Source organism: Pseudophryne corroboree, chromosome 9, assembly GCF_028390025.1.
Source record: "Pseudophryne corroboree isolate aPseCor3 chromosome 9, aPseCor3.hap2, whole genome shotgun sequence".
NCBI lineage: Eukaryota > Metazoa > Chordata > Amphibia > Anura > Myobatrachidae > Pseudophryne > Pseudophryne corroboree.
In genome coordinates, this window is record NC_086452.1 from 216,045,992 (window position 1) to 217,195,571 (window position 1,149,580).

Below are 1,149,580 nucleotides of genomic sequence, written 5' to 3' on the forward strand. Positions count from 1 at the left end.
TGAGAACTGATCCGGTGAGGCAGGCCATCCCACTTGACTAGAATCAGCCTCTGGAGGGGGCGAGAATGGAATTGAGCATACTCCACCATGTAGAATGCTGAGACCATGAGGCCCAGCACCTGCATCGCCGAATGACACTTGCGGACAAGAAAGGAAGCAACGAATCCTGTCCTGAAGCTTCAGGACTTTCTCCTGAGACAAGAACAACCGCTGGTTGTGAGTGTCCAATAGCGCTCCCAGGTGCACCATGCTCTGAGCAGAGACCAGGGAGGATTTCTTCCAGTTGATGAGCCACCCGTGGGCTTGTAGAAACCGGACCGTCATATCCAGATGACACAGGAGAAGTTCTGGGGAATTTGCCAGGATTAACAAGTTGTCCAGGTACGGCAGTATCCTGACCCCTTGACGGCGGAGTACCACCATCATCACCGCCATTACTTTGGTGAAGACTCGCGGAGCCGTTGTCAAACCAAAAGGTAACGCCTGAAACTGGTAATGAAGGTTGCCAATAGCGAACCTCAGGTATTGCTGATGTGACGCTGCTATAGGAAAATGCAGGTAAGCATCCTGTATATCCAGGGAGACCATGTAGTCCCCAGGTTCCAAGGCCAGAACTATAGAGCAAAGGGTTTCCATACGGAACTTGGAAACCTTCACAAACCTGTTTAATGCCTTGAGGTTGAGAATGAGCCGGGAGGACCCATTCGGTTTCGGGAAAAGAAACAGCGGAGAATAGTACCCCCGGCCCCTCTGAGCAAGAGGCACCTGCACTACGACTCCTGTATCCAGGAGGGTCTGTACCACCGAATGCAGAGTGTTTGCCTTTGTCTGGTCCGACGGGACGTCTGTCTGGCAAAATCGATGAGGGGGTCAGTGTTTGAAGGCTATGGCGTAACCTCTAGTGACGACTTCCCGTACCCAGGCATCTGAAGTGGTCTTCAACCAATCCTGGGTATACCCTAGAAGCCGGCCCCCCACCCTGGGATCCCCCAGGGGGAGGCCCGCCCCTTCATGCGGCAGGCTTATCGGTCTTGGAAGCTGGCTGACGGGCAGCCCATGCTCTTTTGGGCTTCGGCTTACCAGGTTTGGAAGTGCAGGCCTGCTTGTGATACGCCTGACCTTTTGCTTTACCTGAAGGGCAAAAGGGGCGAAAGGACATACCTTTAGCCTTCGACACAGAAGGAGCGGTATTTGGTAGATAGGCTGTTTTGGCAGTAGCCAAGTCAGCCACTATCTTATTTAAGTCCTCCCCAAACAGAATATCTCCCTTGAAAGGGAGTACCTCCAGAGTTTTTCTAGAGTCCAGATCCACAGACCAGGATCTCAGCCACAATATCCGGCGAGCCAGGACTGACATAGTAGAGGCCTTGGCTGCTAGGATACCGGCATCCGAAGCCGCCTCTTTAATATAGCGAGAAGCTGTGACAATATATGACAAGCATTGTCTAGCATGGTCAGAGAAGATTTCAGTATCTAACTCAAAGGCCCACGCTTCAATAGCCTCGGCAGCCCATGTAGCTGCAATAGTGGGCCTTTGCGCAGCACCCGTGAGAGTGTAAATCGCTTTCAGACAACCCTGCACACGCTTATCCGTAGGCTCTTTTAGAGACGTGACGGTAGTGACAGGCAGAGCTGAGGAAACCACCATCCTAGCCACATGTGAGTCCACTGGAGGAGGCGTTTCCCAATTCTTAGACAGCTCTGGCGCGAGGGGATAGCGAGCCAGCATTTTCTTGTGAGGCACAAACTTCGTACCCGGGTTTTCCCAGGGTTCCTGACGTATATCCACTAGGTGGTCAGAGTGAGGTAAAACTTGTTTAACCACCTTCTGACGCTTGAACCTATCTGGTTTCTTAGGAGGGACGGATGGCTCTGGATCATCCGTAATCTGTAGAATTAACTTAATAGCCTCCACAAAATCAGGAACATCCACATGTGAACTACCCTCCCCATCAGCCGTATCTGAGTCAGAACCTGTGGGGTCAGTATACGTGCCGTCTTCATCAGACAAGGTGTCAGTGAGAGCAGTGGATTGTGAGGAGACAAGCGCTCGCTTAGAGGACCCCTTGGACTTAGGCGAGCGATGGTCAGACTTTTTAGTAGTCAGAACTGGTTCAACTTCTTTAACTGAGCAGATAAATCGTCCGCCCATGGCGGGTTAGCTGCAGGGACCACATACGGTTGTACCGGCATTGGGGGTCCCATAGGGTGTTAGTTTATGAACTAGCATATGCAGAAGCATGGAAAAAGCGACCCACGGTGGGTCAGTATGTGCCTCCGTTGCCACAGTCCCACTGGGGGGCAAGGAGCCCCCAGAACCAGAGCCCACAGCTGCTATAGTCTCCTCATATGGATCTGTGGCTTCAGCAACACCGGCAGTGTGTTCAGCCCCAGAACCGTTACCCTCAGAAGCAGACGTGATATACTTGCAGTATGAGGTAACACAGTACAATTATCAGCAGCACTATACCTCTAAACCCAAACCCCTGCGTAGTGTAGTCAGCACTAGCAGAGATAAAGGAGAGATATGGTGACTAAATCACAGAGAAAAATACGTAATATAGTATATCTTTGTGAAAATCTTATATTAGATAAAACCTGACGCACCAAGCCCCCTCAGGTTATAGAATATAGGGATAGCAAGTTGAGTGAAAGACACGAAATGGACAACACTCAGCTATCAGATGAACACACAGATAGTCACAGTTTGTACAATGCAGAGGTTATTACTGACAATAATACTGCACTGGACTAGCTTACACAGCTATATAACAGTAGATATAACAGTACACAGTAAGAACTGGATGTATATCACAGGGTAATTGTACTATAAACCCCTGACTAAATGCACTCTTTCTTACTAACACTGACTAAAAAGGCAGGTAGAAAACTTAAGTGTCATGTAAAGTCACAGCACTGACAACCAGGCGGCTTTACATAGGAGGATTTGCCCAAGCAGTCCCAGGAACAGTGAGCTGAGGGATAATGGCGCCGCAGACACTGACAGGGAGTGTGGAAAAGACAGAGTTGCAGCTCCAGGGTGGGAACACTTGCTAGAAATGATGCCCTGGGGCTGGGGGCGGGGCTTCAGGTCTAAGCCTTATCCCCTCTGCTGGCAAAACCACCGGGTACTGTGGGCGATATAAGAATTGGTTTAGAGAGAAAACCTGACCTGCGCCCATGCCCTGGTGATCTAGTGGGATCGCCTCTATCCACAGTGTCCACCGCCAGCGCTCGCGGCCCGCCTCCCACTGACCACGCCGGATCGCGATAAAGACCGTGTCCCGCAAGCAGGACCCACTTACCACCTTCCGAAGCGCGGCCATGCGATCCTGGAGAGCCCCAGCCGTGTGTGTCTAACGTGAAGAAAACCGGAGCCTCCGCTGTAGGTACCCGGCAACCAGGGCTCGGGAGTGTACAGCGCTGCTGGGGAGAGCTGGAGCTGCAGCAGTGAATGTCACAAGACATTTACCACCACTGCTGCCCTTGAAGTCTTCACTTTTTTACCTCATAAAAAGCTTTTCTTAGGGCTGCTTGGAGCAGCCCCTCTGTTCAGTGCCTGCTTACTGCAGCACCAACTTACAAAAACTGAGCTCCTGTGCAGGGAGGCGAGGTTATAGAGGAGGCGGTGCTGTGCATTCTGGGAACAGTCAAAGCTTTGAGCCTGTTGGTGCCTCGGATCAAGATCCTACTCTACACCCCATTGTCCAATCCTTGTGGAGCCCAGTGTACCCCGCAGCAGAAAATTGTGATTATTAGGATGGTTTTCGCAATATTTGCACATTTCACAAGGCTACCTTCTTTTTGTTATATTAAATTAGTGTTGCAGTTTTTCCGTTTGGGCGTGCTTTCGCAATTTTGCTTTTGCTCACAATTTTTGCTAAATTGTAATTTTTGCAATCCTTACTGAATTTGCACCCAAATCAGCACTTTTTGTTACAATTTTACCTCACCGGCTCAGATTTTGTTCAAATTTGGTATATTGGCCCTCATTCCGAGTTGATCGCTCGCTAGCTGCTTTTAGCAGTAGTGCAAACGCTAGGCCTCCGCCCTCTGGGTGTGTATCTTAGCTTAGCAGAAGTGCGAACGAAAGGATAGCAGAACTGCTACCAAAAAAGATTGTGCATTTTCTGAGCAGCTCGAAACTTACTCCTTCCTTGCGATCACTTCAGTCTGTTTAGTTCCTGCTTTGACGTCACAAACATGCCCTGCGTTCGGTCAGCCACTCCCCGTTTCCCCAGGCACGCCTGTGTTTTTTAGCACACTCCCGGAAAACGTTCAGTTACAGAAACACGCACTTCCTGTCAATCACTCACCGATCAACAGAGCGACGAAAAAGAGTTTTGCAGGTTTTTTTACCTGATCACTGTGCTGCGAAAATCGGCAGCGAGCGATCAACTCGGAATGAGGGCCATAGAGAGTATATATGTAGTCTAAGAAAAATACAGAATTTTATTTAAATATCTCATGCCGTTTCCAAAATATGTCTATTTAAAGTTTTCAAAATATCTGTCAAATACTGTACACACAACCAGCATATTTTCAAGAAATGGTGGCTTGCTTATATGATGGACAAGTTTGAAGATGAAGATGAATTAAAAGTGACCCTCCTTCATCCAGCTAGACCTTCACTATCATTCTTCTATCCAAGGAAGCCTGATGTACTGTACGATGGATACCTCTAATAGATGTCTTATGCAAAGTCGACCATATAACTTAAACTGTAAGAATTTATGTTATGTCTCCTAAAGACATTTTAAAAACCACTGAGACATTGTCAAACTTTCTTCAGCTAACATTGTTGACTGACTAATACAAGGGCCCTCATTCCGAGTTGATCGCACGTAGCAACTTTTTGCTGCTCGTGCGATCAACTTGACGCCGTCTATGGGGGATTGTATTTTAGCATAGCAGGGCTGCGATCGCTTGTGCAGCCCTGCTATGCTTAAAAAGTTTCCTGCAAAACAAGACCAGGGTAAGATTACTTACCCTGTGCGACGGATCCAGCGACGAAGGTCCCGGGATTGACGTCAGACATCCGCCCTCCAAACGCCTGGATCCGCCTGCGTTCGCCTCACCATGCCTGGAAAACGGTCAGTTGATGCTCCGCAATGCCTCCCGCCTGTCAATCTTCATTCGATCGCCGCTGCGACCACTTCCTGCGCTGGAGGCGTTGCTGCCCGGCGACGACTGTCGCAGGGCAACGACGTACGTGCGCATTGTGGGCACCACACAGCTGCAGTCCCGACCCATTCGCACCGCAGCGCAGTATTTCTATTCAACTTGATGTATTTAATTAAACTAATGATGCCATTAAATCTATTCTTTCCTATTACTTCTATGATCAAAAATTTCAGTTTGAATTTGTAAAAATTTTTCCCCACAAAGCCTATTGTGTTGTATATCATAGGAAAGGGAATAAACACAGAAAAATGACACCACTCCCACCTCTGTAGCTTAATTAGGAGAGCTACTATTTTCAATGTTCGCAAAAACGCAATATAGCACGTATTTTACCCTATTTTGAGGACTGGGGACTCACAATTCCAAAATGGGTGTGTCACCCGGATGCGCTCCGCTGCAGCCAATCGGCTGGAGGCTATAGAAACAGTAGGTGGAGCCTTGCCCTTGCTATATGCGCTGTTTTCCTGTGGCTGGGGGGTGTCCCTGGGAGTGGTCCGGGGGAGGGGCGCTGTGCGCTTACTGTTCCGGCAGCAGCGAAGGATGTGGTGCTGGTGGAGATAGATGGCGACTGTCAGCAGGACCGGAAGAGACAGATGACAGACCGCGCTCACAGAGCACATGCTCTTCTCCCAGCCACAGGGAGATTGCCACGGAGGATTGGGGGCAGCTGAGAAACCTGCTCTGCAGCATGGATGGCGGTCTGTTGGTGTGGAACCTAGAGACATGCGTCTTTCTCACCATATGACTCCTCCACCTGAGCTCAGGCACAGAGCAGGAGAGATCTCCTCTACCCATAAAACCAGCGTTCCTGCCCCCCCAATCTGGGGCATATTGTGTGCCCTCCACCAACCTGGCACATATTGTGTGCCCCCCCCCCACCACCACCATCCTAAGGCATATTGTGTGCACTCCCCCAGCCTGGCGCATATTGTGTGCCCTCCCCTAGCCTGGCGCGTATGGTGTGCCCTCCCCCAGTCTGGATCATTTTGTGCACCTTCCCCAGCCTGGTGCATATTCTGGTCCAGATGCATAGTGGTCTGCGGTGGGCTGTGTATTTACTGTTCCCGCTGGACAAGGGGGGGCCAGGTGCTCAGTGGTCCGGGGGGGCCAGGTGCTTACTGTTCAGGTGGGGGGAGGGATGTCCAATTGCTCAGTGTTCCTGCTGCGGCGGTGGGATGGGGTTCCGGTTGCTCAGTGTTCTCGTGGGGTCTGGGAGGGGGGATTGGTCCATGTGCTCAGTGTTCCAGCAGCTGGTGTTCCGGATGCTCAGTGGTCTGGGGGTGAGGGATGGGGCTTGGTGCTTACTTTTCCCACATATTTAAAGTAAACAATTTTTTCCAAGGGTGTAGATGGCATGTGATAAAATCAACTCAATCCACACTGCGATAATTGATTACATCGCATGGATGTAATCCCCCCTACGGTAAATATAATTACCAGTCCAGGGAGCCGGCGATCACTGCTCCTGCAGGGCTGCAAAGCATCGGATCCTGTGCGCTGCCTGCTATGACCCCCGGTGCTGTAAAGTGAACTGCTGTTTTGCAGCATCACTTTACTGCACCGGGGGTCACAGCAGCATACAGGAGGGTAGCGTCTAGTTTTTCTTCGTGCAGAGGACCTTTCCCATAACCCCCTGGGTCCATGTCACAATCAATTTGGAATAGAAAAGTGTGGCGAGCGGAGCGGAGCTAGACACCGAGCTCGATGCGTGGCCAGCGTCCAATGCTGCATAGAAAAAAAAAATACCTCAAACGAACGGAGAACGAAGAAAACATTTAGGAGCTGTAAGGGCGGAAGTTGTCTCCTGCTCACTCGTTTTGTCACGTCCAGGTCCTTTGCACGAAGGCAACATAGACACAACCCATACAGGAGGTCACAATGATGGGCAGTCCGCACCGGAGGACCGATCACTGGATCCTGGGACTGGGGACTGGTAAATATGTTTTTTGGTTTTTACACTTACTTTTCTTTTACTTACCAGTGATCAGCTTGTGTGTGTAATTATCACAGGGCTCATTGCGGATTTTTTTTCACATTTTCTTTTTTAAAGTAAATTCGGCCAGATTGCATTTCCCATTACAAACATGGGAAATACGATCTGATTACTAAAAAGTTAATTAAAGGGTTTGGAGCAGTTGTTCATGAAAACTGCTCCAAAAGCCCTTTAATACATTTAAGTGATACTAAAATAATGTGAAAAGGGTGTTTCACATTTTTTTTAGTAAAAATAATGTTAATAAATAGACCCCATAAAGAGCCATTTACATTAAAATACACACTTACACACTGGTTTATATAGAACTTTGAATTCTCAAAAGAAAAAGATAAGGGCCTAATTCAGACCTGATCGCAGCAGCAAAATTGTTCTCCACAGGTGCAGAGAGAGTTAGATTTGGGTGGGGTGTGTTTAAACTGAAATCTAAATTGCAGTGTAAAAATAAAGCAGCCAGTATTTACGCTGCACAGAAACAATATAACTAACCCAAATTTAAATTTCTCTGCACGTTATATCCATACTTGCCAACTCTCCCGCATCCTGCGGGAGGCTCCAGATTTGTTTACCACTCTCACGATGTCCCGAAAAGATTAACAAATCTCCCGTATTCATTCTGCGCCACCTGAAACCCGGACTGTGCATGCGCCAGCCCGGAAAAGACGGGGCAAGGCTCGATCTCCATATGCAAAATACAGAGACGGGTCAGTGGGCGGGCTGATCTTAGTGTCTGCAGCAGCGTACTATTTCTCCTCTGAGTCTGACCACAATGCTGCAGCCTATATACCCAATACCACCCCTAGCCTAGTCTGTGCCGCCTCCCCTCATCCTGCCGGAAGCATGTTCTGATGAGTGACAAGTGCTTGGTGCTGAGCCGCAGCACCCTCCCACAACCTGTGAAAATGTACATGTGCTCCTGTTTGCCAGTGATCAGGATGGCGCAACTGCAAACAATCCACATGGGGGAAGCCAGACAGAGGGTACACAGAGCACCGGTGAGTTAGGCAGTCACCGGCTCACCGCCGCTTCTAACGAGAGCTGCGCTAAACACTCCACACTGAGCCAATAGGAGGGTAAAGAACAGCGGATAGAGACCAGGCAGACGGAGTATGCAGGCCAGACACAAGCTAGAGTGACATAGGGGGAGGTGGAGTGACAGAGAGGGGGGAGCAGAATGGAACTGCTAGTGACACACTGCTGAGACGAAGTGACACATGGGAGGAACTGAAGTCAGTGGGCAGAGCTCGAGTGGTGGGGGGGTGGGCTGCAGTCACAGTGGGGGATCTAGAGTGACACGGGACAGAGCTGGAGTAACATAAGGGGAGGGGGGACCTAGAGTGACACATGGCAGTGTTGGAGTGACATAGGGGGAGGTGGAGTCACAGTGGGGGATCTAGAGTGACATAAGGGGAGGTTGAGTGACAGGGGCGAAGGGGGAGCTGGAATCACGGGGGGGGATCTAGAGTGACAGGGCACAGCTGGAGTCACAGTGGGGGATCTATGACAACGCAGAGCTGGTATGACAAGGGGAGGTAGAGTGACAGTGAGGGAGGGGGGAGCGGGAGTTACAAGAGGGATCTAGAGTCACATATGGCAGAGCTGAAGTGACATAGGGGAAGGTGGAGTCACGGGGTGGGGGGAGAATCTAGAGTGACACACAGCAGAGCTGGAGTGACATATGGGGAGGTGGAGTGACGGGAGACGGTAGAGTTGGAGTCACAGGTAGGGGGCGCTCTAGAGTGACACAGGGCAGAGCTAAAGTGATGGGGGAGCTGGAGTCACGGGGGGAGTGACACAGGGCATAGCTGGAGTGATATAAGGGGAGGTGAAGCGATGGGGGGACTGAGAAGGGAGCTGTAGTTACAGGGGGGATCTAGAGTGACTTTGGGAAAGCAGGAGTGACACATGGTGGGAATTGGAGTGACGGGCTAGAGCAAAGTGACATAGGGGGAGCTGGAGTAAGATAAGGGTTTCTTTATATTCTCCCTTTCTCTATGGTGTGTCTGTTTGCCCACTTTACCCTGGCTTTATTTTATCCAGACTCTCTTTTTCATCTTTTGTATCAGTGTCGCTTGCCCACTTTACTCTTTGTCCCAGTGTTTCTCGGACTCTGAGGTAGAGCGGAGAGGCGATATAGTGATGTTTTACAGTGTACTGTAGTTTATGAGGGGTTAGACAGAATACAGAAGGGTCAGGGATGTGGTGTATGGTATAGATGGGTCAGTAATGTAGTGTAGTGTATAAAGGGTTTAGTGCATACCCTCCAACTGTACCTTTTTAGCAGGTATAGTACCTTTCTCTTATGTCCTAGAGGATGCTGGGGTCCACATTAGTACCATGGGGGTATAGACGGGTCCACTAGGAGCCACTGGCACTTTAAGAGTTTAATAGTGTGGGCTGTCTCCTCCCTCTATGCCCTTCCTACCAGACTCAGTTTAGAAAATGTGCCCGGAGGAGCTGGTCACAGTTAGGGGAGCTCCATAGGAGTATTTCTAGTTTTATTTTTTTCAGTAGAGTTTAGGCACAGGGAGGCTGCTGGCAACAGCCTCCCTGGTTCGTGGGACTTAGGGGGGGAGCAGTGTCCAACCCTGGGAGGTTAATGGCCACTATATCCGCTGACAGGACACTGAGCTCCTAAGGGTGATGATCGTTAGCCGACCCAGGCAACCGCTCACTCCCGCAGCATGCCGCCACACCCTAACAGAGCCAGAAGATTCCGGTGGCGAGTGAGTCACCGGCGCCCCGTCAAGCGGGGAGCCGGTGTGAAGATGGTGGCAACAGGGTGGGAGTGCAGTAGGCTCAGCGGTACACAGTGTGGCGCAATGAGGGGCGCCCTGAGCCAGCGCCTATACCCTACAATGGTGAATCAGGATGTGAGGAACCTCGGTATCGCTGCCAGCACCATACCAGTATAAAGATGTAAAAGCGGGAAGCAGCGCCATGTTTCAGGGAGTGGAGCTTCTCCTCAGAGCGGACACAGCCGCGTTCAGCACCATTTTCCTCCCTGCAGATCCAGCCACAGAGACGCTGACAGGGAGAGCTGTCCCTCCACACGACTCCAGCTATCCTGTGCGGTTCCAAGGGGTTGTAGAAGGGGGGGCTGTAAAATAAGATTTTAAACCTACCGGTAAATCTTTTTCTCGTAGTCTGTAGAGGATGCTGGGGACTCCGTAAGGACCATGGGGATAGACGGGCTCCGCAGGAGACATGGGCACTTTAAGAAAGACTTTAGGTATGGGTGTGCACTGGCTCCTCCCTCTATGCTCCTCCTCCAGACCTCAGTTAGAGAAACTGTGCCCAGAGGAGACGGACAGTACGAGGAAAGGATTTTTGTTAATCCAAGGGCAAGATTCATACCAGCCACACCAATCACACCGTATAACTTGTTTATATACTAACCAGTTAACAGTATGAAAACAACGTAGCATCAGTCCAAAACCGATGAAAACTATAACATAACCCTTATGTAAGCAAAACTATATACAAGTCTTGCAGAAGTAGTCCGCACTTGGTACGGGCGCCCAGCATCCTCTACGAGAAAAAGATTTACCGGTAGGTTTAAAATCTTATTTTCTCTTATGTCCTAGAGGATGCTGGGGACTCCGTAAGGACCATGGGGATTATACCAAAGCTCCCAAACGGGCGGGAGAGTGTGGATGACTCTGCAGCACCAATTGAGCAAACAGGAGGTCCTCCTCAGCCAGGGTATCAAACTTATAGAACTTTGCAAAGGTGTTTGAACCCGACCAAGTAGCAGCTCGGCATAGTTGTAGTGCCGAGCCGCCCAAGACGAGCCCACCATCCTCGTGGAATGGGCCTTGACCGATTTTGGTAACGGCAATCCAGCCGTAGAATGCGCCTGCTGAATCGTGTTACAGATCCAGCGAGCAATAGTCTGCTTTGAAGCAGGGGCGCCAACCTTGTTGGCTGCATATAGGACAAACAGTGCTTCTGTTTTTCTGACCCTAGCCATTCTGGCCACGTAAATTTTCAAAGCCCTGACTACATCAAGGGTCTCGGAATCCTCCAAGTCTCGCGTAGCCACAGGCACCACAATAGGTTGGTTCATATGAAAAGATGACACCACCTTAGGCAAGAACTGAGGACGGGTCCGCAATTCCGCCCTATCCATATGGAAAACCAGATAGGGGCTTTTATGAGACAAAGCCGCCAATTCCGACACTCGCCTAGCCGAAGCCAAGGCTAATAACATGACAACCTTCCAAGTGAGATATTTTAACTCCACCGTTTGAAGTGGTTCAAACCAGTGCGACTTAAGGAAACTCAACACTACGTTAAGGTCCCAAGGCGCCACCGGAGGTATAAAGGGAGGCTGAATATGCAGCACTCCCTTCACAAAAGTCTGTACTTCTGGGAGAGAAGCCAATTCTTTTTGAAAGAAAATGGATAAGGCCTAAATCTGAACCTTAATGGAGCCTAATTTTAGGCCCAAATTCACTCCAGTCTGTAGGAAGTGAAGGAAACGGCCCAGATGGAATTCTTCCGTAGTAGCATTCCTGGCCTCACACCAAGAAACATATTTTCGCCATATCCGGTGATAATGTTTCGCTGTCACGTCTTTCCTAGTCTTTATCAGAGTAGGAATGAACTCATCTGGAATGCCCTTTTCCGCTAGGATATGGCGTTCAACCGCCATGCCGTCAAACGCAGCCGCGGTAAGTCTTGGAACAGGCATGGCCCCTGTTTATGTGCTATTTATGTGCTAATTTGCCCATGTAGTTTATACTACGTGGGCAAAACTCAATGCATGTTTAAGGAAAGGATGGCCCAACATCGATCGGCCATCAGGGCAGCTTTGACGACGGGCAAGAGTGACCAACCTGTGACACGTCATTTTGCACAGATGCGTCACAGCTTGGCATCGGTACGATATAAAATTGTGGACCAGGTCCCAGATTCATTACGGGGAGGTAATCGTGCCAATAAATTGCTACGATTAGAGGCAAGGTGGATCCATAAGCTAGACACAATCCACCCGCGGGGTTTAAATGAATATCTGAGCCTTAATTGTTTTCTATAAGGTTTTCCATAATGATAGCGGGTTGGGCCGGTACTCCATCTACAACCAGAGGTTCCTGTGCATGTAGGTGACTTGTAGTTTCAATGCAGGAATGCTCAAGCTGCATTGTCTATGTAAAAATTGTATAAAAATAGTGGCTCATAGATCAGGTGGAGATAGAGTGTGTATGTGTTAGCCACACCATGTGTGCTGCTAATTTGCACATCAAGAGTCATCAGTAAAGTAGGTGTCGATTGACCCAAGTGATATAGCCTTGAGGACAGGGGATTTGCCTCAACGTATATATATGTTGTATTTTTCACATTTCTGTATTAATAATTGAATTTCTTTTTGAAAACATCGGATTTTAGGAATGTTTGTTACTGTTGTCATCACACCCTGGCAGTATGCAGTGTGTGTCTTAAGGGTGCACTTTGGGGGTTTTTCATGTTTAAATCATGTATTTCCACAATGCGTGGTCAGATTTTTAATGTTATGTTTACATTTTTCGTAGGTGTCATGTTTGTTTATGTATATCCCCATGGCAACGCGTGGTCACTTCCTGTGCCTCCCCCTGCAACAGCGGCATCTCCCATCCACGGAAGGACGTCACGACCGAGGGGCGGAGCCATCTGAACCCGGAAGTGCGGGCGCCGTGGATGGGGACGCCGCTGGCTGCGGCGGGAACGGGCGAGCCAGGGGTTGGTAAGTTATTTAAATGTTGTTCTGCACTTGCACTTTTGTTTGCTGTGTCTTGAGGAAGGGAGTACGTCTCCCGAAACGTCGATTAAAAGCACACTTTTTTCACCTGATGACAGTCTCCGAGTGCCGCCTTCTATTGTACATATACTGAGTCTTCATTGCCTAAGGAGGGCACCGGAGCAGGTACCCAGCAGGGACCAGGAGTGCCGGATCCCGCAGCACAGTACATTTGGGGGACTGGGAGTTGCTATCTCCGGATTCCACCAGGTTATTGGCACCCTCACGCTAGTCCACTGGAACGACTTACCTGGACACGGGCGCAGCAAGTAGACACGGGAGCACTAGACACTTGCACCTTGCACTTTTGCACATCACCATATATTTTTTATTTTTGCTTATTCATCCCTTTTTTAGTTGGGGCAGATTTCATTGACAGCCCTCCAGCTGTTTGACACACAGATCAGGTGTATTTACACCCGAGCTCCATCCTTATCCTTCCATATAGCTACATGGCCACGTCGGAATTGGATCCTGGCGATGCTCAAGCCTACCTGTTACAATGTGACAATTATGATGTACTCAGTTTTTCAGACATTGAGGCTGAAAGCATCTTGCTAAAGGAGCCTGCCTTTGAAGAAAACGTGATTGCCTCTAATGATGAGCTATTCCGTGAGTTGTTCAAATTACGCAAAAGAGAAGTAGACTTCATGTACCATGGACGCACTCTCTCGAATTACTATAGAAACAAGCAGATCCGGAGGGGGTTCCGTGTCCAGAACACCCCGACCATTGGGCGGCACAATGCCAGTTTCTGTACACGGTGGATTTCGGTCCTCAATAAGTGTGCCATGGACCTCATGCTCCTGGTCATAGAGGAATCCACCTGTGAGGTTAACGTGACCAGAGAGAAGCTACGCAACTTTGAGGAAAAGCATCTGCAAACACTCACCGATGATAAAACCAACAATTGGTTGGACAAACTTAAAAACCAGGTGGAATCCTACAGGCTAGAGTTGCTGAAATATAAAAAGGATAAATTAAACAAAGTTAAAGCAGATTACGAACAGCATCGGGTGTACACCTGGCTTGCCAAACCTGTGGGGGCACCAGCCAGAGGGAATACCTCTAGGTCCTTCAGACGGAGAACACAGAGACAACAACATAGTACGTCCGCTAGTGAATCAGAGGAGGCAGCGTTTTCTGATGCGGCAGTTTCTACCCAGGGTGTCCCTTTAGGGGCAGTTACCCGAGCCCTGGCTTCTGGAAAAAGAAGAAACCCACCAGACGGGGGGGCCAGTCAAGGCGGCAAGCGGGGAGGAAAACCACCCAGAGCGCCACGGAATTGATTTTCAATCTATCACAGACGGCACTGACGGAGGCTGAATTGGCCGTCCTCAGCAGAGGGTTGTCTTATGTCCCCACCAAAACCCCGGACACTTTTCAAGGGAAGGTTGAGGCATTTAAATTTAACAGAACTTTGAAACTCAAGGAACACTTCGGGGAAAACACAGACGAAATACATGTAACCCCTCTCTTATTACTCTAATATAATGCTATTACCTATTTCACTAAGGGAGGGTTACTCAGTATCTGTGCCTCCACCCAAGCTGGTTATTGTAAGGCTCGCCTGGGTAAGCCTCCCACCTGCAGTGTATGTGTGAGTGTATTCAAATCAATTACTCATTACATCTTATATTGTACCTTTCTTCTCTTCCAGATTTCCACGATCCAATTCAAGGCACAAATACAAAGGTAAGTAATGTAATTTAATTACACAACAACACTTTAAAACTTGTACATTAATACATTTAGTTAGACATAAAGAAAGTAATACTTTCACCAATATTCCCACCACTCCTATGCATGTTAGTTTGCATGCAATACAAAAAACTCTCCTATCCTCAGTTGAGAATGAGTTACCCGGGTACTCTTAACCCTGCTGTGCACAAATAGGGCCTTAATAAAAAAACATTTAATATACCTTAAACAATTGATACCACATATATTAAGATATATTAAGTGTGTCCATCTCCAATAATGTCTTCCTTATATATATATATATATATATATATATATATATATACAAACAGAAGGTGTTAAGTCTTCAGGGTTATTCCTTAAAATTATCTTATAACTGGTCCTGTGATAATTCTGTTAGTATATCCTAAACAAATGGATCCGGAAGATAATGAATAGGCAAATTTAGCTTAAGTTAATCACAACACATGCTGTGTGCTGCTTCTGTCTCTCCTTGGACTGCAGAAATGTTATGTCTCCTTGACACTTATTGCAACTGTCTCCTTTACGTAGTATGTTATTACTGTAGCAATTTGATGTTACCCTTTTTCCTAGAAAGTCTGGTTTACTGAAGATTATATTTAATAACTGTATCCACTTGAGCAGAATGTAGATACCAATATCAATGCTTATGAGTAACAATGTGTCTTCTACTTTCCTGTCTACTTTGTATGAGATTCCCTTGTATAGTCCTGCTTGAGCCAATATACTTATCAAGTACAGTTAGAATATAGGTTCTTTACTCAATACTTTTCTGTAGATGAATACTAATGATAATGCTGATTATGATTACCTTATAACCTTCACTATATGGGTAAGAGACTCAGTACGCAATTGGCGTATGGGGTACCGTAAGGGTACGCGCTTAGCGTAGCATACGCTCGGCCGTGATCGAGACGCACATGCGGCACGCTCGCTCACAGCTTAATGCGTGGTGTCGAGCATGCTATAGGCGTGCGACTACCGTAATGCTACGCTACCAGCGTAGCGGACGCTCGAGACCACGAGGAGATCACGAGCGGCGCAGACGCTCACAAGATGACAATCAGTAAACCTTGAATTTAACACACAGAAAGGATACTCTTATACTGTAAACCTTGTACTGAAACACTGTAGCGATATAACGCTGCTTAACCTTGTTAACACTAAAGCTGTTCGAGCGATCGAGACGCTCCTATTACCCTCTGCAATGTAATGAACACACGATACCGTGCTAAGGATCGAACACCTTTACTAACAAGCTTTTAGTTATATCGAAAAGGGGTAAAACAGTTTACAAGTCATACACTACAAGCTAACATATAATTCTAACAGAATATCTAGACAGAAATATACAATAACGTTACAATCTTATACTAAACAGAGAGAGAGAGAGAGAATGAATGGCCAATACAAACAAAGAGCGAAATGATTACAAAAGAATTACAAAAGAATTACTTACACACACTGGGAATGATCGCTGCGCAGCCTGGTGCCAGCTCCGAGTTAGTCAATATGAAAACCGTTTGTGGAGAGTGCGGGAGCTGCCCAGGCTGGCTGATCTTATATACACTGAGTACAGTATACTACAAAGGGACCTATAATCTCATTGTTCATTGGACACAGGAATGTCTCCTCGCATCATAACAAAAGGTCATAGGTTAGTTTGAACAGGTGGACTGTGACTATTTCAAACAGCTCAGGTGGGTGGGAATCTGAAGATTCCCGCCGCATGGGTAATGAATCGTAAATATATGAAATGTCCAGAATCTACTAATGGCCATAACTATACGCAGGAGCGATTAATCTTTACCTAACCAACACCGGATTGTAGCTATTAAAATACTCTTCGGTTAGGTACCAGACACAACTATTCTACCTTAAACAGACCCTTTGTATAACATAAAGAGGGATTCCTATGTCCATGAACAAGTCACATTAAACAAACTTACAGTTATCACTGAGGGGAACATTATCTATAAAACATACTATTTGGTGTTATTATTTAACGATTGAGTCGCCCGCTAGACGCACACAAACTCTACCGTAAATGCACATACCACGCGCTCGAGCGCATGGCCGAGGCGCCATCATGCGGCTGCGAGTATCCGCACGCACGGGAGAGAATGTGCACGTGCAGCAGGCACGCGCATGAGGTGAATATATGGCAACGTGCAGCGTGATATTTTTCTGACTTTGACAGTCCACCCTTTGGCAGTCATCAATAACTGCCACTTCCTAAAACAGTTCAAAAAGAGAAAAATATATGTCATGTATAAATACATTTCTATGATTGGGTAAGGGAGAAGAGAAGAAGGTGGGAAAAAGGTATGACCTAGTGAGATAGTAGAAGCATGTGTGTATGAGTCCATGTTTGAGGGGTCATGTATCATCGTGCCGTACGTGTTTTAAATCAAGCTTTGAGGTATTGCGAAGTATACGTTTGAATTCCTTCTTATCCCGTAGTACGGGCCTGTGGATGGGCTGTCAAACTTTACCGAGCTCTTTTCGGCTTTTGGTTGCAACAAAATGGGGGAGCACATTTTAGTTGATGATACATGAATGGGGGGATATGTGAGTGCTGATATCTGTGCCTATATTCCCTATCGACTATGTGTGTCATTACCTGAAGGTTGTAGAGATGAAGATAAGAAGCAATTATGGTAAATGCAGTCATAAACTATGTGAGTTTAATATACATTTGTTGATTGAGGTCTTGTCTTGTGTCTTGTCTCGATGTACATGTTGACTGTAGTCTCCCGATGCTTTTGCTATAATTGCTTGAGCAAAAAGCTTTCTCAATGTCCATAGACTTACAATCTTTAAAGTGTTGGGCTATAGTAAAATTTTAAAGTCACTAGGGATATTGGGGGTCTATGGCATTGTCCATCAGTGGTCTGTATATAAGGTTGTCAAATTCTTCTTCCAAGCGGATGTCTTTGTACCTTGGAGGAAAACAAAGGAGAAACGGGTGAAAGAAACGGACCGTGGAATCACATTTTCATCACAACATTGTCTCTATCGTTGGGTCATAAATCAAATTAGTCGTTGTTAGTACAGTGTCCTCGCTTCTTAAACTCATCACTCGGGCACTACGTTTACACTTCGTTAAAACCCGAACGCATCTAAATATCAGACCAACCAATATGGCGACTCCCAGAATACACAAAAGAAATTTCCCTACATCCATGATAATACCTTGGGCCCATTCTCCTAAACCAGAGAACCAATTTCGTGGGTTCAACCATGACACCCAACTGGTCAGCTCATTACCCACAGCAGCGAATGTGAGATTGTGTTTCCTTCGAAACTCCCACTTTAATTGTAAAATGTCATCCATCTTTTGGTCTATGACCTCGACCGGGTCTTCAGTGCTGTTTGTAATATACGTGCAACACTTTATTCCATATTGAGTAGCCAAGGTGACACAATACCCGCCTGTCACTGCTGTGAGATAATTGAGAATCATCCTATGCTGAACCAGTTCTGTTTTGTAGGCTTGTAACTCTTTCCCAGTGTACCTGAATGTGTCGTCATACATTTCGGTGATATTGTCTAATAAATTAGCAAGCGCAGATATATATCTATAATTTAACACTCCTCTAGCGGTACGAGTGATATCTAACGCGATTAGGAATTGAATCCCGGTGGATTCATGGATCAGGTCAGAGGCCGGATGCTCTGTTCTTTCTGTCAGTTGCCTTTTAACGACGTGCTCGTAATGAGTGTGAGTGTAAGGAGCTTGTGCACCACGGTGAATATCTTTCATTTTAGTGTGGGATACAGTCATTACCTCAGGCAGGACTTTTCCAATATAACATAACCCTTCTGAGTTTGGGGCAAGCCACTTATACGCCTTCCTCCCGCATATGAAATATGCATCATCGGGGAGAACATATGGGACGGAGTATGACATTACCATGTTACAAATTTTCCATGTGAAATCTCCTAACCCTAATTCTCCCATCTGTTTAGTGCACGTATCAGTTTGTACGATCTGTGCACAGTATCCTGGTGATACTTCTCCAACTCGCATGATCCTACTTCCTAAGGTGTACCTATACCGAAAGAATTTCCTATGGTCGGCTATCTGGCGTTTAAGTTCTGTATCTACGGGTAATCTGTCGGCTCTATGTGAAAATGTCATGGTTTGATTACTCCATGACACTTCCCAATTTCCCGGCTTTCGGGGATTGGAAATGTTAAAGCACACTAAGGACCTATCCACATGATATTGGTGGAGCTTCAAACTAGGAGGACTGGAGATATTAAACCTCCTGTCCACCGGCCTCCCACCACTTAGCTCAAGTACCTCTCCTACAGTTAAAGGGAATGGTACTAGTCCTGATTTGCTATGGCCTTGAGGTACTTGAGAGCATACCCAACAGTCTGTCTGATTTAACACTTTACCCACTAAGGAGTGATAGTCACTCAATGGATGCCGGTCCATATGGATATTAAAACTGGATTGGCATTTCTTGATACACCCATCCTCGACTATACTGTCACAGTGTCTACAGATGCAGTTCTCTTCAGCTAACAATCCTTCACAATTCCTTCTATTGTCGATGCTACCAGATCGTTTTCTGATACTCGCCTTTACTCTGTGATTATGTTGTTCTTGGAAATCTACGCCTTCATCCTGGCCATCAGAACCCATTCCAGATCCTTTCTCGACTTCCATGGTACTCTCACCGAAACAGACTGCTCTGGTCAACATCATGGTTAACAGGAAAATCCGTATCACAGTCTCTTGGGGCAAGTCCATCTTGGAGGAGTAAAAGGAGAAAATAAGAAGGAGGAAGGGAAATAGGAGGGAGGTGGGAACTGGAGAAAATAACAAATGGGAAAAAGAAATCTGGCTCGACAAGCTTCTGGTCTTATTATTCTCAACGCTCAGGTGTCGTCTCACTCTTCCCTGAACAGACACTCTAGTGATACAACCTCTACCGTCTGTTCTTTATCACGGGACCTTTCTGGATCCGCAACCTTCTTACAATGAGACGTATGGACCCAAGTCTCTCTCTCGGCAACCTTCAAAGCAGTTGTGCTGGTCAATAAGACTTGATATGGTCCTTCCCATCTGTCAATAAGGCAACCTGAGCGTAGAAAATTCCGTATCATTACATAATCCCCAGGTTCAATGTCATGACAATTACTGTCTGGCAAATCAGGAATCACCAACTTTAGATTATCATTCTGATTCCTCAATTGCTTACTCATCTTAACCAAGTACTTTACGGTTACTTCATTGTTACACTTCAAATCATCCTGGGGGTTAATCATAACATGGGGTTGTCGACCAAACAGAATTTCAAAAGGAGACAGATTAAGAGGGGACCTGGGAGTGGTTCTGACTTCTGATGCTGTACAATTGGCAAAGCTTCAGGCCACGACAGTCCTGTTTCAGTCATTACCTTGCTCAATTTATTTTTAATAGTGCTGTTAACTCTTTCCACCTTCGCACTCGCCTGGGGGCGATACGGAGTGTGCAGCTTACTATTAATTCCCATCAACTTACACATTGTTTGAAAGACTTCACCGGTGAAATGGGTACCCCTATCACTCTCAATTATTCTAGGGATACCGTACCTACACACAAATTCCTGCACAATTTTCTTTGCAGTAAATACAGCGGTATTTGTGGCCGCGGGAAATGCTTCAACCCAATTTGAGAACACATCAATACAGACCAAAACATATTTTAAATTTCTACAAGGTGGCAATTGTATGAAATCAATTTGTATTACCTGGAAAGGGCCATCTGTCGGACGGATATGGGATGGTTCTGTTGGTATTGCCTTTCCGATATTCTTCCTCAAGCAGGTGAGACATGTCATTGCTCTTTTACCCGCATGGGAAGAAAATCCTGGGGCGCACCAATAAGCTCTTACTAGCTTGCACATCCCTTCTTTGCCTAGATGAGTCAACCCATGTGCTGCTTCTGCTAGACTTGGAAGGTATGCTCTGGGTGCCACTGGTTTACCATGTCCATCTGTCCAGAGTCCTGAGGACTCCTGGCCATATCCTTTTGACCTCCAAACTGCCTTTTCCTGTGGGGAACACAAATTTTGCATTTCACGCAATTTCTGCGTGTTTACAGTATTAAATACCATCAGTTGTGTGATGTCTGTTTGTCTGGGGGTACCGGCTGCTGATTTAGCAGCTTCGTCTGCTCGGCTGTTACCAAGTGATACCGGGTCTTGGCTATACGTGTGAGCTTTACACTTGATAACAGCCACTCTGTCGGGTTCCTGTATCGCTGTTAGAAGTCTTTTGATGTGGGCTGCATGCGCTACGGGTGTGCCAGCTGCCGTCATGAAATTTCTGAGGCGCCATAGGGCTCCGAAATCATGGACTACTCCGAATGCGTACCTAGAATCTGTGTAAATATTGGCTGACTTGCCCTTAGCCAATTCACATGCTCTGGTTAGGGCAACCAGTTCAGCAACTTGTGCTGAGTGAGGTGGGCCTAGCGGTTCTGCTTCTATGGTACCTTGGTCATCTACGACTGCGTATCCAGTACACAAGTCTCCCGAGTCCGTCTGTCTGTGACAACTACCGTCAGTGTAGAAAGTAAAATCTACATCTTCCAGTGGGTTGTCACTGATGTCAGGCCTTGCCGTGAAATTTTGGGTCAAATATTCCATACAATCATGCGTGTCATCCCCTGTATTAAATCCTCCTTCACCATCACTCTCATCCTCCACCCTTTGTGCCTGTCCAGGCACACCTGGGAGATACGTTGCAGGATTTAATGCGCTGCATCTCCTTATGGTAATGTTTACGGGGGCCATCAATGCCAATTCCCATCTTGTAAACCGCGCTGATGAGACGTGTCTGGTTTGGGCAGAATTCAGTAAGGCTGACACTGCATGTGGTGTATGAATTGTGAGGTTGTGTCCTAGCACTACATCTTCGCTTTTCGTAACTAGCAATGCTATTGCTGCAACGCTTCGCAAGCATGTGGGGAGGGATCGCGCTACCGTATCTAGCTGAGCGCTGTAGTAGGCTACCGGCCTGCTGGCATCACCATGCTTCTGGGTTAAGACACCTGCTGCGCAACCAGCACTCTCTGTTCCGTACAGCTCAAAGGGTTTCCCATAGTCAGGCATACCTAATGCCGGTGCCTGTGTTAGGCACTGTTTTAGTCTTTCAAATGCCATCTCAGATTCGTCTGTGTGCGAAATCCGATCAGGTTTACTTGATGAGACCATCTCCTGCAAAGGTAGGGCTAGTATGGAAAAACCTCGGATCCAGTTACGGCAATACCCACACATTCCTAAAAACGTTCTAATCTGTTGCTGGGTTTGTGGCAGGGTCATGTCACGAATTGCTTGAATTCTATCAGCGGTAAGGTGTCTCAGTCCTTGTGTCAGACAGTGTCCCAAATACTTCACACGGGTCTGGCATAACTGTAACTTGTCTTTGGAAACCTTGTGTCCTGTGTCTGAAAGATGAAACAGGAGCTGTTTCGTATCTCTCAGGGACGCTTCCAGTGAATCTGAACACAGTAGTACATCATCCACGTACTGGATCAATACTGATCCACTCACTGGTTGGAAAGACTGTAAACAATCATGCAGGGCCTGTGAGAAAATACTTGGACTGTCTATGAACCCTTGTGGTAAGCGAGTCCAGGTATACTGAACTCCCCTGTATGTGAATGCAAATAAGTATTGACTGTCAGGGTGCAGAGGTACCGAGAAGAAAGCGGAGCAGAGGTCAATCACAGTGAAAAATTTGGCAGTGGGAGGGATTTGCATTAGGATGACAGCTGGATTTGGCACTACGGGGAATTGACTCTCAACTATTTTGTTGATCCCTCTTAGATCCTGCACTAATCTGTAACCCCTCCCCCCACTCTTTTTAACAGGGAAGAAGGGACTATTTGCAGTGCTGGACGTCCTTACCAGAATGCCCTGTTGTAGCAAGCGCTCTATTACAGGGTAAACTCCTAACTCCACCTCTGGCTTCAGAGGATATTGTGGGATTTTTGGAGCTATCCTACCATCTTTTACTTGCACAACTACTGGGGCTACATTTGCCATCAATCCAGTGTCTTGTCCATCCTTGGTCCAAAGTGACTCCGGTATCTGGGAAATCATTTCTGCTACCTTGGATGGACACCTATTTACAACAACAGTGTGTGACATTAATCTTGTTGGGGAGTCTAGCATATCTTGCGCTTCCTGAGCGTGGTTTTCGGGTATGTCCAAGAACACACCTTCAGGAGTACAGTATATGACGCATCCCATTTTGCACAGTAAATCTCTCCCTAAGAGATTAGTCGGAGCCGATGCAGCCAGCAGAAAAGAATGCTTGGTATGCAAAGGCCCTATCGTAATCTCTGCTGGCTTGCTTAAAGGATATTGTCGTACTACTCCTGTTACTCCCATGGCTGGAATTGTTTTACCAGTGGTTCTCATGCCCACGGTCGAATTTATCACTGACATGGCCGCCCCTGTATCTACAAGGAAATTTAGAGATCTACCAGCTACATCGATTGTGACCTCGGGTTCACTTCCAGGGCTCGCAATCAATTTCACTGGCTGCAGATTACAGGTGTGGCCACACCCCTATGGTGTATGGTGACCTCCCTGTATTGCAGTTGCAGCTATCACCTGTGAAGGGGGTGAATGGGTGTTATTAGAAACTTGCCAGTCTCTTTTTGGGGGATACCTTCTTGTTTCCCCTGCGTGTGGCTCATAACTCCGTCTCTGCGGTCCTTGATCCCATTTTTGTGTGTCATGTCGTTGTCTAGGAGGTTGATATGATGTTTGTGCATTTTTCGATCTACAGTCTCGTGCAAAATGTCCCTCTTTATGACAGTAATAACAAGTTACCACATATACTTACCCACAGGGGTCGGAGATTTATACAGAGGTGGCCTTGTGGTCAGGGCCTGTATACTTACGGCCATTAACTTATCACTTTGTGACTCCCTGTGTCTGGTGATATTCCGATCATGATCAACAGCGGCCTCTCTCAAAGTAGCCACCGACAGACCTCGCCAACATGGTTGGGTGGTCTGTACCCTTGTCCTTAATACTTCCTTTAAACCTTCCATTAACACAGATACTGCTACTGCTCTATGATTTACATTTGTCTTAATGTCTTCTATGCCTGTATACTTAGCCATTTCCTGTAGTGCCCGATGAAAATAATCAGCAGCTGTTTCTCCCTCTTTTTGTTTGATGGAAAAAAAATTGTTCCATTTGGCAACAGCTGGAAAATACTCTTTTAACTGTAAATTTATTCTTTTTACATTATCTTGGTTGTACACATCCGTAAGGGGTACATCTTCATCTAATTTACAGTCAGCTAAAAATCTTGCTGAGTCGACATTGGAGGGTAAACATGCCCTCAGCAATATCTGCCAGTCTTTGTTATTGGGCTCCACAGTATTTCCTAGATCTCTAATGTATTTCTGGCTAGCAGCTAGATCTTTCCTAGGATCAGGGAATTCAGATACCATTGTTCTTAATTCCATTCGGGAAAAGGGGCAGTGCATGGCGATGTTTCTGACAGGAGTGACTCCTGAAGTGTCAGTTTTCCCATTTGGCACTGCTATTACCCTAACGGGATTAAGTCCAATAACATCATTCTGAGTAGATTCTACAATATGTGGTGAAATGGTTTCAGCATAGTGTATGGTGCCGTACTTACCAGTTGATACGACCTCACCTGTCCCTCCGCTAGGGGGCTTTGATGCTAATATTACGGGTTGGGTCGTGCCCACTGTTGTTTCTGCTATGGTGGCTGCTAGAGAGAGTGCCGATATTGTTGTTGGCTCATCCTCTTGATCACACTCCTGGGGAAAGTTTAAAACAGGGTACAGCTTGCACGGATTAGTATTTGCATCAATAATCTTAGTCACATTATTCTTAACATTTATACAGTTACTAAGTGCATGTTTATCATTCACCAGTGTGCCATTCTCTGTAACCACCTGCTCTCCCGTTATGTATGGTGGCGGTGGCGCCGTGGCTATCAGTTTCTTGATAGGGTTAGATCCAGCCGCCTGAGCCAATCCTCTCTGTATTTCACCCTCCTGCTGCCATAACTGTAAATAGTCATAATGTTTGATCCGTCTCTTTGCAGATTTAATGAGACATATCCTTCTCCTTAGATTTTGTAACACATCTGGGCTAAAACTGCCTACCCGTGGGAACTTTTCCCCATCATGCACAGTCATTCTTTCCCATTCATCGCACAAAACCTCTGTGTGTGAACCGTATTTCTCACACATTACATACCTTGCCGACCCGATTGGTCGGTTTACCAAGTCAACCCGAACCGAGGTTGATCGCCCCCTACCTGAACAACTGGCCCCCATCTTTGCAGGTGCTGCTTTCACTACCTCTGACCTTCAAATCAGGGTCTTCAGCGAACCCTTACAAAAACCAAGATGTCCTGGGTAGGCCGGCGGCGGAGTTTACCGAGTACTCCACTCACTCGCCCACGTCGACCAATACGCCCACACACTGCCTTAGCGCTGGCGTACTCAACCTAGGGCCCCTGCGACCTGAACCTCTATTTACTGGAACATGTGGGTGTGATCCGAAGAGCACTTAACCCTTTCCAGTAACTATTGGTTGTTGGATAGTTCCCGAGTGACCAGCGAACCTCCCTTAAAATAAAAAAATTACACAAATCACGTTAGAATGTACAAATAGCGTTTGTGACCCCTCTAGCGTACGCAAATGGTACTGGGTCAAGTTACTAACTAATGCACACAATTACGTGCGGTACAATCGTTCTGCACATAAGCAACTAATCTTATGTGCGGAGCGACCAGTGGAATCGAAAATTGTGGCTGCGAATTCCTTCAGCCTGAGCTTAATGGCCTATATGGGTACCGCACCAACCCTTTCTGGTGTTGTGCTCCTTTTATCTATAGCGGACTTCTTAGTCTGCTGTACCTAGACCTCCTGGTCTGTGACCTCCTGGTCTGTGCTACAGCAGACCTCCTGGTCTGCTATACTCTAATGCTCTTTTTTTTTTAAATGTTTAACAAGGGATGCCTCCCAAGCCACCATGCAGTCACTTACACGTATGTACCTTCACGAGAACTCGATGATTTCCTTGGTTCAACCCCAAAAATTAGAAACTTATATATATGTATACACACTCTTTCACCTCATATGCACTTTACTTTCGTTTCTGCGCAGAAATCCCTTTCATTCAGTAACACAGTCTAGTCCAGATGAGTTGCAAATTAGAGAAGGATCTATTAGCTTAAAATTTTGGACACTGAGATCGATTTGCGCTATTATCGCGTTGCCTCCTTTTCGCCTATTTAAAATAATACTATCGTGTGATTTGTATTATGTGGGCGTACCCAGATGCTCCGTTGCGTAATATACGCTCCGTGCGTCGGCCCTTGCGTCGCGTACACTCGTTCTGCCCCTTGTTAGAGACACGTGTACGTAAGCCAGGTATGTCCACAGTAACACAACTAACACGTTTATCAATGTAAATTACCTTTAACTGTAATCATCTACTGAACACCACACAGAACTTCCTTGTATTTTAGGCAAGCCGTGTGCGTGTTTTACAAATTACTTCCTTACGTATTATTTTTACTTTTTAACTATCAATAGCAACAAATCTTTCTTAGCACGTTATCAATTGTGAAATGGCAAACAGGAAGGTGATATGTGAAAATACACAAATGAAAAGAGATACAGTTGTGTGCGTGCGTGTGTACGCAAAACAGAAATAAACCGTTTTAAAAAGACAATAGCGTATTGTTCTTACCTCCGGTTCCGGATTCCACCAGCACTCCTACAACGTAGCGAAACAGACGCTTATCTAGCCAGCACTACTGCCTTCCCGCCCTTGCTGGCAGATCACGTCTGCTTTCGTCAGTGTGGATATGTGGAGGACGGACGAGCCGCCAATTGATAATGCTGATTATGATTACCTTATAACCTTCACTATATGGGTAAGAGACTCAGTACGCAATTGGCGTATGTGGTACCGTAAGGGTACGCGCTTAGCGTAGCATACACTTGGCCGTGATCGAGACGCACAGGCGGCACGCTCGCTCACAGCTTAATGCGTGGTGTCGAGCACGCTATAGGCGTGCGACTACCGCAATGCTACGCTACCAGCGTAGCGGATGCTCGAGACCACGAGGAGATCACGAGCGGCGCAGACGCTCACAAGATGACAATCAGTAAACCTTGAATGTAACACACAGAAAGGATACTCTTATACTGTAAACCTTGTACTGAAACACTGTAGCGATATAACGCTGCTTAACCTTGTTAACACTAAAGCTGTTCGAGTGATCGAGACGCTCCTATTACCCTCTGCAATGTAATGAACACACGATACCGTGCTAAGGATCCAACACCTTTACTAACAAACTTTTAGTTATATCGAAAAGGGGTAAAACAGTTTACAAGTCATACACTACAAGCTAACATATAATTCTAACAGAATATCTAGACAGAAATATACAATAACGTGACAATCTTATACTAAACAGAGAGAGAGAGAATGAATGGCCAATACAAACAAAGAGCGAAATGATTACAGAGAATTACTTACACACACTGGGAATGATCACTGCGCAGCCTGGTACCAGCTCCGAGTTAGTCAATATGAAAACCGTTTGTGGAGAGTGCGGGAGCTGCCCAGGCTGGCTGATCTTATATACACTGAGTACAGTATACTACAAAGGGACCTATAATCTCATTGTTCATTGGACACAGGAATGTCTCCTCGCATCATAACAAAAGGTCATAGGTTAGTTTGAACAGGTGGGCTGTGACTATTTCAAACAGCTCAGATGGGTGGAAATCTGAAGATTCCCGCCGCATGGGTAATGAATCGTAAATATATGAAATGTCCAGAATCTACTAATGGCCATAACTATACGCAGGAGCGATTAATCTTTACCTAACCAACACCGGATTGTAGCTATTAAAATACTCTTCGGTTAGGTACCAGACACAACTGTTCTACCTTAAACAGACCCTTTGTATAACATAAAGAGGGATTCCTATGTCCATGAACAAGTCACATTAAACAAACTTACAGTTATCACTAAGGGGAACATTATCTATAAAACATACTATTTGGTGTTATTATTTAACGATTGAGTCGCCCGCTAGACGCACACAAACTCTACCGTAAATGCACATACCACGCGCTCGAGCGCATGGCCGAGGCGCCATCACGCGGCTGCGAGTATCCGCACGCACGGGAGAGAATGTGCACGTGCAGCAGGCACGCGCATGAGGTGAATATATGGCAACGTGCAGCGTGATATTTTTCTGACTTTGACACTAACTTAGGTAAAAGCTAAATAACTTTTGCTTCAGTTCTGGGCTCATAACATCTATAACAGTTATAATGGCTTTAGCTTAGTTTCCTTTAAGCAAGCAGATATGTTGTCATTCAAATCTTCTTTAAATTAGGCTGTGATCTGCAACCATCTCTTCTTATTATTACTCAGTCTCTAGGCATCTTTAAAGTTATAGTTAATTGTTTAATTATAAAGGCTGCAGTTTTCACCAGCTGTTTAGTTATAACATCTGTAATATGCTACTTGTCTAGGTGTCTTTACAGATATTCCAGCCACTTGGATTTAGCTTCCAATATATTGTGCCCTTGTGTTAATGAATAGGGTCACAGTGACATATTTCTGGCTTATTGCCACCTGTCATTAACATTAGCTGCTGTCCCTCCCCAATTACTTATATTAAAGTGTCAATCCAATCTATAGTGCAGGGTGCAGTGTAGGAGCTGGGTACTTTCAGTTACGCCTTCTGGCGATACTGCTGCGGCTGTGTGGTGCTCCCCCAACTCCTCCCCTGGCTTTCTGTCAGTCGCTGACAGGCTATCAAGTACGGCTGCAGGAGGCGCTTCTAATCTGCACTGCCCCCGCTTCAGCTTACTGGATGCGGCGTGGCTACGGCTTCCCCTCCGTTGCTAGGGAACTGCTCACCAGCTTCCTGCTGCTTCCAGTGACGTGCGGTGAGGTCAGGACCTGGGGAGGCACTGCAGCTAAACTCGCCCCCCCCCCCCCAAAAAAAAAAAAAAAAAGTGCAGTCCCCCCACACCACTAAAACCAGCACCAGGCAGAACCAGCCAGGGGGGATAATGCCATAGCAGGGGAGACACTCAGTGTGGGGTCCCCCTGCCATGCCATTAAACACCCCCCAAACCAGTCAGCCCAGGGCTGGAATTCCTCGGAAAGTGGGGTCCCCAAAAAATCAAAATGGGGTCCCCCCTCCCGAGCAACAACCAGCACTGGGCTGATAGCCCAGTGCTATGCCCCGCACCCCTGGTGGCGGTGGGTGCGGGGTTCATTGTATGTTCTGTTCTTTACAGGTGGCCTTCAGATCCCAGCAAGCCTGCCCCAGCATGCTGGCACTTGGAGAACCACAAGTGCCAGCATGCCCGAACATAAAGGGCCCGCTGGCACCTGTAGTCCACCTGCAAAGAATAGTAATATTGTTCTTTACAGGTGGCCTACAGGTCCCAGCAAGCCTGCCCCAGCATGCTGGCACTTGGAGAACCACAAATGCCAGCATGCCCGGACATAAAGGGCCCGCTGGCACCTGTAGTCCACCTGTAAAGAAAATATAAAAAAAAAACACAACACATTCTTTAAAAAATTCTTTATTAAACTGGGTCTTCACCTGGGGGCGGCGGCCTTTAAGCTCTTTTGCATGGCCGCCGCCTTCCCAGGGCTTCCGGCGTCTTCACCTGGGAGGGCGCCACCTCCCCAGGGCTTCTGGGGTCTTCCTCCGGCGTCTTCACCTGGTGGGCGGCGGCTGCTAAGCTCTTTTGCATAGCCGCCGCCCATCGAGGACTTCCACGACGTCTTCACCTGGGAGGCGGCGGCCTTTAAGCTCTTTTGCATGGCCGCCAGGACTTCCAGCATCTTCACCTGGTGGGCGGCAGCTGCTAAGCTCTTTTGCATAGCCGCCGCCCATCCATGACTTCCACGGCGTCTTCAGGAGCTCTTCTCCGCTCCTCCTCCGCCGTCGGACTGACAGCCGCTGCCTCGCGCTGACTTATATAAGTCAGCGGGAGGGGGCGGGGCGATGACGCGGCGAGCCATGATTGGCTCGCGGCGGCCATCTTGAATTTCAAAAATGACGCTGAGGCGCCATTTTTGAAATGGGTACAGCTTCCGCTGCCAAAACTCTGCTACCGCCGCCGCTACCGCCGCCCGCCTCTCCGCATCCCGTACCTCCGCCGCCCGGCCCGCCGCTTCCCGCACCTCCGCCGCCGCACCTCCGCAGGTACCGATGCCGCCCCATACAGTGATTGACAGCGGATCCAGTGACGGATCCGCTGGCCAATCACTGTGGCCTCACTCACAGGGACGTGCTTTCATAGGTTGAAAGCACGTCCCTGTAGGAAAGCGGCACCACTAATGGTGCCGCTTTCCCATGTTATTTCAATGGGCTTTTCCAGCCCATTGCTAGGGCCCGCCTGTGCCCGCCCCCGCTCCCCATACTTTTCCTAATCACTACGGGAGGCACCACGATCGGTGCCTCCCAAAGTGATTTTAACATATATAATGATAGGTAAAATAATAAAGAAGATACTTATGTGTCATAAGTATCTTCTTTGTATTATTTTACTCATTAATGACAGGGGAGGCACTGCCTCCCCTGCCTCCCCTGACTGCACGTCCCTGGCTGCTTCCTCTCCTCTCAACGATACAAGCCACCACTGCAGACCGGCCTCCGCTCATCCGTCAGCGGCGCACCTCTCTCCGCTTCAGATTCTATCAGCAGGTATGCCCGGTGCCGGTATGCTATACGATCCCCGCAGCGCCACCACCGCTCCTTTAGCGATGCGCTGGAGACCATGTGCACACACTACCCGGGGGAACAGCAGACTCCCAAGCAGCGCAGGTGAGCTCTGTTTATACCCACGGATAAAAGGACTCGCGCCGCACAGCCGTTCGCAATTGGTCCGCCGTCCCTAGCCACCGCCAACCAGTGCCTCCCATAGTCAGCCGCTCGCGGTCAGCCCTGAACCCCGCTCGTGGGCAAACTCTTTCCGCCCTGCAGGTTGTTGCTCCGCAGCGCGAGGTAAATGTTAAGGACCCTTTTTTGCCGCCTTTGCTGCCCTGCAGGCTATTGCCCATCTCACCATGTCTCGAACCCACCTTGAAGTACACACAACCACTGCTTTATTAAAGAAACTATGGCAGCGGACCACCATCACAATGGATGACACAACTACTCCAATTCCTTACTACAATATATACATTTATACATATATTAATTTCATATATTTATTCCTATTATATTTATTGTGCATTTCCCTTACACAATATACTCATATGAACCTCAGACCTATTGGATTTTACATGAACTACACATTCTTTCTAATACTAACAATAACTATATATTAATTTAAGGCTAAACAATCAATAATAAACAATATTCATGTTACACTCTCCCCCTGGTGATCTATATATCTCTCCTTCCCAGTTTATCAGATCATCAAATATCCTCCTCCTTCCAGTACCCAAAGTAGGGCCAGGTAAGTACTATACTTGGGTGAATTATTTGAGGTAAATATGCAGGTTTGCCTAATTCCGGATATGTTAATATTAAAGGAGGTTTTCGTTCCCTGGATGTCCTATAACTAGGCACATTATCCTCACCAGCATCTAAGATCCTGGATTCACTACCAGGATCCATACTTGGGTTAACCTCAGTGTCACCTATACCCCCTTCTGATGTAAGTCCCCACTCGGATTCTAACCCACCTTCCTCGTTATTAGTATTAACAGATATATTACCCTCATTTTCCGGGGAACTTTCAGCAAACATCCCAGGTGTGTTACAATCAGATAACAAGGGAATAGAGTTATCAGCACTTCTATCATAATAAAAATATCCTGGGCCTTGTTCCCTGTCCTCGGCATCCTCATTATGACCCGCTGAAATGTTTGGAGATTGGCATTGGCCCTGAGAAGATCGTAATCTATTACTGTCTTTCCAATTATATCTTAAGTGTGGCTCATTTTCAGCACAGTCAGGGAGATGAAGATTTTGTGATATAGGCAAAAGATGCTGTCGGTGGTATGTAAGAACTGGTCCCTCCCCCGACTCTGACCTTAGTTTATAAACTGGTATTTTAGGTAATTGTTCAATTACCATATATGGATCAGGATTCCATCGATAAGCTAATTTTTGTCGGTGGGGAAGTCCTAATTTCTGCACTAGAACTCGATCTCCTATTTCTAATACATTCTCTTTCACTCTCATGTCATATCTTTTCTTGTTTGCTATCCCAGCTTTCCAAGCCGTTTCCTGAGCTAACTCATGAGCATATTTTAGCTCTTTCCGTAAATTGTTGATATATTGAGAATGAGTTTGTCCCTTTGCATCTCTGGATGGAAGTCCTAAAGAGACATCTATGGGCAGTCGGGCTTCACGCCCAAACATCAGCTCATATGGGGAGTACCCAGTAGATTCATTCTTAGTGCAATTACAGGCATGCACCAGATGGCATATCCTTCTATTCCACTTTGTTTTGCACATGGGGCCCAAAGTGCCCATCATGTCGAGCAGGGTACGATCAAAACGTTCTGGCTGAGGATTACCCTGCGGATGGTAAGGAGTAGTTCGGGATTTCTTAATCCCGCAGCACAGACAGAGCTCCTTAATAATTTTTCCCTCGAAATCCCGCCCCTGGTCGGAGTGCAATCGGGCCGGTAAACCATAATGAACAAAGAACCGCTCCCATAGAGTTTTGGCTACTGTAACGGCTCTTTGATCAGAAGTAACATAAGCCTGAGCATAACGGGTGAAGTGATCCGTTACTACAAGTATGTTACATTCCTTCCCCGGTGATGTTTCCAATGATAAATAATCAATGCATACTAGATCCATGGGACCATGGCTCTGAAGATTAATAAGAGAAGCGGACTTAGTGGGAAGAGTTTTCCTCAAAACACATCTACCACAGGTCTTACAGTAGTTCTCAATATCCTGCTCCATTAAGGGCCAGTAAAACCGGTCAGTTATCAGCCCCGTTGTCTTTTCTACCCCAAGATGGCCATGCTGATCATGTAATGCATTCAAAATAGTTTCTCTATAACACTGTGGAGTAACTAATTGTAATTTGAACTTCCCGTTGTATTTAACTGATTCACGATACATTATTCCATTCCTCAGAGTCAATTGCTTTATTTGCCGCATCAATAATTTAGATGCATGTGTCAGAGAACTTACATCATCACGTTCAGCACAACCAGACTCAAGATAGCGTATGACAATGGAGATATCAGTATCATTCCGTTGATCAATGCGGATTTGTTCTTGACTTATGTGTCTCAAACCCCCTAATTCTAATTGGCTTAACCAGCAATAGGCCAGAGGTAAAGCTCCAAGGGCACTAATACATTCCCCACTCTCTGCAACTACACATGCGATGCTAAAGCATAATCCCTTAATGGTAGTTGCAGAAACTTCAATCCACTCAGATCTATCTATTTCCTTCTCAATTCTAGATAACCTGGACAAAGAGTCTGCGTCTATGTTATTGATGCCTGGGCGATATTTAATCTTGAAATCATAAATAGACAAGGCAGCTAACCACCTGTGCCCTGTGGCATCTAGTTTAGCAGTGGTAAGCACATAGATCAAGGGGTTATTGTCAGTGAACACCTTAAAACTTGCCCCATACAGGTACTCATGAAATCTATCAGCCACAGCCCATTTAAGAGCAAGGAATTCCAATTTATGTACAGGATATCTCCTCTCACTATTGGACAATCCCCGACTGATATAAGATACAGGTTGTAACTTTCCGTCATGAGTTTGGTACAACACGGCACCTAGACCATCAAAAGACGCATCCACATGTAATGTATACGACAGACTGGGGTCCACATAGGCCAATACAGGAGCATTGGTAAGACTCCATTTTAACTTGAGGAAGGCCTCTTCACACTCCTGGGTCCATCTATCCCCAAACTCTTCATATGGTTTGAAATATCCTTCTTTTTTTTTTACATGATGTGGCCATTGTGGTTTTACCAACTGGCGGATACCCCTTGGTCAAATCAGTGAGAGGGCGACATATTACGGAATAATAGGGCACAAAGCGGCAATAGTACCCACAAAACCCGAGGAAAGATCTTAACTCCTTTAATTTAGTGGGTCTGGGCCACTCATTCACTGCTTCAACTTTTGTTGGGTCAGTAGAAATGCCCTGTCGACTTACCACATGTCCCAAATAAGTAACAGAGGGCAGGCAGAACTTGCATTTGTCCACAGAAAGTTTAAAACGTTTCTTCAATAATCTATCCAGTACCCTGAGCAGACGGTGGTTATGTTCCTGCAGAGAGGACCCGAAAATGATAATATCATCGAGATAAACTAATACCTCACGATAATTCATATCACCCACCGTCTGCTCCATGGTCCTCTGAAAAGTTGCCGGGGCACCCTTGGTTCCTTGGGGCATCTTCAAAAATTCAAAGAAACCCAAAGGGCAAATAAAAGCAGTCTTCTCTCTATCCTGATGAATCATAGGTATTTGGTAATACCCACTCCGCAGATCCAACACTGTGAACCACTGACTCCCTTGCAAACAGTCCAATGCCTCCTCTATCCTAGGAACCGTGTACTGATCTGGCACAGTGCGTTGGTTAAGTGTGTGATAATCAATACACATTCTAATTTTGCCATTCTTTTTACGAGCCACTACAATAGGAGAGGCATATGGACTCTCAGAGTGTTGAATAACCTCTGTTTCCAAGAGAGTCTGAAGATGCTATCTGACATCATCAAAATCTGCAGGAGCAAGTCTGCGTGACCTCTCCCTGAAAGGAGTCTCATCAGTCAGCTTTATACAGTGCTCCACACCTTTTGCTTTTCCCAAATCCCATTCCCCAAGAGAGAAGACATGCTTTCGTTCCAGCAATTCCTCACATAAAGTATTTCATTCTACCAACCCAATGTCACTCCCCTGGAAACATGGATTTAAGTCTTCCATGGACAGGCCCCGAGCAAGAGAGGAATCTCTGTGCTCAGACTCCCCGTCCCTGTATTCCACATAGCAAGTCGCCATAGTAATAGCAGTCGCTTCCCTACATATTTTTAAACACCAATCACTGAGGACCCTAAATAAATGAGCATTAATCCCAATGATCACTGGCATTACAGTTTTATCACCTGGTGATTCTGGGCATACCAGAGCAATTAGAGGTAATGGCTCCGACACACCCATAAATCCCTCCGGAAACTCTATGTTTACTACCACATAACCTAAATATGGGTATTTCTGTTCACTCAATCCCCAAATTACCAGTCCTTCCAGGGGCATGATAGGGACATCAGATAGATAATGTCTATACCAATGCTCAAATATAATGGACACCTGGGACCCACTGTCCAACAAAACAGGGCAGGGATGTCCATTTAATTTAACAACCACACGTGGAGCGGGTCCTATCATACCATCCGGAATAGAACTACTCCACTGGGTACTCCCCATTGAATCTACATCTAATTTCTGGGAGACGGCGAGGGGCCCGCCAATCTCCCGCCATCGTTTCCCTGATGAAGAGAATTATTTGACTGAACATTAGTTCCCACTTCATTCATTCCCCAGTCTATAGAACATTCCATTGCTCTATGTCCTAACTGTCCACAGCGGAAACACCCTCTGCTTATAAAATTTCCACCTCTCCTAAAATTTCCCCTACCACTGTTAAACCCCCTATTGGAATTACTGGAAGTAATGCTGGAGGGTTCCACCCTTTTATTTAGTGCCAGAATAAGCTGATCTATTTTCTTATTTTGTTCCACTACCAGGGTAACTAACTTGTCTTCCCTTGACCCTTGGGCCTCAGGGGAGGGTACCACCACTTTGACAGCTTTGGTATGAGTCTTTTCTCTATTAGCGATTAAAGCTTCGTCCTGTGTAATTTCCTTAATTAGATCATTAAGGGTGGGACTTCCTAATAATAAAGTTGTACAACGCAACCGCTGTGCTACAGGGTCAGTTGTTAGTGCTCCCCTAATTAATTGTTTCAAGCGGCTACTATCCACTTCAGCGGGAGCTAACCCTCCTTTATCTACAATTTTATGGATTAATTTATCAAGTCTATACACATACTGTGATAACTTTTCTCCTGTCTCCTGATAAGTATGATGGAATCTTGCAACCAAATCACCTACGTCCTCCAATGTTCCATATGTGTATTCTAAGGCCTGAAAATAGTCAGCCACAGCAGCCCCAGGATTACTTTTTCTAGTAGCTTGAATAATTCCCATAGCGGGTCCCCGTAAACTCTCTACTATCCTTTGTTTCTTGATATGATCGGGGCAATGCCACTCCTCAGACTGCTGTATAGCTGCCTCCCTCCAGGCCTCATAAGGTTCCATGCCAGTAGGCACAGGAATTATTCCTGAAAAAAGCCTCAATCGCCTGTAACTACCCTCATAGTGCCACCTTTCCAACTGATGTACTACTTTATCAGCTATAAGCTCTAACTGGTTACCTAATTTTTCTTCAATGCCCTGTGTTTGACTACCTTCTCCCACAGCCGCGGAGGGATCTCCACTAGCCGGAGAAGACATGTCACCCACAATTAATGGTTCAGCAGCCCTTTCACTTCCATCCTTTTCAGGCCATATAATTATCCACCGGCGTTCTGGGTTAGATCTCACAGCCACCACTTTGGGAAGCAATTCAGACTCTAAATCATGACTGGTAGTTATTAATACAGCACACATCTCTCCACTTTCCCTGAATTGTTTATCAGCAATCCTGGGTTGCTTCACCCCAAAGAGAAACAGCATCTCTGTCATAATGGTACCATCAGTGGTGTCTGTGAGATCCCCCATCAATACAAAACTCCTTTCAGGAGTTACTCCCTTCCTTATACACCAGTCAAACACTTCACTCCTGGTATATTGTGTCATTCTGGCTACTGTGCTTCACTTACCCCTGAGTATCTTACAAAATGATCTCACGCGGTGTCTCCAAATGTAACCTCTCTCTTATTACTCTAATATAATGCTATTACCTATTTCACTAAGGGAGGGTTACTCAGTATCTGTGCCTCCACCCAAGCTGGTTATTGTAAGGCTCGCCTGGGTAAGCCTCCCACCTGCAGTGTATGTGTGAGTGTATTCAAATCAATTACTCATTACATCTTTATTGTACCTTTCTTCTCTTCCAGATTTCCACGATCCAATTCAAGCCACAAATATAAAGGTAAGTAATGTAATTTAATTACACAACAACACTTTAAAACTTGTACATTAATACATTTAGTTAGACATAAAGAAAGTAATACTTTCACCAATATTCCCACCACTCCTATGCATGTTAGTTTGCATGCAATACAAAAAACTCTCCTATCCTCAGTTGAGAATGAGTTACCCGGGTACTCTTAACCCTGCTGTGCACAAATAGGGCCTTAATAAAAAACATTTGATATACCTTAAACAATTGATACCACATATATTAAGATATATTAAGTGTGTCCATCTCCAATAATGTCTTCCTTATATATATATATATATATATATATATACAAACAGAAGGCCTTGGACTGCAGAAATGTTATGTCTCCTTGACACTTATTGCAACTGTCTCCTTTACGTAGTATGTTATTACTGTAGCAATTTGATGTTACCCTTTTTCCTAGAAAGTCTGGTTTACTGAAGATTATATTTAATAACTGTATCCACTTGAGCAGAATGTAGATACCAATATCAATGCTTATGAGTAACAATGTGTCTTCTACTTTCCTGTCTACTTTGTATGAGATTCCCTTGTATAGTCCTGCTTGAGCCAATATACTTATCAAGTACAGTTAGAATATAGGTTCTTTACTCGATACTTTTCTGTAGATGAATACTAACTTAGGTAAAAGCTAAATAACTTTTGCTTCAGTTCTGGGCTCATAACATCTATAACAGTTATAATGGCTTTAGCTTAGTTTCCTTTAAGCAAGCAGATATGTTGTCATTCAAATCTTCTTTAAATTAGGCTGTGATCTGCAACCATCTCTTATTATTATTACTCAGTCTCTAGGCATCTTTAAAGTTATAGTTAATTGTTTAATTATAAAGGCTGCAGTTTTCACCAGCTGTTTAGTTATAACATCTATAATATGCTACTTGTCTAGGTGTCTTTACAGATATTCCAGCCACTTGGATTTAGCTTCCAATACATTGTGCCCTTGTGTTAATGAATAGGGTCACAGTGACATATTTCTGGCTTATTGCCACCTGTCATTACCATTAGCTACTGTCCCTCCCCAATTACTTATATTAAAGTGTCAATCCAATCTATAGTGCAGGGTGCAGTGTAGGAGCTGGGTACTTTCAGTTACGCCTTCTGGCGATACTGCTGCGGCTGTGTGGTGCTCCCCCAACTCCTCCCCTGGCTTTCTGACAGGCGCTGACAGGCTATCAAGTACGGCTGCAGGAGGCGTTTCTAATCTGCACTGCCCCCGCTTCAGCTTACTGGATGCGGCGTGGCTACGGCTTCCCCTCCGTTGCTAGGGAACTGCTCACCAGCTTCCTGCTGCTTCCTCTCCTCTCAGCGCTACAAGCCACCACTGCAGACCGGCCTCCGCTCATCCGTCAGCGGCGCGCCTCACTCCGCTTCAGATTCTATCAGCAGGTATGCCCGGTGCCGGTATGCTATTCGATCCCCGCAGCGCCACCACCGCTCCTTTAGTGATGCGCTGGAGACCATGTGCACACACTACCCGGGGGAACAGCAGACTCCCAAGCAGCGCAGGTGAGCTCTGTTTATACCCACGGATAAAAGGACTCGCGCCGCACAGCCGTTCGCAATTGGTCCGCCGTCCCTAGCCACCGCCAACCAGTGCCTCCCATAGTCAGCCGCTCGCGGTCAGCCCTGAACCCCGCTCGTGGGCAAACTCTTCCCGCCCTGCAGGTTGTTGCTCCGCAGTGCAAGGTAAATGTTAAGGACCCTTTTTTGCCGCCTTTGCTGCCCTGCAAGCTATTGCCCATCTCACCATGTCTCGAGCCCACCTTGAAGTACACACAACCACTGCTTTATTAAAGAAACTATGGCAACGGACCACCATCACAATGGATGATACAACTACTCCAATTCATTACTACAATATATACATTTATACATATATTAATTTCATATATTTATTCCTATTATATTTATTGTGCATTTCCCTTACACAATATACTCATATGAACCTCAGACCTATTGGATTTTACATGAACTACACATTCTTTCTAATACTAACAATAACTTTATATTAATTTAAGGCTACACAATCAATAATAAACAATATTCATGTTACATACAGAAAGGGCCATCTACCCCTTACATTAAAAAGTTAACGTCTGGTTCTAAGTTTGATCCTGTCTCGAACAACGCTTCAATCAAGACTTTCACACGGATGTTGGAACATCTGCAAGATCACCCGCCACCCCAGGTCCACAGAAATATGTCCCGTGAGGAATACAGCGCCCTCAAGGACTTAAGTGCCAGACAGGACATTATTATAAGGGGCGCGGACAAAGGGGGAGCAATTGTCATTTTAGACACTAGTGATTATATTGCAGAATGTGATCGGTTGTTAGCGGATTGCCTGACTTATAGCTTACTAGAAGGTGATCCAACAGCTTTATATAAGGTGGAGTTGGATGGTATGTTATTACAAGCTAGGACAGAGGGCTTAATCACAAATGAAATATTTAACAGATTGGTGTGTTTGCATCCGGTAGTCCCTGTCTTTTACTCAATTCCCAAGATTCACAAGAATCCACAGAACCCCCCGGGCCGGCCCATCATCTCGGCCAGGGGGTCGCTGTGTGAATCCATTGCCGTCTATCTAGATTTTTTCCTACAACCATGTATCCAAGCTACTTTTTCCCATTTAAAAGATTCGAGCCCGTTGCTGAGACAATTTGCATCATTAGGCCCAGTCCAGGCAGGCACGGTGCTAGCCACGCTTGACGTAACGAGTCTTTATACTTGTATACCGCACCAAGCAGGGCTAGCAGCCGTGAGACACCTTATCACGAACAACCCTCTATATGAGGGTCCCGACATTGAGTTGTTCATTAACCTTTTGGAATATACGTTAACGCACAATTATTTTCTTTTTAATGGCAAGTTTTACATACAGACCAGAGGCTGTGCCATGGGGTCGGCGGTGGCTCCATCGCTAGCCAATGCTTATATGTGGGAAGTCGAGCAACAGGTGTTCTTTGAAGATCCAGAGATAGCCGGGCAGATTAAGCTATACACCCGTTATATAGATGACCTCCTGCTGTTTTGGATTGGCAACGAGGAGGTTTTGTCTAGATTAGTTGATACGCACAACCAGTCTGAGAGTCCGGTTAAATTCACTCTCAACACTCATTTGTCCGAAATTTGTTTTCTGGACATTAAAATCACGATACGAGAGGGAAAGATAGAGACCACAGTGTACACCAAGCCCACTGACCGCAACACGCTGCTCAGACATGACAGCTTTCACCCGCCTGCACTCATTCAAGGCTTACCCTATTCCCAGTACCTCCGTGTGTGCAGAATTACTAGCGCCCCTGAGGACCTGGAAACACAACTTGAAGCCATGACCAAAAAGTTTCTACAAAGGGGGTATCCCCCTGCATTATTGAAACAAGCATGTGCCAGGGCCAGATCAAAGAATAGACAGGAGTTACTGCAGGTGAAAACACGCACTGAGCAATCCACCAAGGTGGCGTGGGTTAATCAATTTAACACCGCCAGCAAGTTAACCTGTAAAAAAGTTAAACAAATGTGGCCCATTATAACCTCTGACCCCAGCCTACAAGTGTTAAAAAACAGTCGCATCATGCCGTGCTATACCCGCAGCGCCAATTTAAAAGATTATTTAGTAAAGAATGATGTGACTGGGTTTAAAGTGATACAACCCAACACTCATTTTTTGACACGTAAGGCGGGTTGTTATAAGTGTTTGGGCTGCACAACCTGTAGCTATATGCTGACAGGTGATTCCATCTCGCACCCCCACACAGGAAGAAAGATCAGGATCCCACATGCACTTACATGTAGCTCAGTGTTTGTCATTTATGTGCTAATTTGCCCATGTAGTTTATACTACGTGGGCAAAACTCAATGCATGTTTAAGGAAAGGATGGCCCAACATCGATCGGCCATCAGGGCAGCTTTGACGCCGGGCAAGAGTGACCAACCTGTGGCACGTCATTTTGCACAGATGCGTCACAGCTTGGCATCGGTACGATATAAAATTGTGGACCAGGTCCCAGATTCATTACGGGGAGGTAATCGTGCCAATAAATTGCTACGATTAGAGGCAAGGTGGATCCATAAGCTAGACACAATCCACCCGCGGGGTTTAAATGAATATCTGAGCCTTAATTGTTTTCTATAAGGTTTTCCATAATGATAGCGGGTTGGGCCGGTACTCCATCTACAACCAGAGGTTCCTGTGCATGTAGGTGACTTGTAGTTTGAATGCAGGAGTGCTCAAGCTGCATTGTCTATGTAAAAATTGTATAAAAATAGTGGCTCATAGATCTGGTGGAGATAGAGTGTGTATGTGTTAGCCACGCCATGTGTGCTGCTAATTTGCACATCAAGAGTCATCAGTAAAGTAGGTGTCGATTGACCCAAGTGATATAGCCTTGAGGACAGGGGATTTGCCTCAACGTATATATATGTTGGATTTTTCACATTTCTGTATTAATAATTGAATTATTTTTTTAAAACATCGGATTTTAGGCATGTTTGTTACTGTTGTCATCACACCCTGGCAGTATGCAGTGTGTGTCTTAAGGGTGCACTTTGGGGGTTTTTCATGTTTAAATCATGTATTTCCACAATGCGTGGTCAGATTTTTAATGTTATGTTTACATTTTTCGTAGGTGTCATGTTTGTTTATGTATATCCCCATGGCAACGCGTGGTCACTTCCTGTGCCTCCCCCTGCAACAGCGGCATCTCCCGTCCACGGAAGGATGTCACGACCGAGGGGCGGAGCCATCTGAACCCGGAAGTGCGGGCGCCGTGGATCGGGACGCCGCTGGCTGCGGCGGGAACGGGCGAGCCAGGGGTTGGTAAGTTATTTAAATGTTGTTCTGCACTTGCACTTTTGTTTGCTGTGTCTTGAGGAAGGGAGTACGTCTCCCGAAATGTCGATTAAAAGCACACTTTTTTCACCTGATGACAGTCTCCGAGTGCCGCCTTCTATTGTACATATATATATATATATATTTATATACACCCCTTCAGTACATGCACATATCCCCATATGCATGTACACACATAAACCAAAATATACTGTACATATATATATATATATATATATATATACATATATATACCTCATGTATCCCCCTCCCCAATAAACATATATGCACCATCCTGTAAATGCACATTCCCCGCATAATATCAACGTTTCGGGTTTATTACCCGTCTTCAAGATACAGCATATACTGTAATATATACAGTATATATTAGAGATGTGCGGTGGGCACTTTTCGTGTTTTGGTTTTGGAACTGGATCATTGCCCGTGTTTTGGATCTGGATTGGTTTTGCCAAAACCACCCTTTCGGGTTTTGGTTTTGGATCTGGATGATTTTTGAAAAAAATATAAAAATAGCTAAAATCACAGAATTTGGGGGTAATTTTGATCCTACGGTATTATTAACCTCAATAACATTCATTTCCATTCATTTCCAGTCTATTCTGAATACCTAACAATATTGTTTTTAGGCCTAAAAGTTGCACCGAAGTATATGTATGACTAAGCTAAGCGACACAAGTGTGCGGCACAAACACCTGGTCCATCTAGGAGTGGCACTGCAGTGGCAGACAGGATAGGACTTAAAAAAAACTAGGCCCCAAACAGAACACCATGCAAAGAAGTAAAAGAGGTGCAATGAGGTAGCTGGATGGCTAAACTAAGCTACACAAGTGTGCGGCACAAACACCTAGCCCACCTAGGAGTGTCACTGCAGTGGCAGACAGAATGGCACTTAAAAAAACTAGGCCCCAAACAGCACATCATGCAAAGAAGTAAAAGAGGTGCAATGAGGTAGCTGTATGACTAAGATAAGCGACACAACTGCGGCACAAACACCTGGCCCATCTAGGAGTGGCACTGCAGTGGCAGACAGGATAACACTTAAAAAAATCTAGTCCCCAAACAGCACATCATGCAAAAAAGTAAAAGAGGTGCAACAAGGTAGCTGTATGACTAAGCTGAGCGACATAAGTGTGCGGCACAAACACATGGCCCATCTAGTGTTGCACTGCAGTCCCACTGCACTAATGGTGGATACCGGACGCACGTCTAGCACCAACATAGTTGTCAAGGCCTCAGTTATCCGCTTTGCAACAGGATAACTGCTGTCATATTTCACCTTCCTCGCAAAGGACAGTCATTTACTTAGATGAAGTAGTACAAGTGGTCTTCCGATTTCCCCTTTGGGATGATGATCAATTCCCAGCAGCAACAACAGCAGCAGCAGCAGCAGTAGGAGGAAGTGGTTCTTGATCTTTTCCTATTTTATCCTTCAAATTTTTGTTCTCCATTATTTTTCTGGAGTTATATAACAAAATGCAGCACAGTAGAGCGTACCTCTACACAATACAGGGCAAACCCTGTAAAAATTATTTGTATTAAATATTAATAACCCCTTTATTTGGAGTAAATAATATACAGCACAGGACAGCACCACTGAACTAATATGGCAGCACCACTGGACTGGACTTATACGGCAGTACCACTGGACTGGACTTATCCGGCAGTATCACTGGACTTATATGGCAGTATCACTGGACTTATATGGCAGTACCACTGGACATATACGGCAGTATTACTGGACTGGCCTTATACTGCAGTACCACTGGACATATACGGCAGTATCACTGGACATATACGGCAGTATCAATGGACTGGATTTATACAGCAGTACCACTGGATTTATACGGCAGTACCACTGGACATATAAGGCAGTATCACTGGAATTATATGGCAGTACCACTGGACATATATGGCAGTATCACTGGATTTATACGGCAGTACCACAGGATATATTTGGCAGTATCACTGGATTTATACGGCAGTACCACTGGACATATACGGCAGTATCACTGGAATTATATGGCAGTACCACTGGACTGGATTTATACGGTAGTACCACTGGATTTATACAACAGTACCACTGGACATATACGGCAGTATCACTGGACTGGATTTATACGGCAGTACGACTGCACATATATGGCAGTATCACTGGACTTATACAGCAGTATCACTGGACTGGATTTATATGGCAGTACCACTGGATTTATACAACAGTACCACTGGACATATACGGCAGTATCACTGGAATTATATGGCAGTACCACTGGACATATACGGCAGTATCACTGGATTTATACAGCAGTACCACTGGTCATATACGGCAGTATCACTGGATTTATATGGTAGTGCCATTGGACATATACGGCAGTATCACTGGAATTATATGGCAGTACCACTGGACTTATACCGCAGTTCCATTGGACTGTATTTATATGGCAGTTTCACTGGATTTATACGTCAGTACCACTGGACATATATGGCAGTACCACTGGACATATACGGAAGTACAATGGAATTATATGGCAGTACCACTGGACAAATACGGCAGTATCACTGGAATTATATGGCAGTACCACTTGACATATACGGCAGTATCACTGGATTTATACAGCAGTACCACTGGTCATATACGGCAGTATCACTGGATTTATATGGTAGTACCATTTGACATATACGGCGGTATCACTGGAATTATATGGCAGTACCACTGGACTTATACAGCAGTTCCATTGGACTGTATTTATATGGCAGTTTCACTGGATTTATACGTCAGTACCACTGGACATATATGGCAGTATCACTGGACTGGATTATACAGCAGTACCACTGGACATATACGGCAGTACCACTGGACATATACGGAAGTACAATGGAATTATATGGCAGTACCACTGGACAAAACCGGCAGTATCACTGGATTTATACGGCAGTACTACTTGACATATACGGCATTTTCACTGGATTTATATGGCAGTACCACTGGATATATACGGCAGTATCACTGTACATATATGGCAGTATCATGACAGGATTTATACAGCATTACCACTGGATTTATATGGCAGTACCACTGGACTTATATGGCAGTATCACTGGAATTATATGGCAGTACCACTGGACATAAACATCAGTATCACTGGATATATACGGCAGTACCACTGGACATATATGGCAGTATCACTGGACTTATACGGCAGTATTACTGCACTGGATTTATACAGCAGTACCACTGGATATATACAGCAGTACCACTGGAATTATATGGCAGTACCACTGGACATATATGGCAGTATCACTGGATTTATACAGCAGTATCACTGGAATTATATGGCAGTACCACTGGACAAATACGGCAGTATCACTGGATTTATACAGCAGTACCACTAGACATATACGGCAGTATCACTGGAATTATATAGCAGTACCACTGGACATATATGGCAGTATCACTGGATTTATACAGTAGTACCACTGGACTTATATGGCAGTATCACTGGAATTATATGGCAGTACCACTGGACAAATACGGCAGTATCACTGGATTTATACGGCAGTACCACTGGACATATACGGCAGTATCACTGGAATTATATGGCAGTACCACTGGACTGGATTTATACGGCAGTACCACTGGATTTATACGGCAGTACCACTGGACATATACAGCAGTATCACTGGAATTATATGGCAGTACCACTGGATATATACATCAGTATCACTGGATTTATTAGTGATGAGCACCGGAAATTTTTCGGGTTTTGTGTTTTGGTTTTGGGTTCGGTTCCGCGGCCGTGTTTTGGGTTCGAACGCGTTTTGGCAAAACCTCACCGAATTTTTTTTGTCGGATTCGGGTGTGTTTTGGATTCGGGTGTTTTTTTCAAAAAACCCTAAAAAACAGCTTAAATCATAGAATTTGGGGGTCATTTTGATCCCAAAGTATTATTAACCACAATAACCATAATTTCCACTCATTTTCAGTCTATTCTGAACACCTCACACCTCACAATATTATTTTTAGTCCTAAAATTTGCTGGATGACTAAGCTCAGCGACCCTAGTGGCCGACACAAACACCTGGCCCATCTAGGAGTGGCACTGCAGTGTCACGCAGGATGGCCCTTCAAAAAACTACTCCCCAAACAGCACATGACGCAAAGAAGAAAAAAAAGAGGCGCAATGAGGTAGCTGTGTGACTAAGATAAGCGACCCTAGTGGCCGACACAAACACCTGGCCCATCTAGGAGTGGCACTGCAGTGTCACGCAGGATGGCCCTTCCAAAAAACACCCCCCAAACAGCACATGATGCAAAGAAAAAAAGAGGCGCAATGAGGTAGCTGTGTGACTAAGATAAGCGACCCATGTGGCCGACACAAACACCTGGCCCATCTAGGAGTGGCACTGCAGTGTCACGCAGGATGGCCCTCCCAAAAAACACCCCCCAAACAGCACATGACGCAAAGAAAAAAAGAGGCGCAATGAGGTAGCTGTGTGACTAAGATAAGCGACCCAAGTGGCCGACACAAACACCTGGCCCATCTAGGAGTGGCACTGCAGTGTCACGCAGGATGGCCCTTCCAAAAACTACTCCCCAAACAGCACATGACGCAAAGAAAAATGAAAGAAAAAAGAGGTGCAAGATGGAATTGTCCTTGGGCCCTCCCACCCACCCTTATGTTGTATAAACAGGACATGCACACTTTAACCAACCCATCATTTCAGTGACAGGGTCTGCCACACGACTGTGACTGAAATGACGGGTTGGTTTGGACCCCCACCAAAAAAGAAGCAATTAATCTCTCCTTGCACAAACTGGCTCTACAGAGGCAAGATGTCCACCTCATCATCATCCTCCGATATATCACCGTGTACATCCCCCTCCTCACAGATTATCAATTCGTCCCCACTGGATTCCACCATCTCAGCTCCCTGTGTACTTTGTGGAGGCAATTGCTGCTGGTCAATGTCTCCACGGAGGAATTGATTATAATTCATTTTAATGTACGCCGATTGCTGACAAGGTGAGCGGCGGCACTAAACACTCTTTCGGAGTACACACTTGTGGGAGGGCAACTTAGGTAGAATAAAGCCAGTTTGTGCAAGGGCCTCCAAATTGCCTCTTTTTCCTGCCAGTATAAGTACGGACTGTCTGACGTGCCTACTTGGATGCGGTCACTCATATAATCCTCCACCATTCTTTCAATGGGGAGAGAATCATATGCAGTGACAGTAGACGACATGTCCGTAATCGTTGTCAGGTCCTTCAGTCCGGACCAGATGTCAGCATCAGCAGTCGCTCCAGACTGCCCTGCATCACCGCCAGCGGGTGGGCTCGGAATTCTGAGCCTTTTCCTCGCACCCCCAGTTGCGGGAGAATGTGAAGGAGGAGATGTTGACAGGTCGCGTTCCGCTTGACTTGACAATTTTGTCACCAGCAGTTCTTTGAACCCCAGCAGACTTGTGTCTGCCGGAAAGAGAGATCCAAGGTAGGTTTTAAATCTAGGATCGAGCACGGTGGACAAAATGTAGTGCTCTGATTTCAACAGATTGACCACCCGTGAATCCTTGTTAAGCGAATTAAGGGCTCCATCCACAAGTCCCACATGCCTAGCGGAATCGCTCTGTGTTAGCTCCTCCTTCAATGTCTCCAGCTTCTTCTGCAAAAGCCTGATGAGGGGAATGACCTGACTCAGGCTGGCAGTGTCTGAACTGACTTCACGTGTGGCAAGTTCAAAAGGTTGCAGAACCTTGCACAACGTTGAAATCATTCTCCACTGCGCTTGAGACAGGTGCATTCCACCTCCTATATCGTGCTCAGTTGTATAGGCTTGAATGGCCTTTTGCTGCTCCTCCAACCTCTGAAGCATATAGAGGGTTGAATTCCACCTCGTTACCACTTCTTGCTTCAGATGATGGCAGGGCAGGTTCAGGCGTTTTTGGTGGTGCTCCAGTCTTCTGTACGTGGTGCCTGTACGCCGAAAGTGTCCCGCAATTCTTCTGGCCACCGACAGCATCTCTTGCACGCCCCTCTCGTTTTTTAAATAATTCTGCACCACCAAATTCAAGGTATGTGCAAAACATGGGACGTGCTGGAATTTGCCCAGATTTAATGCACACACAATATTGCTGGCGTTGTCCGATGCCACAAATCCACAGGAGAGTCCAATTGGGGTAAGCCATTCTGCGATGATCTTCCTCAGTTGCCGTAAGAGGTTTTTAGCTGTGTGAGTATTCTGGAAAGCGGTGATACAAAGCGTAGCCTGCCTAGGAAAGAGTTGGCGTTTGCGAGATGCTGCTACTGGTGCCGCCGCTGCTGTTCTTGCGGCGGGAGTCCATACATCTACCCAGTGGGCTGTCACAGTCATATAGTCCTGAGCCTGCCCTGCTCCACTTGTCCACATGTCCGTGGTTAAGTGGACATTGGGTACAACTGCATTTTTTAGGACACTGGTGAGTCTTTTTCTGAGGTCTGTGTACATTTTCGGTATCGCCTGCCTAGAGAAATGGAACCTAGATGGTATTTGTTACCGGGGACACAGTACCTCCAACAAGTCTCTAGTTGGCTCTGCAGTAATGATGGATACCGGAACCACGTTTCTCACCGCCCAGGATGCCAAGGCCTCAGTTATCCGCTTTTCAGCAGGATGACTGCTGTGATATTTCATCTTCCTCGCAAAGGACTGTTGGACAGTCAATTGCTTGGTGGAAGTAGTAAAAGTGGTCTTACGAGTACGACTTCCCCTCTGGGATGACCATCGACTCCCAGCAGCAACAACAGCAGCGCCAGCAGCAGTAGGCGTTACACGCAAGGATGCATCGGAGGAATCCCAGGCAGGAGAGGACTCGTCAGAATTGCCAGTGACATGGCCAGCGGGACTATTGGCATTCCTGGGGAAGGAGGAAATTGACACTGAGGGAGTTGGTGGGGTGGTTTGCGTGAGCTTGGTTACAAGAGGAAGGGATTTACTGGTCAGTGGACTGCTTCCGCTGTCGCCCAAAGTTTTTGAACTTGTCACTGACTTATGATGAATGCGCTGCAGGTGACGTATAAGGGAGGATGTTCCGAGGTGGTTAACGTCCTTACCCCTACTTATTACAGCTTGACAAAGGCAACACACGTCTTGACAAATGTTGTCCGCATTTCTGTTGAAATACTTCCACACCGAAGAGCTGATTTTTTTGGTATTTTCACCAGGCATGTCAATGGCCCTATTCCTCCCACGGACAACAGGTGTCTCCCCGGGTGCCTGACTTAAACAAACCACCTCACCATCAGAATCCTGCTGGTCAATTTCCTCCCCAGCGCCAGCAACACCCATATCCTCCTCATCCTGGTGTACTTCAACACTGACATCTTCAATCTGACTATCAGGAACTGGACTGCGGGTGCTCCTTCCAGCACTTGCAGGGGGCGTGCAAATGGTGGAAGGCGCATGCTCTTCACGTCCAGTGTTGGGAAGGTCAGTCATCGCAAACGACACAATTGGACTCTCCTTGTGGATTTGTGATTTCGAAAAACGCACAGTTCTTTGCTGTGCTTTTGCCAGCTTGAGTCTTTTCATTTTTCTAGCGAGAGGCTGAGTGCTTCCATCCTCATGTGAAGCTGAACCACTAGCCATGAACATAGGCCAGGGCCTCAGCCGTTCCTTGCCACTCCGTGTGGTAAATGGCATATTGGCAAGTTTACGCTTCTCCTCCGACAATTTTATTTTAGATTTTTGAGTCCTTTTTTTACTGATATTTGGTGTTTTGGATTTTACATGCTCTGTACTATGACATTGGGCATTGGCCTTGGCAGACGACTTTGATGGCATTTCATCATCTCGGCCATGACTAGTGGCAGCAGCTTCAGCACGAGGTGGAAGTCGATCTTGATCTTTCCCTATTTTTGGAACCTCAACATTTTTGTTCTCCATATTTTAATAGGCACAACTAAAAGGCACCTCAGGTAAACAATGGAGATGGATGGATACTAGTAAACTTATGGATGGATGAGCGACTGCCGACACAGAGGTAGCTACAGCCGTGGACTACCGTACTGCGTCTGCTGCTAATATAGACTGGATGATAATGATATAAAAAATATATATATATCACTACTGCAGCCGGACAGGTATATATTATATAATGACGGACCTGCTGGACACTGTCAGCACTGCAGACTCCTAAAGTAAGCTACTAGTATCAAGAAGATAGAAAAAAAAAACACCACAGGTAGGTGGTATACAATTATGGATGGACGAGCGACTGCCGACACAGAGGTAGCTACAGCCGTGGACTACCGTACTGCGTCTGCTGCTAATATAGACTGGATGATAATGATATAAAATATATATATATATCACTACTGCAGCCGGACAGGTATATATTATATAATGACGGACCTGCTGGACACAGTCAGCACTGCAGACTCCTAAAGTAAGCTACTAGTATCAAGAAGATAGAAAAAAAAAAAACACAACAGGTAGGTGGTATACAATTATGGATGGACGAGCGACTGCAGACACAGAGGTAGCTACAGCCGTGGACTACCGTACTGCGTCTGCTGCTAATATAGACTGGATGATAATGATATAAAAAATATATATATATCACTACTGCAGCCGGATAGGTATATATTATATAATGACGGACCTGCTGGACACTGTCAGCACTGCAGACTCCTAAAGTAAGCTACTAGTATCAAGAAGATAGAAAAAAAAAACACAACAGGTAGGTGGTATACAATTATGGATGGACGAGCGACTGCCGACACAGAGGTAGCTACAGCCGTGGACTACCGTACTGCGTCTGCTGCTAATATAGACTGGATGATAATGATATAAAAAATATATATATATCACTACTGCAGCCGGACAGGTATATATTATATAATGACGGACCTGCTGGACACTGTCAGCACTGCAGACTCCTAAAGTAAGCTACTAGTATCAAGAAGATAGAAAAAAAAAACACAACAGGTAGGTGTTATACAATTATGGATGGACGAGCGACTGCCGACACAGAGGTAGCTACAGCCGTGGACTACCGTACTGCGTCTGCTGCTAATATAGACTGGATGATAATGATATAAAAAATATATATATATCACTACTGCAGCCGGACAGGTATATATTATATAATGACGGACCTGCTGGACACTGTCAGCACTGCAGACTCCTAAAGTAAGCTACTAGTATCAAGAAGATAGAAAAAAAAACACCACAGGTAGGTGGTATACAATTATGGATGGACGAGCGACTGCCGACACAGAGGTAGCTACAGCCGTGGACTACCGTACTGCGTCTGCTGCTAATATAGACTGGATGATAATGATATAAAAAATATATATATATCACTACTGCAGCCGGACAGGTATATATTATATAATGACGGACCTGCTGGACACAGTCAGCACTGCAGACTCCTAAAGTAAGCTACTAGTATCAAGAAGATAGAAAAAAAAAAAACACAACAGGTAGGTGGTATACAATTATGGATGGACGAGCGACTGCAGACACAGAGGTAGCTACAGCCGTGGACTACCGTACTGCGTCTGCTGCTAATATAGACTGGATGATAATGATATAAAAAATATATATATATCACTACTGCAGCCGGACAGGTATATATTATATAATGACGGACCTGCTGGACACTGTCAGCACTGCAGACTCCTAAAGTAAGCTACTAGTATCAAGAAGATAGAAAAAAAAAACACAACAGGTAGGTGGTATACAATTATGGATGGACGAGCGACTGCCGACACAGAGGTAGCTACAGCCGTGGACTACCGTACTGCGTCTGCTGCTAATATAGACTGGATGATAATGATATAAAATATATATATATATATCACTACTGCAGCCGGAAAGGTATATATTATATAATGACGGACCTGCTGGACACTGTCAGCACTGCAGACTCCTAAAGTTAACTACTAGTATGAAGAAGATAGAAAAAAAAAAAGCACCACAGGTAGGTATACAATTATGGACGAGCGACTGCCGACACAGAGGTAGCTACAGCCGTGGACTACCGTACTGCGTCTGCTGCTAGTATAGACTGGATGATAATGATATAAAAAAATATATATATATATCACTGCTGCAGGACAGGTATATATTATATAATGACGGACCTGCTGGACACTGTCAGCAGAATGCGTTTATAGAATAAAAACACCACACGACGAGTGTTTAACTTTTTCAGGCAGACAATCACAATATACTGGTGGTCACTGGTCACTGGTCAGTCACACTGGCAGTGGCACTCTGGCAGCAAAAGTGTGCACTGTTAAATATATGTACTCCAGCTATAACTGCTCCCCAGTCTCCCCCACAATTAAGCTGTGTGAGCAGTGAGCACTCCACACAGTCAGATATACATAGATGATGCAGCACACTGAGGCTGAGCACAGATATGGTATACTGTGTCACTGTGTATCGTTTTTTTTCAGGCAGAGAACGGATTATATTAAATAATAATAAAACTGCACTGGTGGTCACTGGTCAGTCACTAGTAAACTCTGCACTCTCTGAGTACTCCTAAGCTCCAGTAAATCAAGTGTCTCACTCTCACTATCTATTTCTATTCTAAACGGAGAGGACGCCAGCCACGTCCTCTCCCTATCAATCTCAATGCACGTGTGAAAAATGGCGGCGACGCGCGGCTCCTTATATAGAATCCGAGTCTCGCGATAGAATACGAGCCTCGCGAGAATCCGACAGCGGGATGATGACGTTCGGGCGCGCTCGGGTTAGCCGAGCAAGGCGGGAAGATCCGAGTCTGCCTCGGACCCGTGTAAAAAGCGTGAAGTTCGGGGGGATTCGGTTTCCGAGAAACCGAACCCGCTCATCACTAGGATTTATACGGCAGTACCACTGGACATATATGGCAGTATCACTGGACTTATTCAGCAGTATTACTGGACTGGATTTACTGCAGTACCACTGGACATATACGGCAGTATCACTAGATTTATACAGCAGTACCACTAGACATATACGGCAGTATCACTGGAATTATATAGCAGTACCACTGGACATATATGGCAGTATCACTGGATTTATACAGCAGTACCACTGGACTTATATGGCAGTATCACTGGAATTATATGGCAGTACCACTGGACAAAAACGGCAGTATCACTGGATTTATACGGCAGTACCACTGGACATATACGGCAGTATCACTGGAATTATATGGCAGTACCACTGGACTGGATTTATACGGCAGTACCACTGGATTTATACGGCAGTACCACTGGACATATACAGCAGTATCACTGGAATTATATGGCAGTACCACTGGACATATAAATCAGTATCACTGGATTTATACGGCAGTACCACTGGACATATATGGCAGTATCACTGGACTTATTCAGCAGTATTACTGGACTGGATTTACTGCAGTACCACTGGACATATACGGCAGTATCACTGGATTTATACAGCAGTACCACTAGACATATACGGCAGTATCACTGGAAATATATGGCAGTACCACTGAACATGTATGGCAGTATCACTGGATTTATACAGCAGTACCACTGGACATATACGGCAGTATCACTGGAATTATATGGCAGTACCACTGGACTTATACAGCAGTACCACTGGACTGGATTTATACGGCAGTACCACTGGATTTATACTGCAGTAACACTGGACATATACAGCAGTATCACTAGATTTATATGGCAGTACTACTTGACATATACTGCAGTATCACTGGTATTATATGGCAGTACCACTGGACTGGACTTATACAGCACCACCACTGGACTTATGGCAGCACAGGACACCACCACTTGAGTGACTGGACTGATGCAGCACAAGACAGCACCACTGGACTGGACTTATACAGCAGCACTGGACTTATGGCAGCACAGGACACCACCACTGGACTTATTGCTGCACCGGACACCACCACTGGACTGATGCAGCACAAGGCAGCACCACTGGACTGATGCAGCACAAGACACCACCACTGGACTGATGCAGCACCACTGGACTGATGCAGCACAAGACACCACCACTGGAATGATGCAGCACAAGACACCACCACTGGACTGATGCAGCACAAGACACCACCACTGGACTGATGCAGCACAAGACACCACCACTGGACTGGACTTATACAGCATCATTGGACTTATACGGCAGTACCGCTGGAGTTATACTGCAGTACCACTGGACTTATACGGCAGTACCCCTGGACTTATACGACATTACCCCTGGACTTATATGACATTACCCCTGGACTTATCCGACAGTACCACTGGACTTGTATGGCAGCATCACTGGACTGGACTTATGAGGCAGCACCACTGGACTGGACTTATATGCCAGTACCGCTGGACTTATATGTCAGCACAGCTGGACTGCACTTATATGGCAACACCACTGGACTGGACTTATATGGCACCACCACTGGACTTATGACAGCACAGTACACTACCACTGGACTGATGCACAAGACAGCTCCACTGGACTGGACTTATACAGCACCACTGGACTTATACGGCAGTATCCCTGGACTTATACAACAGTACTGCTGGACTTATATGACAGCACCACTGGACTGGACTTATACAGCAGCATCACTGGACTGGACTTATACGGCAGCACCACTGGACTGGACTTACTGTATATGGCAGTACCGATGGACTTATACGGCAGCACAGCTGGACTGGACTTATATGGCAGCACCACTGGACTGGACTTATACGGCAGCACCACTGGGCTGGACTTATACAGCAGCACTGGACTTATAGGAGCACAGGACACCACCACTGGAATGATGGGACTGAACCAGCACAAGACACAAGACAGCACCACTGGACTGGACTTATACAGCACCACCGGAGTTATACGGCAGTACTGCTGGACTTATACGGCAGCACCCCTGGACTTATACGGCAGTACCCCTGGACTTATACGGAAGTACCACTGGACTTATACAGCAGCAGCACCACTGGACTGGACTTATACGGCAGCACCACTGGACTGGACTTATACGGCAGGACCGCTGGACTTATACGGCAGTACCGCTGGACTTATACAGCAGTACCACTGGACTTATACAGCAGTACCACTGGACTTATACAGCAATACCACTGGACTGGAGTTATACGGCAGCACCACTGGACTGGACTAATATGGCAGCACCAGTGGACTGGACTTATACAGCGGCACCACTAGACTTATGCAGCACAGGACACAACCACTGGAGTAACTGGACTGATGCAGCACAAGACACCACCACTGGACTGATGCAGCACAAGATAGAACCACTGGACTGGATTTATACAGTGGCACTGGACTTATGGCAGCACAGGACACCACCACTGGACTTATGACAGCACAGGACACCACCACTGAAGTGATTGGACTGATGCAGCACAGGATACCACCACTGGACTGATGCAGCACAAGACAGCACCACTGGACTGGACTTATACATTACCACTAGACTTATATGGCAGTACCGCTGGAGTTATACAGCAGTTCTGCTGGACTTATATGGCAGTACCCTTGGACTTATTCATCAGTATCGCTGGACTTATATGGTGGTACCGCTGGACTTATGTGTCAGTACCGCTGGACTTATACAGCACCACTGGACTGGGCTTATACTGCAGCACCACAGGACTGGACGTATATGGCAGTAACACTGGAGTTATACGGCAGTACCGCTGGACTTATATGGCAGTACCCCTGGACTTATACGGCAGTACTGCTGTACTTAAATGGCAGCACCACTGGACTGGACTTATACAGCAGCACCACTGGACTGGACTTATATGGCAGTAACTCTGGACTTATACGGCAGCACCACCGGACTGGACTTATACGGCAGCACCACGGGACTGGACTTGTACGGCAGCAGCACTGGACAGGACTTATACAGCAGCACCACTGGACTTATGGCAGCACAGGACACCACCACTGGACTAATGGCAGCACAGGACACCACTACTGGACTGATGCAGCACAAGAAGCACCACTGGACTGGACTTATACAGCACCACTGGACTTATACGGCAGTACCCTGGACTTATACGGCTGTACCACTGGACTTATACGGATGTACCGCTGGACTTATACGGCAGTACAGCTGGATTTATATGGCAGCATCGCTGGACTGGACTTATACGGCAGCACCACTGGACTGGACATATACAGCAGCACCACTGGACTTTTGGCAGCACTGGACACTACCACTGGACTAATGGCAGCACAGGACACCACCACTGGACTGATGCAGCACAACACAGCACCACTGGACTGGACTTATACAGCAGCACTGCACTTCTGCCAGCACAGGACACCACCACTGTGACTGGACTGATGCAGCACAAGACACCACCACTGGACTGATGCAGCACAAGACACCACCACTGGAATGATAGAAAAGAGCAGGTCGCACCCCACGCTCCATACCACTTTCCCGCACAGACACTGAGGAGACACGTCTTCTCGCTACACTCTCTAGGACTGGAGTGAAAATGGCGGAATTCAAAAACTCGCGACAGCGGTATGATGACGTTTTGCCTCGTTCTGGTTTCCGAGTCTGGTGGGAAAAACCTGATCCGGACTCCGATCTGGACTCAGAGTGTGAAGGTCGGGGGGATTCGGTTCTCAGGGAACTGAACCTGCTCATCTTTAGTATACGGTGTGAGGGTGGTAAAGTTGGTATAGGCTGATTACAGGATTCAGAGTGAGGGTGGTACAGCTGGCAGGGGCTGATACGGTATACTATGTGAAGATGGTACATCTGGCAGAGACTGATTACCGTATATGGTGTGAGGGTGGTACAGCTGACACAGGCTGATTACTGTATGCGGCTTGAGGGTGGTACAGCTGGCAGAGGCTTATTACAAGATTCAGAGTGATGATGGTACAGCTGACAGAGGCTGATTACAGCATTCAGAGTGAAGTTAGTATAGCTAGCAGAGGCTGATTACATTATACAGAGTGAAGGTGGTACAGATGGCAGAGGCTGAATACAATGTGCAATGTGAGCGTGGTACACTGGCTGAGACAGATTACTGTATACAGTGTGAGGGGTTTACAGCTGGCACAGGCTGATTACAGTAAACTGACTAAGGGTGGTACAGCTGGCAGAGGCTGATTACGGTATAGGGAGTGAGGGTGGTACAGCTGACAGAAGCTGACTACGGAATACGAAGTGAGGGTGGTGCAGCTTGCAGAAGTTGATTACAACATGCAGTGTAGTGGTGGTACAGCTAGCAGAGGCTGATTACAGTATACGTACACTGTGAGGGTGGTACAACTGGCAGAGGCTGATCACAGGATACAAGGTGAGGATTGTACAGCTGGCAGAGGCTGATTACCGTATACATGGTAAAGATGGTATAGCTAGCAGAGGATGATTACAGTATACATATATACACCCCTTCAGTAAATGCACATATCCACATATTCATATATACACATACTCCCTAATGTACATATATATGCCTCATAAATGCACACATACTACTCCACAATATACATATATACACCCTCCTGTACATGAACATCCCCCATACATATACAGTACAGTACATACAGATGGAGCCGCACTCATCTAGTGCTGCTTCATTGCACACGAGCGCTCCCGGCGTGACTAGTGAATGGGGCTCATGCGCTTCATGGACGCGCGCGCGCACCAGACGCAGGGGTAGATGCGCCCCCAGGCACAGACGGAGCCAGGATAAGCATGGCTCCATCTGTATATACACCCCTTCTGTACATGCACATATCCCTACATGCATATACAGTATACACACAAACCCAAATATGCATATATACACCTCATGTATCCCTTCCCCAATAAACATACTGTATATGCACCCTCCTGTATTCCTCACACATATACAGTACACAGATATATCGGTATAGGGATAGGGATAAAAGCGACCAACGGTGTTTAAGCTGCTATATTCTGAATTAGAAGGCAAAAGGGTCCGGAGAATAAAATATAAATAAAAGATGGGGGATATTCTATGTAGATAAAAGCAAACTCAGTTTTTAGGTAAAAGATAATAATATTTTAATTTAAATACAAAGTTAGCCACATTAAAAAAAAAAAGGGGTTATACAGTATATAGACCATAAAAATATGCATATTGGACTATATAGAAAAAAATGGGACATAAAATACATAAAAACATATAAGACCTTTACAATACTAAAAAAACAGTACAATCTAAAAAGATGAGAGTTTTTGAGCTTATCTTAGTATCAGTGGCGGAACAAGCAAGCGGTGGGCCCAGGTGCGACAAAATGCTTTGGGCCCCCCCCCCATCCAAGTCCACCCCGGGGGCAGTGCGCGCCATAGGCGCGCGCAAAAATACATAGTGGCGTGGCTTCGTGGGGAAGGGGTGTGGCCACAAAATAATACCAACACAGTAGTCTCCATTATTCAAATTACGCCGCACAGTAGCACCACTACACCAGGTAGAGACCCTTTTACACCTTACAGCGAACAGATTCCTCTTTTTACACATTACAGCAGACAGCGTGCCCTTTTTACACATAACGGCAGACAGCGTGCCCTTTTTACACATAACGGCAGACCGCGTGCCCTTGTTACACATTACGGCAGACAGCGTGCCCTTTTTACACATTACGGTAGACAGCGTGCCCTTGTTACACATTACGGCAGACAGCGTGCCCTTGTTACACATTACGGCAGACAGCGTCCCCATTTTTACACATTACGGCAGGCAGATTCCTCCTTTTTACACATAGCAGCAGGCAGATTCCCCATTTTTACACATAGCGTCAGGCAGCCCCCCTTTTTTACACATTACGGCAGGCAGATTCCCCATTTTTACACATAGCGTCGGGCAGATTACCCCTTTTTACACATAACGGCAGACCGCGTGCCCTTGTTACACATTACGGCAGACAGCGTGCCCTTTTTACACATTACGGCAGACAGCGTGCCCTTGTTACACATTACGGCAGACAGCGTCCCCATTTTTACACATTACGGCAGGCAGATTCCCCTTTTTACACATAGTGGCAGGCAGTCCCCCCTTTTTAAACATTGCGGCAGGTAGTCCCCCCTTTTTACACATTGCGGCAGGCAGTCCCCCCTTTTTACACAGTGCGGCAGGCAGTCCCCCCTTTTTACACATTGCGGCAGGCAGTCCCCCCTTTTTACACATTGCGGCAGGTAGTCCCCCCTTTTTACACATTGCGGCAGGCAGTCCCCCCTTTTTACTCATTGCGGCAGGTAGTCCCCCCTTTTTACACATTGCAGCAGGCAGTCCCCCCTTTTTACACAGTGCGGCAGGCAGTCCCCCCTTTTTACACATTGCGGCAGGTAGTCCCCCCTTTTTACACATTGCGGCAGGCAGGCACAAGAAAGAAAGAAGGAAAGAAAAAGAAAGAAAGAAAGAAAGAAAGAAAGAAAGAAAGAAAGAAAGAAAGAAAGAAAGAAAGAAAGAAAGAAAGAAAGAAAGAAGAATTATACTTACCCTCAGGCTCCTCGGTGCAGCTGCGTCAGACGACGATTCCCGGGCAGTAGAGAATGAGGAGGAGGGAGCCGGAGGACGGAGCCGCAGCAGCGCTTTGTTACTGGTGGAGGCGCTGCTGCTGCTGCCCCTCTGCTTCCCTATAGGCTGTTCTCGGAAGACAGCCTATAGGGAAGCAGAGGAGCAGCAGCAGCAGCGCCTCCACCAGTAACAAAGCGCTGCTGCGGCTCCGTCCTCCGGCTCCCTCCTCCTTCCCCCGTCTGTACCGCTGCTCAGCTCCTATCTCCGGGCGGCTGTGCGCTGTGGGCAGCGGTTGCCTGCAGCGCACAGCGGCATGTAATGAGTCAGTTTGACTCATTACATGCTTGGGCCCCTGGACAGAGGCGGGCCCCAGTGCAGTGCACTGCCTGCACTGCCGGTAGTTCCGCCTCTGCTTAGTATATAGAGTTATGCTAGCCATACACTTTTCTCCAACACTCCAAACTTCCAACCATCCAACTTGTCTGTTCAACTAAAACAGTGCTCCACACATCTAACCAACTTTTCATCACTGCTCCACACATCTAACCAACTTTTCATCAGACCAACCAACCTGACAACCTCTGTCCGACTTGTGATGTCACCGAAGTAGGCGGATAGTGCCTGCCTACAGTACTTTAGTGGGGGGTTTTTAATTCAAAACATGCAACAGTATGGGATGAATATCACCTGCTGATTTATCCCCATGTTCAAACTAGATGTGCGGTGCAGAGGTGGCCGGTCACTCCTGTAGTTGCAGCCGGTCCCTATGATGCTGAAGGCAGTGGAGAAATGGAGCCTGGTGGCGATGAGGTGGCCGTGCCCTGTGGCCGACACAGGACAGAGGCTGGCGGCCAGTGCGGGGAGTAAGCTGGCGGCAGTGGGGTGGCCGGTACCTGTATATACATACATACACACACACACATATACACATATACTGTACATAGTATGCAGGAAGCCGGCACTCCTGCTTGCCTTTCAGACAATGGCCCTCATTCCGAGTTGATCGGTCGCAAGGCGAATTTAGCAGAGTTACACACGCTAAGCCGCCGCCTACTGGGAGTGAATCTTAGCTTCTTAAAATTGCGACCGATGTATTCGCAATATTGCGATTACTAACTACTTAGCAGTTTCTGAGTAGCTCCAGACTTACTCTGCCTGTGCGATCATTTCAGTGCTTATCGTTCCTGGTTGACGTCACAAACACACCCAGCGTTCGCCCAGGCACTCCCACCGTTTCCCCGGCCACTCCTGCGTTTTTTCCGGAAACGGTAGCGTTTTCAGCCACACGCCCCTGAAACGCCGTGTTTCCGCCCAGTAACACCCATTTCCTGTCAATCACATTACGATCGCCGGAGCGAAGAAAAAGCCGTGAGTAAAATTACTTTCTTCATAGTAAAGTTACTTGGCGCAGTCGCAGTGCGAACATTGCGCATGCGTACTAAGCGGATTTTCACTGCGATGCGATGAAAAATACCGAGCGAACAACTCGGAATGAGGGCCAATGTGCGCCGGTGCCATCCTCAAACCATGATTCTGCCGGATAACGGTTAATACAGTGCAAAGATCCGCAAAAGGCGGCACTCCAAGTGACTTTCAAATAAGACAAGTCAACGTCTCAGAAGTATTTTGCTTCAGTTCAGGATCCTGACAAAAGAACTGAAATAAACAACTTCTGAAATGTTGACAAAACAACGCTGAATTATTGTCTTATTTGAAAGTCACTTGGAGTGCTGCCTTTATAGATCTTAATATATATATATATATATATATATATATATATATATATATATAAAACCAATAAGTTCATTATGTTGTGATCCCTGAGTGCCGTTTTCCTTATTTTATATATATATATATATATATATATATATATATAATTTAATTTTTTTTAAGGGGCATCGCAGGAGGGAGGTTGGCAGGGGACACTGCAGTGAAGGGGTTTATAGTCCTCGGGTTTGTGCTCACCGGGAAAGGGGGAGAAATATGGTGCCAGGGCATATAGTTATCACGGGGGCGTTGGAAGGGGGATATTCTCCACTTGCCCTAATCTTCCTCCCGGCTCCCGCTCACCCTCCGCCGCTGACAGGGGTCCCGGAGTGACAGGGGCAGCACGGCAGCAGTGATGGACTGCCGCAGCTGCCCCTGAACCTCATCACTGCTCCAATGCCGCCGCTGATGAGTCCTGATGTCCCGGGGCAGGAGTGAAGTACTCCCGCAACCCGTCCCTGCTTCTCCTCCTGCCGCCGCTGCCGCGATGAGAGGGGCAGCACGGCAGCAGTGATGGACTGCCGCAGCTGCCCCTGAACCCCATCACTGCTCCCTCCAATGCCGCCGCTGATGAGTCCTAATGTCCCGGGGCAGGAGTGAAGTACTCCCGCAGCCCGTCCCTGCTTCTCCTCCTGCCGCCGCTGCCGCGATGACAGGGGCAGCACGGCAGCATTGATGGACTGCCGCAGCTGCCCCTGAACCTCATCACTACTCCTGCTCCAATGCCGCCGCTGGGATCCTGGGCTGGCCAGCAGTGAGGGTGACAAAAGTAGGTGGACACTGTCAGCCTGTGTCCACCTACTTATCGTTCAGTTGGGGGGAGAGTTTCCCCTACACCTGAACGATTAGTTGGGAAAATCAAACAGGTTTGATTTTCCCAACTAGTTGGACAGACCGTTTCTGGCCGTTTTTTAGCGTGTGGGAGCGAACGGCTGATAATCGTTTCCTCCCACACACTGCCAGATTATCTTTCCAACCAGCCAACTAGTTGGCTGGTTGGAAAGATATCGTCCTGATGTATGGCCAGCATTAGTGAGGTACAACCAACGCGTTTCGTCTGGCTGACTTTATCACATACTGTATATACATATATATACCCCTTCTGCACATGCACATATCCCCATAAACATATATACAATCTATTATACTAGAGATGAGCGCCGGAAATTTTTCGGGTTTTGTGTTTTGGTTTTGGGTTCGGTTCCGCGGCCGTGTTTTGGGTTCGACCGCGTTTTGGCAAAACCTCACCGAATTTTTTTTGTCGGATTCGGGTGTGTTTTGGATTCGGGTGTTTTTTTCAAAAAACGCTAAAAAACAGCTTAAATCATAGAATTTGGGGGTCATTTTGATCCCAAAGTATTATTAACCTCAAAAACCATAATTTCCACTCATTTTCAGTCTATTCTGAATACCTCACACCTCACAATATTATTTTTAGTCCTAAAATTTGCACCGAGGTCGCTGTGTGAGTAAGATAAGCGACCCTAGTGGCCGACACAAACACCGGGCCCATCTAGGAGTGGCACTGCAGTGTCACGCAGGATGTCCCTTCCAAAAAACCCTCCCCAAACAGCACATGACGCAAAGAAAAAAAGAGGCGCAATGAGGTAGCTGTGTGAGTAAGATAAGCGACCCTAGTGGCCGACACAAACACCGGGCCCATCTAGGAGTGGCACTGCAGTGTCACGCAGGATGTCCCTTCCAAAAAACCCTCCCCAAACAGCACATGACGCAAAGAAAAAAAGAGGCGCAATGAGGTAGCTGACTGTGTGAGTAAGATAAGCGACCCTAGTGGCCGACACAAACACCGGGCCCATCTAGGAGTGGCACTGCAGTGTCACGCAGGATGTCCCTTCCAAAAAACCCTCCCCAAACAGCACATGACGCAAAGAAAAAAAGAGGCGCAATGAGGTAGCTGACTGCGTGAGTAAGATAAGCGACCCTAGTGGCCGACACAAACACCGGGCCCATCTAGGAGTGGCACTGCAGTGTCACGCAGGATGGCCCTTCCAAAAAACCCTCCCCAAACAGCACATGACGCAAAGAAAAATAAAAGAAAAAAGAGGTGCAAGATGGAATTGTCCTTGGGCCCTCCCACCCACCCTTATGTTGTATAAACAAAACAGGACATGCACACTTTAACCAACCCATCATTTCAGTGACAGGGTCTGCTACACGACTGTGACTGATATGACGGGTTGGTTTGGACCCCCCCCAAAAAAGAAGCAATTAATCTCTCCTTGCACAAACTGGCTCTACAGAGGCAAGATGTCCACCTCATCATCATCCTCCGATATATCACCGTGTACATCCCCCTCCTCACAGATTATCAATTCGTCCCCACTGGAATCCACCATCTCAGCTCCCTGTGTACTTTGTGGAGGCAATTGCTGCTGGTCAATGTCTCCGCGGAGGAATTGATTATAATTCATTTTAATGAACATCATCTTCTCCACATTTTCTGGATGTAACCTCGTACGCCGATTGCTGACAAGGTGAGCGGCGGCACTAAACACTCTTTCGGAGTACACACTTGTGGGAGGGCAACTTAGGTAGAATAAAGCCAGTTTGTGCAAGGGCCTCCAAATTGCCTCTTTTTCCTGCCAGTATAAGTACGGACTGTGTGACGTGCCTACTTGGATGCGGTCACTCATATAATCCTCCACCATTCTTTCAATGTTGAGAGAATCATATGCAGTGACAGTAGACGACATGTCCGTAATCGTTGTCAGGTCCTTCAGTCCGGACCAGATGTCAGCATCAGCAGTCGCTCCAGACTGCCCTGCATCACCGCCAGCGGGTGGGCTCGGAATTCTGAGCCTTTTCCTCGCACCCCCAGTTGCGGGAGAATGTGAAGGAGGAGATGTTGACAGGTCGCGTTCCGCTTGACTTGACAATTTTCTCACCAGCAGGTCTTTCAACCCCAGCAGACTTGTGTCTGCCGGAAAGAGAGATCCAAGGTAGGCTTTAAATCTAGGATCGAGCATGGTGGCCAAAATGTAGTGCTCTGATTTCAACAGATTGACCACCCGTGAATCCTTGTTAAGCGAATTAAGGGCTCCATCCACAAGTCCCACATGCCTAGCGGAATCGCTCCGTGTTAGCTCCTCCTTCAATGTCTCCAGCTTCTTCTGCAAAAGCCTGATGAGGGGAATGACCTGACTCAGGCTGGCAGTGTCTGAACTGACTTCACGTGTGGCAAGTTCAAAGGGCATCAGAACCTTGCACAACGTTGAAATCATTCTCCACTGCGCTTGAGACAGGTGCATTCCACCTCCTATATCGTGCTCAATTGTATAGGCTTGAATGGCCTTTTGCTGCTCCTCCAACCTCTGAAGCATATAGAGGGTTGAATTCCACCTCGTTACCACTTCTTGCTTCAGATGATGGCAGGGCAGGTTCAGTAGTTTTTGGTGGTGCTCCAGTCTTCTGTATGTGGTGCCTGTACGCCGAAAGTGTCCCGCAATTCTTCTGGCCACCGACAGCATCTCTTGCACGCCCCTGTCGTTTTTTAAAAAATTCTGCACCACCAAATTCAAGGTATGTGCAAAACATGGGACGTGCTGGAATTTGCCCAGATTTAATGCACACACAATATTGCTGGCGTTGTCCGATGCCACAAATCCACAGGAGAGTCCAATTGGGGTAAGCCATTCCGCGATGATCTTCCTCAGTTGCCGTAAGAGGTTTTCAGCTGTGTGCGTATTCTGGAAACCGGTGATACAAAGCGTAGCCTGCCTAGGAAAGAGTTGGCGTTTGCGAGATGCTGCTACTGGTGCCGCCGCTGCTGTTCTTGCGGCGGGAGTCCATACATCTACCCAGTGGGCTGTCACAGTCATATAGTCCTGACCCTGCCCTGCTCCACTTGTCCACATGTCCGTGGTTAAGTGGACATTGGGTACAGCTGCATTTTTTAGGACACTGGTGACTCTTTTTCTGAGGTCTGTGTACATTTTCGGTATCGCCTGCCTAGAGAAATGGAACCTAGATGGTATTTGGTACCGGGGACACAGTACCTCCAACAAGTCTCTAGTTGGCTCTGCAGTAATGATGGATACCGGAACCACGTTTCTCACCACCCAGGATGCCAAGGCTTTAGTTATCCGCTTTGCAGTAGGATGACTGCTGTGATATTTCATCTTCCTCGCAAAGGACTGTTGGACAGTCAATTGCTTGGTGGAAGTAGTAAAAGTGGTCTTACGACTTCCCCTCTGGGATGACCATCGACTCCCAGCAGCAACAACAGCAGCACCAGCAGCAGTAGGCGTTACACGCAAGGATGCATCGGAGGAATCCCAGGCAGGAGAGGAATCATCAGAATTGCCAGTGACATGGCCTGCAGGACTATTGGCATTCCTGGGGAAGGAGGAAATTGACACTGAGGGAGTTGGTGGGGTGGTTTGCGTGAGCTTGGTTACAAGAGGAAGGGATTTACTGGTCAGTGGACTGCTTCCGCTGTCGCCCAAAGTTTTTGAACTTGTCACTGACTTATGATGAATGCGCTGCAGGTGACGTATAAGGGAGGATGTTCCGAGGTGGTTAACGTCCTTACCCCTACTTATTACAGCTTGACAAAGGGAACACACGGCTTGACAAATGTTGTCCGCATTTCTGGTGAAATACTTCCACACCGAAGAGCTGATTTTTTTGGTATTTTCACCAGGCATGTCAACGGCCATATTCCTCCCACGGACAACAGGTGTCTCCCCAGGTGCCTGACTTAAACAAACCACCTCACCATCAGAATCCTCCTGGTCAATTTCCTCCCCAGCGCCAGCAACACCCATATCCTCCTCATCCTGGTGTACTTCAACACTGACATCTTCAATCTGACTATCAGGAACTGGACTGCGGGTGCTCCTTCCAGCACTTGCAGGGGGCGTGCAAATGGTGGAAGGCGCATGCTCTTCACGTCCAGTGTTGGGAAGGTCAGGCATCGCAACCGACACAATTGGACTCTCCTTGTGGATTTGGGATTTCGAAGAACGCACAGTTCTTTGCTGTGCTTTTTCCAGCTTGAGTCTTTTCATTTTTCTAGCGAGAGGCTGAGTGCTTCCATCCTCATGTGAAGCTGAACCACTAGCCATGAACATAGGCCAGGGCCTCAGCCGTTCCTTGCCACTCCGTGTGGTAAATGGCATATTGGCAAGTTTACGCTTCTCCTCCGACAATTTTATTTTAGGTTTTGGAGTCCTTTTTTTACTGATATTTGGTGTTTTGGATTTGACATGCTCTGTACTATGACATTGGGCATCGGCCTTGGCAGACGACGTTGCTGGCATTTCATCGTCTCGGCCATGACTAGTGGCAGCAGCTTCAGCACGAGGTGGAAGTGGATCTTGATCTTTCCCTAATTTTGGAACCTCAACATTTTTGTTCTCCATATTTTAATAGGCACAACTAAAAGGCACCTCAGGTAAACAATGGAGATGGATGGATACTAGTATACAATTATGGATGGACTGCCGAGTGCCGACACAGAGGTAGCTACAGCCGTGGACTACCGTACTGTACTGTGTCTGCTGCTAATATAGACTGGTTGATAAAGAGATGTAGTATGTATGTATAAAGAAGAAAGAAAAAAAAAACACAGGTAGGTGGTATACAATTATGGACGGACTGCCGAGTGCCGACACAGAGGTAGCTACAGCCGTGGACTACCGTACTGTGTCTGCTGCTAATATAGACTGGTTGATAAAGAGATGTAGTATGTATGTATAAAGAAGAAAGAAAAAAAAACCACGGGTAGGTGGTATACAATTATGGACGGACTGCCGAGTGCCGACACAGAGGTAGCTACAGCCGTGGACTACCGTACTGTACTGTGTCTGCTGCTAATATAGACTGGATGATAATGAGATGTAGTATGTATAAAGAAGATAGAAAAAAAAAAACACGGGTAGGTGGTATACAATTATGGATGGACTGCCGAGTGCCGACACAGAGGTAGCTACAGCCGTGGACTACCGTACTGTACTGTGTCTGCTGCTAATATAGACTGGATGATAATGAGATGTAGTATGTATAAAGAAGGGAAAAAAAACCACGGGTAGGTGGTATACAATTATGGATGGACTGCCGAGTGCCGACACAGAGGTAGCTACAGCCGTGGACTACCGTACTGTACTGTGTCTGCTGCTAATATAGACTGGTTGATAATGAGATGTAGTATGTATGTATAAAGAAGAAAGAAAAAAAAACCACGGGTAGGTGGTATACAATTATGGACAGACTGCCGAGTGCCGACACAGAGGTAGCTACAGCCGTGGACTACCGTACTGTACTGTGTCTGCTGCTAATATAGACTGGATGATAATGAGATGTAGTATGTATAAAGAAGAAAGAAAAAAAAACCACGGGTAGGTGGTATACAATTATGGATGGACTGCCGAGTGCCGACACAGAGGTAGCTACAGCCGTGGACTACCGTACTGTACTGTGTCTGCTGCTAATATAGACTGGATGATAATGAGATGTAGTATGTATAAAGAAGAAAAAAAAACCACGGGTAGGTGGTATACAATTATGGATGGACTGCCGAGTGCCGACACAGAGGTAGCTACAGCCGTGGACTACCGTACTGTACTGTGTCTGCTGCTAATATAGACTGGATGATAATGAGATGTAGTATGTATAAAGAAGAAAGAAAAAAAAACCACGGGTAGGTGGTATACAATTATGGACGGACTGCCGAGTGCCGACACAGAGGTAGCTACAGCCGTGGACTACCGTACTGTACTGTGTCTGCTGCTAATATAGACTGGATGATAATGAGATGTAGTATGTATAAAGAAGAAAGAAAAAAAAACCACGGGTAGGTGGTATACAATTATGGATGGACTGCCGAGTGCCGACACAGAGGTAGCTACAGCCGTGGACTACCGTACTGTACTGTGTCTGCTGCTAATATAGACTGGATGATAATGAGATGTAGTATGTATAAAGAAGAAAAAAAAAACCACGGGTAGGTGGTATACAATTATGGATGGACTGCCGAGTGCCGACACAGAGGTAGCTACAGCCGTGGACTACCGTACTGTACTGTGTCTGCTGCTAATATAGACTGGTTGATAATGAGATGTAGTATGTATGTATAAAGAAGAAAGAAAAAAAACCATGGGTAGGTGGTATACAATTATGGACGGACTGCCGAGTGCCGACACAGAGGTAGCTACAGCCGTGGACTACCGTACTGTACTGTGTCTGCTGCTAATATAGACTGGATGATAATGAGATGTAGTATGTATAAAGAAGAAAGAAAAAAAAACCACGGGTAGGTGGTATACAATTATGGATGGACTGCCGAGTGCCGACACAGAGGTAGCTACAGCCGTGGACTACCGTACTGTACTGTGTCTGCTGCTAATATAGACTGAATGATAATGAGATGTAGTATGTATAAAGAAGAAAAAAAAAAACACGGGTAGGTGGTATACAATTATGGATGGACTGCCGAGTGCCGACACAGAGGTAGCTACAGCCGTGGACTACCGTACTGTACTGTGTCTGCTGCTAATATAGACTGGATGATAATGAGATGTAGTATGTATAAAGAAGAAAGAAAAAAAAACCACGGGTAGGTGGTATACAATTATGGACGGACTGCCGAGTGCCGACACAGAGGTAGCTACAGCCGTGGACTACCGTACTGTACTGTGTCTGCTGCTAATATAGACTGGTTGATAATGAGATGTAGTATGTATAAAGAAGAAAGAAAAAAACCCACGGGTAGGTGGTATACAATTATGGATGGACTGCCGAGTGCCGACACAGAGGTAGCTACAGCCGTGGACTACCGTACTGTACTGTGTCTGCTGCTAATATAGACTGGATGATAATGAGTTGTAGTATGTATAAAGAAGGAAAAAAAAACCACGGGTAGGTGGTATACAATTATGGATGGACTGCCGAGTGCCGACACAGAGGTAGCTACAGCCGTGGACTACCGTACTGTACTGTGTCTGCTGCTAATATAGACTGGATGATAATGAGATGTAGTATGTATAAAGAAGAAAGAAAAAAAAACCACGGGTAGGTGGTATACAATTATGGATGGACTGCCGAGTGCCGACACAGAGGTAGCTACAGCCGTGAACTACCGTACTGTGTCTGCTGCGACTGGATGATAAATAATGATATAAAATATATATATATATCACTACTGCAGCCGGACAGGTATATATTATATAATGACGGACCTGCTGGACACTGTCTGTCAGCAGAATGAGTTTTTTATAGAATAAAAAAACACCACACAAGTCACACGACGAGTGTTTAACTTTTTCAGGCAATCACAATATAGTATACTATACTAGTGGTCAGTGTGGTCAGGTCACTGGTCAGTCACACTGGCAGTGGCACTCCTGCAGCAAAAGTGTGCACTGTTTAATTTTAATAATATGTACTCCTGGCTCCTGCTATAACCTATAACTGCTCCCCAGTCTCCCCCACAATTAAGCTGTGTGAGCACAGTCAGATATTATACATAGATGATGCAGCACACTGGGCTGAGCACAGATATGGTATGTGACTGAGTCACTGTGTATCGTTTTTTTCAGGCAGAGAACGGATTATATTAAATAAAACTGCACTGGTGGTCACTGGTCAGTGGTCAGTCACTAGTAAACTCTGCACTCTCTAGTACTCCTAAGCTCCAGTAAATCAAGTGTCTCTGTCTCAATCTCACTCTCTCTCTTCTAATCTAAATGGAGAGGACGCCAGCCACGTCCTCTCCCTATCAATCTCAATGCACGTGTGAAAATGGCGGCGACGCGCGGCTCCTTATATAGAATCCGAGTCTCGCGATAGAATCCGAGCCTCGCGAGAATCCGACAGCGTCATGATGACGTTCGGGCGCGCTCGGGTTAACCGAGCAAGGCGGGAAGATCCGAGTCGCTCGGATCCGTGTAAAAAAAGCTGAAGTTCGGGCGGGTTCGGATTCCGAGGAACCGAACCCGCTCATCTCTATATTATACATATATACACTGTATGTGGGTTGGGTTTGTGTGACCGGCGGTTGGGGAACCGCTGGTTACCATACCGATAGAAGGATCCCGGCTTTTAGATGGTCAGCGGGGGTGAGCGCAATAAACCCCCTTGCAGGCCTGCTGCGCTCGCCATGCAGCAAGCTTGGTGGCTCGCTGCACCCGCCACAAGTTCTGTTCCCACTCTATGGGTGTTATGGACACCCACGAGTGGGATTAGTCCCTGTTGGTTGGCATGCCGACCGTCGCTCTGTTCACCGTTCGGGATCCCGGCATCGGTATAGTGACCGGTGGAACCCATACCTTCCAACATGACCCTCTCCAGGAGGGACACAATGCTCTGCTTCTGGACTTTTCTCTTAATGTATGATTGTCTGCACCTGTTTTGAACAGGTTAATGGATAAGAAAGGTGTTTCAGCACAGGTGAGGGCAATTATAAATTAAGAGGGAAGTTCAGGAGCAGAGCATTCTATCCCTCCTGGAGAGGGTCCTTTTGAGAGGTACGGCGGAACCGCATCCTCCTCATATATATACATATACAAGTATCATTATATACCAAGAAATTATTATCACGCCTCTACAGGTTTAGATCATACTGCAAGATGGGTTAGTGTTACAGGGGTAAAAAATGAATCTGTGAAAATTGTTACATAATAAATTAAAAAACAAACAATAAAAGTGCTAGAGAGTGCTAAAGTAAATATATTGTGATTCCCTGGAGCAGCCCAGCCAAAGCAACTCAGGGGGACCCATGCCTAAAAAAACTCACCCCACAACTGACATATTATATAATCTTTTAAGGTCTTACCTTCATTCTGCCTTATTTTAAATGTGCAGTCAGACATTGGGGGTAATTCCAAGTTGATCGCAGCAGGATTTTTGTTAGCAATTGGGCAAAACCATGTGCATTGCAGGGGAGGCAGATATAACATTTGCAGAGAGAGTTAGATTTGGGTGGGGTGTGTTCAATCTGCAATCTAATTTGCAGTGTAAAAATAAAGCAGCCAGTATTTACCCTGCACAGAAACAAAATAACCCACCCAAATCTAACTCTTTCTGTATATGTTATATCTGCCTCCCCTGCAGTGCACATGGTTTTGCCCAATTGCTAAAAAAAATCCTGCTGCGATCAACTTGGAATTACCCCCATTGTTAGGTTCCCTATTTAAGATTAATAAGTGACAGGTGGGGGAAGGGTGTTAATCTAGGATGAAGGTGGTCTCAAAACCTTCCAGTGTAGATATAAAAACACAATATAGGGGGTCATTCCGAGTTGTTCGCTCGGTAAATTTCTTCGCATCGCAGCGATTTTCCGCTTAATGCGCATGCGCAATGTTCGCACTGCGACTGCGCCAAGTAAATTTGCTATGCAGTTAGGAATATTACTCACGGTTTTTTCATCGTTCTGGTGATCGTAATGTGATTGACAGGAAGTGGGTGTTTCTGGGCGGAAACAGGCCGTTTTAGGGGCGTGTGGGAAAAAACGCTACCGTTTCTGGGAAAAACGCGGGAGTGGCTGGAGAAACGGAGGAGTGTCTGGGTGAACGCTGGGTGTGTTTGTGACGTCAAACCAGGAACGACAAGCACTGAACTGATCGCACTGGAAGAGTAAGTCTCGAGCTACTCAGCAACTGCACAGAGATGTCTTATCACAATATTGCGAATCTTTCGTTCGCAATTTTAAGATGCTAAGATTCACTCCCAGTAGGCGGCGGCTTAGCGTGTGCAATGCTGCTAAAAGCAGCTTGCGAGCGAACAACTCGGAATGACCCCCATAGAGTATATAGGGAAGGGGCCCTAGACTGCTCACCATAACTACTAGTAATGAGAGGTGCTACCTTGCTGAGACCTGTAGTGCCACACACAAAGAGAATAAGTGCAGAATAATTAAAATAATAATACATTTTGCAATACATTTTCCAATATAAGGGTTTTCGCATAATAATGGCCAAAATTACAAGATTAGCCACGCTGCAGTTTATCGCACCGGTGCGAACAGGTCAGAACTGTGCATGCGCCAGCGCTGCAGTGCGCCGGCGCATGCCAGACGTCTGAAGGCTGTCGGGCCGTTACAATCGCCTCTGCCTGATTGACAGGCAGAGGCGTTCGCTGGGCGGGGGGGGCTATCATCTATCTGTCTATAACTTTTTCAATAACTCCATCCACTGCCTTTTTTAATAACTTCACCTGTAGTTCCTGAACCTATTTATCCAGAAGAGGAGCGTAGTAACTGAATAGGAATGGTGAGTGTTAAACATCTGAGGCTGGGGATGGCCTTGTAGGTATCAGGCGATATACTATACAATAGGGATACAGGGATGGAGGGTAGTTTCATTCAGAAAGACTAGTTTGAGGCGGAGACAGCCTCTTTTGCCTTAGTCCAGTATGGGTAAGTGTCTGCCCTGCTAATTCTGTGCCTGATTTAGGTGGTAATTCAGACTGGATCGCGGCAGCGATTGCAGTCTGAAGCCCTTTGGGGAGTGCGCATGTGCAGTGGGTGCACTGCGTGTGCACACTCTGGGAACTCAGTGAGATGCTAAAAGCATCTCAGTGCTGCGATCACATCTACCTCATTGACAAGCAGAGGTGTTAGAACGCCGTTGCTGTGGCGCGGTCTGGACAACGCAGGCAGCGGTGGCCTGTGGCAGTTGCGTGACATCACATGCAGCCGCTGTGACCCGGGACGCGGCGGGTAGCTGTCTGACAGTGCAGCTAGTGAGCTACTTGGCGGGTGCAAAAGCATTGCCGCTGTGTAATGCTTTTGCACCCGTGTGGTGAAAAGGTGGTTAGGGCCAGACATGCGGGGCCGACTATCCCTAGGCTGGGCGTTCCGCTGCATGTCAAAGTATCTGATCCTAGGTGTGCTAAATTTAGCACATCTACGATCAGATCTGAATTACTCCCTTAGTTTGGTAACTTTACATCTGTTTGTGCTCCGTTAGTGCTTGTATTTCCATTGCTGGCGTTTTTTGCGCTCTAGGGACTGCAGCTGCTGCCTCCTGTGCCGCAGCCCCTTTTTTACTCTCCTGCCTTTCATCATGGCCACCATCCCCCATCCTCACCGCTCACCCTGCGCCCCAGCCCGTTACCGCTCGGGGCCGGTCATGGACGCAGTCTCTTCAGGGCCTGCTTCCTCCCCACCTCTGTCCCGCTCCACCGTCTCTGCGCCTGCGAGTGCGCATCCATTGCGGGCGTGCACAGCCGAGGGGGAGATGGTTTCCACCTTTCCCTCTCCAGTGGGTGCGGCGGGAGCCGGGACTGAGACAGGAAGGTTGGCGGGTCGCGGCAGTCGGGGGGGTGCTGGGACCGGGCCTCAGGCTGGTAGGCGAGGGCGGCTCCCAGGTCACTCCTGGTGCTGGTGGTTTGGCTGGGTGCTCCAGTCTCTTAGGTGGACGCAACTCCAATACTAAAGGCCGCATTAGGAGGGGGGGTGGCTGCAAAGCTGAGGCAGGGCTGCAGGTGCTGTCGCGTATGTTAGGATTTCCTTGGTGTGTGCAGGAGAGAGGCTTAGCCTGGATGCTGCTAGCGGGTCTGATCTCCGCATTCAGCCCTCGCGGGGTATCCGGTGGCTTGTGTCTAGTGCAGTGAGCGCTGCTCCATTCACCCCCTTTGCTAGGCGCATTGGGTTTTCAGACATCGCGCAGGACCCCAGTATAGTGATATACTATATCATTTTTGACCCTTTCGGCTTTGTCATCTGCCCTTTCCTCCATGGCTTCAGCACTCGTCCCTTTGGTGTTGGCTGTTAGGCCAGGGTCTAGTGGACCCGTGCATGGAAGGCCTGTTTGGGAGTTATGACCCCGGTGTTGTGCAGTTTTTGCAGGCTTTTTGTGATATGGGGTTGGCTGTGGCCCAAATTGGGGGTGACGCATCTGCATCTGCAAGTCATAGTGCCTCTCCCGCTGTGTTGCCTCCTTCCCGGCTGACCGACTAAGGGGCTCCAGGACCGGATACTTCTTCTCTTTCAGATGTCGAGGTGGACGTGGATCCAGGAGTCTGTGCCGGCGATGGGGGAGGTTCATTGTCGGTGGGGGATCAGCACGGACCGTCAGGTGAGGAGTCTGTTGTGAACCTTTCAGGCTCTTCCTCCTCTTTCTGCTCAAGTTCTAGCCTGTCTTCCTCTTCCTATTCACTCGGGTCTTTGGTTAGTAGCGCTGCCCAGGAGTGAAAGTGTGCAGCTAAATATGCTAGGAGGGAGGCTGGTATATGCGCGAAGCATACTAAGCGCAAGCGGGTCACTGATATTTCCCATAGGGAAAGGAAGCACCGTAATTTACCTGGGGTTGCGCAGGCATTGTGAAAGCTGTCGCTGGAAGATTCAGAAAGGGGGGACAGGGGGCTAAAAAATGCAAAATCATGCACTTGGGTCTCAAAAACCCAAAGGCTAAATATAGTATCAAGGGTACTATAATGGAAACTACTGAGGAGGAAAGGGATTTAGGAGTCACTATTTCAAGTGACTTAAAGGCAGGAAAGGCAAGTCAGATGCTTGGTTGCATAGGGAGAGGAATCAGTAGCAGGAAAAGAGAAGTAATAATGCCACTGTATAGGTCATTGGGGCGGCCTCATCTGGAATACTGTGTCCAGTTCTGGAGACCATATCTCCAGAAGGATATAAATACATTAGAGAGTGTACAAAGAAGGGCAACTAAAATGGTACATGGCCTACATCACAAAACTTACCCGGAAAGGCTAAAAGATCTTAACATGTATAGTATGGAGGAAAGAAGGGAAAGGGGAGACATGATAGAAACTTTCAAATATACCAAAGGATTTAACAAAGTTCAGGAGGGAAACATTTTTCAAAGGAAGAGAAGTATTAGAACTCGAGGACATACACTGAAACTGGAGGGAGGCAGGTTCAGGGGAAATTTAAGGAAAAATTATTTCACAGAAAGGGTAGTGGATAAGTGGAATAGCCTCCCATCAGAGGTGGTAGAGGCTAAGACTGTGGAGCAGTTTAAACATGCTTGGGATAGGCATGTGAATATCCTTACAAGGAATTAAGGTTCAAAGAGGGTTGCGATTACCTAAAGGATAAAAAAATGGGCAGACTAGATGTGCCAAGTGGTTCTTATCTGCCGTCAAATTCTATGTTTCTATGTTTCTATGTTGATACAGTATGTTAATTTTGACTGATGAAGCCAAAAAAGATTTTAAGGCTGCTAAAGCGAAGGGTGGTATCGGAGTGAGGGCCTTTAAATCATATGATAATTGGATGGCTGGATTTTGTGTATTTGCTACATGTTATCTAGAGGATAAGCCTGACGAGCATATGAACATAATTAGGTACATTCACATGATCCATGGCATGCAGCGTAAGTTAAAAGGAGTGAATTGGCGAGTATATGATGAGTTTGGAATCCTCCATGGGCCCTTTCACATTGCACAGTGACCCGTGTCAACCCGGCAATATACCGGGTCGATACCAGGTTATTTGTGTGATGGTTTATGGGTTTTTGGATCAGAGACGAATATTTCAGTGAAAAGTGCTTGCCTATGTGATATTCCGTTTCCTGTGCCTTTTTTGAAAAGTTAAGCCCCTTCCTCGATTGGTGCGTAGACTTTTCTTCAGAGGGGCATGGGATATCCCGTTATCTGGGTGACTTCTTTTGTGTGGGACCAGATGGTTCTAGGCATTGTGGTGACCTTTTGTTCAGCTTGTGCGCGCTCTTTTGTAATTTTGGTGTGCCGATAGCGGATGATAAGACCGAGGGCCCCCTCTTTTGCTTATCATTCTTGGGGATTCAAATTGACACAGTACAGAGCTGTTGCTGCCTTCCACAGGATAAAGTTGTCAAACTGCGCAAGGTCATTTCAAAGTGTGTTGCAGTGCATAAAATAACGCTTCGGCAGGCTCGCTTTTGGGTCTCCTGAACTTTGCCTGCAGGGTCATCCCCATGGGATGGCTGTTTTGTCGTAAATTGGAACGAGTCACAGTGGGGGTCGCCAGATCACATAATTTGATCAGGTTATCTTCTGAGATCAAATGGGACTTAGCCATTTGGGCTTCCTTTCTAGAAGATTTTAATGGTGTTTGGATCTGGCTGGCTCCTCCTGTCGATAATTTTAGTTTGCAGTTGTTTACCGATGCAGCTGGGTCATCGGGTTTTGGTTGTTACTTTAGATGATCTTGCTCCGCTGCCCCCTGGCCACACAGCTGGTTTAATGGCTGTTTAACTAAGGACCTCTTGCTTTTAGAGTTGTTCCCCATCATGGTTGCCATGGAAGTATGGGGCGCACGTCTTCGCAATCGCAGCATCTTGTTCAGGTGCGATAATCTGGGTATTGTGCATGCGATTAATAATCAGTGGGCCAAGTCGCTGATTGTGTTGCTCGTCTTGGCACAGCTAGTGCTGACATGCTTGTGTTGCAATGTGCTGTTTCGGGCGCAAAATGTTCCAGGCGCGATAACGATGTGCCCGATGCGCTGTCTAGGTTTCACTGGTAGAGAATCCGGGCACTTGCTCCGGTTGCTGATGATGTTGGGGTGCTCTACCCTTCTTACGTTTGTCAGGTTATCGAGCTGGCTTGGAGGGACTAGCGGAGCATTCCATCGCCCCAAGCACCCTCAGGACTTACCGTCAGCTTTGGATGGACTAGAAAGCATTCTCCTATGATTGGGGGGCTTGCAGATAATAGCGGGCATTGGATGATGTTTTCTTTTATTCGGCAGCTCTATATTTCTGGGAGATCTAGACCAGTCGTCTTACGATACCTTGCAGGTATTTAATTTTTTGCAAAGTTGAAAGGTGTTTCCAACTTTATAAAGAATTTTCTACCCATGAAGGCCATGAAAAGATGGGCTCGGGTGGTTCAGGTCACCCCAGATAGTAGCCGCCCCATCGATGTGTCACTTCTCCCGCCTGTACCACACCACATTCTGCGGCATCTGGACACGCCTGAAACCTTTGCGAGGATCCTGATTGTAGACTTTAGCTCGGCCTTCAATACAATCAACCCCAGCATTCTCTACCAAAAACTACTCCGCTAAGGGGTCCCAGAAGCAATCTGTTCCTGGATCGTGGACTTTCTGACTGACAGAATACAGGTGGTCAAAGCGGGGGGATTCACCTCCCAAGATCGGTCCATCAGTACTGGGGCACCCCGGGGCTGTGTCCTCTCACCCATGCTCTTCTCTCTGTACACTAATGACTGTTCCTCTGAGTCTCAGTCAGTTAAAATCATTAAATTCGCCAACAACACCACCATCATTGGCCTCATAAAAGAAAGGGACGAATTGGACTACAGACGGGAAGTTGATCTGTTGGCCCGGTGGTGTAGCTGTAACAACCTGGAGCTCAACCCACTTAAAACCGTTGAGATGGTAGTAGACGATGGTGTGGTGCCGCTAGTGGACTCCTTCAAGTTCCTGGGGACCACGATCTCTAGAGACCTCAGGTGGGGACCAAATGCAAATGCCACCATCGGATAGGCGCAGCAGAGGCTGTTCTTCCTAAGGCAACTTAAGAAGTTTAACATCTACAGAATCTCCTTCACCTACGCAATTGTAGAATCTGTCCTGTGCTCCTCGATTATCGTCTGGTATAGCTCCGCCAACAAGAGAACCACAAACACAGGCTCCAAAGAGTGGTAAGTTCTGCTGAGAAGATCATTGGAGTTGACCTCCCGCCTGTCCATGACCTGTACCGGTCCAGAGCCAAAAACGGGCGACCAGGATAGTCAATGATCTGCCTCACCTGGGCTATGGCGAGCTCAACTTGCTGCCATCTGGGAAAAGATACAGGGCCAGGTTGACTATCCAGTCGCTCTACTCTGATCTTCTGATTGGAACGAACACTGTGTTCTTTTAGTTAATCTGTATACTGCATATATTCGGGGGGGAATATATGAGGTATACAGATTAAGTAAAAGAACACAGTGTTCGTGGGGGGGATCACAACCCCCCCCCCCCCCCCCGCCTCTTGTCTACGTGTTCCCCCCTGGCTGCTGCACTGTAAACCAAATACAAATTCCTAGTATACACAAGTGTACATGGCCAATAATAGCCGATTCTGATTCTGTACTAGGGACAGTTAAAGGGATCGATTCGTCGGCTTTCGGGGCCCTGTTATTGCAATTAGCTTTTTCCATGTCTTACCACAGTGTTTTCTGTGTTTCGGAGTTATTCGCCCCCTCCAAGCGGAAAGGATGCGATTATGCTTCGTTCCAATATGCGAGTAGGTGATAGGTCATTATGGTGTAGGATTCGTCGCTCTAAGACACATCAGATGTGCAGGGTTCCCTTGGTGCCCTCCATTTCTCTGGACATCTGTCCGGTGGCACTGGCCATCCACTATGTTTCGGTCAGGTCTTCCTCAGAGGGTTCGTGGCTATTGCATTATGATGGCTTACCGCTTACTAAGTATCAGTTTAGCTGGATGCCACGTCGTTGCCTTGCCAGTTTAGGCCTCTCACCTCGGGACTTCGGAACTCATTCATTTCGTATAGGGACTGCCACATCGGCTGCATCTGCTGGGGTTTCAGTTAGTGCGATTAGAGCATTGATCACTGCTACAACAGCGAATGCACTCTAAAGCCCTTTACACAGTGCGCTCGCATGACGGGCGCACTGTGCATGTGCAGCCAGTGAGATGCGAAAGCATCTAAGTGGTGCGATCGCCTCTGCCTGATTGACAGGAGGGGCAGTATCTCTGCCGTGCGATGCTTTCGCACCTGTGCTGGAGGGGCAGGGCCTGACATGCGGGGCGGACTAGCCCTGTGCTGGGGGTCCCACCACATGTCAGAGAAACTGATCATAAATGTGCTAAATTTAGCATATCTATGGTCAGCTCTAAATCACCCCCTTAATTCAGTTTAATTGCATTCTGAATCGGTTAATTCTATGTCCCATTGTCCCTCAGCAGATTTTTACATTTTAACTCTGGCCGAGTTTACTTGTGTATTCCTTTCATGCACAAGGTCATTCATCAGACATTAGGCTGTTTAGAGGAGCGTAGTCACTGAATAGGAATGGAAAGAGTTAAACATCTGAGGCTGGGGATGGCCTTGTGGGTATCAGGTGATATACTATACAATAGGGATACAGGGATGGAGGGGGTAGTTTCATTCATAAGGACTAGTTTGAGGCGGAGTCAGCCTCTTTTTCCTTTGTCTTCCCGCTCTCCCTCCGCTTTTTTGTTGCAGGGGGTAGATTATTGCGTTAGCTGTTTTGGAGGGAAAGAACGGCAAGTTACCTGTTTTAGGTCATATATAGATTGTTTATTGATTGATTCATAGTTGTTTGGCGCGCTCACCTTCGCTGACTGTGTATAATGATTGGATCACCTAAACAGGGGCAACAACATTACCCGGGTGGTGAGTAGTCAAGGTAGAAGGTTGAGTGGATACCTATTGTTGTTAGTTTGTTTGGTTAGGATGATGCAGTTTTGCGGATTGTGGAAGAAGTTTTAGATGTTCTTTCTTTGCCACCATTATCTAATCCCTTACTTTACAGCTATTTAAAGTTAATAGTTATTGAAATAAATCAGCTATCATTTCTCTGCCAAACCTAAGTCTCTGTGTCATTATTTTATATAAGATAAAGTGTTTGTGTAATGATCCATGCACAAGGTCATTAGGATTAGGATGTTTAAAGTAGTACTGTATGTTGTTAGTGTGAACTATTATAACAAAATTCTGGATTTGGAGCTGCAGATACACTTGTGTGGTCTGGAAAGACACAAGGGAGAGTAAGGCAGTGGGATGGAGAGCACAACACAATGGGGGAAGGGCAGTTCAGCATCATAAGGCTATGCCCTTCTATGAGACATGCCTCTTCCATGAGGCACACCCTTTTTTCGTGTGCACACGCTGGAGACACCCAAATTGGGGCATTAATCTAGCCTAAGGCACCAAACTGGTCAGGGCTGGCTCCACAGAGATGTATATGTTTGCTACAGGGTATGTGTAGTTTGCTAAAATTCACTAGTTGTGGCCGCAAATGCGACTCAGAATCAAGTCCTATTCATTTTGTAATAAAGTGATGTACAAAGGATTTACAGACTCAATTTTACAATGAAACTTTATATGTATGTTTATTCTATTGTTGAATTCCATGTTCACGCAGTTGGGCGATGTTATAAGTACTGCCCATGTGCCTGAGTGGCACACTCACCACACGCAATGCTGATATTGACACAGTTGGCTGATGTTATAAAACTGCCCATGTGCCTGAGTGGCACACTCACCACACGCAATGCTGATGTTCACACAGTTGGCTGATGTTATAAGTACTGCGCATGTGTCTGAGTCCAATGCTAACCACTCGCAATGCTGATGTTCACACAGTTGGCCGATGTTATAAGTACTGCGCGTGTGTCTGAGTCACATGCTAGCCACATGCAATGCTGATGTTCACACAGTTGGCCGATGTTATAAGTACTGCGCGTGTGTCTGAGTCACATGCTAGCCACATGCAATGCTGATGTTCACACAGTTGGCCGATGTTATAAGTAGTGCACATGTGTCTGAGTCACATGCTAGCCACATGCAATGCTGATGTTCACACAGTTGGCCGATGTTATAAGTACTGCACATGTGTCTGAGTCACATGCTAGCCACATGCAATGCTGATGTTCACACAGTTGGCCGATGTTATAAGTAGTGCACATGTGTCTGAGTCACATGCTAGCCACATGCAATGCTGATGTTCACACAGTTGGCCGATGTTATAAGTACTGCACATGTGTCTGAGTCACATGCTAGCCACATGCAATGCTGATGTTCACACAGTTGTCCGATGTTATAAGTACTGCACATGTGTCTGAGTCACATGCTAGCCACATGCGATGCTGATGTTCACACAGTTGGCCGATGTTATAAGTACTGCACATGTGTCTGAGTCACATGCTAGCCACATGCAATGCTGATGTTCACACAGTTGGCTGATGTTATAAGTACTGCACATGTGTCTGAGTGGCAATGCTCATGCGTCCCAATTGTTACTGCGTGGAGGTGCAGAACAAATGTGGGAGCAGGGATGTAAATTTAAGTGGGCGTACCTGGGAGGTAACAGGGTGGCGGTCAGGCACACACAGGTGTGTCACTGACAGTGGCTGCTTCCAAAGACTCTAAAAGTGCATACACATAGTGTGATTTATGCTTACGATTTTGACTATATAGTCAAAATCTTAAGAAAAGTTAGCACATATCGCACCGTGTGTACACCGCTTGCTATACCAATGCGCACTCCCGCTGGGTCCATATCGCAAGAAAAAATAGACTGTGCAGACAAGTCAATTTTGACTATATTGTGTACAATCTAGTTTCTACTCTAGTTAAAATTGTATATAGCCAAAATCGCAAGTAAAGATAGTCAATATCGGTGCTTCTGGGCTCCGGGGAGTTCAAGGGAAATCGTATAGTCAAAATCTCACTGTGTGTATGCACCTTTAGCCGCTCACACAGAGGTCAGAGATACTGCACCTACCACAGGGCTCATGCAAGATCCAATGGTGCGTCTACTGAAAAGGATTTCCACAGGTGCAAGGCGTCTCAGTTTTAAAGAAACCGCCCATGGCATTACCATAAGACGCAGCTGCGGCAATAGACTCAGATGCGGCCAAGTCTCCGTGCGACTCGGAATCAGGCCCTATATGGTCTGGCAAGGAGCCAATTCCATGGAATGTGTGAGATATGGAATATTATCACACAAATGTAAAGATCCCATATGCACATGTATTGTACAGCATGCAGTAATACACTCTGTTACTACGGAATCATTCAGCCACAAATAATTTTTAGCAAAATGTATATTTAGCTGAAAATCATCTCTCAGTGATAAATGCAAATTAATTTATCTGTCATATAGAGATGGAAATTCAAACACTGAACAGGAGATTATTTATAATTAAAGGTGATTCCTTTTATTAAAATTAGAATTAGCAGTGCCTTAAATTTTATTGGCTGTGTAATTATTCAACAAAATGAAATGAGTACATACAATCACTCTGCGTGCTCTGCAGAGACACAGGCATCCCTTGGGGAATGTGTATGGAGATGCTGCTCAGATATTCCCCAATCTTGTCAGCTTTACATTTAATATGTTAGTCTTATAGGGGAAATACATTCATGAGATTAAAGCAGACCGGGCATGCACATTTTTTTTAAACAAACATTTATAGTCTGAGTAAAGCCTAATTGCAAAATATTTCTACACATAAATATCCTTCCTGAGCGTTGTGTTATATTCCCAATGCATATGAAAAAAATAATTTGAGAACTGTGAAAGAAAAGAGCTAGTGGGGGGGAGGTTGAAGTTGTGAGGGGAGAGAGACCTGTTCAAGAGAGAAACTTGTTCATGAGAGGGGGTGCCAGTAGATGATGAACATACTGTACCTTGTCCCATGTTCACTCCAGGACACCCGTCCAGTCCGAGCCATTGGAAATGGTTTTGAATAGTACCAAAAGAGGTATTGTAGCTATTACTGTACATCTTCATCACTGAGGTGGCCTGCCTTGAGCCCATGTTGTCATAGCTGCCTATCCTGGCACTGCTTTCAATGCAATGATACTGCCAGCCATTGGCAAACGCAGGATTTCTAGAGGGGGGTTTCCAAATGCAACCAACAATTTCCCACTCTGCAGAACATTGGAGCAATTGCGGGAGTCTGGGGGAGCGGTAGAAGAACCTACGTAGTAATGACCCTGGATATTAATGTAAACATTAGTCTTTTTATACGCTGGATACTGTATGGAATACAGTATTAGTATTTAACTCAACAAAGATGGTCTATAGTATAGGCTGTATCAAATATATTTAAATAATAAATACACAAACATAATAGAACCAGTACTGCACTTCTAAGCACACATTCTCCCACCTCATGGTAAGGCTCCTGTTTCTTCTTCCTGGTAGCTACTCTCTGGTCCAGTGTACTGATTTAGGACTCAGATCCACACGCACAGCAAACTTGGTAGAAGAGGATTCATGATGTGGTGGCAGCTTGCTATTGTTGTCATAATTGGAGCCACTTGCCAAGAGGAGTGGGGAGGGGGGGTTTCCAGGCGACCAGAAACCCCCCCTGCGTTTGCCTATGCCAGCTTCAAGATGCTCCTGATTGCCAGAGGGAGACAGCAGGGCCGAATTATAGAAGGGGCGGCTGTCCCAGGGCCTCCACACAGTATCACCTCGAGACTCAACACTGCTATTAACGTAAAACCAGAGTACAGCATTTAGCTGCTGTCTCCGGTTTCTTCCTCTTTGGCGGCTGTGGCTCAACTATTCTCTCATCAGTGGCTGCCGAGGAGCTTCAGCACAGTGAGAGTCTTGCAAAATAATAATGTCCCATGATTCACGGCGGCAGCGACACAAGCAGAAAAGAACTGAGTGAGTTAGCGCCAAGTCACTTCAGCAGCGACTCCTCAGTGCAGCCCCCACGTAGTGCAGATCATCAGCGCTGGTGACAGTCAATGTACTGATAAGTGCAGTTATCCAGACTCAATCACTGTCACTAAAGCCATAAACCTAAAGGTAAAGTGTCCAAATAAGTTGCCATCTATGTATATAGATCGTGTGTATGTATACCTATATCTATCTATCTATCTATCTATCTATCTATATACACAGTGTGTATATATATAATTGCTAGTATATTGATAATTTTATTGATAGGGGCCCCCACAAGTTTTTTGCCCGGGGCCCCCGCAGATCTTAATCCGGCCCTAGGAGGCAGAGCTCTCGCTGCCTCTCCTCTGTCTTTATGTATTTGCCGCGGAGCACAGCAATGTCATACTCCAATGAGCATAGCAGACTTTTACACAGATCAGTGAAAAGATCAGCAATTTTCATTTGAGTATGACATGTGAGACTCTGCCTCCCCTAACTGCACATCCCTGGCATAGGCAAAACTAGACATTTGGTAATGGGTGGTCCCAGTGCTACTTTTGTAGAAAAATAGGTTCAGGAACTCCCGGGGGTGGGCAGAGCTGTGGGTAATGTGGAAGGAGCAACAGTGGGGGGCACCTTTGTAAAAATAAAGAATTATCCTTTGCAAGCACCCCAAAAAGGGGATTTGGCCTTGCTGTAAGGGGCATGACCTTGCAGGAAAAGACTACCATATACCCTAGTTTTGCAACCTGCACACCCAGACATTGCCCACCACAGGAAAAAAAAACCTGTTTCATGCCCCTTACATTATTTGTAATTTCTCCTCTTTATAGTAATGCCCCTTACACATTATGCCACACACCATAATGCTCATTACATATTATGCCACAGACCGTAATGCCCATTACACATTATGCCAAACCGTAATGCCCCTTACACATTATGCCACACAGTGTAATGCCCATTACACATGCCAGACATCATAATGCCAACTGTACATTATGCCACACACCATAATGCCCATTGCACATTATGCCACACACCATAATGCCCATTACACATTATGCCACACCTTAACGTCCATTACACATTATGACACACCGTAATGCCCATTGCCCATTATGCCACACACCATAATGCCCATTACACATTATGCCATACCTTAACGTCCATTACACATTATGCCACACAAAGTAATGCCCATTTACACATTATGCCACACACCGTAATGCCAATTGCACATTATTCCACACACCATAATGCCCATTGCACATTATGCCACACCGTAATGCTCATTACACATTATGCCACACACCGTATGGCCAATTACACATTATGCCACACACCAAAATGCCCCTAACACATTATGCCACACACTGTAATGTCCATTACACATGCCACACATTGTAATGCCCATTGCAAATTATGCCACACACCATAATTCTCATTGCACATTATGTCACACACCGTAATGCCCATTGCACATTATGCCACACACCACAATGCCCATTACACATTATGCCACACCTTAACATCAATTACACATTATGCTACACACCATAAGCCCAGTACACATTATGCCACACACTGTAAGGCTAATTGCACATTATGCCATACACCGTAATGTCCATTGCCCATTATGCCACACTATAATTCTAATTGCACATTATGCCACACACCGTAATGCCCATTATAAATTATGACGCACACCGTAAGGCCAATTGCACATTATGTCACACCATAATGCCCATTGCACATTATGCCACACATCATAATGCTCATTGCACATTATGCCACACACCATAATACCCTTTACACATTATGCCACACAGTTATGGCCCTTGCACCATTTCATGCCCCTCACATAATAATGCCCCTTACACACTATGCGACACAGTAAGGCTTCTGATTACTTTTAAATGACATGTTCATTGTCAGGGGTCTCATGCTCGTTCCCAAGGGTTTCATGCTCTGGGTTTCCTGCTTGTTGCCAGGGGTTTCCTACTCATTGCCAGGGGGTTTATGCTCATTGCCAGGGGATTCCTGCTCGTGTCAGGGGTTTCATGCTCATGTCAGGGAACTCATGCTCGTTGCCAGGGGTTTTACAGACAGCATTGGTGACCCCATATACTATAGACAGCATTGGTGACCATATACTACAGGCAGTATTAGTGGGCGCCTTATACTATATGCTTCAAATTAATAAAAAAATCTTACAACAGTACAGATTTATCTTAGAGAATGGGTCAAGCAAACATAGCTGTGCTGGACACACAATATATAAGTGATAGGGATCTTTGGATCGATTTTGTCATTTGGAGTGGAATGGATCCCCCTCTTGCTTTCATATATAAAACACACAGTGTGTATTTCCGGGATCTACTTTTTTTAGTGTAGCAACATACTTTGCTATGCTGGCTGTCACTGACTCACTGGCTCCATTGGTAGTAATACTCCACGCACAGACTTCATGATCTGAGCACCCATGCCACCCCTCTTCCCTTATACCAGCATCCATGCGTGACCAGCAAAGCCAGAAAGAGTCTGACAGCAGGTGCGCGCTTAATTTGAAGTGATGACACTGCCACAGCCCTCCTCCCTTTTATCACAAGGGCTAATACTTTGTTATGTCCTGGAGAGCAGCAGCACGCAGCATATAATAATGAGTCAGTCTGACTCATATGCTGCCATTCATTCCCAGGTCAGTCCTTACCGACCAGACTGCACGGCGGCAGTGGCAGATTGTTATAACATTACATTTATGGCATACCGGCTAATGGGTGGTCCTGTGCATCCCCGGACCACCCCCTAGTTTCGCCAATAGTCCCTGGTATCCGCCAGCTACATAGCTTTAATAAAAATTTAAAGCAGCACTGATAAGCTTTGTAAATGCCGGGTTGTAGTTGCTGAAATACACAGGGCACAGAGAAGGTCAGCCTCAGGCAAACATACTGACCAGCTATTAAAGAAAGCCTTTATATAAAACAATAAAAACAATATAGATATGCTAGATATTACTACATATCTTCCAAACTTAGTCAAACTTTCAATAACTAGACAGTTAATTAGCATAAATGGTAATTGCTTCCTCCATTTGCCATAATGGAATGCCCAAATTAATATAATGGAAAATATATAACTGACCTGCTCTGTGTGTTATTGATTTTGACAACAAAAACCTTCTGTTGTACCAAATATTATTTTCTCTGTATCCACGGGTCAAATACCACTTTAATAATTTAACATTTAAATTTATTAATAAGTATCTCCTAGATTTTACCAGTTGTAAAAGCAATTACTTTTCTGATTTGTGATTAATCCAGGGAAGGATTATGTAGAGTTGCTCAGAGAATTTTGTTTGCATTTATTCAAAATCAATTAGCCAGAATCCTTGTCTTATTGGAATTTCAGTTCTGCTTGAGTTTTGCTGCCTATTCCAAAATTATGAAGTTAAAAATAAGGCCGAACCTTTTAAGACCAGCACTGAAAAGGGATAAGTACTGTAGAATGTGCTAGAATCTGCTTCTGAACCTGAATAGGGTCCAAAGCATACTTGCCTACCTGACCCTCTCCATGAGGGAGAAAATGCTCTGTTCCTGGACTTTCCTGGTAATGTATGATTGCCATCACCTGTGGTGAGCTAGTTAATTGATAAGAAAGGTGTTTCACCACAGGTGATGGCAATCATACATTACCAGGAAAGACCAGGAACAGAACATTTTCTCCCTCATGGAGAGGGTCAGGTAGGCAAGTATGGTCCAAAGTGTGGTAAAAAAAACAAAACATAGTTGGCGTCCTAGGCAAATTCAAAGATAGGGCAGCATGCCTGTATGGCACTACTTGTCCAACATGTCCAAAAACACTGAAAAACAAGATGTGGTCCAATATTGCAGTATTGGCTGATTCCACCTCTGTGTGCTCAAACTTAATAATATGATATAAGACCTCGTACCAAAGATAAAATAAGATTTTACTCACCGGTAAATCTATTTCTCGTAGTCCGTAGTGGATGTTGGGACTCCGTAAGGACCATGGGGAATAGCGGCTCCGCAGGAGACTGGGCACAACTAAAGAAAGCTTTAGGACTACCTGGTGTGCACTGGCTCCTCCCTCTATGACCCTCCTCCAGACCTCAGTTAGGATACTGTGCCCGGAAGAGCTGACACAATAAGGAAGGATTTTGAATCCCGGGTAAGACTCATACCAGCCACACCAATCACACCGTATAACTCGTGATACTATACCCAGTTAACAGTATGAACAATAACTGAGCCTCTCAACAGATGGCTCAACAATAACCCTTTAGTTAAACAATAACTATATACAAGTATTGCAGACAATCCGCACTTGGGATGGGCGCCCAGCATCCACTACGGACTACGAGAAATAGATTTACCGGTGAGTAAAATCTTATTTTCTCTGACATCCTAAGTGGATGCTGGGACTTCGTAAGGACCATGGGGATTATACTCAAAGCTCCCAAACGGGCGGGAGAGCGCGGATGACTCTGCAGCACCAAATGAGCGAACTCTAGGTCCTCCTCAGCCAGGGTGTCAAACTTGTAGAATTTAGCAAATGTGTTTGACCCCGACCAAGTAGCTGCTCGGCAAAGTTGTAGAGCCGAGACCCCTCGGGCAGCCGCCCAAGAAGAGCCCACCTTCCTCGTGGAATGGGCTTTCACTGATTTAGGATGCGGCAGTCCAGCCACAGAATGTGCAAGCTGAATCGTACTACAGATCCAGCGAGCAATAGTCTGCTTTGAAGCAGGAGCACCCAGCTTGTTGGGTGCATACAGGATAAACAACGAGTCAGTTTTCCTGACACTAGCTGTCCTGGAAACATAAATTCTCAGGGCCCTGACTACGTCCAACAACTTGGAAGCCTCCAAGTCTTTAGTAGCCGCAGGCACCACGATAGGTAGGTTCAAATGAAAGGCTGATACCACCTTAGGGAGAAACTGGGGACGAGTCCTCAATTCTGCCCTATCCATATGGAAAATCAGATAAGGGCTTTTACATGACAAAGCCGCCAATTCTGACACACGCCTGGCCGAAGCCAAGGCCAACAGCATGACCACTTTCCACGTGAGATATTTTAATTCCACGGTTTTAAGTGGCTCAAACCAATGTGACTTTAGGAAATCCAACACCACGTTGAGATCCCAAGGTGCCACTGGAGGCACAAAAGGGGGCTGATTATGCAGCACTCCCTTAACAAAAGTCTGAACTTCAGGTAGTGAAGCCAGTTCTCTCTGGAAGAAAATCGATAGAGCCGAAATCTGGACCTTAATGGAACCCAATTTTAGGCCCATAGTCACCCCTGACTGTAGGAAGTGCAAAAAATGGCCCAGCTGAAATTCCTCCGTTGGGGCCTTTCTGGCCTCACACCACGCAACATATTTTCGCCAAATGCGGTGATAATGGTTTGCGGTCACTTCTTTCCTAGCTTTAATCAGCGTAGGAATGACTTCCTCCGGAATGCCCTTTTCCTTCAGGATCCGGTGTTCAACCACCATGCCGTCAAACGCAGCCGCGGTAAGTCTTGGAACAGACAGGGCCCCTGCTGCAGCAGGTCCTGTCTGAGCGGCAGAGGCCATGGGTCCTCTGAGATCATTTCTTGAAGTTCCGGGTACCAAGCTCTTCTTGGCCAATCCGGAACAATGAGTATAGTTCTTACTCCTCTTCTCCTTATTATCCTCAGTACCTTGGGTATGAGAGGAAGAGGAGGGAACACATAAACCGACCGGTACACCCACGGTGTCACTAGAGCGTCCACAGCTATCGCCTGAGGGTCTCTTGACCTGGCGCAATATCTTTCTAGCTTTTTGTTTAGGCGGGACGCCATCATGTCCACCTGTGGCCTTTCCCAACGGTTTACAATCAGTTGGAAGACTTCTGGATGAAGTCCCCACTCTCCCGGGTGGAGGTCGTGCCTGCTTAGGAAGTCTGCTTCCCAGTTGTCCACTCCCGGAATGAACACTGCTGACAGTGCTAACACGTGATTTTCCGCCCATCGGAGAATCCTTGTGGCTTCTGCCATCGCCGTCCTGCTTCTTGTGCTGCCCTGTCGGTTTACATGGGCGACTGCCGTGATGTTGTCTGACTGGATCAGTACCGGCTGGTTTTGAAGCAGGGGTTTTGCCTGACTTAGGGCATTGTAAATGGCCCTCCGTTCCAGAATATTTATGTGTAGGGAAGTCTCCTGACTTGACCATAGTCCTTGGAAGTTTCTTCCCTGTGTGACTGCACCCCAGCCTCGAAGGCTGGCATCCGTGGTCACCAGGACCCAGTCCTGTATGCCGAATCTGCGGCCCTCTTGAAGATGAGCACTTTGCAGCCACCACAGCAGAGACACCCTGGTCCTTGGAGACAGGGTTATCAGCCGATGCATCTGAAGATGCGATCCGGACCACTTGTCCAACAGGTCCCACTGAAAAGTCCTTGCATGGAACCTGCCGAATGGAATTGCTTCGTAGGAAGCTACCATTTTTCCCAGGACTCACGTGCAGTGATGCACCGACACCTGTTTTGGTTTCAGGAGGCCTCTGACTAGAGATGACAGCTCCTTGGCTTTCTCCTCCGGGAGAAACACTTTTTTCTGTTCTGTGTCCAGAACCATCCCCAGGAACAGTAGACGTGTCGTAGGGACCAGCTGTGACTTTGGAATATTTAGAATCCAACCGTGCTGTTGTAGCACCTCCCGAGATAGTGCTACCCCGACCAACAACTGCTCCCTGGACCTCGCCTTTATCAGGAGATCGTCCAAGTACGGGATAATTAAAACTCCCTTTTTTCGAAGAAGTATCATCATTTCGGCCATTAGCTTGGTAAATACCCTCGGTGCCGTGGACAGACCAAACGGCAACGTCTGGAATTGGTAATGACAATCCTGTACCACAAATCTAAGGTACTCCTGGTGATGATGGTAAATGGGGACATGCAGGTAAGCATCCTTGATGTCCAGTGATACCATGTAATCCCCCTCGTCCAGGCTTGAAATAACCGCCCTGAGCGATTCCATCTTGAACTTGAATTTTTTTATATATGTGTTCAAGGATTTCAAATTTAAAATGGGTCTTACCGAACCGTCCGGTTTCGGTACCACAAACATTGTGGAATAGTAACCCCGTCCTTGTTGAAGGAGGGGCACCTTGACTATCACCTGCTGGGAATACAGCTTGTGAATTGCCTCTAGCACTGCCTCCCTGCCTGAGGGAGTTGTTGGCAAGGCAGATTTGAGGAAACGGCGGGGGGGAGACGTCTCGAATTCCAGCTTGTACCCCTGAGATACTACTTGAAGGATCCTGGGATCCACCCGTGAGCGAGCCCACTGATTGCTGAAGTTTTTGAGACGGGCCCCCACCGTACCTGGCTCCGCCTGTGGAGCCCCAGCGTCATGCGGTGGACTTGGAGGAAGCGGGGGAGGACTTTTGCTCCTGGGAACTGGCTATATGCTGCAGCTTTTTCCCTCTACCTCTGCCTCTGGGCAGAAAGGACGCGCCTTTAACCCGCTTGCCTTTATGGGGCCGAAAGGACTGTACCTGATAATACGGTGCTTTCTTTGGCTGTGAGGGAACATGGGGTAAAAATGCTGACTTCCCAGCTGTTGCTGTGGAAACGAGGTCCGAGAGACCATCCCCGAACAACTCCTCACCCTTATAAAGCAAAACTTCCATGTGCCTATTAGAATCTGCATCACCCGTCCACTGCCGAGTCCATAATCCTCTCCTGGCAGAAATGGACATTGCACTTATTTTAGATGCCAGCCGGCAAATATCCCTCTGTGCATCTCTCATGTATAAGACTGCGTCTTTTATATGCTCTATGGATAGCAATATAGTGTCCCTGTCTAGGGTATCAATATTTTCCGACAGGGAATCTGACCACGCAGCTGCAGCACTGCACATTCATGCTGAAGCAATAGCTGGTCTCAGTATAATACCTGAGTGTGTATATACAGACTTCAGGATAGCCTCCTGCTTCCTATCAGCAGGTTCCTTTAGGGCGGCCGTGTCCAGAGACGGTAGTGCCACCTTTTTTGACAGACGTGTGACCGCTTTATCCACCCTAGGGGATGTTTCCCAACGTGACCTATTCTCTGGCGGGAAAGGGTACGCCATTAGTAACCTTTTAGAAATGACCAGTTTCTTATCGGGGGAAGCCCACGCTTCTTCACACACCTCATTTAATTCCTCAGATGGGGGAAAAAACACTGGTAGTTTTTTCTCCCCAAACATAATACCCTTTTTTGTGGTTCATGGGGTAATATCAGAAATGTGCAACACATTTTTCATTGCCTCAATCATGTAACGTGTGGCCCTCTTGGAATGTACATTAGTCTCATCGTCGTCGACACTGGATTCAGTATCCGTGTCGACATCTGTGTCTGCCATCTGAGGTAGCGGGCGTTTTAGAGCCCCTGATGGCTTTTGAGACAGCTGGGCAGGCACAAGCTGAGAAGCCGGCTGTCCCACATCTGATATGTCGTCAAACCTTTTATGTAAGGAGTTGACACTTTCACGTAATTCCTTCCACAAGTCCATCCACTCAGGTGTCGGCCCCGCAGGGGGTGACATCACATTTATCGGCACTTGCTCCGCCTCCACATAAGCCTCCTCATCAAACATGTCGACACAGCCGTACCGACACACCGCACACACACAGGGAATGCTCTGACTGAGGACAGGACCCCACAAAGCCCTTTGGGGAGACAGAGAGAGAGTATGCCAGCACACACCAACAGCGCTATATAACACAGGGATTAACACTATAACTGAGTGATTTTTCCCAATAGCTGCTTGTATACACAATATTGCGCCTAAATTTAGTGCCCCCCCTCTCTTTTTTACCCTATGTAGTCTGGAAACTGCAGGGAAGAGCCTGGGAGCGATCCTTCCAGCGGAGCTGTGAGGGAAAATGGCGCCAGTGTGCTGAGGGAGATAGCCCCGCCCCTTTTTCGGCGGACTTCTCCCGCTTTTTTCTATGTATATCTGGCAGGGGTATTTTACACATATATAGTCTCTATGACTATATTATGTGTTTTTTTGCCAGCCAAGGTACTTAAGATTGCAGCCCAGGGCGCCCCCCCCCCCCGGCGCCCTGTACCCATCAGTGACCGGAGTGTGAGGTGTGCATGGGAAGCAATGGCGCACAGCTGCAGTGCTGTGCGCTACCTTGTTTGAAGACCGAAGTCTTCTGCCGACGATTTCCAGGACTCTTCTTGCTTCTGGCTATGTAAGGGGGACGGCGGCGCGGCTTCTGGAACGGACGATCGAGGTCGGGCCCTGTGTTCTATCCCTCTGGAGCTAATGGTGTCCAGTAGCCTTAGAAGCCCAAGCTAGCTGCAAGCAGGTAGGTTCGCTTCTCTCCCCTTAGTCCCTCGTAGCAGTGAGTCTGTTGCCAGCAGATCTCACTGAAAATAAAAAACCTAAAATAAACTTTCTTTTTCTAGGAGCTCAGGAGAGCCCCTAGTGTGCATCCAGCTCAGCCGGGCACAAAATTCTAACTGAGGTCTGGAGGAGGGTCATAGAGGGAGGAGCCAGTGCACACCAGGTAGTCCTAAAGCTTTTTTTAGTTGTGCCCAGTCTCCTGCGGAGCCGCTATTCCCCGTGGTCCTTACGGAGTCCCAGCATCCACTTAGGACGTCAGAGAAACTTAAATGGGCTTATCTTAAAAGTCCTTTCTCCAAGTATTGCCCACATAATTTCTCAGCAGATGCTCTCAAGGGAAATGTATGTATCTCATAGCATAATACTGTTTTAAAATTTTGAAAATGTATTAAAAGTAAGTAACTCACAATAAAAAACTTGACATCCTGGACTTTTTCAATTGCCTCTTGAAAAAGTCCTGTCCAGGATAAAATATGTCTGTGAACTACATCCACGGTGAATGTAGGAGTTCCAGCTGCTGCTGTTTTTGGTACGACTCATAATGATAGGAGGAGCAACCGATTATTACTACAACTTACCTGGCTTCCAGCATACTTTGTGTGAGAAACAGTATTGTAAAGTTTTTTACTGAGAGTTTGTTACTTACTTTTAATAAATGCAATGAGGCAAAACTTTTATGCACTGTGGAGTCATCCCTGTTTGCTCTTTTTTTCTACAGATATATGTCTGTATGTATGTATGTATGTATGTATATATAGATATAGATGTATGTATATATGATATTTAAAAAATTTTTTTTAAAAAGCTATGAAATTTCATAGACAAAAAACCTTACCGTTTCAGATGTCCCACTAATACCCCTTTCACACCGCAGCTTATACCCGGTATTTTGCCGTTTTAACTGGCTTCCTAAACGGTTCGAGCTGCGATGTGAAAGGGTCCGCTTCAATTTACCGTTTTCAAAATACCGGTATTTTGAAACGGTAAAAAAGAAGGGTCCTACCCGTTTCAGTCCCATTTCACTGTGCAGTGTGAAAGGGTCTGAAACGGTATTTGCAAGCCCCAGCAGGTCATAGGCTGTCTCCATGTGTGATGTCAGCAGCCACAACCAGGAAACAGCTTGGAAAACACAGGAGACACATGTGAGAGTGGCTTTATAAACGTTTAAACGGGAAAAACACGGAAAAAAATGGCGTGGGGTCCCCCCTCCAAAGCATAACCAGCCTCGGGCTCTTCGAGCTGGTCCTGGTTCTAAAAATGCGGGGGGAAAATTAACAGGGGAACCCCCGTATTTTTAAAACCAGCACCGGGCTCTGCGCATGGTGCTGGTGCAAAAAATACGGGGGACAAAAAGAGTAGGGGTCCCCCGTATTTTTTACACCAGCATCGGGCTCCACTAGCTGGACAGATAATGCCACAGCCGGGGGTCACTTTTATACAGTGCCCTGCGGCCGTGGCATTAAATATCCAACTAGTCACCCCTGGCCGGGGTACCCTGGGGGAGTGGGGACCCCTTCAATCAAGGGGTCCCCCCCCAGCCACCCAAGGGCCAGGGGTGAAGCCCGAGGCTGTCCCCCCCATCCATTGGCTGCGGATGGGAGGCTGATAGCCTTGAGTAAAATGACAGAATATTGTTTTTTCCAATAGTACTACAAGTCCCAGCAAGCCTCCCCCGCAAGCTGGTACTTGGAGAACCACAAGTACCAGCATGCGGGAGAAAACCGGGCCCGCTGGTACCTGTAGTACTACTGGAAAAAAAATACCCAAATAAAAACAGGAGACACACACCGTGACAAGTACAACTTTATTACACACTGCCGACACACATACATACTTACCTATGTTGACACGCCGACTGCCACAGTCTCCGACGATCCGAGGGTACCTGTGAAAAAAATTATACTCACCTGCCAGTGTCCAGAGATAAATCCACGTCCAGAGATAATCCTCGTACTTGGCAAAAAAAAAACACGAACACCCGAACCACCGGACTGAAAGGGGTCCCATGTTGACACATGAGACCCCTTTCCCCGAATGCCGGGACATCACGTGACTCCTGTCACTGAGGTCCCTTCAGCCAATCAGGAAGCGCTACTCCGTGGCGCTCACCTGATTGGCTGTGCGCGTCTAAGCTCAGACAGCGCATCGCACAGCTGCCTCCATTACTTTCAATGGTGGGAACTTTGCCGTCAGTGGTGGGGTTACCCGCGGTCAGCCGCTGACCGCGGGTGACCCCACCACTAACCGCAAAGTTCCCACCATTGAATATAATGGAGGGAGCTGTGCGATGCGCTGACAGCTCAGATGCGCACAGAGCCAATCAGCAGAGTGCAAGGACGTTGCGCTCGCTGATTGGCTTACGAGACCTTTCAGTGACAGCAGTCACGGGGGGGTCTCTCTGCATTCGGGGAAAGGGGTCCCATGTGTCAACATGGGACCCCTTTCAGTTCGCTGGTCGGGTGTTCGTTTTCTTTTTTTGACAAGTACGTGGATTTATCTCTGGACCATGGATCAGGTGAGTATAATTATCTTTTATTTTCAGGTACCCGTGGATTCTACTTGGAGAAGAGGACCGACTGCTTCGTGTCAACATAGGTAAGTATGTGTGTGTCGGCAGTGTGTAATAAAGTTGTACTTGTCACGGTGTGTGTCTCCTGTTTTTATTTGGGTATTTTTTCCCCAGTAGTACTACAGGTACCAGCGGGCCCGGTTTCCCTCCGCATGCTGGTACTTGTGGTTCTCCAAGTACCAGCTTGCGGGGGAGGCTTGCTGGGACTTGTAGTACTATTGGAAAAAACAATATTCTGTCATTTTACTCAAGGCTATCAGCCTCCCATCCGCAGCCAATGGATGGGGGGGACAGCCTCGGGCTTCACCCCTGGCCCTTGGGTGGCTGGGGGGGGGACCCCTTGATTGAAGGGGTCCCCACTCCCCCAGGGTACCCCGGCCAGGGGTGACTAGTTGGATATTTAATGCCACGGCCGCAGGGCACTGTATAAAAGTGACCCCCGGCTGTGGCATTATCTGTCCAGCTAGTGGAGCCTGATGCTGGTGTAAAAAATACGGGGGACCCCTACTCTTTTTGTCCCCCGTATTTTTTGCACCAGCACCAGGCGCAGAGCCCGGTGCTGGTTTTAAAAATACGGGGGATCCCCTGTCAATTTTTCCCCCGCATTTTTAGAACCAGGACCAGCTCGAAGAGCCCGAGGCTGGTTATGCTTTGGAGGGGGGACCCCACGCCATTTTTTTTTCTGAATTTTACCATTCCATCTAAAAAAAAAATATATATATTTTAAAAAATATATAAATAATACTTGTGCCTTCAAAAAAGACAAACCAAGTACCTAATCCCTTCTAATATAAATAGATATGCTTCAAGCTGCTGGGTTCCATCGTACGACTATCCAAATTATTAATAATGAATTAATTAATAATTATTAATAATGTGTGGGCCAGAAAAGTCCATTTATAATGACAACCACTGTTTTCTATGGGTGAAACGGGTTCAGTGTGAAAGGTACCAAAACGGTAATGAAATGGTAATTTACTGGTTACAACATGAGATGTGAAAGGGGTTTAACTGCTCAGACCCGTTTTAAGAACCGTTTCAAATACCATTTCAAAAGCAGGTTTTGCGATGTGAAAGCAGCATAAGGCTTCTTATGCTGGCCATATATTAGGACAATTCGCATTAGATGCGAGTTGTCTCATGACCCCCCTGCCGGCTCCCCGGTGTACGATAAATCAAAGGTGCATTTTCACCTTACAATCTATCGAAAGATCGGCAATTGACCTCTACCCATATCAACTGATCATATGCATAGCCTCCAACATGACCCATTTCATTAGGTACAAAATGCTCTGTTCCTGGACTTCCTTGCCAGTGGCAGTTGCAGAGGTGGGGCTGCAGCACTGTCCAAAATTTAAATAGGTGCCACACCAACTGCCAGTGAGTCCCAGCTAGCGATGTCTGACAGTGTTTGGGGTGAAAGTTAGTGTGGCTTCCCTATTTTAATTTTGAACTGTGCTGCAGCTCCATGTAACCCTAGGTTACGTATGATAATGTACTTATTCACTACTGGTCTTATCATATGCTGTGCCAGGCTCCACCCAAGCTTGACTATGTCTATTGTTATTATTTTACTCTAAATGGCTAGCTTGGGACAACCAGATAGACTAATCCTTCTTTTCTACTCTAATACACTTATTCTAATAAAATATTACTACACTTACACTGTTCTCCCTTGTATTTGAACAAGTTAAATATTATTTAATTATAATAAGGTAAGTATAATTACATTAGTTAATACAAAATCACAAATTGTCAAATACACATTTCCTTTCCCACTAATTTCCCTTATGGCCCATACAATATTACCTGCATGCATTACAAAAATTACCTTTTGGCAGCTACCAATATTCACCTTAGGCAAATGTAAAAAATTATCCTAGGTGTACACCTGGGTTGTAAATTAAACGTCATGCATGACACATTTTCACATACGCAGAAATTAGTCAAGGTAATGACTTTAGAAAAATACATTCATTTATGTTTTGTGTAAACTTTTGTGTTAATATGAGGTATATTCAAATAAGCACTTTAGTATTAAGTTAATATTCCCTTCAAAGCAGTTTGTAATAACTGAACTCAATTCAAGATACACTATGAGTATATGTAATTATGATGAGGGCATATTCTGGTGCCTTATGCTACTGTTCAATCCTTTCCAAAGTTGTTATGGAGGTAAATACGCAGACTATGGCCCTCATTCCGAGTTGTTCGCTCGGTATTTTTCATCGCATCGCAATGAAAATCCGCTTAGTACGCATGCGCAATGTTCGCACTGCGACTGCGCCAAGTAACTTTGCTATGTAGAAAGTAATTTTACTCACGGCTTTTTCATCGCTCCGGCGATCGTAATGTGATTGACAGGAAATGGGTGTTACTGGGCGGAAACACGGCGTTTCAGGGGCGTGTGGCTGAAAACGCTACCGTTTCCGGAAAAAACGCAGGAGTGGCCGGAGAAACGGTGGGAGTGCCTGGGCGAACGCTGGGTGTGTTTGTGACGTCAAACAGGAACGACAAGCACTGAACTGATCGCACAGGCAGAGTAAGTCTGAAGCTACTCTGAAACTGCTAAGTAGTTAGTAATCGCAATATTGCGAATACATCGGTCGCAATTTTAAGAAGCTAAGATTCACTCCCAGTAGGTGGCGGCTTAGCGTGTGTAACTCTGCTAAATTCGCCTTGCGACCGATCAACTCGGAATGAGGGCCTATATTCCTATATGCTCCAGTTGAATTTGTTGTGCTGTCTGGAAGGTTTCCACAGGGTAAATTACTCTCACTTTGCCAGACGGTACGTGTTTCAATATTGTATCTTTTACTTTTGAATCTAGTATATGTAGAAAGCCTTGATGCCAGATATTTCTGCACTTGTAATGAGTACAGCTATGAATTTGGTTTATAGCTTTCCTTGTACTAGTGCTTGACAGTCATTAAACTACAGCCAATTAAATGTCAGTGTTCCTTGTAGGTTAGTGGTATTTTATAGTTTATAGCTTAAGTGTCTGTAGCTATTGCAGGTGAGTGCAAGTTTTGGTTCTCACCCATCCACGACTGTCTGGACTTGCTGCTCTCCCTCGTTCTCTCAGGCTGCACTGCTCTGGGTGACGCTGGCACTGTCTCTCCCTCAACCTTTTGCTCTATGGCCGGCACCTCATCTGACTACGCTCGGCCTCCACATACAGGTGAGAATGGCGACCTACAGCCAACCTCTGTCACAGCCCAGAACTCTGCGGCCACATGTACAGCTGACCAGGGCGTGTCCTATCTACTTGGCATTAACATCTATGAGCGCCCTCTGTTTTACTGCTCTGTGTTTACAGTCTATAGTTGCAGGATGTAAGAGGTACCTTAAATGTGCCCAGCTCTTATGTGTATTAGGTGGGGAGCATCCGCAACTCTCCTACTGCTCACTCAATGTTTACAGCTTAGGATGAGTGGTGGCAGGCAAAGTGTGGTAGGTGCTATACAACCTCCCCGGCAGGCATATAGGGGGTCATTCCGAGTTGTTCGCACGTTATTTTTTTCTCGCAACGGAGCGATTAGTCGCTAATGCGCATGCGCAATGTCCGCAGTGCGACTGCGCCAAGTAAATTTGCTATGCAGTTAGGTATTTTACTCACGGCATTACGAGGTTTTTTCTTCGTTCTGGTGATCGTAATGTGATTGACAGGAAGTGGGTGTTTCTGGGCGGAAACAGGCCGTTTTATGGGAGTGTTTGTAAAAACGCTACCGTTTCTGGGAAAAACGCGGGAGTGGCTGGAGAAACGGAGGAGTGTCTGGGCGAACGCTGGGTGTGTTTGTGACGTCAAACCAGGAATGACAAGCACTGAACTGATCGCAGATGCCGAGTAAGTCTGGAGCTACTCAGAAACTGCTAAGAAGTGTCTATTCGCAATTCTGCTAATCTTTCGTTCGCAATTTTACTATGCTAAGATTCACTCCCAGTAGGCGGCGGCTTAGCGTGTGCAAAGCTGCTAAAAGCAGCTTGCGAGCGAACAACTCGGAATGACCCCCATAATGTAGCGGTTTCAGTCTCCTCCCAGCTCACTCGTGTTTACAGCTGTTGTGAGTGACAGCAGGAGAGAGAGACTTCAACAGCGCCAACATTCAATGCGCCTTACACCGGCATATAGCTCAGCACTGGCTACAGCGCTGATGCTTCTTCCTCTGCCAAATGTTACAGCCAGTTCTTTTGTGGCGGGGAGAAGCACTCAGGAACTGTGCTCACACTGAGGGAACTGCAGACTCCTGATCAGCATAACGGAGCCCCTTTTATGTCTCTGAACAGTGGGCTCGTGCTGATCAAGAAACTCCTATTGGGTGCTCTAAATCACCTCCGCCAATCAGCACCCTCTCTATTCCCATCTCGTGGTCAGCGCTGAGCCCAGCGCGAGGGACCCGCTCTTCCCGTCCTGCAGGTTTTTACTATATCAGCTCACAATCAGCACAAAAGGCCTGCTTTGTCGCCCTTGCTGCCCAGCAGGCTATCACCACAAAGGCTCGCACTCAGCATGAGGGACACACTACAACTGCCATGGTAATATCATCAAGGCAGCTGACAACTGTCTCAAGCAGCATACCCATTTACATACTATTATGGGCAAACTGCTCCAGCACCTTGACAAGCACTATATATATATATATATATATATATATATATATATGTTTCATTTATTTACATATATCACACTTATGAGTATATATTTATTTTGTAAGCCCCATATCTATGAATTGTAATGAATGTTTACATTTTTATACTGTTATATCTAAATTTATTTCTAAAACTATTTATTAATACATGGCTACTTCCACCTCTGCAACTGCCACTGGCAAAGAAGTCCAGGAGCAGAGCATTTTGTACCTAATGGAATGGGTCATGTTGGAGGGCATGCATATGTGCAGCACATATGATCATTTGATGCGACGTGCACCCGAGGGGCAACGCATCTCATCGTAATCGCACCCAAACCATGCATGATGTGCATGCGATGGGTCGAATGATGTGTCAATATTGTGTATTCGTACATGATATCGACCTAGTGTATGGGCGGCATTAGTCATGATCTGAAATCTTACAAAACTACCAAAATTCTACCAAACTAAATAAAGCACTGAAATTCCAAACATGAAGTCTGATGCCTTAATGGACGTGTTTCTTGTGCAATACGGATATGGTATGCCATCACAGCCTGTGGGTAAGTGCAGATTCAGCACTCTCACAGAGTGAGATTCCTGTCACTCACACAATGGTGGAGCTGCTAATTCACAGATTTGTGTGCTCATTCGATTACACACGTGCAGTCTATGCAACTGAAGGTCTGAGCAGAAGACTGATGGTGGTCGTTAGGTCAACAAGCATTAGGTCGAAATACATTGGGTCAACCACTGATGGTTGACATGCATTATGTCGACATGGTCACTTGGTCGACATGGTCATTAGGTCGACATGTACTAGGTTGACATGCAAGAAGGTTGACATGAGTTTTTCACAATTTTTTCTTTCTTAAATTTTTTGACCTTTTTCATACTTAATGATCCACGTGTACTACAATTGGGAACATTAACCTGTGCCGAGCGCAGCGGTAGCGGAGCAAGGCACCTTGCCCGAAGCATGGCGAGTGAAGCGAGTCATGCGAGGGGACGCAGTGCACTAATTGGGGTTCCCCGTCACTTTTAGAAGAAAACGACACCAAAAACAGTCAAAACACTCATGTCGACCTTTTTCCACGTTGACCTTGTATGTGTCAACCTAATGACCATGTCGACCTAATGCATGTTGACCTTCAGTGGTCGACCCAATGTATGTCGACCTAATGCATGTCGACCTAATGAACCACACCCGCAGAAGACAGCTGTGCAGTTAGGGTAATAGAATGGTGTTTTGGATGGGGGGGCATAGTGGCACGGATGGGGGACAACATGGTGTTACAGATGGGGATTTGACAGAGCAACATGGATGTTGGGGCAGATCAGCATGGAAGAGGTGAAGACCGAGCATCCCAGATGGAGGGGGGAGACAGCGGCAAATACTGTATGGAAGGAAACAGAGCGGAAAAGATGCAGGAAGGGGGTGTGGTTTATCAAATCGACAGTGTCTAGGTCGACAATGTTTAGGTCGACCACTATAGGTCGACAGTCGCTAGGTCGACATGGATGGAAGGTCGACAGGGTTTCTAGGTTGACATGTGCTAGGTCAACAGGTCTGAAGGTCGACATGAGGATTTATTTTTTTTGTGTCGTTTTCTTCGTAGAGTGACCGGGATCCCAAATCAGTGCACCGCGTCCCCTCGCATGGCTCGCTTCGCTCGCCATGCTTCGGGCATGGTGCCTTCGCTTCGCTCGGCACACTTTACCGTTCCAATCGTAGTCCACGTGGATCGTTAAGTATGAAAAAATTCAAAAAAAGTAAACATTTTTGAAAAACTCATGTCGACCTTTAGACATGTCGACCTAGCACATGTCGACCTAGAAACCCTGTCGACCTTCCATCCATGTCGACCTAGTGACTGTCGACCTATAGTGGTCGACCTAAACATTGTCGACCTAGACACTGTCGATCTTCAGACCGGATCCCGCAGGAAGGACAGGGCGGCGTAAATGGGGATAGACAGATTGGTGCTGATGAGGGAATAAAGACTAGCGCAGATTGCAGAACACACAGGAGTAGGGATTGGGGAAGACAGAGCAGCGTGGATGCGTATAGTGAAAGAAATTGTAGATGCATAGACAGTAGATGGAGTATGATAGTTTTAGCTATTAAGCAAGAGGTTTGTGGGAGCTACTGTACATGTATGGAGTAAGAAGGACGTTGGAACCCAGTGGTATTCAGTAGTTTTGTGATATTTTAGATAATGTCTAAGAAGCCTTAATGGGACATATGAAACTGTAAGGTGCGGCATATGTGTCCGCAACTAGGACGCACACATGTGTCTATGTACATGCGCCCATAGAAATACATGGGTGGTGTATTAAGTTGCAGCTTTTTGTACTAAGTCACTCCCACGCCTCGGAGCGCGCATGTTCCAGTGCGCACGTACCACAGGCTGGATGAGCATGGGCATATCTGTATATACACATACTAGAGTTGTGCACCGGACACTTTTCGGGCTTTGTGTTTTGTATCTGGATCTCCTTTCGTGTTTTGGATCTGGATTGGTTTTGCCAAAACCACCCTTTTTGGATCTGTATTTTTTTTTTAAAAAACATAATACAGCTAAAATCACAGAATTTGAGTTGTTGTTTTTTTGTTCCTACAGTATTATTAACCTCAATTACCTCAATAACATTCATTTCCACTCATTTCCAGTCTATTCTGAACACCTCACACCTTACAATATTGTTTTTAGGCCAAAAGGTTGCACCGAGGTTGCTGGATGACTAAGCTAAGCGACACAAGTGGGCGGCACAAACACCTGGCCCATCTAGGAGTGGCACTGCAGTGTCAGACAGGATGGCAGTTTTAAAAACTAGGCCCCAAACAGCACATGATGCAAAGAAAAAAAAGAAGTACAAGATGGAATTGTCCTTGGGCCCTCCCAAAAGCTCGCCAAGTTCTCCGAATTATAGTTAGCTACAAACATACCACCTCCATATTTGATGACTTTTCACATTATGAGAAGAGGCAAGAGGACAGTGTTTAAGAAGGTGATTAAAAATTAGAGAGGCACACGCAATCAGGAACAACACACAGGCTTTCACCTCGCCTCCTATCATGGTGTGGAACAGAAAGGACTTTAACCAAGCAGATGTATAATTACCACATTACTGGACAAACTGAAAAACTAGGGGCCAAAGTCTCTAAATTTGTACCCCCTTCTCCATTTTCAGGGATTATGATAATCTCTGATTTAATGCTGGGATGCAAATAAACTGGTGTAAACCACAGGATCAAACTTGGACATTTTCCCCTCCACGGAGTCTGGAGACTTATTTTGTGAAAATCTTGTGGGTTTATTTTTTTGCATTTTTTTATTGCATTTTTATTTACATATTTTGTGGCAGATGCCTCATTTTCATTTTTCACAGCTCCCAGTTACACGCATGTGAGCATACCTGTTTGTCCAAGCTATGCACATGTGAGCATACCTGTGTCTTTTTTTTAAAATATATTTTATTTTTAAATAAAGCAGCCCTTTAGATGTTTTAGCAGCCCCTCCTGAGCCCCCACAGCAGCTCTGGATCGATTACATTGAGTTCGGGTGGGTTCAGTACAGTACTAAGCAGGACTGTGCAGTGATTCTTTTGTTATTCAGCCACTGCCCTAGTGGAGCTTACCACTCTACAGTACAAACTCATTTCATACTACAAGTAGGACTGTGGGAGGAAGCAATGCTAACCTCTGTGCCACCAGCATGCCTCAGCCTGGCGAGCCAGACAGCTTCCTGGCTGTAAGCCACCATGAGACTCCATGCTGGACCCTTATTCAGCACCTGTTTGTGCATCACAGGAGCTCCTGGCCCATCTAGTGCTGCAGTGCAATGGAAAGCTGAGATTTCATTTTGCAATGCAAGATCACTGAAACTCTGTTGTTATTATTATTATTATTATTATTATTATTATTATTATTAACAGTTTCTTATGTAGTGCAGCACATCCCGTTGCGCCACGAGATCTTGAGATAACCATACGCAGCCAGGAGCGGATTTAACGTTAGGCAACCAAAGCAGCTCCCTATTCCCAATGGGTTCCTGGGAGCAGCCGATGCCAAGGGTGACGCCACCGCACCCACGGCAACCGCAGACTCCAGCAACTCTCGCTCCCCTGTTGGATGCTGCTGCTGTGTATCCGTTTAGATGGTCGACAATGTTAAGGACGACACTCTTTAGGTCGACCACTATTGGTCGACATTGACATAGTCAACATGAACAGATGGTCAACGCATGGAAGGTTGACACATAAAAAGGTCGACGTGGTTTTTTTTTTTTTTTAAATAGCTTTTTTTAACTTTTTCATACTTTACCATACACGTGGACTACAATTGGGAATAGTAACCTGTGCCGAGTGCAGCGGTAGCGGAGCAAGGCACTTCGCTCACCATGCAAGGGGACGCAGTACACTAATTGGGGTTCCTGGCCATGTTACGGAAAACATGACATAAAAAGCAGTTAAAAAATACACGTCGACCTTTTCTTGTGTCGACCTTTCATGTGTCGACCATTCCCACGCGTCGACCATTAGTCTATGTCGACCATGTTAATGTCGACCAATAGTGGTCGACCTAATGACTGTCGACGACCTTAACATTGTCGACCATTCATACCGGAACCCTGCTGCTGCTGTAAACCTATCGTTTACAGCAGCAGCATTCAGCAGGGGAGCGGGAGTCTCTCTGTAGGCTGCAGTCCATGGTGGATGCAGGGAGGGTGGTTCTGACGGTACGGAGCAGGTTGAAAGGACAGTGTTGCATAACATAGCAGCAAGAGCTGCTGTAGTCAGTGGCCGAACTAGTGCCGGTGCAAGCGGTGCATTGCACCGAGGCCTGGCACTGTGAAGGGATCAACCCGCAGGGCTTCTTAAAGCAGATTCTTTATTTATGGGCATTCCAAAGACTGTGAAATGGGCGTGCACATCATAATTGCCTGACAGACCAGCAGGTGCTTCCAATGTCTGAGCTATGATGGATGACAAAGGAGCATTTGGACTTAAAAAAAGGTGAAAATGTCTGACGACATTTTCTGTTTTCTGAGAGCTCAGCCGCTCTCTTACTATCTATTTTTGTCTATGTCCTCTCTCTCCCCCTTGGCCCCTCCTCTCACTCCCCCTGCCCTCTCACTTGGGCACTCTCTCTCCCTTGGCCCCTGTCTCTCTGTCTCTCCTTCTCCCCCTCTCTTCCACCCTCTCTCTCTCCATCTGCCCCTTCTCTCTCCCCATCTCCCTTTCTCTCTCTCTCTCTCTCCATCCGTCCCCCATGTCCCTCCATCTCTCCCTTCTCTGTGTCCCTCTCTCCTTCTTCGCCTCTCTCTTTTTCTGTCCTCCCTCTGTCGCACTTTCTCAGTCTCCCCCTTTCTCTCTACTCCCCCCTCTCTCTCCCACCTTCAGCCCTTCCCCTCTCTCTGCTCCCCCTCTCCATCTCCGCCCCTCTCTCTCTCCCTCCGTCTCTCTCTCTCTCTCTCTCTCTCTCTCTCTCTGTTTCCCTGCACCTCTCTTCCTTCCTTTTCACTCCAATATCTTCCTCCCTAAATCTTTCCCCCACTCTCCTCTTCCTTAACATAATTTCTATTATATCCCTCTTTCTCCGTCTCCCCCTCTCTCCCCTCTCCCTCCCTTCCCCCTCTCTCCATCTCCCCATCTCACACTCCATCTCCCCTCTCTCTGTCTTTGACCCCCCCTCTCTCTCTCCCCCTCCCAGACTCCGTCCCTCTCTGACTCCGTCCCCTCTCTCTCTCCTCTCTCTCAGTCTCCCCCTCTCTCTCTGTTAGTCTGCCTCTCTCCATCTATCCCCTCTCTTTTCTCAGTCTTCCCCTCTGTCTCCCCCTCTCCTCCTCCCTTCTCTCTCCACCTCCGCCCATCTCTCTCCATCTCTGATCTCTCTCACTCTGTTTCTGTCTCTACCCCTCTCTCACTCTGTCTACTCCTCTCTCTCTCCATCTCCGCCCCTCTCTCTCCCATGTCTCTCTGTTCTCCTGCACCTCTCTTCCTTCCTCTTCACCCCCTCTCTCTCTCTCTCTGTCTGCCTCTCTCTCCATCTACCCCCTCTCTCTCTTTCTCAGTCTTTCCCTCCCTCTCTGTCTCCCCCCATGTCTCTCTCTGTCTCCCCCTTCCTCTCCGTATCTGCCCTTCTCTCTCCCCATCTCCGCCCTCTCTCTCTCCCTCCATCTCCCGTCCCTCTCTCTGTTCCCCTGCACAAGTGCACATCTCTTCTTTCCTCTTAACCCCCCTCTCTCTACTCCTCCTTCCCTCTCCTCTTCCCTAACATATTTCATCCTCTATCCTTTAAGTAAATTCTTCCACTAGCAGTGTCTTTCCTCAGCTCTCATGTTAAAGCCACTTGTTTTTTTCTGCCTGTCTCCCCACTGATACTTTCCCTACATGTCCCAGTGAACCCTGTCAGCCCAATTTACTCCTTTACTCCCTCCTTCAGAGACCTCTCATACCCTCGGCCTCTCCTCTTCAGCTTCTCCCAGTCACCCTCTGCTTGTCACCTTCTCCATCTTTCAGTGCCTCTCCCTGGCACCCACTGCTTCTCCCTCTCACCCTATCTCCATCACCCTATTCCTATCACCCATTGTCTCTCCTTTCACCAAAGTTCCATCTCCTTGTCACTGTCTACCTTATTTCCGTGATCCTCTACCTCATCTCCATCACCCTATACCTCGCCTTGAAACCCACTGTCATGGCATATTGTGAACTTGGGGTGGTGTGAAGGAGGGGGGAACAAAAGCATAGTTTTGCACCTGGGTCCACCACTCACAAGTTCCACCACTGGCTGTGGTGACATATACAATCCCCTGTGCGTTTTTTGACCACCTTTATTTTTTTTTCATGGACATTAATAGTCTGCCAGGACAAAGGTCTATTTCTCAGGGGTCACACAACAAAGGTATATTACTCAGGTGGCTACAGGCTCAGCGAAAAGGAGGGGGGAACACCCATAGTGGGCCTTGAGTTTTATGGGGGCCCTGACGTTCATGGGCCTAATAATGCTTGTTAAACTCTACACTCTAGTTGCCCACAAATTTTGTAAAAAAAAAACAATCACCAGACCATACTAACCCCGCTCTCCCCACCAGTTACCCAGTTACTTGGTCTGGTCTCGGCGGTCTTCGATTTGCTGCCATAATTACGCAGTACACTCGCAGTGTAGGGAGGTGGCTCAGTGATTTAGTGCAGGGATGTAGTGTGGGTAGGTAGCATAGTGATATATATAGGGCCTGAGGTGTACGCTGCAGTGGCATTGGATGCAAGTGGTCATTATTTCCACTCTTCAAATGCCTGGGTCATACTGTGTGTGCATGCCTCCCTATGGTAACCGCATAAAGACGCAGAATGAAATTGCATGCAGTTGAGGGAGGGGGGCCACAAACTGATATCTTGCTTAGGGCCCCATGAGGACTAAATCCGCCTCTGTACGCAGCCCTTACATTGTACAATTATTAAGGAGAAAACATTTACAAAATAAAGAAAGAGAATCCTGTACAATAAATGCGCATCTTGCAAATAATCCCAAAATGTGGAACATTAATAAATCAATATTAAGTTTGAGTAATCTGATCATTAATTTGAGTCCCTAACATTAAATAATTGAGAATAACCTCTCTTTAATGCTGGGTATATAGTGCACACTAGAGGATATATCTACTAGAGATGAGCGGGTTCAAAGAGGGCACCCCTGGAATTATATGTCAGACACATAGACACAGGTGCGTTTGGAAAATCTAGTTTTCTCCGGTAGTTGCCAGAGAAAATTAAGTAGGAGATGTTGCCATGTCACGTTCCACTGGATTATGCTTCTGTCTCTTCTGACTGACTTTGGCCACAAATGTAGTTTCTCCCCATTTTGTGCTCAAGGTTGTATGTTTATTGGAAAACACCTCGTCAAACTTGGAATTTCTATTTACACCTTTGCAGCTATATGTTTTCACAAATCTGGTTGTGATGTTGAAGCTTGTTACATATTCTGCTCTAGGCTATAGTTTAAACCTAGGATCAAGTACAACAGTACCCCTGGAATTATACGGCAGCGCCTCTGGACTTATACAGCAGATAGGCAGCACCCCTGTACTTATATAGCAGATAGGCATCACCCCGGGTCTTATACAGCATAGGCAGCAACCCTGAGGAATTACACAGCACAGTAGACAGGGAGCAGCACCCCTGGACTTAACAGCAGTGGGGCAGCACCCCTGGACTGATTGGGCAGAGGGACAGCACCCCTGTACAGCACCCCAGGACAGCACCCCTGTCCCTTTAGTCTTGCTCCAGGATAGAGGTGGATTGGTACGTCGGGAAGCCGGACCAGATTCCATTTGGCTGGTCCGATCGTCCCCCTCCGTACACACCTCCAATCGCAGCAGCGTTCGCTGAAAACTGCAATGGCCACCGGCGGAGAGGCTGCGCATGTGCATCTGCAGCAGTACCCCATAAGCCTTAGCAGAGCTGGGCCATCAGTCACCACTGTCACCTCCGCCTCTAGCCCTGTGTCCGCCTCCAGCTCTAGCCGTGAAGTTTAACTGCACTGCATCACACAGCACACACCGTTTGTGTGCCACTCAGTATCAGTAAGAAATTTCATAATGATACAGTCTACCTGTTTACCACAAAAAGCTGTATGTGTGTGGATAGATAGATAGATAGATAGATAGATAGATAGATAGATAGATAGATAGATAGATAGATAGATAGATAGATAGACAGATAGGTAGGGGTTCTGGCGACCAAATGGTGTTTATATAAAAAATATTTAGAGGACTAAAATGCGATTTATAAAGGACATGGTAAAAATATATTTTTTTAAAAATATGAACAATTCATTTGTCAAAATACATAAGAACACTACTTTTAAAAAGAAAATATTTCTCAACACATAACTACATATGTCATAAAAATGGTAAAATGGTATATGTGAGTACTTATAAAAAGGGGTTAAATATGTATCGAATAATATATACAAAAATGCTTTCTTAAGACATAAAAAGGATAAAAAATGGAAATAGTAATTAGGTAAAAATCACTTAACTTAAAATGGAGGGTCATGCAGGAAATACCAACGCAATTCGTCAGTCTGACTTCATGAAGTCAGACTGACAAAACGCGTTGGTATTTCCTGTATGACCCTCCATTTTAAGTTAAGTGATTTTTTTTTTTAAATTCAACAATTTTAATTGAAAGTTATTTGTTTAGATTACAATACAAAAATACAACAAAAACTTAAAGCATCGCTGTTGGCAAAAATGTCAAGCAGCATATAGCACACCGTACATAGACATATAAATGCAATTGGTCGTTATCTGAAAATAGACCTAGAAGACGTACCACTGTAACCATATACAAAAAAAGAAAAAACATACAGCAAATTTCAATAACAGTATGTGGTCATGTCAGCATTCCAAAACCACGGTATACAACCATATCAGATATAGGAAGTAGTACCTTGGGTGAGAGATATAGTAAATAACAAGATTGTGCAAGCAGTACAATTTCCTAGCCTCTACACGTAGCCTCAGGATGGTTATGTTGAAGCTAATCTGGCATCTGCAGATATTGCAATGCAAGCACCCCTAACATATGGAGATGACAGCCACCTATCCCATATCGCATAGTATTTAGTAATGACTTTCCTGGACATATAGACAAATTATTCATGTGCCACCGTAGTATTCACTAGAGCAATCCAGGAATCAATATCTGGGCCAGCAGGTGCCATCCACGCCCGGGCTATAGAAACCTGTGCAAGAGCACACAGGTTGATAACATAACACCTGGAGGGGGCATCCAGCAACTCCTCATCCAACACCGCCAGTACACACACAGGGGGGGGGGGGGGGGGTCAGTACATCAGCAGGTATACCAGTGGAGACCATAATCTTAAGTACATCCTGCCAGAAGGCATTAACTATCCTACAGGACCAAATCATGTGCCAAAAGGTGCCCCCATCTAGAGCACATTTGGGACATCTAGAATCCATCCTTCCTCCGAATCTCATCAACCTCTCAGGAGTAATATAGACTCTGTGTAAAACAAAAAGATGCACCTGTTGGTAACGGACCGCTGTGGTCGCCACTCTAGAGGCTCCCAGTGCAGCTTCCCAAGCATCATTAGAGATGGGCCCCAGATCACATTCCCATTTAGATTTAAGAGAGAGAAGGGCCTCACCATGATAAGCACGTAGTAGAGCCGAGTAAAATATGGAAATAGTGCAATTTTGGAGATTAACAAATAGTTCCCGAACTGGTGTGTCCCGGAGCATCAGGGGAGCGTTCGCAAATCGAGTTTGACAAGCATGGCGGAGTTGTAGATATCGATAAAAATAGAAGGTAGGAATATTATAATCTTCCTGCAATTGTTGGAAAGACTTAAACATAGCCATATGATATAATTGCCCAAGAGACTGCACTCCCCGGCAGTTCCAGACCTCCCATATCTGTAACGAAGTAAGCTTGTTAAGAGTATATGCATAGGCCAGGGGCGTTTCCGGATCCCAACCCTCTCTCTGGAGCAATCTATGCGTCTGTCTCCATACCATAATTGCTTGTTTGACAACGGGAAGGTTAAGTAGCGATTCATTGTCACTCAACAGTAGTTGTATTGGGGTGCAATTCCGATCGGTTACATAGAGAATTCGGGAGATCAATTCATCTCTACCAGGATCATGTAACCACTTACTAATATGTACCTTTGTGCTGCTAGATAATATAAGCTGAATTTAGGGAGGGCCAGGCCCCCATAATCACGTGGGCGTGTGAGGGTATCCAATTTTACTCTGACCCGGCGGTTAGACCATACGATAGAGGACAGAAGACTATCTATTTTCCAAAAGGTTTTTAGTGGGAGATAAACAGGGGAATGTTGTAGCGCATACAGCAATTTAGGCAGGGCCACCATTTTCACTAAATTAATTCTACCCGTTATAGTTAGAGGTAGAGTCCCCCACACCACAATACGGGAATGCAAATAATCCATATGAGGTTTTATGTTTAAGGAAAAGTATTGAGAACAATTATTTGTGACCCAGATTCCTAAGTACTTAAATGAGTCCACCCAGCGAAGAGGGAGGGCCACAGGCAGGACACCAGGACAAGCACCCCAAAATGGCTGTATGCAGGACTTATCCCAATTAATGGACAGTCCAGAGTACCCACCATAGGTGTCACTAATACGCAACACGTGTGGCATGGTATTGCAGTAATCTGATATAAACAGCAGAATATCCGCGTATAGAGCAATTTTGTCCATGGTGGGGCCCACCCGGAACCCCCCCACTCACAAGTCAGAATGCACCAGACACGCTAAGGGCTCCACTGCCAAAGCAAAAAGGATAGGGGACAGCGGGCAGCCCTGCCTTGTACTCCTGGCTAGAGGAAATGCAGAGGAAATGAATCCATTTATCGAGACCCTGGCTGATGGGGTGGAATATAGTAGCTTGACCCACCGTATAAAGCGTGGTCCAATACCAAAGTGGGCCATAGACCCCCACAAGAATGCCCATTCCACTGAATCAAAATCTTTAGCAGCGTCAAGAGACACTACGACAGAAGTGTCGGCATCCCCGCAAGGGCCCTGTAAGTGCGTGAACAAGCGCCTAAGGTTGGTTAGAGTGGACCGCCCCGGCACGAAACCGGTCTGATCTGTGTGTATAATTTGGGTAATAACAGAGTTTAGTCTAAGTGCTAGGATCTTTGCTAAGACCTTGACATCAGTTGAAAGTAGCGAGATAGGTCTATATGAATCTACCCGCTCTGGATCCTTATCTGGTTTTAAAAGCACTATTATCAAAGCCTCAGTCATAGAATCTGGCAGTGAACCTAATTCCAACAATTCATTGAACAGAGCAAGCAATTTGGGGCCATAAAAGTCACTATGCTTCTTATAGAGCTCAATAGGAATTCCGTCTAGCCCTGGTGCCTTGCCTCCAGGAAACGATTTGATGGCTGTTTCAATCTCCGTTAATGACAAAGGGGAATCCAGGAATTCAACCGCCACATTAGAGAGTGAGGGCAATGGTATACCAGCAAGATAATTATTTATTTCTATTAAATCAGCCGATAATCTTGTACTATACAGACTTTTATAATAAGCAACAAATTGGTCCGCTATTTCAGGGGTTTTTACATATGTGACACCATCATCCCCGCCTATCGCAAGCACAGTATTAGAAGATTTATCTATCACCGCTAAATGTGTTAGATAAGTACCAGGTCTATCGCCTGTAGCATAGTATGAGTGTTGTGGGCATACAGTAAACGGTATCTGGCTTTATCAGAGAGACAGTTCCTCCATTTGGACTGCGCAAGCAACCATGCGTCCTTGGAGGAAACCAATCCATCATGCAAATATTGGATTCCTAAGGACCTACAGGACACTTCACGTTCCATTTCTTGGCATTTGTAGCCATTTTGTAAAGTAGCAACCCGTCTAATTAAGGAACCGCGTATAAAGGCTTTAAATGCATCCCAGAGGATTGTTGGGCCAACAGTACCCCCGTTTAGCTCCAGGAACTCCTGCCATGCAAGCTCAAGCTCCGCACCAGTGCCCATCTGTGAAAGCCAGAATGAGTTAAATTTCCAAAACAATTGCCCCCGGGTACCCCCAGTATCCAAATTCAACAGTATTGGTGAATGGTCTGAGATACCTCTAGTTGCATACTGGACATCAACAATTTTAGGAAGTAAACAGGGGGAGACCAGGGCCATATCAATCCTAGAAAAGGAGGAGTAAGTAGGGGAGAAGCAGGAGAACTGGCGAGCAGCTGGATGCCGTGCCCTCCAGACGTCCACCAAACCCATACCCTCCACTAACAGTGCAAAGTTGCTCGGACGTGGACGAGGCACAGTAGTATTGGTGCTGAATCTATCCACACTGAGATCCATGACATTATTAAAGTCCCCAATGCAGACAGTGGGAATGTTGGGGTAAAGGGTCCTAAAATCAGCAGCCTTGCGTAGAATCTCTGGAGAGTAAGGAGGAATGTAGATAGCTAACAATACGAGTAAAACCGAATCCGCTCATCACTAATAAAGACATAGAATTTATCTGACATTTAAGAAAAATATATCTTTCCCACTGATCTACCTGGACTTGGTCCAAAACAAATGGGACAGATCTGCGAATCAGGATGGAGACGCCTCTGGAATGGGAGGTATGAGTGGAGTGGTATAACCACCCAATCCATGGCTTTTTAAGAGATAAAACTTTGGCTCCCTCCAGGTGCGTCTCCATAAGACAAATAACATTTGCGGAGTACTGCTTAATTTGCCTAATCACTAAGGCCCTTTTAATTTTATCATTAAGACCCCGCACACTCCAGGATAAAATTTTTAGACTAAGTGATGCCATAATACATAATAGCACTAAGTGCTAAATGTGCCCAAAACATTGAAGCTATTTGAAAGAAATAGAAAAGTAACCATTGAAAAAGAGTACTCTAAACATGTCACAACAGCGATGCTTAAAAAACATCAACACACAAAATCCTCCCTTCCCCCCCATACAACCCCCCACCCTGTATACCGGCCCGAACTGTGGCATACCTAATCCCTAAAAACCTCCCAACAACTAAAAAAACTAGTATAGAGGACAAAAAATAGTGGCCAAGGGCAGGCATTGCTCCCCCACCGTAGCCTAACCCCCCCCCCCAGGGCCAAATAAACACCCAACCCCAGAGCACGCAGGGGCCCAATATCAAGTGCAACATTTAGCATACTACCAATAAAGGTTGTATCGTCCCCCTAGAAGGAAAAAGTCAGTAAACATGAATGCAACAGCTGTATACATATATACTTTACGACATAAAATCGTAGCCCGGTCAGCGGGCAGCAGTAACAATCAGTCATTTGCCAGAGCGCGCCCTGCCGGGAACTGCCGGTCAAGCCACATCGCCGCCTCCCGCAGGGTCAAAAAGAATTTCGCCTCTCCTCCTACGACCACCCGCAACTTTGAGGGAAAGAGTATAGCATAAGGGAGGTTGAGTTCCCGGAGACATCTCTTAATACACTGCTCAAAAAAATAAAGGGCACACTAAAATAACAAATCCTAGATCTGAATGAATGAAATATTCTTATTAAATACTTTGTTCTTTACATAGTTGAATGTGCTGACAACAAAATCACACAAAAATTATCAATGGAAATCAAATTTATTAACCCATGGAGGTCTGGATTTGGAGTCACACTCAAAATTAAAGTGGAAAAACACACTACAGGCTGATCCAACTTTGATGTAATGTCCTTAATACAAGTCAAAATGAGGCTTGGTAGTGTGTGTGGCCTCCCCGTGCCTGTATGACCTCCCTACAATGCCTGGGCATGCTCCTGATGAGGTGGCGGATGGTCTCTAGAGGGATCTCCTCCCAGACCTGGACTAAAGCATCCACCAACTCCTGGACAGTCTGTGGTGCAACGTGGCATTGGTGGATGGAGCGAGACATGATGTCCCAGATGTGCTCAATTGGATTCAGGTCTGGGGAACGGACGGGCCAGTCCATAGCATCAATGCCTTCGTCTTGCAGGAACTGCTGACACACTCCAGCCACATGAGGTCTAGCATTGTCTTGCATTAGGAGGAACCCAGGGCCAACCGCACCAGCATATGGTCTCATAAGGGGTCTGAGGATCTCATCTCGGTACCTAATGGCAGTCAGGCTACCTCTGGCAAGCACATGGAGGGCTGTGCGGCCCCCCAAAGAAATGCCACCCCACACCATTACTGACCCACTGCCAAACCGGTCATGCTGGAGGATGTTGCTGGCAGCAGAACGTTCTCCTTGGCGTCTCCAGACTTTGTCATGTCTGTCACATGTGCTCAGTGAGAACCTGCTTTCATCTGTGAAGAGCACAGGACGCCAGTGGCGAATTTGCCAATCTTGGTGTTCTCTGGCAAATGCCAAACGTCCTGCACCGTGTTGGGCTGTAAGCACAACCCCCACCTGTGGACGTCAGGCCCTCATACCACCCTCATGGAGTCTGTTTCTGATAGTTTGAGTAGACACATGCACATTTGTGGCTTGCTGGGGGTCATTTTGCAGGGCTCTGGCAGTGCTCCTTCTGTTCCTCCTTGCACAAAGGCGAAGGTAGCGGTCCTGCTGCTGCGGCCTCCTCCACTTCTCCTGATGTACTGGCCTGTCTCCTGGTAGCGCCTCCATGCTCTGGACACTACGCTGACAGACACAGCAAACCTTCTTGCCACAGCTCACATTGATGTGCAATCCTGGATGAGATGTACTACCTGAGCCACTTGTGTGGGTTGTAGACTCCATCTCATGCTACCACTAGAGTGAAAGCACCACCAGCTTTCAAAAGTGACCAAAACATCAGCCAGAAAGCATAGGAGCTGAGAAGTGGTCTGTGGTCACCACCTGCAGAACAACTCCTTTATTGGGGGTGTCTTGCTAATTGCCTATAATTTCTACCTGTTGTCTATTCCATTTGCACAACAGCATGTTAAATTGATTGTCAATCAGTGTTGTTTCCTAAGTGGACAGTTTGATTTCACAGAAGTGTGATTGACTTTGCGTTACATTGTGTTGTTTAAGTGTTCCCTTTATTTATTTGAGCAGTGTATATATATATATATATATATATATATATATATATACCAGGTATAAGAGACCAAAAAGATCTCAAAAGAGGGCACTCACCAGTCCAATTGACTAAAAGGCTTTTATTATTTCATCACAGTCATCAGTAAGGAGTCGACGTTTCGACCTATAAGGTCTTTCTCAAGACAGTCACCAAAGACATCCAGTCAGCATGCCAGCTAATAGCATACTGACTATGCCTACCGGGTCATAGTCAGTATGCTGTTAGCTGGCATGCTGACTGGATGTCTTTGGTGACTGGATGTCTTTGGTGACTGTCTTGAGAAAGACCTTATAGGTCGAAACGTCGACTCCTTACTGATGACTGTGATGAAATAATAAAAGCCTTTTAGTCAATTGGACTGGTGAGTGCCCTCTTTTGAGATCTTTTTGGTCTCTTATACCTGGTATATGTGAAACCTTTTGGGGTTTTTTGAGGAGCACCCCTAATACATGGACTCTTTTGATGTGAGTGCGGACTTTACAGAAACTATATATATATATATATATATATATATATATATATATATACAATGTAGAGATCAGCAGCACTCCATTCAGTCATAAATAGATAAATAAAGCCGGTGCCTTCCCGGTAACATCCATAAAATGGATGTCCATAAATATACAAAATGGTCAGCGGCACTCACAGCTCCCGGTCAGGGAATGAAGAAAGACACAAGCGTTGTGTGGCCACACAACGCTTGTGTCTTTCTTCATTCCCTGACCGGGAGCCGTGAGTGCCGCTGACCACTTTGTATATATATATATATATTAGAGATGAGCGTGTTTGGTTCCCTGAGAACTGAACCCCCCGAACTTCACCACCCGTGCCCAGGTCCGGCTCGTGTTTTCCCGCCTGACTCGGAAACCCGAACGAGGCAAAATATCATCATCCCGCTGTCGGATTCTCGCGGGGTTTGTATTCCATATAAGGAGCCGCGCGTCGCCGCCATTTTTCACTCCGGCAGTGGAGAGTGTAGCGAGAGGACGTGTCTCCGTCCTCAGTGTCTGTGCTGGAGGGAAAGTGGAGTGGCGATTCCAGTGCTGTCTTGTGCTGCTCAGTCCAGTGTAGTGTCTTATGCTGCATTAGTCCAGTCACAGTGGTCGTGTCCTCTGCTGCCATATGTCCAGTGTAGCTGTATAATTCCAGTGCAGTGGTGCTGTGTTGTCCTGCATCAATACTGTGGTAGTGTCTTGTGCTGCATCAGTCCAGTCAAAATGGTGGTGTCTCTGCTGCCGTATGTCCAGTGCTGCTGTATAAGTCCAGTCCAGTGATGCTGTGTTGTGCTGCATCAGTCCAGTGGTGGTGTCTTGTGTTGCATCAGTCCAGTCACAGTGGTGGTATACTCTGCTGACATATATGTCCAGCGCTGCTGTATAAGTCCAGTCCATTGCACGGGTGCTGTGTTGTCCTGCATCAGTCCAGTAGTGGTGTCCCTGTGCTGCTGCATAAGTCCAGTGGTACTGCCGTATAAGTCCAGTAATACTGCCGTATATGTCCAGTGATATTGCCATATATGTCCAGCGGTACTGCCGTATAAATCCAGTGATACCGCCATATATATCCAGTGGTACTGCCATATAATAACAAGTGATACTGCCGTATATGTCCAGTGGTACCGCCGTAATGAATGCAGTGGTACTGGCGTATAAATCCAGTCCAGTGATACTGCCATACATGTCCAGCGGTACTGCTGTATAAATCCAGTCATACTGCCGTATATGACCAGTGGTACTGACATATAATTTTAGAGATACTGCCGTATATGTCCATTGGTACTGCTGTTTATGTCCAGTGGTACTGCCGTATAAATCCAGTCCAGTGGTACTGCCATATATGTCCAGTGGAACTGCCATATAATTCCAGTGATACTGTTGTGTATGTCCAGTGGTACTGCCATAAAAATCCAGTGGCACTGGCGTATAAATCCAGTCCAGTAGTACTGCCGTATAAATCCAGTGATACTGCTGTATATGTCCAGTGGTACTGCTGTATAAATCCAGTGGCACTGGAGTATAAATCCAGTCCAGTGATACTGCTGTATATATCCAGGGATACTGCCGTATAAATCCAGTGATACTGTTGTATAATTCTAGTGGTACTAGCGTAAAAGTCCAGTGATACTGCCGTAAAAATCCAGTCCAGTGATACTGCCGTATAAATCCAGTGGTACTGCTATATAATTCCAGGGATACTGACGTATAATTCCAGTGATACTGCCGTATAATTCCAGTGATACTGCCATATAATTCCAGTGATACTGCCGTATAATTCCAGTCCAGTGGTACTGCTGTATAAGTCCAGTGTTACTGCCGTATATGTCCAGTGATACTGCCGTATATGTCCCGTGGTACTGCCGTATCAATCCAGTGGTATTGGTGTATAAATCCAGTAATACTGCCATATAAATCCAGTCCAGTGGTAATTCACTTAGACCACCTAGTTCACTTAGACCACTTAGTCCACTTTAGTCAATACGTAAGGTTGCGAACTTTTCATGTTGCGAGCCTCTGCTAACTCAGCGTCTCTCACGGGATCTACACTGGACTGAGCAGCACAAGACAGCACTGGAACCGCCACCCCACTTTCCCTCCAGCACAGACGCTGAGGACGGAGACACGTCCTCTCGCTACACTCTCCAATGCCGGAGTGAAAAATGGCAGCGACGCGCGGCTCCTTATACTGCCATATAAATCCAGTCCAGTGGTAATGCTGTATAAATCCAGTGGTACTTCTGTATAATTCCAGTGATACTGCCGTATAATTCCAGTGATACTGCCGTTTAAATCCAGTCCAGTGGTACTGCCGTATAAGTCCCGTGGTACTGCCGTATAATTCCAGTGATACTGCTGTATAATTCCAGTGGTGCTGGCGTATAAGTGTAATGATACTGCCGTATAATTCCAGTGGTACTACCGTATAAATCCAGTGGTACTGTCCTGTGCTATACATTATTTACTTATTTAAAGGGGTTATTAATATTTAATCCAAATTTTTTTTTACAGGGTTTGCTCTGTGTGGTGTGGGGATACGCTGTTCTGTGCCGCATATTGGCGGTCATTCCGAGTTGTTCGCTCGTTGCCGATTTTCGCAACAGAGCAATTAAGGTGAAAATGCGCATGCGCATGGTATGCAGTGCGCATGCGCTAAGTATTTTAGCACAAAATTTAGATTTACTCACGTCCGAACGAAGAATTTTCATCGTTGAAGTGATCGGAGTGTGATTGACAGGAAGTGGGTGTTTCTGGGCGGAAACTGACCGTTTTCTGGGAGTGTGCGGAAAAACGCAGGCATGCCAGGATAAAACGCGGGAGTGTCTGGAGAAACGGGGGAGTGGCTGGCCGAACGTAGGGCGTGTTTGCGACGTCAAACCAGGAACGAAACGGGCTGAGCTGATCGCAGTGTAGGAGTAAGTCTCGAGCTACTCAGAAACTGCTAAGAAATTTCTATTCGCAATTCTGCTAATCTTTCGTTCGCAATTCTACTATGCTAAGATACACTCCCAGAGGGCGGCGGCCTAGCGTGTGCAATGCTGCTAAAATCTGCTAGCGAGCGAACAACTCGGAATGACCCCCATTGTGTTATATAACTCCATAAAAATAATGGAGAAAAAAAATTTGGAGGACAAAATAGGGAAAGATCAAGAACCACTTCCTCCTAGTGCTGAAGCTGCTGCCACTAGTCATGACATAGATGATGAAATACCATCAACATCGTCTGCCAAGGCCGAGGCCCAATGTCATAGTAGAGGGCATGTAAAATCCAAAAAGCCAAAGTTCAGTAAAAATACCCCAAAAAATAAATTTAAATGGTCTGAGGAGAAACGTACACTTGCCAATATGCCATTTATGGCACGGAGTGGCAAGGAACGGCTAAGGCCCTGGCCTGTGTTCATGACTAGTGGTTCACCTTCACATGACGATGGAAGCCCTCAGCCTCCCGCTAGAAAAATTATAGAACTGTGCACTCTAAGATGGTATCACAAATCCTCAAGGAGAATCCAAGTGTGTCGGCAGTTGCGATGCCTGACCTTCCCAACACTGGACGGGATGATGTGGCTCCTTCCACCATTTGCACGCCTTCTGCAAGTGATGGAAGTAGCACCCACAGTCCAGTTTCTGATATTCAAATTGAAGATGTCACTGTTGAAGTACACCAGGATGAGGATATGGGTCTTGCTGGCCTTAGGAGGAAGTTGACATTTATGATTCTGATGGTGATGAGGTTTGTTTAAATCATGCACCGCAGGAGACAGTTGTTGTCTGTGGAATGAATAAGCCCATTGTGATGCCTGGTCAAAATACCAAAAAAAGCCACCTCTTCGGTGTGAAATAATTTTTTCACAAATCTGGACAACAGGTATCAAGCCGTGTGTTGCCTCTGTCAATCTGTAATAAGTAGGGGTTAAGACGTTAACCACCTAGGAACATCCTCCCTTATACGTCACCTGCTGCGCATTCATCAGAAGTCATTGTCAAGTTCAGAAACTTTGCGTAAGAGCGTAAGCAGTCCACTGACAACTAAATCCCTTTTTCCTCTTGTACCCAAGCTCCTGCAAGCCACACCACCAACTCCGTCCTCATCAACTTCCTCCTCAGTCAGGAACGTCAGTAGTCCTGCAGGCCATATCACTGGCAAGACTGAGGAGTCCTCACCTAACCAGGATTCCTCCGGAGGGTCCTTGAGTAGTATGCCTACTGCTGCTGTTGCTGCCGATGCTGTTGTTGTTGCTGCTGGGAGTCGATCGTCATCCCAGAGGAGAAATCGGAAGACCACTTGTACTACTTCAACTAAGCAATCGACTGTTCAACAGTCCTTTGTGAGGAAGATGAAATATGACAGCAGTCATCTGTTGCAAAGCGGATAACTGAGGCCTTTAAAGCTATGTTGGTGTTAGACGTGCGTCCGGTATACGCCATTAGTTCAGTGGGACTTAGAGAACTTATGGAGGTAGTGTGTCCCTGGTACCAAATCCCACCTAGATTCCACTTCACTAAGCAGGCGATACAGAGAATGTACAAAGACTTCAGAAAAAGTGTCCTCAGTGTCATAAAAAAATGCAGTCCACGGACATGTGGACAGTGGACAAGTGGATCAGGGAAAACTAAGAACTACATGACTGTGACAGCCCACTGGGTAGATGTATTGCCTTCCGCAGCAACAACAGCAGTGGCACCAGTAGCAGCATCTCATAAATGCCAACTCGTTCCTTAGCATACTACACTGTGTATCACCGATTTCTGTAAGAGGCACACCGCTGACAACCTCTTACGGAAACTGAGGGACATCATAGCACAATGGCTTACCCCACTTAGACTCTCCTGGGGATTTGTGATATCAGACAACGCCACCAATATTGTGCGTGCATTACATCTGGGCAAATTCCAGCACGTCCCATATTTTGCACATACAATTCATTTGGTGGTGCAGAATTTTTTGAAAAATGACAGGGACATTCAGCCACTGCGTGCCACTACTAGATGGGCCAGGTGGTTGTGTCGCTTAGCTTAGTCATACAGCAACCTTGGTGCACCTCTTTTTCATCTTTGCATCATGTGCTGTTTGGGGCTTGGTTTTTTAAAGTGCCATTGTTAAGTTCGTTTAAACTTACAGGAAAAAGCAATACCTAAATACAGAAATGTTCAGGCCGCTGCGACCCACTAAGCATGTGTGTGATAACCCTCTATGAAATGCATACACATTGCGTAAGCATGCCTTCACGCTGTAAGCATAAAGTAGCTACATGTGCGACCTAATACATTTTAAACCCCTAACAGGAAAGGAATGCGACACCAATTGTATATGTTATGTTGTGGTCCAATGCAGTAACAAATATTTACTTAAAAGGGGGTTCACAGAGAAATACAATAATGCAAAAGAAAAGCTACAACCAATGGATACATACGTTTGTTCACCTGCACCACCCGGATCTGGTCCTCAGTCAATCTGGAAAGATGACCTTCAGATAATAGACTGAGGCCAGCCAGGAGGCTTGGTTGTTATACAATGGTCCAAAGCATGAAACAAAGGAAACTGTAATCTCTTCTTTCATAGGTCAAAGAGCTGGTCATTTACAGTACATGAGGGGTCATAGGTCGGTTTGAATAGGTGGGCGATGCCTGGTCCAGGTGCACTTGCAGGTGTCCTCCACTGGGTTCCCGCCGAATATCAGGAGTACAGTAAATACAGTGAGATATGAATATTGTATTCCTGCGCATAACTATGCGCAGGAGCATATGATTATCTGCAAACTGCAATTGGAATATTGCCCTTGAATTACTGTACATGTGGATACCAAACACTATGTTCTGACCTATTTCTGTCCCCCCACGTCCTGTAAAGTTGAATATGTGGGCTATGTGTAAATTATGCACTACATGGATGAAATGTCAGTTATGTCTTTGTGGCTTTTACATGCGAATGCGTATGCTACCATATTTACTCATACCACGCGCTAATGCGCAGGGCCTCATGAGCCAATGTACGCAGCGTGCGGGCATGTGCACGCACGGCAGAATGCTATTATGTGTGGATAACAAAAAATAATAAATAATCACCTGCGCTCCTTGCTTAAAATCTGGCTGCAGAAATAAGACGTGACTTACACCAATCACCAAAGTACAATAAAAAACACAAACAAAATTCCTGCGCACTGATCGAGGGTATAAGACACTCTGTTAAATGTCAGTGAATAAATACCCCTTCAGGGTTTAGCGTTTAAGATATATCTGGTGAACAAAAAGTCTCAATAAGGTCAGTTGTCCAAAGATACTATGGTTAGTCCTTGTGTTGATCTCCCTTAATAATAGAAGATCAGACCAAAAATTAGAAACAATGTCCCAATCAAAAGATTTTTCCAACAAAGTCAGACGTAAAGTCTCTTGTCTGGTCTCGTTCTTGGTCCTCCAATCACTTAAAAACGTAAACGTGATAAAACTTGGATTCAGTCAGCCCCACCGTTATTCAATTCTTTGTCTCTGTCCTCAGACAATGGTACATGTAAGACAAATAACGGGGAATCATAGTGCAGACTTATAAAAGTTTATTTAAACACGTATACAATTAAAAGACTTAGCATGCGTACCCTCAGTGACCTTCGGTGGAAGGCACAGTTTTAGGCGTATAGGGGTAATAAAAAAGCTTCCCCTATTAAGCTTTACCTTCACCGAGTCCTGGGCCGCAGGAAACACCAACGCGTTTCAACCGGTATGGTCTTTATCAAGGTGTGTAAGGTGCATGGAGGACCAGATATTTAAAGGGGAACATAAACCACACCCATTTCCTGTTGTGATGGGCGGGACTAGTGGGTAATTTGTGTAAAACGAACAGTACAACAATGTCCCTTCATGTAATCAAGTTGGATTAATGTCCACAATCGTTATGGTTTAGCCAGTTATCTATTTGTGGGGCTTTAAAAACTTAAAATGTGCTTCAAATCGCTAAAAAACGCCGTGCGTTCCAACCCCTGGAACGCATGGCGTCATTTCCGGTTCCGCCGGATGTGCAGCGGCGGCTTATGCGTTCCACCCGCTAAACTCCGTAACGTCACTTCCGGTTCCGCGGGAAATGACATCGCGGATTGCCGGAGGTGGGTGGGAGTGTAACACACTCTCTTCCCACCATGGACAGTGTGTGGGCACCATTTTAAGTGAGGGCAACAAAACGACCCTTTTCCCAAACAGAAATAAATCACTGCATGGAATACATAATAAATAAAAAAAACGGCCATTGGTAACCCTCAAAGGTGGTGCCCATGCTATATGCAAACAGCAGAAAATATACAACCACATGAATTTACAATGACGGACCCTATCATTTCTTCATGGTTACAATGACATAAAAATTGAACAAATAATTAAAAACAAATTCTTCTTAAGACATGTACATTTAAAAAGGTATAATAAACAATCATTATAAAACTGAATGTATAAGTAATAATAATAAATGTACAGAGGGTTAATCCTTCACTTGCAATAATAGTCAAAATGTACCCCACTACTATATCATTTTATCATATAGGGATTGAAATATTTTTTATAACTGAAAGATTTTTTTTTTATTATTGATATTATTTTAACATAGGACCCTTGGTTATTCCTTGAGTGTCATTTTAGTATGATATTAAATCTAAGGGCAAAAACCAGAGGAAAGAGAAATCGGACACGTGGGTGGACGATGGTTTGGACCTCAAATGTGGTTATAAAAACCACTTGAGTTCAAAGTCTACATTTAGACCCCACGGGTCAAGTGTTTTGATCTCATGAATGGCTCTCATTTCCGCTTTGGCCAAAAATGTCTCTATCCCTTTTGTTCTCCAGTGTCCTTCTACTTTTTTAATTCCTATTATGTTTTTGATGTGATTTGGGGAACATTGATGCTCCAGTGAAAAATGTTGAGAAAGGGAGTGATTGGCGAAACCTTTTTTTATATTTCTCAGATGTTCGGCCCATCGTTCTCTCAGTTTTCTTGAGGTCTTCCCTATATATTGAAGACCACAACTGCATTCTATGAGATAGATGCAGTTGGGACTATTACACGTGATGAATTCATTGATTTTGAAGATTTTCTTAGTAGTATTAGAGATGTACTCAACCATTTTCGTGGGTTGTTTGGTGTGAGCAATGCAAACAACACATGAGCCACACCTGTGAAAACCCTTTGTTTTTATTCGACCTGTTCTTTTCTCTGGGACAGCGCTTTTAACTAATCTATTTTTTAAATTCGGCGCTCTTCGGTAAACGAATCTGGGTTTCGGGGGAATGATGTCTTTTAAGATGGGATCTTGCTGTAACAAATGCCAGTTTTTTCTGATAATGTGTTCAATAGTTTTGTATTCATTGTTAAAAGTAGTGATGAACGGAACCTGGGGTTTCTTCTTATACTGAGTTTTTTCCTTATATGTCAGGAGAGATTCTTGAGTTATTTCTTGAAAATCTTCTATAGCTTTTTCAATCGTGGTCCTTTCGTAACCCTTAATAAGTAGCTTATCTTTCATTTCTTTGATTTGGTCAGTAAAGACTTCTTTATTGGTGCAGTTCCTACGCACTCTTTGAATCTGACCTTTGGGGATGTTCTGTAACCATCTCGGATGATGGTGGCTTGTTACTTGAATGTAGGAATTACTATCGGTAGGTTTGGTGAAATTGCGAGTTGCTAGAGACTCCCCTTCCTTGTATATTACCAGGTCTAGGAAGCTTACTTCCATGGGGCTGATGTTGAATGTTAGTTGAATGCTGTAAGGGTTATTGTTCAATGTCCTGCAGAAATCCTCTAGAGTCTCCTTTTCTCCTGTCCAGATAAAGAGGATATCATCTATAAAGCGTATCCATAGGGCGATGTTTTCTTTTTGGGGGTTATTATGCCATATGGCATGATCTTCCCACCACCCCATGAATAAATTTGCGTAAGCGGGGGCAAATTTCGTGCCCATCGCTGTTCCCCTTTTTTGAATATAGAACTGATTGTTGTACCAGAAGAAGTTGTTTTCCAAAATAAACATAATGGATTCCTTTATGAAATTTAGTTTATTTTCATTTATGATCTCGTTATTTTTTCTAAAAAAATATTCTACTGCAGTGATGCCCAACTGATGATCTATGATGGTGTATAGAGAAGCCACGTCGGCTGTTACTAAAAAATGTTGGGGCGTAACCTTCACTTCTTTTAAACGGTTAATGGTATCTATGGTGTCCTTAATATACGACGGAATTTTCAACACTTCCGGTTGTAAATGAGCATCTATGAAGTGTGATAGATTAGATGATAAGGAGTCCGTTCCAGCAATTATAGGGCGTCCTGGGGGATTTATGGGGTCTTTATGTATTTTGGGTAGAACATACATGACAGGTAACACTGGATGTTCTTTAATGAGGTACTTTCTTTCTGAATTTGTGATGGTTCCGTTTTCTTCATATTTGTTCACCAATGTAGTTAGGTGTTTTTCCATTCTTTCAGTGGGGTTCCCTCTCAATAGTCCATAAGTGGTTCTGTCTTCCAACTGTCTCATGATCTCCTGGTTATATTTACATGTATCCATGATTACGACTCCTCCCCCTTTATCCACCGGTTTAATGGTGATGCTTTCATTTTTCTCCAAATTTTTGATTGCTTCATTTTCTTCTTTAGTGATGTTATAATTTAATTTCCTTTTGGTCGTTGATTTTTTCAACCTCGGTGCAGACAATCTTATTGAATGTTTCTAAAAAACAACCCCTGCTATAGGTAGGATTGAATGTGGACTTAGGTTTAAAAAGTGTCACATTCTCATTATCAGATATTTTTTGACCAACAAAATACTTCTTTAATGATAAATTCCTGACAAATTTTTGAATGTCAACATAAGTATCAAACTTATTAAGTTTGTTGACTGGAGCAAATTTGAGTCCTTTTTGTAGGACGGCTGTTTCATGTTCTTTCAATTCGTAATTACTTAGGTTGAAAATTCTCGTGGAAGGATCTTTAGATGGTAATGATGTTGTATTAGTACTATTTACCACTTTTTTGATTTTTCCATTCCCCCTTTTTCCTCTATGCGTTCTTCTTCCTTTTATCTCCACCTGTTCCTTCTCTGACCCCGTTCTAAAAAAGCATCCCTATCTAGTATTTCGAACCGATTGGAAGTTGCTGTAGGGCGGCGATCTGGTCTATAAGGGTGGAAGTTTTCTTCATAGCTTCTTGTTGTAGATAGTCTACGACGTGTAAATCTCCTCCTGTTTCTTAGTAAGTTCCGTGAGTCTCTTGGTTCCCAGTTTCCTCTCGTTTCTCCCTCCCGATCAAATCTTCTCCTTTGTCGGGGTTCTTCTTTGTATTCATGACGACGATCTGTATTTCTAAAATGTATCCTTTTGTTCTGTCTTGATATGAAAGAGTTGTAGTTTTGTTGTGGTGTACGGGTCCTGTGATCGATGAGGGGTGTATGGACAGGACAAAAAGTGGGGGTGTTATATTCACCCTGGTCTAAAGTTATAAGACTGTCATCTTCTTCTAGATCTATCTGCTCATTTTCTTTTATATCTCTATTATATTTGGTTTGTTTCCTTATAATGAGTTCTTTCTCTTTCTTGATGATTTTATATTCTAGTTCCTTCTCTAGATCTTTACATTCCCTTAATTCCCGAAACGGTTCTATTTGTGCTGTTAGTTCACCAATGGTTTTTTTCTATTCTACTCAGTTCTTGTTTTCTTTCATTAATGATGAGTTCCATCAGTGACTGTGAACATTTATTGAGAATAATACCCCATTCTTTTTCAAAGCCCTCGTTGTCTGTTTGGAAGGTACACGGTTTATTTATTTTCAGCCCTCTAGGAATCAGATCTTCTGCTACATATCTCTCTAGAGTGGCTATCTCCCACCATGTCTTACTCTCTTTGGTGAGGATTTTTTCTAATTTGTCCATAATGTTATTCAAATCTGTATCAGCTAATTCTGTATCAGCTTGATTATTTTTACCTTTAATCCTATCAAAAACAGAATTAACGAGGAGTCTCCGTTTTTCTCTATACCCCAGCATGGTCAGCAGGTGATAAAAGGTGAATAAAACGTGAATACAAAAAATAATAAATAATCACCTGCGCTCCTTGCTTAAAATCTGGCTGCAGAAATAAGACGTGACTTACACCAATCACCAAAGTACAATAAAAAACACAAACAAAATTCCTGCGCACTGATCGAGGGTATAAGACACTCTGTTAAATGTCAGTGAATAAATACCCCTTCAGGGTTTAGCGTTTAAGATATATCTGGTGAACAAAAAGTCTCAATAAGGTCAGTTGTCCAAAGATACTATGGTTAGTCCTTGTGTTGATCTCCCTTAATAATAGAAGATCAGACCAAAAATTAGAAACAATGTCCCAATCAAAAGATTTTTCCAACAAAGTCAGACGTAAAGTCTCTTGTCTGGTCTCGTTCTTGGTCCTCCAATCACTTAAAAACGTAAACGTGATAAAACTTGGATTCAGTCAGCCCCACCGTTATTCAATTCTTTGTCTCTGTCCTCAGACAATGGTACATGTAAGACAAATAACGGGGAATCATAGTGCAGACTTATAAAAGTTTATTTAAACACGTATACAATTAAAAGACTTAGCATGCGTACCCTCAGTGACCTTCGGTGGAAGGCACAGTTTTAGGCGTATAGGGGTAATAAAAAAGCTTCCCCTATTAAGCTTTACCTTCACCGAGTCCTGGGCCGCAGGAAACACCAACGCGTTTCAACCGGTATGGTCTTTATCAAGGTGTGTAAGGTGCATGGAGGACCAGATATTTAAAGGGGAACATAAACCACACCCATTTCCTGTTGTGATGGGCGGGACTAGTGGGTAATTTGTGTAAAACGAACAGTACAACAATGTCCCTTCATGTAATCAAGTTGGATTAATGTCCACAATCGTTATGGTTTAGCCAGTTATCTATTTGTGGGGCTTTAAAAACTTAAAATGTGCTTCAAATCGCTAAAAAACGCCGTGCGTTCCAACCCCTGGAACGCATGGCGTCATTTCCGGTTCCGCCGGATGTGCAGCGGCGGCTTATGCGTTCCACCCGCTAAACTCCGTAACGTCACTTCCGGTTCCGCGGGAAATGACATCGCGGATTGCCGGAGGTGGGTGGGAGTGTAACACACTCTCTTCCCACCATGGACAGTGTGTGGGCACCATTTTAAGTGAGGGCAACAAAACGACCCTTTTCCCAAACAGAAATAAATCACTGCATGGAATACATAATAAATAAAAAAAACGGCCATTGGTAACCCTCAAAGGTGGTGCCCATGCTATATGCAAACAGCAGAAAATATACAACCACATGAATTTACAATGACGGACCCTATCATTTCTTCATGGTTACAATGACATAAAAATTGAACAAATAATTAAAAACAAATTCTTCTTAAGACATGTACATTTAAAAAGGTATAATAAACAATCATTATAAAACTGAATGTATAAGTAATAATAATAAATGTACAGAGGGTTAATCCTTCACTTGCAATAATAGTCAAAATGTACCCCACTACTATATCATTTTATCATATAGGGGTTGAAATATTTTTTATAACTGAAAGATTTTTTTTTATTATTGATATTATTTTAACATAGGACCCTTGGTTATTCCTTGAGTGTCATTTTAGTATGATATTAAATCTAAGGGCAAAAACCAGAGGAAAGAGAAATCGGACACGTGGGTGGACGATGGTTTGGACCTCAAATGTGGTTATAAAAACCACTTGAGTTCAAAGTCTACATTTAGACCCCACGGGTCAAGTGTTTTGATCTCATGAATGGCTCTCATTTCCGCTTTGGCCAAAAATGTCTCTATCCCTTTTGTTCTCCAGTGTCCTTCTACTTTTTTAATTCCTATTATGTTTTTGATGTGATTTGGGGAACATTGATGCTCCAGTGAAAAATGTTGAGAAAGGGAGTGATTGGCGAAACCTTTTTTTATATTTCTCAGATGTTCGGCCCATCGTTCTCTCAGTTTTCTTGAGGTCTTCCCTATATATTAAAGACCACAACTGCATTCTATGAGATAGATGCAGTTGGGACTATTACACGTGATGAATTCATTGATTTTGAAGATTTTCTTAGTAGTATTAGAGATGTACTCAACCATTTTCGTGGGTTGTTTGGTGTGAGCAATGCAAACAACACATGAGCCACACCTGTGAAAACCCTTTGTTTTTATTCGACCTGTTCTTTTCTCTGGGACAGCGCTTTTAACTAATCTATTTTTTAAATTCGGCGCTCTTCGGTAAACGAATCTGGGTTTCGGGGGAATGATGTCTTTTAAGATGGGATCTTGCTGTAACAAATGCCAGTTTTTTCTGATAATGTGTTCAATAGTTTTGTATTCATTGTTAAAAGTAGTGATGAACGGAACCTGGGGTTTCTTCTTATACTGAGTTTTTTCCTTATATGTCAGGAGAGATTCTTGAGTTATTTCTTGAAAATCTTCTATAGCTTTTTCAATCGTGGTCCTTTCGTAACCCTTAATAAGTAGCTTATCTTTCATTTCTTTGATTTGGTCAGTAAAGACTTCTTTATTGGTGCAGTTCCTACGCACTCTTTGAATCTGACCTTTGGGGATGTTCTGTAACCATCTCGGATGATGGTGGCTTGTTACTTGAATGTAGGAATTACTATCGGTAGGTTTGGTGAAATTGCGAGTTGCTAGAGACTCCCCTTCCTTGTATATTACCAGGTCTAGGAAGCTTACTTCCATGGGGCTGATGTTGAATGTTAGTTGAATGCTGTAAGGGTTATTGTTCAATGTCCTGCAGAAATCCTCTAGAGTCTCCTTTTCTCCTGTCCAGATAAAGAGGATATCATCTATAAAGCGTATCCATAGGGCGATGTTTTCTTTTTGGGGGTTATTATGCCATATGGCATGATCTTCCCACCACCCCATGAATAAATTTGCGTAAGCGGGGGCAAATTTCGTGCCCATCGCTGTTCCCCTTTTTTGAATATAGAACTGATTGTTGTACCAGAAGAAGTTGTTTTCCAAAATAAACATAATGGATTCCTTTATGAAATTTAGTTTATTTTCATTTATGATCTCGTTATTTTTTCTAAAAAAATATTCTACTGCAGTGATGCCCAACTGATGATCTATGATGGTGTATAGAGAAGCCACGTCGGCTGTTACTAAAAAATGTTGGGGCGTAGCCTTCACTTCTTTTAAACGGTTAATGGTATCTATGGTGTCCTTAATATACGACGGAATTTTCAACACTTCCGGTTGTAAATGAGCATCTATGAAGTGTTATAGATTAGATGATAAGGAGTCCGTTCCAGCAATTATAGGGCGTCCTGGGGGATTTATGGGGTCTTTATGTATTTTGGGTAGAACATACATGACAGGTAACACTGGATGTTCTTTAATGAGGTACTTTCTTTCTGAATTTGTGATGGTTCCGTTTTCTTCATATTTGTTCACCAATGTAGTTAGGTGTTTTTCCATTCTTTCAGTGGGGTTCCCTCTCAATAGTCCATAAGTGGTTCTGTCTTCCAACTGTCTCATGATCTCCTGGTTATATTTACATGTATCCATGATTACGACTCCTCCCCCTTTATCCGCCGGTTTAATGGTGATGCTTTCATTTTTCTCCAAATTTTTGATTGCTTCATTTTCTTCTTTAGTGATGTTATAATTTAATTTCCTTTTGTCGTTGATTTTTTCAACCTCGGTGCAGACAATCTTATTGAATGTTTCTAAAAAACAACCCCTGCTATAGGTAGGATTGAATGTGGACTTAGGTTTAAAAAGTGTCACATTCTCATTATCAGATATTTTTTGACCAACAACATACTTCTTTAATGATAAATTCCTGACACATTTTTGAATGTCAACATAAGTATCAAACTTATTAAGTTTGTTGACTGGAGCAAATTTGAGTCCTTTTTGTAGGACGGCTGTTTCATGTTCTTTCAATTCGTAATTACTTAGGTTGAAAATTCTCGTGGAAGGATCTTTAGATGGTAATGATGTTGTATTAGTACTATTCACCACTTTTTTGATTTTTCCATTCCCCCTTTTTCCTCTATGCGTTCTTCTTCCTTTTATCTCCACCTGTTCCTTCTCTGACCCCGTTCTAAAAAAGCATCCCTATCTAGTATTTCGAACCGATTGGAAGTTGCTGTAGGGCGGCGATCTGGTCTATAAGGGTGGAGAATTTTCAACCTAAGTAATTACGAATTGAAAGAACATGAAACAGCCGTCCTACAAAAAGGACTCAAATTTTATAATGATTGTTTATTATACCTTTTTAAATGTACATGTCTGAAGAAGAATTTGTTTTTAATTATTTGTTCAATTTTTATGTCATTGTAACCATGAAGAAATGATAGTGTCCGTCATTGTAAATTCATGTGGTTGTATATTTTCTGCTGTTTGCATATAGCATGGGCACCACCTTTGAGGGTTACCAATGGCCGTTTTTTTTATTTATTATGTATTCCATGCAGTGATTTATTTCTGTTTGGGAAAAGGGTCGTTTTGTTGCCCTCACTTAAAATGGTGCCCACACACTGTCCATGGTGGGAAGAGAGTGTGTTACACTCCCACCCACCTCCGGCAATCCGCGATGTCATTTCCCGCGGAACCGGAAGTGACGTTACGGAGTTTAGCGGGTGGAACGCATAAGCCGCCGCTGCACATCCGGCGGAACCGGAAATGACGCCATGCGTTCCAGGGGTTGGAACGCACGGCGTTTTTTAGCGATTTAAAGCACATTTTAAGTTTTTAAAGCCCCACAAATAGATAACTGGCTAAACCATAACGATTGTGGACATTAATCCAACTTGATTACATGAAGGGACATTGTTGTACTGTTCGTTTTACACAAATTACCCACTAGTCCCGCCCATCACAACAGGAAATGGGTGTGGTTTATGTTCCCCTTTAAATATCTGGTCCTCCATGCACCTTACACACCTTGATAAAGACCATACCGGTTGAAACGCGTTGGTGTTTCCTGCGGCCCAGGACTCGGTGAAGGTAAAGCTTAATAGGGGAAGCTTTTTTATTACCCCTATACGCCTAAAACTGTGCCTTCCACCGAAGGTCACTGAGGGTACGCATGCTAAGTCTTTTAATTGTATACGTGTTTAAATAAACTTTTATAAGTCTGCACTATGATTCCCCGTTATTTGTCTTACATGTACCATTGTCTGAGGACAGAGACAAAGAATTGAATAACGGTGGGGCTGACTGAATCCAAGTTTTATCACGTTTACGTTTTTAAGTGATTGGAGGACCAAGAACGAGACCAGACAAGAGACTTTACGTCTGACTTTGTTGGAAAAATCTTTTGATTGGGACATTGTTTCTAATTTTTGGTCTGATCTTCTATTATTAAGGGAGATCAACACAAGGACTAACCATAGTATCTTTGGACAACTGACCTTATTGAGACTTTTTGTTCACCAGATATATCTTAAACGCTAAACCCTGAAGGGGTATTTATTCACTGACATTTAACAGAGTGTCTTATACCCTCGATCAGTGCGCAGGAATTTTGTTTGTGTTTTTTATTGTACTTTGGTGATGTGTGGATAACGTTTATTGACTATGTGTGTTAGTAACTGAAGATTGCAGAGATGAGGGTAAGACATATAAAAATACATTCACATATATCTGGGTACACTGAAGTCTTTTCCGGTTGGGTGTGTCTGGGTAGAGGGGAAAACAGAAAAATGGTGAAAGAAACAGGTCATGAAATTAATTTGCATTCCTTATCACAATACTGTTTCTGCGGTTGGGTCATATATCAAGTCTGCCGCTGTTACAACGCCCTCGCTCCTTAGACTCATTAAATTTGTCTTGTGTCTGCGCCGTGTCAAAATTCAAACACATCTTAATATCAGACCAATAATTATGACAACACCCAGGATACAGAGGAGAAACTTTCCCACACTTGCAATTACATTTTGCGCCCACTCTCCTAACCAAGAGAACCATTTCAGTGGGTTCAACCATGAGGCCCAGCCGATCAATTCATTACCCACAGCCGTCAAGGTAAGGTTGTGTTTCCTTCTAAACTCCCACTTCAACTGCAAGATCACGTCCATCTTTTGATCGATGATCGCCGTTGGGTCTTCAGTACTGTTCGTAATGTAAGTACAGCACTTCACACCATATTGAGTTGCAAGAGTAACACAGTACCCACCTGTCATAGCCGTGATGTAATTCAAGACCATCCTGTACTGGACCAGCTGTTTCTTGTAGGCCTGTAGCTCCCTACCCGTATACCTGAAGGTGTCATCAGACATCTCGCTGATATTATCTATCATGTTCGCCAGCGCATGGATGTACCTATAATTTATAATTCCTCTGGCAGTATGGGTGATATCTAATGTGAGAAGAATTTGAATCCCGGTGGATTCATGGATCAAATCAGAGGCTGCGGGCTTTGTCCTATCTATGAGGTGTCTCTTGACAATGTGTTCATAATGTGTATGAGTATAAGGAGTCTGAGTGCTGCGGTGAATATCTTTCATTTTGTCGTGTGCAATGGTCATAACCTCTGGTAGTACTCTGCCAATATAACACAACCCTTCAGAGCTTGGAGTAAGCCACTTGTACGCTTCCCTACCACATATGAAGTAGGCATCATCTGGAAGGACATAAGGGACAAAATGCAACAAAACCATATCACAGATTTTTCATATAAAGAAACTGGTCCCCAGTTCTCCCATTTGTTCAGTACAAGTATAGGGCTGGATGATGTGGGCACAATATCCCAGCGACACTTTTCCAGCCCACATGGTTTTGATCCCACATGTATATCTGTATCGGAAGTACTTCCCACTTGTGGCTATCCTGCGTACAAGTTCGGAGTTGATGGGTACTTTATCAGCTCTATGTCAGAAGTTCATTGTCTGATTATTCCATGTCACTTCCCAATTTCCTGGTTTTCGGACACGTTAAAACACAACAGTGACCTATCTACGTGGTACTGGTGTAGCTTCAAGCTAGGGAGCCTAGATATATTGAATTTCTTGTCCACCGGTCTCAACCCCCCATAATTCGCGTACCTCATCTATTGTTAAAGGGTATGGCACTAATCCCGACTTACTCTGTCCTTGAGATACTTGTGAGCACACCCAGCATTCTGTTTGGTTTAAGACCGTACCCACTTATGAGTGGTAATCACTCAAAGGATGTCCGCTCATGTCGATATTATCGTTTGACTGACATCTCTGGATGAACCCATCTTCGACTATGTTATCGCAGTGTGCACATATGCAGTATTCATCAGACAATAACCCTTCACATTGCCTCCGAGCTCCGTGACTACCAGATCTCTTACTGATACCAGCTTTGACCAAAGTGATGCGCTGATCCTGGGGTCCTATGAATCCGTACTCTCCATCAGAACCCATTCCAGATCCTTGCTCGACATCTCGAGGGCCCTCACAAAACCAAATTGTCCTGATCAAAACAGAGTCACAAGAAAAACTCGGAACACAGTCTCTTGGTGTGGATCCATTTCGTTAAGGAGAAAACTAGGAAGGGGAGAAAAAAAAATGCAGTGAGGGGGGTGAAAAAAAGAAAAATGTTACGACAACCGTCCTTGACTTTGCTGTTCTCCACACTCAGGTCCCGTCCAACAGTCCTGCCTCTCAGCTTTCCCAAGACACACTCTCTAGTGATACGAGGTTCTCTTCACCTTTCTCTTTGTCACGAGTTTTCTCCGGGTCAGCGACCTTCTTGCAGTGGGACGAGTGGACTCAAGTCTCTCTCTCTGCAACCTTTACTGCTGTCGTGCTGGTCAACAAAACTTGATATGGTCCTTCCCACCTGTCAATGAGGCAACCTGAGCTTAGAAAATTTCGAATCATCACATAATCCCCAGGTTCAATGTCATAACAATTACTGTTTGGTAGGTCAGGAATCGCTAGTTTCAGATTCCTTTGCTGGTTTCTCAGTTGCTGGCTCATCCTAACAAAATATTGCACAGTCATCTCATTATTGCACTTCAAATCATCCTGGGGGTCTATCATTACATGGGGTTGTCGTCCAAAAAGTACTTTGAAGGGTGATAAGTTAAGCAGCGACCTGGGAGTGGTTCTGATGCTGTACAACACTAGTGCTTCTAGCCACAACAGTCCAGCTTCAGCCATCACTTTGCTCAGCTTGTTCTTAATAGTGCTGTTCATTCTCTCCACCTTCGCACTGGTCTGTGGCCGGTATGGAGTATGCAGCTATTAATACCCATCAGTTTGCACATGACCTGAAAGACTTCACCTGTAAAATGGGTACCCCTATCACTTTCAATCATTTTAGGGATACTATATCTACACACAAATTCCTGCACGATTTTCTTTGCAGTGAATACGGCAGTATTTGTGGCGGCGGGGAATGCTTCTACCCAGTTTGAAAATACATCGGTACATACTAAAACATACTTTAAATTTCTACAGGCTGGTAACTGTATGAAGTCGATTTGTATTACCTGGAAAGGTCCGTCTGTAGGAGGGATATGGGATGGCTCCGTTGGTATTGTCTTACCAATATTCTTCCTCACGCAAGTAAGACATGTCATTGCTTTCTTACCTGCATAAGAAGAGAACCCTGGTGCACTCCAGTAGGCTCTTACCAACTTGCACATACCTTCCTTGCCCAGATGAGTCAGACCGTGTGCCGCCTCAGCTAGGCTTGGGAGATATGCCCTGGGGGCCACTGGCTTACCGTGTCCATCTATCCAAAGTCCTGAGGACTCCTGACCATATCCCTTCACCTTCCAGACTGCCTTCTCCTGTAGTGAACACAAATTTTGCATTTCGATTTACTGTTGTGTACTTGTTGTGTAGGGTAAAAACATCTCTAGAGGAGAGAGAAGAGAAAAAAAAAAAAGAAAATGTCAGGTTTGCGTTCACCAACGGGCTGTCACACTATCATGCATATCAGTGTCTGTACACAATTTCCCTTCACCAGTATTCTCATTCTCCACCCTTTGTGCTTGACAAGGCACACTGTAGTAATCCTGGTGCCATCGTGCTGGTGATATATACCGGGTTCGGGCAGAACTTCTGAAAGACCGACAAGGCATGTGGTGTATGAACTGTAATCGGGTCCATGTATTGTACCCTCCGGTAGGTGAACGTAAAATATGAAGAGGAAACTGTGAAGAAAAACCGAATAGAGGTTGGTAACAGATAAGTTTTGTAGAGGTGAAGAGGATTTTATTAAAATGACAACCAGATTGGGCACTATGGGGAATTGATTCTCTACTTGGTCTACTCCCTTTAAAGTTTGTGCTTGTTGTATCACTACTGGGACTATCCCAGCCATCAATCCAGTGTCCTGTCCATCCTAAGTTCATAGGGAACCCGGTATGTGTGAGATAATTTCCTCTACGTGTGATGGACATGAATCTAGAACAGTGGAATGCAACATTAGTCCTTGAGGGTATCTAACATACTTTGTACTTCCTGAGCGGGGGCACACTATATGTATATCATATTTAACAAAGTCTCTGTCGGTTTAAGTTAGTTAGGGGCCACTGTTGCTAGAAAAAAAAAAAGGTTTAGCATCATAGAGGCCCAATCTTAACTTCAGCAGGTTTTGTCAAAGGGTAATGTTGCGCTTATCTCGTTCTTCCCATTTGCCGAATTAGTGTTCTCTATATGGCTTTAAATTTTTACTATATGTCCATTGGTCCCGTCTATGTGTTTAATAACGTGGCTCGTGTTCTTTGTCTAGGGGGTCTATATTTACTATGTGTCCCATTACTCCTACATCCATTTCTACAAGTATAACATATTCTTGTCCGTTTCCAGTCTGCAAGGGCCTGGGGTCTTGGTTGATTGGACATCCCTTTACGTGCCTGTATGCTTACCGTCATCAACTTCTTCTCCTGCTGTTCTTTACGTTTGGAGATACTCCTGTCATGCTCAATAGCACACTCCCTGAGAGTATCTACTGTGACCCCTCTCCAATTAGGCAAAGAAGTCTGTACCCTGACTTTCAATGCCTTGTTGAACCCATCCATTAACACAGAGACAGCCACCTCCCTGTAATTCGCATCATTCTTTATATCCGATACCCCAGTGTATCTAGCCATTATTTGTAAGGCCCTATGGAAATACTCGGATGTCGGTTCATTTTCTCTCTGTTTTATGGAGAAAAATTGACAACAATGGGGAAGTACAATCCTAGTTGTATGTTAATTCGTTCCATGTTCTCCTGATTGTATTCGTCAGTCAGAGGATTGTCTGACTCTATCTTACAATCCGTGATAAATTGTTGGGTGTCCATATTAGGGGGTAGGCACACTTTCAAAATTCTCTGCCAATATTTGTTTGTCGGTTCGTGGGCATTACCCAGATCCTTGATAAACTTCTGACATCTGGCTAAATGTCTCCGGGGATCAGGGAATTCTGAAATGATTGACCGCAGTTCTGATCTGGTCCACGGGCAATACATTGCAGTATTCCTGATGAGGGTTACGCCCTGGCTATCGGTTCTCCCATTGGGAGTTGCTATTACCAAGACAGGATGTAACCCAACCATTCAATTCCTAATCGGCTTACTGTGAGGTGTTACTGCCTCTGCGTAATGAACATCCTTACACTTACCGGTGGCTATGATCTAACCCGTCCCTTCAGTAGGAGACACCGTCACTGTTCTTACTGGTTGGGCCGTGCCCACCTGAGTTTCCTGCAAGGTGACTGCCTGGATGACGGCTGAGATTAGGCTGGATCCATCATCTTCCTCCGACCTATGACCTTTGAGAGAACTTAAAACAGGGTACAATACGTATGGGTTAGGGTTAATACAATCTACATGAATGTTCCTATCATTTGACGATGTACCATTGGTTGTAGCTGTTTTCTCTTCATCGACAAGTGTCGGTGATGGTGTGCTCGCAATCACATTCCTGTCAGGTTTGGAACTTGCTGTGCAAGCTAGCTCCCTTTGCACATCTCCCTCTTGTTGCCATATATTTAAACAGTTGTTATGTCTGATCCTTTGTTCCTTAGACTCGATCAGACATATTCTATTCCTTACATTCTGCAGTACCTCTGGTTTAAAACTAACCATCCTAGGAAATGATGCATTATCCCCTGCAGTCATACATACCCATTCATCACAAAAGCCTCTGTGCGTGGACCATACTTACCACACATTACTAACCTTGCGGACCCTCTTGGCCCTTCTTCTTCTTCTTAAGCCTGAACCCTGGCTGCTGAACGCCTCTCACTTGTGCACTTGGCTCCCATTGTGGGCCTTTTATACACAATCCCCAAATGCACAAGGAAAAACGGTGAAAGTCCTTACCGAGTGCTTTCACTCACTCCAGTCCCTGCTGGCCTATACTACGAGCCACTGTAAATAGTGGATCACGATGTACCCAACCTTCGGAATGCTATCAGACCCTTTAGCACTGTAATTTCTTTCGGTGGAGGTTCTGTTGGAATATTTTTCCTGAGACAGCGAAAAAATTCCTTTTCGGTATCTTTCCACTGGAATTTTTGTAGGATGAGATCACCCTTTCCAGTAAATGTCCACCAGGGAGATTTCCTGAAGAGCGAAAAACCCCTTTGTTTACACAATCACGTCTGCGTATGCTTCTACAAAGCGCATATGATGATGCAATTTGCGCAAAAGAACGCAAATGGTATCACGTTGCGCCTTGTATAACACATGGATGTGCGGTCCAATCACACAGCCTATCGATACTTGTTATCTATAAGCCCTACGATCACTGCTCCTTTACCTTAATCCACTTAGGACACCTAGTTCACTTAGACCACCTAATTCACTTAGACCACCTAGTTCACTTAGACCACTTAGTCCACTTTAGTCAATACGTAAGGTTACGAAGCTTTCATGTCGCGATCCTCTGCTTACTCAGCGTCTCTCACGGGATCCCGATTTTTTCCAGGGTTCAATACGTCCACTCCTACTTTCAGCTCACACAAATACACAATGTTTTTCTGTACAGAAAAATATCACTCCCTTTGATTGATATCCTATCCCAGAGGTAGTTCAGTTTTAAACAAAATATTATAGTGATCTGCTTTTAAAATCGGATAGTTATTTGCTATTGTATGACTACAAATCCTTTACCCCGCCTTAACCTTGAGCTACTATCATATGGTTAAAACGTGCGCTCGCTGGTTCACGTAACTGCGTATGCACGCAATCATGCGGCCACGTGCGCGTTCCCATACGCTAATTGCACACAGCATGCCACGTGCTCCCCGTGCGTTCGCACTTAAATATACCACACTACATCACGATAAATGTGAACAATAAAATACTACTGCTCACTTACACAAAACACAATTGTTCCTTACACTAGCCAGAAGTCACACACACACCCCTCCCCCAGAGGTAATACTCTTTTGAGTGTGTACCTAAACATTTAGGCTGGAACTGCGTTTCGTGTTTTTATAATTACTCCCTTAACACACTAACTCAAATATATATAGCAAATAAACTTATCCAACTTTATACAGATCTATAATGACTGTTATAACCTATGGCAACAAAATGTGAGAATGTATGCAAAGTATCGGTATGCTTTGTGTATGCTTCCGTGCCAACAGTTACACACAAATAATAAACGGCTTTTTTTTCCTGTTTGTCCCTTGGTTCACACCAGCACCTCTAAGAATATACAGCACAGACTTGGTGTCACACGCCATGGGCGGCGTTCGCCGCGCTTACCCCTGCGTGCCTGCTGGTCTGTGTTGCGGTCTCCGCCTTCGGTGGTCCACGGGCTCCGGCGTCTGGCTGGTGCGGCTCCCGGTGGTTCCCCGGGGCAGGGGCGCTGCCATGACACCCGGCATCACGTGGGCGGGGAGCGGGTGACGTCATCGGACTGTTCCGCCAATCCAGCGGAGGCGGGAGATTCAAAGGCAGACGCCGGGCAGAGCCTCGGCGCCTGAGTATCGTCTTTTCCTCTGAAGTGGATGCCAGTGCTTCTGTTCTCTGCGGATCTCTCTGCAGCATACCCCAGTGTCTCCGGCATTTCCAGGTGTCAGTTGTTGCAAAGCTTCCAGCGTTCCCAGCCGCTGCTGGGTTCCACTGCGCTCCAGTCACCAGTGCTTCTTGGAGTCAGCGTGGGCTACAGGTTAAACGTCGCTCCCAAGTTATACAAGTCCTCAGTGTCTTTAACCCTTGCTCCCAAGTTATACAAATCCTCAGTGTCTTTAACCACCGCTCTCAAGTTCTTCAAATCCTCAGTGTCTTTAACCACCGCTCTCAAGTTCTTCAAATCATCATTGTCTTTAACCACCGCTCTCAAGTTCTTCAAATCCTCAGTGTCTTTAACCACCGTTCTCAAGTTCTTCAAATCATTAGTGTCTTTAACCACCGCTCTCAAGTTCTTCAAATCATCAGTGTCTTTAACCACCGCTCTCAAGTTCTTTAAATCATCAGTGTCTTTAACCACCGCTCTCAAGTTCTTCAAATTATCAGTCTTAACCACCGCTCTCAAGTTCTTCAAGTCATCAGTGTCTTTTGACCACCGCTCTCAAGTTCTTCAGTCACCAGTATCTTTTACCATCACTCACGAGTAGTTTCTGGACATTTCTCCATACGCTCCTTCTCTGTTATGTGACATTGTGTTGCCCCCTTCCTGCAATAAAGTCCTGTAATATTTTCACCAAGCTTTACTGTCAGAGTCCTGTATGAGGAAGACCTATATCAAGCCATCCCTGTTCCGGCCCAACTGTGGTTCCTCTCCCCTACCATCGGGAGAACCCCCGAGTTCACAACACCCCCAACCTAGGTCAGTGACAGTATAATCAGTCCTCATGGATCCGGGGGATCGGAGCCCAGAGGCAAGTACCATCCAGGACTTGATTTCTCGAGTACAAAGTCAGGAAGCAGCACAGGGCCAGGTGATGCATTATCTTCAGGAATTATCTGGTCGGCTGGATCAAATTCAGACTTCTCTGGCTTCAGTAGTACCGGCCCCAGCTCCAGTACCCGTTCCAGTGGTTGTCTCTAGTAATGTTCCATCCTCCTCTGGAACCAGGTCACGCCTTCAGCTCCCTACTCCTTCTCGCTATAATGGGAATCCAAAGAATTGCCGTGGTTTTCTCAATCAGTGCGAGGTACATTTTGAACTGCTTTCACATAACTTCCCTACTGATCGGTCCAAGGTGGCATACATTATTTCTTTGCTCGAGGGTTCAGCATTGGATTGGGTCTCTCAATTATGGGAGCGATCTGATCCATTGGTTTCTAGTTACTCCAATTTCATTACGTCATTTCGGAGGATCTTTGATGAGCCCGGCAGGACGACCGCTGCCTCTGCAGACTTGCTTCGTGTCCGACAAGGCTCTCATTCAGTAGGACAGTATGTGATTAATTTTCAGACCATAGCCTCAGAACTGCGCTGGAATAATGATGCTCTTCGGGCTGCCTTTTGGAACGGGCTCTCCGATCGTCTAAAGGACGAGTTGGTCACTAGAGATTTGCCGGATTCTTTAGAACAGTTGATCTCGCTCTGTGTAAAGGTGGATCTTTGCATGCAGGAACGAGGTGGCGAACGTAGTCGGTCAGATCGATCAAGGGTCCCATCTCTTCCGTCTAAGCAGACGGTTATTCCAAGTCCTGATGAACCCATGCAGATTAATCGATCTCGGCTGTCCCCAGAGGAACGTCAGCGTCGTCGTGAGGGTAGACTCTGCCTCTACTGTGGAGCCGTGGATCATTTTCTCAAGTTTTGCAAGTCTCGCCCGGGAAACGGGCAGTCCTAGCTTGTTCCGGAGGAGTCGAGCTAGGGGTTTCTTCTAAACCTTCTCCGCCAGTGGACTGTTTACTCTCCGTGTCTCTGTTTTCCGGGTCAGTAGCCAAACCCGTTAAGGCTCTGCTGGACTCAGGGGCTGCAGGGAATTTTATTTCCCTTTCCTGTGCCCAGGATCTGGGTTTTCAGTTACAGTCGGTCGAACGACCTATTACGTTGACTGCTATCAATGATACCCAAATTTCTAACGGTCTGATTTCAAGTTGTACAGTACCCATCAAACTGCAAGTGGGAGCTCTGCATCAAGAACACCTGGAATTTCTAGTGATTCGGGAGATGCCCCACGATCTGGTTCTTGGCCTTCCTTGGCTCAAACTTCACAACCCTCACGTCGACTGGAGTTCGACAAAGATAACATCTTGGAGTCCTTTTTGTCATTCGAATTGTCTCACCCCTGTCTATCCACTCCGTGTATCTTCCAAGTCAGATGAAGGGCTCATTCCGGAGGCCTATCGTGAGTTTTCTGACGTGTTCTCGCAGCAAGCGGCTGATCAGCTACCACCGCATAGACCCTGGGACTGCCCCATTGAGCTCATTCCGGGGATAATGCCACCTCGGGGTCGCACTTATCCCTTATCATTACCCGAGACCCAAGCTATGTCGGACTATATCAAGTCTAATCTGCAGAGAGGATTCATCCGCCCCTCTACCTCCCCGGCGGGGGCGGGTTTCTTTTTTGTGAAGAAGAAGGACGGAGGGCTGAGACCATGTATTGACTATCGTGGTCTAAATGATGTCACCATTAAGAATAAGTATCCTTTGCCACTCATTACGGAGCTTTTTGATAGAGTTCGCGGACCCCGAGTTTTCACCAAGCTTGATTTAAGGGGAGCTTATAATTTGATACGTATTCGACAGGGGGACGAATGGAAGATGGCCTTCAATACCAGGGACGGGCATTACGAGTATCTGGTAATGCCGTTTGGCCTCAGCAACGCCCCTGCCGTCTTCCAGGGATTCATTAATGAAGTCTTTCGGGATATGCTATACCTAAGTGTAGTGGTATATTTGGATGACATTCTGATATTTTCTAAAAATCTCACAGAGCACAGAATACAGGTCAAGGAGGTACTTCTTCGATTGCGAGAGAATCATCTTTATGGCAAGATTTCCAAATGTACTTTTGAGGTTCCTTCTATTCCATTTCTTGGTTACATCATTTCGGGCACGGAGCATCGTATGGATCCAGAGAAACTCACTGCCATCCGGGACTGGACTCAGCCTCTTTCCTTGAAAGCGGTACAACGATTTCTGGGTTTTGCAAATTACTACCGGAAATTCATAAAGGGATTTTCTACCATCGTGGCACCTATTACTGCCCTGACCAAGAAGGTTTCTGACCCAAGTCATTGGTCCTCCGAAGCTGTAGCAGCATTCGCTCAGTTAAAGGCAGCCTTTATGTCTGCTCCAGTACTTCAACAACCAAATTTTTCAAAACCATTCTTTTTGGAAGTTGATGCCTCCACGGTAGGCATAGGTGCCGTGCTTTCGCAGTACGCTCCAGATGGGAAGTTACATCCATGTGGTTTCCATTCTCGCAAATTCTCTCCTGCGGAACAGAATTACACCATTGGAGACAAAGAGCTTTTGGCAATAAAATCTGCCTTGGAGGAATGGAGATATCTTTTGGAAGGTGCTAAACACCTAATTACAATTTTCACTGATCATAAGAATTTGCTGTACCTCAAGACGGCCCAGTGCTTGAATCCCCGTCAAGCTAGATGGGCGCTCTTCTTTACTCGGTTTTCGTTTGTTATTAAGTACCGGGCCGGGACTTTTAACACCAAGGCTGATGCTTTATCCCGTTCCTTAACAGCTTCGGATGAGGAGAATTCTGTTGAGAAGGCTTTGATTCTCAGTCCAGTTTCTATGTCAACGGCTCCCACCGCTCTGGGCCCTCCTCCTGGGAGAATGTCTGTGCCAGCTAAATTTCAACCAATGTTGTTGCAGTGGGCTCATATTTCCAAGTTTTCTGGTCACCCTGGAGTTCAAAAGATGTGGGAGTTTCTACGAAGGTCTTACTGGTGGGACACTATGAAGAAGGATATTCAAGATTATGTCAACTCATGTCCTCAGTGTGCTCAGCACAAAATTCTTCGTTTGCCTCCTGCGGGGTTGTTGCATCCACTGTCCATTCCTCAGAGGCCTTGGACCCATATCTATATGGACTTTGTCACCGAATTGCCCCTCTCCAAGGGTCACAATACTGTCTGGGTAATTATCGACCGTTTCTCTAAGATGGCACATTTCGTACCTTTGACCAGGTAACCATCAGCTCCCAAGTTGGCGTTGTTATTTATCCGAGAACATTTCCGCCTGCACGGTTTACCTCAGGAAATCGTCTCTGACCGGGGGGTACAATTCACTGCAAGATTCTGGAGAGCTCTCTGTGCGGCCTCACAAATAAAACTCAAGTTTTCATCCGCTTACCATCCACAAACCAATGGGCAAACTGAACGCGTCAATCAAGATTTAGAGACCTTTCTCCGTGTTTATCTCTCTCCCTCGCAAGATGATTGGGTGGAACTGTTGCCATGGGCCGAGTTTGCCCACAATCATCTGTACCACTCTTCGACTGGTGAGTCCCCATTTTTCATTAATTATGGGTTCCATCCTCAAGTTCCGGAATTACCCATTTGTCCTCCGGAGGATGTTCCTGCTGCAGCCTCTGCTCTTCGACACTTCAGCCAAATTTGGAGTCGAGTTCATGCTAATCTCAAGAGAGTCTCCGGCCGCTATAAGTTCTTTGCGGATAGTAAGCGACGAGCAGCTCCCCAATACAAGGTTGGTGACAGGGTATGGCTCTCCACCCACAACCTCCGGTTAAGTGTGCCCACTATGAAGTTCGCCCCAAAGTTTATTGGTCCTTACCCCGTGTTACAAGTCCTGAACCCGGTTGTCTGCAAATTGGGATTGCCTTCCCACCTCCGGATACCAAACTCCTTTCATGTCTCTCTCCTTCGCCCACTTATTTTAAACCGGTTCCATTTAAAATCCCCGAGGCCAACCTCTGCTGAGTCTGAATCTGGAACGGACTTTGAAATCAAAGCTATTCTCGACTCTCGGTATCTTCACAAGAATCTACAGTATTTGGTGTAGTGAAAAGGTTTTGGCCCCGAGGAGAGGAGCTGGGTCAAGGCTACTGAAGTTATGGCTCCCCGACTGGTGCGGATTTTCCATTCCAGACATCCAACAAAACCCAGAAAGTGTCCAGGGGCCACTCCTGGAGGAGGGGGTACTGTCACACGCCATGGGCGGCGTTCGCCGCGCTTACCCCTGCGTGCCTGCTGGTCTGTGTTGTGGCCTCTGCCTTCGGTGGTCCACGGGCTCCAGCGTCTGGCTGGCACGGCTCCCGGCAGTTCCCGCCATGACACCCGGCATCACGTGAGCGGGTGACATCATCGGACTGTTCCGCCAATCCAGCGGAGGCGGGAGATTCAAAGGCAGACGCCGGGCAGAGCCTCGGCGCCTGAGTATCTTCTTTTCCTCTGAAGTGGATGCCAGTGCTTCTGTTCTCTGCGGATCTCTCTGCAGCATACCCCAGTGTCTCCGGCATTTCTAGGTGTCAGTTGTTGCAAAGCTTCCAGCGTTCCCAGCCGCTGCTGGGTTCCACTGCGCTCCAGTCACCAGTGCTTCTTGGAGTCAGCGTGGGCTGCAGGTTAAACGTCGCTCCCAAGTTATACAAGTCCTCAGTGTCTTTAACCCTTGCTCCCAAGTTATACAAATCCTCAGTGTCTTTAACCACCGCTCTCAAGTTCTTCAAATCCTCAGTGTCTTTAACAACCGCTCTCAAGTTCTTCAAATCATCATTGTCTTTAACCACCGCTCTCAAGTTCTTCAAATCCTCAGTGTCTTTAACCACCGCTCTCAAGTTCTTCAAATCATTAGTGTCTTTAACCACCGCTCTCAAGTTCTTCAAATCATTAGTGTCTTTAACCACCGCTCTCAAGTTCTTTAAATCATCAGTGTCTTTTACCACCGCTTTCAAGTTCTTCAAATTATCAGAGTCTTAACCACCGCTCTCAAGTTCTTCAAGTCATCAGTGTCTTTTGACCACCGCTCTCAAGTTCTTCAGTCACCAGTATCTATTACCATCACTCACAAGTACTTTCTGGACATTTCTTCATACGCTACTTCTCTGTTATGTGACATTGTGTTGCCCCCTTCCTGCAATAAAGTCCTTTAATATTTTCACAAAGCTTTACTGTCAGAGTCCTGTATGAGGAAGACCTATATCAAGCCATCCCTGTTCCGACCCAACTGTGGTTCCTCTCCCCTACCATCGGGAGAACCCCCGAGTTCACAACACCCCCAACCTAGGTCAGTGATACTTGGTCTAACAACAAAAGATAGTTTGAACACAATGCAAGGTTACTTAAGATGCGTCTCCACCCTTTGTTGCTAGATCAAAGTCTGTGTGGCTCTGCAAGACTATAAGTATGTGGTGAACCGGGCGAGCCTGCATTTGTTAGGTTCGTTTAAACTTACAGGAAAAAGCAATACCTAAATACAGAACTGTTCAGGCCGCTGCGACCCACTAAGCATGTGTGTGATAACCCTCTATGAAATGCGTACACGTTGCGTAAGCACGCCGTCACGCTGTAAGCACAAAGTAGCTACACATGCGGCCTAATACACTTTAAACCCCTAACTGGAAAGGAATGCGACACCAATTGTATATGTTATGTTGTGGTCCAACGCAGCAACAAATATTTACTTAAAAGGGGGTTCACAGAAAAATACAATAATGCAAGAGAAAAGCTACAACCAATGGATACATACGTTTGTTCGCCTGCGCCACCCAGATCCGGGCCTCAGTCAATCTGGAAAGATGACCTTCAGAGAATAGACTGAGGCCAGCCAGGAGGCTTGGTTTTTATACAATGGTCCAAAGCATGAAACAAAGGAAACTGTAATCTCTTCTTTCATAGGTCAAAGAGCTGGGCATTTACAGTACATGAGGGATCATAGGTCGGTTTGAATAGGTGGGCGATGCCTGGTCCAGGTGCACTTGCAGGTGTCCTCCACTGGGTTTCCGCCAAATATCAGGTGTACAGTAAATACAGTGAGATATGAATATTGTATTCCTGCGCATAACTATGCACAGGAGCATGCGATTATCTGCAAACTGCAATCGGAATATTGTTGCCCTTGAATTGCTGTACATGTGGATACCAAACACTATGTTCTGACCTATTTCTGTCCCCTCACATCCTGTAAAGTTGAATATCTTTATTGTTCCATTTCTAAAGTAAATGTAACTTGCTGGTGTGGTGTGTGTGGGCTATGTGTAAATGATGCACTATGTTGATGAAATGTCAGTTATGTCTTTGTGGCTTTTCCATGCGAATGCGTATGCTACCGTGTTTACTCATACCACACGCTAATGCGCAGGGCCTCATGAGCCAATGTACACAGCGTGCAGGCATGTGCACGCACGGCAGAACAAGCACACGCACGGAGGCCACTCTGTGTGGTGTTTGTACTTGATGCGTGTGGGTATAATATTTTCATCTACGACACCATCCTATCTGACACTGTCATATAAGTTCAGGGGTACTGCTGTATTAGTCCAGGGGTACTGCCGTAAAAGTCCAATTGCAGAATTTTTGAAAAATGACAGGGGCGTGCAGGAGATGCTGTCAGTGGAATGAAAAATTGCGGGCCACTTTCGACATTCAGCCACTGCATGCCACTACTAGATGGGCCAGGTGGTTGTGTCACTTAGCTTAGTCATACAGCAACCTCAGTGCACTTCTTTTTCTTCTTTGCATCAAGTGCTGTTTGGGGACTAGTTTCTTAAAGTGCCATTTTGTCTGACACTGCAGTGCCACTCCTAGATGGGCAAGGTGTTTGTGCCGCACACTTGTGTCGCTTAGCTTAGTCATACAGCAATCTTGGTGCACCTCTTTTTCATCTTTGCATCATGTGCTGTTTGGGGCATGGTTTTTTAAAGTGCCATCCTGTCTGACACTGCCGTATAAGTCCAGGGGTACTGCTGTATTAGTACAGGGGTACTGCTGTATAGGTCCACTTGCAGAATTTTTGAAAAATGACTAGGGCGTGCAGGAGATGCTGTCAGTGGACTGAAAAATTGCGGGCAACTTTCGACATTCAGCCACTGCATGCCACTACTAGATGGGCCAGGTGGTTGTGTTGCTTAGCTTAGTCATACAGCAACCTCGGTGCACTTCTTTTTCTTCTTTGCATCAAGTGCTGTTTGGGGACTAGTTTTTTAAAGTGCCATCCTATCTGACATTGCAGTGCCACTCCTAGATGGGCCAATTGTTTGTGTCGCTTAGCTTAGTCATACAGCTACCTCATTGCACCTCTTTTACTTCTTTGCATGATGTGCTGTTGGGGCCTTTTTTTATAACTGCCATCCTGACACTGCAGTGCCACTCCTAGATGGGCCAGGTGTTTGTGCCGCACACTTGTGTTGCTTAGCTTAGTCATACAGCAACCTTGGAGCCACCTTTTGGCCTAAAAACAATATTGTGAGGTGTTCAGAATAGCCTCGAAATGAGTGGAAATTAATGTTATTGAGGTTAATAATACCGTGGGATTGGCAAGGGCCTCCAAAACCAATCCAAAACCAAAACACGAGCGGGGAATTAGAACCAAAACCAAAACTATATATAGTGTGTGCCTCCTGCTGCCGCCATGTGTGTAGTTTGCTGTATATTGTGTGTAACCCCTGCTGCCGCCATGTGTATAGTGTGCTGTGTGTAGTGTGTGCCCCCTGCTGCCGCCATGTGTGTAGTGTGCTGTATGTAGTGTGTGCATCCTGCTGCCGCCATGTGTGTAGTGTGCTGCATGTAGTGTGTGCCTCCTGCTGCTGCCGCCATGTGTGTAGTGTGCTGTATGCAGTATGTGCCCCCTGCTGTCGCCATGTGTGTAGTATGCTGTATTGACATGAAGTGGGCGTTTCTGGGTGGCAACTGATCGTTTTCAGGGAGTGTGTGGAAAAAACGCAGGCATGCCAGGAAAAACGCAGGCGTGGCTGGGCGAACGCTGGGCGGGTTTGTGACGTCAAATCCAGAACTGAATAGTCTGAAGTGATCGAAAGCGCTGAGTAGGTTTTGAGCTACTCTGAAACTACACAAAAACATTTTGCAGGCCCTCTGCGATACAACTGTTCGCACTTCTGCTAAGCTAAAATACACTCCCAGTGGGCGGCGGCATAGCATTTGCACGGCTGCTAAAACTAGCTAGCGAGCGATCAACTTGGAATGACCCCCCTAGTGTGTATCCTGCTGCCACCATGTGTGTAGTGTGCTGTATGTAGTGTGTGCCTGCTGCTGCCGCCATATGTGTAGTGTGCTGTATGTAGTGTGTGTCCCCTGCTGCCACCATGTGTGTAGTGTGCTGTATGTAGTGTGTGCCTCCTGCTGCTGCTATGTGTGTAGTGTGCTGTATGTAGTGTGTGCCTCCTGCTGCCACCGTGTGTGTAGTGTTTGCCTCCTACTTTTGCTATGAATGTAGTATGCTGTATGTAGTGTGTGTCCCCTGCCGCCACCATGTGTGTAGTATGCCTCCTGCTGCCGCTATGTGTGTAGTGTGCTGTATGTAGTGTGTGCCTCCTGTTGCCGCCATGTGTGTGGTGTGTGCCTCCTACTGCTGTTATATGAGTAGTGTGCTGTATGTAGTGTGTGCCTCCTGCTGTTGCCATGTGTATAGTGTACTGTATGTAGTGTGTGCCTCCTGAAGCCGCCATATGTGTAGTGTGCTGTATGAAGTGTGTGTCCCCTGCAGCCACCATGTGTGTAGTGTGCTGTATGTCGTGTGTCCCCTGGTGCTGCCATGTGTGTAGTGTGCTGTATGTTGTGTGTGCCTCCTGCTGCCGCTATGTGTGTAGTTTGCTGTATGTAGTGTGTGCCTCCTGCTGTCGCCATGTGTGTAATGTGTGCCTCCTGCTGCTGCTATGTGTGTAGTGTGCTGTATGTAGTGTGTGCCTCCTGCTGCCGCCATGTGTATAGTGTGCTGTATGTAGTGTGTGCCTTCTGCGGCCGCCATATGTGTAGTGTGCTGTATGTAGTGTGTCCCCTGCTTTCATCAATTTCCTGGGATGGTTTTCGATCCCAATCCGCCCCTGCTCCAGGACTACGGACTGCATCTTTCAGTTGACTTCTGCCCTTATCTCACAATTGTACGAATTGTACTCCAGTACATCTTCAACCGCTAACTAGTTACACAGCACAGCAGACAGGCAGCAGCACCCCTGGACTTAAATGGCAGCAGCACCCCTGGCTTTATAGGGCAGAGGGGCTGCAACCAACATAGGACAGCACCCCAGGAATGATATGGCAGACAAAAAAATAAGAATTTACTCACCGGTAATTCTATTTCTCGTAGTCCGTAGTGGATGCTGGGGACTCCGTAAGGACCATGGGGAATAGACGGCTCCGCAGGAGACTGGGCACATCTAAAGAAAGATTTAGGACTATCTGGTGTGCACTGGCTCCTCCCCCTATGACCCTCCTCCAAGCCTCAGTTAGGAACTGTGCCCGGAAGAGCTGACACAATAAGGAAGGATTTTTGAATCCCGGGTAAGACTCATACCAGCCACACCAATCACACCATATAACACGTGATAGGAACCCCGGTTAACAGTATGATAACAAATGGAGCCTCTGAAGAGATGGCTCACAACAAAACCCGATTTTTGTAACAATAACTATGTACAGGTATTGCAGACAATCCGCACTTGGGATGGGCGCCCAGCATCCACTACGGACTACGAGAAATAGAATTACCGGTGAGTAAATTCTTATTTTCTCTGACGTCCTAGTGGATGCTGGGGACTCCGTAAGGACCATGGGGATTATACCAAAGCTCCCAAACGGGCGGGAGAGTGCGGATGACTCTGCAGCACCAAATGAGAGAATTCCAGGTCCTCCTCAGCCAGGGTATCAAATTTGTAGAATTTTGCAAACGTGTTTGCCCCCGACCAAGTAGCTGCTCGGCAAAGTTGTAAAGCCGAGACCCCTCGGGCAGCCGCCCAAGATGAGCCCACCTTCCTTGTGGAATGGGCTTTTACAGATTTAGGCTGCGGTAAGCCTACCGCAGAATGCGCCAGCTGAATAGTGCTACAAATCCAGCGCGCAATAGACTGCTTAGAAGCAGGAGCACCCAGCTTGGTGGGTGCATACAGGATAAACAGCGAGTCAGTCTTTCTGACTCCAGCCGTCCTGGAAATATATATTTTTAGGGCCCTGACTACGTCCAGCAACTTGGAATCCTCCAAGTCCCTAGTAGCCGCAGGCACCACAATAGGTTGGTTCAAGTGAAAAGCTGAGACCACCTTTGGGAGAAACTGAGGACGAGTCCTCAATTCTGCCCTATCCATATGGAAAATCAGATAAGGGCTTTTACAAGACAAAGCCGCCAATTCTGAAACCCGCCTGGCCGACGCCAAGGCCAACAGCATGACCACTTTCCACGTGAGATATTTTAAATCCACAGTCTTAAGTGGTTCGAACCAATGTGATTTCAGGAATGCCAAAACCACATTGAGATCCCAAGGTGCCACTGGGGGCACAAAAGGAGGCTGAATATGCAGTACTCCTTTGACAAAAGTCTGAACTTCGGGCAGTGAAGCCAGTTCTTTTTGGAAGAAAATCGACAGAGCCGAAATCTGGACCTTTATGGACCCCAATTTGAGGCCCAACGTCACCCCTGCATGCAGGAAGTGCAAGAATCGACCCAGTTGAAATTCCTCCGTCGGGGCCTTCATGGCCTCACACCAAGCAACATATTTTCGCCAAATGCGGTGATAATGTCTTGCGGTGACATCCTTCCTGGCTTTGATCAGGGTAGGGATGACTTCCTCCGGAATACCCTTTTCCTTCAGGATCCGGTGTTCAACCTCCATGCCGTCAAACGCAGCCGCGGTAAGTCTTGGAACAGACATGGTCCCTGCTGCAGCAGGTCTTGTCTGAGCGGCAGAGGCCAAGGGTCCTCTGTAAGCATCTCTTGAAGTTCCGGGTACCAAGCTCTTCTTGGCCAATCCGGAACCACGAGTATGGTTTTCACTCCTCGCCTTCTTATTATTCTCAGTACCTTGGGTATGAGAGGTAGAGGAGGAAACACATAAACCGACTGGTACACCCATGGTGTCACTAGAGCGTCCACCGCTATCGCCTGAGGGTCTCTTGACCGGGCGCAATATCTTTTCAACTTCTTGTTGAGGCGGGACGCCATCATGTCTACCTGTGGTTTTTCCCACCGGTTGACCAGCATTTGGAAGACTTCTGGATGAAGTCCCCATTCTCTCGGGGGGAGGTCGTGCCTGCTGAGGAAGTCTGCTTCCCAGTTGTCCACTCCCGGAATGAACACTGCCGTCAGTGCTAACACATGATTCTCTGCCCATCTGAGAATCCTTGTGGCTTCTGCCATCGCCATCCTGCTTCTCGTGCCGCCCTGTCTGTTTACATGGGCGACCGCCGTGATGTTGTCTGACTGGATCAGTACCGGCTGGTTTTGAAGCAGGGGTCTTGCCTGGCTTAGGGCATTGTAAATGGCCCTTAGCTCCAGGATATTTATGTGAAGAGAAATCTCCTGATTTGACCACAGTCCTTGGAAATTTCTTCCCTTTGTGACTGCCCCCCAGCCCCGAAGGCTGGCATCCGTGGTCACCAGGACCCAGTCCTGTATTCCGAATCTGCGGCCCTCTAGTAGATGAGCCCTCTGCAGCCACCACAGCAGCGACACCCTGGTTCTGGCCGATAGGGTTATCCGCTGTTGCATCTGGAGATGGGACCCGGACCATTTGTCCAACAGGTCCCACTGGAACGTCCTTGCGTGGAACCTTCCGAATGGAATTGCTTCGTACGAAGCTACCATTTTTCCCAGGACTCGTGTGCATTGATGTACCGACACTTTTCCTGGTTTTAGGATGTCTCTGACCAGAGATGACAATTCCTCGGCTTTTTCCAGTGGAAGAAACACTCTTATCTGGTCTGTGTCCAGAATCATTCCAAGGAACAGAAGACGTATCGTGGGGACCAGCTGTGACTTTGGAATGTTTAGAATCCAGCCGTGCTGTTGTAGCACTTCCTGAGAAAGAGCCACCCCCACTATCAACTGTTCTTTGGACCTCGCCTTTATCAGGAGATCGTCCAAGTACGGGATAATTAAAACTCCCTTCTTGCGAAGGAGTATCATCATTTCGGCCATTACCTTGGTAAAGACCCTCGGTGCCGTGGATAACCCAAACGGCAGCGTCTGGAACTGATAGTGACAGTCCTGTACCACAAATCTGAGGTACTCCTGGTGCGGAGGGTAAATGGGGACCTGCAGGTACACATCCTTGATGTCCAGGGATACCATGTAATCCCCCTCCTCCAGGCTCGCAATAACCGCCCTGAGCGATTCCATCTTGAACTTGAACCTTTTGATATAAGTGTTCAAGGCTTTTAAATTTAAGATGGGTCTCACCGAACCGTCCGGTTTCGGTACCACAAACATTGTGGAGTAGTAACCCTTTCCTTGCTGAAGGAGGGGTATCTTGATGATCACTTTCTGTGAATACAGTTTTTGAATAGCCACCAACACTGCCTCCCTGGCAGAGGGAGTTGCCGGCAAGGCAGATTTTAGGAAACGGCGTGGGGGAGACGTCTCGAATTCCAGCCTGTACCCCTGAGATACTACTTGAAGGACCCAGGGATCCACTTGTGAGCGAGCCCACTGTGTGCTGAAAAACCTGAGACGTGCCCCCACCGTTCCCGATTCCGCCTGAGCAGCCCCAGCGTCATGCTGTGGACTTACCGGACGCAGGGGAGGACTTCTGCTCCTGGGAACTAGCTGTGTGCTGCAGCTTTTTCCCCCTTCCTCTGCCCCTCGGCAGAAAGGATGAGCCTCTAGCCCGCTTACTTTTCTGGGGCCGAAAGGACTGTACCTGATAATACGGTGCTTTCTTTTGCTGTGGGGTAGCCTGTGGCAAAAAGGTCGATTTCCTAGCAGTAGCTGTGGAAACGAGGACTGAAAGACCTTCCCCAAAAAGTTCCACCCCTTTATAGGGTAAAACTTCCATGTGCCGCTTGGAGTCGGCATCACCTGACCATTGCCTAGTCCATAACCCCCGTCTGGCGGCAATGGACATAGCGCTTATTTTTTATGCCAGCCGGCAAATATCCCTCTGTGCATCACGCATGTATAAGACCGCGTCTTTTATATGGTCAATCGTTAGCAAAATATTGTCCCTATCCATGGTATCAATGTTTTCCGACAGGGAGTCTGACCACGCAGCAGCAGCACTGCACATCCAAGCTGATGCAATAGCGGGTCTCAATATAATGCCAGTGTGTGTGTATATAGCTTTTAGGGTACTTTCCAGCTTTCTATCAGCAGGTTCTTTTAGGGCGGCCGTATCCGGAGACGGTAGTGCCACCTTCTTTGATAAGCGTGTCAGTGCTTTATCTACCCTAGGGGGGGTTTCCCAGCGTGACCTATCCTCTGGCGGGAAAGGGTACGCAGCCATTAACCGTTTAGAAATGATCAATTTCTTATCTGGGGAAGTCCACGCTTCCTCACACACCTCATTTAATTCGTCCGATGCAGGAAAAACTACTGGTAGTTTTTTCTCACCAAACATAATACCCTTTTTTGTGGTACCTGGGGTATCATCAGAAATGTGTAATACATTTTTCATAGCCTCAATCATATAACGGGTGGATCTATTGGAGGGTACACTCGTCTCATCATCGTCGACACTGGAGTCGGTATCCGTGTCGACATCTGTATCTGTCATCTGAGGTAGCGGGCGTTTTATAGCGCCTGATGACATTTGAGACGCTTGGACAGGCACAAGCTGAGTAGCCGGCTGTCCTATATCGTCAAACCTTTTATGTAAGGAGCTGACACTGTCACGTAATTCCTTCCATAAGTCCATCCACACTGGTGTCGACCCCGCAGGGGGTGACATCACATTCACAGGCATTTGCTCCGCCTCCACATCATTATCCTCATCATACATGTCGACACAGCAGTACCGACACACAGCAGACACACAGGGAATGCTCTTACAGAGGACAGGACCCCACAAAGCCCTTTGGGGAGACAGAGGGAGAGTATGCCAGCACACACCAGGGCGCTATACAGGGCCGTTTCTAGCCAATTTGGCTCCCAGTGCGAGATTTCAAAATGCACCCCCCCCCCCCCCCCCCCCCATTGCTCTAAAAAAATAATTGTGTGCCACCCCCACATACCTACATGGGGGTGTGGCCTGAATAAAATGGGTGTGGTCTCATTAAAGTGGGCATGGCCTCGTCTGATATCACGCCCACCACAGGGGGGGGAAATAAAAAAGTCCCCATTTTACACAGCGCGGCAAGCAGGTGTCCCCATTTTACACAGCGCGGCAGGCAGGTGTCCCCATTTTACACAGCGCGGCAGGCAGGTGCCCCATTTTACAAAGTGCGGCACGCAGGTGTCCCCATTTTACACAGCATGGCAGGCAGGTGTCCCCATTTTACACAGCACGGCAGGCAGGTGTCCCCATTTTACAAAGTGCGGCAGGCAGGTGTCCCCATTTTACAAAGTGCGGCAGGCAGGTGTCCCCATTTTACACAGCACGGCAGGCAGGTGTCCCCATTTTACAAAGTGCGGCAGGCAGGTGTCCCCATTTTACAAAGTGCGGCAGGCAGGTGTCCCCATTTTACAAAGCGCGGCAGGCAGGTGTCCCCATTTTACACAGCACGGCAGGCAGGTGTCCCCATTTTACACAGTATGGCAGGCAGGTGTCCCCATTTTACAAAGTGCGGCAGGCAGGTGTCCCCATTTTACAAAGTGCGGCAGGCAGGTGTCCCCATTTTACAAAGTGCGGCAGGCAGGTGTCCCCATTTTACAAAGCGCGGCAGGTAGGTGTCCCCATTTTACACAGCACGGCAGGCAGGTGTCCCCATTTTACACAGAATGGCAGTCAGGTGTCCCCCATTTTACAAAGTGCGGCAGGCAGGTGTCAAGTGGGGGGGGGGGGAAGGGAGGGATGGAGGGGGGGGGAGAGAGAAAGAGGGAGATATTGATACTACTTACATCTTCCCGCTCTTCGGGTCTGGCCGCCTCACGTCCCTCGCGCCGGCCACCTCCTCCTTCCAGGCTTATCTCCTCTCCTCCCTCTTCCCAAGCGCTCCTGCTCGGGGGATGGGGTTTCGCAGAATGACGTGTTTGCGTCGTGACGTCACGACGCAACCGCGTCATTTCGCGAAACTCCGCCCCCCGAGCAGGAGCGCTCGGGAAGAGGGAGGAGAGGAGATAAGGACACACAAAGTGCCGCGGTGGGCGCCCCGTGCGGTTGCACGGCTCGCCCGCCACTAGAAACGGCACTGGCGCTATATAACACAGGGATATCACTATACAGAGTGTTTTCCCCTATAGCTGCCTATAATATATATATACTGCGCCTAAATTGTGCCCCCCCTCTCTTTTTTACCCTTTCTGTAGTGCAGGACTGCAGGGGAGAGCCAGGGAGCTTCCTTCCAGCGAAGCTGTGAGGGAATAATGGCGCCCCTTTTTCGGCGGGCTTTCTCCCGCTATTTTATCATTTCTGGCAGGGGTTAATATACACCTATATAGCCTCTGGGGCTATATATGGTGTTAGTTTTGCCAGCCAAGGTGTTATTATTGCTGCTCAGGGCGCCCCCCCCCCCCAGCGCCCTGCACCCATCAGTGACCGCAGTGTGTGGTGTGCATGAGGAGCAATGGCGCACAGATGCAGTGCTGTGCGCTACCTTGGAGAAGACAGAAGTCTTCAGCCGCCGATTTTCCGGACCACCTTCTTGTTTCTGGCTCTGTAAGGGGGACGGCGGCGCGGCTCCGGGAACGGACGACGAGGTCGGGTCCTGTGTTCGATCCCTCTGGAGCTAATGGTGTCCAGTAGCCTAAGAAGCCCAAGCTACCACCACTTAGGTAGGTTCGCTTCTTCTCCCCTTAGTCCCTCGTTGCAGTGAGCCTGTTGCCAGCAGGTCTCGCTGAAAATAAAAAACCTAAACTATACTTTCTTCTAGGAGCTCAGGAGAGTCCCTAGTGTGCATCCAGCTCAGCCGGGCACAGAAATCTAACTGAGGCTTGGAGGAGGGTCATAGGGGGAGGAGCCAGTGCACACCAGATAGTCCTAAATCTTTCTTTAGATGTGCCCAGTCTCCTGCGGAGCCGTCTATTCCCCATGGTCCTTACAGAGTCCCCAGCATCCACTAGGACGTCAGAGAAATAGACGTGCAAGATGGAATTATGTTGTATAAACAGGACATGCACACTTTAACAAACCAATCATTTCAGCAACAGGGTCTGCCACATGACTGTGGCTGAAATGATTGGTTTGTTTGGGCCCCCACCAAAAAAGAAGCAATTAATCTCTCCTTGCACAAACTGGCTCTACAGAGGCAAGATGTTGTCCTCATCCTCAATCTCCGATTCCTCACCCCCTTCAGTGTTTACATCCTCATCTTCACAGAGTATTAATTCATCCCTGTTGGAATCCACCATCACAAGTCCCTGTGTACTTTCTGGATGCAATTGCTGGTCAAGGTCTTCCTGGAGGAATTTATAATTCATTTTGATGAACATCATCTTCTCCACATTTTGTGGAAGTAACCTCCTACGCCGATCGATGACAAGGTTACCGGCTGCTCTAAACACTCTTTCGGAGTACACACTGGAGGGGGTGCAACTTAGGTAAAATAAAGCCAGTTTGTGCAAGGGCCTCCAAATTTCCTATTTTTACTGCCATTATACATACGGACTGTCTGACATGCCTACATGGATGCTGTCACCGATATAATCCTCCACCATTCTTTTAATGGTGACAGCATCATATGCAGTGACAGTAGACATGTCAGTTATTTTTGGCAGCTCTTTCAGTCTGGACCAGATATCAAAACTTGCTCCTCACTGCCCTGCATCACTCCCAGTGGGTCTGCTAGGAAATTTTAGCTATTTCCTCACAGACCCAGTTGCGGGAGAAAATGAAGGAGGAGCTGTTGACGTGTCATGTTCCGCTTGAGTTGACAATTTTCTCACCAGCAGGTCTTTGCACCTTTGCAGACTTGTGTCCGCCGGAAAGAGAGATACAACATAGGCTTTAAACCTAGGATCGAGCACAGTGGCCAAAATGATTTCAACAGAGTGACTACCATTGAATCCTGGCAAAGGGAATGAAGGGCTCCATCCACAAGTCCCACATAATAAAGGCCCATACACAGTGGGTGATTTTGAGCTGAAAGCAGCTCACTTTTGGTGTGTTGAGCTGCTTTCAGCTTCATCGCTGGCTGCCGCCGGTCATCTACTGGTATTACCAGTAGATGAACGGCGGGGTGAGCCGCTTTCCATAGCATCCTGTTATGGAAAGCTGCTCACCCCCGCTGACATCGTTGGCAGGGGGGGAAAGCACTTTTCAGCCCAGCGATGTCAGCGATCATCAATATGCATACATGCTGGGTAAAAACGCCCAGTGTGACTGTGTATGCACCTTTAGAATACTTAGGAATCGCTCCGTTTTAGATCCTCCTTCAATTTCTGCAGCTGCTTCTTCAAAAGCCTGATGAGGGAAATGACCTGACTCAAGCTGGCAGTGTCTGAACTGACTTCACGTGTGGCAAGTTTGAAGTGTTGGAGAACCTTACACAACACGGAAATCATTCTCCACTGCGCTTGAATCAGGTGCATTCCCCCTACTTTGCCTATGTCATAGGTGGATGTATAGGCTTGAATATAGAGGGTTGAATTCCACCTCGTAACTACCTCTTGCTTCAGGTGATGGCAGGGCAGATTCAAGAGTGTTTGTTGGCGCTCCAGTCTTCGGCACGTAGACGCTGAATGTCGAAAGTGGCCCGCAATTTTTCGGGGTACCGATACCAGTATGTCCCTGTCATTTTAAAAAAAATTCTGCACCACCAAATTAATTGTATGTGCAAAACATGGGACGTGCTGGAATTTGCCCATATGTAATGCTCGCATAATATTGGTGGCATTGTCAGATATCACAAATACCCAGGAGAGTCTAAGGGGGGTAAGCCATTGTGCGATGATGTCCCTCAGTTTCCGTAAGAGGTTGTCAGCAGTGTTCCTCTTACAGAAACCGGTGATACACAGTGTAGCATGCCTAGGAACGAGTTGGCATTTATGAGATGCTGCTACTGGTGCTGCTGCGGAAGGCAATACATCTACCCAGTGGGCTGTCACAGTCATGTAGTTCTTAGTTTTCCTTGCTCCACTTGTCCACATGTCTGTGGTTAAGTGCACAGTGGGTACAACCGCATGTTTTAGGACACTGAGGACACTTTTCTTAATGTCCCTGTACAGTCTGGGAATCACTTGCCTAGTGAAGTGAATCTAGATGGGATTTGGTACCGGGGACACAGTACGTCCATCAACTGTCTAAATCCCACTGCACTAATAGCGGATACCGGACGCACGTCTAACACCAGCATAGTTGTTATGGCCTCAGTAATCCACTTTGCAACAGGGCGACTGCTGTCATACTTCATCTTCCTCACAAAGGACTGTTGAACAGTCAATTGCTTTGTTACAGTAGTACAAGTGGTCTTCCTGCTCCCCTTCCAGTATGAAGATCAACTCCCAGCAGCAACAACAGCAGCATCAGTAGGCGTAGCACTCAAGGATCCTTCTGGAGGAATCCCAGATTAGACAGGTGTCAGTCATGCCTATGACATGGCCTACAGAACTACCTCCGATCCTGATTGAGGAGGAAATTGACAATGAGGGTGTTGGTGGTGTGGATTGCAGGTGCTTGGATACAAAAGAAGAAAGGGAGATAGGTGTCACTGGACTGGTCACACTCCTAGCCAAAGTCTCTGAACTTGACTATGACTTTTGATAAAAGCACTGCAAGTGATGTATAAGGGAGGATGTTCCTAGGTGGTTAACCTCCTTACCCTCACTTATTATGGATTGACAAAGGCAACACATGGCTTGATACTTGTCTGGATTTATGAAAAAATAATTCCACACCAAAGAGGTGTATTTTTTGGTATCTTGCCCAGGTATGACAATGGGATTTTTCATCCCATGGCCAACAATTGTCTCAACTGCTGCCTTATTCAAACAAACCACATCACCATCAGAATCCTCATTGCAACTTCCTCCTCAGCGCCAGCTACACCAATATCTTCCTCATCCTGGTGTACTTTTAGAGTGACATCCTCAATCTCAATATCAGCAACTGGACTGGCGATGCTCCTCCCAGCACTTGCAGAGGCCGTGCAAATGATGGTAGGACCCTCCTCTTCCCATACAGTGTTGGGAAGGTCAAATCTAGACAATGCAAACATGGATACACTTGGACTCTCATTGGAGATTTGTGATATCTCTGAACACACCGTTGTTTCCTGTGCTCTAACAAGCTTTATGTTTTTTTACTTTTCGGAGAGGGAGGAGGGCTTCCATCTTCATAAGAAGCTGAACCATCAATTATGAACATAGGCCAAGGCCTTAGCCTTTCCTTGCCGCTTCGTGTCGTGAATGGAAATTTACCAATTTAATATTTCTCATCAGATTTTTTTTTTTTTTTTGGTTATTAATAATAATTTTTGCTTCTTGGATTTTACATGCCCTCTATGACATTGGGCATCGGCCTTAGCAGACGACGTTGATGGAATTGCATCGTCAATGTCATGACTGGTGGCAGCAGCTTCAGCACTAGTACTAGGAAGTGGTTCCTAATCTTTCACTATTTTATCCTCCAAATTTTTGTTCTCCATTTCACAGGACAGTACCCCTTTATTTTTACAGCACACAAGACAGTGCCACAGTGCCCTTTTATTTTTACAGCACATAGGACAGTGCCCCTTTATTTTTACAGCACACAGAACAGCGCCCCAGTCCCCCTTTATTTTTACAGCACACAGCATAGCGCCCCTTTATTTTTACAGCACACGGGACAGTGCCACAGTGCCCCTTTATTTTTACAGCACACAGGACAGTGCCCCTTTATTTTTACAGCACACAGGACAGTGCCGCAGTACCCCTTTATTTTTACAGCACATAGGACAGCGACCCTAACAGCACAGGACAGCACCCAGGTACAGCACAAGACAGCTGCACCCCTGTACAACACAGGACAGCATCCCTAAGAGCAGAGGACAGCACCACTTTGCAGCACAGGACAGCATCACCCCTGTACAGCACCCCTAACAGCACAGGACACCACAGAACAGCACCCCTGTATAGCACATGACAGCAGCACCCCTGTACAGCACCCCTAACAGCATAGGACACCACAGGACAGCACCCTAGAACAGCACAGGACAGCAGCACCCCTTTAAAGCACCCCAAACAGCACAGGACACCATAAGACAGTACCCCAAGACAGCACCCCTGTAAAGCACAGGATAGCACCCATGTACAGCACCCCTAACAGCATAGGACACCACAGGATAGTACCCCAGGAGAGCAGCACCTCTAAACAACACACAGTGACCCCACCCGAGGTTACCACCCACAGAGAGACAGAGGTCTGTCTCCCTCACTCTCCAAGTCCAGAGTTAAAATGGCGGCTCGTTATAAGGAATCCAAAACCCGCGAAATCTAACAGCGGGATGATGACGTTTTGCCTCGTTTTGGGATCCGAGGGAGACGGGAAGTCTCGAGCCATACTTGTATCCCGGCTCGAATCGTAAAGTTCAGGGGGGTTCAGATCTCGGAGATCCGAATCTACTCATCCCTAACACATACATACATACATACATACATACATACATACATACATTAAACAATAAAAAAAAAAATAGCACCTGTGGTGTTGCACTCAACAGCAGCAACAATATTACAAAAAATAAGTCACCAAACTTATCTAAATATGCAAATAAAGAAAAATTAATTGCTTTTAGGATTGTCCAACAATAGATGATGATGTAATTCTCCCTTATTGCCAAAGAAACCATCCATATATGTAAACATAAAATACAAAACAATGCAATAGTATAATATTGAGTGCAATAGTGTACTATTGCAAAAAACGCTGAACTCCACACGTGACTGTCTGAAGGAAAATCGTAGAAACAGTCCTGTCCAAGAGGTCAAGAGTCCCAGATTCCTTTCTAAACACCTGAAATTGTTGGATGATTAACACTGTGCAGATGCTTACATACACCTCCCAACATTGAAGTAGAGGAAGGAGGGACATCTTGGCGCGTGTACGGAAAGGGGGCGTGGCCTGTGTGGAAGGGGCGTGGCTTCGTGGAGGGTCCGCCGTCACGAGCCACGCCCCCATTTTCGTCACAGAGGGGGCATGGCCAGCGCTCTGTGAGCTGCTGGCATGGAGCATCCCTCTAGCTCACAGGAATAGACGCTGTGCGCATGCGCATAGCGTCAATTCACCGCTGCTCACTGAGCAGAGCAGTGAGTGATAAGGAGCCTCCCAACTGCCCCCCCCCCACCGCCGGACACTGCGGCCCGCGGGAGGGACAGCGGGACAGACCCAAAAAACGGTACTGTCCCGCGAAAACCGGGACAGTTGGGAGGTATGGCTTACATATATACGTACTTCAACAAAGTTGGTGCTAAGCAGTAAGCACATAAAGATTTCTTTAAAACTTCATTCTCTAGCCATGGATAGAAGTTACTGAAGAAGATGGAACCAGGCTATTATACTTCAGTAGACATATGCATACAGACCGCCATACGCCAATAATAAATAAGACACACCTTTCTACACATTTTGATGCACTGTGGCGTCTTTTTCAAGATGAGTGTCTATATGAACAGACTTTAGTAACCATGTGTTTTCATTTCCACAATGTTATGGTTGGAACAATAAAGTTGTTTGATAATGATTGTTCAATAACTCTGTTGGAAATAGGGGTAGGTCAGATAGTGTCATGGGGGAGGTGGGAGGACGGAGGGGGAGCTGAGGGGGAAGAAGTGAGGAACATATGAAATGGGAGATGAGAAGGGCGCAGGGATGATCCCAGGGTAGGGGCAAGCCCACAGTAACTAGCCACACACTGTATGGGTTGGAGCTGGTTGCAGTGGGCAGTAGATCCCAGGAGGTATGCAGAGAATGGCTGTGGGGAGGAAGGAGGTGGAGCAGTCGTAAAGAGTATTATCTCCATCCCGACACTGCCCATATTAACTGTAGATGGCGGCTGCACTGCGCCCCATGACCCAGTACTTTGACTGGCGCCTCTCAAATATTTTGGGGGAGGGGCAAGTTGCCCCCGTGCCCCCCACCCCACCATTCCAGTGCCTACATTTAGTTTTATTAAATTAGTACTCACTTAAGCCTAAATGATAAATATACACCTCATTTTGGCTGACCTAAAAAGTTGTACATGATCATTTCTGGGCATATTTTGCCTTTGTGATGTCTCTCATCATGGTTCACTAATAGTCAGCCAGCATATTGGAACTCTATTTGTCTTGTTACCTCTTTTCCATCATAGAAAGCTGTTGATGGAAACCCCTCGCCGTATTCATCACTGACAGCCCCAATATTTTCGGGAACGAAGTTCAGGGGGTGTATTTGCTCTGGGACAGGTTTATAGAAGTGGAGATGTTGCCTATAGCAACCAATCAGATTCTAATTATTATCTTCTAGAAGATGCTAGATAAATGATAAGTAGAATCTGATTGGTTGCAACATCTCCACTTCTATAAACCCGCACCTTAGTAAATATACCCCCTAGGAGGGAGTCCAAGAAGTGAAGTTTTAAAGGCATGTTTCATCTCATAGCTTTGTAAGAATTTATTAGATCACTCACTATATCACAATAGTTTTCTTCTTTATGATTTCCAAGAACACAAGGACATATATTTCTGAATGACAATCAGGCTGCTTTTTTCCAATGGATAACCGTTCCTGAACATTTTGATCATCCATTACCAGAGATGGCCCTAACCAGTATGATGCCCTAGGCAAAATTTTGTCTGGTGCCCCCTAGTACTGCCGCTAGTTCCGCCTCTGACCCTGCACCCCTTTCCCACACCATCCCCCCTCACCCATAGCAGTCCTCATTTTGGTGCTACTATCCCCTATATTTTAAATAGGAACAGTGCGCACATTCGGCGTGCAGCCCAGAAAGGGTCATGTTCTTGCTGGGAAGGGGTGTGACCACACAATAGTACCCTGTCAAAGTCGAAAAATATTGCAGTACACACATCAAGTACAAACTACAGATGGCCTCCGTGCGCGTACTTATTCTGCCGTGCGTGCACATATCCGCAATTTGCGTATGGTCGCTCCCGCGGTCCTGCGCATTAGCGCGTGGTTTGGGTATTTACGGTAGAGTTTGTGAACACATGGAAAGCCATCAAAACACATTACATATTTAATCCAAATAGTGCACATTTTACACATAGCCTCCCTGCACCACAGCAGCAAGTTACAGCAGTTTAAATGGTTTCAGAACAAAGGGATTCACCTTTACAGGATAGGAGGGGACAGACTAAGGTTATAAGGTGGTGTTTGGTATCCAGCTGTAGAGTATTTTAAGGGTAACATTCCGGTATTGGTCTGCAGCAGATCGCATGTTCCTGCGGATAGTTATGTGCAGGAGCAGAATATAGATATAAACTGTATTTACTGTACATTATGTATGCGGCGGGAATCCAGAGGACACCACCCACAAGAGCAGTTGGAACAGACATCGCCCACCTATTCAAACCGACCTATGACCTCTCCTGTACTGTAAATGACCTTCCCTGTGTCCAATGGACAAAGAGATTACAGTATCCATTGTGTTAGGTTTTGGAAGAATTGTATAAAGAGAGCCTGCTGCAGGCCTGGACAGACACAAGACTCACAAAGTTATCTATCAGATGACTGAGGACCAAACTGGGTAGCGCGGTGAATCCAATCACATATGTACCATTGACTGTAGCCATTATTCTGTTGTATTGTATTGTATTGTATATATTGTAACCCCCTTTCAGTAATAATATGCTGTGGTGTCGGAACCCAGCAGTTTAATTACAATCTGGTGTCGTGTCTTCCTTTCCCTGCTAAGGTTTAAAGTGTATTATTATCGCATTGCATAGCTGTTAAGGGTTTGCGGTGTATCTCTGGGTGTGTATGCACTGTGTGTACTTTGTACCATCAGAACGGCGTTTCTGCGCAAAGTCCGTACACAGTACGGGACTCTTTACGCTAATAGCGTAAAGAGTACGTAGAGGGTGTATTAAGTATAGCGGTCGCAGCGGCTCCATGGTAAAGTGTATTTAAAGTGTGTTTAAGGTATAGCTTTCGTCCCTGTATATAAATCAGCATTATAAATTGGGGGCTCTGTCAGGGATTCCACATACTCACAGCCTAACCGGTCACAGCAGACTTAATCTATCAGCAAAAGGGTGGACAGAAAGTATCCTACGTAACCTTTTCTTGGTCGGTGGATGCACTAAAAACTCTACTTGTGTGCTGATTAGATGACGTCTGCTCTGTATGGTTTGTAGAGATGCTGGTAGAACCCGTAAAGTAAACAGGAAAAAAACTATTTCAAAATCTGTGAATTTTTTTTGGGTGCCAAAAGCGTACACAACAAAAGGCACCCATACCCTTTGTATACCCTCTCACATTGTTGCCATAAGACTCAAATTGTTAGATTCATTTAGATCTGTGTGAAACCGGTTACATTTTGTTGCTATATAGTTAAAACTAAAATAAATGTTTAAGGAAGTAAGTGTAAAGCACCAACACAGTCTGGCCTGGTTGTAAAGGTTTATACAGAAAGAAACTGTGTGTTGTGTTAAATGAGCGATTATAGTTAGTATTGCTCACATTTATAGAAGTTGTGTGATTTGTTTTATTGCATATGCACATTGGTACACGTGGTACGGAACGTGAGGACAGCGTACAAAAACGTGCATGTGGTGCAAGGCTGCACACGTGGCATAGAGGTACGCACGGTTGCGTAATTACGCAAGCTTGCGTAGGGTTGTGTGTGCATAATAAAACCACACGATAGTTTGTTTAGTTTAAAGGTGGGACAGTAGCCACACTACAATAGCACAAAACTGCCCGGTTTCTAAAGCAGATTAGTATCAAAAAAAAATTTTTAAAATGCCTCTGGGGTAAAGCTGCCAACCTGAATGAATCCAAATTTTCTGTACAGAAAAACAATGTGTATTTGAGTGAGCGAATGTAGGAGTGAGTGGATATTTGAACCCCGGGAAATCGGGATCCCGTCGTGTGGTACATCAAGTGAGTGGAGGCTTGGTGGCGTGAGGTGGCTGACTCACGTTAGTATAAGGTTTAATATGCAAATCATGAGGTGATTTGCAAAGGAGCGTGATAGTGCATAAGTATTGCGAAGTATTGAAGTAAAAAGGTTTTTGTATTACGCTCCGGGCTGAGGGTCACAGTTTGTATATTGACCCGTGGTCATACGGCAGATAGGTAACAAGTACCTATACGGTGTGCGATTGGACCGCGCGTTTGTGGGTGCGATATATACAGTGCAACTTGATACCCCTTTTACAAGCTTTTGCGTAGAACCGCGGTATCAGTAGTGCTGTGTAGAGCATACGCAAGCGTGATTTGTGTATAAGTGTATAGGGAGTTTTCGCTGGTCTCTCTCAGGAAAATCTCCAGCGGTGTATATTCACTGAAATAGGTAGGTCACTCCTAAACACTTCCAGTGAATAGAAACCAGATAGGGGCCTCACTGGGTTCGCGGTGGTCACTATTGGAGTGAGTCGTGGTACTCAGCGGAGAAGGAGTGGGTGAAAGCGCTCTAAGAACTTTCACCATCAATTCGTATTGTGCATTGGGGATTGCGGAAAAAAAGGAAAAAGTCCGCGATGGGATCCAATTGCACAAGCGGTGGACGTTTTGTAGCCAGGGTTCAGGTTGAAGAGCCGCGGCCCAAGGGGTCAGCGAGGTTTGTTATGTGTGGTAAATATGGATCACACACGGAAGACTTTTTGTCTGAATGGGTACGTATGACTGACAAAGATAGGGTACCATTCCCTAGGGTGGGCAGCTTTGAACCAGAGGTATTACAGAACCTAAGGATAAGGATATGTCTGATAAAATCCAAGAAACAAAGGATTAGACATACAGATTGTTTAAATTTATGGCAACAGGAGGGGGATGTGCAAAGGGAATTAGCTCGCGCAGCAGGTTCCAAACCTAGCGGGAAAACAATGGCGACCGCACCACCACCACCATATATTGTGGGGGAGAAAGTGGCTACAGACAATGGTACATTGGTACAGGATAGGAGAGTAAGTGATAAATGTACTAACGCTAACCCTTGCCAGTTGTATCCTATTTTAAATTTTCCCCAGGACTGCGATCAGGAAGATGAGCCCAGCACGATATCGGCACTCTCTCTAGCAGCCACCATACAGGACACTCAGGTGGGCATGGCCCAACCAACAAGAGCAGTAGTCAGGCCCCCTAGCGGAGGGATAAGTGAGGTCGTGTCCACAGGTCAGTACGGTACCATACATTATGCAGAGACAATAGCTCCCCACATTGTAGAATCAAACCAGAATGATGTAATTGAATTAAATCCTGTCAGGGTGATTGCAGTCCCCAATGGGAAGACTGACGCTCAGGGAGTCACTCCCATCAGGAACATTGCCATGCACTGTCCCTGGTCCCGAGCAGAGTTAAGGTCAATTATGTCAGAATTTCCCGATCCCAGAAAAGATCTAGTCGCATGCCAGAGGTACATTAAAGAGTCAGGTAACGCCAACGAACCCATGAACAAAGATTGGCGAACAGTGCTACAGGTATGTTTACCCTCAAATATTGACCCTGCAAAATTCATAACTGATTGTAAGTTAGACGCAGAAGTACCTCTCACTGATGAATACAATCAGGAGAATGTACGGCAAATCAATCTGCAATTAAGAGTATATTTCCCTACTGTTGTCAAATGGAATAAAATCTTTTCCATAGGACAAGAGGAAGGTGAAATGGCATCCGAATATTTCCATCGAGCACTGCAGGAAATGTCTAGATACACTGGGATCGAGGACATAAAAGATAATGCGCATCACAGGGAGGTAGCTGTTACTGTATTAATGGACGGGTTAAAGAGGCATTAAGAGCAAGGGTACAGACCTCTCTACCAAACTGGAGAGGTATCTCGGTGGCTGCACTGAGAGAGTCCGCTATCGAGCACGACAGGAACATCTGTAAGCACAGGGAGTCTCAGGGGGAAAATCTGATGACAGTGAGTATAGATGCACTTACCAAAAAGCCATATCAGCCGAAACCCCAGACCCCTGATGGTAAGTCACGTATAGTAACATGCTATGCTTGTCACCAGGTAGGAGATTACTCGAGGGAATGTAAGAATAAAGGTACACATAATGTATACCGACCCCCTAGACCAGGATATGAACCACACTACAATGCACATAATTGGGATCAGGGACCACTTAGGAGAAATTATGAGCCACATGCAGGGGATACAAGGAGGTACCCACCAAGGAGACACTGGCAGGCCTCCGAAAATTCTCAGCTACCCCCCTCACATGTTGTAGCTGCCAATGTGCTGCGGGAGGGTCTCAACACACAATAGGGGTTGGGCCACACCTGTAGTCTGCAGCCAGTGAAGTTGATTGCTAGCCTTGGTAGTGAACCTGAGGTAACGGTTGATGTAGCTGGTGTACCATTACCTTTTCTCGCAGATACAGGGGCGGCCAGGTCAGTGTAAAATTCAACGATAGGTATAAAAACCACGGGTAAAACAATTTCGGCAATGGGAGTAACAGGAACTGTGCAACAATACCCTTTGAGTAGACCGGCAGAGATTACGATAGGGCCTTTGCAAACCAAACATTCTTTTCTGCTGGCTGCATCGGCTCTGACTAATCTACTCGGCAGAGATTTATTTTGTAAAATGTGGTGTGTCATGTACTGTACTCCTGAGGGTGTCTTCTTGGATATACCTAGGAACCACGCTCAAGAAGTACAAGATATGTTAGACACCCCTCAAAGGCTAATGTCGCATTCTACTGTTATAGACAAGTGTCCATCAAAGGTAGAGGAAATTATCTCACAAATACCGGGTTCCCTTTGGACCAAAGATGGACAAGACACTGGATTGATGGCGAATGTAGCTCCAGTAGTAGTACAAGTAAAAGATGGTAGGATAGCTCCAAAAATCCCTCAGTATCCTCTGAAGCCAGAGGTAGAATTAGGAGTGTACCCTGTCATAGAGCGGCTGCTACAGCAGGGCATCCTAGTCAGGACGTCCAGCACCGCCAATAGTCCCATCTTTCCTGTGAAAAAGAGTGGGGGGAGTGGTTATAGGCTAGTGCAGGATCTAATGGGGATAAACAAGATAGTTGAGAGCCAATTCCCCGTAGTGCCCAATCCAGCAGTCATCCTCATGCAAATTCCCTCTACGGCAAAATTTTTCACTGTCATTGACCTCTGTTCTGCTTTCTTTTCTGTCCCTCTTCACCCTGACAGCCAATACCTTTTTGCTTTTACATACAGGGGAGTATAGTACACCTGGACTCGTCTTCCCCAAGGTTTCATTGACAGCCCGAGTATTTTCTCTCAGGCCTTGCATGACTGTTTACAATCCTTTCAACCTGAGAGTGGATCAGTGCTAATACATTATGTCGATGACTTATTGTTATGTTCTGACTCACTCGAATCGTCCTTGAAAGACACGAAACAGCTTCTGTTTCATCTTTCCCAAATGGGACAGAAGGTTTCAAAGGATAAGTTGCAGTTGTGCCAGACCAGGGTAAAATATTTAGGACATTGCTTGACTCAAGGACTTAGACACCTCACCGTTGATAGAATACAGGCGATTCGCAACATGACTCTGCCACAAACGCAACAACAGATCCGCACTTTCCTTGGAATGTGTGGGTACTGTCGAAACTGGATTCCAGGGTTCTCTATACTGGCTTTACCTTTGCAAGAAATGGTCTCTTCAAACAAACCAGAACGGGTCTCGCACACAGATGAGTCCGAACTGGCATTTGAGAGACTCAAACAGTGCCTATCACAGGCACCTGCATTAGGTATGCCAGATTATGAGAAGCCCGTTGAATTGTACGGTACAGAAAGTGCAGGGTGCGCGGCAGGCATTTTAACTCAGAGACATGGTGATGCCAGCAGACCGGTAGCATACTACAGTGCACAGTTGGACACAGTAGCACGGTCTCTCCCCACTTGCTTGCGAAGTGTTGCAGCGATAGCTTTGCTGGTAAGTAAAAGCGAGGATGTAGTGTTAGGACATGACCTGACCATTCATACACCTCATGCAGTATCAGCCTTACTGAACTCAGCCCAAACCAGACATGTCTCATCTGCTCGGTTTACAAAGTGGGAATTATCACTGATGGCCCCGGTAAACATCACCATTAAGAGATGCAGCTCACTAAATCCTGCAACTTACTTGCAACTTACCTGGACAGGCACAAAGGGTGGAGGATGAGAATAATGGTGAAGGTGGATTTAGTGCAGATACTGATACGCATTATTGTATGGAATACCTGAATAAGACTTTCACAGCGAGACCTGACATCAGTGACAACCCACTGAAAGGAGTAGACTTTACCTTCTACACTGACGGTAGTTGCCACAGACAGACAGAATCGGGAGACTTGTGTACTGGATATGCAGTTGTAGACAACAGAGGTATCATAGAAGCTGAACCCCTGGGCCCACCGCACTCAGCACAAGATGCCGAGTTGGTCACCCTAACCAGAGTGTGTGAATTGGCCAAGGGTAAGTCAGCTAATATATACACAGATTCTAGGTAGTCCTTTGGAGTAGTGCATGATTTCGGGGCCCTATGGCGCCTCAGAAATTTCTTGACGGCAGCTGGCACACCTGTAGCACATGCGTCCCACATAAAAAGACTTCTAACAGCGATACAGGAACCAGACTGAGTGGCTGTTATCAAGTGCAAAGCACATACTTACAACCAAGACCCAGCCGGGCAGATGAAGCTGCTAAATCAGCAGCCAGCACCCCCATACAAATGAACATCACATCACTGATGACATTTAACACGATCAACACACAACAATTAATTGAAATGCAAAATTTGTGTTCATTACAGGAAAAGGCGGTCTGGAGGTCAAAAGGGTATGGCCAGGAGTCCTCAGGACTTTGGACAGGTGGACACGGTAAGCCAGTGGCCCCCAGAGCATATCTTCCAAGTCTAGCTGAGGCAGCACACGGCCTGACTCACCTGGGCAAAGAGGGTATGTGCAAGCTGGTAAGAGCCTACTGGTGTGCGCCAGGAATCTCTTATCATGCAGGTAAAAGAGAAATGACATGCTTTACTTGCTTGAGGAAGAATATTGGAAAGTCAATACCAACAGAGCCATCCCATATCCCTCCGACAGACGGACCTTTTCAGGTAATACAAATCGATTTCATACAGTTACCACCCTGTAGGAATTTAAAATATGTGTTAGTTTGTATTGATGTATTTTCCAACTGGGTAGAAGCGTTCCCTGCTGCCACAAATACTGCTACGTTCAATGCAAAGAAAATTGTGCAGGGATTTGTGTGTAGATATGGTATCCCTAGAATAATTGAAAGTGACAGGGGTACCCATTTTACAGGTGAAGTCTTTCAGGTCATGTGCAAACTGATGGGAATTAATAGCAAGCTGCATACTCCGTACCATCCACAGGTGAGAGTAAAGGTGGAGAGAGTGAACAGCACTATTAAGAACAAACTCAGCAAATTAATGGCTGAAACTGGATTGTCATGGCCAGAAGCTTTGCCACTAGTGTTGTACAGCATCAGAACCACTCCCAGGTCTCCCCTTAACCTATCACCCTTTGAAATTCTTTTTGGTCGACAACCTCATGTAATGATAGACCCCCAGGATGATTTGAAATGTAATAATGAAGTGACTGTGAAATATTTGGTTGGGATGAGCCAGCAGCTGAGAAATCAACAAAGAAATTTAAAGCTGGTGATTCCTGACCTACCGAACAGTAATTGTCATGACATTGAGCCTGGGGATTATGTGATGATTCAAAATTTCTTATGCTCAGGTTGCCTCATAGACAGGTGGGAAGGACCAAATCAAGTCTTGTTAACCAGCACAACAGCATTGAAGGTAGCCGAAAGAGAGACTTGGATCCACTCGTCCCATTGCAAAAAGGTCGCTGACCCAGAGAGAACTCGTGACAAAGAGCAGAGTGTAGAGAACCGCGTATCACTGGAGTGTCTGTTCCGGGAAAGTTGAGAGGCAGGACTGTTGAAGGGCATCTGAGCACAGAGAGTAACAAGATCTAGAACGATTGTCGTACCATTTTCTTTTTTCACCTCCCGCTGCATTTTACTTTCTTTTCTCCTTCTTATTTTCCTCCTTTCCCCTAACGAAATGGATCGATCACAAGAGACTGCATTTCGGGTTCTGTTATAATTCTGGTTTTGATCAGGATATGCAATTGTACTCTAGGTACCAAAGACAGCGCTTAGTAATACACAATTTTTTTTTAAAAATTAAAAGTAAAACAGATGTATGCAGACAGGTGGAAAGGACTAAGCAATATTTATTCAATTTCTATTTGGTCGGTTTAAAATGCTTTGTTACACATATAAAGGCATTTATGTGAACAAGTTAAAACATGACTGACTTGAAGCGAGCTGGGTGATCGTGTACAGGGCACTAATAGATAACCAGTGGTTGGTGGACCTATGTTTCCTGGGTGTGAATAGTAAGTCTCTCCATTAATAGTTACCGATCCTGGTGGAACCAAATGTCACATTCCCTGGTGATGTCTCAGCATGAAGAGATTACAACATACCAGTTGGGGGAAATAGGTTCTCCGTTTAGCAATGGAAAGGTCGTCAGAGAGAGTCCCAGGCTTGTTCCCAGGCTTGTTCTGAAGAGGGTCCACCGTCCAAATGTCCTGGATAGTAGTGCCACACGGTCCACTAGTATGGACCATACTAGTGGACCGTGTGGCACTACTATCCAGGACATTTGGACGGTGGACCCTCTTCAGAACAAGCCTGGGACTCTCTCTGATGACCTTTCCATTGCTAAACGGAGAACCTATTTCCCCCAACCGGTGTGTTGTAATCTCTTCATGCTGAGACATCACCAGGGAATGTGACATTTGGTTCCACCAGGATCGGTAACTATTAATGGAGAGACTTACTATTCACACCCAGGAAACATAGGTCCACCAACCACTGGTTATCTATTAGTGCCCTGTACACGATCACCCAGCTCGCTTCAAGTCAGTCATGTTTTAACTTGTTCACATAAATGCCTTTATATGTGTAACAAAGCATTTTAAACCGACCAAATAGAAATTGAATAAATATTGCTTAGTCCTTTCCACCTGTCTGCATACATCTGTTTTACTTTTAATTTTTTTAAAAAAATTGTGTATTACTAAGCGCTGTCTTTGGTACCTAGAGTACAATTGCATATTGTGTTCAGTTTGGAGTGACGTTCCAATTATTTTCAGCTGCTAGAGGAGAACCAACTCTGTCAAGCGCGTGGCATACCCACTCTTGCGAGTGAGGTTAAGTTTTTATCTTCTGGTTTTGATCAGGACAGTTTGTTTTGGTGAGGGTCCCAGAGAGGTCGAGCAGGGATCTGGAATGGGTTCTGATGGCAAGTATGAATTTGTAGGATCTCAGGATCAGCGCATCACTTTAGTAAAGGCTGGCATCATTAAGCGCTCTGGTAGTCAGGGAGCTCGGAGGCACTGTGAGGGGTTATTGTCTGATGAATATTGTATTTGTAGGAATTGTGAGAATATAATTGAGGATGGGTGCATCCAGTGATGTCAGTCCAACCTTAATATCGACATGGACCGTCATCCGTTGAGTGATTACCACTCACTAGTGGGTAAGGTCTTAAACCAGACAGAATGCTGGGTGTGCTCACAGGTACCTCAAGGTCAGAGCAAGTCAGGATTAGTACTGTACCCTTTAGCAATAGATGAGGTACTCGAATTACGGGGTGGGAGACCGGTGGACAAGAAATTCAATATCTCTAGGCCCCCTAGCTTAAATGCTCCACCAGTATCATGTAGACAGGTCCTTATTGTGTTTTAATATTTCCAATTACCGAAAACCGGGAAATTGGGAAGTGACGTGGAATAACCAGACAATGACCTTTTCACACAGAGCTGATAGGATACCCATAGACTCTGAACTTGTACGCCAAATAGCCAAAAGTGGGAGGTATTTCCGGTATAGGTATACTCGTGGAAGCAAGACCATGTGGGTTGGAAAAGTATCGCCAGGGTATTGTGCTCATATCATCCAGCCCGATACTTGTACTGAGCAGATGGTAGAACTAGGGATTGGTTTCTTTACTTGGAAAATTTGTAATATGGTGATGTTATATTTTGTCCCCTATGTTCTCCCAGATGATGCCTATTTCATATGTGGGAGGAAGGCGTACAAGTGGCTTGCTCGGAGCTCAGAGGGATTGTGTTACATTGGGAGAGTACTGCCAGAGGTTATGACCATAACCCATGATAAGATGAAAGACGTTCACCACAGTGCCCAGGCTCCTTATACTCATACTCACTATGAACACATCATCAAGAGACACCTCATAGATAGGGCAGAGCATGCAGCCTCTGATTTGATCTACAAATCCACCGGGATTCAATTCCTTCTCGCATTAGACATCACCCGTACTGCCAGAGGAATTATAAATTATAGGTATATCCATGCGCTAGCGAACTTGATAGATAATATCACTGAGATGTATGATGACACCTTCATGTATACGGGAAGGGAGATACAATCTTACAAGAAGGAACTGATTCAGCACAGAATGGTCCTTAATTATGTCACAGCCGTGACAGGTGGGTACTGTGTTACTCTGGCAACTCAATATGGTGTGAAGTGCTGTACATATATCACGAACACACTGACAACCCCACGGAGATCATCGATCATTGTTTAAGAAACACTATTGCCCAACCAACCCACCTGCACACAGCACTCACACAGCCGCTAACACTGTGACCTCTGCCTCTGTTTGGATACAGATGCGTCTTCATACATCTTGCCTCAATATGCTGTGCAGCTCCCATCCAGCTCTGCTAACATTGGGCGCCATTTTGCAGAAAATGTGTCTTATTTGCATTGCACAAGCAGCTTCTGCTGATTAAAATGATATGCAACATGCCTATAATCTGTGTGCGACTTGGCTGTATCTGTATAGAAAATGTTACGTTACAGTGATTTTCAGGAATATACTGTAACATAGCATTACGTATGCAGATACAGCCACAGTCACATACAGAATATAGGCATGCTGCATATCATTTTAATCAGCAGAAGCTGCTTGTGCCCCTAGGCATTTGCCTAGCTTGCCTATGCCTAGGACCATCTCTGTCCATTACTGCTCTTATTTGTGGCCCTATAAAAATTCCTTCTTTCAGGTTTCCAGCACTTACTTTCGGAAATTTAGATTTAAAATGTATAAATGCAGCTGAGTTTTTATCAATTGCTTTTATAAATTGTTTCATCAGTCCTAGTTTAATATGCAGTGGAGGTAAATACACCTTTTCAGGATCCACTAAAGGAGGGGTATTTAACAGATTTTTTCTGCCCAGGAATAAGATACAGTATTCACATTTAGGCCATTGTTTTTTAATGTCTGTGTGTGTATGACAGGCCGTAAAGAACACTATAATATGAAAAAAGCAAAGTAACGGTCACAAACACATTATGCCTAATAGAAAAATTCTAATCACATATTTGAATTCAGAATTTAAAACTGCACTAGAGTCACTATTCAGTTCTCTTGTGAAAAACATTGTGTTGACCAGTGAATTAAATAGGTCTTATATTTATTTATTTATTTATTTATTTATTTAATAGCTGTGGATGGTTGGGGGAGAAAATTGAAATGTTAATTAATAGTCAAGAAACAAAATAAATAAAAAGGGAATGTTTTCTGGCATAAAATTTTATTTAAATATTTATTATTTTCATGATTGTTGTAATGAATTATTTATTTTAGTGATTCATTGTATCAAGGTGTGTTTAATCCTTGCTAATTATTTACCTATTCATATAAATGTTAGTTAACTCCTCTGTTCTTAATTAAAGTGTGAACTTGCATTAGCTCACTATAGACAGCACATGTAGAATACACAGTATAAGTGCAGGTAACCACATTGATTACTAAAGTGACTGCTAAAAGTGGTACATTTATTTATTTATTATTACCAGTTATTTATATAGCCCACATATGGGCCCTCATTCCGAGTTGTTCGCTCGCTAGCAGATTTTAGCAGCATTGCACACGCTAGGCCACCGCCCTCTGGGAGTGTATCTTAGCTTAGCAGAATTGCGAACGAATGATTAGCAGAATTGCGAATAGAAAATTCTTAGCAGTTTCTGAGTAGCTCGAGACTTACTCCTACACTGCGATAAGCTCAGCCCGTTTCGTTCCTGGTTTGACGTCACAAACACGCCCTGCGTTCGGCCAGCCACTCCCCCATTTCTCCAGACACTCCCGTGTTTTATCCTGGCACGCCTGCGTTTTTCCACACACTCCCAGAAAACGGTCAGTTTCCGCCCAGAAACACCCACTTCCTGTCAATCACACTCCGATCACTTCAACGATGAAAATTCTTCGTTCGGACGTGAGTAAATCTACTAAGTTTTGAGCTAAAATACTTAGCGCATGCACACTGCGTACCATGCGCATGCGCATTTTCGCCTTAATCGCTCCGTTGCGAAAATCGGCAACGAGCGAACAACTCGGAATGACCCCCATATTCCGCAGCGCTGTACAGAGAACATTTGTCCGTTCACATCAGTACCTGCCCCAGTGGAGCTTACAACCTATGTTCCCTACCACACATACCCATACACACTAGGGTTAATTTTTTATGTTGGGGTCCAATTAACCTACCAGTATATTTTTGGATTGTGGAAGGAAACCAGAGTACCCCGGAGGAAACTTATGCAACTATGCTGAGAATATACAAACTCCACACAGTTAGGGCCGTGGTGGGAATCGAGCCCACAACCTCACTGCTGTGAGGTAGTTATGTTAACCATTACACCAACCATACTGCCAATGGTACATGGGGGCACAGGTACCAACTTTTTAAAATGATTGGCGATGTTCAAGCAATCCTTCCCCCATTTTTATAACTGCAAGGTGCAATACATAGTATCAGCGCAAACACTTGGATGAACATGCTATGAACACATAGCAGCACTAGAGCTGGACTTATGTCTGGGACATGTTAATACAACAGTTACCTTTCCTCTAAGTGCAGTTTTGAATGGGTCAAGAGAGTGTCAGAAACAGGCTATCAGCATGCTAATGGGGGGGGGGGGATTACTGTACTCAGGAAGCAAAAAGGAAGAGAGTGACATTGCCATTATGAGCAGTGCCTGATCAACCATTGGGCTGATCAGGCTGCAGCCTAGGGCAACAAGGACTTGGGGTTGCCACCAGAGGTGACTTGGTCTCTGATAACTTGTGACTGCCCCCTTTGGCTGATCCATCTCCTCCAGCTGCACTCTTCCACTTCCACTTCCAGCGCTGTTCCCTGATCCTGGTGGTAATTAACCATCCATAGTGAGACATTGATGGTTAGGCTATGCACATGCAAAAATGGTACTTCTGCATAATGGGGCTGGTGCTCACCACTGGCGATCAGCTACTGATGTTTTCCAATTGTTGGCATTCCATTGATGGTGGAACCACTCATCTTCACCATCAGACAATCAAATTTTGCTAGCCATTGATGGTCGAGGGAAACCCCTAGGATATGGAGTTAGGTATGTAGAATGGAAAAAGAGGAAAGACGAAGGAGTGTAAGCCAATGGCCCGGCTCTCATTGTGCCATCTGTGGTACTAATGTAGGAATCACACAGACAGATATATTGTTTGGTGGTTAGGAAGCAAGAGATGAAATGCAGGTGACGCAGAAAGTAAAGGTGAATGGATTCAGGTACCATGGGCAGGTGTTTAAGGCAGCCAGATCCTTTAATCAGGCCCTGAGCATGAGAGAGTCTCAGCTTACTGTATATCAAATGATGGTCTACAACCTCATGTGTTGTGATAAGCCAGTGTACATTGACAGAGAAGAGATACATAATTACACATGCAACTCATTATTACTGCAGTGCGAGAACATCTGCTCTGAAAAGAAACTGTTCCATAGATCCCTTGACTCTGCTGCCACTGAGTGTCAGCCTTCTGCGCATGCATGACCTGAGGCTGCAGGGTCACTGTGTGCAGGCGGCGGAGAGGTTCAAATCAGATCTCTCATCACAACCTTGTACCTCATTCCCATAGGAAGGAGAAGGGATCTTGGAACCTGTGCCATCTGAAGATAATGCTGCGTCTCGCAAGCAAACTCAGAAGACTTTAGGCTTTCAGAGTTTGCTCTGAATACAAGGCACCCCTGATAATGAATTGTCCCATTAAATAAACATGCTGAATCTAGCTTAGGTGCTTATTGCACCTAAATGATCTATGTTGGAGAGGGAATAGATAAGAGATTAAATAAATAAAGCTTAATAATTCATATACAGGTTGAGTATCCCTTATCCAAAATGCTTGGGACCAGAAGTATTTTGGATATCGGATTTTTCCGTATTTTGGAATAATTGCATACCATAATGAGATATTATGGTGATGGGACCTATGTCTAAGCACAGAATGCATTTATGTTTCATATACACCTTATACACACAGCCTGAAGGTCAATTTAGCCAATATTTTTAATAAATTTGTGCATTAAACAAAGTGTGTCTACATTCACACAATTCATGTATGTTTCATATACACCTTATACACACAGCCTGAAGGTCATTTAATACAATATGTTTAATAACTTTGTGTATTAAACAAAGTTTGTTTACATTGTGCCATCAGAAAACAAAGATTTCACTATCTCACTGTCACTCCAAAAATTCCGTATTTCGGAATATTCCGTATTTTGGAATATTTGGATATGGGATACTCAACCTGTATCATAAAATGGACTGGCATCCATTATTTTCTGCTGTAGTAACTGTGCACCACTGCCATGTTGCAACTACCTGCCATTTGTACTCCTGTTATCAATCCTACATGCGAAGGGACACCTGCTCATTAACTTTGACCTAAACAATCTATGGTTGGGATAGTCTGAGCCACTCCATGGCTGTTGACCCACGTTGAGGGAGGTGGGTAGAGGCAGGGGGAGACAGTGATTGGCTGGGGGACACTGGGAGAGGCAGGGGGGAGAGATGTGAAGAATCAGAGGGTGGCAGGAGAGGCAGTTTATGGTAGGGGGAGACTGGGAGAGGCGAGGGCAATAGGTGGCAGGGATCGCAGTGCATGGCAGGGGGTGACTGGAAGAGGCAGAGGGTAGCAGGGGGAAACTGGGAGAGCCAGTGGGTCACCATCACTTGTATTAGCTGTAATCTATATGGTGCCATAATATTAAATTACCATCACTATGCTCCCAGGCCTGGTAGTATGGGTTGAAATAATTAAAATACAGCTCACATGGTTAGGGTGTATATAATAGGGATGAAGGTTGACTCCGCCAGTAAAATCCCTGCTGTATTTTTAAAACAGAAATAATTTATTGCAAATTTAAAAATATAGTTATTATAATGTAAGTTCCTTTCTAATGAGTAAAGAACACAAGTGTCACAACTTTCTGATGAAGATCGCACACACTCCTCTTTCCTAGTGGGATTAATGTTATATTTCAGACCTTAGATTTAAGTTCTGCACAGCGCAAGTTTCAAACCATTTGTTTTTGCCACAGGCTGTACATAATACATAGAATTTAGTGGTGTTCAAATTAAAAAACTTAAGGGGTCAGCACATCTGAGCAAAAAGCGGAATAAAAAGCGGAATAAAAAAAAGCAAACAAAAAGCGGAATAATAAAACTAAAGACAGAGACTGGGAGTCTTGTTGAAGGAGACAATGTAATAGCAGATCATCTTAATAATTATTTTTGCTCAGTATTCACTACTGAAAGAGAGGGGAAGAGGCCACAGTTAAGTTGCGGGAATATTCAGGAAAATGAAACAAGTACATTTTCAGAGGAGAAGGTCCTAACAGAACTCTCAAAGCCGAAAGTGGACAAATCTATGGGACCAGATGAGATACATCCAAGGACACTACAAGAACTTAAAGAGGTGCTGGTAGCACAATTGACAGAGGGGGTCATTCCGAGTTGTTCGCTCGGTAAATTTCTTCGCATCGCAGCGATTTTCCGCTTAGTGCGCATGCGCAATGTTCGCACTGCGACTGCGCCAAGTAAATTTGCTATGCAGTTAGGAATTTTACTCACGGTTTTTTCTTCGTTCTGGTGATCGTAATGTGATTGACAGGAAGTGGGTGTTTCTGGGCGGAAACTGGCCGTTTTATGGGTGTGTGTGAAAAAACGCTACCGTTTCTGGGAAAAACGCGGGAGTGGCTGGAGAAACGGAGGAGTGTCTGGGCGAACGCTGGGTGTGTTTATGACGTCAAACCAGGAACGACAAGCACTGAACTGATCGCAGATGCCGAGTAAGGTTGAAGCTACTCAGAAACTGCTAAGAGGTGTGTAATCGCAATTTTGAGAATCTTTCATTCGCAATTTTACTATGCTAAGATTCACTCCCAGTAGGCGGCGGCTTAGCGTTTGCAAAGCTGCTAAAAGCAGCTTGCGAGCGAACAACTCGGAATGAGGGCCAGAATTATTAAACCAGTCATTAGCTACAGGAGTAAGTCCAGGGGACTGGAAAAGAGCGAATGTAGTCCCACTGCACAAAAGTTGAAGCAAGGAAGAGGCAAACAACTACAGACCAGTTAGTCTTACATCAGTAGCAGGGAAATTGATGGAAACACTCTTAAAAGAAAGAGTAGAAGATTATCTAAAATCCAGCAATTTACAGGATCCCAAACAGCATGGATTCACTGGGGGAAGATCATGTCAAACAAATCTTATTGACTTTTTTGACTATGTGACTAAAGTGATGGATAACGGTGGAGCCATGGATATAGCTTATCTAGACTTTAGTAAGGCTTTTGACACTGATCCACATCGCAGACTGCTAAATAAACTTGAAAGTTTGGGATTGGATACTAGGATTGGATACTAGGATTATTGAATGGATAAGATCTTGGTTGCAGGATAAAAAACAGAAAGTTGTGGTAAATCGAGTGCATTCACAGGAGGGAAATGTTACCAGTGGAGTACCCCAGGGATCTGTACTTGGACCAGTGCTTTTTAATATCTTTATTGGTGACATTGCAAATGGCATTAAAGGGAAAGTATGCCTCTTTGCAGATGATACAAAGGTACGCAACAGGGTAGACACACCAGGAGGGGTAAAACAAATGATTGAGGATCAAGGTAGACTAGAGGAATGGTCAAGAGTGTGGCAATTACAGTTTAATGCCAAAAAATGCAAAATCATGTACTTGGGTCTCAAAAATCCAAAGGCTAATCATAGTATTAATGGCACTATACTGGAAACTACTGAGGAGGAAAGGGATCTAGGAGTCACTATTTCAGGTGACTTAAAGGCAGGTAAGCAATGTAACAAAGCAATGAGGAAGGCAAGTCAGATGCTTGGCTGCATTGGGAGAGTAATCAGCAGCAGAAAGAAAGAAATAATAATCCCACTGTACAAAGAAGGGCAACTAAAATGGTGCATGGCCTACATCACAAAACATACACAGGAAGACTAAAATAAATCTCAATATGTATAGTTTGGAGAAGAGAAGGGAAAGGGGGGACATGATAGAAACTTTCAAATATATCAAGGGTTTTAACAAAGTCCAGGAGGGAAACATTCTTCAAATGAAGAGAAGCAACAGAAAGGGTAGAAGACAAGTGGAATAGCCTACCATCAGAGGTGGTAGAGGGTAAGACAGTAGAGCAATTTCAACATGCATGGGATAGACATAAGGATATCCTTACAAAGAAATAAGGATCAAATAAGGTTTGAGATAAAAATATGGTTAAAAAAAAGGGGGGGGCAGACTAGATGGGCCAAGGGGTTCTTATCTGCCATCAAATTCTGTGTTTCTATGAGCAGATGGGACGGACACTCCACCAGGTAACTGCACACACACACAAAGTTGCATGCACAAAGGGCCTAATTCAGACCTGATCGCAGCAGCAAATTTGTTCTCTAATGGGCAAAACCATGTGCACTACAGGGGGACAGATATAACATGTGCAGAGAGAGTTAGATTTGGGTGGGTTGTGTTCAAAGTGAAATCTAAATTGCGTGTAAAAATAAAGCAGCCAGTATTTTCCTTGCACAGAAACAATATAACCCTCTCAAATCTAACTCTTTCTGCAAATGTTATATCCAGAGGCAGAACTCTGGGAGGCAACGGAGTCATCTGCCGCCGGGCTCCTGCTCTGAAGGGGGCACCTCTCCTCCCATTCTGTGACACCATTGAATTAAGTTAATTGATAGCTGCTGCTATCTCTTCAGTGGCCGACTTCCTCACTGGTCCCTGCACCTTACAAATCACACCCTCTTTATTATACTGAATATACACATTTTACAGGTATCACACCCAGGATTAGAAACCACAACCTATTACACTGGAAGCAGACACCTTACTGATGAAGCTATTTGCTCCTGTATAGGAAATATGAGAATTTTAACTATATGAAGTCACTTCTCTGACAATTACACGTAACTTCATATAGTTAGAATTCTCATGCTTCCTGTACAGGAGCAAATAACTCCATCAGTAAAGTGTCTGCTGTCAGTGAAGCAGGTCATGTGTTCTAATCCTGATAAAAGACAATTAAATGTATAAATACAGTATATACATTTTTTTTCAGAACACTCCATACACACACACACACACATGTATGTGTGTATATATATATATATATATATACATACACACGCACACATACATACATACATACATACATACATACATACATACATATATTTATCTTAATATAGGAAAAAGGGGGCACCAATATTTTTCTTGCCTCCGGGCAACTGTGACGAACTTACGCCACTGGTTATATCTGCCCCCCACCCTGCAGTGCGCATGGTTTTGACCATTAGAGAACAAATTTGCTGCTGCAATCAGGTCTGAATTAGGCCCAAAGTTTCAAAGTTGCAGCAGAGTATGGAAGAATTTGCCTTTCAAAGGACATTTCTAACTTTCTAACGAATCATGTTGGGAGTGCAGCAGCAGACATCCACTTATTTCCACCTCCTCTCGCTGAGCTGCTTCCACCTGGGCCCCCTGCTATCTATTCATCAGCAATAGCTGGGATGGGACAAAAAAGGGAAGTCTCCCCCAAAGGTAGCTATGCGATGGCGCTGTCTCTAACTGGTTAGTACCACGCAGGAAGATAGTATGTCTGTGTTTTATGTCATAAAATGTGGCCGGTCACCGGTGACCACAACCACGTCACCACAGAAAGCGCGCAGTATGGTAGTGTAGGCTGGTCCTTTGTGTCTTCTCAGCTTTCAGAATGCCGGGAAGGAGGCACTAAATCTGGTAAAATTTCTAAATGCATAGCATCCCTAGGTGAGACCCACTTGCCCCTCCTCCTCCTCCAGCCAAGCCGCCTTGTCTTAAGGCCAATGGAGTGGCAGAGCTGTGGCGTACTAATGAGTCATTATGACTCATCTTATAGCCATTGGCTGTGGGACACTCCATAACGGTGGGTCCTCATGCAATGCACCTGCTGCACCACTGCTAGTTCTGCCACTGGACCCCACACTGTGGCAAACATCGCCCCGACCTAGCCAACTCTACATCCTTCCTGACTAGCTCCTGGCAGTATCGCTGTTAGTCATGGATGGGTTTTGTCTTTTAGACGGGACAGCTTTGTCTGAAGCTGAGTACACAGTGAGTGATGAGCCGAAATATCGGATCCTGGGTACACATTAGAATGATGTATGAAGGACGGAGCAACATATCACTCCGTCCTTCATTTGTACAGAACTAGGTCATTAGCGTTATCGTCCAGTTGGCCATGCAGCAGGGCCGACTGGGCAACATCACTAGCGGCCACGGACACTGGCATATTGGGCATACACACTAAGCGATATGCCCGATATGTCATTCCGAATGCGCTGAAAACATATCGGGCCTAATATCGATCCACATGTATACCCAGCTTCAGTTTGTACAGTGGGTCCACATCAGGGCTTGACCTCCCATCTGGCAATTCTGGCAAATGCCAGAAGGGCCGATGAGCAGATGGGCGGTTCCAGTCACAGAGCAGCGGAAAGGCCGCGAACAGCACAGCTCCCGGCTCTCTGTTTGTGCCCCCCACCACTGGAAGTACCTGTTTACAATGCGCAGACACGGCACTCTTCCAAACTGTCACAACTGAGGGCTGGAGACCGTGACTGGGAGCCTCAGTTGTAGGGGCTGACGGGTACTTAAATTTAGGAGGAGCTATGTGACTCCTGGACATGCGTATTGACAGCAGCAAAGAATGCCCGAGGGCGTGACCACGACAACTGGGTATTCCTTAAGTGCTTTTATTAAATAAAAAGCCAAATAATGTGCAAAAGAATAATAGAAAGTCACACGTGATAATTAGGGTGGTCATTCCGAGTTGTTCGCTTGGTAATTTTTTTCGCATCGCAGCGATTTTCCGCTTAGTGCGCATGCGCAATGTCCGCAGTGCGACTGCGCCAAGTAAATTTGCTATGCAGTTAGGAATTTTACTCACGGCTTTTTCTTCGTTCTGGTGATCGTAGTGTGATTGACAGGAAGAGGGTGTTACTGGGCGGAAACTGGCCGTTTTATGGGTGTGTGCGAAAAAACGCTACCGTTTCTGGGAAAAACGCGGGAGTGGCTGGAGAAACGGAGGAGTGTCTGGGCGAACGCTGGGTGTGTTTATGACGTCAAACCAGGAACGACAAGCACTGAACTGATCGCAGATGCCGAGTAAGGTTGAAGCTACTCAGAAACTGCTAAGAGGTGTGTAATCGCAATTTTGAGAATCTTTCGTTCGCAATTTTAAGATGCTAAGATTCACTCCCAGTAGGCGGCAGCTTAGCGTGTGTATAGCTGCTAAAAACAGCTTGCGAGCGAACAACTCGTAATGACCCCCCAGGTTCACAATTGGTAAAGGCTAGTAACCTGGAATATGGAGGAAAGTTCTGTAAACAATAAATGAAGCTGGGGTTCGCTGGAAGATGAGTAAAGAAGCTGGGGTTCGTTGGAACTGAGGAATGAAGGATGATTACTGAAAAGCAAAAGTTCAAACACAGGAATCCAAAGTAGACTGTAAAGGGTTAACACTGGAGAGTCGGGTTACACTGCAGAGTGTAATCACCAGGGAAGTCAGGCTGAACTGCAGAATGGAATTGCAGGAGAAAGTCTGTAGTGAAGCTTGTAGGCTAGAATCACAGATGACAATGGAAGCACTGACGATTTCCTGACCCAGGCACAGGATACTTATACCTGCAGCAAGGCAGGCATTGGCTGGGCAATTATGCAGATTTCCAGAGGCAGTGGATTGGTGGAACTGAAGCATGTGATTGGATCCAACATGGCTGCGCCCATGTTAGCACTTGGAGGGAAAGTTAGTTTGAGAAACCATGTGGAGATTCAGCAGTAATGGCGGCGAAGGCCACGGAGGGCAGGAGACGCCACACTGGCAACTTGTACACTGGAACCGCATGGATGACAGCGGAGGCCGCGGCAGACATGAGACGTTACACTGGTAAGTGCGTATACTGGAAACACAGGAATGGCGCGGGGGCCGCGGAGGGCGTACAACCAGAACGGAGATAGTGTCTCAGCACCCGGATCGTGACACAAACGCTGTGTCCGCGCACCCGCGCCTGTACTGTTCAGTTTAATAAAAATGGCGTGCCATGTGTCCACGCCCTCTAACTCTCAGTGCGCCCCCATACGCTATGCCCATGCACACCCTCCATCGTGCGCACGCGTGCACGAGAATGCCAGGGATGAATTCTTGTCCCAGTCCGTCCCTGGTTGGCATGACTGACTACCGGTGTCCCACCCCCTCACATACATAATGTTGTGCTTTATAGGTGTATGGGAAAGGGGCGGGGCCTAATGCCATGAAGTGTCCGTAACATTAGAGACCTGGGGTGTCATTTAGGTGCAGTTGGAGTTGCTATCACTGCTGCTTCCTTGGAAGCAGCAGTGATAGAGCTGTATGGTAGTGCAGCAGGAGGCGTCTATTACAAGTAGATGCCTCCTGCTGCAGTCTGATGCTGGGCTGCATACTATGCCACAGGACCCATTCACGCACGTGCAGAATGGGTCTTATGCATGCGCAAAGTACCAAAAATCGGTCTTTTGCAGTGTTGGGCGCAGGTGCAACCACACCTGAATGACCCCTCTGATGGTGTAACAGGTAGCGTTCGCTCTCTCTCTCTCTCTCTCTCTCTCTCTCTCTCTCTCTCTCTCTCTCCCTCTTGCTTGCTCCCCCTTCTCTCACTCATTTCTCCCTTTCGCCTCTCTCGTCCTGTTTTTCTCTTCCATCTCTCTCTCTCAATCCCCTCTCTTCCTCTCTCCTCTCTTTCCTTGTCTCTCTACCTGTCTCTCTTTTGCACTCCCCTCTCTCATGCTTCCCCCCCTTTCTCTCTCTCTCTCTCTCTGACACCCTCTCCCTGACACCCTTTCTCTCTCCTTGACACAATTTCTCCCTCTCCCTGACACCCTCTCTCTCTCTCTCTCCCTCTCTCCCCCTGACACCCCCCCCCCCCCCACACACACACCTCTCTCTCTCTCTCTCTCTCTCTCTCTCTCTCTCTCTCTCTCTCTCGGACACCCTCTCTGTCTCTATCCACTCTATCCAGCTCCCCTTAATAGAAAGATAGAGAGTTCTTAAGTAATGTATAAGAAAAAAATGGTAGCTTGTGATGCTTTTACAAGTATATCATGTGAATGCAGTAGGTTGGTCCAGCCATTGGCAATATATAGCACATAATGTATGGAATATATTGCAAATAGGAAATAAAAGGTTGCTTTCTATATCTTCCGCAGACATCGCTTATGAAAGTGATGTACATTGCACCCTGCCAGCATTCTACAGCTTACAGGAATGTGTTCAACTTGTTAATTAGTCAAGAATTACTAATGTTTCAAACTTATTCTACAATATATCATATAAGGTTGAGAATTTGTTCTGACGTACTCCCACTAGCATTTATGATACATGGTTATCTGTTTCCCACCTCAAGCTCTGCCACTAACGAGTACATGTTCTAAACAGCCTCATAAATATATATTGAATTTTATTTTCTGACACCAAGCTCTTATTTTTTTTCTGCTGTTGGGGGTCTATTCTTGGGGGTCATGTGCCAAACATTTATTACAAGTATTTTTTTTTCTTCTGTACAATTAATTAGTTCATAAATCAATGTCTGCTCCCCATGTAGATTACCCCAGGGACAGAACTCAGTGGACGGTGCTGAGATTTGCTGAGCTGTTCCAACATTTACCTGTGTGAAAAATGAACCATTGATATAGTTGTCTATGAAAGGGGTTTTGGCTCTATCCTTGTTTAACCCAAGCATGCAACAGGTAATCTCTAATACAACACAGCCTACTGAATTGTACAGTATGAAATGCCAGTGCTCTTTTTTATAATTAAATGTTTGCCGTTTTGCTAGCCATCTTTACACAATCCTTATCAGAATATACCGAAGTTCAGTAGACATGCACATTCAAGTAAGAAATTAGGTGTTTTACAGTTATGTTACATATATCTTTGGTGGTCATTCCGAGTTGATCACTCGTTATTTTTTTTCGCAACGGAGCGATTAGTCGCTAATGCGCATGCGCAATGTCCGCAGTGTGACTGCGCCAAGTAAATTTGCTATGCAGTTAGGTATTTTACTCACGGCATTACAAGGTTTTTTCTTCGTTCTGGTGATCGTAATGTGATTGACAGGAAGTGGGTGTTTCTGGGCGGAAACTGGCCGTTTTATGGGTGTGTGTGAAAAAACGCTGCCGTTTCTGGGAAAAACGCGGGAGTGTCTGAAGAAACGGGGGAGTGTCTGGGCGAACGCTGGGAGTGTTTGTGACGTCAAACCAGGAACGAAACTGACTGAACTGATCGCAGTTGCCGAGTAAGTCTGGAGCTACTCAGAAACTGCTAAGAAGTGTCTATTCGCAATTCTGCTAATCTTTTGTTCGCAATTTTACTATGCTAAGATTCACTCCCAGTAGGCGGCGGCTTAGCGTGTGCAAAGCTGCTAAAAGCAGCTTGCGAGCGAACAACTCGGAATGAGGGCCTTTGGGGGTCATTCCGAGTTGTTCGCTCGGTAAAAATCTTCGCATCGCAGCGATTTTCCGCTTAATGCGCATGCGCAATGTCCGCACTGCGACTGCGCCAAGTAAATTTGCTATGCACTTAGGAATTTTACTCACGGCATTTTCATCGTTCTGGCGATCGTAATGTGATTGACAGGAAATGGGTGTTACTGGGCGGAAACTGGCCGTTTTATGGGCGTGTGGGAAAAAACGCTACCGTTTCCGGAAAAAACGCAGGAGTGGCCGGAGAAATGGGGGAGTGTCTGTGCGAACGCTGGGTGTGTTTGTGACGTCAAACCAGGAACGACAAGCAGTGAACTGATCGCAGATGCCGAGTAAGTGTGGAGCTACTCAGAAACTGCTACGAGGTGTGTAATCGCAATATTGCGAATACATCATTCGCAATTTTAAGATGCTAAGATTCACTCCCAGTAGGCGGCGGCTTAGCATGAGCAAATCTGCTAAAATCCGCTTGCGAGCGAACAACTCGGAATGACCCCCTTTATACATAACCATTAGAGCACATTACTAGAGATGTGCAGCGGGCACTTTTCATGTTTTGTGTTTTGGTTTTGGTGCTGGTTCCAGGCTCGTGTTTTGGATCTGGATTGGTTTTGCCAAAACCACCCTTTTGTGTTTTGGTTTTGGATCTGGAAAATTTTTGGAAAAAAACCATAAAAACAGCTAAAATCACAGAATGTTGGGGTAATTTTGATCCTACGGTATTAATAACCTCAATATCATTCATTTCCACTCATTTCCAGTCTATTCTGAACCCCTCACACTTCACAATATTGTTTTTAGGCCAAAAGGTTGCACCGAGGTGCAGGGCTGTTTCTAGCCAATTTGGCTCCCAGTGCAAGATTTAAAAATGCGCCCCCCCCATGACATAAAAAAATGTGCCCCCCCCCCCTCCACACACACACACACACACACCTAGATTTAAAAAAAAAACTTGTGCGCGCACCCGGCAAGGGGGCGTGGCCTCATCTAAATGGGTGTGGCCTCATTTAAATGGGCATGGCCTCGTCTGAAAAGACTACCTCACAATCCAATTTTTGACCCTGCTCCAACAGATCACGACCACCACAGGAAAAAAAAATTCTACCATATTATGCCCCACACAGTAATGCCCCCTGCACCATATTATGCCACACACCGCAATGCCCTTGATACATTAAATCCCCACACTACGGCAGGCAAGAGTCCCCATTTCATACATTACGGCAGGTGTCCCCATTTTACACATTGAGAGAGGGAGAGAATACTTACAGAGGCGATTACCGCTCTTCGGCCCGCCTCACCAGTCGCTCCTCACGCCGGCCTTTCCCTCTTCCTAACTTGGATCGCTCTCTGTACTCCGCTCGGGGGGGGGGGGTATCGCGGAGTGACGGGGTTGCATCGTGACATAACGTCATTCCGTGAATCCCCACCCCTGAGCGGGTTACTCTGGGAGAAATAGGAGGGGGAAGCAGGGAGCCGCAGTTAGCGGTTGCACTGCTCGCCTGCCCCAAGAAACGGCCCTGCCGAGGTGGCAGTATGACTAAGCTAAGCGACACAAGTTTGCGGAACAAACACCTTGCCCATCTAGGAGTGGCACTGCAGTGTCAGACAGGATGGCAGTTTTAAAAACTAAGCCCCAAACAGCACATCATGCAAAGAAGTAAAAGGGGTGCAATGAGGTAGCTGTATGACTAAGCTAAGTGGCACAAGTGTGCGGCACAAACAACATGGGACGTGCTGGAAATTGCCCAGATGTAATACACTCACAATATTTGTGGCACAGGAGAGCGTACCCCTAAACCACACACACGGCAAAACCTGTAAAATTATTTTGGATAATAATAACCCTTTTATTTTGAGCTATTATAATAATATGCAGCACAGGCGAGCGTACCCCTACACCACATAGGCCAAACCCTGTAAAAATTATTTGGAAAATAATATAAGTAATGTATAGAACACTTTTATTTGGAGTAAATAATATACAGTACAGGACACCACCACTGGACTTATGGCAGTACAAAACACCACCACTGGACTGGCAGTACCCCTGGACTTATACGGCAGTACCACTGGAATGGATTTATATGGCAGTATCACTGGATTTATATGCCAGTACCACTGGAATTATACAGCAGTATCACTGGAATTATACGGCAGTATCACTGGAATTATACCGCAGTACCATTGGACTGGATTTATACAGCAGTATCACTGGACTTATACGCCAGTACCACTGGAATTATATGGCAGTATCACTGGATTTATACAGCAGTATCACTGGAATTATATGGCTGTACCACTGGACTGGATTTATACGGCAGTATCACTGGACTTATACGGCAGTACCACTGGAATTATACGCCAGTACCACTAGAATTATATGGCAATATCACTGGATTTATACGCCAGTATCACTGGAATTATATGGCTGTACCACTGGACTGGATTTATACGGCAGTATCACTGGACTTATACGGCAGTGCCACTGGAATTATACGGCAGTATCACTGGAATTATACGGCAGTATCACTGGAATGATACAGTAGTATCACTGGATTTATATGGCAGTACCACTGGACATATAATCAGAATCACTGGATTTATAAGGCAGTACCACTGGACATATAAGGAAAAATCACTGGATTTATACGGCAGTACCACTGGACATATACGGCAGTATCACTGGAATTATATGTCAGTACCACTGGACATATACGGCAGTATCACTGGATTTATACGGCAGTTCCACTGGACATATACAGCAGCACAGGGACACCACCACTGGACTGATGCAGGACAACACAGCACCACTGCAATGGACTGGACTTATACGGCAGCACTGGACATATGGTAGCAGAGGACACCACCACTGTGACTGGACTGATGCAACACAAGACACTACCACTGTACTGATGCAGGACAACACAGCACCACTGCAATGGAATGGACTTATACAGCAGCACTGGACATATGGCAGCAGAGGACACCACCACTGTGACTGGACTGATGCAGCACAATACACCACCAGTGAACTGATGTAGCACAACACAGCACCACTGGACTGGACTTATACAGCAGCACTGGACATATGGCTGCGGAGGACTCCACCACTGTGACTGGACTGATGCAGCACAATACACCACCACTGAACTGATGCAGCACAGCACCACTGGACTGGACTTATACAGCAGCACTGGACATATGGCAGCAGAGGACACCACCACTGAGACTGGACTGATGCAGCACAAGACACAACCACTATACTGATGCAGGACACTGAAGGACACTGAGGACGGAGATACGTCCTCTTGCTACACTCTCCAATGACGGAGTGAAAATGGCGGCAACGCACGGCTCCTTATATGCATTCCAAACCCCACGAGAATTCGACAGCGGGATGATGACACTTTGCTTCGTTCTGGTTTCCGAGTTAGGCTGGAAAACCCGAGCCTGAGTCTTGGATCCGGGCTCGGGTAGTGAGTAGTTCGGGGGGGTTCGGTTCTCAGGGAACCGAACCCGCTCATCTCTAATTACTATACAGCATATGGTCAGGGCCCATTTGTATCCATTTCTTTGATTTTCTAAAGGGGTTTATAATTTCATACTTTGCTCACAACTTTGCTACTAATGCATTAGAGAGCAGAACTGTGGGGGTCATTCCGAGTTGGTCGCTCGCAAGCTGCTTTTAGCAGCTTTGCACACGCTAAGCCGCCGCCTACTGGGAGTGAATCTTAGCTTATCAAAATTGCGAACGAAAGATTCGCAATATTGCGAAAATACTTCTCTGTGCAGTTTCTGAGTAGCTCGAGACTTACTCTGCCAGTGCGATCAGTTCAGTGCTTGTCGTTCCTGGTTTGACGTCACAAACACACCCAGCGTTCGCCCAGACACTCCTCCGTTTCTCCAGCCACTCCCGCGTTTTTCCCAGAAACGGTTGCATTTTTTCACACACTCCCATAAAACGGCCAGTTTCCGCCCAGAAACACCCACTTCCTGTCAATCACATTACGATCACCAGAACGAAGAAAAAACCTCGTAATGCCGTGAGTAAAAAACCTAACTGCATAGCAAATTTACTTGGCGCAGTCGCACTGCGGACATTGCGCATGTGCATTAGCGACTAATCGCTCCGTTGCGAAAAAAAATAACGAGCGAACAACTCGGAATGACCCCCTGTGTGCAAGCGGTACCATCGCAGGTGGCTTGTAGGCTGCCTGAAACTGCACCTTTGTAGCCAGTGGAGCTACTGCAGAGCCTTCTAGGGAAGCTCCAGGCAGGAACCCTACAGCCCTGAGGAATAAAAACTGGAGAACTCTATTAATGCAGCTACGTTTACAATTGCTCCAATGACTACTAGAGGGACTAGATTGACAGTAATCTCTATGCAAGGGGCATGGCTTGGCAGGGACCCTCCCCAAATCATCTCTTCCATAATTTTCTCATTGAATTGAAGCCCTTGGGGTAAACTAATTCCTGTTCCAAAATTCCTTGAAGAAGACCATGGACGATGTAATCTTACATGGATATAAAATCACGCACCTAGGCGAAGCTACCTAGATCCACCTGGTGTACACTGTACATTAACTGTACATTACGGTTAATTCCTGTTACCCTTATTCGAGATAATCAGTGTATGTACATGAACTGCCAGGACATCGCACTAGATCATCACAGGAGAGTAATGTCAGTATGCTTTCATGGTTGAATGTACTGTACGCATAAACAACACGGTGATCCATTGTAAATATGCCAACAAGAACAGAATTCCGAGTTATGAAGACAGAGAAAAATAACTGATAATGAACAGCAAATCTTTGTTAATTAGATGTTAATGAGTGAATGCTAATGAATGATGTAAAAAATGTAGGCCAATTAAAGGTGTAGGAAACACCTCAGTAGCATTGCAATATGTATATACAGTATATGTATCGTTTAGTTTTTATTATATAGTGCCAACTGTACATGCAGCATTTTACAAGATTGTCAACTGACAAGGGCAATAGAGCCTAATATAAGGAAATGTGTTAGACAATAAGACATATTTGGTGTTCCCCACAGCGCTGATGCATGCACCCTGGGCAGTATGGTTTCTTACTGCTGCCATACCCTCCTTACTTTGGGGGTCATTCAGATCTGATAAATGCTGTGTGTTTTCGCACAGTGGGCGATCAGGTACTAACTGCGCATGCATATGCACCGCAAAGCGCACGAGTGTCGGACAACAACAAATGGCATCGCTGGTCAGCAATGGGATTGTGCGAAAAATCTGATTGCATGGGCGTTCGCAAAGTGATTAACAGGAAGAAGCCGTTTGTGGGTGGCAACTGACCGTTTATTGGGAGTGTCCGGAAAAATGCAAGCGTTCCCAAGCATTTTCAGGGGGTGTGTCTGACATCAGCTCCATCCCCGATCAGCCTGTTGTGATCGCACTGTAGGAGTAAGTCCTGGGCTGCGCAGAGCCTGCACAAAGTGGGTTTTAGCAGCTCAGCGTACACACAGGATCGCACACTTGCACGGCGAATATACACTCCCCCTGGAGGCGGCGACTATCTGAATGCAGGACAGCAAAATTAGCAGCCCAGCGATCAGATCTGAATGACCCCCTTTGTACTTTGTGTAGAGCAGGGGGGAACCGGTCTCTAGGTCGACAGTAACTAGGTCGACACTATCTAGGTCGACCACTATTGGTCGACAGTAACTAGGTCGACAGGGTTTCTAGATCAACAGGGTCTCTAGGTCGACATGTTCTAGGTTTGACATAAGTTTTTCACAATGTTTTTCTTTTTTTTAACCTTTTCATACTTAACAATCCACGTGGACTACGATTGGAACGGTAATCTGAAGCATGGCGAGCGAAGCGAGCCATGCAAGGGGACACGGTGCACTAATTGGGGTTCCCGGTCACTCTACGAAGAAAACGACACCAAAAAACCATAAAAAACTCATGTCGACCTTTTGACCTGTCGACCTAGACCATGTCGACCTAAAGACCCTGTCGACCAATAATGGTCGACCTAGACACTGTCGACCTAGTTACTGTCTACCTTTCATACCACACCCAGAGCAGGGGCCTGCATCTTTTGTAAAGACACATAATTTACTTTGGCACATGGTGCACATTTATAATTTTAAATTAGAGTTAAATTAGAGTAAAACAATTAAATGTAACACACTTAAAGGAACATGCAATTAGACCAAAAATATTACAAACTAATCCTACACAAAAGGTGACATCGTTCAGGGAGGTGCCTACGGTCTGGGACACCTGACCCGGGTTCTGGGGCCATTCCTTGGGTCCTTGAGACCCGCACTTGGTCTAAACAGGGCACAGATTCAGAGGCACAGGTCCAATGGGGCCTTTGTCTATGCTGCTTAGGAGTCCTGAGCAGCACAGTCCAAAGTGGCTGACTGTTCCAACGGAAGCTATACTGATGATCACCTAACCGTTCATCCCAGCAACTGACTTTCTGACTCTCGTCCACTGCTCTAAACTTACTCTTCCACGTTTTAGCCATTCTTTTTTTTCACTGTACACTTTACTGGTCAGTTTTCAAGAATCAGTATGTGTACCTTGGGATCATTATAATTAATATGTGAGGGTGTGGTATTAATGTTATGTGTCAGGTGTGTTTTTAATGTTATGTGGTTGCTCTTTGATAAATGTGGGGGTTATCAGTGTTATTTTGTGGTTCCTTATTTAATTTTGGGCTAATCTCGGGTTATGGGGCCTGTCAATATATGGACAATGTTCGATCTATATTAAATACTGGCACAACTGGCTCATTGTCCATGTTTGTTTGCATAATATGCCATGGCTTTCTCAATAATTGGATGTTTATGCTTATTTGATTGTCACTCATTTCAATTGTCTATTGACTATTTCATGTAGGATCATTTTATTGACAAGCTACCATAAAAACAATTTAAAAAAAATTGTTGACACTATTAATTTAATGTCTGTGGTTGTTGGGGGAGATCGACCTATTTATTTAATGTGAATACTATTAATTTGATATTGGGGTTGCTTGGAGGGAAATAGGTACATTTATTATATGTTATTGTTATTATTAGTTAAAGTTAGGAATGGATTGGGAAGTCCTATTTATTAAATGAGAATGCTATAAATTTAATGATGGATTTAATTGTACGTAGTGCCGTATCAGGGCTTTATGGTGCTTTGTGCCGGGCACTCCCCATAACTGCATGAGGCCATGCCAAGAGGGCGAGGCTGCCAGCACCGGAAAGAACAGCAGTACCACGGGGTGCTGAACAGACTGCAGCTGCTTCCTGTATCTGGATAGAAATGCTGATTATATATTGAAATTATGAGAAAAGAAATATCATATACATTGACATAACCGTCCCTTTAACTACATCACATAATCTCATATGCTCTCATATAGCCAATATGCCAACAAAAAAGCATGTGTATAGCCATATAGCCCCACAGCAATCAATATACTGCACCACATATAACCAAAATAGCAGTGCCACACAAGGGCGCTTCTGCACCCTGGGATGCTCCCTGTCTCCAGTGCATGTGATGTCATGAAGTCACAGAAGAGAAGGCCAGAAGCATGTTGCTGGTTGATAGGCACGCCCTAAGAATTCAAGGGTGCCTCCCTAGGCAATGCCATTATATTGTCAATAGGCCTTGTGATAAAATCAAATTGCTTCCATTATTTTTTATATTCAGGGGTGTCTCAAGGGGGATATTGCCAGGGTTGCTGCAGCATGTAGGCACAGTTGCAGTCACACTGCTAGCACCACGCCAACATCTGCTAAGAGGCATGCTCTGTGCTGCCTCTTTTTTACTGTCGGCCAGCAGCTGCCGGGCACTATGATCCAGTGGCTCTCGCATGTCAGAGGTTACTGCGCACGTGTGGGTCACCATTGCATCTTTCCTTCATGCCACGCTGCTGAGGAAGTGGAGCACAAAGAGAAGCATTCCAGGCTTTCAATAATGTAAGTTGGAGGCGCCCGAGAACGGGGTGGGCTCAGTAAGCTGGTTATACAAAGGGGACGTAATGCTGGAGTGACACAGGGGGCAGGGGGCTGGAGTGACACAGCCTAGCATGGAGTGACAGGGGCAGGAGGCTGGGGTTACACAGGGAGCAGGAGGCTGCTGTGATGGTGAAGGATGCTGGAGTGGCTGGAGGCTGGAATGACACCAGGAGTAAGAGGATGGTGTGATAGGGAGCAGGTGGCAGTAGGTTGGAATGACAAAGGGAGCAGGAGGCTGGAGTGACATGAGGCAGGAGGCTGGACTAACACAGTGGGGCAGAAGGCTGGAGTGACACAAGGGGCAGGAGGTTGGAGTGACAAGGGACATGTGGCTGGGGTGGCAGGAGGCTGGAGTAACACAGGGGGCAGAAGGCTAAAGTGACACAGGGGGTAGAAGGTAGCAGTGACATGGGACAGAAGGCTGGAGAGACACAGGGGGCTAGAGTGACAGGGAACAGGAGGCTAGAGAGACAGGAGGCTGGAGAGACACAGGGGACCGGAGGCTGGACAGGACACGAGGCAGGAGGTGACACAGAATGCATAAGTCTGGTTGAACCACCATTGTATGATGATGACATAGGTTATATTCCTACACAAACAGATGTCTTGCGGACCATGAATAGTGAATACTGACTTATGATACTGTCTGACCAGGGAGGACCCATTTCTTTTTTTTTCTTTTTTACAACCTCTGTTTATTGGTTTTTCAGGAAAAGTTACAAAGAACAAAATACAACAATCCCTATACACCACAAACAGTAGACATAACGGTGTAAACTTAGGGATACAAAGTCATCAATGTATAACTAACCATAGACAAGACAGACACAAGGGGAAGGCAGGGGAGGGGAAAGGAGACATAGCAATGAGATAAACAGGCATGAGTCAAAGTAGGGAGTATAAATTGGGAGACCACAGCCGTGAAGGAGCAGTACAGATGAATAGGGTACATTCTTAAACAATGAGACAGGAAGAACATAAGGCAATGTACAAAATTGGTTATTAACACCTGAGAGAACGATTCAAGATGGATACAATAAGATATACATACACATGAATTACTCTGTTATGAGACCAATCGAAATCGCCCTATACCATCCATGAGAACCAAGGTATTGAAGAATTAAGGCTCGGGAATTATCATCCAGCGCCCCAATAAAGAGGTCCCATTTTTTGTGAAATGAGCGCAAATCAAACACTTCATTTAGAAGTAGGGATCGTATATCAAAATATAGGTTCTGTAATAATTTCTGCTGAAGTTCATGGATGGTGGGAGCGGATTTTTTTGTCCAGTGAATAAGTATTAACTTTTTCGCTAGGGTTAAGGCGGTGACCAGAAAGGGAACAATACGAGGAGCTTGCTCCTGTAGGGGCCATCTAACGAAGTTGAAGAGTAGGCAGGCTAGAGGGTCTAGTGATAACTTGAAACCTGTGACTGATTGTATATACAGCAAGAATTTATTCCAGAATCTACGTATCTTGGAACACTCCCAGACACAGTGAAAGAATTTGGCATTGGATATTCCACATTTGACACAGCACCCAGGTTCACCGGCTACCATATATTTCCTCTGAGCAGGCGTAATGTAAGACCGGTATAGAATTCTAAAGTGAACCTCTTGGAGGTAGGCAGACTTCAAATAGGCAGAGGAGGCAGTATAAAACATCAGTAATCTCTCTGAATCATCTGGCAAAAGGGGAAATCATTTTTCCAAGCAGTGAATATGTAGGTAACATGAGAGGGCAAACTTATTCTATAATCTACCAAAGAGAAGTAAATCTGTTTCACCTTGTAAGACCTGGAAGCATTAGCCTGAAGGGTAGTGAGAATCGGGTTAGGGGATGATGATGTATGGGAACCAACCGGAAGGAATTGAATGTAATGTCTAAGCTGCAGGTAAAAATAAAAATGACTATTAGGCAGAGAGTACGTTTGTTGAATAGACTGAAATGTCGGGAAGTGACCATCCAGATCGAAGACTTTGTACACAAGAAGCAACCCCTTTTCTTTCCAGAGTTGCTAGCAAGGGTTATAGAGTGAGGGGGAGAAACCAGGGTTTCCCCAAATCGTGAGATAGGGGGAGTAGCGGAAATCTTTTTTGAATTTTTTATAGAGGCTAATCCAACAGAAGTACGTGTCTCGAAAAAGAGGATGGGTGAGTATATCTCGGGGAATTTAAGATGCAGAAAAGCTGACGGGGAGAAGGGATGGAAAACCGCCAAGTCAAGGGGGTTATCCGTATACGTGGACATGGACAGTAACCAATCACTAGCATACCTGAAAAACACCCCAAGGGTGTATGCCTTAAAATCAGGGACACCAAGCCTGCCTTGGGACCTGGACAGGACCAGTTTAGCATAGGCAATACGTGGGCGTTTCCCTTTCCAAAGGAATTGGGAGATAAGGGATTTTATAGACAAAATATCTCTATTGGACAAGGCAATGGGTAGCATCTGAACGAGGAAGAATAGTTTAGGGAAAATTATCAATTTAATTGCAGCGGCCCTACCTAACAGTGAGAGGGGTAGGGAATTCCAGGAAGTGAGAAGTGTGTCTATTTTACGGATCAAGGGCGAGAAGTTGAGTGAGTACAATGTATCCGTCCTACCGGGAATAAGTAAACCTAAATATTTAATATAAGTCAAGGAGATTTTAAATTTCGAAAAGACAGAAGAGGAAGAGAGGTCTAAGGAAAAGGTGCCAAGAGGTAGAATTACGGACTTGACTGCATTTATTTTATATCCAGAGATCCTCCCAAAGGTCATCACCAGTTCCATAATATTTAGAAGAGATTGCAAGGGGTCAGTCACAAAAAGCAGCATGTCATCTGCGAAAAGAGATATCTTGACCTCCTGGGAGGAAATCCGGACACCTTTAAAGTCTTGAGAGCAGCGAAGGGCAGTTGCTAAGGGCTCAATAGCCATGGCAAATAGAAGGGGAGAAAGGGGGGATCCCTACCTAGTTCCCCTGAAAATAGGAAAGGAGTCCGACAGATGTCCATTACAAAGGATTTGGGAGGTAGGGTTAGTGTATAGAATTTTAATACAGGATATATAGAAGGAGGGGAGACCAAAGCGGGACATGCAAGAATATAGATGGGGCCACTGTACCAGATCGAAGGCCTTCTCCGCATCCAACGAAACTATCACACCCGGGGGGGAGACTCCCTGAGAGCTTTGGAGATGGTGGACCACTGAAAGCACCTTTCGTACATTGAGGACCGAGTGTCTACCTCGGATGAATCCGGTTTGGTCTGGATGGATGATGGAAGGCAGGACTTCCTGCAATCGGTCAGCCAATATCTTCGCCAGAATCTTATAATAAGAATTGAGGAGAGATATAGGCCTGTACGAACCCGGCAATGTCAGGTCCCTAACGGGCTTGGGTAGGACTTTAATATATGCTGAATTAAAGTAGAGAGGGGCCTTACCCGACTGCAGAATGTGGTTAAATGTGGCAACCAGGGTATCCAAGATCTCCAAATGAAGTGCCTTATAAAAGCTACCTCCGAACCCATCAGGCCCGGGGGCCTTGCTAGGCTTGAGAGATTTGATAACGCGGGATACCTCCCCAGGTGTGATAGGAGCGGACAAGACCTCTCTCTGCTCGGCAGAGATAGAAGGGAGAGGCAGGGAGGGCCATATCATGTCCTGGTCTGAAGAGGAAGAAGAAGAGGGAGAGGTGACAGGAGGAGAGTACAGATCAGTGTAGAATGTCTTCATAGTTTCCGCTATCTGTTTGCTAGTGGACGTTAATGATCCGTCTGATTTACGTAGGGGGGGAACTGCAACTGCAGGGTTGGAGCCTTTCAGGATATTGGTGGGGAGTCATACACTATAAGTATTTGTTACCTCTTTTATTGAGAAATTCAGTGTAGTGTGTGTTGGCTGAAAGATAAGCTGATTTGGTTAATGGGGTAGGGTTACTTTGGTAGGAGGAGAAAGTAGAAGTGAGAGTGTTCTGTAAGGAAAGGTTGGACGCCGCATAAGCCTTGTTCAAACGGGACACATATGAGATGATAGTGCCCCGAAGGACCGACTTGGCGGTTTGCCAAAACAGAGGAGGATCAGACACCTCACTGGTGTTGCTGTCAGTGGCAAAGCTTTTCCAGCTGTCAGACAGCAAAGTTTTAAATTCTGGCGAGGTAAGGAGGTGGGAGGGGAAATGCCAGGAAGCATGGAGGGGGTCGATCATCCGAGATGCCAAGCTCGAACCACAGCAGGGCACGGTCAGAGATAGTGATCGGTTCAATTTCTACTGAGGATATTCTTGTGAACAAGGTCACGGATGTCATGAGATAGTCTATCCTAGAAAACGTACCATAGGCAGCTGAAAGACGTATATTCCCGTGCGGTGGGGTTAGAGGATCTCCAAATATCCACTAAGGACAATTGGGAAGTAAAATGAGAAATACCAAGTTTTGGCAAGCTTTTAGGGGGCCTGTGTAGTGACTGGGCACTAGACCTATCCAGGGAGGCATCAGAAATAAGATTAAGAATAAGAATTTTTCCAATTCGGGACCCTTAATGGATTCGGGGAGCCCCACCACTCGCGTGTTGTTACGTTGCGAGCGATTTTCGATATCCTCCATGCGGTTAATAAGAGTATAATTCTCTCTCTCTAAGCGCTTTAACTCGGTTTGCACATCTGCCATATCATGGGCAAGGGAGCCTATTCTGTTTTCAGCCCCTTACACACGAACATTGAGCTGCTGCACTTGTTCAGAAATGTCACTCACCACCTGGGAGAGAAGCGGACCCACTGCGGAGGTAACAGCGTCCACCAGATCAGCGTATGTGAGAGGAGCACCGGGTGGCCGGAGGAGATAAGGAGCAGCGTCAGGTCCCACATCTGCAGCCGTTTTCTTGCTGGCCGGGGACGCCGTCTGCGTGTCTGTGTCTGGCGCCATGTTGGGATCCACAGCACGCTTCACCTGGCGCAGCGCCTGTTGCTGTGAACGCTGCGGCTGAGAAGAGGTCACAAATTTGTCAATGAGGGACAGTCACAGAGGGCTAGAGAGCAAGGTGAGAGCTCAGGGAGGCTTTTTCAGCCGTGTAAGGGTCAGTTATAACCGGGCACTGGGGGTCATTCCGAGTTGTTCGCTCGCTAGCAGATTTTAGCAGCATTGCACACGCTAGGCCGCCGCCCTCTGGGAGTGTATCTTAGCATAGCAGAATTGCGAACGAAAGAGTAGCAGAATTGCGAATAGAAAATTCTTAGCAGTTTCTGAGTAGCTCGAGACTTACTCTGCCACTGCAATCAGCTCAGCCCATTTCGTTCCTGGTTTGACGTCACAAACATGCCCTGCGTTCGGCCAGCCACTCCCCCGTTTCTCCAGACACTCCTGCGTTTTATCCTGGCACGCCTGCGTTTTTCCGCACACTCCCAGAAAACGGTCAGTTTCCGCCCAGAAACACCCACTTCCTATCAATCACACTCCGATCACTTCAACAATGAAAATTCTTAGTTCAGACGTGAGTAAATCTACTAAGTTTTGTGCTAAAATACTTAGCGCATGCGCACTGCGTACCATGTGCATGCGCATTTTTGCCTTAATCGCTCCGTTGCGAAAATCGGCAACGAGCGAACAACTCGGAATGACCTAACCTTTTGTTAGCAATTCTGCTAAGCTAAGATACACTGCCAGAGGGCGGTGGCCTAGCGTTTGCAATGCTGCTAAAAGCAGCTAGCGAGCGATCAACTCGGAATGAGGGCCAATGTCGGTAAACTTGTCTGCGAAGAAGCTGTGTGTGTGTGTGGGGGGGGGGGACGGCCACATTGTAGAAGGCTGCAGGGAGGAGGGGAGCGGGTGTTAATTCTGAGACTTATATTTCAAAAAGGGTTTTCATGTAACCAGAACACAGTGAGTGTTGCATGCTTCTTTAATGAAACTGCTGGCAGCCAAAAAACACAGACTAGATATTCATACGCCAATTATTACAAACAGAAAATAAAATTTGTTGTAACCTACCACCGGAATACATAAACAGCAATGGGAACTATGGCCCTCATTCCGAGTTGTTCGCTCGCTAGCCGCTTTTCGCAGCAGTGCACACGCTAAGCCGCCGCCCTCTGGGAGTGTATCTTAGCTTAGCAGAATTGCGAACGAAAGATTCGCAAAATTGCGAATAGACATTTCTTAGCAGTTTCTGAGTAGCTCGAGACTTACTCTGCCACTGCGATCAGTTCAGTCAGTTTCGTTCCTGGTTTGACGTCACAAACACACCCAGCGTTCGCCCAGACACTCCCCCGTTTCTCCAGCCACTCCCGCGTTTTTCCCAGAAATGGCAGCGTTTTTTCACACACACCCATAAAACGGCCAGTTTCCGCCCAGAAACACCCACGTCCTGTCAATCACACTCCGATCACCAGAACGAAGAAAAAACCTCGTAATGCCGTGAGTAAAATACCAAACTTCTTAGCAAATTTACTTGACGCAGCCGCAGTGCGAACATTGCGCATGCGCAGTTAGCGGAAAATCGCACCGATGCGAAGGAAAATAACGAGTGAACAACTCGGAATGAGGGCCTATATACACCACACTGGGCACATCGTGAAAGCCTGAGGGGGGAGCAGGCAGACCACGAAGAGGCTGCAGAGGGGAGCAGGCACACTCTGGAGAGGCTGCAGGGGGAGCGGGCACATCACTTTTCTGAAAAGCTGTCTTTGCAAAAGAAGCCGTTTTTTGGAAGTGATAATTGTATAAAGGGGCATGATGAATTCTGAAAAAATTGTGAAAGGTAATGGTGAGAATTGAAAACTAAAAATTCACACTTTACAATTTTTTCATAATGAATATGCCCCTTAATGATGTCCTATCACTGTAATTAACAACTATATGGCAATACAGCATGTTCATGTTCTTTTTATGCACCTGCTACAATGGAAGTAGGGAAGTAGATAGTTAATTATATATTTATTAATTCTGTTGTTCCATTCTCCCTAAGACTAATGAAAAGCAGACACAGACTTGGTGAACTCTCGGTAGACAGGATCAATATTGGGATTAAGCACCCGGTCAAATGCAGCCAATTGATTTCTGAGTTTTACTGATTGGGAAAGAATTTTGATGTGTTTAGGAACATAAATCTCATCAAGACATTATTAATTAATTACAAGTGTTGGCAAAGATTCCACATTACTGGCAACACCTAAACAGAAAAAAGCCAATGAAGGGAGTTTAATCTATTTTATAACATTTCTTATTCATCCGTACAACCCCTACTTTTAATTGCTGTTAATGCATCAGGTGAATGTACTTTGATTTCACGCATAAATTTTTTACTAAACTTCATTTTCAGAAATGTGATAGAGTAATAGAATATGTAAAGGTAGCAGTTACACAGCAAGTTTTTATAAAATTGACAAAGTATTCACTGAATAAATATCAGAGTAGGTTAGTTCTGCATGAGAGGGTAAGTGTTCTTTAATGGTACAAAATAGGCCAGCTTTTACAAGTCACTGCTCATAATTAAGTCCCAAGGGCTCTTCCTGTGTATGGACCATTGTCATGCCATAGATTTTGTTTATATGCTGTAAATAATACCTGGTCACCAACAGAGCTCCTATTTTTGCCATAACCTATGTATAAACCACTTACGTGCTGTCAGGTGAGGCACGTGAGGCAGAGCCTGTCCTGTCATACTCCAGTATACTGCAGAGTTTTGACTATAAAAATGATATGAAAATACAAAGAAGATATTATAATTATATTATTTGTATTATTCTATCATTTTTCTAGTCAAAACTCTGCAGTATACTGGAGTATGACAGATGAGGCACTGCCTCACCTGCCTACTTTATCTGCTCATTCCTGATCAAAACGCACCACATTTCCCATCAGTATAATGCTGAACCTTTGTATAATGCCCACATGAACTCTCCGGCTATATGTAAATCTGGCTCTGAAACTAGCCAGTGCCTTCCCAGCCATTTATCTCTTATCAATGAGCCCGATGTGCTACCTAAAAGTTTAGACCAAGGGGTCACATTACATTGTGAACGGCAAAACATGTATAGGATGGAATAAACCAAAGATAAAGAGACTTTGGCAGTGTATAATTTTCCTTTTAATTGAGCTGGTTTTTATTGAACACTAGGTAACTGGAGAAGACCAGTGCCAATGTAATGTTGGTGGGAAGAATTCTGAATGTTATATCACACTTCAACAGGTCAGAATAAGAAATGGCTCCAAGAACAGATAAAGGATGAAGAAAAACACATTTGGTATAGGCGGATCTCAATTATAGGTGTTTAACTGGGGTATTACAGTGAATCACTCATACCAATCAGAGATATTATTCATTTGCCAGGTAAGAAGTAAACTTTACTGCATAGATGATGAAGACCTCTAACAAAGGTGATAATTAACTACATTTCCAAAGAAACATTAAGGAGCGCTAGTATTGTATGTATACAAAAGTTGATTTAATATTACAGGTTGAGTATCCCATATCCAATATTCCGAAATACGGAATATTCCGAAATACGGACTTTTTTGAGTGAGAGTGAAATAGTGAAACCTTTGTTTTTTGATGGCTCAATGTACACATACTTTGTTTAATACACAAAGTTATTAAAAATATTGTATTAAATGACCTTCAGGCTGTGTGCATCAGGTGTATATGAAACATAAATAAATTGTGTGAATGTACACACACTTTGTTTAATGCACAAAGTTATAAAAAATATTGGATAAAATTGACTTCAGGCGTATATGAAACACAAATGCATTCTGTGCTTAGACTTAGGTCCCATCACCATGATATCTCATTATGGTATGCAATTATTCCAAATTACGGAAAAATCCGATATCCAAAATACCTCTGGTCCCAAGCATTTTGGATAAGGGATACTCAACCTGTACTTAAAACAATAAGAACAAGGTATCAATAATTTGCAAAATAATTTACAATCACAAAACTGTGTATTAAAAGCAGTAAAGATAATGTACACTCAGCTGGAATAGGTCATTTTGTGTGCAGTACTGCAGTCCATTATTAATATGGAGACGTGTTGGAATCGTCCAAAGTATATAAAGCTCAAGTGCACTAGAGAACTGATCCCAGGTATTTAGATAGATAAAATTGTGCTAATTTCTAGCCCCTCATAAATGAGGCACTAGTCTCACCGAAGGCTTAAGGTCTCTGCTGATTCCCATCAATGGCGTGTTGCAGCGTGAACTAGAAGCGGCTAGAGTACTCTTGCCTCGATGTGTCCAGAGGTAGAGCCGCAAGTTCACATGAATCAGTCTGCAGACAGGGCTTCTCAAGCACAATGGTAGACGCTTGAAGTGTGACGTCCGGTCAGACACCAGCAGGGGAGAGTTGCTTCAGCTTAAGCAAGGTTAAGGATGATAAAAAGGGTCTCCTTAGGTAGACTAACAGTAGCCGCAGCCCTCAACGCGTTTCTCCACCCAAAACAATCGGCGGTTTCATCAGGAGGTGTAGATACCAAGTAGGCAGGTAGAAAGGTATTTAAATCATTTGCAACCAATCAGCTTTAGGGTGTTGTTAAGCACACCCAGAGGCAGATTGGCCATAGGGTTTACAGGGAAGATCCCCGGTGGGCCGACGCACCCGCGGGGCCTGTTTTGTTTGAGGACATGTGGTCCTATTTATAGACATAATGAATAGGATGCAAAATAAATTGCATATATGAAAATTTCTTTGCCACTTAGCCTATGATTGCAGATGATCTAGTGTATGCTCTGTCTGCCTGCTTGGCTGACATATAAGATTGAGTGAATAGTGATTGGGATACGGTTGGTGTAATAAGCAAGAAAAATATATCTTTCTAAAGAATTATATAGTTTCTTAAATTCTAAAGGTGTATCATATAATGTGCTCATAATATTTAATTTTATTTCCTTTTAACTTCCCCCTTGATGCTGGACATGCCCACTATCTGGAAAGTCTTGGGGTGCTGCTGCCACGGCCCATGGCTAGACCTTACACTTCTGGTGCTGCTCATGTGGGGCCACCAGTACAAATTTTTCCAGGGCCGCTTTTTGTTCCCAATCCGCCCCTGAGCACACCTGAGTAATCAGTCATTACTGTATGGTTTATGCAAAGTTCATTCACATGTTGCGATCAATAAAGGTGCTTTTATAAAATAAACATTATTACAACATATAAAAAAAGGAATATTTACAAAAAAATATATATACATAAGGTGTTAAGATGTGGTGTTTAAGTGGATCCTCAATCCAAATCAGTAGTATACTTCCTCAAAGGAATGAAAATTTTAAAACAAAAATAATGTTCTGTGTGATAAATGATGAGGCTATCTACTGTATTTGAGGCTATTTACTGTACCTCAGAGAGGAGAGATGCTGGTCTGTCATACCAGGAGTCAAAGTCAAAGCTGACCTTAAACCTACAGATAAAACAGCTGCCCATAAATTTCTAGTGGTCTATACATACTGTCAAAGTCGAAAAATATTCCAGTACACACATCACATACAAACCACACACACATGCCCGCTGCGCATGCACTTGTTCCGCCATGCGTGCACATATTCGCAAATTGCGTGTGGTCGCACCCACGGTCCTGCGCGGTTTGAGCGTGGTATGAGTAATTACAGTGGAGTTTGTACTCTCCTGGAAAAGCCACAAAGACATATCATAAATCTAATATATATATAGTGTATAAATCCCACACTGTCTGCGTTAACCTTTAAATAGCATAAAAATCAGTCACACATAAATTAAAACTCCCAGAGACTAAAATACAATGGCCTTATTTACACTAAGCTTTGAAATTCTATAAAGAAGGCATACACCTTTGTTTACTAAAATAGCCAAGTTTCTATATAAAACAATGAGTACTGAATTGTCATTGTCTCACCTGAAAGTAAAAACAAACGAAGTGACAATACCCAGGAACCGATTCTGTTTAGAAAATCAGAAACAATAGCTAACCACAACAAGACCAGACAGATAGAAATGTAAGATATTAACATTCCTAGTCTAAAACCCATGGAAATGTAGGTGTTCATATATATATATATATATATATATATATATATGTGAATGAATAAATATATAATTCCTAACAAATTGTAATAGCAGGAGTATGTGTGTACGTGTATGTATGTATATATATATATATATATATGTGGAAAAAAAGGAAAAAATAGCGCCACTTGTGGTAGGTTGGCCCTCACAAAAATGTACAATGTATGTCCAACTTTACACTCCCTTGGTACAAAGGGTGTCAGCAGGCCCCTAAATACAAACAGCAGTGGTAAATTGCTGTGAAAAGTGTTATAAAAATCAAGAATATGGGCACGAGCGACCAATGGTGTCTATAGTGAAGGAACGTAAAAAGATTTTATATATAAAAAAAATGCATATTTATTTTACACAATTTTTTAAAAATGGTAATACACTTTGGTTTAAAAAAATGCTCAAACATAAGAATTCATATAAAAATGGACAAAATTTAAAAAAAAATAAAATAAAAAGGTACAAGGTGCACATCAATTAGTAGTATATATATAAAGTGCTTATCTTAGGTACAGGAGGTTGATCTGGGAAAGATCATGGAATGCCCAACGCGTTTCGTCCTTCAGGACTTCATCAAGGGTAGTGTGGTACTGAGACAGGGCTCCAATTTATACCACTATCAATTAGAAGACTATGTGTGACATCACTTCCTCCCACAGTGATGCTAGGGGAAAGTAACATTCTTCGTGTGTTTCAAATTTAAACAAATTAAATATGGATGATATAAATGTCTTAAAACAAAGCTAATCATTAACATCAAATTATAAAACGAGTGGTTTGGTGAGTGAAACCGATTAATTGTTCACAAATATACTGGCAGTCAGTACTTCCGCCCCACTTCCTGTGGTGTGACGGGTTCTTCTGCGCTTGCGCCCGCTCTTGTGTACGTGCTCAGGTGACGGAAGTCTCTTCAAGGGCCCTTCTGCGCTTGCGCCTGCTCCCGCGAAAAGTATCCCGTCCCGGAAGTTACAGTACTCTCGCCGGATGTCGCGTTCGTGTTGTCACGTTGCGTATGGGAACCCGGAAGCTCTATACAGCGTGGAACGCAATCTGGGATCGGAACTCTCTGCGCGTCACTTCCTGTAGGAATTCAATTCAGCTGATGATATCCGGGATCTTGTCTTGAACCGCACGTGAACCGCAAATGGTGTATTCTGACACCATTCCTTCAATAATGGGTCCCAATGGCAAATCATTATTTCTTTTTGAGATTATAGTCTGTGACTTCTTCATTTAGACTATATATGAGTATGGAGCTTTCCAGAAAACATATGGAGGAAATAAAAAATATATATATATATTACCAGAAAATTATGACGGACTTATTTAAAACCAGATATATATTCATTTCAATCAGAGAGATTGCTGATGTTGTATAAATAAATTATTAATAAAAGATATTAATATAAAGTATAATATATGTATATAAATATATAATATATAAATTATGTTATTAAAGTGCCTGTGCTAAATCTCTTATATCGCTTAGATATTTTTAATTTGTGCGAGAGTGTGGGTGCAGCGTTAATGTGTCTTGTAAATAGTGCATTGGATAATATCCATACATCATGAGAGAGGGTGAAGACCAGAGGTGTTTAGGGGTTGTGTGAGTGAATGGTGATGAATTATTTGGTTCACAGCTGTTTCACTGGTTTAGGAACTCTTATGTGCATGCATTGTTTCTACAGCACCTAGTCTTCTCCGGAGGTCGCCCTCCTTGATACTGGCCAGGCCCATAAAAATGCTTAGCTTCCACGATCGGACGAGAGTGGGCGTTCCATTTTGGTATGGCTGTAGTCTACTTAGCACCAGTTCACCAGAGGTTTTTTACAACTGAGATATAACCTAGAAATAAGAATAAAGCGCCATTCCCAAACACCACAGTGTTTATTAAGGGGGGGAAAAGAGGGGGGGGGGTGTCAAGAGATATTTAAAGAAAAGGAGAAATTTCATAGCTTTCGTTGAAACCAGCCGGATGCATCGTCCTCAATTGAAATATCCAAAACATTTCCCTTCTGGATAGCAGATTCGCCAGATCGCCACTTCTTTCGCCAAGTGTGACATGTTCTATGGCTTTGTATGTTAAGGCCTCAGGATTGGAGTTATGGTATAACAGGAAATGCTTAGAAACGGCATGTGCTTCCACCTTATTTTTGATGTTCCGAACGTGCTCTTGGATCCTCAGTTTTAGCTGTCTCTTTGTCTTCCCAATATATTTTTTACCACAATCACATTCCAGAAGGTAAATCACAGAGGTTGAGTTGCAGTTCATGTATTCTTTTATCTTGAATTCTTTCATATCACCTGTTGCAGAGAAAGTCTTCCGGTTTGGATGTACATACTTGCAGGCGTTACAGTGTCCACACTTATAACTACCTACACACCTGATGAGTGGTTCTTTCTTGTTGTTTATGGATCTCAGCATGCTTGGTGCCACTAAGTCCTTCAGATTTTTGGACTTCTTAAAAATAATTTCAGGTTGTGGTGGTAATATGTCTTTTAAAACAGGGTCCATTAATAAGATGTTCCAGTGAGTTTTCATTGATTGTCGGATAATTTTCTCATGTCTGCTGTAGGTCGTGATGAAAGCAGTGGAGTCCTTTTTCGTTTCCCTGTTCTTGTACATTAGAAGGTCATTTCTCTCTAAAGTTCTTGTTTTAGTGACCGCCTTGTCAAGAATGTTCATGGGATATTTCTTATCCAGGAATCTGTTTCTGTATTTCTCCAATTGGTCATTGCATTCCTCTATTTCGCTACAATTCCTTCTGATTCTATGGAACTGGGAATAGGGGATGTTATTTTTCCACTGTTTTAAGTGGTTACTCCTGTAGTCCAAGTAACTGTTGGTGTCCACTGGTTTAATGTAATTCCTCGTGATGATTCTATTTTCTTTCCCCACCAGGATGAGGTCCAAAAATTCAATTTGTACCTTGTCAGTTTTTGAAGTAAATGTGAGATTCAGTTCATTATGTGCCAGATATTCAGTAAAAAAATTATTAAAATCTTCCATTGTACCATCCCAGATCATCAGGATATCATCGATGTACCGCTTGTAAAACACAATAAAATTCTTAAAAGGGTGATCATTGTAGATGTAAGTTTCCTCCCATCTTCCCATAAATAGATTAGCAAAACTTGGTGCAAAAATAGTTCCCATAGCGGTTCCGCAGCTTTGTAAGTAAAAATTGTCTAAAAATTTAAAATAATTATGGGTTAAAATGAAGAACATGATATCACAGATAAATTGTCTGTGGGAATCAGTCAGGGAAGGGTCATTGTCCAGATATTCTTTGCATGCTGCTACACCCTTTGTGTGTTCGATGCATGTATAAAGTGCTTGTACATCGATTGTGACCCATAGATATGTTGATTTCCATTCAATATCTTTGACCAAATTGAGTACTGCGGTTGTATCCTTGAGATATGATGGTAATTGGGTCACATATTTCCTGAGGAAAACATCTGCATATTCAGAAAGATTTGAAGTAAGGGAGTCTATGCCGGCAACTATTGGTCTGCCTGGTGGATTTGTGATTGATTTGTGGATTTTTGGTAAAAAGTAAAATATAGGGGTAACGGGGTAGGACTGCATTAAAAACTGGTACTCCTCCTTTGTTAAAATGCTGGTACGTAGTCCATTTAAAAGTAGTGATCGTAGATCCTCTAAAAAGTCTTCTTTTGGATCTTTTTGTAAGATTTTGTACGAATTAGTGTCGCCCAGTAATCTCTTGGCTTCTGTTACATACTTTTCTCGATCCATGATCACTAAACCCCCCCCTTTATCAGCTTGCTTGATAATGATCTCGGTATTCTTTTGTAGTTTCTTTAAGGCTTCTCGTTCTTTATTGGAGAGATTCTTTTCCAGGATCGGTACTATTTCTGAATCACAGAGGTCCTTTTTCACTAAGTCGTAGAAGATACTAAGATGGTTCCCCTTGGACTCCAACGGGTAGTACTTCGATGGTGGTTTTAGGCCCGATTTTGATTGGGTGGTTGTGTTATCATAGTTTCTGAGAATGGCGTCTTCTTTCTTTAAATAGTGTCGTTTCAACGTTAATTTTCGTACGAACTTGTTGAGGTCTATGAAAGTTTCAAATTTATTCATGCCGCTGGTTGGGGCAAAGGATAGGCCTTTATTTAGCAAAGAAATTTCTGGTTGTGAGAGAGTGTGTTGTGACAGGTTGAAGATGTCCTTAATTAATGGTTTTGGTGTTGAAATGTCCGCTTTTTGAGTTCTCTTCCTCCTGCCGCCCCGCCTTCCTCTTCTTCTATAAACCGTCTTTTTAGGGGGGAGGCATGTCTGATATCTTCCTTTATCTGGTTCTTCATATTGTCCTTTGGTCTTGTGCCTGTGCTTGGGGATAAAAAATCATTATCACTCTGGGATCCCCTTCCTTGTAATATCGAGAACCTATTTTTGGTTGTGGTTCTAAATTTTGAATAATTAGGGGTGTCTTGGTTTTTATTCCTGGATCGGTCATTGGGTATCGTTTTCCAATATTGTTTGGTAGCTTTGTTCTGATATGATCCTGGAGCTCTGAACCTGCTCCAGTTCTTGATCTTCCCTTGTTCATAGTCTTCCTTATCCCGTAAGAATTTCTTTTCTTTCCCTTTAATTACTTCCTCCTCTATTCGTTCCATTTTCTTACTTAATACTTTTCCATTGATGATGTAGTCCTCCTTGTCTTTAAATTTGTCAATCTCTGCTTCCTTCTCTCTGATGGATGTTTCTAACTCCATCAGTGTATTCTTTTTCTCCATGATCAGTAATTTCATGAGATCAATGGAGCAGGTGTGTAGGATAGCATCCCATTTTTCTATGAATTCAGTGTTGTTATTTCCAAAAGTAGGTTGTTTAGTCACCCTCAATCCTCTGGGGATTCTGGCTACTGAGATATAATGTTCTAGACCCTTGACGTCCCACCATGCTTTTACCTCTTTTGTGAGAAGTCTCTCAATCCCCCAAAATAGGTCATCTAGGTCACATGGGGGGGTGGGTGTATTCACGGTTTTGTTCTCATTAAATATTCTCTGACATAGGTCATTTCTTTTGGTAGTGCGTTCGTTGTTCCTAAACATGTTAGTGAGGAAAAACTCCCACCAGGCAGCTGAATTTTAGTAATACCGAGAAAGATTTGTGGAAAAAAAGGAAAAAATAGCGCCACTTGTTGTAGGTTGGCCCTCACAAAAATGTACAATGTATGTCCAACTTTACACTCCCTTGGTACAAAGGGTGTCAGCAGGCCCCTAAATACAAACAGCAGTGGTAAATTGCTGTGAAAAGTGTTATAAAAATCAAGAATATGGGCACGAGCGACCAATGGTGTCTATAGTGAAGGAACGTAAAAAGATTTTATATATAAAAAAAATGCATATTTATTTTACACGATTTTTTAAAAATGGTAATACACTTTGGTTTAAAAAAATGCTCAAACATAAGAATTCATATAAAAATGGACAAAATTTTTAAAATAAAAATAAAAAGGTACAAGGTGCACATCAATTAGTAGTATATATATATAAAGTGCTTATCTTAGGTACAGGAGGTTGATCTGGGAAAGATCATGGAATGCCCAACGCGTTTCGTCCTTCAGGACTTCATCAAGGGTAGTGTGGTACTGAGACAGGGCTCCAATTTATACCACTATCAATTAGAAGACTATGTGTGACATCACTTCCTCCCACAGTGATGCTAGGGGAAAGTAACATTCTTCGTGTGTTTCAAATTTAAACAAATTAAATATGGATGATATAAATGTCTTAAAACAAAGCTAATCATTAACATCAAATTATAAAATGAGTGGTTTGGTGAGTGAAACCGATTAATTGTTCACAAATATACTGGCAGTCAGTACTTCCGCCCCACTTCCTGTGGTGTGACGGGTTCTTCTGCGCTTGCGCCCGCTCTTGTGTACGTGCTCAGGTGACGGAAGTCTCTTCAAGGGCCCTTCTGCGCTTGCGCCTGCTCCCGCGAAAAGTATCCCGTCCCGGAAGTTACAGTACTCTCGCCGGATGTCGGGTTCGTGTTGTCACGTTGCGTATGGGAACCCGGAAGCTCTATACAGCGTGGAACGCATTCTGGGATCGGAACTCTCTGCGCGTCACTTCCTGTAGGAATTCAATTCAGCTGATGATATCCGGGATCTTGTCTTGAACCGCACGTGAACCGCAAATGGTGTATTCTGACACCATTCCTTCAATAATGGGTCCCAATGGCAAATCATTATTTCTTTTTGAGAGTATAGTCTGTGACTTCTTCATTTAGACTATATATGAGTATGGAGCTTCTCGATATTACAAGGAAGGGGATCCCAGAGTGATAATGATTTTTTATCCCCAAGCACAGGCACAAGACCAAAGGACAATATGAAGAACCAGATAAAGGAAGATATCAGACATGCCTCCCCCCTAAAAAGACGGTTTATAGAAGAAGAGGAAGGCGGGGCGGCAGGAGGAAGAGAACTCAAAAAGCGGACATTTCAACACCAAAACCATTAATTAAGGACATCTTCAACCTGTCACAACACACTCTCTCACAACCAGAAATTTCTTTGCTAAATAAAGGCCTATCCTTTGCCCCAACCAGCGGCATGAATAAATTTGAAACTTTCATAGACCTCAACAAGTTCGTACGAAAATTAACGTTGAAACGACACTATTTAAAGAAAGAAGACGCCATTCTCAGAAACTATGATAACACAACCACCCAATCAAAATCGGGCCTAAAACCACCATCGAAGTACTACCCGTTGGAGTCCAAGGGGAACCATCTTAGTATCTTCTACGACTTAGTGAAAAAGGACCTCTGTGATTCAGAAATAGTACCGATCCTGGAAAAGAATCTCTCCAATAAAGAACGAGAAGCCTTAAAGAAACTACAAAAGAATACCGAGATCATTATCAAGCAAGCTGATAAAGGGGGGGGTTTAGTGATCATGGATCGAGAAAAGTATGTAACAGAAGCCAAGAGATTACTGGGCGACACTAATTCGTACAAAATCTTACAAAAAGATCCAAAAGAAGACTTTTTAGAGGATCTACGATCACTACTTTTAAATGGACTACGTACCAGCATTTTAACAAAGGAGGAGTACCAGTTTTTAATGCAGTCCTACCCCGTTACCCCTATATTTTACTTTTTACCAAAAATCCACAAATCAATCACAAATCCACCAGGCAGACCAATAGTTGCCGGCATAGACTCCCTTACTTCAAATCTTTCTGAATATGCAGATGTTTTCCTCAGGAAATATGTGACCCAATTACCATCATATCTCAAGGATACAACCGCAGTACTCAATTTGGTCAAAGATATTGAATGGAAATCAACATATCTATGGGTCACAATCGATGTACAAGCACTTTATACATGCATCGAACACACAAAGGGTGTAGCAGCATGCAAAGAATATCTGGACAATGACCCTTCCCTGACTGATTCCCACAGACAATTTATCTGTGATATCATGTTCTTCATTTTAACCCATAATTATTTTACATTTTTAGACAATTTTTACTTACAAAGCTGCGGAACCGCTATGGGAACTATTTTTGCACCAAGTTTTGCTAATCTATTTATGGGAAGATGGGAGGAAACTTACATCTACAATGATCACCCTTTTAAGAATTTTATTGTGTTTTACAAGCGGTACATCGATGATATCCTGATGATCTGGGATGGTACAATGGAAGATTTTAATAATTTTTTTACTGAATATCTGGCACATAATGAACTGAATCTCACATTTACTTCAAAAACTGACAAGGTACAAATTGAATTTTTGGACCTCATCCTGGTGGGGAAAGAAAATAGAATCATCACGAGGAATTACATTAAACCAGTGGACACCAACAGTTACTTGGACTACAGGAGTAACCACTTAAAACAGTGGAAAAATAACATCCCCTATTCCCAGTTCCATAGAATCAGAAGGAATTGTAGCGAAATAGAGGAATGCAATGACCAATTGGAGAAATACAGAAACAGATTCCTGGATAAGAAATATCCCATGAACATTCTTGACAAGGCGGTCACTAAAACAAGAACTTTAGAGAGAAATGACCTTCTAATGTACAAGAACAGGGAAACGAAAAAGGACTCCACTGCTTTCATCACGACCTACAGCAGACATGAGAAAATTATCCGACAATCAATGAAAACTCACTGGAACATCTTATTAATGGACCCTGTTTTAAAAGACATATTACCACCACAACCTGAAATTATTTTTAAGAAGTCCAAAAATCTGAAGGACTTAGTGGCACCAAGCATGCTGAGATCCATAAACAACAAGAAAGAACCACTCATCAGGTGTGTAGGTAGTTATAAGTGTGGACACTGTAACACCTGCAAGTATGTACATCCAAACCGGAAGACTTTCTCTGCAACAGGTGATATGAAAGAATTCAAGATAAAAGAATACATGAACTGCAACTCAACCTCTGTGATTTACCTTCTGGAATGTGATTGTGGTAAAAAATATATTGGGAAGACAAAGAGACAGCTAAAACTGAGGATCCAAGAGCACGTTCGGAACATCAAAAATAAGGTGGAAGCACATGCCGTTTCTAAGCATTTCCTGTTATACCATAACTCCAATCCTGAGGCCTTAACATACAAAGCCATAGAACATGTCACACTTGGCGAAAGAAGTGGCGATCTGGCGAATCTGCTATCCAGAAGGGAAATGTTTTGGATATTTCAATTGAGGACGATGCATCCGGCTGGTTTCAACGAAAGCTATGAAATTTCTCCTTTTCTTTAAATATCTCTTGACGACACCCCCCCCCTCTTTTCCCCCCCTTAATAAACACTGTGGTGTTTGGGAATGGCGCTTTATTCTTATTTCTAGGTTATATCTCAGTTGTAAAAAACCTCTGGTGAACTGGTGCTAAGTAGACTACAGCCATACCAAAATGGAACACCCACTCTCGTCCGATCGTGGAAGCTAAGCATTTTTATGGGCCTGGCCAGTATCAAGGAGGGCGACCTCCGGAGAAGACTAGGTGCTGTAGAAACAATGCATGCACATAAGAGTTCCTAAACCAGTGAAACAGCTGTGAACCAAATAATTCATCACCATTCACTCACACAACCCCTAAACACCTCTAGTCTTCACCCTCTCTCATGATGTATGGATATTATCCAATGCACTATTTACAAGACACATTAACGCTGCACCCACACTCTCGCACAAATTAAAAATATCTAAGCGATATAAGAGATTTAGCACAGGCACTTTAATAACATAATTTATATATTATATATTTATATACATATATTATACTTTATATTAATATCTTTTATTAATAATTTATTTATACAACATCAGCAATCTCTCTGATTGAAATGAATATATATCTGGTTTTAAATAAGTCCGTCATAATTTTCTGGTAATATATATATATTTTTTTTATTTCCTCCATATGTTTTCTGGAAAGCTCCATACTCATATATAGTCTAAATGAAGAAGTCACAGACTATAATCTCAAAAAGAAATAATGATTTGCCATTGGGACCCATTATTGAAGGAATGGTGTCAGAATACACCATTTGCGGTTCACGTGCGGTTCAAGACAAGATCCCGGATATCATCAGCTGAATTGAATTCCTACAGGAAGTGACGCGCAGAGAGTTCCGATCCCAGATTGCGTTCCACGCTGTATAGAGCTTCCGGGTTCCCATACGCAACGTGACAACACGAACGCGACATCCGGCGAGAGTACTGTAACTTCCGGGACGGGATACTTTTCACGGGAGCAGGCGCAAGCGCAGAAGGGCCCTTGAAGAGACTTCCGTCACCTGAGCACGTACACAAGAGCGGGCGCAAGCGCAGAAGAACCCGTCACACCACAGGAAGTGGGGCGGAAGTACTGACTGCCAGTATATTTGTGAACAATTAATCGGTTTCACTCACCAAACCACTCGTTTTATAATTTGATGTTAATGATTAGCTTTGTTTTAAGACATTTATATCATCCATATTTAATTTGTTTAAATTTGAAACACACGAAGAATGTTACTTTCCCCTAGCATCACTGTGGGAGGAAGTGATGTCACACATAGTCTTCTAATTGATAGTGGTATAAATTGGAGCCCTGTCTCAGTACCACACTACCCTTGATGAAGTCCTGAAGGACGAAACGCGTTGGGCATTCCATGATCTTTCCCAGATCAACCTCCTGTACCTAAGATAAGCACTTTATATATATATACTACTAATTGATGTGCACCTTGTACCTTTTTATTTATTTATTTTTAAAATTTTGTCCATTTTTATATGAATTCTTATGTTTGAGCATTTTTTTAAACCAAAGTGTATTACCATTTTTAAAAAATCGTGTAAAATAAATATGCATTTTTTTTATATATAAAATCTTTTTACGTTCCTTCACTATAGACACCGTTGGTCGCTCGTGCCCATATTCTTGATTTTTATATATATATATATATATATATATATATGAATATGTGGATATATGTATATCTTGAAGATTGAAATAGATAATAATATCATGTGTGGGATCATATTGTTCAGAGACACGTTAACATTAATCTGGTGGGAATAAGAACATTATTAAATATTACCTCATTAAGTTATTAATAATACCAGATTTATGATTAATGTGATGGGTTTAACTGATCAAGGGGCGGGAACTCAGATGTAAACAACAGAAACCACATCTCAAGTCCTAGCCATCGCCCACTTCTTGAACTGACCAATGGTCCCCGGTGCACAGGATATGTCCCACCCCCGAACCAATGGAAGAAGAGCACACAGTGTCTATTGTATTATGTTTTGATCTACTGAATAAAGAGCGAGCTGCAGGCCAGGTCACTATCACAAACTCTTAACGCTTTCAACCTGATTAGCGGAGGACCGGGACCGGGAAGCGCACGCGATTATTCACACGTATGTACATTGACTGTAGCCATTATTCTGTTTTAGATTTATCTTGTTAGCCTGTAGTGTATGATTTGTACTGTTTTACCTTTTGAAATAATCCACCGTGGCCTTAGAACCCTGTGGTTTCAACTACAAATTGGTGTTGTGTCCTCACTTTCCTGCAAGGGTTTAAAAGCATATTTAACTGTATAAGGTTTATAAGTATTGATAAGGTGTACACACTGCGGGTACTTTATACCGTCAGCGCTACTTAAGTTTTAAGGTATAACATCGTTGCAGTACTTTGCTGCTAAGGGTTTAGAGTGTAAGAAATAACATTGCATTGCATTACGAATTAGGTTTAAAGGTTATCAGTTGTGTGTGCGTGCGCTGTGCGTACTCTGTACACTCAGCGCGGCGTGTGTACGCCAAGTACGTACCACGTACGGGACTCTGTACGCAAATAGCGTACAAAGTGCGTAGCACGTGTATTCAGTCTAACGGCCATAGCGGCTCCACGATATAAGTGTATCTAGAGGTATAGCTTTATGGTTTAAGATAATATCGACATTATCAATTGGGGGCATCATCCTATTTTTCCTCATACCCACAGCCTAGCAGGGTACAGCAGACTTTATCTATCATCAAAGGGCGGACAGGTATCCATGTAAGCCTTCTCCTGGTTGGTGGATACTCTGGTAAACTCTTTCTCAAGTGCTGATAAGATAAGCGTCTGCTCTGCATGGTTTGTAGGGATGCTGGTGGGATCCGTAAGGTAAGAACGCAAAGCTATTTTTAAAGTCTGTGAATTTCTGTTTGGCGCCAAATGCGCACACATCACACGCATACACCTGTATTTTGTACTTTGCATATCTGCTCGCATTATTGCCATAAGTATTGATTATTAGATTCATTTTGACCTGTACTGAAAAATTTGTTGCTACTTAGTTTAAATATAGAGTTAATATTTAAAAATAAGTGTAAGACGCACACACAGCCTGGCCTAGTTGTAAAGGTTTATACAGAAGAAACTGTGTGTGGTGTTAAGTGAGCGATTATAGGTAATATCGCTTACATTTATAAGAAGTATGGGATTTGTACTGTTGCGGACGTACGGTCTTTGTATACGTGTCTCGGACAAAGTACGGGACTGCGTACGCAACGTAAAGACGTACGCACGATCACGTGCTTACGCAACGTGCGAAAGGATATGGCCGCTAAGTACAAATTACACAATAGCATTGTTTAGTTTAGGCGCGAAACGGTAGCCACGCGGTAATAGCACAAATTGTTCAGTGTCCAAGATTTAGTTTAAATAAAACCTTTTTTACTGTATTACCTCTGGAACTAAGGCTGTTTTATCTGAATGAAAGTTAATTTTCTGTACAGAAAAGCCAAAGTGTATATGAGTGAACGAGCGTGAGTGTGCAAACAAAAGGTTTTGTGGACCCAGGGAATTCGGGATCCCGTAGGAGACCACACCAGGTGAGTGGACACTTGGTGGCGTGAGAGTGGCTTGCTCACGTTAACATTGATTAAAGTACAAAGGAGCAAAGTAGTAGATATCGCAGACCAAAGGTCAGCGAAGGTATAGAGTACCGCAGACCAAAGGTCAGCAAGGTTTTTGTTTAGAGAGCGCAGCCCAGGTGGTTGGCGTATAACCCATATAGGCCCGTTCAGATACGCTCCGGCTGAGGTTTCACAGCCTGAAAAACGATTCCATTGGTCATACGGCGGATAAGTAACAGTTATCTATACTCTGTGCAATTGGACCGCGCGTTCGTGGGTGCAATACTTAGCTCAACGTGATACCCTTTTACGACCTTTGCGTAAAATCGCGGGATCATAAGCGCTAGGTGTAGCACACGCAACGTGATTTGCGTAACATTTATTTTATTTTAAGGGAGTTTCTCTGGTCACTCAGGAAATCTCCAACGACCAATATTTACTGGGAAGGGTAAGTCACTCCCATATACTTCCAGTAAATAGAGGTTACACAGGGGCCCTATGTTGGGTGGGTCTGGGACTGAGGGTCGACAGCACAAAAGTCGACTCACCTTAGGTCGACGCCAATTGGTCGACACACCTTAGGTCAACATGGACAAAAGGTCGCCATGGACAAAAGGTCGACAGGAACAAGGTCGACATGGAAAAAGGTCGACATGAGTTTTTTATGTTTTTTGGTGTCGATTTCTTCGTAGAGTGACCGGGAAGCCCAATTAGTGCACCGCGTCCCCTCGCATGGCTCGCTTCGCTCGCCATGCTTCGGGCATGGTGCCTTCGCTCCGCTACCGCTTCGCTCGGCACACTTTACCGTTCCAATCGTAGTCCACTTGGATCGTTAAGTATGAAAAGGTTCAAAAAAAGAAAAAAATTGTGAAAAACTCATGTCGACCTTTTTCCATGTCGACCTTGTTCCTGTCGACCTTTTGTCCATGTCGACCTTTTGTCCATGTTGACCTAAGGTGTGTCGACCAATTGGCGTCGACCTAAGGTGTGTCGACCTTTGTGCTGTCGACCTGGAGTCCGGATACCAGGTTGGGTACGTACCGGTGCTGATGACAGTGTTTGGGTGTATTGGCCAACGTGGGCGTGAGTGGGTGAGAGCACTCGTTGAACTTTCACCGTTGCCTTATATTGAGTATTTTGTTTTTTTGTAGGAATTAGCTGAGAAGGCATTACCTGTAAAATATGGGGCCAGTTGCTCAAGTAAGGGACGATCAACCAGGGTTCAGGTTGATATTCTGCGGCCCAAGGGGTCGGCGAGGTACATAATGTGTGAGAAATATGGATCACACGCAGAGGTTTTATGCAATGATTGGGAACGTATGACTGCGGAAGATAGGGAACCATTCCCTAAGGTAGGCAGTTTTAATCCAGAGGTGTTGCAGTATTTAAGGATTAGGATATGTCTGTTAAAATCCCGAAAACAAAGGGTCAGACACGCAAACTGTTTACATTTATGGCAACAAGAGGGTGATATGCAGAGGGAACTAGCTCACGCAGCCGGTTCCAACCCTAGCAGGAAACTGATAGCAACTGCACCACCACCACCGTATATTACAGGGGAGAAAGTGGCTACAGACAATGGCATACTAATATATGATAAGAGTGAACTTGATAAATGTATTAATGCTAACCCGTGCAAGTTGTATCCCATCTTAAACTTCCCTCAGGACTGCGACCAAGAAGATGAGCCCAGCACGACATCGGCACTCTCTCTAGCAGCCACCATACAAGACACACAAGTGGGCACAGCCCAACCAGTAAGAGCAGTAGCAAAGGCCCCTAGCGGAGGGACAGGTGAGGTCGTGTCCACAGGTAAGTACAGTACAGTACATTATGCAGAGACAATTGCACCTCACATTGTAGAAGCAACTCAGAATGATGTAATTGAACTAAATCCTGTCAGGGTGATAGCAGTCCCCAATGGGAAGACTGACGCTCAGGATGTCACTCCCGTCAGGAACATTGCTATGAATTGTCCTTGGTCCCGGACAGAATTAAGGACAATTATGTCTGAATTTCCCGATCCCAGAAAGGATCTAGCCGCATGTCAGAGGTTTGTTAGAGAATTAGGTAACGCCACCGAACCCACAAACAAAGATTGGCGAACAGTGCTACGGGTATGTTTACCCTCCAATATTGACCCCGTGAAATTCATTGCTGATTGTAAATTAGACGTAGAAGTACCTCTCACTGATGAATACACTCAGGAGAATGTACGACAGATCAATCTACAATTAGGGGTATATTTCCCTACTGTTGTCAAGTGGAATAAAATCTTTTCCATAAGACAAAAAGAAGGTGAAACTGCTTCTGAATATTTCCATCGAGCACTGATGGAAATGGCTAGATACACTGGGGTCGAGGACATTAAGGAAAATGTACACCACAGGGAGGTAGCTGTGTCAGTATTAATGGACGGCTTAAAAGAAACATTGAGAACAAGGGTACAAACCACTCAACCTAACTGGAGAGGAATTTCAGTGGCTGCATTAAGAGAGTCCGCTATCGAGCACGATCGGAACATCATTAAGCACAGGGAGTCACAGGGGGATAAGCTGATGACAGTAAGTATAAAAGCCCTGACAACGAAGCCACATCAGCCAAAACATCAGACCCCTGATGGTAAGTCGTATGTAGTAAAATGTTATAATTGCCAGAGGGAAGGACATTACGCACGGAACTGTAATTATAAAGGCACACATAACGTATATCGACCGCCTAGACCAGAACATAACTCACAGCATAACACACGTAATTGGGATCAGGGATCGCATAGGAGGAATTATGAGCCACACGCAGGGGAAACAAGGAGGTACCCACCTAGGAGGGACTGGCAGACCTCTGGAAATTCTCAGCTACCCCCCTCACATATTGTAGCTGCCAGCGTGCTGCGGGAGGGTCACAACATACAATAGGGGTTAGGCCACACCTGTAGTCTGCAGCCAGTGAAGTTGATTGCTAGCCTTGGAAGTGAACCTGAGGTCACAGTTGATGTAGCTGGTAGATCACTACCTTTCCTTGTAGATACAGGGGCGGCCAGGTCAGTGTTAAATTCAACGGTAGGTATGAAAACCACGGGTAAAACAATTTCAGCAATGGGGGTAACGGGAGTAGTGCATCACTACCCTTTAAGTAGACCAGCGGAGATTACGATAGGGCCTTTGCAGATCAAGCACTCCTTTTTGCTGGCTGCATCGGCTCCGACTAATCTACTTGGGAGAGATTTATTGTGCAAAATGAGGTGTGTCATATATTGTACTCCTGAGGGTGTCTTCTTAGATATACCCGAAAATCACGTTAAGGAAGTGCAGGATATGTTAGACACCCCACAAAGGTTAATGTCACACTCTGCTGTTATAGACAAGTGTCCATCCAAGGTAGAGGAAATGATCTCCCAGATACCGGAATCCCTCTGGACCAAAGATGGACAAGACACTGGATTGATGGCAAATGTAGCTCCTGTAGTAGTGCAAGTAAAAGATGGTAGAATAGCTCCAAAAATCCCACAGTATCCTCTGAAGCCAGAGGTGGAATTAGGAGTGTACCCAGTCATAGAGCGCTTGCTACAACAGGGCATCCTAGTTAGGACGTCCAGCACTGCCAATAGTCCCATCTTCCCTGTGAAAAAAAGTGGGGGGAGGGGTTACAGGCTAGTGCAGGATCTAAGGGGGATAAACAAGATAGTTGAGAGCCAATTCCCCGTAGTACCAAATCCAGCTGTCATTCTCATGCAAATTCCCCCTACTGCGAAATTTTTCACTGTCATTGACCTCTGTTCTGCTTTCTTTTCGGTCCCTCTGCACCCTGACAGCCAATACTTGTTTGCATTTACATACAGGGGAGTACAGTACACCTGGACTCGCCTACCCCAAGGTTTCATTGACAGCCCAAGTATTTTCTCCCAGGCTTTGCATGACTGTTTACAATCCTTTCAACCTGAGAGCGGATCAGTATTAATACGGTATGTAGATGACTTACTGCTGTGTTCAGATTCACTCGAGTCGTCCTTGAAAGACACGAAACAGCTTCTGTTTCACCTTTCTAATACGGGACACAAGGTTTCAAAGGATAAGTTACAGTTGTGCCAGACCAAGGTAAAATATTTGGGACATTGCTTGACACAAGGACTTAGACACCTCACCGCTGATAGAATACAGGCGATTCACGACATGACTCTGCCACAAACCCAGCAGCAGATCCGCACTTTCCTTGGAATGTGTGGGTACTGCCGAAACTGGATCCCAGGGTTCTCCATACTGGCTTTACCTTTGCAGGAAATGGTCTCCTCGAACAAACCAGATCGGATCTCTCACACAGAATAGTCTGAACTGGCATTTGAGAGACTTAAACAATGCCTATCACAGGCACCTGCATTAGGCATGCCAGATTATGGGAAACCCTTACAGTTGTACAGTACGGATAGTGCTGGGTGTGAGGCAGGTGTCCTAACCCTGAGACATGGTGATTCCAGCAGGCCGGTAGCTTACTACAGTGCACAGTTGGACATCGTAGCACGGTCTCTCCCCACATGCTTGCGAAGTGTTGCAGCGATAGCCTTGCTAGTGAGTAAAAGCAAAGACATAGTGTTGGGACACAACCGGACCATCCATACACCTCATGCAGTGTCAGCCTTACTGAACGCTGCCCAAACCAGACATGTCTCATCAGCACGGTTTACAAGGTGGGAATTAGCACTAATGGCCCCTGTAAACATCACCATAAAGAGATGCAGCGCACTAAATCCTGCAACTTATCTCACAGGTGTGCCTGGACAGGCACAAAGGGTGGAGGATGAGAATGATGGTGAAGGAGGATTTAGTATAGACACTGACACACATGATTGTATGGAATATCTGAACCAAACTTTCACTGCAAGACCCGACATTAGTGACAACCCACTGGAAGGCGTAGATTTTACTTTTTACACTGACGGTAGTTGCCACAGACAGACGGACTCGGGAGACTTGTGTACTGGATACGCAGTCGTAGATGACAGAGGTATCATAGAAGCTGAGCCCCTGGGCCCACTGCACTCAGCACAAGTTGCTGAGCTGGTCGCCCTAACCAGAGCGTATGAATTGGCTAAGGGTAAGTCAGCCAATATATATACAGATTCTAGGTATGCCTTTGGAGTAGTGCATGATTTCGGGGCCCTATGGCACCTCAGAAATTTCATGACGGCAGCTGGCACACCTGTACTGCATGCATCCCATATAAAAAGGGTTCTAACAGCGATACAGGAACCTGACAGAGTGGCTGTTATCAAGTGCAAAGCCCACAATTACAGTCAAGACCTAGTGTCACTTGGTAACAGCCGGGCAGACGAAGCTGCTAAATCAGCAGCCAGCACCCCCATACAGACAGATATCACACAACTGATAGTATTCAATACCGTCAACACAAAAAAATTAAGTGAAATGCAAAATTTGTGTTCTCCACAAGAAAAGGCAGTCTGGAGGTCAAAAGGATATGGCCAGGAGTCCTCAGGACTCTGGACAGTTGGACAGGGTAAGCCAGTAGCCCCCAGAGCATATCTTCCAAGCTTAGCTTAGGCGGCACACGGTCTGACTCATCTGGGCAAAGAGGGTATGTGTAAGCTGGTGAGAGCCTACTGGTGTGCACCAGGATTCTCTTCTCATGCGGGTAAGAGAGCAATGACATGTCTTATCTGCTTGAGGAAGAATATTGGAAAGTCAATACCAACAGAACCATCCCATATCCCGCCAACAGACGGCCCTTTTCAGGTAATACAGATTGATTTCATACAGTTGCCACCCTGCAGAAATTTAAAATCTAAAGCTGGTGATTCCTGACCTACCAAACAGTAATTGTCATGACATTGAACCTGGGGATTATGTAATGATTCGAAATTTTCTACACTCAGGTTGCCTCATTGACAGGTGGGAAGGACCGTACCAAGTCTTATTAACCAGCACGACAGCATTAAAGGTTGCCGAAAGAGAGACTTGGGTCCACTCGTCCCACTGTAAGAAGGTCGCTGACCCAGAGAAAACCCGTGACAAAGAGCAGAGTGTAGAGGAAATCGTATCACTGGAGTGTCTGTTCCGGGAAGGTTGAGAGGCAGGACTGTTATCACGGCACCTGAGAACGGAGAACTACAAGACCAGAGGCGGTTGTCGCACCAAATTTCTTTTTCCTTTTTATTATTTTCTCCATCTCCCATTACCCTCCTTTTCCCCCCTTCTTGCTCTTTTTTTTCTCTCCCCTTAACAAGATGGACTTACCCCAAGAGACTGCATTCCGGGTTTTCCTGTTGACCCTGTTGTTGACCAGAGCAGTCTGTTTCGGTGAGAGTACCAGAGAGGTCGAGAAAGGATCTGGAATGGGTTCTGATGGCAAGGACGGATTTGTAGAATTCCAAGAGCAACACATCCACCGAGCAAAGGCGAGTATCAGAAAACGATCTGGTAGTCAAGAAACTAGGAGGCACTGTGAAGGGTTATTGGCTGAGGAAAATTGTATTTGTAGAAACTGTGAAAACATAGTTGAGGACGGGTGCATCCAGAGATGTCAGTCCAGCCTTAATATCAACATGGACCGTCATCCATTGAGTGATTATCACTCATTAGTGGGTAAGGTTTTAAACCAAACAGAATGCTGGGTGTGCTCACAAGTACCTCAAGGTCAGAGCAAGTCAGGACTAGTACCGTACCCTTTAGCAATAGATGAGGTACTCGAATTATGGGGTGGGAGACCGGTGGACAAGAAATTTAATATTTCTAGGCCCCCTAGTTTGAAGCTCCACCAGTACCATGTGGATAGATCCTTAGTGTGTTTCAACATTTTCAATTCCCGAAAGCCGGGAAATTGGGAGGTGACATGGAATAACCAAACCATGGCATTCTCGCACAGAGCTGATAAGATACCCGTAGATTCTGAACTTAAACACCAAATAGCCAACAGTGGAAGGTATTTTCGGTATAGGTATACTCAAGGAAGTAAGACCATGCGGGTTGGAGATGTATCACCAGGGTACTGTGCGCATATCATACAGCCTGATACGTGTACTGAACAGATGAAAGAGATAGGGATAGGATTTTTCACTTGGAAAGTTTGCAATATGGTAATGTCATATTCTGTCCCATATGTTCTCCCCGATGATGCTTATTTCATATGCGGGAGGAAGGCGTATAAGTGGCTTGCCCCAAACTCAGAGGGATTGTGTTACATCGGAAGAGTGTTGCCAGAGGTTATGACCATAACCCATGATAAGATGAAAGACCTTCACCGCAGTGCTCAAGCTCCTTATACTCATACTCATTATGAACACATCGTTAAGAGACACATTATAGATAGGACAGAGCACGTAGCCTCTGATTTGATCCACGAATCCACCGGGATTCAATTCCTTCTCGCATTAGATATCACCCGTACTGCCAGAGGAATTATAAATTATAGGTACATCCATGCGCTAGCTAATCTGATAGATAATATCACTGAGATGTATGACGACACCTTCAGGTATACGGGAAGGGAGTTGCAAGCTTACAAAACGGAACTGATCCAGCACAGGATGGTCCTCAATTATATCACAGCCGTGACGGGAGGGTACTGTGTCACATTGGCAACTCAATATGGTGTGAAGTGCTGCACGTATATTACAAACAGCACTGACGACCCAACTGAGATCATTGATCAAAAGATGGACGATATCTTGCAGTTGAAGTGGGAGTTCCGACGGAGACACAACCTTACCCTGACTGCTGTGAGTAATGAACTGACCGGCTGGGTCTCATGGTTGAACCCACGCAATTGGTTCTCAGGTTTAGGAGAATGGGCTCAAAATGTTATTATGAGTGTAGGAAAGTTTCTCCTTTGTATCCTGGGAGTCGTCATAATTATTGGCTTGATATTTAGATGTGTTCGAATTTTAACGCGGCGCAAGCGCAGTACAAAAGTGATGAGTTTAAGGAGCAGGGGCATTGCTACAGCAGCAGATTTAATTTATGATCCATCTATAGAAACGATGTTGTGATAAAGATTGCAAAAGAATTCCACGGCCCGTTTCTTTCACCCGTTTTTCCTGTGTTTCAGCAAAAATACACCCATCCGGGAGAAGACTTCAATCAACACCCAAGAATGATTACGCAAATGTTATGTGAATGTATTTTTGATATGTTTCTTATCTTCATCTCTACAACCTTCAGGTAGTGACACACATAGTCGACAGGTGATATCCACATATTAGCATTCACATATGTTCCCCCTCCATGTATCATCAACTAAATATGCACCCCATTTGTTGGAACAAGAAGCCGAAAAGAGCTCGGTAGTGTTTGTTGGCCCACTTACAGACCCTTAATACGGGATAAGAAGGATTTAATGTATACTTCGCAATACCTCGAAGCTTATCTAGAACATATACGGCACGATGATACATGACCCTCAGACATGGATTCATACATACATGCTTTTTACTATCTCACTAGGTCATACATTTCCTACCTACCCCTCTCTCCCGATTACCCAAACTTCTGTAGATATTGTATTGATATTTTTCTGTTTAGTGATTAGATAGTGGCAGTTATTGTTGACTGCCAAAGGGTAGACTGTCAAAGTCGAAAAATATTCCAGTACACACATCACATACAAACCACACACACATGCCCGCTGCGCATGCACTTGTTCCGCCATGCGTGCACATATTCGCAAATTGCGTGTGGTCGCACCCACGGTCCTGCGCGGTTTGAGCGTGGTATGAGTAATTACAGTGGAGTTTGTACTCTCATGGAAAAGCCACAAAGACATATCATAAATCTAATATATATATAGTGTATAAATCCCACACTGTCTGCGTTAACCTTTAAATAGCATGAAAATCAGTCACACATAAGTTAAAACTCCCAGAGACTAAAATACAATGGCCTTATTTACACTAAGCTTTGAAATTCTATAAAGAAGGCATACACCTTTGTTGACTAAAATAGCCAAGTTTCTATTTAAAACAATGAGTATTGAATTGTCATTGTCTCACCTGAAAGTAAAAACAAACGAAGTGACAATACCCAGGAACCGATTCTGTTTAGAAAATCAGAAACAATAGCTAACCACAACAAGACCAGACAGATAGAAATTTAAGATATTAACATTCCTAGTCTAAAACCCATGGAAATGTAGGTGTTCATATATATATATATATATATATATATATATATATATATATTATATATTATATATATATATATATATATATATATATGAATGAATAAATATATAATTCCTAACAAATTGTAATAGCAGGAGTATGTGTGTACGTGTATATATATATATATATATATATATATATATATATATATATGAATATGTGGATATATGTATATCTTGAAGATTGAAATAGATAATCATATCATGTGTGGGATCATATTGTTCAGAGACACGTAAACATTAATCTGGTGGGAATAAGAACATTATTAAATATTACCTCATTAAGTTATTAATAATACCAGATTTATGATTAATGTGATGGGTTTAACTGATCATGGGGCGGGAACTCAGATGTTAACAACAGAAACCAAATCTCAAGTCCTAGCCATCGCCCACTTCTTGAACTGACCAATGGTCCCCGGTGCACAGGATATGTCCCACCCCCGAACCAATGAAAGAAGAGCACAAAGTGTCTATTGTATTATGTTTTGATCTACTGAATAAAGAGCGAGCTGCAGGCCAGGTCACTATCACAAACTCTTAACGCTTTCAACCTGATTAGCGGAGGACCGGGACCGGGAAGCGCACGCGATTATTCACACGTATGTACATTGACTGTAGCCATTATTCTGTTTTAGATTTATCTTGTTAGCCTGTAGTGTATGATTTGTACTGTTTTACCTTTTGAAATAATCCACCGTGGCCTTAGAACCCTGTGGTTTCAACTACAAATCGGTGTTGTGTCCTCACTTTCCTGCGAGGGTTTAAAAGCATATTTAACTGTATAAGGTTTATAAGTATTGATAAGGTGTACACACTGCGGGTACTTTATACCGTCAGCGCTACTTAAGGTTTAAGGTATAACATCGTTGCAGTACTTTGCTGCTAAGGGTTTAGAGTGTAAGAAATAACATTGCATTGCATTACGAATTAGGTTTAAAGGTTATCAATTGTGTGTGCGTGCGCTGTGCGTACTCTGTACACTCAGCGCGGCGTGTGTACGCCAAGTACGTACCACGTACGGGACTCTGTACGCAAATAGCATACAAAGTGCGTAGCACGTGTATTCAGTCTAATGGCCATAGCGGCTCCACGATATAAGTGTATCTAGAGGTATAGCTTTATGGTTTAAGATAATATCGACATTATCAGTATACTAAGCCTAGGAGAGAGATAGGGGTATATTCAATTGCTGTCGGGTCCTTTCCTCTGTCTCTCTGTGGGTGGTGGCATTGGGTGGGTCAGTGTGTGCTCTCTAGGGGTGCTGTCCTGTCACTGTTAGGGGTGCTGCAGCTGTACATGTGTGTTGCTGTCCTGGCTGTCACTGTTCTGTACAGGGGCACTGCCCTGTATGCTGTAAAATTACAGGGGTGATGTTCAAATACAGGGGTGCTGGCCCTGTCCTGTATGCTGAAAAAATACAGGGGTGATGTTAAGACTGGCCCTGTCTTGTATGCTGTACAAATACAGGGGTGCAGTTGTTAAAATAAAAGTACACAGGCCCTGTCTTGCATACTGTAAGATTACAGGAGTGTTGTTCAAATACAGGGGTGCTGGTCCTTTCCTGTATGCTGTAAAAATATAGGGGTGCAGTTGTTAAAATAAAAGTACACTGACCCTGTCCTGTATGCTTTAAAAATACAGGGGTGTTGTTCAAATACAGGGGTGCTGTTGTTAAACTAAAAGTACTCTGGCCCTGTCGTATACCGTAAAATTACATGGGTCTTGTTCAAATACAGGGGTGCTGGCCTTGTCCTGTATGCTGTAAAAATACAGGGGTGCAATTGTTAAAATAAAAGTACACTGGCCCTGTCTTGTAGACTGTAAAATTACAGGGGTTTTGTTCAAATACAGGGGTGCTAGCCCTGTCCTGTATGCTGTAAAAATACAGGGGTGCTGTTGTTAAAATAAAAGTACACTGGCCCTGTCTTGTATGCTGTAAAATTACATGGGTGCTGTGAAAATAAAGGGACACTGTTCTGTGTGCTGTAATAATAAAGGGGTGCTGTCCTGCGAAATGGAGAACAGAATTTTTTGGGAAAAATTGTGGAAGATCATGAACCACTTCCAGTTCCTAATACTAGTACTGAAGTTGCTGCTGCCATCAGTCATGACATTGACGATGCAGTTCCATCAACGTTGTCTGCTAAGGCTGATGTCCAATGTCATAGAGGGCATGTAAAATTCAAGAAGCAAAAATTAATAATCAGGAAAGAAAAAAAAATATCTGATGAGAAATGTAAAATTGGCAATATGCCATTCACGACACGAAGTGGAAAGGAAAGGCTAAGGCCTTGGCCTATGTTCATGAGTTGTGGCTCAGCTTCTCATGAGGATGGAAGCCCTCCTCCCTCTCAAAACATTTACAAAATTAAGCTTGTTAAAGCACTGGAAAAAATAACTGATATCACAAATCCCCAAGGAGAGTCCAAGTGTGTCCACGATTGCGATGTCTAGGCCTGACCTTCCTAAGACTGTATGGAAAGAGGAGGCTACTACCACCATTTGCACAGCCATGCAAGTGCTGGGAGGAGCACTGCCAGTCCAGTTGCTGATATTGAGATTGGTTTGAATAAAGCACCAGTGGAGACAGTTGTTGTCCATGGGATGAAAAAGCTCATTGTTATGCCTGGGCAAAATATAAAAAAAGCCACCTATTCGCTGTGGAATTATTTCTCCACAAATCCGGACAACAGGTGTCAAGCCATGCGTTGCCTTTGTCAATCCATAATAAGTAGGGGTAAGGACATTAACCACCTAGGAACATCATCCCTCCCTTAGACTGTACGTCACCTGCAACGCATTCATCAGAAGTCATTGTCAAGTTCAGAAACTTTGGGTCCACTGACACCTAAATCCCTTCTTCCTGTTGTACCCAAGCTCCTGCAATCCACACCACCAACTCCCTCAACGTCAATTTCCTCCTCAGTCAGAAACGTAAGTAGTCCTGCAGGTCATATCACTGGCATGAGGACAAGTCCTCCCCTATCCTGGATTTCTCTGGAGGATCCTTGAGTGGTATGCCTACTACTGCTGCCGCTGCTGTTGTTGCTGGGACTCAATCGTAATCCCAGAGAGGAAGTCGGAAGGCCACTTGTACTACTTCAACTAAGCAATTGACTGTCCAAAAGCCCTTTGCGAGTCAGATGAAACATGACAGCAGTCACCCTGTTGCAAAGCGGATTACTGAGGCCATAACAACTATGCTGGTGTTAGTTGTGTGTCCGGTATCCCCAATTAGTGCAGTGGGATTTAGACAGTTGATGGACGTATTTTGTCCTCGGTACCAAACCCTGTCTAGATTCCACTTCACTAGGCAAGCGAATCGCGGACTGTACAGGCACATTAAGAAAAGTGTCCTCAGTGTCCTGAAAAATGCAGTTGTACCCACCGTTCACTTAACCACGGCATGTGGACAAGTGGAGCAGGGCAAACTAAGGACTACATGACTGTGACAGCCCACTGAGTAGATGTATTGCCTTCCAAAGCAACAACAGCAGTGGCACCAGTAGCAACATCTCACAAACGCCAACTCATTACTAGGCAGGCTACGCTGTGTATCACCAGTTTCTGTAAGAGGCATACCACTGATAACCTCTTACGGAAACTGAAGGACATCATCGCACAATGACTTACCCCACTTAGACTCTCCTTGTGATATCTGACAATGCCACCAATATTGTGCGAGCATTACATCTGGGCAAATTCCAGCACGTCCCATGTTTTGCACATACAATTAATTTGGTGGTGTAGAATTTTTTTTTTAAATGACAGGGGCATGCAGGAGATGCTGTCGGTGGCCCGAAAATTGCGTGCTACTTTCGACATTCAGCGACTGCGTGCTGAAGCCTGGAGCGCCAGCAAACACTCCTGAACCTTCCCTGCTGTCAGGAGTGATACAAAAATATAAGTTTCGATATTATATTAAACTGATGCTTTGAGGCAGTTTTAGCACCTACTGTAATACAAAGAACAGAATGAATAAACATACTGAAGATATTACATGTCAGATTGTATACTGACTATACAATATGTGTTTTTAACTTCATTCTGTTCATTATATGTGTGAATAGCAGGACTTTCCATACAGCATTGTACATTCTTTTGTGCATCATATATCCTGTTGCTACATGACCTATCAGTATGTGAGCTGTGGGATATGCCTTTTTATGGTATTGCCACATCTGAGGCTGGTCAGTAACCCTATCAGTTTGTGACCTTGTGGATGCCGTTTTATGGTATTGTCACATCTGAGGCTGCTCAGTAGCCCTATAAGTATGTGACCTTCGGGGTGGGTCAGTAGCCTTAACAGTCTGGACAGCCTGGATGAACCACTGACTGCAGGAGTGCCAGGATGATCTGAATATAACAGTCTCTAGACGCAGAGGGCGAGGCTCCTGAGTATGCTGATGTGATTGCTGTATTGAATATCTGCTGAATTGATCAATAACCTTAGCTAAGTATACAATAAATTCATATTTATATATTCAAGTTGTTTGTTGAAGTACTTTTCTGGGAATCCACCCATCTGGGTCTCCTCGAACTTAACCCACTGGTAACATTTTGGCGAGCCAGGTAGGAGACCCTGTTTGGACCCCCAGAAAGTGCTATAATTTTGTGTAAGAAAAATGTAAAAGGTTATTCAGTAAGGAGGGGGCAAGTGTTACATCATATCTAAATAGATCCGGACCCTGTTATGACTTTTTGGAGACTGCCGCTAAATGCATGCACCAATCAGAACTGTAACTCCTTTAGAAGATTTACAGATTTAAGTATTTTTGGGGAAAATGAGTGTTGAGCAGTGACTTCAATTCAGAAACTCAATGCACAGGCTATCTGTACACTTGTTTTGCACGTACAGGAAATGATGATAGAGTGAGATGCATTAAGGGAGCATAATGCTGTCCTGCGAACCTGTGTATGGTCCCAGGAACAGTGTACCAGTGAATTGCAGACCCAGTTCAAAAATTATATTGTTAAAAGAGTGAACCATCAGAAACAGCAGGGTAAAAAGCCCAAACATGATTCTGTGCAGATACGTACATTGATTACCTCATAAAACTGGGAACAGTTAGACAGTAATTCTGAGGTAGAATATAAGGAAGATGTAACAGGGCAGCTGCACCCTGTCAGACACACTACTTGCACTTCCACACAAGAGAGTAGACAAATTGATGATGGGACGCCTAATCAGTTTGTTTGCACTAACTGTATACAAACCACAGTAGATGATAAGAATGTAGTGGAAACTGCAGATCTAGCAAAGGATGTTGAAATTCACAAACAGTGTGAAGTTTTAGCACGCTCACATAGTTTCAGCCCATATAGTGATGAAATCAAGGGGGGCTGTTGAGATTTAGGAGGGACCAGTGTCGGACTGAGGCATGGATGGCCCACCGGGGTAATGCAGTGGTAGAGGCCCATACTTAGGGGTGTGGCCAGCTGCCACAGAGACGTGGCTAACTATGGTATGGGCCCCATGATAAGTATATATAGTAAACATTGCTAGTGCATGCATGATAATGTACCAGATTAATAACTGCAATGCACTGTAGATAATATGTATAATTCAAGTGCACAGTCTGGAACCTGATACCTAGAGCAGAAGGTGGGTCCCCGACAGTGGGGCCCATCGGTGGTTTCCCCTGTACCCCTGTGGGCCAGTCCAACCCTGGGAGGGACTGAAGTTGATACCCACAAGATTTCACAAACTGCATGTGTGAAAGGGGGGTTTGATTTACACAACACAGAGAGGGGAGAGAAATGTTTGTCCATGCAGAATATCACAGACACAGCCCAAACTGATAACAAATTGCCAGTCATAAATGACCATGCAAATTTACACTACAGATAAGGACAACATTAAATCTGTGCAGAAGTGTGAATGTGGGGTAGTAGAAGATTATTTTAAGAAAGTTACATGTGAACACATACTGAATGATTTTAAGTTTCTTGCTGAAAAAAGTGAACAAGATGTGTTTTATGGGCAAACATGCAAAGTACACTGGTTACCTGAAAATTGTATACCAGCTGATGATGACACAGGGGCTGGGAATTACACATTCAACAAGGTGGTTGGTAACACACTGATAAAGATTTACGATGTGCAACCCATTACAGACAAACTGTCTGATAACATAGAGCAACAGAGAGTTAGAAACACACTGACTTGGGGATTTAGAAGGTCATTCCGACCCGTTTGCATGCTGCTGTTTTTCGTAGTGGTGCGAATGGGTCAGTTCTGCACATGTGCAGTGGCCTCAATGCGCAGGTGCAACGTTGCCTAGTGACGGCCATTGCTGGGCAACGACAAGAAGAATGAAGAAAGCGATCGCTATAGCGATCGCAAGAAGATTGACAGGAGGAAGGCATTCCGGGGCGTCAACTGACCGTTTTCTGGGAGTGGTGCAGCAAACGCAGGCATGTCCAGGCGTTTGCAGGGCGGGTGTCTGACGTCAATTCCGGGACCTGACAGGCTGAAGACATCGCAGCGGATAAGTAACTACAGAGCTACTCAGAAACTGCACAAAATGTTTTTGCATAGCTCGGCTGCACAAGCGTTCGCAGCCTTGCTATGCAAAAAAACCCTCCCTCATAGGTGGCATCTAGCTGATCGCACGGGCAGCAAAAAGTTGCTATGTGCAATCAACTCAGAATGACCCACTTAGTTCAGATTTTGTGTTTGATACTGAAATTCGAACCCCAATGTATTTAGTGGTACAGAAACTGTTGAATGATGCGCAGTTACCAATGGCAACCACAAATCTACTTGCTGGACTTGTCAAATTGAAATCAGTGTTGTCAGAGATAACAGAACCATCTGAATTGGGTTTCTTCATGAGTACAGCTCCATGGTGGGAGGAACCATTGGAAGATTGGGTGAAATACTGGTTTATGCATAATTTTGCCACATTCACAGATTTTTTTATATTTTCCGTCCGCAAATCACTTGTTTGGTCGGGAGTGTGTGTTTTTTCCACGGATTGTGACTAAACGCGACAGGGTTTTTTTCAACTACGGCCGCATTTCCACTTTTACTTTCGATTTTGTCCTTCGTTCGTGATTGGTTGTGTTTCCGATGTAGGAGTGTCTGTGCGCAACCATATAAATACGCCCCAAACCGTCCGCACCTCGTTGGTTAGTGGTGAGGAGAGAGGTTGTGCTGTGGAGTTTGGTGAGTAGTTTGGCTTTTGAGGAGTTTTTTAGGCAAGTTCTGAGTGTTGTATTGTGTTCAAAAGTAGCCTTGTCATTCTTGTAGTCTTGTTTATTTTGGTTTTGTCAACATTTTTGTCCTTGTTTTTTTTTTTTTGAGTCTCTTGTCAGTGTGTGTGTGTGTGTGTGTGTGTGTGTGTGTGTGTGTGTGTGTGTGTGTGTGTGTGTGTGTGTGTGTGTGTGTGTGTGTGTGTGTGTTGTGTAGTGGTAGTGGAGGAGTGTGTTGTTTGTTTGTTTTCAGTGTTAATTGTTTGTCCAAATTATGTCTGACTCTGAGGTGGGTGAGGTGAGTGAGGTGGAGGAGGTGGGTGAGGTGGAGGAGATGAGTGAGAGGGAGGAGGTTAGTGAGGTGGAGGAGCTTGGTACTGCAGCCTCTAGTGATAGTGACAGTGAAGCAGCTCTGCAGCCACGCACCACTAAGACTGGCCGCAATGTGAAGTTTAGTTATGCTGAGAATGTGGCTTTGGTGCGTCAGCTAATGAAATATCAGCGTTGCCTATTTGGACCTGAGTCCACAAAGGTGACATCACGGAAGAAGACGGTGTTGTGGGCTAAAGTTGTTGCTGCTGTAAATAGTGAGGGGGTGGTCAAGTGGACCGAGGACATGTGCCACAAACGGTACTATGATATCAAGCGCCGTGTGAAGTCCAAAATGGCCAAGGAGGCGAAGTCTGCTCGTCAGACCGGTGGGGGTCAGCCCTTCATTGCCAGATATCTGGAGTATGAGGAGCCCATGCGGAGCTTAATACCTCCTGAAGTTGTGGCAGCAACACATGTCCGTGATTCTGATAGTCCCAGCCAGGATGTTGAGCATGGTTTTTATTTATCACATACTGTGTTTTGTTTGTGGTTAACTCTTGGTTTGGTTAATGTGTGTCATGTGGCCTAGGGCGTTACTCGCTGCTTGGAGTACATGGCACCAAAACCACTGGCATTGTTGATGGATAACACAAAAGCAAATGTAGCACATAACAGTATTGTATGTGGAATGACACTTAAAATGTGTCTTTATTTTTGGTGAGTTAAGTTGGGTTTGTGGGCGACCTTTAATTTACAAACACCAAGCTTCCCTTTCATCACATTTTCATCAGAATGCATTGAACTCTGTATTTTGGGCCAGTTTGCCCGATGCAAGGTATCACACACAGTGGTTCATATGTAATAGGCTGGAGCCGGCATAAGTAAATGAAAAAGCAGTGACATGTGCAAGGAAATTAAAGCACCATCTAATTAGGCCCCCTAAAAAAGAACATATTGGTGATGCTTGGCTGCTTCATTTCTCACCTTAGACAACACAGTTGCCAGGTTAATAAATGTCTTCAATGTGTTACTTAGTTTTGTTGTTATGTTGGACTACTGTGTGTTTGTTGTGCCACATCACATAGGTTAACACAAATATTCTTTCTTATTAGTGAAATTTGCAATTTAAAACCATATGTGTGTGTTTTGTAGTGTTGTTGTGAATAATTGTAATGTAGGCCCATGTCTGTGTCCTCTCCATTTTGTCATGCGTTGCACTTTCTTCAGTGCACATGGCCTATTGGCCAATATTGTTTGGCTAATGGCTGTGGGTATGGGGGCCACATCAGTTGTTTGTTAGATGTCCCAATGATGTTTACATTACAAACAAAACACACACAAACTAAAAAGTGTTTGTTATCTTTATAATGATAATGTTACAAATGCTTAGCAACTGCATTGTACAAATTAAACTTTTCACTATTTTCTTATCCGGTTGTACAGTGTTGAAAAAGTCCAAAACTGCCAGACCTCCAGTCAGTCCAACTACATCTGATGATGATGACGCTGCGGCAGCAGGTAAAGTGTCCAATGTAGTACATGTTATGTTTGTTAAGGAATGGTCCTACAATAATTGTTTTTTTTAACAATAGGTCACTCAATACAAGGCACTGCGAGCAGAAGACGTCCTCCTGAACCACACAAAAAGCCCCACATGTGGCACCCAAGAGACCTAGGTCGGAAGTCCAGTCTAAAACACAGGTGTCTCCAGCACAATGTAGTATTTCAATAGTGTCTTCAAAACCACGCCGAATTTTGGACACTCCACCAAGACGCCAACCACACTCCCCTCATCTGGATGGTGAGTAGGAATCTTAAAAAGGAAAAAAAAATAGTCATATATAAATGCACCATTTTTTATCATTCATAAACTACAGACACATCACAAACAACAATATGTACAGAAGAATACCAACCACAAAATGTCCACAAAGTGGAAGGTAGATTTTGGCCTACATTCAAAATATAGCCAAACACTAGCATATTGTCTGGAAGATGCTGCAACAGAAACAGATGGGTCAGCTTGACAAATAGTAAGGCTGTACACATTGTTGCATGTTGATGCTTTTGCCTACATTGTTTACAATTTGCAAAAGTATATAGATGTTTGACGTGCTCACACTAAAAGACTAAGGGGGACATTTACTAAACAGTGATAAGAGCGGAGAAGTGGACAAGTGGGCCATCAACCAAGCAGCAGCTCTGTATAATTTTACAGTATGCAAATTTTAGATGTTACTTCAGTGCTGATTGGTTGCCATGGCCAACATCTCCACTACCTCGCCTCTCCGCTCTTATCACTGCTTAGTAAATGTCACCCTTCATTTTTTATTACAGCTGACACATTTCTCGTGGAGTATGTAGGATATACCAGACAAATAATGTGCTTGCTCTTACATTGATAACACAGCAAAGCAAAATGAGAGAGGCATGTGTAGCTTTTAAAGGCAGTAGTGATGTTGTTTCAATGCAGAATATGTACAATATGCATCCACATGTGTAGAGTGGACATTGTTTGTCAAACATTTCAAACACATATATGGCAACCTAACCAAAAATGCATTGTCCTTCCAGAATCAACGAACGAGCCAAGCAGCCCTCCGACACACCAGCAAGACAGTGACATGGATGAAACATTTGTTTTACAGCTTCAGCCAATCAATGAAGCAAACACACCCCCAGCACCTGTGAGTACACCTCCCCCGCAACACACACCACCACCACAACAACAGAGCCCAACAACAACAAGAGCCCAACAACAACAAGGGCCCAACAACAACAAGGGCCACCACCACCACAACAACAGAGCCCAACAACAAGGGCCTGATCAAGTGTTTTGGGAGAACTGGGCTGCACAGCAGGCCACTAATCAGGATTGCCTGCGTAGACAGTGTTGAATTCTCCTTGTGAGGTTAACTAAATTAACCATCTTGTTGCTGTTTGTGTTGTTAGGTAAAAGAATGAATTGAAAATGGATTTATAAAAATCAATTATTATTTATTCAAAGGGCCACGCCCGTATACAGGGGAGAGGTAGCATTCTCTCCGCCTGGGTTAAATCCTTTTAACAACAACCAGATACACGTATCAACAATGAGTTTTATATAATACACAGTTACGCCCCTTTTGTATATCCCTCCCATATGATTTCATACCTCAGGAATACAGTGTTAGGCAATATTGTTATGCAATATTATTATGCAATATTATTATGCAATATTATTATGCAATATTAGGACCATTGTCAAGAATACTCAAAGATACTCGTGATATTCAACTGTGTCCATATTAGGAATTACATCTGTACTCTATGAACTTTTAGAAAGTGCGTATGTGGAATTAATACTTAGCCAACAAAGTTGTTTTTCTCTCAGGGTGTGTATAAAGTTCAAGATGAATTTGCTATATCATCTAGCTAGAATCAAGATGGATTCTCTTATGCTTCTACTAGTGAATATGAGAACCCTCTGCTACTGTGATTATTGGGTGTATACATAATATACGTACTATCCCGTAGTGCACACACATAACTGTTAGGCCTTCAGCAGGTTGTCTCTGTCACAGTATTCGACAGCTCCACCCTTTGATCAGGGACATTATCCATGTGCCCTGTCATCTCAGGAGAATTTCTGGGAACGTATAGTTAGCTAATAATCATTTCATGTAATATTGCTATTCTGCGTTTGACAGTAGCCTTCTAAATACAACATAGGCCGCACCTGTATGCGGTGAACATCAAATGAATGTCTATAATCACATCGGGGTTGCCAAAAAATAAACCTCATCACAGAATACATCATCACATACAATCACCTACAATATACTTAAAAAAACATTTTCCTAATCCTGAAAATTGAATACTAGGATTTAAACATTTATCTTTTCCAGTCCATATCATAATGCCTTGGTCAAAGTTCTTTTTTTTTTATCATGGGCCTCCTTTATATACTTGGCAATACACGTATCAGGATCCGTACTGTCTTTGGTCAAATAAGCACAGCAGTGAGCTCAAAGTGCTGTTTCCGGAAATCAACAATATCCTCCAATTTGTGGTATTAAAAAAATGTAGAACAATATGGTATCGTAATAGTTCATGTCCAATGTCCTGGAATCATCATAAATGTCCACAGTTCTGGAATATCCTATCATAAAGTTCAATCATATTAGCAATAATTTAAACGAAAAAAAAAACGTCAACTTCCAGTTGATTAATCACACGACTTCATTAGCCATAGGAGAACTTATTAGCCACCTTTACCACTTCGAGGTTTTATTGATACTCTGGTGGCAGGAACATGTTTCCTGATTACTGAGTCAATTACTCTTTTTAGGAATAGTTCATCCTGCATGAAAACTTTTCTCAAGTTAATATATGTTTTTGTATAAAATTGCTAAATCAATCTTCTTAAATAACAAACATTTTTTAGAATTAATAGGTAAACAATTATATATCATATCCTAAGGACATGGTGACAACTACCATTCCCCGTTATGTATGATATCTTCTTTTAACCTTTGAATCTACTCCTAGTAAAATACATATTACATCATAAACCTTAATGAACATCATATGTAACCATTACTATATATATCGAACTCATTATATCTAGCACATCTAGAAACCTTAGGTTAGTATATTGTAACAATCCTTTCACATTCCCTTAAATCAACCTTTTCTATCTACATAAGATAATTTTTTTCCCTGTATTATTGACCTATTTTATTTCCACTAACTGAAATACACCCGATATGTGTAGCTAATATTATCACCAGTGGTTCTTTCCTGAGATACTGTTGTATCTATACAAATGATTAGCAATACAATTTATATAGCTGCAGTACTTAAAATCTTTCCAACAATTAATGGTATTGCTGGACTGGATACTCCTCAGAATAATATCCTAAATTATTTAAATTATCCATGCATTAATCTATACATCTGTCTTCAAGTGGAGTATAATACTCACAACCACGTTTTTCAAAGTGTGTGTTCGTTACACCAGTCATAAATCCCTCTGGATTTCCTGCTTAGAAAAGAAAAGAGGAAGGAAGGGTCTTATTGAAATAATTCCCATCCACAATAATGGATGAGTACTCATACCTACACCACACGTTTGCTCGCTCTCTCTTCAAAGAAAAATAAATAAATTAAGTCCTAATGCTGTTATAAATAACGTCGCTCCCGTATACTTTCAGAAATGTTAAAAGTTCTGTAGGATATTAGCTTATAAGCACATAGTCTATTATCAATGATCAGAATCATCTCTATCTTGATTGAAGGGTTCATTCAAATACAACTCTGTAGTAGTAACAGTAGTAACAGTCTCTGTATTGTATCTCCATACAATAGTTTTTTAGCGTTAGGTTCCTTTAAGCTCTGGTCTCTGACCTTTTCATTTCATTGCAAGCTCATGGATCTAGGTGTCCTTCTTCTGCAGCCTTTGCAACGGCTGTATCAGTAGTCAGCGGTACTTGCCCAGGACCATCCTATGCGATCTGTAATGGAACCAAAACATAAGCAACTTCTCACCATAACACCGTCTTCACTCTCTTTAGTGATTGTCCTGTGCCGGACTGTGTGTTTTCGTGTTGGTTAAATATCTTTCCAAGGTTCTTGCAGCTTTTGATATTCTTGTAACTGTTTAAATAATTTGTGTGACACATTTGAACCGTCAAATCATTTTGTAGTTTTGAATCAGTCTCTGGATAATATATCTTTGCTGGATAACATATCTTTGCTGGATTCCAAAAAGAATAACAAAAAATGATATAGAAGAGAGACAAAGCAGAGGCTTAGGTGTAATTCTACCACTATTGAACCAACGATTGGACCATGCCATGATTCAAATTCTGCCTTTCCTGTCTCTTTTGTAGATTAATAATGCTTAATTCTTTAAACTCTTTTTTTTTTTTTTCTTCTCAACATTACACATATTAAACACAAAATATTCTTCAAACTCCTATAAACTCTTTCTATCAGTAAAGAAACTTTACTGTCTTTGAAACAATGGCTCACACCTCTGGCCTTATTATTCATTTCTCAAATAACCCCTTAACACCTGTTACACATACTATAGTTCCTTTTTTGCATTAAACTATGTTGTATTAAAACAATGTTGTTTTTAATCAACCCAACCATCTGCAGTAAACATGCTATAGCTTTCTTTATCACCATCACGATCCCTCTTATTATCACATAAATTATTTTGGTCCTATGCCAAAACACAATGTACACTTTTCCATTAAACTTCATCCCACTATAGAAAGCTTGTGAATCTATTTCATGTTAGTTACCCTTAGATTTGCATAACTCATGACATTTCCCCTTAATGAAAATTGGCAACAACACTTTATTATTAATAATACTAATTCACTAATTCACCATCCCATTATCCCCTATGGATGCTCGAGAATTTTTTTTCTCCTGTTAATCAGTTTTTTTCAATTCCTTTAAATGCAATGTAAAATGCGATGTAATCATTATAATTGTCTTTCTCATCCACATTATATTCCTTATACTCCCCACTTTTGGGGGTGAGGAAGACAAGTATGCAGCTGTATCTAAGTTGTGGTGGATCCTGTGAATCATTAGCAGGAAACACTCTGAGCTGGGCATCACTGTGCCACCAGAGGAAACCCTACCAGGATAGGTTCTTGGACAGGGGAATCGGGTGACGAGGGTCAGTGAAGCAAGTAAAAGGACTGATACGCTGAATAAACCATCTGCGGTGGTGCCTAGGCTATTTTCAGCCTCGGACCCATGTTGCTTCTTTAAGCTAGCCAACCGCAATCCCATTATATGGTGAGAAGTTTACATCTATTGCACGGTCACTTTAACTGGTCCAGAGTCACCCATGCACTTTATGTATGTAGTATGTCAGTGAGTTTATGTGTCCTAATAAACACATTTTTCATGGAACAAATCCTTTGTTACAATTTCCCTGTTGGTTCATATATCCCCTATTGAATGAAGGGATATATCTTTAAACCTGAAATCCCTCCGTAAGCTACACTATTGCTATATTATATCTAAGTTGTATACTGTCAGAGGTAAAATGTACACATCATATACAATCTACTGCTTAACCTCAGTATTAAACATATATACTCAGTATTAAACATATATGTTCTTGCTTATGCATAAGTGGATGGTTTGGCTCTGACTGTGTATCCATAATGTCTTATTCATGATAAAGTGTAATATTGTATTACCTTCTAAAATTTCTTTGGTTATGAACTTGAATGTATGCATATAGCATTTACAAAAAAAAATTTACTGTATCTAGAGATTTATCATCTGGTCATACATATCTATCTATCAATAAATGTATACCAAGGCTCCACCCTCTAAGGGTTTTAACTATCTTTGGCCTAGCGCCAAATAATGATCTAGGTAGTTAACTATGTCAGCACACCGTTGACTTTTGTCTTGCCACCTTTTGTCCTTTTCTGTAAGAAAACACAACTGTTTAGTATCTGACACCAATACTTCAAATAATTTATAGCACAAAGGTATATCATCCACATACTGGTTACATTTCTTTACTTATTTCAACATATCATTCAGACTGGCCAGTCCACACAAACAATACGTTTTTTTCATGCACACCCATTATGTGCTTCCAAGCAAACTTTTCTTGGACTGTGTCCATCCTATGGAATGCCTTGGCACATATACATATTCACAGAAAACTTACAAACTTAACAACGCTCCTGCTCACATTTCTATCTGTATAACTATTCTATACAATCATATCCCCACACTTCCTGGCTACGGAACCTGGTTCATCACTGCATATTGTGCAGTCCACTAAGAACTTTTGCAATGTATTATATCGATGCCTATACAATGAGATGGATTTTAGCAAGCATATTTTTTTATTTTATTTTTTTACCTCACGAACCCAGGGTAAGTGATATATAGATATGCTATGCATCCAACTTAATCTGTTCCTACTTTATTCTTCCTGGAATCTTTAGAAATACCTCATCCGTGATGTAGTATATTTTACACTGTAACTTTTACATTAGGTTTCTTCCAAATAACTTTGAAGAATTGTCTAAAAGTATGTTAATACTGGAATCGTAGTGATTAATTGCTTGTCGCAATGTTTGATTTACAGCATTTTACTATACAGAATGCGTATTCCTTTATCTTTCCCTATGATTTTAGCTGCTGCTTCTGCTGCTTTGAAAACTCTTTTCCCCCGTATAGCTCACCAGAGTTAGGGCGTTGTCTTCTTGACTGTCTGCCAGATGCAGATCTGTTAGCTTTAACGCTGTTAGCGTATCTCTAGCCCATATCTGTTGCTGGGATTTTTATTTTTATTTTTTTCTGATAACAATTATGCTGTAGAAAGAAATTGGCAACATTTTCTACAGGTTATCTGGTAAAGATATTAGTTTTTATATTAAAACTGGAGTAGATAGTTTGTATAACAAACATTTCTAGAGTATTGCTTATGCAGAGGTTCCCAAACTGTGTGCCGTAACTACCTGGGGTGCCTAGGACACTTGCAGGGGTGCCCTGGGTTGATGGTCTAGGACCAATTCAAATTATCCAGTGCTGGTGGCTGCCAGTCATACAATATGTGACCAAACAGAAGCAAATCTCCCTCACCACACAACTGACTCTAAGGATGACATATAAACGCCATCTACTTAATGTAATATCTATTTTTTACATTTCTCAATAATACATTTTTTTCCTAGGGGTGCTGTGAAAAAACAATTCTGATATTCTAGGGCCACGTGATTAAAAAAAAAATTTGGAAACCACTGACTTATGCTTATTATGATCCATCTTATTAGATAAAAAAAAATCAAAGCTCACTGAACACTTTTTTTTTTTCTTTACTGCGTCATGGCTTACACTGCTGCTGGAAAGGAGGGGGCACGTTTCTGCGCTTTTGCAGCCCCCTAGCTCTCTATGCTTTTACACAGCATTGGAAACTGAAGGGTTATTTTACAGAAAAAAACTTTTTTTTTTTTTTTTTTTCAATACAATCTCACACGGCATCCAGCCATTAATTTGCTGGCAGACCTTCTCACAATATATTGCATTAAAGAATATTTACGTATTAAACAATACCATATGGAAACTTCACTTCATAGTTAGATAGTAACATTAGATAAACACATATTTTTAACTACAGATCTGCCAAGAGCCATTTGAACACGGACATCAACTTTTGTTTCCTCAGTTCACAAATATATATATATACATATATAACCCTTATTTCAAAACTTGTAACCATGCCAATCACAGACAGAAGGTTTCCATTAGACCCAGATCTGAGAATATACTTAACTGAACATTATGTTCCACACACAAAACACCATAACACAAAAATTTAAATTCAGTTTGCAAACTTCAATTTCTTGCAGATTTCAACAGTTTTGCTGATTTCAAAATACGCTTAGTATTGGTTGATCAGGCCAATATTATACAGCATGATTGAAATGCAAAACATAGACTGTACCCTTTGTCACAGTACTATGCAAAATTTGTGCTTCTATGGAATATTTCTTCCATACATGATATGCACACTTAGGGTTAATCCTCCCTGCCCTTCCCATACGCTGGAAAAATTCGCAATCCCTGCAATTTTTCACACACGCGACACGTCTGTCAACTGGGAAGCTGCAGTAGATCCTCTTATCACAGACTACTATCACAAAGCAACATGCCATGTTATGGTTGCTTAAAACAACCAGCAGCTCTTAGCAGCTCAGTATTGCAATATATAGTTACACTCAAATACATACAATCCCTATAACCTCGGGTTGTTCACTCTATTTATTTAAAGTACTCTTCTTACACACGTGTAGCTGACTAACAAGGGGAGGTGGTCTATGTGCTTTTTACTTTATTTGGCTCTTGGTCCAAAGCACTTATTCACGCAATCATTCATAGAGTGAAAAACACAGGTCACTGTTTCTTTGCTCAAATATTTGAATTAATTTTGGTATTCTTATTTACATGCAACAGCATCTGTCAATCATCATTTCCGAGTTACTTGGTCCTTCAACCGATTTGGACATAATTTTGGTATTAATTTTACAAACAAGCAACAACAAACAGGTCCCTGAGTTATTTTACTAGTTTTGTCAATCTCTCCACTCCTAATTATCATATTATAAAAAATACAATCACACAGACAGCTGGCAGGTATAGAAACAGCATGTACTGGAATACAGCACATACCATGGTATTCTATACTTACCAGTGCTGTAATGACTTGGGATGTTCCTTCCATCATCAGCTGCTGGCTGGCTGGCACACCCCTTTGAGAATTTGATGAATAGATCGAGATCTATAGTTCCAAGGATTGCGAGCCCCCATCTGTTGAATTCTCCTTGTGAGGTTAACTAAATTAACCATCTTGTTGCTGTTTGGGTTGTTAGGTAAAAGAATGAATTGAAAATGGATTTATAAAAATCAATTATTATTTATTCAAAGGGCCACGCCCGTATACAGGGGAGAGGTAGCATTCTCTCCACCTGGGTTAAATCCTTTTAACAACAACCAGATACACGTATCAACAATGAGTTTTATATAATACACAGTTACGCCCCTTTTGTATATCCCTCCCATATGATTTCATACCTCAGGAATACAGTGTTAGGCAATATTGTTATGCAATATTATTATGCAATATTATTATGCAATATTACGACCATTGTCAAGAATACTCAAAGATACTCGTGATATTCAACTGTGTCCATATTAGGAATTACATCTGTACTCTATGAGCTTTTAGAAAGTGCGTATGTGGAATTAATACTTAGCCAACAAAGTTGTTTTTCTCTCAGGGTGTGTATAAAGTTCAAGATGAATTTGCTATATCATCTAGCTAGAATCAAGATGGATTCTCTTATGCTTCTACTAGTGAATATGAGAACCCTCTGCTACTGTGATTATTGGGTGTATACATAATATACGTACTATCCCGTAGTGCACACACATAACTGTTAGGCCTTCAGCAGGTTGTCTCTGTCACAGTATTCGACAACAGACACAAAATTTCTCAAGCCTGCCTAATCACCTCAAAAGAATAAGCCGTAATATCAGCAGACAAAATGAACCAACCATGCGAATGGCAAACACCATGGAAATCATGTGGACATACATGACACATGTAATGGGCAACTTACAACGCCTAATGGATGAACATCACAGACAACAGCAAAGCTACCTAAACATTTTAGAAACAAATCAAATGCTCATTGAATCCATATCCCGCATCATGGAGAATCACACTGCAGCAACACGTGAACTCAATGCCACACTCACAAACCTCAATGAAACCCTCAGGTCCCAGCAGCAACACCAACAAAGCACAAATTCTGGTACGACAACTCCACTTGTATCGCCAATGGCCTTACCACCAAGGTGCTCCACCAGAACACGCCCACCCGACAGTGGTAAAGGCAAAGCAGCATCCAAGCAGCCGCACCCCCAAAAAATAAATACAAGATGTAGTGGTTTCTGTGTGGAGAAAAAAAAACTATTATTTAATAAGTGTATGATGGACACTAAATATTCTCCTGTTATCAGCTTTCAAAATTATTCAAAATCATTAATTATCCATAAACTAAGTTTACAAGTACAGTTGCTCTTCACACTGCTATTTACCAGTCTTTGGAAATGTTTTGCCAAGTGAAATGTTCTCTGTGCTACACATTGTGAGTTGCATGCACATTAATGAGCCAACAGTCTTTGATTATCTAATTATTATTACCAGATTCTAATCACTCTCATATATAGCAGCCAGTCTACTGCACAGGCATGCACATTCTGAGGTGTATGCATTAATGAGCCAACAGTCTTTGATTATCTACTTATTATTACCAGATTATAATCACTCTCATATATAGCAGCCAGTCTACTGCACAAGCATGCACATTCTGAGGTGTATGCATTAATGAGCCAGCAGTCTTTGATTATCTAATTATTATTACCAGATTATAATCACTCTCATATATAGCAGCCAGTATACTGCACAGGCATGCACATTCTGAGGTGTATGCATTAATGAACCAACTGTCTTTGATTATCTAATTATTATTACCAGATTCTAGTAACTTTCATATATAGCAGCCAGTCTACTGCACAGGCATGCACATTGTGAGGTGTATGCATTAATGAGCCAACAGTTGATTATTATTACCAGATTATAATCACTCTCATATATAGCAGCCGGTATACTGCACAGGCATGCACATTCTGAGGTGTATGCATTAATGAGCCAACTGTCTTTGATTATCTAATTATTATTACCAGATTCTAGTAACTTTCATATATAGCAGCCAGTCTACTGCACAGGCATGCACATTGTGAGGTGTATGCATTAATGAGCCAACAGTCTTTGATTATCTAATTATTATTACCAGATTATAATCACTCTCATATATAGCAGCCAGTCTACTGCACAGGCATGCACATTGTGAGCTGTATGCATTAATGAGCCAACAGTCTTTGATTATCTAATTATTAGTACCAGATTCTAATCGCTCTCATATATAGCAGCCAGTCTACTGCACAGGCATGCACATTCTGAGGTGTATGCATTAATGAGCCAACTGTCTTTGATTATCTAATTATTATTACCAGATTCTAGTAACTTTCATATATAGCAGCCAGTCTACTGCACAGGCATGCACATTGTGAGGTGTATGCATTAATGAGCCAATAGTCTTTGATTATCTAATTATTTTTACCAGATTCTAATCACTCTCATATACAGATGGGTCCACATTTATCTTGACCTTTAATAGGATTAACTGAGTGTGGCCAGTCGGACTTAATCCCCTCCTTTAATGACTTAATACCCTGCTGTATTGTTCTCTATATTGTATTGCAGCTGAGAACAATAGATGAAGGGTTTATGCTAATAAATTATGTTGTGCCTAGGCGCAGAAAACTAGTCAAGATAATGGTGGACCCATCTGTATAGCAGCCAGTCTACTGCACAGGCATGCACATTCTGAGGTGTATGCATTAATGAGCCAACAGTCTTTGATTATCTAATTATTATTACCAGATTCTAATCACTCTCATATATAGCAGCCAGTCTACTGCACAGGCATGCACATTCTGAGGTGTTTGCATTAATGAGCCAACAGTCTTTGATTCCCTTTTGATAAATTCAAGATTATAATCACAATCATATAACAGCCTGTCTACAGCACAGCCATGCAGATTAACACATGACCCATACAACCTAATTGTTGGGGTTGTGAGAAAGGTAAATTTTTTAAATCTTCACGCCATTAGGACAATAACAGTATTGTTCAACAAGCAAGTGTCCTTATATGGCCAAACAACAATGGGAGGTTTTTGAATAAATGCTTTTGCCCGGTTTGTCATTAATGTCCTGCCATGTTTGTGTGTGTGCTAAAAAGGAGTTATGGGAGGATTTGTTTGTATGCTTCAAACAAATACCACTTTTCCTTGCAACTCCAAAAGTAATGTGTGTAATAATGGATACATATTGGGGGTAATTCGAAGTTGATCGCAGCAGGAAATTTTTTAGCAGTTGGGCAAAACCATGTGCACTGCAGGGGAGGCAGATATAACATGTGCAGAGAGAGTTAGATTTGGGTGTGGTGTGTTCAATCTGCAATCTAAATTGCAGTGTAAAAATAAAGCAGCCAGTATTTACCCTGCACAGAAACAAAATAACCCACCCAAATCTAACTCTCTCTGCACATGTTATATCTGCCTCCCCTGCAGTGCACATGGTTTTGCCCAACTGCTAAAAAAATGTCCTGCTGCGATCAACTTGGAATTACCCCCATGGTTTCTTGTGTTCTGTCTATAAAACATGCTGACTTTAACAAGCAACCCGAAAGAAAGAATTTTTTTTTGGATGGTACGAAGTTTGTGTCCCTTAAACACCATGGAACACCACACATAGGGCCAGATGTATTCAGCATGGAGAAGAGAAAAATCATTGCGAAGTGTAAAGTGAATACGTAGCAGACATGCAGATAGTAATTAGCATTTAGAAAAACATTCAGGATTTCATAGTGCTTGATCACCTTCCACTTAGCAATGCTTAATGACTTCTCCAGCAATAAGACATGTGCACCATAATATGATGTGTGCTCAAAACAAGAACACACAATACACATACTCAGTGCCAGATTAAGGTACTCATGGGCCTGGAGCTGAAATTCATGAAGGGCCTACTGTGTGCTGCCGCAAGGGGTGTGGCCAGCATGGTGTGGGTGTGGCTACTGGTATGGGTGCGTGACCAGCACTGTGTATATATATATATATATATATATATGTGTGTGTGTGTGTGTGTGTGTGTGTGTGTGTGTGTGTGTGTGTGTGTGTGTGTGCATGTATATATGTATGTATGTGTTTGTAACAGAAACTTTCAGTGCTTTAATTATTATATTACAATAATTATTTTATTACGAGAGGAGAAAAAAAAATGACGAAGACAGGAGAAAGAACAGAGTCTAGATGGGCGGGAGACAGGACAGAGCAGGGCCTGATCAACCAATAGGCTGATCAGGCTGCAGCCTGGAGCGCAGGGACCTGGGGGTGCACAGCGGGTGTGGACGTCAGGTGCGTCATGACGTCACCTGCCAGCATCCACAGCCGTTGAGTACAGCGGCCCTGCCCAAGAGAGGATCGGCCGCAGCGACTCCGCAAACAACACCAGTGCTGTGGACCAGCTGTTACTGACTGAGGAGGGGGGCAGAGACCATCTGAAGCATTCTGCGGGTCTGTGTGTCACAAGGGCATATTTGGAGGAGGAAGGAAAAATATCAGAGTGCGAGAGGTTAAAGAGGTATACAAGGTGGGAGAAAGCATTGAGAGAGAGGGAGCGGAGATGGTAGGAGGGAATCTAGTAGAGGGGGCAGGTAGAGAGGGTCGAGGATGAACTTCACTGCTGGTGGTAGAGAAAAAGTAGGTAAAAGTGGGTTGGCCAGTATTACAAGGTGATTAGGATTTAGGGAGGAAATGTACTGATAGTAGTAAATAGAGTGAGCAGGACTTTCTCCTGCCATTCAGCTGTGCTTAGGCATTTTTAGAGGCAGCGTGTAAGTCTAGAGTGCCAGAGTTGGAGTGTGGATCATTGGAGACTGAGAGTATCTGTGGCTACTACACAACCAGAGCCACAGACAGAGGTTCTCCCCAATTTTGACACATAATTACAGATTTGTATCTAAATATGAGCAACAAAAATCTAAGTGAAAAAAATTGGTGGTGGGGGATTGGGAAGGGTGGGGTGAGGTGGGGTGGGCAGAAACTTCTGTATTAGCCTAGGGTGGCTGGAACCCTTAATCAGGCTCTGGGGGGGTAGGGGGGGGGGGAAAGAAAAAGGGAGAATAGAGGCTAGATAGGAGGAATACGGGAGAGAGATAGGGGGAAGAATAGTAGGAGATGGGACGGAGACGGGAAGATGGCAGGAAGAAGGGAAGGGAGACTGGTGAAGGAATAGGGGAATATGGGAGGCACACAGGGGATGGGAGGAAGAACAGAGGCTAGATGGGAGGAAGAAGGGAGGAAGATATGAGAAAGAACAATGGAAGGCGGGAGGAAGAAAGGGGGAAGAACAGTCTGGTGAGGGGGGATAAAACAGGTGACGGGGGAGGAGGGGGGATTAGCCACAGCTGTAACTACGTGTCTGCCAGGTGTGCCAGCGGCTTGTAATGAGTCAAATTGACTCATTACAAGCTGTCTCTGCTGTGCTGTGTGCACCGCGCTGGAGAAGAGGAGTGGAGCAGCTCCGGAGGCAGGGGAGGAGGATGAGGAGGGAGGGGGACTGGAGCCGAAGCAGCGCAGTGTAATTGGTAGTGGCGCCACTGCAGCAGTCCCTCACCTTCCGCATTGGCTGCCCTGCGCTGCTGTGAATGCTGGGATGCACTTCCCTCATCCCAGCATTCACAGCGGCGTCGGCCAGCCAATGCGGAAGGAGAGGGACATCTGCAGCGGCGCCACCACTAATTACACTGCGCTGCTGCGGCTCCAGTCCCCCTCCCTCCTCCTCCTTCTCCCATGCCCGGGATCTGCTGCATGAAGCCTGCACCGAGGAGCCTGACTACCAGCGGGGAGAGATGGTAAGTATCTATCTATCTATCTATCTATCTATCCTGTCTGCCGCATTGTGTAAAAAGGGGGATGCTGTCTGCCGTAATGTGCAGAAAGGGGGACACTGTCTGCCGTAATGTGTAAAAAAAGGGGACACTGTCTGCCGTAATGTGTAAAAAGGGGGACGCTGTCTGTCGTAATGTGTAAAAAGGGGGACGCTGTCTGCCGTAATGTGTAAAAAGGGCACGCTGTGTGCCGTAATGTGTAAAAAGGGGGACGCTGTCTGCCGTAATGTGTAAAAAGGGGACGCTGTTTGCCGTAATGTGTAAAAAGGGCACGCTGTTTGCCGTAATGTGTAAAAAGGGGGACGCTGTCTGCCGTAATGTGTAAAAAGGGGACGCTGTCTGCCGTAATGTGTAAAAAGGGGACGCTGTCTGCCTTAATGTGTAAAAAGGGGGACTGTCTGCTGTAATGTGTAAAAGGTGGACTCTGTCCGCCGTAATTTGTAAAAAGAGGACGCTGTCTGCCGTAATGTGTAAAAAGGGGACGCTGTCTGCCGTAATGTGTAAAAAGGGCACGCTGTCTGCCATAATGTGTAAAAAGGGGGACTCTGTCCGCCATAATGTGTAAAAAGATGACGCTGTCTGCTGTAATGTGTATCTTGTACAGGGGAGGTGCCAATGCCATTTCTTACACACAACACTAAATGCCTAGTTACGGCACTGGGATTAGCCTACTGGTGGTGGTGGTGGTTGGGGGGAGAAGAGGGGAGGGGGGATTAGCCTGGTATCAGGGGGAGGGGGGGATTAGTCTGGTGAGGGAGAGAGGGAGAGGTAGCCTGGTGACAGGGGAGGAGGGGGGAATTAGTTTGGTGAGGGGGGTTAGCCTGGTGACAGGAGGAGGAGAGGTGGTTAGTGTGGTGACAGGGGGAGGAGAGGGGGATTAGTCTAGTGAGGGGGTGGGTTAGCCTGGTGACAGGGGGAGGAGGGTTGACCTGGTGTCAGAAGGAGGAGGGGAGAATTTGTCTGGGGAGGGGGGGGGGAAGGGTGGGCCTGGTGACAGAAGGAGAAGGGGGGGATTAGTCTGGTAGGGGGGGTTAGCCTGGTGACAGGGGGAGGAGGGGAGAATTCGTCTGGGGAGGGGGGGAGGGTTGGCCTGGTGACAGAAGGAGGAGAGGGGGGATTAGTCTGGTGAGGGGGGGTTAGCCTGGTGACAGGCCTGGTGACAGAAGGAGGAGGGGGGGGATTAGTCTGGCGAGGGGGGGTTAGCCTGGTGACATGGGGAGGAGGGGGGGATTAGTTTGGTGACAGTGGGAGGAGGGGGAATTGCTGGAGGAACTTTCATTTGTGCTGCTACATACTGCAGGTATTTTGTATATTACCTGTCACTGGCAGCTCCGGTAATGCAGGAATAGGGACCTCCGGGGTATCTGACCTATCGGCGCGGTAGTAACAGGGAGATCCAGCCTTCTGCGACTGCCAATCACCGCACAGCCGCGTCCGACCCACCCGGCATCTAAACGGGAGCCGCGGCTGAGAAAGGAACACCGCGGGAGCCGCCGCCAGAGCCGAGGATGCAGCATAGGTTTCCGGAAAATCTGGGGGCGTGGAACAGTCTGGCCGGCGCCCTTCTCTGCTGTATGGGCTGTAACACACTGGCCGGTTTCCAGCCTCGTACGTGGTATAATAGTAGGGCTGGTCCTGGTACCCTCCCACGATCTCTACTCTGCGGCGGTGCCAGCTGCAGCGGAGAAGTGCTGCTGGGTCCTAGAGCCGCTTGATCATCCCAGTGCCCTGCAGCCGGCAGAAAATAGAGGTGCAGGCGGGGTGGGTCTCTAGCTGTGTCCACCAGACCACAGCATCACTGGCAGGCTGTTGTAGCAGGAAATATTTTTTCCTGTTTACATCAGCACAGGAGTATGCAGTTGCTGTGGGCCTATTTTGCTGGTGGGCCTGAAGCTGCAGCTCCATCAGCCCCATTGTTAATCCGGCCCTGCACATACTACATTTGTATGCCACTAAGCCAGTGTATGCTTTTCTGTCTTTAGAATAATCCCGATTCTGTCGAAGTAACATGTTTGAATTGGTTACATATATTAATTATGTGTCAAAGTAAAAATGCAAAGAATTCAGATACACATATACTTACCTTAAAAATGGAGATTTATAAGCTCTTGCCTTACCTGCCTCCCTACATCTGTACTCAGTGTCACCAGTGCCACTCTAAGATTGGCCAGGTGTTTGTGCCACCCACTTGTGTCGCTTAGCTTTGTCATCCAGTGACCTCGGTGCAAACTTTTGGTCTAAAAACAATATTGTGAGGTGTTCAGAATAGACTGGAAATGAATGTTATTGAGGTTAATAATACAGTAGGATCACAAATACCCCCAAATTCTGTGATTTTTAGCTGTTTTTATGTTTTTTTCAAAAATCAACCCGATTCAAAACCAAAACCAAATCCCGAAAAGGGTGGTTTTGGCAAAAGTAATCCAGATCCTAAACACGAATGGAGAGCCAGATCCAAAATCAAAGCAGAAAACCCGAAAAGTGTCGCCACACATCTCTACTAAATATGCATTTTTCAAAGCTGCTGATCATCTGTAGTTTTGACCAATAGCCTTATTACGGCAGCAGGAATCAATGTCATACGGGTTTGTTCAACTTTTGCAGTTTTCATACTACCGGACAAAGCACAAGCGTTTGCAGCCCTGCACAGCAAATCCCCCCTCCCCTGTGGGCAACGATTACCTGGTCGCAGCAGTGCCAGGTCTGAATTACCCCCAAAGCCACTAATGATTGGCAACTTTGATAAACCAGCAAATAGTAAATGTACTTCCTAGTTTTTATGAGAGCTCCTGAGTTAGAAATGTAGATACAGTATAACTGCAATGCTGGTGCTTCTGTGGACACAGGGAGAGCAAGAAACAAGCAGCAATGAATCAGTCAATATGGTTCCTCAGGGACTTTGAGCACAGCATTGATAACTACTACTGCAGTGCTACCCCTATTGATATACCAACTGTTACGGTCATTGTGGAAACACATCAGACCAGTGGATCTTGATAGAATTTCTATCCAATTACTACAGCTTTTTCCCTCAAAGGCTTAACTATAAACATAACAAGCCATGCCACTGTTGTGGGACCCTACCCTGGATCAAGAGATAAATTAATGACACTAAGGCACCTTAGCCTTGCTGCATACAAAATTATTCAGCAAGTGGATTTGGTTTCAAAAGTTCAAAGGAGCATAAATATAATCAAAAAAATTTTGGTGAATAAAATAAAATTTAATATGAGTGCTGGTCATGGTTGAACAATTAAGATATTAGTATGCATAAAAGTCCCAGTAAGTGAGTTTCATTTGTATCTAATATCTATCAACAATCAAACAATACAGATAATACTTGTGATAATAGCCTCTTGCCATTCACTAAACCTTTACATGAACCGTGCATGTTATTACTGATCAGATACTGTACCATATGTGTCAGTTCTGTGGCCAATTATTTAAAGTAAATACTAGACCAGGTAATACACATGTACCATGCACAGTACTGTGACACTCTACACCATAAAGATGGTGCCGGATGCACACGCTCAGTAGCCCAGTGGTGACATCATCAGGTTGCAGGTCAAACCTCCCGATTTCTCTGAGTAGTACCCCTTTTCCACTAGCGTAGTACGGGTCGCAGCCGTGTTGTCTGACACAGCTGCGACCCGTGCTACAGCCCCCTGCAGACAGCGCTTGCAATTGCCGGGTTGGTGACGCGCTACTGATGCGGCAGGGGCGGCGCTGGGAGATCACATGATCTCCCAGCGCCGCCCTCCCTATGCACTGTGAACGGGAGCCGTGTCGCCTCGACACGGCTCCCGTTCACACTAGACAGCTAGCCGGGTTGAACACGTGTTCAACCCGACTGGCTACCAGGGTAGGATTCCCGGATCATTTGATCCGGGAATTTGCCGGGGGACCCGTTTCCACTAGGGAAAAACACGGGTAAATGCGCGCCCCCGCGCATTTACCCGTGTTTAAAAGAGCTAGTGGAAAAGGGGTATAGTAGTGCCCAATTTGTTTGCAGTATATGAATCAGTACTGGAGCTAGGGTTGCCACCTCTCCCGCATTTCTGAGATTCTCCAGGATTTGGTGGCAACCCTTCAGGGAGCTTTTCCTCTCACACGGAAAAATAAGGGGACCCTGGGAGCGGAGCGCACGTGCAGAATGTGGCTGGCAACACAAAGGCCTGTCAGTCTTAGCACAAAGAGCTCAGCCTCCACCTCCAACCCACAAACCAGTGCTTGTGGAGGGACTGCTGGGGGTGGCGCCGGTGGGCACACAGGGGACGGACGTCATGTCAGCCCCCAGAATGTGCAGTGTAGGCACGCTCTGAGACTAAATGGTGCCTCTCACTCACTGGCAGTGCAAGACTGCACTTTACAGCCTCTATGTAGCTGCTGAGCACGGCATGGCATAGGCGGCATCCGCACAGCCGGGCGCCGGCATTTTTGGTAAAGTTTATTAAATTGTCCCGCTCCACCCCGTTCTCTTCTCTAATTTCTTAATGTTTCTTAAATACCGCTCCTCATGAGCTTCTCAATTTAGCATCCACTGGATGCGCTGCTTATAAGTTATCACACCAGTTCGTCACACACTTGTGCAGGTTTGCTGAGTTTTCAGCTATTTTCTCTTCCAATTTCATGTGCACCTCTGATTTATGTGTGGCATCCTCCTGTGTCATTATGTCATAGCCATACCGTAAGTATAGGTCTTGCTCCTCACACGCTGTGCAATGTCTCTTTAAAGATGCTGAGTATCACTCCATTGTGTTGTGGAGAATCATAAACGGAAAACAAAAACAGAACATTATGGTATAGTATGTCTCCATTAGTCAAACACCCATGTAGAAAGACCATAGAAAATTCCAAGGTGTGTACCAAACTGTTCTGGACTTTTTGTCTATATGAAAGTAGTTTTTTCAAAATTTGGTGTATTCCTAATAAAATACGTTTAATATTTTATAAATATGGTACATCATTTTATTCACATGAACATTGCTTGGTGTCGGGGGGTGGGGTGTTGGGATTGGGTGCGGTGGATCTCCGGGAATTGATGATGCATGAGGTGGCAACCCTAACCGGAACGCACTGCTCTCTAACATTATCCAACATAAAGGAACCAATAAAGTGGGAAAAAGCATATATAGTGTGACACCATCCAATTCATATATCTATTGTCACGATCCGGGTAACTGGACATCATTATTTACCTTTCAAGTGTCTCCTGAGACTGGCCCAGCATTCCAGGGTGGGATCCCATCTGCGTTGTCAGCATGTGGTATGCTGATGTCTCCACTTCACGTCTCTTCCCTGTGATCCCGCAGCGCTGTCACAGCAGCTTCACAAGTTTAGTTTATTAATTCCCAGAATGGCGTCTCCTGCCCTCCGCAGCCTCCGCCGCCATTGCTGCCGTTTTCCATATGGAATTACAAACAGACTTTCCCTCCAAATGCTAACATGGGCAGAGCCATGTTTTTCCAGTCACATGTCATTGTTTCAACCTATCCGCTGCGCTCTGGACTCTGCTTAATCGTCCAGCCAATGCCTGCTTCCCAGCAGGTATAAATATCCTGTTCCTGGGCTGGAAAGATGTCAGTGCTTTGGTTGTCAAACCCAGTGATACAAGTCTCTCCTGTCTGTGGTGATTCAGCTATTGTTAGTGGTATTCCAGCTCCTGTGTTCAGCTCCACTAGAGACCCGCACCAGCTACCATCTGGCGATGCAGCCTGACTCTGCAGTGTCCCAGCATTGCATTCTGCTATTGGCAGTGGTTCCATATTGGCTTCCAGCTTCCAGTGGTGCCTATCCCTGCCAGTCACCATCGGTGTTCCATCATCAATCTCCAGTCACCATCGGTGTTCCATCATCGATCTCCAGTCATCATCAGTGTTCCATCATTGATCTCCAGTCACCATCGGTGTTCCATCATCGATCTCCAGTCACCATCGGTGTTCCATCATCAATCTCCAGTCACCATCGGTGTTCCATCATCGATCTCCAGTCACCATCGGTGTTCCTTTATCGATCCCTAGCATCACCAGTGTTCCTTCATCTGACCTTCCGCTACATTGGTGTTCTAACATCATTCCACAGTTCATCATCGGTGCTCCTATCTGCAAATGCTCACTCCATCAGTGAGCTCCGTAGCACACTCACCACCTGGGCCAGTTCCATCCGGCACCCTTGGCAGTTACAGGTGCTCACCTCATTCAGCATTCCACCAGTATCTCCAGCTTCCAGTGTGTCATCTGCTGGTCAGTTCCTACGCATACCATCAATACAGTGGATAGCTGTTGGTCCTCTGGACTTTCCATCTCCAGGTCTTCCAAGACTAAAGTGTGTTATACCACTACCAACAGCATCCTACTATTTCTGTATTTAAGGAACTGTGACTCTACTGTTTTGCTACAACTCCATATTGCTGAGCATTTCTGTCTTCCTTGAACTGTCAATTTGCAAACTGAACTGTGTTCAATAAACATTTTAAGCTTTTACAAAGTTGTCTTGGTTACGCCTTCGGGCATCTGTGATAAAGGTTCTCTGCATGTCCAAGAACCCTATACTGCCTCCCAGGTTCACGTACACCTCAGCCCCTACAACTGAGGCTTCCTCTGGTCAGCACCAGCCCTCAGTTGTGAAATCTACTTTTGACAACTACTACACCACATATATGTTTTCCCTTGTTCTTTTGAGCCATTCCCTATACCAGAGAAGTTCTTAGAACTAAGCAAGAATATTGGAAAATAAACGTATTGGCCTCATGATTTATGTATATGGCGTAAAACATATATAGATATTTTTCACAATAATTAAGCACATAGATATTAATATAGTAATAAACTGTGAATGTAACAACTGGCTCTGATATATCAGTGCAGACAGACATATATACTGTACTCGTGTTACTAATAAAATTTGGATATCTTATCTCCTGCGCTCTCCTAGTTGAGTTTTTTGTACAAAGAGGGAGTAGACCTTTACTTATCTTTAAAGGCCGGTAATTCTCTCACGTCCCACTTCCTTCTCAATACTTTTCGATATGAATGATAATGGGCAGTATATATCCAATGTTCCATTGTCAAACCATGTAAAAGAATATATAAAACACAATCTAGTGTATTACCATTATAAAAAATCTTTCAGTTATGGATAATAGATTCATTAATCTTAATTTCTAGTAAGTGTAATCCACACATATATATAAAAACAATTTCTTTAATGCTAAAAAGTTGTTCCAATCATGGAATATAGTTCAGTCACATAGGGATATAGCATATATCCACTTTACATCCAATAATTTGTGAGGGTGGCTTCCTACCAGAAATCTTGACAAAGATCAACGATTTTGATCGAAACGCGTTGGCTGACGGTGAGGAGGATGAGGTGAGGATTCGTGGCAGACATACCAGACGAGGAGAGGACGGGGTGCTGACCATTGGAGCTGGTCTTCCCGGGACTGCTGAGACATCTGCACAGCTTTTATATAAGCGCCTCAAAATTTCCCAAATCTGGTAGGAAGCCACCCTCACAAATTATTGGATGTAAAAGTGGATATATGCTATATCCCTATGTGACTGAACTATATTCCATGATTGGAACAACTTTTTAGCATTAAAGAAATTGTTTTTATATATATATATATGTGTGGATTACACTTACTAGAAATTAAGATTAATGAATCTATTATCCATAACTGAAAGATTTTTATAATGGTAATACACTAGATTGTGTTTTATATATTCTTTTACATGGTTTGACATTGGAACATTGGATATATACTGCCCATTATCATTCATATCGAAAACTATTGAGAAGGAAGTGGGACGTTAGAGAATTACCGGCCTTTAAAGATAAGTAAAGGTCTACTCCTTCTTTGTACAAAAAACTCAACTAGGAGAGCGCAGGAGATAAGATATCCAAATTTTATTAGTAACACGAGAGCTTCATTGGGGTGAAGGTAACACCCTTCATTGGATATCTATTCCCCTGCTGCTTGTGAGCGCATTTTCATGCAGGTGTAATCTTTTTACTATATATACTGTACTGTATATCTCTCCTTTAGATAGAAAAAACACAGCAGTATAAAAACAGGATTTTAATACCTACGGGTAAATCCTTTTCTCCTAGTCCGTAGAGGATGCTGGGGTCCATTTCATGACCATGGGGTATAGACGGTTCCGCAGGAGCCATGGGCACTTTAAGACTTTTCAAGGGTGTGAACTGGCTCCTCCCTCTATGCCCCTCCTGCAGACCTCAGCTATAAGAACTGTGCCCAGGGAGACGGACATTTCGAGGAAAGGATTTACTTTATACTAATGGTGAGATTCATACCAGCTCACACCTCAACCATGCCGCACAACATGGCATTCAACATAACACACGCCAACAGGCATGAACCATATACAGCAACATGCTGAAAACAAATGTAACACACTTGTGTAACTAACTGAACAAAACTGCAGGTAAAGTACGCACTGGATCGGGCACCCAGCATCCTCTACGGACTAGGAGAAAAGGATTTACCGGTAGGTATTAAAATCCTGTTTTCTCATACGTCCTAGAGGATGCTGGGGTCCATTTCATGACCATGGGGTTTATACCAAAGCTCCAGTATGGGCGGGAGAGTGCGGATGACCCTGCAGCACCGATTGACCAAACTTGAGGTCCTCATCGGCCAAAGTGTCAAACTTATAAAATTTAGCAAAAGTGTTTGACCCTGACCAAGTAGCTGCTCGGCAAAGTTGCAATGCCGAGACCCCCCGGGCAGCCGCCCAGGACGAGCCCACCTTCCTAGTAGAATGGGCCTTCACCGACATAGGTAACGGCAATCCAGCCGTAGAATGAGCGTGCTGAATCGTACCTCTGATCCAGCGCGCAATAGTCTGCTTAGAAGCAGGACACCGAATCTTGCTGAGAGCATACAGGACAAACAGAGCCTCTGTTTTCCATAACCAAGCAGTTCTTGCGACATAAATCTTCAAAGCTCTAACCACATCTAGAGACTGTGACTCAGTGAAAGTGTCAGTAGCTACTGGCACCACAATAGGTTGGTTTATGTGGAAGGACGAAACCACCTTTGGAAGAAATTGTTGACGAGTTCTTAACTCTGCCCTATCTTCATGGAAGGTCAGGTAAGGGCTCTTGTGAGACAAGGCCCCCAACTCAGACACCCGCCTTGCGGATGCCAAGGCCAAAAGCATCATCACTTTCCAAGTGAGAAAACTTCAATTCTATCTCCTGCAGAGGTTCAAACCAATCTGATTGAAGGATCTGCAACACCACATTAAGGTCCCATGGTGCCACTGGAGGCACAAATGGAGGCTGGATGTGCAGAACCCCTTTCACGAACTTCTGGAAAGGAGGCCAATTGTTTTTGAAAGAAAACTGATAAGGCCGAAATCTGGACCTTGATTAACCCCAATCTAAGGCCCGCATCCACACCAGCCTGCAGAAAATGGAGAAAACATCCCAACTCAAACTCTTCCGTAGGAGCCTTCTTGGATTCACACCAAGACACATATTTTCTCCAAATACGGTGGTAATGTTTAGACGTTACTCCTTTCCTGGCCTAAATAAGAGTGGGGATGACTTCCTTGGGAATACCCTTTCGGGTTAGGATCCGGCGCTCAACAGCCATGCCGTCAAGCGTAGCCGCGGCAAGTATTGATACACATACGGCCCCTGCTGTAGTAGGTCCTCTCGAGAAGGAAGACGCCGAGGATCTTCTATGAGCAACTCCTGAAGATCTGGATACGAAGCCCTCCTTGGCCAGTCTGGGGCAATGAAGATTGCTCGAACTCTTGTTCTTCTTATTATTTTGAGAACTTTTGGAATCAGTGTAAGTGGAGGGAAAACATATACCGACCGAAACACCCACTGGGTCACCAGTGCATCCACTGCTATTGCTTGAGGGTCTCTCGACCTGGACCAATATCTCTGAAGCTTGTTGTTTAATCGAGATGCCATCATGTCTGCTTGAGGAACTCCCCAAAGACTTGTCACCTCTGCGAAGACTTCTTGGTGGAGGCCCCACTGTCCTGTATGGAGATCGTGTCTGCTGAGGAAGTCAGCTTCCCAGTTGTCCACTCCCGGAATGAAAATTGCCGACAGAGCTCTTACATGTCTTCTGACTTGACCATTTTCCTTGGAAGCTTTCCCCCTGTGTGACAGCTCCCCAGCCTCGGAGACTTGCATCCGTGGTTATTAGGACCCAGTCGTGAATCCCAAACCTGCGTCCCTCTAGTAGGTGAGAACTGTGTAGCCACCACAGGAGCGAAATCCTGGCTTTGGGGGACAGGATTATTCTGGTGCATGTGTAGGTGGAATCCAGACCACTTGTCCAACAGGTCTCACTGGAATACTCTGGCATGAAATCGGCCAAACTGTATGGCCTCGTAGGCCGCTACCATTTTCCCCAACAACCGAATGCATTGATGGATCAACACGCTTGTTGGTTTCAATATTTGTTTGACCATTTTCTGGATTTCCAGAGCCTTTTCCACTGGAAGAAATACTCTCCGTACATCTGTGTCCAGAATCATCCCTAAAAAGGACAATCTTGTTGTCGGTTCCAACTGCGACTTTGGAAAATTCATGATCCAACCGTGTTGTTGGAGTATTGACAGGGAGAGTGCGATGTTCTGCACCAACTGTTCCCTGGATCTCGCTTTTATCAGGAGATCGTCCAGATAAGGATTACATTGACTCCTTTTTGACGAAGGAGGACCATCATCTCCTCCATCACCTTGGTTAATACCCTCGGTGCCGTGGAGAGTCCGAACGGCAACATCTGGAACTGGCAACGGCAATCCTGTACTGCAAATCTCAGATAAGCTTGGTGAGGAGGATAAATGGGAACATGCAAGTAAGAATACTTTATGTCTACTGACACCATGAAGTCCCCCTCCTCCAGACTGGAAATCACTACCCTCAGGGATTCCATCTTGAACTTGAACCTTTTTCAGGTTTAAAATCGGTCTGACCGAGCCGTCCGGCTTCGGAACTACGAAGAGGCTTGATTAAAAACCTTCTCCTTACTGTGACAAGGGTACCAGGACAATGACCTGATCCTGACATAATTTTTGAATTGCCGTTGTTACTGCTTCTCTTTCTGGAAGAGAAGCTGGCAAGGTCGATTTGAAAAATCGGCATGGGGGATGTCTTGAAACTCTAGTTTGTACCCATGGGACACTATTTGTAAGACCCATGGGTCCAGGCCAGATTGAATCCAGATTTGGCTGAAAAGTTTCAGATGTGCTCCCACCCGAGCGGACTCCCGCAAGGGAGCCACAGCGTCATGCTGCAGACTTGGCAGAAGCAGGGGTAGACTTCTGCTCCTGCGATCCGGGAGACGCTGCGGATTTCTTTCCTTTCCCCATTCCCCTGCCTGCAAAAAAGGGGGAACCTTTGGCCTTTTTGTATTTGTTGGCCGAAAGGACTGCATGTGAGAGTGATGTGTCTTTTTCGCCGGTGTAGGAGCTTAAGGCAAGAATGTCGACTTACCTGCGGTAGCCGCCGAGACTAACGCATCCAGCCCATCACCAAACAAGGCCTCACCTTTATACAGGAGAGCCTCCATATTTCTTTTGGAATCTGCATCAGCATTCCACTGGCAAATCCACAACGCCCTCCGAGCCGATACTGCCATGACAGCGATTCTTGATCCCAAGAGACCAATATATTTCATGGTTTCTAGTACGTACGCAGCAGCGTCTTTGATATGACCTAACATTAGGAGTATCTCGTCTCCATCTATTGTGTCAATGTCTAATGACAAGTTTTCTGACCACTTCTCAATAGCACTACTCACCCACACACAGACAATGGTAGGCCTGAGTAGTGTCCCATTGGCCACATCAATAGATCACCTCATTCACTTGCGCCTGTCGGACCCTTAAGTGAAGCCATTCCAGGCGCAGGGAGAAACACCTTTTCTCTTTTATGACAGAGCCCTGTCTAAAATGCGGGGTGACTCCCACCTTTCGGAAAAAGGTAAGCTGCCTGAATTCCTTTTGGGAATCTGAAATTTCTTTTCAGGTTAAATCAGACTCCCTCCAAGAGACTGTTCCTGAGGTGGAGGGAAAATTACATTACTTCTTTACTAAAGTAAACCCTCTCCTTGTGGTAAAAGAGAGGCTTCGTAACTTGTAACACCACCTTTATAGCGAAAACATGTTTTGAATGCTTTTTTGCTAATTTAGGACCTATACCCTTGGAATCACTAGTGTCGACACAGGAAACAGAGTCCGTGTCGGTATTAGTTTGTACTACTTGCTAATTTGTATGTGACCCAGAGGGGTCCCTGTGGATGAAAGGCAGAACTCTTAAAAATCACATCTTCAACAGATTATATTCAGTTTTCTGTATGAGATTCAGTAGTGATTCACACTATCATGTAACCTTTCACCCAGTCAGGCTCTTTGTGTCATATTACACCTCTGTGTCTCTAACATGTCTTCCACAGAGGAAGAGATTCCCTGCCACAGACATGTCACACACGTGCTCAACCACACCACAGACACTCCGGGACTTATAGGGGACAGAGCCAAAGTAAAATCTGTCAGGGACACAGATAGGATTTGCCAGTTCACAACCCAGCGCCAGTAACACAATGTCTGTGAACACAAAATGCCCACTGACATGCAGCGCTTTTATAATGCTAATCACTCAATTATATAGCACCAAATTCAGTGGCCCCCCCTGTTTTGCACCCTGATACTTGTTCAGTAGTGGAGGAGGACCAGCGTTGTCTCTGAAGCTTGAGGAAAGAGAGAAAATGGCGCTGAGCAGTGTGCTGGCTGACTGAGGAGGAAGCTCCACTCTTCAATGGTGTGTTTCTCCTCAGCTTTTATGAGGTAATTTTTTATACTGGCGGGGGTAGGACTGTGCCTCAGCAACTTATGCTCCTTATTTATGCCAGTTTCCATAGGTTTTATGCTGCCCAGGGTGTCCCCCCCACTGCTCCCTGCACCCTGCAGTGCCTGTGTATGTGTGGGCAACATGGCGCGCTGTGCTCCCGCCAGCCGCACGGTACCTTTAGCCATCACTTTCTTGATTGAAGATCTGTCTTTTGACTTCTGGCTCTGTGAGGGGGGTGACGGCATGCTGTGGGAGTGAGCATCTAGGCACGGCTAGCGTTCAGTTGCTAATGGTGTCCTGTCAGCCAGAAGCAGAGCCATGAAACTCTTTAGGAAGTTGGTTCCTACTTCTGCCCCCTCAGTCCCACAAAGCAGGGAGACTGTTGCCAGCAGATCTCCCTGAAAATAAAAAAAAACCTAACATAAGTCTTTTCAGAGAAACTCAGTAGAGCTCCTCTGGAGTGCATCCAGTCTGCCTGGGCACATTTCTAAAACTGAGGTCTGGAGGAGGGGCATAGAGGGAGGAGCCAGTTCACACCCTTGAAAAGTCTTAAAGTGCCCATGGCTACTGCAGAACCGTCTATATCCCATGGTCATGAAATGGACCCCAGCATCCTCTAGGACATATGAGAAATGTTGATGTTGGATTACAAGTCTCAGTATGGAATTTAAATTGATATAGTGCTCTGTTTGCACTTACGTAGACAGATGAAATGACAAGTATGGCACGCAAAGTGGCAAATGAATGAAATAAAAAATGAGTAACTGACAATCCCAGACTTATTACTGGTCCACTTTACCAGTATGAGCTGGCTGCATTCATTGGAGTAAATTTACTAATGTGCGTGTTGCAGCCGATTTCAGCCGAGATCAATCTCGGCTGGCATAGGCCGTTTGAGATTGCAACTTTTTTTTAAAAACCATGGTAATTTACTAAACTATGTGTTTTTTTCAATTAGATTTCACAGATGCTGATGTAATTTGTATTGTCGGGCAGTGTTTTACGGGAAAGATTAATAAAACACTGCCGGACATAACACAATGATCAGTGGATCAGTGAGATCTCGGCTCTTTGAGCTGGTCCTGGTTGTTAATATACAGAGAAAAAAATGTGTGGGGTTCCCCAGTATTTTAACAACCAGCACCAGGCTCTTGCACTGGTCCTGGTCCCAAAAATATGGGGGACAAAGGACATAAAGGTCCCCGTATTTTTTAAACCAGCACTGGGCTCCACTAGCCAAGGAGATAATGCCACAGTCAGGGTACACATTTATACTGGTCCATGTGGTTGTGGCATTACCCCCCCCCCTCCCAACTAGTCACCCCTGGCTGGGGTTTCCGGGGGGTTTGGGGACCCACCAATAAAGGGGTCCCCCCCTCCAGGCACTCAAGGACCAGGGATGAAGCTCAAGGCTGTTCCTGCCGTTGTGTGCCAAAATATTGTCCTTTGCTGTGGAACTACAAGCCCCAGCAAGCCTCCTTGCATGCTGGTACTTGGAGAACCAAATGGGTACCTATCATGGGTATCTGGATGATAGATAGATAGATAGATAGATAGATAGATAGATAGATAGATAGATAGATAGATAGATAGATAGATAGATAGTGTCTAGTTAGACAGTCAATAGATAGACACCATATATTAGACAGACATTAGGTTGACAGGGTCAAAAGATCAACATGAAAAAGGTACACAGTACAAAAGGTCGACAGGGCAAAAAGGTCAACATGAACATGGTCGACATAAAAACGGTAGACACTTTTTTTTTCAATTTTCCATGTTTAGGGACTATTTCATACCTTCTCTATCCATGTCAGCATAGAGTTGGTTATAAACCTTGTGGCGAGCGAAGCAAGCCCCGCGAGGGGGTACCATTCTACAATTGGGGGTTCCAGATGACAAAACTATCCACAGAGACCCCAACAATGCAAAAAGATGGTGACCTTTTAACACTCTACCTTTTGACCCTGTTGACCTTTTGTACTGTCTACTTTTTTCATGTTTACCTTTTAACCCTGTCAACCTATTGACTGTCTAATAGTCTAATATGTGGTGTCTATCTGTTGACTGTCTAACTAGACACTGTCTATCTAAATATGATCCTTAGATTCTGATTTAAACGCAGTCACATCCATCATTGTGTCTTTTGGTGCAGACGCATATGCAAACCTTGACCTAAATTCCCCCCAAACAGTTGAGATGGTGGTGGACTTCAGAAGGAAACCCAATGCCATGCAACACTCGTAATAGCCGACAGCGTGGTTTTGTGGGTTGACGCCTTCAAATTCCTAGGGTGAAGAATTTCCCGAGACCTCAAATGGGGACCCAACATAAGTAATGTCGTAAAGAAGGCCCAGCAGCGGATGTTCTTTCTGAGGCAACTCAGGATATTCACATCCTGCAGAAGCTGCTGCTCATCTTCTACACAGCGATTGTAGAATCGGTCCTATGTTCCTCGATCACAGTCTGGTATGAAGCTGCCAATGAGGAGGATGCAAAGGGTGGTGAAGACAGCTGAAAAGATTGTTGGGGTTGACCTCCCTACCATCCAGGAATTATACCAGTCAAGGGTCAGGAAGCGAGCGGAGAAAATCGTGGCAGATATGCAGCACCCAGGTCACAAACTGTTTGAACCGCTTCCATCAGGCAGACGCTACAGGTCCATTCCCGCGAAGTCGACCAGATCCATTAAAAGCTTCTTCCCACTAGCTGTCCACCAGCTGAACAATATATAAAAAGTCTAACATGTATAATATGTCTAATATGCCGAGTCTATCGTACAGCTGCTATGTGCAGTATGAACTCATACGCGCAGGGCCGGATCTAGACCTTGTTGCGCCCAGGGCAAAAAATAGGGGTGTGGCTTCATGGAGAAGGGGCGTGGTCATTTATGGCCCCTGTAGCTGTACCCTCAGTAGTTGTGCCCCCAGTACTGTGCCCCCTGTAGCTGTGCCCACAGTAGTATTGCCCTCAGTACTGTGATCCCTGTAGAGTTGTGCCCCTTGTAGTATTGCCCCCAGTAGTGTCTCCCTTGTAGTGTGCACCCTGTAGAGTTGTGCCCCGTAGTTGCGCCGCTTACAAAAAAAAATAAAAAAAATTAATACTTACAATCCCCGCTCCTGCTTCCCGACTGCTGCGGCTGCCAGCGCCGCTCCTCGGATCTATGGGAGAGACGTCATGAGACAAGGCTCAGTATATTTAAGATATCTAAACGGGGGGAGACGTATAGTCTATAGGGCTATGCACAGGCTTTGTTGATATATACAGAAAATGAAAAAAAAGGCAGATTAACATAAAAACCAGCAATAGGAGTCAGATTGGAGAGGCAAATTGCCATTACCCATTTATATTTAGCTGGAGGTGCACCTGTAAGCAATTATATAGTGTCTAGAGAGAAAAGAGAGGAAGATGACCATAAGACGGTCATCCGCCAAAGGAGGCTTACTTTGTGGTGCACTCTTTTGTTAGTATCAAATATGAAATGATTATAGAATTAAAACTTAGCATTTATTGATTATTTTTAATATTGTGGCCAAAAAATGGACATAAACAACATATGATGGTCAGTATTGACCTGTAGGTATGTATAAGCGTTTTTGGTTTAGCTGGTAAGCATAGTGATATCAGGTTAATACCCCTTTCGTATATAACCACACTTATATTATAACATTGATGAACAATAAGTGAAAATATAAATCAATTATAACGGGTAGATAAAATATTAACAGAGATATTTCCAAGAGAATTTTTCCTGGGTCTCTAATCAATTACCCGATTTGCGGTCCTCGTTGCCTCAGTAATAGCACTCCTTCTTTAGATAAAAAACGGAAAGTAATGTCCTCTAATTAGGCAGGAGCAGTGGGTATTGATTAAATCACAATATGTGATAATTACCAGCACACCATGGAGCCTTTAGAGTATTAATTGAATTACTGATTTGTAATGCAATACCCCAGATATGAATCGGGGAAGTAAATGCACCTTGATCATCGTTATAATATGATTGAATGGATTTTTAGTGTTGACACTGTTCTTTTGGCCTGCATGTACTTTAAAACATAATTGGCAAAACAAACAATTTTCTTTGCAATAGATGTCTAATGGTGGATACAAATAGCTGATAAGGATCAGTATCAATCAGATCATCTGGCAACAATTTTCTTTGCAATAGATGTATAATGGTGGATACAGAATAGCTGATAAGGGTCAGTATCAATCAGATCATCTGGCAACACAGTAGATGAACAGGTGTCATTATAATAGATGACTGGTAGCCAATATACATTGCAAAGAGATGAGGGTTAAGTGCTAAGGGTCGGTACCAATCAGATCATCTGGCAACACAGTAGACGAACAGGTGTCATTATAACAGGTAGCTATTAGCAAATATGCACAGCAAGAAGATAAGGGTTCCGTGCCAGTAAGATTATCTATACAGGGTAATATCTCCAAGAGGCTTTGAGACATTTATCAGTATAAACATTGTATCATTTTGTTTAAACATACCAGCCTGTGAAATTTAAACCTTTTTCCAATCATGCTGTATCATTCTGTCTAAACGTACCAGATTGTACAAAATATATATAGAGAAACCTTTGTCTGAATCAGGCTGCACTGGTACAATTCAAGGAAGCGCACATCCCCAAATCAATAATCCATAAAACATTTACGTGGATGATATGGTCTATAAAGATGACCATAGATGTAGATACATATCTAAATTTTTCTGAGAAGGTGCAAGTGTCCCAGCAAATATCGGCCAATCTCCCTATCTACTGTCGTCCCATGTGAATCAAATCAGTGAATGGGAACGATGAGAGTTCGGGTCATACCGTTTACTGGGACAGAAGGAAGAAGTGCGAGTTGCTTCTGCTGTCCTTGGGCCGGACTTCCACTCCCCTGTTGTGTCGCCACAGTGCAGGGGCAGTGGGAGACCTGCCGTGGATGAGAGAGCCGCTCTGAGTCACATAGATAGCGGGTGTATCTCGTAATTCGTGTGTGCACGCTGAGTGCAGAAGACCGCTCACGTGACCGGACGCCGGGTCGGGTTTGAGAATTCCACGCTCCCGGAGACAATGTGCGTCTGGTTAACCAATTGATGACGTACGTTTCACCACGGGCTTGTTCACATCAGTGTCTGACGGGTCTGCCAGAATTGTTTATATAGCAAGGTTTTCAATGACACAGTTTTCAATTGTACTGATTAATTGAGTTATAAGATCCTAATAAATAAGTGGAATGGTCCAATACTATTTCTAGAGAAAGGGAGTGAATTGAATTTCAGATTAAAAGTTAATTCTATTATTTATAATAATAATCATAATTTTGACGGACAGATAAATTGTCTAAAAGAATTGCTGGATTAGTTATCCTGATTGCAGGGTATGGATACAATCTAGATATAATTTGTATCCATCAGGGACTGGAATGGTAATATGGAGAACCATAATTAGTGCCAATCTACAAGTATATTCTACCATATAGAATTGAGAAGCATCCTGATGATCAGTAAACAATTTCCAGGATCAATAATTGTTATAATTGGTATGAATTTAATATTCATAATAGGCAAAGTCTCTGTATACTCAGGTACTATATTTGTTAATTGGCCACATATAGTAATACTTCTTTTAAGATATTGTAATCTACGGTCATCCTGATATGCGGACCTGTGGTAAATTGAAGAGCTGCCCGGGTTTTTAATAAATTACCCAATTTTAGCAAAAAACAGGGAAAAGGAAAGGGGGGAACCAAAAAAGAAGGAGAAAGAAGAAGAAAGCAAATAAGAAGATAGGGGAGGAGAGACAGGTGACACTAAGGAGCGCAGAAATTTTTTTTTATATATAAAATATTAATTATTTGTATTTTTTATTTATTATTTTTTATTTTTTATTTTTTATGTCTTATGGGAGGTTTAATCTGCATTTGATCCATGAGATGAATACACAGAATGCCAATATCGGTCTATCTGATTAACATAAAATCTTTTTAAGAAATATATATGCACATCATATATACGGGAAAACGGGGCCTTATTGAGACACTTATGCATGTTCTACTCAGATAGATTAGTAGATTGGATTAGTAAAGAGTAGAAGGTCATTATAGAGAAGGGTGTATTAAATATTACCCCTACATTATAAGGGGAGATACTATCATCCCCCATGAAGTGAGTTTGAGACGTGTTCTAGCATCTACAGTGCGAAATTCGATAGGGAAACGTCTTATAGGTGAGAGAGTGTGCCTAAATGTCCAATTCTCTTACTGTCTTTGGGTCTAGTCTGTACGATCCTATTTGGTTAATGTAACAAATGTGCGTAGGGATCTTGATAGATGATATGTCCCTACTTAATTTAGATTGACTTACTAGTATCAGTGTATAGAGATTATAGGTATATCTGTATATGAGTAGTTGCTCCTCCACTAATTAGTGGTTTCTAAACTGCTAAACATATAGCGTAGAAACAGTCTGGAGGGGTTCTTAAGACTGAGTCCAAATAATACCTAATAGCTTGGATTTGTAGTGATGTACTGAGAATATATTTATACAGACATGTAAATAGTAAGCTTAATTTTGTTTTCTTCTTGGATTGGTAAACAGAAACGATTCCAGAACAGTAGGCATAAAGAGTATTTCACGTTGGTAAAAAGACACTATAATTTATACTCTCATTGAGGCCACCTGGGGCAACCGTATTTAACCTGAAGATCCATTCACTTTCCAATTTTTGCAATTCTCTTTCAGAGTCACCACCTCTGATGCCCATTTTTAGTTTGTCCAAGCAGAAGAATTTGAGTCCATCAGTGGATTTGGAGTGCTGGTAATAGAAATGTCTGGCAACTGTCGTTATTTGCCTAAATCTTGCCAGGTCTGATTCTACATTTCTAATGTTGCCCATATGTTCCATGATCCTCACTTTGACCATTCTTGTGGTCATGCCCACATACAACTTCTTGCAGGGACATTGAATGCAATAAATCACATTTGATGACTGGCAGTTAGTAAACTCCTCTATCTCAATTTTCTTACCATCCCTATCTCTGACAATGGGACTATTGTCCACATACTATTTTTTGCATTTTTTGCAAATTTTTTTTTGCATTTTTTGCATTTTTTGAAATTGCATTTCCTACAGGGATAGGTTCCTTTGATTGTAGGTTTCCGTTTGGGTGTTTGACAAAAGTGACTCCTCACTAATTTGTCCCTGAGATTGGGTGATCTCTTCCAACTCATTGATACAGATGAGTCAAGGTTGGCGGAGAGATCCGGATCATTAAGGAGTATGGGCCAGTGTTTGTTAATGGCACTCTTGATCTCACGCCATTCTTGGCAAAAACTACCTACAAACCTAGGTTTGGGTTTGCCATCTTCCTTTTGTTTCTTTACTCTCCTACTCTCTTGGAAAATTAGAGTATGTCTATCGGTGTTAAGGAGCGCCCTGCTGGCTTTTTTGATACAACGCTGACTGTATCCCCTTTCCTTCAGCCTGGCGGCGAGCTCCTTACTTTGGGTTCTGTAGATGTCATCTTCTGTACAGTTTCTCCTTAATCTAAGGAATTCTCCTCTTGGTATGTTTTGTATTGTGGCTGGGAGGTGAGAACTTGTTTTCAGTAGCAGACTGTTACTAGCTGTTTTCTTTCTAAACAGTTTTGTTGCCACCATGTCACTGTCATCTCTATAGATCCTCAGATCCAGGAAGGAGATTTCATCTTTGTCCATCTCATATGTTAGCCTTAAATTGAGAGCGTTGTTATTCAATTTCTTGATGAAGTCGACTAACTGTTTTTCTTCCCCTTCCCAGATGATAAAAATATCATCTATGTATCTCATCCATGAGATGATACATTTGGTGGACTCTTCATTCTCCTCACTAAAGACCACTTCTCGTTCCCACCATCCTAAGTATAGGTTTGCGTAAGTTGGTGCGCATGCCGCGCCCATTGCTGTTCCTCGTATTTGTGTGTAAAATATGTCAGCAAATGTGAAGTTGTTTTTGTGGAGAACAAAGTGTAATAATTTCAGTAGAAATTCATTGAAATCGCTAGGTCCTTCCATTTCCAGGAAATATCTGACCGCGGAAATGCCCTTCAGATGGTCGATACTGCTGTATAACGATTCGACGTCAAGGCTTGCTAGAATATGATTTCGTTCTAGCTTAACGTCATGCAGTTTCATAATCACATCCCCAGTGTCCCGCACATATGATGGTAGACTCGTGACATGTCTACGTAGGTGAGTATCTATGAAAATACTCGCCTTCTCAGAAACTCCCCCGATCCCAGAGACAATAGGTCTACCTGGAGGGGTTTTAAGATTCTTGTGCACTTTGGGTAGCAGGTAGAAGGTGGGAGTCTTAGGGTGTTCCACTCGAAGATATTCACCCTCTTGTTTCGTTATCACTTCCTCTGCTAAGGCTTTATCGATAATCCGATTTAAAGATAATCTACAATTGTCTGTTGGGTTGAAGAGAGTTTTATTATAGCACAGAGGGTCATTGAGTTGTCTCTTGGCCTCTTTGACATACATCGCCTTGGGCCAGATGACAACATTGCCCCCTTTATCGGATGGTTTAATCACCACATCCTCCCACTTGCTAATCTCATTGAGTGCTGTCCTCTCTTCACGTGTCAGATTATCTTTATATCTTGTTTTACGTGCACAGATCTTGTCCAGGTCACGGCTTACCATATCTGTGAAAATCTTTACCTCAGGACATATCTGGTCCTGAGGGTAAAAAGTAGATTTTTTCTTACAGATAGTCCTACCTGTTGTTCTGGTGTCGGCGGCCTCGGTTTCTGATAATTCCTCCAAAATGGAAATCATTTCCTGATCACGTTCATCAAGGCCTGTCCTGTTTCCTAGGGACAAAGTGAGACCTGTAACTTCCCCTTCTGTAACAGATTGTGAATGCAGGGGTGGGTCATATCTCCCATCAGAATTCCCTTGTGTGTGGTATTTTGTTAATAGCAGTTTGCGTCCAAACAGCTTTATGTCCTTCTCCCATTGGAACCGATTGCAGCTTTTTTGTGGGGCGAATGATAAGCCCTTCTTCAGGACCTCCTCTTGTCCTTTAGTTAAAATATGCTCCGACAGATTGACTACCTTCAATAAGGTGTCCTCTTCTAATATTTCTTTTTGTAGTTCACCTTCCTTTTGGGATATCTGTCTGTCACTGGTGTCTCCCATCTCTGTGTCTCGTATCTTCCTCTTTGACCCCCTCCTCGTCTTTCTTGTGCGGGGAAACCTCTTCCTCCCCGCTTGCCCCCTAAAAAAGGGTCCTGGTCATTATTGATCTGTTTTCTGGGGTCTGGACCTTGGGTGTCATAAGTCTCCTCTCCTCCTGAGGATTCTATTTCAGAGGATGTATACGATTCCTGATATATCTGTCGCCTGTTAGGGTCCTTAAGTCCTTTATTCCATTTAAAGATCTTGTTATTTGAGAAATCTCGTTTGTCACGCATGTATTTGTTCCTCTTCCTTTCTATCACAGTATCCTCATATGTTTCCAGTTCCTTCTCCTGTTTTTCAAACATCTTTTGAAATTGTGTATCTTTTTCCCATATTTCCAATGTTTTGGTAAGTTTCTCCACTTCTTTACCAACCTCCTCCAAGACCAGATTATCATGTTTCACTAAGACATTCATCAGTTCCTGTGAACATTTGAGGAGACAATTCTCCCATTCTTTGTTCAGGTTCTCAGTAATCAGCTCAAAGGCTGGAAATACCCTTGGCCTTAAACCTCTGGGGGAAATCTTTTGTTTTAAATAGTTTTCCAGACTGGTGAGGTCCCAGTTAATGCGTATTTGTTTCTGTAGTAACAACTTTAATTTCAATAGATCCTGGTCCCATCTGGACTCATTATCTTGTTCGCACGTGGTGTCCGGAAAAATATTGCTCAAATCTGTCATTTTTCGTCGCCCACTTAGGGCATTCTTTACTGAAAAACTTGCCATTATCGATATTACTAATTGTATATTGAATTGGAAAGTAACCTACTTGTTTATATCAATCCCTTGGACTAAAGGTATATATAATGTGCAAGCTATGCAAGTGAATATTAGTTTGCCGTGCAGACTAGCCAGAAACTGAGACAAGGCTCAGTATATTTAAGATATCTAAACGGGGGGAGACGTATAGTCTATAGGGCTATGCACAGGCTTTGTTGATATATACAGAAAATGGAAAAAAAGGCAGATTAACATAAAAACCAGCAATAGGAGTCAGATTGGAGAGGCAAATTGCCATTACCCATTTATATTTAGCTGGAGGTGCACCTGTAAGCAATTATATAGTGTCTAGAGAGAAAAGAGAGGAAGATGACCATAAGACGGTCATCCGCCAAAGGAGGCTTACTTTGTGGTGCACTCTTTTGTTAGTATCAAATATGAAATGATTATAGAATTAAAACTTAGCATTTATTGATTATTTTTAATATTGTGGCCAAAAAATGGACATAAACAACATATGATGGTCAGTATTGACCTGTAGGTATGTATAAGCGTTTTTGGTTTAGCTGGTAAGCATAGTGATATCAGGTTAATACCCCTTTCGTATATAACCACACTTATATTATAACATTGATGAACAATAAGTGAAAATATAAATCAATTATAACGGGTAGATAAAATATTAACAGAGATATTTCCAAGAGAATTTTTCCTGGGTCTCTAATCAATTACCCGATTTGCGGTCCTCGTTGCCTCAGTAATAGCACTCCTTCTTTAGATAAAAAACGGAAAGTAATGTCCTCTAATTAGGCAGGAGCAGTGGGTATTGATTAAATCACAATATGTGATAATTACCAGCACACCATGGAGCCTTTAGAGTATTAATTGAATTACTGATTTGTAATGCAATACCCCAGATATGAATCGGGGAAGTAAATGCACCTTGATCATCGTTATAATATGATTGAATGGATTTTTAGTGTTGACACTGTTCTTTTGGCCTGCATGTACTTTAAAACATAATTGGCAAAACAAACAATTTTCTTTGCAATAGATGTCTAATGGTGGATACAAATAGCTGATAAGGATCAGTATCAATCAGATCATCTGGCAACAATTTTCTTTGCAATAGATGTCTAATGGTGGATACAGAATAGCTGATAAGGGTCAGTATCAATCAGATCATCTGGCAACACAGTAGATGAACAGGTGTCATTATAATAGATGACTGGTAGCCAATATACATTGCAAAGAGATGAGGGTTAAGTGCTAAGGGTCGGTACCAATCAGATCATCTGGCAACACAGTAGACGAACAGGTGTCATTATAACAGGTAGCTATTAGCAAATATGCACAGCAAGAAGATAAGGGTTCCGTGCCAGTAAGATTATCTATACAGGGTAATATCTCCAAGAGGCTTTGAGACATTTATCAGTATAAACATTGTATCATTTTGTTTAAACATACCAGCCTGTGAAATTTAAACCTTTTTCCAATCATGCTGTATCATTCTGTCTAAACGTACCAGATTGTACAAAATATATATAGAGAAACCTTTGTCTGAATCAGGCTGCACTGGTACAATTCAAGGAAGCGCACATCCCCAAATCAATAATCCATAAAACATTTACGTGGATGATATGGTCTATAAAGATGACCATAGATGTAGATACATATCTAAATTTTTCTGAGAAGGTGCAAGTGTCCCAGCAAATATCGGCCAATCTCCCTATCTACTGTCGTCCCATGTGAATCAAATCAGTGAATGGGAACGATGAGAGTTCGGGTCATACCGTTTACTGGGACAGAAGGAAGAAGTGCGAGTTGCTTCTGCTGTCCTTGGGCCGGACTTCCACTCCCCTGTTGTGTCGCCACAGTGCAGGGGCAGTGGGAGACCTGCCGTGGATGAGAGAGCCGCTCTGAGTCACATAGATAGCGGGTGTATCTCGTAATTCGTGTGTGCACGCTGAGTGCAGAAGACCGCTCACGTGACCGGACGCCGGGTCGGGTTTGAGAATTCCACGCTCCCGGAGACAATGTGCGTCTGGTTAACCAATTGATGACGTACGTTTCACCACGGGCTTGTTCACATCAGTGTCTGACGGGTCTGCCAGAATTGTTTATATAGCAAGGTTTTCAATGACACAGTTTTCAATTGTACTGATTAATTGAGTTATAAGATCCTAATAAATAAGTGGAATGGTCCAATACTATTTCTAGAGAAAGGGAGTGAATTGAATTTCAGATTAAAAGTTAATTCTATTATTTATAATAATAATCATAATTTTGACGGACAGATAAATTGTCTAAAAGAATTGCTGGATTAGTTATCCTGATTGCAGGGTATGGATACAATCTAGATATAATTTGTATCCATCAGGGACTGGAATGGTAATATGGAGAACCATAATTAGTGCCAATCTACAAGTATATTCTACCATATAGAATTGAGAAGCATCCTGATGATCAGTAAACAATTTCCAGGATCAATAATTGTTATAATTGGTATGAATTTAATATTCATAATAGGCAAAGTCTCTGTATACTCAGGTACTATATTTGTTAATTGGCCACATATAGTAATACTTCTTTTAAGATATTGTAATCTACGGTCATCCTGATATGCGGACCTGTGGTAAATTGAAGAGCTGCCCGGGTTTTTAATAAATTACCCAATTTTAGCAAAAAACAGGGAAAAGGAAAGGGGGGAACCAAAAAAGAAGGAGAAAGAAGAAGAAAGCAAATAAGAAGATAGGGGAGGAGAGACAGGTGACACTAAGGAGCGCAGAAATTTTTTTTTTATATATAAAATATTAATTATTTGTATTTTTTATTTATTATTTTTTATTTTTTATTTTTTATGTCTTATGGGAGGTTTAATCTGCATTTGATCCATGAGATGAATACACAGAATGCCAATATCGGTCTATCTGATTAACATAAAATCTTTTTAAGAAATATATATGCACATCATATATACGGGAAAACGGGGCCTTATTGAGACACTTATGCATGTTCTACTCAGATAGATTAGTAGATTGGATTAGTAAAGAGTAGAAGGTCATTATAGAGAAGGGTGTATTAAATATTACCCCTACATTATAAGGGGAGATACTATCATCCCCCATGAAGTGAGTTTGAGACGTGTTCTAGCATCTACAGTGCGAAATTCGATAGGGAAACGTCTTATAGGTGAGAGAGTGTGCCTAAATGTCCAATTCTCTTACTGTCTTTGGGTCTAGTCTGTACGATCCTATTTGGTTAATGTAACAAATGTGCGTAGGGATCTTGATAGATGATATGTCCCTACTTAATTTAGATTGACTTACTAGTATCAGTGTATAGAGATTATAGGTATATCTGTATATGAGTAGTTGCTCCTCCACTAATTAGTGGTTTCTAAACTGCTAAACATATAGCGTAGAAACAGTCTAATTATTTGTATTTTTTATTTATTATTTTTTATTTTTTATTTTTTATGTCTTATGGGAGGTTTAATCTGCATTTGATCCATGAGATGAATACACAGAATGCCAATATATTTTGTACAATCTGGTACGTTTAGACAGAATGATACAGCATGATTGGAAAAAGGTTTAAATTTCACAGGCTGGTATGTTTAAACAAAATGATACAATGTTTATACTGATAAATGTCTCAAAGCCTCTTGGAGATATTACCCTGTATAGATAATCTTACTGGCACGGAACCCTTATCTTCTTGCTGTGCATATTTGCTAATAGCTACCTGTTATAATGACACCTGTTCGTCTACTGTGTTGCCAGATGATCTGATTGGTACCGACCCTTAGCACTTAACCCTCATCTCTTTGCAATGTATATTGGCTACCAGTCATCTATTATAATGACACCTGTTCATCTACTGTGTTGCCAGATGATCTGATTGATACTGACCCTTATCAGCTATTCTGTATCCACCATTAGACATCTATTGCAAAGAAAATTGTTGCCAGATGATCTGATTGATACTGATCCTTATCAGCTATTTGTATCCACCATTAGACATCTATTGCAAAGAAAATTGTTTGTTTTGCCAATTATGTTTTAAAGTACATGCAGGCCAAAAGAACAGTGTCAACACTAAAAATCCATTCAATCATATTATAACGATGATCAAGGTGCATTTACTTCCCCGATTCATATCTGGGGTATTGCATTACAAATCAGTAATTCAATTAATACTCTAAAGGCTCCATGGTGTGCTGGTAATTATCACATATTGTGATTTAATCAATACCCACTGCTCCTGCCTAATTAGAGGACATTACTTTCCGTTTTTTATCTAAAGAAGGAGTGCTATTACTGAGGCAACGAGGACCGCAAATCGGGTAATTGATTAGAGACCCAGGAAAAATTCTCTTGGAAATATCTCTGTTAATATTTTATCTACCCGTTATAATTGATTTATATTTTCACTTATTGTTCATCAATGTTATAATATAAGTGTGGTTATATACGAAAGGGGTATTAACCTGATATCACTATACTTACCAGCTAAACCAAAAACGCTTATACATACCTACAGGTCAATACTGACCATCATATGTTGTTTATGTCCATTTTTTGGCCACAATATTAAAAATAATCAATAAATGCTAAGTTTTAATTCTATAATCATTTCATATTTGATACTAACAAAAGAGTGCACCACAAAGTAAGCCTCCTTTGGCGGATGACCGTCTTATGGTCATCTTCCTCTCTTTTCTCTCAAGACAAAAATATCACAAGTGACCCCTATAAAATAGGGACCATTCTAGTGACCGATATACAATACAGAGACCATTATAGTGACAGATATGCAATGCATTGACCATTCTAAGTTATAAAAAGTATGCTTAATAAATGTAGTTAGCATAGTAGTCTTTATGTAAAATATCTGTAGCTATAATAAATTTAGACCCCAGATCTGACAACCCCACTCATTTAAAACAAAAGCTGAAATCTGCCCCCTCACTTAATCATCAAATCCTCTATCTAACCTTCCTCTAGCTTCAAATTAGGCCCAAGATCTGAGACCCACATATCTCATTAAAAATTAGACCCCAGATCTGCAGCAGTGATACACATCAGTGATTGCACTAAAATATCAGCAAGATGACGATGACGGGGCCTGCTCCTGGACTGTTATTGCATTGAATCAGGGCTGGCTCACCCATGCTCTCTTCACTCCTCTTGAGATGTGTTGTATTGCACACACTCCACCTACAAGGGGGGGTCCATCAGAGGAAAACCGGCCGGAGAGTCCAGACAACCAGGTAAATAAAAATAAATAAAATAAACTACAGTGTGGACCAGACTTATTTCAGCAGACACAAGCTGGCAGTGGAAGCTGCATATAATGTACAGTATATGCCTAACAGCCAGGTGGCTAGCAGAAAATGCTGACCGGCCTCTCTGTGTTATGACACAGTCCGAGCGCTCTCGATCTACAGCCCAAATATTAGGCATATGTTTGAAATGTGCATGCCATGGCTAGCAGATTGTAACAGCCTGGGTGGCTCCTGCGTGACATCAATTAGCAAAGAGAAGCCACTGACCTAAGACACTATGAAACGCAGGGAGGGCTAGTGAAGCCTTCCACTGTGCGGTGCGCTCATGTATGTGCGTGATCCAGGGTAACAGTGTGCCTGGTGAGCAAAGTCTTGTCAGGTATTTGCTGGCAGGCTGTAATAGGAAAAAGTAAATTCTGTCTATAGCAGCACAGCCACAGCAGAATCTGTGGGCCTATTTTGATGGGGGGCCTGGAGCTGCAGGTCCTTTCGCCCTGTTTTCAATCCGGCCCTGACTGCAGACATCACACTGATTTGTGCACGCTTCTGCAAATATGCTACACAAGGGGACGTCTATTTGAAAACTGTGTTTTGTCCCAAGGTTGCTCCATTTTTATAAACATGATTCTTAGTAAATTTCTGTATTTTATTATTTTTTATTGAAAGCACTTGCGAGTTGGTTTGATGGTGTATTGACTTCTATCTGCAGTTTCACCATTGTATTGCAGTGTAAGTCATGATTTTACTCCCGTGTTTAGTTTTAGTACAGCTCAGAGTTTTAAAAAAAAAAGCTAAACTCACCTAGAAAACACTATTTTTAGTAAATGTACTCTTTACAGAGCCAAGTATTCAAGAGTGTGGATGTTCGCTCTAAGCGGAACCCAGTGAGTAAAATGTGTGTAATACTGCCCTCCTGTAAGATCTGAGTGGGAAAGCAGTCTATGGGACAAAAAGACAGTCGACAGTAACTCTGCATACTGAACCAGTATGCATGGAAATGCAATCTATCAGTTCCTTGCGGTATATTTACTAAAGGTCGATTTTCAGATGGGATATTTTGATTAAAATTTGACCTGCTAAGAACGGTTGTATGCTGCCCTGGGAGACGGGTGTGGGATAAGCAGATCAAGTGATCTGAGCAGATTATGGAAATGGTCTGAATGTTCCCAACTTTTCATTGAGGGATGACGTGAGTCACTAGTTCTTACACTGGGTGTAGTAGGGTATGCCGGAGGCTGGGCTCCTGGCGACCAGCATATCGGCGCCGGCTTACCGACCACCGGCATACCGACAGCATGGCGAGCGCAAATGAGCCCCTTGCTGCGGGTACGGTGGCGCCCTACGCGCGCCACGCTATCTATTCTCCCTCCAGGGGGGTCGTGGACCCCAAGAGGGAGAAAAAGTGTCGGTATGCCGGCAGTCGGTATGCCAGCTGTCAGGATTTCTGAGCCGGTATACTGTGCACCGGGATCCTGAAAGCCGGCAAACTGAAGACCACCCCTTACACTTCTTATGTAAAACATTTTGGCTGGAATATATCGAAAGCTCCAGTAAGTTTTTCTAAGTTTCCGTCAGTTAGATTACAGCAGCCAGAGCCGGTCCTAGGCATAGGCAAACTAGGCAAATGCCTAGGGGCATCAGCAGCTTCTGCTGATTAAAATGATATGTGGCATGCCTATATTCTGTGTGTAGCATTTCATATGCAGATACAGCCACAGTCTCACACAGTATATAGGCATGCTGAATATCATTTTAATCAGCAGAAGCTGATTGTGCATCCTAGCCACATAGCAATTAAAGATGCATTTTCATCAAAAAAAGGTGCCCGACATTAGCATTGAGGAAAGATTTATGAAGACACATTTGTATCCAAGCACAAGCAGAGGTCACAGTGTTAGCGGCCGTGTGAGTGCTGTCTGTGTGTGTGAGTGGGTTGGTTGTGCAGTAGTGTTTGGCATATGTGTAAGGGGCATTATGCGTGTCATGTGTAAAAATGTATTAATAATGTACAGCAAATGTGTAAGGGGCACTATGTGTGTCATTATGTGTATAAGGGCATTAATAATGTGCGGCATATGTGTAAGTGACATGATATGTGTGTCATAATGTGTATAAGGGCCTTAATAATGTGCGGCATATGTGTAAGGGACATTATGTGTATAAGGGCATTAAAAAAGTTTGGCATACTGTGTAAGGCGCTTTATGTTTATAAGGACATTAATAATGTGTGTCATATGTGCAAGGGGCATAACTGTGTGGTATTATGTGTATAAATTACATAGTTAGTGAGGTTGAAAAGAGGCAAAATGCCCATCGGGTTCAACCTGTATTCTGTGTTAAGATGTTCATATTATAATGCACCTGCTGAAGTAATGGTTTAGTACCAATTGACAACTATGATTGTTACCACTCCCAGATATTAATGTCACTATGTTAAAAGCTATAACCCTGGATACTTTTTCCAGTTGAAAATTTGTCTAGTGCGTTCTCAAATGCATTTACAGAGTCTGCTGTTATTATCTTCTCTGGAAGGGAGTTCCAAATCTTTATTGACTTTACCGTGAAGAACCCTTTCCTACGTTGTGTAAGGAATTTTCTCTCCTCTAGCCTCAGCGAGTGCCCACGTGTCCTATACAGAGTGCTTTTAATAAACAAATCCCCTGCTAACTTCTTGTAATGACCCTTTACATATTTGAAGATATTAATAATGTCTCCTCTTAGAAGCCTCTTTTCTAGTGTATACATATTTGCATAAATGCATTACTAATGTGTGGCATTATGTGTATAAGGTGCTCTACTGTGTGTCGTAATGTATAGAAAGGGCACTACTGTGTGGTCTAATGTGAATAAAGAGCCATATGGTGTGGTATAATGTGAATAAAGAGCAATTCAGTGTTTTGTAATGTGAATATGGGGCACTACTGTGAGGAGTAATGTATATAAGGTATAGTGGTACTACTGTGTGATGTAACGTGAATTAGGGAGACTATCGCATGATAAAATGTGAATAAAGTTGCACTACTGTGTGGCGTCATTTGAATTGGGGGTACTATTGTGCGGCCATGTCCCTTGCCAGCAAAAACACACCCCTTTTTGGGCTGTGCGCCGAATGTGCACACTGTTCCTATTTAAAATATAGGGGGGTAGGAAAACTTAAAATAAGGACTGCTATGGGTAAGGGGTGATGGTGCTGAGAAAGTGGTGCACTGTCAGAGGCGGAACTAGCGGTGGTGCTAGGGGGCACCAGCTGAAATCTTGCCTAGGGCATCATAATGGTTAGGGCCGGCTCTGACAGCAGCAGTGTGGCATCGGTGAACATAAGTGCATTTCTGAAATGCTAATAATTTGGAACACAGTTACACCAAAATGCAAATGAATGGAGTTTTATGTGAACTGTGATTGAACTGCAAGTGAGCAGAGCTATTTCTTTGACTCCTCATACCTAAAAACTTAGAAATGGACTCTTTCTGTGGACGTTGCTAGAACTATTTTGAGATAATGAATTTTGTGCTTTACTGCAGAACATCATTACAAGGTTATCGCATATTTGGCCCAGTTCCTCCAACAAGAATAGTTTAGAAAATGTAATTTTTTTAGGGACCATTTATCATTCTGCCTGGAAATGAGTTTTGTTTTAAGGTTGTTATTATTTTTATTCTGTGGAATTGAGAGCAAGAGCCAGAGTGTTCTGTTCTACAACACAAACCTACACACATCCCTTCTCCACATAAAATACACTGATCGAGAGAGCTGCAAATCTCTTTAGAGAGAAAGTCTGAAGATTGCAAGTTGTGGACCTCTTGGAAGATTATTTTTTTGGTGAACAGAGCTGAGCAGACAATAATGTGCTCCCTGTGGGAGAGATGTCGACCTTAACTATCTTTTTAACCATCTACCTGCCATAGTGGCTACACTTTATTAACATGTTATAAAATAAGGGCTCACAATGGTTTCTCATGTTTATATGTTGCACCATGTGACAGATAACTAGCGCATTGGAGAGCAAAACTAATATTGGGATTTTCTCATTAATAGAAAATATGATTCCAAAGAACTGAGGAGAGCCAAATACTGAAGGTCTATGTACTAAGCCTTGGAGAGAGGTAAAAGTGGATGGAGATAAAGTAGGACACAGATATAGAACCAGCCAAACTGTTCTTTTTCAAACACGCCAGTAACATGCCAGTTAGGGGCTGATTGGTTGGTACCTTATTTCTCTCTACTTTATCTCTCTCCAAGGCTTAGTTAATAGACCTCATAGTCAGGAAATTTAGCCAGGAAATCAAAGCCAGGTAGACAGTCAGAACAAGCTGGACGCAAAATCTAGGAAGTCCAGTAGGAGTCAAAACAGCAGCTAGATCACCGATAAGATCACAATAATTAGCCAATGGTGATACTGACTTCAAGCCTTATATGTCCACAACCTACAGGAGGTTGATTGTGGCTAAGTAAGTGGGTGAAGGTCCAGTAAGATGTAGAAAGTTCAATGAGGATAAAACAAATACAATAACTGTGACTTTTGTTGGCTGGAGGACAGGATCAAAGTACATGAGGTCCATGGAAAAGTCCTGCCGATTGTGTCAGTACAGGTTGAGTATCCCATATCCAAATATTCCGAAATACGGAATATTCCGAAATACGGACTTTTTTGAGTGAGAGTGAGATAGTGAAACCTTTGTTTTTTGATGGCTCAATGTACACAAACTTTGTTTAATACACAAATTTATTAAAAATATTGTATTAAATGACCTTCAGGCTGTGTGTATAAGGTCTAAATGAAACATAAATAAATTGTGTGAATGTAGACACACTTTGTTTAATGCACAAAGTTATAAAAAATATTGGCTAAAATGACCTTCAGGCTGTGTGTATAAGGTGTATATGTAACATAAATGCATTCTGTGCTTAGATTTAGATCCCATCGCCATGATATCTCATTATGGTATGCAATTATTCCAAAATACGGAAAAATCCGATATCCAAAATACCTCTGGTCCCAAGCATTTTGGATAAGGGATACTCAACCTGTATTAATATAATTAGCATATAATGGCTTAGCGAAGAAAGAGAATCTTGTCCTCAACGAGTTTTAGCTGTTTAAAACTTGTTGCGTATGATAAACTATGCGCCAGCCAATCAGCTCCTGTCATGTGTTTGAAAAAATAAGAATTTACTCACCGGTAATTCTATTTCTCGTAGTCCGTAGTGGATGCTGGGAACTCCGTAAGGACCATGGGGAATAGACGGGCTCCGCGGGAGACTGGGCACTCTAAAGAAAAGATTAGGTACTATCTGGTGTGCACTGGCTCCTCCCTCTATGCCCCTCCTCCAGACCTCAGTTAGGGAAACTGTGCCCAGACGAGCTGACATTACAAGGAAAGGAAATTTGAATCCAGGGTAAGACTCATACCAGCCACACCAATCACACCGTACAACTTGTGATAACCTTACCCAGTTAACAGTATGAACAACAACTGAGCCTCACTCAACGGATGGCTCATAACAATAACCCTTATTTAAGCAATAACTATATACACGTATTGCAGAAAGCCCGCACTACGGACTACGAGAAATAGAATTACCGGTGAGTAAATTCTTATTTTCTCTGACGTCCTAGTGGATGCTGGGAACTCCGTAAGGACCATGGGGATTATACCAAAGCTCCCAAACGGGCGGGAGAGTGCGGATGACTCTGCAGCACCGAATGAGCAAACACAAGGTCCTCCTCAGCCAGGGTATCAAACTTGTAGAACTTTGCAAATGTGTTTGAACCCGACCAAGTAGCCGCTCGGCAAAGCTGTAAAGCCGAGACCCCTCGGGCAGCCGCCCAAGAAGAGCCCACTTTCCTTGTGGAATGGGCTTTTACAGATTTTGGATGCGGCAATCCAGCCGCAGAATGAGCTGGCTGAATCGTGCTACAGATCCAGCACGCAATAGTTTGCTTTGAAGCAGGAGCACCCAGCTTGTTGGGTGCATGCAGGATAAACAGTGAGTCAGTCTTCCTGACTCCAGCCATTCTGGAAACATATATTTTCAAAGCCCTGACTATGTCCAGTAACTTGGAGTCCTCCAAGACCCGAGTAGCCGCAGGCACCACAATAGGTTGGCTCAAATGAAACGATGATACCACCTTTGGGAGAAATTGGGGACGAGTCCTCAATTCTGCCCTGTCCATATGGAAGATCAGATATGGGCTTTTACATGACAAAGCCGCCAATTCCGACACTCACCTAGCCGATGCTAAGGCCAACAGCATGACCACTTTCCACGTGAGATACTTTAGTTCCACGGTCCTAAGTGGCTCAAACCAGTGGGATTTCAGGAAATCCAACACAAAGTTAAGATCCCAGGGTGCTACTGGTGGCACAAAAGGGGGCTGAATATGCAGCACTCCCTTAACAAACGTCTGAACCTCAGGCAGTGAAGCCAGTTCTTTTTGAAAGAAAATGGATAGGGCCGAAATCTGGACCTTTATGGACCCCAATTTTAGGCCCATAGTCACCCCTGACTGTAGGAAGTGCAGGAATCGACCCAGCTGGAATTCCTCTGTAGGGGCCTTCCTGGCCTCACACCAAGCAACATATTTTCACCATATACGGTGATAATGCTTTGCTGTCACGTCTTTCTTAGCCTTTATCAGCGTAGGAATAACTTCATCCGGAATGCCTTTTTCAGCTAGGATCCGGCGTTCAACCGCCATGCCGTCAAACGCAGCCGCGGTAAGTCTTGGAACAGACAGGGCCCTTGTTGCAGCAGGTCCTGTCTGAGAGGCAGAGGCCATGGGTCCTCTGTGCGCATTTCTTGCAGTTCCGGGCACCAAGTCCTTCTTGGCCAATCCGGAACAATGAGTATTGTTCTTATTCCTCTCTTTCTTACTATTCTCAGTACCTTGGGTATGAGAGGAAGAGGAGGAAACACATATACCGACTGGTACACCCACGGTGTCACTAGGGCGTCCACAGCTATCGCCTGAGGGTCCCTTGACCTGGCACAATATCTTTTTAGCTTTTTGTTGAGGCGGGACGCTTTGCGATCTGTGTGAAGACTTCTTGATGAAGTCCCCACTCTCCCGGGTGGAGGTCGTGTCTGCTGAGGAAGTCTGCTTCCCAGTTGTCCACTCCCGGAATGAACACTGCTGACAGTGCTTGCACGTGATTCTCCGCCCATCGAAGAATCTTTGTGGCTTCCGCCATTGCCATCCTGCTTCTTGTGCCGCCCTGGCGGTTTACATGGGCAACCGCTGTGATGTTGTCTGACTGAATCAGTACTGGCCGGTTTCGAAGCAGGGGCTCTGCTTGACTCAGGGTGTTGTAAATGGCCCATAGTTCCAGTATATTTATGTGTAGAGAAGTCTCCAGACTTGACCACAGCCCTTGGAAGTCTCTTCCCTGAGTGACTGCCCCCCACCCTCGGAGGCTTGCATCCGTGGTCACCAGGACCCAGTCCTGTATGCCGAACCTGCGGCCCTCGAGAAGGTGAGCACTCTGCACCCACCACAGAAGAGACACCCTGGCCCTTGGGGACAGGGTGATCAACTGATGCATCTGAAGATGCGATCCGGACCACTTGTCCAACAGATCCCACTGAAAGATCCTCGCATGGAACCTGCCGAAGGGAATGGCTTCGAATGAAGCCACCATCTTTCCCAGGACTCGCGTGCAGTGATGCACCGATACCTGTTTTGGTTTCAGGAGGTCCCTGACAAGAGATGCTAACTCCTGGGCCTTCTCCACCGGGAGAAACACCTTCTTCTGTTCTGTGTCCAGAATCATGCCCAGGAAAAGCAGACGCGTCGTAGGAATCAGCTGCGACTTTGGAACATTCAGAATCCAGCCGTGCTGTTGCAACACTTCCTGAGAGAGTGCTACGCTGATCAACAACTGCTCCCTGGACCTCGCCTTTATGAGGAGATCGTCCAAGTACGGGATAATTATAACTCCCTTCTGCCGAAGGAGTATCATCATTTCGGCCATTACCTTGGTAAATATTCTCGGTGCCGTGGACAGGCCAAACGGCAACATCTGGAACTGGTAATGACAGTCCTGTACCACAAACCTGAGGTACTCCTGGTGAGGTGGGTAAATGGGGACATGCAAGTAAGCATCTTTGATGTCCAGCGACACCATAAAATCCCCCTCTTCCAGGCTTGCAATAACCGCTCTGAGCGATTCCATTTTGAACTTGAATTTCTTTATATAAGTGTTCAAGGATTTTAAATTCAGAATGGGTCTCACCGAACCGTCCGGTTTCGGTACCACAAACATTGTGGAATAGTAACCCCTTCCCTGTTGAAGGAGGGGGACCCTGACAATCACTTGCTGGAAGTACAGCTTGTGAATTGCCGCCAGTACTACCTCCCTTTCCATGGGGGAAGCTGGCAAGGCTGATTTGAGGTAACGGCGGGGGGGAGTCGCTTCGAATTCCAGCTTGTATCCCTGAGATACAATTTGTATAGCCCAGAGATCCACCTGTGAGCGAACCCACTGGTTGCTGAAGTTTCGGAGACGCGCCCCCACCGCACCTGGCTCTGCCTGTGGAGCCCCAACGTCACGCGGTGGACTTAGTGGAAGCAGGGGAGGACTTTTGTTCCTGGGAACTGGCTGCATGGTGCAGCTTCTTACCTCTACCCCTGCCTCTGGCAAGAAAGGATGCGCCCCTGACCCTCTTGCCTTTTTGGGAACGAAAGGACTGCATTTGATAATACGGAGCTTTCTTAGGCTGTGAGGAAACCTGAGGCAAGAAAGTCGACTTTCCAGCTGTCGCTGTAGACACGAGGTCCGACAGACCATCCCCAAACAATTCCTCACCCTTATAAGGCAAAACCTCCATGTGTTGTTTAGAATCAGCATCTCCTGTCCATTGCCGAGTCCATAAGACCCTCCTGGCAGAAATGGACATAGCATTAATTCTAGAGCCCAGCAGGCAAATGTCCCTCTGAGCATCCCGCATATATAAGACGACGTCTTTGATATGGCCCAGGGTTAGCAAAACAGTATCTCTGTCGAGGGAATCTATGTCGTCTAACAGAGTATCTGTCCACGCTGCTACAGCACTACACATCCAGGCTGAAGCAATAGCAGGTCTCAGTAGAGTACCAGAGTGTGTATACACTGACTTCAGGATAGCTTCCTGCTTTCTATCCGCAGGCTCCTTTAGGGCGGCCATATCCTGAGACGGCAGGGCCACCTTTCAGTGCCTTGTCCACCCTAGGGGATGTTTCCCAACGTAACCTGTCCGTTGGCGGGAAAGGGTACGCCATCAGTAACCTCTTAGAAATCACTAATTTCTTATCAGGGGAACTCCACGCTTCTTCACACAATTCATTTAATTCATCAGATGGGGGAAAAGTCACTGGCTGCTTTTTCTCCCCAAACATATAAACCCTCTTGGTATTAACAGGGTTAATCTCAGAAATGTGTAATACATCTTTCATTGCAATAATCATGTATCGGATGGCCTTGGTCATTTTAGACTGTAAATGTGCCTCATCATCGTCGACACTGGAGTCGGACTCCGTGTCGACATCTGTGTCAACCATCTGAGATAGAGGGAGTTTATGAGCCCCTGACGGTTTCTGAGTCGCCTGGGCAGGCGCGGGCTGAGACCCCGGCTGTCCCAAGGCTGCAGCGTCATCAAACCTTTTATGTAAGGAGTTTACATTGTCATTTAAGACCTTCCACATATCCATCCAATCAGGTGTCGGCCCCGACGGGGGCGACACCACACTTATCTGCCCTTGCTCCGCCTCCACGTAACCTTCCTCATCAAACATGTCGACACAGCCGTACCGACACACCGCACACACACAGGGAATGCTCAGACTGAGGACAGGACCCCACAAAGTTCTTTGGGGAGACAGAGAGAGAGTATGCCAGCACACACCACAGCGCTATATAACACAGGGATTCTCACTGATAATAAGTGATTTACCCAATAGCTGCTTTATATGTCTTATTTGCGCCTAAATTTATGTGCCCCCCCTCTCTTTTTAACCCGTCTTGTACCTGGATACTGCAGGGGAGAGCCTGGGGAGCTGCTTCCAGCGGAGCTGTGAAGAGAAAATGGCACTGGTGTGCTGAGGAAGAAGGCCCCGCCCCCTCAGTGGCGGGCTTCTGTCCCGCTTTCTGTGTGAAAAAATGGCGGGGTTTTTTACATATATACAGTGCCAGACTGTATATAAGTATCTTTATGCCAAAAGGTACTTCAATTGCAGCCCGGGGCGCCCCCCCCCCCCCCCTCTCCCAGCACCCTACAGTGACCGGAGTGTGTAAGTGTGCTGGGAGCAATGGCGCACAGCTGCGGTGCTGTGCGCTACCTTAATGAAGACAGGAGTCTTCAGCCGCCGATTTCGTCGTCTTCAAGCTTCTGTTCTTCTGGCTCTGCGAGGGGGACGGCGGCGCGGCTCCGGGAACGGACGATCGAGGACAGGTGCCTGTGTTCGAACCCTCTGGAGCTAATGGTGTCCAGTAGCCTAAGAAGCACAAGCTAGCTGCAAGCAGGTAGGTTTGCTTCTCTCCCCTTAGTCCCACGTAGCAGTGAGTCTGTTGCCAGCAGAAGCTCACTGAAAATAAAAAACCTAATAAATACTTTCTTTACTAGTAAGCTCAGGAGAGCCCACTAGGAGCACCCAGCTCTGGCCGGGCACAGATTCTAACTGAGGTCTGGAGGAGGGGCATAGAGGGAGGAGCCAGTGCACACCAGATAGTACCTAATCTTTTCTTTAGAGTGCCCAGTCTCCTGCGGAGCCCGTCTATTCCCCATGGTCCTTACGGAGTTCCCAGCATCCACTAGGACGTCAGAGAAATTACAGTTGGGATCTGATTGACTGGAGCAAAATCTATCATACTCAATGAGTTTTAAATAGCTAAAACCAGTTGATAAATGTACCTCTGATTTAGATTACTTTAACTGTGAAATACTTATAGCACGTACTGCTGTAATTACTGCAGTAGAATAGCATACTTATACAGTAACACAACTATTCCTCATAATAAACACTCAGTGGTAAAATCCGCAATAACATATCTTTGATAATTGTAGAATCAGCAATGACAATAATGACAATGATAACAAATCAACAATGAGAGGGAGATGTATCAAAGCTTGGAGAGAGATAAAGTGTAGAGAGATAAAATGCCAGCCAATCAGCTCCTAATTGTCATGTTACAGATTGTGTTTGAAAACTGACAGTTAGGAGCTGATTGATAGGTACTATATCAATTAATCTCCACTTTTGTCTCTCCAAGGCTTAGTGTAACACAGGTAGTAAGTATCACGAGAGCCAATCTCTTACAGGTAAGTATGTGGGTACGTCTTCCAGAGTCCTTGGTAAATGTCCCTGGTAAGTATTCCAGGTTCTATTTTGTGCAGTCTGTGTGTGGCCTTATTCATTGCCAGTTTCTTTACCAGATCCTGGTGACTGTAGTATCGAGCAGAGGCAGGTTCTACTGTAAATTCACAATACAGTTCAAGACATGTTACACACAGACATTGCTCCACAGTATTTTTTTAAACTGTAATGCTCCTGTAAAGGTTTTTCTTACTGTAAGAACTTTGAAGTAATTAATATAAATGACAAAGTCTATTTCACCGGCAAATTACAGATGTGTCCTCATATGTTGTTGCCCACTATGTGTTTGGATCGCAGTCTAAAAGTCATGGCATAGTGTATTATTGTGGGAGGGTGCATATGCTAGCAGTAGAGAACAACAAGCGGGTTCCCGGACAGAGCAGCGGGTAATAGAGGAAACAGGTGCAGGTGATTTAGTGGGGGTAGTTTTACTCAGAGAAAATGGGAGCATGCCTACGCACACTCCTGGTAGCAATCTCAGACAATAGGGGCACTGTGGCTGTGGGAGGCTGTGCTATGCTGTGATGCATATCAGCACCACAGTACACAGCCTTCTGCAGCTACAGTAAGAGGACACATCTGTACAATACAAGGGTGGTCATTTCCGAGTTGATTGCTCGTTAGCAGTTTTTAGCAGCCATGCAAACGCATTGTCGCCGCCCACCCGAGAGTGTATTTTCGCTTTGCAGAAGTGCGAACACCTGTGCAGCAGAGTGGCTGCAAAAACATTTTGTGCAAAACAAGACCAGCCCTGGACTTACTCTCCGTGTGCGTTGATTCTAACATTGGAGGGTTGGCTTTTGACGTCACACACCAGCCCAGCATTCACACTGCCATGCCTGCGTTTACCCTGGCACACCTGCGTTTTTGTAAGCACTCCCTGAAAACGGTCAGTTGACACCCAGAAACGCCCCTTTTCTTTCAATCTTCTTGCGGCCGCCAGTGCGAAAGAAAATGTCGCTAGAACCTGTGCAAAACCACAAAAGCCTTTGTACCCGTACGTCGCGCGTGCGCATTGCGGTGCATATGCATGCGCAGAAATGCCGATTTTTAGCCTGATCGCTGCGCTGCGAACAACGGCAGCTAGCGATCAACTCGGAATGACCCCCAAAATGTCAATAACTAACAATATATAATACACAGTTAAAAAAAATAGTCAGTTACGATGTCCTCTCTGATTTGGGCCCTGTAGCCTCTAAATATTACAGCGAGCTGAGTGAAGTTTATAGTGCACTTTTTCAGAGAAAGTTAATCTCCTGAGAAGAGATGTAATAGGTCTGGCATGAATGTAGCAAATGAAAGATACAAATGTTGAAATGTAACTAATGCTGCATTCAGACAGCAAATGCCGGATCCTACCCGGTAAGACAAACGTGTACTTACCGGGTGGGATACGGCATTTGCACTCCGCTGCTGGCTTTCCGACCCGGCAATATACCGGGTCGGTTGCCATAACAACGGAGCGCGCAGCAGCAGCAGGGGCGGGGGTGGAGGCGGCGTCGGGAGATGAGCTCATCTCCAGCGCCGCCTCTCCCTATCTTGTGAATGGGAACCGTGTCGCATCGACACGGCTCCCATTCACACCGCACCTGACCCGGTAATCAACCCGGGTAAAACCCTTCTTTTTTACCGGGTTGATTTACCGGGTCAGGCGACCCGCTAAATAGGCCAGTGTGCTTTCACATCGCACACTGACCCGGTTCGACACGGCAATATGCCGTGTCGGTACCGGGTTATTTGTGCGATGTGAAAGGGGTATAACTCTGTCTAGGCAGAAGGTATTGCAGCTTTGCCCTGTATGAAGATAGTTACTTTTCCCTGTATCAACTTCCTCTGTTATTCTACAGCAACAATAAACATTTGCCAACTATGGGACCGATTCAGACCTGATCGCTGCTGTGCATTTTCGCACAGCAGGCGATTATCGAGCTACTGCGCATGCGTCTGCACCACAATGCACATGCAGCAACAGGATGGAGCGAACATTTCAAACGCACGGGAGTTCGCAAGGTGATTGACAGGAAGAGGACCTTTGTAGGTGGTAACTGACCGTTTTCTGGGAGTGTCTGGAAACTCAGGCATTCCCAATAATTTTTAGTGAGGCTGTGTGACGTCAGCTCTGGCCCCGATCAGCCCGATTTCTTCGCACTGGAGGAGTAAGTATTGAGCTACGCACAGACTGCACACACTGCACAGAATGGAGAAAACAATATATAGTGAGCGTGATGCGAATGGTTTTGCAGCTGTCCGCTAACTGAAGGGACTTTTCTCACAGCGTACACATGCATTGGCGACGATCTGATCGCAGGACAGTGTAATTTGCAGCACAGCGACCAGGTCTGAATTAGGCCCTATGTTTCCCCCTGGTTAGTCTCTGAATAAGCTTAAAGTTCTGTGAGGTTGATGGAGCAATAGCTAGCTGGAGATTATAGTAGCTGATTTTAGGCTCTGTACACTTTGTGAAAGCTATGTGTGATATCCACGTTGCTTCCCTAGGTAATAGCTCTTTATAACTGAACCACTCAGTCCTGCTACAGTACATTCTTTCAGTAGTCTAATAACTGCAGCTGGCAGTTACTGGTGAAGGAGCTGCGTGACCCTTTAAGAAGAGTTGCTAATTGAAGTTGTCAGCATAAAATACTTAGGCAGCTTGCTATGCCAAAGCTACTCTGGCCTGCAGCCTTCAGTCTACGGATACCATGAAGGGAGATAAAGTGTCTCTCGCCATTTCTTCTATAGGAGTTTGTGATGCATGGCAGCAATTATTGTGATGGCCTCAATTGACAGCTGTGTACTGCCTAGATGCCTCCTCTAATCTGCAGTGTATTTAGCTCTGCAGCAACTGAGTAAACCTCCAGTCTCCATAGTATTAAATTTACTCTTAGTAACGGGAGTGCAGGTGGGACTGCTGTGGAGCAATGGGTTAACTTTGTATAAGTTCCACTCCTATTCTACTGGGGGTGAGCGGTGCATTGTAACTGAGTTCTACAGACCTCCATATCACAGCCTCAGTCTTATTGGCTTCCCATTATCTGGCTCACCATACATTGGTTGCAGACACAGGGAATGCCCGTCCTCTACGCTGCCCTCATCAGGTTGAGCACCAACTCCAGTGCCAAAATTGGGTGTATAGTCTATTTGGCGCTCAATTTGACAGTGGACTGCTGCATCTGGGTTCACAGGGGACTCATCACTAAATGAGTCCCAAAGACGTATTGAAAAGAAAAATGAATAGAGAGTGAACCTGGGGATGCTGTCGTGGTCCTAGATAAATAAAGATGGTCAATACTTATCTCTGAATGTTTCTTCTGTTGTCACTCTATTGTACTGATGTTTCTTCTGTTGTATTACGATATAATGTGTAATCCTTGAGATGGACGAGAGATTCGACTCAATGAATTTTTGTCAGTATTGAATTTCCCATTAGGCACGTAAAGCCGCACTTGTTTGGAGCGTCACGTGGATGCTTGTGTTGGTACTGCCAGCCTGAAATGTACCAGTAACTGCAATATATTTCCACTGAACTGTGCAGTATGCCATATAGTCAGAGGAAAGGGATCCTCTTCAGTCAATGTAGGTATCCTCATTTAATTTATTTTGAAGCATCAAGCAACAACAATCACCAAAGCCGCCACAGTGTTGAGTGCTGCTAATGGTATTTGTATGCAAACGGATCCATTTGCATACAAATACCATTAGCAGCACTCAGCAAACAAGTGCGGCTTTACATGCCTAATGGGAAATTCACTACTGACAAAAATTCATCGAGTCGACTTTTTGGACGGCACAAAAATGTTTAAAAAACCCAGACCGCATTTTTTTTCTTGATTTTAAACCATTCCCACCCCTTCCCACTGAAAACCATGCTCTGATCTCTCCATATTATTTTAGTCAGTTAAAAAAAAAAAATTTTTTTTAAAAATATATAAATAATACTTGTGTCTCCTAATAGACAAACCGAGTACATAATCCCTTCTAATATAAATAGATATACAAAAAAACAAAAAAAAAACAAAAACATGTTTTTCAAATGTTTTATTAGATTCCGCCAGCAAAGTGAGGCGGAATGAAATTGACGAAATTACTGTCGAAAAGCACTGTTGTTCTTCAATTGAATGTACTTTTGTCGAAAAGCCGCATTTTTACCATTGCAGACATGTCGAATTTGACAACTGTCGAATTTCAAAAAGTCGAATCTGAAACGTCCGTTTTTTTGTCGAAAAGTACTGTATTGCATTGTCGAAAAAAAAAATTGTGTCGAAAATGCCCCATTTTTCGACATTTGCGGCAATTCGACCGCAATTGCATATACCCCTATATCGTAATACAACAGAAGAAACATCACTACAATCAAGTCACAACAGAAGAAACATTCAGAGATAATAGGATTTTAATACCTACCGGTAAATCCTTTTCTCCTAGTCCGTAGAGGATGCTGGGGACTCCAAAAGGACCATGGGGTATAGACGGGATCCGCAGGAGCTTGGGCACACTAAAAAGACTTTGACTGGATGTGAACTGGCTCCTCCCTCTATGCCCCTCCCCCAGACCTCAGTTATAGGCACTGTGCCCAGGAGAGACGGACATTTCGAGGAAAGGATTTTGTTAACTAAGGGCGAGAAACAAACCAGCCCACACCACAAACATACCGTACAACTGGAGTAGCATGAAACCAGACAACAGTATGAACTAACCACAGCAACAAGCTGACATAACTGATACACAAACCATGTGTAACCGAAAATAACCAGTATCAACTCAACTGCAAGGAACAGTCCGCACTGGGATGGGCGCCCAGCATCCTCTACGGACTAGGAGAAAAGGATTTACCGGTAGGTATTAAAATCCTATTTCCTCTTACGTCCTAGAGGATGCTGGGGACTCCAAAAGGACCATGGGGTCTATACCAAAGCTCCAGAACGGGCGGGAGAGTGCGGACGACTCTGCAGCACCGATTGAGCAAACATGAGGTCCTCATCAGCCAGGGTATCAAACTTGTAAAATTTAGCAAAAGTGTTTGAACCCGACCACGTAGCTGCTCGGCAAAGTTGAAGCGCCGAGACCCCTCGGGCAGCCATCCAAGATGAGCCCACCTTCCTGGTAGAATGGGCCTTTACTGACTTCGGCAACGGCAGCCCAGCCGAAGAATGAGCTTGCTGGATCGTACTACAAATCCAGCGTGCAATAGTTTGCTTAGAAGCAGGATTTACAATCTTGTTGGAAGCATACAGGACAAACAGAGCCTCTGTCTTTCTAGTAGGAGCCGTTCTGACAACATCAAGAGACTTTGGGCCCGCCACAGCATCCGTAGCCACAGGCACCACAATAGGTTGGTTTATGTGAAACGAAGAGACCACCTTCGGCAGAAATTGTTGACGAGTCCTCAATTCCGCTCTATCCGAATGAAAAATCAAATATGGGCTCTTGTGAGACAAGGCCGCCAACTCGGACACTCGTCTGGCAGACGCCAGAGCCAAAAGCATGACCACTTTCCAAGTGAGAAACTTTAACTCAACCTTACGCAAAGGCTCAAACCAGTGGGACATAAGAAACTGCAACATCACTTCAAGATCCCACGGCGCCACTGGTGGGACAAATGGAGGATGGATATGCAGCACTCCATTCACGAAAGTCTGAACCTCAGGAAGGACGGCCAATACCTTTTGAAAGAAAATAGATAAGGCCGAAATCTGTACCTTGATGGAACCCAACTTCAGGCCTGCATCCACGCCTGGCTGCAAAAAATGGAGGAAACGACCCAAGTGAAACTCCTCCGCAGGAGCTTCTTTGGTTTCACACCACAATACATATTTTCTCCAAATACAGTGATAATGTTTCGCCGTGACCTCCTTCCTAGCCTTAAGGAGAGTGGGGATGACCTCCCCGGGAATACCCTTCCGAGCTAAAATCTGGCGTTCAACTTCCACGCCATCAAACGCTGCCGCGGTAAGTCCGGAAATAGGCAAAGCCCCTGCAGTAAGAGGCCTTCTCTTAGAGGAAGCGGCCAGGGATCTTCCACTGGTAATTCCTGAAGATCCGGGTACCAGGCCCTCCGTGGCCAATCTGGAGCAACGAGTATTGCCCGAACCCTTGTTCGCCTTATGATCCTCAACACCTTTGGAATGAGAAGAAGTGGAGGGAAAACATACACCAACTGAAACACCCACAGAGTAACCAGGGCGTCCACTGCACAGGCTTGGGGGTCTCTTGACCTGGAACAATACTTCGGAAGTTTCTTGTTGAGGCGAGACGCCATCATGTCTATCAGAGCAGTTCCCCAACGCATTGTCACTTCTGCAAATATCTCTTGATGAAGAGCCCACTCTCCTGGATGGAGATCGTGTCTGCTGAGAAAATCTGCCTCCCAGTTGTCCACGCCCGGGAGGAAGACTGCTGACAGAGCGCTCACGTGCTGTTCAGCCCAGCAGAGAATTCTTCTGGCCTCCGCCATTGCCGCCCTGCTCCTTGTTCCGCCTTGGCGGTTTACATACGCCACCGCTGTTATGTTGTCCGACTGGATCAGTACAGGGAGACCCTGAAGAAAGGTCTTCGCTTGCAGGAGGCCGTTGTAAATGGCTCTTAACTCGAGAACATTTATGTGGAGAGAAGATTCCTGGCTTGAACATTTTCCCTGGAAACTTCTTCCCTGCACGACTGCGCCCCAGCTTTGGAGACTTGCATCTGTGGTGAGCAGGACCCAGTCCTGAATTTCCGAAACGGCGTCCCTCTAGGAGGTGAGAGCTTTGCAGCCACCACAGGAGAGAGATCCTGGCCCTGGAAGATAGACTTATTTTCCAGTGCATGTGTAGGTGAGACCCGGACCATTTGTCCAGTAGGTCCCACTGAAACACCCTGGCATGAAACCTGCCAAACGGAATGGCCTCATAAGCCGCCACCATCTTCCCTAGCACTCGAGTGCATTGATGAATCGACACTCTTGTCGGTCTCAAAAGCTCCTTGACCATGGTCTGTATTTCTAGAGCTTTGTCCTCTGGAAGAAACACTCTCTGAAGCTTCGTGTCTAGGATCATGCCCAGGAAGGGCAGCCGAGTGGTCAGAATTAACTGAGACTTTGGCAAATTTAAAATCCAACCGTGATGTCGCAGAACTGTCAGGGAGAGTTCCACATTATTTAACAATTGTTCCTTTGACCTCGCCTTTATCAGGAGATCGTCCAAGTACGGGATAATTGTGACCCCTCGCTTGCGAAGGAGCACCATCATTTCTGCCATAACCTTGGTGAAAACCCTCGGGGCCGTGGAAAGCCCAAACGGCAACGTCTGAAATTGGTAATGACAATCCTGCACCGCAAATCTCAGGAAGGCCTGATGCGGAGGATAAATCGGGACGTGTAAGTAGGCATCCTTTATGTCGACTGATGCCATAAAATCCCCTTCTAGGCTGGAGATCACAGCTCGAAGAGATTCCATCTTGAACTTGAAAGTTTTCAAGTATGGATTGAGGGATTTTAGGTTCAGAATCGGTCTGACCTAACCGTCTGGTTTCGGAACGACAAAGAGGCTCGAATAGAACCCTTCCCCCCGTTGGGACGGGGGAACGGGAACAACGACCCTCTGTTGACACAACTTTTGTATCGCAGCATTTACTACTCTTTCTGGAAGAGAAACTGGCAAGGCCGATATGAAAAAGCAGCGGGGGGGGGGGGGGCATCTCCTGAAACTCCAGCTTGTACCCTTGGACACTATGTCTAAGACCCAAGGATCCAGGGCTGATTGAAACCAGACCTGACTGAAGATCCGGAGACGGCCCCCCACCGGCACGGACTCCCGCAGGTAATCCCCAGTGTCATGCGGTGGACTTGGTAGAGGCGGGGGAGGACTTTTGATCCTGGGTGCCCGATCCAGCAGGCGACTTCTTTCCCCTTCCTCTACCCTTTGAAGCGAGGAAGGACGAGCCTTTACCTCGTTTGTATTTATTAGATCGAAAGGACTGCATCTGTTGATGGGGTGCCTTTTTCTGTTGTGTGGGAACATAAGGAAGAAAAGATGACTTACCCGCAGTAGCTGCAGACACCAGGTCAGCCAGGCCGTCACCAAACAAGACACTACCTTTGAAGGGGAGAGCTTCCATATTTTTATAGCGTCCTTGATATAACCAAGTATTATCTTTATCAAGGGTATCCATATCAGAAGCTAAATTATCAGCCCATTTAGCAATAGCACTACTCACCGATACCGACGCCACAGCAGGTCTGAGCAATGCACCAGTATTAACGAAAATGGCCTTCAGAGATGTCTCCAGCTTGCGATCCGCCGGATCCTTGAGAGCAGCCGTCTCAGGAGACGGAAGCGCCACCTCTTGGACAAACGGGATAGAGCCTTGTCGACATTCGGAGACGACTCCCATTTTTCCCTGTCATCAGAGGGGAAAGGATACGCCATAAAAATTCTCTTGGGAATCTGCCACCTCTTGTCCGGCGACTCCCAAGCTTTTTCACAAAGAGCATTCATTTCATGAGAGGGGGGGAAACTTCACCTCAGATTTTTTTCCTTTAAAAAGGCAAATCCTTGTTTCCTGAACAGCCGGTTCATCAGAGATACGTAAGACATCTTTAATAGCCACAATCATGTACTGAATACTCTTAACTACCCTTGGGTGTAAAGTAGCCTCATTAAAATCGACATCGGAATCAGAGTCCGTGTCGGCATCTGTATCTACAATCTGGGTATATGAACGTTTTTGTGACCCTGAGGGGGTCTGCACCTGAGCCAAAGCATCCTCCATGGATTTTCTCCATGTTTGTGTGTGAGAATCAGATTTATCCAGCCTCTTAGACAACAAAGCCACATTAGTATTAAGTGTACTCAACATAGCAACCCAATCAGCAGTCGGCTGTGCCGACAGAGCCATTTCCCGCTCCTTTTCTGCGCCCCTAGTAACTTCCTCCGGGGAGGAACACTCAGCCTCAGACATGCCGACACCAAGTACCGACACCCAACACACACACTGGCCAAATAAAGGGGACAGCCTACAGGGAAGCCCGGAGAGAGAAACACAGAGGGAGTATGCCAGCTCAGACCCCAGCACCCATATACTACACACAATAATATATGTGAGTAGCGCTGTATAATAACAATAAAAGCACCAAAATTATTTGTGCCCCCATTTTGCTCCCTGTTACTTGTGAGGAGCCTGGAGTTCCGGGCCAGCGTTCTCTGCAGCGGCTGTGAAGAGAAGAAAATGGTGCTGGTGAGCTGTGCGGCTAAGCCCCCCCCCCTTCCCGGCGTGCTTCAGTCCCGCTCAAATTTAAATTCTTTATAAAAACCTCAGTAACTGCTGCCCAGGGCACCCCCGCCCCCCCCCGCCATCCTGCACTCTGTGAGTGCCTTTGGTGGTGTGTGTGTGGGAGCATGGAGCGCAGCGCTACCGTTGTACCTCATTACTGAAGTCTTCTGCCGTCACTGAAGTCTTTGGATCTTCTAATACTCACCCGGCTTCTGTCTTCTGGCTTCTGTGGTCAAGTCTGATGAAACAGCCCCTGGCTCGAGGCTGAGAAACGCGTCAAGCATCCCGCCCGACGTTGTCCGGTATCCGAGTATTATAAACACCATACACACAAGGAGTGTGTCCAGCGGCTCCCGTAACGGAACTACAAGCGCACGGCTTCTGGTACAAAGAGCCGCGCTCCGACATCCTGCGAGTCCGGTCTCCACCTGGTGTCATTGACAGCCTTTTCGGTGCCGCCGTATAGCGGTGTGGGCAGCCGGCGCCCACTACCAGGAAGGAGATAGTGATTAATCTTTCCACCATTAAAAGGCCTGGGTAAGCTATATGCATGAGACTGTACTAATAGCGGCTTCAGCTTAAAAGTCACTGCAATTTATATGGAAGCATGTCCATTTAAGCTACCCAGCAAAAGCCACTTTTCACTTTATTTGGATAAAACTGTGAGCACTTAAGCTTTTCATTAAATGGTGGACAATTTATATCCATATTACATACATATCGTAAAAACGTGGATGGACTTTTAAGGAAACCCTGAATGAATTTATATGATTAATCAGCCCATGCATGGAGCTTAATAGAAGAAACATCAGCTAAATTTAAATGCTGCATTCCCAACTGGAATACAGGTGGTCACACTTCTCCTAGGGAGCTTCTACAATGTGTTATATATATTGTTACCATTTTAGTTACTAGTGTTTGATACATTTGGTATGAGCTAACCACAAAACTGGATACTTGGTTTATTTATTGAATTGTGAAAGTTATATACATAATTTTTAAATAATACTTTTTATCAATGCTGTTTAATGGTAGCGCTTCTCTGAGTATTTCTTGTTCTGTGTAACTGCAGCCTGTTTCCTATGTGTTCAGTCTCACCTGCCAGTAATTAGGCCAGTACCTTGTGCCTTGCTTCCAGCTATCCTGATTGGGGCGTGCTTCCTTTATTACTCAGCTGGCCCTGCATCCAGAGCTGGTGATAGAAGTAGGTTATTGTACCTTTATGTTCCTGGTTAGCTGCCTGCAAACCTGTTCCTGGTCCCTGTCAGCTGTTCCTGGTCCTTATCTGTAATTTTTGGTTGCAGTCTGAACTCCTGGTGCCCTGGTCCTGGTTCCTGTTTGGATCGTGTTCAGTCAAGAGTCCTGTTCGGTTTCCAGCTCTGTTGGCCAGTCCTTGGAACTCCCCTGTGTCATTCCCTTGTGGTATCGTGAGTCTGCAGCTCTGCCGCATTCTGCGTCAGAGGCTGCATCATTATTACCTTTCTGTTGTGTTGTGATCTGGAGACTTTGACTGATTGATTCTTGACTAGATCTTGCCAGCCGGTGTTCAGGTTTTCGTGGAGTATTCACGCTAACAGTTCTTTATTTATATTTATATCTTTATCATCCCTGAGCATTGTTGCTCTCACTGTTTATTTGCTTATAACATCTAAAACCATTGTTGGTCTCATTATCACTCATGCATTGGTGTTGCAGAGTTAGCTAGTTTCCCCCTTACTCACTCACAGTCTCGGGTGGTGCCCTTGTCACTTTATAAGACCGGGGGCATCGGAGTTTGGGCGGACTAATTCGCCCATTCAAACTCTGCTGCAATGGGCATAAGAACTTTAGCACCGCAGGCACCATCCGACAACTAAGAGGGGTAACGGAGTCAGGGGTAGAGCACGAGTTGCTGCGGTCATTCATACTGGCCGCAGCTTCACTCATGAGTACTGGAACTCCCTAGTTGTCACATATTCAGCAGAGTTCCAGGTACTCAGTCTGTAACATTTTGGTACTGGGATCGGAGTTATGCATACGGTAAGCTGCAAATCACAGTCATTCTCCTCAGCCACAGCTACTCTCTACAAAATGGCCACCAAATGTCTTTCTCAATGGTCCCCCAGCCTGCAAAAGCCAATCATTGAAGTCCCTGGTCCTCGTGCTGCCCTTAAGTCGCGTGCAGATTCTACACATCACACCAGCTGTCCCTGTCTGCTGACTGTAGAGACGCTGGTATTCTTTAACAGTCTTCCCTTCATTAAAGAGAATTAACATTTAAGCTCAGTGCTGCAGCTACAATACCTCTAATCTGCAGGCATAAATCCATAAGGCTTCACTGAAAGCAAATACACAAAACCATCTAGTGGGGTGTTCTATTAGTACATCTGCCCCAAGTACCAACCAATCATCTCCTAAGCAGAGCTGGATTAAGGTTTCCGGGGGCCCAGGGCACTTAACACTGGAGGGCCCTAAGGACCAACATTTGGGATACCATTTAACTTCATGCTAGGGTCATGCACATTGCTTCCCAGCCTCACAGTAGGTTGGAGTGTTCCCTGCCTACCTTTCCTCCAGTCCACAGGTGGAACAATACCCAAAAAACAGGACTGTCCTACCAAATCGTGATGGTTGGGGGAATATGCATACATACATACATACATACATACATACAGTACATAGTCACACACACATACAGTACATATAAACAGTCACACACATAAATATAAATGCATACACACATACATATACATACAAACACACACACACACATACATACATACATACATACATATAAACAGTCATACACATAGTAACATAGTATCTAAGGTTGAAAAAAGACAATTTGTCCATCAAGTTCAACCTATTTGTGGTCTTCTATGCAGGATTACTTTGGTCTAAATTCTGTCTGATGCTGATGTCAGCCGTTGTGTTTTATTCCTCTTTTCATAGTAACTATAGTGCGTGACTAGCCACCATAAACCTGGATATCCTTATCCATTACGAATTTATCTAACCCATTCTTAAAGGTGTTGACCGAGTCCGCCATTACAACACCCTCAGGCAGGGAATTCCATACACGTATTGTCCTTACTGTGAAAAATCCTTTACGCCGCATTGTGCAGAATCTCCTCTCCTCTAACCTAAGCGAGTGTCCATGTGCACTCTGCACTGATCTTACCAAAAACAGGTCCCGCACAAGCTCTGTGTATTGTGCTTTTATATATTTGTAGATGTTTATCATGTCCCCTCTTAGTCTCCTCTTTTCCAGTGTAAACATGCCTAGCCTTGCAAGCCTTTCCTCGTATTCCAGCGTCTCCATGCCCTTAATTAGTTTGGTCGCCCGTCTCTGAACCTTTTCTAGCTCCAGAATATCCTTTTTGTAGTATGGTGCCCAAAATTGCACACAGTATTCAAGATGTGGCCTCACTAGTGATTTATATAATGGGAGTATAACACTCTCGTCCCTTGCACCAATTCCCTGTTTTATGCATGCTAATATCTTATTAGCCTTCTTTGCTGCAATCCTACTTTGGGCACTGCTGCTTAGTTTGCTATCTATGTGAACACCTAAGTCCTTTTCCAGTACAGAATCCTCTAATGTTACCCCATTTAGTATGTAGGTGTATTTTTTGTTCTTGCTACCACAGTGCATTACCTTACACTTGTGTGTACTGAAGCGCATTCTCCATTTGGCTGCCCATGCTTCTAATTTAACTAAGTTGTTCTGAAGAGACTCAGTATCCCCCTCCGTATTTATAACTTTACACAATTTGGTATCGTCTGCAAAAACTGACATCATACTCTCTAGACCTTCTGTTAGGTCGTTAATGAAAATGTTGAACAATAGTGGTCCTAGTACAGACCCTTGTGGCACACCACTTAGCACTTCAGTCTAATTTGAAAATCATCTATTAACCACAACGCGCAGTTCCCTATTATCTAACCAATTTTTGACCCAAGTGCATATTGTGCTCCCTAGCCCTATTTCTTGTAGCTTATAGATAAATTGAATGTGTGGTACAGTGTCGAAAGCTTTGGCAAAGTCTAAAAAGATTACATCCACCTCCTTACCCTGATCAAGGTTCGCACTTACTGTTTCATAAAAGCCAATTAAGTTGGTTTGACATGATCTGTCCTTCACAAATCCATGTTGATTCCTTTTAATGACCTTATTGGCTTCAAGGAACTTCTGAATACTATCCCTAAGAATACCTTCCAATACTTTCCTCACTATAGATGTAAGACTAACTGGTCTATAATTACCCAGTTCAGCTTTACTTCCCTTTTTAATATTGGCACTACTTCCGCTATACGCCAGTCTTTGGGAACCATACCTGATATAACTGAATCCTTAAAGATCAAAAATAGCGGTCTTGCAAGTTCAGAGTGAAGCTCCATTAGAACCCTTGGGTGAATTCCATCGGGACCCGGTGACTTATTATTCTTTACATTTTTTAATTGGTCACAGGCTACCTCCTCACTTAAATAAGCACTTATCAGTGGGACATTATCATTCTTGAGATTGTGTGTTAGTCCCTGAATATGGCTCTCTCTTGTAAATACCGTTGAAAAAAACTCATTTAGTTTGTCCGCTATGTAATTATCATTTTTGACTAAGACTCCCAACTTGTCTTTTAAAGGGCCTATACTCTCCTTCTTTAATCTCTTGCCATTGATGTATTTAAAGAATTTTGGGGGATTCGCTTTGCTTTCCTTTGCTATTAGTTTTTCAGATTCTACTTTAGCCGCTCTTATTTCTTTTTTGCATATTTTGTTACAGTCCTTATAGTGCTGAAATGACTGCGCACTCCTGTCAGATTTGAATTTTTTGGAGTGCTCTCCTTTTCATATACACATACATAGTCAAACACATATACACATACATAGCAACACACTAATACACATACATACATACATACATACATACATACTGACAGTGACACATATCTATGTAGTCTCACACACACACACACACACACACACATACAGGTACACACTTATACACATCTATACATACTGTTACATAGTCACAAACATATACACCCGCCATAAACATATACACACATACATAATTTACATACATACAGTCAGACACACACATACATATCACTTATACACGTATACATACAGTACAGATGGTGAGTGTCCCTCCTGTTCCCTCTTACCCTTACACCCTCTCTGGTTGGGCGCACTGTCTGCAGCTGCTCTGAGTCCTGCTTCCCTTTATCGTCTCATGCTGCCAGCACTGAAATAAAGAACGCAAAGTGCCATGTGGCCCCGCCCCTGCTTGGACTCATCTCCTTTTCAATTTCTACAGCTTACCATGCACTTTGTCTCTGCAGATGTAACTAAAGCTGGGGTGCCCCCTGAGGGAGCAGCGCCTGGGGAAATGTGTCCCCTGTGCCCCAAAATCCTCCTGTCCCCGAACCCCCAACACCTTATCTGACTCTGCTCCTGTTATTTTACAAAAATAGCCTATAAAGTGAGAGAAGCTGATTGGTTAGTACTTTTTCTCTCTCCAAGATTTGATAAATCTCCCTTCTTAGAGTGATAACCAGGTTCAACATGTCACCATGTAACTTGCACTATATTAAATCTCACTCTTATATAAGCACTCTGATTTTAGGGAATTGGTTTTATGTGGGCAGTATTCAGATTGAGGTCTTACCACCCTAAACTGGCTAATGTGCTATCAGCAAACACCATGTAATGGAAAAATACAGGGATCAGAACAATTAGACTATTTGTATAAATCCATTATTTAATTTGCAAAATGAGGAGGCAGCAGGAATTGATAAGAATCACTACTACTGTATACTGGTAATAAATAGTCAATGATAAAGAATTACAATGAGTCTCTTTATAATAAAAGTACTGAAGAGCTATCTCTCCCTTGAAGATAATGGAAGTACTAGTACAACAAGAAGTTAATGATGTGGGTCAGAGACAACAATATTCAGCAGTAAATTGTATGGAAGATGACAGGTATTCCCAGCAGCGTTAAGGGGGAGATGTACTAAGCCTTGAAAAGTGACAAATTTCATGGAGATAAAGTACCAAACCCATAAATTCATTCCCATGAGCAAAAAAAAAAACGGGTTCAAAATACAAACTGATGTGGCTTAATAAGAAGGTTAAGGAAGTAATGGACAAAAAGAGGTGGGCTTTCAAAGCATTTAAATCAGATGGGAAGGCGGAGCATTCCACTACTACAAGGAATGTAACAAAAAAGAAAATCAGAGCAGCAAAAATAGAAAACGAAACGCAAATTGCTAAGGAGAGTAAAACAAACCATAAAAAGGTTTTTAAAGAATATAAACGGTAAAAGGTAAAAAAAAAGAAAAGAAAAAAAAAGAGAATATAGGACCATTAAAAGGAGAGTTGGGAGTATTGATAAATGATGATGACAAACGAAAAGCAGAAATATTAAATTATTTTTTTTCATCAGTGCTTACTAGAGAGGACCAGATGTTGGAAGTAGTGAATAACACAAGTATTGATAATATACCGTTGCTTAACACTTATTTGAGTGAGGAAGTAGTCCGTGAGCGACTAAACAAAATGATGATTAATAAATCTCTTGGTCCAGATAGACTTCAAAAAAGGGTTCTTATGGAGCTCAACTCAGAACTAGCAAGGCCTTTATATTTGATTTTCTATGACTCAATTAAAACAGGCATGATACCAAAGGACTGGTGTATAGCAGAGGTAATCCCATTATTTAAAAAGGGTAGCAAAACTCATCCTGGTAACTATAGACCGGTCAGTTTAACATCAATTGTGGGGAAAACATTGGAAGGAATATTAAAGGGTAGCATACAGCAGTACTTGGATACCTCCAATGTTATTAATAGGAACCAGCATAGTTTCATGAGGGACAGGTCATGCCAAACTAACTTAATTAGTTTCTACGAGACAGTGAGCAAAAATCTTGACCAGGGTAACGCTGTAGATATGGTCTACTTAGATTTTGCAAAAGCCTTCGACACAGTGCCTCATAAGAGGATTATGAGGAAAGGCTTACTAGGTTAAATATACACTGCTCAAAAAAATAAAGGGAACACTAAAATAACACATCCTAGATCTGAATGAATGAAATATTCTTATTAAATACTTTGTTCTTTACATAGTTGAGTGTGCTGACAACAAAATCACACAAAAATTATCAATGGAAATCAAATTTATCAATCCATGGAGGTCTGGATTTGGAGTCACCCTCAAAATTAAAGTGGAAAAACACACTACAGGCTGATCCAACTTTGATGTAATGTCCTTAAAACAAGTCAAAATGAGGCTCAGTAGTGTGTGTAGCCTCCACGTGCCTGTATGACGTCCCTACAACGCCTGGGCATGCTCCTGATGAGGTGGCGGATGGTTTCCTGAGGGATCTCCTCACAGACCTGGACGAAAGCATCCGCCAACTCCTGGACAGTCTGTGGTGCAACGTAGCGTTGGTGGATGGAGCGAGACATGATGTCCCAGATGTGCTCAATTGGATTCAGGTCTGGAGAACGGGGGGGCCAGTCCATAGCATCAATGCCTTTGTCTTGCAGGAACTGCTGACACACTCCAGCCACATGGGGTCTAGCATTGTCTTGCATTAGGAGGAACCCAGGGCCAACCGCACCAGCATATGGTCTCACAGGGGGTCTGAGGATCTCATCTCGGTACCTAATGGCAGTCAGGCTACCTCTGGAGAGCACATGGAGGGATGTGCGGCCCCCGAAAGAAATGCCACCCCACACCATTACTGACCCACTGCCAAACTGGTCATGCTGGAGGATGTTGCAGGCAGCAGAACGTTCTCCTTGGCGTCTCCAGACTCTGTCACGTCTGTCACATGTGCTCAGTGAGAACCTGCTTTCATCTGTGAAGAGCACAGGGCGCCAGTGGCGAATTTGCCAATCTTGGTGTTCTCTGGCAAATGCCAAACGTCCTGCACGGTGTTGGGCTGTAAGCACAACCCCCACCTGTGGACGTCGGGCCCTCATACCACCCTCATGGACTCATGGAGTCTGTTTCTGATCGTTTGAGTAGACACATGCACATTTGTGGCTTGCTGGAGGTCATTTTGCAGGGCTCTGGCAGTGTTCCTCCTTGCACAAAGGCAGAGGTAGCAGTCCTGCTGCTGGGTTGTTGCCCTCCTACGGCCTCCTCCACGTCTCCTGATGTACTGGCCTGTCTCCTGGTAGCGCCTCCATGCTCTGGACACTACGCTGACAGACACAGCAAACCTTCTTGCCACAGCTCGCATTGATGTGCCATCCTGGATGAGCTGCACTACCTGAGCCACTTGTGTGGGTTGTAGGGAGGTCATACAGGCACGTGGAGGCCACACACACTACTGAGCCTTATTTTGACTTGTTTTAAGGACATTACATCAAAGTTGGATCAGCCTGTAGTGTGTTTTTCCACTTTAATTTTGAGGGTGACTCCAAATCCAGACCTCCATGGGTTGATAAATTTGATTTCCATTGATAATTTTTGTATGATTTTGTTGTCAGCACATTCAATTATGTAAAGAACAAAGTATTTAATAAGAATATTTCATTCATTCAGATCTAGGATGTGTTATTTTAGTGTTCCCTTTATTTTATTGATCAGTGTATTTACACTTGAAAAAAGGCGTCTAAGAGGAGACATTATTAATATATATGTTATCTATTTATCTGTTCCTGCAAATTGATCATGGGGATCTGAATGTCATCTGTTAATGTTAATTGCATTTAGATCATTAGACAGCTGCAGTATGCACTCTTTAGAGAAATGTGCAAAAACTTATGCTTACCCTTCAGATGTGATTATTTTGCGATTTAATATTCAATAGTGGAGTAATGACCGGATATATGATCCAAAAATGTTATTGTTACCTTTATTTAGGTATATATTTCTTGCCTACCTAATATATCTCAATTTATGCAACAGACCATTTTTTACTGAAAGTCTGTTTATCACCCCATACTGTATACTCCTGTATTGCTTGTTTATATTTCTTCGCCTGTCACAAGAAATGGGTGAGATGTACAGATGGAGCCACGCTAGTCGTGGCTCTGTCTGTGACTAGACGCGCCCGCGGCGGAGAGGCGCCTCATTCACTTGGATGAAGAGCGTCTCCATCCGCGCGTCCGGACAGAGACGCTCTAAATGGGAGCATCTCTGTGCACTCCTGGCGTGACTAGGTGAACGGATCGCCTAGTCACGCCTGGAGTGCTCGTTTGTGATGGAGCCGCCTCAGATGAGCACGGCTCCATCTGTACTAAGCAGTGAAAAGACTGGAGAAGTGAGCCAGTGAGGCAACCAATAAGCATTGAAGTAACATTAATAATTTGCATAGTATAATATTATACAGAGCAGCTGATTGGTTGTCATGGGCAACATCTCCACTGGCTCACTTCTCCACTCTTTTCACTGCTTAGTACAGATGGAGCCCTTAAACCGTTATTTTTTCTCCCATTCAGCATGCGTTTTTCCATTGCTATAGTACAGTACTTTGCACTTTCTCTTTGAGTATGTCTCATATTGGGAATAGTGTTTAGAATGTCTTTTGTCTGATTTTTTTTCTACTGACATATATTAAACATTATGTTTTAATGACATTAATGCACTTACTAGGACATTGAGTGCCCGGCCTATTTGGGTCTTCTTCCTTCTTTATCCTCTTCTGTAGTGGGTCCCCTCCTATGAGTATCTCTGCATCTTACCTTGTGCCGGTAAGCAGATCCCGCCTCCTCCACAGCACCATCTTCCCAATGTTGATATTCAGGAAGATGGCGGACAGTGCCAGAGTCTTTGGTTCTGCGCGTGGAGGAGGAGGGACCCGCTTGCCGGCACAAGGTACTGTATACTCTGGGTGCAGGTAGTCTTGTGCAGGGTCTTTTTATGTGTGAATGAGCCCTATAACAGCTATCTCTCTACTCAGCTGTCATACTGGTTCACCAGCTGCTGGTTGCATCGCATGCTGGAGATAGTAGTTCTACAGTCTTTAGGAGCTTGGGGACTCTGTAATGAAACAGTTAACTCAGTATGTGTAATATCCAACACCTCATGTCTATTTTTGTCTCTGATGATAAAGAATGAACCTGTGTTCTGGTTAACAGAGCTGATTTTAATTGGAATATATAACATTAGCCAGTAGCTCTCTTCCTTGTCTCGCAGATTTAACCCACTTGTCCTCCTCTACATAAAACCCTATAATTTTCCTGCACAACCCTTCGTTTGGGATCACCACTCAATTCTTTGGACCACTAGAGAATGTTTGGGCATTTTTGTTTTTTTAAAAGGAAAATTACCTTCAAGTGCAAATGTCGCATTGGAGAAATGACAGTCATTATGCGTGCAAGCTCAGGGTTCCCTGTAATGACTGCCTGCCATTTTTATATTATGTAAAATTGCAAAGAGAGCATATATTAGTGTCAGCCTGTCAAAGGGGTTTTTATATTAGATTGGCTGTTCTAGTCACTAAATACCGTTCAGTTTGCTTTCACATCATTTCACGCTTGCCGACATCCCATACTTGATGCTGACGCTTTGTCCTGTTGGCGTCTATAATTGATAACGCAGCTGTAAGGAGTTAGAGGAAATCAAAATGTTGGCTCATCTCTTACATATTCGATAAATAACTGCATATGATCATATGCTTTTAATGTATTTTCTGTCATTAAATTGGAAAAGGGCTTTTAGATTCGTACAAAAAGATTTATATTTTGATTTTTAAGAGTATATCTACTATTGGAATCGCTATTAATTGCCAGCGCATGGGATCTCTGCGTACATAATACCAACGCTGGGATCCCGAAGAACGAAATCCCGTCAGGGGTGAGTATAGGGTATTTCCCACTCTCCTTTACCCTCTGGTCCCGCAGCCTAAACCTAACCAACCCCCTTAGTTGCTGACCCTAACCACCCTCTGGAGGTGCCTAAACCAAACCCCCCCCCCCCCTGCCTACACCTAACCCTCCCTCCCACATAGCCTGACCCTAACCTTCCCCGGGGGTGCAATACCCTAACCCTCCCTCCCCGTAGCCTAACCCTAACTCCCAGGGTGGCGACTATGCCTAACCCTCAGGCGTGGAGGAAGTACACAATATCTTGGTTTGGTAGAATGGCCTCTGTTACGATGTCTTTACCATATGCATATTATCCCTCTGAAGGCCTTACTCTGGGTGCAGAAAGCAATAACTCAATTTGTCTGGTTAGATAAATCTCCCAGATTATAATTTTCTATCCTTACTAGGAGCACACTTGAAAGTGGTAGGGGTTTACCAGATTTCAGTAAATACTACTATGCAATATATCCTAGTCAGGCTTTCATTTGGTTTTCTCCTACCAATAATTTGCCATGGGTTCAGGTTGAATTGGGTGAATCTAAACTAGGCACATTGATTTCTATGTTGTTACCAAGTAAACTCACTCAGAACTATAATCCATCCACTAAATTTAGCTGGTCAATTTAGCTATTCTGTACTAGAAGTTTTGATCTCTCTACTTTCGCTTCACCACTCACTCCAGTTTGGGATAACATGGGCTTCCCTCCAGGCTCTCCCCCTCCGCTCTTATTATTGGTTCTATGTACCTGACCATGGTGTTCTTTAGAGTCTCTGATATGCAAATATCATATACCTAAGACAATATTTTATGATTAATTACAGATTAGATCCTATCTACACTCTTTATTAGTGTTTTAGTTTTAAGTCACCTACTTTAACTCTTCGAAAAAGTATACTATTTGCCCTCTACAAGAATGGGTATTATATCAATTTATATAATATTCTACAATCCTATGGTCCGAATGCTGTATGCTGCGGTCTTTACATCCCAGGTAAAGACCCATGGAATATTATTAGAAAAATGTGGCAAAGTCATCTATGTCCACTTTGATTAAAGAGAACTCTTGTACAATTTATTCTAGATGGTATTTTGTACTTTGCATACAGCTGGTGGACCTGTCCAAAGGTTGTACCTTACTGGAGTGAGATAGGGAACCTCTTAAGTGATATTCTACAAATGTCAGTACCCATTAACCCATGTATGCCTCTATTATAGCTTCCGGAACCTGGGTTTAGTAAACCTTCAAATAAAGAAATTTTTCATGTGCTTCAAGCTGCTAGATGCTCCCTAGTTAAATATTGGAAACAACATTTTACTCCTTCTTTGCATATGGTTAAAGCTAAAATTTGTTTTATTGCTAATATGGAGAAAATTACTGCTTCTCTACACAGTCAATTAGATAGGTTAATCAGATCTGGGACCATTGGTTCACCTTTCTGTTGGGATCTTCTGCTACAGTAGCATGTAAAAGCTATTTCAGTCCTTCACTAATGCTACCTAGTGGTATTACTTTCTACTGACATTCTTCTACTGTGTAGTTCCATTCTCAAGAATGTGGCCTCCCCCTTCCCCTTTTTCTTCTTCTTTTTTTTTTTTATATAACCTTAAATAAGATAGTTAATTAATTTATTTAAGAAAATTTGTTAAAATCGAATTTTAATAAGAAAATAGGAAAAGCATTGCATCACAAATTGTGTAGGTTTACGATTTACTAGGTGGCTATCCTTTTTTTAAAGTTTATCTACATGATCTGTACAACTTTATTGTATATCACTTAATGTTTTCAATTGCCTGTGGTATTGTGTGCAATATAAGTTTCTGTATATTGTAATATTGGCACTGATTTATATGATTCAATTAAAAAAAGGAGTATATAAATGGTAAAAAAAGACAAAAAAATATCATGGTAGATGCATTTGTAATGTGCTCTGTACACCTTAATCCACTAACATCAACAGCAATCTTTTCTGACACAGGCTGACCTGGCCAACCCGCTGTGGGTTTCCAATTGAGCTGCCCACCTAAACTCCATCACCACTTTCCTTTGGGAGAGAGACCCATCATTCCAGACTGTGGCAGAGGCTGCACCAACAAAGCCATTTTTCACCACCTATCCTAGGAGTTCCTGGACCAGATTGACACTACTTTTGGGTGTGAAACATCCACTGAGGTCACTATAATACCTGCAACCCTCGGTCCTTCTACTCGTAACATGACGCCATGAACTGCTACAAGGATTGTCTGATCTCCCAACTTACTTCTCAACCAGTCCTCCTCTGATTACTGCTATCTCCTGGCCAGCAACACTTGTACCAACACCTCTATGTACTGTATACTGAGATTGCCACTCAACTTGTTTTCCCAGGGTCCTGACACAGATTAGCAAGGATCTCGACCTCCTACATTGGCAACTGCTAATCCCGAATAGGTGGCTATGGATCCTATGTCAATTTCAGATCAGCTGATGAATGCTTAAACTTGAATACTTTATTTCAATAGTCTACCAATTTGGGTGCTTGGGTTAAGATATTGTCATATTTAATTCAAGTGCACATTGACATCACCCTGTTTCTCTAAATTGTATGGTGCCTGTTGGTGCCTCTGGATCAATATCCACTCTACACCCGATCCTTTCCCTGTGGAACACAGTGTACCCTGCTGCAGAAATTTCCTTTTTCTCTTATAGTGAATGTTGCTTGGGGGGCTTGTTTAGCTTTCAGTCTGTTTGCCAAAAGGGTGTTGGCTTTGTTGCTTTTGATTAGTCCAACGAAGGCTACATTCTAAAATCAACTGTAATTCTGCCCTGGGTTTCATCACCTCTTTATGGGATATTTTACAGTGGGTACATTTGTGCTCCTGGTAGTATTGAGTTATGTGTGTATTAAGGGCACTGACCTGTGCATCTAGTTGTTTTTTATGGTATTAAGTATTTTTCAAGGTCAGGTCATACAACAGCTAATGAAATCATTACTACAAAGTGCAGGGATAGTAATTCCTGGCTGGGTAGGTATAGTGATCAGGGAGTGAATGAGTGAGTATTGTAGGTCCCACACAGATATTAAAACAGTTTGAGTTGCCCCCCACCTCCTTCTATACCCTACTCATGTAGATTGCGACTCTATCTTTTTCCCTTAACATTTAAAATATACAATAAAGCAGTCACCACAGAAAATAGAGCACAGAGTCACCACAGACAAGAGCGCGTGCAGAGTCACCACAGACAAGAGCGCGCGCAGTCACCACAGACAAGAGCGCGCAGAGTCACCAGAGACAAGAGCGCGCAGAGTCACCAGAGACAAGAGCGCGCAGAGTCACCAGAGACAAGAGCGCGCAGAGTCACCAGAGACAAGAGCGCGCAGAGTCACCAGAGACAAGAGCGCGCAGAGTCACCAGAGACAAGAGCACGCAGAGTCACCAGAGACAAGAGCGCGCAGAGTCACCAGAGACAAGAGCGCGCAGAATCACCAGAGACAAGAGCGCACAGAATCACCAGAGACAAGAGTGCACAAAGTCACCACAGACAAGAGCGCACAGAGTCATCACAGATAAGAGAGCACAATGGCCAGGAAGTAATGAAGTCCGAGTTCGGCTAAACCATGCCTTGTAAATGTTTGCACCTTTAAAAAAAACTTCATTACATCCAGGCCAATGTCGCCACAGGCAAGCGAGCACAATGTTACCAAAGACAAGTGAGCACAAAGCTCCCACAGACAAGAGTGCATATAGTCACAACAGACACAGAAGCTCCTCACTCACCATATATGTTATAAAGAGGGAATGTTAGTTTACATTTTTGCAACTGTTGTTAAGCTGACCAACTGCACCATCTGGTCAGTACTACTCCATCACTATATAAACATGCCAATTGTGTACATCCGGAGGCATTGCTGTTACCAAGGAGGCGTGAATCCGGAAACGGAAGTGCGGGTGCAGGTGTAGCGGGAGACTGCCGCTCCGTGACTCCGGTGTGAGAGGGGTAGTACAGTGAGGGTTCGGAGCGGGCAGCAGGAGCGTGACCTGCCGCTCCGTGTGTAAAGTAGTGTGCCTGTACAGGAGCGGGCAGTGGGAGACTGAGCTGCCGCCCCGGGTCCGGGTCCGTGTGTGAGAGGGGGGTTACAAGTGAGGGATCGGACGCTCAGTGTGTAAGGGATTGTGCCTGTGAGGGTGCAGAGAGTGAGCTGCTGCTCCCTGTGCACGTGAGAGGGTAAGTGAAACACAGAACAGAGCAGTCAGCAGGAGTGAGCACTTCTGCTGCTGCTCAGGGGGAATTTGTGAGAGCCGGTGAAAGGACCAGTGGCAGCTAGCAGTTTACCAGCCGGAGGAAACACAGCAGGAGGCGGGGGTGCTGACTGAGCAGGACAGCATACCCACCGTTAGGAGGAGGTACAGGGGTGCCGCAGGAGAGGGCCCCCGCAGATAAGTATCAGGCTACTAACTTTATATGGGATCAGCACGCGATACCGCCGGACGGAATCCCGGCGATTGGAATACCGACACCGGGATCCCGACCGGCACAATCCCGACAGGGGGCGAGTGCAACGCAGCCCCTTGCGGGCTCGCTGCGCTGCGGGCACGGTGCCTTGCTACGCTCGGCACACTAATTTATTCTCCCTCTATGGGTGTCATGGACACCCACAGATGGAGAGTATATTGGAATTGTGCCAGTCGGGATCCCGGTGTCGGTATTCCGTCCGGCGGGATCTTGACCGCATCCCCTTTATATTACTGTTTTGTATTTATTGTGTATTGGATAGTACATAAGTGTTTTTCTTCTTTCTCTCTCTCCCCCTATCCTTGATTTGAATTACCAATTACTGTCTGTAATTGTTATTGTACTGTAGTGCTTATTGTTCTCTCTTCACAGCTAGGCTGTATTACTGTATTGTGTAATATTGTTTAGTTAAAGGTAACAGGGAGTTAGAGTTTAATTAAAAAATGGGAGGGGCCGTGATTGAGGATCTCACTCAGTGCATGTCGTGCAAGATGTATGTGCACCTGGAGCAACCAGCCCAGTGCGAATACATCTGCACGATGTGTGTGCGAACGGTTGCCCTGGAAGCCCAGGTAACTGATTTAGAGCAAACTGTCACGCGTCTGAGGGATATTCACAGTCTCGAGCAAGGCTTAGATAGAACGGTGGAGGAGTTGCGGGAGGGGTCACCAGTAGATGAGGATGACCAGGTAGCCAGCTGGGTCACAGTTAGGAGGAAGAAAAAGAGGGAGAGGCACGACATTTCTGAACTACCAAACCCCAACAAGTTTGCCCGATTGGACGAAGATTCGGAGGATGGTAGTGAGGAAATGGTGTCAGAGGAGACTGTTCCCTCTAGCAACCAGAGGAGCGGTCCCTCTGGCGCAGTTGGGATAAAAGATAGTGAGGTACCGAGACAGATTGTGGTGGTAGGGGACTCTATCATCAGGAAGACAGATAGGGCAATCTGCTACTGGGACCATGATCGCCGTACAGTCTGTTGTCTCCCGGGTGCTAGGTTACGGCACATCACGGACCGGGTAGATAGATTGTTGGGAGGGGCTGGGAATGACCCGGCGGTCTTGGTGCATGTTGGCACCAACGACAAAGTTAGTGGTAGGTGGGATGTCCTTATGAAAGATTATAGGGACTTAGGTGAGAAACTTAAGGCAAGGACATCTAAGGTATAATTCTCCGAAATATTTCCCGTGCCATGCACTAGCCCAGGGAGGCAGATGGAGATTAGGGAGGTAAATGTGTGGCTTAGAGACTGGTGTTGGAAAGAGGGGTTTGTCAGTCAGGCTCTTTTTTGTCGGGATGGATTGCACCTGAATGAGGAGGGGGCAGCGGTGCTGGGGGGAAGGATGGTTAGAAGGTTGGAGGAGTTTTTAAACTAGGTGCCTGGGGGGAGGGTTTAGTTGGAAACTACTGGTCATGCAGTGAGAACAGTAAAGATGTGTAATGGTAGATTCTTGTGAAGATAACGAGAGTCAAGAATAGCTTTGATTTCAAAGTCCGTTCCAGCTTCAGACTCTGCAGAGGTTGGCCTTGGGGACTTTGAATGGAACCGGTTTAAAATAAGGGGGCGAAGGAGAGAAACATGAAAAGAGTTTGGTATCCGGAGGTGGGAAGGCAATCCCAATTTGCAGACAACCGGATTCAGGACTTGTAACACGGGGTAAGGACCAATAAACTTGGGGGCCAACTTCATAGTGGGCACCCTTAACCGGAGGTTGCGGGTGGAAAGCCATACCCTGTCACCAACCTTGTATTGGGGAACTGCTCGTCGCTTCCTATCCGCAAAGAACTTAAAGCGGCCGGAAACTCTCTTGAGATTAGCATGAACTCGACTCCAAATTTGGCTGAAGTGCCGAAGAGTAGAGGCTGCAGCAGGAACCTCCTCCGGAGGACAAATGGGCAATTCAGGAACTTGAGGATGGAACCCATAATTATTGAAAAATGGGGACTCCCCAGTCGAAGAGTGGTACAGATGATTATGGGCAAACTCGGCCCAGGGCAACAGTTCCACCCAATCATCTTGCGAAGGAGAAAGATAAACATGGAGAAAAGTCTCTAAATCTTGATTGACGCGTTCAGTTTGCCCATTGGTTTGTGGATGGTAAGCGGATGAAAACTTGAGTTTTATTTGTAAGGCCGTACAGAGAGCTCTCCAGAATTTTGCAGCGAATTGTACCCCCCGGTCAGAGACAATTTCCTGAGGTAAGCCGTGCAAGCGGAAATGTTCTCGGATAAATAACAGCCAACTTGGGAGCTGATGGTAACCCAGTCAAAGGTACGAAATGTGCCATCTTAGAGAAACGGTCGATAATTACCCAGACAGTATTGTGACCCTTGGAGAGGGGCAATTCGGTGACAAAGTCCATAGAGATATGGGTCCAAGGCCTCTGGGGAATGGACAGTGGGTGCAATAACCCCGCAGGAGGCAAACGAGGAATTTTGTGCTGAGCACACTGAGGACATGAGTTGACATAATCTTGAATATCCTTCTTCATAGTGTCCCACCAGTAAGACCTTCGTAGAAACTCCCACATCTTTTGAACTCCAGGATGACCGGAAAACTTGGAAACATGAGCCCACTGCAACAACCTTGGTCGAAATTTAGCTGGCACAGACATTCTCCCAGGAGGAGGACCCAAAGCTGTGGAAGCAGCTGACATAGAAACTGGACTGAGAATCAAAGCCTTCTCATCGGAATTCTCCTCATCCAAAGCTGTTAAGGAACGGGATAAAGCATCAGCCTTGGTGTTAAAAGTCCCAGCCCGGTACTTAATAACAAACGAAAACCGGGTAAAGAAGAGCGCCCATCTAGCTTGATGGGGATTCAAGCACTGGGCCGTCTTGAGGAACAGCAAATTCTTATGATCAGTGAAAATTGTAATTAGGTGTTTAGCACCTTCCAAAAGATATCTCCATTCCTCCAAGGCAGATTTTATTGCCAAAAGCTCTTTGTCTCCAATGGTATAATTCTGTTCCGCAGGAGAGAATTTGCGAGAATGGAAACCACATGGATGCAACTTTCTATCTTGAGTGTACTGCGAAAGCACGGCACCTATGCCTACCGAGGAAGCATCAACCTCCAAGAAGAATGGTTTTGAAAAATTTGGTTGTTGAAGGACTGGAGCGGACATAAAGGCTGCCTTTAACTGAGCGAACGCTGCTACAGCTTCGGAGGACCAATGACTTGGGTCAGAACCCTTCTTGGTTAGGGCAGTAATGGGTGCCACGATGGTAGAAAATCCCTTTATGAATAGTACGGTAGTAATTTGCAAAGCCCAGAAATCGTTGTACCGCTTTCAAGGAAAGAGGCTGAGTCCAGTCCCGGATGGCAGTGAGTTTCTCTGGATCCATACGAAGCTCCGTGCCCGAAATGATGTAACCAAGAAATGGAATAGAAGGAACCTCAAAAGTACATTTGGAAATCTTGCCATAAAGATGATTCTCTCGTAATTGAAGAAGTACCTCTTTGACCTGTATTCTGTGCTCTGTGAGATTTTTAGAAAATATCAGAATGTCATCCAAATATACCACTACACTTAGGTATAGCATATCCCGAAAGACTTTGTTAATGAATCCCTGGAAGACGGCAGGGGCGTTGCTGAGGTCAAACGGCATTACCAGATACTCGTAATGCCTGTCCCTGGTATTGAAGGCCGTCTTCCATTCGTCCCCCTGTCGGATACGTATCAAATTATAAGCTACCCTTAAATCAAGCTTGGTGAAAACTCGGGCTCCGCGAACTCTATCAAAAAGCTCCGTAATGAGCGGCAAAGGATACTTGTTCTTAATGGTGACATCATTTAGACCACGATAGTAAATACATGGTCTCAGCCTTCCGTCCTTCTTCACAAAAAAGAAACCCACCCCCGCCGGAGAAGTAGAGGGGCGGATGAATCCTTTCTGTAGATTAAACTTGATATAGTCCGACATAGCTTGGGTCTTGGGCAATGATAAGGGATAAGTGCGACCCCGAGGTGGCATTTTCCCCGGAATGAGCTCAATGGGGCAGTCCCAGGGTCTATGCGGTGGTAGCTGATCGGCCGCTTGTTCTGAGAACACGTCAGAAAACTCCCGATAGGCCTCCGGAATGAGCCCTTCATCTGACTTGGAAGATACACGGAGCGGATAGACTGGGGTGAGACAATTTGAATGACAAAAAGAACTCCAAGATGTTATTTGTGTTGAACTCCAGTCGACGTGAGGGTTGTGAAGTTTAAGCCAAGGAAGGCCAAGAACCAGATCGTGGGGCATCTCCCGAATCACTAGGAACTCTAGGTGTTCTTGATGCAGAGCTCCCACTTGCAGTTTGATTGGTACTGTACAACTTGAAATCAGACCGTTAGAAATTTGGGTACCATTGATAGCAGTCAACGTAATAGGTCGTTCGACCGACCGTAGCTGACAACCCAGATCCTGGGCACAGGAAAGGGAAATAAAATTCCCTGCAGCCCCGGAGTCCAGCAGAGCCTTAACGGGTTTGGCTATTGACTCGGAGAACAGAGACACGGAGAGAAAACAGTCCACAGGTTTAGAAGAAACTCCTAGCTCGACTCCTCCGGTACAAGCTACGACTGCCCGTTTCCCGGGCGAGACTTGCAAACGTGAGAAAGTGATCCGCGGCTCCACAGTAGAGGCAGAGTCTACCCTCACGACGACGCTGACGTTCTTCTGGGGACAGCCGGGATCGATTAATCTGCATGGGTTCATCAGGACTTGGAATAATCGTTTGCTTAGACGGAAGAGATCGGACCCTTGATCGATCTGACCGACTACGTTCGCCACCTCGTTCCTGCATGCGAAGATCTACCTTTACACAGAAAGAGATCAACTGTTCTAAAGAATCCGGCAAATCTCTAGTGACCAACTCGTCCTTTAGACGATTGGAGAGCCCGTTCCAAAAGGCAGCCCGAAGGGCATCATTATTCCAGCGCAGTTCTGAGGCTATGGTCTGAAAATTAATCACATACTGTACCACTGAACAAGAGCCTTGTCGGACACGAAGCAAGTCTGCAGAGGCAGCGGTCGTCCTGCCGGGCTCATCAAAGATCCTCCGGAATGACGTAATGAAATTGGTGTAACTAGAAACCAATGGATCAGATCGCTCCCATAACGGAGACACCCAATCCAACGCTGAACCCTCGAGCAAAGAAATAATGTATGCCACCTTGGACCGATCAGTAGGGAAGTTATGTGAAAGCAGTTCAAAATGTACCTCGCACTGATTGAGAAAACCACGGCAATTCTTTGGATTCCCATTATAGCGAGAAGGAGTAGGGAGCTGAAGGCGTGACCTGGTTCCAGAGGAGGATGGAATATTACTAGAGACAACCACTGGAGCGGGTACTGGAGCTGGGGCCGGTACTACTGAGGCCAGAGAAGTCTGAATTTGATCCAGCCGACCAGATAATTCCTGGGGATAATGCATCACCTGGCCCTGTGCTGCTTCCTGACTTTGTACTCGAGAAATCAAGTCCTGGATGGTACTTGCCTCTGGGCTCCGATCCCCCGGGTCCATGAGGCCTGAGTATACTGTCACTGACCTAGGTTGGGGGTGTTGTGTACTCGGGGGTTCTCCCAATGGTAGGGGAGAGGAACCACAGTTGGGTCGGAACAGGGATGGCTTGATATAGGTCTTCCTCATACAGGACTCTGATAAAAAAGCTTGGTGAAAATATTAAAGGACTTTATTGCAGGAAGAGAGCAACACAATGTCACATAACAGAGAAGGAGTATATGGAGAAATGTCCAGGAAGTACTTGTGAGTGACGGTAAAAGATACTGGTGACTGAAGAACTTGAGAGCGGTGGTTAAAAGACACTGATGAGTTGAAGAACTTGAGAGCGGTGGTTAAGACTCTGATAATTTGAAGAACTTGAGAGCGGTGGTTAAAGACACGGATGATTTGAAGAACTTGAGAGCGGTGGTTAAGACTCTGATAATTTGAAGAACTTGAGAGCGGTGGTTAAAGACACTGATGATTTGAAGAACTTGAGAGCGGTGGTTAAAGACACTGATGATTTGAAAAACTTGAGAGCGGTGATTAAAGACACTGATTATTTGAAGAACTTGGGAGCGGTGGTTAAAGACACTGATGATTTGAAGAACTTGAGAGCGAGGGTTAAAGACACTGAAGACTTGTATACCTTGAGAGCGAGGGTTAAAGACACTGAGGACTTGTATAACTTGAGAGCGACATTTAACCTGCAGCCCACGCTGACTCCAAGAAGCACTGGTGACTAGAGCGCAGTGGAACCCAGCAGCGGCTGGGAACGCTGGAAGCTGTGCAACAACTGACACCTGGAAATGCTGGAGACACTGTGGTATGCTGCAGAGAGATCCGCCGAGGACAGAAGCACTGGCATCCACTTCAGGTGAAAAGACGATACTCAGGCGCCGAGGCACTGCCCGGCGTCTGCCTTTGAATCTCCTGCCTCCGCTGGATTGGCGGAACAGTCTGATGACGTCACCTGCTCCCCGCCCACGTGATGCCGGGTGTCATGGCGGCGCCCCTGCCCTGGAGAACTGCCGGGAGCCGCACCAGCCAGGCGCTGGAGCCCGTGGACCAACGAAGGCGGAGGCCGCAACACAGACCAGCAGGCACGCAGGGGTAAGCGCGGTGAACGCCGCCTATGGTGTGTGACACCCCTCAGGTATAGCAATATAGGAATAGCACGCTGAGTGAAATACCCTGCAAGAAGGCAACCACGCAGCAGCTACATGCACACACACACATATATATAGTCATAAGTGTACCGATCAGAAATTATGACTGCACTGGACTAGCAATACAAAGTAATACTCAGTATGGCTATATGTAATAACTATAGATATAACAAACACAGTCAGCACTGGATGTATATCACGGGATCCGGATTGAAAGTCGACAGTAACTAGGTCGACAATGTCTAGGTCGACCACTATTGGTCGACAGTAACTAAGTCGACAGGGTATCTAGGTCGACATGGTCTTTATGTCGACATGTTATAGGTCGACGGGTCAAAAGGTCGACATGAGTTTTTCACAATTTTTTTCTTTTCTTGAACCTTTTCATACTTAACGATCCACGTGGACTACGATTGGAACGGTAATCTGTGCCGAGCGAAGCGAAGGTACCATGCCCGAAGCATGGCGAGCGAAGCGAGCCATCCGAGGGGATGCGGTGCACTAATTGGGGTTCCCGGTCACTCTACGAAGAAAACCACACCAAAATAACATTAAAAACTCATGTCGACCTTTTGACCTGTCGACCTAAAGACCCTGTCAACCTAGACACCCTGTCGACCTAGTTACTGTCGACCAATAGTGGTCGACCTAGACATTGTCGACCTAGTTACTGTCAACTTTCAATATCACACCCGTATATCACAGGGTGTTTGTACCACACAACCCTGAAAGTATGCATTCTTTCTTAACTAACACAGTCCCAGTGACAGGTAGAATACTCCAGTGTCCTGTAGGAAGCACAGCACTGGCAGTCAGGCAGTTCCACAGAGGAGGATTTGCCCCAGCAATCCCAGGAAAAAGCAAGGCTCTGTCTGTAATGGCTGCTGATCGGGAATGAGGGAGAGGGAAGCAGCTCCAGGGCGGGAACATTGCTGAAATGGCGCCCTGGGGCTGGGGGGAGGGGCCTCAGGTCCGACCTGCTCCCCCTGCTGGCATCCCTACCGGGTGTGCGGGCAGTAAAACTAACGCTGGGGGAACTTGGTACAACATCCCCCATGACCTGTGCCCATAATATAACCCTGGTGGATAGTGGAACATCAGCCCAGTAATCCGTGTCCATGCCAGCGTGCGCGCGGCCCGCCTCCTACGGCCGCGCTGGATCGCGGTAAAGTGTGGCACAGAAGCCCCTTACCTCCCCCTTGTCTGCGGCCCCGCGATCCGGCGGCGTGTGTGACTCACGTTAGGGTGGAAGAAGCCGGCACATCCGCTGTAGTGACCCGGCAACCGCGGCGCGGGAGTATACAGCACCGCTGGGGGTGATGGAGCTGCACGCAGGAAGGTCTATTAGACTGTGCCTGCAGCAGCCCTGTAAGTCTTCTTTACATTTCCATTTTTCAGTCTGTAAAATAAAGCTCTGAAAAGGCTGCTTATGGCAGCCTCCTGTTAAGTGCCTGCATACTGCAAGGCACCAACTTACAAACTGAGCTCCCTGGCATGGAGGCAGGGTTATAGAGGAGGCGGCGCTGTGCATCTTGGGAAGTCAAAAGCTTTGAGCCTGTTGGTGCCTTGGATCAAGATCCTACTCTACACCCCGATGTAATTCCTTGTGGAGCCCAGTGTACCCCGCAGTAGGGATGGACATCGAAAGCAAACCATCATATGATGGCAATGCTCCACCATTGAATCTTTCGATGCAATGGTTACTAACCATCGCATCAAAAGTATTCGATGGTGAAAACTATTGATATGACTAGTGCATGCGCAAAAGCCTGCATTTCCATTGGCAAGGTGGGAATTGTGATCGGGGGCTGGACCAGACACTTAGCAACATATTACTTTGTCAATGGACATTGTGTGTATAATATACATATATAATATACACAAACAATGCCCAATGATGAAGTCATATATAGAAAGGGTGCTGCTGCAGCGACTCTCACCATCAGAGCCAGACCCTGGGACCCTTTTTGGAGTTTGGTACATAAGGTTCAGACTCCGTACCTATTCACAATAATGTGGATGGCAACTGGCTCAGTACACGGTTTGCTTTGCTGTCTCACATGGGACCAATTCCGATGATTATGGTGTGGGGTTTGTATGTTCTTTCCATGTTTTTTTGTGTTTTCTCTTGGTTCTTCCCACAGTCCAAAAACATAAGCAAGGACTTTGTCCATATCCCTCACATCAGTCCCTGCCCCAGTGGAGTTTACACTCTATATTCCCTATTACATGTACACACACATGCACGCTAGGGTTATTTTTACTGGGAGACAATTATCCTACCAGTATATTTTTGGATTGTGGGAGGAAACCGGAGTACCCGGAGGAAACCCACGCATGACCTCAGTGCTGTGAGGCAGTAATGCTAACCACTACATCATCTATGCTGATGATATGGTAGTCACTGCCTGGGTGTGGTGGCATACCTCCCAACTTTCTTTTCCTGTGGAGCGGGACACTCGCTCCCGAAAAGGGGGCGTGACCTACGAAAAGGGGCGTGGCTTCGCGGAGGACCCGCAATCGCGAGTCACGCCCCCATTTTCGTCACTGAGGGGGCATGCCCAGCGCTCTGTGAGCCACTGGCATGCCCCCTCTCCCTCTGACTCCACTGAATAGACGCTGTGCGCATGCGCACAGCGTCTATTCACCGCTGCTCTGCTAAGCAGGGCAGCGAGAGACGGAGCCTCCCAACTGCCCACCCCCCACCGCGGGACACTGCGGCCCGCGGGTGGGACAGCGGGACAGTCCCCAAAAAACGGTACTGTCCCACGAAAATCGGGACAGTTGGGAGGTATGTGGTGGTAATACTAAAGGCCCATACACACTGGATGATGTTGCGCTGAGAGCAGGTCACTTTTGTTGTGTTGAGCTACTTTCAGCTCAAAGCCTCCCAGTGTGTTTGTTGCACAAGCGGTGAGTGCTGATGCGCGCTCCCGCTTCATCGCTGGCAGCCGCCGTTCATCTACTGGTATTACCAGTAGATGAACGGTGGGGTGAGAGGCTTTCCATAACGTCCTGCTATGGAAATCCGCTCACCCCCGCTGACATCGCTGGGCAGGGGGGAAAAGCGCTCAGTGTGTATGCACTGAGCGCTTTTCAGCCCAACGATGTCAGCGATCATCGCTGGGCAAGAAAGCCCAGTGTGTATGCACCTTTATGCAGTTTATTAATTAGTGTTGTTGTATCTGACATTCACAACTGTATGTTGCTAGTTGTATTGTGTACTTATTATTATTATTATAATTATTGCTTGCCTGAGCTGATATAAAGTTCAGTGACGTCACTCTGTCTCCTCCTCTGAATCCTCCTGAGCTCCGTGTGTCTGTGGCTTTTGCTGCTGCTGCTGCTGCAGGGTGAGGTATGTGCTCTGATTGGCTCTCTGAGTCAGTGAGAGCCAATCACAGCTAGCAGTGTTCCCTGTTGCCTAGCAGCAGCCTAGAGAGGGGAGGGGGTGAGAGGACTGGCTGAGCAGGCTCATATGAAGCAGAGAGAGTGTCAGACAGCCTCTGAATGAACTTAGGAGCAGCAAGGGGAGGCATAGTTATTAGGAAATAGAAAAAACAAGACACCATCGGAACACCATCGAATGACTATCATTCGATGGTGAAAAACATCGGGAGTCCACCATTTAATGCTAAAAACACTACCATCGAAAGGAAAACATCGATGGTTTGGAAACATCGACCATCGATGTCCATCCCTACCCCGCAGCAGAAATTAAGATTAATAAATCACCTGGTCCAGACGGTATTCATCCAAGGGTTCTCATGGAGCTACACTCCAAATTAGCAAGACCTCTATTTTTAATCTTCAATGACTCACTTACTTCAGGCATGGTTCCCAAAGACTGGCGTATAGCGGAAGTAGTGGCAATATTCAAAAAGGGAAGTAAAGCTGAACCAGGTAATTATAGACCAGTTAGTCTATAGTGGGGAAAGTACTAGAAAGCATTCTGAGGGATAGTGTACAGAAGATCCTCAAAGCCAAAAAGATTATTATTAGGAACCAACACGAATTTGTGAAGGATAGATCATGTCAAACAAGCTTACTAGGCTTTTATGAAACAGTTAGTGCGAACCTTGATCAGAGTAAGGCGGTGGATGTAATATTTTTAGACTTTGCTAAAGCTTTTGACACAGTGCCACACATGAGACTTATTTATAAGTTACATGAACTAGGGCTAGGGAGCACAATATGCACTTGGGTTAGTAACTGGTTAGATAATAGGGAGCTGCGAGTTGTGGTAAATGGAACTTTTTCAAATTGGACTAAAGTTCTAAGTGGGGTTCCACAAGGGTCTGTTCTCGGACAGGTTTAATACAGACAAGTGTAAGGTAATGCACCTGGGTAGCAAGAACAAAAATTACACCTACATACTTAATGGGGTGTTTTTAGGGGACTCTGTACTGGAAAAAGATTTAGGTTTTCATATAGATAACAAACTTAGCAGCAGCAGCCAATGCAGGATAGCGGCAAAAAAGACAAACAAAGTACTGGCATGCATAAAGAGGGGTATTGATGCAAGGGATGAGAGTGTTATACTCCCATTATATAAAGCCTTAATGAGGCCCCATCTGGAATACTGCGCACAATTTTGGGCACCCTACTATAAAAAGGATATCCTGGAACTAGAAAAGGTTCAGAGGCGGGCGACCAAACTAATTATGGGGATAGAGACGCTGGAATACCAGGAAAGACTTGCAAGGCTTGACATGTTCACACTAGAAAAGAGGAGATTAAGAGGGAACATGATCAACATTTAAAAATATTTAAGGGGACAATACACAGAGCTTTCGGGGGATCTGTTTTTGTTAAGACCAGCACAGAAACCATGTGGACAGCCACTTAGGTTAGAGGAGAGGAGATGCCGCACACAGAGACGGAAAGGTTTTTTCACAGTAAGGACAGTACGAGTTTGGAATTCCCTGCCTGAGAAAGTAGTAATGGCAAACTCGGTCTATACTTTTAAGAATGGCCTAGATAAATTCCTCATGGATAAGGATATACAGGGTTATGGTAGATAGATCACGTACCATATTTATAATAAAATGAGGGAATACAACACAACGGCCTACTTTATCAACAGATAAAATTAATCCTGAAAATAATACAGAGAACACAAATAGGTTGAACTCGATGGACGGATGTCTTTTTTCAACCTCACAAACTATGTAACTATGTCTATGTAATTGTTGTTACAGCTGTGTTAAACTTAAAGGGGTACAGTATATTAACTAATGGTTGTTTTTTGGACGATTTTAAGATGACTAAAAATTGACCAAAAAACAACTTTAAAATAAGTTAGACCATTGAACCACCAATTGGTTCTTTTTAATAGATACCTATACAAACTGCATTTTTACTAACAGACGGTTTTAAAATCGACTCAAAATCCCCCCAAATAATAGACTAATAATAAGCAGGTCTATCTAACTTCTAAAACATGTTCAATTGGCTGAAAGGTAATTATGATGCCTATAAAAAGAGACACAACCATGTGGTGCACTCCGGCTGAAGAAATCATGGCAATTCAAGGCTCTGCAATGCTGTGCATTTCCCTGCGGTACTGTATGCAAATCACCACCTACTGCCGAGACCCAGGAGCAACAACTAGAGCAGGCATTCCCAACCGCGGTCCTCAAGGCACACCAACAGTGCAGGTTTTAGTGATATCCAGGCTTGAACATAGGTGACTTAATTAGTACCTCAGTTATTTTGATTTAACCATCTGTGCTGAAGCCTGGATATAACTAAAACCTGCACTGTTGGTGTGCCTTGAGGACCGTGGTTGGGAATGCCTGAACTAGAGGAACCACTGCATCTAGGAAAGCACCGGACACTCTGCATTAAATGAGCTAACATTGTAACCTCTATCCAGGATCACCTAACAACATTCTGTTTGGAATTAAAGGGATCTGGAGTCCTTCCTTTTTATCCAATGCTTCATACAACCAATGTTCTCCTAGTACGAGTATAGCCACTTTAATACTGTATGTGTTAAATTTTTTCCTGCTCAGTTTGAGCATATGAATATCATTGATTATATAAATAAAATATCACCCTATTGTATCTTTCCATTTCCATTTGGGGTAAGGAGAACATCCTCATCTTTGCACATCTATTTGGGCTGGTAAAGGACTTTTCTTCACTGTCCGATGAATTAAAGAACAGGATCTCCTTCCTAATTAGGGAAAGTACCTTTTTGACACTGTCATTCCTATCTGTAGAGTGCTGAGTATATACACTTGTAGGGCTGTTTCATACGCGTCGATTTGGCCCGGATGGCAAAAACCCGGACAAACTTTGTCCAGCATTTTGCCATCCGGCAGTGTCTTTCACACACAACGGCTTTGAGCCATGTTTAATGCTGTGTGCATGCGCAGCAGCAGGAGCGGCTTGGAAAAAAAACATTGTGTGTGAAAGCTCCCCTTCACACACACGGTTCACTGCCTACTAGGACGGCATGGCCCCGGACTTTTCAGTGGATATTTCTGGATGCAACCCGGCAGCCGGGCCGGGGCCATGCCGTGTGAAAGGACCCTACCAGTTACATTATTAATTACAATACCGGCACGAGAAAAAGCCATCCGGCTTTTTCACACCCGGCAAATACCGCCGCATGTGAAACAGCCCGTACAGTAACACAGAACTGACTAAACAGAGTTAGGGATTGTTGTGCTTTCAAATATAATGTTTAATAAATAAATAAATATATATATATATATATATATATATATATATATATATATACTGTAGAATTTGAGGTTATTTTACTATTAAAGTATAATAGTAGAACAATAATAAATATTCTGCCTAATTAGTACATACAATACCCCAGTGGTTCCCAAACTGTGTGCCGCGGCACCCTGGGGTGCCTCAGGACACTAGCAGGGGTGCCCTGGATTGGTGGTCCAGGACCAATTAAAACTATTTTTGGTCAATGGACTAGACAAAACCAGCGCTTGTGGCTGCCAATTTATAAAATATGAGGACAAACAGAAGCAAATATTGTCCCGCAACACACTAAAGAAACTAAGGATGACATATAAACATAATTTACTTATTGTTTTCTAAAATTCTCAAAGAAACTTTTAGCCTAGGGGTGCCGTGAAAATTTTTTGATACTCTAGGGTGCCATGATAAAAAAAAGTTTGGGAACCACTGCAATACCCTATATTTACTCTAATGCTAGGAATGGACTAGGCATATTATTAGGTTGCCACCTGCAGCAGCTGCACAATAACTGTAGAGGAACTCTAATTATGGAGAAGTGATAATTATTACAGGGAACATACTCTGTGCAGGGTAATAATGTGCCTATAATGCAGTCTATTGCAACCTCTGGTTCTCCTGCTGTGGTACTATTCCAGGCATGGTCAACCAGACCTATTACTTATTACCCAGATATTATGCAGCGGATGCAGTAACTATTTTACTGCAGTACTGCAATACAGCACTTACTTTACTTGTCTTAATACAGTACATACTGCATTGGGTTCTACATGTATATATTTGCAAACAACAGATTTTGTATAATTTACTATAGGTTTACCCAACAAGTATCCTCGACAGGTCATGTTTGGAGGATTTCTATAATCACAGACAGGTGAATTATTGATTAATGATCACATTAGACTACATTGAGATGACCGTTAGGGTAATTACAGGTAGTTCCTAACACAGAGAGTGGGATGGTGTGTGCCTGTTGTTATGCAATAAAGCTTCTACTCAGGCTGTATGACACATACACATTCACAAAGCTCAGTGTATAAATGGATGCATTAGGATAACATAAGTAATGTAAGGCAGTGGCAAACGCAGGATTTTGAAAGGGGGGTTTCCAAATACTCATTTACAGAATCAATTTAAAAAAAGTCTGCTGTGGAGATAGGGCATCTCCACCTGCAGCTGTCAAAACTGATAGCTGCAGGTGTCAGAATGGTCATACATTGCCCTGCACATTGGCGTGCTATCTTTTAGATAGCAGTGCTCATATGGAAAGGGGTGCATAGCGTCCCTGTCACTGGGCACACACCACTGCATTAATACATGAGTGGGAAGTGGTATCAGCGCACGATACCACAACCTCTCCCATATCGTAGTTTCATACATTTACCCCATGGTGTGGTAAATAAAACATATCTGTGTTACCCTTTCCCAGTGGAACATGTCATAAAAACGCACACACACACCCCCAGTGGAGATGACACAAACACACACAACCCCCCTCCATCCCAAAAGTAAGTGAAACATGACGCAGACTCCCAGTGAAACATAGACACATCCTCCCCCGTGAACCATGACAGACCCCCTCCCCCCCACAGTGAAACAATGCACGCAGATTCCCAGAGAAACATACACACACCTCCCCTCCTCCCCCCCGTGAAACATGACACACACTCTCCCCCTACCCAGTAAAACTTGACAAACACAGACCTCCATGTGAAACATGACACACACCCATGCAATAAAACACGACATAGACCCCCACGTGAAACATGACACATCTCCACGCAATAAAACACGACATAGACCCCCCACGTGAAACATGACACTCCCCCACGCAGTAAAATATGACATAGACCCCCATGTGAAACATGACATACCCCCTCCCCCCCAGTGAGACCTGACAGACCCCAGTGAAACACACACACCCTCCCCCCAGTGAAACATGACAGACCCCCTCCCCACGAGTGAAACACACACACACATTCCCTCCCCACCAGTGAAACACACACCCTCCCCCCCAGTGAAACATAACAGACCCCCTTCCCATGAGTGAAACACACACACACATTCCCTCCCCACCAGTGAAACACACGCTCTCCCCACCAGTGAAAATAAGATTTTACTCACCGGTAAATCTATTTCTCGTAGTCCGTAGTGGATGCTGGGACTCCGTAAGGACCATGGGGATTAGCGGCTCCGCAGGAGACTGGGCACAACTAAAGAAAGCTTTAGGACTACCTGGTGTGCACTGGCTCCTCATACTAAGACCCTCCTCCAGACCTCAGTTAGGATACTGTGCCCGGAAGAGCTGACACAAATAGGAAGGATTTTGAATCCCGGGTAAGACTCATACCAGCCACACCAATCACACCGTATAACTCGTGATACTATACCCAGTTAACAGTATGAAATATAACTGAGCCTCTCAACAGATGGCTCAACAATAACCCTTTAGTTAGGCAATAACTATAAACAAGTATTGCAGACAATCCGCACTTGGGATGGGCGCCCAGCATCCACTACGGACTACGAGAAATAGATTTACCGCTGAGTAAAATCTTATTTTCTCTGACGTCCTAAGTGGATGCTGGGACTCCGTAAGGACCATGGGGATTATACCAAAGCTCCCAAACGGGCGGGAGAGTGCGGATGACTCTGCAGCACCGAATGAGCAAACTCTAGGTCCTCCTCAGCCAGGGTATCAAACTTGTAGACTGTTGCAAAAATGTTTGAACCCGACCAAGTAACAGCTCGGCAAAGTTGTAAAGCCGAGACCCCTCGGGCAGCCGCCCAAGAAGAGCCCACTTTCCTCGTGGAATGGGCTTTTACAGATTTAGGGTGCGGCAGTCCAGCCGCAGCATGTGCAAGTTGAATCGTGCTACAGATCCAGCGAGCAATAGTCTGCTTAGAAGCAGGAGCACCCAGCTTGTTGGGTGCATACAGGATAAATAGCGAGTCAGTTTTCCTGACTCCAGCCGTCCTGGAAACATATACTTTTCAGGGCCCTGACTACGTCCAGTAACTTGGAATCCTCCAAGTCCCAAGTAGCCGCAGGCACCACAATAGGTTGGTTCACATGAAAAACTGATACCACCTTAGGAAGGAATTGGGAACGAGTCCTCAATTCCGCCTTATCCATATAAAATACAGATAAGGGCTTTTGTATGACAAAGCCGCCAATTCTGATACACGCCTGGCCGACGCCACGGCCCACAGCATGACCACTTTCCACATGAGGTATTGTAGCTCCACGGATTTAAGTGGCTCAACCCAATGCGACTTCAGGAAATCCAACACCACGTTGAGATCCCACGGTGCCACTTGAGGCACAAATGGGGGCAGACTATGCAGCACTCCCTTAACAAAAGTCCGAACTTCAGGCAGTGAAGCCAGTTCTATTTTGGAAGAAAATCGATAGAGCCAAAATCTGGACCTTCATGAAACCCAATTTTAGGCCCATAGTCACCTCTGACTGTAGGAAGTGCAGAAATCGACCTAGCTGAAATTTCTCCTTTGGGGCCTTCCTGGCCTCACAGCACGCAACATATTTCCACCATATGCGGTGATAATGGTTTGCGTTCACTTCTTTCCTAGCTTTAAATAGCGTAGGGATAACTTCCTCCGGAATGCCCTTTTCCTTCAGGATCCGGCGTTCAACCGCCATGCCGTCAAACGCAGCCGCGGTACGTCTTGGAACAGACAGGCCCCCTGCTGCAGCAGGTCCCGTCTGAGCGGCAGAGGCCATGGGTCCTCTGAGATCATTTCTTGGAGTTCTGGTTACCAAGCCCTTCTTGGCCAACCCGGAACAATGAGTATAGTTCTAACTCCTCTCCTTCTTATTATTCTCATTACCCTGGGTAAGAGAGGCAGAGAAGGGAACACATACACCGACTGGTACACCCACGGTGTTACCAGAGCATCCACAGCTATCTCCTGAGGGTCCCTTGACCTGGCGCAATATCTTTGTAGCTTTTTGTTGAGGCGGGACGCCATCATGTCCACCTGTGGCCTTTCCCAACGGTGTACAATCATTTGGAAAACTTCTGGATGAAGTCCCCACTCTCCCGGGTGGAGGTCGTGTCTTCTGAGAAAGTCTGCTTCTCAGTTGTCCACTCCGGGAATGAACACTGCTGACAGTGCTAACACATGATTTTCCGCCCATCGGAGAATCCTTGTGGCTTCTGCCATCGCCATCCTGCTTCTTGTGCCGCCCTGTAGGTTTACATGAGCGACCGCCGTGATGTTGTCTGACTGGATCAGCACCGGCCGGTGTTGAAGCAGGGTCTAGCCTGACTTAGGGCATTGTAAATGGCCCTTAGTTCCAGAATATTTATGTGTAGGGAAGTCTCCTGACTTTTCCATAGCCTTGGAAGTTTCTTCCCTGTGTGACTGCCCCCCAGCCTCGAAGGCTGGCATCCGTGGTCACCAGGACCCAGTCCTGTATGCCGAATCTGCGGTCCCCTAGAAGATGAGCACTCTGCAGCCACCACAACAGCGACACCCTGTCCCTTGGAGACAGGGTTATCCGCCGATGCATCTGAAGATGCGACCCGGACCACTTGTCCAACAGATCCCACTGGAAAATCCTTGCATGGGACCTGGCGAATGGAATTTCTTCGTAAGAAGCTACCATCTTTGCCAGGGCTCGCGTGCATTGATGCACCGACACCTGTATACGTATTAGGAGGTCTCTGTCTAGAGACGACAACTCCTTGGACTTCTCCCCTGGGAGAAACCCTCTTTATCCTGTTCTGTGTCCAGAACCATACCCAGGAACAGTAGACGCGTCGTAGGAACCAGCTGCGACTTTGGAATATTCAGAATCCAGCCGTGCTGTTGTAGCACTTCCCGAGATAGTGCTACTCTGCCGAACAACTGCTCCCTGGACCTCGCCTTTATAAGGAGATCGTCCAAGTACGGGATAATTATTTCGGCCATTACCTTGGTAAATACCTCGGTGCCGGGGACAGACCAACGGCAACGTCTGGAATTGGTAATGACAATCCTGTACCACAATTTTGAGGTACTCCTGGTGAAGAGGGTAAATAGGGACATGCAGGTAAGCATCCTTGATGTCCAGTGATACCATGAAATTCTCCAGGCTTGCAATAATCGCCCTGAGCGATTCCATTTTGAACTTGAACCTTCGTATTAAGTGTTCAAGGCTTTCAATTTTAGAATGGGTCTCACCGAACCGTCTGGTTTCGGTACCACAACATTTTGGAATAGTAACCCCGGCCTTGTTGAAGGAGGGGTACCTTGATTTCACCTGCTGGAAGTACAGCTTGTGAATTGCCGCCAGTACTACCTTTCTCCGAGGGCAGCAGGCAAGGCTGATGTGAGGTAACGGCGAGGGGGAGTCGCCTCGAACTCCAGCCTGTATCCCTGTGATACTATTTGCAGAACCTAGGGATCCACCTGTGGGCAAGCCCACTGGTCCCTGAAGTTCCCGAGACGCGCCCCTACCGCACCTGTCTCCGCCTGTGGAGCCCCAACGTCATGCGGTGGACTCAGAGGAAGCGGGGGAAGATTTTTGATCCTGGGAACTGGCTGCTGGTGCAGCTTTTTCCTTCTTCCCTTGTCTCTGTGCAGAAAGGAAGCGCCTTTGACCCGCTTGCTTTTCTGAAGCCGAAAGGACTGTACCTGAAAATACAGTGCTTTCTTAGGCTGTGAGGAAACCTGAGGTAAAAAATTTTCTTCCCAGCTGTTGCTGTGGATACGAGGTCCCAGAGACCATCCCCAAACAATTCCTCACCCTTATAAGGCAGAATCTTCATGTGCCTTTTATAGGCAGCATCACCTGTCCACTGCCGGGTTTCTAATACCCTCCTGGCAGAATAGACATTGCATTAATTCTGGATGCCAGCCGGCAAATATCCCTCTGTGCATCCTTTATATCTAAGACGATGTCTTTAATATGCTCTATGTTAGCAAACTATTATCCCTGTCTTAGAGTATTAATATTATCTGACTGTGTATCAGACCACGCTGCAGCAGCACTATTTATGCTGAGGCAATTGCAGGTCTCAGTATATAACCTGAATGTGTATATACAGACTTCAGGATAGCCTCCTGCTTTTTATCAGCAGGCTCCTTCAAGGTGGCCGTATCCTAAGACGGCAGTGCCACCTTTTTTGACAAACGTGTGAGCGCCTTATCCACCCTAAGGGATATCTCCCAACGTGACCTATCCTCTGGCGGGAAAGGGTACGCCATCAGTAACTTTTTAGAAATTACCAGTTTCTTATCGGGGGAACCCACGCTACTTTACACACTTCATTCATTCATCTGATGGGGGAACAAAACACTGGCTGCTTTTTCTCCCCAAAAATAAAACCCCTTTTATGTGGTACTTGGGTTCATGTCAGAAATGCGTAACACATTTTTCATTGCCGAGATCATGTAACGGATGTTCCTAGTGGATTGTGTATATGTCTCAACCTCGTCGACACTGGAGTCAGACTCCGTGTCGACATCTGTGTCTGCCATCTGAGGTAACGGGCGCTTTTTTGAGCCCCTGATGGCCTTTGAGACGCCTGGGCAGGCGCGGGCTGAGAAGCCGGCTGTCCCACAGCTGTTTTACGTCATCCAGCCTTCTATGTAAGGAGTTGACATTGTCGGTTAATACCTTCCACCTATCCATCCACTCTGGTGTCGGCCCCACAGGGGGCGACATCCCATTTATCGGCCTCTGCTCCACCTCCACGTAACCTTCCTCATCCCACATGTCGACACAGCCGTACCGACACACAGCACACACACAGGGAATGCTCTGACTGAGGACAGGACCCCACAAAGTCCTTTGGGGAGACAGAGAGAGAGAGTATGCCAGCACACACCAGAGCGCTATATAATGCAGGGATTAACACTATAACTGAGTGATTTTCCCCCCAATAGCTGCTTGTATAAACAATATTGCGCCTAAATTTAGTGCTTCCCCTCTCTTTTTAACCCTTTGAGCCTGAAAACTACAGGGGAGAGCCTGGGGAGCTGTCTTCCAGCTGCACTGTGAAGAGAAAATGGCGCCAGTGTGCTGGGGGAGATAGCTCCGCCCCTTTTTCGCTGACTTTTCTCCCGCTTTTTTATGGATTCTGGCAGGGGTATTTATCACATATATAGCCTCTGGGGCTATATATTGTGATGATTTTGCCAGGCAAGGTGTTTTTATTGCTGCTCAGGGCGCCCCCCCCCCCCAGCGCCCTGCACCCATCAGTGACCGGAGTGTGAGGTGTGCATGAGGAGCAATGGCGCACAGCTGCAGTGCTGTTCGCTACCTTGGTGAAGACTGAAGTCTTCTGCCGCCGATTTTCCGGAACACTTCTTGCTTCTGGCTCTGTAAGGGGGCCGGCGGCGCGGCTCCGGGACCGAACATCAATGGCCGGTTCCATGCGGTCGATCCCTCTGGAGCTAATGGTGTCCAATAGCCTAAGAAGCCCAAGCTACCACCAGTTAGGTAGGTTCGCTTCTTCTCCCCTTAGTCCCTCGCTGCAGTGAGTCTGTTGCCAGCAGATCTCACTGTAAAATAAAAAACCTAAAATATACTTTCTTTCTAGGAGCTCAGGAGAGCCCCTAGTGTGCATCCAGCTCAGCCGGGCACAAGAATCTAACTGAGGTCTGGAGGAGGGTCTTAGTGGGAGGAGCCAGTGCACACCAGGTAGTCCTAAAGCTTTCTTTAGTTGTGCCCAGTCTCCTGCGGAGCCGCTAATCCCCATGGTCCTTACGGAGTCCCAGCATCCACTTAGGACGTCAGAGAAACATGACAGACCCCCTCCCCACGAGTGAAACACACACAAACACACACACACACACACACACACACACACACATTCCCGCCCTATCAGTTAAACAAACAGCACAGAGCATTACCTGGCCAGCATGATAAGAAAGCCTCCCTGCATCTGACACACGCCACGGACATTTATTCACCAACACATCCGGCCAGCTCTCCTGCAAAGCACCACTGGGAGATCTGCCTGGGAGGAGCTGCATGCTGCTTCTGCAGCTAGCTCCCCCCACGTTCAGCCAGCCAGCCTCTCAGTGCAATAGGAGGCAGCTGGACGCTGCCGGCATCCTGAGAGCCTTCCTGAGGCTCCGTGAAAGTATATATATATATATAAAAAAAAAAAGCAGCGCGCTGCACCGATGGATCGGTGGCCAGGGGGAGTTTCTAGGTACTCTGAACTCCCCCCCCCTCCTCCTGCGTATGTGTGAGTAAGGTGTGTAGAATGAAATTGTCCATCAGTAGTAGTGGCAAAAACAATCCAATAATAAAAATTGTGTGTGTGATGGTCAGTACTGTATAAACAGACTAGTATGTCAGCTATATAGACACAAATAAAGGAGGAGTTCTGGTGTGCCCATTAATCAATACAACAATTACAAATATAGAACTGTTTTATCATTTAACACTGATGTTATTTAGTAGACTGTACAGGACACATTTACAGTAAAATATATTATACAAATATACACACTGTTAATTTGTATTCCATTTCTCAGCCAAATATTTTATTAAAACTTCACGTTTACGTTACTTTTTCTTTACACTAGTAAGTACTAGTATTAGACACTTAATATTTTAACACCTTTATTATCTTAGGCCAGGTAATGTCCCTTCATAACTCAAAATAATGAATGGTTTCCAACAACTAAACAGGACAGTATTAGAGAAGGTGTACTACACTTCAGCCCCATTATCATGCTCCGTAGTCATTATTACAGTTGATTGGTTTAGATTCTGATTCGCCAATATTCAAGTTTTACATAACCAAGGCGAGTAGCGAGACTCGAACTGACTGAAATTGCCAGCACTGCAAATACATGATCAGATTGTGTATTTTCACTATTTTGTACCCTTCCCTTCCCTTTTTTAATGAAGAACATACATTACTGTTGTAAAACTGTAATAATGGAAAAGAAAAAAAAATACCCTACAGGAACAGATTGAAGCTCAGACTTTTGATTTACTGGGAACTGTAGTCCTATTCATGTCTCTGTGCATAATGTTTTATGAGAAGCACAGGCACTGTACATCTTCCAAAAGTTACATGACATTATTGGATCGATCAATGAGCAGTAAAACTGGACTACACAGAGTCAGCTTACTCTACGTCACTTGATTTGAAAATGAAATAATTGCATATTTTGATATTTGTGATAATGGTGATGCCATTTGATATGGAATACGTATGTGTATACGGGATGCGGTGAATTTACCGGCTGTCGGGATCCCAGTGGTCAGGATACCGACGCCGGAATTCCGGCAGCCGGGGAAATGCTGGTGGTCACAATCCCGACAGAAGCCTGGTATTCCCATGCCACCACCCAAGGGGGGAATAAAATAGTGTGCCACCTGGCCCGATGCATGGACTCGCTGCCGGCATTCCGGCTGTTGGGATTCCGGCATCGGTCTCCGGACTGCCGGGATCCAGACCACCGGTAAATCATACCGAACCTGTGTATACAATACTGAAATACGCAAAGATGATGGTATTGGAAACAAAACCAAAATATTCAGTGGGTGTTACATGGAGTGGGCAGTGCAGACGCAGCTCAGTGCAAACTGGGATATTGCGGAGCCTGCTAATTGACTTATTCCAACTAGGACAAAATGTTCTGTTCACAACCTTGCATTCCCATTTCCCCTAGTACAGTAACCTGATCTGAATTAACTGATGCTAAGAAACAAACACACCTGTCTCCTTTAAAACTTGTGCCCTCAATAGTAGTAATTGCAATAAATAAACACAGTACAGTACGTGTGCTGCGTATTTGCAGACATACCCATCCTCACCTCTCTGTCACTACAAATTTAGTGCAAGCGAGAATTAGCTAATATTTAACACAATAAAAATAAGAAAATTGCAAATATAAAAAATATCTAAAATACTTTATATCTTGGTTGAAGTGAAGAGTATAGATAATGAAAAAGAGTGGTGCATGTGTAGATGCGTTTTCCTAACGTAATAAATAATAATAGCTGATCTCAGGCAAGATAATAGTGCAATATTTGGAACAAGAGTCTCATGTATTGAAGATTCACATTAACGATTTAAAGAAATAATACAGACAGAAATAGAAATAAAATCCATAGAAAAAAAGCCCAAGTCACAGATGATTAGCTGCCGCGTTCTTCCTCACTTCAGCTTTATACTGTATATTGCCCCTCTTGACCTGTGCACAGACTGATACCGGGACAGTGAGTACTTGTGGGATCAGGGCTCCATTGTGGCTGTTACCTGATAGGAGCTGCAGGTTAGGAAGCACAACAGCAGTGCCAGTGACCTCTGGGCCTAATTCAGATCTGATCACAGCAGCAAATTTGTTAGCAAATGGGCAAAACCATGTGCATTGCAGGGCTAGCAGATGTAACATGTGCAGAGAGAGTTAGATTTGGGTGGGTTATATTGTTTCTGTGTATGGTAAATACTGGCTGCTTTATTTTTATACTGCAATTTAGATTTCAGTTTGAACACACCCCACCCAAATCTAATTCTCTCTGCACGTTATATCTGCCCCCCCAACAGTGCACATGGTTTTGCCCATTTGCTGACAAATATGCTGCTGCTATTAGATCTGAATTAGGCCCTAAGTCCCTAAACTTCTCATCCCTCTGAGGCTTTTTAAAATTGAAACAGCTATACGGGTTGTAGGCTCAGTGCTGCAAACAGTGACCAATACATTTTGTTTTGGGGCTGTTTATTTTTGCAAATATGTTGTTAGTTGAAGCGTGTGATGTTTTCTGTTTGGAATTCGGGGAAATGGGTTTAGTTGTTTTTAAAAGAATTTTCTGTACAAATATATATATATATATATATATCTTGTTTGCATCATGTTTTGTTGAGGAGCCTTGCGGAGACAGTTTCGGACTCATTCTGTGCACACTCTGGTCTGCCATGATCTGATACATCCTGATAGCTTATAGGCCTCCTGTACTAATACAGCAATATGGAGACAAAGGAAATTCCAGTGATTGCTCCATGCCACAAAGGCTATTAGACTAGTCTCCACTGCACAGGGACTGACGGCAGAATTTTGAAAGACAGAATTCTGTGAATTTTTGGAATTCTTCCAGTGTTATATGCCATATCATTATAATCAGTCTTCTTCTTCAACATATGTGGATGGAAACCAGCCAACCTGTGTGAAAAAAAAACACGCAATCAGACCTTTATAGTTTGACAAAGATAAAGACCACCTAAACCTTAAGGGCCTGTGAGTTTTAGTCACGGGCACCATTCTGGAGAGTTAGCCCTTAAAAGTGGTAGTAATTAAAAAGGTAGAACCAAGTTGGTTCTGTCTTTTAAATTATTTCCGCTTTAAAAATACGAACTTGACTGACTCTAATCTGTGCTGGCTATTACATAAGGCCCACAACCTCATGTTTAAGTTAATTAAAATAGTTGGAAACACATCTCCTACACATGAATATTTTATTGTTGTTTTAACTGAAAGTGTACCCATTGGCAAATCAAAATGGACTCTTACACACCTTTTCCCCTAGCATTAAAAACACTGGTAAATGCGCGGGGGCGTGCATTTACCCGTGTTTTTTTTCCTAGTGGAAACGACCCCTCCTGCAAATTCCCGGATCAAGTGATCCGGGAATACTGCCCGGGTATCTTGCCGGGTTGAACACGTGTTCAACCCGGTAAGCTGTGTAGTGTAAACGGGAGCCGTGTCACTCCCGTTCACAGTGAATGGAAGGGCGGCGCTGGGAGATCATGCGATCTCCCAGCGCCGCCCCTGCCGCGTCACTAGCAGGGTCACCAACCCGGCAATATGCCGGTTTGGTGAGCGCTGTGGGAAAGGGAGCTGTAGCACGGGTCGCAGCCGTGTCAGGCTCCCGGCTGCGACCCGTGCTACAGGTGGAAAAGGGGTATCACATTTCATTGGTGGAACAAATTTTCTATAGGAATGTAGCCTATCAATTCACTAAGACCTCACGAGATCAATGAGGCATAAAGTAATTAGGGTAAATACTTGCTGCTTTTGCATGTAACCCACAAATACTAGACAGCTTTATTTTTACATTGCAGTTTAAAGTTCATCTTGGACACGCCCCTCCTAACTCTAAATGTATAAACTCTGATTCAGTCCGTACACAAGCAGCTGTCTCCTACCTATGATTACTCCATCTCTCGCTGTTTGTTCTCACATTTTAAAACTGAGAAGTAATCAGGAAATTTGGGCTATCTGCCAGCTACCCATTTAAAGGGTAACTGTCACGGGTGTGATACAGAAGATATAGGTAAATGTATTATAGCGGCACCGAGGGACATCGTCAAGATGTAGTAGCATCTTGTCTGCCTTTCGCTCCCCCACCCCTCCCCCACCCAGCGATGCCCCCCGAGCACACAGTGCATCAGCTCAGAGCTGACGCGCTGTGTCTCCTTCCCGGCCGACTCCATTGCGCATGTGCAAGATCTTACTACTAACGCGAGATCCCCTGCGCACTCCGGAGCCAGCACCCGCCACAGGCAGGGACAGCTCTGTCCCTGCTGTGGTGTATGGGTATCGCCCAGGGACGATCGGTGAGCTAAATAGCTCAGGAGGCACTGGCTAGTACCAGAGCCAGATTTACATGCAATATATGAGCCAAAGCGGACATTATACACAGGTGCAGCAGTATAAACTCCTGGAAATTTGGTGAGTTTTGATCAGAGATGTGCGGGAAAGATAGCCAGATGAGGCACTGCCTCACCTGCCATAAACTTTTTACTCCAGAGTTTTGGCTATAAAAATTATTAGAATAATGCAAAGAAGATATTTCAAACAAATTCTTTGTATTTTTCATATATTTTATACAGTCAAAACTCTTGCACAAACGTTAGTATGACAAGAAAGGCTCTGCCTCACCTGCCTCACCCCACCACACGTCACTGGTTTTGCCACCTGCAGCTGTCCGACCGATCATACATTGTCCACGTATTTCGGCCTGCTATCTTTTAGATAGCAGCACCGATATGGACAGGGGCACATAGCGCCCGTCACTGTGCACTCTCCGCAGCCATCATACATGGGGGGAAGCGTTATAGCCACATAACGTGCGCTGATACCACTTCTCCCCCATAGTGCCAGTTCATACATTTACCACATAGACATTAAAAAAATAGACAGTCATTAGGTCGACAGTCAAAAGGTTGACAGTGTCAAAAGGTCGACACACAAAAACATTTTTGGATGTTATTTTGTGTTTTTAAACATTTTTGACCCCAATTTGTTGAAATGTGTCCCCTTGCGGTCTCAGTTCGCTTGCCCTACTTCAGGCGCGGTGGCTCACTCTGCTTCGCTCGCCACACGGTTACTAAAGGTAATAGTTTGCGACATGAATAGTAAATAGAGCAAAAGTTGTAAAAATGTAAAGAACTCTAAAAAATGTGTCGACCATATGTCGACCTTTTGGTGTCGACCTTTTGACTGTCTATCAACCACCTTCCAAATGTCACATTGCTTTTGTCCAAATGGTACACATCAGAATTCTACTATCAGAGTGAATGTACTTATTCATAGTGTACTGAGTAATCAAGAGTTTACTGCACAAATTTGCTGAATATCCTATTACCCATTACCTTTCCACTCGATTCTCCTCTCCACCAGCCATTCGTCCCAGCCTTTGTATAAATCTTAACCACGTCGCCTTTACATAGCGACAACTCCCTCATGTCTCGGGCACAGAAATCATAGCGAGCAATGGCAATACCTAGAACCTTGGGACTCAGGACTGAAAGAAGAATGGAATATAATCATTAGAGGAGCTACAAATGTCACATTAGTAAAACTAGCATTCATAGGATAACAGGATTGTAAAGTAGTGTAGTAAACTGTAAACATGTTAGTGGAAAGTAAGAGATAAAAATAAGGTCAGATTGTACAACAGTCTAAGTAACCCAAGCACTGGATATTAAACTGATAGTGTTATCTATATCTGTTACATTTATAAATGGGTAGGGTCCCATTTATACTGGTTTTCCCCACCCTAGATTGCTAACTTGCTATGATTTTCCCATTATTCAGAAAATTGATGCATCAAAATAGCAGGATGCAGGTTCATGCAACCATTTTACGGGGTGGATTTTATAACCTGAGCAAGCTCCAGGGGGTTTATTTAATAAGCAGCAGCTTGCAAAAGCCACTGCTTCCTGGCATGTTAAAGCCCAATATTTAAAAGGGTAACGTTTTTAATAGCAGATGTTTTGCTAGTAAATAATCCCCCTGATCAGAAAGGAGACTCGTTTATTCAGTAAATAACGAATCTCTACAATGTCTGTGTTTGTTACCTTTCTCAGTTTCAAAATTCAGCGAATACAAGTCCGTTACAATTTATAAGATACAGGTTGAGTATCCCTTATCCAAAATGCTCGGGACCAGAGGTATTTTGGATATCGGATTTTTCCGTATTTTGGAATAATTGCATACCATAATGATATATCATGGCGATGGGACCTAAGTCTAAGCACAGAATGCATTTATGTTTCGTATACACCTTATACACACAGCCTGAAGGTAATTTTAGCCAATATTTTTTATAACTTTGTGCATTAAACAAAGTGTATCTACATTCACACAATTTATTTATGTTTCATATACACCTTATACACACAGCCTGAAGGTCATTTAATACAATATTTTTAATAACTGTGTGTATTAAACAAAGTTTGTGTACATTGAGCCATCAAAAAACAAAAGTTTCACTATCTCACTCTCACTCAAAAAAGTCCGTATTTCGGAATATTCCGTATATCGGATATTTGGATATGGGATACTCAACCTGTATACTCAGATTGGGTATTTGTTTGCAGTATAAACCCTTCTATAGTATTTAATGCCATTTACTTATCCATTTGTGTTTTGGGACACACATTTATAGACTGATGAAAACGTTCATTGATTGATTTTCAAAACCACTAAAAACCCCTTAGTTCTGCAGTTTCTTTTATTTGACATATTAGTAATTCTCTTCAGATACCATGTATTCTATCATTCTACATGAAGCTTCATTATAATGTCTCCTACTGTTTTAAACAATATGTATAACAGAACATTGGAACATTATGAATAATAAATACTTAAAAATGTCTTTAATGGCTTAATATAATCCTTCCCAAAACTTTCTTCTAATGCAATATGTTAATCTTACTTAAACTGCAACCAGCTCCTGGTCTGCATTCTGGTAGATACAGATGTGTCCCCCTACATCATTGCTGCAGTCGCGCCAACGGCCTCTCTCTGCGTGACAGGTCCCGTGAGACTCTGCTAGCATTGGGCAACTTTTTGCCATCAATGCATCTTATTCGCAGCACGATGTGACTAGGACGCACCAGGAGACTATGCTGATTAATTTGATATGAGACACTTGTATATCTGTGTGCGACTGAGTCTCTGACTCTGTATACAAAGTGCTGCAATGTAGCAGCAGCAGCTTTTTTTCTAAGTTCTGTTTTGCTTCATATACAGACTCAGCTGTACACAGATATACAAATGTCACTGATCAAATTAATGATCAAAGTCTCATTTTCAGCAAAAAAAGATGCCTGGTGCTGGCCGAGTTGCATGGCACCTGGCGGCTCACTAACGCCAGGCATCTCACGCTGCGTGGCATATTGAGGCTAAAACAGATCTATGAGGACACATCTGTAGATTACCCAAGTCTCTAAAGCCCAAGAATAAAGGTACAACTTGCCAAACAGACAGACTTGGTCAGACATAAAGCATGCTAAGGGATCATATGTTTCAGAGTTGCCAACTTCTGCTGAAGCTAAAAACTGTATGTTCCCTGCCTATGGGGGGGGATGGGATAGCCAATTAATACAGAAGAAACATTTGGCGTTTTTCACGATTATTCCCGATGTTTCACCCGTATTTTTTTACAGGCTATCCAATGGTTGCCTCTAAAATAATACATTCTCTCCCGAAAACACACAGGTTCAGTGAAACCTTGGTGCTTTCAGCAGAAACAGCTTCGATTTCGGATGAAAATGGGTCTTTTCCCAGGGATTTGGTTTCACCTGCCTGAGGCGCGGCTTATTGGGGCTAACAGGATAGCCCCCAGAGAGACAATTAGCTGCAGTAATTAACTCCCTTTATAATCTTATATTTTTCTTTTGAACATGTTTTCCCACTTTGCTCGACTGTCCCACAAGTGATTGGCATTGTCCATACATCATACTATATTAGTAACTGGAACTTAGACACCTGATCCACTTTGGAGATGCAATCAGCGAGTGACACTATCCTGACCGACATGTAAATATTAGCCATCTGACCAGTGTATATCCATGAGCTTCTGCAATACAATCCTGGCAGTTGTGTACAACAGGTGGAAGAAGCTATACTACTGTGCTCTAGGGTCAGTTCTATGTTAGAAAGTTTTCAAGGGTTGCTTCTACTTTATTTTAATGGGTAACATTGCAATTTGCACTTCACCTAATCAGCTGCAGGAAATCACCATGTAAATCTCCAGTTTTCCAATTTGCCATACATCTCACATTCCAGAAATCGTCGATTTCTGTATTGTAAAGTGCAAGCAGGGAGAATATATTAAATGGTGTTTTACCTAATTGCCATGGAATTTCCTCAAAAATCTCCTTGGGTTCAATTGCCTAATTACCAGTAGTAGGGCTAAATAAATTAGTAAAAGAAAATCTTTGGAAATATCTAGTTGTAAGAGCCAAAATCCATGCAGATCTGATTAGGTGACTGGGGGGCCAGGGAGCACAGCTGGAAAATGATGTGACATTTGCGGTAATCTACTATAAGCCAAGGTGCAGCCGCTCTCGCAAAAAACTTGCCTTAAAAGTTACCTATCAAGTGGTGTTGGCCGTGGTGGAGGCTCTTTCTCTCTTCTGCTATGTAAGGTGGGACACTGACCTTTTATGCTTTATGTCCTGACGAAACGTTTTTAATAAAATGAAACATTGATTGATTGCGAATAGTCGTGCTGACTATGTGAAGCAGCTTTGCTGAGCTAAGAAGACCTGTGAGTGCCGCACCTCCTCCTCTGATCATATATATATATATATATATATATATTTAGTTAGTAGCAATTAAGACAGCTTCCGGTGATTGGAATGCATGCAAGAACCCATCTATTTTCTGAGTCGGACGCATCTATGCGATGCACCACCCTGAACACTCCACTTGTGTAAGCAGCCGTCATTACTAGTACCTCCATTTCAATGACCATTTGCAACAGCTCCATCTTTGGTGCCAGACTTTCAATTGTAAATGGGGATCAACGCCTACGCCCACGGGATACTTCTTATACGTGCAAACTCCCTATTGCCATCCCATTGCCACCCAGTAATGCCCATTCAGCCATAAATGAGATGCGACCAGCTATGGACTGGTGCTCTAAAGTAGCCCAGGCATTATACTGCACGACACACGAGCACGGCAAGAGGAAGTGGACATAACTGAAGGGGGTGTGCCACGAATCATGGGGGCCACGTCTCTATGTCTTTGTACGCCAGGGCGGCCTAGCAGAGTGCTGGGAGCTCGTGTGACTATTGTGCCATGTGGCCAGATTGGTCAGCGCCAGATGGCCAGCCAGGTCCTGGAAGTGACTGAGATGCGGACAAGTTGTACACGCAGGCCGCTGCACAGCACATACACAATTTGCTAAAGATCAATTCCCGTATTCGGAATTGCATGCAAATCTGAGTCAGGCCTGCTTCTGATGCCTGAGGTCTCATTTATTAGATAATGGGCATGCCGAGCTCACAACTGAGTTATCATTATTTGCCTCTGTTGCACATATTCATTTCCTCTCCCGCACAGTACATTAGGGTGTGGTCTGACAAGGAGCATGCTAAGGTTTAAGATAGCTAAAAATATGACATAAACTGGGCAGACATAGAAGTTGCAGACAAAATTCCCTGAATGTTCTCACAGCCTGTATAGTGGGATACATAAAGTTATACCTAACACTCAAAACTGTCTTTGTTTACTTGTGTCACATACTGTACATGGTAATATGCATTTTACACATGTATGGATGAGCTAATCACACCTGAGAAGGCACAGATGCTACCCTCATTTCTCTTGTACCCTATAAGATGTACAACCCAAAACATTTTACATATGTAGAGCATATGTATATCCTTTCAGACCATTAACCAAAACTGCGTAATTGCTGTATTACTCTGAGCTTTATATTGTATTATTACTGTCAGTAGGGCAGTGTACTTCTTGCTGCTACATCTGGCACTTCTCAGCTAGGCAGTTGGCAGCTCTGATTGACATCGATGGACATGCAAGAGGAATAGAAAGCAGTGCAATAGCTACCTGACCAGAAGGGAGCGGTGGAGGGGGGCACAAAGCTGTACTCAGGCGCAGTAACAAAAGCAAACCCACATAGCACAGACGTGGCTTGGAGAGAAGACAGACAAGCAAAGACCAGAGAGTCACAACCACGTCACAGTGTCACTAAGAAGTAAAACCACAACAGGTTTATACAGCATCACTAAGTAGCACATCTACGGCACAGTGTCAGTGAATAGGTCAGTCACACTTACCACAGCCCACACTCACACACAGTGCATGGACAGGTAACCTGCCTTTCTGCATCATAGTCATTATAAAACACAGGAACTCTATTAATGCTGTTGTGGGAAACTGGGAATAAATTTATTATTTAAATCCTAGAGGTCAATGTGTGATTCTGAGAGCTGACTAATGACTATATGTAACAGAATAGGTAGAAGCAGATACTGGGGCTGGTGCAGAGCTGAATACTGTATATGTCTGTTAGCAGAATGTATGTTGCACGTTTTGGCACAGCACTTACTGCGGAACTGAGCGCACACAAGCACAGGTGATGGAGAGGCATATACATTAACTGTATCTCTACTTATGACTGAAATGTAACTGGGCTGTAACTGGCGTTCTCATGTAGGAATAGCTCAGACAGGGCGTGTAGACACAACTTCAGTTTTTGCAGAGCTGGACGCAAGCGTACATTTGCTCATCTTAGTATGGGGTAGGTGCAAATGCTCCCTGATGTTGATAACTCTAAGCAAATCAAGCATGAACATAGGGAGCGGGTACACCATAAGATGCTACAACCCTGCATGCCGTTCACAAGCTACCGAAGCCTAGTTTCAGTCCAGCTCAGCATCCCCATATGTGGCTTTATAGCTGCTGTTGCTGTGTTTACCACAATCAGCAAACGTTGTCTGCTACTGTTAGGCTACAGCATCCATCATGCACCGGCCTAGGGCTCAGCACATTGTCACTTTTCCACCCTTGGAAGGCTAAAGATCACTGAAGCCTAGGGAAGAGTTATCTACATACTTGCACACATCAGTGTTCCCTATTTTATTCTCAGTTCACCATAGTTCAATAGATGTAAAAATAGGATTTTAATTACCTACCGGTAAATCCTTTTCTCGTAGTCCGTAGAGGATGCTGGGGTCCACATTAGTACCATGGGGGTATAGACGGGTCCACTAGGAGCCATTGGCACTTTAAGAGTTTGAGAGTGTGGGCTGGCTCCTCCCTCTATGCCCATCCTACCAGACTCAGTCTAGAAACTGTGCCAGATGAGATGGACAACTTCGAGAGAAGGATTTTATACAGATATTGGCGAGATTCACACCAGCTCACACATACAAGGCAAACCAAGATAACCAGCTTGAAAACTCAGCAACGGCTGAACAAGATTGCTTAACCAAGTAACAAAACAGTACTTAACCAAGAACTAAGCAGTACTGAACTAAGTAACCACTGCAGGATCACAAAGCGCTGGGCGGGTGCCCAGCATCCTCTGCGGACTACGAGAAAAGGATTTACCGGTAGGTAATTAAAATCCTATTTTCTCTTACGTCCTAGAGGATGCTGGGGTCCACATTAGTACCATGGGGATGTACCAAAGCTCCCAGAACGGTAGGGAGAGCGCGGAGGCTCCTGCAGAACTGATTGACCAAACTTCAGGTCCTCAGAGGCCAAGGTATTGAACCTGTAAAACTTAGCAAACGTGTTCGACCCAGGCCAAGTAGCCGCTCGGCAAAGCTGTAAAGCCGAGACACCCCCGGCAGCCGCCCAAGAAGAACCCACCTTACGAGTAGAGTGGGCCTTAACAGACGTAGGACACGGCAATCCTGCCGTAGAATACGCATGCTTGATAGTGAACTTGATCCAACGAGATATAGTCTGCTTAGAAGCAGGACACCCAAGTTTCTTGGGATCATACAGGACAAAGAGAATACCGACTTTTTCTGATGAGCAGTCCTCTTCACATAGATTTTCAGAGCCCTTACAACATCCAAGGACTTTGATGAAAATGAGGAGTCAGTAGCAACTGGCACCACAATAGGTTGGTTGATATGAAATGCCGACACAACCTTCGGAAGGAACTGCTGACGTGTCCGGAGCTCAGTTCGATCTTCATGGAAGATCAAGTAGGGGCTCTTACAAGACAAAGCCCCCAAATCCGACACACGTCTAGCAGAAGCTAAGGCCAACAAAGTGACAGCCTTCCACGTGAGAAACTTGACCTCAACCTCCGGTAGAGGTTCAAACCAATCCGATTGCAGGAACTGTAACACCACGTTAAGATCCCAGGGCGCCGTAGGCGGCACAAAGGGAGGCTGGATGTGCAGAACCCCTTTCAAGAAAGGCTGAACATCAGGGAGGGAAGCCAATTGTTTCTGGAAAAAAATGGGTAGGGCCGAAATCTGGACCTTTACGGATCCCAACCTCAGGCCCATATCCACACTTGCTTGCAGGAAGAGGAGAAACCGTCCCAGTTGAAACTCCACCGTAGGAAACTTCTTGGACTCACACCAAGATACATATTTTTTCCAAATACAATGGTAATATTTAGACGTTACTCCTTTCCTAGCCTGTATCAGGGTAGGAATAATCTTGTTCGGAATGCCCTTCCGAGCTAATATCTGGTGTTCAACCTCCATGCCTTCAAACGTAGCCGCAGTAAGTCTTGATACGCAAATGGCCCCTGCTGCAGCAGGTCCTCCCGAAGAGGAAGAGGCCTCGGTACTTATTGCAGTAGATCCAGAAGATCCGCGTACCAAGCCCTTCTTGGCCAGTCTTGAGCAATGAAAATTGCCAGAACTCTTGTTCTCCTTATGAGTTGTAGAACTCTATGGATGAGTGGAAGTGGAGGAAACACGTACACCGACTGGAACACCCACGGAGTCACTAGGGCGTCCACCGCCACGGCTTGCGGGTCCCTTGACCTGGAACAAAACCTCCGAAGCTTCTTGTTGAGATGAGAGGCCATCATGTCTATTTGAGGTACACCCCAAAGATCTGTTACCTCCGTGAACACCACCGGATGGAGTCCCCACTCTCCTGGATGGAGATCTGAGGAAATCCGCTTCCCAGTTGTCTACTCCCGGAATGAAGATTGCAGACAGCGCCACCGCGTACTTTTCTGCCCAGAGGATGATTCTTGTTACCTCTGACATTGCAGCTCTGCTCTTCGTTCCGCCCTGTCGGTTTATGTAGGCCACCGTTGTTACATTGTCCGACTGCACTTGAATGGCTCGATCTCGCAGAAGATGGGCCGCTTGGAGAAGACCATTGTACACGGCTCTTAGTTCCAGAATGTTTATTTGAAGACTGGAATTCAGGCTTGACCAAGTTCCTTGGAAGGTTTCCCCCTGAGTGACGGCGCCCCAGCCCCGGAGACTTGCATCCGTGGTAAGAAGGACCCAGTCCTGAATCCCGAACCTGTGGCCCTCCAGAAGGTGAGGCATTTGCAGCCACCAGAGGAGTGAAATCCTGGCTTTCGGCGACAGACGTATCCTCTGGTGCATGTGTAGGTTAGAACCCGACCATTTGTCTAGGAGATCCAGTTGGAACAACTGAGCATGAAACCTTGCGTACTGTAGAGCCTCATAAGAGGCAACCATCTTCCCCAGAAGGCAAATGCACTGATGAACCGATACCCGAGCTGGCTTCAGGACATCCCGGACCATTGTTTGAATCACCAACGCTTTCTCCTCCGGCAGAAACACCCTCTGCACTTCCGTGTCGAGGATCATCCCCAGAAAAGAAAATCTCCTTGTCGGCTCCAAATGTGACTTTGGAAGGTTCAGGATCCAACCGTGTTCCCTGAGCAGATAAGCCGTGAGAACAATGGACTGCATTAACGTCCCCCGGGATGATGCCTTTATCAGCAGATCTTCCATATATGGGATTATGTTCAATACCTGTCTGCGGAGAACCATCATCTCGGCCAACACCTTGGTGAACGCCCTCGGTGTTGTGGAGAGGCCAAATGGCAGTGCCTGAAATTGATAGTGACTGTCTAACAGTGCAAATCTGAGATAAACATGGTTTGGTGGCTAAATCGGAATGTGGAGTTACGCATCCTTGATATCCAGGGATACCAGGAACTCTCCCTCCTCTAAACCTGAAATCACTGCTCTGAGAGACTTCATTTTGAATTGTAACACCCTCAGGTAAGGAAATGGGGGTTGGAAGGGAATGTACAGTGCTGAAAGCCACTCAGTTTAGAAATTATCTGCAGTGTATCACATACATTAATTAATCCTATATGTGTTCAATGCAATAAATGTGACCAACCATCAAAAAAATTCTTAATTAAAATATAGCAATAATTCAAGAGTATAATAAAAATGAGTTTTCCCTTTTATATTATCTATATATCATATATAGGAAAGAGTTCATATAAACTTCATGTCCAGTATGTTGTTAGTAGTTTCTAATCAACCAAGACCGTCCTTGCTGTGTCCCCTATTGTAATGACACTCACATTAAGTAAACCGATACCGTTCACCAAAAGGTATCTTTGTGCTGTGCAGTCACGTCCGGCACCTTCAGTGCACCGTATGCTATTGTCAGAGATTCAGTTTTAGACAGCCATCAGAAACTGGACAGATGTAGATAAAAAGCAATCCCATCAGGGAATTTATTCACAAAAAGTTAAAAAATTACACAGGACGCATACCCGCTCCCAAATTGAGGCTGCGCTTCACTGCTGAGACACCCATTCCGGGTGCATTCAGTCCGCTGCAATGGCAAACAGCCTCAGACGTGCGGATGGGTAACGGCTCTCTCCTGGGTCAGCTCACGCGATACTACATCATCAAGGCGTTTCGGGGGTCGCCCCTTTTTTCAAGATCTGCTGTAGTGGACTCCAAACCTCCTTTATATATTCTCAGGAATGTTCTGATAGGGTGTTTCAGATTCAATCATTGTTGGCAGCTGATTCCAATGTCATTCACACATCCATTCTCATTATATACAGATATGTAACACTAACATTCACCAACTGCAATTCCCAATATGTCCCACAGTGATAACAATTAATACATAGAAACACATAAGTTAATATATATAATCCACAATATACAATATAAAAAAATATAAAACTATATTGTTCCCTTTTATACATCAAAGGATAATAATCCCATTTACTTTATATAAAAATTGTATGCATTAACATTCCACTCTATTCACATTCATACTATTTCTCCAAAAATGGGATCCATGAACATAAGGAGAGAAAGAAAAAAAGAAGATATTAAGAAACATTGTTATAAAAACCACTTAGTCTCAAATTCTTTACACAAGCCATCTGGTAACAGCGTTTTCATTTCAAAAATAGTTTGCATTTCTAATTTGGCTAATCTGATGGATCTATCGTTAGTCCTCCAATTGCATTTGGCTGTTTTAATCCCTGCAAACAATTTGATATGGCTTGGATCACAATTATGTGCATTTCTAAAATGCAGGGATACATTGTGGTTTTCATAACCACGTCTGATGTTTCTAACATGTTCCGTCAATCTATCTTTTAATTGACGCGTAGTGCGTCCAATATATTGTTTATTGTACCGACATTCTAGTAAATAAACTACATATTTGCTACTGCATGTAATAAAGCTAATAATTTTCTCCTTTCTATTATTGCTATTAGATACTACTTCTATGATTTTCTTGTCTGTTTTACAGACTTTACACATAGCACAATCACCACATCTTTGGAAACCCTTGGTTAAAACAGAAGGGCTAGTCTTGGGAATTTCTATGGCACTATTTACTAAAAGATCTTTCAAATTATTGACTCTTCTATATATGAAACGGGGAAATTCAGAGATATGTCCTTTTAAACTGGGATCTGCCTGCAAAATCCCCCAATGATTTTTTATAATACCTTCCATATCTTTATATTGGTTAGTGTGCTTAGTGATGAACGGTACCTCATTTTTCCTCTCATCGCCCCTTTTTTTGAATTCCTTAGAATGGCATCTCTATCGATTCCTCTACATTTATCAATAATTGTATTCAGTGGTGCCTCTTTATAACCTTTATTAATAAAATGTTGTTTCATATCAAACACATAATCAAATACATTGGCGACGCAGCCTTTGAAATTGGCTGTTAGGGATGCTTGACAGCCAATTAATGTGAGGATTACTATTTATATCTATATAGGAATTACAGTCAGTCGGCTTACTGTAATTCCTAGTGCAGACACGGTTTTCTTCTATATAGATGGTCAGGTCCACGAAATTTATAGAAGTGTCACTAATTGTAAAGGTTAATTTTATGTTCCGATTGTTATTTAATCTTTCACAAAACAAATTCAGAGAGGTTCTATCTCCCATCCAAATAAAAATGACATAATCTATATAGCGATTGTATAGTACCAGGCTGGCAGCCGCCTGCCAATCTGCCCATACCGCTGACTCCTCCCAGTGGGCCATGAACAGATTGGCATAGCTGGGTGCCAGCCTGGTACCCATCGCCGTACCTGTACATTGTAAATAAAAATCCTCACCGTACCAAAAATAGTTGTTAGTCAGAATCATTGAGATACCTTCCATTATAAATTGTTTATGTAAAGTACTGTGTTCACTCTTGTTCACAGTTGCCCAACTGTTGCTGGGGTAAACTCAGTAACTGCCAATTTATCCTGCTATTTGGACCACCAATTACAACCTTTGGTGGTAGGAACAAAATCCTATTTAAAGGATACTGTATCCATTGTTAACAAATTGGCCATGATTGAGTGGGAACCTGTATACCTGTTGGTGACAGCGGATGTAGCCGCACTATACACGAGTATTCGGCATGAGGATGGTCTGGAGGGTACCAAATTCCATCTAGATAAGAGTGAACACAGTACTTTACATAAACAATTTATAATGGAAGGTATCTCAATGATTCTAATTAACAACTATTTTTGGTACGGTGAGGATTTTTATTTACAATGTACAGGTACGGCGATGGGTACCAGGCTGGCACCCAGCTATGCCAATCTGTTCATGGCCCACTGGGAGGAGTCAGCGGTATGGGCAGATTGGCAGGCGGCTGCCAGCCTGGTACTATACAATCGCTATATAGATGATGTGATTTTTATTTGGAGGGGAGATAGAACCTCTCTGAATTTGTTTTGTGAAAGATTAAATAACAATCGGAACATAAAATTAACCTTTACAATTAGTGACACTTCTATAAATTTCCTGGACCGGACCATCTATATAGAAGAAAACCGTGTCTGCACTAGGAATTACAGTAAGCCGACTGACTGTAATTCCTATATAGATATAAATAGTAATCCTCACATTAATTGGCTGTCAAGCATCCCTAACAGCCAATTTCAACAGCTGCGTCGTAATTGTACAGACGCCAATGTATTTGATCAACAGGCTGTTGATATGAAACAACATTTTATTAATAAAGGTTATAAAGAGGCACCACTGAATACAATTATTGATAAATGTAGAGGAATGGATAGAGATGCCATTCTAAGGAATTTAAAAAAAAGGGGCGATGAGAGGAAAAATGAGGTACCGTTCATCACTAAGCACACTAACCAATATAAAGATATGGAAGGTATTATAAAAAAACATTGGGGGATTTTGCAGGCAGATCCCAGTTTAAAAGGACATATCTCTGAATTTCCCCGTTTCATATATAGAAGAGCCAATAATTTGAAAGATCTTTTAGTAAATAGTGCCATAGAAATTCCCAAGACTATCCCTTCTGTTTTAACCAAGGGTTTCCAAAGATGTGGTGATTGTGCTATGTGTAAAGTCTGTAAAACAGACAAGAAAATCATAGAAGTAGTATCTAATAGCAATAATAGAAAGGAGAAAATGAATAGCTTTGTTACATGCAATAGCAAATATGTAGTTTATTTACTAGAATGTCGGTGCAATAAACAATATATTGGACGCACTACGCCTCAATTAAAAGATAGATTGACGGAACACGTTAGAAACATCAGACGTGGTTATGAAAACCACAATGTATCCCTGCATTTTAAAAATGCACATAATTGTGATCCAAGCCATATCAAATTGTTTGCAGGGATTAAAACAGCCAAATGCAATTGGAGGACTAACGATAGATCCATCAGATTAGCCAAATTAGAAATGCAAACTATTTTTGAAATGAAAACGCTGTTACCAGATGGCTTGAATAAAGAATTTGAGACTAAGTGGTTTTTATAACAATGTTTCTTAATATCTTCTTTTTTTCTTTCTCTCCTTATGTTCATGGATCCCATTTTTGGAGAAATAGTATGAATGTGAATAGAGTGGAATGTTAATGCATACAATTTTTATATAAAGTAAACGGGATTATTATCCTTTGATTTATAAAAGGGAACAATATATTTGTATATTTTTTTATATTGTATATTGTGGATTATATATATTAACTTATGTGTTTCTATGTATTAATTGTTATCACTGTGGGACATATTGGGAATTGCAGTTGGTGAATGTTAGTGCTACATATCTGTATATAATGAGAATGGATGTGTGAATGACATTGGAATCAGCTGCCAACAATGATTGAATCTGAAACACCCTATCAGAACATTCCTGAGAGTATATAAAGGAGGTTTGGAGTCCACTACAGCAGATCTTGAAAAAGGGGGCGGACCCCCGAAATGCGTTGATGATGTAGTATCGTGTGAGCTGACCCAGGAGAGAGCCGTTACCCATCCGCACGTCTAAGGCTGTTTGCCATTGCAGCGGACTTAGACATTCCGGGTGTCTCAGCAGTGAAGCACAGCCTCAATTTGGGAGCAGGTATGCGTCCTGTGTCATTTTTTAACTTCTTGTGAATAAATTCCCTGATGGGATTGCTTTTTATCGACATCTGTCCAGTTTCTGATGGCTGTCTAAAACGGAATCTCTGACAATACCATACGGTGCACTGAAGGTGCTGGACGTGACTGCACAGCACAAAGATACCTTTTGGTGAACGGTATCGGTTTACTTAAAGTGAGTGTCATTACAATAGGGGACACAGCAAGGACGGTCTTGGTTGATTAGAAACTACTAACAACATACTGGACATGAAGTTTATATGAACTCTTTCCTATATATGATCTATAGATAATATAAAAGGGAAAACTCATTTTTATTATACTCTTGAATTATTGCTATATTTTAATTAAGAATTTTTTTGATGGTTGGTCACATTTATTGCATTGAACACATATAGGATTAATTAATGTATGTGATACACTGCAGATAATTTCTAAACTGAGTGGCTTTCAGCGCTGTACATTCCCTTCCAACCCCCATTTTGTTAGTATCCGTTCACAGGTGTTGGTGGACACCTGGGAGTGGAATTGAGCAGCTGATTGTAAGCGCTGTGAGGGGAACACATTTTCTTGTTACCCTCAGGTAAGGGTTCAACGATTTCAAGTTCTAAATTGGACTGACCGAACCATCCGGTTTCGGTACCACGAAAAGGTTTGAATAGTAACCCTTGTTTTGCATATGAGTTGGAACTGGGACAATGACCTGTGATTTTTCCAATTTTAGGATGTCTTCCCGTAGGATAGCCCTGTCTGTCAGCAAAGCTGGCAAGCCTGATTTGAAGAATCGGTGAGGCGGGAGTTTTTGAAACTCGAGTCTGTACCCCTGGGACACAATATCCTGTACCCAGGGATCCAGGCCGGATAACACCCAGACGTGTCTGAAACGTCTGAGTCTCGCATCGACCAGCCCGTCCTCCAGGCTGTGCGGTCCACCGTCATGCTGAGGATTTTGAGGAACCAGAAGCAGGTTTCTGGTCCTGGGAGCCTGCGGGTGCAGGCTTTTGGGATTTTGCACAACCACCTCTAAAGAAAGTGGTAGGAGGCTATGACTTTTTTGCCTTAGCGGTCCGAAAGGACTGCGACACAGCTGAAGAAAATGGTTTCTCCGTACAAGGTGTAGCAGAGGGAAGGACAGATGACTTACCCGCGGTTGCCGTGGAAATCCCCAAAAAGAAACTGACCCGTATAGGGTAGGTTCTCCACACTTCTGGATTCCGCGTCTGCAGACCATTGGCGTCTGCAGAGTCCCCTGCGAGCTGAGACCGACATGGAAGATATCCGTGCAGTCAGCGTACCAAGGTCCTTCATGTACTCCACCATGAACCCCGCAGAATCCTGTATGTTACGTAGAAACAATTCAATGTCACTTCTATCCATTGTATCCAAATCCTCTAGTAATGTGCCTGACCACTTTACTATGGCTTTAGAAATCCATGCACAGGCAATAGTGGGCCTTAACGCCACTCCTGAGCAGTATATATGGATTTGAACATAGTGTCAATTTTACGATCAGCCGGTTCTTTTAACGCGGTAGATCCAGGAACAGGTAAAACCACCTGTTTAGATAAGCTGGAGACAGATGCGTCAACTATGGGTGGGTTTTCCCATTTTTTCCTATCCTCCTCAGGGAAGGTAAAAGCAACCAGAACCCTTTTTGGGATCCGGAATTTATTCTCTGGGTTTTCGCAGGATTTTTCAAATATAGCGTTTAATTCTTTTTACGCAGGGAAGGTTAGCGAGGCTTTCTTATTGTCAGTGAAGTAAGCCTCCTCAACCTGCTCAGGTGGTGTGTCATTAATGTTTAACACATTTCTAATGGCCTCAATCATGAGCTGCACCCCCTTAGCCAGGAATGCCGCCCCCCTCAGTACATCCCCATCACCGTCTGCCGTGTCAGAGTCGGTATTCGTGTCATCTTGCATAATCTGGGCAAGTGCACGTTTCTGTGGGAACATACTAGGGGACTTTGCAGGAATAGGAAAAGAACCTGACCAAACTGCCATTGAGTTCTTTAACACCTGAGTTTCAGTCTCAGTACGAGCTACCCTGGTAGAGATCTGAGAGATCATCCCTTAATAGAGGAAAACCACTCGGGCTCATTAATTGGGATCTGAGACAAAACATTACATTCCTGTGTACATGGAATGGACTCCTCCTGAGAGGAAACATCCTCTGCAGCATATGACACAGAGTCTCTAGACATGGCTATGTGAGACAACACACACACACACACACACACACACACACACACACACACACACACACAGGGAAATGTCAGACACAGTTTCCCCCCAAGTGTACCAGACACAGAGATTGGAGCCAACCCACACACAACACTTACTGAGGTAGATATAATACAACTACCTAGCGTTTACTATGTACCTTAATAGACTACACAGTATTTACACAGCCCCCCCCCCCCCCCCCCCTTCTACAACCCCCTGGTAACGCACGGGATAGCTGGAGTTGCTTGGAGGGACAGCTCTCCCTGTCAGCGTCTCTGTATAGGATCTGCAGGCAGGAAAATGTCGCTGAACGCTGCTGGGTCTGCTCTGAGGAGAAGCTCTGCCCCCTGAACATGGCGCTGCTTCCCGCTCTTCCATTCTTTATACTGGCCTGAGGATTTCTGCTGGCAGTGTAACCAAGGTCCCTGACGGGCTTTCTGACCAGTGTAGGATATAGGCGCTGGCTCAGGGTGCCCCTCACAGCACTGCACTATGTACTGCTGAGCCTCCGAAGCGCAGATAATACTGCGCTCCCACCCTGTTGCCCCCATCTTCACACCGGCTCCCTGCTTCTGAGGGGGCAAGTGACTCACTCGCCACCGGAATCTTCTGGCTCTGTTAAGGGGTGGCGGCATGCTGCGGGAGTGAGCGGTCGCCTGAGGCGGCTAACGATCATCACCCTCAGGAGCTAATGTCCTGTCAGCGGAGATAGTGGCTCAAAACCCCACCGCGCGGACACTACTCCCCCCCCTAAGTCCCACGAAGCAGGGAGGCTGTTGCCAGCAGCCTCCCTGTGCCTACTTACTCTTAGAAAAATAATAAAACTAAAGAAGCTCTAGGAGCTCCCCTAGCTGTGACCGGCTCCTCCGGGCACATTTTCTAAACTGAGTCTGGTAGGAGGGGCATAGAGGGAGGAGCCAGTCCACACTCTCAAACTCTTAAAGTGCAAATGGCTCCTAGTGGACCCGTCTATACCCCATGGTACTAATGTGGACCCCAGAATCCTCTAGGATGTAACAGAAAATACTATTGTCTCTGAGCCCATACACTGACCAAGCCTAAACGATACTACGCAGAACTGAATGTTATAGTGGACAGTGGGCCTGATTCAGAGGTGTACACAAATGCCTTCAGTACGCAGTGGCTGTGCGAAAATATGCAAAGTTTGCAGCCGCCGGGAATTGTATGTAGATGCCCACTGGAGGCGTCTCAGATCTGCCGCTTCTGTATGAAGATGCAGCCTGAGGGCTATTTCCCAGTAGCGGGTTTTAAACAGCCGGCAAAAAGCTGGACGGCTTTTTGCCTTGCAGTGTTTTCAGTTATATATAAAAACACATTGCTTCTTTCAGACGGCATGGACACGGCCTGGTCGCCGCGTTGCAGCTGGAAATATCCAATGCGTTTGAGTCACCACTTCCTCGTTACCTCCCAGAAACGCTCCCTGCCTGTCACTTTGTGAATAAACCCTCATTGTGACCGCTATCAGAAGTCCATCGCAGTAAAGTCGCAGTACGATGTATACACATGCACAGTGGCAAACAATTGCTCCACTGTGTACAACAACAGCATTGCGTCCATTCCTGAATCAGGCCCATAGTATCATTTATAAAATAGTTCCTGTAATGTAAACTAGTATCTTAAATGTAAAACTAACTTCATTTGCTATTTAATTACACTTTTTTTTTCCATTTTAGTAAATCTTTCATAGACCTCTAAAAGGAGTGTAGGTACAGGTATGGATGTCCAAAAAATAATTACTGCTTTATAATATTTGATACAGTGCCATCAGTTGTCAGATAAACAATTTTTCCTGTGCTTACTGATTAGCCCAGTGGCTCCCAAATTCGGGGCACTTGCAGGGGTGCCCTGGGCTGGTGGTACAGGACCAATTCAAATTATTTAGGTCAATGTAACAGGCAAATACAGAGCTGGTGGCTGCCAATGTGAGGGCAAACAGAAGTGAATCTTCGGCCTGACTCTGAGTTGTACCCTATGCCGATGTGTTCACAACTGAGCGATTATCGGCAAACTGCGCCATGCACCACGCTCGCACTGTGCATGTGTAAAGCTGTCTTTGCGAGTCTACTCGCAGTGAGAAAGTCATTACAGAGTGATTGACAATAAGTGACCGTTTAGGGGAGTTAACAAGGAGTGGCGGCAAAAATGCAGGCATGACATGGCCGTTTTCAGGGTGTGTATATGCTGGCAGTGGCGAATATGTACGGACAGAAACATGGTGCCTGCGTCGCTACTGCCGAGTCCAGTCTGCTTAGCCATAGACATACTCAATCAGTTGTTTTTTGCGTTTAGGCTGCAGATGTGTACACAATTGCTAATGAGTTGCAATAATTACGGTGAGCATCTCATTTAATTTCTGGGCAGCAGCTTCCTATGCTGACATTAGCAGTTCCATAGCTGAGAAAAATCGCAATTGCATTAGCGTACAACTCTGAGCCAGGCCCCTGTCCCTCACCACATAATTGAACCTAACAATGACATATAAACACAATTTAATACATTTCATATTTTTTTCTAAATTTCTCAATAAGAGCGTTTGGCCTAGAGGTGCTGTGAAAAAAATTCTGATACTCTAGGGCACCGTGATTTCAAAACGTTTGGGAACCACTGGCTTAGATCTTTGCACACACTGGTAGTGAGTTGCATGCTACAGTATTTACTGTATGTTTTTGTTTAAATTTATGTACGGCTTGCAAAAAGTAACATTCAGGAATTCATTAAGGTCACCATGCAAAAGTATGTACCTCAAGCAATTTACAAAAGTTGCTATTATTATTACAAGTGTACACCGGTGCTTAGACATATAGGAGGAAAATGATGCAGCTATGGTATTTTCTGTTTTGTATTCATTCACTCATTCACTGTGCTGACAAACATACTGTATATAACGGAGTTGTTGTGAAGGGTGCGCTCACTAATCTGGTTGCCCAAAGTAAAGATTACCTACAGCTAAGTGCAAGCAGAAATGTGTCATATCTACCCTTCATTTGGCTGTATACAGAGTGCATTGGTTTTCACAGCTCCTGAAGTTCATTGTAAAACTACTTCTAATTCTAATTCCTATAATGATCATTCATAAAAACTTCTGTTCATTTGCTGCAGAAACTGTAAGATAAATGATCTTTGCCTAGTGAAGCTCCTTCAGTTCCTTCTGGTAACATAAAACTTGTAAATGACAGTTTTATCTCTACAAGGATGAAAAATCCTTCCCTTTTATTACAGAATATCAATTAGAAAACTGGAATAATCAATTAAGGACCATGTCAGGCTGATCCACAAGGGAGATAGATTAATACTTACACATTCCCGATGATCGGTTACTTGCATGTCCAGCTTGATTTTCAGGTGCTTTATAGGGGAAAAGAAGAGTTGTATCCAAACTCCTGAAACCTTCTCGGAGAGACTGGTGTTTATAATATTCTACAAGCTCCTGTAAATAGATAGAGGATAAATCTATTGTGAACGGAATAACATTTTTATAACTATTCTATTAAAGGGGTTGTGCACCTAAAATGTGCTGCCCTTTTATTGCGGATGCCTCTACGTAATTCTAGTGCCTCCATTACAGGGTAACACTGTGGGCTGGCAGCTGCCTGCAAAATGAACATGCATTTCACATTTTGCCCATTCTGAACTGTGCAAACAAGAAAAAAAAATCAGTTATTGCTCCATAGATAGTGACCCGGAGAGTTAGGAGTTATAATACTGCTTCCCCAGGCAAGTCTCTATAGTGTGCACATACTGTACAGTACAGGAAGTGGCTTGGCTGTCTGTAGAAAATAAAGCACATTTCAATAAGATGTTGTTCTGTTATGTCTATTCTGAGATGACATCTAAAGACTAGGCATCTGGCCATTACCACCAGTAACCGTACGACACCTGTTAAAATGCAATAACGAGCCCTAACAGGCATTTCACCAGTAATAGTGCTCTTTGCCATTGATAAATAGGCCCCATAAATTCAAGTTACTGGAATGGAAGGTGAGTGTGGTGGTGATTGCACAGGAAGGAACACTTCTAGTTTACAAAGTAACAAATGGGGAATGTTTACATTTGTCATCATGGGGTCGGATGTAATGAAGTCCTAGTTGGACGGAGGTGCCGGTTCTCGGCCGAACTCAGACTTTTTTTAAAGCAGCAATCGTGTACAAGAAGTATTTTTGCCTTGTACATGATTGCTGCTTTAAAAAAAACGTCGGATGTTGGCCGGGAACCCGCATCTCTGGCCAACCTGGACTTCATTACATCCAGCACCATATCTCTCTACTATTACATGCATACATTTAATGCAGGCAACTATTTATTACATTTCATACAGGCAACAATGAATCCAACCGCAACAAATTATCCACTGACAAATAAAAGAAATAACATTAAATTCAAAATATGCCCCTCAATAGCTAAGTAATAGTAATTTTCAATGCATGCCTTTAAACCGAATTATCTCTTAGAACTATGCATGTTTATATTAGTTCTTTTGCTTAATACAATGTATAAAAATTGTAACGTATATAACAGAGCCACCCCTGTTGCTACAGATAATCGGGATTCGGTCTCTAGGTCGACACTATCTAGCTCGACCACTATTGGGCGACAGTAACTAGGTCGACAGGGTTTCTAGGTCGACAGGGTCTCTAGGTCGACATGTTCTAGGTCGACAGGTCAAAAAGTCGACACAAAAACATTAAAAACTCATGTCGACCTTTTGACCTGTCGACCTAGAGACCCTGTCAACCTAGTTACTGTCGACCAATAGTGGTCGACCTAGACACTGTCGACCTAGTTACTATCTACCTTCCATACCACACCCCAGATAATCATAGGTACCCTGACAGTATGAAACAGTTCCTATTGACAATACAATGAAGGCAGCCATGTTGGAAACTGACCCAATGTTCATAAGAACACAGCCTATTTCACTAGGAACCAGTGACATCACTGAGGAAGTCAATATGCAAACAGCCAATTAGAAGTGGATAAACAATACTGAAAATGTGAGTATCATCTTTATATATGTCCACAGTAGGCTTCCAGTTCCCACAAGTATATCTAGGGATACATCCCAGTCTCATTAGCTTGTATCTCCAGGTGGCATGCTGCACTTATATAAACAAGCCATTACTATACCCAGTGTCGGACTGGGGCATGTAGGGCCCACCGGGGGGATGCAGTGGTAGGAAACATGTTAAGGGGTGTGGCCAGTCTGCAGAGGGGGGGTGGCCTGCCACCTCATTGGTTTGACTAACCATTAGAGAGTGCAATGTCTGGGCCCCTTCATAAATATATACAGTAAAATTCAGATGCTGCATACATGATAATGTACCAGATTAATAACAGCAATGCACTGTAGAAAATACACCATAGTCCAGTATAAGGTAACATATGTATGATGTATAATTCAAGTGCACAGTCTGGAACCTGATCCTTAGGGCAGGAGGTGGGTCCCCAGGCAGTGGGGCCCACCAGTGGTTTCCCCTGTACCCCTATGGGCCAGTCCAAGCCGTTAATGCTTCACCTCCCCCATTCTGCCACTCCATGCATAAGAGACTGCTAGTTAGCATTTAGAGAGGCATTTTGGTACATATGCTGAGTATGGAAATGTATATATTTATTGCACAACTCTACAAATAAGGCACAATATAAGTTACTACAGACAACCAGTCATATAGATATAAACAAACAAACAAGCAAACAAAGTAATAATCAGCCCCTAGAAATGAATTTCCAAGCTCAAGTCTAACAAGATTACATAAACAAAGCAAAGACAAATATATAGGCAGCATATTTAAATAGTGAGTTAGCTAATTTATTCCCTCTATTCCAATTATACAAATATATTGTACTATTTTTATTGCTATGTTCCTGATTTGTAAAACTATAAAGCACCATTACAAAGAGGCCCAATTTGGAGAGTTTATGTGTAAAATTAAATCTCTTTCATTATCATGCCTCCTAAAAGTCACTTATTTTTTCATTCAGTTTAGTTAAAAAAGCAAATAGTAGGAAAGCACAATGAATATACTGGCAATAAAATAGGTGCAGTACATCAGACATAGCATTCCTATCATTCACGCCATATGTATTGGGTTGCCCAGTCAACCATTTACAGCAAAAGAATAATAGACGGGATCGGTATGGTATACCGCTGCACAGGATGCATCGGTGGAACGCCGGCAGGGGGGCGAGCGCAGCGAAGCCCCTCGCAGGCTCCGTGGATACCCATAGAGGGGGAATCACCTACCTCACCGGTATACTGGCGGAGGTATGGTGACCCAGTTGGGATCCCGGCAGCGGTGTTGTGACAGCTGGGATCCCAACAAGCAGTATGCTGACCGCATACTTAATCAACAACCATGTTCCCTGGGAGGGGTGTGACAGTGCAACCCTATGGCTATGCAGTTATTTTCCTTCGCCCATAATTCAGCTCTGTTGGGGTCATGGATAGGTTGATAGCACAAGCCCAGGTAATATGTTATATATAATACACATTGCCAAATAAATCCTAGGGACACTGCTTATAAGCAGGTAACTCTGGTCCCAACAGCCCTCCAAAACTTGACTCTGTTTTTTCAATATGTGAAAGTTTATGCAATAAAAATTTTACATCTTAATATACTGGGCGAGCATTTCAATACTTTGTAAAACTCACAGGAAGTGAGTGAGGAATTAGTCGATCAATCCATTAGTAATGTCTATCTGTCGTCCATTTCATCAGTGGTTTGGGAAATTGAACAAGTAATTTATCCCGGATTACACAAAGTGTTTATAGATTAATAATAATTTAATTAGTGCCAGAACTACCAATCGCAGCCCCTAAATAATAGATGTTTCTGCCTGGGCTATGTAGTGTTTGTGGTAAAGCATAGTTGCCTGCTCGTCCTAATCCTGGGGAAGATTCCAAATTTCTCACAGAGCTCAAATCGCGTCATCGGCACCCCTGCTGTGAGCGATTTATGAGTGTTTCTCTTGGGGGTGCGGGGGCTTGGCTGCCGGCCGGTAGACTTGCAAACTTTTTGGGTGGCCGGTAGCGACACACAATTTTCGGGAGCCCCCCGGCCATTCCAGGAGAGTAGGCAAGTATGGGTCAGCCTAGACAACAGAAAGCGTGTTTACTTTCAGTTACTGTTTGCGGGTGAGCGGACAGACAGAGCCCACAGAGCAGAGAGAGGCAGAGGCATGAAGAGACATGGAAAGTGGGGGCTCAGGGGCTGATGACACTGCTATGGGGAGAGGGGAAGCAGAGAGGTTTTCACTATACCCTGCATCACTATGTGATGTCAGTATATACTATTTACTATGTAGCCCTGCCTTGTAATGTAGCTGTGATGCCAGTATGTACTGTAGTCCTGCTGTGTAATGTAACTGTGATGTCAGTATGTACCATGTAGCCCTGCTGTGTAGTGCAGCTCTGATGTCAGTATGTACTATGTAGCCTTATATTGTAGCTGTGATGTCAGTATGCACTATGTAGCCCTGCCTTGTAACGTAGGTGTGATGCCAGTATGTACTGTAGCCCTGCTGTGTAATGTAGCGGTGATGTCAGTGTGTAGTCCTGCTGTGTAATGTGGCTGTGATGTTAGTGTGCAGCCCTGCTGTGTAATGTAGCTGTGATGTCAGTATGTAGTATGTACTGTAGCCCTGATGTGTAATGTGGGTGTGATGTCTGCATGTAGCCCTGCTGTGTAATGTAGATGAGATGTCAGTATGTAGCCCTGATGTGTAATGTAGGTGTGATGTCAGTATGTAGCCCTGCCTTGTAATGTAGCTGTGATGTCGGTGTGTAGCCCTGCTGTGTAATGTAGCGGTGATGTCAGTGTGTAGCCCTGCTGTGTAATGTGGCAGTGATGTTAGTGTGCAGCCCTGCTGTGTAATGTAGCTGTGATGTCAGTATGTAGTATGTACTGTAGCCCTGATGTGTAATGTGGGTGTGATGTCTGCATGTAGCCCTGCTGTGTAATGTAGATGAGATGTCAGTATGTAGCCCTGATGTGTAATGTAGGTGTGATGTCAGTATGTAGCCCTGCCTTGTAATGTAGCTGTGATGTCAGTATATAGCCCTGCTGTGTAATGTAGCTGTTATGTCAGTAGGTACTATATACTATAGCCATGCTGTGTAATAAAGGCATGATGTCAGTATGTAGCCCTTCTGTGTAATAAAGGCATGATGCCAGTATGTAGTCCTACTGTGTAATGTAGCTGTGATGTCATAATGTAGCCCTGCTGTATAGTGCACCTGTGGTGTCAGTGTGTACTATGTAGCCCTGCCTTGTAATGTAGACGTGATGTCAGTATGTAGTATGTACTGTAGCCCTGCTGTGTAATGTAGCTGTGATGTCAGTATGTAGCCCTGCTGTGTAATGTAGCTATGATGTCAGTATGTACTACGTAGCCCTGTCTTGTAATGTAGCTGTGATGTCAGTATGTACTATGTAGCCCTGTCGTGTAATGTAGGTGTGATGTCAGTATGTAGTCCTCCTGTGCAATGTAGCGGTGATATCAGTGTGCAGCCCTGTCTTGTAATGTAGGTGTGATGTCAGTACGTAGCCCTCCTGTGTAATGTAGCTGTGATGTCAGTGTACAGTCCTGCTGTGTAATGTAACTGTGATGTCAGTATGTACTGTAGCCCTGCTGTGTAATGTGGGTGTGATGTCTGCATGTAGGCCTGCTGTGTAATGTAGCTGTGATGTCAGTATGTATTATGTACTGTAGCCTTGCTATTTAATGTAGCTGTGATGTCAGTTTGTACTACAGTATGTAGCCCTGCCTTTAATGTAGCTGTGATGTCAGTACGTACTATATGACCCTGCCTTGTAATGTAGGTGTGATGTCAGTATGTACCATGAAGCCCTGCTGTGTAATGTAGATGAGATGTCAGTATGTACTATGTAACCCTGTCTTGTAATGTAGCTGTGATGTCAGTATGTAGCCCTGCTGTGTATTGTAGCTGTGATCTCATTGTGTAGCCCTACTGTGTAGTGCAGCTGTGATGTCAGTGTGTACTATGTAGCCATGCCTTGTAATGTAGTTGTGATTCCAGTATGTACTGTAGCCCTGCTGTGTAATGTAGGTGTGATGCCAGGATGTAGCCCTGCTGTGTAATGTAGCGGTGATGTCAGTGTGTACTATGTAGCCCTGCCTTGTAATGTAGCTGTGATGTCAGTATGTACCTACAGTATGTAGCCCTGTCTTGTAATGTAGATGTAATGTCAGCATATAGCTCTGCTGTGTAATGTAGGTATGATGTCAGTATATAGCCCTGCTGTGTGATGTAGCTGTGATGTCAGTATGTACCATGTAGCCCTTCCTTGTACTGTAGCTGTGATGACAGTATGTACTATATAGCCCTGTCTTGTAATGTAGTTGTAATGTCAGTATGTAGCCCTGCTGTGTAATGTAGGTATGATGTCAGTATATAGCCCTGATATGTAATGTAGGTGTGAAGTCAGTATGTAGCCCTGTCTTGTAATGTAGCTGTGATGTCAGTATGTAACCCTGTCTTGTAATGTAGGTATGACGTCAGTATGTACCATGAAGCCCTGCTGTGTAATGTAGATGAGATGTCAGTATGTACTATGTAACCCTGTCTTGTAATGTAGCTGTGATGTTAGTATGTAGCCCTGCTGTGTATTGTAGCTGTGATCTCATTGTGTAGCCCTGCTGTGTAGTGCAGCTGTGATGTCAGTGTGTACTATGTAGCCATGCCTTGTAATGTAGTTGTGATGCCAGTATGTAGCCCTGCTGTGTAATGTAGCAGTGATGTCAGTGTGTACTATGTAGCCCTGCCTTGTAATGTAGCTGTGATGTCAGTATGTACCTACAGTATGTAGCCCTGTTTGTAATGTAGTTGTAATGTCAGCATATAGCTCTGCTGTGTAATGTAGGTATGATGTCAGTATATAGCCCTGCTGTGTAATGTAGCTGTGATGTCAGTATATACCATGTAGCCCTTCCTTGTACTGTAGCTGTGATGACAGTATGTACTATATAGCCCTGTCTTGTAATGTAGTTGTAATGTCAGTATGTAGCCCTGCTGTGTAATGTAGGTATGATGTCAGTATATAGCCCTGATATGTAATGCAGGTGTGAAGTCAGTATGTAGCCCTGTCTTGTAATGTAGCTGTGATGTCAGTATGTAACCCTGTCTTGTAATGTAGGTATGACGTCAGTATGTAGCCCTGCTGTGTAATGTGGGTGTGATGTCTGCATGGAGCCCTGCTGTGCAATGTAGATGTGATATCAGTATGTACTATGTAGCCCTGTCTTGTAATGTAGCTGTGATGTCACTATGCAGTATGTACCGTAATCCTGCTGTGTAATGTGGGTGTGATGTCTGCATGTAGCCCTGTTGTGTAATGTAGATGAGATGTCAGTATGTAGCCCTGCCTTGTAATGTAGCTGTGATGTCAGTATGTACTATGTAGCCTTGTCTTGTAATGTAGTTGTAACGTCAGTATGTAGTGCTGTTGTGTAATGTAGGTATGATGTCAGTATATAGCCCTGCTGTGTAATGCTGGTGTGATTTCAGTATGTAGCCCTGCTGTGTAATGTAGGTGTGATGTCAGTGTGTAGCCCTGCTGTGTAATGTATCTGTAATGTCAGTATGTACTATGTAGCCCTGTCTTGTAATGTAGCTGTGATGTCTGTATGTAACCTTGTCTTGTAATGAATGTATGACATCAGTATGTAGCCCTGCTGTGTAATGTAGGTGTGATGATAGTATATAGCCATGCTGTGTAATGTAGGAGTGATGTCAGTGTGTAGCCCTGCTGTGTAATGTAGGTGTGATGTCAGTGTGTAGCCCTGCTGTGTAATGTAGCTGTGATGTCAGTATGTACTATGTGGCCCTGTCTTGTAATGTAGCTGTGATGTCTGTATGTAACCTTGTCTTGTAATGAATGTATGACATCAGTATTGATAAAGCCTAATATTTATCCTATATTAAACACTATAAAAGGTTAAGAGACACAGTACGCAATTGGCGCATGGGGTACCATAAGGGTACGCACTTAGCGTAGCATACGCTCGGCCGTGATCGAGACGCTCATGCGGCACGCTCGCTCACAGCTTAATGCGTGGTGTCGAGCACGCTATAGGCGAGCGACTACCGTAATGCTACCCTACTAGTGTAGCGTACGCTCAAGACCACGAGGAGATCACGAGCGGCGCAGACGCTTACAAGATGGCAATCAGTAAACCTTGAATGTAACACACAGAAAGGATACTCTTATACTGTAAATCTTGTACTGAAACACTGTAGCGATATAACGCTGTTTAACCTAGTTAACACTAAAGCTGTTTGAGCGATCGTGATCGCTCCTATTACCCACTGCAAATGTAATGAACACACGATACCGTGCTAAGGATCCAACACCTTTACTAACGAGCTTTTAGTTATATCGAAAAGAGAAACAGTTAACAAGTCATACACTACAGGCTAACATATAATTCTAACAGGATGTCTAGACAGAAATATACGCAAATAGTAAACAATCGCAAATACAAATACATAGACTAAGATTGAATGGCTAACATTACACGGGTAACAAAGTGGCAACAGAGAAACATACCATACGGGGAACACTCGCAGGCGCAACCGGAATCCAGTCCTCCAATTATCAGCGATAACTGTTGAAGAGAGAGTACTGGCCGGTCTGGGGACAGTGACCCTTATATACACAACCTACAGTGTACTTCAAAGGGCCCTACAACCTTATTGTTCATTGGACATAGGAATGTCTCTCTGCACTATATCAAAAGGTCATAGGTTAGTTTGAACAGGTGGGCTGTGACTATTTCAAACAGCTCAGGTGGGTGGGAATCTCCGGATTCCCGCCGCATGGATAATGAACTGCAAATACAGAATATGTCCAGAAACTACTAATGGCCATAACTACACGCAGGAGCGATTAATCTTTACCTAACCAACACCGGATTATTGCTATTAAAATACTCTTCGGTTAGGTACCAGACACCACTGTTCAACCTTAAACAGACCCTTTGTACCACGCAAAGAGGGATTCCCAAGTCCGTGAACAAGTCACATTAAACAAACTTACAGTTATTACTAAAGGGAACATTACCTATAAAACATGCTATTTGGTTCTATCATTAAACGATTGAGTCGCCCGCTAGACGCACACAAACTCTACCGTAAATGCACATACCACGCGCTCGAGCGCATGGCCGAGGCGCCATGGGCGGCTGCGAGTATCCGTACGCACGGGAGAGAATGTGCACGTGCAGCAGGCACGCGCATGAGGTGAATATATGGCAACGTGCAGCGTGATATTTTTCTGACTTTGACAGTCCACCCTTTGGCAGTCACCAATAACTGCCACTTCCTAAAACAGTTCAAAAAGAGAAAAATATATGTCATGTATAATACATTTCTATGATTGGGTAAGGGAGAAGAGAAGAAGGTGGAAAAAAGGTGTGACCTAGTGAGATAGTAGAAGCATGTATGTATGAGTCCATGTTTGAGGGGTCATGTATCATCGTGCCGTACGTGTTTTAAATCAAGCTTCGAGGTATTGCAAAGTATACATTTGAATTCCTTCTTATCCCGTGGTACGGGTCTGTGGATGGGCTGTCAAACTTTACCGAGCTCTTTTCGGCTTTTGGTTGCAACAAAATGGGGGAGCACATTTTAGTTGATGATACATGAATGGGGGATTATGTGAGTGCTGATATCTGTGCCTATATTCCCTATCGACTATGTGTGTCATTACCTGAAGGTTGTAGAAATGAAGATAAGAAGCAATTATGGTAAATGCAGTCATAAACTATGTGAGTTTAATATACATTTGTTGATTGAGGTCTTGTCTTGTGTCTTGTCTCGATGTACATGTTGACTGTAGTCTCCCGATGCTTTTGCTATAATTGCTTGAGCAAAAAGCTTTCTCAATGTCCATAGACTTACAAAAGTGTTGGGCTATCGTAAAATTTTAAAATCGCTAGGGATATTGGGGGTCTATGGCATTGTCCATCAATGGTCTGTGTAAAAGGTTGTCAAATTCTTCTTCCAAGCGGATGTCTTTGTACCTTGGAGGAAAACAAAGGAGAAACGGGTGAAAGAAACGGACCGTGGAATCACATTTTCATCACAACATTGTCTCTATTGTTGGGTCATAAATCAAATTAGTCGTTGTTGTTGCAGTATCTTCACTTCTTAAACTCATCACTCGGGCATTACGTTTATACTTCGTTAAAACTCGAACGCATCTAAATATCAGACCGACCAATATGATGACACCCAGAATACACATGTACATGTTGACTGTAGTCTCCCGATGCTTTTGCTATAATTGCTTGAGCAAAAAGCTTTCTCAATGTCCATAGACTTACAAAAGTGTTGGGCTATCGTAAAATTTTAAAATCGCTAGGGATATTGGGGGTCTATGGCATTGTCCATCAATGGTCTGTGTAAAAGGTTGTCAAATTCTTCTTCCAAGCGGATGTCTTTGTACCTTGGAGGAAAACAAAGGAGAAACGGGTGAAAGAAACGGACCATGGAATCACATTTTCATCACAACATTGTCTCTATTGTTGGGTCATAAATCAAATTAGTCGTTGTTGTTGCAGTATCTTCACTTCTTAAACTCATCACTCGGGCATTACGTTTATACTTCGTTAAAACTGGAACGCATCTAAATATCAGACCGACCAATATGATGACACCCAGAATACACAAAAGAAATTTCCCTACATCCATGATAATACCTTGGGCCCATTCTCCTAAACCAGAGAACCAATTTCGTGGGTTCAACCATGACACCCAACTGGTCAGCTCATTACCCACAGCGGCAAGGGTGAGATTGTGTTTCCTTCGGAACTCCCATTTTAATTGTAAAATGTCATCCATCTTTTGGTCTATGACCTCGGCTGGGTCCTCCGTGCTGTTTGTAATGTACGTGCAACACTTTATTCCATATTGAGTCGCTAGGGTAACACAATACCCGCCTGTCACAGCTGTGAGATAATTGAGATTCATCCTATGCTGAACCAGTTCCGTTTTGTAGGCTTGTAACTCTTTCCCAGTGTACCTGAAGGTGTCGTCATACATTTCGGTGATATTGTCTAATAAATTTGCAAGCGCAGATATATATTTATAATTTATCACTCCTCTAGCGGTACGAGTGATATCTAACGCGATTAGAAATTGAATCCCGGTGGATTCATGGATCAGGTCAGAGGCCGGATGCTCTGTTCTTTCTATCAGGTGCTGTTTAACAATGTGCTCGTAATGAGTGTGAGTATAAGGAGCTTGGGCACTGCGGTGAATATCTTTCATTTTTGTGTAAGATACAGTCATTACCTCAGGCAGTACTTTTCCAATATAACATAACCCTTCTGAGTTTGGGGCAAGCCACTTATACGCCTTCCTCCCGCATATGAAGTATGCATCATCGGGGAGAACATATGGGACGGAGTGTGACATAACCATATTACAGATTTTCCATGTGAACTCTCCTAACCCTAATTCTTCCATCTGTTTAGTACACGTATCAGTTTGTACGATCTGTGCACAGTATCCTGGTGATACTTCTCCAACTCGCATGATCCTACTTCCCAAGGTGTACCTATACCGAAAGAATTTCCTATGGTCGGCTATCTGGCGTATAAGTTCTGTGTCTATGGGCAATCTGTCGGCTCTATGTGAGAATGTCATGGTTTGGTTACTCCATGACACTTCCCAATTTCCCGGCTTTCGGGGATTGGAAATGTTAAAGCACACTAAGGACCTATCCACATGATATTGGTGGAGCTTCAAACTAGGAGGACTAGAGATATTAAACCTCTTGTCCACCGGCCTCCCACCACTTAGCTCAAGTACCTCTCCTACAGTTAAAGGGAATGGTACTAATCCTGATTTACTATGGCCTTGAGGTACTTGAGAGCATACCCAACAGTCTGTCTGGTTTAACACTTTACCCACTAGGGAGTGATAGTCACTCAAAGGATGCCGGTCCATGTGGACATTAAAACTGGACTGACATTTCTTTATGCACCCATCCTCAACTATATTGTCACAATGCCTACAGATGCAGTTCTCTTCAGCTAACAATCCTTCACAATTCCTTCTATTGTCAATGCTATCAGATCGTTTTCTGATACTCGACTTTACTCGGTGATTATGTTGTTCTTGGAAATCTACGCCTGCATCCTGGTCATCAGAACCCATTCCAGATCCTTTCTCGACTTCCATGGTACTCTCACCGAAACAGACTGCTCTGGTCAACATCATGGTCAACAGGAAAATCCGGATCACAGTCTCTTGGGGCAAGTCCATCTTATAGGAGGAAATGGAGAAAAATGAGAAGGGGGAAAGAAATAATTGAGGGAGATGGGATGGGAGGTGGAGAAAAACAATAAAAGGGAACAGGGGATCGACAACTGCCTCCGATCTTATTATTCTCAATGCTCAGGTGCCGTTTCACTCTTCCTGAAACAGACACTCCAGTGATACAACTTCCTCTACCGTCTGTTCTTTATCACGAGACCTCTCTGGATCAGCAACCTTCTTACAATGGGACGAATGAACCCAAGTCTCTCTCTCGGCAACCTTCAATGCTGTCGTGCTAATCAATAAGACTTGGTATGGTCCTTCCCATCTGTCAATAAGGCAACCTGAGTGTAGAAAATTCCGTATCATTACATAATCCCCAGGTTCAATGTCATGACAATTACTATCTGGCAGATCAGGAATCACCAACTTCAAATTATCATTCTGATTCCTTAGCTGTTTACTCATCTTAACCAAGTACTTTACAGTCACTTCATTGTTACACTTTAAATCATCCTGAGGGTTAATCATAACATGCGGTTGTCGACCAAACAGAATTTCAAAAGGGGACAGATTAAGAGGGGACCTGGGAGTGGTTCTGATGCTGTATAGTACAATGGGCAAAGCTTCTGGCCATGTCAATCCTGTTTCTGCTATAACTTTGCTCAATTTATTTTTAATAGTGCTGTTCACTCTTTCCACCTTTGCACTCGCCTGGGGACGATACGGAGTATGCAGCTTACTATTAATTCCCATCAACTTACACATTCTTTGAAAGACTTCACCTGTAAAGTGGGTACCCCTATCACTTTCAATTATTCTAGGAATACCGTACCTACACACAAATTCCTGCACAATTTTCTTTGCAGTAAATACAGCAGTATTTGTGGCCGCGGGAAATGCTTCAACCCAATTTGAGAATACATCAATACAGACCAGAACATACTTTAAATTTCTACAAGGTGGCAATTGTATGAAATCAATTTGTATCACCTGGAAAGGGCCATCTGTTGGAGGGATATGAGATGGCTCTGTCGGTATTGCCTTTCCGATATTCTTCCTCAAGCAGGTGAGGCATGTCATCGCTCTCTTACCTGCATGGGAAGAAAATCCTGGGGCGCACCAATAAGCTCTTACTAGCTTACACATCCCTTCTTTGCCTAAATGAGTCAGCCCGTGTGCTGCTTCCGCTAGACTTGGAAGGTATGCTCTTGGTGCCACTGGTTTACCATGTCTATCTGTCCAGAGTCCTGAGGACTCCTGGTCATATCCTTTTGACCTCCAAACTGCCTTTTCCTGTGGGGAACACGAATTTTGCATTTCACACAATTTCTGTGTGTTTACAGTATTAAATACCATCAGTTGTGTGGTGTCTGTCTGTCTGGGGGTACCAGCTGCTAATTTAGCAGCTTCGTCTGCTCGGCTGTTACCAAGTGATACCGGGTCTTGGCTATATGTGTGAGCTTTACACTTAATAACAGCCACTCTGTCGGGTTCCTGTATCGCTGTTAGAAGTCTTTTGATGTGGGCTGCATGCGCTACGGGTGTGCCAGCTACCGTCATGAAATTTCTGAGGCGCCATAGGGCTCCGAAATCATGGACTACTCCGAATGCGTACCTAGAAACTGTGTAGATATTGGCTGACTTGCCCTTAGCCAATTCACATGCTCTGGTTAGGGCAACCAGTTCAGCAACTTGTGCTGAGTGAGGTGGGCCTAGCGGTTCTGCTTCTATGGTACCTTGGTCATCTACGACTGCGTATCCAGTACACAAGTCTCCCGAGTCCGTCTGTCTGTGACAACTACCGTCAGTGTAGAAAGTAAAATCTACATCTTCCAGTGGGTTGTCACTGATGTCAGGCCTTGCCGTGAAATTTTGGGTCAAATATTCCATACAATCATGCATGTCATCCCCCGTATTAAATCCTCCTTCACCACCACTCTCATCCTCCACCCTTTGTGCCTGTCCAGGCACACCTGGGAGATACGTTGCAGGATTTAATGCGCTGCATCTCCTTATGGTAATGTTTACGGGGGCCATCAATGCCAATTCCCATTTTGTAAACCGCGCTGATGAGACGTGTCTGGTTTGGGCAGAATTTAGTAAGGCTGACACTGCATGTGGTGTATGAATTGTGAGGTTGTGTCCTAGCACTACATCTTCGCTTTTTGTAACTAGCAATGCTATCGCTGCAACACTTCGCAAGCATGTGGGGAGGGATCGCGCTACCGTGTCAAGCTGGGCGCTGTAGTAAGCTACCGGCCTGCTGGCATCACCATGCTTCTGGGTTAGGACACCTGCAGCGCAACCAGCACTCTCTGTTCCGTACAGCTCAAAGGGTTTCCCATAGTCTGGCATATCTAATGCTGGTGCCTGCGTTAGGCACTGTTTAAGTCTCTCAAATGCCATCTCGGATTCGTCTGTGTGCGAAATCCGATCAGGTTTGCTTGATGAGACCATTTCCTGCAAAGGTAAGGTCAGTATGGAAAAACCTGGGATCCAGTTACGGCAATACCCACACATTCCTAAAAACGTTCTAATCTGTTGCTGGGTTTGTGGCAGGGTCATGTCACGAATTGCTTGAATTATATCAGCGGTAAGGTGTCTCAGTCCTTGTGTTAGACAGTGTCCCAAATACTTCACACGGGTCTGGCATAATTGCAACTTGTCTTTGGAAACCTTGTGTCCTGTGTCTGAAAGATGAAACAGGAGCTGTTTCGTATCTCTCAGGGACGCTTCCAGTGAATCTGAACACAGTAGTAAATCGTCCACGTACTGTATCAATACTGATCCACTCACTGGTTGGAAAGACTGTAAACAATCATGCAGAGCTTGCGAGAAAATACTTGGACTGTCTATGAAACCTTGGGGTAAGCGAGTCCATGTATATTGAACTCCCCTGTATGTGAATGCAAATAAGTATTGACTGTCAGTGTGCAGAGGTACCGAGAAGAAAGCGGAGCAGAGGTCAATCACAGTGAAAACTTTGGCAGTGGGAGGGATTTGCATTAGGATGACAGCTGGATTAGGCACTACGGGGAATTGACTCTCAACTATTTTGTTGACCCCTCTTAGATCCTGCACTAATCTATAACCCCTCCCCCCACTCTTTTTAACAGGGAAGATGGGACTATTGGCAGTGCTGGACGTCCTTACCAGAATGCCCTGTTGTAACAAGCGCTCTATTACAGGGTAAACTCCTAACTCCACCTCTGGCTTCAGAGGGTACTGTGGGATTTTTGGAGCTATCCTACCATCTTTTACTTGCACAACTACTGGGGCTACATTTGCCATCAATCCAGTGTCTTGTCCGTCCTTGGTCCAAAGTGATTCCGGTATCTGGGAAATCATTTCTTCTACCCTAGACGGACACCTATTTACAACAACAGTGTGTGACATTAATCTTGTTGGGGAGTCTAACATATCTTGTGCTTCCTGAGCGTGGTTTTCGGGTATGTCCAAGAACACACCTTCAGGAGTACAATATATGACGCATCCCATTTTTTCACAGTAAATCTCTCCCTAAGAGATTAGTCAGAGCCGATGCAGCCAGCAGAAAAGAATGCTTGGTATGCAAAGGCCCTATCGTAACCTCTGTTGGTTTGCTTAAAGGGTATTGTCGTACTACTCCTGTTACTCCCATGGCTGGAATTGTTTTACCAGTGGTTCTCATGCCCACGGTCGAATTTATCACTGACTTGGCCGCCCCCGTATCTACAAGGAAATTTAGAGATTTACCAGCTACATCAATTGTAACCTCGGGTTCACTTCCAAGGCTCGCAATCAATTTCACTGGCTGCAGATTACAGGTGTGACCACACCCCTATGGTGCGTGGTGACCTCCCTGCATTGCAGTGGCTGCTATTACCTGTGAAGGGGGTAAATGGGTATTATCAGAGACTTGACAGTCTCTTTTTGGGGGATACCTTCTTGTTTCCCCTGCGTGTGGCTCATAGCTCCGTCTCTGCGGTCCTTGATCCCAATTTCATATGTCATGTTGTTGTCTAGGGTTTTTATGTGCATTATGTGAGTTATTTGTACAGTTACGTGCAAAATGTCCTTCCCTGTTACAATTGTAACATTTTACCACATACGGCTTACCACCAGGGGTCTGTGATCGGGACTGAGGCGGCCTTGTTGTAAGGGCCTGGATACTTATTGCCATCAGTCTATCACTTTGTGACTCCCTGCGTCTTGTGATGTTCCTGTCGTGCCCAACAGCAGTCTCTCTTAAGGCGGCCACCGACATACCTCTCCAGTTAGGTTGAGTAGTTTGTACTCTACTCCTTAATACCTCCTTTAAACCGTCCATCAAGACGGACACCGCTACCTCTCTATGGTGTATATTTGCCTCAATGTCCACGATCCCAGTATATTTAGCCATTTCCTCCAATGCCCTGTGGAAATAGTCAGGGGCAGTTTCCCCTTCCATTTGTTTAATGGAGAATATTTTGTTCCATTTTACTACAGCTGGGAAGTATATTCCCAACTGCAGATTGATTCTGGTTACATTGTCTTGATTATATTCGTCCGTAAGGGGTACCTCCTCATCTAATTTACAGTCGGCTATAAACTTTATGGGGTCAATACTAGAGGGCAGACATGCCCGCAGTAGTGTCCGACAATCTTTGTTGTTAGGTTCAGTGGAGTTACCTAGGTCCTTAATGAACCTCTGGCATGCGGCTAAATCTTTTCTGGGATCAGGAAATTCAGACAAAATTGTTCTTAATTCTGCTCGGGACCAGGGACAGTGCATTGCAATATTCCTAATGGGTGTGGCTCCATTTGTGTCAGTCTTACCATTGGGGACCGCTATTACTCTAACAGGGTTAATATTAATTACTTCACTCTGGTTTGATTCTTCAGTGTATGGTGCAATAGTTTCAGCATATTGTACAGTGCCGTACTTACCTGTAGACACAACCTCACCTGTCCCTGAGCTATGGGCTTTAGATGCCAATCTTACTGGTTGGGCGATGCCCACTGAAGTATCGCTTATGGTGGCCGCTAGAGAGAGAGCTGAAATCGTAGTGGGCTCATCTTCTTGGTCGTATTCCTGGGGGAAGTTTAACATAGGATACAACTTGCATGGGTTAGCGTTAGCATCAACATTTGCATTAACTTTTATCTTAACCTTATCACTACTACATTGATTAAGTGCACTCTTATCGTACACCCGCATGTCATTCTCTGTAGCCACTTTGTCCCCTACTATATATGGTGGTGGTGCCGTTGCTATTAGATTTCTACCAGGATTTGGAATTGCTTTCTGAGCTAATTCCTGTTGTATTTCACTTACCTGTTGCCATATCTGTAAACAATCATAATGTCTAATCCTCTGCTTTGCAGATTTTATTAGACCTATCCTTTTTCTCAGATTCTGCAATACATCAGGGTTCAGACTGCCTACCCGGGGAAACTGTTCCCCATCATCCTCTGTCATACGTTCCCATTCTTTGCATAATACCTGTGTGTGTGATCCGTATTTTTCACACATTATATACCGTGCGGACCCTTTGGGCCAGCAACTACCAACGTGAACCCTTGTTGGACGTCCCTTCTTTGAACAACTGGCCCCCATCGTTTGCAGATATTGCTGTCTTAGCTAATTCTTACAAACAGACCAACTTGCCCGTGGTAAGGCGACGGTGAAAGTTCAACTAGTGCCTTCACTCACTTCCGTCCTGTAACCTCTATTTACTGGGGCGCGTGGGAGTATGCTACCCTCCCCAGTAAGTATTGGTTGTTAGAGATTTCCTGAGTGAACAGCGAAACTCCCTTAAAATAACAAACACCTACACAAATCACGTTAGAATGTACAAATAGCGTTTATGATCCCACAGTAAATTGTTGATGGGTATCAAGGTAACAAACTAATGCACACAATTACGTGCGGTACAGTCGCACTGCGTATAAGTAACTATTACTTATCCGCCTTACGACCAGTGGAATCGGTTGTTTAGGCTGCGAAACCTTCAGCCGGAGCTTTAACTTGACTATATGGGTGCTACGCCAAACCCCCGGGGCTGCGCTTAAATACCTCGCAGTCCTTTTGTCTGCGGAAACTACTTGCTCCTTTACCTTATACAATGTTAACGCGGGTGAGCTAGTCCCACGCCACCAAGTGTCCACTCACCTGATGTGGTCTCCGACGGGATCCCGATTTGTGGGTTCACAAAAATAATACCTTAAGTTCCACACTCACTCCTACTCACTCATATACACACTGATCTTTTTCTGTACAGAAATTCCTTTCATACAGGTAGGGGTCTAATCTCTGGGTTTTGCAGTAGAAAAAGGTTTCCTTTTAACTAATACTTTTTTTGGAAAAAAAACCTGAACAACCGTGTGCTATTATCAGGTGGCTGTACTATACCGCCCACCCTAAACAAGGTTATTGTGTGATTTGAGTCTCAGTGGGCGTATCCGTACGCTCCGTTGCGTAAAACACGCCACGTGCGTATGCCTTTGCATCACGTACGTGATCTCGCACGTTGTCCGAGACACGTATGCACAAAGTGCGGATATGCCCACAGCGACACAATTAACACGCTTCTATCAATGTAAACGATATTCAGCTATGATCGCTTACCCTACACCACACAGTATTTGCTATGCTGTGTGCGTGTCCTTTACAATTATTCCCTTAAAAATTATCCTATTTAATCTCAACTAAATAGCACCAGATTTCTTCAGCACGTGTCTAATAATCAATTCTAATGGCAACAAGAAAGTGAGCTGCAACAATGTAGATGTGTGCGTGCATGTGTGTGTGCGTATGCAAAAACAGAAATAAACAGTTTTAAAAGATAATAGCGTATTGTTCTTACCTCCGGTTCCGGATTCCTTCAGCACTCCTTACTAAGCGAAGCAGACGCTTATCTGGTCCGCACTACGAGGGATACCACCTTCCCGCCCTTTGCTGACCGATAATGTCTGCTAAAGTTACCTAGTGCAGATATGTGAAGAGCGGAGGAGCCCCCAATTGATAAAGCCTAATATTTATCCTATATTAAACACTATAAAAGGTTAAGAGACACAGTACGCAATTGGCGTATGGGGTACCGTAAGGGTACGCACTTAGCGTAGCATACGCTCGGCCGTGATCGAGACGCACATGCGGCACGCTCGCTCACAGCTTAATGCGTGGTGTCGAGCACGCTATAGGTGAGCGACTACCGTAATGCTACGCTACTAGTGTAGCGTACGCTCAAGACCACGAGGAGATCACGAGCGGCGCAGACGCTTACAAGATGGCAATCAGTAAACCTTGAATGTAACACACAGAAAGGATACTCTTATACTGTAAATCTTGTACTGAAACACTGTAGCGATATAACGCTGTTTAACCTAGTTAACACTAAAGCTGTTTGAGCGATCGTGAACGCTCCTATTACCCACTGCAAATGTAATGAACACACGATACCGTGCTAAGGATCCAACACCTTTACTAACGAGCTTTTAGTTATATCGAAAAGAGAAACAGTTAACAAGTCATACACTACAGGCTAACATATAATTCTAACAGGATGTCTAGACAGAAATATACGCAAATAGTAAACAATCGCAAATACAAATACATAGACTAAGAATGAATGGCTAACATTACACGGGTAACAAAGTGGCAACAGAGAAACATACCATACGGGGAACACTCGCAGGCGCAACCGGAATCCAGTCCTCCAATTATCAGCGATAACTGTTGAAGAGAGAGTACTGGCCGGTCTGGGGACAGTGACCCTTATATACACAACCTACAGTGTGCTTCAAAGGGCCCTACAACCTTATTGTTCATTGGACATAGGAATGTCTCTCTGCACTATATCAAAAGGTCATAGGTTAGTTTGAACAGGTGGGCTGTGACTATTTCAAACAGCTCAGGTGGGTGGGAATCTCCGGATTCCCGCCGCATGGATAATGAACTGCAAATATAGAATATGTCCAGAAACTACTAATGGCCATAACTACACGCAGGAGCGATTAATCTTTACCTAACCAACACCGGATTATTGCTATTAAAATACTCTTCGGTTAGGTACCAGACACCACTGTTCAACCTTAAACAGACCCTTTGTACCACGCAAAGAGGGATTCCCAAGTCCGTGAACAAGTCACATTAAACAAACTTACAGTTATTACTAAAGGGAACATTACCTATAAAACATGCTATTTGGTTCTATCATTAAACGATTGAGTCGCCCGCTAGACGCACACAAACTCTACCGTAAATGCACATACCACGCGCTCGAGCGCATGGCCAAGGCGCCATGGGCGGCTGCGAGTATCCGCACGCACGGGAGAGAATGTGCACGTGCAGCAGGCACGCGCATGAGGTGAATATATGGCAACGTGCAGCGTGATATTTTTCTGACTTTGACAGTATGTAGCCCTGCTGTGTAATGTAGGTGTGATGTCAGTATATAGCCATGCTGTGTAATGTAGGAGTGATGTCAGTGTGTAGCCCTGCTGTGCAATGTAGATGTGATGTCAGTGTATACTATATAGCCCTGCCTTGTAATGTAGTTGTGATGTTAGTATGTACTATGTAGATAAAATCCCGACCGACGAGAATGCCGACAGCCGTGCCAGGGCTATTCCCACTCGTGGGTGTCCACAACACCCATAGAGTAGTACAGAACCTGTGGCGAGCACAGCGAGCCCGCAAGAGGCTTCCTAGCGCTCGCATCGCTGCCCTGCCTTGTAATGTAGCAGGGATATCAGTATGCAGTATGTACTGTAGCCCTGCTGTGTAATGTAGGTGTGATGTCAATGTGTAGCTCTGCTGTTTAATGTAGCTGTGATGTCAGTGCGTAGCCCTGCTGTGTTATCTAGCTGTCATTTCAGTGTGTAGCCCTGCTGTGTAATCTAGCTGTGATGTTAGTGTGTAGCCCCGCTGTGTAATCTAGCTGTGATGTCAGTGTGTAGCCCTGCTGTGTAATGTAGCTGTGATGTCAGTGTGTAGCCCTGCTGTGTAATGTAGCTGTGATGTCAGTGTGTAGCCCTGCTGTGTAATGTAGCTGTGATGTCAGTGTGTAGCCCTGCTGTGTAATGTAGCTGTGATGTCAGTGTGTAGCCCTGCTGTGTAATGTAGCTGTGATGTCAGTGTGTAGCCCTGCTGTGTAATGTAGCTGTGATGTCAGTATGTACTATGTGGCCCTGTCTTGTAATGTAGCTGTGATGTCTGTATGTAACCTTGTCTTGTAATGAATGTATGACATCAGTATGTAGCCCTGCTGTGTAATGTAGGTGTGATGTCAGTATATAGCCATGCTGTGTAATGTAGGAGTGATGTCAGTGTGTAGTCCTGCTGTGTAATGTAGGTGTGATGTCAGTGTGTAGCCCTGCTGTGTAATGTAGCTGTGATGTCAGTATGTACTATGTGGCCCTGTCTTGTAATGTGGCTGTGATGTCTGTATGTAACCTTGTCTTGTAATGAATGTATGACATCAGTATGTAGCCCTGCTGTGTAATGTAGGTGTGATGTCAGTATATAACCCTGCTGTGTAATGTAGGTGTGATGTCAGTTTATAAGCTTGCTGTGTAATGTGGGTGTAATGTCAGTATGTAGCCCTGCTGTGTTATCTAGCTGTCATTTCAGTGTGTAGCCCTGCTGTGTAATCTAGCTGTGATGTCAATGTGTAGCCCTGCTGTGTAATGTAGCTCTGTAGCCCTGCTGTGTAATGTAGCTGTGATGTCAGTGCGTAGCCCTGCTATGTAATGTAGCTGTGATGTCAGTGTGTAGGCAGTACTTTAGTTTTCACCTGCCATTGCAGGACACACCCGAGTGACAATTGATACGCCCATAGGTTGAGATAAGACACGCACTTTGGGTGGAATATAACATGCCCCCTCAACGTCCAAGCTAAAATCTCCTTGAACCTGCTTTTCCAAAGTATGCAAGTATGTAGTAAAGTAATATGTACTATACAAGAATCTGTGTGTGAACGTTTGTTGCGCTGCCTGTCTAGTTCTGGGTGTGGTTCATTAAATCGACAGTATCTAGGTCGACAATGTTTAGGTCGACCACTATAGGTCGACAGTCACTAGGTCGACATGGATGGAAGGTCGGCAGGGTTTCTAGGTCGACATGTGCTAGGTCGACAGGTCTAAATGTCGACATGAGGATTTTTTTTGTGTGTCGTTTTCTTCGTAGAGTGACCGGGATCCCAAATTAGTGCACCGCTTCCCCTCGCATGGCTCGCTTCGCTCGCCATGTTTCGGGCATGGTGCCTTCGCTCCGCTACCGCTTCGCTCGGCACAGATTACCGTTCCAATCGTAGTCCACGTGGATCGTTAAGTATGAAAAAATTCAAAAAAAGAATTAAAAAAAAAAAACTCATGTCGACCTTTAGACATGTCGACCTAGCACATGTCGACCTAGAAACCCTGTCGACCTAGTGACTGTCGACCTATAGTGGTCGACCTAAACATTGTCGACCTAGATACTGTCGATCTTCAGACCGGATCCCCTAGTTCTGTACGTTTTTTTTCTCTAAGCAACTCCTATAGGAAAATAAACAGGCCACTCAATAATATTATTATACACAGTGATCCAGGATAAATGAGTGTTTCATGATGTCACGTCTGCCCGTTCTATCAGACGGATATGGGCATATAGGGGAAAGCGATATTGTGGGGCACAACACCCTCTCCACTAGAGACGGATGATAAAGTGTGCCACAAATCACACCAGCAATAGTACATAACAGTAAGCAAGCAGTTGTATTATTCATTATTAGTGCAGACGGATTTTCCCACACTGATCTCTGGCAGCCACTGCAGGAGAAAAACCTGCTCTATTATTTCCTGTCCCTCAGCCAAAGGACCTGATCCCAGGAAACTCAAGGGCAGCACACAAATCATGTAAAATGTAATTGCAAAAAATTGGTAAATGTATTGTCTGCTATTTTTACTAAATGAATACAATTAATACATTTGTCTAAAGAGCTCAAATAGTATTTTGTTGTTTTCTTAATGATCTGTAATGCATACTGTAGGCAAAGCACACATCAAACTTACAATGGGCTGCAAAATAACATGTCAGAAAGGCAGTGTATCATACTCAGGTTTGTGTGTGTGTTATAGACATGTACTCTAGTGTGTGCACAGGGCATAATTAACAACCTTACACTCAAATAGAGATGTGAGATGTGTAGTTTAGCATTGCGCACAACCATAATATATGACACCAGCCATGTGCTCTGTTGGATTTATGCAATATAACTAAATCATGTGCTGATATTTTTATTTAACAAGTCATAAAGCTTTCAACTTTAGCAGAGATGCTCTCGGGCAGAAAGAGTTTAACAAACAATAGATCAGTGTGACACTTTTTTAGTAAAGGAGCGGAATCAATGCTTACCATTAAACTTTTAAATTTCCTATTTTCTGCAATGCGAAAAAAGCCATCTCTCGTTAATATCTTGATGTGCTTCACTTCATTGTTGTACCTGCGGGCAAGGCATAACTTCTGAATATAAATTTGCTTTTAATCAGCCAAGGATCAATAATTACCTGCGGGCAGGGCCCAGAACAAGAGTAAACAGATTCATTGCCCAGGCTGAGTGTATATTCCATCCAACACAGCCTGACAACTCATTAACAGAATATATTTAGCAGGGTGAAGAAAAGAAGCAGTTTGTTTTTGAAAGATCAGGCTGCAAGATCGTATTTATATCCAATTAATTCTTTTATATACAGCATGATTAAATTCAAATTATTTTTTGTTAAGGGCCATATACACGGGAGAGATGTGTGCTGAGCGAACCGCTCAGCACACATCTCTTCCGCCGCTCAGCACAGCGCGATGTGTGCTGAGCGATGCGGGGGAGGATGGGGGACCGCTCATTTCACCCAGCGGGTGAAATGAGCGACGTGCTAGATTGAGCCTGCATGCAGGCCAATCTAGCACCGGCGATAGCGATGCGCGGAGTCGCGCATCGCTATTGCTGTGGGGGGTACACACGAGTGATCTGTTCTTAAAATCTAAGCAATATAGTCAGATTGCTTAGATTTTAAGCATGGATCTCTCCGTGAGTACCACCCTTTAGTGTTGGGATAGTAGAGACACTGTGGTCTCTTCTGTTAAAAAAAGTTTATTAACATAAAAAACATTTACAAGCTTGTTTCTAGATACTATAACAGTGTCAAATATCAGATGTACAGTAGGCCCAAATGTAGAAGACCAAAAGATGCAGGCAGCGGCGAGCTTTTGGCTGTGAAGCCAGTACATTTAAAAGGGTGCTATGACTGGTCGACAGTTATCATGTCGAAATGCATCAGAGCAACATAAGAATTTTATATAGTCGAACTGTCGGCATGCTGTCGACATGTTCTTCATGCCCCACATGTCAGAGAACACAGAGAGTATTACCCATTCATCAAGAAGGTGGGACCTTTACAAATGCTTTAGACACCCTGCTCCCTTCATTACAGTAATTATCCAAACGCCAGCAAGGAGGTTGGCTATCTTCTCATCAGGAGCAATAACAATGATTGTTTTTGTGCAGCTCCAGCTGATGGCTAACAGCTAATCATTAATTCCTTCTCTGGATGCCTTTGGGGTGGAAACAGAGGCTGCCCCTGACTGATGCCCTTGATATGTGCCACTTTGTTTTATTTATGCCACAAGCTTTACATACTGCACTGCCATATTTATACGCTCAAGCACCAATCTGCGGGTTCCTCCCTCCCCCTAGTCCTTTCTGCAACAATGACCAGATGAAGAGGTGGCGCAATGAAGCACCACCCATCTGCTGCTGGATTCTGGGAACATGGGTGAGACACCAGCAGATGTAGGATTTCACATGGTCCTAGCTTTAGACTGAAACTATGCCTCCAAAGAATTGTGATGAGTCCCTACACCCCTATGACAACCTTATGGGTGCAGGCCTGCTGGTTGATTGGGCAAACATCTACTTCTACAGGATATGAAACATGTTGTTAAAGGTACTTTTATCAAGAAAGATCCTATTTTTCCTGGAATTGTATTTGTATACCTGCCTTTGAGAGTATTATTGCTCTGCTCTTGCTCTGTATCATATGAGCTGACTATTTGATTTAATATAAACCGGTATAGCTATACAGCTCCAAATCCATGTCGGCTTTTACTTTGTTATTGTTACAAAGGATAGGGTGGGCCTTTCTCACGAGAGAACTTACATTCTAGTTGAAAGCAGGAGCACACAGAAGGAAGGGCCCGGATTGGAAGTTGCCCCCACCTGTAACACTTCTTCTCTATGCCCACTACCGCTGTATCCGCATCTGTATAGCAGCGCAGATGCAGCGGCACATTGGGCAATAAGAAACAGTAGACTGCTGCCGCTAAGCAGAAGCGGTAGCGTAGTGGACAGAGAGGATAAGTATTACAGGTGCAGACCATTGATGACCCCTTCAGGTGGGCCCCTGGACTGTTACTATACTATTTTGTTAAAATTTGGGGGGAAGGGGCGTGGTCAAACCTCCCAGGTATGTCCATGCCCCCGCAGTACAAGAGTCTGTCAGAGCTCTTGATAGTCCTCGTTGGATGTGGACAAAGCTTAAACAAGAGAAGTGAGGTTCAGAGTAGAGATTATAGGGCCCAGTTATTATCACTAATGGACCTGTAACACATGTGGAAACGCTAGATTCCACAAGTTTTACGTAACTGGTTTTAGAAGCCCGATAGGGTGGCTGAGTATTCAGCAAATTCAAAAAACGAAAACCTCTGCAGTAAATGCCCTGTGGCCGTGCCCACGCATGACCTCAGATAACACACGCACAAGGCTGACACTGGGGTGGTAAGTAATTCTGCTACTTCGGTAGCAGTTTTACAGGTCACGGGGACAGCTGCTGTTAGGCGCAGCTGTCTCCACACCGGTGCCACACTGAATTGCTCCTGTAATTAACCGCCGCAACTCACGTACCCAATGATGAAAAGTATGATTAGCATAGACAGATCTAGGATAAGCTTTAATAAGTAAATGGAATTTCAAAGTAAAGATTGTAAGGCTGTAGTAGAGTCTGATGAGGTGTGGTAGGGGATTCTATGGCAGATATTCAATTGTTTGAAAAGTCAGTTGGGTGTCTGTTTTTTTCCTGTCTATTGGACCATGGGCTTATGATTGAGTGTCTGATACATTTTTGTGGACTGGATGGCACAGTCCTAAATTGGTTCAAATAATTTCTCACAGGCAGGTCACAGAGAGTATCGTCTGGATTATACTCATCATCACCAGTGCCATTGCCATGTGGTGTCCCACAAGGTTCTATACTATCCCCCATGCTTTTTGCAGTATACATGCTCCCGCTGGGTGAAATAATCAGGCGCCATGGGCTAGTCTACCCCTGCTATGCAGATGATACACAACTGTACTTGTCCTTTGCTCCGGGCACTGATAACCCAATAGCAACCCTAAATGGCTGTCAAGCTGAACTCCAGGAGTGGATGAGTGCTAGTTGGCTGCGACTGAACCCGGATAAAACAGAGGTCCTTATGATAGGACCGCAACATCAAAGGACAAGACTGCAGCATAGCCAACCAACTGGACTTACACTCGGGGATTCGGAATTACAAACCACTGATCGTGTATGGAATCTTGGCGTTGTCCTGGATGGTGGCTTGACACTTAAACATCAGATATCAGCCACAATCAAATCCTCATTCTTTCACCTGAGGTACATAGCCAGAATCAAGCACTTAATTCCCTCAGATGATCTGCCAAAAGTCATACATGCATTTGTATCATCTCGATTAGACTACTGTAATGCCCTCTACCTTGGTCTCCCAGCAAAAGAATTGCACCGCTTACAGTTGGTGCAAAACACAGCTGCCAGGCTGTTAACCAACCAGCCCCATTCTAGCCACATAACACCCATACTCTACTCCCTTCACTGGCTGCCTGTAAGATGGCGAATAATCTTCAAGATTGGCTTACTGAGTTTCAAAGCACTACATGACCAGGGCCCAAGGTACCTGAAGCAGCTACTGACCCCATACTTCCCCACTCGATTACTGCGATCTGTAGATGAAGGACTTTTAGCAGTACCTAGAATCTCCCGTAATTCATCTGGGGGTCGAGCTTTTAGTCATGCGGCTCCGACTCTATGGAACTCACTTCCCCGCACAGTGTGAGAGGCCCCAACTATAGAATCCTTCAAAAGTAGACTCAAGACTTTCCTGTTTACTCAAGCATTTCCATAATGTCCCTTTAGTATCTCCATGCTTCTGTATTTTATGAAAATCTGTTCTGTACTTCATTATTTTCTGTACTATATTATGCTATGTATCTGTTAAGCGCCTTGAGTCCTATTGGAGAAAGAGCACTATATAAATAAAATTATTATTATTATTATTAGATAGGAAAAAACAGACACCCAACTGACTTTTCATACAATTCGAATACCCACCTATAAGTGAATAACAGTGGGGGGCTGCTTATGCTGTAAGGAGAGTGTATTTTCCTGGCCCTTGTAGGTAGCTGGCTGTAACTCTTACTCTGGGTCAGATGTACTGTATTAAGCCTGGAGAAGGCATAAAGAAGCGATAAAGCAGTGATAAGTGCAAGGTCATAACGCACAAGCCAATCAGCTGATAACTGTCAATTTACATATTGGATCTGATTGGCTGGTGCGTTATCACTTTGCACGTATCACCGCTTTATCACTTCTTTATGCCTTCTCCAGGCTTAATACATCTGCTGTAGTCTTGCTTTACCAGTCTAGCTTTAGCTAGCAACACAAAGCCTACTGTCTGTCATGTTTTGCCTTTATCTGACTTAGGGAGAGGCCAGAGGCTGTGATTCTTTTTATTGTCTGTTATCCAGTCTTTGGGGTTTCCACTGCTTTTTTTGTTACTCCTCAGGAAAATTAACTGAAATACTGCTGCAAGTTGCACTGCCAAGCTGGCCTTTATTTATATATTGGTTTTGGGTATATCAATGCAGCTGGTAGTCTACCTGCTTTGCTGTTCTGGTGTTCAGAACACACTTCTGAAGACCTTTAGCTAGTACAATATATAGTTCTTATTATGTTACAGCATTATCATTATATTGTGCCAGGGGGCATAGTCCACTTGCGGCATCTGGATGATAGATATAGGGTGCATAGGTAGACAGTCAATTGGTTGACACCCTATGGCCGACATGCATTAGGTCGACAAGTGCAAACAGTAGACCGTAGACAAAATCGCCATAGCAATGGTCGACACGTTTTGTGTTTGTTTGTTTTTTCATATTTTTCCAACATTTAATGATTTACTATTCAAAGGGACTATTATTGGGAATAGCAACCTTGCCCGAACTGCAGCGAGCAAAGCGAGCCCGCAAGGGTATAAATTTCTACTGATGGTGGTTACATATTACCAAACAAGATTTGAACCCAAAAAACTGGAAAAACCTGAACTGATAATTTGTACGTTGACCACTGTCATGTTGACCTTTTAACCCTGATGACCTTTTGTACCTGTTGGCCTTTTATCTGTTGATTTTTTGTACCTGTCGACCTATTGACTGTAGATCTTCTATGCCACACCCTCAGCTTACGCAGTACCAGACTAATACTTAGGGAGCGGTGTTACATATATGTTACAGATAGCTATCTACAAAGGGGCAGATTCACACTTACATGCAGGTCTGTTCTTGTGATGTTTAGTAACAAAGTATATAGACGGAACGGAAGGCAATTCAGAGGTGAGTGTATGCAGAGGTCTGTCTGATTTCAGGTGGATCTCGTTTACCAATGATCGGGCTGGTGCAATGGTGCATTGATAGGTGCATAAAGGAACCTTTACAGTGTCTTGCAGACCCCTCCAACTAGCAGATCATGGTATAGATGGAAAGGTGTTACCTCCCTGCGGCTCACTAATCAGAGGAGAACAAGCTGTCACTCCACTCATCCAGTGTCTGACAGTTCCCATCCGCTCTGGTAGTTGGTGTCAGACCCATAGTGACAAAAAGCTCACTCTACCGCCCAGGCTTTGACTCCTTCTCCTCCGCTACTAGCCTTGTGATCCCAGAGGCCCTGAGGCACAGGAGTCTAGGGGACTTGGCTGTGCTACAGTTAGAAGTGGATGCTGTGATGTGGAGCCAGGTCTACAGAGGTGAGCACTGGATGGGTGTGGGGCTGTATAAAGCATTCATTTGGGGGTACAGTGGCTACAAGCAATTAATATGGAGATTCAGAATCAACAGTGGACTTCTGTGGAGAATCAGCATTAATATGGCGTATATAAGTTATTTGTGATTCTATAGAGGTGCCACTGAGTTATTTGGGGCTGAAGAGTTTTAGCATATTTTTTATAGAAGTTGTATATTGGAGCAATTGTCAAGTTGCAATCAATCTCAGTTTTGAAAGGCTTACATTATAACCCTTTTTATTATAGAAGTTGTAAATTTAACATATTTTATATATTCTGATTGCGAGTTTATTTTTTTAATGGTCAAAAATATAAAGATCAAGTGCCTATCTTTTTTACAAATAAAAATAATTTAAACATTAGTACTGCATTCTGCAATTGTTTAAGGGCCAGTGTTGTGTTTTTGCCCCTCAGACTACAAATTACCAGTCAGCTCCTGTTTAGAGCAATTGTCAGGTTGCTATCCTTTTTGGTTTTGATAGGCTTACATTACACCTCTATTCTGCATGGGGTTTTCCTGATTCTGAAGTGAGGCTGCTATACACCATGTACAGTAGCTGTAATCCTTTCATCCCTCCTTTGAGTGCATTGCTCTGTCAACTCGCACTAGTCAAGAAGACTGGAGGTATAATACCCAATAACGTCAGTCTTCTAGTGCACAAGGAACCCCTGTTTCTTCTTGATTTTTAACATACTGCTCCACAACTAATCTGCTGTTACGAGGGGTGAAGGATGACTTACCTTTGAACATGTCCTTTATCATTGCTAGGAATAGCTATGCTCTCTTATTAATTATAGTGGCATGTGAGGGACTCCTAGTGAGGTAATTATAGTGCAAGTATCATTCAATTTTTTCACACTCCTACCTGCTCCTGCACAGCTGATAGAAAATGCCAGCGTGGACTTAGCATTTTGTATAGCAGATTTATGTGCAGCTAACAGGAATCCAATACTAATAGAATGTTATATTAACATGTATGTTAACAGATTTTAAGAAACGCAGAGAGGAAAGTACAGTATACAATGAGGTAAATCAGATTATTCAGTTATGTTGGGTGATGTATGTATACTTTTAGCTGAATAACTGTGAAAAGTAGGTAATATATCAGTAGTACAGTATAATTACAGAATAATAAAATGCCAGGGTATACTGGTCATGAAGGTGAGTATATTATAGTGCACAATGCACACTGCGGAAAGTAGTGCAAGCAGGCATACAAAATGATGCAAAATAGTATTAAGCTGTAAGTACAGTACATACTGAAAGAGAACAAGGTTCAGATCAAGAAAACACGAGTTTCGCTTTATGTAACAAGAGTGATTCACCATGACAGTCAAAAACGTACCTGGACATTGCCTTTCTATGCTATAACTACACCATGAATTGTATGGACTTATGGATCCTACGTCCACATTGTCACCTCATGGGACTACTTACTTAATACTGATCGCATACTCTCTGTTTTCTTTCGTTCTATGTCGGATGAGGTAGGTGCTGTTCTCTCTGTTCATTAGTTCCACTTCTGCCTGCAGTCTCTCCATAGCTCCTGCATACCTGAGGTAATAAAAATGACATTTAAAAACTATATATATATATATATATATATATATATATTATTGCTGCCTGTACTGTTGCAAATCAGGAAAGCTGAAACAAAGATCTAATATACGCACCAGGGCTGTCCAGAGTAATCCACAGGTTTTGGCACCTGCTAGGTAAATAACAAAAAAGAATCGGAGGTCAGTAAGCCAGTAGGTCCGTAAGGGCAGTAAATGACCTGTATATTTTGGATGTTACATATATTAGATGTTCCATATGTCTGTCACTACTGTCTCTATAACGCATGTCATGGAGCAGAGAGTAGTCAACTAAGGGAGAAGCTGAGTGGTAGCCAACTGTGTCACACATTAGCTTGTGTCAGGAGGGACGTAAATTTGTGGCAATGGGGCATTCCTTTCTAGGCAAAGGTCAGAGAGGGCGTAATGTATGGAATTGCATGCATTAGAGTTGGGCATACGCATAATTACACCTATTTTCAGGAGGATGCTTTGAACCAGTTAGGGCTGGTGTAAGTGCGCTCTGCTAATAATGGCTGCTATGAAATCAAATTTACGGATGGTGTAAGGATGTGCACAACTCTGTAAATGGACAAAGGGCCTAATTCAGACTGGATCGATGCAGCAATCGCAGTTTGAAGCCTTTTGGGGAGTGCGCACCCCAGGAGGCCCAGTGACATGCTAAAAGCATCTCAAGGCTGCAATCGTATCTGCCTGATCGAAAGGCAGAGGTGGTTGCAGGGTAGGAGGGGGTGTGCCAACGGTGTTAGAACGCCATTGGTGGGGCACGGTCCGGACAACACAGGAATGTCTGGATCGTTGCGGGAGCGTGCCGCGGCTACGTGAAGTCACACGGAGCCGCTGCGACCCAGGATGCGGCGGGAAGCTACTCGGCGGGTGCAAAAGCATCGCGCCGTGCAATGCTTTTCGCACCCGTGTGGGAAGGGGGGCAGGGCCTTACATGCGGGGCGGACTAACCCTGTGCTGGTCGTTCCCACGCATGTCTGAGTAACTGATTGTAGATGTGCTAAATTTAGCACATCTATGATCAGATATGAATCATCCCCAAATATAGGCCATAACTTTTGTGCACGCAATGGGGGTCATTCCGAGTTGATCACTCGCTAGTTGTTTTTAGCAGCTGTGCAAACGCTAAGCCGCCGCCCTCTGGGAGTGAATTTTAGCTTAGCAGAAGTGCGAACAAAAGAATCGCAGAGCAACTACTACAAAAAATTGTGCAGGTTTAGAGTAGCTCCAGACCTACTCCTAGCTTGTGATCACTTCAGACTGTTCAGTTCCGGATTTTACGTCACAAACACACCCTGAGTTCTCCCAGCCACGCCTGCGTTTTTCCTGGCACGCCTGCGTTTTTTCGAACACTCCCTGAAAACGGTCAGTTGACACCCAGAAATGCCCTCTTCCTGTCAATCACTCTGCGGCCAGCAGTGCGACTGAAAAGCTTCGCTGCACCTTGTGTAAAAATGCTTCGGACGTTGTGAAAGTTCGTCGCGCGTGCGCATTGCGCCGCATACGCATGCGCAGAAGTGCCTTTTTTTGCCTCATAGCTGTGCAGCGAACATTTTCAGCTAGCGATCAACTCGGAATGACCCCCAATGTGAGAACAAATACACAGGGTAACTCATATTGGAGTTGAAAGCAGTGAACTTATCTCTGCATACGCTCACTCTGAATGGCCTGCAATTTTGTCTACACAGCTACAGCACTCTCATGGAACACTTATCCTATGTGCAAACGCCCAGTTGCTGCCCACTACACCCAGTAAGCCGCAACTGGCATTGTGTCTAGGATGCATACAACTATGAATCACCTGTAGTTGTTCAAAGCTGCATATGCAGGCTACAACACATGCACAGTTGCTAAAAATCACAAGATCTGTCTGCAGGGTGGACTGTGAGGCTAATTCAAACCTAGGGGGTAATTCAGACCTGATGGTAGCAGCAAATTTGTTAGCAGTTGGGCAAAACCATGTGCACTGCAGGGGGGGCAGATATAACGTGCAGAGAGAGTTAGATTTGGGTGGGGTGTGTTCAAATTGAAATCTAAATTGCAGTGTAAAAATAAAGCAGGCAGTATTTACCCTGCACAGAAACAAAATAACCCACCCAAATCTAATTCTCTCTGCAAATGTTATAACTGCCCCCCTGCAGTGCACATGCTTTTGCCCAACTGCTAACAAATTTGCTGCTATGATCAGGTCTGAATTACCCCCTGTGTGCATCTCTGAATCAGGTCCACTGAGAGCAAAGCAAGCTGATGGAAGCACATTTGCACATGGACAAACATTGCTGCGTTGCAAGGGATGTAAACAATGCTGCTGAAATACCTCCTACTTTTGCATGTAGCCAGGGCCGCTATGAGGTAGGTACAGCCAGTACTAATGTACTGGGCCCGGGCTCAGAGTGGAGCCCATAGCATGTTAATGATTCTGCTTGTGATTAATAAGTAGTTTGCTGCCAGGATCATCAGCTATCTGTGGGCTCCCCGACTCTCTGACACTGACAGTAGAATGGGATTTAGATTGGGATGGGGCATGGAAGTTACATGTCCTATGTCCTCCTGTCATAGGAGGACGGAGACTAAGTCTAACCATCGGCTCCTCCTATCCTGAACCCACAAATCTTCTCTTCCTTTATCCCCCCTGCAGCATCCATTGTACCAGCCTGGCCTGACATACTGCACTGCACAGCAATAGAGGTGAACAGAGGCAGAAGTTTTCCAAGTGTGCTTCTGTCCTCCTCCCTCCCCAACCAAGTGTGCATTTATCCCCCTAACTTATCAAGTGTGCCTCTGCCCTTGTCCCTCCCCAACCATGCCTCTGCCGCCCTCACTCCCCAGGTGTCTCTATCCCACCTCTCCTCAAGTGTTCCCCTTACTCCCATTTCTCCCCCAAGAGTGCCTCTGACCGCTCTCCTCAAGTTTCGCCTCAGAATTCCTCTCCCCAACTCTGTGGGATTTAAAGAATTATTGAAACCTACTGATTGTGATAGCATGATTTAGTATGTAGTTTAATAGAGGTACATATTTATTAGGTATCATATACTTACACAAGGGCTTGGTTTAACAGCATCACTTGGAAACCAACCAAGTTCCCCTGTGGCAATATTCTTTCCCTGAAAAAGAAAAAAGGCAAATATAACAAAATGTTATTACGGTACATGTACTGCTCCACCGCTATAGCTGAGTCAGGAACTGAGGATTGTAACATTTAGAGAGATGAAAATACATAAGGGCCACATGTTATTATAAGTGAAACGGTGCATTGTCTGACAAAAAGATCATCTCAATGACATTGACTATGTACCCACTTATCCAATTCGCACCTACCTGCCAGAACAGGTTGTGTGCATCAGCCCTTATCAGCTCAATGGTATCTCCAACCTGTATAATGAGGGATGGACCATCGTTCACAGGGGGTGCGGGGAAACCAGTGTAACTTCTTATAACCTGCAGCTTTGGTAAACCTTTAAAATATGAAAGATATGATAATGAGAAATGTAAGCAAGATGTAATGTTAAAGAGAGGCGCATTTGACACCTACTAGTGTGACAGAAGCATCACATTACTACTCTCAGGGCTGACGCTAGCATTAGGTGAGCCTAGGTGGATGACGCCACTCTGATTATTGTACCATTATTTAAACTGGACGCATACTGCGATGTAGCCACCTGATCATATGCATTTAAACATTCTATTTCTTACATACATTGGGACTGATTCTGAGTCAAACGCAAAGTGCCTGTAACTGCAGGAATCCAGGAGGGTAATTCAGACCCGATCGCTCTTCTGCGAATTAGCAGAGGTTTTGCCATCAGTTAGTCACCGCCCAGACAGATTGAAAACCTTCCCTGTGCAAGCCTGAGTATGTCTTGCGGAAATCTCTACAAACGCCGGTCAGCTGCAAATCCGTTCGCAACTCACTTTCCATCAAATTATTTTACAGGCCTGTGCGTAGCCTAGGACCTACCCCTACAGTGTGATAGAAACAGGCTGTTTGGGGCCGGAGCTGACGTCACACAGCCTCCTTGAAAACACTTGGCCATGCTTGCGTTTTTTCTGACACTCCCAGAAAACGTCCAGTTACCACCCCCAAACGCTGGCTTCCTGTCAATCAACTTGCGTACGCCTAGCGATCAAAAAAGTTGCTGGATTTTTTCGCACTATGGCCTTGCGCGTGTGCACTACAATCTGTATGCATGACCAGTAGATCAATAATCGGTCGCCTTGCGAATTCGCACAACAGCGATCAGGTCTGAATTGGGCCCCGGATTCACTACATATGCTAATCTGAGTATCCGTAGAGGGGTTACGGAAGAATTTGCATGACCTCAAGCTGGTAGTCGAAACGCCCACTGATTTTCCATCCACAGCCGCAACTGTCATCATTAGTATTGTCAATTCCACCTGCCTGTTGGGTCTGTCAGAATCAGGCTTCCCTGTGTTGTAAGTCTGTCTCAGCACTTGCACCTGTCCTATGGGTCTGTCAGAATCAGGCTTCCCTTTGCTGTATGCATGACTCAGCACTTGCACGTGCCCTATGGGTCTGTCAGAATCAGGCTTCCCTTTGCTGTATGCATGACTCAGCACTTGCACGTGCCCTATGGGTCTGTCAGAATCAGGCTTCCCTTTGCTGTATGCATGACTCAGCACTTGCACCTGCCTTATGGATCTGTCAGAATCAGGCTTCCCTTTGCTGTATGCATGACTCAGCACTTGCACGTGCCCTATGGGTCTGTCAGAATCAGGCTTCCCTTTGCTGTAAGTCTGTCTCAGCACTTGCACCTGTCCTATGGGTCTGTCAGAATCAGGTTTTCCTTTGTTGTATGCGTAACTCGGTACTTGCACCTGTCCTATGGGTCTGTCAGAATCAGGTTTACCATTGCCGTATGTGTATGTTTGCACCTATCTGAGGAGCTGCGAGCGACTCAGAATCAGGCTATCTAAGGGCATATATATACACTTATGGTATAACCCTGAAGTAACTTATATAAAATTGTAACATTCTTTATAAAAGCATATAATGTAAAGGTGCATACACACGGTGAGATTCAGGCTATGCCCGATTCTCACTATGCGACAGGGGTTAGGTCGGCATCGCAAGCACATAATGACTGTACTTGCGATACTGACTATGTGTGATTTTGGCTAAGTGGCAATTTTGACTATCTTTTCTACGAGATAGTCATAATTGACTTGCCTGCACAGTCTAGGCTTGCGATGCCGACCTGGCGGGACCGCGCAATGCGCATCGCCATCGAATCGGGATCCCAAGGTAACTTTCACCTTGCGATCTGCACTAACTTTTCTTACAATTTTGACTATATAGTCAAAATCGTAAGAAAATATCTCACCGTGTGTACATAGTCTAAACTTGAGATCATTATTGTATATCAGAAAAGCACATACACAGTAAAAAAATACAATGTTAATCTAGAAATAGTAAGAGATTATCTCAAACCAAAACTAGAATTCAGGCAGAAGGGTATTAAATGGTAATCCAAGAACCTATATAAAACAGCCAGCGGCCTGACACTGCGGACTGCAGGTGGGCATTGCCTCACTTTACATCAGTTATAAAACATTCTTTTTAAGGCAGGGGGTGGGATGTACTAAAGGAAAAATGCAGTTTCAAATGTACTAAGACCCGGCCGCCCACTTTACGATGTGGAGGGTATCGCCATCTTTTAATAGTGATACCCTATAAAAGCCTATGGTCCTTTTACCGCATCCTGTCGCACCCACCACCCAGCGCCGCTCATGCCGACAATCCCCCCCATACCTGTATGCAGCCTCCTCCTCCCCCAAGGACACAGCCATCTGTACTTCCAGCTGCAGGGAGGAGGAGGAGAAGGAGCCCGGGACTGACAGCAGACGTCACCTACCGGTGCTGGGAGGTGACAGAGACCCCACGGAGGCCCCCGCAAACCCTCTCCTCCGGACCACCAGTCTTCGCAGGGGGCCACTGCCATCGCATTGCGATACCTATCGCATATGTTAGTATATATGCGATTAGCATCTGTGCGATAGCCTGCGAAGATTATTAGTACATCCCGCCCAGAATTACGTGGGGGTGCGAAGTGTCAGTACACTAAGGACATCTTTGTTTTAGACCTACTAAATATTTATTGACTATTTATATTGTGTACACATATTTTGCAGCGCTTTACAAAGAATATTTAGTCATTGACATCATCCATGCACCAGTGGAGCTTACAATCTATATTGCCTATCAAATGGAGACACATACACACTAGGCAGGTCAGAAACCTACGAGCATGTTTTGTATTGTGGGAGGAAACTAGAGTACCCAGAAAAAACTCATACAAACACGGTGAGAACATAAAAACCCCACACATCTAGGCCCTTGATGGGAATTGAGTACTGTGCTTCCCCAAATACCATCTCAGTTCTGATACTGGATCCAGAGAGTACAACTGTCATTGCTGCTGCCATCTCTGCACATCTGTTGATAATATCCGCTGCCTCCTTGATGATAGCAGCTGCCACAGTTTGTAGGAAACATCTGTTCTACTGTAGGTCTTCTTTCAGCAGCGGGCATGACACTAAGGAAAAAGACCATCCTACACACTGTTATCTTGGGATGTAGTTATATTGCTGGCAGTCGGAATCCCGACCACTGACAATGCCGCCAGCCAGAATCCCAGCTAACACGGGCTATTCCCACTCGTGAGAATAGAATGAGAATAGAACCTGTGGCGAGCGTGGCGATCGCAGAAAGCCTGCAAGGGGCTTAGTTGCGCTTTCCTCCCCCCCCCGGCAATCTAGCGGCCGGCATCTAAAACCCAACGCATTGTCTTCAGAGAACCACAAGAGTGTCCGTCCAGTACAAACCAAGAATCCTCCTCAAGAAGCAGAAGAGGATGGAGGTTCAGGTAAGATACATGGTGGAGCACCAGACTTTCAGCACTTCATTCTACAAGTAAAATTCACACACAGAACTTATTTGTTCTGAAACTAATTGCTACTTGTTTTCAAAAACAATATAATTCCTGAAAGTGTTCAACTGTATACCTCAGATGTACTGATAAGAAATACAGTATAAACTAAAAACATTCTTGGATTTGCACACTCCCTTTGTTGTAACAGGCACGCAAACGCTGATATGCTGCGGTTACAGTTCTGGAGACAGAGATTGTTTTGTTCCCACTTTAGCTTTAACGTCATTGTGGATACTTACAACGTTTATTTGTTTCTTGTCTAGATTAACCCCTCCCTTTCAGCACCTGGTGGGTATTATGATATTGCTTGAACATCTTCCCGTCTATATTGCAGTTCAGAGAGGCACAAATGGGACCAGCATTTGGAGAGCATGCTGGTTTCTGTAGTACCATTTGGAGGATCATGGGGTGACTCCACGTGAGCTGGCTCTCAATTTTTTTTAAGTGCCAATATCATATGGCCTTACACTGGCCAATTAAGTGACCCAGAGTGGGTGATGTTATCAATTTTAGGGATAGGTTTAGCGCGATGGGCTACTTTGAGGTGACAGACTATAACATTTTATTTAGCACTTTTTTTAACACTTTTAAATCATTTTTCCACTAATACTACTCTTTTTAGTATTACAGGTTGAGTATCCCATATCCATATATTCCGAAATACGGAATATTCCGAAATACGGAATTTTTTGACGGAGAGTGAGACAGTGAAACTGTTTTCTGATGGCTCAATGTACACAAATTTTATTTAATAGACAGAGTTATTAAAAATATTGTATTAAAATAAGAATTTACTTACCGATAATTCTATTTCTCGGAGTCCGTAGTGGATGCTGGGGTTCCTGAAAGGACCATGGGGAATAGCGGCTCCGCAGGAGACAGGGCACAAAAAAGTAAAGCTTTTACCAGATCAGGTGGTGTGCACTGGCTCCTCCCCCTATGACCCTCCTCCAGACTCCAGTTAGGTACTGTGCCCGGACGAGCGTACACAATAAGGGAGGCAATTTGAATCCCGGGTAAGACTCATACCAGCCACACCAATCACACCGTACAACTTGTGATCTAAACCCAGTTAACAGTATGATAACAGAAAGAGCCTCTTAAAGATGGCTCCTTAACAATATAACCCGAATTTGTTAACAATAACTATGTACAGTATTGCAGATAATCCGCACTTGGGATGGGCGCCCAGCATCCACTACGGACTCCGAGAAATAGAATTATCGGTAAGTAAATTCTTATTTTCTCTATCGTCCTAAGTGGATGCTGGGGTTCCTGAAAGGACCATGGGGATTATACCAAAGCTCCCAAACGGGCGGGAGAGTGCGGATGACTCTGCAGCACCGAATGAGAGAAATCCAAGTCCTCTTTTGCCAGGGTATCAAATTTGTAGAATTTTACAAACGTGTTTTCCCCCGACCACGTAGCTGCTCGACAGAATTGTAATGCCGAGACCCCTCGGGCAGCCGCCCAAGATGAGCCCACCTTCCTTGTGGAATGGGCCTTAACAGATTTAGGCTGTGGCAGGCCTGCCACAGAATGAGCAAGTTGAATTGTGTTACAAATCCAACGAGCAATCGTCTGCTTAGAAGCAGGGGCACCCAACTTGTTGGGTGCATATAGTATCAACAGCGAGTCAGATTTTCTGACTTCAGCCGTCCTTGAAATGTATATTTTTAAGGCTCTGACAACGTCCAACAACTTGGAGTCCTCCAAGTCGCCAGTGGCCGCAGGCACCACAATAGGTTGGTTCAGGTGAAACGCTGATACTACCTTAGGGAGAAAATGCGGACGAGTCCTCAGTTCTGCCCTATCCGAATGGAAGATTAGATAAGGGCTTTTATAAGATAAAGCCGCCAATTTAGATACTCTCCTGGCGGAAGCCAGGGCCAGTAACATAGTCACTTTCCATGTGAGATATTTAAAATCCACCTTTTTCAATGGTTCAAACCAATGGGATTTGAGGAAATCTAAAACTACATTTAGATCCCACGGTGCCACCGGAGGCACCACAGGAGGCTGTATATGCAGTACTCCTTTAACAAAAGTCTGTACCTCAGGAACTGAGGCCAATTCTTTTTGGAAGAATATTGACAGGGCCGAAATTTGAACCTTAATAGATCTCAATTTGAGACCCATAGACAATCCTGATTGTAGGAAATGTAGGAAACGACCCAGTTGAAATTCCTCCGTCGGAACACTCCGATCCTCGCACCACGCGACATATTTTCGCCAAATGCGGTGATAATGTTTCGCGGTGACTTCCTTCCTTGCCTTAATCAAGGTAGGAATGACTTCTTCTGGAATGCCTTTCCCTTTTAGGATCTGGCGTTCAACCGCCATGCCGTCAAACGCAGCCGCGGTAAGTCTTGAAAGAGACAGGGACCCTGTTGTAGCAGGTCCCTTCTCAGAAGTAGAGGGCACGGGTCGTCCGTGACCAACTCTTGAAGTTCCGGGTACCAAGTCCTTCTTGGCCAATCCGGAGCCACTAGTATTGTTCTTACTCCTCCTCACCGTATAATCTTCAATACCTTTGGTATGAGAGGCAGAGGAGGAAACACATATACTGATTTGTACACCCAAGGTGTTACCAGTGCGTCCACAGCTATTGCCTGTGGATCTCTTGACCTGGCGCAATACTTGTCCAGTTTCTTGTTGAGGCGAGACGCCATCATGTCTACCATTGGTCTTTCCCAACAGTTTATTAGCATGTGGAAGACTTCTGGATGAAGACCCCCCTCTCCCGGGTGAATATCGTGTCTGCTGAGGAAGTCTGCTTCCCAGTTGTCCACGCCCGGGAAGAACACTGCTGACAGTGCTATTACGTGATTCTCCGCCCAGCGAAGAATCTTGGCAGCTTCTGCCATTGCACTCCTGCTTCTTGTGCCGCCCTGTCTGTTTACATGGGCGACCGCCGTGATGTTGTCCGACTGAATCAACACCGGTTTTCCTTGCAGGAGTGGTTCCGCCTGGCTTAGAGCATTTTAGATTGCTCTTAGTACCAGAATGTTTATGTGAAGAGACTTTTCCAGGTTCGTCCATACCCCCTGGAAGTTTCTTCCTTGTGTGACTGCTCCCCAACCTCTCAGGCTGGCGTCCGAGGTCACCAGGATCAAATCCTGTATGCCGAATCTGCGGCCCTCCAATAGATGAGCCTTTTGCAACCACCACAGAAGATATACCCTTGTCCTTGGCGACAGGGTTATTCGCAGGTGCATCTGAGGATGCGACCCTGACCATTTGTCCAACAGATCCCTTTGGAAAATTCTTGCATGGAATCTGCCGAATGGAATTGCTTCGTAAAAAGCCACCATTTTTCCCAGGACTCTTGTGCATTGATGTACAGACACCTTTCCTGGTTTTAGGAGGTTCCTGACAGGTCGGATAACTCCTTGGCTTTTTCCTCGGGAAGAAAAACCTTTTTCTGAACCGTGTCCAGAATCATCCCTAGGAACAGCAGACGTATCGTCGGAAAACAGCTGCGATTCTTGGAATATTTAGAATCCAGTCGTGCCGTCGAAGAACTACTTTAGATAGTGCTCTTCCGACCTCCAACTGTTCTCTGGAACTTGCCCTTTTTAGGTCGTGCAAGTAAGGGATAATTTAGATGCCTTTTTTCTTTGAAGAAACATCTTTTCGGCCATTACCTTGGTAAAAAGGCCCGGGGTGCCGTGGATAATTCAAACGGCATCGTCTGAAACTGATATTGACAGTTCTGTACCACGAACCAGAGGTACCCTTGATGAGAAGGACAAAATTTGGACATGGAGGTAATCCTTGATGTCCAGGGACACCATATAGTCCCCTTTTTTCCGGTTCGCTATCACTGCTCTGAGTGACTTTATCTCGATTTGAACCTTTTATGTAAGTGTTCAAAACATTTTAGATTTAGACTATGTGTCACCAAGCCGTCTGGCTTCAGTACCACAATATAGTGTGGAAAAATAATACCCTTTTCCTTGTCGTAGGAGGGGTACTTTGATTATCACCTGCTGGATATACAGCTTGTGAATTGTTTCCAATGCTGCCTCCCTGTCGGAGGGAGCCGTTGGTAAAGCAGACTTCAGGAACCTGCGAGGAGAAGATGTCTCGACTCTCCAATCTTTACCCCTGGGATAATACTCGTACGATCTAGGGGTCAACTTGCGAGTGATCCCACTGCGCCCTGAGACTCTTGAGACTACCCCCCCACCTTGAGTCCGCTTGCACGGCCCCAGCGTCATGCTGAGGACTTGGCAGACGCGGTGGAGGGCTTCTTTTCCTGGGAAAGGGCTGCCTGCTGCAGTCTACTTCCCTTACCTCTATGTCTGGGCAGATATGACTGGCCTTTTGCCTGCATGCCCTCATGGGAAAGGAAAGATTGAGGCTGAAAAGACGGTGTCTTTTTTAGCTGAGATGTAACTTGGGGTAAAAAAGGTTGGATTTCCCAGCTGTTGCTGTGGTCCCCAGGTCCGATGGACCGACCCCCAAATAACTCCTTCCCTTTATACAGCAATACTTCCATCTGCCGTATGGGATCTGTATCACCTGACCACTGTCGTGTCCCTGACATCTTCTGGGAGATATGGACAACGCACTTATCTTGATGCCAGAGAGCAAATATCCCTCTGTGCATCTCACATACATATATATAGAATGCATCCTATTAAATGCTCTACATGAATAAAATATTTTCAGTCAGGGAATCCCACCAAGCCAACCCAGCACTGCATCTCCAGGCTGATGGCGATCGCTGGTCGCAGTATAACCACCGTATGTGTGTATATACTTTTTAGGATATTTTTCCAGCTTCCTATCAGCTGGCTCCTTGAGGGCGGCCGTATCTGGAGACGGTAACGCCACTTGATAAGCGTGTGAGCGCCTTATCACCCTAAGGGGTGTTTCCCAACGTACCCTAATTTCTGGCGGGAAAGGGTATAACGCCAATATTTGCTATCGGGGTAACCCTACGCATCATCACACACTTCATTTTATCTGATTCAGGAAAAACTACAGGTAGTTTTTTCCACTCCCACATAATACCCTTTCTTGTGGTACTTGTAGTATCAGAAACACGTAACACCTCCTTCATTGCCCTTAACGTGTGGCCCTAATGAGAAATACGTTTGTTTATTCACCGTCGACACTGTATTCAGTGTCCGTGTCTGTGTCTGTGTCGACCGACTGAGGTAAATGGGCGTTTTTAAAACCCCTGACGGTGTTTCTGAGACGCCTGGACCGGTCCTAATAGATTGTCGGCCGTCTCATGTCGTCAACCGACCTTGCAGCGTGTTGACATTCTCACGTAATTCTCTAAATAAGCCATCCATTCCGGTGTCGACTCCCTAGAGAGTGACATCACCATTACAGGCAATTTCTCCGCCTCCTCACCAACATCGTCCTCATACATGTCGACACACACGTGCCGACACACAGCACACACACCGGGAATGCTCTGACAGAGGACAGGACCCACTAGCCCTTTGGGGAGACAGAGGGAGAGTCTGCCAGCACACACCAAAAACGCTATAATTATATAGGGACAACCTTATATAAGTGTTTCTCCCTTATAGCATCTTTTATATATATACAATATCGCCAAAATCAGTGCCCCCCCTCTCTGTTTTAACCCTGTTTCTGTAGTGCAGTGCAGGGGAGAGCCTGGGAGCCTTCTCTCCAGTTTTTCTGTGAGAGAAAATGGCGCTGTGTGCTGAGGAGATAGGCCCCGCCCCTTTTACGGCGGGCTCGTCTCCCGCTATTTTTGAAGTTAGGCAGGGGTTAAATATCTCCATATAGCCTCTGTGGGCTATATGTGAGGTATTTTTTGCCTCTAATAAGGTTTTTATTTGCCTCTCAGAGCGCCCCCCCCAGCGCTCTGCACCCTCAGTGACTGTTGTGTGAAGTGTGCTGAGAGGAAAATGGCGCACAGCTGCAGTGCTGTGCGCTACCTTTATGAAGACTCAGGAGTCTTCAGCCGCCGATTTTGGACCTCTTCTCTCTTCAGCGTCTGCAAGGGGGCCGGCGGCGCGGCTCCGGTGACCATCCAGGCTGTACCTGTGATCGTCCCTCTGGAGCTAGTGTCCAGTAGCCAAGCAGCAAATCCACTCTGCACGCAGGTGAGTTCACTACTTCTCCCCTAAGTCCCTCGTTGCAGTGATCCTGTTGCCAGCAGGACTCACTGTAAAGTAAAAAACCTAAGCTAAACTTTCTCTAAGCAGCTCTTTAGGAGAGCCACCTAGATTGCACCCTTCTCGTTCGGGCACAAAATCTAACTGGAGTCTGGAGGAGGGTCATAGGGGGAGGAGCCAGTGCACACCACCTGATCTGGTAAAAGCTTTACTTTTTTGTGCCCTGTCTCCTGCGGAGCCGCTATTCCCCATGGTCCTTTCAGGAACCCCAGCATCCACTTAGGACGATAGAGAAATGACCTTTAGGCTGTGTGTATAAGGTGTATATGAAACATAAATGAATTGTGTGAATGTAGACACACTTTGTTTAATGCACAAAGTTATTAAAAATAATGGCTAAAATGACCTTCAGGCTGTGTGTATAAGGTGTATATGAAACATAAATGCATTCTGTGCTTAGATTTAGGTCCCATCTTCATGATATCTTATTATGGTATGCAATTATTCCAAAATACGGAAAAATCCAATATCCAAAATACCTCTGGTCCCAAGCATTTTGGATAAGGGAGACTCAACCTGTAACACCTTTTCACCTATGTATCACCTTTTAATACATATTTTTGCTTTTTTCTTACTAGCACTCACTAACACCTTAGCTTGTCACTGGTGTGCTGTCCTGGGGTGGCTGGCCTTTGCCAGTTTTTGTGGGGTTTCGCCCCCCCACCCCCCTCCCCCCACCATGGACTTAGGAACCCCCAGTATCAGAGATGCCATGAGGTTGGCCTGAAGGCGTAGCCATATTTTTGCAAATATATGTAACTAAAAGGCCCATACATTTCGCCCAGCAGGTGAAATAGCGATGTGCTAGATTGTGCCTGCATTCAGGCCAATCTAGCACCGGAGATAGCGACGCGTGGGGCCGCGCATCACTATCGCTGGGGATGGGGGCCATACACACGAGAGATCCATGCTTAAAATCTAAGCCATCTAGTTAGATGGCTTAAATTTTAAGAATGGATCTCTCCATGTGTACCACCCTTAAGATCTCGGAATTTTACCATATAGACAGTAAGTCTGGTTACAGATACCCATTGGTGTGCTGGGAAAAACCCCTGTTTGTTTGTTTCTTGCCTAGAATAACCCCTCCCTTTCAGCACCTGGGGGAGGGTATTACGAGATTGATGTAAAAGACTACAGAATGTCTAATTTATTAGTGTGGAAATGTTATAGTTTATGTTCAACATAGTTCTTTTTATATTGTTGTTCTTAAGTAAACTGATAAACACTATTTTTGAGCATTTTACTTTATTATGAAAATGCCCAGTTTCATTTCTAATCCAGTTTGTATTAGCAAAATAATGATTTTGAGACAAAATCACTAATTGGCAATCGCAGAAAACACAGATGCTGGAAATAAATTTGTTAAAATTAGGCTGTGAGCCATTTAAGGTCCACTGACTCAAGAGTTTCAAATGGAGACTCTTGCAGGGCATTCAGGACAACAGACAAATCCCATGGAGCCACAGGAGGGACATAGGGAGGCTGAATCTGAGTGAATGTATGAACGTCGGGTATAGACGCAATTTTTCTCTGAAACCACACTGACAAGGCAGATATGTGAACCTTGAGAAAGGCCAGTTGAAGGCCTAAGTCCAGGCCTTGTTGCAGGAAACAAAAGGGAGAAAGAAGAAGGCTCTTGTGTGGGCGCACTCATTAATGGTAGTTAAATAACTAGAATGAATAACACTAGGTTGATTAGTCAGCAGATAAAACAAAATTTATTTGGAAATATTAAGAATATAATTGCCCCTGGTTGAGGAGATGTGAATGATCCCAGATAAAAATGTTCTGGTCCTGCCTCAGGAAATGAGATGGAGAGGGGTAGAGACACTGCAAGTCATAAACCCTTTCTCACCCGGCCAGTACAGATGATCTGTATTAATGAGATCAATTAAGTCAATTGATTTTAGATTCTGTCATAATCCTAATGAAGGAATAACAGCTGTTTGGCAATAAGTGATAATAGAAACAAATCAACGGATATACCAGGGTAAAGAAAGAAAAGGATAGGAACAAATGGTGATGCTGCTGTTGGAGTCACATACCACACATCATATGCAATGATTGATGTTCTACAACACTGAGTATTCCCTGTGAGTCTCCACCTCAGGTACTAACTCAGCCCACACTGTTTCGCTTCCAAGATCGGACGAGATCGGGCATTAGCAGTGTGGTTTGATAGTAGAAGGATTTGGTCAGACATCCAATGAGAGTGCACCTATATAGGGGGGGATAATTAGCTGGGTCTTATAGATATAGTGTGGATCTGCTTTTTGTGTTAGGCAGGAGACATCAAGTCCCACACCGGTGGTATTGTGTCCCTGGATCACAAATGAGAGTCCACGAAAAAGGAAGATATATGGATTTATGAGAAAAAAACGAAGATATATAGATTTATGGAAAAAAAACAAAAAAAAAAAAAAAAAAAACCCTAAAAAGGATAATGGAGATCAATTAGGCTGTAGTTATTAGGAACGGGTGATAAAAATTACCCGTCCGTATAGATACAAATGGATAAAGAAACACGGATCAAAAATTTTTTTTATATATATGTGTACATTGGTACTGATGTAAGGAACAGAAAATATGTCAAAGATAATTGTAGATACAAATAAATAGTACTGGTATATGCAATGAAATAATCACTAGTGACATGGGTGTCATTAGAAACACTTTGTGTGAATTGGAGCTGTTATAATCATTAGGATATAGGGAAATAGACATGAAATTCTCATATAACCCATGCAGCAATATGACAACAGGATCTGCAAGAGGAAAGTCAAAGAAGAATGCAGTATTTCTTTCCTATAAAATGCAGTTTTTAATCCTGATGCAATAAACTAAGATGCATAAGCCTGGAAAAAGGCATAAATGAAGCTGCACGGATATAGATACAATTTCTATGACAGCTGGGCAAAAATTAGCCCAAAATGGCAGGATGGAAAACATGTTTCACCCCTGTGGGGCTTGCTCACTTCCAGGAAGTGAGCAAGCCCCACAGGGGTGAAACATGTTTTCCATTCCAATGGGTCCTGTTTTGTCCAACTGCAAGTGATTCACTCCTAGCCTCAGGTCAGATCATTCCATCCTGCCATTTTGGGCTAATTTTTGCCCAGCTGTCATAGAAATTGTATCTATATCCGTGCAGCTTCATTTATGCCTTTTTCCAGGCTTATGCATCTTAGTTTATTGCATCAGGATTAAAAACTGCATTTTATAGGAAAGAAATACTGCATTCTTCTTTGACTTTCCTCTTGCAGATCCTGTTGTCATATTGCTGCATGGGTTATATGAGAATTTCATGTCTATTTCCCTATATCCTAATGATTATAACAGCTCCAATTCACACAAAGTGTTTCTAATGACACCCATGTCACTAGTGATTATTTCATTGCATATACCAGTACTATTTATTTGTATCTACAATTATCTTTGACATATTTTCTGTTCCTTACATCAGTACCAATGTACACATATATATAAAAAAAATTTTTGATCCGTGTTTCTTTATCCATTTGTATCTATACGGACGGGTAATTTTTATCACCCGTTCCTAATAACTACAGCCTAATTGATCTCCATTATCCTTTTTAGGGTTTTTTTTTTTTTTTTTTCCATAAATCTATATATCTTCGTTTTTTTTTTTTTTCTCATAAATCCATATATCTTCCTTTTTCGTGGACTCTCATTTGTGATCCAGGGACACAATACCACCGGTGTGGGACTTGATGTCTCCTGCCTAACACAAAAAGCAGATCCACACTATATCTATAAGACCCAGCTAATTATCCCCCCCTATATAGGTGCACTCTCATTGGACGTCTGACCAAATCCTTCTACTATCAAACCACACTGCTAATGCCCGATCTCGTCCGATCTTGGAAGCGAAACAGTGTGGGCTGAGTTAGTACCTGAGGTGGAGACTCACAGGGAATACTCAGTGTTGTAGAACATCAATCATTGCATATGATGTGTGGTATGTGACTCCAACAGCAGCATCACCATTTGTTCCTATCCTTTTCTTTCTTTACCCTGGTATATCCGTTGATTTGTTTCTATTATCACTTATTGCCAAACAGCTGTTATTCCTTCATTAGGATTATGACAGAATCTAAAATCAATTGACTTAATTGATCTCATTAATACAGATCATCTGTACTGGCCGGGTGAGAAAGGGTTTATGACTTGCAGTGTCTCTACCCCTCTCCATCTCATTTCCTGAGGCAGGACCAGAACATTTTTATCTGGGATCATTCACATCTCCTCAACCAGGGGCAATTATATTCTTAATATTTCCAAATAAATTTTGTTTTATCTGCTGACTAATCAACCTAGTGTTATTCATTCTAGTTATTTAACTACCATTAATGAGTGCGCCCACACAAGAGCCTTCTTCTTTCTCCCTTTTGTTTATGCATATGTCACTGGCTCTGGGCGCACCCCCAAACTGGACATTATATTAAAGATTTTACTTGAAAATTGTCCAAATTTGGTTTTTCTGTAATCAAAAACTATTTTCAGACCGGTGCCGGGTCGCCCCCTTTGTGTAACTTGTTGCAGGAAAGCCAGAAATCTGGATGTTTTGAATCTGTACGCATCGTAGTTCTTATCAGCACACCAGGTGAAGTAAGAATTCCAGACCCTATAATAAATCCGAGCAGACGTCGGCTTACGGGCTTTCACCATAGTTTGAATGACCACCTCAGAGAATCCTTTGGCTCTCAGGAGTAATGCTTCAAGAGCCATGACGTCAAAGGCAGTCTGGCCAAGTCTGGATAGAGGTGGTCATTCCGAGTTGTTCGCTCGGTAATTTTCTTCGCGTCGCAGCGATTTTCCGCTAATTGCGCATGCGCAATGTTCGCACTGCGACTGCGCCAAGTAAATTTGCTATGAAGATTGGTATTTTACTCACGGCATTACGAGGTTTTTTCTTCGTTCTGGAGATCGGAGTGTGATTGACAGGAAGTGGGTGTTTCTGGGCGGAAACTGGCCGTTTTATGGGAGTGTGTGAAAAAAAGCTACCGTTTCTGGGAAAAACGCGGGAGTGGCTGGAGAAACGGAGGAGTGTCTGGGTGAACGCTGGGTGTGTTTGTGACGTCAAACCAGGAACGACAAGCACTGAACAGATCGCACTGGAAGAGTAAGTCTCGAGCTACTCAGAAACTGCACAGAGAAGTCTTTTCGCAATATTGCGAATCTTTCGTTCGCAATTTTGATAAGCTAAGATTCACTCCCAGTAGGTGGCGGCTTAGCGTGTGTAAAGCTGCTAAAAGCAGCTTGCGAGCGAACAACTCGGAATGACCACCAGAGTGAATTATATATAAAATAAAACTTTTTTCTATTGTACGCCAACTAAGAGACAATCTTTCCTTTCACTTTGTTACTGTTTACCTCATTGTCTATGGCAGCACCCCCAATGCATGACAAAGAATAAATTATATTACATATGTAAAATGGGGAAATCATAATCTATAAACCAATGAAAAGCTAATCCACCAGTGACTAGTGTAGAAGACATCTATTCTCCCCTTCCCCCAAGTCTGGATAGAGACAAGGGCCCTGAACGAGGAGGTCTGGTTATTGAGGAAGTAGAAGAGGACGCTCTGCCGATAGACCCTGCAGGTCTGAGAACCAATGCCGTCTGGGCCACGCCGGAGCGACTAGAAGTAGTATTCCTCCTTCTTGCTTGAACTTCCGCAGAACCCTGGGCAGGAGTGACATTGGAGGGAACACGTAAGGCAGCCGAAAGTTCCATGAAGTGGCTAGTGCGTCCACGAACGCTGCTTGAGGATCCCTGTTCCTTGATCCGAAGACCGTAACTTTGTGATTGTGTCGAGACGCCATCTACATCTGGTAGGCCCTAGGTGTCCATTAGGAGTTGAAAGACTTCCGGATGAAGACTCCACTCTCCGGCGTGTACGTCCTGGCGACTGAGGAAGTCCGCTTCCCAGTTTAGGACCCCCGGAATGAACACTGCCGATATTGCTGGCAAATGGCATTCTGCCCATTCCAACATTGCCATGCGGCTTCGAGTGCCGCCTTGATGGTTGATGCATGCCACCATAATGGTGTTGTCTGACCGTACTTGAACAGGCCTGTTGTGTACCACAGGAGAGTTAACGCATTGAACACCGCCCACAGTTCCAGAATGTTTATTGGGAGGAGGGACTCCTCCTTGGTACAACAACCCTGGAAAGATTGTTGCTCCAACACCGCACCCCATCCCCACAGACTGGCATCTGTTGTCAGCAGGTCCCAGTCGGGGATCCAGAAGTGACGGCCCCTGCTCAACTGCTGTAGGAAGGAATATGCAGGTACGCATCCTGAATATCCAGGGATACCATATAGTCTCCGGGTTCCATCGCCAGCACAATTGAGTGCAGCGTCTCCATACAGAACTTGTTTTGTGATTTGAGGTTGAGTATAGGCCAGAATGACCCATTGGGTTTCGGGACTAGAAACAGGTTTGAGTAGTAACCACTGCCCCATTGGGACAAAGGCACCGGCACTACCACTCCTGTATCCATGAGGGAACTCACAACCTGCTGCAGAGTTTGTGCCTTTAGTGGATCCGAAGGGATGACCGCAGTGCAAAGCTGGCAAGGGGGATGTCTCTTGAAAGAGACTGCGTACCCGTGAGAGACAACTTCTTGCACCCATGCATCTGAAGTGGTCTTTAACCAGACCTGGGTGAACTGCAGAAGTCGGCCTCCCACCCTGGGGTCCCCCAGGGGGAGGCCCACCCCGTCATGCGGCACGCTTCTCTTGTTTAGAAGCAGGCTGACGGGCCGCCCAGGACTGTTTTGCCTTGGGCTTAGTGGTTTTGGAAGCACAAGATTGTCTCAGGTACTGTATGCCTGATCTTTTGCTTTCCCTTGAGGTCGAAAGGAACAAAAAGTGGTACCTTTCGCCTTCTGTGCAGGAGGATTGGTATTTGGGAGAAAGGCAGCGTTAGCAGCCACAAGTTCAGACACGATTTTATTTAGGTCTTCCCCAAACAAGATGTCTCCCTTAAAAGGGAGTACTTTCAAGGTCTTTTTGGAGTCCAGGTCCACCTTCCATGACCTCAACCACAGAATGCGGCGAGCCAGGACAGACATAGTCGACGCCTTGGCCGCCAACACACACGCCTCAGAGGATGCCTCTTGAATATAATAAGAGATGGTGGTGATGTGAGACAGGTATTGTCTGGCATTGTCGGATATATCCTCAGGCAGCTCTTCTTCTAATGCCTGAACCCATGCTTCAATACCTTTAGCAGCCCAGGAGGCAGCAATAGTGGGTCTATGTACAGCACCTGTTAGGGAGTAAATAGATTTCAGGCATCCCTCCACACGCTTATCTGTCGGTTCTTTCAGTGAAGTAACAGTGGTGACAGGCAGAGTGGATGACACCACTAGGCGGTGACATTTGAATCCACCGGCGGTGAATTTTCCCACTTGTTACATAACTCTGCTGGGAGATGATAGCGAGCTAAGGCCGGTTTGGAGAGAGGGAATTTCTTCCCTGGATTAGACCAGGGTTCCTGCCTGATGTCTACCAACTGGTCAGAATGGGGTAATAGATTTTTAGCCACCTTCTGCCGTTTCAACATGTCAGTTTTCTTGGTGACAGTAGTGGAATCCTCATCATCAGTGATTTCTAGGATTTGCTTAATAACAACCACTAGAGCAGGGATGTCAACTTGCAATGTAGAATCCTCGTCAGAAACACCTGATTCAGTGTCTGACAGGACAATATGTTCCCCCACCTCTTTAGATGAAACATCTGAGAGATTTGTGGATTGTGAGGAGGAAGCAGCCCGCTTACATGACCCAGAGACACGGGATTGACCTGGGGTAGATTTTTGTTAACTAAGTCAAATAAGTCAACTGCTGCAACTGGATAGATAGGTTCTAGGTTCATAGGGACTATTTGAGGCTGTAATGGTACAGGTGGTCCCATAGGGGGCTGTTAGGCGTTCCACTAGAGTACCCAGTTGGTTTGAGAACGCGGCCCAGTGTGGCTCTTGATTGGTTACAGGAGCCATGGACTGACTAGGGGGTGTATGGCACATAGTACACAGACCATCACACACAGATTCCCCTAAATCCTTGGCGCATGCTCTGCATGATGCAGGAGCGTCCACAGACTTACTGCCCTTTCTGTTGGACATTGCACACAAATACAACTCAAAACGGTTTAGTACAATGAAGCCAGACAGAGTATATCTGCAAATAAATCTGATAGTATGTGACTGAGGCCCCAGTACACAACACCTGCAAATAAATCCGGTATTATGTGACTGAGTACACAGTAGAATACACGTAATAGGTAAATACTGTGATGCACTATATAAACGACCCTGAGGCACCTAGTCCCTTAGGGTACAGAATAAGGTGACAGATCTCTGGGAAACACTGAAAGTGAAACCTCACAGCAGATACAGGCACACACAGTCACATTAGCAATGCACTGAACTAATATATGTGTGTGTGTGTGTGTGTATATATATATATATATATATATATATATATAAATATATATATATATATATATATATATATATATATAAAACAAAGCGCGGTTCTAGACCGGAGGTATATATCAGAATACGTGTACAATATATTCTGTAATAGGTACACTTTTTCTTAACTAACACTGTCTGTATAAACAAGAGGAGATATCTACTGCGCTGCCAATAGCAGCTGGTAAAGGGGTGTGAATCCCTAATAATGAAGCACAAGAAAAAGGAAGAAAACCAGCGCTGTTGTTTATCCTATAACCTAAATCAAAACACAAATTTGTATATATATAAATTAGGATATTTTATATTATATTAATAGTGAATAGACGGATAGGTAAAAGATTCACAAGTTTTATTAAAACTATAAAATGGATGAGAAAGTGCTCCAATACACCGTCTCACTATTGATAGTCTCTCTTGGCAGTCCCTTGGCAGAAATGCTATGATGCCACGCAACAGGATTTCCGCATCTGAATCCAATGGGTATCCATAAACTGAAATAGAGTGTGGTGGGATAGATCCTCAATTTAGCGGTAAGTCCATGTAAATCCAATAGGTGGCGACTGGAGATGGTGACAGGCAAGCTTGACGCATTTCACTGGGCAGAGCAACACCCAGTTTCCTCAGAAGCATGAGCAGTATGAGACTGGTGTCTCCGGAGCACACTTATATACCCCTCTAATGGGGGAAATTGCTGACACATGTTTAAACATCATTTATCCTATCCATCACTAATATTGAAAAATGTAAAGCAAAAAGGCAATCCCACCTGTCCTTAGGACATAAACACATACCTTAAACCTTAAAATTTGCACATTTAGAAGGGCTTCACAAAATTGAATAAAAACTGATGTATGGTCACATGACCTGCACCCGGTCACGTGTTCCCCGCTGACCAATTACCAGAGGTGATTATGATCTTGTAGTCCGGCCAAATGATCACATTATCTCCTATTGAGATAACACTATTTAGTTCCTGGTTGCGGGTCCCATGACCGAGTTCCGATCATGTGATCCCATCTCAACCAGTGAGGGAGATCCAAACAAAAGCCCATCCCACTGTGACATCAACCCAATCTGGTTGTCATGGTAGTAATACCAGAGTCCGGTCACGTGACCAGGTAACCCTTTATTGAAATATCAGATTGAGTTCCTGGTTGCGGATCATGTGACCGGACGCCGCTCACATGGTCTCAGATTGACAAATGAGAAAGGTCTTACTAGATAACCACTTGTTGTAAAAGTATATATCGACAGGTCCAATTTAGTAACCATAGTAACCGGCAAATATGATAACATTCACCATCCAATCATAAACTTGGCAACGAAATAATCATTATAAATACATTAAAGGTTTGTTTATTCATGAAACCATTATCTGTAAAGATATAATTATATTAATATAACGCTGTGAGTACTCTTCAGCATTGAAAAGATTAATATCATGTTGTTTAGACATGCAAAAAAATGAGTTCATTGGGGATTGGAACACCAACGGACAGATAAAAACAAGAGCAGAAACAGAGACAAAAAGAAGGGTTATATTGATTTTTCCTTTTTCCTTTCTCATTTTCTCATTTCTCATATTCTATTGTTTAAGTAATAATTTTTTTATTTTTTGGTATATTGGGGGCCATAACCATTGTATTTCGTCTCACAAGATGATCTTACTCTACAAGGCACCTACTACAATACTATAGAGTTCAAGCGTTTCATTCAACCCTCCAGGGTGCAAACTGTTAAATTGTAGTGTCCAATATATCTCTCTTTTACATAGTATAGTGAATCTATCACCACCTCTATTAGTCTGGGGTATAGATTCTAAACCAATGATTGATAAGCTGTCTGGTTTACTATCATGAAAATTATTAAAAATATTGTGGTATACTATACTGTGTGCAGAGCTTTTATTAATTATGTTCCGTCTATGATCCATAAACCTGGTTTTCAACATTAAAGTGGTCCTCCCAACATAGTGGAGGCCACAACCACATGTAAGTAGGTATACCACGTATTTAGTATCACAATTCATAAAGGAATTCAAATGATATATAGTCTCCTGTGGTGGTATAGATATTAAAGATGTTTTTCTTGCCATATGGATACACATGGTACACCTCGGTTTCCCACATCTAAAGAAACATAACGGTTTCTGTGTTAACCAGTCTGATGGACAAATACTACCTGATTTTTTTGGGATCTTTTGCAGATGACTAGGGGCTAAAACATTCTTAAGTGATTTGTTTTTTCTAAATATTATTTGATGTTTTAATGGTAAAACCTTACCCAGTACATTATCCTGCCTAAGGATACCATAGTTGTGAGAAACTATATTTCTGATATCTGTGGACTTATTATTGAATTTACAGATGAAAGCCAAATGTTTATCATCTTCCCTATTATTAGGATCCATTTTCTTCTCATTTTTCTTTTTATGTTGTCCGGATACCCACATGTCCTGAATGAATCAAGCATGTATTGTGCCTGTTCTTTAAAGGTTTCTAGGTACGTGCAATTGCATCTTAGACACATCAATTGACCTTAGGGAATGGTGTCTTTCCATGGTTTATAATGTGCACTTTGATAATTCAAGTATGTATTTGTATTGACACTCTCAGTGTAATTAGAAGTGACAATCCTATTTATTGTCAATCTTGAGGGTGATATCCAGAAAATCAACTTGGGTGGTGTCATAACGTGAAGTGAAAGATAAATTATAAGGATTAGAATTAAGATGTGAAACAAAGGCAGATGATGAGTGAAGATCCCAATCCCAAATAATAAAAAGATCATCTATATAACGGCCATAGAAGACGAGGTTCGCCGCCCAGATGCTCTCCCACACTAGGGTTTGCTCAAGCTCCCCCATGTAGAGATTTGCATAACCAGGGGCGAACCTGGTCCTCATGGCCGTCTCCCTATCACCTGAAGAGAAAAAGTGTCATTAAATAAAACATAATTGTGAGAGAGAATGAATTGTATGCAATCTAAAAAAAAAGATCTATGTTCCTCACTAAGGTCATCATCCACAGACAATCTCCTGGCAATAACCTCATGACCTTTTATGTGTGGAATATTAGTAAAGAGAGAATTAAGGTCCAGTGTTAGAAAGGCGTAGGTGTCTTCCCACTGGATATTAAGAATTTGGTTTAAAAAATGAATGGTGTCCCTGAGATGTGACCTCAGTGAGGAAACCCGAGGTTGTAAAAAGGAGTCTATGTAAAAGGATAAATTAGAAGTGAGTGAATTAATACCGGAAATAATAGGTCGCCCAGGGGAAATGATAAGAGATTTGTGGATTTTGGGCAAATAATAAAAAAATAGGAGTGACAGGGTACGAAGGAAGTAGAACCGCATTTCTTCTCTGGATATCACCCCCGAGACCAATGCCGAATTCAGAAGTGTACGTAATTTGAGTACAAACTCCCTAGTAGGATCAGTAGATAATATCTTATAGAAGGGTTTATCATTAAGTTGTCTCAACAATTCCGTTATATAATCATCACGGTTCAGTATCACCAAACCCCCACCCTTATCGGCTTCTTTAATTATCACTGATGTATTTTTGGTGTTATGAACCACAAGCAGTGGTTCATTCCTGTTTGCTTTCTGTTTATGAATTTTATGTTATAGTTCTGTTGCAGGCCAGGATTTCTCTTGTACTGGTTTAGAAGACTCTTGTTGGCTGCTGGTGGTGAGTCTGTGTTACTGCAGCCTGTTTCTATGTGTTTTTATCTCACCTGTCAGATATTTGGTCATTATGTGGTGAGTCTCTGTACTGCAGTCTGGCTCTTGTCTGTGTACCTCACCTGCCTGTATCTTGGCTATTACAGTGTGCCTGGCCTCCAGCCATCCTGATTAGGGCTTGTTTCCCTTATTACCCAGCTAGCCCTGCAGTTCAGGGCTGGTGATAGACGTTTTGTTAAGATACCTGTATGTTCGGGGTTGTTTCATGTCCAGTATTGCATCTGTGTCCAGGCCCTGTTTGCCAGTTAATTCTGTATCCTGAGTCCTGGTGTCCGGAGCCTGATCATTGGAATTCTTATCCAGCCCTCCAGTCCTGTATCTGCAGCCTTGGGGTTCCTGTTCCTTCAGCGTGCATCTTTACCGGTGTTGTGAGTAGCGGCTCTGGCGCACCTTACGGCTGTGGCTGTATTTGTTGTTACTTTCTGGCTTTTGTGTTTCTCTGCGTAGGTTTCCGCTGTTGCTGTCCTCACCATTGTTGTGTTCAGTTTGTTCTCCCTATCTCTGTGTTTCTGTTTCAGTTAGAGGTTCCCCTTGTTCTCGCCTCGTCTCGGTTTACACCTTGTCTCCAACTAAGACTGGGGAAAATCGGAGTTGGGCAGACCTAGGGGGTAATTCCAAGTTGATCGCAGCAGGAAATTTTTTAGCAATTGGGCAAAACCATGTGCACTGCAGGGGGGCAGATATAACATTTGCAGAAAGAGTTAGATTTGGGTGGGGTGTGTTCAATCTGCAATCTAATTTGCAGTGTAAAAATAAAGCAGCCAGTATTGACCCTGCACAAAAATAAAATAACCCACCCAAATCTAACTCTCTCTGCAAATGTTATATCTGCCACACCTGCAGTGCACATGGTTTTGCCCAATTGCTAACTTTCTTGCTGCTGCGATCAACTCAGAATTACCCCCCTAATCTGCCCTTCAAATGCGGCTGCCGTGGGCCCAAGACTGACCACGTGGGTGAGATAACGGAGTCAGGGTTCCGTAGGGGTTGCTGCTGAACTTCGTGCCAACTACAGCATCACATTCCTGTGCTTGGGGCTTATCCACTCAGCCTCTTGAGTTCCAAGTACAGTGAACATAACACTTGGGGAGTATATTAAGTGCTCTTTTTTCTTTTTTGATAAATTGGAGCTTTGTTTTTTTATCCTGTGTGCATAGATTCTTGAAATCCTCCAAAGTTATCCTATAAAAAGTTTCGATGATACTACTTTTTGCGATTATATGGAAAAACTCAGACTTGAGTTTAAACTGTCCAGAGTTAGTGATATCATATATTTCCTTTGGGGGAGAACTGGCATCAGGCTATCTCCTGCTTGCTTGCACCTCATGTCATCTGTCTGTCACCCCTTCCCACTAGATTGTTAGCTCTTCAGAGCAGGGCCCTCTTTCGTCTTGTTGTCTAAGCCCTCTTCTCGACAAATTTCACTCGCAGCTCTCTACCACTCAGAGACCATCTTCACCCGCTTTTTCTCCTGCTGGTAAAGGCTCATCTCCATCTGTCACCACCAACTCCAAGTAGTATGATGGTTACTCCCTCGCTACTTACATCTTAGCTGTATTATGTTTTGAGAATTGTGATACACTTTGTTACCTGTACTCTATTTTTGTTATTTATTTACTGTAATGCTAAGTTTTGTCTCCCGGTACTGTCCATTGTACAGCGCTGCAAAACACTTGTGGCGCCTTATAAATAAAATGTAATACTAATAATAATAATTGTAAAGTGTGGGGAACAAATCCTATTAAGATAAAATAATGTATTAAAACTACTAGAATAGTCTGAACTGCACATTTCCTTAGGCAATCCTGACAATAACTTACTGTCTAAATTTAACAAATAAGGTGATAGATTTAGGAGGAACCAGCTTAAGGTATCTTTCTTGGTCAGGAACATCCTAAATCTCACCAATATACTGTACAGAAAAATATACATAATCAACCTGGAAAACTCATGCTCTTTTATTAATTGTAAATGTCTCAATTTTGTACACCAATACTGCACATGGGTTGGGGTTGGCCTGGCCTGGCTCGCTGCCACCGGTCCACAGAAACACTGTCAAAGTTCAGGGATCTCCCTGCAGGTATGAATCCTGGACACATGGCCGCTTGACTTTGACTGCAGCCCCAGCTGGCCTCTGTCTGAACGGGTGGTCTTCAGGTTGCCGAATGTTGGGATCCCGGCGCACAGTATACCGGCACTGGAATCCTGACACCCGGCATACCGACAGATATTCTCCCTCGTGGGGGTCCATGACCCCCCATGGAGGGAGAATAAATAGCGTGGTGCGTGTAGCGCATGACCACAGACGTAACTATTTTTGATATGAATAAGCCCCAGTTTAGTTGCAATTATCCGTTAATCAAAATAAATGTTAGCACATCTATTACACTGGAGGTTTATTCCGATTTATGGAATTTTATTGTTGTTAATTTGAATATAAACATCCCAGATGAAAATATACTTTTCCAGATTTGCTTCTCTGCAAACTCTCTTCTTATTGATTGAAATTTCCCTTCTCTTTACTGCAAACATAGTACTGTGTTCTTTGTCTTCTGGCAGAATTCGTTTGACAGTATGCTTACTTTATTTCTCATTCTTGTACTGATCTTAGGGAAGAGTCTGCAATTTATACAAGCGAGTTACATCCGCTCTAGAGAGACCTGTCTACTGTAAGAGTGCGTTCTCACAGCTTCCATTATTTATACATTACTGTCTCCTGTACCTCTGGACCCATTCATGATCATGCATTCCAACTCTTTAAACTTTCACTTTAAAATACATGAACTTTAGTCAAACACTTTACTATACTGTATGTGACTGTTATAAGAAATAACACAGAGAAACGTTTTAAAAAATTGAGGGTCTTTTTCTAGAATATTGTCTGATTATGATGTTAGCCAGCTAAAGCCACATATACCCTTTTCACATCTCCAATGCCGGATCCCACCCGGGAATTGGAAATGGGTCCTTCCCGGATGGGATCCGGCATTGGAGCCTCTCTACTGGCTTTCCAACCCGGCAATATGCCGGGTCGGTTGCCATAGCGGCGGGAGGCAGAGCTGGCAGCAGGGGCAGGCGGTGCTGGGAGATGACCATTCTTATTACCCGGGTTGAATTACCAGGTCAGGTGACCCGGGAATTCTCCAAGGCCCCTTTCACATCGCACACTGACCCGTGTCGACCTGACAATATGCTGGGTTGATACTGGGTTATTTTTGCGATGTGAAAGGGGTAATACTGGCTGAGAAGTTATATATGAAATTTGGGGCCTGATTTCGATTTGTACGCAATGCCGATATTCACGCAACTGAGCACATAAAAGGTGACTGCGCAACTGTGCACACGCCAAGGTACCTTTGCGATGCTGCTTGCAGTGAGGATTTAATCGTAAAGTGATTGACAAGAAGGAACCGTTTGGGTAGGTAATGGGGGCAGCAACAAAAAAACACAGGCGTGCCACAACCGTATTGGAGGCATGTATCTGCTTACATCTGCAATCCCATATGGAGGAAACATTGCATTAGCCTCTCATTTCCCGATGTCAGTCAGTATGACCGTAGACTCACTAGGGGAGTCGATGTTCCTTGTTTCTCTGTCAACACTGCTTATGTGTATGCAGTTGCTGAGGACTTTACGATGGCTCCAGTGGGTGTCTCTATTTATTTCTGGGCGGCAGTCTGTAGCATGAAAAATCGCAGTTGCTTAGACTTTTGTGTACAAAAATTGTAATAAGGTCCTTGGTATTGGAAAAATAAGAATTTACTTACCGATAATTCTATTTCTCGTAGTCCGTAGTGGATGCTGGGAACTCCGTAAGGACCATGGGGAATAGCGGCTCCGCAGGAGTCTGGGCACATCTAAAGAAAGCTTTAGGACTACCTGGTGTGCACTGGCTCCTCCCCCTATGACCCTCCTCCAAGCCTCAGTTAGGATACTGTGCCCGGACGAGCGTACACAATAAGGAAGGATTTTGAATCCCGGGTAAGACTCATACCAGCCACACCAATCACACTGTACAACTTGTGATCTGAACCCAGTTAACAGCATGATAATAGAGGAGCCTCTAGAAAAGATGGCTCACTACAGCAATAACCCGAATTTTTTGGTAACAATAATTATGTACCAGTATTGCAGATAATCCGCACTTGGGATGGGCGCCCAGCATCCACTACGGACTACGAGAAATAGAATTATCGGTAAGTAAATTCTTATTTTCTCTGACGTCCTAGTGGATGCTGGGAACTCCGTAAGGACCATGGGGATTATACCAAAGCTCCCAAACGGGCGGGAGAGTGCGGATGACTCTGCAGCACCAAATGAGAGAACTCCCGGTCCTCCTCAGCCAGGGTATCAAATTTGTAGAATTTTACAAACGTATTTGCTCCTGACCAAGTAGCTGCTCGGCAAAGTTGTAAAGCCGAGACCCCTCGGGCAGCTGCCCAAGATGAGCCCACCTTCCTTGTGGAGTGGTCATTTACAGATTTTTTGGCTGTGGCAGGCCTGCCACAGAATGTGCAAGCTGAATTGTACTACAAATCCAACGAGCAATAGTCTGCTTAGAAGCAGGAGCACCCAGCTTGTTGGGTGCATACAGGATAAACAGCGAGTCAGATTTCCTGACTCCAGCCGTCCTGGAAACATATATTTTCCGGGTCCTGACAACGTCTAGCAACTTGGAGTCCTCCAAGTCCCTAGTAGCCGCAGGCACCACAATAGGTTTGGTTCAGGTGAACGCTGAAACCACCTTAGGGAGAAACTGAGGACGAGTCCTCAATTCCGCCCTGTCCGAATGGAAAATCAGATAAGGGCTTTTTCAGGATAAAGCCGCCAATTCTGACACGCGCCTGGCCCAGGCCAGAGCCAACAGCATGACCACTTTTCCTGTGAGATATTTTAACTCCACAGATTTAAGTGGGTCAAACCAATGTGACTTTTGGAACCCAAAAACTACCTTGAGATCCCAAAGTGCCACTGAAGGCACAAAAGGAGGCTGTATACGCAGTACCCCTTTAACAAACATCTGAACTTCAGGGACTGAAGCTAGTTCTTTTTGGAAGAAAATTGACAGAGCCGAAATTTGAACCTTAATGGACCCCAATTTCAGGCCCATAGATACTCCTGTTTGCAGGAAATGTAGGAATCGATCCAGTTGAATTTCCTCCGTCGGGCCTTACTGGCCTCGCACCATGCAACATATTTTCGCCAAATGCGGTGATAATGTTTTGCGGTTACATCCTTCCTGGCTTTGATCAGGATAGGGATGACTTCATCCGGAATGCCTTTTTCCTTCAGGATCCGGCGTTCAACCGCCATGCCGTCAACGCAGCCGCGGTAAGTCTTGGAACAGACAAGGTCCTTGCTGGAGCAGGTCCCTTCTTAGAGGTAGAGGCCACGGATCCTCCGTGAGCATCTCTTGAAGTTCCGGTTACCAAGTCCTTCTTGGCCAATCCGGAGCCACGAATATAGTGCTTACTCCTCTCCATCTTATCAATCTCAGTACCTTGGGTATGAGAGGCAGAGGAGGGAACCCATACACTGATTGGTACACCCACGGTGTTACCAGAGCATCTACAGCTATTGCCTGAGGGTCCCTTGACCTGGCGCAATACCTGTCGAGTTTTTCCCAACGGTTTATAATCATGTGGAAGACTTCTGGGTGAAGTCCCCACTCTCCCGGGTGGAGGTCGTGCTGAGGAAATCTGCTTCCCAGTTGTCCACTCCCGGAATGAAAACTGCTGACAGTGCTATCACATGGTTTTTCGCCCAGCGAAGAATCCTTGCAGCTTCTGCCATTGCCCTCCTGCTTCTTGTGGCACCCTGTCTGTTTACGTGGGTGACTGCCGTAATGTTGTCCGACTGGATCAACACCGGCTGACCTTGAAGCAGAGGTCTTGCTAAGCTTAGAGCATTGTAAATGGCCCTTAGCTTCAGGATATTTATGTGAAGTGATGTCTCCAGGCTTGACCAAAAGCCCTGGATATTCCTTCCCTGTGTGACTGCTCCCCAGCCTCGCAGGCTGGCATCCGTGGTCACCAGGACCCAGTCCTGAATGCCGAATCTGCGGCCCTCTAGAAGATGAGCACTCTGCAACCACCACAGGAGGGATACCCTTGTCCTTGGTAACAGGGTTATCCGCTGATGCATCTAAAGATGCGACCCGGACCATTTGTCCAGTAGGTTCCACTGGAAAGTCTTGCGTGGAATCTGCCGAATGGGATTGCTTCGTAGGAAGCCACCATTTTTACCCAGAACCCTTGTGCATTGATGCACTGAGACTTGGTTCGGTTTTAGGAGGTTCCTGACTAGCTCGGATAACTCCCTGGCTTTCTCCTCCGGGAGAAACACCTTCTTTCTGGACTGTGTCCAGGATCATCCCTAGGAACAGAAAACAAGTCGTCGGAACCAGCTGCGATTTTGGAATATTGAGAATCCAATCGTGCTGCCGCAACACTACCTGAGATAGTGCTACACCGATCTCCAACTGTTCCCTGGATCTTACCCTTATCAGGGAATCGTCCAAGTAAAGGATAACTAAAATTCCCTTCCTTCGAAGGAATATCATCATTTCGGTCATTACTTCAGTAAAGACCCGGGGTGCCGTGGACCATCCCTACGGCAGCGTCTGAACTGATAGTGACAGTTCTGTATCATAACCTGAGATACCCTTGGTGAGAAGGGTAAATTTTGACATGAAGGTAAGCATCCTTGATGTCCCGAGACATCATGTAGTCCCCTTCTTCCAGGTTCGCAATCACTGCTCTGAGTGACTCAATCTTGAATTTGAACCTCTGTATGTAAGTGTTCAAAGATTTTAGATTTTAAAATCGGTCTCACCGAGCCGTCTGGCTTCGGTACCACAATAGTGTGGAATAATACCCCGTTCCCTGTTGCAGGAGGGGTATTTAATTATCACCTGCTGGGAATACAGCTTGTGAATGGCTTCCAAAACTGCCTCCCTGTCAGCGGGAGACGTCGGTAAAACAGACTTTTGGAAACGGCGAGGGGAATACGTCTCGAATTCCAATTTGTACCCCTGAAATATTACCTGAAGGATCCAGGGGTCTACTTGCGAGTGAGCCCACTGCGCACTGAAATTCATTGAGAACGGGCCCCCACCGTGCCTGAGCTTGTAAAGCCCTAGCGTCATACTGAGGGCTTGGCAGAGGCGGAAAAGGGTTTCTGTTCCTGGGAACTGGCTGATCACTGCAGCCATTTTCCTCTCCCTCTGTCACGAGCAGAAAAGAGGAACCCTTTTGTCCGCTTGCCAAACAGGACTGCGCCTGATAATACGGCGTCTTATTTTGAGAGGCGACCTGGGGTACAAACGTGGATATCCCAGCTGTTGCCGTGGCCACCATGTCTGAAAGACCGACCCCAAATGTCCCCTTTTTTAAGGCAATACTTCCAAATGCCGTTTGGAATCCGCCTCACCTGACCACTTTACTGGTAGAATTGGACAACGCACTTATACTTGATGCCAGTCGGCAAATATTCTGCTGTGCATCATGCATATATAGAAATGCATCTTTTAATTGCTCTATAGGCAATAATATACTGTCCTTATCTAGGATATCAATATTTCCAGTCAGGGAATCCGACCACGCCAACCCAGCACTGCACATCCAGGCTGAGGCGATTGCTGGTCGCAGTATAACACCAGTATGTGTGTAAATACATTTTAGGATACCCTCCTGCTTTCTATCAGCAGGATCCTTAAGGGCGGCCATCTCAGGAGAGGGTAGAGCCCTTGTTCTTACAAGCGTGTGAGCGCCTTATCCCCCCTAGGGGGTGTTTCCCAACGCACCCTAACCTCTGGCGGGAAAAGGTATACTGCCAATAACTTTTTAGAAATTATCAATTGTTATCGGGGGGAAACCCACGCATCATCACACACCTCATTTTATTTCTCAGATTCAGGAAAACTACAAGTAGTTTTTCCTCACCAACATAATACCCCTTTTTGGTGGTACTCATATTATCAGAAATGTGTAAACATTTTCCTTTGCCTCAATCATGTAACGTGTGGCCCTATTGGAAAACACGGTTTGTCTCTTCACCGTCGACACAGGAGTCAGTATCCGTGTCGGCGTCTGTATTTTCCATCTGAGGTAACGGGCGCTTTAGAGCCCCTGACGGCCCATGAGACGTCTGGACATGCACAAGCTGAGTAGCCGGCTGTCACATGTCAACCACTGTCTTTTATACAGAGCTGACACTGTCACGTAATTTTCAACAGTACATCCACTCAGGTGTCGACCCCCTAGGGGGTGACATCACTATTACAGGCAATCTGCTCCGTCTCCACATCATTTTTCTCCTCATACATGTCGACACAAACGTACCGACACACAGCACACACACAGGGAATGCTCTGATAGAGGACAGGACCCCACTAGCCCTTTGGGGAGACAGAGGGAGAGTTTGCCAGCACACACCAGAGCGCTATATATATACAGGGATAACCTTATATAAGTGTTTTCCCCTTTTTAGCTGCTGTATTATTTATACTGCGCCTAATTAGTGCCCCCCTCTCTTTTTTAACCCCTTTCTGTAGTGTAGTGACTGCAGGGGAGAGCCAGGGAGCTTCCCTCCAACTGAGCTGTGAGGGAAAATGGCGCCAGTGTGCTGAGGAGATAGGCTCCGCCCCCTTCTCGGCGGCCTTATCATCCGTTTTTCTGTATGTTCTGGCAGGGGTTAAATGCATCCATATAGCCCAGGAGCTATATGTGATGCATTTATTTTAGCCATATAAGGTTTTTATCGATTTATTGCGTCTCAGGGCGCTGCCCCCCCAGCGCCCTGCACCCTCAGTGACCGGAGTGTGAAGTGTGCTGAGAGCAATGGCGCACAGCTGCGGTGCTGTGCGCTACCTTATCTGAAGACAGGACCGTCTTCTGCCGCCGATTTTCCGGACCTCTTCGCTCTTCTGGCTCTGTAAGGGGGCCGGCGGCGCGGCTCCGGGACCCATCCAGGCTGGACCTGTGATCGTCCCTCTGGAGCTAATGTCCAGTAGCCAAGAAGCCCAATCCACTCTGCACGCAGGTGAGTTCGCTTCTTCTCCCCTTAGTCCCTCGATGCAGTGAGCCTGTTGCCAGCAGGTCTCACTGAAAATAATAAACCTAAACTAAAACTTTCACAAAGAGCTCAGGAGAGCCCCTAGTGTGCACCCTTCTCGTTCGGGCACAGAGATCTAACTGAGGCTTGGAGGAGGGTCATAGGGGGAGGAGCCAGTGCACACCAGGTAGTCCTAAAGCTTTCTTTAGATGTGCCCAGACTCCTGCGGAGCCGCTATTCCCCATGGTCCTTACGGAGTTCCCAGCATCCACTAGGACGTCAGAGAAAGGTTGTATGCTAGTCTATGTGTTTTTGTTGTAAAACATTAGCATTGAAACCCGTGGGGGCTAGGTTTAGGCTGCGGACGGAGGGTTAGGGTCAAGCTGCGCCCCGGGGGGATAGGGGGGAATGTTAGGTTCAGTCACCCTCCCATCCCCGGGGGGTTAGTCTGTGAGGGAGGTTTAGGTTTAGGCTGCGGGGAGGGGGGTTAGGTTTAGGCACCACTGCGGAGGGTTAGGGTTAGGCTGCGGGGTGGGGGTTAGGGGAGGAATATAAGTATACTTACCTTCCCCTGTTGGGATTCTGACTATTAGGATGCCGTGATCGGTATTCTGATCGCCGGCATCCCGAACGCCAACAAATCAATCCCAACCCCAAAAGGACAGATATAGCCATATATAGTCATATTCATGTTTATTCAGCAATACATAACTTTGGTTCTGAAGGTTTTGTGCTAATTATTTATTATTATTTATTATCCTAATATGTGATTGCTGATGTAATCAATGATGTTATAGATGATGATATCAGTGATCAATGATGAACTAATGGTTGAACTAGTTCATCAGTGGCATCATCAATGGTATTATTTCTCATAATAGTATCATAAAATTTGTTACATGATATACATTAATATCAAATGGACATACACCCATGGTAATATCATAAGTCTTTCTTTAAAATGTGTTTTATTATGATACGTTTACTATTGTACTGTGGAACTTAAAACTGGTGTTGAAATTGTATCAAAACACAAATAGCAAGCATACATATAATAAAAATAGTTTTAAAAACTGATTATAAATGTTATTAAAAATAATCACATATTGAAGAACTCCACTAAAAAACGAACATTTTGCTTTGGGTGGAGTTCAGTAAATGAAGCTAAATACTGTACATCACTCTGCTGATCTGGCAGATCTCCCCACACATGAAAGTGTTCAGTGCTGCTCTCCTCTGTGCTGCTGGCACCATTTTTCTTCAGACAGTGGTATCTGCATCTAGGACACTGCTGCCGGTCTCCAAAATGCCAATCCTACATAGCTTAGAGTAAAGCAGTCTCTGCTAGTTGGATCAGAAGAACACTGCGCCGCCACTGAGTAACATTCCTAATATTAGTTTTTTGGTTTCCTAAAATTAAATGTAAATGTTCTCCTAATTAGCAAAACCATATGGAATTGTGCAGCCAGTAACATGTCTGCTGTGTGAAGCTCTTTCCTTAGTATACGCACAAAGGGTGCTTTTTAAGAGTGAAGTAAAATATGACTTTAGAGCTTCTAGCTCTCTGCTTTCTGATCATAGACAAGAGAGGAGAGAATAAAGCTGCCACAGCCGGTGTAATATGAGTGGCCGGCGGCCGGGATCCCGGGGTCCAGCATACCGGCGCTGGGATCCCGACCACCGGCATACCGACAGCTGGGCGAGCGCTAATGAGCCCCTTGCAGGCTTGCTGCGCTCGCCACGCTATTTATTGTCCCTCCTGGGGGTTCGTGGACCCCCAAGAGGGAGAATATGTGTCGGCATGCCGGCGGTCGGGATCCTGGCGCCGGTATGCTGGTCGCTGGGATTCCGGCCGGCGGCATACTGAAGACCACCCGTCACCCAACACTTGTTGTAATTAGAATTTTCCATTTTATAATTGTGAACCCAACATACCCCGCCTCTTGTGTTACTCAACTGGTTTCCACACATGTAAAATGAGAATTCCTGGTTATGAATGTCCATACTCTGCAATTTAAAAACAATATAACAGAGAAGAAAATTGCTTTGATATTCTGGAGCTGATGCATACCTCTCAACATCTCTAGTTTCTAAATCAGGACTCCCTCGTGCCGCGATCAAACAGGGGGCGCGGCTTATTGGCACGCCTCCGTTTAGTCATTTAGGGGGCATGCGGAAGCGCTTTGTGAGCTGCTGGCTTGCCGCAGTCGCTGTCTCCCATGAATGCGCACAGTACTCACTGCTGCTAGGCAGAGCAGCAAGTGACAGGAGCCTCCCAACTGCCCACCCTCATCCGACCACCCCCCAATGCGGGACACTGCAGCCTGTGGGTGGGACAGCGGGACAGTCCCCAAAAAAAACAATTGGGCAAAACCATGTGCAGTGCAGGTGGGGCAGATGTAACATGCAGAGAGAGTTAGATTCGGGTGGGGTGTGTTTAAACTGAAATCTAACTTGTAGTGTAAAAATAAAGCTGTCTAACATTAGTGGGCTACATGCAGAAGCAGACAGTATTTACCAAGCATAGAAACAATATACTGTAAATGTATTTGCTCCCATTGCAAGGAAACAATGTTTGTTCTACACACAAAGTTACTTGTTTTTTTTTTTTTGCTTTACTTACAAACATGAATCAGGGCCTTAGTTCCATGTTTGCAGCACAGGAACAGTTATGGCCAATTTTGTATCATTACATTTTCTAATATTGAAATCAGGGGAACTCTATCTAGGGGTGTAGCGAGGGTGGCTCCCCCCGTCACCTCCCCCCTTCCCGCGGTCCACTGTACTGGCAGCCGCAGAGCAGCAGAAGGACAAGCAGAGGGGGAGCACACTGACTCAAACTCGGAAACTAGGTAGGGAACAGGGCAGACCAGAGGTGACAGCAGGAGACACTGACAGCCGCACCTCTGCCCGCCCTCTTTATATGTCTCGCTGTCTGTTTGTATCTGTGCAGCAGGGTTACTTATGTCCTGCAGCACCAATCTCTGCCCCCGCTGCTGCAGCACCTCTCTCTTTCCTGGAAGCTGCAGCACATGTCTCTACTTCAGATACTGCAATAGCTCTTTCTGCCCCGGCTGCTGTAGTACCTCTCTCTGCCCCGGTTGCTGCAGCACATCTCTCTACATTGATGCTGCAGCACCTCTCTCTGCCCCTCAGGCTGCTGCGGCACAGCTCTCACTGTCCCTCAGGCAATTCTGGGACATTATTTTCATTGAAGCTAGTGGGATTATCAGGTCTGGGATGGGAATTCTAGGGTATTATTTTCATTGAAGCATTGGGGGACGATCAAATCTGGGGGAAAGGCAATTTCGGTGTATTATTTTCATTGAGAGTTGGGGGGTTCAGGTCTGTGTGTGGGTGGACGGGGTCGTATTTGGGCCATTATTTTCATTGAGGCATTGGAAGATTATCAGAGCTGGGGGGGGGGGGGGGGGACAGTTTTGGGGCATTATTTTAATTCAGAGATTGGGGGGTTATCAGGTCTGTGGGGGGGGTCACATTTGAGGCTTTATTTTCAGTGAGTAAGTGGGGGGGTTTGTGAGGTCAGGTCAGTGGGAGTATATATAGTGTTTTTCATTTATTTGAATTAAACAAGTAAATAGTTAAATACCGGTAGCGACTCTACCATGGTGTACTGTGTATAAGCGGATCTGTGTGGCATAACGTGTATAAGGGGTGCTAATGTGTGGTGTAATGTGAATAACGGACACTACTGTGCAGGGTAATGTGAACTGGTACTACTCTGGGGCCACGCACCTTACCAATTATATATTACCAGTTATTTATATAGCGCACACATATTCCGCCGCTCTTTACAGAGAATATTTCACCATTCACATTAGTCCCTGTATTTTTTATTGAGAGCCAGTTAACCTACCAGTATATTTTTGGATTGTGGGAGCAAACTGGAGCACCCGGAGGAAACCGACGCAAGTAAAGGGAGAATATACAAACGCCACACAGTTCGGTACATGGTGGGAATCCAACCTATGACTTCAGTGCTGTGAGGCAGTAATGCTAAACATTACACCGTCCATACTGCCATGACCCTATATTGTTGTTGCAAGCCTTCGGCACACACTGACCCTAATTAAACATGGGGGCACCCAAAGGAAACTTTCACCCTGAGCTTGACAAGGTCTAGAACCGGCCCTGTCACCAATTTAGAATTTTTTTATATTGTTTATTTTCAAATGTAACATGCCACCACATGTTGGCTAGGCCCCCAATTCATTACAGGAGAGGGGGGCGCCAAAACATACCCTTGATCCGGGCACCACAGCGCCTAGCTACACCTCTGACTCTATCAAATGATGGAGGGAGATACAATAAATAGAGATAAAGTATAAACCAGTCAGCTTATGTCATTTTCCTAGAATAGCCTGTAACATGGCAGTTAGTAGCTGATTGGTTAGCCGGAATGGTCATAATAGCCTGGCCGAGCAGCTCTGCTTGGCTGCCGGTACACAAAGAGACAGGGCTGGCCGAGCAATTCTGCCGCCCGGCATACAGAGAGACAGGGGGTGCTATAAGGCCAGGACCCGAGACTTGTTGCACACCCCTGTGCGAACTCGACCATGCACCCCTGTCGTGAGCACAGACTACAATGCCAGGGCAGCTTTAGAGCCCCTGTCCGTCCCTGCATCTCACCCTAATATATAAAATTCAAAATACTTTTTGTTAGTTGTCCTTCAAAATGAATACTTATGTAACTAGAATTGCACCAGCAATGGTGAAACATTTCTGTCTATTGTAGAGTATATGCTCTATCAGGAACACTTAGGAGAGTGAAGCCTAATGTAGAGTGCCGGGTTCTGCACAGCAGCTATGGTATACAGAGCCGCTGCCACTCACGAATACACTGGCAGCACATATATTACATACATCTTCACATGTATGTTTATATGTGCTTAGCCCCCCACCCTGCACTAGGTAGTCGGCATTGTAGCCCAGGGGATTGAGCCGCTGCTGGTCGTAACACTAAACATCGACTGCAATAACTGCAAGTTCTTACTGTGATTGGTTGTAGGGACAAATCTCTCCATCAACATCAAGAGATTATTTTACATTCTTGCCATCATTGATGTTCATTTGCATTAGATGGAGAAAGTACAGAAAGACTTGCATATTGATCATTTTAACTTACACCTAAGTGTTAGATTAAAAACATTAATTAAACCTGTTGTAACCAAACAGTGATTTATTACAAATACAATAGTTATAGCTGAATTATTGGGCCATTGGCACGACACCAAGCGTTCTTTATTTTTATTAGTAATTTACCTTGGTACAAACGTGATTTGAAGGAACACAAGCCCTAGACCTATTAATAATTAACGACTGAGGAATCTTTCAGTTAAGAAAGGTCAGAGCGTAATATATTGTGTTAAAGGCATATCCATGCCCATGAAAACACTTTTTGCTTCTATTCCCATAAAGGATACATAGATCATTCATTACTAAATGTATCTATAATAGATATTAACAATAGATTGTCTCAGGAGGGCTGACCATGCTTACCAAGTCCTCTCAGCAAAGCAAAAGTGACCATAGGAAAAGCTGACAGAGGAAAGCATAAACATGTAAGCCTTGTACGAAATACATTTACAAGATATATTTTCTGCAAATCTAGATTGCTGGTTTCTACTAGCTCCAGGGGTAGTGTGCTAAAATGATCTTGTCGCATCCGTCGCCAGTAACAATAGAATACCGCTAGCGAGCGCGAGCGCGGGGGGGGGGGAGTTAACATTTGAATCCAGCCCAATGTGTCATTTAATGACACAATTGTTATATTAGAACATAGTGAAATGTAAGATAAAATCAATTTCCAAGTGGGGACATTTGTTCTTTTATTTTAGCGCTGACAGTGATTACTTTTAGGTAGGGATATTTCACCTACGCTATAGGACTGTGCAGGCAGTCAATGAGAGTCAGGAATGGAGAGAAGAGCTGTACAGAGGACGTATCAGGCTAGAAAGCAGCCGGGCACCACCGACCACAGCAGGAGATATGAACAGTTGATACACCCAGCAGTATTGAGAATATAAGAGTATATTTATTTATTACCAGTTATTTATATAGCGCACACATATTCCGTAACGCTTTACAGAGAATATTTGGCCATTCACATCAGTCCCTGCCCCAGTGGAGCTTACAATCTATATTCCCTATCACATGTACATACACACATTCATGCTAGGGTTAATTTTGTTGGGAGCCAATTAACCTACCAGTATATTTTTGGATTGTGGGAGGAAACCCACACAAGTATGGGGAGAATATACAAACTCCACACAGTTAGGGCCATGGTGGGAATCGAACCCATGACCTCAGTGCTATACTGCACAGACCTCTCAGCACTCCACTGAATGTAGACCAGGAAGATATTAGTTCTGCCTTTTCTAGAAGCATCAAAAATTGTCAGGAAGAGACCGGATGCAGCAGACACATACAGGCGGAAGATGGCATTCAAAACGAGCTAAAAGGCCACTGGGGCAGCAAACAGTAAGCCGTGGGAACGCCGACCATAAGATGGCAAAAAATAAGGTTAGTCCAGATACAGATGTGTCCACATACATCTAGTCTCACTGCACGTTAAACAGCCCTTCTAGTCACACCGCGCTGTGGTGGGACTCGGTAGCGCAAAGCATTTTTTTTACTTTTTCATTTAAAATGCATCTTATTTGCAAACCAATGTGAACAGGATGCATCAGCAGCTTATGCTGATTAAAATGATATATGGCATGCCTACATACTGTGTGCGACTGCAGCTGTATCTGTATACTAAATGCTACGTTACAGTGATTTCTAGGAAAACACCGTAATGTAGCAATTCATATGCAGATACAGCCACAGACACACACACAGAATATAGGCATGCCTCATATAATTTCAATCAACAGAGTCTACTTGTGCGTCCTATTTGCATAGCAATGCGAAAAAACAATGCATTTAAAGCAACAAAAGATTACCAGTTCATGTGTGCAAGGGAAGTCACGTAGCTCTTGTTATACCGAGCTCACGTCACTGGAACATCAACCAAATGCTGCACTGCAGTAGGGTTGCCAGGGTGGCTACGGACAACGCGTTACTCTCCTGTATGCAAGTACAAAGTGACGCATTGTCCGTAGCCAGCGCGTCGCCATGACAATCACGCCGGGGCGCGCTGGTTGTTGTCAGCGCGTCACCCTGGCAACCCTACTGCAGTGCAGCATTTGGTTGATGTTCCAGTGACATGAGCTCGGTATAACAAGAGCTACGTCACTTCCCTTGCACACATGAACTGGTAATCTAGACACAACCTGGTCCCTGATTTGGCCCAGGTGGTTTCTACCTCTGTTTTGTAATTGAGGAGAGGGAGTGTTCACCACTATGAGGGATATTTCATCCTGTGGGGCACATTCCAGTTCCTTTCCCTATTATGTTAGAACATTATATGAGGAGTACCATTCCATGTTTTTGAAATTACTCAAACAAGATATGTGCAAACAGCGGTCATGTGACCAGATTATACTAAATATCTTTTGAGATATACTATGAAAAATAATTCATTTAACAAACATATGTTTTGACTTTTTAATAAGTATTATTTTAACCCCTAGTGTCTGTCATTATTTGGTCACATAATGATAACAGATGGTCACAGTCAATCACATATGCAAATGAGCAACCATATTGAGAGGGTTTATAAACCACCATCAGCAGGACTGTAGGCACTTTGAAAAAGTTGCTCAAACGCAACGAAACGCGTTGGTGAGTCCTGCCGCTTTGTGCCCGCTCCCTGTCTACTGGAAGACCTTCACCTGGACCAAGTCCCCACCAAGTAACAGCATTTGGACTTTTTATAAAGAGAGTTCCTTTCACACCGTGGAAGCTCCATTTCATCACCAATCGAGGAAAAGCCACATGTGGACGCAGTTCCACTTAAAAACCATGAGAGACGCTGGTGGTAACTATTATTCACAGTTGTGATTTGCTTGGGCTCTCAGAGTCCAAGGGGACTAATTATCGGAATAGGTTTTCTTAACTTTTCTTCCATAAAAACCTTACAATCGGGAGGAGCACTACTCACTTTATGTATTATTGTTTTTTCATTTATATGTGCTTAGCACGCAGTTTTTAATTGTGATTCATTGTGACCTATCTTCTCATTTGTGACCTACAAGCGCTAACACTTTCTTTTTTTGGTGTTTTAATTGCTGTTCGGGGTCTGACCAACCCCTTTGTGTATAATAGCAGCTGTGGTGAACCCCCTCATCTAGCGCCAGGAGTGAAATTACCTTTGGGTAAATTTCTCCTTACAATTTACTTGCTTTTACACTTAGTCTAACTCCAGGCTGCAAGGATGGGGAGTTTCTCCATATTTAATGACAGACATACTAGGAGGATGGGATTCCTCAAAAAATGGGATAATCCTATGGAAACTGATTGTGTGACTGTGACTGATCTTTTGAAAAATGAGTTTTATAAACTAGAGGACCTTATGAAGTCTGAAACCAAGCATTGGCTTGACAGTACTAACCTGCAGAAGTATGTGGATAAAAATATGATACCCAGGGGTCTCAGGCTCTTTGAGCTCTCTGTGTTCAATGGTAACAGAGAGTTTGAAGAGCTATGGGGAAAAACACTTGACAGATGCTCCATGAGTCTGATGGAACTTGTAATCACCTATAGAAATCAGAAGGTAAAAGAAGTTGAACTGGAGATAGAATCCCTGAAAAATAAGCTAGAACCTCATAACACTACAAAAGAATATAAAGAGAGGGACCAACTGGTCATGGAAAGGATGACCAAATTTGAACAAGTGGTTGTTGAAAGTAAGTGTAAGAAATTTCAGAGAGACTTAGAAGACTACAACACAGGACATGTTAGGAGTTATAGAACCCTTAATCGAGAAAGAAATAGAGAACGTGTCCCAAGTGTCAGAGAAGGGAGGTCAAGAGGTATCTCTCGACCCCGCTATAATAAACCAGAATTAGAGAGAAAAAGGGAAAATACCAACTATCAGCCCACTAAAACACCTAGGGAAACTAATCATCCAATGGATCGTACTGATCCAAATTTAGGCCTAGGAGCTAGACCAAGAGACCCTAGATCTGATCAACAACAGACTGTTAAAAGCACCTAGGTTTTTTTAGAACAGAGGTACGACAGGAGACGAGGGTCACCCACAAAAACCACCTGGGGAATCCAGACACCAAAAAGAAGAAGACCAAGAAGTATCGAGGGTGCAGAGGGGGGAAAAAGGAGACAACCAAGAGGTTGGGAATAATAAATAAAAGTAGGAGCCCTACTAACATTTTTAATTTGTCCACAAGAAAAGTCACTAATGTTGAAAAATCTCTCCTAGCTAGGGGACTAGGATTTGCACCTACCAGCACACCCAATATTTTTAACCTATTTGTTGAGTTAAACAGATTTGTTCGCACACTATGTAGAAAGCGCTACTTTATACAGCGAAATCTACACAGACACAATGAGGAGGGACTGGCTATTACACTCGACTCTGGGTATGATCCTGCTCTTAATATTTTACAAAATCTATGGGATGAAAACTCTAGCTCAACAATGGAGGTTCCTAATAAGGTGTTCGATATAAATAGGAGTGCGTTTAGACGCAAGTCTGAGTTCTATCCCCTTGCATATAAAAGCACCATGATAGAAAGCTTCTACAAAACTACACTAGGTGATTTGAGGAATATGTGCCAACAAGGAAAGTAAAAAAATAAGAAAACCAAAACGAATCTTAACAAATGGGAGCGTAAAGCCTTACGAGACCTCACTAAGGATACTTCTCTAGTTTTTAGGGAGGCTGATAAAGGGGGGGGTCTGGTGGTGCAGGATAGGAGGGACTATATCATTGAGGCCAATAGACAATTCAGTAATATTGAATTCTATAAACAATTAAAAAACGACCCAACGTCAATTTTTTTTAAAGAATTACAACATATGCTAGACGACGCCCTGGCGAATGGGGTTATCTCCAGGGAGGAATCTCATTTTTTGTTTATTAAGCACCCCACAGTTCCTATTTATTATCACCTCCCAAAAATACACAAGTCACTTAACTCACCTCCTGGGCGTCCTATTATCTCCGGTATAGGTTCTTTATCTTCCAATCTATCCTTTTATGTTGATTCCTTTCTTTAACCCCGTGTCTCAACTTTGAGGTCACATATCAAGGACACAACCCATTTCCTTCAATTGCTACAAGGATTTGTTTGGAAGGAGACTTATGCATTTATGACCTTAGATGTACAAAGTTTATATACTAACATCCCTCATGATCTCGGCCGTGATGCGATAGCAACCAGATTACGAGCAGATGGTGACCTCTCAGAGAGACACGGGGAATTTTTGTTAGATGCAATTTCTTTCATTCTACAACACAATTATTTTCTTTTCATGGACACTTTTTACTTACAGGTGATGGGTACGGCCATGGGGACCAGGTTTGCGCCAAGTTACGCCAACCTATACATGGGTGTCTTCGAGGACGTCCATGTGTGGGGCGGCGGATTTGGCGCGAACCTGGTCCTCTATGGCCGCTATATAGATGATCTTTTTATTATTTGTGATGGGGACTTGACATCAGCACAACACTTTGTCTCTAGTCTCAATGCTAATCACTTTAATCTTCAATTCACTCACTCCTATCACCCTTTCACTATTAACTTCCTGGATATAACCCTAGAAGCCAGAGAAGGGAAAATCCTCACCTCCAATTATAACAAGGAGGTTGCTACCAACTCCTACCTGCACTACCAGAGTGCCCACTATCCCCCATGGAAGAGGAATATCCCCAGGGGGCAATTTTTGCGCTAAAGACGCAATTGTACTGATAGTACCAAATACATGGAACAAGCAGAATCCATGATGGAATCATTTGTTACTAGAGGGTATCCTCAGTCTCCCTTAAAAAGAGCTATTAGGGAAGTAGCTACCCTAGATAGAGATACTCTACTGGCCCCAAAGAACTCCAAAAAATCATCAAGGAAATCAGATAGGATTGAAGCCGATCATCCATATGCTCAAGATAGCGATTTAGCTTTTATATCCACATATAATAGGGACAGCATGCTCATTAAAAAAATTATTTGTAAGAACTTTGGGATTTTGAATCAGGATGCTGTTCTTAGGGGGCCATATACCAATGAGACCAAAATGTATTTTCAGAAAAAAACGCTCACTCAAAAACATCCTCGCACCTAGTTTCATGAAAAATACATCTGCAATAATAGAGAAGACAAATATACAGGAAACCTGTCTACTATCAAGACCACCAGGCTTTTACCGCTGTGGAGCCACTAGATGCACCACATGTAAACATATCCCTAGGAAAACTACCCATATTCATGTCGGGGAGGGAGAGGAACATGTAATAACAAGCTTTATGAATTGTGATACCAACTATGTTGTATACCTTCTCTCTTGTAGTTGTAACCACAGATATGTGGGACGAACTACCAGAAGTATAAAAGTTCGCTTTATGGAACACCGCCGTAACATCATTAATAAATTTCCTACACATAGTGTCTCAAGATACTTTAGAGATAATCATGGTGGTGACCCTAGCTCTCTTAGTTTGGTGGCAATTGAATCTATAGGGGTGACCAAGAGGGGTGGGGACCGCTACAAAACTCTCTGTAAACAGGAATTATACTGGATGTTTAGGCTAAATACTATTTATCCATCTGGATTGAATGAGGCACTTGAACTCAATCCAGTATTATGAATCCTGTCTCTTTGGATAACCTGATCTTCTTTTATGGGTGTGACAAATTATTCCATCTCCTGCTCTCTTCTATATACTACTAATGAGTTGTACTAGTATAGAGTATATTTGAATATAGATTTCTTTGCTTATTTATTTATTATTAAATATTATACTTTTTTTTTTTTGCTGCCTTTATGTACACAGATTTGTACTAAGTCTTGAGAAATAGATACTAATCATTCTATTAGAACTATATTCTCACTAGTGTAATACTTCAGGTCGTTTTAAGATAGATACATTGTATGTGATTCTAAAGTACCACTTGCGGGGGTGAGCTGACCAAGGGTTACATAAGTATATGTATCGCTATAGCAACTGATTGTGCCTATTCACGCACCGTACTGGGGGACTGACATGGAGGAGTGACGCGGCATCGACGTGCTGATGCCGCGCCACTCCCCCCTTGTACTTGCATGCAGGAGAGTGACACGTTGTCCGTAGCCAGCGCGTCGCCATGACAATCACGCCGGGGCGTGCTGGTTGTTGTCAGCGCGTCACCCTGGCAACCCTACTGCAGTGCAGCATTTGGTTGATGTTCCAGTGACGTGAGCTCGGTATAACAAGAGCTACGTCACTTCCCTTGCACACATGAACTGGTAATCTAGATACAACCTGGTCCCTGATTTGGCCCAGCTGGTTTCTACCTCTGTTTTGTAATTGAGGAGAGGGAGTGTTCACCACTATGAGGGATATTTCATCCTGTGGAGCACATTCCAGTTCCTTTCCCTATTATGTTAGAACATTATATGAGGAGTACCATTCCATGTTTTTGAAATTACTCAAACTAGATATGTGCAAACAGCGGTCATGTGACCAGATTATACTAAACATCTTTTGAGATATACTATGAAAAATAATTCATTTAACAAACATATGTTTTGACTTTTTAATAAGTATTATTTTAACCCCTAGTGTCTGTCATTATTTGGTCACATAATGATAACAGATGTTCACAGTCAATCATATATGCAAATGAGCAACCATATTGAGAGGGTTTATAAACCACCATCAGCAGGACTGTAAGCACCTTGAAAAAGTTGCTCAAACGCAACGAAACGCGTTGGTGAGTCCTGCCGCTTTGTGCCCACTCCCTGTCTACTGGAAGACCTTCACCTGGACCAAGTCCCCACCAAGTAAAAGCATTTAGACTTTTTATAAAGAGAGTTCCTTTCACACCGTGGAAGCTCCATTTCATCACCAATCGAGGAAAAGCCACATGTGGACGCAGTTCCACTTAAAAACCTTGAGAGACACTGGTGGTAACTATTATTCACAGTTGTGATTTGCATGGGCTCTCAGAGTCCAAGGGGACTAATTATCGGTACAGGTTTTCTGAACTTTTCTTCCATAAAAACCTTACAATCGGGAGGAGCACTACTCACTTTATGTATTATTGTTTTTTCATTTATATGTGCTTAGCACGCAGTTTTTAACATGTTTTATTAAATTGTGATTCATTGTGACCTATCTTCTCATTTGTGACCTACAAGCGCTAATACTTTCTTTTTTTGGTGTTTTAATTGCTGTTCGGGGTCTGACCAACCCCTTTGTGTATAATAACAGCTATGGTGAACCCCCTCATCTAGCGCCAGGAGTGAAATTACCTTTGGGTAAATTTCTCCTTACAATTACTTGCTTTTACATCTGTAGTAGAGGATCATCAAGCCACTTGGTGTCCAGAACTAGAAGAACGCAGCAGAGGACAGAAGGTTACACGCCAGGTATGCAGCAGTACCCCTCCGTGTGCAGGTACAGCTGGTACATATATAGTGACACATGTCAGAATCTGTAAAGACTCAGGATACAGATAATTACAGTGGGGGCCTATGGAGGTGAAGTGGTGATGGTGGGGGGCTGGAAGTCGGGGGGCTAGACGCACCCAGGAAAAAAAAAATTCAATAAAATCTTTAAATACATTTTTCAAAATACATTCTAAAAATATCTACATATAAAATAAAAAAGACAATTTCCGAGCAGTGATTTCTGAGCGGTTTTGGAGGAAAAAAGTGGTTAAGGTCAAACATTGCATGACATAAAACCAGAAATATTGTGTTTGCGTGGATATTATTATAAAATCTTAAGGCATCACAAAAGAGAACAGCAGTACTCTGTTATTACTTATTAGGCATCTTATAGCTTTGCATAAACTGGTTACAGTATTTCTTAGAACAAACCTGGATCTGTGTTTCTGATTGTCTTTTGGGGGCCATCTTTCTATTAAAAAAAAAGAGATATTTGAAATGTTGTAGAGTAGTCACACAAATCATTTGCATAAGATGGGTTAATAAAGTACAAAAACAAATACTTTTCAATAATTACATTGGGCTAGGAACTAAAATGTACTGGGGAAAACAATACTACATTCAGGATGCCTACCTGAGATTGCCTGTTCAAAACTTAGAAGCAAATTATTTTTGCTATTTATCATGTAGGTTGTGAGTAACTGACCCTCCTTTGCAACATTTGTTAATATGGAAACAATGGGGGTCATTCAGATCTGATCAGGTAATAACACCACATGCGTATGCACCGCAATGCACACGCGCGTCGGACAACAACAACAGGGGTCGCCAGTCAGTGGCGGGATGGTGTGAAAAATCCATTTAAACAAATTTGAGGTACATAACACCTTAACCCAAACTGATACACCAACCCTAATAGCTTATCCCTAATACCCTTATTCCCCAAAACTAACCCTAATTCCCTAACTTCTAACCAAACCGCTGAAACAACCCTAATACCCTATAATCAAACTACTAACCCAATCCAGTAAACAAACCCTAATGTGCTAACCCCTGACTCTAACACAGTACCCTAATCCTAATACTCTAACCCCTAACCCTAAGGGGCAGACTGGATGGGCCATAAGGTTCTTCTCTACCATCAAGTTCTATGTTTCTATAATCTTTTTCAAATCTCAGAGGATATTATAGTAAATTATAGTACCAACAAAAACAAATTTAATTAGCATTATTTAGAGAAAAATAATATAGAACTATTAGCATTTAGCAACTTGTCAAATACAAGGTACATTTTTCACCAGTGACAGCATCAGACATAAAACACAGCCCAACAACAACAAAAAAATGTGTTTAGTTGCTGAGGATATTTGAAGACATTTAGGGTATTTTGGGGTTGCCGAATTCAAAAACGAAAGTAGTCTGTTCAAACTGGTTCTAGTTCTGGAGATAGTGAATATCCTCACTTAATAGGGAACTAGCCATAACGCATGCATACTGTATGGTAATCTGCTGGAACATTCTAAAAGGTGAGATACATAAATATTCTAGGCGTTAACGCCACAATCATTCTAGAATATTCCCCTTCCATATATAAGTGATCAGCCGTGCTCAGCTGACAGTTGAGCAGTTTGCGTTGTCTATTGTGTTTTTATTTCTTGCTATGAATCTCAAAAATTAGTGCCAATTTTTGCAAAACCGATGTCATATTTGGAATCAGCACCACAAAGTAATCCCAAAAGAGCTCTAAAATGATTGAACTCACACCAAGATACATAGTTTTTCCAAAAACGATAGGAATGTTTAGACGTTTCTTCTTTCCTAGACTGTATCAGGATAGGAATAACCTAGTTCGGAATGCCCTTCCGAGCTAGTATTTGGCGTTCAACCTCCATGCCGTCAAACGCAGCCGCGGTAAGTCTTGATAGGCGAACGGCCCCTGCTGCTGCAGGTCCTCCCGAAGAGGAAGAGGCCTCGGCTCTTCTAGCAGTAGATCCAGAAATCTGCGTACCAAGACCTTCTTGGCCAGTATGGAGCAATGAGGATCGCTTGAACCCTTGTTCTCCTTATGAGCTTTAGCACTCTTGGAATGAGTGGGAGTGGTGGAAACATGTACACCGACTGGACTGTAAAAAAACTTTTTCTAAAGAAGCTCTAGGAGTTCCCCTAGCTGTGACCGGCTCCTCCGGGCACATTTTCTAAACTGAGTCTGGTAGGAGGGGCATAGAGGGAGGAGTCAGCCCACACTCTCAAACTCTTAAGTGCCAATGGCTCCTGTTGGACCAGTCTACAGTGGTTATTCTGAGTTGATCGCTCGCTAGCAGTTTTTAGCAGCCGTGCAAACGCATGTCACCGCTCACTGGGGAGTGTATTTTCGCTTTGCAGAAGTGCAAACGCCTGTGCAGCAGAGTGCCTGCAAAAACATTTTGGGCAAAACAAGACCAGCCCTGTAGTTACTTATCCTGTGCGATGATTCTAACGTTGGAGGGTTGGCTTTTGACGTCACACACCCACCCAGCGTTCGCCCAGCCACGCCTGCGTTTTCCCTGGCATGCCTGCGTTTTTCTAAGCACTCCCTGAAAACGGTCAGTTGACACCCAGAAACGCCCCTTTCCTGTACGCCCCTTTCCTGTCAATCTTCTTGTGGCCGCCAGTGCGAATGAAAACGTCGCTAGAACCTGTGCAAAACCACAAAGGCCTTTATACATTGCGGGTGCGCATTGCGGTGCATAAGCATGTGCAGAAATGCAGATTTTTTTGCCTGATCGCTGCGCTGGGAACAACGGCAGCTAGCGATCAACTCTGAATGACCCACTATACTCCATGGCGCTAATGTGGACCCCAGCTACCTCTAGGACGTAAGAGAAATGAGTGTTGCTCAATGTACTAATTGGAAAATGTTATTCTAATGTTACATGTGTTCATTATTAACACTGTGTACTGTACGGTAGAGTTTATGACATTCTGTGCTTATACATTACTCTAGAAAAGAGCATGCTGTTCTTAGCTTAGTAGCCTTCTACGTGTTAATAACAGAACAGTCATTAAGCTGATGTCACATGCAGGACTGCCATTTGGGGGGACAGCCTTACTCCCGTAATATGCCTGGGCAGCCAAGGGAATCCGGCTGATGAGTTTATTGATAAATCATTTCACTTACACAACACAGCGCATTCATTAACTCTCCAGCCAGCCAGTGCTATCAGCACTGGAGCTAGCACTGACAGATGCTGGATTCCCAACAGACCTGTGATCAACACTGGAGCCTGGAAGTCAGGTACACAGCCCAGGCAGACACAGCACAGTAAGTACAGTAGTACAGGGATATAAACCCCTGTGTCCGCAGCTTTTTGTTCCTTCCCTACCACCTTGAGTGTCTCTCCGCTGTCTTTGTCTCTGCCCCCTTCCCTCCACATTCTGCCTCACACGTCCATGAGGTGTGACACAATCCCCATGAGCGCCTTTACCCCATACTTGCCTACTTTTGGAAACTAGTTTCAGGGAGATTCAAGATGGTATGAGAGCTTGCTGGCACACCACTGAAGGGGCGTGTCATGCTCCACCTAAAGGGTGTGTCTAGCTCCACCCATGGATGTGTCTATTGCCATTCAGGGGGATGTCCTGCAGGTAGAAACTAAGGGGGTCATTCCGAGTTGTTCGCTCGCAAGCTGCTTTTAGCAGCTTTGCACACGCTAAGCCGCCGCCTACTGGGAGTGAATCTTAGCTTATCAAAATTGCGAACGAAAGATTAGCAGAATTGCGAATAGACACTTCTTAGCAGTTTCTAAGTAGCTCCACACTTACTCGGCATCTGCGATCAGTTCAGTCAGTTTCGTTCCTGGTTTGACGTCACAAACACACCCAGCGTTCGCCCAGACACTCCTCCGTTTCTCCAGCCACTCCCGCGTTTTTCCCAGAAACGGTAGCGTTTTTTCACACACACCCATAAAACGGCCAGTTTCCGCCCAGAAACACCCACTTCCTGTCAATCACATTACGATCACCAGAACGAAGAAAAAACCTCGTAATGCCGTGAGTAAAAAACCTAACTGCATAGCATATTTACTTGGCGCAGTCGCACTGCGGACATTGCGCATGCGCATTAGCGACTAATCGCTCCGTTGCGAGAAAAAAATACAGAGTGAACAACTCGGAATGACCCCCTAAATTACTTAGTGCAGCATGCCATGCTGCCAGGGAGTGTGTGTGTATGGGTGGCATATGTAGTTGCACATACAGGAGTCAGTGCCAGCCTACACACAGGAGTCAGTGCCAGCCTACACACAGGAGTCAGTGCCAGCCTACACACACACACACACACACACACACACACACACACACACACACACACGGGTCAGTGCCAGCCTACACACACAGCGGTCAGTGCCAGCCTACACACACAGGGATCAGTGCCAGCCTACACACACAGGGGTCAGTGCCATTCCTACACACATACACATGCGTCAGTGCCAGTATACAAACAGGAATCAGTGCCAGCCTACACACTCACACACACACACATACACACACACCAAACAGGACAGTATTAACCTACACACAGTGCCGGCATATGAGGCCACTGAGGTAGAACCTCTTACACTCACTTTGGGATTGGGCACTCCTTACAGAAACATAGATTTGATGGCAGATAAGAACCACTTGGCACATCTAGTCTGCCCATGTATACTCTAGGGTTATTTATATATTTTTTCGGGAGGCAATTAATCTACCAGTATATTTTTGGACTGTGGCAAATATCGCCATTACCGATAGCCAAAAATACGTCGCATCTCAATCAGTTTATCACCCTTATGGAAAGAATGAATATTAGGCGTTAGATATCCTTAGTAACACTGCAGCCAGAATCTCAGAAGTGTCTATTAGATTGTTTAATAGTAAATTGGCAACACAGTGATAGTAACAGTTATACAGTTGTTAAAGAATTAACGTATGGTTATTATGTTGCAATGCCTCAAATACACTTCACTGTGCAGCTAAAAGGAGATATATATATATATATATTTATTTTATTATTCGCTGTAAAGAGCTGCTAATATATTGCCACCGTAGAGCATAGGACAGTGTGTGTCTGGATTGGTATTGCACACTGTGGGTATGTTTTATATATACTGTATACTGCATTATATAGGTTATTAACAGGGTAAATAGAGTGTTCAATTGTTCAGTTGTTTACTAGCCTCTGGTAGTGTAAAGTACGCCTAGAACATATATTTTGCAGTATTGAATATAGGTTGTGACTGGCAATACAAGAATCTAATTGCCATGGTAGATGGGGTGGTCTTCAGTATGCCGACTGACGTGATCCCGGCGCACAGTATACCAGCGCCGGGATCCCGACAGCCGGCATACTGACAGTTATTCTCCCTCGTGGGGGTCCACGACCCCCCTGGAGGGAGAATAAAATAGCGCGCCACGTGCCCGTAGCGTGGCGAGCGCAGCGAGCCCGCAAGGGGCTCATTTGTGCTCGCCACACTGTCGGTAAGCTGGCGGTCGGGCTCCCGGCGCCGGTATGCTGGTCGCCGGGAGCCCGACCGCCGGCATATCGTAGTGAACCTGGTAGATGTGTACCAATCAGATCAGTGCATTTAGTAAACAGTAATAATTACAAATCTTGTTGTTCTTGGTGAATATTATGTTGCTAATGTAAAGTGCCAGGTCCTTGGATGAAATAATAACCGCTAACCCTAAACTGTAAGAGAGTTACACACAAGGGTAAGGAATAGGAGGGACTGTTTAATATCCCAGCACGAAAGGCAGAGATAGGGAAGGTCATGTAAGTTTACTTAATAACATGCAGCAGCGTGTGCCCGGCCAAGCTGCCGTTGGAGGCCAGAGGTCACATCTGTTACCTTGCAAGAGCATTCCCCTGCCGTCCCCGGACTGTTAATCGTCCCACCAAGCAAGTTTATTCATCACTCACCCCTCCTAGATCATGTCTCAGTGCCCGCAGGTCTGCATGCTAGTGGGGAGAGGCAGAGGGATCAGAAGCTGCTGCCACGGCCAATGGTGATGGACACTGCGCGGTAAGGTGTCCATAGTGACTGGCCGCTCGCAGACTCTGCAGGGCTGGCTCTCCGCGATGCTGTCCATGCCCCCTCCCCGTGCATTCCCAGCCTATTTTGCATGCTCACTCCAAACTGTGCTCCCCTGGCGGCCGGACTTGCGCATGCGCCGTTCAGATTTCTTTCTGGGCTAGCTGATTCCGGGGGATTGTGAGGGCTGTGCGGGGCAGCGGGAGAATGTTTGCAGGAATGGGAGACTCCCGCAGAATGCGGGAGTGTTGGCAAGTATGCTTTACCCCCGGCCTTATGTGCCACTGCATGCCACTCTACACTCCCTGTGTACCTCTGTAACTCCTCCACTTCTCATGTGTGCCTCTGACACCCTCCCATCCTCCCCATGATTACCTCTGAATCTTTCTTTCCCCATGACAGTCTCTTTCCCCTCCCCTTAATATGTTTGCCTCTGACCCTGTCACTTTCTTTTAGTCACATTATCCCACCATTCTCCCTATACTATCTATTCCTCAAACATCTTCCCCTGTCTCCCCCCACTCACTTTCCTCTTATGCCACACCTTTCTCCCACTTCTCCCCCTTTATGTCTTTCCATCCTCATCTTCTGAATGTTTTACACAGAACTATGGCCATTGACTACTGATCAGAATGATGGGAAGTACGGCTGTGTCCTCTTTCAGTGTTGCAGCATTTCGTAGTTTATAGCATATTGGGATGTACGCTATGCGTAAGCCCTGATATGTCATTCAGTTCAATGGAAACCGTGTGCGCATGCGCCTGCCTCCCATTAGTGTGCACTGTATTTATATGGCTTTATATAAAATTTAATATAAAATTTATAGAGCTCGATATTAAACTGTATTAAAAGATAATTGCTTTGAAAAGAATGTCACATATGACACACAAAAAAAAATATATATTTTAAAGTAACACAAAATGTTCTCAAATTCCAGCAGCTAAAACTTCATGACATGTCACACATGGTACTGATTTAAAAAGCATATTGATTTTAATGACCGTGTCAAAAGCACAAAAGGGTTCTCACATTCCAGCAGCTAAAATTTCATGCCATGTCACAACTGGTACTGATTTAAAAAAGCGTATTGATTTTAATGACCATATAACAAAAGCATCTGGTTATTATTAATGTAAACATGCAAAATAACAAACACAGTTTCAAGATGACCATATAACAAAAGCATCTGGTTATTATTAATGCAAACATGCAAAATAACAAACACAGTTTCAAAAGTTTTTCAAGCCCATGTGGAGTATTTAATAGCAATACTACATAGCCTTTTTCTTTTTTATTATGAATTAAAGAGCATTTAGAAATTTCTAATTTATATTATACAACAGTGCTGGAACATGTTCAGATAACAGTGCTGGAACATGTTCAGACACGATTCATATATGCATACATATATATGTGCAAAACAAGCTCTACTTTGACATTTGTCCCACGTTTTTTTTTTTGCTTGACCACAATGAGCCACGAGGCACTACATGCCTCTGTGGCATAACTAGTTAACAAATTGATGGTCGAATGTTAGAATTCTGCCTTTCCATTATCTAGGAACTAATGACCTCAATGAGCCATGAGGCACGACATGCCTCTGTGGCATAACTAGTTAACAAATTAATGGACCGGCCTCAATGAGCCATGAGGCACTACATGCCTGTGGCATAACTAGTTAACAAATTGATGGTCGAATATTAGAATTCTACCTTTCCATTATCTAGGAACTAATGACCTCAATGAGCCATGAGGCACGACATGCCTCTGTGGCATAACTAGTTAACAAATTAATGGACCGGCCTCAATGAGCCATGAGGCACTACATGCCTGTGGCATAACTAGTTAACAAATTGATGGTCGAATATTAGAATTCTACCTTTCCTTTATCTAGGAACTAATGACCTCAATGAGCCATGAGGCACGACATGCCTCTGTGGCATAACTAGTTAACAAATTGATGGTCGAATATTAGAATTCTGCCTTTCCATTATCTAGGAACTAATGACCTCAATGAGCCATGATGCACTATATGCCTCTGTGGCATAACTAGTTAACAAATTGATGGACCGACCTCAATGAGCCATGAGGCACTACATGCCTCTGTGGCATAACTAGTTAACAAATTGATGGACCGAATATTAGTTTCTGTTTATGACGATTAAAACATAATTATTATACAACAGTGTTGGAACATTTTCAGACACGATTCATATATGCATACATATATATGTGCAAAACAAGCTGTACTTTGACATTTGTCGCACGTTATTTTTTGCAAACGGTTGACCACAATGAGCCATGAGGCACTACATGCCTCTGTGGCATAACTAGTTAACAAACTGATGGACCGAATATTAGTTTCTGTTTATGACGATTAAAACATAATTATTATACAACAGTGCTGGAACATGTTCAGACACGATTCATATATGCATACATATATATGTGCAAAACAAGCTGTACTTTGACATTTGTCGCACGTTATTTTTTGCAAACGGTTGACCACAATGAGCCATGAGGCACTACATGCCTCTGTGGCATAACTAGTTAACAAATTGATGGGCGAATTGGAAATGATCTAGGAACTAATGATCACAATGAGCCATGAGGCACTACATGCCTCTGTGGCATGACTAGTTAACAATTTGATGGGTGAATATTAGAATTCTGCCTTTCCATTATCTAGGAACTAATGACCTCAATGAGCCATGAGGCACTACATGCATCTGTGTCATAACTATTTAACAATTTGATATAGCAAAATGCTTACATCAACAATGAAGCAAAACTGTTGCAGGGCATGCTAGTATGTGTAGTTCAACAATAGCTCGAGGACTGAAGGTTTACCTCCCCATGTTTTAAAGATGATCTAGGAACTAATGACCACAATGAGCCATGAGGCACTGCATGTCTCTGTGGCATAACTAGTTAACAAATTGATGGGCCGAATATTAGTTACTGTTTATTACAATTAAAACATATAATTTAGAGGGTTTCTCTGCTGTAACCTTTTGGTAAATTGGGTTGAACAGGGTTATCCATGCTTAGTGAAAACATACCAAAATGCATAGACAATGAGGCAAAACTGTTGCAGGGCATACTGGTATGTGTAGTTCAACAACAGATCGAGGACTGAAGGTTCACCTCCCCATGTTTTAAAGATGATCTAGGAACTAATGACCACAATGAGCCATGAGGCACTACATGCCTCTGTGGCATAACTAGTTAACAAATTGATGGGCCGAATATTAGTTACTGTTTATTACAATTAAAACATATCTTTTAGAGGGTTTCTCTGCTGTAAACTTTTGGTAAATTGGGTTGAACAGGGTTATCCCTGCTTAGTGAATACATACCAAAATACTTAGACAATGAGGCAAAACTGTTGCAGGGCATACTGGTATGTGTAGTTCAACAACAGCCGGAGGTCTGATGGTTCTCCACCCCATGTTTTAAAGTTATTTCAATGTATATAGCCAGACACGCTGTGTATACACATACATTGTGTATATATATACCTTGAATTGACATACCTTAAGCTTTGATGCTGAAAAATCACAAATGACATATTTAAAATAAGGTAATGTGCAGACATATATATGTACAAAACAAGTTGAAGTGTAATGTGCAGACATGTTTCCTATATGTATACATATATATGTACAAAACAAGTTGAAGTGTAATGTGCAGACATGTTTCCGATATGTATACATATATATGTACAAAACAAGTTGAACTTTTTTACATTCTCACGCATAAAATCACAAATGACATGTTTAAAATTAGATCATGTTCAGACATGTGTCCTATATGTATACATTATATACATAGATATATATGTACAAAACAAGTAATTTTTTTATTATTTTTTTGCATTCTCATGCATAATTTTCTTGTTCAAATGTCAAGCTGCATTTGTTTGATCTTAAAATGCAACAAAAACATTCTTCATTCTAGAATAAAGCATTGCTTAATACATTGGTTGTTTCAATTAAATGTTATCTATTTTTACTTTACATTTTTTTATTTTTCCCCCACATTAGTTAAACAGAAACGTTGGCTTTTAGTTCCACTCTCAGAGCATGTGGCTAGTGTCGCTGCTCTTCTTTGGCAAAAAATTTTGGTAAAATTGCATCTTCTCCCCATGACTGGGGATATTTTTTAATGACTTTTTAAGCCCGCAGTTCAGAGTCTTGGCAAGATATTTCCTTGCAAACTTGGTGTTTTTTAAAAGTTTATTACATTTTCTTTATTATTCAAATTTACATTTTGGCTGCTCACGGCAGCTGCCGTTATCTCTGATCTACCAATATTGATAAGAATTCAGCCTTTCCATTATCTAGGAACTAATAACCTCAATGCGCCATGAGGCACTACATGCCTCTGTGGCATAACTAGTTAACAAATGAATGGGTCAAATATTAGTTCAACACACATTATAGCTACCAACACTGTGCAAGTGACAAGTGTACATATACAGTAGTTTTGTTTGATAATATTCTGGGTCTTGTGTAACTTTTCACCCAACCTGCAGGTTATTAGGAGACTCCAATGCTGGCTGCAGTGATTTTCTTCCCTATATAGAAAATGTTTTTGAAGTCCCAATATAATGACATGCATCGCTCACCTTAACCTGTCGGTTCCAATGCGGTTGCATCTTGCCTGTATTTTTCCTCTCCGCAGAAATTTTTGTGTAAAATTAAACCAGTGCAGGATTAAAACATTTGTAAAGTGGCAGAAGGCCTTGGCCATACAAAGATTTCTTAAAATTGTATTTAGCAGCATATCAGACTGATAGTCAACACATTGCTGGGCTTAAAAAAACAAAAACAAAAACCTATAGGGTTGTATTGTTTTGTTAAGCTGATTGCACTCGCCATTTTTAAAGGATTAATAACTGAAGCTTTATGTACATGTGCATTATTTCACGTGTTTGTACAACTTAGTGTTTGTGTCCCATAGCGATGGAACATGTGATGATATGTGCGGGAACCTATATTAAGCACGGGTCAGGGTGGATAAGGATGGTTACTGGCTTTGGGCTGTGCGCTAGTGCTAACAATAATAATATTCCGTTTTACAAATTGATAAGCGCACCACTATGCATTTGTCAGGAAGAATAAACTGTTCCCGGCCCCATAGGATTGGTGTCCCTGGCATCCTCTAGGCTGGAGAATAGGCTGCTGGTAGAACGCTCTCATCATTGATTGTCTCAATGCAGAGGAAGGGCACAGTCTTGGTAGCTTTTGATAACCAATTCCAGCATTCAGCAGGCATAGTTATTAGTCATGCATCTTAGTCTACCCATATTTACTTTCAAAACACTTAATAAAATTAATAAAAGATTAGGTGTAAAATGAAATATATGTTTTCTACACAGGGCCGTGGTACAGTATCTGCAGCTCATACACACCGCTGTGGTTTAGCCTTCTGGGATCTTCCATGTTGATAGACCTATTTGAATTTGCTGCCGGTATTAGCATTGGAAGCCCTGTAAAAAATAGGATTTTTTTATTACCAAATGCTTTACATGAAATAGTGTAAGCTGTCGGCCTTGTCAGCATGTCATTAAATAATTTTACAATCGGCATTTCTGAGAATATAGATAATCGCATAAAGACAAATAGATCGCTTTTTACCACTATTATAATACACAAGCCAAGTTAACCTATAAACTGCGAATTATATCTGCATGTTATCCATTGTAATTGTTGATGTCTGGTAGATATAACGCCCACCATCATACATTGTTATGGATGGTAGAAGTAACTTTGGATCACCATCCTGCCCCCTCATAGACTTTCATTCAGTGCTTAGAGAAAAGGTCCCAGTACTCTAATAACTTAAAGCTACAAGTTGGTGCAAGATTTACAGACGTTTCCACTCTGGACAAGGCTTAAAACACTTATTTTCTTCATTTCTGAAATTATTACACTGATCACGTCATGTATCCAGAACTAAGTATAAGAATTAAAAATTACCACAATAAAAAAGGCGCTCATACTGCATCCCATTGAGTACCAACTGACCCGGGCTTGGGTAATTAGTACCCTTTCCCTCACGCTCCATGCCACTGTTCAAACTGCGGCCCACTGAGTGACATCAGAAACAGCTGTGCACTAAGCAATATATAGAAACATTGTGAAATAAACATCACAATTTTTCTGCCCTGCTGGGGACTTTTGCACTATGCAATAAAATGCCATTTGATATGATTGCTTTAATGATGCATTTAACATAACGTATGTAGTCAGATGTTAATCTTTAATGTGTTTGGTAGTTAGAAGCACATGTTTACAATGCTAACATTAAGTTTTACTGGAAAAACTTGTAAAATAACATTATGCATAAATGAAACACAACATGACCATGATTGAGATGATTCATTCACAAATTATTTATTTTTAGTTAGGTATGCAATCTAATTTTATAACTGTTTAAACTTTGCTTTCACAGTGTAGGGGTGATATATTTTCATACTGTCACAGCAAAGTCCACTATTATTACTAAATGCAAATACTAAGTGATGATTTGTTAGGCACTCTACATTATATATCCTTTGATAACAGTTGTAAGAAAAGTTTACTAATTCCAGGTGGAGAACACGGATTTATCCTTTATAACTTACAGTAGCTGATAACTGTCAATTATAGTGCTATAAACAATATTAACCATACCTGTGTGAATATCCACGGGGAAACACAGATTAAAGTCTATTTAACCGCTATTGCAAATTACAAGAATAGTAAAAGCAATGCTGTTTCTGATGTCACTCAGTGGGCTGCAGTTTGAACAGTGGCATGGAGCGTGAGAGAGAGGGTACTAATTACCCAAGCCTGGGTCAGTTGGTACTCAATGGGATGCAGTATGAGCGCCTTTTTTATTGTGGTAATTTTTAATTCTTATACTTAGTTCTGGATACATGACGCGGTCAGTGTAATAATTTCAGAAATGAAGAAAATAAGTGTTTTAAGCCTTGTCCAGAGTGGAAACGTCTGTAAATCTTGCACTAACTTGTAGCCTTAAGTTATTAGAGTACTGGGACCTTTTTGCATTTTATTGCATAGTGCAAAAGTCCCCAGCAGGGCAGAAAAATTGTGATGTTTATTTCACAATGTTTCTATATATTGCTTAGTGCACAGCTGTTTCTGATGTCACTCAGTGGGCCGCAGTTTGAACAGTGGCATGGAGCGTGAGGGAGAGGGTACTAATTACCCAAGCCCGGGTCAGTTGGTACTCAATGGGATGCAGTATGAGCGCCTTTTTTATTGTGGTAATTTTTAATTCTTATACTTAGTTCTGGATACATGACGTGATCAGTGTAATAATTTCAGAAATGAAGAAAATAAGTGTTTTAAGCCTTGTCCAGAGTGGAAACGTCTGTAAATCTTGCACCAACTTGTAGCCTTAAGTTATTAGAGTACTGGGACCTTTTCTCTAAGCACTGAATGAAAGTCTATGAGGGGGCAGGATGGTGATCCAAAGTTACTTCTACCATCCATAACAATGTATGATGGTGGGCGTTATATCTACCAGACATCAACAATTACAATGGATAACATGCAGATATAATTCGCAGTTTATAGGTTAACTTGGCTTGTGTATTATAATAGTGGTAAAAAGCGATCTATTTGTCTTTATGCGATTATCTATATTCTCAGAAATGACGATTGTAGAATTATTTAATGACATGCTGACAAGGCCGACAGCTTACACTATTTCATTTAAAGCATTTGGTAATAAAAAAATCCTATTTTTTACAGGGCTTCCAATGCTAATACCGGCAGCAAATTCAAATGGGTCTATCAACATGGAAGATCCCAGAAGGCTAAACCACAGCGGTGTGTATGAGCTGCAGATACTGTACCACGGCCCTGTGTAGAAAACATATATTTCATTTTACACCTAATCTTTTATTAATTTTATTAAGTGTTTTGAAAGTAAATATGGGTAGACTAAGATGCATGACTAATAACTACGCCTGCTGAATGCTGGAATTGGTTATCAAAAGCTACCAAGACTGTGCCCTTCCTCTGCATTGAGACAATCAATGATTAGAGCGTTCTACCAGCAGCCTAGTCTCCAGCCTAGAGGATGCCAGGGACACCAATCCTATGGGGCCGGGAACAGTTTATTCTTCCTGACAAATGCATAGTGGTGCGCTTATCAATATGTAAAACGGAATATTATTATTGTTAGCACTAGCGCACAGTCCAAAGCCAGTAACCATCCTTATCCACCCTGACCCGTGCTTAATATAGGTTCCCGCACATATCATCACATGTTCCATCGCTATGGGACACAAACACTAAGTTGTACAAACACATGTGAAATAATGCACATGCACATAAAGCTTCAGTTATTAATCCTTTAAAAATTGCGAGTGCAATCAGCTTCACAAAACAATACAACCCTATAGGTTTTTGTTTTTTTAAGCCCAGCAATGTGTTGACTATCAGTCTGATATGCTGCTAAATACCATTTTAAGAAATCTTTGTATGGCCAAGGCCTTCTGCCACTTTACAAATGTATTAATCCTGCACTGGTTTAATTTTACACAAAAATTTCTGCGGAGAGGAAAAACACAGGCAAGATGCAACCGCACTGGACCCGACAGGTTAAGGTGAGCGATGCATGTCATTATATTGGTACTTCAAAAACATTTTCTATATAGGGAAGAAAATCACTTCAGCCAGCATTGGAGTCTCCTAATAACCTGCAGGTTGGGTGAAAAGTTACACAAGACCCAGAATATTATCAAACAAAACTACTGTATTTGTACACTTGTCACTTGCACAGTGTTGGTAGCTATAATGTGTGTTGAACTAATATTTGACCGATACATTTGTTAACTAGTTATGCCACAGAGGCATGTAGTGCCTCATGGCGCATTGAGGTTATTAGTTCCTAGATAATGGAAAGGCTGAATTCTTATCAATATTGGTAGATCAGAGATAACGGCAGCTGCCGTGGGCAGCCAAAATGTAAATTTGAATAATAAAGAAAATGTAATAAACTTTTAAAAAACACCAAGTTTGCAAGGAAATATCTTGCCAAGACTCTGAACTGCGGGCTTAAAAAGTAATTAAAAAATATCCCCAGTCATGGGGAGAAGATGCAATTTTACCAAAATTTTTGGCCAAAGAAGAGCAGCGACACTAGCCACATGCTCTGAGAGTGGAACTAAAAGCCAACGTTTCTGTTTAACTAATGTGGGGGGAAAATAAAAAATGTAAAGTAAAAATAGATAACATTTAATTGAAACAACCAATGTATTAAGCAATGCTTTATTCTAGTATGAAGAATGTTTTTGTTGCATTTTAAGATCAAACAAATGCAGCTTGACATTTGAACAAGAAAATTATGCATGAGAATGCAAAAAAAAAAAATTACTTGTTTTGTACATATATATCTATGTATATAATGTATACATATAGGACACATGTCTGAACATGATCTAATTTTAAACATGTCATTTGTGATTTTATGCGTGAGAATGTAAAAAGTTCAACTTGTTTTGTACATATATATGTATACATATAGGAAACATGTCTGCACATTACACTTCAACTTGTTTTGTACATATATATGTATACATATAGGAAACATGTCTGTACATTACCTTATTTTAAATATGTCATTTGTGATTTTTCAGCATCAAAGCTTAAGGTATGTCAATTCAAGGTATATATATATATATATATACACAATGTATGTGTATACACAGCGTGTCTGGCTATATACATTGAAATAACTTTAAAACATGGGGTGGGGAACCATCAGACCTCCGGCTGTTGTTGAACTACACATACCAGTATGCCCTGCAACAGTTTTGCCTCATTGTCTAAGTATTTTGGTATGTTTTCACTAAGCAGGGATAACCCTGTTCAACCCAATTTACCAAATGGTTACAGCAGAGAAACCCTCTAAATGATATGTTTTCATTGTAATAAACAGTAATATTCGGCCCATCAATTTGTTAACTAGTTATGCCACAGAGGCATGTAGTGCCTCATGGCTCATTGTGGTCATTAGTTCCTAGATCATCTTTAAAACATGGGGAGGTGAACCTTCAGTCCTCGAGCTGTTGTTGAACTACACATACTAGCATGCCCTGCAACAGTTTTGCTTCATTGTTGATGTAAGCATTTTGCTATATCAAATTGTTAACTAGTTATGACACAGATGCATGTAGTGCCTCATGGTTCATTGAGGTCATTAGTTCCTAGATAATGGAAAGGCAGAATTCTAATATTCGATCATCAATTTGTTAACTAGTTATGCCACAGAGGCATGTAGTGCCTCATGGCTCATTGAGGTCGGTCCATCAATTTGTTAACTAGTTATGCCACAGAGGCATGTAGTGCCTCATGGCTCATTGAGGTCATTAGTTCCTAGATAATGGTAAGGCAGAATTCTAATATTCGACCATCAATTTGTTAACTAGTTATGCCACAGAGGCATGTAGTGCCTCATGGCTCATTGAGGTCAGTCCATCAATTTGTTAACTAGTTATGCCACAGAGGCATGTCGTGCCTCATGGCTCATTGAGGTCATTAGTTCCTAGATAATGGAATGGTAGAATTCTAATATTCGACCATCAATTTGTTAACTAGTTATGCCACAGGCATGTAGTGCCTCATGGCTCATTGAGGCCGGTCCATCAATTTGTTAACTAGTTATGCCACAGAGGCATGTCGTGCCTCATGGCTCATTGAGGTCATTAGTTCCTAGATAATGGAAAGGCAGAATTCTAATATTCGACCATCAATTTGTTAACTAGTTATGCCACAGAGGCATGTAGTGCCTCATGGCTCATTGAGGTCGGTCCATCAATTTGTTAACTAGTTATGCCACAGAGACATGTCGTGCCTCATGGCTCATTGAGGTCATTAGTTCCTAGATAATGGAAAGGCAGAATTCTAACATTCGACCATCAATATGTAAACTAGTTATGCCACAGAGGCATGTAGTACCTCATGGCTCATTGTGGTCAACCATTTGCAAAAAATAATGTGCGACAAATGTCAAAGTACAGCTTGTTTTGCACATATATATGTATGCATATATGAATCGTGTCTGAACATGTTCCAGCACTGTTATCTGAACATGTTCCAGCACTGTTGTATAATATAAATTAGAATTTTCTAAATGCTCTTTAATTCATAATAAAAAAGAAAAAGGCTATGTAGTATTGCTATTAAATACTCCACATGGGCTTGAAAAACTTTTGAAACTGTGTTTGTTATTTTGCATGTTTACATTAATAATAACCAGATGCTTTTGTTATATGGTCATTTTGAAACTGTGTTTGTTATTTTGCATGTTTACATTAATAATAACCAGATGCTTTTGTTATATGGTCATTAAAATCAATACGCTTTTTTACCATATGTGACATGTCATGAAGTTTTAGCTGCTGGAATGTGAGAACATTTTGTGTTACTTTAAAATATATATATTTTTTTTGTGTGTCATATGTGACATTCTTTTCAAAGCAATTATCTTTTAATACAGTTTAATATCGAGCTCTATAAATTTTATATTAAATTTTATATAAAGCGATATCAAACACTATAATTTAATATTAAAGGGGGCGTGCCCCAGGGGAAAGGGTGTGTGGTACCTGTCACTTTGACAGAAAGGTGGTCTTTATCTACTAAGATGGTCTCTGCTATTTACTGTTCTTCAAAAAAGTGGATAAATCTTTCCTCTATAATAGAGGGTCAACCCTATAAGTAGCGATGATCTTGTGGGTAAGAGTCATAGTGGCAGTGGCCGCACTTTACGGTGGCCTGAATTTACACAAAAGTGCTCACTGCTCCATAGGGCTCCGAGCAATTTTGTGGGAATTGGGGCTGATTTTGGGTGCCGTTGCTGGCGCTGAAAGCCACGGCAACGGCACATTGCACCCTTCGCAGTTTATAGGATTCACCCCATAGTCTTCAAAGTATAAGCGCTATTCTCCAGTGAATAATAGCAGCCCCTTTTTGATGCCACTGCTGTCATCAAAGACGTAAGGCTATTCAACATGTACTTACATTTCTCTCAAGTGGTTAATATCACCCACTGAAAAGAATGAAGTACCCAGATCATATGTACACATTTTTGCTGTGTGGAATTGGGCAAGTATGGCATGCATATGAGAAGTGTGGTTTGGCCATACATCATGGGGGGCATCTCAATTAGTAATCTGGTGATGACGATGCACTGGGCCACCCAAACATCCCTTTCCCCTTTTCCTCTCCCCTAAAAGGACCATTTGAGTGCCGCTCACACCCATTAAAATGCAGCTCTGCCACGGAGAGCTGCAGTGAATGAGACATACCTCCTAACTTATAGACCAACTGAGACTAAGGATAGACAGAGTCCACCAACATGGACTGTCCCTCCTAAATTGGTACAGTTGGGAAGTATGGAACACTCGCAAAAGGGAAGTATAAATTGTGGTACACACAACAATACAGCATAAAGTTTCATATTACCATAAAAATGCAAAATAGATAGCTAAATGGAAAAGGCAGAGAAGACATCATACTTTCTCCTTCAGTCACATTTGTCTGATTAATCTGACCTTTAGACTTTCAATTTGTAATCATGTTTGAAGGCAATAAGCCCATGGGTATATCAGCTGTCTTTACCAGGAAATTCTCCTTTATAAAATGAGGCTCAATTAGAAAAATAAACAGATTTATAACCCATTTGACTTCATACTTTGGAAGCATTTCTTTACTCTGTTTGTTTCAGTGTTGTGTAATTGTGCATTTTCTGGTAATATGTAATAAACAACTTTATATTGTGTGGCTGTGTGAGTGCCCCAGCTTAGAAGTGCTGTCCACTTCCCTTTCTGTTTGTTGTCTACTTCTGGGAACACCCCACTATTCAGTGTCTCTTGTTATAGCAATCATTATCATTTTACACCAGTGCTGCTGGACTGCAGACCAAGCATAGGATAGGTCAAACGCATACTTTCATATTACACTGCTTTCTTTATAATACCACCCTATAGTGAACTCTACCTTACAAAAGAATGACATAATCCAATATATACATTCTTTTGTGCAGAAAATACAGCTCTTGGTAAGGGTGGTATATTAAAATGGGGTGGTATAATACTGTCTTCCATTAATCATCAAATGAATAGCTACATTAAAACATTTACTTTAAAATGAATTACACAATTGTTCATAAATTAGCCAGTTTCATGATGCATTCAACTATCTCTGAGAACATCATCAGTGTGTTTCCGTTATGATGGATGTTTTATATTGCAACTGATGTCATCTGTTTTATAACATGACATATCACTTCCTTTACTATGTTCTGGAAGGATTACTCGCACTGACTTTCAGTCCCTTTTACTTATTACATCCTACACTCTTATCGTTGAGTATAGCAGCAATATGAACAGATCTGTTGATTCTGAAAATATACATAAACACTGCTCTTTTTAAGCAACATATGGCAGTAGGATTTATTCTAGAGGTGTTGGGATATAGTAATAAAAACTAACCTACCCAAGGCTTCAGTGTCCCGGAGTCTGGAAGTAAATTGGAAATCGGCATTACAGGTGGAAAGATAAGAAAGCACAAGTACAAATAATGAGCACAAGTGTTCCTGCTCTGGGTGTACACATCCCCTGTAATAGGATAAAGGGGACGGCTCTATGTCTGTACCTGCTGCTCTCCGTGATGTCAGTCAGCTCATACACTCTGACAGGTCTGTACTGCAAAGCTGAGATACAAGTGATGAATATGACATAGTGTATGACAGGGCACAAAGTGCAAGTGCTCTAGTGTGAATGATGTCTAATGAACACTGAAGTAATGTAGCTCTGCATCTGTGTTCTAGATTATCAACAACATATTCAGATCACTAAACAACTTGAAAAGTGGCTGCTCAAAGCTTGATCAAAATCCAATGCATTTTGAAAACTCTCTCTCTCTCTCTCTATATATATATATATATATCTTACACTGGATCTGGTGCAAAACTTGCCATGGTGTCAACCTTACACAGATATATGATCACCCCACAAATGGGTGGCACTCTGGGCCAACAGCAGGGATATACATGAATATATATATTATATAAATAAATAAATATATATATATATGCAGTACGGATGGTGTAATGGTTAGCATTACTGCCTCACAGCACTGAGGTCATGGGTTCAATTCCCACCATGGCCCTAACTGTGTGGAGTTTGTATATTCTCCCCGTACTTGCATGGGTTTCCTTCGGGTACTCCGGTTACCTCCCACAATCCAAAAATACACTGGTAGGTTAATTGGCCATAGTGTGAATGTGTGTGGTAGGGAATATAGACTGTAAGCGTTGGGGAATATGTGTACGCTATATAAAAAATAACTGTTAATAACTTGTAATATATACATATATATATATATATATATTCACACAATACCCCATTTATATCACTTGTGTAGTCTATTGATAAAGAATATACCTAAACACTCTGATCCCTTCCACGGCGCAGCATAAGTCTATCAGCGTGCAATTGCCATCATTTACATTCGCACCGTACATGTTTTTACTCCATTAGTCTGCACACTGCCCCAAAGCTGTCATTCTCCCACAATACAGCACATGTATTGCTTATACAGTAAATGTTCCAAGGTTGTATACATTATTAAACAGTTCATATTATTCTAGTCTTATAAACATAATATAGCCAATTGCTCATGATAAATCTATAATCCTGCAAAACACCATTTTTGTAATTACAAAATTGCAACGCAATATGTTCATAAATATACTAATATCATTGCATGTATCATGGCAGTCATTAAGGATAATTAAAGAGAGGGCTTACAAATGTCATTATCCTTACACGTTCAATAAGTATCAGACAACACATTGACTACAGCAGGTGGCAGATGTGGGGTTAATCTCAGCAGCATTTCCTGGCTGTCTCCCTAGATACTCTTATGATAATTAAGGAGGGTCAGAGTCCTCGTGAATCTCACATGCTACTGTAATTGTGCATATAAATGGCAGTTTTAAGAGTATATGTGCTCCAATAAAAACACATCACACTCGGAATAAACCTTAATTATTCCAGCCTTGCTTTACGATCTCATTAAAACACTGCAATCACGGTCAATATTTCATACCTCTGCGTCCACAGGTTTCCACTCTGCCCAAGCACTCTTTATGAGCCCCCGTCCCACATTTGGGGCAAAAATAACCCTGGAAGAATGTTCCTCTGCAGAAGAAATTTTGCATGGTTAACAGGCTTACATTTTCAATAAATGTTACTGCGATGAAGCATTGCTTAACATTCTTCATTATGAATGTACTTTAAAGTCTCCGACAGTCGACCTTGTTTATGAATTGCACTCGGTCACATCCCATAATGCCATATTTACACATACAAATTCACATATAGTGCCCTGGGACTTAGGATTAGTATTTGTGTCGCAAAGGAACTGGTATAGAGTTGCAGATGAAGCACGATGTATGTGCAAGGCATGGCATGGGTCACTCATACTTGACCACTGTACCTTAGCTCTGTACACAGATTAGTCACACACAGAAGGTACATGAAATGCCAGCGTCAGTATTCAGGGTAACACTGCTTTGGAATTTTATCGCATTAAGGATGCAAATAAGATGCATATTCTAAAGTACAAAGTGCATGCCAAATGGGGATATTTGGTGCAATTTGAGGATAGTTATATGTGGACACATTTGTAGTTAGAGGGAAACGTACGCAAAAATGCAGCAATTTCAGGTGGCTCTTTTGGACCCATGATAGCGCTGGTGTAAAGCCATGCTGATAGTGATGACAGCTGCTCTCACAAGCAGATGTAAAGGGGCAGCACACATACATAGACACAGCTGACCTGCAATACTTGCGGAAAGCATCAGCTATGTTAAAGCACGAAAAGCGGCAGTTTTGCGCGCAGCTCTAAGATTCTGGGGTCTATTTACTAAGCCTTCATGGAGATAAAGTGGATGAAGATAAAGTCCCAGCCAATCAGCTCCTGTAATTTTTCAAACACAACCTGTGACATGGTAGTTAGGAGCTGATTGGCTGGTATTTTATCTCCGTGCACTTTATCTCCATTCAAGGCTTAGTAAATAGACCCTCTGTCTTATCTCTCCTGCTACAGAATGAGCCAGGTATCACCATACAGTAGGTGAATAGCAGAAATTCTGGATAAAGGTACTGTGCTCTGACTCTGTCAATTCAGAGTATGAAGGGGAAAAAGGGGAGCAACCTCCACCAAAGTCAATATTTTTTACAGTGGAAAACCCCTTGAGCCATTGCATATAACACAGGTGATGTTATCGGCTAGACCCAAAAACGGCCATGACATGCCTGCGTTTCCTGCTCTCCTCCCCACCCAAAGCCGCATCGACGCCCCAGGACGCCTGTCAATCACCATGCTTTCAGGATGTGATCGCATGGTGAAGGGTCGTGCATGCGCGCTGTAGCCGCAGCACGTGCGCAGACCCTACGTCCAGGTCTGAATATGGCTTATAGGCACTGATAAAGACAGTCTGGGGTTAGAAGCTGAGGGCCTGATTCAGAGGAGGATGTAGATGAGAGAATAGACGTTGGGAGCGATAATGGGCAAACCGCGCATGCGCAGCCCAGACTAAATACTCACTGAGTATGCACAAACCAATGTGTGCAATGGTATATGTATCTGCGATCCACGGACAGGTGGAGACTGGGAAATGACAAAGTCTTAGCATAAAAACGAGGTGCCATGGTTGTGTTATGGGAGTGTCATGGGCGTGTATCAGCATGCGGCTGCGATCTGGTACACAGCACTACAGCCACAGTGGCCATATCTTATGAAAGTTGGAAGGGAGATTCTGCACCAGGCAAAAGGCTACTTGAGGAATCGATATTGTGACCGATGGTGCATCGAAGGTGGAGAGATCAGATCCACCACACACCTGAGTAATGCTCAGATAAGAAAAGTGGGCATGGCAGCGCTCGGTCAGTACATTGCACGGAGGTACACAAGGGGAATGCTTACACTGGCATTTGCATATGTTTGCACTTGAGAATCCGTGAGTAATCACAGCCACACATGAGCTGTGTCACATCTGCACCAGGCCTAGAACCACCAAATATGGGACTGCATGACAACTACAGTTTCATTGTTAATAAGGAGATTACAACATTCCTTTGTCTTCCCTGTTGCTGTCCATTTGACTAATCATATAAAACTTTTCACAGACAACATCAAGCGTTGGACTGGAAAGGTCTATGAAATTAAACTGCTGTTCAGAGATTAGTCTGTCCAAAGGGGATGCGGTTATGTGTGGGCGCCGGAATTCTGCCTGGTGGAAAGCCCGACAGTCGGCATGCCAACTAACAGGGACTATTCCCACTTGTGCTCGTCCACGATACCCATAGAGTGGGAGTATAACCTGTGGCCAGCGCAGCGAGCCACCAAGACCGACCCGTGGTGAGACAGTCGCAGGGGCCAATGGTTTCAGCCTGCGTATGCGTCCGCACCACAGAGAATGTGTCTCGACGGTTACCGCTGGGAGTCGCAGAGCGCATTTAGACGTGGAGAGAGGCAATGTCAGTGTTCCTACAGTATGTATTAACCCTGCCCTGTTCACATTCTATCCTACTTCTAATTTTTGTGCAAAATAAACTAATATATAGCAAAAAGTGCAATATAGTCTCAAGCCATGTATAAATGTATATTCACAGTATAAAAGATGAACATGAAGTTTACTGACAGGCTGGATGGTTTACCTGAGCAGCATTTGACACACGTTGCAGGATGTAACACTTTCAAATGAATGCATCTTAAATTCATGATTGTTTGCAGTGGCATTGTCTGGATGAATATTGGACCTACAAGAAGAAAGCAATCGATGTAACACATGACGCCACTACATATGGGCACTGCAGAATCTGTTGAACGATGATGGTGATGATAGCAGGTACTGTACAATTTAACTCCCTGATCTCTAAAATAGAGAGAGTTAGGTATTTGCAAAATGGATTGTTCCTTTGTATCTCTGAGCTTTCTATTTATATGTGATTTATATTTACATAAAGTATGATATAGGATTTTAGGGACACTGTATATAGTCAGATGGTCGACATTTACTACGACTTTCAGAAAATGTTGACATTAACAACTTGAACATACAGACACACTATCTGCTTACATGTTGACATTCTCATGTTGACATTATGAATGTCAACATAGTGAATGTCAAAAAGATATACCAAACCCGAGTTTAGATGTGTATTGTATGGTGTTTGCACGAATATACTTTGGGAGCACAGATGTTCATTGGACAAAGAACCCACATGAAAAACAAAGCATGAGTCGGTAGCTCTTATGAATTTTGAGTGCGCTTTCGCAGAGTGATTTCATTTCCAAATCAGAGATGACAAATCCGCACCTGTTTAGAATGTTTTACTAAATGTTTAAGCAGCCCCAAGCTCACCTGAATCAGAGCTGTCAGACTCCTACTTACTGGTTCCACACAAGGCTTCTTCTCCTGTCCCATAAAATAAACCCATACATCTTACTTTACTATCAGCAAAAAGCTTTGGGGCGCAGACTGAGTTATAGAACGTATGCGGCAGATGTGAAATGTCATTCCATGCCTTCTAAATATGAAAATGTCAGTCTGAAAGATGCCAAGATAGAGGACAAAAAGAAGAATGTTTCCAGAAAAGAGCAGCTGCACACAGATAAAGAGGCTTTTAGCTTTTGGTTTATCCATGTTTAACCTCTTCATCTACACCACCAACACCTGTAATATTCAGATGTACGGTAGTTTCTACAATCTGTACACAATGCTTTCAGTAATGTTCTCTGGTTGGTGTCACTTGTGATTGATGATTTGGAAAGATAAACAGCAGCAGAAGCAGCAAAGATTATAGTGTGTCAGGGGAGGACACAGTATTGGTAATTAGGATGAGCTATCGGCAGGGCTATATCTAAAGGAGGGCAGTCAGAGCCCCAGGCATAGAAAATAGCATTCTCTTGATAATCCACTTAGATTCTAGAAAGGGCACAATATCACACTGAAAAATTAAAACGTTGGGGTCCGTCTGGAAATGGGAGCCCACTCTGCTCTCTCCTGCAACCATCAGGAGAGTGCAGTAATAATTTGTTTCATTGTGCCCCCTAGTTCTGATGGCAAACACAGCGAGATCCAAGTGCCAATGATGAAGAGTCAGCTAATCAAGGAAGTAGATAGGGTTAAAAATGTATTCAATCCCCTAAAAAGTCAACACATTTGTCTGTGTTACAAATGTCATTTTGTTCCAGACAATAGCCCAGGGCTATTCCCTGCATCCCTGTTGGTGGTGTGTGCAATTGGTAAATACAGGGGGACTACAAGTCAGAGCAAATATGCTCCAGCATGCTGGCACTTGTGGAACAACAAGTGCCAGCATGCCCAGATGGAATACATATGATGTATTCCTGGCAAACGGGATGCTGGCTGTCACTATCCCGACAGCGGCATCCCGACCACAAGAATTACAAAAGTGGGGCAAGCGCTACGAGTCCCCTTGCGGGCTCACTGTGCTTACCGCGCTGTGGGCTAGATAGCTCGCTGCGCTCGCTACCAGATCTATTATCACTCTATGGGTGTTGTGGACACCCACAAGTGGGAATAGCCCCTGTGCGCCGGAATTCCGGCAGTCAGCATTGTCGTCATTCCAGCATCAGTATCCTGACCGCTGGGATCCCGACAGCCAGCAAACAGATTGCCTCCCTGCCCAGACATTAAGTGCCCATTGCCAACTGTAGTCTGCCGGTAAAGAAAATATTAAAGTAACCACAGAACTCAGACACCTCCTGTGGTAATACTTTATTTTCAAAAAGAAAATAATAATAATAACCAAATACTTGGATGGGCCCCTGTTTTCAAATAGGCAATCCAATAGTCTTGGCAAAACAAAAAAAAATGAATCGAGCCAATCAGACACACACTGTACAGTGTATACAGTGCCTACAATGAAATGATAGGTCACTCACAGACATTGACATACTGTAGGAATAAATGGGGAAGAGCTGATTGACTGAGAGGAGTCATTGCCATAGCAACCATTCGCACGTTCTCAGCCAATCAGCACTATTATTCCCCTTAATTCCCATACCAGCCTAGGTTGAGAGGTCCAGACTGGTTATTAATTTTGGGAAGGCGGAGGGGGCGGGCATGCATTTTTTCTTAATATTTTTTAACTCTTCCGATATCACTTTGACCAGTCCAATGCTTATTTTTTTTTAACTTCTATTTGCAGTCGGTTTTGAACCGCCAGCCAAATCTAATGAGATCGCTCATTTCACTGCTGGGTGAACTGAGCGCCTCCTCCACGCTCAGCACACATCGCGCTGTGTGCTGAGCGGGGGGAGAGATGTGTGCTGAGCGGTCTGTGCTAGATCTCTCAGCACAAATCTCCCCCCATGTGTACAGGGCTTTAGAGCTTCTACAGTCAGGACCGCCATCAGGGGGAGGGGGGATTGGCAGCCAGTACTAGCGTACTGGGTTCTGGCAGCTAAGGGGGCCTGGCTAACGTCAGAGTTAATTGATAAAAAGGTTACACTCCCACAGAACAATGCAAGCTGCTAGCGCTGGCCAGAGAGTTACATGGATGACTTATCACATTCTTAAAGCAGGGAAAACGCTATACAATTATCTAGCACACCATCTGTCCAATCTGGCTGGTTGGAATAAAAATCTGGTAATGTTAGGTACAAAGAACAATCGACCATTTGCTCCCAAACAAGAGAAAACGGACAAAAACTGTCCTTCAGACAAATTGGTTAAATCCGTCTCTTTCTCTCCTGGTCCTCAGACACTTTCTCTCCTGCTCCTCAGACTCTTTCTCTCAAGCCCTGCAGTCTATTTCTCTCCTGCCTCAGTGCATTTCTGTCCTGCCTCAGTGTATGCCTCTTCCACCTCAGTGTATTTCTCTCCCACCTCAGTGTATTTCTCTCCAGCCCTGCAGACTCTTTCTATTCCTGCCTCAGTGTATTTCCTTCTGCCTTAGTGTATTTCTCTCCCGCCTCAGTGTATTTCTCTCCCGCCTCAGTGTATTTCTCTTCTGCTTTAGTGTATTTCTCTCCTGCCTCATTTTATTTCTCTCTTGCCTCATTGTATTTCTCTTCTGCCTCAGTGTATTTCTCTCCTGCCTCAGTGTATTTCTCTTCTGCCTCAGTGTATTTCTCTCCTGCCTCAGTGTATTTCTCTCCTGCCTCAGTGTATTTCTCTTCTGTCTCTGTGTATTTCTCTTCTGCCTCATTCTGCCTCAGTGTATTTCTCTTCTGCCTCAGTGTATTTCTCTTCTGCCTCAGTGTATTTCTCTCCCACCTCAGTGTATTTCTCTTCTGCCTCAGTGTACTTCTCTTCTGCCTCAGTGTATTTCTCTTCTGCCTCAGTGTATTTTTCTCCTGCCTCAGTGTATTTCTCTTCTGCCTCAGTGTACTTCTCTTCTGCCTCAGTGTATTTCTCTTCTGCCTCAGTGTATTTCTCTTCTGCCTCAGTGTACTTCTCTTCTGCCTCAGTGTACTTCTCTTCTGCCTCAGTGTACTTCTCTTCTGCTTCAGTGTATTTCTCTCCCACCTCAGTGTATTTCTCTTCTGCCTCAGAGTATTTCTCTCCTGCCTCAGTGTATTTCTCTTCTGCCTCGGTGTACTTCTCTTCTGCCTCAGTGTATTTCTCTCCTGCCTCAGTGTATTTCTCTTCTGCCTCAGTGTACTTCTCTTCTGCCTCAGTGTATTTCTCTTCTGCCTCAGTGTATTTCTCTCCCACCTCAGTGTATTTCTCTTCTGCTTTAGTGTATTTCTCTTCTGCCTCAGTGTATTTCTCTTCTGCCTCAGTGTATTACTCTCCTGCCTCTGTGTATTTCTCTTCTGCTTTAGTGTATTTCTCTTCTGCTTCAGTGTACTTCTCTTCTGCCTCAGTGTATTTCTCTTCTGCCTCAGTGTATTTCTCTTCTGCCTCAGTGTACTTCTCTTCTGCCTCAGTGTACTTCTCTTCTGCCTCAGTGTATTTCTCTTCTGCCTCAGTGTATTTCTCTTCTGCCTCAGTGTATTTCTCTCCCGCCTCAGTGTATTTCTCTTCTGCCTCAGTGTACTTCTCTTCTGCCTCAGTGTATTTCTCTTCTGCCTCAGTGTATTTCTCTTCTGCCTCAGTGTATTTTTCTCCTGCCTCAGTGTATTTCTCTTCTGCCTCAGTGTATTACTCTCCTGCCTCTGTGTATTTCTCTTCTGCTTTAGTGTATTTCTCTTCTGCTTCAGTGTACTTCTCTTCTGCCTCAGTGTACTTCTCTTCTGCCTCAGTGTACTTCTCTTCTGCCTCAGTGTATTTCTCTCCCACCTCAGTGTATTTCTCTTCTGCTTTAGTGTATTTCTCTTCTACCTCAGTGTATTTCTCTCCCGCCTCACTGTATTTCTCTCCTGCCTCACTGTATTTCTCTCCTGCCTCAGTGTATTTCTTTTCTGTCTCTGTGTATTTCTCTTCTGCCTCAGTGTATTTCTCTTCTGCCTCAGTGTATTTCTCTCCCGCCTCAGTGTATTTCTCTCCCACCTCAGTGTATTTCTCTTCTGCTTTAGTGTATTTCTCTTCTACCTCAGTGTATTTCTCTCCCGCCTCACTGTATTTCTCTCCTGCCTCACTGTATTTCTCTCCTGCCTCAGTGTATTTCTTTTCTGTCTCTGTGTATTTCCTTCTGCCTTAGTGTATTTCTCTCCCGCCTCAGTGTATTTCTCTCCCGCCTCAGTGTATTTCTCTTCTGCTTTAGTGTATTTCTCTCCTGCCTCATTTTATTTCTCTCTTGCCTCATTGTATTTCTCTTCTGCCTCAGTGTATTTCTCTCCTGCCTCAGTGTATTTCTCTCCTGCCTCAGTGTATTTCTCTTCTGTCTCTGTGTATTTCTCTTCTGCCTCATTCTGCCTCAGTGTATTTCTCTTCTGCCTCAGTGTATTTCTCTTCTGCCTCAGTGTATTTCTCTCCCGCCTCAGTGTATTTCTCTTCTGCCTCAGTGTACTTCTCTTCTGCCTCAGTGTATTTCTCTTCTGCCTCAGTGTATTTCTCTTCTACCTCAGTGTATTTCTCTCCCGCCTCACTGTATTTCTCTCCTGCCTCACTGTATTTCTCTCCTGCCTCAGTGTATTTCTTTTCTGTCTCTGTGTATTTCTCTTCTGCCTCAGTGTATTTCTCTTCTGCCTCAGTGTATTTCTCTCCCGCCTCAGTGTATTTCTCTCCCACCTCAGTGTATTTCTCTTCTACCTCAGTGTATTTCACTCCCGCCTCACTGTATTTCTCTCCTGCCTCACTGTATTTCTCTCCTGCCTCAGTGTATTTCTTTTCTGTCTCTGTGTATTTCCTTCTTCCTTAGTGTATTTCTCTCCCGCCTCAGTGTATTTCTCTCCCGCCTCAGTGTATTTCTCTTCTGCTTTAGTGTATTTCTCTCCTGCCTCATTTTATTTCTCTCTTGCCTCATTGTATTTCTCTTCTGCCTCAGTGTATTTCTCTCCTGCCTCAGTGTATTTCTCTTCTGCCTCAGTGTATTTCTCTCCTGCCTCAGTGTATTTCTCTCCTGCCTCAGTGTATATCTCTTCTGTCTCTGTGTATTTCTCTTCTGCCTCATTCTGCCTCAGTGTATTTCTCTTCTGCCTCAGTGTATTTCTCTTCTGCCTCAGTGTATTTCTCTCCCGCCTCAGTGTATTTCTCTTCTGCCTCAGTGTACTTCTCTTCTGCCTCAGTGTATTTCTCTTCTGCCTCAGTGTATTTCTCTTCTGCCTCAGTGTATTTTTCTCCTGCCTCAGTGTATTTCTCTTCTGCCTCAGTGTACTTCTCTTCTGCCTCAGTGTATTTCTCTTCTGCCTCAGTGTATTTCTCTTCTGCCTCAGTGTACTTCTCTTCTGCCTCAGTGTACTTCTCTTCTGCCTCAGTGTATTTCTCTCCCACCTCAGTGTATTTCTCTTCTGCCTCAGAGTATTTCTCTCCTGCCTCAGTGTATTTCTCTTCTGCCTCAGTGTACTTCTCTTCTGCCTCAGTGTATTTCTCTTCTGCCTCAGTGTATTTCTCTTCTGCCTCAGTGTACTTCTCTTCTGCCTAAGTGTATTTCTCTCCCACCTCAGTGTATTTCTCTTCTGCTTTAGTGTATTTCTCTTCTGCCTCAGTGTATTTCTCTTCTGCCTCAGTGTATTACTCTCCTGCCTCTGTGTATTTCTCTTCTGCTTTAGTGTATTTCTCTTCTGATTCAGTGTACTTCTCTTCTGCCTCAGTGTACTTCTCTTCTGCCTCAGTGTATTTCTCTTCTGCCTCAGTGTATTTCTCTTCTGCCTCAGTGTACTTCTCTTCTGCCTCAGTGTACTTCTCTTCTGCCTCAGTGTATTTCTCTCCCACCTCGGTGTATTTCTCTTCTGCTTTAGTGTATTTCTCTTCTACCTCAGTGTATTTCTCTCCCGCCTCACTGTATTTCTCTCCTGCCTCACTGTATTTCTCTCCTGCCTCAGTGTATTTCTTTTCTGTCTCTGTGTATTTCTCTTCTGCCTCAGTGTATTTCTCTTCTGCCTCAGTGTATTTCTCTCCCGCCTCAGTGTATTTCTCTCCCACCTCAGTGTATTTCTTTCCCACCTCAGTGTATTTCTCTCCTGCCTCAGTGTACTTCTCTCCTGCCTCAGTGTATTTTTCTCCCGCCTCAGTGTATTTTTCTCCCGCCTCAGTGTTTTTCTCTCCCACCTCAGTGTATTTCTCTCCCACCTCAGGGTATTTCTCTCCCGCCTCAGTGTAAATTACAGGATTCTCGGGAACCTACAATTTGTCTGCAATATAAACATTTCTCTTACGTCCTAGAGGATGCTGGGGACTCCAAAAGGACCATGGGGTATACACGGGATCCGCAGGAGCTTGGGCACACTGAAAAGACTTAAAGTGGGTGTGAACTGGCTCCTCCCTCTATGCCCCTCCTCCAGACCTCAGTTAGACTTTGTGCCCAGGACTGACTGGACACTCACTAGGGGAGCTCTACTGAGTTTCTCTGGAAAAGACTTTGTTAGGCTTTTTATTTTCAGGGAGATCTGCTGGCTACAGGCTCCCTGCATCGTGGGACTGAGGGGAGAGAAGCAGACCTACTTCTTCTTAGTTTAAGGGCTCTGCTTCTCGGCTACTGGACACCATTAGCTCCAGAGGGTTCGATCACTTGGTGCGCCTAGCTGCTCGTTCCCGGAGCCACGCCGTCACCCCCCTCACAGAAGCCAGAAGTCGGGTGAGTATGTGAAGAACAGAAGACTTCAGGAAGGCAGAAGACTTCAGTAAAGGTACAGCGCAGTGGCAACGCTGCGCTCCATGCTCCCACACACACATTTCCTCCAGCACTCACAGGGTGCAGGGCGCTGGGGGGGGCGCCCTGGGCAGCATGTTACTGGGTCTTCTTGGGCCAGCAGATGCTTGATCGGTGCATTGGCACCGTTTTCGGGACCCCCGCCGGCATTTTAGAGTTTTTGAATTTGGCGGGATGAAGTGCACCGGGAGGGGGCGGAGCTTAGCCGCGCGGCTCACAGGCGCCATTTTCTCCTCACATGCAGGCAGGAGACGCTGGTCCGGAACCTTTACGAGCTCCATTAACGTAACGGGGAGCTTATCGGGGGGGACACAGTAGCTGGTGCATAATTGGTATATTGGGCAGCGCTGATACATATATTTTCGTTGGTGGGATATATGGGCGCTGGCATACTCCCTCTGTGTTTCTCTGTCCAGGCTTCCTTGTGGGCCTGTCCCCTGGCTGAGGCATTGTATGTGTGTGTCGGTGGGTCGATACTAGGTGTCGACATGTCTGAGGCTGAATGTTATTCACCGGAGGAGGTTATGGGGGGGGCAGATGCGGGTCTGGAGTTGGCTCTGTCGACGCAGCCGACACCTGACTTACTTGCACTGTTGAATACAATTAATTCTAATGTAACTTCTTTATCAAAGAGATTAGATAAATCTGAATCACAGACACAGGTGTGGAAAAAGCCATGGAGGATGCTTTGTCGCAGGTACAGACCCCGTCGGGGTCGATAAAGAGGCCATTTACTCAAGTGATAGATACTGATACCGACACGGATTCTGAGTACGATGTCGACTTCACTGAGGCTCCTTTACATCCTAGATTGGTTAAGAGTATTCAGTACATGATTGTGGCTATAAAAGATGTGTTACGCATTTCTGAGGAACCTGCCGTACAGGAAACAAGGATTTGCTTGTTTAAGGAAAAGAAACCTGAGGTGCAGTATCCCCCCTCTCATGAGATGAATACTCTTTGTGAAAAGGCTTGGGAGTTGCCGGACAAGAGGTGGCAGATTCCCAAGAGGATTTACATGGCGTATCCTTTTCCATCTGTTGATAGGGGAAAATGGGAGGCGTCTCCTAATGTTGATAAAGCTTTATCTCGTTTGTCTAAGAAGGTGGCGCTTCTGTCTCCTGAGACGGCAGCTCTCAAGGATATGGCGGATCGCAAGCTGGGGACGTCTCTGAAGTCCATTTTCACTAATACGGATGCATTGCTCAGACCTGCTGTGGCGTCGGTATGGGTGAGTAGTGCTATTGCTAAATGGGCTGAGAATTTAGCTAATGATATGGATACCCTTGATAAAGATATTGTTCTTTTAACTCTTAATTATATCAAGGACGCTGCAGATTACCTGAAGGATGCGGCGAGGGATGTTGGTCTCTTGGGGTCATAGGCGTGCGCAGCACATTTTATTAGGGGGTGCACGACTGGAGTGGCGTGACTAGCATCGCCTACTGGGCTAGAGTGTGTGAGTATATATATATATATATATATATATATATATATACATACATACATACATACATACAGTGGTCGAAGTGGAAATTGTAAAGTGGGGTATGGAAAAGTGAAGGAATGACCACTCAAAAGGGGACGTGTCCTTCAGTATAGTTTGCCACATTACATACCCATTATACACATTATGCATCACAATAGTAGGACCTCTTATACTATCTAGTACTGGTGCCCCTTTCACTTTATAGCACACGGTATGAGCTGAAGTTCACATTATACCACACAGTATGAGCCGAAATTCACATTATAGCACACGGTATGAGCCGAAATTCACATTATAGCACACGGTATGAGCCGAAATTCACATTATAGCACACAGTATGAGCCGAAATTCACATTATAGCACACAGTATGAGCCGAAATTCACATTATAGCACACGGTATGAGCCGAAATTCACATTATAGCACACAGTATGAGCCGAAATTCACATTATAGCACACGGTATGAGCCGAAATTCACATTATAGCACACAGTATGAGCCGAAATTCACATTATAGCACACGGTATGAGCCGAAATTCACATTATAGCACACAGTATGAGCCGAAATTCACATTATAGCACACAGTATGAGCCGAAATTCACATTATAGCACACGGTATGAGCCGAAATTCACATTATAGCACACAGTATGAGCCGAAATTCACATTATAGCACACGGTATGAGCCGAAATTCACATTATAGCACACTGTATGAGCCGAAATTCACATTATAGCACACAGTATGAGCCGAAATTCACATTAAAGCACTCGGAATGAGCCAAAATTCACATTATACCACACAATATGAGCCAAAATTCACATTATAGCACTCGGAATGCGACGAAATTCACATTATAGCACACGGAATGAGACGAAATTCACACTATTGACCCGGCGCTACTATTTCAAATCTGCCGGGGACCCGGCAGCCAATCAGCCAATATATATATATATATATATATATATATATATATAGTTACACACACACATTATATATATATATATCCTCCAAATCAGTAGGCACTCCAAATCAGTATTCCCAGATAACTGTTGTGGTGCACAGCTAACAATTGGATACAGAAACAGCGAACAGCGGCACTCCTAACGGACTTGTAAATGAGACAAGACACCTACAGTAGGTCTGATAGCGAAGTTTCGGATTTTACTTCGTCCTCAGGCTACAGGTGCATCTTTACCTGTAGCCTGAGGACGGAGTCAAATCCAAAACTTCGCTATCAGACCTAAGTGTCTTGTCTCATTTACAAGTCCGTTAGGAGTGCCGCTGTTCGCTGCTTATATATATATATATATATATATATATACACATACACATATATGTATATATATATATATATATATATATATATGTGTATATATATATATATATATATATAATTATGTATATATATATTATATATATATATGTGTGTGTGTATATATATATATATATATATAATTATGTATATATATATTATATATATATATATATATACATACACATATATATATATATATATACATATACGTGCCCAGACACATTTGAATACAGGTGAAATGCCTTACTTTTATTAAAAATACACTGCTTCATATGCTGCTCTGCTCCTGCACTTTGTGGTGGCGGCTAGAGCATGGTCCTGGCTCAGTGGTGGGCTGGTGGCGCAGTGCCCCGGAGTCTGACCAACTCCGCAAAGGAACATGGGAGGAGGAGCTGCTGCAGCCGGGCATGCGCAGCAGCCCTCCTCCCGGAGCGGCCGCCATATTTGTTAGGGGCATCATACACTGACTGCCCCATCAGCTGTGCCGGCGCCGCATTGTACCCTCACCGGCGCTACCGCAAGCGGCTCTGCTCAGATGTGCGAGTGCAGAGCCGCACGCGGGGCCAACCATCGGGTATTAAAGCAGACATCAATGTTCAGATTGCAGGCGTGCAGTGCGGGGGTGCCGGACATAAGGGGGTGCCTGTGCGCACCAGGCACCCCCCGTGCGCACGCCTATGCTTGGGGTCAAGAGCCAATGCCATGTCGATTTCGGCCAGGAGGGCGCTGTGGATCCATCAATGGAATGCTGATGCCGATTCCAAAAGAGCTATGGAGGCGTTACCCTTCAAAGGTAATGTCCTGTTTGGGGAAGGCTTGGCGGACCTGGTTTCTACCGCGACGGTGGGTAAGTCCTCGTTTCTTCCCTATGTTCCCACACAACACAAAAAGCCACAACATCAGCAGATGCAGTCCTTTCGTCCAAATAAATGCAGGCGAGGAAAAGGTTTGTCCTTTCTCGCTTCAAAAGGTAGAGGAAGGGGAAAGAAGTCGCCTGCAGTGTCAGGCGCCCAGGACCAGAAGTCCGCCCCTGCCGCTACCAAGTCCACCGCATGACGCTGGGGCTTCCCTGGGGGAGTCCGTGCCAGTGGGGGGCCGTCTGCAGTTCTTCAGTCGGGTCTGGGTTCAATCGGACTTGGATCCGTGGGTTCTAGAGATTGTATCTCAGGGCTACAGGCTGGAGTTTCAGGAGACGCCCCCTCACCGTTTTTTCATGTCGACCCTGCCAGTGTCTCTTCCGGACAGGGAGGTCGTGCTGGTAGCAATACAAAAGTTGTGTCTCCAGAGGGTCATTGTTCCCGTTCCCCCGTCTCAACGGGGGGAGGGGTTCTACTCGAGCCTCTTTGTGGTGCCGAAATCGGATGGTTCGTCAGACCGATTCTGAACCTAAAATCCCTCAATTCATACTTGAAAGTTTTCAAATTCAAGATGGAATCTCTTCGAGCGGTGATTGCCAGCCCAGAAGGGGGGGATTTTATGGCATCAGTGGACATAAAGGATGTCTACTTACACGTCCCGATTCATCCTCCGCATCAGGCTTTCCTAAGGTTTGCAGTACAGGATTCTCATTACCAATTTCAGACGTTGCCGTTTGGGCTTTCCACGGCCCCGAGGATTTTCACCAAGGTCATGGCGGAAATGATGGCTCTCCTTCGCAGGCAAGGGGTTACAATTATCCCGTACTTGGACGATCTCCTGATAAAGGCGAGGTCCAAGGAACGCTTGCTGAGAAGTGTGAGTTTGGTACTGTTGGTGCTTCGGCAGCACGGTTGGGTGCTAAATTTGCCGAAATCTCAGTTGATTCCGGCCACTCGGCTGTTGTTTCTGGGCATGATTCTGGACACGGAGTTACGAAGAGTATTTCTTCCAAAAGAAAAAGCTCTAGAACTGCAGTCGATGGTCAGGGAACTTCTGCAGCCGAAGAGTGTGTCCATCCATTAATGTACTCGGGTTCTGGGGAAAATGGTTGCGGCGTACGTAGCCATTCCGTTTGGCAGGTTTCATTCCCGGGTGTTTCAGTGGGATTTGCTGAGCAAATGGTCCGGGTCTCACCTGCACATGCACCGGAAGATAAGTCTATCTCCAAGAGCCAGAATTTCTCTCCTGTGGTGGATACAAAGTTCTCACCTCCTGGAAGGTCACCGGTTCGGTATCCTGGACTGGGTAATTCTGACAACAGATGCAAGTTTCCGGGGCTGGGGTGCAGTCACCCAAGGAAGAAACTTCCAGGGGAGATGGTCGCTCCAGGAAGCGTGTCTCCACATAAATGTTCTCGAGTAAAGAGCCATTTACAACGGCCTGCTACAAGCAAGAAGCCTTCTTCAGGGTCGACCTGTCCTGGTACAGTCAGACAACATCACAGCGGTGGCACATATAAACCGTCAAGGCGGAACAAGGAGCAGAGCGGCAATGGCGGAGGCCACAAAAATCCTTCGCTGGGCGGAACAACACGTGAGCGCACTGTCAGCAGTCTTCCTACCAGGTGTGGACAACTGGGAAGTAGATTTCCTCAGCAGACACGATCTCCATCCGGGAGAGTGGGCTCTTCACCAAGAGGTATTTGCAGAGGTGACAAAGCGTTGGGGAATTCCTTTAATCGACATGATAGCGTCTCGTCTCAACAAGTAGCTTCCGAGGTATTGTTCCAGGTCAAGAGACCCCCAAGCCAGTGCAGTGGACGCCCTGGTGTCTCCGTGGGTGTTCCGGTCGGTGTATGTGTTCCCTCCACTTCCTCTCATTCCAAAGGTACTGGAGATCATTCGACGAGCAAGGGTTCAGGCGATTCTCGTCGTTCCAGATTGGCCAAGAAGGGCCTGGTACCCGGATCTTCAGGAGTTACTGGTGGAAGATCCTTGGCCGCTTCCTCTAAGAGAGGACCTGTTGTTGCAGGGTCCATGCGTGTTTCCAGACTTACCGCGGCTGCGTTTGATGGCATGGAAGTTGAGCGCCAGATCTTAGCTCGTAAGGGTATTCCCGGGTAGGTCATTCCTACTCTCATTAAGGCTAGGAAGGAGGTTACGGCGAAACATTATCACCGTATTTGGAGAAAGTATGTTTCCTGGTGTGAGACTAAAATGGCTCCTGCGGAAGATTTTCACTTGGGTCGTTTTCTCCATTTTTTGCAGGCAGGTGTAGATGCAGGCCTGAAATTAGGCTCCATCAAAGTGCAGATTTCGGCTTTGTCTATTTTCTTTCAAAAGGAATTAGCTGTCCTCCCAGAGGTTCAGACTTTTGTGAAAGGAGTAATGCATATCAATCCTCCGTTTGTGCCTCCTGTGGCTCCATGGGATCTTGACGTGGTTTTACAGTTTCTCATGTCTTCCTGGTTTGAACCTTTGCGTAAGGTTGAGTTGAAGTTTCTCACTTGGAAGGTTGTCATGCTGTTGGCGCTGGCGTCTGCCAGGCGGGTGTCTGAGTTGGCGGCTTTATCTCATAAGAGCCCGTACTTGATTTTTCATTCAGTTAGGGCAGAATTGCGGACTCGTCAATAATTTTTGCCGAAGGTGGTGTCTTCGTTTCACATTAACCAACCTATTGTGGTGCCGGTGGCTACGGATGCTGGGGCGGTTCCAAAGTCTCTGGATGTTGTGAGAGCTTTGAAGATCTACGTCGCCTGTACGACTGTTGCCAGGAAAACGGAGGCGCTGTTTGTCCTGTATGCTGCTAACAAGATTGGTCATCCTGTTTCAAAACAGGCTATTGCACGCTGGATTTGTAGTACGATTCAGCAGGCTCATTCTTCGGCCGGGCTACCCGTGCCGAAGTCAGTAAAAGCCCATTCTACCAGAAAAGTGGGCTCGTCTTGGGCGGCTGCCCGAGGCGTATTGGCTTTACAGCTTTGCTGTGCGGCCACCTGGTCAGGGGCAAACACTTTTGCTAAGTTCTATAAGTTTGATACCCTGGCTGATGAGGACCTTGCGTTAGCTCAGTCGGTGCTGCAGAGTCGTCCGCACTCTCCCGCCCGGTCTGGAGCTTTGGTATAAACCCCATGGTCCTTTTGGAGTCCCCAGCGTAAGAGAAAGAGAAAATAGGATTTTGGTACTTACCGATAAATCCTTTTCTCCTAGTCCGTAGAGGATGCTGGGCGCCCATCCCAGTGCGGACTGTTGCTGGCAATGTATTCTTGTTGGTTAACTTGGTTTATGCACGGATAGTGTATTTCTGGTTTTCAGCTTGTTGCTGTTGTTATTTCATACTGTTATCTGGTTTACTATTACTCCGGTGATACGGTATGTTTGTGGTGTGGGCTGGTATGTTTGTAGCCCTTAGTTTACACAAAAATCCTTTCCTCGAAATGTCCGTCTCTCCTGGGCACAGTTCCTATAACTGAGGTCTGGAGGAGGGGCATAGAGGGAGGAGCCAGTTCCCACCCACTTTAAGTCTTTTCAGTGTGCCCAAGCTCCTGCGGATCCCGTCTATACCCCATGGTCCTTTTGGATTCCCCAGCATCCTCTACGGACTAGGAGAAAAGGATTTATCGGTAAGTACCAAAATCCTATTTTTTCATATTGTGGCAAATACATAGAAGCTTGATACCTCTATTTTCATATATAACTTTTTAGTTCATGCTTTAATGTAATAAAACTGTTTGTACTTTATATGCCGTATAAGGATCTTGCACTCCCTGTTCCCTCTATTATATGCAATAAATGTAAGAACTATTATCTAGAAGCTGAAAGCTTCTGGTTAGCTTCAATATATATATATATTTTTTTTATTAAAAAAAAAAAAGAAGCAATATATACATTGTGTTTTATTAATAATTATTTGTTTTACACCGCCCCTGGTATATTTTAAGATTTGCTGCTAAACAGTTTTATATTCCTTTGTATGAAAAACAAAAAGATTTATTTCTGTGACTTCATATTATTTAGACAACAAAATGTAACTACAAACTGTATCTGACACTCTACTAACTAATACCCCTTTCACACCGCACAAATAACCCGATATCGATCCGGCATATTGCCGGGTCGACATGGGTCGGCGTGCAGTGTTAAAGAGGCATAGCCTAAATCGCGGGGTCGCCTGACCCGGCAATTCAACCCGGGAATAAAGCAGTGTTATACCCGGGTTAAAAACCGAGTCAGTGGCTGAGTAAACGGGCTCTCGGGTCGATGCGTCCTGAGACCCGCAGCAGGGAGAGGCGGCGCGGAGATGATCTCAACTCCCAGCGCCGCCTCCACCTCTGCCCCCCGCTGCTATGTCAACCCGCCAGGCATATTGCCGGGGAAGCCTGCAGCAGCTGCCAATGCCGGATCCCACACGGGAAGGACTCGTTTCCAATTCCCGGGTGGGATCCGGCATTGGTAGTGTGAAAGGGGTATTACCAGCCCAGTTCCAGCCACATAACATCCATTCTCTACTCCCTTCACTGACTGCCTGTAAGATGGCAAATCTATTTCAGGATTGGTTAACTGACTTTCAAAGCCCTACATGACAGGGCCGAGGTACCTGAAGCAGCCCCTGATCCCTTACTGTCTAGCTCAATTACTGTGATCTGTAGATAAAGGACTAAGCATTACCTAGGATCTATGCAAAAGATTCTTACCAAGTGGGTAACTTATCAGGTGCTACCAAGTGTTGTTTCTCATACGTCCTAGAGGATGCTGGGGTCCACTTCAGTACCATGGGGTATAGACGGTTCCGCAGGAGCCATGGGCACTTTAAGACTTTTCAAAGGTGTGAACTGGCTCCTCCCTCTATGCCCCTCCTCCATACCTCAGTTTTAGAAATGTGCCCAGGCAGACTGGATGCACTCCAGGGGAGCTCTACTGAGTTTCTCTGAAAAGACTTATGTTAGGTTTTTTATTTTCAGGGAGAACTGCTGGCAACAGTCTCCCTGCTTTGTGGGACTGAGGGGGCAGAAGTAGGAACCAACTTCCTAAAGAGTTTCATGGCTCTGCTTCTGGCTGACAGGACACCATTAGTTCCTGAAGGGAACTGAACGATAGCCATGCCTAGATGCTCACTCCCACAGCACGCCGTCACCCGCCTCACAGAGCCAGAAGTCAGAAGACAGGTGAATGTAAGAAGATAGATCTTCAATCAAGTAAAGTGACGGCTGAGGTACCACGCGGCTGGCGGGAGCGCAGCACGCCATGTTGCCCACACATACACAGGCACTGCAGGGTGCAGGGCGCGGGGGGGGGGGGGGGGGCACCATGGGCAGCATGAAACCTATGGAAAATGGCATAAGGGGCATAAGTTGCTAAGGCACAGTCCTACCCCCGCCAGTATAAAAAATTACCTCATAAAAGCTGAGGAGAAACACACCATTGAAGAGTGGAGCTTCCTCCTCAGTCAGCCAGCACACTGCTCAGCACCATTTTCTCTCTCTCATCAGGCTGCAGAGACAACGCTGGTCCTCCTCCACTACTGAACAAGTATCAGGGTGCAAAACAGGGGGGCCACAGTGAATTTGGTGCTATATAATTGTGTGATTAACATTATAAAGCGCTGCATTTTGTGTTCACAGACATTGTGTTACTGGCGCTGGGTTGTGAACTGGCAAATCTTATCTGTGTCCCTCTGACAGATTTTACTATGGGTCTGTCCCCTATAAGTCCCGGAGTGTCTGTGGTGTGGTTGTGCACATGTGTGACATGTCTGTGGCAGGGAACTCTGTGGAGACATGTTAGGGACACAGGGGTGTAATATGACACCAAGAGCCTGACAAATTTGCGCAAGTAGTACAAACTGATACCGACACGGACTCTGATTCCTGTGTCGACACTAGTGATTCCAGGAGAATAGGTCCTAAATTAGCAAAAAAGCATTCAAAACATGTTTTAGCTATAAAGGAGGTGTTAGAAGTTACGAAGCCCCCACTTTTACCAGTTTACTTTAGTAAAGAAGTAATGTCATTTTCCCTCCAACTCAGTAGTTGAACAGTCTCTTGGAGGGAGTCTGATTAAACCTGAAAATAAATTTCAGATTCCCAAAAGGAATTCGGGCAGCTTACCTTTTTCCAAAAAAGGTGGGAGTCACCCCACATTTTAGACAGGGCCCTGTCATAAAAGAGAAAAGGTGTTTCTCCCTGCGCCTGGAATGGCTTCACTTAAGGAGCCGACAGACCGCAAGTGAGTGAGGTGATCTATTGATGTGGCCAATGGGACTCGACTCAGGCCTACCATTGTCTGTGAGTGGGTGAGTAGTGCTATTGAAAAGTGGTCAGAAAACTTGTCATTAGACATTGACACAATAGATGGAGACGAGATACTCCTAACGTTAGGTCATATCAAAGACGCTGCTGTGTACGTACTAGAAACCATGAAATATATTGGTTTCTTGGGATCAAGAACCGCTACCATGGCAGTATCGGCTCGGAGGCGTTGTGGATTCGCCAGTGGAATGCTGATGCAGATTACAAAAGAAATATGGAGGCTCTCCCGTATAAAGGTGAGGCCTGGTTTGGTGATGGGCTGGATGCGTTAGTCTCGGCGGCTACCGCAGGTATGTCGACATTCTTGCCTTATGCTCCTACACCGGCGAAAAAGACACATCACTCTCAGATACAGTCCTTTCGGCCCAAAAAATACAAAAAGGCCAAAGTTCCCCCTTTTTTGCAGGTAGGGGAAGGGGAAAAGGAAAGAAATCCGCAGCGTCTCCAGGATCGCAAGAGCAGAAGTCCACCCCTGCTTCTGCCAAATCTGCAGCATAACGTTGGGGCTCCCTTGCGGGAGTCCGCTCGGGTGGGAGCACGTCTGAAACTTTTCAGCCAAATCTGGATTCAATCTGGCCTGGACCAATGGGTCTTACAAATAGTGTCCCATGGGTACAAACTAGAGTTTCAAGACGTCCCCCCATGCCGATTTTTCAAATCGACCTTGCCAGCTTCTCTTCCAGGAAGAGAGGCAGTAACAACGGCAATTCAAAAAATATGTCAGGATCAGGTCATTGTCCTGGTACCCTTGGCACAGTAAGGAGAAGGTTTTTTATTCAAGCCTCTTCGTAGTTCCGAAGCCGGACGGCTCGGTCAGACCGATTTTAAACCTGAAAAATCTGAATCTCTACCTGAAAAGGTTCAAGTTCAAGATGGAATCCCTGAGGGTAGTGATTTCCAGTCTGGAAGAGGGGGACTTCATGGTGTCAGTAGACATAAAAGATGCTTACTTGCATGTTCCCATTTATCCTCCTCACCAAGCTTATCTGAGATTCGCAGTACAGGATTGCCATTACCAGTTTCAGACATTGCCGTTCGGACTCTCCACGGCACCGAGGGTATTCACCAATGTGATGGCGGAGATGATGGTCCTCCTTCGTTAAAAAGGAGTCAATATAATTCCTTATCTGGACGATCTCCTGATAAAAGCGAAATCCAGGGAACAGTTGGTGCAGAACATCGCACTCTCCCTGTCAATACTCCAACAACACGGTTGGATCATGAATTTTCCAAAGTCGCAGTTGGAACCGACGACAAGATTGTCCTTTTAGGGATGATTCTGAACACAGAAGTACGGAGAGTATTTCTTCCAGTGGAAAAGGCTCTGGAAATCCAGAAAATGGTCAAACAAATAGTGAAACCAACAAGCGTGTCGATCCATCAATGCATTCGGTTGTTGGGGAAAATGGTGGCCGATTTCATGCCAGAGTATTCCAGTGGGACCTGTTGGACAAGTGGTCCGGATCCCACCTACACATGCACCGGAAAATAATCCTGTCCCCCAAAGCCAGGATTTCACTCTTGTGGTGGCTACACAGTTCTCACCTACTAGCGGGACGCAGGTTTGGGATTCACGACTGAGTCCTAATAACCACGGATGCAAGTCTCCGAGGCTGGGGAGCTGTCACACAGGGGGAAAGCTTCCAAGGAAAATGGTCAAGTCAGGAAGCCTGCCTTCACATAAACGTTCTGGAATTAAGAGCCATTTACAACGGCCTTCTACAAGCGGTACATCTTCTTCAAGATCCCGTGCAGATCCAGTCGGACAATGTAACAGCAGTCGCGTACATAAACAGGCAAGGCGGAACGAAAAGCAGAGCGGCAATGGCAGAGGTGACAAGGATTCTTCTCTGGCCAGAAAGACATGTTAGAGCTCTGTCAGCAATTTTAATTCCGGGAGTGGACAACTGGGAAGCAGACTTTCTCCGCAGACACGATCTCCATCCAGGAGAGTGGGGCCTCCACCAAGAAGTCTTCGCAGAGGTGACAAGTCTTTGGGGAGTTCCTCAAGTAGATATGATGGCATCTCGTCTAAACAAGACGCTTCAGAGATATTGTTCCAGGTCGAGAGACCCTCAAGCAATAGCGGTGGATGCACTGGTGACCCAGTGGGTGTTTCAGTCGGTATATGTTTTCCCTCCACTTCCACTGATTCCAAAAGTTCTCAAAATAATAATAAGAACAAGAGTTTGAGCAATCTTCATTGCCCCAGACTGGCCAAGGAGGGCTTGGTATCCAGATCTTCAGGAGTTGCTCATAGAAGATCCTCGGCCTCTCCCTCCTCGAGAGGACCTACTACAGCAGGGGCCGTGTGTGTATCAAGACTTACCGCGGCTACATTTGACGGTATGGCTGTTGAGCGTCAGATCCTAGCCCGAAAGTGTATTCCCAAGGAAGTCATCCCCACTCTTATTCAGGCCAGGAAAGGAGTAACGTCTAAACATTACCACCGTATTTGGAGAAAATATGTGTCTTGGTGTGAATCCAAGAAGGCTCCTACGAAAGAGTTTGAGTTGGGATGTTTTCTCCATTTTCTGCAGGCTGGTGTGGATGCAGGCCTTAGATTGGGGTCAATCAAGGTCCAGATTTCGGCCTTATCAGTTTTCTTTCACAAACAATTGGCCTCCTTTTCAGAAGTTCAGACGTTCATGAAAGGGGTTCTGCACATCCAGCCTCCATTTGTGCCTCCAGTGGCACCATGGGACCTTAATGTGGTGTTGCAGTTCCTTCAATCAGATTGGTTTGAGCCTCTGCAGGAGATAGAATTGAAGTTTCACACTTGGAAAGTGGTGATGCTTTTGGCCTTGGCATCCAAGGCGGGTGTCTGAGTTGGGGGCCTTGTCTCACAAGAGCCCTTACCTAATCTTCCATGAAGATAGGGCAGAGTAAAGAACTCGTCAACAATTTCTTCCAAAGGTGGTTTCATCCTTCCACATAAACCAACCTATTGTGGTGCCAGTAGTTACTGACACTGTCACTGAGTCACAGTCTCTAGATGTGGTTAGAGCTTTGAAGATTTATGTCGCAAGAATAGCTCGATTACGGAAAACAGAGGCTCTGTTTGTCCTGTATGATCCCAGCAAGATTGGGTGTCCTGCTTCTAAGCAGACTATTGCGCGCTGGATCAGAGGGACAATTCAGTGCGCTCATTCTATGGCAGGCTTGCCAGTACCGAATTCGGTGAAGGCCCATTCTACTAGGAAAGTGGGCTCATCCTGGGCGGCTGCCCGGGGCGTCTCGGCTTTACAACTTTGCCGAGCAGCTACTTTGTCAGGGTCAAACACATTTGCTAAATTTTATAAGTTTGACACCTTGGCCGATGAGGACCTCAAGTTCGGTCAATCGGTACTGCAGGGTCATCCGCACTCTCCCGCCCGTACTGGAGCTTTGGTATAACCCCATGGTACTGAAGTGGACCCCAGCATCCTCTAGGACGTATGAGAAAATAGGATTTTAATACCTACCGGTAAATCCTTTTCTCCCTAGTCCGTACAGGATGCTGGGCACCCGACCTATTGCGTACTTTACCTGCAGTTTGTTCTTTATAGTTACACAAGTTGTGTTTCATTTGTTTTCAGCATGTTGCTGTAAATGGTTCATGCCTGTTGGCGTGTGTCATGTTGAATGCCATGTTGTGCGGCATGGTTGAGGTGTGAGCTGGTATGAATCTCACCATTAGTATAAAAGTAAATCCTTTCCTCGAAATGTCCGTCTCCCTGGGCACAGTTCCTATAACTGAGGTCTGGAGGAGGGGCATAGGGGGAGGAGCCAGTACACACCCTTGAAAAGTCTTAAAGTGCCCATGGCTCCTGCGGAACCGTCTATACCCCATGGTACTGAAGTGGACCCAGCATCCTCTACGGACTAGGAGAAAAGGATTTACCGGTAGGTATTAAAATCCTATTTTTACCTTCACAGCAGCTGTTCAATATGGGAGAGCCAATCCTAATTAAACATTCGGGCATATTCAAATAGCCTTACCGCACGTCCCGGGGAGAGGCTATTCAATTCAATAGCCTTTTTCCACACCTAAAATCGGGGATTACCACATGGAAACCCACTGATTACTTGTAAACTGCGGGAACAATACAGTATGTACAGTATAGTTCGGAGAAGAGAAGGGAAAGGGGGGACATGATAGAAACTTTCAAATATATCAAGGGTTTTAACAAGGTCCAGGAGGGAAACATTCTTCAAATGAAAAGAACTATTAGAACATGCATTGAAACTGCAGTGGGGTAGGTTCAGCACAGAAAGGGTAGTGGACAAGTGGAATAGCCTCCGATCTGATGTGGTAGAGGCTAATAAAGTAGAGTATTTTAAACATGCATGGGATACACATAAGGATATCCTTACAAAGAACTAGGGATCAAACTTTCTCTTGCAATTCCATGAGAGTAAAACCCGCAGCTAACTGAATATGCCTGATAGAATAATAAGAAAAAAAATCAGCACTAAGATGATGATATATATGTGATTTTTGATCCATTTAAGTAAAGTTTGCTTTTTAAAAAACATACAGTACTACACATACTTGTGCTGTGAATTTATAGATGTGGCTGCTGAAAGGGCCATAAAGAGGAAAGCTGCAGAGAACATTTTGATACTTCTGGGGCAGAGCCGGCTCCAGACACGTTCCACTCGAGCAGCCGCGCAGGGCGCCACCCTTAATGGGCGCCGCTATTTGTTGCCGTCATATTGTCTTCACATACTGGGTCCCGGCCTGGTCCTGATCATAGTTGTCCGCCCAGGCTCCCAGCAGTGGCCACAATGATGGGGGAGTGTTGTGGGCGGGCCAAGGGTGGGCTCTGTGAATTTGTGTGCGGCGCCTGGCCTGCCTAAGCAGTCCCGCGTCCCTCTCGACACACCCACCGCCTATCTCCACCCACTGTGCTCTCCTCATCCCCCTCACCTCCCCAGAATGCCGGTGTGGGCGCAACGCCATTGTGCATGGCATTCTGGGAGCGGAATTGTTGGTGGGAGAAGAGGAGTCCGAGGAGCAGGAAGATCGAGGGGCAGCGGCAGCCCCAGCGACGGCGCGTCCTGTACTGCATGCGCCCGCCCATCCGCCTACAAGCACCAGCAGGTCTGCAGTCTGCCTGCCTGAGCCCCTGGCCTCGAGGAGGCATCCTGCCAGTCCAGGATCCTAGCACCAGCAGCAGCACAGCACACGGCCAGCGTGAGCACTTCAAGGAGAGTGCTGCCCCCCCAGAGTCCGGATGTATACATGCCCTGGCTGACTCTCTCACTCTCTCTGTCCTCTCTCTCATTCCTCACCCCCCTCTTTCTCTTTTGTATTCACTCCCCTCTCTCTCTCTCTCTCTCTCTTTTGTCCTCACCTCTCTCTCTTATGTACTCAGTCCCTCTCTCTCTTGTATTAACTCCCCTCCCATTTTTGTCGTTAGGCCCTCTCTTTTTTCGTTACCCCTCTCTCTCTTTTGTCGTTACCCCCTCTTTGTCGTTACCCCCCTCTCTCATCGTCGTTACCCCCCTCTATCATTGTCATTACCCCCTCTCTCTCTCTTTTGTCGTTACCCCCTCTCTCTCTGTTGTCGTTACCCCCTCTCTCTTTTGTCGTTACCCCCTCTCTCTTTTGTCGTTACCCCTCTCTCTCATTTGTCCTTACCTCACCCTCTCTCTTTTGTCGTTATCCCACCCTCTCTCTTTTGTGCTTACACCCCCTCTCTCTCTTTTGTCCTTACCCCCCTCTCTGTCTCTTTTGACCTTACTCCCTCTCTCTCTTTTGTCGTTACCTCTCTCTTGTCCTCACCTTTCTCTCTCTCTCTTGTCCTCACCTCACCTGTATCTCTCTCTTGTCCTCACCTCTCTCTCTCTCTATCTCTCTCTATCTTTCCTCACCTCACCTCTATCTCTCTCGTCCTCATACCTCTCCTCTCTCTGGTCCTTACCCCCCACTCTTCTGTCTCTTTTCCTCACCTCTCTTCTTTTGTCCTTACCCCCCTCTCTTGATCTCTCTCCCTCTCTCGTCCTCAATCCCTCTCTCTCTCTCTCTTTTGTCCTCACCATCTCTCTCTATTTTGTCCTCATCTCTCTCTCTTGTCCTCACCTAACCTCTCTCTTGTATTCACCCCCTCTCTCTCTCTTGTCCTCACCCCTCCCCTTTTGCCCTCACCTCCCTCTCTCTTGTCCTCACCCCTCTCGCTCTATCTCTCTCGTCATAGCGCACAGCATATACCCCGCCCCCAGCCAGCCAGTTAAGTTAGCAAGACTACAGCAGGAGCAAGGAGAAAGTGACAGATAAAAGAGATCTGCACACACTCAGAAACACACACCAAGGAAAAGGGTCAAGAGAACCAGAACCATAGGAACTAAACCCCATAAGCCAAGTGCATCAGGGTGGGTGCCCTGTGCCCCCTATTGAGGTCGAAGAAAAGGATTTAACCAGATAAGAAGATAAATATCCTTGTTTTCTTCCTCCACTAGTGGCCCAGGGAAACACTGGGACGTCCTAAAGCTGTCACCGAATGGTCGGTGATGCTCCTGAGCTGCACTGAGAACACTTTGCCCGAAGGCTGTGTTTGAAGATGTGAAGGTGTCAAGCGCATATAACTAAATGTGTGGTCATAGTATCATGTGGCCGCAGTACAAAGCTGCTCTGCAGAAGTACCACATTGAGCTATCCACGATGCTCCCACTGACCAGGTGGAATGAGCAATCGCTACAGTAGGGGTAGGAAGATTCACCGCAGAGTAGGCGTGCCACCTACCAAAGTTTGTTTTTTAATCCAAACTGCTGACATTCTGGTCCTGTCCCAGTATATCCAGAGTTTTCACTACATCCAGGGAGGCTTTCTCTGGCAAAGAGTTTGGATCACTGAAAGATGGTACCACAATCTCCTGGTTCATGTGAACCATAGCCCCCACCATGGTAAAGTAACCCAAGCGAGTCCTAAGTATGACCCGATCTGAATGGAATATCAGATAGGGAGAGAGACAAGACAACATACTCAAGTCGGATGGCCGATGCAATGGCAAATAAAAAGACAGTCTTCCATGTAAGCCAGGAAAGTCCACTGTATCCAAAGGCTCAAAGGGAGAGAACTGCAGAGCTCAAAGAACCAAGGACAAGTTCCAAGGAGCCACTGGAGGAACAAATAATGGCTGCACATGGGAAAATAAGATTTTAAACCTACCGGTAAATCTTTTTCTCGTAGTCCGTAGAGGATGCTGGGGACTCCGCAAGGACCAAGGGGAATAGACGGGCTCCGCAGGAGACATGGGCACTTTAAGAAAGACTTTAGGTCTGGGTGTGCACTGGCTCCTCCCTCTATGCCCCTCCTCAAGACCTCAGTTAGAGAAACTGTGCCCAGAGGAGACGGACAGTACAAGGAAAGGATTTTTGTTAATCCCAGGGCAAGATTCATACCAGCCACACCAATCACACCGTATAACTTGTGATATACTACCCAGTTAACAGTATGAAAACAACATAGCATCAGTCCAAGACCGATGAAAATTATAACATAACCCTTATGTAAGCAAAACTATATACAAGTCTTGCAGGAGTAGTCCGCACTTGGGACGGGCGCCCAGCATCCTCTACGGACTACGAGAAAAAGATTTACCGGTAGGTTTAAAATCTTATTTTCTCTTACGTCCTAGAGGATGCTGGGGACTCCGTAAGGACCATGGGGATTATACCAAAGCTCCAAAAACGGGCGGGAGAGTGCAGATGACTCTGCAGCACCGATTGAGCAAAAAGGAGGTCCTCCTAAGCCAGGGTATCAAACTTATAAAACCTCGCAAGGTGTTTGAAACCGACCAAGAAACCACTCGGCCCAGCTGTAGAGCCGAGACCCCTCGGGCAGCCGCCCAAGAAGAGCCCACCTTCCTAGTGGAATGGGCCTTGACCAATTTAGGTAACGGCAATCCAGCCATTTCACGCTCGCTGAATCGTGTTACAGATCCAGTAAGCAATAGTCTGCTTTGAAGCAGGAGCGCCAACCTTGTTGGCTGCATACAGGACAAATAGTGCTTCTGTTTTTTCTGACTCTAGCCGTTCTGGCTACGTAAGTTTTCAAAACCCTGACTACATCAAGGGACTCGGAATCCTCCAAATCACGCGTAGCCACAGGCACCACAATAAGTTGGTTCATATGAAAAGATGACACCACCTTAGGCAAGAATTGAGGACAGTTCCACAATTCCGCTCTATCCATATGGAAAAAAACCAGATAGGTGCTTTTATGAGACAAAGCCGCCAATTCCGACACTCGCCTAGCCGAAGCCAAGGCTAACAACATGACCACCTTTCAAGTGAGATATTTTCACTCCACCATTTTAAGTGGTTCAAAACAGTGCGCCTTAAGGAAACTCAACACCACGTTAAGGTCCCAAGGCGCCACCGGAGGTACAAAAGGAGGCTGAATATGCAGCACTCCCTTCACAAAAGTCTGTACTTCTGGGAGAGAAGCCAATTATTTTTGAAACAAATTGGATAAGGCCGAAATCTGAACCTTAATGGAGCCTAATTCTTGGCCCAAATTCACTCCAGTTTATAGGAAGTGAAGGAAAACGGCCCAGATGGAATTCTTCCGTAGGAGTATTCCTGGCCTCACACCAAGAAACATATTTTCGCCATATACGGTGATAATGTTTAGTTGTCACGTCTTTCCTAGCCTTTATCAGCGTAGGAATGACCTCATCCGGAATGCCCTTTTCCGCTAGGATCCAGCGTTCAACCGCCATGCCGTCAAACGCAGCCGCGGTAAATCTTTGAACAGACAGGGCCCCTGTTGCAACAGGTCCTGTCTTAGAGGAAAATGCCACTGATCTTCTGTGAGCATTTTCCTGCAGATCCTAATATCAGGCCCTTCGTGGCCAATCTGGAACAATGAGAATTGTCTGCAGTCCTCTTTTTCTTATTATTCTCAACACCTTTGGGATGAGAGGAAGAGGAGGAAACACATAGACCGACTGGAACACCCACGGTATCACTAGGGCTTCCACAGCTACCGTCTGAGGGTCTATTGACCTGGCGCAATATCTTTTCAGCTTTTTGTTGAGGCGGGACGTCCTCATGTCTATTTGGGGCAGTCCCTACTGACTTGCAATCTGTGTGAAGACATCCTGATGAAGTTGCCACTCCTGGATGCAGGTCGTGTCTGCTGAGGAAGTCTGCTTCCTAGTTGTCCACTCCTGGAATGAACACTGCTGACAGTGCGCTTACATAATTTTCGCCCAGCGAAGAATCCTGGTGGCTTCTTGCCACTCTGCTCCTTGTGCCGCCCTGGCGGTTTACATGAGCCACTGTAGTGATGTTGTCTGATTGGATCAGTACTGGTAAGTCGCGAAGCAAGGTCTCCGCTTGACGAAGGGTGTTGTATATGGCCCTCAGCTCCAGGACGTTGATGTGAAGACAAGTCTCTTGACTTGACCCAAGACCCTGGAAGTTTTTCTCCTGTGTGACTGTTCCCCAACCTTGGAGGCTTGCGTCCGTGGTCACCAGAATCCAGTCCTGAATGCCGAACCTGCGGCCCCCTAGAAGGTGAGCACCCTCACAGGAGAGATACCCTGGCCCTGGGGGACAGGGCGATCAACTGATGAATCTGTAGATGTGATTCGGACCACTTGCCAGTAGGTCCCATTGGAAGGCTTTGTATGACGCCACCATCTTTTCCAGGACTCGAGTGCAGTAATGCACTGACATCTGTTTTGGCTTCAATAGATTCCTGACCAGAGTCATGAGTTCCTGAGCCTTTTCTATCTGCAGATAAACCCTTTTCTGGACCGTATCCAGAATCATGCCCAAGAAAGTCAGACCAGTTGTAGGAATCAACTGCGACTTCGGGATATTGAGAAAACAGCTGTGTTGCTGTAACACCTTCAGTGAAAGTGATACTAATTGCGACATCCTGCTTGCGCAGGAGCACCATCATTTCCGCCATTACCTTGGTGAAAATCCTCAGTGGAAAACCCTGGTAATGACAAACTGTACCGCAAATGTTAGGTACGCCTGATGAGGTGGATATATGGGAACATGAAGGTATGCATCCTTTATGTCCAGGGATACCATAAAATCTCCCCCTTTCTAGGCTGGCGATGACCGCTCTGAGCGATTGCACCTTGAACTTGAACCTTTTCAAGTATAGGTTCAAGGATTTGAAATGTAAAATGGGTCTGACCGAACCGTCCGGTTTCGGGACTACTAACAGGGTTGATTTACTACCCATTCTCATGTATAAGTAGGGTAACATTGACCACCACCTGTTGATGATACACATTGTGAATTGCATTTAACAGTCGCTCCCTTTCTGGGGGAGAAGCTGTTAAGGCCGATTTGAGAAACCGGCGAGGAGACACTTGTTCGAACTCCAGCTTGTAACCCTGGGAAATAATTTCTATCGCCCCGGGATCCACCTGTGAGTGAACCCAGATGTGGCTGACCAGTCGTAGACGTGCCCCCCCTGTGGCGGACTCCCTCAGCGGAGTTCCTGCATCACGCTGTGGATTTTATAGAGGCCGGGGAGGACTTCTGCTCCTGGGAACTAGCTGTGGTTGGCAGCTTGCTTTCCCTGACCTTACCTCTGGCAAGAAAAGACTATCTTCGTACTCTCTTGTTTTTATATAACCGAAAGGACCGCATGTGTTAATGTGGTGCTTTCTTAGGCTGTGAGGAAATACATGGCAAAAATTTTATTCAGTTGCCGTAGTTGTGGAGACCAGGTCCGAGAGACCTTCTCCAACCAATTCTTCACCCTTGTAAGGTAAAACCTCCATATGCCTTCTGTCCATTGCCGGGTCCATAGGACTCGTCTAGCAAAAATTGACATAGCGGTGATTTCTAGAACTCAGTAGGCAAATGTCTCTTTGAGCATTTCCCATATATAAGACAGCACCTTTAATATGACCCAGGGTCTATAAACCGGTATCCTTTTATCCAGGGTATTAATTTCCGTCGATAAGGTACCTATCCTTGCTGCTACAGCGCTACAAACCCAAGCCGACACTAACGCCGAGTTGAGTAAGGTACTAGATTGTGTAAATGGACTTCCAGGTAGCCTGCTGTCTGCGATCAGCAGGATCCCTGAGGGTAGCCATAATGGCAGCGCTACCTTTTTTGGATAAGCGTGTACAAGCTTTTTTCCCTCTTGAGGAAGATTCTTACCGTATCCTGTCCTTAGTCGGGAAAGGATACGCCCTAAGAATCCATTTTTGGGAATCTGCAGTTTCTTGTCTGGAGATTTCCAAGCCTTTTCAATAACTTGTTCATGAGATGGGGGAAAGTTTACCTCAGGTTTCTTTACCCTATACATGTGTACCCTCGTGTCAGGGACAGGGGGTTTGATATGCAAATCATCTTTTATTACAATACTCATATATTGAATACTTTTAGCCAATTTTGGCAGTAACTTTGCATCATCGTAGTCGACACTGGAGTCAGAATCCGTGTCGGTATCTGTGACTATTATTTGGGATAGTGGGCGCTTTTGCGACCCTGAAGGCCCCTGCGACATAGGGACAGACATGGGTTGACTCCCTGGCTGTTCCTTCTCATCTTTTGTGCAATAAATTTACATTAGCACTTAAAACATTCCACATATCCATCCAGTCAGGTGTCGGCGTTGTCGACGGAGACACCACATTCATTTGTTCCCCCTCACCCCTAGGTGAGCCTTTTACCTCAGACATGTCGACACACGCGTACCGACAAACCACACACTAAGGGAATCCTCTTATCTGAAGACAGTTCCCCCACAAGGCCCTTTGGAGAGACAGAGAGAGAGTATGCAAGCACACACCCCAGCGCTATATGACCCAGGAAAAAACACAATAAACATATGTTTACCCAGTAGCGCTGTGTATAAATGTATATATGCGCCTAGTTATGTGCCCCCCCTCTTCTTTAAAACCCTCTTTAACCGTGGTAAAAGCAGGGGAGAGTCCGGGGAGCTTCCTCTCAGCTGTGCTGTGGAGAAAATGGCGCTGGTGAGTGCTGAGGGAGAAGCCCCGCCCCCTCGGCGGCGGGCTTCTGTCCCGCTCAAACATACTGAAAAACTGGTGGGGGCTCTTATATATATACAGTGGCCAGCTGTATATATACTATTTTTGCCAGAAAAGAGGTTTATATGCTGCCCAGGGCGCCCCCCCTGCGCCCTGCACCCTTACAGTGACTGCCGTGTGTGAGGTGTATGGGAGCAATGGCGCACAGCTTCACCGCTGTGCGTTACCTCAGTGAAGATCATGAAGTCTTCTGCCGCCTCTGAAGTCTTCTTTTCTTCTCATACTCACCCGGCTTCTATCTTCCGGCTCTGTGAGGAGGACGGCGGCGCGGCTCCGGGATGAACTCCAGGGTGAGACCTGTGTTCTGACTCCCTCTGGAGCTAATGGTGTCCAGTAGCCTAAGAAGCAGAGCCTTGAAACTCACAGAAGTAGGTCTGCTTCTCTCCCCTCAGTCCCTCGATGCAGGGAGTCTGTTGCCAGCAGGCTCCCTGAAAATAAAAAACCTAACAAATATACTTTCTGTCAGAAAGCTCAGGAGAGCTCTCTGAAAAGCACCCAGTCTCCACTGGGCACAGTATCAAACTGAGGTCTGGAGGAGGGGCATAGAGGGAGGAGCCAGTGCACACCCAGACCTAAAGTCTTTCTTAAAGTGCCCATGTCTCCTGCGGAGCCCGTCTATCCCCATGGTCCTTACGGAGTCCCCAGCATCCTCTAGGACGTAAGAGAAAAAAGCCTTGAAAAAAAAAAGTCTGCACATCCATTAAGAGTGCAATCTGCTACTGAAAAAGGACAGACAGGGACAAGATATTCAAGGAAGAGAGCCTGAGGCCCAAATCCAGATCTGCCTGTAGGGACATGCGGTGAGGTAAATGGCTCAGGAGGCACTGGCTAGTATCAGAGCCAGATTTACAAACAATATACAGTATGGTGGTCATTCCGAGTTGTTCGCTCGTTGCCGATTTTCGCTATTCTGCGATTTATTGCTAAATGCGCATGCACAAGGCATTTAACTAAAAACTTGCTGTGGATCCTGTGGCGCTTTTCAGTCGCACTGCTGATCGGTGAATGATTGACAGGAAAGGGGCGTTTCTGGGTGGTAACTGAGCATTTTCCGGGAGTGCGCTAAAAAACGCAGGCGTGTCAGGGAAAAACGCGGGAGTGTCTGGAGAAACGGGGGAGTGGCTGTCCGAACGCAGGGCGTGTTTGTGACGTCAAAACAGGAACTAAACGGACTGAGCTGATCGCAATCTAGGAGTAGGTCTGGAGCTACTCAGAAACTGCAAGAAAATATTTTTCTCTGACGTCCTAGTGGATGCTGGGTACTCCGTAAGGACCATGGGGAATAGATGGGCTCCGCAGGAGACTGGGCACTCTAAAAGAAAGATTAGGTACTATCTGGTGTGCACTGGCTCCTCCCTCTATGCCCCTCCTCCAGACCTCAGTTAGAATCTGTGCCCGGCTCGAGCTGGTTGCACACTAGGGGCTCTCCTGAGCTTCTAGTAAAGAAAGTATTTATTAGGTTTTTTATTTTCAGTGAGATCTGCTGGCAACAGACTCACTGCTACGAGGGACTTAGGGGAGAGAAGAGAACCTACCTGCTAGCAGCTAGCTTGGGCTTCTAGGCTACTGGACACCATTAGCTCCAGAGGGATCGAACACAGGCCCAGCCTCGGTCGTCCGGTCCCGGAGCCGCGCCGCCGTCCCCCTTGCAGAGCCAGAAGCAAGAAGAACGTCCTGGAAATCGGCGGCTGAAGACTCCGGTCTTCATTAAGGTAGCGCACAGCACTGCAGCTGTGCGCCATTGCTCCCTATGCACACCACATACTCCGGTCACTGATGGGTGCAGGGCACTGGGGGGGGGGGGGGGCGCCCTGGGCTGCAATTAGAGTACCTTACATGGCGAACAGCACATAATATAGTCTAATAAACTATATATGTGCAAAAATCCCCCGCCATAATATAAATATAAAGAGCGGGATAAGCCCGCCGAGAAGGGGGCGGGGCTATCTCCCTCAGCACACTGGCGCCATTTCCTCTTCACAGCTCCGCTGGAAGACAGCTCCCCAGGCTCTCCCCTGCAGTTTCCAGGCTCAAAGGGTAGAAAAGAGAGGGGGGGCACTACATTTAGGCGCAAAACTGTATTGTATAGCTGCTATAGGGAAAATCACTTTCTGTAATAGTGTAAATCCCTGTTTATATAGTGCTGTGGTGTGTGCTGGCATACTCTCTCTCTGTCTCCCCAAAGGACTTTGTGGGGTCCTGTCCTCAGTCAGAGCATTCCCTGTGTGTGTGCGGTGTGTCGGTACGGCTGTGTCGACATGTTTGATGAGGAGGCTTATGTGGAGGCGGAGCAGGTGCCGATAAGTGTGATGTCACCCCCTGCGGGGTCGACACCAGAGTGGATGGATATGTGGAAGGTATTAACCGACAGTGTCAACTCCTTACATGAAAGGCTGGATGACGTAACAGCCGTGGGACAGCCGGCTTCTCAGCCCGTGCCTGCCCAGGCGTCTCGAAGACCATCAGGGGCTCACAAACGCCCGCTACCTCAGATGGCAGACACAGATGTCGACACGGAGTCTGACTCCAGTGTCGACGAGGATGAGACATATACACAATCCACAAGGGGCATCCGTTGCATGATTACGGCAATGAAAAATGTGTTACACATTTCTGACATTAACCCAGGTACCACTAAAAAGGGTATTATGTTTGGGGAGAAAAAGCAACCAGTGTTTTTTCCCCCATCAGATGAGTTGAATGAAGTGTGTGAAGAAGCGTGGGGTTCCCCCTATAAGAAACTGGTAATTTCTAAAAAGTTACTGATGGCGTACCCTTTCCCGCCAGAGGATAGGTCACGTTGGGAGATATCTCCTAGGGTGGATAAGGCGCTCACACGCTTGTCAAAAAAGGTGGCACTGCCGTCTCAGGATACGGCCGCCTTGAAGGAGCCTGCTGATAGAAAGCAGGAGGCTATCCTGAAGTCTGTATATACACACTCAGGTACTATACTGAGACCTGCAATTGCTTCAGCATGGATGTGTAGTGCTGCTGCAGCGTGGTCTGATACCCTGTCAGATAATATTGATACCCTCGACAGGGATACTATTTTGCTAACCATAGAGCATATTAAAGACGTCGTCTTATATATGAGGGATGCACAGAGGGATATTTGCTGGCTGGCATCTAGAATTAATGCAATGTCCATTTCTGCCAGGAGGGTATTATGGTCCATAATACCCTCCTGGCAGAAATATGGTGATGCTGATTCTAAAAGGCACATGGAGGTTTTGCCTTATAAGGGTGAGGAATTGTTTGGGGATGGTCTCTCGGACCTCGTATCCACAGCAACAGCTGGGAAATCGACATTTTTACCTCAGGCTCCCTCACAACCTAAGAAAGCACCGTACTATCAGGTACAGTCCTTTCGGCCTCAGAAAGGCAAGCGGATCAAAGGTGCTTCCTTTCTGCCCAGAGGCAGGGGGAGAGGGACAAAGCTGCACCAGACAGCCAGTCCCCAGGAACAAAAATCCTCCCCTGCTTCTACTAAGTCCACCGCATGACGCTGGGGCTCCACAGACGGAGCCAGGTGCGGTGGGGGCGCGTCTCCGGAACTTCAGCGACCAGTGGGTTCGCTCACAGGTGGATCTATGGGTTCTACAAGTGGTATCTCAGGGATACAAGCTGGAATTCGAGGCGTCTCCCCCTCGCCGTTACCTCAAATCAGCCTTGCCAGCTACTCCCCAGGACTGGGAGGTAGTACTGGCGGCAATTCACAAGCTGTACCTCCAGCAGGTGAAAATAAAAGTTCCCCTCCTTTAACAGGGACGGGGTTACTATTCCACAATGTTTGTGGTACCGAAACCAGACGGTTCGGTGAGACCCATTCTAAAATTGAAATCCTTGAACACTTATATAAGGAAGTTCAAGTTCAAAATGGAATCGCTCAGGGCGGTTATTGCAAGCCTGGAAGAGGGGGATTACATGGTATCACTGGACATCATGGATGCTTACCTACATGTCCCCATTTACCCACCTCACCAGGAGTACCTCAAGGTTGTGGTACAGAACTGACATTACCAATTTCAGACGTTGCCGTTTGGTCTGTCCACGGCACCAAGGGTGTATTCCAAGGTAATGACCAAAATGATGATACTCCTTCGAAAGAAGGGAGTTATAATTATCCCGTACTTGGACGATCTCCTTATAAAGGCGAGGTCCAAGGAGCAGTCGTTGATCGGAGTAGCACTATCTCAGGAAGTGCTACAACAGCACGGCTGGATTCTGAATATCCCAAAGTCGCAGCTGGTTCCTACGACGCGTCTGCTGATATTGGGCATGTTTCTGGACACAGAACAGAAGAAGGTGTTTCTCCCGGAGGAGAAGGCCAAGGAGTTGTCATCTCTGGTCAGAGACCTCCTGAAACCAAAACAGGTGTCGGTGCATCATTGCACGCGAGTCCTGGGAAAGATGGTAGCTTCTTACGAAGCAATTCCCTTCGGCAGGTTCCATGCAAGGAACTTTCAGTGGGACCTGTTAGACAAGTGAGGATCGCATCTTCAGATGCATCGGCTGATCACCCTGTCCCCGAGGGCCAGGGTGTCTCTGCTGTGGTTGCTGCAGAGTGCTCATCTTCTCGAGGGCCGCAGATTCGGCATTCAGGACTGGGTCCTGGTGTCCACGGATGCAAGCCTCCGAGGTTGGGGAGCAGTCACTCAGGGAAGAAATTTCCGAGGACAATGGTCGAGTCAAGAGACTTCCCTACACATAAATATTCTGGACCTAAGGGCCATTTACAATGCCCTAAGGCAAGCAGAACCCCTGCTTCAAAACCAGCCGGTGCTGATTCAGTCAGACAACATCACGGCTGTCGCCCATATAAACCGACAAGGCGGCACGAGAAGCAGGATGGCGTTGGCAGAAGCCACAAGGATTCTCCGATGGGCGGAGTATCACGTGCTAACACTGTCAGCAGTGTTCATTCCGGGTGTGGAAAACTAGGAAGCAGACTTCCTCAGCAGGCACGACCTCCACCCGGGAGAGTGGGGACTTCATCCAGAAGTCTTCACGCAGATTGTGAACCGTTGGGAACGGCCACAGGTGGACATGATGGCGTCCCGCCTAAACAAAAAGCTAAAAAAGTATTGCGCCAGGTCAAGAAACCCTCAGGCGATAGCTGTGGACGCACTAGTGACACCGTGGGTGTACCAGTAGGTTTATGTGTTCCCTCCTCTTCCTCTCATACCCAAGGTACTGAGGATAGTAAGTAAGAGAGGAGTAAGAGCTATACTCGTAGTTCCGGATTGGCCAAGAAGAACTTGGTACCCGGAACTACAAGAAATGATCTCGGAGGACCCATGGCCTCTGTCTCTCAGACAGGACCTGTTACTGCAGGGGCCCTGTCTGTTCCAAGACTTACGCGGCTGCGTTTGAAGGCTTGGCGGTTGAACGCCGGATCCTAACAGAAAAGGGCGTTCCAGATGAAGTGATTCCTACGCTGTTAAAGGCTTGGAAAGACGCTGCCTGAAGTTCAGACGTTGTTAAGGGAGTGCTGCATATTCAGCCCCTTTTGTGCCTCCAGTGGCACCTTGGGATCTCAACGTAGGGTTGGTTTTCCTAAAATCACATTGTTTTGAGCCACTTCAGAACGTGGAGTTGGAGTATCTCACGTGGAAAGTGGTCATATATATTTGGCCTTGGCTTCGGCTAGGCGTGTGTCAGAATTGGCGGCTTTGTCATGTGAAAGCCCTTATCTGATCTTCCATAGGGACAGGGCAGAATTGAGGATTCGTCCCCAATTTCTCCCTAAGGTGGTATCAGCGTTTCATTTGAACCAAACTATTGTGGTGCCTGCGGCTACTCGGGACTTGGAGGCCTCCAAGTTGCTGGATGTAGTCCGGGCCCTGAAAATCTATGTTTCCAGGACGGCTAGAATCAGAAATACTGACTCGCTGCTATCCTGCATGCACCCAACAAACTGGGTGCTCCTGCTTCTAAGCAGACTATTGCTCGCTGGATCTGTAGCACGATTCAACTTACACATTCTGCGGCTGGACTGCCGCATCCTAAATCAGTAAAAGCCCATTCCACGAGGAAGGGGGCTCTTCTTGGGCGGCTGCCCAAGGGGTCTCGGCATTACAACTTTGCCGAGCTGCTACCTGGTCGGGGTCAAACACGTTTGCAAAATTCTACAAGTTTGATACCCTGGCTGAGGAGGACCTTGAGTTTGCTCATTCGGTGCTGCAGAGTCATCCGCACTCTCCCGCCCGTTTGGGAGCTTTGGTATAATCCCCATGGTCCTTACGGAGTACCCAGCATCCACTAGGACGTCAGAGAAAATAAGAATTTACTCACCGGTAATTCTATTTCTCGTAGTCCGTAGTGGATGCTGGGAGCCCGTCCCAAGTGCGGACTCTCTGCAATACATGTATATAGTTATTGCTTACCTAAAGGGTTATTGTTATGAGCCATCTGTTCATGAGGCTCATTTGTTGTTCATACTGTTAACTGGGTATAGTTATCACAAGTTGTACGGTGTGATTGGTGTGGCTGGTATGAGTCTTACCCTGGATTCCAAATCCTTTCCTTGTTGTGTCAGCTCTTCCGGACACAGTTTCCCTAACTGAGGTCTGGAGGAGGGGCATAGAGGGAGGAGCCAGTGCACACCAGATGTAGTACCTAATCTTTCTTTTAGAGTGCCCAGTCTCCTGCGGAGCCCGTCTATTCCCCATGGTCCTTACGGAGTACCCAGCATCCACTACGGACTACGAGAAATAGAATTACCGGTGAGTAAATTCTTATTATTAGCAGTTCTTCTAATCTTTTGTTCGCAATTCTGCTAAGCTAAGATACACTCCCAGAGGGCGGCGGCCTAGCGTGTGCAATGCTGCTAAAAGCAGCTAGCGAGCGAACAACTCGGAAGGAGGGCCTATGAGCCAAAGGGTGTATGCGGGCATTATACACATGTGCAGCAGTATAAACTTCTGGAAATTTGGTGAGTTTTGATCAGAGATGTGCACAAAAGATAGGCACTGCCTCACCTGCCATAGCCTTTTTACTCCAGAGTTTTGACTATAAAAATTATTAGAATAATACAAAGAAGATATTTCTAACATATCCTTTGTATTTTTCATATACTTTATACAGTCAAAACTCTGGTCCAAACGTTAGTATGACAGGAAAGGCTCTGCCTTATCTGCCTCACCCCACCACACGTTACTGCTGTAGAAAGGAAAGGACTCTTGTGAATATGAAAGACTGTGGGTTTGAGTCTCTGCCAGAACATTATGCAAAATATGTCCGCCAAACGTAGTGGTAATTTCCAGCCGTAAAAGACTTTTGAGCATTAAGCATGGTATGGATGACTTTCCTGGAAAACCTCTTTGCTCTCAGGATGGATGTTTCAAGAGCCTCCCCGTCAAAGTGAGGCGATCGTCAAAGTGAGGGGCGGGCCAGATCCGGATGGAAGCACAAGCCCTGAAACAGAAGATCCAGCCCCAGAGACAGATGCAGAGGAGTAGCAATGGAGAGGTGTAGATCTGCATGCCATGGTCACTGTGGCCATTTCGAAGCCACAAGGATCACTGTGCATCACTCCAATTTCAATCTGTGGTGCACCCGCATGATCCCTAAGATCAGATGATAGAAGCATATGAGCGGGTAACGTCCTCTGTAGCCCTAGAGCAGCGGTTGCTCGCTCATCATAGCTTCTTAGATAGCTCGCATCGCGCAGCGGTGGGTGCATATTAATATGGTGCCAGCCGCCAGCCAATCAGAGCTTGCACGCCGGCTCATGATTGGCTGCCGGTCACCACCATATTTCAAATAGCCACGCGGGCGGAAACGTCAGCGTCGGGACTTCAGTCAGTGAGGACGGAGCAGGAGACTGAGGGGCACTCGCTGTGCTAGTGGGCTCTCCGTCCCTCATCTCCTCCCGTCAGACACACACAAGCGAGTGGCGGCTGCGGGGGCAGAGCCAAAAAAACTGTGAGCACTACTTGTATCTGGCACTGCTGGGGGGCATCACATGTATCTGGCACTGCTGGGGGGCATTATTTGTGTATCTGGCACTGCTGAAGGGCATTATTTGTGTATCTATCACCGCTGGGGGCATTATTTGTGTATCTGGCACTGCTGGGGGGGGGCATTATTTGTGTATCTGGCACTGCTGAAGGGCATTATTTGTGTATCTGGCACTGCTGAAGGGCATTATCTGTGTATCTAGCACCGCTGGGGGCATTATTTGTGTATCTGGCACTGCTGGGGGGGGGGGGGGGCATTATTTGTGTATCTGGCACTGCTGGGGGGCATTATTTGTGTATCTGGCACTGCTGAAGGGCATTATTTGTGTATCTAGCACCGCTGGGGGCATTATTTGTGTATCTGGCACTGCTGAGGGGGGCATTATTTGTGTATCTGGCACCGTTGAGGGACATTATTTGTGTATCTGGCACTGCTGGGGGGCATTATGTGTATCTGGCACTGCAGGAGGTATTATTTGTGTATCTGGCACTGCAGGGGGGCATTATTTGAGTATCTGGCACTGCAGGGGGGCATTATTTGTGTATCTGGCACTGCTGGGGGGCATTATTTGTATATCTGGCACTGCTGGGGAGCATTATTTGTGTATCTGGCACCGCTGGGGACATTATTTGTGTATCTGGCACTGCTGCTGGGGGGCATTATTTGTGTATCTGGCACTGCTGGGGGGGGGGGCATTATTTGTGTATTTGGCACTGCTGGGGGGCATTATTTGTGTATCTGGCACCACTGGGGGGCATTATTTGTGTATCTAGCACCGCTGGGGGGCATTATTTGTGTATCTAGCACCGCTGGGGGCCTTATTTGTGTACCTGGCACCGCTGGGGTGTCATTATTTGTGTATCTGGCACCGCTGAGGGACATTATTTGTGTACCTGGCACCGCTGGAGGGCATTATTTGTGTATCTGGCACTGCTGGGGGGCATTATTTGTGTATTTGGCACTGCTGGGGGGCATTATTTGTGTATCTGGCACTGCTAGGGGGCATTATTTGTGTATCTGGCACTATGCTAAAGGGCATTATTTGTGTATCTGGCACTATGCTGGAGGGCATTACTTGTGTATCTGGCACTATGCTAAAGGGCATTATTTGTGTATCTGGCACTATGCTGGAGGGCATTACTTGTGTATCTGGCACTATGCTGGGGGCATTACTTGTGTATCTGGCACTACGCGGGGGGCATTACTTGTGTATATGGCACTACGCGGGAGGACATTACTTGTAGTTGCTAGGCCATACCCACTTTTGTGAGACCACAGCCATTTTTGTAGAAACGCGCATACATTGGGGGGAGGGGGGAGCTCTTCCAAAGGTTTTATTTTCCAAAAGTAGCTCACAGCCCAATTAAGGTTGGAGACCACTGCCCTAGAGCATCTATCAGAAGAGCTTGAAGTTCTCAGGCACAGGAACAGTGTCTCAGCAGCCTGTGGTTGTGTCAAAACACCATTCTATAGATGTCCGGCAAGCACTAATAACTAGGAGCTAAAAGGCAAATGCCGAAGATGATGCTCTGCCCAAACTGAGGATGCAACTGATCTACTACATGGCACTGTGACTGCGAGTGCCGTCCTGATGGCTTATGAATGGGAAGTCTGTCACGATGTCTGACTGTAGCTGAACCAGCCGATGCTGGAGAAGCAGCAGAGCTAGGAGTAGTCGAGCTAAACTGAGAGCACTGAAGATCACTCAGAAGTACAGAAAGTGGATTGGTAACTGGCCTTACTGAGCCATCTACTGACCCTGAAATGTCCAATGACTGGATACTTGCCACCTGCGAAGACATGCATCGGTGGTAAGAATGACTTCAGACCTGAATCCAAAAAGGGGCATCCCCTATCCAGATGGGACCTCTGGAGCCACACACCAAGAGGGAGTGTTGGATATCCAGAGAGAAAAGGAACGTCTTTAGTTGCAGAAGGGATCTGTACTACTGAGCCAAAACCTCCATGTGAAGACGTCGGGAGTAAAACTGAGCATACTCCACCGTGTCGAAGGTAGAAACTAGAGAGCCCAGGGATTGTATGCATTGCCATCAGCGGTGACACCAGAATACACAAATCTTTGTCTGCAAAATCCGAAGTCTGTCTGCAAGGAGGAACGTCCAGCAAACCTTTCAATGTTTCAATGTAACATCTAATGAAACAGAGTCAAGGAGGAATTCTTCCAGTCGATGAGCCTTCTGTGGGATTTAGGTGGTCATTCCGAGTTGTTCGCTCATTGCCGATTTTCGCTATGCTGCGATTTGTTGCTAAAAGCGCATGCGCATGGTACGCCGTGCGCATGCACTTAGTTATTTAACTAAAAACTAAGCAGTTTTGCTGTTGTCTGTGCGGCAATTTTCAGTCGCACTGCTGATCGGTGAGTGATTGACAGGAAAGGGGCGTTTCTGGGTGGTAACTGAGCGTTTTCAGGGAGTGTGCTAAAAAACGCAGGCGTGCCAGTTAAAAATGCGGAAGTGTCTGGAGAAACGGGGGAGTGGCTGGCCAAACGCAGGGCGTGTTTGTGACGTCAAACCAGGAACTAAACGGACCGAGCTGATCGCAATCTAGGAGTAGGTCTGGAGCTACTCAGAAACTGCAAGAAAATATTTAGCAGCAATTCTGCTACTCTTTCGTTCAATATTCTGCTAAGCTAAGATACACTCCCAGAGGGCGGCGGCCTAGCGTTTGCAATGCTGCTAAAAGCAGCTAGCGAGCGAACAACTCGGAATGAGGGCCTTATTGCGAGACAGATGTGTTTCCGGAGAACATTCAGTGACTTCGCCAGGAGAAGCAGAACATTTAGATAAGGTTAAAATCTGAAACCCCTGTGCTGAAGATGAGCTGCCCTAGCCAGCATGAAAACACAAGGAACCATGGACCGTCTAAAATGTCAGAAACTGGAAGAGATACATAACTTCAACCTGAGTAAGCACTGGTTACTAGCTCAGATGAGATAATGTATGTCTGTGACCTAAAATCTCTCAGTTCCAGAGGCAGAATGATGGATCTAAGAGACTCCCTAGGGAAACCTCAGGAACCAATTCAGAATGAATTCAGAATGAGGTTTGCCCGGGAAAAGCAGTCAGGCCCATAAATCAAGAAGGGGGAGGCATAGAAACCCATATCTCTTTTGAGATGGGGGAACCAGGAGGAAGACTATGGAAGCCGAAGGGAGTGAATGGACTCCTGGAGAACTCCCGATATTCCTAGCAGTACTGGAAAGCGGGTGGCCAGGACTGGAGGACACCTATAAACAGTCAGGACGTATTCCTGCTCATCTGTCAAGGTTCCATGCCTTAGAGAAATAGCGGAAGCCAGCCTTCCACGCTGGAGCCCCCCAAGGTTTGGATACCCGCCCCATCATGCAGCATGCCTGTCAACCATCTGGTGGGCCAGAGCCAACCTGGACCTAGAGCCCTAGAGGAGAAAGTAAGCTGTAAAAAGGAATGAAAATGAGACATTCTGGAGTCTCTCTAGGCTGTGTATGTGGGGTAAGGGGGGGGCGCATAAAGAAGGAAAGTTGCCATGGGTGCTGACACGACTATCCTGTCCAACTCTGGTCCAAGAGTATCTCTGCTGAATAGGTGATAGACCCTAAGTCTACTTAGAACCCATGTCAGCACACCAGGAATGCAGCCCAAGGGTGGAAACTTCCGGGGTAATTCAGACCTGATCGGTAGGGTGCATTTTTTACAGAGGGAGTAGGAAATCGCTGTGTATGTGTGTGTTCGGATGTGTTGGAGAGCTGCACAAACTAATTTTGTGCAGTCTCTGCGCAGCCCAGGACTTACTCTGCCAGTGCAATGATCGGAACCAGAGCTGACGTCAGAAACCCTCCCTCCAAACGCCTGGTCCCTCCTGCGTTTTTCCGGACACTCCTTAAAAATGGTCAGTTGCCACCCACAAACGCCCTCTTCCTGTTAATCTCCTTGCGTTCACCGATGCAATTAGATTTTTTTGCACCATCCCGTCGCTTGCAGACCATTGCACCTGCGCATTGCGATGCATACGCAGTTCAGACCTGATCACCCACTGTGCGAAAACGCACAGCAGCGATCAGCCTGAATCAGCCCCTATGATGGTTGAAACATTAGTAGCCCCTGGTAGTACACATAGAAGCTGCACAGGCTGCACCAATATTCTCCCTTGATCAACATCCATCAATAGTAAAACTATTTACCTTCAGTGTTAGACCACTAACTAACCATTGATGGTTGATGGCTATCAATACTGAGAACAGATGAGGTCCACTTGACCTGTACTGCTTCTTTTTAACTCGGATTACTCCTGATATTGATTCTTACATTTGGTTCCTTCGCACTCACAATGAAAGTGTCCTTTCTAAAACAACGTGTTACAGAAATGAGGGGCACAGCTGTAGATAATAGGCCCACAGGAAGATAGATCAGGTACAATTTTGCAGAGGATCCTGGCAAACAAGCAACTACTTTTGGCAGTACGGATGGTGTAATGGTTGGGTGTGGTTCGTTTTATCAACAGTATCTAGGTCGACAATGTTTAGGTCGACCACTATAGGTCGACAGTCACTAGGTCGACATGGATGGAAGGTCGACAGGGTTTCTAGGTCGACATGTGCTAGGTCGACAGGTCTAAAGGTCGACATGAAGTTTTTGGGGTTTTTTTGGTGTCGTTTTCTTCGTAAAGTGACCGGGATCCCAAATTAGTGCACCGCGTCCCCTCGCATGTCTCGCTTCGCTCGCCATGCTTCGGGCATGGTGCCTTCGCTTCGCTCGGCACACTTTACCGTTCCAATCGTAGTCCACGTGGATCGTTAAGTATGAAAAAATCCCCCCCCCCAAAAAAATGTGAAAAACTCATGTCGACCTTTAGACGTGTCGACCTAGCACATGTCGACCTAGAAACCCTGTCGACCTTCCATCCATGTCGACCTAGTGACTGTCGACCTATAGTGGTCGACCTAAACATTGTCGACCTAGACACTGTCGATCTTCAGACCGGATCCCGTAATGGTTAACATTACTGCCTCACAGCACTGAGGTCATGGGTTTGATTCCCACCATAGTCCTAACTTGTGGAGTATGCATAATCTCCCTGTGCTTTCATGGGTTTCCTCTGGGAACTCTGGTTTCCTCCCAGAATCCAAAAATATACTGGTAGGTTAAATGCCTTCTGACAAAAAATTAACCATAGTTTGTAAATGTGCGAATGTACATGGGCAGACTAGATGTGCCAGGTGGTTCTAATCTACAATCACATTCTCTGTTTCTATATTATTAAACCTGTCTGCTAGAAAGTGTAAAAGTCAATCCCTCCTCAGCATAGGCCCTTGAACATTTTCAGCCCATAATATGGCCATGGAAGTATCAAGAGAAGTGGACAAGTTACTCATAGCAGCCAATCAACATCTAGATAGCATTCATTGACTACATTCTCTAAAAAGCTAGGTAGAAGCTGACTTGTTGCTGTTCTCCACTGACCACTTCTGCAAACTTTAGAAGGCTTGATGCATCTCCCGTATGTCTGATTTCTGGGACCTTGCCCTTTTTTACCATCTACAAGAACATTTAGGAGTCTATGTACTAAGCCTTGGAGAGACATAAAGTGGACAGAGATAAAGTGCCAACCAATCAGCTACTACCTGCCATGTTACAGACTGTGTTTGAAAAATTACAGTTTGGACCTGATTGGTTGGTACTTTATCTCTGTCCACTTTATCTTTCTCCACAGCTTAGTATATAGACCCCTTAACCACCTCACAATCTAAGACTGGGGACAGGTTTCAAAGTGAAGAGCTCTGAAACATGCTATATTGGAGGAGCAGGAGCATTCTAACACATTGGGGAGCCTGTGTGTAGCAAGCTATCAGGCAACCCCCCTGAGCAGTAGTCCTTTCCCTGTTGCCGGTGGCTCTATATTTCTGGTGACATCTTTCGAAAGATAGTGCATACACAAAAAAACAACAACAAAGACTCTGGTACAATAACATCATCTTTACTATCTATTGTGCCAGTACCATCTTCCGAAGCATGGTGCCACCAGATGCTAGCATAGGGAGGGGGTGCACATGGTCACAGTGGGAAATCTGTTGGGTACAGGTTGTGTGGTCTGGGGCACCACTTAACCAATTGGCCCCAGTGCATTGCGCACCCTGCACCAATTATACATTCACCACAGTGAATTTAGACACTAATACATTTTTAATGGTATATTTTGAAACCTGTTAGGGGTTACCACAAGTCTACTGTCTCACTTTTACCATGTAAGCAAGCACACTCTCTCCGTCACCAGGAGGCATGAGTAAATATGGTTATGTACTCTCTGACACTGAGAACACGTACAGATCATTAGTGAAGATCACCACAGTTCTCATAAAAACATGCAGGGACTGATTCAACAAATTGTGTCTAATAGGCTCTCCTGGAGATAGTGGGCTGCCCTCAGAGACTGTCCTCACACTGCCACCTCCTACTCGGAGACATAGTGCAGTGCATGGCTCCCGATTACTGAGGAGGAACCAGTATTTTGGTGTAACCCCATTGGTTGGTGACACCTGGTATGGGCCACACCCCCTAGTGTTGTCACTGACACTAATGTATTTGGCAATCTCTTCATTGGATCTCTCCAGAACAGACAAACAGAACAAACTTGCGCCCCGCGGACAAGAGTTAGGTCGACAGTGCCTAGATCGACCACTATTGGTCGACAGTAAGTAGGTCGACATGGGTTCTAGGTCGACTGGGACTCTAGGTCGACATGTACTAAGTCGACATTACAAAAGGTCGACATGAGTTTTCCCCCACTTTTTTTGGTGTCGTTTTCTTTGTAAAGTGACTGTGAACCCCAATTAGTGCACCGTGTCCCCTCGCCATGCTTCGGGCAAGGTGCCTCGATCCGCTACCACTGCGCTCTGCACAGATTACCGTTCCCAATTGTAGTCCACGTGGATCGTAATGTATGAAAAAGTTAAAATAAATGAAGAAAAAATTTAAAAACTCAAGTTGACCTTTTGGAAGAGGAGCAGATGGCTTAAATCCATTCTAAGCAAAGGTAAATTGGAGGGGACTGGCACAGTGGTTGGACAGAGCCTGAATAGAGTGAAACTGGTCAGGAGGCACAGAGGGCTTTCTGCTGGAGGGGACACAGGGAGCAAGAGGAGACACAGGAGGCATGTGGCTGGAGGGACAGAGGTGGCTGGAAAGCTGCTGATATAAGAATAAATAACACAGCTCCTAGCTTCCACTGATATAAATTATATTATTATTATTATTATTATTATTATTATTATTATTATTATTATTATAATATACATACAATGTTCCTGATACTTGACATCTTTTTGATTATACTTTATTGTTTTATTTTTTTTAATAAACCTTTCAAAATTGCATATAAGACTTTTTTTTTTTTTTTTTTTGCAGCTCACACAAACCTTATTTGGCCCGATTGGGATTTTGAATTTGACATGCCGGCTCTAGAAAGATTATTGACAGTTGAGCTTCCTGCATGATATGCAAAATTAAGTAATTTTCAGATACACTTTGCTGCTGAATAGGGTATGTACGTACAATGTAATTTTCGATCTCTGAAGTTATATGGCTTATATAATAGAAAAAATACTGATAATTACATTTGATAGTGTTCAGCTACATGAGATAATTATTTAAATTAGTGACAATTCCATGCAAATTGGGGACTGTTGGCAAATATGCATCCTGGCTGCATAGATACCATTTACAAGCCTTACAAAGATGATGAATGGATCTGAATTACTAACATATGATAATTGTTAACATGACTAAATACAACTGCACCCTGATTTACACCCATTAGTTGTATTAGAATCAAGTTAAAAACTTACACACAGGAACTACCGTTAAGAAATCAATTGGCAATTATATAGCATTACCACTTGTTTTTAGATGTTTATATAACTATTTTAAAGTAAATCTTCCTCATAATCATGGAGGTACTGAATAATAATAATAATAATAATAATATAAAATGTACTAAATATGTCCATCTTAAATACTCTGAGTACTTGGTTTTCATATAACCTTATCACTGTCTGCATTACTTGATTGGTACAGTATTTTACTGTTATACAGTATGTAATGCTTGTACTGTAACTGAACTGTACTATATCTTTAATAAAAAATGGCGTAACACATTTAAAAAATGTAATCCACATACATACACACAACTACAAACTTACAAAGCCATTGCAAACTGTTCCAGCAATTTCTTCCTCAAGTCTCTGGTTTTGCAGTAAAATTCAAAGCCATTCTGCCCCTGAACATGTGTAAGATAGAATCCATACGACCACTGTAGAAAATAGACATAATACAATACAGGTTGAGTATCCCATATCCAAATATTCCGAAATACGGAATATTCCGAAATACGGGCTTTTTTGAGTGAGAGTGAGATAGTGAAATCTTTGTTTTTTGATGGCTCAATGTACACAAACTTTGTTTAATACACAAAGTTATTAAAAATATTGTATTAAATGACCTTCAGGCTGTGTGTATAAGGTGTATATGAAACATAAATGAATTGTGTGAGTGTACACCCACTTTGTTTAATGCACAAAGTTATAAAAAAATATTGGCTAAAATGACCTTCCTGCTGTGTGTATAAGGTGTATATGAAACATAAATGCATTCTGTGCTTAGATTTAGGTCCCATCACCATGATATCTCATTATGGTATGCAACTATTCCAAAATATGGAATAATCCGATATCCAAAATACCTCTGGTCCCAAGCATTTTGGATAAGGGATACTCAACCTGTACCAAATTAAAACTAACAATTTCAGGCTTCCACAGATATATCAATAAATTAACATCTAAAACCTTTATTTTTTATTCAGTTATTTTCAATGTACCTTTTTATTTTCCTTTTCATTAGTTGGATTATTAGTTATTTTGTATTTGTGAAGATCTATCACCTCCTTCATTTCATAATTGTCCCCTCTTCTTTTGCACACAATGACAGCCTTATCAAACAGGAATATATACCTTAAAAAAGTGTAAAACATAACATCAGCAATATCTGAATTCAATACTCAGAAGATTGAATTAATTACACAGTCATCTGATTCGTCAATGGAAGTGACCCTGTGACCCAACAAACACACTACAGGTCACTAATCTCACGTGAGACTGAGCCTGTATCTTGGTAAACATATCACTGACAGTGGGTCACGGAATAAACATGTCACTGTTATTGGGCTTACTCTTTAATCATTAAGATATAATTGCCAATAGGTCACTGTAGGTCACAGTACTCCTAATTTCAGCAAGGCAGCATGCCTCAGTTACTAAGTAACTATTGTTTATAAATAGGACAGACATACAGATGGTCTCTTTACCTGTCCTGCCTTGTGCGTTTATCCAGTGTACTGAACTTGATCTCGCCGTCCACCTTCGGTCTTCCATAAAGTATTAGAGGTTGATTCTAAACAAAACAGTACATTTGGAATTTATATTATCTGAAATCATACTCATTATTTTATAGATGACTATCTATAAATGTAGAAAAGCTCCCTTCAGAAAATGCTGCTTGGTGGTGAGGCCTAGCATTACAAGGGTTATTATGAACAGGAAGAAATGTGAAATGCACTATTACTTTCTATATGTACTGTAAGTGCAATTAATTGTTGGAAGCACCCCAGCAAAAGTTGATGTGCTTATTGTTGCATATATAATACGTACAGTATGGTGGACAGTAAGCACTTTACAAAACAGTCCAACAGACTTCCACGTTAGCAATACTTCTTGTTCATCTCAACTTTCATTTTTTCCCTTACACTTGCATTAAGAAAATAGAACAAAGAATCTCACTGCACTGATCTGCCATACACCAAAGAACTACTAATACCGTATAAAGCAGTACAAACGTTGTTATTATTTTATTACCAGTTATTTATATACACATATTCCGCAGCGCTTTACAGAGAATATTTGGCCATTCACATCAGTCCCTGCTCCAGTGGAGCTACAATCTATAGGACAGATGTATTAAGCCTGGAGAAGGGATAAATAAGTTATAAAGCAGGGATAAGTACAAGGTGCCCAGCCAATCATTACGGGTTTGAAAAATTACTGGCTAGTGCGTTCTCACCTTCCACTTATCACTGCTTTAAATCTTCTTTATCCCTTCTCCAGGCTTAATACATTTGCGCCTATATTCCCTACCACATGTACAAGTACACACACTAGGGTTAATTTTGTTGGGAGCGAATTAAACGGGTGGTCTTCAGTATGCCGACTGTCGGGATCCCGGCGCACAGTATACTGGCGCCGGAATCCCGACAGCCGGCAAACCGACAGATTTTCTCCCTCGTGGGGGTCCATGACCCCCCTGGAGGGAGAATAAATAGCGCGACGCGCATAGCGCGCCACCGCACCTGCAGTGTGGTAAGTGCAGCGAGCCCACAAGGGGCTCATTTGCGCTTGCCACGCTGTCGGTATGCCGGCAGTCGGTATGCTGGTCGCCGGGAGCCCGGCCGCCGGCATACCATACTACACCCAATTAAACTACCAGTTTTATTTTTGGGTGTGGGAGGAAACTGGAGCACCCGGAGGAAACGCAAGCAATGGGAGAATATACAAACCCCACACAGTTACAGCCATGGTGGGAATAGAGCCCATGACCTCAGTGCTGTGAGGCAGACGTGCTAACCATTACACCATCTGTACTACCCATAACGTCTCAGCGCATACATTTGTAAATATATGTGTGAGGACCACCACTTATCATAGGATAGCCTTAGTCAGTGAGAGTACCAACATTGAGTCGTGTCAAAATGTAGTCATAGAATTTGACGGCAGATAAGAACCACTTGGCCCATCTAGTCTGCCCAGTTGAGAGCGAGGGTTACCAGTAGGTGCACAAGCACTACAGACTTATAATACATCCTATGGGAGGCTCAGACTGAGCCTAAGGCAGCTGATACCCTCTTACAGGTGTCTCCCCAAATAATAATCAATATAGTAAGACTGTCTTTATTACATGTGCCACTTTTGTATCTTTGAAGGTGTTACAATGGTTGAAGTGCAGCAACGGAGATGCTTTCCCACCAAACAGGACCAAGACTGGTTTGCACCATTTCTTAACAAGGGCAAAATTCAGGTCACTGTTGCAGGGAGAAACTTTTGTGTAGTCATTGTAAGTCTGGAATAGCTTCCTATGTGCGCTCTCTAGATCCCACTAATTCATTTAAAAAGGTTTATCCTGCTAAACTCCCAATTCTCCACTTGCGTGACAAACTAGGCGCTGTAGAGAAACACTGTCTGATGTACAGATGCCTAGATACAAAGGTAGCTATTTTCCTAGTAATGCTTAAGTTTTTCTTAGTACATTTTCTAGTATTACTCTAATGTTCATGGCCGCCATTGCAAATGTCGAGTCTCTGTAAGTTAAGTGTGGGTACGTGGAAAAGTCCTTTTATTAACAGCCGGACAAATGTGCAGAAGCGTGATCCAGTGTAGGGCAAGGTATTCCCATTTTCATTGGCATGTGACACAGTTTCTGTAGGGCTGGACATCTGAAACCCAGCACTGAATGGTTTCTGGACTTCTGACATCAAATCAAGTGATGCGATGGCCAATATCGGCCTCCACCCCACACACAGATGTATGATGGTTCCGATTTTACAACGTGTCTGTGTAACCGCCAGACATCCAGTGTTGGAGACAGTGATCTTAACCTTAGTCCATAGCGGCCTTTCTGTCTACAGTGCCCTTGGCCTTTAAATAATTTATTAATTTATATATATAGTTTATATTTATAGAAATGTACAATAAAGAAAAAGCTCAATTACCAACGGTTGAGCAAATAAAATGTTAAATGACCTAAACACAAGGAAAATCAGATTTATATTTACTGTAGTTCAGGGCAAATGTGCCGCAAAACTATTTGCTTCATAACTATATTTTCTAAAAGATATCAAATGTTCTAATCGCTCATGGCAAGAACGAGAGCAAATAAATCTAAAATAAATCAAATATATTTTTTGGAGTCAAAGCCTATTAGAAATGGCAAGACATTATATACTACAGCAGTAATTCATGATTATGATATATTTCTTAAACTGTCATCCACATAAATAAAATGCTGAAATAATAGATGAACGGTCTCATCCTGCCCTCTCATGGCCGCTCCAGGTATTACACTTTAAAATGTATAGAAAGATTAGTATGTAAATTCACTTTTAATAATGTTTTATTAGTGTATGTTAATAATTTACTGTAATGTGTTGAGGAATGTTTTGGTGCTATACAAAGAATGGATAATAATGAGATGAAGTGGCCAAAAATCCACAAATATTCTTATTCTCGTACAGTACTTGCCATGTGACTATTTCAGTTTAATCTGTTTACTCATGTCTATCTGTAATACAATTAACAGTTACTAGAATTAGGTATTTGCACAGGTTCTGTGACAAATACAGTAATGGAAGGAAGCAAAGAAACACCATTAGTTACACTGAATGAATGCCTGTTAAAATGTAAATGTGTTAATCTGCAATTTCCTGTGCTACGTTGTATTGTTTTTTTCTTGTTTATAATAACAAATGACTGTATATAACAATCTTTTAGTGACAGAGGTTTTCTATGGAAGTTACTAATACAATTCCTGAGAAAAACACATGTACAGTATGTGTGAATGTATTCATCAGAATTTATTATCACATTTGTCAATGTAATCTGTGTAAAAGAGACTGACAGGATTCCCTGTGCATTGGAAAATGTTCTGTCACACAATCACAGGAATACTGTGCCTCACATATATCCGATTATGAAGCACTCCTGAAACTTTTGTAGATATATTTTACAGTTTTATAAGTTGTTTTTGCTGCTGAACAAAGTTTATCAACACTGTTAGATTCCTTCCTCCTGTCATTGGATTTCAGTCTCAGAATGGCAAGTATGAAGGGATAGATGTGTAAACCTTTATCCTCTGGCATACTTAACAATAGGAAAAATCATACCAATGTCTTTATTGTAACCCCAAGATCTATCCATGTCGCCATATTGTCAGATTTCTAAACGTCTAGATTTTGCATGTGTTCACAGAGGAAAGCAGGTGTTTATAAAAGAGCCATTTTCTTCTCACGTCTACAGTAGAACCGTGGTCACCATCACTGCCTTATAGCACTGAGGTCTCAACCAAGGCCCTATTGGTGGGGAGTTAGCATGTTCTCCTGTGATTGCTGGGTTTCTTCCCATTGTTCCAGTCTTCTCTGACACTCCAAACACGTACTGGTAGGTTAATTGGCTCCTGACAAAGATTAACACCATTATGTGTGTCAGTGTGTTAGGGAATATGGATTGTAAACTCCACTGGGGCAGGGACTAATGTGAATGACTAAATATTCTCTATAAAGTCCAGAGTAATATGTGTGTGCTACTGTATATAAATAACCTGTAATAGATAAATATAATAAAGCATTTTGTCCTCCCCTGTTAGACACTCTTGGAAGTATATTATAACCTTTCTTTTCTTACTGTTGTCAACATCCTTCAATTTAGATCCAGTGGTATACTGTTCAGGTCTGGTGTCTGTGGCAATGATTCAAGCATAGCATTACCCTTTGTTAATGATTGGATGCGTAATTTCCAACCCTCTTGGTTGCAATAAATGTATAAATGATACAGGTTGCATCTCTCATATTAAATTCCAAACGAAATCCAAACTTTTTTGAGCGAGACTGAGGCACTGACATTTTGCTTCCCGATGGTTCAGTGTACACAAACTTTGTTTCATGCACAAACCTATTACAAATATTGTATAAAAATTACCTTCAGGATTTGTTTATAAGGCAATGATTCCCATCCACAGTCCTCAGGGCACACTAACAGTCTATGTTTTAAAGGTAGCCATACTTGAGCACAGGTGAATTCATTGGTACCTCAGTTATTTTAAAGTGACCATCTGTGCTCAAGCATGGATATCACTAAAACCTGGACTGTTAAGCCGTGTAAAAGCTGGAGCGATATTGTAGTTTCCGCCGGAATTGGAACGACAAATCAGGCATATTGTTCAGTTTGTATGCAGATACCTGCGGTCGCTAGAAAAGTCACTCGATTGGCCTTGTTGCATAGCCAACGCTGTTAACCTACTTCTACGTAAATAAAGTTGGAAAGATACATAGTTTTGTTCTTTATACATTGTTCTGGTGTGTACCCAGGATCCAATATGTCTACCCAGTGTGTGACTGTGGCTGTATCTGCATACGAAATGCTCATATTGTTCAGTGTGTATGCAGATAACTGCGGTCGCTAGAAAAGTCGCTCGGTCGGCCTAGCTGCACAGCCAACACTGTTAAACTACTTCTACGTAAATAAAATTGGAAAGATACATTATTTTGTTCTTTATACATCGTTCTGTTGTGTACCCAGGATCCGATATGTCGACCCAGTGTGCGACTGTGGCTGTATCTGCATACGGAATACTCTGCTACACTAATGTAGGTACAGTAACATAGCATTTTGTATATGCAGATACAGGTGTGGTCGCACACAAAAAAAGACTCCCAACACTAATGGAATTGCACAGGACCTGTCAGCTCATTCACACCAGGCACCTCCCGCTATGTGGCACATTGAGGCAAGATGTATGAGGACACATCTGTATATAGGGCTTTTCTCTGCCTTTAGCATTTTTACCCCTTCTACCCTTAGTACATGGACCTGTGTGTTTGCAAAATTATAGGAAATGATTGGTTGGTACTTTATCTCTCTCCACACTGATAGATATGCACATATAAGCTCAAGTTCAGTACATGAGGCCCCCTGGGCTAGCATAACTAAACGGTCTCAGAAAACTCCTCACATGGACCTCTATTAGGAATAGTAACCTGTAGTGAGTGAAGCGAGCCACTGTGCCTGAAGCGTGGCGAGTGAAGCGAGCCTGCAAGGTTACACGTTTTAATGTTCTATGCAAGTTCAATGATGTTCTGAAGCAGTTTAGTTATGCTAACCTAGGGGTACAGGTGGAACTGTGCGATATCCAATATCTGCTATTTACACTCACTACTTTTGTTTTCACATACACCTTTGTTCTTTTATCATCTTAAGCGCAGGAACTGTTCACAGCTATAACCCCATTTTAATATATGAATTGAGACTTACTCTGTTTTGAACTTCTCTATGTACTAAACTACCACCTTCAGTACAGAACTAGGACTGTATGTTACTTACAAAGGTATTACAATTGAGCTTTATTTTCATCTTAGTGATACATATTTGCTGATATTCATTTTTGTGCGTCAAATACTCCCTCACTGATTAATTTGTCAAAGATCACTTTATTATCTGCTGTCCCTTCATGTCTGCTTTATGATCAATGCAAAGTGTTTTACGTTTTTAAGTTGCTTATGTTCATTTTAAGAAATGAATAGTTTCTGCTCTTGTTCTTAATAATTAACTATGTGTGATTAATTACTAAAGGTCGATTTTTATAAATTTATAGTTAATGAAAATTGTTCTCAATCAATGTTGGGTTTCAGGAGATGAACACACATTTACTAACAGATGATATTTAATATTCATTTTTAAATATTAGAAAATGTTTTAGCCCTGAAAGGTTATCAATTTAGACTGATTTACATCAATTTAAAATTGATAAGACTCAATGAAAATTACTTGTAAGTAAATATACCCCCTGGTCTCTTGAGTGTCATTCATAGTTCTTTCTGAAATAAATGTTTTTTCTTTAACACTATTTTAGATTCTGATCAACTATCAAAGAGTGGTTCTGTTTTTCTCTTCTTTATGAAAACACATGGACCTGTGAAAAAAGATGGTGACATCTATGGGAGATGAAAAAGTTTGAATCTTTTCATGCGAGGGGGCGGGCAGATCAGGCTGGCTGGCCTCACATGTCACCTTTAAATTGTGTCAAAATGCAAAAACAAGATTTTATTTTGCACAACATATTGTTTAACCACTTGCCTGGCATGGTCGCATCAGATGCGACCATGCCTGCAAGTGCTCTATCTGACCTGGTCGCACAGGATGTGACCAGTCAGATAAACAGTGTTAGCAGCAGCAGGGAAGGGAAACTACCCTCTGCTGCTGCTGTCAGAGGGAACGGAAGGTCCCTCTGCCTCCCTGCACTCTCCCCTACTGATTGCCATGCTGTCGATCACTGCTGACCGGTCAGCATGACAGGACCTCTCCTCCAGCGGCTGCAGACAATAGCAGCCGCTGGGGAGTGTAAATTAACCCCCCAAGCCACCCCCAGACCCCCCCTGTATACCTGGAGGTTGTCCCAGCTTTCAAAATGAAAGACGCGATGGTCGCAATGTTTCCGATGGTCACGATGTTCCTGATCGATGTTTCGATGTTCATGGGGGGATTTTTTCATTAAAAAAAAATTCAAAACTTTTTTTATTTTATTTTTTTAACTAAAATCATTTTGGATATTTGGATAGGGTTAAATTCATCTTCTTCACCCAATTCACTCATAAAAAAAAACTACAATTTTGGAGAGGTTTTTTTTGGAAAAATTGTCAGTTAAGTGGCTAAATGAGATTCAACGGGTAGAGAGGGAGCACTTACCAGGCGTTTGCTGGTTTAAGAGTAGCAACAGAGCCTCTTTTTCCCAGCAATAAGATTTGATTTTTCTTGTGCAAAACAGGTGACTTAGGGGGTAATTCAGAGTTGATCACAGCAGCAAATTTGTTAGTAGTTGGGCAAAACCATGGCCCTCATTCCGAGTTGATCGCTCGCTAGCTGCTTTTAGCAGCAGTGCAAATACTAAGACGCCGCCCTCTGGGAGTGTATCTTAGCTTAGCAGAAGTACGAACGAAAGGATCGCAGCGCTGCTACAAAAAAAGATTGTGCAGTTTCTGAGTAGCTCGAGACTTACTCCTAGCTAGTGATCACTTCAGACTGTTTAGTTCCTGTTTTGACGTCACAAACACGCCCTGCGTTCGGCCAGCCACGCCTACGTTTCCCCAGCCACTCCTGCATTTTTATCCGACACGCCTGCGTTTTTACACACACTCCCCGAAAATGGTCAGTTACCACCCAGAAACACCCACTTCCTGTCAATCTCTCTGCGGCCAGCAGTGCGCCTGAAAAGCGTCGCTAGACCTTGTGTGAAACTGTATCGGCTTTTGCGAAAGTACGTCGCGTGTGCGCACTGCACCTCATACGCATGCGCAGAAGTGCCACTTTTTTACCTAATCGCTGCGCTGCGAACGAAAGCAGCTAGCGATCAACTCGGAATGAGGGCCCATGTGCACTGCAGGGGAGGCAGATATAACGTGCAGAGAGAGTTAGATTTGGGTGGGTTATTTTGTTTCTGTGCAGGGTAAATACTGGCTGCTTTATTTTTACACTGCAATTTAGATTGCAGATTGAACACACCCCACCCAAATCTAACTCTCTCTGCACATGTTATACCTGCCCCCCCTGCAGTGCACATGGTTTTGCCTAACTGCTAACAAATTTGCTGCTGCGATCAACTCTGAATTAGGCCCTATAATATATATTCTCCTCCCTCTCATAAGTGATGGCATAATGGGGCTGGTTTGAGAAGTATTTTAAGAGAAAATCCAAAAAGTAGTTTCACAAAAGGGGTTTTCTTAACCACTTAATTGGCTAATATTTTTTTCCAAATGCAGCTCAAAAATTGTTATTGTTTTTTGAATTAGGTTAATTAGTTAAACATCGATGACTGAAATATCGGTACATCGATGTTTGGACCATCACAAACCTACATTTTCCCAGCGATTGCTTCACTCTGTAGCCATGGGGTGAAAACAAGCAAGGTAAGGGCAGAAGACATAGGGGCCAGGAGGTCCCTCTGTGAGCAGCAGTTTACAGCAGATTATCTTCCAGCAGTTGCAGAGTGGGCTTTCTGACTGGTCAGATCAGATGTGACCATGTCAGGGAAAGCCCAGCATGGTGTGGTCGCATCTGATGTAACCAAACCAGGCAAGTGATTAAAGAGGAAGGTCTCTGAAGAGATATTATACTGCAACAGCCACCAGTCTCATAAAGTGTGCACTGATCTTGCTTCTTAAACTTGTATTTCTAGCCTTTCACAAGTGACATTTAGGGGAGAATTAAATTAGCCACAAGGTTTTCTCGCGGCTAATTGATTCACCCCTGCCTATTCAATTATCTCCAATAAGCCGGTGCAAAATAAATCCCAGAGAAAAGCCCCCTTTTTGGGCAATAGTGGGGCTGTTTGTCATGAAAATAAACAAACAGGTTTCACTGAACCTGTGTGTTTTCATGAGAACATTTATTTTTCTTCGGGCGACCAAATTGGACTGCCCGACAAAAATATATTGGAGAAACAGCGGGAAAAATTGCAAAAAAAGGTTGCTTTTCGCTCCCGTTGTGTCTTCTCCTCTAATTGAATTCCCCCTTAGTGGTATATTTATTAATTATTGGGAATCAGTCTTGATAATAAAAATAATTTCTTATTGGCTCTTATTGCAGCAATAAGAAACTAATTAACATCTAAATGTATTAACCATAACCAGGAACAGGGGCTACAATAAGATGCGATCACTTTACTTCTGCCACTGGGAACCGTCCACGCTATTGTGCATACGCGGCCATCGGATAACGTGTATGCAAGTGCTCACTGCCATATTCAGATCCTATGGTTCTCTCTCAGAAAGTTTTTAAATACAACACTAGATGGCGCAATTTTTCACCCTTCTTTAGATTTTCACCCTTCTTTAGATAGATATATATTTATAGATAGATAGAGATATATATATCTGTATATACTGTATATGTTTTTCCTTCTAGTGTCATCTTCCGGTAATGCATGAAGCTTTATAGGTGTACTACAATGTACTGTACCCACTGACCTTCCTCCACCGCAGCTGGACTTCCCTGTACTATTTCCAGTGCAGGAAATACTTACCAGGTTCTCAATGGAATGTTGATACTGCTCGATTTCCCGCATGGTCTCTGTGTCTCTCTTTACCTCATTCACATATTGTGCTAAATCCTAAAAGTTGGAGCAAACAAAAGTTACAAGATTAAGTTACTTAGAATTGATGTTTAGCAATTCATGAAACATATACATATAAATCCATTATATTTGATGGGGTAAAAGTTATTTCTATTAAACAGAAATCAGGCTGCCTTTAAGTGAATGGGCATGCTGGTGCTTCTTGTACTACAAGCTCTAGCATATCTATGGTTGTCTTAGCTTGCTGGCACTTGGGGAAACACATGTGCAAGCATGTCCTAGTTGATTGTACAACCAATAACACATAGTATCTATGTGCTTTGGTTGTACAATGTACCATCTCTCTTGCACCTATTTTTTGGTAATGAATTCAGCTTGTGTCAGGTGACTCTATAGGTGTCTAAAAGCTGCTCCTAGGGATTATGTGCCTTTCTAAATTCTTTACGGGTGAGCCTCTACCCTGACAGAAATTCTAGAAATTACCATGTTAATATTCATAGTGATCTGTGGTGTAATACTGTCCAGAGGCAACGGATGTAGCGTGATTTGGTCAGCCTCACATACCGTATAATGCACTATGGCCCTCATTCCGAGTTGTTCGCTCGCAAGCTGCTTTTAGCAGCATTGCACACGCTAAGCCGCTACCTACTGGGAGTGAATGTTAGCTTATCAAAATTGCGAACGAAAGATTAGCAAAATTGCGAATAGACACTTCTTAGCAGTTTCTGAGTAGCTCCACACTTACTCGGCAACTCCGATCAGTTCAGTCAGTTTTGTTCCTGGTTTGACGTCACAAACACACCCAGCGTTCGCCCAGACACTCCTCCGTTTCTCCAGCCACTCCCGCGTTTTTCCCAGAAACGGTAGCGTTTTTTCGCACACACCCATAAAACGGCCAGTTTCCGCCCAGAAACACCCACTTCCTGTCAATCACATTACGATCACCAGAACGAAGAAAAAACCTCGTAATGCCGTGAGTAAAATACCTAACTGCATAGCAAATTTACTTGGCGCAGTCGCACTGCGGACATTGCGCATTAGCGACTAATCGCTCCGTTGCGAGAAAAATATAACGAACGAACAACTCGGAATGACCCCCTATGTGAGGCCAAATCCGTATATACACCATCTGCAAAATTGTACCTGTATGCCCCTATCCTAGTGCTTGGCTAATAGTCATTATCAGTAATATACATTTGTACCAGCCTCTACCAGGAGCAAATGATACGCGTGTATGTAAATATGCATATTACTTACAGTATGCTAACACAACCTCTACATAGCCCCCTGCTGCTCCGCTTACTAAGTGAGCACACCCCATTATAGCCCAGTTATGCCACTTCAGTCATTAGTAAAGACAGGAATGGAATGTACATGACTCTGATCACCTGTATACTCGCTTCCAGAACATGCACAGTGCAAAACCACACGGGATGCACTCCACAAGCACGTGTCCATTCTGCTCTGTGTCTGCCCATAGTGTTGGGTATTATGGCTATGTCAGTGCAATATAAAGCCACTCATTCTATATCCTGAGGGATTCAGGTGATTCAAGTAATGAGGGGAAGATGCTGACTATATGTTTTTATTAATAATGTTACGGTGAAAAATATAATAATATAATAATTTCATAGATAAGTTGATAGATTCCATGTAGATAGAGCCGTGCTAAAACCAATACCTTCATAGCATCCAACGACAAACGCAGGTTATTTTTTTCTGTATCATCAGTAGTGTGTTTAACCAGTTCCTAAAACAGAAAAGTTATTACATGAACATAATATAATATTCATTTCCATGCAATACCTTAAAGTGCATCCATTTTAAAGCAAAATAATGAGCTATTCTATTAACGTAGACTTCCCTACTTTTGATTCCACCACCCTGCAATTCCTCCACTCCACAGGCCACTGTGACACCATCATCTTCTGATTTACCTCCCACCTTTCTGGCCACTCTCTCTTTATCTCTACCCCTGACTCCTCCTCCCCTTCCTCTACCCTTTGGCATCCTCCAAACATTCATTCACAGCCTCATTGTCTTCTATGCGTACACATCTTCCATTAGTGAACTTGTTTGCTTTTTTGATCTTCAGTATCACATGTACACCAATTTTACCAAATTCAACCTCTTAAATTTCTCCTTGACATCTCCTCTTCGCTCCTCTCATTTCTTCAGTTTTCTATCTGCCATATCCTCTTGGATGTTCCATCCCAGCACTTTTTAGAACTTAAAATGTACAATCTCATTGAATATGCAAGTGATACTTAACACTTGCAAGCTCACTGTCTTCCCTATCGCTAGGATGCCCTTTCTTACCCTTCTTTCCCAATCCATTGACACCCCTACCATGTCCTCTACTGCCTGTATGATATCTTTGATTCTCCCTCTCCTACACTCCCCGTATTCAGTCCCTCTTCCAATACTGTCACTTCCACCTTCTTAACATACAGTACATAGACTTTCCCACTTTAGATGTAACCATTGCTGGCCCCTTTTGTTACGCTTTAAGTCACAGAAATGCTTCATACTGGTATGTTCCTGGATTTCTTCCCATCCAACCTCTGAACTCCCACCTCTGTACTACGCAACTTGTTACTGTTTGTTTATTGTCTAATTAGTAGGTTTTTTTTTGCTCTACTATGTAACCAACTGTCGTTTGTTCATTTTGTAAATTGTTGTTATGTTGCATAGCATATTGTATTGTGCTGCACTGCAGACTCTTTGGAGTATCTAATAAAATAATTCATTTATAATAATGAAAAAATAATAATATTGATAATAAAACCTAACATGATGATTACATATATAACAAATAAGAGTAAATGTACAGTACAGTTTATCAGTGTTTAAACCTGGGGAGCGTGCATGTATTATATTTTATTCAATTCTATATTTTATCATTATAAGATTATTTACACTTACATCATGAGAATCTTAATTTTTTTTATAGTAATTCCTTACTGTGCACCCCCACCAAAAAAATGTCACTCCCTAAAAGCATACCCCTGTGCCAAAACAGTTAATACGGCAGTACGGATAGTGTAATGGTTAGCAATACAGCCTCGCAGCAGTCATGGGTTTGATTTCCACCATGGTTCTAACTGTGTGGAGTTTGTATATTCTCCCCGTACTTGCGTGGGTTTCCTCCGGGTGCTACAGTTTCCTCCCACAATCCAAAAATATACTGGTAGGTTAATTGGCTTAAAATAAAATTAACCCTAGCGTGAATGTGTGTCGTGTACATATGGTAGGGAATGTAGATTGTAAGCTCTACTAGGGCAGGGACTGATGTGAATGGCCAATATATTCTCTGAATGGCCAAAATATATGTGTGTGCTATATAAATAACTGGTAATAAATAAATTAATAAATAATACAGATATTATATTATATATCTATATAATATATCTATATATACACATAATATATAATATATGTCATTATCTCAGTGGTGGACCCAAAAATGTGGGATTTTGAATTTTGGATAAGGGATACTCAACCTGTAATAACAAAAAGTTATTTACAAAATATTTGCTAACAAATAAGCTGGGTAACACTGGCAGATATATCGAACGAATGGACGATATATTGCAAGTCTGTCGGCATGTGTGTACCTCTGATAAGTCTGTGAATGACATCGATCACAGACATATTGTGTCGGCTGTGCAGCACAGCCTATGCCCAGTATATTTACTGTACATTAATATATGGCATACTTGCTGCAGGGATCCCGGGTGACTGACATCTCATCTGGGAGGGCACATTTAAATGCCCGCCCAGTTGTGACATCAGGCACGACACATTGGGCAGATGATTGGTAAGTGTGTTTGCACTTACCTGGCGAGGTGTGTACCCAGCTTTACACTTCCATTAAAAGTAATTTTACACCTAATACAATGCTTGTTTTGAGAGTCAAATAGATCAAACACTTCAAAAATGGCACAGACAGATAATTTTACTGAATTCAATAGTAATACAACAAAATCCCATTTGTTATTTTGACAAATGGAAACTCAAAGAAAGTTCTTGTAAAACAAATGTTACAATAATTTATTGTGTAATGTCAAGTTGCATCTGATGATCCTACTGTTCCTACATCTTTAAAAAGGCTTGCTTGATTAATTATGATACAATTTAATTAATAAGTATATAGAGCAAACAATTCCAAAATTAAATTTTTTCATTTGAAACTGAACTACATATATAAGTTCACTAAAGGGGGTAAATTCAATCAGAACATTGTGGCAAAGGAAACATTACTCATTCTGGCTTACACGGCACCCTGTGAGGAACAAGCACAAATGAGTGGAGATTGCAACCTAGACATGAGGCGGAAATCTAATGTGTCATGTGTTTAGTAGGACTACCTGGAGTGTGGATTAATAGATGGACAACATGGTCGACACATTTTTTTTTTATTTTAGCCCAAATCTAACCCTAACCCTCCCCCTAGTGCCTGACCACAACCACAGCCTAACCCTTACCGCCCCCCTTGTTGCCTAACCTTAACCATCCCCTCTGGCAGCCTAACCCTAGCCCTCCACTGAGTGGCTAAACCTAACCCCAAAAATGTTGAAAAAACATGAAAAATATGTGTCTACCATATGCATGTCAACATTTTGTACCTGTCAACCTAATGCATGTCGACTATGTGGTGATGACCTATTGACTATCAACCTAGATATTGTCGATCTACTGTACCATCTGGATACCGACTGAACTGTTCCCTAGAGTGGTATGTACTCTATCACATCTCCCTCGCTAGGAGCATTTTTTGTGATGGGTAGGTGAGGTCAGATTGGGGTCAGGTACTATAGCAGATTTCAGCATAGTGCACATGAGGCAAAGAAAGAAATCAGTGCCGGATCAGGTATATGGACCTGGAAGGAGTCCAGTAGCACACACAGATTTATAGGTCTTAGGACGGAGCACACAATACGTGAATTGGGTGGTGTTACAGTGTATTAGCAGTTCAGTTTATTAGATTATGGGCGGGATGCACTAAAGGGAAAATGCGATAAAACGCATTTTCGTATGTACTAACACCCCGCCTCCATGTTTTCGCCCATCAAGGTATCACCATCTTTGGATGTTGATACCCTATAGAATCCTATGGGTTTCTTATCGCCGTCCGCCGCCTCGGCCGACCCCCCTCTTCCCTGGCATACCTTCCCCCAGGAAGCCTGGACCCGGAAGGTAAACTCCTCCTCCCCCTAGCAACGCAGCTGGAGGTCCTTCCGGCTGCAGGGAGGAGGAGACGCCAGGGACAGCCTGCTGCTGCTTCCCGGCGTGGGAGGAATGTGGACCCCCCATAGAGGTGATGGAGACCCCCAGCACACCACCTCACAGGTATCGCGGGGGGCCTCCGTCACCGCATTGCGATGTTGATCGCATATGTCAGTACATATGCGATCAACATTGCTGCGATGGGCGGCGATATATGTTAATACATCCCGCCCTTGGACCATAAAATTATATTGGGGTGCGAGATGGTTATAAATTAATGTTAATAATATTAATACTTTTATACTGGCAAATGCAGTGAACAATATATTGTCACAATCACTGGTTTTCAGTCATTTTTGCAGTGGATTTAAATCAGCCATTTTCCAGGTTTTTTCTCTTTAAAAAAATAAGAATTTACTTACCGATAATTCTATTTCTCGGAGTCCGTAGTGGATGCTGGGGTTCCTGAAAGGACCATGGGGAATAGCGGCTCCGCAGGAGACAGGGCACAAAAAGTAAAGCTTTAGGATCAGGTGGTGTGCACTGGCTCCTCCCCCTATGACCCTCCTCCAAGCCAGTTAGGTACTGTGCCCGGACGAGCGTACACAATAAGGGAGGAATTTTGAATCCCGGGTAAGACTCATACCAGCCACACCAATCACACCGTACAACTTGTGATCTAAACCCAGTTAACAGTATGATAACAGCGGAGCCTCTGAAAAGATGGCTCACAACAATAATAACCCGATTTTTGTAACTATGTACAAGTATTGCAGATAATCCGCACTTGGGATGGGCGCCCAGCATCCACTACGGACTCCGAGAAATAGAATTATCGGTAAGTAAATTCTTATTTTCTCTATCGTCCTAGTGGATGCTGGGGTTCCTGAAAGGACCATGGGGATTATACCAAAGCTCCCAAACGGGCGGGAGAGTGCGGATGACTCTGCAGCACCGAATGAGAGAACTCCAGGTCCTCTTTTGCCAGGATATCAAATTTGTAGAATTTTACAAACGTGTTCTCCCCTGACCACGTAGCTGCTCGGCAGAGTTGTAATGCCGAGACCTCTCGGGCAGCCGCCCAAGATGAGCCCACCTTCCTTGTGGAATGGGCCTTAACCGATTTAGACTGTGGCAGGCCTGCCTCAGAATGTGCAAGTTGAATTGTGTTACAAATCCAACGAGCAATCGACTGCTTAGAAGCAGGCGCACCCAACTTGTTGGGTGCATACAGTATAAACAGCGAGTCAGATTTTCTGACTCCAGCTGTCCTGGAATATATTTTCAGGGCCCTGACAACTTCTAGCAACTTGGAGTCCTCCAAGTCCCTAGTAGGTGCAAGGCACCACAATAAGCTGGTTCAGGTGAAACACTGACACCACCTTAGGGAGAGAACTGGGGACGAGTCCGCAGCTCTGCCCTGTCCGAATGGACAAACAGCTATGGGCTTTTTTGAGAAAAAACCACCAATTTGACACTCGCCTGGTCCAGGCCAGGGCCAAGAGCATGGTCACTTTTTATGTGAGATGCTGCAAATCCACATATTTGACTGGTTTTAAACCAATGTGATTTGAGAAATCCCAGAACTACGTTGAGATCCCACAGTGCCACTGGAGGCACAAAAAAGGGGTTTGTATATGCAATACTCCCTTGACAAACTTCTGGACTTCAGGAACTGAAGCCAATTCTTTCTGGAAGAAAATTTACAGGGCCGAATTTGAACCTTAATGGACCCCAATTTGAGGCCCATAGACACTCCTGTTTGCAGGAAATGCAGGAAACGACCGAGTTGAAATTTCTTTGTGGGGCCTTCCTGGCCTCACACCACGCAACAAATTTTCGCCACACGTGGTGATAATGTTGTGCGGTCACCTCCTTTCTGGCTTTGACCAGGGTAGGAATGACCTCTTCCGGAATGCCTTTTTTCCCTTAGGATCCGGCTTTCCATCGCCATGCCGACAAACGCAGCTGCGGTAAGTCTTGGAACAGACATGGTACTTGCTGAAGCAAGTCCCTTCTTAGCGGCAGAGGCCATAAGACCTCTGTAAGCATCTCTTGAAGTTCCGGGTACCAAGTCCTTCTTGGCCAATCCGGAGCCATGAGTATAGTTCTTACTCCTCTACGTCTTATAATTCTCAGCACCTTAGGTATGAGAAGCAGAGGAGGGAACACATACACCGACTGGTACACCCACGGTGTTACCAGAACGTCCACATCTATTGCCTGAGGGTCCCTTGACCTGGCGCAATACCTGTCCCGTTTTTTGTTCAGACGGGACGCCATCATGTCCACCTTTGGTATTTCCCAACGGTTTACAATCATGTGGAAAAAACTTCTCAATGAAGTTTCCACTCTCCCGGGTGGAGGTCGTGCTGAGGAAGTCTGCTTCCCAGTTTCCATTCCCGGGATGAAAAACTGCTGACAGTGTTATCACATGATTTTCCGCCCAGCGAAAAGTCCTTGCAGTTTCTGCCATTGCCCTCCTGCTTCTTGTGTCGCCCTGTCTGTTTACGTGGGCGACTGCCGTGATGTTTTTCCCACTGGATCAATACCGGCTGACCTTGAAGCAGAGGTCTTGCTAAGCTTAGAGCATTATAAATTTACCCTTAGCTCCAGTATATTTATGTGGAGAAAAGTCTCCATACTTGATCACACTCCCTGGAAATTTTTCCCTTGTGTGACTGCTCCCCAGCCTCTCAGGCTGGGCTCCGTGGTTACCAGCATCCAATCCTGAATGCCGAATCTGCGGCCCTCTAGAAGATGAGCACTCTATAACCACCACAGGAGAGACACCCTTGTCCTTGGATATTGGGTTATCCGCTGATGCATCTGAAGATGCGATCCGGACCATTTGTCCAGCAGATCCCACTGAAAAGTTCTTACGTGAAATCTGCCGAATGGAATTGCTTCGTAGGAAGCCACCATTTTTACCAGGACCCTTGTGCAATGATGCACTGTTTTTAGGAGGTTCCTGACTTGCTCGGATAACTCCCTGGCTTTCTCTTCCGGGAGAAACACCTTTTTCTGGACTGTGTCCAGAATCATCCCTAGGCACAGCAGACGTGTCGTCGGGATCAGCTGCGATTTTGGAATATTTAGAATCCACCCGTGCTGATTGTAGCAGTATCCGAGATAGTGCTACTCCGACCTCCAACTGTTCCCTGGACTATGCCCCTATCAGGAGATCGTCCAAGTAAGGGATAATTAAGACGCCTTTTCTTCGAAGAAGAATCATCAATTCGGCCATTACCTTGGTAAAGACCCCGGGGTGCCGTGGACAATCCAAACGGCAGCGTCTGAAACTGATAGTGACAGTTCTGCACCACGAACCTGAGGTACCCTTAGTGAGAAGGGCAAATTTGGGACATAGAGGTAAGCATCCCTGATGTCCCGGGACACTATATAGTCCCCTTCTTCCTGGTTCGTTATCACTGCTCTGAGTGACTTCATCTTAATTTGAACCTTTGTAAGTGTTCAAAAAAAAATTTTTTTTTTTTTTTTTAGAATAAGTCTCACCTAGCCTTCTGGCTTCAGTACCACAATATAGTGTGGAATAATACCCCTTTTCTGTAGTAGGAGGGGTAATTTAATTGTCACCTGCTGGGAACACAGCTTGTGAATTTTTTCCCATACTTCCTCCTTGTCGGAGGGAGACTTGGTAAAGCAGACTTCAGGAGCCTGCGAAGGGGAAACGTCTCGACATTCCCATCTGTACCCCCGGGATACTACATGTAGGATCCAGGGGTCCTGTACGGTCTCAGCGCCATGCTGAGAACTTGTCAGACGCGGTGGAACGCTTCTGTTCCTGGGAATAGGCTGCCTGTTGCAGTCTTCTTCCCTTTCCTCTATCCCTGGGCAGATATGATCTTATAGGGACGAGAGGACTGAGGCTGAAAAGACGGTGTCTTTTTCTGCAGAGATGTGACTTAGGGTAAAAAACGGTGGATTTTCCAGCAGTTGCCGTGACCACCAGGTCCGATGGACCGACCCCAAACAAGTCCTCTTCCTTTATACGGCCATACTGTGCCGTTTGGAATCTGCATCACCTGACCACTGTCGTGTCCATAACATCTTCTGGCAGTTATGGACATCGCGTTTATTCATGATGCCAGAGTGCAAATATCCCTCTGTGCATCTCGCATATATAGAAATGCTCTATAGTCAATAAAATACTGTCCCTGTCAAGGGTATCAATATTTTTAGTCAGGGAATCCGACCAAGCCACCCTAGCTCTGCACATCCAGGCTGAGGCGATCGCTGGCCGCAGTATAACACCAGTATGTGTGTATATACTTTTTATTATATTTTCCAGCCTTGTCAGCTGGTCCTTGAGGACGGCCCTATCTATAGACGGTACCGCCACTTGTTTTGATAAGCGTGTGAGCGCCTTATCCACCTTAAGGGGTGTTTCCCAACGCGCCCTAACTTCTGGCGGGAAAGGGTATACCGCCCATAATTTTCTATCGGGGGGAACCCACGCATCATCACACACTTTATTTAATTTATCTGATTCAGGAAAAACTATGGTAGTTTTTTCACATCCCACATAATACCCTCTTTTGTGGTACTTGTAGTATCAGAAATACGTAACACCTCCTTCATTGCCTTTAACGTGTGGCCCTAATAAGGAATACGTTTGTTTATTCACCGTCGACACTGGATTCAGTGTCCCTGTCTGTGTCTGTGTCGACCGACTAAAGTAAACGGGCGTTTTAAAAACCCTTGACGGTGTTTTTGAGACGTCTGGACCGTACTAATTGTTTGTCGGCCGTCTCATGTCGTCAACCGACCTTGCAGCGTGTTGACATTATCACGTAATTTCCTAAATAAGCCATCCATTCCGGTGTCGACTCCCTAGAGAGTGACATCACCATTACAGGCAATTGCTCCGCCTCCTCACCAACATCGTCCTCCTACCTGTCGACACACACGTACCGACACACAGCACACACACAGGGAATGCTCTGATAGAGGACAGGACCCACTAGCCCTTTGGAGAGACAGAGGGAGAGTTTGCCAGCACACACCAAAAACGCTATAATTATATAGGGACAACCTTATATAAGTGTTTTCCCTTATAGCATCTTAATATATATATAAGCATATCGCCAAATTAGTGCCCCCCCTCTCTGTTTTAACCCTGTTTCTGTAGTGCAGTGCAGGGGAGAGCCTGGGAGCCTTCCCTCCAGCCTTTCTGTGAGGGAAAATGGCGCTGTGTGCTGAGGAGATAGGCCCCGCCCCTTTTTCGGGCGGCCTCGTCTCCCGCTCTTAACGGATTCTGGCAGGGGTTAAATATCTCCATATAGCCTCCGGAGGCTATATGTGAGGTATTTTTAGCCAAAATAGGTATTCATTTGCCTCCCAGGGCGCCCCCCTCCCAGCGCCCTGCACCCTCAGTGACTGCCGTGTGAAGTGTGCTGAGAGGAAAATGGCGCACAGCTGCAGTGCTGTGCGCTACCTTTAGAAGACTGAGGAGTCTTCTGCCGCCGATTCTGGACCTCTTCTTACTTCAGCATCTGCAAGGGGGCCGGCGGCAAGGCTCCGGTGACCATCCAGGCTGTACCTGTGATCGTCCCTCTGGAGCTGATGTCCAGTAGCCAAGAAGCCAATCCATCCTGCACGCAGGTGAGTTCACTTCTTCTCCCCTAAGTCCCTCGTTGCAGTGATCCTGTTGCCAGCAGGACTCACTGTAAAATAAAAAACCTAAGCTAAACTTTCCTAAGCAGCTCTTTAGGAGAGCCACCTAGATTGCACCCTTCTCGGCCGGGCACAAAATCTAACTGGCTTGGAGGAGGGTCATAGGGGGAGGAGCCAGTGCACACCACCTGATCCTAAAGCTTTACTTTTTGTGCCCTGTCTCCTGCGGAGCCGCTATTCCCCATGGTCCTTTCAGGAACCCCAGCATCCACTAGGACGATAGAGAAAAAAGGTTGCTTTAAATCCCGTGTACAGTAAAAGTCACAGGAAATAACTGATTTTATAACATTTCCCAAAATACAGTTGCATAGTCAGTGAAGCTGAGTTGCATTTTGCTTATATGCTGGTGATGTGAGCATTACAATATATTCATAGAATTCATTTGTTCTGTATAATATTAAGTGGGTGTGTTATGATATGTCAACATTCATAGGGCGGGATTCAAATCTTTTCACCCCTTTCCACACCCGTTCTGTTTCTGCCCTCGGGGGCATGGTATGATATGCACAACAACACGGATCATTTTAGACAGGAGATTGGGCGTGATATATCATTTGAATTCCACCCATAATGTCAATGTTGATCATGTCAACATTCATCATGTAGACAGTGATGAAATGTTGAGATATTAGATCGTCAACATATCGTTACTGGTGGCCCAGCAGTGACTTACCTGCTTCTGGCACCTGCTGCAGCTCCAGCGGCATCTTCCAGGTCACAGCAGTCGTGTCACTGCAACTTCCGGGTCAGATCTCCGATCCTCTGGCATTCAGGTGAGTATTTCTCTCCTATCCCTTAAAAGTACCCTCCTTCTAGTGTCGAAGCCTAACCCCACCTCACCAGTCTACCCCTAACCCTCCCACCCACAGGCTAACCCTAACCTTCCCCTAGCCTAACCCTAACTCCCCTTCCCCCCAGCCTAACCCTCCCACCCAAGCCTAAAAGTAACCCTAACCCTCCCTCTAGTGGTGAAGCCAAATCCCCAACCCCACCAGCCATTAACCACTTGCCTGGCATGGTCGCATCAGATGCGACCACACCAGCAAGTGTTTTATCTGACTTGGTTGCACAAGATGCAACCAGTCAGATAAACAGTGTTAGCAGCGGCAGGGAAGGAAAACTTCCCTCCGCTGCTGCTCCCAGAGGGACTCGAAGGTCCCTCTGCCTCCCTGCACACTCCCCCAGTGTTTGCCGTGCTGCCGATCACTGCTGATCGGTCAGCACGGCAGGACCCCCACCCAGACAATGGCAGCCGCTGGGAAAGTGTAAAACAACCCCGACACTGGCATTGTTAACGTTTTGAATACATCCCTATTTAATAGTTATATAAGAACTATATGGTACATAAACACATTCACCATGAAAAAGGCTAAAAAGATGTTTGGTACATATTGGGGCTGGTCAGCATTACTTATGTGGAAGATGTGCTGTGTGGCAGAGTGTAACAGAATCAGCCCAGCTGGGAGGAGGAAATCTCCCCATGAAGCGTATTAGGCAGAAGTTATGCCTGGTAATGACAGGAATAATATGGCTGAGAAATATGTGGCAGTATAACAAAGTCTATGAAATAATATGGGGAGAAGGTTTACTGGGCTTCAAGACATTGTTACATTGAGCTGTAAGAAGGATTATTAAAGACATAAAATATAATATGATATATTATAAGGAAAAGCCATATGGAAAAACAAAAGGCACCATTAAGGCACTTTACTGTACAAAGTCTATATGGTGCAATAGCTAAAACTATAAACTGGGTTTATATAGTGCAAGCAATGGAGATAGAAGACCAATTCATATGGAATAATGTTCTTTGTTGAATACAGTAATACATTCTCTGCCTCTTAGGCAACTCTGCAAATATTGAAAGCAATATAATATGAGAATGTAAAAAGGAGGAATAAATAGGAAGGTTACCTCAGAGTGCAGTTTGTTCTGTGGGCCTAAGCAGCACTTGTTTGTCAAAGTGACAGTTCTTCACCATCAGCAGCAGGTGAAAGACGCAGCAAGACTTATATCTCTGTTCTGCTTCTAATCAGGCTCCAAACAGCCATCAAATGCAGCATACACTATATCTTCCTGCCCTAATTAAATGCTTACCTGAAGGATGCCTGCTCCTTACAGGCTGAGAGGTGGAAATGTAATGTTTAATCTGAGCCTGGCCTCCATTTCCTGAGCTCTCAATTTAGAAACTGTGTCCCATGAATGCAAAACAGACACAGCTAAGTGATATTCTATTTTTTTTTTTAAATAATAAACACATACACACATTATGGGTTCTTTCTCATATCAATCTCAGTACAACACACTGAAAAAGATTTGTGACAATTCAACGTACCTAAGGCACTCACATACTAGCAAACACACAATTAATGCCCACTGCTCCCTGTTCGCTGCATTCAAACCACACTGAGCAGTGTCCTTGAATACTGACAGATGAACAAGCCCTGTGAGCTAGGCTACACTTGCAATTTTTGGTGTGCAACAAAATCACAAGCAACAAATTTCTATATTACGTGTGACTACATGTCGTCTATCACACAGATTAAACTCAACAAGATTGCAGATTAAATTCTGTCATAAATCTGGAGCACACTCCCTGTAGACTACAGTGCCCAACCCTCCCCCCCCCCATAACACCCCCCCCTCCCCCCCAAAAAAAGCATTTATTGCCAGTCTCACAGTTACAGCAAGGACTATCTAGATATAAAGCTGTGCAGCTCTGCATAGCCATCATTCATCATGTGTTCCGGTTACTGGACACATACAGTATACCTTGGAGGTCCTAACTATTCCATTTGACGCACCAACTAAAATGAGGTCCTTATTATCACGTACACAAACAATCACAGTTATTTGTATTACCACAATTTTACTTTAGATATATTTAATACCCATCATGTAGTCCAGGAGTGGGGAACCTTTTTTCTACCTAGGGCCATTTGATATTTATAAAATCCTTCGGGGGCCATACAAAAATTATCAACTTAAAAATTAGCCTGCCTCCAGTAATTATGCCCCCAGTCAGTAGTTATGCTCCCAGTAGATATGCCCCCAGTCACTTGTTATGCTCCATTAGATATGCCCCCAGTCACTTGTTATGCTCCAGTAGATATGCCCCCAGTCACTTGTTATGCTCCAGTAGATATGCCCCCAGTCTCTTGTTATGCTCCATTAGATATGCCCCCAGTCACTTGTTATGCCCCAATAAATATGCCCCCTGTAGTTATGCCCCATTAGATATGCTCCCTAGTAGGACTGCTTACACACAGGGGTGTATCTAGGGGTCCGAGCGCCCCTGGCAAAGTAAGGGGCTGGCGCCCCCCCCTACACACATTTGGAATAAGGTGTGAGTATTGGAAATGGGGCATGGTCTTGTGGGGGAAGGGCGTGGACACAATAGTACTTCCAATTCAAATTATGCCACACAGTAGTGTCCCTCATTCACATTACACCGCACAGTAGTGTCTCGTATTCACGTTACACCATCCCTCCCCCCTAACCCACCTTTACCACAGCCTGACCTTAACCCGCCCTTCCCAAAAGCCTCTTCAGTGGTGCCTAACCCTAACCCACCCTTCCTAATCTCCCTCCCTGCAGCCTAACCCTCCCACCCTCGCGGCCTAACCCTAACCCTCTCACGTGGCTTGCCAGTGGAGACTTTTGCACCAACTCGATCCGGATTTTGGCATTCTGCATCGCTATCTATGTTGGGAAGCCAGCATCAGCATTCCAAGCAGTTTCGGGATGCTGGCGTCAGCTTTCCGACCGCCAGGATTCCAAACGCCGGCATCTTGACTGCATCCTGAATGAAATGCTAATGAGCTGCTGTGAGATGAGCCTCAAATGGACCCAGCCATTAACCAAACACCATTAGTTGGATGGTAGAAGTGCTTCCTGTTAGAAGAAACATCAGGGTGCCATCACTTCCAAGATAAAATGATCAATTATACAATTAACTGATGTGCATTTCCTTGAACCTGGCCTTGAAATAGGTAAGATATGTATTTTCTTTATTACACTCAACAAGTTAAAGTTTTCGCTACTTACTTACATCTAACATGCATGAAAATCGTGTAGTTTTCCAGGTACTACAGTCCCTTCTCCCAAACACTGACACTTTTTTATTATCTTCAACAACAAATAGATCTATAGCACTGTGCTATATAACAATTGCTGTGTACCTGGTGAGAGTCTGTTATTGCCGGCGCGGCGCCGGTGTCTGTCAGCACCGCACTGCACTAGTGATCAGACTAGTGTCCGGCAGCACCGCAATTGTAATCAGACTCACAATAAACTACAGTTCCCAGCAGCCCTTGCTGCCGGGAGCTCCCAGCAACAAGGGCTGCTGGGAGCTGTAGTTTATTTTGAGTCTGATTACAAGTGCAGTGCTGCCGGACACCAGCGCCGCTCCAGCAGTAACAGACTCTCACCAGGTACAGTCTGACAGTACTGCTTTTCTATCCTTTGGCCGCGGGTGGCACAGCCAAGTGGCGCCCCCTTCTTGCCTGGCGCCCCTGGCGAGTGCCATCCTGTCCAATAGGTAGATACACCCCTGCTTACACACACACACATTAAAAGAAAAAAAAAACACAATACCCACCAGCTCTGCTCCTGCTTCTTGACCGCTGCCCTCCGCCTGGCCGCCCGCTCCTCGAAACTATGGGAGAGACGTCATGGCGTCTCTCCCATAGTGCCGCACAGCTGCACATGTACACTGCCTGAGCCGGAAGCCGGAGCTCAGGAGTGAGCTCCTGCCTCTGGCTGCTGCTAAGAAGAAGGAGCCGTGCGCCCACTGGTAACTAAATGTCAGTGAATGCCCGGCATCTCCCTCGGTTAGGTGAGCCGGGCCGGATCAAGTGGCTTTGAGGGCCTTATACGGCCCGCGGGCCTGAGGTTCCCCACCCCTGATGTAGTCCTTTAAAAAAGACTGCCTTAGTTAGCTTGTTAATAACGTACCCCTAATGCACACAAATTATAGGCGCACATATGCAGCAATTGTTCATTGGCAGATAGGAATTGTGTTCTTTGTTTTGTTGCTTTCTTGTACATTTCCAAATTTACTTTCACATATTTTCTATGTAATTAAGGTAAGAGGTTCGTACACACGGGACAAGATATTTAACGATTTGGCCATTGTCAACCGATCGGAACGACAAAATTGTTTTAAAAGTGCCGTGTGTATGCACGATTACGATGTACGCCTCAGATCTTTTGTACATGCTAGAAGATTTGGGGCTGTTGCTAGTGATGCCATGCTTGGCCCGCTCCACCACTCTCCCCACGTTACTTCTGGCATCAGCAAGTGTGTATGCACGTACCGAATCCGGCACCCCGCCAGGTTCCGATGTCACGCTGGGGTACACATTGTCTTGTGTGTACCCAGCTTTACTGCAATAAAATGTATCCAAGAGCAGTTCAGAGCATTAAATCAGTATTATACCTCCTAACAGTCCGTACTTTCGCGGGACAGTCCCTTTTTTCTGGGCCTGTCCCCACCCTCGGGTCATAGTGACGAAAATGGGGGTATGGCTCACGATTTTGGCATTCCGGGGAAACTACGCCTCCTTTCCCCCAAGGCCATGTCCCCTTTTTGGAACACACTCTTTCGGCACACAAGAGTCACTCCTCTATCAGGGGACAAGAATGTTGGGAGGTATGCAGTATTAACGGTCTGAACCTAAGTAACCAAAATGCATAGCTTATGCGCTCATGACCAAACTTGCTGGGGTGCAGGCTTTAGGTAGGGATAAAAGTTCACAAAACATCAGGGCTACAGTTTTATTCACATATTTTCCAAAGTATCACAGGGCAAGTCGACATTTTAGTCCTTGTCATGGAACTTTGGGCGTTATTCAGAGTTGTTAGCAAACCGAAAAAGTTAGCAACTGGGCAAAACCATGTGCACTGCAGGTGGGGCAGGTGTAACATGTGCAGAGAGAGTTAGATTTGGGTGGGTTATATTGTTTCTGTGCATGGTAAATGATGTCTGCTTAATTTTTACACTGCAATTTAGATTTCAGTTTGAACACACCCCACCCAACTCTAACTCTCTCTGCACATAGTACAGCTGCCCCACCTGCAGTGCACATGGGCCCTCATTCCGAGTTGTTCGCTCGTTATATTTTTCTCGCAACGGAGCGATTAGTCGCTAATGCGCATGCGCAATGACCGCAGTGCGACTGCGCCAAGTAAATTTGCTATGCAGTTAGGTATTTTACTCACGGCATTACGAGGTTTTTTCTTCGTTCTGGTGATCGTAATGTGATTGACAGGAAGTGGGTGTTTCTGGGCGGAAACTGGCCGTTTTATGGGTGTGTGCGAAAAAACGCTACCGTTTCTGGGAAAAACGCGGGAGTGGCTGGAGAAACGGAGGAGTGTCTGGCCGAACGCTGGGAGTGTTTGTGACGTCAAACCAGGAACGAAACTGACTGAACTGATCGCAGTTGCCGAGTAAGTGTGGAGCTACTCAGAAACTGCTAAGAAGTGTCTATTCGCAATTTTGCTAATCTTTAGTTCGCAATTTTGATAAGCTAAGATTCACTCCCAGTAGGCGGCGGCTTAGCGTGTGCAAAGCTGCTAAAAGCAGCTTGCGAGCGAACAACTCGGAATGAGGTTCATGGTTTTGCCCACTTGCTAACTTTCTTGGTTTGCTAACAACTCTGAATATCCCCATTTGTCAAGACATCCACATTATCCAAGTAAGCTAGCCAAGGTGCACAGCAGTCTGATTGTTTACAAATTTGTAAATACATTTCCCATTTATGTTGGTAAACATTACAATACATTTATTTTATATCCCATTACTAAATATTTTACATTTATTGTTTTTTAGGAAACTAAATATTTCACAATCACTGTATTTACAAGGGTGTTAAAAAAAATAAGAATTTACTTACCGATAATTCTATTTCTCGTAGTCCGTAGTGGATGCTGGGGACTCCGTAAGGACCATGGGGAATAGCGGCTCCGCAGGAGACTGGGCACAAAAGTAAAGCTTTAGAACTACCTGGTGTGCACTGGCTCCTCCCCCTATGACCCTCCTCCAAGCCTCAGTTAGGATACTGTGCCCGGACGAGCGTACACAATAAGGAAGGATTTTGAATCCCGGGTAAGACTCATACCAGCCACACCAATCACACCGTACAACTCGTGATCTAAACCCAGTTAACAGCATGATAACAGAGGAGCCTCTAGAAAAGATGGCTCACTACAGCAATAACCCGATTTTTTGGTAACAATAACTATGTACCAGTATTGCAGACAATCCGCACTTGGGATGGGCGCCCAGCATCCACTACGGACTACGAGAAATAGAATTATCGGTAAGTAAATTCTTATTTTCTCTAACGTCCTAAGTGGATGCTGGGGACTCCGTAAGGACCATGGGGATTATACCAAAGCTCCCAAACGGGCGGGAGAGTGCGGATGACTCTGCAGCACCAAATGAGAGAACTCCAGGTCCTCCTCAGCCAGGGTATCAATTTTGTAGAATTTTACAAACGTATTTGCTCCTGACCAAGTAGCTGCTCGGCAAAGTTGTAAAGCCGAGACCCCTCGGGCAGCCGCCCAAGATGAGCCCATCTTCCTTGTGGAGTGGGCATTTACAGATTTTTGGCTGTGGCAGGCCTGCCACAGAATGTGCAAGCTGAATTGTACTACAAATCCAACGAGCAATAGTCTGCTTAGAAGCAGGAGCACCCAGCTTGTTGGGTGCATACAGGATAAACAGCGAGTCAGATTTTCTGACTCCAGCCGTCCTGGAAACATATATTTTCAGGGCCCTGACAACGTCTAGCAACTTGGAGTCCTCCAAGTCCCTAGTAGCCGCAGGCACCACAATAGGTTGGTTCAGGTGAAACGCTGAAAACCACCTTAGGGAGAAACTGAGGACGAGTCCTCAATTCCGCCCTGTCCGAATGGAAAATCAGATAAGGGCTTTTACAGGATAAAGCCGCCAATTCTGACACGCGCCTGGCCCAGGCCAGGGCCAACAGCATGACCACTTTCCATGTGAGATATTTTAACTCCACAGATTTAAGTGGTTCAAACCAATGTGACTTTTGGAACCCAAAAACTACATTGAGATCCCAAGGTGCCACTGGAGGCACAAAAGGAGGCTGTATATGCAGTACCCCTTTTACAACGTCTGAACTTCAGGGACTGAAGCTAGTTCTTTTTGGAAGAAAATTGACAGGGCCGAAATTTGAACCTTAATGGACCCCAATTTCAGGCCCATAGACACTCCTGTTTGCAGGAAATGTAGGAATCGACCCAGTTGAATTTCCTCCGTCGGGCCTTACTGGCCTCGCACCACGCAACATATTTTCGCCAAATGCGGTGATAATGTTTTGCGGTTACATCCTTCCTGGCTTTGATCAGGATAGGGATGACTTCATCCGGAATGCCTTTTTTCCTTCAGGATCCGCGTTCAACCGCCATGCCGTCAAACGCAGCCGCGGTAAGTCTTGGAACAGACAGGGTCCTTGCTGGAGCAGGTCCCTTCTTAGAGGTAGAGGCCACGGATCCTCCGTGAGCATCTCTTGAAGTTCCGGTTACCAAGTCCTTCTTGGCCAATCCGGAGCCACGAATATAGTGCTTACTCCTCTCCATCTTATCAATCTCAGTACCTTGGGTATGAGAGGCAGATGAGGGAACACATACACTGACTGGTACACCCACGGTGTTACCAGAGCGTCTACAGCTATTGCCTGAGGGTCCCTTGACCTGGCGCAATACCTGTCGAGTTTTTCCCAACGGTTTATAATCATGTGGAAGACTTCTGGGTGAAGTCCCCACTCTCCCGGGTGGAGGTCGAGTCTGCTGAGGAAGTCTGCTTCCCAGTTGTCCACTCCCGGAATTGCTGACAGTGCTATCACATGATTTTCCGCCCAGCGAAGAATCCTTGCAGCTTCTGCCATTGCCCTCCTGCTTCTTGTGCCACCCTGTCTGTTTACGTGGGTGACTGCCGTGATGTTGTCCGACTGGATCAACACCGGCTGACCTTGAAGCAGAGGTCTTGCTAAGCTTAGAGCATTGTAAATGGCCCTTAGCTTCAGGATATTTATGTGAAGTGATGTCTCCAGGCTTGACCATAAGCCCTGGAAATTCCTTCCCTGTGTGACTGCTCCCCAGCCTCGCAGGATGGCATCCGTGGTCACCAGGACCCAGTCCTGAATGCCGAATCTGCGGCCCTCTAGAAGATGAGCACTCTGCAACCAACACAGGAGGGACACCCTTGTTCTTGGTGACAGGGTTATCCGCTGATGCATCTGAAGATGCGACCCGGACCATTCGTCCAGCAGGTCCCACTGGAAAGTTCTTGCGTGGAATCTGCCGAATGGGATTGCTTCGTAGGAAGCCACCATTTTACCCAGAACCCTTGTGCATTGATGCACTGAGACTTGGCTCGGTTTTAGGAGGTTCCTGACTAGCTCGGATAACTCCCTGGCTTTCTCCTCCGGGAGAAACACCTTTTTCTGGACTGTGTCCAGGATCATCCCTAGGAACAGAAGACGAGTCATCGGAACCAGCTGCGATTTTGAAATATTGAGAATCCAATCGTGCTTCCGCAACACTACCTGAGATAGTGCTACACTGACCTCCAACTGTTCCCTGGATCTTACCCTTATCAGGGAATCGTCCAAGTAAGGGATAACTAAAATTCCCTTCCTTCGAAGGAATATCATAATTTCGGCCATTACCTTGGTAAAGACCCGGGGTGCCGTGGACCATCCATACGGCAGCGTCTGAACTGATAGTGACAGTTCTGTACCACAAACCTGAGGTACCCTTGGTGAGAAGGGTAAATTGGGACATGAAGGTAAGCATCCTTGATGTCCAGAGACACCATGTAGTCCCCTTCTTCCAGGTTCGCAATCACTGCTCTGAGTGACTCAATCTTGAATTTGAACCTCTGTATGTAAGTGTTCAAAGATTTTAGATTTAGAATCGGTCTCACCGAGCCGTCCGGCTTCGGTACCACAACAGTGTGGAATAATACCCCGTTCCCTGTTGCAGGAGGGGTACCTTGATTATCACCTGCTGGGAATACAGCTTGTGAATGGCTTCCAAAACTGTCTCCCTGTCAGAAGGAGACATCGGTAAAGCCGACTTTAGGAAACGGCGAGGGGGAGACGTCTCGAATTCCAATTTGTACCCCTGAGATATCACCTGAAGGATCCAGGGGTCTACTTGCGAGTGAGCCCACTGCGCGCTGAAATTCATTGAAACGGGCCCCCCACCGTGCCTGATTCTGCTTGTAAAGCCCCAGCGTCATACTGAGGGCTTGGCAGAGGCGGGAGAGGGTTTCTGTTCCTGGGAACTGGCTGATTTCTGCAGCCTTTTTCCTCTCCCTCTGTCACGGGGCAGAAATGAGGAACCTTTTGCCCGCTTGTCCACGAAAAGACTGCGCCTGATAATACGGCGTCTTCTCATGTTGAGAGGCGACCTGGGGTACAAACGTGGATTTCCCAGCTGTTGCCGTGGCCACCAGGTCTGAAAGACCGACCCAAAATAACTCCTCCCCTTAATAAGGCAATACTTCCAAATGCCGTTTGAAATCCGCATCACCTGACCACTGTCGTGTCCATAACCCTCTACTGGTAGAAATGGACAACGCACTTAGACTTGATGCCAGTCGGCAAATATTCCGCTGTGCATCACGCATATATAGAAATGCATCTTTTAAATGCTCTATAGGCAAAAATATACTGTCCCTATCTAGGGTATCAATATTTTCAGTCAGGGAATCCGACCACGCCAACCCAGCACTGCACATCCAGGCTGAGGCGATTGCTGGTCGCAGTATAACACCAGTATGTGTGTAAATACATTTTAGGATACCCTCCTGCTTTCTATCAGCAGGATCCTTAAGGGCGGCCATCTCAGGAGAGGGTAGAGCCCTTACAAGCGTGTGAGCGCTTTATCCACCCTAGGGGGTGTTTCCCATCGCACCCTAACCTCTGGCGGGAAAGGATATAATGCCAATAACATTTTAGAAATTATCAGTTGTTATCGGGGGAAACCCACGCATCATCACACACCTCATTTAATTTCTCAGATTCAGGAAAACTACAGGTAGTTTTTCCTCACCGAACATAATACCCCTTTTTGGTGGTACTCGTATTATCAGAAATGTGTAAAACATTTTTCATTGCCTCCATCATGTAACGTGTGGCCCTACTGGAAGTCACATTTGTCTCTTCACCGTCGACACTGGAGTCAGTATCCGTGTCGGCGTCTATATCTGCCATCTGAGGTAACGGGCGCTTTAGAGCCCCTGACGGCCTATGAGACGTCTGGACAGGCACAAGCTGAGTAGCCGGCTGTCTCATGTCAACCACTGTCTTTTATACAGAGCTGACACTGTCACGTAATTCCTTCCAACAGTTCATCCACTCAGGTGTCGACCCCCTAGGGGGTGACATCACTATTACAGGCAATCTGCTCCGTCTCCACATCATTTTTCTCCTCATACATGTCGACACAAACGTACCGACATACAGCACACACACAGGGAATGCTCTGATAGAGGACAGGACCCCACTAGCCCTTTGGGGAGACAGAGGGAGAGTTTGCCAGCACACACCAGAGCGCTATATATATATACAGGGATAACCTTATATAAGTGTTTTTCCCCTTATAGCTGCTGTATCTTTAATACTGCGCGTAATTAGTGCCCCCCCTCTCTTTTTTAACCCTTTCTGTAGTGTAGTGACTGCAGGGGAGAGCCAGGGAGCTTCCCTCCAACGGAGCTGTGAGGGAAAATGGCGCCAGTGTGCTGAGGAGATAGGCTCCGCCCCCTTATCGGCGGCCTTATCTCCCGTTTTTCTATGTATTCTGGCAGGGGTTAAATGCATCCATATAGCCCAGGAGCTATATGTGATGCATTTTTTGCCATCCAAGGTGTTTTTATTGCGTCTCAGGGCGCCCCCCCCAGCGCCCTGCACCCTCAGTGACCGGAGTGTGAAGTGTGCTGAGAGCAATGGCGCACAGCTGCAGTGCTGTGCGCTACCTTGTTGAAGACAGGACGTCTTCTGCCGCCGATTTTCCGGACCTCTTCTGTCTTCTGGCTCTGTAAGGGGGCCGGCGGCGCGGCTCTGGGACCCATCCATGGCTGGGCCTGTGATCGTCCCTCTGGAGCTAATGTCCAGTAGCCTAAGAAGCCCAATCCACTCTGCACGCAGGTGAGTTCGCTTCTTCTCCCCTTAGTCCCTCGATGCAGTGAGCCTGTTGCCAGCAGGTCTCACTGAAAATAAAAAACCTAAAACTAAACTTTTCACTAAGCAGCTCAGGAGAGCCACCTAGTGTGCACCCTTCTCGTTCGGGTACAAAAATCTAACTGAGGCTTGGAGGAGGGTCATAGGGGGAGGAGCCAGTGCACACCAGGTAGTTCTAAAGCTTTACTTTTGTGCCCAGTCTCCTGCGGAGCCGCTATTCACCATGGTCCTTACGGAGTCCCCAGCATCCACTTAGGACGTTAGAGAAAATACAGATATTACTTTTAGTGCCACAGCTATAGCCATGTATATTGGGCTCAATATGTGTATGAAGAGCCTACCTGAAGCAGTAAGTGATACTTCAGAACCCTCTGCATGGGAACAACCAGCAGGTCTCGCAGTGTGAATTTCCCATTATTTGCTCGTTTTGAACATTCCTGTTTAAAAGAAAAGTTGAGTCTCCAATTAAGACACTTAATTTTTAGCTGCCCAGAATAACGCAGTCAATTATGATAGGACATTTAGCTGCCATCATTTTGAAATATTACAATTAAACTTGCATTAAAAAAAAATGTGTGTATTCAAAAGTGTTTATCTAAAAAAATACATCCCAAACTTTTCCCATTTTAACATTTTGGCCTAAGAATACATTTAAAAACAAAAATTGAGTAGAAGCAATATTAATTTCATCTCCCCACTAAAGGTGGGTACACACTAGGATGATATCGCTTTAATGCGGCCGATATTGTCTGGTTTAGAACGATGTCGCCTAATGTGTACAGACTATGTATCGCTCGATGCGCACTCCCATGGGTCGTCTGCGACATTGCTGTTGGTCCGACAGGTCATATTGCAGACGAGGACCATGCTGTCAAATGCCACCTGGCCGGCCCCATCGCACCATCGCACCCGGTTTCGAGGTCCTGACGCAAGCTATGTCGCATCATGCAGACATCACAATGATGTGTACATAGCTTTAGCGCAAATCCCAGACATAGACCTGGATGTCTAGGATTACAGAATAGTCACATATATTCATACAGTCATAAAATAAAACAAGAGGGTATAGCTATTAAACAATACAAAGGGGGTACAAGATTTATATTCTTTCCATGATATCCACTGTGCCATGGTACACAGAAAGGGCGCAATGTGAAGTACCAACAATTTTTTTTTAAGTCATAAAACCCTCAGTTTCTATAAATAGGTCTTTAATAAATCTTCCCCAAGAATAACTAAGTAATTCATGAAATGTTTAGAAGGGAAGAAAGCTAAAGAGCAAATTTGTATTGGTGGTACAAGAAGTGTCCTTATCTAGGCCAAAATGCAGGATTATTAATTATACATGAATTTTTGTTTCCATTTCTTCCTCCCTATTAGTGACTCTGAGGTCATCTGTGCTGCACCTGGTCAGACCCTGAGGTGTATGATAGATCCGATACTATATGATGTAATAACAAGCAGCCTGGCAAAGGGCAGTACCACCTACTTACCTCCAGCTTTAATTTGACGTCCTCTCTGGTTTTAGAGATGCTGTCCAAAATAGAAATGGCTAACTCCACCTGACTACAGTATTCTCCATAGATGAGAAGCCTGATTTATAGAAAAGAATGTTACATGTGTATAGTACCTATATGTTTACATTATACATTCATAATACATAAGTGCTACAATACATCAGAAGAATATTTCTTTAAAAAGCTGTGAAGGATATCCTTATATAGATAATACACTTCACATGAGTTCATATAGGGCATGATACCAAGTCGTACGCAGTGTCAGTGCCACACACAGCTGTCGCATGCGTCCCGATTGTTAGTGCCCAGAGACGCAGCAGAATTGGGTGCACAGTCTGAGGAGTTCAGTGGGCATTCCTGGGAGCTGTTAGGGGGATGGCTAAACATTTGGGTGCGTAACGCTGCAAGCAGCTGCATTCAAAGGTACACAGGAGGCCATACTCAGGCGGAGAATCTGCACCTGTTATAGGGCTGGTGCAAGATGGTGCGTATGATGGTGCACACATATAAAGTATATATTTAACTGTAGTGTGCATGTGATAGGGAATACAACTCGTAAGCTCCACTGGGGCATGGACATAATTACAGTTAAGTCCTATCTTGACATTACATATAGGGTGCCTATGTTTGGGCATTTTGCTTGTGGACTGAAGTGCTGAAGCACTGGTGCTCTGCCATTTATCTCAGCTGAGCCTCCATCCTCTTCTGGTTCTGGTTTCTGCGTATGTGCTGCACAGACATACATACTTTGGTTCTCTGAACATAACAGTGTGTACGGTTGTGTTTAATGCTGTACCCTAGTGTGTATGTGTATCCATGTGATAGGCAATCTAGATTGTAAGCTCCACTGGGGCAGGGACTGATAAAAATGAATATTCTGTATAAAGCGCTGCAGAATATGTGTACACTATATAAATAACGGTTTGTGTGTGTGTGTATATATATATATACAAACAAAGAACCCAGCACTCACCAAAGTATACACACAGAGAAAAAACCACAGCACTCACCACACCAGAAGCGGGGCACAGCTATGCACTTATACAAACAAAGAACCCAGCACTCACCAAATATATATATATATATACACACACACACACACACACACACACACACAGGTTGAGTATCCCATATCCAAATATCCCGAAATACGGATTTTTTGGAGTGAGACTGAGATAGTGAAACCTTTGTTTTCTGATGGCCCAATGTACACAAACTTTGTTTAATACACAAAGTTATTAAAAAAAATTGTATTAAATGACCTTCAGGCTGTGTGTATGAGGCAGTGGTCTCCAACCTAAATTAGGGTGTGAGCTACTTTCATAAAATAAAACCTCTGGAAGAGCTACCCCTTCCCCTCAATGCGCGCATGCCTGTGAAAGTGGGTGTGACCTCAGAAAAGTGGGCATGGACTCACAAAAGTGGGTGTGGCCTCGCAACAGTAATGCCATGCTGCATAGTGCCAGACACAAGTAATGCCCCCCAGCAGTGCCAGATACAAATAATGTCCCCCAGCAGTGCCAGATACACAAATAATGCACCCCAGCAGTGCCAGATACACAAATAATGCCCCCCCCTAGCAGTGCCAGATACACAAATAGTGGGGTGCGGGCTCCGAGCGGCTGCTCAGGGGCAAAGATGGAGGAGGTACTGTAATGGCACCGCCAGCACTCCAGTGTACGGCCGCGTACAGCCGCACACGCCCGGCCGCGCATGCACACTGCCCTCCCCCCGAGTCCCCATTCATGTCTATATGCCGGGCGAGCTACGCTGATTACAGCGGCGAGCTACCCGACGCTGGTTGGCGACCGCTGGTATAAGGTGTATATGAAACATAAATGAATTCTGTGAATGTACACAAACTTTATTTGATACACAAAGTTATTAAAATAAGAATTTACTTACCGATAATTCTATTTCTCGTAGTCCGTAGTGGATGCTGGGGACTCCGTAAGGACCATGGGGAATAAGCGGCTCCGCAGGAGACTGGGCACAAAAGTAAAGCTTTAGAACTACCTGGTGTGCACTGGCTCCTCCCCCTATGACCCTCCTCCAAGCCTCAGTTAGGATACTGTGCCCGGACGAGCGTACACAATAAGGAAGGATTTTGAATCCCGGGTAAGACTCATACCAGCCACACCAATCACACCGTACAACTCGTGATCTAAACCCAGTTAACAGCATGATAACAGAGGAGCCTCTAGAAAAGATGGCTCACTACAGCAATAACCCAATTTTTTGGTAACAATAACTATGTACCAGTATTGCAGACAATCCGCACTTGGGATGGGCGCCCAGCATCCACTACGGACTACGAGAAATAGAATTATCGGTAAGTAAATTCTTATTTTCTCTAACGTCCTAAGTGGATGCTGGGGACTCCGTAAGGACCATGGGGATTATACCAAAGCTCCCAAACGGGCGGGAGAGTGCGGATGACTCTGCAGCACCAAATGAGAGAACTCCAGGTCCTCCTCAGCCAGGGTATCAATTTTGTAGAATTTTACCAACGTATTTGCTCCTGACCAAGTAGCTGCTCGGCAAAGTTGTAAAGCCGAGACCCCTCGGGCAGCCGCCCAAGTTGAGCCCATCTTCCTTGTGGAGTGGGCATTTACAGATTTTTGGCTGTGGCAGGCCTGCCACAGAATGTGCAAGCTGAATTGTACTACAAATCCAACGAGCAATAGTCTGCTTAGAAGCAGGAGCACCCAGCTTGTTGGGTGCATACAGGATAAACAGCGAGTCAGATTTTCTGACTCCAGCCGTCCTGGAAACATATATTTTCAGGGCCCTGACAACGTCTAGCAACTTGGAGTCCTCCAAGTCCCTAGTAGCCGCAGGCACCACAATAGGTTGGTTCAGGTGAAACGCTGAAACCACCTTAGGGAGAAACTGAGGACGAGTCCTCAATTCCGCCCTGTCCGAATGGAAAATCAGATAAGGGCTTTTACAGGATAAAGCCGCCAATTCTGACACGCGCCTGGCCCAGGCCAGGGCCAACAGCATGACCACTTTCCATGTGAGATATTTTAACTCCACAGATTTAAGTGGTTCAAACCAATGTGACTTTTGGAACCCAAAAACTACATTGAGATCCCAAGGTGCCACTGGAGGCACAAAAGGAGGCTGTATATGCAGTACCCCTTTTACAACGTCTGAACTTCAGAGACTGAAGCTAGTTCTTTTTGGAAGAAAATTGACAGGGCCGAAATTTGAACCTTAATGGACCCCAATTTCAGGCCCATAGACACTCCTGTTTGCAGGAAATGTAGGAATCGACCCAGTTGAATTTCCTCCGTCAGGCCTTACTGGCCTCGCACCACGCAACATATTTTCGCCAAATGCGGTGATAATGTTTTGCGGTTACATCCTTCCTGGCTTTGATCAGGATAGGGATGACTTCATCCGGAATGCCTTTTTTCCTTCAGGATCCGGCGTTCAACCGCCATGCCGTCAAACGCAGCCGCGGTAAGTCTTGGAACAGACAGGGTCCTTGCTGGAGCAGGTCCCTTCTTAGAGGTAGAGGCCACGGATCCTCCGTGAGCATCTCTTGAAGTTCCGGTTACCAAGTCCTTCTTGGCCAATCCGGAGCCACGAATATAGTGCTTACTCCTCTCCATCTTATCAATCTCAGTACCTTGGGTATGAGAGGCAGATGAGGGAACACATACACTGACTGATACACCCCCGGTGTTACCAGAGCGTCTACAGCTATTGCCTGAGGGTCCCTTGACCTGGCGCAATACCTGTCGAGTTTTTCCCAACGGTTTATAATCATGTGGAGGACTTCTGGGTGAAGTCCCCACTCTCCCGGGTGGAGGTCGTGTCTGCTGAGGAAGTCTGCTTCCCAGTTGTCCACTCCCGGAATTGCTGACAGTGCTATCACATGATTTTCCGCTCAGCGAAGAATCCTTGCAGCTTCTGCCATTGCCCTCCTGCTTCTTGTGCCACCCTGTCTGTTTACGTGGGTGACTGCCGTGATGTTGTCCGACTGGATCAACACCGGCTGACCTTGAAGCAGAGGTCTTGCTAAGCTTAGAGCATTGTAAATGGCCCTTAGCTTCAGGATATTTATGTGAAGTGATGTCTCCAGGCTTGACCATAAGCCCTGGAAATTCCTTCCCTGTGTGACTGCTCCCCAGCCTCGCAGGCTGGCATCCGTGGTCACCAGGACCCAGTCCTGAATGCCGAATATGCGGCCCTCTAGAAGATGAGCACTCTGCAACCAACACAGGAGGGACACCCTTGTTCTTGGTGACAGGGTTATCCGCTGATGCATCTGAAGATGCGACCCGGACCATTTGTCCAGCAGGTCCCACTGGAAAGTTCTTGCGTGGAATCTGCCGAATGGGATTGCTTCGTAGGAAGCCACCATTTTATCCAGAACCCTTGTGCATTGATGCACTGAGACTTGGCTCGGTTTTAGGAGGTTCCTGACTAGCTCGGATAACTCCCTGGCTTTCTCCTCCGGGAGAAACACCTTTTTCTGGACTGTGTCCAGGATCATCCCTAGAAACAGAAGACGAGTCGTCCGACCCAGCTGCGATTTTGGAATATTGAGAATCCAATCGTGCTGCCGCAACACTACCTGAGATAGTGCTACACCGACCTCCAACTGTTCCCTGGATCTTACCCTTATCAGGGAATCGTCCAAGTAAGGGATAACTAAAATTCCCTTCCTTCGAAGGAATATCATTATTTCGGCCATTACCTTGGTAAAGACCCGGGGTGCCGTGGACCATCCATACGGCAGCGTCTGAACTGATAGTGACAGTTCTGTACCATAAACCTGAGGTACCCTTGGTGAGAAGGGTAAATTTGGACATGAAGGTAAGCATCCTTGATGTCCCGAGACATCATGTAGTCCCCTTCTTCCAGGTTCGCAATCACTGCTCTGAGTGACTCAATCTTGAATTTGAACCTCTGTATGTAAGTGTTCAAGATTTTAGATTTAGAATCGGTCTCACCGAGCCGTCCGGCTACGGTACCACAACAGTGTGGAATAATACCCCGTTCCCTGTTGCAGGAGGGGTACCTTGATTATCACCTGCTGGGAATACAGCTTGTGAATGGCTTCCAAAACTGTCTCCCTGTCAGAAGGAGACATCGGTAAAGCCAACTTTAGGAAACGGCTAGGGGGAGACGTCTCGAATTCCAATTTGTACCCCTGAGATATCACCTAAAGGATCCAGGGGTCTACTTGCGAGTGAGCCCACTGCGCGCTGAAATTCATTGAGATGGGCCCCCCACCGTGCCTGATTCTGCTTGTAAAGCCCCAGCGTCATACTGAGGGCTTGGCAGAGGCGGGAGAGGGTTTCTGTTCCTGGGAACTGGCTGATTTGTGCAGCCTTTTTCCTCTCCCTCTGTCACGGGGCAGAAATGAGGAACCTTTTGCCCGCTTGTCCACGAAAAGACTGCGCCTGATAATACGGCGTCTTCTCATGTTGAGAGGCGACCTGGGGTACAAACGTGGATTTCCCAGCTGTTGCCGTGGCCACCAGGTCTGAAAGACCGACCCCAAATAACTCCTCCCCTTAATAAGGCAATACTTCCAAATGCCGTTTGAAATCCGCATCACCTGACCACTGTCGTGTCCATAACCCTCTACTGGTAGAAATGGACAACGCACTTAGACTTGATGCCAGTCGGCAAATATTCCGCTGTGCATCACGCATATATAGAAATGCATCTTTTAAATGCTCTATAGGCAAAAATATACTGTCCCTATCTAGGGTATCAATATTTTCAGTCAGGGAATCCGACCACGCCAACCCAGCACTGCACATCCAGGCTGAGGCGATTGCTGGTCGCAGTATAACACCAGTATGTGTGTAAATACATTTTAGGATACCCTCCTGCTTTCTATCAGCAGGATCCTTAAGGGCGGCCATCTCAGGAGAGGGTAGAGCCCTTACAAGCGTGTGAGCGCTTTATCCACCCTAGGGGGTGTTTCCCAATGCACCCTAACCTCTGGCGGGAAAGGATATAATGCCAATAACATTTTAGAAATTATCAGTTGTTATCGGGGGAAACCCACGCATCATCACACACCTCATTTAATTTCTCAGATTCAGGAAAACTACAGGTAGTTTTTCCTCACCGAACATAATACCCCTTTTTGGTGGTACTCGTATTATCAGAAATGTGTAAAACATTTTTCATTGCCTCCATCATGTAACGTGTGGCCCTACTGGAAGTCACATTTGTCTCTTCACCGTCGACACTGGAGTCAGTATCCGTGTCGGCGTCTATATCTGCCATCTGAGGTAACAGGCGCTTTAGAGCCCCTGACGGCCTATGAGACGTCTGGACAGGCACAAGCTGAGTAGCCGGCTGTCTCATGTCAACCACTGTCTTTTATACAGAGCTGACACTGTCACGTAATTCCTTCCAACAGTTCATCCACTCAGGTGTCGACCCCCTAGGGGGTGACATCACTATTACAGGCAATCTGCTCCATCTCCACATAATTTTTCTCCTCATACATGTCGACACAAACGTACCGACATACAGCACACACACAGGGAATGCTCTGATAGAGGACAGGACCCCACTAGCCCTTTGGGGAGACAGAGGGAGAGTTTGCCAGCACACACCAGAGCGCTATATATATACAGGAATAACCTTATATAAGTGTTTTTCCCCTTATAGCTGCTGTATCTTTAATACTGCGCGTAATTAGTGCCCCCCCTCTCTTTTTTAACCCTTTCTGTAGTGTAGTGACTGCAGGGGAGAGCCAGGGAGCTTCCCTCCAACGGAGCTGTGAGGGAAAATGGCGCCAGTGTGCTGAGGAGATAGGCTCCGCCCCCTTATCGGCAGCCTTATCTCCCGATTTTCTATGTATTCTGGCAGGGGTTAAATGCATCCATATAGCCCAGGAGCTATATGTGATGCATTTTTTGCCATCCAAGGTGTTTTTATTGCGTCTCAGGGCGCCCCCCCCCCCAGCGCCCTGCACCCTTAGTGACCGGAGTGTGAAGTGTGCTGAGAGCAATGGCGCACAGCTGCAGTGCTGTGCGCTACCTTGTTGAAGACAGGACGTCTTCTGCCGCCGATTTTCCGGACCTCTTCTGTCTTCTGGCTCTGTAAGGGGGCCGGCGGCGCGGCTCTGGGACCCATCCATGGCTGGGCCTGTGATCGTCCCTCTGGAGCTAATGTCCAGTAGCCTAAGAAGCCCAATCCACTCTGCACGCAGCTGAGTTCGCTTCTTCTCCCCTTAGTCCCTCGATGCAGTGAGCCTGTTGCCAGCAGGTCTCACTGAAAATAAAAAACCTAAAACTAAACTTTTCACTAAGCAGCTCAGGAGAGCCACCTAGTGTGCACCCTTCTCGTTCGGGCACAAAAATCTAAATGAGGCTTGGAGGAGGGTCATAGGGAGAGGAGCCAGTGCACACCAGGTAGTTCTAAAGCTTTACTTTTGTGCCCAGTCTCCTGCGGAGCCACTTATTCCCCATGGTCCTTACGGAGTCCCCAGCATCCACTTAGGACGTTAGAGAAAAATATTGGCTAAAATCACCTTCAGGCTGTGCTTAATAAGGTGTATATGAAACATAAATGCATTCTGTGCTTAGACTTGGGTCCTATCGCCATGATATCTCATTATGGTATGCAATTATTCCAAAATACGGAAAAATCCAATGTCCAAAATATTTTCGATAAGGGATCCCAAGCATTTTTGATAAGGGACACTCAACCTGTATATTATATACACACACACACACACACATAACATGTCACGTCTGAGGATTCTTGTGGATCCGGATTTGGGGAAGATGATTCTGGTGCACTTGGATCTCTGAATAACAAACGAGCAGGACGGATGAAGGTCTTGCACATATATTACTTGGAGTAGTTTAACAGGGTTCGCCAAAGACAGTTGAAAAGAGATACGACTGTAGGTTAGCGGGTGGCTGAGGATACCGAAACCGTGACCCAGTCCTTAAAAGGAGGAATTTCGAAGGCTGGTTACTATGGCGTCCGGAACAGGTAGCCAGGTAGGACACGGGAACAGAGTCGACAGTCTGCGTAAGACTATATCAGGAGGCTAGGGTACAGACTCCATTAACTATAGCAATCTTTGCCACTTGCCTGTCTGACTCAGGAGTCAGTACATTTCTCAGTACACCGCCAGGAAGGAGGAAGCAGATCCTGACTGCTGATGTATTGTGTGGAAGAGGAGCCACCAGAGAACACTGGGAAGGGCCGTGCTCTGCTCCTATAGGCTGCAGCATCAAGTTCCGTGGACTGCCTGTTTACCCGACACGACATCCGCACTGCCCCCCACCCCCTTCACACCCAGCTACCTGCCGCTCACTCCGTAGTGTTTAAGTGATGCTGCTGCATGGATCCAGACTGCCCCTGATGTTACTGAGGCACTGCGCTGCTCAATCTGGAGAGCAGCGCTGGCGATGTCGCAATGCCTGTAACGTTTCTCTTGTCTTCGCTCACATTCACATAGCAGTACTATTTGAATGTGATTCTACCCCCTGGCAGGGAGTGCCATCCTGGCCAAGGGGTAGATACGCCCCTGGTTGACAGTACAATGTTGTGTAATTGGATACTGTGGGGAGATGTACTAAGCTTGAAAAGTGATACATTTCACGGTGATAAATTACCAGCAAATCAGCTCCTAACTGCCATGTTATAGGCTGGGTTTGAAAAATGACAGTTAGGAGCTGGTTGGCTGGTGCTTTATCACCGTGAAATGTATAACTTTGCAAGGCTTTGTACATCTGTCCCTAAATACTGGGAACATTAGGGTTCTATGGAAATTCTTACTACTCAAAAATACTGATGAGCTATAAACCGTGAAAACTGTAAGAAAACATAAAGCTCATTATCACCTCAGTGATACAAATGTGTCCATTATAATCTTCACTAACACAAATGGCATATGGAAAAGACTGAAAAGGAGTGCTATCGCTTGACCCTAAAGGGGGGAACTCACGGAGCGATCCCTGCTTAAAATCTAAGCAATCTGACTAGATTGCTTAGATTTCAAGCGGCGATCACTCCGTGTGTACCCCCCACAGCGATAGTGATGCGTAGCCCCGCACATCGCTATCGCTGGTGCTAGATTGGCCTGCATGCAGGCCAATCTAGCAGGTCGCTCACTTCTCTCCCCAAATCGGTCCGTGAATACGGCCCTTAAGGGAGTGGAATGACTACACCAGCCCCTGCATAATGTGCCTTTAATCAGTTTTCTATAGCAGCAAACCAGGGCTTAAAGTGGTCCTGGAGAGGTGGGGGCGGCGCAGAAATGGGTGTGACCTTACAAGGAAGGGGCGTGGCCACACAAAAGTTGCAGTTGGAAAAAAGCGCAGGAGGTGAGTACCCGGGTGGCATGGGGGTTGCCTGGGGTGCACTGTGACTCACAGTGCACCCCAGGCAACCCCCATGCCACCCGGGTACTCACCCCATGTGCTTTTTTCCAACTGCAACTTTTGTGTGGCCACGCCCCTTCCTTGTAAGGTCACACCCCTTTCTGACACATGAAACATTATAAACATTAAAGTATTCACAGTCAGTGGCAGGTGCACTCATACCTTTTTCAGAGGCACTGCCCTAATAGACTGAAGCTGCAGGACACGGACCCCATCCCCGATTAGCAGCTACTAGGTGGTCACCTCCGATAAGCAGCAGCAGACAGTCACAAATCATGCTGGAAAACTGTGCCACCATGTAATACATTAGTAATCCCACGACTTGGCTTCCCCTGGCAGGAGAGGGGTGGAGGTGGGACCCCGTAGGAGATGCGGTGTTAGTAGCGGCTGGGGGAGGAGATGCGGTGTGACTGAGTGACGGCTGGGGGGGGGGGGGGGTGAGATGTGATGTGAGAGGACCGGGCAGGGCTGCTATTGGAGAAAGCGAGGCTGCACTTTGATTGTGCGCCATTCACGGCTCCCAGACCGCCAGCTAATGAGAAGCTGACACTTGGCAGCTTCTCATTGGCTGGCGGTCCGCGAGCCGTGATTGGCTCACGCCCGATTTTAAAAATGCCGCCCCTTCTTTTGATTGGTGCAGCAGCCGGTCCGCGAGCCAGGATTGGCTGGCGGCCGCTGCCACCTTTACAATGCAGTGGGGACCTGATGCTGTGGCCGGACGGAGGCGGAACTGGTTCCGCCTGCAATTAGAGGTGACGGAACGCAGTTCCGCCCCGTTCCGGCCCACTTTAACCACTGCAGCAAACATTCAAAGTACAGTACAGCTTTGTTTACAGATTGACAGTTGTGTAGATAACACTGCAGGAGGCAAGGAGCCTCAGGGACCAGCAGTGGCAGATGCAAACACCTTAGCAATACTGATGTGACACATACAGTATACCTTAATGTTTACCTCAACAAACCAGTACATGCAACTAGGGCCCTCATTCCGAGTTGATCGCTCGCTAGCGAGTTTTAGCAGCCGTGCAAACGCAATGCCGCTGCCCACTGGGGAGTGTATTTTAGCCTAGCAGAAGTGCGAACGCATGTGCAGCCGAGCTCTGCAAAAACAATTTGTGCAGTTTCTGAGTAGCTCTGAACCTACTCAGCGCTTGCGAGCACTTCAGCCTATTCGTGTCCGGATCTGACATCATACACCCGCCCAGCGAACGTCAAGCCACGCCTGCGTTTTTGCAAACACTCCCTGAAAACAGTCAGTTGACACCCAGAAACGCCCCCTTCCTGTCAATCTTGCTTGCGGCCGTCAGTGCGACTGAAAACTTCGCTAGAACCTGTGCACAACCACAACGAGCTTTGTAACCGTACGTCGCGCGTGTGCATTGCGGGCTATACGCATGCACAGAAATGCCTATTTTTAGCCTGATCGTTGCGCTGCGAACAACGGCAGCTAGCGATCAACTCGGAATGACCCCCTAAATACCAAGGAAAGGGAGGAGACTCATGGGGGGATATTCAATTGTTTGAAAAGTCAGTTGGGTATCTGTTTTTTCCTATCTAATAGACAGGAAAAAAAAGACACCCAACCGACTTTTCAAACATTTGAATTCCCCCCATGGTGACAGGCATGTAGGTGGTTGGAATGCAAAGGAGGATATGGCATGGACGGTTCTGGTATGAATGGTCAACCATGTTAAGGTCGACATTTATTAGGTTGACCACTATTGGTCGCCATAGTCATGGTCGACATGGGTGAATAGTCGACACATGAAAATGGTCGACATGGGGCAGGTCGACACATAAAAAGGCTGTCATGGTTTTTTAAACTGTTTTTGGTGTCATTTTTTCCGTAACATGACCAGGAACCCCAATTAGTATACCGCGTCCCCTTGCATGGTGCTGCGGGCAAGGTGCCAGGTTACCGTTCCCAATCGTAGTCCACGTGGATGATAAAGTATGAAAAAGTTAAAAATGTATTTTATTTGAAAAAAAGCCATGTCAACCTTTTTCATGTTTCGACCATATGTCCATGTCAACCATGTCAATGTCGACCAATGACTGTTGACCTTAACATGGTCGACCATCCAAACGGATACCGGCATGGACACAGAAAAGGTTGGTTTTGGTGGGTTTGATTCGACATAATCTTTTTTCATTTCTTTTCATTGTATGTATATTTATATAGAAATTTCTAATGGTGCAGATGGGTGCAGGATCAAGCAAGGCCTTTGTGTATTTATCTGTTTGTTATGAGGCTATGACATAATACTATGGTATAGTATATGAATAAAAGAAGAAATTATTATTTACTTAATTTAATGGTGTTTAAACAGAATCAGTATACAGACAGCGGCATTCCATCTGTCGGAATCCTGGCAGAATCAGTATACCGACAGTGGCATCCCATCTGTCGGACTCCTGGCATAATCAGTATACCGACAGCTGCATCCCATCTGTCAGAATCAGTATACCGACAGCGGCATCCAGTCTGTCGGAATCCTGGCAGAATCAGTATACAGACAGCGGCATCCCATCTGTCAGAATCAGTATACCGACAGCGGCATCCAGTCTGTCGGAATCCTGGCAGAATCAGTATACCGACAGCGGCATCCCATCTGTCAGAATCAGTATACTGACAGCGGCATCCCATCTGTCAGAATCAGTATACCGACAGCGGCATCCCATCTGTCAGAATCAATATACCGACAGCGGCATCCCATCTGTCAGAATCAGTATACCGACAGCGGCATCCAGTCTTTCAAATACCGGCAGTGAGTCCCTTTGCGCGCTCGCTATGCTCGCCACAGGTTATGTTCCCACTCGTTTGGTGGCATGGACCCACCAACCAAGTGGGAATACTCTGTGGAGGTCAGGATTCCATCCGACGGTATTTCACCAGCTGTCGGGATTCCGGTGTCGGCCTCCTTAACGCCAGGATCCCGACAGCTGGAATTTTAACTGCATCCTGTTTAAACACATTGATGTACATTAATTCTGCCTGCAATTTGCCTGCCTCAGTAATGCCGTCAGATATTAGACCAGTATTGCAGTAAGGTACAGATACTGTATGTACTGTTTTATCATTGCTGCAGTCACGTTAGAAAGCTCTTCTAGTTGCGCCTAGTCATGAATGCGTCTTCTAACACCGAACGCCTTTTGTGTATTTTTCACCAAAAAGTGCATCTTATTTGCATTGCTATGTGAATAAGACACACAAACAGACTATGTTGATTAAAATGACATTCAGCATCAATATGTTCTATGTGTGCCTGCAACTGTACCTGCATACGAAATGCTACGTTACAGTGTTTTCCTGGAAAATATGGGGACTTTTTTTTTAAGGGGCAATCATTTACAAGGCATGAACCAAGACAAAAGATATATTCCAAACCGCGCTACACCAATTATAGTGGCCGCCTATGTACTTTCAAAGAAATCCTTCACCAAGATTCTAAAAACACAATTTTTTTAAACCAAGTAGAAAGGACATATGGCGCTACCATAGATTTTTACACCTCTTAGACAATTGTAAAGTCCCAAAGATTCTAGAAAATATTGTGAACAATTTAAAAAATTGATACTTAATACAAATACATCCTTTTAAGATGAAGATCCGTAAATCTATAAAATGAAAACAGAAGAACAATAGTGCAACACCAGATGATATTCAGCCTTATCAATCCCCTTTATTAGTTCCACTCACATGGAAAAGGAATATATTTCGCATATCATCCACATATATAGCTGTTTCTTCTTAATCCTGAGGTCCCACTCCGTAGTACTAAAACTTTAAACAGATGTACAGTGGGGATTGAAAGTTTGGGCACCCCAGGCAAAAATTCATTTTAATGTGCAAAAAGAAGCCAAGGAAAGATAGAAAAATCTCCAAAAGGCATCAAATTACAGATTAGACATTCTTATAACATGTCAAAAAAAGTTTGATTTTATTTCCATCATTTACACTTTCAAAAGAACAGAAAACAAAAAATGGCGTCTGCAAAAGTTTGGGCACCCTGCAGAGTTCATACCTTGTACTGCCCCCTTTGGACAGCTGAGACCTGGCAGTGTCATGGATTGTTCTCAATCATCGTCTGGAAAGACCAGGTGATGTCAATCTCAAAGGTTTTAAAAGCCCAGACTCATCTGACCTTGCTCCAACAATCAGCACCATGGGTTCCTCTAAGCAGTTGTGTAGAACACTGAAACTGAGAATAGTTGATGCTCACAAAGCAGGAGAAGGCTATAAGAAGATAGCAAAGCGTTAGCAGATGCCCATATCCTCTGTTCGGAATGTAATTAAGAAATGGCAGTCATCAGGAACAGTGGAAGTTAAAGCAAGATCTGGAAGACCAAGAAAAATATCAGACAGAACAGCTTGCAGGATTGTGAGAAAAGCAAGTAAAAATCCAGGAAGATCCAGGAAGATCTGGCAGACACTGGAGTTGTGGTACACTATTCCACTATAAAGAGATACTTGTACAAATATGGTCTTCATGGAAGAGTCATCAGAAGAAAACCTCTTCTACGTCCTCACCACAAAAATCAGAGTTTGAAGTTTGCAAATGAACATATAGACAAGCCTGATGCATTTTGGAATAAAGTTCTGTGGACCGATGAGGTTAAAATAGAACTTTTTGGCCGGAATGAGCAAAGGTACGTTTGGAGAAGGAAGGGCACAGAATTTAATGAAAAGAACCTCTGTCCAACTGTTAAGCATGGGGGTGGATCAATCATGCTTTGGGGTTGTATTGCAGCCAGTGGCACAGGGAACATTTCACGAGTAGAAGGAAAAATGGATTCAATAAGATTCCAGCAAATTTTGGACGCTAACTTGATGCCATCTGTGAAAAAGCTGAAGTTAAAGAGAGGCTGGCTTCTACAAATGGATAATGATCCTAAACACACCTCAAAATCCACGGTGGATTACATCAAGAGGAGTAAACTGAAGGTTTTGCCATGGCCTTCACAATCTCCTGACCTCAACATAATTGAAAATCTATGGATAGACCTTAAAAGAGCAGTGTGTCACAGACAGCCCAGGAATCTCAAAGAACTGGAAGACTTTTGTAAGGAAGAATGGGCGAAGATACCTCAAACAAGAATTGAAAGACTCTTGGCTGGCTACAAAAAGCGTTTACAAGCTGCGATACTTGCCCAAGGGGGCAGTACAAGGTATTAACTCTGCGGGGTGCCCAAACTTTTGCAGATGCCATTTTTTGTTTTCTGTTCTTTTGAAAGTGTAAATGATGGAAATAAAATCAAACTTTTTTTGACATGTTATAAGAATGTCTAATCTGTAATTTGATGCCTTTTGGAGATTTTTCTATCTTTCCTTGGCTTCTTTTTGCACATTAAAATGAATTTTTGCCTGGGGTGCCCAAACTTTCAATCCCCACTGTACATCTGTTTAAAGTTTTAGTACTACGGAGTGGGACCTCAGGATTAAGAAGAAACAGCTATATATGTGGATGATATGTGAAATATATTCCTTTTCCATGTGAGTGGAACTAATAAAGGGGATTGATAAGGCTGAATATCATCTGGTGTTGCACTATTGTTCTTCTGTTTTCATTTTATAGATTTACGGATCTTCATCTTAAAAGGATGTATTTGTATTAAGTATCAATTTTTTAAATTGTTCACAATATTTTCTAGAATCTTTGGGACTTTACAATTGTCTAAGAGGTGTAAAAATCTATGGTAGCGCCATATGTCCTTTCTACTTGGTTTAAAAATTTTACAAGGCATGGTTTTGCCTTGTAAATGATTGCCCCTTTAAAAAACCTCAGAGATCGTCCGGCATCCCGCACCTGTGGCAAACTCGCACGCTATTACATATATCCCCTAATGTTTTCCTGGATATATGGAAAAGCTTAAAATATTGATAAAGTTAATGTGAAGAAAAATGTATTACCTCTCTTTGTATTTTAGGAAAATCTGGTATAGATTTTGGCTGTTCTTCTGTGTGACTGAGTCGTTGATTTCAAGCATTAGGCTCCTGTGTACTTTCACCAGTTCCTGTGGGCCAAACAGTGAGACATGTCACAGGAACCAGAGGATTCAAGAGTAACAAATAACCAGTTGTCATAGTTGCCAGCTGCAGGTGATAAATTGATCTGTGATGAGGTTAAGGCCCCCATCCATCAGCTGTCGTGATGCGATTCCCTGACCAATCAGCAGCGATAATCGGCTATCATACGTGGAATCAAGGAGATGAAACATGTTAAAATTGCCTCTTTCCCCGATACTAACCAATAGCGGCTGAGAATAGGGAAATCAGGATTTTTCAGTACGTTTAATATTCCCGATTACCCAAGCCAGTCATACATCTGTGATGTATGTAGGGGGGCTTTACTCTTCTCCACATGCCATATCACCTATCACTTGATGCAGGTATTTATGAGATTCATGAGCACTGCTTGATATGGTAATGGGGCACTCAGATATCAGTACGCTCCAAACAGGGCAATGCTCTTCACATACATTTTCTACTTAATATTATGTAATACAGAAGTCAAAGTCATTCCAGCTAATTAACTTTATATGGTGGTGGTAAGGTGTGTGAGCAGGAGAACCAATCATAAGCCATACACATTTCACTGCAGGTTTTGATTGGTCCACCTGCTCATACACCCCTTGCCCCGATATTTCCATCAGCCTCCTCCAGGCTCCAGATAGAGAATAAAAGTTATGAACCAATGGGTCGACAGTCAATAGGTCAACCACTATTGGTCGACATTATATGGTTGACATGGGAAAAGGTTGACACGTTAAAATGGTCAACACGGGACAGGTCAACACATGAAAAGGTCAACATAAAATGTTTACACTTTTTTTGCGTAGTTTATTGCATAACATGACCAGAAATCCCAATTAGTGCACCATATCCTCTTGCATGACTCGCTTCACTCGTCATGCTCGGGGCAAGGTTACTATTCCCAACCGTAGTCCATGTGGATGGTAAAGTATTAATGTTAGAAATCAAAAACATTTTTTAGTAAGTCATGTCGTCCTTTTTCATGTGTTGACCTGCCACGTGTTCACAATTTTAGCATGTCAACATTTTTCCTGTGTCAACCATGTCAATATCGACCAATAGTGGTCGACCTATTGACTGTCGACCTAATCCATGTCAACCTACCATCTGGATACCGATACTTTACTTGGTGGTAGTGCCGCTGTTAATTGAGATTATAGATAGATAGACAGATAGATAGATAGTGACAATGCTAAATTCCTTTGTCGTATAAACAACCCTTTATGAAGTCTAAGGACACTGTACGCTGTTTGCTTAAGAAGTACCGTAAGGGTACGCTATTTGCGTAACGATCGCTCCGCCGTAGGCGAGACGCTCAAGCGTCACGTTCGCTCACGGCCCAGTGATCACAGGACACGTTATTGGTTATGACTAGAGTAATGATTCGCTATGGCGTAGCATACGCTCGAGACCACGAGGAGGTCACCAGCGGCGCAGACGCTCACAACGCTATACCTTAATGTTTAAACCTTATACCAATGAAATACACAGAATACCTTAATGTGAGTACAGGGTGTAAGTGCAACCTTGTGTAACCTGACTAACTACAAAGCTGCTTGAGCGTCACCGACGCTCAAGTGAACACTTAACACTATAGAAAATACACAGATACTGGTTTAGGTTCCAAAGCCTATTAACTGTATTATATCTAATATATTTGTAAAAGGGGATAACAGTACAAATGATACACTACAATATAACAGAGACTTCCTAACCACAGAACTAAACAATAAATACAAAAAGACAATACTACACTGACCTAAATGCAATACAATACAATACTATCTAATACAATACAATACTAGCCTAGTCTAGGGGAGATATGAGAGAATAGAACAGAGAGAAAGAGAGAGAGAGAGAGAGATGAGAGAAATTGGCTCACAGAAAGACAATGATTACGGAGAGAAACTTACGCACAAAGGGTATGATCGCCTGCGCCTCGATATCCAGCTCCCGGCTATCAGCAGATAACCGTTGATGAGAGAGTGAGAGCTGGATGTGGTCGGCCTGCCTATTTATGCCCCACACACAATGCAATCTCCTGGTCCTACAATCCCATTGTCCATTGGCCGAAGGAATTCGGCCCTGCATCATAACAAAAGGTCATAGGGTGATTCATACAGGTGGGCTGTGACGATTTCCAACAGCTCAGGTGGGTGGGAAACTGGGTTTCCCGCCGCATACCTGAGTATGTGTAAATAATAGAAATGGACATAAACTTCTTATGTCCATAACTATTCGCACGAGCGATTAATACGCTCCAAACCAACACCGGAATATTACTAATTAAATACTCTTCCGATGGGTACCAAACACGGCTGTATGATTCCTGTCAGACCCTTCGTACGATACAAAGAGGGATTCCTTTAAACAGGGACCTTCTATTTTAACCAGACTTTCAGAATCTATCAAGGTGACCATGATCTACAAACTACATTAATTGTGAACATTTGTAACGAATGAGTCGCACGCTACGACTACATAAACTCTACCGTAAATACGCATACCGCGCCTGTGAGTGCACGCTATCGCGGGTATGCGCCTTCACGGGAGAGCGTACGCATGCGCAGCGCGGACCAGTGTGCGGTGCAAATATGGCAACGTGCATAGAGACATTTTTCTGACTTTGACAGTCCACCCTTTGGCAGTCAATAATAACTGCCACCTTCTAAAATATTTAAGGAGAAAAATGTAAGTCAGGGGTTAATTGATTTCCATGGTTGGGTAGGGGAGAAGAGTGGAGTAGGTGTGAAGAGGGTATGACCTAGTGAGAAAGCAGAAGCATGTGTGTATGAGTCCATGTTTGGAGGGTCATGTATCATCGTGCCGTACGTGTGGTAAATCAAGCTTCGAGGTATTGCGAAGTATACATTTGAATTCCTTCTTATCCTGTGGTACAGGTCTGTGGATGGGCTGTCAAACTCTACCGAGCTCATTTCGGCTGTGGTTGTAACAAAATGGGGATGCACATTTTAGTTGATGATACATGAATGGGGGAGGTATGTGGTTGCTAATATCTGTGCCTGTATTCCCTATCGTCTATGTGTGTCGTTACCTGAGGGTTGTAGAGATGAAGATAAAGAACACTTACGAAAAATGCAATGATATTCTATGTCAGGGAAATGTACATCTGTTGTTGAAGTTGTGTTCGGTATCTGTTGAGAGTCGTCTTCTTTGCGCTGTTTTGCTCCTTAGGCATGAGCAACAAGCTTTGTCAGTGCCATCAGATTTACAAAAATGTTGGGCTACCGTGAGTTTAAAAATACTAGGGAAACTGGGGATCCATGGCAAAGTTCATCAAGTGTCCATATTTAAAGTTGTCAAATCTTCTTCTTTGGTGCTTGTCTGTTGTCTGTATAGCGTCTCGTCAACTTCCTCGTCCAAGGGGGTCTTTGTATCTTGGAGAAAAGCAGAAAAACAGGTGAAAGAAACGGACCGTATAATCGCATTTTCATCACATTCTGGTTTCTATCATTGGGTCATAAATCAAATCCAGGTTAATTACGGTTTCCTCACTCCTCAAGCTCATCACTTTTGTACTTTGTTTGCACCTCATTAAAGCCTGCCCGCATCTAAATATCAATCCAATCGATATAACGACACCCAAGATACATAGTAGAAACTTTCCAACATCCATTATGACTCCTTGAGCCCAGTCTCCTAAACCGGAGAACCAATTTCGCGGGTTCAACCATGACACCCAACCAGTCAGCTCATTACCTACAGCAGCAAGGGTGAGATTGTGTTTTCGACGAAATTCCCACTTTAATTGCAGAATATCGTCCATCTTTTGGTCTATGACCTCTACCGGATCCTCGGTGCTATTTGTGATATACGTGCAACACTTTATGCCGTACTGTGTTGCCAATGTAACACAATATCCGCCTGTTACTGCTGTAAGATAATTAAGAACCATCCTATGCTGAACTAGTTCTGTTTTGTAAGCTTGAAGTTCTCTTCCAGTGTATCTAAACGTGTCATCATACATTTCAGTGATATTATCTAACAAATTGGCGAGTGCGGAAATGTATCTATAATTCATCACACCTCGAGCGGTACGAGTGAAATCTAACGCTACCAGAACCTGAATCCCGGTGGATTCATGGATAAGATCAGAGGCCGGATGCTCTAACCTTTCTAACAGTTGTCTTTTAACTCGGTGCTCGTAATGAGTGTGAGTATAAGGAGCTTGGGCACCACGGTGTATGTCCTTCATTTTGTCATGTGTTACAGTCATCACTTCAGGCAACACTTTTCCAATATAACACAATCCTTCAGAGTTTGGGGCAAGCCACTTGTACGCCTTTCTCCCGCATATGAAATATGCGTCATCGGGGAGAACATAAGGGACGGAGAAGGACATGACCATGTTACAAACCTTCCAGGTGAAATCTCCTGACCCTAATTCTTCCATCTGCTTAATGCACGTATCAGTTTGTACGATATGTGCACAGTATCCTGGTGATACCTCTCCAACTCTAGTAATCCTATTTCCTAAGGTATATCGATACCGAAAAGATTTTCCTCTACTGGCTATATGGCGTACGAGCTCTGTATCTGTAGGCATTCTATCTGCTCTGTGTGAAAAGGTCATGGTAAGGTTGCTCCATGACACTTCCCAATTTCCCGGTTTTCTGGGATTGGAGATGTTGAAACATAAGAGGGACCTATCCACATGGTATTGGTGGAGCTTCAAACTAGGAGGGCTGGAGATGTTAAACCTCCGATCCACCGGTCTCCCACCACTTAGCTCAAGTACCTCCCCTAACGTTAAAGGAAATGGTACTAGCCCTGATTTGCTGTGACCCTGAGGTACTTGAGAGCATACCCAACAATCTGTTTGGTTTAACACGTTACCCACTAAGGAGTGATAGTCACTCAATGGATGCCGGTCTATATGGATATTAAAACTAGATTGGCATTTCTTTATGCATCCATCTTCAACCAGATTATCACAGAGCCTACAGATACAATTTTCTTCAGCTAACAATCCATCACAATTTCTTCTATCGGATCGTTTTCTGATACTCGCCTTTGCTTGTTGGTTTGGTTGATCTTGGAAAACTACGCCTCCATCATCATAATCGGAACCCATTCCAGAACCTCTTTCGACCTCTATGGTACTCTCGCCGGAACAGACTGCTCTGGTCAACATCATGGTTAACATCAAAATCCGGATCACAGTCTCTTGGGGCAAGTCCATCTTTGAGGAGGAAATAGAGAAGAATGAGAAGGGGGAAAAATAAATTTTTAAGGGAGAGGGGCTGGGAAGTGGAGAAAAACAATAAAAGGGAGAGGGGAGTCGACAACTGCTTCCGGTCTTCAAGGCTCAGGTGCCGCCTCAGTCCTCCTGGAACAGACACTCTAGTGATACAACCTCTACCGTCTGTTCCTTATCACGGGACTTCTCTGGATCAGCAACCTTTTTGCAGTGGGATGAATGGACCCAAGTCTCTCTCTCAGCAACCTTCAATGCTGTGGTGCTAGTCAATAAGACCTGGTATGGTCCTTCCCATCTATCAATAAGACAACCTGAGCGTAGAAAATTTCGTATCATTACATAATTCCCAGGTTCAATGTCATGACAATTACTATCTGGTAAATCAGGAATCACCAACTTCAGATTATCATTTTGATTCCTCAACTGTTTACTCATGTTAATTAAGTATTTTACAGTTACTTCATTGTTACATTTCAAATCATCCTGAGGGTTAATCATGACATGCGGTTGTCGACCAAACAAGATTTCAAAAGGAGACAGATTAAGGGGGGACCTGGGAGTGGTTCTGATGCTATACAAAACAATGGGTAAAGCTTCTGGCCACGTCAATCCTGTCTCTGTCATTACTTTACTCAATTTATTTTTAATAGTGCTGTTCACTCTTTCGACCTTCGCACTCGCCTGTGGACGGTACGGAGTGTGCAGCTTGCTATCAATACCCATTAATTTACACATTCCTTGAAAGACATCACCTGTAAAATGGGTACCCCTATCACTTTCAATGATTCTAGGGATACCATATCTACATACAAATTCCTGCACAATTTTCTTAGCTGTAAACATAGCGGTATTTGTAGCTGCTGGAAAAGCTTCGACCCAATTCGAGAAAACATCTATACAGACAAGTACATATTTCAAATTTCGACATGGGGGTAATTGAATGAAGTCAATTTGTATTACCTGGAAAGGGCCGCCGGCAGGTGGGATATGGGATGGTTCTGTAGGTATTGCTTTTCCAATATTCTTTCTCAGACAGGTAAGGCATGACATTGCTCTTTTACTCGCATGAGAGGAGAATCCTGGGGCGCACCAGTATGCTCTTACCAATTTGCACATCCCCTCCTTGCCTAGATGAGTCAGCCCGTGAGCTGCTTCAGCCAGACATGGAAGGTATGCCCTGGGGGCCACCGGTTTACCATGTCCATCCGTCCAGAGCCCTGAGGACTCCTGGCCATATCCCTTTGCCTTCCAGACTGCTCTTTCCTGTGTGGAACATAAATTCTGCATCTCACACAACTTTTGTGTGTTGATGGTATTAAATACCATCAGTTGTGTGGTGTCTGTCTGTATGGGGGTAGCAGCTGCAAGCTTTGCGGCTTCGTCTGCTCGGCTGTTACCAAGTGATACTGGGTCTTGGCTATATGTATGTGCTTTACATTTGATAACAGCCACTCTGTCGGGTTCCTGTATCGCTGTTAGAAGCCTTTTTATATGAGCTGCATGCGCTATCGGTGTGCCAGCTGCCGTCATGAAATTTCTGAGCCGCCATAGGGCTCCGAAATCATGGACTACCCCGAAGGCGTATCTAGAATCGGTGTAGATATTGGCAGACTTACCCTTAGCCAATTCACATGCTCTGGTTAGGGCGACCAGTTCAGCAACCTGGGCTGAGTGAGGTGGGCCTAGCGGTTCCGCTTCTATGGTGTCTTGGTCATCTACGACTGCGTATCCAGTACACAAGTCTCCCGAGTCTGACTGTCTGTGACAACTACCGTCCGTGTAGAACGTGAGTTCTGCATCTTCCAGTGGATTGTCACTGATGTCAGGCCTTGCGGTAAAATTTTGGGTCAAATATTCCATACAATCATGTGTATCTTCCTTTGCATTAAATCCTCCTTCCCCATCACTCTCACCTTCCACCCTTTGTGTCTGACCAGGCACACCTGGGAGAAATGTTGCAGGGTTTAATGCACTGCATCTCCTTATGGTGATGTTTACTGGGGCCATTAATGCCAATTCCCATCTCGTAAACCTTGCTGATGAGACGTGTCTGGTTTGGGCAGAATTCAATAAGGCAGATACCGCATGCGGTGTATGGATTGTGAGGTTGTGGCCTAGCACGACATCTTCGCTTTTTGTCACTAGCAATGCTATCGCCGCAACGCTACGCAAGCATGTGGGGAGGGATCGCGCTACCGTGTCTAGCTGAGCGCTGTAATATGCAACTGGCCTGCTGGCATCACCGTGTTTTTGTGTTAGTACACCTGCTGCGCACCCAGCACTTTCTGTTCCGTATAGTTCAAAGGGTTTCCCATAGTCTGGCATACCTAGTGCTGGTGCCTGCGTTAGGCATTGCTTGAGTCTCTCAAATGCTGTTTCAGATTCGTCTGTATGCGAAATCCGATCAGGTTTGTTTGAAGAGACCATTTCCTGCAAAGGTAGCGCCAATATGGAAAACCCTGGGATCCAATTACGGCAATACCCACACATTCCTAGAAACGTCCTGATCTGTTGCTGGGTTTGTGGCAGTGTCATGTCTCTAATGGCTTGGATTCTATCAGCGGTCAGGTGTCTCAGTCCTTGTGTTAGACAGTGTCCCAAATATTTTACCTTAGTTTGGCATAATTGTAACTTGTCTTTGGAAACCTTGTGACCTGTGTCTGAAAGATGAAACAGGAGCTGTTTCGTATCCTTCAGGGAAGCTTCCAATGAATCAGAACACAGTAGTAGATCATCCACGTACTGTATCAACACTGATCCACTCTCCGGTTGGAAAGACTGTAAACAATCATGCAAAGCCTGAGAAAATATACTTGGACTATCTATGAAACCTTGGGGTAACCGAGTCCACGTGTATTGGACTCCTCTGTATGTGAATGCAAACAAATATTGGCTGTCAGGGTGCAGAGGTACCGAAAAGAATGCGGAGCAGAGGTCAATAACAGTGAAAAATTTGGCAGTGGGAGGAATTTGCATTAGGATGACAGCTGGATTAGGCACTACGGGGAACTGACTCTCAACTATTTTGTTAATCCCCCTTAGATCTTGCACTAGCCTGTAACCCCTCCCCCCACTCTTTTTAACAGGGAAGATGGGACTATTTGCTGTGCTGGACGTTCTTACTAGAATGCCCTGTTGTAGCAAGCGCTCTATTACTGGGAAAACTCCTAACTCCACCTCTGGCTTCAGAGGATACTGTGGGATTTTTGGAGCTATCCTACCATCTTTTACTTGTACAACTACTGGAGCTACGTTTGCCATTAATCCAGTGTCCTGTCCATCTTTTGTCCAAAGTGACTCTGGTATCTGAGATGTCATCTCTTCTACTTGGGATGGATTCCTATTTGTCATAATGGAATGTGACATTAATTTTGATGGGGAGTCTAACATGTCTCGTACTTCCTGAGCGTGATTCTCAGGGATGTCCAAGAATACACCTTCAGGAGTACAATAAATGACGCAACCCATTTTACATAGTAAGTCTCTTCCCAGGAGATTAGTTGGTGCCGATGCAGCCAGCAAAAAGGAATGCTTGGTATGCAAAGGCCCTATTGTAATCTCGGCTGGTTTGCTAACAGGGTAGTGCTGGACTACTCCTGTTACTCCCATGGCTGGAATTGTCCTACCAGTGGTTCTCATGCCCACTGTCGAATTTATCACTGACTTGGCCGCCCCTGTGTCTACAAGAAAGTTTAAAGTTTTACCAGCTACATTGATTGCAATTTCTGGTTCGCTTCCAAGACTAGCAATCAACTTAACTGGGTGCAGATTACAGGTATGGCCACACCCCTATTGGGTATGCTGACCTCCCTGAATCCCGTTGGCAGCAACTACTTGTGAGGGGGTTAGCTGGGAACTACCAGAGGCATGCCAATCTCTGTTCGGGGGATATCTTTTTGTTTCCCCTGTATGTGGCTCAAAACTCCGCCTCTGTGGACCCTGCTCCCAATGTCGTGTGTTGTGTTGTTGTCTAGGGGGTTGAAAAGATCTTTGTACATTCTTTGTTCTACATTCTCGTGCAAAGTGTCCCGGTCTGTTACAAGAAAAACATGTTATTACACTTGCCTTACCCACAGGATTCGGTGGTACATACGCAGGCTGCCTTGTGGTCAGCGCCTGTATACTTACGGACATCAACTTATCACTTCGCGATTCCCTGTGCCTAGTGATGTTTCTGTCGTGATCAATAGCAGCCTCTCTCAATGTGGACACTGACAGACCTCGCCAACATGGCTGCGTGGTCTGTACCCTAGCTTTTAATGTTTCTTTCAAACCATCCATCAGTACAGATACTGCTACTTCTCGATGGTTTGGGTTGGTCTTAATGTCTTCTATACCAGTGTACTTTGCCATTTCTAATAGTGCCCGGTGAAAATATTCTGTTGCCGTTTCGGACTCCTTTTGCTTAATGGAAAATATTTTATTCCATTTAACAACGGCTGGGAAATACTCCTTTAGCTGTAAATTTATCCTTTTTACATTATCCTTGTTGTACACGTCTGTAAGCGGTACATCTTTATCCAATGCACAGTCAGCTAAAAATTGAGTTGCGTCAACATTGGAAGGTAAACAAGCTCTTAGCAGTATCTGCCAATCCTTGTTGTTGGGTTCTACAGTGTTACCTAGATCCCTGATGTATTTTTGGCTAGCAACTAAATCCTTCCTGGGGTCAGGAAATTCGGACACTATTGTTCTTAATTCCATTCTGGAAAATGGAGTGTACATGGCAATGTTCCTTATGGGAGTGGCTCCAGACACATCTGTTTTTCCATTGGGAACTGCTATTACCCTTACAGGAGCAATTCTAACAGCCTCTTCCTGTGTAGATTCTACTGCTTGTTGTGGTACAATTGTTTCAGTGTAGTGCATGGTGCCGTACTTACCCGTCGACACGACCTCACCTATCCCTCCGCTAGGGGCTTTCACTAATCTCGTGGGTGTCGCTGTGCCTACTGTGGTCTCTGCTATGGTGGCTGCAAGAGAGAGAGCTGAAATTGTTGCTGAATCGTCTTCTTGATCACACTCCTGAGGAAGGTTCAAAACAGGGTACATCTTGCACGGGTTAATACTTGCATGAGTTATTTGGTTAACATCATTAACATTTACAGGGTTACTAAGAGTTTGTGTTTTACATCCCAGTGCGTTTCTCTCCGCAATCAACTTCTCTCCTGCAATGTATGGTGGAGGAGGAGCTGTGGCTATCAGCTTCCTGACTGCCCCAGATCCTGCCGCCAGAGCCAAACCTCTCTGTATCTCACCTTCCTGGTGCCATAACTGTAAATAATCATGATGTTGAATTCGTCTCTTTGCTGATTTTACGAGACATATCCTCCTCCTTAAATTTTGTAACACTTCTGGACTAAAGCTACCTATTCTTGGGAATTTGTCCCTGTCTTGTACAGTCATTCTCTCCCATTCATCACATAAAGATTCGGTGTGACTTCCATATTTTTCACACATTACATATCGTGCCGACCCAACTGGTCGGTTCACAGAATCAACCTGAACCAAGGTTGATCGCCCCCTACCTGAGCAACTGGCCCCCATAGTCTGCAGGTGTTGCTTAGTCCTCCTTGGATCTCTGTATCAAGGTTTTCAGCAAGCCTTTACAGACAACCAAATTACTCCACAGTAGGCCGGCGGTGGCGGTTTACCGAGTACCCCACTCACTCGCCCACCTCGACCAATACGACCTGATCACACCGACGTGGTGCTGGCGTACTCGATACAGGGCCCCTATGGAACCTTCAGTTTACTGGAACATATGAGGGTTACCCGCAGGACACTTACTCTTTCCAGTAAAGGTGGGGTTGTTAGATAGTTCCTGAGTGACCAGCGAACTTCCCTTTAAAAATAAAAAATTACACAAATCACGTCAGAATGTACAAATAGCGTTTGTGACCACTTTACTCTAATGGTATTAGGTCAGATTACTAACTACTGCACACAATTACGTGCGGTCCAATCGTTCAGTACACAAGCACTACTTGTTATGTACTGAAAGATCAATGGAATCGATGTTTCCGGCCGCGATTCCTTCAGCAAGAGCTTGTATGGCCTATATGGGTTCTGCACCAACACCCCAGGCGTTGTGCCACTGGACTTTTATAGCGGACCTTTTACCTTACGACCTCCTGGTCTTGTTACCTTATGACCTCCTGGTCTTGTTACCTTATGGTCCGCTATACTCTAATGCTCAAATATTATTTAACCAGGGATGCCTCCCTAGCCACCGTATATGTCACTTACACGTATGTCCCTTGACGAGTACCCGGCTTTCCTTTTGGTTCCACCTTAAAGTTGTATAAACTTATGTATACAAAACCACACTCACTCAACACATGTACACTTTGTTTCTATATCTATTTCTGCGCAGAAATTGTCTTCAGTCCAACAGTGTTACCAATTAGGAGCAGGATCTGTTAAACTAAATTTCAGATTTTTTTTTTTTTTCCAAAAATAGATTTGCGTTATTTACCGCTTCGCGTTATCTACCGCTGTGCGTTACTTATCGCCTTTGCGCTAATTCTCGCTTTGCGCTAATTCACCTTTTTCGTGACTTGAGCTACGTGAGCGTAACCAGACGCTACGTTGCGTAATGTACGCTGCGTGCGTCTGCCTTTTGGATTGCGTACGCTAGTCTTTGTTAGCGACACGTGTACGCAATGCAAAGATCCACCGTAACACAATATATACTTTTATCAATGTAAATGATCCCTGATCATCTACCGCAATCCACACTGACTGCCTTGTATCTCAGACAAATCGTGTGTTGTTCTATACTTTAACTATTACCTCTATTATGAAATAACAGCAAATCTCTTTTTAGCACTTTCTATCAACTATAAAAATTGGCAAACAGGAATAGTGATATACGAAATTGAAAAAGAAATGCAGATAAATGTATGCGTGCGTGTATACGCAAGACAGAAGAGAAATAAAACAGTTTTTAAAAGACACAAGCGTTTTGTTCTTACTTCCGGTTCCCGGATTCCTTCAGCACTCTTTATCTAAGCGAAGCAGACGCTTATCCCGTCAGCACTGGGAGACAACCTCCCACCCTTTGCTGGGGGATAATGTCTGCTGATCTACCTAGTGCAGATATGAGAAGGATAGGACGAGTCCCCAATTGACAATGCTAAATTCCTTTGTCGTATAAACAACCCTTTATGAAGTCTAAGGACACTGTACGCTGTTTGCTTAAGAAGTACCGTAAGGGTACGCTATTTGCGTAACGATCGCTCCGCCGTAGGCGAGACGCTCAAGCGTCACGTTCGCTCACGGCCCAGTGATCACAGGACACGTTATTGGTTATGACTAGAGTAATGATTCGCTATGGCGTAGCATACGCTCGAGACCACGAGGAGGTCACCAGCGGCGCAGACGCTCACAACGCTATACCTTAATGTTTAAACCTTATACCAATGAAATACACAGAATACCTTAATGTGAGTACAGGGTGTAAGTGCAACCTTGTGTAACCTGACTAACTACAAAGCTGCTTGAGCGTCACCGACGCTCAAGTGAACACTTAACACTATAGAAAATACACAGATACTGGTTTAGGTTCCAAAGCCTATTAACTGTATTATATCTAATATATTTGTAAAAGGGGATAACAGTACAAATGATACACTACAATATAACAGAGACTTCCTAACCACAGAACTAAACAATAAATACAAAAAGACAATACTACACTGACCTAAATGCAATACAATACAATACTATCTAATACAATACAATACTAGCCTAGTCTAGGGGAGATATGAGAGAATAGAACAGAGAGAGAGAGAGAGAGAGAGAGATGAGAGAAATTGGCTCACAGAAAGACAATGATTACGGAGAGAAACTTACGCACAAAGGGTATGATCGCCTGCGCCTCGATATCCAGCTCCCGGCTATCAGCAGATAACCGTTGATGAGAGAGTGAGAGCTGGATGTGGTCGGCCTGCCTATTTATGCCCCACACACAATGCAATCTCCTGGTCCTACAATCCCATTGTCCATTGGCCGAAGGAATTCGGCCCTGCATCATAACAAAAGGTCATAGGGTGATTCATACAGGTGGGCTGTGACGATTTCCAACAGCTCAGGTGGGTGGGAAACTGGGTTTCCCGCCGCATACCTGAGTATGTGTAAATAATAGAAATGGACATAAACTTCTTATGTCCATAACTATTCGCACGAGCGATTAATACGCTCCAAACCAACACCGGAATATTACTAATTAAATACTCTTCCGATGGGTACCAAACACGGCTGTATGATTCCTGTCAGACCCTTCGTACGATACAAAGAGGGATTCCTTTAAACAGGGACCTTCTATTTTAACCAGACTTTCAGAATCTATCAAGGTGACCATGATCTACAAACTACATTAATTGTGAACATTTGTAACGAATGAGTCGCACGCTACGACTACATAAACTCTACCGTAAATACGCATACCGCGCCTGTGAGTGCACGCTATCGCGGGTATGCGCCTTCACGGGAGAGCGTACGCATGCGCAGCGCGGACCAGTGTGCGGTGCAAATATGGCAACGTGCATAGAGACATTTTTCTGACTTTGACAATAGATAGATAGATAGATAGATATAGACAGACAGACAGACAGATAGATGCATCAACGTCAAAGTTTTGCAGAAAAACTGTTTTCTTTATCATTCTGATTAGTCTCAATATTGAATGTTATAAAATGCTGTTTGATGCAGTAGGCATGTGTTTTCTTGGAGGCACATAATGATGCAGACAGATGATATAACTGACTTTGGATCAGGGCATTTCACATGAAATGAGGGACTGATGCTAAAAAGCACGTGTACAAAAAGGAAAAATCTGCATTTTGTTTGTACGGGAGATGATGTGAGTGCACTGTGGGAAGATGAGAGGGCACAGCTGTGTAAGTGCACCTGATGTTACAGGTACTGAAAGATTCTGTTCATTTTAGTTTATAGACCCAGCATGTAATCTGGTGAAATGCACTCTGAATGCCAGATTCAGAGTTGCACGCAGACCATGCGCGGCTGCGACTTCTCACTTATTCTCAAGTGCATAAATATTCAAATGCCTCTGTAAGCATTCCCCTTATGTACTATGGTGCAACGGACTTAGTAACCCTGCAACACCCACTTCTAATCAATGCTTAAGTTTGCTAGTGGATCTGAGTTTTCCACCTTCGAAGCACCATCGGTCACAACATCAGGTCTTTGAGTAGCCCCTGCATGGCAAAAAGTGTCTCTTGTAACTTTCTTAAGATATAGCCACTGTGACTGCAGTGCTGAGAAAGAGACTGCAACCACACGCCCATGACACGCCCATAACACGCCAATGACACCTCCCCTTTTTTACTTAATGCCGCCATTCCTGTCTCCACCCTGATTACACAGATTACAGAAGCCGCCTCAAGTAATAGCAATGTCATACACAACTGCATATGCCATCAGACACCATGGCACATGCGTGCTCAGTAGGGGTTTCCTAGACTTTGGGGGTAATTCCAAGTTGATCGCAGCAGGAATTTTGTTAGCAATTGGGCAAAACTATGTGCACTGCAGGGGAGGCAGATTTAACATGTGCAGAGAGAGTTAGATTTGGGTGTGGTGAGTTCAATCTGCAATCTAAATTGCAGTGTAAAAATAAAGCAGCCAGTATTTACCCTGCACAGATACAAAATAACCCACCCAAATCTTACTCTCTCTGCACATGTTATATCTGCCCCCCCTGCAGTGCACATGGTTTTGCCCAACTGCTAAAAAATTTCCTGCTGCGATCAACTTGGAATTACCCCCTTTGTGCACACGTGCAGTAGCAAATAATCATCTAACTGTGCAAACATCTGCATTGCGTCCACCTCTGGATCAGGCCCAAAATGTCAGATGCACAAGCCTGCACATGAAAATAAGATTTTACTTACCGGTAAATCTATTTCTCGTAGTCCGTAGTGGATGCTGGGGACTCCGTAAGGACCATGGGGAATAGACGGGCTCCGCAGGAGACAGGGAACTCTAAGAAAGAATTAGGACTACTGGTGTGCACTGGCTCCTCCCTCTATGTCCCTCCTCCAGACCTCAGTTAAGGAAACTGTGCCCGGAAGAGCTGACAGTACAAGGAAAGGATTTTGTAATCCAGGGTAAGACTCATACCAGTCACACCAATCACACCGTATAACTTGTGATAAGTTACCCAGTTAACAGTATGAACAACAACAGAGCATCAGACAACCTGACGCAAACATAACATAACCCTTCTTAGTTAAGCAATAACTATATACAAGTATTGCAGAAGAAGTCCGCACTTGGGACGGGCGCCCAGCATCCACTACGGACTACGAGAAATAGATTTACCGGTAAGTAAAATCTTATTTTCTCTAACGTCCTAGTGGATGCTGGGGACTCCGTAAGGACCATGGGGATTATACCAAAGCTCCCAAACGGCCGGGAGAGTGCGGATGACTCTGCAGCACCGAATGAGCAAACACAAGGTCCTCCTCAGCCAGGGTATCAAACTTGTAGAATTTTGCAAACGTGTTTGAACCCGACCAAGTAGCTGCTCGGCAAAGCTGTAATGCCGAGACCCCTCGGGCAGCCGCCCAAGAAGAGCCCACCTTCCTTGTGGAATGGGCTTTTACAGATTTTGGATGCGGCAATCCAGCCGCAGAATGAGCCTGCTGAATCGTGTTACAGATCCAGCGAGCAATAGTTTGCTTTGAAGCAGGAGCACCCAGCTTGTTGGATGCATACAGGATAAACAGCGAGTCAGTTTTCCTGACTCCAGCCGTTCTGGCTACATAAATCTTCAAAGCCCTGACTACATCTAGTAACTTGGAATCCTCCAAGTCACGAGTAGCCGCAGGCACCACAATAGGTTGGTTCAAATGAAAAGATGACACCACCTTCGGCAGAAATTGCGGACGAGTCCGTAATTCTGCCCTGTCCATATGGAAAACCAGATAGGGGCTTTTACATGACAAAGCCGCCAATTCTGACACACGCCTAGCTGAAGCTAAGGCCAATAGCATGACCACTTTCCACGTGAGATACTTTAACTCCACGGTCTTAAGTGGCTCAAACCAGTGTGACTTCAGGAAACTCAACACCACGTTAAGATCCCAAGGTGCCACTGGAGGCACAAAAGGGGGCTGAATATGCAGCACTCCCTTTACAAACGTCTGAACCTCAGGAAGAGAAGCCAGTTCCTTTTGAAAGAAAATGGATAGGGCCGAAATCTGGACCTTTATGGACCCTAATTTTAAGCCCATAGTCACTCCCGACTGCAGGAAGTGAAGGAAACGGCCCAGCTGGAATTCCTCTGTAGGGGCCTTCCTGGCCTCACACCAAGCAACATATTTTCGCCATATACGGTGATAATGTTTTGCTGTCACGTCCTTCCTAGCCTTTATCAGCGTAGAAATAACTTCATCCGGAATGCCTTTTTCCGCTAGGATCCGGCGTTCAACCGCCATGCCGTCAAATAAAAAACGCGGTAAGTCTGTTATGATTCCTGAACTCCAGACCGGAGGAGATCTTATGACAGGGATCTGAGTTCAGGAAAATAAGCTGGTTGTGGGAGCTGGAAGGCCTAGTAACCCCTGGCGCCCTAACTCCGTTGTCTCGCCCGTGTTATCAGAAATCCCCTGCGAGACTATGGTTGCTTGAGCCCATGGCAGCCGCGTTCGAAGGGCGGATTATGTCTGCCCAACCCCGATGCCCCCGCAGGTCTTAATGGGAGACAAGGGGAAGTCCGAGACAGGGTGATAACAAGGGGCCCTCTAACTAAGCAACACGGCCAGGGGTTACAAGCTGACTTAACTAAATCAAAAGGTATGTGCGGATTTGCCGCCAGGGAAAAGGACAACCAAAGATCCACTGATCCGACACTCCTATCCGGCACCGCTGGACACCAGAGTGGATCTGTGGAAGCGGAATCCTCCGCAAAACTCCAGAACACAATATAAACAAAATAATAAATAGTAGCGGACTAGCCGCAACACACGGCTGCGCCGCGACTCACGAACACCACCAGATGTTAAAGGTGCTCGGTCAGACTCCAGGAACAGATGGTAACTTCCGAGTACAGGATCTCTGAGAACAGGAACAACCAAATAGACCGGGACTGGGAACTCTCTGCAGCAGACAAGGCAAACAGGAAACTATCACCGGCGTCTGTAGGAAGTCCTGAGGATGCCTTTATTCAGGCACCCTCCAATCCAGATCCAGACAGGACAATCAAAAGAAATGCCGTGCAGCTTGCATGCTGCACGGCCAGCACATAATCAGGGCAACAGGATAGACCCAGCAACGGGGAACGCGGCTGCACGTGGCGTCCCCGTTGCTAAGGCCAGAGGCGGCTCCGTGCGCCCAGCGTCTCAGCGTTGCCAGGGAGCCGGCGGCTGAACGCGCCCGGCGTCCCTGGTTGCTAGGCGCCGGGCCGCACGGCCGAGCGGACCCCGGCGCCTAACAGTACCCCCCCCCCCTTGAGGAGGGGTCAAGGAACCCCCAAGGCCCGGTTTCCGAGGAAATTCATGAAAAAATGCCCTTTTCAGCCTCGGGGCATGAAGGTCTTCATCCAGGACCCACGACCTTTCCTCTGGCCCATAACCTCTCCAATGCACCAAAAAATAAAGCCGACCCCGGGACAACTTGGAATCGAGAACCTTCTCAACCAAGAACTCTTGCTGACCCTGTACATTAACTGGTGATCTCCCCTGAGATTTTTTACGAGGAAATCTGCTGGACGAAACATATGGTTTAAGCAATGAGCAATGGAAGGTATTTCCGATCCGTAAAGTCTTTGGTAAACGTAACCGGAAAGCAACTGGATTGACTTTTTTGATAATGAGAAATGGTCCAATAAATCTAGGACCCAATCTGGCTGAAGTTTGTCGAAGTTTGATGTTGCGAGTCGACAACCACACCCTGTCTCCTACTTTAAAAGTGCACGGCCGCCGGAGCCTGTCAGAAAATTTCTTTTCCCGGAAAGCTGCTTTTCTGAGAGCCAGGTGCACTTTTTTCCAAATAAGTTTAAGATGAGAGGTCAGGGCCAGAGAGGAGACAGAGGAATGTTGAAAAAATGAATTAGCTCTGGGGTGGAAACCAAAAACTGCAAAAAATGGAGACACATTGGTGGAGGAATGACAGGCATTATTATAAGCAAACTCCGCCAATGGAAGAAACTCAGACCAGTCATTTTGGAGTTTGGCCGAGTACAAACGCAAATATTGTTTTAGAGATTGGTTAACTCTCTCAGTCTGTCCATTGGATTGTGGATGATAGCCGGAGGTTAATGATAATTTCATCTTTAACGAAGCACAAAAAGATTTCCAAAATTGCGCAATGAATTGTGGACCCCTGTCAGAAACAATATCGGTGGGTAACCCATGGAGTCTGAAAACATGACGGAGGAATAAGACTGCCAATCCCTGGGCAGATGGCAATCGGGGAAGAGCGATGAAATGGGCCATTTTGCTAAAACGGTCCACTACTACCCATATGACTCGGCATTCTGCTGACAGAGGGAGGTCCACCACAAAATCCATGGAGATATGCGACCATGGCCTAAGGGGAACATTCAAGGGCATAAGTTGACCAATGGGCAAAGAACGAGGAACTTTATGCTGTGCACAGACCTGACATGAAAAAACAAACTCTTTAATGTCTTTGGAAAGACCAGGCCACCATACTGAGCGGGATACCAATTCCAAAGTCTTGGCGATTCCAGGATGCCCGGCAACTTTGCTATCATGGAACTCTGCCAAAACAGTTGCTCTCAAAAATTCAGGGACAAAAAGACGACCAGCAGGAGTATTTCCAGGAGCTTGATGCTGAAGCAGCTTTAATTGGGAAAATACATCCTGTGTGAGACCTGCCTGAATGACTGAAGACGGAAGTATGGGGGTAACAGGACTGTTGTCTTGAACCGGAAGGAAACTGCGTGACAGGGCATCTGCCTTGGTATTCTTGGAACCTGGTCTGAAGGTGATAATGAATTTGAAACGAGTAAAAAATAAAGCCCAACGAGCCTGTCGGGCATTCAGTCGTTTAGCCGATTCAATGTATTGAAGATTTTTGTGATCAGTCAAAACTGAAATGGTATGGGTCGCTCCTTCAAGCCAATGTCTCCACTCCTCGAAAGCCCATTTAATAGCCAGCAATTCCCGGTTACCAACGTCGTAGTTGGATTCTGTAGATGAGAATTTCCTGGACATATAGGCACAAGGATGTAACTCAAGGGAATCTGGATCCTTCTGAGACAGGATAGCCCCTACTCCAACCTCCGAGGCATCAACCTCAACAATGAAAGGTAATTCTGGGTTGGGATGTCTAAGGACAGGGGCTGAGACAAAGGCTTGTTTTAAGGCCTGAAAAGATAACTCAGCTTCACATGACCAATTGGTAGGATCTGCTCCCTTCTTAGTAAGTGCCACAATAGGAGCAACTAGGTCAGAGAAAGAGTGAATAAATCTTCTATAGTAGTTCGCAAACCCTAAAAAGCGCTGAATTGCTTTTAAATTGGTGGGTTGCGCCCAACTAAGGATGGCCTGGAGCTTTTTTGGTTCCATTCGGAATCCCCGAGGGGAAATAATGTACCCTAAAAAGGATACTTCTGTGACATGAAATTCACACTTTTCCAGCTTGGCATATAAGTGATTTTCACGTAATTTCTTTAGCACCTGACGCACCTGGGTAACATGCTGTTCCACGGAGTCAGAATATATCAAAATATCGTCTAAATAGACCACGACGAATCTTCCCAGAAACTCACGAAGCACATCATTAATGAGATCCTGGAAAACTGCCGGAGCGTTAGATAGGCCGAATGGCATGACCAGATACTCATAGTGGCCTGACTGAGTACTAAATGCCGTTTTCCATTCATCCCCTGACTTGATTCTGATGAGGTTATATGCTCCTCTCAGATCAATCTTAGAGAAAATAACAGCCGAACGTAGCTGATCAAAGATGACAGAGATCAGCGGCAGAGGGTAAGTATTCTTTACTGAGATTTTATTCAGAGCTCTAAAGTCAATGCAGGGTCTGAGTGAACCATCCTTCTTCTCTACGAAGAAGAACCCTGCACTTAAAGGGGATTTAGATGGCCTGATAAACCCTTTCCCAAGGCTTTCTTTCACATACTCATTCATGGCCACAGTTTCAGGACCAGACAATGCATATAACCTTCCTTTAGGCAACGTGGCACCAGGAATTAACTCAATGGTACAATCATAAGGCCTATGGGGAGGCAAAATATCTGCATTGCCCTTAGAAAACACATCAACAAAATCCTGGTATTCCCCAGGAATATGTGCGGAACCGGCGGCAGCTACTCGGATAGGAAGCGTAATACATTCTTTATCACAGATGGTACCCCATTGTAGGATCTCCCCGGACTGCCAATCTATGATGGGATTATGAAAGGCCAGCCAAGGGTGACCCAGAACCACAGGAACTGCTGGACAATGGGTAAGGAAAAACTCAATCTTTTCAGAATGCAAAGCTCCCACCGAGAGCAAAACTGGAGGTGTACATAGAGAAATAACCCCATTGGACAAGGGACTCCCGTCTAAACCATGCATGGTGATACACCTATTCAAGGTTAGCTGAGGAATACCTAAGGCCTTGGCCCATGTTAAATCCATAAAGTTTCCTGCAGCTCCACTGTCCACAAAAGCAGAGACCGAGGAACAGAGGCTGCCATAGGAAACTTTAACAGGAACCAACAGTGAATTATTTGAGGAGATGAGCTGCAGACCAAAGTGAACCCCCTCACAACTCACTTGGTCAGGAAGTTTCCCGACTTGTTTGGACAACTACGGGCAAAATGTCCCTTACCTCCGCAGTATAAACACAGACCAGAATTTTGCCTCCTGGTTCTTTCTTCCGGAGACAATTTGGAGAGACCTATCTGCATAGGCTCCTCTATGTCTACAGGAATGGAAGGAACCCAGGAAGAGGACCCGACAGATGCCCCTTTTTCAGCCCTCCGCTCTCTGAGCCGACGATCTATCTTAATAGAGAGCTCCATGAGGTTATCGAGGGTCGCAGGAGCGGGATACTGGAGGAGACTGTCTTTTATAGATTCAGATAAGCCAAGGCGAAACTGACTGCGCAGGGCTGGGTCATTCCAGCCACAGTCGTTCGACCAACGGCGAAACTCCGTACAATAATTCTCTGCGGGATTCCTACCCTGTCTAAGAGCACGCAACTGACTTTCTGTGGATGCCTCTCTATCAGGGTCGTCATACAATAGCCCTAAAGATTTCAAAAAGGCGTCTACAGACGATAAGGCCGGATCGTCTGTCTTTAAACCAAAAGCCCAGGTCTGAGGATCCCCCTGGAGCAGAGAAATAATAATCCCAACCCGCTGAGCCTCTGTACCTGAGGTAACTGGTCTTAAACGAAAATACAGTTTGCAAGATTCTTTAAAATTAAAAAACTGCTTTCTATCCCCAGAAAAACGGTCAGGCAGATGCATTTTTGGTTCAGGGACGACCCTCGGGGAGGTCCGTAACAGATCTTCCTGTGAGCTCACCCGGAGGGACAGATCCTGAACCATCTGAGTAAGTTCCTGAATCTGACTAACTAGAAACTGGCCAGGATTTGGCCCAACACCGGTGGGATTCATGAGGCCGACAAAAAATTCTCCCAACTGAATAAGTGAAAAAATTAACTCTTGTTCAAAATTTTTTCTTTTGTCTGGCCGGTGATAATGTTATGATTCCTGAACTCCAGACCGGAGGAGATCTTATGACAGGGATCTGAGTTCAGGAAAATAAGCTGGTTGTGGGAGCTGGAAGGCCTAGTAACCCCTGGCGCCCTAACTCCGTTGTCTCGCCCGTGTTATCAGAAATCCCCTGCGAGACTATGGTTGCTTGAGCCCATGGCAGCCGCGTTCGAAGGGCGGATTATGTCTGCCCAACCCCGATGCCCCCGCAGGTCTTAATGGGAGACAAGGGGAAGTCCGAGACAGGGTGATAACAAGGGGCCCTCTAACTAAGCAACACGGCCAGGGGTTACAAGCTGACTTAACTAAATCAAAAGGTATGTGCGGATTTGCCGCCAGGGAAAAGGACAACCAAAGATCCACTGATCCGACACTCCTATCCGGCACCGCTGGACACCAGAGTGGATCTGTGGAAGCGGAATCCTCCGCAAAACTCCAGAACACAATATAAACAAAATAATAAATAGTAGCGGACTAGCCGCAACACACGGCTGCGCCGCGACTCACGAACACCACCAGATGTTAAAGGTGCTCGGTCAGACTCCAGGAACAGATGGTAACTTCCGAGTACAGGATCTCTGAGAACAGGAACAACCAAATAGACCGGGACTGGGAACTCTCTGCAGCAGACAAGGCAAACAGGAAACTATCACCGGCGTCTGTAGGAAGTCCTGAGGATGCCTTTATTCAGGCACCCTCCAATCCAGATCCAGACAGGACAATCAAAAGAAATGCCGTGCAGCTTGCATGCTGCACGGCCAGCACATAATCAGGGCAACAGGATAGACCCAGCAACGGGGAACGCGGCTGCACGTGGCGTCCCCGTTGCTAAGGCCAGAGGCGGCTCCGTGCGCCCAGCGTCTCAGCGTTGCCAGGGAGCCGGCGGCTGAACGCGCCCGGCGTCCCTGGTTGCTAGGCGCCGGGCCGCACGGCCGAGCGGACCCCGGCGCCTAACAAAGTCTTGGAACAGACAGGGCCCCTGTAGCAACAGATCCTGTCTGAGAGGCAGAGGCCATGGGTCCTCTGTGAGCATTTCTTGCAGTTCCGGGTACCAAGCCCTTCTTGGCCAATCCGGAACAATGAGTATTGTTCTCACTTCTCTTTTTCTTACGATTCTCAGCACCTTGAGTATGAGAGGAAGAGGAGGAAACACATAGACCGACTGGAACACCCACGGTGTTACTAGTGCGTCCACAGCTATCGTCTGAGGGTCTCTTGACCTGGCGCAATACTTTTGTAGCTTTTTGTTGAGGCGGGATGCCATCATGTCCACCTGTGGCAGTTCCCATCGATTTGTAATCTGTGTGAAGACTTCTTGATGAAGTCCCCACTCTCCCGGGTGGAGGTCATGCCTGCTGAGGAAGTCTGCTTCCCAGTTGTCCACTCCCGGAATGAACACTGCTGACAGTGCTTGCACGTGATTCTCCGCCCAACGAAGAATCCTGGTGGCTTCTGCCATCGCCACCCTGCTTCTTGTGCCGCCCTGGCGGTTTACATGAGCCACTGCGGTGATGTTGTCTGATTGAATCAGCACCGGTTGGTTGCGAAGCACAGGCTCCGCTTGACTCAGGGCGTTGTATAAGGCCCTTAGTTCCAGGATATTGATGTGCAGACAAGCCTCCTGACTTGACCACAGCCCTTGGAAGTTTTTTCCCTGAGTGACTGCCCCCCACCCTCGGAGGCTCGCATCCGTGGTCACCAGGACCCAGTCCTGTATGCCGAACCTGCGGCCCTCGAGAAGGTGAGCACTCTGCAGCCACCACAGAAGAAACACCCTGGCCCTGGGGGATAGGGTGATCAGCCGATGCATCTGAAGATGCGATCCGGACCACTTGTCCAACAGATCCCACTGAAAGTTCCTCGCATGGAACCTGCCGAAGGGAATGGCTTCGTATGACGCCACCATCTTTCCCAGGACTCGCGTGCATTGATGCACCGACACCTGTTTTGGTTTTAAGAGGTCTCTGACCAGAGTCACGAGCTCCTTGGCCTTCTCCTCCGGGAGAAACACCTTCTTCTGGTCTGTGTCCAGAATCATGCCCAGGAAGGGCAGTCTCGTCGTAGGAATCAGCTGCGACTTTGGAATATTCAGAATCCAGCCGTGCTGTTGTAACACCTCCCGAGAGTGTGCTACGCTAATCAGCAACTGCTCTCTGGACCTCGCCTTTATGAGGAGATCGTCCAAGTATGGAATAATTGTGACTCCTTGCTTTCGCAGGAGCACCATCATTTCCGCCATTACCTTGGTAAATATTCTCGGTGCCGTGGACAGACCAAACGGCAACGTCTGGAATTGGTAATGACAGTCCTGTACCACAAATCTGAGGTACTCCTGATGAGGTGGATAAATGGGGACATGCAGGTAAGCATCCTTTATGTCCAGAGACACCATAAAATCCCCCTCTTCCAGGCTTGCGATGACCGCTCTCAGCGATTCCATCTTGAACTTGAACCTTTTCAGGTAAATGTTCAGGGATTTTAAATTCAATATGGGTCTGACCGAACCGTCCGGTTTCGGAACCACAAACATTGTGGAATAGTAACCCCTTCCCTGTTGAGGGAGGGGAACCTGTACCACCACCTGCTGGAGATATAATTTGTGAATTGCCGCTAACACTACTTCCCTTTCTATGGGGGAAGCTGGCAGGGCCGATTTGAGGTAACGGTGAGGGGGCATTACTTCGAATTCCAGCTTGTATCCCTGAGACACAATCTGTTTAGCCCAGGGATCCACCTGTGAGCGAACCCACTGGTGGCTGAAATTTCGGAGACGCGCCCCCACCGCTCCTGGCTCCACCTGTGGAGCCCCAGCGTCATGCGGTGGATTTTGTGGAAGCCGGGGAGGACTTCTGTTCCTAAGAACTAGCTGTATTGTGCAGCTTCTTTCCTCTACCCCTGCCTCTGGCAAGAAAAGAAGCACCACGAACTTTCTTGCCTCTGTGCGATCGAAAGGACTGCATTTGGTAATACGGTGCTTTCTTAGGTTGTGATGGAATATATGGCAAAAAATTTGACTTCCCAGCCGTAGCTGTGGAAACTAGATCCGAGAGCGTCCCCAAACAATTCCTCACCCTTATAAGGTAAAACCTCCATGTGCTTTTTTGAGTCGGCATCACCTGTCCATTGCCGAGTCCACAGGAGCCTTCTGGCAGAAATTGACATTGCATTTATTCTAGTGCCCAGTAGGCAAATGTCTCTCTGGGCATCCCTCATATATAGGACAGCGTCTTTTATATGCCCCAGGGTCAGTAATATAGTATCCTTGTCCAAGGTATCAAGTTCTTCAGACAGAGTATCTGTCCATGCTGCTACAGCACTACACATCCAGGCCGACGCAATTGCCGGCCTCAGTAGGGTACCTGAATGTGTATAAACGGACTTCAGGATACCTTCCTGCTTCCTATCCACAGGATCTTTTAGGGAGGCCGTATCCTGTGACGGCAGGGCCACCTTCTTAGATAAGCATGTCAAAGCTTTGTCTACCCTAGGGGAGGATTCCCAGCGTAACCTGTCCGTTGGCGGGAAAGGATACGCCATAAGTAACCGTTTGGAAATCTGCACTCTCCTATCAGGAGAATCCCAAGCTTTTTCACATAACTCATTTAACTCATGTGAAGGGGGAAAAGTCACTTCTTGCCTTTTTTCCCCAAACATATAAATCCTCTTGTCAGGGACCGGGTTTACCTCTGAAATGTGCAATACATCCTTTATTGCTATAATCATGTAGCGGATGGCTTTAGCCATTTTAGGCTGCAACTTTGCATCATCGCCATCGACACTGGAGTCAGAATCCGTGTCGATATCTGTGTCAACAATCTGGGATAGTGGGCGCTTCTGAGACCCTGACGGCCTCTGCGCTGTAGGATCAGGCATGGGTTGAGACCCTGACTGTCCCAAGGCTTCAGCTTTATCCAACCTTTTATGCAAGGAGTTTACATTATCATTTAACACCTTCCACATATCCATCCAATCAGGTGTCGGCGCCGTCGGCGGCGACCCCACATTCATCTGCACCTGCTCTGCTTCCACATAGCCTTCCTCGTCAAACATGTCGACACAATCGTACCGACACACCACACACACAGGGGATGCTCTATTTGAGGACAGAACCCCCACAAGGCCTTTTGGAGAGACAGAAAGAGAGTATGCCAGCACACACCCCAGCGCTATATAACCCAGGAATTACACAGTAACTTAGTGTTTACCCAGTAGCTGCTGTATTAGTGATTTTGCGCTAAATTTATGTGCCCCCCCTCTCTTTTTACCCTCTTTCTACTGTGATTCTGCAGGGGAGAGCCTGGGGAGCTTCCTCTCAGCGGAGCTGTGGAGAGAAAATGGCCCTGGTGAGTGCTGAGGAAGAAGCCCCGCCCCCTCAGCGATTTTGTGTAAAATAATGGCGGGGACTCATGCATATATACAGTGCCCAGCTGTATATATGCTCTATTATGCCAGGAGGTACTCAATTGCTGCCCAGGGCGCCCCCCCCTGCGCCCTGCACCCTACAGTGACCGGAGTGTGCGGGTTTAATGTGGGAGCAATGGCGCACAGCTGCAGTGCTGTGCGCTACCTCATATGAAGACAGGAGTCTTCTGCCGCCGATTTTGAAGTCTTCTTGCTTCTCTCGCCGGCTTCTGTCTTCTGGCTCTGCGAGGGGGACGGCGGCGCGGCTCCGGGATCGGACGACCAAGGGTGAGTTCCTGTGTTCGATCCCTCTGGAGCTAATGGTGTCCAGTAGCCTAAGAAGCACGACCTATCCGCAGTTAGTAGGTTTGCTTCCCTCCCCTCAGTCCCACGTAGCAGAGAGTCTGTTGCCAGCAGATCTCTCTGAAAATAAAAAATCCTAACAAAATACTTTCTTATTAGCAAGCTCAGGAGAGCTCACTAAAGTGCACCCAGCTCTGACCGGGCACAGATTCTAACTGAGGTCTGGAGGAGGGACATAGAGGGAGGAGCCAGTGCACACCAGTAGTCCTAATTCTTTCTTAGAGTGCCCTGTCTCCTGCGGAGCCCGTCTATTCCCCATGGTCCTTACGGAGTCCCCAGCATCCACTAGGACGTTAGAGAAAGTGGCATTGTATGATGCAGTCGGCATTCTCCCATCCACCTATAACTAGTGGACACACTGACTATACTCCCACCTTACCCCTCCCCTTCCATCCATATGTAAGCGGCTGTAAAACTCTTCCAAACGCATCATGCTAGTGTTTTCCACTTGGTCTGGAGTTGTGGCATACTGATGTTTAAGTACTTTGCAGTTTGTACACCATTTCTTACACTTACAGGGATATTAATAAATATGTTTTGCAGGTCTGCGGAAGGCAAGAATTTTTTCAGTGGTTCCATGAAGAACTAAAAAGAAACAAAAAAAATGATTAATAGAAAATGGTGCGGACAATTAATCCACTGTAATGAACAGCAGTAAATAATTACAAATAAAGGTCACAGTGTCTAAAATGTTGTTAGAATCTTAGCGCTAACATTCCTATTTCTACATTATGGGGGGCTGTCAGTGTGCATGGACTGCTAGGTATATCTGGAAAATGCTATGCTCCTGGAGATAGTCTGATAACTTTTTCTCCAAGTTTTCTTAGTCCTGTACATTTTCAATCAATAAAATGTTGAATCCAGAAGCCATGTAGGTGTCTTATACAGAATGCACAATGCTGTTCCTGGATGCTGTCTCACTGATTTGAGGCATGCATTGTTCATGATATACCAGCCTAAGGCTCTCTAGCACCAGACAGTAACTGTAGCTGCACTGGGGGCCAGATGTACTAAGCCAAGTGATAAAGTCAGTAGAAAAAATGTCTTACAGGTACTGTGTGCGCGCGCCGAAGGCGCGTGTGCCAAAAAATGGGTGTGGTCAAATGCCATATGGGGCGTGGCCAATGAAAATGTGGGCGTGATACACATATGGGGGAGGGGCAGATACACATATGACCCCCACAGTGCCAGATACACGTTGCCCCACAGTGCCAGATACACGTTGCCCCACATTGCCAGATACACGAGTGCCCCACAGTGCCAGATACACGTTGCCCCACAGTGCCAGATACACGTTGCCCCACAGTGCCAGATACACGAATGCCCCACAGTGCCAGATACACAAATGCCCCACAGTGCCAGATACACAAATGCCCCACAGTGCCAGATACACGTTGCCCCACAGTGCCAGATACACGAATGCCCCACAGTGCCAGATATACATTGCCCACAACAGTGCCAGATATACATTGCCCACAACAGTGCCAGATATACATTGCCCCCCACAGTGCCAGATATACATTGCCCACAACAGTGCCAGATATACATTGCCCCCCACAGTGCCAGATATACATTGCCCCCCACAGTGCCAGATATACATTGCTCACAACAGTGCCAGATATACATTGCCCGCCACAGTGCCAGGTATACATTGCCCCCCACAGTGCCAGGTATACATTGCCCCCTACAGTGCCAGCTATACTTTGCCCCCCACAGTGCCAGGTGTACATTGCTCCCCACAGTGCCAGGTATACATTGCCCCCCACAGTGCCAGGTATACATTGCCCCCCACAGTACCAGGTATACATAGCCCCCCACAGTACCAGGTATTCGTGAAGCTGCAGCAGAATCTCCCCCCCCCCTCCCCTTCCTCTGCTCACCGCTGCTGCTGACTTGTGTGAGGGGAGGGGAGCGCAGCATGCGCCTCTTTTTCCCCTCAGTCTCCGGCGGGTTAGTACAATATTCAGCGCCGATCCGTGAGCCAATCAAAGCTCTGATTGGCTCACGGGCGGCGCTGATTTGAAAGAAGACATTGAGGGGCAGGAGAGGCGCAGGCTGCGCTCTCCTCCCCTCACATCAGCGGTAGCAAGCGGCGGCCCGTCGGTGTGGGTACGGCGTACCCACGGCAAAATTCTTAAGGGTACGCCGTACCCACCCGTACCCGCACACTTGCACCGCTGGATAAAGTGGAGAGTGATAAACTCGCAACCAATAAGCTCCTAACTGACATTTTTTAAACAGGGCCTGTGACATGGCAGCTAGGAGCTGATCGGCTGGCACTTTATCACTCTACATTTTATCACTTTTTAAGGCTTAGCACATCTTGTCCCCGATGTACTATGGGTTGTGCCACCTCCACTTTTATGACACTGGGTGAGACTACTGGTGCGGGTAGGTGTGATTTATAGCATGACATCCGTGGCAGCTACTTCTTGTGACCAGGCTAAGATTGACCACTTACAACTTTATACCTACCTTCTCTATAGAATCTAGGGTTTCTGAATATTTCTCCTCTGTCTGCTTTATTTCTAACAGACAACAGCTCCGAATGTCACTCTCTGTAGTCCTCTGCAAACACAGAAAATTCATTAAGAATGACCATAAATACACATATCCCCCTTCCCAATTGGAATGGAGAGGCCATGATAACATGAAGTGTGAGCTGAGACATTGAAAAACATTTTACAATTTTTGTGACTAGAGAAAATTGAAAGGGATTTATGCTGAATTTTTCACCACACAATGGCCCTCATTTATCAAGCCTTGGACAGTGATAAATAGCACGGTGGTAAAGTACCAACCAACCAGCTCCTAACTCATACTTACCTACTCTCCCAGAAGCTGCGGGAGGCTCCCGTTTTTTGGGGTAGCCCCCCGCACCCCTGGAAGAGTGGGCATGTCTCCCGCATCCTGCTCGCACCCTAGTGATGCGAGCAGGATGGAGAGATAACCTTCCGCAATTGCAGGTCCGTCGGGTGGAGAAGGTGTTAAAATGATGCAAATCGCGTCATTTTAGCCCCGCCCCCTTCCCACGGTTTAGTGATGTCACAGTCCGGCCCCGCCCCCCGAAGACACTGCAGCGTCTCCTCTCCGGGCTTCTACCGGAGAGGAGAAATAAAATGTAGGTAAGTATGTCCTAACTACAGGCTGTGTTTATAAAATGACAGTTGGGAGCTGATTGGTTGGTTCACTCTCCAAGGTTTGATAAACCTGGGTTAATATACACAAGGGGGGTCATTCCGAGTTGATAGCTCGCTAGCAGTATTTAGCAGCCGTGCAAATGCTATGCCGCCGCTCACTGGGAGTGTATTTTAGCTTAGCAGAAGTGCAAACGTTTTTATCGCAGAGGGCCTGCAAAAAATCTTTGTGTAGTTTCAGAGTAGCTCAAAACCTACTCAGCGCTTGCGATCACTTCAGACTATTCAGTTCCGGATTTGACGCCACACACCCGCCCAGCGTTCGCCCAGCCACGCCTGCGTTTTCCCTGGCAGGCCTGCGTTTTTCCGAACACTCCCTGAAAACGGTCAGCTGCCACCCAGAAACGCCCACTTCATGTCAATCACTCTGCGGCAACCAGTGCGACTAAAATGCATCGCTAGACCCTGCGCAAAACTGCATCGTTCGTTGTGCCCGTACGTCACGCGTGTGCATTGCGCCGCATACGCATGCGCAGAACTGCCATTTTTTAGCCTGATCGCTGCACTGCGAACAAATGCAGCTAGCGGTCAACTCGGAATGACCACCAATAACCAGTAAGTTTGAATACATTACGGATAGCATCCATACATTGGGCACTGCAGCTTCAGCTTTCATTAGATCTTCATATACTTCATCTCCCTCATCCGCTATGTACACGCAGTCATAATATAACTCATCATCTTCTTCCATCCCCGACTCACTATAAGAGGAAAACAAGTAATGTACTCTCTGCTTTGTTACCAGTGTGGAATTGACATGTCAGCTGCTAGTAAAGCCAGCCTACACTGGATCTAATATTTTCAGTGTGCTGGAGAACCATGGGCATAGCTATGGTGGATGCAGGGAGCCATTGCTATAGGACCCAGAGGCTTAAGGTGCCCATCTCTGGGCCTGACTCAGCAGCACCCAGGTAATAAAGTTGTCTGCCAGGTTCCCAGAAATGACTGTAAAGTAATGTGATACCCTGCCAGGTGTTGTAAAGGTGTGTTATATTGTTCTTATACTTTACTGGGTACATTTTCTTTAGACAAGAATATTTTTCCACAGAAACTTTTGGTCATAAAAGTCAATAAACTGCTTTCCACAATGCATGAATTTAAACAATAAATATTCACATATACAGTACAATGCGCACAAACAATAATAATTAACAATTATAATTTTAATTATATAGCACTCTTTCTCCAATAGGACTCAAGGTACTTAACAGAATTAACATAGTACAGTACAGAAACAATGAAATACAGAGAAGCTTTTCATAAAATACAGAGAGCATGGAGGTATTAAAGGGACAATTATGGAAATGCTTGCGTATACAGGAGAGTCTTGAGTCTGTTTTTGAAGTATTCTAGAGCAGGGGCCAATCCAAATGTGCAGGGATGCGAGTTCCAGAGAGTCGGAGCCACATGGCTAAAAGAAAAAGGTCTAACAGTTGATTCTATGGGAACTCCAGAGTTTGGAGTTGATTCCTGATGTCAAAGTACCGATTATTGGTACATTGCGCAAGACCTATTCTGTGCGTGTACGAATGGGTCTTGCAATACAGGCCCCATGGTGGCAGCAGACTGTCAGTGATTGACAGTCTGCTGCTGTCTGCGGGGTGGGGAGGAGGAGGCAGCAACAGCCTCCGTTTGTGAAAACGGAGGCATGTCACCGCTTTTTTACAGGGAGGGAAGAGGCCAGGGATCTCCGTCGTAGGATGGAGATTTCCTGGCCTCTGCGACGGGCAGCTTGCATGGCCCATGGGTTGTACAAGTTACCCGATGGCGAGTCCAGTGATCTGATTTTGTGTCCTAGGACGCAGGTCAGATCACTACTGCAGCAGGAGGCGAATGCTTGCAATAGACACCTCCTGCTGCATCACCATACAGCGCTATCAATGCTGCTTCCAAGGAAGCAGTAGTGATAGCACCTTCAACCATATCTGAATCAGGTCCTATGGGTATTTATCTGCCAGCACCAGCTCAATGAGTTAGTGTAGAGTTTACCTTCTGCCCTGTGGCCACTCAACGGGACCCTGATAATGTTAATTGTGGCACCATGCACCTGTCACAACCCATGCAGTTCCTCTTTCCTGTCTGGGGTGTTGCTCTCTCTGAGATACAGACCAGAGTGTGCTAGAAGCACCAGAGCAGAGAACAACACTCCAGGCAGGAATGAGGAACTGCCCGGGTTGTGACAGGTGCAGGGTGCTAGAATGAGCACTAATAGAGGCTCTGATCTGTATGGTCCCCTTCTGCCGGGAAAGTTGGTGTCTCTCCTCTCACACTCCACCCTCTGCTCTGTGGCTGTAATTGGAGGCAGAACACATGGCTGATCATCCCCTGACACTTCCCCAAGTCTCAGCTGTTTCCCTGATAGAGGTGGAGAGTTAAGTCTCATCTAGCAGAGATGGAGGGCTTCCCCGGCTAATGTCCTCTCCTGCCCATGGCACCTCTCATACCAGCGGATAGTTTATGAACCTGAGGCCTGGCAGTTGCAATGCCGTCAGGTTAATGCTGTTGCGCTCTGTTGCCACCTTGTTTCTGCAGTGTCCACTCTCCTCTCATGCCTGCCAGGGTGTCTCCACATATTGCCTCATGCTTCCCTTCACTCAGCACCGGCTCTACTGTATGCTGTGATCACACACAGCCAGCAGCACTTCACCAGCACAGACCTCAGGAAAGACCCCCCTGTAACTGACTTACCTGTCCAACTCAACCACCTCAACTTCCAGCAGCTACAAAGTCATGTGACCTGTTACTGGCTCACCACTCCATCACTCACTTCTCCCCCATTTCCCCTGTTGGCTCTGTGCTACCCTTGTGGTGTACAGAGCCCAAACACAGTAAATCAACAACAAAAATATGAATATTGACACGATAGATAGAGAGAGAGAGAGAGAGAGATAGAGAGAGAGATAGAGAGAGATAGATAGATAGATAGATAGATAGATAGATAGATAGATAGATAGATAGATAGATAGATAGATAGATAGATGTAAATATATTTACATGTATTTGTGTTATATATTACATAGGATCCAGCATGGGTCTGGGGTACCACACACTGGCGCAGGGGCAGATGTGCTAAGTCTTGGATAGTGATAAAGTGGAGAGAGATAAACTACCAACCAATCAGCTCCTAATTGTAATTTTTAAAACACAGGGGGTAATTCAGACCTGATCGCTCGCTAGCTGTTTTTTGCAGTCCTGCGTTCACATAGTCACTGCCCACCGGGGAGTGTATTTTAGCTGTGCAAGTGTGTGATCGCATGTGCAGCCGAGTGGTACAAAAAGATTTTGTGCAGTTTCTGAGTAGCCCAGGACTTACTCAGCCGCTGCGATCACTTCAGCCTGTCCAGGTCAGGAATTGACGTCAGACACCCGCCCGGCAAACGCTTGGGAACGCCTGCGTTTTTTCCAACCACTCCCAGAAAACGGTCAGTTGACACCCAAAAACGCCTTCTTCCTGTCAATGTCCTTGCGATCGCCTGTGCAAATGGATTCTTCGCACAAACCCATCGCAGAGCATCGAACCGCTTTGTACCTGTGTGACGCGCCTGAGCATTGCAGTGCACACTTCATGCGCAGTTCTGACCTGATCGCAGCGCCACAAAAAATGCTAGCGAGCAATCAGGTCTGAATTACCCCCACAGCCTGTAACATGGCAGTCAGAAGCTGACTGGCTGGCACTTTATCCCTCTCCGCTTTATCTCACTCCAAGGCTTAGAACATAGACCCCTATGTGGCATAATGTGAACTTGTGTGGCATAATATGAACTGAGGGCACTGTGTTGCATGTGTACTGACAACAGTACAATATGGCATATTATTAACTTGGGGCACTACAAGGTGACATAATATGAACTGTGGGCACTGTGTGGTATAACGACAACTAGGGCACTACTATATTGTGGAGAGAGGTGGCACTCTAGAACAGGCATGTCAAACTCAAAATCCCAACCAGGCCGAATATTCAAGGTCTAAGAGTGTGCGGGCCACAAGAAAATTAAAAGTCTTATAAGCAATTTTGAAAAACCCCTGTGAGTGTTTGCATCACCAACCATTGTACTTCCCTGTGATGGAGGGTATCTGGGCATGCTGCATTTTCAAGGGATAGAGTGGCAGCACAAATCACAGATATATGTATAAATACAGTATATATGTGTAAGGACAACATGACTTTATGGAAGAAAAAATAAATAATAAATATATAAATAAATTATAAATATATAAATACATAAATACTGTATATAGTAGCATAACAAAATATTCAAACAGGGGTAGCTGCTTTGATATGAGCAGCCTCTGTTACCATCACTGTTTGTGGAGCAGGAAGGAACTGAGGAGGAGGATAGTGCACTCGCTGCCCATGCCCCCCAGCCCCCAGGCTCCTCTTTGAGTCAGCCGCGGGAGCGTGATGATGTCACTTCGCTCCCAGCAGCCCTGGAAAAGGAGGAGATGTCGCCGAGCTACATACCAGTAGCCAGATTCTTAGGGGTACGCCGCAACAGAGTGTACCTCCACACCTGCAGGACTGGGCCGCATGATATGTACATTTGGGCCCACGGGCCGCATAGTGAACATCCCTGCTCTAGAATGAGGAAGGGCCCCCTTCAAAATGTTGCTGTGGGGTCCACAAAGTTCTGGCTAGGCCCCTGATCAGAACTATACACTTCCAGCATAGTCTGGGTCTCTAGAGCTCTCAGTTTCCAGGTTGTATTTCACACATTAGCTGATCTTGTGCAATGACTACACCACATTCTAATTGTGATATGTGGCCTGGGAAGGATCCAATGGTACCTTGGCCCTTTGGTTTGGAAGTAAAAAAAAAAAGTAAAACGTTCCTGGGGTGGCGGCTTGGTTATCATGCTGCCCTCATTGTGACATGACACACACTTACACACATGTCAATGTATGGGGTGACCTTCACATATGTGTTGTAAAAGAGTACCATACTGACCAAAACCGTCATGGAAAAGAATATTCTCCTTTGTTTTACAAGAATAAATATGTTTTGCTATACAATCCAAGAAAGGGAGTCTGAGAGGGAGAAGTATCAGGCCTTGCAGGGAGAAAACGTGGAGAAATTATCAATAACTAATCAGCTTCTGTCATTTTATAAACTGTGCTAGTAAAATGATATGCCTTTACATCTCTCAAAGGTTTGATATATCTCCCCTTGAGAAAGAGACTAAGGGGGAGATGTATCAATCCTTGCAGAAAGATAAAGTGGAGACGTTGCCCAAAGCAGCCATACAACTTTGACCTGTAATTTATGTAACATAGTTTATAAAATGGCAGAAGCTGATTGGTTGCTTCAAGCAGCGCCTCCACTCTGGGCCTGATTCTGATTTGGAAGTAAAGAAAAATAAGCAAGAAACGTTGTGTCTGATACAAACATGTTGCCACACAAGAGGATCAAATATATTAATATTGTTTCTGTGTAGGGAAAATACTGTCTGCTCTTGCATGTAGCCCACAAATGTTAGACAGCTTTAATTTTACACTGCAAGTTAGATTTTAGTTTGAACACACCCCACCCTAATCTAACTATCTCTGCATGTTATTACATCTGCCCCACATGCATTGCAACATGGATTTTCCCAGTTACTTGCTTTTTTGCTTTACGTCAAACATGAATCAGGCCCTCGATCTCTCTCCAAGGCTTGATCATATCCACTAGATAGAGACAGATAAAGATGTTTTATAACACACCTGACTGACTGCCTGTGTAATGATGTACTGTAGTACTCAGAAAATACACGGAATCTCACTATAGTCCATCTCAGAACTAGTGACTTCTGAGTGTGTAGTCATTCACACGGGGTGAGTCAATAGTATTTTGTACATCGCTAATAAATGGACGCCCGATGTAGCAATTAAATTGGTTCTGGGCACCCATTAATTATCACACTTGTTGTACCTAAAAACACCAAACAGAGCAACAATTGAATTGCTTCTTTGGACGCGCACTAATTAGTGCCACAATAAGAACAACTGAATTCCCCATACTGTAGTAACATCTAAATAACACTTGTCAGCAGTGGAAGCTCAGTGCAGTATAGCAAAAGCAAAAGTCTAATTTGTGGCCATTGACTTCTCAGTGTATGGAAGATACTGACATAGGCGTGTTGTTACTGGAGCAGACTCATATTTATGTATGAGTTTACAATTTCGAAATGGATAAAAAGTTATTGTCAATACAGACAACAGAGTTGATATTCCGTATGCTTCCCAAATACACACAAATACTACTTTAATACTTACTCCATCAGATCAGGCAGCGCTTTGTAAATGTCCTCATCTTGCACACTTTCCTCTGTTGGAAACGGCCTGAGTAATGTAACACAAAGGAGGTGTTAGATTTTTAAAGGCTATAATAAAGACCTGAAAAGAGCTGCATCTTACGGCTAAGACACATTTAAGCAACATCCATAGATGCATGTCAGATGTCATACTCATATACTCATGGACTGGTAATGGGGTCCATTGTCTCTAAGTTTATTGCACTCAAAAACATACCCTTAAAACCATGATCAGTTGTATTACAGCAGCTTATATACAAATAATAAAAACAAACAAAAATTAGGAATATATACTACTATTTATAAAACAATGATGTAAAAATAAGAATTTACTTACCGATAATTCTATTTCTCGGAGTCCGTAGTGGATGCTGGGGTTCCTGAAAGGACCATGGGGGAATAGCGGCTCCGCAGGAGACAGGGCACAAAAAAGTAAAGCTTTTACCAGATCAGGTGGTGTGCACTGGCTCCTCCCCCTATGACCCTCCTCCAGACTCCAGTTAGGCACTGTGCCCGGACGAGCGTACACAATAAGGGAGGCAATTTGAATCCCGGGTAAGACTCATACCAGCCACACCAATCACACCGTACAACTTGTGATCTAAACCCAGTTAACAGTATGATAACAGAAAGAGCCTCTTAAAGATGGCTCCTTAACAATATAACCCGAATTTGTTAACAATAACTATGTACAGTATTGCAGATAATCCGCACTTGGGATGGGCGCCCAGCATCCACTACGGACTCCGAGAAATAGAATTATCGGTAAGTAAATTCTTATTTTCTCTATCGTCCTAAGTGGATGCTGGGGTTCCTGAAAGGACCATGGGGATTATACCAAAGCTCCCAAACGGGCGGGAGAGTGCGGATGACTCTGCAGCACCGAATGAGAGAATTCCAAGTCCTCTTTTGCCAGGGTATCAAATTTGTAGAATTTTACAAACGTGTTTTCCCCCGACCACGTAGCTGCTCGGCAGAATTGTAATGCCGAGACCCCTCGGGCAGCCGCCCAAGATGAGCCCACCTTCCTTGTGGAATGGGCCTTAACAGATTTAGGCTGTGGCAGGCCTGCCACAGAATGAGCAAGTTGAATTGTGTTACAAATCCAACGAGCAATCGTCTGCTTAGAAGCAGGGGCACCCAACTTGTTGGGTGCATATAGTATCAACAGCGAGTCAGATTTTCTGACTTCAGCCGTCCTTGAAATGTATATTTTTAAGGCTCTGACAACGTCCAACAACTTGGAGTCCTCCAAGTCGCCAGTGGCCGCAGGCACCACAATAGGTTGGTTCAGGTGAAACGCTGATACCACCTTAGGGAGAAAATGCGGACGAGTCCTCAGTTCTGCCCTATCCGAATGGAAGATTAGATAAGGGCTTTTATAAGATAAAGCCGCCAATTCAGATACTTTCCTGGCGGAAGCCAGGGCCAGTAACATAGTCACTTTCCATGTGAGATATTTAAAATCCACCTTATTCAATGGTTCAAACCAATGGGATTTGAGGAAATCTAAAACTACATTTAGATCCCACGGTGCCACCGGAGGCACCACAGGAGGCTGTATATGCAGTACTCCTTTAACAAAAGTCTGTACCTCAGGAACTGAGGCCAATTCTTTTTGGAAGAATATTGACAGGGCCGAAATTTGAACCTTAATAGATCTCAATTTGAGACCCATAGACAATCCTGATTGTAGGAAATGTAGGAAACGACCCAGTTGAAATTCCTCCGTCGGAACACTCCGATCCTCGCACCACGCGACATATTTTCGCCAAATGCGGTGATAATGTTTCGCGGTGACTTCCTTCCTTGCCTTAATCAAGGTAGGAATGACTTCTTCTGGAATGCCTTTCCCTTTTAGGATCTGGCGTTCAACCGCCATGCCGTCAAACGCAGCCGCGGTAAGTCTTGAAAGAGACAGGGACCCTGTTGTAGCAGGTCCCTTCTCAGAAGTAGAGGGCACGGGTCGTCCGTGACCAACTCTTGAAGTTCCGGGTACCAAGTCCTTCTTGGCCAATCCGGAGCCACTAGTATTGTTCTTACTCCTCTTCACCGTATAATCTTCAATACCGTTGGTATGAGAGGCAGAGGAGGAAACACATATACTGATTTGTACACCCAAGGTGTTACCAGTGCGTCCACAGCTATTGCCTGTGGATCTCTTGACCTGGCGCAATACTTGTCCAGTTTCTTGTTGAGGCGAGACGCCATCATGTCTACCATTGGTCTTTCCCAACAGTTTATTAGCATGTGGAAGACTTCTGGATGAAGACCCCCCTCTCCCGGGTGAATATCGTGTCTGCTGAGGAAGTCTGCTTCCCAGTTGTCCACGCCCGGGAAGAACACTGCTGACAGTGCTATTACGTGATTCTCCGCCCAGCGAAGAATCTTGGCAGCTTCTGCCATTGCACTCCTGCTTCTTGTGCCGCCCTGTCTGTTTACATGGGCGACCGCCGTGATGTTGTCCGACTGAATCAACACCGGTTTTCCTTGCAGGAGTGGTTCCGCCTGGCTTAGAGCATTTTAGATTGCTCTTAGTACCAGAATGTTTATGTGAAGAGACTTTTCCAGGTTCGTCCATACCCCCTGGAAGTTTCTTCCTTGTGTGACTGCTCCCCAACCTCTCAGGCTGGCGTCCGTGGTCACCAGGATCAAATCCTGTATGCCGAATCTGCGGCCCTCCAATAGATGAGCCTTTTGCAACCACCACAGAAGATATACCCTTGTCCTTGGCGACAGGGTTATTCGCAGGTGCATCTGAGGATGCGACCCTGACCATTTGTCCAACAGATCCCTTTGGAAAATTCTTGCATGGAATCTGCCGAATGGAATTGCTTCGTAAAAAGCCACCATTTTTCCCAGGACTCTTGTGCATTGATGTACAGACACCTTTCCTGGTTTTAGGAGGTTCCTGACAGGTCGGATAACTCCTTGGCTTTTTCCTCGGGAAGAAAAACCTTTTTCTGAACCGTGTCCAGAATCATCCCTAGGAACAGCAGACGTATCGTCGGAAAACAGCTGCGATTCTTGGAATATTTAGAATCCAGTCGTGCCGTCGAAGAACTACTTTAGATAGTGCTCTTCCGACCTCCAACTGTTCTCTGGAACTTGCCCTTTTTAGGTCGTGCAAGTAAGGGATAATTTAGATGCCTTTTTTCTTTGAAGAAACATCTTTTCGGCCATTACCTTGGTAAAAAGGCCCGGGGTGCCGTGGATAATTCAAACGGCATCGTCTGAAACTGATATTGACAGTTCTGTACCACGAACCAGAGGTACCCTCGATGAGAAGGACAAAATTTGGACATGGAGGTAATCCTTGATGTCCAGGGACACCATATAGTCCCCTTTTTTCCGGTTCGCTATCACTGCTCTGAGTGACTTTATCTCGATTTGAACCTTTTATGTAAGTGTTCAAAACATTTTAGATTTAGACTATGTGTCACCAAGCCGTCTGGCTTCAGTACCACAATATAGTGTGGAAAAATAATACCCTTTTCCTTGTCGTAGGAGGGGTACTTTGACTATCACCTGCTGGATATACAGCTTGTGAATTGTTTCCAATGCTGCCTCCCTGTCGGAGGGAGCCGTTGGTAAAGCAGACTTCAGGAACCTGCGAGGAGAAGATGTCTCGACTCTCCAATCTTTACCCCTGGGATAATACTCGTACGATCTAGGGGTCAACTTGCGAGTGATCCCACTGCGCCCTGAGACTCTTGAGACTACCCCCCCCACCTTGAGTCCGCTTGCACGGCCCCAGCGTCATGCTGAGGACTTGGCAGACGCGGTGGAGGGCTTCTTTTCCTGGGAAAGGGCTGCCTGCTGCAGTCTACTTCCCTTACCTCTATGTCTGGGCAGATATGACTGGCCTTTTGCCTGCATGCCCTCATGGGAAAGGAAAGATTGAGGCTGAAAAGACGGTGTCTTTTTTAGCTGAGATGTAACTTGGGGTAAAAAAGGTTGGATTTCCCAGCTGTTGCTGTGGTCCCCAGGTCCGATGGACCGACCCCCAAATAACTCCTTCCCTTTATACAGCAATACTTCCATCTGCCGTATGAGATCTGTATCACCTGACCACTGTCGTGTCCCTGACATCTTCTGGGAGATATGGACAACGCACTTATCTTGATGCCAGAGAGCAAATATCCCTCTGTGCATCTCACATACATATATATAGAATGCATCCTATTAAATGCTCTACATGAATAAAATATTTTCAGTCAGGGAATCCGACCAAGCCAACCCAGCATTGCATCTCCAGGCTGATGGCGATCGCTGGTCGCAGTATAACCACCGTATGTGTGTATATACTTTTTAGGATATTTTTCCAGCTTCCTATCAGCTGGCTCCTTGAGGGCGGCCGTATCTGGAGACGGTAACGCCACTTGATAAGCGTGTGAGCGCCTTATCACCCTAAGGGGTGTTTTCACACACTTCATTTTATTTTATCTGATTCAGGAAAAACTACAGGTAGTTTTTTCACTCCCACATAATACCCTTTCTTGTGGTACTTGTAGTATCAGAAACACGTAACACCTCCTTCATTGCCCTTAACGTGTGGCCCTAATGAGAAATACGTTTGTTTATTCACCGTCGACACTGTATTCAGTGTCCGTGTCTGTGTCTGTGTCGACCGACTGAGGTAAATGGGCGTTTTTAAAACCCCTGACGGTGTTTCTGAGACGCCTGGACCGGTCCTAATAGATTGTCGGCCGTCTCATGTCGTCAACCGACCTTGCAGCGTGTTGACATTCTCACGTAATTCTCTAAATAAGCCATCCATTCCGGTGTCGACTCCCTAGAGAGTGACATCACCATTACAGGCAATTTCTCCGCCTCCTCACCAACATCGTCCTCATACATGTCGATACACACGTACCGACACAGCACACACACCGGGAATGCTCTGACAGAGGACAGGACCCACTAGCCCTTTGGGGAGACAGAGGGAGAGTCTGCCAGCACACACCAAAAACGCTATAATTATATAGGGACAACCTTATATAAGTGTTTCTCCCTTATAGCATCTTTTATATATATACACAATATCGCCAAAATCAGTGCCCCCCCTCTCTGTTTTAACCCTGTTTCTGTAGTGCAGTGCAGGGGAGAGCCTGGGAGCCTTCTCTCCAGCTTTTCTGTGAGAGAAAATGGCGCTGTGTGCTGAGGAGATAGGCCCCGCCCCTTTTTCGGCGGGCTCGTCTCCCGCTATTTTTGAAGTTAGGCAGGGGTTAAATATCTCCATATAGCCTCTGTGGGCTATATGTGAGGTATTTTTTGCCTCTAATAAGGTTTTTATTTGCCTCTCAGAGCGCCCCCCCCAGCGCTCTGCACCCTCAGTGACTGTTGTGTGAAGTGTGCTGAGAGGAAAATGGCGCACAGCTGCAGTGCTGTGCGCTACCTTTAGAAGACTGCAGGAGTCTTCAGCCGCCGATTCTGGACCTCTTCTGTCTTCAGCATCTGCAAGGGGGCCGGCGGCGCGGCTCCGGTGACCATCCAGGCTGTACCTGTGATCGTCCCTCTGGAGCTTGATGTCCAGTAGCCAAGAAGCCAATCCATCCTGCACGCAGGTGAGTTGACTCCTTCTCCCCTCAGTCCCTCGCTGCAGTGATCCTGTTGCCAGCAGGAATCACTGTAACATAAAAAACCTAGCTAAACTTTCTCTAAGCAGCTCTTTAGGAGAGCCACCTAGATTGCACCCTTCTCGGCCGGGCACAAAAATCTAACTGGAGTCTGGAGGAGGGTCATAGGGGGAGGAGCCAGTGCACACCACCTGATCTGGTAAAAGCTTTACTTTTTTGTGCCCTGTCTCCTGCGGAGCCGCTATTCCCCCATGGTCCTTTCAGGAACCCCAGCATCCACTTAGGACGATAGAGAAAGAACAATAAACATAACAGGGCTTATTCTGAGTTTGGGAGCAAAGTAAACAACACAACTAAGGCCAGGTAAACGCTATGCCGATCACTCAGCAGATGATATGAACTCTCTGACCCTAGGAGCAATTGCCCGATCAGTGTGTACTCCTGTACCTTATTTCTAGATTTCTGCGAACATTCTTCAATAGATCAGGAGCTTGGGCAACTTAAATATTAAACTGCTCATAAGATTCAACCTCTTAATGTGACCATGGCCAGGATTGTTTTAAGACATTTCTTGGCTAATGCTCCTTCACACACCCCTATACAATTATCAGGCCAATCACCCGATATAGGGTGATCGGGCCAATAATAGTATATGTGCACACCGAGGGGTAAATTTACTAAGGTCCCGATTTTGACCGAGATGCCGTTTTTTCATCAAAGTGTCATCTCGGTAATTTACTAAACTCAAATCACGGCAGTGATGAGGGCATTCGTAATATTTGGAAGTCCTAGGAAAAAATCACGAATGAATACACCATCAGTCAAAACGCGGCTGTTTAAGTATGAATCTCGGTCATTTACTAAGAAGTGCAAAGCCAAAAAAAACAAAACACTGCCGTGAAAAATTACAACTCGTAAAAAAGTGCTTTAAAAAAACAGACCTGCTTTTTTTATCCGTGATTGGATAGGCATGCACGGATCCATGAGATCCGTGCATGTATATCAGTGGGAAGGGGTGGGAAAGTGATTATTTTCTCAAAAAAAATAGCGTGGGGTCCCCCCTCCTAAGCATAACCAGCCTCGGGCTCTTTGAGCCGATCCTGGTTGCAGAAATATGGGAAAAAAATTGACAGGGGTTCCCCCATATTTAAGCAACCAGCATCGGGCTCTGCGCCTGGTCCTGGTTCCAAAAATACGGGGGACAAAAAGAGTAGAGGTCCCCCGTATTTTTAAAACCAGCACCGGGCTCCACTAGCTGGACAGATAATGCCACAGCCGGGGGTCACTTTTATATAGTGCCCTGCGGCCATGGCATCAAATATCCAACTAGTCACCCCTGGCCGGGGTACCCTGGGGGAGTGGGGACCCCTTCAATCAAGGGGTCCCCCCCCCAGCCACCCAAGGGCCAGGGGTGAAGCCCGAGGCTGTCCCCCCCATCCAATTGGCTGCGGATGGGGGGCTGATAGCCTTTTTTGAAAATGAAAAGATATTGTTTTTAGTAGCAGTACTACAAGGCCCAGCAAGCCTCCCCCGCATTCTGGTACTTGGAGAACCACAAGTACCAGCATGCGGCGGAAAAACGGGCCCGCTGGTACCTGTAGTACTGTTACTAAAAAAATACCCAAAAAAAGACAAGACACACACACCGTGAAAGTAAAGATTTATTACATACATGCACACAAACATACATACATACTTACCTTATGTTCACTCGCAGGTCGGTCCTCTTCTCCAGTAGAATCCAAGGGGTACCTGTTGAATAAATTCTACTCACCAGATCCAGGGTCCCAGGGTCCTCGGAGCAACCATTTGTAATCCAGGTACTTGAATAAAATAACAAAACGGATACCCGAGCCACGAACTGAAAGGGGCCCCATGTTTTCACATGGGACTCCTTTCCCCGAATGCCAGAAACCCACTCTGACTTCTGTCTAAGTGGGTTTCTTCAGCCAATCAGGGAGCGCCACGTTGTAGCACTCTCCTGATCGGCTGTGTGCTCCTGTACTGAGTGACAGGCGGCACACGGCACTGTTACAATGTAGCGCCTATGCGCTCCATTGTAAGCAATGGTGGGAACTTTCTGCCCTGCGGTTGACCTAAAGTGACGTCACCGCTGAGCAGAAAGTTCCCACCATTGGTTACAATGGAGCGCATAGGCGCTACATTGTAACACTGCCGTGTGCCGCCTGTCACTCAGTACAGGAGCACACAGCCGATCAGGAGAGTGCTACAACGTGGCGCTCCCTGATTGGCTGAAGAAACCCACTTAGACAGAAGTCAGAGTGGGTTTCTGGCATTCGGGGAAAGGAGTCCCATGTGAAAACATGGGGCCCCTTTCAGTTCGTGGCTCGGGTATCCGTTTTGCTATTTTATTCAAGTACCTGGATTACAAATGGTTGCCCCGAGGACCCTGGGACCCTGGATCTGGTGAGTAGAATTTATTCAACAGGTACCCCTTGGATTCTACTGGAGAAGAGGACCGACCTGCGTGTGAACATAAGGTAAGTATGTATGTATGTTTGTGTGCATGTATGTAATAAATCTTTACTTTCACGGTGTGTGTGTGTCTTGTCTTTTTTTGGGTATTTTTTTAGTAACAGTACTACAGGTACCAGCGGGCCCGTTTTTCCGCCGCATGCTGGTACTTGTGGTTCTCCAAGTACCAGCATGCGGGGGAGGCTTGCTGGGCCTTGTAGTACTGCTACTAAAAACAATATCTTTTCATTTTCAAAAAAGGCTATCAGCCCCCCATCCGCAGCCAATTGGATGGGGGGGACAGCCTCGGGCTTCACCCCTGGCCCTTGGGTGGCTGGGGGGGGGGACCCCTTGATTGAAGGGGTCCCCACTCCCCCAGGGTACCCCGACCAGGGGTGACTAGTTGGATTTTTGATGCCACGGCCGCAGGGCACTATATAAAAGTGACCCCCGGCTGTGGCATTATCTGTCCAGCTAGTGGAGCCCGGTGCTGGTTTTAAAAATACGGGGGACCCCTACTCTTTTTGTCCCTCGTATTTTTGGAACCAGGACCAGGCGCAGAGCCCGATGCTGGTTGCTTAAATATGGGGGAACCCCTGTCATTTTTCCCCCCATATTTCTGCAACCAGGATCGGCTCAAAGAGCCCGAGGCTGGTTATGCTTAGGAGGGGGGACCCCACGCAATTTTTTTTTTATTTTACACTGTTTAATTTAAAAAAAAAAAAAAAAAATGAACCCCAGCACGGATCACACAGATCCGGCCGAGATTCATTTTTAAAAAGTCGGTAGTGTTTTGCTAATCACTGCCGTAAAAAAAAACAAAAAAAAACACGAATGACATCGACATCGGAACAAAAGAAAAACCCGAATACGACAGCTTAGTAAATTAGTCGTAATAAATTCAAAAAGTTGCAGTTTTACACTTTCGATGTCATTCGTGATTGAACTTTGACCTGAAACGGGAAAATACGAATCTTAGTAAATTTACCCCCTAGTGTAACTTTGCACATGGTCAAACCATGTTGCAATGAAAGAGGTGCAAATACATTTCCTTTTTTTACATGCAGGGTAAATACTGACTGCTTTTGCATGCAATTTGTATTTGAGTTTGGATACTCTTAAATCTTATACCCCTTTTCCACTACCTTTAAAAACACGGGTAAATGTGCGGGGGCGTTCATTTACCCGTGTTTTTTTCCTAGTGGAAACGCAAGTGATCCGGGAATCCTACCCGGGTATCTGCCGGGTGTGTAGTGTGGACGGAAGCCGATTCGAGGCGACACGGCTCCCGTTCACAGTGAATGGAAGGGCGGCGCTGGGAGATCATGTGATCTGCCAGCGCCGCCCCTGCAGCGTCAGCAGCAGCGTCACCAACCCGGCAATATGCCGGGTTGGTGAGCGCTGTGGTAAAGGGGGCTGTAGCATGTGTCGCAGCCATGTCAGGCTCCCGGCTGCGACCCGTGCTACAGGTGGAAAAGGGGTATAACTCTCTCTGCACAGTGTAAATCTGCCCCACCTGCACATGCTCTTTCTTACTTTGCTCCCAAGTCAGCATCATCCGCAAAATATTGCTGTATGTTAGGGTAGTATATTCTTGCTGTGTGTTAGAACACTATAATTTGCTGTGTGTTAGGACAGTATAATATTGCTGTGTGTTAGGACAGTATAATATGCTGTGTGTTAGGACAGTATAACATTGCTGTGTGTTAGGACAGTATAACATTGCCGTGTGTTTGGGTAGTATGATATTGCTGTGTGATAGGACAGTATAATATGCTGTGTGTTAGGACAGTATAATATTGTGCGGCAGAGACAGTATTTTTCCATGTGAAAGTAATGTGGAGGATCCAGACCAGGTTTTGGAAGCAGTAGCAGAATCCCAGGTGTGTGATCAGCAGCACCTGGGATTTCCTGATATAAGGGTTTCCAGGACAGTCACCTTGCTCTTGATGGTGGAATAGCTACCCAAGTGATAGGCCGGGTTGTGTGGGTTAGACTAGGGACCTCTGGAGCCTATCAAGAGTCTGCCATGCTGAGAGTGCCTGTATGCTACTGCCTGTAATACCGACTGCATATGAATTTAACTTGCTATGTGGTGACTTGCTGTTCAAAATAAATACTGAAAGTGTTCATCTGAGTCCCTGTACTTGTGATCCTTGTCACAAGTGGTGGAGAATGCGAGCAAGGACACGGTGTATAGCAGAAACTGTTGGAAAGCATACCGGTGTTTAAACTTCAAGTTTTCCCTTTCCTTTTCTTCCTCTCTGGTTATGCAGTGCAAGTGGCAGCCTTAAAGGGCCATAGCATTATAGGCAGACTGTTTGCTGTTATGTAATAAATAGCCAGCAAAACAGGCGAGTGTCGACTTGGACTGTTTGATAAGCCCCGCACATTATATTAAACCTCCTAGATTTGTCCTTAAAATGGCCACGCAGGGCAATATGGAGGAGTTACTAAAACAATTTGCTGAACTTGCAGCTGGGCAACAAACTCAGATTCAAATGTTACATGAGGAGCAACAAACCCAGATTCAGATGTTACATGAGGGGCAACGAACCCAGGCTGAAAGACAGCAAACTCAAATTCAAATGTTGTGCGATGAGTCAAAAGCGCTTAAAAAGTCTGAGCCAGTGTGGGAAAGGCATTCCTTTGCATGTTTGAGCGCAGGGCCATGCGGTTGGGATGGCCTGCGGAGGAATGGTCTGACAGGCTGGCTCCCTGTTTAACAGGGAAGACACAGCGGGCATATGTGGACATGACTGTGGCTGAGGCATGCTCCTATCCTGCCCTGAAAAAGATTATACTGGATAGGATTGGAGTGACGGGGCCCAGCAAAGCCCAAGAATTCCATGACTGGCAGCTGGAGGGCTCGGAGCCTCCCAGAATTCAGCTGGCCAAACTAGCCCGACTGGCAATTGCCTGGTTGCAGCCGGATAAAAACGCTACAGTACAGATTGTGGAAATAGTCGCACTGGACTAGGCTATGCGGGTGTTAGACCGCTCAGTGCAGCAGTGGGCCCTTCAGGCTGCCCCCCAGACATTTGAGGAGTTGGCAGTGGTGATTGAGCAGTACCTGACGCTGGAAAAGCTGAATAAAGCCAGGTCAGGATACGGGCCACCATCTAAACCCAGAACTCAGGTCCCAGTAGTTAAACCAAAGGCTCTTCCTACCTTGGTGTGCTTTGAGTGCGGCGAGCCTGGTCATGTGCGGCGGGACTGCCCGAAATAGGGCGAGCCGATGGATGGCAGTGCGGGAAAACGGCGTGACCGTTGGTCAACATGGCGGTGGCGGGGGTATCCCTAGCAGAGTCCTCCCTGTTCCGGGTGCAGGTACAGGTGGAAAGCCAGGAGATTTGGGCCCTGGTGGATACCGGCAGTGAGCTCACCATTGTCGCGGCCAATGTGGTTCCTCCGGGAGCTGACAAGGTCCAGCCTCCTGTCAGTGTGTTGTGCGTTCATGGCGATGTGGAGGAATGCCCACGTGTCTACTTACCCCTGACAAGGTCAGTCGTTAAAGGTGGTAGCGGCAGTGACCTTCAGACCCCGTATCCGCTGATCCTGGGCCGGGACTTTCCATTGCTGCAGGAGCTGGTTACCTGGCATGCTACCAACAAACCGTCAACCACCAAAACAACTCAGACGCCAGAGACCAGAGACTACCAAAGTTTAGCATCCGGGAGAGAGGCTGACAGTCCCAAGCCACCCCAAGAGACTGAGTCCAAGGCCCATTGGAACCCAGTTGGTAAGAAGATATAACTGCAGGACTTTGGGAGAGGTCAACGCGATGACAGCAATTTGGTACATGCCTTTGAGACTGTTAAAGTAGTTAACGGCAGAGTAGTTGATGCCTTACCATCTGAGGGTGTACCATATTTTGTTCTGAAAAATGATTTGCTAGATTGTGTCGCTACATTACAAGGGAAAAAGATAGATCAGCTCTTGGTTCCCCAGAAACTGGAGCGGTTGGTGTTAGAAGCTGCCCATACGTATTTGTGGAATGGCCATCTAGGGGAGGAGAAAACACTCCAATGCATCCAGTTAAGGTTTTTTTGGCCCGGCATCTATTCTTCCGTCAAGAGGTATTGTCAGGAATGCCCAGTCTGCCAGAGGGCAGCCCCATGGCCAGAGTTTAGAGCTTCACTGGTACCCCTCCCTATCATTTCCGTACCTTTTGAGCGGATTGGGATGGCTCTGATAGGGCCAGTGGAAAAATCTGCTCGAGGGCACCAATACATATTGGTGGTAGTTGATTATGCCACCAGGTACTCAGAGGCTATACCCCTGCGCAATATGAAATCTGGCACTATTGCCAGAGAACTACTAACCATGTATACCCGCTAAGGAATACCGAAAGAGATAATAACGGACCAAGGTACACCTTTCGTGTCTAAACTCATGAAAGATTTATGTTGGTTGCTAGACGTAAACAGGATTACCACCTCTGTGTACCACCCGCAGACAGATGGCCTGGTAGAAAGATTTAATAAAACCCTAAGCAAATGATAAAGATGGCAGTGTCACGAGAAAAACGAGATTGGGATCTGCTCCTACCTTACTTGATGTTTGCGGTCAGATACGTACCCCAATCCTCTACAGGGTTTAGTCCCTTTGAGCTCCTCTATGGGAGACGGCCCAGAGTCTCTTAAAAGAAGGGTGGGAAGAAACACCATGCCAGTACCCTAAAGTCGTTCAGTCTGTGGCCCAGTTATACGGCCGAGTAAGGCAGATTGTGCCACTACTGAACGAACACATGGAAAGGGCCCAACAACATCAGAAACAGAGGTATGACGTTACCTCAGTCAACCGGTCCTTTAATCCGGGAGACAAAGTGTTAGTGCTGGTGCCCACCACAGAAAGCAAGATGTATGCACAATGGCAGGGCCCTTATGAGATCATTGAGGCAGTGGGACCGGTTAATTACAGGGTCCAACAGGAGGGTAGAAGGAGGGAAGTACAAGTCTACAATGGAAACCTGTTAAAACCCTGGAAGGAAATTGCCAATCGGCCCACTTTGGTAGCTAAAAAGATTTCAGAATGCCAGGTACCCATTGAAGTCACACTTACTCCTGAACAGAAACGGGAAGTGGTGAACTTGGTGAAACGCTGCCAAGATGTGTTTTCTGCCATTCCGGGAAAGACACAGATCTTCCAACATGATGCTGTGACTCCACCCCGGGGTGGTAATTAAACAGAGGCCATATCGCATACCCAAAGCGAAGCAGGCAGCGGTAAAGCAGGAGGTGGAAGAGATGTTACGCCTAGGGGTTATAGAGGAATCCACCAGTGAGTGGAATAATCCAATTGTCCTAGTACCGAAGCCTTCAGGTGCCTTATGGTTCTGCAATGACTTCCTTAAATTAAATCAAGTGTCCCGGTTTGATTCTTACCCTATGCCCTGGGTTGATGAGTTGGTAGAAAATTTAGCCAATAGTCAATATTTCATTACACTTGATTTGACAAAAGGTTATTGCCAGATTCCGTTAACCGAAGATGCTAAGGCAAAATCAGCCTTCTCTACCCCAGAAGGCTTATTCCAATATAAAATGTTCCCATTTGGTTTACATGGTGCCCCAGCAACCTTCCAGAGAGCTATGAATAAGTTGCTGTGGCTCCACAGGGAATATGCGACTGCATATTTAGATGACATTGTTATTTTCAGCTCTGACTGAGAGTCACACCTACCAAAGGTAAAAGCCGTTTTACAGACTCTACCGGCACACGGGTTTACCGCCAACCCTGAGAAATGTGCCATTGGTATGATTGAGGACAAATATTTGGGTACATTGTGGGCAGAGGACAGGTTAAACCTCAGCCTAGTAAGGTAGAAACAGTCCTCACCGGGGGGGTATATTTACTAAGCTCCCGATTTTGACCGATTTGGTGTTTTTTCTTCAAAGTGTCACCTCGGGAATTTACTAAACCAAAATCTCGGCAGTGATGAGGGCATTCGTATTTTTTTGGAAGTCAAAGAAAAAAAATACGAATGAATACACCATCTGTCAAATGCGCCTGTTATTTTATACAACTCGGTAATTTACTAAAAATTGTAATTCACAAACACTGTCGGCAATAGCCAAACACTGCCGTGAAAAAATACAAATCGTAAAAAAAAGCATTTTTAAAAAAGACCTGCTTTTTTTTACAGTGTTCTGATAGGCATGCACGGATCAGTGAGACCCATGCATGTTTATCAGTGGGAAGGGGTGTGAAAGGGTTAAAAATCAGAAAAAAAATGCATGGGGTCCCCCCTCCTAAGCATAACCAGCCTTGGGCTCTTTGAGCCGGTCCTGGTTGTAAAAATATGGGGGGAAATTGACAGGGGTTCCCCCCATATTTAAACAACCAGCACTGAGCTCTGTACCTGGTCCTGGTGCCAAAAATACGGGGGACAAAAAGCGTAGGGGTCCTCCGTATTTTTAACAGCAGCATCGGGCTCCACTAGTCAGAGAGATAATGCCACAGCCGGGGGACACTTTTATATAGGTCCCTGCGGCCCTGGCATTAAATCACTAACTAGTCACCCCTGGCCGGGGTACCCTGGAATGGGGACCCCTTAAATCAAGGGGTCCCCCCCTCCAGTCACCCAAGGGCCCGGGGTGAAGCCCGAGGCTGTCCCCCCCATCCAAGGGCGGCGGATGAGGGGCTGATAACCAAGTTTAAAAAAAAGAATATTGTTTTTTTGTAGCAGTACTACAAGTCCCAGCAAGCCTCCCCCACAAGCTGGTACTTGGAGAACCATAAGTACCAGCATGCGGTGGAAAAACAGGCCCGCTAGTACCTGTAACCTCAACCGCTGACCGCAAAGTTCCCACCATTGGATACAATGTAGCACCTATGTGCTACATTGTATCTCTGCCGTGCGCAGCCTGACTGACAGCTCAGGAGCGCACAGCCAATCAGGAGAGTGCCACGACATGGCACTCCCTGATTGGCTGAATGGACCCTCTTTGACAGGAGTCACGGGGGGTCTCGGCAGTCAGGGAAAGGGGTCCCATGTGTAAACATGGGTCCCCTTTCAGTGCGTGGTTCGGGTTTTTCGGTTTGTTTTTTGCCCAAGTACGTGGATTACAAGTAGAAGAGGACAGAAGCTACCCTGGATTGTGTGAGTATAATTTTATTCACAGGTACCCCGTGGATTCTACATGGAGAAGTGGACCGAGCCTCGTGTGAACATAGGTAAGTATGTGTGTATGTAGGTGTGCATGTATGTAATAAAGTTTTACTGTCACGGTGTGTGTGTACTGTTTTTTGTTGGGTATTTTTTTGTAGTAGTACTACAGGTACCAGCAGGCCCATTTTTCCACCGCATGCTGGTACTTGTGGTTCTCCAAGTACCAGCTTGCGGGGGAGGCTTGCTGGGACTTGTAGTACTGCTACAAAAAACAATATTCTTTTTATTACACTTGGCTATCAGCCCCCCATCCGCCGCCCTTGGATGGGGGGGGACAGCCTCGGGCTTCACCCCTGGCCCTTGGGTGGCTGGAGGGGGGGCCTTGATTTAAGGGGTCCCCACTCCTCCAGGGTACCCCAGCCAGGGGTGACTAGTTAGTGATTTAATGCCAGGGCCGCAGGGACCTATATAAAAGTGTCCCCCGGCTGTGGCATTATCTCTCTGACTAGTGGAGCCCGGTGCCGGTGTTAAAAATATGGGGGACCCCTACGCTTTTTGTCCCCCGTATTTTTGGCACCAGGACCAGGTGCAGAGCCCGGTGCTAGTTGTTTAAATATGGGGGAACCCCTGTCAATTTTTTTCCCATATCTTTACAACCAGGACCGGCTCAAAGAGCCCGAGGCTGGTTTTGCTTAGGAGGGGGGACCCCACGCAATTTTTTTCTTGATTTTTAACACTTTATTATTTTTTTTAAAGGTGCACAATGAAGCCCTGCACGGATCTCACAGATCTGGCCGAGATTCATTGTGTTAATGTCGGCAGTGTTTTACTATTCACTCCCGTAAAACACTGGCCGAAATTACGAATGACATCGACATCGGAAAAAACGAAAATGCAGAATACGACAGCATAGTAAATGTGGCGTAAAAAATTCAAAAAATTGCAAATTCACACATTCTATGTCATTCGTGTTTGAACTTTAACCTCATTCAGAAAAATATGAATTTTGGTCGAATATTATCGCAGGTTCATTTGAGATTTCGCCGCTAGAGCGGCTCCACTAACCGAATGTCTTGAAAAAATAATTCCCAGACAAGATAACGTGGTCTGGACCAGTGAAAACTGCTTGGCAGGATTTGAGACAAGCTTTGTGTACTGAGCCTGTCTTGCAAACTCCTGACTTTAAAAAGCAATTTGTGTAACAAACGAATGCCTCTGGGACAGGATTAGGAGCAGTCCTATCCCAAGAGGTAGATGGAGAGAAGCCCATCCTCTACCTTAGCCGTAAATTATTGCCCAGGGAGTGCAGGTACTCAACTGTAGAGCAGGAGTGCTTGGCCATTAAATGGGCAGTTGAGTCATTAAGGTATTATTTATTGGGACGAGAGATTTTGTTGGTCACAGACCATGCACCCTTACAGTGGATGCATACAAACAAAGAGGTGAATGCTCGTTGGTTTTTGGCTTTGCAGCCATTTAAGTTTGAGGTGAAGCATCATCCGGGGAAACAGCATCTCAATGCTGATGCCCTTTCCAGGAGGTTTGTAGGTCCTGTTCCTCCAAGCAACCCTACGGTGAGGCTACGGGAGGAGGAAGGCGGCGAGGTGGGTGACCTCTGGAAGGTAGTGGAAGGCTATGTACCTGGGCGGATGACACGGGTAGGGGTCGGCGAGGCAGAGAGCTCACCTGAAAATAGTGTAGCTTCACCAGGGTGGTTGAAGCTAAGGGAGGAGGAGTCTGCCATGCTGAGAGTGCCTGTATGCTACTGCCTGTAATACCGATTGCATATGGATTTAACTTGCTATGTGGTGACTTGCTGTTCAAAATAAACACTGAAAGTGTTTATCTGAGTCCCCGTGTTTGTGATCCTTGTCACAATTTCTGTGTATTAGGACACTATAATATTGCTGTGTGTTAGGACAGTATAATATTGTTGTGTGTAAAGGGGGGTACTCACAGAGAGATCCATGCTTAAAATCTAAGCAATCTAACTAGATTGCTTAGATTTTAAGCACAGATCACTTGTGTGTAGCCCCCTCAGCAATAGCGATGGGCGGCCCCGCACATCGCTATCGCCGCTGCCAATCTAGCAGGTCGCTCATTTCCCGCTGGGTGAAATGAGCGGCCCCCGTTCTCCCCCCGCATCACTCAGCACACATCTCTCCTGTGTATACCCCCCTTTAGGGTAGTATAATATTGCTGTGTATTAGGGTAGAATAATATTGTTCTATGTTAGGACAGTATAATATTGCTGTGTGTTAGGGTAGTATAATATTGCTATGTGTTATAGGCCCTACACACTGGCTGATTTTTTGAAAGATATGAACGATCTCGTTCATAAATGAACGAGAACTCGTTCATATCTTTCAGTGTGGAGGCTCCAGCGATTACCGATGCGGCTGTGCATGCAGGCCAATATGGACGATCTCGTCCATATTTGCCTGCACTTCAATGGAGCCGCATGACGGGGGGAGTGAAGAAACTTCACTCCCCCCGTCACTGCCCCCCCGCTGCCGGGTCGCTCGTCGGCCGTATCCGCCGTCGGGCAGCTCGGCGGCGGATCGGCTAGTGTGTAGGGCCCTTTAGGGTAGTATAATATTGCTGTGTGTTAGCACAGTATAATATTGCTATGTGTTAGGATAGTATAATATTGCTGTGTGTTAGGGTAGTATAATATTGCTGTGTGTTAGGGTAGTATAATATTGCTGTGTGTTAGGGTAGTATAATATTGCTGTGTGTTAGGGTAGTATAATATTGCTGTATGCTAGGGTAGTATAATATTGCTGTGTGTTAGGGTAGTATAATATTGCTGTGTGTTAGGGTAGTATAATATTGCTGTGTGTTAGGGTAGTATAATATTGCTGTGTGTTAGGGTAGTATAATATTGCTGTGTGTTAGGGTAGTATAATATTGCTGTGTGTTAGGGTAGTATAATATTGCTGTGTGTTAGGGTAGTATAATATTGCTGTGTGTTAGGGTAGTATAATATTGCTGTGTGTTAGGGTAGTATAATATTGCTGTGTGTTAGGGTAGTATAATATTGCTGTATGCTAGGGTAGTATAATATTGCTGTGTGTTAGGGTAGTATAATATTGCTGTGTGTTAGGGTAGTATAATATTGCTGTGTGTTAGGGTAGTATAATGCCAGGACATTACCACTTTATGTGAAGTTTTCCTGACCACAAAAGTGTAATATTTGTGTCACAGAGATAATGTCTCTAAGTCATAAGTGAGGAAAGTAAATAATTAATTACTGTGATAAGTGATTAAATGCTGATATACTTTAGTTCCTAATGGGTTTTCTCTGGATGGATAATAAGTATATTTCTCCTTTGTCTTATCTTTCCCCATAACAGAGATTTTCTTGTAAATGTAATATTCAAGGATTTTCTTATTGTGCTGCATGATAGATGCAACCATGAAACCTACATAAAACCTGCATAAAGGGGTATATTCAATAAGAGTCGGGTCCATTCCGACATGCAGTCGTCAGAATGGACCCGACAACCCCTATTCAAAGAGCGGCCAAATCTGACTGTCGGATTTGGCCATTCCCGCCGCTGCTGTCAGCGGCTGTCGGGTGTGCTGACAGCAGCGGCGGGGGAAGCATCGTGAGGCGGCCGGCAAGGGAGCACTGTGCTGCGGCAGGGGGGAGCAGCGTGAGGCAGCCGGCGGGGGAGCTTCCAGCGGTGGCCGGAGCTGGCAGCGGGAGTGATGTCTGCGCGGCGGGCGAGGCACTATAGGTACTACTCTCATCCCCGTAGCCCGCTGCACCTCTCCCCGTCTCCTCACCTCAATTTGACTTGTTTTCAAGTCAGATTGAGTTTGTCGGAAAGGGGGCCAAAACCTGTCTGATTTGGCCCCGTTTCCGACAGCAGCAGGTAGATCAGCTGGTATTCCGCCGATCCACCTGCTTTCCGACAGCATTCCGTTAAGTCGGGTTACCCGACTTTTCGGAAAAAATGTGCCCCTATTCCAGTCGGAAACTGCCGTCTTTCCGACAAGACGGCAGTTTCCGACTCTTATTGAATACAGCCCATAATATTTATTCTTCCGTGTTATAATATACAGTGGCATTATGTTTTATGGATACAACAATATTTGTTTAATTGAAGTAGAACAAAAAAGGTAAATAAAAGTTATGCCACAATTTATCTCAATCCAGACTACACAATTCATTGCCCTAAAATGATCTACATAGGAATGTATGCTAAAGCACTAGATGCTCTGGCAGCCCTGACTCTTTAGATGCAAGTGGCCTACAGCATTGTTCAGCATCGAACTCCCGCTGCAAGTGGCCTAGAGCAGTAACGCGGCAATGACCTTGGGGCAGGGGTCATTACGTGTACTATAATGGATTTGAGTGGATTGCTGTGCATATAATATTCTTAAATTATAGGACCTATGGGCAGATTGAAGCGAAGTCAAATACTTAACACAATTAAATTATTATCCAGTTAAATTAAATATTTCTATTTTCTGCTAAATCACTGAGACAGTGACTTATGATCTGAACATAAATAATTGAACCACCAAGACAAATAATGGGATAATAAAAGGAATATTCTTATTCTTTTTTTTTAAAATATAGGTAGAACCGATTTCACAGGATATTCATAATTAACCTGTTTACATATTTGGTTTTTTTATAGTATGAATAGATGATAACTGACCTGATACCACACATCTGAGCATTAGGAGTATGGGAGAGTTTGGATAAAGTCTCTATAACCTGCAAACAGAAGCACAATAAAACAACATAGGTTTTTGGTAGTGAAATATTGACAAGATCTAAAAATATTACAAATAAGGCAAATATGTATATACTATAACATAACAGTTAATACTTAGGTATTAGAGTATTAGGTCAGTATAATTCCCCACAATCATTGCATTTACAGCCATCAAGGTCAAATCTTTCACAATTTGTAAAATATATGTTACAGACAAAGCAGTGACCAAATTATGGAGCTTTGCGTAAAACTATGTAACGCCAGTATCAGCACAGACAGTTTGTGCAGAGAATAGACATTTGGATTTGGTTTGCAGTCTTTTATACAGATGGAAACTGAGCAATGCAATATGAGTAATGGCATATATCATCAACCTTCAGGCTAAAGGGCCCTACACACTATAAGACATGACCAATGTGAAAGATGAACAATGTGGAAGATGAGCAATTTTTCTTGAACTTCCCAGAGCCCTGACAAATGAAATTGAGTGTACACACTAGTAGGCCCTACACACTGGCCGACATCACTCAAAGATATGAACAATCTCGTTCATTAATGAACGAGATACCGTTCATATCTTTGAGTGTGGAGGCACCAGCGATGAACGATGCGAGGCCCCGCGCTCGTTCATCGCTGGTGCCCCGTCTGCTGTGCATGCAGGTCAATATAGACGATCTCGTCCATATTTGCCTGCACTGCTACGGAGCCAGGTGACGGGGGGAGTGAAGAAACTTCACTCCCCCCGTCACTGCCCCCCCCCCCCCTCGCTGCCGGGTCACCCGTCGGCGGTATCCGCCGCCGGGTAGCTCGGCGGCGGATCGGCCAATATGTAGGGCCCTTAAGCAATATTTCAAACAATTTGAAAGACGAAATATATCTTTGGAATTGGCACTTTTAAATATTTTAATATTGGGGAGGCATTTCTGTGTGTGTGGGCAGGGCTGTAGAAGGGGGAACCAATGAAGTTTTTTCCACCTACTGCCCCACCAATTTACACTGTGCCACCAACTTAATAAAAAAATCATTTTAGTAGGTTCATAAATAATATACATTTATATATAAATATATACATATATATATATATACAGGTACACCACCGATTTTCCGGCAACCGATGATCCGGAACCTCTTTTAATCCGGACAATTTTGATTTGTCCGGATTAAAGGGGGTTAGGGACATCCTTTAATCCGGAACATTTTCTGCGCATGGGCGTAACACGCAATACGCGCAAGTGTCAGTGGGTACAGCTTCCACGGACACTGCAGGTGACACAGCAAGCATCAGTGGGGCTGTTATGGCGTCCAAGGTCACAGCAAGTACCGCACATGGGCGGAATACACAGCCTGAGCTGATACCGGTTTTGCTTATAAACAGTTTTGCATACACTACTGTGTTTATTCATTAATTAATATTATACTGTAGCATATATTTTACTATTTATTGCTTTAGAAATGTTCTGAAGTGCAAAATTAGTTTCCACCATTAATCCGGCAAAATCGATAATCCGGCATGGCACTGGAACCGAGGATGCCGGAAAATCGGTGGTGTACCTGTATATATATATATATATAAACCCATGATAATTAATTTTTTATTAAGTTGGTGGCATAGTGGAAATATAATTGGTGGGGTGGTGGGTTATAAAAAACTTCATTGGTGGGGCAGTGGGAGAAAACTCATTGGCGGGGCAGTGGGAGAAATTATGACGGAGACGCTGAGCAGCTCCTGTCAGCAGCTCCCGTCAGAGCCACAGCTAGAATGTCTAGCTGAGCAGCTGATGGAAACCGCTGACGGGAGCCGCTCAGCATCTCCGTGGAGCCGCTGCTGGGGAGGAAGTCGCTGCCGGGGAGGAAGCTGCTACCGGGTAGGAGGAGCAATGTCACATTGTGAACATTGTTCATCGTGGCTCCATACACACATGCCGTGATGAGCGATGTCACAAGTGACATTGCTCATATTGAGATGCATGCACGGCCGACCCGCGACCTGCTCTTAACGAGCATGGGTGCGCGCATCGGCCGTCGGGGGGACCATACACACTAGACAACTTGAACGATATATTCAATTCTTTTAAAAAAGTCATCTAGTGTGTATGGCCCTTAACCCCTTCCAATATAACTACTCTGTATAAGATGAACAATGTGGAAGATGAGCAATTTCTCTTGAACTCCCTGACAAACGAGATTGAGTGTACACACTGAGCTTTTTTACAAACGATCTGAACGATGAACGATCTGCTCTGCTAGGATTGTGGGGATTGAGCTGCATGCATGGACGACTGACAACATGCTTCAACAAGCGCAGGTGCGCGCATCATTTATCGTTTGCTGTGTACATACTAGAACGATCTGAACAATTTGATCGTTCACAACCATCGTTATCGCTCATATCTATGGAAAATATCTTCTAGTGTGTATGTGCCTTAACAAATATCTCTGCATATTGTTTGCTTATATAGCATCCATGCATCCCCTATTTCTCTAAGCTACCTGCAAATACCAAACAGGCTCAAGCAGTAACACCCTTAGCCAGCACTTTTACCAATTTCCTTTACGTTCACAAATTCTGAACACCCATCCCACCTAGACAAGACATCATAAAACTTAACTGTACAGTGAACGTATTGCTATACAGGGCAAAAAAGTTATTGAAAAATAGGTTTTCAGTTTTAAAAGTTCTCCTGTTTTCTCCATTCACCGTTACAGGGCACAAAGAATGTACACTAATCAGAATGTGCACTACAATGATCACTACAATACAGTGCTCATCACGGGACACAGCTTATTTCCTCTAAATAGATCATCCATAACAATTTTCTAAATAAGCCACAGACTAAAGCAAATAAAAGGCTAAAGGAAATTCTGCATTTTTTATACTGTACGAATGCCAGATATTCAAATGAATCTAAATATTAAATCCATTCTATTCCATGTGTTCACACCCATGTGTATTTAGAATTGCCCCTGAATGCGCCGTAATGCAAATTTTGTAAGTTGCCGTCTCCATTTCAGTCATTGTAAAGCATGATGCAGTAATTAAAAAATAGGAATTTAATACCTACCGGTAATTCCTTTTCTCCTAGTCCGTAGTGGATACTGGGGTCTTGTACTTTAGTACCATGGGGGTATAGATCGGGTCCACTGGAGCCTGGCACTTTAAAACTTTTAGTGTGTATGTGTGTGCTGGCTCCTCCCCTCTATGCCCCTCCTACCAGACTCAGTCTAGGAAAACTAAGAAACAACAGTGGTGAGGCAAGACGCCAACACACAACCATATTGACAGGAGGGCGCTAACCGGAACAGAGGATAGCATCACCAACCTAACCCGGATAGCACAGCTATCCTAACAATATAACGGGACCACAACGTCGGTCCAACTAAATACTTACACAGGTAAGCAGGTACGAAGCACTGAGGCGGGCGCCCAGTATCCACTACGACTTGGAGAGAAGTAATTACCAGTAGGTATTAAATTCCTATTTTCTCTTACGTCCTAGTGGATACTGGGGTATTGTACTTTAGTACCATGGGGAAGTCCCAAAGCTCCCAAACGGGTGGGAGAGTGCTGAGACCCTTTCAAAACCGCCTGACCAAACTGAAGGTCATCCTTTGCCAAGGTATCGAACCTACAGAATTTTACAAAGGTGTTTGAACCAGACCAAGTTGCAGCTCGGCACAACTGTAGTGCCGAAATCCCCCCGGGCAGCCGCCCAGGAAGAGCCCACCGACCTCGTCGAGTGGGCCTGAATAGATGCCGGCAAAGGCAGAGCCGCCGAAGTATAGGCCTGTTGAATGGTCAACCTGAGCCAACGAGCAATAGATTGCTTAGAAGACGACCGACCAATTTTGGAGACATCATAAAGGACAAACAGCGAGTCAGATTTCCGATGACGGGCCGTCCGTTTGACATAAATCTTCAGAGCCCTGACCACATCCAAGGACTCAGGACCAACGGAAACGTCAGACAACACCGGAACCACAATAGGTTGATTCACATGAAAAGCTGACACCACCTTCGGCAAAAACTGATGACGGATCCTAAGTTCCGCCATGTCTTCATGAAAAATCAAATAAGGACCCTTGCAGGACAAGGCCCCTAATTAAGAGACACGCCTGGCTGACGCCAATGCCAATAACATCACCGTCTTCCAGGTGAGAAATTTCAACTCCACCCTATGTAAGGGTTCAAACTAATCCGATTGGAGAAAAGACAGAATCACATAGAGGTCCCACGGAGCTGTGGGAGGTACATAGGGGGTTGGGTTGCATATGAAGAACACCCTTCAGGAACATCTGTACTTCAGCAACATGGCAAGCTGTTTCTGGATGAAAATAGAGAGCACTGAAATCTGGACTTTAAAGGAGCCTAAGCGTAGGCCCATATCCACTCCCGCTTGTAGGAAAAGTAGAAACCGACCAATTCTAAATTCCACAGGAGAAACCTTTCTGCTTTCACACCAGGAAACATACTTTTTCCAGATACAATGATAATATTTTGACGTTACCATCTTCCTGGCCTGGACCATAGTCCTCTAGAGCCATGGCCAGGAGGTCCAAGTACCATGCCCGTCAAGGCCAATCCGGAGCACATCCACATCCATGGTGCCGTCAGCGCATCCACTGCTATGGCCGGCGGATCCCTCGTTCTGGAACAGTGACGGCATAGCTTCTTGTTGAGACGAGAAGCCATCAGATCTATCTGCAGACAGCCCCACCGGTGAATTAACTGTTCAAACACCTGGGGATGAAGGCCCCATTCCCCTGGATGGAGGTCGTGCCTGCTGAGGAAGTCTGCTTCCCAGTTGTCTACTCCTGGAATGAATATGGCTGAGATGGCCTTGCGTTGGCCACCGCCCAGAGAAGAACTTTTGACACCTCTTGCATCACCGCTCTGTTTCTTGTTCCCCCTTGTCAGTTTATGTACGCCACTGCCGTGGCATTGTCTGATTGAACCTGGATCGCCTGACCCTTCAGGAGATGGGAGGCTTGTAGAAGAGCATTGTAAACTGCCCTGAGTTCCAGGATGTTTATTGGTAAAGTCGATTCCAGAACTGACGCTTGGAACTGGGCCCCTTGGGTCATCGCTTCCCAACCCCGGAGGCTGGCATCAATTGTCAGTAGAATCCACGGGTGGATATTGAAACATCTGCCCTCTACCAGGTTAGGAAGTTGAAGTCACCATAATAGAGAAATCCGGGCTTTCGGAGAGAGGGTCACTTCCTGATGCATATGCAGGTGAGAACCCGACCACTTGTCCATCAGATCCAGTTTAAAATTGCCGGGCATGAAACCTGCCGTATTGGATTGCCTCGTAAGCAGCCACCATCTTGCCCAGTAATCTGATGCAAAGATGGAAAGACACCCTGCGAGGACTGAGTACCGAGCGGCCCAATGCCTGGATAGCCGAGGCCTTGTCCATCAGGAGAAACACCTTTTGAGATACAGTGTCCAGTATCATTCCCAGAAACTGAAGACGCTGGGTCGGTTCCAGGTGAGATTTTTGGAAATTCAGGATCCATCCATGATCCGTGAGAAAGCGAGTTGTCAGATCGATGCAGTGTAGCAGACGTTCCCTGGACACATCCTTGATTAGGAGATCATCCAAGTAGGGGACTATGTTGACTCCCATCATGCGCAGTTGCAGCATCATCTCTGCTATGACCTTGGTGAAGACCCTCGGAGCTGTTGATAATTCAAAGGGTAAGGCCTGAAACCTGAGGTAAGCCTGCTGAGTAGGCCACACGGGAATGTGAAGGTAAGCATCCTTGACATCCAGAGACACCAGGAACTCCCCCTCCTCCAGAGCGGACACCACCGCCCTCAGGGACTCCATCTTGAATTTGAACACCCGCAGATACGGGTTGAGAGACTTCAGATTCAAGATGGGGCGCACCGAACCGTCTGGTTTGGGAATGACAAAAAGACTGGAGTAAAAACCTTGTAGCGTAACAGAGGAGGTACCGGAACTACCACCCCTGTCTGCAAGAGTTTTTGAATAGCCTCTTGCAAGGTAACTTTTGCTGCGGGTAAAGCTGGTAAGCCCAACTTGAAAAACCTGTGAGGAGGTAGTGTTTGGAATTCCAGCCGATATCTATGGGAAATGAGATTCCTAACCCAAGGATCCCAGCAGGACTCCACCCACACGTGGGCAAAGTGTTAAAGGCTGCACCTACCTGAAAATCGCCTTGTCGCTGGGGCCAACCATCACGCAGAAGGTTTAGAGGCAGGGGATCAGGTGGTCTGGTTCAGGGTGCAGGTGCAGGTTTATGGGACTTACCACAAGATCCTCTGGGAGTGATGGAGACCCCACAGCCCCTTCCTCTGAACCTTGCCACATGAAAAGACTGCAAGGAGGGTTCGGTGTAAGAACGTCTAGCAGGTGCTGCAGATAGGCAGACTTACCCGCCATTGCCTGGGAGATCCACTTATTCAATTTGTCTCCAAACAAGGCATCACCTGTAAAGGGAAGATTTTCTACACCCATTTTGGAATCAGCGTCCGCCACCCATTGACGTAACCACAGAGCTCTGCTCGCTGAGACCGCCACAGCAGTAGTGCGGCCATTAATCTTGCACAACTCCTTTATAGCCTCGCTCATAAAACTGGCAGCATCCTGTATATGTTGCAGCAGAGTAATGACTTCATCCCGGGGTAGATAGTCTAAACCATCAATAACAGTATCAGACCACTTTACCACAGCCCTGGAGATCCACCCCGCAAACTATTGTGGGGCGCTGTGCTGCCGTATAAATGGCCTTGAGCATTGTCTCAATTTTACGGTCAGCAGGTTCCTTCAGGGATACATACCCAGGGACAGGCAGTACCAATTTTTTTGACAGTCTGGATACAGAGGTATCGACCGATGGGGGGTTTTCCCAGACCTCCCTATCCTCAGCTGGAAGGGGAAACGTAGATAAAAACCTCTGAGGAATTTTTAATTTTTTTACCAGGGTTTAATTAAGCCTCCCTGGCTAGGGAGTTTAACTCCTTAGACACCGGAAAAGTAGCTGAACTCTTGGGTCTTACATGAAAGTATAACTCCTCATCTGGTTCCGCCTCCGGGTCTGGTATGTGAAGGACCTCTCTTATGGCGAAAATGAGGGCCTCCAACCCAGGGGACAGAAAGCTGTCCTCATCCATATCATCATCATCCACATCTGGCTGATCAGAACCAGAATTGGACTGTAAAGCCTGTGGCAGTGAGCATTTGTGTGAAGCCACTAGAGGGGGCTGCGAAGCCTTCCTGGAATCTCCTGCCTTAGCTACACAATCCATTGAGTGTTTTAACACCAGTCTCTCCCTTTTAGCAGCAGCTAGTTCAGAATTGACATTGTGAATCATGCTCTTAAAGCTGTTCAACCAGTCAGGTGCCTGTGAGCTGGGCCCTTGAGGAGACAAAGAACATTGCTCACACATGAGAGACCCCACTGAAGATGGGGTAAAATTACAAGCAGCACACATAACCAAGTCTTCAGACATAAGACAGAAAATAACAGTGCAGTCCTTTGCCCAACACCCCTCACAGACCCTAGAGAGCCCTTTGGAGTGACACTGAGGAGCGGACCCAGCACACAGAACACAGCAGCACAATGTATGAAAAACAGTGTATGTAAAATTAGTGCAGTGGTTTACCGCTGGCGTGCTCCCCCCTGTCTATGACCCCTGGTACCAGTTCAGACAGTCTGTAACAGCGTGGGTCCTGGAGGAACAGCGTGCATCCAGCCTTGTCGATCCACAGCAGCAGGAAAACGGCACCTTCCCATGGCTGGATCCGCTCCGGGAAGCCCCGTCCCTTGCAATGATAAGATTAAACTGGCCACAAGTGTAAAACACCATGGAAATGTCAGTTACAGTTCACAAAAAGTCTTACCTGACAGTGGGGGTCATTCCGACCCAATCGCTCGCTGCAGTTTGTCGCAGCGCAGCGATCGGGTCGGAACTGCGCATGCGCCGGCGCCGCAGTGCGCCAGCGCATGGCAGTCGTCGGTGCCCATCGATCGCCTCTGAGACAGAGGCGGTCGCCGGGCGGGAGGAGGCTGAACGGCGGCGTTAAGCCGCAGTTTAGTAGGCGCAGTCTGGCAAACGCAGGCGTGGCCGGACCGTTGGGGGGGGGCATGGCGCGGCGGCTGCGTGACGTCTCACGCGGCAGCGACACACAACTCCTGGCCGGGAGTTACTCCACAGATAAAAAGGCATCGCCTCTGTGCGATGCTTTTGTATTTGTGCGGGGGGGGGGAGGGGCGGCACTGACATGCGGGGCGGACTAGCCCCTTGCTGGGCGTCCCCCAGCATGTCTGAGTTTACGATCGTAGCTGTGCTAAATTTAGCACAGCTACGATCAACTCGGAAAATAACCCCCAGTGAGCACTGTGGGGCAATAGCCCTGAGCCAGTCCCATCCGCAGCGGGCACCGCAGCTCCGGGCCCGTGACCGCCGCCTGACATACCGCCAAACTGCACCGGGGACCCGCTAGCCAGAACCCCGGTGTAACACTCACCGCACCTGGTCTTCGGCATCTGTTAGAGGGTGGCGGCTAGCTGCTGGCGTGGGCACACGTACGGACGATGACTGATCAGCACCTCAGGAGCGCAGTGATCTGTCAGCTGGGATTACGAACCATTAACCCTCAGGAGGTTGGTTCGGTCCCCCCTCTAAGCCCCACGAAGCAGGTAGTCTGTCTGCTACCTGTAAACAATAAACTAAATTAAAATTAAAAGAAAAATCTCTGGCGCTCCAGAGAAGTGCACCCGGCTCCTTGGGCACATTTTTCTAACCTGAGTCTGGTAGGAGGGACATAGAGGGGAGAAGCCAGCACACACATACACACACTAAAAGGTTTAAAGTGCCAGGCTCCAGTGGACCCGATCTATACTCCCATGGTACTAAAGTACAAAACCCCAGTATCCAGTAGGACGTAAGAGAAAAATATACTGCTCTATATGGGAACGTGTTGTGTACATGCGCGAATATAAAACGCATTGTACTTATATAAACAGTGTGGTGTACGCCATGTGAACCACATATCTAAAGTACAGGTTTTCGCATTCATTAAGCAGTTGCGCTTTTCATGCCAATGCCTAAGCATTTATCAGCAGTATGCTATTCAATGTAGATTATCTTCTTGTATAATTGATGTACAAAGTAAGTGTGTGTTTGTCTGTTGATCACTAGAGGGAGCTAACTGCTTGGTTGTTACATCAGGATTCCTTTCCTATAAAGCAAGATCAGTATATAGAAACATAGGGGTATACTTTCTAAAGTGAGGATTTTTAGAATTGGAGATGTTGTCCATAGCAACCAATCAGATTCTAGCTATTATTTTCTAGAAGGTGCTAGATAAATAATAAGTGTAATCTGATTGGTTGTTATGGGCAACATCTCCACTTCTACAAACCTGCACTTTAGTAAATATACCCCAATGAAACAGAATTTGACAGCACATTAGAACCACTTGGCCCATCTAGTCTACCCTAAATACTTTTAGAGAAAAACTAGCGCTGGGTCAAAAAAGTCAACAAAAAGACTTTGCTGTTAAATTGGCCATAAAATAAATGGTATAAAAAAGAGGTTACAAATATAAGTTTTAATTCTTCTTTCTTAGGTGCTATGCATAGAGGCAATACGGATTAGTATATTTTTCAGTACCTTGTGCACTTCTATGACGCAGGTTATCCAGGCATTGCACTTTTCTAATCACAATGAGGACACTTTCCTTCTTCTTTTGAACTTTGTCACTTTTCTACTCACACAGGTAAATTTCCCTACCCTAATTACCTGCAATGTGCACTTAATTGTAATTTCCCAGCATTGTAAATGACTGGTGCTTTAAAAATAAAGGCATTCACGCATAAACTCCTGCATCTCTGGCTTCTCGCACCCTATTACATTAACCACCTAGGAGTGTATTCAATAAGATTCGGATCCATTCTGACATGCATTTGTCGGAAATGGATCTGACAACCCCTATTCAATGGACAGACAAATCGGACTGTCGGATTTGAGACAAATCCGACTGTAGGATTTGGCCGTACCCGGGTTCCTGTCCTGCCGCTGGGGGGAGTAACGGGGGCGGGCGGCCGATGGCGGGGGTGAGTTGGATGGCGGCGGGGGTGAGCTGGGCGGCAGGGGGAGCAAAGATCGGCGGCCGATGGGGGGAGCTGGCGGCGGGGGGACATGTCTGCGGCGGCGGGGGGAAGCGCTGCAGGGAGAGAGGTGCCTAGCCGGGGGACAGCCAAGCAAGGTACCTCTCATCCCCGTAGCCCGCCGCACCGCTCCCCGTCTCCTCACCTCAATCCGACTTGTTTTCAAGTCGGATTGAGTTTGTCAGAAAGGGGGCCAAAACCTGTCAGATTTGGCCCCATTTCTGACAGAAGCATACGGATCGGCGGCTATTCCGCCGATCCACGTGTTTTCCGACAAGTCGGGAATTCCCGACTTGTCGGAAAAAAACTGCCTCTAATGAATAGGTCGGAACCCCTTCCGACCTATTTCTGTCGGAAGCTGCCGTCTTTTCAACAAGATGGCAGCTTCCGACAGTTATTGAATACGCCCCCTAGTAATAGAACTGCACTTATATAAATAGATAACACTGGTAGGGCAGTGAGAGAGGAAAACACATATAAATGATGTGTATATAATCTCAATTTAATAACAATATAAGAAAAACACAACCAATACTGGGATCCTTACAAAGGGAATTATTATTGAAACCAGCAAATTAGAACTTATTACATGCATTTTTAAAGTTTAACAGCAATCTGGATACATTTTTATTAATTACTATTTTATATAAACTGTTTTATATATTGTTATTACATTGATATTTTATATATATATATATATATATATATATATATATATATATATATATATAATGTGTTTTGATCTCTCACTGCCCTACCAGTGTTATATATCTATCTATATAAGCACAGTTCTTTACAACAGTATATATTTTTTGCTTAGATTTTTTTGGTGGATTATTTCACCTATTCACATTAGAACTAGCTGCTCTAATTATACAGAACATTATTTTTTTTTTTGTATATATTTATAACGATAGATTGGTGCAAATTCTATACGGTTCTTATTAACGCCAAGGTATTTTTTTAATTTTCTACAGTTAAGTAAAGTCTAAAAAAAACAAAAAACAGGGTCCAAAAAGCTCCTACTGTAACTATTTATTTCAATACTGAATTTAACACGTCCCTCCTACTACACCCCCCCCCCCCCCCCCCAAAAAAAAAATGCTGTTCCAATAGCATATCAAAATGCTCCTCAATACCTTTACTCTTATGGGGAGGATGTATCAAGTAGTGAACAGAGAGAAGTGAACCAGTGGAAAAGTTTTTCTGTAGCAACTAATCAGCTTCAACATAATATACTTGATACATTTTATCTTAAAGCTATTTGGTTGCTATGGGTAACTTCTCCACTGATCTACTTGTCCCCTCTTTCCACTGCTTGATACATTAAAGCCATTACAAGTACTGTGTCTCTCAAAACACTCTGTATCCTGTTTCATTATAATCTGTAAAACACTTTCTATGGTTTTTTGGATTTTTTTGCTTTTTTGGAAATAAAACTTTTTATTACACCATTTAAATATGACATTCTCAGCAATTATAAACAACTTATGTATTAAAGCAACTGTGAGGTCACATCATGTAATAGTTACGCTTTTATATATATATAGGGGTATATTCAATTGAAGTCGAAAGCTGCCGTCTGTCGAAAAAACGTCACTTTTCAACTTTTTTTTAGGTCGGAAAAGGTTCCGACCTATTCAAAATAACCCCAAATTATTCAACAAGTCGAGGAATTCGACTTGTCGAAAAGCACGTGGATTGGTGAAATAGCTGCCAATCCGCATGCTTGTGAGATGCAGGAGCAGAGATGGGGGAGAGAGGCGGGCAGATGGGGGAGAGCAGCGCCGAGGATGTGTCACAGCCGCCGCTCACAGCAGCGTCCACCCGGCTCCAGCAAGCGAGACCAGCGGTGAAATGAGCGACCTGCTAGATTGTGACTGCATGCAGGCCAATCTAGCATCAGTGACAGCGATGCGCGTGACCGCTCATCACTGTCGCCGGCACCCCTACACATGGAGCGATGTGTTTCTAATTTCTAATCTAGTCAGATTGCTTAGAAATTAAGTGAACATTGCTCCAAGTACCCTCCTTAAGCCAATTTACTCAGGATCACCTTTATCAGCATGCTCCTATTTGAAGGACATTAACAGAGACTTTGGGGGGAATTCAAATGTTTGAAAAGTCAGTTGGGTGTCTGTTTTTTCTATCTAATAGACAGCCAACCGAATTTCAAACATTTGAATTCCCCCCTCTGAGTCTAGGGTGGCTGACAATCGTCAACACAGTGGGACTACGGGTACCGAAAAGCTTCCTACGCTCCATGTTATGACCCAACCAGATATGTGATTAATATAGATTCACTTTCTGCTAAAGGGACTAGTGTTCCTAGTACCTGTTTTGAACAGCTAGGAATGGATCTTTGTGTTTGATCGTGGACATTGCAGGAATACATCCAGACTTTGGTAGGACTCAGTAGATTCTGTAAGGCATTTACCAGATGCTTTACAGTCATTTCCTTACTCAGCTTACTGCTATTTTAGTATCTGTCTACTGCTACTTTACATTTTTGCATATTAGTTCCATTTGATATAATCCATTATAATATGTGCTATTTAATGATTTTTTTTTTTCAATTTAATTTAACTGCAGTCAATTCATTAATATTTTAATTGTGTTATTTCAATAAATTAGATTATATTGACAGCTGGTAAGAACCACTTGGCCAATCTAGTCTGCCCCTTTGTTTATCCTTTAGGAAACCTCAACCCTATTTGAGCCTTAGGTCTTTGTAAGGATATTTATATGCCTATCTCAAGTATGTTTAAAATGCTCTACTGTGTTAGCCTCTACCACCTCTGATGGGAGGCTATTCCACTTATCCACTAGCCTTTCTGTGAAATATTTTTTTTATTACATTTCCCCTGAACCTACATTCCTCCAGTCTCAGTGCATGTCCTCGTGTTCTAATACTTCTCTTCCTTTGAAGAATGTTCCCCTCCTGTACTTCGTTAAAACCCTTGCTACATTTGAAAGTTTCTATCATGTCCCCCTTCCCTTCTCTGCTCCAAACTATATATATATTACGATCTTTTAGTCTTTCCGGGTACATTTTTTGTGATGTAGGCCATGCCACATTTTAGTTGCCCTTCTTTGTATGCTAATGTATTTATATCCTTCTGGAAATATCGTTCTGTCTATGTTCCCATCGTGATCAGGACCAGGAAGTTACAGAACAAGAGGGCAAAAGCGAACTTCTGCCCTTACATCACCTTAATGTTTTATCCATTCTCCGTTTGTTTGAGGTTATTTTGTTTTATCTATGCACCATTGGACCCTCACAGGCTGGCTTCACTCACCACGCTTCGGTCTCGGTGTCTCACTACGCTTGTGACATGGAGGTCCTCTCCATGAAGGGTAAGTAGACGCTACCCGGGAGATATGGTCTCCAGCACTGGACACAGTATTCCAGATGAGGCCGCACCAATGCCCTATACAGTGGCTTTATTACTTCTTTTTTTTCCCTGCTACTATTTCTTCTCTCTATGGCTTGCAATTTAGCATCTGAATTGCCTTTCTCATTGCTTTGCTGCAATACAGTCCCTCACAGCTTCTGTAGCCACTTAGCTGTGACCATTTGAAATCTGAATCACTCCAATTAGCCAGGACAGATGTCACAAGTTCCTGCCACATTTCCAGAACCTGGTAACCGGCTGCACGTTAATTTAATATGGATCAATTATCTTCCAGCGCCGTTAGCTATTGTAATTAATGGTCCCTTTTTTCCATAAACCTTTAAGCAATAAAACGAGTAATAAATAAGTCAACGTGCACTCTGAATTAACTACTTCATGTACCTCAACGACTTAGTAAATGTAGAGGATTTTTAGAAACGTGTGTTGATACAATATTTTTAACATTATTTAGAAAAAATAAGATTTTAAACCTACCGGTAAATCTTTTTCTCGTAGTCCGTAGAGGATGCTGGGGACTCCGTAAGGACCATGGGGATAGACGGGCTCCGCAGGAGACATGGCACTTTAAGAAAGACTTTAGGTGTGGGTGTGCACTGGCTCCTCCCTCTATGCCCCTCCTCCAGACCTCAGTTAGAGAAACTGTGCCCAGAGGAGACGGACAGTACGAGGAAAGGATTTTTGTTAATCCAAGGGCAAGATTCATACCAGCCACACCAAACACACCGTATAACTTGTGTATATACTAACCAGTTAACAGTATGAAAACAACGTAGCATCAGTCCAAAACCGATGAAAACTATAACATAACCCTTATGTAAGCAAAACTATATACAAGTCTTGCAGAAGTAGTCCGCACTTGGGACGGGCGCCCAGCATCCTCTACGGACTACGAGAAAAAGATTTACCGGTAGGTTTAAAATCTTATTTTCTCTTACGTCCTAGAGGATGCTGGGGACTCCGTAAGGACCATGGGGATTATACCAAAGCTCCCAAACGGGCGGGAGAGTGCGGATGACTCTGCAGCACCGATTGAGCAAACAGGAGGTTCTCCTCAGCCAGGGTATCAAACTTATAGAACTTTGCAAAGGTGTTTGAACCCGACCAAGTAGTAGCTCGGCATAGTTGTAGTGCCGAGACCCCTCGGGCAGCCGCCCAAGATGAGCCCACCTTCCTAGTGGAATGGGCCTTGACCGATTTAGGTAACGGCAATACAGCCGTAGAATGCGCCTGCTGAATCGTGTTACAGATCCAGCGAGCAATAGTCTGCTTTGAAGCAGGGGCGCCAACCTTGTTGGCTGCATATAGGACAAACAGTGCTTCTGTTTTTCTGACTCTAGCCGTTCTGGCCACGTAAATTTTCAAAGCCCTGACTACATCAAGGGACTCGGAATCCTCCAAGTCTCGCGTAGCCACAGGCATCACAATAGGTTGGTTCATATGAAAAGATGACACCACCTTAGGCAAGAACTGAGGACGGGTCCGCAATTCCGCCCTATCCATATGGAAAACCAGATAGGGGCTTTTATGAGACAAAGCCGCCAATTCCGACACTCGCCTAGCCGAAGCCAAGGCTAATAACATGACCACCTTCCAAGTGAGATATTTTAACTCCACCGTTTGAAGTGGTTCAAACCAGTGCGACTGAAGGAAACTCAACACCACGTTAAGGTCCCAAGGCGCCACCGGAGGTATAAAAGGAGGCTGAATATGCAGCACTCCCTTCACAAGAGTCTGTACTTCTGGGAGAGAAGCCAATTCTTTTTGAAAGAAAATGGATAAGGCCGAAATCTGAACCTTAATGGATCCTAATTTTAGGCCCAAATTCACTCCAGTCTGTAGGAAGTGAAGGAAACGGCCCAGATGGAATTCTTCCGTAGGAGCATTCCTGGCCTCACACCAAGAAACATATTTTCGCCATATCCGGTGATAATGTTTCGCTGTCACGTCTTTCCTAGCCTTTATCAGAGTAGGTATGACCTCATCCGGAATGCCCTTTTCCGCTAGGATCCGGCGTTCAACCGCCATGCCGTCAAACGCAGCCGAGGTAAGTCTTGGAACAGACAGGGCCCCTGTTGCAACAGGTCCTGTCGCAGAGGAAGAGGCCACGGATCTCCCGTGAGCATTTCCAGCAGATCCGGATACCAGGCCCTTCGTGGCCAATCTGGAACAATGAGAATTGTTCTCACTCCTCTTTTTCTTATTATACTCAACACCTTGAAAGGAAGAGGAGGAAACACATAGACCGACTGGAACACCCACGGTGTCACTAGGGCGTCTACTGCTACCGCCTGAGGGTCTTTTGATCTGGCGCAATACCTCTGTAGCTTTTTGTTGAGGCGGGACGCCATCATGTCTATCTGGGGCAGTCCCCACTGACTTGCAATCTATGCGAAGACTTCCTGATGAAGACCCGACTCTCCTGGATGCAGGTCGTGTCTGCTGAGGAAGTCTGCTTCCCAGTTGTCCACTTCCGGAATGAACACTGCTGACAGTGCGCTTACATGATTTTCCGCCCAGCGAAGAATCCTGGTGGCTTCCGCCATTGCCACTCTGCTCCTTGTGCCGCCTTGACGGTTTACATGAGCCACTGCGGTGATGTTGTCTGACTGGATCAGAACTGGTTGGTCGCGAAGTAAGTTCTCCGCTTGACGTAGGGCGTTGTATATGGCCCTCAGTTCCAGGATGTTGATGTGAAGGCAAGTCTCTTGACTTGTCCAAAGTCCTTGGAAGTTTCTTCCCTGTGTGACTGCTCCCCACCCTCTGAGGCTCGCGTCCGTGGTCACCAGGATCCAGTCCTGAATGCCGAACCTGCGGCCTTCTAAAAGGTGAGCACTCTGCAGCCACCATAGGAGAGATACCCTGGCTCTGGGGAACAGGGTGATCAGCTGATGAATTTGTAGATGTGACCCGGATCACTTGTCCAATAGGTCCCATTGGAAAGTCCTTGCATGGAACCTGCCGAAGGGAATGGCTTCGTATGTTGCCACCATCTTTCCCAGGACTTGAGTGCAATGATGTACTGACACTTGTTTTGGCTTCAATAGGTTCTTGACTAGAGTCATGAGTTCCTGAGCTTTTTCTATCGGAAGAAAAACCCTTTTCTTGTCTGTGTCCAGAATCATGCCCAAGAAGGTCAGACGAGTCGTAGGAACCAGCTGCGACTTCGGGATATTGAGAATCCAGCCGTGTTGCTGTAACACCTTCAGTTAAAGTGACACGCTGTTCAGTAACTTCTTTCGTGATCTCGCTTTTATGAGGAGATCGTCCAAGTATGGGATAATTGTGACACCCTGCTTGCGCAGGAGCACCATCATTTCCGCCATTACCTTGGTGAAAATCCTCGGGGCCGTGGAAAGCCCAAACGGCAACGTCTGAAATTGGTAATGACAATCCTGTACCGCAAATCTCAGGTACGCCTGGTGAGGTGGATAAATGGGAACATGAAGGCATGCATCCTTTATGTCCAGAGATACCATAAAATCCCCCCCTTCCAGGCTGGCGATGACCGCTCTGAGCGATTCCATCTTGAACTTGAACCGTTTTAAGTATAGGTTCAGGGATTTTAAATTCAAAATGGGTCTGACCGAACCGTCCGGTTTCGGGACTACAAACAGAGTTGAGTAGTATCCCTTCCCTCTTTGAAGCAGGGGAACCTCGACCACCACTTGTTGAAGACACAATTTGTGAATAGCATTTAACATTTGAAAAACCGGCGAGGAGGCACCTCTTCGAATTCCAGCTTGTATCCCTGAGAAACAATTTCCAATGCCCAGGGATCCACCTGTGAGTGAACCCAGATGTGGCTGAAAAGTCGAAGACGTGCCCCCACTGGGGAGGACAACCTCAGTGGAGCCCCAGCGTCATGCGGTAGATTTTGCAGAGGCCGGGGAGGACTTCTGTTCCTGGGTACTAGCTGTGTTGTGCAGCTTTTTTCCTCTGCCCTTACCTCTGGCAAGAAAGGACTATCCACGTACTCTTTTGCTTTTATTTGACCGAAAGGACTGCATTTGATAATGTGGCGCTTTCTTAGGCTGTGAGGGAACATAAGGCAAAAATTTGATTTACCTGCCGTAGCTGTGGAGACGAGGTCCGAGAGACCTTCCCCAAACAATTCCTCACCCTTGTAAGGCAAAACCTCCATATGCCTCTTTGAGTCGGCATCACCTGTCCACTGCCGGGTCCATAAGACTCGCCTAGCAGAAATAGACATAGCGTTTATTCTGGAACCCAGTAGACTAATGTCTCTTTGAGCATCTCTCATATATAAGACAGCATCTTTTATATGCCCTAGAGTCAATAAAATGGTATCCTTATCTAGGGTCTCAATTTCTGCTGATAAGGAATCTGTCCATTCTGCTACAGCGCTACAAACCCAGGCCGACGCAATTGCCGGTCTGAGTAACGTACCAGAATGTGTGTAAATGGACTTCAAGGTAACCTCCTGCTTGCGGTCAGCAGGATCCTTGAGGGTAGCCGTATCTTGGGATGGCAGCGCTATCTTTTTTGATAAGCGTGTCAATGCTTTGTCTACCCTAGGGGAGGATTTCCACCGTATCCTGTCCGTTGGCGGGAAAGGATACGCCATAAGAATCCTTTTGGGAATCTGCAGTTTTTTGTCTGGAGATTCCCAAGCTTTTTCACATAATTCGTTCAACTCATGTGAGGAGGGAAAAGTTACCTCAGGTTTCTTTCCCTTATACATGTGTACCCTCGTGTCAGGGACAGGGGGTTCCTCTGTGATATGCAAAACCTCTTTTATTGCAATAATCATATAACGAATACATTTAGCCACTTTTGGCTGTAACTTTGCATCATCGTAGTCGACACTGGAGTCAGAATCCGTGTCTGTATCTGTGTCTCCTATTTGGGATAGTGGGCGCTTTTGAGACCCTGAAGGTCCCGGCGACATAGGGACAGACATGGGTCGACTCCCTGACTGTTCCCTAGCTTCAGCTTTGTCTAATCTTTTGTGCAATAAATTTACATTAGCACTTAAAACATTCCACATATCCATCCAGTCAGGTGTCGGCGCTGCCGACGGAGACCTCACGTTCATACGCTCCCCCTCCTCCCTAGGCGAGCCTTCTACCTCAGACATGTCGACACACGCGTACCGACACACCACACACACAGGGAAACTCTTATCTGAAGACAGTTTCCCCACCAGGCCCTTTGGAGAGACAGAGAGAGAGTATGCCAGCACACACCCCAGCGCTATATGACCCAGGAAGAAACATAAAATGTTTACCCAGTAGCGCCTTTTATATGTATATGCGCCAATTATGTGCCCCCCCCCCCCCTCTTGAAAACCCTCTGTCACCGTGAGTAAGCAGGGGAGAGTCCGGGGAGCTTCCTCTCAGCGCTGTGCTGTGGAGAAAATGGCGCTGGTGAGTGCTGAGGGAGAAGCCCCGCCCCCTCGGCGGCGGGCTTCTGTCCCGCTCAAAAATCTTAAAAAAACTGGTGGGAGCTCTTTATATACATGTACAGTGCCCAGCTGTAAATGTATATATGTATTTTTGCCAAAGGAGAGGTTTATATGCTGCCCAGGGCGCCCCCCCTGCGCCCTTACAGTGACTGTCGTGTGTGTGTGAGGTGTATGGGAGCAATGGCGCACAGCTGTGCGTTACCTCTGTGAAGATCAAGAAGTCTTCTGCCGCCTCTGAAGTCTTCTTTACTTCTCATACTCACCCGGCTTCTATCTTCCGCCTCTGCAAGGAGGACGGCGGCGCGGCTCTGGGACGGACGGCGAGGGTGAGACCTGCGTACCAATCCCTCTGGAGCTAATGGTGTCCAGTAGCCTAAGAAACAGAGCCTTGAAACTCACAGAAGTAGGTCTGTTTCTCTCTCCTCAGTCTGTTGCCAGCAGGCTCCCTGAAAATAAAAAACCTAACTAAAATACTTTCTGACAGGAAACTCAGGAGAGCTCCCTGTAATGCACCCAGTCTCCTCTGGGCACAGTATCAAACTGAGGTCTGGAGGAGCGGCATAGAGGGAGGAGCCAGTGCACACCCATACCTAAAGTCTTTCTTAAAGTGCCCATGTCTCCTGCGGAGCCCGTCTATCCCCATGGTCCTTACGGAGTCCCCAGCATCCTCTAGGACGTAAGAGAAATATATTTTCCGTAAGTATAGAGAGTACAAGAAGGAAAATGGGAAAGGGTTACAGCAAGTGGAATATGGTTAAATCATATTTGGAATGAACAGTATCTTCTCATGTCACATATAGTTAATGAAGTAGTACAATGTATAAGATAATGTATGGCAAGATGATAATGTACAGCAAGAAGGGAGGGTAATGGGGAAGTCAAAAGGGACAGCATTGGGGAAGTATATGTTCTGAGCTGACCAGTTAGGTGCGCAAAATGGCTTGCTGGTCCATAGATTAAGGGGTCTATTCATGAAGCAGTGAAAAGTGTGGAGAAGTGTGCCAGTGGAGAAGTTGCCCATGGTAACCAATCATCATTGAAGTAACATTTATAATTTGCATACTATGCAACTGTACGGCGCAGTACTACACTCCCTCCATTGCTGACAGCAGCTGCAGCCCCCATAGCTTGGAAGCTGTCAGATTAACCTACGGGCTACAATATGAAAAAATTACTGGTAGAGAGTTCCTCCGGAACCCTCCCTGCAATGGCCGCCACACAAGTGTGGTAAGCAGATCACGCATGCGAAGTAGTCCCTGTCCCTGCATGTGACTTTTGATACATTCAGGTGAATATTAATTTCTTATTGCTATGAATAGCAGCAATAAGAAATAACAATTATTGGAGCAGATTCAAAAATGATTTTTTTTTGTGCGCCCTCCACTAGCGGTCACCCAACGGCAGCAATTCAATTGTTCAACAGTGGCCACGGAGGACACATTTTTTCTTGCAACCTCCTGAGGTGCGAGAAAAAATGTGTTGAAACTAGGCACTTTGGGTGTCCAAACGAGAGTCTGCACGCCCAAAGCGGAAAGTTTAGATGGGTTAAGCCCTTTTAGCCGGCGAAACCGTATCTGTTTGGGCGCCACATGCGCGGTGTGCATGGGCGCCCAAACCAACTGAATTGTGACAATTGTTTGGGCGTCTAAACATTGCCATTTACACAGGATTTTCAGATTTTTTAATCGCCCTATTGGGTCTAAAACCCAATACTTGATACATATGCCCCTTTGTCTTGTTTCTAGATATGTTATGGAAGCTGATATTTTTTATGTTTGCTCACTTTGGGCTCCATTCATTAAGCACAGCTGCTCGGCACTGCTATCGTAGTATCCAACTCACTGCAAGTGGCAGTGGTGGATACTAAAACACTGGAGCAATTCAACATTGCATCGGTGTGGGGACATTATTAACTGTGGTGTGATCAGACAGTGGGATCTGGCTAACAGAGGTAATAAAAACAAGAAAAGGGCGCGCTCTCAATAGCAGCTGGTAAAGGGTGGTAAATCCCTTAAAGGTAAAAACAATAGAACAAGTGGGTGTACCAGCGCTGGCTGATCATGCACAAATATATTAATCACTAATCCGAAAGACTTAGTAAAAAGATATAACACATTTATTTAGCATTTTAAAACATATTAAAAAAGAAATAAAAATTAGAATATGCCACAATATGCCTGAATGTTGAATATTGACTGAATATACCACATAGGTGACTTAAGACACTCTTAAAAAGTTAATGTCACTGGATATGTCCATCACTAATCGGCTGTTTTGCATATAACCGATAATTGCAGGTATGAGGTATTTACCAGTGGTCCTTAGTGCAGATAATGTCCACCAATTAAATAACTGGAACCAATTTCCTCCTTAGCATGCCAGAAGAAGGTCCAGATAGGTAAGTACTGCAGTAGGAAAGTCCAAGATGGTGGTACTGGCGTGTCAATCGGATGTCACAAGTGGAAATAGGATGTCAAAATAGGCAATAAGCTCAACGCGTTTCGCTGGTTAGTGCAGTCCAGCTTCCTCAGGAGCAAGTGATGTAGTGGCTAATATGAAGCCCTTTTATACCTCATTTGAGTGGCATGATTAATTACACATGAATAAAACATAATTATAAAACATAAGCCTTTCGGATTTTTATCATATACAGGTTGAGTATCCCATATCTAAATATTCCGAAATACGGAATATTCCGAATTACGGAATTTTTTTAGTGAGATAGTGAAACCTTTGTTTTCTGAAGGCTCAATGTCCGCAAACTTTGGTTAATACACAAAGTTTTTAAAAATATTGTATTAAATGACCTTCAGGCTGTGTGTACAAGGTGTATATGAAACATAAATGAATTGTGTGAATTTATACACACTTTGTTTAATGCACAAAGTTATTAAAAATATTGGCTAAAATGACCTTCAAGCTGTGTGTATAAGGTGTATATGAAACAAATGCATTCTGTGCTTAGACTTAGGTCCCATCACCATGATATCTCATTATGGTATGTAATTATTCCAAAATGTGGAAAAATCCGATATCCAAAAGTCTTCCGGTCCCAAGCATTTTGGATAAGGGATACTCAACCTGTACTATATATATTTCTATAGTCCCTATTGGTCCCATAACCTTTAGACAGAGATAAATATCAAAAACGATTAGGCAGAGGGTCGAATACATACATTTTTAAGTGTCATTAATCCACATAATCCCGATCATGTGACTGACAAAGGTCACGTGATCGGGATTCCATCCAACCATATAATAAGATCATAGTCATGTGGTATCTTACATATGATTTTCATGAGGCCGGTTGCCAGGCAACATATCACAAATGTAATCAATGTCCGGTCAGGTGACGCGCCAGACACTGACATGTGTCACATGATCGGACGTACGTCCGCCGGCGCAACGTGTCCCGGCTAGTGCGGCGAGGTTGTATGGCTGATTACTAGTGAGCCCAACCTCCCGCACATATCACGTGATCGGAAGACTAGTTGTCTCCATAAACATTCCCCGTCTATGCAGGGCAGATAGACTCTGTATTTTGGTTGCTATGGCAACCTGCAGACCGATCATAGATACCATGATTCGAGTGTGGGAATTACCTCATATTTCGGTTGCCGCAGCAACCCGTAAATAGATCATAATAGACAAAATTCCAAATACATGAATATTAATATATTATATACACATTATATACATATAAAAGAGGGGCAATGAGGTGGATATTTATACATGAAGAGTTATTCAATAGAGATTTGTGTAAACGATTAGAGAAAAAGATGAAGGCATATATATGCATACAGATAGACAATACTAATGGAATACATAATAATCCAAAGCTTATCCAAGAGATTCATCTTAAGGGAGATTCGATCTAAAAGATGTTTAGGATATTTCATCTAATGATATGAATAATATATATATGTCACATATATTTCTGTCCATTCGGAGGCAAAAAAATATATAGATATTTAATCATATGACAGAATTCAGCTCCATTGTTTCATTGAGGCCCACCGGATGCAGGGAATTAAATTTCAGCATCCAGAAAACCTCACGACGACATAACATCTTGAACCTGTCGCCCCCCTTAGATGTAGGGGCGATCTGTTCAAGACACAATACAGAAAGACAAGATGGATTCGCTGAGTGTTTTAAAAGGTAGTGTCGAGAGACACTATGAGTTTGACATTTATTTATAATATTCCTTCTATGTTCCATAAAGCGAACTCGGAATTTTCTCGTTGTGCGACCCACATAATGACTATGATCTTATTATATGGTTGGACGGAATCCCGATCACGTGACCTTTGTCAGTCACATGATCGGGATTATGTGGATTAATGACACTTAAAAATGTATGTATTTGACCCTCTGCCTAATCGTTTTTGATATTTATCTCTGTCTAAAGGTTATGGGACCAATAGGGACTATAGAAATATATAGTATATGATAAAAATCCGAAAGGCTTATGTTTTATAATTATGTTTTATTCATGTGTAATTAATCATGCCACTCAAATGAGGTATAAAAGGGCTTCATATTAGCCACTACATCACTTGCTCCTGAGGAAGCTGGACTGCACAAACCAGCGAAAAGCGTTGAGCTTATTGCCTATTTTGACATCCTATTTCCACTTGTGACATCCGATTGACACGCCAGTACCACCATCTTGGACTTTCTTACTGCAGTACTTACCTATCTGGACCTTCTTCTGGCATGCTAAGGAGGAAATTGGTTCCAGTTATTTAATTGGTGGACATTATCTGCACTAAGGACCACTGGTAAATACCTTATACCTGCAATTATCGGTTATATGCAAAACAGCCGATTAGTGATGGACATATCCAGTGACATTAACTTTTTAAGAGTGTCTTAAGTCACCTATGTGGTATATTCAGTCAATATTCAACATTCAGGCATATTGTGGCATATTCTAATTTTTATTTCTTTTTTAATATGTTTTAAAATGCTAAATAAATGTGTTATATCTTTTTACTAAGTCTTTCGGATTAGTGATTAATATATTTGTGCATGATCAGCCAGCGCTGGTACACCCACTTGTTCTATTGTTTTTACCTTTAAGGGATTTACCACCCTTTACCAGCTGCTATTGAGAGCGCGCCCTTTTCTTGTTTTTATTACTTCTGTAGTTTTTTTGGTATACGGGTGCTGCAATCATGAGCTGTTTCATGAATTATAATGAACGTAAGAATAGAAGGGAGACCTATTGGTCCCATATTGATATTTCTAAATTGGATGGCCCTATCTCTGACAAACCTGATATGTATAAAGATTTTTACAAACTAGAAGATCTATTAAAAGCTGAATCAAGAAATTGGTTTGATAGTACTAACTTAAAACAATACATTGATAGAAAAATAATACCTAGAGGTCTCAGATTATATAAACCATCCATTTTCCAAGAAGATGAAGAATACCAGAAACAATGGGACCAAATTTTGGATGAGTGCTCTATCGCACTAATGAAACTGGTTGTCAGATATAGGGTCTCCAAGGTTAATAATTATAATAATAGAGATAGGATTATTAATGACAAGGTAGTCAAATACGAACAAAACATTATGAGTATCAAACAGAAAAAATTTAAACGGGATATTGTAGATTATGAGAATAATGAAGTTCGTACTTTTAGACAGAGGGATAGAAGAAGGGATATTTATCCCAATACAAGGAGAGAGAAAAGCAAAATCCATCATAATGATTATTCTCAAAATAGTAGGAATATAATACAGAAACCTACCCATAAGAATTATGTTCATCCGAACAGATATGAAGTTTTGACAGAATATGAGGATAATAAATTTCAATCACCTCATTCTAAGTATTCAAATAAAAGAGATAGGTATCAATCTATTAGAGACAAAAGGCCAAATCCTACTGATGGGTATGATCATTATGAGAAGAGGGGGGAATTTGGGGGGGCACGCCCCAAGACAATCATGTGGAGACCCAATTTCAAGAACCCAAGAGATATACCCAAAAGAAGAAGAGATTCCAGTTTAGAGGAAACAGAGGAGGTAGAAACAGAAAGAAAAAATCCAAGAAGATTTTGAGTAAGAACTCTTTAGAGAATAAAAATAAAAAACAAAGTGTATTTAATCTTTCAAGCAAAACTCTTACTAGTTCAGAGTTGTCATTACTAGAGAGAGGTTTAAAATTCTCTCCGACTAATGACCCTAATCTCTTTGAACTATATGTTGACCTCAACAGATTTGCGCGTACTTTGTGCCGCAAGAGGTACTTTGCTAAAAAGAGCCTAAATGTAAAAAATGATGACTCTATACCCATTATTCTCAACAGCACAGACAACATTATGCTATCCATGTTGGAACAATTATGGGAAGAAAACAACACTTCCCACGAGGTGCCTCTTGCGACACAAAAAATCTTTGACGTCAAGAGAGAATGCGGTTCTTTTAAATGTAGGTCAGAATTTTTTCCTATATCAGCCAAGAGCAGTAGTATAGAAGCATTCTACAGGATCACTCTAGATGATTTCAAAGAAATGGTAGAACACAATCAAACCAAATTCCAAACACCATCCAATTTAACCAGACAAGAACAAAGAGCACTTCATATACTAAAACAGGATAACTCGATAATTTCTAAAGAAGCTGACAAGGGCGGAGGTCTCGTAATTATGGATCGCATTTATTATGTCAAGGAGGCAACTAATCAATTAGGAGATACTAATTTCTATAAAATACTTGATACCAACCCCACATCCAATTTTTTAATTGAATTAAAAAACCTCCTTAACTCTGCATTAGAATCAGGTGTCTTGTCTAAGGAAGAACACCGATTCCTACTACCACAATACCCAGTCACTCCCACTTTTTATTTTTTACCTAAAATACACAAATCCCTCACCTCACCTCAAGTTCGGCCTATTATTTCGGGTATCAATTCCCTAACTTCTAATTTGTCCCATTATGTTGACACTTTCCTTCAATCACGCGTTTCTACACTGAGATCGCATCTAAGAGACACAACTGATTTTCTTACCAAAATACAATCTATAAAATGGAAGGACTCTTATGCCTTTATAACTCTCGATGTTAAAGCATTATATACACATATTCCACATACAACAGGATATGATGTTATCTCTAGACGTTTGTGTAGGGATGACGGTCTCAGTGTGGAACATAGACTCTTTCTTTTACACTGTATCACATTTATTCTCACACACAATTACTTCACTTTTCTTGGTTGTTATTATTTACAGGTGATGGGAACGGCCATGGGGACCAGGTTCGCCCCTAGTTATGCAAATTTATACATGGGCGACTTCGAAGAACAACATATATAGATGGGCCCATGGGGGACGTCCCTGGTCTTCTATGGCCGTTACATCGATGATTTATTTATTATTTGGGATGGGGATGAGTTATCAGCTAATTTTTTTGTTTCCACTTTAAACACTAACCCAGTGGTTCCCAAACTGTGTGCCGTGGCTCCCTGGGGTGCCTCGGGACACTTGCAGGGGTGCCCTGGGTTGGTGGTCCAGGACCAATTCAAATTATTTATGGTCAATATAAAAGGCAAAACTAGTGCTGGTGGCCGTCAGTCATAAAATATGGGGACAAACAGAAGCAAATCTTGTCCCTCACCACACAACTGACCCTAAGGATGACCTATAAACACAGTCTACTTAATTTAATATTTCTTTCTAAATTTCTCAAGAAGAAATTATTGGCCTAGGGGTGCCGTGAAAAAAATTCTGATACTCATGGGCGCCGTGATTCAAAAAAGTTTGGGAACCACTGCACTAACCTATACAATCTTACATTCACTTCCACTTATAGTAGGAATCGGGTGGACTTCCTTGACTTGACACTTGAGATAATCAATAAAGAGATTGTCACATCCAATTATATGAAACCTGTTGACACCCATTCTTATTTACATTATACAAGTTCACACCATAAATCTTGGAAGAATAACATTCCAAAAGGACAATTCATGCGGCTACGCCGCAACTGCACTAATATTGAGACCTTCGCCATACAAGCTAAAGAACTGTCAGATTCTTTTAGAAACAGAGATTATCCAGAAGCATTACTTCAACAGGCATATACAGAGGTCTATAATATGGACAGACAAAAACTTTTTTAAAAAAAACCTAAACGAAAAGAAGAAAACCATAGAAATAGGGAATTTTCATTCATATGCAAATACAACCGATGTGCTCAAGAGATTAAGTCCATAGTGTCACGTAACTATAAAATACTAAAACAAGATCATATACTTAGTACTATCTTACCTGTTAAACCACAAATCATATATAAGAAGAATAAGTCATTAAAAACCATTTTAGCTCCCAGTCACTTAAAGGTGATAAAAGAACCCACGACTCAGAAAGGTATAGAGTGGCTTAGTTCTACCACTTGGTTTTCATAAATGTGGCTTAACCAGAAGTACGATGTGTACACATATACAACGTAAGACCACTATGATTAATATTCCTTACTTTAATGAGACTTATAAATTGAAATCTTTTTTGAATTGTGAATCAACCTTTGTTATATATTTGTTAACCTGCAGTTGCGGACTCAATTATGTGGGTCGCACAACGAGAAAATTACGAGTTCGCTTTATGGAACATAGAAGGAATATTATAAATAAATGTCAAACTCATAGTGTCTCTCGACACTACCTTTTAAAACACTCAGCGAATCCAACTTGTCTTTCTGTATTGTGTCTTGAACAGATCGCCCCTACATCTAAGGGGGGGCGACAGGTTCAAGAAGTTATGTAGTCGTGAGGTATTCTGGATGCTGAAATTTAATTCCCTGCATCCGGTGGGCCTCAATGAAACAATGGAGCTGAATTCTGTCATATGATTAAATATCTATATATTTTTTTGCCTCCGAATGAACAGAAACATATGTGATATATATATCATTAGATGAAATATCCTAAACATCTTTTAGATCGAATCTCCCTTAAGATGAATCTCTTGGATAAGCTTTGGATTATTATGTATTCCATTAGTATTGTCTATCTGTATGCATATATATGCCTTCACATGTTCTTGGGTGCCCTGAAGCCTTCTTCACAACTATTGAACCTCTCCCCATGAAGTTGTTGATGATCTGATAAATGGTTGATTTAGGTGAAATCTTACTAGCAGCAATATCCTTGCCTGTGAAGCCCTTTTTGTGCAAAGCAATGATGACTGCACGTGTTTCCTTGCAGGTAACCATGGTTAACAGAGGAAGAACAATGATTTCAGGCACCAATCTCCTTATAAAGCTTCCAGTCTGTTATTCTAACTAAATCAGCATGACAGAGTGATCTCCAGTCTTGTCCTCGTCAACACTCACACCTGTTTTAATGAGAGAATCACTGACATGATGTCAGCTGGTCCTTTTGTGGCAGGGCTGAAATGCAGTGGAAATTTTGTTTTTGAGATTAAGTTCATTGTCGTAGCAAAGAGGGACTTTGCAATTAATTGCAATTCATCTGATCACTCTTCATGACATTCTCGAGTATATGCAAATTGCCATCATAAAAACTGAGGCAGCAGACTGTGAAATTAATATTTGTGTCATTCTCAAAAATTTTGGCCATGGCTGTATATGTCATGGATGATGAGTGACCTACTCTCAAACTACTCTATTTCCTATAAGAACTTAAAATGTATCCCACAATAAGATATTCTTTCTGGTTCTGCCTGTACGTTCTACCCTTCTGACTGAATGTCTGGTCAAATGTCTGCATGTTACTATATTGTATTTCTGCTATTGAACCTGTATATTATAACCTTTTGTTATGCAATTGTCTCCTTGTATTTGTTTTTGTTCCCTTCCCCACAACCTTTCTTCATCTATCTCTCTCCCGAAACCAATGATCTCTATAAGGAAGCTTTGGCTCAATATAGTATGAAAGCATCACCTGGTTGGGAGGAACTTGTAAATATTAAGAAAAACTGTGTTACTCTTAACCATAACCCTGGGAGTGAGCACAGAGTACACTAGTGAGGAAAATGTGTGCTTAGCACTAAAGTGCTTATTTAAATTACAGGGAAAGTGTTAAAATGATCTATAAAAATATAGTCAAGTGGTTCACAAACTGCTCCGGGCACGTAGTCTAGTCCCACATGTAACTATCTGGGTGGTATATTTTTGTGGCCAGTTACACAGGCCCGGCCACTTAGTGCATTGCTTGTGAAACTGGATATCGCGATGCACTAGTATATCTATACTGTTGAGTGAAATTACTGATGGTGGGGTTCTAGGCTACCGGGTCCCGTAAGGCAGCAGGACATTCTCAGAAGCCAATCATCAAAGATGTCCTCAGCTGTCAATTGTGGGCAGAAGTAGAGTAACAGACTCAGGAGAGTCTGCTCTATGGGATCAAAAGGGGGCTCCAAGCTGCAGTAACCATTATAGTTACAGCAATTGTGTTTTAATGAGCATAAGGGAGGGCATGAGGTGATGGGCATATAAATGGCAAGTGAGGAGGTCAGTAAAACTATAGGATATCCACAAGACTAAGGGTAAATTAAACAATGAGGCTATGTGTTGTAATAGAGTAGGTCATGAGCACCCAATAATCTGTTAAGTTATAGTGGAAGGAGATTGTGTCAGCTTTTATAAGGCTCTGGCTGCTGGGTGAAAGCATTTGATTTGCGAGCCTTCCCCACCCTCCCTACCTGGATTTGAGTTGTTTCTGTTTTTCTTTGACTAGTTTGTGGTGTGAAACGAATAGCAGGTCATCAACTCTGGTGTAATACTTTAATTTTGGGTGTACACACTTTTGTTGGCTGTACCACAAAAACAGGGACAGCGTCACCACCTTCACTTGTGGATAGTCAAGTTATATGGTTGAGTTGGATATCGTGTTTGTTTGTTTTGTGAGGCATCCTTGATGGTATCCACCCACAATACATGTTGTTGTTTGTGGTGCAGGGTTGCATTGATTTTGGCCACTATTTTCTTTGACACCATATAGTAATGTCCCCTTTGAGTTTTAATCTATGATTTTAAATAAATAGCTAGCAAGTTCTGCCAAAATGACATGTCTTTCTTTGTGTCTTTATTTTAGATGTACAGTATAATGTGTTATATTCTGCCCTAGACACATCAGCCATTAGAAGATTTATATAACTTTTAGAGGTGTTCGTTTAAGCAGATATTTGCTTTGTGCGGAAACCACATGTTGACACTTTGTAATTATATTGTATTACTATAATAGAAACTCTCTAGTATGGTGTTAATGAAACGGATGCTAGCACTGTGGTCAAAGTAAAAATGTAGGTGTTAACAGAAGTGGTGATGTACAGTATGCAGATGTTACCTGCCCGCTACACGTGAAAATGCAGAACTGAATACAAACACCATGTACAAACTCTTAATGCCATTTCTTTACACGCTATTGTGCCTATTACAGTGGAAGAATGACTGAAATGTATTTACATGTAGTAGATAAGGGTTAACCTTCCTATTTTGCTTTTTCCTTTAGAGGAGACGAGTTCTATTTAATTAGAAAAGCATTCAGGGGTCACTCACTGCAGCCTGCCAGATCCATAGCAATACAAAAACTGTATTACATGTCCCCAGTGCTTTTACCATAGTCATTTTTTTATATACTTTCATCTCTATATTGGTGACAACTTAGTCACTTACCTGTGCTACAAGGTCTGGTTTGTTGCTCTACTGTGATCTAATACAGTGTGTCCCAACCTTGGTCCTCAGGGAAGACTTAACAGACCAGATTTTAAGGATATCCATGCTTGAACACAGATGGTTAAAGATGGTTCTGAAGCAAGTCCCACATTTTTACCTTGAAATAAATATTTTCCCTACCTTATCACACCCTCAGACGAGTGAGCTGGACATATTTATTTTTACAGTGTAACTTATATATGAGTTTGGACACTCCTCTCTCAAATCTAAGCGGTCTATGTACTAAGCCTTGGATGGAGATAAAGTACCAACCAACCAGCTCCTCCTAACTGTAATTTTTCAAACACAGTCTGTAACATGAGAGTTAGGCCTTGATTAGCTGGTACTTTATCTCCATCCACTTTATCTCCATCCAAGGCTTAGTAAATAGGCCCCATAAATCTCTGCACATTTTTAACCTATCCCACATGCAGTGCAGCATGGTTTTACACAGGTACAAAAGTACGGAGCTGCATTTATCATTTTTTGGGTGGTATTCAAATTATATATCACGACCAATCTTCTTTCTAAAGTGATCCCCGTTATTGCGCATATCATGCCCACAGTAATCAGGTTTGGCTGCGTAAAGGGTTGGGTGCATCGGTACCACGTGGGTAGCAGGCTGAAATGATTATACCAAGCCCGTCAGCAGAAACAGAATGGGTGTCGAAGGGGTTGAAAAGAATTGAATACCGTCCTTTGAGTCTGCAGCAATCTGACAATTTGTGGCACGCAAAATGTTGCTTTTTAGCTTGTGTACAAGGAAGTAAGAAGAGCAAAGGAGGTATGGCATCTGGATGCCTGCTCTTGTCTGCATTAGATGGTGGACCTCCATCCATAGGGTGGCTATTTTGTAGCAATGCCATCAAATGTGAGACAGAGTACCTTCATTGCTACAGTGCTAGAAAAAAATAGGCGACATGTTTGGGGAAATAAGTACATACATTTAGACATTAGATATCATCTGTAAAATATGTTGTATTGAGTTTTGTTGCTTTTCGCAAAAACAGAGGCTTTAGAGAAGCTGGACCTAACCATGTCTCAGAATTCGGGGTCAAGCATTTCATCCAGGTTTTTTTCACATCTGAGCTCATGTCATTAATTGAGGAGCTAATATGATGCAGAATAGATTGGTTTAAAGAGAAATGAGACTTTTGACGAGAAACCCTGACAGCAAAATGAGACTAAGTGAGACAGCTCATGTTATAGATCCAATAATTATGATAAATATATCTTGGAACTGTAGATTTAATGAAGAGAAGAAACATTGTTGCAGATCAATATAACTGTACCTGATTGTTTGCTGTCAGAAGAGGTGTAGAAAACCTGAGGGTAGTTTTGAAGGGGTGGGGTGGGGGTGGGGTAGAAAAATGGGTCTCTTGGGGTTGCCAATGTCAGCATTGTGGCTTTAAAATGTTGTAGATATGTAATTTGCTTGTTGGGAGAATTTAGGCTTTTGACATTTAGGGACAAAATTTAATATTCATGGAGACAGAAAGTAAAAGAGTGAACCGGGGTGGTAAAGCCAAGAAGCAGAGAAAAGAGGAAAGAAGGACAGACAGGACTTCCAGGAGAGGAGGCCAGTCCAATCTCAGTGTCACATTTCTAGGTCAGAAATGTGGATTCTCACTAGAAGCTGGGATCAGCACCACCAGCAGCAGGGGCACAGAATTAAATATACTCCTATGAGGGGGAACCAGCCTGAGAAGGGGAGTGAGCAGACTGACGGTAAGTATAATAGCGGAGCTCACCGGGTCCTGCCACTGAATGACACTGAGTAAACCTGATACAGCAATGTAACCAGAAACGAGGGTTTGCCTTACGGCGTGGAACGTGAATATAAGGCAAACGTTGCTTGTCATGAACAATATACTGGACGACAGTTACAACAGGGATAAGACAGTGTAGAAATCGGTCAAGAAAACAAGTGGGTGAATCAGATATAGAAGAACAGTGTAAGACTAGGGTACATAAATCAGTAATGTAGGATAAGCATATTCATGAGGAGGGATGCAACATTTAAAGCAGTAGCGATCACCCTAGCATCAGAAATGTAATCAGGAATGACAGATGAATGTCAGTAAAACCTAATTAAATAAGTGTGAATTATAGTAAAGTTTCACAGAGACATATCAACATTCAAGGCTAAGCCTAAGACATTGGGACTGGGGAGCTCAAAGGGGTAGGAGGTGCAAATAGGCAGTAAAGAGAGTTAACCACTTGCCTGGCATGGTCGCATCAGATGCAACCACACCAGCAAGTGTTTTATCTGACTTGGTTGCACAGGATGTGACCAGTCAGATAAACAGTGTTAGCAGCGGCAGGGAAGGGAAACTTCCCTCCGCTGCTGCTCTCAGAGGGACTGGAAGGTCCCTCTGCCTCCCTACACCCGTCTTTCAGTGTTGCCGTGCTGCCAATTATTGCTGATCGGTCAGCAAGGCAGGACCCCCCACCCAGCGGCTGCAGACAATGGCCGCCGCTGGGAAAGGGTAACCTTACCTCCCCCAGCCACCTCCAGACCCCCCTGTGTACCTGGCAGCTGTCTTGGGGATAAAAAGTAATGTCGCAATGGTCGCGATGTTACCGATGTTCCAATGTTACCGATCCTCCCAACCGATGTTCCGATGTTTGAGAATTATTTTGTTTTTTATAAATATATACACACACAGTATATATATATATATATATATATATATATTGTGACAAGAACACTGGAATAGTGTTTGAGGGCAGGTATGTTTGTCCCAGGTTCTTGTCTTACCTGTATTAGAAAAATGAAAACTTCTAGGAAAATGTTTTGTTTTGTCAGAACCTTTTCAGTTTATTGGAAAAGCTGGATAAGGGCCCTGAAAGAAAGATAGGGCAAGTTCCAGACGTTGGGCCCAGTTCAGGTCTTTGGCCTCACAGAGGGCTAATCAGGGTTTCAGCTGTGTAAGTGTGTTATAGGGCTGCTAGCCTGATTAGTGTGTGCAGACCGCCTGGGAAGACTGCAGGATCTCTGTGAGAGAAATACGCTTCCTTATACAAGTGAGCCATACAGTGTTGACTGGAAAACTCTTGTGTTTTTTTGTTTAGAGACAGTTAGGAACATCTTGTGTTTAGTTAGTGCCGGACAGGCAAGGTATTTTCTTTTGACGTTTGTTTTATTTGCTGTTTAATAAAATTGATTGTGGCCAGTTGCACCATAAAAACTGGACTTGTATGATTTCTCAGCTGCTGCCTGCTGCCATCTACCCCAAGAAACGGGGTCCGGTTCCCCTACAGTGTTACAATATATATAAATATAGATAGATAGATAGATAGATAGATAGATAGATAGAATTTTATTTTTTTAACTAAAAATAATTTTGGATAAGGTTAAATTCATGTTCTTCGCCTATTTCACTCATAAAAAAAATACAATTTCGGAGCGTTTTTTGCGGGACAAAATTGTCAGTTAAGTGGTTAAACAAAATAAAGCGAAGCAGTCTCTGCTCCAACTAGAGTCTGACAAAACACTTTTTCTAACTCAACTGAAAAGAGGTAATGTCCATATCTTGATACGTTTTGCTTCCATATATCGGTCAGATCTGGGGAAAATACTGTATTTCTAATGAAGAGACACAATAAGCTACAACGCTTTGGACTATTTTCATATAAGCTACTATCCAAGCTACTCAATCCATTTGTTGAGGCTAAACATCCTGTTTTACATGGACTTTCCATAATTGTTTCTGAGCACATAATGAGAAACTCTTACAGGATTTCACCATGGGTAATATCCAGTATTAGTCTGGCCAAAACTGGGGTACTAAGCACTTAGGGGCCGATGTATTAAGCCTGGAGAAGTGATAAAGCAGTGATAAAAAAAGTGATAAGTCGATGGTGATAATGCACCAGCCAATAAGCTCCTGTCATTTTTCAAACCCAAAATGAGTGGCTGGTGCTTTATCACCTTCCACTTATCACTGCTTTATCATTTCTCCAGGCGTAAGACATCTGCCCCTTCTTTACGTGGATCTAAGTATGAAGTACAATAGGCCACTACGTGCTGTACATGTTGGCAGTCTATGGGGTGATCAGACCTTGAGGATCCAACCACACTGAACCTCAGAAAACCCTCTAAAAATGCTATGCATTGGATGAGGTTTCTGCAGATTCCGGGGTAAATGGACTTCCTTTACCGTCCAGTGTGAAGAATTTTGGCCCTCAAGGGGCCATATGGCTCAGAGACAGAGAGGGTCTTTTTCACAAGTGGGACTGATTGTTGATAACATACCCTTCTTTGGGAACTTTTTGTGCTTTTACATTTTTTATCCAATTTTCTGAGATTTTAATAACAAGAAATGTTTAAAACAATGGGGGTCATTCCGAGTTGATCGCTAGCTGCCGTTGTTCGCAGCGATCAGGCTAAAAATCGGCACTTCTGCGCATGCGTATGGTGCACACTGCGCACACGCGTGACGTACTTTCACAAAAGCCAATGTAGTTTTACACAAGGTCTAGCGACGCTTTTCAGTCGCACTGCTGATCGTTGAGTGATTGACAGGAAGTGGGTGTTTCTGGGTGGTAACTGGCCGTTTTCGGGGAGTGTGTGTAAAAACGCAGGCGTGCCAGATAAAAATGCAGGAGTGGCTGGAGAAACGGGGGAGTGGCTGGCCGAACGCAGGGTGTGTTTGTGACGTCAAAACAGGAACTAAACAGTCTGAAGTGATCGCAAGGTAGGAGTAGGTCTGCAGCTACTCTGATACTGCACTTTTTTTTTTTGTAGCAGCGCTGCGATCCTTTCGGTCGCACTTCTGCTAAGCTAAGATACACTCCCAGAGGGCGGCGGCTTAGCATTTGCACTGCTGCTAAAAGCAGCTAGCGAGCGACCAACTCGGAATGAGGGCCAATATGCACAGTAATTTGTTTTAGGTCTGCAATGAAGAAATTCTGCTTCTACAAGTGGTCGTGTTCTAACATCCTTATGCACATTTGTTCAAACTGATGATACAAGAGTGTGAAATACCTTTGCAAAATCCCGCACATCAAATAAGTCAAATGCTTCAAACAAGTCACTTTTCTTCATGTTGAAAGATTCACAGCATACAGCGAGGAAAGTCCGGATGTTCTTGAGACACAGAAACTAAAAGGATGGAAGGATATCAGTAAATAACGTGCATAAAATCTACAGAATGTACAGTATAAAAACGTCTCTCTCATATCAGCCAGGATACTGAGAAAATATTATTGAACACTGATATTACCACTGTACGTCATTTACCAATGTTTTTATAAAAACTATTGTACGTGAAGTAGCTGTTGCAATTTCTCGGCACGGTTCCATAGTTATAGTAGAATTTTCAGCACTAAGATGCCTCAGGTACTAAAGTATATTCAAAGAAACCACTGTACAAAAAATGGTTGTAATAGAATGGTGTCTTCAAATATTAATATTAAATATAACATTATTTTATTTAAACAATATAATGATAAATGAAATTAGTGTAAACTATTGAACGGTGCATCTTCTAGCAGATCCTACCTATTTATGCAGCCCAATCATTTGCTGGTCGTCTTTGTGACATTGTCTTTTTGTAAGTGACCTGTGAGAGCTGGGGCATATGCATACACAACACGAATTATAAAATGTATATAAATATGTGCAGGGAATAGCAATGACGCTGGATGTACAAAAGGCCTAATTCAGACATGGTCTCTGCAGCAGCAGCGTTCGCAGGCTGAAGCCCTGTGCCGTGTGCGCACACAGTGAGATGTGACGGCATCTCACTTGTGCGATTGCCTCTACCTGAATGACAGAAAGAGGCGGTCGGGGGCGCGTCGATGGTGTTGCAGATCGGAGATGTGCATTTTTTGCACATTTACGATCAGGTCTGAATTAGGCCCAATGTACAATGATGCGCTGATTACTGGCACACTTGTTTTTACACACAATTAGGTTCACTACACAAGGAGCAATATAGTGATCATATGCACAATCAATGCTTCTTGTTTAGTGCACTTGTGAAATGTTTTGGATGCAAGGGTTATTAAATCGGAAATAGGACTCAATATAATTTAAAGATTTCATGTAGACATCATGGGGGAGATTCAAATGTTTGAAAAGTCAGTTAGGAACCTGTTTTTTCCTATCTAATAGACAGGAAAAAATGTGTATGTTTTTGTTTTATTAGCTCCCGTCCAGCCTCGGCTGGTTGCTATGGGAACTATCCTGCGACGCGGCGTGCCGTGACGTCAGGTGACGGCGATGCGGAAGTGTGGCTGGAAGGACTGGCGGGCGGTCGCGCCGTGGAGCAGGTGAGTAGGGTTTGTGTTAATGTCTGTCGTGTTGTCTATAAATGTTTGATTGTAAGGCATTTTGAGGATTGCCTGGCCCTGAGGACGGGGTCTAACCCCCGACACATGTTGGCCCAATAAACCACTTGTTTATACTGCAGCCGTTTAAGTCTGACTGAGTGCCGCCGATTTACCTCTGAACTATATATATATATATATATATATATATATACATATACACACACACATACTGTATATATATATATTATATATATATATATATGTGGCAGTACGGATGGTGTAATGGTTAGCATTACTGCCTCACAGCACAGAGGTCATGGGTTCGATTCCCACCATGGCCCTAACTGTGGGGAGTTTGTATATTCTCCCCGTGCTTGCGTGGGTTTCCTCCGGGTACTCCGGTTTCCTCCCACAATCCAAAAATATACTGGTAGGTTAATTGGCTCCCAACAAAATTAACCCTAGCATGAATGTGTGTGCGTGTACATGTGATAGGGAATATAGATTGTAAGCTCCACTGGGGCAGGGACTGATGTGAATGGCCAAATATTCTCTGTAAAGCGCTGCGGAATATGTGTGCGCTATATAAATAACTGATAATAATAATAATAATAATATCTACTATATAGAAGCGAAAATCCATTCTTCTGTCTTTCTATAGAAATCCACAGTTTACAAGTGAAGATCGTGAAATTTATATACGTGCACATTAAAACACGGCGGAGGCAACTAAAACAATTAGAAATCCCTAGCACCCCTGGGGGGGACAGCAGCACAGAGTATATCAGGAGACAGTATAACTCCGGAATTGCTGGTGCAATGTACTCAAAAATTGGTACACATATGCCTTAAATTCTGGAAGCAAACACTGTTGGGGGGAAGACACCCCTAGCACCCCTAGGGGTGAGGTAGCAGCACTGAGTATTTCAGCAGACAGCATAACTCTGGAATGCCTGCAGCAATTTACAGCAAACTTGGTACACATATGACTGTCACTGTGGAAACAAACACTGTGGGGGTCAGAAACCCCTAGCACCCCTAGGGGTGGGACAGCAGCACAGAGTATGTTAGCAGACAGCATAACTGTGGAAGGCCTGGAGCAATTTACACCAAACTTGGTACACATCTGATTTACAATCTGGGAACAAACTCTGTGGGGGTTAGACACACCTAGCAACCCTAGGGCTGGGACAGCAGCACAGAGTATTCCAGGAGACAGCATAACTACCCGAATGCCTGGACCAATTTTCAACAAACTTGGTACACATATGAATTACAAACTGGGAAGAAACACTGTGGGGAGCGACAGAACGGATGCGCGTCTGGCAATAGTAAAACCTGCCAGAGTGCGGAAGGGAGGAGGGGGGAGAAGGAGGAGAGAGGCTGCCTCTAACGCTAACTTACTGGACCGGCTGCTGCCACTAACAAATCTGGGCTCTGGTCCTGGGTAAGGGCTACATGCCCAGATGCAGCAGTTCCTCCTCCCTTGGGCTCTATGCTGTCAGCCAGCCACCTTGTCCCGCCTAGATCCTCCTGCCTATGACCTGGGTCCGCCAGCCTCCCTCAGTGACACCCTGCAGCTCACCTCGATGTTGATTGGACACAGTGTGGTGAGTAACCTGGTAGCCCTGTGTGACCCCCTACCTGTGTGTGTGACCCCCTGTACCCCCTACCTGTGTGTGTGACCCCATGTACCCCCTACCTGTGTGTGTGAGCCCATGTACCCCCTACCTGTGTGTGTGACCTCATGTACCCCCTACCTGTGTGTATGTGTGACCCTATGTACCCCCTACCTGTGTGTGTGACCTCATGTACTCCCCTACACCTGTGCATGTCACCTTGTACCCCCCTGCCACAGTATGTGTGACACCTTGTACCTACCTAGTACCTGCTGGCTACGTGAGTTTTTTTTTTTGCTTGTTGTAGTTCCTCTCTGTGGAAGCCGGAGTGACAGAGAGAGGCGGGAGGAGAAGCAAGACAACCTCTGGGACTCATGTGAGGGAGCTATGCAGGGTGATATAATAGGTATATTATAGTGAGTAGGGTATGCAGGGTGATATAATTGTAACCCTCCCTTATATCTTATAAGGTTACCCAATCTAATAGTGTGCCTCCACCCAAGCTATTGCTTTAATAACAGGCTGCCTGGGATGCCTGATTTTTTTTCTTTAGCTATGTAAAATGTGGTGATTATGTTAGCTATAGATATTATATACATCAGTTAATCACAAATTTACTTATGTACCTTTTCTTCTTTCTAGCGCTTCATTCAATGTGCAGCAGATAGCCGGTGGTAAGTATTATTCTTTTAATAACACATTACACATTTTACACATATACCTATAATATGCATACGCCACCCATAGTATTCCTTAACTAACCCACACTCCTATACAATTCGTTTGCATGCAATACACAAAAATATTAGGTTATAACCTCACTAAAAAGGAGTGACCCGGGTACTCTTATAAAATTTAGACATGCGCAAGTTGGGGCCCATAAATACCTTTTTCATACTAGCAATACTAGACATTTAAAATATGTCAGTCTTTTGATACTGCTCTCTACTAGCTCATGACCTTGGGTAGTAACAAAGTCTTTATAGTTGACTACATTAAAGTTAACTTTCCTTACTTTGTTGCTAATTCACTGCAAAAGGCCAACGTAGCAGAGTGTACAAATAGAGGTAACAATGTATCTCCTCAGTGTCTTATGAATCACTGTGTTGGCTTTAGAAATAAATAGCATCGGGTTCGTTGTATCCAGATAAATTAGTTCAGTAGCTTACAGTCTTTGAATATATATATATATATATATATATATATATATATATATATATATAGAATTAAATATATCTGAAATATCCTCCAATGGCTCTCGGTTTCCCACTGTTCATTACTGTCTATAAATCCTAGTGCTTTCAATGTTCTTTATTTCTTTATTCTTTACTTTTAATATCTATAGGCTTACTCGACTACATAGGCAGTTTCATCTCCCGTGTGTATATAAACATATACTATTAGGATCTCCATTACTGTAATGATACCTAATAGGTTGGAGCAACAGTCCTTCCTTTTTATTTCCTTTTGCTTCTGCTTACTTACATACAGAGAAAGGAATTCAAAGTATATTCTACACACATAGTCTATGAGAGGGATCCAATTTTACAGAGTAGACTGAATACTGCAGTAGATAGACACTATTTTCTTCCTTTTGTATTAGTTCAAGTTTCTGGCCAAAACCACAGTACATATACTTAGTTTTCTCTTAATAATAACTCTCTGCAGCTATTATAACACGCAGTGTGGTCTGTCCCGGTATCTGCCTATAAAGTTATCCTAGACTATTGATTAGTCTTGCAAATGGGAGGGAAATTAATTATTCTCTCCCTCCCTAATGGCTCTCTGATGTTTACTATAGCCAAGTGTCCTTTCTGCCTATGGTGCAAGGTGCAGTAAATAAATTGTGTTACTTACACCTCCTCATAGCAGCTGCTGCAGATGAGTACTCCCCCGACTCCTCCCTGATGCTCTCTGATAGGCCTCTGGACCGCTCTGTATCTGTAGTAGGCGGGGGCCTCTGTCTGTGCCTCCCTGCTTCTAGGACAGAGATCCTCCCTAGGCGTCTGACTGGCTCCCTTCGGTTACTATGGAGCCACGTCCTCTACTGTCACTGCTTCCGCTCCCCGCTTACAGCGGCTCAGCCGTCACCTCTCCGCTGCCCTCTCTGCGGCGTCGTAACTTCAGACGCCCGGAGCCTTCCTTATCGCCTCCCGCTGTCTGCTAGCGGCGCTTCTACCTCCTCCTCCACCGCCCCCCTTCGGGAACGGGTAAGCCTGGTGCTGATGCAGCTACCTGGTCTCCAGTAACGCCGCCGTATGTTTACAGCATACAGCTCTTGGCAGCGTTCTGGAAGACCAAGTGCACACACGGACCAGGGGAACAGCAGTCTGCCTACCCTCCGGCGGGGAGCTCTATTTATTCTCCCCAGACCTTCAGCTCGTGCCGCCCGCTTGCCGCCAGAGCCGCGCGCTATACCCTGCCGCCGCCAATCAGTGCCTATCTCTTCCCCAGGCTCGCGGTCAGCCTTGCACCTTGCTCGCGGACCTATCCTTCCCGCCCTGCAGGTTGTTACTCCCTCAGCGCGCGGACAATATTAGGGACCCATCTGCCACTATTACTGCCCTGCAGGCTATTACCAGTTCACAACGTCTCGTGCTTATCTATCATGACACACCACAGCTGCTAGGTCTATACAATTATAATGGCTGGCCTCTGTTTGTCCTATGCCACTATAAGACTGGCTGTTATGTTAAACTTATACTTATTTTAATTATATTATTTAATAAATTGATTATATTTATTTATTTATTTATCCCTTCTAAATCTATTCATGTACACATTTACATACGCAGAAGTGAATACATGTATATATACACATCTCTTGAACACCAATATATTTCATCTTTTAATATAAATTATACATATATATACATCAGTCATATAACATCTCACGTTAGTGGTACAGTAACCATGTTACATAATAGGTATATAGTGAGTAGGGTACAGAGAGTATATACAATATATAGATATTATATCACCCTCTGTACCCTACTCACTATATACATATTATTTAACTTTGTGGTATGCTGCTCTTCGTACTGTAGTTTTCACCTGCCACTGCAGGACACACTCCTTAGTGGAAACAGACACGCCCATGGGTGGAGCTAGACACGCCCCTTTGGCTGGAACATGACACGCCCTCTTAACGGCGCTCCTTCAATCTCCCTGAAACTACTTTTCAAATGTAGGCAAGTATGGCACAAACCCACACACTGAGAGTTATATAGTGGAAGTAGCACGGTCTCACAGCAGCACAGAGTATAACAGGAGATACATAATGTGCTGAGCTATATAAGAAAGTGTAAAAAAATCGATAATTTCACAGGGGAACTGACATGATGTGAGTAGGGGAATGGAGGCAGCAGGAAGCCACAGACTGAGAGTTGTATAGTGGGAAGAGCTGGGTCCCTTGGGGGACCAAAAAGGGGTCAGGCCACTACACAAAGTGCGTCAGGGAAGCAAGATGTGCCTATATACTAGATCTCCAACCAACGTAAATTAACAAACTATCATTCTTTTACCATCCTCATCCCGTAGCAAAGCACAGGTATTCAGCTATCTACAATGTTATTTATACTGTGTGTTTAATATTGAAATAAATTTTTGTAAACAGACAGCCTTAAAAATCAGGGCAATGCTGGGTACTCCAGCTAGTGTGTGTGTGTGTATATATATATATATATATATATACACACACATACAAACAAATATAAAACCACAGCACTCGCCACCCCAGAAGCGGGGTGCAATGTCTGCACTCACCACTAACAGGGTGGGGTGCATGTCGCCCATGGCCACCTACTTAATTATAAACAAACAGAAAATTCAGCACTCACCATAGCAAGCTCACTTATCCTCACAACATCAATATATAAATGATGAGGGTTTGGTTAGTGAATTGGCCAATGCACGGAAGCCTGCAAACCGATCGCCAAGGTACCCCACCTTCATGAAGTTCCTACACTATCACAGAGTCTTAAAAATTAAAACCTGGCAACTGTATCACACATAATATAACTGCAAATATGCCTACTTGGTTTAATGTGGTAGTTTAAAATTCACGATACTGGAACAAATTAAGGACGATCCAAGGGGAGGAAATAGAGAGCTAACCCTCTAAAACAGAGAGTCATATTGGATCTACACCCTAAACTCCTTAACACCTTTTGGCCTAAATGAAGGCATAGATATAGTGTCATTTCTTTGAAAAACATTAATAGAAAATATTCCACCAATAAAATAGATTTAAATAGGTCTTCTAGCCTAGTGTAATGGGTCACTTGTGAATATATTTTGATTCTAAGTATACTGTATATTTTCCTTGCTAATTTTTCTTGCTAATCTTGAGTCTCGGTTTAGAGAGGGTTAACCCTTGTAATATTTTTGGGAAATATGTTTGAATTTAGAAGTAAGTAATGCAAATTATGTCAAAAGATATGTACTTGTTTGTTATTGTAACGAGATTGGAGATTTTCACATTCACTCACTGTAGAATTAACATATATATACACTAATTTAAAGATAATATTAGGGAAGCACTATTAATATTAATATTCAAAGAATAAGAGGTATCTGATAGACATTAACGATATTGAGGAATTATGGTTAAAATGTAATGCGTTATTCACATAATGAATAGAATAGATAAATTTATTGAATCACTCTATTTAACTATCCACAGCTATGAGAACACAATATAGTATTAATTAAACAATAGATTGAACACACACAGTCGGTTCCAACACACGATGGGTCCGGGACATGGAACGCAGGCTGTCAGCTTGCTTTCCACAGGTGGATACATTACATTAGATGAGAGATGGAGAACAGACCCACGTGATATCCGGTAGTTCAAGCGTAGGTTGTTAGCTTGCGCTCCACCGCCCAGCACAACGGAGCGGAAGTGAGATAGAGGGCAGACCAGGAAGTGACTTGAAGCAGCTAGTGGAACGCGGACATGGAGCCCGCGCTCTACGAGTCATGTGGAGACACAGACTAAATTAAAATAGAAACACTCAAAACGAGGTGTGGGGAACTTAAAGGAAGCGGAAGGAACCCGCAGGTGAAACGCAAACGAGTTATAAAGCCCTTAAACAAGCGGGTATTCTCACACACTATTGTGTATAAACAACAATGACTATCTAATAAGATTAGGAATGGGTTATATAAAAATAAATATAAATAAGACGATCTATTAGTGTTTTAGGAGCACACTTTATTATCAACCAATAAAAAGAAAGAGGAAGTGATGTAATAGGGAAAGGGGTATAAATAGACTGCAGTGGGAGAATTGGCCTCATTGCAAAACCAAGCTCTAAGCAGGACAGACCACAAGGAGGATTTCATATCAAAGGTATTCAATTTGACTTAACTATCTAATTTAGAAGTTTAATGGAGATCTATTATGCTTATTTAACTATATTCATATATGAATTACTGTTAAAAAGTATGGTCATTATTTATTTAATATTCTTAGGCTTCAGATGAGCATTGTGATCCCAGGCTTGAAATAAACCGTATGAAGTATGTGGACGCAATTGAGATTGTTATAATCAGTAAGTAATTAAGCTATCACGATTAGGGTGGACCATTTTCCATATATAGATGTTCTTCCTATATATACATAAATATTTACATTTTTAATACTTATGTGAACTAGGTCTAATAAATGTGTCAATAAAATCCATCATTAATAGGTCCCAAAAAGGAAAATCATTATAATACTGAGGGGACTACTTCAGGCAAGAACTTTATTTCAATATTGGACAGGAGGGAAATATACCATTAAATAAGCCATTCAAATATGATTAAATGTGTAATATTGGCGCCTTATATGAATTTATAAAGTTAACTATTGTTTACTATTAAGGTACTAGTAGAAGTCTTGGTGCTGACACTAATCAGAATATAATAAAAATCAATAGGACCACACAACGAGTAGAGGGTATCATTTTAATCAATTAATTAATCATATTTTTTTAAATAATTACATCGATATTCCAGTCTCGTCAATAACATTACAAAAAGAGGGCTATGTATCATATAATGTTATTTAAATAATCATTTTTGTCAATCATTGAAAAATTCAATATAGATTGTACATATATATGTTATATCTGCTGTATATATTTTTCCATAATCTCATTGTTGGATTTTTGAATATATTGAAATATTAGTTCTCATATTCTTCCTGCTGTTAAAAGAAACAAGAAAAATAAATATACTTCATTGTTACATAAAGTCACTATATAATATTTTATACTATGGAATGTAGGTTAGTACCAAGTCAGTTTTTAATGAACTCTACATATGAAGTAGAATTTTTGTAGACCAACTGTACACCATGTCAGCAGGATTGAGTTTATATTATGAAATACTGTTCTTATATGTTATATTTATTGTGATAAACCCATTTTTGTATTTTAGTAAACTCTATTGTGACACCCCTGATGAAGTCATAAATGATTAAACGCGTTGGCTGATTTGATCTTTGGAGTCACAAATGAAGGCTGAAATGATGTCCACCAATTACCTGTCAAAAAATTAAATCTGTATGTCAATTGTAGCCTTTACAGTATATAATGTTTCACATCTTTATGAAGGACTTTTAGAAAGTATTTTAATAAACTATATATACCTTTGAATTTTTTATGTGGTTATACTCATTATACAACTTGATACAAGGGATTAAAGTGTTCAGAATATAAGTAAGAATCTAAAGGGCACTAGTCCCTAGAGCTTTAGATAAACTAGGCGCCCCATAAGAAAGCAAATTACATTTCCATTCACAGGGTCCATTTGGGTAGTAGGACCAATCTGTGGGGTTGCTGCCGACTACAATAAAGCATAAAAACTAATAAGGAACATTTTTATTTTCGATAAAGGGAGTTTTAGTAATCTAAACATAGTTGTGATCTAAAGTTTAGAAGCGCAGTATTAGTTATTCAATATACTTTATATATATATATATACACACACACACACACAAACAAATATAAAACCACAGCACTCGCCACCCCAGAAGCGGGGTGCAATGTCTGCACTCACCACTCATAGGGTGGGGTGCATGTAGCCCATGGCCACCTACTTAATTAGATACAAACAGAAAATTCAGCACTCACCATAGCAAGCTCACTTATCCTCACAACATCAATAAATAAATGATGGGGGTTTAGTTAGTGAATTGGCCAATGCACGGAAGCCTGCAAACCGATCGCCAAGGTACCCCACCTTCATGCAGGTCCTACACTATCACAGAGTATTAAAAATTAAAACCTGGCAACTGTATCACACATAATATAACTGCAAATATGCCTACTTGGTTTAATATGCTCCTGCCACATACCTTATGGCTTTTAAAGGTACACTAGTCACCTGACACTGGTTGATAAATTACTAAGGAACAGCTGACAAAGGTTTAGGACAATTGAGTTTACAGAGGGGTTAAAGAAAAAGTCTGTGGCCACAGTTAATAAGACTCTGCGATAGTGTGGGACCTGCATGAATGTGGGGTACCTTGGCGATCGGTTTGCAGGCTATACATACATACATACACACACACACACACACATATATATATATATATATATAATCTCCCAGTTCCAGCACTCTCTGGAAACAACAATTGACTGTGCCCGATGCCCTCCTCAACATCAGCCCTCAGGTTGCGTACTTTATATTTTCCACTTTTCCACTTAGGATAAACATAATGAACACTCAACCAAATCAAAGCTTGGTAGGCAACGTTTCAGCGCTTGGCAGCGCTTTTATCAAGCCAATTATATACACATATGCATACAAAGGGGGGTCCCCAGTTGCGCTAAGGATAAACTACAGCGCAGCACCTCTAGATGTATCTCCTGTTAGCAAAGATTCGTAAATAACAAATACAACAATAATCTGAGGGCACTAGTACTATTGTTCCTAATTTAAGCCATCCACAGTTGGATATTTAGCAAAGCAGGTACAGCTAGCAATAGAAAGTTACTTCTGTATGTAAAAAAATGTATTAACAATAAAATTATTAAAATATACAATTATGCGTAAACAACATCTGTTAATACAGTTGCACAGATAGATGACATGTATTTGTCCAGTTTGAAATCAATACAACAAGTTTCTTTGATGGCATTTAATCGTAATGCAATACAGATGTTGAATTGTACATATAAACCCAACGCGTTTCATCCTGAATGACTTCCTCAGGGGTACAAATCTGAGTGTCAAATAGAACAGTTTAGGACTAGATAGATAACAATTTTGTTGACAGAAAGTAAGCTTTAAGTTTTTGGTACATTATAAATATACATGAGAGCAATAGAAGTAAAGTGTGTATGTGAAACAACAATATAAGTAGTAAATTAATGACAATAATCAAAAACACTCCCTTAGGTATAGGGCGTCAGCTAACTCTTAAGTATTCAGCATAGGTAAAATGCTGTGCAATTTAGAATATGGTGTGGGGAATAAGGGTCCAAGCGACCAACGATGTTTACATAAGATTTTGAGAAAACAATATCCTATGGTATAAAATAAGGCTGGGATATGGCTAGTTACTATTTAAAATGACATTTATTAGTAGAGGACAATAAAAAAAATCACATAAAAGAAGGTTTCTTACACAAAACATATGAAAACAGTTATTTTAAATAAATAAAAAATACCAAAAGATAAAAAATAATAAATAAAAATTAGAAAAATACAGATTTTAAGAGAAACAGTTGTTTTTTTATGAAAACAATTCGCGTATCTCAGTCTGGAGAGTGAAATGAGAGATCACCCAACGCGTTTCATCAATCCGACTTCCCTTGATGAAGTCGGACTGACGAAATGCATTGGATCTCACATTTGACTCTCCATACTAAGATAAACGAATTGTTTTCATAAAAAAACAACTGTTTCTCTTAAATTCTGTATTTTTCACATATTTATTTTTTATATTTTTTGGTATTTTTTATTTATTTAAAATAACTGTTTTTATATTTCTTGTGTAAGAAACCTTCTTTTATGTGATATTTTATTGTCCTCTACTAATAAATGTCATTTTAAATAGTAACTAGCCATATCCCAGCCTTATTTTATACCATAGTATATTGTCTTCTCAAAATATTATGTAAACACTGTTGGTCGCTTGGACCATTATTCCCCACACTATATATATATATACACACACACACACACACACACACACACACACACACACACATTTACAGTACATACATAGCACATACATTCATACATACACAAACACACTTACAGACACACATACATACTTATGTGTTATACATACCACCAGGGACTGGGAGGTGGTAGCGAATGACTGAGCATGCACAGCCAACAGCTCCCCCCAGACATTCTCTATGCAGACAGCTCTAGCTCTTTGCAACTGTAGCAGGTACGCTGTCGCGATTGCGATCGCGGCTTTTACTGAGACAGAGACACTGCAGTCTCCGTCTCAAAAATAAAAAAATCAGGATTTTGGTACTTACCGATAAATCCCTTTCTCCGATTCCACAGGGGCCACTGGAGCGTAGTTACAATGGGGAAATAGTAGGCAGTAATTGGGAGCTGGCACTTTAAAATTCTCACACTGTGGCTAGCTCCTCCCCTACTATCTCCCCTCCAAGCCAGTCTACGTAAAACTGTGCCCGAGGAGAGCTGTAATAAACAAACCGTAAGGTAGAGGAGGTTAATGACGCCCTGTAACCCAGGATAACACAAACCCAACCTGGAACAGAACCTAACAAACAACCGGCTAGCCCGAACTCAACAAGCAGTCATATGGTGATCTGCAAACCGTTAAGCAAAAAACAATGAGGAACAGCGCTGGGCGGGCGTCCAGTGGCCCCTGTGGAATCGGAGAAAGGGATTTATCGGTAAGTACCAAAATCCTGATTTCTCCTTCATCCACTAGGGGCCACTGGAGCGTAGTTACAATGGGGACGTCCCAGAGCTCCCAAAACGGGTGGGAGAGCGCTGAGAGTCCTGTAAAACCGCTCGGCCAAAGTGAGATGCAGAGGCCGCAAAAGTGTCAAACTTGTAGAATTTGACAAAACGAATGTCGGTCTGACCAAGTAGCCGCGCGACATAAAGTATTCATGGAGACCCCACGGGCAGCTGCCCACGAAGGTCCCACCACGCACGTAAAGTGCACTGAAATGGAAAACGGAGGCTCCTGAGCAACCGCCAAGAAGACTGTCTGATGGTCAGATGTATCCAACAGCCCAGCATATGCTGGGACCCTGGCTATTTAGTACGGGAGCATCGTACAGAATAAAGAAGAAAAAACCCTTCGTCGAATAGCCTAAGACCTCTGTAGAGAAAGTCAGCGAGCCCTGACAACAGTCAAAGAGGACTGAAAAACACTAGTGTCAGATTTTTATGAAAAACGGACATGCCCTTTGGGAGAAACGACCGCTGAGGCCGAAGCTCAGCCGGGGGAGTTGCTAATAGAGTACTCCCTGAAAGAGAGCCTGAGCTTACGGGCGCCAGGCTAATCTCTTTTGGAAGAAAACCGAAAAAGGCAGGGACCGAAAATTCAGGTCAATGTGGTTTGAAGCGCAGCGGAGCAAAAACCTCCCAGAGAAACCAAAGATTACGGCTGAATGGTAACTGAAAGAAGGGGAAAACCCCCTTTTATCCTTATTATGTCCCATACAGCTTTCCAAAAGTGGCAAAAGCGAGAAGAGGTAACAGACTTCTGAAATGGGGGCCTAGTAGGCCTAACCGAACTAGGGAACTCCTCCCTTCTGAGGGCTCGTGAACAGTCACACGGTTAAATGAAACCAGTGTAAGATTGAACAAAGAAAAGGACCCTGTTGAAGTAGACAGTTCAGTCGAGGTAGGAGCCAAGGCTCCTCTACCGACAACAGTTGTAGCCGTATCTTCAAGTCATGGGTGGCCCAACCAGAGCCACCGAGAGGACTAGCACGCATATTCTCCTCCTGTGTTACCGAAAGTGAGGTAGAAATAGAAAAGGAGGCAGGATAGAATAACCAGAAACTCCCAGGAGCCCTGAGGGCATCCTCGGCTACTGCCACCATAGCTCACGTCGGTGAGTAGTAAAGGGTTAAAGAGTCAGTCAGAACGCCCTGAGGTCGATTCGAAATCTCCGCCCACAGCAGACCAGCTGACAAAACTCCGGGGAATGTTCCCTCACCCAGGCGTCTGACCTGGTGGCCTGATCTGGAAAGAAGATTGTTGTCCCCCGCTCAGAGGGGAATGTAGGCGACCACTCATTGCGTCGCAGCTTGACTGAAGAAATAGAGTACCTGGTACCGAGGAAGGAAAAATCCTCCGACGGACCCTGTTGAGAAAACGTTTATGAGGAGCATAAATCGGATCTTCAGAAGCCACGTAATGTACAGAGTAGGATAGTAGCAGTAGATTGTCCCATTAGGGAACCAACGTCAACCCCTTGAAAAAGAGTTATTCTGTGATCTTCCTGAACCCTGTGGGAGCGGAAGAGAGACCGAAAGAAAAGGACTTACAGTGAAAATGAGAATCCTGTAATGCGACTGAGTAAAGCCCGATGAGGAAACATGACGGAAATCAGTAAACAGGCATCCCTGAAGACAAGGGACGCGTAAAACTCCCTTTCTTGTTCAACTAGCAATCACAGACTGAAAGGATTCTAAGGCCAGAATAGGCCTGGCCGAGCCAACTGGCTTCGGAACGTGAAAAGAAAACAAAGGCCTGAGAACTGTCCCGATTCAAATGATATGTAAAAAAACAGGGATCAACACCCTTTGCGGTTAGAAGCATATGGAGCGCCGCCTGCATTATGACTCTCTTGTCATCGTAAATCGGCCGACCCCTGCCGAGGGACTCCCGAGACGGTTGTACTCCCAAATCTAGTCTGTAACCGCCCAAGCCTTCTTCCACCGACCTGCGCCTACCCTGGGACCCTCCAGGTGGTAGGAAAGTCTGACCTTTAGTGTGTGTATAGGATGATGTAAAATCAGACTGGACCGAGGATGCTGAACCTCTGCTTCAGCTTTTTTTTTTTTTTTTTTCTTCTGAGATCCCCTGGCGACAGAGATATCGCCCGTGTGGAATCGGAAGCCTGAAAGGGCACGGTAAAAATCTAAAGGAAAGACCGGTAAAGGTCTGTCTTGGAGCTGGGGCAGAAGTAGGAGAAAGCAAAGTGGACTTACCTCCAATGGTTCAAGAAATCCTGCAGAAAGTTCCTTCCCCTGAACCGTCTGCCCCGTAGGATTTCATGTTCACCTGTCACTGTCGCAGCCCCAGAGGTCGTCGGGTTAAGACAGCCCAAAGCGAAAATGCAGGTTCCGAGACTGCAGACGTGGAGACCTCCAAAGAACATAAAGCAGAATCGTGATTCTGACCCGTACCAAAGTATCAATTGATCCGGATGCGAAACATCCTGTAACCTAGAGGACAATTGTTCCACAACCTACCTGCTCCGGACAAGGTAGAACCCTGCTGCCGTATATGTCTTCGATGGATCCCTGAACAAGGTTGCCTCAGGAAAACGGCAGCTTGTTGGACCGGCGATACATCGAGGGGTATACCCTGGAGAGGTTCTGATACCCTTTCCTGCCGTCTGCGGGGAAAGGATTGGAAAACAAACATTGTTTGATACCTGAAATTGTGTATTCGGGTGTCTGCCGGCCGTCTACCGGAGCCTGCCCAGCTCATCCGAAACTGGACCAGTCGCTGTCATTTCGTCATCGGCGTCGAACCCTGATGGACTTGACGTGTCCGCCTCCTTTACCTGCAGTCTCAGACGAACTGCTGTATAATGCACCTGGATATTCTGAGACACAGGTTCAGACTCCACAGAAAACAGACATCATCAGTATTGTAACATGGAAGGTTAGCAAGGTTCCTTTAGAACCTGGAGAGGTGAAATGACGTACAAGGTCTCTGGTTACCAGTGACATTACCTGTATAATCTGAGCTGTTCAAACAGGAGTGTCCTGCAGGTGCGTGGAGGGCTCTGCAGATGGCTCCACCGCATACTTCACACCTAAGAGGGAATTCTTTGACTATCCCAGGTGAGACAAACGAAAGGAGAAAAGGTGGGTTAAACAAACACAGCCCTATGTAAGGTCTGCGCTATAATGTGTAGTGACCGACACGATTCAAATAAACTTTCTGGAGCAGCGGAGACCTGAACCAGTAGCGCTGCGCTGTGGGACAGGAGTCTTAGCCCTAGGCTATAGGAGCTCTCCTTAAAGTTTTGTTTGGATTCAAACCCCTGTTCAGATACCCGCTACTAGCGTCCAGAGCCACAGCGCTATTTGTCTGATGCCTTACACACATTCCCCAATTACAAATAGCATTAGTAACTAGTGACACCAAGGAATAATAAAGGGAAGGCAACACCCCGCCCTGTATGTAGTGTACCGCTAATTAAGGTGCACCCGATGTTTCTCGGAGGTTCCGCTGGCTTTTCAAAATGGTGACCAGCCTGTGAGAAAAGATGGGTGAAAATGTTATGTGGCAAGGTGGGGTATTCTGTTTCTAGAAAACATTGCGGAAGTGTTTGTTTTATCCCCTATATATGGTATTGTATGGATATATCTATATACATACCCACACACACTTAAATATATATATATATATATATATATACAAACATAATCTATATATATCTATATACACACACCACAGTGAACCCATGCACCTAATAGGGCAGATCATTACTGTGCACCTAATAGGGTAGATAAATCCTGTGCACCTAATAGGGTAGATAAATACTGTGCACCTAATAGGGTAGATAAATACTGTGTATTTGTAGGGTAAAGAAATACTGCACAGTAGATTTTTAATTATCAATGAGCTGAGTCCCAGCTCCTGTAATAGAGCAGGTTTCCTGATCTAAATGTCTGAAATGGGGCAGAGGACTCCCCTGCAGGAGGAATGTAGCCAAAGCAAGATGTAACAATATTTCTGCAGCACACTGCACAGAAAAGCTACAAACTCCAGAGACAGGTGTGTTGCCTCGAGACCATGAGAGCTGGGAGCCTCCAACGGGGGGAATAAGCTTCACTCCCCTCATACCTTATACATGTAAAGAATCCTCCCTGCACAGCCAGGAGAGGAAAGGAGCTTTCAGTGGCCCGGGGAGCGGGGGACTGTGGAGCGGCGTGGGCGTCTCGTCATGCTGCAGCGGCTGGGGAGCGGAGAAAGCCCGCCGTGCAGAGCGGGAGTTAGCTCCGCCCCCTCCGCTTCGGCGCCAAATTCAAATCCGCTGTATAGTAAGCGGAAAGCGCCCATGCATCCCCCGGCCGCCTGTATGCTGCGGCCGGGGAGCGATGTGCGGCCGGGGAGCGGAAAGCCTGAGCCCGCCGAACGGAGCGGGAGTTAGCTCCGCCCCCCTGCTCCGGTCACTTTCAAATTAAAACCGCACTATCATCCGGCTGCCTGTAAGTGTGTATGCTGCGGCCATGGAGAGTGTGTCCTTTGCTGGAATCGAACCCTAGCTCGTGGGCATCGTAACCATAGGTGTTACCACTCTGCCATGAGAGCTATGCTAATTATTACACAGATATATGATATATGTAAATGTATCACCCAGCTGCCTGTATGCTGCAGCCGGGGAGTGAAGAGCGCTGAGCCCGCTTACAGAGCGGGCTGAAGCTCCGCCCCCCACATAATGGCGCCAATTTCAAATTCGTAAGCCTTTTATGCACTCCAGCCTGTCTGACTGGAGAGTATAGGGGAGCCTGTCCATCCATGCATTAAAACACTGAAACTGAAAAATTTAAAAACATACATCAGTCTGGAGGGGGAGGGGGGGAGATTGTACTCACCGCTTCCTTCCGTCAGGCGTTTCGACCCAGCGGCCCCGACACGCGCCGCACGCAGCGGTGTCCGGCCATTTTTGATACTCACCGCTGCCATGCTGCCGGAATCTTCTGCTGGATGGAGTGGCCCCGACACGCGCCGCACGCAGCGGTGTCCGGCCAACTCAGGAGAGCTCAGTGTCTCCCTCAGCCGGGGCCCATCCCGAGCCGCACGCAGCTGCGATGGGACCCCGCCGGCAGCTCCCGCGGTGCAGACTGGCAGTGGCAGAGCTGCCAGTCTGTGAGTGTGTGAAAGAAAAATAAAATAATAAAGAAAAAAGAAAAAATTCTTCAGCTAAACCCAAGTGAACCAGCTACCTCGGGCACTAAACTAAGACTGGCTTGGAGGGGAGATAGTAGGGGAGGAGCTAGCCACAGTGTGAGAATTTTAAAGTGCCAGCTCCCAATTACTGCCTACTATTTCCCCATTGTAACTACGCTCCAGTGGCCCCTAGTGGATGAAGGAGAAATTGTCTCATTAGGAGCGGTTTCCAGATACTTGGAAAAAAAAAACCCCTGTGCGCTTCCTTGCAGCTGTGCAATATCGTACAAGTCTGAATCAGGCCTATAATGCCAAGTTATTATGCAGAAACAAAATATATTTTGATTATTCACATTGGTTGTTTCACCCATTTGAGCTACAATCTAAACTGTCTACCAAAAACTAGTGCCCATCATTTTCTGACACAACCAATAAAGTCTGTTTTGAAGTAGGGGGCGAAACCTGTGAGATGTGCAAACTCCACACAATGGGACAGATGTATTAAGCCTGTACAAGTGATAAACAAGTGATAAGTTGAAGGTGATAATGCACCAATCATTACGGGTTTGAAAAATGACAAGAGCTGATTGGCTGGTGCATTATCGTCTTCCACTTATCACTGCTTTAGAACTTTACCAGGCATAATACATCTGCCCCATTGAGTGCACAGGTTGGAATCACAACCATGGCTCCCAGCACTGTTAAGGTCCATACACACTGGGTGTTTTTGCCCAGTGTGTATGAACAGCGATGATCGCTGACATCGCTGGGCTGAAATGTGCTCAGTGCATATACACTGAGCGCTTTCCCCCCCTGCCCAGCGATGTCAGCGGGGGTGAGCGGCTTTCCATAGCAGGACGCTATGGAAAGCCACTCACCCCGCCGTTCATCTACTGGTAATGCCAGTAGATGAACGGCGGCGGCCAGCGATGAAGCGGGAGCGCGCATCTGCGCTCACCGCTCATCGCTTGCTCATACACACTGGGCGGCTTTGAGCTGAAAGCAGCTCAACACACCAAAAGTGACCTGCTTTCAGCTCAAAATCGCCCAGTGTGTATGGGCCTTTAGGCTAACTAACCACTTTCCCACCTCCCACCAAAACTGTCGTCGACCCTGATGCCTAGTTTATTTTGCATAACTAATACCTAATGTTAATGATATAGGCATGCTCACCAAAGAATAATATGGTTCCATGTCTAAAGGCCCTTCGGAAATTAGTTACTGATATTGAACAGAATGACAGGATAATATACAAACTACTTCTAAGCAGATGATGTTGTGATACTGAACAGGTTACTCTGTACAATGACACTGGGAATTTACACTCTCTCACAGCATGCTGTACTGTATGCAAAAAAAAAAAAAAAAAAAAAGAAATAATGAACATTTACATAGTGCAGTATAGTGATACTAAACATACACATCTTTAATCATAATAATAGCACATACTGTGTGACAGGTAGTGATACAGAACAGAGTTATCAGTACAACAGTATAACTAAAGGCCGATATAGATGGGCCGATGTGGGAGAGATGTGTGCTGAGCGTGCAGGGGGAGACAGGGGGGGCGCTCATTTCACCCAGCAGGCCAATCTAGCACTAGCGATAGCGATGCGCGGGGCTGCGCATCGCTATCGCTGTACGGGGTACACACGGAGCGATCATGCTTAAATTCTAAGTAATCTAGTCAGATTGCTTAGAATATCGCTCCGTGAGTACCCCTCTTAAAGGCCAGTACACACTACTGAGAGATGTGTGCCGAGCGATCTGTCACAGACCGCTCAGCACACATCTCTCCCCTGCTCAGCCCACAGCGGGGGCTACTCATTTCACCCAGCGGGTGCTAGATTGTGCCTGCATGCAGGCCAATCTAGCACCGGCAATAGCGACGTGCGGGGTTGCACATCGCTATCACTGGGGGGCATACACACGAGAGATCCGTGCTTAACTTCTAGTCAGATTGCTTAGATTTTAAGCAGCGATCGCTCCGTGAGTACCCCCCTTTACAGTCAACTCACAGATCTGTATAATACAATGTTCAGTAGGCCATACGGATTTTGAATTTGAGCAGCAAAAAGGCATTGGTAATGAATACTTACTAAGGGTTTGTTAGCAAACCAAGAAAGTTAGCAATTGGGCATAACCCTGGGGCAGATGTAACGTGCAGAGAGAGTTAGATTTGGGTGGGTTATATTGTTTCTGTGCAGGGTAAATACTGGCTGCTTAATTTTTACACTGCAATTTATATTTCAGTTTGAACAAACCCCACCCAAATGTAACTCTCTCTGCACATGTTACATCTGCCCCACCTGCAGTGCAACATGGTTTTGTCCAATTGCTAACTTTCCTGGTTTGCTAACAAACCTGAATAAGGCCCTAAATCAGTATCTATACTGAGGGAGTGATGAGAAATCAGCACGGCTGGTTATACAAAACTTTAATAAAAATATACTCAATTAAAAATCAGTATCTATACAAAAGCATTTGTCCATCCTTGTGTGAGGGGATCAGCGCATGAAAGGGCAAAGCATAATAACAAATGAAGCATAAGAAAACATGTAAGAGTAGAAAAGGCAGCTTAGTGGTTAAGGACTCTCAGTGACATTGTGGATTCATAGATCGAGTCCCACTGAGACCCAGAACAAGTAACTTTCTCTCCATGTGTCATAGGTGCCAAATGTAAGATTACACGCTTGGCAGTGCTAGGGAGTGAGCCTTAATTACAGTATATATTTAATATTACACAATTTTTCAGTATATTCTAGAGATAGTGATACTAAACAGGTTCATCTCACGGATCGGTATGTGTTACCGACAGCCGGCATTCCATCTGTCGGAATCACTCATGGCAGCGAGTCCCCTCGCAGGCTTACGGTACTCGCCACTGTCCACGCTCCGTTGACAAGAAAGAATCATCACCTGTGTTCAGGAAAGCATGTCCAGCTGTTCTTAACAATATTATTATCTATAAGTATTTATTGGCTACACAACCAGCCATCAAATATTTCCCTTCATATCTAGATTTAGAATCCCTGTCTGAGATCATACAATGATCACTGATTCAACGCTATTGCTCAGTTGTGCCTGAATGAGCCATATTCTGCTCCACCAACTCCTTATGAGAGAACAAGGAGCTGGAATGAAAAGTATGGTTTCCTGTGTTTTTCTGATGTGCTCAATTATTCCTATTTCCCCTCCAGTCATAATGTGTTTATGCAGGATCCACTAATGTCTGCTTGGTAATCCCAAACAGAACAGTTTTTTTATAGGTTACATAGACAACATTATGGTTCATTTGCAAAGCAGATCTGTATTTTGCCTACTGTATGTTCATATTGTGGTTTTCTGATATAAAGCCAGTGCATACTGGTTTTAATCACAATCATCGAGCAGATATGAAGATTCTTGTAATTTTCCTGATGTACTCTGGATATTTCAGACATATTGGGGTAAATGTAACAGCCTGCAACTGCAGGCATTGGCGGATCCTGAGCGTCTGGATGCCACTGTTGGTATTTTGACTGCCAGCATCCAAAGCGCCTGGATCCCGATATCATCTCGTTTTAAAGTAGCATTAATTGAAAAGTCAAAACTAAGTTGCTTTAGCCTTTTAAATGATTGCCATTTTAAAACAATAGGCAGAGTCCCTGGGAACCCACCGTCGCCGGCAGTTTGCTATTACAGTTATCCCATAGGGCCTGATTCAGAGGTGTACACAAATGTCGCAATTGCATCTTTTTCAGCAGTATAACTGCAAATGACTGCTATTGCCGCAGCCACTGAAATTTGTAAAGAGACCCCCACTGGATGCGTCTCTAATCTGCAGCACTGCACAATGCACACAGACCTATTCGGTATCGCATCAGCACTGGCAGGGCCAGTGCTAGGGTGTTCGGTGCCCCCTGCAAATGATAAATTTGCACCCTCCCATATTTTACAAAGGGACAGCTTGCGGCCAAAATGAGTGTGAACTCATCAGAAAGGGGCGTGGCCACACAATAGTACCCCATTTAAAATTATGCCACACAGTAGCACAATCTTATTCACATTACCCTGCGCATAGTAGTGCTGTTTATACACATAATGTCCCCAGTAGTGGCGCCGGTTATACACATAATAGCCCCTGTAGTAGCGCCAGTTATACACAGAATAGCCCCTGTGGTAGTGCCGGTTATATATAATGCCCTCAGAAGTGCCATTTATACAAATGATGCCCCCCTAATGTCTTAGTGGCACATCAACAATGGGTGTGGCCAAATGGGGCGTGGTCAATGAAAATGGGGGCATGATACACATATGGGGGGCCAGATACACATGACCCCAATAGGGCCAGATACACATATGCCCCCACCGTGCCAGATACAGTATGTATGCTCCTACAGTGCCTGATATGCCCCCACAGTGCCAGATACACAAATGCCCCACAGTGACAGATACACAAATGCCTCACAGTGACAGATACACAAATGCCTCACAGTGACAGACACACAAATGCTCCACAGTGCCAGATACACAAATGTCCCTAGTGCTAGATACACGAATGCCCCCGGCAGTGCCATATATGCCCCCACAGTGCCAGATATGCCTCTACAGTGCCAGATATACATATGCCCCAGTGCCAGATATGCTCTCCACAGTGCCAGATACACAGTGCCCCACAGTGCCAGATACACAGTGCCCCCCATTGCCAGATACACAGTACCCTACAGTGCCAGATACACATTGCCTCACAGTGCCATATACACTGCCTTCCACACACACACACACACACACACACACACACACAGATACACACACACATATACATACACACACATACTGTGGATACACATACACATAGATAGATACACACACACACATATACATACACACAGATACACACACACACTTTCACACTCACGCTCCTTCAACATACCATCTGGCTGGCTGGATTTGTAGCAGTTTCTGTCCTCTTCAGCCTGGTTCCGTGTAGCTCCGCCCTTCGGTGCTGTTTAGCTCCACACCCTTTTCGGCCAGAGCCCAGAACACTACAGGGGGGTAGGGGGAAGCTTCAACCAGCCGGCGCAGCTGCCTGTTAAACGGTGTGACAGGCACAGCAGCAGGCAGCAGCAGCAGGGGGCTAAGGCGCAGCAGCGGGGATGCAGAGCAGGGAGAGCGCCTCTCCAGTCAGGCACCTACCTGTTCTGCATCCCTTTGCTGAGCGGGTAGTGCCGTGCCTGAGCACTGATCTGGTACAATAAAGGCAATACAGAGGTTGCTGGAGAGGTGACAAACTGCATGGCCTCTCCTCTGAATCTCTTTTGCATGGCTAAAACATTCAGCAATAGATGGCGGAAAAGGATGTCTCACAGTACAGAGATAAAGGCAATATTATTACAATGACGCCCCAGGAATGAAACCGTTCTGTATTGGCTAGCTGCTGTAAGGCCTCATTTGTTTTGGGACTCCTCAGTCATTAGTTCTACAGCATACATATAGGGCCTAATTCAGCATAGATTGCAGATGTGCGAAAAATCGCAACCCCCCCCCCCCCCCCAACTCCGCCACGATGCCCTCCCCAACCCCCCGCGAACGCCTCTGCCTATCAGTCAGGTAGAGGCGTTCGCAGATGTGAGATGTCGTTGCATCTTGCAGTGTGCGCACACGCAGTGCGGCTTCTGCATGTGCGCACACTTCATAGGGCATCAGCAGCAGCGTTCTATGCTGAATTAGGCCCATGGTTTCCTGGTGAGTGAGCCATTGGGGGGAAGTCTTTATGAAAATAAACTATTTCTTTACAGTTGGTCTGGGGGGTTTTTTAAACTACTTTTCAATGTGGCCATGCTCCAGCAGTCATGAGTGTCAGGCACATATACACGCGCCAGCATATCCAAGTAATTATGTAAGCACTCTTTGCGCATATGGGCTGTATGTGTTAAAAAAATGGATCCAACTCAGAATCAGAACCCAAGTGTCTTGCAAATACAATGGCTACTCTACCATTTAGCATTGGTTAGGCAAACTTTCTAACACAAAAGGCCTGATTCCGAGTCACACACAAAAGCACACACACTAGCGTCTTTTGGCCACCGTCTGTCTGCAACTTTTCAGAAATATCTGGGAAGTTGTAAATAATCGTGAACATCGGCATTGTACGTCACTCATAATCAGGCCCAGTGTATCTAACAGATATCTGTAATGAAAATATGCACATGATGAGGACCAGCAGGTTTTACATCACTAAAGTTAACAGAGTGGATCATATATTATTGTTTAGTAAGATATTGGTCTGCAATTATGCGTGGTAATCTACCACTGCAAGTACTGCTACATAGACTTCTATCCTATATGTATCATATATTATTGTTTGGTAAAATATTGGTCTTCAGGTAGTCTAGAGCAGTGGTCTCCAACCTTAATTGGGGTGTGAGCTACTTTCGGGGAAAAAAAATCTGGAAGAGCTACCCCCTCCCCCCAATGCGCGCGCATTCCTGTGAAAGTGGGTGTGGGCTCACAAAAGTGGGTGTGGCCTCACAACAGTAATGCCCCCCTGCGTATTGCCAGATACACAAGTAATGCCCCCCAACGGTGCCAGATACACAAATAATGCCCCTCAGCAGTGCCAGATACACAAATAATGCCCCCCCAGCAGTGCCAGATACACAAATAATGCCTCCCAGCAGTGCCAGATACACAAATCATGCCCCACAGCAGTGCCAGATACACAAATCATGCCCCAGCAATGCCAGATACACAAATACCACCCCTCAGCAGTGCCAGATACACAAATAATGCCTCCCAGCAGTGCCAGATACACAAATCATGCCCCCCAGCAGTGCCAGATACACAAATACCACCCCTCAGTAGTGCCAGATACACAAATAATGCTTCCCAGCAGTGCCAGATACACAAATAATGCCCCCCAACAGTGCCAGATACACAAATAATGCCCCTCAGCAGTGCCAGATACACAAATAATGCCTCCCAGCAGTGCCAGATACACAAATCATGCCTCCCAGCAGTGCCAGGTCACAAATAATGCCCCCCCAGCAGTGCCAGATACACATATAATGTACCTCAGCAGTGCCAGATACACATATAATGCCCCCCCAGCAGTGCCACATATACAATTAGTGCCCCCCCAGCAGTGCCACATATACAATTAGTGCCCCCCAGCAGTGCCAGATACACAATTAGTGCCCCCCAGCAGTGCCACATATACAATTAGTGCCCCCCAGCTGTGCCACATATACAATTAGTGCCTCCCAGCAGTGCCAGATATAAAATGAATGCCCCCCAGCAGTGCCACATATACAAATAATGCCTCACCCCACAGCAGTGCCACATATACAAATAATGCCTCCCCCCCACAGCAGTGCCACATATACAAATAATGCCTCCCCCCCCCCCAGCAGTGCTCACAATTGTTGCCCCCCGCATCCGCCGCTGTGTTTGAGGGGAGGAGATGAGGAGAGTCCACTGGCAGGCAGCCACAGCGCGTCTCCGCACTCTGAAGTAAGTACCCGCGGCGGCGCTGCTGACATCTCCGACCGCGTGCAGCACGGCCATTTGAAATATGGTGCAGACCGCCAGCCAATCAGGAGCCGTGAGCTCTGATTGGCTGGCGGTCCGCACTATATTTCAAATGGCCGCACGACGCGTGGTCGGAGATGTCAGCAGCGCCGCCGCGGGTACTTACTTCAGAGCGGGGAGACGCGCTGTGGCCGCCGAGAGCTACCTAAGAAGCGGTGCCGAGAAACCAGTCGCTCGCGAGCGACGGGTTGGCGACCGCTGGTCTAGAGGAACTGTCTAGAGCGTGGTAACTACAGTTTAAAAACAAAAGCAAAATCATGCACTTGGGCTTACCTCCCAACTGTCCGGATTTTCGCGGGGGAGCAGTGTCCCTCGGTGGTGGTGGGGGGGCGGCAGTTGGGAGGCTTCCTGTCATTTGCTGCTCATGCGCACACAGCGTCTATTCACGGAGACAGAGGGACTTCGGGCATGTCAGCAGCTCACAGAGCGCTGGCCATGCCCCCACAGTGACGGAAAATGTGATGCATGGTACCGTGAAGCCACGCCCCTTTCCTGTGACACAATGCCCCTTCCTCAGAAAGCCACACCTCCTTTTCTGGCGCAGGAGTCCCTTTACCTGATTAATAAAAGTTGGGAGGTATGACATGGGTCTCAAAATCTAAAGGTTATATATAGTATTAATGTCACTATAATTGAAACTACTCAGGAGGAAAGGGATCTACAGTAGGTATTGTCAAAGTCAGAAAAATATCACGCTGCACGTTGCCATATATTCACCTCATGCGCGTGCCTGCTGCACGTGCACATTCTCTCCCGTGCGTGCGGATACTCGCAGCCGCGTGATGGCGCCTCGGCCATGCGCTCGAGCGCGTGGTATGTGCATTTACGGTAGAGTTTGTGTGCGTCTAGCGGGCGACTTAATCGTTAAATAATAAAACCAAATAGTATGTTTTATAGATAATGTTCCCCTTAATAATGATTGTAAGTTTGTTTAATGTAAATGGTCGCTGGACAGAGGAATTCCTCTTTGTATGGTACGAAGGATCAGACAGGGTTTGAACAGCTGTGTCTGGTACCTAACTAAAGAACATTTTAATAGCAACAATCCGGTGTTGGTTAGGTAAAGATTAATCGCTCCTGCGTATAGTTATGGCCATTAGTAGATTCTGGACATTTCATATATTTGCGATTCATTACCCATGCGGCGGGAATCTTCAGATTCCCTCCCACCTGAGCAGTTTGATATAGTCACAGCCCACCTGTTCAAACTAACCTATGACCTTTTGTTATGATGCGAGGAGACATTCCTGTGTCCAATGAACAATGAGATTATAGGTCCCTTTGTAGTATACTGTACTCAGTGTAAATAAGATCAGCCAGCCTGGGCAGCTCTCGCACTCTCCACAAACGGTTTTCATATTGACTAACTCGGAGCTGGTACCAGGCTGCGCAGCGATCATTCCCAGTGTGTGTAAGTAATTCTCTGTAATCATCTCGCTCTTTGTTTGTATTGGCCACATTCTCTCTCTCTCTGTTTAGTATAAGATTGTAACGTTATTGTATATTTCTGTCTAGATAATCTGTTAGAATTATATGTTAGTTTGTAGTGTATGACTTGTGAACTGTTTACCTTTTTCGATATAACTTAAAAGCTTGTTAGTAAAGGTGTTGGAACCTTAGCACGGTATGGTGTGTTCATTACATTGCAGTGGGTAATAGGAGCGTCTCGATCGCTCAAACAGCTTTAGTATTAACAAGGTTAAGCAGCGTTATATCGCTACAGTGTTTCAGTACAAGGTTTACAGTATAAGAGTATCCTTTCTGTGTGTTACATTCAAGGTTTACTGATTGTCATCTTGTGAGCGTCTGCGCCGCTCGTGATCTCGTGGTCTCGAGCGTCCGCTACGCTGGTAGCGTAGCATTACGGTAGTCGCTCGCCTATAGCGTGCTCGACACCACGCATTAAGCTGTGAGCGAGCGTGCCGCATGTGCGTCTCGATCACGGCCGAGCGTATGCTACGCTAAGTGCGTACCCTTACGGTACCCCATACGCCAATTGCGTATTAAGTCTCTTACCCATATAGTGAAGGTTATAAGGTAATCAAAATCAGCATTATCAATTGAGGGCTCGTCCGTCCTCCACATATCCGCACTAACGAAAACAAACGTTATCTGCCAGCAAGGGCGGGAAGGCAGTATCCCTTCGTATTGGGATACAGTAGTGCTGGTTAGATAAGCGTCTGTTTCGCTACGCTGTAGGAGTGCTGGGGTGGAATCGGGAACCGGAAGGTAGAAAGGTAAGAACAATACGCTATTGTCTTTTAAAACTGTTTATTTCTGTTTTGTGTATACACACGCACACATCTACATTGTTGCAGCTCACTTTCTTGTTGCCATTAGAATTGATTATTAGACACGTGCTGAGGGATTCTGGTGCTATTTAATTGAGATTAAATAGGATAATTTTTAAGGGAATAATTGTAAAGGACACGCACACAAATACTGTGTGGTGTACGGTAAGCGATTATAGTTAAATATCGTTTACATTGATAGAAGCGTGTTGATTGTGTCGCTGTGGGCATACCTGCACTTTGTGCATACGTGTCTCGGACAACGTGCAAAATCACGTACGTGACGCAAAGGCATACGCACGCGGCATGTTTTACACAACGGAGCGTACGGATACGCCCACTGAGACTCAAATCACACAATAACCTTGTTTAGGGTGGGCGGTATAGTACAGCCACCTGATAATAGCACAGATTTGTTCAGTTTTTCCAAAAAGTATTAGTTAAAAGAAAACCTTTTTCTACTGCAAAACCCAGGGATTAGACCCCTACCTGTATGAAAGGAATTTCTGTACAGAAAGATCAGTGTGCATATGAGTGAGTAGGAGTGAGTGTGGAACTTAAAGTATTATTTTTGTGAACCCACAAATCGGGATCCCGTCGGAGACCACATCAGGTGAGAGGACACTTGGTGGCGTGGACTGGCTTGCCCACGTTAACATTGTAGAAGGTAAAAGGAGCAAGTAGTTTCCGCAGACAAAAGGACTGCGAGGTATTTAAGCGCAGCCCGAGGGGTTTTGCGTAGCACCCATATAGTCAAGTTAAGCTCCGGCTGAAGGTTTCGCAGCCTAAAGAACCGATTCCATTGGTCGTAAAGCGTATAAATATTTAGTTATTTATGCGCTGTGCGACTGGACTGCACGTAATTGTGTGCATTAGTTTGCTACCTTGATACCCATTAAAATTTACTGTGGGATCATAAACACTATTTGTACATTCTAACGTGATTTCTGTAGGTTTTTGTTATTTTAAGGGAGTTTCACTGCTCACTCGGGAAATCTCCAACGACCAATACTTACTGGGGAGGGATCGCATACTCCCACGCGCCCCAGTAAATAGAGGTTACAAAAGATCCCACGGATTGGATTGGCCAATTGGGACGCAGAGTGAGTGAAGGCACTAGTTGAACTTTCACCGTCGCCTTACCGCGGGCAATCTGGTCTGTTTGTGAGAATTAGCTAAGACAGCAATATCTACAAACGATGGGGGCCAGTTGTTCAAAGAAGGGACGTCCAACAAGGGTTCACGTTGGTAGTTGCTGGCCCAAAGGGTCCGCAAGGTATCAGGTATTATGCAAAGAATGGGAACGAATGACAGAGGATGATGGGGAACAGTCTCCCCGGGTAGGCAGTCTGAACCCTGAGGTATTACAGAACCTACGAAAAAGGATAGGTCTAATAAAATCTGCCAAGCAGAGGATTAGACAAAATAATTGTTTACAGTTATGGCAACGGGAAAGTGAAATACAAGGAGAATTAGCTCATACAGCTGACTCTCACCTTGGTGAGAGAAATGTGGCAATGGGAGAGAGGGTGGTTACAGAGAATGGCACACTGGTGTATGATAAAAATGCACTTAGCAACTGTATTATAGATGATAAGAACAATTGTAATAAATGTAACAAGAATAATTGTAATACTGTTAAATGTACAACTATTAACCCATGCAAGTTGCACCCCATGTTAAACTTCCCTCAGGATTACCAGCAAGAAAGTGAGCCCAGCACGATGTCGGCACCTTTTCCAGCAGCCACCACACAAGACATCCAGGTGGACGCGACCAATTCGGTAAAGGCAATAATCAAACCCCCTAACGGAGGGTCAGGTGAGGTCGTGTCCACAGGTACGTACGGTGTTATATATCACGCACAAACAAATGTACCTCATATTGTAGAACCAACACAAGATGATGTAATTGAATTCAACCCTGTCAGGGTGATCACAGTCCCCAATGGGAAGACTGACGCTCAGGGAATCATTCCCGTCAAGGACAGTGCAATGCGCCGTCCCTGGTCAATTATGTCTGAATTCCCTGATCCTAGGAAAGATCTAGTTGTATGTCAAAGGTTTATTAAAGAACTAGGAAACTCCACAGAACCCACCAACAAAGGTTGGCGGACAGTGCTGAGGGCATGTTTGCCCTCCAGTGTTGACCCTGCGAAATTTATTGCTGATTGTAAAATAGACACAGAAGTACCTCAAACGGAGGAACACAATCAGGAATGTATTAAGCAGATCAACCGACAGTTAGGAGTATATTTCCCAGCCGTTGTCGAGTGGAACGAAATCTTCTCCATAAGACAAAACGAAGGGGAAAGTACTTCTAATTATTTCCATCGGGCATTGCAGGACATGACTAGGTATACCGGTATAGCAAACATTAAAACAAATGTGAAGCATAGAGAAGTAGCGGTTAAGGTATTAATGAATGGTTTAAAGGAAGTGTTGAGAACAAGGGTACAGACCACCAACCCAAACTGGAGAAATATCTCGGTGGCTGCACTAAGAAAGTCCGCTGTTGGGCATGAGCAAAACATCAGCAAGCACAGGGAAACACAGAGATGTAAGGAGCCTCAGATCCCTGTGGGTAAGTCCAAGGTGATAAGGTGTTATAATTGCCAGAAGGAAGGTCATTATGCAAGAGATTGTAGATCAAGAAATTTACAGAAGGTATATCAACCCCCTAGACAACAACATAACCATGGTATCCAAGGAATCAGGGAAGTACAGGGAAAGCGGTTGATGGTGATGAGCATCCAAGCGTTTGAGGAGGCATCAAATCAACCAAGACCTCAGGTCACTGGCACTTGGAGGAAGCCCAGGGCTTGTTATCTTTGTAAAAGAGAAGGGCATCATGCCAGCAACTGTAACAGCCCACATAAAGTCAGACCCCCTAGACAAGAACACGAGCAGAGTTACGACACTCGGAAGTATAAGCAGGTATCACACATGTCAAATTTTGGTCCACACATATAATTTATGATTAGGAAAGCTGATCATTAATCTTGATAAAGCCTGAGGTAACAGTTAATAAATTGGGAGGTCATTCCTTGAAGACACAGGAATGACCGGGTAATAATTGTAATGTATCTGTAAAATGTTTCTTTTTCCCCATCTCTGACGTTCACCACAACAGCTCCAACATCACCTGACTACCTGACCTTTTCAGAAGTCTACCAAACCCCAGTATGACCTACCAGCATCGATGTATCCTGGCCAGATACAAAGGGTGAAGTATGGAAATACTGGTGGGAGAGACTATGCAAAGATACCATTGGACATGTAGATGTGACAGCCTGATGGTGAACGGAAGATCTGACAATGTTTTTTTTTTTCTGTTGTTGTTTATTGTTGGTTTATGTAACATATATATATGAATTGTTGTCTCTCTCTTTTGTTTTTTTTTTCTCTTCTTTCTCATGTTCCCATACTTTACAGATGATATGTCACACATCAGTTAGACAAATGGTAATGCAAGATTTTTGCTCCTTACAGAGAGATCACAGATTTGGAAGGAATATTGTATCACCAGAATGTTCGTTTGGAAGACTGAGAGACAGCACCTTTGAAATGACAGCAGAGCAAGAAGAACAACAAGACTAAAGGACAAAAGCATCATAACATTTTTTTTCTTTCCCCTCAAAGTATTTTTTTGTACCCCCATTACAAATTTCTCTTTCTCCTCCTGTAAGATGGACTCGCCCCAAGAGACTGCAGTCCGTGTTTTCCTGTTAACCATGATGTTGACCAGAGCAGTCTGTTTCGGTGAGAGTACCAGTGAGGTCGAGAAAGGATCCAGAATGGGTTTCTGATGACTGAGACGAAGGTGTAAATTTCCAATAGCAACACAATCACCAAGCAAAGGCGAGTACCAGAAAACGATCTAGCAGCCATGTTATTTGTAGACATTGTGAAGGATTGTTAGCTGAAGAGAACTGCATCTGTAGACACTGTGACAGTATAGTCGAGGATGGGTGCATAAAGAAATGTCAGTCCAGTTTTAATGTCCACATGGACCGGCATCCATTGAGTGACTATCACTCCTTAGTGGGTAAAGTGTTAAATCAGACAGACTGTTGGGTATGCTCTCAAGTACCTCAAGGCCATAGCAAATCAGGACTAGTACCATTCCCTTTAACGGTAGGAGAGGTACTTGAGCTAAGTGGTGGGAGGCCAGTGGACAAGAGGTTTAATATCTCTAGTCCTCCTAGTTTGAAGCTCCACCAATATCATGTGGATAGGTCCTTAGTGTGCTTTAACATTTCCAATCCCCGAAAGCCGGGAAATTGGGAAGTGTCATGGAGTAATCAAACCATGACATTCTCACATAGAGCCGACAGATTGCCCATAGACACAGAACTTATACGCCAGATAGCCGACCATAGGAAATTCTTTCGGTATAGGTACACCTTAGGAAGTAGGATCATGCGAGTTGGAGAAGTATCACCAGGATACTGTGCACAGATCGTACAAACTGATACGTGTACTAAACAGATGGGAGAATTAGGGTTAGGAGAGTTCACATGGAAAATTTGTAACATGGTAATGTCATACTCCGTCCCATATGTTCTCCCCGATGATGCATATTTCATATGCGGGAGGAAGGCGTATAAGTGGCTTGCCCCAAACTCAGAAGGGTTATGTTATATTGGAAAAGTACTGCCTGAGGTAATGACTGTATCCCACACTAAAATGAAAGATATTCACCGTGGTGCCCAAGCTCCTATACTCACACTCATTACGAGCACATCGTTAAACGGCACCTGATAGAAAGAACAGAGCATCCGGCCTCTGACCTGATCCATGAATCCACCGGGATTCAATTCCTACTCGCGTTAGATATCACTCGTACCGCCAGAGGAGTGATAAATTATAAATATATATCTGCGCTTGCAAATTTATTAGACAATATCACCGAAATGTATGACGACACATTCAGGTACACTGGGAAAGAGTTACAAGCCTACAAAACAGAACTGGTTCAGCATAGGATGATTCTCAATTACCTCACAGCTGTGACAGGCGGGTATTGTGTTACCCTGGCAACTCAATATGGAATAAAGTTCTGCACGTACATTACAAACAGCACGGAGGACCCAGCCGAGGTCATAGACCAAAAGATGGATGACATTTTACAATTAAAATGGGAGTTCCGAAGGAAACACAATCTCACCCTTGCTGCTGTGGGTAATGAGCTGACCAGTTGGGTGTCATGGTTGAATCCACGAAATTGGTTCTCTGGTTTAGGAGAATGGGCCCAAGGTATTATCATGGATGTAGGGAAATTTCTTTTGTGTATTCTGGGAGTCGCCATATTGGTTGGTCTGATATTTAGATGCGTTCGGGTTTTAACGAAGTGTAAACGTAGTGCCCGAGTGATGAGTTTAAGGAGTGAGGAAACTGTAATAACAACAAATTTGATTTATGACCCAACGATAGAGACAATGTTGTGATGAAAATGTGATTCCACGGTCCATTTCTTTCACCCGTTTCTCCTTTGTTTTCTTCCAAGGTACAAAGACATCCGCTTGGAAGAAGAATTTGACCTTATATACAGACCACTGATGGACAATGCCATAGACCCCCAATATCCCTAGTGACTTTAAAATTTTACGATAGCCCAACACTTTAAAGATTGTAAGTCTATGGACATTGAGAAAGCTTTTTGCTCAAGCAATTATAGCAAAAGCATCGGGAGACTACAGTCAACATGTACATCGAGACAAGACACAAGACAAGACCTCAATCAACAAATGTATATTAAACTCACATAGTTTATGACTGCATTTACCATAATTGCTTCTTATCTTCATTTCTACAACCTTCAGGTAATGACACACATAGTCGATAGGGAATATAGGCACAGATATCAGCACTCACATATCCCCCCATTCATGTATCATCAACTAAAATGTGCTCCCCCATTTTGTTGCAACCACAAGCCGAAAAGAGCTCGGTAAAGTTTGACAGCCCATCCACAGGCCCGTAATACGGGATAAGAAGGAATCCAAATGTATACTTCGCAATACCTCGAAGCTTGATTTAAAACACGTACGGCATGATGATACATGACCCCTCAAACATGGACTCATACACACATGCTTCTACTATCTCACTAGGTCATATTTTTTTCCCCACCTTCTTCTCTTCTCCCTTACCCAATCATAGAAATGTATTTATACATGACATATATTTTTCTCTTTTTGATCTGTTTTAGGAAGTGGCAGTTTATTGATGACTGCCAAAGGGTGGACTGTCAAAGTCAGAAAAATATCACGCTGCACGTTGCCATATATTCACCTCATGCGCGTGCCTGCTGCACGTGCACATTCTCTCCCGTGCGTGCGGATACTCGCAGCCGCGTGATGGCGCCTCGGCCATGCGCTCGAGCGCGTGGTATGTGCATTTACGGTAGAGTTTGTGTGCGTCTAGCGGGCGACTCAATCGTTAAATAATAAAACCAAATAGTATGTTTTATAGATAATGTTCCCCTTAATAATGATTGTAAGTTTGTTTAATGTAAATGGTCGCTGGACAGAGGAATTCCTCTTTGTATGGTACGAAGGATCAGACAGGGTTTGAACAGCTGTGTCTGGTACCTAACTAAAGAACATTTTAATAGCAACAATCCGGTGTTGGTTAGGTAAAGATTAATCGCTCCTGCGTATAGTTATGGCCATTAGTAGATTCTGGACATTTCATATATTTGCGATTCATTACCCATGCGGCGGGAATCTTCAGATTCCCTCCCACCTGAGCAGTTTGATATAGTCACAGCCCACCTGTTCAAACTAACCTATGACCTTTTGTTATGATGCGAGGAGACATTCCTGTGTCCAATGAACAATGAGATTATAGGTCCCTTTGTAGTATACTGTACTCAGTGTATATAAGATCAGCCAGCCTGGGCAGCTCTCGCACTCTCCACAAACGGTTTTCATATTGACTAACTCGGAGCTGGTACCAGGCTGCGCAGCGATCATTCCCAGTGTGTGTAAGTAATTCTCTGTAATCATCTCGCTCTTTGTTTGTATTGGCCACATTCTCTCTCTCTGTTTAGTATAAGATTGTAACGTTATTGTATATTTCTGTCTAGATAATCTGTTAGAATTATATGTTAGTTTGTAGTGTATGACTTGTGAACTGTTTACCTTTTTCGATATAACTTAAAAGCTTGTTAGTAAAGGTGTTGGAACCTTAGCACGGTATGGTGTGTTCATTACATTGCAGTGGGTAATAGGAGCGTCTCGATCGCTCAAACAGCTTTAGTATTAACAAGGTTAAGCAGCGTTATATCGCTACAGTGTTTCAGTACAAGGTTTACAGTATAAGAGTATCCTTTCTGTGTGTTACATTCAAGGTTTACTGATTGTCATCTTGTGAGCGTCTGCGCCGCTCGTGATCTCGTGGTCTCGAGCGTCCGCTTCGCTGGTAGCGTAGCATTACGGTAGTCGCTCGCCTATAGCGTGCTCGACACCACGCATTAAGCTGTGAGCGAGCGTGCCGCATGTGCGTCTCGATCACGGACGAGCGTATGCTACGCTAAGTGCGTACCCTTACGGTACCCCATACGCCAATTGCGTATTAAGTCTCTTACCCATATAGTGAAGGTTATAAGGTAATCAAAATCAGCATTATCAGTATTACTAATTCAGGTGACTTAAAGGCAGGTAAGTAATGAGAAAGGCAAGTTAGATGCTTGGATGCATAGGGAGAGGAAACAGTAGCAGAAAGAAAATAAGATTTTACTCACCGGTAAATCTATTTCTCGTAGTCCGTAGTGGATGCTGGGAACTCCGAAAGGACCATGGGGAATAGCGGCTCCGCAGGAGTCTGGGCACAACTAAAAGAAAGCTTTTAGACTACCTGGTGTGCACTGGCTCCTCCCACTATGACCCTCCTCCAAGCCTCAGTTAGGATACTGTGCCCGGAAGAGCTGACACAATAAGGAAGGATTTTGAATCCCGGGTAAGACTCATACCAGCCACACCAATCACACCGTACAACACGTGATACCATATCCAGTTAACAGTATGAAACAAAACTGAGCCTCTCAACAGATGGCTCATAACAATAACCCGTTATTAAACAATAACTATGTACAATTATTGCAGACAATCCGCACTAGGGACGGGCGCCCAGCATTCACTACGGACTACGAGAAATAGATTTACCGGTGAGTAAAATCTTATTTTCTCTAACGTCCTAGTGGATGCTGGGAACTCCGAAAGGACCATGGGGATTATACCAAAGCTCCCAAACGGGCGGGAGAGTGCGGATGACTCTGCAGCACCGAATGAGAGAACTCAAGGTCCTCCTCAGCCAGGGTATCAAATTTGTAGAATTTTGCAAACGTGTTTGCCCCTGACCAAGTAGCTCGGAAAAGTTGTAAAGCCGAGACCCCTGGGGCAGCCGCCCAAGATGAGCCCACCTTCCTTGTAGAATGGGCTTTAACTGATTTAGGATGCGGCAGTCCAACCGCAGAATGCGCCAGCTGAATTGTGCTACAAATCCAGCGAGCAATAGTCTGCTTAGAAGCAGGAGCACCCAGTTTGTTGGGTGCATACAGGATAAATAGCGAGTCAGTTTTCCTGACTCCAGCCGTCCTGGAAACATAAATTTTCAAGGCCCTGACTACGTCCAGCAACGTGGAATCCTCCACGTTACTAGTAGCCGCAGGCACTACAATAGGTTGGTTCAAGTGAAAAGCTGATACCACCTTAGGGAGAAACTGGGGACGAGTCCTCAATTCTGCCCTATCCATATGGAAAATCAGATAAGGGCTTTTGCATGACAAAGCCGCCAATTCTGAAACACGCCTGGCCGAAGCCAAGGCCAATAACATGACCACTTTCCACGTGAGATATTTAAGATCCACGGTCTTCAGTGGTTCAAACCAATGTGATTTTAGGAAATTCAACACCACGTTGAGATCCCAGGGTGCCACTGGAGGCACAAAAGGGGGCTGAATATGCAGCACTCCTTTTACAAATGTCTGAACTTCAGGTAGTGAAGCTAGTTCTTTTTGGAAGAAAATCGACAGAGCCGATATCTGCACCTTAATGGAGCCTAATTTTAGGCCCATAGACACTCCTGCCTGTAGGAAGTGCAGAAATCGACCCAGCCGAAATTCCTCTGTTGGGGCCTTATTGGCCTCACACCAAGCAACATATTTCCGCCATATGCGGTGATAATGTTTTACAGTTACATCTTTCCTGGCTTTAATCAGCGTAGGAATGACATCCTCCGGAATGCCTTTCTCCTTTAGGATCCGGTGTTTTGTTTAGGCGGGACGCCATCATGTCCACCTGTGGCCGTTCCCAACGATTTACAATCAGTGTGAAGACTTCTGGATGAAGTCCCCACTCTCCCGGATGAAGATCATGTCTGCTGAGGAAGTCTGCTTCCCAGTTGTCCACTCCCGGAATGAACACTGCTGACAATGCTAACACGTGATTTTCCGCCCATCGGAGAATCCTTGTGGCTTCTGCCATCGCCGTCCTGCTTCTTGTGCCGCCCTGTCGGTTTACATGGGCGACTGCCGTGATGTTGTCTGATTGGATCAGTACCGGCTGGTTTTGAAGCAGGGATTTTGCCTGATTTAGGGCATTGTAAAAGGCCCTCAGTTCTAGAATATTTATGTGTAGGGAAGTCTCCTGACTCGACCATAGTCCTTGGAAGTTTCTTCCCTGTGTGACTGCCCCCCAGCCTCGAAGGCTGGCATCCGTGGTCACCAGGACCCAGTCCTGTATGCCGAATCTGCGGCCCTCTAGAAGATGAGCACTCTGCAGCCACCATAGTAGAGACACCCTGGTTCTTGGAGACAGGGTTATTAGCCGATGCATCTGAAGATGCGATCCGGACCATTGGTCCAACAGGTCCCACTGAAAGATTCTGGCATGGAACCTGCCGAAAGGAATTGCTTCGTAAGAAGCCACCATCTTTCCCAGGACTCGCGTGCAGTGATGCACCGACACCTGTTTTGGTTTCAGGAGGTTTCTGACTAGAGACGACAGCTCCATGGCTTTTTCCTCTGGGAGAAACACTTTTTTCTGGACTGTGTCCAGAATCATTCCCAGGAACAGTAGACGTGTCGTCGGAACCAGCTGTGACTTTGGAATATTTAGAATCCAACCGTGCTGGTGTAGCACCTCCTAAAATAGTGCTACTCCTACCAACAACTGCTCCTTGGATCTCGCCTTTATTAGGAGATCGTCCAAGTATGGGATAATTAAAACTCCCTTTTTTTGAAGGAGTATCATCATTTCCGCCATTACCTTGGTAAACACCCTCGGTGCCGTGGACAGACCAAACGGCAGCGTCTGGAATTGGTAATGGCAATTCTGTACCGCAAATCTGAGGTACTCCTGGTGAGGATGGTAAATGGGGACATGCAGGTAAGCATCCTTGATGTCCAGGGATACCATGTAATCCCCCTCGTCTAGACTTGCAATAACCGCCCTGAGCGATTCCATCTTGAACTTGAATTTTTTGATGTATGTGTTCAAGGATTTCAAATTTAAAATGGGTCTCACCGAACCGTCCAGTTTCGGTACCACAAACAGTGTGGAATAGTAACCCCGTCCTTGTTGAAGTAGGGGCACCTTGACTATCACGCGCTGGGAATACAGCTTGTGAATTGCCTCTAGCACAGCCTCCCTGTCCGAGGGAGTTGCTGGCAAGGCTGATTTGAGGAAACGGCGGGGGGGAGACGCCTCGAATTCCAGCTTGTACCCCTGAGATACTACTTGAAAGATCCAGGGATCCACCTGTGAGCGAGCCCACTGATCGCTGAAATTTTTGAGGCGGCCCCCCACCGTACCTGGCTACACCTGTGGAGCCCCACCGTCATGCGGCGGACTTGGAAGAAGCGGGGGAGGACTTTTGCTCCTGGGAACTAGCTGTTTGTTGCAGCCTTTTTCCCCTACCTCTGCCTCTGGACAGAAAAGACCCGCCTTTTCCTCGCCTGTTTTTCTGGGTCCGAAAGAACTGTACCTGATAAAACGGCGCTTTTTTAGGCTGTGAGGGAACATGGGGTAAAAATGCTGACTTCCCAGCTGTCGCTGTGGAAACGAGGCCTGAGAGACCATCCCCGAATAACTCCTCACCCTTATAAGGCAAAACTTCCATGTGCCTTTTGGAATCTGCATCCCCTGTCCACTGCCGGGTCCATAAGCCTCTCCTAGCAGAAATGGACAATGCACTTATTTTAGATGCCAGCCGGCAGATCTCCCTCTGTGCATCTCTCATGTATAAGACTGAGTCTTTTATATGCTCTATGGTTAGCAGAATAGTGTCCCTGTCTAGGGTGTCAATATTTTCTGACAGGGAATCTGACCACGCAGCGGCAGCACTGCACATCCATGCTGACGCAATAGCTGGTCTAAGTATAATGCCTGTGTGTGTATATATAGACTTCAGGATTGCCTCCTGTTTTCTATCCGCAGGCTCCTTCAGGGCGGCCGTATCCGGAGACGGAGGTGCCACCTTTTTAGACAAACGTGTGAGCGCTTTATCCACCCTAGGAGGTGTTTCCCAATGTGCCCTATCCTCTGGCGGGAAAGGGAACGCCATTAGTAATTTTTTTGAGATTATCAATCTTTTATCAAGGGAAAGCCCACGCTTCTTCACACACTTCATTTAATTCTTCAGATGGGGGAAAAACTACGGGTAGTTTTTTCTCCCCAAACATAATACCCTTTTTTGTGGTACCTGGGTTTAAATCTGAAATGTGTAACACCTCTTTCATTGCCTCAATCATGCAGCGAATGGCCTTAGTGGACATTAGATTAGACTCATCGTCGTCGACACTGGTATCAGTATCCGTGTCGACATCTGGGTCTGCCATCTAAGGTAGCGGGCGTTTTAGAGCCCCTGATGGCCTTTGAGACACCTGGGCAGGCACAAGCTGAGAAGCCGGCTGTCCCGCATTTGGCATGTCGTCAAATTTTTTGTGTAAGGAGTCGACACTTGCACGTAATTCCTTCCATAAAACCATCCACTCAGGTGTCTGCCCCGCAGGGGGTGACATCACTTCTACAGGCATCTGCTCCGCCTACACATAATTTTCCTCCTCAAACATGTCGACACAGCCGTACCGACACACCACACACACACCGGGAATGCTCTAAACAGAGGACAGGACCCCACAGAAGCCCTTTGGGGAGACAGAGAGAGAGTATGCCAGCACACACCAGAGCGCTATATACTGCAGGGACTAACTGAATTATGTCCCCTATAGCTGCTATAATATTTACTGCGCCTAAATTTAGTGCCCCCCCCCCCCCTCTCTTTTTTACCCTTTTTCTGTAGTGTAGACTGCAGGGGAGAGCCAGGGAGCTTTCTTCCAGCGGAACTGTGAGGGAAAAATGGCGCCAGTGTGCTGAGGGGGATAGCTCCGCCCCTTTTTCGCAGACTATTCTCCCGCTTTTTTAAGGATTCTGGCAGGGGTAATTATCACATATATAGCCTCTGGGGCTATATATTGTGATTGTTTTGCCAGCCAAGGTGTTTTTATTGCTGCTCAGGGCGCCCCCCTCCCAGCGCCCTGCACCCTCAGTGACCGGAGTGTGAAGTGTGTATGAGAAGCAATGGCGCACAGCTGCAGTACTGTGCGCTACCTTGGAGAAGACAGAAGTCTTCATGCCGCCGATTTTCCGGACTTCTTCTTGCTTCTGGCTCTGTAAGGGGGACGGCGGCGCGGCTCCGGGACCGAACACCAAGGCCAGTTCCATGCGGTCGGTCCCTCTGGAGCTAATGGTGTCCAGTAGCCTAAGAAGCCCAAGCTAGCTGCAAGCAGGTAGGTTCGCTTCTTCTCCCCTTAGTCCCTCGTTGCAGTGAGCCTGTTGCCAGCAGGTCTCACTGTAAAATAAAAAACCTAAAATATACTTTCTTCTAAGAGCTCAGGAGAGCCCCTAGTGTGCATCCAGCTCGGCCGGGCACAAAAATCTAACTGAGGCTTGGAGGAGGGTCATAGTGGGAGGAGCCAGTGCACACCAGGTAGTCTAAAAGCTTTCTTTTAGTTGTGCCCAGACTCCTGCGGAGCCGCTATTCCCCATGGTCCTTTCGGAGTTCCCAGCATCCACTAGGACGTTAGAGAAAGAAGCAATAATGTCAATGTATACAGTAGATTATTGGTAAGGCCTCCTCTAGAATATTGTGTTGAGTTCTGGAGGTCATATCTCCAGAAGGATATTACTACATTAGAGAGAGCGTACAAGGAACAGCAACTAAAATGTTGCATGGTCTACACCACTAACATACCAGGAGAGAATAAAATATTTTAATATGTATAACAAGGTACAGGAGGAAAACATTTTTCAAAGGAAGAGAAGTATTAGAACACGCGGACATGCACGGAGACTGGAGGGAGGTAGGTTCAGGGGAAATTGAGCAAAAACTACTATATAGCAAGGGTAGTGGACAAGTGGAACAGCCTTTCATCAGAGGTGATAGAGGCTAATACAGTAGAGCAATTGAAACATGCTTGGGATAGACAAGGATATACTTACAAAGAACTAAAGATGTACGTAATAGGATTTTAGGTAATAATAAGGTTGAAAGGGGGTAGACTCGATGTCCAAATGGTTCTTATCTACCGTCAAATTGTATGTTTCTATGTTTATTGCTACATGTCTATCAATTATATTTCTTTCGGCAGCATAACCAATATTGCAGGATACCCTTATGCTAATAAACATAAGCATGCAATAAATAGTTCTCAGGGCAAACTAATTTGTGTGCATGTTTTGCCTTACATTTGTAGAAAGAACAGGAAAATGAACCCCAAATACTGAATGACTGAACTCAGGGTTTACAGTTGAGCCGAGGACAGCGGAAGCTGAGGATTGACGTCATGGTGGAAGAGGTGATATATTTACTAGTGGAAGAATATGTCCAGAATATTTAGACAATGAGTAATGTTGTGCGATAAGTAGTAGGACAATAGGAAAAATACAAGAATGCTAAAAGATATTTCCTATGTACCATAACCACACATAGGAAGCAAGTCTGTGCTATTTTCTAATGCTGAAGTGTCTAATATATTACACGTACTACTACTGTGTTAAGTTGTAACATGCCTGAATTCCTGAAGAGTCAGAAGGTTATAATAACTGCTGCATTTGTAAGTGAATATGTTTTACAGTGGAGTAATCTACTCCAAATATCACACAATATTTGTTACACATTCTGTTATATGGAAAATAAATATTAACGTGAGGAAAATGTTATAGCAAAACTAAAAAAACAACTCGTGCAGACCTTATACTGTATAATTCTGTTTCCTTTCTAAAGCCTCACAGACATCGTTACTGTAACACACATTCTTGCAGCCTATAAACGCCACTTTGGTGCTTTTTGATATTGTCTGCTGTGTTCAGAAGTGTTCACACTGTAAAATACAATGTTCTATGGCATGCTCACTGAGTACACATTGCACTATGCTGCAAGGAATCATCGAGACATTTTAATGAATGCATTTTGAACGTTCTGGTAAAGCGAGGAAAAACTTTTGTCTACACTTCTAACTACTGCGTATTTCAGCACCTCTTTATTAAAACATATAAATCCTATAGCTCAGCAAGTAATACACTGGCTATAGTTGCAAATCAAAAATACTGTTACTTCAGTCTCTTGGAACTAAACAGAATGTCCTAATAAAAGACACAAGCTCTCCATGTCAGAGTAAATATATTTAAAACCGATGAGTGGAATACAGAAAGATACTGTACACTTTTTTTTGTTTGTTCTTTTTTTATATACTATATATATATATATATATATAATAGTTTTTATTGAATTTTATTAATCATCCATAACAAAAGAATGAAAAAAAAAGATAACAATACAGTAGACATAACAACTGCAGTAAAAATTTTCAAAAATAAAAGGGGGTGGGGAGCCAAACATGTCAACCTGTACATCATATATCATAATCAAGTACATCACATCGACCTAAGTACATGCACTCCGAATTAGGTATATTGCATACAAAACGCTGACAAAGTTAGGGTTCCCATTATAAAGGTCAATGTCAAGAAATTCCAGTACGAAATAAAACTAAGGGCTATGTACTTAAAGGAGGCGAGTCAAGATTGTCAATAGTAACACACTGAGTACGTGCCCAGGGTGAATCGCATTGCTTTACATAATCAGACCATTTCAGCCATTTATTAGAAATAAGAGAGCTGGACGGGGAAAATAAGCTACCAGTCATCTCAAAGATATGGTGTTTGTGAATTTTAGTTTTAATGGTTATAATGTCTGGAATCTTCGCTGATTTCCAGAGCTGGGCTATGGACGCCTTCGAGGCTATCAGAATATGTCCTAACAAATATTTGTCTGAGATAGCCACATGTAATCGGGAGTAGTGTAATAAAGCTAGGAGGGGATCCAAGGAGATGGCATAACCTAATACTTCATAGATTAAAACAAAGATCTCTCTCCAGAGGGGTTGTAAGACGGGCAGGACCAAAAAACATATATTATATATTAAACATTAAACATTATACATATATATTTCCACATCCTCTCCATCAGTAGGGAGAGACGTTCGGTCATATTTTATGACGACGATCTGGGGTGAGATATGCCCTATGAATCATTTTAAAAAACATTTCCGAATGACTAACACATCGTGAAATTTTAAAACATGAGTGATAAATACTTGTCCACACCTCCTCAGTAAAGATATTGGGCAAATCTTTCTCCCATCCACCGTGGGAAACAAAAGTATGATTTATCGTCTCTGAAATAAGATACCTGTACCATTTAGAGATATTACCTCGACTATGTTCAGTGTGAATAAGGAGAGGGAGCATTTTAGGAAGGCAGGTAGGTACTGAGGGATTGGGGCGGTACTTGGAAAGCCAGTTCCTTATTTGGAGGTACTTATAAAAGTCTTGTTTTGGAATGTGGAAGTGCGTTTGTAGAATTTTTATTTGTTTATTTGTTAACAGTTTCTTATATAGCGCAGCATATTCCGTTGCGCTTTACAATTGGAACAACAGTAATAGAACAAAACTGGGTAAAAACAGACAGACAGAGAGGTAGGAAGGCCCTGCTCGCAAGCTTATAATCTATAGGGAAATAGGCATAGATACACAAGGATAGATGCTATCTATTGCATAATGGTCCACCAGATTGCTAGGTTCTTAATGGGTTGTATGATAATACCCCGCAATGTTGGCCAAGTGTCAGGAGGGTGTGAGATTTGTAAAGGAGACTAATTTATCTTGTAAATGGATATCTTGAAGGGTCCGGAGGCCACATTCAGACCAAGAGAACAAATTCAAGTTGGAGATCGTAAGAGCTATAGCCCTCAATGAAAGCTGCAAAAAAGGACGCAAGTGTTTAGCCTCGGGTGAGAGGAGATTATGCCAGATAGTCAACGTAGATAGAATCGCTTTACAATTATTGACTGAAGCGGGAATAGCCGACACTGGGAGCCACAATAGATCTGCCAGCCGGTGAGGGGATATAGCTGTCTGTTCTATAGTTACCCAAGGCTTCACTGTATCTAAGTCAACCCAATCTCTGATGTGACTCATTTTTTGTTTGTTCTTAAAATAGGTTGTGTTCTGTATAGAAAGTGAAACCCCATTTAAAAGGGAAGCAACTTCCCAAATGTATGGACTCCAGAGCTGCTATAAAGCCACGTGATCTTGAATCATTTATCATAGGAGTCCTGGGTTAAAGTAAATGCAGGTCATCTGAGATTGCTGCAGTTCAGGAGGAATGGTTATGATATTGATCTTTTTCCTATTCCTCATCTCTCCTCCATCCTCTCTCTAAACCTCTTCACCTCCCCCACTGTCAGACGAATTGATTTGTATAGCCAGGCTGTGTGGACCTCTGCTAATTTGGGACCTGCATTAATAATGCACACAGGTTTGAACGGTCTTTTTATTAAAAATACCCTGTTAATCCTAATCACACTACATATTTAACCTATTCTAGCTCAACTGAAACTATGCTTGTCATATTTATAATGCTTGTTGGGGTGAACATGAATTTATACATAAACACTATAACACCATTTGTAATGTACGTTGTTGCATCCAAACCTTGTAAGACATCAGAGACTAGGCTAGACAGGCAGGATACTGTAAAAACAAAATAAATACAATTGTAGTAGTGGACTGACAGTAATAGCCTAGATATCTGTGTATTGACCCTTAGCAATCAGTGGTAAATAGGTTAGCTACTCCATGGATTGCAGCTACAGACAGACCTGAGGGTAAGAGACTGTTCCGTTACAGAGCCACTTAGAGCACAGCTAATGCTGGTGGCACATGAAGCAAGCTGATTACAACGGACCACTGAAATCCAATCGACCTGTGAGCAATCAGATACGAGGAGACACAAATTGAACTGATCTGATCAGATTGTAATAATGGAATGTGATCAGATTGGTTGCATATGCTACACTAATAGTTATAGGTGCAGTAGGTTAGTGACCGCACACGTGTGTATTGATGGGGATCATTAACCTTTTATTTTTCCTTATGTGTCACTGCAGTGCTGCAAGTATTACATATGATAGATTGGTCTACGCCAGTAGTTCCCAAACTTTAGTCACAGTGCCCTAGACTATCAGATTTTTTTCGCATCCATCCCTAGACCAAAAGTTTCTTATTGTGTAATTCAGAAAAACATATTAAATTATGTAAATTAGGTTTATATGTCATCCTTATGTTCAGTTATATGGTGAGGGACAGGATTCACTTCTATTTGTCCAAAGATTTTATGATGAGAAGCCACCAACTCTGGTTCTGTCTATTACATTGACCATAAATAATTTGAAAAGGTCCTCGACCACCAGCCCAGGGCACCCCTGCAAGTGCCCTGAGGCATACCAGGGTGCCACAGCACCCACTTTGGGAACCACTGGTGTACGCAGAAGGTGGAAGTTTAGTTAGTTATGTAGGGAACAAAGCGGACAAAGCATTTTGCAATGTGAGGAGTGCAAATGCTCTCTTTTGTTTGGATGTAAGAAATGTACTGCCTAATTTTAGTTGCAGCATAAAAATACTGGGATGGGTTGGGCTCTCCCCACACGCACACATACACACGCACACACACACATCTTTATATCACTTGGTGCAAATCAATTCCTCCTAACAGCAGAACAACATTGTTTCTCACCTCACTGCGGGCCGGGTTACGTAACCGTGGCTGGGAGCTGTATCGCGGTCTGTTTCATTTGACTCTAGCGGGCCGAGCCAAACGTGAACACCGGAGCTATCAGCGGCGGCATGCTATGGCTGTAAGTGGCTCTTAGGCAGCGGGGAAAGTACAACCCGGCCCGCAGTGAGGTGAGAAACAGTCCTATAAACGAATAACAGATTCCATCTCTGCAATATACGATATAACACTTGTGTCAGTGGATGAAAGGATATCCTATTTACATCAAAAATATCCTGCATTTGTGAAAGATTTATTTAAGTGGTCCTTCAGAGTAAAGTACAACTAGTGCTGCAGCATTTATTCATTCCAATACCACGGTTCAATTCAACGAGTGGTCTTCTCGTGTGTGGGACAGTTAGCTACAATCTAACCACTTAAGTGAAAACAAAATCAACTTTGGAACTTGAGTTGATACTAAGTGGCAGCTGCTATTAAATATAATTATATGGACTAAGGTGGTTCGGTATGGACTGATGATTTACCTGTAGCAGCACTATAGTGATTATTGATTGAGTGGTTTAATTAGCACTTCAGTAATATATGCATTTATCAATGTTGGAGAATTTTTAGGATTTTTAAATTGTAATAAAACCATATAAAATTTTATGCGCTCTCTTCTCTTATATGTATTATTTAGGTCTGAATCATCCCCATGGTTTGTAGGCACCCTAACAGTCCATCTCAACTGCATTTTTTTAAGGGCAAACCCAAACCATAATGAATGACCCGTATAGTCTCTCTACATCATGAAAACATTCTGATGCTATTCTACAATATTATTTAGTTTCACCTCTTATTTTGAAAATCCACCAAAATAATTTTCTATATAATTGTATTGTACATGGTCAAGTCATTTAATTATGACCACCTCCTACATTTGATGTCGGCAGCGCGCAGCCCATGAAGTACGTCACGTGTTGTGCGCTAGCTTGGTGGGTATACAAGGTGTGCGACAGACATATCACTCGTTGCTGTAATGGGTAAAAGGGGCGATTAATCTGAGTTGCAAAAAGGGAGGATTTTCGGCTTTCAGGCCAAGGGTGGCAGTATTTTTGAAACAGTGCAGTTTGCGAACTGTTAGCGTGCTCCTGTGGTTAAGGTGTATCGTGACTGGACAATTGGCACCATTACGAATAACCAACATGGAAATTGCAGAGCACCACGTGCCATTGTTGTGAGAGCTGAACGTCGGCTACGAAGGTGTGTGAGGGCCGACTGACACGTTTTAGTGGAGCATCTCACCATCAAAATGTACCTGTGCCAACCAACCAGCACCTCTGGCTATTAGCTGGTGGTCATAATAATCTGTGTTTACTTCTATAACATCCTGCGTTATAGTATAAAACTTACTTTCCTCTTCCATCATAAAAGCTTTCTCTTTCTCTGGTATACTGCTGTACTCTCTCTGCTATATCAACTTTTTGTATACACAATTGTGAGTTCCTGCTGCACTTTGCCAAGGAGTGATTGGATATTAATTAATAATGACTCATTAGCTAGCTCGTCTTCATGCTCCACTGGGAACACTCACATAGATTAAATATCAGTATAGTCCCTATGGTTGCATGATGTTTAGAAAATCGGTGGACTGAAAATTGAGATAAAAGGGATATTTAGAAGGAAGATGTTTGAAATAAACATGTTTGTTTATATATTTTTTTGCTATTTTAAGTGCATGCATTTATGATGTTAGTGTCTAGCTCAAACTAAAACACATCATGGAAAATGAACACTAAAAAAGCAAGATATTTTGATGATCCTCACAATTATCTCACAATTATATTAAACAAAGCACTGCTTCTGATACCACTGTCTGGTTATGTTAAACCTATTTTGTTATGTTGCAGCCTTATTCCAAAATGGAATAAATTATTTTTTTTCCTCAAAATTCTACACACAATACCCCATAATGACAACGTGAAAAAATATTTTTTGAGATCTTTGCAAATTTATTAAAAATAAAAAACTAAGACATCACATGTACATAAATATTTGCAGCCTTTGCTCAATACTTTGTTGATGCACCTTTGGCTGCAATTACAGCCTCAAGTCTTTTTGAATATGATGCCACAAGCTTGGCACACCTATCTTTGGGCAGTTTCGTCCATTCCTCTTTGCAGCACCTCTCAAGAGATCTCTCTAGAGATGTTCAATCGGATTCAAGTCTGGGCTCTGGCTAGGCCACTCAAGGACATTCACAGAGTTGTCCTGAAGCTACTCTTTTCATATCTTGGCTGTGTGCCTAGGGTCGTTTTCCTGCTGAAAGTTGAACCGTCGCCCCAGTCTGAGTCAGGATGTCTCTGTACATTGCTGCATTCATCTTTCCCTCTATACCGACTAGGCTCCCAGTTCCTGCCGCTGAAAAACATCCCCACAGCATGATGCTGCCACCACCATGCTTCACGGTAGGGATGGCATTGGCCTGGTGATGAGCGGTGCCTGGATTCCTCCAAACATGACACCTGGCACTCATGCCAAAAAGTTCAATCTCTGTCTCATCAGACCAGAGAATTTTGTTTCTCATGGTCTGAGAGTCCTTCGGGTGCATTTTGGCAAACTCCAGGTGGGCTGCCATGTGCTTTTTACTAAGGAGTGGCTTCCGTCTGCCCACTCTACCATACAGGCCTGATTGGTGGATTGCTGCGGAGATGGTTGTCTTTCTGAAAGGTTCTACTTTCTCCACAGAGGAATGTTGTAGCTCTGACAGAGTGACCATCGGGTTCTTGGTCACCTCCCTGACTAGGGCCCTTCTCACACAATCACTCAGTTTAGACGGCCGGCCAGCTCTAGGAAGAGTCCTCGTGGTTCCGAACTTCTTCCATTTATGGATGATGGAGGCCACTGTGCTCATTGGGGCCTTCAAAGCAGCAGATATTTTTCTGTACCGTTCCCCAGATTTGTGCCTCAAGACAATCCTGTCTCGGTGGTCTACAGACAATTACTTTAACTTCATGCTTGGTTTGTGCCCAGACAAGTGCCCCAAGTGTGGGACCTTATATAGACAGGTGTGATACTTTCCAAATCATGTCTAATCAAGTGAATTTACCACAGGTGGAATCCAAGTAAACTATAGGAACATCTCAAGGATGATCACTGGAAACAGGATGTACCTGAGCTCAATTTTGAGCTTTGTGGTAAAGGCTGTGAATACTTATGTACATGTGATTTCTTAGGGTTTTTTTTATTTTTAATACATTTGCAAAAATCTAAAAAATTATGGGGTATTTTGTGTAGAATTTTGAGGGGAAAATGAATTTATCCCACATGAGAATAAGGCTATAATATAACAAAATGTGGAAAAAGTGAAGCGCTGTGAATACTTTCCAGGTGCACTGTATAGCACAAGGACTTATGCAGAGTTAGGCGCAAATTTGCACCTTGGAAAAACCATATTGAACTGTAGGTTGGAAAGAGTTCAAATGTTCAGAGAGATTGGGAAGGGAGTATCCCAGCTTTATTCTACAGTAAATTTCACTGTAAAAATAAAGCTGAACAGCATTTTGTTTACTCCATTTTTACTTATTTGTTTATTAGTATCTAAATCTGCATAAGCCCCAATAGTCACTCTATGGAAATTACTTTAGTCTGTAGGTTATCTGCCGTAAGGGGGTAATTAACTAAAATAATATTTGGACCTGTGTGTAAAAAAGAAAATGAAAAAAAAAATCTATGTTTTGCTGTTGCATTCAAATAGGTCTACCAAGTTAGAAGATCTAAAAACATTTTTTAATAAAATCAACCACTAGGTGCCTCTTTGGGTTGGGTACGAAATGCCAGCAGTCGGGATCTTAACAGTCAGGAAACAACAGCGAGATCCTGGCGACAGGAATCCTGATACATTCTGGAATTTAAATTTTTATCCTACCCAACCCTCTCACCCAACCCCACTGTAAATAGGCAAATTTGATGCCAGAGTCCCCATAAATAGCGTGACACTGGGCATTAGGCCCAGGTAACTTCAACGAGCCCACCAGCAGGCACATAGGCCTGAGCCCTAAACAAGTGTGACTCTGGATGCTAGGCCCAGGTCAGTCACCAGTGAAGTAGGCAGGCAAAAAGGCCTGAGCTTATTAGTAATAGATTTGAGTACTGGGCAGTAGGCCCAAATAAGAATAGTGTGGGGAGGTGGGCAAGCTGTGTGGCTCCCACTCCCCAGTAAATTAGGTCATTCCCCTGTGTAGAAGAGCAGTCAAGCTCCCCACTGAGATAATTGTAGTTCGCCAGTAGTAGTCATAACATCCAGGATTAGAAACGGGCTGGTCAGTTTTATTAGAGAGGGGCTGATGGAACAACTGTAGGTAGGCAGGGATTTAAAGAAACAGCCCCGTTGCCTGTTCTTGTATTGCGGTGTATTGGTGATCGCAGCATCAGTTGGTTCATGCCGGTGACTGCTGCGGAAAACAACAGGACAGGATGGCAGCGCCGGGAGGTGAGGAGGCATGTAACAGTGAAGATGAGAACAGAGCGGTAAGAGGGCTAATAGCGCAGCATAACAGCTTGGTACATCCCGCCCTTAATGTGAAGATACATAGCTTATATGTTAATGGACAGTCTAAGGAACATATCAATTTTCACAATGCGATCAGCTTAGCGACCCCGAAAACTATGGATTTGACACTATTGTCGTTCATTTTGGACATTTTATGTTTCACTCTTCTCACCCCCCATGCTGATGGGGGCTGAAATTGGACTTAAACTGCATACTGAGTATCACTATTCATCACAGCGACCCCAAAAACGATGGAGTTTTACATGTCACCCCCTTCTCACCCCCACTCCTAGGGGTGCTAGGGGTGGTTTACACCCACAGTATTTTTTTCTAGATTGTAAGTCATACGTGTACCAAATCTGGTGTAAATTGCTCCAGGCAGAGTTATGCTGGAACATACATACACACATACGTCCATTTTTATATATATATATCAGGGACGTGCAGTCAGGGGAGGCAGGGGAGGCAGTGCCTCCCCTGTCATTAAGGATTAAAAAAAATATAGAGAAGATACTTATGACATGCTTCTGTGTCATAAGTATCTTCTTATAGTAACCTAGTGTGTTTTATAATAAAAAAACGATTGCGGAGGCACCTTGAATGGTGCCTCTCGCTGCTAATTGTAATTGCCAAAGCAGGGAGCGGGCAGGGGGCGTGGACATGCAGAGGGCTGTAAAAGCCCATTAAAAAAAGCATTAGAAGCGGCACCTATAGAGGTGCCGCAGTGCAGCAGGGACGTGCTTTCAGCCATGAAAGCACGCCCCTGTCACAGTGATTGGGCAGCAGCAGCAGCAGATGCAGCAGCAGCAGCACTGACAGTGACCTGCATGCGGCTGTCACCGTCAGTGCTGCTGCTGTTACAGGGAGAGGAGAGAGTACCAAGCCAGCCAGTGTCTTTTACTGCAGTTAGTGGCAGACAGTGCATGTAAGTGTTTAGTTTACACACACTCCACTCACTGATTTATTTCTGATGTCCAGGTCTTTCATTAACTTATTAGCGCCACAATCGCGGCGCTGCTAAGTTAATGAAATCTTTGAACATTAACACACTAATTCCCCTGCCCCCCCCCCCCCTTCCCCACTCGAATTACAACTGTTTTTTTTTATTAATTTCAGCGGCGGGACTCATGAGGCGTCAGGCGGCCGCGGCAGGGCTTGTGTGGCGGAGGCGGGCAGCGGGACTTCAGCGGCGGCGAACGTCGGGGCGGGCGGCGAACGTCGGGGCGGGCGGCGAATGTCGGGACGGGCGGCGGGCGGCGGAACTCAGCGGGCATTGTGGCTGCAGGTCTGGATCATGGATCCAGTCCCTGCAGCCATTAAGGTAAAATAGTTGAGGGTCTTCCAGTAACAAAAATGGCGCTGCTGTGCAGAGCCATTTTTAAAATCCAAGATGGCCGCCGCTGCGTCATCGCCCCGCCCACCCAGCACGAGCCCGGAGCAGGCAGTTCGTCGGCGGTGTAGGAGCCGAGAAGAGCTCCTGAAGAAAGAAGTCCTGGTGGGCGGTGGCCATGCAAAAGAGCTTAAAGGCTACCGCCCACCAGGTGAAGGCATCAGAAGTCCTGGGTGAGGGCAGCAGCCATGTAAGAGCTTACAGGCTGCTGCCACCCAGGTGAAGACGTCAGAAGTCCTGGGTGAGGGCAGCAGCCATGTAAGAGCTTACAGGCTGCTGCCACCCAGGCGAAGTCGGCGGAAGCCCTGGTGTGTCGGCAGCCGCGCAAAAGAGCTATATGGCTGCCGACACGCCAGGCGAAGACGGCAAAAGCCCTGGTGGGTCGGCGGCCGCGCAAAAGAGCTATATGGCCGCCGACCCGCCAGGTGAAGGCGGCAGAAGCCCTGGTGGGCGCTGTCCCACCAGGTGAAGACGGCAAAAGCCCTGGTGGGTCGGCGGACGCGCAAAAGAGCTATATGGCCGCCGACCCGCCAGGTGAAGGCATCAGAAGCCCTGGTGGGCGCTGTCCCACCAGGTGAAGACGGCAAAAGCCCTGGTGGGTCGGCGGCCGCGCAAAAGAGCTATATGGCCGCTGACCCGCCAGGTGAAGGCAGCAGAAGCCCTGGTGGGCGCTGTCCCACCAGGTGAAGACGGCAAAAGCCCTGGTGGGTCAGCGGCCCGCCAGCGGCAGAAGCCCTGGTGGGCGCTGTCCCGCCAGGTGAAGGTGGCGAAAGCCCTGGTGGGTCAGCGGCCCGCCAGGTGAAGGCGGTGGAAGCCCTGGTGGGCGCTGTCCCGCCAGGTGAAGACGGCGAAAGCCCTGGTGGGTCGGCGGCCGCGCAAAAGAGCTATATGGCCGCCGACCCACCAGGTGAAGGCGGCAGAAGCCCTGGTGGGCGCTGTCCCGCCAGACGAAGATGGCAAAAGCCCTGGTGGGTCGGCGGCCCACCAGGCGAAGGCGGCGGAAGCCCTGGTGGGCGCTGTCCTGCCAGGTGAAGACGGCAAAAGCCCTGGTGGGTCAGCGGCCGCGCAAAAGAGCTTTATGGCCGCCGACCCGCCAGGCAAAGCTGCAGATAAATAAAATACTTTTAAAAAGACAGTGTTTTGTTTTTTATTTTAATATTTCCATTACAGGGGGACTTTAGGTACCAGCGGGCCTTTAATGCCTTGCATGCTGGTACTTGGAAGTACCAGCATGAGTGGCAGGCTTGCTGGGACTTGTAGTCCCATTGTAAAGGACAATATTACTTTTACATAAGCTATCAACCCTGCACCCACCGCCCAGGGGTGTGGGGGATAGCACCGGGCTTCAGCAAAGGCCTGGGGTACCCTGGAGAGGGGGACCCCTGTATTGGGGGGTCCCTATTTCTCTAGGAACCTGTGGCCTTTGCTGACTAGTTAGGGGGGCCTGAATGCTTTGGCCACGGGACCCCGTAAAGTGTGTCCCCTGGCTGTGGCATTACCCACCCTTACTGGAGGAGCCTGGTGCTGGTTCTAAAAATATGGGGGATCCATACAATTTTTTTCCCCCATATTTTTTTAGAATCAGGCTGGCTCCTAGGGCCCGGTGCTGGTCCATTAAATAGGGGGGACCCCTACATATTTTTTTTCCCCCCTTTAATTTAGTTTTCACCTATACAGTGTGAATAGCGAATATGTATATTAGGTGTACATAGCAGCGGCACTCTCAGGTGGTCATTCCGAGTTGTTAGCTCGCTAGCTGCTTTTAGCAGCATTGCACACGCTAAGCCGCCGCCTACTGGGAGTGCATAGCAGAATTGCGAACGAACGCTTCCCTAATTTTCTCGTAACGATTACCACGCAGTTCCTGAGTAGCTCCAGACTTACTCAGCCATTGCGACCAGCTCAGTCCTTTTTGTTCCTGGTTTGACGTCACAAACACATCCAGCGTTCGCCCAGCCACTCCCCCGTTTCTTCAGACACTCACTCCCGCGTTTTTCTCAGAAATGCCAGCGTTTTTTCGCACCCCCCACTTCCTGTCAATCACAGTATGTCACGATCCGGGTATCTGGACGCCATTACTTACCCTTCAGATGCCTCCTAAGGCGGGCTCAGCGTTCCAGGACCGGATTCCGCTGTTCCTGAGTTTCCACATACAGAGTGGTCTTTTCATCAGCCGCGGCCTCCGCTGTGCCCGCGTGGTTAAATGTGCATCTATCAGCCTGGCGTCTCCTGTCTCCGGTGGCCGGCGCCGCCATTACTGTTTCCCAGACCACATGGATTACAAACCAAACTTCCCTCCAAGTGTCTGCATGGGCGCAGCCATCTTGGATTCTGTCATCTGATCATTTCCACCAATCTGCTGTCTGTGTTGTTGATTTGCATAATTGCCTAGCCAACCCCTTCCTTGCTGCAGGTATAAGTAAGCTGTACCTGAGCAAGGAAGACGTCAGTGCTTTGGTTGTCAAACCTAGTTCCTGCTTGTCTCTCTTCTATGATTGTCTTCCAGGTTCCAGCTCCTGTCTCAAGACTTCCACCATAGAGACCCGCACCAGCATTCCACCTGCGGTGTAGCCTGACTCTCCAATCCATTGTGGATTCATCTGTTTCCAGCTACAACACTACCTGCTTCCAGCCTCAGCTTCCAGCAGAGTACAGCTTCCCTTAAAGGGCCGGTGTCCTTTCTACACTTTACCACTCTCCACCGGAATTATTATTTCTCCGCTCTCAAGTTCTACATTTCAGTTCACATTTCATCGCTCCCAAAGTTCATTTATTATTTAACTGGTTCCAGCCAGTATCCACTCCGTGCTAACAACAGTCTGGTTCCAGCCAGTATCCACAGCAGCTGTTTTACCTTCAGCAACCCAGCTCTTCCTGGAACACCAGCTGGTATAATCCTGGGTTATCTCCATTGCTACAGCCGGGCCTGGTAAGGACTTTCCATCTAGAAGATCATAAGAACTATCTCACACTACCAGTGCCCTGTGGCTCCTGCCATGCTGTAGTACTCAGGAACTGTATTTATTCTTTGCTGACTTTTACGTTTTCTTTTATTGCTGCTGTGATGCGGAGTTGTCATAATAAACATCATTGACTTTTATCTAAGTTGTCATGGTCACGCCTTCGGGCAGTTATTATTCATGTTACTTACATGTCCAGGGGTCTGATACAACCTCCCAGGTTCCGGTACATCTCAGCCCCTACAACTGAGGCTGCCTCCCGTCAGCTCAGGCCCTCAGTTGTGACAGTAAGCACTGACCTAATGAATCCAGCCGGAGACCAGGATCAAGCGGCCAGGCCGATGCAAGAACTGGCAGCCCGACTAGAACATCAGGAGGCTGCACAGGGCCACATCATCCGCTGTCTCCAGGATCTCTCTACTCGGCTGGATGGGATTCAGACAACTCTCCGTGGATCAGGCGCGTCTGGTGCGTCAACCACAGTGACTCCAGCTATAACCCCACCCACCTTACCCATTTCTGCTCCACGTCTTCATCTTCCAACGCCAGCAAAATTTGACGGATCTCCAAGATTCTGCAGGGGATTTCTCAACCAGTGTGAGATTCAGTTTGAGCTACAACCTGGCAATTTTCCCAGTGACCGTACAAAAATTGCCTACATTATTTCTCTTCTCAGTGGCTCAGCCCTTGATTGGGCATCACCGTTATGGGAGAGGTCCGACACCCTGCTATCTTCTTACACTGCATTTGTGTCAACATTCAGGCGCATCTTCGACGAGCCAGGCCGGGTAACTTCAGCTTCGTCTGAGATTCTCCGTTTACGCCAGGAATCACGTACTGTAGGACAATATCTTATACAGTTCCAGATCCTGGCATCCGAACTGGCATGGAACGACGAGGCCCTGTATGCTGCATTCTGGCATGGTTTATCCGAGCGTATTAAAGATGAGTTAGCTACCAGAGACTTACCCTCCAAGTTAGATGAGCTAATCTCACTTTGTACGAAAGTTGACTTGCGTTTCAGAGAGAGAGCAACTGAGCGTGGAAGATCATCTGCTCCAAAATCTTCTACTCCTCCTCCTCGCCAACTGTCACCAACTACAGATGAACCCATGCAAATTGGCCGTTCCCGTTTAACTCCTGCTGAGCGCCGAAGACGTCTCTCCGAGTTTCTCTGTCTGTATTGTGCAGCTCCGTCTCACACCATTAATGCCTGTCCCAAACGTCCGGGAAACTCCAAATCCTAGCTCGCCAAGGAGAGGGCCGGCTAGGAGTAATGATCTCCTCTCCATCTCCTCAAGATTGTAACCTCCCAGTCTCGCTTCAAGTTGCTCAACGTTATCAGAACGTCATTGCCCTCCTGGATTCCGGAGCAGCTGGGAACTTTATTACTGAAGCCTATGTTAAACGGTGGTCCCTACCCACCGAGAGACTTCCTTCGTCCTTTTCCTTAACTGCTGTGGATGGCAGTAAAATTTTTGATACAGTTATTTCTCTAAGGACTCTACCAGTTCGTCTGAGAGTGGGAGTTCTTCATTCCGAACTTATTTCATTTTTAGTGATTCCAAGAGCCACACATCCTGTGGTCCTGGGCCTTCCATGGCTCCGTCTTCACAATCCTACAATTGATTGGACGACTACGCAAATCCTGGCATGGGGTTCCTCCTGTACTAAGACATGTTTGTTTAAAGTGTTGCCTGTCTGTTCTTCCTCCCCCAGGTCGTCTGATGTTCCACCTCCTCCATATCAAGATTTCACGGATGTGTTCAGTAAAGCTTCTGCTGATATCCTTCCTCCTCATAGAGAATGGGACTGCCCGATTGATCTCGTTCCAGGGAAGGTTCCACCTCGAGGCCGAACTTATCCGTTGTCTCTCCCCGAGACACATTCTATGGAGGAATACATTAAAGAGAACCTAGCAAAGGGGTTCATTCGACCTTCTTCTTCTCCAGCCGGCGCAGGCTTCTTTTTTGTAAAGAAGAAAGATGGTGGTCTGCGGCCGTGCATCGACTACAGAGGTTTGAACGACATTACCATCAAGAACCGCTATCCTTTACCCCTGATTACTGAGCTCTTTGACAGAGTTAGCGGAGCTACCATCTTTACAAAGCTGGACCTGAGAGGTGCATACAATCTCATCCGGATCCGTGAGGGTGACGAGTGGAAGACCGCATTTAACACCCGTGACGGACATTATGAGTACCTCGTCATGCCCTTCGGATTGAGCAATGCTCCAGCTGTCTTCCAGCATTTCGTCAATGAGATCTTCAGAGACATTCTATACCGTCATGTCGTGGTCTATCTAGATGATATCCTCATTTTTGCCAACGATTTAGAGGAACATCGTTTCTGGGTAAAGGAGGTTCTGTCCCGTCTCCGTGTCAATCATCTCTACTGCAAATTAGAGAAATGCGTCTTTGAAGTCAAGTCCATTCCGTTTCTAGGGTACATTGTGTCCGGTTCCGGACTAGAGATGGATCCTGAGAAACTACAAGCAATCCAGAATTGGCCGGTACCCTTAACCCTCAAAGGGGTCCAGAGGTTCTTAGGGTTCGCCAATTATTACCGAAAGTTTATACGAGACTTTTCCACCATTGTGGCGCCTATTACTGCTTTCACCAAGAAGGGTGCTAACCCGTCCAAGTGGTCTGAAGAAGCCATGCAAGCTTTTCATCTTTTAAAACAGAGGTTCATCTCTGCACCTGTCCTGAAACAGCCTGACATCGACTCTCCTTTCATCTTAGAGGTGGATGCCTCCTCCGTTGGAGTAGGAGCGGTGTTATCTCAGAGGGCTAAAGATGGTCATTTACATCCTTGCAGTTTCTTCTCACGGAAGTTCTCCCCAGCGGAGCGCAACTATGCCATTGGCGACCAGGAGTTGCTAGCCATCAAGCTCGCTCTAGAGGAGTGGAGATATCTGTTGGAGGGAGCTTCTCATTCAATCACCATCCTTACAGACCACAAGAACCTTCTATATCTAAAAGGCGCACAATGTCTCAACCCTCGTCAGGCCAGATGGGCACTTTTCTTTTCCAGGTTCGACTTTAAACTCCAGTTCTGTCCGGGCTCTCAGAATCGCAAGGCCGATGCCCTTTCCCGCTCATGGGAGCAAGAAAATGAGTCAGAGTCTTCAGACAAGCATCCTATTATAAATCCGTTGGCATTCTCCACGGTAGGGATGGACTCTACGCCCCCATCAGGGAAAAGTTTTGTGAAGCCGACACTAAGGAAGAAGCTCATGCATTGGGCCCATGCTTCCCGTTTTGCCGGACATACAGGTATCCAAAAAACCCTGGAGTTTATCTCTAGGTCCTATTGGTGGCCAACTCTGAAAAAGGACGTTTTGGAGTTTATTGCATCTTGCCCAAAGTGTGCTCAACATAAAGTATCCCGCCAGTCGCCTGCGGGGCAACTGGTTCCACTATCTGTTCCCCGTCGACCATGGACCCATTTGTCGATGGATTTTATTACAGATTTGCCCATGTGCAACAAGTTCAATACCATCTGGGTGGTAGTTGACCGGTTCACCAAGATGGCACACTTCATTCCTCTCACCGGTCTTCCGTCAGCTTCCAAGTTGGCTCAAGTATTCATACAAGAGATCTTCCGACTCCACGGTCTTCCAGAAGAAATTATCTCAGATCGAGGAGTTCAATTCACAGCCAAATTCTGGCGAAGTTTATGTCAAGTCCTCCAAGTCAAGTTAAAGTTTTCCACGGCTTACCATCCTCAGACCAATGGTCAAACTGAGAGGGTGAATCAGGACTTGGAGGCCTTCCTCCGCATCTATGTGTCCTCCTCTCAAGATGACTGGGTTCAATTACTTCCCTGGGCCGAGTTCTGTCATAACAACCAGTATCATTCTTCATCTTCTTCAACACCATTCTTCACCAACTTTGGATTCCACCCTAAAGTCCCTGAGTTCCAACCGCTTCCAGCAACTTCTGTTCCCGCAGTGGATATCACCTTGCATCAGTTTGCCAATATCTGGAAGAGCGTACGATCAGCTCTGCTCAAGGCATCGTTCAGGTACAAGAAGTTTGCGGATAAGAAGCGTCGAGCAGTTCCTGCTCTCAAGGTGGGTGATCGGGTATGGTTATCCACGAAGAATTTGAGGTTAAGAGTTCCCAGTATGAAGTTTGCACCTCGCTACATCGGTCCTTTCAAAATTGATCAAGTCATCAATCCTGTTGCTTACAGACTCCAGTTACCTCCCTTCTTAAAAATACCCAGGACATTCCATGTTTCCCTGTTGAAACCGCTAATCTTGAATCGGTTTCATTCCTCACTTCCACCAACTCCGAAAGTCCAAACTCAACGAGGCGTTGAGTATGAAGTGGCCAAGATCCTGGACTCACGTCACCGTTACGGTCAACTTCAGTATCTCATTGACTGGAAGGGCTATGGTCCTGAAGAACGCTCTTGGACCAATGCCTCTGACGTCCATGCTCCTGCCTTGGTCCGAAATTTCCACGCAAAGTTTCCTTTAAAGCCTAAGAAGTGTCCTGGGGCCACTCCTAAAGGGGGGGGTGCTGTCACGATCCGGGTATCTGGACGCCATTACTTACCCTTCAGATGCCTCCTAAGGCGGGCTCAGCGTTCCAGGACCGGATTCCGCTGTTCCTGAGTTTCCACATACAGAGTGGTCTTTTCATCAGCCGCGGCCTCCGCTGTGCCCGCGTGGTTAAATGTGCATCTATCAGCCTGGCGTCTCCTGTCTCCGGTGGCCGGCGCCGCCATTACTGTTTCCCAGACCACATGGATTACAAACCAAACTTCCCTCCAAGTGTCTGCATGGGCGCAGCCATCTTGGATTCTGTCATCTGATCATTTCCACCAATCTGCTGTCTGTGTTGTTGATTTGCATAATTGCCTAGCCAACCCCTTCCTTGCTGCAGGTATAAGTAAGCTGTACCTGAGCAAGGAAGACGTCAGTGCTTTGGTTGTCAAACCTAGTTCCTGCTTGTCTCTCTTCTATGATTGTCTTCCAGGTTCCAGCTCCTGTCTCAAGACTTCCACCATAGAGACCCGCACCAGCATTCCACCTGCGGTGTAGCCTGACTCTCCAATCCATTGTGGATTCATCTGTTTCCAGCTACAACACTACCTGCTTCCAGCCTCAGCTTCCAGCAGAGTACAGCTTCCCTTAAAGGGCCGGTGTCCTTTCTACACTTTACCACTCTCCACCGGAATTATTATTTCTCCGCTCTCAAGTTCTACATTTCAGTTCACATTTCATCGCTCCCAAAGTTCATTTATTATTTAACTGGTTCCAGCCAGTATCCACTCCGTGCTAACAACAGTCTGGTTCCAGCCAGTATCCACAGCAGCTGTTTTACCTTCAGCAACCCAGCTCTTCCTGGAACACCAGCTGGTATAATCCTGGGTTATCTCCATTGCTACAGCCGGGCCTGGTAAGGACTTTCCATCTAGAAGATCATAAGAACTATCTCACACTACCAGTGCCCTGTGGCTCCTGCCATGCTGTAGTACTCAGGAACTGTATTTATTCTTTGCTGACTTTTACGTTTTCTTTTATTGCTGCTGTGATGCGGAGTTGTCATAATAAACATCATTGACTTTTATCTAAGTTGTCGTGGTCACGCCTTCGGGCAGTTATTATTCATGTTACTTACATGTCCAGGGGTCTGATACAACCTCCCAGGTTCCGGTACATCTCAGCCCCTACAACTGAGGCTGCCTCCCGTCAGCTCAGGCCCTCAGTTGTGACACAGTACGATCACCAGAACGATGAAAAAGCTTAGTTATGCCGTGAGTAAAATACCGAACTTTTGTGTAAATTAACTAAGCGAATATTGCGCATGCGCAGTTAGCGGATAATCGCAGTATAGCGAAAATCGGCAACGAGCGAACAACTGGGAATGACCACCTCAGGTCATTATCATACAAGTGAACCACTAACGTCCCACTGATACAACTGTTTTGTTTTATTTCAACTGTCGTCAGGCTTAAAAATGCCGGATGATGGTTGAAATAAACCAAAACTTTGCATCAATGAGACGTTAGCCAGTTCACTTGTATGATAATGACCTGAGAGTGCCGCTGCTATGTACACCGAATATAAAATTATATGTATATGTTCTAGTTATTGTGCTGTTGGCTTTCAGTATTCCTGTGCTGTAAATCCTATTGAGATACAGGAAAATGTATGTACCTAGGCAACCTGCCAATCGAATGGTGGAGTTAAGGTACCTCTTTCGGGTCCATAGTATATACGTGTGTAAATCTGGCTCTGGTACCAGCCAGTGCCTCACCAGCAACTGACCTCACCGCACGCCACTGATATATATATATATATATATATAGATTACACTGCATGCGTAATTAAGGGTTTTTATTTTTGGTAATGGGCTTCAAATTTAAATGTGTGTACAGCATTTAGTGGTTAGTTTAGTATAAATGCTTTTTTAACTTAAATATGTACAGTTTTTAAATGTGTTTAATTAGTGTTAATGGGCTGCTTCTGTGTTTCTTTTGATTTACTGTAAAGTGTCATATTGAACTCACATATCTGAAGCAGGTCTTTTTTTCCAAGGGTTTTACGAATTCTGTGCGAATTTACAACCAGCGCCCTTTTACACTGTGCGAGTTGTATGTTCAAAATGGGAAAGTATCTGGATGCAAGTTTGCCCCCTCGAGCAGTGGAAATGCGAGTTTGCATGATCTCACAGCCTATTAATAAACTCGCACCTTTTCGGAACTCCCACCCTATTACATCTAGCCCATGGAGTGTTCCTCGCTCTGTCTTAGGACTTATTCTTAACAAAAAGTTTGAAAAGTTTCATACAGACATCTATATTAATTCTGGTATTATTAAGCATGAAAGTAAAAAGAATAAATAAATGGTTACATCTAACTACAGCTATGGCAGTCTGTACTAATAATGTTACACAACAATGAGCTGCTCAAATCAATTTATAAGTGACAGCAAATGCAAGAATAAAAACAAAAGGATTGGTTACCTAGAAAAGAAACACAAACAAATAAGCTGTCATTCTATTTGAAGCACCTGCTGCTAGTAATATATGGATTTGGTAAGTTAGCCCTCAATTTAAAAACACCTGACTATAGGGACTCTCACTGCTTACAGCTAGGGCTGCTTGGAATTAGCAACGTGAATAGGTCAGGGGCTTATGATATTTTTGCTGATGATTGCAACTTTATTTGCAAATAGAGTGGGAGAATATTTTACTGGCTTGCAGCAGTATATTGGGGATTTTTCTGTGTGTTACTTCATTAGTGTATAGTGTCCAGTTGGTTAAGCATTATGTGAAATGTACAGGCAGGGTCAAGAATGATTTATTGCTTCTATACCTAGTCTCGAGGTCATTCTTCCAACCTCCCTGCCTCATGCCTTGGCCATCTCTGCCTCTTTTACTTCCTGCCATCAGGCTACCTTCCGCTTGCTCGCACTTCATGTCACCAGTCTGTCTCCCCCTGCAGTTTTACACAGAGACTATGGAAAGCGAAGAATAATAATGGTCATATATCAGTGCACTGGATCCTCCAGCACATTGGTCATTAATATAGAATTCTGTGTACACTAAATAAATGGATGGAAGTCTCAAACAATGTCAAAACTACTAATCAGCCACAAATATATTTGCAGTAAATGTAACAATAACACAATTAAATACAAGTGTCTGTATACTGTACTTTCATACTCGCTATAGAAAATACAGCACAGCCCCATCTGAACAGTATATAATGTAGAAGTAAGCTATGTAGCCCACATCTGACAGCTTAATCACCCATATGGCCTTAGTCAGTGTATTTCAGCTCATGCTCATGTTTGGTAAGAGTATTACCTATAAGCAAGCACCTGTCAAACAAAGCTCACTTGTCAGGTCTCTGGTTTTGTCTGTCCCCGGCGGGGGCGCTAGTGGGTCAGTGTTGGTGCGATGTACAAAGCGGGGAGGCAATATGAAAGTCCTGCGCATAAGCGCTGATGTTTATTAATGCAAAGCAGACGGTATAATACTGAATACACTGAAAACCGGTAATGTGGAAAACAATGACAGGTAACTGAATCCAAACAACTCAAAAAGTCTCTTGCAGCAGAACGTAAAATAACTTGATACTGAATGCAGGTGAAATAACCGAACTCCAATAGTATTTGAAAATACACAGTCTCTGAATAACACAAGATGAGATAAACTGACAATGGTTTGAAAGCAGAACTCCGGTATGTATTAGAAACTCACAGTCTCTGTAAAGCACAAGTCCATATAGCCACACTTAGGCTAAAGCAGGAGACAGTCTCTAAGCAAGTAGATGTTATTACTGCTGAGTTGCACAGATGGTATGCTGACAATTAGTGCACAGGTAAGGTAATGAGAAAGAACACCTGAGGAGAGTCTCTAACTGCTGATGGGTTTGAAGCTGGATGTAGCTGAAGTCCGGAGAAACAGGAGAGCTGTAGAGATGGTAACTGGAGCATTGAAGATAACCACAGGGGAACGCTGGAAACAGGAACACAGGAACTGGAAGAACTAGACACAGGGTATGTGACTCGTTGTCCGAGGCGATGTGAGCCCAGGACAGGAACTTATACCCCTTGCTCTACAGTGATTGGTCACAGGGCCCTGACTGGAAACACATCGTTGGATTGGATGCCGGGATCAGCTGAGTGCAGGTGTCATGGCAGCGTCCATACAGGCCAGATGCCGGCACACAGCGGAACACATACGCAGGACCAGATTCAATGGTACTCAGCGACACGGGAGATGACGCTCGCGGTCAGCGCATCCATGCAGCCGCGACTGGGGAAATGACCTCCGGAGGCCTGCACACCAGCGCGCTGGTAAGTGAGACGCAGCTGACCGACAATTCCTGACATTACTGAATGAAGCAATCACAGCTTCGTCTGTTTGTTAGTACAGGTTGAGTCTTCTGCTTGGGACCAGAAGTAATTTAGATTTTGGATTTTTCCGTATCTTGGGAATGAGACCCAAGTCTAAATACGAAATGCATTTATGTTTCATATGCACCTTATACACATAGGGGTATATTCAATTGATGTGGGATCCTTTCAGATGGAAAGGATCCAACATTTGAGTATTCAATTAGCGGCCAAATCCGATCTGATTTGGCCGTTCCAGACAATGTCAATCTGACTTTTTTTAAAGTCAGATTGACACTGTCAGAAACAGGGCTAACACCTGTCGGCTTTGGACGCGATCCGCGGCTATTGCATCGATCCACATGTTTTCCGATAAGTCAGATTTGCCAACTTGTCGGAAAATCGGCAGCTAAATTGAATAGGTCGGAACAGTTTCCGACCTAAAAAAGTCAGAAACTGCCATCTTTCCGACAAGATGACAGTTCCGACTACAATTGAATACACCCCATAGCCTGAAGGTAATTTTATACTATATTTGTAATCATTTTGTGCACAGAATAAAAGCAAAGGTGTCACTACCTCAGCCAAAAAATTTGGATATCGGGTTTTCGGCTATGGGAGGCTCAACCTGTAATTATATAATTATCAGCAGTCTGCTCTTTAAATGGACAGTTGATACACATTCCATGTAATGTCAATTGCCTTTTGCATTGAACTTTTCCATTTCATAACGAATAACGTATAGGGTGGTATTCAAATGATATACCACGCCGAATCTCCTTTCTAAAGAGATCCCCGTTATAGCGCATATCACGCCCATAGTAATAAGGTTTAGCTGCAGAAAGGGTTAGGTCGCCTCACTAACCCAGGGGTAGCGAGCGTAAATTATGATACCGCACCCATCAGCAGAAACAGAATGGGTGTGGGAGTGGGCGGAAAGAACTGAATACCGCCCATAGACAGGCAGTGAAGATTCAACTGTCATCTGGAAGTATGAGATATTGGGGGAATTACAACGCCTTGCTGAATAAAAAGTCTTACGTGCAGCAAAATGTACAGATGTAGCCACCTTTATCTTGACTGGCTGAGGCGTTTTTCCCGATCGAGCATACGCAGCGTACCGGGGCGTAGGAAGGCGCGCCTAGTCACAGAGAGGCGTACCTAATCGCACGGAGGCAGACAGAGCGTTTGGCGTTACCTTTACGTGTAATACCTGCGATCTTCCACCAGATGTCGCTTTTTACAATCACCACTGCGCATGTGTGTGGTCTCCCATAAAATACAATACTGAAATATATAATAAGGACTACTTTACTAAGCGTCTCATTACGCTGCATACAGTAAATACTCATTACGCTGCATTATTTTATACAGTATATATGGTACAGACGCAAATAGAACAGCATGCAGTATATGATCCATCTACAGTACTTTATGAATATGTGAGCGTCCAAGTCCCGCAGACAAAACAACATAAAACCAGTAGTGTACACTGTCGCAAATGGACGTGTTAGAAGTTCACTATTGCCTCTTGAGATTAGGAATTTTGTACAGTATGTTTGCGCCCTAATCCCGTAGCCATTACAGCATAATCAAAACCAATGGATTTATTCATCTGACTGCGGCGAAGTGGTGAAGTGTTCCGCTTCCTATACTCAGAGTCCTGAGTTCGATTCCTAAAGTACGAATGCATGTTTGTTTTTTCCAGACACTTTATTATTATTTTTATTCACATAAACCAGGGCAAAGCTGCAGGAGCGGTTCTACTGTAAAGGTTCTATGCACCGTACAGTACACATACAATTCTGTAGTAGGGCAGACTCAATAGAAATGGCTACCACCTATGACGCCTTGCCCCACGGAGGCCCTAGGCTACGGAGCAAGTAACCGTCCAGATTTTGTAGGCTATGGGGCAATGCTGAAGGAGCGTCACAATCCCCTAGCTAAAATACACAGGGGTGATAGGAATAAGCGAGGTCTATGCACATTACGGTACACCGGACTTAATCGCATAGCACACAGGCAAAATGGCCGCTGCCCCTGAACCCCCACCACGTGGCAGGCAGCACTCGGATATGGAATGAGAGATGGCATAAGTTTTGCAGGCTACGGGGCAATGCTGAAGGAGCGTCACAATCCCCTAGCCAAAATAGACAGGGGCGATTGAGATAAGCGAGGTCTATGCACGTTACGCTACACCGGGCTCGATCGCATAGCAAACTGACAAAACACAAGTTTTACATAAAGCAGGGCAAAGCTGCAGGAGAGTTTCTACTGTCAAGGTTCTATGCACCATACGGTACACATACAATTCTATAGCAGGGCAGACTCAATTGAAATGGCTATCGCCTGTGACTCCTAGCTCCATGGAGGCACTCGGCTATGGAGCAAGTAACAGCACAGATTTTGCAGGCTACGGGGCAATGCAGAAGGAGCGTCAGAATCCCCTAGCTAAAATACACAGGGGCGATAGGGATTAGCGAGGTCTATGTACATAATGATACACCGGACCCCATCGCATAGTAAAGTGACAAAATGTCAGAGGCACGTGAACCCCTGCCTTGTGGCAGTACTCAGCTATGGAGCGAGCAACGGCATAGGTTTTGCAGGCTACAGAGTAATGCTGAAGGAGCGTCAGAATCCCCTAGCTAAAATACACAGGGGTGATAGGGATAAGCGAGGTCTATGCACATAACGATACACCGCAAAGTTCCCCATGATTTGATTATGCCTTTTCTTTGAACACAGTATTTTCCACTGCCTTGCCCTACCCCATCCCACTTTCCCCTTCCCCCCTGGGAGCCTGCAAAGTACATGCAGTAGATAGGGAGGGAGTTCCGATCAGGTTATAAGACATGTGCCACAGTATACTACTGTATGTAGGAAAATCCCCCGCCCACTCTGATTTATGTGAAACCTGTGTGCACCCTTTCATTGAATGTATAACAAAGAAAAAAAATTATAATAATAAAGTGAATGTTACAGGAACACATTAAAAAAGGGTTGGCACTTCCTTCCCATTGGTGTTGGTTTATGCCTTAGGGGACTCGGACGCTAATACTTGTATTTCAAAAGCACGGTATTTTCCACCGCCTCTCCCTACCCCCATCACCCTTCCCCCCTGGGAGCCTGCACAGGTCATGCAGTGGACAGGGAGGAAGTTCAGGTCAGGTACAATACACAAATGCCGACGATCTACAGTACTGTGTTGCTCAGTTAGTTGCGTCGGAATACACTAATTTATACTCATTACCACTGTGTATTTGTATATAGCGGAATGAATCGCTGCTGCAGATTTACTTTGATTTATGTGAAATCTGTGTGCACCCTTTCATTGAATGTATAACAAAGAAAAAAAAATAAAGTGAATGTCACGGGAACATATAAAAAAAAAAGGTTGGCACTTTGGGACTCAAACCTGGGACTCTCAGCGTGGGAGCCTTCATCGCTAGGTTGGTATGGAAGGGGAGACAATTAGCTACTGGAGGGTACCAACCCCAAGTTTCTGTGACCCCCACAAGGCTCATTGGAAGCATCAGAACCCATGGTGGGTCTGAATTAACGGGCCCATTATAGTCTATGGGAAAATGGGTCCACTATGCGTACTGATATCTCTGGTTCTGGGTGTCCCAGAGACTCAGGACTGGTACCATACAAAAGAGGAGACTCTTGGCTTTTGGGGCAGACCAACCACTAGTTTATGTGACACTGGAAAGGGAAACGGGAAGCAACCATGTATCAGGTCCCCTCCAGTTGTCCGCCTAGCTTGCACAGGATGCAGGGTTACTGGCTAGATAGAAAATACTGTACAGAAAGGCTAAGCATGGTAATTTGACATTCAGGAACACAGGGAGGAGTTTTTATCTCTCTCCATTATACTTAGAAAAATTACACTTGCCACTGTACGTTACAAGTTGTTCGTGCTAATTAGTACACTAGTAGAACATACTGTACAGAGATACATAGTACAGTGATTTGGCATCCACGAATTTAGGGAGGAGCTTTAATCTCTCTCCATTGTAATATTTCTAAGTATAATGGAGAGAGATAAAAGTTCCTCCCTAAATTCCTGGGTGCCAAATTACCGTCCTTAGTATCTCTGTACTCTATGTTTTACTAGTGTACTAATTAGCACGCACAGCTTGTAACGTACAGTGGCAAGTTTGATCTTTCTATGTATAATGGAGAAATAAAAGCTCCTCCCTAAGTTCCTAGATTCCAAATCACCATCCTTAGTATCCCTGTACAGTATGTTCTACTAGTGTACTAATTAGCACGAACAGCTTTTAACTGGATGCCAAATCACCGTACTTAGTATCTCTGTACAGTATGTTCTATTAGGGTACTAAATAGCACGAACAGCTTGTAACGTACAACGGCAAGTTTAATCTTTCTATGTATAATGGAGAGAGATAAAAGCTCCTCCCTAAGTTCCTGGATGCCAAATCACCGTACTTAGTATCTCTGTACAGTATGTTCTAGTAGGGTACTAATTAGCTGATCGTGCTAATTAGTACCCTAATAGAAAATACTATACAGAGATACTAAGGACGGTGATTTGGCAACCAGGGACTTATGGAGGAGCTTTTATCTCTCCACATTATACATAGAAAGATCAAACCTGACACTGTACGTTACAAGCTGCTCGTGCTAATTAGTGCACTAGTAGAACATACTGTACAGAGATACTACGGACAGTGATTTGGCATCCAGGCACTTAGGGAGGAGCTTTTATCTCTCTCCATTATACTTAGAAAGATTACAATGGAGAGAGATAAAAGCTCCTCCCTAAGGTCCTGGATGCCAAATCACTGTACTTAGTATCTCTGTACAGTATGTTATACTAGTGTACTAATTAGCACGAACAGCTTTTAACTGGATGCCAAATCACCGTACTTAGTATCTCTGCACAGTATGTTCTATTAGGGTACTAATTAGCACGAACAGCTTGTAACGTACAGTGGCAAGTTTAATCTTTCTATGTATAATGGAGAGATAAAAGCTCCTCTCTAAGTTCCTAGATTCCAAATCACCGTCCTTAGTATCTCTGTACAGTATGTTCTACTAGTGTGCTAATTAGCACGAACAGCTTTTAACTGGATGCCAAATCACCGTACTTAGTATCTCTGTACAGTATGTTCTATTAGGGTACTAATTAGCAAGAACAGCTTGTAACGTACAGCAGCAAGATACCCTAATAGAAAATACTATACAGAGATACTAAGGACGGTGATTTGGCAACCAGGAACTTAGGGAGGAGCTTTTATCTCTCTACATTATACATAGAAAGATCATACCTGACACTGTACGTTACAAGCTGCTCGTGCTAATTAGTACACTAGTAGAACATACTGTACAGAGATACTACGGACAGTGATTTGGCATCCAGGAACTTAGGGAGGAGCTTTTATCTCTCTCCATTATACTTAGAAAGATTACAATGTTACAGGAACACATTAAAAAAAGGTTGGCACTTCCTTCCCATTGGTGTTGGTTTATGCCTTAGGGGACTCGGACGCTAATACTTGTATTTCAAAAGCACGGTATTTTTTACCGCCTCTCCCTACCCCCATCGCCCTTCCCCCCTGGGAGCCTGCACAGGTCATGCAGTGGACAGGGAGGGAGTTCAGGTCAGGTACAATACACAAATGCCAACGATCTACAGTACTGTGTTGCTCAGTTAGTTGCGTCAGAATACACTAATTTATACTCATTACCGCTGTGTATTTGTATATAGCGGAATGAATCGCTGCTGCAGATTTACTTTGATTTATGTGAAACCTGTGTGCGCCCTTTCATTGAATGTATAACAAAGAAAAAAAATAAGATTTTAAACCTACCGGTAAATCTATTTCTCCTAGTCCGTAGAGGATGCTGGGGACTCCGTAAGGACCATGGGGTATAGATGGGCTCCGCAGGAGATAGGGCACCTAAAAAGAACTTTTACTATGGGTGTGCACTGGCTCCTCCCTCTATGCCCCTCCTCCAGACCTCAGTTAGAGAACTGTGCCCAGAGGAGATGGACAATACAAGGCAGGATTTAGCAATCCAAGGGCAAGATTCATACCAGCCCACACCAATCATACCATGTAACCTGGAACATAGATAACCAGTTAACAGTATGAACAAAACAACAGTAACGGTCCAATACCTATTCCAACTGTAACACAACCCTTATGTAAGCAACAACTATATACAAGTCTTGCAGAGTTTCCGCACTGGGACGGGCGCCCAGCATCCTCTACGTACTAGGAGAAATAGATTTACTGGTAGGTTTAAAATCTTATTTTCTCTTACGTCCTAGAGGATGCTGGGGACTCCGTAAGGACCATGGGGTTTATACCAAAGCATCCAATCGGGCGGGAGAGTGTGTATGACTCTGCAGCACCGACTGAGCAAACGCTTGGTCCTCATCAGCCAGGGTATCAAACTTGTAGAATTTAGCAAAAGTGTTTGACCCCGACCAAGTCGCCGCTCGGCAAAGCTGTAATGCCGAGACGCCTCGGGCAGCCGCCCAAGAAGAGCCCACCTTCCTAGTGGAATGGGCTTTAACCGAATTTGGTATTGGCAATCCAGCCGTAGAATGAGCCTGCTGAATCATATTACAGATCCAGCGAGCAATAGTCTGCTTCGAAGCAGGTGCGCCAATCTTATTAGCAGTATACAGGACAAACAGAGCCTCTGTTTTCCTAATTTTAGCCGTTCTGACTACATAAATTTTTAAGGCCCTGACTACATCCAGGGATCTGGAATCCTCCAGGTCACTTGTAGCCACAGGCACCACAATAGGTTGATTCATATGGAATGAAGAAACCACTTTAGGCAAAAATTGCGGACGTGTCCTCAATTCAGCTCGATCCACATGAAAAATCAAATAGGGGCTCTTGTGTGACAAAGCCGCCAATTCAGACACTCGCCTTGCTGATGCCAAGGCCAACAGCATGACCACCTTCCAGGTAAGAAATTTCAACTCAACCTTGTTAAGCGGTTAAAACCAGTGTGATTTTAGGAACTGCAACACCACGTTCAGGTCCCATGGAGCCACTGGAGGCACAAAAGGGGGCTGGATATGCAGCACTCCCTTTACAAACGTCTGGACTTCTGGAAGAGAAGCCAATTCCTTCTGAAAGAAAATCGAGAGGGCCGAAATCTGTACCTTAACAGAGCCTAATTTCAGGCCCATATCCACTCCTGTCTGTAGGAAGTGGAGAAAACGACCCAGATGAAAATCTTCCGTAGGTGCATTCTTGGTCTCACACCAAGACACATACTTTCGCCAGATACGGTGATAATGCTTAACGTCACCTCCTTCCTAGCCTTTATTAAAGTAGGGATGACTTCTTCCGGAATCCCCTTTTTCGCTAGGATTCAGCGTTCAACCGCCATGCCGTCAAACGTAACCGCGGTGAGTCTTGAAATACACAGGGCCCCTGTTGCAACAGGTCTTCCCTCAGAGGAAGAGGCCAGGGATCTCCTGTGAGCATCTCTTGTAGATCTGAGTACCAGGCCCTTCGAGGCCAGTCTGGGACAATGAGTATTGTCTGTACGTTTCTTTGCCTTATGATCCTCAACACTTTTGTGATGAGAGGAAGAGGAGGAAACACATAGACCGATTTGAACAGCCACGGTGTTATCAGAGCATCTACTGCCACTGCCTGAGGGTCCCGAGACCTGGCACAATACCTCCGAAGATTTTTGTTGAGGCGTGACGCCATCATGTCTATTTGAGGAGTTCCCCAAAGACGTGTTATGTCTGCAAAGACTTCTTGATGAAGTCCCCACTCTCCTGGATGGAGATCGTGTCTGCTGAGGAAGTCTGCTTCCCAGTTGTCCACTCCCAGAATGAAGACAGCCGACAGAGCGCTTACATGATTTTCCGCCCAGCGAAGGATCCTTGTGGCTTCCGCCATCGCGACTCTGCTTCTTGTCCCACCTTGGCGGTTCACATGAGCCACTGCTGTGACATTGTCTGATTGAATCAGAACCGGAAGGTTTCGAAGAAAACTCTCCGCTTGTCGAAGGCCGTTGTAAATGGCCCTGAGTTCCAACACATTGATGTGTAGACAGGACTCCTGGTCTGACCAAAGACCCTGAAAAGTCTTTCCCTGTGTGACCGTTCCCCATCCTCGGAGACTCGCGTCCGTGGTAACCAGGATCCAGTCCTGAATGCCGAACCGGCGACCCTCCAGCAGGTGAGCACTTTGCAACCACCACAGGAGAGACACTCTGGCCCCTGGGGACAGAGTTATTTTCCGATGTAAGTGCAGATGGGACCCGGACCACTTGTCCAGAAGGTCCCATTGAAAAGTCCTTGCATGGAACCTTCCGAATGGAATGGCCTCGTAGGCCGCCACCATTTTTCCCAGAACTCGAGTGCATTGGTGAACTGACACCCTTTTCGGTTTTAGCAGGTCTCTGACCATGTTTTGGATGTCCTGGGCTTTCTCTATTGGGAGGAAGACCTTCATTTGTTCCGTATCCAGTATCATACCTAGGAACGTTAGTCGAGTTGTCAGAATAAACTGTGACTTCGGTAGATTTAGAATCCAACCGTGTTGCTGGAGCACTCTCAGAGAGAGCGCCACACTGCTCAGCAATTTGTCCCTTGATCTCGCTTTTATCAGGAGATCGTCCAAGTATGGGATAATTGTGACTCCATGCTTGCGCAGGACCACCATCATTTCCGCCATTATCTTGGTGAAAATCCTCGGGGCCGTGGAAAGTCCAAACGGCAACGTCTGAAATTGGTAATGACAATCCTGTACAGCGAATCTCAGGTATTCCTGATGGGGGGCATATATGGGGACATGAAGGTACGCATCCTTTATGTCCAGAGATACCATAAACTGCCCCTCCTCCATGTTGGCTATTATTGCTCTGAGTGATTCCATTTTGAATTTGAATCTTTTTATGTACAGGTTTAGGGATTTCAGATTCAAAATAGGTCTGACCGAACCGTCCGGTTTCGGGACCACAAATAAGGTTGAGTAGTAGCCTCTTCCCTGTTGGTGCAGGGGAACCTTGATTATCACTTGCTGTATACACAGCGTTTGAATTGCAGCTAACACTATATCCCTTTCCGATGTGGAAGCTGGTAGGGCCGATTTGAAAAATCGGCGCGGGGGCACCTCCTCGAATTCCAATTTGTAACCCTGGGAAACTATTTCCAACACCCAGGGATTCAGGTCTGACCCAGGCCTGACTGAAAGTCGAAGACGTGCCCCCACCGGTGCGGACTCCCTCAGGGGAGCCCCAGCGTCATGCTGTGGGTTTTGGAGCAGCCGGGGAGGACTTTTGTTCCTGGGTACCTGCCGAAGCAGGTGCTCTTTTGGCTCTGCCCTTACCTCTGGCGAGGAAAGAGGATCCCCGACCTCTTCTGGACTTGTGCGACCGAAAGGACTGCATCTGATAGGGTGTTACTTTCTTTTGCTGTTGGGGAACATATGGTAAAAAATTTGATTTGCCTGCTGTAGCTGTGGAAACCAGGTCCGTCAGCCCATCCCCAAACAATACATCACCCTTATAGGGTAGTACTTCCATATGTTTTTTGGAATCCGCATCACCCGTCCATTGGCGAGTCCATAAGAATCTTCTCGCTGAGATAGACATGGCATTAGCCCTAGAAGCTAGCAATCCAATGTCCCTTTGAGCATCCCTCATAAATAAGACTGCGTCTTTTATATGGGCTAGAGTTAAGAATATAGTATCCTTATCCATATTATCAAATTGATCTGTCAGCTTATCTGTCCAAGCTGCAATTGCGCTACACACCCATGCCGACGCAATTGTCGGTCTTAGCACAGCACCCGTATGAGAATAAATACACTTTAAGGTAGTTTCTTGCCTGCAATCTGCAGGGTCCTTAAGGGCCGCTGTGTCAGGAGACGGTAGCGCCACTTTCTTGAACAAGCGCGTCAGGGCCTTGTCCACAGTGGGGGATGATTCCCATATCTCCCTGTCCTGCTTAGGGAAGGGGTATCCCATATAAATTCTTTTGGGGATCTGCGGTCTCTTTTCCGGAGTCTCCCAAGCTTTTCCAAAGAAATCATTTAATTCATGGGATGCGGGAAAATTAATAATCTGTTTCTTTCCCTTAAACATGTGTACCCTTGTGTCGGGGACCGAGGGTTCATCCTCAATATGCAACACATCCCTTATTGCCACAATCATACACTGAATGGTTTTAGTCACCCTAGGGTGCAATTTTACTTCGTCGTAGTCGACACTGGAGTCAGAATCCGTGTCGGGTGTAGTGTCTTGTGTTAAGGGACGCTTCTGAGACCCCGACGGCCCCTGTGAGTCGGTCCAATCCGAGGATTGACCCCCTGATGTCCCCCCTAAATCAGCCTTATCAAGCCTTTTATGTAAAGATGCCACACTTGCATTCAACATATGCCACATGTCCATCCAATCCGGAGTCGGCACAACCGACGGGGGGACACCACTCATTTGCTCCACCTCCTCCTTGGAGAAGCCTTCTGCCTCAGACATGTCGACACACACGTACTGACACCCCCCACACACAGGGATTAAACTACAAGGGGACAAAACCCCAACCAGGCCCTTAGGAGAGACAGAGATAGAGTATGCCAGCACACACCAGCGCTTAAAAACACTGGAAAAAATATGACCAGATAGCGCTTTTTTATATATAATATACCAATTCCCACTCACTGCGTCGCTAATGTGCCCCCCTCCTCTTTTTTCCAGCCTGTGAAGTTCAGCAGGGGAGAGACCAGGGAGCCAGCGTTCATGCATGCAGCTTCTGTGGAGAAAATGGCGCTGGTTAGTGCTGAGGATCAAGCCCCGCCCACCCGACGGCGGGCTTCGGTCCCAGTGACTTTTCTATTAAAATGGCAGGGGATCTTAGATTTACTGCCTCCACAGCCTAATCTATCTGAATTTGGCCAAAAGTGAGGAATGTTGCTGCCCAGGGCGCCCCCACCCCCCTGCGCCCTGCACCCTTCAGTGCTGCTCTGTGTGTGTGACTGGGAGCAATGGCGCGCAGCTTACCGCTGCGCGCCTTACCTCATGAAGATCTGCTGTCTTCTGCCTTCTCATACTCACCCGGCTTCTATCTTCGGTGTCTGTGAGGAGGAAGGCGGCGCGGCTCCGGGACGAACCCTAGGTGAGACCTGTGTTCCGACACCCTCTGGAGCTAATAGTGTCCAGTAGCCTTAGAAGCAGTGCCCAACTTGACAAGCCAGCTCTGCTTCTCTCTCCTTAGTCCCACGATGCAGGGAGCCTGTTGCCAACAGGACTCCCTGAAAATAAAAAACCTAACAAAATTATTTTTCAACAGAAAACTCTGGAGAGCTCTCTGCAGTGCACCCATTCTCCTCTGGGCACAAGATCTAACTGAGGTCTGGAGGAGGGGCACAGAGGTAGGAGCCAGTGCACACCCATAGTAAAAGTTCTTTTTAGGTGCCCTATCTCCTGCGGAGCCCGTCTATACCCCATGGTCCTTACGGAGTCCCCAGCATCCTCTAGGACGTAAGAAAGAAAAAAAAGGTTGGCACTTTGGGACTCAAACCTGGGACTCTCAGTGTGGGAGGTGGGAGCCTTCATCACTAGGTTGGTATGGAAGGGGAGACAATTAGCTACTAGAGGGTACCAACCTTAAGTTTCTGTGACCCCCACAAGGCTCATGGCAAGCGTCGGGACCCATGGTGGGTCTGAATTAATGGGCCCATTATAGTCTATGCGAAAATGGGTCCAATTTGCGTACTGATATCTCTAGTTCTGGGTGTCCCAGAGACTCAGGACTGGTACCATACAAAAGAGGAGACTCTTGGCTTTTGGGGTAGACCAACCACTAGTTTATGTGACACTGGAAAGGGAAACGGGAAGCAACCGTGTATCGGGTCCCCCCAGTTGTCCGCCTAGCTTGCAAAGGATGCAGGATTTCTGGCTAGATAGGAAATACTGTACAGAAATGCTAAGCATGGTAATTTGACATCCAGAAACATAGGGAGGAGTTTTTATCTCTCTCCATTATACTTAGAAAAATTACACTTGCCACTGTACGTTACAAGCTGTTCGTGCTATTTAGTACACTAGTAGAACATACTGTACAGAGATACTAAGTACAGTGATTTGGTAACCACAAACTTAGGGAGGAGCTTTAATCTCTCTCCATTGTAATCTTTCTAAGTATAATGGAGAGAGATAAAAGCTCCACCCTAAATTCCCGGGGTGCCAAATTATCGTCCTTAGTATCTCTGTACTCTATGTTCTACTAGTGTACTAATTATCACGAACAGCTTGTAACGTACAGTGGCAAGTTTAATCTTTCTATGTATAATGGAGAGATAAAAGCTCCTCCCTAATTTCCTAGAGGCCAAATCACTGTCCTTAGTATCTCTGTACAGTATGTTTTACTAGTGTACTAATTAGCACGAACAGCTTTTAACTGGATGCCAAATCACCGTACTTAGTATCTCTGTACAGTATGTTCTATTAGGGTACTAATTAGCACGAACAGCTTGTAACGTAAAGCGGCAAGTTTAATCTTTCTATGTATAATGGAGAGAGATAAAAGCTCCTCAGTAAGTTCCTGGATGCCAAATCACCGTCCTTAGTTTCTCTGTACAGTACGTTCTATTAGGGTACTAATTAGCTGTTCGTGCTAATTAGTGCCCTAATAGAAAATACTATACAGAGATACTAAGGACGGTGATTTGGCAACCAGGAACTGAGGGAGGAGCTTTTATCTCTCTACATTATACATAGAAAGATCAAACCTGCCACTGTACATTAGAAGCTGCTCGTGCTAATTAGTACACTAGTAGAACATACTAAGATACTACGGACAGTGATTTGGCATCCAGGTTACTTAGGGAGGAGCTTTTATCTCTCTCCATTATACTTAGAAAGATTACAATGGAGAGAGATAAAAGCTCCTCCCTAAGTTCCTGGATACCAAATCACTGTACTTAGTATCTCTGTACAGTATGTTCTACTAGTGTACTAACCCCCTGGGAGCCTGCACAGGTCATGCAGTAGACAGGGAGGGAGTTATTCACATAAACCAGGGCAAAGCTGCAGGAGCAGTTGTACTGTTAAGGTTCTATGCACCATACGGTCCACATACAATTCTGTAGCAGGGCAGACTCAATTTAAATGGCTACCGCCTGTGACTCCTTGCCCCATGGAGGCCCTCGGCTATGGAGCAAGTAACAGCACAGATTTTGTAGGTCACGGGGCAATGCTGAAGGAGCGTCAGAATCCCCTAGCAAAAATACACAGTTTCGATAGGGATAAGCGAGGTTTATGCACTTAACGATACCCCAGACCCCATTGAATCACAAAGTGACAAAATGTCTAAGGCACATGAACATCCACCTTGTGTCAGCACTCAGCTATGGAGCGAGTGACGGCACAGGTTTTGCAGGCTTCGGGGCAGTGCTGAAGGAGCGTCGGAATCCCCTAGCTAAAATACACAGGGGCGATAGGGTTAAGCGAGGTCTATGCACATAATGCTACAAGGCGGAGGTTCATGTGCCTCGGACATTTTGTCACTTTGTGATGTGATGGGGTCTGGTATATCATTATGTGCATAGACCTCGCTTATCCCTATCGACCCTGTGTATTTTAGCTAGGGGATTCTGACGCTCCTTCAGCATTGGCCCGTTCTTTGAACATGGTATTTTCCACTGCCTCGCCCTACCCCCATCCCACTTTCCCCTTCCCCCTGGGAGCCTGCACAGTTCATGCAGTAGACAGGTAGGGAGTTCCGATCAGGTTACAAGACAAGATTTATGTGAAACCTGCATGCACCCTTCCATTGAATGTATAACAAAGAAAAAAAATGTCACAGGAACTTGGACGCTCATACTGTACATGTATTTCAAAAGCACTGTGTTTATGAATTGTACAAGAATTTCAGATGTGACTGAAGAATTTTAGCCGGGCTCCCATCTGTCCGTCTTCCAGGCATCGCGGTCCACCGTCTTGCGTTAGGTTTTGAGGAAGCAGAGCCTAATCCCTTTTCCTGTGAACCAGCAGTCGCTGGTTTGCGTGGTTTACCTCTAGCACCTCTGGCGGCGGTAGACGTACCTCTGGCCTTGCCCCTAAACATGGCAATCTATAAGGACTGTAGATTAGGTCCTGAGTAGGCCTTCCTAGCTGGAGGAGCTGCAGAAGGTAGGTATGTGAACTTACCTGCAGTAGCTCGGGAGATCCTTTTGTCGAGTTCATTTCCAAATAAGGCCTCTTCTGTGAAAGGCTCCACTCCTTTCCTGGAGTCCGCATCAGCAGTCCACTGACGTAGCCATAGCTGTATTGGGTGCATTAAGCAAGCCTATCTCTTCAATGGCTTCCACCATAAAGTTCTCAGAGTCCTGTATGTGTTGCAGCAGCAAAAACAATCTGCTCTTGACATAAAGTATCTAACCCCTCAATTAAATTACCTGACCATTTAGCAATGGCTCTTGTAATCCACCCACATGCTATAGTGGGTCTCTGGGCCACCCCGGCAGCAGTATACAAAGATTTGAGTGTAGTGTCAATCTTGCGATCAGCCACATCTTTTAGGGAGGCTGCACCAGGGACAGGTAATAGAATTTTATGTGAGAGCCTGGAGACTGACGCATCCACTATTAGTGGATTTTCCTATTTTTTTCTATCCTCAGGAGGAAAAGGAAAAGATGATAACAACTGCCAAGGAATTTGAAATTTCTTATCTGGATTAGCCACGGTTCTTCAAACAGGGTCTTTAGGGGGTCATTTCAAGTTGTTCGCTCGCTGCCGTTTTTTGCAGAATTGCGATCAGGCTAAAAACTGGCAGTTCTGCGCATGCGTATGGGCCGCAGGGCGCACGCGCTAAGTATTTTCACACAAAACTTTTGTTATTAAATTATTTTATTCTAATTGTTTGTTTGGGTGACTTTTTGGTGAGGGGTTATCCATTGTAGCAACTCAGAAAACCCCATCTTCTACAGTATAAGATATACCTATTTGGAAGGACTTCCGCTCAATCTATGCAAGAACTATAGCGCACTTAGGATTTGTTTGTTCTGTTTATGCATATTGGAGGTCTGGCAACGGAGATCTCACCTGTGGTGCTGCTCTTTCTCTAGGCGCAAGATAAAGATAACTTTTTGTGATATATATATATATATATATATATTTATATATATACACTGTATATACATACATATATATATATACACTGCTCAAAAAAATAAAGGGAACACTTAAACAACACAATGTAACTCCAAGTCAATCACACCTCTGTGAAATCAAACTGTCCACTTAGGAAGCAACACTGATTGACAATCAATTTCACATGCTGTTGTGCAAATGGAATAGACAACAGGTGGGAATTATAGGCAATTAGCAAGACACCCCCAATAAAGGAGTTGTTCTGCAGGTGGTGACCACAGACCACTTCTCAGCTCCTATGCTTTCTGGCTGATGTTTTGGTCACTTTTGAAAGCTGGAGGTGCTTTCACTCTAGTGGTAGCATGAGACGGAGTCTACAACCCACACAAGTGGCTCAGGTAGTGCAGCTCATCCAGGATGGCACATTAATGCGAGCTGTGGCAAGAAGGTTTGCTGTGTCTGTCAGCGTAGTGTCCAGAGCATGGAGGCGCTACCAGGAGACAGGCCAGTACATCAGGAGATGTGGAGGAGGCTGTAGGAGGGCAACAACCCAGCAGCAGGACCGCTACCTCCGCCTTTGTGCAAGGAGGAACAGGAGGAGCACTGCCAGAGCCCTGCAAAATGACCTCCAACAAGCCACAAATGTGCATGTGTCTACTCAAACGATCAGAAACAGACTCCATGAGGGTGGTATGAGGGCCCGACGTCCACAGGTGGGGGTTGTGCTTACAGCCCAACACCGTGCAGGACATTTGGCATTTGCCAGAGAACACCAAGATTGGCAAATTCGCCACTGGCGCCCTGTGCCCTTCACAGATGAAAGCAGGTTCTCACTGAGCACATGTGACAGACGTGACAGAGTCTGGAGACGCCAAGGAGAACGTTCTGCTGCCTGCAACATCCTCCAGCATGACCGGTTTGGCAGTGGGTCAGTAATGGTGTGGGGTGGCATTTCTTTGGGGGGCCGCACAGCCCTCCATGTGCTCGCCAGAGGTAGCCTTACTGCCATTAGGTACCGAGATGAGATCCTCAGACCCCTTGTGAGACCATATGCTGGTGCGGTTGGCCCTGGGTTCCTCCTAATGCAAGACAATGCTAGACCTCATGTGGCTGGAGTGTGTCAGCAGTTCCTGCAAGACGAAGGCATTGATGCTATGGACTGGCCCGCCCGTTCCCCAGACCTGAATCCAATTGAGCACATCTGGGACATCATGTCTCGCTCCATCCACCAACGCCACGTTGCACCACAGACTGTCCAGGAGTTGGCGGATGCTATAGTCCAGGTTTGGGAGGAGATCCCTCAAGAGACCATCCGCCCCCTCATCAGGAGCATGCCCAGGCGTTGTAGGGAGGTCATACAGGCACGTGGAGGCCGCACACACTACTGAGCCTCATTTTGACTTGTTTTAAGGACATTACATCAAAGTTGGATCAGCCTGTAGTGTGTTCTTCCACTTTAATTTTGAGTGTGACTCCAAATCCAGACCTCCATGGGTTAATAAATTTGATTTTCATTGATAATTTTTGTGTGATTTTGTTGTCAGCACATTCAACTATGTAAAGAACAAAGTACTTAATAAGAATATTTCATTCATTCATTCAATTCTAGGATGTGTTATTTTAGTGTTCCCTTTATTTTTTTGAGCAGTGTGTGTGTGTATATATATATATATATATATATATATATATATGCATACACATACACATACTGTGGTTGAGTATCCCTTATCCAAAATTCTAAATCCCACATTTTTTTGTGCTGTATATAGATGTTGGCAGATAAGAATTATTTTGACCTTCAGTTTAATGTGTAGTGCCAGTCTGCCAGAATGCATGTTTAAAAACATATAAGCAATGGTGTAACTACACTTAGAAAAGTGCCTCCCAGTACACTCTTGTCTAAACTCTTAAAATGCTATTGGTTTTGATTCTGTTGCACAGAATATAAGTGGCCTAATTCATACACGATCGCTGTTGTGCAAAATCACAAAGGGGATAATTATCGAACAACTGCGCAGGCGTACGGATCGTATTGCGCAGGCTTGAGGTTAAACAGCAAAAAAAATCATGTCTTTTTTATCACTAGGCGTACACAGATTGATTGACAGGAAGCAAACATTTGGGGGTGGTAACTGGCCGTTTTCTGGGAGTGCCAGGAAAAACGCAGGCGTTCCCAAGTGTTTTCAGGGAGGGTATATGATGTCATCTCTGGCCCGATCGCCCTGGTTTTTTTTGCACTGAAGAAGTAAGTCCTGGGCTACGCGCAGACTGCACAGACTGGAAAAATCATTCGAAGGGGAGTGAGTTGCGAACGAATTTGCAGCTGACCGGCGTTTGCAAAGCTTTTTGCACGGCGTACGCAGATTTGCACGGGGTGGATTTTCACTCTGGCTGGGCAGCGACTATCCGACCACAAACCTCTGCAAATCTGCAGAGGTGCGATCAGGTCTGAATTAGGCCCAAGGTCAGTTGATGACTCCCAATGTAAGATGCAGGTCATCTATCAACCCAATCCAATTCATGGAGCCAGCTGTTAGAGAACAAATATACAGAATGTGTGATATATAGAACATCAAGTATCCTTAAGCTACAGATAAGGATCAATATGTTAACCCATTATCTATTATGTCATTCTATTCTATTAGTATGGAGTCTTCCTATTGATTGCATGTATCATAGTTGGAAAGTCAATTGATACAACGTTTTGCTTTATCTAATATGGGCAAAGTCATAAAACAAAATGGTGACTTATTTCTATCCCCATGGGAGTTTTGTCATTGGCTTACATACAAATGCACAGCTTTTAGCAGAGTGCCTGTAACATACATATTATGCATGTTAGTCAATGTAATTTGCCAGTTATTATGTCAGTTATTACTAGATTAGGAACAGGAAATAGATGATTCTGGTCAATCCACATACTGCTTAATTATACGACAAATCAGGAAATCTGAAGTAAGGACAGAAAACTAGGCCCATTATGCATTGTTATGAATGAGTAAAATCATTAGCAAAAATCTATCAAAGAAATTATAATTTACACAGGAAGGACATTCTCATCTGTGGCCCAATGATAGGATATTAATGATTATTAACATTTATTTCAAACTGTGCAAAAACTCCTATATAAAAATATAAGATGAAAGCGTTCTAAGGATTTCTGGCAAAAGTATCCACAGACAGCAGATCACAATATTGTCAATTAACAACATATGGATTTAACAAAATAATAACTATGCTGACATATAATTCCAGTACTCTACCAGCACAGTTCTAAGCCTTGGGCCACCCCCGTGTCACATCATGACATCACAGAAGTAAGGGCTGGAAGCAGCTAACTAGTTTTATTGAACCTGGGAGAGAGATAAAGTACCAACTAATTAGCTTCTGTGTTTGACAAATGATAGATAGTAGCTGACGGGTTTGTACTTAATCTCTGTCCGAGCTATGATAAATTTCCCCCTAAATGCCTGTAGAAGCAGCAGGCTGCCACCTCCTTCCAGCATCACTAGAAATATTTCATTTTACCTGCATCCCTATCTGATAAGAGAACACATACAGAAATTACTCACATAAACCAGAGGTTTATAGAGAAAAGGTGACCCTTGTCTTCCTTTATATAGTGACATTTATTTGACTGTTAGATAAAGGTAGCGCTTCATATAATACATTATAGATTAAAGCAGTGGTTCCCAAATGTTTTTGAATCACGGTACCCTAGAGTATCAGAATTTTTTCCATGGCACCCCTAGTCCAAAAGTTTCTTAATGAGAAATTTAGAAAGAAGGATTCAATTAAGTAATTTCTGTTTAGATGTCATTCTTAGGTTCAACTGAGTGGTGGTGACGGACAAGATTTGCTTCTGTTTGTCCACAAATTGCTTAATTGACAGCTAAAAGCACTGGTTTTGCCTATTACACTGATCTTAAAAATGTTCGCTCAGCCCTGGACCACTAACCCAGGGCACCCCTGCAAGTGTCCCGAGGCACCCTAGGGTGCCACAACACGCAGTTTGAGAACCACTGTACTAAAGGGTCTATATATGAAGTGGTGATAAATCAAATGACCCAAAGATTCTGTCCCAGCTTCCCACAATTTATCAAAATGTTGACTTCGAAATAATCACTGAGTAATTGTCCATTGCATACACCATCGCTATAGACTTCTGTGGGGATAGCATTAACAAAAGCTTAGCTATTCCCCACAAGCTAATGCAATTTCAGGCTGGCATTAGCTTTACCCAGCAATGCCAGAGATGCCATACATGAACATATCATCTCCTTCTATCGGTGACAGAGAGAATACCTTCAGATATGCGACATGGTAAAATGTTGATTATTAGCCTTATTCAGATGTGGTTGTTGATGTAATTGTGTCACGATTATCTGGACGCCATTTCTTACCCATCAGATGCCTCCTAAGGCTGGCTCAGCGCTCCAGGACCGGATCCCATCTGTTATCCTGATGTGTACATTCCTGTATCCTCTCCTGTCACTCTGGGACGCTGTCACAGTAAACGCCATATTACACCTGGCATGGCGTCTCCCGCGGCTTCCGCCGCCGTCCCTGAACTTCTGCATGCAGAGTGTCTGAGTGGCGATTACGTCAGCCGCGGCCTCCGCTGTGTCCGCGTGGTTGGATGTGCATCTGTCAGCCTGGCGCCTCCTGTCTCCGGTGGCCGGCGCCGCCATTACTGTTTTCATTACCACATGGATTACAAACCAAACTTCCCTCCAAGTGTCTGCATGGGCGCAGCCATCTTGGATTCTGTCAGCTGATCATTTCCACCAATCTGTTCTCAGTATTGATAATCTGCATAATTGCCTAGCCAATCCCTTCCTTGCTGCAGGTATAAATACACTGTGCCTGAGCAAGGAAGGCGTCAGTGCTTTGGTTGTCAAACCTAGTTCCTGTTTGTCTCTCTCCTGTGATTGTCTTCCAGGTTCCAGCTCCTGTCTCAAGACTTCCACCATAGAGACCCGCACCAGCATTCCACCTGCGGTGTAGCCTGACTCTCCAATCCATTGTGGATTCATCTGTTTCCAGCTACAACATTACCTGCTTCCAGCTCAGCTTCCAGCAGAGTACAGCTTCCCTTAAAGGGCCGGTGTCCTTTCTACACTTTACCACTCTCCACCGGTATTATTATTTCTCCGCTCTCAAGTTCTACATTTCAGTTCATATTTCATCGCTCCCAAGTTCCTTTATTATTTAACTGGTTCCAGCCAGTATCCACTCCGTGCTAACAACAGTCTGGTTCCAGCCAGTATCCACAGCAGCTGTTTTATCTTCAGCAACCCAGCTTTTCCTGGAACACCAGCTGGCACAATCCTGGGTTATCTCCATTGCTACAGTCGGGCCTGGTAAGGACTTTCCATCTAGAAGATCATAAGAACTATCTCACACTACCAGTGCCCTGTGGCTCCTGCCATCCTGTAGTACCCAGGAACTGTATTTATTCTTTGCTGACTTTTACGTTTTCTTTTACTGCTGCTGTGTTGCGGAGTTGTCATAATAAACATCATTGACTTTTATCCAAGTTGTCGTGGTCACGCCTTCGGGCAGTTATTATTCATGTTACTTACATGTCCAGGGGTCTGATACAACCTCCCAGGTTCCGGTACATCTCAGCCCCTACAACTGAGGCTGCCTCCCGTCAGCTCAGGCCCTCAGTTGTGACAGTAAGCACTGACCTAATGAATCCAGCCGGAGACCAGGATCAAGCGGCCAGGCCGATGCAAGAACTGGCAGCCCGACTAGAACATCAGGAGGCTGCACAGGGCCACATCATCCGCTGTCTCCAGGATCTCTCTACTCGGCTGGATGGGATTCAGACAACTCTCCGTGGATCAGGCGCGTCTGGTGCGTCAACCACAGTGACTCCAGCTATAACCCCACCCACCTTACCCATTTCTGCTCCACGTCTTCATCTTCCAACGCCAGCAAAATTTGACGGATCTCCAAGATTCTGCAGGGGATTTCTCAACCAGTGTGAGATTCAGTTTGAGCTACAACCTGGCAATTTTCCCAGTGACCGTACAAAAATTGCCTACATTATTTCTCTTCTCAGTGGCTCAGCCCTTGATTGGGCATCACCGTTATGGGAGAGGTCCGACACCCTGCTATCTTCCTACACTGCCTTCGTGTCAACATTCAGGCGCATCTTCGACGAGCCAGGCCGGGTAACCTCAGTTTCATCCGAGATTCTCCGTTTACGCCAGGGGTCACGTACTGTAGGACAATATCTGATACAGTTCCAGATCCTGGCATCCGAACTGGCATGGAACGACGAGGCCCTGTATGCTGCATTCTGGCATGGCTTATCTGAGCGTATTAAAGATGAGTTAGCTACCAGAGACTTACCTTCTAAGTTAGATGAGCTAATCTCACTCTGCACGAAAGTTGATTTACGTTTCAGAGAGAGAGCAACTGAGCGTGGAAGATCATCTGCTCCAAAATCTTCTGCTCCTCCTCCTCGTCAACTGTCACCATCTAAAGATGAGCCCATGCAACTTGGCCGTTCCCGTTTAACTCCTGCTGAGCGCCGAAGACGTCTCTCCGAGTTTCTCTGTCTCTATTGTGCAGCTCCGTCTCACACCATTAATGCCTGTCCCAAACGTCCGGGAAACTCCAAATCCTAGCTCGCCAAGGAGAGGGCCGGCTAGGAGTAATGATCTCCTCTCCATCTCCTCAAGATTGTAATCTCCCAGTCTCGCTTCAAGTTGCTCAACGTTATCGGAACGTCATTGCCCTCCTTGATTCCGGAGCAGCTGGGAACTTTATTACCGAAGCCTATGTTAAACGGTGGTCCCTACCCACCGAGAGACTTCCTTCGTCCATTTCTTTAACTGCCGTGGATGGCAGCAAAATTTTTGATGCAGTTATTTCTTTAAGGACTCTACCAGTTCGTCTGAGAGTGGGAGTTCTTCATTCCGAACTTATTTCTTTTTTAGTGATTCCAAGAGCCACACATCCTGTGGTCCTGGGCCTTCCATGGCTCCGTCTTCACAATCCTACAATTGATTGGACGACTACGCAAATCCTGGCATGGGGTTCCTCCTGTGCTGAGACATGTTTGTTTAAAGTATTGCCTGTCTGTTCTTCCTCCCCCAGGTCGTCTGATGTTCCACCTCCTCCATATCAAGATTTCACGGATGTGTTCAGTAAAGCTTCTGCTGATATCCTTCCTCCTCATAGAGAATGGGACTGTCCGATTGATCTCGTTCCAGGGAAGGTTCCACCTCGAGGCCGAACTTATCCGTTGTCTCTGCCTGAGACGCATTCTATGGAGGAATATATTAAAGAGAACCTAGCAAAGGGGTTCATTCGACCTTCTTCTTCTCCAGCCGGCGCAGGCTTCTTTTTTGTAAAAAAGAAAGATGGTGGTCTGCGGCCGTGCATCGACTACAGAGGTTTGAACGACATTACCATCAAGAACCGTTATCCTTTACCCCTGATTACTGAGCTCTTTGACAGAGTTAGCGGAGCTACCATCTTTACAAAGCTGGACTTGCGAGGTGCATACAATCTCATCCGGATCCGTGAGGGTGACGAGTGGAAGACCGCCTTTAACACCCGTGACGGACATTATGAGTACCTCGTCATGCCCTTCGGATTGAGCAATGCTCCAGCTGTCTTCCAGCATTTTGTCAATGAGATCTTCAGAGACATTCTATACCGTCATGTCGTGGTCTATCTAGACGATATCCTCATTTTTGCCAACGATTTAGAGGAACATCGTTTTTGGGTTAAAGAGGTTCTGTCCCGTCTCCGTGTCAATCATCTCTATTGCAAATTAGAAAAATGCGTCTTTGAAGTCAAGTCCATTCCGTTTCTAGGGTACATTGTGTCCGGTTCCGGACTAGAGATGGATCCTGAGAAACTACAAGCAATCCAAAATTGGCCGGTACCCTTAACCCTCAAAGGGGTCCAGAGGTTCTTAGGGTTCGCCAACTATTACCGAAAGTTTATACGAGACTTTTCCACCATTGTTGCGCCTATTACTGCTTTCACTAAGAAGGGTGCTAACCCGTCCAAGTGGTCTGAAGAAGCCATGCAAGCATTTCATCTTTTAAAACAAAGGTTCATCTCTGCGCCTGTTCTGAAACAGCCTGACATCGACTCTCCTTTCATCTTAGAGGTGGATGCCTCCTCCGTTGGAGTAGGAGCGGTGTTATCTCAGAGGGCTAAAGATGGCCATTTACACCCTTGCAGTTTCTTCTCCCGGAAGTTCTCCCCAGCTGAGCGCAACTATGCCATTGGCGACCAGGAGTTGCTAGCCATCAAGCTCGCTCTAGAAGAGTGGAGGTATCTGTTGGAGGGAGCTTCTCATTCAATCACCATACTTACAGACCACAAGAACCTTTTATACCTGAAGGGCGCACAATGTCTCAACCCTCGTCAGGCCAGATGGGCACTTTTCTTTTCCAGGTTCGACTTTAAACTCCAGTTCTGTCCGGGCTCTCAGAATCGCAAGGCCGATGCCCTTTCCCGCTCATGGGAGCAAGAAAATGAGTCAGAGTCTTCAGACAAGCATCCTATTATAAATCCGTTGGCATTCTCCACGGTAGGGATGGACTCTACGCCCCCATCAGGGAAAAGTTTTGTGAAGCCGATGCTAAGGAAGAAGCTCATGCATTGGGCCCATGCTTCCCGTTTTGCCGGACATACAGGTATCCAAAAAACCCTGGAGTTTATCTCTAGGTCCTATTGGTGGCCAACTCTGAAAAAGGACGTCTTGGAGTTTATTGCATCTTGCCCAAAGTGTGCCCAACATAAAGTATCCCGCCAGTCGCCTGCGGGGCAACTGGTTCCACTATCCGTTCCCCGTCGACCATGGACCCACTTGTCGATGGATTTCATTACAGACTTACCCATGTGCAACAAGTTCAATACCATCTGGGTGGTAGTTGACCGGTTCACCAAGATGGCACACTTCATTCCTCTCACCGGTCTTCCGTCAGCTTCCAAGTTGGCTCAAGTATTCATACAAGAGATCTTCCGACTCCACGGTCTTCCTGAAGAAATTATCTCAGATCGAGGAGTTCAATTCACAGCCAAATTCTGGCGAAGTTTATGTCAAGTCCTCCAAGTCAAGCTAAAGTTTTCCACGGCTTACCATCCTCAGACCAATGGTCAAACCGAGAGGGTGAATCAGGACTTGGAGGCCTTCCTCCGCATCTATGTGTCCTCCTCTCAAGATGACTGGGTTCAATTACTTCCCTGGGCCGAGTTCTGTCATAACAACCAGTATCATTCTTCATCTGCTTCAACACCATTCTTCACTAACTTTGGATTCCACCCTAAAGTCCCTGAGTTCCAACCGCTTCCAGCAACTTCTGTCCCCGCAGTGGATATCACCTTGCATCAGTTTGCCAATATCTGGAAGAGCGTACGATCAGCTCTGCTCAAGGCATCGTTCAGGTACAAGAAGTTTGCGGATAAGAAGCGTCGAGCAGTTCCTGCTCTCAAGGTGGGTGATCGGGTATGGTTATCCACGAAGAATTTGAGGTTAAGAGTTCCCAGTATGAAGTTTGCACCTCGCTATATCGGTCCTTTCAAGATTGAACAAGTCATCAATCCTGTTGCTTACAGACTCCAGTTGCCTCCCTTCTTAAAAATACCCAGGACATTCCATGTTTCCCTGTTGAAACCGCTGATCTTGAATCGGTTTCATTCCTCACTTCCTCCAACTCCGAAAGTCCAAACTCAACGAGGCGTTGAGTATGAAGTGGCCAAGATCCTGGACTCACGTCACCGTTACGGTCAACTACAATATCTTATTGACTGGAAGGGTTATGGTCCTGAGGAACGTTCGTGGACCAATGCTTCTGATGTCCATGCTCCTGCCTTGGTCCGGAGATTCCATTCCAAGTTTCCTCAAAAGCCAAAGAAGTGTCCTGGGGCCACTCCTAAAGGGGAGGGTGCTGTCACGATCCGGGTATCTGGACGCCATTTCTTACCCATCAGATGCCTCCTAAGGCTGGCTCAGCGCTCCAGGACCGGATCCCATCTGTTATCCTGATGTGTACATTCCTGTATCCTCTCCTGTCACTCTGGGACGCTGTCACAGTAAACGCCATATTACACCTGGCATGGCGTCTCCCGCGGCTTCCGCCGCCGTCCCTGAACTTCTGCATGCAGAGTGTCTGAGTGGCGATTACGTCAGCCGCGGCCTCCGCTGTGTCCGCGTGGTTGGATGTGCATCTGTCAGCCTGGCGCCTCCTGTCTCCGGTGGCCGGCGCCGCCATTACTGTTTTCATTACCACATGGATTACAAACCAAACTTCCCTCCAAGTGTCTGCATGGGCGCAGCCATCTTGGATTCTGTCAGCTGATCATTTCCACCAATCTGTTCTCAGTATTGATAATCTGCATAATTGCCTAGCCAATCCCTTCCTTGCTGCAGGTATAAATACACTGTGCCTGAGCAAGGAAGGCGTCAGTGCTTTGGTTGTCAAACCTAGTTCCTGTTTGTCTCTCTCCTGTGATTGTCTTCCAGGTTCCAGCTCCTGTCTCAAGACTTCCACCATAGAGACCCGCACCAGCATTCCACCTGCGGTGTAGCCTGACTCTCCAATCCATTGTGGATTCATCTGTTTCCAGCTACAACATTACCTGCTTCCAGCTCAGCTTCCAGCAGAGTACAGCTTCCCTTAAAGGGCCGGTGTCCTTTCTACACTTTACCACTCTCCACCGGTATTATTATTTCTCCGCTCTCAAGTTCTACATTTCAGTTCATATTTCATCGCTCCCAAGTTCCTTTATTATTTAACTGGTTCCAGCCAGTATCCACTCCGTGCTAACAACAGTCTGGTTCCAGCCAGTATCCACAGCAGCTGTTTTATCTTCAGCAACCCAGCTTTTCCTGGAACACCAGCTGGCACAATCCTGGGTTATCTCCATTGCTACAGTCGGGCCTGGTAAGGACTTTCCATCTAGAAGATCATAAGAACTATCTCACACTACCAGTGCCCTGTGGCTCCTGCCATCCTGTAGTACCCAGGAACTGTATTTATTCTTTGCTGACTTTTACGTTTTCTTTTACTGCTGCTGTGTTGCGGAGTTGTCATAATAAACATCATTGACTTTTATCCAAGTTGTCGTGGTCACGCCTTCGGGCAGTTATTATTCATGTTACTTACATGTCCAGGGGTCTGATACAACCTCCCAGGTTCCGGTACATCTCAGCCCCTACAACTGAGGCTGCCTCCCGTCAGCTCAGGCCCTCAGTTGTGACAAATTGCGGTTACAATATTTTGCCTTGCTCAATTGCGACCAGGGTTGGCTGGTTTAAACCAAATGTTTTTGTTTGTTCTTTTTCAAAACATTCTGTGATTTTTTTATTATGCTGTGACTACTGGCATGGTGCCATTACTTCTTAAAAAAAGCCTATTATACTAAAAAAACTAGTGTTTTATTCAAAATATTTAATGCCCAATGCTAATGCTTAACGTGTGTGTGTGTGTGTGTGTGTGTGTGTGTGTGTGTGTGTGTGTGTGTGTGTGTGTGTGTGTTTAGACCAAGAAAAAAAAAACAGTTTAAACAAAAAAGATTTTTATTTTTTTCCAACCCTGACTGAGTATATGCTTATATGTCCATAAGCTAACTTTAGCATAGGGGACGCTCACTGCTGTCTCCTTATTTCCATCCGACGACAAACAACTGCTGAAACATTGGTACCATTGTCACAGATTGGGTCATTACGCAGAGTCTCCGTGCCTCTGAAAACACACAGGCTGACAACTCCCCGCTCCCACCCCCAAACACTGTCTGTCACTCATTTTATGACTAATTACTATTTGCAAACATCATCGCAATTCAATAACAGTGCATGTGCAGTGCAGCTTAAGATGCATGCACAGTAAGAAAACATCAACCAACTTGCGGACTTTAGCCGCTTTGCAACCACATCTGAATGAGGCCCTATATATCTCTGCAATATACTACTAAGTTCACTGAGGATTTACTAAAAGCCACTTAAAGCATCTACCGTATTTGGCAGTTCAGATTTCTATGTTTTATAGTTTAAATACTGAGTGAATGTTTTTATAGACCCAAACCACGCAGGATCTGTCTCTGGGGTTGTAGGAGATCTGGTCAAGGGCGTAGCTACCATAGGTGCAGGCAGTGTAGCTGCTATGGGGCCCAGAGCTGAGAGTGGCCCACCTTTCCTGTCAAAGTTACATGTGTTATATACATTTTTCGCCATTGGGTGGTACGTAGGGGTCCTTTCAACTTTTTCCTTGGGGCCTGCAATATATCTAGGTATGCCCCTGGACCTGCTCATTGTAGTGTGGTATCAAATGAACCGGAGGGCATTTTAATGTTATATAATATGAGCAGGAGCACTGTAATGAGGCACAATATGAACGGAGAGCACAATATATCATAATGTGAATTGGGGGTACTGTGCGGCATAATGTGTACTGGCTGCTCTGAAATGTGACATAGGGTGAATTTAAAAACTCAAAATGTGGCTATGGGGCCAACAAAGTTCTAGCTACGCCCCTGCTTCTGGTGGCAAAAATGAAACAAATTACCTTTTCCCTGTTATGTCCAAACATACCACTTTGAGAAAACCACTTAAGTCACGCTCATTTTGGCCACCAGAAAATTGACTGTCTTAAGAAAACTGGAACTGGTATGCAAGTATTTATTTATTTATTAACAGTTTCTTATATAGCGCAGCATATTCCGTTGCGCTTTAAGTATGTGACGGCACTGATTAATTTCTACTCCCATAAAATAGTCACTTGAAATATTTGTGTTTTTAGCTGTAATGTTTCTTTTTATATTACGTGTAAGTAGGTTAAAAAATATAAAGCAGGCAGCTGTAACATAATAATCTTGACACGCTGCAGACAAGTCTGAGATGGGCTTTCTCTGGCATATAGCAGTGGAGTTTATTCAATGAGAAATCACATTCTGTGTCAGAGGAGCATTACTGGCAATGACACAAAGGACAGACAATGCACTTCATACTCTACAATATGTATAGACAAAACAAACTTTAGCTGCACTTTACAATTTCTCATACAGTTAAGCTACAGCAATGTATGTGTAGTTGGATAATAATGTGTTAGTTAATTGGATAACATATTATGCAAGTTCAGGTCCACTCAGCCAAGTGGTCTGCAAAGGAACAGGGTAGGCTGATTCTAAAGAACACAACATTCCCCAATTTTAGAATGTAGTGATTTATATAAAACTGATGCTAAACAGATGAAAGGAAACAGAACACAGAACAATGTGTTTAATATCATACAGAGATAAATAGAGATGAGCGGGTTCGGTTCCTCTGAATCCGAACCCGCCCGAACTTCAGTTTTTTTTACACGGGGCCGAGCGACTCGGATCTTCCCGCCTTGCTCGGTTAACCCGAGCGCGCCCGAACGTCATCATCACGCTGTCGGATTCTCGCGAGGCTCGGATTCTATCGCGAGACTCGGATTCTATATAAGGAGCCGCGCGTCGCGGCCATTTTCACACGTGCATTGAGATTGATAGGGAGAGGACGTGGCTGGCGTCCTCTCCGTTTAGAAATTAAAATAGATAGGAGAGTGAGAGTGAGACACTTCATTTACTTACTGGAGCTTAGGAGGAGTTATACTAGTGACTGATGACCAGTGACCTGACCACCAGTGCAGTTTTATAATTTATTATTATTTAATAATCCGTTCTGTTCTTGTTCTCTGCCTGAAAAAAACGATACACAGTGACTCAGTCACACTCACATACCATATCTGTGCTCAGCCCAGTGTGCTGCATCATCTATGTATAATATCTGACTGTGCTCACACAGCTTAATTGTGGGGGAGACTGGGGAGCAGTTATAGGTTATAGCAGGAGCCAGGAGTACATATTAAACAGTGCACACTTTTGCTGCCAGAGTGCCACTGCCAGTGTGACTGACCACTGACCACTGTGACCAGTGACCTGACCACACTGACCACCAGTATAGTATATTGTGATTGAATGTCTGCCTGAAAAAGTACACTCGTCGTGTGACTTGTGTGGTGTTTTTTTATTCTATAAAAATTAAAAAACTCATTCTGCTGACAGACAGTGTCCAGCAGGTCCATCATTATATAATATATACCTGTCCGGCTGCAGTAGTGATATATATATATTTTTTATATCATTATTTATCATCCAGTCTATACTAGCAGCAGACACAGTACGGTAGTTCACGGCTGTAGCTACCTCTGTGTCGGCACTCGGCAGTCCATCCATAATTGTATACCAAATACCCGTGGTTTTTTTTTTCTTTCTTCTTTATACATACTACATCTCATTATCATCCAGTCTATATTAGCAGCAGACACAGTACAGTACGGTAGTCCACGGCTGTAGCTACCTCTGTGTCGGCACTCGGCAGTCCATCCATAATTGTATACCACCTACCCGTGGTTTTTTTTTTCTTTCTTCTTTATACATACTACATCTCATTATCATCCAGTCTATATTAGCAGCAGACACAGTACAGTACGGTAGTCCACGGCTGTAGCTACCTCTGTGTCGGCACTCGGCAGTCCATCCATAATTGTATACCACCTACCCGTGGTTTTTTTTTTCTTTCTTCTTTATACATACTACATCTCATTATCAACCAGTCTATATTAGCAGCAGACACAGTACAGTACGGTAGTCCACGGCTGTAGCTACCTCTGTGTCGGCACTCGGCAGTCCATCCATAATTGTATACCACCTACCCGTGGTTTTTTTTTTCTTTCTTCTTTATACATACTACATCTCATTATCATCCAGTCTATATTAGCAGCAGACACAGTACAGTACGGTAGTCCACGGCTGTAGCTACCTCTGTGTCGGCACTCGGCAGTCCATCCATAATTGTATACCACCTACCCGTGGTTTTTTTTTTCTTTCTTCTTTATACATACTACATCTCATTATCAACCAGTCTATATTAGCAGCAGACACAGTACAGTACGGTAGTCCACGGCTGTAGCTACCTCTGTGTCGGCACTCGGCAGTCCATCCATAATTGTATACCACCTACCCGTGGTTTTTTTTTTCTTTCTTCTTTATACATACTACATCTCATTATCATCCAGTCTATATTAGCAGCAGACACAGTACAGTACGGTAGTCCACGGCTGTAGCTACCTCTGTGTCGGCACTCGGCAGTCCATCCATAATTGTATACCACCTACCCGTGGTTTTTTTTTTCTTTCTTCTTTATACATACTACATCTCATTATCAACCAGTCTATATTAGCAGCAGACACAGTACAGTACGGTAGTCCACGGCTGTAGCTACCTCTGTGTCGGCACTCGGCAGTCCATCCATAATTGTATACTAGTATCCATCCATCTCCATTGTTTACCTGAGGTGCCTTTTAGTTGTGCCTATTAAAATATGGAGAACAAAAATGTTGAGGTTCCAAAATTAGGGAAAGATCAAGATCCACTTGCACCTCGTGCTGAAGCTGCTGCCACTAGTCATGGCCGAGACGATGAAATGCCAGCAACGTCGTCTGCCAAGGCCGATGCCCAATGTCATAGTACAGAGCATGTCAAATCCAAAACACCAAATATCAGTAAAAAAAGGACTCCAAAACCTAAAATAAAATTGTCGGAGGAGAAGCGTAAACTTGCCAATATGCCATTTACCACACGGAGTGGCAAGGAACGGCTGAGGCCCTGGCCTATGTTCATGGCTAGTGGTTCAGCTTCACATGAGGATGGAAGCACTCAGCCTCTCGCTAGAAAACTGAAAAGACTCAAGCTGGCAAAAGCACCGCAAAGAACTGTGCGTTCTTCGAAATCCCAAATCCACAAGGAGAGTCCAATTGTGTCGGTTGCGATGCCTGACCTTCCCAACACTGGACGTGAAGAGCATGCGCCTTCCACCATTTGCACGCCCCCTGCAAGTGCTGGAAGGAGCACCCGCAGTCCAGTTCCTGATAGTCAGATTGAAGATGTCAGTGTTGAAGTACACCAGGATGAGGAGGATATGGGTGTTGCTGGCGCTGGGGAGGAAATTGACCAGGAGGATTCTGATGGTGAGGTGGTTTGTTTAAGTCAGGCACCCGGGGAGACACCTGTTGTCCGTGGGAGGAATATGGCCACTGACATGCCTGGTGAAAATACCAAAAAAATCAGCTCTTCGGTGTGGAAGTATTTCAACAGAAATGCGGACAACAGGTGTCAAGCCGTGTGTTGCCTTTGTCAAGCTGTAATAAGTAGGGGTAAGGATGTTAACCACCTCGGAACATCCTCCCTTATACGTCACCTGCAGCGCATTCATAATAAGTCAGTGACAAGTTCAAAAACTTTGGGCGACAGCGGAAGCAGTCCACTGACCAGTAAATCCCTTCCTCTTGTAACCAAGCTCACGCAAACCACCCCACCAACTCCCTCAGTGTCAATTTCCTCCTTCCCCAGGAATGCCAATAGTCCTGCAGGCCATGTCACTGGCAATTCTGACGAGTCCTCTCCTGCCTGGGATTCCTCCGATGCATCCTTTCGTGTAACGCCTACTGCTGCTGGCGCTGCTGTTGTTGCTGCTGGGAGTCGATGGTCATCCCAGAGGGGAAGTCGTAAGCCCACTTGTACTACTTCCAGTAAGCAATTGACTGTTCAACAGTCCTTTGCGAGGAAGATGAAATATCACAGCAGTCATCCTGCTGCAAAGCGGATAACTGAGGCCTTGACAACTATGTTGGTGTTAGACGTGCGTCCGGTATCCGCCGTTAGTTCACAGGGAACTAGACAATTTATTGAGGCAGTGTGCCCCCGTTACCAAATACCATCTAGGTTCCACTTCTCTAGGCAGGCGATACCGAGAATGTACACGGACGTCAGAAAAAGACTCACCAGTGTCCTAAAAAATGCAGTTGTACCCAATGTCCACTTAACCACGGACATGTGGACAAGTGGAGCAGGGCAGGGTCAGGACTATATAACTGTGACAGCCCACTGGGTAGATGTATGGACTCCCGCCGCAAGAACAGCAGCGGCGGCACCAGTAGCAGCATCTCGCAAACGCCAACTCTTTCCTAGGCAGGCTACGCTTTGTATCACCGGTTTCCAGAATACGCACACAGCTGAAAACATCTTACGGCAACTGAGGAAGATCATCGCGGAATGGCTTACCCCAATTGGACTCTCCTGTGGATTTGTGGCATCGGACAACGCCAGCAATATTGTGTGTGCATTAAATATGGGCAAATTCCAGCACGTCCCATGTTTTGCACATACCTTGAATTTGGTGGTGCAGAATTTTTTAAAAAACGACAGGGGCGTGCAAGAGATGCTGTCGGTGGCCAGAAGAATTGCGGGACACTTTCGGCGTACAGGCACCACGTACAGAAGACTGGAGCACCACCAAAAACTACTGAACCTGCCCTGCCATCATCTGAAGCAAGAAGTGGTAACGAGGTGGAATTCAACCCTCTATATGCTTCAGAGGTTGGAGGAGCAGCAAAAATAAGAATTTACTTACCGATAATTCTATTTCTCGTAGTCCGTAGTGGATGCTGGGGACTCCGTCAGGACCATGGGGAATAGCGGCTCCGCAGGAGACAGGGCACAAAAAGTAAGCTTTTAGGATCACATGGTGTGTACTGGCTCCTCCCCCTATGACCCTCCTCCAAGCCTCAGTTAGGTACTGTGCCCGGACGAGCGTACACAATAAGGAAGGATATTGAACCCCGGGTAAGACTCATACCAGCCACACCAATCACACCGTATAACTTGTGATCTGAACCCAGTTAACAGTATGACAAACGTAGGAGCCTCTGAACAGACGGCTCACAACAAATAACAACCCGATTTTTTTGTAACAATAACTATGTACAAGTATTGCAGACAATCCGCACTTGGGATGGGCGCCCAGCATCCACTACGGACTACGAGAAATAGAATTATCGGTAAGTAAATTCTTATTTTCTCTAACGTCCTAAGTGGATGCTGGGGACTCCGTCAGGACCATGGGGATTATACCAAAGCTCCCAAACGGGCGGGAGAGTGCGGATGACTCTGCAGCACCGAATGAGAGAACTCAAGGTCCTCCTCAGCCAGGGTATCAAATTTGTAGAATTTTGCAAACGTGTTTGCCCCTGACCAAGTAGCAGCTCGGCAGAGTTGTAATGCCGAGACTCCCCGGGCAGCCGCCCAGGATGAGCCCACTTTCCTTGTGGAATGGGCCTTGACAGATTTAGGTTGTGGCAAGCCTGCCACAGAATGTGCAAGTTGAATTGTGCTACAAATCCAACGAGCAATCGTCTGCTTAGAAGCAGGAGCACCCATCTTGTTGGGTGCATACAATATAAGCAGTGAGTCAGACTTTCTGACTCCCGCCGTTCTTGAAATATATATTTTCAATGCCCGGACCACGTCCAACAACTTGGAATCCTCCAACTCGTTAGTAGCCGCAGGCACCACAATAGGCTGGTTCAGGTGAAACGCTGACACCACCTTAGGCAGAAAATGAGGACGCGTCCGCAGTTCTGCCCTGTCCGTATGGAAAATCAGATATGGGCTCTTATATGATAAAGCCGCCAATTCTGATACTCTCCTGGCTGAAGCCAGGGCCAGTAGCATGGTTACTTTCCATGTAAGATACTTCATCTCCACCGATTTGAGCGGCTCAAACCAATGGGATTTTAGAAAATCCAAGACTACATTAAGATCCCACGGTGCTACTGGGGGCACAACCGGGGGCTGTATATGTAGTACTCCTTTTACAAAAGTCTGGACTTCAGGAACTGAAGCCAATTCTTTCTGGAAGAAAATCGACAGGGCCGAAATTTGAACCTTAATGGACCCCAATTTGAGGCCCATAGACAATCCTGTTTGCAGGAAATGTAGGAATCGACCCAGTTGAAATTCCTCCGTGGGGGCCTTCCTGGCCTCACACCACGCAACATATTTCCTCCAAATGCGGTGATAATGTTGTGCAGTCACCTCCTTCCTGGCCTTTACCAGTGTAGGAATGACCTCTTCCGGAATGCCTTTTTCCTTTAGAATTCGGCGTTCAACCGCCATGCCGTCAAACGCAGCCGCGGTAAGTCTTGGAATAGACACGGTCCCTGCTGAAGCAGGTCCCGTCTTAGAGGTAGAGGCCACGGATCCTCCGTGAGCATCTCTTGAAGTTCCGGGTACCAAGTTCTTCTTGGCCAATCCGGAGCCACTAGTATCGTTCTTACTCCCTTTTGCCGTATAATTCTCAGTACTTTTGGTATGAGAGGCAAAGGAGGGAACACATACACTGACTGGAACACCCACGGTGTTACCAGAGCGTCCACAGCTATTGCCTGAGGATCTCTTGACCTGGTGCAATACCTGTCCAGTTTTTTGTTGAGGCGGGACGCCATCATATCCACCATTTGTTTTTCCCAACGGTTCACAATCATGTGGAAGACTTCTGGATGAAGTCCCCACTCTCCCGGGTGTAGATCGTGTCTGCTGAGGAAGTCTGCTTCCCAGTTGTCCACTCCCGGAATGAATACTGCTGACAGTGCTATCACATGATCTTCCGCCCAGCGAAGAATCCTTGCAGCTTCTGCCATTGCTGTCCTGCTTCTTGTGCCGCCCTGTCTGTTTACGTGGGCGACTGCCGTGATGTTGTCCGACTGGATCAACACCGGCTGACCCTGAAGCAGGGGTTTTGCCAGACTTAGAGCATTGTAAATCGCTCTTAGCTCCAGTATATTTATGTGAAGAGACATCTCCAGGCTTGACCATACTCCCTGGAAGTTTCTTCCTTGTGTGACCGCTCCCCAGCCTCTCAGACTGGCATCCGTGGTCACCAGGACCCAGTCCTGTATGCCGAATCTGCGGCCCTCTAACAGATGAGCACTCTGCAACCACCAGAGAAGAGACACCCTTGTCCGTGGCGATAAGGTTATCCGCTGATGCATCTGCAGATGCGATCCGGACCATTTGTCCAGCAGATCCCACTGAAAAGTTCGTGCGTGGAATCTGCCGAATGGTATCGCTTCGTAAGAAGCCACCATCTTTCCCAGGACTCTTGTGCATTGATGCACAGACACTGTCCCTGGTTTTAGGAGGTTCCTGACAAGTTCGGATAACTCCCTGGCTTTCTCCTCCGGAAGAAACACCTTTTTCTGAACCGTGTCCAGAATCATTCCCAGGAACAGCAGACGTGTCGTCGGGGTCAACTGAGATTTTGGAAAATTCAGAATCCACCCGTGTTGTTGCAGCACTAGTTGGGTTAGTGCTACTCCGTCTTCCAGCTGTTCTCTGGATCTTGCCCTTATCAGGAGATCGTCCAAGTAAGGGATAATTAATACGCCTCTTCTTCGTAGAAGGATCATCATTTCGGCCATTACCTTGGTAAAGACCCGAGGTGCCGTGGACAATCCAAACGGCAGCGTCTGAAACTGATAATGACAGTTTTGCACCACGAACCTGAGGTACCCTTGATGTGAAGGGCAAATTGGGACATGCAGGTAAGCGTCCTTTATGTCCAGGGACACCATAAAGTCCCCTTCTTCCAGATTCGCTATCACTGCTCTGAGTGACTCCATCTTGAACTTGAATTTTTGTATGTACAGGTTCAAAGATTTGAGATTTAGAATAGGTCTTACCGAGCCGTCCGGCTTCGGTACCACAAATAGCGTGGAGTAATACCCCTTTCCCTGTTGTAGGAGGGGTACCTTGACTATCACCTGCTGAGCAAACAGCTTGTGAATGGCTTCCAATACCGTCGCCCTGTCCGAGGGAGACGTTGGCAAAGCAGACTTTAGGAACCGGCGAGGGGGAGACTTCTCGAATTCCAACCTGTAACCCTGAGATACTACCTGTAGAATCCAGGGGTCCACCTGTGAGCAAGCCCACTGTGCGCTGAAATTCTTGAGTCGACCCCCCACCGTTCCTGAGTCCGCTTGTAAGGCCCCAGCGTCATGCTGAGGGCTTTGCAGAACCCTGGGAGGGCTTCTGTTCCTGGGCAGGGGCTGCTTGCTGCCCTCTCTTACCCCTTCCTCTGCCCCGAGGCAGATATGACTGTCCTTTTGTCCGCTTGTTCTTATAGGAACGAAAGGACTGCGGCTGAAAAGACGGTGTCTTTTTCTGTTGGGAGGGGGTCTGAGGTAAAAAAGTGGATTTTCCGGCAGTTGCCGTAGCCACCAGATCCGATAGACCGACGCCAAATAATTCCTCCCCTTTATACGGCAATACTTCCATATGTCGTTTGGAATCCGCATCACCTGACCACTGTCGCGTCCATAAACTCCTTCTGGCAGATATGGACATCGCATTTACTCTCGATGCCAGAGTGCAAATATCTCTCTGCGCATCTCGCATATAAAGGAAAGCATCCTTTAATTGCTCTATAGTCAATAAAATACTGTCCCTATCCAGGGTATCAATATTTTCAGTCAGGGAATCCAACCAGACGACCCCAGCACTGCACATCCAGGCTGAGGCGATGGCTGGTCGCAGTATAACACCAGTATGAGTGTATATACTTTTCAGGGTAGTTTCCAGCCTCCTATCAGCTGGATCCTTGAGGGCGGCCGTATCAGGAGACGGTAACGCCACTTGTTTCGATAAGCGTGTGAGCGCCTTATCCACCCTAGGGGGTGTTTCCCAGCGCGCCCTAACCTCTGGCGGGAAAGGGTATAATGCTAATAACTTTTTTGAAATTAGCATTTTTCTATCTGGGTTAACCCACGCTTCATCACATACATCATTTAATTCCTCTGATTCAGGAAAAACTACAGGTAGTTTTTTCACCCCCCACATAATACCCCTTTTTGTGGTACTTGTAGTATCAGAGATATGCAAAGCCTCCTTCATTGCCGTGATCATATAACGTGTGGCCCTACTTGAAAATACGTTTGTTTCATCACCGTCGACACTAGATTCAGTGTCTGTGTCTGGGTCTGTGTCGACCGACTGAGGTAAAGGGCGCTTTACAGCCCCTGACGGTGTCTGAGACGCCTGGGCAGGTACTAACTGGTTTGCCGGCCGTCTCATGTCGTCAACTGATTTTTGTAATGTGCTGACATTATCACGTAATTCCATAAACAAAGCCATCCATTCCGGTGTCGACTCCCTGGGGGGTGACATCACCATTATCGGCAATTGCTCCGCCTCCACGCCAACATCGTCCTCATACATGTCGACACACACGTACCGACACACAGCAGACACACAGGGAATGCTCTTATCGAAGACAGGACCCCACTAGCCCTTTGGGGAGACAGAGGGAGAGTTTGCCAGCACACACCCAAGCGCTATAATATATATGGGAACAACCCTATATAAGTGTTGTTCCTTATAGCCGCTTAAATATATAAAAATATCGCCAAAATATGCCCCCCCTCTCAGTTTTACCCTGTTTCTGTAGTGCAGTGCAGGGGAGAGTCCTGGGGGCCTTCCTCACAGCGGAGCTGAGCAGGAAAATGGCGCTGTGTGCTGAGGAGAATAAGCCCCGCCCCCTATTCCGGCGGACTTTTCTCCCGGAGTTTTAGACATTTGGCATGGGTTAAATACATACATATAGCCTTAATGGCTATATGTGATGTATTCTTTTGCCATTAAAGGTATTATATATTGCTGCCCAGGGCGCCCCCAGCAGCGCCCTGCACCCTCCGTGACCGTACTGGTGTGAAGTGTGTGACAACAATGGCGCACAGCTGCAGTGCTGTGCGCTACCTTCATGAAGACTGAAGAGCCTTCTGCCGCCTGTTTCCGGACCTTCAATCTTCAGCATCTGTAAGGGGGGTCGGCGGCGCGGCTCCGGGACGAACCCCAGGGTGAGACCTGTGTTCCGACTCCCTCTGGAGCTAATGGTGTCCAGTAGCCTAAGAATCCAATCCATCCTGCACGCAGGTGAGTTGAAATTCTCTCCCCTAAGTCCCTCGATGCAGTGACCCTGTTGCCAGCAGGACTCACTGAAAATAAAAAACCTAAAAAACTTTTTCTAAGCAGCTCTTTAGGAGAGCCACCTAGATTGCACCCTGCTCGGACGGGCACAAAAACCTAACTGAGGCTTGGAGGAGGGTCATAGGGGGAGGAGCCAGTACACACCATGTGATCCTAAAAGCTTACTTTTTGTGCCCTGTCTCCTGCGGAGCCGCTATTCCCCATGGTCCTGACGGAGTCCCCAGCATCCACTTAGGACGTTAGAGAAAGGCCATTCAAGCCTATACAATTGAGCACGATATAGGAGGTGGAATGCACCTGTCTCAAACGCAGTGGAGAATGATTTCAACGTTGTGCAAGGTTCTGATGCCCTTTGAACTTGCCACACGTGAAGTCAGTTCAGACACTGCCAGCCTGAGTCAGGTCATTCCCCTCATCAGGCTTTTGCAGAAGAAGCTGGAGACATTGAAGGAGGAGCTAACACGGAGCGATTCCGCTAGGCATGTGGGACTTGTGGATGGAGCCCTTAATTCGCTTAACAAGGATTCACGGGTGGTCAATCTGTTGAAATCAGAGCACTACATTTTGGCCACCGTGCTCGATCCTAGATTTAAAGCCTACCTTGGATCTCTCTTTCCGGCAGACACAAGTCTGCTGGGGTTGAAAGACCTGCTGGTGAGAAAATTGTCAAGTCAAGCGGAACGCGACCTGTCAACATCTCCTCCTTTACATTCTCCCGCAACTGGGGGTGCAAGGAAAAGGCTCAGAATTCCGAGCCCACCCGCTGGCGGTGATGCAGGGCAGTCTGGAGCGACTGCTGATGCTGACATCTGGTCCGGACTGAAGGACCTGACAACGATTACGGACATGTCGTCTACTGTCACTGCATATGATTCTCTCAACATTGAAAGAATGGTGGAGGATTATATGAGTGACCGCATCCAAGTAGGCACGTCACACAGTCCGTACTTATACTGGCAGGAAAAAGAGGCAATTTGGAGGCCCTTGCACAAACTGGCTTTATTCTACCTAAGTTGCCCTCCCACAAGTGTGTACTCCGAAAGAGTGTTTAGTGCCGCCGCTCACCTTGTCAGCAATCGGCGTACGAGGTTACATCCAGAAAATGTGGAGAAGATGATGTTCATTAAAATGAATTATAATCAATTCCTCCGCGGAGACATTGACCAGCAGCAATTGCCTCCACAAAGTACACAGGGAGCTGAGATGGTGGATTCCAGTGGGGACGAATTGATAATCTGTGAGGAGGGGGATGTACACGGTGATATATCGGAGGATGATGATGAGGTGGACATCTTGCCTCTGTAGAGCCAGTTTGTGCAAGGAGAGATTAAATGCTTCTTTTTTGGTGGGGGTCCAAACCAACCCGTCATATCAGTCACAGTCGTGTGGCAGACCCTGTCACTGAAATGATGGGTTGGTTAAAGTGTGCATGTCCTGTTTATACAACATAAGGGTGGGTGGGAGGGACCAAGGACAATTCCATCTTGCACCTCTTTTTTCTTTAATTTTTCTTTGCGTCATGTGCTGTTTGGGGAGGGTTTTTTGGAAGGGACATCCTGCGTGACACTGCAGTGCCACTCCTAGATGGGCCCGGTGTTTGTGTCGGCCACTAGGGTCGCTTATCTTACTCACACAGCTACCTCATTGCGCCTCTTTTTTTCTTTGCGTCATGTGCTGTTTGGGGAGGGTTTTTTGGAAGGGACATCCTGCGTGACACTGCAGTGCCACTCCTAGATGGGCCCGGTGTTTGTGTCGGCCACTAGGGTCGCTTATCTTACTCACACAGTCAGCTACCTCATTGCGCCTCTTTTTTTCTTTGCGTCATGTGCTGTTTGGGGAGGGTTTTTTGGAAGGGACATCCTGCGTGACACTGCAGTGCCACTCCTAGATGGGCCCGGTGTTTGTGTCGGCCACTAGGGTCGCCCAGCTTAGTCATCCAGCGACCTAGGTGCAAATTTTAGGACTAAAAATAATATTGTGAGGTGTGAGGTATTCAGAATAGACTGAAAATGAGTGTAAATTATGGTTTTTGAGGTTAATAATACTTTGGGATCAAAATGACCCCCAAATTCTATGATTTAAGCTGTTTTTTAGTGTTTTTTAAAAAAAAACACCCGAATCCAAAACACACCCGAATCCGACAAAAAAAATTCGGTGAGGTTTTGCCAAAACGCGTTCGAACCCAAAACACGGCCGCGGAACCGAACCCAAAACCAAAACACAAAACCCGAAAAATTTCCGGCGCTCATCTCTAGAGATAAATAGGTTTTGTGTATTTTATGAGTATGTCTGTATTAGGAGGAGGATACAGAAACCAAATGTCATTATCAACACTTGTGTCACTAATACCCCTTTTACACTGCCTTGAAAAACAGGGGTTTTTGCACATGAACGCGCATCAACCCGGGGTTTTGCTCAGTGTAAAAGGGTTGCCCCCCAAAAATCTGGGTCCAGTTATCTGGATTGCGAATAGGGTTAGACACGGGTAGGTCCCGGGTTAAGGGGTCCTATTAGGGACCTTGGTGTAAAAGGCGTATAAGAAATGAGTAGCTAGTGTTGTAGCACAGCATATTGTGTGTAATTTTAAATCATGTTAAAAGGATATAACATTCAGGATCCCGACAGCTGTAATACAGACACCAGAATCCAGACAGCCGTCAGAACCCCAGATGACAGCATCCCAAAAGGATCAGGATACCGATGACGGAATCCCGACAGCTCGGATCCCGAAGGCAAGTATTAACAGCCGGTTAGGTTTAGGCTGCAAAAGGGGGGGTTTAGGGTTAGGCACACTTGGCTGGGGGGGAAGGGTTAGGCTGCAGGGTGGGGGAGGTTAGGGTTAGGCACTGGGGGGGGGGGGGGAAGAATTAGGTTTAGGCTGCGGGAAGGGGGGTTAGGCACTAATAGGGAAGGAAAGGGTTAGGCTGAGGACAGGGAGGGTTAGGATTAGGGAGTAGGGAAGGGAGGTTACGATACTTACCTCACCCGTGTCGGGATTGCCACGATTGGGATGCTGGTGTCTAGATACTGGATACTGACCGCCGGCTTCCCGACTGCCGGGTTTTCATACTCAATCCGTTAAAAACCAGTACTGTATGTTGTAAAGTGAATTATATTTTTTAGTTGCTCCAAAGGTATATAGACAAACTTTGTTTTGCATATATAAGCAAATATTTACTTTATTTCTCTACAATGTATATTTTCAACGTATTTAATTCTTTAGTTTGTCTTTGTAATTTTTCCAAGGCGCAGTGCAGGTGCAGTGGGCATGGGTGACAGTGATGCCCTGGCAGCCACTGGAACCAGGTCATGATGATACCTGTAGTGCCCAAATGACAAAGTATATGTATTATGTATATATTTTTTACACAATACTGCTATTTGCACTAGGGCTGGTTGTACTAGAGGTATGAATGCAGGGGGTAATTCCAAGTTGATCGCAGCAGGAATTTTGGTAGCAGTTGGGCAAAACCATGTGCACTGCAGGGGAGGCAGATATAACATGTGCAGAGAGAGGTAGATTTGGGTGTGGTGTGTTCAATCTGCAATCTAAATTGCAGTGTAAAAATAAAGCAGCCAGTATTTACCCTGCACAGAAACAAAATAACCCACCCAAATCTATCTCTCTCTGCAAATGTTATATCTGCCCCCCTTCAGTGCACATGGTTTTGCCCAATTGCTAAAAAACTTGCTGCTGCGATCAACTCAGAATTACCCCCGCAATTTTTTTTTCCCTGGGAACGATCCTACTATAGAACCCAGCCCTGGTGCCTAACGGTCTAGTACTGGTTGGAATCATGGTGAGGGCAGGGGCAAACGCAGGATTTACCGAGGGGGGTTTCCGCATACATTTATATAAAAAAAAAAAAAAAAGTATTTATATATATAGATAGATAGATAGATAGATAGATAGATAGATAGATAGATAGATAGATAGATAGATAGATATAGATATATATAGATATATATATCGGCGTCGGTCACACAAATACATCCCAACTGACAGACGGGTGGTCTTCAGTATGCCGGCTGTCGGGATCCCGACGCACAGTATACCGGCGCCGGAATCCCGACAGCCGGCTTGCCGACACTTATTCTCCCTCGTGGGGGTCCACGACCCCCCTGGAGGGAGAATAAAATAGCGTGGCCGCAAGGGGCTCATTTGCGCTCGCCACACTGTCGGGAACTCGACCACCGGCCTACCATACTACACCCCTGACAGACGCAGGGACCAGGAGCACACTGACATATAGATTTTATATGGGCACACTGACACACACACAGGGACCAGAAGCACACTGACACACACACACAGTATATGGGCACACTGACACACACATTTTACAGAGGCATACCGACAAATGCACACACAGTATAAAGGGGGAGCTGCCAGCCATGCAGAAGCACATACCTTCTCTATTATAGTGCAGCTCCAGCTCCCACTTCGTCACCAAATGTTGCACTGTCAGTCTCCAGCTTCCCCATTTCCCTGCATCGCGGGAGGGCTGGGAGCCGGGAGGACACACAGCTGTGCTGTGCTCAGTCTGTGCTCTCTGTGTCCTGGGCGAACAGGCAGGAGAGCAGGTAGGTGCAGGTGAGAGGGTGGGCGCGGTGGCGTAGAGCGTGAGTGACGGACAGTCACTCACACTCTGCAGTAGAGCAGCTCCCTCCTGAGTCTGGTGCTGTACGCTGTACGCTAGCACGTATGCGTCGGGCCGGCACTGGCTGCTGTGAAGCCTGAGCTCTGCCCGACGAGAGCTCAGTGCAGCAGCAGCTTCAGTGATCGCGATCGCGGTTTGTACTGAGATGGAGACACAGCTGTCTCCGTCTCAAATAAAAATAATTTGGCTGGTCAGGGGGGCTTTCTGGGTACTCAGAAACCCCTCCTGCGTGCGCCAGTGGAGGAGACCACTACATTGTGGGTGTCTCCTCTATGGTTCCAGCAGCTGAGGCTGGCAAAAGCATAGTACTGGTTAACTTAAAATCAGGAGAGACCCAACATCTGTTTCTCTCTTGTTTGGACAGTAGTCTGAAAGCACTAGTGATGAGGAGAATTTAGGGGGGTAACCACACTTAGGAGAACATGTATTAAACAGTGAAAACAGTGAAGTGAGCCAATTGAGAAGTTGCTCATGGCAACCAATCAGCTGCTCTGTATATTTTTATAGTATACAAATTAAAAATGTTACATCAATGCTGATTGGTTGCCATGGGCAACTTCTCCACTGGCTCACTTCTCCACTTTTATCACTGCTTAATACATCTCCCCCTAAATTATTATTATTATTATTATTATTATTATTATTATTATTATTATTATTATTATCATTACCATTATTATTATATTTATTAAGTGACATTTTGATCTGTATCATCCACAATAGACTATCACATCCCATGTACTTGCATGATTTGAACAATGGTCTAGTACTGTACATCAAACATGTTAGAAAATCAAATCAAACGATCACAAACATTTTTGGACGATTATCATTTGTTTCCACACACTGACAGATAATCAGTAAATAAACAGTAATTTGACTGGTTAATTTTCCAGATTAACATGTAGTGCCTGGCCTGCTTCAGGAACATAAAGAGTTAAAAGTCTCTTCAAACTCACAGCGACTGTTATTTTGGGATACCTTTATAAATGTAAACTTTTTGCAGCTACTGTAGATAGAGACACAGTCATGTTTTATTTAAGTTAAGATGCCAAATGAATTAAATTATATATTTATTTATTTTTCATGAGTTTTTATTGAAAATGTTAACAGTTTACATACTGGACATATAAAACTCTTTGCAATCCTCACTGCCACAAGTTAAGCACCATGGCTTGGACTTGTTTTTCCAGCACATCCCACAGATGCTTGATCGGATTGAGATCTGGGGAATTTGGAGGCCAAGTCAACACCCTGAACTTTTTGTCAATCCCAAACTTTTTGCCATTCCCGAATTTCAAACCATTCCCGAACAATTTTTGAAGTGTGGCAGGGTGCATTATCCTGCTGAATGAGACCAATGCCATCACAAAATACTGTTGCCATGAAACAATATTTAGGTAGGTGGTACATGTCAAAGTTACATCCACATGTGTCAAAGTAACATCCACATGGATGCCAGGACCCAAGGTTATCTAGCGCAGGTCATTGCCCAGAGCAACACACTGCATCTGCTGGCTTGCTTTCTTCCCATAGTGCATCCTGGTGCCATCTCTTACCCAGGGAAACAACACATATGAACCCGGCCATCCACGTGATGTACAAAAAAACATGATTCATTAAACCTTCTTCTACTGCTACATGGTCCAGTATTGATGCTTATGTTACCATTGTAGAAGCTTTTGGCGGTGGAGACTCTGACCGGATTGTGGCTATGGAGCCGCATATGCAGCTGCGATGCACAGTGTGTTCTGACACCTTTCTATTATAGCCAGCATTAACTTTTTCAGCAGTTTGTGCTAAAGCAGTTTTTACGTGTGATCAGACCAGACGGCTAGCCTTTGCTCTCCACGCACATCCATGATCCTTGGGCGCCCATGACCCTGTTGCAAGTTCACTGGTTGTCCTCTCATGGACCACTTTTCATTCCATACTAACCACTGCATACCAGGAACACCCCATAATAATACCTATTTAGGAGATGCTATGACCCAGTCGTCCAGCTATCATAATTTGGCCCCTGTCAGATTCTTACGCTTGCCAATATTTCCAACACATCAACTTCAAGAACTGAATGTTCACATGCTGCCTAATATATCCCACCCCTTGACAGTTGCTATTGTCATGAGATAATCATTATCTTGTGATTAAGGCAAAGTTGATTTTGTGTATTTCTGTTTTTGTCCTAATAAAGAAGAAAAAAAAATTCTAAATGTGTGTTTTTTTTTCTTTTTTCTGTTCCTTTATTAATGATTTTCATGCCACTGCTATAAAGTTATTTAAGAATATATATATATATATATATATATATATATATAACAGTAGTTACGTTGATGCACTCCTTCTGTTACTTGTCTATAGTAATTTGTTCTTAATAGTAGTTCACTCAGCAATAGCTCATGTGGTGATTTTTAACACTTAGACCACAGATTTCTCTATGGATGGCAGCTCATTTCCTTATATACCACTTGGTAGGTGGTTTTAGGTAATCTGTGGAAACAATGGGGAGGGAACAAGCGCCTAATAGTGTAGTAATTTCAAATAACAAATTAACAATGTATATAATGTAGATGGTACCCGTACCAGATTTTGGTCTCAAAGACAGAGAAAGGACTGCATAGTGTAGTACTGTTGTCAGGAATGGCACATCAAACACAACAATTATGCCTTTACCTTCATATATACAACTTAAGTTACCTTTATTTGTAAATTGTTTAATGTTAAATAAACCAGCTATCATATATTAAATAACCAAGGAGCGGTCCTGGTTTGATCTTTATTTCACTTAAAGCTGGTTACCCTGTCACCATCTGGGGCGCACTAAGATGCAAAAAGAACCTTGATACGTGTGTCTTTTTCTATATATGAAGGTAAAGGCATAATTGTTGTGTTTGATGTGCCATTCCTGACAACAGTACTACACTATGCAGTCCTTTATCTGTCTTTGAGACCTAGAATTGTTGCCGGAAGGTTCTGCCATAAGAGGAAATTACAAGGCCTGGTTCTATTACATGCAAGATTACTATTGTGTAACGGTAAAGGCATAATTGTTGTGCTTGGTGTGCCATTTGGTGACAAACAATACTACACTATATAGTCCTTTCTCTGTCTTGGAGATCCAGAATTGATGCCGGAAGTTTTTGCTATAAGAGGAAACTACAAGGCCCTCTGTTGTTACATGCAAGATTACTATCACTTCAAGGTACACAGATAAGCATTACCCTGCTAACCACCCCACCGTAACTGTATTACACTATTTCTATGTTTTTTGTCTCTCTTTGAGAGTTAATACACGTCTCGGGAGCTGCTTCATTAATGATCTGACTACAGGCTGTTATATATAACAAAATCTGGTACGGGTACCATCTACATTATATACATTGTTAATCTGTTACTTGAAATTACTACACTATTAGGCGCTTGTTCCCTCCCCATTGTTTCCATATATATATATATATATATATATATATATATATATATACACATACATACATACATACACACATACACACTGTATATATATATATATATATATATATGTATACACTGTATGTATATATATTAATATATATATATATTATACTGTATATACAGTATATATCATCAAGACATGATAAAATATATCTCATATATATAAAATCTAAACAACTTTACAAATTCTGCGCTCAACAAGTCAATAAAAGTTTTGTATACCACCCCAGTCAAGTGGGATTGATCTATTCCACCTGTTATCAGTCACAAGCACTAATGTCCATCAATCATTCACAGGCAGTGTACAGCAGCTACTTCTCCTCAAGACCCGAAGTCCATCTCAGGTTGTAATTTCTGTTAATATAAGAAGAGGCAGCGCTCCATAGTGTATTAAAAGATTTATTCAAAAGAAACAGGAAAACCTCCACTTCTGGTATATAGTTTCCCGTACCATTTAAAATCACTCTGAGGTACGTATTGGGGTAACTATTAGGGTCAGGCCCGCGGGGGAGGGGGCAAAGTTAGGGTTAGGCACTAGGGGGTGTGTTAGCCCTAGCCACCAAACCCCGGGGCTTTACCCCTAGCCACCACTCCTGGAGGGTCAGGGTGGAGTGGGGGTATCCAGACTCTAGGTCGACACCGATTAGGTCGACACCCATTGGTCGACAGTGGATAGGTCGATACTAGAAATAGGTCGACAGAAAATGACACACAAAAAATCATGTCGACCTATTTTTCATGTCGACCTTGTCCACGTCGACCTATTTCTAGTGTCGACCTACCCACTGTCGACCAATGGCTGTCGACATAATTGGTGTCGACCCTGAGTCCTATACCCGAAGGGGGGTAAAAATACTAACCCCCTCTGACATCAGGATCTTCAATGTTGGGATGCCGGTGTCAGTCATGTGACCGATAGCATCCGGAAGAGTGGTATGTCATACTGAACCCAGCAGTACAGTAGCTAGCCCTAGCCACCAAACCCCGAGGGATTACCACCACTCCTGGAGGGTTAGGGTGGGGTGGGGGTATCCAGACTCTAGGTCGACACCAATTAGGTCAACAGTGGATAGGTCGATACTAGAAATAGGTCGACAGAAAACAACACCCAAAAAAATGTTAAAAAAATCATGTCGACCTTGTCCATGTCGACCTACCAACTGTCGACCAATAGGTGTCAACATACAGATGGGTCCATGTTTATCTTGACCTTTAATAGGATTAATTGAGACTGGGCAGTCGGAGTTAATCCCCTGCTGTAATGACTTAATCCCCTGCTATATTGTTCTCTGTATTGTATTGCAGCTGAGAACAATAGATGAAGGGTTTATGATAATAAACCATGTTGTGCCTAGGCGTAGCAAACTAGCCAAGATAACCGTGGACCCATCTGTAATTAGTGGCGACCCTGAGTCCCATACCCAGGGGGAGGGGTAAAAATACTAACCCCCTCTGACATCAGGATCTTCAATGCCGGGATGCCGGTGTCGGTCATGTGACCAATAGCATCCGGAAGAGCGGTATATCATACCGGACCCAGCAGTGCAGTAGCTGTTGAACTAGAGTGCAGTAGGACACAACATCGCGCTCCCATGCCTATATATATTATACAGAATTTTCTACATTTTTACCTTATTTTTGGCTTTAGCACTGTGTGCATGGTGACACGATATCTGAGATCCTCCCTTGGGGTGAAGACATTTCTCCATACATCCGCTGAGAAGGAACAGGGGAATTTATGTCGGCCGGACATGGCAGTGTATATACTGTAGTGTTCCTTCTAGGCTGTTTCAGCAGGGTGCTGCACCCTGCCCATTTTTGAAATGTGAAAAAGCACCCTGCCCTTTTTCAGTGCACCTGCAGGACCATAAATTGCCCCCTTGCATACAGAATCCAACAGTCAGAGTGCATGTTACAATGTTGTCGTCTACTCCTTGCCCACCTCTGAAATTGGAACACAATTTCTATCCTTAGCCAACTGGATGGCAGAGGAGGCACTGTAAATAACACAGCACTCTGATAAAGAGGGAAAGAACAGGGTAAGCAGTGAGCATGTACTGCTTACAGTATTTCCCTAGTAGAACAGACTTATTTTTTTCCTATATATTTTCACCCATTGTTTAACTTTTCTGTTTTATAACACATACGGATTATAACTACTTCAGCACTGGAAAAGACATTTATAATTACTTATGTATATACTACAGCCGATCTTTCAATAAGACTGGACATATACAGTATGTTTCTCAGTACAGATGTTAGGTGTCTTATATGTATGCATGGGTATATGATTTACTAAGGGCAAAATGTATGTACAAAAACTATAAACATATGCGCTATGCTTTGTGCGCAAAGCGTCACATCAAAAATGTGCCCTTCAAAATAAAAATGTGCCCTCTTCAATGCTCAGCACCCTGCCCTAAAAAAATCCTAGAGTGAACACTATATACTGTCTGATGCGGCTGACTTGCAGCTTAAAAATATCACATCTGACAGACATGCTGGATGATCCAGCATGTCCAACCTATCAATATTTTCGGATTGGTCACACATACGCAGTACAATTATCTTGGCTATCCGCTGATAACGGGTGGACCAGACAGATAATGGGATATTGGTACCTATCTGTAAAACCTTTTCTCTGATTCCACAGGGGACAATGGAGCTTACGCTGGGGGTTAGGCACATAATAATTTATAAAAGCGTGTAGCTCCTCCGACTCTAGTACTCATCATCCCTCAGTTAGCAAATGTAGACAGAAAGCAAATGGAACAGAGAAGGAATGAACCAGGAAAGTACACACACAGAACAGACAAACAGGTCAAACTGCAAAAACTATCTACAACAAGCAGGTGAGAAAGCTGTGGAGTGCGCCCACAAAGGAACAGCAAAAGTCTGTTGAAAGGAACTGGAAGGAATTTTACAACTCTGACACCAAGAAATGTAAGAGCGCCAAATGCAGTGATAATGGACTGCTGTAACCGACTTTCTAGCCCGTAACATGGTGGGGGTGACAGATCTAGGAAAGCCCCTACATCTTAGGGTAGCGGTTTCAACAGCCACCCCGTCAAACGCAGCTGTGCTAGATTGGGGTGTAGAAACGGGCCTTGTAGTAGGAGATCCAGTCGGAGCGGCAGTAACCATGGTTCGTCCGCCAGAAGAAGCTGAAGATCCGAAAACCAGCTTCTTCGTGACCAGTTTGGTGCCACCAGAATGATTCTGACCGACTCGTGTTTTATCCGTTTCAGAACACGAGGAAGAAACGGAATGGGTGGAAATATGTACCCGAGGTCAAAATTCCATGGAATTGTGAGTGCATGCACTTTTTCTGCTGCTGTATCTCGCATTCTTGACACGTACCTTGGTAGTTGATGATTCAACCGTGATGCCATGAGATCGATCTGAGGTCTTCTCCACCTGTGAACTAAGGGCCTAATTCAGACCTGGTCGCAAGCAGGCATTTTTTGCACTGCTGCGACCAGGTAGTCGCCACCTATAGGGGGAGGGAGTAATCGCTGTGCAGGGGTGTGAATGCATGTGCAGAGAGCTGCACAAACAAAAGTTTGTGGAGTCTCTGCACAGCTCAGGACTTACTCAGCCGCTGTGATGATCCGGCCTGGAGCCGACGTCAGGAACCCTCCCTTCAAACGGCTGGACATGCCTGCGTTTCTTTGGACACTCCCTGGAAATGGTCAGTAGACACCCACAAACGGCCTCTTCCTGTCAATCTTCGTTCGATCACCGGTGCGATCACTTTCTTCAGTAAGTCCGTCGCTCTCCGGTGTTCCCCGTCACTGGGTGGACCTTGCACATGTGCTTTGCGGTGGATACGCATGCGCAGTTCAGAACCAATCGTTGCTGTGCGAAAACGCACAGCGGCGATCGGGTCTGAATGTCCACCTAGGTCGTGGAACACCTCCGAGTGTAGTGCTACGAATGGAATGAAGATGGCGGACAGAATCACCTGATGTGTCTCTGACCAATGGAAGATTCATCACCAGTCGACTGCGTGTTCCACCCTGTCTGTTGATGTACGCAATAGACGTTGCATTGTCGGACTGGACACAAACAGGGTGAGCTTGAAGAATGGAAGCAGCTGACGTCAGAGAATTGTAGACTGCCCTGAGTTCCAGTACGTTTATAGGTAATTTGCTTTCCTGGGTCGACCACCTTCCTTGGAAGTGATAGTCCAGGACCACTGCACCCCAACCTCTGAGACTCGCGTCCGCCGTGAGAATCGTCCAATTCCAAATTCCTAAACGACGTCCTGCTATTAGGTTGTTGATTTGTAGCCACCAGAGAAGTGACAACCTCGTGTGTGGAGATAAGTGAACCTGTCGATGTAGCTGTAGGTGAGAACCCGACCACTGAGATAACAGGTCCAGCTGAAATGGTCTGTAGTGGAAACGACCCAATTGTAGTGCTTCGAAGGCCGCTACCATCTTCCCCAAAAGACGAATGCAAAGGTGTAACGACACCCATTTTGGCCTTAAGACCAACTGGACCATCTGACGGATGTCCTGTGCTTTGTCCATTGGTAGAATGACTCTTTGTAGTTTTGTGACGAGAATTAATCCCAGGAATCGAAGGCGTTGAGTAAGAATGAGCGGGAGAACCTCGTTTATGGCATTCTCCACCATGGCTCCTTCTAATAATTTTAGCCATGCTGACCACCGGGATTCTAGTCTACAGGAGCGTAGCAGCTGAGCGGTCTGCTCTCCCCGCTGCCTCACCCTCCTCCGTGTCGCGTCCCCCGGGACGCGGCTGCACACAGGATGGAAGCAGGCATGTTTTGCAGCCCAATCCCTGCTCCCTGACCGCCGGGAACCGCCGTTACTGAGGACATAGTTCCTCCCTTACCGCCGGACATTCACAGCGAGCGGATGCACACAGAAGGGGAAGCCGGACCGTACTACACGCTGTGACAGGAAGGGTGGGGGGATGAGTGTACTCAGTGCTCTTACTGCCGGGAATGCAGCCCGTTGTAGACAGACGGCGTTAGCACCCTTGAGGAGGTGCCGCAGCCGTTAGCAGTGAGGCAGGTGTAGCAGCAGCTTAATAGCTGTGACAACCTATGTGCACTGTGCCAGTTCCAATTCTGTAGCTCTGCTGTTAAGTGCAGCAGAGGTGCAGTACAGTGTAAACAATGAAAAGTATGTAGGAAAAAATTAAATAAAGTAAACTATACCTAAGAGAAATCTGGAGCAAGCTCCAGTGTGACTAACTCCCTAAAGGCACATTTTCTAACTGGGGGATGATGGGTACTAGAGGGGGAGGAGCAACACAGTTTTCTAAATTATTATGTGCCTAGCTCCCAGCAACCAAGCCTTTAACCCCCAGCGTAAGCTCCAGTGTCCCTAGTGGATGACAGAGAAAAATGTATAATGTATGGCCAGCTTAATACATCTTCCCCTCAGGCTCTGTGTGAAAAAAATCCAATCTCCCAGAATAAAAACATCAAGCATTCATAGGGGAAAATCCAATTAGCCGCAAATAGCTCCCAGCGCTAGTAAGTGTGGCTGTATGCTGCACTTAAGGTACAGCCAGAATCGCGGATTTAGGACTGCAAGCAAAAATGTGCAAGTCCGGTACTAGAAGGGACTACAAGGAGCCATTGACAACATTTTCAAGGCACTACAATGGCAACTTGCATCCACCGCGAGCTGTTCATGGCTGCTAGGATTCCCCTTTTATAGTTGTAGCTATAAAACAATCACAAGTGCTTATTCTGCAAATGATTCTTTTGAATAGATTCTCATAGCAACCCCCTTCCCCCTCCCAAAAAGAAAAAAAAAAACTCTTTAGATTCTCTTATCAAAAAAACCCAAATTATCCTCTGTGGTCCCATAGCTGTAATGCAATCTAGAAATCTAAAGGAGTTACAATTTGCTTTCACAAATCTATACAATTCACATTCATTACTGAAATGAAAGATCTCTCAGGAGGATACCGGTCTCTCAATTACTTTTTATTAGTGTGTTTCGAGAGGTTTGATAATTCAACACGGCTCTAGACTTTCAAAAAGTGAAAGTGACAGCAGATCAGAATCATTATCAGAGATTTCTAGGTTTGAAACTACTCACAGGTATGGGTCATTCGGTCGACATGACTTAGGTCGACCACTATTGGTTGACATGCATTAGGCCGACAGGGTCACTAGGTCGACATGGTCATTAGGTCAACATGGAAAAAGGTCGACATGAGTTTAACTTTTTTTGGTGTCGTTTTCTTCGTAAAAAGTGACGGGGACCCCAATTAGTGCACCGTGTACCCTCGCATGGCTCGCTTCGCTCGCCATGCGTCGGGCAAGGTGCCTCGCTCTGCTACTGCTGCACTTGGCACAGGTTACCGTTCCCAATTGTAGTCCACGTGGATCGTAAAGTATGGGGGGAAAAAAGTTTTAAAAAAAACCTCATGTCGACCTTTTTCCATGTCGACCTAATGACAATGTCAACCTAATGCATGTCGACCAGCCATGGTCGACCTAATGGCTGTCGACCTAAATCTTGTCGACCTAATGACCGTAAGCCCTACTCACAAAGCTTCCATGTCTATAGACACTTAAAAGATTTTCTCAGAGATGACCGTAACTTAAAGCAACAAGAAATGAACCATGTCTGTCATATTAAATCGTGTTTAAGAAGAGATAGGGTGCAAGCTATATAATCAGCATTTCGAGCTTTGTAGTCGGAGCTCAAATGAGTATTACTGGTCGGTCACGCAATTCCCTCTCCCGAATCTCCGCCAAGAATCAATTCAGCAATTAGTTAAGCCCTTGTACTTCACAGACATTCCCAAGGTAGTAAGATACAGACTAATACAGACTGTATATTAAAGTCACATCCTATAGAATAAAAGGCTAAGGCAGCTCCTTGCCTCTCTAAAGGTGCATACACACTGACCACTTTTCCCCCCTGCCCAGCGTTGTCAGCGGGGTTGAGCGGCTTTCCATAGCAGAACGCTATGGAAAGCCGCTCATCCCGCCGTTCATCTACTGGTAATACCAGTAGATGAACGGCGGTTGCTGGCGATAAAGCGGTAGCGCGCATCAGCTCTCATCGCTTGTTCATACACACTGGGCGGCTTTGAGCTGAAAGCAGCTCAACACACCAAAAGTGAGCTGCTTTCAGCTCAAAATCGCCCAGTGTGTATGGGGGGTCATTCCGAGTTATTCGCTCGCTAGCAGATTTTAGCAGCATTGCACACGCTAGGCCGCCGCCCTCTGGGAGTGTATCTTACCATAGCAGAATTGCGAACGAAAGATTAGCAGAATTGCGAATAGAAAATTCTTAGCACTTTCTGACTAGCTCGAGACTTACTCCTACACTGCGATCAGCTCAGCCCGTTTCGTTCCTGGTTTAACGTCACAAACACGCCCTGCGTTCGGCCAGCCACTCCCCCATTTCTCCAGACACTCCCGCGTTTTATCCTGGCACGCCTGCGTTTTTCCGCACACTCCCAGAAAACGGTCAGTTTCCGCCCAGAAACACCCACTTCCTGTCAATCACACTCCGATCACATCAACGATGAAAATTCTTAATTCGGACGTGAGTAAATCTACTAAGTTTTGTGCTAAAATACATTGTGTACCATGCGCATGCGCATTTTTGCCTTAATCGCTCCGTTGCGAAAATCGGCAACGAGCGAACAACTCGGAATGACCCCTATGGGCCTTTAGAGTAATTCAATTGCTTTGCGTGCCAGCGGCCACTAGATGTTGCCTGACGGAGCAATTTATTTATTTATTAATAGTTTCTTATATATTCCGTTGCACTTTATAATTGTAAATAACAGTGAAAAACCAAAACTGGGTAATAACAAACAGTCATAGAGATAGGAAGGCCTACTGGGAAATAGGCATTGACAGACAAGGATAGGTGCTATCTATTGCATAACTGTCCACCAGATTGCAAAATTCTTGGTAGGCTGTATGATAAGGTCACAAAGTGATGTTGGCCTGGGGTCAGGAGGATGGGAAAGTTAACAAAGATAAAATATGTGAGAATATGTGTGGAGTGTACAGTGGGGATGTAACTGGATAGGAAAGCTTATCAAGGTTGAGTAAGCAGTTAAGCTAGCCTGAAAAGGTGAGTTTTCAGGGAACACTTGAAAGTTTGGAGATCTAGGGGTACATGTACTAAGCAGTGATAAAAGTTGAGAAGTGAGCCAGTGGAGAAGTTGCCCATTGCAACCAATCAGCTGCTCTGTATACTTTTATAGTATGCAATTTATAAATGTTATGTCAGTGCTGATTGGTTGCTATGGGCAACTTCTCCACTGGCTCACGTCTCCCCTTTTACTACTGCTTAGTACATTTCCCCCTTAGGGAGAGTCTTATTGTGCGTGGTAAGGCATTTCACAGAGTGGGTGCAGCCCAAAGAAAATCCTGCAATCGTGAATGGGAGCAAATAATGAGTGTAGATGAGAGACATAGGTCTTGTGAAGGAAAACAGCGACTTACAGTTACCAATACAGGGGTAAATAAACATAGCTACATCAGCAGATGCCACTGATACAGTAAGTATCAGGGTGGCAGAAAACCGCATGATATGGAAGATTATTAAAGTAAGAAAGTAGGAAATGGACAAGCACATGAGGAAAGAGGGCCCTGCTCATGAGAGCTTACATTCTAAAGGGGAGGGGCAGAAAGACAGGGGTGACACAGATGGGGTAGACAGAGCGTGGAACAGAGGGTTAGGATGCGATTTGGCTAGGTTTGGTGAAGAAGTGGGTTTTGAGAGCCCTGTTTGAAGTTTTGTAGAGAGGTGGGGCGTCTGAGGGGGAGAGGTAGAAAAGATACATATGGTAGAGGTAGAGGTAGATACATAAATAAAGCAAGCATTTAGCATAATTATACAGAGCAAACAAAATGAAGATGGCCCTGCTCATAAATGACAACCTACAGTATAGAGTATAAGGATACACAGTGGACAACAGGGCAGAAACTGCAAAGTTAGGTGGAGAGGCAGTAAACTAGATAGAACAAATGAGTTTAAGGGCACACTTGAAAGGTAATTTACGAGGCTGAATGAAAGTCTAATGTAGCGATGGAGGGCCTTTCAGAGGTAAGGACCAACACAGGGGGAAATCCTGAATGTGAGAATAGGAAGTGGTGATGAGGGAGAAGGTGAGCTGCCAAACATTAGCAGAGTGAAGAGGATGGGAAACAATGGGGTAAATTTACTAAGGTGGGAGTTTTTTTGAACTAGTGATGTTGGCCATAGCAACCAATCAGATTCTACTTAACATTTATCAAGCTGCTTCTAGAAGATAATAGATAGAATCTGATTGGTTGCTATAGGCAACATCACCAGTTCTAAATAAACTCCCACCTTAGTAAATTTACCCCAGTGTGTAAGAAAATGAGTCTGGAAATAATAGGATTTTAATACCTACCGGTAAATCCTTTTGTCCTAGCCCGTAGAGGATGCTGGGGACTCCAAAAGGACCATGGGGTATAGACGGATCCGCAGGAGACATGGGCACACTAAAAAGACCTTTACTGGGTGTGAACTGGCTCCTCCCTCTATGCCCCTCCCCCAGACCTCAGTTATAGGAACTGTGCCCAGGAGAGACGGACATATCGAGGAAAGGATTTTTGTTAACTAAGGGCGAGAAACATAAAATGTAAAAATGAAAATTATACTTACACATGAGAGAGAGAGAGAGAGAGAGAGAGAGAGAGAGAGAGAGAGAGACACACTAACCTGCTGCTGGGGAGAAACGCACACACTGCAGGGCCACGCCGGGAGGATGGAGCCGGCGGAGGAGGGGGGAGAGCCGCACGGGGGAGGGAGCCGGCGGAGGAGGGGGAGAGCTGCATGGAGGAGGGAGCCGGCGGAGGAAGGGGAGAGCCGCACGGGGGAGGGAGCCGGCGGAGGAGGGGGGTTGCTGCACGGAGGAGGGAGCCGGTGGAGGAGGGGGGAGAGCTGCATGGAGGAGGGATCCAGCGGAGGAGGGGGGAGAGCCGGCGGAGGAAGGGGAGAGCCGCACGGGGAGGGAGTCGGCGGAGGAAGGGGAGAGCTGCACGGGGAGGGAGCCAGCGGAGGAAGGGGAGAGCCGCACGGGGGAGGGAGCCGGCGGAGGAGGGGGGAGAGCTGCACGGAGGAGGGAGCCGGTGGAGGAGGGGGGAGAGCTGCATGGAGGAGGGATCCAGCGGAGGAGGGGGTGATCCGCACGGGGGAGGGAGCCGGCGGAGGAAGGGAAGAGCTGCACGGAGGAGGGAGCCGGCGGAGGAGGGGGAGAGCTGCATGGAGGAGGGAGCCTGCGGAGGAGGGGGGAGAGCTGCACGGAGGAGGGAGCCGGCGGACGAAGGGGAGAGCTGCACGGGGAGGGAGCCGGCGGAGGAAGGGGAGAGCCACACGGGGGAGGGAGCCGGCAGAGGAGGGGGCGAGCCGCACGGAGGAGGGAGCCGGCGGAGGAGGGGGGAGAGCCGCACGGAGGAGGGAGCCGGCGGAGGAGGGGGGAGAGCTGCATGGAGGAGGGAGCCGGCGGAGGAGGGGGGAGAGCCGCACGGGGGAGGGAGCCGGCGGAGGAGGGGGGAGAGCCGCACGGGGGAGGGAGCCGGCGGAGGAGGGGGGAGAGCCGCACGGAGGAGGCAGCCGGCGGAGGAGGGGGAGAGCCGCACGGAGGAGGGAGCCGGCGGAGGAGGGGGAGAGCTGCACGGAGGAGGGAGCTGGCGGAGGAGGGAGCCGGCGGAGGAGGGGGAGATCTGCATGGAGGAGGGAGCCGGCGGAGGAGGGGGAGAGCTGCATGGAGGAGGGAGCCGGCGGAGGAAGGGGAGAGCTGCACGGAGGAGGGAGCCGGCGGAGGAGGGGGAGAGCTGCACGGAGGAGGAAGCCAGCGGAGGAGGGGGAGAGCTGCATGGAGGAGGGGGAGATCTGCATGGAGGAGGGAGCCGGCGGAGGAGGGGGAGAGCTGCATGGAGGAGGGAGCCGGCGGAGCAGGGGGAGAGCTGCATGAAGGAGGAAGCCGGCGGAGGAAGGGGAGAGCCGCACGGGGAGGGAGCCGGCGGAGGAAGGGGAGAGCTGCATGGGGAGGGAGCCGGCGGAGGAAGGGGAGAGCCGCACGGGGGAGAGCCACAGAACGTCGCTCTTGTCAGCAGCGGAGGAGGACGGGGGACGGGGGCGAGAGCCGCACACACTGCAGACGCCTCCCGCCGGGACCCGCCGCCTCCAGCGCCGCATGTGGGTGATTGGACAAGCGGATCCAGCCCTGGATCCGCTGTCCAATCACAGGTGCCTCGCTGACATGGGGGTGGTGTCCCTGTCAGCGAGGCACTTGTTTAAGTGCCGCTTCCTCATCTGTTTTGAATGGGCTTTTACAGCCCAGTGCTTGGCCGCGCCCCCCACTCAGTCCCGTTTCAATTCTGTATGGGAGGCACCTGCTGTCAGTGCTTCCCAAACACATTTAAGCCGCAAAAATTATTAGTATTAATTAAAGTAGATACTTATGACACAGAATATGTGTCATAAGTATCTTCTTTATATTATTTTAATAATTAATCACAGGGGAGGCACTGCCTCCCCTGCCTCCCCTGACTGCACGTCCCTGGTAGAGGGGCAACAGCGGTATAGAGGGGATAGAGGAAATAGAGTTGGATAGCAGAGGTGAGGATAGGCTGGAGAGAGTCATGGTGAAAATTAGGTGCCAGAGATGAACATATTGAAAATGAGAGGTTTAGCAGTTTACAGGATGAGGAAGGGCCTGATTTTGAAAATATTGCAGACATGGAAACAGCAAGACTGTTAAAGAGAATGGTTGTGGTTCGAGAAGCAGAAGGCAGTCAAGACTGACACCTAGACATTGGACTTGGGGAACATAGAAACATAGACTTTGACGGCAGATAAGAACCACTTGGCACATCTAGTCTGCCCATTTTTTTTATCCTTTAGGTAATCGCAACCCTTTTTTTAACCTTAATTCTTTGTAAGGATATTCATATGCCTATCCCAAGCATGTTTAAATTGCTCTACAGTCTTAGCCTCTTCCACCTCTGATGGGAGGCTATTCCACTTATCCACTACCCTTTCTGTGAAATAATTTTTCCTTAAATTTCCCCTGAACCTGCCTCCCTTCAGTTTCAGTGTATGTCCTCGAGTTCTAATACTTCTCTTCCTTTGAAGAATGTTTCCCTCCTGAACTTTGTTAAAACCTTTGGTATATTTGAATGTTTCTATCATGTCTCCCCTTTCCCTTCTCTCCTCCATACTATACATGTTAAGATCTTTTAGCCTTTCCGGGTAAGTTTTGTGATGTAGGCCATGCACCATTTTAGATGCCCTTCTTTGTACACTCTCTAATGTATTTATATCCTTCTGGAGATATGGTCTCCAGAACTGGACACAGTATTCCAGATGAGGCCGCACCAATGACCTATACAGTGGCATTATTACTTCTCTTTTCCTGCTACTGATTTCTCTCCCTATGCAACCAAGCATCTGACTTGCCTTTCTCATTGCTTTGTTGCATTGCTTTCCTGCCTTTAAGTCACTTGAAATAGTGACTCCTAAATCCCTTTCCTCCTCAGTAGTTTCCATTATAGTACCCTTGATACTATATTTAGCCTTTGGGTTTTTGAGACCCAAGTGCATGATTTTGCATTTTTTAGCATTAAACTGTAGTTGCCATGTTCTTGACCATTTTTCAAGCCTAGCTAGGTCATCAATCATTTGTTTTACCCCTCCTGGTGTGTCTACCCTGTTGCATATCTTTGTATCATCTGCAAAAAGGCATACTTTCCCTTCAATACCATTTGCAACTATATCAGACCTCAAATTGTAGAAAAAAATATTTTATTCAAAATTTGCGGATTCTAAATTAAAGCTACAATGAGACTTTAAGATGTTTGATAGCAGATTGTTGTATTACAGGTTCCCTAACATGAAGGGAAATGTTTTGCTGAACCATTGTCAAAAAATTGTGCATTTCCCTTGGTATTGGTCTTATCAACTCTTACTTATTCAAAGCAAATTTCTACTGCACATTGCTCTGCACCATAGTAATTTATATACCTCATTGCTGCAGGAGAGATGGTGGTGTTCAGTAAGGACAACCACCTACCCGCACTCCATGCAGCTGCCAATTCAGTGAACAACTAATCTACAGACTCTTGGGGTGGTCTTCAGTATGCCGAATGTCGGGATCCCGACACCCGCATACCGACAGCTATTCTCCCTCGTGGGGGTCCACGACCCCCCTGGAGGGAGAATAAAATAGTGTGGCGCGCGTAGGGGCTCCTTTGCGCTCGCCACGCTATCGGTATGCCGCCGGTCGGGCTCCCGGCGCCGGTATGCTGGTCGCCGGGAGCCCGAGCGCCGGAATACCGTACTACATCCGATTCTTGTACCTACAGTATAATCTATGTGATATTTACTTTTATTATAAAGCCTGCACACATTTTGTTGTATGCACTTAAGTAATTGAAAATATGTTGTATGTTAACCAGGCAGTGTTTTATTTACCAAATACCTAGGTATGTGCTGACTAGGGATTACTACAACACATATTTTATGGTATACCAGTCAGGTTTACATTTTGGGTCCACACAAGCCCCAGTTGCCCCACTTATAAGGGCCTGCTTTCATGGGATGAATTCTCATAATTAAAATGGTAACGCTACCCAATTCTGCTTAAGCCGTGAGAGTTTATATACCTGCAAAACAAAATACTTGATTAAAACACTAAACATCCTAGCTAGAAAGCTGAACGATAAGAGGTCTGGCATTTAACACAACCTACTAAACAGTGGGAACCTGTACCAGTCCACATAGAATCACAAATGATGGCCCCCTACACACAGCTATCAGTGATGTTGCTGACTAGGGGTGTATGTACTAAGCCAGGGGTGACCAGACTTTTGGAGTCGGCGATCTACTTTGAAAGCTGAAAAGCTCTTGTGATCTACCTAGGTGGAATAATAGCGCGCGCCCAAAAAAATGGACGTGGCATAACAAAGAGTGGGCGTAGTATAACAAAAAGTAGGCGTGGTATAACAAAAAAAGGGACATAGCCTTGCTGCACAGAGTGTAATGACTGTCTCGCACGAAATAACACATTGGCCCCCACAGGTAAAAACCTCAAACACATATGCCCCCACAGTGCCAGATACACATATGCCCCCACAGTGCCATGTGCCCACAGTGCCAGATATGACCCCAAAGTGCCAGATAAAGATATGCCCCCACAGTGCCAGATATGCCCCCACAGTGCTAGATTTGCCCCCACAGTGCCAGATTTGCCCCCACAGTGCCAGATACAGATATACCCCACAGTGCCATGTGCCCACAGTGCCAGATATGACCCCACAGTGCCAGATATGACCCCACAGTGCCAGATACAGATATGCCCCCACAGTGCCATGTGCCCACAGTGCTAGATATGCCCCCACAGTGCCAGATATGACCTCACAGTGCCAAATACAGATATGCTCCCACAGTGCCATGTGCGCACAGTGCTAGATATGCCCCCACAGTGCCAGATTACAGATATGCCCCCACAGTGCCAGATATGCCCCCACAGTGCCAGATACAGATATGCCCCCACAGTGCCATGTGCCCACAGTGCTAGATATGCCCCCACAGTGCCAGATTACAGATATGCCCCCACAGTGCCAGATATGACCCCACAGTGCCAGATATGACCCCACAGTGCCAGATACAGATATGCCCCGACAGTGCCATGTGCCCACAGTGCTAGATATGCCCCCACAGTGCCAGATTACAGATATGCCCCCACAGTGCCAGATATGACCCCACAGTGCCAGATACAGATATGCCCCCACAGTGCCATGTGCCCACAGTGCTAGATATGCCCCCACAGTGCCAGATTACAGATATGCCCCCACAGTGCCAGATATGACCCCACAGTGCCACATACAGATATGCCCCCACAGTGCCATGTGCCCACAGTGCTAGATATGCCCCCTCAGTGCCAGGTTACAGATATGCCCCCACAGTGCAAGATATGCCCCCACAGTGCCAGATATGACCCCACAGTGCCAGATACAGATATGCCCCCACAGTGCCATGTGCCCACAGTGCCAGATATGACCCCGCAGTGCCAGATATGCACCCACATTGCCAGATACAGATATGCCCCACTGTGCCATGTGCCCACAGTGCCAGATATGCCCCCATAGTACTGCTCACCGTGCTGTGTGTGGAAAGCGCAGCGCGCACTTCTCCTGCCTGCCGCCCTGCCTCTCTGATCTCCGGCGGTGACGGCAGCGTGTATATCCGCGAGCTCTGATTGGCTAACGACCCGGCGCCTGATTTGACCTATACACTCCGCCGTCACTGCCGGAGACCAGTCTGAGGGGCAGGGCGGCGGGCAGGAGAGGCGCGGCTTCGGGTGGATGGGCGGCGGATCGCGATCGACTGTTTGGTCACCCCTGTACTAAGCCGGGATGAAAGTCGACAGTAACTAGGTCGACAATGTCTAGGTCGACCACTATTGGTCGACAGTAACTAGGTCGACAGGGTCTTTAGGTTGACATGTTCTAGGTCGACAGGTCAAAAGGTCGACATGAATTTTCCACAATTTTTTTCTTTTTTTGAACCTTTTCATACTTAACGATCCACGTGGACTACGATTGGAACGGTAATCTGTGCCGAGCGAAGCGGTAGCGGAGCGAAGGCACCATGCCCGAAGCATGGCGAGCGAAGCGAGCCATGCGAGGGGACGCGGTGCACTAATTGGGGTTCCCAGTCACTCTACGAAGAAAACGACACCAAAATAACATTAAAAACTCATGTCGACCTTTTGACCTGTCGACCTAGAACATGTCGACCTAAAGACCCTGTCGACCTAGACACCCTGTCGACCTAGTTACTGTCGACCAATAGTGGTCGACCTAGACATTGTCGACCTAGTTACTGTCGACTTTCAATACCACACCCTCTAAGCCTTGGAGAGAGATAAAGTGGTCGGAAATAAAGTACCAGCCAATCAGCTCCTAACTGCCATGTTACAGGCTGGGTTTGAAAAATGACAGTTAGGAGCTGGTTGGTTGGTACTGTATCTCCGTCCACTTTATCTTTCTCCAAGTCTTAGTACATAGACCCTGATATATTACATATGCTGTCCAATCCCACTGTCCTATAACATACTATCGGCACCTGTAGCCACGTTAGGACCTGTCCCATGCGTAGTATGTCAGTAATGCAGGAACTGCTACAGGTGAATCATATATCCTGGCAGTGAAATCGTTTAATCTGGCCTAATGACAATTGTTTATTAGCTAACATATCTACAGGGATGAAACTCGCCTGCTTGAAATGATCACTCTAATGCAATATATGGATTATTCCTCACACGTCATATAGAAATACACGCCCCCCCCAGCAACTGTCCTTAAAAAAATTATTGAAATTACCATTCTCTCTACCTAGTGTAGCACCAACGAACCAATTCCTGACTACAATATTCCCTTTTAGTGCAGCTGCTTGTGGTATAGAAGAACAACAAAGCCAAAGTAAAAGCCCAAAACTAAGAATTCAGTACACATGTGACAAAGCCAGGATCAGACAGGGATCCTACCAAGTAAAGGCCCATATAGACGGGCCGATGTGGGAGAGATGTGTGCGAACCGTTCAGCACACACCTCTCCCCCTGCTCAGCACAGCACGATGTGTGCTGAGCGTGCGGGGGGGGGGGGGGCGCTCATTTCACCCAGCGGGTGAAGTGAGCGACTCGCTAGATTGGCCTGCATGCAGGCCAATCTAGCACCAGCGATAGCGATGCGCGGAGCTGCGCATTGCTATCGCTGTAGGGGGTACACACGAAGCGATAATGCTTAAATTCTAAGCAATCTAGTCAGATTGCTTAGAATATCGCTCCGTGAGTACCCCCTTAAAGCAAAGCCATAGTCAAGAAAGTAACCTGAGATATCAGAGCTGGATTGTAGGCAATAATAAGCCATGGCCGAAGTCCAGGAGACCCAATAGGAGCAGAGCAGGATCAGATGGATTACGGTATAGACTACAATAAACAGCCAGGAGGACAGTGACTTCTTGCCTTATATTCCCACAACCTGCATGGGGTAGGCTGTAGCCAGGCAGTGCTCTGATGGAAACACAAACTATACATGCTCAGTATTAATAAGCTGGAATCAAGGTTAGCAATAGATGCTATCCATAACTGGCAAAGCACATTGTATTTCACCCAACATACCATCATGTCCTGCAGGGTGCATTTGCGTTTTTTCTTGCATTAATGTAGGAATGTCATTTGCATCCCGTTTCTATACAGCATTATGGGGGCTCATAAGAAAATGTTATGGAATGGATGTCACATCCCCTGTGGTAAAATTATTTATAAATCCAAAACGCCAAACACTAATGCTGGGCATACACGCTATGATTATCTGTCAGATCCGCCCGATATCGGACAGATAATAGCAGCGTGTATGCGGGCGCTCAACGGTAATGTTGACTGGTCGGACATGCCAGATAATCCAGCATGTACCTCCGATTCGGTATTTTGAAAGTAGATGGCGGAACGCCAATATCACGGCCAATACATTGTGAGAGATCTCACAGTGTATGTTCCGGGTAGCTACAGTGTATTTTATCTGCCTGTGTATGCCCAGCATATGTGATGTTTGCAGGATTTCATTTCAAGAGCGAGTTTCTCCTGCACTTCATGGTGGAGCTGTATCAAGCCTTGGAGAATGATAAAGTGGAGATGTTGCAAAAAACATCCAACTGTCATTTATCACGCACAGTCTGTGAAATGACAGAAGCTGATTGGTTACTTTGGGCAATATCGCCACTCTGTCTCTCTCTGAGATGTGATACATCGCTATTCATGTATTATAGTTAGGGGTCTATTTACTAAGCCCTGGAGAGAGATGACAGGAGCTATATGGGATTGTACTTTGGGGCCATTTATCAACGAGTTTTAGCTATTTGAAACGTGTTGCTTATGATAAATGGTGCTCCAGCCAATCAACTTCGAACTGTCATTTTTCAAACACATGACAGTTAGGAGCGAATTGGATTACCATTTATAATATGCAACACGGAGCCAGTTGGTTGTTACTTTATCACCGTCCACTTTATCTCTCTCCAAGGCTTAGTACATAGACCCCCTTAGTAGTATGTATGATACGGTAGGGTGCTTTCAGTATTATTTATTTAATGAAGGATGGTGTTCCCATTATCTATACTCTTTTGATATGCTACCTCAAGCTCTTTGGTAACATCAGAAATACATCAAGACAAAGAAAAGTTTTCCATATGGTGCACTGAAGATGGTGGTTACTATGTGACAACCAAATTATTTCTTTCATTTGCATTTCCTAGGAAGGTCACAATGGCCCTCATTCCGAGTTGTTCGCTCGGTATTTTTCATCGCATCGCAGTGAAAATCCGCTTAGTACGCATGCGCAAAGTTCGCACTGCGACTGCGCCAAGTAACTTTACTATGAAGAAAGTATTTTTACTCACGGCTTTTTCTTCGCTCCGGCGAACGTAATGTGATTGACAGGAAATGGGTGTTACTGGGCGGAAACACGGCGTTTCAGGGGCGTGTGGCTGAAAACGCTACCGTTTCCGGAAAAAACGCAGGAGTGGCCGGAGAAACTGTGGGAGTGCCTGGGCGAACGCTGGGTGTGTTTGTGACGTCAACCAGGAACGACAAGCACTGAAATGATCGCACAGGCAGAGTAAGTCTGGAGCTACTCTGAAACTGCTAAGTAGTTAGTAATCGCAATATTGCGAATACATCGGTCGCAATTTTAAGAAGCTAAGATTCACTCCCAGTAGGCGGCGGCTTAGCGTGTGTAACTCTGCTAAATTCGCCTTGCGACCGATCAACTCGGAATGAGGGCCAATGTTTCTCCATGGTGATAAGAAATACATAACTTATATGTAAGACACCAAAATTACACGAGTCAGGAGATAATTTGATAAAAGTTTATTAAAAAGTTCTGCCATTCTTATAGAATCCCAAAGAATCCCAAATTTTCTTTGTCTGCATCCAGATAACAATGGATCACCAGGAATGAACCCAGTGGTATATAAACGCTTGCACTTGTCATAAAACGGGCAGTTACTCAACCATACAACATTTACTTCTCCTACGTCTGCCTGTAATGCCGATTCCCCATTGTTTTGTTCTTGTCAGAATGGTTACTAACATTGTGACTAGCCTGTATCTAACAAAAGCCTATTTGTACCAACCTGTTAAAAATGGAAAGTATGATTGATATATAGGGGGTAATTCCAAGTTGATCGCAGCAGGATTTTTTTTAGCAGTTGGGCAAAACCATGTGCACTGCAGGGGAGGCAGATATAACATGTGCAGATAGAGTTAGATTTGGGTGGGTTATTTTATTTCTGTGCAGGGTAAATACTGGCTGCTTTAGTTTTACACTGCAAATTAGATTGCAGATTGAACACACTACACCCAAATCTAACTCTCTCTGCACATGTTATATCTGCCTCCCCTGCAGTGCACATGGGCCCTCATTCCGAGTTGATCGGTCGCAAGGAGAATTTAGCAGAGTTACACACGCTAAGCCGCCGCCTACTGGGAGTGAATCTTAGCTTCTTAAAATTGCGACCGATGTATTCGCAATATTGCGATTACTAACTACTTAGCAGTTTCAGAGTAGCTCCAGACTTACTCTGCCTGTGCGATCATTTCAGTGCTTGTCGTTCCTGGTTGACGTCACAAACACACCCAGCGTTCGCCCAGGCACTCCCACCGTTTCTCCGGCCACTCCTGCGTTTTTTCCGGAAACGGTAGCGTTTTCAGCCACACGCCCCTGAAACGCCGTGTTTCCGCCCAGTAACACCCATTTCCTGTCAATCACATTACGTTCGCCGGAGCGAAGAAAAAGCCGTGAGTAAAAATACTTTCTTCATAGTAAAGTTACTTGACGCAGTCGCAGTGCGAACTTTGCGCATGCGTACTAAGCGGATTTTCACTGCGATGCGATGAAAAATACCGAGCGAACAACTCGGAATGAGGGCCATGGTTTTACCCAACTGCTAAAAAAAAATCCTGCTGCGATCAACTTGGAATTACCCCCAAAATCACTAACTATGCAGAGTAATGTAGAATGACATTACTACTATTTTCTGGGACCCAAGACAAGCATTTTAATAGACAAGAAAATATGTGAATGGTATAACAAATAGCCCTTCAAGTTTGCAAATGAAGTAACCTATTAGCTTTTCTTTTCAGTGAGACTGTAAATCTAATCAATTAGCCTTGTTAAACTTTGCTTTACTTCATTATGTTCCCACAAAATGATAAATGAACAGATGTGAGGATTCCTCTTTAACATATTGCGCGATGTAATAGTGTCAATGTTATCACATTTCCAATATCATAATCACGGCTATACTAATTGATGGTTACATTCATGGATCGTATCCATGCTAATTAGATGAATTCTTTCAATACAATCTATTACTTTTCACCATAGCTTTTTTCATTTTTACATAGTTAATCTTAATCTATATAAAAATTTATTGGTATAAATTACATGCATGAATTAGTGATACAATAATGAATTAGTAATAAAAAGCCTGTAGATAATTTATTCCTAATACATAATAAATATTGATTACATGTCCTCATTTGTGAACATACCAATACTTAACCAAGTCTGACTGGCAATTCTATGAAACACTTACAGGTCTGTTTTACTATGCACCTACTTATCAAGTAAAGTTTCCTAGGGTGGCTCTCCAGCAATACTGTAGAAGTACCATGTTGCTAGCCAATCATGGCTCCTTCTGTACATGCATTACCTGGCTGTATGGGCTCACACATGACCATTGGAATATGAAGCCCAGACTTAAGGCCCCCATCCACTAGTCCGATTTGGGCAGTTTTCTTCAGATTTCGACACATCTGACCGTCATATCTGAAGAAAAGTGTCACATCGGATGGCTCTTCCGATCCGATGCGCACTCCCGTGTCAGATATATCTGAACTACAGATCTCTGAGGCTGCCCCAACTATTTATCTGAATCTGAAGAAAACAGGTGCACATCAGATTGTTTTTTTTACTTCAGATGTATCTGATCAGATTCATCTGAAGCGTCACTTGACTGGCATCTCCCTAGCCACTCCCACCCACCAAGAGGGGGAACAGCGGCAGCAGCAGCATCAGATCAATCGCATGTAGCATGTGTGCATCAGATATATCTGATGTGATCTGGCACATGATATATCGCATCAGATATAACTGAAGTGAATGTAATTAAAATTAAAGCCAGGGTCTGATCCAATTCCCGGGACTCTCCCGGGAGAGTTCAAGAGAAATCTGATGCTATCTGCAGTTCAGACAAGTCTGAGTAGTGGATGGCCACCTTAAGGCTTCCAGTTCTACTTTCTCTAACATAAGAAAAAAATGTATGAATTGAAAAACAATTTATAACTTTAATATAACAAAAGAAAAATGAATACCCTTTCAGACCGCATTGCTGGTCTATTACATGGGTCCTTCCCGAGTGTGACCCAGCTGATACCCCTTTCAGACTGGCAGCCCAACCCAGCTTATTGCCGGAATGGTGACATCACCGCTGACGCGTTCCACTGCGGGTTGAACACGTGCACTTTAGTGCAAATAATGTACAAATCGCTAAGACTTAATAATACAGTTAAAAACTTGGGTCTTCAACCGGCGGCCCTCCAGCTGCTGTGGAACTACACATCCCAGCATGCCCTGCCTCAGTTTTAGCATACCTTAATAGCAAAACTGTGGCAGGGCATGCTGGGATGTGCAGTTTCACAGCAGCTGGAGGGCAACAGGTTGAAGACCCATGTTATAAAAAGTAGAATATATATATTGATGCTGATGGCTTTAAATATCCAAAAGTAATCAATTATACGTGCAATGGATAAGAATTTTTACTTGGAGGCTTTTCTAGAAGGTGCTTCCATGGACACACTCTTATCCCACTAGGGACAATAGTCCAGCTGTATATTGTATTACCGGTAGTATGTATACTGTACTATCTGTTTGTAACAATTTTTATGCTTTTTATTAAACTGTGATCAACTACTTTATTAATATATGTTTTTTAACTGTATTATTAAATCTAGCGCTGTGTACCCTATTTACAGTATATATTTGTTTTGGGAGAGTAACTACCCCCACCATTCCACAGCTGCTTTATTGAAACAGTTATTTGTAAGCACCTGTATTTGTATACTTGTTATATACATTTTTCGTATGTGTTCAAAACTGCTCGCTACCCAAATTGTAATACCGGTCGCACGACCCGGGTTATTTCAACTTGCCCCATTCAGACTGCGCCGCAACCAGGGTTGCTGCGCATTCACGTGCTATAACCTGGGTTATTGCTGGCAGTCTGAAAGGGGTATAAAAAAAAATATAACTAGTACACAGCAAAAGATTTGATTTATGGAGGGTGCATATTATGGTCAATTCTTTATGGCAGCAATGTCAATTCAGTAATAGCAATGACACCACAAACTGCAAAAATAGACATTTTATACAAAATATTTGTTCTTTGTGGGATAGAAAAAATTATGGTAGTAATAAATTCCTTTTCTTTCATTTCAAAAACATCTGATGTCATTTTGGGTGTGGTGTTACCATGGAAGGAAAAGCAAACAGCTGGAATATGCTTCATACTGGTGTCTCCTGAAAGGAAACTGGACAGAAAATGCACTGATTCCATTATATTCAAATTCATTTTACAAACATATATTTTATTGTATCATCTTGTGTCTATAGTTAAGTAACAACCTGCTCAAGGGCAAAGAATGACCCATAAGAGTCCCGCGCCGACGTCTACACTCTGTTAAATCACTTTGAAAATGATGCAGCATCTATTTTCACAGAGTACTGCGCATGCACAGTAGAGAAATCACTGGGAAAATGGTCACTTTACCATTTTCCCTGAGATCTGTGCATGCGCAGTAGAGTCTGAGCCCTCTAGAGCCCAGACTCTCAGCGCTGCCGGCAGAGATGAGGAGGCCTGAATGGAGGGGGCTGCATACGGGCCTCCTCCTCTCTTAAAGCACCCCTGCTGGGTAAATTCAGAACTTTTACTAGCATTGCGCCAGGGAGCACTGTCTTGCTTAAAAAGAATATTTGCACATGGACAAATTGCTGTGATAAAGGTATGAACCTAATCAGCAGACATCCAATGGCATGCAAACATTACTGTAATTGTATCAAATAACTAAATAACTTCCATACAAAATACTCACACTACCAAACGTCTCCATCCCACCACCCTGCACTCTTAACAATGGCAGGATGACTCAATGAACTTATGTCATGAATACATGAAGACGAGGTCAGGACAGTACGGATGGTGTAATGGTTCGCATTACTGCCTCACAGCACTGAGGTCATGGGTTAGATTCCAACCATAGCCCTAACTGTGTGGAGTTTGTATATTCTCCCCGTACTTGCACGTGTTTCCTCCGGGTACTCCGGTTTCCTCTCACAATCTAAAAATATTCCTGTAGGTTAATTGGCGCCTGACAAAAATGAACCCTAGTGTGTAAGTGTGTGCGAGTATGTGGGCAGACTGGATGATCCAAGTGGTTGCTGTGTGCTATCAAATTCTACGTTTCTAATACCCCTTTCACACCGCACAAATAACCCGGTATCGACCCGGCATATTGCCGGGTCGACACTGGTCAGTGTGCGGTGTGAAAGCGCCATGTCAGATTTCCCGGGTCGCCTGACCCGATAATTCAACCCGGGTTATAAGCAGTGTTATTACGGGGTTGAATACCGGGTCAGTGGCTCTGTAAACGGATTCCTTGGTCGAGCCGATCCAGGACCTGTTTACAAGATAGGGAGAGGCGGCACTGAGATGAGCTCATCTCCTAGCACCGCTCCCGCTGACGGCTCCGTCGCTATGGCAACAGACCCGGCATATTGCCGGGTCTGGAAGCGATCAGAAAGAGGTAGGAGAATGACCCGTTTCTAATTCCTGGGTGGGATTCGGCATTGAAGATGTGAAAGGGGTATTATATGTTATACAGGGTTATGCAGCGTCACAGGATAGCCAACATCAAATTGCAGAAACAAGTACAAAAGAATACACACCCAGGGCAGTATCTGGTTGATAGCTCTACAGTGAAAAGATAGACAGTCAATAGGTCAACCCCAAATAGTTGACATGCAAAAGGTCAACAGGAAAAAGGTAGACAGTGCTTAAGGTCAATAGGTTCAAAAGGTCAACATGAAAATTGTGAACACGCATGGTCTACACAAGCGTTTTTTTTTAAGGGTTTTATTTTTGTGGATTACGTCTGGGAATAGTAACCTGTTCAAGAAAAACAAAAAGGATTTTTCCCACGTACTCTGCTGGCTGTTAGTAAGAAGAACTATATACTATGTAATAATAGAAAATTTAGAGCTCTTCGTTACATATGTTTTGCAAAAGATATGATAAGCCTCCAGGCCACTTCACGGCTGCTCTATTACTGGAGGTCCCTAACTAAGCATAAGTCCAGGGCCTAGACCCCACAAAGTCGGCTCAGGCCCGACCACCCTAGGGCAGCACACCATTAAGATACTAAAGTGTTAATATGTGTTAAGAAAGAAGCAGAAGCTATGGGATAGAAAGTGCTACAAAAATAAGGGTGTTAATAAAATACTCAAAAGAGTAATATTAGTGGAAAAATAAGAGTGTTACATAAGTGCTAGATAAATATTATGGTGTGCTACCCCAAGGTAGCCCAGTCACACCAGACCCGGGGAAGGGGGGTTCCATTCCCCAAACTCACGCACAGCATAATAATAATAATAATAATAATTAATAACATCCACTATGGGTCATACAATTGCTTAATGTACGGCCACATGATAATGGCACATACGAAACATATCCAGATTGAGAGCTAGTTTACCTGGAGGCACCCCGGTATCCTCCAAATGAATAGTAACCTGTTGCAAGGCACCTTGCCTGAAGCATGGCGAGCAAAGGCTCAGATATGATGAAGGAGTGTGAAGTGAAAGAGGAATGATCAAAGGCGACAAACTGATCACAATGTCAAATACAAATAGAAATAAATAAAATAAAACCATAAATGAATAAAATAATTGTTACAATACGGAAAGTATTCCAGAGAGAGTCCTCAAATCATCAGGTCATGCTCCAAATGTCTGTGGACATTTGGAGCATACATACATACATACACACACACACACACACACACACACACATGTATGTGAATGTATCTATATATGTGTGTGTGTGTGTGTGTGTGTGTGTGTATATATATATATATGCAAAGTCGGTGCGGCACTCCAATGATTTTCACACAGAATACAGTATAGAATACGTTTCAAAGCCCTTTAATGACACGGCATTTTCATCGGGTATACATGATGAAAATGGTGTGTCATTAAAGGGCATTGAAACGTTGTATTCTATACCGTATTCTGTGTGAAAATCATTGAAATTCCGCACCGACTTTGCATTGTATGTATGGATCTCGTGAAGGCACCCAGTGTACCATCTGATTAAGTGGCTGTTCCGGACCCCTGCTTTTGTATATATATATATATATATATATATATATATATATATATATACAGCATGCAAAGCCCGGCACCCCTCCAATAAATGAATGATGCGCCCCGGTGCCTTCAGTAAAGGTGATAGACAACTTGAAGAAAAGACTGCGGCACCCAGGGTCTTGTGGCTGAATAATGTGTATTAAAAGTTCACAGCATGAGGCATCAACGGTTTGGGGTGTCTAACCCCTTTATCAAGATGTGAGAGAGTGTGTATAGTGAGAAAAAGACTTATCTAAATGGAGAGGGAGCCCGCCAAACCGCCGGAGTGCGACCGCCCGTGTTCCCGGTGCGTGCCCTGTGCGGCGCTAAAAGCAAAATTCCGCTGACACACCTGTTTTCCAACCCTTTTTGAACCAAAGGAGCCAGTCTACTTTTGATCCTCAATCCACGAACCCTTCCATCAAATCATATATACGTTTGGTCGACGATGCTTCCAACAAATACACCAAGGCAAACCAGCAACATCATCACAATCTATCTAAACAAGAATGGACAGCTCTCAGGAATTTGGGATCCTACACAGATATCGTCATCCGGCCCGCCGACAAAGGGGGCGGAGTGGTGATTCTGGACATGGCATACTACTGTTCAGAGATTTTGATTCAACTGGCAGATTCCAACACGTACAGCCTGTTGGACTGCGACCCCACGGCGACATACAAGCAGGAACTGGACACCATTCTGTCAGCAGCCTACGCACAAGACCTTATCTCCGACAAATTACACAAGGCTCTTACGCAGAAATTTCCGGTTGGACCTGTTCTCTTTACTGTGCCCAAGATCCACAAGAATCTCCAGACCCCTCCCGGTCACCCCATAATCTCTGCTCGACAGTCGTTATACCAACCAATATCTCAATTCCTCGACTGTATACTACAGCCACTGGTTCTAAGACAGCCGACATGCCTGAAAGATACCACCTCCTTTCTCCGTCTATTGGATAGTTATGGCACAGTTTCGGAGGGTGCCATTCTCTGCACAGCGGACATCTGCAGTTTATATACAAGCATCCCACACTCAGGCGGCCTCGAAGCTATGAGAACCTTCTTGGTGACAGAAAAGATGGCTGATGTCGATCTGGACTTTTTTATGACCTTGTTGGAATTAACCCTTACTAGGAATTACTTCCTTTTCGATGGCCGGTTCTATCAACAGAGAACCGGCTGTGCGATGGGAAGTAACGTGGCACCGTCATATGCCAACGTATACATGCTGAAGGAGGAGGCACTCATGTTTTTCCAGGACCAGTCCACTGCCCAATACATCACACTATTCACTAGGTACATAGACGACCTGTTCATAATCTGGACGGGAGGTGAACCAGCTCTGAAGTCCTTGCTGGAATCCAACGACAGACCTTCACCACTCAAAATCACCTACCAATGGTCTACGTCATCTATCAATTATTTGGACGTTCAGGTCACTGTTAGGACGGGAAGTCTACAGACCAGTGTATACAATAAGCCCACCGACAAGAACACTCTCTTGCGGGCTAATAGCCATCACCCTCGATTGTTGAAGTTAGGCCTTCCGAGGTCCCAAATGATGAGGGTAGCCCGAATCAACAGCCAGCCTGGATCCTTGGAGAAGGAATTGGACAGAATGGTGTTAAAGTTTATTGCCAGAGGATATGAATGTACTGCCCTAGAAGCCATCAAAAGAGAGGTGCTACAGCTACCACGCAACAGTTTGTTGCAAACCAAAGCTAGATCTATTGACAACAGAATCACATGGACCACGACATTCGATACCTCCAGCCCAGTGCTGAATAGAGCGAATAGGGCCCTGTGGCCCATCGTGTCCACAGATCCACACCTCCCTTTCAAGCATAAGACTCCAATGATGTGCCACAAGAGGGAACACAACATCAAGGACATGGTAGTATACACCGACATTTACAACATCTCTTGTCCCTCTGCCCTGCCCCAGAAAGACTTGTTCTTGACCAAAAAACCAGGCTGCTATCGTTGTTTGGGCTGCACAACTTGCAGCCACATGTTGACGAGCTCTACCTTTACAGTACCACTGACGGATAAGAAGATAGTTATTCGCCATGTGGTAACATGTACATCTACGCACATCATTTATCTGATTACTTGCTCATGTGGCCTATGCTACGTGGGCAAGACCATTAGATCTCTACGTGAACGTATGGCCTTACACCGTTCTGCAATTAAGGAGGCCCTCGCTGGGAGCCCTTCTGAACAACCGATCGCCAGGCATTTCTGATCTGAAGCATATTGTTATAGATCATGTCCCGAAATCTCTTCGGGGTGGGGACCGGGACGGTTCTCTACTTCGCAAAGAAGCGTCCTGGATATTTAGGCTCAACACCACTGAACCAGATGGCCTCAATGAAAGAGTAGTGTGGAGTACCTTTGGATAATCCTCTACTGTATCTAGCCATTCGACAAGGGATCCTAGTGTCGACCTTCGAACTGGACCAATAGTTATTTAGTTACCACGGTACTATATATCAGGCTTTTCTGGACTCATTAATATTTTCTTTACAGGGTCCTGCATTAGAACACATGATGTATTGGTCATTTGATTTACTGGACATTTGCTTTATTCCCAATTTGCTGCTATTTCTGTTTCCTTAGCGTTTTTTGGTTATTTAACCACATATTTTTTTGGTGGCTTTCTTTCCTCTTTTAGTTACAGTGGCTTGCCATATGCCCCTTTGGTTGACCTGTCCTACGCCCGTCACCGCTCAGCAAACTGCGGTTTTCACGGGGTTAATTTTCCCAATTGCATGTACATTATTACATGTATTTATCAGGGCATTGTTTACTATTCTCTACTTTCAATACAGGTCGCCACTTCACCCGCACTGTATTGTTTCATTGGTGTTCGTGGTGCTTAGCCCAGTGATGTCTCTGCATCATCTCTATTTCTTACACAGCCACCCGTTCCGCAGCGTCCCCGCCGTTGCCCAGCAACGGAGCAGCCCCGTCACTCTCGAGACGCACCAACACGTCACCTTTCAGCGCCGCACAGGGCACGCACCGGGAACACGGGCGGTCGCACTCCGGCGGTTTGGCGGGCTCCCTCTCCATTTAGGTAAGTCTTTTTCTCACTATACACACTCTCTCACATCTTGATAAAGGGGTTAGACACCCCCCGAAACGTTGATGCCTCATGCTGTGAACTTTTAATACACATTATTCAGCCACAAGACCCTGAGTGCCGCAGTCTTTTCTTCAAGTTATATATATATATATATATATATATATATAAATGGAGCACAAGCAACAGGCAGCGGCACTCAGAGTGCGCGCCTTTGTCAAGGTGAAGACAAAGGGACATGCGGGCTCCGAAAAGTCAACTTATTTTCACTATGCTATAATACATTGGCGCTTTTGACAGTCACTGAGTGTCGCTGCCTGTTATTTGTACTCCACTATCCAGGGGGCACCAGAGCACCTAATGTCATTGGAGTGCTGCACTACAAAACGCGCGTGTGTGTGTGTGTATATATATATTACCGAAACGTTGCAAACTTATGATGGGCTGAGGACCCGTTCTTTGTTAAAGTCCTGAGAGTGCCGCTCAATTCTATTTGTTTATATATATATATATATATATATATATATATAGGGTCCCAGAGATATCAGTGTACCGGGCCCCAAAATTTCTTTTGCCGGCCCTGCTTGTCCCTTGCCCCTTTTCCACTAAAATCCTGGTTCTGGGTTTTGTAACACAGTTCCAACCCAGGTCAGACCCCATTCCCACAGTAGGTCTAACTAATGTTATTCCTGGGTTGACCCCTTTCACACTGCACCCATGTAGATGACATCATCTCCAAGCGCTGATGAGCACGCTCTCACTAAGCTTTTAACAGGACCCGGTTCGAATGACCCAGGTCACCCATTTACACTTCCCCATTACACGGGTCCAACCCTGCTCACTACAGTTTAATTTTGGGGACAGTTTTCCACTGATCCGCAACCTAGGTTAACCCAGCAATAGCCCAGGTTATTGCGGCAGTGGAAAAGTGGTATAAGACATTAGAAGTCAAGCTGACCATGTCTGCAGGGGTGTTACTACTGCTTCTACATTTTTACCCATTTGCAAAATTGAGAATTTTTTTTTGCCAAACAAATAATTTTTCATATATTTAGGGGGCATTATCTGTAAAAGGATATTTAGGGGGCATTATCTGTAAAAGGACACTAAGGTGGTGGACATAAGGACTATACTTCACTGGGCAGGCATTTTGCACATTCCAGTTAAACCTTTGTGGACAAGTAAATCCTGCACATGAAATTATTCATATTTTGTTGCTACAGATATAAAAGTGTATTGATTATGAACTAATGTTTCCTAGGCCCTGTTAATAACTTGACATACTTGAATGTTTTTATCATAGCAGCTGTCTTTAATTCTCCCTTGTACTGTACCATCTGAAGTCTGAGCGCATGTGCACAGCCTCTATACACGGGAGACAGAGGGACTGGGGGCATGGCCAGCAGCTCACAGAGCACTGATCATGCCCCCACAATGATGAGAACGGGAGGCGTGGCTCATAGTTGCGGCATTCCTGTGAAGCCACGCCTCATTTTGCTGTGGTCACACCCATTTAATGGGCGCAAAGGAGATCCGACCTGTCCTTTCACATGTTGGAAGGTATGGAAATATAGACAGTAGACTATACATAGTTATTCTGCTATGCAATAACAAAATAGGATTTTGGTTACCTACCGGTAAATCCTTTTCTTGTGGTCCGTAGAGGATGCTGGGGTCCACATTAGTACCATGGGGTATAGACGGGTCTACCAGGAGCCATTGGCACTTTAAGAGTTTGAGAGTTTGGGCTGGCTCCTCCCTCTATGCCCCTCCAACCAGACTCAGTCTAGAAACTGTGCCCTAGGAGACGGACATCTTCGAGAGAAGGATTTAACACAGATAGTGGCGAGATTCATACCAGTTCACACATACAAGGCACTTAGCTTGAAAACTCAGCAACCGCTGACACATTACTTACCAAGTAACAATGCAGTACTCAACTAAAACGAAGTTGTACTGAAGACGAGGTCAGGACAGTACGGATGGTGTAATGGTTCGCATTACTGCCTCACAGCACTGAGGTCATGGGTTAGATTCCAACCATAGCCCTAACTGTGTGGAGTTTGTATATTCTCCCCGTACTTGCACGTGTTTCCTCCGGGTACTCCGGTTTCCTCTCACAATCTAAAAATATTCCTGTAGGTTAATTGGCGCCTGACAAAAATGAACCCTAGTGTGTAAGTGTGTGCGAGTATGTGGGCAGACTGGATGATCCAAGTGGTTGCTGTGTGCTATCAAATTCTACGTTTCTAATACCCCTTTCACACCGCACAAATAACCCGGTATCGACCCGGCATATTGCCGGGTCGACACTGGTCAGTGTGCGGTGTGAAAGCGCCATGTCAGATTTCCCGGGTCGCCTGACCCGATAATTCAACCCGGGTTATAAGCAGTGTTATTACGGGGTTGAATACCGGGTCAGTGGCTCTGTAAACGGATTCCTTGGTCGAGCCGATCCAGGACCTGTTTACAAGATAGGGAGAGGCGGCACTGAGATGAGCTCATCTCCTAGCACCGCTCCCGCTGACGGCTCCGTCGCTATGGCAACAGACCCGGCATATTGCCGGGTCTGGAAGCGATCAGAAAGAGGTAGGAGAATGACCCGTTTCTAATTCCTGGGTGGGATTCGGCATTGAAGATGTGAAAGGGGTATTATATGTTATACAGGGTTATGCAGCGTCACAGGATAGCCAACATCAAATTGCAGAAACAAGTACAAAAGAATACACACCCAGGGCAGTATCTGGTTGATAGCTCTACAGTGAAAAGATAGACAGTCAATAGGTCAACCCCAAATAGTTGACATGCAAAAGGTCAACAGGAAAAAGGTAGACAGTGCTTAAGGTCAATAGGTTCAAAAGGTCAACATGAAAATTGTGAACACGCATGGTCTACACAAGCGTTTTTTTTTAAGGGTTTTATTTTTGTGGATTACGTCTGGGAATAGTAACCTGTTCAAGAAAAACAAAAAGGATTTTTCCCACGTACTCTGCTGGCTGTTAGTAAGAAGAACTATATACTATGTAATAATAGAAAATTTAGAGCTCTTCGTTACATATGTTTTGCAAAAGATATGATAAGCCTCCAGGCCACTTCACGGCTGCTCTATTACTGGAGGTCCCTAACTAAGCATAAGTCCAGGGCCTAGACCCCACAAAGTCGGCTCAGGCCCGACCACCCTAGGGCAGCACACCATTAAGATACTAAAGTGTTAATATGTGTTAAGAAAGAAGCAGAAGCTATGGGATAGAAAGTGCTACAAAAATAAGGGTGTTAATAAAATACTCAAAAGAGTAATATTAGTGGAAAAATAAGAGTGTTACATAAGTGCTAGATAAATATTATGGTGTGCTACCCCAAGGTAGCCCAGTCACACCAGACCCGGGGAAGGGGGGTTCCATTCCCCAAACTCACGCACAGCATAATAATAATAATAATAATAATTAATAACATCCACTATGGGTCATACAATTGCTTAATGTACGGCCACATGATAATGGCACATACGAAACATATCCAGATTGAGAGCTAGTTTACCTGGAGGCACCCCGGTATCCTCCAAATGAATAGTAACCTGTTGCAAGGCACCTTGCCTGAAGCATGGCGAGCAAAGGCTCAGATATGATGAAGGAGTGTGAAGTGAAAGAGGAATGATCAAAGGCGACAAACTGATCACAATGTCAAATACAAATAGAAATAAATAAAATAAAACCATAAATGAATAAAATAATTGTTACAATACGGAAAGTATTCCAGAGAGAGTCCTCAAATCATCAGGTCATGCTCCAAATGTCTGTGGACATTTGGAGCATACATACATACATACACACACACACACACACACACACACACATGTATGTGAATGTATCTATATATGTGTGTGTGTGTGTGTGTGTATATATATATATATGCAAAGTCGGTGCGGCACTCCAATGATTTTCACACAGAATACAGTATAGAATACGTTTCAAAGCCCTTTAATGACACGGCATTTTCATCGGGTATACATGATGAAAATGGTGTGTCATTAAAGGGCATTGAAACGTTGTATTCTATACCGTATTCTGTGTGAAAATCATTGAAATTCCGCACCGACTTTGCATTGTATGTATGGATCTCGTGAAGGCACCCAGTGTACCATCTGATTAAGTGGCTGTTCCGGACCCCTGCTTTTGTATATATATATATATATATATATATATATATATACAGCATGCAAAGCCCGGCACCCCTCCAATAAATGAATGATGCGCCCCGGTGCCTTCAGTAAAGGTGATAGACAACTTGAAGAAAAGACTGCGGCACCCAGGGTCTTGTGGCTGAATAATGTGTATTAAAAGTTCACAGCATGAGGCATCAACGGTTTGGGGTGTCTAACCCCTTTATCAAGATGTGAGAGAGTGTGTATAGTGAGAAAAAGACTTATCTAAATGGAGAGGGAGCCCGCCAAACCGCCGGAGTGCGACCGCCCGTGTTCCCGGTGCGTGCCCTGTGCGGCGCTAAAAGCAAAATTCCGCTGACACACCTGTTTTCCAACCCTTTTTGAACCAAAGGAGCCAGTCTACTTTTGATCCTCAATCCACGAACCCTTCCATCAAATCATATATACGTTTGGTCGACGATGCTTCCAACAAATACACCAAGGCAAACCAGCAACATCATCACAATCTATCTAAACAAGAATGGACAGCTCTCAGGAATTTGGGATCCTACACAGATATCGTCATCCGGCCCGCCGACAAAGGGGGCGGAGTGGTGATTCTGGACATGGCATACTACTGTTCAGAGATTTTGATTCAACTGGCAGATTCCAACACGTACAGCCTGTTGGACTGCGACCCCACGGCGACATACAAGCAGGAACTGGACACCATTCTGTCAGCAGCCTACGCACAAGACCTTATCTCCGACAAATTACACAAGGCTCTTACGCAGAAATTTCCGGTTGGACCTGTTCTCTTTACTGTGCCCAAGATCCACAAGAATCTCCAGACCCCTCCCGGTCACCCCATAATCTCTGCTCGACAGTCGTTATACCAACCAATATCTCAATTCCTCGACTGTATACTACAGCCACTGGTTCTAAGACAGCCGACATGCCTGAAAGATACCACCTCCATTCTCCGTCTATTGGATAGTTATGGCACAGTTTCGGAGGGTGCCATTCTCTGCACAGCGGACATCTGCAGTTTATATACAAGCATCCCACACTCAGGCGGCCTCGAAGCTATGAGAACCTTCTTGGTGACAGAAAAGATGGCTGATGTCGATCTGGACTTTTTTATGACCTTGTTGGAATTAACCCTTACTAGGAATTACTTCCTTTTCGATGGCCGGTTCTATCAACAGAGAACCGGCTGTGCGATGGGAAGTAACGTGGCACCGTCATATGCCAACGTATACATGCTGAAGGAGGAGGCACTCATGTTTTTCCAGGACCAGTCCACTGCCCAATACATCACACTATTCACTAGGTACATAGACGACCTGTTCATAATCTGGACGGGAGGTGAACCAGCTCTGAAGTCCTTGCTGGAATCCAACGACAGACCTTCACCACTCAAAATCACCTACCAATGGTCTACGTCATCTATCAATTATTTGGACGTTCAGGTCACTGTTAGGACGGGAAGTCTACAGACCAGTGTATACAATAAGCCCACCGACAAGAACACTCTCTTGCGGGCTAATAGCCATCACCCTCGATTGTTGAAGTTAGGCCTTCCGAGGTCCCAAATGATGAGGGTAGCCCGAATCAACAGCCAGCCTGGATCCTTGGAGAAGGAATTGGACAGAATGGTGTTAAAGTTTATTGCCAGAGGATATGAATGTACTGCCCTAGAAGCCATCAAAAGAGAGGTGCTACAGCTACCACGCAACAGTTTGTTGCAAACCAAAGCTAGATCTATTGACAACAGAATCACATGGACCACGACATTCGATACCTCCAGCCCAGTGCTGAATAGAGCGAATAGGGCCCTGTGGCCCATCGTGTCCACAGATCCACACCTCCCTTTCAAGCATAAGACTCCAATGATGTGCCACAAGAGGGAACACAACATCAAGGACATGGTAGTATACACCGACATTTACAACATCTCTTGTCCCTCTGCCCTGCCCCAGAAAGACTTGTTCTTGACCAAAAAACCAGGCTGCTATCGTTGTTTGGGCTGCACAACTTGCAGCCACATGTTGACGAGCTCTACCTTTACAGTACCACTGACGGATAAGAAGATAGTTATTCGCCATGTGGTAACATGTACATCTACGCACATCATTTATCTGATTACTTGCTCATGTGGCCTATGCTACGTGGGCAAGACCATTAGATCTCTACGTGAACGTATGGCCTTACACCGTTCTGCAATTAAGGAGGCCCTCGCTGGGAGCCCTTCTGAACAACCGATCGCCAGGCATTTCTGATCTGAAGCATATTGTTATAGATCATGTCCCGAAATCTCTTCGGGGTGGGGACCGGGACGGTTCTCTACTTCGCAAAGAAGCGTCCTGGATATTTAGGCTCAACACCACTGAACCAGATGGCCTCAATGAAAGAGTAGTGTGGAGTACCTTTGGATAATCCTCTACTGTATCTAGCCATTCGACAAGGGATCCTAGTGTCGACCTTCGAACTGGACCAATAGTTATTTAGTTACCACGGTACTATATATCAGGCTTTTCTGGACTCATTAATATTTTCTTTACAGGGTCCTGCATTAGAACACATGATGTATTGGTCATTTGATTTACTGGACATTTGCTTTATTCCCAATTTGCTGCTATTTCTGTTTCCTTAGCGTTTTTTGGTTATTTAACCACATATTTTTTTGGTGGCTTTCTTTCCTCTTTTAGTTACAGTGGCTTGCCATATGCCCCTTTGGTTGACCTGTCCTACGCCCGTCACCGCTCAGCAAACTGCGGTTTTCACGGGGTTAATTTTCCCAATTGCATGTACATTATTACATGTATTTATCAGGGCATTGTTTACTATTCTCTACTTTCAATACAGGTCGCCACTTCACCCGCACTGTATTGTTTCATTGGTGTTCGTGGTGCTTAGCCCAGTGATGTCTCTGCATCATCTCTATTTCTTACACAGCCACCCGTTCCGCAGCGTCCCCGCCGTTGCCCAGCAACGGAGCAGCCCCGTCACTCTCGAGACGCACCAACACGTCACCTTTCAGCGCCGCACAGGGCACGCACCGGGAACACGGGCGGTCGCACTCCGGCGGTTTGGCGGGCTCCCTCTCCATTTAGGTAAGTCTTTTTCTCACTATACACACTCTCTCACATCTTGATAAAGGGGTTAGACACCCCCCGAAACGTTGATGCCTCATGCTGTGAACTTTTAATACACATTATTCAGCCACAAGACCCTGAGTGCCGCAGTCTTTTCTTCAAGTTATATATATATATATATATATATATATATATATATAAATGGAGCACAAGCAACAGGCAGCGGCACTCAGAGTGCGCGCCTTTGTCAAGGTGAAGACAAAGGGACATGCGGGCTCCGAAAAGTCAACTTATTTTCACTATGCTATAATACATTGGCGCTTTTGACAGTCACTGAGTGTCGCTGCCTGTTATTTGTACTCCACTATCCAGGGGGCACCAGAGCACCTAATGTCATTGGAGTGCTGCACTACAAAACGCGCGTGTGTGTGTGTGTATATATATATTACCGAAACGTTGCAAACTTATGATGGGCTGAGGACCCGTTCTTTGTTAAAGTCCTGAGAGTGCCGCTCAATTCTATTTGTTTATATATATATATATATATATATATATATATATAGGGTCCCAGAGATATCAGTGTACCGGGCCCCAAAATTTCTTTTGCCGGCCCTGCTTGTCCCTTGCCCCTTTTCCACTAAAATCCTGGTTCTGGGTTTTGTAACACAGTTCCAACCCAGGTCAGACCCCATTCCCACAGTAGGTCTAACTAATGTTATTCCTGGGTTGACCCCTTTCACACTGCACCCATGTAGATGACATCATCTCCAAGCGCTGATGAGCACGCTCTCACTAAGCTTTTAACAGGACCCGGTTCGAATGACCCAGGTCACCCATTTACACTTCCCCATTACACGGGTCCAACCCTGCTCACTACAGTTTAATTTTGGGGACAGTTTTCCACTGATCCGCAACCTAGGTTAACCCAGCAATAGCCCAGGTTATTGCGGCAGTGGAAAAGTGGTATAAGACATTAGAAGTCAAGCTGACCATGTCTGCAGGGGTGTTACTACTGCTTCTACATTTTTACCCATTTGCAAAATTGAGAATTTTTTTTTGCCAAACAAATAATTTTTCATATATTTAGGGGGCATTATCTGTAAAAGGATATTTAGGGGGCATTATCTGTAAAAGGACACTAAGGTGGTGGACATAAGGACTATACTTCACTGGGCAGGCATTTTGCACATTCCAGTTAAACCTTTGTGGACAAGTAAATCCTGCACATGAAATTATTCATATTTTGTTGCTACAGATATAAAAGTGTATTGATTATGAACTAATGTTTCCTAGGCCCTGTTAATAACTTGACATACTTGAATGTTTTTATCATAGCAGCTGTCTTTAATTCTCCCTTGTACTGTACCATCTGAAGTCTGAGCGCATGTGCACAGCCTCTATACACGGGAGACAGAGGGACTGGGGGCATGGCCAGCAGCTCACAGAGCACTGATCATGCCCCCACAATGATGAGAACGGGAGGCGTGGCTCATAGTTGCGGCATTCCTGTGAAGCCACGCCTCATTTTGCTGTGGTCACACCCATTTAATGGGCGCAAAGGAGATCCGACCTGTCCTTTCACATGTTGGAAGGTATGGAAATATAGACAGTAGACTATACATAGTTATTCTGCTATGCAATAACAAAATAGGATTTTGGTTACCTACCGGTAAATCCTTTTCTTGTGGTCCGTAGAGGATGCTGGGGTCCACATTAGTACCATGGGGTATAGACGGGTCTACCAGGAGCCATTGGCACTTTAAGAGTTTGAGAGTTTGGGCTGGCTCCTCCCTCTATGCCCCTCCAACCAGACTCAGTCTAGAAACTGTGCCCTAGGAGACGGACATCTTCGAGAGAAGGATTTAACACAGATAGTGGCGAGATTCATACCAGTTCACACATACAAGGCACTTAGCTTGAAAACTCAGCAACCGCTGACACATTACTTACCAAGTAACAATGCAGTACTCAACTAAAACGAAGTTGTACTGAACCAAATAATGATAGCAGGAAAACGAAGCGCTGGGCGGGCGCCCAGCATCCTCTACGGACTACAAGAAAAGGATTTACCGGTAGGTAACCAAAATCCTATTTTGTCTTACGTCCTAGAGGATGCTGGGGTACACATTAGTACCATGGGGATGTACCAAAGCTCCCAGAACGGGAGGGAGAGCGCGGAGGCTCCTGCAGAACTGATTGACTGAACTTCAGATTATCAGAGGCCAAAGTATCGAACTTGTAGACCTTTGCAAACGTATTCAACCCAGACCAAGTTGCAGCTCGGCAAAGTTGTAACGCCGAGACACCCCGGGCAGCTGCCCAGGAAGACCCCACCTTACGAGTAGAGTGGGCCTTGACAGACGTAGGACACGGCAAGCCTGCCGTTGAATACGCATGCTGGACAGTGAACCTGATCCAGCGAGAGATCGTCTGCTTAGAAGCAAGACACCCAATAATCTTGGGATCATATAGGACAAACAGAGAGTCCGATTTCCTGTGAGGAGCAGTCCTCTTCACATAGATGTTAAGAGCCCTTACAACATCCAAGAACTTTGATGAAACTGAGGAGTCAGTAGCCACTGGCACCACAATAGGTTGGTTGATATGAAATGCCGACACAACCTTCGGAAGAAACAGCTGACGTGTCCGGAGCTCAGCTCTATCTTCGTGGAAGATCAAGTATGGGCTTTTACAGGACAAAGCCCCCAACTCCGACACACATCTAGCAGAAGCTAAAGCCAACAACATGAAAGCCTTCCACGTAACACATTTGACCTCAACCTCCTGTAGAGGCTCGAACCAGTCCGATTGGAGGAACTGCAAAACCCCATTAAGGTCCCAAGGCGCCGTAGGCGGTACAAAGGGAGGTTGTATGTGCAGAACTCCCTTCAAAAAGGTCTGAACCACCGGGAGGGCAGCCAGTTGTTTTTGGAAGAAAATGGATAGGGCCGAAATCTGGACCTTCAGAGATCCCAACCTCAGGCCCATATCCACACCAGCTTGTAGGAAGAGGAGAAACCGTCCCAGTTGAAACTCCACCGCAGGAAAATTTTTGGACTCACACCAAGATACATATTTTTTCCAAATACGATGGTAATGTTTAGACGTTACTCTTTTCCTAGCCTGTATCAGGGTAGGAATAACCTTGTTCGGAATGCCCTTCCGAGCTAGTATCAGGCGTTCAACCTCCATGCCGTCAAACTTAGCCGCGGTAAGTCTTGATAGGCGAACGGCCCCTGCTGCCGCAGGTCCTCCTGAAGAGGAAGAGGCCTCGGCTCTTCTTGCATTAGATCCAGAAGATCCGCGTACCAAGACCTTCTTGGCCAGTCTGGAGCAATGAGGATAGCTTGAACCCTTGTTCCCCTTATGAGCTTTAGAACTCTTGGGATGAGTAGAAGTGGAGGAAACACGTACACCAACTGGAACACCCACAGAGTCACTAGGGCGTCCACTGCCACTGCTTGCGGGTCCCTCGACCTGGACAATACCGCCGAAGCTTCTTGTTGAGACGAGAGGCCATCATGCCGATCTGGGGTACGCCCCAAAGATCTGTTACCTCCTTAAACACCTCCAGATGGAGGCCCCACTCCTCTGGATGGAGATCGTGTCTGCTGAGGAAGTCCGCTTCCCAGTTGTCTACTCCCGGAATGAAAATTGCTGACAGCGCCAACGCGTGCTTTTCTGCTCAAAGGATGAATCTTGTTAACTCTGCCATTGCAGCTCTGCTCTTCGTTCCGCCATGTCGGTCTATGTAAGCCACCATTGTCACATTGTCCAACTGCAATTGAATGGCCCAATTTCTCAGAAGATGGGCCGCTTGGAGAAGACTGTTATAGACGGCTCTTAGTTCCAGAATGTTTATTGGCAGGCCGGCTTCCAGACTTGACCACATTCCTTGGAAGGTTTCCCCTTGAGTGACTACGCCCCAGCCCCAGAGTCTTGCATCCGTGGTTAGAAGGACCCAGTCCTGAATCCCGAACCTGCGGCCCTCCAGAAGGTGAGGTAACTGCAGCCACCAAAGGAGTAAAGTCACTGTCTGCAGTATCAGAATCGGTATCGGTATCATCCTGTATGATCTGAGCAAGAGCACGTTTATGTGAATATACAGCAGGGTGCCCTGATGTACCAGAACTGGGCCAGACTGCCATAGAGTTCTGTAAAGCCTGAGTTGCAGATTCATTTTGTGCAACCCTATTTGAAATCTGAGAAATCATAGATTTGATAGAGGATAACCACTCAGGCTCCCTTGCTGGAATCTGTGCTAAACCAGTGCAATCCTGATTACATGGAATGGGATCATCCTGAGAGGATATATCCTCTGCAGCATATGACACAGAGTCCCTGGACATTGCTTAATGGAGGCCACAGACACTTCACACACACACACAGGGGAGGGCAGACAAGAGTTTCAACCCCATGAATGGCATGAGAGACAATGAGATTGGAGCCAACCCACACACAGCGCTTTTCATATAAAGGGAGACCCCCTATCAGCGCTGACTGTGCACCTTAATAGGTTACACAGTCGTTTTGCTGCCTCCCCCCCCCCCCTTCTACAACCCCCTGGTACCGTGATAGATAGCTGGAGTTGCTGTGGAGGGACTTACTCTTCACTGACAGCGTTGTGCAGGCAGGAAAATGACGCTGAATGCTGCTGGGTCCGCTCTGAGGAGAAGCTCCGCCCCCAAAATGGCGCTGTCTTCCCGCTCTTCATAGGATTATACTGGCCTGAGGATTTGTGCTGGCTGAGATCCTGGGACCCCGACAGGCTGTGTGACCAGTGTAGGGTGTAGGCGCTGGCTCAGAGCGCCCCTCACAGCGCCGCGCTATGTACCGCTGAGCCTCCGGAGCGCAGTTAATACTGCGTTCCTACCCTGATGCCGCCATCTTGAAACTGGCCCCCGCTTGCTAGAGGGTCGGTGACGCACTCGCCACAAATCTTCAGCTCTGTAAGGGGGTGGCAGCATGCTGCCGGGGTGAGCGATCCCCTGTGACGGGGAACGATCTATCCCCTCAGGAGCTCAGTGTCCTGTCAGCGGAGATAGTGGCTCAGACACCGCAGGGCGAACACTACTCCCCCCCTTAGTCCCACTAAGCAGGGAGGCTGTTGCCAGCAGCCTCCCTGTAAAATAATAAACTCTATGATAAACTTTTCTGTAGAGCTCCCCTAGCTGTGACCGGCTCCTCCGGGCACATTTTCTAAACCGAGTCTGGTAGAAGGTGCATAGAGGGAGGAGCCAGCCCACACTCTCAAACTCTTAAAGTGCCAATGGCTCCTGGTGGACCCGTCTATACCCCATGATACTAATGTGGACCCCAGCATCCTCTAGGACGTAAGAGAAATATATATTCTTTCACTATACCACACCGTGCTCTATAATTTGCAGGACACATATATGTTTTAAGCTATAATGCTATAGTATATATAAATGTTGTGCCAGTATAAAGTTTCTGTATGTACGCTGACTGTGGTGCACTCTGCTTACAAAACTGGAAGAGCTGCAGACAGAGAGATAGAAATTATCAGATTAGCAGGCCTGGTGTTATATCTTAGACTCCTTTTCATAATGAATAGAGTGCAAGTAATTACTGTGATAAGCGTTACTAAGGGGTTTACATAATACAAGGTAGGCCAAACATGTTACGTGTATTATTACCATGAGGGGCTGCTTAAAAAAAAATGAACTGGTCACTGCATTTTCTCTCTGCTTTGATTTCCAATTCCCATTAAACATGCTCATTGCATTTTCATGGGTTTATTTTCCGTCTGGCAATCAAACAGTTAGTGTCAATGAACCATTTGGATTTCCTGACCCTGTAGATTGTGTGTACACAGGAAGGTTTCCAGTCTGACTCACTGCCTCCCTCCTCCTACATCATACAGGGTCCCTTATTTACTCTGACAGCTGCATCTGTACAAAGCTCTATTGTTGCACATCTGGCCTGAAGGTGTCTGTCCTACTTCTTGATATTAATTCCATCTATCCTCATTCCTGCAGATACAACTTCTTACCCCCCACCCATTCAATCTGAGCTTATTGTTGCTCACAGTTCTATTTTATCCCCATTTAGGTCTTGCATAAACTCTCCTTTCTTCACTTGTTCTTGTCCCTTTACAGTCCTCTTCACTTTTCATCTGTAATTCAGGGGTCTATTTGCTAAGCCTTGGATGGAGATAAAGTCAACAGACATAAATTACCAGCCAATCAGCTCCTGTCATTTTTCAAACACAGCCTGTGACATGTCAGCTAGGAGCGGATTGGCTGGTACTTTATCTCCATTGACTTTATCTCCATCTAAGGCTTAGTAAATTGACCCCTCACAGTGTCCTATCTCTTTCTGTTTTCTGCTGTTCAACTCTCAAATCATTTAAATAACTACTGTATTAGCATTCATCAAAACAAGTGCAGGAGAACTGTGCTTTATGTACACTTATATGTAAAACTAGGGTGTAGTACGGCTGACCGGCGGTCTCCTGACCGCCGGGCAGCATACCGACGCCGGGATCCCGGCGGGGAGGGGCGAGTGCAGCAAGCCCCTTGCGGGCTCCACGGGTTCTATTCCCTCTCTATGGGTGTCGTGGACACCCACGAGTGGAAATAGTCCCTGTTGGTCGGCATGCCGACCATCGGGACAGTGACCCGTCGGGCTGGTGGAGGAGGTCATGTGACTGTCGGTCAGCTGACCGGCGGTCACATGTCTACCACCTGTAAAACTATTCTAGACCATGAGTTATACAAGCAACAGGTGTAACCTTATGCACATACTTTACCTCCATGCTTTACACCTCTCCCTGGGAGATTCTGGATGGTGGATGTACGTGGCCTGTGCCGGGGGATGGCTGATGTAAATTGCCTCATCGCGGTCCTATGGTTATGATGATACAATTCATTAAGAGCAGCCTCATTCTACCTGCTGCATTTGTATATTTTCGTGATGTGTGCGGCGACATTTGTGGACCTCTGAATCAGGTCCTTGGTTCATAGGGGGTCATTCTGACCCGATCGCACGCTGCAGTTCATTGCAGCGGTGCGGTCGGGTCAGAACTGTGCATGCGCCGGCGCCACAGTGCGCCGGCGCATGCCAGAAGGCCGTCGCTGCGGTACGATCGCCTCTGCCTGATTGACAGGCAAAGGCGGTCGCTAGGCGGGGGGGGGACGAAACGGCGGCGTTTGGCTGTCGTTTCGTGGGCGCGGTCCGGCCAACGCAGGCGTGGCCGGAACGCGCGGGGGGCGGGCCGCTGCAGCTGCGTGACGTCACACGCAGCCGCTGCGGGCCGGATAGCGACGAGTAGCTCCCGGCCAGCACGCTAAAGCTGCGCTAGCTGGGAGCTACTCCTAAAGTGCAAAAGCGTCGCCGCTGTGCGATGCTTTTGCACTTCTGCAGGGAGGGCAGAGGCCGGCACTGACATGCGGGGCGGGATAGCCCTGTGCTGGGTGTCACCCCGCGTGTCTATGGACATGATCGTAGCCCTACAAAATTTTGCAGGGGTACGATCAACTCGGAATGACCCCCATAACTTCTGAATGATGAATAAGGCACTTAGAAATACTTACTCATAACTGGCCTGTAAAGACATGGCATTTATGAGGTGATTTTCAATAAAAAGCTGAATAATGGGTTAAATGATGTAGGACAGGTATGTGGGATATTGAACTTGCAGCTGGGAGCACGCGTTTTTTTACTTTTTTTATTCAAAGTGGCTTCAAATTACATAAAAATCACCTTCAGGCATTATAATGTACTCCTAATTCAGCGAAGGCTTTAATTTGCTGAAATAGCACTTGCTTAGTATCGTTTTTCCACTTGTAACAAAAAATGTAAAAATCAACCATTTGAGACCAAGGGACTAATTCAGGTTGGATCGCAAATCGCGATCCAACCGGAATTTTTGCGTTCGCCCGGCGGGTGCATGCACAGGACCCATCCTGCGCATGTACCCGCATTTACTGCAGTGACCCGCAGTAAATGCGAATGCCTCTGCCTGATTGTCAGGCAGAGGCATTCGCGGGGCAATAGGGGGCGGCAACACTCCGTTTCCACAACGGAGTGTTGTGGGGGCAGGGAAATGGGGGCGGTGGCTTCTGAACGGTGGGCGTGGCGTGGTCGTTATCGGGGCGGCTGCATGATGTCACATGCAGCTGCTCCGATCAAAAAGATGGAGACGGGTCTCCTGCAGTCGCAGCCAGACTGCGCCAGCAGGAGCCATCCACAATTTTAGCAATCACGCTGAAATTGCAGTGCGATCACAATTTCAGCGCGATAGTAGTGGGTGGGCAATGCGCTGCATGCTGGGCGGCCTTGCCCTACGATAGGTGGCCCCAAACATGCGAGCAAAAGGATTGTAAATTCTGCTGTTTCGCAGAATAGGGTCCCAAATACGGCGTTTTCATCTCACACTTAGGCAAAACTGGTATGTAAAAGAGAAGAACAATTCCAGACGCGCTGTCACAGCTGCCAGCAAGGGATTGTCAGTCCCAATACAGAGTTTTTACAACAAAAGGCAAGTAAGCCGGCGCTGGCTGTCTTTCCAATAATTAAAACAACTATGGATGATTGAAAAACACTTGTATTTATTAACTGACACTAATTAGTGAATAAAAACATGAATAAAATATAAAATTCACACAATCATATAAAATTAAGGGCATATATGGAGCTGAGAAAAAATTCAAAACTGGTATGTAACACTCAATACTTACAGTAGCTTAATTTAACTAAAATATTTTATCTAAATTTAACTGGAAAAAAAAAAAGTTTGGTGAAGAACAAAGAACAGCCCCACTCACAGTATACGCCATCTGCCAGGTTTACCCATAGGGCCTAGATGGAAGTTCATCTGCCAACACATCACACAACACTCAAGGTATCCCACTCCCCTCCCAATGACACAGAAGGCCCAGCTGGGACAGTGGGGTCGCTGACCCCAGTATTGGAAGGTAGAGCACCTCAAGAAATATTGCAAGATAGCCACTGTTAGCGTTATTTATTCCACCCACTGCAAACCTAACACATCCAGGGTAGGATGGCGGGAATGCCAAGCAAAGAAGAGAACCAGAAATTTACAGAAATACATTATCAAGTAAAAACCCACACAAAAGCTCATACCCTTTAAACATCATCTAACTCAGAGAACACCCCTGTAAACTGTACTACTAATAATCTTAACCCCTGCTTTGTCAGGGTCAAGTAATCCATCCTTGGGATTTAATTTACCGCCAGGCAAATAAAATGCCTTCTGTTACTCTTTCCTTATGGCCACTAACAGCCTTCTATACTACCCTGCCATCTTATTGGCCACTTTTTGGGGTCTAGGTAAGGTAACTTGTGGTAAAACTACTGCTTAACATGGCTAACTGAATTGGCCCCCTTAGTATACACCAGTGGTTCCCAAACTTTTTGTTAATAACAGGGCTCTAGAGTATCAGAATTTTTTTAATGACACCCCTAGACCAAAAGTTTCAGTTTGATATATTTAGAAAAAAAATATTACATTGATTAAATTGTGTTTATATGTCATACTTAGGCTCAATTATGTGGTAAGGGACAGGAGTGGCTTCTGTTTGTCACCATATTTTATAATTGGCAGCCACCAGCACTGGTTTTGACTATCACATGGACTATAAATAATTTGAATTGGCCCTGGACTACCAATCCAAGGCACCCCTGCAAGTATCCCGTGACACCCAGGGTGCCACGGCACACAGCTGGAGAGCCACCTTGTTAGCTAATGGGCAAAACCATGTGCACTGCAGCAGGGAGGGGGGGGGGGGGGGGGGCAGATATAACATGTGCAGAGAGAGTTAGATTTGGGTGTGGTGTGTTCAAACTGAAATCATAATTACAGTGTAAAAATAAAGCAGCCAGTATATACGCTGCACAGAAGCAATATAACCCACCCAAATCTAACTCTCTCTGCAAATGTTATATCTGCCACACCTGCAGTGCACATGGTTTTGCTCATTAGCTAACAAATTTGCTGCTGCGATCAGATCTGAATTAGGCCCACAGCTTGCATACACCCGCAGACCACCTCACAATATATCCGACCCTCGCTCGAATGGCTGAGATATGGCCTAATGTGTAGCCAGCAAAAGACGAGATGTATCAGGCATTGCATGTGATACATCTCAACACTTATCGCATGCATCGCAGCATTTATTAATGCCGTTTGCATGAATGATTGCCAATATAAATACAAAGGACAGCTCTTCCAAAAACTGTCCTTTGTATTGTGAGTACTTCCAGTTTTATGACCCGGCAGTCCTATTGAGCATGCTCGGTCAGCAAATGACTAGATCACGGGAGAAGCATTAGAACTTGACCACTTCCATTTAAATACTTACTTCCAGGTGGCTGGCTGACCCCTACCTATGCACCTCAACCCAGGAAGCACCTTCTGGTGCCTTCCATGGAACATGGATGAGCGGAACAATCAGTCTTAGGGGGAAGATTTATCAAAGATTGATGAGATATAAAGTGGAGAGATAAAATACCAACCAATCACCCTTTAACTGTCATTTTTCAAACAGAGCCTGTGGAATGACAGTTAGAAGCTGAATGGTTAGTACTTTATCCCTCTCCACTCTCTCCAAGCCTGGATATATCTCCCCCTGAGACTGAAAAGGTGAGAGGGCATGTCACTTGGAGTGAAAGGGCCTGACTTTTGAAATGCTGTTATCTGCTGATCACAAGAAAAGCAAATCTCCATATATATGACCGTGTGATGTCTGCGGGATATGTGACATGGGGTGTCCTATTAGCAAGGGGCAATTTTAGTGGCCGTTCCTGTGTGGTAACAGACACGGACAGCAACTGCAGCCTGCTACTGTATCCAAAAATGCAGGTGTACTGGCACAGGAAGCTATGTTCCGATGAAAATTCTCTAATGTCCGATATAGTTCATCTTTGTATGTAAGCAGTGGTTCTGAGGCGTAACACTACAAATCCCAGAGACTGCGACATTAGCATATCTTCTCAAAGATGCAGCGGTGATGGGCATTGCACTCAGGTGGAGATGAACTCGGCAGTATTCTAGTAATAAAGATGTGTCCTCATACATCTTGCCTCAATATGCCATACATCAGATGATGCCTGGCATGAATCAGTCGACAACTCCCAGGCAGCTCTGCTAACGGCCATCTTTTTTTGCTGAAAATGTATCTTATTCACATTGCTACTTGATTAAAAAGCAATTGTTAGACCTCTTCTTAAAAAAACTAATTTAGATCCCGACTGCATGACCAACTACAGACCGGTATCAAACCTTCCTTTCCTAGGAAAGGTTATTGAGAAAGTGGTTGCAAACCAACTGGAAACCCGCCTGACAACCCATGATATTTATGATCCATTCCAATCAGGATTCAGGAGAAGACATAGCACTGAAACAGCCCTGGTGTGTGTGTTACATGATTTTCTGATGGCAAGAGACAGAGGTGACCGTTCAATATTAATCCTTCTGGATCTCTCTGCAGCATTTGATACCGTGGACCATGGGCTTCTGATTGAGCAACCGATACATTTTTGTGGACTGGATGGCACAGTCCTAAGCTGGTTCAAATCATTTCTCACAGGCAGGTCACAGAGAGTATTGTCTGGAGTATACTCATCACCATCAGTGCCATTGCCATGTGGTGTCCCACAAGGTTCTATACTATCCCCCATGCTTTTTACAGTATACATGCTCCCGCTGGGTGAAATAATCAGGCGCCATGGCCTGGTCTACCACTGCTATGCAGATGATACACAACTGTACTTGTCCTTTGCTCCGGGCACTGATAACCCAATAGCAACCTAAATGGCTGCCTAGATGAGCTCCAGGAGTGGATGAGTGCCAGTTGGTTGCGACTGAACCCGGATAAAACAGAGGTCCTTATGATAGAACCGTAACATCAAAGGACAAGACTGCAGCATAGCCAACCAACTGGACTTACACTTGTGGATTCAGAATTACAAACCACTGATCGTGTGCAGAATCTTGGCGTTGTCCTGGATGGTGGCTTGACACTTAAACATCAGATATCAGCCACAATCAAATACTCATTCTTTCACCTGAGGAACATAGCCAGAATCAAGCACTTAATTCTCTCAGATGATCTCCCAAAAGTCATACATGCATTTGTATCATCTCGATTAGACTACTGTAATGCCCTCTACCTTGGTCTCCCAGCAAAAGAATTGCACTGCTTACAGCTGGTACAAAACACAGCTGCCAGGCTGTTAACCAACCAGCCCCATTCTAGCCACATAACACCCATACTCTACTCCCTTCACTGGCTGCCTGTAAGATGGCGAATCATCTTCAAGATTGGCTTACTGAGCTTCAAAGCATTACATGACCAAGGCCCAAGGCACCTGAAGCAGCTTCTGATCCCACACTGCCCTACTCGATTACTGCTATCTGTAGATGAAGGACTTTTATCAGTACCTAGAATCTCCTGTAATTCATCTGGGGGTCGAGCTTTTAGTCATGCGGCTCCGACTCTATGGAACTCACTTCCCCGCACAGTGCGAGAGACCCCAACTATAGAATCCTTTGAAAGTAGACTCAAGACTTTCCTGTTTACTCAAGCATCTCCATAATGTCCCTTTAGGATCTTCATGCTTCTGTATTTTATGAAAATCTGTTCTGTACTTCATTATTTTCTGTACTATATTATGCTATGTATCTGTTTAGCGCCTTGAGTGTTATTAGAGAAAGAGCGCTATATAAATAAAATTATTATTATTATTATTATGACGTACAGTCAGCTAATGCTGATTAAAATGATATGTGGCATGCCTATATTCTGTGTGCAACTGTGGCTGTATCTGCATACGAAATGCTGCATTACGGTGATTTCCAGGAAAACACAGTAAAGTAGCATTGCATATGCAAATACAGCAGGAGTCACACGGAATATAGGCATGATGCATATCATTTTAATAAGCATAAGCTGTTTGTGAGGCTTATTCGCATAGCAATGCGACTTAGGCGTAGTTACACGGAAAAAGTCGCACATAAAGACACTAAGTGCTACTGAGTCATGCCAAGGCATGGCGTAACTAGAAGGGCTGTTTAACGTGACTGTAGCAAGGATATAGGAAACCACATCTGTATAAAAAGCAAAAGCGGATCTAAATTGGTCCCACATTTAGAAAATATATATATAGAAATCAGTGTTGATGTTCTAATGGTCCAGGTATATTTTTGTCAATCAAGGTGTGATTTCACTCAGAGCTGGTTTGCATAACTCAGTAGTTCTCTAACTCGGTCCTCAGGACCCCAAAAAGGTCACGGTCCAGGTAACCCAGCAGGTACACAGGTGTAGTCATTACTCACTAACACATTATAATAGATCTACAGGTAGAGCAAATTATTTCACTTGCGAGTCTTTGAGGATACCTAGAAAACATTAACTGAGGACTGAGTTTAAGATCCTATGGCAGTGGTTCCCAAGCGCGGTCCTCAAGGCACCCCAACAGTACCGGTATTAGGATTATCCCTGCTTGTGACTTAGGTACTAAATAGGTCACCTGTTCCTGAGCATGGATATAATTAAAACCTGGATTGTTTGTGTGTCTTGAGGACCGCATTTGGTAACCACTTACCTATGGCACAACTCACATAACATTAACTACGTTTATCCATTAATTCTAATCAGAGAGATTTCTGTAGGCTTAGGTTAGTGTTCTATATACAACAGGCGAGTTGAGTTGTGGAACTGATGTTATTTTACTTAGTGGGGTTTTTTTTTCACTCTGTAACATGGTACTGGATGGAAAGTTAAAGCCATCAAGAGGATTCTGTTTAATATGCACTCTGCATTACCCTTGCACAGTGGCTGGTTAACAGAGAAAAAGTACAGTGGCTCTTTCTAGAATTCTACTGATCACAGGAAGTAAACATCAGTGTCCTGAATCCTCTATCTTGGCTGAGAAGATTATGTTAGTGGCGGGAAGCCCTGCAGGATGTGCAGGAGATGATTTAGAATTAAAGCTCAAACATTCTGTCTGACTCTTCACTGCAAATGGGTTTACAGCAAAAAAAAAAAAAAAAAGAATAATCAGGACTCTATTTTGCAGACCCTTGTATATCTTGTTATGAAATTGACTTACTTTTTGCATGGCATAAAAAACACTACTGTTAATATTGATTTTAGCTTTGTCCCTAGGTGCCTCTCTTCCTGCTGACCTTTTTTAAAAAAATTTTTAGGGCCTGATGCAAATAAATTGCAAATATTCCACAACTGCTCCCGCACAGAACTCACGGAACTGATAGGGAAATGTATCAAACCTTCCGAAGAGGGGAGAAGTGAACAAGTGGAGAGGTTGCCCATACCATCAATCAGCTCCTAGCTAGCATTTATCAAGTACATTCTATAAAATGTCAGAAGTGATTGGTTGCTATGGGCTACTTCTCCACTTCTCTAATCTTTAGAAGCTGTGCTATATCATTCCCCAAAATGCGTCTATTTCTTATGCAGAGTTGTGGTGCAACCAAACAAGCGTATTTAGTTTTCTTATCATGACCTCTCTGAAATCTGCGTACACGCGAAAGGCCAGTGACAATTTTTAAGTGACAAGTGAACATATAATTTGATTTCGTGTGACTCTGCATCACTCAGGTATGTTTATCTCTATCTACATCGGGTCTAGTGACTGTTATCCAGCTTGCAATCTCGCCATGACTACCACCAATCTAGCAAACATTATTCCTCAAAAACAATAAGAGAACTTTGCTAATCTATATTTATGATAAACATCAATTATGGGGAAATAAACCATTAAATCATTTTATATTACAGATTTCTAGTGGCAAATCTTGGATGAATGGAGATGCGGGAGGGGGGGGGGGGCTGGAGATGGAGAGATGCATGGGGGCTGGAGATGGGGAGATGCAGGGGGGCTGGAGATGGAGAGATGCATGGGGGCTGGAAATGGAGGGATGCAGGGGGCCTGGAGATGGAGAGATGCATAGGGGCTGGAGATGGAGAGATGCAGGGGGCTAGAGATGGAGAGATGCAGGGGGGCTGGAGATGGAGAGATGCAGGGGGGCTGGAGATGAAGAGATGCAGGGGGGCTGGAGATGAAGAGATGCAGGGGGGCTGGAGATGGAGAGATGCAGGGGGGCTGGAAATGGAGAGATGCAGGGGGCTAGAGATGGAGAGATGCAGGGGGGCTGGAGATGGAGAGATGCAGGGGGGCTGGAGATGAAGAGATGCAGGGGGGCTGGAGATGAAGAGATGCAGGGGGGCTGGAGATGAAGAGATGCAGGGGGGCTGGAGATGAAGAGATGCAGGGGGCTAGAAATGGAGAGATGCAGGGGGGGCTGGAGATGAAGAGATGCATAGGGGCTAGAGATGGAGAGATGCAGGGGGGCTGGAGATGGAGAGATGCAGGGGGGCTGGAGATGAAGAGATGCAGGGGGCTAGAGATGGAGAGATGCAGGGGGGCTGGAGATGGAGAGATGCAGGGGGGCTGGAGATGGAGAGATGCAGGGGGGCTGGAGATGGAGAGATGCAGGGGGCTAGAGATGGAGAGATGCAGGGGGGCTGGAGATGGAGAGATGCAGGGGGGCTGGAGATGGAGAGATGCATGGGGGCTGGAAATGGAGGGATGCAGGGGGCCTGGAGATGGAGAGATGCATAGGGGCTGGAGATGGAGAGATGCAGGGGGCTAGAGATGGAGAGATGCAGGGGGACTTGAGATGGAGAGATGCAGGGGGGCTGGAGATGGAGAGATGCAGGGGGGCTGGAGATGAAGAGATGCAGGGGGGCTGGAGATGAAGAGATGCAGGGGGGCTGGAGATGGAGAGATGCAGGGGGGCTGGAGATGGAGAGATGCAGGGGGGCTGGAGATGGAGAGATGCAGGGGGCTAGAGATGGAGAGATGCAGGGGGGCTGGGGCTGGAGATGGAGAGATGCAGGGGGCTAGAGATGGAGAGATGCAGGGGGGCTGGAGATGGAGAGATGCAGGGGGGCTGGAGATGAAGAGATGCAGGGGGGCTGGAGATGAAGAGATGCAGGGGGCTAGAGATGGAGAGATGCAGGGGGGGCTGGAGATGGAGAGATGCATAGGGGCTAGAGATGGAGAGATGCAGGGGGGCTGGAGATGGAGAGATGCAGGGGGGCTGGAGATGAAGAATGAAGAGATGCAGGGGGCTAGAGATGGAGAGCTGCAGGGGGGCTGGAGATGGAGAGATGCAGGGGGGCTGGAGATGAAGAATGAAGAGATGCAGGGGGCTAGAGATGGAGAGCTGCAGGGGGGCTGGAGATGGAGAGATGCATAGGGGCTAGAGATGGAGAGATGCAGGGGGGCTGGAGATGGAGAGATGCAGGGGGGCTGGAGATGAAGAGATGCAGGGGGCTAGAGATGGAGAGATGCAGGGGGGCTGGAGATGGAGAGATGCAGGGGGACTGGAGATGGAGAGATGCAGGGGGGCTGGAGATGGAGAGATGCAGGAGGGCTGGAGATGGAGAGATGCAGGGGGGCTAGAGATGGAGAGATGCATAGGGGCTAGAGATGGAGAGATGCAGGGGGGCTGGAGATGGAGAGATGCAGGGGGGCTGGAGATGGAGAGATGCAGGGGGCTAGAGATGGAGAGATGCAGGGGGGCTGGAGATGGAGAGATGCAGGGGGGCTGGAGATGGAGAGATGCATGGGGGCTGGAAATGGAGGGATGCAGGGGGCCTGGAGATGGAGAGATGCATAGGGGCTGGAGATGGAGAGATGCAGGGGGCTAGAGATGGAGAGATGCAGGGGGGCTGGAGATGGAGAGATGCAGGGGGGGCTGGAGATGGAGAGATGCAGGGGGCTAGAGATGGAGAGATGCAGGGGGGCTGGAGATGGAGAGATGCATAGGGGCTAGAGATGGAGAGATGCAGGGGGCTAGAGATGGAGAGATGCAGGGGGGCTGGAGATGGAGAGATGCATAGGGGCTAGAGATGGAGAGATGCAGGGGGGCTGGAGATGAAGAGATGCAGGGGGACTGGAGATGGAGAGATGCAGGGGAACTGGAGATGGAGAGATGCAGGAGGGCTGGAGATGGAGAGATGCAGGGGGGCTAGAGATGGAGAGATGCAGGGGTGCTAGAGATGGAGAGATGCACAGGGGCTAGAGATGGAGAGACGCAGGGGGGCTGGAGATGGAGAGATGCAGGGGGGCTGGAGATGGAGAGATGCAGGGGGCTAGAGATGGAGAGATGCAGGGGGGCTGGAGATGGAGAGATGCATAGGGGCTAGAGATGGAGAGATGCAGGGGGGCTGGAGATGGAGAGATGCAGGGGGGCTGGAGATGGAGAGATGCAGGGGGGCTAGAGATGGAGAGATGCAGGGGGGCTAGAGATGGAGAGATGCATGGGGGCTGGAGATGGAGAGATGCATAGGGGCTAGAGATGGAGAGATGCAGGGGGGCTGGAGATGGAGAGATGCAGGGGGGCTGGAGATGGAGAGATGCAGGGGGGCTAGAGATGGCGAAATGCAGGGGGGCTAGAGATGGAGAGATGCACAGGGGCTAGAGATGGAGAGACGCAGGGGGGCTGGAGATGGAGAGATGCAGGGGGGCTGGAGATGGAGAGATGCAGGGGGCTAGAGATGGAGAGATGCAGGGGGGCTGGAGATGGAGAGATGCATAGGGGCTAGAGATGGAGAGATGCAGGGGGGCTGGAGATGGAGAGATGCAGGGGGGCTGGAGATGGAGAGATGCAGGGGGGCTAGAGATGGAGAGATGCAGGGGGGCTAGAGATGGAGAGATGCATGGGGGCTGGAGATGGAGAGATGCATAGGGGCTAGAGATGGAGAGATGCAGGGGGGCTGGAGATGGAGAGATGCAGGGGGGCTGGAGATGGAGAGATGCAGGGGGGCTAGAGATGGCGAAATGCAGGGGGGCTAGAGATGGAGAGATGCAGGGGGGCTGGAGATGGAGAGATGCATAGGGGCTAGAGATGGAGAGATGCAGGGGGCTAGAGATGGAGAGATGCAGGGGGCTAGAGATGGAGAGATGCAGGGGGGCTAGAGATGGACAGATGCAGGGGGGCTAGAGATGGAGAGATGCAGGGGGGCTAGAGATGGAGAGATGCAGGGGGCTAGAGATGGACAGATGCAGGGGGGCTAGAGATGGAGAGATGCAGGGGGGCTAGACATGGAGAGATGCATAGGGGCTAGAGATGGAGAGATGCAGGGGGGCTAGAGATGGAGAGATGCAGGGGGGCTAGAGATGGAGAGATGCAGGGGAGTAGAGATGGAGAGATGCAGGGGGGCTGGAGATGGAGAGATGCAGGAGGGCTGGAGCTTGAGAGAAACAGGGCTGAAGGTGGAGAGAAAAAAGCGGGCTGGAGCTGGGGAGACGTGGGGATGAAGCTAAAGAGACACGGGAGGCTTTGAGACATACAAAGGGGCCAGAAAATAGGATTTTGGTACTTACCGGTAAATCCTTTTCTCTTAGTCCGTAGAGGATGCTGACTCCAAAAGGACCATTGGGTATAGACGGATCCGCAGGAGCTTGGGCACACTATAAAGACTTAAACTGGGTGTGAACTGGCTCCTCCCTCTATGCCCCTCCTCCAGACCTTAGTTAGAAACTGTGCCCAGGAGAGATGAACATTTCAAGGAAAGAATTTATAAACACGGTGAGTGTCATACCAGCTCACACCACGAACATACCGCAGAACGTGGCATTCAATAGAAAACCAGCCTACGGCATGAAAAAGACAAATCCACATGCTGAGAGAATATGTAACACAACCTGTGTGCCAACACAACCAATAATAAGACACCTCATGCCATGGCCTGAACAGTGTCAGCAACAGCCTGACAGAGAAGAAACACCACTAAAGTATAACCAAAAACAATAACTGCAGACACAGTACGCACTGGGACGGGCGCCCAGCATCTTCTACGGACTAAGAGAAAAGGATTTACCGGTAAGTACCAAAATCCTATTTTCTCATACGTCCTAGAGGATGCTGGGGACTCCAAAAGGACCATGGGGTCAATACCAAAGCTCCAGAACGGGCGGGAGAGTGCGAACGACTCTGCAGCACCGATTGAGCAAACAAAAGGTCCCCCACAACCAGGGTATCAACCCTGTAGCGCATAGCAAACGCGTTTGAACCCGACCAAGTATCCACTCAGCAGAGTTGAACCGCCGAGACTCCTCAGGCCTCCGCCCAGGAGGAGCCCATTTCCCCAGTAAAACGGGCCTCCACCGACTTCGGTGACGGCAACCCAGCCGTAGACCGTACCTGCCCAATAGCATCACAGATCCAACGCGTAACTGACTGCATAACACAGTCACCCAAACCATACTGGGAACATATCAGACAAACAGAGCCCCTGTTTCTCCAATCTGAACCAAAATGGTGACCTAAATATTCAAATCCGCGGCAACATCGAGAGAATTTGAATCAGCTAATGCCTAAGTGACCCCCGGCATCAAAATAGGCCAAAATCTGCGAAACCCAGAAGACACTCTCGGCAGAACCACTAACCGAGTTCTCCATTACTTTCAGTCCACATGAAAGATCAAACAAGGCTCTTGTGAGACAAAGCCACCACTACCGACACCCGCCTTGCGGACGTCAAAGCCAAGAGCCTGACCACTTTCCAAGAGAGAAATTTTTGTAGAGAAATTATTAGGCCACACTCCCCACTTTACTTGCATCCACACCGGTTTGTAAAGTATGGATAAACCCGACCAAGCTGAAAGATCTCCATAGGAGCCTTCCTGGATACACCCAAAACACAGAGTTACGCCCACTACAGTGGTAAAGCTTAGCCGTTACTTCTTTCTTAGCTTGAAGAATTGAGGAAAGGACTTCAGTGGGAACACCCTTTCGGCTTAGGATATGGCATTCCACCGCCACGACGTCAGGCGCAGCTGCGGTAAGCCTTGAAACACGCCCTGATCTTGTTGTCACAGATCCTCACGTAGAGAAAAAGGGCAGGAATCTCCTACAAGTAAATCATGAAAACCTGGATAGCAAACCCTCCTTGGCTAGACCGGATCCAAGAGGATCGCCTGAACCTTTGTTCATCCCACGTTTATCACCTTCAAACAAAAATAAAAGCGGAGAGGCCACCTAGACCGACTAAAAACCGCGGTGTCACGAGGTTGTCCACTGCTATAGCTTAAGCGTCCCCTGACCTGGAACAATATCCCTGAGGCCTCTCATGGAGGTGAGACGCCAACATATCCAATTGCGACAATCCTCAAAGACTTGTCACGTCTGTGAAAACTACTCGATGGATATCGCGTCAGCAGAGGAAATCTATTTCCCCGTCGTTCACCTCCGGAACAAAGACTGCTAACATAGCCAGTCTCATATATTCGATTGATCAGAATTCAATCGATTGCAAGGACACTGGAGTACCACTGGCTGTCTGTTTGCAAAGTTTTTTCCTGTGTGAATCTGTATGGACAGCTTATCCGTATCTGTATTTCACGTTTGTGTTTGACACATGAGGTCCATTTTTGGCAGGATCTTGCTGTTTTCACCTTCCTTTTGAAAGTTAGAAACATAGGAAATAGCTGAATTCTGATCAATCGAATATATGAGACTGGCTTGAAGCTTCGGCAGTCTCCTTTTTGATGTTTTGAAGTTATTCTTTGAAAAATCCTGAGTGTCCACTCTGATCACATTTTGATAAATGTTAATACCAAAAGACATACCCCTGATGAAGTCTAGTTACTAGACGAAACGCGTTGGGTTGTTATATTTGATGTTATCTCTGAATAGTATATGAGGAAGATTAAAGATACTGCACTAAGTTGCCGATATTCCTCTATCAACTTCAAAGATGGAGTATTCGAAGAGAAATTACATCATTTTGTCTGTGTAATATGATGGACTTGCTTCATTGCTTCTGTACATTTTAATACATTTTTTTCATGTTTATGTTTTAAAATCAATGTTAATTGTGAAACCCACTGGGTTCCCTGTATTTATAGGTTAAAATAACCTTGGGGCGCCAATTTCCTTTCTTTTTATATTTTCTGTATCTAGTCCCTCCTAACAAGGGACTTAGTGAAACAGGCAGCCCCTCCCAAGGAGTACTGTATCTTATTGTATCTAATTAGCCTTAGAACAGCGCAGAAGGAGAGTATTTGGTTGATATATATATATATACACAGGTACAAGGCAATAACAGCCTGACCATTTTTTTACCCAGGAAATACCGTTGATGCCGACAGGGCATCCCCAAACAACTGTATCTCCCCTATCGTGTTTACTGTTTTAATCACACAAACACCAATTTGCTAATACTTAATTTCCCGAATCAAGTACTGCCATGCGCCGGCGAAGCCGACAGTTATCCCCACAGCAGCTTGTGACAAAGCCCTCACACCTGCCGACATATGTCGACTAACCAATAGTGGGTACAAACAGGGAAACAGCGAATATATGTATTATATATGATTATGCGCCCATTATCAAACCTAAGGCTATATGACACCCATATTGCTTTAAAACACTGTGCCCCCCCTCCAACTCACTATCCAGTAAGTCCTGGCGGGGATCTGAGGAAAATGGCGCTGATTCCCCTGTGAGGGCTAAGCTCCGCCCCTTCCCGGCGCGCTTAAGCCCGCTCAAATTATATAAATATATAAACCTAAATCTAGTTGGGGACCCTATATACAGGGGGCACCGAAGCATGTCCCCCCGCCAGTGATCTACTAAGTACACTAAATACATGCTATATGCTGCCCAGGGCGCTCCCCCCCCAGCGCCCTGAACCCTGCAGGCCGGTGGAGTGCGGGAGCCGGGAGCGCAGCGCTACCGCTGCTGCTCCCTCCCGTTCGCGGCACACTGGCGGGGCGGGAACCGGAGTATGTCCCCCCGCCAGTGATCGACATATTATACATATTCTATATGCTGCCCGCGGCGCTCCCCCCCAGCGCCCTGCACCCTGCAGGCCGATGGTATGTGTGGGAGCAGGGAGCGCAGCGCTACCGCTGTCGCTCCCCCCTGCGGCACACTGGCGGGGTGAACATACCCTGTGCCCAGGCATCGAAATATGTCCCCCCGCCAGCATATTAGCCCCTCAGCAACATGCCCCCAGGGCGCTCCCCCCCCCTCCAGCGCCCTGCACCCTGCCAGAGACGTTGGTGTGTGGGAGCCTGGAGCGCAGCACTACCACTGCTGTTACCTCCGTTACTGAAGTCTTCTGCCGTCACTGAAGTCTTCTTTTCTTCCAATACTCACCCGGCTTCTTTCTTCAGGCTTTTGTGAGGGGATTGACGGCGCGGCTCCGGGAACAAGCACCTAGGCGCACCAAGTGATCGAACCCTCTGGAGCTAATGGTGTCCAGTAGCCGAGAAGCAGACCCTTTGAACTAAGAAGAAGTAGGTCTGACTTCTCTCCCCTCAGTCCCTCGATGCAGGGAGTCTGTAGCCAGCAGGTCTCCCTGAAAATAAAAAACCTAACCTAAAGTCTTTCAGAGAAACTCAGGAGAGCTCCCCTAGTGTGTGACCCATCACTCCTGGGCACAAAGTCTAACTGAGGTCTGGAGGAGGGGCATAGAGGGAGGAGCCAGTTCACACCCAGTTTAAGTCTTTATAGTGTGCCCAAGCTCCTGCGGATCCGTCTATACCCCATGGTTCTTTTGGAGTCCCCAGCATCCTTTAGGACAGGGGTGGGGAACCTCCGGCCCGCGGGCCGTATAAGGCCCGCGGGCCGTATAAGGCCCGCGAAGCCGTTTGGTCCGGCCCACCAGCTTGTGTCAGTGAGACACGCTGCCGCTCAGTTCGGCGGCAGCGTGTCTCAGCTGTCAGAACAGGGAGGAGAGCGCGGCTGTCGGGTGGGAGCGGCGGCGTGTATCACTTGAAACCAGCCGCCGGTTCGTGAGCCAATCAGAGCTCGCGGACCGGCAGCCAATCAGAAGCCGCGGCTGCCGGTCCGCGAGCTCTGATTGGCTCTCGAACTGGCGGCTGGTTTCAAGTCCTACATGCCGCCGCCGCCCAACATAGCCGCGCTCTCCTCCGTGTCCCGCCGAAAGCAGCACGGTAAGCAGCACGGAGGGGAGGGGGGGGCAGGGCAGGGCATCTGTATACCTGGCACTGTGTGGGGCATCTGTATACCTGGCACTGTGGGGGGCATCTGTATACCTGGCACTGTGGGGGGCATCTGTATACCTGGCACTGTGGGGACATCTGTATACCTGGCACTATGAGGGGCATCTGTATACCTGGCACTGTGGGGGCATCTGTATACCTGGCACTGTGAGGGGCATTTGTATACCTGGCACTGTGGGGGCATCTGTATACCTGGCACTGTGGGGACATCTGTATACCTGGCACTGTGGGGACATCTGTATACCTGGCACTGTGAGGGGCATTTGTATACCTGGCACTGTGGGGACATCTGTATACCTGGCACTGTGAGGGGCATTTGTATACATGGCACTGTGGGGGCATCTGTATACCTGGTACTGTGAGGGGCATTTGTATACCTGGCACTGTGGGGACATCTGTATACCTGGCACTGTGAGGGGCATCTGTATACCTGGCACTGTGAGGGGATCTGTTTACCTGGCACTGTGGGGACATCTGTATACCTGGCACTGTGAGGGCATCTGTATACCTGGCACTGTGGGGGCAATTGTGGATCTGGCACCGCACTATTGGGGGCATATGTGTATCACGGCCCATTTTAACTGGCCACACCCATTTTTTGGTGCGCGCGCCTCCGGCGCGCACACACAGTACCTCTAAGGGGCAGACCTACTGGGGGGCAGGGTAATTTTTTAAGTTGAGAATTTTTGTATGGCCCCCGAAGGATTTTATAAATATCCAAATGGCCCTCGGTAGAAAAAAGGTTCCCCACCCCTGCTCTAGGACGTATGAGAAAAGGGCTCTAGGCTGACATGTAAGGTTATTAGAGGGCTCTGAGACATACCGTATTTAGAGGCACAAGTGGGCTTATTAAGGAGAATAAAGGACACTTTATTAGAGTGGGCCTGATATCTGACAAATAAAATGGTTATAACACAACACTAGTTTTGGTTACGACTCCTGGTCATGCATCCTGTCCGGAAATGTAAAAAAGAAAAGGTGATAACCCTACACGGGGCTGATTCTGAGTCACACACCGCTGGAACCACTTTAGCATATTTTGCTGTAGTGATGTCTCCATCTTTATGCAAATTCTCGAAAAAGCCCCTTCCCCTGCTGTACAAGCGTGCGACTAAAAGCATCCACTTTGTGCTTCTGCAGTCACACTCACCGGGGGCACCAACGGGACATGTACTAGCTCCATGCTAGGTGCACAATCTCTGTCAGAGTACGGCCTCTAATATATGCGGGTAAGCATCTGAGGGCCTAATTCAGATCTGATCGCTGTTCTGCGAAATCACATAGCGGCTGTTTATTGAACGACTGCATCTTTTTTTATTGCTAGGCATACACGGATTAATTGACAGGAAGCGAACATTTGGGGGTGGTAACTGGCCGTTTTCTGGGAGTGTCAGGAATAACACAGGCATTCCCAAACGTTTTCAGGGAAGGTAAGTGACGTCAGCTCCGGCCCGATCAGCCTGGTTTTTTTTTGTACTGTAAGGAATAGGTCCTGGGCTGCGCACACAGACTGGAAAAATCATTAGATGGTGAGTGAGCTGCGAACGGATTTGCAGCTGACCGGCGTTTGAAAAGCGTTTCGCACGGCGTACGCAGACTTGCAGGGGGCAGAATTTCACTCTAGCTGGGCGCCAACTTTACTATTGCAAACATCTGCAAATTGGCAGATGTGCGATCAGGTCTGAATAAGGCTCTGAGTTAGCAACCACTCCTGTGACACACCAGCAACACTCCCATAACACACCCATATGTATTAAGCCTAGAGAAGGGATAAAGAAGTGATAAGTGCAAGGTGATAACGCACCAGTCAGTCAACTCCTAACTGTCATTTTTCACATCTGTAATGATTGGCTGGTGCGTTATCACTGCTTTATCACTTCTTTATCCCTTCTCCAGGTTAATACATCTGCCTCAGTATATCTTTGTGCGTTTGTTGAGACACGTCCCAGTCACCGTACAGGAATGCCCAATAAATTCAAGAGTCAGTGCGACTCAATTGGTCCTGTGACTCTGTACACAGACACCGCGGCGGGATACATGCGTCATCCCACTTTTCAGAGATTTAGACACATATGCAGCTGCAAATTAAGTGCTAATTTACATGAACATCTGACAAATGTAAAATTAGGACAAATTAGATCACAATCACAATTCACCTTGACCCCATCATTCCAAACCAGAAATACAGAGAGTATCTGATCTTTTGAATGCTGACTGAACATATTTTTAGTTGCCTTTCAAATCTTTTATTTTAAGTACATCAATCAGTCTTCTGTGTGTCCTGCTTCAGTCCAACTACCTCTTGCTGTTACTGTATGTTGAAATCTATTAGCTAAGAACTTCCACTGAATCATCACATATCACATGGCTGTAAGAGACATTGGGACTGAAGAGAAAAAAAAACTGCATAAAAGAAATTAAGACAAACATGAAGAGTTGCCTGACAGAACTGTCTGGCCCTTAATAACTCCAACTTTTACACCCCTAGATACCGACACATGAGCCTAGAGGAATACTGCTTGACCTGCCTTCCTGTGTATCTCACCCACAGACAGGGCGAAATAGCAGCTGCTGGAGTCTGGATGGGGCGAATCAATATAGAGATGTATGATAGTACAAACTGATTATGAAATAACAGGCAGAGCTGTATACTTCTACTGAACGCAGCTGAACACTTATAGAAAACTAAATTGAACTTAGAATTTCCCTGGTGAAAATGATAGTCTATCCACTAAGAGTTGATGGTATGTATTAGCCCTGGAGTAAAAGCTTCCCAATGCTATTTTTGGCACAATACACTGCAACACCACAATTCAGACTGTACAGATGTAGCCAGCTTTATCTTTGCCGTGATGCATACGCACATATCGCGGCAGCAGCTTGGTGCACACAGGTGGGACTATTCGTATCCACGGTTAGACAATACTATCTCTATGGGAATGCTACCCGCGGGTGCAAATAGTCACAGCCTGGATGAGGCTGGCTATAGCTGCATGTTTTAAAGGGCATACACACATTTTTACTCTCCTGAGCGATATTGTTTACAATATCGTCCAGTGTGTATGCTGCAAATGATGAACGAAGCTCGGTCCCACGCATCGTTATAGTACCCCTGTGTCGCCGGTGCATGCAGCTCAACTTGGACCATAGTCCAAAGCTGCATGCACAGGCCGGCCGCTGCACGACATCACTGTGCGATATCACACAGTGTGTATGCACTATATCGACGGCTGGGCCTGGAGCGAATCACATAGTGTGCATGCACTTTAAGTGTAACTGTGCCTCATTACAGCAAATGTAACATCTGTAATGTAATTCCTTGTTTCACACAACCTCCTTTACATTAATACAACAGATTTATCAGTGAAACATCGAAGTTAAAAAGTAAGATGTGACAATATCAGTTTTGATCATACAAAGACCACACTACAATACTAACCTGTTTCACCAGTATCTAAGATGTGGCTTAGTAATAGTTCTGGAAAGTAACACTGGTAACAGCGCTGGAACGGAACATGTATTAAGCATGCACTATACAAGTAAAAAAACAAGGGGGTACAGGTACCCTTGGTAGGAAACCCTGCTCTAGAGGGAAGACAGTATATACTTTAAATACATTTATTGGATATTTGACTTTGATTATTTGTTTTTTGGAGTATGCAATGTAATCTATTATTTTAAAACTAACAATGGACTTTGCAGGAGAATCACCCCGGTATAGGATATATATTGCTTTGTGCCATTTGTCATTCACAACTTTATTTAAAATAAACACTGCTATCAGCTTTGTCTCCATCAAATTCACAACAAAAGTACTTGCTTTATGTTACTGTTGTTTTAATAAGCGGTAAAAGGTCAACGAGAATACGATGCCAGTTAGTGTTACAGATCCTGTATTCTCAAATAATAAAAAAAAAAAAAAAAAAAAATCAAGTTTGCCTCCCTATAAGCCAATCGTTCTTTATTAATATTATATTTATTAATAGCATTTTTTTAATGCATCTGCCATAAATATATAATAATTACTTTCTGTTTCAGATATAGGAAAATATAATATAAATGTAAACCCGTGTATAATAGGAGTGTATTGAGGAAGTTGGCACCTTATACACTCGACATATCCTATATAATAATAGGCTAATGCTGCTCCTCACCTCCTATAGGGGGAATTCAAGTGGTTTTTAGTGCCAGCGGCCACTAGATGGCGCCCAACAGAGCAATTCAAGTGTTGCTCCATTCGGGCACTTACAGCTGCCGGCGTTGACATTACTGTTATGTTATTCCGTCATTTTAACAGGCCGGTAGCTAGTCAGTAATCAGTTCAATATTATCTAGAAACTATTTTCTGAAATAATAATAACGTATAAAATCACAAGTGGACTGCAACGTAATGATCCACAACACTGCAATGATCAGCGGTAGGTAAAAAGTAAAGTTCAAGCTCACATAACAAAGACTTGATACAGTGTCTTTCCCATCTCCTGTGTCGGCAAAACCTTACCAAATAAATGGTTGGAAAGATGGTGCTGCCCTGAACAAGTTTAGTGTAGGCCGCCACACACAGACACTCTGGCAAATATTTCCTGTGTGAATGGGAGTGCCCAGCTTGAACTATGGGCGCTTGTGTACCAGCCTGCACCCATTACAGATATGCCACTGTATGTGGATACTGTGACTGTGCAGTCATAGTATACACACTCACTGAGCCCTTACACTATGCTAGAAATGTGTTTATATTGATAATCATAATATTTCACACAAAATCCATTACAACATATCGAAAGCCTTTTACCCTCTTGTGTAATAACGTCTCACTGGATAGTTGCTGCATGTTTAACATTATTATACTGCAACATGTTTCTATTTTACCATATCAAAAAAACATTTGCTCAGCAAAGCAATGCCTGTCTTCATGCCTCATCATTTTGGCTTTTTGTCTAGGCTTTAATGGAATATACTATTGCTGCATCACTGGATGAGCACAATTATTGCATTATAATAGAACAGGCTGCAAAACATTTACTCTGCTCAGCAAGATCTGACTATAACAACTTGACAATTACCTGAGAAAACCATTCCAATCCCTTCTTATGTTCAGTAAGATTGTTTTCAGGTAACCTAATCCCCAGTATTTCTTTTCCTAGCATTTCTTCAAGAAAAGCAATAAATGGTTATGAGACTGGGACTTACCCTATATAATAAAAGGCTAACGCTGCTACTCCCCTCTAAGGGGGAATTAAAATGTTTTGCGCACTGGCAGCCTGACGGAGCAATTTAAGTGTTGCTCCGTTCGGGTGCTGACATTACTGTTATGTTGTCATATAAAGGGTAAAATGTAATAGCCTGCGAGATGCAGACTGTTCAGGAATTCCTGTGAGTCTGCCTGCATTTTTAAAGCAGCAATCATTCACAAGTCAAATCTGACCTGGTTTTGCCCTGAAAGCAATTGCCGCTTTTAAAATACAGGCAGACTCACAGGAATTCCCGAACAGCCAGCATCTTGCAGGCTATTACATTTTGCCCAAAGACTCAAACTTGTCCCTGCAATTGGTGAGCACAGTGCATTAAACATCATCAACAGGGAATATTCCAAAAATCATATTCATCCACTGGGGAAATGTGAATACAAATATATGCATATATACAGTATACATGCTAGAAGAGGGACCTGTCATAAGCCTGCTCCCCCTCACCCCAGCTGTCACTGCTGCTCCTCCCATCCTAGTAAGGAAAGTTTAATGGGCTTTTCAGGCAGCAAATGGGTACAAAATACCTTGAACACATAAATGTCTCATATCACACTGTCCTATTGGTACTTGAATTAGATGGCCACTTATGATATATGGCTGAACTATTCATCAATACATTGACATAGACTCTCTCGTGGGATTCTGTGAAATTAATTTATATGCTGCTTAACCTTCACCCTCTTTTCTGACTTCAAGATGCCTCAAAAATATATGCAAAGGCTTTTCTAATTATCTGTAGCTAAATCATGACACGTTCCTATAAATCCTTACAGTGCTGCTTTCCAATAAGCTGCAATCTGATACTATCACATTTTATGGGGGTCGCTTACGTGTACTTACTATTAATGTATAAAACAGAATTGCTATATGCTAAGTAAAGCTGCAAAATAGCTTAGTGTATCCTGCCTTCCTTGAAAATGTTATGTGTTATCTTGTACAAAAGCAGAAGTTTAACCAAATGTAAAAATAAAATTCTACTGTAGCCATACATTGGCTTACTGGCATTTTGAGTTCCAGTTGCACACTTGTTTAACGTTTTACTGTATTCAGACTGAAGCAGAACTGTAAGCAAATGTTGTAATCTGTTCTCCCTTCAGCTAGGTCCATCGTTGTAACATGCACGCCACTCTGTATTGTGCGCTAGACCTACCAGTGACCAAAACTACAGTGCTTCCTGTTCGCTAGATACCCTACCAGTGACCAAAACTACAGCGCTTCCTGTTCGCTAGATATCCTACCAGTGACCAAAACTACAGTGTTTCCTGTTTGCTAGATACCCTACCAGTGACCAAAACTAGTGCTTCCTGTTTGCTAGATACCCTACCAGTGACCAAAACTACAGTGCTTCCTGTTTGCTAGATACCCTACCAGTGACCAAAACTACAGTGCTTCCTGTTCGCTAGATACCCTACCAGTGACCAAAACTACAGTGCTTCCGTAACAGAACACTGCCAATATAAGCAAGGTTATGTGTAAGGTCTGTTCAGTGGTTGAGTATTGTTTGGAGAGATGTGGTATATAGCGGTCAATATTCCTCATGGAGACATTTACGTCGACATGAGAATGTCGATATGGTCGAAATGTGGACATGCAGTACATTGACATTCATCATGTGGAAACTGCTGATATGTCAACATGATAGAATGTTGACAAACCATCCCTGGTCATCTAGTATTGACCTGCTCCTGACGCAGTTGATGTGTTCCGGGTCCCAGCGGCCACACATGTAGCAGTCCCGATGCAGACATTTGTCTGAGCGGCAGTTCCGGTAAGTAATCTTCCCATAACCCCTAACCCTCCCACTAGTGCCTAACCTCCTCCCCCACCACGCAGCTTAACCCTAACCTTACCCCACTACCTAACTCTCCCATCCCACAGTCACACCTATTTCCTGCGAAGGGTGTGATGTTCCATTGCCGCTGCGTTTAAATGGCACCCTATCTCGACCCTTCGCGGGCTGCACGAACTTGCACAAAAGTGCTCGGAGCCCTATGGTACAGCGAGCACTTTTGTGCAAATTCGGGACACCGTAAAGTGCAGCCGCTGCCGAGATGCTTCGCACCCGCGATATCATTGCGGCTAATAGGGTTGACCCCTAACCCTAATGGCAACTTTTTGAGACTGTCTGGATTTCACATATTTACATTTCGTATGTTGACACTGTGTACATATTGACATTATAAAGATGTCAACATTTTGTATGTCAACATCTAAACAATTGTGCTGTCAACTTTTATGGTCGTCGACACTGTGAATGTTGACCTTATGACTGCATCCCAATTGGTGACTGATGTGATTTTATGTTCAATAAACATTTACCGATAGTAACAAATATGAAAGATGGACTGTTCATTAAGTGGCAGATTGTATTAGGGACTGATTGGCATAGTATCCAAGGATCAATGTAGTGAGCCCTAAGCTGCCACATCCATACTGGGGACAAGATGCATCAAGCATTGCATGCAAACATCCCAACACTCTTCGCAAGCATAACGGCGTTTACTAATGCCGTATGCTTGAAGAAAATCCCAAAGGTCAGCTCTCCCTGTAAGAGCTGTCCCTTGCGACAGAAGGACTTCCGGGTTAAGACCCGGGAGTCCTTCTACGCATGCGTCAAGTGACGCACGAGCTGCGGTGGGTGCTGGGAGGGATTTGACTGGAGGAAAATGCAGAGAGAATCTCATTGGCCTTATTCAGAGCTAAAAGCAGCCACTGCATTCAAGCTGAAGGCTGTGGTTTTGCCATCTGCGAAGGCACAGTGGCCTCCAGTGCACGTGCGCATCATGATTAACAGACGACTGAAGTCCGGAGGGGTGGCGACGTGGTGTTGGGAGGGGCCGATTTCAGGCCGGCCAATAACGTTTCCTGAACGTGATTGCACCGCAGGGTAGAGCCACACATGCTGTGCGGCCTTGCCCTGTGCTGGTTGGCCCCCAGCATGTAAGTAGTATGGTCGCAGATTTTGCTGCGATAGCAAAATCTGCAACCATCTCTGAATAACCCCCATAGGCTTTTATTGGGTAATGGCACACCAGGTCCAAGCTCCATAACCTATCACATTTCAGAGCTTGGTGCATATGAAAAGTGGTCAAACCTCCGAAAATTGCATTTTCGATGACTTGGCCACTTTTTTACCTTTGCTGCATCCCACACCTGGTAACACAAAGTATGTACCTGCAGAGCCCGAAAAGGAGGATATTTTCAAGGGCCTGGGAACAGTGCTACCAGCACCCAAGTGGCTAACCGTGTGAGATATACTTATAATGTCTATCATAGCATGCATGATTAAGGGCCCAATGGGCCTGGGGCTGAAAATGTTCAAGGTCCTACTAGGAGAAGCGGAGTAGCTGTGATCAGTGGCATGTGGGTATGGCCAGTGCCATGTGGGTGTGTGCACCCCCTACACTAGCTATACTGCCGTCCTAAAAATGTAAATGTATAAAATTGCATAATTTTTTTTGCATACCTTTAATTTATGGCTAAGCGTGTGTCCAGACTGTGGCTGGTCATCGTCATGCTGTCATGATGATAGGCCTATTTTTATGTGAAGGACTGGAGCTGGTGCTCCATCTGCCCATTTTAAAATCTGCCACTGAATGCATGGTCATGTAATTCTAAATAAACTCCTGCAGTATGGGCGTGTGGTCAAACCTATGAAAATCCGGTTTTAGGAAGTTTGGCCACTTTTCGCATATGCGCCAATCTCTGGAATGCGATACATTCTGGAGCTTAGACCCGGTGGGTAATGCCATCTTTAGATAGCTTCACGCATTTCGCACTGAGAGGGATCCAATCGGATTCCTTCCAATGTCCCCAGCAGCACGTGCATCATACAATACATGCGTAGAAGGACTCCTGGGTCATAAACCCAGAATCTCCACACCACAAAGTACAGCTCTTATCGGGAGAGCTGTCCTTTGCTTAAATCTTAATGTATATCCTATATGATAGGCTAACACTGCTACTAACCTCTATGGTGCGCCGGCAACCGCTAGTTGGAGACCAAGGGAGCAATTCAAGTGTTGCTCCATTTGGGTGCGCACGCAGACACACACACACACCTCAGCATGACAGAGCCCCGGCTCCCAGCAGCTGTCATTTTAGCGGGCTGGTAGCTAGTTGCGTTAATAAACGCTGATATGCATGCGATGAGTGGCAGAATTCATCCCACCCTGTATAACATACTGCCTGCTTTTATGTGGACATGGACGATGAGCAAGATCACACTGTGAGAAAGTCCGCATAGAAAATGAGTAGAGGCTCATTACTATATCACAGCTCAGAGCTATGATTGCTTCAATCCACTGCTGTTCTCAAAAAGTAATGTATGTTATTTATATTATATACAGTATGTTATATACAGTCAGGTCCATAAATATTGGCACTTTGAAACAATTCTCATATTTTGGTCTCTATACACCACCACAATGGATTTGAAATTAAACAAACAAGATGTGCTTTAAATGCAGACTTTCCGCTTTAATTTGAGGGTATTTCCATCCAAATCAGGTGAACGGTGTAGGAATTACAACGGTTTCTATATGTGCATCCCACTTTTTAAGGGACCAAAAGTAATGGGACAATCGACTCAAAAGCTATTTCATGGACAGAAGTGGGATATTCCCTCGTTATTTCATCATTAATTAAGCAGGTAAAAGGTCTGGAGTAGATTCCAGGTGTGACATTTGCATGTGGAATCTGTTGCTGTCGACTCTCAATATGAAATCCAAAGAGCTGCCACTATCAGTGAAGCAAGCCATCATTAGGCTGAAAAATAAAAACAAATCCATCAGAGAGATAGCAAAAACATTAGGTGTGGCCAAATCAACTGTTTGGAACATTCTTAAAAAGAAAGAACGCACCGGAGAGCTCAGCAACACCAAAAGACCCGGAAGAACACAACTGTGGTGGATGACAGAAGAATTATTTCCCTGGTGAAGAAAAACCCCTTCACAACAGTTGCCCAGATCAAGAACACTCTCCAGGAGGTAGGTGTATATGTGTCAAAGTCAACAATCAAGAGAACACTTCACAAGAGTGAATATAAAGGGTTCACCACAAGATGTAAACCATTGGTGAGCCACAAAAACAGGAAGTCCAGATTAGAGTTTGCCAAACAACATCTAAAAATGCCTTTACAGTTCTGGAACAACATCCTATGGACAGATGAGACAAAGATCAACATGTACCAGAGTGATGGGAAGAGAAGAGTATGGAGAAGGAAAGAGACTGCTCATGATCCAAAACATACCACCTCATCAGTGAAGCATGGTGGTGGTCGTGTCATGTTGTGGGCATGTATGGCTGCCAATGGAACTGGTTCCCTTGTATTTATTGATAATGTGACTGCTGACAAAAGCAGCAGGATGAATTCTGAAGTGTCTCGGGCAATATTATCTGCTCATATTCAGTCAAATGCTTCAGAACTCATTGGACGGCGCTTCACAGTGCAGATGGACAATGACCCGAAGCATACTGCAAAAGCAACCAAAATGTTTTTTAAGGCAAATAAGTGGAATGTTATGCAATGGCCAAGTCAATCACCTGACCTGAATCCGATTGAGCATGCATTTCACTTGATGAAGACAAAACTGAAGGGAAAATGCCTCAAGAACAAGCAGGAATTGAAGACATTTGCAGTAGAGGCCTGGCAGAGCATCACCAGGGATGAAACCCAGCGTCTGGTGATGTCTATGCATTCCAGACTTCAGGCTGTAATTGACTGCAAAGGATTTGCAACCAAGTATTAAAAAAGGGAAAGTTTGATTTAGGATTGTATAGTTTGTCCCATTAATTTTGGTCCCTTAAAAAGTGGGATGCACATATAGAAACCGTTGTTATTCCTACACCGTTCAACTGATTTGGATGTAAGTACCCTCAAATTAAAGCGGAAAGTCTGCAGTTAAAGCACATCTTGTTTGTTTTATTTCAAATCCATTGTGGTGGTGTATAGAGCCCAAAATATGAGAATTGTGTCGATGTCCCAATATTTATGGACCTGACTGTATATTATACAATAGAAGGGCACTATTCTATTGTTATTCTGCATATAATTTACAAACCAATATGCTGAGAAATACATGTATGTGTAGATAGGCAGCACTGAACATGTTTATAGGTATAAAATGAAAACAACCCTAATGATAAGAAAGCTATAATTCCCTGACTGTTATGCACACCAGTGCCTGCAGGAAAGTACTAGTGTCAGAACTGTTATGCACTCCAGTGTCTGCAGGAATGTACTGGTGTTTGAACTGTTATGCAAAACAAATGGACTCACAGACAAACTGGGGAATATGACATAACGTACACAGAAGGTGATAGGGTAACAAAATACACACACCGTGAACAGAGAAGCCCAGAGGCTAAGGAACTGGGTATCTCCCTTGTATTAGAACTGCTCAGATGTAAAAAGCAAGATGTTGTGTTTTAATACGTAGAGAACCCGAAATGCTGTTGCTAAGGGCAACAGCAAAACCCTAAAGGGTTACCAACGGGTGTGGCAGTAAACTCCTTGGTCAGAGATGGAATGATAGACACAAGGAGAGCCTCCACAATCCTGATTCTCACTTGCAGTGCACAGGTTTAAGCTTACTGCCACTAAACTGACCCCTGACACCTAGCACAGTGAGACAGGATTAGACAGGCAAGTGTTAGAATACAGCCGCAAACTTGCTAAGTTCACAGAGTAATAACAGAACCCCAGCAAGCTAAACGACTGACTCCAGTCTTACTGTTAGGTCTGGATTGGCAGAGTGTAATACCAAATCCCCAGGCCTATTTGCAGTAAGCAACAAACAAATACAAAGCTACACAGTACTGGCTAACTTTCATGAACTGACTAACCAACAGAGATTCAGCAGCATCTGCTTACCCTGAAAAGAGGCCTTATAAAGCAGGTGCTGTCCACGCCCCACTCAGACCTCACAGACTGTGAGCACAAAAACCAGCACCGGATCCCCTGCCGTGCACAGAGCCTATAACCACTGCACAGCAAAAGACCCGAACCGGAGTATCAGCTGCGCTCAGGTTACTCCACTAGCACTTGTCTCCCGGTTGCCATGACGACGTGGCAGCACAGGGCAGGAGACCCTAACAGTACCCCCCCTCTAACGAGGGGTCAAAGAACCCCTACCACCGGGTTTATCGGGGAACTGCGAGAAGAAAGAGCGTATCAGTCTGGGGGCATGAAGATCACAACTGCGCACCCACGACCGCTCCTCCGGGCCATACCCCTTCCAGTGCACAAAAAATGACAGCCGACCCCGAACCACCTTGGAGTCAAGAATCCTTTCAACAACAAACTCCCTCTGGCCACGTATCAGAAGAGGGGAAGGTCTTCCACTGGTAGAAGGATTACTAATCGCCCGTTTTAAAAGGGAACAATGAAATGTTTTATTGATACCCAAAGAACGGGGCAGATCTAACTGAAATGCCACCGGATTGATAACCCTAGTGATCTTATAAGGGCCGATGAACCGGGGCCCTAACTTATGAGATGGCTGTCTCAACTTCAAATTCTTGGTAGACAACCAGACGAAGTCTCCTAATTTGAAGCTGCAGGGTCTTTTCCGCTTATCAAAAACCCTTTTGGTCACTAATGACACAGACACAAGGGCTTTCTTCACTTTCCGCCAAATACCTCTAAGGACCGAAACCACAGAGGAACCACCAGGCGTGGAGTCCAGGGGGTCAAAAGAATTGGCCTTAGGATGATGCCCATACACACAAAGGAAGGGAGAGATCCCTGTAGCAGAGTGAGCCGCGTTGTTATAGGCAAACTCCGCCATGGACAGATGAGCAACCCAGTCAGTCTGACACTTGGAGACATAACACCTGAGGAACTGCTCCAAGGACTGGTTCACCCTTTCAGTCTGCCCATTAGACTGCGGATGGTAGCCTGACGACAAGCTGACAGAAATCTGGAGATCGGAACAAAATGCCCTCCAGAATTTGGCCACAAACTGGGATCCGCGGTCAGAGACCACATCAAGTGGCAACCCGTGGAGACGCACAACATGCAGCATAAATAATTCAGACAGGCGTCTGGCTGATGGCAGCCCAACCAGTGGAACGAAGTGCGCCATCTTCGAAAACCTGTCAACGACAACCCAGATGGCTGTCATCCCCGAGGATTTGGGCAAGTCCACCACAAAATCCATTGAAATGTGGGTCCATGGCTTAGATGGGATAGAGAGTGGATGTAATGGGCCAACAGGAACCCCTCTAGGAGTCTTATTTCGGGCACAGATGTCACATGCCCGAACCCACTGATCCACATCCTTAGCCACCGAGGGCCACCACACCGCCCTAGATAGCAACTCCCGAGTTCTGGCAATACCCGGGTGACCTGCCGACTTCTTGGCATGGAATTCCAGGAACACTCGCTGTCTTAACCTAGGAGGCACAAACAAAAGACCTACCGGAAGGTCTGGAGGAGCCTGCTCCTGTGCTCTAAGGACTAATGATAAGAGGTCCTGGGTAATGCCCACTTTAATACATGATGGGGAAACAATGGGCAACGGCTCCTCGGTGGTCTCCTGGATTGGAGCAAAACTCCGCGAGAGCGCATCAGCCTTGATGTTTTTTGACCCAGGGCGATATGTTATCAAAAAATTAAAGCGAGCAAAAAACAAAGCCCATCGTGCCTGCCTGGCATTGAGACGCTTCGCTGACTCTAAATATGCCAGATTCTTATGGTCAGTGAGAATTGAGACCACAAACTTAGCCCCCTCAAGCCAGTGTCTCCACTCCTCGAGTGCATCCTTAATAGCCAACAATTCCCGGTTACCCACGTCATAATTCATCTCGGCAGGCGAAAATTTACGGGAAAAGTAAGCACAGGGATGAAGGCGATTATCAGACACTCCCATCTGAGAAAGCACTGCCCCAATACCCATCTCAGAGGCATCCACCTCCACCACAAAAGGACGCTCTGGATCTGGGTGTCGCAGCACCTTGGCCGAAACAAATGCCCTTTTGAGACGGGCAAAAGCCGCTTTAGCCTCACAAGACCAGTGAGCAACATCCGCCCCTTTCTTAGTGAGTGCCACCAAGGGCGCCACTATAGACGAAAATCCAGCGATAAATCGTCTATAAAAATTCGCAAAGCCCAGGAAACGCTGAAGCGCCTTCAAACTAGTGGGCTGCACCCAATCCAGGACTGCCTGTACCTTGGAACCCTCCATTTGGAAACCTTCTGGGGAGATAATATATCCTAGAAATGCGATTTGCTGAACTTCAAATTCGCACTTCTCCAGCTTTGCCCCAAGCCGGTGGTCTCTGAGTTTCTGGAGGACTAAGCGTACATGCTTCCGATGTTCCTCCAGGGAATGGGAGAAGATTAGGATGTCATCTAAGTATACAACTAAGAATCTATCCAAATATTCCCTGAGCACATCATTCATGAAATCCTGGAAGACTGCCGGGGCATTACAGAGCCCAAAAGGCATCACCAAATATTCATAATGCCCTGAGTGGGTATTAAAGGCAGTCTTCCATTCATCCCCCACTCTTATTCGGATTAGATTGTACGCACCGCGTAGGTCAATCTTAGAAAAAATGGTGGCAGTACGAAGCTGGTCAAACAAGACCGAAATGAGAGGCAGTGGGTATGAGTTTTTAATCGTGATACGGTTCAATTCCCTGAAGTCGATGCAGGGTCGCAACGAACCGTCCTTTTTACCCACGAAGAAGAACCCCGACCCAACTGGAGACTGTGAAGGTCTGATAAATCCCTTAGCCAAGTTCTCCTGAATGTACTCTGCCATAGCCTGAGTCTCAGGACGTGACAGGGAGTACAACCTGCTCTTGGGAAGCTTAGCATTTGGCAACAAATCAATGGCACAGTCATAGGGGCGATGGGGAGGTAGTACCTCTGCAACTTTTTTGGAGAACACGTCCGCAAAATCTGCATAACACCCTGGCAATCCTGGCAAACTTAGCTGCGAGAGCCTGACTGGAAGGCTCAAGCAACTCCTGAAACAATCAGTACCCCAACTAAGAATCTCCCCAGAGACCCAGTCAAATTGAGGATTGTGGGCCCTTAACCAGGGTAACCCCAACACCAATGGGGCAAAAGTACAGACAGTCACATAAAAGGACAATTTTTCAGAGTGTGTGGCTCCAATAAACAAAGAAATCTGGCTAGTGCAAGAGGTAATTTTACCTTGGGATAATGGTTCCCCGTTTAACCCACAAATCTCAATTTCCGATGCCAAGGGTACTAAGGGAACAGAGTGTTTTAGGGCGAATTGGCGGTCCATAAAAACCCCGTCGGCCCCACTGTCCACAAAGGCCTCAGTCTTGACAGTTTGACCGAGGATCTTCAAGGTCACCGGAATGATAAAAGTCTTCTTGGGAAATTCTGACTTCTGGCCTGACAGGATATTTCCCATCACCCTCAGGCCCTGAAGTTTTCCGGCTTTTCTGGGCATGATACTACCACATGACCTTTATTCCCACAGTACAAACACAACCCCTGCTGTCTCCTCCGCGTCTTCTCACGCGAGGAGAGGCGGGTAGCCCCAATCTGCATAGGCTCCTCAGAAAATTCCTCAGAGTCTGAGGCTCCCTTGGGAAGGAAGGAAATCTCAGTCTCCCTTTCAAGCCTACGCTCTCTCAGCCGTCTATCCACCCGGATGGATAACTGCATGAGCTGATCCAAGCTATCAGGCAAGGGATATTGTACCAGTTGGTCCTTTATCTGGTTAGAAAGACCTCTTCGGTACTGGTGTCTCAGGGCTGGGTCATTCCACTGGGTATCATGGGCCAACCTCCGAAACTCCGTACAGTAAACCTCAACTGGCCTTCGCCCTTGCTTAAGGATCGAAATCTGAGCCTCGGCTGAGGCCGTCTTGTCAGGGTCATCATACAACATGCCCAGTGCCGTAAAAAAAGCATCAACACTTTTAAGCGACGGACAGTCAGGCTGCAACCCATATGCCCAGACCTGTGGGTCTCCTTGTAGCAAGGAAATCACTATGCCCACCCGCTGAATCTCCGACCCAGAAGACTGAGGCCTAAGCCGGAAGTATAGCTTGCAGCTCTCCTTGAAACAAAAGAACTGCGAGCGATCTCCAGAAAAACGATCCGGGAGATTTACTTTCGGCTCCTTAACCCCTGCAGGTGCTGCTGCTGCGGGAGCTCCGCCAGCAGCCTGGGAGGTGTGCATTTTAATGGACAAATCATTAAATTGTCGAGTCAGGACCTGCACCTGATCGACCACCTGTTGCAACGTATTTTGAGGGGTATGCTCCATATTCCCACAAAATTTCAACAGGAGTATTAGGCTGCTGAATATGTTATGCACACCAGTGCCTGCAGGAAAGTACTAGTGTCAGAACTGTTATGCACTCCAGTGTCTGCAGGAATGTACTGGTGTTTGAACTGTTATGCAAAACAAATGGACTCACAGACAAACTGGGGAATATGACATAACGTACACAGAAGGTGATAGGGTAACAAAATACACACACAGTGAACAGAGAAGCCCAGAGGCTAAGGAACTGGGTATCTCCCTTGTATTAGAACTGCTCAGATGTAAAAAGCAAGATGTTGTGTTTTAATACGTAGAGAACCCGAAATGCTGTTGCTAAGGGCAACAGCAAAACCCTAAAGGGTTACCAACGGGTGTGGCAGTAAACTCCTTGGTCAGAGATGGAATGATAGACACAAGGAGAGCCTCCACAATCCTGATTCTCACTTGCAGTGCACAGGTTTAAGCTTACTGCCACTAAACTGACCCCTGACACCTAGCACAGTGAGACAGGATTAGACAGGCAAGTGTTAGAATACAGCCGCAAACTTGCTAAGTTCACAGAGTAATAACAGAACCCCAGCAAGCTAAACGACTGACTCCAGTCTTACTGCTAGGTCTGGATTGGCAGAGTGTAATACCAAATCCCCAGGCCTATTTGCAGTAAGCAACAAACAAATACAAAGCTACACAGTACTGGCTAACTTTCATGAACTGACTAACCAACAGAGATTCAGCAGCATCTGCTTACCCTGAAAAGAGGCCTTATAAAGCAGGTGCTGTCCACGCCCCACTCAGACCTCACAGACTGTGAGCACAAAAACCAGCACCGGATCCCCTGCCGTGCACAGAGCCTATAACCACTGCACAGCAAAAGACCCGAACCGGAGTATCAGCTGCGCTCAGGTTACTCCACTAGCACTTGTCTCCCGGTTGCCATGACGACGTGGCAGCACAGGGCAGGAGACCCTAACACTGACCCAGCATGTCCACATCTGGATAACCTCCTCTTTCAGTGGAAAGACGGCACAAATGTATTCCATTTGCAGTTTTGACAAACATAAGAAAATGATTTTTGAAAAATAAATGTAGATTATCATTTTGTCACATTATTTAAGTAAAATTGCCTAAGAAATGGTCAGGGGCATTAAGATGGTCCTACATGGCAAATAGGATAGTAATGGATGGAACTAAATAATTCTTGAATACTTTCTCCCACCTGCACAGGTACAATAACATCCTAACATCTGCTAAACAGCTATTAATAATGATACACACAAAGACGGAGAACCAATTGTTTTATTGTTTTGTGGGCGTCCAAATGTAATGGGTGCTCTCCAGAGCTATTAAATGGTCATCGTCATTCCTCCCTGCACGCTGGGGGTAGATGCCCCTTGAGCGCGCCCATTAGTACCGGGTTTAGCCTGAAGTCCATCTTAAGGCGCTGAAACATTGCCCAAACCACAGGGTTTATGTACATTTCAGCTCGCACCTCAGGAGGCTCCGTGCTGAAATGTGCATGCGTGCTCAAATGGAGCAACAATTGAATTGCTCCGTTTGGCGCCATCTAGTGGCAGCCGGGGGGAAAACCAATTGCATTCCCCCAAATAAGTCTACAAGAGATTATTCTTTTTGTTGCTTAGAGCTGCATTGTTGTCAGCTGTAAGGCTGCAAATGTCACTCTTGTGCTGAAGCTGAAGTGATCTGTATTTATTTATCTTGCTTATCTCAAACTATTTTTTTATTGCTTGCCTGAAGCAATCCTAAATGTAGACTAAAGTGAAAGCAAGGGCAGGACAGAAGCAAGTGAACATTCCAATCACAATTTGTTATGCATTGTTCAACATACAGTACAGATGTAGCCTCGCTCAGCTCTGCACGATGCGTAGACATTGCATCATAGCTGAACATGGCTACATCTGTATATCATGGTTTGCCTAACTTGCCTATTTCAGTAACTTACATCCTTGGCAGGATGTAATGCAGTCCGAGATTGCCGGAGGTGCGCGTTGCCGGCCAATCTCTGACTTTTTTTTTTTTGAAAAGGGACAATTACTTACAAGGCAAAACCATGCCTTGTAAGTGATTGTCCCTTTAAAAAAACGTCTGAGATCGGCCGCAAACCGCACCTCCGTCAATCTCGGACTGCATTACATCCTGCCAAGGATGTAAGTTACTGAAAGGCTTAAAACAACATAACATAAATATATACAGTATCTCCTCTCTCTCTCTCTCTCCATATATTACATAAACTATATATAATTATTATTATGTACTGCTTATGTTAAAGTAGATGTCCTCACTATTATCATGGGAGCCACGGGGGTGTGTGAGCTGGATGATCACAGTGGGGGTTAGGAGTAATGGTGGGACTGCCAGATGGAGGCGCTGACAGAGCTGGCTGGGGGACAGGTGAGGCTGTGTCTAGCAGGCAGCCAGGGAGAGCTCTGAGGGAGAGAGAGGGTAGGGGCCTCCCTGCAACTCTCTAATGCAGAACTATGAGACGGACATTAAGCCTGTTATATTATAGATAACTGCTCTGTCGGGGTACAGTTAAAATGCCGATTGTCGGGACCCTGGCGATCATGATACAGACGCCGATATCCTGACAGCCGACAATGCCGCCAGCCGGAATGCCGGTGCACTAGGCCAATTCCCACTTGTGGGTGTCCACGATACCCATAGAGTGGGAATAGATCCCGTGGCGAGCGCAGCGAGCCTGCAATGGGACTCTTAGCGCTCGCCCCGCTGCCGGCCTTCTGGCAGGCAGGATGCTTCTGTCGGGATATTGACAGCCGGCATCCCGTCCGCCGGGATAACATATGTAATCCGCTCAGTCTTATATACACCTCTGCAATAATTTGACATTCCATCTCAGCTGTTTTGCAGGGACACACATTTTTGAAACTTAAGTAAACTGAAATATGGTGCAAAGATCTTCTTGGTTGCCAAGTGTTGCACTCTAAGATACTCCGCGATCATTAAGTACCCATGGTCGGTCACTGTACTGTCTGCAGTGGGTGGTAATGCCTTCCGTAAGGTATTCCCAGTACACACATGATACTGTAGATCGAGGAATGTTGAATGTCCACACAACTTCGGGAATGGAATATCCCATCTGTCGGGCACCCGATATCATGTCCCTAGCCCGTGCTTTTACATACAGCTGTTATATAAAATAAATTATAACTTGTAATAAATTTCATTATACAATACTGTGCCTTGCTGTAAAAAGCAGCTGGCTAATGGCAAAAGCTATAAACACTGTGCAGGAATGAGTGTCACATTATAAAGTTAATACAAGCAATTCTTCCTTTGGTTTAATCTATACAACATATATGTTTCTTCAAAACAGTTAAATAACTCTTTATACCATCCTGCCAAAAAGGTGCCTGAGAGAAATGAGAACATCTACAAAACCTCGGACATGAAATGTACCGAGCAGATGTAAGGAACTGATATCTTCCCACGTTAGCTATGATATCGGAAGTAGAAAAGCAGTTGTTTCTTTTTCTGTAGTTCTAAGAACACAAGCATTATAAACAGGGGTTACAATGGAAACTTGAACATGTATGGATTCCACAGTGTATAATGGGAACATATTTTAAAGTAACAGAGAAAGCAATAGTGAAACACTGTAGTTATGTGAGTGGTAAATAGAATATGAGTAACAGTAAATAGAATATGAGTAACAGTAATAAATAGTTCATCTTGTGCTTTACTTTCAAAGAATGAATTACAAAAAATATCTGATTAGAGTGTTGTGCTGTTTCTTCATTGCATACACGTGGATAGATTAGGCAGACTTACTAAGTACATTGAATGAGTACATTAGTGTTTTTCAACTCTGCTCTCCAAGCTGTTATGTAATTAAGTACTACAACTGATTATGATTAAAGGTTTTCTTTAATCATACATTGGTTAACAACATGTATACACCACCAGTTCATACTGGGGAAAATCCAAAATGTATGACTTATTATCAGTGCCGTAACTAAACATTTTGGTGCCCCTCAGAGGATTATAAAAGAAAACATGTATACTGTATAGTTATTAAAAAAATAATCATTTATTTATTTACATTTGACTGATGTGTACCATTGAAATGTATGTATAAACATTTTAGTGGCCAGTGACTGAGGGAACATTCTAGTAACTCCTGTCATTCTTAGCTGTCAATCACCCAGTGGGGTGATTGCCAGTGGGAAAAGCCTATGACTCAGTGAGATGAGGCGTTTGCCAGTGGGCGGGGCCCATCACCCAGACTGAGATGGGGGATTGCCAATGGGCGGAGCCTTACCTCACTACAGTGTATAAAAGAGTTGTCAATTACAGTTGACAGCCAGTCTGGTGATCCCTTGCCTCCCCTGTGACCTGGCTGCCATAGCTGGAAACATCTGAGCTGGAAACATGCAGCCAGGAACAAGGGGGGGTAAAGCCAGAGAGGGAGCAGGGAAGTGAGGCCAGAGCCACAGCTGCCAGTCTGAAGTCCCACTGTGCTTACAGTACCACCCAGCTCATAGTGCTGCTGCCATAGAGCTGTAAACAGGCACCAGCAATGAGCAGTGGGAGAGTGGTGCCAGGATGGGTGCTGATGCTGGCTGACTGAGTGGAGATGACAGCTGGGCAGCTGCAGCAGAGAGTGTCCCAGTGCTGAAAAAGCCAGCTTCAGTGCCAGGAGTGAGAGAGAGAATCCACTGGCCACCAATAGAAGAGTGCAGGGCGGAGTCAGGGGAGTGGCCACAGGCAGCAGCAGCAAGCAGAGTGAGAAGCTGAGAGAAAGGTAGCGTCTAGATTCTCTTCGTGCAGAGGACCTTTCCCATAACCCCCTGGGTCCATGTCACAATCTATTTGGAATAGAAAAGTGTGGCAAGCGAAGTGGAGCGAGACACCGAGCCCGATGCGTGGCGAGCGAAGCGAGCCCGCGAGGGTCCAATGCTGCTTAGAAGAAAAAAAATACCCCAAACGATCGGAGAACGAAGAAAACATTTAGGAGCTGTAAGGGCGGAAGTTGTCTCCTGCCCACTCGTTTTGTCACGTCCAGGTCCTTTGCACGAAGGCAACAAAGACACAACCCTGAGAGAAAGGAGGGACTGAACAGCTGAAGGGTGAAATCAAAGCAAGAACATTACACCCCTCACCTGCAGAGTTTAGGAGCATTGCTGACACAACCTAACTTTTACTGACCGTCAGCCACTCCACAGTGTCATGACAGGCAGCTGAACTATTGCGCAGAATCAGAGACTTACCCTTATCTCTCATGTATTATAATGGTTGCTGGCCATCACACATATTACTAATTATACAAGCACCATATAGTGGCTGAATCATACTTGCCTACCTGACCCTCTCCATGAGGGAGAAAATGCTCTGTTCCTGGACTTACCTGGTAATGTATGATTGTCACCTGTGGTGAGCTAGTTAATTGATAAGAAAGGTGTTTCACCACAGGTGATGGCAATCATACATTACCAGGTAAGTCCAGGAACAGAGCATTTTCTCCCTCATGGAGAGGGTCAGGTAGGCAAGTATAGGTTGAATGCAGTATTCACTTTTAACCTTCAGACATTAAACAGTCTACTGCCTAGTCAAATCTCTTGCACAGCTAATCTTCATCTCATCTGGGACAATGGGGTTAATTCAGACTTGATCGTAGCAGCAAATTTGTTAGCAGTTGGGCAAAACCATGTGCACTGCAGGAGGGGGGGGGGGCAGATATAGATTCGGGTGTGGTGTGTTCAAACTGAAATCTAAATTGCAGTTTAAAAATAAAGCTGCCAGTATTTACCCTGCACAGAAACAAAATAAACCACCCACATCTAACTCTCTCTGCAAATGATTGCCCCACCCGCAGGGCACATGGTTTTGCCCAGCTGCTAACAAATTTGCTGCTACGATCAGGTCTGAATTACCCCCAATGTTGCAAGAGGGAGAAAGACTGTTTTCTGTAGAGTCCTAACACTGAAATAATGTGGAAACACCTGTGAGGCATAGACTATAGACTTTATTCTGTTTAATAGCTCAAAAGTTATAACTATTTACACTTGCCAACTGACTTGCGAACTGCAAACAGGCATTTCATACACACGGATTAAAGCAACATAGCCCATGCGTGAGGATCTGAAAGAGTAATGTTTACTAGAAGGTTGCTTTTATGGCATAGGTTTGCAAACTCGGCCCTAATTACCCCACACAGTGCATGTTTTGCAGGTCTCCTCACAGAATCACAAGTGAAATCATTAACTCCACCTGCAGACCTTTTAAAATGTGTCTGTGAGTAATTAATACACCTGTGCACCTGCTGGGTTACCTGCAAAACATGCAGTGTGTGGGGTAATGAGGACCAAGTTTGCAGACATATGCTAGTCTAGATTGACCAATCTGGAAAAGACTGCATTAAACTGCTAATATTACGAAAACCCCACTCTGAAGGGACTGCTTTCATAATATGCAGGATATATATTAGCAAGTTCCAGTTATAGCATTTCCCAAGTACTCATCTGAGAGTGAACAGTGTGACTGTGCTCTCACCCTATCAAGCTTTATCCAGCCTGCACAGCAGTAGATCTGTGACATGCAGAGGAAGCATTCACGTCTGAGGGCCCAACTCAGCATCCAAGGCAAGCTGTCAGTGTCACAAGCTTGTCTGAACAAAGGGACTGCACACTGAATTGTGATTAAAGACAAGTGATACCTGAAACACATAAGCTGCTATTACTTTCTGGTTGTAAAACTATGGGGGAGATGTATCAAGCCGTGTGGGGAAGATTTATCAGAGCTTGGATAGAGATAAAGTACAAACTAATCAGATTCTGTCATTTTTCAAATGCAGGCTGTAAAATGTCAGTTATTTATTACCAGTTATTTATACAGCGCACACATATTCCGCAGCTCTTTACAGAGAATATTTTCACAACAGTCCCTGCCCCAGTGGAGCTTACAATCACTGGGGCAGATGTATTAACCTTGAGATGGCATAAGGAAGTGATAAACCTGTGATAAATGCAAGGTGATACACGCACCAGCCAATCACCTCCTAACTGTTAATGTACATATTGGAGCTGATTGGCTGGTGCGTGTATCACCTTGCATTTATCACTGGTTTATCACTTCCTTATGCCTTCTCCAGGTTAATACATCTGCCCCTATATTCCCTACCACATGTACACACACACATTCATGCTAGGGTTAATTTTGTTGGGATACAATTAACCTACCAGTATATTTTTGGATTGTGGGAGGAAACCAGAGTACCCGCAGGAAACCCACGCAAGTATGGGAAGAATATACAAACTTCACACATTTAGGGCCATGGTGGGAATCAAACCCATGATCTCAGTGCTGTGAGGCAATAATGCTAACCATTACACCGTCCGTACTGCCAGTTAGGAGCTCATTGGCTAGAACTAGCTCTCTCTCCACTCTAGGGGCATGGCTATACCTATGGAGGCCCATAGCACAATTTCCATGAGGTCCCTCCCTTGGCGGACCAGTGCATCCCCCTCCCCTCCCCCAACAGACTACTCCGTGCACCCCCCCTCCTGTGGACTACTCACAGCAGGCGAGTACTCACTTTTGGGGACCCATTGTGCTGCTGCAGCAGGCACATATGCTCTCCCAACTTCCTTTCTCCTCACTGGCGCTGGCAGGAGGCACGGTAGTGGTAGGCGTGACACTTGTTGGGGGATGGCACGTTTTTGCATTGTCAGTCCAAAATTTAACTGCAACTACAAAATATTTCACTCTACTGTACCATACACCACCTTCAGTGGAGTGTAAATGAGTAGGACATGCACAGAATGACTCTGTAAGCTGGTCTACTTAGTAAATACAGTATGTGTACATAATTAAAATAATATGAAATGTTATAGTTCATTGCTATTATTATTATTATTATTATTATTATTATTATTATTATTATTATAATACATAATGAGGGCTTATAACCAAACAATAAAAATAATCAAATTGGGCAGAAGAGGGCAGGCATATCTATTGTGCTTAGGGGCGCCCTGATTCCTAAAACCACCCCTTCTGGGAGAACAGATGTGGCTGCAGTACCATAGCACACTGCTAAGAAATAAAAAGCAGACAACAGATCTTATGAGGTGAGCGTCCATCTGCTGGCAGCGCAACTATGGGCTGGGGGAGGGCCAGGCCCCGTAGCAGCTGCAGCCCCTGCACCTACTGCAGCTACGCCCTTGCTGTCTGGTGCGTATATCCATTAACTGAACATGGGCTTCCTGTACCGGAGCGGTGGCTTCTGTGTTTGGCCTGAGCACCATACTTGTCACTTGCAGATAGCAAGATAAAGAGAGGAGCTGTTCCTATCTTTACCATCACGCTAAAAGGTGGTAAGTGCAGAGACACAGCAAACAAACATTACTAAGGGTTATACCCCTTTTCCATCTGTAGCAAGGGTCGCAGCTGGGAGCCTGACACAACTGCGACCCGTGCTACAGCCCCCTTTCCCATAGCGCTCACCAACCCGGCATATTGCCGGATTTATTTTACTGTGGTCTTCTTCCCCCTTTTTTTTTCTTCTTCTTTCTATAATCGTGCCTAACCTACACCTCTGTTCAAGTATTATGTAAATGTTTGACTTTTACACACGTCTTGAGTTAAATAGACATCTGCATCATGTAACGGTTGCTCCTGGAAATGGATTAGGAGTTTTACGGTGTTACTTTTCGCTATTTGTAATACTTCTTATGCTTACATCATACAATTATGTCTGCACAATTGTATACGGTGCTTTTGCTTCAATAAATGAAAAATATATATAAAAAAAATAAACAACAATTAGAGGAGTAGAAAAGATTAAGAAATAGAGAGGGAACTAAGGAATGAATGAAAGAGCACACAAGACATACAGTAGGCTAGAGGGACATAGGACTAATGAGAGGGGACACAGGTAAGGGTAAAGGCCCATATAGACGGGCCGATGCAGGAGAGATGTGTGCTGAGCGAACCGCTCAGCACACATCTCTCCCGCCGCTCAGCACAGCGCGATCTGTGCTGAGCGTGCGGGGGGAGACGCTCATTTCACCCAGCAGGCCAATCTAGCAGCAGCGATAGCGATGCGCGGGGCTGCGCATCGCTATCACTGTAGGGGGTACACACAGAGCGATAATGCTGAAATTCTAAGCAATCTAGTCAGATTGCTTAGAATATCGCTCCGTGAGTACCCCCCTTTAGAGAGTACTTCTGTTGGCGACAGATCAAGTGTGCTGTACAAGTGTATAGATTACCGCAGTTTCTGACCTCCAGAGCAATCACAGTGGAAGAAGACGGCATTGGTTCTGCTGACATCTTTGTAAGGGTTCAGTATGGTATGCCGGCGGTCGGGCTCCCGGCGACCAGCATACCGGCGCCGGGAACCCAACCGCCAGCTTACCGACAGTGTGGCGAGCGCAAATGAGCCCCTTGCGGGCTCGCTGCGCTCGCCACGCTACGGGCACAGTGGCGCGCGCGCCACGCTATTTTATTCTCCCTCCAGGGGGGTCGTGGGCCCCCACGAGGGAGAATAAGTGTCGGTATGCCGGCTGTCGGGATTCCGGCGCCGGTATACTGTGCTCCGGGATCCCGTCAGTCGGCATACTGAAGACCACCCCTGTGTAACACGTAGAACCGATAGCCTTAAGGGTTAGTGAGCAAATGTGTTAAGCAAAATGACCTAAATTATTTTGTAAAACAAATGTAAATATTCTGATAGTTTCAATCTTACACTATGGGGTATATTTAATAAGTGCAGCTTTTCTAAACCTGACAATGGTTCTGTCATGGGATTTAAAAAGGCACTGATATTAAATTTTTCACACTTCTGGTTTGCTTACCAACATACTTTGTGAATATGCAAACCTTTCTTACTCTACCGTACTTGTAATGACAAATGGACTACAAAACAGTCTTCCTGCAGCAAGTTTTTTTTTCAAATTCCCCCCAAAATACAGCATTTGGAAACATCCCCAGAAATCTTGCGCTTGCCCCTGAAGTGCTACACATATGGAGAAGCATATAAAAATATATAGTACGCGATTTTTATATGTTTATGTTTTTTAATGAATATTTTAAAGTTGAGACTGCTGTGGAATATTCAACTGGCTCTATAGCGCGACCTCTTATATTAATATAATCTCGTTCTGTTAATTTGAAGCTAATAGAGACAGGCTTCTGAGGTCTGACGAAATAGAACCATTTATATATGGTCACAAGGAGACAGATTTTAGATAAGCACCAATTACATGTTTATATGATTTTTGCGCCATCAGGTATCTATTCTTTTTACATATGGAGAAGCACCAGTTTATGAGATCAAATGTCTAGCATGAAGTGTCAGGCAGCCCAAATGGCAGACAGGATAACTGCTAAGCGATTTGCTAGTGACGCTGCCTAGAACATTATGGACTTACTACATGTAAAACTTGATTGCAATGTGCTCCTACTGATATATCAGCATCACGAGGAAGAAGACGAAAGAGGGGAAGATTCTCTGGAGAATGACAAGTGTTGCCAGTTCCTTACTTTCCAGTTACCCTCTACAATAATAGGCATTGTATTCTGAGGGGGGAAGCTTTTCCACTAGTGATACAGGTCGCACCCGGGAGCCTGACACGGGTGCTACTCGGCTGCGAACCGCATCAGAGCCCCCTTTCCCACTGCACTCACCCACCCGGCATATTGCCGGGTTAGTGACGCTGGTGGTGACGCGGCAGGGGCGGCGCTGGGAGATCACATGATCTCCCAGCGCCGCACTTCCATACACGGTGAACAGGAGCCATGTCGCATCGACACGGCTTCCGTTTACACTGCACAGCTTTCCGGTTTGAACTCGTGTTCAACACGGTAAGCTAAAATGGAAGGATTCCCAGTTCACTTGATCCGGGTTTTTGCAGAGGGAGCCGTTTCCAACTAGCAAAAAACACGGGTAAATGCGCGCCCCCGTGCATTTATCTTGTGTTTTTGAGCTAGAGGAAAATAAGATTTTAAACCTACCGGTAAATCTTTTTCTCCTACTCTGTAGAGGATGCTGGGGACTCTGTAAGGACCATGGGGTATAGACGGGCTCCGCAGGAGACATGGGCACTATAAAGAACTTTAGACTGGGTGTGCACTGGCTCCTCCCTCTATGCCCCTCTTCCAGACCTCAGTTAGAGAAACTGTGCCCAGAGGAGACGGACAGTACGAGGAAAGGATTTTTGTTAATCTAAGGGCAAGATTCATACCAGCCCACACCATACACACCGTATAACCTGAAATATATGCAACCAGTTAACAGTATGAACAAAACAGTATCAGCCAACGACTGATCTTAACTGTAACATAACCCTTATGTAAGCAACAACTATATACAAGTCATGCAGAATATGTCCGCACTGGGACGGGCGCCCAGCATCCTTTACGGACTAGGAGAAAAAGATTTACCGGTAAGTTTAAAATCTTATTTTCTCCTACGTCCTAGAGCATAGGTTCTCAGGACCCCACACAGTGCACGTTTTGCAGGTAACCCAGCAGGTGCACAGGTGTATTAATTACTCACTGACACATTTTAAAAGGTCCACAGGTGGAACTAATTATTTCACTTGCGATTCTGTGAGGAGACCTGCAAAACATGCACTGTGTGGGGTCCTGAGGACCGAGTTTGAGAACCTGTGTCCTAGAGGATGCTGGGGACTCCGTAAGGACCATGGGGATTATACCAAAGCTCCAAAACGGGCGGGAGAGTGCGGATGACTCTGCAGCACCGATTGAGCAAACGAGGTCCTCATCAGCCAGGGTATCAAACTTGTAGAATTTTGCAAGTGTTTGAACCCGACCAAGTAGCTGCTCGGCAAAGCTGTAAAGCCGAGACGCTTCGGGCAGCCGCCCAAGAAGAGCCCACCTTCCTAGTAGAATGGGCCTTTACCGAATTTGGTACCGGCAATCCAGCCGTAGAATGAGCCTGCTGAATCGTGTTACAGATCCAGCGAGCAATAGTCAGCTTAGAAGCAGGAGCGCCAACCTTTTTGGCTGCATACAGGACAAACAGAGCTTCTGTTTTCCTAATCCGAGCCGTCCTGGCTACGTAAATTTTTAAGGCCCTGACTACATCAAGGGATTTGGAATCCTCCAAGTCTCCCATAGCCACAGGCACCACAATAGGTTGGTTCATATGAAACGATGACACCACCTTAGGCAAAAATTGAGTCCTCAACTCTGCTCTATCCACATGGAAATGAGATAGGGGTTCTTATGAGACAAGGCCGCCAAATCGGACACCCGCCTTGCAGATGCCAAGGCCAACAACATGACCACCTTCCAAGTGAGAAATTTTACCTCAACAGTTTGAAGAGGTTCAAACCAGTGAGATTTTAGGAACTGTAATACCACGTTAAGGTCCCATGGTGCCACTGGGGGCACAAAAGGAGGCTGGATGCGCAGCACTCCCTTTACAAAAGTCTGGACTTCTGGGAGAGAAGCCAATTCTTTCTGGAAGAATCTAGAAAGGGACGAAATCTGTACCTTAATGGAGCCTAACTTTAGGCCCATATCCACTCCAGTCTGTAGAAAGTGGAGAAACCGGCCCAAGTGGAAGTCTTCCGTAGGAGCATTCTTGGCTTCACACCAAGAAACATACTTCCTCCAGATACGGTGATAATGTTTCGCCGTCACCTCCTTCCTAGCCTTTATCAGAGTAGGGATGACTTCTTCCGGAATACCCATCCCAGTTAGGATTTGGTGTTCAAACGCCATGCCGTCAAACGTAAACGCGGTAAGTCTTGGAACACGCAGGGCCCCTGCTGCAACAGGTCCTCCCTGAGAGGAAGAGGCCATGGATCTTCTGTGAGCAGCTCCTGAAGATCTGAATACCAGGCCCTTCGAGGCCAATCTGGAACAATGAGTATTGTCTGCACTCTTTTTCATCTTATGATTCTCAGTATCTTTGAGATGAGAGGAAGAGGAGGGAACACATAGACCGACTGAAACACCCATGGTGTCACGAGGGCGTCCACCGCTACTGCCTGAGGGTCCCTTGACCTGGCACAATACCTCCGAAGCTTCTTGTTGAGGCGTGACACCATCATGTCTATTTGAGGAAGTCCCCAAAGACTTGTTATCGCTGCAAAAACTTCTTGATGAAGTCCCCACTCTCCTGGATGGAGATCGTGTCTGCTGAGGAAGTCTGCTTCCCAGTTGTCCACTCCCGGAATGAATACCGCTGACAGAGCGCTTACGTGATTTTCTGTCCAGCGCAGAATCCTGGTGGCTTCCGCCATTGCCACTCTGCTCCTTGTCCCGCCTTGGCGGTTTACATGAGCCACGGCTGTGACATTGTCTGATTGAATCAGAAACGGTAGGTCGCGAAGAATATTCTCTGCTTGTCGTAGGCCGTTGTATATGGCCCTCAATTCCAGTATGTTGATGTGTAGACAAGCCTCCTGGCTTGACCACAGTCCCTGAAAATTCCTTCCTTGTGTGACTGCTCCCCATCCTCGGAGGCTCGCGTCCGTGGTCACCAGAAGCCAGTCCTGAATGCCGAACCTGTGACCCTCTAGAAGGTGAGCACTCTGGAGCCACCACAGGAGACACCCTGGCCCTGGAGAACAGAGTTATTTTCTGATGTATTTGAAGGTGGGACCCGGACCACTTGCCCAGAAGGTCCCACTGAAACGTCCTCGCATGAAACCTGCCGAAGGGGATGGCCTCGTAGGTCGCCACCATTTTCCCCAGTACTCGAGTGCATTGATGTACTGACACTCTTTTCGGTTTTAACAGGTCTCTTACCATGTTCTGGAGTTCCTGGGCTTTTTCCCTCGGGAGAAAAACCCTCTTTTGTTCTGTGTCCAGAATCATGCCTAAGAAAGACAGCCGAGTCGTTGGAACCAACTGCGACTTTGGTAGATTTAGAATCCAAACTATAAAACCCCTTGCGCTATTTAGACTTAACTAGAGGCAACAGGACATGAATAAACTCAATAAAATAATTATAAGATAATTTTATTATCTATAAAATCAATCAAATGTGAACACATAAATAGTTCATCAACAAATGAAATAATTAATATGCGCATATAAATAAAACTATAACATTAATTAAATAATAATAATAATAAGACTACTAATTGAGCATAAGAGGTGGATCATATAACTAATAGTGACCACAGTGGGCTAAAAATTGATAATGTCCTTGTTTTTAATTCTCAAATAGGACAGTCCCATTAGATGTGCTCATGAATAATTCATGATTAGATATCATATGGTGTGATATATATGAAGCCTTTGTTTATATATATCTCGATGAATAAACGTATCCAATTGCTCACATAAACAGATGGTTCTTTACTTATGTGATAACTGTTCAAAAGTCATGGAGGAATTGATATAACACCCGGGACTTTAGTGCATCGCAAGCACCTGTAGAATATAGCTCCCGTTTCAATTACCACGAATGGCGTCCTCCGTCTCCCACTGAAACTGGCTCTCGTACACACACCTTAACTGATTTGGAGAGAGAGATGTCAGTCCGGCTCCCGGAGCTCTGCGCACTGCAGGCGCTACAAGTTGATTCAGCCCCCGTCTTCAAGCCGCCGCATATAGCGTCCTCCCGTCTCCTGCTCGTCAGTCTCGGACAACACTGCACATCAATGCGGACAAACAGCCGATGTCCACCGGGTCACAAATAGGGCACTTTCTCTGACACGTTTCGCTTCTAATTGAAGCTTCTATGAGGAAGCCGAGACTGACGAGCAGGAGACGGGAGGACGCTATATGCGGCGGCTTGAAGACGGGAGCTGAATCAACTTGTAGCGCCTGCAGTGCGCAGAGCTCCGGGAGCCGGACTGACATCTCTCTCTCCAAATCAGTTAAGATGTGTGTACGAGAGCCAGTTTCAGTGGGAGACAGAGGACGCCATTCGTGGTAATTGAAACGGGAGCTATATTCTACAGGTGCTTGCGATGCACTAAAGTCCCGGGTGTTATATCAATTCCTCCATGACTTTTGAACAGTTATCCCATAAGTAAAGAACCATCTGTTTATGTGAGCAATTGGATAAGTTTATTCATCGAGATATATATAAACAAAGGCTTCATATATATCACACCATATGATATCTAATCATGAATTATTCATGAGCACATCTAATGGGACTGTCCTATTTGAGAATTAAAAACAAAGACATTATCAATTTTTAGCCCACTGTGGTCACTATTAGTTATATGATCCACCTCTTATGCTCAATTAGTAGACTTATTATTATTATTTAATTAATGTTATAGTTTTATTTATATGCGCATATTAATTATTTCATTTGTTGATGAACTATTTATGTGTTCACATTTGATTGATTTTATAGATAATAAAATTATCTTATAATTATAATTATTTTATTGAGTTTATTCATGTCCTGTTGCCTCTAGTTAAGTCTAAATAGCGCAAGGGATTTTATAGTTTGTTTTAGTTCACACCCGATTTTAATCGGGTGGATTGTGTTGGCCATATCCACAGGCCATTTTACCTTTGTTGCTGCTGGATAGATTTCACGAGGTATAAGAGATAATAATATTGGATTATATCCTAGATACCTGTGCGGAGTGGGTGTGACTGTGGATACGGGCACCCATCCGCAATTATATATATATATTCAATAGCGCCAGACATTATTAGTGGTTTTTAAGACTTAGAATCCATCCATGTTGCTGTAGTACTCTCAGGGAAAGAGGCACGCTTTTCTGCAACTGTTCCTATGATCTCGCTTTTATCAGGAGATCGTCCAAGTACGGGATAATTGTGACTCCTTGTCTGCGTAGGAGCACCATCATTTTCGCCATTACCTTGGTGAACACCCTCAGGGCCGTGGAAAGCCCAAACGGCAACGTCTGAAACTGGTAATGTCAGTCCTGTACAGCGAATCTCAGGTATGCCTGATGAGGAGGATATATGGGGACGTGAAGGTATGCATCCTTTATGTCTAATGAAACCATAAAATCCCCCCCTTCCAGGCTGGAGATGACTGCCCTGAGCGATTCCATCTTGAACTTGAACCTTTTTAAGAACAGGTTCAGGGATTTTAGATTTAGAATGGTTCTGACCGAGCCATCCGGTTTCGGGACCACAAATAGGGTTGAATAGTACCCTTTCCCCTGTTGTGTTAGGGGAACCTTGATAATCACTTGCTGTTGACACAGCTTTTGAATTGCAGCTAAAATTATCTCCCTCTCTGGGGGAGAAGCTGGTGAAGCCGATTTGAAGAATCGACGAGAAGGCACGTCTTCGAATTCCAGCTTGTAGCCCTGGGATACAATTTCCATCGCCCAAGGATCCACGTCCGACTGAACCCAGACATGACTGAAGAGTCGAAGACGTGCCCCCACTGGTGCGGCCTCCCTCAGTGGAGCCCCAGCGTCATGCGGTGGATTTAGTAGAAGCCGGGGAGGACTTCTGTTCCTGGGAACTGGCCATAGCAGGCATTCTTTTTCCTCTACCCTTACCTCTGGCGAGGAAGAAAGAGCCCCAACCTCTTCTGGACTTATGCGACCGAAAGGACTGCATCTGATCTTGTGGAGTTTTCTTTTGCTGTGGGGGAACATAAGGCAAAAAGTAGATTTACCAGCGGTAGCTGTGGAAACTAGGTCCGCAAGACCTTCCCCAAATTAAACCTCACCCTTGTAAGGTAAAACCTCCATATGCCTATTTGAGTCGGCATCACCCGTCCATTGGCGGGTCCACAGTGCTCGCCTAGCCGAGACCGCCATCGCGTTGGCCCTTGAACCTAGTAGACCGACGTCTCTCTGAGCGTCTCTCATATATAAGACTGCGTCTTTGATGTGACCTAAGGTCAACAAAATGGTATCCCGATCTAGGGTATCAATATCAGCTGACAAGGTATCTGCCCAAGCTGCTACCGCGCTACAGACCCAAGCCGATGCTATAGCCGGTCTGAGTAAAGCACCAGTATGTGTATAAATTGATTTTAAAGTCGTTTCCTGCCTGCGATCAGCAGGATCTTTGAGAGCTGCCATGTCTGGGGACGGTAGCGCCACCTTTATGGATAAGCGCGTCAAAGCCTTGTCCACCCTGGGCGAGGATTCCCACCGTACCCTGTCCTGTGCCGGGAAAGGATACGCCATAAGAACTCTTTTGGGAATCTGCAGTTTTTTGCCTGGAGTTTCCCAAGCTTTTTCAAATAACGCGTTCAGCTCATGAGATGGGGGAAATGTTATCTCAGGTTTCTTTTCCTTAAACATGTGTACCCTCGTGTCAGGGACAGAGGGGTCATCTGTGATATGCAAAACATCTTTTATTGCAATAATCATATAATGAATACTTTTGGCCACCCTCGGATGTAGCCTTGCATCATCGTAGTCGACACTGGAATCAGAATCTGCGTCGGTATCAGTGTCTGCTATTTGGGATAGGGGACGTTTTTGAGACCCTGAAGGGCCCTGTGACACCGTCAAAGCCATTGATTGACTCCCCGTATTATCCCTGGACTCTGCTTTGTCCAATCTCTTATGTAACAAGGTCACATTTGCATTTAAAACATTCCACATGTCCAACCAATCAGGTGTTGGCGTTGCCGACGGAGACACCACAATCATCTGCTCCACCTCCTCTCTAGAAGAGCCTTCCGCCTCAGACATGCCGACACAGGCGTACCGACACCCCCACAGGGATTGTGTGTGGAGACAGTTCCCTCAATAAGGCCCTTTGGAGAGACAGAGGGAGAGTATGCCAGCACACACCCAGCGGCAATAACACTGGAAACAAAATTCCCAGATAAACGGCGCTTTTATATAATCATATAGATAGATCTATACACTCACTGCGCCTTACAAGTGCCCCCCCCCCCTCTTTTTTGCCTGTCACCGTGTACAGCAGGGGAGAGTCCAGGGAGCCAGCTTCCGTAGTGTGCTGTGGAGAAAATGGCGCTGGTTAGTGCTGTGAGATCAAGCTCCGCCCCCTCAGCGGCGGGCTTCGGTCCCGCTCAAATTTATTTATACTGGCGGGGGATTATAAAATATACTGCCTCCGCAGCCTATATATTCATATGAGCCAGTCCTAGAGGTTTATTGCTGCCCAGGGCGCCCCCCCTGCGCCTTGCACCCATCAGTGCCTGCAGTGTGTGTAGTGTGTGGGAGCAATGGCCACCCGGCTTCTATCTTCCGCCTCTGCGAGGAGGACGGCGGCGCGGCTCATAGAAACATAGAAACATAGAATTTGTCGGCAGATAAGAACCACTTGGCCCATCTAGTCTGCCCCTTTTTTTTTTTTTATATATTATTTTTTTTTATCACTAACCTTATTTGATCCTTATTTCTTTGTAAGGATATCCTTATGTCTATCCCATGCATGTTTAAATTGTTCTACTGTCTTAGCCTCTACCACCTCTGGTGGGAGGCTATTCCACTTGTCCACTACCCTTTCTGTGAAATAATTTTTCCGCAAATTTCCCCTGAACCTCCCCCCCTCCAGTCTCAGTGCATGTCCTCGTGTCCTATTGCTTCTCTTCATTTGGAGAATGTTTCCCTCCTGGACTTTGTTAAAACCCTTCATATATTTGAAAGTTTCTATCATGTCGCCCCTTTCTCTTCTCTGCTCCAAACTATACATATTGAGATTTCTTAGTCTTTCTGGGTATGTTTTGTGATGTAGGCCATGCACCATTTTAGTTGCCCTCCTTTGTACAGTTTCTAATGTATTAATATCCTTTTGAAGATATGGCCTCCAGAACTGAATACAGTATTCTAGATGAGGCCGTACCAATGACCTATACAGTGGCATTATTACTTCTTTCTTTCTGCTGCTGATTCCTCTCCCAATGCAGCCAAGCATCTGACTAGCCTTCCTCATTGCCTTGTTACATTGCTTACCTGCCTTTAAGTCATCTGAAATAGTGACTCCTAGATCCCTTTCCTCCTCAGTAGTTTCCAGTATAGTGCCATTAATACTGTATTTAGCTTTAGGATTTTTGAGACCCAAGTGCATGATTTTGCATTTTTTGGCATTAAACTGTAATTGCCAGACTCTTGACCATTCCTCTAGTCTACCTAGATCCTCAATCATTTGTTTTACCCCACCTGGTGTGTCTACCCTGTTGCATACCTTTGTGTCATCTGCAAAAAGGCATACTTTCCCTTTAATCCCATTTGCAATGTCACCAATAAAGATATTGAAAAGCACTGGTCCAAGTACAGATCCCTGGGGTACTCCACTGGTAACATTTCCCTCCTGTGAATGCACTCCATTTACCACAACTCTCTGTTTTCTATCCTTCAACCAAGATCTTATCCATTCAATAATCCTAATATCCAATCCCAAACTTTCAAGTTTATTTAGCAGTCTGCGATGTGGAACTGTGTCAAAAGCTCCGGGACGAACGGCGAGGGTGAGACCTGCGTTCCGACTCCCTCTGGAGCTAATGGTGTCCAGTAGCCTAAGAAGCAGAGCCTATCATTTAAGTAGGTCTGCTTCTCTCTCCTCAGTCCAACGATGCAGGGAGCCTGTTGCCAGCAGTGCTCCCTGAAAATAAAAAACCTAACAAAATTATTTTTCAGAGAAACTCAGGACAGCTCCCCTGTAATGCACCCAGTCTCCTCTGGGCACAGGATCTAACTGAGTTCTGGAGGAGGGGCATAGAGGGAGAAGCCAGTGCACACCCATTCTAAAGTTCTTTATAGTGCCCATGTCTCCTGTGGAGCCCGTCTATACCCCATGGTCCTTACGGAGTCCCCAGCATCCTCTAAGACGTAACAGAAAAGGGGTATAATTTACAACATCCATATTTACGAAGTCTAAAATGGACAGTTTTTTTGTAATCTTAAGGGGAGATGTACTGTACTTGGGGAAGATGTACTAAGCAGTGGTAAGAGTGGAGAAGTGAGCCAGTGGAGAAGTTGCCCATGGCAAACAATCAGCATTAAAGTAACATTCACAATTTGCATACTATAAAATTATACAGAGCAACTGATTGGTTGCCATGCAAAATCCGGAAAGCTTGTCAGAAAGCTGTCGGAATGCAGGCGAATCGGCGGCTCACCTGCATTGTCGGAAGCACGGCCAAACCTGACAGGTTTTAGCCCCGTTTCTGACAATGTCAATCCAACTTTAAACAAAAGTCGGATTGACACTGTGGCCTACTTGCCTACCTGACCCTCTCCATGAGGGAGAAAATGCTCTGTTCCTGGACTTTCCTGGTAATGTATGATTGCCATCACCAGTGGTGAGCTAGGTAATTGATAAGAAAGGTGTTTCACCACAGGTGATGGCAATCATACATTACCAGGAAAGTCCAGGAACAGAGCATTTTCTCCCTCATGGAGAGGGTCAGGTAGGCAAGTATGCACTGTCGGGAACAGGCCAAACCTGTCAGGTTGGCCCGGCATTGAATACATCTATCTGTACCACAATTGCAACCTGTCTCTGTACCCGGTTTGTGTCCCTGGGCGGCGGGCCTGCGGATCTGCTGCTGTGTACAGAGGCTGGACGGGTGCTGCTGCGGCGGCTGCAAAGTGCAGTTAACGGAGGAATGCGCGGCAGCAACAGCGGCGTCGGGAGCGCCATGTACTACAGCCGGACACCCCTAACACAGCAACCCTTACACAGCAACCGCCGTCTCAGAGAGGCGAGAGACTCCTCACCCAAATACCCTTATATCAGTTGCTGCTGCCACTGTGCGCTCACTCCTGCTGCTGCTTCTTGTGCTTTGAAATGTCAATCCGACTTTAAAAAAAAGTCTGATTGCCATTGCCGGGAAAGGGCCAAACTTGTCGGGTTTGGCCCGGCATTGAATACTGACCTGTCGGATCATTTCCATCGGAAAGGATTGGACAGGTATTGAATACACCCCATAATGTATTTCGCACTACTGGAACACAGATCACGCATTAAAATGCGAGCATGGTAGTAGCATTGCAGAGTTAAGGTGCATACACACTGGGTGTTTTTGCACAGAATGTATGCACAGAGATTATGTGAACATCGCTGGGCGGAAAATCGCACAGTCTATACACACTGATCGATTTTCACCCTGGCCCAGCGATGTTCACAGGGGTGAACCACTTTCCACAGTAGGAGACTATGGAAAGTGGTTCACTCGGCTTGTAAAACACGCCGATGGATGGCGGCGGCCAGCGATGATGCGGGAGCGTGCATCAGCACTCACCGCCCGCCTATACACACTGGCCAAGTTTGGGCTCAAAGTAGCTTAAAATGTTAAAAGTGAGCTACTTTGAGCTCAATCGCCCAGTGTGTATGGGCCACTCCGTCAGGAGTTTAGGGCTACAAGTTATTGGAATAGACCTGAATACAGATAGTTGGAGTCTGTCACAAACCGTTGGACTGCAGCTCCAACTTACCAGGCCTGGTCGGTCATTGTCTCCTCCTTCACAAGAAGGTGTTACCGAAATAGATCACATAGGGGGGCTGCCATCTTGCTTTCACTACCAATCCCATTCCTGGATGTCCAGACAGCTAAGAAGCAGCAACCAATCTTGGCCAGGCATCTTAAGGGCCCTACACATTGATCGATCCGCCGCCGAGCTGCCCGACGACGGATACGGCTGACAGGCGGCGGGGCGGGGGGGGGGGGGGGGGGCAGTGACGGGGGGAGTGAAGTTTCTTCCCTTCCCCCGTCACCCAGCTCCATAGAAGTGCAGGCAAATATGGACGAGATCGTCCATATTGGCCTGCATGCACAGTCGACAGGGCACCAGCGATGAATGAGCACGGGGCTGCACATTGTTCATCGCTGGTGCCTCCATACTCAGATATGAACGTTCAGATCGTTCATATCTTTGAGTATTATCGCCCAGTGTGTAGGGCCTATCAGAGGCAGTCTCTTTAAACAGCTCCTGTGCACTCATTGCCTGCATTTCATCTAACTTTCATGGTCAGTACAACTACAGATCCTGGTCCCTGGATATCCTTGTAAACCAGTGTTCCTGCATTTTGTTATAGATCCCTGCAGGAAAGATTCACAGAGTTTTGAAGCAGTATTCTCTTCCTGGCTTCCATACAGTATGTTTCACGATTCATTTCTGTCTCGTCTTCTTGTGAGGCTTCCAGTGTCCGCTCTAGCAGCAATCACAGTGCACAGTCTCTCTCATTGCTCTTGTAGTTCAGTAATTATACCTGTGCTTTAACCCTTACTGTGTTCTAGCAGCATCCACAGTTCACAGTCTCTCTCACTCTTCCTGTAGTCAATCAGCTATATGTGTGCTTTAACCCTCACATCTACAGTGCAAAGTCTCTCACTGCTCTTCCAGTCCTGCAGCTAAATCAGGGCTTTAACCCTTGCTCTGCTGTTCTGTGCCTCACCAACACTAGTATACCGTAAGTGTCTCTCATACGAGTTCTATTTCATTAGGCTTACAATAGGGTATGGGTCATTGGGTCGACAAAACTTAGGTCGACAGTCATTAGGTCGACCACTATTGGTCGACAGGTCAAAAGGTCGACAATAAATTTTTTTGGTGTAGTTTTCTTCATAAAGTGACTGGGAACCCCAATTAGTGCACCGTGTCCCCTTCGGGCAAGTTGCCTCGCTCCGCTACCGCTGCGCTCGGCACAGGTTATCGTTCCCAACTGTAGTCCACGTGGATCGTAAAGTATGAAAAAGTTCAAAAACTGGAAAAAAAGTGAAAAAACTCATATCGACCTATTGAACTGTCGACCTACTACATGTCGACCTAATGACCATGTTGACCTAGTGACCCTCTCGACCTAATGCATGTCGACCATTAGTGGTCAACCTAATGACCGTATCCCCTTACAATACAATCCCTTTAAACTGGGACACTAATGAATTACACAGGTTCTGAGGCTGATTAAAACCAGGTAAAACGCAGGCTTGAAGTCTTTATGAGTGTCTAGGTTTAAAGGGATAGTATGGTAAACCTATATCTCATCCTAAAATAGTCTGGGGGAGCTGTGAATACCATTCAGTTTGATAGATTAAATGGCCTTCATACTACTGTAGCAGTGCTGGTCAAAGTAGATTGAGACAAAAGACAACTTCAAATCCCTGTGTCATTATAGGGCTCACAATCATAACTGCTCTGTTACAGAAAGAGACAAAAAGAGACCTCATATCCACTCTTTATATTGTGCTCAAAAAATAAAAAGTAACATAATAATAATAATTAATAATAATAATAAAAAAGTACAAACACGGTTAACAGTGTTTCTATTGTCCATCAAGGTATCATTGGAAGCCAATGTGTTAATTAACGGCAATAGAAAAATGCATTGATACTACAACACGGTATACATTCAAGATCCTGGCTGTTTGGATCCCGGCAGTCTAAATACCGGCGCCGGAATCCCGACACCTGTCAGAACACAGACTCCAGGATCCAGACTAGGTCAGCATACCAAAAGCCCAGACCCCAAAGGTAGGTAATGCTGGGAGGGTTAGGATTTGGCCCCGGGTGTGGGGGGGTGGGAGGTAGATTTAGGCGCCACCCGGGGGTTTAGGGTTAAGCTTCAAGGGGAGGGGCTGGGGGGTTAGGGTTAGGCTTCGGGGAGGGGGGGGGTTAGGCACCGCCGGGGGTGGGGATTAGGTTTAGGCAGTAAAGGGGGAGGGTTAGGGTACGGCTGCAACTTACCTCACCCCTATCGGGATCGTAACCTTCGGGATGCCAGCGTCAGTATTGTGACCGCAGGCATCCTGTCCGCCGGACACGCATACTGATCCCTACAACAGACCCAAATGCAAGTAACAACTCTATTGAGTGTAGTGTCATTGGAAATAATTGTTTCCATTTTAAGACCTGTTTTCGCACATTAGTGCAAGGTATGAAATCAACAATAGGTACGAGTCTTAACTTTGATGGCACATCAAAATGATTCAGTAATATTGTAATGTTATTTTACAGTATGTGTACTATTAAGACTCCTTTCGAATGTTAAGTAATACATATTTATAGACTAAGTGACATTTTGTTGGTTACATGTATGTAATTAATATGCATATATGTAAGTAGTAACTGTTCTCAATTTGCTTGAGAGTAGTGTCATTCTGCCAAAACCGGTCACCATTGTATTGTAGCTATTCTATGCCAGTGGTTCTCAAACTGTGTGCTGTGGCACCCTGGGGTGCCTCGGGACATTTTCATGGGTGCCCTGAGTTGGAGGTCTGGGAAAAATTAAAATTATTTATGGTCAATGTAATAGACAAAACCAGTGCTGGTGGCTTGTAATCATAAAATAGGGATGTAGTTGGAATCCCGGCGGTCAGAATCCCGATGGTCAAAATACTGACGCCGGAATCCCGACCGCCAGAATGCCGACAGCGCCTGCACAGCTATTCCCACTCCTGGGTGTCCACGACAACCATGGAGTGGGAAAACAACCTGAGCCCACAAGGGACTTCATTCCGCTCGCCCCCCTGCCGGCATTCTGATATTCTAAGGGGTCGTGTTTTAAAAAAAAAGTGTGGGAACCACTGGGCTATGCATTTTAAGTTATTTTGTTCTGGAACCTCCTTCAGCTGATGGTGCTGTTGCTGTTTATGGGCCTAATTCAGACCTGATCGCTGTGCTGCAAATTACACATAGTCGCCGCCCAGGGGGAGTTAAACTTTGTCCCGTGCAAGTGTGCGATGCATATGGATGCTGTGCGAACATTCCCCTCAGTCAGCGGACAGTTGCAAAACCGTTCGCATCACACTCACCATTTAATGTTTTTCCATTCTGTGCAATGTGTGCAGTCTGTGCGTAGCTCAAAACTTACTCCTCCAGTGTGAAAAAATCAGGCTGACAGGGGCCGGAGCTGACGTCACACACCCGCCCTGAAAATGCTTGGGCACACCCACTTTTTTCCTGACACTCCCAGGAAACGGTCAGTGACCACCCACGCTTCCTGTCAAGTACCTTGCGAATGCCTGTGCGACTGAAATTTTCGCACCATCCTGTCGCTGTTTGGCGATGCGCGTGCACATTGTGGTCAATATGCATTCACAGTCATTCGATAATCAGCCGCTGTGTGATTTCGCACAACAGCCATCAAGTCTGAATCGGGCCCTATATCTTTAATGCTTTCTTGCATTTGAGAGTATAATAAAAACAATAATTCCTGTTTAGATCACTTATATATAGAACTAAATACACATAAACATTAAGTTACTGTATAAAATTAACTTTATATATTAAAATTCCACAGAAACTACATTAAACCTTTGCTGAGCAGAGTGACTCATTTACTACTGGAAAGAATGGGTTTACATTGGGATGGACAACATACAGGTGCCCATAGTATAATAATACATAATATCATGGTAACAGAAAGTGACAGTAAGGCGGTATGTCTAATTTTCTATTACCAGAGTATTACTGTTACTCTGAGACCAAGCCAGACTTCATTTTCTCCCCTCTCCTCCACCATCTCTTACATTGATTTTGTGTCCAGCACTAAGAAGTCTGTGCAAAGCGGCAGTGTCGCCATCAGTGGGAGGCCCCAGAGCTCTGCACAGTCTCCTTTTTTCCACATGGATGTGACTCCCACCTCCAATGTGCATCAAAGCATGTCAATCCATAGTAAAGGGGGGTTGGTACATTTCCCAATATTGCAAGCTGACTCCCTTGGAAATGTTCAGCTCACTGCACCAGAGAGTGACGAGGCAGTGCAGGGAGGGATTCCTAATGCCCAGGCTAGGGGGCTACAGTGAGGAATGTCATCACCACTCATTAATCTGGGATCACACTACTGGGGAAGACACTGCTTTGACATTCCTAATGAGTGGTCCCCTACGCTGTCCTCTTTCCTATGTCAGCCTGTTCTGCCTGTCTGTTTCCTGTGTCAGCCTCAGGGGCGTAACTCCCTGAGGCAATAGAGACACCTACCTCTGGGCTCCAAGCCCTGAAGGGGCACCTGAATGTACAGCAACACCTGTGTGGTTCACAGCGGGATCAAAGTGTGACCGCTGCTCTTCCAATGGAGTTCTAAGGCCCACCTGCTGCTTCAGTTGCAGAATTACTGGGAGATGTACTAAGCAGTGAAAAAAGTGGAGAAGTGAACCAGTTGAGAAGTTGCCCGTGGCAACCAATCAGCATTGAAGTAACATTTATAATCTGCATACTATAAAATTATACAGAGCAGCTGATTGGTTGCCATGGGCAACTTCTCCACTGGCTCACTTCTCCACTCTTTTCACTGCTGCTTAGTACATCTCCCCCATAATCTGTTCTGTCCCAGGAGCCCTGCTAACACCTGCAATAGGGGACATGATGGCCACTGTCTGGTACCGCTCAGCCTGCGCTGCAGCAAGTGATAGTGCTCCCGCCGCTGCTGCTGGACTGTGAGCCCCGCCGATGGTCCTAATTCAGACCTGATCGTAGATGTACTAAATTTAGCACATCTACGATCAGCTTCCCTGACATGTGGGGGGACGCCCAGCAGAGGGCTAGTCCGCCCTGCATGTCAGGCCCTACCCTGCCGCACAGGTACAAAAGCATCGCACAGTGGCAATGCTTTTGTACTTTAAGAGTAGCTCCCTGACAGCGCTGCTCCTGCACGCAGGCAGGAGCTACTCATCGCTGTGAGGGTTGCAGCGGCTGCGTGTGATGTAACGCAGCCGCTGCGGCCCGCCCCCCCACGGTCCTGGCACACCTGCGTTGCCTAAACCGCGCCCCCTAAGTGGCGGCCAAACACCGCCGGCCCGCCCCCTCCCACCCAGCGACCGCCTCTACTTGTCAATCAGGCAGAGTCGATCACAGGGATGAGACAGCCGTCGGCTGCCTGGCATGCGGCGGCACACTGCGGCACCGGCACATGCGCAGTTCAGCAGAGATCAGGTCTGAATTAGGCCCCATGAACGCTGATTCTACATGCTGCAGATGGATGAATGTTGTGAGTCTGACTCTGACCCACCGGCTACTGTCACATAGCGTAGCTAGAGCCATGCTAATACACTGTGGGCCCCAGTCCCTGCAGACCAGCTGAGAGAGCTATCTATATAATTAAGTAAGCAGTGTGTGTTTATATATACACACACACATAATACGATGTGTAACACACTTAACGATGTGTGTAACCAGTGATATATGGGCAGCGATGGGACCCGGAGGGGTGCCGACATTGGCAAGTGCATACACATTTGCTGATGTCGGTAGCAACAGGGCGGCGGGGGGGGGCGGGGGGTAAGGAGCGGGGCCATGCTGCATGCGGCATCATGGCCCTCACTGGCGATATCACCCGTCAGCCATGCATGCACATCGGATGGACGATGTCGCTGATGAAGCACGGGAGCACGCATCATCAGTGACATAGTGCATACACACTAGACAATACTGTTGGAATCGGGCACATTGTCCACTATATTGTCTAGTGTGTACCCAGCATAACACACAAACACACACCATATTTGTTAAACTTTACAAATTTTAAATGTGGGGGGCACCAAACTCCAACTTGCCTCCAGCCGACTGAGATTAACTTTTGCCTCTGGTCAGCCTGTCTGTTCTCCACCTACATATTAACACCCTATGGGCCTGATTCAGGTTGGATTGCAAATTCTGCTAAGTAGCAGAATTTGCAATCCATGAGATCGCATGCTGGGGTCCGCCCATCGCAAGGCAGGGCCCCCCAGCATGCTGACAGCCGCTCCCCCCCCCCCTTTATCAAGCAGAAATTGCGATCGCATCGCAATTTGTGCTTAAACGCAGAAATTAGGGTTGCCTCCTGCCAACGCAGCTCAGCTGCGCCCACAGGAGGCCCGCGCCATCTTCCCGATCGCAGCTGCTGCGTGTGACATAACGCAGCCACCATGATCATGCCCACACCACACCCCCGTTCGCGCCGCACCATCCCCCGTTTTTCAGCCACACCCCTGCAACGCTCCATCTCCGCCTAGGAAACAGAGCGTTGCCGCCCCACCCCGCCCCGCAAACGCCTCTGCCTGATTGACAGGCAGAGGCAATTGCATTTTCTGCGGCCGCAGAAAACGCGGGTGCATGCGCAGGATGGGTGCCCGCATCCTATTCGTAATATATGCGGTTGGATCGCGTTTTGCGATCCACCCTGAATCAGCCCCTATGCCCTGCTTGCTGTTCTCCAGCCATGTGTTAACCTCCATTGCTGTTTGATTTTCACTTACGATCTTCATCTGCTATCCACCCATAATGATTACAATATACATATATTTCCTAACATCTTTAAAACCCAATCTTAGCTCACACTACACTACAAAGCGTTCTAATGCATAAACAAATGAAACTGCACCCCAATAAATATTTTGCACCTACATACAGTTCATCGTAGCTATTTTTTTAAATGAGAAAATAAATATAGGCAATACAGGTAATTTACTTTGGAGTCCTTCCAACTGATGGTGCTGTTGCTGTTTATAGAAGTTGCAAATGCACCTGGTATATAAACGCACATGTTGGAAAAAGTAAAAACAGCACTTCAACATATTCCTACTATCAGTTTGGGACAATGGTCTTCATTCATTTCAACTTTTTTTTTATCATTCTAAATACTGCTTGCTCCAGTCTCATGTATATCTTAAATTAATCATGAAAATGAGGGGACCTGGACAGTGCAAAAGGCATTATATTCAAATATGTAACCACCTTTGAGGACGTGGAACAAACTTTCTTGCACAAGTACTGTAGGTACATAAGTATGCTGTGATGTGATATCATGCATCCCACCTAGAACCTTTGCAATCCGGTGAACATATATGCAATAGATAGTACCAGTGGCGGAACTAGCGAGCGGTGGGCCCAGGTGCGACAAAATGCTTTGGGCCTCCCCCCACATCCCCCCCCACACACATCCCATCCAAGTCCACCCCCTCACCCCTGGAGAGGATGGTGAGGGGGACCTGCTCAGGGCCAGAGAAATGGATACCTAGCAACAGTGCCGTAACTAGACATTTTAGCACTGTGTGCAAAAAACGGCATCGGAGCCCCACCCCTGCATGCAAAACAGGGGCAGACAGCGTACACTTTTTACACATAACGGCAGACAGCGTGCCCTTGTTACACATTACGGCAGACAGCATCCCCTTTTTACACATAACGGCAGACAGCGTCCCCTTTTTACACATTACGGCAGACAGCGTGCCCTTGTTAAACATTACGGCAGACAGCGTCCCCATTTTTACACATTACGGCAGGCAGATTCCCCATTTTTACACATTGCGGCAGGCAGATTACCCCTTTTTACACATAGCGGCAGGCAGATTACCCCTTTTTACACATAGCGGCAGGCAGTCCCCCATTTTTACACATTGCGGCAGGCTGATTCCCCCTTTTTACACATTACGTCAGGCAGTCCCCCCTTTTTACACATTGCGGCAGGCTGATTCCCCCTTTTTACACATTACGTCAGGCAGTCCCCCCTTTTTACACATTGCGGCAGGCTGATTCCCCCTTTTTACACATAGCGGCAGGCAGTCCCCCATTTTTACACATAGCGGCAGGCAGGCCCAAGAAAGAAAGAAAGAGAAAGAAAGAAAGAAAGAAAGAAAGAAAGAAAGAAAGAAAGAAAGAAAGAAAGAAAGAAAGAAAGAAAGAAAGAAAAAGAAAGAAAGAAGAATTATACTTACCCTCTCCGCCGGCTCAGGCTCCTCGGTGCAGCCGCGTCAGACGATTCCCGGGCAGTAGAGGAGGTAGAGGACGGAGGTGAAGAAGGGAGCCGCAGCAGCGCTTTGTTACTGGTGGAGGCGCTGCTGCTGCTGCCCCTCTGCTTCCCTATAGGCTGTTCTCGGAAGACAGCCTATAGTGAAGCAGAGGGGCAGCAGCAGCAGCGCCTCCACCAGTAACAAAGCGCTGCTACGGCTCCCTCCTTCACCTCCCTCCTCCTCCTTCCCCCGTCCGTGCCGCTGCTCCACTCCTCTCCGGGCGGCTGTGCGCTGCGGGCAGCGGTTGCCTGCAGCGCACAGCGGCATGTAATGAGTCAGTTTGACTCATTACATGCTTGGGCCCCTGGACAGAGGCGGGCCCCAGTGCAACGCACTGCTTGCACTGCCGGTAGTTCCGCCTCTGGATAGTACCTTTCCTTGTGTATCAATGCCTATTTCCCTATAGATTGTAAGCTTGCGAGCAGGGCCTTCCTACCTCTATGACTGTTTGTTTATTACACAATTTTGTTTTATCATTGTGTCCAAATTGTAAAGCGCAATGGAATTTGCTACGCTATAAAAGAAACTGTTAATATATGAATAATAAATAAATAAGTATGCCTGACAAACGTTTGCAGATACTGTACCACCTTGGTGTCAAGATCTGTGCAGTTCTCATAAACAAATAATAAGAATTTACTTACCGATAATTCTATTTCTCGGAGTCCGTAGTGGATGCTGGGGTTCCTGAAAGGACCATGGGGAACAGCGGCTCCGCAGGAGACAGGGCACAAAAAAGTAAAGCTTTTACCAGATCAGGTGGTGTGCACTGGCTCCTCCCCCCATGACCCTCCTCCAGACTCCAGTTAGGTACTGTGCCCGGACGAGCGTACACAATAAGGGAGGCAATTTGAATCCCGGGTAAGACTCATACCAGCCACACCAATCACACCGTACAACTTGTGATCTAAACCCAGTTAACAGTATGATAACAGAAAGAGCCTCTTAAAGATGGCTCCTTAACAATATAACCCGAATTTGTTAACAATAACTATGTACAGTATTGCAGATAATCCGCACTTGGGATGGGCGCCCAGCATCCACTACGGACTCCGAGAAATAGAATTATCGGTAAGTAAATTCTTATTTTCTCTATCGTCCTAAGTGGATGCTGGGGTTCCTGAAAGGACCATGGGGATTATACCAAAGCTCCCAAACGGGCGGGAGAGTGCGGATGACTCTGCAGCACCGAATGAGAGAATTCCAAGTCCTCTTTTGCCAGGGTATCAAATTTGTAGAATTTTACAAACGTGTTTTCCCCCGACCACGTAGCTGCTCGGCAGAATTGTAATGCCGAGACCCCTCGGGCAGCCGCCCAAGATGAGCCCACCTTCCTTGTGGAATGGGCCTTAACAGATTTAGGCTGTGGCAGGCCTGCCACAGAATGAGCAAGTTGAATTGTGTTACAAATCCAACGAGCAATCGTCTGCTTAGAAGCAGGGGCACCCAACTTGTTGGGTGCATATAGTATCAACAGCGAGTCAGATTTTCTGACTTCAGCCGTCCTTGAAATGTATATTTTTAAGGCTCTGACAACGTCCAACAACTTGGAGTCCTCCAAGTCGCCAGTGGCCGCAGGCACCACAATAGGTTGGTTCAGGTGAAACGCTGATACCACCTTAGGGAGAAAATGCGGACGAGTCCTCAGTTCTGCCCTATCCGAATGGAAGATTAGATAAGGGCTTTTATAAGATAAAGCCGCCAATTCAGATACTTTCCTGGCGGAAGCCAGGGCCAGTAACATAGTCACTTTCCATGTGAGATATTTAAAATCCACCTTATTCAATGGTTCAAACCAATGGGATTTGAGGAAATCTAAAACTACATTTAGATCCCACGGTGCCACCGGAGGCACCACAGGAGGCTGTATATGCAGTACTCCTTTAACAAAAGTCTGTACCTCAGGAACTGAGGCCAATTCTTTTTGGAAGAATATTGACAGGGCCGAAATTTGAACCTTAATAGATCTCAATTTGAGACCCATAGACAATCCTGATTGTAGGAAATGTAGGAAACGACCCAGTTGAAATTCCTCCGTCGGAACACTCCGATCCTCGCACCACGCGACATATTTTCGCCAAATGCGGTGATAATGTTTCGCGGTGACTTCCTTCCTTGCCTTAATCAAGGTAGGAATGACTTCTTCTGGAATGCCTTTCCCTTTTAGGATCTGGCGTTCAACCGCCATGCCGTCAAACGCAGCCGCGGTAAGTCTTGAAAGAGACAGGGACCCTGTTGTAGCAGGTCCCTTCTCAGAAGTAGAGGGCACGGGTCGTCCGTGACCAACTCTTGAAGTTCCGGGTACCAAGTCCTTCTTGGCCAATCCGGAGCCACTAGTATTGTTCTTACTCCTCTTCACCGTATAATCTTCAATACCGTTGGTATGAGAGGCAGAGGAGGAAACACATATACTGATTTGTACACCCAAGGTGTTACCAGTGCGTCCACAGCTATTGCCTGTGGATCTCTTGACCTGGCGCAATACTTGTCCAGTTTCTTGTTGAGGCGAGACGCCATCATGTCTACCATTGGTCTTTCCCAACAGTTTATTAGCATGTGGAAGACTTCTGGATGAAGACCCCCCTCTCCCGGGTGAATATCGTGTCTGCTGAGGAAGTCTGCTTCCCAGTTGTCCACGCCCGGGAAGAACACTGCTGACAGTGCTATTACGTGATTCTCCGCCCAGCGAAGAATCTTGGCAGCTTCTGCCATTGCACTCCTGCTTCTTGTGCCGCCCTGTCTGTTTACATGGGCGACCGCCGTGATGTTGTCCGACTGAATCAACACCGGTTTTCCTTGCAGGAGTGGTTCCGCCTGGCTTAGAGCATTTTAGATTGCTCTTAGTACCAGAATGTTTATGTGAAGAGACTTTTCCAGGTTCGTCCATACCCCCTGGAAGTTTCTTCCTTGTGTGACTGCTCCCCAACCTCTCAGGCTGGCGTCCGTGGTCACCAGGATCAAATCCTGTATGCCGAATCTGCGGCCCTCCAATAGATGAGCCTTTTGCAACCACCACAGAAGATATACCCTTGTCCTTGGCGACAGGGTTATTCGCAGGTGCATCTGAGGATGCGACCCTGACCATTTGTCCAACAGATCCCTTTGGAAAATTCTTGCATGGAATCTGCCGAATGGAATTGCTTCGTAAAAAGCCACCATTTTTCCCAGGACTCTTGTGCATTGATGTACAGACACCTTTCCTGGTTTTAGGAGGTTCCTGACAGGTCGGATAACTCCTTGGCTTTTTCCTCGGGAAGAAAAACCTTTTTCTGAACCGTGTCCAGAATCATCCCTAGGAACAGCAGACGTATCGTCGGAAAACAGCTGCGATTCTTGGAATATTTAGAATCCAGTCGTGCCGTCGAAGAACTACTTTAGATAGTGCTCTTCCGACCTCCAACTGTTCTCTGGAACTTGCCCTTTTTAGGTCGTGCAAGTAAGGGATAATTTAGATGCCTTTTTTCTTTGAAGAAACATCTTTTCGGCCATTACCTTGGTAAAAAGGCCCGGGGTGCCGTGGATAATTCAAACGGCATCGTCTGAAACTGATATTGACAGTTCTGTACCACGAACCAGAGGTACCCTTGATGAGAAGGACAAAATTTGGACATGGAGGTAATCCTTGATGTCCAGGGACACCATATAGTCCCCTTTTTTCCGGTTCGCTATCACTGCTCTGAGTGACTTTATCTCGATTTGAACCTTTTATGTAAGTGTTCAAAACATTTTAGATTTAGACTATGTGTCACCAAGCCGTCTGGCTTCAGTACCACAATATAGTGTGGAAAAATAATACCCTTTTCCTTGTCGTAGGAGGGGTACTTTGATTATCACCTGCTGGATATACAGCTTGTGAATTGTTTCCAATGCTGCCTCCCTGTCGGAGGGAGCCGTTGGTAAAGCAGACTTCAGGAACCTGCGAGGAGAAGATGTCTCGACTCTCCAATCTTTACCCCTGGGATAATACTCGTACGATCTAGGGGTCAACTTGCGAGTGATCCCACTGCGCCCTGAGACTCTTGAGACTACCCCCCCACCTTGAGTCCGCTTGCACGGCCCCAGCGTCATGCTGAGGACTTGGCAGACGCGGTGGAGGGCTTCTTTTCCTGGGAAAGGGCTGCCTGCTGCAGTCTACTTCCCTTACCTCTATGTCTGGGCAGATATGACTGGCCTTTTGCCTGCATGCCCTCATGGGAAAGGAAAGATTGAGGCTGAAAAGACGGTGTCTTTTTTAGCTGAGATGTAACTTGGGGTAAAAAAGGTTGGATTTCCCAGCTGTTGCTGTGGTCCCCAGGTCCGATGGACCGACCCCCAAATAACTCCTTCCCTTTATACAGCAATACTTCCATCTGCCGTATGGGATCTGTATCACCTGACCACTGTCGTGTCCCTGACATCTTCTGGGAGATATGGACAACGCACTTATCTTGATGCCAGAGAGCAAATATCCCTCTGTGCATCTCACATACATATATATAGAATGCATCCTATTAAATGCTCTACATGAATAAAATATTTTCAGTCAGGGAATCCGACCAAGCCAACCCAGCACTGCATCTCCAGGCTGATGGCGATCGCTGGTCGCAGTATAACCACCGTATGTGTGTATATACTTTTTAGGATATTTTTCCAGCTTCCTATCAGCTGGCTCCTTGAGGGCGGCCGTATCTGGAGACGGTAACGCCACTTGATAAGCGTGTGAGCGCCTTATCACCCTAAGGGGTGTTTCCCAACGTACCCTAATTTCTGGCGGGAAAGGGTATAACGCCAATATTTGCTATCGGGGTAACCCTACGCATCATCACACACTTCATTTTATTTTATCTGATTCAGGAAAAACTACAGGTAGTTTTTTCACTCCCACATAATACCCTTTCTTGTGGTACTTGTAGTATCAGAAACACGTAACACCTCCTTCATTGCCCTTAACGTGTGGCCCTAATGAGAAATACGTTTGTTTATTCACCGTCGACACTGTATTCAGTGTCCGTGTCTGTGTCTGTGTCGACCGACTGAGGTAAATGGGCGTTTTTAAAAACCCCTGACGGTGTTTCTGAGACGCCTGGACCGGTCCTAATAGATTGTCGGCCGTCTCATGTCGTCAACCGACCTTGCAGCGTGTTGACATTCTCACGTAATTCTCTAAATAAGCCATCCATTCCGGTGTCGACTCCCTAGAGAGTGACATCACCATTACAGGCAATTTCTCCGCCTCCTCACCAACATCGTCCTCATACATGTCGACACACACGTACCGACACACAGCACACACACCGGGAATGCTCTGACAGAGGACAGGACCCACTAGCCCTTTGGGGAGACAGAGGGAGAGTCTGCCAGCACACACCAAAAACGCTATAATTATATAGGGACAACCTTATATAAGTGTTTCTCCCTTATAGCATCTTTTATATATATACAATATCGCCAAAATCAGTGCCCCCCCTCTCTGTTTTAACCCTGTTTCTGTAGTGCAGTGCAGGGGAGAGCCTGGGAGCCTTCTCTCCAGCTTTTCTGTGAGAGAAAATGGCGCTGTGTGCTGAGGAGATAGGCCCCGCCCCTTTTTCGGTGGGCTCGTCTCCCGCTATTTTTGAAGTTAGGCAGGGGTTAAATATCTCCATATAGCCTCTGTGGGCTATATGTGAGGTATTTTTTGCCTCTAATAAGGTTTTTATTTGCCTCTCAGAGCGCCCCCCCCAGCGCTCTGCACCCTCAGTGACTGTTGTGTGAAGTGTGCTGAGAGGAAAATGGCGCACAGCTGCAGTGCTGTGCGCTACCTTTAGAAGACTGCAGGAGTCTTCAGCCGCCGATTCTGGACCTCTTCTGTCTTCAGCATCTGCAAGGGGGCCGGCGGCGCGGCTCCGGTGACCATCCAGGCTGTACCTGTGATCGTCCCTCTGGAGCTTGATGTCCAGTAGCCAAGAAGCCAATCCATCCTGCACGCAGGTGAGTTGACTCCTTCTCCCCTCAGTCCCTCGCTGCAGTGATCCTGTTGCCAGCAGGAATCACTGTAACATAAAGAACCTAGCTAAACTTTCTCTAAGCAGCTCTTTAGGAGAGCCACCTAGATTGCACCCTTCTCGGCCGGGCACAAAAATCTAACTGGAGTCTGGAGGAGGGTCATGGGGGGAGGAGCCAGTGCACACCACCTGATCTGGTAAAAGCTTTACTTTTTTGTGCCCTGTCTCCTGCGGAGCCGCTGTTCCCCATGGTCCTTTCAGGAACCCCAGCATCCACTTAGGACGATAGAGAAAGTGTGTTTGCAGAAACATGCACAAGTTATCACAAGACTACACTGCACTGTGGACCAGCAGTTTTCAACTATAACAAATCACTTTTAGTGGCTTCTAAGTTCTAACATACACTGCTGATGTGTTGCACAGCCTATGACAATACATAGGGTTAAGTGCAGTCAGCCAAACCACTTCCTGCAACATCTACTGTACATGGAGAGTTCCTCTCCACTAGTGACTTTATTACAATTTACCACCAACAATTTAATGGCCCTGTTTGCCATAAATGCTACCATAAAGATTACACCCAGCATTACAGTATTTCCTTATTCTAGACCAATGCCTAACTAATGTGTCATACACTGTGCAGAACCTTGAGCATGAGCAACTGACACCAGACTGAACCACTCAGCACTAATATCTTCCCGCACAACAGCACAATCCTCGCTGACCCACCTCACCCTGCCGCCCACCAGAGGGTAACACAGCTGACATAGCAGCATTTCATGAAACTATAGCTTCTTTTCTTTATAATTTTATTTACAACATTTTTCTATCCTGCCATGATTAAATACCAGCAATACAATACATGTTTTACTCTTCTGCACCGTGATGCTGTGTGAGGCAAATCTTATGGCTATATGAGAAGTGCATGTATTATTAGGTGTAGAATAGTCATTATTAGTACAAATGCAAGTTACATAAAGAAAAACACAGCACAGTCAGTGTACAGATCACAATGCATATTGGGAGTAATTATACTTACAATGAAACTCATCACAGTGGCTAAGCACAGTGAGTTCATTATGCTCTGTATCAGTAAACAATGCCACATGTTCATTATCAGAGTGTAGCTACAAAGCATCAACATTAAAGCCTGCATTCATATCTGGTGCATTGATCAAAACATGCCATAGACCAGAGTAGCGGCAACAGAGAAATAACAGATAAGCTATACTAGTCGTTCTCAAACTCTTTAAAATCAGGGCACCCTAAAGTATCAGAATTTTTTTCACACCACCCCTAGGCCAAAGTCTAAGTTTCTTACTGAGAAAGTTATAAAGAAATATTACATGAAGTAAACTGTGTTACTTTATATGCCATCCTTAAGGTGCATACACACGGTGAGATTCGGGCTAAGCCGATTCTCACTAGGGGCTAGGTCGGCATCGCAAGCATTTAATGACTGTGCTTGCGATACTGACTATGGGGGTCATTCCGACCCGATCGCTCGCTGCAGTTTGTCGCAGCGCAGCGATCAGGTCGGAACTGCGCATGCGCCGGTGCCGCAGTGCGCCGGCATATGGCAGCTTTCGTTACCTAACGATCGACTCTGAGACAGAGGCGGTTGCTAGGCGGGAGGGAGCTGAACGGCGGCGTTAAGCCGCCGTTTAGGGGGTACGGTCCGGTGTCACGCAGCCGCTGCGGCCAGCGGGAGCGACGAGCAACTCCCGGCCAGCCGCAGGAGCTGCACTGGCCGGGAGTTACTCCTCAAATACAAAGGCATCGCCTCTGTGCGATGCTTTTGTATTTGTGCGGGGGGAGGGGGGGGGGGCTGGCACTGACATGCGGGGCAGACTAGCCCTGTGCTGGGCGTCCCTCCGCATGTCTGGGTTAACGATCGTAGCTGTGCTAAATTTAACACAGCTACGATCAACTCGGAATGACCCCCTATGTGCGATTTTGGCTAAGTGTCAATTTTGACTATCTCTTCTATAGAGAGAGTCAAAATTCACTTGCCTGCAAAGTCCCTGACGAAGCCCGGCATTCTGAAGCCGAGTGAAACGCGTTGGCCACACCCCCTCACATCCGCCCACAAACCGGAGATCCCGATCCCCTGGCAAGCGCTGGCCGTAAGCACAGAGAGGACCGAGGAAAAAGCACTGCAGGCGCCTGCAGCAACATCGCAACCACGGGGAGAGACTCTGACACACCGCCCAAGGTGAAACATCAGGAGTCCCGAGCGGGACGAAGACACGTAAGTGAGAGACTCTTTACTAAATACCGGACCCAGAGACTAACTTTAACAATACCCGGACCCACAGAGGAAAAAACCCTTTTGCCGCAGAAAGGAGAGAGAGCGCGCTCTCTCATTGGACTCAGCACACAGGGCCCTCTTCCCCAATGGGAGAATTTTATTAAGTTACTTTTACCTTTTTCATATACCTATATTAATTGTATATTATTATAGAATGACTGCTACATTCATACGTGTTTTAAATGCTTTACATATGGCTTTATGAACCTGTGACATGTGTTCCAATTCTTAAATCCACCACCCCTCTGTCTTATACTAACATCATTACTGGTACTCGTACGCTATACTAATTAGCGCAGAGCAACTAAGTGTGTCAACAGTGAATTATGGCCCTCATTCCGAGTTGTTCGCTCGGTATTTTTCATCGCATCGCAATGAAAATCCGCTTAGTACGCATGCGCAATGTTCGCACTGCGACTGCGCCAAGTAACTTTGCTATGTAGAAAGTAATTTTACTCACGGCTTTTTCATCGCTCCGGCGAACGTAATGTGATTGACAGGAAATGGGTGTTACTGGGCGGAAACACGGCGTTTCAGGGGCGTGTGGCTGAAAACGCTACCGTTTCCGGGAAAAACGCAGGAGTGGCCGGAGAAACGGTGGGAGTGCCTGGGCGAACGCTGGGTGTGTTTGTGACGTCAACCAGGAACGACAAGCACTGAACTGATCGCACAGGCAGAGTAAGTCTGGAGCTACTCTGAAACTGCTAAGTAGTTAGTAATCGCAATATTGCGAATACATCGGTCGCAATTTTAAGAAGCTAAGATTCACTCCCAGTAGGCGGCGGCTTAGCGTGTGTAACTCTGCTAAATTCGCCTTGCGACCGATCAACTCGGAATGAGGGCCTATATTAATTGTAGACAGGTGCTGTGGGGTGTTTATCAAGCCACAACTCCGGTACAGAGACATTGTCGTCTCTCTCTCTCTTTTAAATGCTTATTTAAATACCGATCTTGTATTGTTTTAGTACTATGTTCAGGCATCGAATCGGGATCGCAAGGTGACTTTCACCTTGCCATCTGCACTAACTTTTTTTACGATTTTGACTATATAGTCAAAATCGTAAGAAAATATCTCACCGTGTGTACACACCATTAGGTTCCGTTATGTGGTGAGAGACAGGATTTGCTTCTGTTTGTCCACATACAGTATATGATTAGCAGCTGCCAGTACTGGTTTTGCCTATTACATTGACCATAAATAATTTGAATTGGTCCTGGAGGGTGCCACAGCACACAGTTTGAGAACCACTGAGCTAGACTGATGAAATATAGCAATATTCACAATAACTCACAAGCTGCATCTAATTGTGTTATTATAATGCATAACGTTATAAATAAGTAAATTATATATTATTTAAACATTAAACTCTATGGACCCTATTCAGTTTGGATTGCAAAATTTGAGAATCACAATCCGTCCGATTACTGAACGACTGCGCATGCACAACCACGAGTAGCGATTATTTATGCGAACGCATTGTGCTTCAACGCAATCGCACTTTGACAGGAAGTAAGCGTTTAGGGGAGGAAACATGGCGTTTTGTGGGTATGTTTGTAAAAATGCAGGCGTGACAAGGTGTTTTTCAGGTGGGTCTATGACATCAGCAATGACCACTTCTAGCTGCCTGTGTATGCCAAATTTTGGATGACCATGCCTGGCGCAGATAGAAAAACTCTTCGATGTTCTGGTATTTGTGTATGGTAATGTGATCACATTGCGCATTGTGATGCGTTCGCAGTTTCTGCAATGCGCGTTTTTTCTCTATTTTTGGGCGGCAACTATTTGATCACAGCAACTGCTTTTTAGCAAGATTATCAATCCAACCTAAATAGGGTCCTATATTCACAAAGAAGGATATATTTTGTGGCAAAGTGTGACAATAAAAAATCTCTTATGATCAATTAATTGTCATACTGTTAGTAAAGTTAAATAAGACATAAATCTATTATGTTTAATCTTTATTAAATTCAAATTGTGTTGTTCAGAAGAAAACAAAGAATACAATCATACTCTAGGAATTCAATTTAGCCTCATAGCATTAAAATATTCTTTCCAAAAATAGTAATTGGATAAATGCCCTAGATCAATCTCTCCATAATGACCTTTACCAAATACAGCTACAGATGCAATTTCTTCAAAGAAAGGCATCCAAAACATTATTTAATTCTGTTAGTGAATTTATCACCTTGTAGTAGAGTTTCACAATTTAACTACTCTTACGGTAAAAATTAGCATTTCTACACTAGGGAGGGGGTCGTTAACGATGCGCGGGAGCGCACACCGCTAACAACGGTGAGCGTACACACTGGACGAGATTGTGAAAGATCTCGCTCAGATCGGCCCTTCTGAGCGAGATCTTTTATTTTCTCGTCTAGAGTGTATGGGGCTTAAGTTTCAATATGTTCTTCCTACATTGATATGCCCACAAATGTACCCTATATTCAAGATGTAGCTTGTCACGTACTTCCATAGCGTGGTAATACTGTATTGCATAATATGCATTCAACCCACTTTTACCCAAGGTTTTCTTCACTTTTGCAGCTGCTGTCTGGCATACTCTTCTTCCTGCCACCTAATATTCCTTTTCCACCTAAGTTCTCCCCAATTGTTTTACATGTTATGTGTCTGAGTTATTACAATGACTTACATGCATTACCATATTGTAAAACTTTTCTGTATCAAGTTACTGTTCTGCCTTCTGTTTATAGTGATAGTGTACATACCAGTGGCAGAATTACTGGCAGTGCACCAGGCGAAATGCACCAGGCCCCTGTGGCAGTCTTTACAAAGCACCATGACCCCCTTTTCCAAAGGCCCCCCTGAGTGATTCGCTGTTGCTGTTAGCCTCCATGGCACAGATCACTGACACTTAGCTCTACTGACCAATAAGTAGTAAAAATCCGAGCCATACGGGGCAATTTCATGGGGCCATGGGCTGGTGGCCCAGTACCAAATTAAATTATCTGTAGTCAACGTGATAGGCAAACTCAGTACTGGTGACTGCAAATCATAAAAGATGTGGACAAACAAAGGCGCAACCCTGTACAACACAACGGAACTTGGAGATAACAGGTAAACACAATTTACTTTAATAATGTTGTTGAATTTCTCAATAAGAAACCTTTGGCCTGGGGGTGTTGTGAAAAAAATGCCCATACTGTAGAACGCCGTGATTCAAGATAGTTTGGAAACCACTGACTTATGGTCATCAGTAATTACGGGCACCTTAACTGTCCCAGTGATGGGGAACCTTGGCACTCCAGGTGTTGTTGAACCACACATCCCAGTATGCCCTGCTACAGTATTGCTACTTGGACATGCTAAAACTGTAGCAGGGCATGCTGGGCTGTGTAGTTCAACAACAGCTGGAGTGCTAAGGTTCCCCATCACTGGTCTAGACTATACAAGATCATTAGAATGATTAGCCAATACCAATCTGTATGTTACACTTAGGGGCAGATACAATTAAGCACAAGTTGGAAGCAGAATAACTGACACATAAATGTGCTGCCATCAGAAATTCTCATGTAATTGAATCTCCCCCAGAGTCTGAAAATGTTGTTGATGTCTACAGATGTGTCCTCATACATCTTTGTTGCAGTCACACCAAACAGCCCCTCTTGGCACGCCAGGTTGCGTGAGAATCGGCCCTTCTGAGCGAGATCTTTCATTTTCTCATCTAGTGTGTATGGGGCTTAAGTTTCAATATGTTCTTCCTACAGTGATATGCCCACAAATGTACCCTATATTCAAGATGTGGCTTGTCACATACTTCCATAGCCGAAAATGCATCTTATTCACAATGCAATGTGACTAGTGTGCACAAGGGGACTGTGATGATTAATTTGATATATGACACTTGTATATCCGTCTCTGATTCTGTACACTAAGTGCTACAATGTACTGTAGCAGCCGCAGCTTTTTTCCAATACAAGTTCTGTCCTACTTCGTCTCAGTCACACACAATATACAAATGTCATAAATCAAATTAATCAGCACAGTCTCCTTGTGCACACTAGTCACATTGCATTGCAATTAAGACGCATTTTTTGCAAAAAAAGGACGATTTTGGCAGAGTTGCACGGAACCTGGCGGCTCACTCGTGCCAGGAATCTCGTGCTGTGTGACATGTTGAGGCTACATATATGAGGACACATCTGTTTTACTCAACTAACTTTTTTGTATTCTTTCCCCCACAGAGCACACCTAATTCTCTTTACCACACGAAACGCATCTGGGCCTACCTACCAACCACTGAATTACTGGCATCAGGAAGTCCATCTTATGACATTTCGACCAACCAAGGCCTGCTTATTTGATACAACTTATACCCCTTTTCCACTAGCTCAAAAAACACGGGTAAATGCACGGGGGCGCGCATTTACCCGTGTTTTCTGCAAGTGGAAAAGGGTAAACCCGGATCAAGTGACCCGTGAATCCTACCCGGCTATTTACCTGGGTAGGACACGGGAATGATCCGGGTAAGGTTGTAGTGTAAACGGGAGCCGTGTCGATGCAACACGGCTCCCGTTTACACTGTATGGAAGGGCGGCGCTGGGAGATCATGTGATCTCCCTGCGCCGCCCCTGCCGCGTCACTAGAAGCGTCACCAACCCGGCATATGCCGGGTTGTGACTGCTGATGGGAAAGGGGCCGAGCACGGGTCGCAGCAGGGGGCAGCTCCCGTGTCAGGCTCCCGGCTGCGACCCGTGCTCGTAAGTGAAAAAGGGGTAATACTGAGGGTCTCAGATTAGCACTGCTTGTTTATGTTTCATGTACAATTTTGGACTTTTATGTAATAAATACTTTTACCATACAATATCACACTGTGATGATTTCTATACTATTTCTAGGTATATGAACGGCCAGAGATTAATCTGGAAGGTCCTTCCATGAAGATGTGTGTGGAAAAGTATTGCCTTTGTGTCACTGTCTCATTGTGTTACAACCTGCTATACTATACTCCATTTTCCTTTAACACATTTATCTCTCATTGCGGATTGAATTCTCTGTAGGATTCAGAGGAATGCAAGATTGTTTGATGAGATCTTTAAACACATTTTTTTTTTGGTACACAGAAAAACTAACCTATTTAAAAAAAAAAGTCACATTTAATGAACTTATGTGGCAACTCTTGTATTTTCTAATACTGTATACAGTATTTAGTCATACATTATCTCATCCAGACACTGGGCCACATCTACTTTCTGACAATCTTATGGCACTGACCTGGACAGAGATAAGAGGGTACATTTACTAAACAGCAGAATATAAAACAGAAATGCTGCTAAGTATAAAATCAGGTTGTATTCTGCACTTGCTGTTTTGGGTCTAGGCGCCTCTTTCCTAAATTGGGTACACACCTCAGCACTGTGCTGACTCAGTAACGCAGCAACATCATGCAACAATACAGTATATCGTATTGCCCTACACATACCACAATCTGCTGTATGATGACGCAATATATCGTTACATGCTTAATCTACACTGATGCTACACTGCATGCTACACTGCATCATCTGGTGCATCTTTTCATCTGATATGCAGCACATCAGATGGGACGATGTGACTACACAATTCATCAAACGATGAACTGTGTGTACACACTACACAATAGTCATGCAGAGCGGTTGCATATACAAAGATTGCTAGACAAATTGTGTAGTGTGTACTCAGCTTTAGTCTGCTTTATGTGTAATTGCACCTCATCCTGTGTTAGACAAATAACTGTTCACAGTGAGCACAGGCTATTGCTACACAACCTATTTCCTGGCATTTTTCCTTTTGTGTGAATACAGGCAGAATAAAACAGAAAACAAAGTGTTATACAATTATACTTATTATTTGATTAGTTTAACTTTAGTGGGATTGTGTTATCAGTTTTATTTGTCTTGAAGTTCATGTCTGTGAAAAGCATTTTGATAATAGATTTGCTGTTTTTAGATATCCATTTTTTCAGCTTCATTTGTTAACCTGATGAAGTTTCTGCATACATTGCCACATACTTTGTATTTCCAGAACAGATGTTCAGTCTTTTCTTATTTTTACAATTTAGTAAATTTGTTTCAAATATTTTGAGAATATTTCCTATTATTTGTACACTGGCGTTTTACCTAAAGCAGCTTTAGAACGATTGTGGAAAGAGAGTGTGGCAATTACGAGGCTTGGCGAGTCTTGTTCCGCAAGCAACACACGCCCCGCAATGTCACACAATCAAATGATGGGAAAGAGGGCTGCATGGAGCTCTGTTGAGTGGAGCAGTGATTTATTATTTATTTATTTTACCCTACCCAGGAACACAGCTTAAGAAGTGCACTTTCCATGTGTATAAGCTTCACTGCTTCTCTAGGCTCATCGTGATTTGCACTTGTATAGTCCACATTTTTGTACCTCCCTGTACACCTTAAATGCCCCACACCTGTACATTGGTTCTAACATCTGTTCTATTAGAAAGCCCAAAACTCAACATAGCGCCGCCTCTAGTTGGTCCTTCTACAACATGCAGAAGGTAGTGTGTTGTCTATCTCATTAGAGGAAATAACTTTCTTGAATTTACCCATTAATACAGTAGTTAGACCAAATCAGACAAAGAGATATTTCTAGTTTCTTTCATCAACTTTTTTAGTCACAATTAACAACTGGTGATTTGTATATTTGAACACAGGTATTGTATTCTATGACCTTGTTCTACTAAGATAATCAGAGACCAATATGTATGCAAAATTATAATAAACTAGTGTGTACAGTGATATAGCTGCTTATGCAGGTATACAAATACAAATGTAAGTACGGTCACGTATATGAATGTTATACTGATACAAAATCTTTTATATATCATGTAATGTTATATACTATTCAATCCATATTGCTCAAGTATTTAAGGTATTTTAGGCCCTCACTGGATGGAGAAACAATGACAATACTGAAAATGTCTAACGCCAATACCCTGGGATTGATTTCTGGTGATTAACATAAAGATGTGCAGCACTAGACATGGAAAATGCTGATGCTATATAATGAATAATTAGTAGTATTTGTACATACAAATGTGAGCAGACACTAACCTGGGACATTTGTGGTCGTAGGTTGATTTCCTTCAAGTTGATGCAGTTGGGTTGCAGGTTTTTGAGGAGTTGGCACAGAAGAACCCCATCCCGGAGGGTCTGGGCCAGGTCGAACACCTGGGCTGTTTCCCATGTCACCCTATGATTGGGAGGCAGCACCTTGCTGTAGATCAGCCACTGGGCACACTGTCTCCAAGGCTCCATGAGGGCAGCTGGAATGCAGCAGAAAGTGCCAATGCAATTGTAGGATGCTGTGCAATGAATGGCAGAGTACGGTCAGGTTCAGGACAGCTAATATTACACTAGTTCAAGCAACTCTCACGAATGAAAGGCTCCTCTTCCTTAAGTCATTGGTGGTAAGGACAGTAACATCCACAGCATGGGGCTTGACAGTAAATCCTTATGGGTACACTACAGTACCTGTTATATCACTCCGCAGAGTCCAGGGTAGGAGCCTCAGTCATACAACCTCTGCCTCCTGAGCAGCCTCACTCACCTTGGGCGCAGACCAGTGTCACAGTGCCTCCATCACGCCCCCGCTGCATGGCAGCATTACCACCAGCCCTCTCTGTCCAGGGCAGAGCGCAATTACATGGAGCCTGTGCTACCCCGATGCTCTCACCTTACCGCTGGCTTGTGTGGCTCCAGACCTGGGAGTGCTGCTCTATGTGCTGCCGCACACCCTGCGCTGCCCTGTGCGGGAGACACGGGCTGTCACCCAGTGTGCGTGCCCGGCAGCTGGCTCTCCCTCTGTAGCAGCAGCGTGCAGCCCTTACTCTCCCCTTCCTCTCTGTCACTCACTGTCACTTTCTGTATCTCCCTCTACTTTGTCCCCGACCTTCATCCCTGCTGCTCTGTCCCTCCCTCTGTGACTGAAACACTGCTGCCAGCCTCACTCCCTGCGCCGGTCTCTCATACCTCCCAGTGTGCCCTCTCCCTGCCTGGCTTCCTCCTGCTCTGCTCTCAGCGCTCTGTGCCCAGTGTCTCGACTCCCTCTCGCCGCTCAGTCTCCAGCTCTGCCCGGGGCTGAGCCCCAGATCTGACGCATGCGCAGCGGAGAGGATGTATGTATGTGGCTGACTACCTGCTGTCATTGCATTGCGCTCTGCACAGGAGGGGGAGGAGGGGACTCAGATGTTAGATGCTGGTGACACTGTGACATCCGACGGAGACTGACATGATCTACATCATCCTTCTCATCAGAGCCAGCTTTGTGATTGCTTGGGGTACCCAGTGTTTGTGCTGCCAGTAACCATGTCTGCATTGCCATTTTCAGTTATATTTAGAGCATTCCGAGACATTTTGAAAAGTTGTGTACTGTAATCCTTGTGAATGAGCTGTTGTAACAATATGTCTGCATGCATAAACAGCAATCCGACTTAGCAACTTGATTTCTTAAATGTCCCCACTTTACAGTTGCAACGTATATTGCTTTTCGTCATTACTACAGTTTCAGGGTTAGGGAAACACTAGTTATACCCCTTTCAGACAGAGAAAAGAACCCAGTATTTTCCCGGCTCTGGAAGGGTGACCCAGGATTTTTTTCTGTCTAAAAGGGTCAACACGGGACTGAATTCCTGGGACTTCAACCCTGGTTTCTACCTGGGTTTTTCCCAGATCGTACACGCCGGGTTGCCGGCTGTCTGTGATGAATCATGGTTAACAGCGCTGATTGGCTGAGCTGGCGGGTCACTGGTGATTGGCTGAGCAGCAGGATCTCTCTGATTGGCTGAGCGGCCGTGGCGCTGGCGTCTGAGGTCACAATTGTGCTGCAGGGGAGACGGATGAGAGAGACAGCATGGCGGAAGGGGGAAGAGATCAGGGAGCTGCTTGCTATTAGAGGGAAGGAGGAGATCCGGAAGCAGATCACTGGGACAGTGAATGACGCCACAGTGTACACCAACATTGATAAGATACTTACCTCAAGGGGCATTGAGTGCACACAGCAGTAGGTAGTGAATAAATTGAAAGCTCTCAGAAAATACTACAACAAAGTTCACGACCACAACAGGAGGAAAAGTGGTGCTGCTAGAATGGAGTGGGCTAACTGTGATCAGTGCAATGAAATTTTTGACAATTCTGCACTGGCTTATCCCATTGCCATTTCATCGTCCAGTTGTGCGTCCTCACGAAGTTCTACCCCAGAGAACAGCCAATCCATTCCACCGACGCCACCAATGTTCTGTGATGACATCACTGAGATCAGCGACACTGATCCGATAGCTACTGTGGGGGACCCAGTCACCAATGCTATTGAGGTCGATGCCAGTGGAAGCAGCACAGGGACTCTGGCTGGGACACCGACTTCTGCGCAGAGTGAGACCCCAAAGTTGCGTAGGAACAGTAAGTAGTTTTTGTTTTACTTTACACACACTTAAGATTTTAGTTTTATTTAAAATCCAGATTATAGTATGGGCCATATTCCACAATGATGTTGTTTGCACTTGTTATTATTTCTCATACGTCCTAGAGGATGCTGGGGACTCCGTAAGGACCATGGGGTATAGACGGGATCCGCAGGAGACATGGGCACACTATAAGACTTTGAATGGGTGTGAACTGGCTCCTCCCTTTATGCCCCTCCTCCATACCTCAGTTAGACTTTGTGCCCAGGAGTGACTGGACACACACTAGGGGAGCTCTACTGAGTTTCTCTAAAATACTTTATGTTAGGTTTTTTATTTTCAGGGAGACCTGCTGGCTACAGGCTCCCTGCATCGAGGGACTGAGGGGAGAGAAGTCATACCTACTTCTTCTTAGTTAAGGGCTCTGCTTCTTAGGCTACTGGACACCATTAGCTCCAGAGGGTTCGATCACTTGGTTCGCCTAGCTGCTTGTTCCCAGAGCCACGTCGTCACCCCCCTCACAGAAGCCAGAAGAAAGAAGCCGGGTGAGTATTGTAAGAAAAGAAGACTCCAGTGACGGCAGAAGACTTCAGTAACGGAGGTAACCACAGAGGTAGCGCTGCGCTCCATGCTCCCACACACCAACGGCACTCACAGGGTGCAGGGCGCTGGGGGGGAGCGCCCTGGGCAGCAAGTTACTGAGGGTCTAAATCGCTGGCAAGAGGGACATACTAGGTGCCCGGGCACCGGGTACGATGCCCCCGCCAGTGTAACGCAGCGGTCCCGCCGCGCGCCACTGCTCCCACACACCAACGTCTTACAAGGGTGCAGGGCGCAGGGGGGACGCCCTGGGCAGCGATATATATGTATATACAGCGTGTAAGTGCTGTATATGGACCCCCCCAGCTCAACATATATATATATATTTTAGCTGGGCTTACGCGCGCCGGGAAGGGGCGGAGCTTAGCCCTCACAACAGATTCAGCGCCATTTTCCTCCATGTCCCCGCCAAGGCTATGGTATACAGTACAATCGAGGGAGGGCACAGTATTTAGTGCTATATGGAGAGAAATATAGCACTATTTTCAATACTGGCCACATAATCATTGTTGTGGTGCATGTATCTCTGTGTTTTTCCTGTCAGATTACCCACTTTAGTTTTTAGTCGACATATGTCGACATGTGTGAGGGCTCTGTCACAAGCAGCTGTGGGGATCACTGTCGGCATCACCGACGCCTGTTGGTACTTGATTCGGAAGATGCAGTAGCAGCAGGTCGGTAGTTGTTTGCTTGTAAAAGTAAACACGGTATGGGTGACACAGTCATTGTGGGTGCCCTATCGGCATCAACTGTAATTATTGGGTGAAAATGAACACGCTGTAACTGCCTTATACCTGTATATGTATTTATAGGTATATGTGGGGGGAGTGTTATTGAAATTATATATGTATGCATCCCTCAGGCCCCTCGGGGTTCCAAGAATGTTATTTTTTGCCTGCTTACTATTTCCTGCTGTCGACGAATACTAGGTTTTCCGTCGACCATAACGTTCTGGTAGATCCACAACTGGGGCATGTCAGTACATGGTCATACACATTACTGTCACTAGGGACCTGACAGGTCCGGACAATCCACTTATGTATATGTTATATATATATATATATATATACATAGGAGGTCATTCCGAGTTGTTCGCTCGCAAGGCGATTTTAGCAGAGTTGCTCACGCTAAGCCGCCGCCTACTGGGAGTGAATCTTAGCATCCTAAAATTGCGAACGACGTATTCGCAATATTGCGATTACACACCTCGTAGCAGTTTCTGAGTAGCTTCAGACTTACTCGGCATCTGCGATCAGTTCAGTGCTTGTCGTTCCTGGTTTGACGTCACAAACACACCCAGCGTTCGCCCAGACACTCCTCCGTTTCTCCAGCCACTCCCGCGTTTTTTCCGGAAACGGTAGCGTTTTTTCCCACACACCCATAAAACGGCCTGTTTCCGCCCAGTAACACCCATTTCCTGTCAATCACACTACGATCGTCTGAGCGAAGAAAAAGCCGTGAGTAAAAATCCAAACTTCATAGCAAATTTACTTGGCGCAGTCGCAGTGCGGACATTGCGCATGCGCACTAAGCGGAAAAACGCTGCGATGCAAAGAAATTTTCCGAGCGAACGACTCGGAATGAGGGCCATAGTTAGGATATGTGTGTTATATTGTGTATTACATTATGTATATTCATGAATGCTGAAGTAATAGTATTTCTTCTCATGTGCTGGTCGCTCTGTTGATTAAGCTCTAGGTCGGCCGTGACGAGTTGGTCTTCGATCCTCTCAAGGAGTCCGAATGTTTATTCTCTTCCCGACGCGGAGAGAATACTGTGGAAGTCAACTCCTGGTTGACACGGAGCCCTGTCACAAAGGATCATACACAGGAAGCTAAGTTTTATTTCTATACTTTGGACTTATTTGCATTGCATGCATATGGGGGAGTGTTATATTCGGATAGGCATCCGATAGAATTACCCTAAAGAGAGTGGGTAAGGTTTCTTATGTTGATTCTGCTCTATAACATTGCAGCAGGCTGCCGCGTGACGGCAGGAGCTGTGGCCGGGGAAATGCTGAGGATGTCTTAGAGAGATACTGGAGGGACGGTATACAGCTGTTTGGGGATGCCTCAGTTCAGTCAATCTCGGCGGATACCACTGGTAAATCTTACTTCGTGAGTTAGACTCCTTCACAACGGTTGGTGACACATTCTTTTGTGGGATGCAGTCATTTTAACCGGTTCGATACCGTTCTTTTTTCCTTTTCTGTGCATACAGTGGAACGTGAAAAGGTAAAAGTTCTGCAACCTTGTTAGGTTCGCAGAATCGGATGTTGTTTTCTATTTCTACCACATCCACAACATGTCGCAGAGTCTATCTGGCTGGACCCCACTCAGGTGGGGACTCGTCTACTACTTTCAGTTAGTCCGAGAATAGACTAGGACCTGTGAGTTGATTATAGAATCCAAAGGGGGACATTCTGAGTTACAGATGTTTCCCCTCACTGATTTTCTAATAGATCTTGCCGTTTCCCCTCTGGAAGGCGAGGTAGTACGCGACGCCATACAGAGGTGCGTCAGGTTCAGGACATTGTCCTGCTGTCCCTGTTAAAAAAAACAAAAAAAACTAAGTGGTTTAAATGCGTTGTTCTCCGCATTCAGATTACCTGGGTGGTTATCCAGGATTGTCTTTGCCATTTCACCGGAGTGATGGCAGTATGATGGTTTTCTTTCAATAGCAAGAGCCATTGTTATTCTGTACTGAGACGCTCTCCTGATTAAGGCGAGGTCAAGAAACAAGTGGTGCAAATCGTTGTTCTGTCTGACTGTTCTTCAACACAGGGAATGGCTGTTGTTCCCAACGACGCAGATGTCGGAGGTGGGTATCAGAGTAGATACTGACCGGTTGAGGTTCTGTGTTTTTCCTGTGGAAAGAGGCCTGAGGATCCAGAGTCGGATCAGATTTGCTGTGACAATCCATCAATATGTTCCGTTAATGAAGCCGATGGGTGCGGCCTAAGAGGCCTTTTCGGTGAGCAGGTCATATGCCAGAGTGGTTTTCAGGGGACCAGTTGGAAACATGGTCCGGGTTTCACCTGCACATGCACCGGAATATAATCCTAATGGCCAGGACATCGCTCCTGTGGTGTCTGCTCGGTTCTCACCTTCTAGAGGGACGAAGGTTCGGGATCCAGGATTAGTTCCTGGTGTCCATGCATGCAGATCTCAGAGGCTGGAGAGCAGTCCTTGCAAGGGACGTATTTCCAGAGGAAAAGGTCAAGCTGGGAAGCTTGTCTGCAATAAGCTTTCTTGAATTAAGAGCTATTTTCGACGAACATATTCTTCGTGATCTGCCCGTGTTAGTTCTGTCGGACGACTTGACAGCAGTGGCGTAAGTAAGCCGCTAGGGCGGAACAAGGCGCAAAGCGGCAATGGCAGCAGATACAAAAGTTTCCGCTAGGTGGAAAGGCTGGGAAACGCTATATTAGCAGTCTTCGTTCCAGAGGTTAACGACGGAGAAATAGATTTCCTCTGCAGACGCGATCTCCATCCGGGAGAAATACAGTCGTCATCGAGAAGTTTTCACAGAAGTGACAAGTCTTTGAGGAGTGCCTCAATTGGACATATTGACGTCTCGCCTCAACGAGAGGCCTCCGGGATATTGTTCCAGGTCAAGGGACGCTTAAGCTATAGCAGTGGACGCCCTCGTGACACCAGGGATGTTTTCAGTCGGTCTATGTGTTCCCTCCGCTTTCACTCTTTCTGAGGGTGATAAACGTAAGAAGAACAAAGGTTCATGCGATCTTCATTGCTCCGGTCTAGCCAAGGAGGGCTTGGTATCCAGTTTTGCATGATTTACTCATAGAAGATCCCTGGCCTATTCCTCTATGTGAGGAACTGTTACACCAAGATCCGGGCGTGTATCAGGACTTACCGCGGCTGCGTTGGTCGGCGTGGCAGTTGAATGCCATATCCTAGTCCGAAAGGGTATTCCCAGTGAAGTCATTTCCACACTTCTTCAGGCTAGAAAAGAAGTAACGGCAAAGCCTTATCACCGTAGTTGGCGTAAATATGGGGCTTGGTGTGAATCCAAGAAGGCTCCTACGGAAGTCTTTCAGCTGGGTCGTTCTTCTCCATTCTTTGCAAGCAAGTTAGGCTCCATTTCAGTGCGGTTTTGGCCTTATAAGTTTTCTTTTAAAAAAAAAAAAAAACAGAATTGGCCACCTTTCCGGAAGTTCAGACTTTCGTGAAAGGTGTACTGCACATCCAACCTCCATTTGTGTCCCCATTGGCACCGTGGGACCTTGACGTGGTGTTGCGTTTTCTTGTGTCACACTGATTGGTATCCTTTATGAAAGGTTGTGTTAAAATTTCTCTCTTGAAGAGTGGTCATGTTATTGGCTTTGGCGTCTGCAAGGCCGGTGGCGGAAGTTGCGGCTTTGTCTCACAAAAGCCCCTGTTGGATCTTCCATGTGGATAGAGCGGAATTGAGAACTCGGATAATAGTTCTGCCGAAAGTGGTTTCTGTGTTTCGCAGAAACCAGCCTATTTTGATGCCTGTGGTTACTTAAGCATTGGCTGATTCAAAGTCTCTCGATGTAGTCGAGGCTTTGAATTTTTATGTCGCCAATTTGGCTCAGATTGGGGAAACAGAGAGGCTCTGTTTGTTTGGTGTGCTCCCAGCATGATTGGGGTGCCTGTGTCTATGCAGTCGGTTACACGCTGGATCTGTGATACGATTCAGTGTGCTAATTCTACGGCTGGATGGCCGTTACCGAAGTTGGTGGAGACCCATTCTACTAGGAAGATGGGCTCTTCTTGGGCGGATGCCCGAGGAGTCTTGGCGGTTCAATTTTGCCGAGCGGCTACTTGGTCGGGTTCAAACACTTTTGCTAAGCTCTACAAGTTTGATACCCTGGCTGATGGGGACCTCCTGTTTGCTCAATCGGTGCTGCTGAGTCGTCCGCACTCTCCCGCCCGGTCTGGAGCTTTGGTATAAACCCCATGGTCCTTACGGAGTCCCCAGCATCCTCTAGGATGTATGAGAAAATAGGATTTTAATACCTACCAGTAAATCCTTTTCTCTTAGTCCGTAGAGGAGGCTGGGCGCCCGTCCCAGTGCGGACTGTGTCTGCAGTTATTGGTTATGGTTACACTCTTGTAGTGTTTCTTTTCTGTCAGGCTGTTGCTGATGTTGTTCATGCCATGGCATGCGGTATCTGATTATTGGTTGGGTTACATATTCTCTCAGCATGTGGCTGTGTATTTTTTCATGCCATTGGCTGGTGTTCCATTGAATGGTGTGAGCTGGTATGACACTCACCGTGTTTGAACAATAAATTCTTTCCTCGAAATGTCCGTCTCCCTGGGCACAGTTTTCTAACTGAGGTCTGGAGGAGGGGCATAGAAGGAGGAGCCAGTTCACACCCATTCAAAGTCTTATAGTGTGCCCATGTCTCCTGCGGATCCCGTCTATACCCCATGGTCCTTACGGAGTCCCCAGCATCCTCTACGGACTAAGAGAAAAGGATTTATCGGTAAGTACCAGAATCCTATTTTTTCATATTGTGGCAAATACATAGAAGCTTGATACCTCTATTTTCATATATAACTTTTTAGTTCATGCTTTAATGTAATAAAACTGTTTGTACTTTATATGCCGTATAAGGATCTTGCACTCCCTGTTCCCTCTATTATATGCAATAAATGTAAGAACTATTATCTAGAAGCTGAAAGCTTCTGGTTAGCATCAATATATATATATATATATATTTTCTTTAAAAAAAAAAAAGCAATATATACATTGGGGTAAATTTACTAAGGTCCCGATTTTGACCGAGATGCCGTTTTTTCTTCAAAGTGTCATCTCGGTAATTTACTAAACTCAAATCACGGCAGAGATGAGGGCATTCGTATTTTTTTGGAAGTAGTTGTAAAAAAATACGAATGAATACACCATCGGTCAAAATACGCCAGCAAATTAGTAGAACTCGGTCATTTACTAAAAAGTGCAAATCTCCAAAGAGGAAAACACTGCCGTGAAAAATTACAAATCGCAAAAAAGTGCTAAAAAAAAGCAGACCTGCTTTTTATATCCGTGATTGCATAGGCATGCAGGGATCCATGAGATCCGTGCATGTCTATCAGTGGGAAGGGGTGGGAAAGTGGTTATTTTCTCCAAAAAAAATGCGTGAGGTCCCCCCTCCTAAGCATAACCAGCCTCGGGCTTTTTGAGCCGATCCTGGTTGCAAAAATATGGGGGGAAAAATGACAGGGGTTCCCCCATATTTAAGCAACCAGCATCGGGCTCTGCGCCTGGTCCTGGTTCCAAAAATACGGGGGACAAAAAGAGTAGGGGTCCCCCGTATTTTTAAAACCAGCACCGGGCTCCACTAGCTGGACAGATAATGCCACAGCCGGGGGTCACTTTTATATAGTGCCCTGCGGCCGTGGCATCAAAAATCCAACTAGTCACCCCTGGCCGGGGTACCGTGGGGGAGTGGGGACCCCTTCAATCAAGGGGTCCCCCCCCCCAGCCACCCAAGGGGCTGCGGATGGGGGGGGCTGATAGCCTTTGTTGTAAATGAAAAGATATTGTTTTTAGTAGCAGTACTACAAGTCCCAGCAAGCCTCCCCCGCATGCTGGTACTTGGAGAACCACAAGTACCAGCATGCGGCGGAAAAACGGGCCCGCTGGTACCTGTAGTACTATTACTAAAAAAATACCCAAATAAACACAAGACACACACACCTTGAAAGTAAAGATTTATTACATACATGCACACAAACATACATACATACTTACCTTATGTTCACACGCAGGTCGGTCCTCTTGTCCAGTAGAATCCATGGGGTACCTGTAGAAAAAATTATACTCACAAAATCCAGTGTAGATCGGTCCTCTTCAAATCCATTTGTAATCCAGGTACTTGATTAAAATAAAAAAACGGACACACGAGCCACGAACTGAAAGGGGCCCCATGTTTTCACATGGGACTCCTTTCCCCGAATGCCAGAAACCCACTCTGACTTCTGTCTAAGTGGGTTTCCTCAGCCAATCAGGGAGCGCCACGTTGTAGCACTCTCCTGATCGGCTGTGTGCTCCTGTACTGAGTGACAGGCGGCACACGGCAGTGTTACAATGTAGCGCCTATGCGCTCCATTGTAACCAATGGTGGGAACTTTCTGCCCTGCGGTTGACCTAAAGTGACGTCACCGCTGAGCAGAAAGTTCCCAGCATTGGTTACAATGGAGCGCATAGGCGCTACATTGTAACACTGCCGTGTGCCGCCTGTCACTCAGTACAGGAGCACACAGCCGATCAGGAGAGTGCTACAACGTGGCGCTCCCTGATTGGCTGAAGAAACCCACTTAGACAGAAGTCAGAGGGGGTTTCCGGCATTCGGGGAAAGGAGTCCCATGTGAAAACATGTGGCCCCTTTCAGTTCGTGGTCGGGACACCGTTTTTTTATTTTCACAAGTACGTGGATTACAAATGGATTTGAAGAGGACCGATCTACACTGGATTTTGTGAGTATAATTTTTTCTACAGGTACCCCATGGATTCTACTGGACAAGAGGACCGACCTGCGTGTGAACATAAGGTAAGTATGTATGTATGTTTGTGTGCATGTATGTAATAAATCTTTACTTTCAAGGTGTGTGTGTCTTGTGTTTATTTGGGTATTTTTTTTAGTAATAGTACTACAGGTACCAGCGGGCCCGTTTTTCCGCCGCATGCTGGTACTTGTGGTTCTCCAAGTACCAGCATGCGGGGGAGGCTTGCTGGGACTTGTAGTACTGCTACTAAAAACAATATCTTTTCATTTACAACAAAGGCTATCAGCCCCCCCATCCGCAGCCCATTGGATGGGGGGGGACAGCCTCGGGCTTCACCCCTGGCCCTTGGGTGGCTGGGGGGGGGGGACCCCTTGATTGAAGGGGTCCCCACTCCCCCAGGGTACCCCGGCCAGGGGTGACTAGTTGGATTTTTGATGCCACGGCCGCAGGGCACTATATAAAAGTGACCCCCGGCTGTGGCATTATCTGTCCAGCTAGTGGAGCCCGGTGCTGGTTTTAAAAATACGGGGGACCCCTACTCTTTTTGTCCCCCGTATTTTTGGAACCAGGACCAGGCGCAGAGCCCGATGCTGGTTGCTTAAATATGGGGGAACCCCTGTCATTTTTTTCCCCATATTTCTGCAACCAGGATCGGCTCAAAGAGCCCGAGGCTGGTTATGCTTAGGAGGGGGGACCCCACGCAATTTTTTTTTTAATTTTACACTGTTTAATTTAAAAAAAAAAATGAACCCCAGCACGGATCACACAGATCCGGCCGAGATTCATTTTTAAAAAGTCGGCAGTGTTTTGCTAATCACTGCCGTAAAAATAGAAAAAAAAACACGAATGACATCGACATCGGAACAAAAGAAAAACCCGAATACGACAGCTTAGTAAATTAGTCGTAATCAATTCAAAAAGTTGCAGTTTTACACTTTCGATGTCATTCGTGATTGAACTTTGACCTTTTTCCGAAAATTACGAATGTTAGTAAATTTACCCCATTGTGTTTTATTAATAATTATTTGTTTTACACCGCCCCTGGTATATTTTAAGATTTGCTGCTAAACAGTTTTATATTCCTTTGTATGAAAAACAAAAGATTTATTTCTGTGACTTCATATTATTTAGACAACAAAATTTAACTACAAACTGTATCTGACACTCTACTAACTAATACCCCTTTCACACCGCACGTCTCCCTGGGCACAGTTTTCTAACTGAGGTCTGGAGGAGGGGCATAGAAGGAGGAGCCAGTTCACACCCATTCAAAGTCTTATAGTGTGCCCATGTCTCCTGGGGATCCCGTCTATACCCCATGGTCCTTACGGAGTCCCCAGCATCCTCTACGGACTAAGAGAAAAGGATTTACCGGTAGGTATTAAAATCCTATTTTTTAAATGCTGCGTTACACAGAGTTCCTGACTGTCATGTATTTCATCAATATCAGAAGGCCACTTTAGCTGTTGGACCATTTACAGTATGAGTAATAACGATTGCTAACAACATCATAGGCGTGTACAGACCTGCACGAATAGCACAAATGATCCTTTAGAAAGGATAAATCGTGTACAGCATGCAGTGTTTGTACAATTGCGCACTTCCATAACTCACACATGATATCTTTGTCTTGACTGATACTCAAAATATATATGTTGCAGTGTGTAGCTAGTGCACAAGAAGTAGGAGTCCTCAAGCACATATATGCTGACATCACTGCTATTTTATTATTAAATAGTTTTTTTTACCTCCATTTCTAGTCTTTGACGTACCTGAACGGAAGAAAAAAACTTAAAAGATGGCGCAAGCTACGCGTATAATGACAAGAATCCTGGTCAGTCAGCTGCGAGATTCCGATAATGAAATGCAGGCACAGGAGGACGACCGACTCCAACGCTTTTTTGACAACGAGAAAGAGTTACAAAATTCATTTCTCACGCAACTTGTGGGTATACATGAATGCATTTCTAGGGGAAACAGAGAGGCACAGATGTCCTTTCTTTACGGCCTAGTGTCTAGATTACACAATCCGCACCCTCCACACCCTTATCCAGTGTATCCTCCTAACTATTCTGAGGGCCATTTTTCTAACTACCATCATCATAGCAGAGGCATGCAGTTTATGGAAACAAACCCCTCAAATCCAGCTAATACTACTCCACAAGGCACTGTGCATAATAGTCCAGATGGCACAGGGAATACTACTCACTCACTATGGCGCAGTGCATAGTTATCTAGATGGCACAGGGAATCATTTTTCACACGGCCCTGTGCGTAGCAGTCCACATGCCAATAAGCAGACCAGTCATGATGGTACAGTGCATAGCAGTCCACATGCCACTGTGCATAATAGTCCAGATGGCACAGGGAATAATACTCCACTTGGTAATGTGTATACTTATCCAGATGGCACAGGGAATAATCCTCCACATGGCACTGAGTATACCTATCCAGATGGCACTACTCACAACCGTCCACCGCGCAGCACTTCTTACAGACAGTTGTAAATAATCTTTTTTCTTCATCTTTTGTCTGTTTGAAAATGTTCATGTGTATTCAGCACTTCACAGGCCTGTCGAGTGTCCGGCCCATACCTGGCCATTACCTCAGCCACTTCTACAGATGGGGGTGTACGTTGGGCTAAATGTAAAAGCATTATGCCCTCTATTTATGTGCCTACAGTGGCAAATAATCTTTATTCTTCATCTTTTGTCTTTTTGAAAATGTTCATGTGTATTCAGCACTTTACAGGCCTGTCACGTGCCCAGGCCATACCTGCCCGTTATCTACACACATTATGCCTTCTATTTATGTGTCTAATGTCTACACACATTATGGCCTATTTATGTTAAAAATTTTAAAAAGCCGTTTAAACTGTAAAGATGTTATATTTAACATGATACATGTGAGGTAACATGTACATAACTGTTTCATAAACAATAAAAACAAAACTTTTTTGCAACATATACCTTGTCCCTCTACTGTGTCATAGTAGTAGAGTTAGCAGTGAGGGTGTTGCGGATTTCCTCAGCACTGCCCAGGGGCGGATCCAGAAGAAAATGATAGGGGGGGCACCATGGAAGGGGCAAGTACATTTGCGTGCAGCTTCGGTGCATGTGAGGTGGCGCTTCTTATACAATGCCCACAGTTGTAGCGCTCATTATGCAATGTCCACTGTACTGGTAGTGCCCCTTATATAGACCCCATAGTAGTGGTGCCCCTTATGCAATGCCCGTATTGCCCCCAGTAGTAATGTTGCCTGTAGTAATGCCCCCAGTCATTTAGCGCCCTAGTAGTTATGCCCCCAGTGGTAATGCCCCTGCAGTTATGACCCCAGTAGTTTACCCCCCCCCCCTTTAGTTTAGCCTCCCAGTGGTAATGCCCCCAGTAGTTTGTCTGCTTGTAGTTTAGCCACCATTACAGATGGAGTTCCGTCTGTGCCTGGGCCTATCACCGCGTCTGGGGTGCGCACGTGTCCGTGACACGCATGCGCCCTATTCACTGGAATGAGAGCGTCTGTGTGCACTCCCGGCGGGGCTAAGCGGCGACCAATCAGAAAGAGAGTGCCCCATAGAGGTACTGTGCCCCATGGCGCGCCCGCGCCCAAAAATGGGTGTGGCCAATTAAAATGGGACGTGAAACACAGACATATGCCCCCAATAGTGCAGTGCCAGATCCACAATTGCCCCCACAGTGCCAGATCCACAATTGACCCTACAGTGCCAGGTATACAAATGCCCCCACAGTGCCAGATCCACAAATGCCCCCACAGTGCCAGATCCACAATTGCCCCCACAGTGCCAGGTATACAAATGCCCCCACAGTGCCAGATCCACAAATGCCCCCACAGTGCCAGATCCACAAATGCCCCCACAGTGCCAGGTATACAAATGCCCCCACAGTGCCAGATCCACAATTGCCCCCACAGTGTCAGATCCACAATTGCCCCCACAGTGTCAGGTAAACAATTGCCCCCACAGTGCCAGGTATACAAATGCCCCACAGTGCCAGCCAATTGCCCCCACAGTGCCAGGTATACAATTGTCCCCACAGCAGCCAGTGCTGCAGCTGCTTACCGCTGCTGCACTGCTGCTGCTCCTCCTCCGGGCTCCGGCTGTGAGGGACGGGTGAGTCAGGAGAGGAGAGCGCCCGCCAGCGCGGCTATGTCTGGCGCGGCGGCGTATAGCGGACTTCGTTCAAACCAGCCGCCGGTTCGTGAGCCAATCAGAGCTCGCGGACCGGCGGCTTCTGATTGGCTGCCGGTCCGCGAGCTCTGATTGGCTCACGAACCGGCGGCTGGTTTGAACGAAGTCCGCTATACGCCGCCGCACCAGACACAGCCGCGCTGGCGAGCGTTCTCCTCTCCTGACAGCTGAGACACGCTGTCGCCAGACTGAGCGGCAGCGTGTCTCAGTGACACAAGCGGGGGAGCTGTGCAGGGAGACGGGCGCCCGCTGGTAACACAATCTCAGCAGGCGCCCGTCATCTCTCTGTGCGGCGCTGGGGGGGACGGAGGCCACAAATGACAGGGGGGGCACGGGCCCGAGTGCCCCCCCCCCCCCATGATCCGCCACTGGCAGTGCCGCTACTTATCTCCCCCTCGTAGGCTGCTTCTACTGCTTCTACTGGAGTATCGCACAGTTCAGAGTCCTTAACATTCCACTCCGGTAAAAAGTGTTCCTTCTGTATCTCGCAAAAGTTGTGGAGGATACAGCAAGCAGCAACCACATCCGGCACCAGGGTGATGGCAATGTCATTGCGCTTTAGTAGACACCACCAGCGCCCCTTCAGTCTCCCAAAGGCGTTCACCACCATCCTGGCCGAGCTGAGAGTGTGGGTGAAATTCGCTTGTTCCGGAGAGAGTGGGAGATGCTGTGTGAAGCCCTTGATGATCCAACGCCTCAAAGGGTACACCGCATCTCCAATAAGGTGCACCGGGATCTCCACCCCATCAACAAACTTTGATTTCTGTAATGGGAAAAAAAAATGAATATATTGAATAGGTGGCATACATAATGTTCAGGATAGTACAGAGAATAATTAGGAATTCCAACAATCTAATCCTGACATGGGTGAGATAAGTAACCTAAACCCTCCCACCCCTCCCCTACTGCCTAACCCTCCCGTTCCGCAGCTTAACCCTACCCTCCATCCATCCATCCTTACCCACCTTTGGGCTAACAGCTGTGAGGATCCTCACTGCAAACCTTTCCCATATTCCATGGTGAAACAAAACGATGTCAAACTTGCATGCCTCCAGCTGTTGTGGAACTACACATTCCAGCATGCCCTGCCACAGTTGCAGCACCCCCCAAATAAAAAATTTGTGCCAGGGGCATGCTGGGATGTTTAGTTCCACAGATGCTATAGTTTAGCACCCCTGCTACACAGCGTAAGAGGCTGGCCCTATACCGTAGTTGCAATCTATTGTATTATTATTCTGCTGTGAAAAATATGGGGTACGGTCTTTAGGTCGACAGTAAGTAGGTCGACAATGTTTGGGTCGACCACTATTGGTTGACAGTAAGTAGGTCATCAGGGTTTCTAGGTCGACAGGGTCTTTAGGTCGACATGTTCTAGGTCAACCGGTCAAAAGGTCAACATGAGTTTTTAACTTTTTTTGACCTTTTTCATACTTAACGATCCATGTGGACTACGATTGGGAATAGTAACCTGTGCCGAGCGCAGCAGTAGCGGAGCGAGGCACCTTGCCCGAAGCCTGAGCCATGCGAGGGGACACGGTGCACTAATTGGGCTTCCCGGTCATTCTACAGAGAAAATGACACCAAAAAACATCAAAAACTCATGTCGACCTTTTGACCTGTCGACCTAGACAATGTCGACCTAAAGACCCTGTCGACCTAGCATCCCTGTCGACCTACTTACTGTTGACCAACAGTGGTCGACCCAAACATTGTCGACCTACTTACTGTTGACCTTACATACCACACCCGAAAAATATAACCCATCAAAAGAGATATATTTACCTCTCTAGGGAACAACAAGCCATGTTGGTTCTCCTCTGCAATCTGGAACAATTCAGAGATGCCAATTAACCGGGAGTCGTGAGCACAACCCGGACAGCCAATGAAGACATCTGTGAAACTGAACAGTATACATATTAGCTGTGTTTAACAATACACATCATGGGCTCAGCATATGACACATTAAAATACACCATACTACATACCAATACTTATGGTCCACTACAGCCTGCAGGATGATGGAGTGCAAGCCTTTTCGGTTATAGTAATCGGCTGGGTTGTCTCTGGGGGCAATAATGGGTATGTGGGTCCCATCTATGGCTCCTGCACACTGGGGATATTTACGTTGTAGGAAACCTTTTATAGTATCATCCAGCCAGGCACCTTGTGGTAAGGAGATGAAGCGGTAGTAAAGGGTTTCCAGAAATGCCTGGGTCACTTCCCTTACTAGCACATACACCGTCGATATGCCAACACCAAACAAGCAGGAGATGGTGCGGTATTCCCCCGGGGTTGCATACCACCACAATACAGTCGCCAGTCTCCTGCACGACTCAATGGTCTTGCGGTAGTTGGTGCTTTCCCTGGTGAGTGCTGGAGTGAGAAGTTCCAGCAGGTAGTAAAACGTACCACGCGACATCCGAAAGTGTGCCATCCACTGCTCTGGCTGATAAGCTTCCACGGTCCCCCAGAAAGCTTGTCCATGCCTGCGGTCTCTGGTCCACAACGATTGATTCATCGGTCTGGTAAATCTCATGGTACATGTAATGCTGCCCAAAATCAGGGCTCTCCTCCTGCACAAATACCGGCGTCCAGTATTAGCCCTCTCCACCAGAAATTGCTCCCTTCTCCTCTTGGCATAAGACTGTGCCAGGTAGCACAGTGCAAGCAGCTGCATCAGGCTCTCATTTGCTGTGTAAAACAGCAAAAAACATCAAGAACTCAGGAACTCCGGGCTACTCAGCAGTAACTCGTCGGCCATGGCAGGGCCGAAACCAGGAGTTTTGTCACCCGGGGCAAGTCATTAACTTGGTGTCCCCCTCAAGCATTTACGTGTGTGTGTGTGTGTGTGTGTGTGTGTGTGTGTGTGTGTGTGTGTGTGTGTGTGTGTGTGTACAGTATGAATATATAAACTCCACAAGGGCAAAGGGGATATCTAGGCATTTTCACACTTTTTACTTTCATTTTTTATTTATTTGGGCTACGGATAAAGATAAAATAATACCTCTGTTATATCAACTGAGGTGGATCACACCCGGGAGCCTGACACGGATGCTTCTCGGGTGCGACCCGCCTCAGGCCCCTTTCCCAACGCAGATTCTGTAAAGATAAAACCGAAAGTAAACTACAGCTCCCGGCAGTAAGGGCTGCTGGGAGATGTAGTTTATGTTCAGTTTCATCTCGACCGCTGCTGCATAGGGAAGGGAGCGTTAGGGGGGATCGGCGCCCTCTCCAATCAGGTGCCCAGGTAACATGCCCCCCTAGCCCCCTCCCTAGTTACGGCCATGGCTATGGTTAATGCAATGCTGTGAGCAGTCACCACCCACTTTACATGACCTCATCTCTGTGTGCCATAAAAACAGTCCATTTCTTATGACACACAAGTCTATTGCAGGGCTGACACGGGTTCTGTCTGAAAGGGGTAGACCGGGGAATAATCCGGGTTAAATGTGCTGTGTGAAAAGGGGTTAGGAACTGTATCCCGGGTTTTTCCCAGCTTCACAAAACCGGAAAAAACACGTGAATTTGTGATTTTTCTGTCTGAAAGTGGTATCATTCATTTGTATTTGACCTGAACAAGCAATTGGATCCTCTGCTGCACACTGTGATCTATTAAGGTCTTAATTTCAAAATTATAATCATGTTTATTGTGGCTGATTTTAACATACCTCCCAACTTTTCTGTTGCTGAATGAGGGACAGATGCGCGGCGAAGCCGCGCACGCTCACGGAAAAGGGGCGAGACCTAAGAAAAGGGGGCGTGGCTTTGCGGAGGACTCGCGAGCCACGCCCCGTTTTCGTCACTGAGGGGGCATGACCAGCGCTCTGTGAGCCGCTGGCATGCCCCCTCTCCCTCTGAATCAAGTGAATAGATGCTGCTATTCACCGCTGCTCTGCTAATCCGAGCAGCGAGTGACAGAGCCTCTCAACTGCCCCCCCCCCCACCGCGGAACACTGCGGCCCTCAGGTGGGACAGCGGGAGAGTCCCCAAAAAAACGGGACTGTCCCGCGAAAATCGGGACAGTTGGGAGGTATGATTTTAATAACTCACTTTAAAGCACAGTCTCAAATGAATTTCCTTTACCCCAGTGAAAGCTGCTTTAATGTCTCTCCCATATTGTATTTACCTTGCTTGTAATATGCTATGGTGGACCTGTTTTTTTGAAAGGCTCATGACTGGCCCCAAACCCACCAGCACCTTAATGGCTGGTCCCAGACCCATCATCGTCTTAATAACTGGTCCCAAACCCACCAGCGCCTTAATGACTGGTCCTAAACCCATCAGCTCCTTAATAACTGGCCCCAAACCCACCAGCAATGACTGGTCCAAGACCCATCAGCTTCTTAATGACTGGTTCCAAACCCATCAGCTCCTTAATGACTGGTCCCAAACCTACCAGCACCTTAATGACTGGTCCCAAACCCACCAGCGCCTTAATGACTGGTCCAAAACCCATTAGCTCCTTAATAGCTGGTCCAAAACCCACCAGAGCCTTAATGACTGGTTCCAAACCCACCAGTGCCTGAACGATTGGTCCCAAACCCATCAGCTCCTTAATAACTGGTCCCAAACCCATCAACACCTTAATGACTGGTCCAAAATCCCACCAGCTCCTTGATGATTGGCCCCAAACCCACCAGCTCCTTAATGACTATCCCCAATCCCACTAGCACCTTAATTACTGGTCCCAACAGCATTGTGTTCTACTAAATAAAATGCCTCTGTTTATGATAATTAATATTTTTTGATAATCTGCGTGAATTCACATGTCACAATCAATTGGCTCTCATGGGCTCTGTGTAGTTCATAATTTTAGCAGTAAACATTCTTCATAGGAGGCAATTCAATTAAATGCAATCTTGACAAATGTGCTGTCAGAGCGGCTTGGGATCGCTTGTAACGACCATACATTGCAGCCATAACATAGCTCATTTTACTTCGACACCCCATAGTTGTATGCAGTCAAATTTCGCCTTAAGGCTGGGTACTCACTACAACGATCTGGGATCATGGACAATGGCACAACTGATAAGATAAGACATCGGTTGGCCATACACACTGAATGATATAGTGCACAGCAGATGGGACAACTGACATGTCAGTGGGCGGGGACACACAGTAGTGGGTGCACACGATATGTCGTCTTATCCACCTGATCAGATGATATATCACCTAGTGTGTACCCAGCCTAAGTGTCAGCGATGTGTGCTGCTGCAAATCACATACCAGCATCACATTTCATTTAATTGCCCCATAGGGTGTTGAATAGACTGAAGTTTACACTGAGAATCTTTAATCCATATGTTTTTCCTACATCTGTTCTTTGGCTAACATAGGGGCAGATTTAACAACAAGTGATATTCTTGTTATCACTTCTTAATAATCTTAAATGGTGCCCCACCCAATCAGCTTCTAATTGTCATTTTTCAAACACATGACAGGAGCTGATTGTTTGTAGCACCATTTAAGATTAGTAACGAATGATAAAAACTCATCTGCCCCATAGTACCATAATTTTTCTGCGATATATGCCAAATACGAATAAAGTTTGCAGTCCCCCGTATATTTGTTCTGTAAGGACCCCTGTATAGTGTCAGTGTGTGTGTGTGTGTGTGTGTGTGTGTGTGTGTGTGTGTGTGTGTGTAAGGACCCCTGTATAGGGGTGGTCTTTAGTAGGCCGAATGTCGGGATCCCGGCGCACAGTAAACCGGCGCCGGAATCCCGACACCCGGCATACCGACAGCTATTCTACCTCGTGGGGGTCCACGACTCCCCTGGAGGGAGAATAAAATAGTGTGCCGCAAGGGACTCCTTTGCGCTCGCCACGCTGTCGGTATGCCGGCGGTCGGGCTCCCGGCGCCGGTATGCTGGTCGCCGGGAGCCCGAGCACCGGCATACCGTACTACCCCCCTGTATAGTGTAGGTATATGTGTGTGTATGAGAATTCAGCCAGATTATTGCATAGGGCATCAAAATAGTTAGGGCTGGAGATGCAATCCAAATTTTGATCCAATTGTCCACTTTGGTGTTATCATTCACGCAACGCAAGCCACACATCGGTAATGACATCATTATATCAACCCCCTATTCATCCCTTTAGGGGAGGTTTACTAAAATTTGGATTATGTAGTTTTCCTATTTCCCACCTGAAGAATATCTATGTTACATTTGAGCTTTCCAACATATCGGGAAGTAAAAGAAGTAGTGATGAGTCAGTCAGTGAGGGCTTTCGTATATATATATATATATATATATATATATACAGTATTTATATAATTCATGTGTGCACATTCAGTGTATATATATATATATATATATATATACACACACACACACACACACACACACACTTTTTTTTAAATATGCCCTCTGCTTTAAAAGTGCAGGATCATTGGGGGTTGAGGGGGTCCCAGACATATCAGTGTACCAGGCCCAAACATTTCTGTTGCCGGCCCTGCAAGCGGGTCCCGCTGAACGGAACCTGCTTGGCCGCTATGTGTGGCCCCAGCCTTAGAAGCTCTTCGGGGCATGTGATGCTAGTCAGTACTGTGCTGGGGACTTCATAGCACCAGGGATTCATGTTACACCTCGTATGACAGGAATTGAGGAGGTGGAGGGCCCTGCATGTGTAATTTGTACTGGGCCTCACCAGTTCTGAGTGAAGCAGTTGCAATTAGAGCTCACTGTGTGGTGTCTGACTGCAGAAAATAAACAGATTTTGAGGGAGCATTTATGGTGCTGTGGAGTGTTGTAAGTGATACTGTAAATCATGTCTGATGAGATGATCAGTAGCGTCAGAAGGCGGGTGCGGGGGTGCAGCCCGCACCCAAGTGTCACCCACGGAAGGGGTGACACCAAGTGCTGGCTCTTCTGCAGTGACAGGAGCCGAGTGCTGCAGTGTGATAATCCTCTGCAGCACTCGGCTCCTGTCACAGAAAAGGAACTGGCACTGCACGCTGCCTAGTCTCCGGGGGCAGCCAGCATTTCCGAGGAAGCTGGATACACCTCCGCGGTGAAGAGAAGACCAGAGAGGCCACACCCCTTTAAATTAGGCCATGCCCCCTTTTTGGGAGTGTGGGAAGAGGAGGAAGGGGGGGGGGGGGGTAGTAATGCAGAGTGTGCACCGGCTGTACCCACACCTGGTGACGCCTCTGGGGATTATGTACATTTTTGTTTGAGACATTGGGGGTAATTCCAAGTTGATCGCAGCAGGAATTCTGTTAGCAATTGGGCAAAACCATGGAGGTCATTCCGAGTTGTTCGCTCGCAAGGCGATTTTAGCAGAGTTGCTCACGCTAAGCCGCCGCCTACTGGGAGTGAATCTTAGCATCTTAAAATTGCGAACGAAGTAATCGCAATATTGCGATTACACACCTCGTAGCAGTTTCTGAGTAGCTCCAGACTTACTCGGCATCTGCGATCAGTTCAGTGCTTGTCGTTCCTGGTTTGACGTCACAAACACACCCAGCGTTCGCCCAGACACTCCTCCGTTTCTCCGGCCACTCCTGCGTTTTTTCCGGAAACGGTAGCGTTTTTTCCCACACGCCCATAAAACGGCCTGTTTCCGCCCAGTAACACCCATTTCCTGTCAATCACATTACAATCGCCAGAACGATGAAAAAGCCGTGAGTAAAATTACTAAGTGCATAGCAAATTTACTTGGCGCAGTCGCAGTGCGGACATTACGCATGCGCATTAAGCGGAAAATCGCTGCGATGCGAAGATTTTTACCGAGTGAACAACTCGGAATGAGGGCCCATGTGCACTGCAGGAGAGGCAGATATAACATGTGCAGAGAGAGTTAGATTTGGGTGTGGTGTGTTCAATCTGCAATCTAATTTGCAGTGTAAAAATAAAGCAGCCAGTATTTACCCTGCACAGAAATAAAATAACCCACCCAAATCTAACTCTCTCTGCAAATGTTATATCTGCCACACCTGCAGTGCATATGGTTTTGCCCAACTGCTAAAAAATTTCCTGCTGCGATCAACTTGGAATTACCCCCCTTGAGTTGCTGGTAATTCGAAAATCTATAAGCTAGAACTGCAACAACACTTTGGAAACATGGACCCTGATATACCTTATTATACAGAACATACTTTTTACTTATCTAGCATTTATACTCTAAATCCAAATTATACATCCAATACATAGCTTGTGTCATTTGTGTGTGGATGAATAGACAGTTAAAAGGTCAATAGGTCGACAGGGTCAAAAGGTCAACATATAAATGATCAACAGTAGAAAAGGTCGACAGATACAAAAGGTTGACAGGGTCAAAAGGTCAACATGAAAAAGGTTGACACCAAAAAGTCAACTTTTTTGTGTGTGTTATTTTGTGGTTTTAAACGTGTTTGACCCAAATTTGTTGCAATACGTCCCCTCGCGGGCTCGCTTTCCTCACCACGCTTCAGGCACAGTGGCTTGCTTGTCTCGACACAAGGTTACAGAAAGTAATAGTTTGTGACATGGAAAGTAAATGAAGCAAAAAAAAATTTTAAAAAGGGAAAAAAATCCTAAAAACCGTGGTTGACTTTTTGACCCTTTTGTTCTTTTGTACCTATTGACCTTTTTTAATGTCGACCTTTTGTATATTGACCCTGTTGATCTTTTAACCCTGTCGACATATTGACTGTTGTCCCTATGGAGTTGACCTATTGACTGTCTATCTATCATCCAACAACAGTGTCATTTTCCCAATGAAAATGCCCCTAAGTTCATGTGTCTAATGCCTTCTGCAGTTCAAAGTATGAAACCACGAGATGCGGTCAAGGGCCCTCATTCCGAGTTGTTCGCTCGCTAGCTGCTTTTAGCAGCATTGCAAACGCTAGGCCGCCGCCTACTGGGAGTGAATCTTAGCTTAGCAGAATAGCAAACGAAAGATTAGCAGAACTGCTACTAAATAATTCCCTGCAGTTTCTGAGAAGCTCCAGACCTACTCCTAGACAGCGATCACCTCAGTCTGTTTAGTTCCTGGTTTGACGTCACAAACACGCCCTACGTTCGGCAAGCCACTCCCCCGTTTCTCCAGCCACTCCTGCGTTTTTACCTGGCACGCCTGCGTTTTTTTAGCACACTCCCTGAAAATAACCAGTTTCCGCCCAGAAACACCCACTTCCTGTCAATCACACTACGATCACTCGAGTGATGAAAAAACGTCGCTCGAACTAGTGTAAATCTACAAAGTTTTGTGTGAAAGTACTTAGCGCATGCGCGCTGCTTACCATGCGCATGCGCATTTTTGCTGTTTTTTCACTTTGTCCCTGCGCTGTGAAAATCGGCAATGAGCGATCAACTCGGAATGACCACCAAGATCCCGCCGGACGGAATCCAACGCCAGAATCCCGACCAGCACAATCCTGACATATTCTCTCTCCGTGGGTGTCCACAACACCCATAGAGGGAGAATAGAATAGTGTGCCGAGCGTGGCGAGCGAAGCGAGCCCGCAAGGGGCTGCGTTCCGCTCGCCACCCCTGTCGGGATTGTGTGGTCGGAATTCCGGCGTCAGTATTTCGACCGCCGGGATCCCGTCCAGCGGGATTTAGTACTGATCCCGAAACCACAGCTTTGACCTCACCCACATTCTTCGTGGTTTCTCTGCAGAGCAAGAAGTATCTAGCTCTGCAAGCTGTGCAAAACATGTGCTGTATGTTATGGTGCATTGTATGCCTGCAATTTTGGCACAAAATATATTCAACTCTACGTCAGACCCACAATCACCATGCCTTGATGTGACTTAAATATCTTGGCAATCAACACATATTTCATTTTTGCAAACAAATCCAAATATTTTACCTGCTCTTAGCCACACTCAGGAATGATTACTCCCCACACGGAGAACAATATTTTGTGGCATATATATCACGATGTGATAAATATTTTCACATAAATTTGCAATGTGAAACCAATATAATTTCAATCATGAACTATTTGTAGCTTTCCAGGAGATGGTCTACGCATTTCGGAGCTTGGTAAATCAAGCTTCTCAGCAGCCTACATAGAAACCTATAGGGGCTGCATTTGCAATCAGTAGTAGACAGGCTGCGGCAGACATAAGAGATATCAATTCCTCCATAGTACATATGGGGGATCCTTAATATTTTTGGGTTCCCCCTGAAAATGTCTGTTTTCATTTTTTTATGGGATATTCCATAAGCACTGAAAAAATATGTCCCTAATACACTTTTTCCACCTAAAACCCAGGTGCAGCCCGGGTAACTGAACACGGGTTTCAAGTTGTATCACAGCGGCTTAAAACCACGTTTATTCCGCATACTGCGCCCTTGTTATTGCCGGTGCTTCCCCTGCTGGCGCTTGTTAACTAATGTATGAGCTGGTTGACTGCTAGTGTATCTGGCTGTAAGTATACCTGCCATAACACTGGCACTGGCACATGATGTATGTTACAGATGCAGAGCTGGGTGCGTCTGGAGAGATGCCTAGGCATATGGGTATAATGTGTTCTTTTTTGTTGTTTTAGACACCTATGCATCCATATACTGTATAGGAAAGGTTGTCCCCTCTCAGCTCTGGACCACATAGCAACTGCACTCAGGGGCATGGACAGTTGCGCCAGGCCTAGGTACCATAAGGGGGGAGTGGCCAACCCCCCTCCTTAGGAAATATGTAAAAACAAGTGCAGTCGTGAAGCGGGAGTGCGGTACACGAGATGAGGAGCAGGGGGCGGCTGGGACGGCTGCTAAGGGGGCACAAGTGATTGCTCACCCCCGCCGCACATCATGCGGGGAGAGAGAGGACATTGGGCCTAATTCAGACCTGATCGCACCTCTGAGAATTTGTAGAGGTCTGCGACTGCATAGTCACCGCCCAGCCGGAGTGAAAAGCAACCCCGTACAAGTCTGCGTACGCCGTGCGTAAAGCCTTGCAAACACCGGCCAGCTGCAAATCCATTTGCAACTCACTCATCGCTGAAGGATTTTTCCAGTGTGTGCAGGCTGTGCGCAGCCCAGGACTTACTCCTACAGTGCGATACAAACAGGCTGATTGGGCCAGAGTTGACGTCACACACCATCCCTGAAAATGCTTGGGAACGCCTGCGTTTTTCCTGACACTCCCAGAAAACGGGCCGTTACCACCCCCAAACATCTGCTTCCTGTCAATCAACTTGCAAATGCCTAACGATCCAAAAAACACAGTTTTGCCTGTGCCTGTGCATTACGATCCATACGCATGCGCAGTCATTCAGTAATCGTCCGCTGTGCAATTTCGCACAACAGTGATCAAGTCTGAATTAGGCCCATTGTCTCTGCACCTGCCTCTCTCCCTAGCACAGCACATAGCAGCATGTGTGTCCTGGGCTGGGGAGAGAGGCTGCTGCAGCAGTGTCCTCTCTCCTCACTGCTGTTGTCTACAACGGTGAAGGGGGAGGGGAAGTGGGACCCGGGACTCTCCAACAGGCCCAGGTAGAGAGTACCCCCCTCTCTGCGCCACTGGCTGCACTCCCTGCACCTATGGGAGCTACACCATTGTTGATACCATAGCATCAAATGGTTGCTGCAGCTTTGTTAGCTGAACCTTGATGCTGCAAATCTCCCATACCACCACATTCCAAATGTGCTCTATTGGATTGAGATCTGGTGACTGTTGAGACCATTAGCGTGCAGTGAACTCATTGTCATGTTTGTGGAATCAGCTTGAGATGATGTGTGTTTTTGTCATAAGCACATTATCCTGTAGGAAATAGCAAATTAATCAGAAGTACATTGTTACCATAGAGAGATGCGCATGGTCAGCAGCAATGTCTAATTAGTATTAACTCAAGCTCAATCAGTATTAATACACCACCTCAACCAGAGGATCCCACTGCGATATAGTATCCTATAGGCTACGGTGGGCTAACACCATCTTCAGCTGTGTGGGGCAAGCTCCTGAATGCTTTGTATATTTTCTTCTTGTACATGTCAATAGAACGTGGCTGTGCTCCTTTAGGCAGACATAGCATATGTCATGGCAAGACAAAATGATGTCTTCTTATTGGCTCTTTGTCTGTATGTGACCCCATCCTACCCCTCCCCTAACCCCCCCCCCCCCTCCTCCCTTTTAATATCCCTCTTCTCTATCTCTGTCATTTACTCTCTTCCTTCAGGTTTTAGTTGTTATACACTTGTAAAATCCATCTGCTCATGTTTAGAGCTTATGTTGTCTTTATTATGCTTCAGTGTCATGGATATTGGGAGTTGGGGGAGGACAAAAAGAGGATGGAAGGGGGGGAAAAGTGTGGAGTGGGGGGAAAAGAAGCTTATGTTTATTGGTTAGGGATCCGGCTGGGGGTCCTAAGGTGAGTGCATGAGAACGTGATCACAGGGTTTGTACATGGATACAGGTTACCCCACCCCTACTTCTGTATGTGAGGGTGAAGATACCAATAGGTTTGAACTCTCATCACAAAGGACTCCTCAGTCTCCCCTGCACTGGTTTGTACCAACATAGGTCACTGAAGGAACACACAAGTGAAAGCAGATTACATTTTTCTTCCTTACCCAAGAGACCCGTTCTCACAGCCTGGCACTCTCTACCAACCATTCACTACCACAGGTACACAGCTGGTAAGTAAAAGCCAAACAGAACACTCAGGCTCTCTGGGAACTTATTCTCCCTTTTTACTTTCCTTCTATTTTAACCACGCTACTTAGTGCTTTTAATAAGCAAGATGACACAATATTGTATTTACTATTTCTACTAGGATGATATTTGTTGTTTAGTGAGACTCTTACCATCGATCAACATTGATCAGTGTAATCCTTTAATGGTTATTATAACCTTATCATACAAGCACACAACAGGTCTACTTTGACCTCCAAGTATATTTTGCCAGATTGTGATCACACCATGGCCCTCATTCCGAGTTGTTCGCTCGCTAGCCGCTTTTCGCAGCAATGCACACGCTAAGCCGCCGCCCTCTGGGAGTGAATCTTAGCTTAGCTGAATTGCGAACGAAGTATTCGCAATATTGCAAAAAGATTTTACTTTGCAGTTTCTGAGTAGCTCGACACTTACTCTTCCAGTGCGATCAGTTCAGTGCTTGTCGTTCCTGGTTTGACGTCACAAACACACCCAGCGTTCGCCCAGACACTCCCCCGTTTCTCCAGTCACTCCCGCGTTTTTCCCAGAAACTGCGGCGTTTTTTCACACACTCCCATAAAATGGCCAGTTTTCGCCCAGAAACACCCACTTCCTGTCGATCACACAACGATCAGCAGAATGAAGAAAAAACCTCGTAATGCCGTGAGTAAAATACCAAACTTCTTAGCAAATTTACTTGACGCAGCCGCAGTGCGAACATTGCGTATGCGCAGTTAGCGGAAAATCGCACCGATGCGAAGAAAAATAACGAGCGAACAACTCGGAATGAGGGCCCATATTGTGACTATAATCATACATATTTAGCTTACTATCTCTCTTCCTCTCACTCTGTGATTTAAGAAAAACAGCTGATTACCACAGTGATTTGCAGAATACCTTGATATCCACACAATAGACCAACTGTGACATATTCCATATTTTTGCGAAAGAGATACACAAATTGTATATAATAATAATAATAATAATAATAATACACTCAATAATAAAAAAGAGAACATAATATCATACTGGTCAAACATGATGGTTACTACTAGACATTTTTAATGTATATCAATAAAGAATAAAGTTTTAATTAGTTTTAATGAAAACATTTAATTAAGAGTGCTCCAACACAAGAGTCTTCTTTTTCTCTTTGTACATTTATGCAGTTTCTCTGACTCTTGGGAGCACCACCAACCAAATTCACTTCCTTGGAATAAGGCTGTACCCTATATATGTTGGTCACGAGTCACGACTACAGTATATCACTCTCTAATACATGAATGTTATTGCTCTCGGATGAGCACTGTGCAGAATCAAACCCTCTCCTTCCGCAGAGAATGGAGGCTGGACAGAGGATGGGGTGGTGATGGCAGGAATGGGATAGGTCCAAATGGGCTAGACTTCTCTCCCCATGCACATCAATGAGCCTTGGTAGCCCAGGATCCTCTCGCCAGCTGACCTGTTCTTCCTTGGACCACTTTTGGTAGGTACTAACCACCAGCTGCATTCCCTGCACCTATGGTAGCTAAACCCTTGTATATAACACATTTAACTGTGACAGGGAAGGTGGCCCCTCTCAGCTGTGGGTCCCAAACAGCGGTGCAAGTGTGCGGGTACGGGTGGGTACGGCGTACCCTTAAAAATTTAGCTGTGGGTATGCCGTACCCACACCGACAGGCCGCCGCTTCTCGTCCCTCCCTCCCACCCACTGCTGCTCACCGACGCTCCCTGCCGCACCGCCGCTGCTGTCCTGTCTGTGTGAGGGGAGGAGAGCGCAGCCTGTACCTCTCCTTCCCCTCAGTCTCCGGCGGATGCGGGTGTCTTCGTTCAATTCAGCGACGCCCGTGACCCAATCAGAGCTCGCACCGCGAGCTCTGATTGGCTCACGGATCGGCGCTGAATTGAACTGAGACACCCGCACCTGCCGGAGACTGAGGGGAAGGAGAGGCGCAGGCTGCGCTCCTCCTCCCCTCACACAGACAGGACAGCAGCGGCGAGCAGCAGTGGTGAGCAGCGGTGGGGCATGTCTGGCACTGAGGGAGCATGTATACCTGGCACTGGGGGATATCTGGCACTGGGGGGGGGGCATGTATACCTGCCACTGGGAGCATATCTGGCACTGGGGGGACTTGTGTACCTGGCACTGGGGGATATCTGGCACTGGGGAGATATCTGGCTCTGGGGGCATATCTGGCACTGGGGGGACATGTGTATCTGGCACTGGGGGCATATCTGGCACTGGGGGAACATGTGTACCTGGCACTGGGGGGACATGCATATCTGGCACTGGGGGCATATCTGTCACTGGGGGGACATGTGTACCTGGCACTGGGGGCATATCTGGCACTGGGGGGACATGTGTATCTGGCACTGGAGGCATATCTGGCACTGGGGGGACATGTGTATCTGGCACTGGGGGCATATCTGGCACTGGGGGCACATGTGTATCTGGCACTGTGGTCATATCTGGCACTGCAGGAACATGTGTATCTGGCACTGGGGGCATATCTGACACTGAGGGCATATCTGGCACTGGGGGGACATGTGTATCTGGCACTGGGGGATATCTGGCACCGGGGGCATATCTGGCACTGGAGGGACATGTGTACCTGGCACTGGGGGCATATCTGGCACTGGGGGGACATGTGTATCTGGCACTGGGGGGACATGTGTATCTGTAATATTATCTTGTTACCTTATTCACTGGTTACTTCAGGGATCCACAGACGGAAGGGGAGTCAATGTCCTTTCTCTCAATCTGCACGGATTTAATTCAATATCCTTCAATTGTTCAATATGGCAATTAGAGTCAAGAATTTAGACCGGGATTGCAATTAAACAGGTTTATTTCACTGGAACTGTAGTTGCAGATACGATGTCTTACTGGTAACCACGCATGACTGTACTACAACTTAATATTATATGACTCTAATACAACTTACATTATATGACCCTAATACACCTTTATGTATATCACTCGAATACCACTTATAAAATATTCAGAACTCTTTAATTATTATAGTTAATAGTAACAACCATACGCTAGACTTCCCAATATTTGCTGATAATGGATACTATAACAATATACAATCTTATTTCTACTTCCCGATCAATAGTCTCGGTTAAACAGCAATCACTGACTTTCCGTCCCGCCAGCACAACCTCCCTAGACTGTATTGTTTCTCGCAAAGTTCAGCTGATTAAATAGATGTTGGTGCACGTTGGGTACCTTAGGTGGATGTGATGCTAATTGCTAACCACAGGAGGCGGTAGTTTTGCAGTGAGAGTTTTTAAGACGTGAGATCCCAACAGGATTCCAAGATATATATACGTACAAAGTAATACAGGTTGAGTATCCCTTATCCAAAATGCTTGGGACAAGAGGTATTTTGGATATGGGATTTTTCCGTATTTTGGAATAATTGCATACCATAATGAGATATCATGGTGATGGGACCTAAATCTAAGCACAGAATGCATTTATGTTTCATATACACCTTATACACACAGCCTGAAGGTAATTTTAGCCAATATTTTTTATAACTTTGTGCATTAAACAAAGTGTGTCTGCATTCACACAATTCATTTGTTTCATATACACCTTATACACACAGCCTGAAGGTTTTTTAATACAATATTTTTAATAACTTTGTGTATTAAACAATGTTTGTGTACATTGAGCCATCAAAAAACAAAGGTTTCACTATCTCACTCTCACTCAAAAAAGTCCGTATTTCGGAATATTCCGTATTTCGGAATATTTGGATATGGGATACTCAACCTGTATAGAGAAGCTTCAGGGTAAAGGGGAAGCTAATATTCTCCTTAAAATACACCAGATTAGGCTAATTCTCTGTACTAGGATCAATGACAAGCAGAATTGTCTATGCTGCGAGCCTTATCTAGGCTTACGACCACATAAATTAATTGCAGTCTATTATCTGTATCCTTTCTAGTGTGCTCGTGGTGATGGAAAACCGGCTTGAAGAATTATGTATAGCTATGCTGCTTTAAGAAAGGAGTATCTGCAGAGGTAAGTCAATTCTAGGTAGCGGTTTCTATTATTAAGAATGCTCCACTATACTGACACAATGTTATGAGTTCTCTCTCTCTCTCTCTCTCTCTCTCTCTCTCTCTCTCTCTCTCTTTTCCACCAAGCAAGGTTAGGTGTCTCACTTTACAGCTGAGCGGGGTCATTAGATTAAACGAATCAGGATTGTTACTAAGGCAGCTGAGAGATAATAAACCGATTCGACTCTGGATGCTATCTCTTAATAATGGAGGGGTTAGGTGAGGGACTGAGTCAGTATCATATACTTGAACAGCTGAGTGATCTATAAGAAGCTGTTTAACTCCAGGTGCTTTTTAATAACGGTGAGGTGTTAGTTGATTGGCTGAGTCAGTGTACTATATTTAAGTAACTGAGCGATATGGAGAAGTTATTCAATTCGATGTACTGTCTCTTAATAAATGCAAGATGTTAAACTGCTGACTGACTCAGTGTGTGCTGTGACTATGCACTCCCACCTCTCTTGCCGTCTCTCTGTTTTCCTTCTTTATTTGCTCCGCTTATCTGGGAGTCACTTCGATGCTACTTCTCTTCCCCTCTAACCTGACTCTGTATAGGGGCGTTGCTCCTGAGGACAGCCGCCTCCCAGATTCCGCCTGTGGCCGCCTCCCGGTATCCGCCTCTCGCGCGTCACCGGAATTCTGTATCTCCGTCTTGCGCACTGCAGCCTCCGCTTCCCCGCTGTCTCCTGTCTACAGCAGCCAGGCGTAGCGTCATCCGAGGGGCAGACGAAGGGAGCCGGAGACCACCCGCCGACGACCGCGGACTTCAGGTACTCAATCCGCCCTTCACTTGCGCACTGTAGCTCTAGCTTGATCCTCCTCAGCGTTCTAACTGCCGTCTCTCGTGCCTCCTGCTTTTAACTCCTCTCCCCTGGTTCCCCGGATCTTTCCCGCTCGGGACACGAGACACTCAGAGTGGGCACGCGGAAGGTGCTGCTGCGGTAGCCCACACATGCCAGCTTGCTTTACCCTGCCCTGATACCACGGCAGTATACAGTTCAGGGTTTATAACACTGTGGGTACCATAGGAATAAATGAACATTGAATAAACGCTATTTATCAAACCTCCTGGGGTAATTTACTGTGAGGCATCACATATCTGGCACTAGGGACATGTGTATCTGGCACTGTGGCCATATCTGGCACTGCGGAGACATGTGTATCTGACACCGGGGCATATCTGACACTGAGGGCATATCTGGCACTGGGGGCATTCTGTATCTGGCACTGGGAGCATTCTGTATCTGGCACTGGGGGCATTTATGTATCTGGCACTGGGGGGCAATGTATATCTGACACAGTGTGGGCATTTGTGTATCTGGCACTGTGGGGCAATGTGTATCTGACACTGTGAGGCAATGTATATCTGGCACTCTGGGGGCATTTGTGTATCTGGCACTGTTGGGCAATGTATATCTGGCACTCTGGGGGCAATGTGTATCTGGCACTGTGAGGCAATGTATATCTGGCACTCTGGGGGCATTTGTGTATCTGGAACAATGAGGCAATGTGTATCTGGCACTGTGGGGCAATGTATATCTGGCACTGTGGGGCAACGTGTATCTGGCACTATTGGGGTCATATGTGTATCTGCCCCTCCCCCCATATGTGTATCACGCCCCCATTTTCATTGGCCACGCCCCATGTGGCATTTGGCCACAGCCACGCACACAGTACCCGTAAGACATTTTTTCTACTTGCACCACTGGTCCCAAAGCAGCTGCACCTATGGTAGCTACACCCTGTGTATAATAGAGATGAGCGCCTGAAATTTTTCGGGTTTTGTGTTTTGGTTTTGGGTTCGGTTCCGCGGCCGTGTTTTGGGTTCGAACGCGTTTTGGCAAAACCTCACCGAATTTTTTTTGTCGGATTCGGGTGTGTTTTGGATTCGGGTGTTTTTTTCAAAAAACACTAAAAAACAGCTTAAATCATAGAATTTGGGGGTCATTTTGATCCCAAAGTATTATTAACCTCAAAAACCATAATTTACACTCATTTTCAGTCTATTCTGAATACCTCACACCTCACAATATTATTTTTAGTCCTAAAATTTGCACCGAGGTCGCTGTGTGAGTAAGATAAGCGACCCTAGTGGCCGATACAAACACCGGGCCCATCTAGGAGTGGCACTGCAGTGTCACGCAGGATGTCCCTTCCAAAAAACCCTCCCCAAACAGCACATGATGCAAAGAAAAAAAGAGGCGCAATGAGGTAGCTGTGTGAGTAAGATTAGCGACCCTAGTGGCCGACACAAACACCGGGCCCATCTAGGAGTGGCACTGCAGTGTCACGCAGGATGGCCCTTCCAAAAAACCCTCCCCAAACAGCACATGACGCAAAGAAAAAAAGAGGCGCAATGAGGTAGCTGACTGTGTGAGTAAGATTAGCGACCCTAGTGGCCGACACAAACACCGGGCCCATCTAGGAGTGGCACTGCAGTGTCACGCAGGATGTCCCTTCCAAAAAAACCCTCCCCAATCAGCACATGATGCAAAGAAAAAGAAAAGAAAAAAGAGGTGCAAGATGGAATTGTCCTTGGGCCCTCCCACCCACCCTTATGTTGTATAAACAAAACAGGACATGCACACTTTAACCAACCCATCATTTCAGTGACAGGGTCTGCCACACGACTGTGACTGATATGACGGGTTGGTTTGGACCCCCCCCAAAAAAGAAGCAATTAATCTCTCCTTGCACAAACTGGCTCTACAGAGGCAAGATGTCCACCTCATCTTCACCCTCCGATATATCACCGTGTACATCCCCCTCCTCACAGATTATCAATTCGTCCCCACTGGAATCCACCATCTCAGCTCCCTGTGTACTTTGTGGAGGCAATTGCTGCTGGTCAATGTCTCCGCGGAGGAATTGATTATAATTCATTTTAATGAACATCATCTTCTCCACATTTTCTGGATGTAACCTCGTACGCCGATTGCTGACAAGGTGAGCGGCGGCACTAAACACTCTTTCGGAGTACACACTTGTGGGAGGGCAACTTAGGTAGAATAAAGCCAGTTTGTGCAAGGGCCTCCAAATTGCCTCTTTTTCCTGCCAGTATAAGTACGGACTGTGTGACGTGCCTACTTGGATGCGGTCACTCATATAATCCTCCACCATTCTATCAATGTTGAGAGAATCATATGCAGTGACAGTAGACGACATGTCCGTAATCGTTGTCAGGTCCTTCAGTCCGGACCAGATGTCAGCATCAGCAGTCGCTCCAGACTGCCCTGCATCACCGCCAGCGGGTGGGCTCGGAATTCTGAGCCTTTTCCTCGCACCCCCAGTTGCGGGAGAATGTGAAGGAGGAGATGTTGACAGGTCGCGTTCCGCTTGACTTGACAATTTTGTCACCAGCAGGTCTTTCAACCCCAGCAGACCTGTGTCTGCCGGAAAGAGAGATCCAAGGTAGGCTTTAAATCTAGGATCGAGCACGGTGGCCAAAATGTAGTGCTCTGATTTCAACAGATTGACCACCCGTGAATCCTTGTTAAGCGAATTAAGGGCTGCATCCACAAGTCCCACATGCCTAGCGGAATCGCTCCCTTTTAGCTCCTTCTTCAATGCCTCCAGCTTCTTCTGCAAAAGCCTGATGAGGGGAATGACCTGACTCAGGCTGGCAGTGTCTGAACTGACTTCACGTGTGGCAAGTTCAAAGGGCATCAGAACCTTGCACAACGTTGAAATCATTCTCCACTGCGCTTGAGACAGGTGCATTCCATCTCCTATATCGTGCTCAATTGTATAGGCTTGAATGGCCTTTTGCTGCTCCTCCAACCTCTGAAGCATATAGAGGGTTGAATTCCACCTCGTTACCACTTCTTGCTTCAGATGATGGCAGGGCAGGTTCAGTAGTTTTTGGTGGTGCTCCAGTCTTCTGTACGTGGTGCCTGTACGCCGAAAGTGTCCCGCAATTTTTCTGGCCACCGACAGCATCTCTTGCACGCCCCTGTCGTTTTTTAAAAAATTCTGCACCACCAAATTCAAGGTATGTGCAAAACATGGGACGTGCTGGAATTTGCCCATATTTAATGCACACACAATATTGCTGGCGTTGTCCGATGCCACAAATCCACAGGAGAGTCCAATTGGGGTAAGCCATTCCGCGATGATCTTCCTCAGTTGCCGTAAGAGGTTTTCAGCTGTGTGCGTATTCTGGAAAGCGGTGATACAAAGCGTAGCCTGCCTAGGAAAGAGTTGGCGTTTGCGAGATGCTGCTACTGGTGCCGCCGCTGCTGTTCTTGCTGCGGGAGTCCATACATCTACCCAGTGGGCTGTCACAGTCATATAGTCCTGACCCTGCCCTGCTCCACTTGTCCACATGTCCGTGGTTAAGTGGACATTGGGTACAACTGCATTTTTTAGGACACTGGTGAGTCTTTTTCTGACGTCCGTGTACATTCTCGGTATCGCCTGCCTACAGAAGTGGAACCTAGATGGTATTTGGTAACGGGGGCACACTGCCTCAATAAATTGTCTAGTTCCCTGTGAACTAACGGCGGATACCGGACGCACGTCTAACACCAACATAGTTGTCAAGGACTCAGTTATCCGCTTTGCAGTAGGATGACTGCTGTGATATTTCATCTTCCTCGCAAAGGACTGTTGAACAGTCAATTGCTTACTGGAAGTAGTACAAGTGGGCTTACGACTTCCCCTCTGGGATGACCATCGACTCCCAGCGGCAACAACAGCAGCGCCAGCAGCAGTAGGCGTTACACGCAAGGATGCATCGGAGGAATCCCAGGCAGGAGAGGACTCGTCAGACTTGCCAGTGACATGGCCTGCAGGACTATTGGCATTCCTGGGGAAGGAGGAAATTGACACTGAGGGAGTTGGTGGGGTGGTTTGCGTGAGCTTGGTTACAAGAGGAAGGGATTTACTGGTCAGTGGACTGCTTCCGCTGTCACCCAAAGTTTTTGAACTTGTCACTGACTTATTATGAATGCGCTGCAGGTGACGTATAAGGGAGGATGTTCCGAGGTGGTTAACGTCCTTACCCCTACTTATTACAGCTTGACAAAGGGAACACACGGCTTGACACCTGTTGTCCGCATTTCTGGTGAAATACCTCCACACCGAAGAGCTGATTTTTTTGGTATTTTCACCTGGCATGTCAACGGCCATATTCCTCCCACGGACAACAGGTGTCTCCCCGGGTGCCTGACTTAAACAAACCACCTCACCATCAGAATCCTCCTGGTCAATTTCCTCCCCAGCGCCAGCAACACCCATATCCTCCTCATCCTGGTGTACTTCAACACTGACATCTTCAATCTGACTATCAGGAACTGGACTGCGGGTGCTCCTTCCAGCACTTGCAGGGGGCGTGCAAATGGTGGAAGGCGCATGCTCTTCACGTCCAGTGTTGGGAAGGTCAGGCATCGCAACCGACACAATTGGACTCTCCTTGTGGATTTGGGATTTCAAAGAACGCACAGTTCTTTGCGGTGCTTTTGCCAGCTTGAGTCTTTTCAGTTTTCTAGCGAGAGGCTGAGTGCTTCCATCCTCATGTGAAGCTGAACCACTAGCCATGAACATAGGCCAGGGCCTCAGCCGTTCCTTGCCACTCCGTGTGGTAAATGGCATATTGGCAAGTTTACGCTTCTCCTCCGACAATTTTATTTTAGGTTTTGGAGTCCTTTTTTTACTGATATTTGGTGTTTTGGTTTTGACATGCTCTGTACTATGCCATTGGGCATCGGCCTTGGCAGACGACGTTGCTGGCATTTCATCGTCTCGGCCATGACTAGTGGCAGCAGCTTCAGCACGAGGTGGAAGTGGATCTTGATCTTTCCCTAATTTTGGAACCTCAACATTTTTGTTCTCCATATTTTAATAGGCACAACTAAAAGGCACCTCAGGTAAACAATGGAGATGGATGGATTGGATACTAGTATACAATTATGGACGGGCTGCCGAGTGCCGACACAGAGGTAGCCACAGCCGTGAACTACCGCACTGTACTGTGTCTGCTGCTAATATATAGACTGGTTGATAAAGAGATAGTATACTCGTAACTAGTATGTATGTATAAAGAAAGAAAAAAAAACCACGGTTAGGTCACTGGTATATACAATTATGGACGGGCTGCCGAGTGCCGACACAGAGGTAGCCACAGCCGTGAACTACCGCACTGTACTGTGTCTGCTGCTAATATATAGACTGGTTGATAAAGAGATAGTATACTCGTAACTAGTATGTATGTATAAAGAAAGAAAAAAAAACCACGGTTAGGTCACTGGTATATACAATTATGGACGGGCTGCCGAGTGCCGACACAGAGGTAGCCACAGCCGTGAACTACCGCACTGTACTGTGTCTGCTGCTAATATATAGACTGGTTGATAAAGAGATAGTATACTCGTAACTAGTATGTATGTATAAAGAAAGAAAAAAAAACCACGGTTAGGTGGTATATACAATTATGGACGGGCTGCCGAGTGCCGACACAGAGGTAGCCACAGCCGTGAACTACCGCACTGTACTGTGTCTGCTGCTAATATATAGACTGGTTGATAAAGAGATAGTATACTCGTAACTAGTATGTATGTATAAAGAAAGAAAAAAAAACCACGGTTAGGTGGTATATACAATTATGGACGGGCTGCCGAGTGCCGACACAGAGGTAGCCACAGCCGTGAACTACCGCACTGTACTGTGTCTGCTGCTAATATATAGACTGGTTGATAAAGAGATAGTATACTCGTAACTAGTATGTATGTATAAAGAAAGAAAAAAAAACCACGGTTAGGTGGTATATACAATTATGGACGGGCTGCCGAGTGCCGACACAGAGGTAGCCACAGCCGTGAACTACCGCACTGTACTGTGTCTGCTGCTAATATAGACTGGTTGATAAAGAGATAGTATACTACTAATATTATATATACTGGTGGTCAGGTCACTGGTCACTAGTCACACTGGCAGTGGCACTCCTGCAGCAAAAGTGTGCACTGTTTAATTTTAATATAATATTATGTACTCCTGGCTCCTGCTATAACCTATAACTGGCACTGCAGTAGTGCTCCCCAGTCTCCCCCACAATTATAAGCTGTGTGAGCTGAGCAGTCAGACAGATATATAATATATATAGATGATGCAGCACACTGGCCTGAGCCTGAGCAGTGCACACAGATATGGTATGTGACTGACTGAGTCACTGTGTGTATCGCTTTTTTCAGGCAGAGAACGGATATATTAAATAAACTGCACTGTGTGTCTGGTGGTCACTCACTATATAATATATTATGTACTCCTGGCTCCTGCTATAACCTATAACTGGCACTGCAGTAGTGCTCCCCAGTCTCCCCCACAATTATAAGCTGTGTGAGCTGAGCAGTCAGACAGATATATAATATTATATATAGATAATAGATGATGCAGCACACTGGCCTGAGCCTGAGCAGTGCACACAGATATGGTATGTGACTGAGTCACTGTGTGCTGTGTATCGCTTTTTTCAGGCAGAGAACGGATTATAAATAAAAGTGGTGGTCAGTCACTGGTCACTATCAGCAAAACTCTGCACTGTACACTACTGAGTACTCCTAATGCTCCCCAAAATTAGTAAATCAAGTGTCTAAACGGAGAGGACGCCAGCCACGTCCTCTCCCTATCAATCTCAATGCACGTGTGAAAATGGCGGCGACGCGCGGCTCCTTATATAGAATCCGAGTCTCGCGATAGAATCCGAGCCTCGCGAGAATCCGACAGCGTCATGATGACGTTCGGGCGCGCTCGGGTTAACCGAGCAAGGCGGGAAGATCCGAGTCGCTCGGACCCGTGAAAAAAAACATGAAGTTCGTGCGGGTTCGGATTCAGAGAAACCGAACCCGCTCATCTCTAGTGTATAACACATGTAATTGTGACAGGGAAGGTTGCCCCTCTCAGCTCTGCATAGTAGCTGCACTCCCTGCGCTTATGGTAGCTACGTCCTTGTATATAACACATGTAACTGTGACAGGGAAGGTGGCCCCTCTCAGCACTGGTCCCTATAGTAGCTGCACTCCTCGCACCTATGGTAGCTACACCCTGTATATAACACATGTAACTGTGACAGGGAAGGTGGCCCCTCTCAGCACTGGCCCCATAGCAGCTGCACTCCCTGCACCTATGGTAGCTACACCCTGTATATAACACATGTAACTGTGACAGGTAAGGAGGCCTCTCTCAGCTCTGGGTCCCATAGCATCTGCACTCCCTGCACCTATGGTAGCTACACCCTGTATATAACAGATTTAACTGTGACAGGGAAGGTGGCTCCTCTCAGCTCTGGGCCCCATAGCAGCTGCACTCCCTGCACCTATGGTAGCTAAGCCCTTGGCATGCCCGCATGGGGCTCTGTTGCACTTGTACCCCCACCGGCAATCTGGCGGCCAGGATCCCGGCATCAGGATGCTGAACGCTGGGATTCCAACCGCCAGTAACACGATCCCAACGCATGATAGAGCATATGGTACTTGCCTATTCTCCCGCAATGTCGTGGAGACTCCAGGATAGCAGGCACCAAGGTGTAGGCATATCTTCAGTAATGCCTCAGTTCCACACGCTGATGCCCACTTCCCGTGTGAAGTGACCAGTCCAGGCGAGCTGATGACGCTATTCCTGCTGAATCTCATCATCATGGCCCCTTCCCCCACTTTACAATGATGTAATCGTGGCTTTATATACTGTGCCTTGCGATTCTGCTGTCATGCCCCTGCACTGCCCACATGGTTGCGTCATACCCCTCCCAACTGGCAGCCAAGAACTTGGTAAGTGTGTGATATCTGGGCCCTGTAGCTCACCAGCAAAAAAGTATCTATTTTTTAACCATTTCATCACCCCCATATCCACTGCATACAATGGGGTCTATGTACTAAACATTGGGGAGAGATAAAGTGGATGGAGATAAATTACCAGCCAATCAGCTCTCAAACACAGCCTATAATATGACAGTTAGCAGCTGATTGGCTGGTACTTATCTCCGTCCACTATATCTCTCTCCAAGGCTTAGTAAATTGCCCAGTATTTGTAATGAGCCAAAGTGCTTTAGCCTACCAAACACCCACCACCACCACCAATTTTGCAACTAAACACTGTAAAGCATGAGAGGACATGGGCTGTTATCTGATGTCTCCACTGTACAGCTGGCCACACGCAGGCCCCTCCAGCCTCTGGAGCTGCGGCCCAGGATTATTGATCAGTTTAACCTCACACTTGGATGGCCAAACCTGACATGGACCAGTAAAACAGCCCCATGGGGTTTCTGGAGGATCTATGGGGCCAATTCAGACCTGATTGCTCGCTAGCTGGTTTTTGCAGTCCTGCGTTCACATAGTCGCCGCCCACCGGGGAGTGTATTTTAGCTGTGCAAGTGTGCAATCGCATGTGCAGCCGAGCGGTACAAAAAGATTTTGTGCAGTTTCTGAGTAGCCCAGGACTTACTCAGCCGCTGGGATCACTTCAACCTGTCCGGGACCAGAATTCACGTCAGACATCCGCCCTGCAAATGCTTGGGAACGCCTGCGTTTTTCCAACCACGCCCAGAAAACGGTCAGTTGACACCCACAAATGCCTTCTTCCTGTCAATGTCCTTGAGATCGCCCATGCGAATGGATTCTTTGCACAAACCCATCGCAGAGCAACGAACCACTTTGTACCTGTGCGACGTGCCTGCACATTGCGGTGCATATGCATGCGCAGTTCTGACCTGATGGCAGCGCTGCAAAAAATGCTAGCGAGCGATCAGGTCTGAATTAGGCCCTATAAACACTGTGTTGTGTGCACATTAAGTGGTATAAATGAAAATGTATGGAACATGAGTAATTAACATGAATTAAAAACAAATCATCACATTATAATGAAGTCCAGTAAACATGACACGATGGGAGTTGTAGTACACCAAGGACCTCCTAGACAGATCCGCACATGACATTCCATCATGCACTGGGCTCAGCCACTAAGCATCCCTCGAACTTGTTATAAAATGTTGGCAAGTATAACAATCACATACCAAAGTAACTCTAATGGGCCCTACACATTGAGCGATCCGCCGCCGAGCTGCCCGACGGCGGATACGGCTGACGGGTGACCCGGCGATGGGGGGGCAGTGATGGGGGTAGTGAAGTTTCTTCACTCCCCCTGTCACCTCGGCTCCATGGAAGTGCAGGCATATATGGACGAGATCATCCATATTGGCCTGCATGTACAGGCGACGGGGAACCAGCGCTGAACGAGCGCGGGGCCTCGCATCGTTCATCGCTGGTGCCTCCACACTGAAAGATATGAACGGTATCTTGTTCATTTAATGAACGAGATCGTTCATATCTTTCACTAATATCGCGCAGTGTGTAGGGCCTATAAGTGTATCTACTATATAAAAGCGAAGATCCATCATTCTGTCCCTCTATACAAATCCACAGTTTACAAGCGACGATCGTGAATTTTTACATACGAGCGTATTAAAACACGACGGAGGCAACTAAAACAATTAGAAATCCCTAACACTCTCAGCAGCACAGAGTATATCAGGAGACAGCATAACTCCAGAATTGATGGAGCAATGTACTCAAAACTTGGTACACATATGCCTTACAATCTGGGAACAAACACTGTGGGAGGAAGACACCCCTAGCACCCTATGGGTGAGGCAGCAGCACTGAGTATTTCAGCAGACAGCATAACTCTGGAATGCCTGCAGCAATTTACAACAAACTTGGTACACATATGACTTTCACTGTGGAAACAAACACTGTGGGGGACAGACACCCCTAGGGGTGGGACAGCAGCACAGAGTATGTCAGCAGACAGCATAACTGTGGAAGGACGATCAATTTACACCAAGGTGGTCATTCCGAGTTGTTCGCTCGTTGCCGATTTTCGCTATACTGCGATTAGTCGCTAACTGCGCATGCGCAAGGTTCGCAGAGCGCATGCGCTTAGTTATTTTACACAAAAGTTAGGTATTTTACTCACGGCATAACAAAGCTTTTTCATCGCTGTGTTGATCGTACTGTGATTGACAGGAAGTGGGTGTTTCTGGGCGGAAACTGGCCGTTTTATGGGAGTGTGCGGAAAAACGCAGGCGTTCTAGTTGCAAAACGCGGGGGAGTGGCTGGGCGAACGCTGGGTGTGTTTGTGACGTCAAACCAGGAACGAAAAGGACTGAGCTGGTCACAATGGCTGAGTAAGTCTGGAGCTACTCAGAAACTGTGGGGTAATTGTTACGAGAAAATTAGCGAAGCTTTCGTTAGCAATTCTGCTATGCTAAGATACACTCCCAGTAGGCGGCGGCTTAGCGTGTGCAATGCTGCTAAAACCAGCTAGCGAGCGAACAACTCGGAATCACCCCCCAAACTTTGTACACATCTGACTTACAATCTGCAAACAAACTTTGTGGGGGTTAGACACCCCTAGGGGTGGGACAGCAGCACAGAGTATGTCAGGAGACAGCATAACTCCCGAATGCCTGGACCAATTTACAACAAACTTGATTCACATATGACTTGCAAGCTGGGAACAAACACTGTGGGGGTAAGACACCCCTAGGGGCGAGGCAGCAGCACAGAGTATGTCAGGAGACAGCATAACTCCCGAATGCGTGGAGCAATTTAAACCAAACTTGCTACACATATGACTTACACTCTGGGAACAAACACTGTGGGAGTAACACACCACTAGCACCCCTAGGGGTGGGCCAGCAGCACACACTATATCAGGACATGCATGATATCTCAGTGATGACAGGGCTGCATGTGACAGGGCCAGTGACATGATGTGAGGAGGGGAATGGAGGCAGCAAGAAGCCACAGACTGAGAGTTGTATAGTGGGAAGAGCAGGGTCCATTGGGGGACCAAAAAGGGGTGCGCCCACTACACAAAGTGCATCAGGGAAGCAAGATATGCCTATATACTAGATCTCCAATCAACGTAAATTAACACAAACTATCATTCTAATTTACCATCCTCATCCTGTACCAAAGCACGGGTATTCATCTATCTACAATGTTATTTTTATACTGTGTTTAATATTTACATTTATTTTTGTAAACAGACATTCTTAAAATCCGGGGCACGCCAGGTACTCCAGCTAGTATATACTAAATCATCTGTCACGGTAGCAATATTCTGAGCATATTGGAAGTCTCGCAACAGAACATTTATAGATGGAGTTTAAAATCATACATGTTAACATTCAACAATATGCTATGTTGGCATGCCCTCTTATGGAGTCTATGTAAGTCATTAGCAAAACCAAATGCTCCGTCTACATACAGTACAGCGCAGGCACAAGGTCGTCATGCAATAAGGGATATGCTGGACAGACTCTTATACCTAAGTTTCCTTTTGATGCTTGATCCAAATAATGTATCACTAACAATGACATTACTATGAAGTGAAGGAGAGATGATTAAGATGGTCACCTGTAACACACATGCAATGTTTCTGTGACATGGAAAAACAATGGAAGAAATGCTATGGAGTCACCTTCATTGTTGTCCTAGTTGATAGGATAACCAGAAGAGTAGCTTTGGGTGGAGTGTCATGAGATGAAATGAAAACAAAAAGTTATGTACCCTCCAGGTTCCGTTCTCAGCAGTCTGGCTGTCGGTACAATGTACCACGTGGTGCCACAGGGCACAGCCACGCTCACTGTCCATTCAACCTCTTTCCAACACGTCCAGCGGGTGTGAACAAGTTGAGTGGATGTCATTACCTATTCCCTGTGAATGTCACCTTGCGGGCCTGCCTTACAGTTTTATATACGCTGGTATTGAATAATACATTTCTAGTACGCCAGCAAAAAAGACAACTCTTATTTCTTCTCCTCTTTATACGCTCATGGGTTACACAGGTTCTGTGGCTGATTAAACCGGGTGAAATGCAGACTTGAGGTCAGCCAGCCACAGAAACTGTATAATTCGTGAGTTTTCTGGTTTAATGGGATAGTATAGTTAGTATAGCTATCTCTCTCTCTCTCTCCCCCTCTCTCTCTCTCTCTCTCTATATATATATATATATACATACACACACACACACACACACACACACACACACACACACACACACACACACACACATAACGGAAAATGATTAATTCAGCCTCTTAGATGAAGAGCTTTATTTCTTTATAAAATATAAGCGGTGATTTAGTCTAGAAATTCCTGTCACTTATGTTTTCCCTTTACCTATACATTGAGGCACTCTGTACAACATTGCCTTATACTTCATTTTCCACACTAGTATCATTTTTTTTAAACTGGAAATTCATGTGTATCCAGTTGTAATTGATGTAGAAAATGTATATGTAAGATAGCTGTAACTTTGTAGCTTTGCTGCTGGTTACTGTGACATCACACCTAGCCTGTGACATCACTAGCCCGTGACATCACAATGCTTCTTCCTGTAACATTCTATCTACAGCTGCTGACGTTTCCAGTTTCCATGCAGGAAGACAGGTAGGAGGAGGTGAGTCCTACATAGCAGGGTATAATGGAGGTGGGTAAGGAAGACAGAGTGCAGTATAGTCCGCTGAAAGGCAAGACAAGATAGACAGAACAGGGAATACAGGTACAAGGACACATAAATAGGAGAAGCACAGGAAAGAACGACATATTTAGGAATAAAAATGTAGCGTTACAGGAATAAAGAGGGCAGTATGGAGGATAAGCACACATACAGGGGATGCAGATAACCTGGGTCTCTATGAGGCAGGATCGTAGCTTTGGGATTAAAAAGTTAATAAAATAGATAAATGGGATATTGATAACTTTAAAAGTATCTTGTTTGGTGAAAGGGAAATTGGGAAACTGGTTGACTCATGGACATTTTATTGTACTTAAACTAGTACTATGCTTAATGATAGTCTTTTGTGTTTTTAGATCATCTGGCAAAGAGATTTGCAGAGTGTCGGGTGACCGGCAAAGAGATCTGCAAAGTGTCAGTTGAAGACGACGGGAGGGGTCGCAAAGGTAGCAGCAACTGGAGTATAACATGCAGGAGGTAAGTTACCATACTCTCTCTGTACATGTTACATTTGCCCCACCTGCAGTGCACATGGTTTTGTCCATTAGAGAACATATTTGCTGCTGCGATCAGGTCTGAATTAGACCCAGTGTATGATACTAACATGATCCTAGCACCAGTAGCGGCCACGGGAAGCAGGACTTTTGCCCGGGGTGCCGCCTTCTGGAGGGCGCCGGCGCCATCTGGAGGGCGCCGCACCATGCCAAGATCCGTCACTGTGCCCCCTGCAGCATCTAGTTTCCCTTCGTGGAGAGGACCTTTGCTGTGACACAGACGCTAGGGGTCATAATTGACCTCTAGTGTCTATGCTGTGCTATGGGAGAGACGTCATGACTGACGTCTCTCCCATAGATCGGAGGAGAGGAGAAGAGAAGAGTGGCGCCGGCGGAGGTCTGCAGCGGTCTGGAATCAGGAGCGGTGATCATACAGTAAGTATAAATTTTTTCTTTTTTTTTTTATTTCAGCGGCGCTTCAAGGGGGAAAATGTGGGCGTAACTGACCACACCCCCATATGAAGCCATGCCTATATATTTTTGCCCGGGGCGCCACGAGGGCAAGAACCGGCCCTGCCTAGCACTAGGGAAGATAAAACCTGGAGCAGATAACTTGGGTCTCTATGAGAAAGGATCTTGGGTTTTGGAAAAAAAGTAAAAGAAATAGATTGCAAATGAATAAAAATGAAAGTGTGTAACAAAATATAGTAGTATAATTATACACATAGTATGTCTGACCAGGAAATTCTGGTTATTTAGATCATCATTTGGCAAAGTTCTGGCAAAGAGATTTGCAGAGTGTCGGGTGACCGGCAAAGAGATCTGTAAAGTGTCAGTTGAAGACAACGGGAGGGGTCGCAGAGGAATTAGTGACTGGAGAATAGCATGCAGGAGGTAAGTTACCATACTTGTGTTATTGTGTGTGTGGTTGGGGGTATTGAGAGCACAGTACAAAACATAGGGTCTGTGGTGGGAAGAGCGGACAATATAAAACATGCAGAAGGGGGCAACTTGGTATAGCACAAACAGATGGTATGGGGGCACAATACAAAAACATAGAAATTGTGGCGTACTATAGGACATATAGAGGAAGGACATACACTTTTGGGGGTTGCGAGATGTAGTACATACTGTAATACAGAAAAACTGGAAGGGTGGGGAGAGCATGATACAGAACATACAGATCGGGGGAAGAACAATACAGATCGGGGGAGATAGTGAAATGGCTGACAATTACTGTATATCAATGAACTGGGGGCAGGTGTACAAAGCCTGGGAGAGTGATAAAGCGGAGAGAGATAAACTAACAACCAATCAGCTCCTAGTTGTCATTTTTCAAACACAGCCTGTAACATGGCAGTTAGGAGCTGATTGGCTGGTACTTGACCTCTCTCCACTTTATCACTCTGCAGGGCTTAATACATCTCCCCCATAGAATAACCAAATGATGAAATGGTACAGAATGGTATAAATGATGTGAATTGGAGCTGTAACAAGTGACTGTTTCCCTATCTTTACATATAATAAAGGTGACATAGTCCTTTCCCTAGAGTCCTTCTTCTTACCGCTCAGGGGGCCTGATTCAGATGCAGACACAGAGCTGCCGTTGCACCAAGTGGCTCAATGCTATTTCACTGTGCATACGTGTAAGCTGCACTGCGCACGAAATGAAATCAAGCTCACATAGAGGATCCCATCGCAAAGTGATTGACAGGAAGTCAGCGTTTGAGGTGGTAACGGGGGTGGCTAACTGTATACAGGCGTGTCAGGTCAAACGCCGCTCCATGTGCGTGCATACATTACCCATTGCAACCTGTGTTGCTGCTGGAGGGCCCCCTGTGTCTAGGAGACTTGCTCAGCCCACGACTGCTCAGACTCATGATGCAATTGTGAATGGCAAGATTGCAGCAGCGATCGCTTCAACAACCACAACTGAATCAGGCCCACAATTACACAATTATATTTTACTATTTTATCACATTTAACAACTAAGGGGTCAGTTTAATTAGGTGCGAGTTTGTCTTACAACAGCCGCACTTTCCAGTAGCCCCATAGGCTGAATCTGGCCACGAAGGGTATGAGTTTGGATGCTGTTGAAACATTGCAGCAATGGTAACTCGTACCTAATTGGATTGACCCCTAAATGTTAGCAATTTATAGCTTTTATTATTTACTGGTCAAATTTCTTTTCTGTAGGTACCCTCTAATTACTTACTATAAGAGAGACCTTATCCCCCCCCCCAATGTGTGTATTGTATAAAAACAATAGGCCCTTTAGGATAATTGTTCTTATTTTAGGTATTTTCCGTGTCCTCAGTAGTTAGAGTAACATATTTACATAGAGAGATTTTTCTCTCTACACAACCACACCACTGTTTGCAGTTTGTCTCTCTGCTTGTTCATCCACTAACAATGATTTTTCATCTATTCCTCTTCGTCTACACGCAGTGGGTGATCCCTGAATAGCTGCCCTGGGAGGAGAGCTGCGGACACATGCGCCAAATGTTGGGACATATGCATTACCTATTAGGAGATGTGGTAAAGATGCCGGCTGTCGGGTTTACAGCAGTCAGAATACTGACACTGGGATCCCGACACTCTTCAGAATCCCGACGATGGAACTCCGAATGGGCAAGGATACCGACGCCCGTATCCCCACGATCATAGGTTTAGGGCTGGGCAAGGGGGGTAAGGTTTAGGCATCAGGCACGGGGGGAGGGGCAGTGGATAGGCTGCAGGGGAGGGAGGGTTAGGTTTAGGCATTAGGTGGGGGGTTAGGTTTAGGTGTCAGGTAGGGGTTAGGGTTAGGCTGCAGGTGGGGGAGGTTAGGGTTAGGCTGCGGATAGGGTGGGTTAGGCACCCATGGGGGAGGTTAGGGTTAGACTGTGGACAGGCAGGGTTAGGGGGGTGGGGAGAGGGAGAGGGTTAGGGATCAGGCGGAGGGGTTAGGGTTAGGCTGCGGATGGGGGGAGGATAGGGTTAGGCTGCGGGTAGGGTGGGTTAGAGAACCCCGGGGGTGGTTAGGCTGCGGGGGGAGGATAGGGTTAGGTTTAGGCATCAGGTGGGGAGATTAGGTTTAGGCGTCAGGCGGGGGTTAGGTTTAGGCATCAGGTGGGGGGAGGTTAGGGTTAGGCAGTGGGTAGGGTTGGTTAGGGTTAGGCACCCCCGGGGGTGGTTAGGCTGCAGGGGAGGGAGGGTTACGTTTAGGCATCAGGTGGCGGTTAGGTTAAGGCATCAGGCGGGCTGTTAGGATTAGGCTGCGGGTGGGGGGAGGATAGGGTTAAGCTGCGGGTGGGGGGAAGTTAGGGTTAGGCTGTGGGTAGGGTAGGTTAGGCACCCATGGGAGTAGTTAGGCTGCGGGGAAGGTAGGGTTAGGTTTAGGCAGAAGGGACGGAGATTAGGATTAGGCACCTCTGCAGGAGGGTTAGGCACAAAGGGGGGAGGTTAGGGTTAGACTGCGGATAGGCTGGGTTAGGGGGGTGGGGAGAGGGGAGAACACCCCTTACGCACCCCTGTTGGTCTTTTCTGTACTGGGATCCCGGCATCGGTATGACAACCACCGGGATCCCATGCGCTGGGATAGCATACTGACCCCTCTACTAGTACACCTCTTAATGCCCAGAGGGAAGGGCAATCCTGAGGCCATGGTTCCCCAGAGGTTTCCCCCCAAGGGGGTTTTCCTCTCCTGAGTGCTGAAGGATGACTCTTTGTGAGTCCAGATGTGTAGCTTTTATGCCATAATGAGTACCAATCTTATGCCCGTCCCTGCAATGTATAAGAAGTAAAATAATTGCTAATGCGATCACTTTACTTCTGGGTTTAGACCCCGGCTGCGCTAGTTCGCATGTGCATTCGTCAGACTGCGTATGTGAGAGCAGACAGTAATGCAGAGGGATCCCAAGGATCCTTCTCCTGGGAATTATTGCAAAATGTAGCCCACAGGCTACAAAAGCCATTTAGAAATGGCATTAGCTGCCGGGCCAAGCTCAGAAATGCCTTGCATTTTGGAGCTTGCTGAGTTTCACAGTTTACCATCTGTCGTAGAAACTTTTGGTGGCTGCTTTTGTGTTTAAAATAGGAGGAACGCAATAGATATCGCAAATATCCATTGCAGTCCCCAATACATACATTCAGGGGCTGGTTAATATTTGTGGGCAGCCCCCAAAACCGACTGTTTTTGGAGATGTCTCGCAAATATTATTTAATTAAATATTCCACTAAATAAACTTTTTATATTTTAACATAAACTAAAAAATGTTTTATGTATTCATTGACTGAGTCTCCCGTCTTTACTGAATGCTAATTTCAAAGGGTCCGCAAATTATTACTGATATGACTGTTACTCTACTGTCCTGATGGTGCTCCTGGCCTGCTATATAGCAGCCAGACATATATTTTATATACAGCACTCTTAGGGAGATGTATCAAGCCTTGGAGAGAGATAAAGTGCAGATGTCCAAACCACCAAATCATCTTCAGTCATTTATCTAGCACAGTACATGAAATGATACCTGTAGTTAGTAGCTTCATTTGATTTTGGCAAATACTCAACTTTATCTCTCTCCACGGCTTGATACATCTCCCGGAAAATATCATGTCTTCCTTTCTCTTAATTAACAAGTTAAATTAATGAATTGTCTTGGAAACAGAGTAAGAAATTCACAGTATAAGATAATGTTATAAATGCTTGTCAATACCTCCTGGTACATTTACATTGATTTATCATTCACATTTCTTCCATGCCAGACAGGGGTGGATTGGGAACGTAAAGTGGCCCTAGAAATATATGAAAAGTGGCCTCATGTAGGTTGGAGTAAGTCAGCTATAAGCGGGGCCCAACACAAATTGAGCTTAAGCAAACTGTTAGCATTACCCACAGTGGTAGTAAGCAAGGCTAATGCAGCATGTTAGGCAGTCACAGCACCAGCAGGAGAATCATGTCACAGGAGGTGAAGATCACAGCAGTAGGTGAGGCATTGCACTGGTAGGCAGTCACAGCACCAGCAGGAGGATCGTGTCACAGGAGGAGGAGATCACACCAGTAGCTGAGGCATTGCACTGGTAGGCAGTTACAGCACCAGCAGGAAGATTGTGTCACAGGAGGTGCAGATCACAACAGTAGGTGAGGCATTGTACTGGTAAGCAGTCACAGCACCAGCAGGAGGATCGTGTCACAGGAGGTGGAGATCACACCAGTAGGTGAAGCATTGCACTGGTAGGCAGTCACAGCACCAGCAGGAGGATCGTGTCACAGGAGGTGGAGATCACACCAGTAGGTGAAGCATTGCACTGGTAGGCAGCCACAGCACCAGCAGGTGGATCGTGTCACAGGAGGTGGAGATCACACCAGTAGGTGAAGCATTGCACTGGTAGGCAGTCACAGCACCAGCAGGAGGATCGTGTCACAGGAGGTGGAGATCACACCAGTAGGTGAAGCATTGCACTGGTAGGCAGTCACAGCACCAACAGGAGGATCGTGTCACAGGAGGTGGAGATCACACCAGTAGGTGAAGCATTGCACTGGTAGGCAGTCACAGCACCAGCAGGAGGATTGTGTCACAGGAGGTGGAGATCACACCAGTAGGTGAAGCATTGCACTGGTAGGCAGTCACAGCACCAGCAGGAGGATCGTGTCACAGGAGGTGGAGATCACACCAGTAGGTGAAGCATTGCACTGGTAGGCAGTCACAGTACCTATGGTAGCTACACCCATATATATAACACATGTAACTGTGACAGGAAAGGTGGCCTCTCTCAGCTCTGGGCCCCATAGTAGCTGTCCACTACATACCGGGGACATCCCACAAGACCTGTCATTTTGGATATGCTCTAACTCAGTTGTCTAGCCATCACAATTTTGCACTTGTCTAAGTCGCTCAGATCCTTATGATTGCCCATTTTTCCTGCTTCTAACACATCTGAGTAAATGTAATAGTGTGCGAGAAGCCAGAGGTGCAGAAGTCTGTGCGAGAATTATGTACTTTTAAAGCAGCAATCATTTACAAGGCAAAACCAGGTTGTATATATCGCTGATTTATATTTTTTTCTAAGTATATAACAGCTACATAATGTGTGTACGCCGTGTATGGTGCAATCAGGGAGATTGCTAGACTCTTCAGGGAGTCTGGGAGATTGCTGCTATTTCAGGTAGTCTCCCGTCCATGACATTCAGGGAGATTTGGCAGTATGCTTTATAATAACATGTATCATAGGTGTGCGCAGAACATTTTAATAGGGGGTGCACCATCGGCGAGGTGTTTAGCACCACCTACTGGGTGTGTCTAGCACTGTATATTGGGCGTGGCCACTGCAAACAGGGGCGTGTCAACATGACACGCCAACTGTTTCTAATCACTCTGGGAGCGTTCCTTTCCATTCCATATGCACCTTACCTATATGGTGGTTTCTCACAATGTGGAACCTCTGAAGAAATGTCATCCTTGGGCTGACAGTGTCTTCAGTCGGTAATCACTATTCATGTAGGATATCACATTGTCTAGAAGATGCCTGTTTGTGTAGGAATATAACCAATATCATCATCATGCAACAGAGGTTCAACCAGACTCGTGTCACCTCCTGCTCTCTGCATCTCTCAGCCACACCATCATCTCCTCCCTGTGTCTCTCAGCCAGACCCTTATCTCCCATCTGCATCTCTCAGCCGCACCATCATCTTCCGCCTGCGTTTCCCTGCCACACATCTCTCACAATCCACCTCATTTTGTGTCTCCGAGTCTCCCCCTTCACTCTGTGCCTCTCAGCCTCCCACCCTTCCCTCTGTGTCTTTCAGCCTCCATCTACCTTCATTCTGTGTCTAATGCCGCTTACTGACAGTGCCCACAGTAGTAGTGCCCTTTACACAATTTCCACAGCAGTTGTGCCACTTACACAATGCCCACAGCAGTAGTGACCCTTCAAAATGGCCACATCAGTTTTGCCCATTTCAAAATAGCCACTGTAGTAGTGCCCCTTGCACAATGCCCATGGTAGTAGTGCCATTACACAATACCCGTAGTAGTTTCACACACAATACCCATAGTAGTGGTGCCAGTTACACAATGCCCAATACTAGTAGTGCCCCTAACACAATGCCCAATAGTAGCAGTGACGGCTACACATGCCCATAGTAGTAGTGCCAGTTACACAATGCCCAATAGTAGTAGTGCAAGTTACACAATCCCCAATAGTAGTAGTGCCAGTTACACAATGTCCAATAGTAGTAGTGCAAGTTACACAATCCCCAATAGTAGTAGTGCCAGTTACACAATGTCCAATACTAGTAGTGCCAGTTACACAATGTCCAATAGTAGTAGTGCCCTTTACACATGCCCACAGTAGTAGTGCCAGTTACACAGTGCCCATAGTAGAAGTGCCAGTTACACAATCCCCAATAGTAGTAGTTCCAGTTACACATGCCCACAGTAGTAGTGCCAGTTATACAATGCCCACAGTAGTAGTGCCAGTAACAGAAGCCCACAGTAGTGGTGCCAGTTATACAATGCCCACAGTAGTGGTGCCAGTAACACAAGCCCATAGTAGTAGTGCCAATTACACATGCCCATAGTAGTAGCGCCAGTTAAACAATCCCAATAGTAGTAGTGCAAGTTACTCATGCCCATAGTAGTAGTGCCAGTTACACAATCCTCAATAGTAGTAGTGCCAGTTACACATGTCCATAGTAGTAGTGCCAGTTACACATGCCCATAGTGGTAGTGCCAGTTACACAATCCCCAATAGTAGTAGTGCCAGTTACATATGCCCATAGTAGTAGTGCCAGTTACACAATCCTCAGTAGTATTAGTGCCAGTTACACAAGCCCATATTAGTAGTTCCAGTTTCACAATCCCCAAATAGTTGTGGTGCCCCAGCCCAAAGTACCGACACTGCCATGCAGCACAATACTAACTTGAGTCCCACTCCAGCGCTGTCCGCGTCCGCCGCCTGCAGCTCCTCGCGCTTGGTAGTGAGGGAGAGACGTCATGTTTTCCGGCTCCAGCAGTCTGTGAAGGGAGAGACGTCACAACGTCATGACGTCTCTCCCTTCACAGACTGCTGGAGCCGGAAAACAGAAGGCGGAGCTCAGGAGTGAGCTCCATCCTCCGTATCAACACTACATCCCCTTCCTTTAGAGGATCTCCCAGACGCTCCGGCTGCAGTGCATGGGTGAGGGGAGGGAGGGCAGGGAGAGGACACGCATCACTGTTGCTGTAGGCGTGCTGTATGTGTGAGGGGGTGCCTGACATTAGGGGGTGCCTGTGCGCACCAGGCACCCCCCGTGCGCACGCCTATGACATGTATGCTAAGCGTGTCATACTTTCCTACATAATGGCTGTTCCCTACAGGAGGGAACAGCCAGGTCGCACAGAAGGGGGCATGGAGGAGACGGTCTGGGTGCGTGGAGACGCAAACGTGTTATAGCAGCACCCCCACATATACTTTACAATGCCCACTTTACCAAATTTGTAAAGCACGGGGCAGTGCTATGATGACACGATTTAGCACAAATCACATCTTCACCCTGCCCACTTCTCCTGTGTGAGCTGATGGAGTCGGGGGTGTGGATGGAGGTGAGTGGATGAAAAGGGAGGTGTGGGTGGGAACAGGATACAGGAGACTTACCCACTTTCCCGGGGGGCTGGGAGTGCCTGCCACCCAATTTTCAGATGCCATCTATTTTGGGAGAGTAGGCAAGTATGAACTGTATACATATTGACATATATAGAATGTAAGTGAGGAGTGACCGTGTGCATGACTGACACAATCAGTGATAGTTCAGGAGGTGTGGGGGTTAAGGATCACAGACACACAACATTAGAGTAACTGACGGAAGACACAGGAAGCGCCACCTGCTTCCTGCAGCCTGCACAAACATATTTCCTGGTTTCTGCAATTCAGAGACATGTCAGAGTATCTGCCAGAGAGTAAAGCTGCAGTTCCACCTGTATGATCAAACTGAGTTTACTACATAGGTTTAACACACACACACACTCTCATACACAATGTAGGAGCAGATCCTTGTTTATGTTTTTGTATATTGAAAATTGAATAAAGTATTGCTGTAGTAATATTGGAATTATGATAGGAAACACATTCTGTCAGTACAGTTTTCAGCTTTCCACACATGAGACATTACAAAGTATAAATTATTTTTGTTATATTTTGCATAGAGCACCAGTGAAGTATATCAGTCTATGGCGTCTATTCAACTCCCGACTTATCAGAAAAAGTGCAGTTTCCAACTTTTTTAGGTTGAATCTGGATTCGACCTATTCAAGTCAAGTGCCTTTTTTCCGACAAGTTGGGAATTCCGACTTGTTTGAAAACATGCAGATTGGCGGATTAGCCATGAATCCACGTATTTTGTCGAATTTGCGGGCGTTTCCGACAGGTTTTTGGCCCATTTTCGACAATGCCGATCTGTATTGTCGAAAATGGGAAAAAACCTGTTGGAAATGCCCGCAAATTGAATACTGAAGTGTCGGATCCTCTCCGTCGGTAAAGTGGAGACGGATAAAGAGTGATAAAAGTACCAGCCAATCAACTTCCTAGCTGCGATGTCATAGGCTGATTTTTTTTTTTTAAATCGTGAAATTTTTATTAAGGAAGATGAACATATTTAACAACATGTAACAATATGAAAAACATGTGTACAGTAAATGTTTACAGAAAAATCAATAAAAGCATATAATCGGAAATATACATATTTTCCAGAAAAAGAGAAAACATGTAAATTAGTACTATCGAATCTTGAAATGTAAATTATAGTAATAATAAGGTTTGTAATAAACAAAGAGAGGAAACATCAAAAATGTGTGAGCCTGTTAATTTCGACATCCTAACTGTGACAGAAAATTCTAGTCAGGACGAGTGTGAGTTGTAAGTGGAAAGAGAGAGAGAAAGAAGAAAAACCAGAAGGAGAGGGAAGGATAGGAAAGTAACCTCTAACGAGTCAAGAGTCAATTTGGTAGGGAGTAGGGGAAGAGGGAAAAAAAGGGGGGGGAGGCTTATAGTAAGTCGTTATTGAGTCTTGTGGTTAGTTAAGACCTGGAAGGGGGGAATTATGGTATCTGTACCAGGGAAGCCAAGTGGATTGGAATTTTTGTACCGTATTGTGTTGGAGACTAGTGATGTATTCCATTTGTGCAATAAACCAAATCCTGTTTATTAATGCTTGGCGGCTCATGCATCTGAGGCTTTCCAGTTACGTGCAATTTGGTATTTGGCCGTGCAGGAAATATGGAGAATCAGTCTATTGGAGTCTCTAGCGGTTTGATCCGGTGGGGCACGGAGAAGTAAGTTAACAGGTGAGAGAGGCATTGTCAAATCAATTAGTTGAGCGAGGAGAGTGCGGACCTTAGCCCAATAGCGTGCAATTACTGGACAGGACCACCAAATGTGATAGAATGTACCTTCAGTGGCGTAACTACTGCCCCCGCAATCCTCGCGGTGGCTTGGGGGCGAGGGGCTGCGGGGGCGCCACTGACTTTGCACAGATTGACATGCGGACGAGCGTCCGCATGTCAATCTGCGGTCTCCTTCCCTCCGCTGCTGTAAGGAGGGACACGGAGCGCACAGCGCGCGCCTCTCCTGTGTCCCTCCCTGGCTCTCCGGCCGGTCTAATAAAGGAAGTGCCGTTCGTGAGATCTGATTGGCTCACGAACTGGCACTTCCTTTATTAGACCGGCCGGAGAGCCAGGAGGGACACGGGAGAGGCGCGCGCTGTGCGCTCCGTGTCCCTCCTAACACAAAGGAGCGGGGGGGGGGGGAGCAGGCACTGTGGGGGAATATCTGGCACTGGGGGCATATACCTGGCACTGTGGGGGAATATCTGGCACTGGGGGCATATACCTGGCACTGTGGGGGAATATCTGGCACTGGGGGCATATACCTGGCACTGTGGGGGAATATCTGGCACTGGGGGCATATACCTGGCACTGTGGGGGAATATCTGGCACTGGTGGGCATATACCTGGCACTGTGGGGGAATATCTGGCACTGGGGGCATGTACCTGGCACTGTGGGGGAATATCTGGCACTGTGGGCATATACCTGGCACTGTGGGGGAATATCTGGCACTGGGGGCATATGTGGCACTGGGAGCACGGCCCTAGCAACAAGCACTACCCCCTAGCAACGAGCATGACACCCAGTGCATGAAACCCCTGGCAACGAGCATGACACCCAGTGCATGAAACCCCTGGCAACGAGCATGACACCCAGTGCATGAAACCCCTGGCAACGAGCATGACACCCTGAGCATGAAAACCCCTGGCACCGTGCATGGAACCAAGAGCATGAAACCGCTGGTAACGAGCATGACACCCAGTGCATGAAACCCCTGGCAACGAGCATGACACCCTGAGCATGAAAACCCCTGGCACCGTGCATGGAACCAAGAGCATGAAACCCCTGGCAACGAGCAGGTAATTTAAAAGTAATTAGAAGCTTTACTGTAGAACTTAATGTGTAATGGGCATTACGGTGTGTGGCATAATGTATCACGGACATTGCGGTGTGTGTCATAATGTGTCAGCCATTACGGTGTGTTGTATACTATATCACGGGCATTGTCGTATGTGGTATAATGTCTCAGGATCATTGTGGTGTGTGTCATACTGTGTCACAGACATTGTATGTGCTATAATGTATCAGGGGCATTGCAGTGTAATCTTGTAATCCATTTGTAATCCAGGTACTTTGCAAAAAAACAAAACGGATACCCGACCTCGCACTGAAAGGGGCCCCATGTTTTCACATGGGACCCCTTTCCCCGAATGCCAGAAACCCCCTCTGACTTATGTCTAAGAGGGTTCCATCAGCCAATCAGGGAGCGCCACATTGTGGCACCCTCCTGATTGGCTGTGTGCTCCTGTAGTGTATGACAGGCAGCACACGGCAGTGATACAATGTAGCGCCTATGCGCTCCATTGTAACCAATGGTGGGAACTTTGTGGTCAGCGGTTGACCGAAAGTGACCTCACCGCTGACCGCAAAGTTCCCACCATTGGTTACAATGGAGCGCATAGGCGCTACATTGTAACACTGCCGTGTGCTGCCTGTCATACACTACAGGAGCACACAGCCAATCAGGAAGGTGCCACAATGTGGCGCTCCCTGATTGGCTGATGGAACCCTCTTAGACATAAGTCAGAGGGGGTTTCTGGCATTCGGGGAAAGGGGTCCCATGTGAAAACATGGGGCCCCTTTCAGTGCGAGGTCGGGTATCCATTCAGTTTTTTTGCAAAGTACCTGGATTACAAATGGATTACAAGAGGAGCCATCTACACTGGATTTTGTGAGTATAATTTTTTCAACAGGTACACCATGGATTCTACATGGAGAAGAGGACCGACCCTCGTGTGAACATAGGTAAGTATGTGTATATGGAGCTGTGGACGTATGCATTAAAGTTTTACTTTCAAGGTGTGTGTCTTATGTTTTTATTGGGGTATTTTTTTAGTAGTAGTACTACAGGTACCAGCGGGCCCGGTTTTCCTCCGCATGCTGGTACTTGTGGTTCTCCAAGTACCAGCTTGCGGGGGAGGCTTGCTGGGACTTGTAGTACTGCTACTAAAAACAATATTAATTTTTTGTCAACAAGGCTATCAGCCTCCCATCCGCAGCCCTTGGATGGGGGGGACAGCCTCGGGCTTCGCCCCTGGTCCTTGGGTGGCTGGAGGGGGTGGACCCCTTGATTGAAGGGGTCCCCACTCCTCCAGGGTACCCCGGCCAGGGGTGACTAGTTGGTTATGTAATGCCAGGGCCGCCGGGACCTATATAAAAGTGTCCCCCGGCTGTGGCATTATGTATCTGGCTAGTGGAGCCCGGTGCTGGTTTCAGAAATACGGGGGACCCCTACGCTTTTTGTCCCCCGTATTTTTGGAACCAGGACCAGGCGCAGAGCCCGGTGCTGGTTGTTTAAATATGGGGGAACCCCTGTCATTTCCCCCCCCATATTTTTACAACCAGGGCCGGCTCAAAGAGCCCGAGGCTGGTTATGCTTAGGAGGGGGGACCCCACGCATTTTTTTTTCAAAAAAAGAACACTTTCCCACCCCTTCCCACTGATAAACATACACGGATCTCATGGATCCGTGCATGCCTATCCAAACACGGGATAAAAAAGCAGGTCTGTTTTTTTTTAGCACTTTTTCACGAATTGTATTTCAGCACGGCAGTGTTTGGCTATTGTCGGCAGTGTTTGTGATTTGCACTTTTTAGTAAATTACCGATTTCTACCAAATTGCAGGCGTATTTGACCGATGGTGTATTGATTCGTAATTTTTTCCTAGGACTTCCAAAATATTACAAATGCCCTCATCACTGCCGAGATTTTTGCTTAGTAAATTCCCGACATGACACTTTGAAGAAAAAACGTCATCTCGGTCAAAATCGGGACCTTAGTAAATATACCCCATAGTCGGAGACCCGGTCACGTGACCGAGAGCACCACGTGACCGGAGCCCCAGCCGCACTCACCAATCTGAAGGGAGTACAGCGGAGACCCGCACACGTGACTACTTCCGCGTCACGTGACTGGGGCTCTGACAATGTCCACCTGTATGTACAGGAGAAACACGGGGCGGACACCGGGGGAGTCACTTCCGCCCACCGTACAACATCACTTCCGCCCTTTCTGGTCTAACCGTCCATGGACAGAAGGAAAATCCATGGGCAGCGCCGTGCATAACACTTGCATCCTCACTGGAGGAATCCTGATCACATGAGCCCGGCATTAAAAACTATATGAATGTTAGTAAGAAACAAAGTCACATGACCACATCTAAACACAATAGTTTGGAAAGCTTATATAAACCACTCAGGACTTATCCATATCCAAAGGAGCATTTAACTAAAAAAGTACATAGGAACTCTATAATGAAAGATAGAGAAATCTATATTGTTAATAAAACGGAACAACATAAAGGCGCAGATTGATTTAACCTCACTATCATAGTGATAATTATAAACACTATATACAAATCATGGTCATATGACCATAATCAGATTTTTTAAAACTCAAGCAAATTGAATTCACTAAATATGATAAAGATACTATAATAATGAAATATTCTAATAGAATGGATTTAGCTATAGTCTGAAGCGGAGAACAATATAGCCAATAATGAATGAATCTAGACATCAATTATTAGACCCTGTAGTATGTACATTCCGAGAGAATCTACAGAATCGTATTTAGTTTATGCATTTTTTACTATTTTTTAATTTAAAAAAAAAAAAATATTCTTTTTTCTATTAAAGATATAGAAAGGAAAGATACGTATGCATTCCTTACTTTAGACGTACAAAGTTTATATTCAAACATACCACATGAGAAGGGCATACAAACAATATCTAATCGACTTAATTTGGATGGGGACCTGAGTGTGGCCCGTAGAAAATTTATCATAGACTCTATTATATTTTACGTCAAAATTATTTTTTGTTTCTTGATTCTTATTACTTACAAGTCAAGGGTACCGCCATGGGGACCAGGTTCGCGCCCAGTTATGCAAACCTCTATATGGGTGAGCTGGAGGACCATCTTATTTGGGGAGGAGACTGGGGCACGAGCCTGGTCCTGTATGGCAGGTACATTGACAATTTATTTATTATTTGGGATGGGGATGCACTTTCAGCACAATTATTAGTTGACACCCTTAATCACAATTCGTATGACTTAGTTTTCACTCATCAATACCACTCACATTGTATTAATTTTCTGGATGTGTCTCTGCAAGCCTTAGAGGGTAAAATATGCACTATGAATTATGCTAAAGAAGTTGGCACTAACGCATACTTGCACTATTCCAGCGCACATTATCCCCCCTGGAAGAGAAGCATTCCTCGGGGACAACTTATACGTCTTAGACGTAATTGTTCCGATCTGGAGTCCGTTGAAGCCCAAGCATTGGAGATGCTCGAGTCCTTTGGACAGAGGGGTTATCCAGAAGCCCTTCTGAAAAATGCATTCGAGGATACTAAAAGAATGGACAGGGATTTATTGCTAATCCAAAAGAAAGAGAGAACTAATGAGCTAGGGGTAGATAGACAGTTAGCCTTTATTTCCACTTATACCAACCATTGCTCTCAAATTAAACAGATCATAAGGAAAAATCATAACATTTTGAAACAGGATTATTTATTAGCACCTCTATTACCGGTTGATCTGGTTTTTGTTTTTCGAAAATATAAATCCCTTAAGAACGCACTTGCACCTAGTTTTTTGAAACCAGAATTAAAAGCATCATCTCAGACAAACTCTTGGCTCCCTACAGAAACCAAAGGGTTCTTTAAATGCGGAGCAAGTAGATGAATTACCTGGAATCACATAGATAATAAAATTAAATATGTTAAAACTGAGAATATTAATGAGTCGTTTGAAATTAAACACTTTATTCATTGTAATTCTACTTATGTTGTATACATTATTATATGCGATTGTGGTCTCAAATATGTGGGACGCACAGCAAGGAAATTGAAAGTCAGGTTTCTCGAGCATCGCAGAAACATCATTAAGAGGCTCGAGTCTCATAGTGTCTCTCAACACTTTCATGCCGTCCATAATGGCAATCCAAATAGCCTCAGACTCATTGGGATGGAACATATTCCACTGACCAATAGAGGGGGGCGATAGGTAAAAAAGAATTTGTCAACAAGAAGCCTATTGGATGTTTAGGATGGGCACAATTTATCCGGGAGGCCTAAATGAAGCTGTTGAATTGAATACTATAATTTGAGAAAATATTCGTACATGTAATAATTGTTTTTTTTTCTTTTCTTCCCTAAGAATTGGAAAAAATTAGAGAAAAAATAAAAAAATTAAAAAAATAAAAAATTAAAAAATACATAAACTAAATACAATTCTGTAGATTCCCTCGGAATATACATACTACAGGGTCTAATAATTGATGTCTAGATTCATTCATTTTTGGCTTTATTGTTCTCCGCTTCAGACTATAGCTAAATCCATTCTATTAGAATATTTCATTATTATAGTATCTTTATCATATTTAGTGAATTTAATTTGCTTGAGTTTTAAAAAATCTGTTTATGGTCATATGACCATGATTTGTATATAGTGTTTATAATTATCACTATGATAGTGAGGTTAAATCAATCTGCACCTCTATGTTGTTCCGTTTTATTAACAATATAGATTTCCCTAGCTTTCATTATAGAGTTCCTATGTACTTTTTTAGTTAAATGCTCCTTTGGATATGGATAAGTCCTGAGTGGTTTATATAAGCTTTCCAAACTATTGTGTTTAGATGTGGTCATGTGACTTTGTTTCTTACTAACATTCATATAGTTTTTTATGCCGGGCTCATGTGATCAGGATTCCTCCAGTGAGGATGCAAGTGTTATGCACGTCGCTGCCCATGGATTTTCCTTCTGCCCATGGACGGTTAGACCAGAAAGGGCAGAAGTGATCTTGTACGGGGGGTGGAAGTGACTCCCCTGGTGTCCGCCCCATGTTTCTCCTGTACATACAGGTGGACATTGTCGGAGCCCCGGTCACGTGACGCGGAAGTAGTCGCATGTGCGGGTCTCCGCTGTACTCCCTTCAGATTGGTGAGTGCGGCTGGGGCTCCGGTCACGTGGTGCTCTCGGTCACGTGACCGGGTCTCCGACTATGTGTATTTGGCTAAGGTGAATCCTGTGCTACCTGTAACCCCTTCCCCATCCAATAATGTTACACACAATAGTGTCTCTATGGTGACATGAATTATAACAAATATACTGATTGGCTAATCATTATTCTGACACTTCCTGGTTTTCTCAGATGTCAGAATTAAGTGTGTTTTATAAATCAATATACCAGAATAAAACTGAAATATGTTTGCTTTTTTCCCCACTATTTGGGAGGTAGGTCTGTCTTCTATATAATTATACAATTTTATTGTTTACTATCTAGTAATTATGTAACATCAGCACCAGGTGCTAATTAGCCACCATATTGAAATGGGTATATAAACCCCACATGCACAAACTACTGATACCTTTGAAAAAGCTGCTAGTTGATTGCAGCGAAACGCGTCAGGTTTACAGGGACCCACGCCAGGAACCTATTGTTGGAAGACCGGACCATCCCCTACTGCATTCCAGACCTTTATCTGCATTTGGAGGACTTTGCATTTAAGCTGAAACCGATGATGTTTACATACCGCACTGCATGATGAGCTCACCAGTCATAACCTTGGAGCACCATACCCTCTATCGGTAACCTTTTCTTTATCGGACAACTGCCTACCTCCTAAATTATCTGTCTATGCTGGACTTTATTTCTTGGGGAAAAACTTTGGAACGGACTTCCTATTATCAATTCTCCTTCCAACTCCTGGGTAACCCTAAGATTTATTTATAGTACTACTTGTGCTTTTTTAATACTAGTGGTGCATGCATTTTTATGGTATAACCACCCTAAAAACTTAGTGTATGTATTTTATATATTTTACTTTTATTATTAAAATGTGATATTGGTTACATTACAATTTGTTATCATATTCAACAAATCTAGCGCAGCCTCTATTCTGTTTTTTCTGTTTAACAAAGTGTTTAAGACTGCTCCAGCGGTTGTAAGTTGTGCATAGAGAGATCATGAGGGTCGCTGTTTATGGCGAGTTTCCAGATTGTGGACCTCATTCGTAAGAGAAGCCAATTTTTGGTTATGTTCTCTATTTCCATGTGAGGCGTAGCTAATAATAATGTGGCCTCTTATAACAGCTTTATGCACTTCCCAGATTAGTGGGGTACAAGTGGAGTCAGTGATGTTTAGAGAGAAATAGTCTGTGATAGCTAATTTAATTTTTTCCTTGGAACTGGGGGATCTTCAATAGTGTTTTGTTTAATCGCCAGTTGGGTCAGGTTGCCGGAGTATCAAGAAAATCGAAAGTGGCGGTAACGGTGGAATGATCCGACCATGGGTTGGTAACAATGGATGAACCGGAGATATGCTTAGAGGCTAGGGTACCGCAGAAAAAAATATCAATTCGAGAGTATGACTGGTGTGGGATTGAAAAAAAAGTGTAGTGCCTGACTGTGGGGTTGAAGGTCGAAGAGACAGGATTCCCGGAGATGCTTGTTTAAAGAACGGGATGAAGAATCGCGCTGTAAGCGAGATGGATGGGAAGATTTGTCCAGATGGGTATCCGGAACGGTATTAAAATCTCCTAATATTAAATATAAAATCTCCTCCTAATATTAAATAGCCTTTTCTGACTTTAGACAGTTTGGAAAAAAAGGAAAAAAAAAGGAGTTGAAGAAGGATGTTTGTCCAGAGTTGGGGCGTAAACAGTGGCAATTGTGAATTCCAAATGTCCAATTTTGCCAGTTAAAATGATAAAACGCCCATCCTGATCCGTATGGGTGGAATATAGGGTAAGCGTGGTTTTAGAATTTATAAAAATGGCCACCCCTTTATGTTTTGATTGGCTCAAAGAATAAAAAACTGTCGGGTATTGTTTGGTAGTGAGGGTTGGATGCGATTGGGCTTTAAAATGAGTCTCCTGAATTAACAATATTCCTGCTTTAAGAGTTTGAAGAGAGCGAAATAAGGATGAGCGTTTTTGAGGGGTGTTGAGGCCCTTGACATTCAGAGACGCTAATACTAGGGGCATCGTGAGTACTGACTAAGAAGAAGAAGAAGGAGAGAGAGAAAAAAAGGGGGGAGGGAATCGGCGAGGGGTGTTGACTCGTTAGAAGGGAAAAAGGGAAGAGAGAAAAGAAAAGTACAGTGTATTGAGGGGAAGAGTTAGAAAGGGGAGGAATCTGTGCAGAGGTTCCTCATGACCAGCGAAGAGGAACAGGCACATAAATTAGTACCAACTGGTCCAAAGTGGGGAAGTACCGGGTAGTAACCGTACTCCCTCCAAGGAAGTAAGGTGGTGGAAAAGTGGGTTGAAATCCAAATGTTCAACGAAGTGGACTTATGGTGTATAGAAATTGAATGGTGATCGCGTGGTGAATCAAACAAAGAGTTAACTAGTAATGGCCAAAGGATTAAGGTCATGGGATAGAAGAGACATAGAATAAATGTGAGAGCGATAAAGCAGAAACATTAACATTGACTAAACATATGCCGAACCAGTGAGAGAAACCTGTAAATGCTATCTTTTACAACATTACCTCAAAAATTTTATTAGGAAAGTTACCATACACCCCATTGAGGTGTCCCGGGTCATATGCTAGAGTATAACAGGGAAAAGAGGATTCCAATAACAGTGTCAGTGCATCATTAAGAAGCGGGTGCAAAAAACAGTCAATATGACCAAGACACCTCCAATGAGAGGTCAAAAAACCAGAGCGGGGTGAGAAGGACTATGTAACGTACATTTAAAAATACAGGTGAACTAAGCGCAGTGAGAAATCTAAGCAAGTCTCAAAAAGAGGACATGAGTAGGAGATTGTAATGTCTAAAACATGAAAAACATATTGAGGAGTGATAGAAAACAATTAATATATGGTAAGCATTAAATATTAATTGGTAAAGTGAACCAGAACATTTGAAGCTGATCAATGTAATATCTAAAACATGTCTACTAAAAGAAGGTGCAGACAATAGTAAAAGTGAGAACGGCTAGGTTGTCTGGAGGTCGGAAGTTGTCGCTGATGATGAGTCGGAGTCCTCCAAATGCTATAGGAAATCCCTACCCTCTCTCGGGTCCCTGATAACAATTGTTTTTTCCATTAAGATCAAGCAGTAACTTGAAAGGGAACCCCCAGTGGTATCGAATCCCGCGCGTACGAAGCGCGGAGGTCAGATTCCTGAGTTCTCTTCTTTTGATTATTGTAGAGAGAGCCAGATCTTGGAAAAACTGCAGTTTGGCGTTTTCAAAGAGTATGTATGGCTTGCCATGGGTCGGATTAAGAACCAGTTCTTGTACTTAAAGTCTAGAAAGCGCATAATGACTAGTGATGAGCGGATTCGGTTTTACTCGGTTTTACTCGGTTTTACTCGGTTCTCAAAACAGCATCTTATTGGCTCTCGGATGTCACGTGTTTTGGATAGCCAATAAGATGCCGTTTTGAGAACCGAGTAAAACCGAGTAAAACCGAGTAAAACCGAACCTCGCTCATCACTAATAATGACATCTCTAGGGGGGTCGCCATCTTGCTGTGTGGATCGGAGGGCCCTGTTGGCTCTTTCCAAGGGTAGTTCTCGAGGTCCTAGGGTCGGTATGACGGTAGAGAACAGCTTGTGCAGGTACGCCTCAAGTGCCGCTGGAGGGATAGACTCTGGGATATTACGTATTTGGAGATTACTTCTCCTTTCGTGATTCTCTAAATCCTCATTTTTGGCGCGTAGTTCCGATATGTCTTAGGGGTCATTCCGAGTTGATCGCTCGATAGCTAGTTTTAGCAGCCGTACAAATGCTATGCTGCCGCCCACTGGGGAGTGTATTTTTGCTTAGCAGAAGTGCGAACGCTTGTGCAGCCGAGCTCTGCAAAAACAGTTTGTGCAGTTTCAGAGTAGCTCTGAACCTACTCAGCGCTTGCGATCACTTCAGCCTATTCATGTCCAGATTTGACGTCATACACCCGCCCAGCGAACGCCCAGCCACACCTGCATTTTTTCAGACACGCCTGCATTTTTGGAAACACTCCCTGAAAACAGTCAGTTCACACCCAGAAATGCCCCCTTCCTGTCAATCTTCTTTCAGCCATCAGTGCAAAGAAAAACTTCGCTACATCCTGTGCACAACCACAACGAGCTTTGTACCCGTACGATGCACGTGTGCATTGCGGCCCATACGCATGCGCATAAATGTCACTTTTTCACCTGATCGCTGTGCTGCGAAAATCGCCAGCGAGCGATCAACTCAGAATTACCCCCTTAGATAAGATGGTCGATATCTCTAATGGTCTCAATATGCTCTTTTAGAAGAGTGTCTTGTCGGGATTCCAATTTGGAGGTTCTAGAGGACAAAGATGATATATCCGATCTGATTGAGGTAACCACATTGTCCAGCTTGGACTCCAATGATTCTTTGAAGTCCATGATGAGCGATTTCAAGGCCAGGATGTCCTCTTTGGTGGAAAGGGCGGGTGACGAGAATGGGTCCTCCTTATCTGATAAGGAGAGACTAGGTGAAGGGGGGCCCGAGGGTGAAGGTAGTTTGTAAGTTTTATCGGCCTTGGTAAAGTGTTGGGAAATGTCTGTCCTGGCTTGCCTTCTGGCGGCAGTAGTGGATTTAGACATGATTGCACCACGGCAGTCTGGTCAAACTGGAATGAGTCAGTTAAAGTACTGGAGTAGTTCACATTAATGTTTAAGCAGGATGGCCTGAGATAGGACCACTGGAGGGCGGGGATGAGGTGTGGTCAGTCAAGCATGAGAGCCAGTTGGCAGTAGTGTAGAAGAGGAATCTCAGAGCACAGGGTGAGTAGCCTTGTGTTGCGTCTCCAGTTAAGGCAGCATATGAGAGCAAATGAGGCTCTGAAGCCTGTTAGGTGACATAGATAATAAGTGGTAGCTGCAGAACTGCACTTACGACACAGCCAGTATGGGTAAGGATAGGCTGATAATTCTTATAAGAAGGTTTTACTGCGCCCCAGGGAGACAGCCTTATGGATAATGTGGGCAGTGAGGGGGGGGGGGGCCTAGGAACAGAAACAGGGACCACTGTATGATCTCCCCTCACCTCCAATCACAGTGACCGCCTTCAGTGCTCTCAGCATCAGGGTCGCCCCGGCAGCATCGTTTGTAGGCTCCCACACACACAGCCAGGAGTACAGGGCTGGGGTCCAGTGGTGGCGCTATTGATGGTGCAGGGCCAGGACACAGAGGGGCTATGCGGACAATGAGGAGGGGGGCCTAGAGTCATAAACAGGGGCCGCTGTATGGTCTCTCCTCATCTCTGGTCACGGTGGCTGCCTTCAGAGCTCTCCACAGCAGGGATCCACCAGGATATGCCCTGTATCACAAGCGTCAGGAAACAGCAGAGTCAGCAATCTGTTTGTCAATGGCTGCAGTCTGTGGTAGTGTTCCCCAGCTCCAGGGAAGATTACCTCTTGATGTGTGTGCATGTGAGAGAAGGAGACTGCAGCAAGCGGGCACCTCGTCACTTCAGCGGTGTGCAGGTTGAGGTCAAGCTCCAGAAAGGGTGCAGGGACTGAGCGCCGGGTCCGGCGGGTGCAGTATCAGCAGCGGGCTCCGCAGGCAACCTCCCACCCCACGTCCGCGAGCGGCCATGCAGAATGGGGGAGAAGAGGCAGACGGGCATCAGAGCCGGTCAGCGGCTCGGTGGGCGGCAGCGACGGCGGCTCAAGAGTTTGAGGTAAGCAGCGAGGTGAATCGCCTGGCATGGGTCGGAGGTGGTGTCAGGCCATGCCGCAGGCGCCAGTAGCAGTCACTCTGGGGCGAGGGGAATAATCAAGTCTCCGGCTTCAGCTGGGTAGACTGTCCGCAACAAGCGGAGAGGTAGGAGACCCCTCCCAGGTCCGCAAACCTGACTCCTGCAGCGGGGATGGTGGACAGTCACCCAGGGAGCAAGCAGGGAGGAGATGGGAGTGGGGAAGCTCCGTATAAAGGTTTAGTAAGGGCTGTTAAGGCTGGAGCCCAGGTAAAGTATGTCTCATTGCCGTCATAGGCTGTTTTTGAAAAATGACAGGAGCTGGATGGCTAGTCATTTATCACTCTTTATCCGTCTCCACTTTATCGCTTCTTGAGGCATAATACATTTGGGCCTCGTCTTTTATTGAATTAATCTAAGCTCAACCAATAAAGTAATGTACAAGACTTATTTTAAATCAGTTGACTATTTATACCCAGGGAGGTTAACGTTAGAAAAAAGTCAATGCAAAGTTTTGATGATAATTATCTTCTAGATAAAGTGGGTTAGACCATCCATAGAAATATGCCGGTGGGTGGGGTTTGGAGCCTTGTTTGGGTGTTTTGTCACTTTTTTGCAACAAGCAAGCCCAATTAGTGTACCACATCTCCTCGCATGGCCCTCTTCATTTGCCATGCTTCAGGCGAGGTTGCTGTCCCAATATTAGTTCACGTGGATGGTAAAGTATGAAAAAGTTGAAAAAAACACACACAAACTTGCGTCAACCATATGTGTATCGACCATTGTCATTTTGACATTTTTACTCTGTTGACCTTGTTGAGCTGTCTATCTTTTACATGTCGACCTTTTGACCCTGTCCACCTAATGCATGTCTACCGTCAGTGGTCGACCTACTGACTGTAGACCTTTTTAGTGTAGATCTATAAACCGGATACCATAAAGCATATAGTTTTGTAGGTAACTCGAATATCTTAAGCTTAATTAATCTTTCATACTGAGGTCTGACCATTCGCTTAGTCATCAGCCATGGTATGCTGTTCACTGCAATTAAATATATATACAACAAGTATATGTGAAATGGTATAAAGTACTGTTGAATTGTCAGAAATAATACAGTATGCATACTATTATGAGAAACAACAGACAATAATAGCTTTAGCTACAATGAGAGAGGCTATATTGGAGTGGTTGCATAGGAGAAATCAGTGCTCAGTGCTCAGTATTAGTTATTAGTAATCTGGCCTCACTGAGATCCAGAGCCGGCCCTAGGCATAGGCAAACTAGGCAATTGCGTAGGGCATCTGGTATGCCTAGGGGTATAAGCAGCTTCTGCTGATTACAATGATATGCGGCATGCCTATATTCTGTGTGTAGCATTTTGTATACAGATACAGTCACAGTCACACACAGTATATAGGCATGCCACATATCATCTTAATCAGGAGAAGCTGCTTGTGCACCCTAGCCACATAGCAATGCAAATAAGGTGCATTTTCATAAAAAATAGGCACCCAACGTTATCAGAGCTACCAGATGACTCGCGCCAGGCATCTACTGCTGCATGGTGTATGGAGGGAAGATTTATGAGGACACATCTGTATCCAAGTAGAGGCAGAGGTCCCAGTGTTAGCGGCCGTGTGAGTGCTGTGTGTGTGTGTGTGTGTGTGTGTGTGTGTGTGTGTGTGTGTGTGTGTGTGTGTGAGTGGGTTGGTTGTGCAATAGTGTTCAGCATATATGTAAGAGTCATTATGCGTTTCATGTGTATAAATGCATTAATAATGTGCAGCAAATGTGTAAAGGGCACTATGTGTGTCATTATGTGTATAGGGGTATTAATAATGTGTGACATGTGTAAGGGACATTATGCGTGTCATTATCTCTATAAGGGCATTAATAATGTACGGCATATGTGTAAGTGACATTTTGTGTATAAGGGCATTAATAAGGGTTGGCATAATGTGTAAGGTGCATTATGTTTATAAGGACATTAATAATGTGTGTCATATGTGTAAGGGGCATTACTGTGTGGTATTATGTGTATAAATGCATTACTAATGTGTGGCATTGTGTGTATAAGGTGCTCTACTGTGTGGCTTAACGTATCGTAAGGGCACTACTCTGTGGTCTAATGTGAATAAAGAGCAATATGGTGTGGCGTAATGTGAATAAGAAGCAATATGGCGTGGTGTAATGAGAATAAAGAGCAATATGGTGTGGTGTAATGTGAATAAGGAGCAATTCAGTATGATGTTATGTGAATGAGGGGCACTACCGAGAGGATTAACGTATATAAGGTAAAGTGGTACTACTGTGTGATGTAATGTGAATAAGGGACACCATCGCATGATAAATTGCGAACAAAGTTGTAGTACTGTGTGGCATAATTTGAATTGGGGGTACTATTGTGTGGCCATGCCCCTTCCCAGCAAGAACACATACCTTTTTGGGCTGTGCGCCGAATGTGCACACTGTTCTTATTTAAATTACAGGGGGTTGTAAAACCAAAATAAGGACTGCTATAGGTGAGGGGTGATGGTGCTGGGAAAGGGGTGCAGGGTCAGAGGTGACTAGCGTTGGTGCTAGGGGGCACCAGCCAAAATCTTGCCTAGGGCATCATATTGGGTAGGGCCGGCTCTGCTGAGATCTACATATCATTGCCATATATCCACACTGTAATTCCCCTTACAACCCCAGCTGGTTTATTAACCTGTGAAGTGGGGATGGCTAATACGAGCAAAGGCAGAGATGGATAACACCTCACTGCAGCCTTTGTATTTGCCTGTTGGACCTTTGCTATACCCCTTTTACACTACACCAATCCAGGTCAGACCAGGGACAGACCCCTTTTAGACCACAGCTCTGACCTGGGTAATTTCCGGGTCGGCGCTGTTTACGCTGCACATGGGTGCAGTGGAACTGGTCTGCTGTCGCTTGGAGGTGACATCCGGGAATGCGTCTCTCCCTATGCTGTGAATGGGACCTGGGTTGGATGCAAGCTACCCAGGTTGGATTCCCAGGTAACTGGATCTGGGTTATTTTTTTTTAGACCCTTTCACACCGAGCCATGACCTGGGTTAACTCAGCAATAACCCAGGTGGAAGCAGTGTTGTGATAGGTGTATCACACTGGAGGAACACTGCATTCATTGCAAATCTTCACCACTCCATGCATGAATCACTAATACCCTTTTCTCTAACGTCCTAGTGGATGCTGGGCACTCCGTAAGGACCATGGGGAATAGCGGGCTCCGAAGGAGGCTGGGCACTCTAGAAAGATCTTAGACTACCTGGTGTGCACTGGCTCCTCCCACTATGACCCTCCTCCAAGCCTCAGTTAGATTTCGTGCCCGGCCGAGGTTGGATGCACACTAGGGGCTCTCCTGAGCTCTTAGAAAGTTATAGTCTTAGAATTTGTTCTTTTCAGTGAGACCTGCTGGCAACAGGCTCACTGCAGCGAGGGACTAAGGGGAGAAGAAGCGAACTCGCCTGCTTGCAGCCGGATTGGGCTTCTTAGGCTACTGGACACCATTAGCTCCAGAGGGATCGACCGCAGGCCCAGCCTTGATGTTCGGTCCCGGAGCCGCGCCGCCGTCCCCCTTACAGAGCCAGAAGCAAGAAGATGGTCCGGAAAATCGGCGGCATGAAGACTCAGTCTTCACCAAGGTAGCGCACAGCACTGCAGCTGTGCGCCATTGCTCCTCATACACACTTCACACTCCGGTCACTGAGGGTGCAGAGCGCTGGGGGGGGGGGGCGCTCTGAGGCAGCAATAAAAACACCTTGGCTGGCAAAAATACCTCAATATATAGCCCCAGGGGCTATATATGAGGTAAATACCCCTGCCAGAAGTCCATAAAAAACGGGAGAATAGGCCGCAAAAAAGGGGCGGAGCCTATCTCCTCAGCACACTGGCGCCATTTTCCCTCACAGCTCCGTTGGAGGGAAGCTCCCTGGCTCTCCCCTGCAGTCTACAAGGGTTAAAAAAAGAGAGAGGGGGCACTAAATTTAGGCGCAGTATACATTATATATATAGATATAAAGCTATAGGGGACATAACTCAGTTAGTCCCTGCAGTATATAGCGCTCTGGTGTGTGCTGGCATACTCTCACTCTGTCCCCCCAAAGGGCTTTTGTGGGTCCTGTCCTCGTTTAGAGCATTCCCTGTGTGTCTGCGGTGTGTCGGTACGGCTGTGTCGACATGTTGAATGAGGAGGCTTATATGGTGACGGAACAGAGGCCGATATATGTGATGTCGCCCCCTGTGGGGCCGACACCAGAGTGGATAGAGAGGTAAAAGGTATTAACCGACAGTGTCAACTCCTTACATAAAAGGGTGGATGACGTAACAGCTGTGGGACAGCCGGCTTCGCAGCCCGCGCCTGCCCAGGCGTCTCAAAGGCCATCAGGGGCTCAAAAACGCCCGCTCTCTCAGATGGCAGACACAGATGTCGACACGGAGTCTGACTCCAGTGTCGACAAGGTGGAGACATATACACAATCCAATCCGTGACTTGATCCCGGCAATAAAAAATGTGTTATACATTTCTGACTTTCTCTATCGTCCTAGTGGATGCTGGGGTTCCTGAAAGGACCATGGGGAATAGCGGCTCCGCAGGAGACAGGGCACAAAAAGTAAAGCTTTAGGATCAGGTGGTGTGCACTGGCTCCTCCCCCTATGACCCTCCTCCAAGCCTCAGTTAGATTTTTGTGCCCGGCCGAGAAGGGTGCAATCTAGGTGGCTCTCCTAAAGAGCTGCTTAGAAAAGTTTAGCTTAGGTTTTTTATTTTACAGTGAGTCCTGCTGGCAACAGGATCACTGCAACGAGGGACTTAGGGGAGAAGAAGTGAACTCACCTGCGTGCAGGATGGATTGGCTTCTTTGGCTACTGGACATTAGCTCCAGAGGGACGATCACAGGTACAGCCTGGATGGTCACCGGAGCCTCGCCGCCGGCCCCCTTGCAGATGCTGAAAAGAGAAGAAGGTCCAGAATCGGCGGCAGAAGACTCCTCAGTCTTCTTAAGGTAGCGCACAGCACTGCAGCTGTGCGCCATTGCTCTCAGCACACTTCACACGGCAGTCACTGAGGGTGCAGGGCGCTGGGAGGGGGGCGCCCTGGGAGGCAATGTAAACCTATTTTTTGGCAAAAAATACCTCACATATAACCTCCGGGGGCTATATGGAGATATTTAACCCCTGCCAGAATCCGTTGAAGAGCGGGAGACGAGCCCGCCGAAAAAGGGGCGGGGCCTATCTCCTCAGCACACAGCGCCATTTTCCCTCACAGAAAGGCTGGAGGGAAGGCTCCCAGGCTCTCCCCTGCACTGCACTACAGAAACAGGGTTAAAACAGAGAGGGGGGGGCACTAATTTGGCGTTAGAAATATATAAAAAGATGCTATAAGGGAAAACACTTATATAAGGTTGTCCCTATATAATTATAGCGTTTTTTGGTGTGTGCTGGCAAACTCTCCCTCTGTCTCTCCAAAGGGCTAGTGGGTCCTGTCCTCTATCAGAGCATTCCCTGTGTGTGTGCTGTGTGTCGGTACGTGTGTGTCGACATGTATGAGGACGATGTTGGTGAGGAGGCGGAGCAATTGCCTGTAATGGTGATGTCACTCTCTAGGGAGTCGACACCGGAATGGATGGCTTATTTAGGGAATTACGTGATAATGTCAACATGCTGCAAGGTCGGTTGACGACATGAGACGGCCGACAAACAATTAGTACCGGTCCAGACGTCTCAAAAACACCGTCAGGGGTTTTAAAACGCCCGTTTACCTTAGTCGGTCGACACAGACACAGACACGGACACTGAATCCAGTGTCGACGGTGAATAAACAAACGTATTCCTTATTAGGGCCACACGTTAAGGGCAATGAAGGAGGTGTTACATATTTCTGATACTACAAGTACCACAAAAGAGGGTATTATGTGGGATGTGAAAAAACTACCTGTAGTTTTTCCTGAATCAGATAAATTAAATGAAGTGTGTGATGATGCGTGGGTTCCCCCCGATAGAAAATTATTGGCGGTATACCCTTTCCCGCCAGAAGTTAGGGCGCGTTGGGAAACACCCCTTAGGGTGGATAAGGCGCTCACACGCTTATCAAAACAAGTGGCGGTACCGTCTATAGATAGGGCCGTCCTCAAGGAGCCAGCTGACATGAGGCTGGAAAATATCATATAAAAGTATATACACACATACTGGTGTTATACTGCGACCAGCGATCGCCTCAGCCTGGATGTGCAGAGCTGGGGTGGCTTGGTCGGATTCCCTGACTAAAAATATTGATACCCTTGACAGGGACAGTATTTTATTGACTATAGAGCATTTAAAGGATGCATTTCTATATATGCGAGATGCACAGAGGGATATTTGCACTCTGGCATCAAGAGTAAGTGCGATGTCCATATCTGCCAGAAGATGTTTATGGACACGACAGTGGTCAGGTGATGCAGATTCCAAACGGCACAAAGGTGTATTGCCGTATAAAGGAAGAGGAGTTATTTGGGGTCGGTCCATCGGACCTGGTGGCCACGGCAACTGCTGGAAAATCCACCGTTTTTACCCTAAGTCACATCTCTGCAGAAAAAGACACCGTCTTTTCAGCCTCAGTCCTTTCGTCCCTATAAGAGTCATATTTGCCCAGGGATAGAGGAAAGTGAAGAAGACTGCAGCAGGCAGCCCATTCCCAGGAACAGAAGCCTTCCACCGCTTCTGCCAAGCTCTCAGCATGACGCTGGGACCGTACAGGACCCCTGGATCCTACAAGTAGTATCCCAGGGGTACAGATTGGAATGTCGAAACGTTTCCCCCTCGCAGGCTCCTGAAGTCTGCTTTACTAAGGTATCCCTCCGACAAGGAGGCAGTATGGGAAAAAATTCACAAGCTGTATTCCCAGCAGGTGATAATCAAATGACCCCTCCTACAACAAGGAAAGGGGTATTATTCCACACTATATTGTGGTACTGAAGCCAGAAGGCTAGGTGAGACCTATTCTAAATCTAAAAAAAAAAAAAAAAAAAAAAAAAATTTGAACACTTACAAAGGTTCAAATCAAGATGGAGTCACTCAGAGCAGTGATAACGAACCAGGAAGAAGGGGACTATATAGTGTCCCGGGACATCAGGGATGCTTACCTCCATGTCCCAAATTTGCCCTTCTCACTAAGGGTACCTCAGGTTCGTGGTATAGAACTGTCACTGTCAGTTTCAGACGCTGCCGTTTGGATTGTCCACGGCACCCCGGGTCTTTACCAAGGTAATGGCCGAAATGATGATTCTTCTTCGAAGAAAAGGCGTCTTAATTACCCCTTACTTGGACGATCTCCTGATAAGGGCAAAGTCCAGGGAACAGTTGGAGGTCGGAGTAGCACTATCTCGGATACTGCTACAACAGCACGGATGGATTCTAAATATTCCAAAATCGCAGCTGATCCTGACGACACGTCTGCTGTGCCTAGGGATGATTCTGGACACAGTCCAGAAAAAGGTGTTTCTCCCGGAAGAGAAAGCCAGGGAGTTATCCGAGCTAGTCAAGAACCTCCTAAAACCAGGAAAAGTGTCAGTGCATCATTGCACAAGGGTCCTGGTAAAAATGGTGGCTTCCTACGAAGCAATTCCATTCGGCAGATTTCACGCAAGAACTTTTCAGTGGGATCTGCTGGACAAATGGTCTGGATCGCATCTTCAGATGCATCAGCGGATAACCCTATATCCAAGGACAAGGGTGTCTCTCCTGTGGTGGTTACAGAGTGCTCATCTTCTAGAGGGCCACAGATTCGGCATTCAGGATTGGATGCTGGTGACCACGGAGGCCAGCCCGAGAGGCTGGGGAGCAGTCACACAAGGAAAAAATTTCCAGGGAGTGTGATCAAGTCTGGAGACTTTTCTCCACATAAATATACTGGAGCTAAGGGTAAATTTATAATGCTCTAAGCTTAGCAAGACCTCTGCTTCAAGGTCAGCCGGTATTGATCCAGTGGGAAAAACATCACGGCAGTCGCCCACGTAAACAGACAGGGCGGCACAAGAAGCAGGAGGGCAATGGCAAAAACTGCAAGGACTTTTCGCTGGGCGGAAAATCATGTGATAGCACTGTCAGCAGTGTTTCATTCCGGGAGTGGAAACTAGGAAGCAGACTTCCTCAGCAGGCACGACCTCCACCCGGGAGAGTGGAAACTTCATCGGGAAGTTTTTCCACATGATTGTGAACCGTTGGGAAATACCAAAGGTGGACATGATGGCGTCCCGTCTGAACAAAAAACGGGACAGGTATTGCGCCAGGTCAAGAGACCCTCAGGCAATAGCTGTGGACGTTCTGGTAACACCGTGGGTGTACCAGTCGGTGTATGTGTTCCCTCCTCTGCTTCTCATACCTAAGGTACTGAGAATTATAAGACGTAGAGGAGTAAGAACTATACTCATGGCTCCGGATTGGCCAAGAAGGACTTGGTACCCGGAACTTCAAGAGATGCTCACAGAGGACTTATGGCCTCTGCCGCTAAGAAGGGACTTGCTTCAGCAAGTACCATGTCTGTTCCAAGACTTACCGCAGCTGCGTTTGACGGCATGGCGGTGGAACGCCGGATCCTAAGGGAAAAAGGCATTCCGGAAGAGGTCATTCCTACCCTGGTCAAAGCCAGGAAGGAGGTGACCGCACAACATTATCACCACATGTGGCGAAAATATGTTGCGTGGTGTGAGGCCAGGAAGGCCCCACGAAGAAATTTCAACTCGGTCGATTCCTGCATTTCCTGCAAACAGGAGTGTCTATGGGCCTCAAATTGGGGCCCATTAAGGTTCAAATTTCGGCCCTGTCGATTTTCTTTCAGAAAGAATTGGCTTCAGTTCCTGAAGTCCAGAAGTTTGTCAAGGGAGTATTGCATATACAACCCCCTTTTGTGCCTCCAGTGGCACTGTGGGATCTCAACGTAGTTCTGGGATTCCTCAAATCACATTGGTTTAAAACCAGTCAAATCTGTGGATTTGAAGCATCTCACATGAAAAGTGACCATGCTCTTGGCTCTGGCCTGGGCCAGGCGAGTGTCAAATTGGTGGGTTTTTTCTCAAAAAAGCCCATATCTATTTGTCCATTCGGACAGGGCAGAGCTGCGGACTCGTCCCCAGTTCTCTCCCTAAGGTGGTGTCAGTGTTTCACCTGAACCAGCTTATTGTGGTGCCTTGCGCCTACTAGGGACTTGGAGGACTCCAAGTTGCTGGATGTTGTCAGGGCCCTGAAAGTATAGGTTCCAGGACGGCTGGAGTCAGGAAAACTGACTTGCTGTTATCCTGTATGCACCCAACAAACTGGGTGCTCTTGCTTCTAAGCAGACTATTGCTAGTTGGATGTGTAATACAATTCAGCTTGCACATTCTGTGGCAGGCCTGCCACAGCCAAAATATGTAAATGCCCATTCCACAAGGAAGGTGGGCTCATCTTGGGCGGCTGCCCGAGGGGTCTCGGCTTTACAACTTTGCCGAGCGGCTATTTAGTCAGGGGCAAACACGTTTGTAAAATCCTACAAATTTGATACCCTGGCTAAGGAGGACCTGGAGTTCTCTCATTCGGTGCTGCAGAGTCATCCGCACTCTCCCGCCCGTTTGGGAGCTTTGGTATAATCCCCATGGTCCTTTCAGGAACCCCAGCATCCACTAGGACGATAGAGAAAATAAGAATTTACTTACCGATAATTCTATTTCTCGGAGTCCGTAGTGGATGCTGGGCGCCCATCCCAAGTGCGGATTATCTGCATTACTTGTACATAGTTACAAAAATCGGGTTATTATTGTTGTGAGCCATCTTTTCAGAGGCTCCGCTGTTATCATACTGTTAACTGGGTTCAGATCACAGGTTGTACAGTGTGATTGGTGTGGCTGGTATGAGTCTTACCCGGGATTCAAAATCCTTCCTTATTGTGTACGCTCGTCCGGGCACAGTATCCTAACTGAGGCTTGGAGGAGGGTCATAGGGGGAGGAGCCAGTGCACACCACCTGATCCTAAAGCTTTACTTTTTGTGCCCTGTCTCCTGCGGAGCCGCTATTTCCCATGGTCCTTTCAGGAACCCCAGCATCCACTACGGACTCCGAGAAATAGAATTATCGGTAAGTAAATTCTTATTTTAACCTCTATAAATGGGTTTTAGGTTTGGGGAGAAAAAACAGGCAGTGTTTTGTTCCCCCATCAGATGAATAAATGAAGTGTGTGAAAACCGTGGGTTCCCCCGTTAAGAAACTGGTAATTTATAAAAAGTTACTGATGGCGTACCCTTTCCCGCCAGGAGGATAAGTTACGCTGGGAGATATCCCCTAGGGTGGATAAGGCGCTCACACGTTTGTCAAAAAAGGTGGCACTGCCGTCTTAGGATACGGCCACTTTAATAGGTACCTGTTGATAAAAAACAGGAGGCTATCCTGAAGTCTGTATTTACACACTCAGGTACTAGACTGAGACCTGCAGATAGTGCTGCTGCAGCGTGGTTGGTGACCCTGTCAAACAGGGATAATAGTTGGCAAACATAAAAACATATTAAAGACGTTGTCTTATATATGGGGGATGCACAGAGGGATATTTTGCCGGCTGGCATCCAAAATAAATGTAATGTCCATTCTGTCAGGAGGGTATTAGAGACCTGTCACTGGACAGGTGATGCTGACTTAAAAAGCGCATAGAGAGCCTTATAAGGGTGAGGAATTATTTGGGGATGGTCTCTGGGACCTCGTATCCACAGCAACTGCTGGGAAGAAATAATTTTACCTCAGGTTTCCTCACAGAAAAAGGTACAGTCCTTTCGGCTTCAGAAAAGCAAGCGGGTCAAATGGCGCTTCCTTTCTGTACAGAGACAAGGGTAGAGGGAAAAAGCTGCACCAGTCAGCCTGTTCCCAGAATCAAGATTCTTCCCCCGCCTCCTGTGAGTACACACCATGACGCGGGTGCTCCACAGGTGTAGCCAGGTACGGTGGGGGGCCGCCTCAAAAATTTCAGCAATTAGTGGGCTCGCTCACAGGTGGATCCCTGTTTCTTCCAAGTAGTATTTCAGGGGTACAAGCTGGAATTAGAGATGTCTCCCCCCAGCCGTTTCCTAAAATATGCCTTGCTGACAACTCCCTCAGGCAGGGAGGCTGTGCTAGAGGCAATTAATAAGCGGTATTCCCAGCAGGTAATACTCAAGGTGCCCCTACTTCAACAAGGACGGGGTTACTATTCCACACGGGTTGGGGTACCGAAACCGCATGGTTCGGTGTGACCCATTTTATATTAAAATCCTTGAACATAAAAAAATTCAAGTTCAAGATGGAATCGCTCAGGGCGGTTATTGCAAGCCTGGACGAGGGGGATTACATGGTATCCCGGGACATCAAGGATGCTTACCTGCATGTCCCCATTTACCATCCTCGCCAGGAGTACCTCAGATTTGTGGTACAGGATTACCATTACCAAGTCCAGACACTGCCGTTTGGACTGTACATGGCACCGAGGGTGTTTTATCAAGGTAATGGACGAAATGATGATACTCCTTCAAAAAAAAAAGGGAGTTGTAATTATCCCGTATTTGGACAATCTCGTTATAAGGGCGAGGTCCAAGGAGCAGTTGGTAGTCGGGGTAGCACTATTTTGGAAAGTGCTACAACAGCATAGGTGGATTCTAAACAGTCCAAAGTCACAGCTGGTTCCTATGACACGTCTACTGTTCCTGGGGATGGTTCTGGACATAAACCAGAAATAGTGTTTCTCCCGGAGGAGAAAGCCAAGGAGTTGTCATCTCTAGTCAGAGACCTCCTGAAACCAAAATAGGTAGCGGTGCATCATTGCACGCGAGTCCTGGGAAAAATGGTAGCTTCTTACGAAGCAATCCCATTAGGCAGGTTCCATACAAGAACTTTTCAGAGGGACCTGTTGGACAAGTGGTCCGGATCGCATCTTCCGATGCATAGGCTGATAACCCTGTCTTCAAGGACCAGGGTATCTCTACTGTGGTGGCTGCAGAGTGCCCATCTTCAAGAGGGCCGCAGGTTCGGCATACAGGACTAGGTCCTAGTGACCATGGATTCCAGCCTTTGAGGCTGGGGGGCAGTCACATAGGGAAGAAACTTCCAGGGACTTTGGTCAAGTCAGGTTATTTCCCTACACATAAATATTCTGGATCTGAGGGCCATTTACAATGCCCTGAGGCCAGCAAGGCCTCTGCTTCAAAACCAGCCGGTACTGATCCAATCAGACAACATCACGGCAGTCGTCCCATGTAATCAACAGGGCGGCACAAAAAGCAGGATGGCGATGGCAGAAGCCACAAGGATTCTCCGATAGGCGGAAAATCATGTGTTAGCACTGTCAGCAGTGTTCATTCCCGGTGTGGACAACTGGGAAGCAGATCTTCTCAACAGACACGACCTCCACCCGGGAGAATGGGGACTTCCTCCAGAAGTCTTCCAATAGGATTGTACACCATTGGGAAAGGCCACAGGTGGACATGATGGCGTCCCGCCTTAACAAAAAGCTATAAAAGATATTGCTCCAGGTCAAGGGACCCTCAGGCGATAGCTATGGACGCTCTGGTAACACCGTGGGTGTACCAGTCGGTTTAGGTGTTCTCCCCTCTGCCTCTCATACCAAAGGTACTGAGAATAATAAGAAGGCGAGGAGTAAGAACGATACTCGTGGATGGCCAAGAAGAACTTGGTACTGTTAGGGTCTCCTGCCCTGTGCTGCCACGTCGTCATGGCAACCGGGAGACAAGTGCTAGTGGAGTAACCTGAGCGCAGCTGATACTCCGGTTCGGGTCTTTTGCTGTGCAGTGGTTATAGGCTCTGTGCACGGCAGGGGATCCGGTGCTGGTTTTTGTGCTCACAGTCTGTGAGGTCTGAGTGGGGCGTGGACAGCACCTGCTTTATAAGGCCTCTTTTCAGGGTAAGCAGATGCTGCTGAATCTCTGTTGGTTAGTCAGTTCATGAAAGTTAGCCAGTACTGTGTAGCTTTGTATTTGTTTGTTGCTTACTGCAAATAGGCCTGGGGATTTGGTATTACACTCTGCCAATCCAGACCTAGCAGTAAGACTGGAGTCAGTCGTTTAGCTTGCTGGGGTTCTGTTATTACTCTGTGAACTTAGCAAGTTTGCGGCTGTATTCTAACACTTGCCTGTCTAATCCTGTCTCACTGTGCTAGGTGTCAGGAACCAGTTTAGTGGCAGTAAGCTTAAACCTGTGCACTGCAAGTGAGAATCAGGATTGTGGAGGCTCTCCTTGTGTCTATCATTCCATCTCTGACCAAGGAGTTTACTGCCACACCCGTTGGTAACCCTTTAGGGTTTTGCTGTTGCCCTTAGCAACAGCATTTCGGGTTCTCTACGTATTAAAACACAACATCTTGCTTTTTACATCTGAGCAGTTCTAATACAAGGGAGATACCCAGTTCCTTAGCCTCTGGGCTTCTCTGTTCACTGTGTGTGTATTTTGTTACCCTATCACCTTCTGTGTACGTTATGTCATATTCCCCAGTTTGTCTGTGAGTCCATTTGTTTTGCATAACAGTTCAAACACCAGTACATTCCTGCAGACACTGGAGTGCATAACAGTTCTGACACTAGTACTTTCCTGCAGGCACTGGTGTGCATAACATATTCAGCAGCCTAATACTCCTGTTGAAATTTTGTGGGAATATGGAGCATACCCCTCAAAATACGTTGCAACAGGTGGTCGATCAGGTGCAGGTCCTGACTCGGCAATTTAATGATTTGTCCATTAAAATGCACACCTCCCAGGCTGCTGGCGGAGCTCCCGCAGCAGCAGCACCTGCAGGGGTTAAGGAGCCGAAAGTAAATCTCCCGGATCGTTTTTCTGGAGATCGCTCGCAGTTCTTTTGTTTCAAGGAGAGCTGCAAGCTATACTTCCGGCTTAGGCCTCAGTCTTCTGGGTCGGAGATTCAGCGGGTGGGCATAGTGATTTCCTTGCTACAAGGAGACCCACAGGTCTGGGCATATGGGTTGCAGCCTGACTGTCCGTCGCTTAAAAGTGTTGATGCTTTTTTTACGGCACTGGGCATGTTGTATGATGACCCTGACAAGACGGCCTCAGCCGAGGCTCAGATTTCGATCCTTAAGCAAGGGCGAAGGCCAGTTGAGGTTTACTGTACGGAGTTTCGGAGGTTGGCCCATGATACCCAGTGGAATGACCCAGCCCTGAGACACCAGTACCGAAGAGGTCTTTCTAACCAGATAAAGGACCAACTGGTACAATATCCCTTGCCTGATAGCTTGGATCAGCTCATGCAGTTATCCATCCGGGTGGATAGACGGCTGAGAGAGCGTAGGCTTGAAAGGGAGACTGAGATTTCCTTCCTTCCCAAGGGAACCTCAGACTCTGAGGAATTTTCTGAAGAGCCTATGCAGATTGGGGCTATCCGCCTCTCCTCGCGTGAGAAGACGCGGAGGAGACAGCAGGGGTTGTGTTTGTACTGTGGGAATAAAGGTCATGTGGTAGTATCATGCCCAGAAAAGCCGGAAAACTTCAGGGCCTGAGGGTGATGGGAAATATCCTGTCAGGCCAGAAGTCAGAATTTCCCAAGAAGACTTTTATCATTCCGGTGACCTTGAAGATCCTCGGTCAAACTGTCAAGACTGAGGCCTTTGTGGACAGTGGGGCCGACGGGGTTTTTATGGACCGCCAATTCGCCCTAAAGCACTCTGTTCCCTTAGTACCCTTGGCATCGGAAATTGAGATTTGTGGGTTAAACGGGGAACCATTATCCCAAGGTAAAATTACCTCTTGCACTAGCCAGATTTCTTTGTTTATTGGAGCCACACACTCTGAAAAATTGTCCTTTTATGTGACTGTCTGTACTTTTGCCCCATTGGTGTTGGGGTTACCCTGGTTAAGGGCCCACAATCCTCAATTTGACTGGGTCTCTGGGGAGATTCTTAGTTGGGGTACTGATTGTTTCAGGAGTTGCTTGAGCCTTCCAGTCAGGCTCTCGCAGCTAAGTTTGCCAGGATTGCCAGGGTGTTATGCAGATTTTGCGGACGTGTTCTCCAAAAGAGTTGCAGAGGTACTACCTCCCCATCGCCCCTATGACTGTGCCATTGATTTGTTGCCAAATGCTAAGCTTCCCAAGAGCAGGTTGTACTCCCTGTCACGTCCTGAGACTCAGGCTATGGCAGAGTACATTCAGGAGAACTTGGCTAAGGGATTTATCAGACCTTCACAGTCTCCAGTTGGGTCGGGGTTCTTCTTCGTGGGTAAAAAGGACGGTTCGTTGCGACCCTGCATCGACTTCAGGGAATTGAACCGTATCACGATTAAAAACTCATACCCACTGCCTCTCATTTCGGTCTTGTTTGACCAGCTTCGTACTGCCACCATTTTTTCTAAGATTGACCTACGCGGTGCGTACAATCTAATCCGAATAAGAGAGGGGGATGAATGGAAGACTGCCTTTAATACCCACTCAGGGCATTATGAATATTTGGTGATGCCTTTTGGGCTCTGTAATGCCCCGGCAGTCTTCCAGGATTTCATGAATGATGTGCTCAGGGAATATTTGGATAGATTCTTAGTTGTATACTTAGATGACATCCTAATCTTCTCCCATTCCCTGGAGGAACATCGGAAGCATGTACGCTTAGTCCTCCAGAAACTCAGAGACCACCGGCTTGGGGCGAAGCTGGAGAAGTGCGAATTTGAAGTTCAGCAAATCGCATTTCTAGGATATATTATCTCCCCAGAAGGTTTCCAAATGGAGGGTTCCAAGGTACAGGCAGTCCTGGATTGGGTGCAGCCCACTAGTTTGAAGGCGCTTCAGCGTTTCCTGGGCTTTGCGAATTTTTATAGACGATTTATCGCTGGATTTTCGTCTATAGTGGCGCCCTTGGTGGCACTCACTAAGAAAGGGGCGGATGTTGCTCACTGGTCTTGTGAGGCTAAAGCGGCTTTTGCCCGTCTCAAAAGGGCATTTGTTTCGGCCAAGGTGCTGCGACACCCAGATCCAGAGCGTCCTTTTGTGGTGGAGGTGGATGCCTCTGAGATGGGTATTGGGGCAGTGCTTTCTCAGATGGGAGTGTCTGATAATCGCCTTCATCCCTGTGCTTACTTTTCCCGTAAATTTTCGCCTGCCGAGATGAATTATGACGTGGGTAACCGGGAATTGTTGGCTATTAAGGATGCACTCGAGGAGTGGAGACACTGGCTTGAGGGGGCTAAGTTTGTGGTCTCAATTCTCACTGACCATAAGAATCTGGCATATTTAGAGTCAGCGAAGCGTCTCAATGCCAGGCAGGCACGATGGGCTTTGTTTTTTGCTCGCTTTAATTTTTTGATAACATATCGCCCTGGGTCAAAAAACATCAAGGCTGATGCGCTCTCGCGGAGTTTTGCTCCAATCCAGGAGACCACCGAGGAGCCGTTGCCCATTGTTTCCCCATCATGTATTAAAGTGGGCATTACCCAGGACCTCTTATCATTAGTCCTTAGAGCACAGGAGCAGGCTCCTCCAGACCTTCCAGTAGGTCTTTTGTTTGTGCCTCCTAGGTTAAGACAGCGAGTGTTCCTGGAATTCCATGCCAAGAAGTCGGCAGGTCACCCGGGTATTGCCAGAACTCGGGAGTTGCTATCTAGGGCGGTGTGGTGGCCCTCGGTGGCTAAGGATGTGGATCAGTGGGTTCGGGCATGTGACATCTGTGCCCGAAATAAGACTCCTAGAGGGGTTCCTGTTGGCCCATTACATCCACTCTCTATCCCATCTAAGCCATGGACCCACATTTCAATGGATTTTGTGGTGGACTTGCCCAAATCCTCGGGGATGACAGCCATCTGGGTTGTCGTTGACAGGTTTTCGAAGATGGCGCACTTCGTTCCACTGGTTGGGCTGCCATCAGCCAGACGCCTGTCTGAATTATTTATGCTGCATGTTGTGCGTCTCCACGGGTTGCCACTTGATGTGGTCTCTGACCGCGGATCCCAGTTTGTGGCCAAATTCTGGAGGGCATTTTGTTCCGATCTCCAGATTTCTGTCAGCTTGTCGTCAGGCTACCATCCGCAGTCTAATGGGCAGACTGAAAGGGTGAACCAGTCCTTGGAGCAGTTCCTCAGGTGTTATGTCTCCAAGTGTCAGACTGACTGGGTTGCTCATCTGTCCATGGCGGAGTTTGCCTATAACAACGCGGCTCACTCTGCTACAGGGATCTCTCCCTTCCTTTGTGTGTATGGGCATCATCCTAAGGCCAATTCTTTTGACCCCCTGGACTCCACGCCTGGTGGTTCCTCTGTGGTTTCGGTCCTTAGAGGTATTTGGCGGAAAGTGAAGAAAGCCCTTGTGTCTGTGTCATTAGTGACCAAAAGGGTTTTTGATAAGCGGAAAAGACCCTGCAGCTTCAAATTAGGAGACTTCGTCTGGTTGTCTACCAAGAATTTGAAGTTGAGACAGCCATCTCATAAGTTAGGGCCCCGGTTCATCGGCCCTTATAAGATCACCAGGGTTATCAATCCGGTGGCATTTCAGTTAGATCTGCCCCGTTCTTTGGGTATCAATAAAACATTTCATTGTTCCCTTTTAAAACGGGCGATTAGTAATCCTTCTTCCAGTGGAAGACCTTCCCCTCTTCTGATACGTGGCCAGAGGGAGTTTGTTGTTGAAAGGATTCTTGACTCCAAGGTGGTTCGGGGTCGGCTGTCATTTTTGGTGCACTGGAAGGGGTATGGCCCGGAGGAGCGGTCGTGGGTGCGCAGTTGTGATCTTCATGCCCCCAGACTGATACGCTCTTTCTTCTCGCAGTTCCCCGATAAACCCGGGGTAGGGGTTCTTTGACCCCTCGTCAGAGGGGGGGTACTGTTAGGGTCTCCTGCCCTGTGCTGCCACGTCGTCATGGCAACCGGGAGACAAGTGCTAGTGGAGTAACCTGAGCGCAGCTGATACTCCGGTTCGGGTCTTTTGCTGTGCAGTGGTTATAGGCTCTGTGCACGGCAGGGGATCCGGTGCTGGTTTTTGTGCTCACAGTCTGTGAGGTCTGAGTGGGGCGTGGACAGCACCTGCTTTATAAGGCCTCTTTTCAGGGTAAGCAGATGCTGCTGAATCTCTGTTGGTTAGTCAGTTCATGAAAGTTAGCCAGTACTGTGTAGCTTTGTATTTGTTTGTTGCTTACTGCAAATAGGCCTGGGGATTTGGTATTACACTCTGCCAATCCAGACCTAGCAGTAAGACTGGAGTCAGTCGTTTAGCTTGCTGGGGTTCTGTTATTACTCTGTGAACTTAGCAAGTTTGCGGCTGTATTCTAACACTTGCCTGTCTAATCCTGTCTCACTGTGCTAGGTGTCAGGAACCAGTTTAGTGGCAGTAAGCTTAAACCTGTGCACTGCAAGTGAGAATCAGGATTGTGGAGGCTCTCCTTGTGTCTATCATTCCATCTCTGACCAAGGAGTTTACTGCCACACCCGTTGGTAACCCTTTAGGGTTTTGCTGTTGCCCTTAGCAACAGCATTTCGGGTTCTCTACGTATTAAAACACAACATCTTGCTTTTTACATCTGAGCAGTTCTAATACAAGGGAGATACCCAGTTCCTTAGCCTCTGGGCTTCTCTGTTCACTGTGTGTGTATTTTGTTACCCTATCACCTTCTGTGTACGTTATGTCATATTCCCCAGTTTGTCTGTGAGTCCATTTGTTTTGCATAACAGTTCAAACACCAGTACATTCCTGCAGACACTGGAGTGCATAACAGTTCTGACACTAGTACTTTCCTGCAGGCACTGGTGTGCATAACAGGTACCCAGAACTTCAAGAATTTATATCAGAGGACCCATGGCCTCTGCCACTTAGTCAGGACCTGCGGCAGCAGGGGCCCTGTCTGTTCCAAGACTTACCGCGGCTGCGTTTGACGGCATGGCGGTTGAACGCCGGATCCTGAAGGAAAAGGGCATTCCGGAGGAAGTAATTCCTACGCTTACTAAAGCCAGGAAAGAGGTTACAGCAACTCATTGTCACCGCATATGGCGAAAATATGTTGCATGGTGTGAGGCCGAAAGGGCCCCAACAGAGGAATTTCAACTAGGTCGATTTCTGCATTTCCTGCAAGCAGGAGTGACTATGGGCCTTAAATTGGGTTCCATTAAGGTACAGATCTCGGCTCTGTCGATTTTCTTTCAAAAAAGAACTTGCTTCAGTACCTGAAGTTCAGACATTTATAAAAGGAGTGCTGCATAGTCAGCCCCCGTTTGTGCCTCCTGTGGCACCTTGGGATCTCAACGTGGTGTTGAGTTTTCTTAAAATCACATTGGTTTGAACCACTAAAAACCGTGGATCTGAAATATCTCACATGTAAGGTTGTTATGTTATTGGCCTTGGCTTCTGCCAGGCGAGTATCAGAATTGGCGGCTTTGTCTTGTAAAAGCCCTTATTTGATTTTCCATATGGATAGGGCAGAATTGAGGACTCGTCCCCAGTTTCTCCCTAAGGTGGTGTCAGCGTTTCACCTGAACCAGCCTATTTGGTGCCTGCGGCTACTAAGGATTTGGAGGACTCCAAGTTGCTAGACGTTGTCAGGGCCCTGAAAATATATGTTTCCAGGACGGCTGGAGTCAGAAAATCTGACTCGCTGTTTATCCTATATGCACCCAACAAGCTGGGTGCTCCTGCTTCTAAGCAGACTATTGCTCGTTGGATTTGTAGTACAATTCAGCTTGCACATACTGTGGCAGGCCTGCCACAGCCAAAATCTGTCAATGCCCATTCCACAAGGAAGGTGGGCTCATCTTGGGCGGCTGCCCGAGGGGTCTCGGCTTTACAACTTTGCCGAGCAGCTACTTGGTCAGGGGCAAACAAACACGTTTGCAAAATTCTACAAATTTGATACCCTGGCTGAGGAGGACCTGGAGTTCTCTCATTCGGTGCTGCAGAGTCATCCGCACTCTCCCGCCCGTTTGGGAGCTTTGGTATAATCCCCATGGTCCTTACGGAGTTCCCAGCATCCACTAGGACGTTAGAGAAAATAAGAATTTACTCACCGGTAATTCTATTTCTCGTAGTCCGTAGTGGATGCTGGGCGCCCATCCCAAGTGCGGTTTATCTGCATTACTTGTACATAGTTATTGTTAACTAAATCGGGTTATTGTTGAGCCATCTGTTGAGAGGCTCTATTGTTTCATACTGTTAACTGTGTTTCATATCACGAGTTGTACGGTGTGATTGGTGTGGCTGGTATGAGTCTTACCCGGGATTCAAAATCCTTCCTTATTGTGTACGCTCGTCCGGGCACAGTACCTAACTGAGGCTTGGAGGAGGGTCATAGTGGGAGGAGCCAGTGCACACCAGGTAGTCTAAGATCTTTCTAGAGTGCCCAGCCTCCTTCGGAGCCCGCTATTCCCCATGGTCCTTACGGAGTGCCCAGCATCCACTACGGACTACGAGAAATAGAATTACCGGTGAGTAAATTCTTATTTTCAGATAGAAATGACTGAAAATCACGGCTTGTACCCGGCATTTCAGTAGTTTTGCCGGTCCCTGCTTGACCCCCTTTCACACAGACAAGCAAATTACCAGTTCAAGAATTTCTACCCGGTAATTTGCGGATCAACATGGGTATTTTGTCTGTGTGAAACCAGGGTCAAAATTTCCAGGACTCCAACCCATGTAAATTCCTAGGTCGAAGTCCCGGGAAGTTCAACCCGGGTTGACCATTTCACCAGAAAAAGGACCCGTGTTTATCTGCAAATTACCAGGTAGAACTTCTTTATCCGGGAATTTGCCTTTTTTTGTGTGAAAAGGGTATGAGGAAGCCACTGTGGGTTGTTGCTTTATTTGACAGCTTTAAAACTTTTAATTAAATTGTTACAGGAAGCTACAGTAGTTATGCACTTAGCTCATAAGGTGATTTTGATTGGACTCAGCTTGTAGAGAACATTTTTAAATAAGAGACTGGCAGTGTTTAAATGCTTTACTATAAGGAAGAAGAGGGATAGCTGGCTTTAGGTTTCCCCAAACCAAGTATGACTCCCAAGAAACAGCATAAACAGCAGTGTTTCAGTTTTTGAGGTTAATGCTAGTGGTGGTGGAGGATGAGCACTGTAGGATTGTTGATTTCATCTGGTCAGCCTCTGCCTAAACTTACTTACACAGTATTTGTTAGTGGACATGGGGGGTCTAGTACATTATGCCGGCTGTCGGGATCCCGGCACCCAGCATACCAGCGCTAGGATCCCAACTGCCGGCATGCTGACAGCGGGGCAAGCGCAAAAGAGCCCCTTACGGGCTCGCTGTGCTTGCCATGCTGTGCTTGCCATGCTGTGCTCGCCATGCTGCGCTCACCACGCTGCTGGCACGGTGGTGCGTTATGTGTGCCGCGCTATTTATTCTCCCTCCAGGGGTGTCGTGGACACCCCAAGAGGGAGAATAGCTGTCGGTATGCCGGCTGTCGGGATTCTGGGGCCGGTATGCTGAGCGCCAGGATTCCAACAGCCGCATATCAAATGCCTCCCCTACATGGAAGCCAGTCATTTTGGACCTTGACAAAGCCACATCTATATTAATGGTTTTTGAGATGGTGGACATGGGGCCTAATTCAGACCTGATCGCTAATTCAGATCTGCGATCAGATAGTCACCACCCAGTGGGAGTAAAAATTTGCCCCATGCAAGTGTGCGATTGCATGTTTACCCTGTGCAAAAATTCCCCTTAGTCAGCGGACAGCTGCAAAACCGTTCGCGTCACACTCACCATCAAATGTTTTTTTCCATTCTGTGCAATGTGTGCAGTCTGTGAGTAGCTCAACTTACTCCTCCAGTGCGAAGAAATCAGGCTGATCGGGTCCGGAGCAGACGTTACACACACACTCTGAAAACGCTTGGGAACACCTGCGTTTTTCCAGAGACTCCCAGAAAACATCCAGTTACCACCCCCAAACGTCCTCTTCCCGTTAATTACCTTGCGAACATCCGTGCGATCAAAATTTTCGCACCACCCTGACACTGTTTGGCGATGCACCTGTGCATTGTGGTGCATAGGCATGTGCAGTAGTTCGATAATCGCCCGCTGTGCGAAAACGTACAACAGCGATCAGGTCTGAATAGGGCCCATGAATAAATAGTAATAAAATCAACTGCTGATTAAAAAAATTATGGAATAGATTTATCAAAGCTTGGAGAGTGATAATGTGGAGAAAGATGAAGGCCCATGTTTATCAAAGTTTGGAGAGAGATAAAGCACCAACCAAGCAGCACCTGTTAGCATCGCTGACACCTGTCTGCGTGTGGAATCTCGTGTGAATGCGCAGAGGAGCCGTCCGGGACAGGGAGACACAGCGCTTCAGTACTGAGCTAAAGTGCTGTGTGCTCGGGGGACATCACCGGAGGGGGAGCATGCTTCGGCAGACATGTTCCTTCCTGCTTCGCCTTGTTAATGAGGCGAAGCTGGAAATGTTATAGCAGCATGATACGATACGCGCTGCTGTGACTTCCAGTGCAGTAAAGAGATGCTGCAAAATGGCAGCTTACTTTACAGCACCGGGAGTCACACCAATGCATAGGATCCGATGCCCGGAAGCCCTACAGGAGCACTGATTCCTGGTTCCTGGGACTAGTAAGTATAATTAACGGTGGGTGTTTCGGTGCGGGCGGTGGGTAATTGTGACAGGGGGAAGGGGGGTTATTGTTATTGCTGGAACTCAGGTTATTTTTTGCAGAAATGTATTGATTACATAGCATAGATGTATCAATAATCGCATGCAGGAACAGAGCTTGCAATGTTACTCCACAGCATTATCGGGGTATTTTTCATAAAAAATACTCCAATGTCCTGCTGTGTATGTACCACCAGTTTTGCCCCCCCCCCCCCCCCCTGTTGCAACTAACGCCGCCCCCCCACATGTTAAATATACTTACCAGTCTCAAGAACCGGTGCTCCTGCAGGGCTGCCGGGTATCGGATCCTGTGCGCAGCTGTGACCTGAATGGGCTGTACAGTGAGCTGCCATTTTGCATCATCACTTTACTGCACCTGGGGTCACAGCAGTGCACAGGAGGACCCAATGACCGGCAGCCCACGCCGGAGCAGCGATCATCAGCTTCTGGGACTGGTAAGTATGGGGGTCATTCCAAGTTGATCACAGCAAATCTTCACATAGCAAGCAGCGGAGTTTAGCCAAATGCACGCACACAAAGCACTGAATGCACATGTGCAAAGTCAGCCGTACGACAAATGTGCAGAAATAAAAACGCTTTTTGTGTTCGCAGCCACGCAATGACAAAGAAGCGAGTTGAAGGCGGTGCGGGGGAATGACCTCGCTAGCTAGCTAAAAGGGGCGTGAAGGTGGGTGTCATGTGAGGGAGTGTGCTAAGGTTAGCAGGTGGGGGTTTCGCACCGCTGCAAAGCTTCTCGTTGCCGGTACACACCAGGCGTTCGCAGCACAGGAGTAGGTTTAGGGCTGCGCACAGCTAGCAAACACTTACTAAAGGTGCCTGACAGGGCGTAGCTAGCTAATCATTGGCAATAGAACACAGCTGATTGACATGCTAACACATCAACACTGCAATTGTAGCTGTAGCACTCTCATAGATGGTATGTACATTTACACTCCCAGGAAATGTTTTGATGTTAAACTTTAGCAAATTAGGTTACACTGACAAGCAGCACACATGTGTTTTATTAGCAAATACATGTGTATTGCCCATGTCCCACATGTGTAGAAATTGTCCCACATGTGTAGAATTTGTGTACAAATTATGTGTATTTTGTAAGTGTTAAAACACAATTAATTACCTTAAAATGCAACATACATGCCATGTTTTCAAGATTCCGACATTAGTTTTGTGTTTCATATAACAACTGACAATACTAAATTCCTTTGTCGTATAAACAACCCTTTATGAAGCTAAGAACACTGTACGCTGTTTACTTAAGAAGTACCGTGATGGTACGCTATCTGCGTAGCGATCGCTCAGCCGTAGGCGAGACGCTCAAGCGTCACGTTCGCTCGCGGCCCAGTGATCACAGGACACGTTATTGGTTATGTCTAGGGGAATGATTCGCTGTAGCGTAGCTTACGCTCGAGACCACGAGGAGGTCACCAGCGATGCAGACGCTTACAACACTATACCTTTATGTTAAAACCTTATACCAATGAAATACACAGAATACCTTAATGTGAGTACAGGGTGTAAGTGCAACCTTGTGTAACCTGACTATCTACAAAGCTGCTTGAGCGTCACCGACGCTCAAGTGAACACTTAACACTATAGAAAATACACAGATACTGGTTTAGGTTCCAAGGCCTATTAACTGTATTATATCTAATATACTTGTAAAAAGGGGGTAACAGTACAAATGATACACTACAATATAACAGAGACTTCCTAACCACAGATCTAAACAATAAATACAAAAAGACAATACTACACTGACCTAAATGCAATACAGTACAATACTATAATACTATGAGAGATATAAGAGAAAAGAGGAGAGAGAGAGAGAGAGAGAGAGAGACGGAGAGACGGAGAGAGATGAGAGAAATTGGCTCACAATAACATTAAAAGACAATATGGTTGCAGCGAAGCTTACACATGTGAGGAACAATCGCTGCGCAGTTAATAAATGCTGAGAATCTTTGTTTAGAAAGTACTTGAGCTTACCTATGCTGCCTGTCCCTATATACACAACACCCAGCTACACAATCGTCCCTACAATGCCGCATGGGGCAGAAGCTAGACTCCATTTTGGGAAAAACTCCAATTGATTCCAAAATGTCCAAGCCTCAAAACAATGCATATGTTCTGATTTTACAATTCCAAACAATCTAAATCACCTTTCACAATTTCAAGCAAACACAGTATCTCTATAACCAGAGCATATGAGTTATCACAAGACCAGACCACCAGGTACTCACAAGTATCAGCCTGCCATTGCTACCAGCACATATTCAAAAGTACTGCATGGTGGTATTTATGATTAACAAGATCCCAGCTACCATCACAGATTCCACAGGGCACCAACACAAACGCCCAACAATCATCCCAGCCAAGTTACAATATCCTATTTAAACCAGAAAGCAATATGTCTATATTTCCTTCTATAGCCATGTGATTCTATACTTAGCCTTTGGGAAGGAATTCTGTCCTGGGGATGTAGCCGCCATGCTGCTTGATGCTAGCTTAGTTCTGAGTGAGAGAGTCAGCCCTGTGATCTCCAGTGGGTATATCATACCTGCATTCCAGCTGTGGGGGTGTGTCAACCACCGGAAGTGTGTGTCCCTCCCAGCATGTGAGCCAGCTGCATCAGTGGCCTTGGTTATGTAACACAATGGGTGATGACCAACACATTCCTGTCTAGTGAGAAGCTATTGTTTGGCGAATACAAAACAGAATCCTGTCTCTGGGCTTTGTTCTATATTCATGATGTCCACTTTCAGTTGAGACAATGACATCTCAGCCCTCATTCTCCTGTATACAAATCCAGCCCCATTTGTAAACACAGGTGTTGGCCTTCCTCATTGAGTCTCAAAAGCTCAGTGTAATTAAAGACTATTGTACTCCGTCTGCGGGAAAGATACTGATTTGGAGTACAATTGATCTTCAATTACTATTCCTGTGTTTACCTTATGCATGTATAGATATGAGGCCCTCTTAACATGCAAACTATTGTTTGGGGGATCTCTGAGGTCAAAGAGACATTTGAGACCTACTGATGCCTGTCTCCAACTGTTCAGATGCATGACTAAGTAAGGACAAATAATAATAAATAAATGGACATAACTTCTTATGTCCATAACTATTCGCACGAGCAATTAATCTGCTCCAAACCAACACCGGAATATTGCTATTTAAATACTCTTCCGATAGGTACCAAACACCACTGTCTGACTCCTGTTAGACCCTTCGCACAATACAAAGAGGGATTCCTCCGTTCAGGGACATTCTATATTAACCAAACTTTCAGAATCTATCAAAGGGACCATAATCTATAAACTACATTAATTGTGAAAATATGTAACGAATGAGTCGCACGCTACGACTACGTAAACTCTACCGTAAATACGCATACCGCGCCTGTGAGTGCACGCTGCTGTGAGTATGTGTACGTACGGGAGAGCGTACGCCTGCGCAGCGCGGACATGAATGAGGTGCAAATATGGCAACGTGCATAGAGACATTTTTCTGACTTCGACAGTCCACCCTTTGGCAGTCAATAATAACTGCCACAAAACGTTTAAGGAGAAAAATGTAAGTCAGGGGTTAATTGATTTCCATGGTGGGGTAAGGAAGAAGAGAGGAGTAGGTGTGAAAAGGGTATGACCTAGTGAGAGAGTAGAAGCATGTGTGTATGAGTCCATGTTTGGAGGGTCATGTATCATCGTGCCGTACGTGTGGTAAATCAAGCTTCGAGGTATTGCGAAGTATACATTTGAATTCCTTCTTATCCCGTACTAAGGGTCTGTGGATGGGCTGTCAAACTCTACCGAGCTCATTTCGGCTATAGTTGTAACAAAATGGGGATGCACATTTTAGTTGATGATACATGAATGGGGGAGGTATGTGGTTGCTGATATCTGTGCCTGTATTCCCTATCGTCTATGTGTGTTATTACCTGAGGGTTGTAGAGATGAAGATAAAGAACACTTACGAAAAATGCAATGATATTCTATGTCAGGGAAATGTACATCTGTTGTTGAAGTTGTGTTCGGTATCTGTTGAGAGTCGTCTTCTTTGCGCTGTATTGCTCCTTGGGCATGAGCAAATAGCTTTGTCTGAGCCATCAGATTTACAAAAATGTTGGGCTAGCGTAAGTTTAAAAATACTAGGGAAACTGGGGATCCATGGCAAAGTTCATCAAGTGTCCATATTTAAAGTTGTCAAATCTTCTTCTTTGGTGCTTGTCTGTTGTCTTGTCTGTATACCGTCTCGTCAACTTCCTCGTCCAAGGGGTCTTTGTATCTTGGAGAAAAGCAGAAAAACAGGTGAAAGAAACGGACCGTATAATCGCATTTTCATCACATTCTGGTTTCTATCATTGGGTCATAAATCAAATCCAGGTTAATTACGGTTTCCTCACTCCTCAAGCTCATCACTTTTGTACTTTGTTTGCACCTCATTAAAGCCTGCCCGCATCTAAATATCAATCCAATCGATATAACGACACCCAAGATACATAGTAGAAACTTTCCAACATCCATTATGACTCCTTGAGCCCATTCTCCCAAACCGGAGAACCAATTTCGCGGGTTCAACCATGACACCCAACCAGTCAGCTCATTACCTACAGCAGCAAGGGTGAGATTGTGTTTTCGACGAAATTCCCACTTTAATTGCAGAATATCGTCCATCTTTTGGTCTATGACCTCTACCGGATCCTCGGTGCTATTTGTGATATACGTGCAACACTTTATGCCGTACTGTGTTGCCAATGTAACACAATATCCGCCTGTTACTGCTGTAAGGTAATTAAGAACCATCCTATGCTGAACTAGTTCTGTTTTGTAAGCTTGAAGTTCTCTTCCAGTGTATCTAAACGTGTCATCATACATTTCAGTGATATTATCTAACAAATTGGCGAGTGCGGAAATGTATTTATAATTCATCACTCCTCGAGCGGTACGAGTGAAATCTAACGCTACCAGAACCTGAATCCCGGTGGATTCATGGATAAGATCAGAGGCCGGATGCTCTAACCTTTCTGACAGTTGTCTTTTAACCCGGTGTTCGTAATGAGTGTGAGTATAAGGAGCTTGGGCACCACGGTGTATGTCTTTCATTTTGTCCTGTGTTACAGTCATCACTTCAGGCAATACTTTTCCAATATAACACAATCCTTCAGAGTTTGGGGCAAGCCACTTGTACGCCTTTCTCCCGCATATGAAATATGCATCATCGGGGAGAACATATGGGACGGAGAAGGACATGACCATGTTACAAACCTTCCAGGTGAAATCTCCTGACCCTAATTCTTCCATCTGCCTAATGCACGTATCAGTTTGTATGATATGTGCACAGTATCCTGGTGATACCTCTCCAACTCTAGTAATCCTATTTCCTAAGGTATATCGATACCGGAAAGATTTTCCTCTACTGGCTATGTGGCGTACCAGCTCTGTATCTGTAGGCATTCTATCTGCTCTGTGTGAAAAGGTCATGGTAAGGTTGCTCCATGACACTTCCCAATTTCCCGGCTTACGGGGATTGGGGATATTAAAACATAAGAGGGACCTATCCACATGGTATTGGTGGAGCTTCAAACTAGGAGGGCTGGAGATGTTAAACCTCCGGTCCACCGGTCTCCCACCACTTAGCTCAAGTACCTCCCCTAACGTTAAAGGAAATGGTACTAGCCCTGATTTGCTGTGACCCTGAGGTACTTGAGAGCATACCCAACAATCGGTCTTGTTTAATACGTTACCCACTAAGGAGTGATAGTCACTCAATGGATGCCGGTCCATATGGATATTAAAACTAGATTGGCATTTCTTTGTTACAGAGCCTACAGATACAACTTTCTTTTTGAACTAACATTCCTTCACAGTTGTTTACAAATAACATGGTTGTTAGATCGTGCCCGGTACTCGCCTTTGCTTGGTGATTGGGTTGCTATTGGAAATTTACACCTCCGTCTCAGTCATCAGGACCTTTCTGGATCCTTTCTCGACCTCACTGGTACTCTCACCGAAACAGACTGCTCTGGTCAACATCATGGTTAACGGGAAAAATCCATATCACAGTCTCTTGGGGCAAGTCCATCTTACAGGAGGAGAAAAGAAGAAATTTGTAAATGGGGTATAAGAAAATCAGTTTGAGGGGGAGAGAACTCGTTACGATAATAAGTTCTCTCGTCTTGTTGTTCTTCTTGTTCTGCTGTCCTCTCAAAGGTGTTGTCTCTCAGTCTTCAAAAACGATCATTCTGGTGATGCAATATTCCTTCCTAACCGACGATCTTTCTGTAAGGAGCAAAAATCTGGCATTACCATTGGTTAACACTTAGGGGTGACATACCATCTTTAAATCATGGAAACATGAGTGAGGAGAGAGAGAAAATAAAAAAACAAAAGAGATAGAGAACAATTCATGTGCATATATACATTACATAACTCGACAATAACCATCAATAAGAAAAGAGAAACAAAGCATTTTTAAACATTGTAAGAAAACATTGTTAGCATTAGAAAAACATTGTCAGACTTATTAGGCTGTCATATCTATGTATCTACTGGTCTCCTTGAGCAGTCCCTCCCCACCAGCACTTGCATTATTCCACTGTCTGTATCTGGCCAGAATACATTGTGGTGGATAGGTCATGCTGGGGTTTGGTAGACTTCTGCAAGGACCAAGCGAATATGCAATGTTTGAATTCTTACCAATAATCGTCAGAGATGGGGATAGAGAGAGAAAGAAAAAAACATTTTTCACAAATACATTTACAACGTTTAACCTGGTCATTCCTGTGTCTTCAGTGAATGACCTCCCAATTTACTAACCGTTACCTCAGGCTTACCATCAGTTCTAATGATCACCTTTCCTGACTATATATTATGGGTGTGTCCCAAAATTCTTCCTATATGATCCCTGCTTGTAATTTGGTGTGTCATATTCATGCTCATTTTCATGTCTAGGGGGTCTAACTTTATGTGGGTTATTACAGTTACTGGCATAATGCCCTTCTCTTCTACAATGATAACAAACCCTGGGCTTCCTCCAAGTGTCAGTGAAATGGGGTCTTGGCTGATTTGATGCCTCCTCAAACGTTTGGATGCTCATCACCATCAACCGCTTTCCCTGTACCTACCTGATTCCTTGTATACCATGATTATGTTGTTGTCTAGGGGGTTCATATACCTTCTGTGAATCTTTGATCATACACTTAGATCTTTCCTAGGATCTGGGTAATCAGACATGATTGATCTCAATTCTGTCCGGGACCAGGGATGGCGCATTGCACTGTCCTTGACGGGAATGGTTCCCTGATCGTCAGTCTTCCCATTGGGGACTGTGATCACCCTGACAGGACTAAACTCAATCACATCACCTTGTTTTGGTCTTACAATATGGGGTACATTTGTTTGTGCGTGATATAAAACATTGTACGTACCTGTGGACACGACCTCACCTGACCCTCCGTTAGGGGGTTTGATTATTGCCTTTACCAATTTGGTCGTGTCCACCTGGATGTCTTGTAGGATGGCTTCTGGAAGAGGTGCCGACATCGTTCTGGGCTCACTTTCTTGTTTGTATTCCTGAGGAAAGTTTAACATGGGGTGCGACTTGCATGGGTTAATAGTTGTACATTCAACAGTATTACAATAATCATTGTTACATTCATTACACTTATTCTTATTATCTATACTACAGTTGCTAAGAGCATTTTTATTGTTCCACTTTTGTGCTTTTCTCTCCGCAATCAACTCCTCTCCTGCAATGTATGGTGGGGGAGGAGCTGTGGCAATCAACTTCCTGACTGCCCCAGATCCTGCCGCCAGAGCCAAACCTCTCTGTATCTCACCTTCCTGGTGCCATAACTGTAAATAATCATGATGCTGAATTCGTCTCTTTGCTGATTTTACGAGACATATCCTCCTCCTTAAATTTTGTAACACTACTGGACTAAAGCTACCTATTCTTGGGAATTTGTCCCTGTCTTGTACAGTCATTCTCTCCCATTCATCACATAAAACTTCAGCGTGATTTCCATATTTCTTACACATCACATATCGTGCCGACCCGATGGATCGGTTCTCTGAATCAACCTGAACCTGGGTTGATCGCCCCCTACCGGAACAAATGGCCCCCATAATCTGCAGGCGTTGCCTATTCCTCCTTGAATATCAAGGCTTTCAGCGAACCCTTACAAACAAACCAAGATGTCCTTGGGCAGGCCGGCGGTGGTGGTTTATCAAGTACCCCACTTACTTCTCGCCCACGTTGGCCTGTGCTGCAATCACTGTAACCAGAGCTGCTGTACCCAACCCAGGGCCCCTGTGAACCTTTATTTACTGGAACATATGAGGGTTACCCGCAGGACACTTACTCTTTCCAGTAAAGTTGGGGTTGTTAGATAGTTCCTGAGTGACCAGCGAACTTCCCTTCCAAAAATAAAAAATTACACAAATCACGTCAGAATGTACAGATAGCGTTTGTGACCACTTTACTCTAATGGTATTAGGTCAGATTACTAACTACTGCACACAATAACGTGCGGTCCAATCGTTCAGTATACGAGCACTACTTGTCATGTACTGAAAGATCAATGGAATCTATGTTTCCGGCTGCGATTCCTTCAGCCAGAGCTTGTATGGCCTATATGGGTTCTGCACCAACACCCCAGGCGTTGTGCCACTGAACTTTTATAGCGGACCTTTTACCTTACGACCTCCTGGTCTTGTTACCTTATGACCTCCTGGTCTTGTTCCTTATGACCTCCTGGTCTTGTTACCTTATGGTCCGCTATACTCTAATGCTCAAATATTATTTAACCAGGGATGCCTCCCTAGCCACCGTATATGTCACTTACACGTATGTCCCTTGACGAGTACCCGGCTTTCCTTTTGGTTCCACCTTAAAGTTATATAAACTTTTGTATACAAAACACACTCACTCAACACATGTACACTTTGTTTCTATATCTATTTCTGCGCAGAAATTTGTCTTTAGCCCAACAGTGTTACCAATTAGGAGCAGGATCTGTTAAACTAAATTTCAGATTTTCCAAAAATAGATTTGCGTTATTTACCGCGTCGCGTTATCTACCGCTGTGCGTTAATTATCGCCTTTGCGTTACTTCACTTTATCACAACTTGAGCTACGTGGGCGTAACCGGATGCTACGTTGCGTAATGAACGCTGCGTGCGTCTGCCTTTTGGATTGCGTACGCTAGTCTTTGTTAGCGACACGTGTACGCAATGCAAAGATCCACCGTAACACAATATATTTTTATCAATGCAAATGATCCCTGATCATCTACCGCAATCCACACTGACTGCCTTGTATCTCAGACAAACCGTGTGTTGTTCTATACTTTAACTATTACCTCTACTATAAAATAACAGCAAATCTCTTTTAGCACTTTCTATCAACTATAAAATTTGGCAAACAGGAATAGTGATATACGAAAAATGAAATACACAAGTGAAAAGAAATGCAGGTATGTATGCGTACGCAAGACAAAAGAAAAATAAGCAGTTTTAAAAAGACACAAGCGTTTTGTTCTTACTTCCGGTTACCGGGTTCCTTCAGCACTCTTTATCTAAGCGAAGCAGACGCTTATCCCGCCAGCACTATGAGACAATCTCCCACCCTTTGCTGGGGGATAATGTCTGCTGATCTACCTAGTGCAGATGTGAGAAGTATAGGACGAGCCCGCAATTGACAATACTAAATTCCTTTGTCGTATAAACAACCCTTTATGAAGCTAAGAACACTGTACGCTGTTTACTTAAGAAGTACCGTGATGGTACGCTATCTGCGTAGCGATCGCTCAGCCGTAGGCGAGACGCTCAAGCGTCACGTTCGCTCGCGGCCCAGTGATCACAGGACACGTTATTGGTTATGTCTAGGGGAATGATTCGCTGTAGCGTAGCTTACGCTCGAGACCACGAGGAGGTCACCAGCGATGCAGACGCTTACAACACTATACCTTTATGTTAAAACCTTATACCAATGAAATACACAGAATACCTTAATGTGAGTACAGGGTGTAAGTGCAACCTTGTGTAACCTGACTATCTACAAAGCTGCTTGAGCGTCACCGACGCTCAAGTGAACACTTAACACTATAGAAAATACACAGATACTGGTTTAGGTTCCAAGGCCTATTAACTGTATTATATCTAATATACTTGTAAAAAGGGGGTAACAGTACAAATGATACACTACAATATAACAGAGACTTCCTAACCACAGATCTAAACAATAAATACAAAAAGACAATACTACACTGACCTAAATGCAATACAGTACAATACTATAATACTATGAGAGATATAAGAGAAAAGAGGAGAGAGAGAGAGAGAGAGAGACGGAGAGACGGAGAGAGATGAGAGAAATTGGCTCACAATAACATTAAAAGACAATATGGTTGCAGCGAAGCTTACACATGTGAGGAACAATCGCTGCGCAGTTAATAAATGCTGAGAATCTTTGTTTAGAAAGTACTTGAGCTTACCTATGCTGCCTGTCCCTATATACACAACACCCAGCTACACAATCGTCCCTACAATGCCGCATGGGGCAGAAGCTAGACTCCATTTTGGGAAAAACTCCAATTGATTCCAAAATGTCCAAGCCTCAAAACAATGCATATGTTCTGATTTTACAATTCCAAACAATCTAAATCACCTTTCACAATTTCAAGCAAACACAGTATCTCTATAACCAGAGCATATGAGTTATCACAAGACCAGACCACCAGGTACTCACAAGTATCAGCCTGCCATTGCTACCAGCACATATTCAAAAGTACTGCATGGTGGTATTTATGATTAACAAGATCCCAGCTACCATCACAGATTCCACAGGGCACCAACACAAACGCCCAACAATCATCCCAGCCAAGTTACAATATCCTATTTAAACCAGAAAGCAATATGTCTATATTTCCTTCTATAGCCATGTGATTCTATACTTAGCCTTTGGGAAGGAATTCTGTCCTGGGGATGTAGCCGCCATGCTGCTTGATGCTAGCTTAGTTCTGAGTGAGAGAGTCAGCCCTGTGATCTCCAGTGGGTATATCATACCTGCATTCCAGCTGTGGGGGTGTGTCAACCACCGGAAGTGTGTGTCCCTCCCAGCATGTGAGCCAGCTGCATCAGTGGCCTTGGTTATGTAACACAATGGGTGATGACCAACACATTCCTGTCTAGTGAGAAGCTATTGTTTGGCGAATACAAAACAGAATCCTGTCTCTGGGCTTTGTTCTATATTCATGATGTCCACTTTCAGTTGAGACAATGACATCTCAGCCCTCATTCTCCTGTATACAAATCCAGCCCCATTTGTAAACACAGGTGTTGGCCTTCCTCATTGAGTCTCAAAAGCTCAGTGTAATTAAAGACTATTGTACTCCGTCTGCGGGAAAGATACTGATTTGGAGTACAATTGATCTTCAATTACTATTCCTGTGTTTACCTTATGCATGTATAGATATGAGGCCCTCTTAACATGCAAACTATTGTTTGGGGGATCTCTGAGGTCAAAGAGACATTTGAGACCTACTGATGCCTGTCTCCAACTGTTCAGATGCATGACTAAGTAAGGACAAATAATAATAAATAAATGGACATAACTTCTTATGTCCATAACTATTCGCACGAGCAATTAATCTGCTCCAAACCAACACCGGAATATTGCTATTTAAATACTCTTCCGATAGGTACCAAACACCACTGTCTGACTCCTGTTAGACCCTTCGCACAATACAAAGAGGGATTCCTCCGTTCAGGGACATTCTATATTAACCAAACTTTCAGAATCTATCAAAGGGACCATAATCTATAAACTACATTAATTGTGAAAATATGTAACGAATGAGTCGCACGCTACGACTACGTAAACTCTACCGTAAATACGCATACCGCGCCTGTGAGTGCACGCTGCTGTGAGTATGTGTACGTACGGGAGAGCGTACGCCTGCGCAGCGCGGACATGAATGAGGTGCAAATATGGCAACGTGCATAGAGACATTTTTCTGACTTCGACACAACATTACCCACATAATTCAGCCTAACCTATACTGTTATTACCTGCTACTTTTCCTAATACATTTCTATGGATGAATTAGGTAACTTGTCAGTTATATTTAATATGGTATGTTGTCCATAGTAACCAAACAACTTTGTGGCATCATATTGTGTAAGGAGCAACATACATGTTTTTTTTTACCATCATTTTGATATAAGCAAGATGCCCTGATTTTAATTAATTTTACCACCCACAATATATATATATATTGGCTTAAATAGCAGCTGTAGCAATTACAGCTTCACTCTGCCACTTCCATTCACAGCCAGAATCTCTCAGGATCCATTCTGTGAGTTTTACTGAGGAGGTTTTCATTGCGTTGTGATTGTCAAATCAGCTTTATACTTTTTGAAGTATTTTTTCCTAGAAGTATTCTATATACGGGCTAATACCTGAATCAGAAATAGTCCTGATTGTAAAATCTGGATATCTTATTCAGGCAGTGCGTCAAAATCTGACTGCCAGTATTTTTAAAGGGAACCTCAATCAATAGTCCCTATAAGGAGCTCCACAAAGGAGTCTCGAATAATTATCTTTAAGGCAGAATTTTATATCTAGGACCATTAGGATTCCTAAAAGGAATCACCAAGAAAGCTCCTATCAGGAGCGAACTTAAGAGAATCCTTTTTTATCACTATATCCAAGGTTGTGATTCTCCACACACAAATCTATTAATGGCAAATAAGCCTGTTTTATATATTTGTTACCCCTGATGAAGTCGATAAGACGAAACGCGTTGGGTTTGTCAGTCAGGAGTTTCCAGCATAGTTTGTGAAGATACTCCCTCTTAAGCTCGCACCTTGAAAAAGGTGAGGGAGTATCTAGAGTTAAAGACCACACAACGAACATACTGGTTATCCTTTATTGTCATCATTTTAAACACATCTTTGTGAACACTATATGAGGAATTTTATGTGAAAACTGTATTTGTTTTAACATGTGTTATTAAAACAATTTTTTATTAATTGGCCTTGGGCCTCTTGTTTGGGTGACCATCTTGGTGAGGGGTGTCCGTTACAGGTTCCCAGATACAAACCTTCTCCAGTATTCAATTCTGACTTATGGAAACAACACTGGAAGAATCATTGTAGATACAGTCTTATTTAGCCCACTTGGGAAACTGTTTTTTATTCTGTATGCTATTGAGGTCCTCCAACAGGGACCTCTCCCGTTGTGCTGCTTTGAACTTGGCGCAAGATAAAGATACTGTTGTGTTTCTTTTCATATATATATATACAGTGGGGCAAAAAAGTATTTGGACAGCCACCGATTGAGAGAGTTGACCCACTTAAAACGAGGGGGTATATTTACTAAAATTCGTATTTATTTCGATTTGGTGGGAGATGAATCATGATTGGCATCGAATGTGTGAATTTGCAACTTTTTGTATTTGTTACGCCTCATTTACTATGGTGTCGTATTTTAATTATTTTCATTTTTCGATGTCGATGTCAATAGTGTTTTTCAAAGGTAGAATGTGGACGATTTTGGGTTTTTTGCGGCCGTCTTTTGTGTTATTTTACGAATTCGTAATTTGAAAGTTATGGCAGTGTTTTTCCGTTCCCGGCCGCGTTTTTTTTATGACTTTCGTTTTTGTCACTTGTCCGTGATTGGTTGGTGTTGTGATGGAGGAGTGTCTGTGCTCATTATTATAAAACTGCCCCAAACCGACCGAACCTCGTGGGTTTAGCTAGTGGAGAGGTGAGAGGAAGTGGTGTTTTGTGTTGGAGAGTTGTTTGGAGTATTTGGAGGATTTGAGGTGTTTTTTTGCGATTGGTGAGTGCTTTACTGTGTGTGTAAGTAGTCTTGTCATACTTGTTGTGTAGTTATTTAAAAGTTTGTTTAGTTTCTTGTCTTTGTAAAAAAATTTTCAGTCTATTGTCATTGTTTGTGAGTGTGTGTGTGTGTGTGTGTGTGTGTGTGTGTGTGTGTAGTGGTAGTGGAGGAGTGTGTTTTGTGTGTTTTTTTCTCAGTGTTATTTGTTGTTTGTCCGGAATATGTCCCAGTCAGAGGTGAGTTAGGTGGAGGAGGTGAGTGAGGAGGAGGAGGTGAGTGAGGGGGAGGAGGAGGGGGAGGTTGGTGCTGCGGCCTCGAGTGAGAGTGACAGTGATGGTGCTGTGGCTCCGCAGCCACGCATCACTACAAAGACGGGGCGCAATGTGAAGTTCAGCTATGCAGAGAATGTTGCATTGGTGTGGGAGCTGATGAGCCATCATCGTCAGCTGTTTGGGCCTGATGTCGCCAAGGTTCCTTCACGCAGGAAAAGTGTTCTATGGGGGAAGGTAGTAGCGGCAGTTAACAGTGAGGGTGTGGTGAGGAGGACCGAGGACACGTGTCGTAAGCGATTCTACGACATCAAGCACCGTGTCGAGGCTAAGATGGCCAAGGAGGCAAAGTCAGCCAGACAAACAGGGGGTGGCCACCACGGGACACTGCACTGGGGATTCTACCATCCTGTTCCAGCTAAGCGTGGAGATAAAGGATTACCGGGATCCTCTCTAATAAAAACCCACAAGCTGGATAAGAACTGTTTTTACAGTTCTGAACGATTTGGTAATTATCCATCTGTCTTTCCCACTGGAGACTGTGCAATACAATATGCTGCTATAATTATTTTACCAACCCATGAATTTTATATGAATTTTATATTTATTGTTTATGAATTTATATGTATTAAATTGTGCTTCACTATATCTATCTCCCTTAATTTTTCTCACATGCTCAAAAAAACATTTACTGAGTATACGGGAGTCTGAGTGTTGCCATCCTGAAACAAAGACAAGCGCAGGATAAGTTACGCTTTTCATTATCTTTTGTACGGGAGTGGGAGGAGCCTGTGCGGTCCCTTATTCCGCCAGAAGTGGTTGGTGCAACTAATGTCCGTGATTTGGATCGTCCAACGCAGGATGGTGAGTTTGTTGTACAATATGTATATTGTTTTAACATATGTGCTTTGTCCTTAGAAATGTATTGTAGATAATTGTGTTTGTAAGTTGGTTCATTGTTCGAATGTGTTGGTGATGTAGTTTTGTACCTAAATAGTTATGTATTTTCCCTTTGTATTGTGAAGTAAGCAGTTTTCCTGGCCCTTTTTGCAGCATCAATTTATTCTGTTCTGGGTGTGTTTTTTGTTGTTGTTGTTGTTGCTTTTTTGGGGGTGTTTTTAAATGAAGTGTGGCTCACGTGTTTTCATGAATGTTTAGTCCATTTTGGTGAATGTATTTATGGTTAATGTATGTTGTTGTGGATAGGCCTTTGTGTGCAAGATGTGATTATTGCCGCAGAATCATTATTGTGTATTTTTAAAAACAATATATGTGGTTATTGTGTGGTGTTTTTTTCAGAAATAACGTTTTTTGTTAGAGACTAATATTCTTGTTGTGTTAAATATCCACGGTTGGTTTTGTAGTTGTATAATATTGTTAATTCTGCACCTTAGGGTATAAATTGGTTGGTGTAATTGGTTCATAATTATACTATACACACCCAATGAAGTGAGCCAGAAAAGCATAACCAAAGTTTTATTTAATTCTCATAGTGGGCGGGATGTACTAAGCGAAAAATGCGGTAAACTCCCTGTTTACCGCATTTTCCTGATGTACTAAGCCCCGTCCGGCAGGTCAGCGCCGCGGCGGGGTTCGCCAGCTTTAGCTGGCGTACGTCCATAGAAGCCTATGGGCTTCTCTCCGCGGCGCTGTGTGAGGAATCCGATTGGATCCCTCCCAGCATGCCCTGCGGCCGCCCCCGTCACCCCGCGCATGCGCAGACTGACTCCTGGGGCCGAATCCCGGAAGTCAGGCTGCCGCTGCGCATCGCGGAGGACAGCTCTTATCGGAAGAGCTGTCCTCCGCAATACTGATCGCATATGTTAGTACATATGCGATCAGCATCGTGGCGCAGGGCGGCAATGGGCGGCGATGTACATTAGTACATCCCGCCCAATGTTCTTCATATGTCCACATCACAAAAAGTTTTTTGTTTCAAATATCTAATCACAATATAATGATCATAAGGCCAAACTTCATATTTCTACAGTACGAAAGAGAGCCAGCACAGCCAGGACACAAACTACACTGCCAAGAGATGTGGATGCTGGCGATGCAGGTAATATTTTTGTGGATACACATATTCTGAAAACACATAGAAAGACAGCATTATAATGTCTATTTTAACCCATAGGAACTTCATCATCGCACCACACTCCACTAAGACGACCTTCACAGGGGTCTGCCGGTCTCCAGAAGAGGGGAAGCAAGAGACGCCGTCTTGAGGCGGGAACTACACCCGCATCCTCTCCACCACAACGGCGCATCTCCACTGTGTTGGCTCAGCCACCAGAAGCCATTTTGGCCAGTCCACAAAGCGAGAAACCACAATCCCCTCAGCTGTCTGGTGAGTAAACATAAACAAATAATTAAAGTGCATTTTACACAGTGTTTTTGGACACAAAATACACATGACCCAAAGCACACACTCATCCTTGTACTAATCCACACCAGCAAACACATGGGGGTAACTTTACTAAGATGGGAGTTCTATTTAAGATGTGATGTTGCCCATAGCAACCAATCCTATTCTACCTTACACTTATACAGCACCTTCTCGAATCTAATACCTGGAATGTGATTGGTTGCTATGGGCATCCCATCTTAAATAGAACTTCCATCTTAGTAATTTTACCCCATGGTAAGCATTATTTCGTGGTTCAGATCTCAACTTAACAATATGCGCAAAATAGGTGTGCCCACTTCAGCCAACCAGATTTTTTAAAATATGTTTTTTCATTAAAATTTTAAAAGTTTAGTGGCCAAGACTGACAGCCTTTAACAATGTATGAGTGTATTTTTCAACACTTTTAATGTATTGTGTTTGTTTGGCAAAACGAAGCTTTACCCATAATATGTAATTGGTGGCATTTTTTGTTATTATAGTTCTACGTGTTTGGCCATTAAGTAAGGCTCGTAGTCCAACATTTACCTTAATAATTGTTGGAATGAGTAGGGTACCTAAGAAGCCACATGTTTAAAAAATAATGTGAAATAAATGTAAAATTTTAGCCCACACTCTATTTTTAATTTACAACATGCATTTTAAGTAAAGCTGAAACCAACCAGAAGACCAACACTAACTAAATTGTGGCTGTCTTCAACCCCATACAGATGCAGACATCATGCCCCAGGATACCCAGCAGGAAACTGACTTGCAGCAAACGTTCACACTGCACCTGCAAGCAATTGATAATAACCAGCCAACCGCGCCGGCTGACATAACTCCACCACCCCAAACATTCTTGCTACTGTCTTAGTACATGTCTAGGAGTCTACTCGTACCACCCAAATTCCGGTATCCGTCAGCCCCTACAACTGAGGCTTCCAGATACCCTCACCAGCCCTCAGTTGTGACATGGTGTACTTCAACAGTGACATCTTCAATTTGAATATCAGAAACTGGACTGTGGGTGCTCCTTCCAGCACTTGCAGAGGGCATGCAAATGGTGGAAGGAGCCACCCCTTCCCGTCCAGTGTTGTGAGGGTCAGGCATCGCAACCACTGACACATTTGGACACTCCTTGGGGATATGCGATACCATCTTAGAAAGCACAGTTCTTTGCTGTGCTTTTGCCAGCTTAACTCTTTTAATTTTTCTAGCGGGAGGATGAGGGCTTCCATCTTCATTTGAAGCTGAACCACTAGTCATGAACATAGGCCAGGGCCTTAGCTGTTTCTTGCCACCGCGTGTCGTAAAAATGGCATATTGGCAAGTTTACGTTTCTCCTCAAACGATTTATATTTTTTGTGTGTGTCATTTTACTGAACTTTGGCTTTTTGGATATTACATGCCCTCTACTATAACATTGGGCATCGGCCTTGGCAGACGACGTTGATGGCATTTCATCGTCTGTGTCATGACTAGCGGCAGCAGCTACAGCACTAGGAGGAAGTGGCTCTTGATCTTTCCCTATTTTATCCTCCAAATTTTTGTTCTCTATTATTTTTCTGGAGCTATATAACAATATGCGGCACAGGAGAGCGTACCTCTAAAGCATACACACACGGCAAATCCAGTAAAAATTATTTAGATAATAACCCTGTTATTTGGAGTTATTCTAATAATATGCAGCACAGGAGAGTGTACCCCTACACCACACAGGGCAAACCCTGTAAAAATGATTTGGAGTAAATAATATACAGCACAGGACAGCACCACTGGACTTATACAGCTGTACCGCTGGACTTATACGGCTGTACCGCTGGACTTATACGGCTGTACCACTGGACTTATATAAACGGCAATTGTACCTCTGGACTTACACGGCTGTACTGCTGGACTTACACGGCTGTACTGCTAGACTTAAACGGCTGTACCGCTGGACTTATATGGCAGTACCACTGGACTTATATGGCAGCACCGCTGGACTTATACGGCAGCACCACTGGACTGGACTTATATCGCAGCACCACTGGACTGGACTTATGCAGCAGCACCACTGGACTTATGGCAGTACAGGACACCACCACTGTGGCTGGACTAATGCAGCACTAGACACCACCACTGGACTGATGCAGCACAAGAAAGCACCACTGGACTGGACTTATACAGCAGGACCACTGAATTTATGGCAGCACAGGACACCACGACTGTGGCTGGACTGATGCAGCACAAGACACCACCACTGGACTGATGCAGCACAAGAAAGTAACACTGGACTGGACTTATACAGCAGCACCAGTGGATTTATGGCAGCACAGGACACCACCACTGTGGCTGGACTGATGAAGCACAAGACACCACCACTGGACTGATGCAGCACAAGACACCACCACTGGACTGATGCAGCACAAGACAGAACCACTGGAATGATACAAAAGAGCAGGTCGCAACTCCACATGCCACGCCACTTTCCCGCACAAACACTTAGGAGACACATTCTCTCGCTACACTCTAGAGGACTGGAGTGAAGATGGCGGTGCGGGAGGCACGAAATATACAAAGTTCGGATCTCGCGAGAATCCGACACCCGGATGATGACATTTCGCCTTGTTCTGGGAACCGAGTTTGGCGGGAAAACCCAAGCCGGTTCCCGACTCGGATCGGGAGTGTTCGGTGGGGTTTTGATTTCCAAAATCCAAACCCACTCATCCCTACTTCTAACATGTACCTCTGTGAAAATATAAAGTGGTTTAGATAGATACATACATACATACATACATACATACATACATACATACTGTATATACACATACAGAGACACATGCACATTGTACATACATATATCACAACTGATTTTGGCAGGATAGTCCCACTACTCATGCAGTGTCCCACAGTCCTGTGGGGGTGAATGGTTGCTATGAATCTCTCTCCCTGCTGTTCTACATTGAGCAACGGTTAAAGGATGCCGTCTGAATGCATGTGGCATCCAAAAAATTAAAGATAGGCCAGAGGCATCCCAGTAGCTTGGAAGCACTAGTGTAACGAGAAACAGGCGTGTGATGCATGACAACTCCCCCTTTTGTATGAGGCCATCAGTGCAATTCACCGTTCTCAAAGTTGGGAGGTAAAATGGCAATGGCTTACACTATGGTTTACAGTTACACTGTACAAGTAGGCAGGGGCGCCACAATGTTATATGGATGGAGGGGCGTGGGAAAAAAACATTTGGCGCTCCCCCAATTATTACACCACCCCCTCACACACACCCCATGTGGGGAGCGGTTACCGGCGAATCACTGTGGAAACTGCAGTCCTACTTTGGACAGTCTGCCGCCGCTGCGTGTTGCCCATGTCCTGTGTCCATCCCCCCCCCAAACTTGACAGAGGTGCAGGCGCTGGAAATGGGGAGCGCTTACTGGCGGATCACCGCGGAGACTCCAGTCCTACTTTGGACAGTCTGCCGCCACTGCGTGCTGCCCCATGTCCTGTGTCCTGGCCGGCTCTTCACACAGACACATTACAGAGAGAAGGCGGGGATGTCCCAGCAAGCTCAGCATGGACACGCCTCCTCCCAGTAATGCCTCTGTGTGAAGAGCCGGCCAGGACACAGGACATGGGGCAGCACGCAGTGGCGGCAGACTGTCCAAAGTAGGACTGGAGTCTCCGCGGTGATCCGCCAGTAAGCACTCCCCATTTCCAGCGCCTGCACCTCTGTCAAGTTTGGGGGGGGGATGCTGCCACCTTGCCCCCCTCCATTCTGTTGCCCCTGCGTGTAGGTCCACCAAAGGAGGGATGCCTTGACATGGCTGGTAACTTAATATATTTCTGGCCAAGGGTATAGAATGGAGTCCGCTGCATTTTATTGTCATGTAGGTTGTAAGTCTATTTTGTTGGCAGATTGCAGTTGCTTTGGGAATTTGTTTTGTGTTTTTCTAGTTTAGATTGAACCTTCCCTTGCGTTCACATGTGATGGGCCAATAAATTGATTGAGCAACTTTTATTCTGTGTATCACTGTTCTGTTCATGTATGTGATCAGCAGTTGCATGGCCAAATCCTGGATGGTGCAGTCACACCCACAATAAGAAAATGGAATAAACTACTGTATTTGTGGTGGCTCTTGGGAATGGCTCCAGGGGAGGGAGCAGTAGCTGCAGGGTTCACCTTCCTCTCTGCACACTGTGCGCAGTCAAGCAGCAATGCGCTGTGAGTGGGCAGTGAGAGGGGACTGCTTATCAGTGGTATCCTCTATCACGCTGCCCAATTTGCCTGAGTACCCACCAGTGCCCCTCCATCTGGCCTTGGGTAAGTAGTACCTGTACCCCCCCTCTCAGTGTCACTGGTAATCAGTAACTGGAGGAAAATTTAATACTTTTAGTGCCATATTGGAGGATCCTTGGGAGCATCCAGGTGAGTTGGTTCTCACTTTAGAAATACATAAATATGTGAACCAAAGTGGTGCTATGATCATAAGAAATAAAAAAAAGTAGTGATCCACTTAGGCATCAGTTGATTCTGAGGAAGCTGAGGGACACTACCTCAGCAAAACGCATTTTTAGCAACAACAGAGACACCTGGACCTCAAAAACTGCATTACCCTTAAAGGACAAGTACAGGAAAACTCTTTATTTGTCCAGTCAAAGGCTATCTAGTACAACCATCATACTTGTGAGGATTCCTTATACACTAAGACTGTATGCACTCTCACTCTATGTACTGGTAATATAATCTTCCTAGAACTGGTCACCCTAGATTGAACTTAACGTATCTGTGCCTCATGATGATAACATCATATCTACAGTATATCAGAGGCACTAACATTTGAGCAGTTACAAATTACTGGGGTATAACTTCCATTTTGTCTGTTGTACTTTCTATTTATGCTCATGCATAGTATGGATTTTAAGTTTAACTGCTTAATTATATGCTCGTATATCCATATTTCCTATATTTCTACATATAATTAAAATGTTAATTGTTTTTAATATCAAGCCGCACTAGTATACTTTTTGCCCATAGCGCTGTTTCACTTTTCATGTTCATATTGGTGCAATCATCATGTAGTGTAGGATCGCCAGAGCAAAGACACCTGGTTGGTGACTAACTATAATTTTGGCCAAATGCATGTCCTTTGCATTTTTAAAGATGTCCGACAGTGGTTCCTAAACTGGGTGTCGTGGTACCCTAGGGTGCCTCAGGAATATTGCAAGGGTGCCATGAAATGGTGGTCCAGTTCCAAATAAAATTCTTTATAATTTGTGTGATAGGTAAACATAGTGCTGGTAGCTTCAAATCATAAAACACATGGACAAACAGCAGCGAAACTAAGTCCACCATCACTCCGTGGAGCTTAAGGATGACAGGTAAAACACAATTTACTTAATTTAATAACATTGCTTAATTTCTTAACAAGAAACTTTTGGCCTAAGGGTGCTGTGAAGAAATACTGATACTCTAGTGCCAGTGGTGCGAATGGGGCTCCGCAGTACCTCATACATACCTGGAATGCAGCCTGGGCGCATCATTAAAATCAGCCGTTACACAGGCGTGCAAGCTTGTGGTGGCACCAGGGCAATTATATTGTGGGGGCCCATACCAATTGTTAAAATGATATACTGGCAGTATTTTTTTTTAAGTATAATGTGAGAATACTCCCAGCACCGCAGATGATTGAACACAATGTAGTGCACACTGTTCACATTATGCCACAGTGTCCCCCACTCTGGTGATGTAGCTACATGTGGAGCCCACCTTGTGCATGAGGCTCCCTGAGTGACCATCCAGGCAGCTCTTTTATTATTTCAGCCCTGGCTTCCTCAATGATTAAAAATAGAGATGTGCACCGACCCCCTTGTTTTGGTTTTTGGTTCTAATTCATTGTTGGGTTTTGGTTTTGCCAAAACCACCCTCATTGGTTTTGGTTTTTAGATCCATATTTTTTGCAAAATGTTATAAAAACTGCTAAAATCACATAATTTTTTTGTTCCTACATTATTATTCTCAATAACATTAATGTCCAGTCAATTCCAGTCAATTTTGAACATTATTTTTTTCATCCAGTTCAGACCAAAAGGTTGCACCAAGTGGCAGTGGGTGGCACAAACACATGGCAGTTCTACTTCAAACATGGCACATCTGTGAAACAGAGTGCCACTGCAGTAGTAGACAGGGTAGCAGTTTAATAAACTATACGACCACACAGAAATTAACCAAGAATATTTGTATTAATCAAGAACTAGATCAGAAGGAATGATTGATTTGTGAGTTCATTTAATTTAATTCTTTGATTCTGAAAATTTTAATTAATGGGGCTTTGGGGACAGTATTGAAAATTCTTCTTTTATTGCCTTTTCTGTCCTCTGTTGCTGTTAAACAGGCTACAGCTCTCGATCTAGGCCTCATACAGTACATGTTCATTTTTTTATTACTAAAACAATAAATCAACAGAGAGAACTCGTGGACACTCGCTCAGGTTAGAGGAGAGGAGATTCCGCACAATACGGCGTAAAGGCTTTTTTACGGAAAGGACGATATGTGTTTGGAATTCCCTGCCTGAGGGAGTTGTAATGGCCGACTCAGTCAACACCTTTAAGAATGGGTTAGATAAATTCCTAATGGATAAGGACATCCAGGGTTACGGGGCATACTCACGCACTATGGTTATTATAAAAAAGAGGGGTAAAACGTAACAGCAGTCATCAATTTCAGTCAAAATTTTATACAAAATAATCGTGCATAGGAGACCACAAATAGGTTGAACTCGATGGACAATTGTCTTTTTTTAACCTTAGATACTATGTTACTATAAATCATTCCTGTGCTCTTTTATGGCCTTTTCTCTCCTTGTCCTCAGTTGCTGCAAAATAGTCCTGTTTAAAAAATTAAAATGACATGCACGGGTTAACAAACCAAGTACTTCATTGACAGGGACTGCCACTTTTGTGGCTGAAGTGCATGGGTTTTTTGTGCCCCCACAAAACAAACTACCAATGGACAGCTAACAGTGTTGTTAATGATGGGCTCAAGAGGCAGCCAACAGCCATAATTAAAAGAAAAGCGGTGCAAGATGGAATTGTCCTACAGCCCTCCCACCCATGCTTATGTTGTATATTAAAAAAGGGCGTCCACAGTTTAACAAACCAAGCACTTCAGTGACAGGGACTGACACTCGTGTGGCTGAAGTGCTAAGTTTATTTAGGCCCCCGCAAAACAATTTTTTGGAATACCTCGGATCACTAAACAGTAGGTTGATGATGAGGGTGTTAATCACAGCAAAATATAATTTTGTAAAATACATTTCAAGAACTGGCCATAAATTATGTAAAACGGAGGAGGTGCCTAGATGTAGGATGTCCCTACCTCTACTAACTTTGGCCTCACAAATGGAGCAGATTCCTGCACACTTGTTGTCAGGATTTGGGGAAAAATAATCCCACACCCAAGAGGTCACTTTTTTGGTTTTATGCCCAAGCATCAAAATAGCTTTCTTTTTTTCTCATGGGCAAGAACTGCTGCCACTGGTGGCTGACTTATACAAACACATCATCAACATCCTCATCATCCTCAGTAGTGTCAGATAGTACACAGATATCCCCCTCATCCTGTTTCACACTAGCATCCTCAATTTTTATTATGCCTTCATCACCATCTTTACTTGTACTGCTCATCCCCACATTTGCAGATGGTGCAGAAATGGTGGGAAAAGGTGAAGAAGGCTCCTCTATGAGACGTATTTTGGATGTGTTTCTTAGATGTATGTAACATGATTTTCAGACAGATTAAGGGGGTAATTCAGAGTTGATTGCAGCAGCAAATTTGTTAGCAGTTGGGCAAAACCATGGGGGTCATTCCGAGTTGATCGCTCGCTAGATACTTTTTGCAGCCGCGCGAACGCATAGTCGCCGCCCACTGTGGAGTGTATTTTAGCTTTGCAAGTGTGCGAATGCCTGTGCAGCCAAACAGTACAAAAATAGTTTGTGAAGTTTCTGAGTAGGTCTTAATTTACTCTGCCGTTGCAATCACTTCAGCCTGTCTGGTCCCGGAATTGACGCCAGACACCCACCCTTCAAATGCTTGGACACGCCTGTGTTTTTCCAACCACTCCCTGAAAACGTTCAGTTCACACCCATAAATGCTCTCTTCCTGTCAATCTTCTTGCGATCGGCTGTGCGAATGGATTCTTCATTAAATCCATCGCCCAGCAACGATACGCTTTGTACCCATATGACCTGATCGCTTTGCTGCGGAAAAACGGCAGTGTGCGAACAGGTCGGAATGACCCCCATGTGCACTGCAGGTGGGGCAGATATAACATTTGCAGAGAGAGTTAGATTTGGGTGGGTTATTTTGTTTCTGCGCAGGGTAAATACTGGCTGCTTTATTTTTACACTACAATTTAGATTTCAGTCCCGCATATAATATTGGTGATTAGAAGATGGCAAGCTGCAAATAATAGTAATGCACAGCCTGTGACTAATGGAAAGCACAGTATGATTTCAAACTCTCAGATGAGAGAAGTGAATCTGTAGTTCTAATTCTTAATTTGATCTACCTATAGCCAAAATCAAACATGCATGTGCGGGGTGGTGTAAATCATAATGCTGCAGCCCGTGTCTAGCGGAAGGCGGCATTGGCGCAAGAAACCTCTGACAATGAACAGGTAGTGGGGCATTACTATGTGAGGTGGCTGCATCACTGGGGCAAATACTATGTTGTCAGGGGCATTACTGTGAGGCACAACATGGTGTAAGGGGCATTACTGTGTGGGTGTGGGGCATAATGTGGATCAAGGGGCATTACTGTGTGGGGCATAATATGGTGCAAGGAGAATTACTGTGTGCGGGCATAATATGGTGCAAGGGGCATTTCTGTGTGAGGCATAATACGGTGTAAGGGGAACTATTGTGTAGGTGTGAGGTAGTCATTTCCTGCAAGACCTTGCCTCCCGCAATGTGGCCGCACCGCTAGGGCAAGGCCATGCCCCCTTTTTGGAGCGTGCGCTAATATTTTATTTTTACAATGTCTATTCACATATTTAAGTGTTTGCATTGGGAGCCAAATTGTCTAGAAACAGCCCTGCAGACAGAGATGTAATTCCTGGGGCAAGCATTTGGACTCAGGAATATGCAGGGGCACGCTGGCTAAACCCTGGTCCTTTTTCTGTGTGAAAGGCTCAACGTGGGTCCAAAGTTACCACTGTGATGCTAGTGTATTAGAATACTTAATATTTGTAGACACTCCCTTACTAATATGTGTAAGCCTGAATCTTCAGTGATGGTCCCTGGGACCAGGGGGATGCTGAGAAGTGGGTGGTCCAGTGTGCAGTGTGCCTGGAGTTGGTGATGGAATAAAACAGCACAGCAGTGAACTCACATGTCTCTGTGTCCTTATGACTGGATTTACAAACATATGAACAAAACATGGTGTCAGAAGAAGTTTAACTTGGACTGATAGTGCTCTCAGAGTGTGAAAGAATCTTGCAGAAGTCTTTAAGGCTGTGATACTCAGTGTCTGCAAAGCCTGCCGTGTGCTCCTCTCTTCAAACAGTGAGTAACCATGGATAAACTGGCTCCTCCAACCGGCATGCTGATGTCTGGTAACTTGTCTGAAAACTGGAAAAGATTTAAGCAAAGGTTTAATATATATCTTGCTGCATGTGGAGCTGATACAGAGGCTGACAAAACTAAGGCATCCATTTTCCTCCATGTGATAGGGGAGGATGTGCTGGACATTTATAATAGTTTTCAGTTTGATGAGGGGCAGAATATGGTGCTATCTTCTATAATGCAAAAGTTTGAAGATTACTTTGTGCCAATGAAAAATGTGACATATGAAAGATATAAGTTTTTCACATGTGATCAGAAGTCTGTAGATGGATTTGATCAGTATGTTACAGAGCTGCAATCACTCAGTAAAACCTGTGAGTTTGGTGATTTAAAGGATTCACTGATTAGAGATCGTATTGTCTGTGGAATACCTAATAATGGACTCAGAGAGAGACTGCTGAGAGAGCAAGACCTAACACTAGACAAGGCAGTGACTATGTGTAGATCTGCAGAAATAACTAGATTTCAAGCCAAAACGTTACACAAGGAAGTTGATGGTGCTGTACATGTAGTGCAGAAAACAGAGCCAAGCAAACCTCCATTCTCAAGAATGAAGCAGTCTAAGCCACAGTCTAATAAGGAAATGTGTAGTAGATGTGGAAATGCTCACAATCCTAAAATGTGCCTGGCTTATGGTAAAACCTGCATGAAATGTGGTAGACTTAATCACTTTGCCAAATGCTGTAAAATGAAAAGTGAAACAACCAATGTGCATGCTGTCAAACAAATAGAGGAATTCTTTGTGGATTGCATTGAACTTTGCAGTGCAGATAAGAAAGAATGGTTTGTCCCTTTAACTGTGAATGAGATTGTCATTCCCTTTAAGCTTGATACTGGCGCGCAGGTGAATTTAATATCGTTGCAAGACTATAAGACTTTTAGAGTAAAACCTAAAATTCATCCAGCCAAAGTGAAATTTACAGGGTACACTGGGGAGGAAATTCCTGTGAAAGGTATATGCTTAGTGACACTGAAATATAAGGGACAACAGTTTAAACATCTCTACTGATTGTGGATAAAAATGTGCAACCGATTCTAGGATTAAGTTCCTGTGAGAAACTAAGCTTGCTAAAGAAAGTTTTTATGGTGACATCACAAGTAGAAGATGACTGCAAATCAATGTTTACAGAATATAGAGACTTGTTTGAAGGTCTAGGTTGTTTGCCTGGAGAGCATAAAATAAATATAGACACGCAAGTTTCTTCAGTGATACACCCCTGTAGAAAAGTGCCATGTGCGCTGAGAGAAAAACTGAAACAAGTGTTAAATCGCATGGAGGCCTTCGGTGTGATACAGAAAGTTGATGAGCCTACTGAATGGGTTAGCTGCTTAGTAATTGTTGAAAAGAAAAATGGACAACTCAGAATATGTCTAGACCCCAGAGATTTAAACATAACTATTAAACGAGAACATTTCAAACTACCAACCAGAGATGAAATCATGTCGCAATTTGCGGGAGCAAAATGGTTCAGTAAATTGGACGCATCTTCAGGATTCTGGCAAATGAAGCTAGATGAGGCCAGTTCAAAGCTTTGTACATTTAATAAACCAGAAGGTCGATACAGATTTCTGCGACTACCATATGGAATATTGTCTGCTATACACCAGAAGTATATCACAAAAAGATACACATGATTTTTGAACATATTCCAGGTGTTGAAACAATGATGGATGACATTATTGTATGGGGATCTACAAAGGAAGAACATGATTCTAGATTGAGACAAGTAATGGAACTTGTCAAGAAAGTGAATCTAAAGCTAAACAAGGACAAATGTGAATTTGGCGTGAATACACTTACCTTTATGGGCGACGTGGTCTCGGATCAAGGTGTAAAACCAGACCCAAGGAAAATATCAGCCATAGTGAACATGGAACGTCCTAACAACAAAGACGACGTCAGAAGATTCCTAGGAATGATTACTTACTTAGGAAAGTTTATTTCTCAACACTCTGAACGAACAGCCTCTCTTAGATGGTTGTTGGACAAAAATAACAATTGGATGTGGTCACATGAACAAGAAGAAAGTTGGCAAAACTTGAAACAGATCATTACAGAGCAACCAGTGCTAAAATTCTTTGATCCTGCGAAAAGAATAATAATTTCAGCAGATGCTTCGCAATTTGGCCTAGGCTCAGTGCAGTTACAAGAACATGAGGATACATTGCAACCAGTAATCTATGCATCAAGAGCACTGACAAGTGCTGAAACAAGGTATGCTCAGATAGAAAAATAACTTCTAGCGATCACATATGCATGTGAGCGATTTCATCAGTTTGTGTATGGTCAAACATTTACAGTGGAAACTGACCACAAGCCATTGGTAGCTATCATGACTAAATCATTACATGACTGTCCCATGAGAATTCAACGAATGCTTATCAGACTATAGAAATATGATGTACACTTGCTGTACTGTCCCGGGAAATACATGTACATTGCTGATACACTTTCTCGTGCTGTGGACAAAAGTGAAGGTTCCAAAAGTCTGATGGATGAAGAGATAGAAGCCTATGTTAATTTGATCGTAGCTTCTCTACCAGTGTCTCTTGCAAGACAAGAACAGATTAGGAAAGAAACTGAGACAGATGACGCAATAAAAGTGTTGAAAGATATCATTCTGAAAGGTTGGCCAGCAGAAAAACATGCGTGCCCGCTGTCTATCCATGATTATTGGATGTACCGCAGTACACCTTTACAGAATGGACTTTCTCCTGCACAAATGCTGATGGGAAGGAGGATTAGAGCAAATCTCCCGATACATGATGAACTGCTTAATACACATAACTCAGGGTTGGTCAGACTGAGTAAGGAACGTCAACAGGCGATACAGAAACTGTTCCATGACAGGCGAGCAAAAAGCTTATCTGATCTAAAATCAGGTGACCAAGTCCGTCTCAGAGATCACGAGAAAGGTATTTGGGTGCAGAAAGGTATTGTGCAAGCACAAGTGGCACCAAGATCTTATACTATACGTACAGAGCGTGGAACGGAAGTAAAAATAAATCGGGTGGATTTAAGATCTCAACCTAACCATAATGAAGACAACATGACTGAAGAATACCCTTCATCTGACATGTATGATGATCCTGATAATGGTGAACAAACCACAATTCTAGAAAGGTCCAAAATAGTCGATGAAACACAGACTGTGTATGAAAGACCCAAAAGGGAAATACGCAGACCTGAGAGACTCATTGAAACGTGTTAGATGATGTTCTTAATATGACGTTGTTAATTGTTGCATTGAAGCGTACAGGGCTTATCTTTAAAGAAAAGAGGATGTGATGTTAGTGTATTAGAATGCTTAATATTTGTAGACACTCCCTTACTAATATGTGTAAGCCTGAATCTTCAGTGATGGTCCCTGGGACCAGGGGGATGCTGGGAAGTGGGTGGTCCAGTGTGCAGTGTGCCTGGAGTTGGTGATGGAATAAACAGCACAGCAGTGAACTCACATGTCTCTGTGTCCTTATGACTGGATTTATAAACATATGAACAAAACAACCACCATGGTCGAAGCCCTGGCATATTTGAAAAGGTGGACCCTTTCACCCAAAGAAAGGATCCCAGTTGAGCTACCTTGCCCTGGCAAATTACTGGGTCAAAATCTCTCTGTGAAAAGGGTATTAGTAAATTTACACCTCAGAGTCGGTGTGCATCAGTTGGACATGTGTAGATGATGTATGTATCAGTATGACCACAGGCGTTTCTATCATGGGTGCAATGTGTGTGGTGCACACGGGTCCCACGCCACACACACTGCACCCATGTTGTTATATACTTACCTTTCCGGAGTCCCACAACGGGCGATGCAGCCGCTGCAAAAATCACTTTCAAAATGGCAGCCACGCATGCGCAGTAGGAAATTTGTCTCCGTACCATGGCGGGCACCCTGTTTCTAGAGACCTGCGCATGCGCAGTAGACACTAGCACCATGCCAGAGCCAACGGCACCGTGGAGAGGAGGGTGCCCACCCAGTGTCTGCATATGGGCCCCTTCCTCTCTTAAAATGCCCCTGAGTGTGACCCTATCTTTATTACCCTGTGCCCTGTTGTGAGACAGTACAAATTTCTATGTTTAAATATTTATTATTTCAGAGACACCAACACTTAAGAATACTGGACCAAAGTTGTCTATAAATTACATTTATTTATAAACACAGTAGAAACTCAAGCAAGCAGTTATCTGCAGTCTTACTGAGAATTGGAGTTGTAAAGTTATATAAATATCTAAGAGAAGTGACCATTTATTATGATATATACGTCACACCACTATCATTCATGCCTTCCTTCTCTCAAAATATGCAGATATTCAAAAGCGTCTGAAACACTGAAACCTTTGAGCGTTTGCAGCCATCTGTACATAACATATTCACAGTTATAGGGATACTGTATATACCTACTTTTGGTCAGGGTCGGGCTGACCCACATGGGTACGGGGAAACCCCCGGTGCCCCTCACGCACCACCTCTTTGAAAGATCAGGTTCCAGCAGGGACGGACTGGGGCCAAAAAGCAGTTCTTGGGTGACCGGACCAGCCCACAGGACCATCGGCCCTTCTGGCATTTACCAGAAGTGCCAGATGGGCAGTCTGGCCCTGGGTTCTAGACTGTCTACTTGAATTATACATATGTTACATTATACTGCACAGGACTATGGTGTATTTTCTACGGTGCATTGCTGTAATTAATCTGGTACTAACCACTGGCCCACCTGTGCCAACCACTGTACAGCACTGGCTATAAAGGGCTATGTCTACTATAATCCTCAGGACAGCACTTCCTTTTTTTTATTGACAGGTTTGCATAATTAACAAACAATGTACTCTACTGGGTATAACTATAAACAGAACATTTCAAAACAAATGAAATATCGTGACAGACAACATTTAAAATATACATAAATAGTTGTATATTCCACTGTTTCAATTAATACATTAACATCGTTATAACAAGCTTTTGTACTATGGGGGTAATTCAGAGTTGATCGCAGCAGCAAATTTGTTAGCAGTTGGGCAAAACCAAGGGGGTCATTCTGCGCTGATCGCTCGCTGCAGTTTATCGCAAAGCAGCAATCAGGTCAGAACTGCGCATGCACCGGCGCCGCAGTGCGCCGGTGCATGGTTGACAGCCGAAGGCTGTCGTTGTCTAGTGATCGCCTCTACCTGATTGACAGGCAGAGGCGGTTGCTGGGCAGGAGGGGGCGGCACGGCGGCGTTTGGCCACCCTTTTGTGGGCGTGATCCGGCCAACGCAGGCTGCGGATGGCCGGAAGCTACTCCTGAAGTACAAAAGCATTGCCGCTGTGCGATGCTTTTGTACTTCAGCGACGGGGCAAGGACTGACATGCGGGGCGGGCTAGCCCTGTGCTGGGTGCCCCCCCGCATGTCAGTGTGGATGATCGTAGCTGTACTAAATTTAGCACAGCTATGATCAACTCGGAATGTCACCCCATAGGGGTCATTCCGAGTTGATCGCTCGTTGCCGATTTTCGCAATGGGGCGATTAAGGCAAAAATGCGCATGCGCATGGTACGCAGTGCGCATGCGGTTAGTATTTTAGCACAAAACTTAGTTGATTTACTCACGTCCGAACGAAGATTTTTCATCGTTGAAGTGATCGGAGTGTGATTGATAGGAAGTGGGTGTTTCTGGGCGGAAACTGGCCGTTTTCTGGGAGTGTGCGGAAAAACGCAGGCGTGCCAGGGAAAAACGCAGGAGTGTCTGGAGAAACGGGGGAGTGGCTGGCTGAACGCTGGGCGTGTGTGTGACGTCAAACCAGGAATGTAACGGCCTGAGCTGATCGCAATCTGTAAGTAGGTCTGGAGCTACTTAGAAACTGCTAAGACATTTCTATTCGCAATTCTGCTAATTTTTCGTTCGCAATTCTGCTATGCTAAGATACACTCCCAGAGGGTGGCGGCTTAGCGTGTGCAATGCTGCTAAAAGCAGCTAGCGAGCGAACAACTCGGAATGACCCCCCATGTGCGCTGCAGGTGTGTCAGATATAACATTTGCAGAGAGAGTTAGATTTGGGTGGGTTATTTTTTTCTGTGCAGGGTAAATACTGGCTGCTTTATTTTTACACTGCAATTTAGATTTCAGTTTGAACACACCCAACTCAAATCTAACTCTCTCTGCACATGTTATATCTGCAGTAGCGGATCTTGCCACGGGCAAGCAGGACTTTTGCCCGGGGCGCCGCCTTCCGGAGGGCGCCGGCGCCATCCGGAGGGCGCCGCACCATGGCAAGATCCGCTGCTGCTGTGGTGCCCCCCGCTGCCGCTGCCCGCTGTCCGCTGTGAAGGGAATCTAGATGCTACGCGTCTAGTTTCCCTTCCTGGAGATGACCTTAACTGTAATGATGTGCGGTGCGCGTTGACGTCATCGCGCACCGCACAGCAAAGGTCCTTTCCACGAAGGGAACTAGACGCTTAGCGTCTAGTTTTCCTTCGTGGAGAGGACCTTTGCTGTGTGGTGCGTGATGACGTCATCGCGCACCGCACATCCTACTACAGTATATGGGGCATAACTGACCATGCCCCCTGTATGAAACCATGCCCCCTAATGCCGCCCGGGGCGCAAGAAGCCCCGGAACCGGCCCTGTATATCTGCCCCCCCTGCAGTGCACATGGGGGGGTCATTCCGAGTTGATCGCACACTGCAACTTTGTGCCGCCTATGGGGGAATGTTTTTTTGCATAGCAAGGCTGCGATCGCTTGTGCAGCCCTGCTATGCAAAAAACGTTTTGTGCAGAACAAGACCAAGGTATGATTTATTTACCCTGTGCGATGAATCCAGCGTTGACGGTACCGGAATTGACGTCAGACATTCGCCCTCCAAACGCCTGGACACGCCTGTGTTCGCTGCACCACTCCCAGAAAACTGTCAGTTGACGCCCCAGAACGCCTCCCTCCTGTCAATCTTCTTGCGGTCGCCGCTGTGACCACTTCCTTCGCTAGCGGCGTTGCTGCCTGGCAACAGCCGTCGCCGGGCAATGACGCGCCTGTACAATGTGGACTGCAGCGCATGCGCAGTTCCGACCTGATCGCATGGCTGCGACGAAGCGCAGCGTGCGATCGGGTCAGAATGACCCCCATAGTTTTGCCCAACTGCTAACATATTTGCTGCTGCGATAAACTCTGAATTAGGCCCTGTGTCAGAAGGGGACTCCATTGCAAATTACTTCCAAATTATACCAGGAGATTGGAGAGAAGCATTTTCTCAGGGCTTAATATTTTAACTAGAGATGAGCGGGTCCGGTTCTCGGAGAACTGGACCCACTCGAACTTTGGCATCCGAGGTGGAATCCGAGTCCTGTTAGGACCTTACCACCTTATTCGGATCCCAAAGCAAGACCAAACATCATCTTCCCGCTGTCAGATTCTCGTGGGGTTTGGATTCTAAAAAGGTCTCTGGTGATCAGCGCCATCTTCACTCCAGCTGTGGAGAGTGTACTGGACGGACGTGTCCATCTCAGTACTGTGTTTTCTGGTGTGGGGCGGGTGCACTGTCTGTTGTATCAGTCCACGGGTGCTCTGCTGTATCAATGCAGGCGAGGTGCTCTGTTGTATCAGTCCAGGTGGGGTGCTCTGTCATCTGTATCTGAAAGGGGTGCTCTGTCTGCTGTATCTAAAAAAGGAGTACTCTATCTGCTGTATCTGAAAAGGGGGGGCTCTGTCTGCTATATCTGAAAGGAGTGCTCTGCTGATTCAGTCCAGGCGGGGTGCTCTGTCTGCTGTATCATTTAAGAGGTGCTCTGCTGTATCAGTCCAGACGGGGTGCTCTGTTTGCTGTATCTTAAAGAGGTGCTCTGCTGTATCAGTCCAGACGGGGTGCTCTGTTTGCTGTATTTAAAAGGGTGCTCTGATGTATCAGTCCAGGCAGGGGTGCTCTGTCTGCTGTATCTGCAAGGGGTGCTCTATCTGCTGTATCTGAAAAAAAAGGTGCTCAGTTTGCTGTATCTAAAAGTGGTGATCTGTCCATCCATCCAGGAGCTCCACCACAGTGTAAAATTAAAATAATACAAGCTAAAAACAAAAAGCTTAATATTATAATTATAAAAAAATATATTTGTGTTTGTGCTGTACCCCAGTGTACTATACAATTTTTATTTTATTTTCAGAAGTACTGTGATACTGCCAGTCAGACCGCATACTCATGACTCATACACGTATTCTGAGATGCTGTTGGTGAAGCTAAACCGCAGTGTGTAATAATATATATATATATATATATATATAATGGTAGATGCTCAATTAGCTTAGTGATATCATTCAGGTGCTCGAAAGGGAGGGGTATTTCTAAGCAAGAAAAAAGGCATTTGTTTCCCCCAGCACCCTGAATGATAACCGTAACCAGATATAAATTCCACATGATAATAGAATTCAGAGATCTTCGTTACACATATTTGCGCAAATGTGTGAATAAGCCCCAAAGCCACATCAAGGCGTCTCTGTATATTTGGGGTCCCTAGCGCTATATCTAGGTGCAGGGTGTGGCACCCCAAAACACCAGCATAAGCCAGAAAGCCCAACGTAGCATATTAGTGAAAAAACAATAGTGTTAAGAAATTAGTATTTAGGAAGCCGAAGCTATAGAGAAAGTGATACAAAAATGAAATGCAATTAAAATAGAGAAATGGTGTTAAAAAATTAATAAGTGAAAAGTGATAATAGAATGTAAAGGTATGCCACACTAAGGCCATCCAGCTCAGCCAGTCCAGAGGCACCACACCTCACACCTCCATTACCCCAATCTGGGTCTAAGATTAACCAGCAAGGAGCCACATGATAATGGCTCCTTACTACAATATGTCTAAGCTAAGAGCTACCTACCTTGGAGCAATCCCATAATGCTCCATGTGGCATGTCAGGGCCTGCACCTCCTCCTAATGCAGGGTGCACTGTCTGTTGTATCAGTCCACGGGTGCTCTGCTGTATCAATCCAGGCGAGGTGCTCTGTTGTATCAGTCCAGGTGGGGTGCTCTGTCATCTGTATCTGAAAGGGGTGCTCTGTCTGCTGTATCTAAAAAAGGAGTACTCTATCTGCTGTATTTGAAAAGGGGGGGCTCTGTCTGCTATATCTGAAAGGAGTGCTCTGCTGTTTCAGTCCAGGCGGGGTGCTCTGTCTGCTGTATCTTTAAGAGGTGCTCTGCTGTATCAGTCCAGACGGGGTGCTCTGTTTGCTGTATTTAAAAGGGTGCTCTGATGTATCAGTCCAGGCAGGGGTGCTCTGTCTGCTGTATCTGCAAGGGGTGCTCTATCTGCTGTATCTGAAAAAAAAGGTGCTCAGTCTGCTGTATCTAAAAATGGTGATCTGTCCATCCATCCAGGAGCTCCACCACAGTGTAAAATTAAAATAATACAAGCTAAAAACAAAAAGCTTAATATTATAGTTATAAAAAAATATATTTTTGTTTGTGCTGTACCCCAGTGTACTATACAATTTTTATTTTATTTTTGGAAGTACTGTGATACTGCCAGTCAGACCGCAGTATATTATTTCCTACTCATACACGTATTGTGCGACACTGTTGGTGAAGGTCAACCGCAGTGTTTGAATACCATTTCTGACTCATACGCGTATTCTGAGATGCTGTTGGTGAAGCTAAACCGCAGTGTGTAATAATATATATATATATATATATATATATATATATATATATATAATGGTAGATGCTCAATTAGCTTAGTGATATCATTCAGGTGCTCGAAAGGGAGGGGTATTTCTAAGCATGAAAAAAAGGCATTTGTTTCCCCCAGCACCCTGAATGATAACCGTAACCAGATATAAATTCCACATGATAATAGAACTCAGAGATCTTCGTTACACATATTTGCGCAAATGTGTGACTAAGCCCGAAAGCCACATCAAGGCGTCTCTGTATATTTGGGGTCCCTAGCGCTATATCTAGGTGCAGGGTGTGGCACCCCAAAACACCAGCATAAGCCAGAAAGCCCAACGTAGCATACCAGTGAAAAAACTATAGTGTTAAGAAATTAGTATTTAGGAAGCCGAAGCTATAGAGAAAGTGATACAAAAATGAAATGCAATTAAAATAGAGAAATGGTGTTAAAAAATTAATAAGTGAAAAGTGATAATAGAATGTAAAGGTATGCCACACTAAGGCCATCCAGCTCAGCCAGTCCAGAGGCACCACACCTCACACCTCCATTACCCCAATCTGGGTCTACGATTAACCAGCAAGGAGCCACATGATAATGGCTCCTTACTACAATATGTCTAAGCTAAGAGCTACCTACCTTGGAGCAATCCCATAATGCTCCATGTGGCATGTCAGGGCCTGCACCTCCTCCTAATGCAGGGTGCACTGTCTGTTGTATCAGTCCACGGGTGCTCTGCTGTATCAATCCAGGCGAGGTGCTCTGTTGTATCAGTCCAGGTGGGGTGCTCTGTCATCTGTATCTGAAAGGGGTGCTCTGTCTGCTGTATCTAAAAAAGGAGTACTCTATCTGCTGTATTTGAAAAGGGGGGCTCTGTCTGCTATATCTGAAAGGAGTGCTCTGCTGTTTCAGTCCAGGCGGGGTGCTCTGTCTGCTGTATCTTTAAGAGGTGCTCTGCTGTATCAGTCCAGACGGGGTGCTCTGTTTGCTGTATTTAAAAGGGTGCTCTGATGTATCAGTCCAGGCAGGGGTGCTCTGTCTGCTGTATCTGCAAGGGGTGCTCTATCTGCTGTATCTGAAAAAAAAGGTGCTCAGTCTGCTGTATCTAAAAATGGTGATCTGTCCATCCATCCAGGAGCTCCACCACAGTGTAAAATTAAAATAATACAAGCTAAAAACAAAAAGCTTAATATTATAGTTATAAAAAAATATATTTTTGTTTGTGCTGTACCCCAGTGTACTATACAATTTTTATTTTATTTTTGGAAGTACTGTGATACTGCCAGTCAGACCGCAGTATATTATTTCCTACTCATACACGTATTGTGCGACACTGTTGGTGAAGGTCAACCGCAGTGTTTGAATACCATTTCTGACTCATACACGTATTCTGAGATGCTGTTGGTGAAGCTAAACCACAGTGTGTAATAATATATATATCTGACTCATTTGTGCGACACTGTAACCGCAGCATGTGATATAAAAAATAATATATATATTTTGATTTAAATTAATATTTTGTGCTGTGTCATCCTAGTATACATCTAGGGACTGAAGCTGCTCCGTCCATCTAGGGGTGTTCTGTCAGTCCTCCCAAAATAAGGGAAATATTTTTTAAATATATATATTTTGTGCTGTATCCTCCTAATATACTTCCAGGTGTGATCCGACCATTTCAGGGTGCTGTGTCCTTAGCTCATATTCTTATGTGTTAACTTATTGTCCTATTTTCATAATTCTTCTTATCACAACATTGTTATTCATTCAAATTAATATTATTAATAATACAGTGCATGCGGAAAGTATTCACAGCACTTCACTTTTTCCATATTTTGTTATGTTACAGCCTTATTCCAAAATGGAATAAATTCATTTTTGTCCTCAAAATTCTACACACAATACCCCATAATGACAATGTGAAAAATGTTTTTTAGAGATTTTTGCAAATTTATTAAAAATAAAAAACTAAGAAATCACATGTACATAAGTATTCACAGCCTTTGTCATGAAGCTCAAAATTGAGCTCAGGTGCATTCTGTTTCCACTGATCATCTTTGATATGTTCCTACTGCTTAATTGGAGTCCACCTGTGGTAAATTCATTTGATTGGACATGATTTGGAAAGGCACACACCTGTCTATATAAGGTTCCACACTTTACAGTGCATGTCTGATCACAAACCAAGCATGAAGTCAAAGGAATTGTCTGTAGACCTCCGGGACAGGATTGTCTCGAGGCACAAATCTGGGAAAGGGTACAGAAAAATATCTGCTGCTTTGAAGGTCCCAATGAGCACAATAGCTTCCATCATCCTTTAAATGGAAGTAGTTTGAAATCAATAGGACTCTTCCTAGAGCTGGCCAGCCATATAAACAGAGCAATCGGGGGGAGAAGGGCCCTAGTCAGGGAGGTGACCAAGAACCTGATGGTCACTCTGTCAGAGCTACAGCATTCCTCTGTGGAGAGAGGAAAAACTTCTAAAAGGACAACCATCTCTGCAGCAATGCACCAATCAGGCCTGTTTGGTAGAGTGGGCAGACGGAAGCCACACCTTAGTAAAAAGCACATGGCAGCCCACCTGGACTTTGCCAAAATGTACCTGAAGGACTTACAAGCGATGAGAAACAAAATTCTCTGGTCTGATGAGACAAAGATTGAACTCTTGGTGTGAATGCCAGGCATCATGTTTGGAAGAAACCAGGCACCGCTCATCACCAGGCAAATACTATCCCTACAGTGAAGCATGGTGGTGACAGCATCATGCTGTGGGGATGTTTTTCAGTGGCAGGAACTGGTAGACTAGTCAGGATAGAGGGAAAGATGAATGCAGCAAGGTACAGAGACATTCTGGATGAAAACCTGCTCCAGAGTGTCAGGCTCCGGAGCCTTACCTCCGGTGGGTGCTCCCGCGGGTTATCATCCCGCTGTTTGGCGCGGCTGCGGCGGCAGGGAGCTGCTGGTGGCGGGTCCTTGTGGACGGATGTGCGGCTGCCAAGGGTCGAGGGTCTGTAGAGCCGGGCGCTGCGGCGTGGATCGCTGCGGTAAGGCCCTCTAGTGGTGACACAGTATAGTGTGTCAGAGACAGAAGCTGGCTAAAGCTGTGTGCTAACAGCTAAGTATGTCTCCTGTGCTGGGGGCAGCCATGTTGGAGACCAGAGTATTACCAATGAAGATCCCAATCTGTGTCCAGCCAATCCTGCATGTTCTCCCCTTACAAAAGGGGGCTGGCTCAGAGGGAGTGCCAGTGCTTCATGTTACCTCCTTGTGAAAGGTTCTCCAGCTCTGTGCTCCCAGGTTACTTCTGGTTCCCTGGTCCTGGTTACCCTCATCCATCGGTTACCTAAACGCTGCTGCAGTCCTGCTGTCTAAGTCCGTTGCCACTCGTGGAAGCTCTCACGGGGTCCCAGGTCGTAGAGAAGCTCCAGGTGCTAACTGCGATTCCCGCAGACGTCTTCATTTCTTCAAAGTCCAAGTTCTTCAGCCTCGTCTTTCAATCACAAACCACAGTCCTCATTTCTTCAAAGTCCAAGTTCTTCAGCCTCGTCTTTCAATTACAAACCACAGTCTTCATTTCTTCAAAGTCCAAGTTCTTCAGCCTCGTCTTTTAATCATAAAACACAGTCTTCAGTTCTTCTTTACCGGAGTTCTTCAGCTTCACTCTTCAAGTCATTTAACCATAGACTCTAATTCTTCCAGTTTCTTCAATTGCTCCAATATTCGTGTACAGCCTGATTATTCATTAAAACTACAGTTATCTTCCTACAAAGTCCTCCTTTTCTTTACGCCCTCCGGCCAATGTTAACACTTAGTTAGGCTTCCACCCCATGAGGAGGAATCACATTCAGCCACCTCGTTTACTCTACTCACAGGTAGCTGTCCCTTCAGCCAAAACTCGGTTGTCGGAACCCCAACTTACGCCGAGCGTGACACAGAGCTCTATTGACCTCAGACTGGGGCGACGGTTCATCTTTCATCAGGACAACGACCCTAAGCACACAGCCAAGATATCAAAGGTGTGGCTTCAGGACAACTCTGTGAATGTCCTTGAGTGGCCCAGCCAGAGACCAGACTTGAATCCGATTGAACATCTCTGGAGAGATCTGAAAATGGCTGTGCACAGGCGATTCCCATCCAACCTGATGGAGCTTGAGAGATGCTGCAAAATGAATGAGAGAAACTGCCCAAAGATAGGTGTGCCAAGCTTGTGGCATCTTATTCAAAAAGACTTGCTGCCATAGGTGCGTCAACAAAGTATTGAGCAAAGGCTGTGAATACTTATGTACATGTGATTTCTCAGTATTTTATTTTTAATAAACTTGCAAAAATCACAAAAAACTTTTTTCACGTTGTCATTATGGGGTATTGTGTGCAGAATTTTGAGGGAAAAATTAATTTATTCCAGTTTGGAATAAGGCTGTAACATAACAAAAGGTGGAAAAAGTGAAGCGATGTGAATACTTTCCGGATGTACTATATTTTAAAACATCTTCATAGTGCGCCAGCAAAAAAGACAACTCTTTCTCTTTTCCTGTTGTATATATGTTGTCTAAGGGCCTAATTCAGTAAGGATTGCAAATTCTGCAGAATCTGCAATCCTTTGGATCGCATACTGGGGGTCACCAATCGCAGGGCGAGGCCGCCCCCAACATGCTGACCACTGCCTCTCCCCCTTCAACAAGCAGAAATTAAGGATGCCTCATGCCGGCGCCATGTTTCCGATCACGCCCTTACCCGGTTCGTGCGGCACCACCCCTCATTTGCTGGCCTCCGACCCCGCAGTGCTCCGTCTCCGACCTGAAATGGAGAAATTCTCAGGCAGCCTCTGCCTGAGTGACAGGCAGAGGCAATCGCTTTTTCTAGGAAAGTAAATTGCACGCCATAGGCGCGCACCAAAATTTTAGGGGTGTGGCTTCACAGGGAAGGGGCGTGGCCACATAATAGTGCCAATTCACATTACACCACACAGTACATAGTACCGCTTATACACATTGCACCAGGTAGGACCTCCTATACACAATGTGCCAGGTACTGCATGTTATACATATTGCGCCAGACAGAGCACGTCTACACGAGATTACTCTGATGAAGGATTAGACTTGGAAACATTAGTACTGTGCTGGTTGTAGTGCAGTGTCTTTATTTGTATGTATAAGTCTGGTGAGTGCCGCCTCTATCAAATTGCCTATAATATATATATATACCAGGTGACATACACAGGGTGACATACACGGGGTGATGGAAGGGACATACACAGAAGTGACAGTGGGTCATGCACTTGAGGTGATGGGGGTCTGGGACTCAGGATCGACAGCAAAAAGGTCGACAAACATTAGGTCGACGCCAATTGGTCGACACACCTTAGGTCGACATGGACAAAGGTCGACATGGACAAAAGGTCGACAGGAACAAGGTCGACATGGAAAAAGGTCGACATGGTTTTTGTGTGTTTTTTTTTGTGTCATTTTCTTCGTAGAGTGACCGGGAACCCCAATTAGTGCACCGCGTCCCCTCGCATGGCTCGCTTCGCTCGCCATGCTTCGGGCATGGTGCCTTCTCTTCGCTCGGCACAGATTACCGTTCCAATCGTTAAGTATGAAAAGGTTCCAAAAAAGAAAAAAATCGTGAAAAACTCATGTCGACCTTGTTCCTGTCGACCTTTTGTCCACGTCGACCTAAGGTTTGTCGACCAATTGGCGTCGACCTAAGGTTTGTCGACCTTTTTGCTGTCGATCTGGAGTCCGGATACCAGGTGATGGAGGGGATATACACGGGAGTGACAGAGGGGACGTACACACAGAGTGACAGTGGGTCATGCACTCAGGGTGACAGAGGGGACGTAAACACAGGGTGACGGAGGGGACGTACGTACGGAGGAGACGGTGGTGATGGAAAGGACATATACACAGGATGGCAAGACAGTGGGTCTTGCATAGGGTGACAATGTGCATTCCCTGTCTACTCCCCCACCATTAGCCACTGACCTGGATGGACTCATGTAGAACTACGCTCATCTCTATGTAGAAGTGGCTGTTTTCCCCATCACCGGCATCCTATCCTGCCACTACCAGGGCTCTGTGCAGGAGTGAAGCGCCTGCAGAATGTAGATGTTATCCTGTGTAAATGCAGGTGGGCACCCACTGCTCTTATGTTTCTGGCAGCGCGGGGTCCTGTCCTTTGCTGTGCAGCTGGCATTTCCTGCTGTGCAAGAAGCATGTGGTCACGGTTGCCGCGCATGCGCAGAACATGACGTTGGGGCTCTAGCTAGCCACCGGGTCCTAGTGTCTGGCTTCTGTCTGTCTCCCCTCCAGCCAGGCTGCGGCGATCAGGATCCGCCACTGAGGAGGGGGAGGGACTGTAGAGGAGAGCTGCGCTTCCCAGCTGATGCTGCCGGCACCGGTGCCTCTCAGAGTTTGACAGGCGCATCGCCGGCCGTAACACTGCATGTCATGGCAGAGTCGCAGACAGCAGCAGGGTAGCAGAGCGCCTCTCCAGGCCGGTGCCTCCCTGCTTTGCATACCCTTGCTGAGCGGGTAGCGCCGGGCTCAGCGGCAAATGCAGGTTTTTCATGGGGAGGGGGGGGGGGGGGTTCCATGGCTCTTTCACTGTGTCATGACTCTGCCATGCCCCTAAGCCATATCACGCCTGCCCGGTGCGCGACAAGGTGGCTGCCCTCTCCCGGAGTGGGCATCCAGAATGTCTGCAACCCCGATACAGTATATATACACTGTATATAACCACCTAGTATATATATATACACTGCTCAAAAAAATAAAGGGAACACTAAAATAACACATCCTAGATCTGAATGAATAAAATATTCTTATTAAATACTTTGTTCTTTACATAGTTGAATGTGCTGACAACAAAATCACACAAAAATGATCAATGGAAATCAAATTTATTAACCCATGGAGGTCTGGATTTGGAGTCACCCTCAAAATTAAAGTGGAAAAACACACTACAGGCTGATCCAACTTTGATGTAATGTCCTTAAAAAAAGTCAAAATGAGGCTTTTTAGTGTGTGTGTCCTCCACGTGCCTGTATGACCTCCCTACAATGCCTGGGCATGCTCCTGATGAGGTGGCGGATGGTCTCCTGAGGGATCTCCTCCCAGACCTGGACTAAAGCATCCGCCAACTCCTGGACAGTCTGTGGTGCAATGGATGGAGCTACACATGATGTCCCAGATGTGCTCAATTAGATTCAGGTCTGGGGAACGGGCGGGCCAGTCCATAGCATCAATGCCTTCGTCTTGCAGGAACTGCTGACACACTCCAGCCACATGAGGTCTAGCATTGTCTTGCATTAGGGGGAACCCAGGGCCAACCGCACCAGCATATGATCTCACAAGGGGTCTGAGGATCTCATCTCGGTACCTAATGGCAGCCAGGCTACCTCTGGCGAGCACATGGAGGGCTGTGCGGCCCCCCAAAGAAATGCCACCCCACACCATTACTGACCCACAGCCAAACCGGTCATGCTGGAGGATGTTGCAGGCAGCAGAACATTCTCCTTGGCGTCTCCAGACTCTGTCACGTCTGTCACATGTGCTCAGTGAGAACCTGCTTTCATCTGTGAAGAGCACAGGGCGCCAGTGGCAAATTTGCCAATCTTGGTGTTCTCTGGCAAATGCCAAATGTCCTGCACGGTGTTGGACTGTAAGCACAACCCCCACCTGTGGACGTCGGGCCCTCATACCACCCTCATGGAGTCTGTTTCTGATCGTTTGAGTAGACATATGCACATTTGTGGCTTGCTGGAGGTCATTTTGCAGGGCTCTGGCAGTGCTCCTCCTGTTCCTTCTTGCACAAAGGCGGAGGTAGCGGTCCTGCTGCTGGGTTGTTGCCCTCCTACGGCCTCCTCCACATCTCCTGATGTACTGGCCTGTCTCCTGGTAGCGCCTCCATGCTCTGGACACTACGCTGACATACACAGCAAACCTTCTTGCCACAGCTCGCATTGATGTGCCATCCTGCATGAGCTGCACTACCTGAGCCACTTGTGTGGGTTGTAGGGAGGTTATACAGGCACGTGGAGGCCACACACACTACTGGGCCTCATTTTGACTTGTTTTAAGGACATTACATTAAAGTTGAATCAGCCTGTAGTGTGTTTTTCCACTTTCATTTTGAGGGTGACTCCAAATCCAGACCTCCATGGGTTAATAAATTTGATTTCCATTGATCATTTTTGTGTGATTTTGTTGTCAGCACAGTCAACTATGTAAAGAACAAAGTATTTAATAAGAATATTTTATTCATTCAGATCTAGGATGTGTTATTTTAGTGTTCCCTTTATTTTTTTGAGCAGTGTATATATATGTATATACACCCACACACACACCTGTACACATACATACATACATACATACATACATACATACAGTAGCATACACACTCAGCATACTTACAAACACCATGTATACCCACCCATCCCCATTCCACACTTTGAATACCCACCTAATCACTCCCTCGTGCCCCCTCGTGCATTCTACACTGTATTTTATGTGTGGTTACTTACTTTTTCACTGTGCTGATTGCAGACTCCCTGTCGTGAGTTGCAACAATACAGGCTGCCACGGCAAACTCGCTGGCCACAGACAGTAACAGCTGAGGAGATCAGTGCCTCAGTAATCACTGGAGCTGCGCTGTTGACAAGATGGACTGCAGCACAGTGATCTCATCGGTAGTGGTGGTGGTGCGGGGTTGCTCGTCCCTTCACTTGTGGCCGGATCCCAGTGTGCTCCCCAACTCGTGATCAGGGTCCCCCCTTCCCCACTCACGGGTGCTCCCGCTTCATACATGCACGCTCCTAGCTGGAACGCCCGCCCCCGCTAGCGGGTGCCTCCTTCCCCTGCCCCCAGCCCAAACATTCACTACTGGCCTCTGGGTACATTCTGGTTCTCCCCTCTCTACTCTCCCTCAACCCCCCCCCCCCCCCCTCCCCGGCGTGCACCACTGGCTGCTGCGATCGGGGCAGCCGGACAGCATAGGGGATGTTGGTGGCCATGGAGGGGACGTCCGGACGAGCCAAACAGAATCTGGTCCAGCGTCCCAATCCGCCGCTGTATATATGTGTGTATAGTTTACATATATGAAGAATGAATTGACAGAATAGGAGAGGAGTGGGTTAAACCTCAGCTAGTCTGGGGGGCAGGACGGTAATGCATTATGGGAGTTTATTGTTAGCCAATAGGAGTGAACGTTGGGGGTAGGTGGAAAGGGTTTTTAAGCCTGGTAAAGGGGCTGGGTCAGCCTCTTCTGCTGTAATCGTGGTAGGGGTGAGTGCTCTTCACCCCCCTTTCTCCTGTGTTTGTGCTGCTTGCCCCTTATTACTTTTACTCACTTGCCTGGCCTGGGTGCATTTTATATTGTGCCCACCTTGTGTCCCCCTTTCTGTTGCCCATTACCTCCTGTTTATTTCGTGCTGGCCGCCATGTCCCATCCCCGCCGCTCTGCTGGTACCCCTGCACGTTATGCTGCTGCTCCCCCCTCTCCGTCTCGGGCCCCGGGCCTGAGCTCTGCGCTCACGGCCGGGGCTCAGTCTCCTGGCGCCGCTGCGGGTGCCCATCCGCGGGCACGCGCGGCGGTGCGTGCATCCGCTCCCGCGCTGGCTGAGCCGCGGGCACTGGGGGATTCTCCCGGCGCAGCGGCCGCTGGTAAGGGACGGGGCGCTGGGCGGCGGAGGACGAGATCGGGTGGTCGGAGGGGGGAACCAGCGGGGGTGCCCGCTGGCGGGAATCCCTCTCCGGCTGCGGCGGCTCGGGGAATCGCGCGAGCGGTCCCCGCGCCCTCCACCGCTGAGAGTCCCTCCGGGGTCCCCAGATGATGAGGGGGTTGTGTTTAGGGTTGCGGCCAGTGGCTCATCCACTGTCCGCCCCTTCCAGGCGGCTCCTGTTTTGCGTACGCGCGCCCGCGTCCATGGCTGGCGCTCGTGCTTCCTGGGAGCTCTCCCCGCTCCAGCGGGCGGAGCTCCCAGGATGCTTCTGTCATCACAGTGCGGGGCCAGAGATGGGAGGTGCGATCTGGAAACGGTGGCCATCCGGTTCCCCAGGTGGGCGGGGCCAGTGGGGGCCGGGGCAGTGAGGGGGCGGCTGGCGCATCGCAGGAGTTTGCGGGTCTGCGGAGGCCGTCTGGCGCCGGTCCCAGTCGGGGCCGATCGGGACGGCACGGCGGCGACGAGAGGGCCGTCCCTGCTGCGGACCCGGGGAGTGGGGGGACCATTGGGGCTGCGGCTGCGGCACCGGATCCCTCTGCCGTTGCAGCAGCAATGTCGGCAATGACGGCGGCGTTTGCGCCGTTTTTGTCGGCTTTGTCCCTGGGTGACGTTTCCGTGGCTCCCGCTTCGGTCGACGTGGCCTGGTGCTTCTGGCCCCGCCATGGCGCAGTTTCTCCAGGCGTGTCGTGCTATGGGCTCCGCCGCTGCGTTGCTGGGTGGCGCTGCCCTGTCGCCCGCAGGGGCGTCTGCTTTCATCCCCGGCGGGGGGCCTTCAGCACCCGTGGCGGCTTTCCCTTCTTTTTCAGATTCGGATGCTGGTGACGATCGGGAAGAGGAGCCGGTCGTGGCGGACGTTTTTACTTCAGGAAGCGGGCCAACCGGTGAGTGGGACACCGATACAGTTACTGTGTCTCGTGGGTCTTCTTCTTCCTCTTCCGGCAGTAGGTCCAGTAGGTCTTCTTCCTCTTCTTCCTCATTGCAGTCGGCAGCTGGTAGCTCTACGAAGGCTAAAAAGAGGGCTTGCAAGTACGCGCGGCGTGAGGCGCGGTACAGGGATAAGCGGTCTAGGAAGAGCGGTAGTAGTTCCCGTAGGGAAAGGAGGCGGCGTAATTTGCCGGGTGTAGTTCGCTGCGATTACACGGCGGTGTTGCGGGGGTTGCGTGAGAGTTGCAGGAAGAAGATTAGGCGGGGGGAATACGTCGACCTTTTCACATTGACGGAGGACACCAAGAGGGAAGGTAAGGAAGCGCTTGCGAAGGGCGGTATTGGGGCGGAGGCCTTTCGCTCGTACGACAATTCGTTGGCGGGTTTCTGCGTGTTCGCGGCATGCTACTTGGAGGATCGCCCTGATGAGCACATCAATGTCATCAGGTACATTCACCTCGTGCATGACATGCAGCGTCAGTCTAATGACAATACGTGGCTGCATTATGACAAGCAGTTCCATCAGAAGCACGATTGCCTGCAAATCATTGACTTCGGGTGCAAAGATGTGGAGGTATGGATTCGGGTCACACGGGCGCAGGATATGAAAATGGTGGCGAAAGGGGGGTCCGTGGCTCAGACCGCGGTGGCGAATCAGTCCCGGCCCGCCTTTGAGGCTGCGCCACGCCGCCTTGGGAGCGCAGCCCGTTCTGCGCAGCAGGCGCCGGTGAAGAGGAAGTGCTTCGCGTTCAACAATTCCGCGTGCCCCCTTGGTCAACGGTGTCGTTTTCGACACCTTTGCTTGCGATGTAATGGATCACACCCGGCTTCCAATTGCTTTCGCGCTGGGCGGCCGGGAGCTAAGGCAGCCGGGGGCGCGGCCGGAAAACCAGCTGGGGGGGTTGCCGCTAGTTAGGGCGCCGTCTCCGGTTTGTTTGGGGGCCATGCTCAAATGGTTGGGGTGGTACCCAAACAGAGACGACGCTAAATTTCTGCCTGATGGTTTTGCGTCGGGTTTTCGTTTGCCGGTGGAGGGGGACGTTTTAGTTTGGTCCGCCAGGAACCTGCAGTCTGCTCAGGATTTCCCAGACGTGCTTCGGGAAAAGGTCAAGCAGAAGGTTCGCCTTGGGAGAATGGCGGGCCCCTTTGCTCTACCGCCTATCGAGGATTTGATTATTTCCCCGGTGGGGGTCGTGCCCAAAAAGGACCCGGGTAAGTTCCGGCTCATTCAGCATTTGTCTTATCCATCGGGGTCCTCGGTTAACGATGCAATTCCACCGGAGTGTTGTTCGGTGGTTTATCAGTCTTTCGAGGATGCCCTGGGCATGGTACGGGGATGCGGCCCTGGGGCCCTCATGGCTAAGCTTGATGTTGAATCGGCCTTTCGCTTGCTCCCTTTGCACCCGTTGTCGTTTCGATTCATGGGTTCCGCGTCGGGGAGGATTTCTTTGTAGACAAGTGTCTGCCTATGGGGTGTTCCGTTTCGTGTGCCTTTTTCGAAAAGTTCATCACCTTTTTACATTGGTGTGTGGAGTTTTCTTGCGGAGGTAGCGGTATCGCGCATTACCTTGACGACTTTTTGTGTATGGGGCCCGCGCATTCTCCTCGCTGTGGTTTCCTGTTGTTTTCGCTGCGTGCCTTGTTGGGGCATTTTGGCGTTCCTGTGGCCGAGGACAAGATGGAGGGGCCTCTCTCCTGTTTGTCCTTTTTGGGTATCGAGATTGATACTTTCGCAGGGGCTTGCCGGCTGCCTCGGGACAAGGTTGCGAGGCTTCAGGAGTCCATAGCGCGGTGCTTGGAGCGGCGTAAGGTGACGTTGCGGGAGGCTCAATCCCTCCTCGGGCTATTGAACTTTGCATGTCGGGTGATTCCCATGGGCAGGGTTTTTTGTCGGAAGTTGGAGCGGTCCACGGCTGAGGTGTCCAGGCCGCACCATTTTGTCCGTTTCTCGGCTGAGATTAGGAGAGACCTCGCTGTGTGGGTTTAGTTTCTGGCGGACTTCAATGGTGTGCTGATCTGGATGGCCCCGCTCGTTGACAATTTCGATCTGCAGTTGTTCACGGACACGGCGGGCTCATCGGGGTTCGGTTGTTATCTCGACGGGGCTTGGTGCGCGGCTTCGTAGCTCGAGTCTTGGTCGAGGGAGGGGCTGACCAGCGACCTGTTGTTGCTGGAGCTCTTTCCCATCATGGTGGCCTTGGAGGTTTGGGGGGAGCGCCTTCGCGATCGCAGTATTCTTTTTCGCTGCGATAATTTAGGGGTCGTGCACGCAGTTAACAACCAAAGGGCTAAGGCCCTGCGGGTCCTCCGGGTGTTGTCGCGACTCGTGCTGACTTGTATGCGATGTAATATTCTGTTTCGGGCTCAGCACGTCCCCGGGGTTGATAATGAGATCGCCGATGCATTGTCCAGGGAGCAGTGGGATAGGTTTCGTTTATTGGCCACGGAGGCTGATTCAGCGGGTTTGCCCTGCCCTTCTTAAGTTTGGCAGGTCATCATGGCGGATTGGAAGGGCTAGCCGAGCTATCTTTGGCTCCATCCACTCTCACGGGATACCGTCAGGCCTGGAAGGAATGGGAAGACTTTTCCCGTGAGCAAAGGCCTAGAGGTAAGAGGGGTCAGGGATTGTTTCTGGACTTCGTTTGGCAACTCTTCGTGATGGGTAGAGCGAGAGCCGTGGTGTCTCGATACCTCACTGGAATATCCTTTTATTCAAAGTTGAAGGGTGTTCTGGATTTTACGAAGAGTTTCCTGCTGACGAAGGCGCTTAAAGGTTGGGCGCGCTCTGCGCCGGTGCCTCCTGATAGTCGGCGCCCTATCGATGCGTCCCTGCTTTCTTCCCTCATGGGGGCGGTGGCGGCGGTGGCGGACTCCCATTTTGAAACGCTTTTATTTCAGTTGGCTTTTTCCATGGCTTTCCATGGAGCGTTTAGGGTCTCTGAGTTCGCTGCGGCTTCTAAAAAGTCGGATGCCATTATGCGGCGCGCGGATGTTGTCGTGGGTGTGGGGTCTGTGCTGTGCATGCTGCGCCGTTCCAAATCTGATCAGATGGGTAGAGGTCATTGGATCACTTTGGCACCTTCAGGTAATGGGGCCTGTTGTCCGGTGGCATTGGCTAATCGGTATGCGGAGGTCAGGCCCTTGTTAGAAGGGTCTTGGCTTCTGCACTATGATGGGTTGCCATTGACGAACTACCAATTTACTTGGATGATGCGGCGCTGCCTGTCCAGTTTGGGCCTCTCCCCTCGGGATTTTGGTTCGCATTCATTTAGAATTGGGGCCGCCACTTCCGCAGCAGCTACAGGGCGCGCAGTGGACGAAATTTAGGCTTTGGGCCGCTGGAAGTCAGTGGCTTATAAGCGTTACATTCGGTCCGTTGTTGCATGAGCGAGTTGTTTGTTCTACTAACATTTTGTTTGTTTACTGTTTCTATGTTTCGGTTCAGTTTATTCGTTTGTATTGTTTGTCTCCCCTGTCCTCCCTACTCAGATGGCTAGCTACTCGCCACTGCTCTCAGTGGGGGTCTGGAGTGCTTTGAGATTTTTTGCCTGAACTGACGAACTGATTTGGCTTAATTCATTCAATTCGGCTAATTGACTTCTAATTACAAATTCCTCAGCAGGTTTTTATGTTTCACCTCCAGCCGAGTTATTCTGTGTGACCCCATACCCCCCCCCCCCTTACACTCCTTAACACCCCAACCCCCCAATTCCCCTTTTTCTTATTTTAAGTTTTCCTTCCGTTTCTTTTTGTTGCTTCGATTGGCCTGAAGCTTGTCCGAGAGGAAATTCATAGTCCTCTATTCAATTATTCTTTTTGGCAGATCCTCGATCTTGTAGTTGGTTCCTGTTCTGGTCTGGGGTTTTTGCTTTCCTTTCTATATTCACGATTGTTTGTCTGTTTTTTCCCTTATAGGTTGGCGAGAGGATGAGTTTAGTGTTTGGGTGATTGGTCACTCCTATGTTTTTTGGGCAGCCGAGTTGGTGGCTTCGGAGGGGGCATCTGGCTTTGTTGGGTTGGATAACGTGAGGTGGATAGGAGTTAGGGGGATGTTGTGGCAGGATCTGAAGGTTACCCTTTTGGAGCAGGTTAAGCGTTTTGGGCTACCTAGATTGTTGGTGATACACTTAGGTGGCAACGACCTGGGTAAGAGGAAGACAGTGAATCTTAGATTGGCCATTGTTAATGACTTACAGGTGATTGCGGGTGCTTGGCCGGGCTGTAGACTTGTCTGGTCCTGTATAGTGCCGCGGTTGTGTTGGCGTGGAGTTGCGGACTGTAGGGCGATCGATGCCTCTCGGCGGAAGGTCAATTCCGCAGTTGCTAAGTTTGTGGTGGCTCTTGGCGGTGCTGTGGTGTGGCACCAACGTGCTTCTACTTGTTTAGACCGGATGGGGTTCATTTGACTAGGCAGGGACTAGGTATTTTCCTTGAGGATCTGTTTTCGGTGGTTGGTTCTTTGGGTTAGGGGTATGGTGGCGGAGCGTAGTTGCTGTTGGGCAGAACTTCGCTATTGGCGGGAAAGAACGGCAAGTTAACTTTTGTTGTATTAAAGGAGTTGATTGGAGGTCGTTTGGTGGTTGGTTTTTTAGGTGCGCTCTCCTTCGTTGACTGGTATTACATCTGCTGGACCACCTTCACGGGGGCAGCCTCATCACCTTCACGGGTGGGTAGTCAAGATGGAGGTTGAGCGGATACCTACTGTTTGTTGGAAGGTTTACGTCAGTTTTTTATAAGATAGGTTTTTTGTTCATGGGATAGGGTTGTTTTAGCCGTTCTTTCTGGCCGCCATACTTTTGTTTAATTATTCATCAGTTAATGGTTCATTTAAATAAATAGCTAACATTTTCTGCCAAATTCAAGTCTCTGTGTCTTTATTTATTATAGTTAAGATGTATGGTTTAAGTTTACGGACAATCCTCAGACTATATGAGGTTTAATAGTTACACATATATAATTATATAGTTATATATATATATATATATATATATATATATATATATACGTACAGAAGGTCCCGGCACTCCTCTTAAACAGGTTTAAAATGCTGCGGTGCCCTCCCAGAGGTATTACTCCTCAGTGTATGGAATGAAGAATGAGGGCGGCACTCACGCAGGCTGGTGCAGGTATAGAAAAGGTCAGTTTAATATTCCGACATGTTTCGGGGACTAGCCCCGTCCTCAGGCCCTGAGGACGGGGCTAGTCCCCGAAACATGTCGGAATATTAAACTGACCTTTTCTACACCTGCACCAGCCTGCGTGAGTGCCGCCCTCATTCTTCATTCTATATATATATATATATATATATATACTCCTCACTGAAAGCACAGCACTCCAGGCGGCTTGCAAGTAATGAAAGACAGCAGCATTTCAGCAACGTTTCAATGTATTTAACATTGTCCTCAGGCTTCAGTGAGGAGTGTATTACTAAATATAGCATGGGCACCCGGCGCATTATTGGTGATTCTTGATGGGAGAGCCGGTACTTCTGTTGTGTCTATATATATATATATATATATATATATATATATATATGCCAAGACAATGAAATAACGGGGGCGCCAATAGTGCATTAAAAGTGTTGACAATTTTATTCACACTTCCACAGAAATAGAGCAAGTGAAAGCCCGTACCATAAAACGCGGTTAGACCACCGCTTGTATAAAAGACACGAGAATTACCCCACAGTAGGAGAAGCGACCTCAGTTAGGAATCCTTACGTCAGACCACGCCCATACGCGTTTTGTCATCAGGGCGTGGTCTGACGTAAGGACTCACCGCCTTTTATAATACGGGCTTTAACTTGCTCTATTTCTGTGGAAGTGTGAATAAAATTGTCAACACTTTTAATGCACTATTGGTGCCCCCATTATTTCATTGTCTTGGCAGGATCATTACCCGTTCGGAATCGGGTGTTATTGGGGAAGCGACAGCTGGAAGCTCCAGACGTGCACATTGACAACTTTAATTGCTAGTAACGCTGGATGTCAGTGACTTTAAGGAACATTTCTGCTTACCTTGGACTTGTGGTTCCACAGGAGTTTTCTAACCTGTCTATGCGCTCATACTTTATTTGTATATATATATATATATACAATTTGATATAAAGAAGGCACTCACCAGACTTATAATGAAAAGCAAAAAAAGTCTATTTATCAAACCTCACATCAGCAGCTTAATCATGGTTGGTCGACGTTTCGGTCCCAAACCGGACCTTTTTCCAGACCAGAATGTACAATCGTCAGAATCACAAACCAAATGACTCTCAGTGTGGAACTATAAGTACCCCTCAGGCCCCGCCCGTTAACTCATCACCCAATCAAAATCCAAAAATCCTTATCGTAAAGATCATGTAGTCAAAAAACACACAAGGCACACATCACCTCCTATTAGAGTAATCCAGCTAATTATAGGCATCACATTAAAACTATTTAGCCAGTGTAGTTGCGCTCCCCTTATTCATCAATATCCATCCACCGACTGGTGGAACGCACGCCGCGGGTGACCCGCATGGCATTTCCGCTGTCTCTAGGCAGAGCATTACCACTTCCGGATACGCAAATAGACGCTGGAACGCAGCGTGACACGCTGCGCTATATAATTAGCTCAAAAGTCATTGTAGTTTACATGGTAGATAGTACTAATCAAGTGAATGTGGCTATAACGATATTTAGAATTGATATATCACCTATTCTGATCTTAATAAGTCAGGCCGCCCAATCAGGCACCTGTAGTTCCACACCGATTTAAAGAAAGCAGCAAAATAGAAGCTTAGTAACCAATACATATATACAAACATATACGGACAATGCACTATTAAAATATCCATACTAATAGACTGAATCACTGGATAACCATGGTGGACCCCCCATAATGGACATAATCCAAAAAATTAGCAAGACCTTAACAAAAAATTAGCAAATAATTATTAGAACCCAATGTCCAATATATTTAAAGAAAAATACTTAGATGATTTTGTTCATTTAGCCCTCTTGGTGACACTGTTCCTAGATAGTGGATCCAATAGGCTTCCTTTTTCAGGAGTAATAAACCCCTGTCTCCCCCCCGTAGGGGTGGCGGAATCCAGTCAATGATCATATGACGTAACGTGGCAACTTGATGTTTCATCTGCATAAAGTGAAGAGCCACCGGTTTGTCAGTTTTACCGCTGGTGAGTGCTAATTGTATTGAGGACCTATGTTGGTTGATACGTTCACGGTACGTTCTCACAGTCTTTCCCACGTACATTTTCCCACATGGGCAAGTGAGGTAATAAACCACATGGTCCATTAAGCACGTAAGATGATGTCGTAAATGAACTTTTATCCATATAACGGGTGGTTGAAAAATTGCCCGGTAATCATAGCTCGGCAGGTCATGCATCGCAAGCATTTGAAACATCCCGGATTCACATTCAACCAAGTGGTTCCAGACGTCGTCGTTGGTCGCATAGTAGGTCTCATCAGCATATCCTTCAAATTAGACCCTCTTTGTACACTCAGTAAAGGTGGTTTGCTGCCAACTTTCTTAAACTTAGGGTCAGTACTGATCATAGACCAATTCTTCCTTATTGTTCTTTCCACAGTATGCAAACTGGTGTTACAGCTGGTCTTAAAGATTATACGGTCACGATTCTTATTTTTGCTGCTGGTAATTTTTAAGTATAATTTACGTGCTTTGGCCAAACACTTCTCCACCACGGAGGCTGTATATCCACGGTCAATAAAACGTTGTCTGCACTCAAGCAGTTGTGTTTCAGCATTAATGTCATTAGAATTATTTCTCAATACCCGGAGAAATTGAGATACAGGTAAATTAGATTTCAGCTTGTCCGGGTGGTGGCTGGATGCCCATAATAGGGTATTTCGGTCAGTGGGCTTACGGTATAAAGTATAATCAAGTATTGATGGTGAAGATGGATCCTTGTATATAGTGATATCCAAAAAGTTAATGGTGAATTCACTTATGGTAGCAGACAATCTAATTGGACTATTAAGACCATTAAGGGCGTCCACCATGGTATGAAAGGATTTAGCGGATCCCCGCCAAACAATAAAGAGATCATCAATGTATCTCTTGTAGCATACAATATGCTTAGCATATTTCACCAAAATATTCTCTTGTTCATATTTCGCCATGTACAAATTGGCGAACACCGGGGCCAAATTAGATCCCATAGCGGTGCCCGCCAATTGCACATAGTACTCATCCTGGTATTGAAAATGATTGCATGTAAGTACCAATCTGATCAAACTCAGTATAAATTCAATCGGAGGACCCTCATAGGGCCCCTTGATCAGTGCCTCTCTTACAGCGGCTATCCCTTCTTCATGAGGGATGACCGTGTATAGTGATGTTACATCTAGAGTCGCTAGAAAACAGGTAGATACATCATCAGTAATCTGAGTCAAGACCCCCAGGAGATCACCGGTGTCACGAATATAACTATCCATCATTTTTACGCAAGGTTGCAAGAAATGATCGACAAATCGTGCCAAAGGTTGTAAAAGCGATCCCTGTGCAGATATTATAGGTCTTCCTGGTGGTCTTTCCAAGGATTTGTGCACCTTTGGGAGGGTGTAGATAATTGGGCATATTGGGTGGGCCACCGATAAATAGCCAAAGACATCGTCATTAATCCATGCACATTGTAGTGCCTGTAGCAATAGATTATCAACCTCTTTTTTAAATCTAGGAATGGGATTATAGGGAACATGAATATAAGTATTATTATCAGACAATTGTGATTTAATTTCCAAATCATAGTCAACAAAATCCTGGAGGACTACAGCCCCTCCCTTATCAGCATTCCTAATTACCAGGTTAGCATTTTGTTTTAAATCTCTAAGTGCCTGCCACTCGGCATTAGATAAATTAGAATTACCTTCATTGCCCTTATGGCTTTTTTGTATCTCATTGTCAATTACCTGCAAAAAGGTTTTTAAACTGGCATTATTGGATGCTGGATCAAATTTACTTGACTTTTTAAAGGACCCAAGCGATCGTACTTGTATCTCAGAATGTGGCTGATTATTAACAAATTTGTTATCAAAAAATTCCCTTAGACGTAATTGGCGTCCCATTTTGTATCGCTCAATCGACCACTTAAAAGGTTTAAAGTGGCTGGTTGGAACGAATGAGAGGCCTTTATTTAGCAACGAAGTTTCAGCCTCTGATAATACGTGACTAGATAAATTAAATATTAAGTTCGGGAGCCCCTCCCTCCTCGTCCTCGCGTTTTTGAGCCTCCCCCTCCGCGGGTGGGGTCGCCTGTAGCGGCTTTGCCCCTCCGAGCCCTGGTGCCTGGTCCTAAAAAAGAGGAAGAGGCACCAGCCCCAGATGGAGGTATTGTATCAGTAAACTCAGAGTCAGACGAGGAATATCCCTGTGGATAGTTAAACCTTTGTTGTCTTTGATTATATCTACCCTGTCGATTACGTCGCCATCTAGTGGACTGATCCACTACAGCTTCCAAATTGTTTGTCTGCTTGTGTGCATGAGGCATTGAATGGGAGCAGCATTTGGAAGGCATGCTGTTCCTTGTAGTGCCAATGGGAGATCCTGGGGGTGGCTCTCGGGGTAAGTTAGCTCTCTGTCTGGAAGTGTTTTAGTAATAGCCTTTATCATGAGGCGTACTGTGACAAATTACATGGCCCTATGTGGGCACTGCTATCAAGTAGAGTTAGGACTGCTGTATCAGAGAAGCCGTGAAGTGGCCAGCAGCTAAACATGTGTTTGCAAACATTTGTGACTAATTCTCTGAATTTTATTACCAGATAGGTTCAGGGATGGTTACAGGTAATTTTCAGTGTGCGGAAGGGAATTTGGGGGTGGGGATTTGCACCCCCCTTCCTCTTTGTTTGTTGTTTGTCTGTGACCCCTCCCCCTTCCAGCACCTGATATATAATTACCACCAGGTATGATTGAGCAGCTTCCAAATTGTTTGTCTGCTTGTGTGCATGAGGCATTGAATGGGAGCAGCATTTGGAAGGCATGCTGTTCCTTGTAGTGCCAATGGGAGATCCTGGGGGTGGCTCCCGGGGTAAGTTAGCTCTCTGTCTGGAAGTGTTTTAGTAATAGCCTTTATCATGAGGCGTACTGTGACAAATTACATGGCCCTATGTGGGCACTGCTATCAAGTAGAGTTAGGACTGCTGTATCAGAGAAGCCGTGAAGTGGCCAGCAGCTAAACATGTGTTTGCAAACATTTGTGACGAATTCTCTGAATTTTATTACCAGATAGGTTCAGGGATGGTTACAGGTAATTTTCAGTGTGCGGAAGGGAATTTGGGGGTGGGGATTTGCACCCCCCTTCCTCTTTGTTTGTTGTTATACTTTATACCGTAAGCCCACTGACCGAAATACCCTATTATGGGCATCCAGCCACCACCCAGACAAGCTGAAATCTAATTTACCTGTATCTCAATTTCTCCGGGTATTGAGAAATAATTCTAATGACATTAATGCTGATACACAACTGCTTGAGTGCAGACAACGTTTTATTGACCGTGGATATACAGCCTCCATGGTGGAGAAGTGTTTGGCCAAAGCACGTAAATTATACTTAAAAAATACCAGCAGCAAAAATAAGAATCGTGACCGTATAATCTTTAAGACCAGCTGTAACACCAGTTTGCATACTGTGGAAAGAACAATAAGGAAGAATTGGTCTATGATCAGTACTGACCCTAAGTTTAAGAAAGTTGGCAGCAAACCACCTTTACTGAGTGTACAAAGAGGGTCTAATTTGAAGGATATGCTGATGAGACCTACTATGCGACCAACGACGACGTCTGGAACCACTTGGTTGAATGTGAATCCGGGATGTTTCAAATGCTTGCGATGCATGACCTGCCGAGCTATGATTACCGGGCAATTTTTCAACCACCCGTTATATGGGATAAAAGTTCATTTACGACATCATCTTACGTGCTTAATGGACCATGTGGTTTATTACCTCACTTGCCCATGTGGGAAAATGTACGTGGGAAAGACTGTGAGAACGTACCGTGAACGTATCAACCAACATAGGTCCTCAATACAATTAGCACTCACCAGCGGTAAAACTGACAAACCGGTGGCTCTTCACTTTATGCAGATGAAACATCAAGTTGCCACGTTACGTCATATGATCATTGACTGGATTCCGCCACCCCTACGGGGGGGAGACAGGGGTTTATTACTCCTGAAAAAGGAAGCCTATTGGATCCACTATCTAGGAACAGTGTCACCAAGAGGGCTAAATGAACAAAATCATCTAAGTATTTTTCTTTAAATATATTGGACATTGGGTTCTAATAATTATTTGCTAATTTTTTGTTAAGGTCTTGCTAATTTTTTGGATTATGTCCATTATGGGGGGTCCACCATGGTTATCCAGTGATTCAGTCTATTAGTATGGATATTTTAATAGTGCATTGTCCGTATATGTTTGTATATATGTATTGGTTACTAAGCTTCTATTTTGCTGCTTTCTTTAAATCGGTGTGGAACTACAGGTGCCTGATTGGGCGGCCTGACTTATTAAGATCAGAATAGGTGATATATCAATTCTAAATATCGTTATAGCCACATTCACTTGATTAGTACTATCTAGCATGTAAACTACAATGACTTTTGAGCTAATTATAGCGCAGCGTGTCACGCTGCGTTCCAGTGTCTATTTGCGTATCCGGAAGTGGTAATGCTCTGCCTAGAGACAGCGGAAATGCCATGCGGGTCACCCGCGGCGTGCGTTCCACCAGTCGGTGGATGGATATTGATGAATGAGGTGAGCGCAACTACACTGGCTAAATAGTTTTAATGTGATGCCTATAATTAGCTGGATTACTCTAATAGGAGGTGATGTGTGCCTTGTGTGTTTTTTGACTACATGATCTTTACGATAAGGATTTTTGGATTTTGATTGGGTGATGAGTTAACGGGCGGGGCCTGAGGGGTACTTATAGTTCCACACTGAGAGTCATTTGGTTTGTGATTCTGACGATTGTACATTCTGGTCTGGAAAAAGGTCCGGTTTGGGACCGAAACGTCGACCAACCATGATTAAGCTGCTGATGTGAGGTTTGATAAATAGACTTTTTTTGCTATTCATTATAAGTCTGGTGAGTACCTTCTTTATATCAAATTGAATATATTATGGGACATTGTGGAAACAAGTTTTCTCCCTGGAATTCAGGCACCCCAGCAGATATTATTGGATACACAGTGAGTGCCACTTCAACTGTTCTGTATATATATATATATATATATATATATATATATATATATATAAAGCTACAAATAGAGAATTCAGCACTCACCATAGCAAGCTCACTTGTCCTCACAGCATCAATAAATTAATGATGGGGGTTTAGTTAGTGAATTGGCCAATGCACGGAAGCCTGCATACCGCTCCACGTTACCCCACCTACATACAGGTCCTACACTATCACAAAGCCTTAAGAATTAAAAACAGGCCTTTTCATGCACCCCTGTGTAATCTCAATTGTTCTAAACCTGAGTCAGCTGCTCCTTAGTAATTTACCGGCTGTGTCAGGTGACTAGTATGCCTTTAAAAGCCACTAGATATGTGGCAGGCATACATTAAACTTAGTGGGCATATTTGCAGTTATATTATGAGATACAGTTGCCAGGTTTTAATTCTTAAGGCTTTGTGATAGTGTAGGACCTGCATGTAGGTGGGGTACCGTGGAGCGGTATGCAGGCTTCCGTGCATTGGCCAATTCACTAACTAAACCCCCATCATTTATTTATTGATGTTGTGAGGACAAGTGAGCTTGCTATGGTGAGTGCTGAATTCTCTATTTGTATGTATTTGGGTAGGTGGCCATGGGCTGCATGCACCCCACCCTATGAGTGGTGAGTGCAGACACTGCACCCCGCTTCTGGGGTGGCGAGTGCTGTGGTTTTCTATATTTGTTTGTATATATATAACTACTATATATATATACATATATATATATATATATATATATATATACATATATATAACTATATATATATATATATATATATATATATATATAAAACTACTATATATATATATATATATATATATATATATAGCTGCTGGATTCTTATAAATAAGAAAAAAGGGCGGCACGCCAATGTTTGCATAGAAACGTGAAAGCTTTAGTAATTCATCTCCATCGTCAACGTTTCAAGGCACGCAGGCCTTTTCGTCAGGACGTTTACAAAAGTGCAAGTTCATACTTACCACTTGCACTTTTGCAAACGTCCTGACGAAAAGGCCTACGTGCCTTGAAATGTTGATAATGGAGATGAATTACTAAAGCTTTCACGTTTCTATGCAAATATTGAAGTGCCGCCTTTTTTTCTTATTTATAAGAATCCAGCAGCTATCTATTTGTTTTGGGAGGGCACCAGCAATACTGTTACGTCAACCGGAGTGCCAAGCCATTATATATATATATATATATATATATATATATATATATATATATGTATATATCTAGCAAAAAAATGTGAAGAGGGGCGCTTCATAGTGTAAAACCGTTTTATTCAAAAAACTCTCAGACACAGACAGTACTTTGAGATATCAAGACTCGTACCGCAAATAAACCAGGGTGGGCTGGTTACCACATGATACATTCAATATAACTCCCGGCATACCCCGAACCTCGTCTCGTGGATCCCTGGACTCCTATCTCCCACGTCTGGCCGCCAACAGCGGTGATCGCGGGTCGATCACTGGAACACTTGCTTCGGGACGGAGACAACCGGAGAGTGATGACGTCGGAACAGCTCCGCTCTAACGCGTTTCGTCACAGACTTCGTCAGAGTTGATCAGAATCTCCTATATCAAAGCTTAGTGGATGGAGCTCTTATATCGAGGCTCCTAATTGGAACTTAAATGCTGATCCCTCTAAGGCGTGTATTCTGTTAAAAATTGGTGTTTTTTACAAACTACCTTAAAACTAATACGACATAATTCCTTATAGAGTCACCTGGGGAAACTATTAATTATAGTCTCTTAGGAGTGTTTGACAACCATATGTCGGCGTTTTTGTAAACTGCCTAAGGTGTGGTATCCAACTCTTATAGTGAAGACTATTTCTAGTTCAAATGTTGATCCATGCGAAAATTAAACTCAGGAATTATGTAGCTGATTTGATAATCACAGAGATATAAATGACGTAACTTCCTCAGTAAGTCTTAGAATAAATCCTGGGAGAGATTTGGCTATGTGTGGAAGTCACAGTGTCAAACACTCCTAAGAGACTATAATTAATAGTTTCCCCAGGTGACTCTGTAAGGAATTATGTTCCTTACGGCATTACGAGGTTTTCTCTTCGTTCTGGTGATCGTAGTGTGATTGACAGGAAGTGGGTGTTTCTGGGCGGAAACTGTCCGTATTATGGGTGTGTGTGAAAAAACGCTACCGTTTCTGGGAAAAACGCGGGAGTGGCTGGAGAAACGGGGGAGTGCCTGGGCGAACACTGGGTGTGTTTGTGACGTCAAACCAGGAACGAAACTGACTGAACTGATCGCAGTGGCAGAGTAAGTATCGAGCTACTCAGAAACTGCAAAGAAATTTCTATTCGCAATTTTGAGAATCTTTCGTTCGCAATTCTGCTAAGCTAAGATTCACTCCCAGTAGGCGGCGGCTTAGCGTGTGCAATGCTGCTAAAAGCAGCTTGCGAGCGAACAACTCGGAATGAGGGCCATTATAAGGTGCGAGTTTGTCCCCAAACTCACTCAATGTAATAGCCTGCAAGTTTTTAAGTTCGAGGCAATTACACTGTGCGATGTAGGGCGAGTTTTCTAGAATGATGATGTTCCATAATAATAATAATAATAATAATAATAATAATAATAATTGATCATGTTAATAATAATTGATCATCATAAAAGTGATGTCTCATTACATTGTGCTAGTTTGACAGAAGCATGTACAGATCAGTGAGGTTCGTGCATGCTTCTGTCTGTAAAAGTAAAGAGTTAGAAAGTAAAAGAAAACAAGACATGCAGGTCCCCCCAAAAGCATAACCAGACCCAGGGCTAGATGCATCATCGCTTGGAAAGTGATAAAATGGAGAGTGAAAAAGTGATAGCCAATCAGCTCCTAACTGCCATTTTTCAAACACAGCCCGTGACATGGCAGGTAGGACCTGATTGGCTGGTACTTTTTCACTCTCCAATTTATCACTTTCGAAGCGATGATGCATCTAGCTCCCAGGCTCTTTCAGCCAGTCCTGGTTACAATAATATGGGGAAGAAATTGAGTAGGGTTCCCCCGTATTTAAACAACCAGCCCTGGGCTCTTGGACCAGTCCTGGTTCCAAAAATATGGGTGACTAGTTGGGGCCTCATGGCCACATGAGTGACCTCAATTAACCTTGTGGTCTAACGTAGACTGCAAGGTTCCCACCATACCTCTCCCCATTACTGCTTCTGCGCTCCGATTGATTGGCAGGCCAGGAGCGCACAGCCAATCAGGAGAGCGCTGACATGGCATTTCCTGATTGGCTGGCGGGTCTCCAACTGACAGAAGTCACAAGGGGTCCCGCCACTCGGGGAAAGGGTTTCATGTGTAAACATGGATCCCCTTTTGTTGCGTGGTTCATTTTTTTTTTTTTTAACCACTGGATGCCTACATGGAAAGAAGAGGACCGATCTACGCCGGATATTAGGTGAGTATATATTTTTTTCTCTTACGTCCTAGAGGATACTGAGGATCCATTTAGTACCATGGGGTATAGACGGGTCCACTAGGAGCCTTGGGCACTTTTAGAATTTGATAGTCTGCGCTGGCTCCTCCCTCTATGCCCCTCCTACCAGACTCAGTTTATAAAATGTGCCCGGAGGAGCCAGTCATGCTTATGGAAGCTCCTGAAGAGTTTTCTGCATTTATTTTATCTGTTTGTTGTTTTCAGGCAGGACTGGATGGCACCAGCCTGCCTGTTTCGTTGGACTTAGGGGATGGGGGGTGGGGGGGGGGGGGGAACGGCCAACCTCTTGAAGGGTTAATGGTCCCGTTCCCCGCTGACAGTACACTAGCTCCTGAGTGAACTATTCGCAAGCCCCACCACGGTGAGCGTGCATTCCCGCAGCACGCCAACACCCCTAACAGAGGCAGAAGAAAGAAGAGTGGTGAGTGCTAAGACGCACGGCTTCTAACCGGGGCGGACTGTGTCTCCAGACTCAGTACACAACTGCGTCTAAGTACACTGTACACAGTACCCACACTGGCAAACAAAGCCTTAAAGCGGATCAGACTCCATTTTAAGCACTAAATTACGTCAGCCAGTATAAATAAAAGCGGGAAGACCGCGCGTCATTGAGGGGGCGGGGCTTCATTATGAGCGGAACCAGCAGCTCACCAGCTCCATTTACCCTCTGCAGTGGACACAGACGCTGACTGCCAGGGACGCGCAGCTCATCCGGTGTGACTCCAGATTACCTCAGCGGTACCGGGGGGTCATAGCAGGGGGGGAGCAATTATTAGTGTACTAAGTCCCCAATCTGGGTACTTAGTCTGCGACTTGGCTAAGCTTGGCATTAGCGATAAGGGTGCTGTGTGCTGGCTCCAATATATCTCTGTGGTGGTCATTCCGAGTTGATCGCTAGCTGCATTTGTTCGCAGCACAACGATCAGGCTAAAAAATGGCAGTTCTGCGCATGCGTATGCATGCATATGCAGCGCAATGCGCATGCACGGCGTACGGGCACAACGAATGATGCAGTTTTGCACAGGGTCTAGCGATGCATTTCAGTCGCACTGGTTGCCGCAGAGTGATTGACATGAAGTGGGCTTTTCTGGGTGGCAACTGACCATTTTCAAGGAGTGTTCGGAAAAACGCAGGCGTGCCAGGGAAAATGCAGGCGTGGCTGGGCGAACGCTGGGTGGGTGTGCGACGTCAAATCCAGAACTGAATAGTCTGAAGTGATCGCAAGCGCTGAGTAGGTTTTCAGCTACTCTGAAACTACACAAATTTTTTTTGCAGGTGCTCTGCGATAAAAACTTTCGCACTTCTGCTAAGCTAAAATACACTCCCAGTGGGCGGCAGCATAGCGTTTGCATGGCTGCTAAAAACTGCTAGCGAGCGATCAACTCGGAATGACCCCCTGTGTCTCTCTGGAAGGACTCTTTATGGGTTAATTGTGCTTTTAACCTGTTCCTGTGTGTGTGTGCTGTCACATTTACAATATGTCAGGCAAAGAGTGTGTTTCATGTACGGCAGAGTGTTCCTCTTCCCCAGGGAGCTCACTACTATGTACTCAGTGTAGTGCACCTTTCCAGAATAGCGGGGATGAACCAGTGTGGCTGGATTCCATTAAAGGAATAATTTCCAATATTTCGAATAAATTGTCCCGCAATGAGAAACAGATGCATACAGTCTGTGGATGAGTTTATGAACAGAGACCCCAAACAAGCATCTCAGTCCCCTGCCATTTGTCCACGAAAACGAACTCTGACCCATATCCTGCAGTCTGACTCTGATGCTGAGGGGTCAGCCATGGAGGAGGGGGAGGTGGATACAGAAGGGGGGGGGGGGGGGGTATGCTGCTCTGTCACAGGGAATAGAGGCTCTTATAGAAGCTATCAGAGACGTTCTGCAAATTCCTGATAAGGTGACAGAGGAGTATGAGGAATCTTATTTTAATGTAAAAAAGAAGTCCTCAGTCACTTTTCCTGTGTCAAAGGAATTGAATACCCTGTTTGAAGAACCGTGGGTTAATCCTGATAGGAAATTTCAAATCCCTAAAAGATTACTCTCATCTTTTCCTTTTCCTCCTGAGGATAGGAAAAAATGGGAAAATCCACCGATAGTGGATGCATCAGTGTCCAGACTCCAGGCTGTCACGAAAGATTGTATTGCCTGTCCTTGGTGCAGCTTCCTGAAAGACACTGCTGATTGTAAAATTGAGACTACACTCAAATCCTTGTACACAGCCGCTTCCTGCTTTGGACTTGTCAACAAAACTGACCTGCCTGAGCATGGAGGCGGGGTTATAGGGGGAAAGAACTGAGCATTCTTGGATAGCTGAAAGCTTAACTGTTTTGTGCCTGGATCTCATCCACTACCTACAGTACAAGCCCCCGATGTTCTCCCTGCGGACTATATGAACATCAAAAGAGAGTTAACAAAGGTAAGTCTACCATAACTCTCATTTTTCCTTGCAGTGAAAATAATTGAAATTGTAAGAGAAGTAAGTTCAGACACTGAATCAAGTTGGGTAATTAAGCTACTGTAAAAGCAGTTAGAGAAGCTAAAGGAGATTTTGAAATGTAGCATGTAGGTGTGTTAGATCAAGTACAGATTTGCTTTGCCAGAACTCATGGGTTAGCATTTCCCATTTAATTTCTGCAGTCTGCGAGGACACTTTGCCGGGGCAGTCTGCTACCTCTCTGCCTCTGTGTTGATTTGTCTACAACATAATCAAAATAGACGATGGCAATTATCTTTCTGAAGTCATTTTATTTCTGAGCTTTGCAAGGCCTGCTTGTGGGTATACTACCTTTTTTTAACTGAATAGTCTGCTGCTATCCCTCTGCCAGGCATGTTTTGTGTATAACAATCAAAATGAAAGACGTCAGTTTTTTTTAAAACCTTTCTTTTTATTGAAGCAATAAAAATGTAATAAAACAAATATATTTGTATGAGTATGATTCCATTAGACATAAGAGTAAAGTACATCAGAGAGTGCAATATAATATAAAAGAGAAAATATACATGTTAAATACATACATGTGTGGCAAGAGGGGTCAAAGATCAAGGATATTCAATTAACTTCATTAAATAGTAATAGGAGGATCTTGGAGAAAAACTCGAGTTTCATACCATATGGTATTACGGAAGCATTTAAGAATGGCTTCTTTAGTGGATTTAGGAAGAACCTCAATAAAACTCTCCCAAGTAGCAAAAAAATCTTCAGTACGGGATTTTTTTGGAGAGAAGCCTCCAACCAATCCATATGGCAAATAAAAAAACAATTTATCTATAAACATATCCAAAGTTGGTACTGAGCTTTGTATCCACATGTGTAAAATTGATTTACAGGCTGCAGATGATATTGCCAATAATAATTTTTTGACCGGCTTGGGTGCTCGGGTATTTGGTGGTAGTAGACCAAAGATTGCCCACTCAGGCGTATGGGGTATATAATTTACTAGGTTTTGAGAGGCATATCGCCATATCATTAACCAAAATCTTCTTAAGGAAGGACACGTCCAAAAACAGTGGTAGAGGTCAGCAGGTTGATGTCCACATTTAGGACAATATGGATTGTCCAAGAGGCCCATCATATAACCCCTATGTGGCGAAATATAAGAACGATTAAAAATATTAATGTACATCCCTGTATATTTAGCTGCCGGGAATGTGGCAATCGAGGTCTGTAACATTTTTAACAAAGTGTCTACCATAAGGGATGGGAAATGTTCCAACCACTTAGCAATACCAGTTTTGAGGGAAGAGTGTTCCATCAAGGTTCTAAGACAATTATAATAAGAGGAAATAGCCCCTTTAGATAAGGGCGATTTGAGCAACATGTCATCCAGAGGGTTGCCCCAATCACCCGCCGGAATTAGTTTGAAATCTGACTAGCATAATGTTGAGCTTGGAGAAATATAAGGTTATGAGAAATGTAAATTTAGTCACTGCATCTGAGTACGAGAGCGGTTTGTGAGAGTCAGAGTTAATCAATTGGCCTACTCTATAAAGTCCTTCCGAATTCCATACAGAGAATGGTTGAGCAGCATTACCATTTTGGAAAGTTGGATTCTGTAAAAAGGGTAGATGTATGGAGAAGTTTTTGTGAATTTTATACTTATGACGTAACAGCAACCATACCTTCCTAGTAGTAAGGAGAAGAGGGTTGTCGGTCAAATCTAGAGGTAATTCTGCATCAGTAGTATGCAAAAAGGCTCTCAATGATAGCGTGGGAATAAAATGTTGTTCCAAGGATGTGTCAGTATATGTTGGCTCGCGGTGTAACCAGTCCTTAATATAACGGACACGGGCAGCATAATTATATGTTAAAATGTCAGGAAAGTTAATTCCTCCGTTAGACTTGGGTTGACAAAGCTTTATTAATCCAATTCGTGCCCGTTTATTATTCCAAATGAATTTTCTAAAAAGGGAGGTCAACTGCAGCAAATCAGTTCAGGACAATAATATAGGAAGCACCTGTAATGGGTATAGAATTTTAGGAAAATAAATCATACGAAGTATGTTAGCTCTACCCAAGAAAGATAATTGGAGATGGCTCAACCCCTCGATCCCTCCCTTAATCTGCAATATTGTTTTTTAATATTAATGTCATATAGATTAGATATGTTTTTGGGAAGAAGAATACCCAGGTATGGGAGTCTCGTTTTCGCCCAGTTCAAAGATAACTGTCCAGCCCATTTTGGACGATGAAATCCACGCTTCAAATAAAAAGCTTGTGATTTTTCAAAATTAACAAGAAATACAGAGGTAGAGCCTATTCTATCAATCAAGTCCAAAAGAGGCCGTAGAGAGCTTTTAGGATTTGATATATGAATGAGGACATCATCAGCGAAAGCTGTGATTTTTATTTCAGAGGTTCCTATACGTATGCCCTGCAATATAGGCCAAGAATCTATGATCCTAAGTAGGGGATCTAGCGATAAATTAAATAGAATTGGGGAAAGGGGGCAGCCCTGACGGGTACCATTAATCAAAAGGGAGGTAGTAGGAGAGTCATATAAGAAAGCTATTAAATTAATAAAATGAGGACCAAATTCCCTAGTTGAAAGTACTCTAAATAAAAAGGGCCAAAAAACTGTATCAAATGCCTATTGAGCACCAAGGCCCAAAAGCATATTAGGAACAGTAGGATCAGTATTAGCTGCTACAATAGAGGCTATGGCCGTACGGATACCTTTAACAGAATGCCTGCCACGAGTAAATCCCAGTTGATGTGATGTAAATAGGGTAGAAGAGAATGATTGTAATCTGGTTGAGAATATTTTAGAAAGAAGTTTAAAATCCACATTTAACAGATTAATGGGGCGGTAAGATCCAAGCAACGTTAGATCCCTATCCGGTTTCGGAATTAAAGTGGTGAATGCATTATTAAACGAGGGATACACTGGACAAGATTTGTGTATGCTACGATAAAGTTCTAATAAAGCAGGAGTAATGTCTAGTTTTAAAAGTTTAAAGTATTCGCCAGAAAGGCCATCTGGGCCAGGTGCTTTGCGGGTGTGTAGAGAGGATATTGCCAAGCTAATTTCCTCTTCTGTTATGTCAGAGTCTAAATATTCCCTTTGATCATTCGTCAAATTAGGTCATTTAGCTTCTTGGAAACACGTCAGCTGTATTTTTCAAATGATTATATTTGTGGACTTTTTAAAAAAAATCAGCATTCTACCCATGATATGCCCCTGCATGCTAAACATGTTGCCGTATAACAGTATCCAATTAAATCCATACCTATTCAAATCAATTCCTAATCAAAATGAAAGATGCCAATTGCCTTTCTCAAACCATTTCAGTCCTGGCTTTTGGACCACTTATAGTTAATTATTGCATCATGTATTTTTGGCACGGTTTTGGGGTTCTGATCCGATGCCCTTGTAGTGTTTCAGCGGCCTTCTTACTGAAGACATCTCTGAAAGACTGATACGGAGCTGGCAGAGGATCATCCGGTGAGATGATCGAACACTAAATGATACAATGTGGGGGTCTTATTGTTGGCTGTCACCTCTTTTGGCACTGAAGTTCCCATGACAAGATTTGGAGTCACTCCAGTGTAATGTGGGATCATGCTTGAGTAACCACAGGAGACAAAGAATAATCTGACTCTTGGCTGATGGGAGTTTATAAAAGGAGACTAGCTCCCTATGGAGAGCACCGACTTGCATGGTGACCTCTGAAGTACACAGGAAACTTATTCCCATCCACTCTGATGATACTGAGTGGGGTCTGGAGAAGCACACGTGAACATCCTAGCTCCTGAATCGTCGTAGCAGTGATTAAGTTGCCATTGGCAGGAGAGTCCAGAAAGTACTCAAGGGTTTTAGAGATCGGTTCCAGCAATAATGTCATATTGTTTGAGAACTGCAATTAACAATTCCCTTTTGGAATGTTTTGAAATATGCCTAATCTGACGACCAACAATCAGCTAAGCCCTCATGTGTCCTTGACGCTTAGGACAATCAGAAAGGAGGTGACTTTATTCACTGCAGTAAAGACATAAGCTGTTCTTTAATCTCCTTTCCCTCTCCTCAGTAGGGAGGCGATATTTACCGACTGCATGGGCTCATCAGGTGGAACTACAGGAGCTGTGAAACGAGGTGCCAGCTTGAAACTGAAGCGTTCCTTTCCTGTGCCTTTCTCTATGGCAGAAATCCACCCAGATACACAATGATATCAAGTCAGCCAGCGATGGTGGCAGTTCTCTGGACGCCAGTTCATCCTTAATACGATCTGAAAGCCCTTGCTTGAAAGCGGCAACCAGGGCTTATTTTTTTTCCTGCTGAGCTCAGAGGCTAGGGTCTGAACCACACTGTGTACTGACCCATAGACTAGATGCCTTGTCTCAGTTGCAGGATACCCGATGCTGTGGAGGACCCCTGTCCGGGTTCATCAAAAACTTTTGTAAAGGCCTCCCAGAAGATAATGCTGTTATTGACCAGTGGATCATCTCCTACAGTGGTGAAGCCCATGCTAGGGCTTGTCTGGACAGTAAGGAGATGACATAAGCCATCTTTGTTCTCTTGGAAGAGATGTTTGCAACCTGGACCTTGAAGTCGATTGAACACTTGTTCAGAAATCCCGACAACTTTTGGGATCTCCATCAAACTTTGAGGGGTTTGGGATCCGTAGTGGTGCTGCAGCTGGAAAGGTCACTGCAGGAAATTGTGCTAGTTCTTAAAACTGATGTATGTTACCAACTTGCTGCATAAGTGTCTGTAGACACTGCATGATCTGGGTCCGATCACACTACTGCTTCTTGAGGAGATTTTCTAGTAACTCTCATGGCGAGAGATTACCAGCAGCATCTATTTTTGTGGCCAGAGTATTCTGTCACAAACTCTATGGTAGATTGAGGATGCAACCTATACATTAGGTATTGGCAGAGAACCATTACAAGGTGTAGAGTCTCATATGCGGTCACCGGGGACCCTTGCAAGGAGGTTTGGGCTTTGTTGTGCCAGATATGCAGGTTGCGGCCCTCTGTCTGGGTTCCCAAATACAGAGATGTTATACACAGGAGCTGGTATAGTGATCTGTCATGAGGTAATATATGACTGACACAGACAGGTAGGTCAGGAATAGGTATGGAGTAAGGGAGCAAACACTAGTATAGCAGGAAGCAGGAATGGAGCACAGGAAGGCAGGAACCGAAACAGAATACACTAGAAGAGCACTGGGTAGCACTTACAGTGCATCCGGAAAGTATTCACAGCACTTCACTTTTTCCACATTTTGTTATGTTACAGACTTATTCCATATACTATACCAGTCACGCTGGTGCCTCCTCAGTGGATAGACATGTTATTTACCTCTGTACAGAGTCTCACAGCTTCGTCCACTGCCTTTCAACAAATGCTGAGGGTCAGGGACCCTTATCTAGTAAAGGTTCTAAACGGGCTATGCCATCCTCCTAGTCTACACAACTATCAGACTCTGATGGGTCTTCTGTGGAGGCTGACGATGCAGATCTCTCTGCCATTGAATCTCCTGCAGAGGAGGAACAGTTCAGTCTAAATTTAATGTAGCGACCTTCATAAGAGCTGTTACATTAGCTCTTCAATTGGAAGATATAGGGGGATATTCAATTGTTTGAAAAGTCAGTTGGGTGTCTGTTTTTTCCTATCTAATAGACAGGGAAAAAACATACACCCAAACGACTTTTCAAACATTTGAATTCCCCCAGAGTCCACTTTGCAAACGCCAGAAGGTTATATGGTTGCGGCATTCCCTCACTCAATTCACTTCACTGAAAGTATGGGTGAAGCATGGACAGATACGGGTAAAAGGTTCCATGTCCCTAAACAGCTGGTTTTCTTTTTATCCCATTCTAGCAGCTGATTGTGCTCAGTGTGTAAATCCTCCAGCAGTAGATTCCCAAGTGACACATCTAATCAAAAGCTCTACTTTACCTAGCCCTACATCTTCTTCAATAAAGGAAGTAACAAATAGGCAGATGGACACTTGTCTCAAATCTATACATATTCTCTTTCAGGAGCTGTTTCTCGTCCTGCAACGGCCTGGGTGGCTTACATAGTAACATAGTTTCTGAGGTTGAAAAAAGACAATTTGTCCATCCAGTTCAACCTGTTAGTGCTCTCCCACACTGTAATATTTTTAAGACTAAGTTTAACTGTGGTGAATGTTTAGCCGTTATGTCAATTTTTTTAAACATTTTTTTAATTATTATTATTATTATTATTATTATTATAGTGCATGATTTATCCACCATAACCCTGTATATCCTTATCCATTAGGAATTTATCTAGCTCCTTCTTAAAAGTAATGATCGAGTCTGCCATTACTACTCTCTCAGGCAGGGAATTCCAAATACGTATTGTCCTTTCTTTGAAGAAACCTTTCTGTCTCTGTGATCGAAATCTCCTCTCCTCTAATCTAAGCGGGTGTCCACATGTCCTAATGGCTAAGGCAATTGGAGCTTGGCTTATGCCCTGAAAAGTTCTCTTCCCCAGGATGCTCCTCAGCAAGCACTCCTGGCCTCCAAGGAGTCCGCTACTTTGGTGGTAGCCCGCCGCATTATTTGGCTTCACTCATGGAATGCTGACTAAAGGCTCTGGGAAGCACTTTATGCAGGGAAGTTCTTTTTGGATCAGAGTTAGACAACATTGTCACTACCCTTTCCTGCCTTTGGCATCCACTTCAAGGTCTCAGGCTTCACTATTTTGGTCCTTTCATCACTAGAGCCAGGCTAAGGGTCCTTTCCTCGACAGTCACACATCACAAAGGCCTCTAAGCCAAGAACCAAGCAGGCCTAGGCTACCAGACGTCCAACTGCCAAACACAAAGATACACCTTCCACCTAATGGGATGGGCCTCCTCCTGGGAAACTCCAGGGTGGAATGCCAACTTCTTCAATTTGCACAGTCCTGGCGTCAGACCACAACAGATGCCTGGGAAATGGGGAACACGCCGGAGAATGGTCTCTCCATCTGGAAGTCTTCCGTCTTCTAGTAAATAAAGGGGGTATTCTAGACATGGACCTCATGGACTGATGGCACAACCACAAGCTTCCACTATACTTTTCCAATGCAGCCTTTGTGGACCCATTGGAAGTCCCATGGACTTTCAGTCTAGTATACTTCTCCCCTCTGGTCTCCCTCCTTCCCAGAGTACTACGCAAGTTCAAGCAGGAAGGAGGCGCCGTGATTTTAATAGCTCCAGCCTTGCCCAGGCACCATTGGTTCACGGATCTGTCGATAGGCTTTCCTTTTCCACCCCAAGGTGGTATCCAGTTTCCTTCTTAATGATGAAATTGTCGTTCCGGCCTTCCAAACACCAGACCTCTCAATCGGTGAGACCTCCCTGGATTTAGTCCATGCTCTTCAGATCTACACGGACCGTACTAGCTCCATTAGAAAAAACGTACTCCCTCTTTGTCCTCTATGGATTCCACAAGCAGGGCTGGCCAGCTAACAAACAATCCCTGGCCAGTTGGGTTCGCTTGACTATCTCACAGGCCTACACGCAGGCTGAACTTCCACTTCCGGATGCAGTTTCTACTCATTCTACTCACTCTGGGAGACATTCATGGGCAGCCTGTCGTGGCACATCTTCTGAACAATTATGCAAGGCAGCCATGTGGTCCTCTGTCCATACGCTTCTTAGGTTCTATGCCTTTGATACATTTGCCTCTCAAGATGCTTATTTCGGACGCAGTATTCTCCTCTCAGCTTAGGAGTGTCCCGTCCCTAATTCAACTGCTTTGAGACATCCCCAAGGTAATACCTGTGGATTCCTATGAAACCCGAAGAAGAAAAGAAGAGTTATGGTAAAACTTACCTTTGTTGACTCTTTTTCTTCAAGATCCATGGGATCCACAGGGCGCTGCACTCTGACACACCTAGCTTCTATGGGTTACTTTTCTTGGTCACTGGTTCCCGTGTGGAATATATGAGAGTGTTTCCTGTGTGTAACATTATTCCTTCTCTCCTCTCCTACACCTGCTTTGAGCTTGTTAACTAAACTGAAGAGCCATAGCTGTGGGTGGGGTATTAGGGAGTTGGACCAAGGTATCTTGGGAGCTCAAAAGCTTGACTGTTTGGTGCCTGCCTGGACTCCAGCATACCCCAAGGTAATTCCTGTGGATCCTTTGGACTTCAAAGAAAAAGTTAACAAAGGTAAGTTTTACAATAACTCTTCTTTTTGCAAGTAAAACAATTGTATACTATATAACATGGATGGAAGTAAGTCTATGTGACGTATGATAAATATAAACCGGGTGCATATGCTAATGATGCCAGTCTGCACATATCTTGCGATAGTTGCGACTTTGCATATGACTGTAATTGCATTTTATTAGTTAAGGAATTTTACAACTGCGATTTGAGGGTTAAATACAACCATCTCACCAACAGCTTTATAGTGTGAGTGACCATGATTTAAAATGTTCTACTTTATAGTCTCTCCACTTATCTTACAGTCATGTATAAATCCCGTCAAATCAACAAGAAGCTTTATGGGGCAAATGAGATTAGATGATATTACTTACAGATAGAGCTTTTCCTGCACAGCCTGCTGTTATCTCTGCTACTACTGCTGTACCCTCCACACAATTACGCAGTTCCCACTGAGCATTTACCACACATTCTACTTAGGGCCTAATTCAGACCTGATCGCTGTGCTGTAAATTTGCAGAGGTCTGCGATCAGATAGTCGCCACCCAGGGAGAGTTGAAACCCGCCCAGTGCAAGTGTGTGAATGCATGTGAACGCCGTGCGAAAACTTCGCCAGGCAACGGTTATCTGCAAATCCGTTTGCAACTCACTCGTCATCGAATGATTTTTCCATACTATGCAGTCTGTGTTTAGCCCAGGACTTTCTCCTATAGTGTGATAGAAACGGGCTGATCGGGGCCGGAGCTGACGTCACACACCCTCCCTGAAACTCTTGGGAACACCTGCGTTTTTCCTGACACTCCCAGAAAACATCCAGTCACCACCCCCCATCCTGTCGCTGTTTGGCATCACGCCTGCGCATTGCGGTGCATATGCATGAACAGTCATTCAATAATAGGCCGCTGTACGATTTCGTACAACAGCAATCAAGTCTGAATCGGGCCCTTAGAGAGAAATAGGCACTTCACCACTTCATTATTCAAGAAACTTTCAGATTTTTGTGATTCGTTGGTATAATCATGATTAATGCTGTTTTTGTGGGTTACTAATACCAAATGTATGTTTTTGGTTTTTTTTTTTACTTTGCATACTGTATAGCATATTGCAATCTATACTTTTTTATTTTGCTTCAATTTTGCAATGAACAGAAAAGGTTATGGGGCCAATTCAGTAAGGTTAGCAAATTCTGCTAATCAGCAGAATTTGCTAACCATTAGCACGCATGCTGGGGGCTGCCCAGCGTTGGGCAAGGCCGCCCAGCATGCTGACCGGCGCCTCCCCCCCCCTGCTTCAAGCAGAAATTGCGAACAGCACGCAATTTCTTCTTGTTAGCAGAAATTAAGGATGACTCCTGCCGGCGCAGCTTAGCTGCGGTCGCAGGAGTCCCGGCGCCATTTTTGCTGTTGCAGCGGCTGCGTGTGACGTCACGCAGCCGCACCCCTGACACGCCCCGTTCGCGCGTACCAGCCCACCATTTGGGCTGGCATGGCCTCGCAACGCTCCGTTTCCACCCTGAAAACAGAGCGTTGCCGCCCTCTTCCCGCCCCGCGACTGCCTCTGCCTGATTGACAGGCAGAGGCAATCGTATTTTCTGCGGCCCCCCACAGAAAATGTGGGCGCATGCGCAGTAGGGCCTGCTGCGCATGCTTCCGCGGACTCTCAGCAAACATTCCGTACGAGTCGCTACTTGCGATTCATACTAAATTTGCCCCTATATATGGGATCAGTAGGATTTACCGATGATCGGGATGCCGGTCATCAGTATACCGACTACAGCATCCCGATCATCAGTATGCCGACACCCACTCTATGGGTGTCGTGGATGCCCACGAATGGGAACAGCCCGTTAGCTGGGATTCCGGCTGCCGGCATTGTCAGTGGCCAGAATGCCGGCGTCAGTATCCTACCCGCCGAGATCCCGACTGCCGGCAACTTAACTGCATACCTTATATACAAATGAGACCAGCCTCATCTTACCCGCGATTGCTAATAATCATTGGTCGTTTGCCACTACTACAGTGCCACTGTGGGTCCTATGGATTGCACGGTGTAACCTCTTCTTACACGCGATTGCTAATAATTGTGGGTCGTTTGCCAAGACTACAGTGCCACCTGTGAGCCATAGGATTACATGGTGCATACAGTCCCACAAATGAGTTGCACGCGGGCGTGGATAGTCATATTCAGGATGCATATGCACGTGCGACTCATTCATGGCAAGGATGATGCTGGACACACCTGTATGTGAAACAGACCCATACACACATATTACTGCAGGCCTGGCCAACCTGTGGCTCTCCAGCTGTTGTGAAACTACAAATCCCAGCATGCTTTACCAGCTGATGAGTGGGAGGGTATGTTTCACAACAGCTTGAGAGCCACAGGTTGGCGATGTCTGCATTAGGTCTACACAGAGTTGAACATAAAGGTATATATGCGGAATCCCGCTGGGCAGGATGCCGACTGTCAGTATCCCGACAGTGGCATCCCATCTGGCAGAATGCCGGTAGTGCCTTGCAGGCGCGCTGCGGTGGCGAGACAGGTTCTATTCCCATTGTATGACTGTCGCGGACACTCTTGAGTGGAAATAGCTCCTGTGCGCCGGTGTGGCGGCATTGCCGAGATTCCGGTGTCAGCATCCCAACAGACGGCAAATTGAACGGATCCCGAACATAAATATGCTGACTTGCAGTTTATCCCTGTGCTTTTGACAGAAATGTGGCCAAGTCTAAATGAGCACCAAATAATACACCAGAAATGCAGATAATGATTGCCCCTTTTACACATTACGGCAGGTCAAGTACTTGTACACGTTACACCAGGTAGAGCACTTATACATGTAATGCCAGGTAGAGTAATTATACACTTTACGCCAGGTGGAGCCCCGTATACACATTATGCCACGTAGATTCAACAACAATAGCCCAGTAGGAACACAGCAAATGTCCTGCACATAGTCAGTAACAATATAAATTAGTCACCTGTACCATTACCCTACCACCCCACAACAAATGCCTGTACTATTACCCTCCCTCAGCAGTCACCTGTACTGTTACTCCTCACCCCCATGGAGGGTCTTGCCACCAGGGAGCATCATCCCCACCCCAGCTGCACCATTTTTACTCCCTGACAAGAGGCCTGCTGGTACTTGTCGTACTCACTACAGACAGTGAAGTTGTGCACTGTCCCAGGGAGCAGTAGTTGGGAGTATAGCACCTGGTACCAGCCGTTGGGGTACACCGGGGGCAGGTCGCCATTTTTCCTCCACCTGCGGACCAGGTTAACAGTGTCGTCCAGCTCGCTCCTGGATGTAGCCCACCTCGTCCGGGCTCACTAGGATGATTATGAGCTGCCACCACAACAACCAGGTGTTGATTTGGTGCCAGGCCTGACAGGCATTCATGGAGACACAGCAGCACAGCACCACCGTCATTTCGAATCTGGCACTGTCCGCAGCGGCGGCTCCTGATTGGCTGCCGATCCGCAAGCTCCAATTGGCTCACGAACTGCGCCACATTCGAAATGACAGTGGCACTGTGTTACTGTTTCTTCATGGATGCCTTACGGTGCACCATCTGGCAGCACGGAACCAAATACCCCTGGCCGGATCTCACCGTCGGTCCTTCTGGCATTTGCCAGAACTGCCAGATTGTCAGTCCAGCCCTGCTTATTGTTATGCTACATAATTGCACATACAAAAATATATCTAAATTGAGAGAAAACTCACCTGGAGTCACTCCAAATGGCACTACAACCAGCATGCCCTGCAAATGCTGGTCCCATCTATGCCCCTCAGAATAGCAATATAAAATGGAGGCTGTTCAATCAATCTAGTAATACTTTTCAGGTGCATGAACATATTGCAGAGTGTAGGATACAAGGGCAAAGCTCCGGAATGCATCTCATTCCAGAGCTTGGTCAAATCGGTAATTAATTATACCTGTAGAATACTATGGGGCTGCTTTCTGTGATTTAGATGGGGTACTGCAGCACATATCTACATAGGGATACATCCAGGGGATGCTTAATATTTGTGGCCCCTGAAAACTAGAGATGTGCACTTGAAATTTTTCGGGTTTTGTGTTTTGGTTTTGGGTTCGGTTCCGCGGCCGTGTTTTGGGTTCGACCGCGTTTTGGCAAAACCTCACCGAATTTTTTTTGTCGGATTCGGGTGTGTTTTGGATTCGGGTGTTTTTTTCAAAAAACACTAAAAAACAGCTTAAATCATAGAATTTGGGGGTCATTTTGATCCCAAAGTATTATTAACCTCAAAAACCATAATTTCCACTCATTTTCAGTCTATTCTGAATACCTCACACCTCACAATATTATTTTTAGTCCTAAAATTTGCACCGAGGTCGCTGGATGACTAAGCTAAGCGACCCTAGTGGCCGACACAAACACCTGGCCCATCTAGGAGTGGCACTGCAGTGTCACGCAGGATGGCCCTTCCAAAAAACACTCCCCAAACAGCACATGACGCAAAGAAGAAAAAAAGAGGCGCAATGAGGTAGCTGTGTGAGTAAGATAAGCGACCCTAGTGGCCGACACAAACACCTGGCCCATCTAGGAGTGGCACTGCAGTGTCACGCAGGATGGCCCTTCCAAAAAACACTCCCCAAACAGCACATGACGCAAAGAAGAAAAAAAGAGGCGCAATGAGGTAGCTGTGTGAGTAAGATAAGCGACCCTAGTGGCCGACACAAACACCTGGCCCATCTAGGAGTGGCACTGCAGTGGCACGCAGGATGGCCCTTCCAAAAAACACTCCCCAAACAGCACATGACGCAAAGAAAAAAAGAGGCGCAATGAGGTAGCTGTGTGAGTAAGATAAGCGACCCTAGTGGCCGACACAAACACCTGGCCCATCTAGGAGTGGCACTGCAGTGTCACGCAGGATGGCCCTTCCAAAAAACACTCCCCAAACAGCACATGACGCAAAGAAGAAAAAAAGAGGCGCAATGAGGTAGCTGTGTGAGTAAGATAAGCGACCCTAGTGGCCGACACAAACACCTGGCCCATCTAGGAGTGGCACTGCAGTGGCACGCAGGATGGCCCTTCCAAAAAACACTCCCCAAACAGCACATGACGCAAAGAAAAAAAGAGGCGCAATGAGGTAGCTGTGTGAGTAAGATAAGCGACCCTAGTGGCCGACACAAACACCTGGCCCATCTAGGAGTGGCACTGCAGTGTCACGCAGGATGGCCCTTCCAAAAAACACTCCCCAAACAGCACATGACGCAAAGAAGAAAAAAAGAGGCGCAATGAGGTAGCTGTGTGAGTAAGATAAGCGACCCTAGTGGCCGACACAAACACCTGGCCCATCTAGGAGTGGCACTGCAGTGGCACGCAGGATGGCCCTTCCAAAAAACACTCCCCAAACAGCACATGACGCAAATAAAAATGAAAGAAAAAAGAGGTGCAAGATGGAATTGTCCTTGGGCCCTCCCACCCACCCTTATGTTGTATAAATAGGACATGCACACTTTAACCAACCCATCATTTCAGTGACAGGGTCTGCCACACGACTGTGACTGAAATGACGGGTTGGTTTGGACCCCCACCGAAAAAGAAGCAATTAATCTCTCCTTGCACAAACTGGCTCTACAGAGGCAAGATGTCCACCTCATCATCATCCTCCGATATATCACCGTGTACATCCCGCTCCTCACAGATTATCAATTCGTCCCCACTGGAATCCACCATCTCAGCTCCCTGTGTACTACTTTGTGGAGGCAATTGCTGCTGGTCAATGTCTCCACGGAGGAATTGATTATAATTCATTTTAATGAACATCATCTTCTCCACATTTTCTGGAAGTAACCTCGTACGCCGATTGCTGACAAGGTGAGCGGCGGCACTAAACACTCTTTCGGAGTACACACTTGTGGGAGGGCAACTTAGGTAGAATAAAGCCAGTTTGTGCAAGGGCCTCCAAATTGCCTCTTTTTCCTGCCAGTATAAGTACGGACTGTCTGACGTGCCTACTTGGATGCGGTCACTCATATAATCCTCCACCATTCTTTCAATGGGGAGAGAATCATATGCAGTGACAGTAGACGACATGTCCATAATCGTTGTCAGGTCCTTCAGTCCGGACCAGATGTCAGCATCAGCAGTCGCTCCAGACTGCCCTGCATCACCGCCAGCGGGTGGGCTCGGAATTCTGAGCCTTTTCCTCGCACCCCCAGTTGCGGGAGAATGTGAAGGAGGAGATGTTGACAGGTCGCGTTCCGCTTGACTTGACAATTTTGTCACCAGCAGGTCTTTGAACCCCAGCAGACTTGTGTCTGCCGGAAAGAGAGATCCAAGGTAGGTTTTAAATCTAGGATCGAGCACGGTGGCCAAAATGTAGTGCTCTGATTTCAACAGATTGACCACCCGTGAATCCTTGTTAAGCGAATTAAGGGCTCCATCCACAAGTCCCACATGCCTAGCGGAATCGCTCCCTTTTAGCTCCTCCTTCAATGCCTCCAGCTTCTTCTGCAAAAGCCTGATGAGGGGAATGACCTGACTCAGGCTGGCAGTGTCTGAACTGACTTCACGTGTGGCAAGTTCAAAAGGTTGCAGAACCTTGCACAACGTTGAAATCATTCTCCACTGCGCTTGAGACAGGTACATTCCACCTCCTATATCGTGCTCAATTGTATAGGCTTGAATGGCCTTTTGCTGCTCCTCCAACCTCTGAAGCATATATAGGGTTGAATTCCACCTCGTTACCACTTCTTGCTTCAGATGATGGCAGGGCAGGTTCAGGCGTTTTTGGTGGTGCTCCAGTCTTCTGTACGTGGTGCCTGTCCTCCGAAAGTGTCCCGCAATTCTTCTGGCCACCGACAGCATCTCTTGCATGCCCCTGTCGTTTTTTAAAAAATTCTGCACCACCAAATTCAAGGTATGTGCAAAACATGGGACGTGCTGGAATTTGCCCATATTTAATGCACACACAATATTGCTGGCGTTGTCCGATGCCACAAATCCACAGGAGAGTCCAATTGGGGTAAGCCATTCCGCGATGATCTTCCTCAGTTGCCGTAAGAGGTTTTCAGCTGTGTGCGTATTCTGGAAACCGGTGATACAAAGCGTAGCCTGCCTAGGAAAGAGTTGGCGTTTGCGAGATGCTGCTACTGGTGCCGCCGCTGCTGTTCTTGCGGCGGGCGTCCATACGTCTACCCAGTGGGCTGTCACAGTCATATAGTCCTGACCCTGCCCTGCTCCACTTGTCCACATGTCCGTGGTTAAGTGGACATTGGGTACAACTGCATTTTTTAGGACACTGGTGAGCCTTTTTCTGACGTCCGTGTACATTCTCGGTATCGCCTGCCTAGAGAAGTGGAACCTAGATGGTATTTGGTAACGGGGGCACACTACCTCAACAAATTGTCTAGTTCCCTGTGAACTAACGGCGGATACCGGACGCACGTCTAACACCAACATAGTTGTCAAGGCCTCAGTTATCCGCTTTGCAACAGGATGACTGCTGTGATATTTCATCTTCCTCGCAAAGGACTGTTGGACAGTCAATTGCTTGGTGGAAGTAGTAAAAGTGGGCTTACGACTTCCCCTCTGGGATGACCATCGACTCCCAGCAGCAACAACAGCAGCGCCAGCAGCAGTAGGCGTTACACGCAAGGATGCATCGGAGGAATCCCAGGCAGGAGAGGACTCGTCAGAATTGTCAGTGACATGGCCTGCAGGACTATTGGCATTCCTGGGGAAGGAGGAAATTGACACTGAGGGAGTTGGTGGGGTGGTTTGCGTGAGCTTAGTTACAAGAGGAAGGGATTTACTGGTCAGTGGACTGCTTCCGCTGTCGCCCAAAGTTTTTGAACTTGTCACTGACTTATTATGAATGCGCTGCAGGTGACGTATAAGGGAGGATGTTCCGAGGTGGTTAACGTCCTTACCCCTACTTATTACAGCTTGACAAAGGCAACACACGGCTTGACAAATGTTGTCCGCATTTCTGGTGAAATACTTCCACACCGAAGAGCTGATTTTTTTGGTATTTTCACCAGGCATGTCAACGGCCCTATTCCTCCCACGGACAACAGGTGTCTCCCCGGGTGCCTGACTTAAACAAACCACCTCACCATCAGAATCCTCCTGGTCAATTTCCTCCCCAGCGCCAGCAACACCCATATCCTCCTCATCCTGGTGTACTTCAACACTGACATCTTCAATCTGACTATCAGGAACTGGACTAGCGGGTGCTCCTTCCAGCACTTGCAGGGGGCGTGCAAATGGTGGAAGGCGCATGCTCTTCACGTCCAGTGTTGGGAAGGTCAGGCATCGCAAACGACACAATTGGACTCTCCTTGTGGATTTGGGATTTCGAAGAACGCACAGTTCTTTGCGGTGCTTTTGCCAGCTTGAGTCTTTTCATTTTTCTAGCGAGAGGCTGAGTGCTTCCATCCTCATGTGAAGCTGAACCACTAGCCATGAACATAGGCCAGGGCCTCAGCCGTTCCTTGCCACTCCGTGTGGTAAATGGCATATTGGCAAGTTTACGCTTCTCCTCCGACAATTTTATTTTAGATTTTGGAGTCCTTTTTTTACTGATATTTGGTGTTTTGGATTTTACATGCTCTGTACTATGACATTGGGCATCGGCCTTGGCAGACGACGTTGCTGGCATTTCATCGTCTCGGCCATGACTAGTGGCAGCAGCTTCAGCACGAGGTGGAAGTGGATCTTGATCTTTCCCTAATTTTGGAACCTCAACATTTTTGTTCTCCATATTTTAATAGGCACAACTAAAAGGCACCTCAGGTAAACAATGGAGATGGATGGATACTAGTATACTTATGGATGGACCAGCGACTGCCGACACAGAGGTAGCTACAGCCGTGGACTACCGTACTGTGTCTGCTGCTAATATAGACTGGATGATAATGAGATTAAATTAATATATATATATATATATATATATATATATATATATAATATCACTAGTACTGCAGCCGGACAGGTATATATATTTATTATGTAATGACTGATGACGGACCTGCTGGACACTGTCAGCTCAGCAGCACCGCAGACTTCTACAGTAAGCTACTATAGTAGTATGTATCAAGAAGAAAAAAAAAAAAAAAAAAACACGGGTAGGTGGTATACAATTATGGATGGACCAGCGACTGCCGACACAGAGGTAGCTACAGCCGTGGACTACCGTACTGTGTCTGCTGCTAATATAGACTGGATGATAATGAGATGAAATTAATATATATATATATATATATATATAATATCACTAGTACTGCAGCCGGACAGGTATATATATTTATTATGTAATGACTGATGACGGACCTGCTGGACACTGTCAGCTCAGCAGCACCGCAGACTGCTACAGTAAGCTACTATAGTAGTATGTATCAAGAAGAAAGAAAAAAAAACACGGGTAGGTGGTATACAATTATGGATGGACCAGCGACTGCCGACACAGAGGTAGCTACAGCCATGGACTACCGTACTGTGTCTGCTGCTAATATAGACTGGATGATAATGAGATGAAATTAATATATATATATATATATATAATATCACTAGTACTGCAGCCGGACAGGTATATATATTTATTATGTAATGACTGATGACGGACCTGCTGGACACTGTCAGCTCAGCAGCACCGCAGACTGCTACAGTAAGCTACTATAGTAGTATGTATCAAGAAGAAAGAAAAAAAAAAAACACGGGTAGGTGGTATACAATTATGGATGGACCAGCGACTGCCAACACAGAGGTAGCTACAGCCGTGGACTACCGTACTGTGTCTGCTGCTAATATAGACTGGATGATAATGAGATGAAATTAATATATATATATATATAATATCACTAGTACTGCAGCCGGACAGGTATATATATTTATTATGTAATGACTGATGACGGACCTGCTGGACACTGTCAGCTCAGCAGCACCGCAGACTGCTACAGTAAGCTACTATAGTAGTATGTATCAAGAAGAAAGAAAAAAAAAAAAAACACGGGTAGGTGGTATACAATTATGGATGGACCAGCGACTGCCGACACAGAGGTAGCTACAGCCGTGGACTACCGTACTGTGTCTGCTGCTAATATAGACTGGATGATAATGAGATGAAATTAATATATATATATATATATATATATATATATATATAAAATATCACTAGTACTGCAGCCGGACAGGTATATATATTTATTATGTAATGACTGATGACGGACCTGCTGGACACTGTCAGCTCAGCAGCACAGCAGACTGCTACAGTAAGCTACTATAGTAGTTTGTATAAAGAAGAAGAAAGAAAAAAAAAAAAAAACGGGTAGGTGGTATACAATATTATATATATATTATATACAATTATATATATATATATATATATTAAACTGGTGGTGATTATTAAACTGGTGGTCAGGTCACTGGTCACACTATCAGCAACTTGCAAGTAGTACTCCTAAGCAGACAATCACAATATATATTATACTGGTGGTCAGTGTGGTCACAATGGCAGTGTGGCACTCTGGCAGCAAAAGTGTGCACTGTACGTTATATGTACTCCTGAGTCCTGCTCTCAGACTCTAACTGCTCCCCACTGTCAGTGTCTCCCCCACAAGTCAGATATACATTATACAGTCACACTATCTATCTATCTATCTATCTATCTATCTATCTATCTATCTATCTATCACTTCAGCAAGTAGTAGTACTCCTCCTAATGCTCCCCAAAATTACTACTGTGTCTCTCTCTACTCTAGTCTCACTCTCTTCTCTATAAACGGAGAGGACGCCAGCCACGTCCTCTCCCTATGAATCTCAATGCACGTGTGAAAATGGCGGCGACGCGCGGCTCCTTATATAGAATCCGAGTCTCGCGATAGAATCCGAGCCTTGCGAGAATCCGACAGCGGGATGATGACGTTCGGGCGCGCTCGGGTTAACCGAGCAAGGCGGGAAGATCCGAGTCACTCGGACCCGTGTAAAAAAACATGAAGTTCGGGCGGGTTCGGTTTCCGAGGAACCGAACCCGCTCATCTCTACTGAAAACGGGTGTTTGCAGGGATATTCTGCACATATTTGTTGATAAAATTTTTTAGTATTACTAATCATTACATTTCTCTCTTTCACGTCCTGTTCAACGCTATAGGTTCCTGTTTGCAAGAGAAAGAGGAGACAAATTTAGAATCATTCAAGTATGTATGAAAAATAAACATAAATATAGCCCTAGTAAAGTTCTTTATAAAGGAGAAAGAAATGGTAATTCTAACAATTCCAGGACCTCATTCAAGGCCTAATTCAGACCCCGTCGCTGATGTGCGAAAAATAGCTATGAAGTGATTTATGCAAATCTGTGCATGCGCGTATGCCAGTACACGCATGTGCGAGGTCCTAAACTGCGTTCTGTAGAACACAGTTTAAGACCTGGAGCAGGGTGGGAATTGGGCGTCGACGCCGCATTTTGTGGGCATCGACGCTTCGTTTAAGGGGTGTGGTCCAGACAACGGAGGCGTGTCCATAACGTTGCTGGGGCAGGCCGTGGCGAATGCGTGATGTCAGACGCAGACGCTGTGACCAAAAACATGGCGGGTACCCGTTTCCCCGCATGTCAAAGAATTTGATCGTAGATGTGCCTAAAAACGCAGGTCTGATTTACCCCCTCAGTAAGGATTACAAAATTTGCGAATCACAATCCGGCTTATTATGGAATGACTGCACACGCACATCGTTTGCATTGCATGCGTAAGTAAAAATAGCGACATCAATTGCGTACACATCGATTGCAGTGTAGCCGGTTTGACTGACAGGAAGCTGGCGTTTCTGGGCAGAACCCTGCCATTTTCTGGGTGTGTCTGAAAAAATGCATGCGTGCCCAGGCGTTTTTAAGGAGGGCCTCTAACGTCAGCAATGACCACTTCCAGCATCTTGCGTCGCAAGAACTGTGGATAACCTTGCCTGGCACAGATAGGAAAAATCTTCGATGTTCCGGTAATTGCATATGGTAATGCGAATCGATCAGCCCGTATTTTGCAATGCATTCGCAATTTCTGCAATGGGTGATTTTTCTCTATTTCAGGGCGACAACTATTTAATCGCAGCAACTGCTTTTTAGCAGCAACTGCAATCCTGACTCAATAAGTTCCCCTATCTGCATTGTGCTACAGCAATGTAATTTTCCTGATTGCAACAAAAGACCAATTTAAATTAGTGATGTGCACCGGAAATTTTTCGGGTTTTGTGTTTTGGTTTTGGATTCGGTTCCCCGGCCGTGTTTTGGATTCGGACGCGTTTTGGCAAAACCTCCCTGAAATTTTTTTGTCGGATTCGGGTGTGTTTTGGATTCGGGTGTTTTTTTACAAAAAACCCTCAAAAACAGCTTAAATCATAGAATTTGGGGGTCATTTTGATCCCATAGTATTATTAACCTCAATAACCATAATTTCCAGTCATTTTCAGTCTATTCTGAACACCTCCCATCTCACAACATTATTTTTAGTCCTAAAATTTGCACCAAGGTCGCTGGATGACTAAGCTAAGCGACCCAAGTGGCTGACACAAACACCTGGCCCATCTAGGAGTGGCACTGCAGTGTCAGACAGGATGGCACTTCAAAAAAATAGTCCCCAAACAGCACATGATGCAAAGAAAAAAAGAGGCGCAATGAGGTAGCTGTGTGACTAAGCTAAGCGACCAAAGTGGCCGACACAAACACCTGGCCCATCTAGGAGTGGCACTGCAGTGTCAGACAGGATGGCAGATTTAAAAAATAGTCCCCAAACAGCACATGATGCAAAGAAAAAAAGAGGTGCACCAAGGTCGCTGGATGGCTAAGCTAAGCGACCCAAGTGGCCGACACAAACACCTGGCCCATCTAGGAGTGGCACTGCAGTGTCAGACAGGATGGCAGATTTAAAAAATAGTCCCCAAACAGCACATGATGCAAAGAAAAAAAGAGGTGCACCAAGGTCGCTGGATGGCTAAGCTAAGCGACCCAAGTGGCCGACACAAACACCTGGCCCATCTAGGAGTGGCACTGCAGTGTCAGACAGGATGGCAGATTTAAAAAATAGTCCCCAAACAGCACATGATGCAAAGAAAAAAAGAGGTGCACCAAGGTCGCTGGATGGCTAAGCTAAGCGACACAAGTGGCCGACACAAACACCTGGCCCATCTAGGAGTGGCACTGCAGTGTCAGACAGGATGGCACTTCAAAAAAATAGTCCCCAAACAGCCCATGATGCAAAGAAAAAAAGAGGCGCAATGAGGTAGCTGTGTGACTAAGCTAAGCGATCCAAGTGGCTGACACAAACACCTGGCCCATCTAGGAGTGGCACTGCAGTGTCAGGCAGGATGGCACTTCAAAAAAATAGTCCCCAAACAGCACATGATGCAAAGAAAAATGAAAGAAAAAAGAGGTGCAAGATGGAATTGTCCTTGGGCCATCCCACCCACCCTTATGTTGTATAAACAGGACATGCACACTTTAACGAACCCATCATTTCAGCGACAGGGTCTGCCACACGACTGTGACTGAAATGACTGGTTGGTTTGGGCCCCCACCAAAAAAGAAGCAATCAATCTCTCCTTGCACAAACTGTCTCTATATACTGGTGGTCAGCAAACTGTGCAAAACTGAAATGCACCACAGGTATGGATGGATAGTATACTTGACGACACAGAGGTAGGTAGAGCAGTGGCCTACTGTACCGTACTGCTATATATTATATACTGGTGGACAGCAAACTGTGCAAAACTGAAATGCACCACAGGTATGGATGGATACTAGTATACTTGACGACACAGAGGTAGGTAGAGCAGTGGCCTACTGTACCGTACTGCTATATAGTATATATTGGTGGTCAGCAAACTGTGCAAAACTGAAATGCACCACAGGTATGGATGGATAGTATACTTGACGACACAGAGGTAGGTAGAGCAGTGGCCTTCTGTACCGTACTGCTATATAGTATATACTGGTGGTCAGCAAACTGTGCAAAACTGAAATGCACCACAGGTATGGATGGATAGTATACTTGACGACACAGAGGTAGGTAGAGCAGTGGACTACTGTATCGTACTGCTATATATATAGTTATACTGGTGGTCAGCAAAATTCTGCACTGTCCTCCTACTATATAATACTGCTGGTCCCCAGTCCCCACAATAAAGCAATTAGCACACTGAGCACAGATATTTGCAGCACACTGAGCACAGTCAGATATGGAGCGTTTTTCAGGCAGAGAACGTAGATATTTGCACTTGCAGCACACTGAGCACAGATATTTGCAGCACACTGAGCACAGATATTTGCAGCACAATTTGCAGCCCACTGATCATAGAAACTGAGAGGATGCCAGCCACGTCCTCTCACGATCATCTCCAATGCACGAGTGAAAATGGCGGCGACGCGCGGCTCCTTATATAGAATACGAATCTCGCGAGAATCCGACCGCGGGATGATGACGTTCGGGCGCGCTCGGGTTAACCGAGCAAGGCGGGAGGATCCGAGTCTGCCTCGGACCCGTGTAAAATGGGTGAAGTTCGGGGGGGTTCAGATCCCGAGGATCCGAACCCGCTCATCACTAATTTAAATATATCTATCTGTATACTGGATTTCACCAACTGTGTAATCTACATAGCACATAACTTGTTCCTTCAATCTATATGACACAATGCAGTATCTCTCTCCTATTTAGGCAGTTACGCTAACAACATTTCCAGTAAAGGAAGTCTTCACTCTTAGCCCACATCTTATCCATAAAAAACATGTGTTTATTTGAGATTCACAGGTTTCCTCCTGTACCAGACCCAATGGCTTTGGAAAGGCAATGCTGGATATTCCAGAACACTGAGGAACAACTGTGTGTGTGGGGGGAGATTAAGTTCCCACATCCTGAAGATGGTATTTAAAACTCAACAACTTTAATTATCAGAGTCCTGTTATTGTGCCATTTTTAGTCTGTTAAATGTATGAAGGCAGCAGCTGGGTAAAATACAATTTGAATACTTTTTGCTCTTATAAAATAAAGTCTCTGCTCTCATATCTTCAGCTCACCCTAAAACCTGTCATCTTGACCCTATGGGCCAAATGTAATAGAGTGAGAGTTTCGAAAAGTGAGAGATTTGGTAAGGTTTTGCAGTTTTTTTTTTAAAGTGGCAATCATTACATAGCAAGATCAACCTGGTTTTGCAGTGTAAATGATTGTCACTTTTAAAAAAAAACTGAAAAAACCTTACCAAATCTCTCACTTTCTGAAAGTCTCACTCTGTTACATTTGGCTCTAAATCTTCCCAAATTCTCCACTCCCTCCCTGCCACTGTGATACCCTGAAACTGCAACCCAAATCAACTGTGGCACTACAGGTGCCAGCATGACTTTAATAAAAGTAAAATGTTTGCTGGAGTTGCATAAGCACTGTGCCAGCAGCCTACAGCTTGCAGCACAGAAGGAGTTAACAGCACAGCTCATAGCAATACAGATCAGTCTGCAAAATGCAAAGGGCATGACTCACCCTTTTGCAAACTAAGAGCGGGAAATCCCAGATAGAATGTGGTCCTGGGAATGCAAAGTTATAAAAGGGTTGTCCTGCAGCAGCCTGGAGAAGAGTGAGCTGAGGAGAGTGAGCAGGCAGTGAGGAGACTGAGAGAACAGTGAGCTGAGGAGATCGGGGCAGAGGCGGTAAGACGGAGAAAGAAAGGACCGCGGTGTGAGGGGAACGAAGAGAGCGCGCCCACCCGCCGGACTCGCCGCTGCCTGCCACGGCCGGAGAAAAGGAACAACACCGCCGCGTGTACAAGAGAGGGAGGTGGCTCAGGTCACAGAGGCTTCCTGACACCTGCCCAACATCAAAGACGCCAAGGCACAAGGGCTGGAGATCCGGAAGGGGGGAGATCGCGTGGGAAGAGGATTCCCCTAACAACAGTGCAGGAGCAACGAATATACCGCAGGTACTCTCACTTACCCCAATACCTCAGCTATCCGGGTTACAGGAACCCCAAGTACAGAAGTACTGTACCTGGGTCTTCATAGATGTTTCCATGTAAAGTAGAGGGTTATCATTAACTGCCGCCTGTCAGAAAGGGGGACGCCCCTAACCCTAAACAGCTCCGTCAAAGACTCTCCCTATGTAATAGCGCCTCCTAACGGGTCCATGTTATGACCTTCACACTTATACTGCACCCGGTTGTTACAGAACTGGTCTGTTTACTAGTTTATATCACTGGATGATAACTGACTTACCTTTCTGTGGATACAAATGCGGTTGGTACCGTGAATCATTACTGCTATTCTGTATTATGGAGAAAGTGGTTTTGCATGCCTGTTTACAACTGTTTACCTTGCGTCCACTGACGCCTCCTTAGAAGTCCTCTGTTTCAGTATAAGCAGTCTATTAGAGAGACATTGGCCGCAAACGCACCTGGGGCGCAGGAACTGAACATTACGGTCCAGCATATAACGCCCCCCCCTCGTGGACAGTTTAGGGAGGGCTCCCGCGTTACTGCCAGGACATACTTTACCCTAATAGGACATTATTCTCCAAATGATTGGTAGTACGGGTGAAGTATTTGATTGTTTGATTTGGTCAAAGTTATACCTTCGAGGTGTTAAAACTGTGAATGTTGTTATAAGACAGGGAAAGACTCAGGTTATTGTAATAATGTTCAACCTATGCAACTGTGTTTAATGAAAATTGAGTTACAGCGGTGACTGATATCGTCAGTGCAATAAATGGTTGTCACCGTCTCCATGTGTCGTGGTCCTTGAGCACATTGGGTTTGGGTTGCCCTTCCGGGGTTCTCCTGGTCCTTCTGCCCCAGCCTTACAGGTGAGGAGAAGAATAGACGCTGGCCAAGACATCATTGAAGAGTGGGTACGGCCGATTACGAGACCGACAGAGTTTCAGGTACGAACCCTTTTATAGAGATATTACACTTGGCGTCCGCGAACAGGATCGTTTCAAGATGTCGAACCCAGATGTCCTGGAGTCGTCCTCGGCACAGGGACAACCACCAGCGGCACCCGGAAATCCGACAGGGACAACGGCATCACCGATCACCATGCCATATTACTTTGAGGCCTCATGGTTGCCGACATATGCAGGAAAACAAGTCCCTGGCTCAAGTACTTTCAAGGCATTCAAAGACAAAATGCTCTCCATGTTCCGCCTATATACGCTCACGGAAGAACAAAAATTAGAGATCCTGAAGGGACAATTAACCGGCCCAGCACTGAGGGAAGTAGAAGCATGGGAGGATACGGAGAAGAAGAGTGCAGATTGTATACTCCAGAAATTAAGGAACATATTTGAATGCAGAACGGTAGCAGAACTAAAAAGCCGTCTGTACGCAAGAAAGCAACGACCAGGCGAATCTTTACGGGAGTTTGCACTAGGCCTACAGGAAGCCTTGAGGGCTGTACGAACACTAGATCCACTGGATGCCGGACTGACCGATGACACCCTAATTAATTTATTTATGGAAGGAGCACAAGGTGAAGCAATTCGGTCACAATTACGAATGTGGAAACGCCAAAAACCGGACAGTTCCTTCTCTGCATTTAAAGAAGATGTTCTACAGATCTTAGGAATGAATCAGGGCAACGAGGCTGAAGACGACGAGACACCAAGGAAAGTGGACGAAGAAAGCCTCCAGAGCACCCCTTCGTACAAGAATGTAGACACCACTACCCGAGCGGGGGCAGTCCTTCAGCAGGCACAGGCCCCAACAGGGCCAGACCCTATCGAAACCCTTAACCGACAGATGTCAGAAATGACGCTCAGCCTGTCTCGGATGAGCCAGAAGCTGGAAGAACTCTGCAAAGAACCAAGTGGAAGCCGACGCATAGAAGGGCGTCAAGAACGCGGTGGAAGACGCCACCCTCGATGGGAGGTCACGAGGGAGTCAGGCCGAAGGCCTACCGATCGGTTTGACCCACAGGGTCGACCGATTTGTAGGGGATGTCACCAGAGCGGACACATCGAACGGAACTGCCCACTTGACCCTTTAAACGGGGGGACCCCGAGGCGAGGGACCGACCCTCGGGAGGAGAACCACTGACAGGTCCGCCATCGCAGGATTGGTGGCCCCAGTATGTAGGAGAGTGCCCTCACCTGAACATCCGCATCAATGGGATCGAGATACCAGCTCTCTTGGATACGGGCTCACAAGTCTCTACAATCCGATTCACGGAGTTCCTCCAACACTGGGACGAAGCTACCATTGTGTCCCCACCCACTACATGGCTCCACTTGCTAGCCAGCAATGGACAACCCATCGCCTTCCAAGGCTACTGGGAAGCCGACGTGGAAGTAGGAAACGCCGCCCTGACCCGCCAAGGATACCTCATCACCACGGCGCCCAACGCACACTTGCCACCCGTGATGCTAGGCATGAACATTCTGCGAAACTGTCCAGAGGAACTAGTAGAAGCCCTGCGACACGAGATGAAGACCGCGACCCCTAAGGAGCGAAAGGCCCTGCAACAGACCGTCAAAGTACTAGAGGGCCGAAGGAAATTCATTAATGGTCAGGGTGAGATTGGAAAAGCCTGAATCACCGACCGCCAACCTGTTCTGTTGAAACCGAATTCGGAGCAAGTGGTGTGGTGCAAAACGAGAATTGGTCCGGGGGGAAGAAACTACGAGGCTCTGGTGGAACCCTATGACCGGGACGGACAACAGCCGTTCGCTGTGGCGAGGACACTAGCCAAGGTGGTACACGGGAGGGTACCAGTCCGTCTTCTGAACCCACACTCATATGCCATCAGAATCTACAAGTATTGTCCGGTGGCGAAGGTCAGTTGGATCGACTTCCAAGACATCGTGAGACAGGGGGTAACCATGGCTCAATCAGGAGCGGCAGACGGCGAAAAGTCGGCGGCTGAGGAAGAACCCCCATGGTGGGCCGAGATCCAGATTGGCGATGTTGACACCCCCACTGACCAAAGAGATGAAATATTACAGCTGGTGCGACGCAACGTTGCTGCATTCAGCCAACACCCTTCGGATTTTGGTCAAGCGGATGAAGTGTATCATCACATTCCCACCGGGACAACCCCTCCTATCAAGGAACGCCACCGACCCCTCCCCCCAACTATGTACCAGCCAGTGAGGAACATGAATGCGGAAATGAAAGAGGCTGGAGTCATCCGTGAAAGCCACAGCCCATGGGCCGCTCCACTGGTGATAGTGAAGAAGAAGGACGGTAGCCTGCGCTTCTGCGTAGATTATCGCAGGCTCAATGCTGCAACCCACAAGGACGCCTATCCGCTTCCCCGAATCGAAGAATCTCTGACAGCCTTGAAGACGGCGGCGTATTTCTCCACACTGGACCTCACCAGCGGCTACTGGCAGGTCCAAATGGCCCCTGAAGACATTGAGAAGACGGCCTTCACTACGCCAATGGGCTTATTCTAATTCCTAAGGATGCCATTTGGACTCTGCAACGCCCCGGCCACCTTCCAACGTGTCATGGAGCATTGTCTTGGACACCGCAACTTCGAGATGGTCCTGCTGTACCTCGACGATGTGATAATCTTCTCCAGAAACTACGAGGACCATCTGCGACATTTGGAAGAAGTGTTCCAACAGTTGATCCACTGCGGCCTGAAGCTTAAACCGAGCAAATGTCACCTGCTCAAGCCCAAGGTCCAGTATCTGGGGCATGTCGTCAGCGCTGAGGGCGTGATGCCCGATCCGGAGAAGATCAGAGTCGTTCAGGACTGGCCAGTCCCCAAGACCGTCAGAGATGTCCGAAGCTATTTGGGATTTGTGGGGTACTATCGACGCTTCATTGAACAATTTGCCGCAGTGGCAGCCCCGTTGCACGAATTACTCAGAGGCCAATCGGGTCATGAGCGAAGAGGGTCGTCCCTGGTATGTTGGGGAGAGGAACAGCAGCGAGCCTTTCATCGGTTGAAGACGTCCTTAATCGAAGCCCCGTTGTTGGCCTATCCCGATTATGAACAACCATTTCAAGTTTACACAGATGCTAGTCACCGGGGTTTAGGGGCCGTACTCTCCCAGGTGCAGGACGGGCGGGAAAGAGTGATTGCATACGCCAGCCGGGGCCTCCGCAAGACCGAGCGTAACTGTGAGAATTACAGCGCATTTAAGCTAGAGTTACTCGCCCTCATCTGGGCCGTCACCGAGAAGTTTAAACACTATCTGGCCGCCACGCCGTTCGTCATCATGACGGACAATAACCCGCTGGCACATCTGTCCACTGCTAAGCTCGGAGCCCTGGAACAGAGATGGGTATCCCGATTAGCAAATTTCCAGTACACCGTATCCTACCGAAGTGGGAAGTCCAACGGGAACGCCGATGCCCTCTCCCGGTTACCCACCGTGGACATTACAGAGGAAGATAGAGATGTGGATGAGGATGTCGAAACCCCGGTGTTTAAAGTCTCTCGAAAGGGACGAACGGTCACGTCAGACCCCCTATCCGTCACCGGACCTCCACGAGTGGAGAATGCCCTACTGGATGCTCCCACAGTCGACTGGCGCAAGAAGCAGCGGAAGAATCCAGTGCTGAGGGAACTTGTGGCCTTGTTGCACCAGCGGCGCCCATTGACCCGGGCCCAACGGGATAAAGCCGACCCGGAATTGATAAAGTTACTACGGCATAGGGACCGCATTCACTTGGAGGAGGGGATCCTAGTGCGTACCAGCATAGATCCAAGTACCCACCAACCAGTCACTCAGGTGGTTGTATCCAAAGATCAAGCTGCTCTTCTGCTCACGGCCTACCATGACAAGTCCGGGCACTTCGGCACACAAAAGACTGAAGCTATCCTACGCACACGGTATTTCTGGGTGGGCATGCGAGAAGATGTAGAAAGATGGTGCCGCGACTGTGTTCCATGCACAAGGAAAAGGCAGGCCGACATTACCCAAAAGGATCCTCTGCATCCCATTAAGAGTCAACATCCACTACAAATTGTTGCCCTGGACCACGTGAAATTGGAGCCGAGCACCAATGGATATCTGTATGCCCTTACAATAACGGACCATTACAGTAAATTCCTAGTAGCCGTCCCGGCCAAAGACCTCACTGCAAAAACCACTGCTGAACTGTTTTTGAAGCACTTTGCCAGGCCCTATGGGTATCCAGACTGCATCTTGACCGACCAAGGCCCTGCCTTTGAGTCGCAGTTGTTTCACGAACTGTGTTCCTACTACGGCTGTCGGAAAGCTCGGACCACAGCCTATCACCCACAGGGGAATGGATTGTGCGAAAGAGCTAACCAGACCCTCATCGGGATGCTCCGGAGCCTGGTGGCAGAAGATCGCACCAAGTGGCCGACCGTACTCCCCGAATTAACCTATCTTTACAACAACACTGAACATTGCTCTACCGGCTTCACACCGTACTACCTCATGTTCGGCCGACGAGGCAAATTACCCCAGGACCTGGAATTGACCCCTGCTGTGGTCCCTCCCATCGACCCAAAGACCGACTGGGTCCGTGAGCACCAGCGGAGGATAGAAGCTGCCCGAGAAATTGTAATAAAAAGAATTGAGCATGCCCAGCAGCGCCAAGAGATAAACTACAATGCCCACATCCGACCGGAGGCACTGAAGACTGGGGACCTTGTCTGGAAGAAACGGAATCACCGTACCAGCAAGCTTGACGCTATGTGGGAAAGTTGCCCGTACGTCGTGATCAGTGTTCCTGAGGGCGACCGATACACCTACAAGATCCGTAAGGGCCCGGAAGGTCCAGTCAGCGTGGTACCAAGAGACCAACTCAAGCTCTGTACCGTAGAGTTACCAATGAGAAGTGCAGATCCACCTGTTGCAGAGGGACGGGAGACCCTAGGGGGCATACCCTTACATGATCCCATGGAGCTCTTAGTGTTTATGGGTGGACTACCACCACCGTATTCAGCCCCACCCATAACGCCAAACCCGGTGTTCAATGGGCCTGTTGAAGACCAGGATCGGCCTAGCCTAATTACCGCTCCTGACGAGAGCGACATCCCTGGGGTTGAGACCAGAAGGTCAGGACGCAGCACCCAGGGCGTCCCGCCTTTAAGGTATAGGGAGTAAACTGTTAACCGTTTCCACTGTATACTTATATCCGATTTGTTTACACCTGTTTATTGTTATGCTTAAATTGAGATTTATATTAGAGACTTTGGCCTGCTGCCATAGGCATGAGGACACGCAAGATTTTAGCTGGGGTGCATGTGATACCCTGAAACTGCAACCCAAATCAACTGTGGCACTACAGGTGCCAGCATGACTTTAATAAAAGTAAAATGTTTGCTGGAGTTGCATAAGCACTGTGCCAGCAGCCTACAGCTTGCAGCACAGAAGGAGTTAACAGCACAGCTCATAGCAATACAGATCAGTCTGCAAAATGCAAAGGGCATGACTCACCCTTTTGCAAACTAAGAGCGGGAAATCCCAGATAGAATGTGGTCCTGGGAATGCAAAGTTATAAAAGGGTTGTCCTGCAGCAGCCTGCAGAACAGTGAGCTGAGGAGAGTGAGCAGGCAGTGAGGAGACTGAGAGAACAGTGAGCTGAGGAGATCGGGGCAGAGGCGGTAAGACGGAGAAAGAAAGGACTGCGGTGTGAGGGGAACGAAGAGAGCGCGCCCACCCGCCGGACTCGCCGCTGCCTGCCACGGCCGGAGAAAAGGAACAACACCGCCGCGTGTACAAGAGAGGGAGGTGGCTCAGGTCACAGAGGCTTCCTGACACCTGCCCAACATCAAAGACGCCACGGCACAAGGGCTGGAGATCCGGAAGGGGGGAGATCGCGTGGGAAGAGGATTCCCCTAACAACAGTCATACGGGAGAGGCTGCAGTGACTGGGAGCACGGCTGCAGACAGCAGGAGCAACGAATATACCGCAGGTACTCTCACTTATCCCCAATACCCCAGCTATCCGGGTTACAGGAACCCCAAGTACAGAAGTACTGTACCTGGGTCTTCATAGATGTTTCCATGTAAAGTAGAGGGTTATCATTAACTGCCGCCTGTCAGAAAGGGGGACGCCCCTAACCCTAAACAGCTCCGTCAAAGACTCTCCCTATGTAATAGCGCCTCCTAACGGGTCCATGTTATGACCTTCACACTTATACTGCACCCGGTTGTTACAGCACAGTTCAACAAAAGGTAACAGGACTGTGCAAACCCCTGTTCTTACTGTGCAAGCCAGAACTGGTCTGTTTACTAGTTTATATCACTGGATGATAACTGACTTACCTTTCTGTGGATACAAATGCGGTTGGTACCGTGAATCATTACTGCTATTCTGTATTATGGAGAAAGTGGTTTTGCATGCCTGTTTACAACTGTTTACCTTGCGTCCACTGACTCCTCCTTAGAAGTCCTCTGTTTCAGTATAAGCAGTCTATTAGAGAGACATTGGCCGCAAACGCACCTGGGGCGCAGGAACTGAACATTACGGTCCAGCATATAACGCCCCCCCCTCGTGGACAGTTTAGGGAGGGCTCCCGCGTTACTGCCAGGACATACTTTAGCCTAATAGGACATTATTCTCCAAATGATTGGTAGTACGGGTGAAGTATTTGATTGTTTGATTTGGTCAAAGTTATACCTTCGAGGTGTTAAAACTGTGAATGTTGTTATAAGACAGGGAAAGACTCAGGTTATTGTAATAATGTTCAACCTATGCAACTGTGTTTAATGAAAATTGAGTTACAGCGGTGACTGATATCATCAGTGCAATAAATGGTTGTCACCGTCTCCATGTGTCGTGGTCCTTGAGCACATTGGGTTTGGGTTGCCCTTCCGGGGTTCTCCTGGTCCTTCTGCCCCAGCCTTACAGGTGAGGAGAAGAATAGACGCTGGCCAAGACATCATTGAAGAGTGGATACGGCCAATTACGAGACCGACAGAGTTTCAGGTACGAACCCTTTTATAGAGATATTACACCACTGTATGCCCACCTCTAGCACATGCCTAATGGTTTCCCTCCACTGGCACATTTCCATCCTCTTTTAATCACACACTCAACAATACAAAAAAAATAATCTCTCAACATAACCTCTCCCCAACTACCACCCTATTTCTCTCTGTGGGTCACTTTAATACATATGGAGAACCATATGTATTGTAGTAAATGGCAGTTTTCAGAGGTTTTGCCGCAATTTTTTATTGATACATCTCGCCCTATGTCTCATCTCTCTCCATTTTTATCTGCAATTGGACTTTCACTCCCAAATACTCCACTGAGGCTATACATCTATTTTCACTGGGATGTAGTCAGGATCCCGGCGGTCGAAATCACAGTGGTCAGAATACAGACGCTGGGATCCCGGCCGCCAGAATGCCGATGGCACTGTCACAACTGTTCACGACACCCATGGAGTGGGAATAGAAGCTTTGTTGCACTCGCCCCCCTGCCAGCATTCTGGCAGTCGGGATTCTGACCCGTACCCAACCTATTTTTACTGTATACATCTGCTCTTGGAAAACTAATCTACTAATTTGACCACTTCTCTATGATGATGACATCAAAATCTACATCTCCGAGGGCGTGGCCTGGCGGGCAGCTGAATTGGACGTTTCTCTCTTGGGCTCCCGATCGGTGCATCTTTTGGCCCCTTATTCGAGCCTCCAGTATCCCCACAAAGTCACCCAACCTGTTCCTGATCTTCTGGGGAGCTGGGAGGTAGCTGGGGATCGAGACTGTGGAGCCGGAGTGTCCTCCCTGGGCCATTGCGGGTTGCGGCCTCTCCCTACCTGTGAAGCCGGGGTCTCGCTTCTACTGCTGACCTGAAGAGAGCCATTCCCGAGTCTGCGGTCGGCGCTGAGGCAGGCTTGCCTGTGCCTGACGGCTGTATATTTCCAGGAGTGCGCCCTGGAGCCTACTGTCACTGCCGCTCACCGCTCCTGACAGCCCCTGGGTGAGTGTAAGAGGTAACGGTATTCCCTGCTGCTGATAGAACCGTAAGTACGGGACTCGGCTGTGAGCTGCGGCTCCTTCTGTTCCCTAGGCTGTATATACGTGCAGCTCTGTGGCACTGCTCCACATACTGCCCACACGTCTAGTTTAACTAATATAGCAGTGCTCACACTCCTTGTGTCTCATTAATATTCAGTATGCTGAGGTGTGCATTAAACGACATTGAGTGGGAAGTTTTGTTTCATGGTAAGAACATGGTAAGAAATGTGGGATGCTTTAAAAGGGTTGCTAGATAGCAATATTCACAAATGTATTTCTATGGGCAGTAAGCACAGGAGTACCAACATTTAAACCGATGTGGCTTAACAAGAAGTTCAAGGCTGAAATTGATAAAAAGAGGCGTGCTTTCAAAGCATTTAAATCTAATAGAAAGGAGGATTCATTCCAGTACTACAAGGAATGCAATAAAAGCTAAAATTGAAAACGAAAAGCAAATTGCTATAGAAAGTAAAACCAATCCTACATTTTTTTAAAATACATAAACAGTAAAAGGTTAAAAAAGGAGAACATAGGTCCATTAAAAGATGAATTTGAAGTATTGTTAAATGATGATGAATCAAAAGCAGAAATACTGAACAAATTTTTTTCATCAGTGTTCACCAGAGAAGAACTGATAGTGGGAGTAGTTCATAGCGATAGTGACAGTACGCATTTGTGGTTAGATACTTGTTTAAGTGAAGAAGTAGTCAGGGAGAGATTACGCAAAATGAAGATTAATAAATCACCTGGCCCGGACGGACTTCATCCGAGGGTTCTTATGGAGCTTAGGTCACATCTAGCAAGACCCCTATGCTTGAGTTTCAATAGTTAAATTAGATCTGGCATAGTACTGAAGGATTGGCGTATAACAGAGGTAGTGCCATTATTTAAAAAGGGATCCAAAAATCATCTAGGTAACTACAGGCCTAAATAGTTTGACATCTATAGTGGGGAAAATATTGGAAGGAATTCTAAGGGATGGCATACAGGAGTATCTGCAGACCACTAAGATTATTAGCAAGAACCAGCATGGGTTTGTGAGGAACAGATCATGTCAAACTAACTTAGTTAACTTCTACGAGGAAGTGAGCGACAATCTTGACCAAGGAAAAGCAGTGGATGGGGTCTACTTAGATTTTGCAAAAGCCTTCGATACAGTGCCTCACAGGAGATTAATCATCAAATTAAAAGAGCTTGGCCTAGGAACAACTGTTTGTACATGGATAAGTATCTGGCTGGAAAACATTTTACAGCGAGTAGTGGTCAATGGGAAGTCCTCAAGCTGGACTCCAGTAGTCAGCGGAATACCACAGGGGTCCGTACTTGGGCTACTACTGTTCAACATATTTATCAATGACCTAGAAATAGGCCTGGAAAGCACAGTGTCAATCTTTGCAGATGATACTAAACTGTGTAGGGTAATTAATTCAGAATAGATGTGGAGTCTCTGCAGAATGACTTATCTAAACTTGAAATCTGGGCGTCTAAATGGAGAATGAGGTTCAATTTAGAAAAATACAAGGTTATGCATTTCGGGACTAAAAGCAAACTTGCATCCTACATATTAAATGGGGAAAGTCTAGGGGTAACAGTTTTGGGAAAGAATTTGGGGGTACTCATTGATAATAAACGTAATAACCGTATACAATGTCAAAGCGCAGTAATGAAAGCAAGTAAGGTGTTTGCGTGTATAAAACGGGGAATTGTGACAAGGGACGAGGATGTAGTTCTGCTGCTGTACATCTCATTGGTACGTCCGCACCTGGAATATTGTGTTCAGTTTTGGGCACCATGGTATAAAAAAGATATCGGTGAATGCGAAAGAGTTCAAAGACGAGCTACTAAATTGATTAAAGGGCTAGAGCAGGCCTGGCCAACCTGTGGCTCTCCAGCTGTTGTAAAACTACAAGTCCCATCATGCTTTGCCACAGTTTTGCTATTAAGGAATGCTAAAATCGTGGCAGGCCATGCTGGGATGTGTAGTTTCACAACATCTGGAGAGCCACAGGTTGGCCAGGCCTGGGCTAGAGGGACTGGAATACGAGGAAAGGCTTACTAGGTTGAACATGTATACACTGGAAAAGATGCGTCTAAGAGGAGACATTATTAATGTCTTCAAATATTTAAAGGGGCACTACAAAAAATTATCAGAGGAATTATTTATTAAAAGAACTCTGTTTAGAACATGTGGGCACTCGCTAAGGCTGGAGGAGAGAAAATTCTGCACACAACGGAGGAAAGGGTTCTTCACGTTTAGGGCAATAAGGATTTGGAATTCCTTGCCAGGGAAGGTGGTAATGGTGGACACTGTAAATGCATTTAAAAGGGAATTGGATGAATTTCTGATTGAAAAGGATATCCAAGGTTACAACATTTAAAATATTGAAGTTGTTAATCCGGGTGTAACATGATTTGCAGTTGTTAACTAGTCATAAAACATTGTTCAGCAGGTACATTAAAATTAACTCAACTTAATACAAAATACAGGTTGAACGCGATGGGCATTTTGCCTCTTTCAACCTCGAATACTATGTTACTAATATTGCTCAGCTGCTCAATAGCTTTTCTCACTTCCATTGCCAATATTGAGTTTGACATGCTTTTTATATGCCACACTGTAGCTGTCGCGCTGTCTGATTCCATACCACTTGGGCTCAAAGCATTGTATATACCTTTCAGCGTTGCACTTCTAAACCCTATCCGGGTACCCTGCACGACTGCTAAATGACCATTGCCCCTTAGCCCGCCTCCCCTGCTGGCAAACGATGGGGACAGAGGGTCCAATGACTGTGACCCAGGAACCTCTCACATGGTGATATCCGGGGTGTAGAATCTCCAGCTCTTAGACCTGTTATACTTTTCAACATATGTGCAGTGTATTATTTTGATGGTAAGAACCAGAAAAAGTAGGCGGAAGTCTGGCGCCAACCTGCCTAGTCCCGTCCCAAGACTTTACAGCTTAACCTGTTCCGTTACCTAATCCCTGAAGCCGGCACGCATAGTGAAGAAGCCTGTTCCTCTCCTGATATTTCTGCTACTGATAACGTCGATACCATGACCTCATCACCTTCTGTTGGCTCTGGAATTTCCCTGGAACCTACTATGGCGGATGTTATTTTGCACTTGAGGTCTCTTCCTACCAAAAAAGACCTTCCTACGAAAACTGACTTTCTAGACCTTGAAAAGAAAATCTGCGCCACTGTAAAAGCAGAAATTTCTGCACTCCAAACATACCTGTCTCATATTGCTCACCGTGTCTCGGATGTAGAATATCACTTGAGCGAAGTGGACGCTCTTCAACGACAGCTCCGTGGTGTCATTCATACTCATGCCCAGGAGATGAAGGCTATCCAGCATCGTTTAGATGATGTGGACAACAGAGGCAGGAGGAACAATGGGCCTAATTCAGACCTGATCGTAGCAGCAAATTTGTTAGCAGATGGGCAAAACCATGGTGGTCATTCCGAGTTGTTCGCTCGCTAGCTGCTTTTAGCAGCATTGCAAACGCTAGGCCGCCGCCCTCTGGGAGTGTATCTTAGATTAGCAGAATAGCGAACGAAAGGTAAGCAGAACTGCTACTAAGTAATTCCTTGCAGTTTCTGAGTAGATCCAGACCTACTCCTAGATTGCGATCACCTCAGTCCATTTAGTTCCTGCTTTGACGTCACAAACATGCCCTGCGTTCGGCCAGCCACTCCCCCGTTTATCCTGCCACTCCTGCGTTTTTACCTGGCACGCCTGCTTTTTTAAGCACACTCCCTGAAAACTCGGAGTTGCCGCCCAGAAACACCCACTTCCTGTCAATCACACTACGATCACTCGAGCGTTGAAAAAACGTCGCTCGAGCTTGTGTAAATCTCCAAAGTTTTGTGTTAAATTACTTAGCGCATGCGCGCTGCGTACCATGCACATGCGCATTTTCCACCTAATCGCTGCGTTGCAAAAAATGGCAACGAGCGAACAACTCGGAATGACCACCCATGTGCACTGCAGGTGGGGCAGATATAACATGTGCAGAGAGAGTTAGATTTGGGTGGGGTGTATTCAAACTGAAATCTAAATTGCAGTGTAAAAATAAAGCAGCCAGTATTTACCCTGCACAGAAACAATATAACCCTCCCAAATCTAAATCTCTCTGCAAATGTTATATCTGACAACCTTCAGCGCACATGGGGTGACATTCCGAGTTGATCATAGCTGTGCTAAATTTAGTACAGCTACGATCATCCACACTGACACGTGTTATATCTGCCCCCCTGCAGTGCACATGGTTTTGCCCATCTGCTAACAAATTTGCTGCTATGATCAACTCTGAATTACCCCCAATCTCCGCATCCGGGGTGTCCCTGAGGATGTTCAAGGCCCAGGTATTCTGGACAGGCTCACTAAAGTTTTTAACGAGGTCACTGGTTTGGAACCGGGTAATATAATTATTTTTGACCGTGCTCACAGGGCATTGCGTCCAAAAGGTCTGTCCTCTGAGGCCCCTAGAGACATTATCTGCTGCCTCCATTACTATCATGTTAAGGAAGACATTCTTACAAAAGCACGAAAATTAGAGGGAATTGAATTCAACGGTTCGAAGTTTCAAATTTTTCCAGATTTGTCTTGGAATATTCTACAACATCGCCAACTTCTTAAACCGTTAACAGATTCTCTCAAACAAAAGAACATTCGGTTTTGTTTGGGCTTTCCAGTGAGCATTCAAGTTTCTCAAGAGGGTCGCCAACTTTTGTTACAGTCGCCTGACGATTTGGATAACTTTTGTGCAGGTCTCTCCATTCCTGTGCCACCGTTCAAGGACTGGCTCCAGGTGCACTCATGCTTTGATCACCCTACTCTTCCCGCAGCTAAAGCATCCTGGACCCCAGTAGGAGATCAGAAACATGGTCCTTCTGGTACCTGATGGACTGCTACGTCTGCTTGTTGGTTTCCTATGCCTTCTCAGAACCTAATTTTGCCCTTCTGTATATGATCTTTGTTGATTCTAGTTTCTCTATGATCTAGATTCCATAGTGGTGACCATGGCTTATATGTGAAGTTGCCTGTCAACACTCATGGAATGTTGGTTAGCCCTGTTTCCTCCCTCATTGCCAATATAACTTCTTGTTGATACCCTACTTTTTCTCCATAACAGGTTATTACTTGTATTTGATGTTTCTCTGTAGGAGGTTCTGCTTTGCCTCGATAACCAGTCTACCTTTTCGTAATAATATGCTACCCTAGTTTCCTGGTATGTGTTTTTTGGTTCCTGGGTGGCGGCCATGGCCACTCTACCCCAGTTGGGTTGGTCCGCATAACACTATTGGAGCATGGGTGACAAGGTGTCACGCATTTGCTCCACTAGCGGGCAATTTCTCTTGTTGATTACTTCTTATGTTACCTACCAAATACTCTTTTGGCCTTTGTGTTTCTCCAGATTCTGTCTGTGCTTTCATATTGTCTTCCTTTATTCTTCTCTCTCCTTTTCTTTACCCCATCCTGGTTGTCCTGTTCTTTTTATGGGGTCATTGCTCCTCTTTTCGATGTGTTCTCAGGGACTTCTTCCAATACTTGTCTCTCCCATTTTGCATACACCACTATGGCCGCCATAACCTCGAAAACAATAAAATTATGCTGATTTAATGTTAAAGGATTGAATGTCCCTGAAAAACGTTCTACTTTTTTGCGAGAACTTCGTTTGGAGAGGGTGGATGTGGCTTTTATACAGGAGACACATTTTAAGCAGGACGCTGCCCCTACACTTGGGAACCATTACTTTGCCCTCACCTTTATTAGTGATAATCCCTCAGGTAAATTGTTGGGAGTAGCTATGCTTCTCTCTCGAACTTTAGCTGTTTCTGATATCTCACATCATATTTTAGTGGCAGGTTGATGTCATGTCTTAAAATGTAAGATATACAGTATAATCATTTATATACTTTTGTGAATGTTTATTCCCCTAACCAGAACCAACACCAATTTCTGGTTAACGTATTGCAACTTCTGGAACCACTGAGAGAAGGCTGTTTAGTTCTAGGTGGGCATTTGAATTGCTCATTTGATCCCTTATTGGACTGTTAGTCTAACTCCCCTCACAATCCCCTAAGAGACCATCGTAGGATGCGCCACATTTTACATGATCACCAGTTGATTGATCTGTGGAGAATACACCACCCCACAGTGAAAGATTGCACTTTTTATTCTCCTCCGCACTCCACTTACTCCTGTATTGATCATTTTCTTGTAGATAATAGACACCTGCAATTTTTTCCTAATAGCCATATAGGTCAGATTACTTGGTCTGATCATGCGCCTATCTCTGCTTCCATATCCTTCCCTGATGCTCCCCCAAGCCATGGATGTGGCGGTTTAATGAAACCTCGCTTCATGATCCTCGAATGAGAGACAACCTTCTCCAGGCCATTACTGATTAAATTTCTCTTAATGACTTCCCCGATACCTCTAAGGTAGTGATTTGGGAAGCGCATAAATGTGTTCTTAGGGGTAAGTGTATACAATTAAAAAAGGACAGGGAGGCCAGCCGCAAAAACCTTTTGTCACGTATTCAAGCTTTGGAGTCTTCCCACAAACAATCATTGGATGGAGCAGTGTTGCATGATCTTACTGAAGCTAGGTTGGCCTTTAAAAAACTTCAGCAGGAAAAATCCAAATATTATCTACAGAGATATCGCCACACATATTACCAATGGGGAGATAAGCCTAGCCATATGCTAGCTAAAGACTTGAAATCCCAACGACTACAATTATGTCAGCTCGGTTCGAGATTCGGGGGGACACACTGTTCATACCTTTCAGCAAATTGCCAAATCTTTCCAAAATTACTACATGAATCTTTATAACCTGAGAGAGAGCCAGACTTCGGGTGGCCTTGTGTCATCCTCTGAAGCTGTCAATGACTACCTCTCTTCTGTAGACTACCACAGCTAGCGGAGTAAGACTTAAGTGCCCTTGAATGACCCTTTACATTGGAGGAGTTGGATCTGGCTCTGTCGGCAACTCCACATGGGAAAAGTCTGGGCCCGGACCGTTTCCCGGGGAGCTTTTATTCAGAACCTCACTAATGCAATTGTTCCTGAAAGCCTGCAACTCAAATTTGTCCGAGACAGTGTTTTCTCCCCAGTCTCTTGAGGCCCACATTTCTATTATACCCAAAGAAGGGAAAGATCCCACTCAGTGCTCTAGTTATCGACCCATCTCTTTAATAAACACTGATATAAAACTCTATGCTAAAATGCTTGCTAATAGATTGAGTGAACTCCTCCCAGGTTTGATACATGGAGACCAGGTGGGGTTTGTGAAGGGACGAGAAGCCAAAGATAATACTACAAAAATGATTGACCTTATACATCATGCTACCAATGCAGGAATGTCTATGATTCTTCATTTCACAGATGTGGAGAAGGCCTTCGATAGGTTCAATTGGCAGTTTATGGAAGGTCTTCTTCATCGTTTAGGATTAGGCCTGTATTGCCTTCATAGAATCCTTGCATTGTATTGTTTTCCTTCTGCACGGGTGCGGGTGAATGGATCTCTGTCCGACTCTTTCACAATTAAGAATGGAACACGACAAGGGTGTCCTCTTTCCCCCTTATTTTTGTTCTGTGCATGGAAGCTTTGGCGAGGGCTATCCAGGGGCAAACGCAGGATTTTTAGAGGGGGGTTTCCAGATTATATATATATATATATATATATATATATATAAATATACAAATAAATATATATATAGATAGATATGGGTGGTCACTGAAGTATGCTTGTTTTTACCCACTGGGCCTAAGGTGTATCGGATGAGTGCACTATGAGTGTGCTTTGCAATAGAGAAGTATTTATTTTGCAACAATGGGGCCTGGGAGGCACTGAGTGTGTTTTTATGTTTCATATCTTTCCTAGATCTCTATTGATGTTGTAACATTTACCTCTGTGAATTTTCTGAACCTTCACCGAATCTGCCTATCTTGAAAAAGACCCAGATATAGGGTTGAAACGTCGATTAAGGGCGAGTTGGTGCAACAGATGATCCAACAATTAAACTATGTGATAATTTAAGAGATATGATTTTTTGTCTGTTTCCTATTATTGTGCGTGCCCCTTCCACCATGGTGGAAATCCAGTATTATATAGATAGATAGATAGATAGATAGATAGATAGATAGATAGATATACACTCTAAGATTTGATAAAGTGCAAAAAGGTGCTGTTTATTGAAATAAACAGCACCTTTTTGCACTTTATCAGGTCTCCGAGTGCCGCCATATTGCCAGATATTTTGGGGGGGTTATTACTCCATGGAGGGCAACGGAGCAAGTTAATACTGCATATGAGCATGGCGAGTGTGTGCCATATATTTGTAAAGAGAGACATGGGAAGGGAAGAAGAGAAAGAGAGACATGGGGAGGGAGAGAGAAACACATGGCGAGAGAGGGAGAGATATGGGCAGGGAGGAAGATACAGAGATATGGGAAGGGAGAAAGAGAAAGAGAGAGAGACATGGGGAGGGAGAGAGAGACATAGGAAGAAAGGAAGAGAGAGTGACATGGCGAGAGAGACACACACGGCGAGAGAGAGACATGGCGAGAGACATGGCAAGAGAGAGGTATGGCAAAAGACAGATATGGCAAAAGAGAGAGAGACATGGCAAAAGATAGAGATGTGGCAAAAGAAAGAGACGTGGCAAAAGAAGAGAGGTGGCAAGAGAGAGAGAGAGCCATGGCAAATGAGAGAGAGAGACACCTGGCAAGAGAGAGAGAGACACCTGGCAAAAGAGAGAGACAGAGATGTTGCAAGAGAGAAAGACCTGGCAAGACAGAGAGAGAGAGAGAGACCTGGCAAGACAGAGAGAGAGACCTGGCAAGACAGAGAGAGAGAGACCTGGCAAGACAGAGAGAGAGAGAGGCAGACATGGCAAGTGAAAAAGACATGGATAGGGAGAAAGGCATATCAGCAGCAGCAGAAAGACTGCACCCAGAGCTGTGAAATGTAGGGGAGACCAGTTACCTGGAGGTCTTCATGTGGAAGGTGAGTTGTCTGTCCTGCCAGACCCCCAGGGATGTGAAACAGTTAGGATGGGGCCTCGGACCGTCACTCATCAGTAGACAGTGGGGAAGGAGTGCAGAGACCAGGCGGCCAAGTCACCCACCCATGTGCAGACAGTGGTCCGGTGGAGATGGGGAGGGGGTTGTACAGAGACCCCTGTGTATACAGCGGTTCGGCTGGAGGGGGTTGTACAGAGACCAGGCGACTGGGTCACTCACCTGTAGACAGAGGTGTCCAGTAGAGCGGGTAATGGGGGGGGGGGTCGCGTCGGACAGGATACCGGGCGGCCGATGCAGGACGGTGTCAGGAGTGGAGCCCACACACCTGCCGATACTATTAGATCATCTGAGCATCTGAGTGCTGGTGAGGTTTGCGATTGGTGCAGTGTACAGGAGGAAGGAAAATGAGGAGCAGCTAATTGGTGCCTGGCCCTGGGGGAGGGACCTGCAACGGAAGCTTGGCAGAGGCTGTGTATGCGGAGCAGGTTGTGATGGCTTGGAGAAAGAATTACTTATAGTGAGCATCTGTGAATGCGAGCCATGCTGTCCCCAGCTCAGCTCAGAAAATACATTTGGTCAGTCTCAGTCAGGGGGGGTTTCTGGTTTACTCAGAAACCCCCCCTGCGTGCGCTACTGCCATCAGATCCAATATTAACATAAAAGGTGTGCAGCTAGGCGATAGTGAATATAAGTTGGCCTTGTTTGCTGACGATCTTCTTGCTACGATATCTGCACCGATGACCTCTCTACCAGCTCTTATGCACGAGTTTCATAGATTTAGCCAGGTGTCAGACTTTAAGATTAATTATTAAAAATCTATTGCTATGAATATTTCGACCCCTGCCTCTGTAGTGACCAGTCTCACTCATTCCCGTTCTCATGGCACCCCACTCAACTCAAATATTAAGGGATTCAGTTATCCCCCAACATCGCTAACTTATTTTGACTCAATTTTCTTCCGCTACTAAAACAATTCAAGGTAGACTTTCAAAAATGGTTGGTGTTGAAACTGTCGTGGTTGGGCATACTTAATATTGTCAAAATGAATATCCTCCCGAAAATGTTGTACTTAATGCAAACACTTCCCATTGTGATACCAGCCTAATTTTTTAGAGAGCTGCAAGGTGTGGTGGGTCGTTTTATTTGGGGATCGTCTCAACCCCGAATATCCCGAGCTACTTTGATTCTACATCGCACTAGAGGAGGCCTTCAGCTCCCCCACTTCCTTACATACTATCATGCCAATCACTGAGCTAGAATTGTGGAAATGTCTAGATCGCAGGATATGAAACAGTGGCCACTCACTGTACGTCATGCAACTTCTGTCTCATCCAGTGTTCCAACTGTCCTCAACCTATACATCCTACCTTAGGGCCAACACTCCAAAGCTGGGGAAAATGTAGGAATCATCCCACTTTTAATTCTGGGATCCCATTGCCTACCCCGCTAATGAACAACCCTGATTTTCCCCTGGGTATGGCCACCTCGGGGCTATCTGCCAGGTATATCTCACATATTCCATCTAGTTAATGACTCTGGGTTGCGCTCATTTGAGGATCTGCAGCGGACATATGGTCTTCCGTCTCACTCTTTTTGGTTCTACCTCCAAGCTAGACACTATATCTATTCTTTTCATATTCGTAGTGCTCGGTGGATCCCTACTAAATTTGAATCTCTCTGCACGGTTGAAACTCCGCCTAGGCGCATAATCTCCCAATTATATCGTTTGTGTCTTGACAGCTCGGACACTACATTGCCTTCCTATGTCTTGGCCTGGCAGAGGGAACTGAGTAGAGAGTTGACAGAAGACCAATGGACACGAATATTTAATTATACTTTTGCTAGTTTATCCTTGGTTGTCATGGGCAACTTCTCCACTGGCTCACTTCTCCACTTTTATCACTGCTTAGTACATCTCCCCCATAGTCTCTTTCTCAGGCCTCTTGCCTCTTCTTACTGTCTTTCCAGAATATGCCCTTTTTTTACTCATGATGCTACCAAATTTCTCATCTATTTTTTCATTGTCTTTTGCCTTGACAACTTCAGTCTCATCCTATCTGGCATTTTCTTTGCCCAACCAAACTTTAATCCATCTTTAATGTTGCAGCAGTGAGTGAAGAGTGAGGGGTTAGTGCAGAGTGATTGTAATGTGAGACTTCCTCCTCATAGACTTGCACTTGGATCCTTAGGTTAGAATTGATCACAACATGTACCACAGAAGGAATAGCTGCTGACAGCTCGCCCACTGAGAGGTTTGCCCAGTCAGATTGAATTTCTCTGTTTCACCATTCCCTGTCTGGCTACAGGAATGCTTCCTGGTTGCTCTGATTGTGTGTAATTCATAATCAGAGTGGCCGGTCAGCATTCTCTATCTGCCTTCCAAGAAGCTTCGGAGGCACCAGCCCAGAGTGCAGATGCCCCCAGGCCCAGCCCGCCCCTGCTCGAAGGCGAGTTTAATCGTGGGGCCCTGGGCAGCTTCCCAGTGTGCTCATCTGTTAGGATGGCTCTGGGCAGGTAGTGTTGTTGGCAGGATGGACTAACCTGAGAGGACCGGGATTAAGGTAGGAGTGTCTGAACAGTTCTCACAGGTAGAGAGTGCTCTGGGGCTTTGGTAGTAGCTGCAACTGAAGTACTTGGTGAAATGTCAGAGAACGCGGTACCACCAGGACACACTGGAGAATAGAAGGAGCACAATGGAAGACAGGCTGGCACTGGGAGTGTCTCTGGTATCTTTGTAGTCTGTGATGTGCCCAGCAGAACAGATCTGGTGTTGATGCAAACAGGACACTGCAAATGAATGTGAATAGCTGGGCTGACTGATGCTTGATGTACACAGGGTCACAGAGCAGACTGGCACACAGAAGTCTGTGGGTTGCACTCAGCTGGAATGATTAGCACTTACACTAGAGTCTGTGAATGATGTTTAGCAGAACTGACTAGAACTTGACGCATATAGCAATGCACAGGTGGCTGTGGATAGCACTCAGCAGCACTAGCTAGCACTGAAGAAATACACAGCTTACACAGAATTCCAGAATAATAGTCAGCAGGACTGTCTTGAACTTGAAGCAATCACAATGCACAGGAGACTATGGATGGTGCTTAGCAGGCCTGGCTAGCACTGGAAAAATACACAGCAGCTGATGGAACACATTGAACACATTGGAAACAGCAGCAGACTGGATGTAGCAGGCAGCATGCCTCAGAAGTTGTATTGCCAATGAGTACTGGCAAGTGGAGACTTATTTATGACGCCCTGGCTGCTAATAGGACCCTGGAGTCATGTGCAGGAGATCTGGACTGTAATTAGTTGAGCAGCGGTCAGCTGATCTCAAGCAAGATGGCTATGCCCATTTCCCCACATGAATAAAAAAAAAAAAGCAGTCTAGCATATTATTACTTGGAACATGACCTGACAGCTTTAAAAGAGTGATACACTGCCATAAAGTGACAGCGCCAGGTAAAATAAGTTGCAGGTGCCCTTTGACCTCACTAGACACTGAAGACCATTTATTTTCGAAGTGGTAACGTTTGTGTTTTACTCCCACCAGTTTTAAATCACTATGGTTCCCTGTTTCACTGATCTGATATCATTATATTGACATTTTTGTGATCTTATAAATGGATGTTTACAGTGAGGGTGTGTGTTAAGGGCAGTACTGACGGGAGAGATTGTGCTGAGCGATCTTAACACAGACCGCTCAGCACACATCTCTCCCCCCACTTAGCACAGCGCGATGTGCTGAGCGAGGGGGGGGATGATGGGGGGCCGCTCACTTCACACAGCGCTGAAGTGAGTGACACGCTAGATTGAGCCTGCATGCATGCTCAATCTAGCACCGGTGATAGCGATGCACGGCTATCGCTGGGGGGCATGCACACGACAGATCCGTGCTTAAAATCTAAGCAATCTAGTCAGATTGCATAAGGCCCATATTCACGGGACGATGTGGGAGAGATGTGTGCTGAGCGAACCGCTCAGCACACATCTCTCCCACCGCTCAGCACAGCGCGATGTGTGCTGAGCGTGCGGGGGGAGATGGGGGGCGCTCATTTCACCCAGCGGGTGAAATGAGCGACCTGCTAGATTGGTCAATCTAGCACCAGCGATAGCGATGCGTGGGGCTGCGCATCACTATCGCTGTGAGAGGTACACGTGGAGCGATCATGCTTAAAATCTAAGCAATCTAGTCAGATTGCTTCAATTATCGCTGCGTGAGTACCCCCCTTTAGATTTTAAGCACGGATCTCTCCGTGTGTACCCCCCGTTACTTTTGTTTTGCATTCTATGGACCCTATTCAGTATCAGTTGCAGATAAGCAGAATCTGCTACTGATTAAATTGCATGCTGGGGGCTGCCCAGTGCAGGGCAAGGTCACTCAGCATTGTAATTGGTGGTGGGCAGCGATATGATCGCAAAACAATTAATTGCGATCGCATTGCTGAGATAGGAATTAGGATTAACCCCCTGCATACGCAGCAAGACTGCATATGCAGGCAGAACGCTGCCATTTTTTGGATAACAGCGGCCACATGTGACATCACGCAGCCTCCCCGAAAATGGTCCAGACACGCCTCCTTTTTCTAGACCACACTCCCACAATGCCATGTCGACGCAACCTCCCCTTCCCCGACGACTGCTGCTGTCAGTCTTATACCCCTTACACATCGCACAAAAAAACGGTATCGACCCGGCATATTGCCGGGTTGACATGGGTCACTGCGCGATGTGAAAGGGTCAGTCCTGAATTACCGGGTCTCCTGACCCGGTAATTCAAACCGGGTAAAAAGAAGGGTTATTCCCGGGTAATTACCGGGTGAGGCGCAGTATGAATGGGTTACCCGGCTCGATGCGACACGGCCCCCATTAACGCTATAGGCAGGAGGCAGTGCGGAGATGAGCTCATCTCCCAGCGCCGCCCCCGCCTCCGCCCCCCACTCCCCGGTTGCCGTGGCAACCAACCCGGCATATTGCCGGGTCAGGAAGGCAGCTGAGGAGTCTAATGCCAGGTCACACACGGGAAAGACCCGTTTCCAATTCCTGTGTGTGACCCGGCATATGCGATGTGAAAGCGGCATTAGTGTGATAGCACTGTAATCACACTGTGAATGGTTGCGCACACCTTACTGAATGAGGGCCAATGTTTTTCACTTGTGTGTAAAATGTATTTCTCTATAGAATTATTATTATATTTTTGTCCTGGGGTATTATATTCACCCCTCCATCCAGCACAGCGGCAGTCTCCTAGAGACATTTATATTTCTATGCATTATATAGACAGTACACACTGGTTTTACTGAACTTAGGGCACAATAACCAGTCTGCATTCTAAGTGACATCCACTGGGGCTGCTCTCCAGCTATTACCACCAGGCTCCTGCATACAACTTTAAGATACTGTACTATGGGGGTCATTCCGAGTTGTTCGCTCGGTAAAAATCTTCGCATCGCAGCGATTTTCCGCTTAATGCGCATGCGCAATGTCCGCACTGCGACTGCGCCAAGTAAATTTGCTATGCAGTTAGGAATTTTACTCACGGCTTTTTCATCGTTCTGGCGATCGTAATGTGATTGACAGGAAATGGGTGTTACTGGGCGGAAACAGGCCGTTTTATGGGCGTGTGGGAAAAAACGCTACCGTTTCCGGAAAAAACGCAGGAGTGGCCGGAGAAACGGGGGAGTGTCTGGGCGAACGCTGGGTGTGTTTGTGACGTCAAACCAGGAACGACAAGCACTGAAATGATCGCAGATGCCGAGTAAGTCTGGAGCTACTCAGAAACTGCTACGAGGTGTGTAATCGCAATATTGCGAATACATCGTTCGCAATTTTAAGATGCTAAGATTCACTCCCAGTAGGCGGCGGCTTAGCATGAGCAAATCTACTAAAATCCGCTTGCGAGCGAACAACTCGGAATGACCCCCTATGCTCCATGTAATGCATTAGAATTAGGACTCGCATTGGGGCACAATAATTCTAACAATACATACTGTAAAATGCCAGTCAGCTGTCTAGAACATATTCAGTTCGGAGTTCACCCACAAGTACTCACCCTGCATGATACATGTACGTACGTAGCTGTGTTGTCTGAAGTACTTCTGCGTAACAATGTGTGAGCAGCTTTCAGCATACTGAACCCCATTCAACCCCTTCACATTAGGTCATACTTGCCTACTCTCCCGGAATGGCCGGGAGGCTCCCGAAAATCGGGTGACCCTCCCGGCCCCCCGGAAGAGCAGACCGACTTTTCACTTCCCACCTGCCCGGCCGCCCACTTTGAGAGTAAAGTGGGCGGTCCGGACACTCGATGACGCGATCCAACAAGAATCGCATCATCGTAGTCACGCCCCCTGCTGTAAAATGCCGGTTATAGCGGCATTACAGAGTGGGGGGCGTGGCTTAAACACGGTGTCAATGTAACCCCACCCTCGTACTGCCTCGGACCCACCTCCACCACGCCCCATTCCGTCTCCTCCCCGCCCCCTCCTCTCGTCATTGTCCCGGACAGCCCCTCCACTGAGCCGACCTGGCAGCTCTCTCCCGGAGAGGGCTGCCATCAAGTAGGTAAGTATGGCTTAGGTACTGGGTTCAGTATGATTTACCGACGGACACAATACCGACGGTCATAATCTCGACAGCCATTGACCTACAGTCAAAATACGACATTCATTATGCCGACATGTTTAAAATGCTGACATACTCAGAATACCAACATTTGAAATGCCGACACGTCAAAAGACAGACGCAAGTTTTTCCTTTTTTTGGCAATGTCAACATAGGTTGACATGGACACTGTCTAAGTGTACCGCGTTCCCTCGTATGGCTCGCTGCACTTGCCATGCTGTGCTCGGCACACTATTATATTCCCCCTTCGGGTCTACTGTGATGGTAAAGTATGAACAACCCTTTTTTGGGCAAAAATCCATTAAAAATGCATGTCTGCATTTTGACATGTCAGCATTTCAAATGTCGGTATTCTGACTATGTTGGTATTTTTGAACATGTTGGCATAATGAATGTTGGTATTTTGACTGTGTCGGTATTTTGACTGTCAGGATTATGACCATCGATATTGTTTCCGTCAGTAAATCAACTGCTACCCGTTGAATGGATTTATGTAAATTGGATGAGTATTGCTGATTATTATTATTGTTTATTTATATGGCACCAGTGGTCGAAGTGGAAATTTGGAAGTTGGGGTATGCAAAAGTCAAGGATGTAATTATGCGCTCGCGCTCCAGAAAAGGGGGTGTGGCCACCCAAAGGGGGGCGTGGTCACCCAATAGGGGGCGTGTCCCATGTAGTAGAACCCCTTATACTATCTAGTACTGGTGCCCCTTTCACATTATAGCACACTGAATGAGCTGAAATTCACATTATAGCACACTGAATGAGCCGAAATTCACCTTGTAGCACACTGAATGAGCCGAAATTCACCTTGTAGCACACTGAATGAGCCTAAATTCACCTTGTAACACAGTGAATGAGCCGAAATTCACCTTGTAGCACAGTGAATGAGCCGAAATTCACCTTGTAGCACACTGAATGAGCCGAAATTCACCTTGCAGCACACTGAATGAGCCGAAATTCACCTTGTAGCACACTGAATGAGCCGAAATTCACCTTGTAGCACAATGAATGAGCCGAAATTCACCTTGTAGCACACTGAATGAGCCGAAATTCACCTTGTAGCACACTGAATGAGCCGAAATTCACCTTGTAACACACTGAATGAGCCGAAATTCACCTTGTAGCACAGTGAATGAGCCGAAATTCACCTTGTAGCACACTGAATGAGCCGAAATTCACCTTGTAGCACACTGAATGAGCCGAAATTCACCTTGTAGCACACTGAATGAGCCGAAATTCACCTTGTAGCACAATGAATGAGCCGAAATTCACCTTGTAGCACACTGAATGAGCCGAAATTCACCTTGTAGCACACTGAATGAGCCGAAATTCACCTTGTAGCACACTGAATGAGCCGAAATTCACCTTGTAACACACTGAATGAGCCGAAATTCACCTTGTAGCACACTGAATGAGCCGAAATTCACCTTGTAGCACACTGAATGAGCCGAAATTCACCTTGTAGCACACTGAATGAGCCGAAATTCACATTGTAGCACACTGAATGAGCCAAAATTTACATTGTAGCACACTGAATGAGCTGAAATTGTGACAGCAGGGACAGCCAGAGTGACGACAGGGAGAGAGACAGTGACGACAGGGAGAGAGAGACAGTGACGACAGGGAGAGAGAGACAGCGACGACAGGCAGAGAGAGACAGTGACGACAGGGAGAGAGAGACAGTGACGACAGGGAGAGAGAGACAGTGACGACAGGGAGAGAGAGAGTGACGTCAGGGAGAGTGACGACAGGGGGAGAGACAGGGGGAGATACAGGGGGAGAGAGTGACGACAGGGAGAGAGTGACAACAGGGAGAGAGTGACGACAGGGAGAGAGTGACGACAGGGACAACAGGGAGAGTGACGACAGGGAGAGTGACGACAGGGGGGGAGAGAGTGACGACAGTGAGAGTGACGACAGTGAGTGACGAGAGTGACGACAGGGAGAGTGACGACAGGGAGAGAGAGTGACGACAGAGAGAGACAGTGACGACAAAGAGAGAGAGACGGGGAGAGAGAGAGACTGGGAGAGAGAGAGACGGGAAGAGAGAGAGAGACGGGGAGAGAGAGACGACAGTGACGACAGGGAGAGAGTGACGACAGGGAGAGAGAGACGACAGGGAGAGAGAGACGACAGTGACGACAGGGAGAGAGAGACGACAGTGACGACAGGGAGAGAGACGACAGTGACGACAAGGAGAGAGACGACAGGGAGAGAGAGTGACGACAGGGAGAGAGAGTGACGACAGGGAGAGAGTGACGACAGTGACGACAGGGAGAGAGAGACGACAGTGACGACAGGGAGAGAGAGACGACAGTGACGACAGGGATAGAGTGACGACAGCGATAGAGTGACGACAGCGAGAGAGTGACGACAGAGAGTGACGACAGAGAGAGTGACGACAGAGACAGTGACGACAGGGAGAGACAGTGACGACAGGGAGAGAGGCAGGGGGAGAGACGGGGAGAGAGAGTGACGACAGGGAGAGTGACGACAGAGGGAGAGTGACGACAGGCAGAGTGACGACAGTGACGACAGGGAGAGTGACGAGAGTGACGACAGGGAAAGTGACGACAGGGAGAGAGTGACGACATTGACGACAGGGAGAGAGTGACGACATTGACGACAGGGAGAGAGTGGCGACAGTGACGACAGGGAGAGTGACGACAGGGAGAGTGACGACAGGGAGAGACAGTGACGACAGAGAGAGACAGTGACGACAGAGAGAGACAGTGACGAGAGAGAGAGACGGGGGAGAGAGTGACGACAGGGAGAGAGTGATGACAGGGAGAGAGTGACGACAGAGGGAGAGTGACAACAGGGAGAGTGACGACAGTGACGACAGGAACAGCAGGGAGAGAGGTGACAGCAGGGGAACATTACCTTATTTGTTGCTGGCAGCAGTGAGTTGGCGCCGGGCGGCTGGCGGGCGGGGCCGGCGGCCAGGTGGTGAGCGGGGCCGGCGGCCAGCTGGTGAGCGGGGCCGGCGGCCAGCTGGTGAGCAGGAGCAGCGGGCGGATGGTGAGCGGCGTGCGCGGGCGGCTGGCAGCGGTGAGCGGCTGTGAGCTAATACAGCGCTCTACATGGCCGCCGCGCAGGGACGGGGAGCACCATGTGCAGCAGGATGGCCACTTCCCTCGCCTCCTGCTGCACTTTCTGGGCTCATTTCCGGGTCAGTGGAAGAAGTGGCGGCATACCATACCGCCGTATACCGCCCCACTTCGACCACTGTATAGCACCACAAGGGTTCTTCAGCACCTAACAAAGTACATAAACAAATGAGCATAACAAGAAAATCATTGATTTACGCTACAAGCCCATGTCAGATAAATACATGCTATATTAATATTGCTGCATCAGGGACAGGACACTGAAATAATCATCAGGGTGGCAGAAATCAAGGGTTAGGTGCTGTAGGGAGCATGGAGTAGAAAATAGTCTAAGAGAGGGAAAAGCACATGAGGAGAGAGGACCCTGCTCATGAGAGCTTACATTCTGAGGGGGATGGGCAGACAAACAGGTGAAATAGATTGGGTAGAAGTGAGACATGTAGCAGAGGGTTAGGATGAGAGATGGGTTAGAGAAGTGAGCATGTACAACAGGGTAAGTATGAGAGATGACTGGGTTAGATGAAGAAATGGGTCTTGAAAGCCCATTTAAAGTTTTGTAGAGAGGTGGAGAGTCTGATAGGGAGAGGTAGAGAATTCCAGAGGTAGGGAGAACCACGGCCAAAATCTTGGAGGCAGGAATAGGAGGAAGTAATCAGTTGTCAGGAGAGGAGAATTTGTGGAGCGAAGAGTGCAGGTGGGAGCATAAAGGGAGATAAGGTCAGATATGTAAGTGGGAGCAGAATGGGTAAGGGCTTTGTAAGTGATGGTGAGAAGCTTGACTTGGATTCAGAAGGGGAAGGGGGGCCAGTGTAGGGCTTGTAAGAGAGGGAAAGTGGACATAGTACATTTGGAGAGGAAGGTCAGCTGGCCAACAGCATTGAGGATAGATTGGAGTTCAGAGGGGCATTTGTCAGGGAGGCCAGATAGGAGGATATTGTGGTAGTACAACCTGGAGATGTCCAGTGAGTGGATGATGACCTTAATAGCACCCAGGGTGAGAAAGTGTCTAATCTTTGAAATATGTTTGAGATGAAAATGGCAGGTTTGTGAGAGGTACTGAATGTGTGCAGTACTGCAGAGTGAGAAAAAAAAATTGAAATGGAGGAAGTCCACTTTAGATCATGATTTCCTCAACTGTCGCTCTGCGGTATGTAAACATTTTTGCAGATATCTGATGAATTTGGAATGCCAGGGTTTAGGTGTTGATCTTTGAGGGTGAATAGTGGTTGCTGGAGAAACAGAGTCAAGAGCAGAAGTAAGGGAGGCATTGTATATGTATATAGTTCAGGACATGAGAGTGAGAATAGGAGAGAGTAAATACAGTGGTATCTGATAAATAGAATCCCCTTTTCTTAGCAGAGCCCCAATAATCTAGATATAGAGCAACGTAGCTTAAGACACATGCATGTAGTGAAAGCTATAAGAACAGGTAGGAGGGGGGGCGTGGCCTGGTCGTCTTGAAGAGCGGATGTGCTCTCTCTAGCTCCTGTAGGCACTGCCCTTCTAATTGCCCTCTTCTCCCCCTGACTTGCACCAGGCTGCCCCAGACTGCCTGCTGTGACCCCTTGTGTGTGTCTGCAGCCGCTGTGGGGGACCCGCGGAGTCGGGGAGTGCTTTTAAGTGCTCCTGCGGATTGCGGCCTCCCCCCAGCCTGAAGCCGGGAGCTTGAGTTTGGGGACGGGCCGGAGCGGGGGACCGGAGCCGGGATTTCGCTGTCGCCTGCCTCCCCCGGGAGCCACTGACCTTCTGACGCCCTGCCTGCATCCTCCCATACCCACACCTGGAGGCTGGGTGCCGGGGCTGACCGACCGGAGGACGATTCCCGGAGGCCGCAGTACGAGCGGCGGCCATCTTGCTGGAGGTCGCCTGGAGCCGGGGAGCTGAATCTGCAGCCAGGGAGGCCTGTGACTGGCTGCGAGCGGCAGGATTTCAGCGGTATGTACAGCCATATGCAGCCCCTGCTTCTGCCCTGAGGCGCCATCCTGGGCGTTGTGAGGGCTTCCGGCGGCTCCCGTGGGTTGAAGCCTTCTCCCCGATCTGAAGCCGAGGCCTCGAGTTTGGCGGCGGCCCGGCCGAGAGCTGCGGGCCCGGAAAGCACCCGCGACGGGTCCCCGCGAGCGCCCGGCGGACCCCTCCCTCCTCCACACACCTCTGCTGCCTGCCCCGGACCCCCAGGTACCCTCAGATGGCGGGGATCCTCCTGGAGAGCTCCAGGATAAAGAAGATATACCCTGCAGCTCCCTGTGTGGCACACTGGTGGCGGCCATCTTGCAGGCCTCCTTGCCCAACTCCCTTAATCCCTGCAGTTGGTGATCCACCCTGCAGCAGCCCTCAGGAGCCCACATTATACTCTGCCTGGGGGCTTCGTCTCCCTCTCTGGCCCTGCACCCTCCTGCACCTTTCCTGGGGCCTCCTGCCACTCTCGGTCCCCGGGGGGGCCATTACCGCTACTAAGCACAGACGCCCCTTCCCCTGCTGCCTGGTCCTGGTGCTGCCCCGGTCACTGGCTGGTCCATGCCTGGGGCTCATCTCCGCGGTTCCTAAACAGGGGTGGTCCTCCAGAGAGCCCTGCCTCCCACGACCTCTGACTGTCTGGCTCCTCTCCGGGACCGCGTGGGCCCCCCTCTTTCCCGGGACTCCCCGGCCCTGCTCCGCCTGCCTTGTTCGGCTAGCCACGTCATAACGCCTCTCTAGGGCCCTCGCCTTACCTTCCCTGGTCCTGAGCCTTACTGCTGGAGTGCCATCTCTACTTCCCACCCTGCTGTCCACCCCCTTTCTCATATGTTCACGATGCCCAGGGGTGGCAAAAAGTCACAGGGGTCCGACCTCACACCATTCCTTACTAAAAAGAGCACCCCAGCCAAGAGCAGGCCTGATGCTCCTGAACCCCCCATGGTCCCTCCGACTCGGAGGCCGAAGACGACGATCTCACACCCCTTACCCGCAGGGACTTTCTCTCCCTCCTTAAGGAGATGCGGGATGTTAAAATATCTGTCCAGGCTCTCCACTCCCTGAAATCCAATATTGCCGACATCGGTTCCAGAACCGATCAACTTGAACGACGAGTGGAGGAGGTGGTGTCGTTCCAGCAAACGGTCGAGACCGACTTCCATCAACTCCGCCAAGATGTTGCCCACTTGCTGGAGGAGCATGAGGACCAGGACAATAGGGCGAGGAGAAACAACCTGAGGATTCGGGGTGTCCCTGAGGAGGTCGAGGCGGCCCACCTTGACCTTTACCTTAAGCGCCTCTTTGCCCACCTGTCACCTGACACCCCTGAAGAACATCTTCTCCTAGATCGAGCGCATCGAGCCCTGCGACCTCGCTCTCAAGACTCCTCCCAGCCCAGGGATGTCATCCTCCGACTGCACTACTTCACTGCGAAAGAGGCCGTTATGAGAGAGGCCCGGCGGCTGGGATCTGTGACTTTCCAGAATACCCCCCTGCAGATTTTTTAAGAATTATCCCCGCTCACTCTGGCCAAACGTAGAGACTTCAAACCCGTCACTTCCCTGCTCTCCCGTCATAATGTTAAATACGGCTGGGGTTTCCCTTTTCGTAACCTGGTTTGGCACCAAGGGAAGCTCCTCACGGCCAGGGATCTATCCGAGGCTCAAACGCTGCTCTCCAAGCTGGGTATCCACACCGCCGAACAGGATATTCATACTCAACGCCTGCCGCCACGGATACAGCGGGACCCGCTTCAGCACCCTCGATCTGAGTGGTTTACAGTCCCAACTTCTGCGGCATCCCAAGCTCCACCTCCAATTCCCTGATGGACTTTCAGCTCTCTAATTCAATGTCTTCTCTACTTAATTAGGTCGACCCTTCCTGGTCGCACTCCCCTACCCGGGGAGTTGTTTCACTTTAGATCTCCCGTATCCTGATTTCCCGGCCCCATAGTTGCTTCTCGACTGTTTCGTTGTTACGTCTTGTTAAAATGTTACACTGCTGACATGTTAATATGCTGAAACCTGATTTTTTGTTTTTTTCTCTACCCCCTGCCCCTCCCTTCCTTTCTGGAGCTGGCGCTCCATCTGTTCTTTGTCCCTGTTTTCTCTCCAGATTTTTCCCTCAGGTCCTCCCAGGGGAGGTTTGCCTCCTACCTTTCGCTATGTGGTTTGTGATCCGTTGTCTGGACCCCATGCCGCGCCCCCTTAGGGCTTTGAGCCCTCTTGCTGACCTAGGTGCCCTCCTGACACCTAGTATCCCTTCCCCCTGTCAGCACTATCGGTCCTGGCCCCTACTGCCGGATGACCAACCACCCTCCCTCCCCCCCCCCCCGGTTTCCTTTCCTCCCTCCCTCCCTTCTGACCACACTGTCTCTCGCTTTATATCCTTCTTCTCTATCTCTCTTCCTCCTTCCTCTACTTTCAGTGCTCTCCGCTCTTTCTATTCTGCCTACCTCTTTGTTGCTTGCCCATGGGTCTCCAGGTACTATCCTTTAATGTGAAGGGCTTGAATAGCCCCCAAAAGAGAGGTAAGCTCTTTGCCTCCCTTAAACTCCATAAAGGCGACCTGGTCTTCCTCCAGGAGACTCACTTCCTACATAACTCCCTCCCATCCTACGCTGCAATGTAAACCATACCCTGATTCTTTCCATGCCTGCGATCATTCGGCCAAGAAACGGGGGGTTGCGATTTTATTTGCCCGCCACCTCACCTTTGAGCTTCTAGACTCGTATGCCGACAAGGATGGCCGGTTTCTTGTCTTGGTGGGGAAACTTAATAACAACCTCTGTACCCTAGTCAACGTCTATGCCCCTAACAAACGACAGGAACGATTCTTTGCAAAGCTAGATACTCTCCTTACTCGAGTCCGGCAAGGCGACCTCATACCTGCTGGGGACTTTAACTCCGTTTTAAACCCACAGATAGACCGCTCTCCCTCTCCCCCTACTGCTTCCCCGTCGGACTCCCTCCGATCCAGATCCCTCCTCCGTCTCATGCGATCCCAGCTTCTCTATGACTCCTGGAGGATAAAAGACCCCTCTGCTCGTGGCTATACCTTTTATTCTGCTCCTCATAATTCCTACTCCCGCATTGATATGGTCCTGCTCAGCCACGATCTCGCCTTAAATCTCCACGATGCCCATATTCATCCATTGATCTGGTCTGATCATGCCCCTATCTCCTGCGATCTCTCGGGTCTGGTCTCATGCCCCCGCCCCATGACATGGCGTCTTAACGACTCCCTCCTCCACAACCCGGAGTTACGTTCCCATCTTCGGGACACGATCTCCGACTATTTTACCCTGAACGATACCCCTGATATTTCTAGGTCCACTCTCTGGCTGGCACACAAGGCAGTTCTTCATGGACACGTTATCAGCCTGGCCTCAAAAACCAAAAAGGAATCCCTCACCCAGTTTAACAAACTCTCTATTAAACTCCACACACTTGAGACCCAGCATAAGGCGTCCTCCGACCAGGCTGTCTTGTCTGAACTCCGTACTGTTAAGGCGGAACTTGATCTCTTTCTCTCCAGACGGGTGGCTTCGCCAGTCCTTTTACGAGAAAGGAGACAAGGCGGACAAGATCCTAGCGGCACGACTCCGTTCCACGAGAGCCAAAACTAATATTGTCTCTATCAGAAACTCTCTCAATCAACTTGTTCAAGACCCCACCGCCATCAGAGCTGCCTTCCAATCCTATTACGCTGACCTGTACAACCTTCCAACCCCTCACCTGGTTCTTCCCCTCTGCCCCACTCCGACCTAGTCTCCCACTTTCTTTCTGCTTCTAACTTGCCTAGATTGCCTCAGGACGCCATGGACCATCTTAACAGTGAGATTTCGGTGGAAGAAATTGCTCAGACTATACTCATGCAAAAAAATGGTAAATCCCCGGGCCCGGATGGGTTCACAGCTCTTTACTACAAAAAATTCTCAGATCTTCTCTCCCCCCACCTTCAGTCCCTGTTCAATAGGATTGTCCATGGCGACTCCTTTCCCCCTGAGATGTTGGAGGCTAGAATTGTGGTGATCCCTAAGGAAGCCAAGGATACTCTTAACTGCGCTAGCTACCGCCCTATATCTCTCTTGAACTTGGACTTGAAAATCTTCGCTAAGATCCTAGCCAACCGCCTTAACCCATACCTCCCCTCCCTTGTCCATTACGACCAGGTGGGGTTTATCCCGGGCCGTCAAGCGAGAGATAACACCAGGCGTGCTATTGATCTTATACATATCTCGAACTCCAGGAGATCCCCCACTATCATGCTCTTCTTAGATGCTGAAAAGGCATTTGACCGGATCTCCTGGAGTTTCCTGAGAGCCGCCCTGGAGGCCTATGGCTTGTCTGGTGGCTTTCTCACTGGGGTCCTGGCACTATACTCCGCCCCCTCTGCCACAGTCTTAATCAATGGCGTCCCGTCTGCTCCGCTCAGCATCTCAAATGGTACACGTCAGGGATGCCCCCTCTCACCGCTAATATTTGCCCTCATTATTGAGCCCCTCGCTTCTCAAATTAGAGCTCATCCAGATATACACGGTATATAAGTAGGCCGTATCGATCCTAAAATCTCCCTCTTCGCTGACGACATTCTACTTTCTCTGACCCAACCCCTCATCTCACTCCCAAACTTATTCTCAGTCCTGCATTCTTACAGCCTCATATCAGGGTATAAGATCAACTACTCCAAGTCCGAGGCTATGCTGCTTCATATCCCCCACCGAGAGGCTGAGTCCCTTCGCGCCAACTTTAATTTTAAATGGCAGCCCACAAAGATTAAATATTTGGGGATTTATTTGACCTCCCGCTATGATTCTTTACCTTTTCCAGACCCTCCCAGTAGCAGTCCCGGCCTCCTTTCTTCGCACTATCCAACGAGCCCTTGTGCGTTTTATCTGGAACCACAGACCCCCCCCCCCCCCCCGCTTCGCCGCCAATACCCTGAAAAGGCCAACCTCCACGGGCGGTAGGGGCCTTCCTGATATCAAACTCTACTATCTTGCCTCCCACTTATCCCATATTGTCACCTCTTATGCTCCTCCGGGATCTGTATCTTGGTTGGATATTGAGGCAGCCCTCGTTAGCCTCTCGGACCTGACCCCCTTATGGGATCTGCCCTCTACCTCCCGATCCCCAAGCTCCAAACTTCTCCCCACTATTAAATTTAACCTTAAAATTTGGGACTCCCTCTCCTTGAAGATGGGTCTCACCACTACCCCCTCGCCCTTGACCCCTATCTGGCAGAACCCTATGTTTCCTCCTGGATTTTCAACTGCGAGATTCCATTTATGGATAACGCTGGGCTTCAAATTCCCGACCAATTTTGCCGATCGGGGTCAATGGCTGTCCCTGCCTGACCTCCAACAGAAGACCCCTTCGTACCCACTTAATCCCTTCCAATTTCTACAAATCCGCCACTTCCTAGGTTCTCTCCCCTCCTCCGCCTTGCTTCGTGTCCTCACCCCCTTTGAAAGTTTATGCATTAACTCTCACCTCTCCAAAGGCTTAATCTCCCAACTTTACTCCCTTTTACTAGACTCTTCCCTTCCCCCCTCCCGGCCCCACGAGCTCGCATGGGAACGTGATCTTGGGCCTCCGCCAGAGAGTGAGGATTGGGAGGACATGAGACTGGGGATTGCTAAATGCTCTATTGCTACTGCCTTTAAGGAGACGGCCTACAAAGTTTACTACCGTTGGTACTACACTCCTGACCGACTTAACAAACTCTTTCCGTCTTCCTCCCCTAATTGCTGGAGGAACTGCGGGTCTAGAGGCACTATGCTGCACATATGGTGGACCTGCCCGTCCATTGCTTCCTTTTGGAACCTAGTCCACTCCCTCCTCAATTCGCTTTTGGATTCCCCCGTGCTGAAAGATCCCTGGATCTTTTTGCTATGTTACCCTCCCCCGATGCTCAATAAATTCTCCCAAAAACTGGCCACACATATTCTAACGGCGGCAAAGTCGCTGATAGCTCTTAACTGGAAGAACCCCTCCCCGCCCTCTCTCCCGTCCCTTAAAACTAAAATTTGGCATATTTCCTCAATGGAAAAGATTACATATTATCTCCACGACCGGGGTCACATTTTTGAGCAGGTCTGGGCCCCCTGGCTCGCTGCTGAACGTAGATCGCCGCCCCCCCCCCCCCCCTCTTGCTCCTAGTTTCTTCCGCAGACCCATGGGCATTGCCTACTGCTCCTCCTCCATGCCTCTCTCCTCCTCTTCTCTTCTCTCTCTCTCTCTCCTCTTCCTTCTCTCTTTCTAATCTTCTCTCGTCTCTCCCTTGACCTCCCTCTCCCTCTTTCTTCCGATCTTACTATTTCCAGGATATATACTGTAAACAGATTATACAGTGGTTTCCCCCCCCCTGTCCCCCTTTCCCTTCTCCCCTTCCCCCCCCCCCCCGAATTTCATGCTTGATTGTTATTATTCTTTCTTTTTTGATTAATCTCGCTGTTTATTTTAAAATTTGTGGTTTTTGCTGGACGTTGGATCTTATAGCCACCTGTCCCATGTGTCCATGTAATGTTTTCCTATTATGTTTAACCACGTACAAATAAAGAATTTCAAAGAACAGGTAGGAGAAATTGACTTCTAACTTTCTTGATTGTGGACTTTGCCTCAACTGCAAAAATAGTTGGGAGGGAAGTTCTTGTTTGTCTCTGTGCAGCAGTGGAGTCTGGAGAGTGTTCTGCATTCAACAACAGTGCATTCGGACTGCAGTCTTGTAAGGGATTGGAAAGTTTGTATTACAGGGAATAGGAGCAGTGGGTCTAGGGCATCCAGAAACCTTGCTCCAGCTCTGGCTAAGCTATAGGGTGATTCATCTGTGAACTACAGTAAAGCTAACTTGGTGGTTTGTGCTGAAGAGGATAGAGGTAAGAGGATTATTAAATTAAAGCCAATTCATTTTAAATTCAATCTCAAATAAATTTAAATCACTTGTAAGGGATAAGCATGATATACCGACGGTCGGGATGCCGGTCTTCAGAATCCCAACAATGGTACCCAAGCCATAAGTATGCCGGCAGCAGGCCAGCGCAATGAGTCCCCTTGCGGGCTCGCTGTGCTCACCACGCTGCAGGCTTGACTTGCTGCGATCGCCACAGGTTCTATTCACACTTTATGGTTGTTGTGGACACCCACGGGTGGGAATAGCTCCTGTTGGCCAGGATTCCAGCTGTCGGCATTGTCAGTGGTCGGGATTCTGGCGTCGGTATCCTGACCGCCGGGATCCTGACCACCGGCAAATTAACTGACCTCCACATGTAATTGTGCACTGCTATACTTGCTGTACTGGTACAAGTACTCTACTATTCTGCTGGTATTAAATCTGCAATGGTAGATACCTGCATGCCCTTTTTGAACCACAAGATCCAGAGGCCAGAGAGAGATTGCACTACCTTAGGTGGTTTATTCCAGGGGTACTTTAAGGTAGCAATTAAGGATAGCATGTTAATTCTTAGACAAACGACATTCTTAGATCTCACCATGATCTGAGTAATGACCACAATTTAAATACTATTGTTAAACTCCCTATAGACACTGCAACTACCAATGTCACCAGTAAGCAAGGTCTCATACCCCCATAGCCCCCATTTCAGATAAAGCAGGGACAATGGCGTCCATATACTATATATAACTCCACTTATAGCGGAGAAAAAGCCACTCCTACTTCTCCTGATACCACTGTGAAGCAGGAGGCGGCTACAATAGATGTTAATAAAAATAGACCAGCTGAGGAGGGTGAATGTTAAGTCACCTCCTCGGCGGTAACAGCAGAGACACATGACGTCTCTGTACTGTGGGCCTAATTCACACCTTATCACTAGGCTGCGTTTTCGTACAGCGGGCGATCAGGACTAAACTGCGCATGCGTATGCACCGCAATGCGCAGGCGCGTCACACGGGTACAAAGCGGATCGCCGCTCAGCGATGGGTTTGTGCAAAGAATCCATTCGCACGGGTGTTCGCAAGGAGATTGACAGGAAGAAGCCGTTTGTGGGTGTCAACTGACAGTTTTCTGGGAGTGGTTGGAAAAACACAGGCGTGTCCATGCGCTTGCAGGGAGGGTTCCTGACGTCAATTCCGGTCCCGGACAGGCTGAAGTGTTTGCAGCGGCTGGGTAAGTCCTGGGCTACTCAGAGACTGCACAAAATCTGTTTGTACAGCTCTGCTACACATGTGTTTGCACCCTTGCAAAGCGAAAATACACTCCCCAATGGGGAGCGACTATGCGAACGCAGGACTGTAAAAAAAGAACCTAGCGGGCGAACAAGTCTGAATTAGACCATGTGTGTGTGACCCACCTCTCCCGAGTCCTGCGCAGTGCAGCAGCAGAGAGATTTTTTTTTTAAACCAACTTTATTGACATCCGGCCAAAGTTCACTCCTACTTCTCCAGTGAGGAGACAGTAGCGTCTCTTGCCGCAGGCAAACACTTTTTTCCCCCTGGGCGCCGCAGTGCTGGGGGCGCTGCTAACTCCGCCTGTCCCTTCCCACTGGTGCCGTGCGGTGCGCCAGACGTCATTGCGCACTGCACGGCATTGTGGGAGCGGCGTCAGATGCTAGAGGTCATAATTGACCTCTAGTGTCTGTGTGCAGCGCTATGGGAGAGACGTCATGACGTCTCTCCCATAGATCCAAGGAGCTGTGGGCGGAGACGGAAAACAGCAGCAGCGGTCTGGAAGCAGGAACGGGGCTAGTGAGTATTTTTTTATTTTTGTAAGCTCAGCTACCTGGGGCACAGCAACAAGGGGCACATCTACTGAGGGCACACCAAAAGGGGGCAAAACTATAGGGGCACAACTACTGAGGGCACAGCAACGGGGCACAACTACTGAGGGCACAGCAACAGGGGGCACAACTACTGAGGGCACAGCAATGGGGCAAAACTACAGGGGCACAACTACTGAGGGCACAGCAACAGGGGGCAAAACTACAGGGGCACAGCAACAGGGGGCACAACTACTGAGTGTACAGCAGCAACAGGGGGCAAAACTTCAGGGGCACAACTACTGAGGGCACAGCAACAGGGGGCACAACTACTGAGGGCACAGCAACATGGGGCAAAACTACAGGGGGCACAACTACTGAGGGCACAGCAACAGGGGGCACAGCAACAGGGGACACAACTACTGAGGGCACAGCAACAGGGGGGGAAACTACAGGGGCACAGCAACAGAGGGCAAAACTACAGGGGCACAGCAACAGGGGGCACAACTACTGAGGGCACAGCAACAGGGGGCAAAACTACTGAGGGCACAGCAACCTGGGGAAAAACTACTGAGGATTACAGCAACAGGGGGCAAAACATACACGGGGCACAGCAACAGGAGGCAAAACTACAGGGGCACAGCAACAGTGGGCACAACTACTGAGGGCACAGCAATGGGGCAAAACTACAGGGGCACAACTACTGAGGGCACAGCAACAGGGGGCAAAACTACAGGGGCACAGCAACAGGGGACACAACTACTGAGGGCATAGCAATGGGGCAAAACTACAGGGGCACAACTACTGAGGGCACAGTAACAGGGGGCAAAACTACAGGGGCACAGCAACAGGGGGCACAACTACTGAGGGCATAGCAATGGGGCAAAACTACAGGGGCACAACTACTGAGGGCACAGTAACAGGGGGCAAAACTTCAGGGGCACAACTACCGAGGGAACAGCAACAGGGGGCACAACTACTGAGGGCACAGCAACATGGGACAAAACTACAGGGGCACAACTACTGAGGGCACAGCAACAGGGGGCACAACTACTGAGGGCACAGCAACAAGGGGCACAGCAACAGGGGACACAACTACTGAGGGCACAGCAACAGGGGGGGAAACTACAGGGGCACAGCAACAGAGGGCAAAACTACAGGGGCACAACTACTGAGGGCACAGCAACAGGGGGCAAAACTAATGAGGGCACAGCAACAGGGGGAAAACTACTGAGGGCACAGCAACAGGGGGCAAAACTAATGAGGGCACAGCAACAGGGGGAAAACTACTGAGGGCACAGCAACAGGGGGCAAAACATACACGGGGCACAGCAACAGGAGGCAAAACTACAGGGGCACAACTACTGAGGGCACGGCAACAGGGGGCACAACTACTGAGGGCACAGCAACAGGCGATAAAACTACTGAGGGCACAACAACAGGGGGGAAAACTACAGGGGCACAGCAACAGGGGGCAAAACTACTGAGGGCACAGCAAAAGGGGGCAAAACTACTGAGGGCACAGCAACAGGGGCCAAAACTACAGGAGCACAACTACTGAGGGCACAGCAACAGGGGCAAAACTACTGAGGGCACAGCAACAGGGGGGAAAACTACTGAGGATTACAGCAACAGGGGGCAAAACATACACGGGGCACAGCAACAGGAGGCAAAACTACAGGGGCACAACTACTGAGGGCACAGCTACAGGGGGCAAATCTACTGGGGGCAAGGCTACAGGGGGACATAACTCTACTGGGGGCACAACTACAGGGGGCATAACTGTGGCCATGCCCATTCCCTATGAAGCGACGCCCCTATTTTTTGACACGTGCCTACGGCACGCACTAACCCTGTTTTGACTGTCGGGGAGGTGTGTGTGGGGGGGGGGGGGCGGGCGGGACGCCAAAGGAAACTTTCGCCCTGGGCGCCACAAGGTCTAGAACCAGCCCTGTGAGGAGAGGCAGGTAATGCCAGTAAGAGGAGTTGATACCAGCCCTAGAGAAGACACCCAATGAGTAACACCTGGACACATAGCGCTGCTATAGGTGCCTATGACAGCGCTAGTGACCCAGTTGCAGAGCCTGCTGAGAAGTGGCATTAAGGGATTTTCTCTGCCTTTAGCGTTTTTTCCCCTTTTCTACCCTTGGTATAGTACATGGGCCTGAATGTCTCCTCTAATGCCACCCATAACTTCCTCCCCATTTTCCTTATCCGTATCTCAAGAATGGCAGGAAGGTGCTGGGAAGCATGAGTATGCAGTCTGTGCAGCCTGTGCAAATGCCAGCACAATGCCTCTCTAATGCTACAGGCAGCGCAGAGCTGGCCCTAACCAATATGATGCCCTAGGCAAGATTTTGGTTGGTGCCCCCTAGCACCACCGCTGGTTCCGCCTCTGACCTTCCACCTCTTTCCCAGCACCATCACCCCTCACCCATAGCAGTCCTTATTTTGGTGTTTGTACCCCTTATATTTTAAATAGGAACAGTTCGCACATTTGGCTCACAGCCCAAAAAGGGGTGTGTTTTTGCTGGCAAGGGGCATGGCCACACAATAGTAACCCCAATTTCAATTACGCCATACAGTACTGCAACTTTATTTACATTTTATCATGCGATAGTGTCCATAATTCATATTACATCCCACAGTAGTATCACTTTACCTTATAAACGTTACTCCTCACAGTAGAGCCCCTTATTCACATTACATCACACTGAATTGCTCCTTATTCACATTACACCACACCTATTGCTCTTTATTTACATTAGACGACACAGTAATGCCCTTTCTATATGCAACGCCACATAGCAGAGCACCTTATACACGTAATGCCATACATTAATAATGCATTTATACACAATGCCACACAGTAACGCCCCTTACACATATGAGACACATTAATGTCCTTATAAACATAATGCGCCTTACACATTATGACAACCTTTATTAATGCCCTTTTACACATAATGTCCCTTACACATATGCCACACATTATTAATGCCCTTATACATATGACACACATAGTGCCCCTTACACATTTGCTGCACATTATTAGTGCCCCTATACACATAATGACACACATACAGTAGTACCCTGTTACACATATGCCGCACATTATTAATGCCCTTATACACATAATGACCCACATAGTGCCCCTTTACACATATGTTGCACATTATTAATGCATTTTTACATGACACACATAATGCTCCTTACACATATTCCGAACACTACTGCACAACCAACCCACTCACATGCACACAGCACTCACACTGCCACTAACACTGTGACCTCTGCCTCTGCTTGGATACAGATATGTCCTCATAAATCTTGCCTCAATGCTAACGTCGGGCACCTTTTTTTTTTATGAAAATGCATCTTATTTGCATTGCTATGTGGCTAGGATGCACAAGCAGCTTCTGCTGATTAAACTGATATGTAGCATGCCTATATACTGTGTGAGACTGTGGCTGTATCTGCATATGAAATGCTACATACAGAATATCGGCATGCCGCATATCATTTTAATCAGCAGAAGCTGCTGATGCTTCTAGGCATATCAAATGCCCTAGGCAATTGCCTAGTTTGCCTATGCCTATGGCCGGCTCTGAGGCAGCGCACAGGTCAAACTAGATTTTCTGTGCCATCCTCCCCTTGTCTCAGTGTGCCAACTGGTGCCCCCCCACTCCCCTTTAATATATGGTGTAAATGCTACCATTGCCTCTTTAAGATATACCACTGGCACCAGCCTAACATAAAAAGCTGTATAATTTTAAACATGACTTGATCACTGCAAATTATCAATTCTGTTATTTTTTAAAGACTACACCTATGCATCCTGACCTGGCTAATGTAATTTTGACTTAATACAATTCTATTATAGTTAGAGATGAGCTGGTTCGGTTCCTCGGAATCCGAACCCCCCCGAACTTCACCCATTTTACACGGGTCCGAGGCAGACTCAGATCCTCCCGCCTTGCTCGGTTAACCCGAGCGCGCCCGAACGTCATCATCCCGCTGTCGGATTCTCGCGAGATTCGTATTCTATATAAGGAGCCGCGCGTCGCCGCCATTTTTCACTCGTGCAATGGAGATGATAGTGAGAGGACGTGGCTGGCGTTCTCTCCGTTTCTGTGTTCAGTGTACTGCAAAAATCTGTGCTCAGTGTGCTGCAAATATCTGTGCTCAGTGTGCTGCAAATATCTGTGCTCAGCGTGCTGCAAACATCTACGTTCTCTGCCTGAAAAATGCTCCATATCTGTGCTCAGTGTGCTGCAAATATCTGTGCTCAGTGTGCTTTATTGTGGGGACTAAGGACCACCAGTATTATATAGTAGGAGGACAGTGCAGAGTTTGCTGACCAGTGACCACCAGTTTTATACGTTTTCTGCCTGAAAAACGCTCCATATCTGTGCTGCATTGTAGTATATAGTAGAAGGACAGTGCATAATTTTGCTGACCAGTGACCACCAGTATATAATATATAGCAGTACGGTACAGTAGGCCACTGCTCTACCTACCTCTGTGTCGTCAAGTATACTATCCATCCATACCTGTGGTGCATTTTAGTTGTTGTGCGCAGTAGTAGGAGGACAGTGCATAATTTTGCTGACCACCAGTATATAATATATAGCAGTACGGTACAGTAGGCCACTGCTCTACCTACCTCTGTGTCGTCAAGTATACTATCCATCCATACCTGTGGTGCATTTAAGTTGTGTGCAGTATATATATAGTAGTAAGACAGTGCATAATTTTGCTGACCACCAGTATATAATATATAGCAGTACGGTACGGTAGGCCACTGCTCTACCTACCTCTGTGTCGTCAAGTATACTATCCATCCATACCTGTGGTGCATTTAAGTTGTGCGCAGTATATATAGTAGTAGGCCATTGCTATTGATATATTACTGGCATATAATTCCACACATTACAAAAATGGAGAACAAAAATGTGGAGGGTAAAATAGGGAAAGATCAAGATCCACTTCCACCTCGTGCTGAAGCTGCTGCCACTAGTCATGGCCGAGACGATGAAATGCCATCAACGTCGTCTGCCCAATGTCATAGTAGAGAACATGTAAAATCCAAAAAACTAAAGTTCAGTAAAATGACCCAAAAATCTAAATTAAAAGCGTCTGAGGAGAAGCGTAAACTTGCCAATATGCCATTTACGACACGGAGTGGCAAGGAACGGCTGAGGCCCTGGCCTATGTTCATGGCTAGTGGTTCAGCTTCACATGAGGATGGAAGCACGCATCCTCCCGCTAGAAAAATGAAAAGACTTAAGCTGGCAAAAGCACAGCAAAGAACTGTGCGTTCTTCTAAATCACAAATCCCCAAGGAGAGTCCAATTGTGTCGGTTGCGATGCCTGACCTTCCCAACACTGGACGGGAAGAGGTGGCGCCTTCCACCATTTGCACGCCCCCTGCAAGTGCTGGAAGGAGCACCCGCAGTCCAGTTCCTGATAGTCAAATTGAAGATGTCACTGTTGAAGTACACCAGGATGAGGATATATGGGTGTTGCCGGCGCTGAGGAGGAAATTGACAAGGAGGATTCTGATGGTGAGGTGGTTTGTTTAAGTCAGGCACCCGGGGAGACACCTGTTGTCCGTGGGACGAATATGGCCATTGACATGCCTGGTCAAATTACAAAAAAAAATCACCTCTTCGGTGTGGAATTATTTCAACAGAAATGCGGACAACTGGTGTCAAGCCGTGTGTTGCCTTTGTCAAGCTGTAATAAGTAGGGGTAAGGACGTTAACCACCTAGGAACATCCTCCCTTATACGTCACCGGGAGCGCATTTATCAGAAGTCATTGACAAGTTCAAAAACTTTGGGTGACAGTGGAAGCAGTCCACTGCCAACTAAATCCCTTCCTCTTGTAACCAAGCTCCTGCAAACCACGCCACCAACTTCCTCAGTGTCAATTTCCTCCTTAGACAGGAAAGCCAATAGTCCTGCAGGCCATGTCACTGGCAAGTCTGACGAGTCCTCTCCTGACTGGGATTCCTCCGATGCATCCTTGAGTGTAATGCCTACTGCTGCTGGCGTTGCTGTTGTTGCTGCTGGGAGTCGATCGTCATCCCAGAGGGGAAGTCGGAAGACCACTTGTACTACTTCCAGTAAGCAATTGACTGTCCAACAGTCCTTTGCGAGGAAGATGAAATATCACAGCAGTCATCCTGCTGCAAAGCGATTAACTCGGGCCTTGGCAGCCTGGGTGGTGTTAAACGTGTTTCCGGTATTCACCGTTAATTCACAGGAAACTAGAGATTTGCTTGAGGTACTGTGTCCCCGGTACCAAATACCATCTAGGTTCCATTTCTCTAGGCAGGCGATACCGAGAATGTATACAGACCTCAGAAAAAGAGTCACCAGTGTCTTAATCAATGCAGTTGTACCCAATGTCCACTTAACCATGGACATGTGGACAAGTGGAGCAGGGCAGACTAAGGACTATATGACTGTGACAGCCCACTGGGTAGATGTATTGCCTCCCGCAGCAAGAACAGCAGCGGCGGCACCAGTAGCAGCATCTCGCAAACGCCAACTCGTTCCTAGGCAGGCTACGCTTTGTATCACCGCTTTCCATAAGAGACACACAGCTGACAACCTCTTACGGAAACTGAGGAACATCATCGCAGAATGGCTTACCACAATTGGACTCTCCTGGGGATTTGTGACATCGGACAACGCCACCAATATTGTGCGGGCATTACATGTGGGAAAATTCCAGCACGTCCCATGTTTTGCACATACATTGAATTTGGTGGTGCAGAATTATTTAAAAAACGACAGGGGCGTGCAAGAGATGCTGTCGGTGGGCCGAAGAATTGCGGGCCACTTTCGGCATTCAGCCACCGCGTGCCGAAGACTGGAGCACCAGCAAACACTCCTGAACCTGCCCCGCCATCATCTGAAGCAAGAGGTGGTAACGAGGTGGAATTCAACCCTCTATATGCTTCAGAGGATGGAGGAGCAGCAAAAGGCCATTCAAGCCTATACAGCTACCTACGATATAGGCAAAGGAGGGGGAATGCACCTGACTCAAGCGCAGTGGAGAATGATTTCAACGTTGTACAAGGTTCTGCAACCCTTTGAACTTGCCACACGTGAAGTCAGTTCAGACACTGCCAGCCTGAGTCAGGTCATTCCCCTCATCAGGCTTTTGCAGAAGAAGCTGGAGAGATTGAAGGAGGAGCTAAAACAGAGCGATTCCGCTAGGCATGTGGGACTTGTGGATGGAGCCCTTAATTCGCTTAACCAGGATTCACGGGTGGTCAATCTGTTGAAATCAGAGCACTACATTTTGGCCACCGTGCTCGATCCTAGATTTAAAACCTACGTTGGATCTCGCTTTCGGGCAGACGCAAGTCTGCAGAGATTCAAAGACCTGCTGGTGAGAAAATTGTCAAGTCAAGCGGAACGTGACCCGTCAACAGCTCCTCCTTCACATTCTCCCGCAACTGGGGCTGCGAGGAAAAGGCTAAGAATTCCGAGCCCACCCGCTGGCGGTGATGCAGGGCAGTCTGGAGCGAGTGCTGACATCTGGTCCGGACTGAAGGACCTGCCAACGATTACTGACATGTCGTCTACTGTCACTGCATATGATTCTGTCACCATTGAAAGAATGGTGGAGGATTATATGAGTGACCGCATCCAAGTAGGCACGTCAGACAGTCCATACGTATACTGGCAGGAAAAAGAGGCAATTTGGAGGCCCTTGCACAAACTGGCTTTATTTTACCTAAGTTGCCCCCCCCTCCAGTGTGTACTCCGAAAGAGTGTTTAGTGCAGCCGCTCACCTTGTCAGCAATCGGCGAACGAGGTTACTTCCAGAAAATGTGGAGAAGATGATGTTCATCAAAATGAATTATAATCAATTCCTCCGTGGAGACATTCACCAGCAATTGCCTCCAGAAAGTACACAGGGACCTGAGATGGTGGATTGCAGTGGGGACGAATTAATAATCTGTGAGGAGGGGGATATACACAGTGAAAGGGGTGAGGAATCGGACGATGAGGAGGAGGTGGACATCTTGCCTCTGTAGAGTCAGTTTGTGCAAAGAGAGATTGATTGCTTCTTTTTTGGTGGGGGCCCAAACCAACCAGTCATTTCAGTCACAGTTGTGTGGCAGACCCTGTCGCTGAAATGATGGGTTTGTTAAAGTGTGCATGTCCTGTTTATACAACATAAGGGTGGGTGGGAGGGCCCAAGGACAATTCCATCTTGCACCTCTTTTTTCTTTCATTTTTCTTTGCATCATGTGCTGTTTGGGGACTATTTTTTGAAGTGCCATCCTGTCTGACACTGCAGTGCCACTCCTAGATGGGCCAGGTGTTTGTGTCGGCCACTTGGGTCGCTTAGCTTAGTCACACAGCTACCTCATTGCACCTCTTTTTTTCTTTGCATCATGTGCTGTTTGGGGACTATTTTTTTGAAGTGCCATCCTGTCTGACACTGCAGTGCCACTCCTAGATGGGCCAGGTGTTTATGTCGGCCACTTTGGTCGCTTAGCTTAGGCACACAGCGACCTCAGTGCAAATTTTAGGACTAAAAATAATATTGTGAGGTGTGAGGTGTGAGGTGTTCAGAATAGACTGGAAATGAGTGGAAATTATGGTTATTGAGGTTAATAATACTATGGGATCAAAATGACCCCCAAATTCTATGATTTAAGCTGTTTTTGAGGTTTTTTTGTAAAAAAACACCCGAATCCAAAACACACCCGAATCCGACAAAAAATTTACAGGGAGGTTTTGCCAAAACGCGTCCGAATCCAAAACACGGCCGGGGAACCGAATCCAAAACCAAAACACAAAACCCAAAAAATGTCCGGTGCACATCACTAATTATAGTGTTTAGCGGGTATCTAGTATAGAACGTTAGTGATGTGTGTGTGGGTGCTATTTTAGTACAGAACTCCATAACAGGAGTGTTTCAGTGCCGCTGCTTTGCTCCCCAGCGTAAGCCAGTTGTATGAATATATATAATTTTACATACAGCAATTTAGCCAAAAATAAAAAAATAAAAAAATAAAAAGTTTTTTTCTGAGAGGACTTAAATATTTGAAATTTAGAGAGTCCAGTCATTTCTTTATCTGATATTGCCCCCCTTTTATCGGGTATGGGTCATTAGGTCGACCACACTTAGGTCGACAGTCATTAGGTCGACCACTATTGGTCGACATGCAGTAGGTCGACATGGTCAGTAGGTCGACATGTACTAGGTCGACTTGGAAAAGGGTCGACATGAGCTTTTTTGACTGTTTTTGGTGTCATTTTCTTCGTAAAGTGACAGGAAAACCCAATTAGTGCACCGTGTCCCCTCGCATGGCTCGCTTCGCTCACCATGCTTCGGGCAAGGTGCCTCACTCCACTACCGCTGCGCTCGGCACAGGTTACTGTTCCCACATGGATTGTAATGTATGAAAAAGTTCAAAAAAATTTTGGAAAAAAAGTATGAAAAAGTTCAAAAATGTTTTGAAAAACTCATATTGACCTTTTCCCATGTCGGCCTAGTACATGTCGATCTATTGACCATGTCGACCTAATGCATGTCAACTAATAGTGGTCGACCTAATGACTGTCACCCTAAGTGCTGTCGACCTAATGACCGTATCCCCTTTTATCACCCTCATTGCTGTTCAGTAATCCTCGTTTCCACTCACCGTGGCATTTTGGCATTCATGCTCATCTACAGTATTTTAGATAGTGATATTTATGCTGTCAGCGCTGCTGGTTGCACTCCAGCAGCCCTGACGAATGCTCTTTTTCACCGTTGTCCCTAACTACTGTGCATGCGCCATCCTATGCAAATTCCCAGCACATGCGCCCAGTAGTGATTTCCGGACACCGCGGACATGACGGGACTGCATGCCGAGTGGGGCAGAGCTGTGCTGCCTCTTCTTCACCCCTTGGTTTCCATAGAAACCCGGTTGCCGGGGGCAGTGCTGGATAAAAACCGATGCAGTGGGGTTGCAGAGGCAAGGAAGAGGTGACTAATGGGTAAGCAAGCGCTTTTATAGAAATAGCGGTCATTGATAAATAGACTTTACCATGCAATATTAATGGGTGGATGCTAAGCTGATAGTGCTGCTTAATAACATAATAACATAATAAATAGAAAACTACCCTAAATATCACAGAAATCGAGTATCCAGCCAGGAAACCCGTTGATAAATGGGGGCCCTAATTTGTTATTTTATTCATATCTAAAAAATACTATATACAGTATATGTCTCTGACTTTCTGAAATGCAAATATACATGAGTGCAAGTGAAGAATATACATTTTAGACTCTACCCACTACATGTTGTCCATGCTGTATGTATATTGCACACAGATTCCTCAAATTGCTGTATGTATATTGCACACAGATTCCTCTAATGTCTGGCCGAATATTACACTGAAACCCTTTCTACGTTGCAAGCCAAATTGCACATCCACATTGCTGGTTACATTTCACATAGCGATGACCCATATATATATATATATATATATATATATATATATATATATATATCTTCTTCAGGGTTCCTAGTCTCCACAGGGTTAACCTTGTTGTATGCTGTGATTACTGTAGACACCCTTCTTGGCAAACTTCCACAAGTTTTTGGATGACAGCAGTCGATATGTTTTGCCATTCCACCTTAAGTACAGTGACACTGAAGAAGGTTGAGTCAGCCTAAAATGCACCTGTCACACCAATTCATCCCAGAGGTTCTCAATGGGGTTAAGATCTGGACTCTGAGCTGGCCAGTCCATCCGGGTTACCGTCGCCCTGGAAACATGAAAGTGTGAATCCCATGATGATCCCCTTTTTAAACTAGATTAGCTCCTTCCAGCAAGCCCCTCTACCCATTTTATACCCTCATGAACACGTGTCTGCTTGTGCGTGTGTGTGTGTGTGTGTGTGCGTGCGTGCGTGTGTGTGTGTGTGTGTGTGTGTGTGTGTGTGTGTGCGTGTGTGTGTGTGTGGGGCGGCGGGGGGGGGGGGGGGTGCATCACTTTTGTCTACACAGCGTATATACTGTATATACAGTATATATTGCAAATAAATCCCTAAGTTACTAGCCTTTTGTTGCGCAGACTTTGCCCCCACAAATTGTCACCCATAGATTGTAGAGATTTACACCAAACGTTGCCAAAATTGCAAGCTGTACATTACAGTGACATGCATCCCAAAGCAGGTCTGTATCTAAAAATGTTAGCGCATTGGGGAAGGGGTGCTGACTCCCTCGCCTTTCATCATTTACCAAATTAGCCTAAAATCTTAATTTCATTTTAGCACCATGGGCAGTTGCCCCTCTTGCACAGTCCTTGTTATGGCCTAGCCCCAAAGTGGTGGCCAGATATTTCAGTCACCTTCCCTAATTGCTTTCTACATATTGCTATACTATACAAGCTACTGTGGGAATGATTCTGTGTTGGATGCTGTTCCATACAACTGGTTAAGCCCACTTACTAGCTTTTACTAAGGCTGGAATCTGCACGTGTATGCCAAACATCCTGCGTCTGCAGGTGCAATGCCTTCCCGCCCACCTACAGCCCCAAACATCATTAGTACGTGGACATGCAGACACCATTCTTGGTGCATAAGACTTATCTGAAACAGGCATCTCATCTCATCTGCATGCTCCTAAAGTCGGTTTCCACACCCACAACACTCCTATGACACTCACAGTGGACGGAACAGTTCTGTGCATCAGCATAGTTTCTGTCCAGTAACCGGCCCATTTCATGTAAAAGAGTGACCCAATCTATCCATTCCGGAAAAGTCATGTAATCCTGAAATATGCATTGTATTAGCATGGTGTCCCCTAATGCTTACCTCATCTTAGAAATATATTTCAAAGTGCAAAAAGAAAAATGTTCCTATGAACGTGTTTCATGAGAGCCTATTTGCTCCTAGTTTGGAAAGAAGGCATGGAAAATGCTTTGAGAGGTAATTCTTTAAAAACTCAGATTACAGTTTGCACAGTGTTCTTTGCTGCATGGAGTCATCCATGTACAACCTCTAAACTGTCCAATCACACTTTTATGAGGAAACCCTAATTTCAGCCCAAGGTGGTATCCACATTCTATATAAATGAGCACATTGTGATCCCAACTTTGCACTCAGATCCTTTTCAGAAGAAGAAGAGGTATCCCTTCACTTCTTTGACTTTGTCTGGCTCTAAAGACCTATTTAATAGGACAAAATGTATGATCTTTTAGACTTTTCTTAAGAGAAGTTTCGATGCCTCAAAGCAAACAATAGCTAGAAGGGTTACTTTGGTAATTGCACAAGGGTACATTGGGGTGGGAAGCCAGTTCCTCGCCATGGGAAAGCACATGCCAGCATATTAGTGTAAGAGGGCGGCGGTGCGTGTGGTGGTGCCTGCTGCCGTGCAGGTGTAGGTTCACCACTTACCAGGCGCCGCACTCTCTCACCTTCAGGTACCGGAACCTTCAACGGCCCTGTAAGGAGGCAAACAAACAAGCAAACAGCCGTGCAGGGCCTAACTCTAACCTAGTGTCACACCCCTATACTAACTACAACGGCAGAGCCCTCAAACTAGCTCTGTGGGTGTGGTGCAACAAAACTAAACACACTTAACAAGCTCACACTTTGCCCCGCACGGTAACAACATACATCACGATACACAGTGCAAGCAACTACCACGGTGCTGTCCCTTTAAGTACCCGACTCAGAGTACCAGGTAGTGGGGGCCGCACAGCTCACCCACCTCCCGTACTCTGTCTTTCCAGGGGCCCAGGCCGAGCGGGCCTGCCTGACTAAAAACATTGGGGTGGATTGGGCCTAGTGCCCAGTGCCACCTCTATTCACTTCGGGGGAACTGCTTATTTATTGGGCCTAGCGCCCCCTATTTGCACACGGACCCGAGGTCCGACATTACCCACGGGCCTAGCGCCCGCCTAACTCGTTCCTCGTTGGGTGACCTGGGCCTGGTGCCCAGGGTCACCTTATGTCCCTAAACCACCGGAATTCCCTAGGGTCTAATGCCCTCTATGGTTCCCCAGGCCTAGTGCCTGATGTGCCGCTCGGGCCTAATGCCCGCCTACTGCGCTGGGAGAGGGTGGCTTGGGCCTAATGCCCAAACCACCGAACCAAATGATGACCCCCAAACTCCTATCTGCGCTCGGGCCTATTGCCCGTCCGTGCCCACGGGCCTAATGCCCGAACACCCGGTGGTCTAGGGAGGAATGGGAGGGGGGGGGGGGGCACCTTACAAGGGCCTACCTTGGTGGAGAAGGCTGCAGTGGGGAACTGCACAGCTCCATTGCTTCCCACCACTGCAGCGCTTCTCAATCCGGGATGGCCTCTTCTGCCGCTGGCCCGTCCTGGCCAGCGGCGCCGCCGTCGCTTCGCCGCATCCAGCCGCCGCTGGACATCTCCTTCCCCGAGCCTGGAGTCTTTTGGCCTCTTCCGCGGCCACCCGAACTCTTCAGCGCTCTTCCGCGCGCCCTCCGTCCTCGGCTCCCGCCCGGCATCTTCCTCCTCCTTCGCGCTCCCGCGCGCGGTCTTCTTCTTTGGTTCCCGCCCGGCGACTGACGTCAGACGCCGGGGGTGGGGCCCATGACGCGGCGAGCGCCGATTGGCTCGCCGCGTCTACCTCCGATTGGCAGGCGCCCCGCGAGCCGCGATTGGCTCGCGGACGGCGCCGGATTTGAAAAGCCGCGGGCGGTGCTTCTGATTGGCGGCCAGAATGGCGCCAAGTTTAAAGTGCTGCCGCGCCGCTACCCGCCGCCGCCGACAGCCTGGTGCAGGGAAACATCTGATCCCTGCACCAGACACCCGCCGCTGCTGTACGCCCAGCGCTGGGGACAGACAAGCTGCCCCAGCGCTGTCCACCCTCGCGCTCTGCAGGGGACACGGATCCCCTGCACCCTGCAGTGCTGATGTGCCCTGGAACACAGGGCACATCTCCACATTAGTAAGCATGTACTGTGCAACGCAACTTAGGGCTTCTGTTAAGCAGCTTTAGTGGTTTTACACCCAAAGATACTACTGTATTTTTGAATTGGGCGTGGTTCATACTGCAACTTCTAAGCATAAACAATTTTGGGATGTCTTCAAGACCCACTGTCTTCCGTAAGATATAAATAAAATGTGATACTGTAAATCCTTTCCTTAGAATCCTTTGGGGGACACTGCACACACCCAACCTTTTAGTTCTGTCTTGGATTGCATTTCTCTCAGTCCTGTTCTGTGAGTCTTGCTAAGGAAATAATGGAGCTCTCTGCGGTGTGAGGATATAGATTAGAAAAGGAGGAATTTCAAATATATTGTAGGTTTTGAATTAAGGGACAAACTCTTGGCCGAGTCTCACAGTTGATTTAGAAAAATGGATTTATTGCAGACATACAAATCTAATTATTTCTCCCATGTTTTATTTCCTCCTTTCTGTCATTTATGTGGTTAATCCACTAAAGCCTATTGCCTAGTGAAGAAACAGAAGTGAATTCTTACTCAATATCTTTATACAATTTTCTCATTTATTTCACGCCTGCACTTTTCTTTGTAAGCTTATTTTTCATTGAAAATAAAATCAAAACAGTAAGTGATGAGGTTTGATGATTTATTAATGGGTTTGTTGCCTCCCATTCTCAACTGCTATATTACCAATACAGTGTCACTGCCCATTGCCAAGAACACTGGTTACCACTTCACACTAGTTAAACATACTGTATAATTTTTTCTTTATAAATTACTATTTTCACATCCCACTGCAAGATACAGGAAATAATGTGTGTGGGCACTGGTGACATACAATAGTTCGCACCTCATTCAGCAAGGATTGCAGTTTCTGGTAATAAGCAGTTGCTGTGATCAAATAATTGGCGCCTAGCAATAGAGAAAAAATGCCTATTGTAGAAATTGTGAATGTGAAATTGTGAATATGCGGACTGATCATATTACCATACGCAATTACCGGAACATTGAAGGTTTTTCCTATCTGCACCAGGCAAGGCTGTCCACAATTCTTGCGACACAAGAGGCTGAATGTGGTCATCGCTGACGTCAGAGGTCCTCTTTAAAAATGCCTGGGCACGCCAGCAATTTTTCAGAAACAGCTAGAAAACTGCTGGTTTCCGCCCAGAAATGCCGGCTTCCTGTCAGTCAAACAGCGGCTGCATTGCGATCACGATGTGTACGGAATTTCTCTTGCTATTTTTACTTACGCGTGTGCTCAATGCGAACGCTGCGCATGCTCAGTCATTCGATAATCGGCCAGATTGCGAATTGCAAATTTTGCAATCCTTATTGAATAAGGGGGCTAATTCAGACCTGATTCCTAGGCTGCATTTTCGTACAGCGAGCGATCAGGTCTAAACTGCGCATGCATATGCACCGCAATGCGCAGTCGCGTCGCACGAATACAAAGCGGATCGCCACTCGCCAATGGGTTTGTGTGAAGGATCCTTTCGCATGGGCGTTCGCAAGGAGATTGACAGGAAGAAGGCGTTTGTGGGTGTCAACTGACCGTTTTCAGGGAGTGTCTGGAAAAACGAGGCGTGTCCATGCGTTTGCAGGGAGGGTTCCTAACGTCAGTTCCAGTCCCGGACAAACTGAAGTGTTCGCAGTGGCTGAGTAAGGGCTACTCAGAGACTGCACAAGATCTGTTTGTACAGCTCTGCTACACATGCGTTCACACACTTGCAAAGCGAAAATACACTCCCCTATGGGCGGTGACTATGCGAACGCAGGACTGCAATAAAAAAACCTAGCGAGCGAACAGGTCTGAATTAGCCCCAAGGTCCTTAATCTGTCAATAGTTCAGATCCTTTTTTTAGTACATTTGGGTTATTCTGAACATCTCAGGTATGCAGTAGGCTTTAATCTCAGTACAAATAGTAAATTAGGCACATTCTTGGATGCAAACATTTAAAGGAAAATAAGGTTTATTCTGCACAGGTAACCATATTTCGTTCAATATTTTGTAGGTAATTATACAAAGCAAAGTAAGCACACAAATGGGAAAAACATGTTGCACTGCATTTGGGGCATGTGTGAAGGGGGGTACTCACGGAGCGATATTCTAAGCAATCTGACTAGATTTCTTAGAATTTAAGCATTATCGCTCTGTGTGTACCCCCTACAGCGATAGTGATGCGCAGCCCCGCGCATCGCTATCGCTGGTGCTAGATTAGCCTGCATGCAGGCCAATCTAGCGGGTCGCTCACTTCACCCGCTGGGTGAAATGAGCGGCCCCCCGCACGCTCAGCACACATCACGCTGTGCTGAGCAACGGGAGAGATGTGTGCTGAGCGGTTCTCTCAGCACACATCTCTCCCACATCGGCCCGTCTATATGGGCATTAACATGCAAAGAGATTAGAAAGAGATTAGATTTGGGTGTGGTGTGTTCAAACTGAAATCTAAATTACAGTGTAAAAATAAAGCTGTCTAACATTTGTATTATTTGAATATTTTTTATAGTCAAAACTCTGGAGTAAAAAGTCTATGGCAGGTAAGGCAGTGTCTCCTCTGCCTACCTTGTCCGCACATCTATGATCAAAACTCACCAAATTTCCAACAGTATATGCTGCGGCACCTTCGTATAATGCCCACATGAACCCTTGGGCTCATATATTGTGTGTAAATCTTGCTCTGGAACTAACTAGTGCTTCCTCAGTCATTTACCTCAGCAAACATCCCTGCTCGGCACAGTATTTTGAGTGGCGCCTCTTAAATATTTGAGGGGGTGAGTTGCCCCCTTCCTCATTTTCTGCTCATTCAAGATTTGACTAACACTCCTCACTTCGCAGTCAGAGGAATTTTATATCATATGGTTTATTTTACCATTGGACAAATCGCCAAAAACAACCATAACAACACGCTACTTACATAAGACATAGAAAATATGATTGGCTGCCCGACTATGATTTGTGGAGGGTGAATGACCTGCATTTAGGTAATTAGGTAAGATCAACCCATATGAAAGAAATACTGACCCCTAAAGTACAGTAATAAACCAGAAATAATATAATGGAGAGCACTGCCAGGCTACTATTACAAAAAATATTTATTAAAAACCACAGCAAACACATATATACATATAAAAACACATGTACAGATGAGTCCTTGCTTATCTAGCGTGCCCACGTCCGTACGGGTGCACTGCTTATACACCCACAATCTATAGGACTGCCTGAGTGCATACGCTCTCGCGAACGGGGCTAGTCGCAATTGTAATGCAGCTGCACGTGTAGCCCATTCGTCGGATGGATGAGGAGGGACATATCTGTACTAAAAACAATGTATTATTTCTATATCCTGTTACAAATTTATCCCAATTATGTGCAATATATGATAATCAATTCAAGACAAATTATTATAATATGAATAACATAATATATAAAAAAAAACAATAACAGTCTTGAATAAAACAATTTTAGTAGAGACTTTAATGGAGTTGAATATTCCCAAAAACTCAGATGTTAGTAGACTTTCATTGCTAAATGAAGCAGCAGTAACAACTGTAAAATATAGCCGTCCCGCCCGATTGAAACGTAGGTATTAAGTAGGCTTTAAATACTATGAAAAGCAATAATAGAAATTTTGAAGATCAGATATTCCAATTAATATTCCTTTCAACTGCTTCTCAAATCTAATTGTACAGCTATAAATGGTGTACAGCAGGGGTGGGGAACTTTTAGCCCTCCAGCTGTTATTCAACTACACATACCAGCATGCCTTGCTACAGTTTTGCTCTTTGACCATGCTAAAACCGTTGCAGGGCATTCTGGGATGTGTAGTTCAACAACAGCTGGAGGGCCGAAGGATCCCCATCACTGGTGTACAGTATGGAATAGCTTTAGCTGATACAAAGAGTCACTGGCAAGATATATCACATGGCTCTGGGAAGGTATACCCACCGCACCGGTCACATGACCGGATCCCATACCCCAGGTGTTGCAATAATTCCATACATAAAGTACATCCTCTCAGTTGATGGTGGTATCTTATTGGACATGCTACCAATAGGGTATTGCGTGTGACATATGCATACTGTACCTCCCAAAGAATTTCCAGAGTTATGTGAAATCAAATGGAAGCATCTAGATAAAAGACTGACGCGTTTCTCAGCTTTCATATGTCACCAGTTTCCTCAGAAGGAATTTCATTTTACAGACAACAGAACAGAGTCTGCATTACATTTTTAATATTTAAAACATACAACAGTGGTGATTAGAAAAGTTAAAAAAAATCACTTTCTCGGTTTCAAAATCCATACTGTTTAGAACACTCCTATAACATATTTTCCATGTGATTTTTGAGAAACAATTTAAAAAAGTCTATAAAGAAAACACTTTTTAATAAAATAGAATTTTGCACTATTTAAAATAGGTTTTCCATGCTCTCCTTGTCTGAAAAACCAATCAAGGTGCACAAGTGTCCTATTCTGTATTGCCACTTGGATTTCCACCAACATGTATGAGTTTGCAGAGAAATGGTAGGGTTTATGTAGGAGGAAAAGCTTGCAGTTGCTGATTGAATTAATTGTGCTGGATGATGGTGTGTCTTGCAAAGTAATGTGCACCTAGCAGAGTATTGCAAAAATTAGATTCCATTTTGTGATACAAGATTCTTGAAATACATAAGATCAGGGAGGTTAAAGAGCGCATGCTCCATGTGAGCCCCCTCCTCTATTGCAGCACTTTGTTCCAGAGTCTACTGCACATGAGCAAGACTTTGAAAACATGGTGTGCATGCCTTATTCCCGGGGGACTCCTCTACTGCACACGCACAAGTCACAGAGAAAATAGTTACAGCACCATTTTCCCTGTGATTTCTTCTGCTATATAACGATATATGGGTACATTGTATAACGGAATTCTTTCCTGTGAGACAATTTCCACTCCTCACAAGGACTTGATTTTTTTCACCATCAGGCCAGATTTGCATTTTAAGGCAAAGCTGCAGACGGCTGCTGCACCAGGTGTGGATTAAAAGGGGAGTGGGCCTGTGTGCAGGGTCCTTGTGGGCCCCCTCCTCTCTGTCAGTGGCTGCAGCACTGTAGACTCTAGCATTGTGCACAGGTCTCCAAGAAAATGGTGCCTGTGCTTTATTCCCGGGGACATATCAACAGTGAATGCACAAATCTTCATGCCATTTTCCCAGTGATTTATGTACCTATATTACCTGTTGTCGTGGGACTCCTGAGGGGTAAGTATAATTAGATGGGTGCAGGGTGTGCGGTGTGAGCCACCTTGAACCCAGGGGCCCATGCGCACTGCACACCTTGCACCCATTATAGATTCGTCAATGTGCAGCACCCAAACATACTATGTCATGCTAATGCGTGGATCTGCATGGCTTCATAGATATAATTGCACCAACCACTGCTTTCTTTCCACAGCTGCAATCGTCATCATTAGTACTTACACCATTCCTTGTTGGGTCCAAATGATCAGTCAGAACAGGCATCCCTTTTCTACAAGCATGCTTTAAACTAGCATGGACATTTTGCTGCACATTCATGATGGATCTGTTTTATTTCTATTTCAAAGATGGAGAGACAGCCATGCATGGAGTAAACAGGCTGCTTGTGTATCCTCCGTCAAGGTGCGTGTGCTTGGTGTGGCGCACACACAGCCTGCTGATGATGGCAAGAAACAGCCACAGCTGGAGCTGTGTTCAACTCAGAAGCAGGCCCATCATGGGATGTACTTTACGCCTTTCAGTTGTACTTCAGCAGAAAAGCACATTTTATGCACAAGTGGCCAATTTATAACAAATTGCCATTTGCAAAAAAGACAATTACAATATGAGGCTAAGCTGTCAGCATCTTAGGAAAACACCTAAAAACATTTCACTCAAAAGGGAAAGATGTGGTACAAACTTGGACTGTGTGATGCTCACACGTTTGCACAGTATATCTCTTTTTATCCACCATGGGGGCAGATTCAGAGATGGATGTAGCAGCAGAGCTGCTGCATCTGTGTATGCAGCAGCTGTGCTAAAATATGTACAAGCAACAAGAGGCGTTTTCAGTAGAAATACTCCCACTGCCGGCTTCTGTAATCCACTGCGTGAAGATGCAGTATCGGATACCTCTGCGTGAACATTGGTCATCTGAGTAACCCTTAGTTTAGTCAGGATGACTGGTGTTTTCACACTGCCGGGGCCAGTGAAGCTATATCAAAAGACGCAGACACTGGCTTTGGCACACGTCAGAAATGAGGCTGGCATCCCCCATTTTTGTCAACTTTGCCCATCACTGATATCTATGCCCACCACACGGCTTAAGGGGCAGATCTCACACCATCGGAGATGTACGTAAACCATCGGGATTGCGTATGTCTCTAAATTAGGACCTAGGTGCACTTCCAGTTTGCAGACTTTTCTCATGAGAGCAGAGATCGGGCATACAGCTTGATGGGGATACGGTCGTTAGGTCAACACAGCTTAGGTCGACAGTCATTAGGTCAACTACTGAAGGTCAACATGCATTAGGTCAACATGGTCATTAGGTCGACATGTACTATGTCGACAGGTCAAAAGGTCGACCTGAGTTTTTCACTTTTTTGTCTTAATTTTTTCATACTTAACGATCCACATGGACTACGATTGGAATGGTAACCTGTGCCAAGCGAAGCGAGGCACCTTGCCCGAAGCTTGGCGAGTGAAGCGAACCATGCGAGGGGACACGGTGCACTAATTGGGGTTCCCCTTCACTTTACGAAGAAAGCAACGCCAAAAAAAGTTTTTAAAAAAATGTCGACCTTTTGATCTGTCGACCTGGTACATGTCGACCTAATGACCAGGTCAACCTAATGTCCCTGTCGACCTAATGCATGTCGACCTTCCATGGTCGACCTAAGTTGTGTCTACCCAACGACCCATACCCCAGCTTGATGGGTGATGGGAAAACTTTTAAGGCAAACCTGGAAAAAAAACAAATATTTTTTTGTGATGCGCATCCAATGTGCTATGGAAAGTAGGACTACTGTATACAATAACCTGACTGAGCTAGAGCTGAGCCTCCATCATTCTATTCCTTTGCCACTTGTGCACTGAACTCAAATCATAGTATTTGCATATCACACAAACAGCACTAAAAAAACAAAGCTTCTCAATAACAATGAATATGTAATCACGGTAAAAATAGAGATTTAAATAATTATAATTAACTTTAAGCAAAGCTTTACAAAAAGTATAGCGTAATTCTTTGATTCTTACTGGAAAGACTTGTATGATTATATGATTTTGTTGTTTCATTCTTAATTACTCCATTAGTTCTTTTTAGTCGTTAGCTTAATAGGCCTCTTAAGCAATTCTTCTGTACACTGTTTTATAGTTTAATGATATTAAGCAATAACATAACTTGCACTTTTATGTTTAAGAGATAGGAACAAGGTTCTTAATGGGAGTGAACTAAAATATATGAAAACAATTATTATTATTATTATTGGATTGCTGTAAAGAAAATATCTTTCAGTGTTTTAACATAAAAATATTAATTAAACAAAATGGGCCTAATTCAGATATGGACAGAGGAGCTAACGCTGCTACTTACATGGAAGCAGTAAGGATTGCACTAACATGGTAATGCAGCAGGAGGCGCCACTCCTCCTGCTGCATTACTGAACTGAACTGCATCCAACTACACAGTATCGGATCATCTGCGACACCAACCCACAGGTCCGAGCAAGAAGCCAGGAAGTCTTCATCCTCTGACGGAGATCTTGGCCCCTTCCCTCCCAGACAACGGCAGCGACATGTCTCCATTTTGGAAAACGGAGGCCATCACCAACCCCAAAACGCAACAGACTGTCAATCACTGACAATATGATGCCATAGTATGACCGACAGTGCAGACACGCACTGCACATTCGCAGAATTGGTCCGGCGCATGCGCAATGTACCGAACAGCAGTACTTTGCGGCATGTGGTGTAAGAGCGTCGGGAACTGAATCAGGCCCATTGTTTATACTTCCAATAAATACTTTACTCTGAATTCATTGGAGTACAGTGGACCATCGGGTATAGAGCATCATTAGGACTTTAGTATATTCACCTTTCACATTTATAGCCTGATCCTGCTGGGATTCTGTTATTTTTCTAATCAAGCTCCACCAGACGAAAAGAAAGAGAGAGCTACAAAGAGAGCAAGAAATACCATCTTCTTTATAAAAAAAACAAACTTTTGAACAATAAAACTGAAGTAACTGCTTTTATTCGTTGCAGATTATGCCCTCAAAATCCTATGCTCAGGATTTCAAGGGCATAATCCCCTATGGATTAATACAAATGGAATTAATGCAAGTATAAAAGTCCTATTTTCTTTTTCATCCTATTGAGAGCAATACACCATGAGGGTGTCCCACAGGTAAATCTTTGGGTGGCTATGCTCATAGAGTTGCAATGCTCAAACCAAAACTAGCTTTTAAGGCTGCAAAATATTGTATTTGTAAAAAGGGAACTACAGGTGAAACAGAAAATTAGAATATCATGCAAAAGTTAATTTATTTCAGTAATTCAACTTAAAATGTGAAACTAATATATTATATAGACCGATTACATGCAAAGTGAGATTTTTCAAGCCTTTATTTGTTATAATTTTGAAAAAGGAGAGTTATGGTAGACTTACCATGGTTAACTCTCTGCAACGTACACTGGGTTCCACAAGGAAACATTGGGATGTAGAGTGGATCTTGATCCAGAGGCACCAACAGGCTAAAGCTTTAGGCTGTCCCAGGATGCATTGGGGCCATCTCTATAACCCCGCCTCCAAGCACCGTGAGCCCAGTTTCATTAACCAGTCCAATGCAGGAGCAGGCAAGAGAGAAGGCAGATGTTAGTCACATAGAACCACATTCTCATGACAGGAGAAGGGACCAGCCATACAAACCCATAGAAGCTGGGTGGTATCAGGGTGTGCGCCCTGTGGAACCCAATGTACCTTGCAGGCGGGCCGCCCTGATGGCCCAACAGACCGGGTAGAATCAGAGGCAGAACTCTGGGAGGCAACGGAGTCATCTGCCGCCGGGCTCCTGCCCTGAAGGGGGGCTCTTCTCCCCCCATTCTGTGACACCATTGAAGTAAGTTAATTGATGGCTGCCGCTATCTTTTCACTATATGAAGTTACTTCTCTGACAATTACACATAACTTCATATAGTTACAATTCTCATGCTTCCTGTACTGGAGCAAATAGCTCCATCAGTAAAGTGTCTGCAGTCAGTGGGTTCTAATCCTGGGTATGACTGTTAAGAAATGTGTGATTTAAAATAAAAGACAATGAAATGTATATATACAGTATATAAAAAAAAATTCAGAACACTACACACACACACACACACACACACACACACACACACACACACCTAAATATAGGGGGGGGGGGGTCAACTGGTATGAACTTGCCCCCGGGCCACTGTGACAAACTTACGCCACTGGGTAGAATGGGCTTTAATAGCAGCAGGAGCTGGAAGGCCAGCCTGTACATAAGCTTGTGCATTCACCATTCTTATCTATCTGGCCAAGATTTGCTTATTCGCAGGCCAGCCACGTTTGTGGAAACCAAACAGGACAAAAAGAGTATCTGACCTCCTAATAGAAACAGTCCTCTCCACATATATACGGAGAGCCCTTACCACATCCAAAGACTGCTCTTTGGAGGACAAATCAGAAGAGATAAAAGCCGGAACCACAATCTCTTGGTTCAGGTGAAAAGATGACACCACCTTAGGTAAATAACCTGGGCGAGTTCTAGGAACTGCCCAGTCACGATGAAATATCAGAAAGGGTCGATGACAGGACAATGCGCTTACGTCCGACAGCCTTCTAGCAGAGGCAATAGCCAGTAAAAACAAGACTTTGGCCATGAGCCATTTACGGTCCACCGACTCAAGAGGTTCAAATGGAGACTCTTGCAGGGCATTCAGTACAACAGACAGATCTCATGGAGCCACAGGAGGGACACAGGGAGGCTGAATCCATAAGATACCCTGAGTGAACGTATGAACATCAGGTATAGACGCAATCTTTCTCTGAAACCAAGCCGACAAGGCAGATATGTAAACCTTGAGGTAGGCCAGATGAAGGCCTAAGTCAAGGCCGTGTTGCAGAAAGTCTAGAATTCTGGAAGTTCTGAATCTGTATACATCATAATTGTTATCAGCATACCAGGTAAAGTAAGAATTCCAGACCCTGTAATAAATCCGGCCATAGGTCGGTTTGCGGGCTTTCAACATAACCTCAGAGAATCCTTTGGCCCTCAGGAGTGATGCTTCAAGAGCCACGCTGTCAAATCCAGTCTGGCCGGGTCTGGATAAAGACAAGGGTCCTGTACGAGGAGATCTGGGCGCTGAGGAAGTAGAAGGGGACTGTGACAGGACGGTCCCGTACGAAAGCACTCACCGCTTTCGCGTCCCGTCCCCTGTGCACAGAATGGAGGGTTAGGTCACACGGGACCTGAACACATAGGGGATTCCCGCTTACCGTCAGTAACCGCCTGTTACTGACTCCACCCACTGCACTGTGGGCGGGTTTATGCTGCCACCACCAAACTCCTAACCTGCCGTAGCGTTTGGAACCACGGTTCTGCTCTGTATGTGCCGACACACTGCGTTACCACACCTGTGTGGTGTTGACGAATCCTTGCTAGGCCTCTACCGGTAGCTGGCGGAAGGCGGAACTTGGAGACGTTAGGTGCTTCCCTGGACAGCCGGAGGACGGGGCTGTGTTTGGCATAACCCTGTAGGTCACAAGATGACGCGGTCTTCTTGAGGCAAATGGTATTTATTTGCAATAGTTCTAAAGAGAACTCTTCCCTATTGCTAGGGGCAACAGCATACAGCAAGATGTTCCAGCAGAATAAAGATGGTACAATACAATACACTCTGGAGGCACGCAGGCCTCCTTTTTAAGTCAATTTTCCACACAGTACAACAGGGGGTCATGTCCTCCCTAAGCCCTTTCTATCCAATCAGGATATTTTAGAAAATACCAATAAATAAATTACATTTCAAAAGGAGATAAGTGCAATAAAACAATATCCTCCTTCCTGTCACCCAGACAACGTTTGGTATCAGATTAGCATTCACTATTGATAAATTTATCACATAGCTTCAAAATACAAATGTTTCTGGTCATTCACATCTTCAGGCAAACCCAGTGTTTGGGATTACAACAGGAAAGGCTATACAACACAACAAACAGTCTTCCTTCCTGCATCTGCCATTCAGGGTTCGTATATCAATTAAATCAGTTACATGAAACAGGTTCCAAGCCCAGAACTACTTTACATATGGGATAAGGAGATCCCCGTGAGTAACATCTCTCTCTAAGGTACTTACACATCAAAAGGTTTTGTCATTCACACCTCTCTGCTAGGACAGGGCCATTAGCATGCCACTTCCTACTGACAGGAGATGATTATTCAGACATTGATAAGAGTAAGTGCATTTTCCCCTTTAAAATACAGGTGACCATATCTTGAATATAAAATAAATACAGTTAAACATGCATTCCTGCAATTGTGCACAGAGCACTACATATGACATGTTAAAACACATCATTAAACAAACTTTTAAACAGTCCACGCCCAGCGCTGTAAGCACATTTAACAGTGACGCCAAGCGCCTATTGTCCGCAACATGGCGCCGGGCACGAGGGTTAACCCCTTCAGTGCCGCAGACGCCATTACACGTGTGGCTGGCTAGTCTCTCCGGCCACAGGGACGCTCTGTCGATAGACCCTGCAGGTCTGAGAACCAATGCCGCCTGAATCACGCTGGAGCGTCTAGAAGTAGAAATCCTCCTTCTTGTTTGAACTTCCGCAGGACCCTGGGCAGGAGTGACACTGGAGGGAACACGTAGGGCAGCCGAAAGTTCTATAGAATTGCCAGTGCATCCACGAACGCTGCTTGAGGATCCCTGGTCCTTGATCCGAAGACCGGAACCTTGTGATTGTGTTGAGACGCCATCAGGTCTACATCTGGTAGGCCCCACTTGTCCACTAGGAGTTGAAAGACTTCTGGAAGAAGACTCCACTCTCCGGTGTGCATGTCCTGGCGACTGAGGAAGTCCGCTTCCCAGTTTAGGACACCCGTAATGAGCACTGCTGATATTGCTGGCAGATGGCATTCCGCCCAACGAAGGATTTTTGACACTTCCATCATTGCCATGCGGCTTTGAGTGCCGCCTTGATGGTTTATGTATGCCACCATAGTGGCATTGTCTGACCGTACTTGAACCGGCCTGTTCTGTACTAGAGGCAGGGCGAGAGTCAATGCATTGAACACCGCCCGCAACTCCAAAATGTTTATTGGGAGGAGTGACTCCTCCTTGGTCCAGCAACCCTGAAAAGAGTGTTGCTCCAACACCGCATTCCATCCCCGCAGACTGGCGTCCGTTGTTAGCAGGACCCAGTCGAGGATCCAGAAGGGACAGCCCCTGCTCAATTGCTGGTCCTGTAGCCACCAGGTCAGCGACAGACAAACCTCCAGAGTCAAAGTGATCATGTGAGATCTGATCTGATGAGGCAGGCCGTCCCACTTGGAAAGGATTAACCTCTGCAGAGGGCGGTAATGAAATTGAGCGTACTCTACCATGTCGAATGCCGACACCATCAGGCCAAGTACTTGCATCGCCGAGTGTATTGACACTCTGGGGCGATGTAAAGTGTTTTTTCCTGTCCTGAAGCCTCAGGACTTTTTCTGGAGACAGAAACAGTCGCTGACTGTGTGTGTCCAGGAGTGCCCCCAGGTGCACCATGCTCTGAACTGGGACAAGCGAGTATTTCTTCCAATTGATGAACCACCCATGGGCCTGTAGGAAGCTTACCGTCAGCTGCAGATGACTTAGGAGGACATCGTGAGAGTTTGCCAGAATCAGCAAATTGTCCAGATACGGCAGGATCCTGACTCCCTGGCAACGGAGATGGGCCGTCATTATGGCCATGACCTAGGTGAAAATCCGAGGAGCTGTAGCCAGTTTAAATGGCAGAGCCTGGAACTGATAGTGGAGGTCGCCAATAGTAAACCGCAGATACTGCTGATGCGACATGGTAATAGGTATATGCAGGTATGCATCCTGTGTATCTAGGGATACCATATAGTCTCCGGGTTCCATAGCCAGTACAATTGAGCTCAGTGTTTCTATATGGAAACTTGGACACTCTCACAAACGTGTTCAGTGATTTGAGGCTGAGTATAGGCCGGAAAGACCCATTGGGTTTCGAAACTAGAAACAGGGTCGAGTAGTAACCTCTGCCTCTGTGGGATAGAGCTACCGGCACTACCACTTCTATATTTAGGAGAGAACTCACAACCTTTTGCAGAGCTTGCGCATTTAATCGATCCAAAGGGATAACCGTGGTGCAAAACTGGCGAGGGGGATGTCTCTTGAAGGAGACTGCGTACCCGTGAGAGACAACTTCCCGCACCCATGCATCTGGGTGAACTGCAGAAGTCGGCCTCCCACCCTGGGGTCCTCCAGGGGGAGGCCCGCCCCGTCGTGTAACAGGCTTGTCTTGTTTAGAAGCAGGGAAGCCCAGGACTGCTTTGCCTTGGGCTTAGTGATCTTGGGAGCACGAGATTGTCCCGGGTATGCTTGATCTTTTGCTTTCCCCTAAGGCCAAAAAGGAACGAAAAGTGGTACCTTTAGCCTTCTGTGCAGAAGGATTAGTATTTGGGAAAAAGGCAGTCTTAGCAGCCACCAATTCAGACACAATTTATTTAGGTCTTCCCCAAACAAAATGTCCCCCTTAAAGGGGAGCACATCCAAGGGCTTTTTGGAGTCTAGGTCCACCTTCCATGACCTCAACCACAGAATACAGCGAGCCAGGACAGACGTAGTAGATGCCTTGGCTGCCAATACACCCACCTCAGAGGACGCCTCTTGAATGTAATAGGCAGCGGTGGTAATGTGAGACAGGTATTCTCTGGCATTGTCAGACATATCCTCGGGCAGCTCTTCCTCTAATGCCTGTACCATGCTTCAATACCTTTTGCAGCCCAAGAGGCCGCAATAGTGGGTCTATGTATAGCATCTGTAAGGGAGCAAATAGATTTCAGGCATCCCTCCACAACCTTATCTGTTGGTTCCTTCAGTGAAGTGACAGTCATGACAGACAGAGTAGATGACACCACTAGAATTTTCCCACTTGTTACATAACTCTGCAGGGAGAGGATAGCGAGCCAAGGCCCGTTTAGACAGAGGGAATTTCTTCCCTGGATTAGACCAGGGTTCCTGCCTGATGTCCACCAAATGGTCAGAATGCGGTAATAGATTTTTAAGCACCTTCTGCCATTTAAACATATCAGTTTTCTTAGTCACAGTAGCGGAATCCTCATCATCCGTGATTTGTAGGATCTGCTTAATAGCAACAACTAGGGCAGGGACATTAATTTGCAATGGAGAATCCTCATCAGAAACACCTGATTCAGTGTCTGACAGGACAGTATGCTCCCCCTCCTCTACAGATGAAACATCTGAGAGATTAGGGGATTGTGAGGAGGAAGCAGCCCGCTTACATGACCCAAAGACATCAGAGTGACCTGGAGTAGATTTTTGTCTGACCAAGGATTGATTTAATTGCTGCAACTGGTAAGACAAATTTTCCACCCAAGGCGGATTAACCATAGGGACAACTTGTGGCTGTAGTGGCACAGGTGGTCCCATAGAAGGCGTAAGGTGTTCTACCAGAGTACCCAATAGGTTTGTGAATGCAGCCCAGGGAGGCTCCTGATTGGTTACAGGTGCTGCAGACTGACTGGGATATATATGACACACAGTACACAGACCATCATGCAAAACTTCCCCCTCTGGTAAATCTTTGGTGCATGCTCTGCATGATGCAGGAGCATCCACAGACTTACTGCCCTTCTTGTTAGACACTGTATACAAATGCAAAAGCAGAGCTGTTTAGTACGATAAAGCCAGATAGAGTACAATACCTGCAAATAAATCCGTTAGTATGTGACTGAATACACAGTACACAACACCTGCAAATAAATCCGGTATTATGTGACTGAATACACAGAATACACGTAATGGGTAAATACTGTGACGCACTATATATACGACCCAGACGGATCTAGTCCCTTAGGGTACAGAATATAGTTATAGATATACCTGGGAAACACTGAAAGTGAAACCACACAGCAGATACAGACACACACAGTCACAGGCAATGCAGATAATTATTATGACAATAAAATTGCCATGGACTAGTATATGATATATATATAAAATTATTCGATATACCCTTATCCTGTGCTAAATGGGGGCTGCACCTCTAGAATAACCCTTCTGCTAGCACAGGGTTAAAGAAACATGTAAAAAACAAATTCAGAGGGCGCACAATAATATGAAATTTAAGTAATACAGTTTTATTTATTATTACAATTAGTGTTTCATTATTTAAAAATACAAAAAAATTATTAATAACCATAAGTAAATTAATTAACCAAAATGGTTTAGCAGAATCTCATTTTACAAAATCATAATTAAATACATAAAATCAAATCAATTATTTTGATTATGAACAGTTATCAATTGAGACCACCATGGTCAAAAAGAAAAAAAAAAACCTACTGAACAGATTAAACAATTACAATTTACAAAATAATTCAATTATTAAATATTAATTGTAACAATTTTAGAAGCCACCATCCAATAGGTGATGTATTCACAAATGGTGAAGCAAATCCGCAATGGAACTTGATAATATAGTACTGCCTATAAACAACAATTAAATGTCATATTCTGCTTTTTAAAAATAAAAATTAGGGAATAATTAAATTTATTCACTTACTAATGGAGAAGTATGATCCTGAAAGTGACCTCACTTCACCAGATTGAAGATTTAGTGGTGAACAATAGATGATACAAAAAATAATTATAATTATACATTTAAAACTTAAAAAATTATGAATAAATATCATCTTAATAATTAAATAATTGAAAATATTACTTACAAAGTGTAATTAGTGAAATTGTGTCCTTTATTTTATACATACATTTGTTTTTATTATATTAATAATTATCCTAATTCCTTTGCATTTTAAATAAAACAGTGAAATAGTAAGTTAATAAATGAATGAATTCATATAATAAGTATCACAAATATAAGTATAGGAATTATTAATAGATTCAAAATAGTTTTTTGGTAGTTCTAATTTTAAATTTAAATTTTAAGTAGTACAATATACCATCATAATGACTTACTAAGTATGGCTCCAGCAGGATACGAGTCTGTCTCTTCCCAAATGGATAATAAACTCCAGGAGACAAAAACACTCTATTTATACTGTTAGATTTAATACCTCACTTCCTTAGGAGTATTAACCAATAGGAAAGTATTATAATTTAATTAGGGTAATATTGAAATATAATAAGGCCACTTTATTTGTGGTACATATATATATATATATATATATATATGTATATATATACTACTCCAAGAGGAACGGCACTGGAGGCAATGAATTCAGAAAAAATGTGTAGTGAAAAGCGACAGCTGTTTCAGGGCAATAGCCCTTTCCTCAAGCAGCAACAACACCAAATGCTGGACAAGACAAACACACAAACAACACTTACCCCACCTAAATACCCGCTGAAGCGCTCACCGCCGCATCCTCTCCACGCGTCCCTGCTTCCGGAAATGAAGCCGCCGGGAGAGGATGCGGCGGTGAGCGCCTCAGCGGGTATTTAGGTGGGGTAAGTGTTGTTTGTGTGTTTGTCTTGTCCAGCATTTGGTGTTGTTGCTGCTTGAGGAAAGGGCTATTGCCCTGAAACAGCTGTCGCTTTTCAATACACATTTTTTCTGAATTCATTGCCTCCAGTGCCGTTCCTCTTGGAGTAGTGCATTGACATTTTGAACATTGCATGGAGGCTGGTTGTGATACTTAACCCTGTGAGTGCCGACTGCATTGTATGTATGTATATATATATATATATATATATATATAAAACACAGCGTGGTCCTGGTCCAGAGGTATATACTGTATCAGAATACTCGTACAATATATCCTGTAATATGTACACTCTTTCTTAACTAACGCTGTCTGTATAAAGACATGTAGAATATTTAAGTGTTTGTAAAGTCACAGCGCTGTATACAGGCGGCTTTACAAGGGAGACCTTGCCCTGCAGTCCCGGAGACCAGCCGCAGCTACTGTATGCTTAGAAGATGGCGCCCAGCCAGGGCCAGCGCGACCCGCTTAGCAAAGGGATGCAGTGCAGGGAGGCGCTTGGCCAGAGTGGCGCCTTCCCTGCAACTGCATCCCTTCTACTGTCTGTATTGGATCTGCCAGCTACCGCTGAATGACAGGTAGCTCAGCGGCGCCAGCAGACTTAAGGATGGCGGCGGTGCGCGGCTAGCCTGTTTAACTATGCCTACATCTACACAGTGCTGCGCCGCCCTGCACACGCCTGTCATGCTGCGGAGACAGGCAGCAGGGGCAGGCAGCGGCGACGCGTCCCCTCTCTACTCTCTTTATCCAGCACCGCCCCTTGCCCTATCCCTTCTCTCCTCTCTTTATCCAGCACCTCCCCTTGCCCTATCCCCTCTCCTCTATTTATCCAGCGCCGCCCCTTGCCCTATACCCTCTCTCCTCTCTTTATCCAGCGCCGCCCCTTGCCCTATCCCCTCTTTCTCTCCTCTCTTTATCCAGCGCTGCCCCTTGCCCTATTCCCTCTCTCCTTTCTTTATCCAGTGCTGCCCCTGCCCTATCCCCTCTCTTTATCCAGCGCCGCCCACCCCCCTCTCTCCCCTCCCCTAGGTTTCTTGCCTCGGTTGCTTATGCAACGCCCCCCTCTCTCCCCTACCTTCTTCTCCTTCCACTCCCCTCCTCTGACTCAGGACTGGACTGTGGAGAGGAGTGTAATGGCCGCCGAAGAGGAGCCAGTCTACGCAGACAGGAGGAGCAGGAAACGCTGAAGAGTGACGACAGAAGAAGCAGTTACAGAAAAAAAGGTAAGTGTTTATTATAAATGTTTAAAATATTTATTTAATAGTGATTATTTAATTTAGGAAAACTGTACTGGGGTTTAGATAATGGTAGGGGGTGGGACGGGGTATGTATATGGGGATTTAGTTATGTGACCGACGGAGTACCGATGGCTATATCCCACCCCCTGTAAATTTGACAGTCGGCATGCCGACTAGCAGGGACTATTCCTACTCGTTGGTGTCCACGACACCCATAGAGTCACCACCGACCCCGAAGCGTGGCTAGCGCAGCAAGCCCGCAAGGGTCTTGTTGCGCTCGCCCCCCCTGCCAGCATTTCGTTGCCAGGATCCCATGGTTTGTATGCTGACTGACTGGATCCCCAGCGGCGGTAACGCACACCCAACCGTGTATATGTAGGTATGTGTCTATGTATCAGGTAGCGGGGGGTATGCAATTAGCTCCGGGTTTTTTTCCGCCTAGATGAAAAAAATTAGCTTTTTGCTATTTTTAGGGCGAATGGGGATTCACCCTATGCAGTAGCAGGGACGTTTTTTTGCCTAGGCGAAAAATTCGTGAGGGGTGGAAAACACGTGGATCGGCAAATCCATGTGTTTTCCGTCGAAATGCGGACCATTTTCGCCGATTTTGAGGCATTTTTCACCAATGCCTTTTCACTTACAAAAAGAGGTGGAAAGACATTGGCGAAAATTGCTTCAAAATGGACGAAAATGGTTTGTATTTGAATATTTAGGGGGGCGAATTCATTAACTCCCAAACGATCAGAGCTAATTGTATATGTGGCCCGCACTATTGTATTATAGCTGCTGCCTGCGCTCTCTCTCTCTCTCTCTCTCTCTCTCTCTATATATATATATATATAATTTTTTTATTAAAATATAAACATATATTTTGTACATTGCAGGTATTGTCACATGGTGAGGACCTTCTGTCAATGTCCGATTGGACCAATTGTAGTAAAGTAATAGTGAGTTTTTTGTTGTTGTTGTTGTTGAATGCAGTTTCCCACTGTCTGTCACTGACAATCTCTCCCCAGTGCCACCCCCTGCCCATCTCCCACTGCCCTTGCCCAGCATCACCGTCTTGCCAAGAGAAAGATGAGAGACATGATACCGAACAATGCAGAAGAGCTGAAGGCCGCTATTGAAGCATCCTAGTCTTCCATAACACCTCAGCAGTGCCACAGGCTGATAGAATCCATGCCACCCCGCACTGAGGCAGTAATTCATGCAAAAGGGGCCCAAACCAAGTACTGAGTATATATGCATGATTATACTTTTCAGAGGGCCGACATTTCTGTATTTAAAATCCTTTTTTTATTGATTTTATGTAATATTCTAATTTTCTGAGATTTTGGATTTGGGGTTTTCTTAAAATGTAAACACAATAATCCAAATTATAACAAAGGCTTGAAATATCTCACTTTTAAGTTGAATTACTGAAATAAATAAACTTTTCACGATATTCTAATTCTCTGAGTTTCACCTGTAGCAGTGGCTCCTAATTTTATGTTGGAGGGAGGCTGTCTGGATGGCAGTTCAGCTCAGCAGTTGCGGTTAGCCTGGGACCTGGTAGGTATTGCACATAAGCAAAAACAAAACTAGCAGAGGAAAAGAAAAAAATCTATGCGCACAGAACTCGGCTTCTAGGGACTGCATCGGCTGCAGCCCCTATAAGCCAGATAAGGTTGATGGAAACGAAAAGAAAAGGGCGACCTGGCACTGGTCATAGCTAATTATCAAGATATTGATCTATTAGTTAGGTGAAACCAAATAATGGACAATTGCAATACAATAAATTGTCAAATCCCCATCCAGTTTGGTGGTGCGCCCAGAGCCAGGTAGAACATGTTATCTATGGTGAAAGAGAAAGAAGGCTCTTGTGTGGGTGCACTCTTAGTTAGTTGAAATAAATTTCAATGAATTACAAATTAATGAAAAACGTGTTTAAGACATAACTTTATTAAATGACAATTAAAATTGATATGAATACCCAATGAGGAACATATGATCCAAATAAATGTAAAAAATAATAATACTAATAAGGTTTGAGCATGTATGAAAAAAATATGGAATGTTCTGGTCCTTTCTCACGAAATATGATTTGAAAGGCTGTAGATACTTCAATATTCCAGCCTGACCAGTACAGAAATCTGTATTAATGAGACCACTGTGTGGTCTATTGTGTAGTCAGTCTACAATGAAAATGTCAAAATAATAAGACAATGCTCAACATGAATGCCGGTCACCAAAATTTGCACAAGTGATTGTAAACAAGGAAGACTGTAATAGTCAAGATAATTGTATGCAGTAACAAGACTGGAGATGGAGAAAAGTGGTGATACTGCTGTTGGCGTCATGTAACGCACGTCAAATGAATTGACACCTGTTCTACAACACTAGGTATTCCCTGTGAGTCTCCTCCTCAGGTACTGACCCAGCCCTACACTGTTTAGCTTCCAAGATCGGACGAGATCGGGCGCTGGCAGTGTGGATTGATAGCAGAAAGGTGAGTGGGTTTAGACGCCAATGAGAGTGCACCTAAATAAGGTGATGTCACAGATTGTGACATAGATAAAAGAGTGGATCTGCTTTCTGCATTAGGCTGGACGCATCAAATCCCACTATAGTGGTATTGTGCACCCTGGATCGCAGATGAGAGTCCACAGAAATAGAAATAGGATGAGGAGCAGAAATCAAAAATTACATCCAAGGTAAAATGATATAATAGAAGAAATTACTGCGGTACAGCATGCAAACTGTAATAATTATTGTCACTTGTTGTAAATAGAGATGTGCACTGGACATTTTTCGGGTTTTGTGTTTTGGTTTTGGATTCGGTTCCGCGGCCATGTTTTGGATTCGGACGCGTTTTGGCAAAACCTCCCTGAAATTTTTTTGGCGGATTCGGCTGTGTTTTGGATTTGGGCGTTTTTTTTTTTTCAAATAACCCCTCAAAAACAGCTTAAATCATAGAATTTGGGGGTAATTTTAAACCTATAGTATTATTAACCTCAATAACCACAATTTCCACTCATTTCCAGTCTATTCTGAACACCTCACACCTCACAATACTATTTTTAGTCCTAAAATTTGCACCGAGGTCGCTGGATGACTAAGCAAAGCGACCCAAGAGGGCGGCACAAACACCTGACCCATCTAGGAGTGGCACTGCAGTGTCAGACAGGATGGCACTTAAAAAAAATTGGCCCCAAACAGCACATGATGCAAAGAAAAGAGAAAAAGAGGTGCACTGTGGTCGCTGGACGGCTAAGCTAAGTGACACAAACACCTCAATATCACAGGAATTATTCGTTCTAATCAATGGTATTATTGGTCCAAATCACTGGAAGAAAATGACAAAATCACAGGAATTATTCGTTCTAATCAATGGTATTATTGGTCCAAATCACTGGAAGAAAATGACAAAATCACTGGAATTATTCGTTCTAATCAATGGTATTATTGGTCCAAATCACTGGAAGAAGATGACAAAATCACTATAATTATTCGTTCTAATCAATGGTATTATTGGTCAAAATCACTGGAAGAAAATGACAAAATCACTGGAATTATTCGTTCTAATCAATGGTATTATTGGTCCAAATCACTGGAAGAAAATGACAAAATCACTGGAATTATTCGTTCTAATCAATGGTATTATTGGTCCAAATCACTGGAAGAAAATGACAAAATCACGTTCTAATCAATGGTATTATTGGTCCAAATCACTGGAAGAAAATGACAAAATCACTGGAATTATTCGTTCTAATCAATGGTATTATTGGTCCAAATCACTGGAAGAAAATGACAAAATCACTGGAATTATTTGTTCTAATTAATGGTATTATTGGTCCAAATCACTGGAAGAAAATGACAAAATCACTGGGAATTATTCGTTCTAATCAATGGTATTATTGGTCCAAATCACTGGAAGAAAATGACAAAATCACAGGAATTATTCGTTCTAATCAATGGTATTATTGGTTCAAATCACTGGAAGAAAATGACAAAATCACTGGAATTATTCGTTCTAATCAATGGTATTATTGGTCCAAATCACTGGAAGAAAATGACAAAATCACTGGAATTATTCGTTCTAATCAATGGTATTATTGGTCCAAATCACTGGAAGAAAATGACAAAATCAGTGGAATTATTCGTTCTAATCAATGGTATTATTGGTCCAAATCACTGGAAGAAAATGACAAAATCACTGGAATTATTCGTTCTAATCAATGGTATTATTGGTCCAAATCACTGGAAGAAAATGACAAAATCACTGGAATTATTCGTTCTAATCAATGGTATTATTGGTCCAATCACTGGAAGAAAATGACAAAATCACTGGAATTATTCGTTCTAATTAATGGTATTATTGGTCCAAATCACTGGAAGAAAATGACAAAATCACTGGGAATTATTCGTTCTAATCAATGGTATTATTGGTCCTAATCAATGGTATTATTGGTCCAAATCACTGGAAGAAAATGACAAAATCACAGGAATTATTCGTTCTAATCAATGGTATTATTGGTTCAAATCACTGGAAGAAAATGACAAAATCACTGGAATTATTCGTTCTAATCAATGGTATTATTGGTCCAAATCACTGGAAGAAAATGACAAAATCACTGGAATTATTCGTTCTAATCAATGGTATTATTGGTCCAAATCACTGGAAGAAAATGACAAAATCACTGGAATTATTCGTTCTAATCAATGGTATTATTGGTCCAAATCACTGGAAGAAAATGGAATGGATGGATACCTGCAGTGACACAGAGCTGCAAGATACAGCAATGGCCTACTGTACACAACTATATACTGTTGGGTCACCAAAATGCTGCACTGTAATACTATATATACTGCTCACAAAAATGCCACACAGATATGGAATGGATACTTGCAGTGACACAGAGCTGCAAGATACAGCAATGGCCTACTGTACAACTATATACTTTTAGTCACCAAAATGCTGCACTATAATACTATATATACTGCTCACAAAAATGCCGCACAGATATGGAATGGATACTTGCAGTGACACAGAGCTGCAAGATACAGCAATGGCCTACTGTACTGTACTACTATAGTTATTATATAGATGACAGATATAAAGTTACATTGTGGGGGAATCTAGTATACGTTCTGTCACCAGGTACCAGTGAATGGCCACATCATGTATATAGGTGACAGATATAAAGTTACATTGTGAGGGAATCCAGAATACGTTCTGTCACCAGGTACCAGTGAATGACCACATCATGTATATAGGTGACAGATATAAAATTACATTGTGGGGGAATCCAGTATACGTTCTGTCACCAGGTACCAGTGAATGACCACATCATGTATATAGATGACAGATATAAAGTTACATTGTGGGGGAATCCAGTATACGTTCTGTCACCAGGTACCAGTGAATGACCACATAATGTATATAGGTGACAGATATAAAGTTACATTGTGGGGGAATACAGTATACGTTCTGTCACCAGGTACCAGTGAATGGCCACATCATGTATATAGGTGACAGATATAAAGTTACATTGTGAGGGAATCCAGAATACGTTCTGTCACCAGGTACCAGTGAATGACCACATCATGTATATAGGTGACAGATATAAAGTTACATTGTGAGGGAATCCAGAATACGTTCTGTCACCAGGTACCAGTGAATGACCACATCATGTATATAGATGACAGATATAAAGTTACATTGTGGGGGAATCCAGTATACGTTCTTTCACCAGGTACCAGTGAATGGCCGCATCATGTATATAGGTGACAGATATAAAGTTACATTGTGGGGGAATCCAGTATACGTTCTGTCACCAGGTACCAGTGAATGGCCACATCATGTATATACTTATACTGGTGGTCCCCAGTCCCCACAATGCAGCACACTGATCAGATATTTGCAGCACACTGAGCACAGATATAGAGCGTTTTCAGGCAGAGAACGTAGATATTTTCAGCACACTGAGCACAGATTATTTGCAGCACACTGAGCACAGATATTTGCAGCACACTGAGCACAGATTATTTGCAGCACACTGAGCACAGATATTTGCAGCACACTGAGCACAGATTACGGAGCTTTTCAGGGAGAGAACGCTGCCACGTCCTCTCCATTCAATCTCCAATGCACGAGTGAAAATGGCGGCGACGTGCGGCTCCTTATATAGAATACGAATCTCGCGAGAATCCGACAGCGGGATGATGACGTTCGGGCGCGTTCTGGTTAACTGAGCAAGGCAGGAAGATCCGAGGCTGCCTCTGAACCGTGTAAAATGGGTGAAGTTCGGGGGTGTTCGGATCCCGAGGAAGTGAACCCGCTCATCTCTAGTTGTAAATGCAGAATTGTTGTCCCACACTACAGAAGTCAGGCTATACACTAATATGCAGCCCTATGTCGGCTGAACACTGTGTCTCAGAAACCACTAGGTAGAAGTTATACTAATAATTCCACAATGTCAGTATATAAAGGCTATTACTAACCTATACAGTCACAACCTAATTAATTAGGCCGGTATAAATGTGGACATGAGAACACAAAAGCTGGCTTATATATACTTGTTAAAGTCCTACCAAATTAGGCAATGATATAAGCAGGCATAGACAGGTTAGTAAGTGTATATCACCACTGGGTTGTAGCTGAATAAAAGGTATACAAGACGCCCTCATAGGCGCAATTAGAGTGCATAACCTGTGTGTAGCCCGTGGTCTTAAACACGTTTTTCATTAATTTGTAATTCATTGAAATTTATTTCAACTAACTAAGGTTGATGGAAAGGCAGGGGAGTGGTTTACCTTTGGGAGCACTCTATGCTATTTGTAGACCGGATTGGCAATCCCACAGGGAGAACACACGTCCCCCTTATCAAAGAGTGCTTCAATGGGAAGCCTCAAGCCTGCTAGTGCACAGACTGGGGCTCACTGGTGGTGGTGCACTTTACTGGTTGGACTGCAGCCCCTAAATTAAATCCAACACTTGTAACAGTATAAACCAAAGACCATGGGGTCGCCCAGGGCCAGATTAAAAGCCACATGGGCTAGAGCTAAACATGATCTAGGGGTGATTGTTTGAAGTAGAGGTGTGGCCTGTGCCATGAGTGTGTGTACATCCCCTACACTATAAGCCCTCATTCTTCCCTAAATGCATAAAACCAGATACATTTCATAATTTTGTGTGGAAAATAGAAATACAATGTTAATACTTATGCCGTATGGTGGTCATGATAACATTGTCATAATGATGGGCCTATTTATATGTGAAGGCCCAGAGATGTAGTCCCATCCACTCCATTGTTAATTAGGCCTTGGTGGGTGCTGAACACTGTTAATCTGGGTTGCACTGACCATGAAGAACTCATTGATCTGGCAGAATGTGCCTGCACGGTGTAAGGAACAGGTTCATCCCCCCCACACCCCCCTTCCCCTTTCCTCCACCAAGTAATGGCTGCAGTGATACTCTTAGCTAGTGTCTGATTGAAGGTACATCAATTTCCTTTGTGATCATAAAGGTCCAAAAGTTTGCTTGCCTTATTGACCTTATTGTCTTATTAACACATGTGTGCAGCACTGATATCAAGAGATGTGAAGAGAATTAATGAAGAGGTAACTTTTCCTCCGTATATAGGGGGTCATTCTGACCCGATCGCACGCTGCAGTTCTTCGCAGCCATGCGATTGGGTCCAAACTGCACATGCGCTGCGGCCGCAATGTGCAGGCGCGTTGCTGCCCGGCGACAGGGGACGCAGGGCAGCGATGAAACTAACGAAGATCGGGAACGCAGCGCCAAACGCAAGGTGACTGACAGCAGGAAGGCGGTCCTGGGTGGCAACTGGCCGTTTTCTGGGAGTGTCGACGAAAACACAGGCGTGCCCAGGCGTTTGCAGGGCGGGTGTCTGACATCAATTCCGGGACCTGACAGGCTGAAGTGATCGCAGCAGCTGAGTAAGTTCAGATCTGCACATGCATTCGCACACTTGCTAAGCTAAAATACACTCCCCCATAAGCAGCCCCTATCTGATCGCACGGTCTGCAAAAAATTGCAGCGTGCGATCAACTCGGAATGACCCACCATAGATTCCTACAAAACAGACCCCAGTCACAAGCTGTAGTGGCAGTGAAGAGGTCCACCCTGGAGGCCTGCTCCACATTAGGAATGGGATGTGGAAGAAGGAGGCACGGGGAACAACACCTACTGTACTCAGCACATTCCGGGTTTGTAGACAGCCTTGTGTTACTGCTATTTCTAAATAAGGGAAATTCAAATAACTCCAGTAAACATTTCAAGTGCTACAATAAGAATAAAAAACAGGCTTCAAGACAGGCCAACACGAGAAATGGTATTCCTGAGCTTGCAGGGTGGGGCTATAGGGAAGAACAAAGCCATGATGAATATTTTGAAGGTATCACAGTCCTTAAAAAGCTTCTATACCCTATGTCCCCATACCAGTAGCATTGCATTACAAATGTCATTTTTCCAACATTACATTTATCTACTTTTATAGTAACTTGCAATTGACATTTCCTCCCTTTCTTTTGTTCAGAATCCTAAAGTGGAATCAAACCAAAGTAGACGAAAATGTAGTGGTGGATAAAGGTCACAGTTATTCATTCAGTTATCAAAGACATTGATTAGATGAGGTAGCCTACGGTTATGAGGAGTAGAGCCTTAAATTACAATTTATAGCAAGATGCAGTGGAAAAGAAAAAGCGATGGGTGAGATCGCTTACAACAACCTGTCTTTCTGATTGAATTCTCAATTAACCCCTTGGCAGCAGAGGACAAGTGTGGCTACTCCTATATATATGTACTTTAAAACTGCAGATGATAAGTCCCACTAGTTATCCACAGATAAGTTTCCCACTAAAAAATCCTACCTGGTTCTAAACACTGGTAGGGAGCCACAGGGAAGGGCTGTACCTATATCTACCTCACTCTGGTGCCTAGAAAGTTGGGGCACTTTCATTTGAAAGTGAGGAATGCTGTTAGAATATATTGTTTGACGAACAGGCAACCCCCTACACTGCAGAAAATTTATGGACACCTGGTATGGGGAGATTGCCATAAAAGCAAAAACACGTGGGGGCAGCTTTGTTTGAAGGAGGGGTGCCACCTCTTTCAACTGATATGCCCACTTACAGTAGCTGTTATTGTCTGCTGATCACGAGCAATATGGCCCTGGACTACACAAATGGAGGGATGTAGAGCTTGAACAGACCACCTACTACAGATCATCTCAGTCCAGCCCAAGGCAAACCATTTACAGTGGTCTTAGGATAGGGCCTCAGATACGAGATGTGAGATGCGTGGTGGCTGGGGGAGGTGAGTGATGTCACTAAAGATGGTGGTTGACACCCTGCACATTGTGAAGCTCCTCTGCAGATTATTCAGATCAGTAAACAGCTCACATAACAGCTGAAGGTGACTTCTCTATTTACCTTTTTTATTTAGCAATGCCACCCTCCACCACTGTAAAATGTACAGATGGGTCCACATTTATCTTGACCTTTAATAGGATTAACTGAGACTGGCCAGTCGGACTTAATCCCCTGCTGTATTGTTCTCTGTATTGTATTGCAGCTGAGAACAATAGATGAATGGTTTATGCTAATAAGTCATGTTGTGCCTAGGCGCAGAAAACTAGTCAAGACCCATTTGTACATGCACCAGTCTAAAACATCTATAGTTCGCCCTACACAATTTAAGCCTCCACACTCCACAATTAAACAGTCACCTGCTATATTACCTTTTTCTATGTCAAATTGTAAACAGCTAATGACAACCCTCACAGGTACGGCGGGCCAAACATATATGTTGCCAACCGGGTGTTGCTACAATTATTACTTTTCTAAAACTCATACCAAGCACCCACATTCGCCTGTGAAAGGTTCAAAAACACATTACCGATGTCTAGAGTCTCTACCCCCCCCCCCCCCCCCAAGTCATGTCCATGAGGCACACACATTCACACAAACTACACAAATTCAAACTTGTCACCAAGAGGTCACACACACTTGATCTATGCAGTTAGCAGTGCTGCCACTCCTTGCTCCAGTGTTGCAGTTTTAGAGGAAGATATATCAAACCTTTCTCCGGCAAGGTCCACAGGTTATCCACAGGATAACATTGGGATATAAGGTAGCAACAGCGGATTGGCACCAAACGATCAAAGCTTCCGGCCTCCCAGCATGCAATGGGCCCGTCCCTATATCCCCATCTCCCGGCTCAGGCAAATCAATTTTTTGTTCGGTGCGGCAGGAGCCGGGCCATGGTCAATGGGCTGCTGGTTTTAGCAGCCATAAGCTTTTTTATTTTATTTTTAAAGTCTTACTATATTTTTTGAGCGATCTTTCTAAATAGCGTCTTATAGATACCTTGGAAAGAGTCGCTCCAACAACTCCCTGCCAGGGTGCGACAACACTTACCCACGTGTACAGTACTGTTTCGGCGGGCGTCTGTGTAGGATGTGCTAGCAAGTCGAGCAGACGTTACCAGGATGTGGCTGGAGCACGGGGAGAAGGTAAGGCATCGGTTCGGCTTAGTAGGGGAAACGCGAGACACAGCTGCACTGTTTCGGAATGGAGTCTACCGAACAGTCGCTGATGTGGCTGCCACGTCGGGTGCACCAGCGCTAGGCCTCATGGATCATAGGCTCCATGGGTGATATGAGGCCGCGATCCCTAGGGTTGATATCTGCAGTGGGGAGTAAGACGCTCCCTTGGTCGCTCCTCCCCCCGGTTCATGACCAGTTTCCTCCGAGTTTCCCGCCATGAACTGAGTTCCCGCTTCTGTCTAAGACGCTGTGTATCAAAAAGGATCCAGTCGCAGCATAGGCGGCTGTGTGGCTGGTGCGTCAGTGTTCACTTGGGCGTCTGTGTTCACTGTAGGTTCACGGGGCAATTGTGTACACTAATAGCGTCTGGATCCACTCAGCGTTCACCAACGTATTGCTTGATCCTGGAAGCAGGGTGAAGTCTCCCTGTATCCCACTCTCCTGAGACGGGTAATACAGCACTAAAGGTCTAATTCAGAGTTGATTGCAGCAGCAAATTTGTTAGCAGTTGGGCAAAACCATGTGCACTGCAGGGTGGGCAGATATAACATGTGCAGAGAGAGTTAGATTTGGGTGGGGTGTGTTCAAACTGAAATCTAAATTGCAGTGTAAAAATAAAGCAGCCAGTATTTACTCTGCACAGAAACAAAATAACCCACCCAAATCTAACTCTCTCTGCAAATGTTATATCTGCCACACCTGCAGTGCACATTGGCCCTCATTCCGACTTGATCACTCGCTAGCTAATTTTTGCAGAGCAGTGATCAGATAGTCGCCGCCTCTAGGGGAGTGTATTTTCACTTTGCAAGTGTGCGAACGCTTCTGCAGCCGAGCAGGACGAAAAACTTTTTTGCAGTTTCTGAGTAGCTCTGGACTTACTCAGCCCTTGCAATCACTTCAGCCTGTCCGGTCCCGGAATTGACGTCAGACACCCGCCCTGCAAACGCCTGCATTTTCCCTACCACTCCCAGAAAACGGTCAGTTGACACCCATAAACGCCTTCTTTCTGTCAATCTCCTTGCGATCGGTTCTGCGAATGGATTCATCACTAGAAGCATTGCACAGCAATGATGCTGTTTGTACCCGTACGATGCGCGTGCGCATTGCGGTGCATACGCATGCACAGTAGTGACCTGATCGCTGCGCTGCACAAAATGGCAGCGAGCAATCAACTCAGAATGAGGGCATGGTTTTGCCCAACTGCTAACAAATTTGCTGCTACGATCGGATCTGAATTACCCCCTATGTCTCTATCTCATACCTCCCAACATGACCCTCTCCAGGAGGGACAGAATGCTCTGCTTCTGGACTTTTCATCTATGATTGCCAGCACCTGTGTTGAACTGGTAATGGATAAGAAAGGTGTTTCAGCACAGGTTGCAGCAATCATAAATTAAGAGGGAAGTCCAGGAGCAGAGCATTGTGTCCCTCCTGGAGAGGGTAATGTTGGGAGGTATACTATCTACCCCAGGGCTGGCCAAACCAGTCCTCGAGATCTACCAACAGTTCACATTTTCCAGACCACCTAGCTAGTCCACAGGTGTAGTCATTACTAATTAAGATGTGCTGCATTCATTCCTAACTGACAATTCTACAGATCTGCAGGAGGCCTGGAAAACATGAACTGTTGGTAGATCTCGAGGACCGGTTTGGCCAGCCCTGTCCTATATAATAGCACAGATCTGTGACTCTGCCTGTGTGTATAACGCTGGGCGTGGTTAGGAGCGCTCATTGGGTTAGCAGCAGGTCTATCACACCCAGTCCACAGCTGATTGGGCGAGAAACGCCCTCCCACACAGGTTACATCCAATGGGAGGCTTTGCCCTTTGGCTGCGGTGTGCTCCTAGAGCAGGATTAACAATGGGGCTGATGGAGCTGCGGCCCCAGGCCCACACCCCAAAATAGGCCCACTGTATCTGCAGCAACATACCCTCCAACAATATACACATAAAAATCGCTACAAATTCGAAAAGGAGCGTGGCCACGGGTAAAGTGGCGTGGCCACGCCCCTTTTCCTATACTTTCAATGGAAGTTTGGAGAGCCAAAATACGGTACAGGCCATGAAAAAAGGTACTGTACCTGCCAAAAAGGTACAGTTGGAGGGTATGCCACTGCATCTGCAGCAAGTCTCTGCGCTATAGATAGAAACAAAAAACCCTTTTACTGCAGCGTCCTATGTCCTGATGCCAGTCCGCCTGCCCCCTCCGGCATCAACAATCCCCACTCCCTAGCCGCGGTGCAGGTGGAACAAAAGCTGCTGCGGCCACCGGCATAGATGTGTATGAAAGCGGTGCAGGGGAAGGCTTTCATAGCCCTTTCTGCGCTGCATACTCTCTGAGCCCCGGAGCCTCCTCTGCGTGTGATGTCACAGAAGTGCCTCCCTGCCACAGCCGCGCCCAGATTTCCAGAGGCCCTGACTCCGCAACACAGCACCTGGGCTGTCAGCCTGGAAGCCCCGAGATGGCTAATGTAACGGATAGAGTAGGTGATATCACGGAGGGTAATGTCTGGATGCTGAATCAATGTAAAAGGTGACAGTGCTGTGCAGTGCAGTGGGTGTGCCGTGTCACTGACACTGCACAGCACTCTCACCTTTTACATTGATTCAGCGAGTCAGTCAGTTCTGCCAGCCAGTCACTACTGTTAGCGCTGGTGTCCCAACGCGCCACCTTACAGGGAAGTAGACGCACTAAATAAACTACAGCTCCCAGAAGCTGAAGTTTATTGAGTGCATCTTCTTCCCTGTAATGCGCCACGTTGGGATACCGGAGCTAACAATAGTGACTGGCTGCTGTGCGAGTCTCCAGGAGAGCCACTGCCAAAGGGAGGACAGCAGCTTAGCTGCTTCCAAGAGGAGAAGCATTACCCGCCCCTTCCCCACTCGCAGTACCTCCCGACCCTATCCGCGGCACCCCCACACTCCCCATCCACCACCCGCGGTGGCTCCGGACCCCCTCCCCCACCTGCAATACCCCCGCATACCGCCCCTCCCCCCCTGCGGCACCCCCACACCTGCCCCTCCCCCACCCGTAGCACCCCCGCAACCGCTCGACCCCCACCCACAGCACACACTCATCCGCCCCTCCCCCAACCACAGCACCAACTAAGTGATTTATCAGGCCCTGCGTGCGCTGTTCACACCATTGCAAGGGGCTTCGACCCCTTAACCATCGCACGACCTTTGTCCGTGCAATATTTAACCACTCACACAATTATGATTGGAGGTAATACTCCACATAATAAAAATATTGCACGCCACAAGGGCGTGCAAGGGTTAAGGGGTCATAGCCCCTAACGACGGTGTGAAGAGCACCCGTAGGGCATGATGAATCACCCAGTATAAGGTAATGCATAATATGTTTCTCCTACATACCTGAAATGTATCTAATAATTGTGTCAGTCTTCTGTGTATTCCGATCCTCAATGCTGGTGCAAAGCAGAGAGGGATCGGATTGTATGTCACTTTAACGAAATATAAAGTGATTTCAGTCACACATTGTGTAGTAACACTGTACAAGTGTGTGATTTATTTATCATGTCTAAAGAGGCAAGGGTGAGGAGGATACACTCTCCACAGCAGCATCAACACTTATTTCATGTTTGTATTGTAAAGCTGGGTTAACCTCTCAGGATCTGGTTTAAAATGGATTATGTGCAAATTGTTTTAGCTTTCACCAAAGCCTCTTAAATAATCCGAGGCAGGCACAGGTTCAAGTTGAACCCCCATGGGCTACTTTTGCACAGACATAGGGGGTCATCATGGAAACCCCAAGAGGGAGATTAGGTGTCGGTATACTGGCTGTCAGAATTCCTGCGTCGGTTTGCTGAGCGCCGGGATATCAAGTGCCACCCCATGCAACATTCCACCTGGTGTTTACCACATCCAGCACAGAAATTGGTAGCCTCTCAACAAAAGCAGGCTGAAAGGCAGTGGTAAGTAAATCACATAGACATGAAACGACATCTTCACAGTTTACACATGTTTCAGATGAGGACTCATCAGAGGAGGAGGACTCATCGCACTCCGGGTCTGCATACAGAGACGAGGAGGAAGGCCTCAGCTCAGTGGACATACCTGAGCTAATTAGTGCTATGAAAGGCATTCTATTCTTAGAGGAGACAGCAGAGCCTTTGTTAAAATCTAAGGAACCTGTATTTAAATGTCCCAAAACAGTTAGGACTGAGTTTACTGGGTCAGATCAGCTGACAAAAATTATGCAAGAAGCCTGGGTTACGCCCAGTAAGAAGTTTTGGATTCCAAGGAAATGGAATTCCCACTATCCTTTTCCGGCTGGGGACTGTTTAAAAGGGGAGGTGCTCCTAAAGGAGATACGCATGTCATTCGATTGGTGCGAAAATCTACATTACATCTGCTTCCGACATCATTAAATGATATCACTAATAGAAAAACAGATGGTTTTCTAAAAACCATTTTCTCTTTGTCTGGGGCAATCATAAGACCAGCCATGGCTTCAGCCTGGATGGCAAAAGCAGAGGCAGCCTGCGCTGATGCACTGGAGGATGATCTTTCAATGGCATCTAGAGAGCAAAAATCCCATATTGCACATATCAAACAGGATATTTTATGGAAGAAGCAGCTTTGTATATGGGTACAATTGCTTCTCAGGCATCAGCCTCAGCAGTAGCAGCTCACAGAGCAGTTTGGCGACGTACATGGAAAGCTGACTAAGAATCCAAGAAGGTTCTGGAGTCTTCGCCTTTTACTGGAGATATTCTTTTTGGTAAAGAATTAAACAGTATTTTGGAATCAGAAGCAGATTCCTATAAAGTAAAGTTTCCTTTAACACACAAATCCAAGCCTAGATTTCCAGATTTTTGGCCCTTTCGGACTCAAGGAAAAGCAAAAGGAAACGGTTTATGGCAAACAGTCTCAATCTGACAAGTCTTGTAAGACTAAAAAGCATTGGGCACCTGATGGTGCGGGCCTCCACCTGGGGGAGGTAAGTCATACGTTAAAGTGAGCAGAACTTTATCATCCAGCCTTGTCCGCCGTGTTCATTCCGGGAGTCCTAAACTGGAAAGTGGATTTCTCAGTTGACACGCCATTCATGCAAACGAATGGGCTTTACACCAAGAGGTCTTCCAAATTCTGGTAGACAAATGGGGTTTACCGGAGATAGATCTCATGGTGTCATTTCAGAACAACAAAGTTCCTGCATACGGGTCAAGAACAAAGGATCTCAAAGCGATCTTTGTGGATGCCCTGTCAGTGAGATGTGACTATCGTCTTGCCTATGTGTTTCCACCAATCGCCCTGTTACTCAGGGTTATGCGAAAAGGTAAAACAAGGAAAGGGCGCTGTGATACTAATAGCTCCGGCTTGGTCCAAAAGACATTGGTACACAGATCTGCAGAAGATGTCGATGTAGGCTCCATTCCTACTCTCTCAACATCCAGATCTACTGTCTCAGGGTCCTTGCTATCACAAGCACCTGGATCGACAGTCTTTGATGGCATGGCTCTTGAGACTTCCATCCTGAAAGCAAGAGGATTCTCAGAACAGGTAATTCAAACAATGCTCAGAGCAAGGAAACCTTCCTCAGCTCACATTTATCACCAAATATAGCAAGCCTATATTCAATGGTGCAGTGACCGCGGAAATTTGGCCCTAGGTCGTTCAGAGTTTCCAGAGTCTTAGCATTCCTTCAGGCAGGAATGGACAAAGGTCTACGGGTGGCTTCCTTGAGAGTGCAAGTGTCAGCATCGACTGTATGGTTCCAAAAGAAAATTGCTAACCTACAGGATGTGCGCACTTTTTTCCAGGGAATGCTGCACATTCAACCTCCTTTTGTTCCTCCTACAGTACCTTGGGACTTAAGTTTAGTCCTAAAGGCCCTTCAAGTTGCCCCATTTGAACCACTAAAACAAGTGGATTTTAAATGGTTGACAGCTAAAGTTCTCTTTCTACAGGCTATTGCTTCAGCTAGAAGAGTTTCGGATTTAGGGGCTTTGTTATGTTGCCCTCCTTTTTTGATTTTTTATCCAGCTAGAGCGGTTCTCAGAATCAAATCTGGGTATCTTCCTAAGGTGGTGTCTAAATTCCACCTTAATGAAGAAAATGTAGTCCCATCCTTCCAGGGGCCGGACCTTTCTGCGGGAGGTGCATCGTTGGACGTAGTCCGTGCATTAAGGATCTACGTGGATCATACCAGTGCCATCAGAAAAACAGATACGCTCTTCGTTCTCTACGGATTTCACAAGAGAGGATGGCCTGCTGATAAGCAGACACTGGCGAGGTGGCTTCGGATGACGATTTCAGAAGCATATTCTCAAGTTGATCTCCCTGTTCCGGCTAATGTCTCTGCTCACTCTACTCGTAAGGTAGGTCTGTCATGGGCAGCACAACGTTGTGCTTCAGCAGATCAGATATGTAAGCCAGCCACATGGTCTTCCATTAACACATTCATTAGACATTATGCCATGGATACCTTTGCCTCTCAGGACGCTGAATTCGGGCGAAGGATTCTCCTGTCCAAACAGGAGCGTCCCCACCACTAAATTGCTTTAGGACATCCCAATGTTATCCTGTGGATAACCTGTGGACCCTGCCGGAGAAATAATAGTTATGGTAAACTTACCGTTGATAACGCCATTTCTCCTAAGTCCACAGGATCCACAGGGATCCCACCCTGACGCACCTGATTTGAGGATCCTTTCACTCACTAACCTCTTCCTTCTTGTTTTGAGGTGTGTGCATGTGTGTTCTTCTCACCTGATTAGGACTCTCTATGATGCTCC

The 1,149,580-nt window shown here is 45.4% G+C and overlaps 2 protein-coding genes and 3 pseudogenes across 4 annotated transcripts; 1 reads left to right on the plus strand and 4 right to left on the minus strand.

The window, feature by feature from the left end:
• Positions 1–35,182: 35,182 nt before the first annotated feature.
• LOC134958784 (modulator of apoptosis 1-like) lies at positions 35,183–36,490 on the minus strand. The gene has a single exon (XM_063941513.1). It carries the CDS (start codon positions 36,488–36,490, stop codon positions 35,183–35,185), a length of 1,308 nt encoding a protein of 435 aa, XP_063797583.1.
• A 172,170-nt stretch (positions 36,491–208,660) lies between these two features.
• On the minus strand, positions 208,661–208,780 carry LOC134959044 (5S ribosomal RNA; annotated as a pseudogene).
• Positions 208,781–215,879: 7,099 nt separating this feature from the next.
• Positions 215,880–215,999, plus strand: LOC134964979 (5S ribosomal RNA; annotated as a pseudogene).
• Positions 216,000–337,920: 121,921 nt separating this feature from the next.
• VAV3 (vav guanine nucleotide exchange factor 3) lies at positions 337,921–884,103 on the minus strand. Of its 3 annotated transcripts, none has more exons than XM_063940113.1 (27): positions 883,059–884,103; positions 652,864–652,980; positions 617,135–617,193; positions 597,259–597,324; positions 591,596–591,707; positions 590,285–590,377; positions 588,326–588,394; positions 560,979–561,082; positions 545,661–545,760; positions 544,509–544,604; positions 522,705–522,773; positions 520,973–521,059; positions 511,443–511,528; positions 510,957–511,089; positions 510,283–510,392; positions 464,567–464,668; positions 461,952–462,043; positions 460,335–460,357; positions 441,197–441,236; positions 396,141–396,277; positions 395,861–395,926; positions 392,913–392,947; positions 392,677–392,793; positions 385,488–385,575; positions 362,143–362,272; positions 343,116–343,267; positions 337,921–340,683 (listed from the first exon to the last, which is right to left on the minus strand). In XM_063940113.1, exons 1-27 carry the CDS (start codon positions 883,260–883,262, stop codon positions 340,642–340,644), a joined length of 2,529 nt encoding a protein of 842 aa, XP_063796183.1. In that variant the 5' UTR covers positions 883,263–884,103; the 3' UTR covers positions 337,921–340,641. The 3 variants fall into 3 exon arrangements, with proteins under 3 accessions (XP_063796183.1, XP_063796182.1, XP_063796184.1); XM_063940112.1 differs by having other exon boundaries at positions 392,913–392,950; positions 883,059–884,102; XM_063940114.1 differs by lacking the exons at positions 597,259–597,324; positions 617,135–617,193; positions 652,864–652,980; positions 883,059–884,103 and adding an exon at positions 593,526–593,674 and having other exon boundaries at positions 392,913–392,950.
• Positions 884,104–1,134,637: 250,534 nt separating this feature from the next.
• LOC134963805 (5S ribosomal RNA) lies at positions 1,134,638–1,134,756 on the minus strand (annotated as a pseudogene).
• Between the last annotated feature and the right edge of the window lie 14,824 nt (positions 1,134,757–1,149,580).

Bases quoted from the DNA above. Each gene is read 5' to 3' on its own strand.
- LOC134958784 (XM_063941513.1), bottom strand. From the start codon at position 36,490: ATGACAGAGATGCTGTTTCTCTTTGGGGTGAAGCAACCCAGGATTGCT.
- VAV3 (XM_063940112.1), bottom strand. From the start codon at position 883,262: ATGGAGCCTTGGAGACAGTGTGCCCAGTGGCTGATCTACAGCAAGGTG. The intron at 522,774-544,508 runs GTAGGCTCTTCA...TTTCTGTTTTAG, and splicing joins AGTATCACTTACTGCTTCAG to GAACTGGTTAAACACACTAC. The intron at 464,669-510,282 runs GTAAGTTTGTAG...TTCTTCTTGTAG, and splicing joins GAACAGTTTGCAATGGCTTT to GTCCAATATTCATCCAGACA.